Source organism: Scyliorhinus torazame, chromosome 1 (assembly GCF_047496885.1).
Source record: "Scyliorhinus torazame isolate Kashiwa2021f chromosome 1, sScyTor2.1, whole genome shotgun sequence".
NCBI lineage: Eukaryota > Metazoa > Chordata > Chondrichthyes > Carcharhiniformes > Scyliorhinidae > Scyliorhinus > Scyliorhinus torazame.
The window spans coordinates 153,648,450-154,784,706 of record NC_092707.1 but is presented as its reverse complement, the minus strand read 5'-3'; the positions used below and the strand labels follow the sequence as shown (position 1 = coordinate 154,784,706).

The 1,136,257-nt window shown below is 50.1% G+C and overlaps 4 protein-coding genes, 1 long non-coding RNA gene and 1 pseudogene across 8 annotated transcripts; 3 read left to right on the top strand and 3 right to left on the bottom strand.

The window, feature by feature from the left end:
* Nucleotides 1–362,807: 362,807 nt before the first annotated feature.
* LOC140415180 (exostosin-1-like) lies at nucleotides 362,808–873,568 on the top strand. 2 transcript variants are annotated; one of them, XM_072501033.1, is made up of 11 exons: nucleotides 362,809–364,210; nucleotides 742,441–742,534; nucleotides 762,413–762,520; nucleotides 771,294–771,413; nucleotides 793,108–793,240; nucleotides 793,360–793,478; nucleotides 801,059–801,154; nucleotides 823,958–824,047; nucleotides 842,263–842,423; nucleotides 844,141–844,312; nucleotides 872,537–873,568. In XM_072501033.1, exons 1-11 carry the CDS (start codon nucleotides 363,267–363,269, stop codon nucleotides 872,720–872,722), a joined length of 2,223 nt encoding a protein of 740 aa, XP_072357134.1. In that variant the 5' UTR covers nucleotides 362,809–363,266; the 3' UTR covers nucleotides 872,723–873,568. The 2 variants fall into 2 exon arrangements, with proteins under 2 accessions (XP_072357135.1, XP_072357134.1); XM_072501034.1 differs by lacking the exon at nucleotides 823,958–824,047 and having other exon boundaries at nucleotides 362,808–364,210.
* On the top strand, nucleotides 531,701–547,562 carry LOC140429093 (polyadenylate-binding protein-interacting protein 1 pseudogene; annotated as a pseudogene).
* Nucleotides 873,569–933,215: 59,647 nt separating the features above from the next.
* On the bottom strand, nucleotides 933,216–974,268 carry LOC140415164 (mediator of RNA polymerase II transcription subunit 30-like). The gene is made up of 5 exons (XM_072501032.1): nucleotides 973,647–974,268; nucleotides 962,088–962,317; nucleotides 940,367–940,525; nucleotides 939,024–939,116; nucleotides 933,216–933,462 (listed from the first exon to the last, which is right to left on the bottom strand). Exons 2-5 carry the CDS (start codon nucleotides 962,298–962,300, stop codon nucleotides 933,367–933,369), a joined length of 561 nt encoding a protein of 186 aa, XP_072357133.1. The 5' UTR covers nucleotides 962,301–962,317; nucleotides 973,647–974,268; the 3' UTR covers nucleotides 933,216–933,366.
* A 5,538-nt stretch (nucleotides 974,269–979,806) lies between these two features.
* Nucleotides 979,807–1,026,932, bottom strand: LOC140415148 (proton-coupled zinc antiporter SLC30A2-like). The gene is made up of 8 exons (XM_072501031.1): nucleotides 1,026,223–1,026,932; nucleotides 1,020,362–1,020,579; nucleotides 1,014,384–1,014,530; nucleotides 995,926–996,079; nucleotides 993,233–993,440; nucleotides 985,991–986,096; nucleotides 984,858–984,992; nucleotides 979,807–980,499 (listed from the first exon to the last, which is right to left on the bottom strand). The coding sequence occupies exons 1-8, from the start codon at nucleotides 1,026,291–1,026,293 to the stop codon at nucleotides 980,354–980,356; spliced, it is 1,185 nt and encodes a 394-aa protein (XP_072357132.1). The 5' UTR covers nucleotides 1,026,294–1,026,932; the 3' UTR covers nucleotides 979,807–980,353.
* A 19,551-nt stretch (nucleotides 1,026,933–1,046,483) lies between these two features.
* Nucleotides 1,046,484–1,064,382, bottom strand: LOC140415122 (E3 ubiquitin-protein ligase TRIM63-like). 2 transcript variants are annotated; one of them, XM_072501029.1, is made up of 9 exons: nucleotides 1,064,062–1,064,382; nucleotides 1,062,775–1,062,941; nucleotides 1,060,079–1,060,247; nucleotides 1,055,466–1,055,561; nucleotides 1,054,031–1,054,264; nucleotides 1,053,052–1,053,074; nucleotides 1,050,821–1,050,945; nucleotides 1,049,808–1,049,870; nucleotides 1,046,484–1,047,884 (listed from the first exon to the last, which is right to left on the bottom strand). In XM_072501029.1, exons 1-9 carry the CDS (start codon nucleotides 1,064,218–1,064,220, stop codon nucleotides 1,047,874–1,047,876), a joined length of 1,047 nt encoding a protein of 348 aa, XP_072357130.1. In that variant the 5' UTR covers nucleotides 1,064,221–1,064,382; the 3' UTR covers nucleotides 1,046,484–1,047,873. The 2 variants fall into 2 exon arrangements, with proteins under 2 accessions (XP_072357130.1, XP_072357131.1); XM_072501030.1 differs by lacking the exon at nucleotides 1,064,062–1,064,382 and adding an exon at nucleotides 1,063,472–1,063,692.
* Nucleotides 1,064,383–1,090,469: 26,087 nt separating this feature from the next.
* LOC140429807 (uncharacterized) lies at nucleotides 1,090,470–1,115,912 on the top strand. 2 transcript variants are annotated; one of them, XR_011949211.1, is made up of 3 exons: nucleotides 1,090,470–1,090,608; nucleotides 1,090,704–1,090,833; nucleotides 1,115,543–1,115,912. It is a non-coding gene; the product is annotated as an uncharacterized lncRNA (long non-coding RNA). The 2 variants fall into 2 exon arrangements; XR_011949208.1 differs by having other exon boundaries at nucleotides 1,090,470–1,090,833.
* The last annotated feature ends 20,345 nt before the right edge of the window (nucleotides 1,115,913–1,136,257 follow it).

Genomic DNA, 1,136,257 nt, shown 5'->3' with positions numbered 1-1,136,257 from the left:
GGCAGGGAAGGCAGTGCAATGTTCCTCCTGCAGAATGTTTGAGGTGAGGGACGCCGTCAGTGTCCCTGCTGATTTCACCTGTGGGAAGTGCACCCATCTCCAGCTCCTCAGAAACCGCGTTAGGGAGCTGGAGCTGGATGAACTTCGGATCATTCGGGAGGCAGAGGTTGTCATAGATAGAAGCTTCAGGCAGTGGCACATCTACATTTTTGGGGCCCTGAAGCTTGAACTGTTATGGGGGCCCCTTCGCAACCAGCAACGAGGTCTGGGTAACCACTGTTATCTTCTTCAATCGGGGTGTTCCACGACAGATCACCACAAATTAAAAAAAACATTAACCACTACATCTCAGATTTTGATTAAAATTGCTGTACTGGATTATCTCACATGTCAAAGTCACTGGTGTGAATAAAAATTTCCTATGCCTTATAGTTTTCGAGTTATGGGGGGATGAAAATTCGGGAAATGTTATATACATGCATGATGCATCATAGAATGATGAAATAAAACATAGGAAAGACCCCAGTCAATATAATCTTTTATTTTAGACACCTATGAGAATACATACTACATGAAGCATGTTTTACAAAATATTCTTTTTTCTGTTTTTTCTAGCAACATATTCATGTACAGTTTTGTCATATGAGAGCTTCCTTGCAATGTCATTTTCTAGAGACAATATGCATAAAGAATTTAAGCACTCTTCAGTCATGGTAGACCAAAATTTGTTCTTTATAAAGGATAGCTTTGAAAAATTCCTTTCTGCTTCACAGCTCATGATAGGCATTGTCAAGTACAGCTTAAGCGCAGTAGTAATATTGGGGAACACTTCAATTAGGTGTCGCTCACAAATAAGCTGAAGAACATCTGCACATTGCATTTTAGATGGTGTGTTTTCTTCTGTGTCCTGGGATTTCCTAAGGTGCAAATATTCTTTGAACTGATAACACTCGTTTATTAATTTGTGGTCAATATCATCTTTGTAATACGATATTATAAGTTTAATACTGTCCTCATCAATTTCAAAATTGCTCACCAATTCTGAGAGGAATTTGAACCTTTTCGCAATCTGCTCATATGGGTCAATCCTCTTGCGTAACTGGATTATCAAGCAGTCATAGAATCAAAATGGGTCGAACTCTGCGATAAGTTCAATGGCCCCCATGAAGTTTCCATTATTTGTGAGCCCCACTTCTCCTCATGACCTCTAAATACTAAACCTCTTTCACTTAAAAACTTTATAACAGCTACAACTCTTTTCAGTACTTCAAAATAGTACTGTATGGTTTTTCTCATCTGTTCTTCAAGTTGCTGATCCACAGTATTTTTATTTGACTTTCTTGCTATCCAACACAACATCGCCTTCTTACGTTCCATGTTGTCTTCATAATTCTCCAGAGTTCTGAGTACATTCATCCAGTCAGAAAACCCACCTGTTGTAAGTGATGTTTCCATTTAGAAAAGAGTTTGCAAAAAAAACAGTATATACAGCCTTTGCTCTTTGAGTAAACTAACCAGGATCTCATCACAGTCTGGCCATTTTTCAATCTTTTTTCAAAATATTTGTTTGAGAAACTTCTGTTTTGCTCCTTGTAAACCCTGCTTGATTCGACATATACATCATCTGTTTTTTTTATTTTGAAAAAAACCTATGTCTTGCATGAAACAATTATGTATGAAATCATTATCAACTGTTATGGGCCAGTTTTCGAGGCCACTGTATTCTTTGAAATCACTGAATTTGCTTCCTGTTTCATGTTTCTGCTCAGTCTCTGCTTGTTCCGCGGTACTTTCATGTTGACCACTGTGATCGGCATCTGTATAAAAAGCGTCAACAGTGGGTTGAATATTGCTAGAAAGAGCTCCCTCGGTGTGTGCAGTATCACTGGCTTCAATGGTGTTTGCTTGGCTTGTTTCAACTATAGGTGTTGACAAACTTGACATTGCAAAATAGGTTGGTAGTTTTTGACATTTAGAAATTTCATCAGATCGCTTTTCATTTAGCTTGCGTTTTTGGTATCCACTTAAGTACTTTCGTGAATTCATTGTTATTCCTCTAGGGTCTTGACCTCTGTTAAAAAGGGGGAAAAAATTACAATAGCCACAGCAGAACAGCCAACTTACCGTGATACTCTACCTTTACAACATCTGTGCTACTGACTCTCAAACTTTGGGATTGTTGAAATATATACTACAAAAAATTAATCAATTTGAGTCGTGCGACTATTGTCGCATGCTTTGAAAGGAAAAAAAATTAGGTCTACTTTCTGAGAAAGGTTTTTTAAAAAAAACCCTCCTCAGAAAGTAAAGTGCCATTTTTTAAGATTTATAATAAATAAGCTAAATAGGCTAAACTAGGCTATGTTCAAGCTAGCCTACGCTAGGCTAGACTAAGTTAGGCAAGACTAGGCCACCAAAACTCATAGGCTAAGGTAATGTAACATAATGTTACCATTAGTTGAACACTTCTCATAATAAACACCTGTAATTTAACACAAATTCACCCTTTTATTACTTTTTCATAAATACTTATAATATAGTATTAGCCTAGGCTATGCGGTCGTAGCCTACCTTCCGTTCACCTCTTCATAAAAACAATAGGCTTTGGCTAATCTAACAATATTTCACCTTTATTACTTACCTTACTTTTCTAAATATAACATTTATTTTTGAGTAGGGGTAATTAAAATATTGTATCCTTATGAACACCTTATTGAAGAAAATTCATGTCTAGATCGCGATCATGAGTGCTATCACGTTGAAAATTCACGTTAGCATTGTGATTGCCTTTTCAATGGCTCCCCTTTTTTGTTACGACACGTCATCTACTGTTTGTATTTCTGTCATAAATGTTAATAGTGTTTTAAATTATTTATAATTATTTTATATTAAATATATTTAGAATGAAACATACTTAATTTGAATGTTTTTTTCGTTTACATGATACGTTAATAACATTAAAATTTTTATTTTAACTATTATTTTGTATTGAATTACACTATATTATTAATATTATTATTTAAAAAAAAACTCTTCTCATACAGTAGACCCAAAATTTTTAAGCAATGTGGACTAAGGTCGCTTCTGGGGCCCCTCCGGGATTAGGGGCCCTGAAGCTTAAGCTTCATTAGCTTCATAGTAGATCCGCCCCTGGCATCAGTGATGTAGTTACTCCGAAGATTCAAAACAGATGGGTGAGGGTGAGAGTGGCTGGGAGGAAGCAGTCAGTGCAGGGATCCGCTGTGGTCATTCCCCTCAGTAACAAGTATACCGTTTTGGATACCGTTGAGGGGGACGACCCACCAGGAGTAAGCCACGGTGAACGGATCTCCAGCACTGAGTCCATCCCTGTGGCTCAGAAGGGAAGGAGGTAAAGCAATAGTTAATGGGGACTCTATAGTTAAAGGGACAGATAGATGGTTCTGTGGCAGCGAAAGAGACTCACGGATGGTATGTTGCCTCCCGGGTGCCAGGGTCCGTGATGTCTCGGACCGTGTTTTCAGAATCCTTAAGGGGGAGGGGGAACAGTCACAAGTCGTGGTACACATCGGTACCAACGACATAGGTAAGAGAAGGGACGGGGATTTAAAGCAGGAATTTAGGGAGCTAGTGTGGAAGCTGAGAGCCAGGACAAACCATGTTGTCATTTCTGGTTTGTTGCCCGTGCCACATGCTAGTGAGGTGAGGAACAGGGACAGAGTGCAGATAAACACGTGGCTGCAGGGATGGTGTTGGAGGGAGGGTTTCAGCTACGTGGATAATTAGAGCACATTCTGGGGAAGGTGGGACCTGTACAGACAGGACGGTTTGCACCTGAACCAGAGGGGCACGAATATCCTGGGAGGGAAATTTGCCACGGATCTTCGGGGGGGGGGTTTAAACTAATTTGCCAGGGGGCTGGGAAAATGAGCTGCAGTCCAGAAGCCAGTGTTGAGAGTAGTGAGGTACTGAGGAGGGTATCAAGGTCGCAGGAGTGTACCGGCAGACAGAAAGGTGGGTTGAAATGTGTCTACTTCAATGCAAGGAGCATCCGGAATAAGGTAGGTAAACTTGGAGCGTGGATTGGTATTTGGGACTACGATGTTGTGGCCATTACGGAGACATGGTTAGAACAGGGACAGGAATGGTTGTTGGAAGTTCCAGGGTATAGATATTTCAGTAAGAGTAGGGAAGGTGGTAAAAGAGGTGGAGGAGTAGCATTGTTAATCAAGAATAGTTTAACGGCTGCAGAAAGGCAGTTCGAAGGGGATCTGCCTACTGAGGTAATATGGGCCGAAGTTAGAAATAGGAAAGGAGCGGTCACATTTTTAGGAGTTTCCTATAGCTCCCCAAATAGTAATAGAGATGTGGAGGAAGAAATTGCAAAACAGTTTATGGATAGGTGTGGAGATCTCAGGATAGTTGTCATGGGTGACTTTAACTTTCCAAATATTGATTGGAACCTCTATAGGTCGAAAAGTTTGGATGGGGCAGTTTTTGTACAGTGTGTGCAGGAGGGTTTCCTGACACAATATGTGGATAGGCCGACAAGCGGGGGGGGCCACATTAGATTTGGTACTGGGTAATGAACGGGGCCAAGTGTTAGATTTGTTTGTGGGAGAGCACTTTGGAGATAGTGACCACAATTCGGTGTCTTTCACTATTGCAATGGAGAGGGATAGGGCCATACGGCAGGGCAAGGTTTATAATTGGGGGAGGGGTAATTATGATGCGATTAGGCAAGAATTAAGGAGCATAAGATGGGAACAGAAACTGGCAGGGAAAGGCACAAATGAAAAGTGGAGCTTGTTCAAGGACCAAATACTGCGTGTCCTTGATAGGTAAGTCCCTGTCAGGCAGGGAGGAAATGGCCGTGTGAGGGAACCATGGTTCACAAAAGAGGTTGAATGTCTTGTCAAGAGGAAAAAGGAAGAGTTTGTAAGGATGAGAAAACAAGGTTCATTTGGGTCGCTTGAGAGTTACAAGATAGCAAGGAATGAGCTAAAAAAAAGGGCTTAGGAGAGCTAGGAGGGGGCATGAGAAGTCCTTGGCAGGTCGGATCAAGGAAAACCCCAAGGCTTTTTACTCTTATGTGAGAAATAAAAGAATGACCAGGGTGATGGTAGGGCCGGTCAAGGACAGTAGTGGGAACTTGTGCATGGAGTCAGAAGAAATAGGAGAGGCGTTGAATGAATACTTTTCTTCAGTGTTCACAAAGGAGAGGGGCCATGTTTTTGAGGATGAGAGTGTGATTCAGGCGGGTAGGCTGGAGGAGGTAGATGTTCTGAGGAAGGATGTATGAGCAATTTTGAAAAACTTGAGGGTCGAAAAGTCCCCTGAGCCAGATGGGATATAGCCAAGGATTCTTTGGGAGGCAAGGAGTGAGATTGCAGAGCCTTTGGCTTTGATCTTTGGGTCCTCACTGTCCACGGGGATAGTGCCAGATGACTGGAGAGTGGCGAATGTTGTTCCTCTGTTCAAGAAAGGGAATAGGAATGACCCTGGTAATTATAGGCCAGTTAGTCTTACTTTGGTGGTCGGTAAGTTAATGGAAAAGGTCCTGAAGGATTGGATTTATGACCAATTGGAAAGATGCAGCTTAATCCAGGATAGTCAACACGGTGTAGAAGATTGTAGTTTAGTCGGGCAGCATGGTCGGCACGGGCTTGGAGGGCCGAAGGGCCTGTTCCTGTGCTGTACATTTCTTTGTTCTTTGTTCTTTGTTCTTTGGATGCGTGAAGGGTAGGTCTTGCCTCACAAATTTGATTGAATTCTTTGAGGAGGTAACTAAGTGTGTAGATGAAGGTAGAGCAGTTGATGTCGTATACATGGATTTTAGTAAGGCGTTTGATAAGTTTCCCCATGGTCGGCTCATGAAGAAAGTAAAGAGGTGTGGGATAGAGGGAAATTTGGCCAATTGGATAAGTAACTGGCTATCACATAGAAGACAGAGGGTGGTGGTGGAGGGAAAATTTTCAGGCTGGAGACCAGTTACCAGCGGTGTACCATAGGGATCAGTGCTGGGTCCTCTGCTATTTGTGATTTTTATCAATGACTTGGAGGAGGGGGCTGAATGGTGGGTCAGTAAATTTGCTGATGACACCAAGATTGGTGGAGTAGTGGATGAGGTGGAGGGCTGTTGTAGGCTGCAAAGAGACACTGAAAGGATGCAGAGCTGGGCCGAAAAATGGCAGATGGAGTTTAACCCTGATAAGTGCGAGGTGATTCATTTTGTTAGAAAAAATTTGAATGCGGATTACAGGGTCAACGGCAGTGTTCTGAGGAATGTGGAGGAACAGAATATGGGGGTTCATGTCCACAGATCTCTGAAGGTTGCCACTCAAGTGGATAGAGCTGTGAAGAAGGCTTATAGTGTGTTAGCGTTTATTAACAGGGGGCTTGAGTCTAAGAGCCGCGGGGTTATGCGGCAACTATACATGACCCTGGTGAGACCACATTTGGAATATTGTGTGCAGTTCTGGTCACCTCATTATAGGAAGGATGTGGAAGCATTGGAAAGGGTGCAAAGGAGATTTACCAGGGTGCTGCCTGGTTTGCAGGATAGGTCTTATGAGGAAAGGTTGAGGGAGCTAGGGCTTTTCTCTTTGGAGCGGAGGAGGATGAGAGGCGACTTAATAGAGGTTTATAAGATGATGAAGGGGATAGATAGAGTGGAGGTTCAGAGACTATTTCCACGGGTGGATGTAACTGTTACAAGGGGGCATAACTATAAGATTCAGGGTGGGAGATATAGGAGGGATATCTGAGGTAGGTTCTTTACTCAGAGAGTGGTTAGGGTGTGGAATAGACTGCCTGCTGTGATAGTGGAGTCGGACACTTTAGGATCTTTCAAGCGGTTATTGGATATGCACATGGAGCACACCAGAATGACAGGGAGTGGGATAGCTTGATCTTAGTTTCGGACAATGCTCAGCACAACATTGAGGGCCGAAGGGCCTGTTCTGTGCTGTACTGTTCTATGTTCTATGTTCTATGCTTGACAAATCTACTAGAGTTCCTTGAAGATGCAACTAGTTGAATTGACCAGGGAGAACCGGTGGATGTGGTTTATTTAGACTTTCAGAAGGCTTTCGACAAGGTCTCATAGAGCAGATTAATAATAATAATAATAATAATAATAACCTTTTATTGTCACAAGCATGAAATTACTGTGAAAATCCCCTAGTCGCCACATTCCGGCGCCTGTTCGGGTAAGCTGGTACAGGAATTGAACACGCGCTGCTGACCTTGTTCTGCATCAAAAAACAGCTGTCTAGCCCACTGAGCTAAACCAGCTCATGTAAAGTTAAAGCGCATGGAACTATGGGTAGTGTCTTGAGATGGATAGAAAGCTGGTTAGCAGACAGGAAGCAAAATGTGGGAATAAATGGGTCTTTTTCTGATCGGCAGCAATGACTCGTCAGGTACCGCAGGGATCTGTGCTAGGACCCCAACTGTTCATATTATATATTAATGGTTTGGATGAGGGAACTAAATGTATTGTCTCCAAATTTGCAGATGATACGAAGTTGGGTGGGAGGGTGAGCTGTGAGGAGGATGCAGAAATGCTTCAGCGGGATTTGGACAGGCTGAGTGAGTGGGCAGATGCATGGCAGATGCAGTAGATTGTGGATAAATGTGAGGTTATCCACCACGGTAGCAAAAATAGATTATTATTTGAATGGGTGTAAATTGAGAGAGGTGGACATTCAGTGATACCTTGGTTGCCTCCTTTAGAAGAATGAGAGGGGCTCTCATAGAAATGTACAAAATTCTAACAAGATTAGACAGGATAGATTCGGAAAGAATGTTCCCGATGGTGGGGGAGTCCAGAACTAGGGGTTATAGTTTGAGGATAAGGGGTAAACCTTTTAGGACTGAGGTTAGGAGAAATTGTCACTCAGAGAGTGGTGAATCTGTGGAATTCACTACCACAGAAACTAGTTGAGGCCAAAATGTTGTGTACTTTCTAGAAGGAATAAGATATAATTTTGGGGGCTCAAGGGATTTTGGGGGAAGGCAGGATCAGGGTATTGAACTTGATCAGCCATGATCATAATGAGTGGCGGAGCAGACACGGAGGCCAGAATGGCCTCCTCCTGCTTCTAATTTCTCTGTTTCCAAATTTCTTCCTGCTAGTCGCCACAGCCCTGGGGGATGCTCTATGGCTGTATGAGCTGGAGCTGCTCAAGGAGGAGGAAGCTGCAGCAGCGGAACGTGCCCCAGAGGAACAGGAGGCAGCCACCCAGGATGGAGAGTCGGCTGCTCAACAGGCCGAGAACGAGGAGGTGCCAAGCAGGCACCGAATGAGGCCTCATGTGTACCGGCAGTGCCAGTCATCGTCGGACCTGTGGGCCAGGCATGCCCTCGGAGACTCCGGCTGAGCAGAGAGACAGTGCGACATATCTGCCAGATCATGGCACAACTGACACCACTGGGTATGGGGGAGTACACCCACTCCTGGTGGCTATCAAGGTGATTGTCATCCTCAATGTGTACATGATAGTGTCTGTCCAGGCGCCGAGTGGGGACATGTCCGGGATCTCATGGACCCTGTTGCAAAGGTGCATCCTTGCCATCATGGAGGCCCTATTTGCCCAGGCAGTTCAATACATCCATTTCAATGTGGACCAGGCACAACAGGATGCCCAGGCAGTGGGGTTCGCTGCCATCGATGGGATGCCCCGGGTCCGGGGGGTGATTGATGGGGTGCATGCCCCCCTCCGAGCACCTGCTGATGACAGGCCGCTCTACACAAACCGAAAGGCGTGCTACTCAATGAACATGCAGCTGATATGTGACCATCAGCTGCGCATCATTCACTTCTGCACCTGATACCCGGGCTGTGTGCACGACGCCTTCATCCTGGCACACTTGCAAATTCCTGACACGATCAAGACAGCCCTCCCGGCTGAGGGGTTGGCTCCTGTGAGACATGGGTTATCCACTTGGGTTATGGCTGATAACATCAATCTGGAGGCCACAGACCGACGTGGAGACCCACTACAACAACGCCCATACAGTGAATAGGAGCACGATCGAGTCGTGCTTCGGCCTCCTGACGATGCGGTTCAGGTGCCTGGACCGTTCTCGAGGGGCCCTCCAGTAGTATGCGGAAAGGGTCGCCCGCATCATGATGGCCTGCTGTGTCCTCCACAACATTACGAAGCAGAAGAGAGACATTCAGGAGGAGCAGGAGAAAAAAACTGGCTTCGTCCGATGATGAGGAAGTGGTGGAGGGCGAGGATGGGTGGGGCATAGGGCCCAGGCAGGCATGGGAGGCCACACAAAGTGTGCGCCAGGGCAGGGCCAAAGCACACAAGATGCTCTGATCACCTCCAGGTATGGTCCATGGGATGGAGAACGATGACAATCCGCCCTGTGATGAGCTGTGGTGCTCAACATCGTATAACACTGTCTGATTCCTGTCCACAGTAGCACTTCTCACCATCCACCTGGGTGATCCCTGCATGCGAGCTGGCCTTTTCATCACATGGTCCCATCGAATCCCTGGGGTGACGGTGCTGGGGACTATCTGGAGGGGTGGAATGGTGGGGAGCCCGGGCCACCCACAATGTCTGCCCATTTCCCCTACCCCCACCCTCCCCGGCCAGCCCAGACCAGACCATCCCTCACACTGTTCTGACAGAGCACCAAAACAGGTTGTAACAGTGGTAGCAGGTGTTTATTGTGAACCAATATATACATTCTGTGCTATAGCCCTTATAACTAATCTGTGCCGAGCACCCGTGCCAACGTAACTGGTGTCTAACTTTCTGGCCTTATTGGCCCTAACGCTAAGCTAGTTGGTTCCCCAGACAGTACAACAGGAGTGGCGGTCGCCTGCTGTGATTCCCGCCCTGCGACCTGAGTCCCTGTTGACGACCGTCTTTTAGGGAGACAGGGCCTGGATGGGCCCGGCTGCTGATCGGGTGTCCTAGGTGGTGTGGTGAGTGCCCTTGCCGCCCACTGCCCACCAAATGCACCAGGGACAGGCCGGGAGGAGTCTGAGGTTCTGCGGTGTTCTGGCACCTCCTCTGCAGGAGTCACTGGCACAGGCCCCATCACCTCCTCCTCCTGGCACCCGGGTTACTTCATAGGATGGGGGTACGAGCAGATCTATCCCCTGAGGCATCCCTGCCACCTGGCGCAGCTTGTCCTGGAGGCCCGCTCTCGTCTCGACCAGGGTCCGAATGCTTACGGCCATGGAGCACAGGAGGTGGACCATCTCTGATTGACTGTGCCACAATCTTCTGGGTTTGTGTCACATCAGCCAGTGATTGCGCCATCTCCCTCTGGGACCGTGCCACCCCTCTGTGTCTGCACCATGTTGGCCAACGCCTGGGCAATGATGCCGATGTTCCTGTTATATTGCACCTTGTGGTAATATGCTGTTACTCTTTGCCTCGTAATCTAGAATGGTCTGATGATGTGATGATCAAGAAACCACCAATCTTTCACTTGAAGCAAAACTGATTTATTGAATAACGATTAAATTAAATTGAGTTTGCACACTCTTCAGAGCTGTAACTGTTAATAAAGTAAGACTGAGTCTGTTAAACTATAATCTATGATTAAGTATTAACTAATGAAGTACACGTGCTAATTCTCTCCAACCTAAACTAGTCCCTGAGTTGTGATCTATCTCTTGCCTCTGCTAACACTACCCAAGATTCCCTGAGCTTTGATATTTATACTGGGAACTGGTGGTTCCCTCTAGTGTTTGAATAACACTGAGATGTAATATTTAACCCTTTAGTGTTATGCCTGTATACATATCATTACATCTCCCTTTTTAAAAACATTTCTTTTCTATGTACAACAAAGGAAAAAATGTTTAACTATATTATGACAATACATGATATGTACATATCTTTGTAACGTATTTACAAATGAGTAATGATCACAAAGTTCACTGTAAATGCAAATTTACAAATACAGTCTGTTCAGTCTTCTCCTTCTCTTAGTAGATCTACTTAATACACGAGGAGGCGACGTTGAAGTCTTAAGAGTTCTCTGTGAATCATCACAAACTTGAATATTTGTTAAAGCATCATGGAAAATACTCTCATGAAATTGTAAATCTGGAAATATTTTATTGAGTTGCTTGATTTTCAGTAGAGCGCGGCGATTTCATCGATACTGTTCCGTCAGCTATGTAAGAACGTGGTGCTGCTTGTCTGATGACTTTTGCAGGAGCAGACCAACCTCCATCAGGTATCTTGATCTGGAAACAATGAGTCCAGAGTGGTTGTATGCTGATCATAATACATTCTCTGTGGTTCACACTGATGTTTCATCTTCTGTATCACCGGTAGATGATCTGGATTTGGTAGAGATATAGATGGTAGAGTTGTTCTTAAACCTCTGTTCATTAACATCTGTGCAGGTGATAGTCCAGTCAAAAGAGGAGTCGCTCTATATGATAGTAAAGCTAGATTGATATGTGAAGAATCTAAAGCTTTGTTAAGAAGTTGTTTGATGATTTGAACTCCTTTCTCCACTTTACCATTTGACTGTGGGTAATGCGGACTCGACGTGACGTGAGCAAAGTTGTACTTTCGAGAAAATTCTGCCCATTCATGACTGTCGAAGCACGGCCCATTGTCAGACATGACAGTGGTTGGAATACCATGTCTGGCAAAAGTTTCCTTACTTGCTTTGATGACAGATCTGGATGTGAGATCTGATAACTTCCTGACTTCTGGATAATTGGAATAATAGTCGATTATAAGGATATAATCATGACCATTGCAGTGAAACAGATCTATGCCAGCTTTAGCCCATGCAGATGTTTCCAAAGCATGTTGTTGTAGCTTCTCCTTGCATTGCGCAGGTTGAAACTTCTGACACGTTTCACATCCAAGTTACATATCAGTAGTGTCACGATTAATACCTGGCCAGTAAACAGTTTGTCTTGCTCTTCTCTTGCATTTATCAATGCCAAGGTGACCTTCATGAATTTGGTTGAGAATGATGGGTCGGAGAGACACTGGTATTAATATCTGACCAAGCCGAAGTAACAGTCCATTCACAACTGTCAAATCTTCTTGAATATTTCTAAATTTAGAACAATGCCCTTTCGGCCACCCATTGTCTTTTAAAAAAATCTTTTTATTGGCATTTCCCATATTTATAAGCAGTTGTATATTTACACATCAAATTTTTCTCGCCCGCGCTAATTTCCTTTATTATACAGAGAGGTTTAGTTTGTCCTTCGTTTAACTGACCCTACGTGCATTTCATTGCCCTCTTGATCGGTCTATGGTTCCTCCCCCTTCCCCGTTGTCCCCTTCTCCCTGCCCCCCCCCCCCCCCCCACCCTTGGCTTCGGCTGTGCTTTTCTTTTCTTTTCCTGACAGAATGGAATCATCTCTCATGGTTTCCCTGCCTTCATTTCCCCCCGTGGCCCCCTTCCCCATGTGTAACTCTGGCTGCTCTGATACCCCAAAGATTGCCACTATTGGGCATGGCATCACCCTTACCCCCACAACCTTGGACATTGCCTCGAAGAAGGCTGTCCAGAACCCAGCAAGCTTGGGACAAGCCCAAAACATGTGGATGTGGTTGGCCGGGCCCCTCCGGCACCGCTCACATTTATCCTCCACCTCCGGGAAGAACCTGCTCATTCAGGTTCTGGTCAGGTGCGCTCTGTGCACCACTTTGAGCTGCATTAGGCTTAGCCTTGCGCAGGAGGAGGTGGAGTTCACCCTGCTCAGTGCTTCACTCCAGAGAACCCATCCTACCTCTGTCCCCAGTTAATCCTCCCATTTTTGTCTGGTCTCGTCCAGTGGAGTCCGGGCTCTGTCCAGTAGCTGTCTGTATATTTTCCCACATAGCCCCCCCTTCTCGTTGCTTGTGCCTATCAGGTCCTCTAGTAGTGTGGTTTCTGGGGCCCCGGGGTACCCCACTGTCTCTTTGCGGAGGAAGTGTTTTATTTGGAGGTGTCTCATTTCCTGTCCGTTTGCTAGCCTCCACTTCCTCGTCAGATCATCTCGTGTCGCCAGTCTGTGCCCTAATTAGAAGTCCCCGACCGTCAATGTGCTCCCGCCCCGCCTCCAGCTTTTGAAGGTGGTATCCAGCATGGCTGGGGGGAATCTGCGATTGCTGCAGATGGGGGCCATAAGGGACATTTTGGTTACCCCGAAGTGCTGTCTCAACTGGGTCCATGTTCTCAGCGTGGCCGCTATCACTGGGCTCGTTGTGTATCTTGTTGAGGAGGATGGGAGTGCTGCTGTGGCCAGGGCCCGGAGGGTCGTTCCTTTACAGGATGCCTCCTCCATTTGTATCCAATCTGTGTCGGGTTTTTGTACCCATCCCCTCACTTTTTCTGCCGTTGCGGCCCAGTGGTAGTATTGTAGGTTTGGTAAGGCCAAGCCCCCTTTGATTTTCCTTCTTTGCAGTGTCTGTTTGGGAATTCTCGGGTTCTTACCCCCCACACAAACGCCATGATTAAACTGTCTACGTTTTGGAAAAAGGCCTTGGGGATGAAGATCGGAATGGATCTAAACAGGAAGAGGAACCTTGGCAGTACGTTCATCTTGATCGTCTGCACTCGCCCCGCCAGGGAGAGGGGGAGTGAGCCCCACCTTTGAAGGTCTCTTCTTACTTCCTCCACCAGGCCGGTCAGGTTCCGCTTGTGGACCTGTGTCCAGTCTCTGGCTATCTGGATCCCCAGGTAGCGGAATCTTTTCTGGGCTGTTTTGAATGGGAGCCCCTCCAGCTCTCTCCCTCCCTGTTTGGGTTCACTGGGAATGTCTCGCTTTTGCCCAGTTTAAGTTTGTAGCCCGAGAAGATTCCAAACTCTTTCAGGATTTGCAGTATTGCCTTCAGTCCCTCCTGTGGCTTCGAGACCTAGAGGAGCAGGTCATCTGTATTGAGTGAGACTCTGTGCTCTCTGTCTCCTCTCCGGATTCCCTTTCAGCTTTTCGTGTCCCGCAGGGCTATCGCCAGGGGTTCGATCGCTAGCGGCGCGGCCCCTCAAGGTGCAGAGGACTCTGCACCTTTGGGGCGGCGTGATGCCGGACTGATTAATGCCGTTTTTTGCACCGGTCGGCAGACATCGCGCCGATTGCGGAGAATCCCGCGGCTGGTCTCCAAGGAATTTTAATTTCTGAACTCCTGAAACTACACTTGGTTCTATTCAGCTTCAGACCGCACTTGTGCACCTTTTGTAATCTTGCGATGTGTTCTTCGCATGTAGATGACCAAATGATTATGTCGTCTACATAGACACAAACACCTTTGATTCCCTCAGTCATCAGTTCCATAACGCAATGGAAGATCTCAGACGCTAAGATGATCCCAAAAGGCATCCTGTTATAACAGAACCTGCCAAAAGGAGTGTTGAAAGTGCATAACTTTCCACTAGATTCATCAAGTTGCATTTGCATGAATCCTCTAGATGCATCTAACTTGGAAAAGATTTGTGCGTTGGCCATTTCACTAGTGATTTCCTCTCTTTTAGGAATGGGATAGTGTTCCCTCATGATATTCTTGTTAAGATCCTTGGGGATCTATGCATGTCCTCAGATCACCAGAAGGTTTCTTCACACAAACCATGAAGCTGACCCAGTCAGGCGGTTGAGTGATTCTTGAAAAGATGCCTTGATGTTGCAATCATGCGAGTTCAAGTTTTAAACTTTCTCTGAGTGGAGCAGGAACTCTCCTCAGAGGTTGTACCACAGGTTGGGCATCCGTCCCTAACATGATTTCGCACTTGAATGGAAGAGTATCCATGCCTTCGAATACATTGGGAAATTGATTCAGAATCCCTTGAATGTCATCTTGAAGCATTGGTTGAGAGTTTGTTGCACAATACACCCTCTGTATAAGGTGTAAATCCTTACTGGCTTGCGCACCTAAGAGTGATGATTTGTCTGAGTCAACAATCTCAAATCTTAGTGTAATCGCTATGTCATTATTGGAAACTAGCAGATAGCATGATCCAATTGATGTGATTGAATTGCCATTGTAATGGTGTAGTTGACACGCTGACTGATTTATTTTAGGGGCTTGCTTTAACTATGTGATGTCAAGCTTGGTAAGCACTTTGGCAGAAGTGCCTGTATCAAGCTTGAAGTTGATTGGATAATCATTTACTTGCAATACAGTGTTCCGTTCTGTGTCAGAATTGATAGAGTGGACTGTCTTGAGAGTTGATGATACTTCAGTGGATTGATCATACTTTTCAATGATTCCGACAAAGAAAGTGTCTTCCAAACAGTAAACATCTGTATCCTTTGAAATATTTTGTTCAATATCTTCTTCTTTAGATTCTACACTTCTCACATTCATCTGTCTTGAATTTGACTTTGCAGATTTAAATGCGTGTGTGGATCTGCACTGAACAGCAAAGTGGTTTTGCTTGCCACATTGTGAGCATTGGAGGTTCCACACCTTCCACATGTCATGACGTAGACGTCATTACGCACAACATGTCTTCACGCATGCGCAGATCGGTTTTCATCCGTTTCGCATCTTTTGATGAAGTGCGCATGTGTAAGGTTAGAATGCGTGCGTGCAAGATGGCTGCTGTCTGAAATGCGCATTCTCTTCATCTGTGACACTGCCTTAACACTTTCAACCTCAAGGTTCGGTTTTGCGGCCGTTCCACAGAGAAAAAATTCTTGGTACTGATATTTTGATAACTGATAAAAACAACACATTTCAATCGCATTTTCTAATGTCAGATCCTTTTGCCTCAGTAATCGTTCTCTAAGCTTTTCATCAATTATACCAAAGACTATTTGGTCTCTGATCATGGAAACATTCAGTACTGTTATGGGCCAGGGTTTAGAGAATCCCAAAGTGTATCATGGAGTTCACCTGACCCACAACTTTTAGTAGATTGTGGTATGGGGAGCACACGGCTCACTCTACAGGTATGGTACAGCAGAAAATGGACCAGTGTTTTTTTTAAAACAAAACAATGTTTATTCTATGAACTCAAGTTAACCTTTCTAAAACAAACAGTGAACATCTTAGCAACCAGTGAATCAAATACACCCCCAAAGAATACAACACTAAGTAATCTGTATGCTGTTCTTTTAACATCCAAAAGACTTAACAAACCTACAAACAGGAGCACATCAGGGTTTACATTCAAGACTGAAAACATTTATACTTCTTCTGAATTCACCAAATGATCCATAGATAGTTTTTCATGGCAGAGATCAACAACAGTGCAGCTCACAGACACACCCAAGCTTTCTCAAACTGAAACTAAAAAGCAGAAGAGGAGCTCAGCTCCACCCACACTCTGACATCACTCCAGTAACATGAGAGGCTCCATTTCTTAAAGGTACATTTCTTGAACACCCATTTCTTAAAGGGTTCTCGCACATGACAGTACTGAGAAGTTACAAGATTGAGCTAGGAGTCTAAGATCAGTAACAAAGCAATCAATTACTTCACCCTTGTTTTGCATTCTCTTATTGAAAATAAAACACTCAAACGTTTCATTCGTTTGAATTTCCCAATGATGACCAAACTTTGCAACTATTACTTCAATCTTACTTTTATCTTGATCCGCCGTATATTGGAAAGAATTATGGATTTCAATGGCATGTGGACCAGCCATAGTGAGTGGAAGAGCTATTTTACGTGCATCGGTAGCATTATTCAAATTGGAAGCCTCTAAATAAATTTGAAATTGCTGCTTGAACACCCGCCAGTTTACATTAAGTTTACCGGTGATCCTTAGTTGTCGTAGAGATTGAGCTTTATCCATCGATCCTGGATTTGATGAAGTTCTGCAGTCTCAGGTTGATGCTTTGCAAGTCGAATAGCTTCTTGGTTTTCTTTCGCTCTAATCTTACTAAACTAAACTAGTTAGCTTCAGTAGCCAATCCCTAGTACCATGTTATATTACACTTTGTGGTAATATGCTGTTACTCTTTGCCTCGTAATCTAGAATGGTCTGAAGGTTTGACAATCAAGAAACCACCAATCTTTCACTTGAAGGAAAACTGATTTATTGAATAACGATTAAATTAAATTGAGTTTGCTCACTCTACAGAGCACCCGCAAACCCCCCGATTCGGTGGTAAAAAGGGATTCCCCTTCTGATTGCCGATTACGATATCGGCGTCGGGCAATGGAGAATCACGCCCTAAGTGTTGACGCCAACGCAGAATTCATGGAGTTCCATGACATCAAAACTGGTACCGCACCTGGATCGATTCTGCCACTGTTAAGCGGCTAGCACTGGCGCCACATGGAACAAAATCGATTTGAATGGAAAACGGTGCCGGATTTTACGGTTTTGCTATTAAGTCTCAGGAGGCCGACAAGCTTCAGCCGCATAGACACACACCTTTCAGCCAACAAGATGGCAGCGAAGAGAGCAGCTCCAAGATTCACAGATGGCAAGCTGGAGATGCTGCTGGACGCTGTGGAGAAGAGGAGGATGACATGTACCCCGGCCTGGGAGGAAGGCTGCCAGCTGCCGTAGTCCAAATTACCTAACAAGCATGTCTTTTGGGACTTGTGGAACTATAGGCCAGTCAGCCGAGCGTCAGTAGTGGGGAAAATGCTAGAGACCATTATAAAAGATTTAATAGCAAAGCGCTTGTAAAAGAGTGGCAGGATTGGACAGAGTTGACATGGATTTATGAATGAAAAATCATACATGACAAATCTACTGGAATTCTTTGAGGGTGTGACTAGTAGAGTTGATGGGGGGGAGCCAGTGGATGAGGTTTACTTGGACTTGCAGAAGGCTTTCGATAAGGTCTACATAAGAGATTCACTTCCACATAGGATTGGGGTAGTGTATCCGGATTAATAAAAAACTGGTTGACAGACAGGAAACAAAGAGTAGGAATAAATAGGTATTTTTCCAAATGGCAGACAGTGACTAGTGGGGTACCACAGGGGTCAGTGCTAGGATCCGGTAGCACAGTGGTTAGTACCTCAGCACAGCTCAAGGTCCCAGGTTTGATTCCCAGCTTGGGTCACTGTCTGTTCGGAGTCTGCACGTCCTCCTCATGTCTGCCTGGGTTTCCTCCGGGATCTCCCAGCTCTAGCTGCCGACACAGCCCGGTAGAATTGTCGGGTCCGTGCGCATGCACATGGCTGCCGCCTGCAGCGGCCGTGCCGTGCTTCATGGTGGACGCAGCCCGTGGACCTGAACTGCAAAAATAGTCCCCCTCTTCGGCCGGCTCGCCCGCCTGACTGCCCCTCCACAGTGACCTCAGCCCGAATAAAGCCCCTCCTGCCCGTGAATCGGCCCTCCCACGACTGTGGCTCCGCTGGACTGAATCCGCAGCCGCCACGCTGAGTTCACTACGGGTGAGACCATGGGAGTCCCATGCTGTCGGGAACTTGGCCGGTCGGGGATGGGGCATCGCGGGGAGGGCCTCAGGCAATGGCCTGTGGCCGTGGATACGGCATGCGGTGTACTCCTAGAGTCCACACTTTTCAGGGGGCGGAGCATCGCGAAAGCGGTGCCAACCCCGATTTGGTCATCATCAGTGCTTCTCCGATCCCTGACGCCGAAATCCAGCACAATATCTCCAAATTTGCAGACGACACAAAGCTGGGTGGGTGAGCTGTGAGGAAGATGCAGGGAAGCATCAGTGTGATTTGGTCAAATAGAGTGGGCAAATCATGACAGGTGCAGTATAATGTGGATAAATGTGAAGTTATCCATTTCAGGAGCAATAACGGGCTGGATTCTCCGTTGCTGGGATTCTCCGTTGTGCCAGCAACGCACCCACGCCCGGCGATTTCCTGATGGCGTGGGACTGCCCACAATGGGAAATCCCATAGCTGGTTGGCGAAACGGAGAATCCTGCTGCCGGCGGGGCACGCCACTCTAGAAAACTGGTATGGCGGGATGGAGAATCCCGCCCAGGAAGGCAGATTATTATCTGAATGGCTATAGATTGAGAGAAGAGAATGTGCAACGAGATCTGGGTATCTTTAACATTAAACATGCAGTGACAGCAAGCGGTGAAAAAGGCAACTGGCAAGTTGACATTAATGATGAGAGGATCCCAGTACAGGAGCAGGGGTCTCTTGCTGCAGTTGTACAGGGCCTCAGTGAGTCCACTCCTGGAATATTGTGTGCAGTTTTGGTCTTCTTATCTGAGGAAGGATGTTGTTGCTGTAGAGGGAGTGCAGCAAACGTTCGTCAGACTGACTCCTGGGATAGCGGGACAAACGAATGAGGAGAGATTGAGTCAGTTAGAACTATATTCCCTGGAGTTCAGAAGAATGAGGGAGGATCTCCAAGATACCTATGCGGCTTGATTCTCTGGTCGCCGACACCGAAATCATGGGCGAAATTCTCCGTTATCGGCGGAAACTCCGCCGATCGGCGCAAAAAACGGCACAAATCCCACTTGCATCACGTCATAAAAATGGGCCGATAGTCTGCGGCCCGAAATGGGCTAGCAGCGACGTAACGGGATCCGCGCTTGCGCAGTGGTTCACGCCGTGCAGCGTTATACGCGCTGCACGGCGTGACGGCTCATAAGGCCGCGCAGCTCCCCCCCACCCGACCGGAACACCCGACCGCAACACCCGACTTGATGGCTGGCCGTCGCTCAGCCCCGAGGTTCGAGTCACGCGATGTGGAGGCACTCCTGGACGCGGTGGAGCAGAGGAGGGACGCCCTGTATCCCGGGCACGGCCGCAGAGTTGCCCCACGCCACAGCCGGCGTCTGTGGAGGGAGGTGGCAGAGGCCGTCACCGCTGTGGCCCTAACACCACGGACAGGCACCCAGTGCCACAAGAAGGTGAACGACCTCGTCAGAGCAGGCAGGGTGAGCCTCCCCCATATCCCCCCCTCCCCCATATCCCCCCTCCCCCATATCCCCCCTCCCCCATATCCCCCATATCCCCCCTCCCCCATATCCCCCCCTCCCCCATATCCCCCCTCCCCCATATCCCCCCTCCCCATATCCCCCCTCCCCCATATCCCCCCTCCCCCATATACCCCATATCCCCCCCTCCCCATATCCCCCTCCCCCATATCCCCCCTCCCCATATCCCCCCTCCCCCATATCCCCCATATCCCCCCTCCCCCATATCCCCCCCTCCCCCATATCCCCCCTCCCCCATATCCCCCCTCCCCCATATCCCCCCTCCCCCATATCCCCCCTCCCCCATATCCGCAAGTGAATCCAGCCCTAACCTTAACCTCTGCAATGCACGCGCAACCGATGGCGTGCATTCATATACCTGCCTAACACTGTTGCCTTTTACCCCTGCCACCACCCCCCCCCCCCCCCACAGGAGAAGCGCGCACACAACAATAGGGAGCATGTGAGGACTGGAGGAGGGCCCGCTGATGAGAGGCCACTGACCGTACACGAGGAAAGGGCCCTGGAACTGGCTGGCGGACCTGAGGACCGGGAGGTTGCTGATGCAGAGGTCGGGGCCCCACGAGCAAGTGAGCCACCAACAGCCCGTCCCCATATCCCCCCTCCCCTATATCCCCCTCCCCCGTATCACCTGATCACTGCCTGATGTCTAACCATGCATGCTTCATTGTGTATCGCAGGACCAAACGTCCAGGCACCCATCCCCGCAGATGCACACCGCCCGCAGGATGCCCCTCGGAGACCACGGGAGACGGAGAGACCCGCACCCTCCAGCATGCGACGCCCGCAGGATGCCCCTCGGAGACCACGGGAGACGGAGAGACCCGCACCCTCCAGCATGCGACGCCCGCAGGATGCCCCTCGGAGACCACGGGAGACGGAGAGACCCGCACCCTCCAGCATGCGACGCCCGCAGGATGCCCCTCGGAGACCACAGGAGACGGAGAGACCCGCACCCTCCAGCATGCGACGCCCGCAGGATGCCCCTCGCACACCACGGGAGACGGAGAGACCTGGAGCAACAGGGAGACGACACCCCCGTCACGTGCGGGAGCGACCACCCAGCGATGAGGGGGGCAGCCACAGGCCCCCGTCACATCCGAGCCAGGACACCACTACCCAGGACACCACTATCCAGGACACCCCTACCCGGGACACCACTACCCAGGACACCCCTACCCGGGACAGCACTACCCGGGACAGCACTACCCGGGACAGCACTACCCAGGACACCCCTACCCGGGAAGACGAAATACCGGACAGTGACTCAGAGTGGATGGGTGGAGACGAACCCCCACCCCAAAGTGCCATGGACTCAGAGTGGGACGAAGAGCACGACACAACGCCACTGCTGTCACCAACACCCTCCACCATCGCAGAAACACTCACCACGGTTGGGCACTTTAGTGATGAGGCGTCTGGTACACTCACTGGTGCGCACAACACAGCCGTCCCGGTACAGCAGGTGGAGGTAGGAGCAGCAGAGGGACTGGGCGGTCGGAGGGCAGCCCAGGCCAAGCGAACATCTGCCGCCCAGATGGATCCCGGGTTCCTGCAGTTACCACACCCACACATAGATCCGATGCAACCACCGACACGGAGACGAGCGAATAGGGTGACGGGTGGCTTGCGGCGGCTGCGGTCGCAGGTGGAGGAGTCCACCCGCGTCCAGGAGCTGGGAGTGGTCCCGGTCATGCGTGCCACCCAGGCTGACACCGCACGGGTGGCGTCCGCGGTGGAGGCAATGGGTGCGACGGTGTCAGACATGGGGAACGGTTTGCGAGGCCTGGGGCCTTCCGTGCAGGCGGCGCCTGTGGCCCAGGAAATGGCTGCCCTCTCACAGGAGGCCATGAGCCAGTGCCAGCGCCAGATGGCAGAGGCGCTCAACGCCATAGCCCAGTCTCAGCAGGCCATGGCCCAGTCTCAGCAGGCCATGGCCCAGTCTCAGCAGGCCATAGCCCAGTCTCTGCAGGCCATGGCCCAGTCTCTGCAGGCCATGGCCCAGTCTCAGCAGGCCATCGCTGAGGGCATCGGCGCCAGTGGCCATGTGCGAGCTGGCGTCGCACTGTCGCAGACAGGGTTCGACAACCCCCTGGGCTCCATGGCTGCAAACCTGCAGACCCCTGTCGATACCAGCACGGGCCTCCAGGACTGGCAGCGCCAGATGTCGGGGGCGCGTCGGATGGCCAGTCCGTTCGCATCCCCCACCCATGTAGAGGCCTGGGGGCCATCGGGCACCCCGAGGGAGGAGGAGGTGGTGTGGTCCGTCCCGGCTCCCTCTGTAGGGGAGGTCCCGGTACACCGCGACACCTCGGACTCCCCCCCTTCCGTCCCAGGTGCATCGGGTGGGCAACGGGCAGGACAGGCTGGCAGCTCGCCATCCCAGTCGCCCGGGCCGCAGCCTGGCCCATCTAGGCCAGGACGCCCCAGGAAACGGCCGCCAAAGGGATCCAGTGTCAGAGGGCAGGAATCACAGGAGTCCACCTCCAGTTCTGCTGTACCGTCTGGGGAACCACGTAGACGTAGTCAAAGGGCCCGTAAGGCCAAACAATTAGACACTGAGTAAGTTGGCACGGGTGCAGGGCACAGATGAGTTTTAGGGGCTAGGGCACGTGCATGAACTCCTTTGGTTATTAAAGTCAATGTTACACCTACCGAAGCTGCCTTTGTGCTCTGTCCAAAGTGTGCGGGCGTGTCATGTACGTTGAGCGCAAGTGTGTGTGTGACGGGTGGTCTTACCTCAGCCCCAGGTGAGTCTGCCCCCTTCCCCCTGGGCTGCCATCAACATCCCCCGGGCAGAGGACGGGACCGTGCGCTGCAGTGTCACAGCCGCATGCAGGGATGGTCCGGGTGGATGGTGGTACTGTGGCCATGGGTCAGACATAGTCCAACGATGTAGAGCCAGGAGCTCATCGGAGGCGGGTTGTCATCATCCTCCATGGCCTGCGATAGACACGCGTCCACCCGCAACTGGGTGAGCCCGGCCCGTTGTGCCGCCGGTGGATCGGCAATTGGGGGTGGGGGGGTGGTGTGCATGCGGGTGGGGTGTGTGGGGTTGGGGAGGGGGGTGAGGGTGCTGGGTGGGTGGATGGGTGGGGGTGTGGGTGGTCGGCTGTTGTCATGGTGTGCGGTCTGTGGCCATACTACCCGATTCCCACGCCCATCTAGTCAGTGAAGCGGGCGTCTATCAGTCTGTCCCGTGCCCGCTGGGCCAGCCGGTAACGGTGGACAGCCACCCGCCTGTGTCTACCCCGTCTGCCCTGACCATTGCCCCTATCCCCCTCATCTGGGGAGGACTGGGCCTCTTCCTGCTGCTCCTCCACTCCGCCCTCCTCTGCCTGCGGCACATCGCCCCTCTGCTGGGCTATGTTGTGCAGGACGCAGCACACCACAATGATGCGGCCGACCCTATCTGACCGATACTGGAGGGCGCCCCCAGAGAGGTCCAGGCACCTGAAACGCATCTTCAGCACGCCAAAGCACCTCTCGATCACTCCCCTTGTCGCTACATGGGCATCATTGTAGCGGTTCTCCGCCTCATTGCGTGGCCTCCGTATAGGCGTCATCAGCCACGATCGCAATGGGTAGCCCCTGTCGCCCAGCAACCAGCCCCTCAGCCGGGGATGGCGTCCCTCGTACATGCCGGGGATGGATGACCGCGACAACACGAATGAGTCGTGTACACTGCCTGGGTGACGGGCGCAGACGTGCAGGATCATCATGCGGTGGTCGCAGACCACCTGTACGTTCATTGAATAGGTCCCCTTCCTATTAGTGAACACGGCCCTGTTCTCTGCAGGTGGCCGCACGGCAACGTGCATCCCATCGATCGCGCCCTGGACCATGGGGAACCCGGCAACGGCAGAGAAGCCCACGGCCCGGGCATCTTGGCTGGCCCGGTCCACGGGGAAGCGGATGTAGCGGTGCGCCATGGCATAAAGGGCATCTGTCACTGCCCGGATGCACCGATGCACCGATGTCTGCGATATGCCGGACAGGTCCCCACTCGGTGCCTGGAATGACCCCGTTGCATAAAAGTTCAGGGCCACCGTAACCTTGACGGACACGGGGAGAGGGTGTCCCCCGCCAGTGCCACGCGGTGACAGGTGTGCCAGCAGGTGGCAGATGTGTGCCATGGTTTCCCGGCTCATCCGGAGTCTCCTCCTGCATTCCCGGTCCGTGAGGTCCTGGTATGACTGCCGGGGCCGGTACACACGGGGCGCCCTCGGGTGCCTCCGTTGCCGTGGGGCCACGACGTCCTCCTCCCCCTCCTCGTCCTGTCGGTCAGGTGTCCCTCCAGCCTGGGCGGCTGCCGCCTGCCCCTCTGCGGCAGCCTGCGCAGCCTCTCTGGCACGCTCCTCCTCCTCCTCCTCCTCATCCAGGGCAACATAGACATGAGCGGCTGCCACCACGGCAGCCAACATCGCTGGATGGTCTGAAAACATGACGGCCTGGTGGGGGGAGGGGAACGACGACATGTCATCATTGCCCATATCCCCTCCTCCCCCCAGCCAGGTGGCATGGACTGCATGGGTCCAACTGTTGGAGGCTGGCACTGGCCAGGTGGACCAACTGATTTGCCCTCCCATCACCCACCCCGGCACGGACCCCCTCCCCAACCTCCACCCCGGCACGGACCCCCTCCCCAACCCCCAACCTCCACCCCAGCACGGACCCCCCCCCCAACCTCCACCCCGGCACGGACCCCCTCCCCAACCTCCACCCCAGCACGGACCCCCCCCCCCCAACCTCCACCCCAGCACGGACCCCCCCCCAACCTCCACCCCGGCACGGACCCCCTCCCCAACCCCCAACCTCCACCCCAGCACGGACCCCCCCCAACCTCCACCCTGGCACGGACCCCCTCCCCAACCCCCAACCTCCACCCCAGCACGGACCCCCCCCAACCTCCACCCCGGCACGGACCCCCTCCCCAACCTCCACCCCAGCACGGACCCCCCCCCCCCCCAACCTCCACCCCAGCACGGACCCCCCCCAACCTCCACCCCGGCACGGACCCCCTCCCCAACCCCCAACCTCCACCCCAGCACGGACCCCCCCCAACCTCCACCCCGGCACGGACCCCCTCCCCAACCCCCAACCTCCACCCCAGCACGGACCCCCCCCAACCTCCACCCCGGCACGGACCCCCTCCCCAACCCCCAACCTCCACCCCAGCACGGACCCCCCCCCCAACCTCCACCCCGGCACGGACCCCCCCAACCTCCACCCCAGCACGGACCCCCCCCCAACCTCCACCCCGGCACGGACCCCCTCCACAACCCCCAACCTCCACCCCAGCACGGACCCCCCCCCAATCTCCACCCCGGCACGGACCCCCTCCCCAACCCCCAACCTCCACCCCAGCACGGACCCCCCCCCAACCTCCACCCCGGCACGGACCCCCTCCACAACCCCCAACCTCCACCCCGGCACGGACCCCCTCCCGGCACTCCCCCGGAGCCCAGCCTACTCTAACCAACCCCCCCTCCCCCGCCGCACACACACACAAGCCGAGACACACCTCTCCTCACACAATCAGTCTGCGGCCACGCCATTTCCTGCCCAGAGCCAACCCCCCAGGCCGTCACTCACCTCCTCGCTGGTCGGCGTGAGCCTGGAGCACCGGGTCACGCCGATGAAAAGGAGGTTTGATTCACGTTGACGTGAACGGTCATCACGTCGACGGGACTTCGGCCCATCCGGAAGGGAGAATATCGGCAGGCCGAAAATCGGCTGCCTTGCGCAGACCCGTGACATTCTCCGCGGCAGCGGCGCCATTAACGCCCCGCCGGCTTTTCTCCCTTCGGAGACTTCGGCGGGGGCGGGATTCACGGCGGCCAACGGCCATTCTCCGACCCGGCGGGGGGTCGGAGAATGACGCCCCATGTTCGTTGATCGGCCGGAGAATCAGAGTTCCCAACCAAATCGGGGAGGCGCCGCTTTCGCGATGCTCCGCTCCTCCAAAGCGGTGTACTCTCTGAGTACGCCGCGCCACTGATCAACGGCCTCAGGACATTGCCTGATGCCCATCCCCGATGCTCCGCCCCCGACTGTGTTCCCGACGGCGTCAGTCGCGTGTGGTCTCATCCGTCGGGAACTCGGTGTGGCGGCTGTGGACCTAGTACAACAATGCCACAGTCGGGGGAGGGCCTATCCGCGGACAGATGGGACTTTATCAGGGGCTGGGGGCACTGTTGGGGGGGGGGGGTTAGTCCAGGGCAAGCGAGCCGGCCAAAGGGGGTGCACTATTTTGCGGGCCGGGTCCGCGAGTGGCCTCCGGCATGTAGCACAGCACGGCCGCTGTTGGCCACCGCCGTGCGCATGCGCGGCTACGGACCCGGAAATTCTCCGGGCCATATCGGCAGCTAGAGTCGGGTGCTCTACATTTCCGGCATGCTAGCCCCCAGCAAAATGGAAGATTGGGGGCCATTTTATGCTATTTTTTCACCGTTCCGTGGGAACATAGCCTCAGAATCGGAGAATCCAGTTCATGAAATTCTAACAGGATTAGATAGGGTAGATTCAGGAAGGATGTTCCCTATGACAGGGGATTCCAGAACCAGGGGTCACACTCTAAGGATATGGGATAGACCATTTAGGATAGAGATGAGAAGAAATTTCTTCACCCTGAGAGTGGTGAACCTGTAGCATTCTCTCCCACAAAACGGGTGGGGCCAAAACATTGTTAGCAAGATTCTCCGTTCGCCGATGGTGAAATTGGGAAAGGTGATTGGTCGGAGAATCGGTCTTGACACCAAAATTATGGTGGGCGCCGGATTCACACCAAATTGCAATTCTCTGGTACCACGACAGCAGCGTGTTGTTGAAAACTCACCACTATTCTTAGAAGTCCCCCTATACCAAAAGGGGCTGACATTCTAAATGGTGATCAGGGATTCTCACTCCCCGACTCCGATGCAGGCTTCAGTGGGTGCTATTCAGGTCAAACTATATTTTAAAGTTATCCCCCGGTATAACCCATACCTTCACCGAAGATTCCATCTACTTACCACTTAGTAGCATTGATCCTGGGTCCCGCATTGCTAAATAAGTAAAGTAGACTTTGGAATAACCACTATTTCAGGTTAAATTAAGTTATTTTATTATTATATTTTTTCTTTTAAAAGCTGCAATTACTGTCTTTACAGAAAGGAAAAAGATCTTGCTTCTGGATCCTTCTGGTTGGTTGAAGGGACCTTCAGGCCCAACTTGACAATCAATCGTCTTTTAAAAATCTGGTCTTCTTTAGATGTATTCACTGATGAGCTTGGTTGCTGTGTCCTATCTTTCCCATTTACCGAGCTATGAGAGCTGGCTCTGCTGGCTGTCTCCGAGCTGACTCTGAGCTGACTCTGCCTACTCTTTCTGGTCACCGCATTATAGGAAGGACGTGGAGGCTTTGGAGCGGGTGCAGAGGAGATTTACCAGGGTGTTGCCTGGTATGGAGGGAAAATCTTATGAGGAAAGGCTGATGGACTTGAGGTTGTTTTCGTTGGAGAGAAGAAGGTTAAGAGGAGACTTAATAGAGGCATACAAAATGATCAGGGGGTTGGATAGGGTGGACAGTGAGAGCCTTCTCCCGCGGATGGAAATGGCTGGCACGAGGGGACATAGCTTTAAACTGAGGGGTAATAGATATAGGACAGAGGTCAGAGGTAGGTTCTTTACGCAAAGAGTAGTGAGGCTGTGGAATGCCCTACCTGCAACAGTAGTGAACTCGCCAACATTGAGGGCATTTAAAAGTTTATTGGATAAACATATGGATGATAATGGCGTAGTGTAGGTTAGATGGCTTTTGTTTCGGCGCAACATCGTGGGCCGAAGGGCCTGTACTGCACTGTATCGTTCTATATTCTATGTTCTATGTTCTATGTTCTTTAAATTCTAGTCTTCCTTAGATGTATTAGCTGTTTTAGCTCGGCTGCTTTGCCCTGTCCCTTCCCACGGCCGAGCTGACTGTAATCTGACTCTGAGCTGCTTGTTCCTTCTCTGCTTCTCCGCCTGTCTGTTTCTCTCTGAGTTCTGGTTCTGGTAGTTCCTGATCTGGTCTCTAGGTTTATATTCTTTCTAACAGTTATTAAGTTTTTATGACTTTATTGTAAAGTAACTCTTATCACTTTGATTGTAAAAAGTATCTTTCATCTAAACATTCTAACAACTAAGGGCTAGGGTTGGGGTGGAGAGCAGAGGATGGGACGGGATGGGCCGCGGGGCCGGTGCAACCCTTGCATGTGACCAGGATGTCCAGGCACAGACACCATTGCCGCGACCTGAAAAGCAGCCATCTTGCTGCGTACTGACCGCCTTCTGTTGCCCGTGGTTCTGCACAGTAACAGCGGCTGTATGGTTGCCTCCACCCCCCTAACCCCCACACGCCAACCACAACCTCCACCCCAACCACTCTCGCATTCCAACTCCCCACCCACCACCCCACCACCTGCCGCATCCCAACCCCCCTCCGCATTCCCTCCCCCCCAACTTCAGCCTGTGAACTTCAGGCCAATGGTACCCCTGGCAGCATGGATGGGTGCCAGGGCTAGAGGGTCCCACAGTGCAATATGCCAACAGGGCCAGGACTGCGGAGATGTTGATTGGAGGGGGATATGCGGAGGAAGGGTCTGCAGTGCCAGCAGGGGCCACCATGTAACCCACTGGACCTGGTTGGGTACAAGGGAATGCAGGAGGACACCCGCTCCTGATGGCCGACAAGTCATCCTGAATTTCTACACCATGGGCTCCTTCTAGCCACCAAGTGGGGAACTGCTAGGTGCACAGGTGCATTCGCGTGCCCGGTCGGCATGATACATCCATTTCAATGTTGACCGAGCCTCCAGCACGCCCGGGCAGCGGGGTTCACCGCCATCGCCGAGATGCTCTGTGTCCAAGGGGTGACCGATGTGATGCCTGGTGCACTACGAGCACCTGCAGATGACAGGCCGCTCTTCATAAACCAAAAGGGGTTCCACTTGATGAACGTGAAGCTGGTGTGTGACCATTTGATGCGTATCATGCACATCTGCGTCAGATACCCAGGTAGTGTGTACGATACCTTCATCCTGACACAGCCAACGGCCCCTGACCTCTTCAAGGCACTCCTCCCCCCTGGCTGGGCGTTTGGCTCCTGGGTGACAGGGGATGTCCCCTGCGGGTGGTGGATGAAGATGCCTATCCGGAGGTATGTGAGGCCGCACACATGTAAGCCAGAGCCGATGCGCATGGGAAGCTCTGATCGCCTCCAGGTTCACTGACTAGGCGCTCTGGCCAGGGGCATGGACATCCCATCCTACCCCCACAACTCCCTCCCCACCACAGGCCGGCCACCCCCTCCCATGAATACCCTCCCTGTGCTACACCCCCCCCCCCATTGCAACGCCCTGCATGATTCTTATTTGGTCCACTACGGGGTGCGGGCCCTGCCACTTCTGGACGCAACTAGGGTCGGCACGATCATAGCCATGGAGCACAGGCAGTGGACTACCTCCATCTGGGACTGCACCTCATCACCCAGTGACTGACTGTGCCACCACCTTCTGGGTCTGAGCTATATCAGCCAGTGACAGCACCATCTCCCTCTGGGTCTGTGCCACGTCCACCAGCACCTGGGAAATGTCACCGACCTTTCAGCCATTGCCCACTGTAGCAGGCCATGCTCTGGAGCGCTGCTGCAATGTCCAGGTGGATCTGGTACATGGTGGTCCCTGTCCTGGGCCACGTCCACCACCTGCCCAGATTGCCCCAGGCCTTGGACATCTTGACCCATGGCAAAAATCTTCACCCCAAGGCCTCCACAGTGGACGTCACCCATGTGGTGTCGGTCTGGGTGACATGCATAGTCGGCATCACCTCCTGCTCCTATATGTGGTTGGACTCCTTGCCAAGATGCCCCTCATGCAGTCCCTGGCTCTGCGGCTGCATCTCCACCATCGATGGGACTGTCTGTTTCAGAAGTCCGAAATCCGTCTGGACGTCAGCGACACTGTGCCCCTTCGGGAGTTCCTACCTCCACTGATGTACCACAGTATGCATGTGGTGTGCACCAGATAGCGTCCCAGGAGCCTCTTCACTAAAATGCCCAACTGAGGTGAATGTTTCTGGAATGGTGGAGGGTGTTGGAGACAGCTGTGATGGAAAGTCAGTGTCTTCCCCGGACTCCAGCTCTGGGGTATCACAGGATGCGGGTTGAGGGCTCCTGTCCATGTCTGTGCCATCGGCGTCACTGCTTGGCACCTGGGGTTGTGGGCGTGGAAGGGGCAGGGTGTGGGGGGCCTCATCACCAGCAGCTCATGTAACACACAAGACAAGAGGCATGATTGCATCGTGGGCTGGGAGTGGAGTGGGTGTGGTAGGGGTGTGTGGGGGGAGGGGGTTTGTGGGGAGGGGGAGGGGGAGGGAGGCTGGTGATGGAGAGGAGGTATGGGGGTGGTAGGGGTGGAGCAGGGGTGTAGGGGTGGTGGGTGTGGGTGTGGGGTTTGTGGTGGGGGGTGCCACACATACCATGGGGAACTGCAACTCAACGGGGTCTCACTTCACCGCTCCGGTGACTGCCCTTTCTTTGGACCCACTGACCACATCCAGTGCCCTCTGTTCTGCAGCAGTCAGGGGTCGGCGATCCAGCATTTCCACTCCAGTTTTCTCCCCCTCTCGGCGAATTGTGCATGGCCTTCTCCTGGCCTCCGAGCTTGCCGGACCCTTGCCGCTGCTGCCTATCCTGCAGTCTCTGGCTGGTCCTGTGGTTCCTACCTGAGATCGTCCTTCAGCCCCTGCTGGCCCGGCGTCTCCTCATCATCCTCATCTTCCTGGGGGGGTGGCCACATGTTCCTCATCTCCAGCATGTCGCCCTGCTGTTATGGAGGACACAGCAGACCACCATAAAGCGGGTGACCTTCCTAAGGCTGTACTGCAGGGCACCACCAATGGGGTTGAGGCATCGGAACCACATTTTGAGCAGTCTGATGCACGTTCAATGGCAACCCAGGTGACCACATTGGCTTCATTGTACCAGGTCTCCGCATCGGTCACTGGCCTCTGCATTGGCGTCATTAGCCAAGCCCTAAACGGGTATCCCTTATTCCCCTGGAGCCAGTCGGCCACTCTGAGGTGGTCCTCAAAGAGGCTGGGGATATCTGACTGTCCCAGGATGTAGCTGTCGTACACACTCCCTGGAAGTGCATGATCTTCATGTGGTGGTCACATATGAGCTGGCTATTCACTGAGTGAAACCCCTTCCTGTTAATGTAGGGCACTCCCAACTGGCCTGGTGCACGCAAGGTGACATGCATGCAGTCTATCGGCCCCTGGACCTGGGGCACCCCGGCGATGGTGGAGAATCCTGCTACCCGGGTATTTGTTGGGCTTGGTCCATGCCAAACGTTCTACAGATTTCTGCCCAGGCAAACAGGGCATCCATGACCTGTTGGATACACCTGTAGGCGTGGCCTGCGAGATGCTATGCAGGTCCCCGCTAGAGACTTGGAAGCATCCCGAGTTCAGGGATGTGGTGGCCTTGATGGCCACGGAGAGCGGGTGGCCAGGTCCTCAGGGTGTGGGCTGGGGGCTTGAACATGGGCTGCCAATTCAAGCCTCTGTAGACACTGCTGCTGCTGCAGAGATCTCCCGTCTGGCCACCCGGCCTAGCAGCAGCACCACTAGGGCATGTTCTGAGGGGTCCTAAATACCATCCATACTGTTCAATATCTGGAAGAAGAGGGTCTGAGACTGACAAACAGTGGTGGATCCCACATCGGGACCCTCCATTCCCCCATTGATTTCCCCCCTCCCCCACCTCCCTCACACCCAGAACACCCTACCCACGCACTCCCGGCCGCAGCAGGGGCCTACCGCTCGCCGACCCCAGACCCTGTATCCCTGACACCCACACATAACGTCACCTGGACCGGGCGCTGTTCCCCACCCCGTTGCGCACACCCACCGTCCAGCCATGGACATGTCCCCACTGCTGGGGCCCATCCCCTGGATATTAGGATCTCCGCTGCTCCGTGTGAGGTGTTGCCTCCTGCAGTGTTCAGGCATAGTGTCCAGGCATCACTGTCCAGTTGGGATGCTAGGCAATGACATGCACATGCTACAATGCTACATGGCTCGCCCACCCACGGGAATCCACTTTGGATGTGTGAAGTGCTTACTTAACCATGATGGTCAATTCAGCAAAAGCCTTCAGCCGCACGGCCAGAGGCCTCCGCAGTCAGGGGGTGGTTGGCAGGGTCAAGTGTTGCCCAGGAACAGGTACACAAGACTCAGGGGTGGCATGGAGGAGCCGCCGTTGCTTCCCCAGTGGACCATCCTTTTCCCCCCCCGACATCTCCGATCCGCATCTCATGGTGACTCACCCCAATCAAGCATGCCAACCCCTGACCACCAGGTTGCCCCTCAACCCCCCTCTGAGCACAGAGGCAGCAAACCGAGGGTCCCCAGGCTCTTTGCCTCTGAGCGAAGATGGCTACTCACCTCCTCGGCTCCCCGCAGAAGTGCCATCGCCAGGTTCACCTTTTTAAAAAGGAATACTAATCGACGCCAGCGAGGACCGCTTGCTGGGGAGGCCGCTGGATCATGGCAGGCCATTGGACATGGGGTGGGTCCCATTAAATGTATGGAAATAATAGAGCTTAAGTGGTGTTTATTGGTTTCTCGCCACACTATGGCGAGATCCCGATTTTGCCTGTAGGAGTGGACTAGTTGCACATTGGCCAGTACACCGGGAACTCCCTATTTTTCTTACTAGCATCCTGGGATCATTTACATCCATCATGGAGGTAAATGATGCTTTGGTTTAACATCTGATGGATGTCGGACAGAACATCAGAGCACTAACTGACAAGTATAATAACATCACTCAATAACTACAAAAATAAATTGTTAAAGGAGCCTCATAAATAGTGCAGCATATAGCATTATGAAGCTTACCATTGGTATCAACATGAAGCTCTAAGATAGGTTTTTGACTTTGATCGTGTGGACCACGACAACAAACACTATGAACCAGTCTCGAAAATGTTCCTGTGTTTGGGAATTTAGGCCAGGAACAAGGCCATATTTAGGAAGCATCTAATTAGGATTTTTACCAGGCTTAATAAAGGCTTCTGACGGGCAAGAACTGTAGTTGTCCAGATGACAGCCGTCCAGAGTTCCTCAGTGCGCTCCTACCTCTCACTAACTGGTTGCTTATTTAAAATGTGATGTGCAGCCCTTTGAGAATCCAGTGATAAGATGTCAATGTTCAACAGTTTGGAAAGACCATGGCAACTGAAGCTTGATGGAGGAGCATTGCCTTTGCATTGGTATCATGTGCCTGATACACAGAACCCAATAAATTCCCTGTAGCTCTGTCAATGGCTTTGTGAACATAAATATGCTGAGGCACGCGGTTTCCAGCCAAGCTCTGAACCTTACTGCCTGGGTGACAGAAGAAATGAGACTTGTATTCCCTTAAATATTGAAGATTGAGGATGATCTAATTGAGGTGTTTAATTTGATTAAAGATGTTGCCAGGGTGGATAGCGAGATAGTGGCCTGAATTCTCCGGTCCCCCAGCCCTGTACTGGAATCTCCAATTTTGCGGCTAAGTGCCGATGCCGGCGTGGGAACTGTGGTGCATTACGACACCAAATTGGCACTGAACCCTCAACGATTCGGAGAGCCGTGAGGGACTGGCAGCCGTGCTGGGTAAATCTCCCGGCTCCCGCGCCAAAAATGGGCGGAGAATGGCCAGGTCCGTGGCCGCGCATGTGCACGCCGATGACCTGCAGCGGTTGCGGCGTATAACATCGCGCCGGCAATGCGCGGACGCGACCTGCCAAGTACTGCCCCACAGGACAACCCTGGACACCCTCACCAGCTCTAGCGGAACCCCCCCCCCCCCAGCCAGCAGCACGTCTCCCGGAGGACTGTGGCGGCGCTGGACACGGTCCGCAGCCGCCACGCCGGGTTCCCGACTGCTCAGACCATACGTCCCCCTCACGGTCGGGAACCTGACCTTTCAGGGGCGGAGCATCAGAGGAGGGCCTTCCAATGACATGCCAATGCCGATTACGATATCTGCGTTGGGCAACAGAGAATCCTGCCCTGTATGTTTCTCGGCTGTGCATCATTCGTTGGTGGTGGGTTTCTATCCTCCCGCCGCTTATCAATGGGATTTCTCCATGTTGGTGTGAAACCCACTGGTGGGGATGCACTGCCAGTGGGAAAAGTGAATCCCAAAGACCAGAGAATTCCGGCCGGTGGGCTAAATTCTCCCCCTCGCACTGCCAGTAGCTGAGTTTCCGGTGAGGCAGTTACTCTAGTGTAGGGGGAGAAAACGGGATCGGTGCCCAGCGTTCTGATGCTCTGCCCTTCCTTTGGCGTCGGGATCGAAGTTTGTCTCTACGCTCTAACAGGAGGATGCAAATGAGTCTTAATGATCCATTTACATCCACATAAGGGGCCAGGCACCATATTCTCTGGGCCCGCGTGATTCTCCAGTCCTCTGGGCCAGGAATCATGTGGGCAAGAATTATTAGAGCTATGGACAAGTGTGGCCCTGATGTGGTGGACCTTGTGATGGGCCAAGGGGATAACTCCTTTGGGGAGTTGCCCCCAAAGTCCATCCAAGGGCCACATCCCCCCCCCCCCCCCCCACTCACCCCCGCCGTCCCACAAAGCAAGACCTGCCTACCCCACCCCTACCAGACCCTTGGGAACCCCTCGCAATCCTCGCGTAAATTTGCATGGCAAAGGATTGGGAATCGTTTCCTGATTTGCACTCCCAGCAGCAGTGCAATTAAGGTGCAATTCAACTCCGGCAGGAGAACATAGGATGGGATTCTCCGGCCAAATACGCCCAGCGACTGGAAAATCCCGCCCGACATCAATGGATTTCTCCATTGTCCGCGTGTTACCCGTGGCATTCTTGTGGCAGGCGGGGCGGATGAATCCAGCCTATAGTCTCCCAAACAGAGAATTTAGCCCAGTATTTCCTCTAGTGTAGAGACTCCAGATCAAGGGAGCCTTAAAATTAGAGCTGGACCATTGAGGGATGATATTAAGAAGCAATTTCTTCATGCAAAGTTAAAATTGTTGAGGCTGGTGGGGGACAGTGCCAATTGAAAAGTTCAAAACTGGACTTCCGGGTGCGGCAGTGACCAGCTGAGTCGCACGTTTCGGCATCTCCCGTTGGAACGGACTTTTGGGCTCTTAATAGAAGCCCCAACGGCAATTTAATCGGCCAAAAACACTGTGCGGTAAACCAGAAGGGAATCCCCCTGGACAAGCATGGAAAAGGGAGAGGATAGCGGCCGGATTACGGAGGATCCTCTGGAGCAGCGGCAAGGAAGGGAAGCTCAAAGCAAGATGGCGTCGGAAGGTGGCCGTTTGTTATGGGGCCCGGAGCAACAAGAGTTCCTGCGGCGCTGTGTGGAAGAGCTGAAGAAGGAGTTGAAGAAGGAGCTGTTGGCCCCGATATTACAGGCGATTGAAGGGCTAAAGGAGGAGCAGAGGACCCAAGAGCTGGAGCTTCGGGTCGTGAAGGCAAAGACTGCTGAAAACGAGGATGAAATACAGGGCCTGGTGGTGAAGGCAGAAACGCACGAGGCACAGCACAAAAGGTGTGTGGAGAGGTTGGAAGCACTGGAGAATAATTCGAGGAGGAAGAATTTAAGAGTCCTGGGTCTTCCCGAAGGTGCAGAAGGGGCGGACGTCGGGACATATGTGAGCACGATGCTTCACTCGCTGATGGGATCAGAGGCCCCGACGGGCCCTTTGGAGGTGGAGGGAGTCTATCGAGTTCTGGCGCGAAGACCAAAGGCTGGAGAAATACCTCGAGCTATAGTGGTGAGGTTTCTCCGCTACAATGACAGAGAGACGGTCCTCAGATGGGCGAAGAAAACTCGGAGCTGTAGGTGGGAGAACGTGGTGATCCGCGTATACCAGGATTGGAGTGCGGAGGTGGCGAGGAGGAGGGCAAGTTTCAATCGGGCTAAGGTGGTGCTTCACAAAAAGAAGGTTCAGTTTGGAATGTTGCAACCGGCGAGACTGTGGGTCACACACCAAGGGAAGCACCACTACTTTGAGACGGCAGAAGAGGCGTGGACATTCATTGTGGATGAGAAGCTGGAATAGTCTGGCGAGAGAAAGAGCTTCTGAGACAAAGTGGTGGGGTGATTATGTGGGGCGAGGAAGGGGAAGGGGGGGGGATGATTTTTCAATTTGTTAATTCTGTGATGTGATCCTGTAACTTTTCTCTCTCTCCCCCCCCCCCCCTCCCCCCCCCCCCCCCCAACATGGGGAAGAGAGAGTATGAGGAACTGTGGGCGCCGGTGGGACGGAAAGGGGAAGGAGAAGGGAAATGCGCCATTAGGGGCGGGGCCGAGTGGGAAACGCGGGCTTTGTTCCCGTGCTATGGTAATTGTGGTGGGTACGGGGACGCAGGAAGGAGGGGGCCTCGCACAGGGGCCGAGGACAAGGGGGGAAGCCGAGGTCAGCCAGAGTTCGCTGACTTCTGGGAGCAACATGGGGGGTGGAACTACGCTAGAGGGGGATCTAGCGGAGAGGGGGGGGGAGGTTAACTGGGTTGCTGCTGCTAAGGAGAAGGGGGAGCTGTTATGGGATGGGGTGGTCGAGGCGGGAGGGCACCGTCGGTGGGATATACGGGTACGTGGGAACCGGGTGAGGAGCTGGGTTAAACCAGATGGAGGAGGACTTTAAGAGATGGGACATGGTGCCCCTGTCACTGGTGGGTAGGGTGCAGGCGGTCAAAATGGTAGTCCTCCCGAGATTCCTTTTTGTGTTTCAGTGCCTTCCGGTGATGGTCACGAAGGCTTTTTTCAAGAAAATCGAGAAAAGTGTCATGAGTTTTGTGTGGGCTGGGAAGACCCCGAGAGTGAGGAGGGGGTTCTTGCAGCGTAGCAGGGATAGGGGGGGACTGGCACTACCGAGCCTAAGTGAATATTACTGGGCCGCCAATATCTCAATGGTGTGTAAGTGGATGGGAGAAGGGGAGGGAGCGGCGTGGAAGAGATTGGAGATGGCGTCCTGCAAAGGAACCAGCCTACAAGCACTGGCGATGGCGCCGTTGCCGTTCTCACCGAAGAAATACACCACAAGTCCAGTGGTGGAGGCAACACTGAAAATTTGGGGGCAGTGGAGACGGCATAGGGGAAGGACGGGAGCCTTGGTGCGGTCCCCGATAAGAAATAATCATAGGTTTGTCCCGGGGAGAATAGATGGGGGATTTGGAGCATGGCAGAGAGCTGGGATTGTGCAACTGAGAGATCTGTTCGTAGACGGGACGTTTGCGAGTCTGGGAGCGCTGACGGAAAAATATGGGTTGCCCCAAGGGAATGCATTTTGGTACATGCAACTGAGGGCTTTTGTGAGACAACAGGTGAGGGAATTCCCGCAGCTCCCGACGCAGGAGATTCAAGATAGAGTGATCTCAGGGACATGGGTGGGGGATGGTAGGGTGTCGGATATATACAGGGAAATGAGGGACGAGGGGGAGATCATGGTGGATGAGCTGAAGGGAAAATGTGAAGAAGAGCTGGGGGAAGAGATTGAGGAGGGGCTGTGGGCTGATGCCCTACGTAGGGTAAACTCGTCGTCCTCGTGCGCCAGGCTAAGCCTGATACAATTCAAGGTTTTGCACAGGGCGCATATGACCGGAGCAAGGCTCAGTACATTTTTCGGGGTAGAGGATAGGTGTGGGAGATGCTCGAGAAGCCCAGCAAACCACACCCACATGTTTTGGTCATGCCCGGCACTGCAGGTGTTCTGGGTGGGGGTGGCAAAGGTGCTTTCGAAGGTGGTGGGGGTCTGGGTCGAGCCAGGCTGGGGGTTGGCTATATTTGGGGTTGCAGAAGAGCCGGGAGTGCAGGAGGCGAGAGAGGCTGATGTTTTGGCCTTTGCGTCTCTAGTAGCCCGGCGAAGGATATTGCTTATGTGGAAGGAAGCCAAACCCCCGGGCGTGGAGACCTGGATAAATGACAGGGCAGGGTTTATAAAACTAGAACGGATAAAGTTTGCGCTAAGGGGTTCGGTTCAAGGGTTCACCAGGCGGTGGCAACCGTTCATTGACTATCTCGCAGAACGATAAAGGAAATGGGACCTCAGGGGTGGTTTTTTGTACAGATATTTGTACTTGGTTATGTATATTGGATTGTTTGAGATTATTATCTGGAGAGTTATTATTTTTGTTATGGCAGTTGCCATTTAGTTTATATATTATTTATTTACTTGTTAAAACGGTCACTGTTATTTATATTGTTTTATTGTTGTAAAAAAGGGAAAATCTTTGTATTGTTTTGTTTGGCCGAAAAATTTGAATAAAATATATTTAAAAAAAAAGAAAAGTTCAAAACTGAGATCAAGGTTTTTTGTAGATAAAGGTGTTAAAAAGGATTATGGAGCCAAGACCAGTAAATGGAAGTATGATATAGATCAGCTGTAATCTAATTGAATGGCGTAACAGGCTCAAGGTATTGAACAGCCAATTCTTGTGCTCCAAGAAGAAAGCATACCCCACATTCATTGCAATTCAGTCTTTTTAGCTGTGTGACCCTAACTTTATTACACAAAAATTAAGCCGGCAATGTTGAGCTTATAGCTTTTGAACATTAGAAGTTACTATCGAGATTCGCAATTCATTAGTGCAAGGGAGGAGCACAATTGGCCTCTTGTGAAACCCTCTGGGCGAGATTCTCTGTTGCCCGATGCCGAAATCGCGGCACGCGGCCGCTTGATGCCGGGTCGCGATGCTCCGCCCCCTCCAAATCGGCGTTATCGAGACGAACACCGCGCGCAGTCGCAACCTTCGTTGGAATGCCATTAGTGGGCCCACCCACGATGCTCCGCCTTTGATGGGCCGAGTGCCCGAGGGTGCGTGCCACGTGTGGTCCCAGCGGCCATGGGCCTGGCATGGCGGTGGTGGAGAGAGAGAGAGGGCGTGCGGATAGTGTCCGAGATCTGTGCCGTTGGCCAGAGGCTTCTGCCAGGGCTGGGGGGAGTGGTGGGGGTTGGCCAGAAGGTGGGCTGTGGGGTCGGGGTGGGCGGGTACTCGGTTCCGCACAGCTGGCACCATCTTTTCCTGCGCTATCGGTGCGTGTGTGGTGTAGGCATACGCGGGGCTGCAGCTTGTCAGCCCTGCCCATGTGCAGCACGGACCCGATGATTCTCCAACTGTTCCGCGGGTGTTCCACGCAACGCCGGTGCTAGCTCCTCACTGGTAGTGGAATCGGCGCGGGTTTCACGCTGATTTTCCCGTCGCTAAACACCACGGATCCTTCATTGGCGTTGGCACTTAGCCTCAGGAATGGAGAATCCAGCCATCTGTTCCTTCATCTCACCATTGACAGCCATGCCTTCAGCTGTGTAGTTACTCAGCTGTGGAATTCCCTACCTAAACCTCTCCTCAGCTCTATGGGCGGGATTCTCCGACCCCCTGCCGGGTCGAAGAATTGCCGGGGGTCGGCGTGAATCCCGCCCCCGCCGGCTGCTGAATTCTCCGACCCCCCAAAAAATCACGCTGACGCGTATTGCCTCGGAGAATGGCGAGGACCGGCGCGACGCTATGGGCCCCAGGGCTGCCCGAATTCTCCCGGCCGGATGAGCCGAATGGTCACGCCGGCGTAAATTAAACCACCTATATAACGGCGGCAACCAGTTGTGATGGTTGACGCCCGTCAGCGCGGAGGTAGGTCTCGGCGTGGGGCGGCCGCAGGAGAAGTGACGGCGCGGCCGCAGTTGGTGGGGAGGGGGGTGTGTGTGTGGAGTGGGTGTGTGTGGAGTGGGAGGGGTTGTATGGAGTTGGAGGGGTGGAGTGGGGGGTGTGTGGAGTGGGGGGGTGTGGAGTGTTGGGGGGGTGGGGAGTGGGTGTGTGTGTGTGTGTAGAGAGGGGGTGTGTGTGTGTGGAGTGGGGGGGGGTTTGGAGTGGGGGGGTGGATGGGGAGTGGAGAGGGAAGGGCAAGTGCTGGGGAGGAGAGGGCGAGTGCCGGAGAGGGGGGCGGGTGCCGGGGAGGGGGGTGAGTGCCGGGGAGGAGAGGGCGAGTGCTGGGGGGGGGGGGGGCGAGTGCCGTGCAGGAGAGGGCGAGTGCTGGGGGGGTGGGGGCAAGTGCTGGGGAGGGGGCGAGTGCTGGGGAGGGAGGGGGCCGAGTGCCGGAGAGGAGAGGGCGAGTGCCGGGGAGGGGGGCGAGTGCTGGGGAGGTGGGGGGGGGGAAGTGCTGGTGAGGGGGCGAGTGCCAGGGAGGGAGGGGGGCCGAGTGCCGGGGAGGAGAGGGCGAGTGCCAGGGAGGGGGCCGAGTGCCGGGGAGGAGAAGGCGAGTGCCGGGGAGGGGTGCGAGTGCTGGGGGGGGGGGGGGGGGGGGGTGGGGTGGTGGGGGGGGGGGGTGCCGGGGAGGGGTGGATGAGTGCCGGGGAGGGGGACGAGTGCCGGGGAGGGGGGGGGTTTGCGGAGGTTAGCCGCCTGGCCAGGTGCCAGCCTCCAACAGTCGCGACCATGCAGCCCATGGCACCTGGCTGCGGGGCGTGGGGGGGGCACGGGCAATGATGACATGTTGTCTATCCCCCACCCCCCACCCCCACCCCGCACCTCCTGCAGGCCGTTATGTTTTGTCATCATCCAGCGATGTTGGCCGCCGTGGCGGGAGCCGCACTTCTACATGTTGCCCTGGGAGCAGGAGCGTGCCAGGGAGGTGGTGGAGGCTGCCGCAGAGGAGCGTGCTGCAGGGAGGCAGGTGGCAATCGCCCAGGTTGGAGGGCCGCCCGCCCAACAGGACGAGAGGAGGAGAAGGATGAGGAGGAGGTGCTGGTGCTGCCACGGCGACGGAGACGCCCCATGAGGCCCCGTGTGTACCGGCCCCGCTCGTCGTACCAGGACCTCACGGAACGGCATGCAGGAGGAGGTTCCGGATGAGCCAGGAAACCATCGCCCACATCTGCCACCTGATGGCACACCTGGCACCGCGTGGCACTGGGGGAGGACACCGTCTCCCCGTGGCCGTCAAGGTTATGGTGGCCCTGAACCTTTATGCCAAGGGGTCATTCCAGGCGCTGAGTGGGGACCTGTCCGGCATCTCACAGGCATCGGTGAACCGGTGCATCCGTCTTGGTGCCCTATATGCCACTGCGGACCGCTACATCCAGTTCCTTGTGGACCGGGCCAGCCAGGATGCCCGGGCAGCGGGCTTCGCTGTGGCGGCGGGGATGCCCACGGTCCAGGGCGCGATCGATGGGATGCACGTCGCCGTGCGGTCACCTGCGGATAACAGGGCCGTGTTCACGAATAGGAAGGGGACCTATTCCATGAACATTCAGGTGGTCTGCGACCACCGCAGGATGATCCTGTACGTCTGCACCGGGTACCCGGGCAGAGTACATGACTCATATGTATTGGCGCAATCTTTCATCCCCACCATGTTCGAGGGACACCCCCCTCCCACTCCGGGCTGAGGGACTGGTTGCTGGGCGACAGGGATTACCCATTGCGGTCGCCGAGTTTGGGCACAGACCGCACACTACGGCACCAGCCGACCACCCTCACCCCACCCACCCAACACCAACCACCCTCAGCCCACCCACCCAACACCAACCACCCTCAGCCCCCAACCAACCACTACCAACCACCCTCACCCCCCATCCACCCACCATCAACCACCCTCACCCCCCCACCCACCCACCACCAACCACCCTCACCCCACCCACCCAACACCAACCACCCTCAGCCCCCCAACCAACCACTACCAACCACCCTCACCCCTCCACCCACCCACCACCAACCACCCTCAGCCCCCCACCCACCCACCACCAACCACCCTCACCCCACCCGCATGCATACCACCCCTCCATTGCACATCCACCTGCGGCACAACGGGCCAGGCTCACACGGTCGCCGGTGGAAGCGTGTCTATTGCAGGCCATGGAGGATGGTGACCACCAGCCCTGTGATGAGCTCTGGGCTCTACATCATTACACAATGTCTGACCCATGGCCACAGTAACACCCTCCACCCGGACTGTCCCTGCATGCAGCCTTGACACTGCAGCGCACGGTCTCGTCGTTTGCCCGGGGGGTTGGCGAGGGCGACCCGGGGAGAGGGGGGGCACACTCACCTGAGGCCGACGTTCTATCACCCCTCACACACACACTGGTACTCACCTCACTCCGCACCCACGCACGTATCGGACAGAACACAAAGGCAGCTTCTGTAGGTGTGAAAGTGATTTTAATAACAAACAGTTCATACACGTGCCCTAGCCCCTATAACTAATCTGTGCCCTGCACCCATGCCAACTTACTCAGTGTCTAATTGTTTGGCCTTACGGGCCCTATGACTACGTCTAGGTGGTTCCCCAGACGGTACAGCAGAACTGGAGGTGGACTCCTGTGATTCCTGCCCTGTGGCTCGGGATCCCTTTGGCGGCCGTTTCCTGGGGCGGCCCGGCCTAGATGGGCCAGGCTGCGATTCGGGGCGACTGGGATGGCGAGCTGCCAGCCTGCCCTGCCCGTTGCCCACCAGATGCACCTGGGACGGAAGGGGGGGAGTTTGAGGTGTCGTGGTGCTCTGGGACCTCCCCTACAGGGGGACCCTGATTGAGCCTCAGCACCTCCTCCTCCCTCGGGGTGCCCGATGGCCCCCGGGCCTCTACATGGGTTGGGGTGCGAACGGACCGACCATCCGACGCCCCCCCGACACCTGCTGCTGCCAGTCCTGGAGCTCCGCCCTGGTATCAACAAGGGTCTGCAGCCATGGAGCTCAGGGAGTTGGCCATCCCTGTCTGTGTCTGGGCGACGCCGGCCAGAACCTGGGCAATGGCGCCGACGCCCTCAGCGATGGCCTGCTGAGACTGGCCCACTGCCTGCAGAGACTGGGCCATTGCCTACTGAGATTAGGCCACGGCGTTGAGCGCCTCTGCGATCTGCTGCTGGCTCTGGCTCATGGCTTCCTGTGAGAGGGCAGCCATGTCCTCGGCCACAGACGCTGCCTGCACGGAAAGCCCCAGGCCTTGCATACTGCTCCCCATGTCTGACACCGTCACCCCCATTGCCTCCACCACGGATGCCTACCGTGCGGTGTCAGCCTGGGTGGCACACATGACAGGCATCACTCCCTGCTCCTGCACGCGGGTGGACTCCTCCACCTTCGTCTGCAGCTGCCGCAAGCTGGCCGTCACCCCCTTCGATCGTCCCTTGGTCCGTGACTGCATCGGGTCTATGGGTGGGTGTGGTTACTCCAGGAACCCGGGACCCGTCTGTGCGGCAGATGATTGCTCAACTGGCTGCCCTCCGACCACCCGGCCCCTCGGCTGCTCCTGCCTCCACCTGCTGTACCGGGACGGCTGTGTTATGCGCACCAGTTAGTGTCCCAGATGCCTCATTGCTAAAGCGCCCAACCGAGGTGAGTGTCTCTGCGATGGTGGAGGGTGTAGGAGACAGCAGTGGCGTAGTGTCATGCTCCTCATCCGACGCGAAGTCCAGGGTCCCCAGGAGTGGTGATTCCTGTCCATCCGTCCCCTGTGTGTGGGTGTCGTGTGCGTCAGTGTCGTGTGCGTCAGTATACTGTGCGTCAGTATCCTGTGCGTCAGTGTCCTGGGTAGGTGTGTCCTGGGTAGTTATGTCCTGGGTAGGTGTGTCCTGGGTAGGTGTGTCCTGGGTAGGTGTGTCCTGGGTAGTTATGCCCTGGGTAGGTGTGTCCTGGGTAGGTTTGTCCTGGGTAGGTGTATGGGGGATATGGGGGATATGGGGGAAGGGGGATATGGGGGAAGGGGGATACGGGTAATATGAGGATATGGGGGAAGGGAGATATGGGGGAAGGGGATATGGGGATATGGGGAGGGGGTATGGGGGAAGAGGGATATGGGGATGTGGGGGAAAGGGAAATATGGGGGAAGGGGGATATGGGGGAAGGGGGATATGGGGGAAGGTGGATATGGGGAGGCGGATATGGGGGAAGGGGGATATGGGGGAAGGGGGAATATGGGGGAAGGGGGATATTTGGGATATGGGGGAAGGGGGTATGGGGGAAATGGGGGAAGGGAGATATAGGGGATATGGGGGAAGGGGAAAAGGGGGGAAGGCCGTGGGGGGGGTCTCACTTGGTGGTGCGCCCCCGACCTCTGCATCCGCAGCCCCCCAGTCCTCGGGTCCGCCTGCGAGTTCCAGGGCCCTCTCCTCATGGATGGTGAGTGATCGCAGTTCAGGTGGACCCCCTCCGGTCCTCTCACGCTCCCGGTTGTTGTGAGCGTGCTTCTCCTGTGGGGGGCGGGAGGGTGGCAGGGATAAAGGGCAACAGTGTTAGGCAGATATATACATGTGGACCAGCGGTTGTGTGTATGTTGGCAGAGGTTCACAACCTATCCTGCCACTGCAGCCCGCATGGTTGGGTGCAGCCATGTCGGTTGCACCTAGGTTGCACATCGGAGGTGGAGGGGGGGTACTCACCCTGGCTGCCCTGACTAGGTCATTGATATTCTTATGGCACTGTCCTTGCTGTTACAGCTACGGCGCTACCGGCCTCTGCCACCTCCCTCCACAGGCACCGGCTGAGGCGTGGTCCGGCCCTGCGGCCGTGTCCGGGATACAGGGCCTCCCTCCTCTGCTCCACTGTGTCCAGGAGCGCCTCGATGACCCGCTCCTGGAACCTCGGCGCTGCGCGGCGGGCGGCCATTTTGACGGGTCTCCGGGGGCGGGGGGTTCTTTTGTGCTGCGACGCGTCTGTGACGGGTGATGCTGTCGCGAATGGCGTCACGCCGCTGCTAGCCCATTCCGGGCCGGAGAATGTCCGACGTTTCGGCGGGCCCGACACCGGAGTGATCTGCGCCGTTTTTGGCGCCGGGTTCCAGTCATCGCGCCGATTATTGGAGAATCCCGCCCTATATGTCCCTTTTCCTTTAAATGCTCCTTAAAATCTATCTCTTTGGCCAAGCTTTTGGTTACATATCCTAATATCGTCTTATGCAAACATAGAAAATTGAAAGCTCAGAAGAAAGCAATTAAGTCCATCAAGAATGAACTAGCGAAAAATGAGTTATACAGTTTAATCCACGTTCCAACTTTTATGTCGCTTGGTTTCAAACTTCGTTTCAATGATGAAATACCTTGAGATGTTTTACTCCATTAAAGGTACTATACGAATGCAAGTTGTTGTTCCGTTCAATATTGGACTTGTCCATCTGTTTATTGCTGTGAGACTCTGCAACCTCAATGTTCAAGATATAGCTCGGCTCTAAAGTCATCAAGATTCCGACAACAGTATTGACCACCTGTTCATTGAGAATATTCAATCAGGTAAAAAAAATGCTTTCATTATCAGAGTTGTTTTAGATTTTTGCATGAATGTATTTTCTGCTGAAGTGAAGAGGGAGAACTGTGCACAGTTGGAAGCCAAAATAAATATTTGTCCCTTCACTCCCAATACTTTTTGGCCTGTTTCAGCAACACTGGAATCAATGTACAAAGACAAAGGCATCTTTGCCAACTTGGCTTTGCTTTCACCACAAATGCAGCTGCACGTTTGCCAAACTGAACTCCTTCCTCAAAAACATTTAGATAAATTTGGTATCATGCAAAGCCAGGGTCCATATCACCATCTGTTCAGGAAAAGTTGAAGGAGATTATATAGAAATGCTGTTGATGCAAGATTTGAAACCAGGCCCTGGTGTCAATCTCTTCAGCTAAAACCGTGACTATCTCCATGCGCCAAACATAATGTTCAGTTTTATAACCAAGACAGACTGATAGAGGAAAAATCCTTTCTTGCACGTAGAGAAATACAAATGCACCTATTATTGACAGAAAGAGGATCGAGCTTTGAGAGGAGCTTTTGCATGATTAATTCTGAAATTTGTTTAAAGGGAGCAGCGTTGTTTATGGTAAGCCAGACAATACTTTATTTATAAGGATAGGCTTGTTATATCACATTTTTAAAACAAGTCATTCTCAAAATATGGGCATCACTGACATGGCCGGCATTTATTGCCTATCGCTAACTGCTTTGAGAAGCCAGATGGTGCGGTGCCTTCTTGAACAATCAGTAAGGATAAATAACAGCGATAAGTCAGAGTATAGGAGGGAGATATAGAACTTAGTGGCATGGTGTAACGAGAACAATCTCTCCCTCAACGGTAGCAAAATTAAGGAGCTGGTCTTTGACTTCAGGAAGCAAATTATCATACATGCACCTGTCTGTATTAATGGATCCGAGGTGGAGATGGTTGACAGCTTCAAATTCCTAGGTGTGCACATCGTCAACCATCTGTCCTGGTTCACCCACATCGACGGTACGTCCAAGGAAGCACAACAGCACGTATGCTTCCGAATTAAGGAAATTCGGCATGTCCACATTGAATCATACCAATTTTTACAGATGCACCATAGAAAGCATCCTATCTGACTGCATTATAGCTGGGATAGCAATTGCTCAGCCCAAGACAGCAAGAAACTTCAGAGAGTCGTAAACACAGCCCAGTCCATCACACAAACCCGCCTCCCACCCATTGACTCCATCCACACCTCCCGCTGTCTGGGGAAAGCGGGCAGCATAATCAAAGACCCCTCCCACACAGATTATTCTCTCTTCCAATCTCATCCATCGGGCAGGAAATGAAAATGAAAATGAAAATTGCTTATTGTCACAAGTAGGCTTCAAATGAAGTTACTGTGAAACGCCCCTAGTCGCCACATTCCGGCGCCTGTTCGGGGAGGCTGGTACGGGAATTGAACCGTGCTGCTGGCCTGTCTTGGTCTGCTTTCAAAGCCAGCGATTTAGCCCTGTGCTAAACAGCAAAGTCTGTGAACGCGCACTAACAGATTATAAAACAGCTTCTTCTCCGCTGTTATCAGACTTCTGAATTACCATCTTTTGGACTGAAGCCGATCTCTCCACGCATTGGGGAGGCGGTGGCATAGTGGTATTGTAACTGGACTGGTAATCCAGAGATCCAGAATAATGAAATGGGGACCAGGGGTTCGAATCCCACCCCAGCAGGTAATGGAATTTAAACTCAATAAAATATCTGGAATTAAAAGTCTAATGATGACCATGAAACCATTGTTGATTGTCGTAAAAGCCCATCTGGTTTACTAATGTAGTTTAGGGAAGGAAATCTGCCATCCTTACCTGGTCTGGCCTACATGTTGAGGGCTCTGGGTCTGTACTCGTTGGAGTTTAGAAGGATGGGGGGGATCTTATTGAAACTTACAGGATACTGCGAGGCCTGGATAGAGTGGACGGGGAGAGGATGTTTCCACTTGCTGGAAAAACTAGAACTAGAGGATACTAAAGGGAAGATCCTTTAAAACAGAGATGAGGAGGAATTTCTCCAGCCAGAGGGTGGTGAATCTGTGGAACTCTTTGCCGTAGAAGGTTGTGGAGGCCAAATCACTGAGTGTCTTTAATACAGAGATGGATAGGTTCATGATTAATAAAGGGATAAGGGGTTATGGGGAGAAGGCCGGAGAATGGGAAAGAAATATATATCAGCCATGATTGAATGACAGAGCAGATTCAATGGGCCGAATGGCCTAATTCTGCTCCTATGTCTTATGGTCTTAACTGGGGGGTTGTGCCAAAGTTGGGAGAGATGTCTCACAGTCTAGTTAAGCAACAGCCTGGCATACTCATACTCACAGAATCATACCTTACAGAGAATGTCCCAGACACCACCATCACCATTCCTGAGTATGTCCTGTCTCACCGACAGGACAGACCCAGCAGAGGTGATAGCACAGTGGTATATGGGAAGGAGTTGCCCATGGGAGTCCTCAACGTCGACTATGTACCCCATGAAGTCTCCTGGCTTCAAGTTAGATATGGGCAAGGAAACCTCCAGCTGATTACCATATATTGGCCACCATCAGCTGATGAATCAATACTCCTCCATGTTGAACACCACTTGGAGGACAGTAAGAATTCTTACAACAGGCAGGTTAAAGTCCAACAGGTTTGTTTCGAATCACTAACTTTCGGAGCGCAGCTCCTTCCTCAGGTGAATCTGATTCACCTGAGGAAGGAGCTGAGCTCCAAAAGCTAGTGATCTGAAACACACCTGTTGGACTTTAACCTGCCTGTTGTAAGAATTCTTAGTATGCCCACCATAGTCCAACGCCGGCATCTCCACATAATGGCTACCACTTGGAAGGAAGCATTGAGGGCGGCAAGAGTGCAGAATATGCTCTGGGTGGGGGACATCAATGTCCATCACCAAGAGTGGCTCGGTAATAACACCACAGACTGAGCTGGCCAGTCCTAAATGACATAGCAGCTAGATTGGGACTAAAGCAGGTGATGATGGAACCAGCAAGAGGGAAAAATATACTTGACCTCATCCTCACCAATCCGCCTGCTGCAGATGCATCTGTCCATGACAGTATCGGTAGAAGTGACCACCGTACAGTCCTTGTGGATACAAAGTACCATCTTCACATTGAGGGTACCCTCCACGTTTTATGTGGCACTACCACCGTGCTAAATGGGATAGACTTCGAACAGATCGAGCAACTCCAGACTGGGCATCCATGATGCTCTGTGGGCCATCAGCAGCAGCAGAATTGTATTCAACCACAATCTGCAACCTCGTGGCCCGGCATATCCCCCACTCTACCATTACCACCAAGCCAGGGGATCAACCCTGGTTCAAGGAAGAGTGCAGGAGAAATGTCAGTAGCAGCACCAGGCATACCGAAAATGAGATGTCAACCTGGTGAAGCTATAACACAGGATTACTTGTGTGTCAAACAGCATAAACAGCAAGTAATAGACAGAGCTAAGCGATTCCACAACAAAAGGATCAGATCTAAGCTCTGCAGTCCTGCCACATTCAGCTGTGAATGGTGGTGGACTATTAAACAACTCTACTGGAGGAAGAGGCTCCACAAATATCCCCATCCTCAATGATGGAGGAGCCTAGCACATATGTTCAAAAGACGTCTGAGGTATTTGCAACAATCTTCAGCCAGAAGTGCATCACAGATATCCGTCTTCAGCCATATGATTCACTCTACATGATATCAATAAATGGCTGAAGGCAGTGGATACTGCAAAGGCTATGGTTCCTGATAATATTCCAGCAATATTACTGAAGACTTGTGTTACAGAACTTGCCGCACCCCTAGCCAAGCTGTTCCAGTACAGCTACAACACTGTGATCTACCCGTCAATATGGAAAATTACCTAGGTGTGTCCTGCATACAAGAAACAGGACAAATCCAACCCAGCCAATTACTACCCTATCAGTCTACTCTCCATCATGAGCAAAATGATGGAAGGAGTCATTAATGGTGCCATCAAGTGGCATTTAATCAGCAATAACCTGCTCATGGTCGCCCAGTTTGGATTCTGCCAGGGTCACTCAGCTCCTGACCTCATTACAGCCTTGGTTCAAACATGGACAAAAAAGCTGAATGCCAGAGGTGAGCTGAGAGTGACTGCCCTTTGTCATTTGTCTCGTTGGTCTAAGGATATGAGGGGCTCGTTGGTCTAGGGGTATGATTCTCACTTTGCGTGTTTCGGTCTCGAAATTTGCGAGAGGTCCCGAGTTCAAATCCCGGACGAGTCCTTTGATGTTGTTTTTGTGGACTGCACGGTAGCACAGTGGTTATCACAGTTGCTTCACAGCTCCAGGTTCCAGGTTCGATTCCCGGCTTGGGTCATTGTCTGTGTAGAGTCTGCACATTCTTGCCGAGTCTGCGTGTGTTTCCACCGGGTGCTCTGGTTTCCTCTCACAAGTCCCGAAAGGCGTGGGGCGTGATTCTCCGCTCCCGCGACTAAGTGCCCACGCCGTCGTGAACGTCGTCGAGTTTCACAACGGCACGAAACGGCCCCGATCGCGATCGATTCAAGGCCCGAGAATTGGCTAGGAGCGGGACTGCGAGGAACTCGGGGGGCATGGCGTGAAAGCAGCGTTGTCAGCGCGTGCCAGGCATTGGCACCGCCTTAAAGCCGGCGCCGCATAACTGGCGTCACTCGCGCATGCATGGTTGCTGTCCTCCCCGAGGCCACCCCGCAAGAAGATGTCGGATGGATCTTGCGGGCCGCGGAGGAAAGGAGGTCCTCCTTCAGAGAGGTGGGCACCGATCGCGGGCCAGACCCAATTTGAGGCCCCCCCCGGTGCAGGAACCCTCCTTCCCCCCCCCCCACAGGCCGTCCCCCCCAACGTTCCCACACTGTTCCCGCTGGCAGCGACCAGGTGTGGACGGCGCTGGTGGGAAACCGTCGTATTGGGCAGGCCGCTCAGGGATAGCGGAGAATCGCCATTTTGGGTGTCTCGGGCGATTCTCCGGCCTGCGCCGCGCAGAACTCGATAGTGCTGATCTCACTGCTTGGGTGAATCGTGGGAGGGCATCGGACCGGCGTCACGTGAAAAAGTGGCGCCCCAGGCGATTCTCCCAAACGGCGCTGCATCAGAGAATTGCGCCCGTGCTGTTAGGTAATTAGGACATTGTGAATTCCTCCTCTGTGTACCTGAACAGGCGCCGGAATGTGGCGACTCGGGGCTTTTCACAGTAACTTCATTGCAGTGTTAATGTAAGCCTACTTGTGACAATATCCAGCAGAGGGCAGTAGAGCGGAGCTGCTGATTGGCTGCTGCGGGGAAAATTTTTATCAGTGCCTTGCGGTCACTGCATCCAGAAAGTGTACCTGAGCAACACACCCTAGGTGTTCAAGTCAAGGCAAGCATCCAGCAGAGGGCAGTAGAGTGGAGCTGTAAGGATCCCAGCTGAGTAAAGATCAAGAGGTAGACTTGAGGGCGGGTAGAAGTAGAAAGAAGTTGAACCGTGACGTCACAGCCTGCAGTGAAAGAGTGCGAGGAGAGCGGCGGGGACTCAGTGAAAGAGCGCGAGGAGAGCGGCGGAGACTCAGTGAAAGAACGCGAGGTGAGTGGTGTGGACACAGGATAAAAGAGCGCGAGGAGAGTGGCGGGGACACAGTGAAAGAGCGCGAGGAGAGCGGTGGGGACACAGGATAACAGAGCGCGAGGAGAGCGGCGGAGACACAGCTGCCGGAGAAGCGACCTTCAGATTTTCGGGGGGAGCAGTGGCCAGGGGTCTGTCGGGAAGGTAAGATTTCCTCTTTAAAAACTTACCTTGAAGAGTGACATCACAGCAAAGCAGTGACCTGATTGGCTGGTAAGGAAAGTGCTCAATTAGCAGTAGCTGGGAGAAATTTAACTCTTCGTGTGTTGGTAAGTATTGTGATTGGCAAGTAAAATCTTTATTCCTTTCACTTATTCATTATTTGATATTATATTTGTAATCAGTTAAGGTAAAGTGTAAAAATGGCAGGAGATCCCAGACCCGTGCTATGCTCTTCGTGCTCAATGGGGGAGTTCAGGGACGCGGCCGATGCCCCCGACTCCTTCATGTGCAGAAAGTGTGTCCAGCTGCAGCTCCTGCATGACGGCTCTGGAGCTGCGAATGGACTCACTTTGGAGCATCCGCGATGCTGAGGAGGTTGTGGATAGCATGCTCAGTGAGTTGGTCACACCGCAGATTAGGATTGGTGAGGGAGACAGGGAATGGGTGACCAAAAGGCAGAGAAAGAGCAGGAAGGCAGTGCAGGTGTCCCCTGTGGTCATCTCCCTCCAAAACAGGTATACCGTTTTGGATACTGTTGGGGGAGATGACTCAGCAGGGAAGGCAGTAGTAGCCAGGCTCATGGCACCGTGGCTGGCTCTGCTGCACAGAAGGGCGGGAAAAAGACTGGCAGGCCTATAGTCATAGGGGATTTAATCGTAACGGGAGTAGACAGGTGTTTCTGTGGTCGGTAATGAGACTCCCGCATGGTATGTTGCCTCCCGGGTGCATGGGTCAGGGATGTCTCAGATCGGCTGCAGGACATACTGAAGGGGGAGGGTGAACAGCCAGTTGTCGTGGTGCATATAGGCACCAACGATATAGGTAAAAAAATGGGATGAAGTCCTACAATCAGAATTTAGGGAGTTAGGAGATAAGTTTAAAAGTAGGACCTCAAAGGTAGTAATCTCAGGATTGCTACCAGTGCCACGAGACAGTCAGAGTAGAAATTCAAGAATAGTCAGAATGAATACTTGGCTTGAGAGATGGTGCAGGAGGGAGGGGTTCAGATTTTTGGGACATTGGAACCGGTTCTGGGGGCGTTGGGACCATTACAAATCAGATGGTCTACACCTGGGCAGGACTGGAACCAATGTCCTAGGGGGTGCTTCTGCTAACACTGTTGGAGAGGTCTTAAACTAATGTGGCAGGGGGATGGGAACCAGATTAGGAAGTTAGAGGTCAGTTAAGAGGCAGCAACTAAAGCCAGTAAGGTTAGAGATAATAAACTCAATGTGACTAAGTGGAAGAGTAGACAGGGAAGAGATGATGAACGTAAAGGGACAGGTGGTCTGAGGTGCATTTGTTTCAATGCGAGAAGTGTAGCAGGTAAGGCGGATGAACTTAGGGCTTGGATTAGTACCTGGGAATATGATGTTATTGGTATAACTGAGACTTGGTTGAGGGAAGGGCAAGACTGTCAACTAAATATCCCAGGGTATAGCTGCTTCAGGAGGGATAGAGAGGGAGGTAAAAGGGGTGGAGGAGTTGCATTACTGGTCAGAGATGATATCACAACTGTGATTAAGGAGGGCACGATGGAGGATTCGAGCACTGAGGCAATATGGGTAGAGCTAAGAAATAGGAAGCGTGCAGTAACATTGTTGGAACTTTACTACAGGCCTCCCAAAAGCGAGCGTGAAGTAGAGGTACAAATATGTAGACAGATTATAGAAAAATGTAGAAGCAATAGGGTGGTCGTGATGGGAGATTTTAACTTCCCCAACATTGAATGGGACTCATGTAGTGTTGGAGGCGTAGATGGAGCAGAATTTGTAAGGAGCATCCAGGAGAGTTTTTTTTAGAGCAGTATGTAAATAGTCCAACTCGGGAAGGGGCCATACTGGACCTGGTATTGGCGAATGATCCCGGCCAGGTGGTTGAAGTTTCAGTCGGTGATTACTTTAGGAATAGCGATCACAATTCCGTAAGTTTTAGAATACTCTTGGACAAAGACGAGAGTGGTCCTAAATGAAGAGTGCTAAATTGGGGAAAGGCCAAGTATAACAAAATTCGGCAGGAGCTAGGGAATGTGGATTGGGAGCAGCTGTTTAAGGGTAAATCCGCATTTGAATTGTGGGAGTCTTTCAAGGAAAGGTTGATTAGAGTGCAGGACAGACATATCCCTGTGAAAATGAGGGATAGAAATGGCAAGATTAGGGGACCATGGATGACGGGTGGAATTGTGAGACTAGCTAAGATGAAAAAGGAAGCATACATAAGATCTAGGTGACTTAAAACTGATGAAGCTTTGGAGGAATATCGGGAAAGTAGGACAAATCTCAAACACGCAATAAAGAGGGCTAAAAGGGATCATGAGATATGTTTGGCTAACAGGGTTAAGGAAAATCCCAAAGCCTTTTATTCGTATATAAGGAGCAAGAGGGTAACTAGAGAAAGGCTTGGCCCACTCAAAGACAAAAGAGGGAATTTATGCGTGGAGTCAGAGGAAATGGGTGAGATTCTTAATGAGTACTTTGCAACGGTATTCACCAAGGAGAGGGACATGACGGATGTTGAGGCTAGGGATGGATGTTTAAATACTCTAGGTCAAGTCGGCACAAGGAAGGGGGAAGTTTTGGGTATTCTAAAAGGCATTAAGGTGGACAAGCCCCCAGGTCCGGGTGGGATCTATCCCAGGTTACTGAGGGAAGCGAGGGACGAAATAGCTGGGGCCTTAACATATATCATTGCAGCATCCTTGAGCACGGGTGAGGTCCTGGAGGACTGGAGAATTTCCAATGTTGTCCCTTTGTTTAAGAAGGGTAGCAGGGATAATCCAGGGAATTATAGACCTTTGAGCTTGACGTCAGTGGTAGGCAAACTGTTGGAGAAGATACTGAGGGATAGGATCTATTCACATTTGGAAGAAAATAGACTTATCAGTGATAGGCAGCATGGTTTTGTACAGGGAAGGTCATGTCTTACTAACCTAACAGAATTATTTGAGGAAGTGACAAAGTTAATTGATGAGGGAAGGGCTGTAGATGTCATATACTTGGACTTCAGTAAGGCGTTTGATAAAGTTTCCCATAGCAGGTTGATGGAAAAAGTGAAGTCGTATGGGGTTCAGGGCGTACTAGCTAGATGGATAAAGAACTGGCTGGGCAACAGGAGACAGAGAGTAGTGGTGGAAGGGAGTGTCTCAAAATGGAGAAAGGTGACTAGTGGTGTTCCACATGGATCCGTGCTCAGACCACTGTTGTTTGTGATATACATAAATGATCTGGACGAAGGTATAGGTGGTCTGATTAGCAAGTTTGCAAATGATACTAAGATTGGTGGAGTTGCAGATAGTGAGGAGGACTGTCAGAGAATACAGCAAAATATAGATAGATTGGAGAGTTGGGCAGAGAAATGGCAGATGGAGTTCAATCCAGGCAAATGTGAGGTGATGCATTTTGGAAGATTTAATTCAAGAGCGGACTATACGGTCAATGGAAGAGTCCTGGGGAAAATTGATGTACAGAGAGATCTGGGAGTTCAGGTCCATTGAACCCTGAAGGTGGCAACGCAGGTCGATAGAGTGGTCAAGAAGGCACAGCATGCTTGCCTTCATCGGACGGGGTATTGAGTACAAGAGTTGGCAGGTCATGTTACAGTTGTATAGGACTTTGGTTCGGCCACATTTGGAATACTGCGTGCAGTTCTGGTCGCTACATTACCAGAAGGATGTGGATGCTTTAGAGAGGGTGCAGAGGAGGCTCACCAGGATGTTGCCTGGTATGGAGGGTGCTAGCTATGAAGAAAGGTTGAGTAGATTAGGATTGTTTTCGTTGGAAAGACAGAGGTTGAGGGGGGACCTGATTGAGGTCTACAAAATTATGAGAGGTATGGACAGGGTGGATAGCAACAAGCTTTTTCCAAGAGTGGGGGTGTCAATTACAAGAGGTCACGATTTCAAGGTGAGAGGGGGAAAGTTTAAGGGAGATGTGCGTGGAAAGTTTTTTACGCAGAGGGTGGTGGGTGCCTAGAACGCTTTGCCAGCGGAGGTGGTAGAGGCGGACACGATAGCATCATTTAAGATGCATCTAAACACATATATGAACGGGTAGGGAACAGAGGGAAGTAGATCCTTGGAAAATAGAAGACAGGTTTAATAAAGGATCTGGATCGGCGCAGGCTGGGAGGGCCGAAGGGCCTCTTCCTGCGCTGTAATTTTCTTTGTTCTTAATTAAAGATTATATTTAAAAAGAGATGCACTGTAGTAACTCACTAAGGTTCCTTAGGCAGCACCTTCTAAACCCACGACCTCTACCTTTAGAAGGACAAGAGCAGCAGATACCTGGGAACCCCACCACCTGGAGCTTCCCCTCCAAGTCATTCACCACCCTGACTTGGAAATATTTCGCCATTCCTTCGCTGTCGCTGGGACGAAATACTGGAACTCCCTCCCTAACAGCACAGTGGGTGTCCCTATACCTGAAGGACTGCAGCGGTTCAAGAAGGCAACTCACATCACCTTCTGAAGGGCAACTAGGGATGTGCAATAAATGCTGGCCTATCCAGCGAAGCCCACATCCTGTAAATGAATTTTTAAAAATTTCTACTGAGTGGGACTCCACTCCGTATGCTTCACCCGATGCCTAGGTCGATGTATTTAAATTGTGTATCTATCGTATGTCCTATGTTATTCATGTATGGAAAGATCTGTCTGGACTGTACGCAGAACAATAATTTTCACCATACTTTGGTACATGTGACAATAAACCCAAATCCAAATCCATCTGCTGTGCATGTTTGAAGCTGTTTGATGCAACTGGCCATTTCAAAGGGAATGTGGGTGTCAACAACATTGCTGTGTGGACTGGAGTCAAATAACTCCAGGTGAGGGAAAGATGGGAGGTTTCCCTCACCAAAGAGTGCGACTGAACTGATGTACCGTCAATTACCACGAGACGAGAATGGTGAAACAATCGAGGCTTTATTGCACAAGATGTTGTGCCTCCTGCAGCGGGAACCAGAATGGGAGCAGCGCAGGAGAGCACACACTTTTATACGGCGCCTGCTGGGAGGAGCCAGCAGGCAGGGATTTACCGTAGTACCTATAATACACGGGCAGTGCTGTAATACATGCAATATATCACGAGTGGTGTTTACCACATGAACCAATTGGGTTTTTACAATCATCTTACTGTTCATAGAATCATAGAATTTACAGTGCAGCAGGAGGCCATTCAGCCCATCGGGTCTGCACCAGCCCTTGGAAAGAGCACCATTCTTAAGCCCACACCTTCACCCATCCCTGCAATCCAGTAACCCCACCTAACCTTTTTTGGGAGCTAAGGGCAATTTATTATGGCCAATCCACCTAACCTGCACAACTTTGGACTGTGGGAAGAAACCGGAGCACCCGTAGAAAACCCACGCACACACGGGGAGAACGTGCAGACTCCGCAGAGACAGCGACCCAAGCCGGGAATCGAACCTGGGACCCTGGCGCTGTGAAGCAACCATGATAACCTCTGTGCTACTGTGCTGTTTTATGGTCACTTTTAAACTTCAAGATTTTTTCCCATCTGAAATCAAATTCCCATCTGCATGCAAAATGGCTGCCCTGTTTCCCTACATTAATAATAATAATAATCTTTATTGTCACAAGTAGGCTTACATTAACACTGCAATGATTTCACTGTGAAAAGCCCCAAGTCGCCACATTCCAGTGCCTGTTTGGGTAATGAGCCAGTACGGGAATTGAACCCATGCTGCTGCCCTTGTTCTGCATTACAAACCAGCTGTCTAGCCCACTTAGCTAGACCAGCTCTTTACAAAGTGCTTGTGTTATATCGAGGCCCTGGCAAAGGCCGATGAAAGCGGCAATGTGATTTTCCCGGAAGCCCCAACTGAAAGGGGGCGGGGCCTCCAAGGACGTCCGATATGAGGCCAGCTGGCACTCACCAAGAGTGGTTGTTTGCTTGAAGCTTCTGTAGAAAACTCCACTAAACCTATCGTTTATCCAGCAGCCTGATCATAATCATCCTTTGGGGGCGGTTATAATAGATTGCACTTCAAAAAGTTCTCCATTGGTTGTAATGAATTTCAGGATATACTGAGGTTGTGAAATCTGCTATATAAATGCAAGTATTTTATTGCACGGAAGGATTTATTTTCTAACATCAAGTTGTCTTCAGGTGAAGATCACAAAAATGCCAAAATGCAGTGTGCTCATGCAATAGAAATATGATGAATAGGATTTAGTTTAATGCTTGAATGAGCATTGTGTACTTAAGAACATACTTGCATCAGAAATGATGGCAATGAATGGAAGTTGATTTGATATATTTAAACATTTCATTCTGTACTCAGCCGTGAGCTGCACCATCTCAGGAAGGAGAGAGGTTTGACACATTTTACAAAAAAAGATGATTTGGCAAAGCTAATACATGGTGCTGCAGATGTTACGTTCCCGATCTCCACTGCATTTTAAGACTATTAGCTTTGCTGGGAGGCTTATTAATTTCATATTTGAAGCATAACGGATGATGCCCTAATTTCATTGCTTTGCGTAAATTATAACAGTGGCCAGAATTCTCCGGACATTGCGATTCACTTTTCCCGCCGGCAGCGCACCCCTGCCCATGGGCTCCGGGTAGCCTCGAGGGGTTACAATGGGAAATCCCATTGACAAACGGCGGGAAGATAAAATCCCGCCACCAGTGAATGGCGCACCCTCAAGAAACAGGTGACTGAGGAGCCGGAGAATCCCGCCCAAGGACGACACACTTAAAATACCTAATTGGCTGCATTGGTTTAATTGGCTTAATTGTTTTTTAAAGTTTGGAGGTTGTGAAAGGCACTATTTAAATGCAACTCCTTCCTTCTTCCCTCCTTGCCTTCCTTCGTAACACCCACATCTACCATTATTTTACTGATGATTGAGAGTAAAGTGATGGATGGACATTGGTCGGACTGGATGTATACTGCTGTTTGTGCATAGGACATACCTGAGAAATAATCCATTTTGTTGGATGGATGCCAGCGAAACAGCTGTACTGGAACAGTTTGGCTAGAAACTGGATCTGGAGCGCATGTCTTCAGCATTACATAGAGGTGAGCAGTTCGGCCTTGGAACAGGGTTCACCACCTGGGTCAAATTCCTGTACAACGCTCCCATGGCGAGCGTACAAACAAACACCACCAGCTTTAAGTACTTCCAGCTGCACAGAGGCACAAGGCAGGGATGTCCACTGCAGTTCGTCCTAGTGATTGAACCATTAGCGATCGCGCTGAGGGCAGCAAAGTATTGGAAGGAGATCTGGAGAGGAGACAGGGAGCACAGGGTCTTGCTCTATGCGGATGACCTGCTCCTCTACGTAGCGGACCCACAAAGCAGCATGGAGGGAATCATAGTGCTCTTGAAAGAGTTTGGAATCTTTTCAGGCTACAAACTCAATCTGAGCAAAAGTGAGTGTGGTATTAGAGGTATTACGGTATCCGATAGGCTGGAGCACCATTCGTGTAAATGGTATGGATGGTATCATCCACATCATCATGTGGATGGATGGTAGCTCCGCCCTGCTAGGCGGGGTATAAGAGCCCATGCCACTCCAGCAACCTTCATTCTGTACCTGAGCTGCTGGGGGAAACATCTAGCTTATTAAAGCCTCCAGTTGGACTGCAACCTCGCTTTAGTGGTCATTGGTCATGCATCAATTTAATAAGCTAGTTCTTTTAAAAAAAAGGATGGAGCTCCGAATCAAGCCGGAGTGTCTGCAACCCAGCCCCCACGTGGCGAACTCAGCGGCAATCTTCAAGCACTGGCTGGCGTGCTTTAAAGGGTATCTCGGGACGTCAGAAAATACACCCACCGGAGAGCAGAAAATGCAAGTCCTGCACTTAAGGCTGAGCCCGGAGATTTACATCCTCATTGAGGAAGCGGAAGACTTCGATGCAGCAATAGAACTGCTAAAAGGACATTATATTCGCCCGGTAAACCAGGTCTACGCCCGGCACCTGCTTGCAACAAGGCGTCAAACCCCTGGGGAAATCGCTGGAAGAATTCTACCGTGCACTCCTGGTGTTGGGGAGAAACTGCAGCTGCCCACAAGTTTCGGCGAGCGAACACACTGAACTCTTGGTCCGGGATGCTTTCGTGGCAGGTATGCTATCCTCACAAATTCACCAGCGACTGCTAGAGAAAGACACTCTGGGTCTCAAGGAGGCACAGGCCCTTGCCGGCTCCCTGGATGTGGCCTCCAGGAACGCCCGCGCTTACGTTCCCGACCGCGGGGCAGCCCCCTGGGCAGCGTGGAACCCCTCCGCGGCCGACCCCAAGACATCCCCCATCCCCCCACAAGCCTGCACTGCAAGACGGCCTAGCTACCCCAGGGGGGCCCCGCTGCTACTTTTGCGGGCAGGCCAAGTACCCCCGCCAGCGCTGCCCGGCCGGCGCATCCACCTGCAAGGGATGTGGCAAAAAGGGCCATTTCGTGGGGGTATGTCAGGCCCGTGCAGTTGCCGCGGTCTCCGGCGGCGAATGCGGACCGCCACCACAAACTTCTCCACGGTCCCCATGCGGCCAGCGGTCGCCTCCATCTTCCTATTCCAGGGCCATGTACGGACCCCGGGCGTCGCCATCTTGTCCCGCGGACGCCACGTTAGAGGGATGGGCTCCGCCATTTTGTGCACCACCAGCCATGTGTGACCAATGGGAGCCGCCATCTTGGATGAACCCCCAGGACCCCAGCTCGGCTGACCACGCACTGCCCGAAGAGAACTCTCAACTGCTGCGATTAGCCTCGGTGACCCTGGATCAGTCCCGGCCTCGACCACTCTCAACTGCTACGACTGTATTCATCAACGGGCACGAGATGTCCTGCCTAATCGACTCTGGGAGAACGGAGAGCTTCATACACCCCGACACGGTAAGGCGCTGTTCTCTCCTCATCTACCCCGTTAAATCAAAATATCTCCCTGGCCTCCGGTTGACACTCGGTGGAGATAAAGGGGTTTTGTGTAGCGAACCTCACAGTCCAGTGAAGGGAGTTCAAAAATTTCCGTCTCTACATCCTTCCCCACCTCTGCGCGGCTACACTCCTGGGTTTAGACTTCCAGTGTAACCTCCAAAGTCTAACCTTCAAATTCGGCGGCCCGATACCCCCCATTACTGTCTGCGGCCTCGCGACCCTTAAGGTCGACCCGCCTTCCCTGTTTGCGAATCTCACCCCGGATTGCAAACCCATCGCCACCAGGAGCAGACGGTACAGCGCCCAGGACAGGATCTTTATTAGGTCAGAGGTCCAAAGGCTACTGAGGGAAGGGGTCATTGAAGCCAGTAACAGCCCCTGGAGAGCTCAAGTAGTGGTGGTAAAAACCGGGGAGAAGCATAGGATGGTCATCGACTACAGTCAGACCATCAACAGGTTTACGCAGCTGGACGCGTACCCTCTCCCCCGCATATCCGACCTGGTAAACAGCATCACGCATTATAAGGTCTTCTCCACGGTGGATCTCAAGTACGCCTACCACCAGCTCTCCATCCGCACCAGTGACCGCAAATACACTGCCTTAGAGGCAGATGGGTGGCTCTACCATTTCTTAAGGGTTCCCTTCGGTGTCACCAACGGGGTCTCGGTCTTCCAGCGCGAGATGGACCGAATGGTTGATCTGTACGGTTTACAGGCAACATTCCCGTATCTCGATAATGTCACCATCTGCGGCCACGAACAGCAGGACCACGACACCAACCTCCGAAAATTCCTCCAGACAGCAAAAATCCTTAACCTTACATACAACAAGGATAAATGCGTGTTTAGCACCGACTGCCTAACCATCCTCGGCTACGTAGTGCAAAATGGAGTTATAGGCCCCGACCCGGAATGCATGCGCCCCCTTATGGAGTTCCCCCTCCCGCACTGCTCTAAGGCCCTGAAGCACTGCCTAGGGTTTTTCAGTTACTACGCCCAGTGGGTCCCCAACTATGCGGACAAGGCACGTCCCCTGATCCAATCCACAGCTTTACTCCTGTCGATAGAGGCCCGCCAGGCCTTCAGCCGCATCAAAGTAGACATTACAAAGGCCACGATGCGCGCCATCGACGAGTCCCTCCCCTTCCAGGTCGAGAGCGATGCGTCTGACGTAGCTCTGGCGGCCACCCTCAACCAAGCGGGCAGACCAGTGGCCTTCTTCTCATGTACCCTCCATGCTTCCGAAATCCGCCACTCCTCCGTCGAAAAGGAGGCCCAGGCCATTGTAGAAGCTGTGCGACATTGGAGGCATTACCTGGCCTGCAGGAGATTCACTCTCCTCACTGACCAACGGTCGGTTGCTTTCATGTTTGATAATGCACATCGGGGCAAGATAAAAAACGACAAGATCTTGCGGTCGAGGATCGACCTCTCCACCTACAACTACGAGATCTTGTACCGCCCCGGGAAGCTAAATGAGCCTCCAGATGCCCTGTCCCACGGCACATGTGCCACCGCACAAGTGGACCGCCTCCGAGCCATTTACGAGGACCTCTGCCACCCGGGGGTCACTTGCTTTTTCCATTTTGTCAAGACCCGCAACCTGCCCTACTCCATTGAGGAAGTCAGGACAGCCACCAGGGACTGCCAAATCTGCAAACCGTACTTCTACCGGCCAGAGAAAGCGCACCTGATAAAGGCTTCCCGTCCCTTTGAACGCCTCAGCATGGACTTCAAAGGCCCCTCCCCTCCACCGACCGCACCACGTACTTCCTGAACTTGATTGATGAGTACTCCCGGTTCCCATTCGCCATCCCCTGCCCCGACATGACCACAGCCTCCGTCATCAAGGCCCTCCATAGCATCTTTGCACTGTTCGGGTTCCCCTTTTACATACATAGTGATGAACTGCGTCAATTCCTGCTCAGCAAGGGCATCGCCTCGAGCAGGACGACCAGTTACAACCCCTGGGGTAACGGACAGGTAGAGAGGCAGAACGGAATGGTCTGGAAGACCGTCCTACTGGCCCAACGGTCCAGGAACCTCCCAGTCTCCCGCTGGCAAGAAGTCCTCCCGCATGCCCTCCACTCCATCTGGTCACTGCTTTGTACGACCACCAATTCGACACCTCACGAACGTCTCCTTGTCTTCACTAGGAAGTCCTCCTCTGGGATCTCGCTCCCGACCTGGCTGGCAGCACCCGGACCCATCCTGCTCCGAAAACACGTGCGGGCGCACAAGTCGGACCCGTTGGCCAAGAGGGTCCATCTGCTCCATGCTAACCCCCAGTATGCCTACATGGCGTGCCCCGACAGACGACAAGATACAGTCTCCCTACGGGACCTGGCGCCCACCGGAACCCCACGCACATTCCAGTCGCCAGTCCCACCCTCCCCTCCACCGCAGCACCTTACAGGAGGATCGGTCCTTCCAACGGCCCCGTCTAGGCCCCCCCCCACCCACTGACGCCCCCCGCAGGCGCCCCCTTCCCAGGTCAACCGTTTTCCCCACCAGCGCGTCTAGAGTCACAGATGCCCGAGCCTCCATCGGAGTCACCGCCGAAGCTGCGATGATCACAGAGGACAGCCAGGGCCCCCGATCGACTGATTGCTTCATTTTAAATTGTAAACTGTAAATTGTAAACTGATTGCTCCATTTTAAATTTTAAACTGCAATCTGTAAACTGTAAATTTAAATCATCAATTGTAAATAGCTATCAGAATTGTAAATAGTTACAAAACACTGTACGGAGGTATTACGGTACCTCCATAACTAATTCTACCATGTTGCCATGTTTGTAGTATCAGGCCACCACCCCGCCGGACTCTTTTTTAACAGGGGGTGAATGTGGTATTAGAGGTATTACGGTACCTGATAGGCTGGAGCACGATTGGTGGAAACTGTATGCTTTCTATTGGTTAGGATGTATGGTAGCTCCGCCCTGCTAGGCGGGGTAAAAGAGCCCGTGCAGCCCCAGCAGCCTTCATTCTGTACCTGAGCTGCTGGGGGAAACATCTAGATTATTAAAGCATTCAATTGGACTACAACCTCGCTTTAGTGGTCATTGATCATGCATCAGTGAGATCTTCCCGATGAACGCACTAGGGGGATGGGCAGAGCTGGAGGGACTGCTTATTAAACAGGCCTGGTCCAAATTCTGCTGACGAATGTGATATAAAATAGTTACTTTAGAGTTACTAGTTAATGTAATGTAGAAATAAGCCACTTTGATTTTTGCAGTTAGGGACAAAGGAATTTGAGACCGCATGGAAAAAGCAGGAAGAGGTGTGTCTATGAGGGTGATGCTTCATTGATAGGGGCCAGAGAAAGGGATTGGAAGTGAGCCAATCAGAATAGATCGAACAGGTCAGGAGGGACCTAGGCTGACCTATGTCCGTCGAGTATGTGAAACTTGATACCATTTGAACTGATTTTGCAGAGATCCCTTTGTCTGTTAGTTCAGTCGTTTTCTGGAGTGTAAGAGGCAGGATGTCCTGTTACATTTCTGTAAGATGATTCAAGCTTGCAAGCTAAATAAATAACTTCTGTTTACGTGCGAATCCGTCTCAACTTTTATTGAGGCCAGACTGACAGAGAAAGAAATTTGGAGATCAACACTGCTACCTGGGGATCCAAATTTCTCATGACTGGACACGGATCCACAAGTGTAACAGTCTGGTGGAGGAAATGAAAAAGGACCCGGCAGGGAGGGAGCTGACGATTCAGATGAATGTACTACCAAGTTCCTCTTCGTCTCCAGATCTATACCGATCTACATCCCACCAAGGCCTTCTTCAACTCAGTGGAAAAACTGACCATGGCGTTTGTATCCAAAAAGGCTGGTTGGGTTTACTGGGTTATGGGGTTACGGAGATAGGGTGGAGGCATGGGCTTAAGAGGGGTGCTCTTTCCAAGGGCAGAGAAGACTCGATGGGCCGAATGGCCTCTTTCTGCACTGTAAGTTCTATGATTCTATGAATAGTTTTGTTCTCGCTTACTGAGTATAGTTTCCATGTTTAGTTGTTGAGTTAGTTTCTTTTACCATCTGACAAATTTTGCTCTGCATACCATTTGAATAAATTAAGGTGAATAGGATGAACAATATAGCTAAGTGTGAGAGGATGCGAAACCAGGGTGTATCTGTATATTCATGCCCAGTCCCAGAACACCTCCCACCAAGTGGTGACTTCGATTTCTTCAATTTCCCTTTTTATTTCCTTCGTCTGCTGTACCACCTTGGTGAGAGTTCTGTGATGTTGGCTAACTGTGTCCGGATTTGCTGTAGTCTCTATGGCGGAAGTTTAATACCAGTGTAGTATTTCTCAAAATATTCTCCTAGGGTCTGCCGGAGTTCATCACTCGCATTAACATGGGTCTTTTCCCTCCTATGTATGTGTAGCCACCTGGGTTGGCCGATTCCCGATGTAAAATGGAGAACAGCAAAGGCTGAAGGGAAATTCAGCCATCACAGGCAGAAACTAGCAGGTGCAAGTTTACTGTGTATTAAACTCTGCAAAAGCCCAGACAGCATCGATACAAGCAGCCATCTGCATAATAATGTAGCGGCCATCGACATACTAATGAGCGATCCCCGGGAACAATCGAAACATATGAGATAAACAAGGCCAAGTCAGACTCCTCGGCGCCAGCAGGAGCCAACACAAAAGAGGTTAACGGACACCTAAAGACCGCCCATCGATCAGGGAACCGCTCCAGTATTGGAGAAATCGAACCAAGCGATTGGAACAAAGTCCAAGCACCTGGAACCAGGTACAGCATCCGCCCCGAAAGGCGGGAAGCCCCTGGGGACTATAAAGTAAAGCCCCCAAGTTCAAATTGTCCTTCTTGACAGGGTCATCCAACAACGCGAACCAACCCTTGACAGTAACCTGTTCAGCCTCCGCCAGAAGAATGTAAGTCTCAAATGAACGCTCGCTACGAGATAGGCGCTCCTAGCTACCAATCCGTACCAACTTTGAATCCCGCAGACTCAGAACCCGAACGAAAGGCCATTTGTTCCCCTGACCTGGTGGGCCAGTCCGAAGTTAAGTATAGGCCTGTTAGTTGTAGAAATAGCTTAGAAGTAGAATTTATACATGAGTAGTGATTTACTTTGTATAATAAATGTGCTTTGATTTGAATCTTACTAATCGGTGTATTGAGTTATTGATCATTACATGAACTTGAACTTCATGGCATTATCATAAAGATACCTGGCGACTCGAGAGCAAAGGTTATAAAACAGAGCCAATTGAACCAACCAAAAGTTAGCAACATATTCCTGGCGACATCTGACCGGACCCGATCTAGAAGTGGCTTGACCATTCCGGGAGAACCCAAAATTTGAATTAGAGATCTGATTGGGAACAGAAAAAAACCACAAATGTTCAAGCAGTTCTGATCAATCCTCATAATTCGGAAGTGTGTTAATGCATGCGTAACTAACAGGGCGATAAGGTAATACTGATAGATTTTTGTTGCGACAAAACTGTCGGGAGTTTGTATTCCGGAAAATAGCGAAAGCCGTACCCGTAATTACAGCACCGCCTTAATACCCCTTGTTCCAAATTTTAAGAGAAGTATTTAGAAAGGAAAGATGGCAATGTAGGCAATGCAATGCCTCATGAACCCCGGAGAATTTGTGGTCGCAGCGACCAGCAGCAGTAGAGTAGGATAGTGTCCCTTTTGGGAAGAGGAAATCCGGAAGTACCGCAAAGGGAAAGGATGGCCCCTTTGGAGCGAATTCTGTAACAATGAGCAAACAGGTCCCAGGAGTATAGGACATACTTGGTGGGAGAACCTGAGCGAGATTCACAAGTAGAGCTAAGGAAAAGCTCGCAAGCCGATGGCAATCGTGTCCTGCTTGGCACAATTGCGAGGCACAGAGGAGGTCGTTAGGACGCTCCGGAAAGAGATAGAAGGCATATATCGAAGGAGCAAGGTCGATGTCAGTGAGGTAGAAAAAGAGAACGTAGAGTTAAGACGGAAGTTAGCCGCAAAAGACGGAGAAGTGGATGATGCCAAGAGGGCACACCAGTCTTGTCTGGCGCACTTAAGCAGCTTCCAATCCCAGTACGAAAAGGCCTATCAGGACACGCAATGTGCAGTCCTGGTATTAGAGGAAACCGAGAAGCAGGTAGAGGCATTGCAGAGGCAGTGTAGTGACCTGAAGGCAGCGTTAAGAGCACTCCATGCTGCCACCATGCAGCAAAGACAAAACTCACTAGACCACGCAAAGTGCCGGAAGCAGATTGCAGAGCTGCAATCTCTGCTTTCAGTTCAAAAAGGATTCCAGGAAACCTTTGGATCACAGTTAGACGAGGAAGATGGCCCTGATTGGGAAGAATTGAGTGAGACAGCGCAGAGATATGTTCAGGGAACATGTGCGCAGGGAAAGCCCCAGAAGAGAAAAGCGCCCCAACCCCCCACAGAGCAGATAGTTCAGACTCCAATGAACCCAGTCACTACCCACCGTACAGCCACATCGGATGACACGGAATTTCTGTTCACCACCCCCTTAACAGTGACCCAATTACGGGACGCGTGCGATAAAATCAAACCATTCCTCCCCTCCTCAGACCCCCACCACTTCTTTGCCAGAGTAAAGCAGCAGGCGACCATATACGGCCTGGATGAGCGAGAGCATGTGAAGCTCACAGTTTTGGGTTTAGACCCTTCGGTCGTAGCAGCCCTTCCCGACCCACAGAATGTAGGAGGAGGCACCCTTGCAGAAATGCATACCGCGATCCGAGACGCGATCGGGTATAACAGGGGTGACCCCGTAGATGGCCTCAATAAGTGCAGGCAAAAGAAAACCGAGCATCCCACAGCGTTTGCTGGACGCCTGTGGATCCATTTTGCAGCAGTTTTCGGAGACTTAGACCGCGCCCATTTGTCCCCAGACAACATGGCCAAATGGACCCGCACCCTTATCTCCCATGCCACAGAAACAGGACAGAAAGCGTGCGCCAATTATGATCCCTCAGAGGAGGCTCATAATGAGAAATGGGTCATAAAAAGATTGTCCCGTGTCTGGGAGCAATCTGTTCAAAACAAACCTGCAGTTAAAACTCCCGAAGAACAGCAGGCAGAAGCAGACATACACGCAGTTAAGGCACACCAGAACCCCGCATGGGTAAATGAAGGCAAGAACAGCCCCCCACAAAAGTCACAGGGGTGTTACAACTGTGGACTGTTGGGACACTTTGCAAGAGAATGCAATGCCCCATGAAAGCCACAGAGAGCCCAGTAGGCGGGCACCCTGAATAAGAATAAGACAGAGTCCATACATAATGTGAGCACCCGTTCAGATCAGACGGACCTGAACGGGACAGACTGACGGTGTTCGGGCTCCCCCAGTTGGGTCTGCGACACCCTTTGGGATAGGTCCGGACGACCGGTAGTTGCAGCAAAAATATGGGGACAACCCATCGAATTTCTCTGGGACACAGGAGGGTCCCGCACCACAATAAATTCCTCCACCATGTTTCAAAAGGACACGTGGCCCACTACAGCCACCATCACCCTCAGCGGCTTTACAGGCCACTCACAGCAGGGACACATCACAGCCCCTGTACCCATTCAAATCGGTACCATCACCACCAAGCACCCCATAGTTTTAGTCGATCTACCCCACACAGCAGAACACATTTTGGGCATAGACTTTATGAATTCCCACAACCTATCCTTTGATCCAGTCAATCAATGTGTCTGGAAAATGGCAAAATCTGCAAGAGCCCCCGCAAAGTTCACCATAGGAGAATATGCAAACGAGATTAGCGCAGTAGGCGCGTTTTGGTTTGACCCGACTACGATTCGCACGGACAAGCAGGTTAGCCAGTTTTACAGAAGCACAGGACAGCATTCGCGACCCACAAACACGACTGTGGCCGGATGACTGGTTAAGTACAAATCACAGGACCTGACCCTAGACCCCAAAAGCAATACGGATTTCCCCAAGAGGCAGAGGGAGAAATCGCAAAAGTAATCGACAGCTTATTAGAGCAGGGCGTACTCAGATCAGTAGCCTCCACTAATAATGCCCCGATTTGGCCAGTGAGAAAGCCCGATGGATCATGGCGACTGACCATCGATTACCAGGAACTCAACAAAGTCACCCCCGCAGCAGCCCCCACGGTAGCCACAAGTCCCGAGACCATGCTCAAGCAGGGACTCAATTCCCGAGACTTTACGGTTTTGGATGTCAGTAATGGATTCTGGTCCATTCCATTGGCAAAGGCGTGCCAGTACCAATTTGCCTTCACCTTTAAAAATCAACAGTCACCATCGTTCCTCCCCACCTGGAAATGTAAAAGCCGACGCACTGGCAAAAACAGGTTCCAGGCACGGATATTTTTGGACACCCCCCGAAAGCGCACCAGTGAATGCAGTTCAGGTCTCGCAGACTAATATCGAGGATTTAGTGCAGGCCCAGAAGCACGATAGCAATCTCAGGGAGATTTTAAAAGGAAGATTCCCAGCACCCTATGATAGGTTTAAAAATGCACTGACCACACATGACGGTGTGGTGTTAAAAGACACCCTTTATGTGGTTCCTGAACAGGACAGGAATCAACTGATTTGTTTATTCCATGACAGTCATGGACATCAGGGAATTGATCCCAGTACAGCCCATCACAAGCAGCTCTGTTGGTGGCCAAGTTTAAAAGATGATGAACCTCACTACGTTGAGAATTGCCTTATCTGTGCCCAGAACAACCCGGACAGATATGCAAAGAAAGCTCAACTCAGTCACACCCGACCCGTTAATGGCCCCTGGACTAACCTCCAGATCAATTATATTGGACCATTGCCCCCTTGTAGGGATGGTTATAAATATGTACTCGTGGTGATAGACATGTTTACAAAATGGGTGGAAGCATTCCCATCCAGGACAAACACTGCAAAGACCACAGCCAAGATCCTAACCCACCACATCTTTATGAGATGGGGACTTCCCCACAGCATTGAATCCGACCAAGGTTCCCATTTTACGGGACATGTCGTGAAGAACGTCCTCACGATATTTGGCATTACCCAAAAATTCCACATTGCATACCACTCCCAGTCAAGTGGTATCGTGGAGCGCATGAATCGGACCCTAAAATCCACCCTTAGGAAAATGGTCCAGCAAAATAACACCACTTGGGATTCAGTCCTTCTCTTTGCGCTAATGTTTTTGCGAAATACGGTTTCTACATCCACAGGTTACACCCCACACACTCTCATGACCGGATGCCCCATGAAAGGCACAGAATTTTTATTAGGCTTAGATTTGACCAGCCCCGAAGTGACGGCCCTCACACACGAGAACGCAGTCAAACAATTAGTGGAAAATGTAAAAACGGCTCCGCCAGCAGCCGCAGTGAAATTGGGCACAAGAAAGAAACAGCAAGGCTTGTTTCAATAAGACAGTGCATGCGACTGAGTTCAGTGTAGGACAGCAAGTCATGCTCTCCACATACAACCCCAGCACATTCCTGTCACCAAAATATTCGGGTTCGTACTCCATTGCGGACAAAGTCAGCCCTTCCATCTACAAAATAAAGTACCCCAATGGAAAGACTGCGTGGTTCCACATCAACCAGCTTAAGGCATATGGAACACAGTCTAACCACGCACATCACGTCATACTCAACGCGGCAGACCACGCCCCGCCCACAGCCAACGTAACCCTACCCTCCACCAACACGTCCAGCCCAGCCACGGACTCAACCCCGATTCCACCCCCGAACTCTAGATTCCGCCCCAGAATGCCCACAGACAGCAGCAGCAGCGACAGCGACTGTGACTTGGACAATAGCCACAGCACGCCTCCCTACTATCCCCATGCAACAGAACCCACACCCAGCGAATCTGACCATGATTTGAATGATCGCTTCATGATCACTTTCCTAAACAAACCCCACCACCGACCACCGACCTACAATGACGACCCTGATTCCGTCCCCACAGAACTAGACACCATCTTTTGGCACTGAGATAATTCATACAGACTCGTCCGGAATGACGAAAGCGATCCCAAATCACATCAAGCATCCCTATCCGCCCTGATACACTCGAGAGTTTGGCATCCGGGAGAAGATGACGACTTTGAGTCTGACCCCTTTGCGACCCTGTTCGCAACCGATAACTGAGGTGTCCAGATGACGTTTTAAAAAGGAACCGTTTGGGAGAAATGGTGTCCTTTCTGATGGAACCTGCAGCATGTTTAATGTTGTTTGTCGTTGTACTGTTAAATGTTGTATGTGAGTTCGGAATTTTTTTTCCACGGCCACACGCCTTATTTTTCGGCCGAAACCTCTGAGAACTTGTCAGCATGCTCATCAGCAGAAACCTCTGAGAGCTTGCCTGACCCCCGTTCGTAACTGCCCTTCTGGTTCGAAGGTAGAACCAATATGGCAACCCCCCACGATGACAACATCTTTTTGCCCGCTCTTGTCGGTTGCTCAGGCAGTGGAGAAATGGCATTGGGACCTGCCCTGCCTGGGAACCCCCCTCTGGTCAGCTACGCTCGGGTAGAGCACACACGGCATTGCTCGGCGTCCTACCCGGGGATTCCATCCAAATCGTACCCGTCGCGGCCCATACGCACCTCATTTCGGCAATTTTTGTTCAAAATTTTGAGTTTTGTTTTCAGGTAACCCTTAGGTTGCCAACCCGCTGCTATTTACATCCTCAAACATTTGGATGGTAAATTGCACAGCCTGCGAGATGGCTCGCGCTGGTTCAGTATTTGTAAGTGTATCTTGTCCTGAAATTCGGTTTAAAAAACAAATGAGGGAGTCACACATAGTGACTAATTATAAAGGGAGTAATTGGCACTGAAGGGCAGACAGGCTATCATACGAGATATTAAACCAAGATAGTAACAGACACTATGCTTGATCCCACAGAACTCCAGAAGGTCCAGGACCAGAGAAGAGAAGAGAAAAGAAAAGAGAGAAGAAGAACCATGAGGACATCCTCCGTGTTGCTCATCACCATAATGAACATTTGGTTGCGCGCGAACGTGAACCCCCTGACCTCAACCCCCCCGGGCCCAGCCGTTAATGATTCACTTCCCCATCGTACCCAGAGCCCAGTGACAAGCGACACCTCACCATCTTGGTGTGACAGGTTTATAACCTGGGACACCCTGTCCTACTTGATAGAATCCCTATTGGTATTGGCAATACTCTGCTGCATCGTGCAGACTATTCGTCTGAGGAAATGGAGGAGGAGGGCCTACCGCGCTCGCACTCCGGTATATAGGATAAGATCCCCTATTTTCAGATACAACCAGACCCCCGACCCCCGCGATCTATAATAAAGAACATTCGTTTGCATTTTTTTGTGAATGAAGAAATGTTTCATCAGCGATTGTACAATCCTGTTCTTGACTGCCGAGCCAGGAGAAATGTGTATAATACTGCTATGATTTTGTGTGTATTGTTTAGGAAGTTAGTATGGTTGAATGTTTGAGTGAGTGTAGTTTATTAAGGATAGTTAGAGGTACTGATTTTCTTATTTTGTAATGCATTGTCAGTTAAAATGTTTTTGCATAGTTATGGTCAGTGTAGAGGCCATAGAAGAGTGCTCACCGGGTCAGGGAATGAAGAACAACACAGTTACGTGATCCTTCACGCTTAGCGTTAGGATCACAAGGAGGGAGTGTAGCCACCTGGGTTGGCCGATTTCCGATGTAAAATGGAGAACAGCAAAGGCTGAAGGGAAATTCAGCCAACACAGGCTGAAACTAGCAGGTGCAAGTTACTGTCGCTCCAAACACTATTATAACATGTTGGATAGTTGAAAACATAATGGTATTGAGAGTCACATCGAAAACATCGATTGAAAAAATGAATGAAAATGAAAATTGCTTATTGTCACGAGTAGGCTTCAATGAAGTTACTGTGAAAAGCCTCTAGTCGCCACATTCCGGCGGCTGTTCAGAGAGGCTGGTACGGGAATCGAACCGTGCTGCTGGCCTGCCTTGGTCTGCTTTAAAAGCCAGCGATTTAGCCCAGTGTGCTAAACCAGATTTATCATGCCCCGTGCATTTCTGGGGTTCATCTTCCTATTGTAGGCTCTAACTGGGTTTCTGACTTCATAATTTCCTGGTCCTGATCTCCTATAGTCTTGGAACCTGTTCGTAGCCGTATGATTTCGCCATCCTGTTAGTAGTGTATCTGACCTATTTGGGTCATCAGAGCCATCGGAATCGAATGTTTCCCCAGAAACCTTTTTTAAAGCTTCTGTCATCTGATTGAATAAGATATCCTTATCCACAAACTGAACTCATGTCAAAACCAGGAGCCTATCCATGTTGCTCACTCTAGCACAGTCAAGTAATTTAAAGGCCAACACAGACTGCGGAAATTGCAGGTTGTGTTTCTGCAGCCTTTTATATAGTCTGCCAAATTCCATTATATAGTCTTCAATGGAGAAATCCTCCATTTTTCGGAACCTACCAAAATCCGACCATGTTTCGTCCGCACTTAACAAGTCATCCTGTTTATAAATCTTATCCATATAATGTAATAGAGTCTACAGACCTTCTTCTGAGTCTAACTCTTCCAATTCCAGCTCAGAAAACACTTTGCTCCGGATTTTACTGTCATTGCCCCATGAGCAGCAGGCACCCAGTGGGATTGCGGATTCCACATATGAAATACGTTAGGAGCCCCCTGGAAGTCCATCGTCAGGTTAACGGAATGCACGTAGCCCTTTCCATATATGGTAACTGAAGTGCCATTGAGTGTGGCCGATACTGGGACTGAGGTGCGTGTGGGCCTGGCCAATCCTGGCCAATTATTTGTCCTTATTTTGGTCAAAGTCGAGCACTTCTGGGCCCAGCTTCCCGGACAAATCCAGACTTGCCTTGTTCGTCTCTGACCAGTATCTGTGTTCCCTTGATCTGTCCAAATACCCATCAGGCCTCGCTGCTGTTTAATTTTGATTGTTTTTAAAAACTTGTTCATGGGATGTGGGCTTCACTGGCTGGGTCAACATTTATTGTCCATCTCAGAGGGTATTTAAAAGTCAACCACATTGCTATGGGTCTGGAGTCACATGTAGACCAGACAAGTTAAGGATGACAGATTTCCTTCCCTAAAGGACTAGATGGGCTATTATGACAATCAACACTGGTTTCATGGTCATAATTAGACTTTTACTTCCAGATTTTTATTGAATTCAAATTCCATCATCTGCCTGGTAGGATTTGAACCCAGGTCCACAAACCATTATCCTGGGTCTCTGGATGACTATTCCTGCGATCACGCCACTGCCTCCCCTGGTGTTCAATTCCTTATCAGGCCTAGCCTTCAGGCCATTGGCCATTTGGTGACACCCTTATATCCCAGTGTTACTCCTTTAGTCCTGTGTGGCCCCCATGTTCCACTGTGACTCCTATAATCCTATGTGCGGCCCCTATATTCTGGTGTGTTCCATATAATCCTGTGTGATTGGATTGATCCAATCCAATCCAATATTCCAATGTGAGCTCTGTAGTCCTGTGTGCGGTCTCTATAGTCCAGTGTGCCCCCTTTGCTCCTGAGAATGGCCTCTGTATTCTACTGTGACTCCTACAATCCTGTGTGTGGCCCCTATATTCCGGTGTGACTCCTATAGTCCTGTGTGTGGTGTTTTGATATGCCAGATGCTGGGAGATTAAGCGGTACTTTGCCACCGGCAAGAATCTGCAGGCTGTTTTCTGAAGAATTTCTCTCTCTCTCAAAGCAGTTTCTCCAAAACATCTGTACAGCAAGTATTCCTGTATTTGCTAATTGCATTTCAAGTGGATTTTGACCTGAGATGGATTTTGCTTGATTAGAAATAAAAAGATAGCAATTCGGAGTTAAAGGCCGGGATTCCCGAGCCTCCACGCCAAAATCGTGCTCGGCGCGGGGGCGGAGAATGAGGCGTCAGACCCGCGATCGGTCCGACGCCTTCCCGCAATTCTCCACGGACCGGAGAAGCATTGGCAGTCACGCGAGTGCGCTTGACGCGGCGCCGGTCGGGGGCCATTGAAAGAGGCCCCCACGGCGATTCTCCGCCGGCAGCTGGCCAAGTTCCCGCTGGCATGGTTCTAACATGGTTCCACCCGGCGGGCACTCAGAGTGCCGCCTGCCGTGGCTGCCATGATGGGGGGGTGGGTGATCCATCACCAGGGGTCCTCCAGGATGGCCAGGGTTCCAATCGGGGGCCACAAATCGGCGGGCACTTGCGATCTGGGGGGAGGGGCCTATTTTCTGGGGGCCGGCTTGTCGTGTGGGCCCGCCATGTTGCGTGGCCCCGCAGCCGGAAGTGCAGAGCCCCGTATCGGCAGCCGGAGCTGCGCGGAGCACTCCGGCGCCCTGCTGGCCCCCTTCAGGCAAGTGAATCGCTGGGCCAAGGGGCCCGGTGACGCCGGCGTGAAACGCTTCGGTGATTACGCCGGCATCAACACTTTGCCGGAGAATGCCGGCCAAAGTGTTTCATTTTATTGTTAAGTATTGTCTAACTGGTAATTTTAAGCTTTTCTTGTATGATGTTCAAATTAGTTTAATACTGTGTTAATAATAACGTTTGTTTCAATATACCATATCCTTATTTGTGCATGGAGTCACTCCCGGAGTGAAGTAACCTTCCTTCACAGCCTTACAAATTAAATAATATAGTGAGGTGTCTGTCCAATATCCTAGAAAAAGTCCTTAAAGAGGATCTGGATGTCTGATTGACCCAGTTTTCCTTCCAGGAGAGGGACTAGCTGCAGGACTAGTATTGATTTTCCTGGTGGGACCATCATGAGCAAATAGTATCAGGATGTGCATTCATGCATTCTATCATGTTGCTCATGTGTAAACAGTTCATTCTATCTCATTCTTCCTTAGGGCCTCAAAAGGAATGAAATACAGAGGAGACAGCAATTGGAATTGGATTAATTAGATACCTCTTTCCAAGGGTTTGTGCAGGCACAATGAGCCAAATAGCCTATTTCTTTCTGTAAGATCTTAGAATTCTAAACTTTTAAAACCTAAGCTTGATGGCACTTAATCGGTATCCCTTGAATCTTCTCATCCACTGTCTTACTAATCTGAACCTTTGTGGCTTCTCAATTAAGAAGTAGAGGAAGAGTTTACTAAACATGTCAAAATAACCTCCCCTTGAGGAATTTGAGGCAATCTGTGCTCAGCCTGGTTCTTTGTATCTATAAACCTGCAAAAGGAATTCTGCCTCCATAGCTAATTAGAATAATTTCACAAACAGTTAGTTTTGTTTCTGTTTTCCACCCTCGCCAATTGCAGCATGAACAATTCCAATAATTCTTTCCATTACTCGTTTAATCACGCATTATAATGAGATGAAAATGAGTGGAAACGATTATGCGTTTGTGTGAAATAGAAAAAGAAATGCTGTTGCATGTTGATTAGTCTAGCTTTGGAATGATGAACAAGAAGTTGGTATATTCAAATGACAACTGGTTTGTTTTATACAATTGAACTATCTACAGCTACCAATGACTAAGTGTCACACTGCTGAAGCCATGAACATCCCTCCCTTCTCTCTCAGTCATATGATCTCTCAGATCATCATTATGGAAAGTACTATTTGCACAATTCCACACATTTACTCTTACAAACTGTCCTCCCACAAGTCTTAGTCCATGGGCTGAATTCTCCGCCTCCCAAAGCTGGCAGTTAGAATTGCGATCGGGCAGGGGTAAATGGGTAACGTAAAAATTGTGATTTTCTCCCAGCCGCTTAATCTTCCACCATTATGGTGGCCATCTTGCTGCGCACCCACTGACCACCCACCTTGGCCCATGGTTCTACACAGTGACACTGACCATAGGGGTGCGTCCACTCCCACACCCACCAGATAGAGCACCGAGGCAGGTTATAACGGTGGTAACAGGTGTTTATTTTGAACAAATATATACAATCTGTTCCCTAGCCCTTATGACTAGCTGTACCCTTCACCCATGCCAACTTAACTGGTGTCTAACCTTCTGGCCTTAAGGGCCCTAACACTATGCCTAGGTGGTCCCCAGCCAGTACAGCAGGAGTGGAGGCGGCCCGCTGTGACTCCTTCCCTGTGACAAGGGTTTCCTGGGGCGACCCGGCCTGATCGGGTATCCCGGGCAGCGTGGTGCTGCCCTGTTCTGCCCGCTGCCCACCAGATGCACCAGGGACAGGAGGGGGCAGTCCAAGGTTCTGCGGGGTTCCGGTACCTCCCCTGCAGGGGTCACTGGCAGGAGGTCCATCACCTCCTCTTCCCCCAGGGTTCCCGATGGCCCCGGGCTACTTCATGGGACAGGGGTGCAAGCGGAGCCATCCACTGAGGCCCCCCCCCCCCCCCCCCCCCACCACCTGGCGCTGCCAGTCCTGGAGGCCTGCTCTTGTCTCGATCAGGGTCTGTATGCTCGCGGCCATGGAGCACAGGGAGTGGACCATCTCATTCTGGGACTACACCACACAATGCTGCGACTGTGCCACCACCCTCTGGGTCTGCATCACATCAGCCAGTGACTGGGCCACCTCCCTCTGGGACTGGGCCACCTCCCTCTGGGACTGGGCCACCTCCCTTTGGGAGTGGGCCACCTCACTCTGGGACAGGGCTATCTCGTCCAGTGTATGGGCCATGTCAATCAGCGCCTGGGCAATGCCGCCTACGTTTCCAGCCATGGCCGGCTGTGACTGGGCTATGCTGAGGAGTGCCGCTGCAATGTTCAGGTGTCTCTGGCACATGGCTGCCTGTGAGAGGGCAGCCCTGTCCTGGGCCTTGGCCACCGCCTGCACAGAATGCCCCAGGCCTTGGACATGCTGATCCATAGCCGAAACCGTCGCCACCAATGCCTCCACCGTGATCGCCACCCGTGCGGTGTGTGCCTGTGTGACACGCATGACGGGCACCACCCGCAGGTGGTCTGCAGGTGCTGGATGCTCGCCATCATCCCCTCTTGTAGTTCATGGCTGTCTGACTACATCTGCACTGTGGCTGGGACTGGATGTTCCAGAAGCCCGGGATCCCTCTGGGCGGCAGCTGGTTCCTGGGTCCGGCCTTCCCTCCGACCGTCCGGCCCCTCGGCTGCTCCTACCTCTGTCATGATATGCACTCATGCACAAAATGGGATACAGACAGGCAGTGACAGACACCCAGTACAGCCAATCAACACACAGGACAGAGCACAACCAATCACCAGGTAGAACACTAGAGGGTGGTCTCCCACTATAAAACACACGAGGCATCTGCACTCTGCCTCTTTCCACTGATGACAAATGTAGTGACAGTCAGGGTGTATATATCAGTTAGCACCTTCTACACGTGGCTCAGAGCTAGTCTGGTCTAGTTAGTTATAGTAAGCACGCTTAGATTAGTAGAGTGTCAAACCCACAGCGAACTCTGTGCACTGCTTAATAAGTTCAATAAAGCGTATTGAACCAACATCACAGTTTGGCGTCTACTTTCCAGTACAACTGCACCCAGTTGCAGTCCGTGTTACCCCAGGGTGATTAACACGATATGGTACCAGTCGTCCTCTTTCTCTAAGTGGTTTACCTTGAGTGATTCCGTGACGACCAGCAAGTGCCTTCCAGCGACATGGAGAAGATCCAGACCCCTCCACAGCTACGGATCACCGGCAATCTCGGCGCCAACTGGCGGGACTTCAAGCAAAGGTTCCTTCTCTACATTGAGGCCTCAGGCCTCGAGGATGTGTCCGATGCCAGAAACATCACGCTGCTCCTATCAACTGCGGGGGACCAAGCCATCCAGATTTTCAACTCGCTTAATTTTACCGACGGCCAGGACAAGACCAAATTCAAGACCGTTTTGGAGAAGTTCGACAGTCACTGTGACGTCGAAACAAATGAGAGCTTTGAGCGCTATATCTTCCAGCAACGCCTTCAGGGTAAGGATGAACCTTTCCAATCCTTTCTAACTCATCTCCGTATATTAGCGCAGTCCTGCAATTATGGTGAAACCGCTGATTCCATCATCCGGGATCAGATTGTGTTTGGGGTGCACTCCGATTCCTTGCGGGAGCAACTCCTCAAAATTAAGCACATGACCCTGCCAGTCACAGTCGAGACGTGTATAGTGCATGAGCATGCGAGAAATCGGTACTCCCGTCTCCAATCGGCAGAATACGAAAAACCTGCCTCCTACGAGGCAGAGAGTGTACAGGCCATCGCCCAGATGCAGCGCCGCAGTATCGATGATAGCGGCCATTTTGCGTGCTTTTCCCGGGGCCCCACGCTTGCGCAACACGAACGGGAGAACGAAGCGGCCGAAAACCAAACTGCGCAGGTGCGAACGTCAGCTGACCACACTGCGCATGTGCGACGATGCACGGAGCGTAACGACGTCAACGTCATGACGTGCCAGAACTGCGGCACCGCTCACTTAAAGCAGCAATGCCCTGCAAAAGGCAGGCGATGTTTAAATTGCGGGAAGCCTGGACATTATGCAGCCGTGTGCAGGTCTGCACCACCAGTCAAGGGCCAGCGATCCCAATTTCAACGCAAGCGCGTTTGATGTGTACAGCAAGGTTTACTGGATTCTGATCCTGGTAGCACTACGGATCCAGAGGATGACTGCCTGGAGTCCCCCTATCGTGTGGGCATCATCACTACATGTGAGTATGCCTCGTCAAATTCAGCAAGACGCCTATCTATCCTCAATGTGGATTCCACGGACGAATGGCGTGCTGTCGTACACGTAAATCAATGCAGCATCCAGTTTAAGCTGGACACTGGTGCTTCTGCCAATCTAATCTCTCAAGCTGATTTTGACCGCATTAAAAAGCAGCCCAAAATACTTCCGCCAGGCTGCCAGCTCCTCGATTATAATGGCAATGCCATAACTGCACTAGGATCTTGTCATCTATTCGTCTCCAACAAGACCATCAATGTCACAGTGCGATTCAAAATCGTCAAGCCTGATAAGGCATCCCTGCTTGGTGCCCATGCATGCAAGCTACTCAACCTCATACAACGAGTCCATGCCATGACTTCTTCCAATGTGATCTTCAGGCTGACATTGATGACATCCTTGCTCAATATCCGGATGTGTTTGATGGAATGGGTACGCTGCCGTACCGCTACAAGATCCTACTCAGGCCTGATGCCACGCCTGTAATCCATGCACCACGCCGGGTGCCGGCTCCTCTGAAGGAATGTTTAAAGGCACAGCTACAGGAGCTCCAAGACCAGGGCATCATATCCAAAGTGACGGAACCGACTGACTGGGTCAGCTCGATGGTCTGTGTGAAGAAGCCCGCAGGAGAGTTGTGGATATGCATAGATTACAAAGATCTCAACCAGAACATAATGCGGGAACACTACCCGATCCCGAAGTGGGAGGAACTGACCAGTGAGATGGCACGTGCCAAATTCTTCACGAAGCTAGATGCATTGCGTGGTTTCTGGCAGATACAACTGGACGAGTCCAGCAGAAAGCTCTGCACGTTCATTTGGCAGGTACTGTTATAACCGTTCGGCATTGTCTCAGCCTCTGAAATCTTCCACAGGATCATGGAGCAGATGATGGAGGGCATTGAGGGTGCGCGTATCTACGTAGATGATGTAGTCATATGGTCCACGACCCCCGAGGAACACATATCTCGTCTCAAACAAGTCTTTCGACATGTCCATGCAAATGGCCTCAAGCTGAACAAGGCCAAGTGCTCCTTTGGCATGTCATCCATCAAGTTCTTGGGCGACCAGATATCCCAGCAGGGTGTGCGACCAGATTTGGACAAGGTCAAGGCCATTAATGCCATGAAGACCCCGGAAGACAAAAAGGCGTTACTACGCTTCCTCGGAATGCTGAACTTCTTGGGAAAATTTATTCCCAACATGGCCTCACATACCACGGCTCTCAGGCATCTGGTGAAGAAGTCCACTGCATTCCAGTGGCTACCCACACATCAAGCAGAGTGGCTTGAGCTCAAAGCAAAGCTCACCACTGCTCCGGTACTAGCCATGGTCTAAGGTGGGAATCGACCTTTTTCACACCAATGGGCGTGACTATGTGCTCATCATAGATTACTTCTCAAACTACCTGGAAGTTGTGACGCTGTCAGACCTCACATCAAGGACAGTGATCAAACCCTGCAAGGAGACATTTGCCAGGCATGGTATTCCAATCACTGTCATGAGTGACAATGCTCCCTGCTTCCACAGCCAAGAGTGGTCCAATTTCGCCAAGTCGTACCAATTCAACCACATCACCTCAAGCCCACACTACCCGCTGTCCAACGGGAAGGTTGAGAAAAGGGTCCATATGGTGAAGCAACTGCTCTGCAAGGCTGCGGACTCTGCCTCTGACTTCAACCTTGCGCTGTTGGCGTACAGGGCAACCCCTCTGTCCACAGGTATGTCCCCGGCTCAACTCCTCATGAATAGAGACCTGCGAACGACTGTTCCAGCCATACACTTACCAGACCTGGATCACCTCCCAGTGCTGCAAAAGGTGCAGCAACTCAGGAACCCGCAAAATCTGACGTACGATGCTCATGCTACCGATTTGCCTGTGCTATCTCCGGAAGATGCTGTTCGCATCAAGCTACCTGATGGAGGCTGGTCAGCTCCAGCTGTTGTTGTTCGACAGGCTGCTCCCAGGTCGTTTGTGGTTCGTATAGCTGATGGCTCCATTGTCAGGCGCAACAGAAGGGCACTGCGCAAAGTTGCCTGCCCACCACCAGATCCTACTTTTCCAGCTGTACTCTGCCTCCTCTGGACACCTCGCACCACGAGGCCACCAATCTGGCAGCAATCCCGCCTGTCAAGGCGCCATCGTCCCCACCTCCACCTCTCAGGCGGTCGACAAGGATCAGACGCAGGCCCCAAAGATTGGACTTATAGACATTTATCTTGTAAGTTTTGTTCTGTATCTGCACGCTAGACACCTCTTATGTATATATTCATCCACTCGCCATTTAATGTAAATAGTCATACATGTAAATACAGTCGCATATGCTCCAAGCAACCAACATTTTTTTTTACAAAAGGGGGGATGTCATGATATGCACTCATGCACATAATGAGATACAGACAGGTAGTGACACCCAGTACAGCCAATCAACACACAGGACAGAACACAACCAACCACCAGGTAAAACACTAGAGGGTGGTCTCCCACTATAAAACACATGAGGCATCAGCACTCTGCCTCTTTCCACTGGTGACAACTGTAGTGACAGTCAGGGTGTATTTATCAGTTCACACCTTCTACACGTGGCTCAGAGCTAGTCTGGTCTAGTTAGTTATAACAAGCACGCTTAGATTAGTAGAGTGTCAAACCCACAGCGAACTGTGTGCACTGCTTAACAAGTTCAATAAAGCGTATTGAACCAACATCACAGTTTGGAGCCCACTTTCAAGTACAACTGCACCCAGTTGCAGTCCGTGTTACCCCAGGGTGAATAACATAACAACCTCCTCCTGCTGTATCGGATCAGCTGTGGTGCACACCAGATAGTGTCTCAGGAGTCTCTTCACTAATATGCCCAACCGAGGTGAGTGTCTCTGGGATGGTGGAGGGTGTAGGAGACAGCTGTTATGGATAGTCAGTGTCATCCTCCGACCCAAGCTCCGGGTGTCCTGAATCTCGGGCTTCCCCCGTCAGTGCTTGGCTGTCTGGGGGGGCACAGGCTGGCGATGGGGACACCAGATGGACGCCCTATCTCCGGCAGGTCCTGCAAGCCAACATGTATGATTAGACAGCGGGCCGAAGGAGGGGGGAGGAGGGTGATGTGTGGGTGAGGGTGGTGTGGAGGTGAGGGGGGTGTGGGGGTGAGGGGCGTGTGGGGGTGAGGGGCGTGTGGGGGTGGGGGGGTGGGGGTGAGGATGGTGTGGAGGTGAGGGGTGTTGGGGTGAGGAGGGTATGGGGATGAGGGGTGTGTGGGGGTAAGAAGTGTGGGGGCGGGGGAGTGGGGGTGAGGAGTGTGAGGGTGAGGAGTGTGGGGGTGGGGTGGTGGGGGTGAGGGGGAGATCATGACACACACCTGTCATGGGGAACTGCAACTCGGCGGGTCCCACTTGCTCGCCCATGACTGCACTCCACCCCAGCGACCTCCCTTTCCTCTAGGCCACCGGCCACGTTCAGGGCCCTCTGCTCGGACATGATGAGGGGCCGCAGTTCTGGTGGCCCCCCTCCGGTCTTCTCCCGCTCCCGGCGATTGTGCACGGGAGTGGGGGGGGGGGGGTGGGGGGGTGGGGGGGGTTGGCGGGGGGGGGGGGTGGAAACACATACAACAAAACTGTTCGACGGTGCAACTCATGCAGCCCAGGAGTTGGGTAGATGGTGGCCTCAGTGGCCAGGGCACTTGGCCATGGTGGATGGCACAGGTGCTGGCATGTGGGTCAGGGTGGTGTTCGACCATCCCCAGGGGAGGGGGAGTCAGGTTACGGGTGTATGGGGGTGGGGGGGTCGAGTTAGTGCCAGGGGCACGGAGCAGCAAACTCACCCTGGCTGCCCTGAGAAGGTCGTGGAGTTTCTTAATGCACTGCATGCCAGTCCGTGCGACATTTCCCACAACGCTGACCACCTCTCCCACCTGCGCCCAGGCTGGGCGAACGATGGCACCAGCGGCCTTCTTCCCAGACCGGGATATAGAGTCATCCGCCTGTCCTCTATCGCATCCAGGAGGGTGTACAGCTCAGCGTCCCTGAACCGTGGAGCTGATCTCCTTCCAGCTATCTTGTTGACTGGGACGGTACGTGCGGAGGGAAGGACTGTTTAAGTGTGGCTGCGGCGTGTGAGCCTCATGACTGCCACTCACGGACCCGGCATATCGGCATCGTTTTTCCCATAATTGATTGCTTTCTACGGGGGGACGGTGCTAGCCCATTTAAAGTTGTTTCTACGGGGGGACGGTGCTAGCCCATTTAAAGTTGTTTCTACGGGGGGACGGTGCTAGCCCATTTAAAGTTGTTTCTACGGGGGGGCGGTGCTAGCCCATTTAAAGTTGTTTCTACGGGGGGACAGTGCTAGCCCATTTAAAGTTGTTTCTACGGGGGGACGGTGCTAGCCCATTTAAAGTTGTTTCTATGGGGGGACGGAGCCCATTTAAAGTTGTTTCTACGGGGGGACAGTGCTAGCCCATTTAAAGTTGTTTCTACGGGGGGGCGGTGCTAGCCCATTTAAAGTTGTTTCTACGGGGGGACAGTGCTAGCCCATTTAAAGTTGTTTCTACGGGGGGACGGTGCTAGCCCATTTAAAGTTGTTTCTACGGGGGGGCGGTGCTAGCCCATTTAAGGTTGTTTCTACGGGGGGACGGTGCTAGCCCATTTAAAGTTGTTTCTACGGGGGGACAGTGCTAGCCCATTTAAAGTTGTTTCTACGGGGGGACGGAGCCCATTTAAAGTTGTTTCTACGGGGGGACGGAGCTAGCCCATTTAAAGTTGTTTCTACGGGGGGACGGAGCCCATTTAAAGTTGTTTCTATGGGGGGACGGAGCCCATTTAAAGTTGTTTCTACGGGGGGACGGTGCTAGCCCATTTAAAGTTGTTTCTACGGGGGGGCGGTGCTAGCCCATTTAAAGTTGTTTCTACGGGGGGACGGAGCCCATTTAAAGTTGTTTCTACGGGGGGACGGAGCCCATTTAAAGTTGTTTCTACGGGGGGACGGAGCCCATTTAAAGTTGTTTCTACGGGGGGACGGAGCCCATTTAAAGTTGTTTCTACGGGGGGACGGAGCCCATTTAAAGTTGTTTCTATGGGGGGACGGAGCCCATTTAAAGTTGTTTCTACGGGGGGACGGTGCCCATTTAAAGTTGTTTCTACGGGGGGACAGTGCTAGCCCATTTAAAGTTGTTTCTACGGGGGGACGGAGCCCATTTAAAGTTGTTTCTACGGGGGGACGGAGCCCATTTAAAGTTGTTTCTATGGGGGGACGGAGCTAGCCCATTTAAAGTTGTTTCTACGGGGGGACGGAGCCCATTTAAAGTTGTTTCTACGGGGGGACGGAGCCCATTTAAAGTTGTTCCTATGGGGGGACGGTGCTAGCCCATTTAAAGTTGTTTCTACGGGGGGACAGTGCTCATTTAAAGTTGTTTCTACGGGGGGACGGAGCCCATTTAAAGTTGTTTCTACGGGGGGACGGAGCCCATTTAAAGTTGTTTCTACGGGGGGACGGTGCTAGCCCATTTAAAGTTGTTTCTATGGGGGGACGGAGCCCATTTAAAGTTGTTTCTACGGGGGGACGGTGCTAGCCCATTTAAAGTTGTTTCTACGGGGGGACGGAGCCCATTTAAAGTTGTTGGATCAGTGCAGGTGTTGCGCCGATTTTTCTGTCGTAAAAATCCACACATCCTCCGCTAGCATCAACACTCAGTCTCAGAAACGGTGAATCCCGCCCTATGTGTTCCCGCTGGAACGGAATAGCGTGCAGTTCGCATTCCCTTTGGGGTTGGTGCTAATTCTGAGATTCAGGACTTGTAAATGGGCCAGCATTCTATGGGCAGCACAGTGGTTAGCACTGATGCTTCACAGCGCCATGGACCGGGGTTCGATTCCCAGCTGGGTCACTGTCTGTTCGGAGTCTGCACGTTCTCCCTGTGTGTGCATGGGTTTCCTCCGGGTGCTCCGGTTTCCTCCCACAAGTCCCGAAAGACGAGCTGTTAGGTAATTTGGATATTCCGAGTTCTCCCTCTATGTAACCAAACAGGCGCCGGAGTGTGGCGACTAGGGGATTTTCACAGTAACTTTATTGCAGTGGTAATGTAAGCCTACTTCTGACACGAATAAAGACTATTATTCTGTCCATGTGCATTGGAGCAACTCCCATCACCGCTGGCCTCTGTTTCACTGGGGTCGGAATTTGCACTAATAGCCTGGCAATCTGGTGAGCATTTACACACTCCAGCCAAGAAGGTGGCCCAGAGAAGACCAACACATGATTCTGGCAACCTGAGATGGACAGAATGCTGGACACAATTGAGGTGAGGAGGGATACCCTCTTCCCCAGACTCAAGCCTGCCAGAGTAAACAGCGCCTGGCAGATGACTGAGGCAGTCAGTGTTGCCAGCTTCACGAGGAGGACTGGAACGCAATGCTGAAAAAAGATGAATGACCTCCTTCGGGCAGTTCGGGTGAGTCACTACCTCTGTGCCCCTTGCATTACTCCTGTCCCTCACTCCTCACATCTGCCCTCAAGCCTCTAGAGGCCAACAACCCACTTGTCTGTATCTCCCCTGCAATCCACTCGCCACCAAACCCCAACATATGTATTGTCCTCTTTGGCCAGGAGCCTCGCACACACATGCTACAACGCCCTGATAGAACTTGCCTCTCAGTGATGGACATTGCTTTGGTGCTCCAGAGCTCAGTCCATTCACAAAGCGTCATGGCTGAGGGCATCGAAAGCATTGGCCGGATGCTGACTGACCTTGGGCAGTCACAGAGGGACATGTTACAGGCACAGTGCGACATGATCGAGGCAGTGGGGGAAGTGTACCAGTCTCAGTGCTCTATGGCTGTGGGCATTGCCACCATGGCTCAGGCAAGGGCGGACCTCCACGATTGGCAACACCAGGTGAAGGTGAAGCCTCTGGAGCTCACCACAGCCTCACCTCCATGCCATGGAGTAGCCAGTGGATCAGCGAACACCCCGAGAGAGGAGGAAGCGGTGGAGGTCATGCCAGTGCCTTCCACACTGGAGCTGCTGGAACACCTCAGCATTTCCGAATGCACCCTCCACCTGACACTGATGCTTCTGATGAGCAGCGCGCTGAACATGGTGACACGTCATCACCTGTGACACTCGGAGTCAGCCAGACCCATCCAGACCCAGGTCCTCAAGAGGACAGTCGCCAAGGGCACCACAAGTCAGAGGGCGAGCCATGTAGCAGGCTGCCTCCACTTCCAATGTGCTGGCTGGGGTTATACCTAGAAGGGGTGGAAGAGCACGTAAGATAAGAAAGTTAGATAACACTTGGGTTGGCAGGGGTGTAGCACATATACAGCAGTTAGGGGTTAGGGCACTGCAATGCATATACTCACCATTAAACGCGTTTACACAAACAGTCCGACGCACCTCTCACCTCTGACTGACGGGTGTTAGGGGCCAGAAATGTGAGCCCAGTGAGCGGGCCCTGACCATTCACTATCTCCCGCAACACGCAACCTCTCAAGATCTATGGGCCTGTGAGAAGGATATGCCAGCAGACATGCAGGGATCACCCGGACAGGCAGTGGAATGTGATCCTAAATGCAGGAGTCAAACGGTGAGGTGCACCAGAGCTCATCTCACAGCGAGTCATCATCATCCTCCATCCCGCGGACAAGGCCCGCTGATACTGCCTTCCCAGGGCCAACACCCTGTAGCGATGCTGGTCGGGCCATCGAAGGGGGGAGCGGGAGCCCTGTTAGTGGGAAGGAGTGGAAGGCAAGGGGGAAGGTGGAACGAAAGACAGAGGGGGAGGGAAGGGTTATGAGGGAGGGGGATTCTGCTTGAAGTGGTGGGGGAGGCTGGAGCGGTGGGACAGAGTGGCAGAGCTGCCGGTGGCCAGGCCTCCTTGTTGATACATTGGGAGGGGATGAGGTTGCCCTGTGTGTGGCGTTCCCTGGATCACAAGTTGCACGGCCTGCCCTGCCAGTTCAGGCTCCATGCCCTATATTAAAGGCTGATCAGAACTGATTTTATATTAAATCATATATTCGCTTTATATTAAAAGCTGATCAGAGCTGATGCTAAATCATGTATTTAACCCTATATTAAAAACTGACGGCTGATGAGTCCATTATCAATGTAAACCATTACTTATCGCAATCATGTTTTTCAATGTGTATTATCTTTGTAAAAGTCCAGATGCAGTGAACTCATTAAGTCTAGTGGCCTTGCCATTAAGGGAGGTTATTGCTAGTCTAGTGGCCTTGCCACTAAGGGAGGCTACTGCTTGGCAAGAGACCCTGCCAAGAAGGGAGGCTGGTGTTTTTCAGGAGATAGCTACCGGAGGTATCAATCTTTAGAAACAGGTGCCCTGATAAGCCTCCCTGAAATTAAGGCCTTGCCAACCCAAAGAGAGAGATAGTCCTTTGTCTCGAAATAACTGTGGGGAGTTAACTTGTTTTTCAGAAGAAGGGGCTAATTGAAACTCCCCTCGAACTCCCTAGCTCTCCCTGAGTGTAAAAACAATATAAATATTCAAGAAAATGCTCCAAAAATCAGAGTTTCGCTTGGAGAGCTGGTTACGATATTACTGGGTGTTAAAACTGCAATCTCGACTCGTTGAGCTCAGCTCTTGATTGAATATCGAGCTCCGAGAACTACTAGTCGATGTGAGTATGAGAAGTTAATAGTTTAAGCAAATATGTAGTTAAGAAGGTCAGAAGCTAACTCATCACGTATCCTGTATCTGTCAAACTGTATCATTTATCAAAGCACTTGTATTACCCTTTTTTCTTTAAATAAATTGCGTATATATTTTACCATACAGATCCGTGTCTATTTTAATAAATAGTAGTGACATTTAACTAAGACGCATCATATTCTCACCCTCCGAGGCTATCTGGAGGGTCACGTGCCCATGCCTAGCTCTCAAGAATTAGAAATATATAGTTGAAGTTAAGGAAAAGATAGTAACCTAAGTACAGTCTACCCTGTACACTGAGGGTAGTGAAAGCAAGGCACATTGTTTATACTATAATTAGATCTCCCATATAACAAGTCTTACTTTAGATATAAACAAGACCTTATCTAGTAGCTTACAACCTCGACTAATCGGGGAGATCTTAGATAAATACTCAACTGTCACAGCGGTCACACACCAAATGCACATTCAGTGAGTGGAAGCCCACCTTATTGATAAATGGCAACCCATGTTGAACCTGACATACATTCCATTGATCACCCCCTAGACCTCGGGCATGCCAGCAATGATGGCTAATCCTGCTACCCTTGGCACGCAGAACCCTTCCTCCCACTCCCTTCGGGCAAACTTAATCTTCTCCAGGCTCAGAAATTCCTGTACATCCCCCATCAACATCACCAACCCTGCCGGCGCAGCCAACCACCAATTCAGTAGTATCCTTCGCTGGGCAATCAGGGAACCAAGGCCATCAACATTGACTCCCTGCACCTTTTGCATCTCCGGCACCTCTGACACCCTGAATATCGCTGCCAAGGGCAGGGTATTACCCCAAACCCAGTACCTCCAACACTTTTATTACTCAAGAGGCAGCTGCTTGGCGAATTGATTATTGATCTTTCCCTTCATGCTTGAATGCATCCCCGTTCACTGGTTGAGTTCCTTTTCTCAACAATGTGCCTGTTGAAGCTTGCAAGACTAAGAAAATGGTGGGCATGGGGAAGGAATATCACAGATTATCATAGAATTTACAGTGCAGAAGGAGGCCATTCGGCCCATCGAGTCTGCACCGGCTCTTGGAAAGAGAACCGTACCCAAGGTCAACACCTCCACCCTATCCCCATAACCCAGTAACCCCACCCAACACTAAGGGCAATTTAGGACACCAAGGGCAATTTATCATGGCCAATCCATCTAACCTGCACATCTTTAGACTGTGGGAGGACACCGGAGCACCTGGAGAAAACCCACGCACACACGGGGAGGATGTGCAGACTCCGCACAGACAGTGACCCAAGCCGGAATCGATCCTGGGACCCTGGAGCTGTGAAGCAATTGTGCTATCCACAATGCTACCGTGCTGCTAATTCAAATATTCCTGAAATTCTTGGAGGGGGAACCTTCCCTTTGGAGGAAGAGGAAAAGTTCAGTAAATGAGTTGATATAGTGGTGCTGGCAGAAATATTTGAGCTGATCTCTAGTCCAAGGTGGGCATGGAATAGGATGCACTTTTTTGGTTGGTGCATGCTTGGGAGGTAGAGGTGACTTTGGACCTGTGGTTTCAAAAACCTTCCCCGACTGTGGCTTTTTCTTTGCCTCATGCCTGAATCTGCTGCAGATTAATTTATATGAGGTTGATTGATAAAATTAGTCAACAATTCTATCCTCATCACGTCATGCAACTGCCAGGATGATAGAAGGCCAATTGGTGAACTTTGGTCTGTGCCCTAGCCCCTATGACTAGCTGTACCCTTCACCCATGCCAACTTAACTGGCGTCTAACCTTCTGGCCTTAAGGGCCCTAACACTTGGTCTTTGTTGGTCCAGCAATTCTTATTTTCTGACTGGTGATATTTAACATGGGCCATTAATATAGGGTAAATACGTGGCAAATGGGCAACACCATCTAAATAAAGAAAGGAGGGTGGGGGAAAGGGGCAAATGAGAGAGCCTATTTTGGCAGTATAAGACTTTCCTCATCTGCAAATATTGTTCAATGCATAATATTTCAGTTTTCAGAACAGCACAGGAGAAATAAAATCCATATCTGGAAAATGTTAATAAAGAAAGTAAGTTGCAAGGTCTGGAAGGATGTGGGGCATCTATAATTCATGAACATGGATTTATGCCTTGCACCAAATGAGATTCATGTTGAAATATGTGTGTTGTATGATTATGAATTACATTCCAAACCTCTCTAGATCCGATTATCATCCCTTTGTCAGAGAGGGGAGGGAAAATGTTTAGGTGTGATTGATAATCGTTTGCTTTGCTGTCAGTTTCTGTCTGAGTCCTGTTACATTTGGACAGTGAGAGCAAAACAATTCAAAGCAATGCTTATAACTAATTCAACATTGAGCATTACAAAGAAAGCTCCCTTTTCCATTTATCAATAAAATGGTCACGTTCCTATAGTTATGGCATGGATTTATGCCAGGCTATGGTAATATTTATGCTTCTGATTCCAAATGTGTCATTTCAAAATAAATAGAAATCTCTGAATAACCAATTGAACAAAGAACAAAGAACAAAGAAATGTACAGCACAGGAACAGGCCCTTCGGCCCTCCAAGCCCGTGCCGACCATACTGCCCGACTAAACTACAATCTTCTACACTTCCTGGGTCCGTATCCTTCTATTCCCATCCTATTCATATATTTGTCAAGATGCCCCTTAAATGTCCCTATCGTCCCTGCTTCCACTACCTCCTCCGGTAGTGAGTTCCAGGCACCCACTACCCTCTGCGTAAAAAACTTGCCTCGTACATCTACTCTAAACTTTGCCCCTCTCACCTTAAACCTATGCCCCCTAGTAATTGACCCCTCTACCCTGGGGAAAAGCCTCTGACTATCCACTCTGTCTATGCCCCTCATAATTTTGTATACCTCTATCAGGTCGCCCCTCAACCTCCTTCGTTCCAGTGAGAACAAACCGAGTTTATTCAATCGCTCCTCATAGCTTATGCCCTCCATACCAGGCAACATTCTGGTAAATCTCTTCTGCACCCTCTCTAAAGCCTCCACATCCTTCTGGTAGTGTGGCGACCAGAATTGAACACTATACTCCAAGTGTGGCCTAACTAAGGTTCTATACAGCTGCAACATGACTTGCCAATTCTTATACTCAATGCCCCGGCCAATGAAGGCAAGCATGCCGTATGCCTTCTTGACTACCTTCTCCACCTGTGTAGCCCCTTTCAGTGATCTGTGGACCTGTACTCCTAGATCTCTTTGACTTTCAATACTCTTGAGGGTTCTACCATTCACTGTATATTCCCTACCTGCATTAGCCCTTCCAAAATGCATTACCTCACATTTGTCCAGGTTAAACTCCATCTGCCATCTCTCCGCCCAAGTCTCCAGACAATCTAAATCCTGCTGTATCCTCAGACAGTCCTCATCGCTATCCGCAATTCCACCAACCTTTGTGTCGTCTGCAAACTTACTAATCAGACCAGTTACATTTTCCTCCAAATCATTTATATATACTACAAAGAGCAAAGGTCCCAGCACTGATCCCTGTGGAACACCACTGGTCACAGCCCTCCAATTAGAAAAGCATCCCTCCATTGCTACCCTCTGCCTTCTATGGCCTAGCCAGTTCTGTATCCACCTTGCCAGTTCACCCCTGATCCCGTGTGACTTCACCTTTTGTACTAGTCTACCATGAGGGACCTTGTCAAAGGCCTTACTGAAGTCCATATAGACAACATCTACTGCCCTACCTGCATCAATCATCTTAGTGACCTCCTCGAAAAACTCTATCAAGTTAGTGAGACACGACCTCCCCTTCACAAAACCGTGCTGCCTCTCACTAATACGTCCATTTGCTTCCAAATGGGAGTAGATCCTGTCTCTAAGAATTCTCTCCAGTAATTTCCCTACCACTGAAGTAAGGCTCACCGGCCTGGAGTTCCCGGGATTATCCCTGCCACCCTTCTTAAACAGAGGAACAACATTGGCTATTCTCCAGTCCTCCGGGACATCCCCTGAAGACAGCGAGGATCCAAAGATTTCTGTCAAGGCCTCAGCAATTTCCTCTCCAGCCTCCTTCAGTATTCTGCGGTAGATCCCATCAAGCCCTGGGGACTTATCTACCTTAATATTTTTTAAGACACCCAACACCTCATCTTTTTGGATCACAATGTGACCCAGGCTATCTACACCCCCTTCTCCAGACTCAACATCTACCAATTCCTTCTCTTTGGTGAATACTGATGCAAAGTATTCATTTAGTACCTCACCCATTTCCTCTGGCTCCACACATAGATTCCCTTGCCTATCCTTCAGTGGGCCAACCCTTTCCCTGGCTACCCTCTTGCTTTTTATGTAAGTGTAAAAAGCCTTGGGATTTTCCTTAACCCTATTTGCCAATGACTTTTCATGACCCCTTCTAGCCCTCCTGACTCCTTGCTTAAGTTCCTTCCTACTTTCCTTATATGCCACACAGGCTTCGTCTGTTCCCAGCCTTTTAGCCCTGACAAATGCCTCCTTTTTCTTTTTGACGAGGCCTACAATATCACTCGTCATCCAAGGTTCCCGAAAATTGCCGTATTTATCTTTCTTCCTCACAGGAACATGCCTGTCCTGTATTCCTTTCAACTGACACTTGAAAGCCTCCCACATGTCAGATGTTGATTTACCCTCAAACATCCGCCCCCTGAAAGCTGAGTCAGAACAAGGCTTTGCAAGGTTTTTAGTTTTTACATAGGATTCAATGCTCAGTACAGGCTATTCAGCCCATCTGGTCTATACTGGTATTCATGCTCTACAATTAATCTCCTTCCCTCCTTATTTCAGCCCCTTTCCCATCAGCATCATCTTCCTTTCTTCCTCATGTACTTACCTAGCTTCTCCGATAATGATCCTTGGCTAGAGCCCACGTTTTAGAGACCAATAACGTTTTGTTTAAAGAAGACAATGTTTAAGGTTCAAGACACTTGCAAAGTCAATAGCGCCACAAGGTTCCATGGGGCAAAAATAAACTTGACTATACATGGTTAAAGAACAAAGAGAACAAAGAAAATTACAGCACAGGAACAGGCCCTTCGGCCCTCCCAGCCTGCACCGATCCAGATCCTTTATCTAAACCTGTAAATAGAAAGATAAAACAATTTACAAAGTGTCATTTTCGGCTAGAAAATCGGTGTGATTCCCGCTGACCCGGTGGTGCGATCCGGATCACAATCTAAAGGCACTTGGAAATCCTTTTGCCTTGTGTGAAAAACGCCATGTCTGAGGTGCAAAGCGTCTGGTCTCCCTGGCCTGGGCGTCATCTGAGCATCTCAATGGAGGGGGCACTGCAAAACGACGACCCCACAGCACAGAATCTGACTCAAGCCAGAAAGATGTCAACGAGGAAAGCAGCTGCTAGATTAATGGAGGAGACCATCAGCCATTTGCTGGATGCCGCAGAGGAGAGGCGGGCCTCGATATACCCTCGGGCTGACAGGAGGCTCTACAGCAAGGTCAAGAATGCCGCCTGGGAGACAGTGGCAGCGCTGGACGGTTGGAATATTACCTGGAACCCGACTTCACAGAAGGATACTCAAACTCCAGCCCCCCCAGCCCCTCCAGCAATCCTCATCAGGACTTCTCCCTGCTTGGGCACAGTGCCCACACATGCCAGTTGTCATCGACTTCTGACCCACTGAGGGTCCAGCTCACATTGTCTCCATTTGTATCCCTGCAGGAAAATATCGGCCATAACTGCCAAGAGAGAGAGAAAGCGAGCAGTGGAATGTCTGAGCTGACGATCCTGGCTCTGTGCGAGAAGAGGGCTCAGGAGTACACAGGGGAGGAGCAGGAGCGGGCCTGCGCTGAGAGTGAGGTTGGCCTGCAAGAGAAGTGAGGAGCCACTGCACTTTCATCTAAATGGCCAGTCTCAAATGAATTCTTTGTAGTCCAAAACCTTGATCAGGCCATGTACTAAAACCTGGTCCCTTGCCTTTCAGGAACATTAACCAAACAGCCTGGTTTGTCTACCAGTGTCTGACCGCCCACCCCCGACAGCATCTCGGTGGAGATCACGGAGGAAGAAACAGATGAAGTGTCACAGCTATGATTGGCACCATCCACCATCACAGAGACACACACCTCGGGGTGCCAACGTAGCAGGCAGGCTTCTGAGTCAAATCTGGTGAACACCACCCTGTTTCTGATGCACATCAGGTGGAGGCAGGAACATACCGGGATCGAACAATCAGAGGCCTGCTGGATTCCAGGACACAGCTGTGCCCCAACCAGGTGCTGTACCTCTGGACACGTTCATCCCTCAGCTGCTTGAGATCCAAAGGCAGTGCTGGGAATACCAGGAGGTGTTGTCAACGACACTCCTGCGACTGTAAGGCAGAATGGTGGAGTCCCAAAGCCTTCTGTTGCAGATGTTGCCGGTGATGTGTGGCACCCAGGCCAACATTGCAACAGTGGCATCCGCAGTGGAAAGCCTGGGGCAAGACACCAGAACCATGACTGGAGAACTCCGGAGTATTGGCTCAGTCCCTGAGGACCATGACTGAGGGCTTCAATACCATGGTGCAGACAATGACCGTCCCCCAGGACTGACATGGTCAGGTGACATTGAGGCATCTGGAGCTCACTCAGGCTGCCCTTCCATTCCAATGGAGTAACCCAAGGGCCTGCGAGCACAAAAAGAAAAGCGGAAATGCTAGAGCACACCTTGGGGCCTTTCACCCAGGAGAGCTTGGGAGTGGTCAGTCCATCTGATTCCCCATTCCTGATATCAGTGCAACTCAGGGACAGTCGGCAGAACAGGGTGATGTGGTAACATAAGTGCCACCCAAAAGTAGGCCGATGCCCTCCAGGTTCTGGTCTTCCAGCGAATGCAAAGCAAGGGCATCTCTAGCAACTGGGTATGAAAGGCAGCAGCGTACCACCATTTCTGATGTGCATCCTGTACACCTAGACGTAGTGGGAGGGATTGCAAGGCTAATGAATTATAGAGGCACAGAGGTATGGCTGACTTCAGGCAAACATAGTTGGGGGCCTTTATCAAATGGCAGAAGTGCACATGTCGCTACATTAAAACCTCTTGCTCTTCACATGGTAAGGCCTTACTCCCGTTAACCCTCAGCCCTGTGGGGTAGCATTTCTCCCCATCTGGAGCAGCTCTTCTCACAGTCCCTCACTGTTAAGCAAATGGTTAGGCCCATGCAAAGTGAAAATAACATAATTCCTGAAAGGACACAGGCTTTAATAATTGAGCCCGAGACCCTCGCCCATAAACCGCCTCTAGTGCTAAGGGACAAATGGATCGAGGGCCGAAACTTATTCGCACATGAGCCAGGGGGGCAGTGTGCTGACAACAGACAGCCAGGAGTCAGACATAAACAATAGCTGAGGAGCATCGCAGAGCTTTCCTCACTGCGAGCCATCGTCACCCTCTTGCATTGACTGATCAGGCCCCGACACTTCAGACTTCTGGCCAACCACTCCATTAATGTTTCACACCTGCCCCCAGCTACTCCGTCCCAGTAGGCTGGGCACTGTGCTACCTCCACTTTCTCTCTTTCGTGCCCTAAGTGTTGATGCCGGGATGAATCAGTGGACTTCACTGACAACCTAATTGGTGCCGATCCCGGAGTAATTCATGACCTGTAAATGGGATAGCACCAGCACCATGTGGAACTCGAGCCATTCCAATGAAAAATGATGTTAGATTCATAGATCATAGATCATAGAATTTACAGTGCCGAAGGAGGCCATTCAGCCCATCGAGTCTGCACTGGCTCTTGGAAAGAGCACCCTACTTAAGCCCATGCCTCCACCCTAACCCCGTAACCCAGTCAACCCACCTACACTTCTTTGGACAAGGGAAATTTATCATGGCCAATCCACCTAACCTGCACATCTTTGGACTGTGGGAGGAAACCGGAGCACCCGGAGGAAACCCACGCAGACTCCGCACAGACAGTGACCCAAGCCGGAATCGAACCTGTGACCCTGGAGCAGTGAAGCAACTGTGCTAACCACTATGCTACCATGCTGCCCACTGAGGTTGGAATTGCCACTCTAGAGGCTGACAAGCTGGAGCTGCGTATTAGCTCTCCATTCCCCACACACACTCATCCCAGCCAACAGATGGCAGCACGAAGAGCGGCACTCTGGTCCGCAGACACAGGGCTCGAGACTCTGCTGTATGCCATGGAGGAGAGGTGGCCACCCTGTTCCCCGAGATGGGAAGGGGGCTGCCACCCATCATCGTACACCGGGCCTGGGCGCAGGTAGCAGAGGCCGTGAGCGCCGTGGGCCCCACTGCCAGGACCGGACAGCAGTGCAGGAAGAAGCTGCACGATCTCCGCAGGGCGCCAGGGTGAGTAGGCAGAACCGTGCCCCTGGAACCAATCCCCGTCCCACACACCCATAACCCTACCCCCCCACTCGGAGGGTGACCTGAACCCAACCTGCTGGCAGTGTGCACATTCCCCATCCTGCAACTCACGCCATCACCAATAAGACCCACCATGGCCGGGTGCCCTGGTCAAAAGGCCATCAGCTGCCCACCCCCTGTGCTGCCCGTATCCAACTGCCTAACACTGTGTGCTTCCTGTCTTCCCACCCTCCAGGAGAAGGTGGCGCATAACCACAGAGAAAGAGAGAAGACCAGATGGGGGCCGCTAGACCTGCAGCCCCTCACCGTTACAGAGCAGCGGCCACTGGACCTGGGTCGGTGGGCCTGAGTTGCGGTGTCCCTGTGGTACATGTGGAACGACCCCCACCCCACCACCCCACCTCCCCCTCACCACCCCCATACTACCGCAAAATGGATGTAGGTCGTAGGCGGGAATCGCAGCAGGCCGCCGCCAACACTGATGTACCACTTGAGGATCCACCTAGATGGAGCGTTAGGGCTCATAAGGCCAGGAAGATATTCACCAGTTAAGTTGGTTTGGGTGCAGCACAGAGATAGCGTTAGGGGCTGGGGCACAAACTGTTTTGGAGATGTTCACCTCCTGAAGCTTACAGACAAAGGTTCAAAATAAACACTTGTGCACAAAAGTTCCAACCTGCCTCAGTGTTCTGTCAGAAGAGTGTGAGGGATGGGCTGGGCTGGCTGCAGAGGGGCGCTGGGGAGTGGTGAGGGGTGGAGAAGGTGGGCGGACATTGGAGTTGGGCATAGGCTGGGGTCCCAAGGTCGGCCACCGCACATTGTCCCGGTACCCCGCCCTCCCCCCTCACTCTCAACCCTGACCCCCCCCCCGCCCCCTGCGATCCATCCCCACCTCTGCCACCCAAGGGTTTGCAGGGGTCGTGTGATGGAATGGCCAGCTCTCATGCAGGGTTCATCCAGGTGGGCAGTGGAAAGTGCTACCGTGGACAGGAGTCAGACGTTGTCAAACGACACGGAGTTCACCGAAAAGCGGGTCGTCATCATCGTCCATTCCATGGCCTTCTGTTACTGCAAACCCAGGGCCCGCGCCCCGCAGTGAGACAGGTAGATATCACAGAGGGGATTTTGTTGGGGGGGCGGGGGGGTGGTCATGGGAGGTGGTGGTCAGCCGGGATAGGGATGTTCGTGCCGTTGGCCAGGCCCCCTAGTCAGTGAACCTGGAAGTGATTAGAGCTTCCCATGCCAGCCCTGGCGCCACATGTTGTGCCCCATGCCCTGCCCATTCTGGCCATCCTCCGCAATCCTCCTAGTCGGACAAGGCCTTGCATTCATCCCCCTCCTCCAGCATGTCGCCCCTCTGCTATGCAATGTTGTGGAGGATGCAGCTGGCCACCATTACATGGGAGAACTGTGGAGGGGTCCAGGCACCTGAACCACTTCTTCCGCAACGAATAACTACTGTCGACCGGGAGCCAACCGCTCACCGGGGTGTGCCTCGAAGGTGTCACGAACCACGGAGTGTGCCAGGGTGAAAGTGCAGTACACACTGCCTGGTTATCGGGAGCAGACATCGTGATATGCAACTCATGGTCACACACCACCTTCACGTTCATCGAGTGGAACACCTTTCGTTTGTGAAGACCAGTCCGTCATGCGTCAGTGCTCGAAATGCATCCCGTTGCTCACTCCCTGGTCCTGGGGAATCCCGACGATGATGGCTGTGGCATTATGATGAATGTACAGAACTGTAAGGGTTAATGTTATGTCCAAATCAACCACTAGAGGGAGCTAATGCAGAACTATATAAGGCATCAATGCTAAGCCTTCTGGGTGAGAGATTGAGGAGAAGGCTTGAAGACAAACTGTAGTAAAGATAGTGTGAGTGAGAGCAGATCATAGTTATTGTATTAGAGTAGAGATTACAAAGAACAAAGAACAAAGAAATGTACAGCACAGGAACAGGCCCTTCGGCCCTCCAAGCCCGACTAAACTACAATCTTCTACACTTCCTGGGTCTGTATCCCTCTATTCCCATCCTATTCAGGTATTTGTCAAGATGCCCCTTAAATGTCACTTAAATGTCAGTAGTAGATGAGTGTAGATTGTATGTTTATTATCAACTGTTTATTATATAGGAGTAAGTGCTGAATCCAATTAAGTAGTGTAAATAAATCTTTAGCTTTGTTCAATATAAAAGCTAGTTGTGGTCTTTATGAACACTACGCCAACCATTCTCGAATTAGAACCACAAAGAACACCACAATGCGAACTGTGCTGCCCCGGCGACCTGGTGGGCTCGGTCCACATTGAGTTTGATATATTGTACTGTTCGGGCCTCCGTGAGGGCGCAGGTAGGTCCCCACTCAGTGCCTGGAAGGACCCCGTGACATAAAGCTTCAGGGCCACCGTCCACCTTGGCAGCCACGGGGGCATGTGTGCTCCCCCAAACCCCCATCGTTCCAGATACACCATGATCCTGCATTTATATCTTATGGTCCCCCTGCTAAGCCAGAGTCTTCGTCGACATGCCCAGTCCGGCAAGTCCTCGAAAGACAGGTGCTGTCGGTACACACGAGGCCTAATAGGGTTCCCCCTCCCACCTCCCCCTCAGCCAGTTGGGCGGCCTGCTGACCCTCCTCACTGGCTGGCTCCTATTTTTCTGGGGCAGGATTCTCCCCGAGCAGCTCCTGCTCATACAGCCCCCAGGGCTGCGGTGCCGAGGATTGAGTCAACTATTCCTGGTTGGATTCCGAAGTCCATTGCCTGCAGGAGCTGAAAGGCAGACATGTCAGCATGGTGCATACCTCCGTGTCCAACCAGGTCCAATGGACTGCACGGTGGTCCCGGCCTGCACTGCAGCCACTGCCCATGCATGACCCCCTCCCCTTCTGTCCCTCTACTCCCATCCCCACCCCCACCCCCAGCTGTTCCCTCTGGCACTCTGCCATCCGCACCACACCCCTGGCCCGATCGGTGCCCGGCACCACGGGGCCTCTGGCCCCGGCATCCATCCCTGTCAGCAGGGACTAGCTCTACCCATGCTAGAGGTACATTCAGTTGCCCCCATCCGGAGCCCTCCTCTAGGGGCTACTGTGGATGTCCCCTTTGGGCGGGCCGCGTGATGCCCTGCCAGGGGAGGCACTCAGTTGTGGGTGGGGGGGAGGGGGTTGTTGCTGGTGCCGGGGGGGGGGGGGGGGGGGGGGAGTGGAGTGTGGGTGTGGTAGGGTAGGGCCACCCATACGGCTGGTATCACTGTGTGCAGCCACAGGCCATGGTGGACGATCAGTGGGCAGCGCAGCAAAATGGCTGCCTTACAGGCTGCAGCAATTGCGGTCCGTGCCAGGACCACAGTCCTGGGGGAGGGCGGGGTGTCAGCCGACCCCACGGACCTCCCCTGGTCACTCCCCCTCCCCTCCTCCCCCCCCCCCCCAGCCCTGGTAGACACCCCCCAGCCCTCAGGCAGCCATGCCAGAGGTTGACTAGCAGCCCACGGTCACACCTCTGACAACATGTCCTACTTCGTCTCTCTCAACAACCACGGCACCTGTTTTCCGATTTTTAAAACCACAAGTGAAACTCGCCATCGGTAATTCCTGCTGGCTGAAGCGGAGAATCGCAGAGGCCCTGGAGAATACTGGGTTGGGCTCATTAATGATATTCCGACGGCGTTTACTGCACATGCGGAGTAGCATGCATTGATGCCGTTGTCAAGGCACCAGAGCATGGCACTCCATCAATTCTCGGCTCAGCCGTGATTCTCCGTCCAATCGTAATTTTTAATTCTGGTGTTGCTGGGCGGAGACTCCCGCTTGGGATACCCCAGAATAGTCCAAAGAAGGATTAAAAGTCAGTCGGCATGTGTGGTGCATAATAATTAGTGACATTAATATATTGTCATGTGAGAGTACCTTTAAGACATGGATGTTTAAGCAATGTACCTTTAAGAAAACAGTGATGTCAGAGAGTGGGTGGAGCTGGGCTTTAGATCAGCCATTTTGAAGTTTCAGTTTGAAAACGAGCATGTGTGTGTCTGTGTGTTTCCAGAGAGCTGCAGTTTGGAGGAAAAGAGCTTGGGGAGTGTCTGTGTTTTGCAGTGAGCTGGATTTGCTGTGATCTGTGCCATGAAAGACTATCTCTGGATCATTTGGGTGATTTAAACTCATAATAGTAAATCCTTTAACCTGATGTGATTCTGTTTAAAGAAGTTAAGTCTCTTGGAAGTTTGAAGGAACATTTTTAGGAATTATTTACTGTTGTAATATTTTCTGAGTTATCTTTGAAGTAAGGGATGTTAAGAGATCCAATGTTTATTTAAGATGTTAAGTTGAGTTCATGGCATAAACAGTGTTTTGTGTTTAAAAAGCCACGTGTCCATAATTGTAATCCCACACCTAGGGAACAAGCCGTGTGCTAGGAAAAGCAACAATACATTAAAGGGAGAGGTTGGTGGAACTCCATGATACATTTTGGGGTTCTGAAAACGCCTCGCCCATAACAATTGGGGGCTCGAGGGGGATAAAAGTCTATCTATTGGATTGGCTTTTGTGAACTTAAAGACAGTGAAGGATTGTTGCTCTTCCGGTGTGGTATTTTAGTTTAAGTGTGTTGTGGACAATGGCTCTTTCAGAGGCTCAGAAGTTTTTGGGGGTGGAGATTGTCACATGCAGTACTTTACGGACAGAGACGAAAAGCAGACTGTTGGGTCTGGCAAAAACATTGCAGTTAACATTACCTGACAAAATGCGAAAAGATGAGGTAATTTTGGCAGTGGTTAAGCATTTAAAGTTGCCTGAGATAGAGTTTGACTCATGGGGAATGGCAAAAATTCAGTTGCAAGTTAAACAAATGGAATATGAGAAAGAATTAAAGCGGCTTGAATACGAAAGAGAGAGAGCAGAAAAAGAAAGAGAAAGAGATGGAGAGGAAAAAGAAAAGGAGAGAGAAGAAAGAAACAAAGAAAGAGATAGAGAGGAAAGGGAAAAAGAGAGAGAGTTTGAACTTCGGAAAATGGCTCTGAAACATGAAAATCAGTTAAAATTGGCAGACGCAAAGGGACACGTACAGTTGGAGGAGGTGGATGAGGATAATGAGACAGAGCGGCATATTCAAAGTGGTGGGGATCTATTTAAATATGTCCAAGCATTACCAAGGTTTGACGAGAAGAAGGTAGAAGCCTTTTTCATTTCATTTGAGAAGGTAGCTAAACAAATGCAGTGGCCACAGGATATGTGGGTATTACTGATTCAAACAACGCTGGTAGGTAGGGCTAGTGAAGTGTTTGCATCACTACCGGAGGAGGCATCTGGAACATATGACGAGGTGAAGAAATCTATCTTAAGCGCATATGAGCTAGTGCCTGAAGCTTACAGACAAAGGTTTAGAAATTTAAGGAAAGAATTTGGTCAAACATACATGGAGTTTGAAAGGCTCAAACAGAGTAATATTGACAGATGGATAAGGGCTTTGAAAATAGACAAAACGTATGAAGCTCTCAGAGAAATTATAATTTTGGAGGAGTTTAAAAATTCAATTCCTGATGTAGTGAGAAATCATGTGGAAGAACAGAGGGTTAAAACAGCGATATTAGCAGCGGAAATGGCAGATGATTATGAATTAGTTCATAAATCAAAGATTGGTTTCCGACATCAGTTTCAGCCGGTGAGGGATAGAAACTGGGGACATGAGAAATACTCAAGTGGTAAAGGTAAAGGTGATCTGATGGGAGACAATAAAGAGAGTGTACCTCAGATCAAAAAGGAAATCCAGGAGGGTGGAAAAGAAATGAAAAGTTTCAGATATTTTCACTGTAATAAACTAAGCCATGTAAAGTCACAGCGTTGGTGGTTGAAGAAAAGCACTGGGAAGGCTGATGTGGTAAAACAGGATAAGACAGTGGGGTTTGTTAGAGTGGTAAAGGAAAGCCCAAGGAAAACGAAGGAGGTGCAAACGATTGTACAGCCTGTTCAAGAAGTAATTGTTAAGAAGGTGCCAGATGTATTTAAAGAATTTACTTGTGTGAGTAAAGTTTACTCATGTGTATCAGGAAGAGCAGGTGAAGAAGTCACAATTTTAAGAGATACAGGGGCTAGTCAATCTTTAATGGTAAGAGATGAGGAATTATGTAGTTTGGGAAGAATGCTGCCAGAAAAGGTGGTGATATGTGGAATTCAGGGTGAGAGGAGTAGCATTCCATTATATAAGGTAAGGTTGGAAAGTCCAGTGAAGAGTGGTGAAGTGGTAGTAGGAGTAATAGATAAACTATCTTGTCCAGGAAGACAGTTTATCTTGGGTAATGATATAGCTGGATCGCAGGTGGGAGTGATGCTTACTGTGGTTGATAAGCCAGTGGAAAATCAGACAACTTAAGGGTTGAATATCCTGGGATTTTTCCGGATTGTGTAGTAACAAGGTCGCAAAGTCACAGGTTAAGACAAGAGGAGAAATCAAAGAGTGAAGATGAAGTTGAAGTGCAATTATCAGAAACGATTTTTGATCAGATGGTTGAAAAAGAACAAGAACAGGTGGAAGATGAGGTGGATATTTTTAGTTCAGGAAAATTGGCAGAGTTGCAACAGAAAGATGTAGAAATAAACTGGATATATCAGAAAGCATATCCGGAAGAGGAATCTGAGAGTATACCAAAGTGTTATTACCGTAAAAATGATGTCTTGATGAAAAATGGAGACCTGTACATATGCAGGCGGATGAAAAGTGGGCAGAAGTTCATCAAGTAATATTGCCGGTAGGGTATAGAAAGGAGATGTTGCGAGTTGCACATGAGGTACCAGTGGGAGGTCATTTGGGAATAAGGAAAACTAAAGCTAAAATCCAGAAACATTTTTATTGGCCTGGACTACATAAAGGTGTAGTTAAATTTTGTCAATCATGTCACACATGTCAAGTGATAGGGAAACCTCAAGCAGTGATAAAACCAGTGCCCTTAATACCCATTCCAGCATTTGGGGAACCTTTTACAAGGGTCATAATTTATTGTGTAGGACTGCTTCCTAAAACAAAAAGTGGGAATCAATATCTTTTGACTATAATGGATGTGTCTACTAGGTTTCCAGAGGTATTCCAGTACGTAATATTACAGCTAAAAGGATTGTGGAGGAGTTACTTAAATTCTTTACTAGAAATTCAATCGGATCAAGGAATGAATTTTACTTCGAAGTTATTCAAAGAAGTTATGGATAGCTTAGGAATAAAACAATTTAAATCAAATGCGTACCATCCAGAATCGCAGGGAGCATTAGAAAGGTGGCATCATACATTATAGACAATGTTGAGGGCGTATTGTCAAGATTATCCAGAGGATTGGGATAAAGGAATTCCATTTCTATTGTTTGCAATTAGGGATGCACCTAATGAGTCTACCAAATTTAGTCCTTTTGAACTAATTTTTGGTCATGAAGTAAGAGGACCACTTAAATTGATTAAGGAAAAATTGGTGGGTGATAAATCGGAAATTACACTATTGGATTATGTGTCAAATTTTAGGGAACAATTAAATAGAGCAGGTGAATTGGCTAGACAACATTTGTAAGTTACGCAAAATGTGATGAAACGGGTAGCGGACAAGAAATCCAAAGTTCGTAGTTTTGCCAGTGGGGATAAAGTTTTAGTGTTGTTACCAGTGGTAGGTGAGCCTTTAAAAGCTAGGTTTTGGGGACCATATCAGATTGAAAGGAAATTAAGTGAGGTGAATTATGTGGTAAAAACACCAGATAGAAGGAAGACTCACCGAGTTTGTCATGTGAATATGCTTAAAAGGTACTTTGAAAGGGAAGGAGAGAAAAAGGAGGTTTGAATGAATCTAACTCAAAGTGACGAACAAAATCCAGATGACTGTGAATTTGACATACCTCAAATTAAATTGGAAAATGAGGATGTTCTTAAAAATTGGGATGAATTGTTAAGTTACCTTCCAGAGGAAAAACGGACTGACCTGAAAGAGTGATTGATATCACATGGGCAAGTTTGTAGAGATAAATTGGGAAGTACTAAAATGGCTACATCTGATGTAGATGTGTGAAATGCTGTTCCTATCAAACAACATCCATATAGACTTAACCCTTTAAAATTGGCACAGGTTAACAAAGAGGTTGAGAGTATGCTTAAAAATGGCGTAATTGAAGTGGGTTGCAGCCAATGGAGCTCACCCATAGTGATGGTACCGCAACCAGACGGTAACCAACGGTTGTTTGTGGACTATCAAAAGGTGAATGCAGTTACAAGAACGGACTCTTATCCTATCCCATGTTTGAAGGATTGCATTGAGAAAGTGGGACAATCTGCTTTTATTTCCAACGTCCAGACATGGAAGGAACATTTAAAACGTCGTATGGAGTTCTTCGATCTACTTCAGGAGGCGGGTTTGGTGATGAACCTAGCCGAAAGTGAATTTGGAGAAGCCCGAATCACTTTCCTTGCGGAGTTTCCGATACCCTCAAGACGAAGGGAAATAATGCGATCTCCTAGCATGAATGAATTTGATCGAACAGTTATGCAAAAGTTTTGTGGTGTGATTACTCCACTGATGGAATTGCTGAAGAAACCTAAAAAAAATTCAATGGACAGCGGACTTTCAACAGGCATTTGACTGCCTGAAAGCTGTGATCACCAATGTTCCTGTATTGGAGAATTGCAAGGGGCTCTGTGGTCAGATTGAACTAAAGTATCTGCTTCTAAATAGAAATGCCGAGGAGTAGAGGAATGGATGGATCGTGCAGAGACTTTGTTCAAAGAGACTGTCAATCGAGAAGGATTCCAGTTGGAGGAAGAAGAACAAAGAAAAATGGACTATATTATTGTACCTGTTTGCGTGTGTTGTTTTTTTTTAAAAACGAAAAGGTATATTTACTGTGTACATTTCTTTGTGGATGGTGCAAAAGTGAAAAATGAAACCATCTTGAAGTTGATGGTTTATTTTTTTTTCTTGGGGGAGGTGTCATGTGAGAGTACCTTTAAGACATGGATGTTTAAGCAATGTACCTTTAAGAAAACAGTGATGTCAGAGAGTGGGTGGAGCTGGGCTTTAGATCAGCCATTTTGAAGTTTCAGTTTGAAAAAGAGCTTGTGTGTGTCTGTGTGTTTCCAGAGAGCTGCAGTTTGGAGGAAAAGAGCTTGTGGTGTGTCTGTGTTTTGCAGTGAGCTGGATTTGCTGTGATCTGTGCCATGAAAGACTATCTCTGGATCATTTGGGTGATTTAAACTCATAATAGTAAAGCCTTTAACCTGATGTGATTCTGTTTAAAGGAGTTAAGTCTCTTGGAAGTTTGAAGGAACATTTTTAGGAATTATTTACTGTTGTAATATTTTCTGAGCTATCTTTGGTGTTAAGAGATCCAATGTTTATTTAAGATGTTCAGTTGAGCTCATGGAATAAACATTGTTTTGTGTTTAAAAACCCACGTGTCCATAACTGTAATCCCACACCTAGGGAACAAGCCGTGTGCTAGGAAAAGCAACAATACATTAAAGGGAGAGGTTGGTGGAACTTCATGATACATTTTGGGGTTCTGAAAACGCCTCGCCCATAACAATATGGCTTGTCTGGTAACGTGGGGGGCAGCATGGTGGCGCAGTGGTTAGCACTGCTGCCTACGGCACTGAGGACCCGAGTTCGATCTACGTCCCAGGTCACTGTCTGTGTGGAGTTTGCACATTCTCCCCGCGTCTGTGTGGGTCTCACCCCCATAACCCAAAGATATGCAGGTTAGGTGGATTGACCATGCTAAATTGCCCCTTAATTGAAAAAAATTATTGGGTATTCTAAATTTATTAAAACAAAATTTAATAAATTGTCTAGTAATGTGGGCAGTACTTATCGTCGCATCTGTACCATCTCTAAATAAAATTGTCTCCTGCACTAATAGGAGCTTCCTGCAGGTCCTATAATATTCTACATCTGTTCTGGAACTCCACCATTGTACGCCAGTCAGATTGAGGTGGGAGACGGGGTGGGGGTGAGGAGATGGGAGTGAAGGTTGCTGCTTAATCTGTAAATTAAGGCTCAATGTTTTCTCAAAATGACAATCTTTTGAATTAATTCAAACGTCTTCTACATTGCAATTAAATTGAGGGATTTGCTGCTGGCATTTCCACTGCATTTGGGATTTCTCAAGTAAACATTGCATTAGTTGGACCAACCATCTGTAGTGCGTAGAGGTGCTGGGGATTTTTGTGGTGAAGGAAAATCTCTTTGGGGGAAGCTAGAACTGGGGAAAATAGTTCATAGAATTTACAGTGCAGAAGGAGGCCATTCGGCCCACGAGTCTGCACCGGCTCTTGGAAAGAGCACCCCACCCAAGGTCAACACCTCCACCCCATCCCCATAACCCAGCAACCCCACCCAACACTATGGGCAATTTTGGACACTAAGGGCAATTTATCATGGCCAATCCACCTAACCTGCACATCTTTGGATTGTGGGAGGAAACCGGAGCACCCGGAGGAAACCCACGCACACACGGGGAGGATGTGCAGACTCCGCACAGACAGTGACCCAAGCCGGAATCGAACCTGGGGCCCTGGAGCTGTGAAGCAATTGTGCTATCCACAATGCTACCTTGCTGCCCCTTAGTTGAGGAGTAAGTGGTCTCCATTTTAAGACGGAGACTAAGAGAATTTCTTTATCTCCGAGAGTTATTTGAGTGTGGAATTCTCTTCCACAGGCAGGCAGAAAAGTGGAACCAAGTGGAACCAGGGGTGCCAACAGGCAGGGATCGAGCGGTTTGGGGACCTGTTTGTGGGGGCAGCTTTTCGAGTTTAGAGGGATTGGAGGAGGAATATGAGCTGCCAGCGGAAACATGTTCCGATACTTACAGGTACGGGACTATGTGAGGAAGCAGGTGCCTTCTTTTCCTGATTTGCGCCCCCCGGGACTACAGGATAAGGTGGTATTGAAAGCAGGAGTGGGTGAGGACAGGGCATCCAAGATCTACAAGGAGGTGGGAGAGAGCCCCGATACGAGTAGTCAAGCAGAAGTGGGAGGAGGAACTGAGGGGGGAAATAGAACATAGAACATAGAACGATACAGCACAGTACAGGCCCTTCGGCCCACGATGTTGCACCGAAACAAAAGCCATCTAACCTACACTATGCCATTATCATCCATATGCTTATCCAATAAACTTTTAAATGCCCTCAATGTTGGCGAGTTCACTACTGTTGCAGGTAGGGCATTCCACGGCCTCACCACTCTTTGCGTAAAGAACCTACCTCTGACCTCTGTCCTATATCTATTACCCCTCAGTTTAAAGCTATGTCCCCTCGTGCCAGCCATTTCCATCCGCGGGAGAAGGCTCTCACTGTCCACCCTATCCAACCCCCTGATCATTTTGTATGCCTCTATTAAGTCTCCTCTTAACCTTCTTCTCTCCAACGAAAACAACCTCAAGTCCATCAGCCTTTCCTCATAAGATTTTCCCTCCATACCAGGCAACATCCTGGTAAATCTCCTCTGCACCCGCTCCAAAGCTTCCCAAATTTACACCCACCAACAATAAACAAATGGAGGCTGGGTTGTGGGAGGAGGCTCTGAGGAGGGTTGCATCTTCGGCGTGCGCAAGGCTTATCCAGTTTAAGGTAGTACATAGGGCATATATGATGGTGGCTAGGATGAGTAGGTTCTTTGAAGGGGTGGAAGATGGGTGTGGGCAGTGTGCGGGGAGGCTCGCGAACTATGTCCACATGTTTTGGCCATGTCCAAAACTGAAGGGATTCTTGCAGGAGTTTGTGGATATAATGTCCGAGGTGCTGAAGGTGAAGGTGGTCCTGAGTCCAGAAGTGGCGATATTCAGTGTGTTGGAAGATCCAGGAGTCCAAGGAACGAGGGAGGCCGATGTTTTGGCCTTTGCCTCACTGGTAGCCCGGAGACAGATTTTGCTGGGGTGGAAGGACTCGGAGCCGCCGAAGCCGGGGGTGTGGGTCAGCGACCTGACGGAGTTCCTAAGGTTGGAGAAAGTTTTTGAAAAAAATATTTCTTTATTCTCCTCCTTTTCCGCTTTTTCTCCCAAATTTACACCCACCAACAATAAACGATAATCAGTAATAAACAACAATCAGTAACAAATATGTCAATTCCCATATCGATAACAACGGCCCCATCCTCCCACCAAACCCAAAACATTCGCCCACATGTTCACATAAACAAATGAAAAAAAGGAATCAGGAATCACCTATGGCCACCACTAACACCCACCGCCCCCCTCCCCCCCCAACCCTCCCACCCACCCCCCCCAACTAATGTTCGATTTATCCAGTTCTTGAAAGTGCATAATGAATAATGCCCATGAATTGTAGAACCCCTCCATCCTTCCCCTCAGGTCAAACTTAACCTTCTCAAGAGTCAAGAATTCCAACAAGCCCCCCGCCACGCCAGGGCCAGGGCACAGGGTGGAGAGGCTGCCCTCCAACCCATCAGGATCCGCCTTCGGGCGATCAACGAGGCGAAGGCTACAACATCTGCCTCCGCACCCGTTTCCAACCCTGGCTGGTCCGACACCCTGAATATGGCCTCCCGGAGGCCTGGGTCCAGTTTCACATGCACCACTTTAGAAATAATCCTAAAAAACGCCTTCCAGTAATCCTCTAGCTTTGGACAGGACCAAAACATATGAATGTGATTAGCGGGCCCCCCTCCTGCAACGTTCACACACATCTTCTACTCCTTAAGAATCAGCTCATCCTTGCCCTCGTAAGGTGTGCACGAGGTGGTGGCATTCACTCTCCGGAGCTCCTCACACCAGAACCCCTCCTCCCTATCCTCTCCCAACTCTTCCTCCCACTTTGCTTTGATCCCTTCCAGCGGTGCCTTCTCCTCTTCCAAAATAGCTCCGTAGACCGCTGACACTACCCCCTTTTCCAGTCCCCCTGTCGTCAGCACCTCCTCCAGCAATGTGGAGGCTGGCTCCTCCGGGAAGTTCTGTATCTCCTTTCTGGCAAAATCTCAAACCTGCATGTATCCAAACATTTCCCCCTGCTCCAGCCCATACTTCGCTTCCAGCTTCTTCAATCCTGCAAACCGACCCCTAAGAAACAAATCCTTCAGTGTCTTAATCCCGTTCTCCTCCCATTTCCGAAAATTTCCATCCCACCTCCCTGGCTCAAATCTGTGGTTCCCCCAAATCGGCATTTCCCTTGACCCTGCCCCCAACCCGAAGTGTTGGCGAAACTGCCTCCAAATTCTCAATGAAGCTATTATTACCGGACTCTCTGAGTACTTCTCCGGGGCTATCGGGAGCGGCGCTGTTGCTAGTGCTTTCAATTCCGACCCCCTGCACAAACTCTCCTCCATTCTGACTCACTAGGAATCAACCCCTCTTACCCAGCTCCACACCTTCTCCACATACGCCGCCCAGTAGTAATACATCAGGTTCGGGAGACCCAAACCCCCTGCCTGCCTTCCCCTCTGTAGCAGCACCTTTCTAACTCTGGCCATCTTCCCTCCCCATATGAACGGCGCAAACCTTCCCTCAATCTCTCTGAAAAAAGCCTTTGGCAGGAAAATCGGCAGGCATTGAAAAATAAACAGAAATCGTGGCAACACGTTCATTTTAATCGCCTGTACTCGACCCGCCAGTGACAGAGGGAGACCATCCCACCTTGCCAGATCAGCTTTCACTCTCCCCACCAAACTAAAAATGTTGTACCTGCAGAGCAACCCCCCCCCCCCCCCCCCCACCCCCCACTCCCGGGCAACCTGCATCCCCAAGTACCTAGAGTGAGTCCCTGCCCTACGGAATGGCAGCCCCCCCACCCCTGCCCCCACACCCGGCCGAGATACCACAAAATACTCACTCTTGTCTAGATTCAGCTTGTACCCCAAGAAAGACCCAAACACGATGCACGATCAATTGCACAGAGATGAGAGTTGAATACAACTGAGACTTTATTACTCTAAGATGTGTGGCCTCCTACAGCAGCTGGGGAAATGGCTGCTGTATAGGGAGTACACATATTTATACTCTGCCTACTGGGCGGAGCCAGCAGGCAGGGACTACCCCCGTACCTGTAGTACAGGGCCTTACCACACATCTCCTAATATATACAACAGTGGTGATTACCACAACACTCGAAGCAGCTCCAAAATTCCTCCTATTGACACACTCGGTTCCGACACGTACAATAGCAAGTCATCAGCATATAAAGACACTCTATGCTCTATCCCCCCCCACACTATTCCTTTCCATACCCCCGAACTTCTTAATGCGATGGCCAACTGCTCAATCGCGAGTGCAAACAGCAGGGGGGACATAGGACATCCCTACCTTGACCCACGGTGGAGAGAAAAGTATCTCGAGCTGATGTTGTTTGTGTGGACACTCGCCCTTGGCGCCTTATATAGTAGCTTTACCCAATTCACAAATCTTGGTCCAATCCCAAACCGCTCCAGAACTGCCATCAAGTATCCCCATTCTACCCGGTCAAACACCTTCTCAGCGTCCAATGCCACAACCACCTCGGTTTCCTTCCCCTCTGCTGGTGCCATAACAACGTTCAATACCCTTCTAATGTTTGAAAAAATCTGCCTCCCTTTCACGAACCCCGTCTGATCTTCACCTATCGCCTTCGGGAGGCACTCCTCCAGCCTACCCGCCAGTACTTTCGCCAATACTTTGGCGTCCACATTCAGAAGTGATATGGGCCTAAACGACCCACACTCCGTCGGATCCTTATCTTTTTTTAGCAACAGGGAAATCAATGCCTGCCCCAAGGTTTGTGGCAACAGCCCCTTCCCTATCGCCTCTTCAAACATCTCCACCATCAGGAGTGCCAGCTTATCCTTGAATTTTTTATAATATTCCACCGGAAACCCATCCGGCCCTGCCACCTTCCCCGACTGCATCTCCCAATCGCATCCTTTATCTCCTGCTCCACTATCACTCCTTCTAATGTAGCCCTGTCCCCCTCCCCTAACTTCGGGTACTCCAACCCATCTAGAAATTCCTGCATCTCACGATCTCCCCCGTGTGGCTCTGACCTGTACAACCTCTCATAAAACTCCTCAAAAACCTTGTTAATCGGATCCGGAGCCACCACCAACTTCCCTGCCCTATCCCTAACCTGCACAATTTCCCTTGCCGCTGCTTCCCTCCGGAGCTGACCTGCTAACAGCCTTATCTCCATGTTCGTAAACTGCACCCCTTGCTCGTCTCAGTTGGCGCACCACCTTCCTGTCTCCATGTTCGTAAACTGCACCCCTTGCTCGTCTCAGTTGGCGCACCGCCTTCCTGGTATATAGTCGGTCAAAGCTTGCCTGTAGTTCCTTCCTCTTTTCCAGCTTTGCTGGGTCCCCATCCTCTGCATATCTCCCTCCAACATCTCATCTATTACCCTCTGCTGCTCCAACCTCTCCTCTTTGTCCACCCTGGCCTTAAACGAGATCACCTCCCCCCTCACCACCGCCTTTAGAGCCTCCCAGACGACCACCTTCGACACCTCACCCATACAGTTGAAACCTAGATATTCCTCAATTACCTTTTCAATTTTTGTCACAGAACACTTGGTCCCCCAAAAGTCCCACATCTAATTTCCACTCCGGCCTCTGCGCTACCCCCTTCTCCAGCACCATATCCACCCAATGCGGAGCATGATCTGACACTGAAGGTTAGAGAAAGTTAAGTTTGTTGTGAGGCTCAGTTGATAGGTTTCGGGGGGCTAATGGGGTTAAGGTGGGGAAGGCAGGATGGGAGGAGTGGAACAGCGGGGAGGTAAAAATAATAAAAATGGCAAGTGGAGTATTGAGTGTGGGCACCTGACTGAAGAGAAAAAAAATCATACGGTTATAGAGAAAGAGTAGAGGAGATTAATTGGATAGGTGTACAAAAGAGCCAGCACAGACATATTGAGCCGAATGGCTCCCTTTTGTGCTGTAGGATTCTATCATTCTGAATCTTTCAAAAGGGAGTTGGATTGATGCTTGAAAAAAAGGAATTTTGGAAGATATGCGGAGCAAGGAGAGGAGTGGGATTAGAAAGGATAAAAACACCAGTGCAGATTTTATATGTGAATGGCCTGTGGCTATGTTGGAAGATATGTGGTCAGCTATCAAGCCCCATTATGTACAAAAGAAATTCTGCCTGATCAAAAAGGTGAATAAATGAACAAGGATGCTAGAGTGACCTTGGTGTGTTTGAGTGTCAAGGACTTGGATTTAACAAAGCTCAGAGCAGTGCAAAATATTCACATTCCTTGTAAAACATTAATCAAGGTGCACTGTAGTGCCAATGTGTAAGAATTATTTTAGTATATGCACCACTTATAGCCTATTAGGATAGATGGCCAAGTATGTCAACGTACCAGGCAATTTGGGATGACCTCCCTCACCACCCCTTCAGTTCATAAACCTTTAACTCTTAGATTATTTCCTTGCCTCGTCAGAACAGATCCCTTAGCACAACATCAAAAATGTTGTTGTAAAAGACTATTTGATGCAGTGAGTTGGAGGGCTACACTTTCACCTTTAGAAAATTACACAATCTTCCAATTCCACACGTGCCCCATGATACATTGAAATACATATATTTGTCCCTTGATCTAACTCATTATTTCCCAAGACATCAAAAATATGCTGCTTTATTCACAGCAAATTTCCTTTTCTCCTACAAGTGAGCTGTGGTTCAATGGGTGGCACTCTTGCCTCGGAGTCAGAAGGTCACGTGTTCCAAGTTCCACTCCAGTGATTTAGCACACAAACCTAGGTTGAAATTCCAATGCAGTAATCCTTCTGTTGGAGGTACTTACTTTCTTTTGGATGATATGTTACATATTCATAGATTATCATAGAATTTACAGTGCAGAAGGAGGCCATTCGGCCCATCGAGTCTGCACCGGCTCCTGGAAAGAGCACCCTACCCAAGGTCCACACCTCCACCCTGTCCCCACAACCCAGTAACCCCACCCAACACTAAGGGCAAGTTTGGACACTAAGGGCAATTTATCATGGCCAATCCACCTAACCCGCACATCTTTGGACTGTGGGAGGAAACCGGAGCACCCGGAGGAAACCCATGCACACACGGGGAGGATGTGCAGACTCCGCACAGACAGTGACCCAAGCCGGAATCGAACCTGGGACCCTGGAGCTGTGAAGCAATTGTGCTATCCACAATGCTACCGTGCTGCCCGTTGTCCTGACTTTCCTCGAGAATGGTTGTAAAGAAAACCCATGCTTCTATTCAATGATATACAGACGTACAGGAGAGTATTCTGTAGTGACCTGTGTTCAAAATTTATCTCTCTATCAACATCTAAATCAGGTTACCTGGCCATTATTGCATTGTGGATTGAGAGGGCTTGTTGCGTGCAAATTGGTTGCTGTGTTTCCGATTTAACAGCAGTGAATACACTTGAAAAGGTACTTAATTCACTGTGAAGCATTTTCAGATGTCCTGAGGTTGTGAAAGGTGATATATAAATGCAAGTCATAATTTCACTGTTTACTTGGCTATTGGAGCCACTGAAAAGGAAACCTGGTTGCGGTGTAAAATAGGGCTGTGTTCTTGAATATCACGCCCTGGTCCCCAGGCTACAATGTCCTGCTTCTCATAATGAACTGAATGGTACACCCAATGAAATGAGATAGATAGACTGAATGAGGATCCACAGAGGCGGGTGTGCATTTTCTTCAATGTATTCAACAGCGTTCATTGGGAGTTGTAAGGGGAACAGTTTCAGTCTCTGTTAGAGTTAGAACAGTTAGAATCTTGATGAGTTGCCCCAGATAACATACAGTCCACTTGAGCTTCCCACAACATATAACAGGTTGGTGCACCTAGTTCAGTGGTAGCGAGGTGATGTGACCTCTTTCTGACTCCAATTGCATATACCCTCTGCCTCTGTATGATTCTATAATTATACCTCCCCCTTCACCTTTATGTCATTCCTTAAACACTACCTCTTCAAGCAAGTTTTTGGTCACCGATCATAATATCTATTTACATTCAGGAAAGGGATTTTCTAGCCCTTCCCGTCAGTGGAATCTTCCAGTCCTACTGAGGTCAACCCCTCAGTGGTGGGGCCAGTGACCATGCACTTGGTCATTAACTTCGGCAGGGCTGGAAGGTATTGCTGGTGGCCAATGGCTCACTGCCTCAGTCACGGGAAAATCCATTGGGGGAGGGCCTGAAAGTCTCAGCCATGATTTGGTGTAACCTTTGTAAATGCTCCTAAGAGATTTGTTGGGAGATTTTAAATGTGAGTGATTGAGGCGAATGGCACAAATACATTTCTGAGGAAGTGAGGTAAATCCATGAGAAAGAACGGCTGCAGAATTCTCCGTCAGCGGGTTTCCAGACGGCGTGGGATGGCCACAATGGGAAATTGGTCAGCCACAGGAATGGAGGATCCCGCCGCTGGTGGGAGCGCACCGTGCAGAAAAACAGGGCTGGCGGGACGCAGAATCCTGCCCAGGGTATTTTCTTTCTCTTCAGGTTATGAGAGGTAAGATTCAACAAATGTGGGAGGAGAGAAGGAGGGAAGAAGTACTTTGTTATGATACTACATTCTCATGGACCAACTGATCTTTTTCTGCCTGTCAATCTTGTACATTAGTAACATTCCCTACACGCCTTCCGATTTTGGTCAAGTTTATCGGTTTTGTCTTTTTTCCTTTACTGTTAATATTTGTTGTCAAATGCTGCTCTTTTACCAAATGAGCCAGAGTTTCAAACCCATTTGCCTATTCTTCCTTAAAAGCTGATGTCAAAACTCCATATTCAAAATCTTTCAGCCTGGTACATGGAAGTGCTCTATTCTCGAACACTAACATCTCTCAATGTGCACAAACACTTATCAAAAAAATAATGTACCTATAATTTAATCATTTACAGGTTGTTATGGCAGGCCCTAAAGTGTTAGCTAAATTTTCACTGGGGAAGAATAGCTACATAATTTGTTTTCAACTATACCCTTCAGAAATGACAAAGTCATCATTATTAGCGACAGGCAAAATCTGATTTCGCTGATTCTGGAAAGAATCCTCTGCCTATTTTCTGTGCTGAAGGGTCTAATGTTAGAAAATTTATTTTGGGAAATTTAAACTGATGAATGACCGTTCAGAGTATTTCCAAGTTTTGGCAATGTAACCACATTGACCGATAACCCAATGTCATCTTCAAGGACAGTCCAGACCAACTTATTCTCTCGGATTGATTGATTATATTACCCACATGGCACCTGCCCCAGGTTAAATCTACTTAGAAAGTTTCAGATGATTAGAAGATCCTGATTTTGCCCATGGTTATTTTCATTGTGATGATCCACACAATTCCTGATTCCAGAAGGTGCTCAAACTACAGACAGCTTAGGCTGAGTGTCTTGGATTGTGTAAACTCAACAAATTTGACTTTGCAGACTTAGTTTAATATATGGCTTCAAAGTGATGGGTTTAAAGCTGATTTATTGAATTATTGACATCTTGCTGTTGATAAAGCTCACTTGGAGATTGCATTCAAGATGTTAAACCTTACTATAATCCCCCAGAACATCTCTGAGCTTTGGAACCATTCATCTTCCCCTCATTCCCACCAGTTAATGGATATTTGTTACTCACAGGTCAATAACAGTCTTAACTACAGAGACCCGTAAAAGAGGACTATTTCTATAAAACACTTAGAGAGCTGAAACTGACCCCAAACAATTGCGAGAGACATTTAGCACTGTGTCGATTAACTCCTTCAAGAGCTGACCAAGTATTTGATTGAGAATTAAGGCTGAAGGTCACAAGGGTAACTGGAGACAAGGATGATGGAATACCCTATGGATCGTGAAGGTACCTGAGCTGCTGGGCTGTTATAAGGCAATCAGTCAAAGCTGGGTAATGGAGGAAGTAATGTTAGATAGATGTTCTGAAGTTTCACTTAATTACCTTGGGGAGGGAGGAGGTTTGTGAAACCTTCCCTCTCAATACTAAGCGAGTTGAGTTGGGTCCATTCCTGCTCACTGTTATATTCTATGGGCGAGATTCTCTTTTTTTTAATGTATTTTATTACAAACATGTATCAAAGCAGGTTACAGCAAATAAACATCCCGGGAAACATACTTATCAACAATCAACTATACAATCTGTACAGATTTTTCCCCTTTTTCTCGCACAGCGGCGTTAGCACCGACATCCCTTCCACCCTAAAATGCCTCCTCAGCTGATTCCATATCTTCACTGTGGACTGCACCACTGTGCTCTCTGAATACCTACTCGGAGCCATTGACAATGCTGCTGTCACCATAGCCCTCAAACTAGACCCCTCACAAGATTCCTCCTCCATCCTAACCCACCCTACCCCTTCTCCTCACCACCGACGCACCTTGTCCACATTCGCCGCCCAGTAATATTGAAGGAAGTTCAGCAATGCCAATCCTCACTGCTGCCTCTGCCTCTGTAGCAGGGTCCTCCCCACCCTCGCCACCTTCCCCGCCCATACAAAGTCCGACATGATCGTGTCCATTTTCCGAAAAAGGCCTTTGGTGTAAAGATCAGGAGAGCCTGAACGATAAACAAGAACCTCAGCAGAATCTTCATTTTCACCACTTGGACTCTCCCCGCCAACATTAAGTGCAGCGTATCCCACCTCTGAAGAGCCTCTGGGCAAGATTCTCTGATTTGGTTGCGCTTTCGCTCAAGCGAAACAAGGCCAGTGAATAGCGAGAGAGGAGAGGCAGAAAACGAGAGCCGTGCCTGGCGCCAAAGAGTTTACGATGCAACCATTCAGTAGACAAAATCAGGATCTCACCATAGTGTGGCAAGAAACCAATTATCACCACATAAGCCCTATTTCCATACAATTAACAAGAGCCATCCCATATCTAATAGCCTCCCGTCATTCAGCATCCTCCCCAGCAAGTGGTCACGCTGGCGCCGATTTGTACTCCTTTTAAAAATATAAACCTGGCGGAAGGTCTTCTGTGGGGATCCGAGGAGGTGAGTAGCCATCCTTGCTCACAGGTAAAGAGCACGGGGGACACTGGGCTTGCCACCCCAGTGCTCGGCGGGGGGATGGGGTCCCTCGGCTGAGGGTGAGGTCCCTCTGCAAGGGTGGGCCACCCCGGGAGGGTGAGAGGGAGGCGCTGGGGGTCAACTGGGGGGGGCAACTGCACGTGGCACCACCATGCCAACCTCTGGATCGTGTGTACCCATTCCGGGGGCATCCTTGTCCCTGCCCGACTGCCCCACCAACCAACCATAACCACTGTTATATTATGTGATTGTAATACATTGTTGCTCTTTGCTTTACTCCCAGAATGTGATCCTCAGTATGCTTGGCCTTCCTAGCTCTACCGCTATGTCTAGGTGTGTCCCCAGGATGCACATCAGAGGTGGAGGTAGCCAGCTGCTTACCAGGTCCTGTGGCCTTCGATGCCCCTGGCGGGTGTCCTATTGGGGCTCTGGGGCAGGAGGGCCCCAGCCCACTTGTCAGCAGCACATGCACAGCTGTGCCGCCCTGTTTCGTGTGCGGCCTGCGAGACGCGGCCTCATCAGAGGGGTGGAACCCGGGAGGTGGTGGCCTTCATCGCCACTCCATGGGACGGGTCCGGGTTGGCACCCAGCGACCTCTCCTACCGCTAGATGCTCATAGGGCCCTGGGATTCACCTTGGGGTGGAGGGGCAGCTGGTTCGAGCCCTGACAGCCCCTGCATCATCTGGCTCTGCCAGCCCTGGCAGTTCCCACGGTCTGCACCATCGTGTCAATGTTCCTCAGTGACTGGAACATGCTCTGCAGCGCCTCAGCAATGCCCACCTGCAACTGAGACAAGCTCCGCGGCGCCTCGGCCGTTCCCATCTGAGAGCGGGACGTGTCCCACAGAACCTCATCAAGGTCAACCTTGTGCTGAGTGACATCCCCCAGCGAGCTGGCACGGTAGCACAGTGGTTAGCACAATTGCTTCACAGCTCCAGGGTCGCAGGTTCGATTCCCGGCTTGGGTCACTGTCTGTGCGGAGTCTGCGCGTTCTCCCCGTGTCTGCCTGGGTTTCCTCTGAATAATCCGGTTTCGTCCCACAGTCCACAGATGTGCGGGTTAGGTGGATTGGCCATGCTAAATTGCCCTTAGTGTCCAAAAAAAAAGGTTAGGTTGGGTTATGGGGGTAGGGTGAGGTGTGGACTTGGGTAGGGTGCTCTTGCCAAGGGCTGGTGCAGACCCGATGGGCCGAATAGCCTCCTTCTATGATAATGTCTATGATCTATGATTCCGTGATAATGTCTATGAGGTGGACATTCTGTTGAGACCCTCAGCCATGGCCGTCACCAACTGTGCGACGCCTTGGGCACCTTCACTGATGGTGCCGATGTCGTGCACCAGGCTCTACACTGTGGTTACCACCCTAGCAGTGTTGGCCTCGATGCCACCATTGCCGGCGTCACCTCCTGTGCCCGGAGCCTCTGGGACTCCTCCAAATGGCTATGGACCTGCTGGAGTGTCGCTGACATCTCCATCTGAAGGTCCTGAATGTCCCGGCCACACCCTATCGTCTCCTTCAGGTCCAGCTGGCCTCTTCCACAGGTTCAGTATTAGGCTGCGACCCAGCTGGGTCCTGGGATCCAGCAGACAGCAGACCTCCGACTGCTGTCTCCCCTGGGGTGTTCCCATCTCCACCTTATGTGCATCAGCAGCTGTGTGATGCTCACCAGATTGTGTCCCAGAAGTCTGACCACTGACATTTCCCACCGAGGTGCCTGTATCTGCACTGGTGGGGATGCCAGCTGTGACGCGATTATTAAGGTGACATCCTCGGAGCTCTCCTCCGAGGTGGTCTCCTGGGAGGCTGGAGAGAGGGCCACCTGGGATGGGCCGGTGCTGTCAGCTGGAGGACCTGTGGAAGAATAGACATGTGGTCAGTGGGAGGGATGGGTCAGTCAGTCAGGAAGGCAATAACAACTCACGTTTGACAGATCCTTTGGGTGGAGCCCGGTGTTACCTCACCTCTGCAGCATCCGCCAACCTCCCCGTTAGTGACCGATCTGTCCTCGGTCACACCAGTCACCTCCTGGGACTGCTCCTCGAAGGAAGTGATGATTCATATGTCCGGCATGTCATGATATCCACATTAACATATCATGGTGCAATCACACACACACTGATGGACAGGCAGTTGGACCAACCAGCACACACATAACATCGCAGCCAATCACCAGTGAGAGCACACGCACTATAAAACAGGGAACACCACAGTTCCCGCTCATTCTACCAGGAGATAGCTCAGAGCACAGAGCTCACAGCGCGCCACTCAGACATAGACCATGTGCTGAGTGCCTCACTAAGATAGTGATAGGGCTGGGTCCACAGGTTAGCTGGTGAAGCATGTACCCAAGCCAGCAGTTAGTTGTTACCGTTGTTTAGACAATAAAACAGAGTTGTATCATCTACAGCCGTGTTGGATCATTTGTGCATCAGAACACCCAACACGACATGATACCAGTAGTGGAAGCTAACCAGCGACTGTGAGACCCAACTGCACCCTTTCAGAAATCCGCCATCCATGGAAAACATCAGCCCACCTCAGCCGCTCCGAATCGCTGGAAATCTTGGCGTAAACTGGAAGCTGTTTAAACAGCGCTTCCAGCTCTTCCTGGAAGCCACAAACAGGGAGAATGCATCGGACACCAGGAACATAGAACATAGAAAATACAGCACAGAACAGGCCCTTCGGCCCACGATGTTGTGCCGAACCTTTGTCCTAGATTAATCATAGATTATCATTGAATCTACAGTGCAGAAGGAGGCCATTCGGCCCCCTGAGTCTGCACCAGCTCTTGGAAAGAGCACCCTACCCAAACTCAACACCTCCACCCAACACCAAGGGCAATTTGGACATTAAGGGCAATTTATCATTGGCCAATTCACTTAACCCGCACATCTTTGGACTGTGGGAGGAAACCGGAGCACCCGGAGGAAACCCACGCAGACACAGGGAGGACGTGCAGACTCCGCACAGACAATGACCCAAGCCGAAATCGAACCTGGGACCATGGATCTGTGAAGCAATTGTGCTATCCACAATGCTACCGTGCTGCCCTTAAGAACAAATAAATCTACACTATATAATTTTCCCGTAATCCATGTACCTATCCAACAGCTGCTTGAAGGTCACTAATGTTTCCGACTCAACTACTTCCACAGGCAGTGCATTCCATGCCCCCACTACTCTCTGGGTAAAGAACCTACCTCTGATATCCCTCCTATATCTTCCACCTTTCACCTTAAATTTATGTCCCCTTGTAATGGTGTGTTCCACCTGGGGAAAAAGTCTCTGACTGTCTACTCTATCTATTCCCCTGATCATCTTATAAACCTCTATCAAGTCGCCCCTCATCCTTCTCCGCTCTAATGAGAAAAGGCCTAGCACCCTCAACCTTTCCTCGTAAGACCTACTCTCCATTCCAGGCAACATCCTGGTAAATCTTCTTTGCACCTTTTCCAGAGCTTCCACATCCTTCCTAAAATGAGGCGACCAGAACTGTACACAGTACTCCAAATGTGGCCTTACCAAAGTTTTGTACAGCTGCATCATCACCTCACGGCTCTTAAATTCAATCCCTCTGTTAATGAACGCGAGCACACCATAGGCCTTCTTCACAGCTCTATCCACTTGAGTGGCAACTTTCAAAGATGTATGAACATAGACCCCAAGGTCTCTCTGCTCCTCCACAATGCCAAGAACTCTACCGTTAACCCTGTATTCCGCATTCATATTTGTCCTTCCAAAATGGACAACCTCACACTTTTCAGGGTTAAACTCCATCTGCCACTTCTCAGCCCAGCTCTGCATCCTATCTATGTCTCTTTGCAGCCGACAACAGCCCTCCTTACTATCCACAACTCCACCAATCTTCGTATCGTCTGCAAATTTACTGACCCACCCTTCAACTCCCTCATCCAAGTCATTAATGAAAATCACAAACAGCAGAGGACCCAGAACTGATCCCTGCGGTACACCACTGGTAACTGGGATCCAGGCTGAATATTTGCCATCCACCACCACTCTCTGACTTCTATCGGTTAGCCAGTTCGTTATCCAACTGGCCAAATTTCCCACTATCCCATGCCTCCTTACTTTGTGCAGAAGCCTACCATGGGGAACTTTATCAAATGCCTTACTAAAATCCATGTACACTACATCCACTGCTTTACCTTCATCCACATGCTTGGTCACCTCCTCAAAGAATTCAATAAGATTTGTAAGGCAAGACCTACCCCTCACAAATCCGTGCTGACTATCCCTAATCAAGCAGTGTCTTTCCAGATGCTCAGAAATCCTATCCTTCAGTACCCTTTCCATTACTTTGCCTACCACCGAAGTAAGACTAACTGGCCTGTAATTCCCAGGGTTATCCCTAGTTCCTTTTTTGAACAGGGGCACGACATTCGCCACTCTCCAATCCCCTGGTACCACCCCTGTTGACAGTGAGGACGAAAAGATAATTGCCAACGGCTCTGCAATTTCATCTCTTGCTTCCCATAGAATCCTTGGATATAACCCGTCAGGCCCGGGGGACTTGTCTATCCTCAAGTTTTTCAAAATGCCCAACACATCTTCCTTCCTAACAAGTATTTCCTCGAGCTTACCAATCTGTTTCACACTGTCCTCTCCAACAATATCGCCCCTCTCATTTGTAAATACAGAAGAAAAGTACTCATTCAAGACCTCGCCTATCTCTTCAGACTCAATACACAATCTCCCGCTACTGTCCTTGATCGGACCTACCCTCGCTCTAGTCATTTTCATATTTCTCACATATGTGTAAAAGGCCTTGGGGTTTTCCTTGATCCTACCCGCCAAAGATTGTTCATGCCCTGGAAGATCACCCTCCTCCTCTCCACGGCGGGGCAACAAGCCATCCACATCTATAACTCCCTGGCATTCGCGGAAGGCGAGGACAAAACAAAATATAAGACGGTGCTTCTGAAGTTCGATGAACACTTCAGCATGGAAGTCAATGAGAGCTCCGAGAGGTACCTCTTCCAGCAGCGCCTGCAGGGTAAGGATGAGCCTTTCCAATCTTACTTGACACACCTCCGTATCCTCGCGCAGTCCTGCGGTTATGGGGCCACCTCTGACTCCATGATACAAGATCAGATAGTTTTTGGGGTCATCTCGGACACCCTACGTCAGCAGCTCCTTAAAATAAAGCGCCTCACCCTAGCGACTGTCATCAAGACCTGCGTCCTCCATGAGAACGCGACCAGCCGGTACTCCCAAATCCAGGCGGCCGAAACGGCACGGCACGGGTCCTACGAGGCGGAGCGGGTCCAGTCGATCGGGTTCCTCCCGGCCCGTGGCCCGGACGAGGGCAGCCATTTCTCGCGCTTTCTGAGGCCTCCCGCGCTTGTACGCGCCAAAAGAGGGGACGTTGACGCAGAGGGACGTGATGCGCAGGCGCGCTCTACGCAGGACCGCACCGCGCATGCACGGTGGCGCAACGAACGCCATGACGTCACGACGTGCGGCAACTGTGGCTCCGCCCACTTAAAGCCGCAATGTCCGGCCAAAACGCGACAATGTCTCCGCTGTGGCAGGATGGGCCACTACGCTGCCTGCTGTCAAGCAGCTCAACCTGCCAACTCCCAACAATTCCGCCAGCCTCGCAGGGACGTGCGGGCGATTCAGCCCCCCTACACTGAGTCATATCCAGATAGTATGCAGACCAGCGATACCGAAGACAGGGAGCCCTTCCACGTTGCGGTAATCCACAAGAACCAGATGTCCCCAAATCGGAACCACCAGCCGCTGCCAGTGCACAGCATTGATCCGGGCGATTGAGTGGTGTGCCACCCTAACGGTCAACCGATCCCAGATCACATTTCGCCTGGACACTGGTGCCTCCGCCAATCTCCTCGCATGGTCAGCCTTCCAGACCTTGAAGGTTAAACCACCGATTCTGCCATCCCACTGTCAGCTGGTTGACTACAATGGAAACGTCATCCCGGCCACGGGGTCCTGCCAGCTCGATGTTACACACAACTCACACAGAGCCACATAATCATTTGAAATCGTAGGATCCTCGAAGGACTCTCTGTTAGGCGCACAGGCATGCAAGATCCTCCACCTCGTTCAGTGGGTACACATTCTGTCTCCAGAAGGCATGTCCGATTTCCCAGATGCAGACTTTAGGGCACAGCTCCACTCACTCCTTGCGCACAACCAGGAGGTTTTCGAGGGCATGGGCACACTGCCCTACACATACACAATACGGCTCAAACTGGACACCACCCCGGTCATTCACGCACCTCGTAGGGTCCCAGAACCACTCAAGGACCGCCTCAAGCAGCAGCTGCAGGACCTGCAGGACCAAGGAGTGCTTTCCCGGGTCATGGAGCCAACGCCATGGGTCAGCTCCATGGTGTGCGTCAAGAAGCCCTCCGGCGAGCTCCGGATCTGTATCGACCCAAAAGATTTGAATCACAACATTATGAGGGAACACTACCCCATACCCAAACGAGAAGAAATCACGAGCGAGATGGCTCGGGCAAAAATATTCACTGAGCTTGATGCTTCAAAGGGCTTTTGGCAGATTCAATTGGATCAGTCCAGCAGGAAGCTGTGCTCTTTCAACACTCCATTTGGAAGATACTGCTACAATAGGATGCCATTTGGCATCATTTCGGCCTCCGAGGTGTTCCATCGCATCATGGAACAGGTGATGGAGGGCATCGAAGGGGTACGCGTCTACGTAGACGACGTTATCATCTGGTCCACCACACCACAGGAGCACATCAGTCGTCTCCAGCGTGTCTTTGCACGGATACGGGATCAGGGCCTGCGCCTTAACTGAGCCAAGTGCTCTTTTGGCCAGACTGAGCTAAAGTTTTTGGGGGACCATATATCCCGGTCGGGTGTCCGGTCGGATGCCGACAAAGTGGCAGCTATTGCAGCCATGCCGCAGCCGTCAGACAAGAAGGCAGTGCTGCGCTTTCTCGGGATGGTCAACTTCCTGGGGAAGTTCATTCCTAACCTTGCCTGACACACAACGGCTCTTCGCCACCTGGTCAAAAAGACAACAACATTCCAGTGGTTGCCCGCACACCAGAGTGAATGGGAGGAGCTCAAGATCAAGCTCACCACCGCCCCAGTACTAGCATTTTTCAATACCACACGGGAAGCAAAGATCTCAACTGATGCCAGACAGTCTGGCATTGGGGCGGTACTCCTGCAACGGGACGACACCGCATCATGGGCTCCGGTTGCCTATGCGTCGGCCATGACCCCCACAGAACAGCGCTATGTGCAGATTGAGAAGGAGTGCCTAGGCCTGTTGACTGGCATCGACAAGTTTCACGACTATGCCTATGGTCTTCCGCAGTTCACTGTGGAGTCCGAGCATCGCCCCCCCTGGTCGGCATCATTCAGAAGGACCTCAACGACATGACCCCTCGCCTCCAGCGCATTCTGCTCAAGCTCCGGAGGTACGACTTCCAACTTGTCTACACCTCCGGGAAGGATCTCATCATCGCAGATGCTCTGTCCAGGGCGGTCAACACACCGCCCGACTCGGAGGTGTTCGTTTGTCAGGTCGACGCACAGGTAGCCTTCACATCGGCCAATCCGCCGGCCACTGATGCACGTCTGGCCCACATTCGCCGTGAGATGGCGGCTGACCCCCTTCTACAACGTGTGATGCGCCACATGACGGAAGGGTGGTTCAAGGGGCAGTGCCCACAATTGTATAACGTCCGGGACGACTTGGCCGTCATTGATGGTGTCCTCTTGAAGTTGGACCGGATCGTGATCCCACACAGCATGCACCGGCTTGTCCTCGAACAACTGCACGAAGGCCACCTGGGAGTTGAAAAGTGCAGGCGGAGGGCCCGAGAGGCTGTGTACTGGCCGGGCATCAGCGACGACATCGCCAACATGGTGCTCAACTGCCCCACCTGCCAGAGGTTTCAGCCGGCGCAACCCCCTGAGAGCCTTCAGCCCCATGAGTTGGTCACGTCCCCCTGGTCGAAGGTGGGCGTGGACCTTTTTCATGCACTCGGCAGGGACTACATTATTCTTATTGACTACTTCTCATGTTATCCGGAGGTCATACGCCTGCACGACAAGACGTCATCAGCTGTCATCCGGGCATGCAAAGAAACCTTCGCTCGCCATGGGATTCCACTCACCGTCATGTCTGACAACGGGCCCTGTTTTTCGAGCCAAGAATGGTCTTCTTTTGCCGCTTCATACGACTTCACACACGTGACGTCCAGCCCTTTGCATCCCCAGTCCAATGGCAAGGCGGAAAAGGGCGTCCACATTGTGAAGCGGCTCCTCTGCAAGGCTGCTGATACCGGATCTGACTTCTATTTAGCCCTGCTGGCCTATCGCTCGGCCCTACTGTCCACGGGCCTCTCGCCAGCCCAGCTGTTGATGGGTCGCACCCTCAGGACCACTGTGCCGTTCCTGACTTCGACCATGCTCCAGTATTGCGAAGGATGCAACAACAGCGTGCTCAGCAGAAGGTGGCACATGACGCTCGGGCGACTGATCTTCCTGCCCTGGCGCCTGGAGACAACGTCCGCATACACCTACCGGAGGGTAGTTGGTCCGCAACCACCACGTTCTCCGCCACGTGGCTCCCCGCTCATTCCTGGTTCGTATGCCTGATGGCTCTATTCCTCGCCGTAATCGGCGGGCCCTTCGTCTGGTTCCGCACTCGCTACGAGAACATGCACCGGTGCCACGCCCTCCTGTTGTCCCTGCTGTCGACTTTGTTGAGCTTCCTGCCACTCTGCCTCTTCCTCCCTCACCCGTGGCCAGGCCCATTCCTCAGCCGGTGGATCCTGACCCACCCTTGAGGCGGTCAACCCGAATTCGTCGCCCACCTGAGAGGCTTGAGTTATGAGCCTGTTAGCACATTGGACTCACTGAATTGTTTTACAGTACTGTTAACGAGTTTCTTTTCTTGTCGTTCATTGTTCCAGAAACTTTCTCTCATCGTTTGTTGATTGCATTTGTTCTGTTATTGGTACAACTTCTTTGTTCTGTTGCACCTGACACCTTCCTCTGTATATAGTTTAGCCTCATATACATGTTGTAAATATTGCACACACATACTCAGATGCACTCAGTACACATTTCTATTTATTATCATGTAGGCACATATCCTTTGTGAAAGGGGAGGATGTCATGATATCCACATCAGCATATCATGGCGCAATCACAGACACACTGATGGACAGGCACACATAACATCGCAGCCAATCACCAGTGAGAGCACACGCACTATAAAACAGGGAACACCACAGTTCCCGCTCATTCTACCAGGAGATAGCTCAGAGCACAGAGCTCACAGCATGCCACTCAGACATAGACCATGTGCTGAGTGCCTCACGAAGATAGTGATAGGGCTGGGTCCACAGGTTAGCTGGTGAAGCACATACCCAAGCCAGTAGTTAGTTGTTACCGTTATTTAGACAATAAAACGGAATTGTACCATCTACAGCCGTGTTGGATCATTTGTGCATCAGAACACCCAACACGACACGGCACACCATCGCCAGTCTGTGCCCTCTCCCAGCCATATTTGGAGAGATTTTCCTGAGGGGACACAGAGAGGGCATCGTTAGCTACATGCGTGGTTCACAGTGGTGGGAGGGGAGATGTGACGGAAGGGTTGGGGGGGGATTGAAGGGAGAGCGGTGGTGAACCCTGTTTAACTTCAATGCCTGATCTGCACCTCAGCTTCATTTACCTGCCCTTGATCACTTGATACCCTTTCCAAACACACAACTGCTTAAATGAGTCTTTAAAATTCTAATTGATCCAGTATCTGCAGCCATTGAGGAGAAATTTCCAGGTTTCCAAGTATCCTTATGTGAAAACGGTCTTCCAGCTTTCACTCCTGAATAGCTAGGCTCTAATTTTAAGATTATGCCCCTCTACTCTACTTTTAACAGTGCCATTGTATATTTTACATCCACCTTAGCCCACTGGAACATCTGTTTGGGACCTCAGGTTAAAGCCTAATCTGAAGGACTCCTAATAAAGAACATGTGAAAGCTATGCTGTCACTGACATTTTTCAGAGAGCCTGGTTTGCAGCACAATTGCACCATCGCATTGTGGATTCTGTCCCCATAGGTACATAACCTCTGTCCTTGAGCCGAACAGAGATCGCAGTGGTTGGAAAGATTTTAATCCTGTCATCTCCTGGAGACGGTCGTTTACAATTCCCCCAAGTAGCTTCTCGTAAGGAGTGTGTTTAATTGAATACATTGTGTGGATTGAATGCTATTTGTTCTCACGAGGCAGGCCCATATGGCACAGAACATTTTTACTCTTTATGAAATGTAATACATTGATTAATAACCCAATGTCTCTCAAACCTTGCTGCTCAGCAATTCTCAAACAGGCAAATCACATCCACTGGGTTTCCTCTTTGAAAAGGCAAACGCATGTCAAGAAACTTATTTTAAGTAATGCCTACATCAGAATAAAAAGAAAATGATATGGAAGAGATAAGATATGTCAGAATCAGCAGGAGCATTCTGGAACCAGGCACCAGGATTCTTTAGATGACATTTTGCCATTTAATTCTGTATTCGAGACATAAAGCACACTCACAGATGATCGTTATCAACATGAGTAACTCAGCTTGAGAAGAAAATATATATCCTTGATGAACAATATTTCTCAATGCTTTAGGATGCGAATTAACGGGGAAAAAAAACAGAGTCCTATTTTGGGCACGAATAGCGGGGTTTTCCTTGGAACCTATAGCACCGAGAACAACCCCACTACCTAACAGGACTTTTTTGGAGGGGACCTCTGAGAGGATGCTCCGTCGAGGCCGCACTTAGCTTCATTTTTAAATAGCTGTTTATAAGTGCCTCCCTGATCTCTTGACCGCCCCCCCCTCAGTACCTCCTAGACCCTCCCTCACCCCCCCCCCCCCTTCAATGCCCCAATTTATCAATTAGGGGGTCCTAAAGCTGCTACCTTGGCGCTGCTACCCTGGCACTGCCAAGATGCTCAGGTGTCACATCCAGGCTTACAGGGGCACTGCCAGTGTTCCCAGCTGGCAGTGCCAGCACGCCAAGGTGTCAGGTTGCACATGCTGGAGATTGGGCCCGGTGATTCCCTGTCTTTATAAGGTGAGGGGCTCAAGACCCCCTGATGGGTAGGTTGATGGGTTGGGGGGGGGGGGGAGGCTCCAGAGGCCACGGTAGGGATCGAGAGATCGGGGCAGCATTGCCCCACTGGCAGTGCCGAGGTGCCCAGGTGGCATCAAGGGTGCCAGGGTACCACCCTGCCAGAGCCCAACCACTGAGGAGCCTCCGATCATCGAGGAGACCCACCCCCAAGTGCTGTTATGCCTGGACCACATTTGTCCAAACCAGTGCTAAATGGCGTAGCGGTGAGGTCTCGCAGGTGTTCGATCCAGGCCTTGGGAGACTCCGGCGTAGACATATTGAAATGAAGCTAACTGCTCACTTAAGTATGCAAATCTGGCTCAGTGAGAACTCACGTGATGTAATGGCCCTGTTGCGTCTCTGAACCGTGCATGACAAGGCCGTACGGTCACGCCCTTAAAATAGATTCTTGTTTTCCTTCCTCCCCTCTCTCAAAAGTCAAGTTGAGGTGTTCAAAAGGGGAGGGTACGTACTTGAGATGTATGGGAAAACGTCAAAACTGATGCTGATGGATTTTTTTTAGGCAGTGTTATGAAGGCAAGGAAAGCAGATAGAGTTCACAAGGTAATCAGCAATGATCTAATTGAATGGGGGAACCGGCTTAAGGGGTTAAATTATCTCCTGTGGATTCCTGTGCCCCTATGGTTATTAAGGGATGTGGAGAAAAGGCAGGCAATTGGGATTTTAAAAATCGGACCTAGATTTCCAGGTCTCGATCCCATGGTTATGCTGGGATCATTCCCAATAGCGTTGCCCCATGCTCTCCTGGCCATAGTTTGTAGGGTCATTTGGAGGTCACTTCTCTTACATGGTCCAAGCAGGCATGTACGGCCTATTCCGATCTTAAATGCGATAATGAGTCTGTCCCTGGGAAATCTCTGGGGTTCAGTATTGAGCCAATTGGATGCAGGCCCACCTGTATAAATGCAAGTCTCTTCTTTGAAACTTCAGAAGCGACTCTGTCAATGTTTATCAAAGGAGAGTAGTCGTGAACAGTGGCGCTCTCTCTCTCCCTCATGAAAGAGAAGATTGTGCTGGACTGCCAGGCACAATAAATAGCTGAAGGGGAAAGACTTCATTGCATCATTCAATATGGAATAAGACACGGATATAAATCATGGCTGGCGTCAACACAAAGCCAAATTGGGCCCTCGTTTCCTGCTCCGACCCATTCATGAAACAAATCAGTGAGAAAGAAATGTCTCGGGGAGTTGGACAGGAAAACCCGCTGCAGCAATTTTATAATCATTTATTATGCTCTGGCCTTTGTGAGTGTAGAGTTGACTTGATGGACAAGCAGGTCTTTTCCAGCCTGTCACCGTTGTGTGTTCCACATATCTCTTATGTAAATATTTATTGGAACTCTGGACCTATTTGACGACAGATGCTCTGTGGAAGAAAGAAACTTGCATTGATATTGTGTCTTTCACAATTCCAGGATAACGGGCCGGGTACAATCGAGTGAAGGCGGTTCTGCACAGGAAGGGGGTGAAGTTTGGCATGTTGCAGCCGGCGCGACTGTGGGTTACCTCCAAGACCCGGCGCCATTACTTTGAGTCTCCGGAGGAGGCGTGGGCCTTTGTTGAGGCCGAGAAGCTGGACACAGACTGAGGGTCGGGATGGCCGATTGGGGACTGCGGTGGATATGTTATGCCTATTTTTTGTTCGGGGGGGGGGGGACTTTGCATTGTTTTGGGTTTCTTTTCCTCTGTGTTTTTCTCTTTCGGGTTGGGGAGGGTGGATGGGCCGGGTTGGGCACTGTTTTGGTTGGTGGCGGGGCCTGGTAGGTGGAGAGCGCGAGCTTTGTTCCAGCGCCGAAGACTGGAGGGGGCGGGGCCGGGGCGGGGAAGCGAGGATTGTTTCCTGCGCTTAGAACGGAGGGGGGAGGGGGAGAGCCTGTGGATGGGGAGCGGGAGAGGAGGGTGTGCCACACAATGGGAGGAGTCGAAAGGGAGGCGAGAGTGGCCGGGGTCAGCAGGAGTCAGCTGACTTGCGGAAGTGCAATGGGGGGAGTAAACCAGCCAGGATGGGTCCCAGCCGGGAGGGGGGGGGGAGGAATCGAGTTGCTGCTGCTAAGGTCAACGAGGAGCTGGAGTGAGTGGGGGGGGGGGGGGGGGGGTCGAGACGGGGGGGGGGGTGCCGCAGTGGGGAACGGGCCGGGTGTAGGGTGCGGGCGCATGGCTGGCCGAGGAGGGGTCATGGCTAGTCGGCGGGGGAGGGGGGCGGGTAGCCCCCTGATCCAGCTGATAACCTGGAATGTAAGGGGACTGAATGGGCCGGTTAAGCGGGCGTGCGTGTTCGCGCACCTGAAGGGGCTCAAGGCGGATGTGGTTATGCTCCAGGAGACACACCTGAAGGTGGCAGATCAGATAAGACTGAGGAAAGGGTGGGTAGGTCAGGTGTTTCACTCGGGGCGAGATGCCAAAAATCGAGGGGTGGCGATCTTGGTGGGAAAGAAGTTGTTATTCGAGGCGTCGAGCATTGTGGCAGATAATGGTGGTAGGTACATAATGGTAAGTGGTAAGTTGCAGGGAGAGAGGGTGGTACTGGTCAATGTGTATGCTCCGAACTGGGACGATGCGGGTTTTATGCGACGTATGTTGGGTCGGATCCCAGACTTGGAAGTGGGGGGCCTGATAATGGGGGAAGACTTTAACACAGTGTTGGATCCGGCACTGGATCGCTCCAGGTTTAGGACGAGTAGGAAGCCGGCGGCGGCTAGAGTGTTGAGGGGATTTATGGACCAAATGGGAGGGTGGACCCTTGGAGATTTGCAAGGCCGGGGGCGAGGGAATTTCCATTCTTCTCACATGTCCATCAGGCTTATTCTCGAATCGACTTTTTCATTTTGAGTAGGGCGCTGATAGCGAGAGTAGAGGATACCGAGTATTCGGCAATAGCCATTTTGGACCACGCCCCGCATTGGGTGGACTTGGAGATGGGGGAGGAGAGGGACCAGCGCCCGCTGTGGCGCTTGGGGGTGGGGCTGTTGGCAGGCAAGGAGGTGAGCGAGTGAGTCCGAGGAAGTATAGAGAGGTACTTGGAGACCAACGACAACAGGGAGGTCCGAATGGGGATGGTATGGGAGGCGCTGAAGGCGGTGGTGAGGGAGAGCTGATCTCCATTAGGGCCCACAAGGAGCAGAGGGAGCGGGGGTAGAGGGAGAGGCTGGTGGGGGAGATGGTGAGGGTAGACAGGAGGTATGCGGAAGAGCCTGAGGAAGGATTGTTGAGGAAGAGGTGCAGCTTCCAGGCCGAATTCGTCCTGGTGACCACCAGGAAGGCGGAGGTGCAGTGGAGGAAGGCCCATGGGGCGATCTACGAGTATGGGGAAAAGGCAAGCCGGATGCTGGCGCATCAGCTTCAGAAGCAGGACGCAGCTAGGGAGATCAGGGGAGTTAAGGACAGGGGAGGGAGCGTGGTGCGGAGTGGGGTTGGCATCAATGGGGTCTTCAGGGACTTCTATGAGGAATTGTATCGATCCGAGCCCCCACGGGAGGAGGGAGGGATGGGCCGTTTCCTGGACCAATTGAGGTTTCCAAAGGCGGAAGAGGGACTGGTGGTGGGACTGGGGGTCCCGATTGGGCTGGAGGAGCTGATCAAAGGGATAGGAAGCATGCAGGCGGGGAAGACACCGGGGCCGGACGGTTTCCCGGTTGAGTTCTATAAAAAATATATGGACCTGTTGGGCCCGCTGTTAGTTAGGACCTTTAATGAGGCAAGGGAGGGGGGGGGCTTTACCCCCGACGATGTCCCGGGCACTGATCTCCTTGATCCTGAAGCGGGACAAGGATCCCCTGCAATGTGGGTCTTACAGACCGATTTCCTTGCTAAATGTAGATGCCAAGGTGCTGGCGAAGGTCTTAGCCACGAGGATTGGGGATTGCGTGCCGCAGATCATCCATGAAGACCAGACGGGGTTTGTGAAGGGGAGACAGTTGAACACGAATGTGCAGAGGCTTTTGAACATTATCATGATGCCGGCGAGGGAGGGGGAGGCGGAGATAGTGGTGGCGATGGACGCTGAGAAAGCCTTCGATAGGGTAGAGTGGGGGTACCTGTGGGAGGTGCTGAAGAGGTTCGGGTTTGGAAAGGGGTTTGTCAGGTGGATTAGGCTGTTGTATGAGGTCCCGATGGCGAGTCCTCCACAAATAGGAGGAGGTCCGAGTACTTTCGTTTGCACCGAGGGACGAGACAGGGGTGTCCCCTGTCCCCCCTGCTCTTCGCACTGGCGATTGAACCCCTGGCTATGGCACTGAGAGAGTCGAGGAACTGGAGGGGGTTGGTGCGGGGTGGGGAGGAGCTTAGGGTGTCGCTTTATGCGGACGACCTGCTACTGTATGTGGCGGACCCGGTGGGAGGAATGCCAGAGGTAATGAGGATCCTTAGGGATTTTGGGGACTTTTCGGGGTACAAGCTCAATATGGGGAAGAGCGAGCTGTTCGTAGTTCAGCTAGGGGATCAGGAGAGGGGGATTGGTGAGCTCCCACTAAAAAGAGCGGAGAGAAGCTTCAGATATTTGGGGGTCCAGGTGGCCAGGAGCTGGGGGGCCCTGCATAGGCTTAACTTTACAAGGCTGGTGGAGCAAATGGAGGAGGGGTTCAAGAGGTAGGACGCATTGGAGCTGTCCTTGGCGGGTAGGTGCAGTCAATCAAAATGACGGTGCTCCCAAGGTTTTTTTCCTGTTCCAGTGCCTCCCCGTGTTTATCCCGAAGGCTTTTTTCAGGCGGGTTAACAGGAGTATAATGGGGTTTGTGTGGGCGCGAGGGACTCTGAGGGTGAGAAGGGTGTTCCTGGAGCGGAGTAGAGATGGGGGGGGGGGCTGGCGCTGCCCAACCTCTGTGGGTACTACTGGGCCGCCAATGCGACGATGGTGCGCAAGTGGGTGATGTAGGGGAGGGGGGCTGCATGGAAGAGGCTGGAGACGGCGTCCTGTGTGGGTACGAGTCTGGGGGCGCTGGCAACGGCGCCACTGCCGCTCCCTCTAAGGAGGTATACCACGAGCCCGATGGTGGTGGCGGCCCTCAAAATTTGGGGGCAATGGAGGCGGCATAGGGGGGAAGTTGGGGCCTCGGCTTGGACCCCATTATGGGGGAACCACCGGCTTGCCCCAGGAAGAAGAGGTGGAGGGTTTTCGGGGTGGCACAGGGCAGGGATACGAAAGTTGGGGGACCTGTTTGTGGACGGGAAGTTCGCGAGCTTGGGTGAGCTGGAGGCGAAGTACGGGCTCCCCCCGGGGAACACCTTCAGGTACTTACAGGTAAGGGTGTTTGCCAGACGGCAGGTGGTGGAATTCCCACGGCTACTGCCACACACAGTACAGGACAGGGTGCTCTCGGGGGGGAGGTGGGTGGGAGTGGGGAAGATCTCGGAAACCTACCAGGTGATGCAGGAGGAGGAGGCCTCGGTGGTGGAGTTGAAAGGTAAGTGGGAGGAGGAGTTGGGAGAGGAGATCGAAGAGGGGACGTGGGCAGATGCCCTAGGGAGGGTGAATTCTTCCTCTTTGTGCGCGAGGCTCAGCCTCATACAGTTTAAGGTGCTGCACAGGACACACATGACTGGGACAAGGATGAGCCGGTTCTTTGGGGGTGAGGACAGGTGTGTTAGGTGCTCAGGGAGCCTAGCAAATCTCACCCATATGTTCTGGGCATGCCCAGCACTGGAGGAATTTTGGAAGGGCGTAGCGAGGACGGTGGCGAGGGTGGTAGGATCCAGGGTCAGACTGGGCTGGAGGCTCGCAATATTTGGGGTGGCAGAGGAGCCGGGAGTGCAGGAGGCGAAAGAGGCCAGAATTCTGGCCTTTGCGTCCCTTGTAGCCCGGCGAAGGATTCTCCTTCAGTGGAAAGATGCGAGGCCCCCAAGCGTGGAATCCTGGATCAGCGATATGGCAGGGTTCATTAAATTGGAGAGGGTGAAATTTGCCTTGAGAGGGTCGGTACAAGGGTTCTTTAGGCGGTGGCAACCATTCTTAGACTTTCTGGCAGAACGATAGACATTGGTCGATGGCCGGATCAGCTCGCGGGGGGTGGGGGGGGTTTACTTTATTTTTGTTTATGTTATTTACACTGGAGGGTCTGACGGGGTGTATACACCTGTTGTGTTAAGTCGGGGTGTTAATGTTAATTTATTATTTATGTACAGGGGGGGAGGGGTTTGGGGGGTTGCTTTTTTAGATTGTGTTTTGTACTTAACCCTGTTGGGTTCTTTTTTCTTTCTCATTTTGTTATTGATATTTTATGAAAACCTTTAATAAAAATTCCAAGATAACCCAGCATCTTTTGCAGCCAATGAAGGGCTCTCACAGTGTAGTCACTATTGTAATGTATGGACTGTGACAACCACTTTGCACACAGCAACTCCCACTCTCAGCAATGTGATAATGACTAAAATGCTTTTACTGATGATGTGGAGATGCCGGCGTTGGACTGGGGTGAGCACAGTAAGAAGTCTTACTGCACTAGGTTAAAGACCAACAGGTTTGTTTGGAGTCATTAGCTTTTATTGATGTTGGTTAAGGGTAATTATCGACCAAAGGAATTCCCCTGCTTTTCTTAAAGTGATGGGGTCATTTATGCCCCCTAAGAAAACATACCTAGTCTCCGTTTTAAATCTCATCTGAAAGATGGCGGGCGAGATTCTCCGTAGCCCGACGGCAAAATCATGCTCGCCGATTGGGTGGATAATGGATTTTCGCACCAAAATCGGGGCCGGCGCCAGTTTGACGCCGGCCCGTCATGCTCCGCCCCCTCCAAAATGCTGTCATCATGACGCGTGCTGTTTCAATGGCGCTGGCGTGTCATCGACCAGCCCACCCGCAATGCTCCATCCCCGATGGGCCGAGTTCCCAACGGTGTGGGACACATGTAGTCCTAATGGTCGGGAACCCGGTGTGCCAGCTGCGGACTGTGCCCAGCGCCACCACACTTAGTCAGGATCTGTGCCGCTGCTAGTCCCTAAACTTATAATACTTGTGTGTCTCTTTGCCTTGTCTCTTCACCCACAAAATGTTACGAAGATGAAGTATCAAGCTGTTTTTTCTCTCTTCACAGATGCTTCCAGAACTGAGCATTCCCAGAATTTTCCGTTTTTATTTGAATTCTCCCTGGTGTCTAGGCTAATATTTCTCTCTTCACCAATATCGCTCAGGGACAGTTCATTATCACATTGCTGTTTGTGAATTTTGATGTGCACAGAATTCTCTCCCTGAGAGAGCTTCAGAGAGAATTCTCAGTTGTTGAGTACACTCAAATCCGAGTTCAACAGGTGTTTGAGTTTTAAGGGATACGGGAACAAGGTGGAGCTGAATATTATAACCCACAGGAGACCTAAAGGGATGGACCAATTAGCCCCCCCCCCCCCCCGCCCCGTAAGCCTTGTTGACTATGAGCTTCCCTGCTGAGGGAAGGCCCAACAGAAGTAAATGGACTCAGCATAAAAGCCAGCCCAGATGTGAGCCGAGCATGTGTAGTCCTGGCTGGGACCTGAAGTGTATTGTGTACATAGTATACTTTGTAATAAACCTGTTTTCTTTACGCCTCTCGTTTCAACTCCTCGGTGGCCACTAAACCGAGGTAGAAGATCAGCCATGATCTTAATAAATGGCAGACCAGACTCGATGGGTTGAATGGTCAACTGTTGCTCCTATGTCTTACGTTCTTGCATATGCAAATTGGCGACCATATTTCTTACATTGCAACAGTGACTACACTTCAAAAAAGTAGTTGATCAGCTGCAAAGTGCTTTGAACATCCTTGGGGGTAGTGACAGGCATTTTGTAAATGCCTTTATTATCTTGCTCGAAATAGTAACAGAACATATGCCCACACACAGATGTTTCCCCACAAACAGGATCCTTTGTTAAGTGTTAACAATGACTTTGTGGTATTGGGAGTTTCCAGCATATGACTCAGACACAAATTTGGGGAAACTTTACTGTAGTCACAGTTTTAGAAACTTTGAACATCTCAAAACCTGCTTTATTGCCTCATGGGCTGGGGGAGCAGGGAACTCAGGCTGAATAAAGAGCAACTTGCATTTAAATAGCACCTTTCACAACCTCAAGAAATCTCAAAGCACATTATAGCCAAGGAAGTATTTTAGACGTATAGTCACTGTTGCATGTAGGAAACACGACAGCAAATTTGTGTACAGCAAGTTCCCACAAACAACTATATGATAATGAGAAGATAATCTGTTTTAGCAATATTGATTGAGAGATAAACATTGGCCAGGACACCAGGGGTAACTCTCCTGCTCTTCTTTGAAATAGTATCATGGGATCTTTAATATCCAACTGAGAGGACTGATATACTTCAGCATTGTTATAACCCGCACAAGCCTGCCCGTGAATCCCGGAGAATACAAGTTTCTCCACTGAGGGGCGGGGAGTAAAAGGACTTTAGCATAAACGCCAGCCCAAAAGCGAGCTGAGTATGAGCAGTCCCAACCGGAACCTGAAGTGTACTGTATATAGTTTACTTTGTAATAAAATACGTTTTTTTGCACCTCTCGTTTAGTCTCCTCTATGGCCATTAAAGTGGCGACGAGGGTAAAAGTGGAGCTACAGTCGACGTCACTAGCTGTTGGAAGACACTGTTGGAAGACGATCATTTCCTGCCAGAATAAGGTTTGCACTAATTTCAAAATGCCGTTTATTGAGGCTTGATGTGTTCAATGCTGGAGTGGAAGGTTGGACGCAATACACAGAGTTTATATGCTACTTTTTCAGGGCCAATGCTGTAACAGGTGATGAGTGACAGGCAATAATACTCTTGAGTGCCTGTGGAGCCCCCACCTCCAGTGTGATAAAAAGCCTCATATACCCCACAGCCCCAGACTCCAGGACCTTTGAACAGCTGGCCGTTAACCTCAAACCGTTGGTCATCATATGTTACCAATGTAACACAGCTGAGAAGATTTCAAGGGAGCCTGTTACCGAGTTCTTAAGGCGTTTGAGAAAACTAGCTGAATTTTGTGATTGGGGCCCTTCCCTTCCCAAGATGCTGCGGAACTGTTTGGTTTATGGTGTGAATAATATGGCGACCCAGTGAAAGTTATTGACCAAGCCATTATTAGACCTGAGAAATTAGGCCGTAGAAATATCACTCTCAAGAGAAAGTGCAAAAAATGGAGTACAGGAACTCCAAGGGATTGAAGTGCATAATGTGGGACATATGCCCTCCCGGCGTTCAGCTCCCACTAGATTAGGAATACCTGGATCCCCGCCTCGGGGTGACCACTGGCGAGGCCAGGACCACACTGACTAGGCCAAATAGGTCTCCCAAATCTGTAGAGGGAGACCTCTGGTGATGTGGGGAGCGCGGAGAATTCGCAGGGATTGAAAACTACAGGGCGGCCAACAGACCTGCCTCCCCACCCGAGGTAGGTGACAAGCCAGAGCCCACCTTTTCATTTTGAACAACCCGATGATGAATGCATGCAGCTGAACTGCATTGCGGCACCCAAAGTTGCCCTATTCAGATCACCATTCAAGTAAACGGACACTCTTGTAATGGAATTAGACGTGGGAGCCGCAATATCGGTCATAGGTAAATAAACGTTTAAAAAGAAATTCAGTCAGGAGTACATCAGTTGATTTTATGTGATAAGGAGGCAAGACTAGCAGCCTACACGGGGAACTACTGCCTGTAGCTGGGGCCATGATGACCCTGGTGATTTATGGGCAGCAATCTGTAAGACTGCCGTTGATTGTAAAAGGACACGGCCCTAGTCTATCAGGCCGCGATTGGCTGCAACGCCGTCACCTTACATTGGCTGGGGATTTTTCAGATGAGTACTGGAGGCCTCTACGAGGTGTTGGGAAAATACCCCAAAGTTTTCCGAACCGGGCTGAGGAAAATCAAGGGAGCCATGGCAAACATTTATGTCGACTCTGAAGCACAGCCTAAATATTTCCGGGCCCGATGCGCTACTGGCGAAGTTGAGACAGAGCTCAGCTGACTAGAAGGCCTTGGGATCATTTAGCCATTAGAATTTGCCAAGTGGGTAGCACCAGTAGTCCCTGTCCTTAAACAGGACAAAACTGTTCGACTTTGCGGCGACAATAAACTGACAGTGAATAGGACTTCCCGATTGAATAGGTATCTGATGCCACGCATTGAGGACTTGTATGCAAAATTGGCTGGAGGTCATTCATTTACCAAGCTTGACATGAGTCAATTCTACCTTCACCTAGAGTTAGACCCAAACACAAGACAGTACGTGACCATAAACACATACAAAGGCCTTTATGAGTATACAAGATTGACCTTCGATGTATTGTCGGCCTGCGCTATTTTCAAGCGCATAATGAAAAGCATTCTGCTGGGTTTGCCGGTTTATTTGGATGATTATCAGCCATGGGTACAACGGAGCGAGATCATTTGAGCAACATGGACAAGGTACTCTGCTGATTTTCAGAATCGGCGTCCGTCTCAAAAGAGAGAAGTGCGTTTTTCTCGCCAAGGAGGTAATATACTAAGGGTACCACATAGGCGGGTTGGACTACACCCAGTAGAAGTGAGGTGCAAGTGATCAAACAGACTTTCATGCCGGAGAACACAACTGAGCGGCGTTCGTTTCTGGGGTCCGTGAATTATTATGACAAATTCAACCCCGGCCTCACAGTCTTGCTCGCCCCCCTGCACATCCTGTTAAAAGAAACAGCCATGGGCGTGGAGAGCGCCACAGGAAGAAGCACTACTCAAGTGAAGACAAAACTAATTTTGTCTGGCCTGCTGTCGCACCACTATCTTGCCAAACCACTACTCATCACGTGCAATGCCTTGCCATATGGCATTGGTGCAGTGTATGGGTAAAGATGGAGTGGATAGTCTCCAGAACGCTGGCCACAGTAGAGACAAGCTACACACAAATTAAGAAAGGATAGGCCATAGTTTACGCAGTCAAAAAGGTCCATTAACACGTGTATGGGCATCGTTTATCATACTGACGGACCACAAACCATTGTTGGGACTGTTCAAGGGGGACAAGGCTATCCCGCCCATCGCGTGAGCCCATATCCAGAGATGGACCCTCTTGTAGGCCGCGTATGAATACTCTTTCGAGCACCGCCCAGGCACACAGATAAAAACGCACATGCACTGAGTAGGCTTCTGCTGCCAACATGACCCCCGACTGCTCCCAGAGCCCACAAAGTGGTAGTCACGTTGAATTTCATAGATACATTGCCAGTCATGGTGGCCCAAATATGTGAGTGGACACAAACAGACCTTTTATTGTACAAAGTCCCCCATATTGTTCCATATGAAATGAAATGAAAATCGCTTATTGTCACAAGTAGGCTTCAAATGAAGTTACTGTGAAAAGCCCCTAGTCGCCACATTCCGGCGCCTGTTCGGGGAGGCTGTTACGGGAATCGAACCATGCTGCAGGCCTGCCTTAGTCTGCTTTCAAAGCCAGCGATTTAGCCCTGTGCTAAACAGCCCCTGATGGTCAACACTGGAAACAGCCCATTGAGTTAAAGGCTTTTTCGACGAAAATAGCAGAGCTCAGTGTTGAAGGGGGAATTCTTTTATGGGAACTCACATCGTGGTCCCACACCAAGGTCAGTGGTGCATTAAATGAACCACAAACTTCTGACTCAGAAGCAAGAGCACCACCATCTGAGCCACAGGTGAGACTGGGAAGAGAAGACAAAGAGAGACCGAGGAAAAAGAAATGAGGGAGGTCGAGTGGAAAATAAATAAATGGGAGCTAGATAAAGAAGCAAACTTAGAAAACATCAGAGAAAAAGGGAGGGAGGCTACGAAAGAGAAATATGAAAGAGGGAGAGAGAATGAGAATTAAGAGGCACAGGAAGAAGTGAATCAAAGAAAGAGGTAAAGCGGCAAAGAGAGAGGCAAAGAAATGGATGGAGAGAGGAACACAAGCATACACAGAAAAATAAAAGGCAGAATATAAAGTGGTAAACATGGGTAATGGTGGACCTTCCCCAGGATCAAGGACCTTGGGGATGGAAGTCCTTCTCCCCGAGAGCTGCTGGCAGATCAGAAGCTGCAGCTCTTCCTTGCTCGGCAGTGCCACTGGTGAACCGGTGGCTGTTTTGGTAGCACACCCACAAAAGGCCCAGGCACTGCTGGGCCTAGGCATGGGTGAGTGGATGGTGAGAGGGGATTCATGGGGTGGGGGTTGCAGGAGGGAAGTGATCAGCAGAAAAGGAAGAGGGGTAGTTCTCAGCAATCCACCCCCTCCCCGATGCCGAGTCCCTTCATCAGGTACTGAGTGCCTTTGAACGAGGGACCGTCCCTGGGAGCCCACAAGTAGCCTCAACAGGGTTTCCTCTTTGGGCTATCCATGTGGCAATACCCCCACCGCTGCTGGGTGAATACCAGCACGTGGCTTGTGAGACCCCCTCAGTGGATATTTATTGCCCACTTAAGGGCCTCAGCTGGAGTCAGACATGAAGGCCGTACATGAGCCTTCCCACCCAGACATAATCGGGACACATACAGAAATGCAGCTGGGTCTCCATCTGCACCCTCCTGCTCAACTTAAATGCCCACCACTGCTAAACAGCCTCAGGGAAGTGCATTAACTTCTGTCAACGACACAGAGAGAAAGTGGAAGAAACACAAGAACAAAGTAGTAAAAAATCCAATATCTTGCAGCACAGAAATAGCCTGGCAGCATTGAGAGGCTAATCAAAGACCTGATAAAACAGCACAATCCAACTTCTCATAAAACTGTCCCTCTTGCCACACAGCTCTTCCATCACAAGACACTAAGAGAGAAAAGCAGTTCCTTTGTGTGATATCTAAACTCGGGTCAGAAGATGCGACTGTGATGGATGTTGAAGGTGTCGACAGCAAAAGCACCAAAAATGACAAGAATTGAACTGGGGATTGGAGGATTGTTAAAAACAGTCAAGTAAAAGTCAGAAAATATGTTGCTCAAACTTTACAGCACTATGGTCAATTCACACCTTGCCCAGATTGTGCATTCAAATACTACTCCAGAGACAATCTCAGCTGATATACAAGTGCAATACCAGGGGAGTGCTACACTGTCGGAGGTGCCATTTTTCAGCTGGGATGTTACACTAGTTGCCCTATCAGGTCAATGTAACATATCACATGACACTTCTTTGAAGACAAGGGAACACTCCCTGGAATCCTGTCAATATTTATCCCTCATGCTAAAACAGATTATCTGCTTGTTATCAAGTTACTACTTGTGGGATATATCTGTGCTCAAATAGGCCGCTCCATTTCCTGCATTACAACTGATTTGTTATGTTGTAGGTGTAACATAAGCGGCTTCCTTGTGGTGCACTTGACAAAGGAAGGTTCAGACGCGGTGATAACTTCAACACGTTTATTAAACTATTTCCACTTCTATTACTCGGATTCGACACTACTGCTAATCCTACTATAGCTACCCAGACTGACTAACCAGTTGCTGCAATCCACGTGGATCATGTGTGTGGTGTCCTTTATATATGGATTGGTGTAATGCCCCCCTGTGGTCGTGTCACCTCCGTCTGTATCGTGAATGTACATTGGCCGTCTCCTATCTAACTGATCTATTGGCTGAGTGTGTGTGTGAGTGATGTTTCTGGTGCTCCCTCTAGTGTCTAGTTAGGCTACATGCATTTACATTGATGCATATCACCACATTCCCCCCTATTTTATATGTTCACATTTTCTGTACACGTTAAGAAAATTGAACAAAGAACAGGTAGATAAGGTAAGGTATATACAAGTCATGGGAACAGTGATTAAACAATAAGTCCAAATCATTTGTGTGAGTCCATAAACCATCAATCATCATGGTCAAATGCCTCTCTTGGTTATGAACGCCATCAACGTCCCTGTGCCACAGGAACCAAGAAGTGGTCAAATCACTTTGCTGTCTGATTTGGAGTTCCTTTCTTTTTCGATGTTTGTGATGGTGCTGTCGGATGGCATCTTGTAGCTGATAAGGTGTTGACGTTGAAGAGGTACCATCAACAGTATCATTCGAGGTCATGGATGTGCCATATGTTGAAGTTGGATAAGACTGTACATTCTGGTTCTGGCCACATTCTGTGCTGGAAGGGTAATCCTGCTGAGAAGCGTTGAAGCTTGTCGAATTGGAAACAGAATTGCTGCTCACATAAATACTTGGTGATGGTGTGAAACTAGAACCTTGCATCTGATAGGAATATGCCATCTGGCCAGGCTGGGGTGCAGCAAATCCTGGGCTGTAACTAAGGCATCCAGTCTGTAGTGCAGATTGCGCTTGCGGTAGTCCTCCTTCGGTCTTGATTCCATTAATGGGCAATCCGTAGTGCTGGCCTGTTTGAGAATATGCTGCATAGACTGCTGGCTGCTGCATGCCTGAATACTGGGCTTGTCCACCATGAGCTGTCATTGGCTGTACTGCTGGTGTGGAAAAAAATGTGTGGATATAGCTGTGGTGAATATTGGTGTATTCCTCTTGGACTGTAGCCGCTGCTTGTTATTACTGACCCAGTGTAATTGTTAAGTGATCCATCTCCTGTCATTGTGGCATCTGCTGTCACCCTGAGCGTGCCATCACTGAGGTTGCGGCACTTCCTGTCTGGAGTAAAGTCCGGCTTACGCGAATCAGAGTCGGCGTTTGGTTGCTCCCCATCTGGAGTCTGGTCTGTTTTAACTGAGTCAGTGTTGGTTTGTTGATGCTCCCCGTCCGGAGTCTTAGCAGGTTCACTGGAGTCAGCTGAGATTTCTTGAAGCTGCACGTCTGGAGTCGGAACATGCAGGAATGCATTGACTTATGGTCTTATGGTCTTATGGTCTTATGGACTTGTGGAGAGGTTTGAGCGAATGAGGGTGGAAGTATCGTGGTGTCACCGGAGTCACCAGTGGTTTCACAGTGATCGTCGAGTGCCTCTGTACACACTAGCTGAGGTCTGTCACTTTGTACATCTTGCATGGGAAGTGGGATACTGTCGTCACTCGTCTCACATACCGTGGGTAGAGCCTCAGTAGCTGCTTGTTGTTCACTTGGGTTGGGTAAATTGTCAGAGTCTTCATCTGGTGGTGCAAACAATGTGGGTGGACTGTCATTGTCTTGCTGTTGTCCTTCATTTGGGCTTGGACTGTCATCGTCGCTTTGTTCTTCACTGTAGCTTGATAGACCGTCATGGTTGTCCTGCTGTGCACTGGAGCATGTTAGACTGTCATAGTCTTCTTACTGTTTGCTTGAGCATGGCAGACTTGCATCGTCTGCCGCTAGTTGGTCAGAGAAGGTTGCTAGACCCTCGTGGTCTTGTTTCTGCAAGGACTGCGCGTCGGAGTCTTGCGGTGCTTCTATCGTGGAGGCTGTCCACGAGCTCGCTGCGGAGGCTTGTGACACTGGAATCACTTCTTGTTCGTGCAAGGACTGCGCTCTGGAGTCTTGCATTTCTGCAATTGTGGAGTCTGTCCACAAGCTCGCTGTGGAGGCTTGTGACACTGGAGTCACTGCTTGTTCATGCAAGGACTGCGGTGTGGAGTCTTGCGTGTCTTCTTTCGTAGAGTCGGGAACCCTGAGCGGTGCGTGGACCACGCTCTGTGTGGCAGCAGGCTGCTCTCTGTGGGTTTGTACCGCTGTCTGTCTCTTGGTTTCAGGCTGCAGCATCAACCTGCGCTCACGAGTTGGGATGTCATATCTGCTGGGCTGAAGATCCTCAAATCCGAAGAACGAATCCGCGTCTGCGTCGGATTCAATACGGGAGTCGCCAATGTGCAACACGTCTAGTTGCGGTTCGGATTTGGTACTGGGGTAGCCTCCCAAGGTGAAAGGTTCATCTGAGCCGTTGTCTTCTAGGACCATATCATCACTGTTTGCGTCGGAGCTGGCATTGGGCTCGAGAGGTCCAGAGAAAATGTAAAGGTCGGTATCGAAGTATTCAAGGTCGGAATCATCGGTTTGGGCGTAGGTAATTGCTTGTTGCAGGGTTCTTCGGAGGTTAATTTCATTTCCTGGTTCAATTTGAGGCATTGTGCTGTCATTCCAGGTGAAGGAAGATTGTTTTACGGATTTAAAAGGTTTTTTTCTTTGATTTGGGACGTTTCCCCTTTAAATGGGCGTGGTCCGGGGCCTCTGAAGTCATGACGCGCGTGATGTAGCGCGTAGGAAGCGATTGCGCATGCGCAGATCGCTGTTCCTTTACCGATGGCCGTTTTCGTGATTGTGCATGCGCAAGATGCTGCGCATGCGCAAATGGACCTTCCCGTTCTGCGCGCTTCTCGCGCAACTGCGCAAGTGCAGTCCCTTTAGCAAGATGGCTGATAGAAAAATCATTCTCTGCTCCGGGATCTCGGCCTCGAGGTGAGTACTGGCGCTTCTCTTACCTTTTCTTTCTGGTTGGAATGTGTTTTCCTCACAGTATTTGCCAAATTTGTCCAGGACTGCCTGGAAGTCGCACCTGTTTTGCCCCTTGGAGAACTTGAATTTTTAAAAGATTTCTTCTGCTCTGGCACCGGCGATGGTGAGGAGAAGCTCTGTTTTTTCAGGATCGGCCACTTCTTTTAGTTCGGCTGCCACCAGGAAGATTTCAAACCTTTGCCGGAATGCCCGCCAGTTTTCGCGGAGATCGCCGTGGCGCTGGAGCTGCGGCGGAACCCGGATCTCAAACATTCTTGCCTGGGTATCGTCACTGGTTGTCACTGTATGCTGAGGTATGGCTATCTGGATTGAAACAGTTCACTTCTGGGACCATGATTTGTTGTGTTGTAGGTGTAACATAAGCGGCTTCCCTGTGGTGCACGTGACGAAGGAAGGTTCAGGCGTGGAGATAACTTCAACACGTTTATTAAACTATTTACCCTTCTATTACTCGGTTTCGACACTACTGCTAATCCTACAATAGCTACCCAGACTGACTAACCAGTTGCTGCAATCCACGTGGTGGGTGTAATATTGAATCAACCCTGTGTCTGTCCTGTCCTCACTGACTGTCTCCACTGGAAAGAGGCAGATCATGTGTGTGGTGTCCTTTATATATGGGTTGGTGTAATGCACCCCTGTGGTCATGTCACCTCCGCCTGTATCGTGAATGTCCATTGGCCGTCTCCTATCTAACTGATCTATTGGCTGAGAGTGTGTGTGTGTGATGTTTCTGGTGCTCCCTCTAGTGTCTAGTTAGGCTACATGCATTTACATTGATGCACATCACCACAACAACAATTCAAAAAAGTATTTCATTGGTGACAAGAGCAGCAAGTCCTGAGATGATTGAAGTTGCTCTATAATGACAAGTCTTTCTTTATCCCTTCAGTTTTGGTAAAAGGCTGCCATTGGCTTGCAGTTCCTCATGAGCCTTTCTATTCTGTTGCAATCTTTGGGAAGCACAAAGTTACGGACATACAGTTTTCCGGTCTGAAACTATGCCTACTTGAGTAGATATAAGTAACAGTGTTGTACTATTCAAAGCAGAGCAATGTGGTCCCAACTATCTTACCTCAACCAAGACTACTAATTACTTAGTTGTTTATTTATTGCATGAGCTTACCATTTGCAACTTGTCTGTGTTTACCTACAAAGCAAATAGGTCAATGAGTAATGTCTCATATGTTAATTGTTCTTTGGCATTGCCTGAGGATTTGATTATGTTGTTGAATAAAGGTCATTTTTGTTTCTCTAGGAAATGAAGGCATTCACTGTCCCAAGTCCCAGAGCTGAAAACATAGAGAGAGAAGGTGGAGAGAGGAAGAGAGAAGGGTGAGAGACAGGTCGACAGATAGAAAGAGAAAGCGATGAGGGTAGATAGAGAATGGAGGGAGAGAAGCAGGGAGGGACATAGATAATGAGAAAGAGGGTAAGAGGGATTGTAAGAAAGACAAGCAGATAGTGGAAGAGAGCAGGGAAGGGAGTACGAGATCACGGAAGACAGAGAGAGACATAGAGTCGAGGAAATGTGGGGGTGGGGGTGGGGGGGGGGGGGGGTGGTGGTGGGGAGAGGAAGAGAGGGGGACGGAGAAATATATATTGAGAGAAGAGCAGAAAGGGGTTTTCCTCAGACTGGAAGCTAATATTTCTTCATTTTGCTTTTATCCAGGCACATCACTATCTATCCATTGGGGAGATAGTGCCATAGAGACACAGGTGTAACGGATTAGAAATCCAGAGGCCCAGGCTAATGGACGAGTAATCCAGAAGCCCAGGCTAACAGACTAGTAATCCAGAGGCCCAGGCTAACAGACTAGTAATCCAGAGGCCCAGGCTAACAGACTAGTAATCCAGAGGCCCAGGCTAACAGACTAGTAATCCAGAGGCCCAGGCTAACAAACTAGTAATCCAGAGGCCCATGCTAATGGACTAGTAATACAGAGGTCCAGGCTAACAGACTAGTAATCCAGAGGCCCATGCTAATGGACTAATAATACAGAGGCCCAGGCTAACAGACTAGTAATCCAGAGGCCCAGGCTAATGGACTAGTAATACAGAGGTCCAGGCTAACAAACTAGTAATCCAGAGGCCCAGGCTAATGGACTAGTAATACAGAGGCCCAGGCTAATGGACTAGTAATACAGAGGTCCAGGCTAACAAACTAGTAATCCAGAGGCCCAGGCTAATGGACTAGTAATACAGAGGCCCAGGCTAACAGACTAGTAATACAGAGGCCCAGGCTAACAGACTAGTAATACAGAGGTCCAGGCTAACAAACTAGTAATCCAGAGGCCCATGCTAATGGACTAGTAATACAGAGGCCCAGGCTAACAGACTAGTAATCCAGAGGCCCAGGCTAATGGACTAGTAATACAGAGGCCCAGGCTAACAGACTAGTAATCCAGAGGCCCAGGCTAATGGACTAGTAATCCAGAGGCCCAGGCTAACAGACTAGTAATCCAGAAGCCCAGGCTAACAGGCTAGTAATCCAGAGGCCCAGGCTAACAGACTAGTAATCCAGAAGCCCAGGCTAATGGACTAGTAATACAGAGGCCCTGGCTAACAGGCTAGTAATACAGAGGCCCAGGCTAACAGACTAGTAATCCAGAGGCCCAGGCTAATGGACTAGTAATACAGAGGCCCAGGCTAACAGACTAGTAATCCAGAAGCCCAGGCTAACAGACTAGTAATCCAGAGGCCCAGGCTAACAGACTAGTAATCCAGCTGCCCAGGCTAACAGACTAGTAATCCAGAGGCCCAGGCTAACAGACTAGTAATCCAGAAGCCCAGGCTAACAGACTAGTAATACAGAGGCCTAGGCTTACAGACTAGTAATCCAGAGGCCCAGGCTAACAGACTAGTAATCCAGCTGCCCAGGCTAACAGACTAGTAATCCAGAGGCCCAGGCTAACAGACTAGTAATCCAGCTGCCCAGGCTAACAGACTAGTAATCCAGAGGCCCAGGCTAACAGACTAGTAATCCAGCTGCCCAGGCTAACAGACTAGTAATCCAGAGGCCCAGGCTAATGGACTAGTAATCCAGAGGCCCAGGCTATCAGACTAGTAATCCAGAGGCCCAGGCAAATGGACTAGTAATCCAGAGGCCCAGGCTAATGGACTAGTAATCCAGAAGCCCAGGCTAACAGACTAGTAATCCAGAGGCCCAGGCTAACAGATTAGTGATCCAGAGGCCCAGGCTAACAGATTAGTGATCCAGAGGCCCAGGCTAACAGACTAGTAATCCAGAGGCCCAGGCTAACAAACTAGTAATCCAGAGGCCCATGCTAATGGACTAGTAATACAGAGGCCCAGGCTAACAGACTAGTAATACAGAAGCCCAGGCTAACAGACTAGTAATCCAGAGGCCCAGGCTAACAGGCTAGTAATACAGAAGCCCAGGCTAACAGACTAGTAATCCAGAGGCCCAGGCTAACAGACTAGTAATACAGAGGCCCAGGCTAACAGACTAGTAATCCAGAGGCCCAGGCTAACAGACTAGTAATCCAGAGGCCCAGGCTAATGGACTAGTAATACAGAGGCCCAGGCTAACAGACTAGTAATCCAGAGGCCCAGGCTAATGGACTAGTAATCCAGAGGCCCAGGCTAACAGACTAGTAATCCAGAGGCCCAGGCTAACAGACTAGTAATCCAGCTGCCCAGGCTAACAGACTAGTAATCCAGAGGCCCAGGCTAACAGACTAGTAATGGAGGAGCCCAGGCTAACAGACTAGTAATACAGAGGCCTAGGCTAACAGACTAGTAATCCAGAGGCCCAGGCTAACAGACTAGTAATCCAGCTGCCCAGGCTAACAGACTAGTAATCCAGAAGCCCAGGCTAACAGACTAGTAATCCAGCTGCCCAGGCTAATGGACTAGTAATCCAGAGGCCCAGGCAAATGGACTAGTAATCCAGAGGCCCAGGCTAATGGACTAGTAATCCAGAAGCCCAGGCTAACAGACTAGTAATCCAGAGGCCCAGGCTAACAGATTAGTGATCCAGAGGCCCAGGCTAACAGATTAGTGATCCAGAGGCCCAGGCTAACAGATTAGTGATCCAGAGGCCCAGGCTAATGGACTAGCAACCCAGAGGCCCAGGCTAATGGACTAGTAATCCAGAGGCCCAGGCTAATGGTCTAGTGATCCAGAGGCCCAGGCTAACAGACTAGTAATCCAGCTGCCCAGGCTAACAGACTAGTAATCCAGAGGCCCAAGATAACAGACTAATAATCCAGAGGCCCAGGCTAACAGACTAGTAATCCAGAGGCCCAAACTAACAGACTAGTAATCCAGAGGCCCAAGCTAACAGACTAGTAATCCAGAGGCCCATGCTAATGGACTAGTAATCCAGAGGCCCAGGCTAACAGACTAGTAATCCAGAGGCCCAGGCTAACAGACTAGTAATCCAGAGGCCCAGGCTAATGGACTAGTAATCCAGAGGCCCAGACTAATGGAATAGTAATCCAGAGGCCCAGGCTAACAGACTAGTGATCCAGAGGTCCAGGCTAACAGACTAGTAATCCAGAGGCCCAGGCTAACAGACTAGTAATCCAGAGGCCCAGGCTATTGCACTGGAGACATGAGCTCAACTCCTATTGTGGCAGCCCGTGGAATTTGACTAAAATCTGGAATTTAGATAGTTTCATGACCACTACAACTACAACTATTAGTGATTGTTGTAAAGACGTATTTGGTTCACTAATGTCCTTTAGGGAACAAAATCCTCTATCCTTACCTGGTCTAGCCTACATGTGACTCCAGACATAAGGCAATATGGTTGACTCTTAACTGCCCTCTAAAATGTTTGACCAAGCCACCCAGTTCAAGGACAATGATGGACTGGCAATACATGTTGGCCAGGCAAGCGACTCCCACATCTCATCAAAAAATAAAAACAATACCTGGTTTTGTGTTGCGACTTCCGAGCAACGAGTGTTTGAAATTTCTGAGGGCCAGCTCTGGTACCATTATCATGAAGATAACAATGACACAAATGACAAGAGGGTGGTTTATTGTTCTTGCGCTGAAACTGTGGCGAGGGTATCGTCAATGCGACATGATCAAGTGCAACGTGACGATGGGGGGCGGGATTCTCCGACCCCGCACCGGGTCGGAGAATCGCTGGGGGGCCACGTGATTCGTGCCACGCCGCCCCGACGCTGGGACAGAGCGGAGAATTGGTGCCATTGGGGCTGGCATGGTCGGCGCGGCGCCATTCGGGGGCCGTTCTACGCGGCCACCCCCGCGATTCTCCGGCCCTGATGGGCCGAGCGGCCGTAATAACGAACCCGAGTCCCGCCACCGCCGTTCTAACATGCTCTGAGCCGGCGGGACCTTGGCGTTGAAGGATCCGGGGGCAGCCTGTGGGGGGGGGATCCGACCCCAGGGGGGTCTCCGATATGGCCTGGCCTGCAATCGGGACCACCGGCGGGCCGGCCTCTCTGTCTCCCGGCCTCCTTTCATCTGCCCCGCCGCCTGTACTCCTGCGCCATGTTGGGTGGGGGCCGGCGCGGACAAGGGAGACACCGCGCATGCGCAGAAATCGCGCTGGTGGGACTGCGCATGCGCGGGTTCGCGCCGGACCCACTGCACATGCGCGTATCCCCTGGCGCCCATTCCACGCCCGGATCGGCAGCTGGAGCGGCGTGAACTGCTCCAGTGCCCTGCTGGCCCCCTGTAGGGGCCAGAATTGCTGATGCTAGGGCCATGTTGACGCCGTCGAGAAACGCGACAGCGTTTCCGACGGCGTCAACACGTAGCCTCAGGATCACAGAATCCTGCCCAATATTTATTTATTTTTAGAATAAATTTAGAGTATCCAGTTAATTTTTTCCAATTAAGGGGCAATCTAGAGTGGCCAATCCTGCACATTTTTGGATTGTGGGGGCGAAACCCACGCAAATACGGGGAGAATGTGCAAACTCCTCACGGACAGTGACCCAGGACCGGGATTCACACCTGGGACCTCGGCGCTGTGAGGCAGCAGAGCTAACCCATTGCGCCACCATGCTGCCCAACAAAATATTTATTGTAACTGAATAAATATGGAAGCTGAATCCCTTTTGCCATTGGAAGTTGCCTGAATTTCTTGAAAATCCATCAACTGGAGGAGTTTTGAAAACCCTGGAGATTAGCACAGGCTTTGTACATGTTCCAAATGAAGTGTCACATTTGTTGCACTCTCAGTTGCATCTTTGATGATTCACAATGCACATTGTATAATAGCTGACACTAGAAAAGCCACATACAAATAGCTAATGTACTCACCTGAGGTTTCTAGTCAGCTAAATTCCAATTCTTCCATCATGAAAATGGGTTCTCTCGCCCAGAAATGTTGACTGTTTGCCCACTTTAGGATTGCGCATGGAAAGAATTTGGCTCTAATTCCTACTCAAGCTGTTCCAGGATCACTTTTTGACCGTTCCATTCCAAAGGGCCGATTCTGTGAACCCAGCACAACGACTGGGATGCATTGGGAGCACGAGTCAGAGATGGAAGAACAAATATCTAGGAAGGAGTCGTGCGTGTCAGCCTCGGGGAGGGATTCTCCGACCCCCCGCCAGGTTGGAGAATTGGCAGCGGGAGACGTGGGGCGTCATTCTCAGCCGGCGGGAGTCTCTGTTTTGCCGGCGCCCGGGGGTTTCCCGACGGCGTCGGGCTGCCCCACAATGGGAAACCCCATTGACCGGCCGGTGTTACGGAGACTCCCGCCGGCCGGTCGGGGCAGAAATGTGGCGGGGCGGGTAGGAGAATTTCGCCCGTGCATCCTGCCCCTGCCGGCCGCCGAATTCTCCGGCACCGGAGATTCGGCGGGGGTGGGAATCGCGCCGCGCCAGTCGGCGGGCTCCCCATGGCGATTCTCCAGCCCGTGATGGGCCGAAGTCCCGCTGCTGTAATGCCGGTCCCGCCGGCGTGAATTAAACCACCTCCCTTACCAGCGGGACCAGGCAGCGCAGGCGGGCTCCGGGGTCCTGGGCGGACGCGGGGCGATCTGGCCCCGGGGGGGGGGGGTGCCCCCACGGTGGCCTGGCCGGCGATCAGGGCCCACCGATCTACAGGCGAGTCTGTGCCATGGGGGCACTCTTTCCCCTCCGCGTCGTCCATCACCCTCCGCGATGGCCGACGCGGAGGTGACCCCCCCTGCGCATATGCGGGAATGACGTCAGCAGCCGCTGACGCTCTCGCGCATGCGTGGACTTCCGTCGGCTGGCGGAGTCCTTTCGGCCCCGGCTGGCGTGGCGCCAAAGACCTTTCCCGCCGGCTGGCGGCGCGCCAACCACTCCAGCGCGGGCCTAGCCCCTAAAGGTGAGGGCTTGGCCCCTAAAGGTGTGGATTCCGCACCTTTGGGGTGGCCCGACGCCGGAGCGGTTCACGCCACTCCATCCTGCCGGGACTCCCCGCCTCGTCGGGTAGGGGGGAATCCTGCCCCAGATTATGCTTCATTGCCTTTCGTGGTGTTTGGGCATATTGACTCTGCTACTAACTGAGACACGTTGACAAAGCAAACCAAATTGGAATATTCTTAACTTGTTGAACAAGGATGTAGAGTTTTAACCTGATACTCATTTTTAACTCATTTGGTAATCTCGCTCAGATAGGCCATAATAATGCTGGAGGAAGAAATGGAAATACCAAGCTCTGGCAATGGCTTTGCTTTGTCTGCTTGAGTTCAAAGTATATTGTTACAGCAGAGCAGGAATTTTGCCTGACCCGGAAGCATTTAATCCTGACATTGGATGCCAAACATGGAAGAAAATTTTACATTTCCCAAGACCAGTCAGATCTCAAAAATAGACACCTATGAAAAGTATTAAATAAATGATCTATTTTAGCCGCCAAAAACACCTTTTTCCAGCTTTAATTGTTGAAACCCATGTGCACTGACTAGCAATATTAAGTAAATTCCACCTCTCCTCAAGTATAAGACAAGGACCTTGCCATGGCAACTGAGCCAAGAGTCCAGTTGAGGGATAGAAACCTAGATTATTGCTGCAGTATTATAATGAACTCCCCTGAAAAGTAAAGCAGAGTTTGGCCTCATAAGGATTTCACATTCTCCCTCTGTTTGCGTGGGTCTCACCCCCACAACCCAAAGGTGTGCAGGTTAGGTGAATTGGTCACGCTAAATTGCCCCTTAATTGGGAAAAAAATAATTGGTTATTTTAAATTTATAAAACAAAAAAAAGTTTTCACTCATTCTAATCATAACTAGGAAATACAAAATTAATTTAATGAAAAAATAGTCAGTGAAATCCTGGTTAGGTTAATCTACTGATTGACAACAACATTTTGTCCATAAAATACATGTATGGATAATTCAAGTTTAGTATCTATCTAGGCTGGGGATTGAAAATGTTCTCCCACTTGGCACCCAATCATTGTGTTAGAATACAACACAGGTTACAATCCAGAGTAAAGTTCCCTCGACGCTGCTCCATCAAATGCTCCCAGGGCTGGTGCACCACAGGTTAGACACACACAGCAGAACTCCCTTTATACTGTCTGTAGCGCACAATGACTTACGAGAGAGACGAGTAGAGATGAAGTCGATGAGGCTTTATTAAGCGAGACTTGTCCCCAGCAGTTCAGCAACAGAATGGAGCGGCGGGGAGAAGCTCGGGTTCTTATACTCCGCCTTCAGGGCGGAGCCAGGAGTCAACAGCCACCCAGGACCCGGGATCTGTCAGCCAATAGCATCACGGCTTCACAGTCCCACATGACCCCTAATACATACTACCACATTCACCCCTTGTTAAAAAATGAACCCGGCGGGATGGTGGTTCGCATGGTGGTAGGGGTTTACAACGCTGGTCCTGGGAGGAAAATTTCGGGCATGTCATTACAGTTTTAGCCCTACAATGGGCTATGTACAAGGTTTGTGAAACTATTTACAAAATTAGTAAGAGAAAACATTTTTGTTACAGTCCAACAACATTCTTGGTGTCACGCCGATGCCACGAGTCGAGCGGGCGGTCTGGTCTTCCTCGTCGATCGCATCAGCCCCGGTGGTGGTGCAGGTGCTTGTTCCGACGTTGTCGTCTCCGGGAGCATTTAGGTGTTTGTTCCTGTTTCACTCCTGGGCGGACACGGGAGGAGGACCGATCCTCCCGGGAAGGGGGCGGTCGCGGGGTGCGCCGGTGGCAGGGAGGTGATGATCGGTGTCGGGGGGGGTGTGTGTGTTGCCGGCGGGCGCCAGGTCTCGCAGGGAGACCGTGTCCTGTCAGCCGTCGGGGTACGCCACTGCGGGTTCGCGTGGAGAAGGTGAACCCTCTCGACCAACGGGTCCGATTTGTGCGCCCGCACATGTTTCCGGAGCAAGATGGGTCCTGGGGCCGCCAGCCAGGTCGGCAGCAACGTTCCGGAGGAGGACTTCCTGGGGAAGACAAGGAGGCGCTCATGGGGCGTTTGGTTAGTGGTGGTACACAGCAGCGACCGGATGGAGTGGAGAGCGTCCGGGAGGACCTCCTGCCACCGGGAAACTGGGAGATCCCTGGACCGTAGGGCCAGTAGGATGGTCTTCCAGACCGTGCCGTTCTCCCTCTCTACTTGCCCGTTCCCCCGGGGGTTGAAGCTGGTCGTCCTGCTCGAGGCTATGCCCTTGCTGAGCAGGAACTGGCGCAGCTCGTCACTCATGAAGGAGGACCCCCTGTCGCTATGGATATATGCGGGGCAACCGAACAGTGTGAATCTGGTGCCAAGGGCTTTAATGACTGTGGCCACTGTCATGTCGGGGCAGGGGATGGCGAAGGGGAAACGGGAGTACTCGTCCACCACGTTCAGGAAGTATGTGTTGCGGTCGGTGGAGGGGAGGGGCCCTTTGAAATCCAGACTGAGGCGTTCAAAGGGGCGGGAAGCCTTGATCAGGTGCGCTCTATCCGGCCTGAAAAAGTGCGGTTTGCACTCCGCGCAGATGTGGCAGTTCCTGGTGACTGTACGGACCTCCTCCACAGAGTAGGGGAGGTTGCAGGACTTTATAAAATGGTAGAACCGAGTGACCCCCGGGTGGCAGAGGTCCTCGTGGAGGGCTTGGAGACGGTCTATTTGTGCGTTGGCACATGTGCCGCGGGATAGTGCATCGGACGGCTCGTTCAGCTTTCCGGGACGGTACAAGATCTCGTAGTTGAAGGTGGAGAGCTCGATCCCCCACCTTAAGAACTTGTCATTTTTAATTTTGCTCCGCTGTGCATTATCGAACATGAAGGCTACTGCCAGCCAGGTAATGCCTCCAATGTCGCACAGTTTCCACTATGGCTTGGGCTTCCTTTTCCACTGAGGAGTGGCGGATTTCTGAGGCGTGGAGGGTTCGGGAGAAAAAGGTCACGGGTCTGCCCGCTTGGTTAAGGGTGGCCGCCAGAGCTACGTCGGAGGCGTCGCTCTCGACCTGGAAGGGGAGGGACTCGTCGATGGCGTGCATCGTGGCCTTTGCGATATCCGCTTTGAATCGGCTGAAGGCCTGGCGAGCCTCTGTCGACAGGGGGAAAGTAGTGGTCTGTATTAGCGGGCGGGCCTTGTCTGCATACTGGGGGACCCACTGGGCGTAATATGAAAAGAACCCCAGGCAACGTTTCAGGGCTTTGGAGCAGTGGGGGAGGGGAAATTCCATGAGGGGGCGCATGCGTTCGGGGTCGGGGCCTATTATCCCATTGCGCACTACGTATCCCAGGATGGCCAACCGGTTTGTGCTAAAAACGCACTTTTCCTTGTTGTATGTGAGGTTCAAGGCGTTAGCGGTCTGGAGGAATTTTTGGAGGTTGGCGTCGTGGTCCTGCTGATCGTGGCCGCAGATGGTTACGTTGCCGAGAGACGGGAACGTGGCTTGCGACCCGTGCTGGTCAACCATTCGGTCCATCTCCCATTGGAAGACCGAGACCCCGTTCGTGACACCAAATGGGACCCTTAGGAAGTGGTATAGACGCCCGTCTGCCTCGAAGGCTGTGTACTTGCGGTCACCTGGGCAGATGGGGAGCTGGTGGTAGGCGGACTTGAGGTCCACGGTGGAGAAAACCTTATACTGGGCAATCCGATTTACCATGTCGGATATGCGGGGGAGAGGGTACGCATCTAGCTGTGTGTACCTGTTGATGGTCTGGCTATAGTCTATGACCATCCTTTGCTTTTCCCCGGTCTTTACTACTACCACCTGGGCTCTCCAGGGACTATTGCTGGCCTGGATTATGCCTTCCTTCAGCAACCGCTGGACTTCAGACCGAATAAATATCCGGTCCTGGGCGCTGTACCGTCTGCTCCTAGTGGCGACGGGTTTGCAATCCGGGGTGAGGTTTGCAAACAAGGACGGCGGTTCAACCTTGAGAGTTGCGAGGCCGCAGATAGTGAGTGGGGGTATTGGGCCGCCGAATTGAAATGTTAGGCTCTGCAGGTTACACTGGAAATCTAATCCCAGTAATGTGGGCGCGCAGAGTTGGGGAAGGACGTAGAGCCTGTAGTTTTTAAACTCCCTCCCTTGCACCGTTAGGTTCACGATGCAGAACCCTTTGATCTCTACGGAGTGGGATCCTGCAGCTAGGGAAATCTTTTGCATACTTGGATGGATGGTCAGAAAACAGCGTCTTACCGTGTCGGGGTGAATGAAACTTTCGGTGCTCCCGGAGTCGATCAGGCATGATGTCTCGTGTCCGTTGATCAGCACCGTTGTTGTCGTCGTCTGGAGCGTCCGGGGCCGTGATTGATCCAGCGTCACCGAAGCCAGTCGTGGTCATAGTGTCTCGGCGTCTTTTTCGGACCCCGTGGAGCCGTCGATGCTGGGGTCCTTTGTTGTCATCCAAGATGGCGGTGTCCATGAATCGCACGCGGCCGTGGGTGGACAAAATGGCCGCCCCCATGGATCGCACGTGGTCGGGGGTGGACAAAATGGCCACCCCCATGAATCGCACGTGGCTGGGGAGTCACAAGATGGCGGCGCCCATCCTCCCCTCGTGGTGCCCAAAATGGCGGCACCCGCGGGTCGCACATGGGGCGCTGGGGGGGTTGGGGATCGTTTGGGATGCGCTGGGCTCGTTCTTCTCCAGGGATTGCGGCGACCCCCCGGGACCGGCACACAGCCGCGTAATGGCCCTTCTTGCCGCAGCTTTTGCAAATAGCTGCGCGGGCCGGGCAGTGCTGCCGGGGGTGTTTCGCTTGCCCGCAGAAATAGCAGCGGGCCCCCCCGGGATGATCTGGCGCTTTAACCGCGCAAGCCTGTGAGGGAGGGGGGGTTTGTCGTGACGGGGGTCCACGGAGCCCAAGGGGCTGCCGCGCGGTCGGGGCCGTAGGCGTGGGCGTTTTGCGAGGCCACATCTAAGGAAGCTGCAATGGCCCGTGCCTCTGAGAGTCCTAGCGACTCTCTTTCTAAAAGTCTTTGGCGGATTTGGGGAGAGTTCATACCTGCCACAAACGCATCGCAAATTAGCATGTCCGTGTGTTCAATCGCGTTCACCGGCGGGCAGCTGCAGCCCCGTCCCAAAATTAGCAGCGCGGCGTAGAATTCCTCTAACGATTCTCCGGGACTTTGCCGTCTCGTTGCGAGTTGGTAGCGTGCGTAGACCTGGTTCACGGGGCGAACGTAGATGCTCTTCAGTGCTGCGAGTGCCGTCGGGAAATCCTCTGCGTCTTCTATGAGAGGGTAAATTTCCGGGCTTACCCTTGAATGCAGGACCTGCATTTTCTGGTCTTCTGTGATCCGGCCGGGGGCCGTTCGGAGGTAGCCTTCAAAACAAGCTTGCCAGTGTTTAAAAACTGCTGCCGAGTTCGCTGCGTGGGGGCTGATCCGCAGGCATTCCGGGGCGATCCGGAGCTCCATAGTCCTTTAAGCTCGCTTAATAAATTGTAGCGCACAATGACTTATGAGAGAGACGAGTAGAGATGAAGTCGATGAGGCTTTATTAAGCGAGACTTGTCCCCAGCAGTTCAGCAACAGAATGGAGCGGCGGGGAGAAGCTCGGGTTCTTATACTCCGCCTTCAGGGCGGAGCCAGGAGTCAACAGCCACCCAGGACCCGGGATCTGTCAGCCAATAGCATCACGGCTTCACAGTCCCACATGACCCCTAATACATACTACCACACTGTCCAACTGGAGAAAATCAAATTCGCCATCCAGGGGTTGGAAGAGGGCTTCCACAAGGCGTGGAAGCCATTCACCAACTTGTTCCAGGACCTGTTTGTAGCCAACAGCAATAGAGCAGGGGGGGAGAGGCCAGGGAGAAACAGACAAGCCATGGTTAGCAAAAAGAAGTGGGGGAGGGGGCAGGCAGAGAGGCCGGAGGGGATTAAAAAGCCAGAAGAGGACCACGAGATGCAAGGGCCACAGAGACAAGGGGATAAACCCAAGGGCAAAAAGAACACTAGAGAACATAGTAACAAATGACAAAGTACAAACCAGGGCCAACAGCTGGCAATGCAGCAGAGGCTGAATGGCCAAATAAATTACACAGCCACCAAAGAGAGACTGTAAATATGTACAGCGGATATATTCTGTTCACACTCGGGCGACATTGTTTGATTTTCTTCCTTTTTCTCTTTATTATTATTGTCGAAACAGGTACCTCTTTTGTTTTTCTCGTATAAACTAAAACCGCCACCTGACTACTTTCTGTAAAATACTACTCGCGGGTACGACATCTGTAATTTAACATTCAAGCTAGAAATATGTAACATTAAACAAATTGTCAAATATATGATGTAAAAATCCCCCCCCCCCAAAAATATTATTCTCATCACTGGGGAGTGAACTTACTATCCAGACTGCTTCCTCAGAGATTCGGCCACTATTTTGAAAGGGTGCACCGATCTCTAAATAGGTTTGTCTGTCCCCCACACCGCCCCACCCATGGGCAAGGTCACCCCCACACACACATGGGCATACCACACGCACCTCCAAACAATAATGATGACAACCCTCTATTGCAGGGTAGTGGGTGCCTGGAACGCGCTGCCGGAGGACGTTGTGGAAGCAGGGACGATAGGGGCATCTTGGCAAATACATGAATAGGATGGGAATAGAGGGATACGGACCCCGGAAGCGTAGAGGATTTTAGTTTAGACGGGCAGCAAGGTCGGCGCAGGCTTGGAGGGCCAAAGGGCCTGTTCCTGTGCTGTACTTTTCTTTGTTCTTTGTTCTTTGGGGTCGCTGAGCGTGCCTCCTTTCCAGGCCTTCCCATGTCCCCTCTTGGGCCCCCCTTCCAGGACCCCACCCTTCCCCCATCTAACTTTCCAGAGGCTCCTTTATTCCCGCACTGCAGTCCTCCCACCCTTCATACCCCTCTCCACCCTCCTTTCATGGGCATGATTACCCTGGGCACTGACCCCCGGCAGTGCCACCCTGGCACCTGGGCACTCTGGCACTGACACCCTGACACCCTGGCAGTGCTCCTGCCATCTTTGCGGTGCCAGCCAGGCACCTTGGCAGTGCCATCCTGGCAGTATTCTGCGTGATGGGACCAAGCGGCTACCTAGTGTACGATGGCCCGTGTAACCCCCCAGCACTGTTCCACCTGATCCGTGTTTGTATGGACCAGTACTGAGTGGTGCCTGGCTGGGGACTCCCTGAGAAGGCCGTTGGATTCTGTGAACCTGGTAGATCCTGGGTCAGCACACCTAAAGGGGTTAAAAACTGACATAAGCACGCAAGGCGTGGTGATGAACATTGTGGGGGAGATCCTGATGGCGACGTTTTGCCAGGTATGGATAGATCTCGCGAGGCAGACTGGCTGCCGGGAAGCCCACGGGAGCCTTCTCCCGGCATCTACCGGCCGCATCGCATTCTCGTTCGGGCACAACATGGCCGGTAGACCGCGTCTATTGTGTCACATGGATGAATAGAGTAAGAGAGCTCTGTGATTGGATAACTGGCATTAAGAATTTCAAAAGACAGGCCAAGAGATACCTTTTTCTAATGGAGCAACTGGAAAATCTAGAAATCCCAGTCTTGAAAATTTCAATTCACAGCCTGCTGAGGGAGAGAGTTCCCGATATCCATTATCCTTTTGGTGAAACATTCCTTACTGATTTCACCCCGAAAAGACCTGGATCTAATTTAAAGATGGCGGGGGGGGGGGGAGATTTTCCGTCCGTCTGACAGCGAACCCCCGCGCAGTTTCCTGGTGGCAGAGGGTGGACTCAACATGAAATCCCATTGACTGTGGCAGGATCAGATGGGTTGCTGAGAAACAGACTGGGGGACAGGTAGAAAATCCCCCCAGAACTGCTTGTTCTGAATTTCCCACCAAGCAAAATACTTTCTCTCTATCCACCCTATCATGTCACTTTATTGTTTTATTGATCTTGGTCAGATTACCTCTCAATTTCTAAACTGCAGGGAATCTCTGGTCCTTGTACAGTGAGCTTTAATAAGGGTTATTACAGGGAATCCCAATCCTGTTTTCATCCAACAACTACACATCCTGGGCTGGATTCTCCGATTTTGACACTAAGTGCTGACGCCGGCGTGAAAACTGTGGATATTTACGATGGCAAAGACGGCGCGACAGGTGCAACAATTCAGCAACTCGAAAGGGGCTAACACTGTCGTCACGTGAAATGCATCCGTTTTGAGGCAAAACGGCGCCGGATTCGCCGGGTCCGTGATTGGCGTATATGAGGCCCACACGCTGCAGCCGCACTTAAACGATCCATTCCCCACACACACCGTCGTAGCCAGCAAGATGGCTGGAAGGAGAGCAGCGCTGCGGTTCCGTGACGCTGAGCTGAAGACCCTCCTGGATGTCGTGGAGGAGAGGTGGATGACCCTGTACTCCAGCCCGGGAGGAAGGTCATCAGGGACTGCCGTTCACCGTGCCTGGGCGCAGGTGGCAGACACCGTCAGCACCGTTGGCGAAGTCGTCCGGACTGGAATCCAGTGCAGGAAGAGCCTGCACGACCTCCTCAGGGCGGCCAGGGTGAGTAGGCAGCGCTGTGCCCATGGCATCAATCTCCCTACCCCCCACACATATGTAACCCGGTCCCCCTCCCCCCCCAGACCGGCCGGACCCCCACCCTGCCCCACCTGCCTGCACCCATGCCAGCCGCTCTGGCCACTGATGCCATCATCTACCCATGGGCTGAGTGCGCCAGACTATCTAACAGTGTCGTTGTTTGTGTTTGCCCCACACCCCCCAGGAGATGGCTGCACACAAATGCCGGGAGAGGGAGAAGACAGGAGGGGGACCACCAGTGCTGCGTCCCCTCACCGTGTCTGAGCAGAGGACATTGGACATGGTCAGTGGCCCGGAGGAGAGGGAGGTCGCCGACGCAGGGGTCAGCAGCGGGCGAGGAAGTGAGACCCCCTGCTTAACTGCGGATCCACATGACACATGTCCCACACCCCCATCACCCTCACCCCTCCACACCCCCCTCACCCTTCACCCCCCCCCCCACATCCTCACCCCTCACGCCCCCCCACCCCCTAACCCTTCCCCCACTCCCATCCGACTGCCTCACCATACATGTTGTCTTGCGTCTTACAGGACTTGCCGGAGATGGGCCCGGTCCATCCGGAGAGCCCTGCCCCCAACCAGTGCCAGAGCCGGTGCCACACAGGCTGACATTGCAAGGGTGGTGTCTATGGTGGAGGCAATGGGTGCGGCGGTGTCGGATGTGGGTCAGTGTGTGTGTGGGGAACCACTGTAATAGGAGATGTAAGGTAGGACCTGCTCTACAGATTCGCCAGTAGCTCCTGCCGGCTGGCTCCGCCCACGGAGAACTGTATAAATATGCGTGACCTCCAGTGCCCTGCCATTTCGCCAGCTGCAGCAGGAGGCCACACATCTGACTGTAATAAAGCCACAGTTGTACCCAACTTTAGTCTTTGTACAATTGATTGCGCATCAATTTATTACAGTCAGATTGTCCACAGAATGGATATCAGAATTAAACCCGATCGCCTGCAGCTGGATCTGCACTCGCCCAACGCCAGAAAAGACTTTACTCACTGGCTAGCATGTTTTGAGGCCTACAGCAAGGCTGTGGACCCTGCGCCAACAGAGGCTCAGAAGATAAACGTCCTGTACTCCAGAATGAGCTCCAGCATGTTCCCATTGATCCAAGACGCCACGAATTACACAAAAGCAATGGAACTCCTTAAGGAACACTACGCGCAGAAGGTGAACACGCTCTTCGCCAGGCATGTACTCGCCACCCGCTCGCAACTACCTGGTGAGTCCATCGAAGACTTCTGGCGTGCTCTAATTCCACTCGTCCGGGACTGTGACTGTCAGGCCGTCACGGCCGCCGAACACGCGAACCTGCTCATGCGCGATGCTTTCGTGACGGGGATTGCGTCGGACCGCATCCGAAAACGATTACCGCAAGGAGCCACGCTCGAACTGGCGGAGACGAAAACCTTGGCGTTCTCCATGACGGTCGCATCCCGTAACGTACAATCATACCCCTCCCGCCGCGCTGCCCTCCCTTCTACTCCTTCCTACCCCTCCTGGACCCCGCCGACGACCTCCTCAGCCGGGGCCCTGCCTTCCCAATACGCCTGCGCCACACGCCGATCCGCGCACCCCGGGGGTCCACGCTGCTACTTCTGCGGTCAGCAGAAGCACCCCCGCCAAAACTGCCTGGCCTGCTCTGCCGTTTGTGAAGCCTGCAGTAAAAAGGGCCACTTCGTGGCTGTGTGCCAGGCCCGCGCAGTCGCTGCGATCGCGCTCGCTATCGCCCCCTCCCCAATGCCAGACGCACAATGGGAGCCTCCATCTTCGCCTCCCGGGTCCATGTGTGACCAATGGGCGCCGCCATCTTGTCCCCCTTCGGCCACATGCTCCCCATGGGCACCGCCATCTTGTCCCTACCCCGCAATGTGCGCACCATGGGCGCCGCCATCTAGTTCCCCACAGGGTCTCCGGACATCCCGACATCGGAACCGCACACGCTCACCACCCGAAACATCCGACGGCTACCCACAGCTCGGTTCGATGACGTTGGACCAATCTCGCCCACCCAACCTGGCCACCGCGTCGACGAGGGTGAAAATCAACGTCTACGTGACCTCGTGCCTGCTGGACTCCGGGAGCACCGAAAGCTCCGTTCACCCAGATACGGTAAGGCGCTGCTCCCTCGCGGTCCACCCGTTCCAATCAAAGGATCTCCCTAGCCTCCGGATCCCACTTCGTCCCGATCCAAGGCTTTTGTACAGTCACCCTCACGGTCAGGGCGTAGAATTTAGTAACTTCCGCCTCTATGTCGTTCCTAATCTCTGCACTGCACTCCTATTGGGCCTGGACTTCCAGTGCAACCTCCAGAGCCTCACCCTCAAATTCGGCAGGCCCTTACCCCCCCTTACCGTTTGCGGCCTCGCGACCCTCAAGGTCGATCCCCCCTCCCTTTTTGCCAATCTAACTGCAGATTGCAAGCCTGTTGCCACTAGGAGCAGATGGTACAGCACCCAGGACAAGACCTTCATCAGGTCCGAAGTCCAGCGGCTGCTTAAGGAGGGTATTATCGAGGCCAGCAACAGCCCCTGGAGAGCCCAAGTGGTAGTGGTTAAAACTGGGGAGAAACACAGGATGGTCATGGACTACAGCCAGACCATCAACTGGTACACGCAGCTCGACGCGTACCCCCTCCCCTCGCATATCTGATATGGTCAATCAGATTGCGCAGTACCGGGTCTTCTCAACAATTGACCTGAAATCCGCCTACCACCAGCTCCCCATCCGGAAGTCGGACCGGCCATACACGGCCTTTGAGGCGGACGGTCGCCTCTACCACTTCCTTAGGGTCCCTTTCGGTGTCACAAATGGGGTCTCGGCCTTCCAAAGAGAGATGGACCGAATGGTCGACCAGTGCGGTTTGCGGGCCACCTTTCCGTACTGAGATAATGTTACCATCTGCGGCCATGACCAGCAGGACCACAATGCCAACCTCGATAAATTCCTCCGCACTGCCACTCTTTTCAATCTGACCTACAACAAAGAGAAGTGCGTGTTCAGCACGACCCGGTGAGCCATTCTCGGCTATATTGTCCAAAACGGACTTCTCGGGCCCGACCCCGACCTCATGCGCCCCCTCATGGAACTTCCCCTCCCCCACTGCCCCAAGGCCCTCAAACGCTGCCTGGGGTTCTTTTCCTACTCCGCTCAGTGGGTCCCAAACTATGCAGACAAGGCCTGCCCACTCATTCAGACAACCCAATTCCCCCTCGCGGCCGAGGCACAACACGCTTTCGCCCGCATCAGAGCAGTCATCTCCAAGGCCGGGATGCGCGCAGTGGACGAGTCACTGCCTTTCCAAGAAAGCGACGCTTCAGACGTCGCCCTTGCCGCCACTCTAAACCAGGCAGGCAGACCCGTGGCATTCTTTTCCCGCACCCTTCATGCCTCTGAAATTCGACACTGATCCGTCGAAAAGGAGGCCCAAGCTATCGTTGAAGCTGTGCGGCATTGGAGGCATTACCTGGCTGGTAAGAGATTCACTCTCCTTACGGACCAACAGTCGGTAGCCTTCATGTTAAATAGCACACAGCGGGGCAAGATCAAAACTGATAAAATCTTGCGGTGGAGAATCGAGCTCTCCACCTATAATTACGAGATCTTGTATGGCCCCGGTAAACTCAAAGAGCCCCCAGACGCCCTCTCCTGAGATACATGTGTCAGCGCACAAGTGGACCGACTCCGGGCCCTACACGACAGCCTTTGTCACCCAGGGGTCACTCGATTGTACCATCTGGTCAAAGCTCGCAATCTGCCCTACCCCGTTGAGGAAGTAAGGACAGTCACCAGGGACTGCCAGGTCTGTGCGGAGTGCAAGCCGCACTTCTACCGGCCAGATCGTGCGCGCCTGGTGAAGGCTTCCCGCCCCTTTGAACGCTTCAGCGTGGATTTCAAAGAGCCCCTCCCCTCCACCGACCGTAACATGTACATTCTCAGTGTGGTCGATGAGTACTCCAGATTCCCCTTCGCCATCCCATGCCCCGATATGACGTCTGCCACCGACATCAAGGCCCTCAGCACCATCTTCTCTCTGTTCGGTTTCCCCGCCTACATCCACAGTGACAGTGGATCCTCATTCATGAGCGATGAGCTGCGTCAGTTCCTGCTCAGCAGGGGTATAGCCTTCAGCAGGACGACCAGCTACAACCCCCGGGAAAACGGGCAAGTAGAACGGGAGAATGGGACGGTTTGGAGGGTCGTCCAGCTGGCCCTACAGTCTAGGAACCTCCCAGCCTCTCGCTGGCAGGAGGTCCTCCCTGACACTCTACACTCTATCTGGTCACTATTGTGCACCGCCACTAATAACACACCCCATGAACGTGTTTTTACCTTCCCCAGGAAGTCCACATCCGGGATGCCGCTCCCGACTTGGCTCGCAGCTCCAGGACCGGTCCTTCTCCGTAGGCACATCCGACTCCACAAGGTGGACCCCTTGGTGGACAGGGTTCACCTGCTCCACGCCAACCCTCAATATGCCTACGTTGAGTTCCCCGATGGCCGCCAAGATACTGTCTCACTCAGGGACCTGGCACCATCAGGTTCCAACCCAACACACCCCCTAACCATGCGCCCCTCCCCACCGTGCCGCCAATATTGACCCCACCAGTCCACCCCCCCTCCCCTTTTCTGCGCAAGAGGACGAAGAGGACTTCAGCATGCTCCCGGAATTCCCCGATGACTGGCCAGCATCAGCACCGCCACCACCACCATCGGAGCCACCTCCACCACCGCCAGCACCGACTTTCCCGCCACCGTTACGCCGCTCCCAACGAAGCACCAAAGCACCGGACCGGCTGAACCTTTGACGGACTCCGGACCGTCAACATGGACATAATTGCACTAATTGTATATAGTTTCACGTCACCCCCGCCGGACTCATTTTTAACAGGGGGTGAATGTAGTGAACCAATGTAATAGGAGATGTAAGGTAGGACCTGCACTACAGGTTCGCCGGTAGCTCCTGCCGGCTGGCTCCGCCCACGGAGAACTGTATAAATATGCATGACCTCCATTGCCCTGCCATTTCGCCAGCTGCAGCAGGAGGCCACACATCTGACTGTAATAAAGCCACAGTTGTACCCAACTTAGTCTTTGTGCAATTTATCGTGCATCAGTGTGCAAGGCTTGGGGCATTCTGTGCAGGCGGTGGCCGAGGCCCAGGACAGGGCTGCCCTCTCACAGGCAGCCATGTGTCAGAGACACCTGGACATCGCAGCGGCACTCCTCACCGTGGCCCAGTTACAGCAGACCATTGCTGAGAACGTCGGTGGCAATGCCCAGGCAGATCCAGAGGGACGTGGCCCAGTCACTGGCTGATGTGGCACAGACGCTCAGTATGGTGGCACAGTTGCAGCGTGATGTGGTGCCATCGGGAAATTGGCCCATCCAAGGCGGTGAATCGCGGAGACCCCGGGGAATCGGGCGTCCGGCCCATTAATGGCATGCCTGCTGTACTTACAGGCTGCGCAGCTGGCGCCGCGTTTACATCGTATTTGGGGGGCTGGAGAATCCCGATTTGGCGTCAAACCGATGTCTACCTCGATTTCGGCATCGGAGGCTATTCTCCACCCGATCGCGATTCCCGATTTCGGCGAATGAAGAATCCAGCCCTGTTTCCAAAGTGGACACTGGATATAAATATCAAAAAGGACCCTGCTTCATTTTCTGCTCCTTGACCTGGACCATGAGTCTAAAGGTAGCTCTAATCTTAAACATGCTGGAAAAGGTTGTGGATTCCCCCTCAAAGACTTGAGCGCATAACCTAGACTATTGATCCCAGTGCAGTAATGAGGGCCTTCTGCCTAACCAGAGATACTCAGCAGAATTCTCCGTCGGGGGATTGTCCGGTCTGCTGGCAGCGCACCACGCTTGACGATTTCCCGACGGCGTGGGGTGGCCAAAATGGGAAACCCCATTGGCCGGCTGTGGGCACGGAGAGTCCTTGTGCTGGCGGGGGGCGCGCCACACCGGGAAACGTGGCTGGCAGATCGGAGAATCCCGCACACTTTGTTTTGGATTAAATATTAAATGAGGCCCCATCTGTTCAATCAGGTGGATGTAAAAGATTCCATGGCACTGTTATGAAGAAGAATAAGGTTGTTCACCCCAGTGTTCAGGCCAACATTTAATCAGTTACCCAACATGACTAACACATATTATCTGGTCATTATAACATTGCCATGGGTGGCAACTTCTTGTGCACAAATTTGCCGCTACGCTTCCTACATAACAATAGTAGCTACACTTCAAAAGCACTTCATTTTCTGAAGCGCGTTTTGGAAAGTCCTGATATCATGAAAGGTGCTATATAAATGGAAAACTTTCTGTCTGAAAAGGGATTAAACCATCCTGCATACATAGAGGAAGCCAGCTCTCAGGGTTGTATCCCCTGTGTACTGAGGAGCCTTTTATATTTGACAATATACATATCTTAACTTTCATAGAGCTCTTGCAAAAAGATTTTTCTTCGGAACATTTTTAATTATGAATATTAAAATGTGAAATGGCTGACCTCTGGAACATTCTACCAACATCCTTGGAGGTTTGCTGGGAAATACAGTTGCAGTGACTGGTGTAAACCACTCAAGCATTGATTTAATTGCTTTTGAATGTTTTCCACAATCCTGGGATTGCATTACAGCCATGTGACTCCTTCCCAGCCATCTGCTCTTCCATCAAGAAAACATTGATTGGAATGTTGAGCGATTATTTAATGATTAACATACTGTTATCTCCCTGGACCCCATTTCATCTCTACCACTGTATCGATTGACCAGTAGGTCTTGTAATTCTACCTTGCAAAAGGAACAACGTCACACAGAGCTAAGCAGCTTTAAACTGTTGGCTGAACCTCTTTGCCTCTAGTGTCACCTTGTTTGAATCTGTTCATTCCTATGTACTAAAGGATGTTTTCCCCTACCCACCCAATCCATCCCCCAACATCTCTCAACTATTTTCTCCTCTCCTTCTGAGTATCAACTTATGTTGAAATCCCAGAATTTCACAGCTCAGAAGGAGGCCATTTGGCCCATTATGAAGTTGCAACACATTCCGCTGATGTTTGCAATGAAGATCAACATTTCCTGATGTTGGTGCCAAAGAGGATGGTATTCTATACTGTTGCCCCTGAAAGAGCAATGCAATTAATCTCTTCCCCATAACCTTGAAAATCTTTTCCTTTTCAAGCATTTATCCGATCTCCTTTCAATCAAATCTGCTCCATCACCCTTTCAGGCTGTGCATTCCAGATAATAATAACTAAAATTCTCTTCATCTTGCCGCTGTGGCATCTTTTTGACAATTATCTTCAATGTGTGTCCTCTAGTTACATAATTCCAAATGTTGCCAAGTACCTTCTGCTATCTGACCCAGGTGGACATTCATGTGAGCCTTGAGAGAGTTAATCAGGGAAGTCTTCTTTATCATTGGGGAAATGGTTAAAATTCATAGTCAAGCCCAAAATCTTGTTCCCACCTGATATCCGCAGAGGCTCATGTGCAGCAGGAGGTAATGGAGCCAGAGAGTTGAGGGGGCCATGGGTTTCAAGCCCTACATTTCCTGTACGTTAAACTATCGATGTAAAAGAAAAATGTAAAGACTTTAAGCAGTTTGAAACATGGAGATGGGGAGAAGAAGGAGGTCAAATCAATGCTCAACCTGTCACTAATCAAATGTTACTACATGCATTATTAAATACACCACCTCTAGAGAAGTCAATATTGTGTATAACTTACTCCATAAAAGTCAGAAGCAATGATGATGATTTCCCTTTTTATTTATTCAGTGTGTTCAGCAGTGTTGTTAAATTCATAGCTGCCGAATGTTCTCTGTCTCTGTTCAGTTGTGCTGGCAGCAGTGATGCAGGTCCTTTATCTCTCCTCTTGCTATGTGAGCAACCTCTCATATTTCAACGTGGTTCTGGCTGTCTTGTTGTCGAGGTTTCTGAAAGGATTGAGAAAGTGAATCCAGAACCAGAGGTCCCAGAGTTAGAGATGTAAAGGGAAGGTTTAGGGCATGGAACAGACAGCGTGTTCTTACACAGCAACAACAAGAGTATTGTAGCAGGATGTCCCACACCGGAGAGTTAACGAAAGCAAATTAATATCAAATCAATGAGTCAATTAAAGAGATATTTGGACAGTTGACCAAAAATAAATAACACTGAGTCACACAAAGGGATATTTCAACAGGTTAAAGAGGTCAGTTTTAAGGAGCACCTTATTTGAGGAGAGATCAGTAGAGAGCTGAAGTTTAGAGAGAGAATTTTGGAGTTTAGGGGTGAAGGCATGTTGCCAATTGTGGAGTGTCGAAAATAGGGGATGAGCAAGGCCATAACTGAAAGACAAAGGAGATGATTAAAAGTTGGTGTGGGTCATCAGGTTCAGACCAGGCATTTGCTTCAAAACAACGATGTAATGGGGATATGTGATCACTGGCATTCTGGATCAAAGATCCAATGGGCCATTGTCATCGAAACCAACCCTCTGCTCCTGTAATCTGAAATTGGAGAAAAATATTTAGCAGCACAGAAAAATCAAAAATGTCTATTTTGTACTGGACCAGTTAAGGGACAGTATCCCATGCCATGCCCCTTTCTAGCTCTGACCCTGTTTCTCTAGCTGGAGATGCTCTGGCATCTAGTAAGCAAGGAACCATACAAGGACTGTACCGTTGAGCTGGGCAATGGGGGAAGAGATGTTTGAGGAGGGTGGTGTGGTTGACCATATCAAAAGTTGCAGAGAGGTTGAGTAGGAACAGTACCACACGGTCACAGGAGTTATTATTTGTGAGTCTAATTACGGCCAGTTCAATGTTGATGCAGCAGTGAAAAATTGATTTCAGAGCTTCAAATATGAAATTGCGCATGGATTTGGGAGTGGTGGGGCAACAACTGATTTATCTGGAAGGAAAGAAAGTTGGAGATGGGGCAATAGTTTGCAGGAACAGAGGAACTGAAAGTGTGGCTTTTGATTTTGGGTCAGGTGATGATGGCGGTTTTGACTGGAAGGAGACAGCATATCATCAGAGGAAAACAAAAAATGTAATCTCAGTTAGCTTGATATCCAGTAAGGGAAACTGGGTGGTTGGTTGAATTATCAATTGCCCCTCCTCATTCTGATCTGATGCTACAGTGTCCAGCTCCAAATGAGTCTCTTGGTGTCAGTAACTGTCATTCGTCACAGTTCCGAGAAGATCTGAGGAGTTTGAATTTTGCCCTTCCCTCCCTCAGCATGTTCCCTTTCTTTGTATGGAACCTACAAATCACATGACATTGAATATTATTGATTCTAAGGGGTAACTAGGATTGGAGGTTCTTGATCTGCTTTCCTTTATATTCGGGAGGTTGAAGAGTTGTGTGAGTGTAATTCTTTATCAATCTGTGATTGCAACTTCCAATTATCTGTTGCAGGGATTTTGCAATAGGGGCAAAACTTATTATGTGTGACATTGAGAAACACAATATAAATTATGGGTGGCACGGTGGCACAGTGGTTAGCACTGCTGTCTCACAGCATCAGGGAACCAGGTTCGATTCCAGCCTTGGGTGGTCCGACCGTATGTGGGGAGTTTGCACGTTCTCCCCGTGTCTGCATGTGTTTCCTCCGGGTGCTCCGGTTTCCTCCCAGAGTCCTAAGATGTGCAGGTTAGGTGGATTGACCATGCTAAATTGCCCTTAGTGCACCAAAAAAAGGTTAGGTGGGTTTACAGGCAAGGGATAGGGGAGTGGGCCTTAGTAGTGTAGCCACCTGAGTTGGCCACTTCCTGACTTAAAATGGAGAACAGCAAAAAGCTGAAGGGAAATTCAGCCAACACAGTCAGAAACTAGCAGGTGCAAGTTGACTGTGTATTAGACTCTGCAAAAGCCCAGACAGCATCGATACAAGCAGCCATCTGCATAGTAATGTAGCAGCCATCTACATAGTAATGAGCGATCCCCGGGAACAATCGAAACATTTGAGGTAAACAAGGCCAAGCCAGACTCCTCGGCGCCAGCAGGAGCCAACACAAAAGAGGTTAATGGACACTTAAAGACCGCCCAACGATCAGGGGACAGCTCCAGTATTGGAGAAATCGAACCAAGCGATTGGAACAAAGTCTAATCACTTGAAACCAGGTACGGGGTCCGCCCCGAAAGGCGGGAAGCCCCTGGGGACTATAAAGTAAAGCCCCCAAGTTCAAATCGTCCTTCTTGACAGGGTCACTCAGCAACGCGAAGCAACCCCTGAGAGTGAACTGTCCGGCGGCCTCCAAGCAAGTAAGTCTCAAGTCAACACTCGCTACGAGATAGGCGCTCCTAGCTACCAGTCCATACCAACTTTGAATCCCACAGACTCAGGACCTGAACGAAAGGCCATTTGTTCCCCTGACCTGGTGGGCCAGTCTGCAGCTAAGTATTGGCCTGTTAGTGATAGAAATAGCTTAGAAAGTAGAGTTTATGCATGAGTAGTGATTTACTGTGTATAATAAATGTGCTTTGATTTGAATCTTACTAATTGGTGTGTTGAGTTATTGATCATTACTTGAACTTTAACCTCGTGGCGGTATCATAAAGATACCTGGCGACTCTGGAGCAAAGGTTATAAAACAGAGCCAATTAAACAAACCAAAACTTAGCAACAGTAGTGTGCTCTTTCAGAGAGTCAGTGCAGATTTGATGGACCGAATGGCCTCCTTCTGCACTGCAAGAATTCTATCACTCTATGAAATGGATGAACCCTAGCAACTGTTTAACCTGCTTCTCCTTGTTCACTAGATCCAATTGTATAGGCCAACAAATGAAAGGAAATTGTTCGTGGATTAGCTCTTTACACTTCGGTGGGTGGGGAATACTCAGGGATCCTGTTGGAGTGAGCCGCAGGCCAGCAATATCATTCTTAGTCTGATACCAAATTACCACACTGGGTGCTAGCCTGGCACTGCCAGCTGACAGGGGCACTGCCAGAGTGCCGCATTAGCATTTTTTGCATGGCAGAGATCCAGCCAGGAGGTGCCCTGCGCAGGTGTGGGGGGGGGGGGGGGGGGGGGAAGAGAGCTGAGTACCCCTTATAGTGAGTTGGCGCTGTAAGGGGGAGAGTCACATCAAGGGCTCGAGAGATCAGGATGGCATTTTCTCAGGGCATGGCTCAGGGCTAAGTGCGGCCTTGGCCGTGCACTCCCTGCTGAAGCCCCGATCTACCTGGCCAGGTGTTAAACAGTGGGGAAGCCCCCGGCTAATCGTGCGTGCTATGGATCTCTGCCCAGATTTGGGTAGATCACGCCCAAGATGTGGACTTTACCGGGGAGAAACTCCCAAAAAACTGACTAAGTGTCGTTCGATAGCAGTGGGGAACTGGTGGGAACCTCCAAGCAAAACCCGCCAGAAATGACACTTAGAAACATTTCCGTAAGATTGCGTCTCCCCTGGCACTGTTTCAAAAAAGGGATGGCAGGTTCTCCCTGGTATCCTGGTCAACATTTATTCTTCATCGAGCATCATCTTCTTAGGTGTCACGAATGTTTTGATAGAAATGCAAGGTTTTTTTTTATTAGACACCAAGCATTTCCTGGTATTTTTTTGCACATTCTCAGCTGAATGGAAGTAAACATATGTAGTAATTTCATATCACCGGACTTCCGTTGTGGGGCTATGTCAAGGAACCCCCTTATTTCCCAGCCAGAAAGTAAAAATACCCTTCAATTGCTGCTGTAAATGTGTGGAATTGATTTTACTCACATAATTTGTATCTAACTGTCCTCCCCTGAATGCATTCTGAGGAGAAATCACCCTACCTTTGTTGGGAGACGTGTTTGTAGTTTGCTATATACTTTTAAAATATACTCTGTAGACTGACATTTAAACAGACTCTATTGAGTGAATCATGAATCTCCACCTCATTGGTGAATATGGTGGTGTGAATAGACACTCTTCATGTTGTTACTGAATGATATATTGATAGAACATTCCAGAGTGTGGAATAAAAGTGTCCACACATGTTCCTTCACAGACCTAAGTGTTGATTATCTTGTATTGCTTCCTGTCCTCCCTTAGCATCCACATTCACTCAGATTGTACCATTTAATCTCCTGGATTGCTTCCCATCACCTGAAGGAGTTAAAGAGGAATTTTCCAGAAGTTTCTTTCACTTACTGGCCCTGAGTTGCTTCTCCTGGACACTTACCTTCTGCCAGGCTGGTGGGGAAGGAGTAGGAAATGTCTAGCGATGATTCTTCAGACATCCTGAGCATTGTTCAGGTTTAATGGAGTAACTGCTCATTTCTGTATTTATTTTCATAAGTTTCTGTGTTACTGGAGATGCAGCAATGTCAACATCTACTGAACAAATATTAATATTTATCAATCTTAAACAAAAAGGAAGAATTTGCATTTTTGTAAATGTTTTTCACCACTTCAGGATGTCCCAAAACACTTTACAGCCAGTGAAGGATTTTTTGAAGTGTAGTCACTGTTGTAATGTAGAAAACATGCCAGCGAATTTGTACACAGCAAGCTTTCCCAAGCAGCAACGATCTGATAAATAACCAAAAAAGCCTTTTTTTGTTTGCTGGTGTTGACTGAGGGATAAATATTTGTCCAGGACTCTGGGCAGAACTCCCCTGCTCTGATAATGAGATCTTTTACATCCACCTGAGAGGACATACGGGGAACCATTTGATGAGTTTAATCTACTTCTGGAAGCGGAGTGGACTGTAAAAGATCCCTTTCTTCAGTATTGCCGCTGCTAGTGTTATCAAATCGGGATTATTAGAAGTTAGGCACTCATTCAATGGCAGTGAACAGTAATGGAATTTTCAATATTTAATTAAACAAATTGTAAATCAGTAAGTCCATTGAAAAAGAGCCACTTCTCTGGGATAACTAGTCAGCTGGAAGCGAATGGCAATCAGAGCAGGAAAATGCACACAGCACAACGAGCCTTCCTATAAATTGGATCCCAGTGGGAATTAAATATATTCCAATAATAAGCTCTGAAAACTTTCCTCAGTTTGATATGTGTTTGTTCGTGCCTCAATCTTTGAACGCCCAGTTTGGCTGTTGTTTTTTGTTGTGCAGTGTTTTAAATTCTAAAGTTCTGTTTTTATTTCTTATACTAATTCTTTCATTAGAATAAAAGGGCAGAAGATAAATTTTCACATTCCAACTTATCATGCCTCTTCTGTTTCCCAATTTTGCTTGTGCCCTGCAGAATAATCCTCATTCATTTCACCTCCAAGCCGGATGAATATTAAACGGAAAGCCAAAGATATGTGTTGCTTGTGCTCCCTGTTTTCTATTTATTTTGGTCAATCTAATTCTCCCTTCTCCACCCTCCGACACCGGCGATCCCCGTAACCTAGACCATAGCTCTGGAGTGGGAGTGCCTGTCACCTGACATCAAAGAAAGTCCACAGACAGAATATGTGACAGCGCCTCCCAAACCCCAGAGGAGCCACCGAGAAGGATAACGGCAGCAGGTTCATGGTAATTCATCACCTCCAAGTTCCCCTTCAAATCATGCACACCATCCTGACTTGGACACATCTTTTCATTCATTCATTGTCTTTTAGTCAACATCCCTACTGAATGAGACTGTGTGATCCACCTCGCCACACTATACTGCAACAGTTCAAAAGGAAGGCTCATTACATCTTCTCAAGGGATCCAGGGTCTGGGAAATAGGGGCCATTGATGTCCACTACCAAGAAATGAATATTTAAAAAAACATAGTAGGCTATGGACCAGGTGTTGGTAAATGGGATGAGTATAGATAGCTATTGCTAGTCAGCATAGACATGGTGGGCCGAAGGGCCTGTTTCTGTGCTGTATGTCTTTATGATTCAATGGCTCATACTCATCCTCAACACAGAAAGACAGATGGGTAATATTTGCCAGATTTTTATTCAGTTCAAACTGATCTTATATATTCAACAGGCTGATGATTTTACCGAGTTCAAGGCAACACTCTGCATTCATTGGGACTATTAGACCTTTTACAAATATGTAAATTGATGCAAAGTGGCCACATTTTGGTCTGTTTATTCACTGCGTCTCTGTGCATAGTGCCTTGTTGAAGAACTTCAAAACTTGAAAAAACGTGGCACTATCAGTTGAGACTCAGTGAGTAGCAATCCAGCAGAGCGCTGAAGTGCTTTCTTTTGGATGTGAAGTTAAACCAAGGCCATGCCTGCAGTCTCAGGTGGATGTAAAAGATCCCATGGCTCTGTTTGAAGAAAAACAGAGGAGTTGTCCTGGCTGCTATTTATCATTAATCAACATCACTGAAATGAATTACTAGGTCAGCTATTTTATTGCTGTTTGTGGGAGCTTGCTGTGCGTAATTTGACTGCCAAATTTCCTACATTACAACAGCTCCTATAATAATAATAATACTAATCTTTATTATTGTCACAAGTAGGCTTACATTAACACTGCAATGAAGTTACTGTGAAAAGCCCCTAGTCGCCACATTGCGGCGCCTCTTTTGGGTACACGGAGGGAGATATTAGAATGTCCAAATTACCTAACAGCACGCCTTTTGGGAAAGGAACACAGCAGCCAATTCGCTCATAGCAAAATCCCACAAACAGCAATAAAATAATCAACCAGACAATCTGTTTTAGGTCACAAGCAGATGCTGCAAATCTGATATAAAAACTTTAAAATACTGGAAGTGCTCTGCCTGTCAGGCAATATTTAATGAGAAAGAACTTGAGTTAACGTTTCGGATCCGCAAATTCCATTTCCCAATTTCTCACATTTGCCAGCAGTTCCAAAATGTTATGTTTGATTTCATCTGTTTCAATTACAAAGTACTTGTTTTGAACTTCAGTATGTGTCAGAGCCAGTCAGTTCCTCTTGGAAGTTGTTCTCTCTGCTAGTCTCTGATTGAAATGCTTAGCTAGCTGTCGGGGTTGGTTTGCTCAGTTGGCTCGATGGCTAGTATGTAGTGTAATAACCATGGATTCAATGCCTCACAACACCAGTAATTGGGGTTTGATTCTGTCCTTGGATGACTGTGTGGAGTTTACATGTTCTTCCCGTGTCTGCAGGTTTCCTCCGGGTCCTCTGGATTCCTCCCACCGATGAAAGATGTGCAGGTTAGGTGGATTGGCCATAATAAATTGCCCCTTAGTGTCCAATGTGCAGGTTAGGTGAAGTTACGGGCATAGGATGGGGAAGTAGGCCTCGGTATGTTGCCCACTTGATGGGCTGAATGGCCTCCTTCTGCACTGCAGGGATTATATGGAATTCCTGTACTGACTATGGTTATTGAGGGAAGCCTGCCTCCTGCCCCTACCCCATTTGATTTCCAGTCGTGTCCCTTAAGCTACATAACCAATTGTCTTTCTCTAATGGAGAGAGATGCCTACAGGCCTTTGTGGACGGCACCTAATTACCATTACCAAAGTTATTGGATCAGACTGATCTAATTTTAAGCTGTGCTTAACTGTAAGACCGCACTTGGAAAAAATTCCCTTGTAAATTGCAGTGTAGCCTAAAAGGGTTAACATCAAAGACATGATACTGATATGCTGTTGGTGTAACACCATGTGATTGAGTAACAAAGAGGTCCCAATTTGTTCATCGTAGCTGTAAATAAAGAGTAACGGTTTTAACAAATTACAGTCTCGAGCAGTTTGGGGGAGGTGATGGCATAGTGGTATTGTCACTGGACAATGATCCAGACCAGGGTAATACTCTGGGAACTCAGGGTTCAAATTCCACAATGACAACAGTGGAAATTGAATCCAATAAATATCTGGAATCAAAAGTCTAATAGAATCATAGAATCATAGAAGTTTACAGCATGGAAACAGGCCCTTCGGCCCAACCAGTCCATGCCGCCCTTTTTTACCATTAAGCTAGTCCCAGTTGCCCGCACTTGGCCCATAACCCTCTATACCCATCTTACCCATGTAACTATCTAAATGCTTTTTAAAAGACACAATTGTACCCGCCTCTACTACTACCTCTGGCAGCACATTCCAGACACTCACTACCCTCTGAGTGAAGAAATTGCCCCTCTGGGCCCTTCTGAATCTCAATGATGATCATGAAACCATTGATGATTGTTGTAAAAAACCCCAGTGGTTCATTAATGTTCTTTAGCGAAGGAAATCTGTGGTCCTGGCGTATATGTAACCCCAGATCCACAACAATGTAGTTGATTAACTTTTAAGTGGCATAGTAAGTGACTCAGTTGTATCAAGGCTCTTACAAAGTCTAAAAGGAAAGAAACCGGATGGACCACCCGGCATCGACTTAGGCACTGGAAATGGCAAACCAGCCCTATCGACCAGTGCAAAGTTCTCCTTAATAACATCTGAGGATTTGTCATTGACTTTGGACCCCATGAAGTCTCATGGCTTCAGGTCAAACATGGGCAAGGAAATCTACTACTGATTACCACATACCGTCCACCATCAGCTGATGATTCCATACTCTTCCATGTTGAACATCATTTGGAGGAAGCACTGAGGGTGGAAATGGCACAGAATATAATTTGGGTAGGAGACTTCAATGTCCATCATCAAGAGTGGCTCGGTAGCACCACTACTGACTAAGCAGCCTGGCCGAGTCCTAAAGGATGTAGCAGTTAGACTGGGTCTACGACAGGTGGTGAGGGAACCAACAAGAGGGAAAAACATAATAAACCTCATCCTCACCAACCTGCCTGCTGCAGATGCATCTGCCCATGACAGTATCAGTAGGAGTGACCACTCCAGAGTCCTTATGGAAGCAAAGTCCCATCTTAACATTGAGTATACCCTCCATCATGTTGTGTGGCACTACCATTGTGCTAAATGGGATAGATTCAGAATATATCTAGCAACTCAAGACTGGGCATTTATGAGATGCAGTGGGCCATCAACAGCAGAATTATGGTCAGCCTCAATCTGTAAACGCATGGCCTTGCATACTCCCGCTCTACCATTACCACCAAGCCAAGGATCAATGAAGAGTGCAGGAGGGCATGCCAGGAGCAACAGCAGGCATCCCGAAAAATGAGGTGTCAACCTGGTGATGCGACAACAGAGGACTACTTGCATGCTAAACAGCACAAGCAGCATGTGATACACAGACTAAACAATCCCACAACCAGAAACAATTATATCTAAGCTCTGCAGTCCTGCCACATCCAGTCGTGAATGGTGGTGGACATTTAAACAGGTCACTGGAGGAGGAGGCTCCACGAATATCCCCATCCTCAATGAGGAACCCAGGACATCTCTGCAAAAGTCAAGGCTGAAGAATTTGCAATAATCTTCAGATGACAGTCTTCAGCCAATTTGATTCACCCACATTGCATCAAGAAACAACTGAAGATTTTTGCCCTGACAATATTCCAATAATAGTACTGAAGACTTGTGCTCCAGAATTTTCCGCATCCCCAGCCAAGCTGTTCCAGTACAGGCACAGCACTGTTACCTATCCGGAAATGTGAAAAATTGCCCGGGTATGTCCTGTACACAAAAAGCAGGACAAATTCTACCAATTACCACCCTATCAGCCTACTCTCAATCATCAGTAAAGTGATGGAAGGGTCATTAACAGTGCTACCAAGCGGCACTTACTTTGCAATATCCTGCTCATGGATGCTCAGTTAGGGTTCCGGCAGGGTCACTTAGCTCCTGATCACATTACAGCCTTGGATCAAACATGGACAAAAGAGCTGAACTCCAGAGGTGAGGTACAGCATTTGATTGAGTATGGTATCAAGGGGCCTTAGCAAAACTTGAATCGGTGGGAATCAGGGGGAAAACTCTCCACTGGTTGGAATCTAGCACAAAGGAAGATAATTGTGGTTGTTGTAAGTCAGTCATCTCAGTCCCGGGGCATCACTGCAGGAGTTCCTCAGGGTAGTGCCCTCGGCCCAACCATCTTCAGCTGCTTCATCAAAGCTGCTTCCGACATAAGGTCTGATGTGGGGATGTTCACGGATGATTGCACAATGTTCAACACCATTCACGACTCTTTAGACACTGAAGCAGCCCACGTGCAAATGTGACACAGCCTGGACAATATCCAGGCTTGGGCTGTTAAGTGGCAAGTAACATTCGTGCCACACAAGTGGTAGGCAATGACCATCTCCAGTAAGAGTGAATCAAACCATCGACCTTTGACATTCAATGACATTACCATCACTGTATTCCCCACTATCAACGCCCTGGGGGTTACATTGAACAGAAACTGAACTGGACTAGCCATATAAATATAGCTACAAGAGCAGATCAGAACCTTGGAATCCTGCAGTGAGTAACTGACCTCTTGACTCCCCAAAGCCTGTTCACCATACACAAGGCATAAGTCAAGAGTGTGATGGAATACTCCCTACTTGCCTGGATGAGTGCAGCTCCAACAACACTTAAGAAGCTCAAAACCATCCAGGACAAAGCAATCCGCTAGATTGGTACCACTTCCACAAACATTCACTCCCTCCGCCACCGATGTATAATGACAGAGTGTATCATCTATAAAATGCATTTCAGGAACTCAGCAAGGCTCTGTAGGCAGCACCTTCCAAACCCATGACCACTACCATCTAGAAGGGCAAGGGCAGCAGATACATGGGAACACCATCACCTGGAAGTTCCCCTCCAAGTCACTCACCATCCTGACTTGGAAATACATTGCCATTCCTTCACTGTCGCTGAGTCAAAATCCTGGAACTCCCTCCCTAATAGCATGGTGGGTGTACATTCACTACATGGACTGCAGCGGTTCAAGAGGGCAACTCACCACCACCTTCTCAAGGGCAATTAGAGATGGTCAACAAATGCTGGCCTAGCCAATGAAGTCCAAGTCCCATGAATAAAAAAAAAAATCACTCGAAATAGTGATTGAGTGAGATCTACCAAAACTTCACCAGCTAATGAAAAACATATTGAGCTGCTTGAAGAGAACCTTTAAAAATACAAGAAAAGACACTTACTAAAGATGGCTACCACCAGTCACCTGATGTCTAGTATTGTAAGTCGACCACTTCTCTGGAACATTTCCATGTGGAGTGCACTGCAGACCAGCCTTGACTTGTAATTCTGTCAAGACAATAGAGAACTGTTAGCTAGCCAGGATAGACCCAAACAACACTGGAACCCCTGTGGTGGACAGAGTTACACCATCTCCTGTTGGTTTCTACTATCTCAAAATGTGTCAAAAATGTCTGAGATGAAAGATCAAAATTATGATTACTTATTCCACTAATAATGGCAAGACATGTTAATCAAATTCCTTTCTTGGAATATACAGACAGGAGTTTTTTTAAGAACATGATTTTGCCAAGCCAGAAAGGAAGAGAAGTCATCAAAGTCGTCTGGAAAAAATTGCTGAAGGGAGCAGTAAGGAATCTCTCTCTCTTAAGAAGAAAAACCTGATCTTTTAGTGGTCTAAAAATTATGCACAGGGATAGTGACTGCCCATTGGAAAGAATCTAGGGAGAAACACATCAATTTCTGGGCGACAGATCATGGAATTAAAAGGAAAATAAATTTCTCCAATAAAGTGCAGATTGCCTGGACTCCAATTGATTTTAAAGGGAACTAGCTAACTTCAAACAGCAACAAAGTTCTACATTCTATGCCTTAAGGACAAGCAAAGACATCAATTGTATATTCTTTTAAATGTTATTTGGACTCTAAAATTTATTACTTCTGATATCTATGTGTGCGTTGTTGCTCTTTTTTTCTTGGGTTTAGTATCTAATAAGCTCACTCTTTCTTTGACTCTGGTTTTATTGGTTCCTTATTAAAAAGTAAATACATATGGATTGGAAAAGGCATCTATGGGGAAAATAAATTTTAGAAACATTTGTTGCAACCAACTGAGGAGGCTGAATAAAGGTCAACCAGTTTGTCCCTCCTCACCCAATCAACACAAAGTTAAAAGGATTCAAACGAGCGAGATCATAAGATCGTAAGTGGGGGGGGGGGGGGGGGGGGCATTGAGGAAGCTATTTTATATTGGTATTGTCATTGGACTTGTAATTCAGAGACGCTGAATAATGCTCTGGGGATCCGGGTTCAAGTCCCACTATGGCAGAATTTGAATCAATAAAAATCTGGAATTAAAAGCCTAATGAATTGCAAATACACATCTGGTTCACTAAGGCCCTTTAGGGAAGTATTACGACTCCAGCAGTGGCTAGGATACTGGACAGAAACCCTGAGATATTTAAGACTGTGAGGAAAGGATGCCTCACTCCAGGAGAGATTTCATGCAAGATAGGGATATGGTAGGTCATTTGGCCCACTGAGCCTGCTCCACCAATCAGTGAGATCAACTCCCTTGGCTCCTTTGAGTACATATGGAAAAAAACAACTGTTGAGTCAAAAAAAAGGCAAGGGGATATAATCTTAAAAGTAGATCTGAGCTGTTCAGGAACAAAGTCAGGAAGGATTTTTTCCCCCACAAAGTGCCATAGAAATGTGACACTCAATCCCCAAAAGGTTGTAGGTCTGGGGATCAACTGGAGCTTTCAAGACTGATATTAATAGAATTTTGTTGGATGAAGGATATGGAATAAAGGAGGGCAAATGGAGCTGAGGTGCAGATCAGCCACAATTTCATTGAATGGTACAGCAGTCTTGAGGGATTGAATGTCCTCCTCCTATGCTTATGTTCCTAAAATAGGAGTGTTAATGACTGGAGTGCCTAACCAGGAACAAGAGGCTGTCTGACAGTGTTTTGCGGAGCAGGTGATGTTACAATAACTCACCTGCCTTACCCTCATTGCATTCTACCTCACTGACTCGAATTTGTTTTTTGAGTTGATTGTTTCTTCCATGTTTTCTTCCTGAGGGCAGGGAGAATAAGACTTTTTTTAAAAAAATGTATTAAAAAAATATTTTGTGTATTTTTGAATCATAAAAGTGATTTTGGGATATGGGAATCATGCAGGAAAGTGGTAAAAGGTCAGCCATGATCATATTGAACAGCAGAGGAAGATTGAAGGATCAAGGGTGTACTCTTTCTCCTGTTTCTTAGCTCGTCCCAGTAGTACATTGTCTCTGATGGAGTGTGGTCTAAAATAAGAAACCAAGTAGCTAATTATGTTCACACACCTAAGACCATGAGGCTTTGACGGATTTCAGTTACTGTGAGGGCTTTTGCCAGACCATTCTAAGGAAGCATTTGGTGGCAAGGAGAATGTTGCTCATTACTTTTTCTCCCCCCACCTCCCTCCCCCCACTCTCCGAAATTAAGATGAAATTGTTTTGGAAGCGAAAGCGATAATTAAAATGAAGAGCATATGGTTAAACATCACAAATTGTTCCTGTCTGTTGTAGAATTAACTGCAGTATACATCTGGCCAAGGGGCCATGAGGAACAGTGAACAGATGGAATAGCAGGAGCAATCTGCTGTCTCCCGCTGTGATTAATCAAGCACTGTAACACATAAAGCTGGAGTCATGGTCATAGGTGATAAACATCTCCATGAGGGAGAGAGACCGGATAACACACATGATAAAGTCACAACTACATGATGGTCGGTCTGCAAATTGAAGATATCCTTTGAGTTTCCTTTGAATTTGTCCCTCTTGAACTCCAAATACACAGTTTGTTATTTTAATACTTGTTATTTTTTACTCCCTTGTTTCATTACGTTGTTAACATTCAGGCTCACTACCACTGACTCCAGTCCAGGGCCACAACATTGTGGAACTCTTCAACCCACCCTTTTCCCTCACCTCAGTGTCATGCCCAGTACAGGGATGTCGTATTATGAACTTTTAGTCAATACTTTAAAAAGTTGTTAAGGTGGCTGCTGCAAATCATGTGACATTTAGCATTTGAACTATAGACATTGGGCAAAATTCTCCGTTTGGGAGACTATGGGCTGGATTCTCCGATTGCCGATGCCGAAATCGCATTTGACGATTGGCTGGAGAATCCGTTTTGATGCTAAAATCGGAGGCAGCACTGCTTTTTCGATGTTTCACCCCTTCAAAAATGGCGTTGCCGCTGAGTATGCCGCACGCCATTGGGACGGCCTCAGGACGTTACCTGAGGCCCTCCCCGATGCTCGGCCCCCGATGGGCCGACTTCCCGACTGCGTGGGACATGTGTACTCACAGTTTTCGGGGACCTCGTTTGGCGGCTGCGGACTGTGTCCAGCGCAGCCACAGTCGGGGAGGGGGGAGCCGTTCTGCTGGCATGGGGGGGGGGGGCTTCGACGGAGACTGGTAGGGGGTAGTCCGGGAGTGGTGAGGGGGGTTACAGGGGTCACTATCTGGCAGGCCAGTTCCGCATGCGGCCGATGCCATGTTGTAAGGAGCGACCACCGCAGGTCGAGGCCGTGCACATGCACGGCCATGGACCCAGCAATTCTCCATCCATATCTGCAGGTACAGCCGGGAGCTTTACATGGTGTGGCTGCTAGCCTCCCACTGGGCGGAGCATAGGTGCGGGAACGGCGCTGACTTTTTGGTCGTAAGACTAGACACATGCTCCGGACATAGCCTCAAAATCGGAGAACCCAGCCCTATGTTCTCCTGCCAGAGCTAAATTGCAGAAAGCGATTCCCAATCCTTTGTCTTGCAAATTTTGCATGGCAAGGATAGTGACACATTCCTGAGGTCATCCTGCTGTCAGGCCGCCATTTTGTTCAGACAGCCTGCTGTCAGGCCGCCATTTCCTTCAGACAGCCCGATAGCGAGGTTGCAGGCATCAATTTTTGATTGATAGGTTCTGGGCAACTTCGAACAGAATTAAGTGCTGTCAATTTCCAGCTGACCACTTCAAAATCACTCAAGCATGAAGGGAGGTGATTGGAAAGCACTTAATTCAGTTTGAAGTGGACCAGGAGCTGTCAATCAAGGATTGATGTTTATAAACACTGCGGTTAGCGCAAGGTTACTCAAGGGCGAAGGAAGGTGAATGGGACAAAGCTGACAGTTGTGTGTGTGTGTGTGTGAGTGGATGCTGTCAATCATAGCCTTATAATAAATGAATGGTTTGCAGGGAAATAAATGAATGGTTTGCAGCTCAAGGATCTGAGGGGGTTTAAACACAGCTGACTGGTTTTCTTTTTCCAGGAATTGACAGGTGCTGCTACCTGCATCTGAACCAGCAGATATTTTGCCCATGTGGGTGTTACAACAGTAACTTTTTTCACTGCCCTTATCTGGACTGCTCTCTAGCTTCCAGACCGGGGTCTCTCTTCTGGGGGGCTTCCTGACAAGCATCTCTTTTCTGCGGGGTCTGTGGGGGATTCTCTTTATTTAAGGAGTCTCTGCGGGGTCTCCTTATTTAGGGTTTCTCTGTGGGGTGTCTCTTTATTTAACGGGTCTCAGGGGGCTTCTTTAGGGGGTCTCGAGGGAAGGTGGGAGGGGCCTGGTGGGGGTGGCATGGGCAGGTCTTGCATTGTCGGGGAGGGGTGGCCCTCGGATGGACTTTGGGGTAACTCCCTTGAACCACTGTGAAGACCACCACACCAGGTTCACTCTTTTCCATATCTGTAGTAATTCTCGTCCATGCGATTCCTGGCCCAGAGAACTGGAGAATCACACAGGCATGGAGAATATGGTGCCCGGCCTGCTTAGTGGATGCTAATGGGTCTTAATGATGTATTTATATCCTCCCACTGGTGCACGGGCGTGAACCTCGATCCCAGCACCAGCGGGGGACCCGAGCATCAGAAACGGGTGCCGATGCCATTTTCTCCCCGATGCTAATTTCTGTGCCTCACCGGGAACTCCACGACCAGCTGCGTGAGGTGGAGAATTTCACCCAGTATTAAGTCTCCGGTGAATGCCTAATATGAACATAGCTGAGAGTATTTCAACAGCCATTTGTAGAATTCACACATCTCACCTAAAGACTGTGGTGTTCCCTGACTGGCCTGAATTTTCATGCAGATGGAGAGCCTCTCTATGTGTGAGAAAATCTTAGCAGAGGTCAGTTTCCGGAAGTCCCACCCCCAAACCTGGCAACCCCTGCACCGGTGCAGGGTTGGGACGGGTATAAATTGCACATTTTTGGTTCATAGAGTCAGTTGCCTCCACTTCTGTAATTTTGGTGAGGTAGGTGTCTGAAACCCAAAGTGTGCAGATTAGACCTCGATGGAGCAGGTCTGAATCTTGTGAATTCATTTGGATAGCCAGGGAGAGGTAAGGTACCTCTTTAGATGTGGTCTTGGGACACCTTTTGAAGAGGCAAGGCACCCATTGGGATAGGTCAGGTGCCTTTTGGAATTGTTAAAAATGGAAAAATGTGCATAAACTCATTTGAACTGCTCAATATATCAAAGAACTGTGCAAGCTGTCAAAGAACTGTCAAAACGTATTGAAACTGTCAAAGATGTATAGGATTTAACTCTGTTGGGCTTTAAATTTTACAAATGTGTTCTATTAAAAAAACAGTGCTTGATGTTTCACTCTGCTTGTTTACATAAACCTGAGGATTATCAGTTTAGGATTTGTACTGCATGACTGATTTTACAATCTAACATTATCACACTGGAATGTGAGAGCACCTTGACTGACAACCCCAGGTGATATGTTTATTTTCATAAGAGACTAGTTGAAGGAATTTCAATGTATTTGATTGTTTGTCAATGTGATTGTTTCTTTAAATGGGATGTCATCAATAGATACAATTATTTTATGTCAGCACAGTTCCTATTTCTTTCCATGGGGGATACCAGGTGAGTTGACAGGGGGAGAGGTAAGGTCAAATAGTTGTAGGTGAGGGCATGAGTTGGCATAAATTGGCACTAACTTGGTATTGGAGTTACAAAGGGCCAGGGCGGTGAGTGGGTGGAAATAGGCTGGCATGAGAGTATGAGGTACTTTTGGGTGTGGGCAGAGAAGCATTGGGGTATGATGGGCTGCAGGAATTGTGTAGGATGGCATATGGGCAGGAAGGGACAGTGAGTGGGTGGAGGGGCATAGGGCACATGATAGTATGATTGCCTATGGGGGTGGGGGCAATGGGTTGGCGTGGATGGTGTATGGGGAGTGTGTGGGGTGTGAGACATGAGTATTGGAGGGGTGTTTATTTTTATATCATTTTTTAAATGAATTCAACAAAGTGCCTGAGCATAGAAGCTGGCCTTGCATTCAGCCCACCTCCGTACCCAGCAGCCTCCTCATTTGTTCCAGGGTTGGTGGGCCAAATTCTAATCATTCTTTATAACAAACTCATGAAAGCTTGCTGTTAAATTATTTAAGTCGAATACACATTCCAAGTGTAAGGAAAGACACATTTCTATTTTCATACAAAACACACTGATTATAGGCAGTAAGCGAGCACATACATTCTGTCTGTGACAGAAGACTCTCCATCTTTTTATAACCCATAGGTTTCATAGATCATAGATCATAGAATTTACAGTGCAGAAGGAGGCCATTCGGCCCATCGAGTCTGCACTGGCTCTTGGAAAGAGCACCCTAACTAAGCCCACACCTCCACCCTATCCCCATTACCCAGTAACCCTACCTATCCCCATTACCTAGTAACCCCACCCAACACCAAGGGCAATTTTGGACACTAAGGACAATTTATCATGGCCAATCCACCTAACCTGCACATCTTTGGACTGGGGGAGGAAACCGGAGCACCGGGAGGAAACCCACGCACACACAGGGAGAACATGCAGACTCCGCACAGACAGTGACCCAAGCCGGGAATCGAACCTGGGACCCTGGAGCTGTGAAGCAATTGTGCTAACCACAATGCTACCGTTTGGAAAGCAGAAATTCCCTCTCCCTCTCCTACTTCGGATATGCAGTTGACATGGAAATGACAGCACCAAAACAGGCCACTGATCCATACCAATGTTTATGCTCCTCACCAGCTTTCTCCCACCCTACTTCATCCACCCCTATTGGCATTTCCTTCTATATCTTTCTTCCACATGTACTTACCTACCCTGTAAACACACCAAAGCTCTTCACCTCCAGATTCTCAGCACTATCTGGGTTAAGCAGTTTCACCTTGCTGTTATTGTATTTATTTGTGACTGTCTTATATCTAGCAGAAGCATCTTCTCAGACACTTTCATAATTATAAAGGCTGCTGTCAGGTCACCCCTCAGCCTTTTGTATTCTGGGAGGCAGAGCCCCGGCATGTCCAAACTTTCCTGACAGGCATAACCTCGCTGTTCTGGTATCGACCTTGTAAATCCTTTGGTACCTTCTTCTCAGCCTCCATAACCTATTTGATAGATGGAGGCCAGAACTGTATACAGTACGCAATGGTCTTTTAATATGAAAGAAATGAGATAGAAAATGTTAACTCTGCTCTTGCAGATTAATCCCCCAGCTATAAACTATGTTGGATAATAAAATATTATTGAAATTCGTGAAAATAAAGCTGTGTGTGTCATTCCTCGCTCTCCCTCGCCCTTTCTTTCTTCATCTCTCCCTTTGGGGCAGCACGGTAGAATTGTGGATAGCACAATTGCTTCACAGCTCTAGGGTCCCAGGTTCGATTCCGGCTTGGGTCACTGTCTGTGCGGAGTCTGCACATCCTCCCCGTGTGTGCGTGGGTTTCCTCCGGGTGCTCCGGTTTCCTCCCACAGTCCAAAGATGTGCAGGTTAGGTGGATTGGCCATGATAAATTGCCCTTAGTGTCCAAAATTGCCCTTAGTGTTGGGTGGGGTTACTGGGTTATGGGGATAGGGTGGAGGTGTTGACCTTGGGTATGGTGCTCTTTCCAAGAGCCGGTGCAGACTGGATGGGCCGAATGGCCTCCTTCTGCACTGTAAATTCTATGATTATCTATGATTTCCCTCTTCCTAGCCTCTGATTGACCTCCCCACCTCACCCCCTCACCCCTGCTGTTTCCAACTTGTGTCCAGCTCAGCAGGTGTTGACCCTACACCCAAGTTTTTCAGTGACAAAAAAGAGGCAAGAAGGGAAGGCTGGAGAGTTCCAGCAAGCTGGGGGACAACTCTTATGCATGGTCAACAACAAGAAATGAACAAATGCATTGGATAAACGTGCCCCAGTGACACGGACATTCTGAACAGTTGCACTCCGCGGCACAATGGTGAATACCTTCACCTGCATCTGAATCAGAAAGTTGTGAGGTGGTTTCAAGTTACACTCTTGAGACTTGAGCACAACATCTAGACTGGTGCACCTAATGTAGAACTGAAGGAATGGTGTACTGCCAGAGGCTCCATCTATCAAATGAGACATTAAACAATGCCCTGTCTGCCGCCTTGTGTAAATATAAAAGATTTCAAAGAAAACTAGGGAAGTCCTCCCCAGAGCTTTGGCCACTATTTATCACTCAATCACTGTCACTGAAACAGATGACCTGGCTATTGTCACAATACAATAATAGCCAGGTCTTGTGAATAAATTGACTGCCACACGTCCTACATTTAGAGCAATGACTACAGTGACGAATGTAGAAATTGTTGTGTAATATATTTTTGACAGCAATGTTATTAAAAGCCTGAGTTAAGGTATATATTTGTTCCAGTAATATTATTAAAGAATCTAGGTTAAGGTATCCAGACTGCATGTCTGCTAAATCTGTAATTAAGAAATTGTAAAAGGTGAGGTCATGATTTATTCCAACCAGTTACTTGGATACAGATAAAAGGTCTAATGGGATATTGTTATGATTGCTGGAAATTTCCTGGAGAGTAGGTAATTTATGAGGGGTTGTATTTAGTCCCAGCTAAGCAAGCTATGTAACACCTGAGTGGCATATAGACTATGTAATTAATAGGAGAGAGCCAGGTCTGCCTGTTATTTTGCAGTTTGTCATAGGTTTTGTGTCTGTCAAGACAGAAGGATTTTGCTTTGAACAGCAGTTTTGTCAAATGCTACTGGGTTGAGCAGAAATGTATTGAATCTGCTCTGGAAAGTAACTCTCTCCAGAGGTCTTCCCAACTAAGCAAGTCATCTGTTTGTTATCTTTATTTATAAGTGGCATTTGAACTTTGTTGGATTATCATAGAATTTACAGTGCAGAAGGAGGCCATTCGGCCCATCGAGTCTGCACGGGCTCTTGGAAAGAGCACCCAACCCAAGGTCAACACCTCCACCCTATCCCCATAACCCAGTAACCCCACCCAACACTAAGGACAATTTTGGACACTAAGGGCAATTTATCATGGCCAATCCACCTAACCTGCACATGTTTGGACTGTGGGAGGAAACCGGAGCACCCGGAGGAAACCCACGCACACACGGGGAGGATGTGCAGACTCCGCACAGACAGTGACCCAAGCCGGAATCGAACCTGGGACCCTGGAGCTGTGAAGCAATTGTGCTATCCACAATGCTACCGTGCTGCCCCTATTGCTTAATTCGAGTTAGTAGCAGGTATAGATAGTAAGTTTACGTTTTTCCTTGTGTTGAATAATTGTTTAACTGATAATTGTAAAGCTATTTTCTTTTATATTAATGTAGTTAATTCTGGGCAGCACGGTGGCGCAATGGGTTAGCCCTGTTGCCTCACGGCGCCGAGGTCCCAGGTTCAATCCCGGCTCTGGGTCACTGTCCGTGTGGAGTTTGCACATTCTTCCAGTGTTTGCGTGGGTTTCACCCCCACAACCCAAAGATGTGCAGGCTAGGTAGATTGGCCATGCTAAATTGCCCCTTAATTGGGAAAAATGAATTGGGTACGCTAAATTAAATTTTTTTTGCAAAAAAATGTAGTTAATTCTGTGTTTAAATTAAAGTTTGTTTTAACATAAAATATACTATTGCTCAGAGTGATCACTCCTGGGATGAAGTATATTTTCCTCACAGTTTAACAAATTAAAAATTTGTATGGGATTGTTGTCCGGTATTCTAACATTGCACTTCAAAAGTACTTCATTAACTGTAAAACACTTTGGGGTATCATAAGGCCATGCAAGGCACAATTTAAATAAAAGATTTTCCTCTCTTTTCAATTAGGAACTAGAATAGCTAATGTGTAGCCAATGTACAAAGCATCTGACTTGCCAAGATTTTGCCAACTGAAATCTCAAAATAGACTGCGCATAGCCTCAGCACAGTCACATCTGGTAAGTTGCTTTTTCATAAGTATTGCCAAGAGAATCAACATTTTAAAACACATTTTGCCCTACAAGCATGTTTTTAAATAAAAATGATTATGTTCCATATACTTCAATGAGGTTTGGCAGGGATATCACACTATCTCACCCAATAAGTCTTTGATATCTGAATATGGGAAGTGCAGTGCAATTACCATGTTAAATGAAAGGCAGAATCTTAATGTCTTCTGTGTACAAGCCCCAGCCGTCTGCTGCTACATTCTAGCATCTGGTGTTGTCGTGTCCCACTTGTTTTTTGTTCTGATTTCAAAGAGCTCTATATTAAGTGTCAGCCATGGTTCAACAGGTAACACTCTCACCCCTGATTCAAGAAGGTTGTACGTTCAAACGTCTCACTTCAATAACTGGGCAGAAAATCTAGGCTGACACTGTGGTGCAGACTGCCGGACGTGCCACCTTTCAGATGAGGCATTAAAACCTCGCAGGCGGGTGTAAACGATCCCATGGCAAAACTCAGAACCAGCACAGGAGCTTTCCCCAGTCCTGTCCAATATTTATTCCTCAACCAAAATTAATGTCGCATTGTTGAATCTTGCTGTGCAATAATCGACTGCCATGTTTCCCACATTGCAAGGGAGATTACATTTCAAAAATTACTTAACTAAATGTGATATGATTCTATCAAATGGGTAGCTTAGATGGGCTTTTTGGTTGGCATGGAGCAGTTTGTGCTGAAGGGCCTGTCTCCGTGCCGTAGATTCTATGATACGTGAGTTGGGAAATCCTGAAATTGGGAATTTTGCGATATGAATGCAAGTCTTCCTTTTTATCTCAGTATTTATATTCCATAAGAGGCTCCTTCCACCTCTTTCCACCTTTCCTCATATATCTACATTCCCTTCTCCTGCATATATATACCTTTTTTTAATTGCATCAGTGCCGTCTGCTTCAATCATTTCATATGCCAGTGTTCAACATTCTCGCCACTCTCTCTCTTGAAATCTCTATTTGATCTGTTAGTGAATATCTCAAATTTATGCTCCCTTGTTCTGGGCTCACATATAAGTGAAAATTCTTTCTATGTATTCACCCTCTTGGGCCCTTTATAATTTTAGAGACATGTATTCGGTCTACTCTTTTTCAGGTAAATGAGCCCCAGCCTATTCAGTATTTCCTGATACTCATCGCAGCCCAATTGTTGTTTGCATTGAAGCCAACGGAATGAAACGCCGGGTGGGAGGTATTAAGGATGAGTGATTTGCAACTATTTTCTGCCCTCTGCTAAAAGGAAAGGTTGGCCACATTATGTCTTGTATCAATTTGAAGAGCCCTAGTTTTGAATTCAGCCTAGTTGGATCTATGGTCTTGAACAATGTAGTACTTAAAAATAGAATCATAGAATTTACAGTGGAGAAGGAGGCCAATCGGCCCATCGGGTCTGCACCGGCCCCTGGAAAGAGCACCCTGCTTAAACCCTGACCTCCACCCTATTCCCGTAACCCAGTAACCCCACCTAACGTTTTTGACACTAAGATGGCCAATCCACCTAACCTGCACATGTTTGGACTGTGTGAGGCAAACGGAGCACCCGGAGGAAAACCACGCAGACACAGGGAGAACATGCAAACTCCACACAGGCAGTCACCCGAGACCGGAATTGAACTCAGGTCCCTGGAGCTGTGAGCAGCAGTGCTAATCATTGTGTCACCGTGCCGTCCATATTAAATATAATACTGGAACAAGGGCACATGGAATATATATAAAGATACATAAGCAAAAATAATATAACTACTATTTAAACTAGTATGGCAGGGGGGATGGGAACCAGAGTACTAGCTCAGAAGGTGTAATAACTGAAGGGAAAATAGAGAACAAAAATAAGAGATCAACAACATCACCCAGTCTGCTCAGTGGTATGAAGTGTATTTGTTTCAACGCCAGAAGTATAGTGGATAAGGCAGATGAACTTCGAGCACTTCTTAATACTTGGAATTATGATGTTGTGGCTATCACAGAAATGTGGTTAAGCAAGGGCAGGATTGGCAGCTGAATGTTGGAGGATATAGATGCTTCAGGAGAGATAGAGGGGGATGTAAAAGGGGTGAAGGAGTAGCATTATTCGTGAAGGAGAATATTATAGCTGTACTGCAGGAGGACACCTCAGAGGGGTCAAACAATGAGGCAACCTGGGTAGAGTTCAGGAACAGGAAGGGGGCAATCACAATGTTGGGGGTTTATTACAGGCCCACCAACTGCCAGCGAGAGATAGAGGAGCAGATAGGTAGAGAGATTTTGGATAGGTGCAAAAGTAACAGGGTTGTTGTGGTAGTGGATTTTAATTTCCCCTATATTGACTGAGACTCACTTAGTGCTGGGGGCTTGGATGGGGCAGAGTTTGTAACGTGTACCCAGGAGGGTTTCTTGATGCACTATGTAGATAGCCCAACAAGGGAACGGGCAATACTGGATCTGGTATTGGGGAATAAGCCTGGACAGGTGGTTGAGGTTTCAGTAGGGGAACATTTTGGGAGTAGTGACCACAATTCTGGATGAGGGTAACCCTCACGTTAAGGTGCTAAACTGGGGAAAGGCAAACTACGAAACCATTAGACAGGAATTGAAGGATGTGGATTGAGTACGGCTGTTGGAGGGTAAATCAACATCGGACATGTGGGAGTCTTTCAAGTGACAGTTGATTAGGATTCAGGAAAGTCACATACCTGAGAGAACGAAGGATACATATGGGAAGTTTAGGGAACCTTGGATAACGAGGGATATTGTGAACCTCGTCAAAAAGAAAAAGGAGGCTTTTGTACGGTCTAGAAGGTTGGGGACAGTGGAAACCCTTGAGGAGTAAAAAGAAAGTAGGAAGGTACTTAAGCGGAAAATTAGGAGGGCTAGGAAGGGTCATGAAAGGTCCTTGGCAAGTAGGATTAAAGTGAATCCCAAAGCTTTTTATTCATGTGTAAAAAGCAAGAGGGTGGCCAAGGAAAGGATTGGATAACTTAAGGACAGTGTGGGGAATCTATGTGTTGAGCCAGAGGAAATGGGCGAGGTACTAAATGAGTACTTTGCATTAGTGTTCACCAAAGAAAAGGACTTTGTGGAAGATGATTCTTGGGTAGAGTGTGTGGACAGTCTGGATCATGTTAACATCGAAAAGGAGGAGATATTGGGTCTTTTAAAGGATATTAAGATAGGTAAGTCTCTGGGCTGGATGGGATTTACCCCAGAATACTGAGGGAAGCAAGGGAGGAAACTGTTGGGGCCTTGACTGACATCTTTGTGTCCTCATTGGCTACAGGTGAGATCCCAGAGGACTGGAGAATAGCTAATGTGGTACCGCTGTTTAAGAAAGGTAGCAGGGATAATCCTGGAAACTATAGGCCGGTGAGCCTCACGTCGGTAGTAGGTAAATTATTGGAGAGAATTCTCAGGAACAGGATTTACACCCATTTGGGAACAAATGGACTCATTAGCGATAGACAGCATGGTTTTGTGAAGGGGAGGTCTTGCCTCACTAACTTGATCAAATTCTTTGAGGAGGTGACAAAGATGGTTGATGAAGGGAGGGTGGTGGATGTTGTTTACATGGACTTCAGTAAAGCCTTTGACAAGGTACCTCATGGCAGACTGGTACAAAAGGGGAAGTCACACAGGATCAGACATGAGGTGGTAAGATGGTTACAGAACTGGCTCGGTCACAGAAGGCAAAAGGTGGTAGTAGAAGGGTGTTTTTCTGAATGGAAGGTTGTGACAAGTGTGTGAAGTGGGAAATGGTTCAAAAGGGCACTTGGCACAGAAGATGGCTGCCTGACACACAAGATGGAGACACAGAGAATAAAGCAGACATAACTGATGCCTGGAGTCCAGCGGGGTGCCAGTAGGACAGATAGGAACAGATCCAGGACAAAGGAAGCCAGACAGGAAGATTAAGAAATACATAAATGCGGGACACCACTTGAATAAAGCTGACTTCAGCCAAGATGTACACAATGATATGCTAATACGAATGTCTTGGGCCATTTCCTAAAACAAAGGGACAATCGATACTACCTTCCTGCTGCTGGCTGTAACCTGTTAAACCTCTTTGACTGTGGCCATGTGTAAATGGTAAAATGCTTACAAATAGTGATGTACAATCTATAAAATGTTTAAAGATAACAAGGTGATAATTGTTTTGTATCTGGGCTCATTGTGAACCCAAAGTATAAAATGAATGACTGCCATTCAAACCGGGAGAAAGGCTGGCTACTGTACCGCGGGGTACGTACGCTTTCTCCCGAAGCTTCGTGTAACAATAAAACTGCATGTATCTGATCACAGCAAGTCTGACTCTTGAAGTGGTTGATTATTCCCACAACATATTGGTGTAGTCTGGCAGGGTCTTACTTCTGGTGAGTTCCGATCGAAGGCCTCGATCGGAAAGCCGGGGTAAAGATCGTTTCGAATCTGCAGCAGTCAGACAGGTCAAAAGGTGCAGTTTAAAATAAGGTACCTATAGTGATAAGCATAGTGATATAAGTCTTGACTATATAGTGACATGATAATAGATCAGATTTGGTACTTATTGCTGCTAGTATTAAGGATTTATGGCTTGTGCTGATCAACAAACAGACAAGGTAGTGCTGCCCCAACGCCCAGCCGTAGACTGGCTGCCAAGAGGAGGAATCTCCCACGCGAAGGTCAGGATTTGAAGTGGGTATTGAGGCACCAAAGGCACTAAGGATTGTGAAGCACAAGTGGCAGAAATCGGCTAACCCCGAACTCTGTAGTGGCGAACAAACGCAGAGTTCTTGTATGAAAGTAGAGCATAAGTTGGGTACTGGGCTGTCCACTGTCTTATTAGCGGTGCGGAAAAGGAGCTGATCAACTCTGACCTAGAGCCGAACTCCGGTGGAGAAGCACGTTGCTGAGGTGATAATAGTGGACACTGTGAGTATAAGTCAAACCCTGAGAGACGGTAGCGATAGCGCGGCGCTGGAACAGTAATAGTGGCTGGGGGGTAGTGAAGTCCCTCCAGTAGAGAGCACACTTTACTCATAGTAACCGGGGGTATTGAAGTCTGCGAGATGGCAGACAATGATATAAAAAGGGGATCTGCAGGTTCTCTTATCGAGATATATATGACAGACAGACAAGTGTTGATAAAAAAGATGAAGAAGGACGGCTGGGACACTTCCCAGACCTTAGAACAACAGAGGGGTTGGATAGACAAAGAGAAGAGAAACAAGACTAAAAAGATAGGGATAATGTTAGTACATCAGTTAGCAGGACTAATTGAACAAGTAGGCACCTCTACTGAAAAGTGGAAGGAAGACAAAGAGAAGATCAGGGAATTAGAATCTAGAGTAAGGGAACTGGAGAAACACAACCACGTGGTGAGAGAACAACAAGAGAGGGGGGAAACTGATCCCCTACCCCCTTACGAGCCCACACAGCAGGGGCCAACCGCCCCTCCGGCAGGGTGGGGTCCGTTAGAATGCAATTTAGCGCCAGTAACCCGAGGGGGAACAGAGGCGCAGCCAAAAGCGAATTATAAATCCTTTACCCCAGGTGAGAGACAGCAGATAATGGCTTCCCTGGGCAAATTACAACCTAGAAGTGCAAACACCAAATTCTGGGAAGAATTAGACACAATCTGGGTAGGACACCAGTTACACCTAAGAGACGTACACCAGCTGGTCAGGGCAGCCTGTCCAGCAGATAAGTGGAGGCAGGTAGCTGGCGGACCCGCCACTCCTGCAGCCCAGGATTATAACGGGGGACGGTGGACACATGCCGTCGCTTTACCAGCAGAGATAGATGCACAGCAGGACCCCTTCGCCCAATTTAAAATGGAAATCCAGAGAGTGTTAGGGAACGCTCCCACTAACTGGAGCAAGATCACTACCACAAGTCAGCAGAAAGGGGAAGGAGCTTCTGAATACGGGGAATGATTGTTCCACGTGTACAAAGAGTGCTCAGGGCAAGGGAACCCAGGCCGTGGGGATCGGGCGTTCATCCAAGCTTTTAAAGATAGACTCTCTAGTGCCCATCAGGCTATCCTAAAAATGAGAGTGATTATGTCCCAGGATTACGACGAGTTGGTAGAGTGGGCTAGCGGTGTACAGGCAGAGGAGACATCCCAGATCAGAGCAAGACCAGAAAGAGTAGCAACCCCCAGTAACGGGAACTGGGCCAAGCCAAAACTGACCTGCCACAATTGTGGCCGGCAAGAGCACAATGCGAGGGATTGCGGGGCCCCACAGAAAGGAGACAGACCAGGAGACAGTGGGAAGCATTGCAGCCACTGTAATAAGTATGGACACTCAGAGGCAGTGTGTTGGGAGAAGCATGGGAGACCCCCGACCCGATCCAGGACCACCACAGAACCGGAGGGATCACGGAACCTCTGAGGTCAGCAGGGCTGACTGTCTGCAGCCCCCACTCACAAGGGTAAAAAGCAGGGAAGAATTTATGTGTCTGCACTGGTAGGGGGCAGACAATGTGAGATGCTAGTGGACACAGGAGCGTCCATATCTGTCACCAACCTACCCTTACCCCATACAAACAAAATGATTCGTCTAACCGGGATAGGAGGGAACAAAACACCCGCCTACCTGAGTGAAACCACGTTAGTAGAAATAAATAATTTGTATATACCCATGAGATTCTATGTATGCCAAAATAACGAGGGTACAATAATGGGAAATGATTTAATGAAGGAATATAAAGTTTTAATAGATTGTGGAAAGGGAGAATTGATTTGACCAAGACAGGACGGTCGGAAAACTAAAATAGGGAAACTTACAAATCACTTGGAAATCATTAAGGTGGCCACAGTCGCCGCCAGAAATTGGGAATTAGAGACAGGGGGGTTCGGAGCCATCTGTGCTTCCATCCCCAGAGTGTGGGTGGAGACAAAATTAGATACTGGACTGACTAAAACGGACCCGATAAGGGTACCAGGACCAGAGCAAAAGCCCCACCGACAGTATCCAATTAAGCCAGAGGCAGAAAAGGCCATAGTAGAAATAGTCAAAGGGTTAGTGGAGAGGGGAATCCTAAGGGAGACCACAAGCACCACTAACTCTCCAACCTGGCCAGTAATCAAGCCTGATGCGAGCTATAGGCTCACGATAGACTATACCGGACTTAAAGTCACTCCCAAATTGCACCCCATTGTAGCAAACCACTCGACAATCCTGAACGGACTGCCGCAGGAACATAAAATATTCACAGTATTGGACATAGCCAATGGATTCTGGTCCCTACCATTGGATCCAGAATCCCAGGACAAATTTGCCTTTACAGTAGGGGACAGACAATACACGTGGACTCGCCTACCACAGGGATTCCACAACAGCCCCTCTATCTTCCATCGGGTAATGAGTGACACCCTGAGTAGGGTAGAACTACCAGAGGGCAGCACGGCCCTACAATATGTAGACGATATCCTAATAGCTTCAGGGTCCAAGTCGGGACACCAGGAAGCACTGTACCTAATCCTACACGAGTTAGAAACTGCAGGGTTAAAGGTAAGCCCCAAGAAGGCACAAATCGGGAAGGCACAGGTCCTATATCTAGGACACCTTATATCCCAAGGACTTAAAGAAATACCAGCAGATCGGAAGCAGGCAATTCAACAAATGCCACGACCCGTCACCAAAAGAGGGGTCAGGAAGGTGTTCGGGTTATTCAACTATAGCTGAAGTTTTATCCCGGGGTTCGCAAAATTGGCCGAACCAATACAGGGACTAGTCAAAGGGGGAAAACCAGTGTTAGAGCCCGTAAAATGGGGACCGGAGCAGGAAGAGACTTACAGTAAACTAAAAACAGAACTAATATCAGCCCCTGGACTAGGGTTACCAGATTCGAATAAAGACTTTCATATCCATTGTAGCAATGAGGGAGGATTCTATTCCGCAGTAGTGACACAGGACCATGGCGACAAGAGGAGACCCATAGGGTACTATTCGACTGCAGAGGGACCGACAGTCACCGGGTTGCCAAGGTGCATAGCCGCTTTAGATTGTGCCGCCTGGGCCGTAAGAATTAGCGAACCAGTAGTGATGGCAGGGAACATAATCCTCCACACCAAGCACACCTTGGTGGAAATGTTAAATACGGGGAAATTGAGGTCAGTCTCGAACATAAGGAGGGCCAAGTGGGAAGCTGTCCTCCTACCCCCAAGCAAGTCCGTAGTAATAGTAAGAGATATAGGGGAGAATCCAGCAGAAGGGATTTTAGATACAGGAGAGCCACACACCTGTGGAGATGTAGACAGAGATGAAGGAGAAGGTAGAATAAAAGACACATCATTAACAACAGTTGAGGAAACCCTCTTTGTAGATGGGTCACGAAAATATGTGGAAGGATCACCCCGGACAGGGTGGGCAGTAGTGAATGATAAGTTTGAAACCATAAGGTCAGGAAGGATTGACGGACGTCAATCCGCGCAAGTAGCTGAACTAGTGGCGCTCACACAGGCACTAGAGTTATCTGAGGGAAAAACCGTGAACATATACACAGATAGCCGATATGCATTTGGAATTATACATGATTACATGACAACATGGGGAAGGAGAGGGTTCATAACCACTGGCGGAACCCCTATCAAACATCAGCAAAGAATTAAGGCGCTATCAAAAGCCAGTGAGAAACCCCGAGAAGCAGCAGTAATCAAAATTAAAGCGCACCAGAAGGAGCCAGGAAGAGGCAACCTGGATTGGTTGAATTTCAAAGGAAACCAAGCAGCTGATGCAGCAGCACAACTGGCTCCAGAACAAAAAACGATTAGCGAGCTACCAATAGCAGCTACAGAACCAGTAGAAGAAGATATAGATATTGAGGAGAGAGAGAGATGGGAAGCGCAGGGTGCAGCCAAAGGGGCTGATAATGTTTGGAGACGAGAGGATAAGGTGATAGCACCGGAATGCGTACAGAACACCCTATTGGAATTACACCATGGGCTCTCGCATGTGGGTAGAGAGGCCATGATAACCAGCTTAGGAAGAGAATGGTGGTGGAAAGGGGTGGGAAGGGACGTAGCCCGACACTGCCACCGATGCGTGATATGTGCACAACACAACCCTGGTAAACCCATCAAAATTAAAATGGGACACCAACCCAGACCCAAGGGACCCTGGGAACACCTGCAAATGGATTTCACAGGGCCACTACCACAATCCCATGGAAAAACTTATTGTCTGGTCATCATAGACCAATTCACCCAGTGGGTAGAAGCATTCCCTACCAGAAACTGTACTGCTCCCACAGTAGCCAGAATATTGGCAGAGGAGGTAATCCCTAGATGGGGAGTGCCCCTACAAATTGATTCGGACCAGGGGACACAGGCTTATCTTGGGAAACAGTACCTCAAAAGCGCTAGAGGCTGTCAACAAAGAAATGGCTGAACTCAGATTATATGCACAACAGACACGGTATGCAGTAGACTACCAGTTAGCCCAACAAGGGGGAGTGTGTACAATCATAGGAGATAAATGTATAACCCATGTCATAGACAAATCCTATAATATTACAGAGGCCATTCACAATATCAGGGAACAACTGGATAACTTCAGACAGGGACCCACAAAAGGAAGTAGCTGGTTAGAGTGGCTAGTGGGATAGAGGTGTTGCCCACTATACTAATGAGGCTAAGAGCTACTACAAACCGGCCAACCGGATTAACCCCTTATGAGCTGATGACAGGACGGGCGATGCAATTACCAGAAAGCATCATAACAGGTGGGACCGATGTAGGTCCGCTAAAAGACAGAATCAGGAGATATGTTTCGGAACTGAGCACCCAGCTAAAAGGGATGCGCAAATTCGTAAAAGACAATCAGGAACAAAAAGACACACAAAGGGAGCTTGAAATATTCCCTGATGTCCCAGCAGCGGTAAGTCGCGTCCTAATAAAAACACTACCAGTTAAGCCAGGATTTGCCCCAAAATGGAATGGGCCATATGAAGTCATAATTAGTGGAGACACCTGTGCCTGTATTGACATAAGAGGGACGGGAACATGGAAACACTGGACCCAGCCAGAATTGTATAAACCTGAACATGAATGAACTAATCCGATTGCTTTCCCACAAACACAGGAGGAGACCGCGAGTGAACGACCAGTGTACTCGGAAAGTGTAGAACAGTTCTGCAACCAAGCAGACAGACAGATTGTAAACTATAGTGTTAGAATTGATACTTGCTCGTTGTAAAAATGTGTGTAACCACGGGTGTGATTATGATACTTTGCGTTGTCGTGACTGTAAATTTGACTGGGCTAGAGGATGATCTATTTTACAAAGCCCACATAAACTCACACGGGATTCGAACTGTATGCTACCCATTAGCACAATCGGTAGAAGCCCTATTTTTACCACCCCTGGGTGGATTCTGAGCAATTTATATATAATTGATACATCAGGTGCACCCTGTAAGGGAGAAATCGGAAAGTATAAAAAGGGGATACAGGGGAGATGTGTGAAACTTGTAAATCCCACCGACTCTGGGGGCGGGGAGCTCCAAAAGGAGGGAGGGAAAGCTGGTCAAGATACAGCAAGCTATCCACTTTGTTTCACAGGGCAGGGATAGGGATGTGCTTATGCCCTGGTCCCCACAAATAATTCCTGCATACAGATGCAGTGCATCCGCCAGCATTGTCGGGTTAATAAAGGGCAGTTTACTTGCACCTGCAATGAACTAAAATGCCTGAACATAACCGCAGGAAGACAGCTCATGTGTGGGCAGTGCAATGGGAGTCACGTAAGCTCAGCCACATGGACATACCCGTTTGATACTTACTAGGTGGTGGAATCCAACGGGGAGTCAGGGGAACCGAAAAATTGGGAATACAGGCAGACTCATAATCAGGACACTACATGCTACTGAGCAAAGGAGGGATACGTCTTCCTCTTCAATGGAACGTACGCGACAGAAACACTACATCTCCCAGGCCTTTTTGCAGTGGGAACCATAGGACCACTCACCGTACCATGCCCTCAGAAGGAACATATTCGGAGAAGAATAGTGACCCGGGCTATCAGCAAGGAATTCTGCGCTGATTGGGAAACCCCGGGCACATTAGGATCATCCCTGGGGTACGGGTTCCTCGGGACTCTATCTCTGGGGGGAGCAGCAGGAGTGATTAGTGCTAAGAACAGAAATGTAATTGTTTGTGGATTAACAATCTTGGGAAACAGTACCTCAAACGCGCTAGAGGCTGTCAACCAAGAAATGGCTGAACTCAGATTATATGCACAACAGACACGGTATGCAGTAGACTACCAGTTAGCCCAACAAGGGGGAGTGTGTACAATCATAGGAGATAAATGTATAACCCATGTCACAGACGAATCCTATAATATTACAGAGACCATTCACAATATCAGGGAACAACTGGATAACTTCAGACAGGGACCCACAAAAGGAAGTAGCTGGCTAGTATGGCTAGTGGGAAATATCTGGGGACCCTATTTAATACACGGACTGGTCATGTTCATATCGGTCACACTGGTGTGCTGCCTTAGCTTTGGGTGTCTAAAAATCTGCTGTAGTATCGTAACAAAGGTTGTGTCAGGAGCCAGTGTCACCCTTACCGAAACCACGATATTCCCCGAAGACTCCAGGAGATGCGGAGAAAGCCGGGAAGTTGTGGACCTATACCTATGAGAGATACCATGGTGTTGGTCTATGGGGCTGTTGGGGCGACAACAGCCCGGACCAAAAGGAGGGGTTGAAGTGGGAAATGGTTCAGAAGGGCACTTGGCACAGAAGATGGCTGCCTGACACACAAGATGGAGACACAGAGAATAAAGCAGACATAACTGATGCCTGGAGTCCAGCGGGGTGCCAGTAGGACAAATAGGAACAGATCCAGGAGAAAGGAAGCCAGACAGGAAGATTAAGAAATACATAAATGCGGGACACCACTTGAATAAAGCTGACTTCAGCCAAGGTATACACAATGATATGCTAATACGATAGAAAGTGGACGGACTCCTCCATCCTCTCTAATCTGCTGACGGCCTCTGGCAACCCTGTCTTCTGTGTCCCTGCCTGTATTTTGAGCACCAACATCTCTGTCAGGGCTGATTCCAGAGGTTCATCATTGGACTTAAACTCAGCTGGAGCCTGGCCTTCAGCAGTCCTCTGAGTGTCAGTGAACTTGGCTGTCACTGCTTCTGTCTACTATAGGCCAGAATCTGTGCTGGGCACACCATGACTCCCTAGCCTGATCTAAAAATATGTCCCACTGAGGTCTGTATCTCTGCACTGGTTGAGGGTGCTGTGACGGCTCTACATCTAGTGGGTCATCATAGAATCATAGAACGTACAGTGCAGAAGGAGGCCATTCGGCCCATCGAGTCTGCACCGGCCCTTGGAAAGGGCACCCGACCCAAGCCCACACCTCCGCCCTATCCCCGTATCCCAGCAAACCCAGCCCACCTTTTTGGATACTAAGGGCAATTTAGCATGGCCAATCCACCTAAGCTGCACATATTTGGACTGTGGGAGGAAACCGGAGCACCCGGAGGAAACACACACAGACACGGGGAGAACGTGCAGACTCCCAAGCCGGGATTCGAACCTGGGACCCTGGAGTTGTAAAGCAACTGTACTAACCAATATGCTACCGTGCTGCCCCTCAGGATCCTCATCTGAGATGACCTGGGGGCTGGTGCTGATGGGCTGGCTAGCAGTGTGGACTCCTCCTTTTCTTGCTGGTGGCTGTAATAGAGTGATGAGATAATTAGTGATGGGCTGGATAGTCACCTGCATTAAAGAGCACTCACAGTTTCAATAGGTGGGAGACTAGTGGGTAGGGCCTAACTGGCTTGTTGGAAGTTGCCAATCTCACTTTGGCACAGGAAGGAGCCCTGTCCTTGCCATCCAGCTGTGCCGCCCACTCCTCAAAGGTGACTGATCTGAGCTCCAGAATCCGTCCCCACTGCCCCGGGTCTGGGATCTCTTCCCATTGCTGTGCGCAACCTTTTTCTGCATAAAGACAGATGGACAGTCTGTGAGAAGGATGGATGCCAACTATATGATAAGCATGTCCCCCTGCTGTGTATGCTGAGTGGAGCTCTGTAAGAGCTGAGGACACGACTTGTGCAGGAGGCGACAAGTGATGATAATTTAAAAGTGTGTGACAGAATCAGTGATGATGTCCCTTGTGCTGGTAGTGTGTGAGATTCCTGTGGACTGCAACCCTACAAATGCTTGATGGCCTTCTGAGAGTGAGAGTTGAGTGTGAGGAGAAGGTTGACTTACCCTGTTGGAGCAAATTAAATCATTCATTCTCTTCCTGACCTGGATAGCGGTCCTCTTCTGAGTAACTGCACTGGCAACATGCTCTCAAGCCTTGGTAGTGAGCTTGGTGGACCTCTAGCTTCCATCATGGGGCACAGTATCTTCTGCCAGTCCTCGACTGCCTGGAAGAGTGCCACCAATGCCTTGTTGCTGAACTTTGGAGGACAGCGCTTATCTCTTCTCAGGGTCATTTTGGTGCTTGCCATGGCAATACCTTGGCCTGCAGAATGAATGTGTGTGTGGGTGCCGTTTAACTATGGCGCCCAGAAATATGAGCCGATGTGTTAATGGCAGGGCAAAGGAATCCCAACCTGTCCTATACAAGGTACGGCGGGCCTAGCGAAAGTAAATAAGGATGATTTACTTCTCTTAGATGTCAAAGACCAAGGGCACAGATTTAAGATAATTGATAGAAGAATTAGAGGGTAGATGATGAAATAATGTTTACCCAGAGGGCAGTAGAGACCTGGAATTCACTGTTTGATCGGTTAGTAGAGGCAGAATCTCTCTCCACATTTAAAAAGTACTTGAATAAAAACTTGAAGAGCTGTGACCTACGTACCTAATGCAGCATGAATGTGATGGGCTGAATGGCCTCCTTCTGTGTCAAATTGTCTACTCTTTCAATCTCCTTTAGCTTCTGTGTTCTTGCACACTTCCAGGAGCCAACTTCCGCATATCTTGCCATCTGCAACTCCCTAATTTGAAACTTACTGTCAATCTTCCTGCAACTTTATGTAACTGTCTTTGATTTCTGATCCTGAAATCCCTTGAATAGAAATTATCCTCAAACAATCCCCAAACTCCACTTATGCACCAGACATCACAACAATATTGAAAAGACTAGATAGTCCATTGGGTCATTTTCTGTCTGTAATTTACATTTGTTTGTACAATACTATGTTCCTGCTACACTGATACCCCAGAAAATAGGTCAAAATCAAAAACTTACAAAATAATCTCAGTGTCATTTATCTGAATAATACATACCTTATTGAAATTTATTCTAAATTTGGACACAATCCCCATCCTCAGCACTGCTAAAAATTGTGTTTGTTAATTTAGAGAGGCACATTTTGCAGAATATCATTGTTAGAGGTACGTAGCTTGCTTCATTCCCCCTGTTTATTCATAGAATCCCTACAGTGCAGAAGGAAGCCATTTGACCCATTGAATCTGCACTGACCCTGCAAAAGAACACCCTAACTAGCCCCACTCCCGTGCAACCTCGTAACCCCACATAACCTGCCCATCTTCGGACACCAAGGGGCTATTTTTAGAATAGCCAATCTACCTAACCTGCACATCTGGGACTGTGGGAGGAAACCAGAGTACAGGAGGAAACCCATGCAGATATGAAGATAACTTGCAAAGAGCACACAGACAGTCACCCAAAGCTCAAATCGAGCCCCAGTCCCTGGTGCTGCGAGGCAGCAGTGCAAACCACTCTGCCACTGTATTGGCAAGGTGGTAACAGCCAGAGGAAGACAATCATTCTCATTGTATCATTTACTTGAGAAATAAAATAACTATACACAAAGAACAAAGAACAATACAGCACAGGAACACGCCCTTCGGCCCTCCAAGCCTGTACCGGTCATGATACCAACCTTTGCCAAAGCCCTCAGCACTTCCTTGTGCCGTATCCCTCTATACCCATCCTATCCATGTGTTGTCAAGATGCCTTTTGAATTCCGTTAATGTATCTGCCTCCACAACCCACCCTGGCAACGCATTCCAGGCACTCACTAAAAAGCCTGCCTCGCATATCTCCTGCAAACTTTGCCCACGGACCTTAAACCTATGCTCCCTGGTGACTGATCCCGCCACCCTGGGAAAAAGTGCCTGCCCATCCACTCTATCCATGCCCCTCATAATCTGGTAAACCTCTATCAGGTCACCCCTCATCCTTCGTCTTTCTAATAAAGACAGTCCGAGTCTATTCAGCCTCTCCACATAGCTAACACCCTCCAGACCAGGCAACATCCTGGTAAACCTCCTCTGCACCCTCTCAAAAGCCTCCACATCCTTCTGGTAGTGTGGCGACCAGAATTGTGCGCAATATTTCAAGTGCGGCCTTATCAAGGTTCTATACAACTGTAGCATGACTTGCCAGTTTTTATACTCAATGCCCCATCCAATGAAGACAAGCATTCTGTATGCTTTCTTGACTACCTTGTCCACTTGTATTGCCACCTTCAGAGATCTGTGGACCTGCACGCCCAGATCTCTCTGACTTCCTCTTTTCCTAAGCGTTTTGCTATTTATGGTATATTTCACCTCTATGTTAGACCTACCAAAATGCATTACCTCACATTTGTCTGGATTAACTCCATTTGCCATTTCTCTGCCCAAGTCTCCAACCTATGTATGGCCTGCTGTATCCTCTGACAATCCTCAACACTATCTGCCACTCCACCAACCTTGGTGTCATCCGCAAACTTACTAATCAGACCAGTTATATTTTCCTCCAAATCGTTTATGCATACTACAAGCAACAGAGACACCAGCACTGATCCCTGTGGCCTATGTTGTGGGAACAATCAACCACTTCAAGAGTCAGACTTGCTGTGATCAGATAAATGCAGTTTTATTGTTACACGAAGCTTCGGGAGAAAGTGTACGTACCCCGCGGTACAGTAGCCAGCCTTTCTCCCGGTTTGAATGGCAGTCATTCATTTTATACTTTGGGTTCACAATGAGCACAGATACAAAACAATTATCACCTTGTTATCTTTAAACATTTTATAGATTGTACATCGCTATTTGTAAGCATTTTGCCATTTACACATGGCCACAGTCAAAGAGGTTCAACAGGTTACAGGCAGCAGCAGGAAGGTAGTATCGATTGTCCCTTTGTTTTAAGAAATGGCCCAAGACATTGATGTTGTGGCACTGCAGGCCAGAACATCAAGGTCAACAATGGAAAGATGGTGAATGCCCTGGTGACCTTGGTCCAACAGTCTGTGTAGGATATACACTCAGACCTGTACATCAGCGATATAGCCATGAGCGAGATGCATCAGTGGCGATGCAAGAAGGGACAGGGCACCTCAAACTCCTTCCAGGGGCTTTTTGTTAAGGAGTCAGTGTGGGGCCCTCAGGCATCCACTGGGAGGAGGGGTGATGCACGATCAATTGCACAGAGACGAGAGTTGAATACAACTGAAGCTTCATTACTCTGAGATGGGTGGCCTCCTACAGCAGCTGGCGAAATGGCGGCTGTATAGGGAGCACACATATTTATACTCCACCTACTGGGTGGAGCCAGCAGGCAGGGAACTGCCCCCGTACCTGTAGTACAGGGTCTTACCACACTTCTTCTAATATGTACAACAGTGGTGATTACCACATTCACCCCCTGTTAAAATTGAGTCCGGTGGGGGTGGTGGAAAACTATATACAGAGCAAGTTTAATATACAGAAGCCAAAAAAAAATATTACTTTCTGAAGTCCGGTACAAGGTGGTTTGATAGTCCCGAACCAATTATAGATTTAGCCGGTCTGGGGCATTGATGTGCCGCTGGGAGCGACGCAGTGGTGGCGGCAATTCCGGTGTTGGTCTGATCCTCGGTGGTTCCGGGAGCGTGTCGAAATCCTCTTCATCCTCAGGTGGGCAGGTGGAGGACTGATGGTCCTGGGGGGGTTGCTGCTGGGTGCACCGGGGGAGGGGGGGTTGGAGCCGGGCTGGAGGGGTGTGTGTGTGTGTGTGTGGAACCTGCTGGTGCCACGTCTCTGACGAGACAGTATCTTGGCGGCTGTCGGGGTATGCTACGTAGCCACACTGGAGGTCAGCGTGGAGTAACTGCACCCTTTTAACCAACGGGTCCGCCTTGTGGAGTCGGTCATGCCTACGGAGGAGTATGGGTCCTGGAGCTGCGAGCCAAGTCAGGAGCGACACCCCGGATGTGGACTTCCTGGGGAAGGCAAAGAGACGTTCATGGGGTGTGTTGTTAGTGGCGGTGCATAGTAGCGACCAAATGGAGTGCAGTGCATCGGGGAGGACCCTCTGCCAGCGGGAGGCCGGGAGATTCCTGGACCGTAGGGCCAGTTGGACGATCCTCCAGACCGTCCCGTTCTCCCTCTCCACCTGCCCGATACCCCTGCTGAGCAGGAACTGACGCAGCTCATCACTCATGAATGAGGATCCCCTGTCATTGTGGATGTAGGCGGGGATGCTGAACAGAGCGAAGATTGTGTTGAGGGCTTTGATGACGGTGGCAGACGTCATGTCGGGGCATGGGATGGCGAAGGGGAATCTGGAGTATTCATCGACCACACTGAGTAAATACCTGTTACGGTCGGTGGAGGGGAGGGGCCCTTTGAAATCCATGCTGAGGCATTCAAAGGGGCAGGAGGCCTTCACCAGGCGCGCGCGGTCCGGCTGGTAGAAGTGCGGTTTGCAATCCGCACAGACCTGGCAGTCCCTGGTGATTGCCCTGACTTCCTCGAGCTGGTACAACCGTGTGACTCCCGGGTGACAAAGGCTGTCGTGCAGGGTTCGGAGTCGGTCTACCTGTGCGCTGGCACATGTACCTCGGGATAGGGCATCTGGGGGCTCGTTGAGCTTGCCGGGGAGATACAAAATCTCGAAGTTGTAGGTGGAGAGCTCGATCCTCAAGGTTTTATCATTTTTGATCTTACCCCGTTGTGTGTTATTGAACATGAAGGCTACCGACCGTTGGTCAGTGAGGAGAGTGAATCTCCTGCCGGCCAGGTAATGCCTCCAATGCCGCACAGTTTCAACGATAGCTTGGGCCTCTTTTTCGACGGAGGAGTGCTGAATTTCGGAGGCATGAAGGGTGCGGGAAAAGAATGCCACGGGCCTGCCTGCCTGATTTAGTGTGGTGGCTAGGGTGACTTCTGATGCGTCGTTCTCCACTTGAAAGGGGCAGCGTCTCATCTACTGCGTGCATCGCGGCCTTGGCGATATCGACTCTAATATGGTTGAAGGCATGTTGAGCCTCGGCCGTCAGGGGGAAAAGGGTGGTCTGGATGAGTGGGTGGGCCTCACTGGGACCCACTGGGCGTAGTATGAAAGAACCCCAGGCAGCGTTTGAGGGCCTTGGGGCAGTGGCGAAGGGGGGGCTCCATGAGGGGGTGCATGCGATCGGGATTGGGCCCAGAACTCCGTTCTGGACCATATAGCCGAGGATGGCTAAGCGGTTCATGCTGAATACGCACTTCTTGTTATAGGTGAGGTTTAGGAGAGTGGCAGTGTGGAGAAATTTGTCAAGGTTGGCATCGTGGTCCTGCTGATCGTGGCTGCAGATGATGACATTGTCTAGGTACGGGAAGGTGGCCCGCAACCCGTACCGGTCGACCATTCGGTCCATCTCCCTTTGGAAGACCGAGATCCCGTTGGTGACGCCGAAGGGAACCCTGAGAAAATGGTAGAGGCGGCCATCTGCCTCGAAGGCAGTGTATGGGCGGTCTGCCTTACGGATGGGAAGCTGGTGGTAGGCGGATTTGAGGTCTGCAGTTGAGCAGGCCCGGTACTGTGCAATCTGATTGACCATATCAGATATCCGTGGGAGGGGGTACACGTCGAGCTGCGTGTACCGATTGATGGTCTGGCTGTAGTCCACGATCATTCTATGTTTCTCCCCAGTTTTCACCACTACCGCTTGGGCTCTCCAGGGACAGTTGCTGGCCTCGATGATGCCTTCCCGAAGCAGCCGCTGGACCTCGGACCTGATGAAGGTCCTGTCCTGGGTGCTGTACCGTCTGCTCCTGGTGGCGACGGGTTTGCAATCCGGGGTTAGGTTTGCGAATAGGGAAGGTGGGATGACCTTTAGGGTCGCGAGGCCACACACAGTAAGGGGTGGTAGGGGCCCGCCAAATTTCAGGGTTAGGCTCTGGAGGTTACACTGGAAGTCCAGGCCGAGTAGCAAGGCAGCGCAGAGGTTGGGGAGGACGTAGAGGCAGAAGCCGCTGAATTCTACGCCCTGGATCGTGAGTGTGACTATGCAGTACCCCCGGATCGCCACGGAGTGGGATCTGGAGGCCAGGGAGATTCTTTGATTGGCGGGGTGCACCACAAGGGAGCAGCGCCTTACCGTATCTGGATGGATGAAGCTTTCTGTGCTCCCGGAGTCCAGCAGGCAAGAGGTCTCGTGCCCATCGATCATCACGCTTGTCAAGGCGGTGGCTAGATTGTGCGGGCGAAACTGGTCGAGACTGGAACAATGGTGGTGCCCATGTGCCGTGGGGAAGATAAGATGGCGGCGCCTGATGATCTTGGGGTGGACAAGATGGCGGCGCCCACGGGCCGCACGTGGCGGGCGTTGAAAAAGATGGCGGCGCCCATGGGCCGCACGTGGTCCGAGAAGGGGAAGATGGCAGCGCCCACTGGCCGTACGTAGTCTGAGGGGGAGAAGATGGCGGCGCCCACTGGCCGTACGTAGTCTGAGGGGGAGAAGATGGCGGCGCCCACTGGCCGCGCGTGCTCTGAGGGGGAGAAGATGTCGGCACCCACTGGCTGCGCGAGGTCCGGGGAAGTGAAGATGGCGGCGCCCATTGTCCATACGCGAGGGGGGTTGGGGCAATAGCGGCGACTGAGCGGGTCTAGCACACCGTAGCGAAGTGCCCCTTCTTGCCACAGGCCTTGCAAAGGGTGGTGCGGGCCGGGCAGCGTTTGCGGGGTGTTTCTGTTGCCCGCAGAAGTAACATCGGGGGCCCCCGGGGTTGGCTGGCTGGCACGTGGCACAGGCCTATTGACTGGGTGAGGCCCTCGGTGGGGCGGCCGTCTGCGGAGTCCACGATGTGTAGGAGGGGTGGGCCGCGCGGCTGGGGGTGTAGGCCTGAATATTGCGCGAGGCGACGTCATCGATAGCGGCAGTTATTTTGTTGCTGCGAGGTCGAGCGTGGCCCCCTCTAAAAGTCGCTGGTGTATGAGGTCTGACCCTATCCCCGTAACAAAGGCGTCCCGCATTCTCCTGGGCAGCCCAGTCGCTCCATGTCCCCTCTGTGAACTCCAGCAACTCCAGCTATTCGGACCAAGGAGTGTGCAGCTGCCTCACAGCAAGAGACCCAAAGCAGGCTGGGGTCCTTCAGGCCTTGGCCCTCCAGAGGATGTCGGGGACAGAGCATAGCAGTCAGCAGGCCACCTCTACCTCTGCTGCAAATGTCAGGCAGCACCTAGACATCGCGCTAGGATAAGAAAAATTATGAAATATTTTGAGTACAAAGGTGACATGAGTATTTATAGGGTGGCATGGTGGCACAGTGGTTAGCACTCCTGCCTCACAGCGCCAGGGACCCGGGTTCAATTCCAGCCTTGGGTGACTGTCTGTGTGGAGTTTGTACTTTCTCCATGTGTCTGTGTGGGTTTCCTCCAGGTGCTCCAGTTTCCTCTCACAGTCCAAAGATGTGCAGGTTAGGGTGGATCGACCATGTTCAATTGCCCCTTGGTGTCTAAAAAGGTTAGGTAGGGATACTGGGTTGTAAATATATTTTGCTTAACTGAAAGTTTCATCCAGTGAATGGCTCTTCTATGTGATTCAAAGCTCTGATTCATACAAGCGAGCACACCCCCACCCCATCCTCATTTATCTCTCATTATGTGGCTCAGGTCTATGATGTCTCACTCAATCTCAGCACAGTTGCCTTTCTCTCAACTGCAGTGACAAGAGAAAAGCCTCTTGCTCTATCAATAGGATGGTTGGACAATGGATATCTTAGACTTACATCAGCGGATCATATCACATGGCCTCATGAGTATAGATATTGCAGTTTGGCTGATACTCCTGACGATGCTGCACTGAAAACTGGATCTTATATTTTTAATGGCGAGCTGCATTGCAGTCGATCTAGCTCGTACATCATTAAATGGCCTCCATGTTATGTCTGCCAGGCTTGTGTGTGGGGGATATTTCATATCATAGTTGGTGATCTTATTCACTTATGGTGACCTGTAGCGTGACATCATGACTGCACTTACAGCTAGACATTATCCCGATAGTAATTTGCAATCTTCCCCTGCATGATGCAGAGCTATGGACCTAGTGAACACTTGGTGACTCCTGAAACGTCTGTTAGACGGCCACAACTGTGTGAGATTAGTGATGTGTCTAGGCCCTGATCCTGTCTGTTAAATGGTACAATGCCGCTTTGGACCTGAAGGTCAGATTAGCATAGCTTGACATAATCCCTGAGCTAGTTCTCTGATGGGCAATCGACATGCGACAGTGTCACCAGTGTCCAAGATTTCCTGGTATATATCTGAAACTGCTGGAATGAAAATGTGGAAGCCGCAAATGGGATCAGAGTGAAGCTCCAATCACCTGACATGTGCCTTTTATTATTGGAGAAGTAAGTAATGCCCAAATGCAGTTTTGACATTTTCTGGCCCACAGACGCTCAGGTAATGCTGGAGGTGAACTTTGGAAGCTCTGCACGAAGGCTGGGCCAGAACTTTATTCTTGCATGTGTGATGGCCTGTGGCGAGATGCCACAGTCCGGATTCAGATCAGTCCTCAGACATTCATGTGAGAAACAGTGATTGATGATTGAATGGCAGTCATTCATTTTATACTTTGGGTTCACAATGAGCCCAGATACAAAACAATTATCACCTTGTTATCCAGGTGTAACAAGGATTGCTCCAGGTATACTGCAATGAGTGCACTGAGGTCTCAACATCCTTAATCTCTTATTGTATTCTCCTAATCGGAGATGGATTGAAGCTCCTTTATCTCTCCATCTGGCAACTCAGCTCCCCTTTGGAGAGCGTGCTATCTTCAGCTTGCAATAGATCTGCTCAATCAAGGAGCATGTCGCAGAATGAGCCGCAGAGTACCTGTCCTCTGAAGCTCTCTGAGGCCAGTGAACGGACATCATTCGCTCCATCTTTTGCAGATAGCTTTTATCATTGATAAGCCAATCCTGAATACACTGAGGGCCCTTGAAGATCTATGGCACCTGCGAGTGACTGAAGGTTTAAGAGTCCTGCGAGCTCCCACGGTATTTCACACAGTCCGGCATAATCTGCTTTTGGTGGTTACAGAGCAGCTGCAAGTTGAGAAAGTGGAAATCTTTTCTATTGGTAAATCTTAGTGGCTGCTGCCACGAAGCCACACGTGTGCAGTCAATGGCATCTGTACCTGCGGGAAGCCAGAAATTGCTGCAAATCCCACTGCTCTGACAGCCTTGCTAGCTTCATTCAGGCAGAACGGGATGTAATTGTGTGCCTTACTGAATAAGGCATCAGTGGCCTCTTGGATGCATTTGTGAGCAGAGGATTATGATATTCCACAGATATTCCCAGCAGTCCTGAAACGAACCACTCACAAATAATTGAGTGCAGTGGTTACCTTTACAGCCACTGAAAATGGATGGCCTCCCAGGCTGTGCGACATCAGATTCTCCCGAATAATCTGGCAGATGTGAGGCACCACACACCTTGACAAACAAAGACATCTCTGTCACTGTCTCACGCTCATCTGCAAGCATGAGAGGCTTCTTTGGTGCACCCTGGGTCATGCTAAAGGCCTCTGTGGAATTGGTCTTTCTGGTTCGGCTTCATGAGGCCCCACGGGCCCATGTTCCTCAGCCCATGCTCTTCCCTTTATTCTGCCTGACAAAAATGGGCCCCACTTATCTTCCTCAATTCTATGAGGACCATGAAAAAGACAGTGTTCCCTGCTACCTCCACCCTTCATTCCTCCTCATTTCTGTTGGATGATTGAACAGAGTGTCATGTGAGAGTACCTTTAAGAAATGGGTGTTTATAAATGGGTGTGTATATAAATATCTGTAGTGAGAGTACCTTGAAGAAATGGGTGTTTACGACTGCAGTGATGTCAGAGAGTGGGTGGAGCTGGGCTGTCTGTCAGCTTTTTACTTTCGTTTTAGGCTGTTTGATGCAGGGTGTGTTTTAGTTTAGTTTTCAGTGTTGGAGCTGAAGTCAGACAGAGCAGGTGTACTGTTGATCTCTCTGCCATGAAAAGACTATCTCTTGATCATTTGGTGACTTCAGAATTATAAATATTTTCAGTAGTGACTTTAACCTGATGTGCTTCTGTTAAAGGTTATGGTTTTGTAAGTCTTCTGGATGATAAAAGGACAGCATAAGCATTACTTAGTGTTATACTCTTTGGGGGTTGTATTTGAATTAATGGTTGCTAAGATGTTCACTGTTTGTTGTAAAAATGTTAACTTGAGTTCATAGAATAAACATTGTTTTGCTTTAAAAAATACTTTTCCATTTCTGCTGTACCACACCTGCAGAGTGGGCCGTGTGCTCCCCATACCATAATCTATTAAAAGTTGCGGGTCAGATGAACTCCATGATACACTTTGGGGGCTCTCTAAAACTTGGCCCACAACAAATTGGGGCCTCGAGGGGGATAAAGGTCTATCTATTGGATTGGCTTAGTGAACTTAAAGACAGTGATAGGTGAGCATATTGTGGTTGCTTTGCAGGTGTGGTATTCTAGTTTAAGTGGGGAGTGTGTTGTGGACATTTGGCTCTTTCAGAGGCTCTGAAGTTTTTGGGGGTGGAGACGGTCACACGCAGTACCTTACAGACAGAGACGAAAAGCAGACTGTTAGATTTGGCAAAAACATTGCAGTTAACATTACCTGACAAAATGCGAAAAGATGAGGTAATTATGGTGGTGGCCAAGCATTTAAAGTTGCCTGAGATACAGTTTAACTCATTGGGAATGGCAAAAATTCAGTTACAAATTAAACAAATGGAACATGAGAAAGAATTAAAGCTGCTTGAATACGAAAGAGAGGAAAAGAAAGAGAGAGAGAGAGCGGAAAAAGAAAGAGAAAGAGATAGAGCGGAATGAGAAAGAGAAAGCGAGAGAGAGGAAAAAGAAAAGGCGAGAGAAGAAAGGAGAAAAGAAAGAATAGCCCTAGCAGAACAAAAAGAAAGAGAAAGGGAGATACAGATCAGGGAAACAGATAACGAGAGAGAGTTTGAACTTCAGAAAATGGTTATGAAACATGACAGTCAGTTAAAATTTGCAGACGTAAGGGGAAACGTACAGTTGGATGATAGTGATGAGGCTAGTGAGAAAGAGCGTCAAAGTCGAAGGCTTGGTGGGAATCTATTTAAATATGTCCAAGCATTGCCAAGGTTTGATGAGAAGGAGGTAGACGCCTTTTTCATTTCATTTGAGAAGGTAGCTAAACAAATGAAATGGCCACAGGACATGTGGGTATTACTGATTCAAACAAAGCTGGTAGGTATGGCTAGTGAAGTGTTTGCATCACTACCAGAGGAGATATCTGGGACATGAGGAGGTGAAAAAAATCCATCTTAGGTTCATATGAACTAGTGCCTGAAGATTACAGACAAAGATTTATAAATTTAAAGAAAGGATTTGGTCAAACATACTTGAAGTTTGAAAGGCTCAAACAAAGAAATTTTTTGAGGGCTTTGAAAATAGATCAAATGTATGAAGCTCTCAGAGAAATTATACTTTTGGAGGTAATTCCTGATGTAGTGAGAACTCATGTGGAAGAGCAGGGGGTTAAAACTGCGAGATTAGCAGCAGAAATGGCAGATGATTATGAATTAGTTCATAAATCAAAGCTTGGTTTTCAACATCAGTTTCAGCCTGTGAGGGCTAGAAACTGGGGACATGAGAAATACTCAAGTGGTAAAGGTAAAGGTGATATGATGGGAGATAATAAGGAGAGTGTACCTCGGATTAAAAAAGAAATCCAGGAGGGTGGAAAAGAAATGAAAAATTTCAAATGTTTTTGCAGTAACAAACTAGGCCATGTAAAATCACAGTGTTGGTGGTTGAAGAAAAGGACTGGGAAGGCTGATGTAGTAAAACAGGATAAGACAGTGGGGTTTGTTAAAGTGCTAAAGGAAAGCCCAAGTGAAGCGAAGGAGGTGCAAACGATTGTACAGCCTGATTAAGAGGTGATTGATAAGAAGGTGCCAGATGTCTTTAAAGAATTTACTTGTGTGGGTAAAGTTTACTCATGTGTATCAGGAGAAGCAGGTAAAGAAGTCACAATTTTAAGAGATACGGGAGCTAGTCAATCTTTAATGGTAAGAGATGAGGAATTATGTAGTCTGGGAAGAATGTTGCCTGAAAAGGTGGTCATATGTGGAATTCAGGGTGAGAGGAGTAGTGTTCCATTATATAAGGTAAGGTTGGAAAGTCCAGTGAAGAGTGGTGAAGTGGTAGCAGAAGTAATAGAGAAACTATTTTGTCCAGGAATACAGTTTATCTTGGGTAATGATATAGCTGGATTGCAGGTGGGAGTGATGCCTACTGTGGTTGATAAGCCTAGTGCAAAATCAGGCAACTGAAGTGTTGAAGGATGAATATCCTGGGATTTTTCCGGATTGTGTAGTAACAAGGTCGCAAAGTCACAGGTTAAGACAAGAGGAGAAATCAAAGAGTGAAGATGACGTTGAAGTGCAATTATCAGAAACGATTTTTGATCAGATGGTTGAAAAAGAACAAGAACAAGTGGAGGATGAGGCGGATATTTTTAGTTCAGGAAAATTGGCGGAGTTACAACAGAAAGATATAGAAATAAAACTGATGTATCAGAAAGCATATACGGAGGAGGAATCTGAGTGGATACCAGAGTGTTATTATACCGTAAAAGTGATGTCTTGATGAGAAAATGGAGACCTTTACATATGCAGGCGGATGAAAAGTGGGCAGAAGTTCATCAAGTTGTATTGCAGGTAGGGTATAGAAAGGAGGTGTTGCGGGTTGCACATGAGGTCCCAGTGGGAGGTCATTTGGGAATAAGGAAAACTCAAGCTAAAATCCAGAAACATTTTTATTGGCCTGGACTACATAAAGATGTAGTTAAATTTTGTCAATCATGTAACACATGTCAAGTGATAGGGAAACCTCAAGCAGTGATAAAACCAGCGCCCTTAATACCCATTCCAGCATTTGAGGAACCTTTTACAAGGGTCCTAACTGATTGTGTAGGCCTCCTTCCTAAAACAAAAAGTGGGAATCAATATCTTTTGACTATAATGGATGTATCTACTAGGTTTCCAGAGGCCATTCCAGTACGTAATATTACAGCTAAAAAGATTGTGAAGGAGTTACTTAAATCCTTTACTAGATATGGACTACCCACAGAAATACAAGCGGATCAAGGATCAAATTTTACCTCAAGGTTATTCAAAGAAGTTATGGATAGCGTAGGAATAAAACAATTTAAATCAACTGCGTACCATCCAGAATCGCAGGGAGCATTAGAAAGGTGGCATCATACATTAAAGACAATATTGAGGGTTTATTGTCAAGATTATCCAGAGGATTGGGATAAAGGAATTCCATTCGTACTGTTTGCAATTAGGGATGCACCTAATGAGTAAACCAAATTTAGTCTTTTGAACTAATTTTTGGTCATGATGTAAGAGGACCACTTAAATTGATTAAGGAAAAATTGGTGAGTGAGAAATCAAAAATTACATGATTGGATTATGTGTCAAATTTCAGGGAACGATTAAATATAGCAGGTGAATTGGCTAGACAACATTTGAAAGTTGCACAAAATGTGATGAAACGGGTCGCGGACAAGAAATCCAAAGTTCATAGTTTTGCCAGTGGAGATAAAGGTTTAATATTGTTACTCGTGGTAGGTGAGCCTTTAAAAGCTAGGTTTTGTGGACTTTATCAGATTGAAAGGAAATTATGTGAGGTGAATTATGTGGTAAAAACACCAGATAGAAGGAAAACATACTGAGTGTGTCATGTGAATATGCTTAAAAGGTACTTTGAAAGGGAAGGAGAGTAAAAGGAGGAGGTTTTAATGATTCTAACTCAAAGTGACGAACCAAATCCAGATGACTGTGAATTTGACATAACTCAAATTAAATTGGAAAATGAGGATATTCTTAAAAATTGGGATAAATTGTTGAGTGTCCTTCCAGAGGAAAAACGGTCTGACCTGAAAGAGTGATTGATATCACGTGGGCAAATTTGTATAGATAAATTTGGAAGTACTAAAATGGCTATACATGATGTAGATGTGGGAAATGCTGTTCCAATCAAACAACATCCATATCGACTTAACCCTTTTAAATTGGCACAGGTTAACAAAGAGATTGAGAGTATGCTTAAAAATGGCTTAATTGAAGTGGGTTGCAGCCAATGGAGCTCGCTCATAGTGATGGTACCGAAACCAGGCGGTACCCAACGGTTGTGTGTGGACTATAGAAAGGTTAATGCAGTTACAAGAACGGACTCTTATCCTATCCCACTTTTGGAGGATTGCATTGAGAAAGTGGGACAATCAGTTTTTATTTCCAAACTGGATTTACTTAAAGGTTACTGGCAGGTACCTGTATCCGAAAGGGCAAAGGAGATTTCAGCTTTTGTGACTCCAGATGGTATATACCAATTCAAAGTTATGCCATTTGGCATGAAAAACGCCCCAGGCACATTTCAACGGTTAATTAACAAAGTCATTTCAGGATTACCCAATTGTGCGGTATACATCGACGATCTGGTAATTTTCAGCCAGGCATGGAAAGAACATGTACAACATCTGATGGAGTTATTTGATCGACTTTGGGAGGAGGGTTTGGTGGTAAACCTAGCCAAAAGTGAATTTGGAAATGCCCAAGTCACTTTCCTTGAGGAGTTTTCGATACCTTCAAGATGTTTACTGTTTGTTGTAAAAATGCTAACTTGAGTTCATAGAATAAACATTGTTTTGCTTTAAAAAATACTTTTCCATTTCTGCTGTACCACACCTGCAGAGTGGGCCGTGTGCTCCCCTTACCACAATCTACTAAACGTTGTGAGTCTGGTGAACTCCATGATGCACTTTGGGATTCTTTAAAACCAGGCCATAACAAGAGACATGATTGAACGTTACCCTGCAATGATCATCTTCCATTGCAAAGCTAGGGGGTCATTGTGAAGTTCTTAGGTTGCCTTCATTCCAGGCATCCCATCCCAGATCCTCCCTTGCACCTGATGCACAGCCTTAAGGATCACTGAAAGCTCAACCCCCCACCCCAGCATTCTACCAAATGCCAAAGGCATGACAGCGATTTCACAAAGGGGGTTGGATCTGGGTCGGAACAGCCGTGCGCCATCAGGCTCAGTCAGGGTACTGTCAGGCTGCCTCCTTTGGAGTTGATCTGAGCCCAACTTTACACTAATGTAAATGCTGTAATCATTGAGATTTGTAAAGCTTGAGCCTCTCAGCTGCACAGTGTAGGGGTCATTGCAGCATTTTGCATTTGCTCTTTAACAATTGCCCCTTTAAAATTGGATTCTTATGACCTTTAAGCATTCTTGTGAGAGGGACAAATGGTCATTCAAAACCACTCAACATTTGACCCCAAGCCGCAATGAAATCTGACAAGAATGTAAGATCCCCTTGTGATTTTTCTTCTAGGTTATTTTTCAACTGTGTCAATCCATCGGTTGTTGAAATGGCGCCACTCCCAACATCCTGGAAGAGCATCATGTGCAAGTTTCCTTCTCTCTGATCACTCTTCTTCCTCACCCGCTAATCCTGGAGCCCAAATTAATTCTGGTAGATATCCCTGTCCTCCCCCCTGAACCATTTTCTGTTGATGTCCCAATGTCCATGTTCACCTGACCCCCTCCCCATCATGAGGTCCTGTGTGCACAATGACCTGCCGAGATCCTCTCCCATGGGACCATCGAGTGCCCCTCCTAGTTACCAGTTCCCCACTTGCAAGCTGCAGATGTCCCCCCTGACTGTGCCGACCCCCGCTAAGTACCAAACCACCAACCCCCAGTGCCTAAATGTGCAAGGAACTGACCACACCCTGCACACCATTTCCGCCACAGCACAGGGCGGCCCTCCCCCTGCCTGGACTGGGACCAGGGCATATGTGCCAGACACAGCCTTGTAGTGTTCCTCTTGCAATAACATGAACACAAGCAATCCGCCTATCTCTTTCTCTCATTCTGATCCATTGGTAGCAGAATATAATTCAGTGTCTTCTGGACAATGTATTGGAATACGATGAAGTAGCAGCATGATGTGGAGTCTTGCTCACTTTTACATCTAATTCTTGGAAATGGAAATCGCTTATTGTCACAAGTAGGCTTCAAATGAAGTTACTGTGAAAAGCCCCTAGTCGCCACATTCCGGCGCCTGTTCGGGGAGGCTGTTACAGGAATTGAACTTGCTGCTGGCCTGCCTTGGTCTGCTTTCAAAGCCAGCGATTTAGCCCTGTGCTAAACAGCCCCTTGGTTTGGTTACAGTTCTGTGTTCTGTATGTGATGGAGCTTGGTCGTGTAGAATTTATGTAGCCGTCATGGAGGGGATATGTTACTGGCATTCATTGACAAGAATGAACCTAAGGACATAACAAGGGAAATGTGAAACTCAAAAGGAAAGGAGAAAACAAGGCACTGGATTCTCCGTTTCAGCAGCTAAGTGTCGGCTGAAACCGAGAATTTGCAGGCGTTGTACAATGCCAAACTCTGCGCCGAACCCTCACCAATTCCGGGACCGGTAAGGGGCTAGCAATGGCGCCGGGTGAAACTCCTGACTCCCGTACGAAAAACGGCTGGAGAATGGCCGAGTCTCTGGCCGCACATGCTCATGGTGACGATCTGCAGCTGTCGTGCCGTATAACATGGTGCCGGCTGTGCGCGGATCCAACCCACCAAATACGACCCCACAGGCCACCCTCTGGCCACCCCCCACCAGTCCCCCCAGCCCTTGCGGAAGCGTCCCCTCCTGGTCAGTGGCACGGATCCCGGCCGAATGTGTTCCCGACCGCTCAGACCGCGCAATCGGGAAGTTGTCCCATCGGGGGCGGAGCATCGCAGGAGGGCCTTCCGATGATGCGCCAACATTGTTTTGACGGACTGCGATGCGCGATGCGATGACACCATTTCGGAGGGGGCAGAGATTCGAAAACCGGAGTCAAACCGGCAAAGTCCCCGATTTGGCCGCCAGAAGGGATTCTCCGCCCGATCGCCGATTACGATATCGGCGTTGGGCAACGGAGAATTCCGTCCAAAATATTTTTTTAAATTAGTGTAGGGTTTTCAGTTTGAGTTCCATGGCCATTCAGAAGCTGCAGTAGATCCAACACAGTCCTTTGAGGTCTCTTGTGCATTGCTGACTATCATGACACCATGATTGGGAACCGTGATTTCATCTGGACCCCTTTATCTGAAATTCCCACCTTATAATAACAATAATCTTTATTAGTGTCATAAGTAGGCTTACATTAACACTGCAATGAAGGTACTGTGAAAACCCCACAGTCGCCACACTCCCGCGCCTGCTCGGTTACACTGAGGGAGAATTCAGGGGCGAAATTCTCCGTTATCGGCGGAAAGTCCGCCGATCGGCGCAATAAACGGCGCAAATCCCACTTGCGTTACGTCGGAAAAATGGGTCGATAGTCTCCGGCCCGAAATGGGCTAGCAGCGACGTAACGGGATCCGCGCTTGCGCAGTGGTTCACGCCGTGCAGCGTCATACGCGCCGCACGGCGTGACGGCTCAGGCCGCGCAGCTCCCCCCCACCCGACCGGAACACCCGACCGCAACACCCGACTGGATGGCTGGCCGCCGCTCAGCCCCGAGGTTCGAGTCACGCGATGTGGAGGCGCTTCTGGACGCGGTGGAGCAGAGGAGGGACGCCCTGCATCCCGGGCACGGCCGCAGAGTTGCCCCACACCACAGCCGGCGTCTGTGGAGGGAAGTGGCAGAGGCTGTCACCGCTGTGGCCCTGACACCACGGACAGGCACCCAGTGCCACAAGAAGGTGAACGACCTCGTCAGAGCAGGCAGGGTGAGCCTCCCCCATATCCCCCCCGCCCCCATATCCCCACCTCCCCAATATCCCACCCTCCCCCATATCCCTCCTCCCCCATATCCCCCCTCCCCCATATCCCCCCTCCCCCATATCCCCCCTCCCCCATATCCCCCCTCCCCCATATCCCCCCTCCCCCATATCCCCCCTCCCCCATATCCCCCCTCCCCCATATCCCCCCTCCCCCATATCCCCCCTCCCCATATCCCCCTCCCACATATCCCCCCTCCCCCATATCCCCCCTCCCCATATCCCCCCTCCCCCATATCCCCGCTCCCCCATATCCCCCTCCCCCATATCCTCCCCTCCCCATATCCCCCCTCCCCCATATCCCCCCTCGCCCATATCCCCCCTCCCCATATCCCCCCTCCCCCATATCCCCCCTCCCCCATATCCCACTCTCCCTCATATCCCCCCTCCCCATATCCCACCCTCCCCCATATCCCTCCTCCCCAATATCCCCCTCCCCCATATCCCCCCTCCCCCATATCCCCCCTCCCCCATATCCCCTCCCCCATATCCCCCCTCCCCATATCCCCCCTCCCCATATCCCCCCTCCCCCATATCCCCCCTCCCCCATATCACCCTCCCCATTACCCCCCTCCCCCATATCCCCCTCCCCATATCCCCCCTCCCGATATCCCCCCTCGCCCATATCCCCCCTCCCCCATATCCCCCCTCCCCCATATCCCCCCTCCCCCATATCCCCCCTCCCCCATATCCCCCCTCCCCCATATCCCCCCTCCCCCATATCCCCCCTCCCCATATCCCCCCTCCCCCATATCCCCCCTCCCCCATATCCCCCCTCCCCCATATCCCCCCTCCCCCATATCCCCCCTCCCCATATCCCCCCTCCCCCATATCCCCCCTCCCCCATATCCCCCCTCCCCCATATCCTCCCCTCCCCCATATCCCCCCTCCCCCATATCCCCCCTCGCCCATATCCCCCCTCCCCATATCCCCCCTCCCCCATATCCCCCCTCCCCCATATCCCACTCTCCCCCATATCCCCCCTCCCCATATCCCACCCTCCCCCATATCCCTCCTCCCCAATATCCCCCCTCCCCCATATCCCCCCTCCCCCATATCCCCCCTCCCCCATATCCCCCCTCCCCCATATCCCCCCTCCCCATATCCCCCCTCCCCCATATCCCCCCTTCCCCATATCCCCCCTCCCCCATATCCCCCTCCCCATATCCCCCCTCCCCCATATCCCCCCTCCCCCATATCCCCCTCCCGATATCCCCCCTCGCCCATATCCCCCCTCCCCCATATCCCCCCTCCCTCATATCCCCCCTCCCCATATCCCCCCTCCCCCATATCCCCCCTCCCCATATCCCCCCTACCCCATATCCCCCTACCCCATATCCCCCCTCCCCCATATCCCCCCCTCCCCATATCCCCCCTCCCCCATATCCCCCCTCCCCATATCCCCCCTACCCCATATCCCCCCACCCCATATCCCCCCTCCCCCATATCCCCCCTCCCCCATATCCCCCCTCCCCATATCCCCCTCCCCCATATCCCCCCTCCCCCATATCCCCCCCTCCCCATATCCCCCCTCCCCCATATCCCCCCTCCCCATATCCCCCCTACCCCATATCCCCCCTACCCCATATCCCCCTCCCCCATATCCCCCCTCCCCCATATCCCCCCTCCCCCATATCCCCCCTCCCCCATATCCCCCCTCCCCCATATCCCCCCTCCCCATATCCCCCTCCCCCATATCCCCCCTCCCCCATATCCCCCCTCCCCATATCCCCCCTCCCCCATATCCCCCCTCTCCCATATCCCCCCTCCCCCATATCCCCAAGTGAATCCAGCCCTAACCTTAACCTCTGCATTGCACGCGCAACCGATGGCGTGCATTCATATACCTGCCTAACAGTGTTGCCTTTTACCCCTGCCAGCCCCCCCCCCCCCACAGGAGAAGCGCGCACACAACAATAGGGAGCATGTGAGGACTGGAGGAGGCCCCGCTGATGAGAGGCCACTGACCGAACACCAGGAAAGGGCCCTGGAACTGGCTGGTGGACCTGAGGACCGGGTGGTTGCTGATGCAGAGGTCGGGGGCGTAGTAGCAAGTGAGCCACCGACAGCCCGTCCCCATATCCCCCCTCCCCTATATCCCCCTCCCCCGTATCACCTGATCACTGCCTGATGTCTAACCATGCATGCTTCATTGTGTATCGCAGGACCAAACGTCCAGGCACCCATCCCCGCAGATGCAGACCGCCCGCAGGATGCCCCTCGGAGGCCATGGGAGACGGAGATACCCGGACCCTCTGGCATGCGACGCCCGCAGGATGCCCCTCGGAGGCCACGGGAGACGGAGAGACCCGCACCCTCCAGCATGCGACGCCCGCAGGATGCCCCTCGCACACCACGGGAGACGGAGAGACCTGGAGCAACAGGGAGACGACACCCCCGTCACGTGCGGGAGCGACCACCCAGCCATGAGGGGGGCAGCCACAGGCCCCCGTCACATCCGAGCCAGGACACCACTACCCAGGACACCACTACCCAGGACACCACTACCCAGGACACCACTACCCAGGACACCACTACCCGGGACACCACTACCCGGGACAGCAGTACCCGGGACAGCAGTACCCAGGAAGACGAAATACCGGACAGTGACTCAGAGTGGATGGGTGGAGACGAACCCCCACCCCAAAGTGCCATGGACTCAGAGTGGGACGAAGAGCACGACACAACGCCACTGCTGTCACCAACACCCTCCACCATCGCAGAAACACTCACCTCGGTTGGGCACTTTAGTGATGAGGCGTCTGGTACACTCACTGGTGCGCACAACACAGCCGTCCCGGTACAGCAGGTGGAGGTAGGAGCAGCAGAGGGGCCGGGCGGTCGGAGGGCAGCCCAGCCCAAGCGAACATCTGCCGCCCAGATGGATCCCGGGTTCCTGGAGTTACCACACCCGCACATAGATCCGATGCAACCACCGACCCGGAGACAAGCGAAGAGGGTGACGGGCGGCTTGCGGCGGCTGCGGTCGCAGGTGGAGGAGTCCACCCGCGTCCAGGAGCTGGGAGTGGTGCCGGTCATGCGTGCCACCCAGGCCGACACCGCACGGGTGGCGTCCGCGGTGGAGGCAATGGGTGCGACGGTGTCAGACATGGGGAACGGTTGGCGAGGCCTGGGGCTTTCTGTGCAGGCGGCGTCTGTGGCCCAGGAAATGGCTGCCCTCTCACAGGAGGCCATGAGCCAGTGCCAGCGCCAGATGGCAGAGGCGCTCAACGCCATAGCCCAGTCTCAGCAGGCCATGGCCCAGTCTCTGCAGGCCATGGCCCAGTCTCTGCAGGCTATCGCTGAGGGCATTGGCGCCAGTGGCCATGTGCGAGCCAGCGTCGCACTGTCACAGACAGGGTTTGACAACACCCTGGGCTCCATGGCTGCAAACCTGCAGACCCCTGTCGTTACCAGCACGGGCCTCCAGGACTGGCAGCGCCAGATGTCGGGGGGGGCGTCGGATGGCCAGTCCGTTCGCATCCCCCACCCATGTAGAGGCCTGGGGGCCATCGGGCACCCCGAGGGAGGAGGAGGTGGTGTGGTCCGTCCCTGCTCCCTCTGTAGGGGAGGTCCCGGTACACCGCGACACCTCGGACTCCCCCCCCTTCCGTCCCAGGTGCATCGGGTGGGCAACGGGCAGGACAGGCTGGCAGCTCGCCATCCCAGTCGCCCGGGCCGCAGCCTAGCCCATCTAGGCCAGGACGCCCCAGGAAACAGCCGCCAAAGGGATCCAGTGTCAGAGGGCAGGAATCACAGGAGTCCACCTCCAGTTCTGCTGTACCGTCTGGGGAACCACGTAGACGTAGTCAAAGGGCCCGTAAGGCCAAACAATTAGACACTGAGTAAGTTGGCACGTTTGCAGGGCACAGATGAGTTTTAGGGGCTAGGGCACGTGCATGAACACCTTTGGTTATTAAAGTCAATGTTACACCTACAGAAGCTGCCTTTGTGCTCTGTCCAAAGTGTGCGGGGGTGTCATGTACATTGAGCGCAGGTGTGTGTGTGAGGGGTGGTCTTACTTCAGCCCCAGGTGAGTCTGCCCCCTTCCCCCTGGGCCGCCATCAACATCCCCCGGGCAGAGGACGGGACCGTGCGCTGCAGTGTCACAGCCGCATGCAGGGATGGTCCGGGTGGATGGTGGTACTGTGGCCATGGGTCAGACATAGTCCAACGATGTAGAGCCAGGAGCTCACCGCAGGGCGGGTTGTCATCATCCTCCATGGCCTGCGATAGACACGCGTCCACCCGCAACTGTGTGAGCCCGGCCCGTTGTGCCGCAGGTGGATCGGCAATGGGGGGGGTGTGGTGTGCATGCGGGTGGGGTGGGTGGGGTTGGGGAGTGGGTGAGGGTGCTGGGTGGGTGGGTGGGTGCGGGGTGTGGGTGGTCGGCTGTTGCCATGGTGTGCGGTCTGTGGCCATACTACCCGATTCCCACGCCCATCTAGTCAGTGAAGCGGGCGTCTATCAGTCTGTCCCGTGCCCGCTGGGCCAGCCGATAACGGTGGACAGCCACCCGCCTGTGTCTACCCTGTCTGCCCTGACCATTACCCCCATCCCCCTCATCTGGGGAGGACTGCTGCTCCTCCACTCCGCCCTCCTATGCCTGCGGCACATCGCCCCTCTGTTGGGCTATGTTGTGCAGGACGCAGCACACCACAATGATGCGGCCGACCCTATCTGACCGATACTGGAGGGCGCCGCCAGAGAGGTCCAGGCACCTGAAACGCATCTTCAGCACGCCAAAGCACCTCTCTATCACTCCCCTTGTCGCTACATGGGCATCATTGTAGCGGTTCTCCGCCTCATTGCGTGGCCTCCGTATAGGCGTCATCAGCCACGATCGCAATGGGTAGCCCCTGTCGCCCAGCAACCAGCCCCTCAGCCGGGGATGGCGTCCCTCGTACATGCCGGGGATGGATGACCGCGACAACACGAATGAGTCATGTACACTGCCTGGGTGACGGACGCAGACGTGCAGGATCATCATGCGGTGGTCGCAGACCACCTGTACGTTCATCGAATTGGTCCCCTTCCTATTAGTGAACACGGCCCTGTTATCTGCAGGTGGCCGCACGGCGACGTGCATCCCATCGATCGCGCCCTGGACCATGGGGAACCCGGCCACGGCAGAGAAGCCCACGGCCCGGGCATCTTGGCTGGCCCAGTCCACGGGGAAGCGGATGTAGTGGTGCGCCATGGCATATAGGGCATCTGTCACTGCCCGGATGCACCGGTGCACCGATGTCTGCGATATGCCGGACAGGTCCCCACTCGGTGCCTGGAATGACCCCGTTGCATAAAAGTTCAGGGCCACCGTAACCTTGACGGACACGGGGAGAGGGTGTCCCCCGCCAGTGCCATGCGGTGACAGGTGTGCCAGCAGGTGGCAGATGTGTGCCACGGTTTCCCGGCTCATCCGGAGTCTCCTCCTGCATTCCCGGTCCGTGAGGTCCTGGTATGACTGCCTGGGCCGGTACACACGGGGCGCCCTCGGGTGCCTCCATTGCCGTGGGGCCGCGACGTCCTCCTCCCCCTCCTCGTCCTGTCGGTCGGGTGTCCCTCCAGCCTGGGCGGCTGCCGCCTGCCCCTCTGCAGCAGCCTGCGCCGCCTCTCTGGCACGCTCCTCCTCCTCCTCCTCCTCCTCCTCCTCCTCCTCCTCATCCAGGGCAACATAGACATGAGCGGCTGCCGCCACGGCGGCCAACATCGCTGGATGATCTGAAAACATGATGGCCTGGTGGGGGGAGGGGAACGACGACATGTCATCATTGCCCATATCCCCTCCCCCCCCCAGCCAGGTGGCATGGACCGCATGGGTCCAACTGTTGGAGGCTGGCACCTGGCCAGGTGGACCAACTCACTTGCCCTCCCATCCCCCTCCCCAGCAGGGACCCCCCCCCCCCCGGCACGGACCCCCCCCCCCCAACCTCCACCCCGGCACGGACCCCCATCCCCCTCCCCGGCACGGACCCCACCCCAACCTCCACCCCGGCACGGACCCCCCCCCAACCTCCACCCCGGCACGGACCCCCCCATCCCCCTCCCCGGCACGGACCCCCCCCAACCTACACCCCAGCACGGACACCCCCATCCCCCTCCCCGGCACGGACCCCACCCCCAACCTCCACCCCGGCACAGACACCCCCATCCCCCTCCCCGGCACGGACCCCCCCCCAACCTCCACCCCGGCACGGACACCCCTAACCTCCACCCCGGCACGGACACCCCCATCCTCCTCCCCGGCACGGACCACCCCCCCAACCTCCACCCCGGCACGGACAACCCCAACCCCCTCCCCGGCACGGACCCCCCCCCCAACCTCCACCCCGGCACGGACACCCCCATCCCCCTCCCCGGCACGGACCCCCCCCAACCTCCACCCCGGCACGGACACCCCCAACCTCCACCCCGGCACGGACACCCCCATCCCCCTCCCCGGCACAGACGCCCCCCTCAACCTCCACCCCGGCACGGACCCCCCCCCCAACCTCCACCCCGGCACGGACCCCCCCCCCCCCAACCTCCACCCCGGCACGGACCCCCCCCCAACCTCCACCCCGGCACGGACCCCCACCATTCCCCTCCCCGGCACGGACCCCCCCCCATCCCCCCCCCCGGCACGGACCCCCCCCCAACCCCCAACCTCCACCCCGGCACGGATCCCCCCATCCCCCTCCCCGGCACTGACCCCCTCCCGGCACTCCCCCGGAGCCCAGCCTATTCTAACCACTCCCCCCCCCCGCCGCACACACACACACACAAGCCGAGACACACCTCTCCTCATGCATTCATACTGCGGCCACGCCATCGCCTGCCCAGAGCCAACCCCCCAGGCCGTCACTCACTTCCACGCTGGTCGGCGTGAACCTGGAGCACAGGGTCACGCCGATGAAAAGGAGGTTTAATTTACGTCGACGTGAACGGTCATCACGTCGACGGGACTTCGGCCCATCCGGAAGGGAGAATATAGGCAGGCCGAAAATCGGCTGCCTTGAGCAGACCCGTGACATTCTCCGCGGCAGCGGCGACATTAACGCCCCGCCAACTTTTCTCCCTTCGGAGACTTCGGCAACCGGCGGGGGCGGGATTCACGGCGGCCAACAGCCATTCTCCGACCCTCTGGGGGGTCGGAGAATGACGCCCCAGATGTCCAGTTCACCTCACAAATACACCTTTCAGGACTTGTGGGAGAAATCCAAAGCACCCGGAAGAAACCCACGCAGACACGGGGAGAAAGTGGAGACTGCACATAGACTGTGACACAAGCGGGAATCGAACCCAGGTCCTTGGCGCTGTGAAGCAACAGTGCTAACCACTGTCCTGCCATGCCACCCGCTTAAACCTCTCTGCTTTTTTTGACCCTGGTGTGTCCTTCACTATGTATCTATTTTAGGGTTGTTTACTCTGACTGGACCTATTTCTGGAGGTTTAATTAAATTACCTAGCCCCCACAGTCCCACCGTTGGTTGTCCAACCTGCCCACCTCACAATGCCCTGCCCTTCCACATTAATCGGAAAGTAAATCGACTCTCCTTCACCGATTGGAAGATTTTTCACTGCCATTCAATAGACGTTTCAATATTTTTTTAACACTAATACAGTGAACAAAAGTGTTGAATGAAAAGTTAGTTTTAAATAATTTAAAATTTTCCCTGCAAATTTCTTCACAATGTTTTTGCTTGCTGCAGTATCATGGAGACTAATCTTTAATTCCTGGAGGCTCCTGGGCAAAAGTGGAGAGTTGGTAACCCTAACACTTTGGTGGTGGTGATCGAAGAATAGGTGTCACTTTGGCATGTTCTGATGGCCTTGACTGTGTCATGTAGTGGAGTTGAAATTTAAATGAGGTGAAGGAGTGAAAAATAAATAAAATTGCTTATTAAAAAAAGATGTAATACTGTTCACATAAAGCTGGTCATGAATCTTTTACTACACAGTACATGTTGTTTCCCAGGTAACACAGCCCCAAGGTCAGAAAGGTCAAGGCTTATCCAGGAATGGATTCATTCATACCTTGCTGAGACCTATCCATGTTCTGAGTTTTCAACTCCTCAGTCGCATACACGGGGCATCCTTAAAAATGAATTTTATATAATTAATACTAAATAAAGTGTCATAGAACTGGAACATCAAGGAATGTTTACCGCTCCCAAGGCCTGGATTTGACAAAGGAAGCTGGATGGTCTTTCTGACTCTCACAGTCTTGCAAAATTATGCTTCTGCTGAGTGACAGGCTGCAATTTAATTGAGCGCTCCTATGACATCATAAATTCTGCAAACACCAGGACGATCAGTTGAATTCCAGCTTTTATCTTGACTAACATTGGTTGTCCAGTGTATGCAAAACATTTTTCAAGTTTCTTCCTGATTTACTTATAATCACAGAGACCACTAAGATCATTAAGGATGAGGGAGGTGATGTGGCCTAGCTTACTTCACCCAGCCTGAGAGTTAATAACATGCCCTCCCAATTGTAGCACCCATTTGTTTCTTAAATGATTCTCGGATGTTTGCCTCCACTGTTGTATCTGGAAATTTATCCCATTTGTTCATTACTCTGCATGAAGATGAATTTTCTGATATCAATGCAATGTAGAACAAGGCCAGCAGCGCGGGTTCAATTCCCGTGCCAACTGAGAATTCTGAATTCTCCCTCCGTGTACCCGAACAGGCGCCGGAATATGCCGACTTCAATTTTAAAATGCTCTCCATTATATTCAAAAACCTCTAAGATTTTGCCCATCCCTGACTCAACATCTTTGCCAGCACTACCAGCCTCCGAAATCTCTACATACCTCCAATTCTGGCCTCTTGTGCATCCTCAATTTAAATCATTCCATCATTCATGGCCATGCCTTTAGCAGCCTAGATCCTAAATTCTGTCATTTCCTCGCTGAACCACTCTGCTTCTGCACATCCCCCTCCTTCTTTAAGATGACCCTTAAAACCTTCCCCTTTGACCAAGTGCTGAATGCTACACAAAGGCAGTCACTCCATCAGTTGAGAAGTCAGGGTTGGTGTCTGCCTTTCTGTCTCATTAAGCCATGACCAAATGTTAAGGTGGTCAGGCAGCTAACTGCATGAGGTCATGACTTCCACCCCCATGTGGGGGAATGTCCCACTTCCAAGATCTGCCAACCAATCAGCAGACTAGAGCTGTCCAGTACCAACTGCAACACTGACAGCAGTTGTGGTGATATGCCTGTGCACAGTTCTGTATATAGTTAACAATGCAACCTCCAATCAGCTGATGGCGATAGAGATCTATCATGTGACTCAAGACATCACGTCAAAAGGCTAAACAGGTTGGTGATACAAAAACAACCAGCCAAAAAAAACGGTTTTCCGAAAGTTAAAGCGATGTCGGGGAGCCGATCAAAGTTCAGAAGACCAATGTGACGATGTCATTGTGAATGTCCAATAAGCTGTGCACAAACTTATTAAACTTATCAGGCATATTATGATGTGTAAAGCATAGTTGCATTTGTACATATAACATGTGTAACATTATGATTCAGATCATGTTTTGTAAGACACAGTTACATTTGGTTGTAAATGTTAACAGTTCCAGAGGAAGGGGATGTGGTGACATGCCTGTGCACAGTTCCTTATATAGTTAGCGATGCGACCTCCAACCAGCTGGTGGTGATAGAGATCTATCATGTGACTCGAGACACCTGCCAGTTGGTCGTAAGATGTACAAGAGGATAGTCACACTTAGAATAGCTCCAGGAGAATTCACTGAATTCATTGAGTAGCCATCATCTGTATTATAGTTCGTTAGTTATCTTTCCACGTGTTTGTTAATAAATCATCTTCCTAGTTAAACAACTACATATTCTGTGTGCATCATTAGCATGGTCATAACACAGAACACAACAGCAGTGACCACTCCTGGGGCTGCAGCCAGTTGGCAACAAGGATTGTGGCAGCAAGCTGAACTGCAAGTTAAGTGGGACAGAGGCAGGCGCCAGCGAAGGGGGCGACAACAATTGGGAGGCCGGGGGTGAGGGATTTGGGGGTGAAAGGATTGGTTTCAAGCATAGATTACTCTTTTGCTGGGAGAGTCCTCACCCCAACCTGTAACCAGATGGCAGGATACCATTAATTGGCACATAAGGGCCTCAACTGCCCCAAGGCAGGCACAGACCTTTGGCCACTGACTCCTCCCCTGCCACTGGTAAAATTCCAGTGGGGGTGGGGAAGTGATGGACATGGCCCCCTGCACCGCCAGCCCATCCAATTTTACACCTACCCACTCAAACCCGCGGCAGGGGGACCAAGATTCTGGCCCAAGACATTAATCATTGACCATAATATCCCCTTTTGTGGTTTGGTGTCAAATGTGTTTGATAATCATTCTTGTGAAGCACCTTATGAAATTTCACTACGTTAAAACCGATGTATAACTACTGTGTAATGTATAAATGCTGTTATCCCCGAATTTACAAACATCTGATGATACTGCTGTGTTCTCCACAAATTTAATTTAAGGTAATGTTCTGGGTTAATTTTTTCAATACCGTTTACAAATTCCAAAATATCACCTCTCAGGTATTTCTCTTCCAGCCTAAGTCTATGCCGTATTAATTCATAATTCATGTCACTGGAATGAGCCTGGTAGCTCATATCTGCCCTTCCCCCATTGATTAAATGTTCCTTGATGACCAGAACTAGATGTGGTAGTCAAGGTGATTTGTTGGATCATTACATCACATTCTATCGTTTTGGGCTGTCTGATTCTGAAATCCAATTGACTTTTCTGATTGCTGCTCTTATTTGGGTTTTAGATAGTTTGTGTTGAATGTACTGAAACTCCTCAGTCTCTTTCAATCCTTCGCTACACTGTCAGTATTGTCAGTTTAATATGATCTCATCTGTTTCCCCTTTCAATGTGTAGCACACTTCATTTTTCCTCAACTGGCATTTATAGAGAACCAATCAGGTATCCCAAAGAACTTTAAAGCCAATTTGAATTACAGTCGCTCTTTTGGTGCTGGACAACCCAGAAGTCAATTTGCATGCAGCAAGGTCCCACAAATAATCTGTATTACTTGACAAATAAACGCTGTTTACGACACTGGTGAGAATTCCCCAGCTATAAGGGAGCAGACAGGGCCTTAGCTTAAGGTATCATACAGAGAAACCAAACTAAACCTTCGCACTGGGCAGCCCACAACCCCTGAAAATGGAGTTACTGTGAATATTTCCAGCTATAAAGCTATAACTGCTGCAGACATGAAGCGTGATTCTCCAGCCTTGTTGCGCTCTCGCTCAAGCAAAATGAGGCTGGCGAATAGCGGGAGAGGCAGGAAACGGGAACGGTGCTAGCTGCCAAATAGTTTGCGATGCAACCGGCCCACTCTCTTCGGTGAAATCATGATCTCGCTGCAGCATGGCGCAAAACCAATTATCACCACTTAAGCTGGACTCCCATACAATTAATGAGAGGCAACCCATATCCAACGGCCTCCCGTCATTCAGCGGCCTCCCCAGCAAGTGCTCACTGGCTCTTTTCTCACATTGAGAAGTCAAGCTGTCAGATCAGTGTCAGAGAGGCCTTAATGAAAACCTCTATTTGGGTGTTTCTTCCTTAGATTTTCATTTAACTATTTGTATCTGAAACTTCCACTTCCTTGGTTTAATTTTCATAGCACAGGAAGAGAAGGTTATTGAGAGCCTTGAGCCTGTTTTGCCATTCAGTTAGATTGTGATTGATCTGATTGCTAACTTTATACCCACCTTGGTTTCATATTTCTTATTACCTGTACCGAAAAAAGCCTATCAATCTCAGTTTTGAAATAATTAGTTGACCCGCCCAGACAGATTACTTCGAAAAAGACAGCTTCAGAATTCCACCACTCTCTTTTTGTGAAGACCTGCTTCGTGGCATCACCTTATGAATGGCCGAGCTGTAATTGTAAGGTTATGTTCCCTTTATCTACCCTATCAAATCCTTTAATCATCTCATGCATCTCAATTAGCTCACTCCTTAAACGTTGATATGGAAGGTAACACAAGGTTAGTCTTTGCAAACAATCCTCATAATTCAGCCTTTATAGCTCCAGCATCATTCTAATGAACCTGCACCTTTCCAAGGACAATATAGCTTTATTGAGGCCTCGTGCCAGAACTTGAGCGAGCAATTTTTAAATATAAATTTAGAGTACCCAATTCCTTTTTATCCAATTAAGGAAGGGGCAATTTAGTATAGCCAAATCACTACCCTGTGCATCTTTTTGGGGCTGTGGGCGAGAGGCCCACGCAGACATGGGGAGAATGTGTAAACTCCACACGGATAGTTACCCTCAGGATCGAACCTGGGTCCCCGACGCTGTCCATTGCTGCACCCTCGAGCTAGGGGTTTTAGAGGGAATATCAGGATGTGTTTGCCACATAAAAAATCATGGAAAACTGGAATTCTCTCCACCTGTAGCCATGTAAAATGGCCACCTGCAAAGGACCATGGGAATTGTGATCAATTTGGGACACAGACAGGTACACAGCCTCTGTGTATTGCGTAAAGAAGCCAGACTTGGCTAAAACTTGTATCCATTAAGAGTCGATCACCATTTCCCCCAGGACAATAGAGTTTGAATCAAGGAGTTACAACAGTAGCAGTCTAACCGGCGCCAACCCCCCCCCCTTATTTGGAAAGGCCTACGTGCCTGGTACAATGATATTGTTATGGGCGAGGCGTTTTCAGATCCCCAAAATGTATCATGAGTTCAACCAACCTCCCCTTTAATGTATTTGTTGCTTTTCCTAGCACACGGTTTTTTCCCTAGGTGTGGGATTACAATTATGGACATGTGGGTTTTTAAACACAAAACACTGTTTATTCCATGAACTCAACTTAACATCTTAAATAAACATTGGATCTCTTAACACCCCTTACTTCAAAGATAACTCAGAAAATATTGCAACAGTAAATAACTCTTTAAAATGTTCCTTCAAACTTCCAAGAGACTTAACACCTTTAAACAGTATCACACCAGGTTAAAGGATATATATATTTTATGTAGAATGGCAGAGATATATTAGCTTGGTTGATTTCAGCTCCAGCACCTTGCTTTCTTCTTGCAGCTCTCTGGACACACACAGAAACACACACACTGCTTTTTAAACAGAAACTGCAAAACTAAACTGTAAAATGGCTGACCTGACCTCAGCCCCACCCACTCTCTGACATCACTGTTTTCTTAAAGGTACATTGCTTAAACATCCATGTCTTAAAAGTACTCTCACATGACACCTCCCCCCAAGAAAAATAAATAAACCAACTTCAAGATGGTTTCATTTTTCACTTTTGCACCATCCACTAAGAAATATACACAGTAAATATACCTTTTCGTTGTTTAATAATATAGGTATAATAATATAGTCCATTTTTCTTTGTTCTTCTTCCTCCAACCGAAATACTTCTCGATTGACAGTCTCTTTGAACAAAGTCTCTGCACGATCCATCCATTCCTCTACTCCTCGGCATTTCTCTTCAGAATCAGATAATTTAGTTCAATCTGACCACTGAGCCCCTTCCAATTCTCCAATACAGGAACATTGGTGATCACAGCTTTCAGGCAGTCAAATGCCTGTTGAAAGTCCGCTGTCCATTGAAATTTTGTGGGTTTCTTTAGCAAGTCCATCAGTGCAGTAATCACGCCACAAAACGTTTGCACAGCTGTTCGATCAATTTCATTCATGTTAAGAAATCGCATTATTTCCCTTCGTCTTGAGTGTATCGGAAACTCCGCAAGGAAAGTGATTCGGGTTTCTCCAAATTCACTTTCGGCTAGGTTCATCACCAAACCTGCCTCCTGCAGTCGATCAAAGAACTCCACATGATGGTTTAAATGTTCTTTCCATGTCTGGAAGTTGGAAATAAAAGCAGATTGTCCCACTTTCTCCATGCAATCTTTCAATGGTGGGACAGGATAAGAGTCCGTTCTTGTAACTGCATTCACCTTTCTGTAGTCCACACACAACCGTTAGGTACCGTCTGGTTTCGGTACCATCACTATGGGTGAGCTCCATTGGCTGCAACCCACTTCAATTATGCCATTCTTCAGCATACTCTCAATCTCTGTTAACCTGTGACAATTTTAAAGGATTAAGTCTATATGAATATTGTTTGATAGGAACAGCATTTCCTACGCCTACATCATGTATAGCCATTTTAGTACTTCCCAATTTATCTCTACAAACTTGCCCGTGTGATATCAATAACTCTTTCAGGTCAGTTTGTTTTTCCTCTGGAAGGTAACTTAACAATTCATCCCAATTTTTCAGAACATCCTCATTTTCCAATTTAATTTGAGGTATGTCAAATTCACAGTCATCTGGATTTTGTTCGTCACTTTGAGTTAGAATCATTCAAACCTCCTTTTTCTCTCCTTCCCTTTCAAAGTACCTTTTAAGCATATTCACATGACACACTCAGTATGTTTTCCTTCTCTCTGGTGTTTTTAACCACATAATTCTTCTCACTTAATTTCCTTTCAATCTGAAAAGGTCCACAAAACCTTGCTTTTAAAGGCTCACCTACCACTGGTAACAACACTAAAACTTTATCCTCACTGGCAAAACTACGAACTTTGGATTTCTTGTCCGCTACCCGTTTCATCACATTTTGTGCAACTTTCAAATGTTGTCTAGCCAATTCACCTGCTCTATTTAATCGTTCCCTAAAATTTGACACGTAATCCAATAGTGTAATTTCCGATTTCTCACCCACCAATTTTTCCTTAATCAATTTAAGTGGTCCTCTTACTTCATGACCAAAAACTAGTTCAAAGGGACTAAATTTGGTCGACTCATTAGGTGCATCCCTAATTGTAAACAATACGAATGGAATTCCTTTATCCCAATCCTCTGGATAATCTTGACAATACGCCCTCAACATTGTCTTTAATGTCTGATGCCACCTTTCTAACGCTCCCTGCGATTCTGGATGGTACGCAGTTGATTTAAATTGTTTTATTCCTAAGCTATCTATAACTTCTTTGAATAACTTTGAAGTAAAATTCATTCCTTGATCCGATTGAATTTCTATGGGTCGTCCATATCTAGTAAAGAATTTAAGTAACTCCTCCATAATCCTTTTAGCTGTAATATTACGTACTGGAATGGCCTCTGGAAACCTAGTCGACACATCCATTACAGTCAAAAGATATTGATTCCCACTTTTTGTTTTAGGAAGCGGTCCTACACAATCGACTAGGACCATTGTAAAAAGATCCTCAAATGCTGGAATGGGTATTAAGGGCGGTGGTTTTATCACTGCTTGAGGTTTCCATATCACTTGACATGTGTTACATGATTGACAAAATTTAACTACATCTTTATGTAGTCCAGGCCAATAAAAATGTTTCTGGATTTTAGCTTGAGTTTCCCTTATTCCCAAATGACCTCCCACTGGGACCTCATGTGCAACTCGCAACACCTCCTTGCTACACCCTACCAGCAATACTACTTGATGAACTTCTGCCCACTTTTCATCCGCTTGCATATGTACAGGTCTCCATTTTCTCATCAAGTCATCATTTTTCCGGTAATAACATTCTGGTATTCCTCTTTCTGGTGTATCTCAGATTCCTCTTTCGTGTATACTTTCTGATATATCCGTTTTATTTCTACATCTTTCTGTTGTAACTCTGCCAATTTTCCTGAACTAAAAATATCCGCCTTATCCTCCACCTGTTCTTGTTCTTTTTCAACCATCTGATCAAAAATCGTTTCTGATAATTGTACTTCCATCTTCACCTTCACTCTTTGATTTATCCTCTTGTCTTAACCTGTGACTTTGCGACCTTGTTACTACACAATCCGGAAAAATCCCAGGATATTTGTCCTTCAACACTTCGGTTGTCTGATTTTGCACTGGCTTATCAACCACAGTAGGCATCACTCCCACCTGCGATCCAGCTATATCATTACCCAAGATAAACTGTATTCCGGGACAAGATAGTTTATCTATTACTCCTACTACCACTTCACCACTCTTCACTGGGCTTTCCAACTTTACCTTATATAATGTAACACTATTCCTCTCACCCTGAATTCCACATATCACCACCTTTTCTGGCAACATTCTTCCCAAACTACATAATTCCTCATCTCTTACCATTAAAGATTGACTAGCCCCTGTATCTCTTAAAATTGTGACTTCTTTACCTGCTCCTCCTGATACACATGAGTAAACTTTACCCACACAAGTAAATTCTTTGAAGACATCTGTCACCTTCTTAACAATTACTTCTTGAACAGGCTGTACAATCGTTTGCACCTCCTTCGCTTCCTTTGGGCGTTCCTTTACCACTCTAACAAACCCCACTGTCTTATCCTGTTTTACCACATCAGCCTTCCCAGTGTTTTCTTCAACCACCAACACTGTGACTTTACATGGCCTAGTTTATTACAGTGAAAACATTTGAAACTTTTCATTTCTTTTCCACCCTCCTGGATTTGTTTTTTAATCTGAGGTACACTCTCTTTATTGTCTCCCATCAGATCACCTTTACCTTTACCACTTGAGTATTTCTAATTTCCCCAGTTTTTAGCCCTCATCGGCTGAAATTGATGTCAAAAACCAATCTTTGATTGATGAACTAATTCATAATCATCTGCCATTTCCGCTGCTAATCTCGCAGTTTTAACCCTCTGTTCTTCCACATGAGTTCTCACTACATCAGGAATTGAATTTTTAAACTCCTCCAAAAGTATAATTTCTCTGAGAGCTTCATACGTTTGGTCTATTTACAAAGCCCTTATCCACCTATCAAAATTACTCTGTTTGAGCCTTTCAAACTCCATGTGTGTTTGACCAAATTCTTTCCTTACATTTCTAAACCTTTGTCTGTAAACTTCAGGCACTAGCTCATATGCACTTAAGATGGATTTCTTCACCTCCTCATACGTTCCCGATACCTCCTCTGATAGTGATGCAAACACTTCACTAGCCCTGTCTACCACCTTTGTTTGAATCAGTGACACCCACATGTCCTGTGGCCATTTCATTTGTTTAGCTGCCTTCTCAAATGAAATGAAAAAGGCTTCCACTTCCTTCTCGTCAAACCTTGGCAATGCTTGGACATATTTAAATAGATTCCCACCAAGCCTTTGACTATGATGCTCTTTCTCGCTATCCTCATCACTATCATCCAACTGTACGTTTCCCTTCACGTCTGCCAACTTTAACTGATTGTCATGTTTCATGGCCATTTTCTGAAGTTCAAACTCCCTCTCTTTATCTTTTTCCCTGATCTGTTTCTCCCTTTCTTTTTCTTTTTGTTCTGCTAGGGCTATTCTGCTAGGGCTATTCTTTCTTTTCTCCTTTCTTCTTTTCTCATCTTTTCTTTTTCCTCTCTCTCTCGTTCTCTTTCTTTTTCCTCTCTCTCCCTTTCTCTTTCTTTCTCCTCTCTCTCACTCTCGTATGCCAGCCGCTTTAATTCTTTCTCATGATCCATTTGTTTAATTTGCAACTGAATTTTTGCCATTTCCAATTAGTCAAACTCTATCTCAGGCAACTTTAAATGCTTAACCACCGCCATAATTACCTCATCTTTTCGCATTTTGTCAGGTAATGTTAACTGCAATGTTCTTGCCAAATCTAACAGTCTGCTTTTAGTTTCTGTCCGTAAAGTACTACGTGTGCCATTCTCCACCCCCAAAAACATCTGAGGCTCTGAAAGAGCCATTTTGCACAACACTCTCCCCATTTAAACTAAAATACCACACCGGAAAAGCAACAATCCTTCACTGTCTTTAAGTTCACAAAAGCCAATCCAATAGATAGACTTTTATCCCCCTCGTGCCCTCAATTTTTATGGGTGAGGCGTTTTCAGAACCCCAAAATGTATCATGGAGTTCAACCAACCTCCCCCTTTAATGTATTTGTTGCTTTTCCAAGCACACGGCTTTTCCCTAGGAGTGGGATTACAATTATGGACACGTGGGTTTTTAAACACAAAACACTGTTTATTCCATGAACTCAACTTAACATCTTAAATAAACATTGGATCTCTTAACACTCCTTACTTCAAAGATAACTCAGAAAATATTGCAACAGTAAATAACTCTTTAAAATGTTCCTTCAAACTTCCAAGAGACTTAACACCTTTAAACAGAATCACATCAGGTTAAAGGATATATATTTTTTCTGTAGAATGGCAGAGATATATTAGCTTGGTTGATTTCAGCTCCAACACCTTGCTTTCTTCTTGCAGCTCTCTGGACACACACAGACACACACCCACTGCTTTTTAAGCTGAAATTAAGGGGGCGATTCTCCAATATGGAGACCAAGTGCCCGTGCCGTCATGAATGCCGTCGTGGACGGGCCTATGCTGCGGCCAATTCACTGCCTGAGAGGGGTCCAGCAGCGGCGGTGCGAGGAACGCGGTGTACAGAACGCTGGAGCGGCGCCGTCATTGTGCGACGCCACGATGACGCCGCGCCATGTATAAGGAAGTGTGCAGGGCGCACAGAAACACCGGTGGACAACATGGAGGAGCTCCGTCGCGCCGCACCCCGCTTCAGGGAAAGTGACCTGGAGTCACTGTTGGATGCAGTGGAGGAGCGCAGGGCCATCCTCTACCCCCAACGAGGACTACGGCGGTCAAGCAGCACCGTGAGGCGTGGATGGCGAAAGGTGGGGGCCGCAGTCAGCGCTGTGGGGCACATCCCCCGCACGGGGAATCAGTGCAGGAAGAAGCTGCACGACCTCATGAGGGCAGCGAGGGCAAGTTCCCTGAGCCGTGCCCCGGGCAATGCCCCCCCCCATTGCCCCTGCTGGGGGGGGGGGTGCTGGGGGGGGGGCGCCGGGGCGGGGGTGGGCGCCAGGGGCGGGGGTGGTTGCTGGGGCGGGGGGTCGCCGGGGGTGGGCGGGGGGGGGCGGGGGGGCATTGGGTGCTGGGGGGGGTGCGGGGGCAGGGGGGGTGCTTGGGGAGGGCGCCGGGGGCAGGTGGCAGGGGGGCGGTGGGGCTGATTGCATCCGGGACACATGTGTATCCCCCTCCCGTGGGCAGGTGCCATGGTGTGGGTCGGAGTGTCCCCTGCATGTGATAAAGTTGCGTTCATACGTGCGTCCTGCAAATGTGCGTCTAACCATGTGCTCCACCCCCCCTCCCCCACCAAGGGCAAGACAGCGCACAATTTCCGGGAGTGTACAAGAACCGGAGGTGGATCTCCACAGCTGCACCCCCTGACCCGAGCAGAGTGCACTGGACCTTGCCGGGGGAGCCGCCAGCCGGGAGGGAGCGCCGTGCCAGGTCGGAGGCGAAGCTCCTCGTGAGAATCCACTGTATGCATGCAGTCCCTCATCCCATCTCCGTCCCCACCCCCCCCCCCCACACCCCACCGCCTGACACTGCACCACCCACACTGTCCACCCACTCACACCCCACCACCTAACACTGCACCACCCACACTGTCCACACCCTCACCACCCCACCGCCTAACACTGCACCACCCCGCAGTCCACACCCTCACCACCCCACCGCCTGACACTGCACCACCCCACAGTCCACGCCCTCACCACCCCCACCGCCTAACACTGCACCACCCCGCAGTCCACACCCTCACCACCCCACCGCCTAACACTGCACCACCCCGCAGTCCATGCCCTCACCACCCCACCGCCTGACACTGCACCACCCCACAGTCCATGCCCTCACCACCCCACCGCCTAACACTGCACCACCCACACTGTCCACACCCTCACACCCCACCGCCTAACACTGCACCACCCCGCAGTCCATGCCCTCACCACCCCACCGCCTGACACTGCACCACCCCACAGTCCATGCCCTCACCACCCCACCGCCTAACACTGCACCACCCACACTGTCCACACCCTCACCACCCCACCGCCTGACACTGCACCACCCCACAGTCCATGCCCTCACCACCCCACCGCCTAACACTGCACCACCCACACTGTCCACACCCTCACCACCCCACCGCCTAACACTGCACCACCCCACAGTCCATGCCCTCACTACGCACCCCTCAACTCCTAACAAACGACAACGCAAGACTAACGAGACCTGCCTTACTGTGTTATCCAGGGCCACACGAGCACCGCCGTGGGACCGACCGTTCACCACGCTGACGTGCAGCACCAACCTCTTCCGGCCGCAGTGTCCAACCGGACAGACGGGGACGACAACGGACAGGAGAGCCATCCTCTGAGGCTGGCACACCGAGGCCTGACGCACAGAGGACAGACAGAGATGTCAGGACTGACGCTAACGACTCATATGAAAGTTTGACAGATGGGGAGGGGACAGCTAGTCCGGACAGTGACGCACAGAGGACGTCGCAGCACTCGAGGTACGGGGGCAGGGAACCTCGCACCGGCCGTGGTCGAAACCCAGCGGGCCACGGCTCCACACAGGAGACAGAGCTGGGGACAGACGAAGACCTAACGGCCGCGGCACTGCTGTCACCCACACCCCCCAACACCATAGATACACTCACGTCGGTTGGGCAAGTTAGTGGCGAGGCATCTGGTACACATTCTGGTGCGCACCACACAGTCAAACCGGTACAGCAGGTGGAGGTAGTAGAAGCCGAGGGCCTGGATGGTCGGAGGGCAGCCCAGGCCCAGCACCCAGATGACTCCCGCTTTCCTGGCCATCCCAGGCCCACCCACAGACTCAATGCAATTGGCACCCCAGGGACCAGACGACGGGATGACGACTGTCTTCCGGCAACTGCAGACACAGCTGGAGGAGTCCATCCGCGTCCAGGAGCAGGGAGTGGTGCCGGTCATGGCTGCAACCCAGGCCGACACCGCACGGGTGGCGTCCGCGATGGAGGCAATGGGGGCAACGGCTTCGGCCATGGGTCAGGTTCTTCAGGGCGTGGGGCTTAGTGCGTACGCGTCATCCGTGGCCCATGACAGGACTGCCCTCTCACAGGCAGCCATGCTCCACAGCCACATGGACATTACCGCCGAGCTCCGGGCTCTGGCCCAATCTCAGCAGGCCATTGCTGAGAGCATCAGCGGCCTTGTCCATGTGATGGACGGCATCGCCCAAACCCAGCGGGAGGTAGCGCTGTCCCTGACAGGGATGTCGCACTCCCTCAGCTCCATCGCCGGCAACTTTCAGACCCTGGTCGATACCACAGCGGGCCTCCAGGACTGGCAGTGCCAGGTGTCGGTGGTGCAACGGGGCATGCCTCCCCATGCACCGCCATCCCTTAGAGAGGCCCGGGTGCCAATTGGCTCCCCGGGGGATAAGGAGGTCCCGGTGCCTGTCCCTGTAGCCAAGCAAGGGAGGAACCGGGGCATTCGCACTCCCCCCGGGCGGGAAGCGGGGGTGGTGGGGTTAGGGGCGGGAAGCGGGGGGTGGCGGTGTGGGGGGTTAGGGGGGATGCGGGGGAGGCCGTGTGGGTGGTTAGGGGTCATGCAGGGGTGGCGGTGTGGGAGCGTTAGGGGGTGCGGGGGTGGCGGTGTGGGGGGGTTAGGGAGGAAGGGAGGGTGGCGGTGTGGGGGGGGGTTAGGGGGGATGCGGGGGTGGCGGTGTAGGGGGCTAGGGGGGGAAGGGAGGGTGGCGGTGTGGGGAGGTTGGGGGAAGGGAGGGTGGCGGTGTGGGGGGGTTAGGGGGAGGGAGGGTGACGGTTTCGGGGGTTAGGGGGGAAGCGGGTGGGGGGGGGTTGGGGGGAGGGGAGGGTGACGGTGTGGGGGGTTAGGGGGGGAAGCAGGTGTGGGGGGATTAGGGGTGGGAAGCGGGGGTTAGGGTGTGGGGGGAGTTGGGGGAAGCGGGGGTGGCGGCGTTGAGGGGTTAGGGGGGAAGCGGGGATGGGGTGTGGTGGGGTTAGGGGGAATTAGGGTGGGAAGCGGTGGTGGTGGTGCGGGGGTGTTAAGGGGGAAGGAGGGTGGCGGTGTAGGGGGGTTAGGGGTGGGAAGCGGGGTGGCGGTGTGGGGGGGGGTTAGGGGGCATTAGGGCGGGAAGCGGTGGTGGTGGTGTGGGGGGGTTAGGGGGAAGCGGGGGTAGGGGTGTGGGGGGGTTAGGGGGGAAGGGAGGGTGGCGGTGTGGGGGGTTAGGGGAAAGCTGGGGTGGTGGTGTGGGGGTTTAGAGGGGAAAGGAGGGTGGCTGTGTAGGGGGGTTAGGGGGGGAAGCTGGGGTGGCAGTGTGGGGGGGTTAGGGGAGGAAGCGGGGGTGGCGGTGTGGGGGGGTTAGGGGGGAAGCGGGGCTGGTGGTGTGGGGGAGTTGGGGGAAGTGGGGGTGGGGGTGTGGGGGGGTTAGAGGGTGATGCGGTGGTGGCGGTGTGGGTGGTTGGGGGGGAAGCGGTGGTGGCGGTATGGGGGGTTAGGGGTGAAGCGGGGGTGGAGGTGTGGAGGGTTAGGGGTGAAGCGGGGGTGGAGGTGTGGGGGGTTCGGGGTGAAGCGGGGGTGGAGGTGTGTGGGGTTAGCGGGGAAGCGGTGGTGGCGGTGTGGGGGGTTAGGGGTGAAGCGGGGTGGAGGTGTGGGGGGTTAGTGGGGAAGCGGGGGGTGGCGGTGTGGGGGTTTGGGGGGGGAATCGGGGGTGGCGTTGTGGGGGGGTTAGGGGGGAAGCGGGGATGGCGGTGTGGGGGTGTGGGGCGGTTAGGGGGAAGCGGGGGTGGCAGTGTGGGGGGTTAGTGGAAGTGGGGGTGGCGTTGTGGGGGAGGTTAGGGTGAAGCAGGGGTGGCGGTGTGGGGGTGTGGGGCGGTTAGGGGGAAGCGGGGGTGGCAGTGTGGGGGGTTAGGGGAAGTGGGGGTGGCGGTGTGGGGGGGTTAGGGGAAGTGGGGGTGGCAGTGTGGGGGGGTTAGGGGGAAGCGGGGGTGGCAGTGTGGGGGGTTAGGGGAAGTGGGGGTGGCAGTGTGTGGGGGTTAGGGTGAAGCGGGGGTGGCAGTGTGGGGGGTTAGGGGAAGTGGGGGTGGCGGTGTGGGGGGGTTAGGGGGAAGCGGGGGTGGCGGTGTGTGGGGTTAGGGGGGGAAGCGGGGGTGGCAGTGTGGGGGGTTAGGGGAAGTGGGGGTGGCGGTGTGGGGGGGTTAGGGAGAAGCGGGGGTGGTGGTGTGTGGGGTTAGGGGGGAAGAGGGGTGGCAGTGTGGGGGGGTTAGGGGAGGAAGCGGGGTTGGCGGTGTGGGGGTGTTAGGGGAGGATGCGGGGGTGGTGGTGTGGGGGGGGGTTAGGGGGGGAAGCTGCTGTGGGGTTTTGGGGGGAAGGGAGGGTGGCGGTGTGGCGGGTTAGAGGGGAAGCAGGTGTGGGGGGATTAGGGGTGGGAAGCAGGGGTGCGGGCGTGGGGGGGTTAGGGGGTAGCGGGGGTGGCAATGTTGGGGGGTTAGGGGGAAGCGGGGATGGGGGTGTGGGGGTGTTAGGGGGGGTTAGGGTGGGAAGCGGTGGTGCCGGTGTGGGGGGGTTGAGGGGGAAGGGAGGGTGGCGGTGTGGGGGGGTTAGGGGTGGGAAGTGGGGTGGCGGTGTGGGGGGTGGGTTAGGGGGCGTTAGGGCGGGAAGCGGTTGTGGCGGTGTGGGGGGTTAGGGGGAAGCAGGGGTGGCGGTCTGGGGGGGGTTAGGGGAAAACGGGGATGGCGGTGTGGGGGGGTTAGGAGGAAGCAGGGGTGGCGGTGTGGGGGGGGTTAGGTGGAAGCGGGGGTGGCGGTGTGGGGGGGTTAGGGGGAAGTGTGGGTGGCGGTGTGGGGGGGTTAGGGGGAAGCGGGGGTAGGGGGTAAGGGAGGGTGGCGGTGTGGGGGTTTAGGGGGTAAGGGAGGGTGGCGGTGTGGGGGATTAGGGGGGAAGCGGGGGTGGCAGTTTGGGGGGATTAGGGGAGGAAGAGGGGTTGGCGGTGTGGGGGTGCTAGAGGGGGAACCGGGGGTGGCGGTGTGCGGGGGTTGGGGGGGGGAAGCGGTGGTGGCGGTGTGGGGGGGTTAGGGGGAAGAGGGGATGGCAGTGTGGGGGGTGGGGGGGAAGCGGGGGGTGGCGGTGTGGGGGTTAGGGGTGAAGCGGGGATGGCGGCGTGGGGGGTTAGGGGGGGAACCGTGGGTGGCGGTGTGGGGGTTAGGCGGGAAGCGGATGTGGCGGCGTGGGGGTGTGAGGGGGGAAGCGGTGGTGGTGTTGTGGGGGGAGCTGGAGTGGCGGTGTGGGGGGTTAGGGGGGAAGCGGGGCTGGTGGTGTGGGGGTGTTAAGGGGGAAGCGGGTGTGGCGGTGTGGGGGGATTAGGGGGGTAAGGGAGTGTGGCGGTGTGGGGGTGTGGGGGTTTGGGGGGGAAGCGGGGGTGGGGGGTGGCGGGTTAGGGGTGAAGCGGGGGTGGCAGTGTGGGGGCGTTGGGGGGAAGCGGGGGGGGTGGGGAGGTTACGGGGGGATGCGTGGGTGGGGGTGTTAGGGGGGAAGTGGGGGTGGGGGGATTCGGGGGGTAGCGGGGGTGGCGGTGTGGGGGGGTTAGGGGGGAAGCGGGTGTGCAGTTTGGGGGGGTTGGGGGGAAGCGGGGTGGGGGTGTGGGGGGTTACGAGGGGGAAGCGGGGGTGGGGGTGTGGGTTTGTTAGGGGAAGGGAGGGTGGCGGTGTGGGGTTTGGGGGGAAGCGGGGCTGGCGGTGTGGGGGGGTTGGGAGCTAGGGTGGCGGTGTGGGGGGGTTAGGGGGAAGGGAGGGTGGCGGTGTGGGGGGGTTAGGGGTGAAGTGGGGGTGGCGGTGCAGGGGGGCTAGGTGGGGAAGCGGGGCTGGCGGTGTGGGGGGGTTAGGGGGGAAGGTGTGCTGGCAGTGTGGGGGGTTAGGGGGGAAGGTGTGCTGGCGGTGTTAGGGGGTTGGGGAGGAAGCAGTGGTGGCAGTGTGGGGGTATAGGGGGTAAGGGATGGTGGCGGTGTGGGGGGGTTAGGGTGAAGTGGGGGTGGCGGTGTGGGGGGTTAGGGGAAGCGGGGGTAGCGGTGTGGGGGTTTAGGGGGTAAGGGAGGGTGGCGGTGTGGGGGATTAGAGGGGGAAGCGGGGGTGGCAGTTTGGGGAATTAGGGGAGGAAGCGGGGTTGGCGGTGTGGGGAGTTAGGGGGAAGCGGGGCTGGTGGTGTGGGGGGGTTAAGGGGGAAGCGGGGCTGGTGGTGTGGGGGAGTTTAGGGGAAGCGGGGGGGTGGTGTGGGGGGTTAGGGGAACCGGGGGGTGGCGGTGTGCGGGGGTTGGGGGGGAAGCGGTGGTAGCGGTGTGGGGGGGTTAGGGGGAAGCGGGGATGGCGGTGTGGGGAGTTAGGGGGAAGCGGGGCTGGTGGTGTGGGGGGGTTTAGGGGGAAGCGGGGGTGGCGGTGTGGGGGTTAGGGGGGAAGCGGGGGTGGCGGCGTGGGGGGGTTAGGGGGGAAGCGGGGGGTGGCGGTGTGGGGGGGTTAAGGGGGAAGCGGGAGGCGGTGTGGGGGGATTAGGGGGTAAGGGGGTGTGGCGGTGTGGGGGTTTGGGGGGAAGCGGTGGTGGGGGGTAGCGTGTTAGGGGGAAGCGGGGGTGGCAGTGTGGGGGGGATTGGGGGGAAGCGTGGGGGGTGGGGGGGTTACGGGGGGAAGCGTGGGTGGGGGTGTGGGGGAATTCAGGGGGTAGCGGGGGTGGCGGTGTGGGGGGGGTTTGGGGGGATGTGGGTGTGGCAGTTTGGGGGGTGTTGGGGGGAAGCGGGGGTGGGGGTGTGGGGGGGGTTATGGGGGGAAGCGGGGGTGGGGGTGTGGGTGTGTTAGGGGGGAAGGGAGGGTGGCGGTGTGGGGGTTTAGGGGGGAAGCGCGGGGTGGCGGCGTGGGAGTGTTAGGAGGGAAGCGGGGGTGGCGGTGTGGGGGGGGTTGGGGGAGCTGGGGTGGCGGTGTGGGGAGGTTAGGGGGAAGGGAGGGTGGCGGTGTGGGGAGGTTAGGGAGTGAAGTGGGGGTGGCGGTGTTGGGGGGTTAGGGGGGAAGCGGGGGTGGCGGTGTGGGGGGGTTAGGGGGGAAGGTGTGCTGGCAGTGTGGGGGGTTAGGGGGGAAGGTGTGCTGGCGGTGTTAGGGGGTTGTGGGGGAAGCAGTGGTGGCGGTGTGGGGGGGTTAGGTGGGAAGCGGGGGTGGCGGTGTGGGGGGTTAGGGGAAACAGGGGTGGGTGAATGGGGGGTTAGTGGGGGAAGCGGGGGTGGCGGTGTGGGGGGTTTGGGGGGAAGGGAGGGTGGCAGTGTGGGGGGGTTAGGGGGGAAGGGAGGGTGGCGGTGTGGGGGTGTTAGGGGGGAAGTGGGGGTGGCAGTTTGGGGGTGTTGGGGGGGGAAGCGGTGGTGGCAGTGTGGGGGTTTGGGGGGGTAGTGGGGGTGGGGGTGTGGGAGGGGTTACGGGGGGAAGCGGGGGTGGGGGTGTGGGGGTGTTAGGGGGAAGCGGGGTTGGGGGATGGGGGGGGTTATGGGGGAAGCGGGGGGTGGCAGTGTGGGGAGGTTGGGGGGGGAAGCGCGTGTGGGGGTGTGTGGGGGTTACAGGGGGGATGCGGATGTGGGGGGGTGGGGGGATTAGGGGGGAAGCGGGGGTGGCGGTGTGGGGGGTTAGGGGAAGTGGGGGTGCCCACTGACGGTTCTGGCTGAGGATCATCGCAAGGGTGAGGCCGCGTGTGGACCCCACCCTGACACCAAACACGCCTTGTCCTCCGAGCGACAACGCCCATGGCCCCACATGGACATGTGATGGACTGTCCCTGACGCATAGAGGGGACACCGAGGTGGCGGTGTTCAGAAATGGCGAAGAGTCAGACGGTCAGTAGCGATTTGTGGCTTACAGCTCATCGCAGAGCGGGTTGTCATCATCCAGCATGGCAGCGTTCACACCCGCTTACGGAGGTAGCAGTCTACCGACAGTGACGAGGTGCCGCAGGTGCAGTGCGGCGTGATGGTGGTGCCGTGTCTGGTAGGGTTGGGCGTTGGTGCGGGATGTGTGTGAGGGAGGTGCTGCCCGGTGCCAACGCGCGCGGTCAACGGTGCCAGTGCCCTGAAGAACGATGCCCTCCCCCTAGTGAACCAACCGTGCTCTGATCAGCGCTTCGCGTGCCCGCTGCCCCAATCGGTTCCGTCGTGCGGCCTCGCGGCCGTATCCCGTGCCCCGATGGTGTCTATGCCCCGCCGCCCTCCAGCCCTCCCCCCCTCCTCTTCCCCCACCACACCCTCCTCCTCCTCATGATCAGCCTCGGCGGCCTCTTCGGCCTCACGTGCGTCCTCCTCCTCCATGACATCGCCCCTCTGTTGGGCGATGTTGTGCAGAACGCAGAATGCAACGACGATCCGTCCGACCCTGTCAGGGTCGTACTGCAGGGCGCCCCCTGATCCAGGCACCTGAACCTCATTTTGATAAGACTGAAGCACCTCTCCACGACATCCCTGGTTGCTGCATGCCCCTCATTGTACCGGCGCTCCGCGTTGGTCTGTGGCCTCCGTATGGGCGCCATTAGCCACGGCCGCAACGGATAACCCCTGTCGCCCAGCAACCAGCCCCTCATCCGGGGTGGGTGTCCCTCGAAAATTGCGGGGATGAACGACTGTGCCAAAATAAAGGCGTCATGCACGCTTCCCGGATACTGGGCGCAAACGTGCAAAATCCTCATCCCCTGGTCGCACACCACCTGTACGTTGATCGAGTATGCCCCCTTCCTGTTCATGAAGACGTCCCTGTCCCACGGTGGTGCATGCAGGTTGACATGAACACCATCCACGACGCCCTGTACCATCGGAATGCCGGCCATCTTGACGAATTGCGATGCCCTGGCAGTCTGGTGAGCGCGGTCCTCCGGGAAGTCGATGAACCATCCCGCGACTGCATAGAGGCCATCGGTTACTGCCCAGATGCACCGGTGCACCGACGCCTGACTGATCCCGCACAGGTCCCCGCTCGGCGACTGGAAGGAGCCGGTTGCAAAAAAACTCAGGGCCACAGTTATCTTCACCCTCACTAGGAGGGCGTGTCCTCTCCCTGTTCCACGTGGCTCGAGATGTGCCAGCAGATTGCATATATGTGCAACCATCCCACGGCTCATCCGGAGTCTGCTCCTGCATGCCACCTCCGTCATGTCCTCATACGAGATGCGGTCCCGGTACACTTGGTCACGCATGGCACGCTTCCGCCGCCTTGGAACGACCACCTGATCGTCCTTGTACCCAGGTGATGCTTCAGGATCTGTGTCGTCGCCCTGTTCCGGCTGGCGACATGGGGGTGGTCCGCACCCTCCACCTCCTCGTGGACTGGTCGGGCATGGTGGCCTGTAGTAGCAGCGCCTGGCACGGGGCCCTCCGCGCCACTCCCTCTGCCGCACCCTCCATGTGCCTCCCTCCTCGCACGCGACGGTTTGCCATCTACATGGCTGCCGCTGCTGCCACGGCGGCGAACATCGACGAAAATATCAAGCACTTGAAGTGGGGGGAGGTTGGTATGGAGGGAGAGGCGAGGACGGTTGTTAGTAGGGCGCTTTGACAAGCGGCAGCGTATGGGAGGGAGAGGCGAGGACGGTTGTTAGTAGGGCGCTTTGACAAGCGGCAGCGAGGGCCCTTTGGATGAATGGGAGCCCAGGGCAGCCTGCACACTGTTCAATCAGACACGCACCGTCACCACCCCGCCACGGTATCCGTTTCCCGCACCGCTCAACCCGTGCCTCCGCATCGCTCGGCCAGCAGACAGACCCCTTCACCATGGCGCGGTTTGGTACGATGTCTTCGCCACCCCTCCTGCTGCCGCACTCCATTGGGGGTTCTCCGTCCCCGCGGCCAAATGTCAGTTGGGCCCCCACCCCCCCAACCCGGCAGGATGGTGGGATCATCTGCCCCGCTCCGTCCTCCGTTCCCCTTCCCAGTACCACAACACTGCCACCGTCCCCAACCCCATTTCCCCCTTCCGTGCACTCCCTCACACAACCCATCCTCGTTGGCCTTGTCATCGACCGCCGTCCCCCACCCCCACCTCCCTCCCTCCTCCTTCTCCTCCCACCTCCTCTCCCCCCTCCTCGACTCCCCCCTCCCCGACTCCCCCCTCCCCCACTCCCACCCCCCACCTCCCCCTCCTCGACTCCCCCCTCCCCCACCCCCACCCCCACCTCCCCAACCCCCCCTTCCTCCCCTCCCCTTCCCCCTCCCCCTCCTCCTCCCCTCCCCCTCCCCCTCCCCCTTCCCCTTCCCCCTCCCCCTGCCCACCCCTGCCCCTCCCCCTCCCTCCCCCCCCTGCCCCTTTCCTCCTCCTCCCCCCCCATTCACCCCCCTTCCCCCCTTCTCCCCCCTTCCCCCCCCCCCCCCCATATCACTGACTGCGGACGCTACTTCCTGGTTTGCTGGGATGGGCCCACCTAATTACCTCCCTCTTCCGCTTCGTCAGCCAGCACGACTGGCTGACAATTTTATTTTACAGGGATGAAAGGCGACAGCATGACCTGGGGTCATGCCGTCGGGACTTCGGCCCATCCGGGCCGGAGAATAGCAGGAGCCTGTGTGAAGAGCCTCGATTGCCCTCTCCGCTGGTTCTCCTACGTGCGCGGCGCAGACCACGACTCAGCCGTTCCTGCCGGTTGGGAGAATGGCGGGATGGCGTCGGACCGGCGTCGCGCGGAAAAATGGCGCAAACATCGATTCTCCGGTGCGGCGCGGCATGGGAGAATGGCACCCAACAAACCTGCAAAACTAAACTGCAAAATGGCTGACCTGACCTCAGCCCCACCCACTCTCTGACATCACTGTTTTCTTAAAGGTACATTGCTTAAACATCCATGTCTTAAAAGTACTCTCACATGATAATGGCTAGGACCTGCCCAGCTATCGAGGTATCCGCCCCTAATTGGCTGAGATCGATGTGGGTGATCGAAAACCCTATCAATCCATTGGACCCGGTGTAGGGACCGCCCAAAAGGGCGCGAAAGAGACGAAGGATAAAAAGCCCTGCGCAATCGAGATCGATCTCTTTTGGGACCGTCCTGTGTGCGACCAACTGCAGCAGATCAGCCAAGTTCAAGGACCCGCGACCATTCCTGAAGGACAAGCCCAGCTGAGACGAACCCAACCACTTCCAAACCGACCACGTGGACCCGGATAAAGGCCTTATCCCGCACAGTGCCGGTCACTCGAAGTTAAGTAAAGGTCATCTTAGTCGTTAGGTGTAGTTTAGTACGGAGCCACATGTGTTATTGCATAGAGATACAAGTCCTGTGCTATTAATAAACTGTGTTTTTGAGCTAACATATTGGTTGTGTGGTAATTTGGTCGATATAAGAAACAGTTTGTGGTTTACCCCAAAGTAAAGAAGGCAACACACCAAAGAACTCTTGAGCCTGAGGGCAATAGAGAATTTCAAAACTAGGATTTTCATTAAGTAAGGATATTTAGGAATAAAGAATCTAGGTGGAGTAAGATATCAACCGTAATCTAATAAAATAGTTGAACAGGCTTAAAGGATTGAATGGCCTACGCTTGTTCCCAAGTTCCTATGATATCTCTGGGCTACATTCCAATTATATACAAGACTCTCAACTGAATAAAGTTTGAGAAAAGTTTGCTTTGCTCTGTCTTTAATCAGCCCCCTCCTGTTCAAAATTCTGTTAACAGATTAACATTTGGGAGGGCAAATCATTCTACCTTTTGCCCACAAGTTGGTACATGCGGCCTAAATGCATTGACATTTTGAGATACATTGCTTCAACTTCCCAATTCTCTCTGCAGCCTCTTCCAAGTTACTAATGTTTTGTGTCAGCCAAACATATCAATCAACATGGTCTGATCTTGTTCTGTACTGCTGTCAAGAAACTATCCAGCATGCATCTGTATAGCCTCTCACACCCTCAGTATCTTTCAAAATATGCCACAGGAATTGCAGTATTTTGAAGTGCAGTCATTGCTACAATGTAGGCAAAGATTTCACCAATTGGACACAGCAAGATCCCAGAACCAGCAGTAAATGATAAGATAATGTGCAATAAAAGCAGAAAATGCTAGAAACATTCAAGCATGTAAGGCAACATCTATGGGCAGAAAAGCAGAGTTAACATTTGAGGTCTTTCACCTTTCAATCTAAGTTTTGGCATTGGTGGTTGAGGAATAAATGCTGGGAATAAACCAGGGAAAACTCTGTTTCTATTTTTTGAACAGTACCTTGAGATCTATTACATCCTCCGATGGAATTGAGGAATGACAACACTGCCTCAATTTCCTTTACTTCTTCCAGAGGAACCAAACGTTACTTTAGCACCTCTACTACCTCCTTAACTTTGATCAACTGAGCACAAATTGGGATTGAACATTGGACCCCTCGAGCCTGTATGGTTCAGTCATATGAGCTCAACTTTCTCAAGCGTAAGAATATAATAGTCTGCTGCCTGCAGATGCGAAATGATTCGGCCCCATCACGTCACTCACAATCCTGACTTGGACGTTTATTGGCCGTTGCCATTGTCACTTGGTCAACATCCTGGAGCTCCTTGGCAAACAACATCATGAATCCATCATCATGATATGGAGATTTAACACTTCCAGAAGAAGGTTCATCACCACCTTCTCAGGGCAGCTCAAAGTGGGCAATAAATGTCAACCATGCCAGCATTGAATTCCAGAAACAAATTATGGAAATGTAAGCCGTTGCCAGGATATGTCTCCATGGTCCAGCAAAAGTCGGTATGTTACAAAATAGTTATTCCTCACAGATCATCCTAAAAAGGAAAAGAATTGGAGGGCTTTTGGAAAAAGGTGGGTAAATGTGATTCAGTAGGAGGGTAAACGTTAGCATCGACTGGTTGGATTGAATGGCTTGGTTCCGATGTTGATATAATTCTACAAAGATGGTGAGAGTCCATTGGCTATTTTAATGTGAAATGTATGACACCCGAGCCTGGTGTGGTTGGTGTCATTGGATAATGGTTGGGAAGAGCACGTGTGGATCCAGATCTTGGCTTAAGTCAAGGCATTCAGGAGACAGGGAAGAAAGTTGGAAACACAAGAGTCAATTTTCAAATTCCTGGCAAACAGACAAAGAACAATTATTTGCATTTATCTGGCACCTTTAGCAAAACGCTGCAAGGCGCTTCATAGGAGCATTACCTAGACAAATGTTGACAATGATCCTCGTGTAGGAGATGTTAAGACAGACAACCAAAAGCTTGGTTAACAGGAATTAACACTCAGGTTCATGATTTCAATCTTCTGACCAATACCAGCCCTCAAATTCCCCACCATTATAAAAACAAATGATCTGGTCACTGATGCGCGATCAATTACACTCAAGACGAAGTGATTTCATAACTGAAGGCTTTAATCGACTAGAACTTGTTCCCCAGCAGCTTCGGTACAGAAAGTGAAGGCTGCTGGGACGGCACCGTTTCTTATACTCCGCCTGTCAGGGCAGAGCTACGTAACAACAGCCAATGGTAAACTCCTGGGTTTAACCAATGGTCATCAGCCTCTTAGGTGCCGCAATACCTGGTACTACCACATTCACCCCCTGTTAAAAAAGATTCCGGGCGGGAATGGTGGCCAGTGGTAACAGTCGCCTTTAACATGGTATGATCAGGTATGGAGGTACCGTGCTGTCGAGGATATTTACAAAGTGTTCGTTCACAGTTAAAGTCACAGCGAAGCAATCAGTCGATCGGGTGACCTGGTCGTCCTTCTGGAGCGTCTGGGCTACGGTGGTGATTCTGGTGGGGGTCCCGGTGGTTGCTACTCCGGGAGCGTGGTTTCGACCTCCCTGGCAGCTTTGTCACCCCTAGGCGGCGTTGTTGGGGCAAAAGGTTGACACGGGGGGGGGGGGCCTGTAGGGGGCATCGGTGGGCGGGCGGGACTAGGCAGGAGCGGTGGGAGTACTGACCCTCCAGTGAGGTGCTGTGGGGGGGGGGGGGTAATGGTTCGGGTGCGCGTGGGGTTCCGGCGGGAGCCAGGTCCCGAAGGGAGACTGTATCTTGTCGGCCGTCAGGGAACGCCACGTAGACGTACTGGGGGTTAGCGTGCAGCAGGTTGACCCTCTCGACCAACGGGTCCGACTTGTGCGCCCGCACGTGCTTCCGAAGCAGGATGGGTCTGGGTGTCGTTAGCCAGGTTGGGAGCGAGGTCCCGGAGGAGGACTTCCTGGGGAAAACAAAGAGACATTCATGAGGTGTCTGATTTGTGGTTGTACAGGGCTGCGACCGGATGACGTGGAGGGCCATCGGGAGGACTTCGTGTCAGCGGGAGACTGGGAGATTCCTGGACCGTAGGGCCAGTAGAACAGTCTTCCAGACCATTCCGTTCTCCCTCTCAACCTGTCCGTTTCCCCGGGGGTTGTAACTGGTCGTCCTGCTCGAGGCGATGCCCTTGCTGAGCAGGAATTGACGCAGTTCGTCGCTCATAAAGGAGGACCTCCTCTCACTGTGTATGTACGCGGGGAAACCGAACAGTGTAAAGATACCCTGGAGGGCCTTGATGACGGTGGTTGTGGTCATGTCTGGGCAGGGGATGGCGAATGGGAACCGGGAGTACTCGTCAATCACGTTCAGGAAATACGTGTTGCGGTTGGTGGAGGGGAGGGGGCCTTTGAAATCCATGCTGAGGCGTTCAAAGGGACGGGAAGCCTTTATCAGGTGTGCCCTCTCTGGCCGGTAGAAGTGCGGTTTGTACTCCGCGCAGATTTGGCAGTCCCTGGTGACAGTCCTGGCCTCCTCGATGGAGTAGGGCAGGTTGCGGGTCTTGATGAAGTGGAAGAAATGAGTAACCCCCGGGTGGCAGAGGTCCTCGTGGAGGGCTCGGAGGCGGCCCACTTGTGCAGTGGCACAAGTGCCGCGGGACAGGGCATCAGGAGGCTCGTTTAGCCTCCCCGGACGGTACAAGATCTCGTAGTTGAAGGTGGATTTCTATCCTCCACCACAAGATCTTGTCATTTTTAATCTTGCCCCGCTGTGCATTATCAAACATGAAGGCAACCGACCGTTGGTCCGTGAGGAGAGTGAATCTCCTGCCGGCCAGGTAATGCCTCCAATGTCTCACAGCTTCAACTATGGCTTGTGCCTCTTTTTCGACTGAGGAGTGGTGGATTTCGGAAGCATGGACGGTACGGGAGAAGAAGGCCACGGGCCTGCCCGCTTGGTTGAGGGTGGCCGCCAGAGCTACGTCGGACGCGTCACTCTCGACCTGGAAGGGGAGGGACTCGTCGATGGCGCGCATCGTGGCCTTTGCAATGTCTGCTTTGATGCAGCTGACGGCCTGGCGGGCCTCCGTCGAGAAGGGGAAGGTTGTGGAGTGGATTAGGGGTCGCGCTTTGTCTGCGTAGTTGGACTGTGCGTAATAGCTGAAAAACCCGAGGCAGCGCTTCAGGGCCTTGGGGCAGTGAGGTAGGGGGAACTCCATAAGGGGGCGCATGCGCTCAGGTTCGGGGCCTATAACTCCATTTCTCACTACGTATCCTAGAATGGCTAGACGGTCGGTGCTAAACACGCATTTATCCTTATTGTATGTCAGATTAAGGATTTTCGCGGTCTGGAGAAAATTGCGGAGGTTGGTGTCGTGGTCCTGTTGGTCATGGCCGCAGATGGTGACGTTATCCAGGTACGGGAACGTTGCGCGTAAGCCGTACCGGTCAACCATTCGGTCCATCTCTCGCTGGAAGACCGAGACCCCATTAGTGACACCAAAGGGAACTCTTAAAAATTGATAGAGCCGTCCATCTGCTTCGAAGGCAGTGTACTTGCGGTCACTATTACGGAGGGGTAGCTGGTGGTAGGCAGACTTGAGATCCACCGTGGAGAAGACCTTGTATTGTGCGATTCTGTTTACCAGGTTGGCTATACGGGGGAGAGGGTATGCGTCCAGCTGCGTAAACCTGTTGAATGGTCTGGCTGTAGTCAATGACCATCCTATGCTTCTCCCCGGTTTTTACCACCACTACATGAGCTCTCCAGGGACTGTTGCTTGCTTCGATGACCCCTTCCCTCAGCAGCCTTTGGACCTCTGACCTGATGAGGGTCCGGTCCTGGGCACTGTATCGCCTGCTCCTGGTGGCGACGGGTTTGCAATCCGGGGTGAGGTTCGCAAACAGGGAAGGCGGGTCAACCTTAAGGTTCGCGAGGCTGCAGACAGTAAGGGTGGGGGGTGGGGGGGTATAGGGCCGCCGAATTTAAAGGTCAGGCTTTGCAAATTGCATTGGAAGTCCAGCCCCAGGAGGGTAGCCGTGCAGAGGTGCGGCAGGACGTACAGGCGGAAATTGTCGAATCTCCTGCCTTGGACAGTGAGGTTCGCTAGGCAGAACCCCTTTATCTCCACCGAGTGTGACCCGGAGGCCAGGGAGATCCTTTGGTTTACAGGGTGGGTTACAAGTGAACAGCGCCTTACCGTGTCGGGGTGAACAAAGCTTTCCGTGCTCCCAGAGTCAATCAGGCAAGGTGTCTCGTGGCCGTTGATGAAGGCCGTCGTTGTAGCTGTTGTGAGTGTCTGGGGTCGACTTTGGTCCAGTGTCACTGAGGCCAGATGAAGCAGTTGCGAGTTCTGATCGGGCCCCATCCAAGATGGCGTCACCCATGGGTCGCACATGGTGTCCGGGGTTGAACAAGATGGCGGCGGTGATGGACAAAATGGCGGCGCCCACATGTCCAGCGTGGTGTCCGGGGGGCAAGATGGCTGCGCCCGTGGGTCGCATGTGGCCCTGGGATAGGGGGGTGGCGGTGACGCTGGCTGGTCGGGGCCTGAAGGGGGGGTTGCCGCGGCGGTCCGGAGTCGCTGGAGACCGCGGCCACGGCGCAGGCCTGGCAGACACCCACAAAGTGGCCCTTCTTGCTGCACCCTTTGCAGGTGGCGGTGCGGAATGGGCAGCGCGGGCGGGGATGATTCGCCTGCCCGCAGAAGAAGCAGCGGGGCCCGGCCGCGCTAGCGGGCCGTCTCGTAGCGCAGGCCTGTAGGGTCAGAGGGAAGGTCTGTGGGGCTGCCGCTGCGGGTGCCACGCAGCCCAGGGGGCCATGCGCGGTCGGGCGCATAGGACAGCGCGTTTTTGTAGGCAACGTCAATGGACCCTGCCAGGACCCGTGCCTCTCTAAGTCCCAGGGTGTCCTTTTCTAGGAGTCTTCGGCGGATATCTGAGGAGCTCATACCTGCTACGAAGGCATCCCTGATTAAAAGTTCCGTGTGCTCGCTCCCCGAAACTTGCGGGCAGCCACAAGTTACCAGCACCGGTAGCGCCCGGTAGAAATCTTCCAAAGATTCCCCGGGGCTTTGCCGTCTAGTTGCAAGCAGGTGATGTGCGTAGACCTGATTTACAGGGCGGATATGTGGCGGGATTCTCCGACCCCCCGCCGGGTCAGAGAATCGCCGGGGGCTGGCGTGAATCCCGCCCCCGCCGGTTGCCGAATTCTCTGGCACCGGATATTCGGCGGGGGCAGGAATCGCGCCGTGCCGGTTCGCGGGCCCCCCCCCCCGGCGATTCTCCGGCCCAGATGGGCCGAAGTCCCGCTGCTGGAATGCCTGTCCCGCCGGCGAGAATCAAACCACCTCTCTTACCGGCGGGACAAGGCGGCGCGGGCAGGCCCCGGGGTACTGGGGAGGGGCGCGGTGCGATCTGGCCCCAGGGGGTGCCCCCACGGTGGCCTGGCCCGCGATCGGGGCCCACCGATCCATGGGCGGGCCTGTGCCGTGGGGGCACTCTTTTCTTTCCACCTTCGCCATGGTCTCCACCATGGCGGAGGCGGAAGAGACCCCCTCCACTGCGCATGCGCGGGGATGCCGTGAGTGGCCGCTGACGCTCCCGCGCATGCCCCGCCCGGCAAAGTCAGTTTCGCGCCAGCTGGCAGGGCACCAAAGGCCTTTCCCGCTAGCTGGCGGGGCGGAAATCAGTCCGGCGCAGGCCTAGCCCCTCAAGGTTAGGGCTCGGCCCCTCAAGATGCGGAGACGTCCGCACCTTTGGGGCTGCGCGATGCCAGACTGATTCGCGCCGTTTTTGGCGCCGGTCGGCGGACATCGCGCCGATTGCAGAGAATCCCGCCCACAAAGTCATTTTAGCAGTTCGATCGCGGCATCATAGTCCTCCGCCTCCTCGATAAAGGGGTAGACCACAGGGCTGACCCTTGAGCGCAGGAGGTGCATTTTCTGTCCTTCTGAGTAAACGGCCATGCTGCCGAGACCTTGCCAGGCGCCATTTCATACGGTTCACACAAACATGAACCAGGCGCAATGGTTTCTCGGGGGTGTCGTAGGCCATTAAAGACCCCTAGGTGGTCAGGACAGGATAGTACACAGGAACCTTGGCCATGACACCCTGCACTGCCACCCTGGCATGGCCAGAGTGCAAGGGTGGCATGGCCAGTGTGCCAGAGGCACTACCAAGGTGCAAGGCTGTCAGTGCCAGGGTGCCCAGGTGCCAAGTTGACACTTATAGGGTTCAGTCCCGGGGGGGGGGGGGAGCAGGATTCCCAGGGGCCTTGACAATGTTGGGGGTGAAGGGGAGGTCACTAAAATGGGTGGGGCCTCAAATGGGGAAGAGAAGATTGGACCTACTGCTAAAAATGGCACCCCGATCTGCAAACAGCCTTTCCTGCTGGCGAGATCAGTTCTCAGCAGTAAATCTCACTTGAGTATGGCCTTGGTGGGGCCAAAACAAATGGCAAAGTGTAGTTGACTAGCAGGGTGATTCCTGGCACTGCAACCGTCAAGAAACACCCTGCCAAACCCGTCCAAAAGCGAACCTAAACTATTGTCCTCTGAATCGTGCTGTAGCCATCTGGGATGGCCACTTACAACCAGGAACCGAGAAACTCGCAAAGCCTAGCGGGTAAAATGGACAAAGCAGGATTCAGGCAGGCTCAGAGCCTGAAATGTATATTTGCAAGTGAGGAGTCCAGACGGTATCGAAACTCCGACCAATTAGCATTTGATGGCCCATCTCCACCCAGACAAAGGACTGGTACTTGAGCGACCGGTATAGTCCCAGACATTTCGGCGCCACTCACTGTCTTAGGGAAGCGTAAACAACAGGGTCAGTGACCGCTTGGGACACACCCAACCATCCAGACACCCGCCCATTTATTGGTTAGAAATCGAACATAGTGATCGGGGATCACCCAATTAGTGGGGTCCAAACTGAAGGACCGCCCAAAACAGCGCGAATACCCCCAAGCATAAGAAGAGAGTCCACCATATGTTCGTCCTCTCTTGGACCTGGTGCCCTGGCTGCGACCACCTCCAATTGCAGCACCCCCAGAAGCGAGTCCAAGTTCAACGCTCGCTACCAGATGGATGAGCCTAGCTGAGCAGCAGTTACTTCTCCAGACTCGATAGATCCAGAAGCGAACAACGCCCACTGTTCCTCTGACCTAAGCCGGGTGCCTGAAGTTAAGTACAGGTTGTCATAGTCGATAGGTGTAGTTAACTAGTAGTGTTTATGTTGCATTACTAATTGTGTGTAACTAAAGTATTCTTGACCTTGAACTAACTAACTGGTGTTTGGCTTTTGATCAATAGCCGGTTGAACCTTGGTGGTATCATTTGATACCTGGTGACTCTGAGCATTAGAATATAGATATCAAAAGAAAGGAGGGCAAACTCCAAGATGGCGTCACCCATGGGTCGCACATGGTGTCCGGGGTTGAACAAGATGGCGGCGGCGATGGACAAAATGGCGGCGCCCACATGTCAAGCGTGGTGTCCGGGGGGCAAGATGGCTGCGCCCGTGGGTCGCACGTGGCTCTGGGATAGGGGGGGTAGCGGTGACGCTGGCTGGTCGGGGCCTGAAGGGGGGGTTGCCGCAGCGGTCCAGAGTCACTGGAGACCGCGGCCACGGCGTGGGCCTGGCAGACACCCACAAAGTGGCCCTTCTTGCTGCACCCTTTGCAGGTGGCGGTGCGGGATGGGTAGCGCGGGCGGGGATGATTCGCCTGCCCGCAGAAGAAACAGCGGGGCCCGGTCGCGCTAGCGGGCCGTCTCGTAGCGTAGGCCTGCAGGGTCAGGGGGAAGGTCTGTGGGGCTGCCGCTGCGGGTGCCACGCAGCCCAAGGGGCCGCCGCGCGGTCGGGCGCATAGGACAGCGCGTTTTTGTAGGTAACGTCCATGGACACTGCCAGGGCCCGTGCCTCTCTAAATCCTAGGGTGTCCTTTTCTAGGAGTCTTCGGCGGATATCTGAGGAGCTCATACCTGCTACGAAGGCAGACCTGATTAAAAGTTCCGTGTGCTCGCTCCCTGAAACTTGCGGGCAGCCACAGTTTCGCCCAGCACCGGTAGCGCCCGGTAGAAATCTTCCAATGATTCCCCGGGGCTTTGCCGTCTAGTTGCAAGCAGGTGACGTGCGTAGACCTGATTTACAGGGCGGATATGGGGCGGGATTCTCCGACCCCCGCCGGGTCAGAGAATCGCCGGGGGCTGGCGTGAATCCCGCCCCCGCCGGTTGCCGAATTCTCTGGCACCGGATATTCGGCGGGGGCGGGAATCGCGCCGCGCCGGTTCGCGGGCCCCCCCCCGGCGATTCTCCGGCCCAGATGGGCCGAAGTCCCGCTGCTGGAATGCCTGTCCCGCCGGCGAGAATCAAACCACCTCTCTTACCGGCGGGACAAGGCGGCGCGGGCAGGCTCCGGGGTACTGGAGGGGGCGATCTGGCCCCAGGGGGTGCCCCCACGGTGGCCTGGCCCGCGATCGGGGCCCACCGATCCATGGGCGGGCCTGTGCCGTGGGGGCACTCTTTTCTTTCCGCCTTCGCCATGATCTCCACCATGGCGGAGGCGGAAGAGACCCCCTCCACTGCGCATGCGCGGGGATGCCGTGAGTGGCCGCAGACGCTCCTGCGCATGCTCCACCCGGCAAAGTCAGTTTCGCGCCAGCTGGCAGGGCACCAAAGGCCTTTCCCGCTAGCTGGCGGGGCGGAAATCAGTCCGGCGCAGGCCTAGCCCCTCAAGGTTAGGGCTCGGCCCCTCAAGATGCGGAGATGTCCGCACCTTTGGGGCTGCGCGATGCCAGACTGATACGCGCTGTTTTTGGCGCCGGTCGGCAAACATCGCGCCGATTGCGGAGAATCCCGCCCATAATGTCCTTTTAGCAGTTTGATCACGGCATCATAGTCCTCCGCCTCCTCGATAAGGGGGTAGACCACAGGGCTGACCCTTGAGCGCAGGAAATGCATTTTCTGTCCTTCTGAGTAGGTGCCTCCGGCCGTCTCGTGGTAGCAGTTAAAGCACGCCAGCCAGTGTTTAAATATTGCAGCTGGGTTCTCCGCGTGGGGGCTGAGTTGAAGGCACTCCGGTTGGATTCGGAGACCCATCCTTCCAGCTTAAGTCTAGTCGATTAAATTGATGCGCGATCAATTACACTCAAGACAAAGTGATTTCATAACTGAAGGCTTTCATCGACTAGAACTTGTTCCCCAGCAGCTTCGGTACAGAAAGTGAAGGCTGCTGGGACGGCACCGTTTCTTATACTCCGCCTGTCAGGGCGGAGCTACGTAACAACAGCCAATGGTAAACTCCTGGGTTTAACCAATGGTCATCAGCCTCTGAGGTACCGCAATACCTGGTACTACCACAGTCACTTATCACATTGCTATTTGTGAGAGCTGGCACGAACTGGCTGCCACATTTCCTCCCTTACAATCCCCCCTGGATACGGATGGAAAAAGGAGGAGAGAGTGGCCAGATTGCAGTGGATCCTTTAGAACAGCGGCAAGGAAGGCAAGCAAAAACCAAGATGGCGTCGGAAGGTGGCAGTTTAACATGGGGCCCTGAACAACAAGAGTTCTTGAAATGCTGTGTGGAAGAGATCAAAAAGGAAATGAAGAAAGAGCTGTTGGCCCCGATACTACAGGCGATCGAAGGGCTAAAGGAGGAACAAAAGACCCAGGAGCGGGAGCTTCAGGTCGTGAAGGCAAAGGCAGCCGAGAATGAGGACGATATACAGGGCCTGGTGGTGAAGACGGAGACGCAGGAGGCACATCAGAAACGATGTGTGGAAAGGTTGGAGGCACTGCAGAACAACGCAAGGAGGAACAACCTGAGGATTCTTGGTCTTCCTGAAGGTGTGGAGGGAGCGGACGTCGGGGCATATGTGAGCACGATGCTGCACTCGTTAATGGGAGCGGAGGCCCCGGCGGGTCCGTTGGAGGTGGAGGGAGCATACCGAGTGATGGCGCGAGGACCGAGAGCAGGAGAAATTCCCAGAGCCATAGTGGTGAGATTCCTCCGTTTTAAGGATAGAGAAATGGTCCTTAGATGGGCGAAGAAAACTCGGAGCAGTAAATGGGAGAACGCGGTGATCCATGTTTATCAAGACTGGAGTGCGGAGGTGGCGAGAAGGAGGGCGAGCTTTAATCGGGCCAAGGCGGTGCTTCATAAAAAGAAGATAAAATTTGGAATGCTGCAACCAGCAAGACTGTGGGTCACATATCGAGGGAGGCACCACTACTTTGAGACGGCGGATGAAGCGTGGACTTTTATTGTGGAAGAAAAACTGGAATGAGCGGGTTATTAAAAAGAACGTTCGAACAAAGTGGTGGGGCGAATGTGGGGGGCAAAGAGGGGTTTTATGTACTAATCCTGCGATGTGGTAACTTTTCTCTCTCCCACAGGTGGTGATGGGGGGAGGAGGGGAGGTGGAGGAGATGGGGCGTTGGCCATTGGGGGCGGGGCCAAGGGAGAAGCGCGGGCTTGGTTCCCGCGCTATGATAATCATGGCGGGAATAGAGAAGCAGGAAGGAGGGGGCGTCGCACGGTGCGAGCCGAGGTCACGGGGGGAAGCCGAGGTCAGCCAGAGTTTGCTGACTTCTGGGAGCAACATGGGGGGAGTAATTACGCTAGCGGGGGATCTAGCGGATGGGGGGGTGGGAGGGGGGAATTACTGGGTTGCTGCTGCTGGGGAGAGGGGGGAGCTGGGATGGGAGAGGCTGGGCGGGGGGGCACCGCCTGGGGGAGATACAGCTGCGTGGGAACCGGGTGAGGAGCTGGAAAAAGGTGATGGCTAATCGACAAGGGGGGGGTAGGAAGCCCCCCAACTCGGCTGATCACGTGGAACGTGAGAGGGCTGAACGGGCCGATAAAGAGGGCACGGGTACTCGCACACCTTAAGAAACTTAAGGCAGATGTGGTTATGTTACAGGATACGCACCTGAAACTGATAGACCAGGTTAGGCTACGCAAAGGATGGATGGGGCAGGTGTTCCATTCGGGGCTAGATGCGAAAAACAGGGGGGTGGCTATATTAGTGGGGAAGCGGGTAATGTTCGAGGCAAAGACTATAGTGGCGGATAACGGGGGCAGATACGTGATGGTGAGTGGCAAACTACAGGGGGAGACGGTGGTTTTGGTAAACGTATATGCCCCGAACTGGGATGATGCCAATTTTATGAGGCGGATGCTAGGACGCATTCCGGACCTAGAGATGGGAAAGCTGATAATGGGGGGAGATTTTAATACGGTGTTGGAACCAGGGCTGGATAGGTCGAAGTCCAGGACTGGAAGGAGGCCGGCAGCAGCCAAGGTACTTAAAGATTTTATGGAGCAGATGGGAGGTGTAGACCCGTGGAGATTTAGCAGACCTAGGAGTAAGGAGTTCTCGTTTTTCTCCTATGTCCATAAAGTCTACTCGCGAATAGACTTTTTTGTGCTGGGTAGGGCATTGATCCCGAAGGTGAGGGGAACGGAGTATACGGCTATAGCCATTTCGGATCACTCTCCACACTGGGTGGACTTGGAGATAGGGGAGGAAACAGGAGGGCGCCCACCCTGGAGAATGGACATGGGACTAATGGCAGATGAGGGTGTGTGTCTAAGGGTGAGGGGGTGCATTGAAAAGTACTTGGAACTCAATGATAATGGGGAGGTCCAGGTGGGAGTGGTCTGGGAGGCGTTGAAGGCGGTGGTTAGAGGGGAGCTGATATCAATAAGGGCACATAAAGGGAAGCAGGAGAGTAAGGAACGGGAGCGGTTGCTGCAAGAACTTTTGAGGGTGGACAGACAATATGCGGAAGCACCGGAGGAGGGACTGTACAGGGAAAGGCAAAGGCTACATGTAGAATTTGACTTGCTGACTACAGGCACTGCAGAGGCACAATGGAGGAAGGCACAGGGTGTACAGTACGAATATGGGGAGAAGGCGAGCAGGTTGCTGGCACACCAATTGAGGAAAAGGGGAGCAGCGAGGGAAATAGGGGGAGTGAGGGATGAGGAAGGAGAGATGGAGCGGGGAGCGGAGAGAGTGAATGGAGTGTTCAAGACATTTTATAAAAAATTATATGAAGCTCAACCCCCGGATGGGAGGGAGAGAATGATGGGCTTCTTGGATCGGCTGGAATTTCCCAAGGTGGAAGAGCAGGAAAGGGTGGGACTGGGAGCACAGATCGAGGTAGAAGAAGTGGTGAAAGGAATTAGGAGCATGCAGGCGGGAAAGGCCCCGGGACCGGATGGATTCCCAGTCGAATTCTATAGAAAATATGTGGACTTGCTCGCCCCGGTACTGACGAGGACCTTTAATGAGGCAAAGGAAAGGGGACAACTGCCCCCGACTATGTCTGAAGCAACGATATCGCTTCTCTTAAAGAAGGAAAAGGACCCGCTACAATGCGGGTCCTATAGACCTATTTCCCTCCTAAATGTAGATGCCAAGGTCCTGGCCAAGGTAATGGCAATGAGAATAGAGGAATGTGTCCCGGGGGTGGTCCACGAGGACCAAACTGGGTTTGTGAAGGGGAGACAGCTGAACACGAATATACGGAGGTTGTTAGGGGTAATGATGATGGCCCCACCAGAGGGAGAAACGGAGATAGTAGTGGCGATGGATGCCGAGAAAGCATTTGATAGAGTGGAGTGGGATTATTTGTGGGAGGTGTTGAGGAGATTTGGTTTTGGAGAGGGGTATGTTAGATGGGTGCAGCTGTTGTATAGGGCCCCAGTGGCGAGCGTGTTCACGAATGGACGGGGATCTGCATATTTTCGGCTCCATAGAGGGACAAGGCAGGGATGCCCTCTGTCCCCATTATTGTTTGCACTGGCGATTGAGCCCCTGGCGATAGCGTTGAGGGGTTCCAAGAAGTGGAGGGGAGTACTTAGGGGAGGAGAAGAGCACCGGGTATCTTTGTATGCGGACGATTTGCTACTATACGTGGCGGACCCGGCGGAGGGGATGCCAGAAATAATGCGGATACTTGGGGAGTTTGGGGATTTTTCAGGGTATAAATTGAACATGGGGAAAAGTGAGTTGTTTGTGGTGCATCCAGGGGAGCAGAGTAGAGAAATAGAGGACCTACCGTTGAGGAAGGTAACAAGGGACTTTCGTTACCTGGGGATCCAGATAGCTAAGAATTGGGGCACATTGCATAGGTTAAATTTAACGCGGTTGGTGGAACAGATGGAGGAGGATTTCAAGAGATGGGATATGGTATCCCTGTCAATGGCAGGGAGGGTGCAGGCGGTTAAGATGGTGGTCCTCCCGAGATTCCTCTTTGTGTTTCAGTGCCTCCCGGTGGTGATCACGAAGGCTTTTTTTAAAAGGATTGAAAAGAGCATCATGGGTTTTGTGTGGGCCGGGAAGACCCCGAGAGTGAGGAAGGGATTCTTACAGCGTAGCAGGGATAGGGGGGGGGCTGGCACTACCGAGCCTAAGTGAGTATTATTGGGCCGCTAATATTTCAATGGTGAGTAAGTGGATGGGAGAGGAGGAGGGAGCGGCGTGGAAGAGATTAGAGAGGGCGTCCTGTAGGGAGACTAGCCTGCAGGCTATGGTGACAGCCCCATTGCCGTTCTCACCGAGGAACTACACCACAAGCCCGGTGGTGGTGGCTACACTGAAGATTTGGGGACAGTGGAGACGGCATAGGGGAAAGACTGGAGCCTTGGGGGGGTCCCCGATAAGAAACAACCATAGGTTTGCCCCGGGGGGAATGGATGGGGGATATGGAATGTGGCAAAGAGCAGGAATAACGCAACTGAAAGATCTGTTTGTGGATGGGAAGTTCGCGAGTCTGGGAGCACTGACCGAGAAATATGGGTTGCCCCAAGGGAATGCATTCAGGTATATGCAACTGAGGGCTTTTGCGAGGCAACAGGTGAGGGAATTCCCGCAGCTCCCGACACAAGAGGTGCAGGACAGAGTGATCTCAAAGACATGGGTGGGGGATGGTAAGGTGTCAGATATATATAGGGAAATGAGGGACGAAGGGGAGACTATGGTAGATGAACTAAAAGGGAAATGGGAAGAAGAGCTGGGGGAGGAGATCGAGGAGGGGCTGTGGGCAGATGCCCTAAGCAGGGTAAACTCGTCGTCCTCGTGTGCCAGGCTAAGCCTGATTCAGTTTAAGGTATTACACAGGGCACATATGACTGGAGCACGGCTCAGTAAATTTTTTGGGGTGGAGGATAGGTGTGCGAGGTGCTCGAGAAGCCCAGCGAATCATACCCATATGTTTTGGTCATGCCCGGCACTACAGGGGTTTTGGATGGGGGTGACAAAGGTGCTTTCAAAAGTAGTAGGAGTCTGGGTCGAACCAAGCTGGGGGTTGGCTATATTTGGGGTTGCACAAGAGCCGGGAGTGCAGGAGGCGAGAGAGGCCGATGTTTTGGCCTTTGCATCCCTAGTAGCCCGGCGCAGGATATTGCTAATGTGGAAAGAAGCCAAGCCCCCGGGGGTGGAGACCTGGATAAATGACATGGCGGGGTTTATAAAGCTAGAGCGGATTAAGTTCGTCCTAAGGGGGTCGGCTCAAGAGTTCACCAGGCGGTGGCAACCGTTCGTCGAATACCTCGCAGAAAGATAGATGGAATGGGAAAAAGAAGGCAGCAGCAGCAGCCCAGGATCGGGGGGGGGGGGGGGGGGGGGAGTGGGGGGAGAGGGGTGGGGGGGGGGGGAGGAGGAACCAGAAGGACTCTCAGGGTTGTTAATATATACTGTATAGTATGTATAGGTCGTTGCTACAGATAATTATATATTGGACTGTTAAATTATATTTTTGGAGAGTGTTACTTGTGACAAGGCAGTTGCCAATTAGGGCTAGTTTACATTTTTGTTATTTATTATTTATTCATTTTTTGTTTATAAAATAGGTCATTGTTATTTGTGTTGTTATAATATTGTGTAAAGGATGCACAATGTACTGTGTTGGTTGACCAAAGATTTTCAATAAAATATTTAATTTAAAAAAAAGTACCGCATTGGCTTTAAATGCTTTGGCTTGTGAAAGGTGCTGTATAAATGAAAGTTCTTTTTTCTCTTATCTCCAAACTTCATATTTAAATCTTATTGGTGGCATTTCTTTTATTGTTGTTTTTTGCTCTTCTTTGGTTTTGCTTGAATTGTTCCATTCACAATCGGAATAACCCCATCTTTGAAACAGATTTCTGTTACAAATGCCATTAGGTTAAAGTAACAATCTTACATCTTCAGTAGGCTGCACAGCTAATCAAACCAAGGTGAAAATTACTGTAATTCATAATAAGTGATTCAGCTTCCACATGGTGACAGATTGCGTGCTCACCTTATCTGTCCCAAGACGTAGTTTAAAAAGATATTACAGCAAACAGAAATACATTGATGCACATTGCCTCCATTAGCCTGACAATTCCATCCTTAATTGTCTGTATCTTAAGCTTGTAGACCTTGTAATGTAACATTGCAGGCACAAGAGAATTAATCCTTGAAAAATAATTTTAATTACTCCTAAAACAAGATACTGCATGTCCTTCGGATTTTACTTAAAACAGGTTTCAAGAATTCCTTGCCTACCTAGTTGATTAAATGACTGTGACAAGGCAATGCCTGAGGCCTATTTTTAACCTTGTCCATCCCAACAGAAAAGGGGAGGGCAGGCACTGCCAGGTTTTTTTTCTTTATCCGTCCATGGGATGTGAGTGTCGATGCCAAGGCCAGCAGTTGTTGCCCAACCCTAATAATCTTTGAGAAAGTGGTGTCCTTTACAATGTGCTCTGGCCCTACACTACTTTAGTCATGCAGTTTTTGATTTAGTGAATGATGCCCGATGGCGTTGTAACACGGAACTTCCTTAATGTACAGCGACCCAGGTTCTATCAAGGAAGAAAGGACTTATATTTATGCAATCGTTATGTAACACATTTTCTTTATCTGAAGATGTTCCGCAGCACATTAAGGGCCATTAAAGATTTTTGATGTATGATCTGTTATAATGTCGGAAACGCAGCAGCCAAATTGCTCATAGCAAGCTCCCACAAACAACATTGTGTCAGAATGTTGTTTGTTCCTAGTTAGAACAAGACCACTTCAAGAGTCCAATCACATGACGTATTGATGATGTAATCGGCTGCTTGCACAGGCAAATGGGCAGTCTATCTTTACACCTTTCCGAATAAAGCTCTTGTTTGTTTGTACCATTGTGGTCTGCAAGCCTATCCTTTAAAAGTGCCAACAGATAGTCTGTTTTTCAGTGATGTTAGTAGAGGGGTATATATTGACCTGAACTCCTCAGTACTATTTCAAAATAGTGTCAGATGATTTTTTTGCACACTACTTGAGAGAGCAGGTCTTGATTTTCATGTCATCCATGACCAACACAGCAGCACACCCTCCATACTGCACTGCACACCAGGCTACATGCTCCAGTATCTTGAGGGTTTTGAACCCACTACTCATCTGATTCAAAGATGAGAGCACTCTCCACTGGGCCACTGCTGACTTAATTAATGCAGTTTTATTTATGAATTGCCTGTAGTGACAGCAGATTAAAGAAGAACTAACTAATGAGCTAAATGCGACAGCCACAAAACTGTCACTGAGCTCTCTTGATACAGGAAATCTCTTTACTTAGGAATACTGCCATACAAATATCCCAAGGAAATTACAGTTTCCGGATCACTTTCAGTAACATTTTAGCGTATCTTAAATCCGATTGTCAAGTCACTTCTATGCTGCACGTTGCATTTCCAAAGATACATTTTGTTTTGCTGCAGTTCAGAAAAATTTGATGACAATGCAGTTTTTGACATTTAAGCAGACTTGATAAGGTAGTATTAACGTTTACAAGGTTTAAAGTTAGTTTTAATTTAATGAAAAGTGTGATAAAGTGGTCTCCTTGTTGTCATTGGTACTCTGAATAATTGATACATCAGCTTGGGAGGTGATGGATACTTATCTACCTCAAGAGATTAAGGGCATCAGCACATTCCAGTCAGTTCAGAATAAGAGCAAACACCCATCCACTGCCTAAGCATCCAGCTTAATTACACTGAGCCAGCCTTATACAGACTCTATTAAAAATGCTGAACCAGCTGTCATCACAGCCTCTCGCCAACTGCGCACTAAGTCTGTGCTTCCCACAGGCAATTTGAATTTTTTAAGTATCTTTGGTAAACGAGCCTCTGCTTCGTATAACTGTGTTAATTTGCTGGCTGTACTGTATACTCCACGTAACCCCCAACAGTGCTCATCTTTGGTTCCATACTTGCTGCCGAAAGCTTAATAATATTTTGTAGGTTTAACAACCTTTGAGTCAGGCTCGCTTCCCCTTGACTCGTAATACAGCACGGGAAAACATTGGGCGCGATTCTCAGGCTTCGTTGTGCTCTCGCTCGAGCGAAACAAGGCCGGTGAATAGTGGGAGAGGCAGGAAACGAAACCACTTCAGGCGCCAAACAGTTTGTGATGCAACTGGCCCGCTCCTGTAGGTGAAATCGCTATCTTGCCGTAGCGTGGCGAGAAACCAATCCTCACCACTTAAGCCCTATTTTCATAGAATTACCGGAGCGACTCCATATCCAACGGCCTCCCGTCATTCAGCGGCCTCCCCAGCAAGTGGTCACGCTGGCGCCCATTAGTACGGACGGCACAGTGGCACAGTGGTGAGCACTGCTGACTCACAGCTCCAGGGTCCCAGGTTCAATTCCAGCCTCGGGTGACTGACTGCATGGAGTTTGCACTTTCTCCCTGTGTCTGCGTGAGTTTCCTTCGGGTGCTCTGGTTTCCTCCCACAGTCCAAAGATGTGCAGGTTAGGTGGATTGGCCATGCTAAATTGCCCCTTAGTATCCAAAAGCATAGGTGAGGTTACTGGGTTACAGGGATAGGGTGGAGGCTTGGGCTTAGGTATGGTGCTCTTTCCAAGGGCTGGTGCAGACTCGATGGGCCGAATGCCCTCCTTCTGCACCATAAATTCTATGATTCTATGATACTCCTTGTCCATACTGCATTGCACGTATGGACAAGGAGTATGGACAAGAGTGGGGGCATGGTGGAGAGGTGGGAGGGGGCGTTGTGTCAACTCACCCATGCTACCTGGTGTAGGTCATTGTTCTTCTTACGACACTCCTAGTCACACTGCCCGAGCTCTCGGCTGCTGCCACTTCGTCCCAGGCGGCATTGGCTGCCTCTGGCTCAACCTCTGGAAGCCTCGGGGAAACAAGACATCCCTCGTAACCTCCATCACTTCGAGGAGCCTCCCAAGGGTCTGCATCCCCGAATCTTGGGGCCAGTCATCTCGGCGTCATGGCTGCGAGCTGAGCGGGGATGGCTGTACAACTGCTGTGCAAGGCTGCTTAACCTTGTTAGTGGGGGGCTGGCGGGCGCAGTCCCGGCAAATCGGCTAGGGAGCCTTCATTTGTGGTGAGAAGCCTGCGGGGCTTTGTTAAGTGGTCAAATTAATGTTGAATAGTGTTGCAGGCCTCGCTGGGCTGGGCTGAGCGCCAGTAAGCTCACGGTATTTCCTGCTCGCTACAGCACTTAGAAATCCCGCTGGAGAATCGCGTCCATTGTCAATGAAACATATCATCACAAGATGGAACTTCAATGAAAAAGAAGGTTCCAAGGCTATTTTTCTGGCTGCATGCAAACTCTGTGAAACAGAGCATCACTTGTTAAGAGAGACAAACAGCAAATGATTGGCTTGATATAATGAACATCTGAGAAGAACAACCTAATGATAGTAACGTAGAAATAAGATTAGTCTGTTTTCCCTTTGGTCCATCTATCCTGGGCAGAATTCTCCATTTGTGAGGCTAAGGGCCGGATTCTCCGTTTCTGCGGCTAAGTGCCGGCTCGATTGGAGAATCCGCGGGAGGCTTACGTGGAGAAAATCGGTGCAAACCCCTCACTGTGTGCGGACCCAACCCGCCATCCGTGAGCTCACAGCCCACCCACTGGTCACCCCCCCCCCCCCCCCGCCCACCAGACCCCCAGCCCTCGCAGAGGCCCCCCCCCCCCCCCCCCCCCAGCCAGAGGCACAGATCCCGGCCGAGTGTGGCAGCGCTGGACACAGTCCGCAACCGCCATGCCGGCTTCACAATTCGTGTGAGCACAAGTGTCCCGCCCCATCGGGAACTTGCCCATCGGGGGCGGTGCATCGTGGGTGGGTCAGCCGGTGACGGGCCATTGCAATCGCGTGCGGCGCGTGGCGCGATGAAGCCTTTTCCAAGGGGGCGGAACATGGCTGACTGCCGTCAAACCAGCGCCGGCCCCGATTTCAGCATCGGAGCCCATTCTCCGCCCAATTGCCGAACATGTTTTTGGCGGGGGTCTGGCAACGGAGAATCCCGCCCTAAGGGTACAATTCACCACCACTTTGCGCCTGGTACGGATCCAGGTGCAATGGGTAAATCATGCAAGAGCCCCAAATCGGGCTCCACACCGGGCTGTTCATAAGTCACCTGACTAATTGCACATGGCGCGATCTGGATCTTGCCATCGCTGGGTGAGATCCAGATCTGCATATTTAAATGAGCTATTAGCTTTATTTAAATTCCTGGTTGCCGGATTCACCAGACGTCCTGGAGTAAACGCCCATGCCGGCGAGACCTTGCCAGGCGCCATTTCATACGGTTCACCAGGCGCCATTTCATACGGTTCACACAAACATGAACCAGGCGCAATGGTTTCTCGGGGGTGTCGTAGGCCAGTAAAGACCCCTAGGTGGTCAGGACAGGATAGTACACAGGAACCTTGGCCATGACACCCTGCACTGCCACCCTGGCATGGCCAGAGTGCAAGGGTGGCATGGCCAGTGTGCCAGAGGCACTACCAAGGTGCAAGGCTGTCAGTGCCAGGGTGCCCAGGTGCCAAGTTGACACTTATAGGGTTCAGTCCCGGGGGGGGGGGGGGAGCGGGGAGCAGGGTTCCCAGGGGCCTTGACAATGTTGGGGGTGAAGGGGAGGTCACTAAAATGGGTGGGGCCTCAAATGGGGAAGAGAAGATTGGACCTACTGTTCAAAATGGCACCCCGATCTGCAAACAGCCTTTCCTGCTGGCGAGATCAGCTCTCAGCAGTAACTCTCACTTGAGTATGGCCTTGGTGAGGCCAAAACAAATGGCAAAGTGTAGTTGACTAGCAGGGTGATTCTTGGCACTGCAGCCGTCAAGAAACACCCTGCCAAACCCGTCCAAAAGCGAACCTAAACTATTGTCCTCTGAATCGTGCTGTAGCCATCTGGGATGGCCACTTACAACCAGGAACCGAGAAACTCGCAAAGCATAGCGGGTAAAATGGACAAAGCAGGATTCAGGCAGGCTCAGAGCCTGAAATGTATATTTGCAAGTGAGGAGTCCAGACGGTATCGAAACTCCGACCAATTAGCATTTTGATGGGCCGATTAGCATTTGATGGCCCAGCTCCACCCAGACAAAGGATTGGTACTTGAGCGACCGGTACAGTCCCAGACATTTCGGCGCCACTCCCTGTCCTAGGGAAGCGTAAACAACAGGGTCAGTGACCGCTTGGGACACACCTAACCATCCAGACACCCGCCCATTTATTGGTTAGAAATCGAACATAGTGATCGGGGATCACCCAATTAGTGGGGTTCAAACTGAAGGACCGCCCAAAAGAGCGCGAAAATCCCCAAGCATAAGAAGAGAGTCCGCCATATGTTCGTCCTCTCTTGGACCTGGCGCCCTGGCTACGACTTGCAGCACCACCAGAAGCAAGTCCAAGTTCAACGCCCGCCACCAGATGGATGAGCCTAGCGTAGTAGCAGTTACTTCCCCAGACTTGATAGATCCAGAATCGAACAACGCCCACTGTTCCTCTGACCTAAGCCGGGTGCCTGAAGTTAAGTACAGGTTGTCTTAGTCGATAGGTGTAGTTAACTAGTAGTGTTTATGTTGCATGACTAATTGTGTGTAAATAAAGTATCCTTGATTTTGAACTAACTAACTGGTGTTTGGCTCTTTGATCGATAGCTGGTTGAACCTTGTGGTGGTATCATTTGGTACCTGGTGACTCTGAGCATTAGAATATAGATACCAAAAGAAAGGAGGGCAAACTCACTGATTGGCGTAGTTAGACCAGAGCCACAGAAAAGTCAACAGTTATTGGCGACATCTGACGGGACTCGACCCAGAAGTGACCGTGTCACTTCGAGAGAACCCACAAAAACGTTTGAATTAGAAATCCAAATTGGCAAAGTAAAAGAAACCACAAGCGAAACCAATATCGATCAAACCTCCAGAATTCGGAAGTGTGTAATTTGCATGCGTACTATCAAAGGGATATAAGGTAAACTCGATAGATTTTGTTGCGTGAAACTATCGGGAGTTGTGTAAACCGGAAAATAGCTTGAGCAGTACCCGTGTTTGCACCACCGCTTTATTCCCCTTGTTCCAAATTCCCAGTGGGGACAGAAATAATTGTAGGGATGGCCATGAAGGCAAAGGAACGCCTTATGCCCACAAGAGCCCGAGGTCGCAGCGACCAACAGATCAGAACAGTGTCCCGTATGGGAAGAAGAGATTAGGAGATACCTAAAGGGGAAAGGATGGCCCCTATGGTCGGAATTTTGCGCAAATGAGGAAAAGGTCCTGGCAGCATAGGACAGACTTGGTGGGACAGCCTGACCGAGATCCACAAGAAAAGTTTAAGTAAGGTTCGTAAGCCAATGGCAATCGTGTCCTGCTTGGCACAATTGCGAGGCACCGAGAAGGTCGTGAGGACGCTCCGTAGACAGCTTGAGGAGAAGGAGAGAAGTAGAGAGGGAGACATTAGTGAAAGCGAGAGATTAAATGTGCAGCCGGAGCAGCTAGCGGCGAAGGACAAGGAGATGGATGATGTCAAGAGGGCACATCAATCTTGTCTCACCCATCTCAGCAGCTTCCAGATTCAGTACGATAACATAGAACATAGAACAATACAGCGCAGTACAGGCCCTTCGGCCCACGATGTTGCACCGAAACAAAAGCCATCTAACCTACACTATACCATTATCATTCATATGTTTATCCAATAAACTTTTAAATGCCCTCAATGTTGGCGAGTTCACTACTGTAGCAGGTATAGATAAGGCCTACCAGGACACGCAACGTGCGGTACTGGTAAGAGAAGAAACAGAGAACCAGGTAGAACAATTGAGGAAACAATGCAATGATTTGAAGGCAGCCCTCCGAGCACTCCACAGTTCCACCACGGAACAGAGACAGAGTTTGGTGGATCATGTCAAGTGCAGGCAGCAAATTGCAAGATTGCAATCACTGCTATCCCTCCAGAACGGGTTCAGAGATACCTTTGGTCCACAGTTAAATCAGGAGGATGGTCCCGATTGGCAGGAACTCAGTGAAACGGCCCAACGATACGTGAATGAGACAGAAAACCAGAATAGAGCCCACCAGGCCCCGAAAAGAAAAGCACCCGCACCACCGACTGCACAGGCAGAACCCAACCCAATGAACCCCATCACTACGCAGCACAGGGTCACCACGGAAGACCAACCCAATTTTGTGTATACAACCCCATTAACCATCACCCAGTTAAGAGATGCCCGTGATAAGATTGAGACTTTCCACCCCACATCAGACCCACACCACTTTTTCGAACTAGTGAAGCAACAGACCCTCATGTACGTTTAGACGAGCAGGAAGATGTAAAGCTCATAGTTATGTGCCTTGACCCGTCAGTTCGTTCAGCCCTTCCCGACCCACAAAATGTAGGAGGAGGTAGCCTCCAAGAGATGAAAACAGCCATTTTAGATGCCATTGGCTACAATAGAGGAGATCGGTAGACGGACTCAACCGGTGTAGACAGAAAAAGGGAGAGCATCCAACAGCATTTGCTGGACGCCTCTGGATCCACTTTACCGCGGTATTTGGTGAGTTAGCCCGCAGACGATACGACCAAATGGACCCATATGCTAGTATCCCATGCCACGGAGGCAGGACAGAAGGCAAATGCCAGTTACGACCCCCCAGACACGGCACACAATGAAGTGTGGGTTCTGAAATGCTTATCGAGAGCTTGGGAACAGTCCGTACACAGAAAGACAGGGCAGGAGAGAGTAGACGCCACAATGAATCCAGTAAGGGCACACCAAGGCCCCGCGTGCGTAAATGAAGGTAGAAGCAACGCACAGCACCCTAAAACACAGGAATGTTAGAATTGCGGACACGAGGGACATTACGCACGAGAATGCAATGCCCCCCCAAAACAGCAAAGGAATCAGCACACAAATGCCCCCCCTAGAAACAATGCCAGACCCATCCACAGTGTTAGTGCCCGAGCAGATAATTTGGCCATAAATAGCACCGATTGACCTTGTTCAGGCTCCCCAACATGGGTCTGCAATACCCTTTGGGATAAGTCCGAAAGACCGGTAGTTGCAGGCACAGTCCGGGGACGCCCCGTAGAGTTCCTTTGGGACACAAGAGGGTCGCGAACCACGTTAAACTCCTCCACCATGTACCAGAGAGGGATATGGCCCACTACGGACACCATTACCCTTAGTGGCTTTACAGGTCACCTCCAGCAGGGACATATCACAGCCCCTGTGGATGTACAGCTCGGTAATATTAAAACAAAACACTCAGTCAATTTAGTAGATTTACTCCAGGCAGCAGAACACATCCTGGGCATAGATTTCATGAGTACACACAACCTTTCATTCAACCCAGTTAATAGATGTATATGGAAAATGGCTAGAGCAGCACGAGCCCCCACCACGCTCACAGTAGGAGACTATGCACACAGGATTAGCGCAGTAGTAGAGTACTGGGTTTATCCACAAACCATTACCACAGACAAAGCGGGTAGAGAAGTCTTGAAAAGGCATAAAGCATCGTTTGCCCAGCACAAGCACGACTGCGGCAAAATCGCAGGAGTGGTTAACATTACAGGTCCCGATCCTAAGCCCCAGAAAGAATACGACTTCCCCCTGCAAGCCGAGGGAGAGATAGCCAAGGTAATCCAAAGTTTATTAAACCAAGGAGTGATTCAACCCGTAGCATTGACGAACAGTGCCCCGATTTGGCCAGTAAGGAAACCAGATGGTTCATGGCGACTGACAATCGATTACAGGAAATTGAACAAAGTGACTCCACTAGCAGCACCCACCATTGCCACGAGTCCCGAGACAATGTTAAAACAGGGACTCCAGTCAAAATTTTTCACAGTACTGGACATTAGCAATGGCTTTTGGTCCATACCACTGGACAAAGCATGCCAGTATAAATTTGCGTTCACTTTCCAGGTTCAGCAATATACGTGGACGTGCCTTCCACAAGGCTTCCACAACGTCCCCTCCATTTTTCACAGACAATTGGCGAACGGCTTATCTAAATTTTCCCGCCCTGAAATGAAAATCGCTTATTGTCACGAGTAGGCTTCAATGAAGTTACTGTGAAAAGCCCCTAGTCACCACATTCCTTGTTCAGCATGTGGACGACTTGCTCCTACAGACTGACACCAAGGAAGAGCACATTTCGCTTCTTTCGGAATTATTAGGACTACTCGCAACAATTGGATGCAAAATTAACCCCAAGAAAGCCCAATTCCTCCAGGAAAAAGTCACATATTTAGGTACTGTCATCACACATAGGAAGCCTGAAATAGAACATAAATGCATAGACTCGATTGTAAAATTGCCCTTGCCCCAAAACGTTACAGCACTCTGGTCATTTTTAGGACTGGTTGGATATTGTAGAAACCACATAGACGGTTTCGCCACAGAAGCAGGAACCCCACATGAGTGCGAGATCATGGCCCCCAAGCACAGTACAGGCCCCTTTGTTCCTAAGTCGGTTCCGAAAAACATAGGCATCTGACCACAGATGACCTAGCTCACAGACAAAGCTTTGAGAATTTATGTAGATGGCTCCTCCATAGTCCTTGATGGGAAAAGAGTCACAGAATGTGGGATTTATGTAGAGGACGTGCAGGGACGCGCTTTAGAAGAGATTGCATTAAATTGCCTGGACACTTAGGTTCGCAGGTAGCTGGGTTATCAGCCATCGCTTACGTTGTCCAGCACCCCGATTCGTTCCCGACGCCAGCAGACATATATTCAGACAGTTTGTACGCCTACGTGCCTAAGTGTCCTGGAAGTTTTATTGCGATTTCTTCTAGGGCGCGTCCCTGCGCGTCTTCGACATAAATGCCACATCCTGTTATGCGCTTCCCTTCTAATATTGTGGAAGATCCATCCACATATATTCTTATGGGTTCGCACGTGTCTATGTGCTTAGGGCTCTGGGTTGGACTACCTATCTTTCTGGGGGGTGTTTTCGCAATAAAGGGGCCTGTGTTGTGGTGCGGTGAAATGATTTCACATTCGTGGGGGGTGCCTGGGTACTGTAGGTTATCTGCTAAGAAAGTGTGGGTCTTGGCCCTTTTAACAGTGATGTCCCATCCCTGCAAAAGAAGGGTCCACCTGGCTGTTCTAATTTGACTGCCTGTACCGTCCTTAAGCCGTCCGTCCAGTAAAAGTTGGGTGGGGGTGTGTTCCGTCAGGATTGTGATGGGGTTCAGTCCGGTTATGTATGAAAAATATTGTACTGCCCAAAAAACTGCGAGCAGGTGCCTTTCACAGGCTGAAAATCCCTGCTCCACAGCATCTGAAACACTGGAGGCGTAAGCCTTAACTGTTCGTGCCATTCCTGGAGGAGCCCAGCCGAAAGGGTGCGATCTGTGCTTGCTACCTCTATCGCATAGGGGGAAAGCGGGACTGGAACTTGTAGTGCGGGGGCTGCTGTGAGTGCTCTTTTCAAAGAGTCCACAGCATCCGTATGCTGTGGAAGCCATTCCCAGGGGGCTCCTTTCTTTAGGCGGTCTGAGAGGGGTGCTGCCTTGCTGGCGAAACCGTCAATGTGGTATCGGCAGTAGCCAACCAGTCATAAAAACAACCGGAGTGCTCAAGCGTTCTGGGGAAGGGGCAATTTGGCAATTGAGTCAATCCTTTTATGCTCGATCTCGCGTTTCCCATGTGTGATAATTGTACCCAAATATATCACCTTGTTTTCCAAAATCTGGGCATTTTTGGGGTTTACTTTACAACCAATTTTCTGTAGGAGTTCCAGGAGTTTGGCCAGAAGCTCGATGTGCTCTGCCTTGGTGTCTGTCTGCAGTAATAGGTCGTCCACATGCTGGACCAGACATTCAGGGCGATTGATAATCCATTTGCCAGCTGTCGGTGGAAAATGGAGGGGGAGTTGTGGAATCCTTGTGGAAGTCATGTCCATGTGTACTGCTGATTTTTAAAAGTGAAGACAAATTTGTATTAGCACGCTTTTGCCAATGGAATGGACCAGAATCCATTACTGACATCCAAAACCGTAAAGTATCGTGAGTTGAGTCCCTGTTTGAGCATGGTCTCGGGACTTGTGGCTACCGTGGGGGCTGCTGCAGGGGTGACTTTGTTGAGTTCCCGGTAATCGATGGTCAGTCGCCATGATCCATCAGGCTTTCTTACTGGCCAAATCGGGGCATTATTAGTGGAGGCTACTGATCTGAGTACGCCCTGCTCTAATAAGCTGTCGATAACTTTTGCGATTTCTCCCTCTGCCTCTTGGGGAAATCCGTATTGCTTTTGGGTCTAGGGTCAGGTCCTGTGATTTGAATGGAACCAGTCATCCGGCCACAGTCGTGTTTGTGGGTCGCGAATGCTGTCCTGTGCTTCTGCAGAACTGCCCTAACCTGCTTGTCTGTGCTAATTGTGGTCGGGTCAAACCAAAATTTGCCTACTGCGCTAATCTTGTTTGAATATTCTCCTATGGTGAGCGTTGCGGGGGCTCTTGCAGATTTTGCCATTCTCCAAACACATTGATTGACTGGATCGAAGGACAGATTGTGGGAATTCATAAAATCAATGCCTAAAATGTGTTCTGCTGTGTGGGGCAGGTCGACTAAAACTACGGGGTGTTTGGTGGTGATGTTGCCGATTTGAATGGGTACAGGGGCTGTGATGTGTCCCTGATGTGAGTGGCCTGTAAAGTCGCTGAGGGTGATGGTGGCTGTAATGGGCCACATGTCTTTTTGAAACATGGTGGAATTGATTGTGGTGCGGGACCCTCCTGTGTCCCAGAGAAACTCGATGGGCTGTCCCCGTATCTTTGCTGCAACTACTGGTCGGCCGGACCTATCCCAAAGGGTGTCTCAGACCCAACTGGGGGAGCCCGAACACCGTCAGTCCATTCCGGTCAGGTCCGTCTGATCTGAACGGGCGCTTACGCTATGTATTGGCTTTGACTTGGTTTTATTTAGAGTGCCTGTCTGCTGGGCTCTCTGTTGCTTTTGTTTGCACTCTCGTGCAAAGTGTCCTAACTGTGCACTGTTGTAACACTCCTGTGGCTTTTGTGGGGGGCTGTTCCTGCCTTCATTTACCCATGCGGGGTTCTGGTGTGCCTTAACTGTGTGGATGTCTGCTTCTGCCTGCTGTTCTTTGGGATTTTTGTTTGTGGGTTTGTTTTGAACAGACAGCTCCCAGGTGCGGGACAATCATTTTACTACCCATTTCTCATTATGAGCCTCCTCTGAGGGATCATAATTGGCACAAGCTTTTGGTCCTGTTTCTGTGGCATGGGAGATAAGGGTGAGGGTCCATTTGGCCATGTTGTCTGGGGACAAATGGGCGCGGTCTAAGTCTCCGAAAACTGCTGCGAAATGGATCCACAAGCGTCCAGCAAACGCTGTGGGGTGCTCGGTTTTCTTTTGTCTGCATTTATTGAGGCCTTCTACAGGGTCACCCCTGTTATATCCGATCGCGTCTAGGATCGCGGTATGCATTTCTGCAAGGGTGCCTCCTCCTACATTCTGTGGGTCGGGAAGGGCTGCGCCGACCGAAGGGTCTAAACTCAAAACTGTGAGCTTTACTTGCTCTCGCTCATCCAGGCCGTACATGGTAGCCTGCTGTTTTACTCTGGCAAAGAAGTGGTGGGGGTCTGAGGTGGGGAGGAACGGTTTGATTTTATCGCACGCGTCCCGTAATTGCGTCACTGTTAAGGGGGTGGTGTACAGAAATTCCGTGTCGTCCGATGTGGCTGTGCGGTGGGTGGTGACTGGGCTCATTGGAGCCTGAACTATCTGCTCTGTGGGGGGTTGGGGCGCTTTTCTCTTCTGGGGCTTTCCCTACGCCCATGTTCCCTGAACATATCTCTGCACTGTCTCACTCAATTCTTCCCAATCAGGGCCGTCTTCCTCATCTAACTGTGATCCAAAGGTTTCCTGGAATCCTTTTTGAACTGAAAGCAAGATTGCAGTTCTGCAATCTGCTTCCGGCACTTTGCGTGGTCTAATGAGCTTTGTCTTTGCTCCGTGGTGGTAGTATGGAGTGCTCTTAACGCTGCCTTCAGATCACTACACTGCCTTTGCAATGCCTCTACCTGCTTCTCTGTTTCCTCTCTTACCAGGACTGCACATTGCGTGTCCTGATAGGCCTTTTCGTACTGTGTCTGGAAGCTGCTTAGGTGCGCCAGACAAGACTTGTGTGCCCACTTGGCATCATCCACCTCTCCGTCCTTTGCTGCTAACTACCTCCTTAACTCTATGTTCTCTTTCTCTACCTCACTGACATCGACCTTGCTCATTCGATGTATGCCTTCTATTTCTTTTCGGAGCGTCCTAATGCCCTCCTCTGTGCCTCGCAATTGTGCCAAACAGGACACGATTGCCATCGGCTTGTGAGGCTTTTCCCAAGCTTTTCTTATGGATTTCGCTCAGGTTCTCCCACCAAGTATGTCCTATACTCCTGGGACCTGTTGCCTCATTTTCACAGAATTCGCTCCAAAGGGGTCATCCTTTCCCTTTGAGGTACTTTCTGATTTCCTCTTCCCAAACGGGACACTGTCCTACTCTACTGCTGGTCGCTGCGACCACAAATTCTTCGGGGTTCATGAGGCATTGCATTGCCTGCATTGCCATTTTCCTCTCTGAATACTTCTCTTGAAATTTGGAACAAGGGGTATTAAGGCGGTGCTGTAATTACGGGTACGGCTTTCGCTATTTTCCGGAATACAAACTCCCGACAGTTTTGTCACAACAAAAATCTATCAGTTTACCTTATAGCCCTGTTAGTTACGCATGCATTAACACACTTCCGAATTATGAGGATTGATCAGAACTGCTTGAACACTTGTGGGTTTTCTGTTCCCAATTGGATTTCTAATTCAAATTTTGGGTTCTCCCGGAGTGGTTAAGCCACTTCTAGATTGATTCCCGTCAGGATGTCGCCAGTAATATGTTGCTAACATTTGGCTGGTTCAATTGGCTCTGTTTTATAACCTTTGCTCGAGAGTCGCCAGGTATCTTTATGATACCACCATGTGGTTCAAGTTCAAGTAATGATCAATAACTCAACACACCAATTAGTAACTGGCCCACCAGGTCAGGGGAACAAATAGCCTTTCGTTCAGGTCCTGAGTTTGCAGGATTCAAAAGCTGGTATGGACTGGTAGCTAGGAGCGCCTATCTCGTACCGAGTGTTGACTTGAGACTTACTTGCTTGGAGGCCGCTGGACAGTTCACTCTCAGGAGTTGCTTCGCGTTGCTGAGTGACCCTGTCAAGAAGGACAATTTGAACTTGGGGGCTTTGCTTTATAGTCCCCAGGGGCTTCCCACCCTTCGGGGCAGACCCCGTACCTGGTTTCAAGTGATTGAACTTTGTTCCAATCATTTGATTCGATTTCTCCAATACTGGAGCTGTTCCCTGATCGTTGGGCGGTCTTTAAGTGCCCGTTAACCTCTTTTGTGGTGGCTCCTGCTGGCGCCGAGGAGTCTGGCTTGGCCTTGTTTACCTTAAAATGTTTAGATTGTTCCCGGGGATCGCTCATGACTATGTAGATGGCTGCTACATTACTATGCAGGTGGCTGCTACATTACTATGCAGATGGCTGCTTGTATCGATGCTGTCTGGGTTTCTGTCGAGTCTAATACACAGTAAACCTGCACCTGCTAGGTTTTGCCTGTGTTGGCTGAATTTCCCTTCAGCCTTTGCGCTTCTCCATTTCAAGTCGGGAAGTGGTCAACTCAGGTGGCTACACAGTGAAGTATTCTCTCAGTACTGCCCTTTACAGTGAATTACTCTCACAGTACTGCCCCTCAAAATGAAGCACTCTCTCAGTGCTGTCTCACACAATGAAGTACTCTCTCAGTACTATCCCTTACCTCTTTGTTCTGCCCCACTGACAGTAAAATGCTCTTTCAAGGTGAGGCGAGAGTGATTTCTTCCCTTGACATCAAGGCAACATTTGACTAAGTGTGGAATCAGGAAGCCCTAATAAAATTGGAGTCAATGGGATCGGGGGAAACCTCTCCACTGGTAATTATATCTATTACATGTGGCAAGTAACATTCGCGCTACATAAATAACTGGCAATGCCCATCTCCAACAAGAGATTATCTAACCAATGCCTCTTTACATTCAATGTCATTGAATCTCCCACTCTCAACAATCCTAGAGGCTTTCATTGACCATCAAATGAACAGGACTCCCAAATAAATATTGTGGCTACAAGAGTAGGTCAGAGGCTAGGAATCCTGTTGTGAGTAACTCTACTCCTGACTTGTCAAAGCCTGTCTATCAACTACAAGGCACATGTCAGCAGTGTGATGGAATACTCCCACTTGCCTGGATGAGCGTAGTTCCAACAACACTCAAGAAATGCGACACCATCCAGGATAAAGCAGCCTGCTTGATTGGAACCTCATCCGCAAACACTCACTACCTCCACAGTAGCAGCAGTCTATACTAGTGTATATCATCCAAATGGTACACTGCAGCATCTCTTCAAGGCTCCTTTGACATCACATTCCAAACCCATGACCACCACCATCTAGAAGGACAAGTAGCAGATGCATGGGGACACAACCACCTGGAAAGTCCCCTCAAAGCCACTCACCATTCTGATTTAAACCTATGGGCGTGATTTAACAACAAAAAAAAGTGTCTCAATTCGGGCGCAAATAGCGAGGTGTTTCTCGGAGCCTTCAGTGCCGAGAGCGACCCCGCTATATTGTTTACGTTGGGGGCCTCTGCAGTGTACGCCCCGCCGAGGCCGTACTTATATTCATTTCCTGCACTGCCAAGCTCAATACAGGAAGAGATAGGGGCACCATTTTTAAATGCCATCCAGATCTTTCAACCCTCCACCATGGCCTCCACACCCAATGCCCCACCTTGCCAGTCAGGGGATCCTCGAGCCCCCCTCTCCCCACCTCATAAGGGCAGGCCACCCCGGGACTGATCCCCGGAATGGGCAACCTGGCACATGGGCACATTGACACTGTCAGGTTGCCCAGATGGAAATGCCAATGCCAGGTTGGCAGTGTCAAGGTGCCCATGTGATATCAGGGGTGCCAGGGTATCACCCTACCTAGAGCCCGACTAACAAGGGGCCTTCAAACCCCTGGGAGGCTCCATTATATCTGGTCCACATTTGGAGAAACCAGTGCTAAATGGTGCCACGGCGAGATCTCCCAGGCATGGCCGTTCGATCCCGGGCCTTAGGATATTCTGGCGTAGACGTATTCAAGTGAAGGTAACTGCTCACTTAAATATGCAAACCTGGATCCCACCCAATGAGAGTGAGATCCAGAATGTGACATCTTGTGAGATCTAATGAGATCTTCCGAGGCGTGAACAAGTATTGTAAATCTCGCGAGAGACCTCCCGAGAAATTTAACGGCCTCTATTGCTGTTCCTTCACTGTCACTGTCAAAATCCTGGAACTCCCTCCCTAATAACACTGTGGGTGTACTAATATCACATGGACTGCAGCAGTTCAAGAAGGCAGCTCACTGCTGGGACAATATGAATATTATATGGTAAATGAAGGGTTAACAATTTGATGTGATTGCATCCAACCACTAGATGGTGATCAAGAGCATACACGTGGATCACATGATATCCTTGATTCGGGGAGTAGGTGATTAGGAGGCTTAGAGAGTAGTCGTGTTTTCAGAAGCTCTGCAGATAGAATCATAGTTTAGTTCAGCTGTAGTCTTGTAAATCTTAGTTAGCAAGTTAATAAATTAGCTTTGATAAAAATATAGCTTGATGTTCTTTGTGAGATACTACACTTCGAAGCGATCCTCATCCATAAAGCAAAGAACATCACATGATACCAGGAGTGGAAATATTAAGGTACCAGGTGTGCTTGCTAAGATCAAAAGAAAGGTTCAACGAGAGAAGAGAAGTTTTTTTAAAAAGTCTCGCTGAAACAAAACTTTTAAAAATTCTACCAGGCTCTGACTGCATTGACGACGTCGAAGAACGTCCCAGATGAAACGAGATGAAAGGTTGGCAAACTCCACGGCAGTTTCATACTTCGGGTAAAGTGGACATTAATTGGCAAAATTTCAAGCATCAGTTTGAATTATATATCTCTGCCCTAGACCTAGAAGCGGCCAGCGATCAGCAGAAAATAGCACTGTTCCTAACAATGGCTGGTTCGCAAGCCCTAGAAATTTTCAACTCATTCTGAGGATGAGGCAGATAAGAAAATGTACAATAAAGTAATTGAGATGTTCGACAAGCACTGCCAGTTGCAACAAAACAAAACCTTTGAATGGTATGTGTTTCGGCAAAGAGTGCAAAAAGCAAGTGAAACGTTTGACTGCTTCATAACGACTCTGAGGCTTAAAGTACAGACATGTAATTATTCGATTCTCCTAGATTCACTTCTGCAAGGTCAGATAGTCTACGGAATGAAAAGCGACAAACTGCGGGAAAGGCTATTGAGACAGTCCGATTTAATGTGAGAAGGCACAATCCGTACGTGTAGAGCAAGCAAACTTGCCAGAAATCAGCTTTCTGAAATGTTGGTCGGTGAAAGTGGCGCAAAAGCTGACAACGTGGCCGACGCCATTAATGCTGTGGCGCATCAGAAAAAGAAACGTGTTCCAGACAGCAGCCATTTTGCGCATGACATCACGAGCATCATGACGTGTAAATGGTGTGGCAACGCCCATCAGTTAAAAAATGCCCTGCATTTGGAAAAACCTGTGCGAAGTGTCATAAATTAAACCACTACGCATCTCAGTCCAGATTGGGAACAAATTTGCAGCAGTTTAAAAAGCTTAGTACAGTGAACAAGGGAAGTGCTGTGCAGGAAATAAGCAGTCGAAAAATGCTAATCAAGCGATCAAACCTGATACTGTGGAAGATGTATTCGATCTAGAAAATTCTTTCTTTGTCGAAACAGTGGAAAGCGTTGAGAAAGCAAAACAGAACAACTTAGATTCGGACATGTCAACACAGAGTTCCATTGTTCCAGATACTGATGATTGGATGATTCGTATAATAATTAATGGAACCAACATAAAGATGAAATTGGATACCGGTACAAGAGCTAATCTCACTAATCAGGCAGACTTAGCCAAATTAAAAACTAAACCAGTGATTGACAAAAATGGCTCTCAATTGTGGGACTATAATGGCAATGTGATTACCACAATGGGTACCTGCTACTTAACAGTTGAGGTCAAAGAGAAAAAGATTCCGATTAAATCTGAAATCGTAGAACCAAAGAGATCTTCATGACTGGGTGTTCAGGCCTGTGAGATTCTGTAGCTTGTGAAATCCATTTACAGCTTGGACAGGATTTCATCCAATTGCAATGACCAGATTGAGGCCATTATTCAGACATTTCCTCACGTCTTTCATGGTATAAGAACACTACCAATTGTATATAAAGTCCAGCTAAAAGCAAAGGCCAGACCAGTAATTCATCCACCGAGGAGGGTTCTGTGATGTTCTCTGTTTTGTTTGTTAGAATGTCTTGAGTACGTCGTGTTGAACATCAAGCTAAGTAAATGAACAAAGTTGATTTATTTACACTACTTAAATTGGATTCGAACAAGTTCCTCGATAAAACGATACTAAACTAAACTATATAATATCTCTAACTACAGAACTCTCAACTATGTAACTGTCGTCTCTCTCACGTCGAAACACCTTCTCCCAGAATCTCAGGAGTCACATGATATTTATATGCCTGCTCTTTATCCCCATCTGATGGTGAGAAGAATGAACATGAAACTGTTAACCCTTTGTCTTCTTTACAATATACATATTGTTACATCCCCCTTCCTTTGAAAATGTTTGGAGATTACTGCAAACATATATACATGGTAAGCAATGTATGCTCTACACATGTAAATTAATATTGTTATGCATTAACAATTTTTTTACATGTTACAGTTCATAAATTGAGTTGTCCGACTTCTTTTTGATTTGATTCAACCTTCTCAATCTGGGTTGTTCAGCAATAGATGCTTCTGTCTTTTCCGGTGTGACTACATCTTGCTTTCGTGTTGTCGAATTTATAGCAGCTGACTTGAGTAGCTCTGTGTCCAACTCAATTTTCGTAAAGATCTGCTGAGTTGCTTTCACTTTTAGAAGTGCTCTCCTGTTCCTTCTCAGGATCGAACCTTGATTTGTCATCACAACATATGAGTGTGGAGCTGCCTGGTGAATCACATGTGCCATGCAGGACCATCCTCCAGTAGGAATCTGTACCCTGACATCATCACTTTGCTAGTTCCTTAGCTGTCCTGTCATAATTGTTGCACTTGCTTGTTCCGCTTCATCTTGTTCATAGCATCTTCAGTATCAGGATCTGCTATTTCTAAGTATGGTGACATTGTATGTAGCTGTTGATTCATCAGTTGATCTAGTGACAAACCTGAAGTTAATGGTGCAGCTCTGTAGCTGAGTTGAGCTAAGAATAGATAGCTTCCTGAATCCAAACATTTCTTGAGGAATTTCTTTGCAATGTTAAACCTTTTTCCGCTTTTCCATTTGATTGCGGATGTAATGGGCTTGATGTAATATGCTTAAAATTATATTTCTGTAAAAATTCTGACCAATTGCAGCTGTTGAAACATGGACTGTTGTCTGTCATGACAGTGACCAGGATTCCATGTCGGGCAAACATTTCTTTGGTGGCTTTTATTACTGCTTTCGAACTAGAATTGGGTATTCTTATTACCTCAGGGTTGGTCGAATAGTAATCGAAGATTAGTATATAATCTTTACCATGGAAGTAGAATAGATCGATGCCAACCTTTGACCACGGAGTCTTTACAAGATCCTGCATCGTCAATGTTTCTTTTTGTTGTGTTGACACGTTTCACATTCTGACACGAGGTCAGTGATGTCTGCATTAATACCTGGCCAGTAGGCTGCTTGTCGAGATCTTCGTTTGCACTTTTCGATTCCTAAGTGTCCTTCGTGAACCTTGGTTCGGATTATGTGTCTTAGTGTAGTTGGAATCACTTGCCGAAGCAGGGATCCATTGATGTTGCTTAGATCAGCTCGCATGTTCCTATAACTAGAATAACTTCCATTCGGCCAACCATATCTCATATAACGCATCACCCTTGGTGGTTTCTTTTTTTATTAATTTCACTTTTTCATCCGAGACAGGTAGATTTTCTTTTAATAGATTAGCTTGTGTTTCTACGACCTGGACTATGTCGTTCATTTCACAGAATTTACAGTGCAGAAGGAGGCCATTCGGCCCATCGAGTCTGCAAGAGCCTGCACCGGCTCTTGGAAAGAGCACCCTACTTCAACCCACGCCTCCACCCTATCCCCATAACCCCATCTAACCCTTTTGGACACTAAGGGCAATTTTTCATGGCCAATCCACCTAACCTGCACATCTTTGGACTGTGGGAGGAAACCGGAGCACCCGGAGGAAACCCACGCACACACGGGGAGGACGTGCAGCCTCCGCACCGACAGTGGCCCAAGCCGGGAATCGAACCTGGGACCCTAGAGCTGTGAAGCAACTGTGCTGACCACTGTGCTACCGTGCTGCCCTAATCCTACCACTTCTCAACGGCTGTTAGGATTGGGCAATACTTGGAAATGCTGGTTTAGCCAGCAAAGTCAGCATCCTGTGAATGAATTTAAAAAAACAAAGGAAGCTTTTCTGCCAAAGACGCCATGCACCAGCCACCCTTCAAACCTCTCCTCCACCCTTCTTTCATGGACATGGCCCCCTCGGTCTGTGTCTCTTGGCAGTGCCACCTGGTATATCCATTGCACATCCAAAGATGTGCAGGGTAGGTAGATTGGCTGTGCTAAATTGCCCCTTAGTGTCCAAAAGGTTAGGTGGGGTTCCTGGGTTATGGGGATAGGGTGGAGGCGTGGGTTTAAGTAGGATGCTGTTTCCTTGGACTGGTGCAGACTCGATGGGCCGAATGACCTCCTTTTGCACTGTAAATTCTATGATTCTATGATCGCATGAGCTGCGTGTCCTCAGTTGGGGGATATGGGGCAGTGCCCATGCATGTGGGGTGACATTGGCCATGTTGGGAGGGCGTGGGAGACCCACAAGCCCATTTAGAGATCGGGGCACCCTTTCAAAATGGTGGCGTGTCTCTGTGTTCAGCTCCCCCATGCTGAAAAACATAAGTGAGGGCTAAAAAGGTGAGAAACCGGCCCAAAAAAGTGACTAAGGGCGCGATTCTTCGGAAAGATTTCTGAGTGTGGTAGCGAGCGGGAACTGTCATGAGCTTCCCGGTGCTCGGCCTGGTGAGGGCAGCAATGCGATTCAACGTTAACTGGTCCACTTAATGAGGCCTCACACACTTCTCGCCGCAAGTGATGACACGCGAGCCGATTTGCCAGAACCAGGTCCGCCAGGCCCCCCAGGCCCCCTCCCCCCCCAGCCCCCTCTCCCTGCTAACAAGTTCGAGCAGCACTTACACAGCACTTGTTCAGCCAACCCCATTCACCTTGCAGCCATAGAACATAGAACATTACAGTGCAGTACAGGCCCTTCGGCCCTCGATGTTGCGCCGACCTTTGAAACCACTCTAAAGCCCATCTACACTATTCCCTTATCGTCCATATGTCTATCCACTGACCATTTGAATGCCCTTAGTGTTGGCGAGTCCACTACTGTTGCAGGCAGGGCATTCCACGCCCTTACTGCTCTCTGAGTAAAGAACCTACCTCTGACATCTGTCCTATATCTATCTCCCCTCAATTTAAAGCTATGTCCTCTCGTGCTAGACATCACCATCCAAGGAAAAAGGCTCTCACTGTCCACCCTATCCAATCCTCTGATCATCTTGTATGCCTCAATTAAGTCACCTCTTAACCTTCTTCTCTCTAACGAAAACAGCCTCAAGTTCCTCAGCCTTGCCTCATAAGATCTTCCCTCCATACCAGGCAACATTCTGGTAAATCTCCTCTGCACCCTTCCCAATCCTTCCTATAATGCGGCGACCAGAATTGCACGCAATACTCCAAATGCGGCCGGACCAGAGTTTTGTACAGCTGCAACATGACCTCATGGCTCCGAAACTCAATCCCTCTACCAATAAAAGCTAACACACCGTACCCCTTCTTAACAACCCTCTCAACCTGGGTGGCAACTTTCAGGGATCGATGTACATGGACACCGAGATCTCTCTGCTCATCCACACTGCCAAGAATCTTACCATTAGCCCAGTACTCTGTCTTCCTATTATTCCTTCCAAAATGAATCACCTCACACTTTTCTGCATTAAACTCAATTTGCCACCCCTCAGCCCAGCACTGCAGCTTATCTATGTCCCTCTGTAACTTGTGACATCCTTCCACACTGTCCACAACTCCACCGACTTTAGTGTCATCTGCAAATTTACTCACCCATCCTTCTACTCCCTCCTCCAGGTCATTTATAAAAATGACAAACAGCAGTGGCCCCAAAACAGATCCTTGTGGTACACCACAAGTAACTGGACTCCAGTCTGAACATTTCCCATCAACCACCACCCTTTGTCTTCTTCCAGCTAGCCAATTTCTGATCCAAACTGCTAAATCACCCTGAATCCCATGCCTCCGTATTTTCTGCAGTAGCCTACCGTGGGGAACCTTATCAAACACTTTACTAAAATCCATATACACCACATCAACTGCTTTACCCTCATCCACCTGTTTGGTCACCTTCTCAAAGAACTCAATAAGGTTTGTGAGGCACGACCTACCCTTCACAAAACCGTGTTGACTATCTCTAATCAAATTATTCCTTTCCAGATGATTATACATCCTATCTCTTATAAACCTTTCCAAGATTTTGCCCACAACAGAAGTAAGGCTCACTGGTCGAAAGTTACCGGGGTTGTCTCTACTCCCCTTCTTGAACAAGAGGACAACATTTGCTATCCTCCAGTCTTCTGGCACTATTCCTGCAGACAAAGATGACTTAAAGATCAAAGCCAAAGGCTCAGCAATCTCCTCCCTAGCTTCCCAGAGAATCCAAGGATAAATCCCATCCGGCCCAGGGGACTTATCTATTTTCACACTTTCCAGAATTGCTAACACCTCCTCCTTATGAACCTCAAGCCCTTCTAGTCTAGTAGCCTGAATCTCAGTATTCTCCTCGACAACATTATCTTTTTCCTGTGTGAATACTGACGAAAAATATTCATTTAGCACCTCTCCTATCTCCTCGGACTCCAAGCACAACTTCCCACTACTGTCCTTGACTGGCCCTACTCTTACCCTAGTCATTCATTTATTCCTGACATATCTATAGAAAGCTTTAGGGTTATCCTTGATCCTACCTGCCAAAGACTTCTCATGTCCCCTCCTGGCTCTTCTCAGCTCTCTCTTTAGGTCCTTCCTAGCTAACTTGTAACACTCGAGCGCCCTAACTGAACCTTCATGTCTCATCTTTACATAAGCCTCCTTCTTCCTCTTGACAAGTGTTTCGACTGCTTTAGTAAACCACGGTTCCCTTGCTCGACCACTTCCTCCCTGCCTGACAGGTACATACTTATCAAGGACACGCAGTAGCTGTTCCTTGAACAAGCTCCACATTTCCATTGTGCCCATCCCCTGCAGTATTCCTCTCCATCCGATGCATCCTAAGTCTTGCCTCATCGCATCATAATTGCCTTTCCCCCAGATATAACTCTTGCCCTGCGGCATATACCTATCCTTTTCCATCACTAAAGTAAACGTAATCAAATTGTGGTCACTATCACCAAAGTGCTCACCTACCTCCAAATCTAACACCTGTCCTGGTTCATTACCCAGTACCAAATCCAATATGACCTCGCCTCTCATTGGCCTATCAACATACTGTGTCAGGAAACCCTTCTGCACAGATTGGACAAAAACAGACCCATCTAAAGTACTCGAACTATAGCGTTTCCAGTCAATATTTGGAAAGTTAAAGTCCCCCATAACAACTACCCTGTTGCTTTCGCTCCTATCCAGAATAATCTTTGCAATCCTTTCCTCTACATCTCTGGAACTTTTCAGAGGCCTATAGAAAACCCATAACAGGGTGACCTCTCCTTTCCTGTTTCTAACCTCAGCCCATACTACCTCAGTAGACGAGTCCTCATCAAACGTCCTTTCTGTCACCGTAATACTGTCCTTGACTAACAATGCCACCCCTCCCCCTCTTTTACCACCTTCCCTGAGCTTACTGAAATATCTAAACACTGGCACCTGCAACAACCATTCCTGTCCCTGCTCTATCCATGTCTCCGAAATGGCCACAACATCGTAGTCCCAGGCACCAACCCATGCCGCAGGTTCACCCACCTTATTCCGGAAGCTCCTGGCATTGAAGAAGACACACTTTAAACCACCTTCTTGCCTGCCGGTATACTCCTGTAACCTTACTCATGACCTCACTACTCTCAACCTCTTGTACACTGGAGCTACAATTCAGGTCCCTAAGCCCCTGCTGAACTAGTTTAAACCCTCCCGAAGAGCATTAGCAAATTTCCCCCCCAGGATATTGGTACCCCTCTGGTCCAGGTGTAGACCATCCCGTTTGTAGAGGTCCCACCGACCCCAGAATGAGCCCCAATTATCCAGAAATCTGAAACCCTCCCTCCTGCACCATCCCTGTAGCCACATGTTCAACTCCTCTCTCTCCCTATTCCTCGTCTCGCTATCACGTGGCACGGGTAACAACCCAGAGATAATAACTCTGTTTGTCCTAGATCTAAGTTTACAGCCTAGCTCCCTGAATTCCTGCCTTACATCCCTATCCCTTTTCCTACCTATGTCGTTGGTACCTATGTGGACCACCACTTGGGGCTGCTCCCCCTCCCCCTTAAGGATCCCGAAAACACAATCCGAGACATCACGCACCCTGGCACCTGGGAGGCAACACACCAACCGCGAGTCTTTCTCGTTGCCACAGAATCTCCTATCTATCCCCCTAACTATGGAGTCTCCAATGACTAATGCTCTACTTCTCACCCCCCTTCCCTTCTGAGCAACAGGGACAGAGTCTGTGCCAGAGACCTGTACCCCATGGCTTACCCCTGGTAAGTCCCGTCCCCCGTCCCCCAACAGTATCCAAAGCGGTATACTTGTTACCAAGGGGAATGACCACAGGGGATCCCTGTACTGACTGTTTCCTCCCAGTCCCTCTCACCGTCACCCATCTATCTTTATTCTTCGGAGTAACTACATCCCTGAGGCTTCTATCTATGGCCACCTCTGCCTCCCGAATGATCCGAAGTTCATCCAGCTCCAGCTCCAGTTCCCTAACGCAGTTTCTGATGAGCTGGAGATGGGTGCACTTCCCACAGATGAAATCAGCAGGGACACTGACGGCGTCCCTCACCTCAAACATTCTGCAGGAGGAACATTGCACTACCTTCCCTGCCATCCCCTGCAGATAAAAAAAGAAAAAGAAAGAAAGAGCTTACCTGTTATTCTTCCCCTTCTCAGCAAGCACTCACTCAGCAACCTCTGCGCCCGCACGATAACACCTGTGGGAAAATAAAAGAAAAACTACTTACCAGTCACCAGCCAATCCATGGTGCCAAGGGTTGGAGACTGGGAGCTGGGGAGGTTCCTAGATGCAGTGGGGTCCAGGAGGGATGTCCTGTTCCCCCGAGGGTCCCGGAGGTCAGCCAAGTGCCGCCTAGGACAAAGTGGAAGTGGCTGTCAGCTCGGGAAGCATGACCAGGAGGAACAGACTCCAGTGCTATAAGAAGGTCAATGAACTACACCAGGCAGCATGGGTAAGTTGACACCTAACGTCCTCCTGCCCCGAGACCTTTCCACACCCGACGCGACCAGCCCGCCCCCAACCCTTCATTTGCCCCCATACACATCCTTCATGCTATCCCTCCCATTACTCCAACCCTCCGTTCACACTTGCACACCCCCCTCCCACCCCCACTCCTGTGAACCACTTGTGGCTAATAATGCCTTCCCTGTGACTCCGCAGGAGGAGCTCTCCTAAAATCGCCGTGGTAGGCCCAGACCGACGGAGAGGTGCCAGACATAAGAATGCTCAAGGCCTTCGAGGAACGGGCTCTGGTGATGAGGGGGGTGGCCAAGGACAGAGTGGTCAGCAATGCAGAGATCGTTACATTCCGCAGAGGTGAGAATCCACCCACCCAGATGGATTGTCAAACATGAGTAGTTAATGCCATGCAGATTGACTCATCCCTCCCAATCATTCCCCCACAGGTCCTTCAGCCGACAGCGCCGGCCCATCCGGGGTGGCACCCCCCCCCCCCACCCCGCTTCCCCCCGCCTCCCATGAGACCACCTCAGATGAGAGGCCAAGGATTTCACAGTCTACGTTTAGGAGGGAGATGTGCCTGTATGACCCGCAGCGGGTCTTTGTCTCGTTTCAGAATTAGCGATATCGTCGCCTCCGACATTGTCGGGGGTAATGTCCCCTTTTACTTAGCCTCATTAAAGGTTCTCGCCAAAAGCAGGGCCAACAGGTCCATATACTTCCTATAAAACTCCATCGGGAACCCATCTGGTCCCGGGGCCTTCCCTGCTTGCATGTTCCCAATTCCTTTGATCACCTCATCCACCTCAATCTGCGCCCCCAGACCTGCCACCTCCTGCCCCTCCACCCTCGGGAACTCTAGCTGGTCCAAAAAGTGTATCATTCCCTCTTTCCCCTCCGGGGGTTGGGACTTGTACAGCCTCTCATAGAATGTCTTGAACACCTCGTTCACTTTCCCTGCTCTCTGCTCCACCTTTCCCGTTTCGTCCCTAACTCCTCCAATCTCTCTCGCCGCCCCCCTCTTCCGAAGTTGTTGGGCCAGCAGCCGGCTCGCCTTTTCCCCATATTCATATTGTATCCCCTGTGTCTTCCTCCACTGTGTCTCTGCCTTTCCCGTGGTCAGCAGGTCAAACTCCGTCTGTAATCTTCGTCTTTCCCTGTATAGCCCTTCGACTGGGACCTCCGCATACTTCCTATCCACCCTCAAAATTTCCCCTACTAATCTCTCTCTTTCTTTACCCTCTTGTTTCCCCTTGTGGGCTCTGATGGAAATCAGCTCTCCTCTAACCACCGCCTTCAGCGCTTCCCATACTACTCCCACCTGGACCTCCCCATCGTCATTGACCTCCAGGTATCTTTCGATACATCCCCTCACCCTTCCGCATACCCCCTCGTCTGCCAGTAGTCCCATGTCTAATCGCCAGAGTGGGCGCTGGTCCCTTTCCTCTCCTAGTTCCAGCTCCACCCAATGCGGGGCGTGATCTGAAACGGCTATGGCCGAGTACTCCGTTCCTGCTACTTTCGGGATCAGTGCCCTTCCCAAAACAAAAAAGTCTATCCGGGAATATACCTTGTGGACGTGGGAGAAAAAGGAAAACTCTTTACCCATCGGTCTGGCGAATCTCCACGGATCTACTCCCCCCATTTGCTCCATGAATCCCTTAAGCACCTTGGCCGCTGCCGGCCTTCTCCCGGTCCTGGATCTGGACCGGTTCAGCCCTGGGTCAAGCACTGTGTTAAAGTCCCCCACCATTAACAAGTGTCCCACCTCCAGGTCCAGGATACGTCCCAGCATTCGCTTCATGAATCCCGCGTCATCCCAGTTCGGGGCATATACGTTCACCAGCACAACCGCCTCACCCTGCCAATCTGCCATGTCCCCCACATTGAGGGCATTTAAAAATTTATTGGATAAACATATGGATGATAATGGCATAGTGTAGGTTAGATGGCTTTTGTTTCGGTGCAACATCGTGGGCCGAAGGGCCTGTACTGCGCTGTATTGTTCTATGTTCTATGTATCACATACCTGCCCCCACTATCCACCACTATGGTCTTAGCCTCAAATGATATACGTTTCCCCACCAGTATTGCCACCCCTCTGTTTTTCGCATCCAACCCTGAGTGGAATACCTGTCCCACCCATCCTTTCCTCAGTCTAACCTGATCCGCCAACTTCAGGTGCATCTCCTGGAGCATAACTACGTCCGCCTTCAGTCTCTTTAAGTGCGCAAACACCCTTGCCCTCTTAATCGGCCCATTTAAACCTCTCACATTTCATGTGATCAGCCGGGTTGGGGGGCCATTTACCCCCCCCACTCGTCGACTAGCCATCCCCTTTTTTAAACCATCTCCTCACCCAGATCTCACGCACCCGTCTGTCTCCCAGACGGCGCCCTCCCGTCCCGACCACCTCATCTCGTATCAGCTCCCCCTTACTCTCAGCAGCAGCAACCCAGTTAATCCCCCCCCCCCTCCACCCCCCTAGATCCCCCTCTAGCTTGATTACTCCCCCCATATTGCTTCCGGTAGTCAGCTAACTCTGGCTGACCTCGGCTTCCCCCGTTCATCCTTTGACCTCCCTGCGTGTGAGGCTCCCTTCCTTCCCGCGCCCTTTTTCCCGCCATAGTTTCCATAGCGCGGGAGAATATCCGCGCCTTCCTCGCGCCCACGCCCCTAATGGCGCAGTTCCTTCAGTCCCCTTCCCTGTCCCCTTTTCCACCGGTGCCCACATTTCTTCATGTCCCCCACATCGGGGGGAGAAAAACTCCCCGTCCAACATTATTATACATTAGCCCTCCCCTCTCCCCACTTTACATTTCCGTGCCACCACCTCGCTACCCCTCTCCGGGCATCAATTTCTCAAGTCTAGTCCAATTTCTCTTCCTGAATGAATGTCCATGCCTCCTCTGCCATCTCGAAGTAGTGGTGTTTGCCCTGATGTGTGACCCACAATCTCGCCGGCTGCAGCACCCCGAATTTGACCTTCTTCCTATGGAGCACCGCATTGGCCCGGTTGAAACTCGCCCTCCTTCTCGCCACCTCCGCACTCCAGTCTTGATACACGCGTATCACCGCGTTCTCCCACTTGCTACTCCGTGTCTTCTTAGCCCAGCTCAGGACCATCTCCCTGTCCCTGTAGCGATGGAACTTCACCACTATTGCTCTTGGTGTTTCCCCTGCCTTTGGTCTTCTCACGAGGACCCGGTACGCTCCCTCCACTTCCAGGGGGCCCGTTGGAGCCTCAGCTCCCATTAGAGTATGGAGCATCGTACTCACATACACCCCAGCATCAGCTCCCTCTGTTCCTTCGGGGAGACCTAAAATCCGTAGGTTCTTCCTCCTCGAGGTGTTCTCCAAGGCTTCCAGCCTTTCTATGCACCTCTTGTGTAGTGCCTCGTGCGTCTCCGTTTTTACCACCAGGCCCTGTATCTCGTCTTTGTTCTCAGCTGCCTTTGCCTTCACTCCACAGAGCTCCATCGCCTGGACCTTTTGTGTTTCCTTTAGTCCCTCGATTGCCAGTAACATCGGCGCCAGCACCTCTTTCTTGAGCTCCTCCACACAACGTCGGAGGAACTCCTGCTATTCCGGGCCCCATACCATCTGGGCTCCATCGGCCGCCATCTTGCTTCTCCCTTCTCTTCTCTGCCGCTGCTCCAAAGGATCCTCCGCAATCTGGCCACTACTGTCGCTCCTTTCCATCCACACCCGGGGGGACTCCTTCCTTTGTCACCTCACACTGGGTTTGGCCGCAAAAAATCTCCGTTGGGGCTCCTGATAAGAGCCCAAAAGTCCATTGAAATGGGAGGTGCCGAAACGTGCGGCTTAGCTGGTTATCGCCGCAACCGGAAGTCTAAGGATTCCACAGTCAATGCACACAGATGCCATCCCCACCCCCCACCAGCGCAGAGACACACACCTCGGGAAGCAACGTTAGTGGACAGGCTTCTGGGGCATAATCTGGTGAGCACCACACAGTTGGTAGTGCACGTCTGGTGGAGGTAGGGACTCCCAGGCGAGACCGCGGTCAGAGGTCTGCTGGATCCCAGGACCCAGCTGAGTCCCAGTCAGATGCTGAGCCTCTGGAACAGGTTTTCCCGGAGCTGATGGAGACGTTAGGGTGCGGTCACGACATCCAGAGGGAGATGTCAGCATCACTCCAGCATATCCATTGCCGATTGGAGGGTTCCCAGAGGCTACTGGCGCAGGAGATGTCGCGAGCAATGCGTGGCATCGAGGCCAACATTGCTAGTGTGGCGACCGCAGTGGAGGGCCTGGTGAAGGACGTCAGCTCCATTAGTCAAGGTGTCCAAGGCAGCGTGCATTTGGTGACGTCAATGAATGAGGGCCTCAGCAGAATGTACGACTCAGTGGGGGACGTGATACTATACCAGGCTGACCTTGATGAGATTCTGCGTGACATGTCCCGCTCTCAAATGGGCATGGCCGAGACGCTGCGGAGCTTGCCCCAGTCGCAGGTGGGCATTGCCGAGGAACTGCAAAGCATGGCCCAATCACCTAGGAGCATCATCTAGGGGCATCAACACAATGGCGCAGAGAATGGGGAGTCACCATGGCTGGCAGAGCCAGATGACACAGCGGCAGCTGGAGCTCAAACCAGCTACCCGTCCGTCCCGACATGAACCCCAGGTTCCGATGGGCACTGTGTGAGAGGAGGTGGTGCTGGGTGGCAACTCGGACCCATTCACCCAGACTGGCGATGGTGGCCCGAGCTCTCCCAAGTTCCACCCCTCTGATAAGGCCGCGCTTCAGGGTCAGCACCCGGAACAGGGCGGCATGGCTGAGCATGTGCCGCCGACAGGTGTGCCTGAGCCCTCTGCCCCCAGAGCCCCCAGAGGACACCTGCTAGGGGCATCGAAGGCCACGGGGCATGGTAAGCAGCTGGCTACCTACATCTCTGATATGCATACTGGGGACACACCTAGACATAGCGGTAGAGCAAGTAAGGCCAAGCATATTGAAGATTACTGAGTGCACTGGGGGGGGGGGGGGGGGGGGGGATAAGGAGTGGAGTGTGCATTGGGGGAGGGCCATTGTGGGGTTGGGGGGTTCGAGGGAGGGAGGCTGGGTTGGCACCATCGGGATAGTGGGCACTGGTATTTAAAAAATTTTTAAATATAAATTTAGTGTACCAAATTCATTTTTTCCAATTAAGGGGCAATTAAGCGTGGCCAATCCACCTAGCCTGCACATCTTTGGGTTGTGGGGGCAAAACCCACGCAAACACGGAGAATGTGTAAACTCCACACGGACAGTGACCCAATGCCGGGATCGAACCTGGGACCTCGGCACCGTGAGGCTGCAGGGCTAACTCACTGTGCCACCGTGCTGCCCCGTACGAGGGATATTAAAATACCCTCACCACAACCAGTATGATGCCTCTGACTCTTTGTTCCATGATGCAGGCCGACCACCAATCCCCTGCCCCATCACCCAAGACATGGCCGCCCCCCCCCCCGCCCCCCGACACACCCGGCCCACATACACCCGGCCGCAGATCTGTGCCCGGTGCTGGGGCCAATCAACTGGGTGATCGAAGATTGGCCGCTGTGCCTGTGGCGTTGCCTCCCCCAGTGTTCAAGCACAATGTCCATAGATCAAAGTGTGATTGGGATGCTCGGCAATGAGGCCCACATGGTACATGGCCCGTCCACCCGCAGGGATCAACTTGGGATGTGTGAAGTGCTCACTTAACCATGATTGCCTATTCCCTATTAGCAATAGCCTTCAGCCGCAAGGCCAGAGGCCTCTGCAGTCAGTGGAAGTTATGGGTGATCAGTGAGGCAGACAAGCAGGGGCTATGGTTGCCCCCAATATGGGAACATACGATCCATGGGTTGGCATGGCGGACCCACCCCCACTCCACCACCCGCAGGGACTCACCCAGCCACCATACGCCATGCCCCCCATGTCGGCCCACTCCCAACTGGGGCTACACCCCCCACTTGCCCCTACCAGCACAAGGGCAGCATGCCCAGTGCCCCCAGGCTCACTACCTGTGAACAAAGATGGCTGCTCACCTCTTCGGCTCCCCGCAGCGGCCCACACGCTAGGTTCACGTTCTTCAAAAGGCATTCCAATCGGCACCAGCGTGACCAGTTGCTGGGGAGGTCGCTGAATCACGGGAGGCCATTAATTGTACAGAAATGGGGCTTAAGTGGTGATAATTGCTTACTTGCCACGCTACAGTGAGATCATGATTTCGCTTTCGGGAGCGGGCCGGTTGCATCACAAAGGTTTGGCACCTGGCACGGTTCTCCCGCTATTTGCAGCCTCGTTTCACTTGAGCGAGAGCGGAAGGAGTCGGAGAACCTTTCGGCCACGCTGCGCCAGAAAAGCAGCTCGCCCATTGTGGGCGAGATCAGTTTTTGGCAAATCTGCATATTGGAGCGAGGCAGTAAGCCTCACTCTAACGTGCAGATTCCTACGGTACCTGTGGCTTTGGGATTCAATTGCTTTGCCTTGGGGACTTTGGGAGAGCGCCATTTGGTAATGGTCCCCAAATGGGGATCAGATAGAATGGCACTTGTGGGGGTCTCCAAAGGGTTTGGAGGCCCCCAGCTGCATGCTGTTTGGGCAGGGTGGTGCTCTGGCACTGCTGGTGCCACCTGGGCACCCTGGCAGTACCACCTGGGTGTCACCCTGGCACTCCCAATGTGCCAAGTGGCACTGCCAGGGTGTCAGGTTGCCAACCATCCCATGTTGCATTCGGCTGGCGAGAGGTCGGGAATTTCTTTTGTGGGCCTTGGAGATCGGGATGCCATTTAAAAATGGCGTCCCTATCTCTTACTACAATGGGGAGTTCCGGCGAGCAGATCTCATCATTGTGAAAAATGAGGCTATGTGCGGCCTCGGCTGCACGTTGCCCGTTTAGGCCCCTTATTCAAAGCGAGTCGCGTACAATAGCCACGTGTTTCTTGGCACTGCAAGTGCTGGGAAACATGCGGCTAAACGCGCTCCCTCAGGAACTGTGTTCCCTTTTGGGAAGATCACGCCCTAAGTGTCATTGGATAGTGGGGGGTAACTCGCCGGCAGAACCGGCAGCAAACTCCCTGAAAAACCCGTCACAAATGAACTCCAACATTGAATTCTGCCCTGTGGCTGTACAAGCAGGTCAAATACCGTGGATTCAGAGGTGACTTACTCACCTTCTGACTCCCCAAAGCATGTCCATCATCTACAGAATACAATTAAGTCAGGAGTGAGATGGAATATTCTCCACTTGCCTGGATAAGTGTAACTTCAAAGCACTTATGAAGCTCAACATAATTCAGAACAGCGTGCTTGATTCACATCCCACTCATCATCTTAAACACTCACATCCTCCATCACGACCGGACACTGGTAGCAGTGTGTACCATCTAAATGATACACTGCAGCAACTCACAGGATCTTTCAACAGCACCTTTCTAATTTGCAACCTCGATCACTTTGAAGGACAAGGGCAACAGGCACATGGGAACACCACTGCCGTCGAGTTCTCCTCCAAGCCACACATCATCCTGACGTGGAAACCTACCGCCGCTCCTTCATTGTCTTTAGGTTAAAAATGAAAGGACTTCCAATAGAACTCTGGGTGAACCTACATCACATGGACTGCAGTGGTTCAAGAAGGCAGCTTACCACCAACTTCTGTAAGACGATTAGGTAAGGGCAATAAATGCCAGCCTTGCCAGCAATGCTAACACCCCATGAAAAAAATATTAAAAGGAGGCAAAGACCCATTTATCCATGGCTGACACCTCATTTAGATTGAAAATGTAGCTTTACCACTCTGAAATGTACTTTTGTCAGTTCAGACTGCCCTGGGCCTTTGTTCAATCCTAATCCTGCCCAAGTTGCAAAGTAGCCAATCTGGAATGTATTGGAACATGCCTAGTAAATGTGTCAATGGACAATCTAACTCTGCCCCAGGGTTTCCATGACGGATAAAAAAAATTAAAAATCAAAGAAATTTATGGTGAAACTGTCATTTTCATTTACAAGACGTGATGGTAATTTCAGCAATATTGCCCCAGGACATCCTTTGTACATTAAATAACAGTATACAAAAGGTAAGAACACAACTTTGAGGGAAATGAAAACTGTTTCTGATGGAGGTATATGCCTGAAGGTGACTGTCCACCACTGTCCTAGAGGGAAATCATGTTTGCCAGGGGAATAAAATGTTATAAAGAGTCACAGAGCTGTACTAGTTGAGGGTTACACATGATAGAGCCCAATGGAGTACCAGTTTACTCATAAAGCAAGCATGTCCAAAATTGCTGCTTATTCAGCAGGCTAAGGGTTACTCACCATTTAACTATAGTCACTGTTTACTCAGCAAGTCAAGGGTTACTCGCGTGCAACTGTACAGTGTTGATTATTCAGCAAGGCAAGGGTTACTCACTGTGCAACTGTACACAGTAGTTGTTTAGTCAGCGGGGTAAGGGTTATTCATTGTGGAACTGTACAGAGTTGTTTATTCAGCAGGATTAAATTTAAACAACCTTTCCTTAAGCACAGGCCTTGCTAATTCAGTCAAGTTAAGGATATGAAATGTCAATGTTCCATAGCCGGTCTCAACAGTGACCACTTTATCACATCCTTACATTAACAGATTGAAATGGCAGCTGCTAAATCCAAATTGAAGTAACTCTTATGAGATTCAAGCACATTAAAGAGCTTACGTGCAACAAAATTCGAGAATGAACATGAATTTGAAAAGCTAGGGTGAGTTTTTCTTTTGCCCTGAGCACTGTAATTATCTGGTTTTGTGAAGGGTTGATGAATTTCACTTTATCTTGTCCTGTTGGAAATACAACATTAAGAGGCAACTTTTGATTGATAATGTAACGTTAACGGCAGCACCAGAAAATGCCCACCCAAAAGATTTAAACTCCTCACCCTCCTTTGTCTATGGGGCACAAACATCCTGGCACTCAACGGCGACCTTGAAGTCACAGGAAATTCAGAGCTGCTTCCAATTACCATCTGCACTGGGATGAAAAGGGGCCAGCGATAGCAGGAGTTAATGTAGATCCGAGTTGTGTGGAGTAACTGTCAGAGCAGGGAAGGTTAAGGGGAGATTTGATACAGGTGTTTGAAATGATGAATGGTTTTAATAGAGCAAATAAAGAGAAATTGCTTTCATTTGCAGGAGAGTCAGTAATCAATAATATAGGGCTGCATTTTACATGCCCAGTAACGGCAGAGGGGCATGAAAATGGTTGGTGCCCAACCCGCCACCTACCCTCAAGCTGACCCCCATAACATAGGGGTGGGGGGGTGCTGAAATTGGCAGCTCACCTGTCATATTTAAATAGGTAATCAAGTGTCAATTAGGCTTGTTACTATATCCTGATAATATTCTACACACGCCATAAAATGTTTGAGGTGAGAAGTGGGTAGCCCAGCTTTTTATAAATTTAGAGTAGCTAATTATTATTTTTTTCCAATTAAGGGGCCATTTAGTGTGGCCAATTCACCTACTGTGCACATCTTTCTGGGTTGTGGGGGTGATACCCACGCGGACAGGAAAGAATGTGCAAACTCCACACGGACAGTGACCTAGGGCTGGGATCAAACGAGGGTCTTCAGCACTGTGAGGCAGCAGTGTTAAGCACAGCGCCACCGTGCCGCCCCTGGCAGTCCAATTTTTAAAATAAATTCTTCAAAGGGTGGGAAGGAAGGGCAGTGTTCTATCATCGGATGCTGCCCAAATCCTTTCCGACCAAGATACCAGACTTGACTGTTAGCGGGTATCCATTAGGCCTTCTTCTTGTTCTTCATTGCAACCTGGACAGTGCCTCGACTCTTGGCACTGCCAGGACTGATAGAGCTGTCAGTCAATTTTATTGACCAGCAGCTCCCCAGGGCAGGACATCCTCTCCAGTGAGAGGTAGAAGTCCCACTCTCAAATCGCATTGTGGAGTTGCTTTTGGGGGGGTATGTAGGTGAGCTGCTCTCCTACCCCCCTCCCCCCACCCCCGTCACACCTAATAGTGAGCGCATAGATTTGATGTAATTGGTAAAGCAATTGGAAGGAAATTACAGACTTTTTTACACGGTATTATGATCTTTAATGTACTGTCTGAATGGGTAGTGGAAACAGAATAAATAGTAACATTCAAATATGAATTAGATAAATACTTGAAGGGGAGGAAATTGCAGGACTTTTTGGAAAGAGTAGGGGAGCAACGCTAATTTAACAGCTTTCTCGACAAACTGGTACAGGCATGATGGGCTGTCTGGCATCCTACTGTACAAGATTCTATGATTCTATACTCTGTACTTGAGCTCTTCTGAAACTCTGTTGCCCATATCCTAACTTGGACCAAATCCCATTCATTCATTACCTGTGCTCACTGACCTACATTAACTCCATTCCAGTGACTCTTTGATTCTTAAAGTTTTCAGCCTTGTTTTCAAATCTTTCCATGGCCTCGTCTGGCTCTGTCTCTGTAACCCCAACAACCTTCCAACTTTCTGAGATATCTGCATTCCTCCAATTCTGACCCATTGTGAATCCCAATGTATCACTGTCAGTGGCCATTCTTTCAGCTGTCTCTGCCCTAAGCTCTGGAATTTCCTCCCTGAACCTTTCCACTTCTTCACCTCGCTCTCCTCCTTTAAGACAATCCTTAATTCCAACCTCTTTTACCAAGCTTTCGGCCACCCATCATCATATTTCCTTATGTAGCTCAGTGCTAAATGTTTTGTGACAAGGGGCTGGAATCTCTGGCTCCCCGCCGCATGTTTCTCTGCAGCGGGAAGTGGCCTACCGTTCGCTGCTGGCAGGATTCTCTGTTCCCACTACTGTCAATGAGATTTCCCATTGATAGCCACCCCACGCCACACCAGGAAACCCGCAGGTGGGGATTCACTGGCGGCCTGACCATACAACCCCCTCACCATCAAATAGCCAGACAATTTCTATGAAACTCCTTTGAATATTTCACCACATTAAAGGAGCTTTAGTAATGAAAATATTTGTTGAGATCGGTGCTCAGATTCCATGGATCTACACTTGAGTCTCCAGTAGTTTGCGATCAATACAAAATGAATTTATACAGGAGCCCACGCAATTACAGATTCATAAATATTTCAAATGTCCATTATTCCTCAAATATCAGCCAACCCTATTGTCTTTAATATTTAACGCCTCTCACTATATTCATATCCCAGAGTTATTATTAGGTTTCTTGCTGCATTTATGTTAAAGCCTTTGGTGGGCCAGGTGAGTGTGAATGAGTTTTGAAGTATGATACATTCTCATTGATTTTTCCTTTCCCCCAACTCCCCAATGTGTGATCCCAATGTTTCAAATGCCATCATTCAGTGTTTCTTTGTCTGGCAATTCACAAATTATGGCTGAGTTTGTTCATGGTCACATTTGATTTGTGCCTGAGGCTGGTGAAAGGAGTTATGTAAAGGAACCGTTTGTTGACTAATGTGGTTATGTTACAGTCCTACCCTCATGGTCCCACAGCGCCAATATCAAAACCAGGCTATGCAAATGTCCACTGGTAACACCAAACCAACCCAGTCCAATCCAAAAAGACCTGCATTTCTGTAGCAGTTTGCACAACCTCAGGACATCATAAAGCACTCTACAACCAATGAAGCATTTCAAAAGTGAGTTCATCATTATAATTTAGGAAAATGTGGCAGCTAATTTACACATAACAAGCGCCAATAAACACCAATGTGATCATGATGAGATCTTCTGTCTTTCAATGGTGCTGATTGAGAGATAAATATTAGAGGGAAGACCTCTGCTCTTCTTTCAAATAGTCCATGTTATTCTCCTTATTTCTCCTTATTTAATTTATCAGGATCTCTCATGATTTTACAAACATATGAATTGGGAGCAGGAGTGCGCCATTCGGTCCCACGAGCCTCCTCCACCATTCATGTCTCATCTGGTTGTGGCCTCAGCACCACATCTCGCCTATACCCATTAACCTTTGGTTCTTTTTTTAGTCAAGAATCTATTCACCTCTGCCTTAAAAATATTCAATGACCTTGCCTCCACCACTCTGTGGGGAAGGAAGTGCCAAAGATGCACAACTGTCTGAGAGAAAAAAAATCTTCCCATCTCCCTATTAAATGGGAGATCCCTTATTTTTAAACTGTGTCCCTGAGTTTTAATTTTGAACATTGCTATTAAATCTCCCCTTAACATTCATTGCTCAAAGGACATCAATCCCAGCTTATTAGAACATTGCTCATATCACACATTGGAGGGGCAGCAAAGGAGGCCGGTACATTATCCCCATGATCAGGCCATAGTGACTGAATGAGGTAAATTCTGTCTTTATCCCATGGGAGCTTGAAATGCCAGCATTTAGGGAATCGCATTCCAAGATTCCATTTGCTTTCCTATGAAAACTGCAAACCAATATCCTTGTTCCCAGGCATGTAGTGGTGATTCAATCAGCGACTCAACTTCTATGACAGTACACTGTGTTTGGCAGAGTCCTTTCCATAAAGCCAGTGTCTATAATCAACCACATGTAATTCACAATGCAAGCCATCATCAGCGGAGGAGATTGGGGTTCCAGTTTTCTTATTCACATCAGTTTATTTTCTCTATCTTGTCTTTCTGATTGAGAAGCTTCTTGATACATAATTAGTGGCAGCGGAGTTCTCTTTGCATGCTAGGATTATGCAAAAAGAAGACTATCCGCATTTTGGATAAGACATTAATCAAGAGAGTCATCTGCCTTCTCAGGGGAATGTAAAAGATCCCTGGCATTAACTGAAGAAGAGCCAGGCAGCTTTCCCTGGTGCTTTGGCCAATATTTATCCCTCAACCAACATCACAGATTGCTGTTTGTGGAACCTTATTATGTTCAAATTAGCTGCCATATTTCTGATCTTAAAGCAGTGACGGGATTTCAATAACTAATTACTTCAAAGTGTTTTAGGACATCATAAGTTCACAAAGAGCACTATATAAATACAAGTAATTTTTTTCCCTTTTCAAATCCAAACCACGTAAGGTGACCTCACTTAGAAATTAGGTGACAAATATTTGAGTACATGGTTATTAGTTAAAGGATACAATTACTTGCTTCAGAGCCGTGATTGGAGCCTGGAAGTAGTGGGTTAACATAATTCAGCTGTTCTAAAATCCATGGTGATCGCTTTCCCAGGTTACCTGACATGTTGGATTAAATCAATTTAATTTCACAAATTGGAAAATATCCAAACTACACTGCAACTGATGGACCTCGGATTTAAAGAAAGATTTTCATTTATATAACACGTTAATACCTGTTGAAATTCTCAAAGTGCATTGCTTTTGGCGTGCAATGACTATTGGTATGTAAATAAACACAGCAGCCATTTTATTCTCAGAAAATCCCACAACAGTCATAAAAGACAAGCTGATCTTTATTTGCTCTTTTCGATGGGCTGGGATATTGGTAGAGTATTGGGAGAGCTCCCTGATTTACTTCACATAAACTGTGGGACCAATGATATCCAACTGAACAGAAAATGGAACCTTGATTAAAGATATCATCCAAAGGCTACAGTAGGTGACTGTGGTACTGGACCAGTAATTGTCCTAGAGGTTGTGGGTTCATATTTCAGGAAGGGTATATTGGCCTTGGATTGGGTGCAGTGCTCATTGATTAGTTGTGTGAAGGATGAGATAAGCGAATGGAGCGGCAGGCTTTCTCATTGCTGGTTATTTGTGTGTTGGGAGGGTCTCCTTTTGGGTGAAAGGGTGATTATGAGAAGGGGGATAAACAATTTTGGTGGTAGGCTGGGATTTTTTGATTTTATTTTTGATTTTGAATAAAAAGCAGGAAAGAGTGCCGATGGTTGATCTGAGCAGGGGACCAACTTACAGATAACCAATTTCATGGCACGATAGACCACCTTATTGAAGGCAGTTTGGGTCTTTTTGGGGGATCTTGCATTTGGGGGAATTACTCTTGCTGGTGAATGGTTTGCTTTTATAGATGATCTTCCTTACTGATGGTCTTTTTGAGTTTGGGTATAATTCCATGATAAATGTTGGTTGGATGTGGAGGACAACTCTCTTATTGATAAAGAGGGTGCACACTATCAAATTGAGGTGGATTCTCCATCGGCGGGATGCTCCGTTTCGCTGGCAGCGCATTCACACCCATGGATTTCCCGAAGGCGTGGGCGCCCCCACAATTGGAAACCTCATTGGCCAGCTGCCTGGACAGAGGATCCCACTGCACTGCACCAGAAAATGGGTGCGGCAGGATGAAGAATCCTGCCCATTATCTATTTTCATAGAATTACACAGCACGGAAGGAAGCATTCAATCCATTTTACTCTCTAGGAACTATCAATTAGTCCCTCCCATGCTTGTTTTGTTAGTCTTTTTTGTGGTGGGGCAATCTTTACTAGGGAGCTAGGGGGAAGCCTGGTGAAGGTTTTTTTTTAATAAACAATTTTAATGAGGTATTTTTTTGCATTGTTAACAGTAGAATTACAGAACGAGAAAACAAAAGGACTGTACAGTAAATAAAGGCCTGGTGAAGGTTTAATCAAGTATTATATGTGAATCCAAAACCAGATCATCAGCCTCTAATGCAAAAATCCAAACCAAATATAGTAACCTAGCTCCCAGTAACCAGATCCAGATCCTTTCAACTTAATTGATCAATGTTTATTATTTTCATATTCTTTGTTGAAAAAAGCTTTTTCATCTTTGCTGTGTATCAGTAATGATTTTAGAAGACCAATTCTAATTGTCAGCTATTGCTAGTATTCATTATCAGTAAAGCATCTCTGCAAAATCACTGCTCTCTACAGGGAACAGCTCAATTGAGTATCTTCATCATATTGCCTTAAAAACTTAAAACGCAATGAACAAAATGGCGAGCAGTATTACTCTATAATCCGTCTGACCAATTATCTTTTCATAGCTCTGGGGTTTAATTTTTCCTCAACAGACTGAATGTACCATTAAAAAAAATAGGTCAGAACTTGCCACAAATACACGTCAGCAACTGGTGACTCAGTGCACTGCATTATACCTGGACCTCAATGGATTAACAAAGCTTTTCCCTCATCATCTAGAAAAATTGCTTGCATAATCTCTGTATCTGTAAATAATACCATGTTAAATATGCAGAATTAGCACTTATTTTTTTATAAATAATTTGGTGGGAGCTTGTTTGTGTGTTCATCAAGTAGAGAAACATTGACATTTGTGTATGGAATGTTTGCTATATTTGCTCACCAAGTGCCTTTCCATATTCTCAGCACAATGTGCAGCAAATGGGAGCTCATTTGTTCATTACTAAGAGCATTCTTGGTACCTGGGTTACAAATTATTTACATCACAGAAACAGGCCATTCAACCCTGTGGTCAATGCTGGTGTTTATAGCCACACAAGCCTCCTCCCATCCCTGTTCACCTAATCCTATCAGTATATTTTTCTACCCCTTTCTCTCTCAACCCTGGGGCTGGTTTAGCACACTGGGCTAAATCGCTGGCTTTTAAAGCAGACCAAGGCAGGCCAGCAGCACGGTTCAATTCCCGTACCAGCCTCCCCAAACAGGCGCCGGAATGTGGCGACTACGGGTTTTTCACAGTAACTTCAATTGAAACCTACTTGTGACAATAAGTCATTTTCTTCTTCTTTGTGTATTTATCTAACTTCCCCTTAAAACACATTCATACTGTTTGCCTCCACTACTCCTTGTGATGGCAAGTTCCTAGTTCTCACCACTCTCTTTTTGTTCTTGAATTTCTCATTGGATTTATTAATTACATAGAACATAGAACATCCAGTGCAGAAGGAGGCCATTCGGCCCATCAAGTCTGCACCGACCCACTTAAGCCCTCACTTCCACCGGATCCCCGTAACCCAATAACCCCTCCTAACCTTTTTGGTCACTAAGGGTAATTTATCATGGCCAATCCACCTAACCTGCACGTCTTTGGACTGTGGGAGGAAACTCGAGCACCCGAAGGAAACCCACGCAGACACGAGGAGAACGTGCAAACTCCGCACAGACAGTGACCCAGCGGGGAATCGAACCTGGGACCCTGGCGCTGTGAAGCCACAGTGCTATCCACATATGCTACCGTGCTGCCCTTTTATAACCATTTTATATATATGGGCCATACTTCTGGCCTTGCACCCAAGTGGAAATACCTACTCCATGGCTATCCTGTCAAATCTTTTCATAATCTTAAAGACCTCTATTAGGTCGTCATTTGGTCAGTGAAAAGTGTCCCAGCTCATTTAATCTTTCTGGTAGGTATGACTCTCAATTCTGCTATATTTCTAGTAAATCGTTTTTGCTCCTTTGCCACTACCCCTAGATCCTTTTTTTAATATGGAGATGAAAACTGTTCACAATAGATGCAGTCCAACTAATATAGACATGAGCAGTCAATCAGAAAGAAACAAGTGATGCTTTTGAATCACCCATTTAAACTCTGAAGGATCAGATTAGTTCTGCTATATATTTGGATTTTTCTTACAATGCTATCATTGTATTCAACACCAAAGACACCTCTGTAAAAGAAGCCCTATGACCCAGAATGTGTCTTTACACATCCAATATCTGGGTCACGGTGATTTTTCTGGGGATTGAATTATAACCCCCCACCCACCGCCGCACCGAAGCTTACTACCTCTCTATTTCTCTCTCTTTCCATTCACAAAACCTCACCTGAACTACCTAAAAGACAATAATAACTGCCCGTCCTCAGCACCAACATCGTCATCATAAGAAGAACAAAAATAAATCAGACCAAATACAAGGTTGGGACAACACAGGAGAGATGGGGAAAGAAAGATATGTTTATATGGCACCTCATCACATCTCTCTGAATGTCCCAAATTGATCCACCAGTGCACTGATTTTAAAATTATTTCTTTCAAATCCTTCAATGACCTTGCCTCTCACCATTTCTGTAATCTCCTCCAGCTGCACAATCCTCTGAAATCTCTGTGCTCCAAACCTCCAGTTCAGATCTTTTGTACATCTTCACTTCCTTTGCTTAACAATTGACGATAGTGCTTTCTGTTGCTCAGACCATGAGCTCTGGGATTCCCTCTGTAAAGCTCACTTTTTCCCCCTTCTAAGACACTTCCTAAAACTCACTATAGTGACCAGGTTTTTGATAGTCTGCCCTAATATCTCCTTATGTTTCAAATTTGTTTGATCATCACCGTTGTAAAACACCTTAGGATGTTTTCATCATGATAAAGGTGCTATATAAACACAAATTTGTGTTGTGAGTAGTCTACTGGTATCCTGAAGAATGTCAAGGCTTTGTGGGTGTACAGCAGATCTTTCTGGTCTGGTCCAGGCTCCACAGCACCTGGCTGACATTCTGCTCATGTTAAGTCTTCTCAGACTGGGCAGGTTGATGAGTCGGATAGTTGAGGCCAGCAGATGGATGTATTTAAGAAACAATCAGGGAAAACAGAAGATATTTCTGAACAAAAAGAAAGACATGCGTTTATATAATTGGGGGTAGGGGGGGATTTTCCAGGCTCATTTACTGTGGCACAAATCCCGTTATGGCCACTAAGTCTTATGGGAGGGTCATAATGGGATTTTGCGCCAGGGAGATCTCAGAATGGGATCTTGCCTGCCCCCTGTTGGTGACATAATCAGGTACATGCTCAGTGAGGGCGTGAACCAGATTGCCATCAATTTGCATGTGTTTAAATATTCCTAATGAACATAATGGTGTATCTTCCAGGGGTGTCAGATGTTTCTCCCGCTGGAGTGACGTAATGGTGACCGGAATCACTACTGCTCTCCAGCAGTCGAGATGACCACGCTGGGAATATGGAGACCAGAGTAGCCCCCGGGTGGTTATGTTGGCACTGCCAGGTTGGCACTGCCAGGTTGGCACTGCCAGATTGGTACTGTCAGATTGGCACTGCTAGAGGCGGGACATGGGATGGGACCATTGATCGGGCCCAGTGGAGTGGGCCTACTATTTAGGGATGCCAACGATGATAGTGAGGGGGGGCACACTGAACCCTGATGCCACCAGTGGTGGTGGGGGGGGGGGGGCATTGAAGGCCCAATGCCGGCGCTGGTGCTGGTGGTGGGGCACATACTTGTAACAGCTGCTGCTTTAAAGAATTTTGTCTGAGGCAGCAGATGTTAGGGAAGGGTAAGTGAAAATGCAGCGATCTTTCACTCTACTGCCTGGACTGCATTTCAGCTTTCATGCGTGTGTGCTGTGGGAGGTTTGACTTGTTATTCCCGTGATGGGAGGGGTGGGGGAGGATGCACCTACTTGTCGGGGGGAGAGGGCAGGATTAGCGTTGTGGTGGGAGGGGTGCCTGCTACCGGAGCTCGAGATCAGGCCACCTAACCAAAATGACCGCCCAATACCGGGATTCTCATGTAATCTGGTGAGCTACCCGCAATGCATATATTTGCATGGTTAAGGAAAGAAACTCGCATCTGGGTCCCACTTCCAACGGGAGCAAAGACCAGTCCCGATTCTCCGCTGGCGGGGTCTGGTTTAATCTTCTTCCCAACGATGTTGGCACATCCTCAGTAATACGGTGCTAGCCTTGAGCAAATCTTGGACCCTCAATTTTCTCAACATTGAGGCAAGACTATTGCTTCTTGCAAACATACTTCTTGTGATGTTCATGGTGAGTCAGAGAATCAGCACTGGTGTTAAAGTTCTCTCTGCCTCCATGGTCTCATTCAGAAACTCTGTCATTTCTGTGGCACCTTTCACAATCTCAGAACATTTTGCTGCCAAGGAATTACTTTTTGAAGCAATGTCTTTGGTGTGATGTAGGAAATGCAGCAGCCAATCTGTGCACAGCATGCTCCCAGATACAGAAATGTGATAATGCTCAGATGATCTATTTCAGTGACGTTGGTTGGGGGAGGTATATATTGCCCAAGATACCAGGGTGAGTGCTGCCTTGCTCTTTTATAGATTGTGCCATTGGATTTCTTTCATTCACCCGAATCAGTTTAACATCATAAAATCCCTACAGTGCAGAAAGAGGCCATTCGACCCATCGAGTCTGCACCGACATTTCAAAAGAGCACTCTACCCGCGTCCACTTCCCCGTCCACCCCGCCTTATCCACGTAACCCCCATAACCTAACCTGCACATCCCTGGACACTAAGGGGCAATTTAGCATGACCGATCCACCTAACCTGCATATCTTTGGACTGTGGGAGAAAACCGGAGAACCTGGAGGAAACCCACGCACACACGGGGAGGATGCGCCGGCTCCACACAGAGTGAACATAAGTTGGAATTAAACCCGGCTCCACGGCACTGTGAGGTAGCAGTGCTAACATTGTGCCACCATGCCGCCCATGGGCCCGAAGCGGCCACAGAGTGGTAATCACTGTCACATTGCTACTCCACTCATTTTTACTAACCCAGGTCAGGTGCTGCATATTTCTCACCCGATCGCCTGGCCTGGGCCTGGTGGGAAATTTGCAGCCCAGCAGCTCCGGAATACTTCCAGAGTAGGGCAACAACATCAGGAGATGAGAAGCTAAGTCCTCTTTTTATGCCGCTAGCTGCCGTAAACCTGTCAGGGGGGTCGGGTGGTGGATAGAGGGTTGGGTAGATGGGGAATAATCAGGGTCGGGCAGACAGTGGGGGAGAGTCAAGACAGTAATCTGGGGGGAGGGGGGGGAGGGGGGGGCTGGGAGTATCGTCGGGGGATATGGAGGTAATAATAATAACCTTTATTAGTGTCACAAGTGGACTTACATTAACACTGCAATGAATTTACTGAGAAAAGCCCCTAGTCACCACATTCTTGTGCCTGTTCAGGTACACACAGGGAGAATTCAGATTGTCCAAATTACTTAACAAGCACGTCTTTCAGTACTTGTGGGAGCAAGCCGGAGCACCCGGAAGAAACCCACGCAGACACGGGGAGAATCCGCATAGACAGTGACCCAAGCCGGGAATCGAACCTGAGACCCTGGTGCTGTGAAGCAACAGTGCTAACCACTGGGGCAGCATGGTGGCACAGTGGTAAGCACTGCTGCTTCACGGCACAAAGGTCCCAGGTTCGATCCTGGCTCTGGATCACTGTCCATGTGGAGTTTGCACATTCTCCCCGTGTTTGCGTGGGTTTCGCCCCCACAACGCAAAAGGTGTGCAGGGTAGGTGAATTGGCCACACTAAATTGCCCCTTAATTGGAAAAAATGAATTGGGTACACTAAATTTATTTAAAAAACAGTGCTAACCCCACTGTGCTACTGTGCCAGATGGGTCGAAGGTTAGCTGGAGGGTGGGAGGCAGTTAGGGGTCGTCAAGAGGGTAGTCAGGCAACTGATGTTTTTTTTATGTGGGGTGGGTGGTGGGAGGGTAATTAGGGAGTTGAGTGGTAGTGGGGGGTGGAAATATAGTTCAGGGTGTGGTCATGGGAATAGGAGGGTAATCAGGGGATCAGGTTTGAGGGGTGGCACGGTGATCAGAGTGTCCAGTGTGGATGGTGCCAGGGGTCAGTAACATTGTTATCCAGGAGTTGGAAGCAGTTTTAGTCCTTTTAACTTATCCTGGGTAACTATTCTTCTCAGAGAGTCAGAACTATTCAAAGTCTCAGATTTAAATCCGGCTATTGGGTGTTTCCAGGTGCAGGCTAATTGACCATCAGAAGTTTAAACTTCCCAGGCAAACCCTGTGCAGGCCTTGAGGGGGGACGTCTGGATTTGGGGGGTGGAGGGGTTGGTGTTCCCCAGGCTCATCCTCCGGGGTACCTCCAGGGTACAACCCCCCAGATAATGGAAGTTGTGGACCAAAACCTGTCAAGTAAACTCCACCCCTAACAATGGAGTGCTCTGTGGTGAATATATAATTACTGATAATTCACCAGTGCACTGTGTTATGTTATTAACCCTGTGGGCTCTACCTATGGGCCATTGTGTGGCTTCACCCACAGGGGATATGTTGGGGCATGTACAGGCTCCGTCCATGGCTCCACCCCCTTTACAGGAAGTGCACAGTACGAAGTCTTACAACACCAGGTTAAAGTCCAACAGGTTTGTTTCGATGTCACTAGCTTTCGGTGCGCTGCTCCTTCCTCAGGTGAATGAAGAGGTCTGTTCCAGAAACACATATATAGACAAATTCAAAGATGCCAGGAATGCGAGCATTAGCAGGTGATTAAATCTTTACAGATCCAGAGATGGGGTAACCCCAGGTTAAAGAGGTGTGAATTGTCTCAAGCCAGGACAGTTGGACATTTACAGGAAGTATAAGAGCTGCTGACCTGTGCCTTCAGTGTTGTACCGGTCACAGGCAGGCTCTGTTCTAAGCTGATTAAAACCACAGTTTACTTCTCCATGTGTCTTCGAGTGAATTGATGGTCGCATCAATTGGTCGCATCAATTTAATCAGCTTGAAATACTACTGTGGAATCAGCCCTCAAACCTGACAGACTGGAACTCGATCCACAGGCCGCGGAGGCGAAATAAATTTTTTCACATTGGCTTCGATGCTTCAAGACCTATCTCGCCATGTCGTCGGCGCCATCCGTCACTGACGAACAGAAGGTGAGCCTCCTCCACGCACTGGCGAGCCATCGCATTTCTGTCCACCTCGACGAAGCTGCTTCCTATACAGAGGCCCTCGCACTACTCGAACACCTCTATGTGCGGCCTGTGAACGAGGTATACACGCGACACGTCTTCACCGCTCGCCGCCAGCGCCCCGGGGAGTCGCTAGATGATTACCTATGCGACCTCAAAGCCCTCGCACGCAACTGTAATTACCAGGCCGTTACGGCCACTCAGCACATGGAGCTCGCCGTCCGAGATGTTTACGTGGCGGGGATCCGATCGAACTATGTGAAACAGCGCCTGCTCGAAAAAGGGGCCCAGGACCGGGACGACACGGTAAAACTGACTACCTCTCTGGAGGCCGCTTTTCAGAGCCTTACTGCGTTCCCGGCCGATCACGCGACCCCCTCATGGACCTCCCATCCGAGACTACCCCAGGCCTGTGCCGCGCAGCCGCCCGCCCATCATGGGGGGCTACCCTGCTACCTTTGCGGCCAATCCCAACACCCCCGACTGCACTGCCTGGCCCGCAACGTGAACTGCAGCAGCTGCGGGCGAAAAGGACATTTCGCCACGGTCTGCCTGGCCAAGTCTAAGAACTCGAACTCACAGACCCGATCCACAGACTCACAGGCCCGCAGACCCCGGAAGGTGGCAGCGTGCCTGCCGACCCCGCCTCCGCATAACATGTGTGACTCATGGGGGCCGCCATCTTGGCCATCCACCCCTACGCGGCCGGCCACATGCGATCCATGGGGGCCGCCATTTTGGACGGCATCTTCCTCACCGCCCGCCACGCTCGACCAATGGGGGCCGCCATCTTGGCCGCCATCTGCTACGCCGCTCGACGCGTATGACCTACACGGACAGCCATCGCGGGGCAGCCCCAGCACCTCCGATCACGCCGCCGGCTACCCACACCTCAGCGCGGTCACCCTGGATGGACCAGTTGCGACCTAAGCACATCCGGAGCTCCATGATGGCCGTCCGGGTTAACGGGTACGAGGCACCTTGCCTTTTTGACTCCGGGAGCACAGAGAGCTTCATTCACCCAGACATGGTAAGACACTGTTCGTTCCCAATATTCCCGATGCAAGAAACCATATCCCTCACTTCTGGGTCGCACTCGGTGCAAATCCAAAGGTGCATGACTGCAACCCTAGCGATACAGGGCGCTGAGTATGCTAATTTTCAACTATATGTGCTCCCAGACCTCTGCGCTCCTCTCCTTTTGGGACTCGAGTTCCAGTGCAACCTCAGGAGCCTAACTCTTAAGTTCGGGGGCTCCTGCCCCCGCTCACCATATGCAGCCTCGCGACCCTATAAATCAACCGCCCCCCCTCTTCGCAAACCTCACCGCCGATTGCAAGCCAGTAGCCACCAGAAGCAGGCGGTATAGCAGGCAGGACAGGACATTCATTAGGTCCGAGGTCCAGTGTCTCTTGCGGGAGGGGGTCATAGAGGCCGGCAATAGCCCCTGGAGAGCTCAGGTGGTGGTCGTCAAGACCGGGGCAAGGTTCCTGATGGTGGTTGATTACAGCCAGACCATTAACCGGTTTACGCAACTCGATGCGTACCCCCTTCCCCGGATTGCAGACATGGTAAATCAGATCGTGCACTACCGTGTGTTCTCTACGGTAGATCTGAAGTCTGCCTACCACCAGCTCTCAATCCGCCTGGAGGACTGCCACTACACGGCGTTTGAGGCAGACGGCCGCCTTTTCCATTTCCTCCGTGTCCCCTTTGGCGTCACAAACGGGGTTTTGGTGTTCCAACGAGCGATGGACCGAATGGTGGACCAGTACGGGCTGCGGACCACGTTTCCGTACTTGGACAATGTCACCACCTGCGGCCATGATCAGCAGGACCACGACGCCAACCTCCACCGATTTCTCCAAACCGCCCAAAAACTCAACCTCACCTACAACAAGGAGAAATGCGTTTTCAGCACAACCAGGCTAGCCATCCTCGGCTACGTCGTGAAAAACGGGGCCCTAGGGCCCGACCCTGACCGTATGCGCCCCCTCCTACAACTCCCTCTCCCTCACTGTCCCAAGGCCCTGAAGAGGTGCCTTGGATTTTTCCCCTATTACGCCCAGTGGGTCCCCCAGTATGCAGACAAAGCCCACCCACTATTTAAGGCCACCCTCTTTCCACTGGCAGCCAAGGCTCGCCAGGCCTTCAACTGCATCAAGGCGGACATCGCCAAAGCTGCGATGCGCGCGGTGGACGAATCCGTCCCCTTCCAAGTGGAGAGCGATGCCTCAGAGGTCGCTCTCGCCGCCACCCTCAACCAAGCAGGCAGGCTGGTAGCGTTTCTTTCACGCACCCTCACCACCTCCGAAATTCGACACTCCTCGGTCGAAAAAGAAGCCCAAGCCATCGTGGAAGCCGTACGGCATTGGAGGTACTACCTCGCTGGTAGGAGGCTTACCCTCGTCACCGACCAACGATCGGTTGCCTTCATGTTTGACAATACGCAGCAAAGCAAGATCAAGAATAATAAGATCTTGAGGTGGAGAATCGAACTCTCCACCTATAGCTACGATATAGTATATCGTCCTGGGAAGCTCAACGAGCCCCCAGATGCGCCAGCGCGCAAGATGACCGACGACGGGCTATCCACGATGACCTCTGCCACCCGGGGGTCACCCGGCTCGCCCATTACATTAAGGCCCGCAACCTGCCCTACTCCACCGAGGAGGTCAGAGCTATAACCAGAGATTGCCAAATCTGTGCGGCGTGTAAACCGTACTTCTATCAACTGGATAAGGTCCACCTGGTAAAGGCATCCCGGCCCTTTGAACGCCTCAGTATCGATTTCAAAGGACCCCTCCCCTCCAATAACCGCAACACGTACTTCCTTAACATCATCGATGAGTTCTCCCGCATCCCATTTGCCATCCCCTGCCCTGATATGACCACCCCCACGGTCATTAAAGCCCTGCATAGTGTCTTCACCCTGTTTGGTTTCCCCAGTTACGTCCACAGCGACAGGGCCTCGCCGTTCATGAGTGACGAACTGCGTCAGTACCTGCTCAGTAAGGGCATCGCCTCGAGCAGGACTACCAGTGATAACCCCAAAAACGGGCAGGTGGAGAGGGAGAACGCGACGGTCTGGAAGACCGTCCTACTGACCCTGCGGACCAGGAATCTCCCAGTTACTCTCTGACCTGGAGCTGTGAAGCAATTGTGCTATCCACAATGCTACCGTGCTGCCCCGGTGGAAAGGCAATTATGATGCAATTAGGATGCATCGGGTGGAGAGGAAAACTGCAGGGGATGGGCACAATGGAAATGTGGAGCTTGTTCAAGGAACAGCTACTGCATGCCCTTGATAAGTATGTACCTGTCAGGCAGGGAGGAAGTGGTCGATCAAGGGAACCATGGTTTACTAAAGCAGTTGAAACACTTGTCAAGAGGAAGAAATGAAATGAAATGAAAATCGCTTATTGTCACAATTGGCTTCAACGAAGTTACTGTGAAAAGCCCCTAGTCGCCACATTCCGGCGCCTGTTCGGGGAGGCTGTTACAGGAATTGAACCGTGCTGCTGGCCTGGTCTGCTTTCAAAGCCAGCGATTTAGCCCTGTGCTAAACAGCCCCTGCTGGAGGCTTATGTAAAGATGAGACATGAAGGTTCAGTTAGGGCGCTCGAGAGTTAAACGTTAGCTAGGAAGGCCCTAAAGAGAGAGCTAAGAAGAGCCAGGAGGGAACATGAGAAGTCTTTGGCAGGTAGGATCAAGGATAACCCTAAAGCTTTCTATAGATATGTTAGGAATAAAAGAATGACTAGGGTAAGACTAGGGCCAGTCAAGGACAGTAGTGGGAAGTTGTGCTTGGAGTCCGAGGAGATAGGAGCGGTGCTAAATGAATATTTTTCGTCAGTATTCACACAGGAAAAATACAATGTTGTCGAGGAGAATACTGAGATTCAGGCTACTAGACTAGAAGGGCTTGAGGTTCATAAGGAGGAGGTGTTAGCAATTCTGGAAAGTGTGAAAATAGATAGGTCCCCTGGGCCGGATGGGATTTATCCTAGGATTCTCTGGGAAGCTAGGGAGGAGATTGCTGAGTCTTTGGCTTTGATCTTTAAGTCATCTTTGTCTGCAGGAATAATGCCAGAAGACTGGAGGATAGCAAATGTTGTCCCTTTGTTCAGGAAGGGGAGTAGAGACAACCCCGGTAACTATAGACCAGTGAGCCTTACTTCTGTTGTGGACAAAATCTTGGAAAGGTTTATAAGAGATAGGAGGTAAATCATCTGGAAAGGAATAATTTGATTAGAGACAGTCAACACGGTTTTGTGAAGGGTAGGTCGTGCCTCACAAACTTTATTGAGTTCTTTGAGAAGGTGACCAAACAGGTGGATGAGGGTAAAGCAGTTGATGTGGTGTATATGGATTTCAGTAAAGCGTTTGATAAGGTTCCCCACAGTAGGCTACTGCAGAAAATACGGAGGCATGGGATTCAGGGTGATTTAGCAGTTTGGATCAGAAATTGGCTAGCTGGAAGAAGACAAAGGGTGGTGGTTGATGGGAAATGTTCAGACTGGAGTCCAGTTACTAGTGGTGTATCACAAGGATCTGTTTTGGGGCCACTGCTGTTTGTCATTTTTATAAATGACCTGGAGGAGGGCGTGGAAGGATCGGTGAGTAAATTTGCAGATGACACTAAAGTCAGTGGAGTTGTGGACAGTGCGGAAGGATGTTACAAGTTACAGAGGGACATAGATAAACTGCAGCGCTGGGCTGAGAGGTGGCAAATGGAGTTTAATGCAGGAAAGTGTGAGGTGATTCATTTTGGCAGGAATAACATTACTGGGCTAATGGTAAGATTCTTGGCAGTGTGGATGAGCAGAGAGATCTTGGTGTGCATGTACATAGATCCCTGAAAGTTACCACCCAGGTTGAGAGGGTTGTTAAGAAGGCGTACGGTGTGTTAGCTTTTATTGGAAGAGGGATTGAGTTTCGGAGCCATGAGGTCATGTCGCAGCTGTACAAAACTCTGGTGCGGCCGCATTTGGAGTATTGCGTGCAATTCTGGTCGCCGCATTATAGGAAGGATGTGGAAGCATTTGAAAGGGTGCAGAGGAGATTTACCAGAATGTTGCCTGGTATGGAGGGAACATCTTATGAGGAAAGGCTGAGGGACTTGAGGCTGTTTTCATTAGAGAGAAGAAGGTTAAGAGGTGACTGAATTGAGACAGACAAGATGATCAGAGGATTGGGTAGGGTGGACAGTGAGAGCCCTTTTCCTCGGATGGTGATGTCTAGCACGAGGGGACATACCTTTAAATTGAGGGGAGATAGATATAAGACAGACATCAGAGGTAGGTTCTTTACTCAGAGATTAGTAAGGGCGTGGAATGCCCTGCCTGCAACAGTAGTGGACTCGCCAACACTCAGGGCATTCAAATGGTCATTGGATAGACATATGGACAATCAGGGAATAGTGTAGATGGGCTTTAGAGTGGTTTCACAGGTCGGCGCAACATCGAGGGCCGAAGGGCCTGTACTGCGCTGTAATGTTCTATGTTCTATGTTCTACGCTTTCTGTCTAATAATAATCACTTATTGTCACAAGTAGGCTTCAATGAAGTTCCTGTGAAAAGCCTCTAGGTGCCACATTCCGGTGCCTGATCGGGGAGGCCGGTACGGGAATTGAACGCGCGCTGCTTTCATTGTTCTACATTACAAGCCAGCTGTTTAGATCACTGTGCTAAACCAGCCCCTATTCCTCGCCCTCTCCTTCTGTCTCCCTTTCTCTCCAGTCCTCCCCTCCTCGTTACTTTTACTCTTTCAGCTAGTACTGCATTTCTATCTGAGCTCTGAATCCAACTGTCCAAACGTCAAGCCTCAAAGCAGCTTTTGATTGTGTTACTCAATTTGAAACTGTCTTATGTACAGTGATCAAACATCTTTAGTCAGGCTGATGTGATAGAAGATACAGCTCAGAGGCTGGTGAGTTGAAGTAATGTAATATCGGAGTCTCTAGCCAGGTCTGACTTAATCACCAATTTGGATTGAAGACTGAGAAAACAAAGCCTACACTGTTTGATTTTCATGACTAACCGTGTACTTTAGCAGCAATTAGCATAAATCATCAGAATTGTCGATTACCTCAGATTCTTCTGCATAATCCTGCACCACCCTGATGTGCAGATTGCTCAAGTGTTTTGACTGAAGTTTAATTTACAAATAACATTGTCGAACCTGAGCCCCACAATCCAAATGGATCTTCCATGATTACATTAATATTGATTTAATTCTTACATAATTCAATACTGCATTAATATGATGCGACAATTATATTGATAAGTTTTAACATATTTAGGTTAGGGCTGTTGACCTGCTCCCATTCAGAAACCAACCTTTAAGCTTTTCCACATGTGCACAGATTTACCAGAATGACATCAGGGCTTAATGGGTTATTTTATGTGGACAAGTTGCGAAAGCTTGGTTCGTATGTCTTTCATTTTAGAAAGTTAAGAGGTGGTGCAGGCAGGGATTTTCGGATGGTGGGATATCATGAAAGGATGGTGGAACATGCATCACAGCCATTCACTGGCGCCCACAGTGATATAATGCATCGAGGAATGATAAATTTCTGGAGACAGGACTACCACCCCTTGCATGCATGGCAGTTTCCCATCGGAAAAGAAACATATAATCTGATTGGCTGGCAGCTCCCTGCAAGCAGTGATCAAGGTCTGGAATTCAGAACCAGGTAAATGCAGGAGGTCTCACATCAGGAAGGGGAGGTGAGGCCCGGAGAGGGTGGGGTGACAGAGGTGGGAGTCTTGATGGAGAGATACGTGGAGGAAGCACCTGTGGGGGGCAGACCTGGGGAGGGTGTGGGGTGGTGTTCAATGTGTAAAAGGGAGGGTACCCTGCCCCCCTTTTCCCCTCCTCTCCCCCTCTGGCCCTCCCCTCCCTCCTCCCCTAGCCCCCTCCCCTCCTCCACCCTCCCCCCTCTCCCCCCTCCCCTTGAAACTCATTCCACACAGGCCCTCAGAGTCTGCAAGGAGAGGAGATTACACAATGCCTTTGATGCACCTTGCCTTTATTTGTAAATGTCTCACATCAAAGAATTTAATAAAAGTGACAAATCCATCAATTATCAGACATTTGGAAGGAGGCATTTAATTTCAGTTAGTAATATTTCGAAGCCTTGGTGGAATTGCCTTTTTGTCAAGAAATAAAATTTTGACAATTTGAAAACGCTGATTTTGTCAAAATCCAATGTGACACACAACTATTTCTCAAATGCTTGACATTTAATTCATCTTTTTGCCATCACAATCTTTTGAGACATCCGTAATGCTTTGAGATATTATTTTACAAAATGTTTTAACATGTTCACCCAATGTCCAAGTTAGGAATGTCTTGTCTTGCCTGAAAAGGAGCTGCCCAAACCTGGAACATCGCAAATTTAATGTTTAACCTCTGCTGTGATAGCTGAACTTATACAGGGCAGCAGTCAATTGGCATCACTGTCCCTTCTTCTAAGAATGGAAGATAAGGAAATTTGATACCTATTCAGTAACCTCTGCTAGAAGTGGCAAGTGTGTGAAGTTTAGACACAATACGATTCCCATCTACAGTTTACCAGCATGGTGCCTACTGACACTTTTTGTACTATCTAGTTGAAGAGAAAGAGCTGACGGTAGGTAGCATTGTGAAGCAGAAGTCTGAACCGATGATTCAGAAACATGAGATTAAACCCCATTACATCGACTGGGGAATGTAAATTCAATGAATTAAATTAATCTGCATTACAAATCTGGAAATGTAAAAATTTGTATCACAAGTGGTGACCATGAAACTACCAGATTGGCTTTAAACCCCATCCCGTTCACAAATGTTTTTGGGAAGGAAATCTCCTGTCCTATTCCAATCTGGCCTGTATGTGAAGTTAATTCATGCTGGAGCTAGATAGTGAAGTAAGAAACCAGACACCAATTTTTTTCCTAATACTAGATTTATTTGGAAAATGCAACATTAACTTTAATAATACGATTAGCATACAATTAACATGTGATTCCAGACCCACAGCGAAGTGGTTGAGTCTGAAATCCTCTCTGGAGTGGCCTAGCTCACCATTCAGTTGCATTCAAAATGGTGACTCGCACTACCTTGTCAAGTGCAAATGGGGATGGACAATAAATGCTGGCTTTGCTAGCAGTGATGCGCACATCTCAAGAATGAATTCAAAAAGGGAGAGCAACCAACCTCAGGATGTCCCAAAGTATGTTCAAGCCAATGAAGCACTATTGCAGTACAGCCACTGTTGTCATGTAAGTGAGGTACCAGAAATAGGTTGGCAATTGCAAAGCTGTGTCCCAAAAGGAGTCAACAGATGCAAAAGAAGAATGAATTGTCATGGGAGTGTCCCTTCAAGAAATATTTTTGTCTTATCACATGGCTTCAGTGATGTTATTCTGTGGGTGGAGCTGGGCTGTGGCTCTGGGAGTTGGGTTTACTTTCGCTTTGAGTTTGAACTGGTTTTGTTCTGCACAGGTTGAAAGAAGGTTTTATTCTCTATCTGCATTTTAAAAGCTGCTGTTTCCAGGCTGCTTGATAACTTGAAAATAAATAACTGTTTTATGGAAGAAATTCAAACCTGCTGTTCAGGAAAGGAAACAGGAGCATCCATACCAGGTTTTGAGTGCAATGTGCTGAACCACACCTTTGAAAACGGTTTTCTGGTATATGTGATCTTGTTATCAAATTGGAACAGCTAAAGGGGGAATTTATTAAGGGTTATACATAGAGTACTGTAGCGGTATAGGGTTTTTATGTTGGTAGTTGATAAAAATGCTTACTGTATGTGTTTATAAAAATGTTAACTAAATTCGTAGAATAAACTTTGTTTTTGATTAAAAGTGCTTAAGGCCTCTGTTGAATCACACTTGAAAGGTAGGCCCTTGTGCTCATCATAACCAAAATCATTAAACAGCTGTAGGTCAGGTGAACTCCATGATATACTTTGGAGTTTTCTAAATCCGGGCCCATAACAAATTGGGGGCTCATGGGATAAAAGTCTATCTTCATGATTGGGATGGATTAGTGAACTTAAAGACAGTGAGGGGTGAGCATATTTGTGTTTGTTTTTCAGGTGTTGTATTCCAGTTTAATTAAGAATTAAAGCAGCTTGAATACGTAGAAAGGGAAAAAGAAAGAATAGCACTCGCAGGACAAAAAGAAAGAGAAAAGGAAGTACAGATCAGAGAAAAAGAAAAGGAGAGAGAAGAAAGGGAAAAGGAAAGAATAGCCCTAGCAGAACTAAAAGTGAGAGAAAGTGGGGTACAGATCAGGGAAAAAGAAAAAGAGAGAGACTTTGAACTTCAGAAAATGGCCATGAAAGTTGACAGTCAGTTAAAATTGGCGGATGTAAAGAGAAACGTACAGTTTGAGGACAGTGATGAGGATAGTGAGAAATAGTGTCATAGTCGAAGGCTTGGTGGGGATTTATTTAAATATGTCCAAGCATTGCCAAAGTTTGATGAGAAGGAGGTAGAGGCCTTTTTCATTTCATTTGAGACGGTAGCTAAACAAATGAAATGGCCACAGGACAAGTGGGTATTACTGATTCAAACAAGTTGGTAGGTTGAGCTAGTGAAGTGTTTACATCACTATCAGAGGAGATATCTGGGATGTATGAGGAGGTGAAAAAATCCACCTTGGGTGCATATGTACTAATGCCTGAAGCCTACAGACAAAGGTTTAGAAATTTAAGGAAAGAATTTGGTCAAACATACATGGAGTTTGAAAGGATCAAACAGAGTAATTTTGATAGGTGGATTAGGGCTTTGAAAATAGACCAAAGATATGAAGCTGTTAGAGAAATGATAATTTTGGAGGAGTTTAAAAATTAAATTCCTTATGTAGTGAGAACTCATGTGGAAGAGCAGAGGGTTAAAACTGTGAGATTAGCAGCATGTTATGGGCCAGGGTTTAGCGAACCCCAAAGTGTATCATGGAGTTCACCTGACCCATGACTTTTAATAGATTATTGTGGTTATGGGGAGCACACTGCCCACTCTACAGGTATGGTGCAAACAGAGCTTGACAGTACTTTTAAATTAAAACAATGTTTATTCTATGAACTCAAGTTAACCTTTTTAAAACATACAGTGAACATCTTAGCAACCATCAATTCAAATACAAACCCCGAAGTATACAACACTAAGTAATCCTTAATAACTTCCCAAACAACATCCAGAAGTCAAAAGAAACACCTTTTAACAGAAGCACATTAGGTTTACATTCACTACTGAGAACATTTATAATTCTGAATTCACCAAATGATCAAGAGATAGTCTTTTCATGGCAGAGAGATCAACAGTACACCTGCTCCGTGGGTTCAGCTCCAACACTGAAAATGAAACTAAAACACACCCTGCAGCAAGCAGCCTAAAACAAAAGTAAAAAGATGACAGACAGCCCATCTCCACCCACTCTCTGACATCACTGCAGTAGTAAACAGCCATTTCTTAAAGGTACTCTCACTATAGATATTTATATATACACCCATTTATAAACACCCATTTCTTAAAGGTACTCTCACATGACAAGCAGAAATGGCAGATGATTATGAATTAGATCATAAATCACAGTTTGGTTTCCAACATCATTTTCAGCTGGTGAGGGATAGAAACTGAGGAAAAGAGAAATACTCAAGTGGTAAATGTAAAGGGGATCTGATGGGAGATAATAAGGAAAGTATACCTCAGATTAAAAATGAAATCCAGGAGGGAGGAAGAGAAATGAAAAGTTTCAGATGTCTTTACTGTAATAAACTAGGTCATCTGAAGTCACATGTTAAGTAATGGGTGAAGAGACATTGCAATTAGTTGTCTCATTTATGTTAAGTATCCATTAATTGACACTGACATGTAAAGGGGCTTCAGGTGGCCTCTGTGAGGTGGTGTGTTGTTAAGAGTTTTATCAGAGGCTGTGGAAGTGAAATAAATGGTGTTTGGTGAAAAGGAACAAGAACTTTAGACTCTTCATTTCACAGCAACTAAAACGTATAACAATGGTAGCAGAGGATGGTTGCTGTGCAAATGTGAAGGTTTGAAAGATACAACTTTTCCTGATCAAACCAAGGAGTGAGTGAGAAGGAAAAAAAAAGATACATGGCTGAACCCAGGTTAAAGATGGCTGGATATGACTAGCCTCCCTTATTTTCTGAAAGGGAATCGTACGACCAATGGAGAAGTGCAGTAGCTATGTGGACTAAAGTAACTGCTTTGGGAAAGAGAAAACAAGGTATGGCATTGACTCTTTCTCTACCATATGGCAGTAAAATCCGAAACAAAGTGCTTTCTGAGCTGGAATTGGAAGACTCAGAAGAAGGTCTGGAGACTTTATTACATTATATGGATAAGATTTATAAGAAAGATGACTTGTTAAGTGCGTATGAAGCATGGTCGGATTTTGATAAGTTCCGGAAAATGGAGGATATCTCCATGGAAGACTATATAATGGAATTTGGCAGACTATATAAAAGGCTTCAGAAACACAATCTGGAATTTCCACAGTTTGTGTTGGCCTTTAAATTACTTGACTGTGCTAGCGTGAGCAACATGGATAGGCTCCTGGTTTTGACAGGAGTTCAGTTTACTGATAAGGATACCTTATTCGAACAGATGACAAAAGCTTTACAAAATTTTCTGGGGAAACATTCGATTCCGATGGCTCTGATGACCCAAATAGGTCAGCCTGCAATAAGGCAGAATATGGAAGATACACGAGTAACAGGATGGTGAAATCGTATGGCTACGAAAAGGGCTCATGACTATAGACGGAGATCGAGACAAGGAAATCATGAAGACAGAAACCCAGTTAAAACCTACAATAGGAAGATGAACCCCAGAAATGCACGGGGCATGATAAATCGATGTTTTCGATGTGACTCTCAATACCATTATGCTTTCAACTGTCCAACTCGTTATGATAGAGTGTTTGAAGCGACACATGACACGGAAGAGTCAGAAGAGGAAAAAGATAGTGACCAGAAAGAAGGCATTGTCCTATTGACAAGCAGTTTTACGCCGGTAATGAGGGTGTTGGTTGCAGAATCCTTCAACTGTGCTGTATTGGACAGTGGCTGCACATCTACTGTGTGTGGAATTGATTGGTTAAAATGTTACCTGGACTCTTTGAATGCTGAAAATCGTAACACGGTTAAGGAATTTGAAAGTTCCACTAGTTTCAGGTTTGGGGATGATAATACTCTGAAGTCGCTGAAAAGAGTGGTGATCCCTTGCAATATTGCCGGAGTGAATCATTTCATTAGCACAGATGTTGTATCAAGTGAGATATCTTTGCTTCTGAGCAAACCATCGATGAAGAAAGCACACATGAAATTGGATATGGAACAGGATAAGGCATCAGTTTTTGGAAAGACGGTGGACTTACAATTTACACAGTCAGGACACTATTATATTCCATTACTAACAAATAATTTTTCAAGTAGAGTGGTTAAGGATGTGTCAATGGCAGTTGAAAATGGGACTTTAGCTGATAAAAAGCTTGTGGTATTAAAACTGCATCGGCAATTTGCACATCCGTCTCCTCGGAGGCTGAAAAATTTATTAAAGGATGCAGGGGTAAGGGATGATGACTATACTAAACTGATAGAACAGGTTAGTGACCGCTGTGAAGTTTGTAGGAAGTACAGAAGGACACCAGCACGACCGATCGTAACCCTACATTTGGCCAGGGATTTTAACAACATTGTGGCCATGGACCTTAAGATCTGGGATAAAGCAAATAATATATTTATTTTGCATTTTGTGGATTCAGCAACCAGATTTAGTCAATCAACGATTGTATGAAGTAAAAAAAAGAGAGTAATTCTGGATCAAATTGTGGAAAAATGGATAGGGACAGGAATGGGTCCACCGGCAAAATTCCTTATGGACAATGGGGGAGAATTTGCTAATGATGAGTTTAGGGATATGTGTGAAAACATGAATATCAGAGTTATGAATACGGCTGCAGAAAGCCCATTTAGTAATGGTGTCTGTGAAAGAAATCATGCTGTCATCGATGACATGCTTTGGAAAATTTTGGCAGATCGACCAAATTGCAGGCTAATTTCAGCTTTAGCATGTGGGCAGTAATGCAAAGAATTCATTGCAGATGGTTGGGGGCTATAGTCCTTACCAATTAGTGTTTGGTAGAAATCCTAAAATTCCATCCATTTTGGATGACCAGCCTCCAGCTTGGAAGGGGACTACAATTAGCTCTGGTTTTGCTGAACATTTAAATGCATTACATAGCAGTAGAAAAGCTTTTTTGGAAACAGAAGTCTCTGAAAGAATTCGCAGAGCTTTAAGACATAACGTACGGCCATCAGATGCCGTTTTTCAGCAAGGAGGCATGGTAAACTATAAGAGAGACAATTCTAATGAATGGAAAGGCCCAGGGAAGATCATAGGCATAGATGGCAAAACAATTATTTTGCAACATGGTAATCAAACTGTTAGGGTCCATTCATCAAGGATAATGGGTACAGATTACAAATTTTCAAATTTAGACAGAGCAGACAGACATGACGAGGAACCAGAGTCATCTGGTACGCATGTGTTACAGATCTATGAGGACCAATTAACTGATATAGACAGGGTTTCTGTGGAGGAACACAACACTTCTGGTGAATTAAAACAGGCCATTTTTCCGAAAGGGCAACTGCCAAAAGTTGGTACAAAAGTGACATACTTGCCTGAAGGGTCTAGTCAATGGAAGGATGCAACTGTCATTAGTAGAGCAGGGAAGGCCACTGGAAAGTATAAACATTGGTTGAATGTACAGCATTCAGGGGAAGGAGTCAAGACAATGGATTGGGAAAACGAAGTTCAAAAATGGAGGGCACAGAAACGCAGTGCCAGTTTAGATAGTACATCGGATAGTGAACAGGTCCACAGGAAAAGGTCGAGAACTATTGAAAGGACATCCCACAGCAGAAGGGAAAGATCAAGCAGTAGCAGTACAGAACGAGATACCAGGCGGGAGAGGGGACGTAGTTTGTAAAGATCTCGAAACATGAGTAAGACTACGAATACTAATAGGAGTAGAAGCCCACATGCATTTGAGATTTAGGTGGCTTCAAATAAATTAGATGAAAAAGTTATTAAAGAAGCTAAACAGCAAGAATTGTATAGTTGGAGTGAATTTGGGGTATACACGGAAGTACCGGATAGGGGACAAAGAGCTCTATCCCACAGATGGATTTGCATGGAAAAGGGTCTTCCGGATGGAACTTATAAGGCAAAGGCCAGGCTCGTGGCAAGGGGATTTGAAGAAAACTTAGAAGATCAGGGTTTAAGTGTAGATTCACCTACAGCAGGAAAGATTATTTTAAAGATCTTCTTGGCTCTATTAGCCACAAAGGCATGGGAATGCAAATCTAGAGATATAAAAGCTGCCTTCTTGCAAGGGTATCAGCTCCAGAGAGACATTTTTCTCCGTCCTCTTAAAGAAGCAGCTAACACAGAAGGGGTACTCTGGAAGTTGAACAAATGTGTATATGGATTAAATGATGCATCTAGAGTCTGGTATTTTTCGGTAAGGTCAGTTTTGTTAAAGTTAGGCTGTTGCCAGTTGAAAGCAGATCCTGCAATGTTTTACTGGCACTATAAAGGAAATCTTTCTGGCATTTTTATGATGCATGTCGATGATTTTTTGTGGGGTGGGACTAGTGATTTTGAAGCTATTGTAATCTCTGGTTTGAGGAAAGAATTCAGGGTTGGAAGTCAGGCTTCCGGTGCATTTAAATATATTGGACTGGAAATTGGACATACTAAGTTAGGGGCAACTTTACGTCAGCAATCTTATTTGGAAAGCATCACCCCAATAGCAATTGGTCGTGGCCAAGTTTCACAAAAAGACGCAATGGTTTCAAAGATAGAAAAAGAGCAACTACGAAGTTTAATTGGGCAGCTGAACTGGTTAGGTAGACAGACTAGACCGGACGTGAGTTTTGATGTCTTAGAGTTGAGTACAATAATGAATGATCCCAAAGTGGAAGACATAATAAGAGCAAATAAAGCATTGGCCAAACTAAAAATGCAGGAGTGTGTTTTGAATTTCCCGGTTTTAGGTGACCTTAAGCACTTGAAACTCATAGTTTATAGAGATGCGTCCTACGCAAATTTATGTTATGGGGTTTCAAGCGCAGGAGGTTTTATAATTTTCCTTTTGGGGAACAATGGTAAATGTTGCCCACTTGTGTGGGAAACAAAGAAAATAAGGAGAGTGGTAAAAAGCACTTTGGCTGCTGAGACGTTAAGGCGGTGGATATGGCTTTTTATATAAGTATGATATTGACAGAAATTGTGGGATGAGGGGATTTTGGTAATATACCTATTGACTGTCACATTGACAATAAATCCCTGTGGGAAAATGTGCACTCTACAACAAGTGTCAATGAAAAGAGGTTACGGATAGACATCGCAAGTTTGAAGCAGATGTTGGACAGAGGGGAAATAACAAAAATTAAATGAGTCGAGAGGAACTATCAACGGTCAGACTGTTTTACGAAAAGAGGGGCGAGTTCACAGAAACTTTTGGATATTGTTAATGAAGGGCGCTTGTTTCTGTGTCTTTTTTTTTTCTTTCTCGTCCAAACAAAAAAAAAGAAAAGTGGGGGACATCATGTGTGTGTTTTTGAGTTTCTTGAAATTTTGTTTTCACCTAATTATTTTTTTTCTCCAAGGAAGGGGAGACTGTTAAGTAATGGGTTAAGAGACATTGCAATTAGTTGTCTCATTTATGTTAAGTATCCTTTAATTGACGCTGATATGTAAAGGGGCTTCAGGTGGCCTCTGTGAGGTGGTGTGTTAAGAGTTTTGTCAGAGGCTGTGGAAGTGAAATAAATGGTGTTTGGTGAAAAGGAACAAGAACTTTAGACTCTTCGTTTCACAGCAACTAAAAAGAATAACATCACAGTCTTGGGGGTTGAAGAAAAGCACTGGGAACGCTGATGTGGTAAAACAGGTTAAGCCAGTGGGGTTTGTTAAAGTGGTAAAGGAAAGCCCAATTAAAGTGAAGGAGGTGCAAAAGATTGTACAGCCTGATCAAGAAGTTATTGATAAGAAGGTGCCAGGTCTCTTTAAAGAATTTACTTGTGTGGGTAAAGTTTATTCATTAATACCAGGCCGAGTAATTAAAGAAGACAGAATTTTAAGAGATAGGGGAGATAGTCAATCTTTGATGGTAAGAGATGAGGCATTTTGTAGTTTGGGAGGAATATTGCCAGAAAAGGTTTTAATATGTGGAATTCAGGGTGAGAAGAGTCGTGTTCCATTATATAAGGTAAGGTTGGAAAGTCCAGTGAAGAGTGGTGAAGTGGTAGTAGGAGTAATAGAGAAACTATCTTGTCCAGGAATACAGTTTATTTTGGGTAATAATATAGCTGGATCGCAGGTGGGAGTGATGCCTACTGTGGTTAATAAACCAGTGGAAAATCAAACAACTGAATTGTTGAAGGACGAATATCCTGGGATTTTTCTGGATTATGTAGTAACAAGGTCACAAAGTCACAGGTTAAGACAAGAAGAGAAATCTACGAGTGAAGATAAAGTTGAAGTTCAATTATCAGAAACGATTTTTGATTTGCTGGTGGAAAAGAACAAGAACAGGTGGCAGTTGAGGCGGATATTTTTAGTTGCGGAAAATTGGCAGAATATAGAAATGGAGACCTTGACATAGGCAGGCGGATGAAAAATGGGCAGAAATTAATCAAGTGTTACTGCTGTTAGGGTATAGAAAGGAGGTGTTGCGAGTAGCATATGAGGTACCAGTAGAAGGTCATTTGGGAGTAAGGAAAACTCAAGCTAAAATCCAGAAACATTTTTATTGGCCTGGTCTACATAAAGATGCAGTTAAATTTTGTCGATCATGTCACACATGCCAAGTGATAGGGAAGCCTCAAGCGGTGATAAAACCAGTGCCCTTAATACCCATTCCAGCATTTGAGGAAACTTTTTACAAGGGTCTTAATTGATTGTGTAGGACCGATTCCTAAAACGAAAAGTGGGAATCAATATCTTTTGACTATAATGGATGTGTCTACTAGATTTCCAAAGGCCATTCCAGTATGCAATATCACAGCTAAAAAGATTGTGGAGGAGTTACTTAAATTCTTTACTAGATATGGACTATCCACAGAAATACAATCGGATCAAGAATCAAATTTTACCTCTAGGTTATTCAAGAAAGTTATGGATAGCTTAGGAGTAAAACAATTTAAATCAACTACGTACCATCCAGAACTGCAGGGAGCATTAGAACGGTGGCATCAGACGTTAAAGACAATGTTGAGGGCTTGGGATAAAGGAATTCCATTCGTATTGTTTGCAATTAAGGATGCACCTAATGAGTCAACCAAATTCAGTCCTTTTGAAATCATTTTTGGTCAAGAGGACCACTTAAATTGATTAAGGAAAATTGGTGAGTGAGCAGTCTGAAATTATATTATTGGATTATGTGGCAAAGTAAATAGAGCAGGTGAATTGGCTAGACAACATTTAAAAGTTGCACATCATGTGATGAAGCAGGGAGTGGACAAGAAATACAAAGTTCGTAGTTTTGCCAGTGGAGATAAAGTTTTAGTATTGTTACCAGTGGTAGGTGAACCTTTAAAAGCAAGGTTTTGTGGACTTTATCAGATTGAAAGGAAATTAAGTGAGGTAAATTATGTGGGGAGAACGCCAGATAGAAGGAAAACTCACCGAGTGTGCCATGTGAATCTACTTAAAAGGTATTTTGAACGGCAAGGAGAGCAAAAGGAGGAGGTTTTAGTGATTCTAACTTAAAGTGAAGAACCAAATCTAGATGACTGTGAATTTGACATACCTCAAAGTAAATTGGATAACGAGGATGTTCTTAACAATTGGGATCAACTTGGATCCAGAGGAAAAACGAACTGACCTGAAAGTGTCATTAATATCACATGGGCAAGTTTGTGGCGATTAAGTTGGGAAGTACTGAAATGGCTATACATGATGTAGATATTGGAAATGCTGTTCCAATAAACAACACCCATACAGACTTAACCCTTTAAACTTGGCACAGGTTCAAAAAGAAATTGAAAGTATGCTTAAAAATGGTGTAATTGAAGTGGGTTGCAGCCAATGGAGCTCACCCAGAGTGATGGTACCGAAACATGGACGGTACCCAACGATTGTCTGTGGATTGCAGTTACAGGAACAGATTCTTACCCTAGCCTACGCTTGGAGGATTGCATTGAGAAGATGGGACAATCAGCTTTTATGTCCAAACTGGATTTACTTAAAGGTTACTGGCAGGTGACTTTATCTGAAAGGGCGAAGGAGATTTCAGCTTTTGTGTCTCCAGATGGTATATACCAATTCAAAGTTATGCCATTTGGAATGAAAAACTCCCCAGCCATATTTCAACGGTTAACTAACAAAGTATTTTCTGGATTACCCAATTGTGTGGTATACATCAACGATCTGGTGATTTTTAGTCAGACATGGAAAGAACATTTGAAGCATCTGATGGAGTCCACTTCAGGAGGCGGGTTTGGTGGTAAACCTAGCCAAAAGTGAATTTGGAAAAGCACAAGTCACGTTCCTTGGCAATACAATTGGACAGGGATGAATGGTCCCATGGGATATGAAAATAAAAGTTATTGGGGAGTTTCCAATACTCTCGACACAAAGGGAAATAATGCAATTTCTTGGCATGAGTGGATTTTCCGAAAATGTGTGCCGAATTTTAGCAGCGTGGTTGCTCCACTGACGGACTTGCTGAAGAGGCGTAGCAAATTTCAGTGGACGGCAGAGTGTCAACAGGCATTTGACTGCCTGAAGGCTGTGTTATCCCTGCTCCCGTGTTAGCCATCCCATATTACACAAAACCATTCAAAATGGCTGTCGATGCGAGTGATGTGGGTGTCAGTGCTGTGCTCTTGCAAGAAGACGACGAAGGAATAGAGCGGCCTATTGGATATTTTTCCAAAAAATTGAATGATCACCAGAGGAAGTATTCAACAATTGAAAAGGAGACTTTGAGCTTGGTGCTGGTTTTGCAACATTTTAACATTTATGGTACCAGCAATTCGTCTGAATCAATTATATATACTGATCATAATCAATTGACGTTTTTGGAACGATTCAGGAATAAAAATGGCAGACTATTTCGATGAAGTTTATTGTTACAGCCATATCATTTAAGAATTATACATGTGGCAGGACAAGAAAATGTGATATCCAATGCTTTGTGATGAAATGTGATGCAGAAAAGCAGGTTCGATGGTGAAAGAAGAAGAAGTAAAATGGACTGTATTATTATCAATGTTGCCTGTTTTGTTTTTGTTTAAAAAATGTACATTTATCATCTATTGTTCTTATTGGAAAAGTGAAAAGGTGAAAAATGAAACCATTTTTGAAGTGGATGGTTTATGTTTTTTTCTTGGGGGGAAGGAGTCATGGGAGTGTCCCTTTACGAAATGTTTTTGTCTTATCACATGGCTTCAGTGATGTCGTTTTGTGGGTGGAGCTGGGCTGTGGCTCTGGGAGTTGGTTTTACTTTCACTTTGATTTTGAACTGGTTTTGTTCTGCACAGGTTGAAAGAAGGTTTTTTACTCTATCTGCATTTTAAAAACTGCTACTTCCAGACTGCTTGATAACTTGAAAATACATAACTGTTTTCTGGAAGAAATTCAAACCTGCTGTTCAGGAAAGGAAACAGGAGCATCCACACCAGGTCTTGAGTGCTGTGTGCTGGGCCACACATTTGAAAACGGTTTCTGGTTCATGGGATCTTGTTATTAAATTGGAACAGCTAAAGGAGGAATTTATTAAGGGTTATACATAGAGTACTGTAGCTGTGTGGGGTATTTATGTTGGTAGTTGATAAAAATGCTCACTGAGTGTGTTTATAAAAATGTTAACTAAATTCGTAGAATAAAGCTTGTTTTTGATTTAAAGTGCTTAAGAACTCTGTTGAATAACCCTGAAAGGCAGGCCCTTGTGCTCATCGTAACCAAAATCGATAAACAGCTGTAGGTCAGGTGAACTCCAGGATATACGGTGGCGTTTTCTAAACCCTGGCCCATAACAATAACGTTTCTGAGGTCTTTGACCTTTGACTGCTCCAATGGCTTACAGGCTTCATATTAGTAAGTGACACACAACAACTGTTTATTTATAACAAAAATAGAGATAAGATATGCAATAATTATAATAGAGTGACGGCCAGGTAATCTACTACTCCTTTCCCCCATTTTACCGTCCCACCCTCAGCCCAAAAACACACAAGTCAGACACACACGGGGGGAGTGGAAAGCGGTAAACTCATAAGAGGATTAATTTGAAATGGAAGATGAGCGTTCTCGCTTCGCATGTTGAGGTTGTTGCAGCAGCTGGCTGTCCTCCCAGGACGCGGAGTGATTGGAACTACCGGTTAGATCCTATGGCAGGAGCATTCAGTCAGAGCGCCAGGCTGTACTGGTTCCTCTGGGGAGTCAGATCTGCTTTTATTAGCCTGGGCCTTCACTCAAAAGAACAGCCTCCGGCCTGTATACTTCTTATTTGTTTCAGAATGACCAGCAGCCATTCTCAGACAAGAACAGAGTTCCCCACTTGAGAGTTTAAAAAAATAATAATTTAGAGTACACAATTCATTTTTTCCAATTAAGGGGATATTTAGCATGTTCGACCCTGCACATCATTGGGCTGTGGGGGCGAAACCCACACAAACACGGGGAGAATGTGCAAACTCCACACGGACAGTGGCCCAGAGCCAGGATCGAACCTGGGACCTCGGCGCCGTGAGACTGCAGTGCCCACTTGAGAGTTTAAAAGGGTTTTTAAACAACAGACCCTGCCTGCAGCTGCTGCTGGACTGGAATTTTCCTGCAGTTCAATCTGGCTGTGCAGAGAGAAAGGTCTTGACTTTGGATCTTAGGCTGAATCCATCAGATGAGAGAGAAATATATTTGAGATGTGACCCTGCTTTCAGCTGGTTGTTTGTCTGGATTTACTTAAGTTCTCTTTGTCTCCCCTCAAACCAGGTTCTGCGCCAGAGTTTCAATCTTACTTTGTTTCCAGTCTCACTAGAATGTCCTCCAGCTTTACTGCGGAGAAAACTGAGTCGCCAACCAGGGGCGCGATTCTCCGACCCCCCCCACCGGGTCAGAGAATCGCCGGGGGCCGGCGTGCATCCCGCCCCCGCCGTGCCACGAATTCTCCGCCACCGGCGATTCGGCGGGGGCGGGAATCGCGCCACGCCGGTCGGCGGGAATCCCCCGGCGATTCTCCGGTCCGCGATGGGCCGAAGTCCCGCCGCTATCAACCCACGCCAGCCGGCGTGGATTGAACCACCTTTGGGACGGCGGGACACGGCGGCGCGGGCGGGCTCCGGGGTCCTGGGGGGGGCGCGGGGCGATCTGGCCCCGGGGGGTGCCCCCACGGTGGCCTGGCCCGTGATCGGGGCCCACCGATCCGCGGGCGGCACTCTTTTCCTTCTGCCTTCGCCGTGGTCTCCACCATGGCGGAGGCGGAAGAGACCCCCTCCACTGCGCATGCGCGGGGATGCCGTGAGTGGCCGCTAACGCTCCCGCGCATGCGCCGCCCGGCAAAGTCATTTCCGCGCCAGCTGGTGGGGCACCAAAGGCCTTTCCCGCCAACTGGCGGGGCGGAAATCAGTCCGGCGTGGGCCTAGCCCCTCAAGGTGAGGGCTCGGCCCCTCAAGATGCGGAGACGTCCGCACCTTTGGGGCGGTGCGATGCCGGACTGATTCGCGCTGTTTTTGGCGCCGGTCGGCAGGCATCGCGCCGATATCGGAGAATCCCGCCCCAGGTGTTTGAAAGTGATTTACCCTTTCGGGAACAGAGAAACTCAAAACAAAACTAAGAACTGGGAACAAAGGACACAGTTCTTCCAAAAGGGAACAAAGTCCCCGAGAGAGCGGGTTTAGCCATGTCTTTCCCGGTGCTCAAAGTGCCGAGAAACACATGGCTATTCAATGCAACTCGCGTTGTATAAGGGGCCTGAACGGGGAATGCATGGCCAAGGCTGCACATATCCCCGTTTTGTACACTGAAGAACTTCACTCGCCAGAACTCCTCAATGTAGCGAGAGATTGGGGCACCATTTTTACATGGGTCCTGATCTCTGAGACCCTCAAATGATCCCCGACTTCCCCGCAGCCTGAATGCACGATGGGAGAGTCCAAACTCTATCTCCCGCACCCCCCTCCCAGCTCCCACGCTGGGCAACCATGGCCCGATCGCATGTGTGCAAAAATGCCAGCTTGGCACCTTGGAAGTGCCAACCTGGCATTACCCATGCCAGCTGTCAGTACCACATGGGCACCTTGGCAGTGCCAGGCTGGTACCCAGTTACACTGCCAAGGTGCCAGGCTTGCACTGCCAGCATGCTCAGGTGGCACTGCCAGTGTGCCCAGGTGGCACTGCCAGTGTGCCCAGGTGGCACTGCCAGTGTGCCCAGGTAGCACTGCCAGTGTGCCCTGGTGTCATCAACAGTGCCAGGGCACCAACCTGCCCAAAGAGCATGCAGCTGGGGGACTCTGATCCCCTTGGAGACCCCAACGAGTGCCATGCCATCTGGTCCCCATTGGGGAGACCGTGTTGAATGGCATTGAGAAGGTGCCTCACGGGAGACTGTTGAGTAAAATAAGGGCCCATGGTATTCGAGGCAAGGTACTAACATGGATTGACAATTGGCTGCCAGGCAGAAGGCAGAGAGTTGGGATAAAAGGTTCTTTTTCGGAATGGCAACCGGTGACGAGTGGTGTCCCGCAGGGTTCAGTGTTGGACCACAGCTGTTCTCTTTATATATTAATGATCTAGATGACGGGACTGGGGGCATTCTGGCTAAGTTTGCCGATGATACAAAAATAGGTGGAGGGGCAGGTAGTATTGAGGAGGTGGGGAGGCTGCAGAAAGATTTAGACAGTTTAGGAGAGTGGTTCAAGAAATGGCTGATGAAATTCAACATGGGCAAGTGCGAGGTCTTGCGCTTTGGAAAAAAGAATAGAGGCATGGACTATTTTCTAAATGGTGACAAAATTCATAATGCTGAAGTGCAAAGGGACTTGGGAGTCCTAGTCCAGGATTCTCTAAAGGTAAACTTGCAGGTTGAGTCCGTAATTAAGAAAGCAAATGCAATGTTGTCATTTATCTCAAGAGGCTTGGAATATAAAAGCAGGGATGTACTTCTGAATCTTTATAAAGCATTAGTTAGGCCCCATTTAGAATACTGTGAGCAATTTTGGGCCCCACACCTCAGGAAGGACATACTGGCACTGGAACGGGTCCAGCGGAGATTCACACGGATGATCCCAGGAATGGTAGGCCTAACATACGATGAACGCCTGAGGATCCTGGGATTATATTCATTGGAGTTTAGGAGGTTGAGGGGAGATCTAATAGAAACTTACAAGATAATGAATGGCTTAGATAGGGTGGATGTAGGGAAGCTGTTTCCATTAGCAGGGGAGACTAGGACCCGGGGGCACAGCCTTAGAATAAAAGGGACTCACTTTAGAACAGAGATGAGGAGAAATTTCTTCAGCCAGAGAGGGGTGGGTCTGTGGAATTCATTGCCACAGAGGGAGGTGGAGGCCGGGACGTTGAGTGTCTTTAAGACAGAAGTTGATAAATTCTTGATTTCTCGAGGAATTAAGGGCTATGGAGAGAGAGCGGATAAATGGAGTTGAAATCAGCCATGATTGAATGGTGGAGTGGACACGATGGGCCGAATAGCCTTACTTCCGCTCCTATGCCTTATGGTCTTATGGTCTAATATGTCTACAGGGCAGTGTCTTCCCAGGATGCACATCTGAGGTGGAGGATGCCAGCTGCTTACCTCATACCATGGCCTTTGATGCCCCTGACGGGCGTCCTCTGGGGCTCTGGGGCCAGAGGGCCTCCACTAACTTGTCGGCAGCACATGCACAGCCTTGCCGCCATGTCCCATGTGCTGACCTCGAGACTCAACCTCATCAAAAGGGTGGATCTCGGGGCAGCTGGTGGCTACTGTCGGCACTCCATGGGACGGGTCCAGGTTGCCACTCAGCGCCCCCTCCTCCCTGTCGGGGCTCATAGGGCCCTGTGGTTCATTTTGGGATGGAGGGGCAGCTGGCACAAGCTCCGGCTGCCCCTGCATCATCTGGCTCTGCCAGCCCTGGCGGTTCCCCATGGTCCACATCATTGTGTCGACGCCCTCGGCGATTCTCCTCAGTGACTGGGACTTGCTCTGCAGTGCCTATGCAATGCCCACCTGCAACTGGGACATGTCCCGCAGAACCTCATCAAGGTCGGCCTAGTACTGGGTCACATCCCCCAGTGAGTCAGACATTCAGCCAAGACCCTCAACAATGGCCGTCACTGACGGCTCAACGCCTTGGACGCCTTCACTAATGGTGCCGACATCGGGCACCAGGCTCTCCACTGCGGTTGCCACCATAGCAGTGTTTTGTTTTATAAATTTAGTATACCCAAATCATTTTTTCCAATTAAGGGGCACTTTAGCGTGGCCAATCCACCTAGCCTGCACATCTTTGGGTAGTGGGGGCAAAACCCACGCAAACACAGGGAGAATGTGCAAACTCCACACGGACAGTGACCCAGAGCTGGGATCGAATCTGGGACCTCGGGGCCGTGAGGCTGCAGGACTAATCCACTGCGCCACCGTACTGCCTCACCATAGCAGTGCTGACCTCGGTGCCACGCATTGCCGGCACCACCTCCTACACCCGTGGCCTCTGGGACTCCTCCAATTGGCTATGGATCTGCTGAAGTGACACTGACAATTCCCTCTGAATGTCCTGGCTGCTCACTATCATCTTCATCAGCTACGGTTACCTCTATACCAGAGGCTCAGCATCATGCTGGGACCCAGCTGGGTCCTGGTATCCAGCAGACCTCCGACTGTTGACTCGCCTGGGGGTTCCTGCCTCCACCTGATGTGCATCCTCAGCAGCGTCGTGCTCACCAGATTGTGCCCCCGAAACCTGTCCACTAACATGTCCCAAAGGTGTGTGTATCTGCGCTGGTGGAGGGTGGGGATGGCAGCTGTGCTGCGATTATAACAGTTGCATCCTTGGAGCTTGTGGTAGTACCAGGTATTGCGGTACCTAAGAGGCTGATGACCATTGGTTAGACCCAGGAGTCTACCATTGGCTGTTGTTACGTAGCTCCGCCCTGACAGGCGGAGTATAAGAAACGGTGCCGTCCCAGCAGCCTTCACTTCTGTACCGAAGCTGCTGGGGAACAAGTTCTAGTAGATTAAAGCCTTCAGTTATTAAATCACTTTGTCTTGAGTGTAATTGATTGCGCATCAATTTAATCTACTAGAATTAAGCTGGAAGGATGGATCTCCGAATCAAACCGGAGTGCCTTCAACTCAGCCCCCACGCGGAGAACTCGGCTGCAATATTTAAACACTGGCTGGCGTGCTTTAACTGCTACCTCGGGACGGCCGGAGGCATCCCCTCAGAAGGACAGAAAATGCATTTCCTGCGCTCAAGGGTCAGCCCTGGGATCCACACCCTTATCGAGGAGGCGGAGAACTATGATGCCACGATCGAACTGTTAGAAGGACATTATATCCACCCTGTAAATCAGGTCTACGCACGTAGATTCCCCGGGGAATCGTTGGAAGATTTCTACCGGGCGCTATTGGTGCTGGGCCGAAACTGTGGCCGCCCGCAAGGTTCGGGGAGCGAGCACACAGAACTTTAAATCAGGGCTGCCTTCGTAGCAGGTATGAGCTCCTCAGATATCCGCCGAAGACTCCTAGAAAGGGACACCCTGGGACTTAGAGAGGCACGGGCCCTGGCAGGGTCCATGGACGTTGCCTACAAGAACGCGCAGTCCTATGTGCCTGACTGCGCTGCGGCCCCCTGGGCTGCGTGGCACCCCGCAGTGGCAGCCCCACAGACCTTCCCCTGACCCCGCAGGCCTGTGCTACGAGACGGCCCGCTAACGCCTCCAGGCCCCGCTGTTTCTTCTGCGGGCAGGCGAATCATCCCCGCCCGCGCTGCCCGGCCCGGACCGCCACCTGCAAAGGGTGCAGCAAGAAGGGCCACTTTATGGGGGTCTGCCAGGCCCGCGCCGTGGCCACGGTCTCCAGCGACTCCGGACCGCCACGGCAACCCCCCCTTCAGGCCGCAACCGGCCAGTGTTCACTGCCACCCCCTATCCCAGGGCCACGTGCGACCCACGGGCGTGGCCATCTTGCCCCCCCCGGACACCACGCTGGACGGGTGGGCGCCACCATTTTGTCCATCGCCGCCGCCATCTTGTTCATCCCCGGACACCATGTGCGACCCATGGGTGACGCCATCTCGGATGGGGCACCAGGCCCCCAGCACGGCCGACTACACGCTGCCCGATCAGAACTCGCAACTGCTTCATCTGGCCTCGGTGACACTGGACCAAAGTCGACCCCGGACACTCGCAACAGCTACAACGATGGTCTTCATCAACGGCCACGAGACGTCTTGCCTGATTGACTCTGGGAGCACGGAAAGCTTTGTTCACCCCGACACGGTAAGGCGCTGTTCACTTGTAGCCCACCCTGTAAACCAAAGGATCTCCCTGGCCTCCGGGTCACACTCGGTGGAGATAAAGGGGTTCTGCCTAGCGAACCTCACTGTCCAAGGCAGGAAATTCGACAATTTCTGCTTGTATATCCTGCCGCACCTCTGCGCGGCTACCCTCCTGGGGCTGGACTTCCAATGCCATTTGCAAAGCCTGACCTTTAAATTCGGCGGCACTATACCTCCCCTTACTGTCTGCGGCCTCGCGACCCTTAAGGTCGACCCGCCTTCCCTGTTTGCGAACCCCACCCCGGATTGCAAACCCGTCGCCACCAGGAGCAGGCGGTACAGTGCCCAGGACCGGACCTTCATCAGGTCAGAGGTCCAAAGGCTGCTGGGGAAGGGGTCATCGACGCGAGCAACAGTACCTGGAGAGCTCAAGTAGTGGTGGTAAAGACCGGGGAGAAGCATAGGATGGTCATTGACTACAGCCAGACCATCAACAGGTTTACGCAGCTGGACGCGTACCCTCTCCCCCGTATAGCTGACCTGGTAAACAGGATCGCGCAATACAATGTTTTCTCCACGGTGGATTTCAAGTCCGCCTACCACCAGCTACCCCTCCGTAATGGTGACCGCAAGTACACTGCCTTCGAAGCAGATGGGCGGCTCTATCAATTTTTAAGAGTTCCCTTTGGTGTCACTAATGGTGTCTCGGTCTTCCAGCGAGAGATGGACCGAATAGTTGACTGGTACGGCTTACATGCAACGTTCCCGTATCTGGATAACGTCACCATCTGCGGCCATGACCAGCAGGACCACGACACCAACCTCCGCAAATTTCTCCAGACTGCGAAAATCCTTAACCTGACATACAATAAGGATAAATGCGTGTTTAGCACCGACCATCTAGCCATTCTAGGCTACGTAGTGCGAAATGGAGTCATAGGCCCCGACCCTGAGCGCATGCGCCCCCTTATGGAGTTCCCCCTCCCTCACTGCCCCAAGGCCCTGAAGCGCTGCCTCAGGTTTTTCAGCTATTATGCACAGTGGGTCCCCAACTACGCAGACAAAGCCCGACCCCTAATCCAGTCCACAACCTTCCCCCTGTCGACGGAGGCCCACCAGGCCTTCACCCGCATCAAAGCAGACATTGCAAAGGCCACGATGCGCGCCGTCGACGAGTCCCTCCCCTTCCAGGTCGAGAGCGATGCATCCGACGTAGCTCTGGCAGCCACCCTCAACCAGGCGGGCAGGCCCGTGGCTCTCTTCTCCCGTACCCTCAATGCTTCCGAAATTCACCATTCCTCGGTCGAAAAAGAGGCACAAGCCATAATAGAAGCTGTGAGACATTGGAGGCATTACCTGGCCGACAGGAGATTCACTCTCCTCACGGACCAACGGTCGGTTGCCTTCATGCGCAGCGGGGCAAGATTAAAAACGACAAGATCTTGCGGTGGAGGATAGAACTCTCCACCTTCAACTACGAGATCTTGTACCGTCCGGGGAAGCCTCCTGATGCCGTGTCCCACGGCACTTGTGCCACTGCACAAGTGGACCGCCTCCGAGCCCTCCACGAGGACCTCTGCCACCCGGGGGTCACTCGCTTTTTCCATTTTGTCAAGACCCGCAACCTGCCCTACTCCATCGAGGAGGTCAGGACCGTCACCAGGGACTGCCAAATCTGCACAGAGTGCAAACCGCACTTCTACCGGCCAGAGAGGGTGCACCTGATAAAGGCTTCCCGTCCCTTTGAACGCCTCAGCATGGATTTCAAGGGCCCCCTCCCCTCCACCGACCGCAACACGTATTTCCTGAACGTGATTGACGAGTACTCCCGGTTCCCATTCGCCATCCCCTGCCCAGACATGACCACAACCACCGTCATCAAGGCCCTCCATGGTATCTTGACACTGTTCGGTTTCCCCGTGTACATACACAGTGATAGGGGGTCCTCCTTTATGAGCGACGAACTGCGTTGATTCCTGCTCAGCAAGGGCATCGCCTCGAGCAGGACGACCAGTTACTACCCCTGGGGAAACGGACAGGTGGAGAGGGAGAACGGAACGGTCTGAAAGACTGTCCTACTGGCCCTACGGTCCAGGAATCTCCCAGTCTCCTGCTGGCAAGAAGTCCTCCCGATAGCCCTCCACGCCATCCAGTCGCTGCTCTGTACAACCACAAATCAGACACCTCATGAACGTCTAACGTCTCCTTGTTTTCCCCAGGAAGTCCTCCTCCGGGACTTCGCTCCCAACCTGGCTAGCGACACCCGGACCCATCCTGCTTCAGAAGCATGTGCGGGCGCACAAGTCGGACCCGTTGGTCGAGAAGGTCCACCTGCTGCACGCTAACCCCCAGTACACCTACGTGGCGTTCCCTGACGGCCGGCAAGATACAGTCTCCCTTCGGGACCTGGCTCCCGCCGGAACCCCACGCGCACCCGAACCATTGCCCCCCCCCGCCCCCCCCCACAGCAGTGGGAGGGGTCAGTACTCCTGCCGCTCCTGCCTAGGTCCGCCCACCTACCGACGCCCCCTACAGGCGCCCCCCCCCGTGTCAACCGTTTGCCCCAACAGCGCCACCTAGGGGCGATGAAGCTGCCAGGGAGGCCAAAACCACGCTCCCGGAGTCGCAACCACCGGGACCCCCACCAGAATCACCACCGAAAGACGGCCAGGCCACCCGATCGACTGATTGCTTCTCTGTGACTTTAACTGTGAACGAACACTTTGTAAATATCCTCGACACCATGGTACCTCCATACCTGATCATACCATGTTAAAGGCGACTGTTACCACTGGCCACCACCCCCGCCAGACTCTTTTTTAACAGGGGGTGAATGTGGTAGTACCAGATATTGCGGTACCTAAGAGGCAGATGACCATTGGTTAGACCCAGGAGTCTACCATTGGCTGTTGTTACGTAGCTCCGCCCTGACAGGTGGAGTATAAGAAACGGTGCCGTCCCAGCAGCCTTCACTTTCTGTACCGAAGCTGCTGGGGAACAAGTTCTAGTAGATTAAAGCCTTCAGTTATGAAATCACTTTGTCTTGAGTGTAATTGATTGCGCAGCCAACCTCTCCTCTGAGGTGTTCTCCTCGGAGTCAGGAGAGGGTACCACCCGGGTTGGGCCGGCGCCAGTGGGAGGGATGGTTCAGTCAGTAAGGCAATAACAACTCACCTTTGATAGATCCTCCGGGCCGGGGCCTGGTGATTCCTCACCTCTGCGCTGTCCGCCAGCCTCCGCATGGGTGAACGATCTGTCCTCGGCCACCCCGGTCACCTCCAGGGCAAGCACCTCGAAGGAGATGAGGATTCTTAATTCCAGCACCCCACCGCCAGGCTGGGCCTTCTCCCGACAATTGTGGGAGAGTTTTTCCTGAATAGACATAGAGAGGGCATTGTTAGCCACAAGTGGTGGGGGAGAAGTGTGAAGAAGGGGTTGGGGAGGTTGAGGGGGGTGGAGTACAGAAAGGGTTGGGGGTCGCATGGGGATGTTGGGGGGGGTGGATGCTCCTTTTGCGGGGGAGGACGGCGGTGGGGTGGCATTGGTGTCTACTCACTCATGTCGGTCACTGTACGTCGTTGACCTTTTTCCGGCACTGAAGGCCAGTCCCCCTGGGTCACACTCCCCGAGCTGACAGCTGCCGCCACCTCATCCCAGGCAGCACTGGCTGCCTTGTGGCTCACCCTCCTGGACCCTCAGGGACCCTCAGGGGAAGAGGACATCCCTCCTCGCCTCCACTGTGTCTAGCAACACCCCCAGGTCAGCATCCCCGAATCCTGGGGTCGGTCACCTCGGTGCCATTATTATGAACCGGCTGGGGTTGGCTGAACAAGTGCAGCTTAAGTGCTGTTCGACCTTGTTAGCGGGGGTGGGGGGGGGGGGGGGGGGGCAATTAAGGTTGAATTGCATTGCCGGCCTCGCCGGAAGCTCGCGACAATTCCCGCTCACTACCGCACTTGGAAATTTTTCTGGAAAATTACGCCCAGACTCTTTGAATATTTTTAAGGCAGAGATAGATTATTGATAAGCAAGGGGATGATTGGTTTTCGGGGAACGCGGAGTTGAGGTTAGACACTGATCAGCCATGTTCTCATTAAATGGCGGAGCAGCTTGAAGTACCAAATGGTTTACTCCTGTCCTAATACATATGTACGGATATATTCTCCTCTAGATACTTTCTCTTGTGTGTGGCTTTTTGCAAGATCATTTATGTATGATGAAGAACCACGATTCTGAAATCCTGGGGTTGTTATCAGGTCACAGCCATCCAATTAAAACTGCTACCATTGATCATAACTTTTTGTTTTTCTACAATGGAGTTGAATTGTTCTACATTTTACCGCATTCTCTTTTATCCCCAAAGTATATTACTTTGGCCGAACGCCTCTTCTGAGGCTTCTTATCAACAGCTCCTACTGCTGATAAAGACAGTCCTTCCACTACATTATCATTTACCTGTTATATCTTCAAAAAATCTAGTCTTAGGCATGACCTGACTCTCAAAGCACCGTTGATTTGGAGTCAATACGTTTTACTCTTTTTACAAGCTCTCAACTTGTTGCCTGTGACATATTCTGATGTTTTTTCTTGTTAACCTCAAAGGTTCTTATCCCAGGATCTGGCTTTTGACTTTTGTTTCAAAGAAATAATGAGCAGCTGCAACAACTTGCATTTATGTAGCACCTTTACCAACAACAACCTGTATTTATATTGCACTTTCAGAAGATCATTGTAAAGAGTATGAGGAATAGGTCATTTGGTCCTTCAAGCCTGTTGTGCCATTCAATTAAATCATGGCTAAACTGATTGTGGTCTTAACTCCACTCTCCTGCTTGTTCCCCTTGACTCCCTTGTAGATAGAACATTTCTAACTCAGCCTTTAATATTTTCAATGACCCAACCTCCACTGCTCTCTGTGGGAGAGAAATGAAAAGATTAAGAACCCTCTGAAAACCCTCTCCAACTTAAACAGTATCTCCTATTTCTACAATTCCCCACAGGGAGAAAGAGCCTCTCACCATCTAACTTGTCAAGCTCCCGTAAAATATTAAATGTTTCAGTAAAATCTCCTCTCATTCTTCAAAACTCCATTGAGTACAGGGTTTAACGTGTTCAACCTTTCCTTATAAGATAACTCTGTCATCCCAGGAATCAGTCTAGTGAACCTTCTCTGAACTGCTACCAATGCATGTATACCCCTCCTTAAGTGAGGGGACCAAACCTGTACACAGTACTCGAGGTACAGCCTCACCAATGCCCTATACATAGTGAAATTTCCCAAAGCACTTCACAGGCTTGTTATCAAACACGATAGCGCAGTGGGTAGCACTGCTGCTTCACAGCACCAGGGTCCCGGGTTCAATTTCCGGTTTGGGTCACTGTCTGTGCGGAGTCTGCACGTTCTCCCCGTGTCTGCGTGGGTTTCCTCCGGGTGCTGTGGTTTCCTACCATGTTTATTTTCAACCATATGGGTCTCCAAACCTCTTGGTGAGACACCAAACAATCTTACTACTTCCCTCACTCAAATCTGTACCTTCAAATACTGACAGAGTCACAGCATACATTCCAGCACTTTTTAGAATAATTGCAAAGATTTGAGTTCTAAGTAGCCTGTATTTTTTAATCTGATTCATCTTTTGAGACATCCATTGAATAACTGAAGCTTAAGTATCAGAAAAATAGAAGGAAAGAGAGGAAGTAAGGGAGGGGAATTTCCCAGCTTTATAGAGGAAAGGGAAGGGGATGGGAAGAAAAAGAGGGAAGGTAGGGAGATGAGGGAAGGAAACAAAGATAGGGAGCTCCCTACTAGCACAGGGAAGGATAGAGAAAGAGGGAAGGAGATGGGAGAGAGACGGAAAGGGCTGAGTGAGGGAAGGTAGAGAGGGAGTGGAAGGAATGAGGAAGAGAGAAGGAGAGCGGAAGAGGGAGAGAGCGAGAGAGAGGAAGAGGGAGAGAGAAGCACGGAAGGAGGGAGAGGGAGTGAAAGAGTGGGTCGAGAGAGAGAGAAAGAGTGATTGACAAATTAATGCTTGGAAGACAGGAGGGAAAGATGAAAATCCCCCAAAGATTAAGGGCTCCTATCCACCATTAACCTGCCTCACAGTTGCAGAGAATTATTCTTACTCCACGTTAATGATTTTTTAAAAAATTCACTTACGAGATTTGGGCGTCGCTGGTTAGGTCAGCATTTATTGCCCATCCCTAATTGCCCTTCAGAAGGTATGGTGAGTTACCTTCTTGAACCGCTGCAGTCCCTGAGGTGTTGGTACACCCACTGTGCTGTTAGGGAGGGAGTTCCAGGATGTTGCCCCAGCAACAGTGAAGGAGCGCCGATATATTTTCAGGGTGGTGAGTCGCTTGGAGGAAAAGTCGAGGTGGTGCGGTTCCCAGATATCTGTTGCTCTTGTCCTTCTAGATGGTAGTGGTCGTGGGTTTGGAAGGTACTGTCTAAGGAACCTCAGCTTTGACAAAGAGTCATCGGACTCGAAACGTTAGCTCCTTTCTCTCCCGACAGATGCTGCCAGACCTGCTGAGATTTTCCAGCATTTTCTCTTTCATTTCAGATTCCAGCATCCACAGTAATTTGCTTTTTGCAAGCAAGGAACAGCCTGAGAGAATCACCTTTACAAAGAGGAACCAGAGGGACTCAGGGATCGGATCTGCAAATCACCTTTACGGGAAGTCTAGTCGAATCCTGGATATTTCTTGTATGGATAGTGGGTAATTTATGAGTTAACTATATTTAATAAAGCGTGTTGTATTATACCTGTGTCCTACTTTGTTCTCCTCATAAATAAAGACACCGGGGTAAACTTTAATTAAAGAGCTGGTTGAAGTATCTGAATTGGACAGATACAACATTTGGCATCCCAGACGGTCCTTCGATAAGAAGTGATATGTTGCTCCGAAGTTAAACCTTCAACCCAGTATTCTCCAACACTTTGTCTGTGCCTGAATTAAAAGGACAGATTGTCCCACGTAACGGCCAGTCTTAAGTGAGTGAAGGACTAATACAGATTCGACCAGCTGATTGGGCCATAAACCAGGTGTCTGGAACGTGAGGAGTACAAACTTTCGAAAAGATCTAGGATGGTTGGGGGTCTTGAAAGAACTCTGTGGGAGGGAATTTAGTGTAAACCAGACCCCTATCCCAATTGTTTTCTTACTCCACCCCCATCAAATCCTAGCAGAATAGTGATGGCCATTTGTGCCGAGTGGGAGGATGTCTTCCATGCATATAAAAACAGTAAATGGCCCAAGTGGGTACAGTGGGGCGAAACCCCAGATTGGATTTGGGATCCGAAGGAAAATATTGCTGGAGTCATATTCTGGCTCTGCTTTTCCTTCGTTCTTTGGTGTTGTTGCTGGTGATGGCCACTGTTGTGGTCGTTCGCCGTAAATTTAATCAAATTAAAGAAGACAAAGGTGTGGTAAACCATTGTGTTCTTATATTAGGGGATGTACGGTAGAACCTGCACTACAAGTTTACCTGGGCCCCTGCATGCTAGCTCCGCCCAGGAGCCGGGTTATAAATTGTTCGGCTTCCCCGCCTACATCCACAGTGACAGGGGATCCTCATTCATGAGTGATGAGCTACGTCAGTTCCTGCTCAGCAGGGGTATCGCCTCCAGCAGAACGACGAACTGCAACCCACGGGGAAACGGACAGGTAGAAAGGGAGAATGGGACGGTATGGAGGGCCGTCCAGCTGGCCCTACGGTCCAGAAATCTCCCGGCCTCCCGCTGGCAAGAGGCCCTCCCTAGTGCACTACATTCCATTCGCTCATTACTCTGCATTGCTACTAACAGTACACCACATGAACGTCTTTTTGCCTTCCCCAGGAAGTCCACACCCGGGGTATCGCTCCCAACTTGGCTCACAGCTCCAGGAACCGTGCTTCTCCGTAAACATGTGCGGCTCCACAAGGTGGATCCGTTGGTGGAAAGGGTGCACCTGCTCCACGCAAACCCACAGTACGCCTACGTGGTTTTCCCCGATGGCCGCCAGGATACCATCTCCCTCAGGGACCTGGCACCAGCAGGTTCCACCCCCGCACCACACCCCTCGCCTCTGGCACCACCCTCCCCCACCACCCCCATCCCCCCCCCCCCCCCCCCCCCCCCCGGACTGTCCATCCTCCCCCTGCCCACCCCCGTTGATGAAGAGGATTTTGGCACGCTCCCGGAGTCAACTTCGACCACGACAGCACCAACATCGCCGGCTCCACTTCGTCGATCTCAAAGGACTATCAAGGCGCCGGACCGGCTGAATCTCTGACCGGCCCGCCGGATGACCAGAGACATTTTTTGTACTGCTCTGTAAATATTAAAGATTGCTAATTGTATATAGTTATCCACCACCCCCACCGGACTCAATTTTAACAGGGGGTGAATGTGGTAAACCACTGTGTTCTGATATTAGGGAATGTACAGTACAACCTGCACTACAAGTTCACTTGTGGCCCCTGCATGCTAGCTCCGCCCAGGAGGCGGGTTATAAATATGCATGGCCTCCAGCTCGCAGCCATTTCGTCAACTGCTGTGGGAGGCCACACATCTGATACTAATAAAGCCTCAGTTTGGATTCAACTTCGTCTCCAGTCAAATTGATTGTGCCTCACAAGGATAGCCAAATAATAAGAATACAGCGGCACCCACCAGCCGGAAGCCGAGGTAGCAACAAGTGACGAGAGGAACCGTGTCAACCTCATACACATGAGTCAATTCCAGGCCCAGTATGACAAGGCACATCAAAAAGCACAGCACGCTATCGGTGAGAAAAATGCTGCTGTTGCCCAATTAGAGAAACTGAAATTAAAATGCAGCGACCTGCAGGCTGCGGTAAAAGTCTTATACCTAACAGGGAAAGAAAACAGGACCCGCGCTCCGGACCATAGCAAATGCCTGCTTGAGATAGGCAGAGTCCCAATTGGCAGTTAAAATAGGAGTAATGTGCACTTTCACCACAAATTCCGGGGACAGTGACCCAGGGGTAGAATGGCAGGAACTAGAAGAGGATGCCTCTGACTATGCGACGGCAAGCCCCACTGCCAACTGGGGACCTCTTCCCTGTTCCAAGAGATAGAACCAACCGCACCTCCTGAACAGGCCCCAGAACCGAACCCCACCCCTATGAATCCAGTCACCACCCGCAGACAGGATAGACGGAACCCCAATATCACCTACATAAGGCCCTACACAGTGACCCAGCTCACTGACATCGCAAAAGCAATCGGGGTGTTCAAAGCCACCGGGGACCCAAACGCTCTTTTCGAGAACATCGCCCAATACCGTGTCCTAAACGGGCTACACGAGGCAGAGGAGGTCAAGCTCATCCTCCTATGCCTAAGTCCCATAATCCCCTCTGCCCTACCCAACCCCCATAATGTAGCAGAGGGAACCTTCCCCCAAATGAAGGTGGCTGTTCTGACTGCTACAGGATACAATAGAGACGACCCGGTGAACGGCCTCAACAATTGTCACCAAAAGCAAGGGGAACATCCGACAGCATTCGCAGGTCGTCTGTGGAACCAGTTTATTGGGGTTTTCGGTCCACTAAACAGAGCCCAATTAGACCCACATCACCGATCCTCATGGATCCGCACTCTGATAGCCCATGCAACGCACACCAGTCACAAAGCATGTGAGAATTATCACCGTGAACCCGATACACACAATGAGGCCTGGGCTATCCAAAAACGACTTGTGCTTGGGAGCGGGACATCAAACAGATGAACACCCCTAAAATTAAAAATGAATCCCATCTGTTCCAACTCAAATCCTGGCCCAGTGTGGCGAAACAAGGGGGAGGGAGAATCAGGGGACCAACAAACCCAACCACCCGCTGCCATATACCCCTGCTGATCGCAGAATCAGGGCACCACAAGCTCACACAGGACATATGCCCAACCCTGAAACAGGGAACCATACAGAGCCGAACCCTGAGGCCCACAAGCACAATGTTACAACTGCGGGCAACCCAACCATTTTGCCTGGGACTGTAGGGCACTGGCCAACTACCCCACACGACCGTCTCAGCCGTTCCCCAACGATGGATCCCGACCCATGCCCCTCGAAGGACTGGCCCGACAAGTTACCATAACCCCGCTAGAAAACTCCGACAGCCTCTTTAACCTTTATCCCCAATTAGAACACGGACCCGAATCGTGACGGTGCCCGGCCTCACCGACTTGGGTGTGTAACACCAAATGGGATAGTTTAGGAAGACCCCTAGTACAAGGAGAGGTTGGAGGCCACCTCGCTGAATTATCCCACACTACTCTAAACACATCGCGAGACCTCGACTTATTAAATGGTTTAACTGGTAACCTACAGGATGGAGCGGAAACTAATAAACATAAACGCACCTCCACCTTCCTGGCAGACAACATTGCATATAGGGGGGAGCCTCACGAATGCCTGATTCCCACAGTAAATGACCCCAAGGGGCCATTTCTACCTAAACAAATGGGGGGAGAAAGCAGGGGAGCCAGAATCTTCGAGCCCCCAGAATTGTTTAACCCACACCCTGTACTCCAGGAATCGAACCTCCACCCTGTGGTGATATGCATCACTGTAAATACACAAGGGGTTAATGTAAATACACTATGACTAAGTAAACACTAGAGGGCGCACCAGAGACGTCATGACATGCAGACATACAACTAATGAACACATAGAATAGGACACGACCAATGGGCAGTCAAGACACCCAGAGGTGACACTACCACAAGGGGGCATTACACAGCCCATATATAAGGATAAGGCACACATGCTCTGTCTCTTTCCACAGGTGCCACTTAGAGAATAGGACAGGGGCAGATCAGGACCATCACAACCACCACATGGCTTAGAGCAGACTGGTTAGTTAGACTGAGTTACTATAGCAAGATTAGCAGGAGAGTCGAACTCATAGAGAACTGTGCTAATGGTTCAATAAATCACATTGAACTTACTTCAAAGTCTGGAGTATGTTTTGGTCAAAGCTACATCTAATTGCAGCCTGCGTTATCCCAGAGTACATAACACAACACACCCTATACCTCCGGAATCGATTCCGGCCCGCCCGGTCCCAGCTCCGATTCACCAGACGCAGGAAGAAAGCGTCGTCTGAGGGGACCTCGACCAAAAGAACTCCGGGGAACCAGAAAAGGTCACCCGCGATGGCGTCTCTGGTACAGAGACCTTCAGAACCGCCTGACCCGGCGCTCGCTCACTGCCAGAGGTGGTAACGCAGCGGGTACCCGGCAGCCAAAGCCCGCCCACATAGGTTCCCTCCGCTGAGGAATCAGGACAGCACGGTCCAAATTGTAAATAGCTTTATCCGTCCACTCCATGCATCACCAATTGGAAAGGGCTTTTATCCACCCACATTGTATTGTTTCCATGATCTCCCGACACACCACAGTTTGATTGTGGGATGAAGAATGTAATGGTATTGATTGGCGACCAACCCTTTGTATCACTATTCGGCCTTTATTATTAATTTACTTATTTCTTTGAGTAAAATAAAAACAAAACAAAAGGGTCATACGACATTCTAGTAAAGAAAAGGGAATCAGATATTAATTAGAATTAACAGGTGCTACCTTGACCTCCCTAGAACCGCATTCTGTCACACCTCGCCGTTATAGGACTCCTACTTATGACAGCGTATCCCACCGTCCGAATTTGCCCGATGGAAGAAGGAATTCCTACAACAGCTGAACTTGGAAAGGACCATCAGAGGTCAGAAAGGCTCAATAATCAAGAACCTTGATACTCCCCCGTCCATTTTACAATATGTATAATGCCACTTGTCGTTTTGTACTATAAACCTTGATGTATTGTTTCTTCATTGTTTTTTAAAAATTACTTTACTTCATTTAAATTTGTTGTTATTATGTGGGTTCGGGATGATATTGTAAAACCCGGATTCGGAGTACTTTCTCGTTGAGATGGTTTGGTAAGGATCGTGTGATCCGGTTCGCTGACGCTCACTAGATCAAGAGGAGGGAATGTAGTAATAATCAAGGCCTAGTTTTAAGGCCGATTAAATTGGATATCTTCAATTAAAGAATTGGGCACTTTAAAAACCACAGTCCGTAGAAGCCTGCAGAATCCAAATATACTGAACTCAAGACAAGCTGCCAGGTTGACACCTCATTTTGTGTTATCCCTGATGTTGTTGCTCCTGGCATGCTCTCCCGCACTCTTCATTGAACCAGGGTTGATCCCCTGGCTTGGTGGTAATGGTAGAGTGGGGGATATGCCAGGCCATGAGGTTGCAGATTGTGGTTGAATGCATTCTGTGCTGGCCACAGCATCTCATGGATGCCCAGTCCTGAGTTGCTAGATCGATTTGAAGTCTATCCCACGTAGCATGGTGGTAGTGTCACACAACACGATGGAGGCTATCCTCAATGTGGAGATGGGATTTTGTCACTTTTAATAATAATAATAATAAAAAACCCTTATTGTCACAAGTAGGCTTCAATTAAGTTACTGTGAAAACCCCCTAGTCGCCACATTCCTGTTCAGGGAGGCTGGAACGGGAATTGAACCCGTGCTGCTGGTCTTGTTCTGCATTACAAGCCAGCTGTCTTAGCTCACTGTGCTAAACCAGCCCCTTTACATCAGATTTAAGCTCTGCTTTCCTTTCACGTGTAAATGATAAATGTGTGGAATGAAATGGGCTGTGAAAGTAGTGCACTGATACATTAGCACTGTATCCTTTCAGATTGGAACCAGGAAGTGAGTAGCATGTCCTGCCTGGGAAACATTGCATTTACATTTTCTCTGCAGATTGATGCTGGCTTGTCGATTGAGTTTGTCGGCAGAGGTGAAAAGCAGCTGCACGCTCAGACCATCCTTGGCCTATCCTGAAATAAGTCTTGAAATTACGTAACACATTTTATTACCCCAGGCTGGCCCAGAATACCTTTGAATTATTGTCATTGGTTTAATGTAAGCATCACAACACTGAAATCTGCACCCAGTGAGATCCCACAAATAGCAATGTGATAATGACCAGATGATGTGTTATATTAATGATGTTGAGGCCACAGCACTGGGGTTACTCCTTGCACTTTTTCTGAATATTGCCATGGGAACTTTTATATCTATTTAAGAGATGAAATGGGACCCTAATTTTACATCTCGTCTGGGATTGTTATGCTTTGTTAATCACTTTCTCAATATGTCCTACCTTCTTCAAAGGTCAATGCTCATGTATCAGCCTTGATTTGTTTTGGGCTCAAGTCTTTGAATTAGGAGTTGAATCCACAACGTTCTGAGTCAGAGTCAAGAATGCTGCCAACTGAGCCGCAGCCAACATAGACAGGCCATCATCGACCAAAGCCCTATCTTCCTCTATCTTCCTGGCACTTACATGATGTAATGATGATTGAGTTGTTAACTAATTAATTCAATCAACTATCAATTAGTTTGCAACAGACCTAGCGACTGTGCATTAATTAGCAGAACTAGGGACTCAAGAATCTGTGACAAAGGGCCAACTCATGGAGTTAGTGAGGGAGTTTCACATCCATTCTCACTTTTGGACCGCTCAAATCATTCCGTCCCAGCTTTCAGTTCCAGTACCACATTTTCCAGTCTCCTTCTATTACAGTAAAAACACTTTCGCAAATATCATGGTGATGTGTATCAGTTACTCCATTATTGATAGTTCGCTGCATCTTTTCCTAACACCTCAGCTGCTTTGTTATAATAAACCCTCTGACCCTGAATCTATTTTCTCTCAGCAATGCTTTATTTCTCTGACTTTTGCCCTTGAACTCCTCACCAATTCCATTTCCCTAGGGTCATCACAGAGTATATTCATATAGAAATGCAAACTCTGGTGGTATAAACTCTGCAACTTGAACTCTGATCCCAACTCAAGTAAAAAAATGTGAAAGACCGATAGCCCAACTTGCCACAAATCCCAGTTCCCTGAAGAACTCTGATAACTCGACAAGATCACAGATCAGAGGATCAGCTGCAGGTGTCAATGTGCCTATTGGTGGCGTGACTGAACTTTGGGCTTTAAAATCAAACTAGGGCCTTGCATCTTTGTATCAGTGATGTATCTTTCTATGTATCAGGGCATGACTTAACTTTGGTGTGGTTGTGGAATGTGACTACACCGAGCAAAGAGCTTGCCTTTCCTTGAAGACTGTTAAAGCTTTACAAAACCTCAGATCAGGGGTGGCATGGCGGCACAGTGGTTAGCACTGCTACCTCCAGCGCCAGGGACCTGGGTGCAATTCTGAGCTTGGGTGACTGCGTGGTGTGTGTATGTTCTCCCTGTGTCTGCATGAGTTTTCTTCAGTTGCTCTGGTTTCCTCCCACAGTCCAAAGATGAGAAAGTTAGGTAGATTGGCCATGCTAAATTTCCCCTTAGTGTCCAAAGAAGTGCAAGTTAGGTGGGGTGACGGGGTTAGGTGGCAGATTTGGCTCTTTCAGACGGTCGATGCAGACTCACTGTGCGGAATGGCCTCCTTCTGCATTATAGAGATTCTATGATCAGTACTACTGTAGGGTGAATTGAATCTTGAACCCCAGAAACCTCCCTTCAATCTTTTCTGAACATTCTCCACCCTATTACTGCCCTTTACCTATGACTGCACCCAATATTCCTAAATGAAGCCTCAGAGGTACCTTCCAGATGCAGGTTCATTTTACTCTTGGTTGTCCTCCCTTCTTCAGGCTGCTATAGTGATAATGTTCTCTACTCTGAATCTGATGGGTTTGTGATCTACTCCAGAACTTCAGGCACAATCCAGGCTGTCATTTTTGTCATGATATCCACATTAACATATCATGGTGCAATCACACACACACACTGATGGACAGGTAGATGGACCAACCAACACACACACAACATCACAGCCAATCACCAGTGAGAGCACACGCACTATAAAACAGGGAACACCACAGTTCCCGCTCAATCATTCTACCAGGAGATAGCTCAGAGCACAGAGCTCACAGCGTGCCACTCAGACATACACCATGTGCTGAGTGCCTCACTAAGATAGTGCTAGGGCTGGGTCCACAGGTTAGCTGGTGAAGTACGAACCACAGCCAGACGTTAATAGTTATTATTGTACAGAATAATAAAACAGAGTTGTACCATCTACAACCGTGTTGGTTCGTTTGTGTATCGGAACACCCAACACGACAACTTTGGCAAAGGATTGAGGAAGCATTGTTCGGATGAGATCTTTAAACCAAGGCCCCATTTGTCCACTCAGGTGGACAGCACGATTCAAAGAAAAAAAGGAGAGTTCTTTCCAGTGACCTCTCCAATATTTATTACTTAACAAGCATTGCCAAAAGCAAGATCTGGTCATTATCATGTTTCTGTTTGTGGGAACAGTTCTTTATTACAACAGTGACTTTAGTTCAAAATAACTTCATTCAAAAATAAAGTGCTTTGAGATGCTTTGATTTGTTAAAGTTGCTATATAAATGCAAGTTGTTTCTTGAATATAAATGTTGCCACAGTTCCAGAGGGCCATAGGCTGCTCTCCCCTTTTGACAGAGAGCTGACTGGCGGTGATTTGACCTGAGGATCCCCACACCTCAGGCGAAAAGCAAGTTTGAATAGCCTCAGTGGTACAGGAATAGAATCTGCAATGTTGGCGTCACTCAGCATCATAAGCCAGCCGTCCAACCAACTGAATTAACCGACCATGGCGATAATGTTTAGTTAACAGTGTTTTTAATCATTTGTTGCAGTAAAAATCTTAAAACATAAAATTTGTGTCACCGTCTTTAGTCATTAACTGGAAGTTCACATTTCTTTTTTTTAAAATGTGTTTTATTCAACATTTTTCACAGATTATCACAACAGAAAACCAGAACCCCCCCCCCCTTACACAAATAATAAAACAACAAGGACAAAAGTGCATTAAAAAACAAATAAACGTTAAACAGTGAACAATAGTGCATCCCCTGCTAGACACAAACTTACCCCCCCCCCCTCCCCCCCCCTCCCCTGGGTTGCTGCTGCTGACCATCTCCTAACGCTCCGCCAGGAAGTCTAGGAATGGCTGCCACTGATCCCCTTAAGGCAAATTTCACCTTCTCCAATTTAATAAACCCTGCCATGTCGTTAATCTAGGATTCCACGCTTGAGAGCCTCGCATCCTTCCACTGAAGCAGAATCCTTTGCTGGGCTACCAGGGACGCAAAGGCCAGAATACCGGCCTCTTTCGCCTTCTGCATTCCCGGCTCGTCCGACGCCCCAAATATTGCGAGCCGCCAACTAGGCCTAACCCTGGAATTCACTACCCTTGACACCGTCCTCGCTACGCCCCTCCAGAACTCCTCCAACGCTGGACATGCCCAGAACATGTGGGTGTGGTTTGCTGGGCTCCCCGAACACCTCGCACATCTGTCCTCACTCCCATAAAAACGGCTTAGCCTTGCCCCGGTCATGTGCGCCCTGTGCAGCACCTTAGATTGTATCAGGCTGAGCCTCGCGCAAGAGGAGGAAGTGTTTACCCTTCCCGGGGCCTCCACCCACATACCCTCGTTGATCTTCGCCCCCAGCTCCTCCTCCCACTTACCTTTTAACTCCTCCGCCGGGGCCTCCTCCTCCTCCTGCATCACCTGATAAGTTGCCAAGATCCTACCCTCTCCAACCCACACCCCCGAAAGCACCCTGTCCTGGACCCTGCGTGCAGGCAGCAGCGGAAACTCCACCACCTGTCGCCTAACGAACGCCCTTTCCAGGGCGTAGCTCGAATTTCTCCTCCAGCTCCCCAAGGCTCGCAAACCTTTCGTTTAGCAGTTTCGCATCCACATTAAGGAGTGACATCGGCCTATACGATCCGCACTGTGCAGGGTCCTTGTCCCGCTTCAGAATTAGAGAAATCAGCGCCCTAGACATCGGCGGCGGCAGGACCCCCCCCTCCCTTGCCTCGTTGAAAGTCCTTACCATCACCGGGCCCAACAGGTCCACGTACTTCCTATCGAATTCCACCGGGAACCCATCTGGCCCCGGTGCCTTCCCCGCCTGCATACACCCCAGTCCCTTGACCAGTTCCTCCAACCCAACCAGCGACCCCAGCCCCGCCACCTGCCCCTCCTCTACCCTCGGGAACCTCAGCCGGTCCAGAAAGCGACCCATCCCCCCTCCTCCGATGGGGGCTCAGACCGATACAGTCCCTCGTAAAAGTTCCTGATGTCCCCATTAATACCCACCGCACTTCGCACCGTGTTCCCGCCTCCATCCCTAACTCCCCCGATCTTCCTCGCTGCCTCCCGCTTCCGAAGCTGGTGTGCCAGCATCCGGCTCGCCTTCTCTCCGTACTCGTACACCGCCCTTTGCGCTTTCCTCCACTGCACCTCCGCCTTCCTGGTGGTCAACAGGTCGAACTCAGCCTGGAGGCTTCGTCGCTCCTTGAGTAGTCCCTCCTCGGGGGCCTCTGAATACCTCCAAACCCCCACCATCTCCCCCACTAGCCTCTCCCTCTCTCCTCTCCTTCCCCTCTCTGTGGGCCCTAATGGAGATCAACTCACCCCTAATCACCGCCTTCAGCGCCTCCCAGACCACCCCTACCTGCACCTCCCCATTATAATTGGCCTCCAGGTACCTTACTATACACCCCCGGACCCGCCCATTCACCTCATCGTCTGCCAACAACCCCACCTCCAAGCGCCACAGCGGGCGCTGGTCCCTCTCCTCCCTCAGCTCGAGGTCCACCCAATGCGGGGCATGGTCAGAGATGGCTATCGCCGGATACTCTGTGTCCTCCACCCTCAGAATCAGCGCCCTGCTCATTACAAAAAAGTCAATCCGAGAGTAGGCCTTATGAACATGGGAGAAGAATGAGAATTCCCTGGCCCCCGGCCTCGCAAACCTCCACGGATCCACTCCTCCCATCTGGTCCATAAAGCCCCTCAGCACCCTGGCCGCCGCCGGCCTCCTGCCCGTCTTAGACCGAGAGTGATCCAATGTCGGATCCAGCACCGTGTTGAAACCACCCCCCATTATCAGGCCCCCGTCTCCAAGTCTGGGATCCGGCCCAACATGCGCCACATGAACCCCGCATCGTCCCAATTTGGGGCATATACATTTACCATGACCACCCGCATCCCCTGCAGCTTACCACTCACCATCACATACCTACCTCCATTGTCTGCCACTATGCTCAATGCCTCAAGCGACACCATCAAAATCGCCACCCCCCGATTTTTTGCATCCAACCCCGAATGGAAAAGCTGCCCTACCCACCCCTTTCTTAGTCTTACCTGATCTGCCACCCACAGGTGCATTTCCTGGAGCATGACCACATCTGCCTTCAGCCCCTTCAGGTGCGCGAACACACGGGCCCGTTTGACCGGCCCATTCAGGCCTCTTACATTCCAGGTCATCAGCTGGATCAGGGGCTCCCCCCCACCCCCCCCCTCCCCACCCCCCTCACCGATTAGCCATAACCGTTTCTAGGCCAGCCACGTACCCGCGCCCCCCGCACTTCCCATTCCCCCCAGCGGCAGAACCCCGCCCCGACCTCCTCTACAGACTCCAGCTCCCCCTTGGGAAGTTCACATTTCTTTGTAAACGTTACCAATCTCTATAGGAATTGTGACAGATTCATAAGTTGTGAAATATTTTGGGACATCCTGAAGCTATTGAAGGTGATAAATAAATGCAACTTATTTCTTTAAAACTTGGAAAAGAAACACAGAGAGTTACAGTTCTCGGGTGGTCAGCAGGAGCAGTCCACATGACTGTATTCTGTGTCTAGCATCATAGGCCATCTGCAGCCACGTAAAGTCTGTTGTGGAACCCTATGCATACTTGTTTGTATAATTGTGCAAGTGCTGTTAAATTGAAACAAAAGCAGACACATCTGTTCTCTCTCACATCTGTTAATTTATATGTACTTATTCATATGTGAGCTCACATATCAGAGGCAGAGATTAGGTGTTGAGAAATTGTTTCCCCTGGATGGGGAATATATAACAAAGGGTCATAATTTCAGGGTATGAAGTCAGCCATTCAGCATGGAGGTATGGAGAAATATCTTCACTCAGAGGGTGCCGTATCTTTGTAATTCTTAGACTTAGAGGACAGTAGATGTTTAGTCATTGAGTATATCAAAATTGGGATCAATAGATCTTTGGACATTAAGGGAATCAAGGAATCAGCGGATAGGGTGGGAAAATAGAGTTGAAATAGAATACCAGTCAAATTCTTATTAAATGGTGGAAGGGGCTCAAAGGGCTAATTAGCGTCCTCCTATTTCTGGGAGTGGCCAAAGGTTCATCCAAAGAAGTGGGCTTTATCGAGATTTTTAAAATGAAAAAAGTGGAGAGGCAGGGAAGTTTAGTAAGGGAATTCTATGCCTAGTTGTCAATTGTGGAGAGAATTGAGTAGAAGAATACACAAGAGGCCAGAGTTGGAGGAATAGAGTAGTTAGATGATGGAAATCTATCAGGATCAAAGAGAAAAGTCATGAAGAAATTTAAATGCAAGTAAGGGAATGGTAGATTTGAGGTATGGGAGCAAAATGTAGGTCAGGAGATGTTGGGGTACTAGGTGCATAGGGCTTGATCTGAGAGAGGATAAGGGCAGCAGAGTTTTGGATGAACTGAAGTGGAAGTTTATTTATGGCTGCTGGTAAAGTGTGTTCAAGCATAATAAAAATACTGCTTCATGTAACACACAATGGATGGATCAAAATCAGGACATTTCAGAATGAGCTTCTAGCACATTATAGGGTTAACATTGTTAGTTGCAGAGAACAGTTTACAGTTGGTAAGACCCCTGCTGTGCAGTCTGTGATGCCTGCTTAACACTCACTCTCCTGTCACATAAGGGAGCTTAGTGTGTTTAAAAACAATGGGTAAATTAATTGTCTGCTTCCTTCTTTCCTGCTCCAGAACAGTCTCTTAAGATTGTACATGACTATAGCTTGCATTTAGGCAAAGGTATAAAGGACAAGTCCTCTGTTATTTCTTCATGCCTGCCAGTCTTGCACTTTCATCTTCAGTTGCTCATAGGAGCTTTTCATTTTCAATTTCAAGTTGTCTAATATAATCATTCCCCTTCCACCACTTGGGAGAAGGTCTATAGAGGTCAGCATCGCATTAATCTTCCTTCAATTACCTCCTTCAACAACTTATCATGCCTTAACATATGTCCGATCCAGCCATGTTGTTTTTTCTTGGTGATATTCACGAACAATCTTTTCTCCCCCACCAGCCTGAGAACGTCTTTGTTGCTTTTGTCTTCTTTCCAACTGACCCAATCCAGAGCCATATTTCTAGTTTTTTGATATCAGCTTGTTCATGTTGCAGCCCCCAAACAGCAAGCTAATCCAAATCAGCCTTGATACTTATTTTCTTAAGATCTTTACTTTATCTTATGCTGAGTAATTTTGTCTGTTTGATGAATACATTCTTTGCTATTGCTTTTCCAGGTCTGATTTACTTTTGATGTGGAGATGCCAGCGTTGGACTGGGGCGAGCACAGTAAGAAGTTTTACAACACCAGGTTAAAGTCCAACAGGTTTGTTTCGATGTCACTAGCTTTCGGAGCGCTGCTCCTTCCTCAGGTGCTTCCTCAGGTGCTTCCTGAGGAAGGAGCAGCGCTCCAAAAGCTAGTGACATCGAAACAAACCTGTTGGACTTTAACCTGGTATTGTAAAACTTCTTACTGTGATTTACTTTTGGCAGTAAGCATCTTCTGGCCAGGTTCTCCCCCGGTACTTCACTTGTGATACCTGTTCCAGCTGTTGACCATTTATCTTGACCTCTGCATTTCCACCATTATTTCTTCTGATCTTCATTTTTTTTCTTCCTTTTTTGTTTTAAAAATAAATTTAGAGCACTCAATTATTTTTATTCCAATTAAGGGGCATTTTTTTATTTTTTAATAAATTTAGAGTACCCAATTCATTTTTTTCCAACTAAGGGCCAATTTAGCATGGCCAATCCACCTACCCTGCACATCTTTGGATTGTGGGGGGTGAAACCCATGCAGACATGGGGAGAATGTGCAAACACCACACAGACAGTGACCCAGAATCGAACCTGGGACATTGGCGCCGTGAGGCAACAGGGCTAACCCACTGCGCCACCGTGCTGCCCTATTTCTTCCAATCTTCATAACCTTCATCCTTCTCCATTAATTTTCATTGATATAAATTTATAACTTACTTGCATTCATATAGCATCTTAAAACATTGTACATTGGCCGAAGACAATTCACAGGAGCAAATTTATCAACCAATTTATCAACCACTGAGCCACATAAGGAAATATAAAAGCTTAGTCAAAATCATAGATTTTAAGGAACATCTTAAAAGAGGAGAAAGGGATAGAGAGATTTAGGGATGAAATTCTCCAGGAGGCGAGGCAGCTGAATATATGGTCACCAGTGCTGGGACATAGGAAATTGAAATTGAAAGAATACAGAAATCATAGAATCCTTACAGTGCAGAAGGAGGCCATTCAGCCCATCACGTCTACACCGACCCTCTTAAAGAGAACATTACTTAGGCCCACTCCCCACCCTATCCCCATAACCCCACCTAACCTACATATCTTTGAATACTAAGGGGCAATTTAGCACGGCCAATCAGCTAGCCTGCACATTTTTGAATTGTAGGAGAAAATTGGAGCAACCAGAGGAAACCCACACAGACACACGGAGAAAGTGCAAACTTCACACTGACAGTCACCCGGGGCCAGAATTGAACCCAGGTCTTCCGACACTTTGAGGCAGCAGTGCTAACCACTGTGCCACCATGCTGCCTTTGGAGGATTTTAGGGCTGGAGGACGTTTTAGAGATAGGGAAGTGTGAGGCCAAGGAAGAATTAGAACACAAGGATGATCACTTTAAATTTGAAGCATTGCTGGAGCCAATGGATGTCGAGTACAAGGATGATGGGTGACTGGTACATAGTAGTCTGCAAGCCAAAAACATTCATATCACCTTTAATTTGTGATATAAAATAACAGAAAATGCTGGAAATATTTAGTTTATCTGAAGAATCCGTGGAGAATGTTTCACGAGGTCCATCTTATTCAAGGTTGACTATTTTTCTCTCCCCCGTTGCTATCTGACCTGCTGAATATTTCCAGAATTTTCTCACTTTCTTCAGATTTCCAGCATCTACAGCGTTTTGCTTTTGTAGCTTTAATTTATTCTCTGGAACCTTGGTTAACCTTTAAAACCAGGCTTGAAGCTTAGCTGCTCCTGAAAAGCAGTGTAAATATTTTGCCTCTGGATAGCATTTCTGTCATTAGATAAAAACATAAATGTGCTGCTGGCCAATATAAAGCGGTTGAAGGCATGAAACAGGAGTAAGGCTCCTCATTGATCAACCCGCTGTGCATTTGATCTGTTTCAATATTTGCAACAAATCCGTTCAAAGTTAATGATACATCAGCGGAAATGTCAGTCTTGAAGGCGAGATATTCGATGTGCACTGGAACAGATTCGTGCTTTTTACATATTTCTTTGTTTCCAAAAAAAGTGTTGCTGCTTATGCAACCTGTCGGTTGCTGTTCCACGATTACACAGACAATGTAAACCCTCTCATGGCTGCAGTGCCCTCGCCTCCCCACCCCTGGGACTGGGCTTTAAATAAAATTCCGGACCATTTTTTTATAACACCTGACGTTCAGCACGTTCGGGATCAGGGGAAAGAGGCGGTGCCTCGGCTGCAGGTTCAGCCAATTGACATCAAGAAAGGGGGGCTAGCTGCGGATGGACAGCGTCGCCAACCAATCATAACCCGAGAGAGGTGGGGGCAGCTATTGTTCAGGACGCGCTAGGCCCAATCGGAGAGTGAGGAAGGCCATGCGGATTGGCCAATGGGATGGGTGTATTGGGGCGGGGGCGTGGCTTGCTTGGAATGTTGGTGGAGCCAAGGTTCGGAAATGGAATGTTTGGACACGGTTCCACCTGAGTGTCAGCGGGATGGATACAATCGGCTAGTGAGTCCGTCCCGGAGCCGCTACCGCCCCCAGCCCCAAGGAGGCACCGCTCCTCCCAGCCTGACCCTGCAGCAGCCGGAGCCCCGGCACTTGGTCACCCTCAGCCGGCGCTTCCAGCAACATTTCCATCCCTTTACAAGCTCTCCAGCTCCAGCCACGGACAGCCAGTTGCAGTAAATGGTCCCGGCTGCCCCATGCCAGACTGGGCTGCCGCTGCTCCGCACCTGCCCTTGCTTTGGAACCGGGAGAATGCCTCTTTCGGCAGCGCTGGCATCTGGAAGAAGCGCTTGAGATCCTCACGCTCCCCCAGCACCATCCGTTCCAGGTGCCACCTCCTGCAACCTTCTCCCCTTCTGCATCTTCCTCCCGAGGAGAGCGAATGGTCCCGGACACATGCAGGCCAGGAAGAAATACATCTTGATCGCATTCTGCGCTTGCTGGCTCTTGCTTTTCTACTTCGGGGGAGCGCAGATCCGGCAGCTGAAGTTCCTGGCACGGAGGCAGAGCGAGGAGATGGTGATGGCGAGGAGATGGCCAGCTTGGGACGACGAGGCGACGCTCAAAAGTTTTGTGGAGCACCCTGGAGGAGGAGAGGTGGACGCTGGGCTGCGGGAGTCTCCAAAGATGAAGCGGGAGAACAGGGCGATCGTGTACAAGGACAGCAGGTGTCGGATGGAGACCTGTTTTGACCTGAGTCTGTGCGAGACGCGAGGCTTCCGGGTTTACATCTACCCCCAGTCCAGAGGGGATAAAGTTTCTGAAAGTTACCAAAAAATCCTCGCCTCCATCCAGGGCTCCCGGTATTACACCCCGGACCCACACCAGGCCTGCTTGTTTGTCATGGGCATAGACACCTTAGATCGGGATCAGCTTTCCTTGCAATACATTCACGACGTCGACAGCAAAATCCAGAGTTTTCCCTTGTGGAATAACGGTAGGAACCACCTAATATTTAACCTCTACTCCGGAACTTGGCCTGATTATACAGAGGATTTGGGCTTCGACGTTGGCCAGGCCATGGTGGCCAAAGCAAGTTTTTACATGGAGAGTTACAGACCGCATTTTGATGTCTCCATCCCTTTGTTTTCAAGAGAGCATCCTCAGAAGGGTGGAGAGAAAGGCTGGCTCCTCTACAACAACGTCCCACCAAGGAGAAAGTACCTGTTGGTCTTCAAAGGCAAGAGGTACTTGACAGGAATTGGGTCGGACACCAGAAATGCCTTACACCACATCCACAACGGGAAGGATATTATCTCACTGACCACTTGTAAGCACGGGAAAGACTGGGAGAAGCACAAGGACGGCCGCTGTGACAGAGACAATCAGCAGTATGAGAAGTAAGTGGACAACCTTCATCTTGTCGCCTAAATCGTTTTGATCTGTGTTTTCAAATAAACTCCGAATGAGCTTCCAGGTGGGAGCATTTTTAATATTGGATAGACACTGTCAAGGTCAGGGCCTCTTTAGAGTTGGGATAATTATGCGGCAGTATAATTGGGATGTAAGAGTTTTCTAAGAAATAGTTGGCGGGTGTGCAAAAGTTAATTTATTTGTTTTGGGAAGGTGAGCAGCAGATGATTACTGACATTTTAAAACTAATATTTCAAGTTGGATCCTGATCACATCAAAATATATTAAAATATGGGGATTCCGTGCTGTGGTTAGTTTTAAATTGCCATTTATGCTGTTAATAAACGACAACTTTATGCCCCACTTTGGGGATGTTGTCGAAACTTGCTAATTCTCAGAATGCATTTGTCACCTCGGCTTTCCCCCCTGTTGGAGCTACTTCTCTGAGTGATGGTGGAGCCAGTGGGAGCAGTGGACACAGGCATTCCTGTCAACTCCTGCACAGCCCCATTCTGTGTGCTTTAGACCAGGGTCTAGATGCTGGTGTGATTTTAAAATCGGGGCCAGGCTTCCGTGATATCTGCAAAAGCCAAGAAGGAGATTTAAAATCAGCAGCTAAAACGGGACGGTGAAGGACAATGTCAAACTGATCTCGGAAGAGATGAGCAATAACTGGTAGGGACATCCTAATGGATTAGAGAGAATAATGTTTTTGTGGACACCTGCCAACAAGAAGGTGGTAAGAGTTTTTTGATGGCGACCACTGGGTATGTAGACCCTCAATTTACAGGTGGAGAGACCCTGTGGGGTTTCTACTGTGGGTGGAATTTTATGAGAGAGGTTTAATCTTATGCAAGAACCACCTTGCATGTAGATCGTAGATATGACTGTCAAAAGCAAAAGGATCCAATGCTTCAAAGGCTTTGGCACCCCTTTGCCTAAAGTGATCAGTAGAGTTGATTCCCCTGAAATGAATGGATATTTCAGGCCAAAATGGCCCTATGCTGTGAATTATTAGTTAGCAGTTTTTGCAGCAGTCTTCTCATTCCAAATCTGGTCTTGTGCTTCTAATTAGACTATCTAGTCATTGGCTTAATCCATGGCCTGCCAATGTTGTATAATGTATGTGGAGTCATGGGCGAGATGTGTTTTGTCGATCAGGTTATTGATTTTAAGAATCTTCATGATATCATTTGTCAAGGCAACCAGTATCAACATTCAAGTTATCTTTCCTTCAATAATCTCAGTGTTGTTAAGGCAGGTTTTTATCAATATTTGCTCTTGCTCTCTAATGCATGTGTTGCTCAAGACTATCAAGCACCACTCACTCACAACAGGTCTTCCCTGCTACCCTAACATTAGTGTTACATGATGGGTACCTGAAATGACTTTCAGGTAGCAGATCATTTCAACCTGACAACAATCATGTATCAGACACATGATTAGGTCCATATATTTGACCGGTGTGCAATCTACTCCTGCTTGAGTATATTTAATATATTCATGGGAAAAAGTGTGAGATCAAAATCCATTGGCTGTTCATCAGTCTTGGAAGTAACTGCACTCCTGCTGATGATTAAGGTCTGAACTTTGTAATGATAATAATCTTTATTAGTGGCACAAGTAGGCTTACATTAACACTGCAATGGAGTTACTGTGAAAATTCCCTAGTCACCACACTCCGACGCCTGTTTGCGTACACTGAGCGAGAATTCAGAATGTCCAATTCACCTAACAAGCACGTCTTTTGTGACTTGTGGGAGGAAACCGGAGCACCCGGAAGAAACCTATGCAGACTCCGCACAGACAATGACCCAAGTCAGGAATTGAACCCAGATCCCTGGCACTGTGAAGCAACAGTGCTTCAGACAGCACGGTAGCACAGTGGTTAGCACTGTTGCTTTACAGCTCCTGGGTCCCGGGTTCGATTCCCGGCTTGGGTCACTGTTTGTCTGGAGTCTGCACGTTCTCCCTGTGTCTGCGTGGGTTTCCTCCGGGAGCTCCAGTTTCCTCCCACACGTCCCGGAAGACGTGCTGTTAGGTGAATTGGACGTTCTGAATTCTCCGTCTGTGTATCCGAACAGGCTCCGGAATGTGGCGACTAGAGGCTTTTCACAGTAACTTCATTGCAGTGTTAATGTATGCCTATTTGTGACAATAAAGATTAATATTATTAACTACTGTCCTACCATGCCGCCCAGTTATGAGACTGAGATACTTTAACCACAACTTGCTTCATTTTTGGCAATTTAGCCGCCTGCAATTTGCTCCCCTCCCCTTTAGGTGCTGGCTCACATTGAGTTTTGCTTGCAAGGGCCTATCGACTATCTGTTATCCAACTAAATTGGCCATGTTTTAGCTGTGAGCCAAGGTGGTGAGAGGACATTTGATAATGGCAAGCCCAACAGCTGAGCTCTAATCTGAACAGAAACCCTTGCTGAATTATTTTACTTTCTTTCATTGGCACCACCCTGAGAGACTTGGGGTAATAATGGTAGCACATTTACTACCACTGAGACTGAGATTGTCCGTCTCCTCATTTTGGGAATGAAACACGGTGCCTTCCTGTTTTAGATTCACCAGATTTACATTGGGACTAAAAGGGCTAAATTTTGAGGGACAGTATGCACCTTCATTTGAGTGTAGAAGGTTAAAGGGTGATCTAATTAAGGTGCTTATATTGATTAAAGGAGCTGTGTGGGTGGAAAGAGAGAAAATATGCCCCCTGGTGGGCATGGGATGGTCCAGAACAAAGAGGGGCATAAACCTAAAATTTTGAACTACGCTATTCAGGGCTAATGTCAAGAAGCAGTTCTTCATTGAAATGATGTCTCCTTAAATATTGAATAATAAGAGTCAATTGCAGACTTTTAAGACTCTGATTTGGTAAGGGAAATGCAACAAATGTGAGTAAAGGGAATTGTGATACAGATCAGCTTTGATCGAATTGAATAGCAAAGCAAGCTTGGGGCATTGAATGGCCGATTCCCACTTCTGTGTCTGATACTATGTTGGTGCATTTATCCTCTAAAGTATTGGGGAAGCTGAATCTATTCTGCGGCTGCTGAAACAAGCAGTATTCTATCATACACTGTTGGCATTCATGGTGCATTGATGCACATCACTCAAGGGCACTGTTGATACTGGTCAAATGTTACTCATTAAGGTCAGTTACATTATGGGCTATGTGCCAAGTGCTGGAAATTGGGATTTGTGTAGATTTAGTGTAGTTTTGTTGGTGCAGACTCGATGGGCCGAAGGACGACTGTGCTCTATGACTCTATACTGTGCAATAGTAACCTTGCATTTTGTGGCATGTGGCAGCTGTTTAACCAATCCCAATAATCATGCCATAATAATACCTGCAATTTTTCTTTGATTTCCAAGAATTTCAGAGCTAAACAGTTAGCCCACAGTTTGGATTGTGACTATAATTATTCATTGTTTGTCAGTTACAGGGTCAAGTTTACATATCAGTACCAAAAATATTTCATAAACTTGGTGTGGCTCTCTTGAAATTCCATGAAATTATCTTTTTTTAATGTAAAAATATATATTAAAAAACAACATTTTTTTCCAATAAAGGGGCACTTTAGCATGGCCAATCCACCTACTCTGCACATCTTTGGGTTGTGGGGGTGAAACCCACGCAGACTCTGGGAGAATGTGCAAACTCCACACGGACAGTGACCCAGGTCTGGGATCGAACCTGGGTCCTCTGCGCCGTGAGGCAATAGTGCTAACCACTGTGCCACCATGCCGCCCTGAAATTATCTTAATTAATTTTTAATTGAAGTTTTGCTGTATGTAGATTACACGGGGTAAAATTTATGCAGGTAAATTGTACGTCCATTGTTTAATTTGTACACATAAGATTTTATGCAAAGTAGAGGAACTTTGGTGTGCAGGTATATGGTCCAATAAAGCTAGTAATTTGATATGGCCAGCAATGTAGAATACAAAGCAATAATGTACAACATCATAGTTGGACTGTAGTAAGTGTTAGGCCTATAAATGCTCCAGCTCACTGACTGGAAAAACCCTTAAAGCGTTGGGTCGGAAGTGTGGCATCTGCCCTAGTGATGCGGGGGGAATAAAAGGGAATAGGAACCACCTGAAACAGGGCATTAGACCCTTTGTAAATATACTGAGCGAAGTCTTTTGGGTAGACATTTAAAGGTGTAATCACTGCAAACTGACAGAAATGTTAAATAATGCATTGCATCTATTAGATTTAATTTAGATTTCCAAAGAGCCTTTTATAAGTTATTCCATATTAGACTCGCGGCTAAGGCCAAAGGTAGGTTTTCATTTTGCTAAATGGCAGGAAATGCTGTTTCCACAAGGATTTGTGCTATTACATTTGTTCATCATTTACACTGAAAAATCTTGGATCTGGAATTGAAAGTGTTTCAATGGTTGCAAATAGCGCTGAACATTGTGCAGTCATCTGTAAACATCCCCACTTCTGACCTTATGATGGAAGTGAGGTCATTGATGAAGCAGCTGAAAATGGTTGGCCTGAGGAAACTACCCTGAGATGCTCCTGCAGTGATGTCCTGGAGCTGAGGTGACCTCCAACCATAACAACCATCTTCCTTTGTGCCAGGTGTGCCACCAACCAGCAGAGAGTTTTCTCCCTGATTCCCATTGGCTCCAGTTTTGCAAGGGCTCTTTGATGCCCTACTCTGTCAAATGCTGCCTTGATGTCAAGAGCAGTCATTCTCACCGCACCTCTGGCATTTAGCTCATTTGTCCATGTTTGAACCAAGGCTGTAATGAGGTCAGGAGCTGAGTGACCCTGGCGGAACCCAAACTAAGTGTATGTGAGCAGGTTATTGCTGAGTAAGTGTGCCGCTTGACAGCATTGTTGATGATTCTGTCCATCACTTTGCTGATGGTGGAGAGTAGACCAGAAAGGTGGTAATTGGCTGTGTTGGATTTGATCAGTTTGTTATGTACAGTTTTCTTATGTCTTTCCCGTACCGGCCTCCCCAAACAGGCGCCGGAATGTTGCGACTAGGGGCTTTTCACAGTAACTTCATTGAAGCCTACTTGTGACAATAAGCAATTATTATTATTATTACAGGACACACCTGGGCAATTTTCCACAATGCCGGCTAGATGCCAGTATTAATGCCGGCTAGATGTCAGTGTTGTAGCCTGGCTAGGGTTGCGGCAAATTCTGGAGCACAAGTCTTCAGTACTACTGACGGAATTTTGTCAGGATCTATAGCCTTTGCAGTATCCGCTGCCTTCAGCCATTTCTCACTATCATGTGGAGTGAATTGTATTGGCTGAAGACTGACACCTGTGATGCTGGGGACCCTGGAGAGACCGAGATGGATTATTCTCTTGGCATTTCTGGCTGAAGATGTTGTGAATGCTTCAGCCTGTCTTTTGCACAGATGTGCTGGGCACCTCCATCATTTGAGGATGGTGATATTTGTGGAGCCTTCTCCTCTAGTGAGTTGTTCAATTGCCTACTACCATTCACGGCTCAAATTGGGCAGGATGAGCAGCACGGTAGCACAAGTGGATAGCACTGTGGCATTACAGCGCCAGGGTCCCAGGTTCGATTCCCCTCTGGGTCACTGTCTGTGTGGAGTCTGCACCTTCTCCCCGTGTCTGCGTGGGTTTCCTCTGGGTGCTCCGGTTTCCTCCCACAGTCCAAAGACATGCAGATTAGGTGGATTGGCCATGATAAAATTGCCCTTAGTGACCAAAAAGGTTAGGAGGGGTTATTGGGTTACGGGGATAGGGTGGAAGTGAGGCCTTAAGTGTGTCGGTGCAGACTCGATGGGCCGAATGGCCTCCTGCACTGTATCTTCTATGTTTATGACTGCAAAGTTTCGATCTGATGCATTCGTGTTTAATCATTTAGCTCTGTCTATTACTTGCTGCTTATGCTGTTTGGCACACAAGTAATCCTGTGTTGTAGCTTCACCAGGTTGACACCTCATTTATCAGTATGCCTGATGTTGCTCCTGGCATGCAGTCCTGCACTCTTGATTGACCCAGATTTGATCCCCTGACTTGCTGGGAATGTTAGAATGGGGGATCTGCTGGGCTATGAGGTTGTAGATTGGGATTGAAAACAGTTCTGCTGCTGTCGATGGCCCACAGCGCCTCATGGATGCTTAAACTTGAGCTGCTAGATCTGTTCTAAATTTATCCCATTTAACACAGTGGTAGTGCCACACAACACAATGTTGGGTATCCTCAATGTGAAGAAGGGACTTTGTCTCCACAAGGACTGTGCGGTGGTCACGTCTACCTCTACTATCATGGACAGATGTATCTGCAGCAGGCAGGTAGGTGAGGATGAGGTCAAGTATGCTTTTCCCTCTAGTTGCTTCCCTCACCAGCTGCTGCAGTCCCAGTCTAGCAGCTACGTCCTTTAGGACCCGGCCAACTTGATCTGTGGGGGTACTACTGAGCCACTCTTGCTGGTGGGCGTTGAAATCCCCCACCCAGAGTATATTTTGTGCCCCTTGCCCCACTCCGTGTTTCCTCCAAGTGGTGTTCAACATGAAGCAGTACTGTTCATCAGCTGATGGTGGCCGGTATGTGGCAATCAGCAGGAGGTTTCCTTGCCCATGTTTAACCTGAAGCCATGAGACTTCATTGGGTCCAGAGTCCAGATGTTGAGGACTCCCAGGGCAACTCTCTCCCAACTCCCTCGCCACCACCACTGCTGGGTCTATCCTGCCGGTGAGACAGGACATAACCAGGAATGGCGATGGTGGTGTCTGGGAAATTGTCTGTAAGATTTGATTCTGTGAGTATGACTGTGTCAGGCTGTTGCTTGACTAGTCTGTGAGACAGCTCTCCCAACTTTGATATAAAACCCCAAATGTTAGTAAGGAGAACTTTGCAGGGTCGACACGGCTGGGTTTGCTGTTGGCGTTGCCAGTGCCTGGTTCGATGTCGGGTGGTCCATCCGGTTTCATTCCTTTTTTGTGTTTTCTTAGCTGTTGAATACAACTGAGTGGCTTGCTAGGCCATTTCAGAGGGCATTTAAGAGTCAACTACATTGCTGTGGGTCACATGTAGGCCAGACCAGGTAAAAATGGTAGATTTCCTTCCCTAAAGGACATTAGTGAACCAAATGGGGTTTTACGACAATTGACAATGTTTTCATCGTCATCATTAGATTTTAATTCCAGATGTTTTATTGAGTTTAAATTCTACCACCTGCCATGGTCATTACCCTGGGTCTCCGAATTACGAATCTAGCGACAATATCACTATGCCACCGCCTCCTCACGTGCCATAGGCATTTTGGAAGGATTTGCAGGTTGTTAATTGATTTGCTTGACCACATTATGAATGCACCTTGAATGGTCATGACCTGAAGTGGGACTCTAACCCGAGGCAGGGATGTTACCCACTGCGTCAGATAATCTTCCTACTAAAAGTAGCGATGCACCTAAGGCTAATTTTTAAATAAAGCAAGCAAGGCGTTGGGGTTTATTTCCAGAGGGATAGAATTGAAAAGTAGAGAAGTTCTGCTAAACATATTTAGGATCTGGAGTACAAAGAATATTTCTGCTCTCCAAAGTATAAAAAGTTGTTGACGCATTAATGAGTGAAAAAAGATTTACTAGAATTATACCAGTACTGAGAAGTCCATGAGGACATGGCACAGGTGCTGCACTGTTTCTTTGTTGAGACAAAGTCTCCTGCGGCACATGCTGTCCATCATCTCCTCGAAAGGCCAACGATGCCTATACATTTTGGGCATTCACCAGTGTCCCCCTCTGCATTCCTCCTCGTCCTGATGGGCGGCCAGGTCTTCAGGGTGTGCGGCATGCCCCGCAAATAGAGTGCTGCCTTCGCCAGCATCTGACCACTTGGGCTGCCACCAGCACCGTGAGGGCAGTCTCTGCGGGATCAAAACCGCCATTCATTTTGGTATCTGTAAAGAATTGAACAAGGATAGAGACCGACAATCTGTTAGGGCTTCCACCCGGGATCCACAAATCCCCCAAGCTTCCCCCATCCTTAAGTATACTGCCTTCTCTGAGTGCCACCCACTGAGCCAGTTGTGCTGGAGAACCACACTCTACACATTAACCCCCAGCCACAGGTAGAGCCCTCAGACACCAGACTTCTGCCGGGAACATTAGAGAGACCGTGCTCAGGTGTCCTCCCCTGATCCACACACTCCCCCTTTGGTCATGGGGATATCCCCAGTGCTGAAGCCCAGCTCGAGTGTCTGATTGTTGGCTGCTGCCTCTATGGTGCTGATGCTTCTGGAGTTCACGCAAACTGTTCAGGCTTCAAAGTTTGATTGAAATGCGACGCAATAATCATCGCCTGAGACATGGCACGTGTACCCACGAAAATCCACTTGAGAATATTTTGTTTATGAAACGATCAACAGTAACAAAGATTTAAAAACCAACTATGTAACGTTCCATATATCACACTAACCATTAAATAACAAGGAAATATCACCATTCCATATTGGTAATACAAAGCTAAATCAGCTCATTTTCACACAAAACTCCAAACACGCAGTATCGCCCCTCGCAGGTTCCTCAACAGAAACAGAGGATAAGTATGAGAATGTGTTATCACGTCCAGAACTTTGTTGTAGAAATGATCTGAACATCAATGTGTGACTTGTTCCATGTATCAGTGCCATTCTCCACCCAGGAGTCACAGCTGTGCAGGCCCCTACACAGCCCAATCACACCAGAACCAAATCCTGGCATCCATGTATTCCACTGGCGCTCAAGGTGCAGTTGAACATCCTTGACCTCCAGCGTATTTAACCCGTGGTGATGTGCCAGTTACATGCAGCGCTCACCACACCAGCAACAAAAGCATCAGCAATCTGTGAAAGCATTTCTTCAACGGCATCATTGGGTGACCCATTTGGATCAGTGTCGTGCACCAGGTCCCGCAGGCACTTCAGCCGCCCGACCAAGTCCAACCCCCTTGGGAGGCCCTTGAGTGCCCTTGAGCAGCATGCCTGAAAATGGGAATGGCTAATCACCTCCTCAGTTCCCCTCAGCGGGCATTGCGCCAGCTTCACGACACCTGCGTGATTTCTCGCTGGGTAGCTGGTTAATTCCCAGGAGGCCATTCCATTCGACTTCAGGCTCGCTAATGAGGTGGAAATTGGTGCTAATTGGGGTCAGTGATATGCACACAATATTTGGGTGTGATCTGGAACTCGCCATCGGATTCGCGCTTGGCGTGAATCTTGATGATGGCCTTTCCCGCTATTTAACTGATGCGCCCAGATGCGCACCAGGTGCAAAGCAATGGTTAAATCATGCCCATGTCTTTTCGATGAAAAATTAAGCACAAGTCTGACCTCGGGAGGATGTAAAATATCCCATAATGTTCTGTTCCATGTTCTTGTCTAGCAATGAATCTACAGAACTGCTGGTGACTTAGCCAGAACTAGGATTTATTAATGCACCCGTGGTAAGGTGTTGATCAGATACAGACCAAGTTATTACAGAGTTTCTTTAGTCTCTCCTGGAACTACTTATATCCATAACTGTCCTCATGTGCGCCGTACAACTTTCTGATCAGAGTGCCTTGTCACATGACCTTTGTCTTGAGACTACACGGTGGATTTGTACCGCCACCTGCTGGTTGGAGGTCGCACCACCAACTATATACAATATTGTCTACAGGCATATCACCACACATAACACTATTCAAAGAAGAGCAGGGAGTTCTTCCGGATGTTCTGACAAATTTTTATTCTGCAATCACCTTCAAAAATAACTTTTTTTGTTAATTCTCTCATTACTGTTGTGGGACTTTGTGTATAAATTAGTTGCCACATTTCCTACATTACAATATTGACTATACCTCATGATCATTTAATTGAGACATCCTGAGATTGTAATCAATGCTGTCTAAATGCAAGATGACTTTCTTGTAATATTTGTGTTCAAATATTTTGTATCAACTTAAACAGCCCCATGTCCCAGCTTGGATTCTCTCCAAGCTTTCAAATCTAATCTACTGCATGCACCATTCTTTCAATTATACCATCTGAGATACAACCTTTAGCCATCATGCCCTACAATCTGGAATTCTTTTGCTATGGCACTCTGCCAGGTTGCATTTATCCCCATCTTCCAACATGTTTTCAGAAATGATCTCTTCTTGCTCCTTCATTCACATCCCGAACCTTTCCCCGGTTGCTGCTCCGTGTCCATTGCTCCCACCTTCTTTGAAAAGTACTTCAGGGACACCTTGCTAAGCTATGGGTGCAAAGTACATGTAAGATATTAGTGTTCTAATGCTCATCCAACATCAACATCACTATTTATTCAATGATAGTTAAGCTGATAATTAAATAATTTCACATGTTCCCTTTTTGATTCTGATATGTGGGGGGGGGGGGGGGGGGGGATACTCGGGAAGGTCCTGTGGTTGTTAAGTTAGCTGCATTGTGGACATTTCAGGGACACTTGCTGCGTTTGCGATTTCTAATTTAATGCCCCAAAGGCAGACATTTTTTTACTGCAAAAGCAATCTTGCCCATCTCCCTCCTCATATTCAACATTAATGTAAGAGAGAGTGAGTTAATCTTTTGATCGTGTTGAATGGCGTGTGTGTGTATGTATAAGTGTAATGTGTCAGGCCAATGTACTTCATACATGTACGCTTACTTTTTTTTAATAAACATTTTATTGAGGTACTTATGGTTTTTAACAGAAGAAACAGTGTACGTACAAATATAAACATAGTGCAAAAGCTGTCTTCCTCCCTCACAGGTCCCACCTTTTGTAGCCCCCTATTCTACACTAAACTACACCCCCCCCCCCCCCCTTCTGCTGACGGTTAATTCTCTCTAAAGAGGTCGACAAATGGTTGCCACCTCCGGGTGAACCCTAATATTGACTCTCTCAGGGCAAAGTTGATTTTCTCCAAACAGAGAAAGCTAGCCATGTCCGATAGCCAGGTCTCTGACTTCGGGGACTTTGAGTCCCTCCAAGCTAATAATATCTGTCTCCGGGCTACCAGAGAAGCAAAGGCCAGATCTTCTGACACTCCGAAAATCGCCACCTCTGGACTCATTGCTGCCCTTGTTTTCAATACTCTGGACATGACGTCCACAAACCCCTGCCAGAATCCCCTAAGCTTCGAGCATGCCAGAAACATATGGACATGGTTCGCTAGTCCTCCCTCATACCTTGCGCACCTGTCTTCCACCCTGAAGAACCTGCTCATCCGGGCCACTGTCATGTGAGCCCGGTGAATGACCTTAAACCGTATCAGGCTGAGCCTGGCACATGTTGTGGACGCGTTGACTCTACTCAACGCGTCGCCCAGAGACCATCCTCTAACTCTCCACCTAACTCCTCTTCCCATTTGTGTTTCAGCTCCTCGGTCTGTGTTTCCTCTGACCTTATAAATGCCCGAAACTCTCCCTTACATGTACACTTACTTAACAAACATCTTGCTCCTGTCATCAGCAAAGGGAGTAATGCACACACGGCGATCAAAGAGCCCATTCTGCTGTTTGTCTCACCATTTTAGCAAAAGCTGCCCAAAAGGGTTAAAGTTCACCTGCATATGCTGTGCAAATGAGTGTTAAGACCACATGCCTGCCAATGTTGTCTATTATCCATTTTTATTTACTGATCATATATGAAATTAGCCACATGTGGTTAAATATGTGGTTAATGTATTGGACAACATTGGTACAGACGCAAGCTGCTTACTTAATGACAGAGCACACTAGAAACACTCAGCAGGCCAAGCAGCGTCTGTGGAGAGCATGATATAGAGTTGTTGCTACAGTCCAATTACTTCTCGTCAGAACTATTAATCATATTATTAATCGTGCTCAATGTCCTATAAGGAGATAGTCTCATACTCAATGGGAGACATATGTAGCCTTGTGTGAAGCCAAGTTATCACAGGATCTGCTAAACTTCCTGAGAATGTGAAAACATTAATAAGTGACGCTTAAAATGTTCAAAGAATTGATTGTCCCTTTCCGAGATTATAACAATCATAAAAGGTTGGAGAGGCTGGAAAACAGAGGGTGATCTATTGAAGGGGTTTGATGGGTTAGACGTACAGAAGATGCTTCCACTTGCAGTGAGACAAAACCTACACCAGACAGGAACAATCAAAACTATAGACCGGTGAGCCTCACGTCTGTAGTGGGTAAAGTCTTGGAGGGGATTATAAGAGACAAGATTTATAATCATCTAGATAGGAATAATATGATCAGGGATAGTCAGCATGGCTTTGTGAAGGGTAGGTCATGCCTCACAAACCTCATCGAGTTCTTTGAGAAGGTGACTAAACAGGTAGACGAGGGTAGAACAGTTGATGTGTTGTATATGGATTTCAGTAAAGCGTTTGATAAGGTTCCCCACGGTAGACTATTGCAGAAAATACAGAGGCTGGGGATTGAGGGTGATTTAGAGATGTGGATCAGAAATTGGCTAGCTGAAAGAAGACAGAGGGTGGTGGTTGATGGGAAATGTTCAGAATGGAGTTCAGTTACAAGTGGCGTATCACAAGGATCTGTTCTGGGGCCGTTGCTGTTTGTCATTTTTATCAATGACCTAGAGGAAGGCGCAGAAGGGTGGGTGAGTAAATTTGCAGACGACACTAAAGTCGGTGGTGTTGTCGACAGTGTGGAAGGATGTAGCAGGTTACAGAGGGACATGGATAAGCTGCAGAGCTGGGCTGAGAGGTGGCAAATGGAGTTTAATGTAGAGAAGTGTGAGGTGATTCACTTTGGAAGGAATAACAGGAATGCGGAATATTTGGCTAATGGTAAAGTTCTTGGAAGTGTGGATGAGCAGAGGGATCTAGGTGTCCATGTACATAGATCCCTGAAAGTTGCCACCCAGGTTGATAGGGTTGTGAAGAAGGCCTATGGAGTGTTGGCCTTTATTGGTAGAGGGATTGAGTTCCTGAGTCAGGAGGTCATGTTGCAGCTGTACAAATCTCTGGTACGGCCGCATTTGGAGTATTGCGTACAGTTCTGGTCACCGCATTATAGGAAGGACGTGGAGGCTTTGGAACGGGTGCAGAGGAGATTTACCAGGATGTTGCCTGGTATGGAGGGAAAATCTTATGAGGAAAGGCTGATGGACTTGAGGTTGTTTTCGTTGGAGAGAAGAAGGTTAAGAGGAGACTTAATAGAGGCATACAAAATGATCAGGGGGTTAGATAGGGTGGACAGTGGGAGCCTTCTCCCGCGGATGGAACTGGCTGGCACGAGGGGACATAGCTTTAAACTGAGGGGTAATAGATATAGGACAGAGGTCAGAGGTAGGTTCTTTACGCAAAGCATGGTGAGGCCGTCGAATGCCCTACCTGCAACAGTAGTGAACTCGCCAACATTGAGGGCATTTAAAAGTTTATTGGATAAGCATATGGATGATAATGGCATAGTGTAGTTAGATGGCTTTTGTTTCGGTGCAACATCGTGCGCTGTATCGTTCTATGTTCTATGTAAATTCCCAGCAGTCAACCAAATAGGCTAACTCTGGGTAGGAATAGACACTGCTAATTCCAAGGAACCAAGACCTGTAAAAGAGATTCTCTAGTTGGCAAAGTCAGAATGGACATTGAGGAGAACCATCTTAAAGAAACAGTCCAAACCACTACTAATAAATCTAATAGTGAATTCAGGAAAACCTCTATGCCCAGAGAGCAAAGAAACCTGCTCCGGCCTTGAATAGTTGAGGTGAATAGCACAGATATATTTGAAGGGATATTAGTTATGTACCCGCCTTGGGTAGTTGAGGTGAAAAGCACAGATATATTTGATGGGAAATTAGTGAAGTACATGAGGGACAAAGAAAGAGAATGAAATGTTGATAGGATGAGATGAAGTAAAGTAGAAGGCGGCTTGTCTGCGGAATAAACAACTAGGAAGAATGATGGTATGTTAGTCTTCATTGCAAAGTGGTTGGGAGTGTAAGAGTAATGAAGTCTCTTATTGGGCTTTGGTGAGACCATGCCTGGAATAGTGTGTACAGCTTTGGTTTCCTTACCTAAGGAAGGATATACTTACGTTGAAGGGGATGCAACAAAAATTCATGAGATTGATTCCGGGCTGAGAGGGTTGTCCAATAAAGAGGAATTGAGTAGAGTTGTCCAGTATTCTCTGGAGTTTAGAAGAATGAGAGATGATCTCATTGAAATATGTACAATTCTAAGAGGGCTTGACAGGGTCGTTGCTGAGAAGCGTTTTTTCCTGACTGGAGAGTACAGAGCTAGGGTTCATAGATTAAGGGTTGGCCATTTAAAACTTAGTTGAGAAGAGACCTCTTCACTCAGAAACTGTGAATATTTGGAACTCTCTACCCCCAGAGGATTGTCGATGCTCAGTGAGTTTATTCAAGACAAACTTCGATAGGTTCTTCAGTGCCAAAGGAATCGAGGGATCTGGTGACACTGCAGGAAAATAGAGTTAGTGCAAAGGTCCAACAATGATCAAATAGAATAAAGAGCAGGCCTGAGGGGTGATGTGACCTATTCCTGCTCCTATTTCCCATGTTGTGCCAAATGGTCTGTTTCAGTGCTGTAAATGTTATGTTATTCACTCTCTCCTCATGTTAAAATGAAACCAGCTTTTGTTGAGTGAGGGGTGATGCAGAATCCTGCAGTGCAGCTTGTGTTTAACAGTTTGCCGCATTCTCTAACGCTGCAGTATAACTTGCCCCTTAGATTTGGTTAAGAGCAGGAGGAGTCAGATGGGGAACAGGCCTTATATTGTGAGATGGGGAAGTTCCATGATTGGACCCTTAGCAAGGTTGGATATTAACATTTAATAAATTAACATTTAATAAATCGATATATGACCAGTCCTTATTAGGGATAATGGGGCGGAATCTTCATTCAAGGAGACTATGGCCGGATTCATCATTTTGGAGGCTAAGTGCCAATGCCGGTGTGAGAACTGTGGCGTTTTACAATGGAATAATCGGCGCTGAACCTTCACTGACCCTGAGACCGGTGAGGGGCTAGCTGTCGCTCCGAGTAAAACTCCCGGATCCCATGACATAAACTCCTGGAGAATGGTCGGGTCTGTGGCCGCGCAAGTGCACGGTGCCGACTGCAGCGGTCGTGCTGTAAAAGATGGCGCCGGCCGTGCGCGGACCAGACCTGCCAAACACTGCCCACCTGGCCACCCCCCACCAGTCCCCCTAGCCTTTGCGGAAGCCCCCCCCCCCCGGCCAGCGGCATGGCTCCCGGCCGACTGTGGCGCAGCTGGCCATAGTCCGCAGCTGCCACGCCGGGTTCCCGACTGCTGAGACCACAAGTGAACCGTGGTGACAGGAACTCGGCCCATCGGCGGCGGTGAATCGCGGAGGCCCCGGAGAATAGAGGGGGCATGTGGGGGGGTGGTAGAGGTGAGGTGGGCAAGTGGTGCAATGTGTGTGGGGAGGGTGGCACTCGGATGATCTCTGGACGCAACCCCCCTCAGGAATTACCCCCTTGGAGCACCGTGAAGTCCACCATGCCAGGTCCACGCTGGTAGAGACCAGAAGTGATGCGCATCCACCGGAACATCATAGATAACCAGAGCTTAGGGTGACAGGACCACTAAACAAATGCAATTTACAACCCCCCCTCCCCCCACTGATGCGCGCTTGTGGACCTCCATTCTGGCGCCACCAGGGGTCGGGGCATCACATTTGGACCGGCACCCCTGATACCCAGCACCTGTCCTGATTTTGCGATTCTCCGTCATATCTGGACTCCGATAATGGCATCGGCTGACAGAGAATCCCACCCAACATCTCTCAGTTATAATGTGTAACAAATTGCAAAGAAATATGGGAATATTTCTTCTGTTTGACATTTATTATAGCATTGTGGAGAGAACTGTAAATTTGAGAACATTCACCATTTCCCAAGAAACATCATCCAGATGAAATCTTTCTCCATCTCATTTTGTATTGCTTAACATAGTGACAGGAGTAACTCATCCCCACAGCTCTGATCCAATTCTAGACTCTTCTATTGAGTCAGAACAAAGTCTGTAAACAAATTGCTTCTCTGTTCTCCTCTTGTTACTGGAGTTACTGATAGAGGTGTTAAGATTCAAAATGGAGGTATAAAAGCCAACATAAGGGTACTTTACCTGAATGCTCGTAGTATTCAGAATAAGGTAAATGAGTTGATGGCACAAATCATCGTGAAAGACGATGATTTAGTGGTCGTTACTGAAACATGGTTAAAGGATGGTCATGACTGGGAGTTAAATATCTACGGGTATCAAACTATTCGGAAGGACTGAGTGGATGGTAAGGAAGGTGGTGTAGCTCTGTTTTTTAAGGATGACATCCGGGCAGCAGTGAGGGATAACATCGGTGCTATGAAGGATAAGGTTGAATCCACTTGAGTGGAAATCAGGAATAGTAAGGCGAAAAAGTCACTAATAGTAGTCTAAAGGCGACCAAATAGTAACATTACGGTGGGGCGGACAATAAATAAAGAAATAACTGATGCGTGTAGAAATGGTACAGCAGTTATCATGGGGGATTTTAATCTACATGTCAATTGGTTTAACCAGATCGGTCAAGGCAGCCTTGAGGAGGAATTTATAGAATGTATCCACGATAGTTTCCTACAACAGTATGTAATGGAACCTACGAAGGAACAAGCGATCCTAGATCTGGCCCTGTGTAATGAGCCAGGATTGATTAATGATCTTATAGTTAGGGATCCTCTCTGAAGGAGCGATCGCATTATGGTGGAATTTAAAATACAGATGGAGGGTGAGAAGGTAAAATCAGACACTAATGTTTTGTGCTTAAACAAAGGAAATTACAATGGGATGAGAGAAGAACTAGCTAAGATAAACTGGGGGCAAAGACTTTATGGTGAAACAGTTGAGGAACAGTGGAAAACCTTCCAAGTGATTTTTCACAGTGCTCAGCAAATGTTTATACCAACAAAAATGAAAGAGGGAAAATTGACCATGGATATCTAAGGAAATAAGGAAGAGTATCAAATTGAAGGAAAAAGCATACAAAGTGGCAAAGATTAGTGGGAGACTAGAGGATTGGGAAATCTTTAGGAGGCAGCAGAAAGCTACTAAAAAGCTATAAAGAAGAGTAAGATGGATTATGAGAGTAAACTTGCTCAGAATATACAAACAGTTAGTAAAAGTTTCTACAAATATATGAAACAAAAAAGGTAAATATTGGTCAATTCGAGGATGAGAAGGGAAATTTAATAATGGGAGATGAGGAAATGGCTGAGGAACTGAACCGGTTTTTTGGGTCGGTCTTCACAGTGGAAGACACAAATAACATGCCAGTGACTGATGGAAATAAGGCTATGAGAGGTGAGGACCTTGAGACGATTGTTATCACTAGGCAGGTAGTGATGGGCAAGCTAATGGGGCTAAAGGTAGACAAGTCTCCTGACCCTGATGGAATGCATCCCAGGGTACTAAAAGAGATGGCTAGGGAAATTGCAAATGCACTCGTGATAATTTACCAAAATTCACTAGACTCTGGGGTGGTCCTAGTGGATTGGAAATTAGCAAACGTGACATCACTGTTTAAAAAAGGAGGTCGGCAGAAAGCGGGTAATTATAGACCAGTTTGCTTACCTTTGGTAAGGAAGATGCTGGAATCTATCATCAAGGAAGAATTCGTTAATTAATACAAAACTAAGAGTGGGGATTAATGGGCGTTTCTCTGGTTGGCAATCAGAGCGGTCAGTATTGGGCCCACAATTATGCATAATTTACACAAATGATTTAGAGTTCGGGACCAAGGGCAATGTGTCCAAGTTTGCAGACGACACTAAGATGAGTGGTAAAGCAAAAGGTTCAGACGATACTGGAAGTCTGCAGAGGGATTTTGATAGATTAAGTGAATGGGCTAGGGTCTGGCAGATGGAATACAATGTTGACAAATGTGAGGTTATCCATTTTGGTAGGAATAACAGAAAAATGCATTATTATTTACATGATAAAATATTAAAACATGCTGCTGTGCAGAGGACCTGGGTGTCGTAGTGCATGAGTCGCAAAAAAATGGTTTACAGATGCAACAAGTGATTAAGAAGGCAAATGGAGTTTTGTCCTTCATTGCTAGAGGGATGGAGTTTAAGACTAGGGAAGTTATGCTGCAACTATATAACTATATAAGATGTTAGTGAGGCCACACGTGGAGTATTTTGTTCAGTTTTGGTCTCCTTACCTGAGAAAGGACATACTGGTGCTGTAGGGTGTGCAGAGGAGATTCACTAGGTTAATCCGAGAGTTGAGGGGGTTTGATTACAAGGAGAGGTTGAGTAGACTGGAACTGTACTCGTTGGAATTTAAAAGGATGTGGGGGGATCTGATAGAAACATATAAAATTATGAAGGGAATAGATAGGATAGATGCGGGGAGGTAGTTTCCACTGGCGGGTGAAAGCAGAACTAAGGGACATAGCCTCAAAATAAGGGGAAATAGATTTCGGACTGAGCTTAGGATGAACTTCTTCATTCAAAGGGTTGTGAATCTATGGAATTCCCTGCCCAGTGAAGCAGTTGAGGCTCCTTCATTAAATGTTTTCAAGATAAAGATAGATAGTTTTTTTGAAGAATAAAGGAATAAAGGGTTATGGTGTTCGGGCGGGAAAGTGGAGCTGAGTCCACAAAAGATCAGCCATGATCTCATTGAATGGTGGAGCAGGCTCAAAGGGCCAGATGGCCTACTCCTGCTCCTAGTTCTTATGTTCTTATTATGTTACTGTATCTCTCTATTTCTAGATTCAGAATTTTCTTACTTATCCAGCTTCAGAGTGGTGACTGTTTTTCATCATTTCCATCTCCACACAACACAAAAGCAAAATACTGCAGATCCTGGAAATCTGAACCAATAAGAGAAAATGCAAGAAATGCTCAGGAGGTCAGGCAGAATCTGTGCAGAGAGAAACAAAGGGCTGGATTCTCCAGTCGTCGACGCCGAAATTGTGCTTGGCGAATGGCCGGGGTGTCCAAATTCCTGACGAAATCGAGGGCCGCACTGCTTTCGCGATGCTCCGCTCCCTTCAAAGCAAGTAGGCTGTGCAATGTATCGACGACCTCGGTCCATTGCCTGAGGCCCACCCCCCCGATGCTCTGCCCCCGACTGGCCGAGTTCCCAACAGTGTGGGACACGTGTGGTCTCGCCCGTCGGGAACTCGGCGTGGCGCTTGTGGACTCAATCCAGCGCCGCCACAGTCAGGGGAGGGCCGATCCGCAGGCAGGGGGGAACTTTAAGAGGGGCTGCAGGCACTGTGGTGGGGCAGTCCGGGGCACATGAGCCGGCCGAAGGGGGTCTATTTCACGGGCAGGGTCCGTGAGCGGCCTCCGCCATGAAGCACGGCGTGGCCACGGACCCAGCAATCTCTGGGCTGTATCGGCAGCTAGAGCCGGATGCTCTATGCTGCCGTCCTGCTAGCCCCCAGCAAAATGGGGAATCGGTGGCCGTTTTGCGTCAGTTGTCCTGGCGCAAAAGGCCACCGTTCCCATGCTGGCATGGGGAAATAGCCCCAGAAATGTTACGCGACTGTTTGGTTTGCGGTATTAACAATGCGGCCACCCAGAGAAAGTTGTTAGCTGAGCTAACATTGACTTTTCAACAGGCCATTCAAATAGTATTGTCCCGAGAGAGCGCAGAACGAGGAGTGCAGGAGATACAGGGAATGGAAAACGTCAACCCGCACTCATGCAGTACCTTGGGTGAGGCGACGTCCGGATCGATGCCAGTGGCCGCCGGACATTCCTCCCTGAAGGGAGCCGTCTCCAGAACCAATGGATGAGGAGCCATGTCCGTGTCAGACTTGTAGGCGCCGACCCCATCGCGGACGCCGGTCCTGAGGGCGCCAGAGGCGCCGTCGAAACTGGAACCAGCCCAGGGGCCGTATCTTTCATGTGGATAAACCTGTGGTGACTACTCCTGAGGACGTGGAGACGGAGGACGACTGCCTGCGGCTGCATTGTGTGGCAGCTCCCCGTGTGGCCCCCATTAAGGTGACAGTATGGGTCAATGGTCACCCGCTTGAGATGGAGTTGGACACTGGCGCAGCGGTCTCTGTGATCGCCCAGAGGACATTCGACTGCATCAAGTAGGGTATACAGACCCTTACATTAACCGACGCACAGGCCAGGTTGGCCACCTACACGGGGGAACCATTGGACATTGCAGAAACTACGATGACCTCTGTTGTTTATGGATGCCAGGACGGGTGTTTCCCACTTATCGTGGTGCACGGCCATGGGCCCAGCCTGTTGGGTCGGGACTGGTTGTGCCATTTGCGGTTGCAGTGGCAGCACATCCTCCAAACAGTTTCTGGAGGGTTGACTGAGGTGCTTGGACGATATCCAGATGTATTCCAGCCTGGTTTGGGGAAAATAAAAGGGGTCTTAGTCCGTATCCAAGTCAAACCAGGAGCCACGCCGCGCTATTTCCGGGCACGCCCGGTGCCTTATGCCTTGCTCGAGAAGGTAGAAGGGGAGCTCACTTGTTTGGAGACTTTGGGTATCATCAGGCCCATCCGTTTCGCTGACTGGGCAGCACCAATTGTACCTGTAATGAAGCCAGATGCCACAGTTTGCTTGTGCGGCGACTATAAACTTACAGTGAATACGGCTTCCCGACTCGACCAATATCCAATTGAGGAATTGAACAAACAAATGTGATATAAAATAGTTCAAATATTAGTTACAGTAATGTGGATGTGATCAGTCTAATAATAGTAAGTTCACAGACAAAGGAATTCAGAAAGCATGGCAAGGAAGATGGGGAAAAGGATGCTGGGTAACAAGAAGCCCAGGGTTAAGGAATGTGAAGTGAGCCAATCAGGATGTATGACCAGGTCAGGAGGTGTATAGGATGGCCTATGGGAATCTTGTATGTGAAACTTGATGCCATTTGAATGTATTTGCAGAGATCTCTTTGTCTCCGACCTCACTCGGTTCGAGAGATTTTAGGAGACAGCTTCTGTGTTCTGAGTCTCTGTGAAGCGAGTCAGCCTTGCAAGTTGGTTAAAATAAATAATACTATACCTACAAATCCATCTCGAGTTTTATTGAGGACAGACTGACGGGTAAAGAATTCAATATTGTCGTTTGGTGCCGAAACCCGGGATTTCTCCAGACGGTCACCGACCAGCTGCGAAATCAGAATTAGACTGATGTTGGACAAGGAAAGTGGAAATAGGCCCACAATGTGTGTAGCTGGAAAATGACCACATTGATTTTCCCCTCTTCTCATGGTCTGATTGGTCTGGTCACTCGCGGTTGGTACGGAAAGATCGTCTCGACGAAATCAAAGGTCAGTCTGGGGATTAGAAAATTAAACTGATGGGATATCATAATATTGATAGTTCAGTTTTGGGTTAATTGTGGAACTGATGGGACATCGGAAAGATGGTTTAGTTCCACGAGTGTTTTTGATGAACTGATGGGACATCGGAAGGATGGTTCAGTTCCACGAGTGTTTTTGAAACTATAGTTGATTAAGCTAAAATTGTATCCTTGGACTGTAGTGGCGAGAAACGCAGTCTTGAGGACTAGTTAGAGATTATGGGGAATTGCTTGGATAAATTTCAAAACAAAGACGCATCCATAGAACTGGATGCTGCATGTTAGTTAAAGTAGAAGTCTCTCAAAGGGTTAACAGCAGCAAAAGTTAAAGACTACAGACAGTGCTTCTCACATGGGCATTGAGATAACAGGCAGCCTGTGGTGTAATCGGATACCTTTCTTTCGAGTCAGTGAAACTCCAGCAAAGTTACGTTTTGAATTAATTAAGGGAAACCAGTGTATTTCTCCACCTCTTTGATACAAGTTAATTATTTTAGCAAGCAATTGATTGAAATTGCCAGAATCTTAAGTTTGAATTACTTGAAATAATGTTTATTTCATTTTATTTGTGAATTAATAGAAACTTAAAGAAACTCACTGACTCCATTTTTAAAAAGTTTAAATCTGGAGATGACAGGTGACTTTGCTCCGGCACCTGAAAGATGCACTTTGTGTAACGTAAACGGACTCCAGCCTCCGAAAAGCGTCTAAGGACAGCCTCCAGATTTTCTAAATGTTCCTGCTCCGACGTCCCTGTAATCAAAACGTCATCTAAGTAGCCAGCAACACGTGGTAAACCTCTCAAAATGCCCTCCATAACACGTTGAAAAATAGCGCAAGCAGAGGATACCCCAAAGGGCAAACGTCTATATTCATACAGGCCCCGGTGTGTATTAATCGTTACATATGGTCGGGAGGCAGGGTCCAGCTCCAACTGTAGGTAGGCGTGACTCATGTCTGCAAGCTTCGCGTAGAGATCCTCTATGCGAGGCATTGTGACAATATTGAATTCTTTACCCGTCAGTCTAGCCTCAATAAAACTCGAGATGGATTTGTAGATATAGTATTATTTATTTTAACCAACTTGCAAGGCTGACTCGCTTCATCTGCCTTTGTCAATGCAACGCCAGCCATTGAACTACGTAGCCCATTTTTAAAACTCGAATCCACCCTCTCTTTACTTGCGCGTTTTTTGAATGCACACTCCTTTTTCAAGATCTCCAGAGTTTTCTGGTTCCCCCCTTCACTAATTGGAATCCCCATTTCAAGGGCATTTTCTTGCCAACTTAATAACATGATCTTATCCCTCTCCTCTTGACAATATTGTCTCCATAATCCAATTAACTCTTTAGCTTTCATACTTTGGCTCTTTTTTAAAAATTTGCCTATTTATAACCAATGGCAAGTTTTGCTACTTGGCAAAGTTATTTAAAAAGGTCTTAACAGTTTTCTTTTAAAACTTAAAATGTTTGAAAATTCAAATTGAATTACTGCAAACTGCAAACTTAGTTCTGATCTCAGCTCAGAACTGAATTTAAGATTTGCTTAACACAAACTTGTATAACTTTTACAACTTAATTAATTCTTTATCTTAACAATTTTTCTTTTAACAAGTTTTTCTTACATTCACAAAAATGTTGGCTGCTATCAATGAGGGAGCAGTTAGTTGCGGTAGGAAGTAGTCTACCTGGGTTATCGGGTGGACCGCAAAGGTTTGCACCCCGTCGCAGAGAAGGTGCGCGTGATTCAACAGGCCCCCGCCCCGATTGACACTTCGCATCTTCGTTCTTTTCTCGGCCTCGTAACTATTACAGGAAGTTCTTCCCCAAGCTGGCCCCGTTGCACCTTCTGCTGAAGAAAAATCACATCTGGGTTTGAGGTCAGCCGCAAGAAACCGCTTTCCGGCAGGTAAAACAACAATTGTCGTCGTCTGGGTTACTAACCCACTATAATCCTGGAAAGCCTTTGCTCGTCACATGTGATGCATCCCCGTATGGTATTGGGGCCATCCTGTCCCACAAGATGGAGAATGGGGCCGAGTGGCCTACAGCTTTCGCCTCCCGCACATTGACTGCAGTGGAAAAAAAGTATCGAGAAGGAGGGCCTGGCAGTGGTCTTTGCGGTGAAACGTTTCCACCAGTACGTGTATGGCCGCCACTTCACTATCGTGACTGATCATAAGCCTCTGCTGGGACTTTTCAGAGAGGATAAGCCAATACCGCCCATTGCTTCCGAACGGATCCAGCACTGGGCTTTGTTGCTCGCTGCATACGAGTATTCTCTGGAGCACAAACCAGGAACGCAGATAGCGAATGCCGAGGCACTGAGCTGATTGCCTTTATCGACTGGCCCCATGTCCACCCCCATGACCGGTGAGGTGGTTGCAACTCTAAATTTTATGGACACCTTGCCTGTCACGGCATCACAGATCCGTGAGTGGACCCAGACGGAGCCAGTCCTGTCAAAGGTTCGGCACATAGTCATGTATGGTGGGCAGCATAGACAGCTCCCAGGCGAGTTGCGGGCATTTTCCTCCAAGCTGTCAGAATTTAGCGTGGAAGACGGCATCCTCTTCTGGAGGACACGTGTGATTGTCCCGGAAAAAGGACAGGAGCTGATACTGAGAGACTTACACAATGGGCATCCGGGCGTGACCAAGATGAAAATGTTGGCCCGGAGTTTTGTCTGGTGGCCTGGCCTCGACACCGACATTGGGAAGGTGGCCCAAAATTGCTCCATTTGCCAGGAGCATCAGAAGCTTCCGCCGGCCGCGCCCCTACATCACTGGGAATGGCCAGGGCGGCCTTGAGCACGCTTGCATGCAGATTTCGCCGGCCCTTTTCAAGTATCCATGTTCCTTCTATTAATCAACGCCCAGTCTAAATGGCTAGAGGTGCATAAGATGCTCGGCACAACGTCCTGCGCAACAATTGAGAAGATGCGTTTGTCTTTTAGTACGCATGGCCTCCCCGAGGTGCTGGTCACGGATAACGGCACTCCATTCATGAGTGAGGAGTTTACGAGGTTCATGAAGATGAACCGCATACGCCATATCCGCACTGCCCCTTACCACCCGGCTTCAAATGGATTGGCAGAGCGCACAGTGCAGACATTCAAACGAGTCCTAAAGAAGCAGTCTTCCGGATCAATGGACACAAGACTGGCTCGCTTTATGTTTTTGTATAGGACCAGCCCCCATGCGGTGACTGGGGTAGCTCCCGCAGAACTCCTAATGGGCCAGAGACTTCGCACCCACCTTAGCATGGTTTTCCCGGACATTGGCGCAAAAGTACGCTGCACACAAGAACGACAGGGACATGGTTTTTCTCGGCATCGGCCGATTCGGCAGTTTGCGCCCGGTGACCCAGTGTTCGTTCGGAATTTTGCTGGTGGTGCCCAGTGGGTCCCTGGCGTAATCTTTCGCCAAACAGGCCCTATATCTTACCACTTGAAAGCCCAGGCCGACGCCCTCCTTCGCCAGGGTCTTCAGTGGATTCCTTGGACTTTGGGGGGGGGGGGGGGGGAGGGGGGGGGGGGGGGGGGGGGGGACGACGACGACGATGTTATAACCTGCCTGCTTCCCATTGGCTGGGGACTAATGACAATCCCACAATCCTGTGGAGGTATGAGCTTCCCCAATGAGGGGGGCGGAGAAATCATTAGCAGACTCCCTGTATAAATAAAGCTGACCAGTTTGGAACCAGCAGGAAGGAGTAAACAGCAAGCGAAGTTGCTGCTGCTGTTGTATATATATGTTATTGTAAATAAATGTTATTTCTTTGATCCTTAAAACTCGTGCTGGATTCTTTGTGGCCCTCACAAAAGTAATTGTTAAGTTAAGGAGGGAGTAAACGAGTATTGTATAAAAATCCAACTTTTCATGTTTAATAAATGTTTTTTTCCTTGTTGTTAAAACAAATTAGCGATCCTGTGGCTCTGTTCCTCAATGTTTTATAAAGAAAAATAAAAGTTATGTTTTTTTGAGCCAGGGTTCCATTCTGGGATCTTCCCGCCCAGTTATAACATCAACTTGCATCAGAATAATATACATTCACTCCTATGTATACATATTTATCGTAATTAATGTATTGCATATACTACTGCAAAGCTTAGAATGCTTGTTGTGTCGCTCATGATAATACATTATAATTATCTATGTGAAGATATTTATTATCTGGTGTGCCTATACTATCAGAGACTCTGCGTACAGGGCCACCATTTGTGAACTGCTGGAATGGACAGCTGGAACTGTTGCCTTGGGTGGTGACTAGTTTTGCTTGTAGGTTGTTCTCTGGAAACAGTGACATGAGACAGACTCATTCATTCACCAGTGCTGTGCAGGGTAGGATAGGCAACCTACCGGATTGTCCTGCAGTCTCGAGGAACTGAAGATTACTGTCCAGGGAACTGTTGTGAGCAAACCTGGACATTAAAAAACATTTTCTGTTTTAAAAAAAAAAAAAAATTATTATTGAATACTTCTATTTATTAGTTCCAAAAGTTTGGCAGGTGGAGAAGGAAAGGCTGTTTGGCTGACATGTAATTACCCACACGGATAGGAGTGGCCAGCGCCACTCCCGCGATTCTCATGTTCCTAGGGGGCCATTGACAGAGGCCCCCCCCGTGATTCTTCAGGCAAAACATTACCCACACAGATATTTGTTTTGCAATTGATCTGGGGAAGAAGGGGTCTGTATGGAGAGACATGGGGTTGGATTCCCCGCAGCCCCACGGCGAAATCACGTTCAGCGCGGGGGTGGAGAATCCCCGTTACGCAGAAATTGTGGGCGGAATTTTTTGATAATGGAACTATGTCTCCACGACCATGAGAAAACGGGCGCGAATCACTCTGGACTTATGTTTTTGGAAAGTCCAGAGTGATTCCCTGTCTTGAAGACGGCTAGCAGGGCCCCGGAGTAATCCATGCAGATCCGGCTGCCGATAAGGGGCCCTGCACTTCCGGCCGCCGGTCTGCGCAACCTGGCGGACCCACACAGCGAGCAGGCCCCGACGATATAGGCCCAACCCCCCCAGACTGCACGTGCCCGCCAATAGGTGGCCACCGATCATGAGCCTGGCCGTCCTGGACGCCTCTCCCCCCAGTGAGGGATCCCCCCCCGCCACCCCACCAGGGCGACCGCGGACCGTGTCTGCTACCGCCACTTCAAGTGCCCGCCAGGTGGAACGATGAGTGAACCATGCCGGCGGGAACTTGGCCAGTTGCCGGCGGAGAATCGGCCCCGGGGGCTCTTTCAATGGCTCCCGACCAGCGCCATGTCAACCACATTGCGCGACTGGCGGCGATTCTCCAGTCCCCGGAGAATCGCGGGAACGCGTTGGACCCGATCGCGGTTCTGACGCCCCATTCTCCGCCCCCGCACCAAGCGCGATTGCGGCGCGGAGGCTCGGAGAATCCCAGCCCATGGCCGGCGCCACTCCCGCTATTCTCATGTTCCTAGAGGGCCATTGACAGAGGTCCCCTGCCCCCCCCGTGATTCTCCGGGCAAAACTGCCCGAGTTAGAATCGTGCCATCGTGAACATCTGATGGCGGCTGTGGACTCTGGTGGGGGGCAGGGGGATCGAGCACCGGGGAGGCAACATGGGCGCCAGGGCAGCGATCAGGCGGCTTGGATCCGCGGGTGCATGCCATCTCGGGGGGGGGGGACCTACATTCTCGATGTTGGTCCGCGGTCCGAGTCCGCTATCGCACACAGCACTGCCGCTGTAGGCGGCCGCCGTGCGCATGCACGAACTCCCAACCTGGAGTGCGGGGGCCCATCTATGCAGCCAGAGCTCCGAGAAAGACTACGGGGCCCTGCCAGCCACTGGAGGTAAGAGAATCTTTAAAAAAGGTCAAGAGTGAAACATGAGCATTTTTGCGCTGGTGTGGGGACATAGCCCCATTTTTGGAGAATCCAGCCCATGTTTTGTGGATAATGGCTATAGTGTGGCGCAGACAACCATTCAGACATGTGTGTTAAATGACCAATGATGGGAGTGTGGGGGTGGGAGGGTTGGTGGGGGTGTTTGTGTGTGTGGATAGATTTGTAATAAGGCCATGGTGAAGTGAATTTATAAGTAAATAGGTTAAGTTTGAAATTTTGCATTTTTTGCAGATGGGAGCTTGGCTTTTCAGCTGTTAAATTCCAAAGGAGAATAAGGAACTTTTATAACTAACAAAGATTCCATAAGTAAATGGGGAAAGGTTTTTTTTTGACCTGCCAGAGGAGGCAATAGGAAAACATCACCGATATTTATATTTGGAAAAGTTGAGTTCAAAGAGTTGCCGAGGACAGTGGAATCCGAGATGAAAGGGAAAAAGGTTATTTGGGGAAGTATGCTGAGATGTATTGTGTCGGGGGCATGGGGAGATCTCCTGGTGCCAGCTTTGCCAGAAGGTGCAGGATCAGAAACAGCCACCCAGAAACCAGAAGAAGCTTTGTTTCAGAAAGCAATCTTGTTTCTGAATTATCTTGAATTTCCACAAGAGTGGAAGTGAATGAGAAGTCGTGTGATGTACGTTTTACTGAAGTGTCAAACGTTTGTGCCTTGGGTAGTATTACTGGATTTTTTAATAGTTAAAGACCTAAAAGGGAGTATTGCCTCAAAGGTGTTTACTTATGTGCCCTGACCAAGTGGGATTTGTGGGCGTGTTTTCTTTTAAAGACAGTTCGAACTATGTAACTTTGATCTTGTGTGCTTAAGCTTTCTTTTATTTTTGTTTATAAATCTTTTCATTTTAAACTCCAAAAGTGTTACTTGAATTGTATGCTCCTGGGATCAATAGTTTTTCCCTATGTTTTCAGAATACAAAAAAGAAGGGTAGAAATCAGTAGCGCAAGTTTCTCTCTGGGATTTGGCTGCTCAGCAAATAACGTCTGCGGAGGTGGTCAGGTGATAAAACCTCCAGGAATACCCTCAACTGGAGTTGGCAACCAATGTATGCAGCGTTGGCTGCCCTCACTGGACCTGACTTCCATCTTCAGCCCTTCTCTCCTCTATTTTCATCCTCCCCTGGCATGATTCCTCTCGAAGTAAACCCATGGCCCCTGTTCTCCACTGGACATTGAATGATGTGTGCAGAAACATGACCCCCAAAAAAGATTTCAGGGGGGTTACATGGAACATGCAGCAGTGTAGCAGGCCTTTCAGCATAACTATTCCATGCCAGTGTTTATGTCCTATCTGAGCTCCCTTCCACACCTTACTTAACATAGCCCTATCAGCATATTAGAAGGGAGATTGAAGACATGCTCCCTCAGTATTACCAAGCCCCTAGGATTGCACAGAGGCTCCAGATATTTACCTCCAGAGCATTGCTGCAAGTAATACCTGGGAGAAAAATCAGAAAGGTATTTAAAAAGATGTGAAATTTATTTTTTCCTTGAAATTTGTAGTAGGTTATTAGTTAGTAAAAATACTGGTTTTGAGAAAATAAAGGCTGTTTGACCGGATGGGATAACTGGAGATGGGGATGGTAATATGTTGAAAACACCAGGACCAGAGCTGGTGACCTACCTCTGTGATGAACGGTTACTGCCTTGTCATCATGTAAAGTGATGTCCCCTTTGAGACCGGTCTTGGAACCCTGGGGACTCCGCCACTGGCTCCGCCCATCTGTGAGCCATATATAAGGGGCTGCCTTGTGGGCTGTGCCGTAGTTAGCACACGTCTCGGCTCTAGCATAGTTCTTAGTCTATTAAAGCCTTCTTTACCGTTGACACTCTAAGCGTCGTTATTGAGGGTACCACAATTTAATAGGCTAAACTAGATCAGGAAGGACGCAGGCCTAAAACCAGAGAAGCTCAACCTGGAAGCACGGACACCGGAGGCAAAGGAAATGTTTAAATACTGGCTGCGGTGCTTCGAGGCCTACCTGGACTCCTCAGAGACTCCCATCCTGGGACCACGCAAGCTGAGCCTACTCCACGCCCGGGTGAGTCACAGAATTTCCGCCACGCTCGAAAAGGCGACGACTTATGAAGAGGCGGTCGAGTTACTCCGCAAGCGGTTTGTCAAACCCATCAATGAGGTACACGCCAGGCATCTGCTCTCTACCTGCCGGCAACGCTCGGGGCAATCGCTAGACGAATTCATCGAGAAACTCACCGCGCTTGCTAGGAACTGTGACCATCAGGATGTGACAGGGGAAGTCCATATGAACCTGCACATCAGAGATGCTTTCGTGTCCGGCATGCGCTCGACCTATATCTGGCAGCGGCTGCTCGAAAACGGGGCAAAAGACCTCCAGGACACGCTAACCCTCGCCTCCTCCCTGGAGGTGGCCCGATATAACTTGGGTACGTACCCCGCGGACTCTGCGAGCCCCCCCCCCGGACTTCCTCAGTCTCAGCCGTATTACAGGCCTGCGCCACGCGGCGACCCGCTCACCATGGGGGCACACCGTGCTACTTCTGCGGACAGGGCCAGCATCCACGCTCACGCTGCCCAGCCCGCTCCGCGATCTGCAGTGACTGCGGGAAGAAGGGGCATTTTCGAGGGTCTGCCTGGCCAGACCCAGGGACCAGAAAAACAAAGAACAGCCGGCCCGAATCTCAGGCCCGCAGGCCTCGCAATGCTGCTGCGCACCGACCCGACATGCCCCCTTCTAACGCATCATCCGCCTCGTGCGAATCATGGGGGCGGCCATCTTCTCGACCCGACACGTGCGACCGACGGCGGCGGCCATTTTACGAGTCCGACTCGGCTAAGGACTCGGACTACCCACGAGTGGGGGCGATCACCCTCGACCAAACTCGACCAAAACACCTGCAGAACTCTATGATGCAGGTCCAGGTCAACGGGCGCGACACTGCATGCCTCTTCCACTCTGGGAGCACGGAGAGCTTTATCCAGAAACAGTAAGGCGCTGCTTCTTGCGCACCCATCCCGCGTCCCAAACCATAGCCCTCGCATCTGGGTCCCACTTGGTACAAATCAAGGGGTACTCTATCGCGGATCTCTCGATCCAGGGCACCAAATACACCCGTTTCAAATTTTATATCCTTCCCCATCTCTGTGCCCCCCTGCTGCTCGGGCTGGATTTCCAGTGCAGCCACCGAAGCCTGACACTGAAGTTCGGCGGACCCTTGCCCCCCCCTCACGGTATGCAGCCTTGCGACACTGAAAGTCGCACCCCCCTCGCTATTCGCGAACCTCACTCCCGACTATAAGCCAGTCGCCACCAGGAGCCGGCGCTACAGTGCCCAAGATATGACTTTTATTAAGTCAGAGGTCCAGCGTTTACTGGGAGAGGGGGTCATCGAGGTTAGCAACAGCCCTTGGAGAGCGCAAGTGGTGGTCGTCCAGTCCGGGGAGAAGAAACGGATGGTGGATTATAGCCAGACCATAAACCAATTCGCGCAGCTTGATGCGTACCCCCTTCCTCGCATCGCGGAAATGGTAAATCGGATTACCCAATACCGAGTCTTTTCCACGGTCGACCTCATCCGCCTACCACCAGCTCCCCATCCGACCAAAAGACCGCCCCATACTCCCTTTGAAGCAGCCGGACGGTTCTTCCACTTCCTCAGGGTCCCCTTCGGTGTCACAAATGGGGTCTCCGTCTTTCAAAGGGCGATGGACCAAATGGTGGACCAGTATGGTTTGCGGGCTACATACCTGTACTTGGACAATGTCACCATCTACGGCCATGACCAGCAGGACCATGACGCTCACCTCGAAAAGTTCCTCCAGACCGCCCGAGCCCTTAACCTGACCTATAACGAGGGCAAATGCGTTTTCCACACCACCCGGCTAGCCATCCTCGGCTATGTCGTGGAAGACGGGGTCCTAGGTCCCAACCCCGACCGCATGCGCCCCCTTAAGGAACTCCCTCTCCCCCGCAGCCTCAAGGCCCTCAAACGGTGCTTGGGGCTTTTCTCTTATTACGCCCAGTGGGTCCCCAAGTATGCGGACAAAGCCCGCCCACTCATAAAGACCACCATTTTTCCCCTCTCGGCTGAGGCTCAATTGGCCTTCAACCGCATCAAGGCCGACATCATCAAGGCTGCTATGCACGCAGTGGATGAAACCATTCCTTTCCAGGTAGAGAGCGATGCACCAGACATCGCCCTGGCTGCTAACCTCAATCAGGCAGGCAGACCAGTAGCGTTCTTCTCCCGAACCCTCACCGCCTCCGAGATTCGACACTCTGCAGTCGAAAAGGAGGCACAAGCCATTGTGGAGGCTGTGCGGTGCTGGAGACACTACCTCGCCGTTAGGAGGTTTACCGTCATCGCCGACCAACGGTCAGTCGCCTATATGTTCGATAACACGCAACGGGGCAAAATAAAAAATGATAAAATTTTGGGGTGGAGGATCGAACTCTCCACCTACAAGTACGATATCAAGTATTACCGTTTACACTCTAAGCGTCGTTATTGAGGGTACCACAACCTCCCTTGCAGGCAGTTTCCTTTATCCAGCCAGCCATTTTGATTTCACTTTGATTGTTGAACTGCATTGTTTCCCTGAATGCACTGGTATGTGGAACACGCAGAAAATGGAAGTTCCTTTAGAATTCAATCTTCAAAGGCCACCCATGGGGAAACTTAAAAGTCGGATTCCATTACCCTGGTCAGCCATCATTCTCCAGTTGATGCTGGTTGCCAAGCAACAGCACACCTGAGTATGTGGTAGAAGTTAGTCTTTTCATAATCGAGAGAGAAGAGGTGAGGCCGTCTGATTCTTGGCTTAAAGTAAAGAGCCGAAAAAAGCAACTGAGCAAAATTTTATTTATCCATGACGTTAAACAAAAATCAGAACTAGAATTCCTGTGAAGCTTGGAACTGAAATAATCCAGATGTTTCCTGGCACCGAATAACTTTTATGAAACTGATATGAAAAACTGACACAGACAAGTCTTTTTGGTTCGAGCACCAGTTTATTAATTCCCAACATTTCTCTTGTCCCCGAGTTGTGTGTAAATTTAGAAAAGAAAATTCCAATTAAGGGGCAATTTAGCGTGGCTAATCCACCTACCATGCACATCTTTTGGGTTGTGGGTGTGAGACCCACGGAGACGAGTGGGGGGGATTTTCAAACTCCACACAGACTGCCACCCGGGGCCGGGATCGAACCCGGGTCCTCGGCGACGTGAGTGTGTAAAATTAACCAACTCATTTTTGAAACATACATTTTGGGTGGAGCCAAAATGACTGAAGTGACTGCAATTTTTAAAAAAATATATGGAAGGTGGATATACAGTTTTGTCTCCTGTTTTATCCAAGTCTGAATCTGATTGGAATAGGTTACAGAAAAGGATGTTGGACAACTTGGAGAATAATACTGAAATAATACCAATATTGAGGACTGAACAATGAGGACTGAATTAACCGCAAAGGTTATGAATAAAATAAAATTAAAGCGAAGCTTCAGATAATAAAAGATGGACTTGCATTGATATAGCTCCTTACAGGGCCACTGGATATTGCAAAGTGCCTTACGAGATAATTTTGAAGTGTAGTCACTGTTGTAGGGTAGGAAAAGCAGCAGCTAATTTGCGCCGTGAACACCCACAAATAGCAATGTGATAATGATCGGGCAATCTGTTTTTGTGATGTTCATCGAGGGGTAAATATTGACAGGTCACTATGCACAACTCCATTGCTCTTCTTCAAAATAGCACCGTAGGATCTTTTACATTCATCCCATCTGGCATATATGGGGCCTTAGTTTCATGTTACATCAGAAAGATGACCACTCCCCTAGTGCAGAATTCCCTCCATACAGCACTGGAGTATCAGCTGAAGGGCTGAAGAATTGGTGTGGAACTTGAATCCAGAAACTCTGACTTAGAGGCTAGACTGTTACTGACTGAGCCACAGCTGACACTGAGAAGAAGACTAAGAATGTTTCTCGGGCTGTGGCTTTGGTGCTACGATGGCCATGAATCCAAATGGGCACGTGATGTGTAGCATAGCACCTGCTACCCAACAGGAAAGTGGAAAGACTATTGGTATTGCAGAATAAACTGTTCCATGGTGTTTTCATAGGTTTGAAACTGAAGCACCCAATTAGGTGACTCTGAGGATAGTGACACCATTGCACTACTAATCCTTGACTGGCCCATTTTCCTTGATTCCTCTTTTGAAGGTGTTGCACTGAATCTGTTCTATGGGTACTGGTTACATTCTGGTACCTTGACCAATGGGCATTCTTAATATGTGAGCTTGGACAGCAAAGATTGTCTGAGGAATCAGTGGTTCCAGCCCTCATTTGATTTCCAATTGCACAGCAGGAGTTCAGGATTGACAGTGTTCAGGATTGGGAATCTGTCTCTTCATCTGTGCACAACAGATAATTTGGAAAATGAAAACCAGAATATGACTGGAGGGAACAGAATGTCCAAACTCAAGAGTACACCAGCAAATGAGGCTAGAAGTTGTAAAAAGGTAGAGTTTAAAGCTCTGTCTCTGAATGTGCACAGATAGAAATAAATATGTATAAACTAGTAGCAATTATAGAGTTATGGGGCGTCATTCTCCGACCCGGCGGGGGGGGTCGGCGAATCGCCGGGGGCTGGCGTGAATCCCGCCCCCACCGGTTGCCAAAGTCTCCGGCACCGGATATTCGGCGGGGCGGGAACTGGGCCACGCCGGTTGGCGGGCCCCCCCGCTGGATTCTCCGGCCCGAATGGGCCGAAGTCCTGCCGATAAATTGCCTGTCCCGCCGGCGTGGATTAAACCACCTTTTGAACGGTGGGACAAGGCGGCGTGGGCGGGCTCCGGGGTCCTGGGGGGGCGCAGGGCGATCTGACCCCGGGGGGTGCCCCCACGCTGGCCTGGCCCGCGATCGGGGCCCACCGATCCACGGGCAGGCCTGTGCCGTGGGGGCACTCTTTCCCTTCCGCCTCCGCCACGGTCTCCACCATGGCGGAGGCGGAAGAGACTCCCTCCACTGCGCATGCGTGGGAAACTGTCAGCGGCCGCTGACGCTCCCGCGCATGCGCCGCCCGGAGATGTCATTTCCACGCCAGCTGGCGGGGCAACAAAGGCCGTTTCCGCCAGCTGGCAGGGCGGAAATTCCTCCGGCGCCGGCCTAGCCCCTCAATGTTGGGGCTCGGCCCCCAAAGATGCGGAGCATTCCGCACCTTTGGGGCGGCACGATGCCCGTCTGATTGGCGCCGTTTTGGGCGCCAATTGGCGGACATCGCGCCGTTTTGGGAGAATTTCGCCCATGGTTACAAGGTGACCAAGGCTGGGAACTGAATATTGCAAGGTATTTTGACATACTGGGAAACTAGGAAGCTAGGAACAGATGATGAGGTAGCTCTGATAATTAAGGATGCCATTAGTACAGTAGTGAGAGATGACCTTGGCTTAAAAAAGGAAGATAAGGAAGCAGTTTTTGTAGAGAAAATAAATAGGAAAGGTGAGAGATCACTTGTTGGAGTAATGTATAGGTCAACTAACAGTAATTACACTGTAGGATAGAGTATGCAGGAAGAAATAAAGGGGATGTGAAAGAAAGGCACCGCAACAATCATGGGTGTCTTTTATCTACATGTAGATTGAGCAAATTAGATCATCAAAGGTAGTTTGGAAAATGAGTTCATGGTGTATTTGGGAGAAATTTCTAGAGTAGTACATTGTAGTGCCAACCAGGTAGGAGGATATTTTAAACCTGTTAATGTGCAATGAAACAACATAATAATATAATAATCGCTTATTGTCACAAGTAGGCTTCAATGAAGTTACTGTGAAAAAACCCTTGTCGCCACATTCAGGCGCCTGTTTGGGGAGGCCGGTGCGGGAACTAAACCCGAATTGTTCTGCATTGCAAGCCAGCTATTTAACCCACTATGCTAAACCAGCCCCTTCTCACCTCACAGCTTATTCACAAAATACCCCGCTGGGGATGTGCAGGTAATTACAGCCCCCGGAGGGAGAAGGGCGTACCCAAGCAGTACCCTAGCTCTTCCCCTGGCACTGCCCCATGACACTGCCCCCTGGCATTGCCCCTGGCATTGCACCCTGGCAGTGAGGCGTGTTCCCCCCCATTTGGGGGGGGGGGTTTTTCCTGTGTATGTAGGGGGGGGGGAGGGTTCCCTTGGCATGGTGGGTGTTGACCATGAGCATGTGGGGGGGGGGGGGTTTGTGTGCAGGGCATGGTCCTCTTTTTCTTAACTGGAGATCGCTCCGATCTTGTTCTCATGCTCATATGTCCATCCTTGGTTTGCTTGTAAAGGGCACCCTGATCATTGGATACCATTGCTGCCGGCCTTAATCAGAAATGTTTTTTAAAGGGGCCTCCAGACAACAGTGGTCGTATCATGATAGAATTTCACAGGCAGCATGGTGGCACAGTGGTTAGCACTACTGCCTCATGGCGCAGAGGACCTGGATTCGATCCTTGCCCTGGGTCACTGTCTGTGTGGAGTTTGCACATTTTCCTCGTTACTGCGTAGATCTCACCCCCACAACCCAAAGATGAGCAGGGTAGGTGAATTATCCATGCTAAATTTCCCCTTAATTGGAAAAAAATAATTGGGTACTCTAAATTTATATTTAAAAAATGATAGAATGTCAAGTTCAGTTGGAAGGTCGAAGTCTGGGTCCAAGATTAATATTTTAAACATAAAATAAAGATAAATTTTTCGGCTATAAAGGAAGAGTTGATTAAAGTGGACTGGGAAACTAATTAAAAAGGTAGAATAGTAGAAATGCGGTGGCAGATTTTTAAGGAGATATTTAATAACTCTCAGCAAAGATTTAGCCAAGTCAGAAAGAAAATCTTTAGGAAAAGTAGCATCATCCATGGCTAAATAAGGGAATTAAGGACAGCATCAACTTTAAAGAAACATTGTCCCAATCTGTGTTGGGTCAGAAGATTGGACAAATCTTGAGAACCAGCAAAGAATAACTAAAAAAAAAAGAGGGAGAAATTAGAGTACAAGAGAAAGCCAGAGAGAAACAGTGAGTTTCTCCAACTATTTAAATAGGAAAAGAGTAACTAAGGTGAGTGTTGGTCCCCGAGAGAATGGGTCTGGGGAATTAATATTGGAAAACGAGGAAATGGCAGAAGCATTGAACAGGTATTTTATATCTGTCTGCACTGCTGAAGATTTAGAAAACTCCCCAAAGACACTTGATGATAATCAAGAATTGAAAGGGGGGATTAACTCAAAACAATCGCTATCACCAGGGAAAGGTTCTGGGAACACATCTTCCCCTAACCCTGCCGTCAGCATTCTGCAGGAACTGGTCCATCGGTGACACCCTGGGTCACTCCACCATCAGCCCAACTCTTCATCTCCTTCCCACAGCAACTTCCCTTGCAATCGCAACAGGTGCAACACATGCCCCTTTACCTCCTCGCTCCTCACTGTTCAAGGCCTCAAACACTCCTTTGAGGTGAAGCAACATTTCCCTTGCATCCCCATCAATTTGGTCTGTTATATCCACTTCTCCCAATGTAATCTTCTCTACATTGGGGAAACTAAACGAAGGCTGGATGGCCGCTTTGTGGAACACCTTTGCTCAGCCTTCAAGCACGACTTGAATCTTCCTGTCGTTTGCCTTTTGAACTCAGCATCTCGTTCTCATGCTCAGATGTCCATCCTTGGCTTGCTGCAATGCTCCAGTAAAGCCCAAGGTAAACTGGAAGAGGAGCATCTCTGCTTCCAATTAGGCATGTTGCAGTCGGGCAGCATGATGGCGCAGTGGGTTAGCCCTGCTGCCTCACGGTGCCTGTGGAGTTTGCACATTCTGCCCGTGTTTGTGTGGGTTTCGCTCCCACAACCCAAAGATGTGCAGGTTAGGTGGATTGGCCACACAAAATTGCCTCTTAATTGGAATAAATTAATTGGGGACTCTAAATTTATTTTTAAAAAGGCATATCCCAATGAAACTCTTCTCCACCCCTCCCCCACTGGCCTATCTGCCACTTGTTCTTAAGTTCTGCTTTCACTTGAGCGCTGACCTTCATTCTTCCATTAACACATTCTGATATCTTGCCTTTATGCCACAACTAGTACCTTCTCCTGCAGGGTCCCTGGTTTGATTCCCGGCTTGGGTCACTGTCTGTGTGGAGTCTGCACGCTCTCCCCGTGTGTGCGTGGGTTTCCTCCGGGTGCTCCGGTTTCCTCCCACAGTCCAAAGATGTGCAGGTTAGGTGGATTGGCCATGCTAAATTGCCCTTGGTGTCCAAAAGTGCCCTTAGTGTTGGGTGGGGTTACTGGGTTATGGGGATAGGGTGGAGGTGTGGGCTTGGGTAGGATGCTCTTTCCAATAGCCGGTGCAGACTCGATGGGCGAATGGCCTCCTTCTGCACTGTCAATTCTATGATCTATGATGTCTCCCTCTCTTTAGCTCTGAAGATGAGTTATGTGGACTTTAACATTGGCTGGAATTTCTGTGGGCATAAAAGGCGACGCAGGCGCAAAATCCCAGAGAGGCTAAAACCAAGAATCACGGCAGCAAGATCTCGGGATGCGATTGTTCCTGCACCCCCCCCCCCCCCGGCATTGCCCCTGGCACTGCACCCTGGCAGTGGGGGGAGGTTCCCCGCATTTGTGTGTGTGGGGGCCCGCCGCAACAGTGTGATGGCAGGGTGGACCTGTCTCTAGGATATTTTTCTTCTAATTGCTGGATAATATGGCGAGAAAAGCTGGCTGCACAGCCGCCGAGCTGCACGCTGCTTTGCTCACCTGAACCAGCATACAAAAGGTCAGTATGCAGGTACAGGAAGTAATTCGGAAAGCAAATGGCATATTGATGTTCATTGCAAGGGGAATGGAATATAAAAGTAGCGAAGTTTCACTGCAACTGTGCAGGGCCCCGGTGAGACCATGAGCTGAATTATCTGTTTGGGAGACTATGCTCTTGTGCTGGAGATGAATCACCTCTAATTTGTGCACGTGCTGGGAGGGGGCTACCTGAGGCGATTCACTCCCCTTCATTGGAGGCTGTTCATTGAATTTATTCAAGTCTGAGTTAGATAGATTTTTGACAGGTGTCAGGTGTTATGGAGGGTTGAGAGGAAAGTGGAGTTGAGACCAGAGCCAGATCAGCCATGATCTTATCGAATGATGGAGTAGTCGTGAAGAGCCGAAGAGCTGTCTCCTGTCTCAAAAACCTTGGACCAATTGTAGTGCCACGAACAACTCTGCATTTAACTGAGCATATACCAGTGAGCAAATGTGGATACTTCCTAGTCACTACGGTTCGACTGTTTATAATACAAACATGTCCAAGTTGTGTGGATCACTTCTTGCGATTATTAGGAGGCAGTGCAATCATGTGTGAAAATGGGAGAGGCTTGATAATGGGCGGAGGGTCCGTATATAGAATCCATAGACAATTTGCCCAACGGATCTGCACCAGTCCACTGAAAGTGCACTCTACCTCGGCCGACTCCCCACCCTATCCCTGGAATCCTGTGCATTGATCATGTCCAATCTGCTAAACCTGGACATTTTTGGACTGGGGGAAGAAACTGGAGTACTCGGAGGAAACCCACGGAGACAAGTGGGAGAACGTGCAAACTCCACACAGACACTCAGGGCTGGAATCGAAGCCGGGTCCCTGGCACTGTGAGAAAGCAGTGCTAACTACTGTACGGCCCTGTCCTATATATCCAACATGGGCCTCTCTCCCGCAGATACAAAGATTATATTGAATCAGTAAGGTAGTGGAACACAAGCTGCTGTTTTCCACTTCACCACTTCTTGTTGCAATAAGCCCTGTTGCTATATTGGTACTGATACCAGAAATGAAGAACTGTCTTTTTGGTCCATAAGACCATAAGACATAGGAGCGGAAGCAAGGCCATTCGGCCCATCGAGTCCACTCCACCATTCAATCATGGCTGATTTCAACTCCAGTTACCCGCTCTCTCCATAGCCCTTAATTCCTCGAGAAATCAAGAATTTATCAACTTCTGTCTTAGAGACACTCAACGTCCTGGCCTCCACCGCCCTCTGTGGCAATGAATTCCACAGACCCACCACTCTCTGGCTGAAGAAATTTCTCCTCATCTCTGTTCTAAAGTGACTCCCTTTTATTCTAAGGCTGTGCCCCCGGGTCCTAGTCTCCCCTGCTAATGGAAACAACTTCCCTACATCCACCCTATCCCTAACCCCTAACCCATGGTCAACGGACATTATTGTGATACTCTTTACTTGGATTGTTCCCACCACTAGTGTCCAACCTATGACAAAGAATTACTTCCATCTCATATTCTGAAATTCAGAACACTCCCTCAAGGCACAGCCCATCTACAAATTTACTGAGTGTTCCAGATGACTGCCAAGTCTGCCCAAGGTGCGATTTACTGACATCAAGAGTTAATATGGTTGAGGTAGTGGAGCAGTGATGGGTAATCTGCAGCCCGTGGGCCACATGCGGTCCATCAGCGTTTGAGTGCGACCCTCGAGACGATTTTTGACCGTTGTCCACAAACAGGGTTGCCACATTCCACTGATTTCCATCCGCGAAGCTTTTTTCCTATCGGTATGACTGCTGTGATACACATGTGAAGCAAGGACAAGTGAAGTGAGATGTGTGCTGATAGCATTGATTCTGAGAGCTGTGTGGTCCCTCTGCGTCCAAAATGTAAACATTGTATTTGTTTTTACCATTTGAAGTTGATGATATTTCTATGATTATAGAATCATAGAATCCCTACAGTGCATAAGGAGGCCATTTGGCCCATCACATCCACACTGACCCTCTGAAAGAGTACCCTACCGAAGCCCATTCCCCCGCCCTATTCCTGTAACCCCATAGCCTCACCTAACCTTTGGACACAATGGGCTATCCACCTAATCTGCATGTTTTTGGACTGTGGGAGGAAACCAGAGCACCCGGAGGAAACCCACGCAGGCATGGGGAGAATGTGCAAACTTGACAGTCACCCTAGGATGGAATTGAAGCCAGATCCCTGGTACTGTGAGGCAGCAGTGCTAACCACTGTGCCGCCCTGCGCGCTGCATATGATTAAGCATTTTCAGTAAATCATTATGAAATATTTGGTGTGTATTAATTGAGTCATGGTTAGTGAACAAGCTGATTTCAACCTTGCGGCCCACTGAGGTGAAGGAGGGCCACTCATGCCGCCCACTCACTAGCCTAGGTTGCCCATCACTGCAGTGGAGTTTGCTACAATAATGCATTAGCACCCTCTTGTGGCTATTTGTGTATGTATGTTTCCTCCCCCTCCTCCTTCAGGTACCACACCCCAAGAGACTTTGGCAACCATGGATTCCCATTGGATTGCTCCATGATTATGCTTGGCAAAGTACTGCAGTGGTTTGTCATTGCTTTCTGTGGTATGGCTGACCAGAAAGCACTCACCACTTGCCACATTGGAAGGATTTACAGGCTGATAATCAAACTGTTTGTCCCTCTTATGAACACACCTTCTGTAGCCATCAAATCCTGAAGTGGGACTTGAACCCAGAGCTTCTGGCTCAGAGGTAAAGGCATTACCACACACTGCAAGACGCCATCTGTGTATGTACATATATCCAAAACTGGGTTGACCTAACAGTTGGTACTTGACTTTCCATATGGCACACTGTCTCTTTTCTGTCCTGCAAAGATATCACCTCTGGTGAAGAGGACAGGGTTTTGCATTGGCTAGTCGAACAAGTTTGGTTGGAGAAGATTGCAGAAAATCAGGGGCGAGATTCTCTGACCCCCCCGCCGGGTCGGAGAATCGTCGGGGGCTGGCGTGAATCCCGCCCCCGCCGGTTGCCGAAGTCTCCGGCACGGGAGATTCGGCGGGGGCGGGAATCGCGCCGCGCCGGTTGGCGGGCCCCCCCCGCTCGATTCTCCGGCCCGGATGGGCCGAAGTCCCGCCGCTAAAATGCCTGTCCCGCCGGCGTAAATTAAACCACCTAACTTACCGGCGGGACAAGGCGGCGCGGGCGGGCTCCGGGGTCCTGGGGGGTAGTGCGGGGCGATCTGGCCCCAGGGGGTGCCCCCACGGTGGCCTGGCCCGCAATCGGGGCCCACCGATCCGCGGGCGGGCCTGTGCCGTGGGGGCACTCTTTCCCTTCCGCCTCCACCACGGTCTCCACCATGGCGGAGGCAGAAGAGACTCCCTCCACTGCGCATGCGTGGGAAGCTGTCAGTGGTCGCTGACGCTCCCGCGCATACGCCGCCCGGAGATGTCATTTCCGCGCCAGCTGGCGGGGCACCAAAGGCCTTTTCCGCCAGCTGGCGGGGCGGAAATTCGTCCGGCGCCGACCTAGCCCCTTAAGGTTGGGGCTCGGCCCCCAAAGATGCTGAGCATTCCGCACTTTTGGGGCAGCGCGATGCCCGTCTGGTTTGCGCCGTTTTGGGCGCCAGTCGGCGGACATCGCGCCGTTTCCGGAGAATTTCGCCCCAGTACTGGAACTGGGAGGTCATTTGTTTTGAACTTTTGAAAATCCAGTCTTAGTGAAAAAGCTGTTTGTTCACCTGGGTGGACTGACCATTGAAGGTGCCTGCAACAACAGGTATTATTGGACGACTGGGAGAGGATTGCTCCACCGGTCTCCACCATGGCGGAGGCGGAAGAGACCCCCTCCACTGCGCATGTGCGGGAATGCTGTCAGCGGCCACTAACGCTCCCGCGCATGCGCCGCCCAGAGATGTCATTTCCGCACCAGCTGGCGGGGCAACAAATGCCTTTTCCGCCAGCTGGCGGGGCGGAAATTCATCCGGTGCGGGCCTAGCCCCTTAAGGTTGGGGCTCGGCCCCCAAAGATGCGGAGGATTCCGCACCTTTGGGGCGGCGTGATGCCCGACTGATTTGCGCCATTTTGGGCGCCAGTCGGCGGACATCGCACCGATACCGGAGAATTTCACCCCAGGACACCCAGATTCCTCTGAACCGCAGAGCTCTGAAATCTCTCACCATTTATATAATGTGCTTCTTTTTATTCTTACTTTCAAAATGAACAAATTCACATTTTCACACATTATACGCCATTTGCCAGATCTTTGCCGGCTTATTTAACCTATCGATGTCCCCTTGTAGCCTCCTTATGTCCTCTTCATAACCTAATTTCATAGCCATCTTTGTGTCATCAACCAATATAGCAACCATGCCTTTGGTCCCTTCATGCAAGTTCTAAGAAACTGTCCTGAAAATAACCTAAGAGCTCCTCATCTCCGCTACCTACGGCCCACCTGATATTTCCAGTCTATATGTAGATTAAAACCCCCCTCCATACATTTCGCCATACCTTTCTGACAAAGTCCAATTATCTCTTCCTTTGTCTCTGCCATTATTAGTTACAATTAGGCAGCCTGTACAGCACTCCCACGAGTGACTTCGTGCTTTTATCATTTCTCATCTCAACCCGCACCCTTCTGCATCCTGGTTTCTTGAATTTAGGTCATCCTTCTCTACTGTGCTAATACCATCATTAATTAGCAGAGCTACCCCTCCAACTTTTCCTAGCTTTCTAACCTTCCTAAAAGTCATGTACCCTTCAATATTCGAGGCTAATCTGTGTCATCCTGATGCCATGCCTCTGTAATGGATTTCAGGTCGTACTTATTTATATCTGTTTGTGCTCTCAGTTCATGCATTCAGATACAGAGGGCTGGATCCGCCGCGCCACATTTATGCCTCGACCCGCCGATGGGATTCTCCGTTACGCCGGCTGGTCAATGTTTCCCATTGTGGGGCAGCTCCATGCCGTTGGGAAACCCCTGGGCGCCGGCAAAATGGAGAATCCCTCCGGCGGAGAATCCTGCCCAGAGCTTTTAGTTTTATCCTTTTATTATTTTTGTTACCTATAGCTTTGACTACTGTTTTACTCTTAGGAATAGATAGAAAGTACACTGTTCTGTTTATCATTTTCCACATTAATGCCCTCCTCTCTTGCCCTGCCTCTACACTTTGGTTGACCACATCTATCCAAATTCATTCTCATGTCCCCACTATTTAGTTTTAAACATTCTCTACTTCTCTAGTTCTATTGCTCACTAGAATACCAGTCCCAGCATGGTTTAGGTTGTAGATTACCACAATGAAACAGATGGCACCTCCCCAGTATTGCTGCTAGCATTCACAGTAAGTTACTGACATTGCCAAAGTTAACTTTTGACAGAGCGTGTCAAACTGCCATTGCCCATAGGTATAGGAGAATGTGACTCGAGAGAAGTCAGAGTTAACAAAGGCCTGTCGTCTGCTGAAGTAACTAAGCTGCAGTCAGGAAGCAGAAGGTCTTAATGATAACAGTTAGTAGTATCAGAGGCACTGAAATGTCCTGTTACTGGTGTTTAGGCCAATATTGGGCACAGAATTGTCCATTTGTGAGGGCAGAAGTGGAGTCATCTTGCCAAGTTATGTCAATAAATCTAAACAGAGAAAATGTTGGCTGGAGGAACAGGCAGTCAATGCATACAGTTGTCAAATAGCGTCAGGTTGCTGAGGGGTTGGTTGAGACCCCTACATTCCAAAGCACAAGGATGTCCAGCAGAAATTTGTAGTCCAAGTAGCATTGGACGAATATCCAGTAAACATAGGGGTTAACATGGATGTATTAATTAGCGTAATTCCATCAAAAGTTGATTCAACCTCAATTGAAGGTATCACACATAGAATTATGAAGTCAGGCAGAAAAGAAATTCCCATTATGGGAAGTGTGTGAAATGTGCAAAATTGCCCATCATTGTGATGAAGGGTGAAAAATGAACCTTGTTGGGAAGAAATTGGTTAACCACACTGAAATTCAATTGGAATATGTTTTTTGTGTAGAAGTGAAATACACAATGCAAGACGATGTGATTACCAAGTGCCCTCAGATACTTAGTGAAACTGGCAAACCAATTCCAAGATGTAGGCCAATGTACGGTTACAGTAGATTGCAAGACCAGTTTACGTTCACCTAAGTTCGGGCAGCACGGTAGCATAGTGGTTAGCACAGTTGCTTCACAGCTCCAGGGTCCCAGGTTCGATTCCAGACTGGGTCACTGTCTGTGTGGAGTCTGCACATTCTCCCCGTGTCTGCGTGGGTTTCCTCCGGGTACTCCGGTTTCCTCCCACAGTCCAAAGATGTGCAGATTAGGTGGATTGGCCATGCTAAATTGCCCTTAGTGTCCGAAAAATGTTAAGTGGGGGTTACTGGGTTATGGGGATAGGGTAGATACATGGGCTTCAGTAGGGTGCTCTTTGTAAGGGCCGGTGCAGACTCGATGGGCCAAATGGCCTCCTTCTGCACTGTAAATTCTATGATTCTATGAGAACGATCCTCTGACAAATTCGACTATAAGAAACCTCATGACCAGCTGTGACCTTTTCGCTCTACAAGACCTTCCCTTCAACTTCAAAGCATCAAAACCATCCAAGAAAAACTTTCCCCATGGGAGACAGTATGTTGTAAACCAGAAACTGGGATAACTGTAATCTGTAAAGTGGCATGACATTTATTTGTATCTGATCTTTGTGTGGGTGAAAATGAATAAGCCTGATGTTGCACTCAATTTGGGGTATTTGTGTGAGAATAAATAACCTTTTTACTTTTTAACTCTCAATAGCTTGCTGCTGAAATATTTAATTGGCATACACACTTAAATAGGGTAAGAAAAGGCACACCTTTTTCCATACAAAACACACAAATCAGGGGCTGTAAGGATGCGCATACATTTGTCCATGACATAACAAATTACTTCCTTTTCGTGTTCTGCAGCCGCATGATACTCCCTTGAGACACCGCTCAGTCTGCAATTTTACTGGGTGTTCCTGATGATAACCATCTCTGCCAAGTTGGAAGTGTATCGGTATCAAGGGTTAATACGGTTGAGATAATGGAGTATGCACGATGTGCACAGAGTGCTGAATTGTTGGAATCTGCGGGGGTTATGGATGGGTTGGCACTTGTGCCCTTAACTTGCACCTCACCAGCATAGTATTTGCTAGCAAGGCAGAGATCTCTCAGTTGATTGGAACCAGCATGTGAAAACAATCCAATATCTGTCTCAGTGCACCCTGCTGTGACTGTTGATGCATCCGTCTGTTTATACTCCCAGGGTTTCAGTTCAAAGAGGTTGTGTTATTAAGAAGCTGGGAAGTAATGTTTTAAAAAAATTAATGGTTTAGTTCCTTTTTTTGTGCAGGAAGAGTTTTATACTGAACAACAGATGCATGTGAAAGTACAATGCAATTTTAAAAATATTAATTGGAAAACATGGCAGAATGCATCCAAGATTGATAATAGTAGAATCAAAACTATGGTAATCCAGGAGAAATATTAATCGTGGCTCGGCAGGTAGCATTATCACTTTCCAGTTGGGAGATTGAGTGTTCAAGTGCCACTCCAGAGGTTGAGAACAAAATCCAGGCTGACAGCCTCTCATCCAGGAATGCTATTTCCTTTTGTGTGAGACAGTAAACCAAGACCCCTTCTGCCCTTTTGGATGGATGAAAACAATTCCACCTCACGGTATTTTGTAGAAGAATAGAGGGAGTTCCCCTTAATATCCTGGCCAATATTTATCCCTCAACGAACAAAGCCAAAGGAGTTTATCTGGTCACAATTCTGTTTCTGAGTGATTGCTGTGTGCAATTTGGCTGTCTTATTTCTTACATTACAACAGTGACTACATTTCAAAAGTCCTTCAAAGGGCATCCTGTAGAGCTTTGCGGCCAGGGGTCATGAAAGACGCTCAATAAATGCAAATGTTACTGTTTATGGGATTTTGCTGTGAGCAAAATGGCTGCCTCGTTGACCTGCATAACAGTTGAATTTTAAAGTATTCTGTTGGATACAATGGACTCTAAATGGAATCTGAGATATGATAAGCTTCTCTATTTTGTTTCTCTCTTTATTCAAGTGAGATTATCCAGTGCAATAAATGTAATGTTTAATTCCAGTGGACTGTGCAATTTCTATTCCTCCCTGGTTACGAACCAGCTTAAACCATCCAGCCCCTTGAGCCTGTTCTGGCATTCCATTAAATAATTCAGATCCAAATCTTAACTGCAAGTAACTGCCTTGGTTCCACTACCCTTAATAACCTTATTTGACAAAAATCAATCACAGTTTCAAAATTAAAATTAAAATACCGACCACCCCCACCACCCATCCCCCACCCCCAACTGCAACCTTCAATCATAAGACATAGGAGCAGAATTCGGCCATTTGGTCCATTCAATCATGGCTGATATGTATCACATCCCCATTCTCCTGCCTTCTCCCAATATGATCCACTTGAGTCTCAATTGCTTCTACAGGGAGAAAGGCCCAGATTTATTCTACCCTTTGTGTGACAAAGTGTTTCTTGACATCTTCCCTGTGTGGCCTAACTGTGATTGAAGATTATGTCCCTCACCAACTCCTTCTTACCCACCAACAATAGAGCATATGGTTTCTCTCTATTCCCACCTGCTGTACCCGGGTGTGTGTGGTGTGCACCAGATAGTGCCCCAGGAGCCTCTTCATTAAAGTGCCCAACCGATCTGGGTGTCTCTGAGATGGTGGAGGATGTTAAACACAGCTGTGATGGGAAGTCATTGTCTTCCCCGGACTCGAGCTCTGGGGTGTCACGGGTTGCGTGTCGATGGCTCCCGTTGTGTTGGTCTCATAGTCATCGTTGGCCGACACGGGTCTCTGGTTGTGGCTGGGGTCAGGGACGGGGAAATCGGAAGGGCCCGCTCCATCATCAGTTCCTGCATGACAAGATGCATGACTGCATCATGACCCGGGGGGAGTGGAGGCGGGGCGAGTGCGGGGGGGGGGGGGGAGAGTGTGTGGTGGGAGGGGGGTGAGAGTGTGTGGTGGGGAGGGAGTGGGTGGGGGGGGGGGCGAGAGTGTGTATTGGGAAGGGGGGAGTGTGTGTTGGGAAGGGGGGAGTGTGTGGTTAGAGGGGGGTGAGTGTGTGGGTGGGGGGGGGGAGTGTGTGGTGGGAGGGGGAGTGTGAGGTGGGAGGGGGAGTGTGTGGTGGAAGGGGGAGTATGTGGTGGGAGGGGGAGTGTGTGGTGGGAGGGGGAGTGTGTGGTGGGAGGGGGGGGAGTGTGTGTTGGGAATGGGTGAGTGTGTGGTGGGAGGGGGGGGGAGTGTGTGTTGGGAAGGGGTGAGTGTGTGGTTGGAGGGGGGTGAGTGTGTGGTTGAACGGGGGGAGTGTGTGGTGGGAGGGGGAGTGTGTGGTGGGAGGGGGAGTGTGTGGTGGGAGGGGGAGTGTGTGGTGGGAGGAGGAGTGTGTGGTGGGAGGGGGGAGTGTGTGTTGGGAAGGGGTGAGTGTGTGGTTGGAGGGGGGTGAGTGTGTGGTTAGACGGGGGAGTGTGTGGTGGGAGGGGGAGTGTGTGGTGGGAGGGGGAGTGTGTGGTGGGAGGGGGAGTGTGTGGTGGGAGGAGGAGTGTGTGGTTGGAGGGGGGTGAGTGTGTGGTTGGAGGGGGGAGTGTGTGGTGGGGGGGAGGTGTAGGTAGTGGGGAGGAGGTTGGGGATGGAGAAGGGGCATGGGGTGGTGGTGGTTGAGTGGGAGTGATGGTGGGTATGGGGTTGGTGTTGGTTTGGGGTGGTGGTGGGGTAACACGTGTGCCATGGGGAACCGCAATTCAGCGGGGTCTCACCTCTTCGCCCAATGCCGACTTCCACCCTGGCGACTACTCTTTCTTCAAGCCGTCCGACCATGTCCAGTGCCTTCTGGTCAGCTGCGGTGAGGTGGAGCAGATCCAGTGGTCCCCCTCAAGTCTTGTCCCAATCTCGATGGGGAGAGTGGTAGGTGGGGGGGAGGGGGGGGGGATCAGTGTTATACGCATGCAGCCTGGGGTTGGGTAGCTGATGGTTTCAGTCGCCAAGGCACCCGGCCATGACAGCCAGTATGGGTGTCATCATGTTGTGCAGGGTGGGATTCAGCCGCACTATGGGTGGGGGGTTGGGGAGTGGGAGTTACTGCTAGGGGCACAGTGCTGCCGATTCACTCTGGCCAGCCTGAGGGGGTTGTGCAGTTTCGTTTGGCACTGCTGGCCGGTCCTGATGATGTCGCCCGCGGCACTGACGACCTCTGTCATCTGCACCCAGACCCGGCGAACGGCTGTGGCTGGCAGCCTCCTTCCCACCCCGGGGGTACTGGGTCACCCGCCTCTCCTCCATGGCGTCCAGCAGCATCTACAGTTCCCGCGTCGGTAAACCTTGGTGACGCTCGTCTTGCCGCCATCTTGTTGCCGGGAATGGTGTGTGTCGGGAGTGATGTGTGTATTTGCAGCTGCAACTTGTTAGCCTCCTGAGTGTCAATCCCGAATCTGGTGAATCAGGCACCAATTCTCATTGGAATCGAATGTGTTTCACATGGCGCCGGTACTAGCCCCTTAATGGTTGTTGAATTGGTCCAGGTGTACCGCCAGGTTTGCTGTTGTAGAAGTCTGCAGGGAAGTGAGAGGTGAGCGGGGAAGTGAGGGGTCGGGAGTGGGGAAGTAAAGGGTTGGGAGTGGGGAAGTGAGGGGGTGAGAAGGGCACAGCTAAGACTATACTATCACAATGATAATTTGCATTTAGATCGCTTTTTTCACTTTTCAAACCACCCTACGGTCCTTTATAGGAGCCATTATCAAATAAAATTTGACACAGATCTGCAAAAGATATTGGGACTGTTGATTAAAAGTTTGGTCTAAGTGGTAGTTTTCAAATACTGTCTTATAGGAGTAGGGAGGTTTAAGGAGGGAATTTCAGAGGGAATTTTTGAGGCAAATGTAGGTGAAGGCACAACCATCAATAGTAAAGTGTTGAAAATTGGGGATGCCCAAGAGACTAGAATTGAAGCCATGCTGTGATCTCTGTGAGTTGTGGAACTAATAATAATAATAATATATTAATAATAACCGCTTATTGTCACAAGTGTGTTTCAATTAAGTTACTGTGAAAAGCCCCTAGTCACCACATTCCGGCGCCTGTTCGGGGAGGCCGGTACGGGAATTGAACCCGCGCTGCTGGCCTTGTTCTGTATTACAAGCCAGCTGTCTAGCCCACTGTGCTCAACCAGCCCCTGTGCTAAACCAGCCTCCAGGAACTGGAGGAGGTTAGAGAATTGAGGGGCGAGGCCATGAGGGATCTGAAAACATTGATGATCATTTTAAAATCGTGTCGTTGCTGGATCAGAAGTGGGAAGCAATGTATACCATTGAGCACAGAGGTGCTGTAGCATGGCAAAATCAGGTACAGTGTAGATTACATTGCAGTGTAAAGCTTCCTCTGCTCTGCCCATGCAATGTGCCTCAGCCCAATCTCTTGTGAGTAACACAACTAAGTGTTGCATTTTTCCAATTGTCGCATCAACCTATACCAGCCAATCTGGTGTGGGCTGGACTTGGATTGAAATTATCCAATTGAAATTAATCTCATTTTGGGAAAGGGATTCTAGTTTGGATTTGAACTCAAGCCCCAGAGTTAAAACCCACCTTCCAAGCAGTCCCTCAGGGCCAAGGTTGACTTGCTCCCATGCTGCCTCAATGGGTTCTGACATGGCAGATATGCGATCTGTGGACTCTGCTACATGTAGAGTAGGTGTTGGATGAAGGATTGGGCAGTGAGTTGATTGGAGGTTTTTGGGCTCCCTTCGACTTCTCATCTGTGCCTCTTTGCGCTCCTGATGAAGACTCTTGTTGTGCTCCCCGAGTGACCATTCCACATTTTGGTCAATCACAAGCAATGGACTCCCATGAGTCGATGGCTATGTTTGATCTCTTCAGAGATTCTTTGAGGACATCCCTAAAGTGCTCCTGGGAATCCTCTGCCTTGATCATGTTCCAAGTAAAACTGTTGCTTTGGGAGTCTGGTGAACCGTACAAAATAAATGTCCTGCCCAGCAGAGTTGGTTTTGAGTGATTAGCGGCTCAATGCTGGGAGAAGTGGCTGATGAGAGAATGCTGCTGTAAATGTTATGTCTTGCTAACAAATTTGGGGGGGTCTTGCAAAGGCACCACTAGTGGTACTTCTTCACTGTTTTGAGGTGCCAAGCGTCGGTTGTCCAAGCCTCTAAAACACAGGAGCACAGGGACCACATGATAAACCATGACCTTAGTCTTGAGTTTGTGCCGTGGTCCTCAGATACTCTTTTGCTCAGACAGCCGAACGCAGTGCTGGCTCACAGGAGGTGATGATGAATTTTGTCCACTGTGTCGGCCTTCATCCAGAGGAGGCTCCCAAGAACCTCCCAAGGAGGATCTTGCCGTTGATCTTAATTGATGAAGGAAATGTGTGCTTTGGGAATGGCTTGGAGGAGGAACTTTCTGGGTGAACTTTTCAAGACCGGAGACATGTCGGATGTGTGGGAATGGCAGAGAAGTCTCAGTGCTCTCTGCCACTGGAGACTTCCTCAATCACTTCCTCCCATTGGCTGAAGAGCTTCCAGCATCACACTATGGCTTTTGAACCTCAGAAATGATCTTGTCTGTGCAGCAAATACAAGCAAAATGCAAGAAACAGCACCAGCATGGCCTTATGAAAGCCACAGACAGTCAAAGCCAAAGGATTATGGAGTATCCTCCTCAAATGTGACTGCACTTGGACATTTGTCACGCCCCCCCTACTCCATGCCGGTATACAAACCCAGATCCTCCCCAACAGAATCACTGCAGATCTCATATAAGGTTCTGTCATGTGAGAGTACCTTTAACAAATGGGTGTTTAAGAAATGTACCTTTAAGAAATGGGTGTTCATCAGTGATGTCAGAGTGTGGGTGGAGCTGGGCTGTCTGTCAGTTTTTTACTTTCGTTTTAGGCTGTTTGCTACAGGGTGTGTTTTAGTTTTGTTTTCAGTGTGGGAGCTGAAGCCAGACAGAGCAGCTGTACTGTTGATCTCTCTGCCATCAAAAGATTATCTCCTGATCATTTGGTGAATTCAGAATTATAAATGTTCTGAGTAGTGAATGTAAACCTAATGTGCGTCTGTTAAAAGGTGTTTCTCTTGTCTTCTGGATGTTGTTTGGGAAGTTATTAAGCATTACTTAGTGTTGTATTCTTTGGGGGTTGTATTTGAATTAATGGTTGCTAAGATGTTCACTGTATGTTTTAAAAAGGTTAACTTGAGTTCACAGAATAAACATTTTTTTGCTTTAAAAAATACTTTTCCATTTCTGCTGTACCACACCTGTAGAGTGGGCCGTGTGCTCCCCATATCACAATCTATTAAAAGTTGTGGGTCAGGTGAACTCCATGATACACTTTGGGGTTCCCTAAACCCTGGCCCATAACAGTTCAAACAAGGTTTTGCCATTTCAACAGTGTTCTTCCCCATTTTCTTCACTGCAATACTGCTCCTTCAGCAAATTACTCATAGGCTTAGAAATAATCTACAGAACAGATGAAAACCTACACCACCTTCAATCCTGAACCAAAACCTTTGCGACCTTGGTCATTGAGCTTCAGTAGGCAGATGACAATTGCATGTGCATTCACTTAGAAACTGAGCTCCAGGTCATGGTTCACTCCTCCGATGCACATGAGAAAATGGGTCTTCCACTAAACACCCATTGAAGTCTTGCGGCACAGTGGTAGCATCCCTACCTCTGTGCCAGAAGTTCTGGGTTTGAATCCAACATCAGGGGCAGGATTCTCTGACCCCCCGCCGGGTCGGAGAATCGCCGGGGGCTGGCGTGAATCCCGCCCCCGCCGGTTGCCAAATTCTCTGGCACCGGATATTCGGCGGGGGTGGGAATCGCGCCGCGCCGGTTGGCGGGCCCCCCCCGGCGATTCTCTGGCCCGCAATGGGCTGAAGGCCCGCTGCTGGAATGCCTGTCCCCCCGGCGAGAATCAAACCTCCTCTCTTACTGGCGGGACAAGGTGGCACGGGCGGGCTCCGGGGTCCTGGGGGGGGGGGCGCGGGGCGATCTGGCCCCGGGGGGTGCCCCCACGGTGGCCTGGCCCGCGATCGGGGCCCACTGATCCGCGGGCGGGCCAGTGCCGTGGGGGCACTCTTTTCCTTCCGCCTTCGCCATGGTCCCCGCTATGGCGGAGGCGGAAGAGACCCCCCTGCACTGTGCATGCGCGGGGATGCCGTGAGCGGCCGCTGACGCACCCGCGCACGGGCCGCACGGCAAAGTTATTTCCGCGCCAGCTGGCGGGGCACCAAAGGCCTTTCCCGCCAGCTGGCGGGGCGGAAATCAGTCCGGCGCGGGCCTAGCCCCTCAAGGTGAGGGTTCGGTCCCTCAAGATGCGGAGAATTCCGCACCTTTGGGGCGGCGCGATGCCGGACTGATTCGCGCCGTTTTTGGCGCCGGTCGGCGGACATCGCGCCGATTGCAGAGAATCCCGCCCAGGACTTGTTGGCCACAGAACGAGTGTTCATTACATGGTTCAGTGGGCTGATAGTCAGCTGGAGAATCCTTCCACCACTTTCCCCCACTATTCCCCAAAGGGAATTAACAGTGTGGGGGTGAAGATACGCTAAAAAAAAATTTAACACCCAGACTCAAAAAACAGGGCGCGATTCTCCCATGCCACGCCCGATGGGAGAATTGGCGTTCGTGCCATTTTTTCCCGCGGCGCCGGTCCGACGGCGGCAGGTGATTCTCTGAGGAGCGGAGAATCGGCGGCATTTGCGCCGGCACGTTTGGCGAAGCGCCGGTCGCTGTCCGCTGTCCGCGGCTGGGCCGCCGATTCACCAGCCCAGATGGGCTGAGCGGAAACGGCAGAGTGCCGCTGGTGCCGTCCACACCTGGTCGCTGCCGGCGGGAACTCTGCACGAAGGGTCGTGGGACAGCCTGTGGGGCGGGGAAAAGCGCTCCTTCACCGGGGGGGGCCTCCGATGGGGTCTGGCCTGCGATCGGGGCCCACCAATCGGCGGGCCGGCCTCTCCAGCCCCGGCCCTATTTCATTACGCGGCCGGCCCCTGAACCCCCACGCTATGTTGGGTCGGGGCCGGCGCGCTGAGGAAGTCCCTTGCGCATGCGCGGGTTGGCGCGACGCCACTGTGCATGTGCGGGTTGGCGCGGCGCCCAGTTGGCGCCAGGAAGGGAGGCTGGAGCGGCGTGAACTGCTCCAGCGCCGTGCTGGCCCCCTATGGGGGCCAGAATCGGTCGTGCCCGCGCCCGTTTCGCGCCATCGTGAAACGCGACGGCATTCACGACAGCGCAAACACTCTGTCTCCATTTCAGAGAATCCCGCCCACAGAGTCTGACCAAAAAAATCAAAAATGATATTCGAACTCCATTTTGTGCTTGTAGGTAAAGTCGCCATAGCCCCAGATGACCATAGGCTGCTTTCGTTTTTGAAGGGGAGAGCCAACTGGCTGTGATTTTAATCTGAGGATCACCACACCTCCGGCAAAGAGCAATGAGAAAGCCCGGCCTTCATGAATAACCTCAGTCATGTATTTGTGGAAATGAAATCACTCAATTGACCAATTCCATTCAGTGTACTTTAGAACTCACTAACTGCAGAGGAAGTTGACAGAATGTCAACTTCTGATGGATTGGGGTATGGCTGCTTCTAGTCTGGAGCAGAACAGCTCATTGAAGGGTCCTGGTTGATGCAGGGTTAAGTGTATGTCAGCCTCCATCACTCCAGCTGAAACCGTAGCCATGTGAAGCTTGCGATCAATAAAAGATTAAATGACTTCTTCTGATTGCTGGCATTCCATTTAGTTTTTGAAGGTGTGACTCATTTTTCTTTCTCAAGGTTAGTAGAGTTTGATAGTCTGCACACAACGACCCGGCTGCTTAAAGATTTGGAAATGCCTGAGGTATCACTGGTTTGCTGGAGAGTGACCGAGAGTTTTTAAAACAAGTGTTTTGTAAATTTGTGCACAACCTGAAGGTGAATTGTTTATTTATAATGACTACTAGTGTGGGTCACAGGTAGTTAGATAGTTGTCAGCTGCGGCACAGTGTGGATTTGAGCCTTAATGAAGAGACTTCAGCATAAAGATCTAGGCTGACACTCCCAGTGAAATACTGAAGGAGTGCTGCATTGTCAGATGTGTTGTTTCTCGGGTCAAATGATAAATCGAGTGGAGTCTCTTCTCTCAGATGGCTATGGGAGTATTTTGAAAAAGAGCAGAGGAGTTCTGCACACAGCCCCCCCTCCCCCCCCCCCCCACCCCCACGCCAACACCTCGCTGATGTCCTAGCCAATATTTGTCCTTCAATCAGCATGCCAAAAACAGATAGTCGTCATTATTATATTGATGCTCGTGGCTCCTTGTGTGAAAATAGGCTGCTGCATTTCTTACCTTTCAACCGTGACTACACTTCAGCAATTAATTAATTGCTGGTAAGGTGCCTTGGGGTGTCCAGTGGTCATTAAAGACACTATAAAAATTCTAATTCTTTGGTCTGTGGAGAGGGAAAAATCAGTCAGTGTCGACACTCTTCTGAAATGTGTGAGTTTGAATTTTGGGTAAAGACGGGACTGGACTCTGGATTGTAGCCACCTCGCAGGGCTGAATAGTGTCTTCAGGAGACAGGAGGGGAAAAATATTTCCATTTAAAAAAAAAAGAATACAAACAATTCCTGATGTAGCATAAAATAACAAGGTGTGAGAAGGGAATTGGTATAGTATAACAAAGGAATCATATCATGGCTCCCTAAAATACAGAACAATGCTCTCTGCAGTGAATTACAAAAGATTAGAAAGAAATCATGGCTGCTTTTCATTATTTGTGATGGCGAGAGGTCGTTGACCCAAAACGTTAACTGGATACTGCCAGATCTCCTCCTGGATACTCCCAGACCTGCCGAGTATTTCCTGCATCTTCTATTTATATTTCAGACTTCCAGCATCTGCAGGATTTTGCTTTTTATCATCTGTTGGCCAGTGTTAGCCAGCTAAGCTTTCTCTCGTTCTTCAGGCATTGATAATCTCTTCGCCAGTCTGAATCTCTTCTTGACTTTCCTCTTGGGAACTGCTTTAACCAGACAACCTATTGCCAACTGCGTTGCAGATGGAGGATTAGCATGAATTTGCATTTTATTTGATCCTATTTTATTATCTGTGTTAATATGCAAATTTCATGCATCTCTCCTGGAAATAGCAAACTTCAGAAGAGAAAAAAAATCTTCTTTCCTCTCTTTAATCTCAGTTTCTGGAATTGTCCTAAATTTAGAAATCTTTTTAAGTGTCACTCCCTGACTGCACTAGATTTTTCTGCTGGTATTGCTCCTGTTCTTCCTTTCCACAAGTAGAAAGAATGGAGCAATCATGAAGTTGTCAAGAAGTTGCAATTACAGAGCACGTCATGCTCTCAGAATGTCCTGCACTGTTTTGCAGCTAATGGACTACCTTAGAAGACAAGCCACTGCTGTATTGTAGGAAAGACAGCAGCCAATTTGCGCACAGCAAGTTTCCGCATGTGATGTTGGTTGAAGAATAAATTTTGGCCGGGTCCTTTCAGAAAACATGGGAGCAGACGCAGGCCATTTGGCCCATGAAGCCTGCTCCACCATTCAATCATGGCTGATATATTTCTCATCCCCATTCTCCTGCCTTCCCCCCCATAATCCTTCATCCCCTTATTAATCAAAAACCTATCTATCTCTGTCTTAAAGACACTCCGTGATTTTGCCTTCACAGCCTTCTGCGGCAGAGAGTTCCACAGATTCATCGCCCTCTGAAGAAATTCCTCCATCTCAGTTTTCAAAAAAAATTCAAGAGTACCCAATTATTTTTTCCCCCAATTAACAGGCAATTTAGCGTGGCCAATCCACCTAACCCGCACATCTTTTTGGGTTGCGGGGGTGAAACACACGCAGACACGGAGCGAATATGTAAACTCCACACGGACAGTGACCCAGGGCCAGGATTCGGACCCAGATCCTCAGCGCCGCAGTCCCAGTGCTAACCATTGCACCACCATGCTGCCCCGGCCTCTCAGTTTTAAAGGATCATCCCTTCAGTCTGAGGCTGTGCCCTCGGGGTCTAGTTTTACCTACAAGTGGAAACATCCTCTCCACGTCCACTCTATTTAGGCCTCTCAGTATTCTGTAAGTTTCAATACGACCCCCCCCCCCCCCCCCCCCCATCCTTCTAAACTGCAATGAATACAGACCCAGAATCCTCAACTGTTCTTCATAAAACAAGCCCTTCATTCCAGGGATCATTCTTGTGAACGTCCTCTGGACCCTTTCCAAGGCCAGCACATCTTTCCTTAGATATGCGCCCAGAACTGCTCACAATATTCCAAATGGGGTCTGACCAGAGCCTTTTACAGCCTCAGAACTACATCCCTGCTCTTGTATGCTAACCCTTTCAACATGAATGCTAACATTGCATTTGCCTTCCAAACGGCCAACTGAATTTGCACGGTAACCTGAAATGAATCTTGAACAGGACTCCTAAGTCCCTTTGTGCTTCTGATTTCCTGAGCTTTTTCCAATTAGAGAATAGTCTATACCTTCATTCTTCCTACCAAAGTGCATAACCTCACATTTTTGACATTGTATTCCATCTGTTACTTCTTTGCCCACTCTCCTAGCCTGTCCAAGTCCTTCTGCAGCCCCCTCCTTCCTCAATACTTCCTGTCCCTCTGCATTTCTTTGTATTATCTACAAACTTAGGAACATTGCCCTCAGTTCCTTCTTCCAGATCGTTGATATATATTGTGAAAAGTTGTGGTCCCAGCACCGACCCCTGAGGCACACTACTAGTCCCTGCCTGCCATCCAAAAAAAGACCCCTTTATCCCCACTCCCTGCCTTCTGCCAGTCAGCCAATCCTCTATCCATGCCAATATCTTACTGTTAACACCATTGGCTCTTAACTTCTTTAACAGCCTCAACCTTGTCAAAGGTCTTCTGGAAATCTAAATAGATCACGTCCACTGGTTCTCCTTTGTCTAACTTCCTTGTTACCTCTCAAAGTATTCTAACAGATTTGTCAGACATGACCTCCCTTTGACGAAGCCGTGCTGACTCAGTCCTATTTTACCATGAATGGATTGGGATCATTTACACCCATCCCAGAGGACAGAGAAGACTTCAGTTTGACAACTTATCCAAATGATGGCACCTCTGGTGGTGTAACATTGCCTCAGTACCATCCTGGGAGCATCAGCCTTGGTTTAATATCCCATTGAAAGGATGTGAAGCAGGCATTCATTTTCATAAAAACAGTTTATTGGCCCCTCGTTGCCATTCATGTGTTCTTGCTGTGTCCAAAAAGACTGTTGTGGAGAACTTTGAGATCTTTTTGAGACATATACTACGGTACTTTATATACGTTTACATATGTATCAAAAAGGGCCCATTAAAGCGCTGTTTTTTAAACTTTTTTTCCTGGGACCCACTTTTGCCAGCCGGCCAACCTTTGGGACCCAGGCCACTTTCGAATACCTTTAAAGCATTCGGCCCTAATGAGTCACTGGGTGCTAATTTAAAAAAAAGACAAATTCACAAGATTGTCTTTCCCTCAAGAAATTGTTACAATTTTCAAAATCACAAATTGGACTCTGCATAAACATTTTTTCTCCCTGTGAAGAAACCAGCCCTCCCCAACCACCAGCAAAATTTTGAAAATCACAAATCTCTCGCTCCCAATTTCATAGTTAAATGTATCAGGAACATATGTAGGTTTTATAGAAACAATAAATTGACAAGGCAATTCAGTTCTTGCACATTTGCCCAGCTGGGCACTGACTGGCCAATAGGAAAGGACAAGCTGCAGCTTACACTGAAAAATGAGACTTCACATAATAAAATATTTCAATTTTAAAAAAATGATAAAATACATATAAACACCACGAATGCTCTCAGGGTATTCAGATTCTGATCCCTTACCACTGGGATGATTGCGAAGGTCTTGCATGCAGTTGCTGTTCCAATATTTTCTGCAAGAAGTTGGTGGATCAGAAAAATAATCAACTACACACCACACAGAAGTCATACAAAACAGCCATTTGAATAAAATGCATCAGTGCTGGTATCATTATATTTTCTGTGCTCTGAAAAGGGTTTTTCAATAATTGAGCTGGTGCATGTTTGCTCGACTGTGTTTGGATCTCTGTATGTCTTGTCTTTGGAATATCACAGATGACCATTGAAGAATTTCTGCCACATGGAAATGAGACTGGAGGGAAAGTTCATTCAACTTCCTATTCCCTGGATTTATTCCACTCGATCACAAATCTGGTCCAAGCAGGATGGATTATCTCAATGGGGCACTGGCCGTCCCAATGTAACGGATGATTTTAACCCAGCCACTAGCAATTTTAATATGACCACTGACTATGGTAGCAACTCTCCCAATTGCTCCTTTCCGACCAGCAACAGCTGTACCTTCAAATACATTAATGCTGTGCTCTCCTGTACCATTTTTGTATTCAGGGTGTTTGGAAACGCAACTTTGCTGACGATTACCATAAGGTATATCTGCTTCCCTCTGTAGCCCGCATTCCCCGCCTTCTGCTCTCCCATCAATCGCCGCATCAGCCTCACTCCTGATCTAATCTCTAATTTCTTGCCTAAACTTCAAATTACATTCTCTGTTCTTTGTCTGCCCTTTTTCATTTTGGTCTTTGCCGTTACATTTTTTGCGACCCTGCGCTCCGCGACCCTTCTGACACCCGCCCACGACCCACCCTCGGGGCGTGTCCCACACTTTGACAAACCCTGCACGAAAGAAGTGTCTTGTTAACTCTTCACTATAAAGAAAGATGTGGAGTTATAGAGCACCTTTTATGATCTCAGGACATCTGAAAGCACATTGGAACCAATGAAGGACCTTTGATTCATAGTTGTGATGTGGGAAGCACAATGGTCAATTTGTGCAGAGCAAGCTCCCACAAGCACCAGTGTAGTGATGACTAATTTGTTTCAGTGATGTTGGTTGAGGGATAAATACTGGCCCCAGGGCACTAGGAAGAATGCTACCACCCTTCCTCAAATAGTATAATGGGATCTTTTGCACTCACCTGAGAAGGCTGACAGAGCATTGATTTAACATCCCATCTCGAAGACGGCACCGCCAACAGTACAGCACTCCTTCAGTACTGCACTGGGAGTCTAGCCAAGATTTTGTGACAAAATGGGTGTGATCTACCGGCCACGCTGTGCCTGAAAAGCAGCGTGCCGTTGCACAATGTGGCCTGCAAATGACAGGAGACCCGCTCCCGGGATCTATCCGGCTCACCAAGCCTCGCGAGATCTAATGCAATCTCACAAGACATCACGATGTGAAGCCCGCCCATTGTGGATGGGATCACTTTATGGCAAATTTGTAAACTAGAGCATGACAGCTAGTCTCACTTTAATATGCAGTTCCCTGAGGTAACTAAGGCGTTGGGATCAATCTCCTTCACCTTGGAGACCTCAGACAAGCACCGTTCAGTATTGATCTCCACAAACGGGGACCAAATGGAACGATACTCGTGAGGGCCTCCCAGGAGATCGTCGACCCCCTATTGCATGCCCTCTGGGCAGAGTGGTACCCTGGCACTGCTGCTGCCACCTGGGAACCCGGGTGCCAGCATGGCACTGCCAAGCTGCGCAGGTGGCACTGCCAGGGTGTCAGGTTGGCACGCCAAGGTGCGACATGGACATTTTTTGCATGATGGTGATTGGACAGGGGATGCCCTGCGGGGTGTGGGGGGTTGAGGTGGGCCTGGGGACATGCTTACAGTGAGTTGGGGCTTGGGGTGGGGGGGATTTCAGGGGTTGCGTCAGAGGCCCGAGAGATTGGGACACCATTTTTAAATGCTGCCCCAATCTCTCTCCGCACTGAGGAGTTTCGGCGAGCAGGGCTCCTCCGTGCAAGAAACGGGGCAAAGTGCAGCCTCGGCTGGGGCCATGTATCTAACCGGAGTCACGTTAGATATTGCTGTTTCTCAGGGCTGCGAGCGACGGGAAACACGCGGCTAAACGCGCTTGCACTGGAAATAGTTCTAATTGTTAAATTGCTCCCGATATCTAGAGTGGAGCTTGAACCCACAACTTTCTGACGCAGAGGTGAGAGTGACATGTTCTGAACCACAAATGACTAAGTTTAAGATCTAAATGTTATGGGCGCGATTCTCTGCTCCCGCGCCGTTTCAGAGAATCGCCTGGGGCGGCATTTTTACCTGCGACGCCGGTCCGACGCCATCCCGCGATTCACCCCAGCGGCGAGAACGGCCCCGCCGAGGTCTGCGCGGCGCAGGCCAGAGAATCGCCCGGGACCCCGCAAAATGGCGATTCTCCGCTCTCCCGATATTCTCTGGCCCGGATGGGCCGAGCGGCCTGCCCAAAACGACGGCTTCACGCCGGCGCCATCCACACCTGGTCGCTGCCGACGTGAACACCGCGGGAAGGCTGGGGGGTGAGGGGGTTTCCTGCACTGGGGGGGAGGGTGCTCAAAAGGGGCCTGGCCCGCGATCAATGCCCACCGATCGGCGCGCCGGCCTTTCTGAAGGAGGACCTCCTTTCCTCCGCTGCCCCGCAAGATCGATCCGCCATCATCTTGCGGGGCGGCCGCGGGGAGGACGTCGACCGCGCATGCGCGGGTTGGCACCGGTTATCCCGCGCATGCGCGGTTGACGTCATTTACGTGGCTCCGGCCCTGTCATTTACGCGGCGGCGCTTTTAGGCGACGCCAAGGCCTGGCACGCACAAATGACGTGGCACCGCTCCTAGCCCCCCCGGGGGAGTGTGAATCGGGGTCTGGGAACGGCCTCCGACGCCGGAGTAAAACACTCCGGTTTTCACTCCGGCGTCGGCACTTAGTCTCCAGATCAGAGAATCGCGTCCTATATGTCAGTGTTGGTGAACTACATATTTCTGCCAATTATTTGTATACATCGCATTGACCAGAGAGCAATGGGGAGATAGTGTACCTGAATCAAGGGGTCAAGTCATGTTGTGTTTATATTACTGGATGAATGATGCAGATGCTACTACTAAATCGTACTGACAATTTGAGAACGCAGTTTTTCTTTAAGTGACTCATGTTGTCGAATTATCTTAAAAACTCAACTGGTTCATTTGTGTTCTTTCAGAACTGGAAACCGACCATCCTTGATCTGGGCTTATATGTGACACTGGCCATTGTCAGCATTCTTGCTGTTTTTAAATAATCTCTAAAGTGAGGCAGATCAGAGTAGAGCAGTGTGTACATCCTATTCTCCATTTCAATTACCCTGCATCCATCTCCTTCCCCGGTTTCCACCAGGTGTGTGGAGTTGAAATTATCCTTACTGTTAAAACAGTTCATGCATTTTACGCTCACGTTCCCCCCCCGCCCCCCCCCCACTTTGTGTCAAGGGGTGATATTTTTGTGCTCATTAATGACATTGTGTGCAAGATCCAAACCAGCTCTCCTCTAATAGAAATGCTATTATAAGATCCTCAGAGGTTGATCTATAATCTGCAGATGAAGGAGATTATAGGAGCTACAAATGTACTAATGTGGCCTGATTATGATGCACTATTGTTTTGGTATCGCTTGGGGCTGAGAACTGTCCAAGAGGTCAGTGAGAGCCTGTGACTGGCATTGCTTTGAAGCTTCTGGGGCAGTAAATATAAAACACGCCACAACTGACCTGTTCCTAGCCATGAAGGAATAAATTAACTGAAAACACATAAGGCCCGTGCGTAGTTGAATAAAGTCATAGAATTCTTACACTGCGGAAAGAGTCCATTTGGCTGATTGTGCCTACACCGAACCTCTGAAAGAGCACCCCATCTAGGCCCTATCCCTACCCTATCCCTGTAAGCTCACCTAACCTTTGGACACTGTTGCTTTTTTTACCTACTGTAAATATGGCACTTAATGAGGTTGCCCTCCTTTTTTTGGATATCTATATTATATTGCTCAGAGTCTCCAGGTATCAAATGATACCACCACAAGGTTCAACCGGATATCGATCAAAGAGCCAAACACCAGTTATTTAGTTCAAGGTCAAGGGTACTTTATTTACACACAATTAGTAATGCAACATTAACACTACTAGTTAACTACACCTATCAGCTATGACAACCTGTACTTAACTTCAGGCACCCGGCTTAGGTCAGAGGAACAGTGGCCGTTGTTTGGATCTGTATCTATCGGGTCTGTAGAAGTAACTGCTGCTCAGCTAGGCTCATCCGGCTGGTAGCGGGCGTTGAACTTGAACTTGCTTCTGGTGGTGCTGCACTTGGAAGTAGACGTTGCCGGAGTGCCAGGTCCAAGAGAGGCCGAACACATGGTGGTCTCTCTTTTTATCCTTGGGGGTTTTCTCGCTCTTTTGGGCGGTCCTTCAGTTTGGACCCCACTAATTGGGTAACTCCTGATCACTGTGTTCGATTCAAACCAATAAAAGGGCGGCTGCCTTGATGGCTGGGCATGTCCCAAGCGGTCATTGACCCTGTTGTTCACACTTCCCTAGTACAGGGAGTGACGCCAAAATGTCTGGGATTGTATCGGTCGCTCAAGTATCAGTCCTTTGTCTGGCGGAGATGGGCCATCAAATGCTAATCGGTTGGGGGGGTTTCGATACCGTCTGGATTCCTCACTCGCAAATATACATTCAGGCTCTGAACCTGCCTGAATCTCGCATTGTCCATTTTTCCCGCTATGCTTTGCGACCTTCCAGATGGCTACATCATCAGGGAACAATTTATCATTGCCAATCCACCTAACTTACACGTCTTTGGACGGTGGGAGGAAACCGGAGCACCCGAAGGAAACCCACACAGACACGGGAAGAAAGTGCAAACTCCACACAGTCAGTGACCCAAGGCCGGAAATGAACCCGGGTCCCTGGAGCTGAGAGGCAGCAGTGCTTGCCACCGTGCCACCCCTGTCATGTAGCAGTCCGCTATCTTTTGTTCATCTCTCTCACCCCTCCAACCCTACAACACTCCGATCTCTGTGCCTCTCTTGATTATGGCCTCTTGTGCATTTCTTGGTTTTCATCAATGGCTTGTGTTCCTCTGGTTGTCCAGGCACTAAGCTGCCTAAACCTCTCTTCCTCCCACCCTCTTCCTCTTCCTTCAAGACACTCTTTGACCAAACATTTGTTCGCCTGTTCTAAAAATCTTTATGTGGCTCTGTGTCAAATTTTGTTTGTTAACTCTCCTGTTTACTATGGTAAAGGCATTGTATAAACGGCCAAAGTTACATACGTTGTGAAGTTGAACAGTAAGTGACATTAATCCGGAAACCTTGCAAGACAAATTTGAGGCTTGTTGATGACCAAGCTGATCACCTGATGTCATTGGCATCAATTTTTTTGTTCCTTCCCCAAGAGAAACAACCTCATTAGGGAGTGTGAAAGAAAGAAGCTAATATGGCTTCACCAACTCCAAGTTGCAAATTGGCTGATATTAGGGCTTACCATCCAATTGAAGCTCTCAGGGACTGGAATGGGGCCTGGTAAGGTAAAGAATCCAGGGTAGATAGAAAAAAATATTTTGACTGCTTGGGGTACCTGAATGAGATAGTATAATCTAATGTTAGAGCTAAGCCATTCTAAGCTGATGCTGGGGATACGGAGTTTGGGCACAGATTATCCATGATTTAATTAAATGGCAGACAGGCTCGAGGAGCTGAATGACCTGTTACTGAACCTATGCAATTTGAGTGAGGAGAGCATAATTTGCTCTAAGCTGTTTGAAAAGGTATGCCATGTTCCAGCACGATGCCAGGATTCCACTCCGGCATGGTACATTTTTGACTCGGAGAAGGGAAAAACAGACCAGTATCCCAGCCCAGATCAGTCAGCACCGACTCTTGACTGGACCGGGTTAGTTTTGAAATAAAAACAGAACATTCTGGAAATACTCAGCTAGTCAGGCAGCACCTGGAGAGAAAAACATAAATTTTCAGGTCTGTGAACTTCCATCTGATCAGATACACACACACACACACACACGCACGCAGACATATATACTGAGACACACACTCGCACATTGACATACACACATGTACACTCACAAATACAAATACACACACACTCACTCACATAGACACACATACACGTACACAAACACGCATCGCAAGATGCAAGACGTCAATTTCACTTACTAATGAACAATTTTAATGAACAATTGCTTGTTATTCACAGTTACCTAACCAGTTGTCCCAATACAGACTGCTTTCTGTCACAAATGGATGTAGTTGACTGGGTCAACCCAGCCTTAATCAGTCCTCCCAACCGCTGGGCAGAACCTATTCAATCACACATTTTGTTTTGAATTAACAGTGGCTGGGGCTTTTGATGTGGCAGCTGGAGCAGAAGGGAGTAATTTTCACATACTTCTGTCCCCAAGAGATTGGAATGGAATTGTCTCCGCCACTGTGGGAACACTTTCCACTGACCCCTGTTTGCATTTTGGGTTTATTATTGCAAGATCCTCATCCCTAAGCTACAGTACCTCCATGTCTTCACCCTGCCTGACCTCTGGAACCCTCTCCAACCTCATAACCCTGACCTACATAACCCCCAAGAGCCTCACCTCGACCTCCGTAATCTCCTCCACTCCCCCCCCCCCCTTCTGTAACCTTGTTCCACTCCACAAAATTTCCAAAGCATTTTAGTCCTCTGATTCTGCACCTTTGTGCGCTCCTCCCACTCCATAATTTTGCCACATTATTGGGAGGTGCCTTTGTGGCACAAGAAATTACTCACGAGTCGAGAAGTGATGAAGTCAATCGAGGCTTTATTAAGCAAGAACTGTTCCCCAGCAGCTCAGTTACAGAATGCGGCTGCTGGGAGAACCCGGGCTCTTATACTCCGCATTACTGGGTGGAGCCAGCAGGCGGCAGATCCAATCAGGACCCAGTGTCTGTCTACCAATAGCCTCTCGGCATCACAGGTACCATACTACCCCTAATACATACCACCACATTCACCACTTGTTAAAAAGGAACCCGGCGGGGTGGTGGGTCGCATGGTGGTAGGGGTTTGCAAAGCTGGTCCTGGAATTATTTCCATACAGTGGCTATGCCTTGATCTCAACAGTTAACTATTTACAGATTTTGGCTGACTTATTTACTGATTTTTGCTTTGTCACCCGGATTCCACGAGTCGAGTGGGTGCCCTGGTTGTCCTTGTCGATCATCTCAGCCCCGGTGGTGGTGCAGGTGCTGGCTCGGGCACTGTCGTCTCTGGGAGTGTTGCGCTGTTTGTTCCTGTTTCCTTACTCCTGGGCGGGCACGGGAGGAGGACCGAACCACCCGGGAAGGGAGCGGCCGTGGGGTGCGCCGGCGGGAGGGAGGGGGTGATTGGTGTTGGGGGGATGTGTGTGGTTCCGGCGGGTGCCAGGTCCCGCAGGGGGACCGTGTCCTGTCGGCCGTCGGGGTACGCCACGTAGGCGTACTGAGGGTTTGCGTGGAGAAGGTGAACCCTCTCGACCAACGGGTCCGATTTGTGCGCCCGCACATGCTTTCGGAGCAAGATGGGTCCTGGGGCTGCCAGCCAGGTCGGCAGCGACTTTCCAGAGGAGGACTTCCTAGGGAAGACAAGGAGGTGCTCGTGAGGCGTTTGATTAGTTGTGGTACACAGCAGCGACCGGATGGAGTGGAGGGCATCCGGGAGGACTTCCTGCCAACGGGAACCTGGGAGACCTCTGGACCATAGGGCCAGTAGGACGGTCTTCCATACGGTACCATTCTCCCTCTCTACCTGACCATTCCCCCGGGGGTTGTAACTGGTCATCCTGCTCGAGGCAATGCCCTTGCTGAGCAGGAATTGACGCAGTTCGTCGCTCATGAAGGAGGAACCCCTGTCGCTATAGATGTATGCGGGGAAACCGAACAGTGTAAAGATGGTGCAGAGGGCTTTTTTGACCGTGGCCGCGGTCATGTCGGGGCAGGGGATGGCGAAGGGGAAACGGGAGTATTCGTCCACCACGTTTAGGAAGTACGCGTTGCGGTCGGTGGAGTGGAGGGGGCCTTTGAAATCCAGACTGAGGCGCTCAAAGGGACGGGAAGCCTTTATCAGTTGCGCTCTATCTGGCCTGAAAAATCTGAGTGCGGCTTGCACTCTGCGCAGATTTGGCAGTTTCTGGTGGCTGTTCGGACCTCCTCAATAGAGTAGGGGAGGTTGCGGGTCTTCACAAAATGGTAGAATCGAGTGACCCCCAGGTGACAGAGGTCCTCGTGGAGGGCCTGGAGACGGTCTACTTGTGCGTTGGCACATGTGCCGCGGGATAGGGCATCGGACGGCTCGTTCAGCTTTCCGGGACGATACAAGATCTCATAGTTATAGGTGGAGAGCTCGATCCTCCACCTCAAGATCTTGTCGATCTTGATTTTGCCCCGCTGTGCATTATCGAACATAAAGGCTACTGACTGTTGGTCAGTGAGGAGAGTGAATCTCCTGCCGGCCAGGTAATGCCTCCAATGTCGCACAGCTTCCACTATGGCTTGGGCTTCCTTTTCCACTGAGGAGTGGCGGATTTCTGAGGTGTGGAGGGTACAGGAGAAAAAGGCCACGGGTCTGCCCGCTTGGTTGAGAGTGGCCGCCAGAGCTACGTCGGATGTGTCGCTCTCGACTTGGAAGGGGAGGGACTCGTCGATTGCGTGCATCATGGCCTTTGCGATATCCGCTTTGATGCAGCTGAAGGCCTGGCGGGCCTCTGTCAACAGGGGGAAGATAGTGGACTGAATTAACGGGCGGGCCTTGTCTGTGTATTGGGGAACCCACTGGGCGTAATACGAGAAGAAGCCCAGGCAGCGTTTCAGGGCTTTGGAGTAGTGGGGGAGGGGAAATTCCATAAGGGGGAGCATGCGTTCAGGGTCGGGGCCTATCACTCCATTAACCACTACGTAGCCGAGGATGGCTAGACGGTTGGTGCTAAACACTCATTTTTCCTCGTTATAGGTGAGGTTCAGGGCGTTAGCGGTCTGGAGGAATTTACGGAGGTTGGCGTCGTGGTCCTGCTGGTCATGGCCGCAGAATGTTACATTGTCGAGGTATGGGAACGTGGCCCGCAAACCGTGCTGGTCAACCATTCGGTCCATCTCCCGTTGGAAGACCGAGACTCCGTTAGTGACGCCAAATGGGACCCTTAAAAAGTGGTAGAGCCGCCCGTCTGCGGTGTACTTGCAGTCACCCGGGCGGATGGGAAGCTCGTGGTATGTGGACTTAAGGTCCACGGTGGAAAAAACCTTGTACTGTGCAATCCGATTGACCATGTTGGATATGCGGGGGAGAGGGTATGCATCTAGCTGCGTGTACCTGTTGATGGTTTGACTAGTCTACGGCCATCCTCTGCTTCTCCCCGGTCTTTACAACTATCACCTGGGCTCTCCAGGGACTATTGCTAGCCTGGATTATGCCTTCCTTCAGCAGCCGCTGGACTTCAGATCGGATAATCGTTCGATCCTGGGCGCTGTATCGTCTGCTCCTAGTGGCGACGGGTTTGCAATCCGGGGTGAGGTTTGCAAACAAGGAAGGCGATTCTACCTTGAGGGTCGCGAGGCTGCAGATAGTGAGGGGGGTATAGGGCCGCCGAATTGGAACGTTAGGCTCTGGAGGTTACATTAGAAATCTAACCCTAGGAGAGTGGGAGCGCAGAGGTGGGGAAGGACATAAAGCCGATAATTCTCAAACTCCCTCCCTCGCACTGTTAGGTTCGCGATGCAGAACCCTTTGATTTCCACGGAATGGGATCCCGCTGCCAGGAAAATCTTTTGGGTGCTCGGACAAATGGAAAGGAAACAGTGTCTTACCGTATCCGGATGGATAAAACGTTCCGTGCTCCCAGAGTCGATCAGGCATGGCGTTTCGTGCCCGTTGACCAGCACCGTTGTTGTTGCCGTTTGGAGCGTCCGGGGCCGCGACTGGTCCAGGGTCACCGAAGCCAGTCGTGGTTGTTGCATCGGGGCATTTTCTTCAGGCCCCGTGGAGCCGTCTATGCTGGGGTCCTTGGCTATCAGACAAGATGGCGGTGTCCATGGATCGCACGCGGTCGGGGGCGGACAAAATGGCCGCGCCCATGGATCGCACGTGGCCGGGGGGGTCACAAGATGGCGGCGCCCATCCTCCGCGCATGGCGTCCGGGACGCAAAATGGCGGCGCCCGTTAGCCGCACATGGATCGTTGGGGGGTTGAGTCTGCTGTACCCGTTCTCCCCCGGAGATTGCGGGGACCCCCTGGGACTGGCACACCGCTGAGTAGTGCCCCTTTTTGCCGCAACTTTTACAGAAGGGCCGGGCAGCGCTGCCGGGAGTGTTTCGACTGCCCGCAAAAATAGCAGCGGGGCCCACCAGGGTGGTCTGATGCTCTGGCCGTGCAGGCTTGCGGAGGGGTGGGGGGTGCCGGGGAGTCGGTCGCAACGGGGGTCCACGGAGCCCAAGGGGCTGCCGCGCATGCATTTTGTGAGGCCACGTCGAGGGAGGCCGCAAGGGCCCGTGCCTCTGTGAGTCCTAATGAGTCTCTCTATAGCAGCCGCTGGCGAATTTGAGAAGAAGTCATAACTGCCACAAAAGCATCCCTGATTAGGAGCTCCGTGTGCTCGATCGCGCTCACCGACGGGCAGTTGCAGTTCCTTCCCAGTATCAACAGTGCCCTGTAGAACTCGTCCAGCGATTCTCCGGGGATTTGCCGTCTCATCGCGAGTTGGTGGCGTGCGTACACTTGGTTTACAGGCCGAATGTAGACCCCTTTCAGCATGGTAAGCGCCGTCGGGAAATCCTCCGCGTCTTCGATGAGCGTGTAGATCTCCGGGCTCACCCTGGAATGCAGGACCTGCATTTTCTGGTCTTCTGTGGTCCGGCCGGGGGCCGTTCGGAGGTATCCCTCGAAGCACGCTAGCCAGTGTTTAAATACGGCCGCTGAGTTTGCTGCATGGGGGCTGATTCGCAGACACTCTGGGGCGATCCGGAGCTCCATAGTCTTTTTAAGTCTGCTTAATAAATTGTGGCACAAGAAATTACTCACGAGTCGAGAAGTGATGAAGTCAATCGAGGCTTTATTAAGCAAGACTTGTTCCCCAGCAGCTCAGTTACAGAATGTGGCTGCTGGGAGAACCCGGGCTCTTATACTGCGCCTTACTAGGTGGAGCCAGCAGGCGGCAGATCCAATCAGGACCCAGTGTCTGTCTACCAATAGCCTCTCGGCAACACAGGTACCGTACTACCCCTAACACATACCACCACAGCCTTCAACTGCCTAGTTCTCACTTTCTAAAATTTGTCCCTGTGTCTTTCCACCTCACTGTTCTTGGATATACTCAGTGTGCTGTCTGGAGATTCTCTTGTCAAAATTACTAAAAGAAAAACAACTTTAATTTCTGTATCTATAGGATGCCCTGAAGTGATTGACATTGATTAATTTTGAATCCAGTTATTGTTGGGCTGAATTACCTTTTCCTGTGCCGTACATCCTCTGTAACGTTGCAAAACTACAGTCAATTTGCGCAATCAACAAATAAGGGGCGGAATTCTCCCCCCTCCCCCTCCATGCCGGGTGGGAGAATCGGCGGGGTGCCGCGCGTGTCCCGCCATGCCGCCCCGACGCCCGCACGCGATTCTCCCACCCCCCCCAAACCGGCGCGGCGAGAATCACGGCTGGCCGCTGGGAGAATCGCCGCTCGACGTTTGCAACGGGCAAGCAGCGATTCTCCGGCCCGGATGGGCCGAGCGGCCTGCCCAATACGAAGGGTTCCCACCGGCGCCGTCCACACCTGGTCGCTGCCGGCGGGAACAGCGTGGGAACGCTGGGGGGGCAGCCTGTGGGGGGGAGGGGAGGGGGGTTCCTGCACCGGGGGGGTCCTCAAATGGGGTCTGGCCCGCGATCGGTGCCCACCGATCAGCGGGCCGGCCTCTCTGAAGGAGGACCTCCTTTCCTCCGCGCCCCGCAAGATCCATCCGACATCTTGTTGCGGGGCGGCCTCAGGAAGGACAGCAACCGCGCATGCGCGGGTGACGACAGATACGCAGCGCCGGCCGCGTCATTTATGCGGCGCCATTTTTACGCGGCGCCAATGCCCGGCGTGCGTAAATGACGCGACACCGCTCCTAGCCCCCCGGGGGTGGGAGAATAGGGGGCTGGGAGTGGGCTCCGACGCCGGAGTGAAACACTCGGGCTTTCACTCCGGCGTCGGCACTTAGACTCCCGATGGGAGAATTGCGCCCAAGGTGAATAACCACTCTTTTTCTTTGGAGATACTTTTTGAAGGACGCATGTTGGCCATGATCATTGGGATAGCTCCCTCTCCTCAGAATGTTACACAATCTTTCCGGTTCACCAAATCTGGTTGGCTTCATGAGCTTCATTGTAACATTTTGTCTGAAAGACAGCACTCTGACCAGGCTACAACCCCCCTCAGTACTGCAGTGAGCCATCAATCATCATGAGAACCTACCATTTTGTGATTTGGGTATTGAGAAATATTGTCACCTGCGCTAAGTGTTCACATTAAGAATGCAAGGCCTGCAATGGCTCTCCAGTTCAAATAAAAAGTACAGATGGAGGATACTCTGCCTGTGTTGGGATCTTGAAGGAGCTCTATCCGCCTCACCCAAACTTCTCCACAATTCTCTCCCCATCAGGAGCGAAATTCTCCATCCCGCCCTGCCACATTTCTGCCCCGACCCGCCGGCGGGATGCTCCGTTACACCGGCCGGTCAATGGGGTTTCCCATTGTGGGGCAGCCCCACGCCGTCGGGAAACCCCCGGGCGCCGGCAAAACTGAGACTCCCGCCGGCGGAGAATGACGCCCCAGGTGTTTATCCAAATCTTTTTTGAAAGTTCCTACTGAATCTGTGTAGCACAATCAATCGCTCACGAGACGAGATGAGAATGAGTCGAACGATGGCTTTATTACGCAGACTTGTTCCCCAGCAGCACAGTTACAGAATGCGGCTGCTGGGAAAACCCGGGCTCTTATACTCCGCCTTACTGGGTGGAGCCAGTAGGCGGCTGATCCAAACGGGACCCAGCGCCTATCCACCAATAGCCTCTTGGCATCACAGAGTACCGGAATACCCCTAATACATACCACCACAATCTGCTTCTGTCATAATGTGGCAGAGGGACCCGGCACAGAAACATTTCACACACATAAAGTATAAACATCATGTTTAGTTACACAAATGTTCGACCATACATTATTGGGCACTGACTTTGTAAAAGGTGACCTGTGTCATTGTATCCATCTTGTTTGCTGACCTTTTTTTACTTTCAATTCTTTCAGTTAAAAGTACAAAAGAGGAACCAAGGTCTCTGTCCACTGAGTATTGTTATTGGTGAGCTAGGGCTTCCACATTCCTCTGCTAGGAAACAAAGGGAGGAAAAGGAGGCACACATAGAGGGCTATTAATATGCCTGTTTGGAAGTAAAACCTGAAACAGACACTTGAGTGGTGGGTTTGAATTTATGAAATTTGGGGGAGGAGGAATGTGATGCGCGGTGATATTGTTGTAAGTTTAGTTATTTCTTTGAATATAAAGGGCATGATTCTCCAGAAAAATTTCTAAGTGTTGTAGCGAGCGGGAATTGCTGCGAGCTTCCTGGCACTCGGCCTAGCGAGGCCGGCAATGCTACTCAACGTTAATCGGTCCTCTTAACAAGGCCTCACCTCAAATGAAGGCTCGCCAGATGTTTCGCTGGGATGGTGCTCGTCAGCCCCCGGCTAACAAGGTCGAGCAGCACTTAAGCAGTACTTGCTCAGCCAACCTCAGCCAGCTCGCAACAATGGTGCCGAGGAGATCAGCCCCAAGATTCGGGAAGGCTGACCTGAGAGGCTCCTAGATGCAGCGGAGGCCAGGTGGGTTGTCCTGATCCCCCGAGGATCCAGGAAGGTCAGCCATAGGGCAGCCAGTGCTGCCTGGGACGAGGTGGTGGTGGCTGTGAGCACCGGGAGTGTGACCAGGAATGGCCTCCAGTACAGGAAAAAGGTCAACGACTTACATCGGGCAGCACGAGTGAGTAGGCGCCAACTTCCCCCCTTCCCCGACACCCTTCTGCCCCCATGGGGGCATCCACCCCCCAACTCTCCATGCGACCCCAAGCCTCAAGGTGAGGGCTCGGCCCCTCAAGGTGCGGAGGATTCCGCACCTTTGGGGCGGCGCGATGCCGGACTGATTCGCGCCGTTTTTGGCGCCGGTCGGCGGACACCGCGCCGATTGCGGAGAATCCCGCCCAAGAATCCTCACCTCCTTCAAGGAACGGGCCCTAGAGGTGACTGGTGTGGCCGAGGACAGAGCGGTCACCAACGCGGAGGCTGCTGGACACCACAGAGGTGAGGAAACACCGAGCTCCACTCGGAGGACCTCTCAAACATGAGTTATTATTGCCATACTGACTGACCCATCCCTCCCACTGACCAAATGTCCATTCTCCCACAGGTTCTCCAGCCCACGACGCCGACCCATCCCGAGTGGCCTACTCTACAGTCTGCCATGAGATCAATTCGGAGGAGAGTTCCGAGGATGCCACCATAATAGTCGCGTTACAGCTGTCACCCCCACCCTCCACCAGCGCAGATACACACACCTCGGTGGGAAATGTCAGTGGTCAGGCTTCTGTGCACAATCTGGTGAGCATCACACAGCTGCTGATGTACATCAGGTGGAGGCAGGAACCCCCAGGCGAGACAGCAGTCGGAGGGCTGCTGTCTGCTGGATCCCAGGACCCAGCTGGGTCCCAACCTGATGCTGAGCCTGTGGATGTGGCCATCTCGGAGCTGATGGAGATGGTAGGGTACGTCAGCGATACTCCAGCAGATCCATAGCTGCTGGAGGAGTCCAGAGGCTACAGGCGTAGGAGATGTCGCCGGCAATGCGTGGCACCGAGGCCAACACTGCTATAGAGGCGACCGCAGTGGAGAGCCTGGTAGCCGACGTCGGCACCATTAGTGAAGGTGTCCAAGGCGTCGTGCAGTCGGTGATGGCCATGGCTGAGGGTCTCGACAGAATGTCCGACTCGCTGGGGGATGTGTTCCAGTACCAGGCCGACTTGGAAGAGCTTCTGCGGGACATGTCCCACTCTCAAAGGGCATGGCCGAGGTGCTGCAGAGCATTGTCCCAGTCACTGAGGAGCATCGCCGAGGGCATCGACACTATGGTACGGACCATGGGGAGCCGCCAGGGGTGGCAGAGCCAGATGATGCAGGGGCAGCAGGGTTTCGAACCAGCTGCCCCTCTGTCCCAGGGTAAACTCCAGGGCCTTATGGGCACTGAGTGGGAGGAGGGGGCGCTGGGTGCCAACCCGAATCCGCCCCATGGAGTGGCGACGGTGGCCACCAGCTCCCCCGAGTTCCACCCCTCTAACGTGGCTGCGTCTCACAGCCAGCTAACGGGACAGGGCGGCATGGTGTGCATGTGCCGTGACAAGTGAGCCAGGGGCATCAAAGGCCACGAGACGAGGTAAGCAGCTGGCTGCCTCCACCTCAGGTGTGCGTCATGGGGACACGCCTAGACATAGCGGTAGAGCTAGGAAGACAAAGCACATCAAGGATCACTGAGGGCACCGTGCGGGGGTGGGGGGTGGGGAGGCGGTGGTAGGTAAGGGGTGAGGGGGCTGGGGATGGGGGAGGGGGCAGCACCATCAGGAGGGTGGGGAATTGTAAAACACAATAAGCGCCTTTGTGCGCAACCAGTATGATGCCTCTGTCACTCTCTTCCGCAATGCGTGCCGACCTCTGAACCCTTGGCACATCTTTCCATGCATTCCCCCCTCCTCCCTGTGGCACTCACCCACCCTCCGGCTGTGGACATGTCCCCGGAACTATTTACCATCCCCTGGGTGTTCGGATGTTGGTTGCAACTTGTGCGGTTTTGCCTCCCACAGTGTTCAAGCACAGTGACCTTAATGGCGGCACTACTGGCGGAATTGCCACCTGTGAGGAGACTAACCGCCTACGCTTCCAGTCTAGTGTGGTTCCATCAGGAGGGAAACCATGGAAAACCTAGCATCGGCTTCAAGGCCACTACAGAAAGTGAATGTGGCCAGACCGGCGGAGTAAAGAAAATATCAGGGAGTTCATCATTTTGGAACTACTGTTGCAAGTCTTGCCTGCAGACATTCTGACTTGGGTAAAGGAGCATGAGGAGACGCCCTCCTCTCCCGCAAGGACAATGACATTTACCAGCAGCAAGCTGGATGTTTCAGTAGAGACTAAATGGTGTTGAGTAAGTAGAGACACAAAATCTATTGAAAAAAGTTACTTGTCAGCAGCCAGGACACAGAGCATCTGTTTGTCCACTTAAGAAACCCAAACTGGTGGCGCAGTGGCTAGCACTGCTGCCTCACGGCGCCGAGGTCCCAGATTCGATCCTGGCTCTGGGTCACTCTCCGTGTGGAGTTTGCACATTTTCCCCGTGCTTGCGTGGGTTTCGCCCCCACAACACAAAGATGTGCAGGGTAGGTGGATTGGCCACACGAAATTGCCCCTTAATTGGAAAAAATGAATTGGACACTCTAAATTTATTTTAAAAATAAACAAAAAAGAAACCCAAACTGCCTAGCTTTTGATTTCCTCGAGAGACGAGGTTGTGGAGGAAAATAAGGGCTGTCAGAATCCAGGCACTAAGCTTTTTGTTAATGGCCAACCCCTTAATGCATTACTAGACACAAGCAACTCTTCATCATTGGTCAAAAAATGCCATGTTCCAGACTAACACATAGATTGCAGCCACACTACACCCATAAAATATGTAGAAGGAGACAGGAAAGTGTATCCCTGAGAGAGATCACTTTAAATGTAGACGGACAGGTTTTCCTTCCATGAGTGGGTGTAATTGACAATCTCCCAAGTCACATTATTGTTGATGTGGAGATGCCGGCGTTGGGCTGGGGTGAGCACAGTACGAAGTCTTACAACACCAGGTTAAAGTCCAACAGGTTTGTTTCGATGTCACTAGCTTTCGGAGCGCTGCTCCTTCCTCAGGTGAATGAAGAGGTCTGTTCCAGAAACACATATATAGACAAATTCAAAGATGCCAAACAATGCTAGGAATGCGAGCATTAGCAGGTGATTAAATCTTTACAGATCCAGAGATGGGGTAACCCCAGGTTAAAGAGGTGTGAATTGTACCAAGCCAGGACAGTTGGTAGGATTTCACAGGCCAGATGGTGGGGGATGAATGTAATGCGACATGAATCCCAGGTCCCGGTTGAGGCCGCACTCATGTGTGCGGAACTTGGCTATAAGTTTCTGCTCGGCGATTCTGCGTTGTCGCGGGTCCTGAAGGCCGCCTTGGAGAACGCTTACCCGGAGATCAGAGGCTGAATGCCCTTGATTGCTGAAGTGTTCCCCGACTGGAAGGGAACATTCCTGCCTGGTGATTGTTGCGCGATGTCCGTTCATTCGTTGTCGCAGCGTCTGCATGGTCTCGCCAATGTACCACGCTTCAGGACATCCTTTCCTGCAGCGTATGAGGTAGACAACGTTGGCCGAGTCGCACGAGTATGTACCGCGTACCTGGTGGGTGGTGTTCTCACGTGTAATAGTGGTATCCATGTCGATGATCTGGCACGTCTTGCAGAGATTGCCATGACAGGGTTGTGTGGTGTCGTGGTCACTGTTCTGAAGACTGGGTAGTTTGCTGCAAACAATGGTTCGTTTGAGGTTGCACGGTTGTTTGAAGGCAAGTAGTGGGGGTGTGGGGATGACCTTGGCAAGATGTTCATCGTCATCAATGACGTGTTGAAGGCTGTGAAGAAGATGATGTAGTTTCTCCGCTCCGGGGAAGTACTGGACGACGAAGGGTATTCTGTCGGTTGTGTCCCATGTTTGTCTTCTGAGGAGGTCGGTCCGGTTTTTCGCTGTGGCGCGTTGGAACTGTCGATCGATGAGTCGAGTGCCATATCCCGTTCGTACGAGGGCATCTTTCAACGTCTGTAGATGTCTGTTACGCTCCTCCTCGTCTGAGCAGATCCTGTGTATACGGAGTGCTTGTCCATAGGGGATGGCTTCTTTAATGTGTTTAGGGTGGAAGCTGGAGAAGTGGAGCATCATGAGGTTATCCGTGGGTTTGCGGTAAAGCGAAGTGCTGAGGTGACTGTCCTTGATGGAGACGAGTGTGTCCAAGAATGCAACTGATTTTGGAGAGTAGTCGATGGTGAGTCTGATGGTTGGATGGAACTTATTAATGTCATCGTGTAGTCGTTTCAGTGATTCTTCGCCGTGGGTCCAAAGGAAAAAAATGTCACCGATGTATCTGGTGCAGAATCTCCAGACGCAATTCTGCAACTCATCCGCTTCATTCTGGATCACAATGTCTTCACCTTCGACAACAAGTTCTTCATCCAGACGCACGGAACAGCCATGGGGACCAAATTCGCACCCCAATACGCCAACATCTTCATGCACAAGTTTGAACAGGACCTACTCACCGCACAGGACCTTCAACCGATGTTATACACCAGATACATCGATGACATTTTTTTCCTTTGGACCCACGGCGAAGAATCACTGAAACGACTACACGATGACATTAATAAGTTCCATCCAACCATCGGACTCACCATGGACTACTCTCCAAAATCAGTTGCATTCTTGGACACACTCGTCTCCATCAAAGACAGTCACCTCAGCACTTCGTTTTACCGCAAACCCACGGATAACCTCATGATGCTCCACTTCTCCAGCTTCCACCCTAAACACATTAAAGAAGCCATCCCCTATGGACAAGCGCTCCGTATACACAGGATCTGCTCAGACGAGGAGGAGCGTAACAGACATCTACAGACGTTGAAAGATGCCCTCGTACGAACGGGATATGGCACTCGACTCATCGATCGACAGTTCCAACGCGCCACAGCGAAAAACCGGACCCACCTCCTCAGAAGACAAACATGGGACACAACCGACAGAATACCCTTCGTCGTCCAGTACTTCCCTGGAGCGGAGAAACTACGTCATCTTCTTCACAGCCTTCAACACGTCATTGATGACGATGAACATCTTGCCAAGGTCATCCCCACACCCCCACTACTTGCCTTCAAACAACCGCGCAACCTCAAACGAACCATTGTTTGCAGCAAACTACCCAGTCTTCAGAACAGTGACCACGACACCACACAACCCTGTCATGGCAATCTCTGCAAGACGTGCCAGATCATCGACATGGATACCACTATTACACGTGAGAACACCACCCACCAGGTACGCGGTACATACTCGTGCGACTCGGCCAACGTTGTCTACCTCATACGCTGCAGGAAAGGATGTCCCGAAGAGTGGTACATTGGCGAGACCATGCAGACGCTGCGACAACGAATGAACGGACATCGCGCAACAATCACCAGGCAGGAATGTTCCCTTCCAGTCGGGGAACACTTCAGCAGTCAAGGGCATTCAGCCTCTGATCTCCGGGTAAGCGTTCTCCAAGGCGGCCTTCAGGACCCGCGACAACGCAGAATCGCCGAGCAGAAACTTATAGCCAAGTTCCGCACACATGAGTGCGGCCTCAACCGGGACCTGGGATTCATGTCGCATTACATTCATCCCCCACCATCTGGCCTGTGAAATCCTACCAACTGTCCTGGCTTGGTACAATTCACACCTCTTTAACCTGGGGTTACCCCATCTCTGGATCTGTAAAGATCGAATCACCTGCTAATGCTCGCATTCCTAGCATTGTTTGGCATCTTTGAATTTGTCTATATATGTGTTTCTGGAACAGACCTCTTCATTCACCTGAGGAAGGAGCAGCGCTCCGAAAGCTAGTGACATCGAAACAAACCTGTTGGACTTTAATCTGGTGTTGTAAGACTTCGTACTGTGCACATTATTGTTGGCAGAGATCCACCTATTCTGCCAGACTTACTTCAGGAAGGGCAGACATTGTGCTCCGTAGTAGCCAGGTCATAGGCCTGGGCACATCTAGAACCACTCCCTGACTTAGATGATGCTTTGATAGGTGAGATGTGCAAATCTAGAAAGAGTCATCGACTGCAGATACAACACGGGTAGATGCAGAATGGCAGATCCCAAGTAATATACAGGCATTACAATGGTCAGACCCATCCCTGGCCTCTTCATATGAGCAGGTGTGTGAGATTGATGGTTCACCTGTAGGTCAACCAGATTCCCATAAAGACAAATATGTTCTAAACAAAGACATCTTGTACCACTCGGAAAACCAAGGCAACAGCCTGGTCATCCCTGAGACCTTGTAGGCCCCTTGTCTTACATTTGGCGCACATCATTCCCTGGACAGGGCATTTGGGGCAGAGAAAGACTTACCTGTGACTCCGTATCTATTTTTACTGGACAGCCATGTACACTGACGTTGAAAAGTACTGTCACAGTTGTGCACTTTGCCAGAAAACAAAACCAGTTTTGCAAGGTTACTTTAAATCCCTTCCCTGTTATTGACACACCATTTCAGCAGATAGCCATAGATAATGTGGGTCACCTGGAAACCAGTTTGGAGTACAAATTGTGCTACTCGATTCCCTGAAGCGTTTTCTTTGAGAAGTATCCATTCACCGAACATCATTGGTTGTCTGGTACAATTGTTTTCGCAGGTGGGGGTACCAGAAGAAATAATAATGGATCAAGATACAAACTTTACATTAACTCTCATGAAAGAACGTCAGATACAGTTGGGAATTAAGGGGATTAGGTCCAGTCCATATCATCCACAAACAGATGGGCTAGTTGAATGTTCTGATGAAACCCTGAAGTCAATGTTGTGCAAATTTGTTTCGGACATAGGAAGGGACTGGGATAAACGGCTACCCTAGGAGTCTCATTAGTATATAAGTGAATGTTAGAGTCAGGCGTCCTCAGACTGACTAGGGATCTGGGAGAGAGGTTGCTTGTCATACTATTATTCATCTGTAGTTTGTATATATTTGACCCACAGTTAATGTTAAGAAAACATTTATGGCTTTAGCTACAAGTGTTCTTGTAATATAAATCAGGCCACCCAACAAGAACATTACACTCAGGACTGATGAGCTCCTGGAACGTCTAGAATCATAGAATTTACAGTACAGAAGGAGGCCATTCGGCCCATTGAGTCTGCACCGGCTCTTGGAAAGAGCACCCTAACCAAGCCCACACCTCCACCCTATCCCCATAACCTAGTAACCCCACCCAACACTAAGGGCAATTTTGGACACTAAGGGCAATTTAGCATGGCCAATTCACCTAACCTGCACATCTTTGGACTGTGGGAGGAAACCGGAGCACCCGGAGGAAACCCACGCAGGCACGGGGAGGATGTGCAGACTCCACACAGCCAGCGACTCAAGCCGGGAATCGAACCTGAGACCCTGGAGCTGTGCAGCAATTTGTGCTAACCACTATGCGACCATGCTGCCCTCTAGGCAAAGCTAAGTTCATCACCACCCTTGACCTCTGCAAAGGCTACTGGCAAGTACTTCTTTCATCTGTTTCAAAAGTCTACACTGCATTTGAATCACCATTTGGGATATCCCAGTTCACAGTTATGCCATTTGGGCTGCATGGGGCTCCAGCAATCTTCTACTGGCTGATGGGTAGGGCATTGAAGGGCTGTGAAAACTCTCAGCAGCATATCTGGATGATGTAGTCACCTGGAAGGAGTATCTGGAGAAAGTGCTGAAGAACATCAAGGCAGCTGGACTGACCCTCAGTGCAAACAAATGTGCAGGGGCAAAGACAGAGACTAAATACCTAGCTTGGGAAAGGAATACTTTTTCCGCAGGTCAACAAAGTAGAGGCAATCGGGAACAGCCCACAGCCTCGACTAAAGCACTAGTACACTCATGCCTTGACCTGATTGGCTGGTACCGCCATTTCATTCCTCAATTTTCCACAATTGCTGCCTTCCTTACCAACCTCACAAGCAAAATCTGGGAGGGTGGGGGAGAAATACAGTGAAATGGGACGAGGAGCGCAAAACATTCTTCCGTGCCGTAAAGCAGGCATTTTCAAAGTGGGGGTCGCGACCCACGGGTGAGCTGCGGGCGGGTGTCGGGGCGGTCGAGGAGCCATCCATCGTGGCATTCCCGATCACGGGAATTCAGGCGCAACGGCCGCAGCAGCTGGCTTTTAAAAACGCCGGCTACGAACAGCTTTGAAAATGACGGCCTCGACCGGCTTTAAAAATATGGGCGCGTTCATCAGTGTGCATGGCCGGAGCCCAGAGAGAAACACCGCCTCCTCCTGATGTCCACGCTCTGACCCAGGTGAAGATTTTTTTTTAAATTCACATCTGTCTTCCTGCATCTGTCTGGAATATGCTCAATGGCCGACCCTGCAGAACTCTCGCTTTGATACCGAATTTCAGAGTTTAAAAAGATTCACAATATTTTGAGTTAAGTAATTCCTCCTCATCTATGTCTAAAATCGTCGCATTGTAATTTGCTGACTATATCCCCAGGCTGTAAACCACCCATCTGAGGTAAACTTACATTCTGTATCTGCTGTGTAGAGTCCTGAGAGAGTAATGCCTGTTTCAATGAGGTAATTTCTCATTCTTCGTTACTCTAGACGATGGAATATAAACCCAGGCTCACCTCTCACATTAAAGGTAAGAGAAAATGGTGGGTCGTGAAGGTTAGTTGGCGTGGATCGCGAAGGTCGGCCGGCATGGGCCACGACAGTTGGCTGGCATGGGTCCCGAAGGATGTCTGGTTGTTAAAAATGGGTCCTGGGCAAAAAAGTTTGAAAAACACTGCCTTAAAGGATTACTAATGCTCAAAACCTGCGCTGACAAGTCTAGGTTTCGATAAAAAGCTCTTAGTCCAGGTAGATGCCTCTACCTGGGATCAGTTCTTGCCCAAGGTGAAGAGGCACAGGAACAACCTGCGATTAGGGGCTTTTCACAGTCACTTCATTGCAGTGCTAATGTAAGCCAACATGAGACAATAAAAAAGATTATTATTATTACCCTATATCTAAGTAGAAAATTCTTTCCCCATGAAATCAGATAATCCACCGTGGAAAATGAGGGCCTTGCAATCAAGTGGACCTTGGACAGTTTGCACTATTACCTCCTGGGGTGTGAGTTTATCCTAAGAGACTGATCATCCTGCCCTCAGGTGGCTAAAAAGTATGAAGGACCAGAATTCTCAGGTGATTCGGTGGTACCTGGCGCTACAGCCCTATAGTTTCCATGTTTATCATGGAGCAGACATCACTTACTCACTCTCTCACTCACCACTCAGCTGGGACCCAAAGGGAGAAAAAGGGATGCACACATGGAGGGCTGTTAATATGCCTGTGTGGAAGTGAAACCTGAAACTAATCTGAAAGGGTCATCTGGACTAGAAATGCTCCCAGATCTGCTGAAATTTTCCAGCATTTTCTCTTTGGTTTCAGATTCCAGCATCCGCTGTAATTTGCTTTTATCCACTACACTTGTACAGTGGGTTTGAGTTTACAAAGGGTTTGTATATTTAGTTCCAACAATATAGATTGACCCAAATGCTTTGTCATGTCTTAAGTCACAATATGTGCTTTCAAATGTTTAAATAATCTAGCCCAATGGGCAGGGCTTAATCTTATTCATACAGGTTCTTCCCTCTCAAACAAGTCTCTATATGTATGGACTTTTGGGGGCAATAAAAGATCCAGTGGTGGCCAAGATTTGCATTTCACCTGCCTTCTCGCCAGCTCTGTATTGGAGGGGGTACTTTAACAAAGTGCCTGCAGTTCATGGTACCTACGTAGGGCGGGATTCTCCGACCCCCGGCCGGGCCGGAGAATCGGCGGGGGGGCGGCGTGAATCCCGCCCCCGCCGGCTGCCGAATTATGCGACACCGGGGTTTAGGCGGGGGCGGGTATCGCGCCGCGCTGGTCGGCGCAGCTGGCAGCGCCCCCCCCCCCCCCCCCCCCCGGGCGATTCTCCGGGCCGAGCAGCCGCCCGTTTTAGGCCGGTCCCGCCGTCGTAAATTAGATCTGGTACTTACCGGCGGGACCTGGCACTGCGGGTGGCCTCCGGGGTCCTTGGGGGGGAGCGGGGGGATCTGGCGCCGGGGTGTGCCCCCATGGTGGCCTGGCCCGCGATCGGAGCCCACCGATCTGTGGACGGGCCTGTGCCGTGGGGGCACTCTTTCCCTCCGCACCGGCTGCTGTGGACCTCCGCAATAGCCGGTGCAGAGACGAACCCCCCTGCACATGCGCTGGGATGACGGCAGCACATGCTGGCGCTCCCGCGCATGCGCCAACTTGCGGCGGCCGGAGAAGGCCCTTCCACGCCGGTTGGTTGGAGGATTTCGCACCTTCCGGGGGGCCCAACGCCGAAGTGATTCGCGCCACTCCTCGGCGCCGGGACCGCCCGCCCCGCCGGGTAGGGGAGAATCCCACCCATAATTTCAGGTAAATCGTAATAACTTGCTGTGTTAAAAGCATTTCTCCTCTGACTCTTGCTAATGACCTTAAATCTGTATCCTTTGGTTATCAACCCTTCTTCCTGCAGAAAACATGGCCGGGATTCTCCGAGCCCCGCGCCGCAATCGCGCTCGGCACGGGGGCGGAGAATGGGGCGTCAGACCCACAATCGGGTTCGACGCCACTCCCGCAATTATCCGGGGACCGAAGAATCGCCGCTAATCGCGCACACGATCGACATGGCGCTGGTCGGGGGCCATTGAAAGAGGCCCCCGGGGCGATTCTCCGCCGACAATTGGCCGAGTTCCCACCAGCACGGTTCACTCATGGTTCCACCAGGCGGGAGCTTGGAGTGTCGGCTGCGGACTCAGTCCACGGCCACCCTGGTGGGGGGTGGGGTGATCCGTCACCGGGGGGGGGGGGGGCCTCCAGGGCGGCCAGGCTCGCAATAGGGTCCACCGATTAGACGGCGCGTGCGATCTCGGCGGGGCGGGGTCTATATTGTCAGGGCCGGCCCGCATGTGTGTCCGCCATGTTGCACGGGGCTGCCGCCGCGCACATGCGGGGCCCACGGACAGAAGTGCAGGGCCCCGTATCGGCAGCTGGAGCTGCGAGGAGCACTTCGGGGCCCTGCTAGCCCCCCTGCAAAACAGAGAATCACTCTGGACTTTCTCCAGGAAAGTCCAGAGTGATATGCGCCCGTTTCCTCGCAGGCGTGGGGCCATAGTCCCATTATCAGAGAATGCTGCCCCATTTCTACCCATCCATCCCATTAAAACTTTTCATGATTCTTTTGTTTAATACTGATTGAAATAATTTCTGTATTTATTAATGTTATTATATTAATTCATCATAGTTGGACAATTGATGTTGCTTCCATATTTAGAGGCTAGTTATTGGTTCCATATGTTAGCCTATACTGTAGCCCAGCATGTGACTACCCGTGGTCCACAGACTGGGACATACATGAAATGTAGCTGATTGATGAAGTATTTATTTTTATTTATTTTTAGTTTCAGTGGTGTCAGCACATTCGGGCCAACTGACCTAATTGATTTAACTTTTCATCATTTCTTCGATCTGGAAGCTTGAACAGAACTGGAAAGGTCTGAAATAGGGCAAACAAAACAATGATTTACAGTGATGGAAACCCTTTATTGTAGTAAAACATCCCAAGACACATCACAAGAGCGCTATTTGACACACAACCACATAAGGAAATCATGGGACAGATGACCAAAAGCTTGGTCAATGGTGTGCATTTTAAGGCACATCCTAAAGGAAGGGAAAGAGAGAGGTGGCGTGATTTAGGGAGGGAATTCCATAAACTTGTTATTATTTATTTATCTAAATGACTTGGGTGACTATGTGGGGGGGGTAGGATCATTACGTTTGCGGATGACACAAAGATAGACCGGGTGGTTAACAGTGAGGCAGAGAGTCTTAGGTTCCAGGAAGATATAGACGGGATGGTCATATGTGAAGAAAAGTGGCAGATGGAATTTAATCCTGAACAGTGTGAGGTGTTACACTTTACATGGAGCAATTTGACAAGGAAATATTCAATGAATGGCGCCACACTGGGAAGTCCTGAGGAACAAAGAGACCTTGGTGTGTTTGTAAATAGGGGCAAAATTCTCCCCAAACGGCGCGATGTCCGCCGACTGGCGCCCAAAACGGCGCCAATCAGACGGGCATCACGCCGCCCCAAAGGTGCGGAATGCTCCGTATCTTTGGGGGCCGAGCCCCAACATTGAGGTGCTAGGCCGGCGCCGGAGGGATTTCCGCCCCGCCAGCTGGCGGAAACGGCCTTTGTTGCCCCGCCAGCTGGCGCGGAAATGACATGTCGGGGCGGCGCATGCGCGGGAGCGTGAGCAGCCGCTGACAGTTTCCCGCGCATGCGCAGCGGGGAGAGTCTCTTCCGCCATGGTGGAGACCGTTGGTGGAGGCGGAAGGGAAAGAGTGCCCTCACGGCACAGGCCCGCCCGCGGATCGGTGGGCCCTGATCACGGGCCAGGCCACCGTGGGGGCACCCCCCGGGGCCAGATCGCCCCGCGCCCCCCCCCCAGGACCCCGGAGCCCGCCGACGCCGCCTTGTCCCGCCGGTAAATAGGTACTCTAATTTACGCCGGTGGGACAGGCAATTTATCGGCGGGACTTCGGCCCATCCGGGCCGGAGAATCCAGCGGGGGGGCCCCGGCGGGGGGTCGGAGAATGACGCCCCTGATCTCTGAAAGCAGAAGGGCAGGTCAATAGGTTGGTGAAAAGGACATATGGTCCATTTGCCTTTATCAATTGTGGCATAGATTACAAAAGCAAGGAAGTCATATATCTCGACAACAAGGACTCCTGCATCAGACTCCTATTTATTGACTACAGCTCAGCCTTCAACACCATGGGCGAGATTCTCCAACCCACCACCGGGTCGGAGAATCCCCGTGGGCCGTCGTGAATCCCGCCCCCGCCGCCCGCCGAATTCTCCGAAGGGAGAAAAGTCGGCGGGGCCTCAATCGCACCGAACACCTCGGAGAATGGCACGGGTGGGCGCAAGGCAATGGACTACGGGGCTGCCGATATTCTCCCGTCCGGATGGGCCGAAGTCCCGCCGACGTGATCACGGGTCACGTTGGCGTAAATCAAACCACCTATTATTAATTGACGTCAACCAGTGCTCATGGTTGACGCCGACCAGCGTGGAGGTGGGTGACGGCCTGGGGGGTTGGCCGCTGGAGAGGCGATGGCGTGGCCGCAGTCTGTATGTGTGGGGGAGAGGTGTGTGTAGGGTTGTGTGTGTGTGTGTGTGTGCGGCAGGGGGGGGGGGTGTTAGAGCGGGCTGGGCTCCGGGCGAGTGCCGGGAGGGGGGGGTGAGTGCCGGGGACAGGAGGATGACGGCCAGGGAGGGGGACGGGGGGGCGGGGGGACAGGGGGTCCGTGCCGGGGAGGGGGACGGGGGGACAGGGGGTCCGTGCCGGGGAGGGGGACGGGCGGGGTTCCGTGCCGGGGAGGGGGACGGGGGGTCCGTGCCGGGGAGGAGGGGGGTCCGTGCCGGGAAGGGTGACGGGGGGGGTCCGTGCTGGGGAGGGGGATGGGGGGGGTCCGTGCCGGGGAGGAGGATGGGGGGGGTCCATGCCGGGGAGGGGGACGGGGTACGGGGGGTCCGTGCCAGGGAGGGGGAACGGGGGACGGTGTCGCTACCGGGGAGTGGGACGGGGTCCGTGCCGGGGAGGGGACGGGAGGGGTCCATGCCGGGGAGGGGGACGGGGGGGTCCATGCTGGGGAGGGGGACGGGGACGGGGGGGGGGGGGGGGTCCGTGCTGGGGAGGGGGACGGGAGGGGTCCATGCCGGGGAGGGGGACGGGGACGGGGGGGTCCGTGCCAGGGAGGGGGACGGGTGGGGTGGGAGGGTCCGTGCCGGGGAGGGGAGGGGGGGGTCCGTGCCGGGGAGGGGGACGGGGGACGGGGTGCGTGCCGGGGAGGGGGGGGTGTGAGGGCAAGTGAGTTGGTCCACCTGGCCAGGTGCCAGCCTCCAACAGCCGGACCCATGCGGTCTATGCCACCTGGCTGGGGGGGGGAGGAGGGGTATGGGCAATGGTGACATGTCGTCGTTCCCCCCCCCGCCCCCGCACAGGCCGTCATGTTTTCCGGTCATCCAGCGATGTTGGCCGCCATGGCCGCAGCCGCTAATGTCCATGTTGCCCTGGATGAGGAGGAGGAGGAGGAGGAGCGTGCCAGAGAGGCGGCGCAGGCTGCCGCAGAGGGGCAGGTGGCAGCCGACCAGGCTGGAGGGACACCCGACCGACAGGACGAGGAGGGGGAGGAGGACGTCGCGGCCCCACGGCAATGGAGGCACCCGAGGGCGCCCCGTGTGTACCGGCCCCGGCAGTCATACCAGGACCTCACGGACCGGGAATGCAGGAGGAGACTCTGGATGAGCCGGTAAACTGTGGCACACATCTGCCACCTGCTAGCGCACCTGTCACCGCGTGGCACTGGCGAGGTACACCCTCTCCCCGTGTCCATCAAGGTTACGGTGGCCCTGAACCTTTATGCAACGGGGTCATTCCAGGCACCGAGTGGGGATCTGTCCGGCATATCGCAGACATCGGTGCACCGGTGCATCCGGGCAGTGACAGACGCCCTATATGCCATTGCGCACCACTACATCCGCTTCCCTGTGGACCGAGCCAGCCAAGATGCCCGGGCCGTGGGCTTCTCTGCCGTGGCCGGGTTCCCCATGGTCCAGGGCGCGATTGATGGGATGCACGTTGCCGTGCGGCCACCTGCAGATAACAGGGCCATGTTCACCAATAGGAACAGTACGAAGTCTTACAACACCAGGTTAAAGTCCAACAGGTTTGTTTCGATGTCACTAGCTTTCGGAGCGCTGCTCCTTCCTCAGGTGAATGAAGAGGTCTGTTCCAGAAACACATATATAGACAAATTCAAAGATGCCAAACAATGCTTGGAATGTGAGCATTAGCAGGTGATTAAATCCTTACAGATCCAGAGATGGGGTAACCCCAGGTTAAAGAGGTGTGAATTGTACCAAGCCAGGACAGTTGGTAGGATTTCGCAGGCCAGATGGTGGGGGATGAATGTAATGCGACATGAATCCCAGGTCCCGGTTGAGGCCGCACTCATGTGTGCGGAACTTGGCTATAAGTTTCTGCTCGGCGATTCTGCGTTGTCGCGCGTCCTGAAGGCCGCCTTGGAGAACGCTTACCCGGAGATCAGAGGCTGAATGCCCTTGACTGCTGAAGTGTTCCCCGACTGGAAGGGAACATTCCTGCCTGGTGATTGTTGCGCGATGTCCGTTCATTCGTTGTCGCAGCGTCTGCATGGTCTCGCCAATGTACCACGCTTCGGGACATCCTTTCCTGCAGCGTATGAGGTAGACAACGTTGGCCGAGTCGCACGAGTATGTACCGCGTACCTGGTGGGTGGTGTTCTCACGTGTAATAGTAGTATCCATGTCGATGATCTGGCACGTCTTGCAGAGATTGCCATGGCAGGGTTGTGTGGTGTCGTGGTCACTGTTCTGAAGACCGGGTAGTTTGCTGCAAACAATGGTTCGTTTGAGGTTGCGCGGTTGTTTGAAGGCAAGTAGTGGGGGTGTGGGGATGACCTTGGCAAGATGTTCATCGTCATCAATGACGTGTTGAAGGCTGTGAAGAAGATGACGTAGTTTCTCCGCTCCGGGGAAGTACTGGACGACGAAGGGTATTCTGTCGGTTGTGTCCCATGTTTGTCTTCTGAGGAGGTGGGTCCGGTTTTTCGCTGTGGCGCGTTGGAACTGGCGATCGATGAGTCGAGTGCCATATCCCGTTCGTACGAGGGCATCTTTCAACGTCTGTAGATGTCTGTTACGCTCCTCCTCGTCTGAGCAGATCCTGTGTATACGGAGCGCTTGTCCATAGGGGATGGCTTCTTTAATGTGTTTAGGGTGGAAGCTGGAGAAGTGGAGCATCATGAGGTTATCCGTGGGTTTGCGGTAAAGCGAAGTGCTGAGGTGACCGTCCTTGATGGAGACGAGTGTGTCCAAGAATGCAACTGATTTTGGAGAGTAGTCCATGGTGAGTCTGATGGTTGGATGGAACTTATTAATGTCATTGTGTAGTCGTTTCAGTGATTCTTCGCCGTGGGTCCAAAGGAAAAAAATGTCATCGATGTATCTGGTGTATAACGTCGGTTATACACCAATAGGAAGGGGACCTATTCGATGAACATACAGGTGGTCTGCGACCACCGCATGATGATCCTGCACGTCTGCGCCCGTTACCCGGGCAGTGTACATGACTCATACGTGTTGTCGCGGTCATACATCCCCGGCATGTACGAGGGATGCCATGCCCGGCTGAGGGGCTGGTTGCTGGGCGACAGGGGCTACACATTGCGATCGTGGCTGATGATGCCGAAACGGAGGCCACGCAATGAGGCGGAGAACCGCTACAATGATGCCCATGTAGCGACAAGGGGAGTGATAGAGAGGTGCTTTGGCATGCTGAAGATGCGTTTCAGGTGCCTGGACCTCTCTGGGGGCGCCCTCCAGTATCGGTCAGATAGGGTCGGCCGCATCATTGTGGTGTGCTGCGTCCTGCACAATATAGCCCAGCAGAGGGGCGATGTGCCGCAGGCAGAGGACGGCGGAGTGGAGGAGCAGCAGGAAGAGGCGCAGTCCTACCCAGATGAGGGGGATGGGGGCAATGGTCAGGGCAGACGGGCTAGACACGGGCGGGTGGCTGTCCACCGTTACCGGCTGGGCCAGCGGGCACGGGACAGGCTGATAGACGCCCGCTTCACTGACTGGATGTGCGTGGGAATCGGGTAGTATGGCCACAGACCGCACACCATGGCAACACCCGACCACCCACACCCCCCACCCATCCACCCACCCAGCACCCTCACCCCCCTCCCCAACCCCACACACCCCACCCGCATGCACCCCCCCCCCCCCCATTGCCGATCCACCTGCGGCACAACGGCCGGGCTCACACAGTTGCCGGTGGACGCGTGTCTATTGCAGGCCATGGAGGATGATGACAACCCGCCCTGCGATGAGCTTCTGGCTCCACATCATTGGACTATGTCTGACCCATGGCCACAGTACCACCATCCACCCGGACCATCCCTGCATGCGGCTGTGACACTGCAGCGCACGGTCCCGTCCTCTGCCCGGGGGATGTTGATGGCGGCCCAGGGGGAAGGGGGCAGACTCACCTGGGGCTGAGGTAAGACCACCCCTCACACACACACTTGCGCTCAATGTACATGACACCCCCGCACGCTTTGGACAGAGCACAAAGGCAGCTTCTGTAGGTGTAACATTGACTTTAATAACCAAAGGAGTTCATGCACGTGCCCTAGCCCCTAAAACTCATCTGTGCCCTGCACCCGTGCCAACTTACTCAGTGTCTAATTGTTTGGCCTTACGGGCCCTTTGACTACGTCTATGTGGTTCCCCAGACGGTACAGCAGACATGGAGGTGGACTCCTGTGATTACTGCCCTCTGACACGGGATCCCTTTGGCGGCCATTTCCTGGGGCGTCCTGGCCTAGATGGGCCAGGATGCGGCCCGGGCGATTGGGATGGCGAGCTGCCAGCCTGTCCTGCCTGTTGTCCACCCGATGCACCTGGGACGGAAGGGGGGGAGCCCGAGGTGTTGAGGTGTTCTGGGACCTCCCCTACAATGGGACCTGGAACAGGCCCCAGCACCTCCTCCTCCCTCGGGGTGCCCGATGGCCCCCAGGCCTCTACATGGGTGGGGGATGCGAACGGACTGGCCATCCGACGCCCCCCCCCAACATCTGGCGCTGCCAGTCCTGGAGGCCCATGCTGGTATCGACAAGGGTCTGCAGGTTTGCAGCCATGGAGCTCAGGGGGTTGGCAATCCCTGTCTGTGACTGTGCGACGCCGGCTAGCACATGGGCAATGGCGTCGATGCCCTCAGCGATGGCCTGCTGAGACTGGGCCATGGCCTGCAGAGACTGCCACGGAGTTGAGCCCCTCTGCCATCTGCCGCTGGCACTGGCTCATGGCCTCCTGTGAGAGGGCAGCCATGTCCTGGGCCACAGACGCCACCTGCACGGAAAGCCCCAGGCATCGCAAACCGCTCCCCATGTCTGACACCGTCGCACCCATTGCCTCCACCGCGGACGCCACCGTGCGGTGTCGGCCTGGGTGGCACGCATGACCGGCACCACTCCCAGCTCCTGGACGCGGGTGGACTCCTCCACCTGCGACTGCAGCCGCCGCACGTTGGCCGTCACCCTCTTCGCTCGTCTCCGGTTCTGTGGTTGCATCGGATCTATGGGTGGGTGTGGTAACTCCAGGAACCGGGGATCCATTTGGGCAGCAGATGTTCGCTTGCGCCGGGCTGCCCTCTGACTGCCCGGCCCCTCTGCTGCTCCTACCTCCACCTGCTGTACCGGGACGGCTGTGTTGTGCGCACCAGTGAGTGTACCAGACGCCTCATCACTCAAGTGCCCAACCGAGGTGAGTGTTTCTGAGATGGTGGAGGGTGTTGGTGACAGCAGTGGCGTTGTGTCGTGCGCATCGTCCGACTCTGAGTCCATGGCACTTTGGGGTGGGGGTTCGTCTCCACCCATCCAATCTGTGTCACTGTCCGGTATTTCAGTTTCCTGGGTAGGGGTGTCCTGGGTAGGGGTGTCCTGGGTTGTGATTTCGTGGCTCGGCTGTGATGGGGGCCTGTGGCTGCCCCTCTCGTCGCTGGGTGGCACACGCCTGCGTCACTGCACCCGCATGAGACGGGGGCACCGTCTCCCTGTTGCTCCAGGTCTCTCCGTCTCCCGTGGTCTCCGAGGGGTATCGTGTGGGCGTCGCATGCCAGCGAGTCTGGGTCTCCCCGTCTCCAGTGGTCTCCGAGGGGCATCCTGCAGGCGTCGCATGCCAGAGGGTCTGGGTCTCCCCGTCTCCAGTGGTCTCCGAGGGGCATCCTGCGGGCGTCGCATGCCAGCGGGTCCGGGTCTCTCCGTCTCCAGTGGTCTCCGAGGGGCATCCTGCGGGCGTCGCATGCCAGAGGGTCTGGGTCTCCCCGTCTCCAGTGGTCTCCGAGGGGCATCGTGCAGGCGGTCTGCATCTGCGGGGATGGGTGCCTCGACGTTTGCTCCTGCGATACACAATGAAGCATGCATGGTTAGACACGCAGGCAGTGATCAGGTGATATGGGGGAGGGGGGATATGGGGGAGGGGGGATATGGGGGAGGGGGGTTATGGGGATGGGCTGTCGGTGGCTCACTTGCTGGTGGGCCCCCGACCTCTGCATCAGCAACCTCCCGGTCCTCAGGTCCGCCAGCCAGTTCCAGGGCCCTTCCCTCATGTTCGGTCAGTGGCCTCTCATCAGCTGGGCCTCCTCCAGTCCTCACATGCTCCCTGGTGTTGTGTGCACTCTTCTCCTGTGGGGGGGGGGGGGGGCAGGGGTAAAAGGCAACAGTGTTAGACAGGTATATGAATGCATGCCATCGGTTGCGCGTGTATTGCAGAGGTTAAGGTTAGGGCTGGATTCACTTGGGGAAATGGGGGAAGGCGGATATGGGGGAGGGGGAATGTGGGGGATATGGGGGATGGGGGAGGGGGGATATGGGGGAGGGGGATATGGGGAGGGGGTATATGGGGGAGGGGGGTTATAGGGGATATGGTGGAGGGGGGCTATGGGGGAGGGAGGATATAGGGGATATGGTAGAGGGGGGCTATGGGGAGGGGGGATATGGGGGAGGGGGGATATGGGGGAGGGGGGATATGGGGAGGGGGGATATGGGGGAGGGGGGATATGGGGGAGGGGGGATATGGGGGAGGGGGGATATGGGGGAGGGGGGATATGGGGGCGGGGGGGATATGGGGGCGGGGGGATATGGGGGCGGGGGGATATGGGGAGGGGATATGGGGGAGGGAGGATATGGGGAGGGGGATTATGGGGAATATGGGGATGGGGGATATGGATATTGGGCAGGGGGGGGGCTCACCCTGGCTGCCCTGACGAGGTTGTTCACCTTCTTGTGGCACTGGGTGCCTGTCCGTGGTGTCAGGGCCACAGCGCTGACGGCCTCTGCCACTTCCCTCCACAGACGCCGGCTGTGGCGTGGGGCAACTCTGCGGCCGTGCCCGGGATACAGGGCGTCCTTCCTCTGCTCCACTGCGTCTAGGAGCGCCTCCACATCCCGTGACTGGAACCTCGGGGCTGAGCGGCGGCCAGCCATCCAGTCGGGTGTTCCGGTCGGGTGTTCCGGTCGGGTGGGGGGAGCAGCGCGTCTTTTGAGCCGTCACGCCGTGCGGCGTGCAAGACGTGAACCACGTGAGTCAGCGCGGATAGCGTCACGTCGCTGCTAGCCCATTCCGGGCCGGAGACTTAGCGACGTTTGGGGCGGCGTGATGCAGGTGGGATTTGCGCCATTTTTGGCGCCGGTCGGCGGATATCGCACCGATAACGGAGAATTTTGCCCCTGAATCCCAGCCATGCTCATATCAAAGCTCCAAAACCTAGGACTTGGCTCCTCACCCTGCAACTGGATCCTCGACTTTCTGACCCACAGATCAGATTGTAAGATTAACAACACCTCCTCAACAATAGTCCTCAATACCGGGGCCCGCAAGGCTGCGTACTTAGCCCCCTACTATACTCCCTGTACACACACAAATGCGTGGCAAAATTTGATCCCAACTCCACCTACAAGCTTGTTGACGATACGACCATAGTGGGCCAGATCTCGAATCACGACATGTCAGAATACAGGGAGGAGATGGAGAACCTAGGGGAGGGTGCAACAACAACAATCTATCCCTCAATGCCAGCAAAAACTAAAGAGCTGGTCATTGACTTCAGGAAGCAAAGTACTGTACACACCCCTGTCAGCATCAACGGGGCCGAGGTGGAGATGGTTAGCAGTTTCAAATTCCTAGGGGTGCACATCACCAATAGTCTGTCCTGGTCCACCGACGTCGACACTACAACCAAGAAAGCACAACAGCACCTTTTCTTCCTCGGGAAACTCAGGAAATTTGGCTTGTCCACATTAACTCTTACCAACTTTTACAGATGCACCATAGAAAGCATCCTATCTGGCTGCATCACAGCCTGGTATGGCAACTGCTTGGCCCAAGATCGCAAGAAACTTCAGAGAGTCGTGAACACCACCCAGTCCATCACACGAACCTGCCTCCCATCCATTGACTCCATCTACACCTCCCGCTGCCTGGGGAAAGCGGGCAGCATAATCAAAGACTCCTCCCACCCGGCTTACTCACTCTTCCAACTTTTTCCATCCGGTAGGAAATACAAAAGACAGAACACGCACGAATAGACTCAAATTCAGCTTCTTCCCCGCTGTTACCAGACTCCTAAACGACCCTCTTATGGACTGTCCTGATTAACACTACACCCCTGTATGCTTCACCCGATGCCAGTGCTTATGTAGTTACATTGTGTACCTTGTGTTGCCCTATTATGTATTTTCTTTTTCTTTTATTTTATTTTCACGTACTTAATGTTCTGTTGAGAAGCTCACAGAAAAATACTTTACACTGTACCTCGGTACATGTGACAATAAACCAATCCAAATATAGAACATCGTTGAGGCCACAGCTGGAGTACTGTGTGCAATTCTGGTTGCCACATTATAGGAAGGGTGTGATTGCACTGGAGCAAGTGCAGTGGCGATTCATCAGGATGTTGCCTGGGATGGAACATTTAAGTTTCTGAAGAGAGGTTAGATAGGCTTGGGTTGTTTTCTCTAGAGCAGAGAAGACTGAGGGGCAACCTGATCGAGGTATAAGATTGAGGGGCGTGGACAGGGAACAGCTGTTCCACTTAATTGAACGGTCGGTTACGAGGGGACACAAGTTCAAGGTGAAAGGCGGGAGGTTCAGGGGGGCGTTGAGGAAAAACCTATTTACTCAGAGGGTGGTTACAGTCTGGAACGCACTGCCTGCGTGGGTGGTCGAGGCGAGTCGCCTCACATCCTTTAAAAAAATACCTGGATGAGCACTTGGCATGTTTTACCATTCAACGCTATTGGCCAAGTGCTGGTAAATGGGATTAGGGTTGGCAGATCAGGTGCCTTTCATGTGGCGGTGCAGAGTCGTTGGGCCGAAGGGCCTTTTCTGCACTGTATTTTTCTGTGATTCTGTTGGAAAATCGTGAATAGACACTGGGGGAAGATTATGCCAGTAGTGACTTGGTGAAGAGGCTACAACATCATTTCAAAGCCAATTGGATAATGATTTGAGATGAAAGTTTGCAAGGAAGAGGATTAGATCAGAGAGCTTGAGTTGAAAGCCAGCATGATTGAAGATGTGATGGTCTGCTCTGTGGGTGAAACAAGTCTTGCATTTATATATTTTTCTTCACAACCTCTGGACATACCAAGGCATTTGCAATCAATGAAATGCTTTTGGAATATTTGTTGTCATGTTGGAAATGTGGCTGTCAATTTTACAAAGTTAGGGGGCGCGATTCTCCGCTACACCCGCTCTTCTCCGGCCCGGATGGGCCGAGCGGCCTGCCCAAAACGACGGCTTCCCGCCGGCGCCATCCACACCTGGTCGCTGCGGGTGATGCTAGTTACGCGGGTGATGCTAGTTACGCGGCGGATGACGCGCCGCCGCTTTTATGCGGCGCCAATGCCCAGCGCGCACTGACGATTCTGCTTTCGCGACACGCCCCCCGAGTTTCTTGCGGCCCCGATCCGAGCCCATTTTCGAGCCCTGAATCGGTCGAGATCCGGGCCGTTTCGTGCCGTCGTGAACCTCGACGGTGTTCACGATGGCGTGGGCACTTAGTCGCGGAAGCGGAGAATCGTACCCAGGAGCTATGAAATAAGTGACCAGGTATGTCGATGAGCGATGTTGATGAGGGGCTGAAAATTGGTCAGGACTCTGGATTACTCAGCAGCTCTTCTTTGAAATTTCACATCCATCCAAGAGGACAGATGGGTCTCCAGTTTAATGTCTCATCTAAAAGATTACACCTCTGACACTGCAGTGTCATCCTACATAATTTAAGTCAATACATAAGCATACTTGACAGCTGTTGGCTCCAGAGCTAAATCCCACAAACAGCAATTCAACAAATAATCTGTTAATCTGCCTTTACTGCAGTTGGATGAGGGAGGAATTTGCAATTTCCTCTCTGTCTCTTTCTCACTCTGCCTCGCACTCTCTTGTTCTACCTCATGTGCCCTTTCTCTGCCTTGTGCTCTCTCTCTGCTTCACGCTCTTTCCCTCTCTACCTCATGCTCTCTCTCTTTCTCTCTCGCACACTCTCTCTCTCTGCCTCACACTCTTTCTCTACCTCATGCTTTCTTGCACTCCTCCTCTTGCCCCCTCCTACCGCCCCACACCTTCTCTCTGTCTCGTGCTCTCTCTGCCTCGCGCTCTCTCTCATTGGCTGTACAGCACATTGAGAGGCCTTGAGCTCCTGGAAGTTGCTGTAAATGTGCAAGTTCTTTTATCCCCCTTTTTAGAAACAAATTCCATGTGTTTCACTCTGCATCACACAGTTCCACCTAACATTTAATAATTCTCCTTTTACTGTCAGAGCTGCATAATATTTCACTGTTCTTTTTAATACTGTTTGACATTTGCTCATCATAATCATCTGTCTTCTTTGATTTCCTGATCCCTTTCTTCACCTCTTTATTATTATTTATTCTCTCTTATTTTTAGAGTTTTATGATACGTAGGCACCATTTGCTCTCTTCTTAAGTTTTACTTTTGTATCTAACCTCTATTTCTTAATTAGAAGTGTTCAGAAACTTGGAGCAGTCTTCCTTTTTAATGGTAGATATATATTTTGCGACTTTCCAATCTCGTTTTGTAAAAATAACACTTTACTCACCAAATATTTTTCTTGTCTCACTGCAGTTAGCGCGCTCCGCTTTAAACTCTGCCACTTCGAACCCGGTGCCTGTGATTTTGTAGGAACTTTGTGCCTTTCAATTGGACCTTAAGCCCCATCATATTGTAAGTCACCAGTCTAAAGGTGCCCACCCATATTTAACATACCGTGACTCATCACTAGATCGAACAACTTCCCTCCTCTTGTACAAACACACTGCTTGTGAAGGAGTCTTAAGTTCATTTTAGGAATTCAATTCCCTTTTGTCTGTTTATTAACCCCCCCCCCCCCCCCCGCTCCCCCCCCCCCCCCACCCCCAGTCCAAGCATTGAGAGCATTTCAAATCTCCTAAGAGCAATTTTTAAATATCTACAAACCAACAATTTGCATTTATATAACGCCTTTAACATATTAAAATCTCTCCAGGCACTTTACAGGAGTGTTAGAACATAGAACAGTACAGCACAATACAGGCCCTTCGGCCCACAATGTTGTGTCGACCATTTATCCTAATCTAAGGTCAACCTAACCTACACCCCTTCAACTTACTGCTGTCCATGTGCTTGTCCAAGAGACGCTTAAATGTCCCGAATGACTCAGATGCCACAACCTCTGCTGGCAGTGCATTCCACGCACCCACCACTCTCTGTGTAATGAATCTACCTCTGACATCTCCCTTATACCTTCCTCCAATCACCTTAAAACTATGTCCCCTCATGACAGTCATTTCCGCCCTGGGGAAAAGTCTCTGGCTATCCACTCTATCCATGCCTCTCATCACATTGTACACCTCTATCAAGTCACCTCTCTTCCTTCTTCGCCTAAGTGAGAAAAGCCCCAGCTCCCTCAATCTTTCTTCATAAGACATGCCCTCCATTCCAGGCAGCATCCTGATAAATCTCTTCTGTACCCTCTCCAAAGCATCCACGTCCTTCCTATCATGAGGCGGAAAGAACTGGACACAATATTCCAAGTGTGGTCTAACTAGGGTTTTATAAAGCTGCAGCAAAACCTCACAGCTCTTAAACTCAATCTCCCTGTTAATGAAAGCCAACAACCCTATCAACCTGGGTGGCTACTTTGAGGGATCTATGTTTGTGTACCCCAAGATTCCTCTGTTCCTCCACATTTCCAAGAATCCTGCCTTTAACCCTGGATTCAGCATTCAAATTTGATCTTCCAAAATGAATCACTTCACATTTATCGAGGTTGAACTCCATCTGCCACTTCTCAGCCCAGCTCTGCATTGGGTTACGGGGATAGGGTGGAAGTGAGGGATTAAGTGGGTCGGTGCAGACTCGATGGGCCGAATGGCCTCCTTCTGAACAACAAAGAACAAAGAAATGTACAGCACAGGAACAGGCCCTTCGGCCCTCCAAGCCCGTGCCGACCATGCTGCCCGACTAAACTACAATCTTCTACACTTCCTGGGTCCGTATCCCTCTATTCCCATCCTATTCATGTATTTGTCAAGATGCCCCTTAAATGTCACTATCGTCCCTGCTTCCACCACCTTCTCCGGTAGCGAGTTCCAGGCACCCACTACCCTCTGCGTAAAAAACCTACCTCTATCAGGTCTCCCCTCAACCTCCTTCATTCCAGTGAGAACAAACCGAGTTTATTCAACCGCCCCTCATAGCTAATGCCCTCCATACCAGGCAACATTCTGGTAAATCTCTTCTGCACCCTCTCTAAAGTCTCCACATCCTTCTGGTAGTGTGGCGACCAGAATTGAACACTATACTCCAAGTGTGGCCTAACTAAGGTTCTATACAGCTGCAACATGACTTACCAATTATTATACTCAATGCCCCAGCCAATGAAGGCAAGCATGCCGTATGCCTTCTTGACTACCTTCTCCACCTGTGTTGCCCCTTTCAATGACCTGTGGACCTGTACTCCTAGATCTCTTTGACTTTCAATACTCTTGAGGGCTCTACCATTCACTGTATATTCCCTACCTGCATTAGACCTTCCAAAATGCATTACCTCACATTTGTCCGGATTAAACTCCATCTGCCATCTCTCCGCCCAAGTCTCCAAACAATCTAAATCCTGCTCTATCCTCTGACAGTCCTCATCACTATCCGCAATTCCACCAACCTTTGTGTCCTCTGCAAACTTACTAATCAGACCAGTTACATTTTCCTCCAAATCATTTATATATAATACAAAGAGCAAAGGTCCCAGCACTGATCCCTGTGGAACACCACTGGTCACAACCCTCCAATTAGAAAAGCATCCTTCCATTGCTACTCTCTGCCTTCTATGACCTAGCCAGTTCTGTATCCACCTTGCCAGCTCACCCCTGATCCCGTGTGACTTCACCTTTTGTACTAGTCTACCATGAGGGACCTTGTCAAAGGCCTTACTGAAGTCCATATAGACAACATCCACTGCCCTACCTGCATCAATCGTCTTAGTGACCTCCTCGAAAAACTCTATCAAGTTAGTGAGACACGACCTCCCCTTCACAAAACCATGCTGCCTCTCACTAATACGTCCATTTGCTTCCAAATGGGAGTAGATCCTGTCTCGAAGAATTCTCTCCAGTAATTTCCCTACCACTGAAGTAAGGCTCACCGGCCTGTAGTTCCCTGGATTATCCTTGCTACCCTTCTTAAACAGAGGAACAACATTGGCTATTCTCCAGTCCTCCGGGACATCCCCTGAAGACAGTGAGGATCCAAAGATTTCTGTCAAGGCCTCAGCAATTTCCTCTCCAGCCTCCTTCGGTATTCTGGGGTAGATCCCATCAAGCCCTGGGGACTTATCTACCTTAATATTTTTTAAGACACCCAACACCTCATCGTTTTGGATCTCAATGTGACCCAGGCTATCTACACACCCTTCTCCAGACTCAACATCTACCAATTTTTTCTCTTTGGTGAATACTGATGCAAAGTATTCATTTAGTACCTCGCCCATTTCCCCTGGCTCCACACATAGATTCCCTTACCTATCCTTCAGTGGGCCAACCCTTTCCCTGGCTACCCTCTTGCTTTTTATGTACGTGTAAAAAGCCTTGGGGTTTTCCTTAACCCTATTTGCCAATGACTTTTCGTGACCCCTTCTAGCCCTCCTGACTCCTTGCTTAAGTTCCTTCCTACTTTCCTTATATTCCACGCAGGCTTCGTCTGTTCCCAGCCTTTTAGCCCTGACAAATGCCTCCTTTTTCTTTTTGACGAGGCCTACAATATCTCTCGTTATCCAAGGTTCACGAAAATTGCCGTATTTATCCTTCTTCCTCACAGGAACATGCCGGTCCTGAATTCCTTTCAACTGACACTTGAAAGCCTCCCACATGTCAGATGTTGATTTGCCCTCAAACATCCGCCCCCAATCTATGTTCCTCAGTTCCCGCCTAATATTGTTATAATTAGCCTTCCCCCAATTTAGCACATTCATCCTAGGACCACTCTTATCCTTGTCCACCAGTACTTTAAAACTTACTGAATTGTGGTCACTGTTACCGAAATGCTCCCCTACTGAAACATCTACCACCTGGCCGGGCTCACTCCCCAATACCAGGTCCAGTACCGCCCCTTCCCTAGTTGGACTGTCTACATATTGTTTTAAGAAGCCTTCCTGGATGCTCCTTACAAACTCCGCCCCGTCTAAGCCCCTGGCACTAAGTGAGTCCCAGTCAATATTGGGGAAGTTGAAGTCTCCCATCACCACAACCCTGTTGTTTTTACTCTTTTCCAAAATCTGTCTACCTATCTGCTCCTCTATCTCCCGCTGGCTGTTGGGAGGCCTGTAGTAAACCCCCAACATTGTGACTGCACCCTTCTTATTCCTGATCTCTACCCATATAGCCTCACTGCCCTCTGAGGTGTCCTCCCGCAGTACAGCTGTGATATTCTCCCGAACCAGTAGCGCAACTCCGCCTCCCCTTTTACATCCCCCTCTATCCCGCCTGAAACATCTAAATCCTGGAACGTTTAGCTGCCAATCCTGCCCTTCCCTCAACCAGGTCTCTGTAATGGTAACAACATCATAGTTCCAAGTACTAATCCAAGCTCTAAGTTCATCTGCCTTACCCGTAATACTTCTTGCATTAAAACAGATGCACTTCAGGCCACCAGACACGCTGTGTTCAGCAACTTCTCCCTGTCTGCTCTGCCTCAGAGCCCCACTGTCCCTATTCCCTAGTTCTCCCTCAATGCTCTCACCTTCTGACCTATTGCTCCCATGCCCACCCCCCTGCCATACTAGTTGTGCACTGTATGTTCTATGTTCTATGTCCTGTCAATGTCCTGTTGTAACCTGCAACAGCCCTCAACACTCTCTACAACTCCCCAACCTTTGTGTCATCGGCAAACTTACTAACCCACCCTTCTACGTCCTCATCCAAATCATTTATAAAAACCACAAAGAGCGGAGGTCCCAGAATAGATGCCTGCGGGACACCACTGGTCACCAACCTCCAGGCGGAATACTTTCCACTCACTGTCTTCTTTCGGCCAGTCAATTCTGTATCCAGACAGCCAGATTTCCCTTTATCCCATGCCCCTAACTTTCTGAATGAACCTACCATGGGGAACCTTATCAAATGCCTTACTGATATCTATATGCACCACATCCATTGCCCGATCTTCATCAATGTGTCTCGTCACATCATCAAAGAATTCAATGAGGTTTGTGAGGCATGACCTGCTCCTCACAAAGCCATGCTGACTATCTTTAATCAAACTATGCTTTCCTAAATAATAATAAATCCTGGCCGGGATTCTCCGCCCCGACGGCGGCTCACCGATTCTCCGGCGTCAATTTTCGGGCGCCCGCGGGATCGCTGCTGCGCCGGTCGGGGGCTGTTGAAAGCGCCCCCCTGGCGATTCTCCAGGCTTTGTCGGGCCAAGTGCCCGCCGAGTTCGGCCGAGTCCCACCGGCGTGGGTTACGTATGGTCCCACCCGGCGGGACCTCGGAGTTCTGTCTGCGGGGGCTGTCCTGGTTGGTGGGGGGCAGGGGGATCTGACCCGGGGGGGGGCCTACCGATCGGCGGGCGGGCTAGTTCCGTGGGGGGGGGCTAGTTCCGTGGGGGCCTATGTTCCACCACGCCGGGCCCCTGTACGGTTCCGCCATATTGCCCAGGGCCGGCACGGAGATGGGAACCCAAGCGCATGCGTGACCTCGCACCGGCCGCGGCAAGCCGACTTTTGGGCGCCGGAGATGCAGAAACCACTCCGGCACCGTACTAGCCCCCTAGGAAGGGGTGGTTAGCTGCCAGGTGAGGCCCGTTGATGGCGGAATGACTCATGCCACTTTCACGCCGGCGTCAGAACTTGGCCGCAGGATTGGAGAATCCCGGCCCCTATCTCTCAGAATCCTTTCCAATATTTTGCTTACCACAGACTTAAGACTGATGGGTCTGTAATTCCCAAGGATTTCCCTATTCCCTTTCTTGAACAGGGGAACAACATTCGCCTCCCTCCAATCATCTGGTACAACTCCAGTGGAGAGTGAGGACACAAAGATCATCGCCAATGGCGCAGCAATCTCCTCCCTCGCTTCCCGTAGTAACCTTGGGTATATCCCATCAGGCCCAGGGAACTTATCCATCCTGATGCTTTTCAAAATTTCCAGCACAACCTTCTTCTCAATATCAACCTGTTTGAGTCTATTAACCTGGTTCACACTGTTCTCATGAGCAACAAGGTCCCTCTCTCTCGTGAATACTGAAGCAAAATATTCATTTAGGGCTCCCCCATCTCCTCACACTCTCGGCACAAGTTCCCTCCACTATCCCTGATCGGTCCTACTCTCAATCTGATCATCCTCTTATTTCTCACATAAGTGTAGAATGCCTTGGGGTTTTCCCTAATCCTTCCCGCCAGGGCTTTATCATGCCTCCTTCTAGCTCTCTTACGTCCATTTTTGAGTTCCTTCCTGGCTACCTTGTAACCCTCTAGAACCGTGCCAGATCCTTGCTTCCTCAACCTCAACATAAGCTTCTTTCTTCCTCTTGACTAGAAGCTCCACTTCTCTTGTCATCCAATTGTTCACCTTACAATTCCTTCCTCGTCTCAGTGGGACAAAACGATCCAGCACTCGCAGCAAGTGCTCCTTAAACAACCCCCACATTACTGTTGTGCATTTCCCCAAGAACAATTGTTCCCACTTTATGCTCCTCCGCTCCTGTCTAATAGCAGTATAATTTCCCCTCCCCCAATTAAATACCTTCCCATGCTGTCTGTTCCTATCCCTCTCCATGACTATGGTAAAGGTCAAGGAGTTGTGGTCACTGTCACCGAAATGCTCTCCCATCGAGACATCTGACACCTGGCCTAGTTCGTTGTCAAGCACCAAGTCCAATGTGGCCTCCCCCCTTTTTGGCCTATCCACATTTTGAGTCAGGAATCCTTCCTGTACACACTTGACAAAATTTGCACCATCCAAACCATTTGCAGTAAAGAAGTTCCAGTCAATATTAGGTAAGTTGAAGTCACCCATGACAACAACTCTGTTACATCTGCACCTTTCCAAGATCTGCTGCCCAATCTGTTCCTCTATCTCTCTGCTGCTATTGGGGGGGTCTGTCGAAAACTCCCAATAAAGTGACTGCTCTTTTCTTGTTTCTGACTTCCACCCATACTGACTCAATAGATAAACCCTCCTCAACTACCTCCTTTTCTATAGCTGTGATGCACTCCCTAATTCACGGTGCCACGCCCCCTCCTCTTTTACCTTCCTCCCTATTCTTCTGAAAACATTTAAACCCCGGAACATCTAACAACCATTCCTGTCCCTGTGAAATCCATGTCTCCATAATGGCCACCACATCGTAGTTCCATATACTGGTCCATGCTCTAAGTGCATCCCCCTTATTCCTGACACTCCTTGCATTGAAACAGACATGCTTTAATCCATTCCACTGAGTGCAACTTTGCCCTATCAACTGTCTCTCCTTCCTCACAGACTCGTTGCACACTATTTCTACCTGTTCAACAGCTGCCCCATCCTCTCATCCATAACTCTGGTTCCCATCAAATGTGTTATCAAATAAAATCCACCCCTCTACGACCTGCCCATAGATTCCTTCCTGCATATCCCTGCCACCATTCGGCAATCTGAATGCAGCCCATGGGGCGTGATTCTCCGCTGGCGTGATCTCCGTTTTGCCGGAGCCCGGGGATTTCCTGATGGCGTGGGGCTGCCCCACAATAGGAAACCTCATTGACCGGCCGGCGTAATGGAAAATCCCGCCGCCATGGTGAGGCAGAAATGTGTCGCGGCGGGGCGGAGCATCCCGCCTCATGAGTGTAACAATCCCTTATTATTTCTCATCTCAAGCTGGAATTTTTCCCGTGCTGGGGATTGGGCTTGGGAGCCCTGCCTTTATGAGCTGGGTTGCAGGGTGGCTCAAGAACCCCCTAACAGGTAGGTTGTGGCGTTGGGGGATAGGGAGATTGGAAATGACGCCCCGATCTCTGCTTGCACTGAGGAAAAATAATGGAGCTCAGTGCAGGAACTGAAGGAAAGTGTGTGTGTGTGGGGGGGCTGGGGGGTGGGGGGGGGGGGGGGGGGGGGCGCTTCTATTCAAACTCCAAATTATGTAGTTCTGCAAGGTAAGCAAGCGATTAAAGAAACAACGGAAAATTCCAAAACTACAGCTGGGAAACATTTCTGAGATCTGAGGCAACATACGGCTGACTGAGATTAAGGGCGGAATTTTCCAAAAATTGCACAGAGTGCTGGATCAGGGGCGAAAAGCCGTGTGAAACTCATTGGCTTCACAGCTGCCTTTCCTAGCCAGATCAAACGACACCCTGTGCAATTTCAAATTGTTGGTGAGGTTCACACAGCCAGTTTTGGGTGGGGGTGGGGGGGTGGCTAAACTCACCGGTAAAACTGGGATTCCGAGAACGGGGCGCCATTTCCAAAGGGACCGGGATCCCTGGCATACATGGGTGACACCCTCAACCCTCCAACACTGAGGACAAACCTCACCCGCCCCGCCCCCCCCACATAATGGGAAGCCCACCAATGGGATTCCCTGGAGGCCTTGTCCTTGGCCCCACCAACCTGGCACTGCCAGGGGAAATGCCAAGGCACTGCCTGGCCATATCCTTCACCAATAAGCCCCTGCCATGGTCACCATGACTGGTTTCTATTTTTGAAAACTAGTTGTGATTCCTGCTGACTTAACATCACGCTGGTGGGCGGAATATCTGACGACCCCGGAAGCAATGGTGTTCAGCCATTTATGAACATTAAAATCAATTTATATTCATGGTAAACAGGTTCACGTCCTCACTACGTTGCCAGCGGGGATGATATCAAAGTGAGATCTCACTACTGCAAAACCTTAGTGTTGCCCTTAGTGTTGGGTGGGGTTACTGGGTTATGGGGATAGCGTGGCAGTGTGGACCTTGGGTAGGGTGCTCTTTCCAAGAGCCGGTGCAGATTCGATGGGCCGAATGGCCTCCTTCTGCACTGGAAATTCTATGAAAACGCGTCATGGCCCTCTCATGAGAGTAAGTGGCCATGACGTGATTTGCGCCTGCGGCGAACGGACCCCGAAAGTTTGCCCTAAGTTTATCATTGAATAGGGCTGTTCTTCAGACCAATGCCTCTCTTCGGATTGTCATTCACTTTCACCAACTCCGTGCGCCCCTCCATCTCCAATAATCAAGTAGCACTCCTTGAGCATTACTGCAGCATTTGAAACAAATGCAAAAATTTGGCAAAGCATGACTGGATGATGGGAGAGAGGTAGATGAGAAAGAGTGGGACAGAAGAAAGAACGGGCTGGGGCCAAAGTGAAAGGGATAAGTTAAAATGTTTAGTCTAAGACAAAAGGTTTAATTCACAGTCTTTCTGCACAACTTGAATGCATCATCAAGGTTGATATTTCAGTGCAGCTTAGGGAGTAGCTGGCGGTGCTTTCTTTTGGGTGAGACATCAATTTGAGCCCTCTGATTCACTCACCTGATGCTTCAGGTACATGGGAATGCCTCCATAATACTTATTCGAATAATGTTTATGGGGTGATCCTGGTATCCCAGTCATTGTTGTGCAACCATCACCACTGCAAGTAGATTAACATAGAAATATGGCACAGGAATAGGAGGAGATCTATATCTTTCCAGCTATTTTTGAGCTATGGTTACATAACTCTTTTATACTCTTGTCCAACAAAAGCCTATCAATTTCAATTTTGAAATGTTCAATCGACTCCAGCCTCAACAACTATTTGGGAGGGAGAGTTCCAGATTTCCCCTACCCTTTATGTGAAGAAACCCTTCCTGACCCTCAAATGGCCTAGCTGTCATTTTAAAGTTCTGTCCTCTTGTTCTGGACTCCCCACAGCGGACAAAATAGTTTTGCTCTGTGTACCCTATCAAGTTGGTCATTGATCTTATTGCTATTTGCAGGATTTTACTATGTGCAAAATGGGTGCTAGATTGGTTAGGTAGCATTCACTGTAACATTCATAGTTCTTTGTAAGCGCAACATTTTGAGATGTTTTCGAGAGGCAGGAAAAGATGCAATCTAAATGTGAGTCTTTCTTTTGAAGGGTGATTTTATCCACCTCTTGTCGGGACAGTACAATGAGTGAATTTGAGACAAATGAAAATACGAACCAGTCACATTTAGCTTGAATAAATCTCCATGGTTCTCACTCCGCAGGAATGTTTAATGCCTTACTTCTCTTTCTAGCGAGTAAAGTAGAATTGTATAAATAGTAAAATACTGCCCGAGAAGAAATGGCCTGTTGTGTCTCAGAGAAGCACAGCTTGGAGTTCTGATGTACAGGCAAATGTCGCAGTGTGAGTTTTGCCACTGATGCATTTGAGCAACAAGTATGAAGACCCTTATGTCAATGAAGACATTTATGTAACACCATTCCTACTGAGACCTTGTTCAAACTACCTGTCCATACCAAGAACACATTACTGTGTGCTGACTTACAAGCTGAACTCACAGCATGGACACTTTCTGCTGCAGGTTGGGACTAGAAACCTGTAGCATTGCCTCTGTCACTGCACTCGTTAATAGGAGGACTCCGTACTCGGAGTGGATCCTCACTAAGTGATGTGCATCAGGTCTTCAAAGGATAAAGTACTTCCAATATGAAATGTGGCTACCTCCCAGTTTCTCCTTTCTATCTCTCACAAATTACTCCTTTTGCTCCCTCCCTACCCCTATAGCCTGCTCCGGTCCTGAAACCCTCCGAGATCTCTGCGTTTCTCTAATTCTGGTCTTTTGTGCATCCATGACTTCCTTTTCCATACCACTGGCAGCCGTGCCTTCAGCTGCCTTGGTCCAAAACATTGGAATTCCTTCCCTAAACCTTGCCATCTCTCCCTCCTCCTTTAAAATTCCCCCTTAAAACCATCCCTCTGACTGAACTTTTGGTCACCTGCTACAACATCTCCTTTTATGGCTTTGTGCTAATTTCTAAAAATTCATTGATGGGATGTGGGCTAAGCTAGTATTTATTGTCCATTCTTAATTGCCCTGGAGAAGGTGGTGGTGAGCTGCCTCCTTGAACCTCTGCAGTCCCTGTGGTGTTTGAAAATCCACAGTGCTGATCGGGAGGGAGTTGCAGAATTTTGACCCAGCGACTGGGAAGCAACGACGATATTTTTCCAAGTCAGCATGATAAATGTTTTTAATAACGCATTCCAGTGAAGTGCCTTGGGATCTTTTACTGCATTAAAGGTACTATATAAACGTAAGTTGTTGTGTTACTTAATATGATATTTTGATCGGGCAAGAAGAAATAAAGTGGGAGGAGGCTTGTTTGACTGTAGAATGGCATAGATTTGTTGGCCTAAATGGCCTGTGTCTGTGCTGTAAAATTCTGTGTTAGCCACCACTTACAATAGGTTAATTTAAGATGTGGCCAATTGCATTTCAGATCACTAAATTAAAGAAAATGATTAATGTATTAATGATTAATCTATTCTCTCCAGTGAACACCAAATGTCCCATATCACTATTTTGCTGAAGAGCAGGTGAGTTATCCCTGGTTACCTGGGCAATATTTATTCTTCAATCAACGTCATTTTAAAAATAAAACAGATTATCTGTTCACTGTCACATTGCTGTTTATTGGAGTGTGTAAACTTTTTAAAAATTCCTTGATGGCATCACAGACAGGACCAGCATTTATTGCCCATCCCTCATTACCCTTGAGGGGGCAGTTAAGAGTCAACCATATTGCTGTGGGTCTGGAGTCACATGTAGGCCAGACCACGTACGGACGGCAGATTTCCTTCCCAAAAGGACATTAGTGAACTTATTGCGACAATCGACAATGCTTTCATTTTTAAAAAATAAATGTTTTATTAAAGTTTTTCCAAAGAGTGTTTTTACATAACAAAAATAGAAATACAGATAATAAAAATAACAATCAACATATCCCAAAGCTTACAGTGAAACTACGTACACAACAGAAAAGTTTTTCCCTTTTTTTTTAAACCGAACAAGGTGGGTTTTGTCTCCATGCCCAACTCACATTGTATCAACAGTACCCCCACCTGAACCCCCGTCCCCGTCCCCCCCAGGATGCTGCTGCTGACACTTACTGCTCCCCTAGAAAGTCAAGGAAAGGTTGCCAACGCCGGGAGAACCCCATCAAGGACCCTCTCAAGGCAAACTTTATTCACTCCAGGCTGAGGAACCCCGCCATATCGCTAACCCAGGTCTCCACACCCGGGGGTTTTGAGTCCCTCCACATTAGCAAGATCCGTCCCGGGCTACCAGGGAGGCAAAGGCCAGTACCTCGGTCTCTTTCGCTTCCTGCACTCCCGGATCCTCCGACACCCCAAATATCACTACTTAGAACATAGAACGATACAGCGCAGTACAGGCCCTTCGGCCCACGATGTTGCACCGAAACAAAAGCCATCTAACCTACACTATGCCATTATCATCCATCTGTTTATCCAATAAACTTTTAAATGCCCTCAATGTTGGCGAGTTCACTACTGTAGCAGGTAGGGCATTCCACGGCCTCACTACTCTTTGCGTAAAGAACCTACCTCTGACCTCTGTCCTATATCTATTACCCCTCAGTTTAAAGCTATGTCCCCTCGTGCCAACCATTTCCATCCGCGGGAGAAGGCTCTCACTGTCCACCCTATCCAACCCCCTGATCATTTTGTATGCCTCTATTAAGTCTCCTCTTAACCTTCTTCTCTCCAACGAAAATAACCTCAAGTCCATCAGCCTTTCCTCATAAGATTTTCCCTCCATACCAGGCAACATCCTGGTAAATCTCCTCTGCACCCGCTCCAAAGCCTCCACGTCCTTCCTATAATGCGGTGACCAGAACTGTACACTATACTCCAAATGCGGCCGTACCAGAGTTCTGTACAGCTGCAACATGACCTCCTGACTCCGGAACTCAATCCCTCTACCAATAAAGGCCAACACTCCATAAGCCTTCTTCACAACCCTATCAACCTGGGTGGCAACTTTCAGGGATCTATGTACACGGACACCTGGATCCCTCTGCTCATCCACACTTCCAAGAACTTCACCATTAGCCAAATATTCCGCATTCCTGTTATTCCTTCCAAAGTGAATCACCTCACACTTCTCTACATTAAACTCCATTTGCCACCTCTCAGCCCAGCTCTGCAGCTTATCTATATCCCTCTGTAACCTGCTACATCCTTCCACACTATCGACAACACCACCGACTTTAGTATCGTCTGCAAATTTACTCACCCACCCTTCTGTGCCTTCCTCTAGGTCATTGATAAAAATGACAAACAGCAACGGCCCCAGAACAGATCCTTGTGGTACTCCACTTGTAACTGAACTCCATTCTGAACATTTCCCATCAACCACCACCCTCTGTCTTCTTTCAGCTAGCCAATTTCTGATCCACATCTCTAAATCACCCTCAATCCCCAGCCTCCGTATTTTCTGCAATAGCCTACCGTGGGGAACCTTATCAAATGCTTTGCTGAAATCCATATACACCACATCAACTGCTCTACCCTCGTCTACCTGTTCAGTCACCTTCTCAAAGAACTCGATAAGGTTTGTGAGGCATGACCTACCCTTCACAAAGCCATGCTGACTATCCCTGATCATATTATTCCTATCTAGATGATTATAAATCTTGTCTCTTATAATCCCCTCCAAGACTTTACCCACTACAGACGTGAGGCTCACCGGTCTATAGTTGCCGGGGTTGTCTCTGCTCCCCTTTTTGAACAAAGGGACCACATTTGCTATCCTCCAGTCCTCTGGCACTATTCCTGTAGCCAATGATGACATAAAAATCAAAGCCATAGGTCCAGCAATCTCTTCCCTGGCCTCCCAGAGAATCCTAGGATAAATCCCATCAGGATCCGGGGACCACCATCTATTTTCAGCCTGTCCAGAATTGCCAACACCTCTTCCCTACGTACCTCAATGCCATCTATTCTATTAGCCTGGGTCTCAGCATTCTCCTCCACAACATTATCTTTTTCCTGAGTGAATACTGACGAAAAATATTCATTTAGTATCTCGCCTATCTCTTCAGACTCCACACACGACTTCCCATCCCTGTCCTTGACTGGTCCTACTCTTTCCCTAGTCATTCGCTTATTCCTGACATACCTATAGAAAGCTTTTGGGTTTTCCTTGATCCTACCTGCCAAATACTTCTCATGTCCCCTCCTTGCTCGTTTTAGCTCTCTCTTTAGATCCTTCCTCGCTACCTTGTAACTATCCATCGCCCCAACTTAAACTTCACACCTCATCTTCACATAGGCTTCCTTCTTCCTCTTAACAAGAGATTCCACTTCTTTGGTAAACCACGGTTCCCTCGCTCGACGCCTTCCTCCCTGCCTGACCGGTACATACGTATCAAGAACACGCAGTAGCTGATCCTTGAACAAGCTCCACTTATCCAGTGTGCCCAACACTTGCAGCCTACTTCTCCACCTTATCCCCCCCAAGTCACGTCTAATGGCATCATAATTGCCCTTCCCCCAGCTATAACTCTTGCCCTGCGGTGTATACTTATCCCTTTCCATCATTAACGTAAACGTCACAGAATTGTGGTCACTGTCCCCAAAGTGCTCTCCTACCTCCAAATCCAACACCTGGCCTGGTTCATTACCCAAAACCAAATCCAACGTGGCCTCGCCTCTTGTTGGCCTGTCAACATATTGTGTCAGGAAACCCTCCTGCACACACTGTACAAAAAACGACCCATCTAATGTACTCGAACTGTATCTTTTCCAGTCAATATTTGGAAAGTTAAAGTCTCCCATAATAACTACCCTGTTACTTTCGCTCTTATCCAGGATCATCCTCGCCATCCTTTCCTCTACATCCCTAGAACTATTTGGAGGCCTATAGAAGACTCCCAACAGTGTGACCTCTCCTTTCATGTTTCTAACCTCAGCCCATACTACCTCGGAAGATGAGTCCCCATCTAGCATCCTCTCCGCCACCGTAATACTGCTCTTGACTAGCAGCGCCACACCTCCCCCTCTTTTGCCTCCTTCTCTGAGCTTACTAAAACACCTAAACCCCGGAACCTGCAACATCCATTCCTGTCCCTGCTCTATCCATGTCTCCGAAATGGCCACAACATCGAAGTCCCAGGTACCAACCCATGCTGCCAGTTCCCCTACCTTATTTTGTATACTCCTGGCATTGAAGTAGACACACTTCAAACCACCTACCTGAACACTGGCCCCCTCCTGCGACGTCAAATCTGTGCTCCTGACCTCTATACTCTCATTCTCCCTTACCCTAAAACTACAATCCAGGTTCCCATGCCCCTGCTGCATTAGTTTAAACCCCCCCAAAGAGCACTAACAAATCTCCCCCCCAGGATATTTGTGCCCCTCAGGTTCAGATGTAGACCATCCTGTCTGTAGAGATCCCACATTCCCCAGAAAGAGCCCCAGTTATCCAGAAATCTGAATCCCTCCCGCCTGCACCATCCCTGTAGCCACGTGTTTAATTGCTCTCTCTCCCTATTCCTCATCTCACTATCACGTGGCACGGGCAACAACCCAGAGATAACAACTCTGTTTGTTCTAGTTCTGAGCTTCCATCCTAGCTCCCTGAAAGCCTGCCTGACATCCTTGTCCCCTTTCCTACCTATGTCGTTAGTGCCAATGTTGACCACGACTTGGGGCTGCTCCCCCTCCCCCCTAAGGACCCGGGAAACACGATCCGAGACATCACGTACCCTTGCACCAGGGAGGCAACATACTAAACGTGAGTCTCTCACGCTCCCACAAAGTCTCCTATCTGTGCCCCTGACTATCGAGTCCCCAATTACTAATGCTCTGCTCCTCTCCCCCCTTCCCTTCTGAGCAACAGGGACAGACTCCGTGCCAGAGGCCCGTACCCCATGGCTTACCCCTGGTAAGTCCCCCCCCCCCACAAGTATCCAAAGCGGTATACTTGTTTCTCAGGGGAACGACCGCAGGGGATCCCTGCACTGACTGCTTCTTCCCAGTCCCTCTTACAGTTATCCATCTATCTCCAATCTTTGGTGTAACTAATTCCCTGAAGCTGCTATCTATGACCCCCTCTGCCTCCCGAATGATCCGAAGTTCTTCCAACTCCAGCTCCAGTTCCCTAACTCGGTCTTGGAGGAGCTGGAGATGGCAGCACTTCCTGCAGGTAAAATCAGCAGGGACACTAATGGCATCCCTCACCTCAAACATCCTGCAGGAGGAACATTGCACTCCCTTCCCTGCCATCCCTCTAACTTTCTACCAAGATCTGGCTAACAACTAAATTAAATTTTTTTTAAAATAATAATAATAATAAAATATGGTACTTACCTCACACCAATGGGTTTTATTATTAGGTTAGAGGAGGAGGGCGGGTGGGAGACACTACACATGTAGTGTCTCGGGTATCCTCTCTGTGGTAGTATGTATTGGGGGTCATGTGGGACTGGAAGCCCTAATGTCATTGGCTGACAGATCCCGGGTCCTGGTTGGCCGTTGACCTCAAGCTCCGCCCTGAAGGTGGAGTATAAGAAGTGGGAGTCTTCCCCCTCAGGCCAGTTTACTATCGAGCTGCGGGGGAACAGACACGATTAATAAAGCCTCATCGACTTCACTCTATTCGTCTCATGGAGTCTTTGTGCGCTACAATTTATTAAGCGTGCCTAAAAAAAAAGGACTATGGAGCTCAGGATTATTCCGGAATGCCTGAGGATCAGCCCCCACGCAGTGAACGCGGCAGCAGCCTTCAAGCACTGGCAGACTTGCTTCGAGGCCTACCTCAGAACGACCACTGGCCGAGTCTCAGAAGACCAAAAACTGCAGGTCCTGCACTCGAGGGTGAGCACGGAGATTTTCTCCCTCATCGAAGACTCGGACGATTTCCAGACGGCGTTCGCAGCACTGAAAAGTCCCTACGTTCGCCCAGTTAACCAAATCTACGCTCGCTACCAGCTCGCGACGAGACGGCAAGCTCCCGGAGAATCGATGGACGAGTTCTACGCCGCGCTGCTGATTTTGGGACGAGCCTGCAGCTGCCCGTCGGTGAACGCAAACGAACAAACGGACATGTTAATGCGCGATGCTTTTGTGGCAGGTATGCAATCCTCCCAAATCCGCCAAAGACTTCTAGAAAAAGAGTCGCTAGGACTCTCAGAGGCACGGGCCCTAGCAGCCTCCCTAGACATGGCCGCGCGTAATACCGCGCCTACGGCCCCGACCGCGCGGCAACCCATTGGGCCCCGTACGTACCCGTCGCGGCAAACCCCCTACCCCCCCCCACAGGCTTGCGCGGTCCAAACGCTGAGTTGCACCGGGGGCGCCCGCTGTTATTTCTGCGGCCAGGCGAAACACCCCCGACAGCGCTGCCCGGCCCGCGCAGCTATCTGCAAAAGCTGCGGGAAAAAGGGTCATTATGCGGTTGTGTGCCGGTCCCGCGAGGTCGCCGCCGTCCCGGGAGCACAGGGAGCCCTGCAAGCAGTTTACGCGCCCCAACCCCCCCAGCACACCATGTGCGACCCGCAGGCGCAGCCGCTCTGGGTCCCGACAACCGCGGTCCCGGGAGAACTGGGAGCCCTGCACGCCGCCTTCGCCCCCCAACCCCCCTCCCCGCAGCCCATGTATGACCCGCCGCCGGCGCTACCGCTTTGGGTCCCGGCCAACACTCTCCACGGAGAGGAGGGAGTTTTCCGCGTCCCTAACGCCACCCTAACCCCCACCGCGCGCCCCACGCCTGACCCGCCGGCGCCACCTACTTGGGCCCCGACCACCGCTGTCCCCGGTGAGGGAGCTCCGCGCGGTCCTCCGCTCGCGGCCCCACGCTTGACCCGCCGGCGCCGCCGACCTGGGCCCCGACCACCGCTGTCCCCGGTGAGGGAGCTCCGCGCGGTCCTAGCGCTCGCGGCCCCACGCCTGACCCGCCGGCGCCGCCGACTTGGGCCCCGACCACCGCTGTCCCCGGTGAGGGAGCTCCGCGCGGTCCTGGCGCTCGCGGTGAGGGAGTTCCGCGCGGTCCTAGCGCTCGCGGTCCTAGCGCTCCCCAGCCCCCCCAGCACACCATGTGCGACTCGCAGACGCCGCCATTTTGGGTCCCGGCCACCACGAGGGGAGGGGGGGCGCCGCTATCTTGGACCGCCCCAGACCTGTACGACGCGTGGGGGTGGCCATTTTGTCCACCCCGCCGCCATCTTGTGACCCCCCCAGCCACGTGCGATGTATGGGGGCGGCCATTTTGTTCATCCCCGACTCCATCTTGGACGGCAACAACGGACCCCACTCCACTACTACAACCACGGCTCGCTTCGATTACGCTCGATCAAGCTCGGCCCCGGACACTCCAGACGACGACGACAACGGTACTAATAAACGGTCACGAGACACCATGCCTAGTCGACTCCGGGAGCACGGAGAGTTTTATCCACCCCGACACGGTAAGACGCTGTTCCTTGACCACCTATCCCAGCGCACAAAAGATTTGCCTAGCTGCAGGATCCCACTCCGTACAGATCCAGGGATTCTGCATAGTTACCCTAACGGTGCAGGGGAGGGAGTTCAAAAACTACAAACTAAACGTCCTTCCCCAACTCTGTGCCCCCACCTTGCTGGGATTAGATTTCCAATGCAATCTACAGAGCCTTACGTTCAAATTCGGCGGCCCCATACCCCCACTCACTATCTGCGGCCTCGCTACCCTCAAGGTGCAACCCCCGTCCTTGTTTGCGAACCTCACCCCGGATTGCAAACCCGTCGCCACTAGGAGCAGACGGTACAGCGCCCAGGACCGGACCTTCATTCGCTCCGAAGTCCAGCGGCTACTAAAGGAGGGCATAATCCAGGCCAGCAATAGTCCCTGGAGAGCGCAGGTGGTAGTAGTGAGGACAGGGGAGAAACAAAGGATGGTCATTGACTATAGCCAGACCATCAACAGGTACACACAACTAGACGCATACCCTCTCCCCCGCATATCCGACATGGTCAATCGGATTGCCCAGTATAAAGTCTTCTCCACTGTGGACCTCAAGTCCGCCTACCATCAGCTCCCCATCCGCCCAAGTGACCGCAAGTACACAGCCTTCGAGGCAGACGGGCGATTATACCATTTCCTACGGGTCCCTTTTGGCATCACAAACGGGGTCTCGGTCTTCCAACGGGAGATGGACCGAATGGTTGATCAACATGGGTTGCGGGCCACGTTCCCGTATCTCGACAATGTAACCATCTGCGGCCACGATCAGCAGGACCACGACGCCAACCTCCAAAAATTCCTCCAGACCGCCAAAGCCTCGAACCTCACGTACAACGAGGACAAGTGCGTTTTTAGCACCGACCGGCTAGCCATTCTGGGCTACGTAGTGCGCAATGGGATAATAGGCCCCGACCCCGAACGTATGCGCGCACTCATGGAATTTCCCCTCCCGCACTGCCCAAAAGCCCTGAAATGCTGCTTGGGGTTCTTTTCGTACTACGCCCAGTGGGTCCCCCAGTACGCAGACGAGGCCCGCCCCCTAATACAGACCACGACCTTCCCTCTGTCGACAGGGGCTTGCCAGGCCTTCAGCCGCATCAAAGCGGATATCGCAAAGGCCACGATGCGCGCCATCGACGAGTCCCTCCCCTTCCAGGTCGAGAGCGACGCCTCTGATGTAGCTCTAGCGGCCACCCTTAACCAAGCGGGCAGACCCGTGGCCTTTTTCTCCCGGACCCTCCACGCCTCAGAAATCCGCCACTCTTCAGTAGAAAAGGAAGCCCAAGCCATAGTGGAAGCTGTGCGACATTGGAGGCATTACCTGGCCGGCAGGAGATTCACTCTCCTCACGGACCAACGGTCGGTAGCCTTCATGTTCGATAATGCACAGCGGGGCAAAATCAAAAACGACAAGATCTTAAGGTGGAGGATCGAGCTCTCCACCTTCAACTATGAGATTTTGTATCGTCCCGGAAAGCTGAACGAGCCGTCCGATGCCCTATCCCGCGGCACATGTGCCAACGCACAAATTAACCGGCTCCAAACCCTCCACGAGGACCTCTGCCACCCGGGGGTCACTCGGTTTTACCACTTCAGCAAGTCCCGCAATCTCCCATACTCTTTAGAAGAGGTCCGTACAGTCACAAGGGACTGCCACATCTGCGCGGAATGCAAGCCGCATTTTTTCAGGCCAGATGGAGCGCACCTGATTAAGGCTTCCCGCCCCTTTGAACGCCTCAGTCTCGATTTCAAAGGGCCCCTCCCCTCCACCGACCGCAACGCATATTTTCTTAATGTAGTGGACGAATGCTCCCGCTTCCCTTTTGCCATTCCCTGTTCTGACATGACCGCGACCACAGTCATTAGAGCCCTGAACAGCATCTTCACACTGTTCGGTTACCCCGCATACATCCACAGCGACAGGGGGTCCTCTTTCATGAATGACGAGCTGTGCCAGTTCCTGCTCAGCAAGGGCATAGCCTCAAGCAGGACGACCAGCTACAACCCCCGGGGGAACGGGCAAGTAGAAAGGGAGAACGGCACGGTCTGGAAGGCCGTCCTACTGGCCCTACGGTCCAGGGACCTCCCAGTTTCACGGTGGCAGGAGGTCCTCCCGGACGCTCTCCATTCCATCCGGTCGTTATTATGTACGAGCACTAATCAAACGCCACATGAGCGTCTCCTTGTCTTCCCTAGGAGGTCCTCCTCTGGAACGTCGCTGCCGACCTGGCTGGCGGCCCCAGGACCCATCCTGCTCCGAAAGCATGTGCGGGCACATAAGGCGGACCCGTTGGTCGAAAGGGTTCACCTCCTCCACGCGAACCCCCAGTACGCCTACGTGGAGTACCCCGACGGCCGACAGGACACGGTCTCCCTGCGGGATCTGGCGCCCGCCGGCAACACGCACACCCCCCCGACACCATCAACCCAACCCCCCCTTCCTGCCACCGCCGCACCCCGCGACCGCCCCCTTCCCAGGAGGATCGGTCCCCCTCCCCTTAGCTCCGACCAAGAATCAAGCCCAAGCTGAAACCGTACGGCTCCTGGAGGCGACAACACTGGTACAAGCACCACCACCACCGCCGGGGCCGAGGCGATCGACACGGATGACCAGACCGCCCGACCAACTCGTGGCGTCAATGTAAAACAAATATGGACTGTTCACAAGAACATTTTGCTTTTCTTCCTATACCCTCTGTAAATAGTTGCAACAGGACAAAATTGTCCAATACTGTATTGCCATGTGAATGTTTTGTCCTCCCAGGACCAGCCCTGTAAACCCTTACCACCATTCGAAGCATCACCCCGCCGGGTTCATTTTTGACAAGGGGTGAATGTGGTAATATGTATTGGGGGTCATGTGGGACTGGGAGCCCTAATGTCATTGGCTGACAGATCCCGGGTCCTGGTTGGCCGTTGACCTCAAGCTCCGCCCTGAAGGCGGAGTATAAGAAGCCGGAGTCTTCCCCCGCAGGCCAGTTTACTATCGAGCTGCGGGGGAACAGACACGCTTAATAAAGCCTCATCGACTTCACTCTATTCGTCTCATGGAGTCTTTGTGCGCTACACTCTCCACCAGAATTTATTGGTGAGGGTCTTCCCAGAAGTCCGCGGTTCGAACTTCCTGTTCCCGCCTTCAACACTAAAATTTTTAAAAAAACAGCAAAGAGGGACCGAAAACGGGACCAGGTAAGTGTTTACTGCTGAAATTGACTAGCCTGCTCCTGTGAAGGTCTCCCAGAAATCACTAACGCACCGCTCCCGCTGAAATCGACTGGCCTGCTCCTGCAAAGACAAGTGTTTTTAAAGGAGAGACTTACCTCCCAGAAATCACTTGCGCACCGCTCCCGCTGAAATTGACCAGCCTGCTCCGCTCCCGCTGAAATCGACTGGCCTGCTCCTGCAAAGACAAGTGTTTTCAAAGGAGAGACTTACCTCCCAGAAATCACCCGCGCACTGCTCCCGCTGAAATTGACCAGCCTGCTCCGCTCTGTTGGACTCGCCTTCACCCGAGTGTCCAAAATCCTAGACATCACCCTCGCAAACCCCTGCCAGAATTACTTACGTGCCGGGCATGCCCAAAACATATGGGCATGTTTTGCCGAACTCCCTGCCCAACTCGGGCACCTGTCCTCCACCCCAAAAAACATACTCATTCTTGCCGCCGTTATATGCGCCCGATGCACCACCTTAAACTGAATTAAACTGAGCCTGGCACATGATGAGGAGGAGTTCACCCTGCCCAGGGCGTCGGCCCACAGGCCCTCATCCAGCTCCTCCTCCCACTTGCCCTTCATCTCCTCCACTGAAGCTCCCTCCACCTCCTGCAGCTCCTGATATATGTCCGACACCTTCCCCTCCCCTACCCAGATGCCAGACACCACCTTGTCCTGGATCCTATGCGGGGGCAGCAGCAGAAATGTCCCCACCTGTTTTCTAAGAAAGTCCCGAACCTGGAGGTACCTGAACGCATTCCCCGGGGGTAGGCCGAACCTCTCCTCCAGCGCCTGCATGCTAGGGAAAGTCCCATCTATAAACAGGTCCCCCATCCTCCTAATCCCTGCCCTAATCCAGCCTTGATATCCCCCATCCAACCTACCCGGAGCAAATCTGTGGTTATTCCGTATCGGGGTCCACACCGAGGCCCCCTCCACTCCCCTGTGTCTCCTCCACTGCCCCCAGCTCCTCAGTGCTGCCGTCACCATCGGACTAGTGGTGTATCGCGCCGGCGAGTACGGCAGCGGAGCCGTAACAAGTGCCCCTAGACTGGTGCCTCTACAAAATGCCGCCTCCAACCACCCCCACGCCGCCCCCTCCTCCATCATCCATTTCCTGATCATGGCCACATTGGCCGCCCAGTAATAACCGCAGAAGTTCGGCAGAGCCAGTCCTCTCTCTCTCTCTCTCTCTCTCTCTCTCTCTCTCCCCCCCCCCCCCTCCCCCCCCCCCCCCCCCCCCCCCCCCCCCCCTGCACCCGTCCTGCCAAGGAAAGCGGAAGCATATCCCACCTTTTAAACTCTCCCTCCATCTGCTCCACTAGCCGGGTTAAGTTGAGCCTGTGCAGGGCATTCCAGTTCCTGGCCACTTGTATCCCCAAGTACCGAAAGCTCCTCTCCACTATCCTGAGCGGGAGCTCCCTCAGTCTCTCCTCCTGGCCCCTATCGTGGACCATGAACAGCTCACTCTTCCCCACGTTCAACTTATACCCCGAGAACCTCCCGAAGTCCCCCAGGATCCGCATGGACAATGCTTTCATGGTCATCATTAGACTTATAATTCCAGATTTTTAATTGAATTCAAACTTCACCACTTGCAGTGGCGGGATTTGAACCTGGGTCCCCAGAGAATTACTCTGGGTCTCTGGTTTACCAGCCTAGTATCAATACCTCCCCGCGAAGCTGGTGCATTTCCTATATTACATCAGAGACCTCGTTTCAAATGTAAATTGACTGCAAAGTACTTTTGTGAGTTCTGAGTTCCTGATAGTTTGTGTAAAAATGCAAGTCTTTATTTTTTCTTTGCGATTTCAATTTTCATTTGCATGGTGTCTGCATGTGAACTTGAACTTTTTTTTGTATGTTAAAAGTCTGTGAATGTTTTTTGATCGTTGTATTTGCTTTTCTGAATGATGGGGAATATTTATTAAGTAACTATCCACTTATGAATTTCAACTACCTGCATTGTGCGAAAGATGTTTGCTGTTAAAGTTATGCATGCGGCTGAAACAATGGGCGAAATTCTCCGGTATCGGCGCAATGTCCGCCGACTGGCGCCCAAAACGGAGCAAATCAGTCGGGCTTCGCGCCGCCCCAAAGGTGTGGAATGCTCCGCACCTTTGGGGGCCGAGCCCCAACCTTAAGGGGCTAGGCCCGCGCCGGACGAATTTCCGCCCCGCCAGCTGGCGGAAAAGGCCTTTGGTGCCCAGCTGGCGCGGAAATGACATCTCCGTGCGGCGCATGCGCGGGAGCGTTAGCGGCCGCTGACGGCATTCCCACGCATGCGCAGTGGAGGGGGTCTCTTCCGCCTCCGCCATGGTGGAGACCGTGGCGAAGGTGGGAGGAAAAGAGTGCCCCCACGGCACAGGCCCGCCAACGGATCGGTGGGCCCCGATTGCGGGCCAGGCCACCGTGGGGGCACCCCCCGGGGCCAGATTGCCCCACGCCCCCTCCCAGGACCCCGGAGCCCGCCCACGCCGCCTTGTCCCGCCGGTAAGGTAGGTGATTTAATCTACGCCGGCGGGACAGGCATTTTAGCTGCGGGACTTCGGCCCATCCGGGCCGGAGAATCGCGGGGGGGCGGGGGGCAGCCAACTGGCGCGTCGCGATTCCCGCCCCCGCTGAATCTCTGGTGCCGGAGAATTCGGCAACCGGCGGGGGTGGGATTTATGCCAGCCCCCGGCGATTCTCCGACCCGGCGTGGGGTCGGAGAATCTCGCCTAATGTCCACTCTCAGTGCAGAACTGAATGAGTGCTGCACTGCCAGAGGTGAAATCCTTTGATTGAACCAAGCAAAACTTAAATTCTGTTCAAGGATTTTGGTGAATAGATATCCTTCAGTCAATAATACTGGAACAGATTACCTTGTCATTTATCACTGCATTGCTGTTGAGCCTTGCTGTGTACAGATTGGTTGCCTACATTGCAGCAGTGATTATATTTCAAAAGTACATCATTTGCTGTAATTTACATTGGGGTGTCCAGAGGTCATGAAACAGACTATATGTACAAATGCAAATCTTTCCACCTTTCATCTTTTTAATTCTGCCGCTTTGTTACTCTCTGGGTGAAGATATTGGGCTGGATGCTCCTATTTTCTGAGGTGGGAATGGTGGCGTTTTACGACTGAAAAAATGGCCATCGATCCTTTGTTTGGTGGGGGGCTAGCAGGCAGGCAGTGTAGAGCACCCGGCTCTAGCTGCCGATATGACTGGAGAATTGCCAGGTCTATGGCCGCGCATGCGCATGGCGGCCGCCTGCAGCGGCCTTGCTGTGCAACATGGTGCCGGCCGAACGTGGACCCGGCCTGCCAAATAGTGCCCCCCCTTTGGCCATCTCGCGACCAACCCCTGGACCACCCCCCCAGCAGTGACCACAGCCCTTGCCAAAGTCTCCCCTGCCTGCGGATTGGCTCTCCCCCGACTGTGGCGGCGCTGGACTCAGTCCGCAGCCGCCACGCCGTGTTCCCGACAAATAATAGCACACGCGACTGACTCCGTCGAGAACTCTTCCGGTCGGGTGCGGAGCATCAGGGGGAGAGCCTCAGGCAATGTCCTGAGGCCGTTGATACGGCTTGCGGTACTCCTACAGTATGCCGATTTGGAGGGGCCGGAGCATCACAAAAGCGGCGCCGCCCCGATATCGGCATGAACGTTGATTCTCCGGCCGATCACCGAATGCGATTTTGCCCCCGGCGACCAGAGAATTCCTCCCATTCTCTCCGACTTCCCTCCTTGACTCTCAGTAGTTTGGATATCTCTGGGTTTGACTGGATTTGGATTTGGGTTTGTTGTCACGTGTACCGAGGTACAGTGAAAAGTATTGTTCTCTATACAGTCGAGACAGATCGTTCCATACATGAAAAAAAAACATGCGATAGATATACAATGTAAATACATTGACACGGACATCAGGTGAAGCATACGGAGTGTAGTGCTACTCAGTCGAGAAGGTGTGTGGAGAGATCAGTTCAGTCCATAAGAGGTCATTCAGGAGTCTGGTAACAGTGGGGAAGAAGCTGTTTCTGAATCTGTTAGTGCGTATTCTCGCACATTTGTATCTACTGCCCGATTGAAGAGGTTGGAAGAGAGAATAACTCGGGTGAGAGGGTTTTTTGATTATGCTGCCCACTTTCCCAAGGCAGCGGGAGGTGTAGGCAGCGTCAATGGATGGGAGGCAGGTTCACGTGATGGACTGGACAGTGCTCACGACTCTGTGTAGTTTCCTATGGTCTTGGGCCGAGCAATTGCCATACCAGGCTGTGACGCAGTTTTTTACTGTGCATCTGTAAAAATTGGTAAGAGTCAATGTGGACATGCCGAATTTCCGTAGTTTCCTGTTGTGCTTTGTTGGTCGTAGCGCCAACGTGGGTGGACCAGGACAGATTGTTGGTGATGGGCACACCTGGGAATTTGAAGCTGTCAATCATCTCCGCCTTGGCACTATTGATGCAGAGATGGGCGTATATGACACTTCATTTCCTGAAGTCTGTAGATTGTACCTGTAGGTTGGCCCCATTGTTTGTGTAGGTCATGTTTTACATATATTCACATTCTTGTGCATTAAAATAAAATATAAAATCATTGAGTGGAAAGAAAAAAGCATTTGAATGGGAGACTGAGTTTAGAACCATTCAAACGGGCAGCTACACAGCATGATATTTTGACAGGTTTTGCAAATTAGAATATTTAAGGCAGTCGCTCACAACCCGAGTGTTATTTTTAGTTGTTCTGTGTATACCAAGGACCGAGAAAGGTTCTTTGATTCTATGAATCACTCGCGTTCTACTTCATCACTATCTCTGGAGGCACATAGACATCACTGCAACAGATGTTTCATGACAGAAGATCAGTTATGTTCTTTTCCCTTTTTTTTGGTAGCAGAGAGTTGAAAGTTTCCATCTTTTACTGATTGCTGAATTCTGTTTCACAAACAGAAGAATTGTTAAAAGACGGAAGGAGTTTTGTGAACAGATGGATTTAGTCTCTGCCAAGCCATTCTTTCTGATCTTCCCAACTTGCTGTCCACAAGGTAAATAGAGATAAAGTAGACTTGTCGATATCTAGCCCGGAGGAATATTTAGTCACAGCATTATTCCGCCCCCGCCGTGTCCCGAATTCTCTGCCACCAGAGATTCGGCAGGGGCGGGAATCGGGTCGCGCCGGTCGGCGGGGGCGGGAATCGCGCCGCGCCGGTCGGCGGGCCAACCCCCGGCGATTCTCCGGCCTGCGATGGGCCAAAGTCTCGCCGCTATCAACCCTCTCCCGCCGGCATGGATTAAACCACCTTTTGAACGGCGGGACAAGGCGACGTGGGCGGGCTCCAGGGTCCTGGGGGGGGGGGGGGGTGGGGGCGCGGGGCGATCTGGCCCTGGGGGGTGCCCCCACGGTGGCCTGGCCCGCAATCAGGGCCCACCGATCCGCGGGCGGGCCTGTGCCGTGATGGCACTCTTTTTCTTCCGCCTTCGCCATGGTCTTCACTGTGGCGGAGGCGGAAGAGACCCCCTCCCCTGCGCATGAGCGGGGATGATGTCAGCAGCCGCTGACGCTCCCGCGCATGCGTCGCCCGGCGAAGACCTTTCGGCACCGGCTGGCGTGGCGCCAAAGGCCTTTCCCGCCAGCCGGCGGAGCGCAAACCACTCCGGCGCGGGCCTAGTCACTCAAGGTGAGGGCTTGGCCGCTAAAGGTGTGGAGACTTCCGCATCTTTGGAACGGCCCGACGCCGGAGTGGTTCCTGCCACTCCATTACGCCGGAACCCCCCGCCCCGCCGGGTAAGGGAGAATCCCGCCCCAGAAGTCAGTTCCATCTGTCAATCTAGTGTAACAACCTCCTCACATCACCTCATGAATTTCCCTTTTCCCAGAATAACCATTTTGCCTTGGGGTCAAGAGCTTTTTAAGATTTTGAAAGATAGAAAGACTTGCTTCCCACTGGTGGGATGTGTCTAGTACAAGGCACCAAAACTTTAAAAATCAAATCTGAGTCATTGAGGAGAGAAGATAGGAAAAACCTCCTGATAATACCGGTGATGGAAATGTGGAACCCTCTTTCACCGAAAACTGTCGATGCTAGCATTATTAATAATGTAAAATCTGAGTCCGGTAAACCTTTGCCAGCCAAGGATACGGAGCAAAGGAAGGTGGATGAGGGTAGGATACAGATCAGCCACGCTTGCCTTGAATGGCAACACAGGCTGAATGGTCTAATCCTTTTCCTGTGTCACTATTTACCATAACCCCTCAATCCGTTCGCCCAACAAAAACCTATTTAATTGCTCTCCGTTCATTTATAATGCCTGCTTTAGTGGCCACATGTATCTTAGCCCAATGGATTAACTGCAGCTGCTTTTGGTTTACATTTTATATGATGCATTCACGTTACAACTGTAGGGTTGGTGTGAAACAGTTTCGCCTGGTTCTTTGTAGTATATATCAGGACTCGAGGTCTGCCTTAATGCGACTCTGCAGCGAAATTCATATTTAAAAGAGAATCCCTCCAACTTCCAGCAGGTATCCTGCCTGCCTGTTCAGTAGAGTGTGTTTAATTTGCATCCCATGAGGAAGGAGGGGAGTCAATCACCATTGCTATTTTAACCGCCCACCTGTCTGCCTTTGACTGGATTGTTGTGTTGGGTGCTCTGGATCCGTGGAACACATACAGGCCACCAACACTTAAAATAGTACAACACTATTTTATTAAGTTAGAAACTGTTGAACATACTTTTACTGTGGATTAACACAATGCTAGATTAATCTCAAGACCTATGCCTGTCCTAACCAGTCTATGCACTCAGCACATGGTGAAGATCTGTGCTGTAAGCTGTAAACTCTGTCCTTCTGAGAAGCTGCATCCCGAATGAGCGGGAACTCTGATGCCCTCTGTCTATATAGTGAGTGTGCTCTAACTGGTGATTGGCTGCGGTGTTGTGTGTGTTGATTGGTCTTGCTGTGTGTCCATCAGTGTGTGTGGCTGCACCATGATATACTGGTGTATATTATGACATGGATGAGGTGGGTTAGAATTGGGGGAGGAGGCAGTGGGAGTATTAAAAATGGACCTTCTTGCGGTCGTTCACAGGAGCCGCTGCTTGTTAGCAGAAAATTGCCTTACGTAAACCTTAGCCAGCCCACTGAGTCCCATTAATGCGGAGGAGCTGCCTTCATGACTATCCTGACAGAACAAAGGTCGGACTGGATGCCTTCTCATTAGCTCTCCCCAGTCAGAGCTGCAAATTAATTTCCTCAACTTCTGGCTGTGCCAAGTTAATGATGCCACAGACACACACCAAAAATAATTAGCATGTTTTAGTTTAATGAGCAGCTTGGCCTCCTTTAGAAAACGATGCTCCGAAAGGTTGCGGAACTGAAGACAAATGTTGAAAAATGCCAAGCAAACATATAAATTAATGACAAACTTGATTTTATTTTTAATTAATGATGGTGAGGAGAAGTAAAAGGTTAACATTGTTAATCTTAGAGACTTATAAGAACAAAAATATTCGAGAAACCTTTCTTTTCTCCAATTAGTAAATTTATTTATTTATTTCCTTGCTTGTCTTCTTACTGATGTTCAGTTCCATGAGGGCCGGGAGGGGCAATAACGGTCCACCTTGTACACCACTCACTAGGGGCAATTTTAAGCCCCATCTAGTGCTACCAACCATCCAGAATTTGTAGGAATTAAAGGTTAATTCTCAGGACCCTGCTGCGAGCTACACATTTTGGCAAATGTTTTTAAAAATAGCTTATTTCTCATTAAACACTTCTATTTATTAAGACCAAAAAATTAAATAAGGACAAAAAAGACTGACTGTTAACGAAGAATTGTCCAGTCAAGTGACAAAGAATCTGTTCGTTTTTCAGTTGGCCGTGGTAAGGCAGGGCCCTTGAGGATGGACGTCAGGAGACCGACGATGAGTGGTTGGGGGCAGGCGGTCACATGATGAAACCTCCAGAAATAGGTCCAACCAGAATTAACAACCCTACTTACCACTTGGCAGGAATGGGGAGATTGTGCAGCTGAAATGGCCATGTAAAGATTTACCACCCCATTTACTTCTTGCATGCCGCCATCTTGACTGGTGCTTCTTTAAGTGGCGCAGATGCCTGCCCGATTCACCTGGGCAGTAGAAGTAGGGGAACAATCTCTAAAGAAGGGATTGGAGAATCATGAGTACTACTCCTGGCTCTACGTGAAAAGCCCAGGCCTCTTTTGGCCCCAAGTGTCTTCCACCCCTTCCTTTCCTCCATTCAGCAAGTGTTCTCCAATAATGTTTAATACCGTCCCATCCCCTTTCCCCTGCCAGTGGGCAGCCTTTCAGTCCTGCCATTCTGACCTGCCCCAGGCCTCAGATTATTGACTCTGGTCAGACATGTGTTTGAGGTTTTATCAAGTGACCTGCTCCATTCAAGCATCTCATCTGATCAAAGAGCAAATTTTCTCCTCCAATCTTTTCACAACCAGTAATTAAAAGCATTCAAAAAAAATGTAAAGAAAGAATATTTTTTTAACGACCCAGTGATATTCACCCCCCCTCCCCCACCCGCACCTCCGATGTTACTCTCCGCAGTGTCCTGAAGATTACTTTTTAATTCCAACCCAGGAATAACGCTCCTCTCATGGTCCTGGCTGAGAGGAGGTAACTCAATGCAGATCAAAAGAAGAGCTAAATAAGTAACCATTTCAAAGGATTAAAAATTTAAGTCTCTGGGGAATAAGAGCACTTTGGTTCTTTTATTTGCAAAAAAAATAATGTTTAATAAATTGGAAGAAACAGCTAGTTTTGGAACTTGATTAACAACAGAATTGCAGTCGGTAGGTAGTCTAGACCAGTTACTATCCATATATATATATATATATATATATATAATGTAACTATACAGGCATCCACGTGGATAATCTGATTTTTCAGCCATCTCTGTGCCATAGCACTCCGGGCTTATCCTCCTTCCTCAACCAGGTTAGATAAAAAATTGCTATTTCGGTCCCATCCCAGTATTTGTCTCCTAAAGGTCATGACCTCCATTGGAGTCAGTTTCCTTGGACACAGAACACAGAGCTACTTTGGCCACATTCCTTGTCTTCTGCTGAGACAGTGAATGTTAGCAAGCTTTTTAACTCTGAAGCAGCATACCTTGGCCTGGACCTGTCTTTACCTGATGTCCAGGAACTGACTTGCATATGTTTATCCTCAGTCTTCTTCCTCTTTCTTTTCGCTTTCTGTGTCAGTTGTGTCTCAGTTCTTAACGTACTCTCCTCTGAATCACAAGTGTTCATGTCGTACTCCAGGGCTTGAGTACAAAAATCAAGATTGACACTCGGGTACAGTGCTGAGGGAGTGCTGCACTATTGGAGGTACTGGGCTGAATTCTCCGCCGGCGATATGCTCCATTTTGCCGGCATCCCGGGGGTTTCCCGACGGCGTAGGGCTGCCCCACAATGGAAAACCCCAATGACCAGTTGGCAAAACAGAGAATCCCGATTTCATGCCAGAAATTTGGTACGGCGGCACGGAGAAACCCGCCTGCTATCTTTCGGATGCGATGTTGAACCAAGGCCCCATCTGCCTGCGCGGGTGAATGGAAAAGATCCCATGGTAGTATTTCGAAAAAGAGCAGCAGAGTTTTCCACAGTTTCCTGACCAATATTTATCCTTGAACCAATAGCAGAAAAAAGCAAATTATCTGGTCAAGCTCACATTGCTGTTGCGAGAGCTTGGTGTGCACATATTGGTTTCCATGTGTCTGTGTTACAACAGTGATTACACATCAAAAAGTACTTAATAGACTGTAAAGTCCCTTGAGACATCAGGTGATTGTGAAAAGTCCTACATAAATGCAAAGCTTTTTCTCTCCATTCTCTTTTGCATTCCCTTTTTTATACTCTTTCTCTTTCCTACACTTTCATTATTGCTTTTGTCGTATTTGTCTTTCCTTGTGTTCAAATCCCTCTGTAGCCTCGTCCCACTCTATCACTGTAACCTCGCCCAGCCTCAGAACACTCTCAAATCTCTGCGCTCCTCCAATTCTGGCCTCTTGCAGATTCCCAATTTTCATGACTCCATCTTCGCACCTGTAATGAAGCACTTTTACAGACCATTTGAAACAGAAAAGGATTTATTAATAAGAATTGTACAGCAGCCCTATGGCTGCTCCTAGGTCCCTACATGTCTCCAGCCGAAGAGAAATCTCAACCCCCTGGAGTGATTACCCACTCTCAGTCCACATTGGTCACCCAAGCCATATGACCCTTTCTCTGCTGTGTTGCCCTTAAAGGGACAATCACCACAAATCACCATGGCAGCTGTGCCTTAAGCTCCCTAGGCCTCAAGCTCTAGAAATCCCTCTCTAAACTTCACTGCCCTCTCTCCCCTCCTTGAAGATGCTCCTTAATACATATCTCTATAACCATCTAAGTTATTTTATTGTGTAGTATTTCAGAATTTTTATTGATGTTTTGTGATCATCTTCTGTAATTAAACTTGTTTTTTTCCAGAAAATTGAAACCCAGTGGTTTACGTGGGACAAAAGGAAAGTAGTTACAGAAGGACATGAGCTTGTTGACTTAAACTGCAGCTTATTCTCAACAACATCATCCTTTCCATCGGGAACAAAGCAAAAAAAGTGCATAGTTGTCTACGACCTGCATTTTGAGCATTCAATCAGTGATTCTTTCCACTTCACACCACTTTCTTTTCTACTCCATACAGATGCATAAGGATAGGGCAGGTCTTAGGGATAGCAGTACAGGCGGGGAAAAACAAAGGAAGTACCAGGCCCTGGATAGGGCAGCCAATTTCCCTAGATTTTCTGGAACTGTCCTTTAGGGATCAAAGAATATGGGGGAAAGCAGGATTAGGCTATTGAGTTGGGTAATCAGCCATTTTCATAATGAATGGCGGAGCGGGCTTGAAGGGCCGAATGACCTCCTCCTGCTCCTATTTTCTTTGTTTCTATGTCCCAGAATTCGACTTCCTATCACACATCATGGGTCTGAGCTTTGTTATGGGCGAGGCGTTTTCAGAACCCCAAACTGTATCATGGAGTTCAACCAACCTCCCCCTTTAATGGATTGTTGCTTTTGAAGCGCGTGGCTTGTTCCCCAGGTGTGATATTACAATTATGGACACGTGGTTTTTAACACAAAACAATGTTTATTCTATGAACTCAACTTAACCTTTTAAATAAACATTTGATTCCTTAACACCCCTTACTTCAAAGATAACCCTGAAAATATTACAACACTAAATAATCCTTCAGTTATCCCTTTCAACATCCATGAGACTTAAAACCTTTAAACAGAAACACATCAGGTTAAAGGCTTTACTATTGAGTTTAAATCACCCAAATGATCCAGAGATAGTCTTACATGGCAGAGATCACAGCAGATCCAGCTGATTGCAAACACAGACACACACCCAAGCTATTTTTCAAACTGAAACTTCAAAATGGCTGAACTGAGCTCAGCTCCACCCACTCTCTGACATCACTGTTTTCTTAAAGGTACATTGCTTAAACATCCATTTCTTAAAGGTACCCTCACATGACAGCTTCCCGAGGTGCCATTTTTCCTGGGTTTTTCTTGTGTCTGAATCTTTTGGGCCTTTTGTGCACACGATGCTGCTCTGCATTTGCAGACCCAAACCCACACAGCCATGAGTGAGCAGAGGGAACAACCCCCCCCCCCCCCCCCAGAGTTGGTGCCCTGGCCCTGGGAGATGCAGGTTAGACAGTCTCTGCCCTCTCTTGCTCTTGTTCGCTTCCCAAGTATCTTCACTGATGTGTCCAATCCCATGTCCCCAACCCTTGATTCACTCAGCCCCAGGAGCTCCAATACATCACCCACTGTGGCCCTTCACCTCCCTGCACATGCTTTTCCAACTCGTTCTCCATTGATTGGTATTAAATGACCATGATATTGGCCAAACAGCTGTCCCTACCTTTTCAGATTCTGGCCATCAGCCCCTTGTTCTGGTGTAAGGATAAACAATGTTGGCTTGCATTACCCAAATCCTCCACATGCTAGAAATAGTTCACTGGACCAGAGTCGGTCAGAGTCACAAAAGCTCATTTTGTAAATCCAACACAGGGAAATTCAAATATGGTGGTGTGGGGGAAAGCTATGAGTCTCTGACTCAGAAGGTCATGGGATTCCTGCCCGTCTCTAGAAACCTGAGCACAATCTCCACGCCTGCTCCAGGAAGGAACACTGTAACGTCGGTTGTGCTGTCTTTCAGCTGAGACATTTAACTGAGAGATTATCTGTCCTCTCAGGTGGGCATATAAAATTTCATAGAATTTACAGTGCAGAAGGAGGCCATTCGGCCCATCAAGTCTGCACCGGCTCTTAGAAAGAGCACCTCACCCAAGGTCCACACCTCCACCCTATCCCATAACCCAGTAACCCCACCCAATACTAAGGGCAATTTTGGACATTATGGGCAATTTAGCATGGCCAATCCACCTAACCCGCACATCTTTGGACTGTGGGAGGAAACCGGAGCACCTGGAGGAACCCCACGCACACACGGGGAGAATGTGCAGACTCCGTACAGACAGTGACCCAAGCCGGGAATCGAACCTGTGACCCTGGAGCTGTGAAGCAATTGTGCTATCCACAATGCTACCATGCTGCCCTTGGGCATGATATCATTCGAAAAAGCACAAGGGATTTCTCACAACATCATGGCCAATTTTTTTCTCGCAGCACTAAAGCAGATACCTCATCATTTGTCTTATTGTAGTTTGTGGAATCTTGCTGTGCAAACTGGCTGCTGCTTGCCCTACATTATAAAAGTGACTACACATCAAAAGTTCTTCATTGGCTATGAGGAGCACTTTGGGGCGTCAAAGGTTGTGCAAGAGGCTATATAAATGCAAACCTTTCTTTATTTACTACCTCCCTTCGTTTCTCTAGTCATGATTAATCAACTCAGCACAGCTGAGATGGGATTTGAGGCCTTTGACTAGATTACTGCCCTGTAACTCTGCCCTCCTGCCCCATTCCACACGTAATGATGAACAAATTGTTGCATGCACAAAGTTTTTTTTCATAAACATTTTATTGAGGTATTTTTGGTATTGTAACAACAACAAAATAAACAAAGTACATGAAACTATAAACATAGTGCAAAAGCCGTCTCCCTTCCTTACAGATCCCACCTTTATTAACCCCCTACTCTAAGCTAAACTAACCACCTCCCCTTCTGCTGACGATTAATTTTCCGCGAAGAAGTCGACGAACGGTTGCCACCTCCGGGCGAACCCTAACAGTGATCCTCTCAAGGCGAACATGATTTTCTCCAAACAGAGAAAGCTAGCCATGTCCGATAGCCAGGTCTCCGACTTCGGGGGCTTTGAGTCCCTCCAAGCTAATAGTATCCATCTCCGGACTACCAGGGAAGCAAAGGCTAGAATGTCTGCCTCTTTCTCCTCCTGGATTCCCGGGTCTTCCGACACCTCGAAAATCCCCACCTCTGGACTCAGTGCCAGCTTCGGACAGTTCTAGAATATGTGGACATGGTTCGCTGGTCTTCCCGCACATTTTGCACACCTGTCTTCCACCCCAAAGAATCTGCTCATCCGGGCCACTGTTGCATGCACAAAGTTAATAAGACTGTCAGTCCAGGTTTATTGTCGAACAGCATTACCTTGTTTTGAAGCCACCCTATTTCTTTTGTTAGCTCCAAAAATTACATTAATTTTTTTCAAAGGAATATTAGAGAACAGAAAGCCCGAGATCATGGAGGACATCTTGCTGTCAGCTGCTGTCAATATTAAATATAAAATGCCTGACAGCTCTATTGTGTCTCAAAATTCCCTCAGTGATAAAACCAAAAGACTTGTCAGCCCAGATGTGCATCTGTGTTATTCTTTCTGCCGGTTGACAGGAAGCACCAGGGTGATGCTGATCATTTATTTTATTTTAAATAAAGTTGTCTTCTTTCAGTGGCCACTGGGGAAGGTCAGTGAATGACAGAAGGAGAATAGGAAGTAATTCTGCCTTAGATATGAGGAATTGCTGCTTTGAGACCCTTACCGCCTGCTCCCTTGTGGCCAGGGATCTACACTTTTCCATTTACTCCTGAAAGTACAAAGTCTGCCTGCAGTTGTATCTGTGCTGCGGCAGTCTAGAAGGCTCTTTGACTCAATGGGCACCCCTTTTGTGGTTGACATGAACTATGAAAACTTGACATCATGCCTTTTACCCCCATCTCTTCGCTCTCTGTGGCTCTTTCCCTCTCTCTGCACGTATCTCTCGAGTGTGTGTTTGTGTATGTAAGTGTGTATTTACCTCACTCTAACTTCCCCTCTCTCTGTCACTCACATTCGTTGAGCATTTATTTTCATCTCTAAATCTCTCACTCTTCCTCCCTCTTTTACTCTCCAACCTGTTTAATTTGTCCTTTGAGTCACTGAGGGAGATTTGTTTGAAAGACCTTTCCTGCTATATCATCACTTTGTGCAAGTTTCACATCAGTTGTACACTGACTTCTCATTTTTAAATATTGTTCTCTGCTTTTGAACTCTTCCTTAATGTGAACCTTCTGTTCAGCCAATGGTAATGTTGGTGTAGTGTATGTGTGTGTATTGTAGTGATTTAAAAAGTAAGACACGTTTTTATGTAACATCTCATCAAATCTCGCAGAAACATCCCAAAATATTGCACATATAATGTCTTTTGAACTTCATTGATGATTATGTTAGCAAACCCAATGACAACGTGCACGCAGCCAATCTCTACAAATACACATGATCAGCTCCAGTCCCTCCAATAATTCAGTTGATTGAAATGTCCTGGTGTGGCTGGTTGGGAAACTATACAAGATTGAAATTGGTCACTGTAGAATCATAGAATCCCGACAGTGAAAAAGGAGGTCATTTGGCCCATCGAGTCTGCACTCGCCCTCTAAAAGAGCATCCTACCCAGGCCCCCACCCCCCACCCACTCCCCGCAACCCCATAACCACACCTAGCCTGCACATCTTTGGACTCTGGGAGGAAACTGTAGCACCTGGAGGAAACCCACGCTGTCAGGGGGAGAAAGTGCAAACACACAGACCCGCGGCTGGAATCAAACCCGGGTCCTTGGTGCTGTGAGGCAACCCTGCTAACCACTGTGCCACTGTCACCATAAAGTGTGAGGGAAAGCCTCTTTGTAATATTGATGCAGGATTTTTTATGTCCAGCTGAGAAGCAGTCAGAGCCTCAGTCAAACATCTCACATGAAATATGATACCTACAACAGAATGGCACTGGAGTGTCTGCCTGAATTATGTACTCATCACCAGAGTTAGACACAAACCCACGATCCTCTAACTCAGAGGCAAGATTATTATGTATTGACCCACGGCAGTACATAAATTCTCAGAATAGCCCAAAACATTTTGCATCCATCAGATTAGATCTGGGGCGTCATTCTCCGACCCCCCGCCGGGTCGGTGAATGGCCGTTGGCCGCCGTGAATCCCGCCCCCGCCTAAGTCTCCGGTACCGGAGATTGGGCGGGGGCGGGAATCGGGCCGCGCCGGTTGGCGGGACCCCCCGCTCAATTCTCCGGCCCAGATGGCGCCCAGAAATTGCCTGTCCCGCCGGCGTAAATTAAACCTGGTATTTACCGACGGGACCAGGCGGCGTGGGCGGGCTCCGGGGTCCTGGGGGGAGCGCGGGGCGATCTGACCCCGGGGGGTGCCCCCACGGTGGCCTGGCCCGCGATCGGGACCCACCGATCCGCGGGCGGGCCTGTGCCGTGGGGGCACTCATTCCCTTCCGCCTCCGCCACGGCCTCCACCATGGCGGAGGCGGAAGTGACTCTCCCCACTGCGTATGCGCGGGAAACTGTCAGCGGCCGCTGACGCTCCCGCGCATGCGCCGGGAAACTGTCAGCGGCCGCTGACACTCCCGCGCATGCGCCGCATTTCTGCGCCAGCTGGCGGGGCAACAAACGCCATTTCCGCCAGCTGGCGGGGCGGAAATCCCTCCGGCGTCGGCCTAGCCCCTCAATGTTGGGGCTCGGCCCCCAAAGATGCGGAGCATTTCGCACCTTTGGGGCGGCGCGATGCCCGTCTGATTGGCGCCGATTTGGGCGCCAGTCGGCGGACATCGCGCCGTTGGGGGAGAATTTCACCCCGGAAGTGTGGTCACTGTTTTAGTCCAGACAAGTTCTTACAGGCCTGTATCTTATGTACCAAAGGAAACTACACCAACACTCACAAATGTTGCCATGGGAACTCTTACAAAAAACTCTCTGTCTTCTCAGATAAATGTAAAAGATCCCAATGTACTATTTGAAGAAGAACAAGGGAGTTCTCTGGTATTCTTGTCTAACACTGCATTCGGGGGCAGTGAATTCCACAGATTCATGACCCTGTGAGAGAAGTAATTTTTCCTCATCTCTGCTTTAAATCTGCTATCCCTTATCCTAAAACTATGACCTCACATTCTAGATTGTCCCACAAGAGGAAGCAGCCACTCTACATCTACTTTGTGAATGCCCTTTATCATCTTATATGCCTCAATTAGATTTCCCCTCATTTCTCTAAACTCTAGAGTACAGGCTTAAACTGCTCAATTCCTCTTCATAAGACAAACCCCTCTGGCTGGATTCTCCATCAGCGGGATCCTCCATTTCGCCGGCAGTGCACTCACGCCTGAGGATTCCCCGACAGCATGGGGGTGCCCACAATGGGGAAAATCCATTAGCTGGCGTCTGGGATGGAGAATCCTGTTGCCGGCGGGTGTGCGCCACAACAGAAAACGGGTGAGGCAGAAACCCATCCCTCATCTCTGGAATACATCCTGTGAACCTTCTCTGAACTTCCTCTAATACAACTACGTCCCTCCTCAAAAAGGAGGACCAAAACTGTACAGTACTCCAGGCTTGGTCTCAGCAATGCCTTATATAGTTGCAGCAATACTTCCTACTTTTATATTCTATGCCTTTAGCTATAATGGCCAAAATAATATTTGCCTTATTATCTGCTGTACCTGTATACTAGTTTTCTGCGATTCATGCACGAGAACACCCAGATCCCTCTGCACCGAAGCACTCCGAAGTTTCTCTCCATTTAGATTATAAGTTGCCTTTCCATTTTTTCGTACAAAATAGATAACCTCAAACTTTAAAAATATATATATTTTATTGAGGCATTTATATGTTGTCATGTGAGAGTACCTTTAAGAAATGGGTGTTTGGGCAGCACGGTGGCACAGTGGTAGCACTGCAGTCTCACGGCGCCAAGGTCCCGGGTTCGATCCCGGCTCTGGGTCACTGTCCGTGTGGAGTTTGCACACTCTCCCCATGTTTGCGTGGGTTTCGCCCCCACAACCAAAAGATGTGCAAGGTAGGTGGATTGACCATGCTAAATTGCCCCTTAATTGGAAAAAATGAATTGGGTACTCTAAATTAAAAAAAAAGAAATGGGTGTTTATAAATGGGTGTGTATATAAATATCTGTAGTGAGAGTACCTTTAAGAAATGGGTGTTTACTACTGCAGTGATGTCAGAGAGTGGGTGGAGCTGGGCTGTTTGCTGCAGGGTGTGTTTTAGTTTCGTTTTCAGCGTGGGAGCTGAAGCCAGACAGAGCAGCTGTACTGTTGATCTCTCTGCCATCAAAAGACTATCTCTTGATCATTTGATGAATTCAGAATTATAAATGTTGTCAGTAGTGAATGTAAACCTAATGTGCTTCTGTTAATGTCCTTTTGTCTGGATGTTGTTTCGGAAGTTATTGAGAATTACTTTGTTGTATTCTTTGGGGGTTGTATTTGAATTAATGGTTGCGAAGATGTTCACTGTATGTTTTAAAAAGGTTAACTTGAGTTCATAGAATAAACATTGTTTTGCTTTAAAAAAATACTTTTCCATTTCTGCTGTACCACACCTGTAGAGTGGGCTGTGTGCTCCCCATACCACAATCTATTAAAAGTTGTGGGTCAGGTAAACTCCATGATACACTTTGGGGTTCTCTAAACCCTGTCCCATAACAAGGGATAGTGAAGGATTAACAGTATATTTCCAGGTTGGGATGGTGAGTGACTTGGATGGGAACTTGCAAGTGGTGATTTTCTCATGTGTTGGCTGCCCCTTTCCTTCCAGGTTGTCAAAGCCACAAGATTGAAGGTGGAGCTGAAGGGGCTGCTTTGTTTTGGATGGTGTTTGGCAAGTGGGGAGTATTCCATCATACTCCGACTCTTGCTTTGTAGATAGTGCCTTTTGATAGTGGACAGGCTTTGGGGAGTCTGGAGATCAGTTACTCACCGCAGAATTCTCAGCCTGTGGCATGCTCTTGTAGCCATAGTAGTTATATGGCTGTTCCAGTTAAGTTTCTGGTCAATGGTAAGCCCAGGATGTTGATGATGTGGAATTCAGCGATGGTAATGGCATTTGTGATGAATGTAGGTGCAGTAAGGGTTAAAATTCTGGGTTAGTGTATGTATGATTGCTACAGTTGTGTTTGTAAAAATCCTGGTTGCAAGAGAGCTAGGCTTTATGGAGCCAGAGGTACAATTAAAGCACCGTAAAAGTTTGGGCTATTGGACTTTTATTTATATTAAAAAGGTTCCCTGCAGAGTTGTTAATTAGAAATCGTGTTCAGCTTAGCAAGATAGTGAGTTAATGGGAGGAGCCAAGGGTTGAAGCAGTTAGGTGTGGGTGTTTTTAGGGTTCGTTTTTGGCTGGAAGGGGAGCTGAGAAGGTTCCTGAAGAAATACAGCCAGAGATTTTGCATTATTCTGACAGTCAGGTAGCTTTCTTTAAGCAGTCTCAAAAGATTCCTCTTTCTCAACTGGAGTACTCAAGACATCTCTATACAGTAAGTATTCTTGAGTGCTAACTGTATTTAAAAGTGGATTGTGATCTGAGACGGCATTGTTTTAGTGGAAATAAACATAGTAGTTAAGGATTATTGTGTCACTTTATTAATTAGCAGTGTTTAAGGTGTATTTGTTAGTTATTTTCTTGTGTGATGTTAAATATATTGTAATACTGCGTTCGTAATAAAGTTTGTTTTAATATACCATATCCTCATTTTGTGTGAAATCATTCCTAGAGCGAAGTATCCTTTCCTCACAGTCTTACAAAGTTAAAATAAAATATTGGGGTTTCTGTCCAGTATCCTAGCCACTGTTGGGGTCTGGTCCGGGGTCATAATACATTGAACATCAAGGGGACATGGTAAAATTCTCTCTTGTTGGGGATGGTCATTGCCTGGTCCTTATGGCATGAGTTCTACCTTCCGCTTATCAGCCCAAGCCTGACTGTTGTCCAGTTGATGCTGCATATAGACACGGACTACTTTGGAATCTGAGAAATTGCAAATTATGCTGTACATTGCACAATCATCAGTGAACATCCCCACTTCTAACGTATGATGGTGGGAAGGTCATTGATGAAGTAGTTGAAGATGGTTGGGCCTCGGACACTAGCATGAGGAAATCCTGCAGCGATGTTGTTGTGCTGAGATGGCTGACCCCCAACCATCACAGCCATTTTCCTTTGTGCTAGATGGGATTCCAACTAATGGAGAGTTTTTCCCAATTCCCATTGACTTCAGTTTTGCTCAAATTCCTTGACACTGCAGTTCGTTAAATGCTGCTCAAATGTCAAAGTCAGTCACTCTCACCTCCATTCTCAATCTATGTAGAGAAATTCAGCCAGCCCTATCCCCTTAGCTCTACAGGTTTATTTTCTCCCACCATCCTCAAATGCATCACGTTCCAGGTCAGTACCACTCACTGCGTCAAAATATTCTTTTCCAACCCCCACCCAGACCACCCCTCCTCCCCCCGGACCAAAACCTTAAATCTGCAACCCCAGTCCTTGTACCATCAGGTAATCGGAACAACCTTTCTTTCTTTACCTAATCTTAACGAGCCTCCCGAGATCTATTGGCCTCCCCAACGAGGCTGCAGCCAGGCACAGTTCAGTACTGGTCCACACAAATGTGGACCAGGTGGTATGGCACCTGGGGGGGTCTCCCAGGTCATCGGAGGACCCTGGGTAGCCATGGATTGTGCAGAATGGCCCCTGGCCCTCCCCCTGGAATGCTAGCACCTTGGCACTGCCAATCTGGTCCTGCCAAGTTGCCCAGGTGCCAGTGAAGGGTGCCTTGGTGCCAGAATGGCACGGCAGCACAGTGGTTAGCACTGTTGCTTCATAGTTCCGGAGTCCCAGGTTCGATTCTGCCTTGGGTCACTGTCTGTGTGGAGTCTGCACGTTCTCCCTGTGTCTGCGTGGGTTTCCTCCGGGTGCTCCGGTTTCCTCCCACAAGTCCCGAAAGACGTGCTGTTAGGTGAATTGGACATTCTGAATTCTCCCTCTGTGTACCTGAGCAGGCACCGGAATGTGGCGAATAGGAGCTTTTCACAGTAACTTCATTGCAGTGTTAATGTAAGCCTACTTGTGACAATAAAGATTATTATTATTAAATATAAAGATGATTTATTAATAAGCACGTGGAAAAGATAACTAAGGAACTACGGTGCAGACGATGGCAACTAAATTAATTCAGTGAATTCTCCTGGAGCTACTCGAAGTGCGACTATCCTCTTGTACGTCTTGCTACCAACTGGCGGGTGTCTTGAGTCACATGATAGATCTATATCACCACCAGCTGGTTGAAGGTCACATTGCTAACTATATACAGAACTGTGCAGAGGCATATCACCACATCTCCCTTCCTCTGGAACTTTTAACATTTGTATTCAAATATAACTGTGTCTTACAAAACATGGGGCGGGATTCTTTCAGCCCATGCCAGGTCGGAGAATCGCCGGGCCAGGCGCGAATCACGCAATGCCAGTCCGACGTTGAATCGGCGCCATTGGGCGCTCTAGGCGGCCCCCCGGGCAATTCTCTGCCCAGGATGGGTCAAGTGGCCGCCCATAAAAGCTAGAGTCCCGCCGGCGCTGTTCACATCTGGTCTTACCCGGTGGGACCTCGGCATCCATACTGTCTGGGACGGCCTGGTGGGGGTGGGGGGGAGCCTCCACTGTGGCCTCGTCTGTGATCGGGGCCCGCCAATCGGTGGGCCGGCCTCTCGTGGTGGGGGCCTCTTTTGCTCCGCGCCGGCCCCTGTAGCCCTACGCCATGTTGCATCGGGGCCGGCGCGGAGATGGAGGCTACCGCGTATGCACGCATTCATGCCGGTCGCAGTGCGCATGCGCGCATTTGCGCCGATCGCAGCGCGCATGCGCAGACCCATGGCACCCATTTGACACCGGTATCGGCAGCTGGAGCGGTGCTGGCCTCCTGTAGGGCAGAGGATTGCGACACATAGCGGTCCGCTGACGCCGTTGTTAAAATCTCCAGTTTGTACGACGGCGTCAACACTCTGCCGTCAGATGGGTGAATCCCGCCCATGATCTGCATTGTCATTTTACACATGTCATGTATACAGATGCAACTATTCCTTACTCTTTCATGCCCGGAGTTAATCCTACTCCATGTACCTTTGTCTAAACCTTTTGCAGTTCTGAATTGGATTTCCAGTCAGAGGTAGACTAGGACTTGTTCCCGTCGTGTAACCTCTATGTATATAAATGTATTTATTTTGTGCTACTGGCCTCCCTACAAACCCACTTTGATTATACTTGGTACTCTCTTCAACTTCTCTTCATAATCTTTGACTTGTGTCACCATATCTTCCATTCAAACAAGCTCATTAGATACTTCATACAGTACTCAGCCTCACTTGGTTTCTCAGCAATATTTCAAAAACCGCACAGCCTTAAATGTCGTGACCAAGATTTTCCAGGCCCCCCCCCCCCTCCCCCCCCCCACACACAATGGTGACTTTTCTGGCAGCAGAGATGTCTCGCCATTGGTCGCCGGCGAGATCTTCTGATCCCGCTGAAGCCAATGGCCACCTGTGTTGCTTGCTGGCCCTACCACCTTTGACAGGATGGGGGGATGCCGCTGGCGGGAAGGGCCAGAAAATCTCCCCCTTTGACTTTAGAACTGGATCAAGCCAACTTAGGTCATTTAAGAAGAAAAAGCATGTCACTGGCCAATTTAGAATCCAACGGTCGCTTTCCAGCAACTAGAATGTTGCACATGCTTAATTCATACGTTATTGCAAGCAGTGTCCTTGTATTCAAATCCCTGCATGTCTGATCTCTGGGATCCTCTGTTTTCTTCACTCTGGCAGCCATGCCTTCCGATACTTCGGCCCTAACCTCTGGAATTCGTCTCCTAAGCTGTCCGAATTGACCTCTCTCTTCTTCACAATGTTTCTTAAAACATAGCTTTGACCAAGATTTTCAGCCACCTCATCACAATAAAGGCACTACTTGATTGCAAGTTGCATAATCTACTGATGGGCACTAGATGGGGTCACTTGGACAAGGATCCAAAGGGCTGTTGGCACTCATGAGTCTGTGGCCCTGGCACCTTTCTGGATAGGAGACAGTTGACTAGAAAAATAATTTCTCCTGACATTTGGGATGCAAAAGGTTAATGGAGGTGAAGTTTACAAAGCCAAGCATTGCCTCATGTCAACAAACAATTCAAGTTCTACAATGGACCCACAGGTCCAGCAACCAAACTTTCAGTAGGGGAGGCATTAATTTAAACTGTTCATAGTATTTTGCAATCAACAATCCAGCAGTTAATTAGACTGTAAAAGAGTCATTTGGAAGATTTTAATCACCCTGGATGCTATCAACTCCATGGGTAATTATGTCTTTTCACATTGCGACTCAGTCTAACTTTGTCAATAAATGCAAAGTCGTAGAATTAAAAGGAGTTGTATAGCAGATTAATAACTTGGAAAGTTGCCAGCAATAGCCTGATATCCAATTTTCCCTTCTCATTTTTAAACATCAGTCATTATAAGACGTTCGACATTAATTAAAAGGTAGTCAGGGCTGCCTGTGATCGTCAGCTGCGAGAGGATAAAGTTGTCAGCCTTGACAATTGTCCCTATTTGACGACCTTTATCTATAGTGTTTATGAATTAGTAGCAGTGACACCTAACCGTCCGCAGTGAATTTCAGAGTAACAAGGTGGCGCATTTCAACAGCAGACTCCTGTGGGAATGATACAGAATGGAAGGAGAGGGGGTGGTGGGGGTGGCGGGTGGGGAGGGGGGTGGCTGGCCAGCCATCTGCTCATCAGGCAAACGTCTGACGTGACTTTGCCAGTAAGGACAAACATTATCTCCTCGTGCGACTGTGTTCTTTTGTTATTGTGACAGAAGAGGCATCGAGAATTACAAGCTTGTTGGTTTATTGTAGTAGGTTAGCAGCTGTAGCATTACGTGGCAAACTCTTGGGCTCCACATTCTCTCCTCCCCACCATCCTCATTCCTTTGAAGGAAAAGTAAGAAGTACCCTGAAGTTTTTCAAATCTCCATTAACAGTTGACTACATGCAGGAATGAGACTAAAATTTTAAATTGCTCCCTTACTGGGCCAGAAAGTGATGTGTTGGGTGTTCTGGATTACAAACAGATCACCAACACTGGAAGTGGTGCAACTCTATTTTATTATAAGGTTAACTATATTAACATACTTGAACTGTGGGTAAATGCAATACCAGCTTTTACTGTTGACCCTTGCCTAGTCCTAACCAGGTGATGCACTCAGCACATGGTGAATGTCTGTGATGCAGGCTGTGAGCTCTGTGCTCCGAGCTGGCTGCTCCTAGAATGAGCGGGAACTCTCCTGTCCCCTGTCTTTATAGTGCGTGTGCTCTCACTGGTGATTGGCTGCAGTGTTGTGTATGCTGATTGGTCCCACTGCATGTCCATCAGTGTGTGTGTGTGTGTCTGCACCATGATATACTGGTGTATATTATGACAAAGAGGTTGATTGGAATTGAATTGATAATCATCGTGTTGCTAAAAGCTCCTTCTTTTGAGGGTGCATTTAATTGTTGGTTCGTGTGCAGGTACAACAATTTCTTTAAAATGATGGAGAGGGCGTGATGCCGTTTATGTGAAGCAAATGGTGGAATAACACAAATTGACATGTATTCATGCCATGTATCTTAATACCCTGAACCTGATGGCCCCCACCCCCCCAATCGCTGGCATCTCTCCCCCCCCGCCCCCAATTGCTGGTGCCAGTAGGGGCCCCCACTGAGCGACACCCTGTTCTGGGGTCACCAAATGCCCCCTTCATGCCCTGCGTCTTGGCATTACCAACATTGGCAGTGCCATCGGTTGGGCTTTACCAACCTTGGCAGTACCATCGGTCGGGCTCCGAGTCCCCTCCCTCCACAGGGATGGTCATTATGGCTGGCCTACGTTGGTGGAGACTAGCAATGACTCGCGCCGGCTTCAAGAGCCGGGGGAATCCGGCTTAAAACAGGTCCGGCATATCTGAATGAGGATTTCAATATGCTAATCTGGTTTACCCCCAGTGAGGAGACCGCACTACCAGAGTCCTTGAAGTGAATCACGATGCAGCACAATGGAGCTGCTGTGCTTCGGCCGTTTGGCAGCCGATGATCACAGATTTTTAAAAGCAAATAGGCTTTCAGGTTTCAGAGATAGTGGGCTGGATTTTCCGATTTGAAGACCACGTGCTGATGCCGGCATGGGAACAGTGGCATTTTACGGCAGAACAAACAGCCACGCCCGGTTCATGAAAAAAAAGGATTAAAAAAGGAGAACTCGACCCATCATGGGCGGAGCATCGTGGGAGGGCCACAAGAGACGTCCTGAGGCCATCCCGATGGTGTGCAGCGTACTCGCAGGGGCGGAGCTGCGCAAAAGCGGCACGGCCCCCCATTTTGGCGCAAATGGGGATTCCCCGGCCGATCGCCTAACGCGAGGTTGGCGTCGCCGACTGGAGAACCCCGCCCAGTAGCTGGCTGTTTGGTCAACTGTTGGAGTTCTTTGCGGTTGGTGCTAAGTCAGCAGTCTGAGCTATAAGGCCAAAAATGTAGTGCGCGATTCATCCAAAATATTTCAGAGTCCAGTTTTGGGCATGTTTGGCGGGGTGTTTATTGGTGGCTGCAGTGCCAAAAATGACACCACTGTCCAATGGTACTTAGCCATTTTTTGGGGCCTTGGGAAGTTTCTCCCCATCGAGGCCAAGACAGGTTTCCTGCACTGGGGAGCTGAGCTTGCCAGCAGACCAGCTCCTCCTGAGACCGGGACGCCATTTTGAACGGTTGCCCCGCTCCCTACAGCCACCACTTTCAGAACTGCCCGTTTTTAGGGTCCCCCCCCCCCCCCCCAAGCTTGCATCTGTTCTCTCAGACCTCCTCGCATCCCCTCATTTATGGGTGTGGCCCCCCAGGCTCTGACCTTTGGAAGTACCAACCTGGTATCTGGGAACCTTGGTGCTGCCAGCCTGGCACACTGGCAGTGCCAACTAGGGAACCATGCCGGTGCCAGCCTATCAGGGCTAAGGTGCCCGAGTCCCGGGGGAGTGCAAAGCTACTACTTTGCCCTGTCCCTGACCACACAGGGGACTCTAATGGCCTGCGAGACCCCCCAAGGTGCCATCATGCCTGGTCCACGATGTGGAAACCAGTGCTAAACAGCACCCGGTTTGTTGTGTTGGGTGTTGCGATATACAAAGGAACCAACACGGTTGTAGATGGTACAACTCTGTTTTATTATTCTGTATAATAACAACTGTTAACTTCCGGCTGTGGTTCGTACTTCACCAGTTAACCTGTGGACCCAGCCCCAGCACTATCTTAGTGAGGCACTCAGCACATGGTGTATGTCTGAGTGGCACGCTGTGAGCTCTGTGCTCTGAGCTATCTCCTGGTGGAATGAGCGGGAATTGTGGTGTTCCCTGTTTTATAGTGCGTGTGCTCTCACTGGTCATTGGCTGTGATGTTGCGTGTGTGTTGATTGGTCCGTCAATCTGTCCATCATTGTGTGTGTGTGATTGCACCATGATATGTTAATATGGATATCATGACACGGTTAAGACTCCACAGGCGTGGCCATTGAATCCCGGGTGTCGGGTGAATACCATAGAATCATAGAATTTACAGTGCAGAAGGAGGCCATTCGGCCCATCGAGTCTGCACCGGCTCTTGGAAAGAGCACCCTACCCAAGGTCAACACCTCCACCCTATCCCCATAACCCAGTAACCCCACCCAACACTAAGGGCAATTTTGGACACTAAGAGCAATTTATCATGGCCAATCCACCTAACCTGCACATCTTTGGACTGTGGGAGGAAACCGGAGCACCTGGAGGTAACCCACGCACACACGGGGAGGATGTGCAGACTCCGCACAGACAGTGACCCAAGCCGGAATCGAACCTGGGACCCTGGAGCTGTGAAGCAATTGTGCTATCCACAATGCTATCGTGCTGTGGAGCACAGTACCGGAATCCGGATATTTAAATCAGCCTAATGGTTTAGGTTGTGCTGGGCATAGAGAGTCAGGTGACTCGCGATCGGCCCCACACCTGTTATGTGACCTCTAGCGGCCATCTTGTGAGTCAACAGGAGTCCACTTTTAAATAATAAAATAGATATAGTTTTGCTTTCTTTTCATGATTATTGACGTAAGAGTCAGTAAATTGACTCTTACAGGTCCGGGGCCGATCGCGAAGTCCGATTTGGGTCTCTCCCAGGATTCAACCCTTGCACCGGGCGCAACGACCTCACTGAATCGCACCCATAATATTAAAATGATCAAAAAAGCCACAAGCATGGAGTGTTGTGATGTGGCCCATTCATTAGTTAATTGCACCTCACAAGCAGTTTCTGTGCTTCTGGCCAAAACCCATTGTTTCCCTCAGGAGCAAAATGGTGGCTGTTAACACTTCTTCAGGTATGAAAAGTTTTGATGTCTCTGTCTTTGTTATCAGCACAGTTGGCGGAATCAGTTTTTCTGTGCGTTGTCTAGTTTTGTGATTATGATATGCCTTTGCAATTGGATGAGAGGTTCCACAAGGATGAGAGTGGAACTTGTTTGTTTGTCTAGTCTCTCTTGTGAGTTATGTGACCTCTAGCGGCCATCTTGTGAGTAAACAGGATCCCACTTTTAAATAATAAAATACATATAGTTTTGCTTTATTTTCATGATTATTGACGTAAGAGTCAGAAAATTGTTTTGGCGGATATCCTTCTTGATTTTCTGACTTTTTTCCCCCATGTCTGGTATGCAATGTTCCTCTTCAATGTGAGAAGTCTCACAACACCAGGTTAAAGTCCAACAGGTTTGTTTCAAATCACTAGCTTTCGGAGCACTGCTCCTTCCTCAGGTGAATGGAGAGATAGGTTCCAGAAACATATATATAGACAAAGTCAAAGATGCAAAACAATACTTTGAATGCAAGCATTTGCAGGTAATTAAGTCTTTACAGAGCCTTGGTTTGATCATCAACATGGGTACCACCATTACACATGAGAACACCACCCACCACGTATGCGGTACATACTCGTGCGATTCGGCCAACGTTGTCTACCTCATACGCTGCAGGAAAGGATGTCCCGAAGCATGGTACGTTGGCGAGACCATGCAGACGCTGCGACAATGGATGAACGGACATTGTGCGACAATCGCCAGGCAGGAATGTTCCCTTCCAGTCGGGGAACACTTCAGGAGTCAAGGGCATTCAGCCTCTGATTTTCAGGTAAGCGTCTCCAAGGCGGCCTTCAGGACGCGCGACAACGATGAATCGCAGAGCAGAAACTTACGCCAACTTCCGCACATATGGTACGGCCTCAACCGGTACCTTGGATTCATGTTGCATTACATTCACCCCCCCCCACCATCTGGCCTGGGCTTGTGAAATCCTACCAACTCCTGGCTTGAGACAATTCACACCTCTTTAACCTGGGGTTACCCCTCTCTCTGGCTCTGTAAAGACTTAATTACCTGCAAATGCTTGCATTTAAAGTATTTCCTTGCATCTTTGACTTTGTCGAGATATATGTTTCTGGAACCTACCTCTCCATTCACCTGAGGAAGGGGCAGTGCTCCAAAAGCTAGTGACATCGAAACAAACCTGTTGGACTTTAACCTGGTGTTGTAAGACTTCTTACTGTGTTCACCCCAGTCCAACGCCGGCTTCTCCACATCATTCCTCTTCAATGGCCACAGCTCTGGGTTAGAGTAGTGCATTTGCTTTAAACCTTTTGCAATTAGACGTTGGAGTGCAGATGAAGCTGATGGAGAATACCGTAAGAAGCTTCAAGCTATTGATTGTTAATAGGTGTTTAGTGGAGTGAGGAAGACAAGCTCCCAGTGTTGTTAATTGCATTAAGTTTGAGAACACTGTAAATACAGACATCAGGTTGGGTAGAAAATCTATTCAACAATCTCTGTTTGTCCTTCGTGTCTGTTTTCATAGATTCCCACCTACTCTGCAATGCTCAGCACAGAAGCATGGAAGCTTTTGGGAGAAGTACTTGAGGTTTTTCTTTGTTAATTTTCTCCTTCATTTGAATGATTCTGGCTCTCTTTGCCACAAGTGCACTGACTGTTTCCCTCTGCTATCTTGCCTAATTTGCAGCTTGCTTATGTCTGAGTCAGAAAATTGTGGGTTTAATCCCAGTCAGGAAAATCTAGACACTCTCAGTGCAGTACTAAGGGTATGCTGCTGTGTCAAATCTGCCATCTTTCAGACAAGGTGTAAAACAGAGGCCAGGTGAAATTCTCCGGAAACGGCGCGATGTCCGCCGACTGGCGCCTAAAATGGCACCAATCAGACGGGCATCGCGCCGCCCCAAAGGTGCGCAATGCTCCGCATCTTTGGGGGCCGAGCCCCAACATTGAGGGGCTAGGCCGACGCCGGAGGAATTTCCGCCCCGCCAGCTGGCGGAAACGGCCTTTGTTGCCCCGCCAGCTGGCGCGTAAATGACATCTCCGGGCGGCGCATACGCGGGAGCGTTAGCGGCCGCTGACAGTTTCCCACGCATGCGCAGTGGAGGGAGTCTCTTCCGCCTCCGCCATGGTGGAGACCGTGGCGGAGGCGGAAGGGAAAGAGTGCCCCCACGGCACAGGCCCGCCCGCAGATCGGTGGGCCCCGATCGCGGGCCAGGCCACCGTGGGGGCACCCCCCGGGGTCAGATCGCCCCGCACCCCCACCAGGACCCCGGAGCCCGCCCACGCCACCTTGTCCCGCCGGTAAGGTAGGTGGTTTAATTTACGCCGGCAAGACAGGCAATTTATCAGCAGGACTTCGGCCCATCCGGGCCGCAGAATCGAGCGGGGGGGGGGGGAGGTGGCCGCCAACCGGCGCGGCGCGATTCCCGCCCCCGCCGAATATCCGGTGCCGGAGACTTTGGCAACCGGCGGGGGCGGAATTCACGCCAGTCCCCGGCGATTCTCCGACCCGGCGGAGGGTCGGAGAATGTCGCCCATGTCTGTCCTCTCGGGTGAGTGCAAAAGAGTCCACGACATTATTTTATAGAAGGGCGTGGGAATGCGCCCCAGTGCCCTGGTCTAATATTTAAGCCTCACTAATATCCCTAGAATGTGTAAAGATGCCATATAAACACAGGCCTGTTTGCACTTTTTTTTCCAGGAGCAATTATTCCAGTAAGTAAAATCTTGGACAGTGTATGTGAGCAAAATATGGTAGTGTGGAGGCCTTGCATCCAATTCTGATTGTGATTACAACAAAGCTTGAAACGAGTTGCAAATAAACACTTTCCATGCAGTGAAGTTTATATCGCGAACTCCTGGGAGGAGCAAATGGGTTTTAAATTATTATTATCGGATGTTCAGCCCCAATTCAGGCTGCAACATGGTAAGTATTTTGCCGTGACATATTGCAGTGTTGGAAGTGCTGAAGTTGATGCTGCTCCTCTTCCCGCGGAGTTCAGGATCCACAGTAATGAGTGAAGGCAGCCACTGTTCAAATGAATTTTATAGAGGCAGAGTTGAGCCTGGCTTCAGCATGCTGCCATATGTCTGAAGATTGGATTGGCACGGTTATCAGTTTCTCCTGTTTGTTGGGCTGTCGCCATGCTGAGTGAGCGTCAGATCAAAAGACAAAAATGCCATCTGTTTAAATCTTCCACTGCACCCACAATGTGCCTACCTTGTCTTCTCAGCTACACCACTGTCAGGGTCAGGGGGCCACTGCTCGAAGACTGCGCTATAGTTCACATCAATTCACAGCATGGGGGGGCAAGCAGCATGAGACAAGAAGGTAATAGTACCAGAGAAGCATCCCAATTGCTAGTCTTCCAATTCCACTTGTATTTATATAATATCTTTAAAGCAGCAAAATGTCCTAAGGTGCTTCACAGGAGACTAATCAGGAAGAAATTAACACTAAGGATTATTAAAGTGTAGAGTCCTGGCCTTGCACTATCTGTATTTTCAAAATTAATCTTTCTGATTTTTGAACATTGAAAGGCTTTTGGACGTTAAAGTTTTCCCATCCACTTCCCACACTTCCTGGTGATAATGTACAAAACTATGTGAAAGCATATCAAAAAAGGCATTTCCTCTCAGGTATGCGCTTGCTGAATTGAAAAAAAAGAACATTTCACATCTTTCCTGGGGGATTCACCAAAAGGAATATGCTTGAAACATTTGGCCAATTGTGAAAAGCAACACTTCCATGAGCTGTGGTAAATTAACCTGCACAATGTCACGGGATTGGAATGGGGCTGAGGCTGTGAGGTTCCCATATGCAGGGTGAGGATTGTGGGCCACGAGGAGCTCGGAGTGAGTGAATGAACCATGTGAACCACTGTACACCTGTATTAGGGGATGTAAGGTAGGACCTGTACTACAGGTGCGCCGGTAACCCCTGCCTGCTGGCTCCGCCCAGGAGGAGGAGTATAAATATGCATGTCCTCCATTCAGCTGCCATTTTGCCAGCTGCTGTAGGAGGCCACGCATCTTACTGCAATAAAGCCACAGTTGTACCCAATCTGTGTCTTTGTACAATTGATCATGCATCAGTGAGTGAGTGAGTGAGGCGGACAGGCTGGTGTCCTCCATGGCCTCTCACTATCTTTCAGCTGTTTGTTTCAACCTCACCCCTCAAGGCCCCCAAGCCCTTTGCGTCTTCTTTCTTACCTGAGGGCTGGTTGTGTCGCCTTGTTTGGTGGCACGGTAGAATAGTGGTTAGCACTGTTGCTTCACAGCTACAGGGTCCCAGGTTCAATTGCCAGTTTGGGTCACTGTCTGTGTGGAGTCTGCACGTTCTTCTTGTGTCAGCGTGGGTTTCCTCCGGGTGCTCCGGTTTCCTCCCACCAGTCCCGAAAGATGTGCTTGTTAGATGAATTGGCATTCTGAATTTTCCCTCTGCGTACCCGAACAGGCGCCAGAGCGTGGCTACTAGGAGCTTTTCACAGTAACTTCATTGCGGTGTTAATGTAAGCCTATTTGTGACAATAATAAAGATTACTATTATTGGCACTAAAGGGCTGCCTCTTATTGTCATGCTCTGAAACAGTGATTTCTTCTTTCCATTCCACTCCCCCATATGACCTCCATTCAGGTTACAAAAACAAAAAGGGTTCTTTCGATTTATCCAGAGCAAAATAACTGTAATATCTGTGGGGTCTGGTGTTAATTTTGGAATTGTGCTGCAGAAGAATACACAAAGTTGGTAATTAAGTACATGCCCTCACTGTGCATGAACCAGATTCACATATTTAAATGAGTCTTTAAACTCATTAAAATATGCTCATCCGGTTCGAGGCTGGAGTCTCCCAGCTTCCGGGTTTCCGCGCCTCCATCGGCGTAGCGTGAAGCCAATGAGAATCGCGACTGGTTTCCAAAAACTCAAACCAGACGTGATTGCCATGCTGGGGGGGCTCGGAGGCCATTGGAACACTGGGTGGTTGGGAACAATGTCAGGTTGGCAGTGCCTGGTAGGGAAGTGAAAAAGCAATGATTTTTCATTGTTTCTACCTGGACTGCTCTTTAGCTTCCAGGCAGGTGTGACTGATGGGTGGGGGATCTTTGATGGAGGTCTCTGATTGGGGGGGGGGGGGGGGCTTTCTGAGATGGGGGTCACTGATATTAGCATCACTGATATGAGGGTGTTTGATACGGGGTGCCTCTGAAATGGGGCGCCTCTGAGATGGGGTCCCGCTGAGATGGGGGTATCTGAGTTTGGGGCATCACTGATATGAGGGTCTTTGATACGGGGTGCCTCTGAGATGGAGCGACTCTAAGATGGAACGCCTCTGACATGAAGCGCCTCGCTGCTGCCGCTGGCAGGGGACCGCGGCATCAGAATGCAGCGCCGATTCCGTTTTTGGCCTGCTCTTGATTCTCTGCGGGGCCAGGAACCACGCTGCTGGAGGCAGAGAATAAACCCCTACATGAGGTGAAATTGCACCGCTGTCGGCATTCTCACCGGTTTTCCCATCTGAAATGACACTCTGTCATTTTTTGGGAAAATCGTCCCCCATGACTTTGCTTTGCTGTGTTGGAAATAAACTTGTTTAAACAGGTTAGTTTCGGACTCATTCTTCCTCAACATGTAATTAATTGGAATTAACATTGGGGGTAAGGTTATTTAATATGGAATTGAAAACAATCTTTTTCTTTGTCTCTGTGCTCGACAGGTTATTTTCTTCCTTTTTTATGATATGCTGTCAAAGAAAGATAATTTTCACCATCAGGGACCCAGCATCAGCTGAGTTCAGGCATTTACAGACTGTACTTTGTTTTCATTCATTCGTGGGATGTAGGTGCCACTGGCTGGGCCAGAATTTGTTGCCCTTTCCTAATTGCCCTTGAACTGAGTGGCTTGCTGGGCTATTTCGGAGTCACATGTAGGTAAAGGATGACAGATTTCCTTTAACAAACAAACATTAACGAACCAGACAATTAGTTCATGGTCACCCTTAGAGACTTTTAATTCCAGATTTTTATTGAATTCAAATGTCACCATTGGCTGTGGTGGGATTTGAACCCAGGTCCCCAGAGCATTACCCTGGTCTCGCAATCACTCGTTCAGTGACAATACTACTACGCCTCATCCCCATCTCTGTAAATGGTAGGGTGAAGGGCGCAGGGGTGCACAGGAGAGCAGAGTTGATATAATATAAAGTATTTGGTAGGTTAGAAAGCTGGAAAACATAAGGTAGGCAGGGCTGAGGCCATCAAAAATGTTCAAACACAAGGATAGGAACATTGAATTTGAAGCATTGAAGACTAGCAGCCAATGTAGGTCACTGAGAAGAAGATGAGTGAGCAGGATCACCATGAACCTGGGAAAAGGTTTTGGGGGGATCTGCCAAAAATAACCAGAGAATATGTAGAGTGCAGGTCTTGTGGAATCCACCTACACCTGCCTCTTTCTCTCATGAATCCTGAAACCTGTGTTTGAGTGCCACAGCCATTTGATTCAGCAAGTAACTGAGCTTTGCTGCTCTTGCAGGTACAAGAAGGCTCGCAGTTGCAACACGTCATTGTACCCCTCCCCCGAGCCTTGATTGGCTGCCCGCCACAATAAGTTTCGTGTAAATCAATCGTAAAGTATATTTAATTTCATACCTAAGTTTTATACATAATAAATACTCCTGTTACGAGAATTCATGGATTTTTTGTAACACGAGAGGAGGCCTCCGAAGTAAAACGTAAAACCCTGATATAAATCATCCCTTCAGTCTATTACAGCCAGAGTATAACTCCTCCAATGCACTGCGCCCATGTACAAGACCTCTCCAGTCCCGAGATTTGCACTATTTCCTGACTCTCAGACAACATTTCTCAGTCTGTGTTCTCATGAGGAAAACCAGCAATCCAGTGAGAAAAGGTGATGTTTTTCTCTAATCCTATTATAGTCAAATATCAAAACAACCTCCCCTGAGCCATTTTAGCTCTACATCTTAAAGTATCGATAAAGTATTTCCATAAATTATTAAATTTATTGATTTTAGATAAATACCTTCTTTGAAACTTCTGAAGTTTGCCACAATGTGATAATTCAGCCACACATTATGTACGGGCCGTGGATATGCAGAACAAATAGCAAACAAGAGCAGCAATATAAAACATCCAGGTATAGATCTGTGTTTGTACTATTGAATAGAGAACTCAGCCCCAGTGCAGTTTCCAACTCTGCTTAATCTTTGTACATTACGTGCCCTTTAACTCAGAAGCTCGCTGGGTAGAAGGTCATGTGTTCAAATTCTACTCCAGAGATGTGAGCCCCTATCTAGGGTAGCATTGTCAGTACTAAGGCAGGGCCGTGCTGTCGGGGCTGTCTGTCTGTTAAACCGAGGTCCAATCCTTCCCCTTAGCTGGATAGGCAAGATCCCGAGATGCCATTCGGACAAGAGCAGGGGAGTTCACTCTGTGCCCTGGCTAACCTTTAACCCCTCAACAAAAGGCTATGAAAGATAGATAAACTGGCCATTATCTCGTTGGCGTCTCTGGGTTCTTGCTGTGTGCAAATTGGCTGCTGGGTTTCCTACATTGAGAAAAGACTATACTTCAAAAAAATACTAAATTGGTTACAAAGCACTTTGTGGCACTTTGAGGTAGTGACAAAAGCAATAGAAATGCACGTTATTTCCTTGAGTTCTTTTCAAGGTTACGAACTATGGAAATCCACAGAGTTGCTGCAGCAGGTTAAGGGTTACTCACTATAACTTTGAATTCCTGTCCATTCAGCAGGATGAATGTTGTTCTTGAGTTTTAATAAGAAAGTAAGCGAAGTCTGACGCTGCAGTTCCATTTATTTATTTCTGTAATGAGAAAGCTTGCTTTCTTTCTCTTTTAATATCACTATTTTACAACTGACTGTCGACCTATGTTTTATAACCCTTCTCGCTCTTCTTTTTCTCCATCTTTTGCTCATTTTTTTGTTTGACAGAGCCACCTTTTCTATTTTTCCATGGCATACTTAAATGTGATTTTCTACTCATTTCCCACTGCTTGCTTCTGGTTGTTTTGACCCCTGCTTACTTGCAGCATCTTAATATTTCTGTGATTTCCTGTTCCCCATGAACGCTAGTCCTGATCTATAGTTGCAGTCCCCCATCATCGATCAGAGAATTTATAGTGCAGAGGAAGGCCATTCGGCCCATCGAGTCTAACTCATCGAAAAGATGAGTTACGGGCAGCACGGTAGCATTGTGATTAGCACAATTGCTTCACAGCTCCAGGGTCCCAGGTTCGATTCCCGGCTTGGGTCACTGTCTGTGCGGAGTCTGCACATCCTCCCCGTATGTGCGTGGGTTTCCTCATGGTGCTCCAGTTTCCTCCCACAGTCCAAAGATGTGCAGGTTAGGTGGATTGGCCATGCTAAATTGCCCTTAGTGTTGGGTGGGGTTACTGGGTTACGGGGATAGGGTGGAGGTGTGGACCTTGGGTAGGGTGCTCTTTCCAAGAGCCGGTGCAGACTCGATGGGCCGAATGGCCTCCTTCTGCACTGTAAATTCTATGATGATCTATGATGATCTAAGATCGCCCATCTGACAGTGCAGCATGCCTTTATGTACTGCAAAGAATGTCAGCCATGTTTCTTTGGTCTCAAGCCCTGGACTTCAACCCAGAACCATGTGATTCAGTGTTGAGAGCACTACCAACTGAGCCACAACCAACATGGCAACAGGTTTTAAATTTTAAAAAATCCAGCCAATTCAGGGGAAAGAAATCTGGGAAATTCAATAGAGGTGACAAAAATAGGTCCAGGAGATTACTCTGGTCCTGATTAACGCCTCCCCTTTCATAAGACATGCTTTCTGACAGCCAGTCTGCAGCTTTATTTGTGCTGCCAATCACGAGCCGAGCACGAATCTTCGGCGGGCAACGAGGGAGGTAAAGGCTAGGGCATCAGCCCCCACTCCCCGTGAAGAGTTCTGGCTGATGTGAGATCCTGAAGACCGGCACCTTTGGGCATGGCTCTGTTGCTAATTGTGTTTCTCTTTATTTGGCTCTGAAGATGGCGGTCAATATGGTCGCCTTCCTTAATTCTAATTACGTTTTGCTCTAGAGTCGCCAGGTATACCGCCACAAGGTTCAAACCGAATACTGATCAAAGACTCGATACACCAGTTAGTTAGTTCAAAGTCAAATGCTTATTTATTTACACACACAGTTAAACATAATCATGCACAAATACTACAGACTAAACTATCACTACTGCTAAAGCCGATACTTAGCTTCGGGCGCCCACTCAGTCCGAGGAACAATGGCCGTTGTTCGTTTCTGAGGCTGCTGGGGTTGAAGTGGTGAAGGGGAACAGCTAAGATCGTCTGTCTGGTAGCGTGCGTTGACCTTGGACTTACTTGTTCTGGTGTAGCTGTTGGACAGGTTTCTCCTCGGTGAGACCCGGAGCCAAGAGAATGATTCTCTCTTGGGGGATCCTTCTTATACCCAAAAGGGGCTTCGTGCGCTTTTGGGTGGCCTTGAACTTGGCCCAAATTAATTGGGCCGTTTCTCAATCGTTCCTATCGATTTCCTCCAATAAAGGGGTGGGTGCCCTGATGGCTGGGTGTGTCCTAGGTGGCCGTTGACCTACCTTGTTTTGGTCTCGTCTGGCGCCGGGGTGTCTGCCTTGGTATCGTTTACTTAAATGTCCCCGGAGATGGCTCATTAGTATGGTAATGGCTTTGCAGTTTCGGTCTTGCCTGGGAGCTGCGGCTCCAATCAACAGACACACCCTGCACCTGCTTGCTTTCTCAGTATTGTCCATTTTCCCTGCAATCTTTGCAAAGTGTCCATTTTGTAATCGGAAGTGGCCATCCCAGATGGCTACACCCCCCCTTGTGATCCTCAACGCGAAGCGTGAAGGATCACATTACCGCGTCGTCTTCGTTCTCTGACCAAGCGGGGTACCCATAAGCACTTCATGGCCTTATCCTATGAAATCAATTTTTTATCTAAAATCATTTTACTTACATACATCAGTATAAAACTCTACGGGGCGCTATAACATTCAGGCATGCATTACAAAATAAAAAAACTGGAACCTCTAACTATCCTCAATAAACTATCTTCACTCAAACAATCAGCAATAATTCTACAACACTTTAAATGTGCAAATAGCAGCAACACAAGTTTCTCTGGCTTGGCAGTCAAGCACAGAGGTTTACATTTCTTTATTGAACAAAACACACATAAAGAAAAGCGGATGCACTTTAATTCACTTGAGGGGTTTGGGCGTTTGGTGAAGTCCGAAAATAGGGGACCTAAACGTGTATACCGGGGTGTGAGAGCGGTAGGCTCTCCTTCGCCATTTTCTGAGTCTAAGTGTATGCACGACACTGCGGAGTATCGCTAATACTAAGAGTGATTCTACTATGTAAGATAGTGAATACCAGGTTATGAACTTGTCACACCAGGTCGGGGTGTCGTTAACTATCTCGGGGTTAACTATCTCGGGGTGTAGTGTATGGTAGGGATGGGAATCATTCATGGCCTGTGTGGTAGGGGTCAGGGGGGTAGCGTCCGTGCGCAACTGAAGGGATCCCACTAAGATCCAGGTGAACATGAAGGTTGGCTTCATCTTTCCGTCTTTCTGTCTTCTTTGTCTTCCTCTGAGGTTCCGGAGTTCTATGGACACAAGCATAATATCTGTTGCTATCTTGCTTAAGATCTCGTATGTCTGTCTGTCCTTTGTTGCCAATTACCCATTATGATTGGTCATCATCTGTGACTCCCTCATTTTTAAAAAAAACAAATATTTGGGGCAAGACATCCGAGAAAAATACTGACACAGTGCGAGACTCTCGCAGCCTGTGCGATCTACCATCCTAGTGTTTGAGGATGTAAATAGCATACAGAAGCAATTTAAGGGTTGCCAAAAACAAACAAAAGAATTTAGAACTTATGGAGCCAAAATGGGGTGCGTATGGGCCGCGGCGGGTAAGAAATGGGTGGAATCCTCGGGTAGGACGGTGATCAGTGCTGTATGTGCCCTACCCGAGCGTAGCTGACCAGAGGGGGGTCCTCAGGCAGGGCGGGGACCAGTGCCGTTTCTCCACTGCCTGAGCGACTGGCAAGAACAGGTAAGAATGTGGTCATCATGGGGGGCTGCCTCTCGTGATCAAATCAGGAGAGTAGCTATGAGTGGTGTCTGCCGACAAATTAGTTCCTCTGAACGGTTGTCTGTGGACAAACTTGTTCCATCAACAGCCATTGGGCGTCAAAAGGGTGGTGGCGTGGGGCCATGAAAACTTTCAAATTTCCAAACAACAAACATGTACATTAAACGAACAAACATACAACAAACATGGTGCAGGTTCCATCAGAAAGGACACCGTATCTCTCCATCGGTTCCTTTTTTCCATCATCTGGACACCTCATTGCTCAGCAGCCAACAGGGTCGCAAAGGGATTCGGTTGGTGGGAGTCAGACTCTATGTCATCATCTTCTCCCGGCTGCCATACTTGACTGGAGTAGTTTGGCTAAAGCTGCCTGGGGTGAATTGGGGTCCATCTCATCATTCCGGATGAGCCTGAACGAATTGTCTTGGTGCCAGAATCATGTGTCAAGGTTGGAGCTGCTTGGTTGTAATCCGTAATCGGCGGGCGGTGGGTCTGTATCAGGGGCTTTGAGGTATGTGTTTTCGAAGGGATCGCTGGAATCATGCTCGGATTCGCTGGGAGTGGGGCCTGGTGCAGGGGTATAATCGTAACGTGGTGTGCGGTGGCTGTCGTCATTGCTCTCGCTATCACTGTCGCTGTCGCTGCTGGTTGAAGGAAGGGAGAGGCGGAGTCGTGCCTCTGGTCGTGGAGTTGGTGTCTGAGGACGGACTGGACTGGCTGGGGGAGGGTAGGAATACATCATCTGTGGGCGGGGCGTGCTCATCTGCTGCTGCGAGCAAGATGTGGTGTGCATGGTTGTTCTGCGAGCCATAAGCCTTAAGCTGGTTTATGTGAAACCACGCAGACTTGCCATCGGGATATGTGATTTTGTATACCGAGGGGCTTACTTTGTCCGAAATGGAGTACGGACCGGAAAATATGGGGGAAAGGAATGAACTGGGGTTGTATAGGGAAAGCATCACTTGCTGCACTACTACAAACTCAGTGGCGTGTACCTTTTTATCGAAACAAGCTTTGCTTTGTTTCCTCCTGGTCCCAAGTTTCACAGCTGCTGCGAGTTGGGCTGCCTTTATGTTCTCAATAAGCTGCTGTACAGCATTTCCATGTGTGAGGGAGGTGACTGCAGGGCTGGCCAAATCCAGTCCTAATAAATACTCTGTCCCTTTCATGGGGCGTCCGGTCATGAGGGTGTGGGGGGTGTATCCTGTGAACGTGGATACCGTGGGCGAGATTCTCCGACCCCCCGCCGAGTCGGAGAATCGCCGGGGGCTGGCGTAAATCCCGCCCCCACCGGTTGCCAAATTCTCCGGCACCAGAGATTCGGCGGGGGCGGGAATCGCGCCGCGCCGGTTGGCGGCCCCCCCCACGATTCTCCGGCCGGGATGGGCCGAAGTCCCGCTGCTAGAATGCCTGTCCCGCCGGCGTGGATTAAACCACCTCTCTTACCGGCGGGACAAGGCGGTGTGGGAGGGCTCCGGGGTCCTGGGGGGGCGCGGGGCGATCTGGCCCCGGGGGGTGCCCCCACGGTGGCCTGGCCCGCGATCGGGGCCCACCGATCCGCAGGCGGGCCTGTGCCGTGGGGGCACTCTTTCCCTTCCGCCTTCGCCACGGTCTCCACCATGGCGGAGGCGGAAGAGACTCCCTCCACAGGCCATGCGCGGGGATGCCGTGAGCAGCCGCTAACGCTCCCGCGCATGCGCCGCCCGGCAACGTCATTTCCGCGCCAGCTGGTGGGGCACCAAAGGCCTTTTCCGTCAGCTGGCGGGGCGGAAATCAGTCCGGCGCGGGCCTAGCCTCTCAAGGTTAGGGCTCGGCCCTCCAAGATGCGGACGATTCCGCACCTTTGGGGCGGCGCGATGCCGGACTGATTTGCGCTGTTTTTGGCGCCGGTCGGCGGACATCGCGACGATACCGGAGAATTTCGCCCCGTGTTTCTTAAGAACATTAAAGCAAATGGGAGAACTGAATCCCAGGTGCTGTTGTTCTGTTGCACCATTTTCCTGAGAGTGGCTTTTAAAGTCTTTTTCATCCGCTCTACAATGCTTGACTGGGGGTGGTAGGCCATGTGAAATTTTTGCCGAATTCCAAAAATTGTGAGGACGTTTTTCATTACTCGTCCTGTAAAATGGGAGCCTTGATCGGATTCTATACTGCGTGGGAGGCCCCATCTTGTAAAGATGTGCTGTGTTAGGATTTTAGCTGTTGTCTTGGCCGTATTCGTTCTCGATGAAACAGCTTCCACCCAACACATACTTATAACCATTTCTGCAGGGGGGTAGGGGTCCTATGAAATCTATCTGCAAATTCGTCCATGGGCCATTAACGGGGCGGGTGCGACTAAGCTGAGCCTTTCGTGCATATCTGTCCGGATTGTTCTGGGCACAGATCAAGCAATTTTCAATGTAGTGAGTAACATCGGCTTTTAAATCAGGCCACCAGCAGAGAGGTCTGAGGTGGGTTAGGCTGGGTTCAATGCCTTGATGTCCATGATTGTCATGGAACTGACAAATAATCTGGTTTCTGTCCTGGCTGGGAACTACATAAATGCCTTTTTTCAAAATCGCACCGTGGTGTGGGGTGATTGTGTTCTTAAACTTGTCGTACGGGGCTGGGAAGGTTCCTTTTAAAACTTCCCTGAGTTTTTCATCTTCCTTCTGGGCCTTCGCTAGGTCCTGAATGTTGGTGTGCGAGACCTGAAGCCGCGTGAACTGGGGTGCTCTCGGGGGCGGGGGGGGGGGGGGGGTTCCCCACCGGGTCGGAGAATTGCCGGGGGCTGGTGTGAATCCCGCCCCTGCCGTGTCCCAAATTCTCCGCCACCAGAGATTCGGCGGGGGCGGGAATCGCACCGCTCCGGTCGGCGGGAATCGCGCCGGTTGGCGGGCCCACCCCTGGCGATTCTCCGGCCCGCAATGGGCCGAAGTCCAGCCGCTATCGATTTCCTCCAATAAAGGGGTGGGTGCCCTGATGGCTGGGCGTGTCCTAGGTGGCCTGCTTTGTCTGGTCTCCTCTGGTGCCGGGGTGTCTGCCTTGGTATTGTTTACTTAAATGTTACTCTTTTGTCCCCGGCGATGGCTCATTAGTATGGTAATGGCAGTTTCGGTCTTGTCTGGGAGCTGCGGCTCCAATCAACAGACAAACCTTGGACCTGCTTGCTTTCTTGGTATTGTCCATTTTCCCTGCAATCTTTGCAAAGTGTCCATTTTGTAATTGGGAAGTGGCCATCCCAGATGGCTACAGCTCCACCTTCACCCCACCACCTTGGACATTGCCTCACAGAAGTTGTACAGAACCCAGCAGGCCCAAAACATGTGGGTGTGGTTGGCCAGGCCTCTCTGGCACTGTTCATATTTGTCCTCCACCTCCGGGAAGAATCTGTTCATTCAGGTTCTGGTTAGGTGCACCCTGTGCACCACTGTTAGCTGCATTAAGCTTAGCCCTGTGCATGTGGAGATGGAGTTTGCCCTGTTCAGTGCTTCGATCCTGAGGCCCCCCATGTACTTCTATCCCTAGTTCTGCCTCACACTTTTCTCTCGTCTCGTCTGGGGAGAGCATGCCTCCTCCAACAGTCACCTATACAGGTCTCTGCAGTTCCTTTTCCCTAAGTCGCCCGCATCCAACAGTTCCTCTACCAGTGAGTGTCTTGGCGTCCATGGGCACGTCGTTGTTTCCCTACGTTGTATATGTCTTAACTAATTTCCTTTGAGCAGTTGAAACCTCTCCTTAATTCTTCCAGCACCGCTAATCCGTCATTTGTGTATAAGTCGCTAACTGTCAAAGAGCCCCCCTATCCTGTCTCTACTTTTTAAAGTTGATGTCCATTGTTGCTGACGTGAACCTGTGGTTGTTGCAGATGGGGTCTATGGTGGACATTTTGGTTAGACTGAAGTGTTGTCTCAATTGGTACCATGTCCGGAGAGTGGCCACCACCACTCCTCTTTTTGAGTGTTTGGTTAGCGGGCATGGGAGTACTGTCGTAACAAGGGCTCGGAGGGACATCCCCGTGTAGAAACTCTCCTCCATCTTCACCCACTCTGCTCACAGATCCTCTACCCCTCCCATCACTCTCTCTGCTGTGGCCGCCCAGTGGTGGAATTGTAAGTTTGGGAGGGCTAGGCCTCCCATGCTTCTTTTCCTTTGTCGGACCCTTTTTATGATCCTTGGGTTCTTCCCCACCCCCCAACACAAACGCTATGATCAGTTTGCCACCGTGTTGAACAAGGCCTTGGGGATATAGATGGGTATGCATCTGAACAGGAAGAGGAACCTGGGCAGTCTGTTCATCTTGATCGTCTGCACTCTCCCCGCTATCAAGAGTGGGAGTGCGACCCACCCCTGCAGGTTCTTTTTTACTTCCTCCACCAGACTCGTCAGTTTCCGTTTGTGGATCCGTGTTCAGTCATGGGCGATTAGGATCCTCAGGTCGTGGGATTTGTTTTGGGCACTGTAGGAATTGGATGGTTCTATGGTAAGTTGGCTGAGAAGGAGGACATTCAGCCCATCATGTCTATACCAGTTTTCCAAACGTGCATCATGACTGAGTGCCATTCCCCTGCTTTTTTTTTCTCTCTCTCTCTCTCTCTCTCTCTCTCTCTTCCCCCCCCCCCCAATAACCCTGCACATTGTCTTTAATCAAATAATGATCTACTGCCCTCATGAATGATTCAGTTACTGTGCAAAAAACAGTTAAAGAGCCAGCATACTTAAATAAATCACCCACTTACTTAGGAGGGGTGGGAGTTACAGGGAACATTGCCCAGGAATGCAGTCCAGTTAGACTTTAAAGATTGTGTTACAAATAGTGGCACGTTTAAAGAACAGAATCCTGCACCAGCTCTGCTGAGGTAAACCCACGCAATTCCCAGCTATTGCCTCCTGTCCTATCAGTCATTGCACTTGGATTAGCAGAGGAATGGTCAGCATTTCACTGATCAGCTGATTAATATCACCAATCAATCTGCTCCCTGTCGCTCATTACTGCCTGTCCTGGGGGACCTCTGCAGAGTTCTGAGCTACCCGATTGGCAGTCTAAGGTTCTCATTGCTCATTGTAGAGACAGGAAATCTTTATCATCTCATTGGGGGCACATAATTCATTACAAAATGGGAGCTTGGAGCATGGGTTTGATCTAATGAGCATATGCAATAAACTACTTAGAGACTTAAATGACTAATGACTTTCTTTTTGAAAGCTTCAGTGTTGTGGTGATGAGACACTCAGGCTTAAATAAAAACAGAAAATGCTGGAATTACTCAGCAGGTGAGACAGCATCTGCGGGGAGAGGTGGAGTTAACTTTTCAGGTTGATGACTCTTCAACAGAACTGAGGAAAGATAGAAATGTATTAGGTTTTGAGCAAGTGAAGGGAGGAGAAGGAACATGGGAGAAGGCATGCATAGGGTGGAGGGCAGGAGTGTTTAAATGACAATGGTAGAAAAGCTAAAGAGTGGTATTGTACTGGACAAAGTAAAGATACAAATTGTATCAATTTGAGGTGAGAATGGCAACAACCATCCAAGTGCAAAGTGTAACAGAGCTAAGACCTCACATTCTATATATTCATCTGCTAGGACAAAGGACCCTAAAACCTCCCTTTAAGACTTAATGGTTGGAATATTAGTAATCTCGGGGACCCTGACAAAGGTATACATATACATATCCTTTGTCAAAGCCAAAGTGGAGAGGTGCGTGTCATATGATATGACCACCGCCCCCCCCCCCCCCAGTTTTCAACCTCCTTAACTTCTTTGAAGGATTACACCATAGGATTTTGATTTTGGACTCTGAAACAATAATTATTTTTATCTGTGATCTTTGCCCTGTAAGTCGTTCTTTCTCTACTTCCCTCTCTTTAATCATTTGAGCAATTAAATGGTCTGGCAATGCTGTCTTTTTTACATTCTCATCCTTGTTTACAAATCCCGACACAACTTTGCCCCTCTCTATCTCTGTAACATGCTCCTGTACTACAAACCGTCCAAAGATATCTGGACAGACGACTAGACAAAAAACTCTTGAATTCCCTCCCTAAACCTCTCTACCTCTCAATCCTCTTCCAAGACCTCCTTCAAACTTGCATCCATCTGTCGTAATATTTCATGTGGCAGGGTGTCTTATTTCATTCCTGTGAAGTGCCTTGGAATATCTTACTGCTGTCATTAAGATAACCATCTTTGCCTCGTTGCTGTTTGTGGGATCTTGTGTGAAAATTGGCTGCCACAATTCCTAAATTACAACGGTGACTGTGCGTCAAAGGTGCTTTATTGTAGCTGAAGCACTTTGGGATGTGAAAGGCCCTATATAATTGCAAGACTTTCGCTCACTGAGGTAGATGAGCATTTTTGCTTGGAGATTTAATCGTACGTGGTGCCTGCTACATCAGGCAGTTCAATACTTGAGAGAGGGAGGAGGGTTCATTCAATTCAGATTAGTGCAATAAAACTGTTGCAAATGTGTCGATGCTACTGAGTTAATTTTTAATTAGAGGCAAATCGATGGCTGCTGATTGAGCGATCAGAGAGCATTCTTTTGATCCAAGTTCCAGAAGATGTTGCTGATTTAAATTGAAGACGGTTGTTTCATTATGAATGACAGAGGTTCCGGTGTTCAGTTGGTAGCTGCTTGCAGTCCATTGGGAATTTCCCGAGACATTTCTGCTAATATTGTCATCAGACTGGAGGTAATATGCTTTAGACATTCGGATAGCATCTTAGTTGGTAGCACTCTGGCCTCTGGGTCAAAAGGTTATGGAACCAACAACAGAAATGTGAGTATAAATTCAAGGCTGACATTCCCATTACAGTGTATATCCAATTCCATCTATTGCTTCCATTTGCTTCATTTCTTCAAACAGATAAGAGAGGAAGAATGTTCATCAGAATTGTCACACAGTCCGACATCTTCACATAACAAGAGTCACTCAAAAGGGGGTGTTTGTTTTTGGCTGATCGGGTCCCAGCATTCTCGGCTCTTACTGTTACAACAGCTTGTTAAATATTAATGCTGAAGCAAAACATCTAAAATGTTAACTCTGTTTCTCCATTTACAGACCTACAGAGTATTTCCAGCCTTTCTGCTGTCTTTGTTCAACTTGTTAATTTTCACCCCTGTCATTCCTTGTGTAAACAGGTAGTCTTCTCAAAATTGCATCCTAATCCTGGCCTTTCTGCACAGGCACAGCTGAAGTATTCTTCTGGGTTTCCGTTCTCTCTCTTGGGTTGCATATCTTGTAAAGTACAGTTGACTCTTGGTTGTCAAACCATCCCCCAGCTGATCCCACTAAAACTAGGGGATCAGTTTTATTGCTTTCTGGGGCCTGGATGCCCCCGAGAGAAAACTGCACTAGATACCAACTGTCTCCCCATATGGTTGCGCTGAAATTGGAGAGTTTCATTACTGATTACCAAAACCAAATGTCAGCAGGAGGCACTGCAGATGTTTAATGAGCTAAAACCGTGTAAAAGGTAAAAAAGGCATGCATTTCTACTTTCACAATCCTGGGCTTCATTAGCAAATGAAGCACTTTTGAAATGTAGGCCGGGATTCTCCGGCTCGGCGCCGGGTCGAAGAATCCTCGGAGGGGGGGAGGGGGGCTCCCCATTCTCCGGTGCCATTTTTTGGGTGGCAGCGGGATCGCCGCCTCACTGGTCGGGGCCCCCCTGACGATTCTCCAGGCCCCGATGAGCCGAGTGGCCGACAAATTTAGCCGAGTCCCGCCACCGTGGATTACTCCCCTCCCACACGGCGGGACCTGCAAGGTGAGTATGCGTGGGCCTTCCTGGAGGGGAGGCGGGGGGATGCGATGTGGCCTGGCCTGCGATCGGGGCCTACCGATTGGTGGGCGGGCTGGTTCTGTGAGGGCGGGCTGGTTCCGTGGGGACCTACTTTACTCCGCGCCAGGCCATACTGCCCGGGGGTCGGCGCGGAGAAGGGAACCTCCGTGCATGCACGGGAAGACGCCGGCCGTTCCCTGGATGCATGGACTCGCGGGGGCCATTCCCCGCCGGCTGGAGCTGTGGGGACGACTCTGGCGGCAACCTAGACCCCTGAAAAGGTGAAAATTCCTCCCTTTCGGGGGCCGTTGACGCCGGAGTCGTTGGCGTCGGTTTTCACGCTGGCATGGGGACATAGCCCCATTTTTAGAGTAGTAACTTTTATAATAGTTATAATGCGAGATAATTTGGATATTCTGAAGTCTCACTCTGTGTACCCAAACAGGCGCGGGAATGTGGTGACTAGGGTCTTTTCACAGTAACTTCATTGCAGTATTAATGTAAGCCTACTTGTGACAATAATAGATTATTATTAAAAGTTAATTTTTATGCTTCTTTGCTGAGACATTTCCATGTGGTGTACACACCCTTGTTAAGAGACATAAAATTGCTCACACCTAAGAATTGTGCAATAACAAATGTGGGACCCATCTATGTAACACCAAAGTGACTTTCAATTGGCAGGTTGTTCTTGAGTGACAACAACATCTGCTGCTATCAAAGGAGGAACAATTCAATTCTCTCTCCCCGTCCCCCCCACCCAACCTACTCACTTCCCTGTTATTTTTCATTTTCTTCTTTCGGACAAAATTCAAGGTAGATTTATTTGGATTCAGAATAGGTGAAGATAGAGCAACAGAAGTCACTTAGGAGCTGTCATTCCCTACATTACTACAGTGACTACTTACCTCTGGTTAACAGCTGCACTTCCCCTCCCGTCTTCAATGAGAAGAGGGATTGCCGTGCGTTTATCATGCTCCCATCCCACTTAACACCGCTGTGCTGTCTTCCTTCAGCTTTTCTGAAAGCAGAGAAGGTCTGTGGATGGAAATCTGGCACTGTACTTACATCTGCACCTGTCTTGGACAATGCACGTTCCCATGATTTGAACCTGGGACTACTTTACTGCGATGTTGGCTTCAGTGCCACAGAACTGTGCCCATAAAGGAGTCAATTGAATTGAATTTTGCAAGCAAAGTTGCATCATAAAGTCTTCAGCAAGACAGCGGAGATCTTGGGCGTCATTCTCCGACCCCCCGCCGGGTCGGAGAATGGCCGTTGGCCGCCGTGAATCCCGCTCCCGCCGAAGTCTCCGCTCCCGGAGATTGGGCGGGGGCGGGAATCCGGTTGGCGGGACCCCCCGCTGGATTCTCCGGCCCGGATGGGCCGAAGTCCCGCCCAGGAATTGCCTGTCCCGCCGACGTAAATCAAACCTGGTATTTACCAGGGGGACCAGGCGGCGTGGGCGGGCTCCGGGGTCCTGGGGGGGGCGTGGGGCGATCTGACCCCGGGGGTGCCCCCACGGTGGCCTGGCCCGCGATCGGGGCCCACCGATCCGCGGGCGGGCCTGTGCCGTGGGGGCACTCTTTCCCTTCCGCCTCCACTACGGCCTCCTACATGGTGGAGGCGGAAGAGACTCTCCCCACTGCGCATGCGCGGGGAACTGACAGCGGCCGCTGATGCTCCCGCGCATGCGCTGGGAAACTGACAGCGGCCGCTGACGCTCCCGCGCATGCGCCGCATTTCCGCGCCAGCTGGCGGGGAAACAAACGCCATTTCCGCCAGCTGGCGGGGCGGAAATCCCTCCGGCATCGGCCTAGCCCCTCAATGTTGGGGCTAGGCCGCCAAAGATGCGGAGCCTTCCGCACCTTTGGGCCGGCGCGATGCCCGTCTGATTGGCGCCGGCTTTGGCGCCAGTCGGCAGACATCCTGCCATTGGGGGAGAATTTCGACCCAGGCTTCAGTGTTTCTGACCTCTTACCCATCCCATGGTGGTATGAAAAGAAACGGAGATGTGTTGAAGCTTTGCCAACATATTTAATTCTTCCAATTTTCCAGAGTCTGAGCATCTGATGACCCCTTAATTTAGGGAAATAAATCTGTGGATTTTAGTGCGTCAGCAATGAAACATGATCACTTGGCAGATACATGAGTTCCTGGGAGGATGACTAGCCCTTTTATCTGCTGTGGATTAATTCTGAGCTTTCAGGATTGTTGTTGGTTCTATTTGAAGCAGACATTTCTTTCCGCCTTGTTGTGTGGTCCTGATTATCTCTGTTATTGTGTGAACTATTCGTTTTCATTAAATTACAGGGTAATCACCCTGAAGGATGGAACACTCCATTCTGGGTCCGCAGTGTCAGCAGCAAGTCCTCCCAGGGCAGCTACAGCACATGTTAGATCGAATAAAGCTGCCTTTACATTGTCCCATCAAACACTCTTGGGTAACAGAGTTCAAATTCCCACCGTGGTAATTTGACAAATTAAAATCAGTTTACAAAACCTGGAAAAGAAAGTTGGTAAAAGTCACCATGAACCCATTGGCTTATCATGGAGCCACAGAGTTTTACAGCGCAAAAAGAGGCCCACCATGTCTATGCTGCCCATCAAGCACCTATCTATTCAAATCCCATTTTCCAGCACTTGGTCCTTTGCCTTGTATGTTCTGGTGTTTCAAATGCTCATTCAAATGCTTCTTAAATGTTGTGAGGGTTCCTGCCTCTACCACCCTTTAAAGCAGTGAGTTCCAGATTCCCACCACTCTCTGGGTAATAACTTTTTTCCCCAAATCCTATCTAAATCTCCCCTTTATGTTAAAGCTGTGCCCCATGGTTATTGACCCTTCTATTAAGGGGAAAAGTTCCTTCCTATCTACCTGTTGAGACTGAAGGCAAGGACTCCCCACGAAACCAGTTAAGCAGGATACAACTCAGTTTATTCACCACTAACAATACAATAATTACTCTACTCCTGTGTCTGAATGATCTCTTTCCCCGATCTGCTCCCAGCTCAGGGTTTGCATCCTGTGGGGTTCCTCCAATCAGGGGGAGGCTCTGCCCCCCCCCCCCCCCCCGATCACCTGGGGAGCTTGTACTTCAAGCTGTAGGAGGGGAATCGTGAACAATGTAGATTTGGGCCCCTTAGGAGGTCCTAACACCCCTCACCCGCTCCCCCCCCCCCCCCCCCCCCAAGTCTGGAGAAACTTCCATGTCTTCTGGAGGCAGATCCCTTTATCGCTTAGGCAGCGGACAGGGCCCAGAAGCAGTACAGTTGGACTGGGAGGTCTGTAGCGCACCAGCGGTCGTCAATTCCGCAAAGAGTGCAAAGTGGGAGTGGCTCGGCTGACAAAGGCGTTGGTACTAATGGCGCTGGTGTGCTGTTGTCTGACAGTCTGGTGTCCACGACTGAGCTGCCGTCGCTATTGTGGTCGTTGCTGGCCGGCCCTGTGGGCGCAGCAGATACGCCGGCTTCTGCATGTCCGACAGGCGGCAGTGATAGCAAGCGATGGTCTGGCACCTGCAGAACCTTGGGGATTCTCCTAGGCCGTACGGGGGATTACGCCCAAGCCCAGAGTGGGGCACCCTGACTGAGCTCCAGTGGCTCCTGTGTACGTCGACGGATATGTTCAATGTGGCGGTTTGCCTCATTGTCTTCAATCTGGACCATGTGGGAATTTGGCCCTGTCACACGGAGGACCACGCCTGTGATCCATGTGGCACTGGCACTGAAATTTTGCACCTCCCACGTCGCCCATCTTGAAAATGCACAGATGCGAGAGCTGGCACAAGTCCACCTTGGATGCAGTCCTACCTGCCACTGTGGACCCATGCCCCGACATCGGAGAGGACAAGGCTGAGGCGAGTCCTGAGCCGTTGTCCCATGTGCAACTCCACTGGCATAATCCCGGTGGTGGCATGACGTGTCATGCGGTAGCTGAATAGAAAAGACTCCAGGCGGGTCTCCCAAATCCGGCGGTCATCTTTTTCATAGCCCGTTTAAAGGTGTGGACCACCCGCTTGGCCGAACCGTTGGAGGACGGGTGGTACGGAGCAGTCGGTATGTGTCGGATTCCATTCGCCATCAAAAATGATGCAAAGTCCTGGCTTATGAGCACTGTCCCATTAATGGTCTCTGGGACCTCAGGTAAGCTGTACCTGCTGAAAATATGCCACAGCCTGCCCACGGTGGTCCGCGTGGTTGCAGTCTGAACCCGGTGGACCTCTAAGCATTTGAATGGGCATCCACTAGTATTAGGAACGTGGCCCCTGGAACGGGAAGCAAAGTCGATGTTGACACAGGACCATGGTTTCCCGGGCCACTCCCACGGGTGCATTGAGGCCATCGGTTGGGCGTTTGGTGCTCCTGGCAAGGGATGCAATTGTGGGCCACTTGCTCAATCTCGGAGTCCAATCCGGGCCACCAAACACTGGGCCATCATCTTCAACTTGGCCATCCGTGAGTGTCTGCTGTGGAGCTCCTTTAACAAGGACGCCCAACCCTGCTCGGACACAACCACCCGCGTCCCCTACAAAAGGACCTTAACGCTCAGTTCTGGTGCAGGCTGCCATGACCGGTAAGGTGCCCATGAAGTGGAGGCGGCGATCACCTCTGCAGCCGCTGCAGGTGCTGGCGGCTTCAAGGAGAGGGGCAGACAGTTCAACATGTCGAAATGTGGAATTTCCGTGCTCCAGGGTGTATTCATAGGCCGCTAGTAGTAAAGCCCATCGTTGGACCCGGGCTGAGGCGATCGGCAGGATCACTCGGTCCTCTTTGAACATTCCCAGCAGAGGCTTGTGATCCGTATTGATCGTGATAGTATGCCCATAAATGTACTGGTGTAAGTTCCGCAACGCGGATACGACGGCCAAGCTTTCTTTCTCTATCTTTGCGTCTGCGAGCTTGCGGGATGCAAAAGCTATTAACCGTTCTGAGCCATCGGGCATCCAGTGTGCCAAGATCGCTCCAACGCCAGAAAGCGAGGCGTTCCACGTCAATGGCAATGATTTTGACGGGTCAAAGTGAGTCAGCAGTTCGTCCAATGATAGGCGCTGCTTGACCTCCTGGAAGGCCTTTTCGGATGAGGGGTCCCAGTCCCATCGCTGTCATTGCTTCAAAAACTGGCGGAGTGGATTGAATAAAGTGCCATTTGGGGTATGAACGTCCGTAGTAATTAAACAGCCCAAGAAAAGAGCGGAGCTCCGTCGGGTCTCGAGGGCCGGTGGCCTGCTGGATCACCTGCACCTTGGTGGAGGCTCCGGTGTGTCCACCCAGTAACCCAAGTAAGTGACCTCCGGGCATGGAAGACGCATTTCTCTCTCCGTAGGTGGACACCGGCCCGTTCAAATCGCTTGAGGACTTCGGCGAGGTTTTCTATTTGTTCCTTGTAAGAGGTACTTGTAATGAGGACATCGTCCAGGTATGCTGCCACCATTGTCAACCACGGTAAGATGTTTTCCAAGACCCACTGGAATATCGCACAGGCTGAGGAAACCCCGAACAGTAACCGGGTATACTCGTATTGCCCCCTGTGGGTGTTGATTGGCACGTATTTCTGGGACCCCAAGTCCAGCACCAACTGCAGGTATGCATGACTCATATCCAGATTCGTGAAACTCTTGCCCCCGCTGAGCCTGGCGTAAAGGTTCTCGATGCGTGGGTAATGCTATCAGGACACTTGGTTCACGGTCATCTTATAGTCGCTGTAGAGCTCTCTGGATCCGTCAGGCTTCAACACCAGGACCACTGGTGTGGGCCCAATTCGCAAAGTGGATGGGGAAGATGGCTAACTTTCTAATCGATCCAGCTTGTGTTCGACCTTGGGCGGCAGCGGCAGCGGGAGGAGGAGCGGGGGAATGCGTACAATACTGGGCAGGTGTGAAAATACCTGGGCTGAATGTTCTCATCCACGTTGATCATTGCTGTTGCGCCTTCAGCAAAGACCAGTGGGAACCTGACCATTATCCCTTCGCACCACGGGGCTACACCTGACACACTCTCTGCCAGTCCAATCGCAGGTGGAGTAGCCAGCCACGTCCCAGCAAGCTGGGCCTGTCTTGGTTCACTGTCTGTGTGGAGTCTGCACGTTCTCCCCGTGCCTGCGTGGGTTTCCTCCAGGTGCTCCGGTTTCCTCCCACAGTCCAAAGATATGCAGGTTAGGTGGAGTGGCATGCCAAATTGCCCTTTAATGTCCAAAAAGGTTAGTTGGACTTACTGGGTTACGGGGATAGGGTGGAGGTGTGGGCTTAAGTAGGTGCTCTTTCCAAGGGCTGGTGCAGACCTGATGGGCTGAATGACCTCCTTCTGCACTGTAAATTCTATGATCCCTCTGGTCCTCTGTACTTCCTAGCGTCCTACAGTTCATTGTGCATTCCTTTGCTTTGGTGGTAATCCCAAAATGCATCACCTCTCACTCTGCAAGGTTAAATTTTACACTGTTCTGCCCATCTGACCAGCCTGGCTATATTATCCTGTGATCGAAGATATCCCTCCTCGCTGTTTACCTCACCACCAATTTTCGTGTCATCTGCAAACTTATTGATCAAACCTCTTACTTTTATCTCATTAAAATCCCAGCTGGTTCACGAGATCCCTTCAGGACAGGAAACTTGCTGCCCTGGCCATGACTATATATGATGTCATAGCACACCATCCTAAAGACGAAATAGCAAAATTAGGCAGTGATAATACATCAATACCAATTGTTGGTGTTCTTTTGTGAAGTTAAGTGTTGATGTTAGGGGAAGGTAGCGGGCCGGATTCTCCGCAGCCCCACGCCGAAATCGCGTTTGGCGCAGGAGCGGAGAATCGAAGATCCCAACCGAATCGGGTCCGGTGCCGCTCCGGCGATTCTGCGGGCCCCGCAATTGGAGTCATTGCCAGAGGCCCTCCCAGCGATACTCCACTCATGACCGGCCGAGCTCCCAACAGCGTGGAACTAATGTGGTATGGCCGGTCGGAACTCTCGCGCGGACTCAGTCCACGGCCACCCAGGTGGTGGCGGGGGGATCGGGCACCGGAGGGGAGGGCCTTATGGACGGCAGGGGCAGTGAACGGACCGGTCCAATGCAGTGGCGCGCGGCCGATCAGGGGGGCCTGGATTGTTCATGTTGGTCCGTGGTCCGAATCCGCCATGGCACTCGGCGCGGCCACTGGAGGCCGCCGCCGTGCGCATGCGCAGTCTCGAAACCGGAAGTGCGGGGGCCTGTATCTGCAGCCCCCAGAAGGTAAGTGAATCGCCTTTTCTTTTTTGCAGGAAACTGGAGAGTGCAATGCCTGCGTTTTTACGCCGGTGTGGGGGACATGGTCCCATTTTGGGAGAATCCAGCCCAGGGTTCGACTGGAGCTCACAGTTGTTTTACCTGCTGACTTCACATGAGGAATGTCCTCTTTGGCTAGTTATTTGAGAGGGGATAGCAGGCACCTATTAGCGTACTCAATTATTTCTTTCCAATTAAGGAGCAATTTAGCGTGGCCAACCCACCGAGCCTGGGTTGTGGGGGTGAGACCCACGCAGACACAGGAAGAACATAAAAACACCACCTGGGCAATGACCCAGTGCTAGGATCGGACCCGGGTTCTCGGCGTCGTGAGGCAGCAGTGCTAACCACTGTGTCAGCATGCTGCCCCTACTCACATTTTGCTTGTGTAACGAAGCTTGTGATTGTTTGTGGAGCAAAGCATATTGTGTATCTATGCACTTGTGTACACATGTATGCGCGTGTACACACCAATGTGTGTTTGTGCATTGTCAGTCTCAAACTCAATCAGATGTACTGTGACTACCGACACACTCCTTTTTCACTCCTGGGGCGAAATTCTCCATTATCGGCGGAAAGTCCGCCGATCGGCGCAAAAAACGGCGCAAATCCCACTTGCGTCACGTCATAAAAATGGGACGATAGTCTCCGGCCCGAAATGGGCTAGCAGCGACATAACGGGATCCGCGCTTGCGCAGTGGTTCACGCCGTGCAGCGTCATACGCGCCGCACGGCGTGACGGCTCATAAGGCCGCGCTGCTCCCCCCCAACCGACCGGAACACCCGACCGCAACACCCGACTGGGTGGCTGGCCGTCGCTCAGCCCCGAGGTTCGAGTCACGCGATGTGGAGGCGCTCCTGGACACGGTGGAGCAGAGGAGGGACGCCCTGTATCCCGGGCACGGCCGCAGAGTTGCCCCACGCCACAGCCGGCGTCTGTGGAGGGAAGTGGCAGAGGCCGTCACCGCTGTGGCCCTGACACCACGGACAGGCACCCAGTGCCACAAGAAGGTGAACGACCTCGTCAGAGCAGGCAGAATGAGCCTCCCCCATATCCCCCTCTCCCCATATCCCCCCTCCCCCATATCCGCCATATCCCCCCTCCCCCATATCCCCCCTCCCCCATATCCCCCTCCCCCATATCCCCCATATCCCCCCTCCCCCATATCCCCCCTCCCCCATATCTCCCCCATATCCCCCATATCCCCCCTCCCCCATATCTCCCCTCCCCCATATCTCCCCTCCCCCATATCTCCCCTCCCCCATATCTCCCCTCCCCCATATCCCCCTCCCCCATATCCCCCCTCCCCATATCCCCCCTCCCCCATATCCCCCATAGCCCCCTCCCCCATATCCCCCCTCCCCCATATCCCCCTCCCCCATAACCCCCCTCCCCCATATCCCCCATATCCCCCCTCCCCCATATCCCCCTCCCCCATATCCCCCCTCCCCCATATCCCCCATATCCCCCTCCCCATATCCCCCATATCCCCCCTCCCCCATATCCCCCCTCCCCATATCCCCCATATCCCCCCTCCCCCATATCCCCATATCCCCCATATCCCCCCTCCCCCATATCCCCCCTCCCCCATATCCCCCCCTCCCCCATATCCCCCCCTCCCCCATATCCCCCCTCCCCCATATCCCCCTCCCCCATATCCCCCCTCCCCCATATCCCCCCTCCCCCATATCCCCCATATCCCCCCTCCCCCATATCCCCCATATTCCCCCTCCCCCATATTCCCCCTCCCCCATATCCCCCCTCCCCCATATCCCCCATATCCCCAAGTGAATCCAGCCCTAACCTTAACCTCTGCAATGCACGCGCAACCGATGGCGTGCATTCATATACCTGCCTAACACTGTTGCCTTTTACCCCTACCACCACCCCCCACCCCCCCCCCCCCCCAACAGGAGAAGTGCGCACACAACAATAGGGAGCATGCGAGGACTGGAGGAGGGCCCGCTGATGAGAGGCCACTGACCGTACACGAGGAAAGGGCCCTGGAACTGGCTGGCGGACCTGACGACCAGGAGGTTGCTGATGCAGAGGTCGGGGGCCCACTAGCAAGTGAGCCACCGACAGCCCGTCCCCATATCCCCCCTCCCCTATATCCCCCTCCCCCGTATCACCTGATCACTGCCTGATGTCTAACCATGCATGCTTCATTGTGTATCGCAGGACCAAACGTCCAGGCACCCATCCCCGCAGATGCACACCGCCCGCAGGATGCCCCTCGGAGACCACAGGAGACGGAGAGACCCGCACCCTCCAGCATGCGACGCCCGCAGGATGCCCCTCGGAGACCACGGGAGACGGAGAGACCCGGACCCTCCAGCATGCGACGCCCGCAGGATGCCCCTCGCACACCACGGGAGACGGAGAGACCCGGACCCTCCAGCATGCGACGCCCGCAGGATGCCCCTCGCACACCACGGGAAACGGAGAGACCTGGAGCAACAGGGAGACGACACCCCCATCACGTGCGGGAGCGACCACCCAGCGATGAGGGGGGCAGCCACAGGCCCCCGTCACATCCGAGCCAGGACACCACTACCCAGGACACCACTACCCAGGACACCACTATCCAGGACACCCCTACCCGGGACAGCACTACCCAGGACACCCCTACCCAGGACAGCACTACCTGGGATAGCACTACCCAGGACACCCCTACCCGGGACAGCACTACCCAGGACAGCACTACCCAGGACACCTCTACCCGCGAAGACGAAATACCGGACAGTGACTCAGAGTGGATGGGTGGAGACGAACCCCCACCCCAAAGTGCCATGGAGTCAGAGTGGGACGAAGAGCACGACACAACGCCACTGCTGTCACCAACACCCTCCACCATCGCAGAAACACTCACCACGGTTGGGCACTTTAGTGATGAGGCGTCTGGTACACTCACTGGTGCGCACAACACAGCCGTCCCGGTACAGCAGGTGGAGGTAGGAGCAGCAGAGGGACCGGGCGGTCGGAGGGCAGCCCAGGCCAAGCGAACATCTGCCGCCCAGATGGATCCCGGGTTCCTGCAGTTACCACACCCACACATAGATCCGATGCAACCACCGACCCGGAGACGAGCGAAGAGGGTGACGGGTGGCTTGCGGCGGCTGCGGTCGCAGGTGGAGGAGTCCACCCGCGTCCAGGAGCTGGGAGTGGTCCCGGTCATGCGTGCCACCCAGGCTGACACCGCACGGGTGGCGTCCGCGGTGGAGGCAATGGGTGCGACGGTGTCAGACATGGTGAACGGTTTGCGAGGCCTGGGGCCTTCCGTGCAGGCGGCGTCTGTGGCCCAGGAAATGGCTGCCCTCTCACAGGAGGCCATGAGCCAGTGCCAGCGCCAGATGGCAGAGGCGCTCAACGCCATAGCCCAGTCTCAGCAGGCCATGGCCCAGTCTCTGCAGGCCATAGCCCAGTCTCTGCAGGCCATGGCCCAGTCTCTGCAGGCCATGGCCCAGTCTCTGCAGGCCATGGCCCAGTCTCTGCAGGCCATGGCCCAGTCTCAGCAGGCCATCGCTGAGGGCATCGGCGCCAGTGGCCATGTGCGAGCCGGCGTCGCACTGTCACAGACAGGGTTTGACAACACCCTGGGCTCCATGGCTGCAAACCTGCAGACCCCTGTCGATACCAGCACGGGCCTCCAGGACTGGCAGCGCCAGATGTCGGGGGGCGTCGGATGGCCAGTCCGTTCGCATCCCCCACCCATGTAGAGGCCTGGGGGCCATCGGGCATCCCGAGGGAGGAGGAGGTGGTGTGGTCCGTCCCGGCTCCCTCTGTAGGGGAGGTCCCGGTACACCGCGACACCTCGGACTCCCCCCCCTTCCGTCCCAGGTGCATCGGGTGGGCAACGGGCAGGACAGGCTGGCAGATCGCCATCCCAGTCGCCCGGGCCGCAGCCTGGCCCATCTAGGCCAGGACGCCCCAGGAAACGGCCGCCAAAGGGATCCAGTGTCAGAGGGCAGGAATCACAGGAGTCCACCTCCAGTTCTGCTGTACCGTCTGGGGAACCACGTAGACGTAGTCAAAGGGCCCGTAAGGCCAAACAATTAGACACTGAGTAAGTTGGCACGGGTGCAGGGCACAGATGAGTTTTAGGGGCTAGGGCACGTGCATGAACTCCTTTGGTTATTAAAGTCAATGTTACACCTACCGAAGCTGCCTTTGTGCTCTGTCCAAAGTGTGCGGGCGTGTCATGTACGTTGAGCGCAAGTGTGTGTGTGAGGGGTGGTCTTACCTCAGCCCCAGGTGAGTCTGCCCCCTTCCCCCTGGGCCGCCATCAACATCCCCCGGGCAGAGGACGGGACCGTGCGCTGCAGTGTCACAGCCGCATGCAGGGATGGTCTGGGTGGATGGTGGTACTGTGGCCATGGGTCAGACATAGTCCAACGATGTAGAGCCAGGAGCTCATCGCAGGGCGGGTTGTCATCATCCTCCATGGCCTGCGATAGACACGCGTCCACCCGCAACTGGGTGAGCCCAGCCCGTTGTGCCGCCGGTGGTTCGGCAATGGGGGTGGGAGGGTGGTGTGCATGCGGGTGGGGTGTGTGGGGTTGGGGAGGGGGTTGAGGGTGCTGGGTGGGTGGATGGGTGAGGGGTGTGGGGGGTCGGCTGTTGCCATGGTGTGCGGTCTGTGGCCATACTACCCGATTCCCACGCCCATCTAGTCAGTGAAGCGGGCGGCTGTCAGTCTGTCCCGTGCCCGCTCGGCCAGCCGGTAACGGTGGACCGCCACTCGCCTGTGTCTACCCCGTCTGCCCTGACCATTGCCCCCATCCCCCTCATCTGGGGAGGACTGTGCCTCTTCCTGCTGCTCCTCCACTCCACCCTCCTCTGCCTGCGGCACATCGCCCCTCTGCTGGGCTATGTTGTGCAGGACGCAGCACACCACAATGATCCGGCCGACCCTATCTGACCGATACTGGAGGTCGCCCCCAGAGAGGTCCAGGCACCTGAAACGCATCTTCAGCACGCCAAAGCACCTCTCGATCACTCCCCTTGTCGCTACATGGGCATCATTGTAGCGGTTCTCCGCCTCATTGCGTGGCCTCCGTATAGGCGTCATCAGCCACGATCGCAATGGGTAGCCCCTGTCGCCCAGCAACCAGCCCCTCAGCCGGGGATGGCATCCCTCGTACATGCCGGGGATGGATGACCGCGACAACACGAATTAGTCGTGTACACTGCCTGGGTGACGGGCGCAGACGTGCAGGATCATCATGCGGTGGTCGCAGACCACCTGTACGTTCATCGAATAGGTCCCCTTCCTATTAGTGAACACGGCCCTGTTATCTGCAGATGGCCGCACGGCGACGTGCATCCCATCGACCGCGCCCTGGACCATGGGGAACCCGGCCACGGCAGAGAAGCCCACGGCCCCGGCATCTTGGCTGGCCCGGTCCACGGGGAAGCGGATGTAGCGGTGCGCCATGGCATAAAGGGCATCTGTCACTGCCCGGATGCACCGGTGCACCGATGTCTGCGATATGCCGGACAGGTCCCCACTCGGTGCCTGGAATGACCCCGTTGCATAAAAGTTCAGGGCCACCGTATCCTTGACGGGCACGGGGAGAGGGTGTCCCCCGCCAGTGCCACGCGGTGACAGGTGTGCCAGCAGATGGCAGATGTGTGCCACAGTTTCCCGGCTCATCCGGAGTCTCCTCCTGCATTCCCGGTCCGTGAGGTGCTGGTATGACTGCCGGGGCCGGTACACACGGGGCGCCCTCGGGTGCCTCCGTTGACGTGGGGCCGCGACGTCCTCCTCCCCCTCCTCGTCCTGTCGGTCAGGTGTCCCTCCAGCCTGGGCGGCTGCCGCCTGCCCCTCTGCGGCAGCCTGCGCCGCCTCTCTGGCATGCTCCTCCTCCTCCTCCTCATCCAGGGCAACATAGACATGAGCGCTGCCACCACGGCGGCCAACATCGCTGGATGGTCTGAAAACATGGCGGCCTGGTGGGGGGGAGGGGAACGACGACATGTCATCATTGCCCATATCCCCTCCTCCCCCCAGCCAGGTGGCATGGACCGCATGGGTCCAACTGTTGGAGGCTGGCACCTGGCCAGGTGGACCAACTCATTTGCCCTCCCATCACCCTCCTCGGCACGGACCCCTTACCCAACCTCCACCCCAGCACGGACCCCCCCCAACCCCCAACCTCCACCCCGGCAGGGACCCCCCCCCCCAACCCCCAACCTCCACCCCAGCACAGACCCCCTCCCCAACCTCCACCCCAGCACGGACCCCCCCCCAACCCCCAACCTCCACCCCAGCACGGACCCCCTCCAACCCCCAACTTCCACCCCAGCACGGACCCCCTCCCCAACCTCCACCCCGGCACGGACCCCCCCCAACCTCCACCCCAGCACGGACCCCCTCCCCAACCTCCACCCCAGCACGGACCCCCCCCAAACCCCAACCTCCACCCCAGCACCGACCCCCTCCAATCCCCAACCTCCACCCCAGCACGGACCCCCTCCCCAACCTCCACCCCAGCACGGACCCCCCCCCAACCCCCAACCTCCACCCCAGCACGGACCCCCTCCAACCCCCAACCTCCAGCCCAGCACGGACCCCCTCCCCAACCTCCACCCCGGCACGGACCCCCCCCCCAACCCCCAACCTCCACCCCAGCACGGACCCCCTCCCCAACCTACACCCCGGCACGGACCCCCTCCAACCCCCAACCTCCACCCCAGCACGGACCCCCTCCCCAACCTCCACCCCAGCACGGACCCCCCCCCCCCACCTCCACCCCGGCACGGACCCCCCCAACCTCCACCCCAGCACGGACCCCCTCCAACCCCCAACCTCCACCCCAGCACGGACCCCCTCCCCAACCTCCACCACAGCACGGACGCCCTCCCCAACCTCCACCCCGGCACGGACCCCCTCCAACCCCCAACCTCCACCCCAGCACGGACCCCCTCCCCAACCTCCACCCCAGCACGGACCCCCCCCCAACCTCCACCCCGGCACGGACCCCCTCCAACCCCCAACCTCCACCCCAGCATGGACCCCCCCCAACCCCCAACCTCCACCCCAGCACGGACCCCCTCCCCAACCTCCACCCCAGCACGGACCCCCCCAACCCCCAACCTCCACCCCAGCACGGACCCCCTCCCCAACCTCCACCCCGGCACGGACCCCCTCCAACCCCCAACCTCCACCCCAGCACGGACCCCCTCCCGGCACTCCCCCGGAGCCCAGCCTACTCTAACCAACCCCCACCCCCCCCCGCCGCGCACACACACACACAAGCCGAGACACACCTCTCCTCACGCAATCAGTCTGCGGCCACGCCATTTCCTGCCCAGAGCCAACCCCCCAGGCCGTCACTCACCTCCTCGCTGGTCGGCGTGAGCCTGGAGCACCGAGTCACGCCGATGAAAAGGAGGTTTGATTCACGTCGACGTGAACGGTCATCACGTCGACGGGACTTCGGCCCATCCGGAAGGGAGAATATCGGCAGGCCGAAAATCGGCTGCCTTGCGCAGATCCGTGACATTCTCCGCGGCAGCGGCGCCATTAACGCCCAGCCGACTTTTCTCCCTTCGGAGACTTCGGCGGGGGTGGGGGCGGGATTCACGGCGGCCAACGGCCATTCTCCGACCCGGCGGGGGGTCGGAGAATGACGCCCCAGATTTCACTGCTGTTGGCTGTGTGTGTGCCTGTATGTTTGTGTGTGTTTGTATGTGTGTTTGCGTCTTGGTGGGTTTGTGGGTGTGATTGTTTAGGCAAGAGAGGAAGACTTTTCACGGACAGGGAATATTAATAGGACAGTAGTTAATAATTAGAGCCAGTAATCATGTGCCTGTTCCCAATTGTTTGCTAATTGAGTGTTAAGAGGGACAAGTGACCAGAGTGAGGTTATTAAGATGTAATTAACTGTATTTGTCTAATTGGCACCAACCAATGCAAGATGTCAAATGTTTGTCCTGGTTTATTGACTCCCAGCGATGATGAGAAAAAATCTAGTTTATTTAGGCGTTGTACTGTATGCCACAGCTTAATTTTCATGTAAGCAGCCCTCCCCAACACTTGGCCAATTGCCTGCGATAATTTAAAGCACAGGTGGCAGTGTTAAGAGGTGAGACTGAGATGCTAGGACACCTGTGGGCAGCACCAGGCACTTGATGTTTTTTTGCGTATTGCATTTTATGAACGAACATGTGTCTTTTAACTAAATATTTTTTGGTATTTGGAAACTTAATGTCGCCCTTTTTCTGTAGATTCTGAATGCAATTAGTTCGCTGAACCAAGCGGCCATTCTTCATGTCTAGTCAAGATAGTGAATGCTGGCAGACAATTTGATGACACAGATATGATCGGCCGAATGAGCTCCTTCTATGCTGTAAGATTTTATGGTTCTATTGATAACAATAACTTTTAGGATGATGAGCGAGACACGACAATGCCCAGGATCCTTGTAAGGAGAGAAATGCACCGACTGTATATACTCGACATCATCATCGTATATACTCGAGTAATGGTCAATCTCGTGTAATAGTCATCCCCTGATTTTGGCCAATAGATCCAAATCCTTTGTTCTTGCCACTAAGTCAAACTTGTCCTAGTATAAACTCACTCGTTGACAGAATCAAATCAAACCATATAGAATCATAGCACACCATCAAAGGCACAGCGTGTCGGCACACATCAACATGTGCTGTCAAGGCTACCACCTCACTGGTGTGCGCTCCATTCCTGTCAATCCCACTCTCTAATATGGCAACATGAAGGAATGGCAGATACACAGCCCAGTTCAAACTTAAAGTTGTTTAGACTGCAGAGCACACAAATAATTGTTTACTAGCTAGAGAACACAAGATAATGGCAAAGAACATTAGAGTCACAGAGATCGACAGCACAGAAAAGGCCCTTTGTCCCATCGCATCAAAAACACCCACCTAAGTATTGGAGTCCCATTTTCTACCACTTCGCCCATATCCTTGTATGTCTTGCCATCGCAAGTGCACATCTAAATACTTCTTAAATGTTATGAGGGTCTCTGCCTCCACCACCCTTTCAGGCAGTGAGTTCCAGACTCCCACCACCCTCTGGGTGATAGTGTTTCCTCACATTCCCTCTAAACCTCCTGCCCCTTATCTTAAATCTATGCCCACTGGTCATTGATCCCAACATCAAGGGGAAACATTTCTTCCTGTCTACTTCCTGTCTGCCCTCCATAATTTTAGACATCTCAATCATGTCCCCCCCTTAGTCTCCTCTGTTCTGAGGAAAACAACCCCCGTCTATCCAATCTCTCTTCATAGCTAAAACTCTCCAACCCAGGCAACGTCCTGGCAAATCTCCAGCCCCAGAACTCGTATGCCTTTTAGAAATCTGGGCATCCAAGAGCTCATGTGATTTTCCCCCCCAAAATATACTTTATTCCTAGAATTTATGAACATGCATTATGTATAGTTCAAATTTCACATTACGCAAAGTGCCTGCAACTCTCTCCAGAACCTTTTTGCAAAGGTGCATTCCAGTGGGAGGTGGGAGATGGTCTCTTGCCCACTGCAATGGGCAGAGGGCTGTATGGAGTGAAGCTGCAAACCCAGGGATGAGTGAATCATCTCATCTCAATCATTTCAAACTTTTGAACTCCCCAAATAAATTCAACTCAGCGCAATTCAAGCATGTTTTTGTTTTGTTTATTCGTTCATGGGATGTGAGCATCAATGACAAGGCCGCATTTATTGCCCATCCCTAATTGCCATTCATAGATCATAGAATTTACAGTGCAGAAGGAGGCCATTCGGCCCATCGAGTCTGCACCGGCTCTTGGAAAGAGCACCCTACCCAAGTTCAGCACCTCCACCCTATCCCCATAACCCAGTAACCCCACCCAACACTAAGGGCAATTTTGGACACTAAGGGCAATTTATCATGACCAATCCACCTAACCCGCACATCTTTGGACTGTGGGAGGAAACCGGAGCACCCGGAGGAAACCCACGCACACACAGGGAGGATGTGCAGACTCCGCACAGACAGTGACCCAAGCCGGAATCGAACCTGGGACCCTGGAGCTGTGAAGCAATTGTGCTATCCACAATGCTACTGTGCTGTGTCACTGGAGTGTTGAGCCACAGTCTTGAACTGTTGTAATCCATGTGGTGTTGTTGCGAAGGGTATCCCAGGATTTTGACCTAGCAACAAGTGAAGGAATGACAATTTCGTTCCAAGTCGAGATGGTGTGTGATTTGGAGGGGAAGTTGAATGTGATGGATGGGAGGAAAATATTGTGGGCCTTTTTCTGGTGTTTCTCAATCTTCTTTCTCCTCTCTCCTGTATGAAGAATCCTGTAGGTAATGGACAGCATGCTGTCAGGAAGGCTTCTGGCATAACAGGAGGTATCCTTGATTCAGTCTCCTATACACCAACAGTTTTTTTTTAAATCAATGGAACCGATTGCATATTCCGGGCATGCTGTGTGCATATTGAAGCTGAGATTAGCTACCAACCAACACTCATGGGCGAGATCTCCTTTTGGCAGTTTCACCTATCATCGTGTTCTTTTTAATCTGAACATCTACTGCAGTGCAAACTTGAGTATTAAAGCCAGTTTTCTTTTTACCAATTGTCTCCCACTCCTCCTGAGGCTCTGTGACCCTGTCCTCTAAAGGCTTGGATACATGCCCTGGGAAGGCCTTACAATTGACTTCAAGTCCTAGGATATAGGGACATTCTTGGTGAGAGATGGCAAACATGTCGCATTGATCCCCCAAAGGCACTATTTCTCAACTCATTCAAATAACTTTCCTTTATGTTTGAGCCCATGTTCTTGTTTTCATTCTTGTGATGTGGGTGCCACTGGCAAGAATAACATTTATTGCCCATCCCTAGTTGGTGGTGGTACAACTGTGTGGCTTGCCAAGCCACTTCAGAGGGCAGCTACTCTCAATGGTGTGGGACTGGAAATACAAATAGGCCAGACTGGGTAAGGATGACAAGTTAGGGGTGTACATGTCACAGTGGTTAGCACTGGGACTACAGCGCTGAGGATCTGAGTTCGAATCCCGACCCAGGGTCACTGTCCGTGTGGAGTTTGCACATTCTCCCAGTGTCTGTGTGGGTTTCACCCCCACAACCCAAAGATGTGCAGGTTAGGTGGATTGGCCATGCTAAATTGCCCCTTAATTGGAAAAAAATAATTTATTTTTAAAAATGGATGACAAGTTTCCTTCCCTGAAGAACATTAGTGAATTTTCATCATAGAATTTACAGTGCAGAAGGAGGCCATTCGGCCCATCGAGTCTGCACTGGCTCTTGGAAAGAGCACCCTACCCAAGGTCCACACCTCCACCCTATCCTCATAACCCAGTAACCCCACCCAACACTAAGGGCAATTTTGACACTAAGGGCAATTTAGCATAGCCAATCCACCTAACCTGAACATCCTTGGACTGTAGGAGGAAACCAGAGCACCCGGAGGAAACCCACGCACACACGGGGAGAATGTGCAGACTCTGCACAGACAGTGACCCAAGCCGGGAATTGAACCTGGGACCCTGGAGCTGTGAAGCAATTGTACTACCCACAATGCTACTGTGTTGCCCTGAATTAGTTGGGTGGTCACTTACAGATACTTGTTTTCCATCCAATAAACCACCTCTCTATGCTCCAGTATTCTACACACAATTTCTACACTCTGATATCCAACAAGGTCTCTCTGTGTCCTGATATCTCATACACAGCCTCTCTTTCTCCCCCTCTCTTTGTATCTCAATACTGCATAGCCTGTCCCTTTATCTTGGGCGTATTTTTTGTGACTGGTTATATTCTGTAAATATACTGTCTGGGAAAAAGATTACTACTCTTGGTATTAAAATGGTCTTTGTGTGGAGCGGGTCGCGGCCGAGGCCGCGGGTTCGGCGCTGCCCCCGCCCCGCAGGCCCCGGCGGGCGCGCCCAAGGGCACGGCGACGGCGCCCAGGAGAACGGGCTGTGCGCCGGCCCGGGGCCTGGCGGCCGGAGCCGGCACCAACAACGGGGCGGCGATCGTGCAGGGTAACGGCGTCCATGTGAAGAGCGGCACCCAGCAGCAGGAACCCCTGAGGCAGTCGCGGAGCAGCCCGCCCGCTGCCGAATACTCAGATAGCATCAGCCGAGGGCAAACGGCATTGGGACCACATGACCAGTATCTGTCACACAGCACAAACACTGCCATGGTTAAGCCACAGAGGATGGAAGTATTCACCATCCAATCAAAACTATCAGTGCACCAGAGTTCTATCCACCAGGCTTTGTGGCGAAAGCTGTGCCAGACGAGGCACTTGTGGATTTTGAAATCCCCGCTGACCTCACATTGGCTGATTACCGTCAGGATTTTCTGAGTCTCCTGACCTCTCACCCTGGTAGCTTTGAGCTGGAGATTGTGCAATTCACGGAGATGATGAGTGGCCGGGTCAACACCGATGAAGCACTGCAAGAAGTGGTGGAAATAATCTACCAGCAGGCGACCACGGTGCCCAACTTCACACACGCAGGGGCTCGATTGTGTAACTACCTGTCCCAGAATCTAACTATCAACCCCAGAAACAGCAACTTCCGGAAACTGTTGTTACAAAGATGTCAGACGGAATATGCAAAGAGAGACGAGGCTGTGAAAGGCGATGAGAAAACCAGGAAGAAGTTCCACTCATTTGTGCTGTTCCTGGGCGAGCTATACCTCAACCTGGAGGTCCAGGGCCCAAATGGAGCACCGACACGAGCTGACATTTTGCAGACAGGACTTTGTGAATTACTGAATTCCCTGCTTTCTCAACCCATGGATGATAACCTCATCTGTGCTGTAAAGTTACTGAAGCTGACAGGATCAGTGTTAGAAGATGCCTGGAAGGGGCAAGGGAAGTCAGACATGGATGAAATAATTCAGCGAATTGAGAATGTTGTCCTAGATTCGAACTGTAGCAGGTATGTAAAGCGGATGTTGCTGAAGCTGATCGAGCTACGGTACAGTAACTGGGGTCGCGTTCACACAGCAGCAACATTATAATGAAGCTACACCTGAAAATGATCCCAACTATTATATGAATGAGCCTGTATTTTATTCAGCAGAGGGTATCCCTCTCACTCCAGCAGACCCAGATTACCTGGAACAGTACCAGGAAATGATTGATCGAGAAGAGCTGTTTCAAGGTTATTCTGATGAATGCGTACCTGGATGACTCGAAAAACGAAATGGATCCAGAGATGGAGGAAGCGTTTGAAAAGTTAAGCGCCGGGAGATTCGTTAGAACTCAAAAAAAGACAACAAAAAATTGCGTTTTTGAGTGTTTATTTGAAAAAAAAAAGAAAAAGAAATCTTTTGAATTTTAAAAGATGTGCAAGTAATTTAACGACAAACTGAAGAAACATTTTCATGTTTCTTGTGCCATTGAAAGCATTGCAGGAAAATTGATGTTGGAGTCCACCTAAAACTGTTGATGGCGAATGCACCGCAAAAATTCCCAAGCAGAATCTGCCGATTAATACGTGCTGTACTTTTAATGAGACTCTTTTGTAATATAGTTTGTTATAGTTTTATTTTTATGTAAAAGTTGCAAGTTCAAATCTAAAATAAAACAATTCTTTGTAATGGAAAAAAATGGTCTTTGTGTAATAGTATAAGTTGTGTGTTGTTGTATAAATTAGATTTGGAACAGGATCATGTCAGTGCAGATTAAACCTCCGATTAACCTAAAGCAATTCTCATTAACCTCTGCCATGTGCTAATGGCTCAGCAAATGCTAACAATATTGACTCACAGAGTCCTCAGAGCAGAGAGAGATGCAAACTGCGCTGCGATGCGGTGTCCACTTTCGGACCACAGTGTGGTATTGGTTTCACTGTGATGCAGCCGATATTGTGATGCAGACTGCACTATTATAGTTTTTTACGCTGTGTTATGGTTCTTGGTGAGATGTGATTTACCTTGTGATAAGTCTGCACTGAGTGACAATCCATATCATGGTACGATTTACACTGCAAATGGTTGAGAGATACAGTTAAAAAGGCTGCAAAAATAGCTGATAGAATTGCCAGTTTTAACTCGAGGTGTAGTAGACAAAACCAAGAGGTAGCGATGAGCCTATAAAAATAACCTTAATGAGATCTCGGTTGGAGGACTGTGTGCAGTGTTGGGCTCCGAGTTATAAGTAGGGTAGCGAGGTTTTAGAGGGCACAGTGCAGATTCACTGACATGCTGCCTGGTATAAGGAAATGCAAATACAAAGAAAGACTTGGAAAGGGCTTGGGTCTCAGAACAAAATTTAGGGGCTTTTCATAGTAACTTCATTGCAGTGTTAATGTAAGTCTACTTGTGACAATAATAAAGATTATTATTACAGATCAGATGGATGTGTTTAAATTTATAAAAGGGTGTGATACGGTTTATAGAAGTAGACTGTTTCCAATAGTTGAGGGGTCAGAAATGAAGGGGTGGTTAGTCACAAGATTAACAAAGAGATTCAGAACAGAGCACATGAGAAGCTGTTTCATGCAGTGTTATGAGGCTGTAATTCAATGGTAGAGGCAGAAACTATGTCAACATTCAAGAATAGATTAGACAAGCAGATGAACGAAAGGAATTGAAAGGCAAGGAGGGATATGTGATGTGAACATTTTTTTGTGTGGATGGTTGAAGTGGATTTGGATGAATCACTTGTTATAGGGCACGATCTACCAGCCGCATTGTACCCGATAGGTGTCGTGGTCGGTAGATGCCGGGAGATCCCTCCTCCGGGATCTACCTGGCTCGCCACTCCTTGCAGGATGTTGCGATCTGCATCCCCCCTATTGTGGGCGAGGGTCAGTATTTTGCAAATCCACATATTAGAGTGAGACAGCTTGTCTCACTCTAATATGCACACCCCTGATCCACCCGAGGCATTGGGATTTAACCTCTTTGTCTCGGAGATCTCGGGTGAGTGTCATTCAGTGCTGGTCCCCACAAACGGGAACCAGCCGGAAAGGCATCGGGGGATTGGAGACCGCCACGTGCTTGCTCTCTGGGAAGGGTGCATGCTAGGGCACTGCCAACCTGACACCCTGCCACTGCCAGCCTGGCACTGCCAAGGTGAGGTGTTCCCAATTGAAACCTCAAATTGAGAAAGAGGCCCGATTGATAGCTTGGTGTTTCTCAACGCCACGAGGGCCGGGAAACACCTGGCTAAACGCGCTCGTCAGGAGACTCTGTTCGAATTTGGTTAGATTGTGCCATAATTTCTCTGCTAGCTCTACACCGTGTTCACCTCAGCAACGTGGTGTCCACTCCACGTCCGTTCTGGAGTAGAGATAACGATTGAAGTTTTCTCATTTACCGGGCATCCTTATAAGATCCCCAATTTGGAAACATGTTGCAGAAATTTAAAGAATTGGAAAAGTTTGTTTGGTATCGATAGTATCTAATTTAATTAGAGGCTTTGATTCAGAAGCTTGTATAGCAAGCAGGTCAGAATTACAGATTATACCAAAACTAGGAAGGTAATTAAATCTTAGAGACAGCTTGGGAAGGACAAATGTGTTGGTTAAAATGTGTAAATGGTTAGATCGTTGGCAGATGAAGATTTAATACAGACGGGTGTAAAACGCTGCAGGTAAGAGAATAAGTTGAGGAACATTAATGTTTCACAAATGGGGCGAAATTCTCCCCCAACGGCGGGATGCCCGCCGACTGGCGCCAAAGCTGGCGCAAATCAGACGGGCATCGCGCCGGCAAAAAGGTGCGGAAGTCTCCGCATCTTTGGCGGCCTAGCCCCAACATTGAGGGGCTAGGCCGACGCCGGAGGGATTTCCGCCCCGCCAGCTGGCGGAAATGGCGTTTGTTGCCCCGCCAGCTGGCGCGGAAATGCGGCGCATGCGCGGGAGCGTCAGCGGCCGCTGTCAGTTTCCCCGCGCATGCGCGGGAGCGTCAGCGGCCGCTGAAAGTTTCCCGCGCATGCGCAGTGGGGAGAGTCTCTTCCGCCTCCGCCATGGTGGAGGCCGTAGCGGAGGCGGAAGGGAAAGAGTGCCCCCACGGCACAGGCCCGCCCGCGGATCGGTGGGCCCCGATCGCGGGCCAGGCCACCGTGGGGGCACCCCCCGGGGTCAGATCGCCCCGCGCCCCCCCCCAGGACCCCGGAGCCCGCCCACGCTGCCTGGTCCCGCCGGTAAATACCAGCTTTGATTTACGTCGGCGGGACAGGCAATTCCTGGGCGGGACTTCGGCCCATCCGGGCCGGAGAATCCAGCGGGGGGTCCCGCCAACCGGCGCGGCTGGATTCCCGCCCCCGCCCAATCTCCGGGAGCGGAGACTTCGGCGGGGGCGGGGGCGGGATTCACGGCGGCCAACGGCCATTCTCCGACCCGGCGGGGGGTCGGAGAATGACGCCCATGATGTCAAATAGCTGAGGGCAAGATGAAAAGGGACCTGAAATTTTTGAGGACTTAACACTTAAAAGTGCCCAATCGTTGCAGGGCAGCATTCAACAAAGCCAGTAGGATGTTGCACTATATATATGTATATGAAACATTGGATTATGTAATGTTCAAACTGCATGGTGTTCTGGGTAATAATAATAATCTTTATTATTGTCGCAAGTAGGCTTACATTAACACAGCAATGAAGTTACTGTGAAAATCCCCTAGTTGCCACACTCCGGCACCTGTTCAGGTACACTGAGGGAGAATTCACAATGTCCAAATTACCTAACAGCACGTCTTTTGGGACTTGTGGGAGGAAACCGGAGTGCCCGGAGGAACCCACGCAGACATGGGTTAACGTGCAGACTCCACACAGACTGACCCAAGCCAGGAATCAAACCCGGGTCCGTGTCGCTTTGAAGCAACAGTGCTGAGCACTCTGCTACCGTTAACCAATGACTTCAGTGTTCATTTCTGGTTGCTGAAATACAGAGACATGCAAATCAAACCCGATTCCTAGAATCTGAGAGATTGGAAAGGTGCTGGATATGTGTTTTTTTTTTTAGCCTTGAACAGAGTTGATTTTATAGTGTAGGGAGTTCAAGGATTTTGATTCAACGCCAATGAAGGAACTGAGATAGAAGCTCTAGCCAGGATGCTGGTGTTTGATTTATAGGTGAGTCATTAAAGTTGGCACATTCATGATATCTGACTTCCTGAGGTGAGGTACGCCGACAGGTGGGGTGAGTGACTGGCAAAAATATATGTTCTGTTCACACCCCAGATAAGATCAACATCATGAAGACCATCCACAGACAACTGCAGAAAATCTACTGAATATGTATGTAGCTGTGCAGGGAAAAATCAAGGGTGAAAATAATTTCTATCAAGAAAATCAGATTTCCAGCAGTGACTGTAGTCTGTCGCATCTAGAAGATATATTGCAGCATCTTGTTCAGAGTTCTTCGACAGCACTCCCTAAATCTGCGACCACTATCAGGACAAGGACAGCGGATGCATGGGAACACCACCACCTGCAAGTTCCTGGCTTGAACATGTTTTGACATTCCTTCATTGTTGTTGGTTTGAAGTCCTGGGACTCCCTGTCCAGAAGCACTTTGGGAGTTTCTTCACCAAACACACTGTAGCAATTCAAGGAGGTTGCACTTTTCAATCAGCAACTAGAGGTGGACAATAACTGCTGGCTTTGGAGTGAGGCTCTTCACTGGGTCAATTCTACCATCTTATGTGCTCGGCTCAGCTCAACTCAGTTCAAGGTGGTGCTCAGGGCGCATCTAATGATTTTTTTTCTCGGGGGTGGAGGATAGGTGCGAGCGTTAGTCTCTGGGGCTGGTGAATCATACCCACATGTTCTGGTCATGTCCTAAACATGAAAGCTCTAGGGTCTCTTTCTTTAACACCATGTCAGAGATTCTTGATATCGATCTGGAGCCTTGTCCGTTGGTGGCCATTTTCGGGGTTTCAGACTCACCGGTGCTGCAGACACGGGTATAGGCAAATGTCATATTCTGTAGACTGGCCAAAATAAATGATGAGCTGCAGAACATCTAGATTAAACAATTTATTATGGAACAACTGCGTGATAAGATAACCAGAAAAAATAAAATAATAAACTACTAACATTAATTAACTATTGTAAAGCTACTGCAAAATACATCTATCCTCCAGCACGACCTACTCCCAACCCCCTGCCACAGGATCACATGGTGGGTTTACACTGCCACCTAGTGGTCGGAGGTCATGCATGACATTATGTACAGAAAGGCTTTATGCATATCATCACAGCGGATGTCCTCGCTATTGCCCTGTTGACAGTCCAGAGCCGAAGGGTGGAGATCTCCTATTCCTCTTGGTGCCTTGTCCTGGTTGGGTGACCTAATGAGTTTCTATCTCTGGAGAAGGTTGAGTACATCATTAGGAGGTCGGTAAAAAGGTTCTACTCGAGATGGCAGCCAGGAATTTCCTTTTTCAAAGAGTTAGTAACAGTCAGCTATTAGGGCAGGGTTTTAGTTATTTGTTTCAAGAGTTTGATTTAGTGGGATTGTTTTGAATATATTGATTGACTTAATTTTGCATTGTTTTTGTATTGTATCTTTATGCAATGGTGGCATTATTTTGTTGCAATGAAAAATTTCTTCAATAAAAATATATTTTTTAAAACAACTGCTGGCTTTGCCCGTGATGCTGATGACCCAGGAATTAAAAAAATCAAAATTGTAATGTGGGAGTAAACCCTCCAACTACTTGATAACTGTATAACTAGAGTATGGATAAACAGAGTCTCCCAGGGAAAAGCTTTGGAACTGTTCTTAACACCGAAACGGTTGGCCAAATGAACTCCAGTTTGATTTAACGGAAAAGTTTCTAAGGGCGGGATTTATCGGCTGTTCAGGCCGGCGGTAAATTCCAGTCCTATGCTGACACTCTGGTTTCCTGGCGATGAGAGGTGCTGTCACCGGGAAATCCTGTTGACAGTGGTGGGGTCGGTAGATCGTGCTGGCGGGCCGCCTTCGCTGCCAAAGATCCACAGGGGGATGGTCGGTAAATCCCGTCCTACGTGTCATTTCAGGCGGAATTGGCGAGTTTCCCACCTCTATCTAACCACATCTAGTCACGTTTTGGGGCCCTGGGGAGTTTCTCACCGGTTTAGCCTACACTTAGGGTGCAATTTAACCAAAAGGTTTTCAATTGTGCTGGCGAGCGGGAATTGCCGTGAGCTTCCCGGCGCTCGGCCCGGCGAGGCCGTCACCGCTATAAAACGTTAATTTGTCCACTTAATGTGGCCCCATGGGCTTCATTCCACAAATGATGGTCCCACCAGCTGATTTGCTGGGATCGTGCTCACCAGCCCCCTGCTAACAAGGGAGAGCAGCACTTGAACCGCTCTTGGCACTGGATCCCGATGGCCACCGACCGGGAGAAAGGCACGCTGGGTGCCAACCCGGGACCACCCTAGGGAGTGGCGATGGCAGCCATCCGCTCCCCCGATACCCACACCACTGACAATGGCGTGTATCGGAGTCCGCACCCGGAACAGGGTGGCAAGGCAAGGCACGCGCCGTGGCCCTACGCCCCCAGAGGACGCCCGCCAGGGGCATCGAAGGCCACGGGACGTGGTAGGCAGTTGGCTGGTTCCAACTCTGATGTGCATCCTGCAGACACACCTATACGCAGCGGTAGAGCGCAGGTCGAGAATCACTGAGGGTGGGGGGAGGGGGGTAAGGGAGTTTGGGTGCATTGTGGGGAGAGGACGGGCGAAGGGTCTTGTAGGGGCGGGTAGAGTGGGGTGGTACCATCGGGGGGTTGCGGCAGCTGGGAACACATGTAAATTATTTAAAATCGTTGACCTTAACCAATATGACGCCCCTGGCACTTTCTTTACAATGCACAGCCTTGCACTGCCACCATGGCACCCTGCCACCCTGGCTATATTGGGCTTAAGCGAGAGTGTGACGAGGCCGTTAGATTGCCGGAGAGACCATAAACGAGAAATGCGCCGGATGCCAATCGGTTTGCGATCTAACTGGCATGCCCCTGTTGTCAAAATCAGGATTCCGCAGTAGCATGGTGAAAAACCAATAATCACCCTGGCTTGTCAGTGCCACCCAGGTACCTTGGCAGTGCCTGGCAGTGATAAGCTACCCATGTTCCAGGCGTAGGGCCAGGGGGGCACCCTGCACTGTCACTGACCACCCGGGGGCCTCTGATGGCCTGGGAAACCCCCCAGGTGCTGTTCCACATAGACCAGTTTTGAACGGTATCAGGGTTGGGGGCTCCTTGGGGAGGCCAATAGATGCCGGGTGCTGATTAGATCTGGTGTCAGCATAGTTAATTGGGTTCTTAAACCCACTAAACTGCGCGAGATTAGGTCCTGCCCATCTCGTTAGATCTCGCGAGGCGTTGCAGCTTTTGGGGATCCAGGGGGGAGGCCTGTCCCGGCATTTACCAGTCACGTCCCGCTCCGATTCCGGTGGGACATGGTCTGTAAATCGTGCCCAAAGTTTTTAGATCCTCTGTTGTTTCACTGTTATTATGCTATGCCTCATCGCTTGAAGGTGATGACAGCGTAAGGGAGAGAGAAGGTATGAGTGAGAGAGTTAAGGAAATAGAAGGATTGGAATGAACAAGAAGTGAGAAGGATAGAATGAAAGAGAAAAGGGTGGAGGAGGAATTGAGAAACCATGAGAGAAGGTGAAGAGGGAGAGTAAGTAAGAAGAGTGGGAGATAGTGAGAAAAGGAAGCGAGAATGAATAACAACGCTTCGGGGAATGAAAGGTGAGCAGATATTGTAGGAATAAAAAACACAAACGGAAAGTAGAAGGACAGAAAGCAGAGACTGTGGAAATAGTAGTGAGGAGAAATAAGGAGAGGCAACATCTTGTATGAAGCAGTTTATGGTACTCTCCTTTGTTTCCCTGCACTTTAGTAGGTAAATGGACTGCCAAGTGTAAAACTGAGCCATAGATGGGGAAGATCCTGATCTCAGGAATCCTGGTCTTACCTGGATTTGCAGGAGGAGCATTACAACTAACCTCCGTGGTCAGTGCTGCTAGAAAATGTGTGCGCGTCTGTCTGTGTGCATGTCTACATCGACTTGTGCATATATGATGCATCTGTGTGTGAGTATGTGCCTGCATGCACAAATGAGCATTTGAGTGCTTGTGTTCATGCATGTTTGTATCTGTGATGCCAAAGACAAAATTTGGCTTGGGCTAACCTGTCAACAGTCTCTGTCTATGGGGAATGGCTGCATATAGAAGATACTGAAGAACTGAAGGTGTCCCTGGGGCCAGGGCCCGAACCCCAGCAAGAAGATAATTGGCGGAAGTTCAATCAAAACCCAGTAACGGGTCAGTTCATTCATCAGATATTCATGGAAGTGGAATCAATTGCAATTATAAATATGCCTCAGTGAACCTACCTGCTGAGAAGCTGTGGAGTATCGTGGGTAGGGTAACCATGGAAACCTGTCGTTCTGTTAATCACAAATGATGATCCACAATTAGACTTTCAGTGGAGATGGGCAAGTTTGATTTTCTTTCGGATGCACAAACAGCAGGAGATTTTTATTTCTTTGGTGGAATGACCAAGGGATGCAAATCGCCCGTAGTGTGCTTGCTGGAGTCAGTCCGCCGGTAATGAAGTTCAGGCTTACGGATGCAACTCGGGAGGAGGTCCCCTAAGAGGACTGCTCGACTGACAGCTATCCAAATTGCCTGTTTAATATATCATGGAGTGAAATGATGGATGAACCTATATCAGCCACGATTTAGTGGGTTGCACTGCACGCTCACCTCTGAATTGGAATGTTAAGGGTCAAATTCCATTCTAGAGATTTGAGCACATAATCCAGACTGACACTTTCCACTGCCAGCACTGAGCAAGGACTGCACTGTCAGGGATGATGTAATTTGGCTTAAATGCGAAACCTATACCTTGTCTGCTTGTTAGGTTGGATGTAAAAGAACCTATGGCACTGTTCGCCCTGACCCACAACTTTCCAGCAATGATTGTTGAATGAAATGGTCCTGAATGCCACTCAGTTCAAGGACAATTTGGGATGGACAACAAATGGTGGCCTTGCCAGTGACCCTCACATCCCATAAAAGAACAAAGTATTTGTCTTCCTCTAATTCTGGCCCTTTAAACATCCCTGATTTCAAGTGCTCCACCATTGGTGGCTTTGCCTTTAGCTGCCAAAACCCTAAACTCTGGAATTCCCTCCCTAAACTTCACAATCTCTCTACCTTTCTTCCTTTAAGACATTCCTCAAAACCTATTTCTTTGACCAAGTTTTTAGTCATCTGGGGCGAAATTCTCCATTTGGGTGATGTTCTCCCGCTGGAGCTGAATTACACTGGGAATGCAGATGCGCAAGGGATTCCCAATCCTTAGCCACGCAAATTTCTGCTTGGTGAGGATTGCAAGTGGTTCCCTAGCAAATCCCGCTACCGGGCCACCATTTTGTGTGCGCGGCCCAATAGCGAGGTCCACACGGCTGCCCCCCCCCCCCCGTGTGTACCACAATTCAGCCCCCCACCCCCACTGTAGCGCAAAGCAGGCCCCCACCTCTGGATTTTCTGGGAAGCCCTGCAGAGGAGAGACTCCTGTCAGGAAAGCTCCCAGAAAAGAAGTTCCTGTCAGGAAGAGCACCCCCCCCCCTCCCCCCAGTAAAGTGACCCCTATATGGAAACTAGAGAGCAGTCCAGACAGAGGTGGTGAAAAAAATTAACATTCACCTGGGCAATTCACCTGCTTGCTCAGACACAGGAAGCACCATGTGTCATTTCCTGGAAACAGAAAAACAGTCAGCTGTGTTTAAAACCCTCAAATCTTTGATCTGCAAGCCATTCATCCATTTATTTGATATTCATTTTACTGAGTGACAACTTCTACACACACAAACAGCTGTCAGCATTGTTCCATTCATCTCCCTTCATGGTAGTAATTCTGAAATGCTCTAAGGGCAATGTTTATAAACTTCAAGCTTTGATTGACAACTCCTGGACCACATCAAACAGAGTTAAGTGCTGTCAGTATCTAGCTGACCACACAAAAATCACTTGAGCCTGAAGGGAAGTGATTGTAAAGCACTGAATTTTGTTTGAAGTGATCCAGGAGTTGTCAATCAAAGCTTGATGTTTGTAAACATTGGTTAGAGTACTTCAGAGCACTTCACTTTGGGGGCAACATCCTTAAAGAGTTATCCCCTTGCCCACCGCAACAAGGCTACACTTGTCAAGACCTGTAGTGATTCTCACTCACGTTATTCCTGGCCCAGAAGACCAGAGAATCATGTGGGCCTGGAGAATATGGTACCCGGCCTACTAAGTGGATGCTAACGGGTCTTAATGACCCATTTGCATTGTCCTGCTCGCGCGGGGTACAAATCTCAATCCCAATGCCGGTGGGGGGTGGCCGGAGCATCGAAATTGGATCAGCGCCCGGCTCCAGCTCTGTTTCTTCACAACCGCTGGATTCTCCGCTTCACCGGGAACTCTGCTACTGACGGCATGGGGCAGAGAATTTCTCCCCTGTTCTATTTTTTCCATATGCATCTCAGTGTCAAATTTTATTTAATATTGCAGCTGTAAAGTGCCATGGGACATGTTGTTACATTAAAGGTGCTATATAAATACAAGTTAGTCATTGAATCCGCATTATGGGGAAAATTGCATTATCTGGCCATTCATCACATTGCCCTTTGTGGAACCTTGCTGTGCTCAAATTGGCTGCCATGTTTCCTACATTACAACGGAGACTACACTTCAAAAGTATTTAATTGGTTGTAAAGTGTTACGGAATGTCCTGAGGTCGTGACAGGCTCTATAGAAATGCAAGCACTTCCTTTTATAAGCAACTCTCTTCAAAGTGAAAAATCGTGCCTCATGAAACAAGCAAGATGGACCTTGCCCCAGCAGGCAGCTATTCACAGCAGAGACTCTCCGAGGTATCTCAGTGAGTCAGGGAGTTAATAGAGTAGAGATTGGCTGTCGGATAAGGAGTTGCTAATAGGCCTCGGCAGACAGACGAGAAGCTTGTTACTTCTGGCATTCTGCCTTGCATATCCCAGCAGAGTAAAAAGGCAGTTGCGGCATCTGATTCGCAACCTTTGAGGTAAACATGTGGAAAGAATTAATAGTCAGGTGTATCAGCTGGAGGGAAAAATGTGGATGGATTACCAAGAGGTAGCAAAAGGAGGTTTTTGTCATTCTACGTGTGTTGCAAATTTTATAATGGGAAACTGCATCTCAGATCTCGACTTTTATTTATTCATTGGCAGTATGAATACATTGTCATTGCGCCTGCTATTTATTTATTGCCCAGCCGTAGTTACCTTGAGAAGTTGGTGGTGGGCCATTTTCTTGAAACTACTGGTGGCGGTTTGATACAACTGAGTGGCTTGATAGGCCCCTTCACAGGGCAGTTCTGAATCAACCACTTTGATGTGGGACTGGAGTCACACTCCAGTAAGAACAGCAGATTTAATTCTAATGGACATCAGTGAACCAGTTGGTTTTCTGACAAGTTATCTCCTTATATAGAGATCTTAACATCCTGTAAATTCCTGTAAAGTTTCTGGGGGTGTTTTGTTGCATTAAAGGTACTATATAAATACAAGTTGTTGTTGAATTAGCATTACTAAAAATAAAATTATCTAGCCTTTCATCACATTGTGGAAATGTGCTGTGCTCAAATTGGCTGCCAGGTTTTCTACATTACAACAGTGACTACACTTCAAATGCACTTAATTGGTCACATTAATTTCCAACTTTTTAAAACTGAATGCAAATTTTCAAATAAGAGGATTTGAAATAATTCTCTGAATTATTAGTTCAGATCTTCCTGTTTTTTTTAATGAGTCCAGTTATCATGGACCCAATCGATCGGCCTCGTGGTGCCCAACTCGGTGACGCAACAAGGCCATTAAACCCTCTCGCGAAATTTGCAACCCTCGGAACACCCCGCGAGATCTAACGAGATCAGCTCATTTAAATATGTTGACTCCTGAATCTCCCGAGGGACGGGAATGAATGCCCATGCCTGGGAGGCCTCGTCATGGCGCCTTTTAGCACTGGACAACACAAGGACCAGGCATGAAGGCACCTAGGGAGGTCTCCCTGTTCATCGGAGGCCCCAGGCCAGTTAGGCTCCGGGCAGGGCAGTTCCCTGGCACCCCCAATACCACACAGGCACTAGCACTGTGGCACAGCCAGTCTGGCACCATAGCAGTGCTACCTGGATGCCACCCTGGAACTGCCAGGGTGCCCAGCATGCACTGCCAGGCTGGCAGGTGCACTATCAGGGTGTCAGACTGGCAGTGCCAAGAAACCCAGGTGCCAGGTTGCCCGTGCCAGGGATCGGGCCCGGGGTGCCCTGCCCTTAAGAGGTGGGGTGATGGGCAGCTTGAGGACCCCCTAAGAGATAAATGGGGGGAGTCTGGAGCCCACCGAGAGGCGTCTGAGGGGGTGTTGAGACTTAGGAGTGGCATTTAAAAATGGCGCCCTGATCTTTTCCTGCACTGAACCCGTTCGTGCAGGAAGTGAGTAAGTGCTGCCTCGGCAATGTGTTCCTTGCCAAGGCCAAAAAGAGAGTCCCGTATGATCGCGGGGTCGTTCTCGGCACTGCAGATGCTGAGAAGCACCCCGCTATTCGCACCCAAAACAGGACTCTGGGCGTTAAATCGCACCCTATGAGTCTAACTGCAGCACCATGGTTAGCGCCAGGGACCTGGGTTTGGGTGACTGTGTGGAAATTGTACTTTCTCTCCATGTCTGCGTGGGTTTCCTCCTGGTGCTCTGGTTTCCTTCCAAGGATGTGCAAGTTATGTAGATTGGCGATGCTAAATTGCCCCTTACTGTCCAAAGATATGCAGGTTAGGTGGTGTTACAGGAATAGGGTGGAGTGGGTCTAGGGAGGATGCTCTTTAAGAGGGTTGGTGCCGATTCAATGGACCGATTGGCCTCCTTCTGCACTGTAGGAATTCTATGGTTCTATGGTTACATAACCACGATGTTACTGTACCTATCTGGGACGTCCATCTACAGAGGGAGCCAGGTTATGTCTCTGCCATTGGCATACCTTCCCATTTTAAAAGTCTCCCTCCCAGGCCGGGAGTTATGGTGGGGTTTGTGCCAAGGTGTTGGCCCAGGCAGTGAAAGACAACAAATCCAAGCCTGACCGTGTTCTGAGCCAACAATCATACATTTCCCACCAGGGCAGCACGGTCGCACAATGGTTAGCACTGTGGCTTCACAGCTCCAGGGTCCGAGGTTCAATTCCCGGCTGGGTCACTGTCTGCGTGGGTTTCTTCCAGGTGCCCCGGTTTCCTCCCACAAGTCCCGAAAGATGTACTGTTAGGTACTTTGGACATTCTGAATTCTCCCTGTGTACCTGAACAGGCGCGGGAATGTGGCGCCTAGGGGCTTTTCACAGTAACTTCATTGCCGTGTTAATGTAAGCCCCTACTTGTGACAATAAAGATTATTATTATTAGATGCCACTGCAGGAATCCTGGCTGATTTCCCTCCCACCAGACCAGGGCCAGTGATAACTGGGCTGAGATCAGCACACAACATCGATTGAATTTGAGAATCCTTTGGTGTGTATCTCACTCCAAAGTCATACAATCAAACAGCACAAAAAGCCCATTATGCTCCTTAAAGAACTGTCCACTTAGTCCCAATCCCTTGCTCTTTCCCTACCAGCCTGCAGGTTTATCCTTTGCGGATATTTATCCAATTTCCTTTTGGAAGGTGCTATTGAATCTGTTTCCGCCACCCTTTCAGGCATCACAATCCACTCAAAAACACTCTCTTCATCTCCCCCTGATTCTTCTGCCAATTATTTTGTGTCCTTGAGTTACCAAACTCCCTGCCTCCGGAAACTGAGCAAAGCAAAACTATCAGAACCATTCATAATTTTGGATACGTCTATTAAATCTTCCCTTAACCTTCTCTGCTCTAAGGAGAACACGCCTAATGTCTCTGGTCTCTCCATGTAAGCAGACTCTTTCATCACTGATATCATTATAATAAATCTCCTCCAATAACTCTTTCTCCAAGACCCTGGTGTCTTTGCAAAATTGGGGCACCCAAACCTCAAACTGGAGCCTAACCAATGTTTTATAAAGCATATCGTCCTTGCTTTTCTACACTATGCTTCTATGTATAAAGCCAAGGATCCTATATGATTTTGAACAACTTTCTCAACTTGCATTGCCACCATCAAAGATTTGTGAATACGAACCGCCATGTCTCTCTCGTCCTACATTCTCTTTGACATTGGACCATTTAATTAATATTGCACACAAGACTGATACTCAGCCACAGGCTGAACTTGCTGAAGAACAGGCCCTTTAGGAAAATATTTTTGGAACAAAATCCCGGGGCAGATCTATATCTTTGGAGGACGATCTTGCAAGGGGAATGAATTGCATTAGCAGAGGGATGAATGGTAAAAATGTACTCCGTCTACCTCATTCACAATCACATACTAAGAGTAAATTCCTCGAGAGGGACATAACAGGAGTAGAGAATCATGCTGGCTTCTGTTTGTAGATTCCATAGGTGATATAGAGGTCGGGATTGTCCGTTTGAGATGGGCTGGATTCTCCATTTCTGAGACTAAGTGCAGAGAATCTGTGACGTTTTACGTCAAAAAAATCGGCGGCGCCCCCTCACCAATCCTGCGACCAGTGAGGGGCTAGCAGCCGCGCCGTGTAAAACTCCTGGATCCCATGATATAAGCGGCTGGAGAATGGCCGGATCTGTGGCCGTGCATACGCACAGCGACGACCTGCAGCGATCGCGCCGTAAAACATGGCGCCAGCCGTGCGCAGACCTGACCTGCCAGATAGTGACCCCCTGGCCACCCCCCACCAGTCCCCCCAGCCCTCGCGGAATCCCCCCTGCCCAACAGCATGGTACCCGCCCGACTGTGGCGGCGTTGGACACAGTCCGCAGCCGCCACGCCGGGTTCCTGCACTGCTGAGACCACACATCCCCACGCGGTCGGGAACATAGAACATAGAACATAGAAAATACAGCACAGAACAGGCCCTTCGGCCCACGATGTTGTGCCGAACCTTTGTCCTAGATTAATCATAGATTATCATTGAATTTACAGTGCAGAAGGAGGCCATTCGGCCCTTTGAGTCTGCACCGGCTCTTGGAAAGAGCACCCTACCCAAACTCAACACCTCCACCCAACACCAAGGGCAATTTGGGCATTAAGGGCAATTTATCATTGGCCAATTCACCTAACCCGCACATCTTTGGACTGTGGGAGGAAACCGGAGCACCCGGAGGAAACCCACGTAGACACGAGGAGGACGTGCAGACTCCGCACAGACAGTGACCCAAGCCGGAATCGAACCTGGGACCCTGGAGCTGTGAAGCAATTGTGCTATCCACAATGCTACCGTGCTGCCCTTAAGAACAAATAAATCTACACTATATCATTTTACCGTAATCCATGTACCTATCCAATAGCTGCTTGAAGGTCCCTAATGTTTCCGACTCAACTACTTCCACAGGCAGTGCATTCCATGCCCCCACTACTCTCTGGGTAAAGAACCTCCCTCTGATATCCCTCCTATATCTTCCACCTTTCACCTTAAATTTATGTCCCCTTGTAATGGTTTGTTCCACCCGGGGAAAAAGTCTCTGACTGTCTACTCTATCTATTCCCCTGATCATCTTATAAACCTCTATCAAGTCGCCCCTCATCCTTCTCCGTTCTAATGAGAAAAGGCCTAGCACCCTCAACCTTTCCTCGTAAGACCTACTCTCCATTCCAGGCAACATCCTGGTAAATCTTCTTTGCACCTTTTCCAAAGCTTCCACATCCTTCCTAAAATGAGGCGACCAGAACTGTACACAGTACTCCAAATGTGGCCTTACCAAAGTTTTGTACAGCTGCTTCATCACCTCACGGCTCTTAAATTCAATCCCTCTGTTAATGAACGCGAGCACACCATAGGCCTTCTTCACAACTCTATCCACTTGAGTGGCAACTTTCAAAGATGTATAAACATAGACCCCAAGATCTCTCTGCTCCTCCACATTGCCAAGAACTCTACCGTTAACCCTGTATTCCGCATTCATATTTGTCCTTCCGAAATGGACAACCTCACACTTTTCAATGGCCCATTGGAACTTGGCCCATCGGGTGCGGAGCATCAGGGGAGGGCCTACAGATGATGCGCTAAGGCTGTCCCAATGGTGTGCGGCGTGAGACACAACTACGCCATTTCAGAGGGGGAGGAGCATACAAAACCTGTGGCAAACAGGCGGCGCCCCCGATTTCGCCGTCAAAAGGAATTCTCTGCCTGATCACCGATTGCGAAATGGAGAATCCCACCTCTTTGCCTTTGACAAAGGGTCATGTGGACTCGAAACGTTAGCTCTTTCTCTCCCGACAGATGCTGCCAGACCTACTGAGATTTTCCAGCATTTTCTCTTTGGAATCCCACCCCTTGTTCTCTCACCAGAGTTGAATCGTACCTGATTTGTGCTCACGCTGGGAGCTGAATCAGGAAGCCTGTCCAAATGCTTTGCCATACAATGTAATTCAGCACCCCTCCCCCAGGGACTTTCTGGGTCACTGATTAGGGTCACAAATGGAAAGTTTGCGTTTATTGCAAAGGGAATAGAGAATATAAGTATTGATGTTTTGCTGCAGCTATACAGGTCCTTGGTGTGAACACATCTGGTGTACGTTGTACAGTTTTGATCTTATTTGAAAAAGGATATAATTACATTAAAAGCAGTTCAGAGAAGGTTCACCAAATTCAGTGAAGAGTGAGGAACTTATCGTATGAAAGAAGGTCGATTAGGACAGGCCAGTACCCATTGGAGTTTGAAGAATGAGAGGTTATCTTATTAAAACATATAAGATCTCGAGAGGACTTGATAGAGTCAGGAGAGGCTAAAACTAGAGGATACAGTTTAAGAGTAACAGGTCTTCCTTTTAAGGTGGGGTTTGGTGAATTATTTTTTCCTCAGAGGGTTATTAATGTGTGTGGAATTATCTTTCTCATAAAAGAGTGCAGGCTGGGTCATTGGATTTATTCAAGACTCAGTTAGACATATTTTTGATGGACAAGGAAGTGGGCAGCACGGTAGCACAGTGGTTAGCACAATTGCTTCACAGCTCCAGGGTCCCAGGTTCGATTCCCGGCTTGGGTCACTGTCTGTGCGGAGTCTGCACGTTCTCCCCGTGTGTGCGTGGGTTTCCTCTGGGTGCTCCGGTTTCCTCCCACAGTTCAAAGATGTGCAGGTTAGGTGGATTTACATGCTAAATTGCCCTTAGTCTCCAAAATTGCCCTTAGTGTTGGGTGGGGTAACTGGGTTATGGGGATAGGGTGGGGGTGTGGGCTTGGGTAGGGTGCTCTTTCCAAGAGCCGGTGCAGGCTCGATGGGCCAAATGGCCTCCTTCTGCACTGCAAATTCTATGATTCTCTATGAAGGACATCAAGAGTTTTGGGACAAACAAGAAAGTGGGGTTGAGACCTCAGCTCGAACAGCCAGGATTCTGTTGAATGATGGAGCAGGCTTAAAGGGCCAAGTGGCCTCCTCAGCCCTCATTTCCTCTGTTCCTAAAGCTTACATTCCCATCATTGTGTGAGCAGAATGTATCACTCAGCATTGAGCCACGTTGTAAAATTGCTCAATGCGGTCAGAAAGGACCAAGCCCACCTCTCAGAAACGCCTGCCAAATGTGCGGTCGAAGATGCAGCTCAGGATTGGGTTCACCAGCCGTGCACCAACCCACAGAACCCATGGCCAGCAACATGGAGTTTCAACATGGAGTTTCTTAGGTGGACAATCATGCTCTTTAGCAAGCGATGGCTGAAGAAGAAGAAAATTGTTGTGTGGTTTTGGGGCTCGCACAACTACCTGAACTGTATGATTATTTTTAGAGTAAGCCACTGTCTCTAGAAACCAGTCTGTGATTTTTGGATTTTGTGTTATTCCCCAGTGGCAATTTTAACATTTGCCATTGTTGAACCACAGGGGAGCAGATGATGACAAGCGAGACTCGCTAGCAACAGGCTGACTCTTTTTTTTCATCTCTATGTCCTTGGGGAAGAACATCTGCCAGCTTGTCATTACTGCTGCATTGAAGCACATGGAAAACATCCCACTGTACTGCTGCAGCTCATTTCTCCATGTTGGTACATAACAGCGAGACTGTCCTTCTATTGCTCAGTCTGTTTCACAATTTAGAAGAAGAGGGACCATAATGAAGGCCAACAGCAAAGTCACAGTGCATATGAGGGAATTCAAGGCAAACTTAAAGGAGTATATAGGAACAGGAGTGGGCCATTCAGCCACACAAGCCTGTTCCTCCCTTACATTTGTGCCTGAACTTCATTTACACATATTTGCTTAAAACAACGATCTATTCATCGCAGTTTTGAATTGAAATTGGCCTCCAGTAACAATAGCTTCTTTTGGGGTAGGGACGAGAGTTTCAGATCTCCACTAACTACCCTTTTTGTGACGAAGGGTTTCCTGGCATCAGCCCTGAATAGTCAGTTCTAATGTTAAGGCTACACCCCCTTCTTTCTGCACTCCTCTACAATACTGAGGGCCATAACTCCAAGGCAGTCACCAACAGTTAAAGAAGATATGGGCAGCACGGTAGCACAATGGTTAGCACCGTTTCTTCACAGCTCCAGGGTTCCCAGATTCGATTCCCGGCTTGGGTCATTGTCTATGCGGAGTCTGCACGTTCTCCCCGTGTCTGCGTGGGTTTCCTCCGGGTGCTCCGATTTCCTCCCACAATCCAGAGATGTGCAGGTTAGGTGGATTGGCCATAATAAATTGCCCTTAGTGTCCAAAAAGGTTAAGTGGCTTTACTGGGTTATTGAGATAGGGTGGAGGCGTGGGCTTAAGTAGGATGCTCTTTCCAAGAGCCGATGCAGACACGATGGGCCGAATGGCCTCCTTCTGCACTGTAAATGCTATGCTCTATACAATCTATGAAGGTGACTCATTACCACCTTCTCAAAGGCAATTAGGCTTTGCCAGTAATGCTCACATTCCAAGAAAGAATGCAAAAAAGCATAGAACAATCCGATGAAGAGTTCTGGAGCTTTGTCGAGACTGGGAACCAATTTAAAATCAAAGCTGAAATTGCTAGATTTTTGTTTGGTAAGATTTGCTAAGGTTCTCCTTCTGCATTGTAGGAATTGTATGATTCTATTATTCTAGGGCTATGAAACGTGCACCGTTGTGTCTTCTTGGGTTTGAATTTAAAATGAGAAAAATATTCAGTTGAGACATCGCAATTGTTCTCATAAATCAGTGTACCTTAATTATTATAACATAACCTGTATTAGTTATTTGATTAAATGCCGCTGTGCGACTTGGGTTATTTTTCAGATTTGCTGCTCAGTCTGTGCGATTTGCAGTACTGAGGAAATGAAATGAAGTGAAATGAAAATCGCTTATTGTCACAAGTAGGCTTCGAATGAAGTTATTGTGAAAAGCCCCTAGTCGCCACATTCCGGCACCTGTTCGGGGAGGCTGTACAGTGGTTCATCACAGACTCCAGGTATGCTTGTGTCAAGTTAAGCTCCAAGACTTCCGGTTGCGGCTATGCCTAGGTAGGTCGCACGTTCGGCAGCTCCTGCCGGGAATGGACTTTTGGGCTCTTCAGAGGGGCCCCAACGGCAATTGTTTGACGGCGTCCAGTGTGGGAAGGTGACAGCAAGGTCCCCCCGACATTATATGGATTGGACCAGGAGTGGAGCGGTTAAAAAAGTGATCCTGGTGCAGCGGAAAGTGCAAGGGAGAAAAAGCAAGATGGCGGCGGGTGGAGACCAAGCAGCATGGGCGCAGTGGTCGCAGGAGCAGCAGGAGTTTCTTAAATGCTGCTTTGAGGAGCTGAGGACAGAAATGCTGGTGCCAATGAAGGCGGCGATTGAGAAGCTTGTGGAGACCCAGAAGGCTCAAGGGGCGGCGATCCGGGAGGTGCGGCATAAAGCCTCGGAGAACGAGGACGAGATCTTGGGCCTGGCGGTGAAAGTGGAGGTGGCATTGCACAAGAGGTGGGCGGAAAAATTTGAGGACCTGGAGAATAGGTCGAGGAGGAAAAATCTTCGGATTCTGGGTCTCCCTGAAGGAGTGGAGGGGCCCGATGCCGGGGCATATATGAGCACGATGCTCAACTCGCTGATGGGCGCGGGAGCTTTCCCAAGGCCCTTGGAGCTGGATGGGGCTCATTGGGTCCTGGCAAGGAGACCCAAAGCCAACAAGCCGCCAAGGGCTGTAGTGGTGAGGTTCCACCGCTTTATAGACAGAGTGTGTCCTGAGATGGGCCAAAAAGGAGTGGAACAGCAGGTGGGAGAACACGGAGATCCGAATTTACCAGGACTGGAGTGCGGAGGTGGCTAAGAAGAGAGCTGGCTTTAACCGAGCTAAGGCGGTGCTCCATCGGAAGGGGGTGAAGTTCGGGATGTTGCAGCCAGCGCGATTGTGGGTCACCTTCCAAGATCAGCACCACTATTTTGAAACACCTGATGAGGCATGGAACTTTATCCAGGCTGAAAAGTTGGACTCAAACTGAGGGTTTGTCGTGGGGGGATGTTTACTGTGTTTAGTGCGTTTGGGGAATGTTCTTTTTGTTTTGGTGCTGAGTGGGGATGGGTGAATGGATTTGATGTGGGGGCTGTGGGAGAGTGTGGGCGTCGGTGTTGGAGGGGCAGGGCCCCGCGGAGGAAGAGGGGAGGTGGAGGCCCGGGGATGGGGAGTTGGGGTAAGGCCGCAAAAAGGAGCTGCGCCAGAGTGGGTGGGGCCGGCTCAGGAAAGCGTGGGCTTTTTCCCGCGTTAGGGAAGGATGGGGGCGGGGCCGGGGGGGGAAGGGCGGTGCTGGAGAGGAGCGCACACTGACTGCCAAGGGGTGGGGGGATTCTCACACTGGGGGGTCGATGGAATGGCAGGAGAGGCCGGGGTCAGCAGGAGTCAGCTGACTTACAGGAGTGTCATGGGGGAGCAAAATGAGGATCTAGCGGGGTGGGGGGGGAGAGGGGTGGGGAGGGGGGGGGACTGGGTTGCTGCTGCATTGGCCAAAGGGGAGCTGGAAGTAGGAGAGGTAGTCGGGGTGGGAGTCTGCCGCCAGGGGGACTGGAGGGTGCGGGAGGCGCGGGCACTTGGCTGGCCTAGAAAAGGAGATGGCTAGTCGGCAGGGGGGGGGGGGCGCGAGTAGCTCCCCGGTCCGGCTGATAACTTGGAATGTGAGGGGCCTGAACGGGCCGGTCAAGAGGGCCCGGGTGTTCTTAAAGGAACTGAAGGCAGACGTGGTTATGCTCCAGGAGACATATCTGAAGGTGGCAGATTAGGTTAGGGTGAGAAAGGAATGGGTAGGGCAGGTCTTTCATTCAGGGCTGGATGCGAAGAACAGAGGGGTTGCAATACTGGTGGGGAAGCGGGTGTCGTTCGAGGCACTGCATATTGTAGTGGATAATGGAGGTCGATATGTGATGGTGAGTGGTAGGTTGCAAGGGTGCTGGTGGTACTGGTGAACGTATATGCCCTGAATTTGAATGATGCCGGATTTATGAAACGCATGCTGGGTCTGATTCCGGATCTGGAGGTAGGAAGGTTGATAATGGGGGGGGACTTCAACACGGTGCTGGACCCAGCACTGGACCGTTCTAGGTCCAGGACGGGTAAGAGGCCGGCTGCGGCCAAGGTGCTCAGGGGGTTTATGGACCAGATGGGGGGAGTGGATCCATGGAGGTTTGTCAGGCCGCTGGCCAGGGAATTTTCCTTCTTTTCCCACGTTCATAGAGCCTACTCCCGGATAGATTTTTTTCATTTTGAGTAGGGCGCTAATCCCGAAAGTGGAGGGAACGGAATATTCGTCCATAGCCATCTCGGACCACGGCCCGCATTGGGTGGAACTGGAGTTGGGGGAGGAGAGGGACTTGCGCCCACTGTGGCGCCTCGATGTGGGACTGTTGGCGGATGAGGGGGGGTGCGGGCGGGTACGGGGGTGTATTGAAAGATACTTGGAGACCAACGACAACGGGGAGGTGCAGGTGGGGGCAGTCTGGGAGGCGTTGAAGGCGGTGGTCAGGGGAGAGATAATCTCCATTAGGACCCACAGGGAGAAGAGAGAGGGAGAGGCTGATGTGGGAGATTTTAAGGGTGGACAGGAGGTATGCAGAGGCCCCCCGAGGAGGGGCTACGTAGGGAGCGACGGAACCTCCAGACAGAATTCGACCTGTTGACCACGGGGAAAGCAGAGGCACAGTGGAGGAAAGCGCAGGGGGCGGCGTATGAGTATGGGGTGAAGGCGAGTCGGATGCTGGCACATCAGCTTCGTAAGAGGGAGGCATCGAGGGAGATCGGTGGAGTCAAGGATAGAGGGGGGAATACGGTGCGGAGTGCGGTGAGAATAAACAAGGTATTTAGGGACTTCTATGTGGATCTGTACAGGTCTGAGCCCCCAGCGGGGGAGGAGGGGATGCGACGATTCCTGGATCAGCTGAGGTTTCCGAGGGTGGAGGAGGAGGAGGTGGCTGGTTTGGGGGTGCCAATTGGGCTGGAGGAACTGGTTAAAGGATTGGGGAACATGCAGGCAGGGAAGGCCCCAGGGCCGGATGGGTTCCCGGTTGAATTTTACAGGAAATACGTGGACCTGCTGGGCCCATTGCTAGTGAGGACTTTTAATAAGGCGAGGGAGGGGGGGACCTTGCCCCCGACAATGTTCAGGGCGCTGATTTCCTTGATCTTGAAGCGGGACAAGGATCCATTGCAATGTGGGACATATAGACCGATCTCGCTCCTCAATGTTGACGCTAAGTTGCTGGCGAAGGTGCTGGCCACGAGAATTGAGGACTGTGTCCCGGGGGTGATTCATGAAGACCAGACGGGATTTGTGAAGGGTAGGCAGCTAAATACAAATGTGCGGATGCTCCTCAATGTGATTATGATGCCCTTGGGGAGGGGGAGGCGATGGTAGTGGCAGCTATGGACGCGGAGAAGGCCTTTGATCGGGTGGAGTGGGAGTATCTTTGGGAAGTGTTGTGGAGATTTGGGTTCAGGGAGAGGTTCATCTGTTGGGTCAGGCTGCTATATAGAGCCCCGGTGGTGAGTGTGGCTACGAATCGGCGGAGGTCGGAGTACTTTTGGCTGTACCGGGGACGAGGCAGGGCTGCCCCTTATCCCCCTTGTTGTTTGCACTGGCAATTGAGTCCCTGGCCAGGCACTGAGGGAGTCCAGGAAATGGAGGGGACTGGTCCGGGGGGGAGAGGAACACCGGGTGTCGTTGTACGCCGACGACCTGCTGCTGTATGTGGCAGATCCAGTGGAGGGGATGGCGGAGGTCATGCGGATCCTTAGGGAGTTTGGGGACTTTTCGGGGTATAAACTCAACGTAGGGAAGAGTGAGCTCTTTGTGGTGCATTCAGGGGACCAGGGAAGGGGGATAGACGAGCTATGCTGAAGAGGGCGGAAAGGAGCTTTCAGTACCTAGGGATCCAAGTAGCTAAGAGTTGGGGGGCCCTGCACAAGCTCAATCTGACGCGGTTTGTGGAGCAGATGGAGAAGGATTTTAAAAGATGGGATATGTTGCCACTCTCACTAGCGGGTAAGGTGCAGTCGGTCAAAATGACGGTCCTCCCGAGGTTTCTCTTTGTGTTCCAGTGCCTTCACATTTTGATCCCCAAGGCCTTTTTCAAACGGGTAAGCAGGAGCATCATGGGATTTGTGTGGGCGAATAAGACCCAGAGGGTGAAGAGAGTGTTTCTGGAGCGTAGCAGGGACAGTGGGGGGCTGGCGCTGCCAAATTTGTGTGTCTATTATTGGGCAGCCAATGTGGTGATGATCCGTAAGTGGGTAATGGAGGGAGAGGGGGCGGCGTGGAAGAGGCTAGAGATGGCACCCTGTGTGGGCACGAGCCTGAGGGCGCTGGTGACGGCACCGCTGTATCTCTCGCCGACAAGGTACACCACGTGTCCAGTGGTGGCGGCGACGCTGAATATCTGGGGGCAGTGGAGGCGACACAGGGGCGAGGTTGGAGCCTCGGTTTGGTCCCCGATTCGGGAGAACCATCGGTTCGTCCCGGGAAGGATGGATGGGGGGTTTCGGAGCTGGCATCGGGCAGGGATTAGAAGAATGGGGGACCTGTTCATCGATGGGACGTTTGCGAGCCTGGGGGCGCTGGAGGAGAAGTTTGGGCCATCCCCGGGAAACGCTTTCAGGTACATGCAAGTGAGGGCGTTTGTGAGGCGGCAGGTGAGGGAATTCCCGCTGCTTCCGGCACGTGAGATTCAGGATAAGGTGGTTTCGGGTGTATGGGTTGGAGAAGGCACGGTTTCGGCGATTTTCCAGGAGCTGAAGGAAGAGGAGGCCTCGGTAGAGGAGCTAAAGGGCAAGTGGGAGGAGGAGCTCGGGGAGGAGATAGATGAGGGTCTGTGGGCTGGTTCCCTGAGTAGGGTTAATTCTTCCTTCTTGGGGAGGAGGGAGGGAGGGGGAGGTTTCTTTTGGGGTGGCGTTTGGGTCAAGGTGGTTTTTTTTCCCTATTTGTGTTTTTAAATGTTATATGGGGGGTTATTGTATATGGGGGAAATCCAATGTATAATCTCTGATTGTTGTGTTCTTGTTTCTTTCTTCTTGTTGGGGGGGGGGGGGGGGGGTTTGTTGAAACTTTGTTGAGAAATTTGAATAAATATATATTTTTTTGAAAAGTTTAGCTCCCAATCTCCTGCTCCCATTGGGAAGCTGTACTTGAGGCAAATACAGATCAACAACAACAACTCACATTTATATAGCACCTTTAATGTGGTAAAGCACCCCAAGGCATATCACGGGAGTGTAATCAAACAAGATTTGACACTGGGCTACATAAGAGGTGACCGAAAGCTTGTTTAAGGGGATTGCAACAGTGCATGCGGGCCCAGTCCACCCTCCCATCCTGTTACTGCCCTCTGCTAGGTGTGGCATCACAGAACAGGCAGTATAATAAATGGAATAGATCAGAAGTTTATGAACAGCAGTAGAAATGTTTGAATGAAGTAAATTTTAAAAAGAGACTCACTCCTTTTTTCCCCAGACCTCCTCTCATAGAATCCCGATAGTGCAGAAGGAGGCCATTTGGCCCATCGAGTCTGCACCGACCCTCTGATAGAGCACCCTACCTGGGCCATTCATCCGCCCTGTTCCCGTAACCCCGCCTAACCTTTTTTGGACACTAAGGGGCAACAAATCTACCTGTCCTGCACATCTTTGGACTGTGGAAGGAGACCGGAGTACCCGGAAGAAACCCACACAGTACCTGCAGCAGTCGCACGGACAACATGGCACCGCCATCCGTGACCCCACAGCCACCCCCTGGCCACCCCCCACCAATCCACCCAGCCCTCACAGAAGTCCCCCCCCCCCAGCCAGCAGCACAGATCCCAGCCGAGTTTGGTGCGCTGGACACAGTCCGCAGCTGCCACACCGAGTTCCGGACCACTCAGACCACACGTCAACTGCGCGGTCGGGGACTCAGGCCATCGGGGGTGGAGCATCATGAGAGCGCCTGCCGATGACGCGCCAATGCCACTGTAACAGCGTGCGGCGCAATGACGCTATTTCAGAGGGGCGGAGACTCGCAAACTGGCATCAAACCAGCGCCGGCCCCAATTTGGGCGTCGGAGTGGATTCTCCGCCCGATTGCCAATTACGATATCGGCGTCGGCCAACGGAGAATCCCGCCCGGTGTCTTAATTCGCTGAAAAGTAGGTGAATTAGCAGCACAAATAGATATATAAACAGTTATGGTATAGTTGCAATTGCAGAGGCATCGCTACAGGGTTTCCAAGGATGGGAACTGAACTTCCAGGGATATTCATTATTTTGGAAGGACAGACAAAAAGCCAGCTTTTTCAGGATGTAGCTCGTAGAATAGGTATAGTGGATGTGGTGTATTTGGACTTTGATAAGACCCTAAGAGGTTGGCGGGCAAAATTAAAGCACATTGAATAGGGGGTAATATATTGGCATTTGTTGACAGACAGGAAACAGGGAGTGAGAATAACTGGATCTTTTTCTGAGTGGCAGGCAGTGGGGTACGATAGGGATCAGTGCTTGGGCCCCAGATGTTCACGATAAATATATAGATGACCTGGATGAGAGAACCAAATGTAACATTTCCAAGTTTGTTGATGATACAAAACTGGGCAGAATTGTGAGTTGTGAAGAGAATGCAAGGAGGCTTCAAGGCTTGTTGAGGGAGTTGGTAAACACAAGGCAGATGCAGTGCAACAGGGCAGCGGGTGGGATCTACCCGTCGAGTTGCGCCCGAAAAGCAGCGTGGCGCAACACGACCAGGAGATTCCGGCAGATCCCACTTCCAGGATCTACCTGGCTCGCGAGCTCTAATGTTAGATCTTGCGAGACGCCGCAATCTGAATCCCGCCCATTGTGGGTGGGATCACTTTCTGGCAAATCTGCCTTTTAGAGAGAGACCGCTAGTCTTACTGAATATGCGTTCACCTTGGAGACCTCGGGCGAGTGACATTCAGTACTGGTCTCCACAAATGTGGACCAGATGGAATGGCACACATGGAGTTTCCCAGGGGATTGGAGGCACCCAGGTGCATACCGTCTGGGCAGGGTGGTACCCTGGCACTGCTGGCACCACCTGGGCACCCTTGCAGTGCCACCTGGGTGCCAGCCTGGCAATGCTGAGGTGCCCAGGTGGCACTGCCAGCTGGCAGCGACACTGCCAGAGTGCCAGATTGGCACTACCAAGGTGCCAAGCTGGGGGTTTTGCACGGCGGTGATCAGGCCCGGGGAGCCCAGGGACCTGTCCTAGTGAGTTGGGACTTGGGGGGGATTAGGGGTTGTATCAGGGGTTCGACGAGCGGAGCTCCTCTGCAGAAAACTAAGCTAAGTTCAGCTTCTTGGAAGCTCCCCACTGAGGCGCCCGATCTACCCGGATGGGCATTAGATAGCAGGGTGTTTCTTGGTGCGCTGAGCAACATAAAACACCCGGCTAATCTTGCACGTTACGGGCTCTGTCCCCATTTGGGTAGATTGCAACCTGAATGTGAAGTTATAGGACTTGACCTAATGGAAAGATTTCAAAGGGCGCGATCTAACTAAATGGGAACAAAGTTCCTTAGCGAGCGTATTTAGCCGTGTGTTTCCCGGCGTTTGACAAGGCGTCTCAATGGGTACCACGCGGCCAGTGTAGCGAGAGATCTCTGAAGCCCCAGAAATGACCTCTGGCAGGGGCACTGCCAGGGTGCCAGGTTGGCACTGCCAAGGTGGCATTTTTTGTATGCTTGGGCCGAGTGCCCTGCGAGGGTGTTGTGGAGTGGCCAGGGGATAATCAGTTGGAGCTTGGGGATCGGGTAGGGGGTCGGCGAGCAGAGCTCCTCAATGCACAAAATGGGGCTATGTGTGCCACATTCCCAGGTGAGGCCCCCTATCGAACAGGGGTGGCGTTTTATAGCCTTGTGTTTCTCGACGCTGCGAATGCTGGGAGACACGTGGCTAAATGCACTCGCTATGTAATAAAAACGCACATTTAGAATTATTTTCATCAGTGGGGAGCTGAACTCCCTGGCCAGACAGGCTCCTCAGAGATGGGCCCCCATTTTGAAAGGGGGCCGCGACCTCTAAGTGAGCTTGAGGATCCCCCACACCCCTCACTCATGGGCAGTGTCACCCCCCACATATATGGGCATTACTCCACATACCCCAAGTGAGGACACCCCACGATGGAGTCCCTGACAGCACCCCCACTTCCAGGGCCCCACCCTTCACCCCCCCCAACCTCTCAGAGGCCCCTACCAACATGCCCTGCACCCCCCCCCCCCCACCCTTCATACACCCCACCCTCCTTTCATGGGCATGGCCCCCCTCAGGCCCTGACCCTTGGCAGTGCCGCCCAGGCACCCTGTAACTGCCGCCATGGGAGTGCTCCTGCTGGCTTTGCGGAGCCACTCGAACACTTTGCCAGTGCCAGGGTAGAATTGCCAAGGTGCCTGCATTCCAGGGGGAGAGCCAGGAGATCATGCCCTGTCCCTGGCCACCCAGGGGTCTCCGATGGCCTGGGAGACCTCCTGGGTGCCGTTCCACCTGGTTCACATTTGTGTGGATATTTACTGAACGGCGCCTGGCTGAGGCCTCCTGGGAGGCCAGTAGATCGCAGGTAAGTGTGATTAGAAAGGTATAAAACCCACTTATGCACGCACGGCCTGGTCCCATCCATTGTGGGTGGGATTCTGGTCACACCGCCTCGCAGGACTTAAGTAGATCCCATGAGGCATCGTGGCTGTCAGGAAGCCATTTACCGGCCACAATGCGCTCCCGGTCAGGTGCGGCATGGCCGGTAGATTGCATCCATACACATCGGTGGGAAAAACAGAAAGGAAAAGTATTATTGAAATGGTGGTATACTGAGAAGTGTGGATGTACAAAGAGATCTGGGTGTCCTTGTACACTGATCAATGAAAGTGGAGAGGTAGGTGCAGCAAGCAATTAGGAAGCCAAATGGTAAGTTGGCCTTCATTGCAAAATGATTTGAGTTCAGAAGTAGAGATGTCTTACTACTGTTATACAGGGCCTTGTTGAGACCACACCGAGAGTATTACGTGCAGTTTTGTTCTCTCTACCAAAAAAAAGATATACTTGCCATAGAGGGAGTGCAGCGGAGGTTCACTAGGCTGATACCGGTGTTGACGGGACTATCCTATGAGGAGAGATTGGTTCGACTGGGCCTGTATTCACTAGAGTTTAGAAGGATGAGAGGAGATCTGATTGAAACGTATAAAATTCTAATAGGCTTGGACAGACGAGATGCAGGGAGGATGTTTTCTGTGATTGGGGATCTACGGTCACAGGATATGGGGTAGACCATTTAGGACTGAGATGAGGAAAGATTTTTTCACTCAAAAGGATAGTGAACCTGTGAAATGTTCTACCACGGAAGGCTGTGGAGGCCAAGTCACTGAATGTACTCCAGAAAGAGATGGATTTTTGTTTTTGTTTTAATGGTATCAAAGGGTATGGGGAGGAAGTGGGGATGTGGCATTGAGATCGAGGATCAACCACGATCGTACTGAATGGCAGAGCAGGCTCACAGGGCCGAATGGCCGACTCCTGCTCCTGGTTTCTATGTTTCTAAGTCCACCTGAGATAATGACAGTGTTGACTCATATGTGGGTAAAGTTCAAAGGACACTGACTGGCCTATAATGCCTGCCCAAATGACTGTTCTTCAAATGTGAGCATGAACTAAGAAGCTGTGACTCACCCGGCCACCCCTCTCACCAACAAAAACAGGGCAAGGAAGGGGATTAAGATTTCAGCTACTGTTATTTACCTACTGCACCACCCTTCGTGCCCTGTATTATTTCATTAAGTGCATTTCAGGCAGCAACTTGGGCCCTTCCATTCTCCAGGCAGTTAAAGTCTTCACTGAGATTACAAATGATGCAGTTTAGACCCTGGTGTTACCTTGACTCTGAGCTGTGCAACAATGCATGGCGCTGATTGTGCATGGGAATCTGGCCTCGGGATGCAGCAAGGTCAGAGGGGCCCAGGTCAGTTAAAAAGCCTTTAGATTTTTTGAAGATTTCCATTTGGTCCTGAAGAAGCAGTCGTATTTCTCCAGACCCCACAAAAAATCCTTGGACTTTCATTGGCCTGAGCTTCCCATCCTTCTCTCCTGTGACCGCATGAATCCTCCGGTCACTATTCTGGGGGCTTGGGTTATGCTAATACAGTCTGGAAGTTAAATGGTCCAGGGAGACCAGTCAGAAAGTAAAGGCCCATCCTGTCGCTCCCCAGCTGAATTCTTGAGTTAAAATCATGAGTAGAGTGTCAAAATATCATTGAGTCACTGAGGGCATCCAGGAGAATCAGGGGGCGGAGGTGAGTACAGTGACCATCACTAAGGAGAAGGTTCCAGGGAAACTGAAAGGTCTGAAGGTGGATAAATCACCTGGACCGGATGGACTACACCCCAGGGTTCTGAAAGAGATAGCTGAGGAAATTGTGGAGGCATTGGTGGTGATCTTTCAGGAATTACTGGAGGCAGGAAGGGTCCCAGAGGACTGGAAAGTGGCTAATGTAACACCACTGTTTATGAAGGGAGGGAGGCAGAAGATGGGAAACTATAGGCCGGTTAGCCTGACTTCGTCATTGGTAAGAATTTAGAGTCCATTATTAAAGATGAGATCGCAGAGTTTTTGGAAGTGCATGATGAAATAGGACTGAGACAGCATGGCTTTCTCAAAGGGTGGTCATGTCTGATAAATCTGTTAGAGTTCTTTGAGGAGGTAACAGGAAGTTAGACAAAGGAGAACCAGTGGATGTGATTTATTTAGATTTTGAGAAGGCCTTTGACAAAGTGCCCACAGAGGAGGTTGTTAAATAAGTTAAGAACCCATGGTGTTAAGGGTAAGATCCTGGCATGGATAGAGGATTGGCTGACCGGCAGAAGGCAGAGAGTGGGGATAAAGGGGTCTTTTTCAGGATGGCAGCCGGTGACTAGTGTTGTGCCTCAGGGGTCTGTGCTGGGATCCTAACTTTTCATGATATACATTAATGATCTGGAAGAAGGAACTGAAGGCACTGTTGCTAAGTTTGCAGATGATACAAAGATCTGTAGAGGGACAGGTAGTATTGAGAAAGCAAAAGGGTTGCAGAAGGACTTGGACAAGCTAGGAGAGTGGGCAATGAAGTGGCACATGAAATACAATCTGGAAAAGTGTGAGGTTATGCACTTTGGAAAGAGGAATTTAGGCATAGACTATTTTCTAAATGGGGAAATGCTTAGGAAATCAGAAGCACAAAAGGACTTGGGAATCCTTGTTCACGATTCTCTTAAGGTTAACATGCAGGTTCAGTGAGCAGTTAGGAAGGTAAATGCAATGTTGACATTCATGTCAAGAAGGCTAGAATACAAGACCAGGGATGTACTTCTGAGACTGTATAAGGCTCTGGTCAGACCTCATTTGGAGTATTGTGAGCAGTATTTTTGGCCCCGTATCGAAGGAAAGATGCGCTGGCCTTGGAAAAGGTTCAGAGGAGGTTCACAGGAATGTTCCCTGGAATGAGCAGCTTGTTGTATGAGGAATGGTTGAGGACTCTGGGTCTGTACTCGCTGGAGTTTAGAAGAATGAGGGGGGATCTTACTGAAACTTACAGAATACTGCGAGGCCTGGATAGAGTGGATGTGGAGAGGATGTTTCCACTTGTCGGAAAAACCAGAACCAGATTAAAGGGACGATCCTTTAAAACAGAGATGAGGAGGAATTTTGTCAGTCAGAGGGTGGTGAACCTGTGGAACTCTTTGCCACAGAAGGCTGTAAAGGCCAAATCACTGAGTGTCTTTGATATGCCATCAATGAACACACGATGAGTGGTGAACATAACTGAGGCTTTAAAAACTAAACGGAAAGCCTCCTGGCCTCGGATCTCGAACTGAGGCAGCGGCGGAGACTAGCCACCTTTATACCGACCCCAAGTGAGGCGGAGCCATCAGGCAGTGGTTCACCACATTACATATAATACAATGGCAGTTTACCACAATACACATATGATATACTTCAGTGGTTCGGACCCAGCAGGGACAAGCCCAGGCATGTAACAGTACAACAATACAATACAGTACAGTGGTTTACCATGGCCTTTAAGACAGAAATAGATATGTTCTTGATCAATAAGAGGATCAGGGGTTATGGGGAGAAGGCAGGAGAATGGGGATGAGAAAAATATCAGCCATGATTGAATGTCAGAGCAGGCTCGATAGGCCAAGTGGCCTAATTCTGCTCCTATGTCTTATGGTCTTATAGCATCAATAATGAGATAGATTTTGTCCTCAATCCTATGATACTCTCCAGAAAAGGTTACGGGGTAATGATTGGGAGCTGAAACCCAAGCTCCTCATTGGCCCAGTATTGCTGATAGCTTTAGTAGCATCTCAGCTGCTCAGATTAGATAACGGAGCACAGACTAGGAACTGACACTGTCCAAGGACATACGGCCAAGTCAAAGTATTCAATTCATTCAACTCCATACTTCAAAGTAAAGATGATGGGGATGCACTGCCTTAGTATGTTTGTATTAATGGGCAGCTGTTTACGTGTGGGACTTTTCAATCGTAACTCCCAGTCATCTTAATGTTGCAATCAATGACTGGCATTTCAACAAGGAAATGGTGTCCCTCCAATTCCAATAGAAGCATTGGACTCCCAATCAGAGGTCAGGGAGTAATGGATTTCCAGTCACAGGACCTGGTAAAACTAGCTGGAAGGAATGAAACAGGAGCTGTTCTGTTGAACGGTCATTGACCTGAAAAGTTTCTTCCTTCACGGGCCTTGTGAGATCTGCGGAATATTTCCAGCTTTTTCTGCTTTTATTTCACATTTCCAGTACCAGCAGAATTTTGCTTTTGCAAAGCATTGAACACATATTCATCTGGACTGGTAGCCCAATTAGCAAAGGGAGCTGCATAGTCATGATTGGTCACCACCACAGTCTTTCGTGGCTTGATTCTATTTCCCAGCAGTTCTGCTCTGATTTTTCCTTTTTTGTTCTTTAGAAGCTGACCAACATGCACTTCCCCTCCTGAATCCTCACAGAACTGAACTCAAGAATCATTACACCATCTCCTATTTCACTCTTTCCCTGGCCCTTACGGCTGCGGAACTCTTCCCTCTCACCGCATTCCCATTCTGCAGCAATCAGGTTCTGAAAATGCAATCTTGGTGTCGTCAAACTGCTCCTCCTTGATTACTTAATCCTCTCCCCATTTGGATTTAAAAGCCTTTGGCGGTGTTCAGCCTGGGACTGTGTATCGTGGTGAGGCAAGGGAAGCAGTGCATCATCTTGAGTTACCATAGGCAAGCAGTGAGGATTGTGCGTTAACTTCCTATCGATTTTACCAAGCTGATCTGGTGAAACAGTGAGCATTGACATCAGGAGATCCGCTGTGATGTTGCATTGTCTGTCAGGAACTCCAGCCCTCTTCTAAGTTTGTCTATGATGTGGAGATGCCGGCGTTGGACTGGGGTGAGCACAGTACGAAGTCTTACAACACCAGGTTAAAGTCCAACAGGTTTGTTTCGATGTCACTAGCTTTCGGAGCGCTGCTCCTTCCTCAGGTGAATGAAGAGGTCTGTTCCAGAAACACATATATAGACAAATTCAAAGATGCCAAACAATGCTTGGAATGCGAGCATGAGCAGGTGATTAAATCTTTACAGATCCAGAGATGGGGTAACCCCAGGTTAAAGAGGTGTGAATTGTACCAAGCCAGGACAGTTGGTAGGATTTCGCAGGCCAGATGGTGGGGGATGAATGTAATGCGACATGAATCCCAGGTCCCGGTTGAGGCCGCACTCATGTGTGCGGAACTTGGCTATAAGTTTCTGCTCGGCGATTCTGCGTTGTCGCGGGTCCTGAAGACCGCCTTGGAGAACGCGTACCCGGAGATCAGAGGCTGAATGCCCTTGACTGCTGAAGTGTTCCCCGACTGGAAGGGAACATTCCTGCCTGGTGATTGTTGCGCGTTGTCCATTCATTCGTTGTCGCAGCGTCTGCATGGTCTCGCCAATGTACCACGCTTCGGGACATCCTTTCCTGCAGCGTATGAGGTAGACAACATTGGCCGAGTCGCACGAGTATGTACCGCGTACCTGGTGGGTGGTGTTCTCACGTGTAATGGTGGTATCCATGTCGATGATCTGGCACGTCTTGCAGAGATTGCCATGACAGGGTTGTGTGGTGTCGTGGTCACTGTTCTGAAGACTGGGTAGTTTGCTGCAAACAATGGTTCGTTTGAGGTTGCGCGGTTGTTTGAAGGCAAGTAGTGGGGGTGTGGGGATGACCTTGGCAAGATGTTCATCGTCATCAATGACGTGTTGAAGGCTGTGAAGAAGATGACGTAGTTTCTCCGCTCCGGGGAAGTACTGGACGACGAAGGGTATTCTGTCGGTTGTGTCCCATGTTTGTCTTCTGAGGAGGTCGGTGCGGTTTTTCGCTGTGGCGCGTTGGAACTGTCGATCGATGAGTCGAGTGCCATATCCCGTTCGTACGAGGGCATCTTTCAACGTCTGTAGATGTCTGTTACGCTTCTCCTCGTCTGAGCAGATCCTGTGTATACGGAGCGCTTGTCCATAGGGGATGGCTTCTTTAATGTGTTTAGGGTGGAAGCTGGAGAAGTGGAGCATCATGAGGTTATCCGTAGGTTTGCAGTAAAGCGAAGTGCTGAGGTGACCGTCCTTGATGGAGACGAGTGTGTCCAAGAATGCAACTGATTTTGGAGAGTAGTCCATGGTGAGTCTGATGGTTGGATGGAACTTATTAATGTCATCGTGTAGTCGTTTCAGTGATTCTTCGCCGTGGGTCCAAAGGAATAAAATGTCATCGATGTATCTGGTGTATAACATCGGTTGAAGGTCCTGTGCGGTGAGTAGGTCCTGTTCAAACTTGTGCATGAAGATGTTGGCGTATTGGGGTGCGAATTTGGTCCCCATGGCTGTTCCGTGCGTCTGGATGAAGAACTTGTTGTCGAAGGTGAAGACGTTGTGATCCAGAATGAAGCGGATGAGTTGCAGAATTGCGTCTGGAGATTGGCAGTTGTCGGTGTTGAGTACTGAGGCTGTTGCAGCAATGCCGTCGTCATGGGGGATGCTGGTGTAGAGTGCCGAGACGTCCATTGTGACGAGGAATGTTCCCGGTTCAACTGGTCCATGGGTGCTGAGTTTCTGTAGGAAGTCCGTCGTGTCGCGACAGAAGCTGGGTGTACCTTGTACGATGGGTTTCAAGAAGTTTGTCTATAGTTTTCCAGAAGTTTGTCTATAGCAGCCTGTTTTATGTTTAGGACAGTATCGGGAATAATGGGTTTGAGGAAAGAAGCTGGCTTAGCCAAAAAAATTATCATATAGTTTCTCTCGTTACGTCTGTTTGCCGGCTCCTCTTTCTTAATCTTCCCTTTGACCTTGTATTTTTTATGATGAAAGAGCAGCACGAAAATCGAACACTTTGCTGTGATTTGAAGGGCACAAAGTCATGGCAACAAGCTGGCTTGAATAGTTCAGCTCCCAACCCCCCACAACTCTCCTGTACACTCCAGAATTTAAAGATAACCGTCCCCTACACTGTGGCAAGCAAACCCATCTTTAAATATTTGTTTCCTTCCCCCCCCCCCATTTTCTTTGAACACTTTTGTTTTGCGATGTAAAATATTGGTGGCTGCAGGTGATCGGGGCAGAGGGCATTGCAGACCGTTTGAGCGATGGTCAATAATCATCCAATCACAAGGTGTCTATTTGCTTTCCAGGGCACCATGACGATGAATGTGTTGAACAACCAATGGTGGGACTGTTGTGGGTGGTGGGAGAAAGTGGGGGGGGGGGCTGTTGTGGGGGCGGGCGGAATGCCCTGGGGGTCATGTGATGAAATAGATCACATGATTTCCTATCCAATTAGAGTTGCAAACCTTATTTGGTAGACATGTGCAGCTTTGTGTCTGACCTGCCGAAAGTCATCAGTCACTCCTTGTGTCTTGGCACTGTAGGATTTAAAAAATAATAATTTTTAATTCAAGTTTTCACAAAATATCAACAACAAAATGTAAAAGGAACCCAATAGAATGAAATACCAAACAAAACAAAACAACCCCGTACCCCCCTCCCCCTATACATAAATAATATATTAACACCCGCCGAAACACACAGCAAACATAGCCAAATATATGCACCCCCTCAGATCCCCCAGTATAGACAAACAAAAATAAAATAGAACCCCCTCCCACCGGGCTGCTGCTGCTGCTGACCCTTGCACCGAGCCCCTTAAGGCAAATTCCACCCTCTCCAATTTAATAAACCCCGCCATATCATTGATCCAGGATTCCACGCTTGGGGGCCTCGCATCTTTCCACTGAAGAAGAATCCTTCGCCGGGCTACCAGGGACGCAAAGGACAGAATACCGGCCTCTTTCGCCTCCTGCACTCCCGGCTCCTCTGCAACCCCAACTATTGCGAGCCCCCAGCCCGGTTTGACCCTGGATCCTACCACCCTTGACACCGTCCTCGCTACGCCCTTCCAAAATTCCTCCAGCGCTGGGCATGCCCAGAACATATTGGTCTGGTTTGCTGGGCTCCCTGAGCACCTAACACACCTGTCCTCACCCCCAAAAAACCGGCTCATCCTTGTCCCGGTCATGTGTGCCCTGTGCAGCACCTTAAACTGTATGACGCTGAGCCTCGCGCACGAAGAGGAAGAGTTCACCCTCCCCAGGGCATCCGCCCACGTCCCCTCCTCGATCTCCTGCCCCAACTCCTCCTCCCACTTACCTTTCAGCTCCTCCACCGAGGCCTCCTTCTCCTCCTGCATCACCTGGTATGTTGCCGAGATCTTCCCTTCTCCAACCCACACCCCCGAGAGCACCCTGTCCTGTACCGTGCGTGGCGGCAGCAGCGGGAAGCACTGTAGGTTTTGACCACTTCCACTCAGCTTCTCTTTTTTCTTACCCAATTCTTTTATTTTCCAATTAAGGGGCAATTTAGCATAGCCAATCCACCTATCCTGCACATCTTTTGGATTATCATAGAATCATTTACAGTACAGAAGGAGGCCACTCTGCCCATCGAGTCTGCACCGGCCCTTGGAAAGAGCACCCTATTTAAGTCCATGCCTCCACCCTATCCTCGTAACCCTGTAACCCCACCTAAACATTTTGGACACTAAGAGCAATTTATCATGGCCAATCCACCTAACCTGCACATCTTTGGACTGTGGGAGGAAACCGGAGCACCCGGAGGAAACCCATGCAGACACGGGGAGAACGTGCAGACTCCGCACAGACAGTGACCCAAGCCGGGAATCGAACCTGGGACCCTGGAGCTGTGAAGCAACTGTGCTACCGTGCTGCCCACAGTTGTGGTGGTGATACCCACGTAAACACGGGAGAATGTGCAAACTCCACACGGACAGTGACCCGGGGCTGGGATCGAACCTAGGCCCTCAGCACTGTGAGGCAGCAGTGCTAACCTTTTTTTAAGTGAACTCATGACCTAGAGTCGACTCTGTTTGACCTTGGAGCCCTCTACACTTAGGCTGTGAATTGAGTCTATCCTAATGCTCGCTCCATTAGGCAGGCAGTCTGAAACAAGTAGATGCGATAAGAAAATTAAAGCTTTCAGACTTGGTGAAGCCAAAAACTAAATATTTGACCGCGGGGGTGATGACGGCTGCTTTTGTTTATTTGACTGAGTTCTCATTCAAACTTTCTCCCAGTGGGAGAGAGGTGGAATCTTGTACTGAAATTTAAAAGCTACAAAAAGTACAGAGTTTGGAACTTACTGTTCTGCACTAGTGAGACCACCTGCATAGATGTTCCTGGGTTTAGTTTGTTCCTGGTGTTTGATGTAACATGGTAATTTTAAGGTTGCCAACTCTGGTTGAACATATTCGTGAAGGCTTTATCACATGACCACCTGCTGTCAACAACTCCACACTCACACTGCAACCTTGCCACTTTCCACCTCCTCATGTCCAGTCAGGAAGTGAAAAACCTTGGGCTGGGTTCTCCCAAATTGAGACAATTAGCGGGATTCTCTCACCCCGGGGCCGGGCCGGAGAATCGCCACGACCAGTGCGAATCGCGCCACGCCACCCTGTGGTGATACACCACTGTACTTCCCTAGCATTGTACATAATTATATAATAGTTGTGTGTAACGTGGTCCTGTAATCCTGTATATTGTACTGTGTATTGTACTGTAGCTCTGTAGAGGTTCGGTCACCTGTATGTAACCTGACCTGGCCACGGAGAGCTCCGCCTTAGCCACTCCCCCGGGAGTTAGGTATAAGACCCAGCTACTGAGAACCTGACCCATTTTGTCTGGGGTCGTCTGGGTCAGGTTCTCAGTAGCTGGGTCTTATACCTAACTCCCGGGGGAGTGGCCAAGCGGAGCTCTCCGTGGCCAGGTCAGGTTACATACAGGTGACCGAACCTCTACAGAGCTACAGTACAATACACAGTACAATATACAGGATTACAGGGCCACGTTACACACAACTATTATATAACTATGTACAATGCTAGGGAAGTACAGTGGTGTATCACCACACACCCCGACTGTGCTGTGGGGGTCTCGGTCAGTCCAGTGACCGTGCTGTGGGGGTCTCGGTCAGTCCAGTGACTATGCTCTGTGAGTGTCTCAGTCAGTCCAGTGACTGTACTGTGGGGTCTCTGTCAGTCCAGTGACTGTACTGTGGGGGTCTCTGTCAGTCCAGTGACTGTGCCGTGGGGGTCGCAGTCGGCACGGCACCGGCCGGGGGTCGCTCTACAGGCCCCCACCCCGGGGATTCTCTGGCGGGATGAGTCCCGCCAGCGCCGTTCTAACCTGGTCTTACCCGGCCGGATGTCAGGCGTGGAAGGGTCCAGGAGCGGCCTATGGGGCGGCAGAGGGGGTCTGACTCCGGGGGGGCCTCCGCTGTGGCCTGGCCCGCGATCTGGGCCCACCAATCGGCGGGCCGGCCTCTCGGGCTGGGGGCCTTCTTTGTTCTGCGGTGGCCCCTGTTGCCCTACACCTTGTTGCGTCGGGGCAGGCGTGGAGAAGGGAGACACATCGCATGCGCGGACCTGCGGCGCCCATCTGACGCCGGGATCGGTAGCTGGAGCGGCGTGGGTCGCTCCGGTGCCGTGCTGGCCCCCTTTAGGGGCCAGAATTGCTGATCCTGAGGCCATGTTGACGCCGTTGGGAAACGTGACGGCGTTTACGACGCGTCAACACTTAGCCTCAGGATCAGAGAATCCCGCCCTATGTCCCCACGCCGGTGTAAAAACAGTGGAGTTCTACTTCCGAAATTCCTCGGAAAAAGTTAAACAAATTCATAGCCCTGCCCCCCGGGGGCTAGCAGGGACCCGGAGTGAATCTCGCAGCTTTTGGTCTGGATACGAGCCCCCGCACGTCGGGGTCAGAGGCCGTGAATGCGCACAGCGGCGATCTCCAGCGGCCGCGCTGTGCCCCATGGCAGACTTGGATCGCGGAACCAGACAAAAAAAATAAACCCCCCGATCGGCCGCGCGCCCTAGCATCTAACCCTGCAATTTTTAATCGCCGGCCTGCCACCCTGGTCTCCAATTCGCCAGCCCCCGACCAGGGTGGCCACATACTGAGTCCGCAGCCACTACGCAAGCACCCCGACCAGTGATAGGTAGTTAGTTCCATGCCATCGGGAACTCGGCCGGTCGGGAGCAGAGGGTTCCTGGGTGGGCCTCTGGCAATGGGCCCCCGGCCGCGTGGCGTATTCCGTGGCGACGCCGATTTTCAGTGCCCAAAGAATCGCCGGACTGGCACTGTGCCCGATTACGGCGTGAAACTGGATTCTCCTTCACGGCGCCAGCCGCGATTTCAGCACGTGGCTGCGGAGAATCCAGCCCCTTTTTTATTATCCAATTTAGATTACTTTATACTGCCAAGCTATGACTATCTTCAATCAAGAGCAAATCTAATCATCTCCCGTTGACATTCAATGGCACTACCGTCGCTGAATCCCCCCACTAACAACGTCCTGGAGGTTACCATTGACCAGAATCTAAACTGAACGGGCCATATGAATAGTGTGGCTACAAAAGCAGGTCAGGCGCTAGGAATTCTGTGGCAAATAATAAGAATGACATTTATTAGTGTCACAAGTAGGCTTACATTAACACTGCAATGAAGTTACTGTGAAAAGCCCCTAGTCGCCACATTCCGATGCCTGTTCGGGTACACTGAGGGAGAATTCAGAATGTCCAAATTACCTAACATCATGGACGCGATTCTCCGCTCCCGTGCCGGTTGGGAGAATCGCCTGCCGCGCCATTTTTCCCTGCGACGCCTGTCCGACGCCCTCCCGCGATTCACCCAAGCGGCGAGAACGGCCCCATCGAGTTCTGCGCGGCGCAGGCCGGAGAATCGCCCGGAAGACCCAAAATGGCGATTCTCCGCTACACCCGCTATTCTCTGGCCCGGATGGGCCGAGCGACCTGCCTAAAACGACGGCTTCCTGCCGGCGCCATCCACACCTGGTCGCTGCCGGCGGGAACAGTGCGGGAACGCTGGGGAGGCAGCCTATGGGGGAGCGAGGGGGGTTCATTCACCGGGGTAGAACTCAAAAGGGGTCTGGCCCACGATCGGTGCCCACCGATCGACGGGCCGGCCTCTCTGAAGGAGGACCTCCTTTCCTCCGCACCCTGCAAGATCCATCTGACATCTTCTTGCGGGTGGCCTCGGGAAGGACGGCAAGCACGCATGCGCGGGTGACACCAGTTACGCGGCGGATGACGCGGCGCCGCTTTTATGTGGCGCCAATGCCCGGCACGCGCTGACGACGCTGCTTTCGTGACACGCCCCCCGAGTTTCTCGCGGCCCCGATCCTAGCCCATTTTCGGGCCCTGAATCGGTCGAGATTGAGGCCGTTGCGTGCCGTCGTGACTATCGATGGCGTTCACGACGGCGTGGGCACTTAGTCGCGGGAGCGGGGAATCGCGCCCCATGTCTTTCGGGACTTGTGGGAGGAAACCAGAGCACCTGGAGGAAACCCACATGGACACGGGGAGAACGTGAAGACTCCGCACAGACAGTGACCCAAGCCGTTAATCGAACCTGGGGCCCTGGCACTGTGAAGCAACAGTGCTAACCAATGTGCTACCCTGCCGCCCTTAACTCACTTCCTGCCTCTCCAAAGCCATCTACAAGGCACAAGACAGGAGTGTGATGGGATAGTCTCCACTTGCCTGAATAAATGCAGCTCTAACAACACTCAAGAAGTTTGACATCAATTCTGGCAAAGCAAGAATTTTCTTTAGAACAGAAGCCTTTGATTACACCAAGATTTTGCTCTTGATTTTTTGCTCAGACTAATGACCATTAAATTAGTCTTCAATTTGTGAGGACTTTAGGGACAATCCTGGAAGGTGGGAAACACATTCTCTTCTGTGTCAGAGAATTAGCCATTGAGCCAGGCTGATGGCAACAAACTTACTTTGAAGCTGGTAAGTATCAGGTTGCCTTGGAGCATACGCTAGGTTTGCTAACCCTGAAATACTGTTGTGGAAACACAGGTCAACACAAGGATGGACAGGTCAGGCAACTAATGATGAGAGTGCAGGGTTGGGATGATTGGAGGAGAAACACCATGCAATGAAACCTCCTTTGGTATATACTTGTCATTGCATTGTCGAAGTCAACAGCATTACTAACAGTTGGCATGAATGCCCTAACTTGGCTCAATTAAGCAATATGTGCTGGGAATGTTCTTGGGCTTTTTCCCAATTTGCCAACTTAAATTTGGCAAAAGATCAGTGGAAGCCCGAGGTAGACCTTACAATGTGGTTTCCACTCATCTTCCGCTGGAGCTACAGCAGCTGGTTCATTGCTGGCAATGAAGTTTGAGGTATTGTTGACTTTTTCAATTAGCAGCACAGAAGGAGACTATATTGCCTCCTATGCCTGTGCTGGGTATTTAAAAGAGTTAACACATTCACCTCATTTCCTTTGTCCTTTCTCCAAAGACCAGCAAATATTTTCATGTATTGATCTAATTCCCTTTTGAAAGTTAATTGACTTCCATCGCCCTTTCAGCCAATGCATGCCAGATCACAACTATTCGCTGAGTAAAATAATATTTTCCTAACCTGTGTCATCTGGTTGAATACCCTCCTGCAGCTGAAAACAACATTTCTTTATTTACCCTATCCAAACCATCCATAACTTTGAATGCCTCCTATTAAATGTTCCCGCTTTCGTTCTCTGCTTTTAGCACAGCATTCCAGCTTCTCCAGTCACTCCATGTAACTGCTTTCCCTCATTTGGAAATCTGCTCTGCGCCTTTTTTTCAAGGCCTTGATATCCTTCCCAAAGTGTGGTGTCCATGGTTGTGATTTATAAAAGCTGAGTATAACCTCCTTGCTTCCGTACTCTCGGCCTCTATTTACTAAGCCCAGTATCTTGTAATCCCTATCGATTATTTATCCTGTCACCTTCAAGTGATTATGTGTGATGCTGAAATAAAAAAGGTGATATGATTGCTGGTCTTGGCCATGGCAGTAGTAGATACAGTTTTCCTTAGTGCATTTCAGTGGGGAAGAGGGAACGGAAAATCAGGATTCCACGTTCGTTGCCATTGTCCAGTGAGCTACTGACTGAAAACACATGTGGGGGTAAATCAAAAGATAGGATTATTCATCAAGGTTCATCGACCAAGGCCAAATTAAGGTAAACTCTCCATTGTTCTGGGCCAGGGTTTAGAGAACCCCAAAGTGTATCATGGAGTTTACCTGACCCACAACTTTTAATAGATTGTGGTATGGGGAGCACACGGCCCACTCTACAGGTGTGGTACAGCAGAAATGGAAAAGTTTTTTTTAAAGCAAAACAATGTTTATTCTATGAACTCAAGTTAACCTTTTTAAAACATACAGTGAACATCTTAGCAACCATTAATTCAAATACAACCCCCAAAGAATACAACACTAAGTAATCCTTAATAACTTCCCAAACAACATCCAGAAGACAGAAGAAACACCTTTTAACAGAAGCACATCAGGTTTACATTCACTACTGAGAACATTTATAATTCTGAATTCACCAAATGACCAAGAGATCGCCTTTTATGGCAGAGAGAACAGCAGTACACCTGCTTGGTCTGGCTTCAGCTCCAACACTGAAAACGAAACTAAAACACACCCTGTAGCAAACAGCCTAAAACAAAAGTTTTTTACAAAAAGACTGACAGACAGCCCAGCTCCACCCACACTCTGTCACCACTGATAAACACCCATTTCTTAAAGGTACATTTCTTAAATACCGAATTCTTAAAGGTACTCTCACATGACACCATTCAATTAGAGTAAAGTAGAAGAGCATAGAAAATGATGGAAAGGTACAAAAAATAGCAAAAAGATGCAAAAAATAATGGAAAATAAAAAATAAAAAATTCAGACAAATATTCACTGGTAAAATCACAGCCAACAGCACCACCATAGATTCACCAAACAATGACAAGGAATAGTGAAGCTCCGCACAGTTGAACGACCTGCTGATATTCGCTCTGGCAGAAAGGAGGCCCAACATGGGAGATATTGCAAATACTGCCTTTAACAAACCCCTCCTAATACTCCCATTGAAGTCAGGAAATCTTTTGATTTCAGTAATGCGGGGAGTGAGAATAGTCTTTGACAACTTAGAGGTTATTTGACTCTCACGCTCGAATAATAGTTTTCCAAATATTTGAGACAGGCTGCAACACCCACACCTGCATTTGTATTTGTGCAACGGCATCATCATTAAACTAAATTTGACACTGAGCCACACAAGGGGATGTTCGCCCAAGTGATTGCTTGATCAAAGAGGTAGGTTTTCAGGAATGCCAGTAAGGAGGAGTTAAAGATAGGGAATTGAGCAGCTCGGTGGTGCAGTGGTTAGCACTGCTGCCTCACAGCGCCGAGGACACGGATTCGATCCCGGCCCCGGGTCACTGTCCATGTGGAGTCTGCACATTCTCCCCCTATCTCCGTGGGTCTCAACCCACAACCCAAAGATGTGCAGGGTAGGTGGATTGGCCACGCTAAATTTCCCTTCAATTGGAATAAAAAAGAATTGGGCACTCGAGCCTGAACTTTACATTGAAGTATCCTTAAACTCTTTGATGGTGATAGAATTATACATCACAGAAGAAGGCTATTTGATCCATGGTGCCTATGCTGACTCTTTGAAAGTGGAATGTTTGTGAAATAAAGGTAGAGAAAGCAAGTGAGACGAGGGAGAGATCTTAATTGTATTTATATAACACATCTCATAACTTCAGAAAGTACCAAAGCACTTTACAGTCAATGAAGTTCTTGAAAGTGACGTCTCTGTTGTAATGTAGGTCTGGATTTTAAACTCCTCTGATGATGGGTTTGAAGGTAGGTGGATGTTCATTAAATCCAGTAGGTGGCCTGCACGCCACCTACCTGCCCACCCCTCCCTATTCCATCCACAGCTATACCAGTGGCAGGGGTGATGTTGGGGGGCTCACCCCTCATTGGGCCGATTTTGCCTCTTAAGTGTCTCATCCCACCACTGCTGGGATTTAACCAGTGGCGGGATAGGCCTATACCGCGTGTCCAATCTGGTAGGTTTCCCTGTATAGGCTGGTGGAGGGTTCGGGCTTTCCTTCCTCAGTGGGCTCCCCTGGCCCATTGGACGTCCCCAGGTTGTCCTCCTTCCCTTAGTCTCTCAGCCCCCAATTTCCACCCCGCCCACTGGGGCCTATCATTCTTGGCACCCAGTGAGACCCCCCAAAACACAGACCCAACTATTGATTCAATGCTTCTGTTTGACCAGCAGCTCTCTGAGGCAGGACTTCCTGGGCGTCATTCTCCGACCCCCCAGAGGGTCGGAGATTGGCCGTTGGCCGCCGTGAATCCCGCCCCCGCCGGTTGCCGAAGTCTCTGAAGGGAGAAAAGTCGGCGGGGCGTTAATGTCGCCGCTGCCGCGGAGAATTCACGGGTCTGCGCAAGGCAGCCGATTTTCGGCCTGCCGATATTCTCCCTTCCGGATGGGCCGAAGTCCCGTCGACGTGATGACCGTTCACGTCGACGTAAATTAAACCTCCTTTTCATCGGCGTGACCCGGTGCTCCAGGCTCACGCCGACCAGCGTGGAGGTGAGTGACGGCCTGGGGGGTTGGCTCTGGGCAGGCAATGGCGTGGCCGCAGTCTGAATGCGTGAGGAGAGGTGTGTCTCGGGTTGTGTGTGTGCGGCGGGGGGGGGGGGGGGGGGGGGGGGGGAGTTAGAGTAGACTGGGCTCCGGGGGAGTGCCGGGAGGGGGTCCGTGACGGGGTGGAGGTTGGGGGGGGGGTCCGTGCCGGGGTGGAGGTTGGGGGTGGGTCCGTGCCGGGGTGGAGGTTGGGGGGGAGGTCCGTGCCGGGGTGGAGGTTGGGGGGGTTCCGTGCTGGGGTGGAGGTTGGGGGGGGGTGGTCCGTGCCGGGGTGGAGGTTGGGGGGGGGGGGTCCGTGCCGGGGTGGAGGTTGGGGGTTGGGGGGGGGGTCCGTGCTGGGGTGGAGGCTGGGGTGGAGGTTGGGGGGGGTTCCGTGCTGGGGTGGAGGTTGGGGGGGGGGGTCCGTGCCGGGGTGGAGGTTGGGGGGGGGGGTCCGTGCCGTGCTGGGGTGGAGGTTTGGGGGGGGGGTCCGTGCCGGGGTGGAGGTTGGGGGGGGTCCGTGCTGGGGTGGAGGTTGGGGGGGGGTCCGTTCCGTGCCGGGCTGGAGGTTGGGGGGGTTCCTGCTGGGGTGGAGGTTGGGGGGGGTCCGTGCCGGGGTGGAGGTTGGGGGGGGTCCGTGCTGGGGTGGAGGTTGGGGGGGGGTCCGTGCCGGGGTGGAGGTTGGGGGGGGGTCCGTGCCATGCCGGGGTGGAGGTTGGGGGTTGGGGGGGGGGTCCGTGCTGGGGTGGAGGTTGGGGGGGGGTCCGTGCTGGGGTGGAGGTTGGCGGGGGGGTCCGTGCCGGGGTGGAGGTTGGGGTTGGGTCCGTGCCGGGGTGGAAGTTGGGGGGTGGTCTGTGCCGTGCCGGGGTGGAGGTTGCGGGGGGGTCCGTGCCGTGCCGGGGTGGAGGTTGGGGGTTGGGGGGGGTCCGTGCTGGGGTGGAGGTTGGGGGGGGGGTCCGTGCTGGGGTGGAGGTTGGGGTTGAGTCCATGCTGGGGTGGAGGTTGGGGGGGGGTCCGTGCCGGGGTGGAGGTTGGGGGGGGTCCGTGCCGGGGTGGAGGTTGGGGGGGGATCCGTGCCGGGGTGGATGTTGGGGGGGGGGTCCGTGCTGGGGTGGAGGTTGGGGGTGTTCCGTGCTGGGGTGGAGTTGGGGGGGGGGTCCGTGCTGGGGTGGAGGTTGGGGGGAGATCCGTGCCGGGTTGGAGCTTGGGGGGGTCCGTGCGGGGTAGAGGTTGGGGGGGATCCGTGCTGGGGTGGAGGTTGGGGTGGGGGGGTCCGTGCCGGGGTGGAGGTTGGGGGGGGTCTGTGCTGGGGTGGAGGTTGGGGGGGGGTCCGTGCTGGGGTGGAGGTTGGGGGGGGGGTCCGTGCTGGGGTGGAGGTTGGGGGGGGGGGGTCCGTGCCGGGGTGGAGGTTGGGGGGGGATCCGTGCCGTGCTAGGGTGGAGGTTGGGGGGGGTCCGTGCCGGGGTGGAGGTTGGGGGGGGTCCGTGCCGTTCCGGGGTGGAGGTTGGGGGGTGGTCCGTGCCATGCCGGGGTGGAGGTTGGGGGTTGGGGGGGGTCCGTGCTGGGGTGGAGGTTGGGGGTTGGGGGGGGTCCGTGCTGGGGTGGAGGTTGGGGTGGGGGGTCCGTGCTGGGGTGGAGGTTGGGGGGGGGGGTCCGTGCCGGGGTTGAGGTTGGGGGGGGGTCCGTGCCGGGGTGGAGGTTGGGGGGTGGGTCCGTGCTGGGGTGGAGGTTGGGGGGGGGTCCGTGCTGTGGTGGAGGTTGGGGGGGGTCCGTGCTGGGGTGGAGGTTGGGGGGTGGGTCCGTGCCGGGGTGGAGGTTGGGGGGGGTTCCGTGCCGGGGTGGAGGTTGGGGGTTGGGGGGGGTCCGTGCTGGGGTGGAGGTTGGGGGGGGGTCCGTTCTGGGGTGGAGGTTGGGGGGGGGTCCGTGCCGGGGTGGAGGTTGGGGGGGGTCCGTGCTGAGGTGGAGGTTGGGGGGGGTGGTCCGTGCCGTGCCGGGGTGGAGGTTGGGGGTTGGGGGGGCTCCGTGCTGGGGTAGAGGTTGGAGGGGGGTCCGTGCTGGGGTGGAGGTTGGGGGGTGGGGGGGGTCCGTGCCGGGGTGGAGGTTGGGGGGGGGGTCCGTGCTGGAGTGGAGGTTGGGGGGGGGTTCGTGCCGGGGTGGAGGTTGGCGGGGTCCGTGCCGTGCCGGGGTGGAGGTTGGGGGTTGGGGGGAGTCCGTGCTGGGGTGGAGGTTGGGGGGGGGGGGGGGTCCGTGCCGGGGTGGAGGTTGGGGGGGGTCCGTGCTGGGGTGGATGTTGGGGGGGGGGTCCGTGCCGGGGTGGAGGTTGGGGGTTGGGGGGGTTCCGTGCTGGGGTGGAGGTTGGGGGGGGGTCCGTGCTGGGGTGGAGGTTGGGGTTGGGGGGTGTCCGTGCCGGGGTGGAGGTTGGGGGGGGGGTCCGTGCTGGGGTGGATGTTGGGGGGGGGGTCCGTGCCGGGGTGGAAGTTGGGGGGGTCCGTGCCGTGCCGGGGTGGAGGTTGGGGGGGGGTCCGTGCTGAGGTGGAGGTTGGGGGGGTGTCCGTGCTGGGGTGGAGGTTGGGGGGTGTCCGTGCAGGGGTGGAGGTTGGGGGGGGGTCCGTGCCGGGGTGGAGGTTGGGGGGGGGTCCGTGCTGGGGTGGAGGTTGGGGGGGGGGTCCGTGCTGGGGTGGAGGTTGGGGGGTGTCCGTGCTGGGGTGGACGTTGGGGGGGGGGTCCGTGCCGGGGTGGAGGTTGGGGGGGTCCGTGCTGGGGTGGAGGTTGGGGGGGGGTCCGTGCCGTGCCGGGGTGGAGGTTGGGGGTTGGGGGGGTTCCGTGCTGGGGTGGAGGTTGGGGGGGGGTCCGTGCCGGGGTGGAGGTTGGGGGGGTCCGTGCTGGGGTGGAGGTTGGGGGGGGGGTCCGTGCCGGGGTGGAGGTTGGGGCGGGTCCGTGCCGGGGTGGAGGTTGGGGCGGGTCCGTGCCGTGCTGGGGTGGAGGTTGGGGGGGGGTCCGTGCCGGGGTGGATGTTGGGGGGGGTCCGTGCCGGGGTGGAGGTTGGGGCGGGTCCGTGCCGTGCCGTTCTGGGGTGGAGGTTGGGAGGGGGTCCGTGCCGTGCCGGGGTGGAGGTTGGGGGTTGGGGGGGGTCCGTGCTGGGGTGGAGGTTGCGGGGGGGGTCCGTGCCGGGGTAGAGGTTGGGGGGGGGTCCGTGCCGGGGTGGAGTTTGGGGGGGGTTCCGTGCTGGGGTGGAGGTTGGGGGGGGGTCCGTGCTGGGGTGGAGTTTGGGGGGGGTCCGTGCTGGGGTGGAGGTTGGGAGGGGGGTCCGTGCCGGGGTGGAGGTTGGGGGGGGCTCCCTGCCGTGCCGTGGTGGAGGTTGGGGGGGGGGGGTCCGTGCCGGGGTGGAGGTTGGGGGAGTCCGTGCTGGGGTGGAGGTTGGGTGGGGGTCCGTGCCGAGGAGGGGGATGGGAGGGCAAGTGAGTTGGTCCACCTGGCCAGGTGCCAGCCTCCAACAGTTGGACCCATGCGGTCCATGCCACCTGGCTGGGTGGAGGAGGGGATATGGGCAATGATGACATGTCGTCGTTCCCCTCCCCCCCCACCAGGCCGTCATGTTTTCAGATCATCCAGCGATGTTGGCCGCCGTGGTGGCAGCCGCTCATGTCTATGTTGCCCTGGATGAGGAGGAGGAGAAGGAGGAGGAGCGTGCCAGAGAGGCGGCGCAGGCTGCTGCAGAGGGGCAGGCGGCAGCCGCCCAGGCTGGAGGGACACCTGACCGACAGGACGAGGAGGGGGAGGAGGACGTCGCGGCCCCATGGCAACGGAGGCACCCGAGGGCACCCCGTGTGTACCGGCCCCGGCAGTCTTACCAGGACCTCACGGACCGGGAATGCAGGAGGAGACTCCGGATGAGCCGGGAAACCGTGGCACACATCTGCCATCTGCTGGCATACCTGTCACCGCGTGGCACTGGCGGGGGACACCCTCTCCCCGTGTCCGTCAAGGTTACGGTGGCCCTGAACGTTTATGCAACGGGGTCATTCCAGGCACCGAGTGGGGACCTGTCCGGCATATCGCAGACATCGGTGCACCGGTGCATCCGGGCAGTGACAGATGCCCTATATGCCATGGCGCACCGCTACATCCGCTTCCCCGTGGACCGGGCCAGCCAAGATGCCCGGGCCGTGGGCTTCTCTGCCGTGGCCGGGTTCCCCATGGTCCAGGGCGCGATCGATGGGATGCACGTCGCCGTGCGGCCACCTGCAGATAACAGGGCCGTGTTCACTAATAGGAAGGGGACCTATTCGATGAACGTACAGGTGGTCTGCGACCACCGCATGATGATCCTGCACGTCTGCGCCCGTCACCCAGGCAGTGTACACGACTCATTCGTGTTGTCGCGGTCATCCATCCCCGGCATGTACGAGGGACGCCATCCCCGGCTGAGGGGCTGGTTGCTGGGCGACAGGGGCTACCCATTGCGATCGTGGCTGATGACGCCTATACGGAGGCCACGCAATGAGGCGGAGAACCGCTACAATGATGCCCATGTAGCGACAAGGGGAGTGATCGAGAGGTGCTTTGGCGTGCTGAAGATGTGTTTCAGGTGCCTGGCCCTCCAGTATCGGTCAGATAGGGTCGGCCGCATCAGTGTGGTGTGCTGCGTCCTGCACAACATAGCCCAGCAGAGGGGCGATGTGCCGCAGGCAGAGGAGGGCGGAGTGGAGGAGCAGCAGGAAGAGGCCCAGTCCTCCCCAGATGAGGGGGATGGGGGCAATGGTCAGGGCAGACGGGGTAGACACAGGCGGGCGGCTGTCCACCGTTACCGGCTGGCCCAGCGGGCACGGGACAGACTGATAGACGCCCGCTTCACTGACTAGATGGGCGTGGGAATCGGGTAGTATGGCCACAGACCGCACACCATGGCAACAGCCGACCACCCACACCCCCCACCCATCCACCCACCCAGCACCCTCACCCCCCTCCCCAACCCCACCCACCCCACCCGCATGCACACCACCCCCCCCCCCCCCCATTGCCGATCCACCTGCGGCACAACGGGCCGGGCTCACACAGTTGCGGGTGGACGCGTGTCTATCGCAGGCCATGGAGGATGATGACAACCCGCCCTGCGATGAGCTCCTGGCTCTACATCGTTGGACTATGTCTGACCCATGGCCACAGTACCACCATCCACCCGGACCATCCCTGCATGCGGCTGTGACACTGCAGCGCACGGTCCCGTCCTCTGCCCGGGGGATGTTGATGGCGGCCCAGGGGGAAGGGGGCAGACTCACCTGGGGCTGAGGTAAGACCACCCCTCACACACACACTTGCGCTCAACGTACATGACACCCCCGCACACTTTGGACAGAGCACAAAGGCAGCTTCGGTAGGTGTAACATCAACTTTAATAACCAAAGGAGTTCATGCACGTGCCCTAGCCCCTAAAACTCATCTGTGCCCTGCACCCGTGCCAACTTACTCAGTGTCTAATTGTTTGGCCTTACGGGCCCTTTGGCTATGTCTACGTGGTTCCCCAGACGGTACAGCAGAACTGGAGGTGGACTCCTGTGATTCCTGCCCTCTGACACTGGATCCCTTTGGCGGCCGTTTCCTGGGGCGTCCTGGCCTAGATGGGCCAGGCTGCGGCCCGGGCGACTGGGATGGCGAGCTGCCAGCCTGTCCTGCCCGTTGCCCACCCGATGCACCTGGGACGGAAGGGGGGGGAGTCCGAGGTGTCGCGGTGTACCGGGACCTCCCCTACAGAGGGAGCCGGGACGGACCACACCACCTCCTCCTCCCTCGGGGTGCCCGATGGCCCCCAGGCCTCTACATGGGTGGGGGATGCGAACGGACTGGCCATCCGACGCCCCCCCGACATCTGGCGCTGCCAGTCCTGGAGGCCCGTGCTGGTATCGACAGGGGTCTGCAGGTTTGCAGCCATGGAGCCCAGGGGGTTGGCAAACCCTGTCTGTGACAGCGCGACGCCGGCTCGCACATGGCCACTGGCGCCGATAACCTCAGCGATGGCCTGCAGAGACTGGGCCATGGCCTACAGAGACTGGGCCATGGCCTGCTGAGACTGGGCTATGGCGTTGAGCGCCTCTGCCATCTGGTGCTGGCACTGGCTCATGGCCTCCTGTGAGAGGGCAGCCATTTCCTGGGCCACAGACGCCGCCTGCACGGAAGGCCCCAGGCCTCGCAAACCGTTCCCCATTTCTAACACCGTCGCACCCATTGCCTCCACCGCGGACGCCACTCGTGCGGTGTCGGCCTGGGTGGCACGCATGACCGGCACCACTCCCAGCTCCTGGACGCGGGTGGACTCCTCCACCTGCGACCGCAGCCGCCCGTCACCCTCTTCGCTCGTCTCTGGGTCGGTGGTTGCATCGGATCTATGTGTGGGTGTGGTAACTGCAGGAACCCGGGATCCATCTGGGCGGCAGATGTTCGCTTGGGCTGGGCTGCCCTCTGACCGCCCGGTCCCTCTGCTGCTCCTACCTCCACCTGCTGTACCGGGACGGCTGTGTTGTGCGCACCAGTGAGTGTACCAGGCGCCTCATCACTCAAGTGCCCAACCGTGGTGAGTGTTTCTGCGATGGTGGAGGGTGTTGGTGACAGCAGTGGCGTTGTGTCGTGCTCTTCGTCCCACTCTGAGTCCATGGCACTTTGGGGTGGGGGTTCGTCTCCACCCATCCACTCTGAGTCACTGTCCGGTATTTCGTCTTCCTGGGTAGTGCTCTCCCGGGTAGGGGTGTCCTGGGTAGTGGTGTCATGGGTCGTGGTGTCCTGGGTCGTGGTGTCCTGGCTCGGATGTGACGGAGGCCTGTGGCTGCCCCCTTCGTCGCTGGGTGGTCGCTCCCGCACGTGACGGGGGTGTCGTCTCCCTGTTGCTCCAGGTCTCTCCGTCTCCCGTGGTGTGCGAGGGGCATCCTGCGGGCGTCGCATGCTGGAGGGTCTGGGTCTCTCCGTCTCCCATGGTCTCCGAGGGGCATCCTGCGGGCGTCGCATGCTGGAGGGTGCGGGTCTCTCCGTCTCCCGTGGTGTCCGAGGGGCATTCTGCGGGCTTCGCATGCTGGAGGGTGCGGGTCTCTCCGTCTCCTGTGGTCTCCGAGGGGCATCCTGCGGGCATCGCATGCTGGAGGGTGCGGGTCTCTCTGTCTCCTGTGGTCTCCGAGGGGCATCCTGCGGGCGTCGCATGCTGGAGGGTGCGGGTCTCTCCGTCTCCTGTGGTCTCCGAGGGGCATCCTGCGGGCGGTCTGCATCTGCGGGGATGGGTGCCTGGACGTTTGGTCCTGCGATACACAATGAAGCATGCATGGTTAGACATCAGGCAGTGATCAGGTGATACGGGGGAGGGGGATATAGGGGAGGGGGGATATGGGGACGGGCTGTCGGTGGCTCACTCGCTAGTACGCCCCCGACCTCTGCATCAGCAACCTCCCGGTCCTCAGGTCCGCCAGCCTGTTCCAGGGCCCTTTCCTCGTGTACGGTCAGTGGCCTCTCATCAGCGGGCCCCCCTCCAGTCCTCACATGCTCCCTATTGTTGTGTGCGCGCTTCTCCTGTGGGGGGGGGGGGGGCAGGGGTAAAAGGCAACTGTGTTAGGCAGGTATATGAATGCACGCCATCGGTTGCGCGTGCATTGCAGAGGTTAAGGTTAGGGCTGGATTCACTTGGGGATATGGGGGATATGGGGGAGGGGGGGATATGGGGGAGGGGGGATATGGGGGATATGGGGGAGGGGGGATATGGGGGAGGGGGGTATGGGGGAGGGGGGTATGGGGGAGGGGGGATATGGGGGAGGGGGGATATGGGGGATATGGGGGAGGGGGGATATTGGGGAGGGGGGGATATGGGGGATATGGGGGAGGGGGGATATGGGGGGGGATATGGGGAGGGGGGATATGGGGGAGGGGGGATATGGGGAGGGGGGATATGGGGGATGGGGATATGGGGAGGAGGATATGAGGGGGATATGGGGGATGGGGGATATGGGGGAGGGGGGACATGGGGAGGGGGGACATGGGGGAGGGGGGACATGGGGGAGGGGGACATGGGGGAGGGGGACATGGGGGAGGGGGGACATGGGGGAGGGGGGATATGGGGGAGGGGGGATATGAGGGATATGGGGAGGGGGGATATAGGGGGGGATATGGGGAGGGGGGGATAAATGGGGGGATATGGGGGAGGCTCACTCTGCCTGCTCTGACGAGGTCGTTCACCTTCTTGTGGCACTGGGTGCCTGTCCGTGGTGTCAGGGCCACAGCGGTGACGGCCTCTGCCACTTCCCTCCACAGACGCCGGCTGTGGCGTGGGGCAACTCTGCGGCCGTGCCCGGGATACAGGGCGTCCCTCCTCTGCTCCACCGCGTCCAGGAGCGCCTCCACATCGCGTGACTCGAACCTCGGGGCTGAGCAACGGCCAGCCACCCAGTCGGGTGTTCCGGTCGGGTGGGGGGGAGCAGCGCGGCCTTATGAGCCGTCACGCCGTGCAGCGCGTATGACGCTGCACGGCGTCAACCACTGCGCAAGCGCGGATCCCGTTACGTTGCTGCTAGCTCATTTCGGGCTGGAGACTATCGACCCATTTTTCCGACGTGACGCAAGTCGGATTTGCGCCGTTTTTTGCGCCGATCGGCGGACTTTCCGCCGATAACGGAGAATTTCGCCCCCTGTTCCTGAGGGATGGAAATCACATTTGAGCATATTAATGCTAATTTACCATTAAATGGCTGAGGGGCAGCTGGTGTTCCCCTCGATAAACTTCTCCCCAGGTCGGGGAGCACAGCGTCTTGTATAATTCAGTCCAAAATGTCCCTTCTAAATCTCTTCCATTTAATCTTCGATTCTAAGCTCCTTGATTTGCTTTATTCATCTGAGAAGAAGTGTTTTAAAATCAATTTAAACCCTCCGATTAATCCAAGCATTTTAGATTAGTTTGTGTCCTGCACCCTTCATTGAGCCCATGTTGGGCCCATGTTGTTCTCTGTGGCTGGGGTCAGCTTTAGGGATCTTACAATCTACTGGTACAATCTACAGTAATTGCCAGTGTGCCTTAGAGCTCTGACTAATCTCATCACGGACCCTCTCTGCAGGGTCATTGTGCAAATGCAGAGAGAGTTTTGTTGATGGGCAGAGCTTCAGAATATCAGGTTATCTCTGTCCTTTCTTCCAATGGTGGTTGAAGGGCCCCAAGCTTATTTCTAAAAGTAACCATACTTTCTTTGTAACTGAGGGTTAAGCCTGTAGAGAAGAACGTCGGAAATTGAATGTTCAGCATAATTCACAACTCAAATACTTTTGAAAGTGTCCAATCTTAAAACCTCTGCAGTTGCTTGGAGTGTGCTGTTGTCATAAATTTTGTTGCTTGTCAGCCATAAAGGTCAGTGTGAAAGCTCCAGATGAGAATGGTTATGCTTTAGATCTCTAGTCCCATGCTGATCTCAGCCAGGCTGTCATATCCCACCAAAAGAGCATTTTCTTTGTCCGAGCACTTAGATTTGTGCGTGATGCAGCAGCGGCTCATTCGATTGTACTCTCTGACTCCAGAGAGTTGAGCATGAACTGAGCATTAAAGTATAGATGGGGTGCTGCATTATCGAAGAAGCTGGGTGGGCCCGTTCACCACGGGTGCAAATCCCGTTATGGCCTCAAATTCGAGAGAGAGAGAGAGAGAGGGCCAAAGCAGGATTTGTGCTGCAAGATTTCAGATGGCGATCTTCCCGGCCCCCTCTGCCGATGATGTGAACAGGTTAACTCCCAGAAAGGGCATAAACCTTACTTGCATGATTTCAAAAACCTATTATCATTAAATGGCTGTACGCCTTAGTGTCCGGCCACGTTCAATCCTCCTGCCAGCCGGCATGACGTCACATCAGTGCAAATCACTACTGGTTTTCAAAAATGGAAACCAGTCACAATGGCCGTGCCGGGGGTGCGGAGGTGCTTGGAGGCCCCAGGGCTGAGGGCTGGGACAGTGCATTGCTCCATGGCATCAGGGGGCACTGATGTGGGCACTGCCAGGAGGCACGTCCTGGGGGCACTGCTGGGAGGGGATATCTTCCTTCTTTAGGGAAGGGGTTCTCCTTTATGTGTGGTGGAGGGATATGAGTGCGTGACAAAGACAGCACGGGGGGTGGGGGAAGTGAGGGGAGAGTCCCCCTCAATACTTCTGTGGTGGGAGTCTGCCCTGAAGCTTGTGATGTGGGGGGGGCTTCCATAGCCGTGTGGGGGTGGGAGGATGTTTATTTTTTCGCAGTTTGGGGTGCCCGTTAAAGATGGTGGCCCGATTTCTGTGGAGCCTGCTTTGTTGGTTCTATCAGCATCTCCCCCCCCCCCCCCCCCCCCAACCCCACCCCCCCCCTCCACCCCCAGCAGAGTGATGGAAAGCACGCCCCCCTATTTCTTTTTGACAAGTGTGTCAAAAGGTCTGGTCAGAAAATTTGGCTGTGTTTCTGAAGAGAAACACATCTATTTTCAGTCAGAAACGGACACAGCCATTTTGGGGGGAAATTCCGTCCACTACCTTTCAGATGAGATTTTTAAACCAAGGTCATCTACTCTTTCAATTGGACATAAAGATCACACCACACTCTTTTGAGGATGAGGAGAGGAATTCAGCCCAGTGCCTTAGCCAATATTTATCCTTCAATCAACATGGCCAACCTGGTCATCCATCACCATGCTGTCTGTGGGACAATAAGGTGCATAAATTAGTTGGCCGGTTTCCTGTATTGGAGACAGAGACTACACCGGCTGTAAGGCACTATATATTTTTTAATTTTCTTTACTTGGGTTATTTATTTTGGTGGGCTTCATGATAACATAATCATCAATGGTCAACATGTGTATGCAGACAGACACACACACATATATATGGCCCCCTCCTACCCTTCAGGTCAGGTCAATGCCAACTCATGCCCTCCACCATGGCATCCCATGCCAACTCAGTGTCAACTCACCCAGTATCCACTGGCAGATCCCAGGAGCCATTTAAAATAAAATAAATTGTCTAACTGCTCCTGGAGGCTTCCTGATATTATTGTACAGCCTAGCCAAGGGGTGAACCTGTCCTGCAATGGGACTTTGATAATCTCTGTGGACATTGGAATAACAAATTTACTATATTTTACTACGTGATACATAATTGGAGATTATTTTTAAGGTAACTCAGTTAGTATCGCCCTCTTGCCTCTAAATCCAGAGGTTGGATGTTCAAGCCCCATTCCAACTGTTCAAGCAAGCAATCTGAGCTACCATTCTCAGCGCAGTACTGAGGGAATTCTGCACTTTCAGTGGAACTGTTATTTGGATGAGATGTTAAACTCAGGCCCTGTCTGCCTTCTCAGATGGGTGTAAAGATCCTATGGCCACTGCTTTGAAGATACATCTCTGTCCAGCGGAAAAGAGATGGAGCTGCCTCCACTAGTAAAAAGAAGCTGGGGACTTGAAACAATTCCAGTTTATTAGGTTCTCCCAAGGACACCGGCAGTCAATCAGTGGTCAGGTAAAACAGGGAGAATTGGCTGTGCTGTTGTGCTATTTACAGAGAGTGCAAATTACCCAGCACTCTCCCATGAATCCAAAGCTATACATTAGCTTGTTTTTCCCAGGTGCCCCACTGGTAGATGTCCAAAATTGTTTATTTTGAGAACAAGTCACCCATGAGAGATATGAACTGAGGGCCCCTCTCACCTGATGGAGCAGCAGGATATCTTTTCCTCAGTAAACACAGTTACATAAAATCCATCACCGGAGTGTGTCCTGTCATAAAATCATATGAAATAGGAGAGGAGGTAGGCCACTTTACCCCGTCTGGCCTCTTCCACCATTTAATAATGGTAATAATTTAATAATCTTCACCTGAACCATTCTGGGACCAGTGTTCTAGCGAATAGGATAAATAGGTTGGTCACAAGGACTTTAAACTAGCAAGTTGGGGGGAAGGGATGTGTAAAGCTATGGACAGTATAATGGTTAATGGAGATCAAGGCAGCAGGTTACGTGACAGGTTATTATATAGAGATATGGGTTCAAAGACAAGGAAAATTAGGAGAAAGGGTAAGAGGAAAAATAAATTGCGAAAAGTTACTGATCAAGGTACAAGAGACAAGATTTATAATCATCTAGATAGGAATAATATGATCAGGGATAGTCAGCATGGCTTTGTGAAGGGTAGGTCATGCCTCACAAACCTTATTGAGTTCTTTGAGAAGGTGACTGAACAGGTAGACGAGGGTAGAGCAGTTGATGTGGTGTATATGGATTTCAGCAAAGCGTTTGATAAGGTTCCCCACGGTAGGCTATTGCAAAAAATACGGAGGCTGGGGATTGAGGATGATTTAGAGATGTGGATCAGAAATTGGCTAGCTGAAAGAAGACAGAGGGTGGTGGTTGATGGGAAATGTTCAGAATGGAGTACAGTCACAAATGGAGTACCACAAGGATCTGTTCTGGGGCCGTTGCTGTTTGTCATTTTTATCAATGACCTAGAGGAAGGCGCAGAAGGGTGGGTGAGTAAATTTGCAGACGATACTAAAGTCGGTGGTGTTGTCGATAGTGTGGAAGGATGTAGCAGGTTACAGAGGGATATAGATAAGCTGCAGAGCTGGGCTGAGAGGTGGCAAATGGAGTTTAATGTAGAGAAGTGTGAGGTGATTCACTTTGGAAGGAAACACAGGAATGCGGAATATTTGGCTAATGGTAAAGTTCTTGAAAGTGTGGATGAGCAGAGGGATCTAGGTGTCCATGTACATAGATCCCTGAAAGTTGCCACCCAGGTTGATAGGGTTGTGAAGAAGGCCTATGGAGTGTTGGCCTTTATTGGTAGAGGGATTGAGTTCCGGAGTCGGGAGGTCATGTTGCAGCTGTACAGAACTCTGGTACGGCCGCATTTGGAGTATTGCGTACAGTTCTGGTCACCGCATTATAGGAAGGACGTGGAGGCTTTGGAGCGGGTGCAGAGGAGATTTACCAGGATGTTGCTTGGTATGGAGGGAAAATCTTATGAGGAAAGGCTGATGGACTTGAGGTTGTTTTCGTTGGAGAGAAGAAGGTTAAGAGGAGACTTAATAGAGGCATACAAAATGATCAGGGGGTTGGATAGGGTGGACAGTGAGAGCCTTCTCCCGCGGATGGATATGGCTGGCACGAGGGGACATAACTTTAAACTGAGGGGTAATAGATATAGGACAGAGGTCAGAGGTAGATTCTTTACGCAAAGAGTAGTGAGGCCGTGGAATGCCCTACCTGCTACAGTAGTGAACTCGCCAACATTGAGGGCATTTAAAAGTTTATTGGATAAACATATGGATGATAATGGCATAGTGTAGGTTAGATGGCTTTTGTTTCGGTGCAACATCGTGGGCCGAAGGGCCTGTACTGCGCTGTATTGTTCTATGTTCTATGTTCTAAGGTGTTAGGATTCATAACAAAGACATAAAAAACAGCATAAGTGTACTTTACCTGAATGCTCGTAGTATACGAAATAAGGTAAATGAGTTGATGGCGCAAATCATCGTGAATGACTATGATTTAGTGGCCATTACTGAAACATGGTTAAAAGATGGTCACGACTGGGAGTTAAATATCCAAGGGTATCAGACTATACGAAAGGATAGAATGGACGGTAAGGGCGGTGGTGTAGCTTTGTTGTTTAAGGATGGCATCCGGGCAATAGTAAGGGATGATATTGGTGCTATGGAGGACAAGGTTGAATCAATTTGGGTGGAAATCAGGAATAGTAAGGCGAAAAGGTCACTGATAGGAGTAGTCTATAGGCCACCAAATTGTAACAGGATGGTAGGGCAGGCAATAAGCAAAGAAATAACGGATGCATGTAGAAATGGTACAGCGGTTATGATGGGAGATTTTAATCTGCATATCGATTGGTTTAACCAGGTTGGTAAAGGCAGCCTTGAGGAGGAGTTTATAGAATGTGCCCGGGATAATTTCCTGGAACAGTATGTAATGGAACCTACAAGGGAACAAGCGGTCCTAGATCTGGTCCTGTGTAATGAGGCAGGATTGATTAATGATCTCATAGTTCGGGATCCTCTTGGAAGGAGCGATCACAATCTGGTGGAATTTAAAATACAGTTGGAGGATGACAAGGTAAAATCAAACACTAGTGTTTTGTGCTTAAACAATGGCGATTACAATGGGATGAGAGAAGAACTAGCTAAGGTAGACTGGGAGCAAAGACTTCATGGTGAAGCAGTTGAGGAACAGTGGAGAACCTTCCGAGCGATCTTTCACAGTGTTCAGGAAAGGTTCATACCGACAAAAAAGAAAGACGGTAGAAAGGGGAAAAATCGACCCTGATATCTAAGGAGGTGAGGAAGAGTATCAAATTGAAGGAAAAAACATACAAAGCGGCAAAAATTAGTGGGAGACTAGAGGACTGGGAAGTCTTTAGGGGACAACAGAAAGCTACTAAAAAAGCTATAAAGAAGAGTAAGGTAGACTATGAAAGTAAACTGGCTCAGAACATAAAAGCAGATAGTAAAAACTTCTACAAATATATAAGACAAAAAAGAATGGCTTAGGTAAATATTGGTCCTTTGGAAGATGAGAAGGGAGATTTAATAATAGGAGACGGGGAAATGGCTGAGGAGCTGAACAGGTTTTTTGGGTCAGTCTTCACAGTGGAGGACACAAATAACATGCCAGTGACTGATTGAAATAAAGATATGATAGGTGAGGACCTTGAGATGATTGTAATCACTAAGGAGGCAGTATTGGGCAAGCTAATGGGGCTAAAGGTAGACAAGCCTCCTGGCCCTGATGGAATGCATCCCAGAGTGTTAAAAGAGATGGCTAGGGAAATTGTAAACGCACTAGTGATAATTTATCAAAATTCACTAGACTCTGGGGTGGTCCCAGAGGATTGGAAAGTAGCAAACGTGACACCACTGTTTAAAAAAGGAGGTCGGCAGAAAGCGGGTAATTATAGGCCGGTAAGCTTAACTTCGGTTGTAGGGAAAATGCTGGAATCTATCATTAAGGAGGAAATAGCGGGGCACCTGGAGGGAAATTGTCCCATTGGGCAGATGCAGCATGGGTTCACAAAGGGTAGGTCGTGTCTGACTAATTTGGTATAATTTTTTGAGGACGTTACCAGTGCAGTAGATAACAGGGAGCCAATGGATGTGGTATATCTGGATTTCCAGAAAGCATTTGACAAGGTGCCGCACAAAAGGTTGCTGCATAAACTAAAGATGCATGGCATTGAGGGTAAAGTGGTAGCATGGGTAGAGGATTGGTTAACTAACAGAAAGCAGAGAGTGGGGATAAATGGGTGTTTCTCTGGTTGGCAACATGTAACTAGTGGGGTTCCTCAAGGATCAGTGTTGGGCCCGCAGTTGTTCACATTTTCCATAGACGATTTGGAGTTGGGGACCAAGTGCAATGTGTCAAAGTTTGCAGACGACACTAAGATGAGTGGTAAAGCAAAAAGTGCAGAGGATACCGGAAGGCTGCAGAAGGATTTGGATAGGTTAGGTGAATGGGCTAGTGTCTGGCAATGTTGCCAAGTGTAAGGCTATCCATTTTGGGAGGAATAACATCAGAATGGATTATTATTTAAACGGTAAGATGTTAAAACATGCTGCTGTGCAGAGGGACCTGGGTGTGCTGGTGCACGAGTCGCAAAAAGTTGGTGTGCAGGTGCAACAGGTGATTAAGAAGGCTAATCGATTTTTGTCTTTCATTGCTAGAGGGATGGAGTTCAAGACTAGGGAGGTTATGCTGCAATTGTATAGGGTGTTGGTGAGGCCGCATCTGGAGTATTGTGTTCAGTTTTGGTCTCCTTACCTGAGAAAGGACATATTGGCACTGGAGGGAGTGCAGAGGAGATTCACTAGGTTGATCCCAGAGTTAAGGGGATTAGATTATGATGAGAGGTTGAGTAGACTGGGACTGTACTCATTGGAGTTTAGAAGTATGCGGGGGGATCTTATTGAAACATATAAAATTATGAAGGGAATAGATAGGATAGATGCGGGCAGGTTGTTTCCACTGGTCGGGGAAAGCAGAACTAGGGGGCATAGCCTCAAAATAAGGGGAAGTAGATTTAGGACGGAGTGTCGGAGGAACTTCTTCACCCAAAGGGTTGTGAATCTCTGGAATTCCTTGCCCAGTGAAGCAGTTGAGGCTCCTTCTTTAAACGTTTTTAAGAAAAAGATAGATACCTTTCTAAAGAATAAAGGGATTTGGGGATATGGTGTACGGGCCGGAGAGTGGAGCTGAGCCCACAAAGATCAGCCATGATCTTATTAAATGGCGGAGCAGGCTCGAGGGGCCAGATGGCCTACTCCTGTTCCTAGTTCTTATGTAATAAGATTGTCATGATATGCAGACACGCAACTAATGGGTCATCAGAACAGGACACAACCAATGAGTAATCAGGACACCCAGAGGTGGCATTACTACAAGGGGGCATTACACGACCACTATAAAAAGGACAAGGCACACAGGCTCTGCCTCTTCCACCGGCAGAAACCTAGAGAGCAAGACAGAGTTGATTAACAGCAACATCACACCCTAGCACGTGGTTTAGAGCAAGCTTGTATAATTAGCAGAGTAGGCTGAGTTGCTCGAGGCAGATTGGTAGAGTGTCGAACTCATTTAGGAGCATTGTTAATCGCTCAATAAATACATTGCACTTATCTCAGAGTCTGGAGCATCCTTCAGCAAAGCCTACATGAAGTAGCAGCTATAACACAACATGGTACAGGAGTGACTGCTCAATATCCCTAGTTCAACTCAGCAAGGTTAGAGACAACCAGCAACCGAATCCAGGCACGATGGACAAGATCCAGGCTCCTCATCAACTCAGGACCATCGGTAATCTTAGTGCTAACTGGCGTTCGTTCAAATACAAATTCCAACTCTTTGTAGAAGCATCCAGCCTCAATGGTGCGACCGATACTCGAAAGATAGCTCTTCTACTGACCACTGCAGGTGACCATGCGATAGAGAACTTCAACTCATTTCAATACACAGAAGGGCAGAACAAAACAAAATATCAAACCACCCTGGAAAAATTTTGGAGCCCACTCTGATTCTCTGCGAGAGCAATTGCTGAAAATCAAGCACATGACCCTAAAAGTCGCTATTGACACGTGCACTGTGAATGAGCATTCAAAAATTCGCTACTCACAATACAAAAGTGCTGAGAGTGAAAAACAAGTCTCCCACGAGGTGGAGAGTGTTCAGGCCATCTCCCGGATGCAGCGCCTCCACAGCCCCGACGGCAGCCATTTTGCGTGCTCCTCCGGGGCCCGGCGCATGCGCAATATGACCGGGGATACGAAGCGGCCGAGAACCGCACCACGCATGCGCAACAACGCACTGAGCGTCATGACGCCAACGTCATGACGTGTGAAAACTGTGGCACTGCCCACCTTAGAAAATAATGCCCTGCAAGAGGCAAACGCTGTTTACACTGTGGGAAATGTAACCACTATGCAGCCCTGTGCAGATCTGCATCACAAGTCAGGTGTCAGCGACCATAATTCAGACATCAGAAGTGTGCAACACCGAATGCATGACTCTGATCAAGGTAGTGCTCCAGATCCAGACGATGACTACCTGGATAACACATACAGTGTAGGCATCATCACGAAGTGCGAATAAGCCACACCGGGCACAAGTCCGGTCAATCCTTGCCGTGGATTCCGAGGACGAATGGAACGCAGTGATGGATGACAACCAATGCCCCATCCAGTTCAAACTGGATACAGGTGCCCCCGGCAACCTTATCTCGCAGTTGGACTTGACGAGAATCAAGAAGGCTCCCAAAATCCTTCCAGCTGCCTGCAAACTCCAGGACTACAATGGCAATGCAATTAAGGCACTGGGGTCCTGCCATCTGACAGTGTCCAACCGACACATAGAGACAAGCCCACGCTTCGAGATTGTTCAACCAGACTCTGCTAGGTGCGCATCGATGACATCCTGACCCAGTATCCAGATGTCTTCAGCGGAATGGGCATACTTCCGTACGAGTACAAGAGTCTACTGCGGCCTGATGCCAAGCGGTCCACGCACCACAAAGAGTCCCTGCTCCACTGAGGAAGCGACTGAAAGCAGAGCTCACAAGCCTACAAAAGAAAGGCATCATCTCTAAGATCACTGAACCAACCGATTGGGTCAGCTCGATGGTATGCGTAAAAAAGCCTTTGGGGGACCTACGCATCTGCATCGACCCCAAGTATCTAAACAAAAACATTATGCGGGAACATTACCCAATCCCAAAAAGGGAAGAAATCACAAGCGAGATGGTACACACGCGCTTCTTCACAAAACTGGCTAATTCAACTTGAAGAATCCAGCAGAAGGCTCTGCACCTTCAACACGCCTTTTGGCAGATTCTGCTACAACTGAATGCCATTTGGCATTATCTCAGCATCAGAGATATTCCATCGCATCATGGAACAGATGATGAAGGGAATAGAAGGGGTTCGTGCCTACATTGACGATATCATAATCTGGTCTTCAACTCTGGAGGGACATGTGTCGCGACTAAAGAGAGTATTCCGACGCATGCATAAACATGGCCTCAAGCTAAACAGGTCCAAGTGCTGTTTTGGGACATCCACGCTGAAGTTCCTGGGTGATCAGATATCAAAACACGGTGTACTTCCAGACGTGGACAAAATAAAAGTCATTGAGGCAACGAAAGTCCCCGAGGACAAGAAAGCAGTACTGTGCTTCCTTGGAGTGGTAAACTTCCTAGGCAAATTCATCCCGAATTTGGCCATCATACACAACGGCCCTCAGAAAACTGATCAAGAAATCAACCGGTTTCGAGTGGAAGACGGAACACCAGACAGAGTGGTTGGAGCTGAAGGCCAAGCTCCCCACTGCACCCTTCCTTGCATTCTTTGACTCAGACCGGGAAACTAAGATATCGACCGATGCGAGTCAGGATGGCATTGGGAAGGTGCTGCTGCAAAAAAACAACACATCATCATGGGTCCCAGTAGCATAAGCGTCACGGGCAATGACACCCACTGAGACCAGATAAACGCAGATTGAGAAGGAGTGTTTAGGTCTTCTCACCGGCATCCTCAAATTCCATGACTACGTCTATGGGCTGCCGATGTTTACCGTTGAGACGGATCACAGATCACTGGTCCACATCATCCAAAAGGACCTGAACGACATGACGCCCCGATTGCAGAGGATTCTGCTCAAACTCCGGAGGTACGATTTCAATCTGGTGTACACGCCTGGCAAGGAGCTCATCATTGCCGATGCAATGTCCCGCTCCGTCACCTCCCCGAGTGAGCCACTGGAGATCATCCAGCACATTGAATCGCAGGTACAAATGTACGCAAGCACCCTCCCTGCAACAGACGAAAACTCGTTCTCATCAGAGAAGAGACGGCCAAAGACCCCCTGTTGCAGCGAGTCATCCACAACCTCAACAATGGGTGGCCGAAAGGGCAATGCCCTCAATTCTACAACGTCAAGGACGACCTAACGCTGATCAACGGCATCCTGCTGAAGATGGACAGAATAGTGATCCCGCTGCGTCTCCAGCGCATGGTGCTGCGGCAGATTCATGAGGGACACTTAGGCATAGAAAAGTGCAGATGCAGGGCCCGACAAGCTGTCTACTAGCCCGACATCAACCAGGACATCAATGACATGGTCCTGAACTGCGAAACCTGTCAGAGGTTCCAACCAGCACAGGGCAAGGAGATGCTCCAACAACACGACCTGGAAACCTCTCCATGGTCCAAGGTCTGCATTGACCTATTCCACGCGAATGGTCGTGACTTCATCCTACTCATTGATTACTTTTCGAACTATCCGGAGGTGCTGAAGCTGTCCGACCTCACCTCAAGGACCATCATCAAAGCGTGCAAAGAGACATGGCATCCCGAATACCGCCATGAGCGACAATGGCCCGTGTTTCCACAGTCGAGAATGGTCCACGTTTGCTAAGAGCTACAACTTCAGACACGTCAACTCCAGTCCGCACTACCCGCAGTCCAACGGCAAAGGCGAAAAGGGGGTGCACATCATCAAGCAACTCATCCACAAGGCCTCGGACTCCGCCTCCGACATATACCTTGCGCTACTAGCATACTGGCCGATTCCCTTATCAACTGGCATGTCACCAGCCCAACTGCTGATGAACAGGGACCTGTGAACAACACTTCCAGCCCTACACCTGCCCAACCCAGATCACCTTCCGGTACTATAAAAGATGCAACAGCTGCGCAACAGTCAGAAACAGAACTATGACGCACATGCCACTGATCTGGACGTGCTATCCCCAGCAGACACTGTCAGGATCAAGACACCTGATGGTGGGTGGTCTGCCCCGGCTCTCATCGTTCGGCAGGCCGCGCCCAGATCCTATGTGCCAAAAATGCCTGACGGCACCATTGTTCGCAGAAATCGAAGGGCACTGTGGAAAATCATACGCCCACAACCAATTCCCCCTCCACTTTCACCTGTTGAAGTGCCACCTCCAGACACCACAAACCATGAGTCCACCAGTCGTGCCTCCCACACACCTATCAAGACACCGGCATCCCCTCTGCCACCTCTCCGGCGGTCATCGAGGATCAGATGGAAACCCCAGAGACTGGACTTATGAATAGTTTTTTTTTTACTGTATTTCTGTCCACTGTATATACCAGTCATTCCTAACACTGTCAACCGTAGCTCCCGTTGCCACATTAGACAGGCACATACACATGTATGTATAAAAAAAGGGGGGAGATGTCATGATATGCAGACATGCATCCAATGGGTCATCAGAACAGGACACAACCAATGGGTAATCAGGACACCCAGAGGTGGCATTACCACAAGGGGGCACTACATGACCACTATAAAAAGGACAAGGCACACAGGCTTTACCTCTTCCACCGACAGAAATCTAGAGAGCAAGACAGGGTTGATTAACAGCAACATCACACCCTAGCACATGGACAGCAACATCACACCCTAGCACATGGTCTAGAACAAGCTTGTATAGTTAGCAGAGTAAGCTGAGTTACTAGAGTCAGATTAGCAGAGTGTCAAACTCATTTAGGAGCATTGTTAATCGCTCAATAAATATGTTGAACTTATCTCAGAGTCTGAAGCATCCTTCAGCAAAGCCTACATCAAGTAGTAGCTTATGTTACTAAGTAACATAACACAACAAAGATCATGACTGGATCTTATTGTGGTGTTGAAACCAATCTCTTGCCTATTCCCCCATAATCCTTGACTCCCTTGTCAATCAGTGTGACTCAGTCTTGAATATATGCAATGATCCAGCTTCCACTGCTCTCTGGGAAGAGAAGTTCAAATACTTAAGACCATCTGAGAGAAGAAATTTCTCCTTATCTCTGTCTTCAGTGGGTGACCCCTTATTCTTAAACTGTGCCACGGTTCAAACTTGGCATTGCTGGAACTGCAGAGCTGTCAGTCAGTTGGATTGGCCAGCAGATCCCCGAGGCTGAACTTGTTCCCCTGTTGGGGGCGGCATTCAAAGCCAATTAATACCATGCCAAGCCTAAAGTGGCTGTGAGGCAGCCAGTCTTATCAGTGGAGGACCAATGTTTCAGTCGGTGGGGCAGGGTACATGCCACTCTGTAAAAGCCAGTCCTCTGCTTCTGTTAATATCTTCTCAGGAATCCTTTTTTAAATTCATTGATGACTAGGGCTCAACCTTATTCTACTGGAGTTGCACAATGTTCGAGCTGGGAATGAAACGCTCTCCATTTCAGGATTACATTGTTCACTCAAAGGTCAGTTTGTGCATATTGTATAATATTGCCCGTCTCCACCTGCTAAAACCTCATCCGTGCTTTTGTTACTTCTAGACCATGACGAGCCCAATGCTCTCCTGACTCAACTCCCATTTCTCACCCCTGGAAAATTTTTTAAAATAAATTTAGAGTATCCAAGGCGGGATTCTCCGAGCCTCCGCGCCAGAATCGCGATCGGCGCCGGGGCGGAGAAAGGACGTCAAACCCAAGATCGGGTCTGACGTCGCTCCAGCGATTCTCCGGTCCCCGGCGAATCGGCGCCAATTGAAAGAGGCCCACGCAGCGATTCACCGAGTACAGCTGGCCAAGTTCCCGACGGCGCAGTTCTCTCATGGCTCCACCCTTCGGGAACTCGGCGTGGCGGCTGCGGACTCGGTCTGCGGCCGCCCTGGTGGGGGGGGCAGGGGGATCATTCATGGGAGGGGCCTCCAGGAGGACCAGGCTAGCGATCGGGGGCCACCAATCTGCGAGCACGCGCAATCTGGAGGGGCCTATGCTTTCGGTGCCAATCCACGGTGTGGGTCGGCCATGTCGCGCGGGGCGGCCGATGCAGGCTGCCGCCGTGCGCATGCGCAGACCCCGGACCAGAGGTGCAGGGCCCCGTATCGGCAGCCAGAGCTGTGAGGACTACTCCGGGGCCCTGCTGGCCTCCTTCAGGTAGGAGAATCACTCTGGGCTTTCTCCAGAGTGATTTGCACGCTTTGTTTCGCAGGCGTGGAGACGTAGCTCCATTATTGAAGAATCCCCCCCCCCCCCCCCGCACTAAATCCTTTCTTCCCAATTAAGGGCAATTTAGTGTGGCCAATCTACCTACCCTGCACATCTTTTTGAATTGCGGGGGTGAGACCCACACAGACACAGGGAGAATGTGTAAACCCCATATGGACAGTGACCCGGGGCCAGGATCGATCCGGGTCCTCAGCACCGTGAGGCAACAGTGCTAAACACTGCGCCACCCCTATCACCTCCCATAAACATGAACTTGTCCAAAACTCTAATCCTAACACCCCCTGTGGTCGCCGACCTGCATCGGCTCCCAGTCCAGCAACACTTTTGTCTGTTCAAATTCCTCCGTGGCCTCATCCACCCTCCCACCTCCTCCTTGCTTCTGGAACCATCTCCAGTTCTAAGGGGAAATAGCAGGGGAGTGGGACTAATTGTACAGCTCTTTTAAAGAGCCAGTACTGGTATGATGGGCTGAATATTCTCCTGTTCAGCGAGCTCCTATGATATAGGGTGTTTTAATTTCCTAAACAGATTAATTTAAATCTGCACACTACCCTCTACCTCATCATTACTAACCAGGTATGGATCAGAATGTTATTAAATCCATTTTCTTTAGAAAAGCCTTACCTGGAAATTGCATGCATTATGTGATTTTGCCGATTGCATGTAAATATAAATTTGAGACATTCCGCCGTATCATATGGCATTGTGCAAGCCAGCTTTATTCCCTCAATGAAAGGCAAGGAACAGTCGACTTCCAAATATGTCACTTGAAACTGTAGTACACGACTATCTACAGACGAACAGTGGCAAGATGCACTGCAGGAATTCAACAAGGTTCCTTCGGCAGCACCTTCCACACTCATGACCACTATCATCTAGAAGGTCAAGAACAGCAGATACCTGGGAATTCCGCCATCTGGAAGTTCCCCCCCAAATCACTTACCATCCTGACTTGGAACATACACGCCGTTCTTTCACTGCGGCTGGATCAAGATCATGGAACTCCCTTCCTAACAGCATTGTTAATGTACCTACACTTCAGGGACCGCAGTGGTTCACGAAGACATCTTGCCACCACATTGTGAAGGGCAACTAGGGTGGGGCAATAAATGCTGGCCTAACCAGCGATGCTCCTAAAAAAGTTTTGAAAAAACACTGTGGGCGTGATTCTCCGGCTCTTGCTTGAGCGCAACGCTGCCGATGAATCTCGGGGAAGTGCTGCAGCGAGCCTCCCAACAGCCTCAGCGCCTCCCTGGGATTCTCCGATGTCTCACGAGATGTCGGAGTCGGAATCCTGCCCCAAATGGGCGAGACTGAATGACGCTCGTGGACGTAGGTCGTAAATCTACTTATGGCCTCCTTGTGCGGGATCCAATGGCCTCCTTCAATTCTTCAGCCTCCCTAGGGAGGCTGCAGCCGGGTGCTGGTCCACACAAACATGGACCAGGTGGAACGGCACCCGGGGGTTTCCTGTGCCATCGGAGGCCCCTGGGTGGTCAGGGTAAGTGCAGGGTAGCCCCTGGACTGCAGACAATGCCAGGCTGGCACCTTAGCACTGCTACCTGGCACTGCCAAGTGCCCAGATGGCACTGCCAAGCCAGCCGGAGCACTGCTTGAGTGTCAGGGTGGCAGTGCAAGGGTGCTCAAGTTCCAGGGTGGCACTGAAAAGCGTCAGGGGGCAAGGGAGACCATGCACATGAAATGAGGGTGGAGGGGGGATTTGAAGGGTGGGGGAGTGCAGGGCAGGTATCTAGGGGCCTCTGGGAGGTTGGGGTGTGATGGCTGGTGTCCTAGAAGGGAGAGGGTGCTGTAAGGGGCTTGCTCAAGAGGGGAGGACCCCAAGAACACCATAGCAGGGTGTGCTCACATGGGGGGTGCGAGGAAGTGTCCATGTGTGTTGGGGGGGTGACATTGCCCATGGGTGGGGATTGTGGGGGGGGCCGACAAGCTCACTTCGAGATCGGGGCACCCTTTCAAAATGGCAGCCCGATCTCTGAGTTCAGCTGCCCAGTGCAGAAAAAAATTCTGAGGGCTGGATTATTCCGCCCTGACCGCCGCAGGAACGCCACGGGAGAGACGCCAACAATGGAGAAATTGGTTGACCTCGGGTGGGTTTCTCAGGTCGCTGGGCAGACAGGGCAGGAGAATCCTGCCCTAAGTGTGGGCTAAACCCGTGAGAAACTCCTCAAGGCCCAAAAAAGTGACTAAGTGTCATTGAATAGCAGTGGGGAACTCGCCGGCAGAGCCAGCGGATAACTCCCTGAAAAACCCACCACAAATATACTTAGAAATTTTGGGAGAGAATCGCGCCCTGTGACAGCTATTCGGAAGGTTTACATTACTGAGCCCAACAAATCAAGCATATTTTGTCTAGTTTTCAAATCTACACTCCTGCGTAGGAGCAAAACTCTTCTTTTGGCTTTCAATTTTAATATTTTCTTTTAAATTTTAGAAATTTTGGACAGTTTGTTTCTAAAATTAGGGTTAAAAGAATCAGATAAAGTATCACACTTGGGCTATTTACCCATCGAAGTGCAGCCCAGCTACAGAGAGAGTTGCAGTTTGATGAATTCAGACATATGGGGCGGGGCAGGGCCGGAGAATCGCCCCAGGGCGCACCGACGCCGGGTCACGATTCACCGCAGAGCGGAGAATAGGCGCCATTGGCGCCAGCGTGGTCCGCGCAGCGCCGGTCAGGGGCAGCTCTACGCGGCCCCCCCACCGATTCTCAGCCTGGGATGGGCTGAGCAGCTGTAACAACCGGCGCTGTTCTAACCTGCTCCTAGCCGGCGGGGCCTCGGCGTGGAAGGGTCCGGGGGCGGCCTGTGGGGGGTGGGGGGGAGGGGGTGTCCGACCCCGGGGGGGTGTCTCCGTTGTGGCCTGGCCTGTGATCGGGGCCCACTGATCGTCGGGCCGGCCTCTCGGGCTGGGGGTCTCCTTTCTTCCGCGCCGGCCCCTGTAGCCCTACGCCATGTTGCGTCGGGGCCGGCGTGTTGAAGGGAGCCACTGCACATGCGCGTGTTGGTGACGGTGCCACTGCGCATGCGAGGATCCCGCGGCGCCCAGTTGATGCCGGGATCAGCAGCTGGAGCGGTGAGGGACGCTCCAGTGCCGTGCTCGTACCCTGTAGGGGCCAGAATTGCTGATCTTGAGGCCATGTTGACGCCGTCGGGAAACGCGACAGCGTTTACGACACGTCAACACTTAGCCTCAGGATCAGAGAAACCCGCCCTTTGTCCCCACACCGGAGTAAGGAATCCCGCCCAGAATTTGCGATTTTAATCTGGAGAAAATGTATTGAGAAACAGTCAGAGAACAATGGAACACCCCAAAAAAAGAGAAAATATATCAAAAAAGAACAAATTAGCAGGTAACTTTCTCAGTAAGTATGACTAAAAATGCAGAGCTTCAGACTACACACAAGGTCAGCTTTGAGTTGTTCGAAAGGATTCAATTAACTGGGTACAGATATATGCTGGTGGGTGAATCCAGAACAAGGGGGAGAAATCTTAAAATTCGAACTAGGTTGATTAGGGATGACATCAGAAAGCATTTTTACACAATAAGTGTAGTGGGAACTTGAACGCACGGCAATACGCTGCAGATGCTGGATGTCAACTGAGATTTACGATACTAAAATTGATAGATTCTTATTAAGCAAGATCAGGGATATGTAAATTGAGTTGAAATATAAATTAGCCATGATTTAGGGCGGCACAGTAGCACAGTTGCTTCACAGCTCCAGGGTCCCAGGTTCGATCCCTGCTTGGGTACTTTCTGTGCGGAGTCTGCACATACTCCCCATGTCTATGTGGGCTTCCTCTGGATGCTCCGGTTTCCTCCCACAAGTCCCGATAGACATGCTGTTAGGTGAATTGGACATTCTGAATTCTCCCTCTGTGTACCCGAACAGGCGACGGAATGTGGCGACTAGGGGATTGTCACAGTAACTTCATTGCAGTGTTAATGTAAGCCTACTTGTGAGACTAATAACGATTATTATTATCATTATTATGCATAGAATAGCAATCAGGTTGGTTTGGCTGAATGGATAACTCCTGTTCCTGTGTTCCTGTTCTGCTTGGGTCTTCCCATATGTCTATACGAGTGTTTTTCACACAATTTTCCCGGGACTTACTTTTATTAACCGGGCGACCTTCGCCACCCATGTCGGCTGACCTTTGCGACACACCATTATTGCTTTCCTTTAATGCGACAGATGAGCCTGCTTAACATAGCATAGAAAAAAATACAGCACAGATCAGGCCCTTCGGCCCACGATGTTGTCCTAGATTAATCATAGATTATCATTGAATTTACAGTGCAGAAGGAGGCCATTCGGCCCCCTGAGTCTGCACCGGCTCTTGGAAAGAGCACCCTACCCAAACTCAACACCTCCACCCAACACCAAGGGCAATTTTGGACACTAAGGGCAATTTATCATGGTCAATCCACCTACCCTGCACATCTTTGGACTGTGGGAGGAAACCGGAGCACCCGGAGGAAACCCACGCACACACGGGGAGGACGTGCAGACTCCGCACAGACAGTGACCCAAGCCGGAATCGAACCTGGGACCCTGGAGCTGTGAAGCAATTGTGCTATCCACAATGCTACCGTGCTGCCCTTAAGAACAAATAAATCTACACTATATCATTTTACCGTAATCCATGTACCTATCCAATAGCTGCTTGAAGGTCCCTAATGTTTCCGACTCAACTACTTCCACAGGCAGTGCATTCCATGCCCCCACCACTCTCTGGGTAAAGAACCTACCTCTGATATCTCTCCTATATCTTCCACCTTTCACCTTAAATTTATGTCCCCTTGTAATGGTTTGTTCCACCCGGGGAAAAAGTCTCTGACTGTCTACTCTATCTATTCCCCTGATCATCTTATAAACCTCTATCAAGTCGGCCCTCATCCTTCTCCGTTCTAATGAGAAAAGGCCTAGCACCCTCAATCTTTCCTCGTAAGACCTACTCTCCATTCCAGGTAACATCCTGGTAAATCTTCTTTGCACCTTTTCCAAAGCTTCCACATCCTTCCTAAAATGAGGTGACCAGAACTGTACACAGTACTCCAAATGTGGCCTTACCAAAGTTTTGTACAGCTGCATCATCTCCTCACGGCTCTTAAATTCAATCCCTCTATTAATGAACACGAGCACACCATAGGCCTTCTTCACAGCTTTATCCACTTGAGTGGCAACTTTCAAAGGTGTATGAACATAGACCCCAAGATCTCTCTGCTCCTCCACATTGCCAAGAACTCTACCATTAACCCTGTATTCCGCATTCATATTTGTCCTTCCAAAATGGACAACCTCACACTTTTCAGGGTTAAACTCCATCTGCCACTTCTCAGCCCAGCTCTGCATCCTATCTATGTCTCTTTGCAGCCGACAACAGCCCTCCTCACTATCCACAACTCCACCAATCTTCGTATCGTCTGCAAATTTACTGACCCACCCTTCAACTCCCTCATCCAAGTCATTAATGAAAATCACAAACAGCAGAGGACCCAGAACTGATCCCTGCGGTACGCCACTGGTAACTGGGATCCAGGCTGAATATTTGCCATCCACCACCACTCTCTGACTTCTATCGGTTAGCCAGTTCGTTATCCAACTGGCCAAATTTCCCACTATCCCATGCCTCCTTACTTTCTGCAGACGCCTACCATGGGGAACCTTATCAAATGCCTTATTAAAATCCATGTACACTACATCCACTGCTTTACCTTCATCCACATGCTTGGTCACCTCCTCAAAGAATTCAATAAGACTTGTAAGGTAAGACCTACCCCTCACAAATCCGTGCTGACTATCCCTAATCAAGCAGTGTCTTTCCAGATGCTCAGAAATTCTATCCTTCAGTACCCTTTCCATTACTTTGCCTACCACCGAAGTAAGACTAACTGGCCTGTAATTCCCAGGGATATCCCTAGTCCCTTTTTTGAACAGGGGCACGACATTCGCCACTCTCCAATCCCCTGGTACCACCCCTGTTGACAGTGAGGACGAAAAGATCATTGCCAACGGCTCTGCAATTTCATCTCTTGCTTCCCATAGAATGCTTGGTCCTCACGATCTCACTTGCGCAGTACTCCCCTGCATATAACACACATGGGCTTTGCATCCTGATTTGCATTGGCAAATAATGCCATACCTCAAGAAATGGGTGCAATTTAACTAAGTGGGGACAAAGTCCCATAGCGAGCGCGTTTAGCTGCGTGTTTCCCAACGCTTGCAGCGCCAAGAAACAGAAGGCTACAAAACGTAACTCGTGTTTGATAATGGGGCTCAATGGGGAATGCGTGGCCAAGGCTGGGAGAATGCATTGCCGGGCCTGCCCATAACCCCGTTTTGTACACTGAGGAGGAGCTCTGCTCACTGGAACTCCTCAGTTTAGCGAGAGATCGGGACATCATTTTTAAATGGAATCCTGATCTCTGAGGCCCTCAAATCGAACCCCAATCCACCCCCCGAAGCCCCAACACACTATGGGACGGTCCTCACCCACAGCACCACATCCCAACACCTGCACAAAAAATGCCAGCCTGCCACCTTGGCAGTGCTAACCTGGCACCTTGGCAGTGCCACCTGGGAACCTTGGCAGTGCCAGACAGGCACCCAGGGTGATTGGGTGGCACCAGCAGTGCCAGGGTACCACCCAACACAAAGGGCATGCATCTGGGACTTCGGATCCCCTGGGAGACCCCCACTTCGTCATTCTGTCTCGTCCCCGTTTGTGGCGGCCAGCACTGAACCGTGCTCGCCTGAGGTCTCCAAGGTAACTCAGAAACCTGCACCTTAAAGTGGGACTTGCCGTCTTGCTTTAATATGCAACTTTGCTAAAAGGTGATCATGCCCATTGCAACGTCTCACGAGATTACGTTAGATCTCGTGAGGCATTGCGAGCCAGGGAGCAACGTCTCCCAGCTTTTATTGGCCACACTGCGCTGCAGTGAGCTGCTTTTCAATCACAACATAGCCATTAAATCATGTCCATCATCTTTATACTGCTTTGTTCACAATTTCAGTTTCTTCATAATTGTTTGTTCACCATAGGCGCTGGAGCTCTGGATACAGCTCACACCAGCACTGCTTTGTCCTGCTGTGGACTCCAGAGAAGCTCACTCCAGCAGATTCAATTGTGAGATCCCGGCCTGTTTGTGTGTCTCTGGCCCTCTCTCCCTTTATTACAAAATAATCCATCTTCAGTTCTTCACACAGTCCTGTTGCTTGCTTGCTGGCAGCTGCAAATGGAATGCCGCACTCCATGGCTCTGTGGCCCGTGCAACCCTGAGATTCAAAAGACAGAAGTCAGTAACCTTCAGGCAACAAATCTTATGAGAAATGCCCTTTGAGGCATTTTGTCACAAAGGTCGCAATGTAAATGCAGGTATACACTGTTTCCAGTGGCAGGAGGGTTGGAAACCATGGATAACAGATTTCAGATATTTAATAAAAGAGACAAGGCCAATTTTTTTGTTTGTGCAGTGAATTTTTGTGAACAAGCTGCCTGAAAGGGTGGTGGAAGCAGATTCAGTAATAACTTTCAAAAATGAACTTTCAGAAAGGAATTCGGTGAATGCTTGAAAAGGAAGAAGTTGCAGTTCTCTGGGGAAAGAATGGGGAGCTCTGTAGCCATCCAATCTCCAGGATTCGCTGCTTCGAAATGTTGTGCTTGGGAAATGTTCAGCTAAGGCTGAAAAAAGGATGAGGGAATTGAAAATAGGCTTTATTGACACTGGAGTGATGGGATGAATGGCCCTTTTTTTTGCTGAATGATTATTATCCTCCATTTGGCAGATAGGGCATTCACATTCTTCAAACCTGTTGTGAATTAATCCTTTGAGAGTATCAGTGTGATGAGGATTCAACATGTAGCAGTATATTCAAGAACTGTCCGAGTGGCATGATAAACAGACTGACTCTTGTACGTAAGGCTGCTCAAAACTGGAACCTGGGATTGTTGACCCTGCAAGATTATAGTGGAGTATCCATCAATTAAAGATTAATCTCCGGGATGCTGCTGTGAACAAATCCAGGAGGAAAATCATTAAAACATTGCAGGGGTGTGATCTTCCGGCTTCGTTAGACTCGGGTTTGTGGTGATATGCATCACTGTAAATACACAAGGGGTTAATGTAAACCCACTAAGACTAAATAAACATTAGAGGGAGCACCAGAGACATCATGACATGCAGACATACAGCTAATGAACACAGAGAATAGGACACGACGAATGGGCAGTCAAGACACCCAGAGGTGACACTACCACAAGGGGGCAACCCATATAAAAGGACAGGGCACACATGCTCTGTCTCTTTCCACAGGCGACACTTAGAGAGGGCAGCACGGTAGCATTGTGGATAGCACAATTGCTTCACAGCTCCAGGGTCCCAGGTTCGATTCTGGCTTGGGTCACTGGCTTGGGTCTGCACATTCTCCCCGTGTCTGCGTGGGTTTCCTCTGGGTGCTCCGGTTTCCTCCCACAGTCCAAAGATGTGCAGGTTAGGTGGATTGGCCATGATAAATTGCCCTTAGTGTCCAAAATTGCCCTTAGTGTTGAGTGGGGTTACTGGGTTATGGGGATAGGGTGGAGGTGTTGACCTTGGGTAGGGTACTCTTTCCAAGAGCCGGTGCAGACTCGATGGGCCGAATGGCCTCCTTCTGCACTGTAAATTCTAAGAGAGTAGGACAGGGGCAGATCAGAAGCATCACGCCCACCACGTGGCTTCGAGCAGACTGGTTAGTTAGATTGAGTTACTATAGCAAGATTAGCAGGAGAGTCAAACTCAAGTAGGAGAATTGTTAACTGTTCAGTAAATGTGTTAAACCTATCTCCAAGTCTGAACCTTACTTTGTCAGAGCATACATCAAGGAAGCAGCTCCTGCTACATTTTTAAAAAAATATATATTTTATTCAAGATTTTTTTGGCCAAACATAACAGTACATAGTTTTTCTTTTAAACAACAATAAAGCAATATAAATAACAGTGGCCAGTTTTAAACAAGTAAATAAATAATATATAAACAGAAAAAAAAACTAAATGGCAACTGCCTTGTCAAAAATAGTTACTCTCCAAAGATACAATCCAACAGTCCAATATACATTACCTATAACAAATGTCTATACATATACAATGACATCCCTAAGAGCCCGCCCGGATCCTCCCCCCCCCCCCCTCCCCCCTGGGTTGCTGCTGTTGTCTTCCTTTCTTTTTCATTCCCTCTATCGTTCTGTGAGGTAGTCGACGAACGGTTGCCACCGCCTGGTGAACCCTTGAGCCGATCCCCTTAATACGAACTTGATCCGTTCTAACTTTATAAACCCTGCCATGTCGTTTATCCAGGTCTCCACGCCCGGGGGTTTGGCTTCCTTCCACATAAGCAATATCCTGCGCCGGGCTACTAGGGACGCAAAGGCCAAAACATCAGCCTCTCTCGCCTCCTGCACTCCCGGCTCTTCTGCAACCCCAAATATAGCCAACCCCCAGCTTGGCTCGACCCGGACCCCCACCACCTTCGAAAGCACCTTTGCCACCCCCACCCAGAACCCCTGTAATGCCGGACATGACCAGAACATGTGGGTGTGATTCGCTGGGCTTCTCGAGCATCTCCCACAACTATCCTCTACCCCGAAAAATTTACTGAGTAGTGCTCCAGTCATATGCGCCCTGTGTAGAACCTTGAATTGTATCAGGCTTAGCCTGGCACACGAGGACGACGAGTTTACCGAGGCTCCCGTCCTTCCCCCATGCTGTCTCCACTGCCCTCAAATTTTTAATGTTGCCACCACCACCGGGCTTGTAGTATATGTCTTCGGTGAGAACGGCAACGGTGCCGTCACCATTGCTTGTAAGCTGGTCCCCTTGCAGGACGCCCTCTCCAATCTCTTCCACGCCGCTCCCTCCCCTTCTCCCATCCACTTACACACCATTGAAATATTGGCGGCCCAGTAATAATCATTTAGGCTCGGTAGTGCCAGCCCCCCCCCTATCCCTACTACGCTGCAAGAACCCCCTCCTCACTCTCGGGGTCTTTCCGGCCCACACAAAACTCATAATGCTTTTCTCGATTCTCTTAAAGAAAGCCTTCATGACCATCACCGGGAGGCACTGAAACACAAAGAGGAATCTCGGGAGAACCACCATTTTAACCGCCTGCACCCTACCTGCCAGTGACAGGGACACCATGTCCCATCTCTTGAAGTCCTCCTCCATCTGTTCCACCAATCGTGTTAAATTAAGCCGGTGTAAGGTTCCCCAATTCTTGGCTATCTGAATCTGAAGTACCGGAAGTCTCTTGTTACCTTCCTCAGCGGTAAATCCTCTATTTCCCTGCTCTGCTCCCCCGGATGCACCACAAACAACTCACTTTTCCCCATGTTCAATTTATACCCCGAAAAATCCCCAATCTCCCCAAGTATCCGCATTATCTCTGGCATCCCCTCCACCGGGTCCGCCACATACACCAACAAATCATCCGCATACAAAGATACCCGGTGTTCTTCTCCTCCCCTAAACACTCCCCTCCACATCCTGGAACCCCTCAGTGCTATGGCTAGGGGCTCAATCGCCAGTGCAAACAATAATGGCGACAGGGGACACCCCTGCCTCGTTCCTCTGTAAAGCCGAAAATAATCAGACCCCCGTCCATTCGTAACCACACTCGCCATCGGTGCCCTATACAGCAACTGTACCCATCCGATATACCCATCTCCAAAGCCAAATCTCCTCAGCTCCTCCCACAGATAATCCCACTCCACTCTATCAAATGCTTTCTCGGCATCCATCGCCACCACTATCTCCGCCTCCCCCTCTGGTGGGGGCATCATCATTACCCCTAGCAACCTCCGTATGTTCATGTTCAGCTGTCTCCCCTTCACAAACCCAGTTTGGTCCTCATGAACCACCCCCGGGACACAGTCCTCTATCCTCGTCGCCATTACCTTGGCCAGAATCTTAGCATCCACATTTAAAAGAGAAATGGGCCTATAGGACCCGCATTGCAGCGGGTCTTTTTCCTTCTTTAGGAGGAGCGATATCGTTGCCTCTGACATAGTCGGGGGCAACTGCCCCCTTTCCCTAGCCTCATTAAAGGTTCTCGTCAGAAGCGGGGCCAGCAAGTCCATATACATCCTATAAAATTCCACCGGGAATCCGTCTGGTCCCGGGGCCTTCCCCTCCTGCATGCTCCCAATCCCTTTCACTACCTCCTCCATCTCAATCTGTGCTCCCAGTCCCGCCCTCTCCTGCTCCTCCACCTTAGGGAATTCCAGCTGATCCAGAAAGCACATCATTCTCTCCTTCCCTTCCGGGGGCTGAGCTTTATATAATCTTTCGTAGAATGCCTTGAACACCCCATTCACTCTCTCTGCTCCCCGCTCCATCTCTCCATCCTCATCTCTCACCCCCCCCTATCTCCCTCGCTGCTCCCCTCTTCCTCAATTGGTGGGCCAGCAACTGGCTCGCCTTCTCCCCATATTCATACTGTACACCTTGTGCCTTCCTCCATTGTGCCTCTGCATTACCCGTAGTCAACAAGTCAAATTCTACGTGTAGCCTTTGCCTTTCCCTGTACAGTCCCTCCTCCGGTGCCTCCACATATTGTCTGTCCACCCTCAAAAGTTCTTTCAGCAACCGCTCCCTTTCCCTACCCTCCTGTTTTCCTTTATGTGCCTTGATAGATATCAGCTCCCCTCTAACCACTGCCTTCAACGCCTCCCAGACCACTCCCACCTGAACCTCCCCATTGTCATTAAGCTCCAAGTACCTTTCAATACACCCCCTCACCCTTAAACATACCCCCTCATCTGCCAATAATCCCATGTCCATTCTCCAGGGCGGGTGCTGTTCTTTTTCCTCCCCTATCTCCAGGTCCACCCAGTGTGGAGCGTGGTCCGAGATAGCAATAGCCGTGTACTCCGTCCCTGTCACCTTCGGGATCAGCGCCCTTCTCAAAACAAAAAAGTCTATCCGTGAATATACTTTATGGACATAGGAGAAAAACGAGAACTCCTTACTCCTAGGCCTGCTAAATCTCCAGGGGTCTACTCCTCCCATCTGCTCCATAAAGTCCTTGAGCACCCTAGCTGCAGCCGGCCTCCTCCCGGTCCTGGACCTCGATCTGTCCAGCCCTGGGTCCAGCACCGTATTGAAGTCTCCCCCCATTACCAACTTTCCCGCCTCTAGGTCCGGGATACGTCCCAACATACGCCTCATAAAATTGGCATCATCCCAGTTCGGGGCATATACGTTCACTAGAACCACCGCCTCCCCTTGCAATCTGCCACTCACCATCACATATCTACCCCCACTATCCGCCACTATGGTCTTTGCCTCAAACAGTACCCGTTTCCCCACTAATATAGCCACCCCCCTGTTCTTTGCGTCTAACCCCGAATGAAACACCTGCCCCACCCATCCTTTACGTAGTCTGACCTGGTCTATCAGTTTCAGATGCGTCTCCTGCAGCATAACCACATCTGCCTTTAATTTCTTTAGGTGTGCGAGTACCCGTGCCCTTTTAATCGGCCCGCTCAGCCCTCTCACATTCCACGTGATCAGCCGGGTTGGGGGGCTCTTTACCGCCCCCCCCCCCTTGTCGACTAGCCATCCCCTTTTCTAACCCAGCTCCTCACCCGGTTCCCACGTAGCCGCGTCTCCCCCCCCGACGGCGCCCTCCCGCCTCGACCACCCCACCCCGTACCAGCTCCCCCTTCTCCCCAGCAGCAGCAACCCAGTTAACCCCCCCCCCCCGCTAGATCCTTTTCTAGCGTAATTGCACCCCCCATGTTGCTCCCAGAAGTCAGCAAACTCTGGCTGACCTCGGCTTCCCCCCGTGACCTCGGCCCCCACTGTGCGAGGCCCCCTCCTTCCTGCTTCCCTGTTCCCGCCATGATTACCATAGCGCGGGAACAAAGCCCGCGTTTCCCATTTGGCCCCACCCCTAATGGCCGGCGCCCACAATTCCTCATCCTCCCTCCCCCCTCTCCCCCACGACATGGGGAAGCGAGAAAAGTTACAGGGTCGCAAGATTAACAACTTGAGAGATCATCCCTTCCCCCTTTTTCCCCCCCTTCACCCCACGTAATCACCCCACCACTTTGTCCCAAACATTCTTTTCTGGCCCGCCTCTTCCAGCTGCTCCTCCACAATGAATGTCCACGCCTCTTCTGCCGTCTCAAAGTAGTGGTGCTTCCCTTGGTGTGTGACCCACAGTCTTGCCGGTTGCAACATTCCAAATTTGACCTTCCTTTTGTGAAGCACCGCCTTGGCCCGATTAAAACTTGCCCTCCTTCTCGCCACCTCCGCACTCCAATCTTGATATACGCGGATCACCGCGTTCTCCCACCTACTGTTCCGAGTTTTCTTCGCCCATCTGAAGACCATCTCTCTGTCATTATATCGGAGAAATCTCACCACTATGGCTCGAGGTATTTCTCCAGCCCTCGGTCTTCGCGTCATAACTCGATAAGCTCCCTCCACCTCCAACGGGCCCGTCGGGGCCTCCGATCCCATTAACGAGTGAAGCATCGTGCTCACATATGCCCCGACGTCCGCCCCATCTGCACCTTTGGGATGACCAAGAATCCTTAAATTCTTCCTCCTCGCATTATTCTCCAGCACCTCCAGCCTTTCCACACACCTTTTGTGTTGTGCCTCGTGCATCTCTGTCTTCACCACCAGACCCTGTATTTCGTCTTCATTTTCAGCGGCCTTTGCCTTCACGACCCGAAGCTCCTGCTCCTGGGTCTTTTGCTCCTCCTTTAGCCCTTCAATCGCCTGTAATATCGGGGCCAGCAGCTCCTTCTTCATCTCCTTTTTAAGTTCTTCCACACAGCGCTCTTGGTGGTCAGGGCCCCATACTAGCCGGCCACCTTCCGACGCCATCTTACTTTGTGCTTGCCTTCCTTGCCGCTGCTCTAGAGGATCCTCCGCAATCCGGCCACTTTCCTCTCCTTTTTCCATCCATGCCCAGGGGGAATTCCCTTCTGGTTTACCGCACAGTGTTTTTAGCCGTTAAAATTGCCGTTGGGGCTCCTATTAAGAGCCCAAAAGTCCGTTCCACCGGGAGCTGCCGAAACGTGCGACCTAGCTGGTCATCGCCGTACCCGGAGGTCCGCAGCTCATGCTACATGACGAAGCATAACACAACAGCGTTCAAGTGTAACAAGGCTAGTGAATAGCGGGAGGCCAAAAGTGAGATCCGCGCCAGGCGCCAGTTTGCGATGCAATCGGCTCGCTCCAGTAGGCATAATCGGGATCTCACTGTAGCGTGGCGAGAAACCAATTATCACCACTTAAGCCCCATTTCCATACAATTAACGAGAGCCACCCCATATCCAACAGCCTCCCGTCATTCAGTGGCCTCCCCAGTAAGTGATCACGCTGGCGCCGATTAGTATTCCTTTTTAACAACATGTCCCTGGGGGAAAGGCTTCCGTAGGTAGCCGAGAAGGGGAGTAGCCATCTTTATTCACAGGCAAAGAGCCCGGGGGCACTGAGCCTGCTACCCCAATGCTCAGTGGTTGGTGGGGGACCCTCCGCAGGGGTGGGCTGCCATGAGAGGGTGGGGCGGGAGGCATTGGGGTGGGGGGCAATTGCTTGCGACACCACCATGCCAACTGCTGGATCCCAACCCCGTTCTGGAGACAATCCTTGTCCCTACCCGTCTGCCCCACCGATCACCCATAACCCCCATCGATTGCCGAGGCCTCTGGTTGTGGGGCTGAAGGCTATTGCTAATAGGGAATTGCCAATCGTGGGTAAGTGAACACTTGACACGTGCCAAGTGGATTCCCGTGGGTCGGTGGGCCATTTAGCATGTGAGAGTCATTGGCTAGCATCCCAATCACACCCTGATGCCTGGACACTGTGGGAGACAACACCACACACGCAGCAGCCAACATCCAAATACCCAGAGGATGGGACACAGGTCTGGGGATATGACCATCTCCGGAGGCTGGGTGAGCGCCAGAGTGGTGGGGGGAGTGATGGGGGGGTGCAGGGGGGGGGGGGGGGGGGGTGGTGGATTGCGGGGTTGCTTGGAGAGATGTGCAAAGAATCCAGAGGTCAGCCTGCATTGCTGAAGAAATTGACAGAGGCATCATAATAGTTGTGCAAAAAGTTGTTTAATGTACTGTACAAAACCCCATTCCCGATAGTGTCACACCCTCCCCCCCCCAACCCCCTCCGCCCTATCCCGGTTCCCTCAATGATCCTCAACATGTCTGCCCCTCCTAGCTCTACCACTACGTCTTTTTTTTTCAAAAAAAAAATTTATTGAAGTTTTCACAAAATATCAACAACAAAATGTGAAAGGAACCCAATAGAATTAAATACAAAACAAAACAAAACAATCCCGTGCCCCCCTCCCCCTATACATAAATAATAAATTAACACCCGCCGAAACACAAAGTAAACATAGCAAATATATACACCCTCCCAGAACCCCCCACCCCCCCGCCCCCCCGGGGTTGCTGCTGCTGACCATTGTCTACCGTTCTGCCAGGAAGTCTAAGAACGGTTGCCACCGCCTGAAAAACCCTTGCACCAACCCCCTTAAGGCAAATTTCACCCTCTCCAATTTAATAAACCCTGCCGTATCGTTGACCCAGGATTCCACGCTTGGGGGCCTCGCATCCTTCCACTGAAGGAGAATCCTTCGCCGGGCTACCAGGGACGCAAAGGCCAGAATTCCGGCCTCTTTCGCCTCCTGCACTCCCGGCTCCTCTGCCACCCCAAATATTGCGAGCCCCCAGCCCGGTTTGACCCTGGATCCTACCACCCTCGACACCGTCCTCGCTACACCCTTCCAAAATTCCTCCAGTGCTGGGCATGCCCAGAACATATGGGTGTGGTTTGCTGGGCTCCCTGAGCACCTAACACACCTGTCCTCACCCCCAAAGAACCTGCTCATCCTTGTCCCGGTCATGTGTGCCCTGTGCAGCACCTTAAACTGTATGAGGCTGAGCCTCACGCACGAAAAGGAAGAGTTCACCCTCCCTAGGGTATCTGCCCACGCCCCCTCCTCGATCTCCTCCCCCAACTCCTCCTCCCACTTACCTTTCAGCTCCTCCACCGAGGCCTCCTCCTCCTCCTGCATCACATGGTATGTTGCCGAAATCTTCCCCACTCCCACCCACCCCCCCGAGAGCACCCTGTCCTGTACTGTGCGTGGCAGCAGCCGCGGGAATTCCACCACCTGCCGTCTGGCAAACGCCCTTACCTATAGATACCTAAAGGTGTTTCCCGGGGAGAGCCCGTACTTCTCCTCCAGCTCAGCCAGGCTCGCGAACTTCCCATCCACAAACAGGTCCCCCACCCTTCTTATCCCTGCCCTGTGCCACCCCAAAAACCCTCCATCTATTCTCCCTGGGACAAACCGGTGGTTCCCCCGTATCGGGGTCCACACCGAGGACCCCACTTCCCCCCTGTGCCACCTCCATTGCCCCCAAACTTTGAGGGTAGCCACCACCACCGGCTCGTGGTATACCTCATTGGAGTCCCTCGCGCCCACACAAACCCCGTTATGCTCCTGTTGACCCGCCTAAAGAAGGCCTTCGGGATAAGAATGGGGAGGCACTGGAACAGGAACAGAAACCTTGGGAGCACCGTCATCTTCACTGACTGCACCCTACCTGCCAGGGACAGCGGCAACGCGTCCCACCTCTTAAACCCCTCCTCCATTTGCTCCACCATCCTCGTGAAATTAAGTCTATGCAGGGCCCCCCAGCTGCTGGCCACCTGGACCCCCAAATACCTGAAGCTCCTCTCCGCCCTTTTTAGTGAGAGCTCGCCAATCCCCCTCTCCTGGTCCCCTGGGTGAACCACGAACAACTCGCTCTTCCCCATGTTGAGCTTGTACCCTGAAAAATCCCCGAACTCCCTGAGGATCCTCATTACCTCCGGCATTCCCCCCACCGGGTCTGCCATAAACAGCAGCAAGTCGTCCGCATAGAGCGACACCCTATGCTCCTCCCCACGCCGCACCAGCCCCCTCCAGTTCCTCGACTCCCTCAGTGCCATAGCCAGGGGCTCAATCGCCAGTGCGAGGAGCAGGGGGGACAGGGGACACCCCTGCCTCGTCCCTCGATGCAACCGAAAGTACTCAGACCTCCTCTTGTTCGTGGCCACACTCGCCATCGGGACCTCGTACAACAGCCTAACCCACCTGACGAACCACTCCCCAAACCTGAACCACCTCAGCACCTCCCACAAGTACCCCCACTCTACCCTATCGAAGACCTTCTCAGCGTCCATCGCCGCCACTATCTCCGCCTCCCCCTCCCTCGCCAGCATCATAATAACGTTCAGGAGCCTCCGCACATTCGCGTTCAACTGCCTCCCCTTCACGAACCCCGCCTGGTCTTCGTGGATGACCTGCGGCACCCAATCCTCAATTCTCGTGGCTAAGACCTTCGCCAGCACCTCGGCATCTACGTTTAACAACAAAATCGGCCTGTAAGACCCACACTGCAGGGGATCCTTGTCCCGCTTCAGGATCATGGAGATCAGTGCCCGGGACATCATTGGGGGCAAAGCCCCCCCCTCCCTTGCCTCATTGAAGGTCCTAACCAGCAACAAGCCCAAAAGGCCCAAATATTTTTTGTAAGTTTCGACCAGGATACCGTCCGGCCCCGGTGCCTTCCCTGCCTGCATGCTCCCTATCCCTTTGGTCAGCTCCTCCAGCCCAATCGGGGCCCCTAATCTTGCCACCAGTCCCTCCTCCACATTCGGGCACTTCAGTTGGTCCAGAAAGCGGCCCATCCCTCCCTCCTCCCGTGAGGGCTCGGACCGATACAGTTCCTCATAAAAGTTCCTGAAGACCCCATTGATGCCAACTCCACTCCGCACCACACTCCCTCCCCTATCCTTAACTCCCCCGATCCCCCCAACTGCATCCCGCTTCCAAAGCTGATGCGCCAGCATCCAACTTGCCTTTTCCCCATATTCATAAATTGCCCCCTGGGCCTTCCTCCACTGCGCCTCCGCCTTCCTGGTGGTCAACAGTTCTAATTCGGCCTGGAGGCTACGTCTCTCCCTCAACAGTCCCTCCTCCGGCACTTCCGCGTACCTCCTGTCTACCCTCACCATCTCCCCCACCAGCCTCTCCCTCTCCCTCTGCTCTCTCCTCTCCTTGTGGGCCCTAATGGAGATCAGCTCTCCCCTAACCACTGCCTTCAGCGCCTCCCAGACCATCCCCACTCAGACCTCCCCGTTATCTATGTCCTCCAGGTATCTCTCTATGCTTCCTCGGACCCACTCGCTCACCTCCTCGTCCACCAACAGCACCACCTCCAAGCGCCACAACGGGCGCTGGTCCCTCTCCTCCCCCAGCTCGAGGTCTACCCAATGCGGGGCGTGATCCGAAATGTCTATCGCCAAGTACTCTGTATCCTCTACTCTCGCAATCAGCGCCCTGCTCATAACAAAAAAGTCGATCCGGGAATAGGCCTTATGAACGTGCGAGAAGAATGAAAATTCCCTAACCCCCTGGCCTTGCAAATCTCCAGGTGTCCACCCCTCCCATCTGGTCCATAAACCCCCTCAGCACTTTAGCCTCCGCCGGCCTCCTACCCGTCCTAGACCTGGAGCGATCCAGTGCTGGATCCAATACCGTGTTAAAGACCCCCCCCCCAATTATCAGGCCCCCCACCTCCAAGTCCGGGATCCGACCCAACATGCGCCACATAAAACCCGCATCATCCCAGTTCGGGGCGTACACGTTGACCAGCACCACCCTCTCCCCTTGCAGCTTACCACTTACCATTACGTACCTGCCGCCATTGTCTGTCACAATGCTCGACGCCTCGAACAACACCCTCTTTCCCACCAAGATCGCCATCCCCTGATTTTTGGCATCCAGCCCCGAATGAAACACCTGGCCTACCCACCCCTTCCTCAATCTTACCTGGTCTGCCACCTTCAGGTGAGTCTCCTGGAGCATAACCATATCCGCCTTCAGCCCCTTCAGGTGCACGAACACACGGGCCCGCTTAACCAGCCCGTTCAGTCCCCTTACATTCCAGGTTATCAGCCAGATCAGGGGGCTACCCGCCCCCCTCGCCCGCCGACTAGCCATAACCCCTTCTCGGCCAGCTACGCGCCAGCGCCCCACGCCCGGCCCGTTCCCCATGGCGGCAGACCCCCGTCCCAACCCCCTCCACTCGCTCCATCTCCCCCTTGACCATACCAGCAGCAACCCGACCCCCCCCCCCCCAGCTGCCTTGCTCCCCCCATTGCACTCCCGCCAGTCAGCTGACTCCTGCTGACCCCGGCCGCTTCCGTCTCTCCTTCGACTCCTCCCATTGTGGGACTTCCCCTCCCCTTCCATTCCCCACCAGCAGGCTCTCCGCCTCCCCCTTCCATTCCAAGCGCGGGAGAAAACCTGCGCTTCCCCACCCCGGCCCCGCCCTCTCCAACCTTCAGCGCGGGAAAAAGCCCTCGCTTTCCACCTGCCCGACCCCGCCTCCTCTGGCGCAGCTCCTTTTACAGGCCCAGTCCCCTCACCCCCGACTCGGGCCTCACCCTCCCACGCTGGGCCCCATCCCCCCTACCGGCCATCCACCCCCTACTCCGTTTACTTGCCCCCCTCCAAGAGCCCACCCGACAGACCCCACCAAAACAGTGCCCAACTCACCCTAACCACCCACACTGAACCAAAAATAAACAAGAACAAAGAACCCCCCCCTCAAAATGTAACACAACAACAACAATCCCCAACCATCCCCACGCCTGACCCCCCCCATCCCGACCCTCAGTTTGTGTCCAGCTTCTCGGCCTGAACAAAGGCCCACGCCTCCTCCGGAGACTCAAAATAATGGTGCCGGTCCTAGTAGGTGACCCACAGTCGCGCCAGCTGCAACATGCCAAACTTCACCCCCTTCCTGTGCAGCACCGCCTTCGCCCGGTTGCACCCGTCCCTCTTCTTCGCCACCTCCACGCTCCAGTCCTGATATACTCGAACCTCCGCGTTCTCCCACCTGCTGCTCCTCTCTTTCTTGGCCCACCTGAGTACGCACTCCCGATCAGCGAACCGATGAAACCGCACCAGCACCGCCCGCGGCGGCTCGTTAGCCTTGGGCCTCCTCGCCAGTCCTCTATGGGCCCCTTCCAGCTCCAGGGGCCCCTGGAAGGACCCCGCTCCCATCAGCGAGTTTAACATGGTGACCACATAGGCCCCCACATCTGGCCCCTCCAGCTCCTCCGGGAGGCCCAGGATCCGCAGATTCTTCCGCCTCGACCGATTCTCCATCTATTCGAACCAGTCCTGCCATTTCTTGTGGAGCGCCTCGAGCCACCTTTACCGCTAGGCCCAAGATCTTGTCCTTGTTATCTGAGATATTTTGTCGGACCTCGCGGATCACCACCCCCTGGGCCGCCTGGGTCTCCAGCAGCTTATCAATAGAAGCCTTCGTCGGCTCCAGCAGGTCCGCTTTGAGCTCCCTGAAGCAGCGCTGGATAAACCTTCCTGCTGCTCCTGCGCCCACTGCATCCACGCTGCCTGGTCCCCGCCCGTCGCCGTCTTGCTCTTCTTCACTCGCACTTTCTTTGCCTTCACCACCACTTTTTTAGTCGCCCTGCTCCTGGTCCAAGCCATACATTGTTGGGGGAATGTTGCAGTCTTCTTCCCACACCAGGAAATGTCGTAAAAGTGCCGTTGGGTGCTCTGGAAAGAGCCCAAAAGTCCGTTCCAAGCGGAAGCTGCCGAACGTGCAACTTAGCTCCGCATAGCTGCAGCCGGAAGTCCTACCACTACGTCATGATGTTTCCCCAGGATGCACATCTGAGGAGGAGGCAGCCAGCTGCTTACCTCGTCCCATGGCCCACGGTGCCCCTGCGGGTGTCCTCTAGGGGCTCTGGGGCCGGAGGGCCCCGGCTCACTTGTCGGTGGCACATGCACAGCCATGCCGCCCTGTTCATGTGCTGCCTGCGAGACGTGGCCTCATCAGAGGGGTGGAACCCGGGGAGCTAGTATTCACCGTCGTCACTCCATGGGACGGGTCTGGCCTGACACCCAGCGCCCTCTCTTCCTGATGGCTGCCCATAGGACCCTGGGGTTCACCCTGGAATGGAGGGGGAGCTGGTTTGAGCCCTGGCTTCCCTGCATCATCTGGCTGTGCCATCCCTGGCAGTTCCCCATGGTCGATATCCTCGGCAATGCTCCTCATTGACTGGGGCATGCTCTGCAGTGTCTCAGACATGCCTATCTGTGACTGGACAAGCTCCGCAGTGCCTCGGCCATGCCCACCTGAAAGTGGGACATGTCCCGTAGAACCTCATCAAGGTTGGCCTGGTACTGGGTGACATGCCCCAGCGATCAGACATTCTGCCGAGACCCTCAACCATAGCCATCATGACTGTGTGACGCCTTAGACACCTTCACTAATGGTGCCGACATTGTGCTCCAGGCTCTCCACTGCGGTCGCCACCCTAGCAGTGCTGGCCTTGGTGCCACTCACTGCCGCTGCCATCTCCTGCACCCATAGCCTCTGGGACTCCTCCAAGCAGCATTGGATCTTCTGAAGCAATGTTTACATCTCCCTCTGAATGTCCCGGCTGCTTCCTATCATCTCCATTACCTCCAGGTAACCCACTTCCAGAGGCTCAGCATCAGGCTGGGATCCCAATTGCTGTCTCGCCTGGGGGTTCCTGCCTCTACCTGATGTACATCATCAGCTGTGTGGTGCTCACCAGATTGTGTCCCAGGATCCTGACCACTATCATTTTCCACCTAGGTGTGTGTATGCGCTGGTGGAGGGTGACAGCTGTGCCGCGACTTTTATCGTGGCATCCTCGGAGCTCTCCTCCGAGGTATTCCCCTCGGAGTCAGGAGAGGGGGCCGGCGCCATCAGCTGGAGGACCTGTGGAAATGCGGTCAGTGGGAGGGGTGGGTCAGTCAGTAAGGCAATCACTACTCACATTTGACAGGTCCTCCGAGTGGATCCCGGTGATTCTTCACCTCTGTGGCGTCTGCCAGCCTCCGCATGGTGGACCGCCCTGTCCTCAGCCACACCGGTAACCTCCGGGGCACGCTCCTCGAAGGAGGTGAGGATTCTTATGTCTGGCATTCTCCGCCGGTCTGGGCCCTCTCCCGCCAATTGTGGGAGAGCTTTTCCTGAGGGGACACAGAGAGAATCTCCTTAGCCACACGTGTGGTTCAGTGATGGGAGAGGGTGTGTGTAGGTGGGGTTTGGAGGGGGGGGGAAAGGGGGAGCGAGGGCTGGGGGTCACTTGGAGAGTTGAGGGTGGACACTACTTTGGAGGGGGTGGGGGGTTGGTGTCCTGTCATGTGAGAGTACCTTTAAGAAATGGGTGTTTATAAATGGGTGTGTATATAAATATCTGTCGTGAGAGTACCTTTAAGAAATGGGTGTTTATAAATGGGTGTGTATATAAATATCTGTAGAGAGTACCTTTAAGAAATGGGTGTTTACTACTGCAGTGATGTCAGAGAGTGGGTGGAGCTGGGCTGTCTGTCAGCTTTTTACTTTCATTTTTGAGCAGGCTGCTGGGTGTGTTTTAGTTTCGTTTTCAGTGTTGGAGCTGAAGCCAGACCAAGCAGGTGTACTGCTGTTCTCTCTGCCATCAAAAGACTATCTCTTGATCATTTGGTGAATTCAGAATTATAAATGTTCTCAGTAGTGAATGTAAACCTTCTGGTGAAAGGTGTTTTAAGTCTTATGGATGTTAAAAAGGAAAGCTTAAAGGTTTACTTAGTGTTGTATTCTTTGGGGGTTGCATTTGAATTAATGGTTGCTAAGATGTTCACTGTATGTTTTAAAAAGGTTAACTTGAGTTCATAGAATAAACATTGTTTTGCTTTAAAAAATACTTTTCCATTTCTGCCGTACCACACCTGTAGAGTGGGCCGTGTGCTCCCCATACCACAATCTATTAAAAGTTGTGGGTCAGGTGAACTCCATGATACACTTTGGGGTTCTCTAAACTCTGGTCCATAACAGTCTACTCACTTGTGCTGCCCGGTGTAGGCCATTGACCTTCTTCCTGCACTGCTGACCAATCCTCATACTGCGAGAACTAACGCTGCCACCTTATTCCAGGCAGCACTGGCTGCCTTATGGCTCACCCTCCGGCTCACCCCTCGGGACCCCCGGAGGGTCCGGACATCCCTCCTGGCCTCCACCGCATCCAGGAGCCTCCCCAGGTCAGCGTCACCGAATCTTGGGGCCGGTCTCCTCGGCATCATTATTGTGAGCTGGCTGGGGTTGGCTGAACAAGTGCTGCTTGACCTTGTTAGCGGGGGACTGGCAAGTGCGGTCGTGGTGAATCGGCTGGTGAGGTGTTATTTGCGACGAGAAACCCGTGAGGCCTTGTTAAGTGGGCCAATTAACGTTGAATTGCGATGCCAGTTTTTCTGGGCTGACGCCGAGAAACAAATGATAATTCTCGCCTGCTACAGCACTTGGAAATTCTTCCAGAGAATCGCGCCCTAGGGTTTTTACTGTTGCCATTTGTTTTGAAAATTTTTGTTTATTTATTCTAAAAAAGATGAGAAAAGGAAGGCTGTTTGACCCGATGAGCTGGTTGGAGGTGGGAGGTCATGGAATGAATTCTAGGAATATAGAAACAGGAGTAGGCCATCGAGCCTGTTCCACCATTCAGTTAGATCATGGCTGATGTGTATCTTAACTCTGCCTCCCCAATTAGGTTCTGTAACCCATAATAACACCTACCAGGCAAAATTTCCTCACTCTCCATTTTGCGACACACGCCTCAACAGCTTTTTGGGGGCTCCAAAGTTCCTGTACCCTTGGTGTGGCGAAGTGTTTCCTGACACTATCTCTGAACAACCTAGCATTAGTTGTAAGGCTGTGACCCTCTGTTCTGAGTTTCCTCACCAGAGTTAACAACCGCAGCAGAATGCAGGAATTTTTGGATGGTGGGTTTTCCCAGCCTGCCATGGAGAACGCATTCCGGCTGATGTCAGCAGACCCCCAGCCATTTAATGCTTCTTGGAGCATTAATTGGCCGGAGACGGGTTTTGCGTTTCAAACTCGGGAAGAGATCCCACCTCGGAGCCTTGCCAATCTGATTGGCCAGCAGCTCTGTAGTCCCAGCAGTGCCACCAGGAGCATTGGCCACTCAGATTCCATCTTCTTAGTGCCGGGAACCCCATAAAACAGGGAAATCCAGGTGACTCATGACGGGGACAGAAGGGGTGACCCACAGGAAGGGGGAAGAGGGGATATGAGGGCCATGTTGGAAAGGCCACGGTGGAGGGAATATGTGTGTGGGGCCACCAGCTGCTTAGGCCCTAACTTCTGGAATTGGAATTCCCATTTTAAATTTCTCTGTTTCCCCTTTTTCCTCTGTTGTACCCTCAATAACGACACTTAGAGAGTAAAACAGTAAAAAAGGCTTTAATAAGCTAAGAACTAACCTGGTGCCGAGACGGGTGCTTACTGGGTGCCCCCCACAAGGCGGCCCCTTATATACGGCTCCCAGGTGGGCGGAGCCAGAGGCGGAGTCCCCCAGGGTTCCAAGCCCGGTCTTAAAGGGGACATCACCTTATATGATGATAAGGGTACAGTAACCGGTCATCACATCCTCTAAGATGTTCTGTAAAACCTATCTCTTTGAATATCTTTCCTAATATCTCTTTACGTGGCTCGCTGTCAAATATCTGTTTCATAAAACTTGTGTTCAAGCACTTTGGAATGTTTTATTATGTCAAAGGCATTATATAAATGCCGGTTGTCGTTGTGTCAATATCACTGCCAGCAGATCTGCTCACTTCTTTACCGCAGGGTTAGGACTGAAACCGTGCAAATTAATTTCACAATTTACCATAACAGAGGGACTAATTCATTGGACAGCGTTAAATTTAAATTCTCACCCCTGCGACAGGACAGTGGGACCTCTGATCTGTGCTTATCCCCAGCATTGCCCTTGTAATACATCACCACAGACCTGAAGTTATACACATTCGACAATCAGCCTCATTGCCCATCTGGAGTTTCTCTGTACACAAGTAATCTTGGCACAAACCAGTCCAATGGTTTAAAGGCTGTGCATGATTTATAAGCATAAGTACAATATGCGCCAAGTCTGCCCAATCGCAACATCTAACCATTAAACCCTGCCTAAACAAACCGCCAACCAAAACACATACCAACCCTTCCCCCTTCCCTCCCTCCACAATCCCCCAGCCCCTCAAACCAGAGTATCTCCAACTGTGCTTGTTTGGGCATCTCTCCACATTGCAACTAAATCTTCAGGCATGCTGTGCATGAAGGTAATTTTTCTGCCCTTTTAATTGAAATTTGCTGAATGATATAGCTTCTCAAAAATTTACCCTCAGTGAAATGTGCTCTAAATGAGTTGTTTTCTTGAATGGATTTTTATGATAAAGTATGAATAACGTTACGAATTGAAACGTTCCCCTTTTTTCCAGATTTTTAAACATGGGGTGCGATTCAACGAGAACATTTCTATGTCAAGTTTTGGGTGCATTTAGTTGGGTGTTTCTTGGCGTTCTGGGTGCTGAGGAAGACCTTGCTATTCAAAGGCACTTTGCCGTTATTTTGGCCTCGGCGAGGAACCCCCCATCGAGACCGCACTTTAATCATATCCTGCTCTGACGAGCCAGTGCAGGGAGATTACTTGCAGATCGGGGTGCCATTATTAAAGCCAGCCCCAATCTTTCGACCTCCCTCACTGACCCCACCACAGCCTGTGGACCTTCACGCATTCAACATACCTCTTCCGAGGCCCTCGAGCACCCCCCATCCCACATTTTATGGGCAAGGCACCTCTGGGACCAACTCCTGGCATGGACAACCTGGTGCCTGGGCACCTTGACACTGCCATCTTGGCACCATAGCAGTGTTCCTACCAGCCTGGCAATGCCATCTGAACAGTGCCAGTGTGGTGCCTGGGTGATAGTGCCAAGGTGTCCGGGTGCCAGTATGAGTACCGTCCCCTGCCCCCAACCACCCAGGGGTCTGTAATAGTCTGGGAGACCCCACCTCCACATGCCGTTACGACTTGTCCTCGTTTGTGGAAACCAGTATTAAACGGCGCCCTGGCAAGATCTCCCTGGCGAGGCTGTTAGTTCCCGGGCAATGGAAGAATGCAGCGGACTCTAGATCTGGATCACACCCAGCGAGAGGAGATCCAGATCGTGGCGTCTCGCGAAATTTGGTTGAATCTCACGAGCATTGCGAATCTTGCGAGAGGCCTCATCACGACACCAAGTTGGGCAAGTCGAGGCTGTTAAATCACATCTATGTTGTGCAAATATGAATCATGATGGTTAAATATGGTGAATCTTTAAATTTCATGACTCCAAAGAAGGGGTATATGGTGTGAGTTTGACATTTTCCTTGGGCCGCTATTATTTATGCTTATTTATGTCCATTTTAAGTTTGGGTGTATTCTAATGAGATTGGAAAGCGTACTTGAGCGTAGCTTAACATTGGTGAAATGGGCACAATATTGGATGCAATTTCTGTGTTATATCCAAGGAGGAAGCTTTAGGCCACAGATGTGTCTATTTAAATAGCACAGCCTATACTTAACAGCAAACCAACACTACTGTTAAAAGGAGCCACAATTGCACACTGGCTCTCTGCACTGAACCAACTCTCAACTCGGCTGCAATTGCAGTATAATGTGATGGGGGCAAGTCTACGTTAAAAAATATCATAGGTTGCTGATGGATAGCACCTGTCTAGTATCAACTCATGGCTAAACAACCAGTGGCATGACTAGTTCGAGCTGAGTAAGGTCATCCATCATACAGAAGCCCAAAGATAAGGGGCGGTATTCTCTGTATCCCGCGCTGAAATTGTGTTCAGCGATCGAGCGGAGAATGGATTTTCGCGCCTAAATTTGGGCCGCCGCCAGTTTGATGCCGGTCCGCCATGCTCTGCCCCCTCCAAACTGGCACCACCGTGATGCGCACCGCGTGCCATTTCAACGGTGTTGCCGCGTCATCGGCCGGCTCACCCGTGGTGCTCTGCCCCCAATAACTAGACGGTGTGGGATATGTTTGGTCCCAGTGGGCGGGAACCCGGTGTGCCGACTGCGGACTGTATAGCGCCACCACACTCAACCAGGATCCATGCTGCTGGCCGGGGGAGGAGGGGGGGGAGCTTTTGCTAGGGCTGAGGAGACTGGTGGGAGCTGGGAGGTGGTGGGCTGTGGGATCGCGGATGGTGGGTTTGGTTCGCGCACGGTCGGCGCCATGTTGTACGGCGCGATTGCTGTAGGCCGTCAGCCGTGCGCATGCGTGGCCCAGGACCCGGCCATTCTCCGGCCGGTTTTGGTGCGGGAGACAGTAGTTTCAGTCGCCGCCGGTGCTAGCCCCTCACTGGTACTGGAGTCGGTAAGGGTTTCACGTCGACCTTTCGGTCATTAAAGACCATGCTCCGCTGGCGCCGGTACTTAGCTACTGAAACGGAGAATCCAGCCCAAGATGTCAATCCACATTCTATTTGGTGAGGGGGCGGGGGGGGGGGGGGGGGGGGGGTGCAGGGCTATGAGTTTGCAGATATGTGGCGGGATTCTTCCTCCCGTCGCACCCATTTTCTGGTGCGCGCATGCCCTCACTGGCAGCGGGATTCTCCGTCCCGGCAGCTAGACAATGGGGCTTCCCATTGTGGGAACCTCCACGCCATCTGGAAATTCGCGGGGGTGAGGGGGCTGCCGGCAAAACAGAGGACTCCGCTGATGGAGAATCCAGCTGTGGTAAGAAGCCCCCAGCTGCCCGGGAACTAACAGCCTCGCCAGGGAGACCTTGCCAGGGCGCCATTTAGTACTGGTTTCCACAAATGAGGACAAGTCGTAACGGCTGTAAGCAGCATTTCAAAACTTTATAATGATTGAAAACATTGTTCGACACCCATTCGCAAATATTTACTTTTAAGCAGCCACAGCCCTTTAAATTTGAACTGCAGGTCATTTTTGCATTTCTCCAAGCAGGCTGGCAGCCAGGCAAGACTGACGCTGTGTTGGGGTTTAGGTAGGTTATTCACTGGACCTTGGGGCCAGACAGCCAGCTAGCCATTCTCAGCACCAAATTGAATGATCTTAGACAATCAGAGTTGCAGAGGGTTGCTTCTAGGATATCAGTAAAACCTAACAGTGGGTTTGTGAAATAGTCGCACTGCATCCATTTGATCTGTTAGAGATCCAATGCAATCATAGAGTTTGATCTTTTAGCCTTGTCTTTGGAGAAAAATGTAACCACAGGGTACAGTATTCACTGCTGCAAGTCTGTCACTTGTAATGGTGGGAGCGATTTGAGATGATGAATTGAGAGTATCAGACAACATGAAGGAGAACTGGCACAAATTCTTGATGGACAGTCCAGTGATCCTGAACGCAATATTAACAGCTGACTAGAAGGAATGCCTAGGGGGCTAAGTTGGATTCCAGTTTGAAGGGTAGATATTCAAATAGGTTGTTGCTGCCAGTAAGTTCAAACTCCTGCTGTTTCAACACTGAATAAAGGGCGCTTTCAACAGAGAGGAGCTGAAAACTCAAAGCCATGTCTATCGAAGGACTGAAATATTGAGTGAGAATATTGTAATTGGAGAGTGAAAAATGAATGCTGCAAGTTCCACACAAAATATGCAGTTTAATGATAACCCACATGTGTATCAAGATATGTAAATCAAACGCATCCAGCAGATGGAATAAACATGAAATGGGAGGCTTAAATGAGAAGCTCTGCTACATAATAAGAGTTCAGAATTGATAACTGCTTGTGTACTTAAACGTGCAATCTGTAGTAATATAAAGGAAGAATTGTGAGATCATTTATCTAATAAAACCTACCTGCAAAAATCGCCATGGCAGTGATGCTGTAGACTGAATATGGATTATTTTTTAAAATAAATTTAGAGTACCCAATTTATTTTTTTTCCAAATAAGGGGCAATTTAGCATGGCCAATCCACCAGGACATCTTTAGGTTGTGGGGGTGAAACCCACGCAGTCAAGGGGAGAATGTGCAAACTCCACACAGACAGTGACCCAGGGCCAGGATTTGAACCCGGGTCCTCAGTGCCGTAGGCAGCAATGCTAACCACTGTGCCACGTGCCACCCAGACTGAATATGTTGGATTATGCTGAAGATGAGTTCTCATTAATGTAACAACTCAGGGTCTTTTATTCTCTTCATTGTAGGTGGGACAATTGAAATTACTTTGCAGAACCGCTTTCCTACAATGGATCTAGATTCTGAGGGATTGTCAGGCTGAATATCTAAGATGTGGTCTGATAAAAAGATTGCACCACCCCCCCAACATGTAATATGTAATTGTAGTCATAAAAGTGGAGCAAAGGAATTTGGGAGTGAAATCATGAAGCACTCCTTCATACAAAATGTCATGCAAATTTGGAAGTTCCCCCCAAAAGGCTGTGGATGTTGGAGAGTAGTTGATGGATTTTCATTTTGACAGCATATCCAGGAATAAGGCGAGGAAATTGAGTTGAGACACAGATCAGTTACAACCTCACTGAATAATGGAATGAATAAGCTGAAGGGGCTAAATGGCCTACTCATTTTCTTTGTTTTTATGTAGAATTTTACTTTTTTTGTTCATTTATTCTAGGGTTCATGTTTTAAGAGAACAACCACCACCTCGTGACATCATGAAAAGCTTACAGCTCAATGTAATGTGTTTAGCACCACCAAATCACATCTGCATCATAGTCTCTTCTAAATCCAGTGACTGGACTTCAAACCCCATGTCCAGTCCAAACTGGACTTCAAACCCCATGTCCAATCCAAACTGGACTTCAAACTCCATGTCCAATCCAAACTGGACTTCAAACTCCATGTCCAATCCAAACTGGACTTCAGATCCCATGTCCAATCCAAACTGGACTTAAAACCCCATGTCCAGTCCATAACTGAGACCATCTGGTTCCACCTCCTCAATGCTGCCTGTTTCTACCTTTACTTCACCATTGGCTGTCTCTAGAAAGCTTCATACGAACCTACATCACTTCCAGCTTTAATTTCTTCAGTACTTTCTTCAAATACCTCATGCATTTTGTCCTGCAAAAGCTACATGCCATCCACAACTTTGCGGCCTCCATATTATCCTATACAAAGTACCAGCAGGCCTGACAGCACCTGTGAGAGAGGGAAACAGAGTTAATGTTTCAAATTATGAGGAAAGATTGAATAGATTGGGCCTGATGAACTCATTGGAGTTTAGACGAATGAGAGGCAAATTTATTGAGACATATAGGAGTCTCAGAGGGCTGGACAGGGTAGATGCTGAGAGGACTTTTCTCCTTGTGGGACAGTCGAGGACAAGAGGGCATAATCTCAGAGTAAGGGGTTGCCCAATTAAGACAGAGATGAGGAGAAATTTCTTCTCTCAGAGGGTAGTGAATCTGTAGAATTCTTTACCGCAGGGGGCTGTGGAGGCTGAGTCATGAATATGTTCAAGACTGAGAGACAGATTTTTAATCAGTAAGGAAATCAAGGGTGAAGGGGGTAAGGTGGGAAAGTGGAGTTGAGCATTATCATATCGAAGCAGCCATGATCGTATTGAATTGTGGAGCAAACACGATGGGCTGAATTGCCGACTTCTGCTCCTATGCTTTATGGTCTTAAGTCCGCATGACTCTTCTTCAGCTACCTGGGTCATACTTGAAATGTTAGTTATGTTTCCCTCTCCACAGATGTTCCCAGAGCTGCTGAGTTTTCCCAGCATTTTCTGTTTTAATTTCAGAATTCCAGCATCCACATTATTTTGCTTTTATATAAACCACCAGAACCCATTGTTAAAACGCGAATTAGTAGCTCATTCCCAGTACTCTTCATTCCATATATATAATCGTGCACCACCTTAGATTCCAGCTTGTAACACAGTCCCAGATGTCCTTTATTGAATACACAGGAAAATCGTTTAAAAAATGTATCTTTACTTTTATTTTCATATCTAATACTGTAGTGGTTCTTAATCAGATTTGATCGGTAAATCTACGGTGTTGTAGAAATTCAGCGTTGAAGTGGCGCTGGGTACCTCTCCAGTCTTGTTAATAATCGGCCTAAAAATGTATTGATCTGAAATTAACATGTTGATCCAGTAAACTGCCCATTCCTTGGCTGGAATTTTCCAGCCATGCCCTGACGGGGCCCACTGTGGTTAGATGCAGCACGCCAGCCAAAAGTTAATTGACTTCCCTTCTGGAAAAGGAGATCTCGGCATTGGGCGGGTGTTGTAACCTGCACAGATTCTGTTGGGTAGGGACAACTGATTATGCCATGGACCTTGGGGAACATGGGGCGGGATTCTCCAATCCCGTGGCAGAGTGTCCACGCCGTCGTAAATGCCGTCGCGTTTTACGACAGCGTGAACGGGCCGCTCCCACGACTAATTCTGGCCCCTCCAGGGGGCCAGCACAGCGCTGGAGCGGTTTGTGCCGCTCCAGCTGCAGATCCCGGTGCGAACTGTGTGCCGCGGGATCTGCGCATGCGCAGTTGCGCCGGCGCCATCGGGGACATGCGCAGTGGCATCGGCGCCAACGTGCGCGTGCGCAGTGGCCTCCTTCAACGTGCCGGCCCCGACGCAACATGGCACAAGACTACAGGGGCCGGCGCGTAGGAAAGGAGGCCCCCAGCCACAGAGGCCGGCCCGCCGATTGGTGGGCCCCAATCGCGGGCCAGACCACATCGGTGGCCCCCCCCAGGGCCGGACCCCCTTCCCCCCCCTCCCCTCCACCCCAAAGGCCGCCACCCGACCCTTACACGCCGAGGTCCCACCAGCCCAGAGCAGGTTAGAACGGCACCGGCGGGACTCGGCTCTTTTCTTACGGCCGCTGGGCCCATCCGGGCTGGAGAATCGGTGGGCCGACCGTGTAGAGCGGCCCGTGACTGGCGCAGCACCAATCACGCCAGCGCCAATGGCGCCGATTCACCGCTCTGTGGAGAATCACGTCCCGGCGTCGGGGTGGCGTGGGACGATTCGCGGGGCCCGCCAGCGATTTCTGTCCTGGCGCGGGGTCGGAGAATCCCGCCCAAGCGCTCCCAGAATAATGGGGCTGGGCAATCATTAACCTTGTCTGTTGCATATATAGAGCAGGCCAGTTAGGTATCAGCTAGAGAAAAAAACAATAACGAACTACTGGTGCTGTGTAAATATTCATGTAAATATAGTTTTGTTTGAATCATGCATCAAGTTGTAGCCTTGTACAAGGATTGAATTTTCAGCCCATCCCTGTTCTAGCTTGCAAAATTCCTGGCTGTCCAACACTCAAATTGTTTGTTTGAGCTGTAACTCCTGAGTGATACTTTTATTTCTGAATTTAAGGCTTGTCGGCAAGGTATTCTTATCAGGCACTAATCGAATAATTTTGCCTGATTTGTCATCCAGGTATCAGACAGGAGATTGCCACCTGCAAACTTTTACTGGAAAGAACTCAAGTCTATGTAACCATTTTTCACGACCTGCGGACATCGCAAAGTGCTTTGTAGCCAATGAAATACTTCTGAAGTGCAGTCACTGTTGTGATTTAAGATACGCAGCAACAAATCTGCATACAGGGGCATAATGACCATAATCTGTTTTTAGAATGTTGATTAAGAGATAAACATTGGCCAGGCCACCAGGGAGGTGTCATTAAACTAGTGCAATGGATTCATCTTATGTCTATGAGACGGCAGACCAGGCCTCACTTTAAATACACCACCACTGTGCAACACTCCCTCAGTACTGTCACTGCAGTGTAAAGCTAGGTTTGGTGATTACGTTTCTAGATTGGGACTTCAGCACACAACTTTCCGATTCCAAGATGGGAATATTACCACCGAGCGAGAGCCACATGCCAGGTATCAGTTAGCCTGGTTCTCATGTCTTACAGTTTCCACCTGTTACTCCAGCAAATGTATTCTCCCAGCAATCAATGTCGCTGGTTGGCTTCTACTTCTTCTTAGGCAGTTTCTTGGAGTCTAGGATGATTTGCTTTGACACTAAAGGTGAACTCCATGGTGACTGAGGAGTCCAATGGGCAACCTGCAGTCTCTGTCATTGACAGTGGTTAGAGAAGTGGGTTGGGGCTGGGGTGCCGCCTTGTCTCATGCGCCTTTCACTGTCACTGCTTGGCATCAGCTTGCTCTCAGCAATGAAATTTGAGGTCTTCAGCTCCTTCCCAGATGCTGTTTCTCCACTGCGGGCACTCTTGGGCCAGGGATTCTCAGGTGTCTGTGGGGATATTACATCTTTTTCATGGAGGCTTTGAGGGTGTCCTTGAAACATTTCCTCTGCTCTTCTGGGGCTCACTTGTTGTGTCAAAGCTCCGAGCAGAGCACTTTCTTCAGGAGTCTCGTGTCAGGCACATGGACGATGTGGCCTGCACAATGTTGAGGATGTTGGTCTGAGCAAGAACACTGATCTGGTTGGTCTGCCTATTCTACCAGTGGATTTGCAAGATCTTGTGGAGGCAGTACTTTTCCAGGGTCTTCAGGGACCTCTTGTACACGGTCCACGTTTCTGAGACAATTAGGAGGGCAGCTGCTCTGTAGACCATGAGCTTTGTGCTGGGTCTGAGGTCCTGGTCTTCAAACACTCTTTCTCAGGCAAACGGCCCCATGTCTGTCCTACTAATCAAGCACTCACCCTCCTAGTTATTCCTGCATTGCATGTATCTGATTTGAAACTTTGAATATGTTAATTTGACATCAACAACAACTTGCATTTATATAAATGGGTGGGATTCTCCGACCCCCTGCAGGGTCAGAGAATCCTCGGGGGGCGGGCGAATCCCACCCCGCCATCCCGATGTCAGCTGCCATATTCTCCGCCGCTGGTTTTCGGGCAGGGGTGGGGATCATGCCACGCCGGTCGGGAGCCATTGGCAGTGCCCCCCCCCCCGGCAATTCTCTGGGCCCCGTAGGGTCGAGCGGCCGCCGGTTTCTGGCCAGTCCCGCCGGCGTGGGTTAGACATGATCCCACACGGCGGGACCTGGCAGGTACGTCGGCTAGTGCGGTCCTGGGGGGGGCGGGGGGTAGGGGGGATCTGACCCCAGGGGGGGGGGGGCACGGTTGCCTGGCCCACGATCGGGGCCCACCGATCTGCGGACGGGCCTGGGCCATGGGGGCACTCCTGCTTTCCGCGCCGGCCCCTGTCAGGCTCCGCCATGGCCAGCGCGGAGAAGACAACCCACTGCGCATGCGCCAGAATACGGCGGCCGGTCTGCACATGTGCGGAACCATGCCGGCGGTTCCGCGCATGCGCGAGATGACGCCGGCCCTTCGGCGCATGCGCTAACTTGCACAGTGCCTTCGGCGCAGCTGGCACGGCGCCAACCCCTCCAGCGTCCACCTAGCCCCCGCAAATGCGGAGAATTCCACACTTTCGGGGGCTGGTGACGCCAAAGTGGTCCGCGCCGGTTTTCCCGCCGGCATGGGGACTTGGTCCCCACACAGGAGAATCCCGCCTAATGCCTTTGATGTACTGAATGACCCCAAAGATTGCAAGAATGTTTTCAAATGTTAGGTTTTAAGAAGCATTTTAAGGGCAGCACGGTAGCCTTGTGGATAGCACAATTGCTTCACAGCTCCAGGGTCCCAGGTTCGATTCCAGCTTGGGTCACTGTCTGTGCGGAGTCTGCACGTCCTCCCCGTGTGTGCGTGGGTTTCCTCCGGGTGCTCCGGTTTCCTCCCACAGTCCAAAGATGTGCAGGTTAGGTGGATTGGCCATGATAAATTGCCCTTAGTGTCCAAAATTGCCCTTAGTGTTGGATGGGGTTACTGGGTTGTGGGGATAGGGTGGCGGTGTTGACCTTGGATAGGGTGCTCTTTCCAAGAGCCAGTGCAGACTCGATGGGCCGAATGGCCTCCTTCTGCACTGTAAATTCTATGATAATTAAGGGAGGAGGGACAGTGAGAGATCACCTTTCTTTAGAATTTAAATTCCTGTTACAGAATTATCAGTTGCTCGTATATCTCAGCCTTTGAAGGTATTGTTTGTATAATTTAACGATCAGAATGACACACGAGTGTATAATGAGTTTGGAGCATTCTCAGCCCAGTTTCTAGTGTGATAGCAGTGTGGGAAATGGTGGATTACTCTGTATCTAACTGAAACTGTACCTGCCCTGGGAATGTTTGATGATCACACTGGAGACCTGAAATGGAAAATGTTCAATTCTGCAACATTGTATCTGCTGCCTTCAATAACTCATGCACACAAAAAATGTTTTATCACCTTCTGGGAGATTCCACTCTTTCTAGATAAGTAATGTGCTACATTGTGCAACAAGGGAACGTTGTAAGAATTACATATTGAAACCCAACAACAACTTGCATCTATATGATGCTTTTGACCTAGTAACAGTTTCCAAGGCGCTCACAGGAACACATCCATGAATCTGTCTTTAGCAATGGAAGCATCACAAACCTGGATCCACACATACAAACACACAGCTGTTTCTGCACATACAGATGCATACATGTATGTCTGCGCACACACACACATGTCTCCACAAACACACCTACATCTACACGCAGAGACACTTGTCAAATTGGGGGGCTGAGGGGGTATAGTTAATACTGAGGAAGGCTAAATGCAAGACAATACGATTAAGTGTGAGGTGGTGCATTTGGGTGCGAAGGTACAGCAGGCCATATGCATCTTGGAAAGACCAAATAAAATTAATCCTCTGAGGAATCTAGTGCTACCCATCCTCTGAATATAGAGAAGCTGAGAATCATAGAGGGGCGGAGGGATTTGGGGTTCATATACAGAAATCCTTCTATTTCTATCTTCTTGCCATCATCATTCACTGCGTGTAGGCTTGGGCGTGGAGCAGATACAAGGAGTGGCTCATTTCACAGGTTCACATGTACAGTGCAAGGTGTCGTCCCTCTGGGGTTGGGAGGAGAGATCCCCAAGAGTGAATGGTTTTGCAAACCAGGCACATGCATTTATTTACAACACTGAATAAACTCACTGCCCTGTGCAAGTCTGAACAAATAATTGAGTACATGGAAATTTATAAACTCAAATATCAATAAACCACGGACTAACTGACATGAAAGCAGGTGCTGCTGGCAGCATTCGACATGGATGAATGATCAGCCAATGTTCCCAATGTGTCGATGAAATAACAACTTTCTGAAGCACAGCCTATGTTCAAGTTCTCCACTGCCAAAGCGCCGCACTTAACTCATTCTCTTTCTTTTTAAGAAACCATGGACACGATCTAAGGAAAAGTTGCCAAGTGTTGCTTGTGGCAGGTTTCGGGGGTTGTGTTAGGGGTCCAGAGATTGGGATACCATTGCAAAAATGGTGTCCTGATCTTTTGCTACACCGAGACGCTCCACCGAGCGGGGTGATTTATGGCGCTGCATGCGCCAGGAAACACGCAGCTAAATGTGCTGGCTATGGGACTTTGTTCCCATTTAGTTAAATCATGCCCTTGGGCACTTATTCAGGCTCTGAGGAGTTTCTCACCGGGCTAGCCCACACTTCAAATTATTTTCATCACTGGGAGCTGAATCTACTGGCCAGACCGGCTCCTGAGAGACCGGGCCACCATTTTGAAAGGGTGCCCTGATCTCTAAGTGGGCTTATGGGTCCCCCACACCCCTCACTTATGGACAACGTCACCCCCACATACATGGGCACTACCCACATGCCCCCAAGTGTTGACACCCCGCAATGGGATCACTGAGAACCCCCACTTTTCAGGCTTTCCTGCACATCATTTTGGGCTCTCCCCTTCCCGGAGCCCCACCCTTCATCCCCCCAACCTCTTCATACCCCCCCTCCACCATCCTTTCATGGACATGGATCCCCTCAGGCTCTGACCCATCGCAGTGCCATCCTGGCAGCCAGGCACCCTGGCATTACTCCTGCCAGCTTTGCAGTGGCACCCGGGCATCTTGGCTGTTCCCAGGTCCAAGTGCCAAAGTGCCAGCCAACGGCGCCCAACCACCCATGGTCTTCCGATGGCCCAAGAGAGTCCCTGAGTGCTGTTCCACCTGGTCCACATTTGTGTACCAGCTGGGGTCTCTCTGGGGAGGCCTGCAGCCCAACAGATCCCGGGTCAGCATGCCTAAATGGTTTGTAAACCTACTTAGGCATGCAAAGCTTGGTCCCGCCCATTGTGGGTGGTATCCTGATTTCTTCTCATCGCGATATCTACCTCGATCTTGCTGGCTGTCGGAAAGCCTGCAGGAGGACACTCCCGGCATCTACGAGCCATGTTGCGCTCCCATTCAGGTGCAATGCGGCCAATGGATTGTGCGCCTTGTATTTATGAATAATTTTCACTTTTTTCATTTAAAAAAATATATATTTTTATTGCCATTTTTCAGTTTTTACAGAGTACAACTCAATCTATGGTGCACCTGGCATTTACATATAGTGACATTTCTTATTTACAGAATTTTTTTATATATATATTCCCTCCATCTGCCTTCCCCACCTGCCCTCCCTTTCCCCCGTTTGCAGTCTGTTTTTTCCCTCGTACCAACTTCCGCCTGGGTGTCACACACTGTGCTCCGCTCTTTTCTGTTGCGGTTTTAGTTGTTGGCCTCGGGGTCGGGGGGTGGGTGGGGTCCTGCTCCCTCCCCTCCTCCCTTTTACCCCTTGTTTCTGTGACTCCCTTGGGTTCCCTCCTCTCCTCTTTCCCCTCTGCTCCTCTCCATTGTGTGTGCTCTTATTTGTTCTCCTCGATCCCTCCTCCTCCCCCTCCTCTTCCTAGTCGCTGTTTGCTTCGGACTGGTCTTGGAACAGGCTGATGAATAGCCCCACACTTTGTGGAAGTAATCCAGATGGAGAAATTCCGACAGGTCTGCCAGCCAGCCTGCAGCTGTGGGTGGTGTTGCTGATCGGCAGCCAAGCAGGATTCTCCAGCTTGCGATTAGCGAAGCAAAAGCCAGACGTCGGCCCCCTTCCCCATACGTAGTTCTGGCTGTTCTGATACCCCAAAGACTGTCCCTCTCGGGAACGGCTCCACCCTCACCCCCAAAACCTTGGACATTGCCTCGGAGAAGTCTGTCCAGAACCCAGCATGTTTGGGACAAGCCCAGAACATGTGGATGTGGTTGGCCGGGCCCCTCTGGCACCGTTCACATTTATCCTCCACCTCCGGGAAGAACCTGTTCATTTGGGTTCTAGTTAGGTGTGCTCTGTGCACCACTTAAAACTGCATGAGGCTGAACCTTGTGCAGAAGGAGGTGGAGTTGGCCCTGCTCAGTGCTTCACTCTAGAGTCCCCAATCCACTTCCATCCACAGTTCATCCTCCCATTTTCGCCTGGCTCCATTCAGTGGTATTCTTGGCCTTTCCAGTAACCGTCCATAGATGCCCCACAGCTCCCCCCCTCCTTACTGTCTGTGTGTGTTAGCTCTTCCAGTAATGTGCCTCTCGGGGCCCTAGGGTATCTTGCTGTTTTGTTGCAGAGAAAGTGTTTGATTTAGAGGTATCTCAGTTCCTGTCCTGTCGGTAGTTCCAGGTCTTCTGTCAGTTCGCCCAAGGTCGTGAGTCTGTACCCCATGTAAAAGTCCATGACTGCTACTGCCCTGTCTCCATTTTTTAAAGGTGGCGTCGAGCATGACTGGTGGGAATTTGTGGTTGCTGCAGATGAGATCCATGGGGACATCTCGGTAAGGCCGAAATGCAGCCTCATTTGGTTCCATGTCCTCAATGTGGCTACCACCACTGGGCAGGATGTGTAGTTTGCCGGAGGGGATGGTGGTGCTGCCGTGGTGAGGACCCGGAGAGTCGTTCCCTTGCAGTAGCACTCCTCCAGCCTCACCCATTCTGTGTTGGGTTTGTGTATCCATCCCCTCACCCCCTTGGCTGTGGCTGCCCAATGGTAATATTACAGGTTTGGTAGGGCCAGGCTGCCCATATTTTTCCTCTTTTGCAATGTTGATTTAGGGATTCTTGGGTTCTTACCCCCCCACACAAACAGCATGATCATTTTATCTATGTTATGGAAAAAGGCCTTGGGGATGAGATCGGTATGGATCTAAACAGAAAGAGGAACCTGGGCAATACATTCATCTTGATCTTCTGCACCCTCCCCGCCAGGGAAAGCGGGAGTGCATCCCATCTCTGAGGGTCCTTTTTAACTTCCTCCGCCAGAGTGGTCAGGTTCCACTTGTGGATCCGTGTCCAGTCCTGGGCTATCTGGATCCCCAGTAGTGGAATTTGCTTTGTTCTAGTTTGAATAGTAGTCCCTCCAGCTCTGTCCCTCCCCTGTTTGGGTTCACCGGGACTGCCTCTTGCATTTGTAGCCCGAGAAGGCTATGAACTCTCCCAGAAGCTGCATGATTGCTTTCAGGCCGTTCTGTGGATCTGAGATGTGGAGGAGCTGGTCACCCGCATAGAGTGACACTCTGTGCTCTCTGCCTCCTCTTTGGATGTCCTTCCAGCCTTTCATCTCGCAGAGCAATCGCCAGGGGTTCAATTGCCAGGGCAAACAGGAGCGGGGACAGCGGGCATCCCTGCCGTGTGCCTCAATGCAGCTAGAGGTATTCCGAGCTGGTAGTGGTCCGAATGCTCACCTTGGGGACGTTGTACAAAGGTTTCACCCATGAACCCCATCGCTAGGCCAAACAGCTCCAGTACCTCATCGAGGTACTTCCATTTGACTCTGTCAAAGGCCTTTTCTGCATCCAGGGAGTCTATCACCTCTGATGTTCGCAGTTAGCTACCTACCTTTGACAAAGCCCGTCTGGTCATCCATGAACACCATGAACGCAGTTCTCCAGTCTCTTGGCCAGGACTTTCTCGAGTATCTTCACGTCCACATTGAGCAGTGAAATGGTTCTGTATGATCCGCATTCCTTCGGGTCTTTATCTTTGTTGGGTATCAGTGATACCGTGGCCTGTGTTAGCTTGGAGGCATGGTGCCGCTGACTAGCGAGTCTGCGAATATGGTCCCGACGCCTTCCCCGCCTGCATGGAGCTGATGCTCTCCATGAACTCTCCCAGTCCTATTGGTGCTTTCAGTTCCCCCTGCCTATCGACCCCCACAACTGGCATGTCCAGTCCATCGAGGAACCGTTTCATCCCCACGTCCCTTCGGGGGGTTCGGAGGTGTGCAAGCCCCCGGTAGAAGGTCTCAAATGCTCAGTTGACTTCTTTTCTTCGGCTACAAGGCTGCCTCTGCTATTCTTTACCTGTACTATCTCCCTTATGGCTGCCTGCTTTCATGGCTGGTGAGCCAGTAGGCGGCCAGCCTTTTCTCCGTGCTCATTGAAGCTCCCGTGTTTGACGGAGTTGGTGTACTGGTTTCCTGGTGGATAGCAGGTTAAAATCCATTTGTAGCTTTCTCCTTTTTGCCAGCGGCTCTACGGTCGGGGCCTCGGAGTACTTTCTGTCGACCTCCAGAATGGAGTTGGTGCCTGGCCACCCTCTCTTCCCTATCCCTATGAGCATTGTAGGCTATAATCCCACCCCTAATCACAGCCGTCAGTACCTCCCAGAATGTGGAAAGTGAAACTTCCCCATTCTGGTTATTAGTAATTTACTCGCATATGGCCTGTGATGTTTTCTGGCAGAAGGCCTTATCGGTCAAGAGGTCCATGTCCAACCTTCACGTGGGGCATTGCCTGTCTCCAACCTCACATCCACATAATGTGGAGCATGGTCAGAGATGACTATCGTGCAGTATTCCGCCATTATTATTTCTGGAAGCACCGATTTCCCCACTGCAAAGAAGTCTATCCATGGGTATGCTTTGTGTGCCAGTGTAAAGAATGAGAATTCATTCTCACCAGGGTGTAGGAACAGCCACGGGTCCACTGGGCATGTACACATTTACCAGAACTATCGGTGCCCTGTTAAGGACACAGCTGATCATGACCCATTCGGGGGGGAGGCCATATTGGACTTGGTGCTCGGCAACGAACCAGGCCAAGTGCCAGATGTCTCGGTGAGAGAGTATTTCGGTGAGAGTGACCACAACTCCTTGACCTTTACCATAGTCATGGAGAGAGATAGGAACACACAGTATGGGAAGGTATTTAATTTGGGGAGGGGAAATTACACTGCTATTAGACAGGAGCTGAGGAGCATAAAGTGGGAACAATTGTTCTTGGGGAAATGCACAACAGTAATGTGGGGAATGTTTAAGGAGCACTTGCTGCGAGTGCTGAATAGTTTTGTCCCACTGAGATGAGGCAGAATTGGCAAGGTGAAGGAGCCTTGGATGACAAGAGAAGTGGAGCTTCTAGTCAAGAGGAAGAAGGAAGCTTACGTAAGGTTGAGGAAGCAAGGATCTGACTTGGCTCTAGAGGGTTACAAGGTAGCCAGGAAGGAACTCAAAAATGGACTGAGGAGAGCTAGAAGGGGGCATGAAAAAGCCCTGGCGGGAAGGATTAGGGAAAACCCCAAGGCGTTCTACACTTATGTGAGAAATAAGAGGATGATCTGAGTGAGAGTAGGGCCGATCAGGGATAGTGGAGGGAACTTGGGCCTAGAGTCTGAGGAGATGGGGGAGGCCCTAAATGAATATTTTGCTTCAGTATTCACAAGAGAGAGGGACCTTGTTGCCCATGAGAACAGTGTGAACCAGGTTAATAGACTCGAACAGGTTGATATTGAGAAGAAGGATGTGCTGGATATTTTGAAAAGCATCAGGATAGATAAGTCCCCTGGGCCTGACGGGATATACCCAAGGTTACTACGGGAAGCGAGGGAGGAGATTGCTGCGCCGTTGACGATGATCTTTGCATCCTCACTTTCCACTGGAGTAGTACCGGATGGTGGAGGGAGGCGAATGTTGTTCCCCTGTTCAAGAAAGGGAATAGGGAAATCCCTGGGAATTACAGACCCATCAGTCTTACGTCTGTGGTGAGCAAAATATTGGAAAGGATTCTGAGAAATAGGATTTATGATTATTTAGAAAAACATAGTTTGATTAAAGATAGTCAGCATGGCTTTGTGAGGAGCAGGTCATGCCTCACAAGCCTCATTGAATTCTTTGAGGATGTGACGAGACACATTGATGAAGGTCGGGCAGTGGATGTGGTGTATATGGATTTCAGTAAGGCCTTTGATAAAGTTCCCCATGGGAGGCTCATTCAGAAAGTTAGGGGGCATGGGATACAGGGAAACTTTGCTGTCTGGATACAGAATTGGCTGGCCGAAAGAAGACAGCAGGTGGTAGTGGATGGAAAGTATTCCGCCTGGAGGTCGGTGACCAGTGGTGTCCCACAAGGATCTGTTCTGGGACCTCTGCTCTTTGTGGTTTTTATAAATGACTTGGATGAGGAAGTGGAAGGGTGGGTAGTAAGTTTGCCGATGACACGAAGGTTGGGGGAGTTGTAGATAGTGTTGGGTTGTTGCAGGTTACAACAGGACATTGACAGGAAGCAGAGCTGGGCTGAGAAGTGGCAAATGGAGTTCACCTTAATAAATGTGAAGTGATTCATTTTGGAAGGTCGAATTTGAATGCTGAATACACGGTTAAAGGCAGGATTCTTGGAAGTGTGGAGGAACAGAGGGATCTTGGGGTCCACGTACATAGATCCCTCAAAGTTGCCACCCAGGTTGATAGGGTTGTTAAGAAGGCGTATGGTGTGTTGGCTTTCATTAACAGGGGAATTGAGTTTAAGAGCCGTGAGGTTTTGCTGTAGCTTTATAAAACTCTAGTTAGACCACACTTGGAATATTGTGTCCAGTTCTGGTCGCCTCATTATAGGAAGGATGTGGATGCTTTTGAGAGGGTACAGAGGAGATTTACCAGGATGCCTGGACTGGAGGGCATGTCTTATGAAGAAAGGTTGAGGGAGCTAGGGCTTTTCTCACTGAAGCGAAGAAGGCAGAGAGGTGACTTGATAGAGGTGTACAAGGTGATGAGAGGCATGGATAGAGGGGATAGCCAGAGACTTTTCCCCAGGGTGGAAATGGCTGTCACGAGGGGACATAAATTGAAGGTGATTGGAGGAAGGTATAGAGGAGATGTCAGAGGCAGGTTCTTTACACAGAGAGTGGTGGGTGTGTGGAATGCACTGCCAGCAGAAGTGGTGGAGTCAGAGTCATTAGGGACATTTAAGCGACTCTTAGACATGCACATGGACAGCAGTAAATTGAAGGGGTGTAGGTTAGGTTGATCTTAGATTAGGATAAATGGTCGGCACAACATCGTGGGCTGAAGGGCTTGGACTGTGCTGTACTGCTCTATGTTCTATGACCCTGGGTCCATGACCGTCCTTGTCGTTGTAAACATTGTCCTCATACTAATCAGTATAGCTACTCCCCTAGCCCTCGTCCCGTAACATGACTGATTCGGCTGTCCGACCCAGCCCTTCCTTATCCGCAGTCAGTCCTTCTCCCTCAGGTGTGTCTCCTGCACACGGCTTTCAAACTTCTCAAATGGACGAAGACTCTGGATCTTCTCACTGGACCGTTAAGTCTCCTGACATTGCAGGTAATAATCCTGGTGGGGGTGTTTGTTCCCCTCTTCCTGCGGGATCAACCATACTTACCTGGTCGATGGCGCATCCACTCCGTGGTTTCCTTTTGTTAGGGGGCCGTCCAAAATGGCCGTGGTCGCCGTTCTCACCATGAAGCCGGGCCCCTGTGCTCCACGGTTTCCCTTTGTCCAGGGGGCACCCAATATGGCCGCCAACTGTGTGTACGCCACGTGGGTGAGCCCCTGCACTCAGGGGCTTTCCTTTGTTTAGGGACCCTCCAAAGTGGCTGCTTGAGGTGCCATCTTGTTTCCTCAACCGTTCCCTTCCTGCCGAAGCTGATCCGAAAACCAACCCTTTCTTCCCATCGTGATCCTTTGTGTTCCTTTCCCTCCCCCACGACCCCGTCTCCCCTCCCCTCCCTGTGTTGCCCTCTCCCTGTCCACCTTATGCATTCCTCCTCCCTGTCCCTGTGCCCCCTGTCCCTGTGCCCGCCCCAATTCAGGTGATCCCTCCTGCCAGGAGGTGCATCGTGGCCACCCTTGTGTCTATCTTCCCGTGCTAGCAATCCCTGCTAGTGTGGCGGCCCCACTCCTGAGACTGGGCTAGCCCCTAACTTACACCTGATGACAGTCCCCTTTCTCTGCCTATTCCTCACTCTCATTTGCATTCCCCTGTACCCGCCCTTCCCTATGACCCAGTGTTTTTGATCAGAGTGAGGCAGAACAGTCCCATGCAAATATTCCAACTGTCCAATAAGTCTCTACCTCTTTAGCAATCCTCCTCTGATCCGCCTTCATCGTTGCCTCGCTGCCCCTTGTCCAGGCCGTTGGTCCGTACAAATTTATTTGCCACCGCCGGGGTGTTAAAATAGTGTTCTTGTTCTGGTGCGCAAACCAGAGCCTGGCTGGGAACAGCATACCGAATTGCACTCCATTCTTGTACAGGGCAGAATTTGTTTGATTAAACTCGGCCTGTGTTTTGCCAGGTCTGCCCCAATGTCTTGATAAATTTGGATTTTATGCCCTTCCCAGGTACTCCCCTTTGTCTGTCTCGCCCACCTCAGGATGCTCTCACGATCCTGGTATTGGTGCAGCTTCGTGATGACCGCCCTCGGCTGTTCCCCCGCCTTGGGTTTTGGCCTGAGCGACCTGTGTGCTCTGTCGAGCTCTGGGGGGTTGGAGAAGCTGTCTCTCCCAATTAGGTTACCCAGTATTTGGGCGACGTAGTCCGATGGGTCGCTGCCCTCAATACCTTCTGGCAGGCCCACAATCCGAATGTTCTGTTGTTGCGACCTGTTTTCTTTGTCCTAAACTTTCCCCTTTAAGTACCCTTGGGCCGGCACCAACTTTTTAACTTCTGCCTCCAGAGCGACGATCCTGCTCGGGTCTGCCATAACTTTCTCTCGGTCATGGCTTGTCCTTTCCTGTGCTTCCACCTTCTTCCCCAAACCGTCAATCGTTTTTCGCTTGATGACCTTCGCTTCGGTGACTGCCACCTTGACCGCCATCTGGATTTCGATCCTGATCGCCTCTTTCATGGCGGTCAGCTTCTTCATGAGGAAAGTCTTCCATCTGTCTCCAGGTGGTGGGGGGGGCGGGGGGGGGGAGGCTGAAGCTCGGGTCGTCGGTCTGCTTCTCTCTTGTGCAGCCGAGACCCCCTCGCCTGTGGGTCTGCCCGCTCGTCTGTCTGCTGCGCATGGCCCTTTCCACCACTCCTGCCACTCCTTCGGCCCTTCAAACTCCCGTTTTCTGGCATTTGGGTGTTGATCTTTTCTTCTCACTATTGAGGTAAATTTGCCTTTGAATTTTCGGGCAAAATTCATCTAAAAGTTCTGGTCTGGAGGAGAGCCACTTGATGTGCATCCTTCAACACTTCCCCGTCACTGGAAGTCCACTTTATTCATCTTCACTTGAAGAAGCATAATTACTTCCATTGAATTATGGTGAATTTACAAGAATGAAACTGTCCATTCAGCCCAACTGGCCTGTGGAAGCATTTATGCTCCATGCAAGAGCCTCTTGTCATCCAAATTCATCCAACTATCAGCATCATTTTCTATTTTCTATTTGTATTTGGTAACCTCCTCCAAGCCTAAAATCATCGGAGATCTCACCACTCCTCCAACAGGCCTTCTGCATGTTTTCTTGATTTTTATCGCTCTCCACCAATGGTGTTGTGTATTCAACCGCCTGGGTCCTAAACTCTATAATTTCTTCCCTTAATTTTACTGCCTGCCTGCCTGCCTCTCTTTCTTCCTTTCAGATGCTGCTTAAGTCCTACCTCTTATTTCAAACCTTTAGTCACATGTCCTAATATCTCCTTAGATAATCCTAAATTGTCCTATTACGCACCTGTGAAGCACCTTACTATGTTAAAACTGTTGTATAAGTACAAGTTGTTATTTAAAAGACAACAACCCTGGAACCCACATGTGCCCTCCAATTGCTAAGTATGTCTCTTAAGACACTCAGTCAACTTCTCAACACCTCACCTCGGGCTGAAGACGACCCCCTCCAGCCCCCCCCCCCCCTTCACCCCCTCCAACCCCCAACCCCCGGCGGCGGGTTCCCCAGTGGCACAGCTGGTGAGCAATGTAAATGGCCAGTGACTTCCGCAGGACTGGAAGACCCCGTTGCTGGACAATGCCAAGTCGCATCCGTCGCTGGAAAACCCGCCAGGGGGTGGGGTGGAAAATCCCTACCGCAGTTCTTCCTGTGGCCTCTCAACCCTTTTAATAATAATCTTTATTGTCACAAGCAGACTGACATCAACACTGCAATGAAGTTACTCTCGAGAGAGTTGAGGAGAATTTTCACACATGGGATAGTTATGGTCTGGAATGTACTGCCTGAAAGTTAGGGGGATACAGATTCAATTGTAACTTCCGGAAAGGAATTGGATTAATAGAATCATACAAACTTACAGCACTGAAGGGGGCCATTTGGCTCATCATGCTAGTGCTGGATCTTGGACAGAGCAGCTATGCTTGTCCCCACATCTCTGCTTTTTGATCGTATCCCTGTGAGTTCTTCCTCAATGCCAAGTGCCTGTCCAACTGCCTTTCAAAAATTTATGGAGTTTGTGATGATGGATGTTTTTCAAAAATGTTTTTGGAATTATATTGGTATTCTGTATAGGTAAAGAAAGCTGTGCGTGTACGTCCAGGATTCATTAAACTGGGGGAGGTTATTTTTTTAAAAGAATTTTAAATATATTTTATTAAATTTTTCAAACAGAATTTTTCCATTTTACAAATCAACATAAAAATAGTACAGTAACTGATAAATAACATTATTTAAATAATATAGCGAACTAACAATGTAACAAAAACTAGTGCTCCTCCTCCCCCCCTTCCCCCCCCCCCCCTCCCCTGGGCTGCTGCTGCTGACGATCTATTTTCCCTTAACGTTCCGCGAGATAGTCAAGGAACGGTTGCCACCGCCTGGAGAACCCCTGAGCCGATCCTCTCAGCGCAAATTTCATCCGTTCCAGTTTTATGAACCCTGCCCTATCGTTTATCCAGGCCTCCACGCCGGGGGGTTTCGCTTCCTTCCATATAAGTAGGATCCTTCGCCGGGCTATCAGGGATGCAAAGGCCAGAGTAATGGCCTCTTTCGCCTCCTGCACTCCCGGCTCTTCCGCTACCACAAATATAGCTAACCCCCAGCCTGGCTTGACCCGGACCTTCACCACCTTTGAGATCACCTTTGCCATTCCCCTCCAGTACTCATCCAGTGCCGGACACGACCAAAACGTGTGTGTGTGGTTCGCCGGGCTTCCCAAGCACCTCCCGCACCTGTCCTGCCTCTGAAGAACCTGCTCAGTCTTGCTCCCGTCATATGTGCTCTGTGTAGAACCTTAAATTGTATCAGGCTAAGCCTGGCACACGAGGATGAGGAATTTACCCTACTTAGGGCATCAGCCCACAGCCCCTCCTCAATCTCCTCCCCCAGCTCTTCTTCCCATTTTCCCTTCAGCTCCTCTACCAGCGCCTCCCCCTCATCTCTCATCTCCTGATATATTTCGGACACTTTGCCCTCCCCGACCCATACCCCCAAAATCACTCTATCCTGGATCCCCTGTGTCAGGAGCAGCGGAAATTCCCTCACCTGTTGCCTCGTAAACGCCCTCACTTGCATATATCTAAAGATATTCCCCGGGGGCAACTCATACTTTTCCTCCAGCGCTCCCAGGCTCGCAAACGTCCCGTCTATAAACAAATCTCTCAGTTTCCTAATTCCTGCTCGTTGCCAGCTCTGGAACCCTCCGTCCATCCTTCCTGGGACAAACCTGTGGTTATTCCTGATCGGGGACCATTGCGAGGCACCCGTCACCCCCCCCGTGTCGCCCCCACTGCCCCCAGATCCTTAAGGTTGCCACCACCATTGGGTTTGTGGTATACCTTTTCGGGGAGAGCGGCAGCGACGCCGTCACCAGCGCCTTTAGGTTCGTTCCTTTACAGGACGCCATCTCCAGCCTCTTCCACGCCGCCCCCTCTCCCTCCCTCATCCACTTACAAATCATCGCCACATTGGCGGCCCAGTAGTAGTCATCCAGGCTCGGCAACGCCAGTCCCCCTCTGTCCCTGCTACGCTGCAGGAACCCCCTCCTTATCCTCGGGGTCTTCCCTGCCCACACAAAGCTCATAATACTCCTGTTTAGTTTCTTGAAAAAGGCCTTTGTGATCAGAATGGGGAGACATTGAAACACGAAAAGAAACCTCGGGAGAACCATCATTTTTACCGCCTGCACTCTGCCCGCCAATGAGAGCGGCAGCATATCCCACCTCGTGAAATCCTCCTCCATCTGCTCCACCAGCCGCGTCAGATTAAGTCTGTGTAGTGTTCCCCAGCTCCTAGCTACCTGGATCCCCAAATATCGGAAGCTCCTTTCCACTCTCCTTAATGGCAGGGCGTCTATTCCTCTTCCCTGGTCCCCGGGGTGTATTACAAAAAGCTCGCTCTTCCCCATATTTAGCCTGTATCCTGAAAAATCTCCAAACTCCCTCAATATCTGCATAACCTCTGTCATCCCCTCTACAGGATCCGCCACATACAGCAGTAGGTCATCTGCGTAGAGTGACACTCGATGCTTCTCTCCCCCTCTAACCACCCCCCTCCATTTCTTAGAGTCTCTCAACGCTATGGCCAGTGGTTCAATTGCCAACGCGAACAGTAATGGGGACAGGGGACACCCCTGCCTTGTTCCCCTGTGTAGCCGAAAATACTCCGATCTTTGCCGGTTTGTGACTACACTTGCCACTGGGGCCCCATATAGGAGTCTGACCCATCTGACAAACCCCTCCCCGAACCCAAACCTCCTCAACACCTCCCATAAATACTCCCACTCTACCCTATCGAATGCCTTCTCCGCATCCATCGCCACCACTATCTCTGCCTCCCCCTCCGCTGGGGGCATCATTATCACCCCCAGCAGCCGTCGAACGTTGACATTCAGCTGTCTCCCCTTTACAAACCCTGTCTGGTCTTCATGCACCACCCCCGGGACACAATCCTCTATCCTCGTCGCCAGCACTTTTGCCAGCAGCTTGGCATCTACATTTAGGAGTGAGATAGGCCTATATGACCCGCATTGCAGCGGATCTTTATCCTGCTTCAGGATTAGTGATATCATCGCCTCCGACATTGTCGGGGTTAGAGTCCCCCCTTCTCTGGCCTCATTAAAGGTTCTCGCCAGCAGCGGGGCCAACAAGTCCACATATTTCCTGTAGAATTCCACCGGGAACCCGTCTGGTCCCGGGGCCTTCCCTGCTTGCATGTTCCCCAGTCCTTTAGTCACCGCATCCACCTCAATTGGCGCCCCCAGACCTGCCACCTCCTGCTCCTCCACCCTCGGGAACCTTAATTGGTCCAGAAACTGTTGCATTCCCTCTTTTCCCTCCGGGGGTTGAGACTTATATAGCCTCTCATAGAAGATCTTAAACACCTCATTTACCTTCCCTGCTCTCTGCTCCGTAGTTCCCGTTTCATCCCTAACTCCCCCAATCTCTCTCGCCGCTATCCTTTTGCAAAGTTGGTGGGCCAGCAGCCGGCTCGCCTTTTCCCCATACTCATATCTCATCCCCTGTGCCTTCCTCCACTGTGCCTCTGCCTTTCCTGTGGTCAGCAGGTCAAACTCCGTCTGAAGTCTTCGCCTCTCTCTATATAGTCCTTCGTCTGGGGCCTCCGCATATCTTTTATCCACCCTCAAAATCTCCCCCACTAATCTCTCCCTTTCTTTGCCCTCTTGTTTCTCCTTGTGAGCTCTAATGGAGATCAACTCTCCCCTAACCACCACCTTCAGCGCTTCCCATACTACCCCCACCTGGACCTCGCCATCGTCATTGACCTCCACGTATCTCTCAATACATCCCCGCACCCTTCCACAGACCCCCTCATCCGCCAATAGTCCCACATCCAGTCGCCAGAGTGGGCGCTGCTCCCTCTCCTCTCCTAATTCCAGATCCACCCAGTGCGGGGCATGGTCTGAAACGGCTATGGCCGAGTACTCCGTTCCTGCCATCTTCGAGATCAGTGCCCTACTCAGAACAAAGAAATCTATTCGGGAGTATACCTTGTGGACATGGGAGAAAAAGGAGAACTCTTTGGCCAACAGCCTAGCGAATCTCCACGGATCCACTCCCCCCATTTGTTCCATAAACCCCCTAAGCACCTTGGCCGCTGCCGGCCTTCTTCCGGTCCTGGATCTAGACCGGTCTAGCCCTGGATCCAGCACAGTACTGAAGTCCGCCCCCATTACCAGGCTTCCCACCTCCAGGTCCGGGATATGTCCCAGCATCCGCTTCATAAATCCCGCATCATCCCAGTTCGGGGCATATACATTTACCAGCACAACCTCCTTTCCCTGCAATCTACCACTCACCATCACATATCTACCCCCGTTATCCACCACTATATTCTTAGCCTCGAACGACACCCGTTTCCCCACCAGTATTGCCACCCCCCCTATTTTTCGCGTCCAACCCTGAGTGGAACACCTGTCCCACCCATCCTATCCTTAACCTAACCTGATCTGCCACCTTCAGATGCATCTCCTGAAGCATGACTACATCCGCCTTCAGTCTTTTTAAGTGCGCGAACACCCGAGCCCTCTTAATTGGCCCATTCAGGCCTCTCACATTCCACGTGATCAGCCGGATTGGCTAGCCATCCCCTATTCTAGGCCAGCCCCCCGTCCGGCTCCCGCGCACCCACCCATCCCCCAGGCGGCGCCTTCCCGTCCCAACCACCTCTTCTCTTGCCAGCTCCCCCTTGCACTCAGCAGCAGCAACCCCGCTAGATCCCCATCTAGCATGGTTACTCCCCCCATGATGCTTCCGAAAGTCAGCTAACTCTAACTGACCCCGGCTTCCCCCGTTCTCTCTTTGGCCCCCCTGCGTGTGGAGCTCTCTTCCTTCCTGCGCCTATCTTCCCGCCATCATCTCCATAGCACGGGAAAAACCCCGCGCTTTCCTATCGGCCCCGCCCCCAATGGCGCAGCTCCCTCATTCCCCATCCCCCCCTCTCAGTCCCTTTTTCCACCGGTGCCCACATTTCTCCGTGTCCCCCCAGCTAGAGGAGAGAAATTCCCCATCTATCGTTTCAATATTATAAACCTCCCATTCCCCAATTTACATTTCAGTACCACAACCTCGTTGTTTCCCCCCCAACATCAGTCTCTCAGTTCTAGTCCAGTTTCTCTTCCTCCTCGAGCTGTTCTCCAGGGCTTCCAGCCTTTCGATACACCTCTTATGTAGCGCCTCATGCGTCTCCGTTTTTACCACCAGGCCCTGTATCTCATCCTCATTTTCGGCTGCCTTTGCCTTCACTCCACGGAGCTCTATCGCCTGGACCTTTTGTGTTTCCTTCAGCCCATCGATTGCCAATAACATCGGCGCCAGCACCTCCTTCTTTAGTTCCTCCACACACCGTCGGAGGAATTCCTGCTGGTCCAGGCCCCATGTCGTCTGGGCTCCATCCGCCGCCATCTTGCTTCTCCCTTCTCTTCTCTGCCGCTGCTCTAAAGGATCCTTCGCAATCTGGCCACTACCACTAGTCTTTTCCATCCACACCCGGGGGGGCACCTTCCTTCGTCACCCCACACTGGGTTGGTCTGAAAAAATTTGGTGGCTCCCAAAAAGAGCCCAAAAGTCCGTTAGAACGGGAGCTGCCGAAACGTGCGGCTTAGCAGTGCATCGCCGCAACCGGAAGTCCTGGGGGAGGTTATTAATGGCACACTGTCTGTGAGCCACGATGTGGAGATGCCGGCGTTGGACTGGGGTGGGTACAGTATGAAGTCTTACAACACCAGGTTAAAGTCCAACAGGTTTGATTCAAACACTAGCTTTCGGAGCACTGCTCCTTCCTCAGGTGAATGAAGAGGTGGGTTCCAGGAACATATATATAGACAAACTCAATGATGCAAGACGATACTTTGAATGCGAGTCTTTGCAGGTAATTAAGCCAGACAGGTCCAGACGGTGCGACTAGAGAGAGGGATAATCACAGGTTAAAGAGGTGTGAATTGTCTCAAGCCAGGACTGGTTTAGCACACTGGGCTAAATCGCTGGCTTTTAAAGCAGACCAAGCAAGCCAGCAGCACGGTTCAATTCCCGTACCAGCCTACCCGAACAGGCGCCGGAATGTGGCGACTAGGGGCTTTTCACTGTAACTTCATTGAAGCCTACTTGTGACAATAAGAGATTTTCATTTCATTTCAGTTGGTAGGATTTTGCAAGCCAGATGGTGGGAGTTGAATGTAATGCAGCATGAATCCAAGGTCCCGTTTGAGGCCGTACTCATTTGTGCGGAACTTGGCTCAGCGATTCTGCGTTGTTGTGCCTCTTGATGTTTCGATTCACTAGCTTTCGGAGCGCAGCTCCTCAGGACGTGCAACAACGCAGAATTGTCGGTGAGAACTGGGAGATGAAAGGTAAAAGTTTTAGGTTGATGCATTTGTAATGAAGTGACTGGCACCCAGTCCTGAGCAACATTCAGTCCCTTCACATAAGGAGGGAGATTGCAACAAGAAATCTCTTGGAGAAAGTTTACATTAACTCAAGCCTGCCACTACACAAGGACCTTGCCAATCCACCTGTCAGGCTGTATGTCTAAGACCACTGTGCCATGGAATAAAAGCAGCGGCCTTCTGGCAGCAGGAATGGAACAAATGCACCACCTTTAAAAACCACTTCCTCAGCACAGATCCCACACTCCACCCACCCAGGTTCAAACTGTTTGCCTAACTGGGCACTCCTCAACCATTTCCACACCAACCAAATTTTTGTGCAGCAAATCAGCACAAGTGGGGCCTTGCAGGGAACCTGAACTGCATCCGCGGTGCACCGCAATCAGTGCCTCACATTATTGAAGACTGCCCCCTGACAAAATTTAGCCGAGAACTCAGAGAACTTCATTTAACCACTGTGGAAGCTACTGCCTAGCTTGGTGACTACTGCACATGTTTTAAAAATGTCGTGTTTGAAGTAAAAGTAAATAGGTTGGTCTAAAATTTGCCTTATGACTTCCTGCGGTTGAAGAAGATAAAGTATGAGTTAAGGGGCTCCGCAGAGGCGTTTGAGAGAAGGTGGTGGATGTTTCTGACCGTGTTTGAGGAGCTGTTCATAGCAGGGGGAGGAAGGAGGGGGAAGGGGGTGAAAAAGGTGAAACATTTGTACAGACTGTATAGTTCATTGCTGGGAAGTATGTTTCCCGGGGTGTTTATGGGTTGTAACATGTTTTGATATATGTCTGTAATAAAATACATGTAAAAAATAAATAAATAAAATAAAATTTGCCTTATAAGATAAGTAGAGACCTGGCTTTTCAGCTGTTAAATTTCAAAGGGAATTTCAAATGTGAGAAGGAACCTTTGCAACTTACAAAGATTTCATAGATAAGTAGGGGAAGGTACATTGAATTTTATCATCCAGAATTAGAGACAAAATAGGAAAACATGAATAATCTTTGCATTTGGAAAAGATGAGACAAAGAGGTGTTGAGGACAATGGAATCTGAGATAAGAGAAAGAAAAGATATTTCAGGAAAGATGTTTAACTGAGTTGAGGTGGCTGTGGGGAAAATATACTGTAAGACAGTGTTTTTCAAACTTCTTTTCCAGGGATCCATTTTTACCAACCGGCCAACCTTCGGGACCCAACCCGGCCGACCTTCGCGACCCACGCCGGCCGACCTTCGCGACACACGCCGGCCAACCTTCCCAACCCACCATTTTCTCTTACCTTGTTTGTTGCTGACAAAAATGGAGGAAATGGTTTTGAGTCCCTTTGGCCCCAATGGTCCCTTTGGCTCCCTGAACTTGGAAAAAAAAAGCTTCGACCATATTTTAAAAAATGCGGCCGCACTGCGCATGCGTGCCGATGATTGGGCACGCATGCGCAGTGCGGCTGAATTTTTTTAATACTGTTCCTGGCCATTTTGAAGGCCGCTTGCAGCCGGCATTATTAAAAGCCGGCTGCTGCGGCTGTTACACGCGGATTTGCGCGATCGGGAGCGCCGCGACGGACGGCTCCGCGACCCTCCCGATACCCGCCCGCGACCCACCCATGGGTCGTGCCCCCGAGTTTGACAATGCCTGCTGTAAGACCAGATCTATTGTGCTGAGGTGTGAAAGCTTTGAATCTGAAGCAGTCACCCAGTTTTAAGCCAGAAAGGCCTTTGTTTTCAGAAAGTAATTTGTTTCTGAATCTTCTTTTTGGATTCTCATATCATAGTTGAAGTGTTATAGGGGTCGTGTGTCACCTTTAGGCAAGTGGCAACAATTCTTTGCTTTGTGTATTACTGGATTTTAATGGTTAAAAATCTAAAAGGGAGTTTTTGTCAAGAAGGCAGTTTACTTGTGTATTTTTGATCAAATGGCCATCAAGCACCTATCTATTCTAATCCTATTTGCCAGCACTTGGTCCGTAGCTTTGTGTGCTTTGGTGTTTCAGGTGCTCATCTAAATGTTTCTTCAATGTTGTGAGGGTTCCCGCCTCTACCACCCTTCCAGACAGTGAGTTCCAGATTCCTATCAATCTCTGGGTTAAAAGCGTTTTTCCTCAAATCCCCTCTGAACCCCTGCCCTTTACCTAAATCTATCCCCAGGTTTTACTTCTTTACTAAGGGGCAATGTTTCTTCCTCTCTACCTTTTCTATGTCCTTCATAATTTTGCACACCTCAATCAGGTTCCCCAGCAGTCCTCTTTGCTCTAAGGAAAACAACCCAGCCGAACCAGCGTCTCTTCATATCTAAAATGTTTGCCCAGGAAACATCCTGGTAAATCTCTTCTGCACCCTTTCTAATAAAATCACACACTTATTTTTGGCGGTTCTTCAGTGAAACTGTCTTAACTGTGTAACTTTAATCTTATGTGCTTATGTTTTTTTTTAAATCTTTTAATTATTAAAATCTTAAAATGTTCCTGGAGTTATATGCTTTTAGGGTTAGTAGCTCCTCGTCCTCAATTAACAAATACAAATAAAAGTGTTTTGATCAGTAAGAGAGGCTTCCCTCTGGGGTCTGGCTGGCTCAGAGGCTTCCCTCTGGGGCCATAATCACTACCTTTTGGGATAGTGCAAAATACATTGCAATGGTGATTAACCTTCTCTGGATCCTTTGCCAATGATTTTAAACCAATGATCTTCAGTTATTGACCCACTCACAGAATGTACAACCTTTTTCTATCTACATGTATCGAAAAGGGAAAATGTTCAGGGCTGTGGGGAAAGATCAGGGGAGCAAAACTAATTGGAAAAGAGCTTGCATAGGCTTGATGGGCCAACTGCCTACTGTGCTGTGTGCTTTTTGTGAAAGGCAAATTGATTGTGATGTGAAATGGACGATTGATTCTTTGTGAACTTGCTTCATGCTGCTGGCAAAGATCAACTGCATTGACCAAAGTGGGTATAGAGCTCTTTGGCATAAGGAGGTCAAATTGGTCAGATTCCAACTGCTGTTGCTATTATTGTTTTGTTGATGATGATGATCACTAATTGGCAATCCATCCCTGACTGGGAACACTCAATTTTGCTGAAACTAAGATCTCCAACATTTATGGAAAAGCAGCCGGAGAGAAAGCAGCTTTGAATTATTGGATAATCTGCCACACAACTGTGAGCCTGTAGTGTTCATCAGATAACTATGAATGTTCATGAGCTTTCCAGATTTGCATATTAAAGTGTGCAGTTAAGTTCACTTAAACATCTTCTCGCCAGTGTCTTCCAAAGCCTCGGATGAACGCTTGTACCAAGGAGACCTCACCGTGGCGCCATTTAGCGCTCATCCACACAAACGTGGACCAGGCATAATGGCACCTGGGATGGGGGGTGGGGGGGGGGGGGGGTTCCCAGGAGATCTGAGGTCCCTGGGTGGATGGACACTGGGCAGGGTGGTACCCTGGCTCTCATGATGCCACCCGGATGCCTTGGCACTGCCAGCCATGCACTCTGGTATTGCCACTGCCAGGGTGTCCAGGTGGCACTGCCAGGTTAACAGGAGCATTGCCCAGGGTGCCAAGCTGGCACTGCCAAGATGCCCAGTGACAGGGTTGCCTAGATGGGGATCAGGCCCAAGGTGCCCTGCCCTTATGAAGTTGAGTGAAGGGGAATTATGGACCCCCTAATTGGTAAATTGGGAGATCCGGAGGCTGTGGTTGAGTGCGGGGCAGGGGGGGGGGGGTTGTGAGATTGGGGTGGAATTTAAAAATGGCACCCGGATCTCTTCCTGTACTAACAAGCTGAGCCCATCAGTGCAGAAAATAAATGTAAGTGCGGCCTTGGCATGGTGTTCCTCGCGGAGGCCTAAAAGCGACAAAGTCCAGTTTAATAGCAGGGTCATTCTCGGCACTGCAGGTGCCGAGAAACATCCCACAAAATGTACCCAAAACAGGACTCTATTTTTTTCCCATTAACTCGCACCCAATGAAGCACATGTGAGAGTTGTAATGTAGGAAACGTGGCAGCCAATTTGCACTGAACAAACTCACACTAACAACGCTGAAGGAATGACCAGATCATCTATCTGTTCAAATCATAGTGCTTGAGGGATAAACATTGGCACAGGGCACCCTGTGGCCATCTTCAAAATAATTCCACAGGATCTTTAACGTCCAGATGCGAGGTACGTGGGGCCTCGGTTTGATGTCTCATTTGAAAGATAGCGTCTCCAACAGCACAGCACTCTCTCCCTCCTGCGCTGGGAATGTCAGCCTACATTCTTATGTTCATGTCTCTGGAGTTGAAAAACGGCGAGGTGATGAGCAAGAGCAGGTGATGATGATTCATGGTGTCTGTGGTTTGGCTGGATTCATAGCTGATTTTTCCAGAGCAATTATCTGCCAATAGATTAAAGGAAGTAATAGATTGCTGCAGGTGTTAAGACTTGTGCAGGATGAGACTCCTGAGGCTAGACTGCAAGTTCAGTGAGAACTGAAGGGAGCTGAGTAACTTGACATGTTCAATTTTTATAATGTGCACAATATCAAGCTTATTGTGTATATCTATTTATAAGTGATTCCTTTAATGCTCAGAGCTATGGGTTCATCTTTTTCAGTATATGCTGTGTTTGCCCCTGAATAGCAACGATACCAGGGAAAGGTGTGGTGGGGTGTAGTTTGCCAAAGGGCTCATGCACCACGCCACTGAATGCTGGGACATGGTGTTGGGTCTGTGATCCATTGCTTACTTAAAATAACTACTTCAATTCAATCCCCACCACACCTTCCCACCACACAATTAAATTTACTTATTAAAGAAAGGCTTCCCTCTGGGGTCTGGCTTGCTCAGCAATAATATCTGCTGTGACTATAACAGTAAGAAGTCTTACAACACCAGGTTAAAGTCCAACAGGTTTGATTCAAACACTAGCTTTCGGAGCGCTGCCCCTTCCTCAGGTGAATGAAGAGGTAGATTCCAGAAAAATATATATACACAAATTCAAAGATGCGAGACAATGCGAGTATTTGCAGTTAATTAAGTGTTTACAGATCCAGGTAAGCGTTCTCCAAGGCGGCCTTCAGGACGCGCGACAACGCAGAATCGCCGAGCAGAAACGTATAGCCAAGTTCCGCACACATGAGTGCGGCCTCAACCGGGACTTGGGATTCATGTCGCATTACATTCATCCCCCCTCATCTGACCTGGGCTTGCAAAATCCTACCAACTGTCCTGGCTTGACACAATTCACACCTCTTTAACCTGGGGTTAGCCCTATCTCTGGATCTTTAACTGCAAATGCTCGCATTATAAGCATTGTCTTGCATCTTTGAGTTTGTCTATATATATGTTTCAGGAATCTACCTCTTCTTCATTCATCTGAGGAAGGAGCAGTGCTCTGAAAGCCAGTGTTTGAAACAAACCTGTTGGACTTTAACCTGGTGTAGTAAGACTTCTTACTGTGCTCACCCCAGTCCAACGCCGGCATCTCCACATCGTGACTATAACAAGTTAACTTCTACTACCTTTTCAGATAGCGCATTACGCATTGGGACAATGATAAACCTTCACCAGGGTCCTTTGCTCCTGATGAGAGAATGCAGAAGCTGAATTTCCATCCTGCAATTTGATTTGAGCGCATGGAGTCATGGTGACCCATCTCCCCTTGTGCTTGGTGACCTGGATTCGCTCCTAGACCGTGAACATCCATGGATTCTCCGTCGGTGGGATTCTCCGTTCTGTCGGTACCACGCCTGTGGGTTTCCGGCGGCATGAGGTGACCACAATGAGAAATCCAGGGCTGAATTCTCCGCACGCCGACGCCAAAAGCGCGGCCGGCACCGGGACGGAGAATCCAATTCCCTGCATGGAATGGGGACCGGCGCCGGTTCCCCGATTCTGTGGGCCCTGAAAAGCCACTGCACCACATAGCACCTACCTGGGGCCATTGTTGGAGGCCCGCTCCGTCATTCTCCGCCCATGACCGCCCGAAGTCCCGATGGCGTGGACCACTCATGGTCCTACAGATCGGGAAACTAGCTTGGCAGTATCAGTGCGGATTCAGTCCGCGGCCGCCTAGGTTGGGGGCGGGCCGATCGGAGGGCAGGGGTGCCTTATATGTGGCTGAGCAATTTTTGGGCGGGCGGTACAGGTCGGGCGCGCAGCCAATCGGGGGGGGGGGGGTCTATTTTTAATGTCCAGCTCGGTGGTCTGAGTCCGCCATGGAGCACAGCGCGGCCGCTGGAGGCCGCCGCTGTGCACAGCCTAGACCCGGAATTGCGGGGGTCCGTATCTGCAGCAAAAGCTGCTAGTTTTACGGTGGGTCCCTGCTAGCCCCCTGCAGGGTTAGGAATATGTGGCCTTTTCACCCCAGTTTTTCAGCATGAAAGTCCACAGTTTTTACGACAGCGTTGGGACATAGTCCCAAAAATGGAGAATCTAGCCCCCATTGTCAGGTGGCAGGACGGAGAATCGGCGGGTGGTGAGGTCGCGCTGCCACTGAAGACACAAATTTAAAATACTCCTCCTCAAGTTCAAACCTTTTCTAGAACCTCGCCCCTCTCTCTCCATGTCACCTCCTCCAGTCCTACAACCCTCCAAGGTATCTGTGCTTCCCCAATTCTGGCCTCTGGTGTATTAACAATTGTTATCACGTTGTCACTGGCTACTGTTTCATCAAATCCCTCAGACCCTAAACTCTGGAATTCCTTCCCTAAAACTCTTCTCCTGTCCATCAGGAAAGTCAGGGAACCAAGAGGTGAAGTAATCAGTGGGAAGCGTAGCTGCTTAGGAATACAAAAAAACCACGAAAAGACAAAACTCAGGAGAGGTTACGATAGTCCCCATCTCACAAAATATGACACAGTGTATGGAAAGGCTAAGTAAACCAAGGTCCACCACACTAAGAAAACAAAAAGGGACGGTCAATAGAGAATTAAAGGTGCTATATTTAAATGCGCGCAGTGTACGGAACAAGGTAGATGAGCTTGTGGCCCAGATTGTGACTGGCAGGTATGATGTGGTAGGCATCACAGAGACATGGTTGCAGGGGGTTCAGGACTGGCATTTAAACATCCAGGGATTCACAACCTATCGAAAAGACAGGGAGGTGGGCAGAGGGGGCGGGGTTGCCTTGTTAATTAGGAATGAAATTAAATCAATAGCACTAAACGACATAGGGTCAGATGATGTGGAGTCTGTGTGGGTAGAGTTGAGGAACCACAAAGGCAAAAAAACCATAATGGGAGTTATGTACAGGCCTCCTAACAGTGGTCAGGACCGGGGGCACAAAATGCACCACGAAATAGAAAGTGCATGTCAGAAAGGCAAGGTCACAGTGATCATGGGGGACTTCAATATGCAGGTGGACTGGGTAAATAATGCTGCCAGTGGACCCAAGGAAAGGGAATTCATTGAATGTTTACAGGAGGGCTTTTTGGAACAGCTTGTGATGGAGCCCACGAGGGAACAGGCCATTCTGGACTTAGTGTTATGTAATGAGCCAGACTTGATTAAAGATCTTAAAGTAAGGGAGCACTTAGGAGGCAGTGATCATAATATGGTAGAATTCAATCTCCAATTTGAAAGAAAGAAGGTAGAATCAGATGTAAAGGTGTTACAGTTAAATAAAGGTAACTACAGGGGCATGAGGGAGGAACTGACGAAAATCGACTGGGAGCAGAGCCTAGTGGGAAAGACAGTAGAACAGCAATGGCAGGAGTTTCTAGGAGTAATTGAGGACACAGTGCAGAGGTTCATCCCAAAGAAAAGAAAGGTTATCAGAGGGGGGATTAGGCAGCCATGGCTGACAAAGGAAGTTAGGGAATGCATCAAAGCAAAAGAGAAAGCCTATAATGTGGCAAAGAGTAGTGGGAAGTCAGAAGATTGGGAAGGCTACAAAAACAAACAGAGGATAACAAAGAGAGAAATAAGGAAAGAGAGGATCAAATATGAAGGTAGGCTAGCCAGTAACATTAGGAATGATAGTAAAAGTTTCTTTAAATACATTAAAAACAAACGGGAGGCAAAAGTTGACATTGGGCCGCTCCAAAATGACGCTGGTAATTTTGTGATGGGAGACAAGGAAATAGCTGAGGAACTAAATAAGTACTTTGCGTCAGTCAGAGAAGACATGAGTAATATCCCACCAATTCCGGAGAGTCAGGGGGCAGAGTTGAATATGGTAGCCATCACAAAGGAGAAAGTGCTAGAGAAACTAAGACGTCTAAAAATTGATAAATCTCCGGGCCCAGATGGACTACATCCTAGAGTTCTAAAGGAGATAGCTGAAGAAATAGTGGAGGCGTTAGTTATGATCTTTCAAAAGTCACTGGAGTCCGGGAAAGTCCCAGAGGATTGGAAAATCGCTGTTGTAACCCCCCTGTTCAAGAAGGGAACAAGGAAAAAGATGGAAAATTATAGGCCAATTAGCCTAACCTCGGTTGTTGGCAAGATTCTAGAATCCATTGTTAAGGATGAGATTTCTAAATTCTTGGAAGTGCAGGGTCAGATTAGGACAAGTCAGCATGGATTTAGTAAGGGGAGGTCGTGCCTGACAAACCTGTTAGAGTTCTTTGAAGAGATAACAAATAGGTTAGACCAAGGAGAGCCAATGGATGTTATCTATCTTGACTTCCAAAAGGCCTTTGATAAGGTGTCTCACGGGAGACTGCTGAGTAAAATAAGGGCCCATGGTATTCGAGGCAAGGTACTAACATGGATTGATGATTGGCTGTCAGGCAGAAGGCAGAGAGTTGGAATAAAAGGTTCTTTTTCGGAATGGCAACCGGTGACGAGTGGTGTCCCGCAGGGTTCAGTGTTGGGGCCACAGCTGTTCTCTTTATATATTAACGATCTAGATGACGGGACTGGGGGCATTCTGGCTAAGTTTGCTGATGATACAAAGATAGGTGGAGGGGCAGGTAGTATGGAGGAGGTGGGGAGGCTGCAGAAAGATTTAGACAGTTTAGGAGAGTGATCCAAGAAATGGCTGATGAAATTCAACGTGGGCAAGTGCGAGGTCTTGCACTTTGGAAAAAAGAATAGAGGCATGGACTATTTTCTAAACGGTGACAAAATTCATAATGCTGAAGTGCAAAGGGACTTGGGAGTCCTAGTCCAGGATTCTCTAAAGGTAAACTTGCAGGTTGAGTCCGTGATTAGGAAGGCAAATGCAATGTTGTCATTCATCTCAAGAGGCTTGGAATATAAAAGCAGGGATGTACTTCTGAAGCTTTATAAAGCATTAGTTAGGCCCCATTTAGAATACTGTGAGCAATTTTGCGCCCCACACCTCAGGAAGGACATACTGGCACTGGAGTGGGTCCAGTGGAGATTCACACGGATTATCCCAGGAATGGTAGGCCTAACATACGATGAACGTCTGAGGATCCTGGGATTATATTCATTGGAGTTTAGGAGGTTGAGGGGAGATCTAATAGAAACTTACAAGATAATGAATGGCTTAGATAGGGTGGATGTAGGGAAGTTGTTTCAATTAGCAGGGGAGGCTAGGACCCGGGGGCACAGCCTTAGAATAAAAGGGAGTCACTTTAGAACAGAGATGAGGAGAAATTTCTTCAGCCAGAGAGTGGTGGGTCTGTGGAATTCATTGCCACAGAGGGCGGTGGAGGCCGGGACGTTGAGTGTCTTTAAGACAGAAGTTGATAAATTCTTGATTTCTCGAGGAATTAAGGGCTATGGAGAGAGAGCGGGTAAATGGAGTTGAAATCAGCCATGATTGAATGGTGGAGTGGACTCGATGGGCCGAATGGCCTTACTTCCGCTCCTATGTCTTATGGTCTTATGGTCTTATCACTCTTGAATTTCAGAGCTTAGGACCTAGGCTGCTGAAGCTGAAGGTGTAATGTAGGGAATGTAATAACCAATTTGCAGCAGCAATATCCCATAAACAGCACTGAGATTGTGACCACCTCAGTTGTTTCTTCAGCGATGTGATCGAGGAATCAGTATTGACCAGCTCACCGGGGAGAACTCATCCGCTCTTCTTTGAAATAGCGCTGTGGAATCCAGGGCAAAGGAAGCAATCTGAGGGGGAAAATTAATTTCCAAAAAATTGCCAACTGTAAACAATCAAGATCACATCTTTGCTTTGGGAGTCAGGTCTCTTAAAGGATAAGGTTACTGCAAGCAGCAGTTTTCAGCCGGAGATGCTCGTTTACCGGACATTCCCAATTCTGGACTCACTGCTTTCTGCCTGCGACATTCCCACTTGCTTCCTCGGTGTCCTATAGTTGGTGATGAGTCTGCAGAGTGGCTGGGGAGGAGCATGGGGGCGGATGTGAGTTGGGGGTGGATACAACTTCATGGCTGTCACCTGATCTGCATCAGTCACAGGCAGGGCATACTGCTGTTGTCTGGGCACCTGCATGAGCTCTGGTTAATAATGCAGGGCGAAGTGTTGCTTCAAGTATTAGAAAAGCAGATGGTGGCAGAGGTTAATGGCACTAGCAGGTGGCCCACTGGCACTGAAAGCAATGGTCTTTTCTCCCTGGACAAGAACTGTCAGCTGAACTGTCTCATTACACCCTCAGGTCAGACTCGTCTTTAGTCACAGTTCCTCGTTAGTGTTCAGGAGATAAGAATTGAATTGTGCTGTGGTGCTGTGGCTTGCTCAGCAAGCTTTCTTTTTCCCTGCTTCCATTTTTCTCTCTTTTCAGGAAGCACAATAAGAAATGGTGGAGTGATTAAAATCGAGGATACATCAGAGGCCAGAATAGGGGCAGTGCAGCGATCTCAGCGGGTATTGGGGGTTGATGGAAGAGATAGGAAGGGGCAAGGCCGTGGAGGAATTTAACAACAAAAGTGAAGACCAAGAACCATTGCAGGTCAGTGAGCACGGGTGGGTGGAGGGGTGGATGGGTGAGAAGGCCTTGGTGCAAGTTAAGATTTCAGCAGCAGAGTTTTGGATGAGCTCAACTTTACATAGGGCGGAAGATGGAGAATACTGCAATATAGACCTTTGCTATTTTGGTTGATTGGCGGCCTTGCAATGCGGTTGCATTGCCTTGCAGGTGAGGCTGATCCACATGTTTCCTAGTCACACAGCCTGAACCATTGCATTCTGCCTGCGACATTCCTGCCTGCTGCTGCGGTGTCCACAGGGGGTGCCCTACGTGTGTGCTGCAGGTGATGCAGGGGATCGGGGACACTACCATAGTGCGTTCTGGCTGGGGGAGGGAGGGGGGGGATCGCTTCAGGGGCCTCAGAGATCAGGATGCCATTTAGAAATGGTGTTCCTATCTCTCGCTACACTGGGGAGCTCCGCTCACTGTACAAAATGGGGCTATGTATGGCCTCGGCCACTCATTCCCCGTTGAGACCTCTTATACAATGCGAGGCGCGGTGAATAGCCATGTGTTCCTCGGAACTGCAAGGGCCGGGAAATAGGTGGCTAAACACGCTCACTAGGGGATTTGCTCCCATTTGTTTCAATCGAGTTTTGAGTATCATTTTGGGCGAGTTTGGCGGAGTGTTTCTCACTGGCTTTTTGGGTGAGATCGGAACCGCTATTCTACCGGACGTAGCCATTCCTTTGGGCCTTGGGGAGTTTCTTCCTGGGCAAGCACACACTGAGACATTTTTTCACAAGGATTAATTTACTGGATCAAAATGAGAAACCAGTACAAGAGCTCTCGAAGATAATTAAGGAGCGGATTGTCGCATTAGAAGTACATGGAAAACTAATACCATTTAAAATTGACACAGGAGCACACGCAAATATTATCATGGAACGATCTTTAAGGCAAGCTTATAAGGAACCACTAATAAAGCAATCCACTTGTACGCTCACAGATTACAACAGTAACATGACAGTCACAAGAGGATCCTGATATCTTGTTGTTAAGAATGGGATCATTGAGATACCCATCGACTTCATGGTGGTAGAGGGTGAAAAATCATCATTATTGGAGTGGATGCTTGTGAAAGATTGCAGCTAGTTGAAAGGGTTCACTTAAACAGTACTTCAGCTGACCGAGTTGAAGAGTCAAGGGAACACTTAAGCGTTGTGGACAATTTCTCCAAAGCTATCACTGATACTGACACATCAGAATTCAAGACAACCACTGATGCTGAAACATCAGAACCCGAGATAGTCCAAATAGTGGAATCCCAAGCCTGTTTCTTTAGCGAGATACCACCAGTGTCTGACTGAAAACGACGTCTAATCAAACCGAAACTGAAATAGATTTGACGCTCCAGAATGTCTGGATGTCGATCTGCCTTTCGAGATATAAGAGATGATCTTTCTAGAGTAGATGGTTTCCTGCTGATAGGAGATAGGGGGCGGGATTCTCCCATTTAGCGGCAGTGTGTCCATGCCGTCGGAAACCATCGCGTTTCACGAAGGCGTGAATGGGCCGCTGGGGGTACCGATTCTGGCCCCTACAGGGGGCCAGCACGGCGCTGAAGCAGTTCACGCCGCTCCAGCCTCCCATCCCGGCGTGAACTGTGCGCCGCGCCAACCCGCGCATGTGCGGTGGCCTCTCTCAACGTGCCAGCCCCGATGCAACATAGCGCGCGAGTTCAGGGGCCGGCGCGTAAGAAAATAGGCCTGGGGAGCAAGAGGCTGGCCCGCCGATCAGTGGGCCCCGATCGCGGGCCAGGCCCCCCCCCCCGGGGTCAGAGCCCCCCCCCCACAGGTGCCCCCCAACCCTGCACGCAGAGGTCCCACCAGCTGCGACCAGGTGTGGACGGCGCCAGCGGGACTCTGCCTTTTTAGAGCAGCCACTCGGCCCATACAGGCCGGAGAATCGGCAGCCCGGCCGCGTACAGTGGCCTGCGACCGGCACTACGCCAAACGCGCCGGCGCCAATGGCGGCGATGGCGCCGATTCTCCGCTCTGCAGAGAACCGCATGTCAGCGTCGGAGCGGCGTGGCGCGATTGCGGGGATTCTCCGGCGCGGGGCTTGGAGAATCCCGCCCAGGATTGTGATTCCTGCCAGTTTACGTTTAGGGATTCTGCAGCAGATTCACGAGGGACATCATGGCATCGAAAAGTGTCATAGGCAAGCCAGACAGTTGGTGTGTTGGCCGGGAATGAACAGAGATATCGACCAGTATGTTCCAGCATGCCCAATTTGTCAGATGCACCAGCCTGCACAGAGCAAAGAAACCATGCAACAGATAGAGATTGTGACCAGTCCATGGAACAAGGTGGGCATGGATTTATTCCATTTCCAGGATCATGACTAATGGATAGTCATGGACTATTACTCCAACTTTCCAGAGGTGATGATGCTGAAAGGTTCGACTGCCAGTTCAGTGGTAAAGGCAACAAAATTCATTTTTGCACGCCATGGGATATCTCTTTACGTTGTCTCTGACAATGGTCCGTGTTCTTGAGTTGGGAGTGGACACAGTTTGCAGAGCAACATAATTTCAACCATGTAACGTCTAGTCCATGTTACCTCAGTCTAATGGGAAAGCAGAGAAAGGATTAGGGATAATTAAGACGTTATTCTGCAATGCGAGTGAAGATGGTCAAGACGTGTCTTTAGTGTTAGTAGCACACCGAGCAACACCGTTATCAAAGGGTCTCTCACATGCTCAAATGTTGATGGGGAGAAGACTAAGAACCACTTTACCAGAAATCATCAGTCCAGAAACTGATAATAATAAGATATGTGAAAGAATCGCAACAACAAAAAAGAAGCAACAAGAGGTCTAAAATAGACACACCAAACCTCTGGCTGAACTTCAAGAAGGTGACTTTGTGAGAATTCAGAATCCAGAAGGAGGCTGGCAGAATGTTGTAGAGCTTCTGAAACAGGTAGCACATAGGTCCTAATTAGTCCAAACAGAACAGGGGTCGCTGTCCAGGAGAAACAGACGAGCATTGCTGCATGTCAAGCACAAGGCTCAAGCGCAACGTGAGAACCACATGATGACATATTAAAGGACATTGCCTTTCCATAAGACCATAAGACATAGGAGAAGAATTAGGCCACTTAGCCCATCGAGTCTGCTCTGCCATTCAATCATGGCTGATATTTTCTCATCCCCATTCCCCTGCCTTCTCCCCATAACCCCTGATCCCCTTATTAATCAAGAACCTATCTATCTCTGTCTTAAAGACACTCAGTGATTTGGCCTCCACAACCTTCTGTGGCAAAGTGTTCCACAGATTCACCACCCGCTGGCCGAAGAAATACCTCCTCATCTCTGTTTTAAAGAATCGTCGCTTTAGTCTGAGATGGTGTCCTCTGGTTCTAGTTTCTCCTACAAGTGGAAACATCCTCTCCACGTCCACTCTATCCAGGTCTCGCAGTATCTTGTAAGTTTCAATAAGATCCCCCTCATCCTTCTAAACTCCAACAAGTACAGATCCCGAGTCCTCAACTGTTCCTCATAAGGCAAGTCCTTCATTCCAGGGATCATTCTTGTGAACCTCCTCTGGACCCTTTCCAAGGCCAGCACATCCTTCCTTAGATACAGGGCACAAAACAGCTCACTCCACATGGGTCTGACCAGAGCCTTATACAGCCTCAGAAGTACCTCCCTGGTCTTTTATTTTTGCCCTCCTGACATGAATGCTAACATTGCATTTGCCTTCTTAACTGCCGACTGTACCTGCACGTTAATCTTAAGAGAATCGTGAAGAAGGACTCCCAAATCTCTTTGTGCTTCTGCCTTCTCCCCATAACCCTTGATCCCTTATTAATCAAGAACCTGTCTATCTCTGTCTTAAAGACACTCAGTGATTTGGCCTCCACAGCCTTCTGCGGCAAAGAGTTCCATAGGTTCACCACCCGCTGGCCGAAGAAATTCCTCATCTCTGTTTTAAAGGATAGTCCCTTTCGTCTGAGATCCGTACTTAGCGCAGACAGAGCTGGAAGATGTGGCAGAACAATCCAACACCTTGAACATTCCACTGAGACATTCCACAAGAAGAAGACGATCTCAGAGAGACTGAAGTTGTGATTGTACAATGAACTTATACTCATCTAAGTGATGTAACTGTAATTGCAAAATATTGTATCGTATGATAATAAGACAGTGATAGTTACTAGCTATTAGTCAGAATTACACCTGTAAGGTCAGGGTTAAAGAAAATATCACAACCAATGTTATGATAATTTTCTTTTACAAAGAAGGGGGGATGTGGTATTATCATAACTATCAGCATTACAAGGATTAATGTAGTGTTAAGCGTAGCCACTAGAGGGAGCTGCAGATACAAAGCAGTGACGCTCGACATTAGGGGAGAAGTGTATGCAGGAGATAGCTAATGAGGGTCATAAGAGCAGTTAGTGTGAGAAGGTTAGATTATAGTTTATACCAGTAGTGAGATTAGCAGTAGATGAGTGTAGTTCGATGTTATTGATCAATTATGTACTCTTAAGGACTAAGTGTCGAATCCCAGTTTTAATCGTGTAAATAAAATTGTAGATTTGTTTAAATAAACTTTAAGTAAAAACTATACTGTAGTCTTTGTGGAACACTATGCCAAACATCCTGAAATAAGCAGCACAAAGAATACCACACCAAGGTCATACTTAGTCAAAACAGAACAGGGATCGCTGCTCAGGAGAATCGACGAGCATTGCTACGTATGAAGCATAAAGTTCGACTTCAGCTTCAACGTGTTGCAGCATCTGATAATATATTCAAGGACATCGCCTTTCCAAATCCTTACTTGCTATTATTTATCCTTAATAACTGTCAGAACTGCAAGGGTTAATGAAGTGTTGAGAGTAGCCACTAGAAGGAGCTACAGTTACAACTATATAAGGCAGTGATAATAAGCCTTGTGGGAGGGTGTGTGCAGGTGTTTGCTAGAGAGAGTCAGGAGTACAGATAGTGAGTGCAGATCACAGTTTAAACCAGTAGTGAGATTAGCTGTGGATGAGTGTAGTTTAGATGTTATTAATCAACTGTGTACTCTTTAGGAGTACGTGCTGAATCCAAATTAGTAGTGTTCATAAATTTATAGCTTTGTTTAAGTTCAAGCTATTTTGTGGTCTTTGTGAACACTACGCCAACCATCCTGAAATAAGCAACACAAAGAACATCACAGGGACTTCCAGAGGAGGCCAAGATGGATCATCCACTCAGCACTTCTGGCTAAAGATAATTGTCTTCTCTTTTTCACTGATGTGTTCGGTTCCCCCATCATTGGGGATGGAATATTGTGGAGCCTCCTCCTTCAGTTAGTTTAATTGTTCACCACTATTCACAACTGGATGTGGCAGGACTGCAGAGCTTAGATCTGATCCATTTGTTGAAGGATTGCTTTGCTCTGTCCATCACTTGCTGCTTACCCTGTTTGGCACGCAAGTAGCTCTGATTTGTAGCTTCACTAGGTTAACACTTCATTATTTCTCTGTGCCTGGTGCTGCTCCTGGCATGCCCATCTGCACTCTTCAATTAACAAGTGTTGACCCCCTGGCTTGGTGCTAATGATAGATGCCGGCCCATGAGGTTGAAGATTGTGGATGTATACAGTTCTGCTGCTGCTGATGCCCCACAGATCCTCATGGATGTCCAGTTTTCAGTTGCTAGATCTGTTTGAAATCTATCTAATTTAGCATGGTGGGAGTGCCACACAACATGATGGAGGGTATCCTCAGTGTGAAGACAGGACTCCGAAAGGACTATGCGGTGGTCACTTCTACCAATACTATCACGGGCAGATGCACCTGTGACAGGTAGATTGGTGAGGATGAGGTCAAGTAGCTGAGTGATATTCTGTCCAGAAAAAGGATAGGAACAATTTGAACTGCCACTCTTACCCTTCCCACCCTGACGGAAGGAGAGACAAATTGAACTGTTCGATGCCATGAGACTCTCTTGAACTAAAAAACAGATGATCAGGTCATTATCAAACTGCTGTTTGTGGAAACTTCCTCTGGATAAATTGACTGGCACGTTTCCTACATTACAACAGTAACCACATTGAAAACACCGCACTGGTCTGTGAAGCACTTTCGGACATTCCGAGGTTGGGAAAGGCACTGTCTAAATGCAAGTTCTTTATTTCTTTTCTAAAATGGCAAATAATACAGTGATGTAGCAGTGATAGCCTCCAGGGTGAATATTTATTACCGAATTTTGCCTTCCATAATGAATATGTGCAGACTGAGAAATCTTGAGTCAGCAATTCAATTGAAATTAAAATCATCCATCATCGTTATTAGTTTGCAACAAAAAAAGCGTCAGGAACTGTAATCATAAGACATCAAAAGCCACATGTCAGAATCTTCCTTCTGCACATATCAAGTACCCATGCACAGGCTGCTTCTATTTTCTAATTTATCCCTTGGTAAAGTGACATTTGGACTATACAACCTATTGTACTGCAGCCTTTGAAAAAGGAAGACTTGCATTATTATGACGCTTTTCACAACCACTAGACCTCTCAAAGTGCTCTATAGCCAACAAAGTATGTTTGAAGTGTCGTCACTGTTGTAATGTAGGAAATGCGTGTTTGCCGAATATAGGTCAGCTCTCCCAATACCATTGCCCATTGTGCCACACAGTCATACAGAGTCATGCTTCAGTTTCCATTCAAAAGCAGCAACTTCTGTTGTGACTAAAACAGAAAATGCTGGAAAATCTCAGCAGGTGTGGCAGCATCTGTGGAGAGAGAAACAGTTCACGGGTGTGTGATTCTCTTGTCGTGCCGTCCCGCTATGTCAGGAGAATAGCGGGAGAGCCCTGAAACGGCATTTGCGCTGAGCACCACAAAGTGCCCAATGCACCCGGCCTACTGCAGCTGACGTAATCTAGTCCACACCCTCACTAGGCGTGAACCAGATTGGCATATTTAAATCATAATTAAAAATGTCTCGACTGTTTGAAGTCTGATTCTCCCAGCTCTGGATATTCTACCCCTGCCACCTCCCCACACCGCTGGCATAGCGCGAAGCTGGCAGGAACCACTACGTTGGGTGCGATTCTCCCAAATGAAGACTAAATGCTGCCGCCAGCAGGAAAACCGGAGTGATCCCACTGGCGCTATGTGCGAACCTGATATGCTGCTCAAAGGTACTTAGAAATATTCTTACCCAGGATCAGGTTTTCAGTGTCATTCACTGGTGCACTGGCATTCTCGCCGGACCTGAGAAGTCCCGCTCCTCAGAGACTAGGGCGCCTCGATTTCACAATGCTGCAGCAGCACCCCTCCCCCGGGATTGTTGGCAAGACCCCCTCACTGCTCCCCTTCAGAACCCCTCCCATCCCCCTCTTCAGACCCTAACTCCTTGGAATGCCAACCTGGAACCTTGCCATGGCACTCTCTGGAACGGCCAAGGGATGGGGGTCTGAAAGGGGGTGGGCCTGAAATATGGGCATGAAGGAGAGACATTTGGCGACCCCATAGCGGGGGTGTCCCTCACCTGGGGGGTGGGGGAGCTTACGCAAGCAAGAAGGGGGCGGCCTGAGTGGTGACCCTGAGGGCCCCAATGCCAGCGATCCTTGGGCAACAGGGCGGAGAGGGGCTTGATGTCGACGAGGATGGTGGATGGGGGGATACTGAAGCCCCGATGCCAGTGAGGATGGTTAGGGTGGCAACTGAAGTCCCAATGCCAGTGAGGATGGTTGTGGTGGGGTGGCACTAAATTCCCAATGCCAGTGAGGATTGTGGATGGGGGGCACTAAAGCCCCGATGCCAGTGAGGATGGTGATGGGGGAAACCAAAGGCCCAATGCCAGTGAGGATGGTGGATGGGGGGTATTAAATTCCCGATGCCAGTGAAGATGCTGATGGGAGGGCACTGAAGCCCCGATGCCAGTGAGGATGGTGATGGGGACACTGAAGCCCCAATGCCAGTGAGGATGGTGATGGGGGGCACTGAAGCCCCAATGCCAGTGAGGATGGTGATGGGGACACTGAAGCCCCAATGCCAGTGAGGATGGTGATGGGGGGCACTGAAGCCCCGATGCCAGTGAGGATGGTGATGGGGGAAACCAAAGCCCCAATGCCAGTGAGGATGGTGGATGGGGGGCACTGAAGCCCCATTGCCAGTGGGGATGGTGGATGGGGGGCACTGAAGCCCCGATGCCAGTGAGGATGGGGATGGGAGGCACTGAAGCCCCAATGCCAGTGAGGATGGTGATGGGGGGCACTGAAGCCCCAATGCCAGTGAGGATGGTGATGGGAGGCACTGAAACCCCAATGCCAGTGAGGATGGTGATGGGGGGCACTGAAGCCCCAATGCCAGTGAGGATGGTGATGGGAGGCACTGAAGCCCCAATGCCAGTGAGAATGGTGATGGGAGGCACTGAAGCCCCGATGCCAGTGAGGATGGTGATGGGGGGCACTGAAGCCCCAATGCCAGTGAGGATGGTGATGGGGGGCACTGAAGCCCCAATGCCAGTGGGGATGGTGATGGGGGAAGCCAAAGGCCCAATGCCAGTGAGGATGGTGATGGGAGGCACTGAAGCCCCAATGCCAGTGGGGATGGTGATGGGGGGCACTGAAGCCCCACTGCCAGTGAGGATGGTGATGGGAGGGCACTGAAGCCCCGATGCCAGTGGGGATGGTGATGGGGGGCACTGAAGCCCCGATGCCAGTGAGGATGGTGATGGGGGGCACTGAAACCCCGATGCCAGTGAGGATGGTGATGGGGGAAGTCAAAGGCCAATGCCAGTGGGGATGGTGATGGGGGGCACTGAAGCCCCAATGCCAGTGAGGATGGTGATGGGGGGCACTGAAGCCCCAATGCCAGTGGGGATGGTGATGGGGGGCACTGAAGCCCCGATGCCAGTGAGGATGGTGATGGGGGGCACTGAAACCCCGATGCCAGTGAGGATGGTGATGGGGGAAGTCAAAGGCCAATGCCAGTGGGGATGGTGATGGGGGGCACTGAAGCCCCAATGCCAGTGAGGATGGTGATGGGGGGCACTGAAGCCCCGATGCCAGTGAGGATGGTGATGGGGGAAGTCAAAGGCCCAATGCCAGTGGGGATGGTGGATGGGGGGCACTGAAGCCCCGATGCCAGTGAGGATGGTGATGGGGGGCACTGAAGCCTCAAATGCCAGCAATGCTGGCTAGGCAGGGCGGGTGGGGGGGGGGGGACACCTTTGCTGTCTCTTTGAGATTGGGCCGCCCTTTAAAAAATGGTGAAGAGCAGGAAGATTGCAATGGGAATTGTGCTGGAACAGCTGGCACAAATTGACATTCATTTTGGGGGGAAATCCCACTCAACTTTCAAATCTGTTTGACTCTTCTTCAGAGTTAAAGAAAGAGAAAACTGTGATGGCTTTTGTACAGTATTAGAGGGGGTGCAGCAGGTAGAGCACAGTAGTAGGGCACAAGACAAAGGAAGTGTGAATGGCAGTGTTAAGGACTAGAGAAGGTGCGGACAGTGGCATAAAGGCAAGATAGCTGAATGTGTTAATAGGAGAACAAAGGAGAGTGCTCAATGAAAACAATACTTAAGAACAAGTGGCAGATGGCCCAGTGAGGGCGGGGCATGTTGTGTTGGGCCTAAACACTTTGGATTTAAAAGAGAAGGATCAAGATTTAGGAGAAAGTCCACAGTCTAAAGTGTTGAACTCAATGTTGAGTCCAGAAGGCTATAAAGAACCTCCTTGGAAGATGAGGTGTCATCCCTTCAGTTTGTGTTGGACTTAACTGGAACATTGCAGCAGACCAAGGTTGGACATGTGGTCATGAGAACAAGATGGTGAGTTGAAATGGAAAGTGACAAGAAGGTTGGGGTCATGATTGTGGAGTGAGCGAAGGTGTTCTGCAATACGCTCACCCAGTCTGTGTTTAGTCTCCCCAGTGTAGAGGAGAACGCAGTGGGAGCAGCGAATACAATAAATCAAATCAGAATTCTCCATTGGCGGGATCCTCCGCTCCAGCGGCAGCGCCCTCATGCCCATGGGTTTTCCGATGGCGTGGGGTGACCACAAAGGGAAATCCCATTGGCCGGCTGTCGGGGCGGAGGATCCCGCTACCGCGAGAGTGTGCCGTGTAAGAAAACAGAGCTGGAAGACCAGAGAATCCCAACCAAGGAGTTGCAAGTGAAATGCTGCTTCATCTGGAACAAATGTTTGGGGCCCAGCACAGTGAGGAGGCAGGAGGTAAAGTGGCAGGTGTTGCATCTTCTGCAATTGCATGGGAAGGTGCAATGGGAAAGGGATGATAAGTGGGGTGATGGAGGAGTGGACTACACTGTGACAGAGGGAGCGGTCCCTGCGGAAAGCTGAAAGGGGGCATAAGGGGAAGATGTGTTTTGTGGTGGCATCATGCTGGAGTTGGCAGAAATGTCAGAGGGTGGTCCTTTGACCATCGGAGGCTGGCGGGAGAAAAATGAGGACAAGATGCACCCTATCATGTTCTGGGAGGGAGGGGATGGGGCTGAGGAAGCAGGTCGGACACGGTTGAGTGCCCTGTCAACCACAGTGGGGGGGGGAGAACCACGGTGAGGGGGGTTAAGGAAAAAGGCAGACATCTCAGAAGCACTGTTTTAGAAAATAGCATCATCAGAACAGATGCAAGGGAAGCGGAGAAACTGGGAGAATGGGATGGAGTCCATATAGGAAGTCGGGTGTGAAGAACTGTAGTTGAGGTTGTTATGGGAGTTGATCACGTTCCCATGAAGTTACTTGAGATGTTTTACTGTGCTGAAGCTACTTTTGAAGGAAGTTAAAATAATAGCAAAATAATGCGGATGCTGGAAATCAGAAATAAAAACAGAAAATGATTCGAAAAACTCAGCAGAGCTTGTAGCATCTGTGAAGTTGACACAGAGGCATGTGAGAAATTTCCATGTGTGACCAAAGAGTCTGGTCAAAGAGTAGGTTTTAAAGAGCCTCTTAAAGACGAAAAGGTGTGTGGAAGCAGACAAGTCTGTATAGAACCTTAGTTAGGCCACACTTGGAGTATAGTGTTCAATTCTGGTCGCCACACTACCAGAAGGATGTGGAGGCTTTAGAGAGGGTGCAGAAGAGATTTACCAGAATGTTGCCTGGTATGGAGGGCATTAGCTATGAGGAGCGATTGAATAAACTCGGTTTGTTCTCACTGGAACGAAGGAGGTTGAGGGGCGACCTGATAGAGGTATACAAAATTATGAGGGGCATAGACAGAGTGGATAGTCAGAGGCTTTTCCCCAGGGTAGAGGGGTCAATTACTAGGGGGCATAGGTTTAAGGTGAGAGGGGCAAGGTTTAGAGTAGATGTACGAGGCAAGTTTTTTACGCAGAGGGTAGTGGGTGCCTGGAACTCGCTACCGGAGGAGGTAGTGGAAGCAGGGACGATAGGGACATTTAAGGGGCATCTTGACAAATATATGAATAGGATGGGAATAGAAGGATACGGACCCAGGAAGTGTAGAAGATTGTAGTTTAGTCGGGCAGTATGGTCGGCACGGGCTTGGAGGGCCGAAGGGCCTGTTCCTGTGCTGTACATTTCTTTGTTGTTCTTTGTTGTTGTTGTTCTTTGTTTAAGGAGGGAATTCACTAGGCCTAGGGCCTAGACACCAGCAAAATGGCAGAGAGAATAAACTCAGGGATGTGCATGGGGCCAGAATGACTGAGTTAGCTGATCTCAGCTAATACGGGGGCCGACAGTTGAGACCTCAAATTCCTGCTGCTGTGATCGTCCCCCACCTCCTTTGGGCTGTCAATCCTGGTTGAACATATTCCCGGAGGGTGACTTTATCAGGTGACCATCCACCTCCACTCATGCCAACCAATCAAGCAGTCTTTTTTTCACCTCCACCCCCCCCCCCCCCCCCCCCCCCCACATCTTCATTTTTTAATGACTAATACACGAAAGCTTGTGAAGAAAATGAAAAATAACACCTTTTTTATGATTTTGGTTGTAGCATGTAATTCTTGGAAATGCTGTAAGGCGTTGCTGGAAGGTTACCAAGACCCACCTGTTCCTTGATCCTGTATGAAACTTGGTGCCTGATTTCACTCCTAAATGGCCTGGTTCTAATTTTAGTAGTTGAACCCTTTGTTCTGGACTTTCCCCACCGGAGGAAATACTTTGCCTCTACCCAATTACTATACAACTCAGTTAAATTCTCTCTTAACTCATCTCCATCTGACCCCCACTGCTTCAACCCCACCACCATCATTTCAAGTGAGCACTAATCAGGTTTATGCAACTGTCCTCATGGTTTATCCTGTTACAGCATGCTATTATTCTGGTGATTTTGAGCTGCACTCTTCAAGACCAAGATATCATCTGCCACCCACAACTGAAGGGAACCTCCAAATGTGGGTTGACCAAGGCTCTGCACAACTGAAGCATCACTTGTCCACTTTATATTCAAGTGACTTATCGAAATGGACTCCCAAATCCATTTGACAAAGGGTCATCTGGACTCGAAACGTTAGCTCTTTTCTCTCCCTACAGATGCTGCCAGACCTGCTGAGATTTTCCAGCATTTCCCACTACTCACTTAACGTGCCCACATCCTTTTGTAACATTCGGTACCTCTTAACCTCAATCATAGACAATGCTAACTTCTACTGTATTTTTCTTAATACAGGAGCAAAATAATTTGAGAGAGGGGGGGGTGGGGAAGTACCAAAATAAACTCTTCAGAAAGATTGGGGAAAAGTAATAAGGGATATTTTGTCCACAAGATATTTGTCATTCTACCAATTGAACCATAGCCCTGTAGCAATGCTCTCTGTTGAATCTCCTACAATAGGAAGAGTTGGATTGAAATTCCAACTGGGATCATTTCAGACCAGCCACAATTGAATTGATTGATGCCCCTCCAGTCCTTGATTTCAAATCCAAGCCACAGACTACAAAATGTTTAATATTGATTTGAGCCCAAGTCACAGATTGAACTCTGAATGTCAACTGAGAGAATGAAATAAAAGGGGTATTAAAATTAATATAAATTTATAGGGACTATATGATTTTCACAATAAGACGTGGTGGGTTCAATTTTTAAACACAACACTAGACTGGGAGAAATGTTAGCAGCAATGAAATCATGTGATTTATAAGGAAACACGACAGAAAAGCAGGCCATGTGCCAGCTCTTTGGTAAAGTTATCCAATAAATCCCATTCCTCTGATCATTTTATTTAATTGGTTTGACTTATAATAACATCTTACGGCAAATAAAAGCGTGAAAACCACCTGTTTGTACATCGGAATTGCGAACTGCGAAAAAAGACCAATGTTCATCTGGTTCACCTTCTACCATGCTGGTAATCACATGATGCAACAGTTATGGTGTTGTGGTATGTGTAATTTGTTCAAAACTGAAAATATAAAAATGCTACACTTTGTCCAGTTTTCTCCCTTCTCTTTTTTTAATCTTTCCAAAGGTGCTGACCCGCACAGAAGTACAATTGTATGGACAACATCAGTCCTCTATCGTACTAGTTGAGCAGAATGGCTTGCTTCAGTGCCATAGGCTCTGTGCAATTATTCCTGCTTTCACTGTTGGCAAGGTGCAATGTCTAGGTTTACATGAAGAATGGCCCTTTGCAGGCAAAATTGCATCCTAATCTTGTCTTTCCCTGTCACTCAATCCATCAGGATTAATGAATCCATTGGATAATAGTCAGGAGCAGGAATGCTGGCTAATTTCCTTTCCTCCCTTTCTCTCGCCCATCAGTACTGAGGATAGACATTATTTTCCAGAGGTAAGATAATTCAGCAAGGGCTAGAATCAAATCTAAAGCTACTTGTTCTGTGTGGCTAAGTCTCACACCTTTACATTTCTAATTTCTCTGGAAATGAATGGAAGAAACTAAACCAAGAAGAACATCAGAAAATACAGACCTGGAAAATACATCAAAAACCTATCCCTGAATCACACAGTCCCTCAGTTAATGACATAATTACAACTTGGATCTCTCTACTTTCACAGCCTCTATGAGCATCCCGTCCCACACATTCATCCCCCTCTGCATAAAATAGTTAAATCTACACCTTACCTCTCAGCACCAAAAACAATCAATATTTCAGTGTTGAGTTCAGACAGAGAGTTTAAAAACCTGTGAGACTTTGTTGCTCTTCCGCTCTGTGCAGACTGCAGAAGATGGGCAGGCAAAATTGGCGGCCATTATTAATGACTTTCAGATCCCAATGCAGTTTAAAAATTGGTGTTGATCTTTGCGAAAGGGCCAATCGAGGTGAGGGCAGCTGTGCCTCACACTGTTTGCCACCAAGCGCGAAAGAGAAGCACATTCATACAGTGTGAGAGATTAGCATTAAATGAATAGAGGCATCTGGTGACAGCCCAGATGGAGATGATTGATGCCCTCAGTCTGACTGTGGTTCAGCATTGGACAATATCAATTTTTTACTGAACTCCATCACCGATCATTCATACTATGCAATGTTAGACCACGCTATTAAATCTTAAAACATTTTATCTAGCTCCATCTTATCTTTATTAATTCCAGCTCACTGCAGCTGTGGGTGGGTGACCTATTGCTGAGTTTATGAGAGTGCAAATGCCAAACCAGCTGTCAAGAAGTACACAAATCGACAAGTCTTCCCCTACCCTTTCCTCGTTGTCAACTGGGAGCTCCATCATATTTAATCTCTCTAATGCTCAGCTATCCACCACTTACAGTGCAGATAGATCGTTAGAACTGACCTTTGCATTAGCAACACCTGACACGTTGGCATGATTGGCCCAGGGGTTGAAAAATCTTTTCTCCCAGAGGGTCAGGGGAATTCTCTTCGCCAGAGAGAGTAGAGGCAGGGTCATTGAGTGTTTTTAAGGCAGAGAAAGATAAATTATTGACTCAGAAGGGAGTCAAAGAGTATTGGGCTAGGCAGGAAAGTAGTGTTGAGGCCACAGTCAGATCAGCCATGATCTTAGTGAACTGCGGAGTAGGTTCGAGGGACTAAATGGCTGACTTTTGCTTCTAATTGTATGTTTATATGAGTGAGCTATCCCAATTTGTTGCCATTCCTGTATGATAAAAAGATTCAATTGGATTAGAAAGGGAAAAGTTGACATGCAGACACTGCCTAATGGTGGGTATTGAGGTCACAGGACGATGGCATTTAAAAAATTTACTAATCAGAAGATGAGAGCGATCTGAATTTCAATTCGCCACATATGTCCATTGACTAACATATTGGATAACACTGAATAGCTGATCTCAGCTGGAGCAAGCCATGGTTCTATGAAGTGCTCTGGAGTTTGGGTGAGGGATTGAGAGGAGAACATACCAACCATTCTTCCCCCAGCTGATTACTAGCTGTTAGTAGGTGCAAATATATGCTCCTCCGCTGAAAAAGGCATCATGTTCAGCTGCAATGATCATCTGTTCACCCACTACCTCTGACCTCCATTTGGCTCCTGATTATCTGTTCACCCACTACCTCTGACCTCCATTTTAAAATTCCCATTCTTGTTTCTAATCCCTGCAAAGACCTGGCACCTCCTTACATCTGTAACATTATAATTGCCCGTGATCTCTGTTCTCCAATTCCGGCCCCTTGTGTAGCCTGGATTTTTCATCATGCTTGAAGGATGGAAACTTGGAACGAGCTAAAGAAGGGCCAGACCCAAGTAAATAGACCCTAGTCGACCTGGCATCTTTGATAGAGAAGAGAGAAGAAAATCGTTTTATTTTTAAAAATTGATTTCAGTGATAAATTAAGTCAAATTTCCTTTCTAAGTGCTTTGTTTTAAAAAAAATTATTTTTATTGTTGTTTTTTTTAAAAATTGGTTGTCTTACAATTGGCTACATCAAGATTGCATCCATTAATAATGAACAGTTAACACCAATTTCACTGTTCCCTCAAACCCACTTACTGAAATCTTTTCAATAATAGCCACTTCAGCCCACCACAAGTTTCACACATCTGTATTTTTGCTTTTGAACTATACGACCCAGAATCTAATTGGATCACAACTGTCTTAACATTCCTTGGTATCTATCTGTGTTCAGACTGGCATTAACAATGTGTAAAGAGGTTAATTAAGCCCAAACACCATACAGTTTGTGAAAATCCTTCTCTTTCTGCGCACTGAATATTGATGTCTTTAGAATTCATTAATTTCTATTGTATCAACAGCAGTTTTGCTGACCCCAAAACTTACTCCTCACTTCAAAACATTATCAAAACAGAGTTGATTTGGAAATGGTGGCAAAGTAAGTTTTCAGGTCCTGATGAGATTCAGTTCAGAATGATATAGATTTAGTGCATAAGTGCTCATAATATTCCAGGTTCAGCCTGGGTTCCTCATTCCTCACGCCTCGCAAAGTAGCTGTGCAGGGAGCTGGCCTAATGTATGATTGAGAGGGAGATTAATTCAAATGAGGCCTGTGATGAATGATAACTGTTTAACTGTACCTCTAATGTAATGATCCCTTGAAGACCGGGTTTGGAACTCTGGGAGACTCCGCCTCCGGCTCCGCCCACCCCAGCGAACTGTATATAAGGTAATGTTCAGTGGGCAGCGTGCAGTGAGCACACTTCTCGGCAGCTGTCTGGTTCTCTGCTAATTAAAGCCTTTGAATTATCAATCTTCTCTCTCGAGTCGTAATTGAGGGTATCTCAATTTAATTAGCAGAATATTTCGAGATGGACGACGGACTAAAGCCGGAGAAGCTCAATCTGGACGCTCGGTTGCCTGAGACCACTGAAATTTTTAAATACTGGCTCCGGTGCTTTGAGGCCTATCTGAACTCCTCAGAGACTGCAGTAGACGGACCTCGCAAGCTGAGCTTACTACATGCTCGGGTGGGCCACAGACTCTCCTCCGTGATCGAGAAGGCTACGACGTACAAAACAGCGGTCAAAATCCTACAGAAGTGCTTTGTTAAGCCGATAAACGAGGTACACGCCTGCCATTTGCTCTCGACCTGCCGCCAGCATTCCGGGGAAATGTTGGACAAATACTTGGACAGACGCACCGCGCTCGCCAGGAACTGCGATCATAAAGAAGTGACAGCAGAAGTCCATATGAACTTACATATTCGTGATGCGTTCATGTCCGGTATCCGATCCACGTACATCAGGCAGTGGCTCCTAGAAGATGGGGCAAAGGATCTCCAAGGCACGGTAACGCTTGCCTCTTCTCTGGAAGCGGCCCACCATAATCTCCGCACGTACTCCGCGGACCTCGAGAACCCCCCTCGATCCCCTCCAGACTCGGCCAAGCTACAGGCCTGCGCCGCGCGGCGACCCGCTCACACCGAGGGCACACCATGCTATTTCTGTGGGCAAGGCCAACACCCACGCCTGCATTGCCCAGCCCGCTCCGCTATCTGCAACGACTGCGGAAAAAAGGGGCACTTCGCAAAGGTCTGCCTGGCTTGGCCCAAAGGCCAGAAACAAAAGTCTCATCGGGCCCAGAAATCGAACTCCCGGTTCCACAGGCCCCGCAACGCGGCTGTGCGCCGGCCGGACACACCCACTTCTGACGCATCATTGGCCTTGTGCGAGTCATGGGGACGGCCATCTTGCCAGCGGCCATCTTCAAAATCCGACACGGCGACCGATGGCGGCAGCCATTTTGTGATTCCCAGCGGCCATTTTGTGAGTCAGACTCAACCGAGGACACTGACTACCCGCAACTGGGAGAGATCACTCTCGATCAATCACGGCCGAAGCACCTGCGGAACTCAATGATGCAGGTCCAAATCAACGGTCGCGGCACCCCCTGCCTATTTGACTCCGGGAGCACGGAGAGCTTTGTTCACCCAGACACGGTAAGACGCTGCTCCTTGCGCACTTATCCCGCCTCCCAAACTATCGCCCTCGCATCTGGGTCTCATTCGGTCCAAATCACGGGGTATTGTGTCGCGAACCTCGCTATTCAAGGCGCCGAATACGCCCGTTTTAAACGTTATATCCTCCCTCACCTCTGCGCCCCCCTGCTGCTCGGTCTGGGCTTTCAGTGCAGCCACCGAAGCCTGACACTGAAGTTGGGCGGACCCCTGCCCCCACTCACGGTATGTAGCCTGGCAACACTTAAAGTTGCACCACCCACCCTCTTTGCGAACCTCGCCCCCGACTGTAAGCCCGTCGCCACCAGGAGTCGGCGGTACAGTGCCCAAGACATGACTTTCATCAAGTCAGAGGTTCAGCGACTACTAAAAGAAGGGGTCATAGAGGCTAGCAACAGCCCTTGGAGAGCTGTTGGTAGTCCGGTCTGGGGAAAAGCAGCGAATGGTGGTGGACTATAGTCAGACCATGTGGTAGTATGTATTGGGGGTCATGTGGGACTGGAAGCCCTAATGTCATTGGCTGACAGATCCCGGGTCCTGGTTGGCCGTTGACCTCATGCTCCGCCCTGAAAGCGAAGTATAAGAAGCCGGTGCCTTCCCCCGCAGGCCAGTTTATTATCGGGCTGCTGGGGAACAGACACGCTTAATAAAGCCTCATCGACTTCACTCTATTCGTCCCACGGAGTCTTTGTGCGCTACAGACCATAAACCGTTTTACGCAACTCGATGCGTACCCACTTCCCCGCACGGCAGAAATGGTGAACCAAATCGCCCAGTATCGGGTATTCTCCACGGTCGATCTAAAATCCGCCTATCACCAGCTCCCTATCCGCCCGGAGTACCGCCCCTACATGGTCTTCGAAGCAGCTGGTCGGCTTTTTCACTTCCTCAGGGTCCCTTTTGGCGTCACAAACGGAGTCTCCGTTTTTCAAAGAGCGATGGATCAAATGGTGGACCAGTACGGCTTACGGGCGACATACCCGTACTTGGACAACGTCACCATCTGCGGCCATGACCAGCAGGATCATGACGCAAACCTGAGGAAGTTCCTCCAGACCACCCGGGCCCTCAGTCTGACATAAAACAAAGAGAAATGCGTGTTCCACACAACCCGACTAGCCATCCTCGGCTACGTCGTGGAAAACGGGGTCCTAGGCCCAGACCCCGACCGCATGCGCCTCCTTAAGGAACTTCCCGTGTCCCCTAGCCTCAAGGCACTCAAACGGTGCTTGGGGGCTCTTTTCCTATTATGCCCAGTGGGTCTCCAGATATGCGGACAAAGCCCGTCCACTCATTAAGACCACGGTTTTTCCCCTGACGGTTGAGGCTCAGTCGGCCTTCAGTCGTATCAAGGCCGATATCATCAAGGCCGCCATGCATGTGGTGGACGAAACCATCCTCTTCCAAGTAGAAAGCGAAGCATCAGACGTCGCCCTGGCTGCTACCCTCAACCAGGCGGGCAGACCAGTAGCGTTTTTCTCCTGAACCCTCACCGCCTCGGAAATACGGCACTCTGAAGTCGAGAAGGAGGCACAAGCCATAGTGGAGGCCGTGCGGCACTGGAGGCACTACCTAGCCGGTAGGAGGTTCACCCTCATCACCGACAAACGGTCGGTCACCTTTCTGTTTGATAACTCACAACGGGACAAAATAAAGAATGATTAAATTCTGAGGTGGAGGATAGAACTCTCCACCTATACGTACGATATTACATATCATCCGGGGAAGCTCAACGAGTCCCCAGATGCCCTGTCCCACGGTATGTGCGCCAACGCGCAGAAAGACCGCCTGAGGGCCATCCACGATGACCTCTGTCACCCGGGGGTCACCCGGCTTGCTCACTTCATCAAGTCCCGAAACCTGCCTTACTCCATCGAGGAGGTCAAGGCCATGACCAAGGCTTGCCAGATCTGTGCGGAGTGCAAACCGCACTTCTACCGACCAGACAAGGCTCGCCTGGTAAAGGCCTCTGGGCCCTTTGAGCGACTAAGCGTGGACTTCAAAGGGCCCCTCCCGTCCACCAACCGCAACGTTTATTTCTTCACTGTCATCGATGAATTCTCCCGCTTCCCATTCGCTGTCCCCTGCCCCGATATGACCTCGGCCTCCGTAATCAAGGCACTGCTCAGCATCTTCACCCTGTTTGGTTTCCCCGCTTATATCCACAGCGACCGGGGTACATCGTTCATGAGCGATGAGCTGCGTCGATATCTGCTCAACAAGGGCAGAACGACCAGCTATAACCCGCAGGGAAACGAGCAGGTGGAGAGGGAGAACATGAGTTTGGAAGGCTGTCCTTCTAGCCCTACGGTCAAGAGGTCTCCCAATTGCTTTTGGCAGGAGATCCTACCCGATGCCCTACACTCCATTAGGTCGCTCCTCTGTACGGCCACGAACGAGACCCCTCACAACCGTTTGTTGGTCTTCCCCAGGAAGTCCACCTCTGGGGTCTCGCTTCCACGTTGGCTGCCGTCTCCGGGACCAGTTCTACTCTGGAGGCACGTGAGGAGCCATAAGACAGACCCACTAGTCAAGAGGGTCCAACTGCTACACGCAAATCCACAATACGCCTACATCAAGCACCTCGACGGCAGGCAAGACACCGTTTCACTGCGAGACCTGGCACCCGCTGGCTCTCCCGTCGACGCCCCCCCTTCTACCGACGCTCCCCTCCCAGCGGCCCCCCCCCTCAGCTGGCACCGGCACCAATCACCCCGGATACCCCCCTGCTCCAACATGGGCAAAGGCTCAGACAACCGTGCTCCCGGATATACCCCCACCGAGGACGATCGTATCTGCTGCACCACCGCCGTAGCTGAGAAGGTCAACACGGACAGTCAGACCACACAAAAAACTGAACATGTAATTCCACTTCACCGCCAACGGACTATGCGTTTTTAAAAAACAGGTGGTGAATGTGATGAATGATAACTGTATAACTGTACCTTTAATGTGATGATCCCTTTAAGACTGGGTATGGAACGCTGGGAGACTCCGCTCCCGGCTCCGCCCCCCCCCAGGGAACTGTATATAAGGTAATGTTCAGTGGGCAGAGTGCAGTGAGCACACTTCTCGGCAGCTGTCTGGTTCTCTGCTAATTAAAGCCTTTGAATTATCAATCTTCTCTCTCGAGTCGTAATTGAGGGTATCTCAACACCTAAGTAGGATTGCCAACCCTCCAGGATTGCCCTGGAGCCTCTAGACATTAAAAATTACTCTCAAGGGCATGCAGCATAGGTTAGAAAAATTGGACGGGGTTCTCCGTCGGTCGCCATCAGAATCGTGAAATCCGATTGGGCGCAGAATCGGTTCTGACACCAAAATCGTGGCAGCTGCCAATTTCACGACAAATCGCAGTTTTCCATCGCCTTGACAGTGGCGCCAATGCGTTCCAGAACGCATGTACAGGAACTACCGTAGGCATATAATTCGTGGGCTCAACCAGGTAAACGCCACAATTCTCCGCCTCTAATGGGCCGAATTCCCGACGGTGAGGTTCGCTGGTGCTTTTAAAAATCACGAAACCGGCGTTGTGGCTGACGAGGGAGATAGAGGGAAGAGGTAGGACACTGAGAGGCCCAACCGTGGGCTGCTGGGCCAGACAAGGGCCAGGCTGGCTGGGGTGGGGGTGATGGGGGAATGGGCCGTTTGGCCTGGGCAATCCCCCATTGTCCGGGCGGTGCCCAGACAAGGGCCGCCATTGCCGCGGCCTGCAAAGCATCCATCTCACTGCACACCCCACTGACTGTCCACCTTGGTCCCTGGTTCTGCAGAGTGACACTGGCCATATGGGTGCCCCCACCCTCCATCCGACCCTCCGCCATTCAATCCCCCCTGCCCGCCACTCGCCGGTGGCCCACCCAAGGACAGCGAACTCAGGAGGCCCAATGGGGGGCCGGCGGGGGCCATGGAGCATACCGCTGCAAGGGCAGTGCCAGTCGATGGTATCCCTGGCAGCAGGGACAGGCGGCAGGGGTGCAGGGATTGAGGGGGGGGGGTACACATGCGGGGGCATTTTCTACAGTGCCTGCTGGGGCCACCATGTAGCCCGTTGGACCTGGTTGGGCACGGACATGCTAACAAGTCGGCCTTTCACCCCATGCAGACAATGGATATTGGAATTCAACCAGCAGTGGTGGACTTTCCCCTAGTCGCCGCAGCCCTGGGGGATGCCCTGCGGCTATACGAGCTGGAGCTGCTCGAAGAGGAAGCTGCAGCAGCAGAGCGGGCCCCAGAGGAACAGGAGGCAGCCGCTCAGGATGGAGCACCGGCCACCCAACAGACCGAGGAGGAGATGGTGCAAAGGAAGCACCGTGTGAGGCCTCGTGTGTACCAGCAGCGCCTGTCATTCAAGGATCTGCCGGACCGGACATGCCACTGAAGACTCCGGCTGAGCAGGGAGACAGTGCCAGATCATGGCGCACCTGGCACCACGGGTAAATGGGGAGGTCACCCACTCCCGGTGGCCATCAAGACAACAGTCGCCCTGAATGTTTATGCCACGGGGTCCTTCCAGGCGCCCAGTTGGGACCTGTCCGGGATCTCACAGAACTCGTGCCCAGGTGAATCTGCGCCATCACAGAGGCCCCATATGCCCTGTCGGCACAATACATCCATTTCAATGTGGACCGATCCCACCAGGATGCCCGGTCAGCGGGGTTCGCCGCCATCGTCGACATGTCCCGGGTCCAGGGGTGATGAACGGGATGCATGTCCCCCTATGAAAACCTGCATATGACTGGCCGCTCTGCACAAAGTGAAGGGGGTGCCACTCGATGAAAATGCAGCTCATATGTGACCATCAGCTGTGCATTATGGGCAGCACGGTAGCATTGTGGATAGCACAATTGCTTCACAGCTCCAGGGTCCCGGCTTGGGTCACTGTCTGTGCGGAGTCTGCACATCCTCCCCGTCTGTGCGTGGGTTTCCTCCAGGTGCCCCGGTTTCCTCCCACAGTCCAAAGGTGTGCAGGTTAGGTGGATTGGCCATGCTAAAATTGCCCTTAGTGTCCAAAATTGCCCTTAGTGTTGGGTGGGGTTACTGGGTTATGGGGATGGGGTGGAGGTGTGGACCTTGGGTAGGGTGCTCTTTCCAAGAGCCGGTGCAGACTCGATGGGCCGAATGGCCTCCTTCTGCACTGTAAATTCTATGATAATCATGCACGTAGGCACCCGATACCCGGGCAGTGTGCACGACGCCTTCATCCTGGCACACTGGATGATTCCTGGCCTATTTGAGATGCTCCCCCGGCTCTGGGGTTAGCTCCTGGGCGAGAGGGGTATCCACTGCGGTCGTGGCTGATAATGCCTATCCGGAGGCCACAGACCTACACCAGGAACTGGTACAACGACGAGCATGCAGCGACTATGGGTGTGATCAAGCAGTTCTTCGGTATCCTGAGGATGCGATTCAGGTGCCTACCGCTCTGGAGGGGTCCTTCAGTATGATGCTCAGAGTGCCAACTTTACTGGTGTCTTATCTTCTGCTTTTACGGGTCCTAACGCTAGGTTAGGTGGCTCCCCAGATGGTACATCAGGAGTAGAGGTGGCCTGCTGTGATTTCGGCTCTGTGACCTGGGTCCCCATTGGTGGGCGTCTTCTGGGGCGACTGTGCCTGAATGGGCCCGGCTACTGCTCGGGTGTCCCAGGTGGTATGGTGCCGCCCTGTTCTTCCCGCTGCCCATCAGATGCGCCAGGGACAGGAGGAGGATGCGGGAGTCACCGGCATGGGCCCCATTAGCTCCTCCTTTCTCGGGGTGCCTATAGCCCCCAGTCTACTCTATGGGACTGGGGTGCAAGTGGAACTAAAACCGAGGCACCCCCTCTACTTGGCACGGACAGTCCTGGAGGCCTGCTCTGGCCTCGACCATGGTCTGCATGCTCACGGCCATGGAGCACAGGGGACCATCTCCATCTGGGACTGCACCACAACACCTTCTGGGTCTGTGACACATCAGCCAGTGACTGCGCCATCTCCCTCTAGAACTGGGCCACCTCCCTCTGTGTCTGCGCCACGTCAGCCAGCGACTGGGCAATGCCGCCGACGTTCTCAGCCATGGCCCCCTGTGACTGGACCACGCTCAGGAGCACCACTGCAATGTATTTTTTTAAATTTAGAGTACCCAATGATGTGTTGGGTGCTATGGATCCGTGGAACACATACAGGCCACCATCACTTAAAATAGTACAACACTATTTTATTAAGTTAGAAACTGTTGAACATACTTTCACTGTGGGTTAACACAATGTTAGATTAAACTAAAGACCTATGCCTGTCCGAACCAGTCTATGCACTCAGCACATGGTGAGGATCTGTGCTGTAAGCTGTAAGCTCTGTCCTTCTGAGGGGCTGCATCCCGAATGAGCGGGAACTCTGATGCCCTCTGTCTATATAGTGAGGGTGCTCTAACTGGTGATTGGCTGCAGTGTTGTGTGTGTTGATTGGTCTTGCTGTGTGCCCATCAGTGTGGGTGTCTGCACCATGATATACTGGTATATATCATGACATCCCCCCTTTTATAAAAGAATGCATATGTGTGTTGTGTGTGTTGATTGGTCTTGCTGTGTGCCCATCAGTGTGTGTGTATCTGCAGTATGATATCCTGGTGTATATCATGACACCCAATTCATTTTTTCCAATTAAGGGGCAATTTAGCATGTTCAATCCACCTACCTTGTACACCTTTGGGTTGTGGGGGAGAAACCCACGCAAACACGGGGAGAATGTGCAAACTCCACATCGACAGTGACCGAGAGCTGGGATTGAACCTGGGACCTCGGTGCCGCGAGACTGCAGTGCTACCACTGCGCCACCATGCTGCCCTAACCACTGCCTAGGTGGCTCTGGGACATGGCTATCTGTGAGAGGACAGCCCTGCCCTGGGCCTCGGCCAGCCCCTGCAAAGAGTCCCCCATGCATTGGACATGCTGATCCATAGCCAAACCTCTCATTCCCAATGCCTCCATCATGGCCGCCACCCTTGTAGTGTTGGCCTGGGTGGCACACATGATCGGCACCCGTCCTGCTCCTGCCCACAGTTGGACTCCTCCAACTGCATCTGCAGGTGCTGCATGCTTGCCGACAACCCCTCATGTAGTCCCTGGCTCTGTGGAAATAGAAAATGACAGCATTAGACAGTCCGACACATGTAACCCAGGGGGTGAGTACATGACATCCGGCCATGGCGGCAGGTATGTGTGCCGGCATGTGGTGCACAGTGTGGGGGTTTGGCCGCTCTCCTAGTGGGGAGGAGGGTGGAGGGCTCTCAGATGTGTGGGATGTGGGTTGGTGCCAGGGGCACAGTGCTGCCTACTCACCCTGCCCGCCCTGAGAAGGTCATGCAGTGTTTTATGGCACTGTAGGCCGGTTCGGACAGTGTTTACGGACAGTGTTGCTCGTAGCGCTGACCGCCTCTGCCACCTGCGCGAAGGCACGGCAAACAGCGGCGGCTGGCAGCCTCCTTCCCGGGCCGGGTTACATGGTGGCCTGCCTCTCCTCCATTGTGTCCAAGAGGGTCTTGAGCTCAGAGTCTGTGAACCGTGGTGCCATCTTGTTGGCTGGCATGGTGTGTGTGGGGAGTGAAGTGTGTATATGCGGCTGCAGCTTGTCAGCCTCCTGAGTGTCAATCGCGAGTCTGGCGAATCCCACAACGTTTCTCATTGGAAGCAATTGTGTTCCACGTGGCGCCGGTGCTAGCCCCTTAAATGTCGTTGCAACGCTCCAGGTGCGCCGCCAGTTTTGCTGCTATGGAAGTCCGCGAATCTTGCCCCGGCGTCAACACGTAGTCTCAGGAACGGAGAATCCAGCTGATTACCTTCATGAACAATTTTCTTTGAACACTTTTGTTTTCTCGTCCTAAAAATATTTGACGTAGGGATAGGGGGCGAAATTCTCCGGAAACGGCGCGATGTCCGCCGACTGGCGCCCAAAACGGCGCAAATCAGTCGGGCATCGCGCCGCCCCAAAGGTGCGGAATACTCCGCATCTTTGGGGGCCGAGCCCCAACCTTAAGGGGCTAGGCCCGCACCGGATGAATTTCCGCACCGCCAGCTGGCGGAAATTCCTGCTGCGTAACCAATGACTGATATTTAATGATTATGGCATTTTCTTTATATTTCTTATTGTTGCAGCAGTTAATTGGCATATCCCACCATTGGCACCTCTAACTCATTATTTCCCAGGTCCACAAAACACCTCCTTTCCGCCCTCTCTTCCTCTAATACCAGTTTATAAAGCTCAAACCTACCATCATCTAATTGTTGGCCCTTAGTTTACTTCAGCATCCTCTCCGACTCTTTGTAACCTTTTTTAAATTTAGAGTACCCAATTCATTTTTTCCAATTATGAGGCAATTTAGCGTGGCCAATTCACCTAACTTGCACATCTTTGGGTTGTGGGGGCGAAACCCACGCAAACACGGGGAGAATATGCAAACTCCACACGGACAGTGACCCGGAGCCGGGATCGAACCTGGGACCTCAGCGCCATGAGGCAGCAATGCTAACCACTGTGCCACCGTGCTGCCCTCTCTTTGTGATCTTGATGGTGTCCTGCACCATGGGGCTTTGATCCTCCTCAGTTTCTTCATAAAAAGAAAGCACTTCTGCTGGGATTCATTTCTTTTGTTTAGAAAGCATTTTATTGAAGCATTTATAATTTTAACATTCAAACATTCTAAACAACAGAGCGGTCCGACACACGCAACAACATCACAATAATGTACCCAACTCCCCCCCTGCCCTATCTCCTGACTGCCCGCATATTAGATTCCTCTGTGCCACATTTCAATTCCTCTCTTCTGCCAAACCTTGGTCCCACTCAACTCTTGTTAATTTTACTCTAGTGTCCTCTAATTGTGTGGCTACAATATGTCTATGGTGACGCTAAATCAGTGTGGCATGCAACTTACTTTGTAATGCCAGAGACTGCACGGTTACGAGGCTTCTTGTCAAGTTAAGTTATTTCAAATGTTGATCATTGATTGTCTGTTTCACTCAGACCTGCTAGTAGTAATCAAATCTTAAACCTTCTGCTGTATAAAATTATTCCATGCTTTGTCTTCCAGTATTTAATTGGATTGTGAAGGAAACGATTCAGTGGTGAATTCACTGTACCGGCGGTGCTATTTCTCTTGACTTTCTTTTATTTTTGGTATCAATTGCTCTCCCTTTCTCACCCCGATGGTATTGATTCGTTGTTGGCTAGAGTACCACAAATCTTAGATATGCTCTGGTATCACAGCCAGGTGACCCATCACTTGTCATAATTCAGCGGGTAGTGCTCTCATCTCTGAGTCACGAGGTTCAATCCCAATCCAGAGACTTGTCCAGGCTGCCATTCCAGTACAGCATTGCTGTACTGCTGGAGGTGCTATCTTTCAGGTGAGACATTAAATCGAAGCCCTGTCTTGCTTTCTCAGCTGAACTTAAAAGATCCCTTGGCACTATTTGGAAAGAAGAAGCAGGGGAGTTATCCATGGTGTCCCGGTCAATATTTATCCCTTAATCAACATCACTAAAAATAGATTATCTGATTATTAATGCATTGCTGTGCACAAATTGACATTGTGTTTCTTAAATTAAAACGGTGACTGCATTTCAAAATTACTTATTAGGTACAAGTACTCAGACATCCTGAGCTTCTGAAATATGCTGTAGAAAGTCTTTCATAGAATCATAGAATTTACAGTGCGGAAGGAGGCCATTAGGCCCATCGAGTCTACATCGGCCCTTGGAAAGAGCTTAAGCCCAGGATTCCATCCTATCCCTGTAACCCAACCTAACGTTTTGGGCACTATGGAGCAATTTAGCATGGCCAATCCACCTAACCTGCACATGTTTAGACTTTGGGAGGAAACTGGAGCACTCGGAGGAAGCCCACACAGACACGAGGAGAACGTGCAAACGCCACACAGACCGTCACCCAAGGCCGGACTTGAACCTGGGACCCTGGAGCTGTGAGGCAGCAGTGCTAACCACTGTGCCACCGTGCTGCCTTTCTTTCCTTATGTGACACTCTCAACAGTGCAATTTGGAAAGCAACTTCAAATTCTCTGAGATAACGGCACTCCTCCCATTCTGAACTTCTGTAAGAGCATTGCTGGCTGCACCTTCAACTGCCAAAACGTTGAGCTCTTGAATTCCTTCACTAACGCTCTCCATAGAATCCCTACAGTGCATAAGGAGGTCATTCGGCCCATCGAGTCTGCACCGACCCTCTGAAAAAACACCCTAACTAGGGCCACTCCCCTGCCCGATCCCTGAAACCCCATAACCCCACCTAACCTGCACATCCTTTGGACACTAATGGGCAATTGATCATGGTCAATCCAACTAACATGTGCATCATTGTGTCTGTGGGAGGAAACCGGAGCACCCAGGAGAAACCTATGCAGACATGGGCAAACGTCCAAACTCCACACAGACAGTACCCAAGGCTAGAATTAAACACGCTCCCTGGCACTGTGAGGGCAGCAGTGCTAACCACTGCATCTTTTACTTTCCTTCATCCTTTAAAGTGTTTCTTAAGACCTACCAATTTGACCAAATGTTTGGTCATCTGCCCTAAAAGCTCCTTGTGTGGCCCAGTGTCAAATTATGATTGATAATGCTCCTGTGAAGCACCTTGAGATTTTTTACTGTGGTGAATTCACTGTACAAATTCAAGTTCTTGTTGTCTGAAACTGTTTCTATCCCTGTCTCCATCTCAAGTACCTTTATTCAAGCCCCTCCACTTACACAAGCCACATGAACCAACAAGTGGATTGCTGAAAACGAGACTTGTGTTCATTAGTACATATACAAGAATGCCAAATTTCTAAAGGAAATTTATACAGCATGAGAAAATGGTGCTGATTGGTTTGGAAGTCGATTCTGATTGGTCGAGGCATTGCCATAGAGAATGTATCATGGGGAATTATTGCCATACATTTGTTTAAATTCAAAAAAGGCACATGTCTGACAAAAGTTTTAAATTATCTATGCCTGGGAACAAAATTCTTTGTATGAATTACGGGGAATTACTTTGTGCTATGTTCATGAGCCTTGTTTCAATAATAAAAGAAAGTTTATAATCGTATTCCTTTGTGCTGAAAGTACCTGGTTGGCTTTGTCGGTTTTACAATCTGAACAATTACTCAAGGGTACCAACTGAAAATGTGAACAGTGTTGTCCTTTTAATAATGAGGCTCTATTTATAATATGATGTTATGTCCCAACGGCGTCGCCAATACTGTGGGTATTTCTATTTATCTCGGTGAACCACAAGTCTTTCCCTTATATCAGTCAAATGACCACACAACCAGTTAGTCAGTACAAAAGATGATTTCTTTTCACACACAAGGATTACTTTGATATGCAAACACAATATCTACTACGAGTTAAACTACACCTATCAGCTACAATAACCTATACTTACTTCAAGGCGACTGGCACTGTGCAGATGGATAAGGCCTTTATCTTGATCTCATATGGCTGGTTTGAAGAAGTGGCTCTGTCTCTGCTGGGCTCATCCATCAGGTAGCGATTGTTGGTCTTGAACTTGGCTGGCTGGTCGTTATGCTGCAGTTGGTGTGGGCACAGGCTGATCCCAAAAGAGGCTGGCACAGGCCGGTCCAAAAGAGGTATAACACATGGCTGTGTCCCCTTTTATCCGCATGGGATTTTGCGCTCTTTGGGGCGGTCCTTAACCTTGGACCCAATAGTTCGACAGGTCTCTGATCACTGCCTTCGATTTCGACCAATAAAAGGGGTGGGTGCCTTGGTAGCTGGGCGGGTTCTTAGCGGTCATTGACCTTGGAAGTCGGGTTCTCTGAGTAAAGGGAGTGGCACTGATCAGTCTGTGGCTGTACCGGTTTCTTGATTGGAGTCCTATTGTTCTGGGTTACGGGCCATTGAAATGCAAACAAACGGGGGTTTCGATCAGGCTTGGTTACCTGTGTTTCAAATATACATAGGCTCTGTATCTGTCTGAGTCCTGGGTTGGCCATAATTCCCATGGTCCTTTGCAGGTGGCCATCTTAGATGGCTACAACAGAGAGTTCTCACTCTAATCAGTGAGCAGTGCCCTTGATTAACATTATTCTGTGGTCAGCCATTCGGATAAATTGGGAGCCTCAGTGGGGAACGCGTGGCCAAGGCCGCACTTAGCACCACTTTCTGCACTGAGAAGCTCTGCTCGCTGGAACTCCTCAGTGCAGGGAGGGATCAGGATGTTATTTAAAAATGGCGCCTCGATCTCTAAACACCCCCTAACGCGACCCCCAAGCTTCAACTCACCTATAAGGGAGTCCTCAGCCCACCTCTCATCCCTGGCAGCACAGGGCTCCTTAGGCCCACTCCCCATCATGTGAAAAATGCCAGCTTGGCACCTTGGCAGTGCCACACCAGCTGGCAGTACCACCTGGGCAGTGCCAGGGTTCCAGACTGGCAGTGCCAGACTGGCACCAGCAGTGCCCGAGTGCAACCTTGCCAAGAGAGCAAGTACCTGGTGGCCTCCAATCCCCTGGGGGACCCCCACGAGTGCCATTCCGTCTGTCCCCGTTGTGGAGGTCAGCACTGAAAAGCACTCACCTGAGGTGTCGAGGGAGTTAGATCCCATGTCTCGGTTAGATCTTGGGAATGCATATTAGTGGGAGACAAGCTGACTCATTCTAATGTGCATATTTGCCATTAAGTGATCCCACCCACAATGGGCGGGATTCACATCGTGACGTCTCACAAGATCACGTTAGATCTTATGAGGCGTGGTGAGCCGGGTGTGGGGGTGCCCACAATGGGAAATCCCATTGGCCGGCTTCCGGGACGGAGAATCTCGCTGCCGGCAGGGGTGCGCCGCATCCGAAAACGGGTCTGGCGGGACGGAGAATCCCACCCAATGTGTAGGCTTTAAAAACTTTTAATTATTTTAATCATTTTTCAGCCCCAGTTACGGTAAAACTAACCAGTGAAGTGACATCTGATGATGTTTCCTCAAGGTGGTCACACTGCTTAGAATTCAGTCCAGATGCTTTCCCTCCAGAGTTGCCATGCATGGTTTGCATCAATGTGGAGTCAACAGGGTGAAATCTCCGCCAGCAGGATTCTCTGTTCCGCCAGCAACGCACTTCCACCCGTGGTTTGCCCGGTGGTGTTGGGTACCTACAATGGGAAATGCCATTGGCCAGCGGCGGGAATGAAAAGTCCCGGTGCCAGCGACAACGCAGCGCCGAGAAACACACAGCGGTTTCTTCACATCATGCGATGAACTGAAAAGGCACAGTTCTGCAAAAGAGAGACAAGTTCGTTTCTCATGGGAGAGAGTAAGGAGTTAGTGAGGGAAGGCAGGGGAGTCGAGAGTAAACGAATGACACAAAAGGAAAAGAAGGAAAGGAAAACACGATTCGTTATCGCGCAAAGGATAGTAGAAATCCCAAACTCTGTCCTCTTAGAATGTTGTTGAGGCAGGCTGAACGATTCAAGATTGAGATTGATAGATTTTTGCTAGATACAGGGATTGGATTGGGTTGGATTGGGTTTGTTTATTGTCTCGTGTACCGAGGTACAGTGAAAAGTATTTTTCTGCGAGCAGCTCAACAGATCATTAAGTACATGAGAAGAAAAGGGAATAAAAGAAAATACATAATAGGGCAACACAACATATACAATGTAACTACATAAGCACTGGCATCGGATGAAGCATACAGGGTGTAGTGTTAATCAAGGAATATGGAATCAAGGTTGGAGACCGGAGATATGGTACAGACCAGCCATAGTCACATTGAATGGCAGAGCAAACCTGATGGGTTATCTTTCTATGCCAGAAGCAAAGTTCTGTTCACACTAACTACTCTGATGACTCAGAGCTAAATATAAGGATGAGTGACAAAGCCGAATGTAGTCAGTGAGGCATCGTTCATATAGGTCATTGACCACTCAGGGTTTGCTCTGATTGTTACCGAATGACCAATGGGAGAACACTTGTCAGGGACAACACAAGAGATGGGCTGTTCAATAAATCCTGCAAACTAAATTTCTCTTTTTCTCCAGTGTATTCCTTCATAGCATGACAGGGGACCACCTTCGGTTTCTCCTTCCCTTGTACAATCCATTAACTCTGAAAATATAGGTTTTGTGTCTCATAATCATTGCTTCTTGATTTATTTCATCTTCCCTCCTATTCTTTATAAACTTGGGTTCGATCTTCAACAATAGGTCTTGATCCTTCAACTCAACTCAGCAGAAACAAATCCATGCTCACCTATAGAGAAAACAAGAAAGAGTGCCTTGGAATTTATCTGTGATTAGTAACTGGGTTGGTGATTTTCTATGAGCAGTATGTATTTAATTACATGATGGATGTACTATTACAGATTATGGATCCTTACTATTATGGATCATGGGCTTCTGGATGGTATTTATCAATGCTTTAACCAATAGCCACAAGGTCCTGAGAAAACTCCTGCAGTGCTTTAAGATTTGGGGTATGCCAGCTATCTCAAACTCTGTAATTGCAGCAATAATAACTCAGGAAGTAAAAGCCAGGCAGAATTCTGTTGTGTTATGTTTTGTGTTATGCTTCTTCGTGTAGCATAAGCTGCTTCCTTGATGTATGATTTGACAAAGGAAGATCCAGACTTATTAATGAGTTCAATATGTTTATTGAACTATTAACACAGTTCTTAAATGAGTTTGACGCTGCTAATCGAACTGTAGTAACTCAGTTTAACTAAACCAGTCTGCTCTAAGCCACGTGCTGGGTGTGATGCTGTTGATCAACTCTGATGTACTCTCTAGATGTCTGCCTGTGGAAAGAGGCAGAGCATGTGTGCCCTGTCCTTTTATATGGGTTGTGAAGTGCCCCCTTGTGGTAATGCCACCTCTGGGTGTCCTGATTACCCATTGGTTGTGTCCTGTTGTAATTGGCTGTATGTCTGCATCTCATGACATCTCTGGTGCTTCCTCTAGTGGTTACTTAGTTGTAGTGTATTTACATTAACCCCTTGTGTATATACAGTGATGCATATCACCACAAACTCCTCAATAAAGTAAATCTGGTGAATTGGCAGTGACCATAGAAAACTGATGGCTCAGGCGAAGGCATAGAGTCATACAGTACAGAAGAGGCCCTTCAGCCCATTGAGTCTGCACCGACAAAACTAAACTAGATTACACAAATCTCACTTTCCAGCACTTGGCCCATAGCCTTGAATGTTGTGACATTTTAAGTGCTCATCCATGTAGGTTGTGAGGTTTTAAAGGTTGTGAGGTTTCCCACCTCCACTACCCTCCCAGGCAATGCTCCAGACTCTTCCCATCCTCCGGGTAATAAAGAAATTCCTCAAATCCCCTCTAAACCTCCTGCCCGTCACCTGGTTATTGACCCTTCCATACCCCTTATAATCTTATACACCTCAATCAGGTCACCCCCTCAGCCATAAGAGAACAACCCAAGCCTATCCAGCCTCTCTTCATAGCACAAATGCTTCATCCCAGGCAACCCTGGTGAATTTCCTCTGCACCCTCTCTCGTGCAATCAATGCCTTCCTATAATGAGGTGACCAGAACTACATACAGTACTCCAGCTGTGGCCCAACCAAAGTTTTGTACAGCTCCAACATACCATCCCTGCTCTTTTAATCTATGCTACAGCTGATAAAGGCAAGTGTCCCGTATGCCTTCTTAACTACCCTATTAAGCTGTCCTGCTATCTTTGGGGATCTGTGGACAAGCACCCCAGGGTCCCTCAGTTCCTTTGAGCTTCTTAGTGTCTTGCTGTTCATTGAGTACTCCTTTGCTTGTTACTCCTTCCAAAGTGCATCACCTCACATTTTTCAGGGTAAATAATCTGTCCATCTGACCAAACGTCTATGTCTTCCTGCAACCTAAAACCTTCTTCCTCACTATTAACCACCCTGTGAATCTTCCTGTCATCCACAAATTTACTTATTATCCCCTCAAATTCACTTATCATCCCCCCAAAATTCTTACCTATATTTATATATACCACGAACAACAATGGACCTAGCACTGATCCCGATGGTACACCACAGTACACTGGCCTCCAGTTACACATACAGCCTTCTACCAGCACCCTCCCTTTCTTACCAGTAAGCTAGTTTTGGATCCATTTTTGGCCATTTCACACCTTGAGTGTACTTCATTGTAGGATTAGATTCTGGTTGCACTTCATATCTGCTGATCCACCTTTGTTCCCTATCCCTTGATAATTTTACCCAATAAAAATCTACCAATCTCAGTCTTGGAGGCTTCTTTGACCCCTAGCATTCGCAGCCTTTTTAGGGAAAGGGAATTCCAAGTTTCTCGTACTGTTTTTTGTGAACAGGTCCTTCCTGATTTCACTCCTGACTATTCTAGTTCGGGTTTTAATATTGTGCCCATTGTCTGTATGTTCATTTGCTCTGTCAGCCTTGCAGTACCTCCAAGTGGGCAGTCTTCATACGTGAGGCTAGACAATGGTTGTTTGGGATAGCAGGAGTGGATAGAAGGCACATTGCAGCTCAGCTAGATACTCTCCAAGCATAATCTCTGTCCACACGCACTTGCCAACAGAGATTTCTAGGGTTGCCCACCCCCCAGGATTGGACTGGAGTCTCAAGGATTTGAAGATCAATCTCCAAGATGCAGCTGTGTGCAACCCTGGGGGACAGAAATATCAGGACATTAAAAAAGTTTTGTCATTTTCTTTGAACTTTTCTCTTTACCAGATATACATATATTGAAAATGATGATGGGGTGCCGGGGGTGGGGGGTGGGGTTGGGAGGGGGGGTGGGGGGGGGGGGGGGGGGGAGGTGGAGAATCCTGTTTGGCTGACAGTCAAGTGCCAGTGTTTTCCAATTGCCGCAGGACGACGACCGGTCACAAGAATGGATGTGTTGACCGACTAATGGCTGGAGTAAGTCATGTGGTCAAATCTCCAGAAATGTTTGTGTTCACATTTGGAAAACCAAAACCATGCTTATTAGCATTATAAACATCTACAGTCTCAGTGTTTTTTTCTTCTACTTATTTGCTTTGAAAATACAAATTTTAAGAGTGATTATTTTCCAAATCCTTTCTGTGGAAAAATAGTGAACAGATTATTCATGAAAACCGTGTTGGATGGCAAAGCTGTTGACATTAGTGGAGGACTAATGATTGGTGATGCCCTTTTGCAGTGTTTAGGGTCCCAAGTCAGGACTGGTCAGATTCTATAGATGGTCAACTTCTACAGATGTGCCACAGAGAGCAACCTATCCGGCTGCATCACAGCTTGGTATGGCAACTGCTCGGCCCAAGATCGCAAGAAACTGTAGAGTGTGGTGAACTCAACCCAACGCATCACACAAGCTTGCCACCCGCACATTGGTTCTGTCTACACCTCCCGCTGCCTCAGGAAGGCAGACAGCATTGACAGGGACCCCTCACACCCAGGCACTGCCTTCTTCCAGACCCTTCCATCAGGCAGAAGATACAAAGGTCTGAAGACCCGCATATCCAGACATAGGAACAGCTTCTTCCCCACAGCTACGAGACGTCTCAATGACTGTCCCTCGGACTGATCTGTTCCCTCTAAGAACGCTATTCACGACGCCCTATGCTGCTCTTGCTCATGTATTGCTTTGTTTGGCCCTTGTTCCGCGCTGTAATCAATCACTGTTTGTTGATGTTCTATTTGTCAATGTACTCTGTCGGTTATTCTTTCACCTGAGGAAGGAGCAGTGCTCCGAAAGCTAGTGTTTGAAACAAACCTGTTGGACTTTAACCTGGTGTTGTAAGACTTCTTACTGTGCTCACTCCAGTCCAAAACCGGCATCTCCACATCATGGTTATTCTTTTGTCTACTATGTATGTACTCTGTACCTTCCCTTGGCCACAGAACAATACTTTTCACTGTACTTCGGTACATGTGACAATAAATATCAATCAATCAATCAATCACTTGGTGCTGGACTAGCTGCTGATGTTTGGAAATGTATCCCTTTGCAAATCCTCACACAGCCCTCAAGGGAAGAGAAAGAAAAACAAAGTTGGGACTGGGTTAGGAAAATAAACATGTTCCCAGTGCAGTCCCCATCTGATTCCTATCACCTATGTTGGTTGGTGCGTATTTAATATAGCTGGGAGAAAGAGCGTGATAGTACAAGCAGAGCAGATGATTAAGGTAGATGAAGCAGGCATGAAATTATATTCAGACTTCAGGTGCTGCCGTTGCCTAGCATTACAATTCCTCCTCAAATATCTTTCAAAGGAAGATAACAATTTCTCTCCACGTTCCCTTGCTGCTGAGGTGCTGATCATAAATCATTATGTCACATCGGACCAGTGAGGGGTATCTCAATGTGCCTGAAGATGATTTTTGCTTTGTTCAAGTGACCTGTGTAACCTCTGAAGAAGCCCCATCAGTTTATAACTCAACCCTTGCAACTGAGCTCAATCATAATGTCCATAAGAATCTTTAAGAATAGAAATTGCAATTAGCTCCAATAAATAAGCTTGTCTCTCCTTGATAGCGCATAATCCAACGACGTATGTTCTTGCCATTTCCCTCAATTCCTTTTCTCTCTCAAAGCAGGTTCAATTGCTTCTTGATTTTCTTATACCCACTACTTAAATGGAGTGTCCTGCTGATTCTTTCCACAAATCTATATCAACCCTTCAAAAAAAGAAAGAACTTGCATTTATTCAGCACCTTTCACAAGCTCATGATGTCCCAAAGTGCTTTGCAGGTAATTACAACTTTTTGAAGTATTGTTATTGCTGTAATTTAGAAAATGCAGCAACCAATTTGCACACAACAAGGCCCTACAAATGCGGCTGAAATAATGACCAGGTAATCTGTTCTTGTAATGTTGGTTGAGGGAGATCGAGGAGAGCTCCCCTGTTCTTCTTTGAAAAAGTGCCATGGGATTTTTTAAGTCATCTGAGAGGGAAGTAAGGGCCTGGGTTTTATGTCCATCTTGCCCTCCTTTTCTCCATCAATCTGCCTATTTCTCTCTCACTCTCTCCCACACTCGTGTTCTTGTGTTTCCTTCTCTCTCTGGTGTTCTCACTCTCTCCTGCACTCTCCTCTGAGTAACACAGTAACACAATAATAACACACAATAGTACTTTGGCTCATGTGGTGAATAGGATTTATTTCAAGGCTTAATCAAGAGCTTCCAATTTCATGAACTGCACCACAAATTGCATGTGGCTTACAACCATCAGCTGAATGCTTCTAGTTAATTATAAAGTACCAGCTGATGCCCTGTAGCATTGCGCACCACTGCCTGGAGCAGTTATAATTTTAATTATTGTTCATTCTTGGAATATGGATGTCCCTGCTAAGACCAGCATTTTATGTCCTCCCAAGGCGCCCCGTGAGAAAGTGGTGGTGAACTACCTTCTTGAACCATCGTACTCCATGAAAGAAGGTGTTTCAGCAACATTGTTCGGTAGGGAGTTCCAGAAATTTGACTCAGCCATGGTGAACAAACAGCCAATGTATATCCAAGTCAGGATGGTGTATGACTTACAAGGGAACTTGGAGCTAGTGATATTCTCATGTTCCTGCTGTCCATGTTCTTCTAGGTGGTAGAGGCTGCGGATTAAAGAAGGTTTGATGAGTTGCTGCGGTCCATCCTGTGGACCAGTGTTTCTTAAATTTTGTTGGTTAAAGGATCCCTTTTCAATAATCCTGGACCCCTCTACCCCACCTCCTAAACCAGTGTTTTTCAAACTTTTTTCCCCCCGAGACCCACTTTTGCCAACTGCTGGACCTTCGGGACCAATGCTGGCCGATGTTCACGACCTATGCCAGCCGACCTTCAGGACACACCATTTTTGCTTACCTTTAATGTGACAGGTGAGCCTGCTTAGTCCTCACGATCTCACTTGCTTTGTCATTCAATGTTACATACAAAGGACTTCAGCTGACGATATAAGTTCTCGATGCATCCTTTGAAAAAATCAGGAAGCTTGTCCTCGAACTTGCCCTGCTTAGTCTTCAAATGCCTTTGAAGATTTTAGGGTTTTAAGCTTTCATTTGACTGAGTACTTCCCTGCATATAACACACATCGGTTTTGCATCCTGATTTACATTGGCATAATTAAAACTCATCTTTCTACAGCTCCCAGTTTCAGGTTGTTCATAATTGTTTGTGAACCAGAGGCACTGGAGCTCTGGATACAGCTCACACCAGCACTGCATTGTCCTGCCGTGGACTCTCTTGAGCAGCTCACACCAGCACTGCGTTGTCCTGCCATGGACTCTCTTGAGCAGCTCACACCAGCACTGCTTTGTCCTGCCGTGGACTCTCTTGAGAAGCTCACACCAGCACTGCATTGTCCTGCCGTGAGCTCTCCTGAGCAGCTCACACCAGCACTGCGTTGTCCTGCCGTGGACTCTCTTGAGCCGCTCACACCAGCACTGCGTTGTCCTGCCGTGAGCTCTCCTGAGCAGCTCTCCAGCAGATTCAATTGTGAGATTCTGGCCTGTTTGTGTCTCTGGCCCTTTCTTCCTTACTACAAAATAATCCATCGTCAGTTATTCACACAGTCCGTTGCTTGCTTGCGGGCAGCTACAAGATGCAGGAATCTCTCCTCCATGATTTTGCGCCAAAATCACAGACGTACAGGGCGAGTGGCATCAATGTATGTGCTGGGTGCGTGACCTTCTCTCTGTCGCTGCCACTAGCGGAAAGACTCGACCATTCATATTTAAAGGGCGGTCGCGTGCGGACTTTTTTTTACTTTGAAACTTTATTTCCAATACCTGATTTTCCAAGTTTTACCACTGAAAATTAAAACAATTTCAGTTGAACATGTGCATCCTTACATTTACACATGAAATTTATTTTAAATATATTCTTATTTCTTTAGAAATTGAAACAAGTATAGAAAAAGTACAATCTTGTTTTTACTTTTCAAACTATGACTTTAGGCGAGATGAAGTAACAATATTTCTTACTGGTTCCACTGCATTTCACTATCCAAACATCCAAGTCATCTCCTTCTCCATTCTCACCAAAAGCACTTAATTCCTGGTTTCCAGCGAGTGGGGACACAATGTGACTGTGTAGGTTTCTTCCAGTGTTGACATGTGTTAGCCATGTTGACTGGCCTCGTTTGATAATGGTATTCCTCGCCGACAAACCTGGCTTGGCGGTGATCAACACACAGCCCAGCCTTACGCCACCCCGCCCCCTCAAACGCCGCAACCAAAGGGCAGGTCGTGCCTAACTAATTTAGTGGAATTGTTTGAGGACATTACCAGTGCGGTAGACAATGGGGAGCCAATGGATGTGGTATATCTGGATTTCCAGAAAACTTTTAACAAGGCGCCACACAAAAGGTTGCTGCATAAGATAAAGATGCATGGCATTAAGAGTAAAGTAGTAGCATGGATAGAGGATTGGTTAATTGATAGAAAGCAAAGAGAGGGATTAATGGGTGTTTCTCTGGTTGGCAGTCAGTAGCTAGTGGTGTCCCTCAGGGATCAGTGTTGGGCCCACAATTGTTCACAATTTACATAGATGATTTGGAGTTGGGGACCAAGTGCCATATGTCCACATTTGCAGACGACACTAAAATGAGTGGTAAAGCAAAAAGTGCAGAGGATACTGGAAGTCTGCAGAGGGATTTGGATAGGCTAAGTGAATGGGCTAGGGTCTGGCAGATGGAATACAATGTTGACAAATGTGAGGTTTTACATTTTGGTAGGAATAACAGCAAACGGGATTATTATTTAAATGATAAAATATTGAAACATGCTGCTGTGCAGAGGGACCTGCGTGACCTAGTGCATGAGTCGTAAAATGTTGGTTTACAGGTGCAGCAGGTGATTAAGAAGGCAAATTGAGTTTTGTCCTTCATTGCTAGAAGGATGGAGAATAAGACTAAAAAGCTTATGCTGCAACTGTATAAGGGATTAGTGAGGCCACACCTGGAGTATTGTGTTCAGTTTTGTTTTCCTTACCTGAGAAAGGACATACTGGCGCTGGAGGGTGTGCAGAGGAGATTCACCAGGTTAATCCGAGAGTTGAGGGGGTTGGATTACGAGGAGAGGTTGAGTAGACTGGGACTGTACTTGTTGGGATTTAGAAGGATAAGGGGGGATCTGATAGAAACATATAAAATTATGATTGGAATAGATAGGATAGATGCGGGCAGGTTGTTTCCACTGGCGGGTGAAAGCAGAACTAGGGGCCATAGCCTCAAAATAAGGGGAAGTAGATTTAGGACTGAGTTTAGGAGGAACCTCCTGACCCAAAGGGTTGTGAATCTATGGAACTGCCTGCCCAATGAAGCAGTTGAGGCTCCTTCATTAAATGTTTTCAAGATAAAGATAGATAGTTTTTTGAAGAATAAAGGGATTAAGGGTTATGGTGTTCAGGCGGGAAAATGGAGCTGAGTCCACAAAACATCAGCCATGATCTCGTTGAATGGTGGAGCAGGCTCGAAGGGCCAGATGGCCTGCTCCTGCTCCTAGTTCTTATGTTCAATCGGGGACTGCCCGCAGCTGGCATTCTTAGAAACCGGTAGCGGCCGTTGGGGGCCTCTTCCCACGATTGGGAACGCCACAACCGATCACTCCGTGACCCGCCCGCGACCCACCCGTGTGTCGTGACCCTGAGTTTGAAAAACCCGGATCTAAACTATAACATTAAGTAATACTCATGGTCCATAAGTGGTGCATTGAAGAGTATTTAATTTTTTACAGTTAATTACTTAGAGTAACAACTTGAGGACCATTTTACTGATGTGGACAATGATGACGGATCAGACAAGCCAGAGATAAAAGGACAAATGTGACTCCGCTAACATTCTAGTGCATGTCAGCTGAACTACCTTTAATATCGCAAAAGATTGTCTGTTAATGGCATACCCACACAATCAGTTCACAGATCACATCCAAGACAAACAGCTATTGGCAAAATTAGTATTAACAGCAGTGTCACCCTATCGAGCTGTTTAACATGCTCACAGCAGGTTACTGTTTCAATTTAAAGAAATAAACATGCCAGTTTCCTTTCCCTCCAATTTTAGTCCAGAATATTCACTTGAATGTGACATTCTCAGGAATATCTTGCACACTCTGCAAACCCAGAGCAGTTTCTCAGTTTAAAAAAAAATCATTGAAGGAATTTTTCAACACTGAAAAATTTAAGTAACGAAAACTGTCATCTTTACAATGATTATAAGAATCAAACAAACAAGAGATTGATGTAAACAGAAAATGTTGGAAATACAAAACAGGCCAGGCAGCATTTTAATGACACTTGGCATTGCATGAGTCCAGATTGAATATTATCACAGCAACTATTGGGTACTTACATCCCCCTCTTCTCCGCTGAACTAAATGCAAGCCTAAATGCTAAAATCCTTGGCAACCAAGATGTCCATCATCGAAGAGAGGGCTGAATTTCTGGGAGCTTCAGGGGTGGGCACCTTGTCAGCAACTTTGTGGGATTAACTCCAGCTGCCATTAATTTGAACAAAGTGGATGGCTCGTCTTTTTTTGCTCCTCTTCCCAACTAACAGTCCACGCCGATCCGCCTCCTCACCAAACCCCACCCTCTCGTCCACATGTAAGAAACACCGCTCACCTTTTAATAATTTACACTTAGTCAAATTCTGAAGAAGTATTTATTATCGATCTTGCAAGAGCTGGTGCCGCCAGTAAGCAATAGCAGACACAAAGAATTCACACAGCATCACTTTGTTATGTACAATCCATGAAAATACAATCCGTGAGAAACAATCCATGAGAAATACATCTCACAAACTATAGAAAGGGCAGTTCCCTTATCAGTGATCCCTTATTTGGCCTCCCCCTTGCATAGTGGTTTCTGTCAGCTCCTGGTATATCCTTGGACCGTCAGTTCAAGATAAGAATGAGGCCCCCTGCTTGCACCTGCTATCTCTCCCTTGCTTAGCAATTTCTGTTATTGTACATCCCGTTCTTCCCCGAAGGTCAGCCTTGTACATAGTTACAACAACTCTCTCACTATAGCTTACTCAGAACTTGACATGTTAATTTTCCCACCAGGCCTCATTGTTGACATCTTAATTGTGAACCAGAGTTTATACATGCAAAAACAACACAAAATGTTCATTTCTCACACACAGGAGAGATTACTTCACAGTTTCTGTTATGACCAAATGAGGTGAACTGACCCCATACTTTGGGGGGCCCCGCGCTCACCATCATTTCTGGCCCCCACCCCCCCATAACATCATGCCTCACCCCTCAGTAACAAGACACCCTGCCCCGTCTTCAATGATGCCATACCCCACATAATGACTTCATGGTCCTCCCAATCCCGCCCAGCCTCACCCCATAGAACATAACAAATAGGGAAGGTTAAAACTCATGGATTATATGACAAATTGGAAGGATTAGGAATTGGTTTAACAACTTAACAAAAAAAATGGAGATTACGCACTGTCCCCAGAAAAAGTAATGATGTAACACATGTTCTGAAGTGCTTGTTTTCCCCAGTATTTGTGAATTCTATGGAAAAGGTGAGGAAACACTAGTAGTAGTGTTGTCAAATGTACCTATATAGCCTTTTTGGTTAGTGATTTGCAGAGCTTCCTTGCGGTGGCGTTCCTGCCCTTGTCCTTCTAAATGGTATTGGTTGTGGATGTGGAAGGTGCTGCCGAAGGAGCCTTGATGAGTTCCTGCAGTGCATTTTGCAGATGGTCCAACTGCTGCTGCTGTGTGTCGGTGGTAGAGGGAGTGAATGCTTGTGGAAGTGGTGCCAGTCAAGCGGGTTGCTTTGTCCTGGATGGTGTTGAGCTTCTTGAGTGTTGTTGGAGTTGCACGCATCCAGGCAAGTGGAGCGTATTCCATTACACTCCTGGCTTGTGCCTTATAGGTGATGGACAGGTTTAGGGCAGTCAGGAGGTGAGTTGCTTGCCACAGGATCCCTAGCCTCTGACCTGGTCTTGTAGCCATAATATTTAAATGGCAAGTTCAGTTCAGTTTTGGGTCAATGGTAATCCCCAGGATATTGATAATGTGTGTTTCAGCGATGGTAATCAATGGATGATGTTTTGATTCTCCCTTATTGGAGATAGTCATTGCCTGGCACTTGTGTAGTGCAGATGTTACTTGCCACTTGTCAGCACAAGCCTGGATATTGTCTAGATCTTGCTGCATTTGCACGTGAACTGTTTTAGTATCTTAGGAGTCACGACTCTTGCTGAACATTGTGCAATCATCAGCGAACATTCCCATATCTGACCTCATTTTGGAAGGAAGGTCATTGATGATGGCTACCACGGCAAGATCTGGAGCACAAATCTTCAGTACTATTACTGGAATATTATCAGGGCCCATAGCCTTTGCAGTATCCAGTGTCTTCAGCCATTTCATGATATAGACATAGACATAGACATACAACATACAGTGCAGAAGGAGGCCATTCGGCCCATCGAGTCTGCACCGACCCACTTAAGCCCTCACTTCCACCCTATCCCCGGAACCCAATAACCCCTCCTAACCTTTTTTGGTCACTAAGGGCAATTTATCACAGCCAATCCACCTAACCTGCATGTCTTTGGACTGTGGGAGGAAACCGGAGCACCCGGAGGAAACCCACGCAGACACGGGGAGAACGTGCAGACTCCGCACAGACAGTGACCCAGCGGGGAATCGAACCTGGGCCCTGGCGCTGTGAAGCCACAGTGCTAATCACTTGTGCTACCGTGCTGCCCTAAATCACATGGGGTGAATCAAATTGGTGAGATAGCATAGTTTAATACAGTAACCTTCTACTTCGGGAATGTGAACGAATCTTGGTTAGCAGTGTAAATAAATTTATAGTTTTGCTTGTTACCAAAGCCATTCAGGTAAAAAAAAATAGAGAACACAACAGCAGTAAGGAGGGAAGGGTGGGGGGATCTGGGAGGGGTGGCACATCGCTAGAGTGGGGCAGTTGGGGACACTTTTATAAACCATTAAAGTCTGTTGGCCTCGATCAATATGACACCTCTGGTTCTAGTTTTTCCTACAAGTGGAAACATCCTCTCGACGTCCACTCTATCCACGCCTCGCAGTATCTTGTACGTTTCAATAAGATCCCCGCTCATCCTTCTAAACTCCAATGAGTACAGAACCAGAGTCCTCAAACGTTCCTCATACGACAAGTTCTTCATTCCAGGGATCATTCTTGTGAACCTCCTCTGGACCCTTTCGAAGGCCAGCACATCCTTCCTTAGATATGGGGCCCAAAACTGCTCACAATACTCCAAATGGGGTCTGACCAGAGCCTTATACAGCCTCAGAAGTACATCCCCAGTCTTGTATTCCAGCCCTCTTGACATGAATGCTAACATTGCATTTGCCTTCTTAACTGCCGACCGAACCTGCGCATTAACCTTAAGAGAATCATGAACAAGGACTCCCAAGTCCCTTTGTGTTTCTGATTTACTAAGCATTTCCCCACTTAGAAAATAGTCTAAGCCTAAATTCCTCCTTCCAAAGTGCATAACCTCACACTTTTCCACATTGTATTTCATTTGCCACTTCATTGCCCACTCTCCTAGCCTGTCCAAATCCTTCTGCAGCCCCCTTGCTTCCTCAACACTACCAGTCCCTCTACAGATCTTTGTATCATCTACAAACTTAGCAACAGTGCCTTCAGTACCTTCTTCCAGATCATTAATGTATATTGTGAAAAGTTGTGGTTCCAGCACAGATCCCTGAGGCACACCACTAGTCACTGGTTGCCATCCTGAAAAAGACCCCTTCATCCCCACTCTCTGCCTTCTGCCAGTCAGCCAATCCTCTATCCATGCCAGGATCTTACCCTTAACACCATCGGCTTTTAATTTATTTAACAATTTCCTATGCGGCAACTTGTCAAAGGCCGTCTGGAAATCTAAATAAATCACGACCACTGATTCCCCCTTGTCTAACTTGCTTGTTACCTCCTCAAAGAACTCTAAGAGATTTGTCAGACACGACCGCCCTTTGACAAAGCCGTGCTGACTCAGTCCTATTTTACCATGCACTTCCAAGTGCTTCGCGATCTCATCTTTAATAACAGACTCTAAAATCTTACCAATGACCGAAGTCAGGCTAACCGGCCTATAATTTCCCATCTTCTGCCTCCCTCCCTTCTTAAACAGTGTTGTTACATTAGCCACCTTCCAGTCCTCTGGGACCCTTCCTGCCTCCAGTGATTCCTGAAAGATCATCACTAATGCCTCCACAATTTCCTCAGCTATCTCTTTTAGGACCCTGGGGTGTAGTCCATCCGGTCCAGGTGACTTATCCAACTTCAGACCTTTCAGTTTCCCCAGAACCGTCTCCTTAGCAATGGTTACTGCACTCACCTCTGCCCCCTGGTTCTCCTGGAGCTCTAGCATCCCACTGGCATCTTCCACCGTGAAGACTGATGCAAAGTAGCTATTCAGTTCGTCTGCCATTTCTTTGTTTCCTATTATTACTTCTCCAGCCACATTTTCTAGTGGTCCAATGTCTATTTTTGCCTCTCCTTTACCTTTTATATATTGAAAAAATCTCTTCCTATCTTCCTTTATATTATTAGCTAGCTTGCACTCATACTTCATCTTCTCCCCCTTATTGCTTTTTACGTTATCCTCTGCTCGCTTTTAAAGGCTCCCCAATCCTCTGGTTTCCCACTAATCCTCGGCACTTTGCATACTTATTCCTTAGCCTTTATGCTGTCCTTGACATCCCTCGTCAGCCATGGATGCCTTGTCCTCCCCTTAGCATGTTTCCTCCTCCTTGGGATGAATTTCTGTTGTGCCTCCCTCATAACTCCCAAAAAACTCCTGCCATTGCTGTTCCACTGTCTTCCCTGCTAGGCTCCTTCTCCAATCAACTCTGGCCAGCTCCTCCCTCATGTCTTAGTAGTGAGATGCCGCGCAAGTCCCCACTCGAACCCTGGAATGGTCCTGAGATGTAGAAGTTCAGGACTGCAGTGACCTTGACGGCCAGCGGGTGCGAGCATCCTCCTCTTCCACGTGGTGCAAAATCTGCAAGGACATGGCACAGGTGCCATACCGTCTCCTTTTCGAGGTGGAGACTCCTGCGGCACACGTTGACCGTCATCTGGTCGAAAAACCAGCCTCCCACTCTGGGTCCATCCCTGGCCTGATGGGCGGCCAGGTCCTCAGGATGTGGAGGGGGGCGCCGTTCACATGGGCCATTGCCTCGAGTCTCTGTTGATGCTGCTGCTGGTGCCTCCTCCGGCATTTGGCCTGCCAGCAGCACCATTCGTGCAACTTCGACAGGGTCCAAGATATCGTCCATCCCGTGAAATATCTATAAGGAATTGGAGAGGACTAGAGACTGACAACCACCCCGGGACCATCCAATTCCCCCATTGCTCCTCCACCCCTCTTACATCGACATGCCCTGCCCACGCAGCCCCGGCCATAGCGGGGACACTGATCACCAGACTCCCGATCCTGTACCCCAGATACCCGCACGTAATGTTACCTGGATCGGGCGCTGGTCCCCTCCCGGTGCACAAACCCAACCTCTGGTCGCTGAAATGTCCCTGGTGCTGGGGCCCAGCCCCTGGGTGTTTGGATGTTGGCAGCCACGTTTTGGGTGTTGCCTCCCACAGTGTTCAGATACTGTGTCCAGGCATCATGGTCTGATTGGGATGGGAGGCAATGACTCCCACATACTACACAGCATGCCTACCCATAGTTTTCCACTTGGGATGTGTGAAGTGCTAACTTAACTCCGATTGTCAATTCCCAATTAGGTGTAGCTTTCAGCCTTGCGGCCAGAGGCCTCCGCGGTCAGTAGGAGTTGTGGGTGGTCAGTGCGGCAGGCGGGCAGGGGCTTGGGATGTCTCGCTTAAGTGTAACTCAGCCAGTAAATTACGCCCAACATTCCAGGTGTTGCCTCACCAAAGCCCTGTATAATTGCAGAAAGACATTCCTGCTCCTGTACTCGAATCCTCTCGCAATGAAGGCCAGCATGCCATTTGCTTTCTTTACTGCATGTTGTACCTGCATGCTTACCTTCAATGACTGGTGTACAAGGACACCCAGGTCTCATTGCACATTCCCCTCTCCTAATTTATGGTCATTCAGATAATAGTCTGCCTTCCCATTTTTGGTACCAAAGTGGATAACCTCACATTTATCCAAATTATACTACATCTGCCTTTCATTTGCCCACTCACTCAACTTGTCCAAAACACATTAAGCGATCTCTGCATCCTCCACATAGCTCACCCTCCCACCCACTTCGTGTCATCTACAAATTTGGAGATATTACATTTTGTTCCCTCATCCAAATCATTAATAAATATTGTGAATAGTTGGGGTCCCAACACCGATCCCCGTGGTACCCCACGAGTCCCTGCCTGCTAATTTGAAAAAGACCGATTAATTCCTACCTTTTGTTTCCTTTTTGCCAGCCAGTTTTCTATCCATCTCAATACACTACCCCTAAACCCATACGCTTTTATTTTACACGCTAATTTCTTATGTGGGATTTTGTCAAAAGCCTTCTGAAAGTACAAATAAACTACATCCACTGTTTCCCCCTCATCAACTCTACTAGTTACATCCTTGAAGAATTCCAGTAGATTTGTCAAGCACGATTTCCCCTTCATAAATCCATGCTGACTTTGTCCAATCTTGCCACTGTTTTCCATGTGCTCTGCTGTAAAATCTTTGATGATGGATTCTAGAATTTTCCCCTACCCACGTCAGTGAAGGTAATCATTGATTGGATGGGCACTTGAGGAAATAAACCTGCAGAGCTATGCAGTCCGAGTCCAGTAATGGGGCTGACTGGATTGTCATAGAATTTACAGTGCAGAAGGAGGCCATTCAGCCCATCGAGTCTGCACCGGCTCTTGGAAAGAGCAACCTACCCAAGGTCCACACCTCCACCCTATCCTCATAAACAAGAAACCCTAACAAACACTATGGGCAATTTTGGACACTAAGAGCAATTTAGCATGGCCAATCCACCTAACCTGCACATCTTTGGACTTTGGGAGGAAACTGGAACACCCGAAGGAAACCCACGCACACACGGGGAGGATGTGCAGACTCCGCACAGACAGTGACCCAAGCCGGAATCGAACCTGGGACCCTGGAGCTGTGAAGCATTTGTGCTGTTCACAATGCTACCGTGCTGCCCACAGTACTGCCCAATTGCACTGCAGAGAGCTGACATGGACTCAAAAAGCCAAATGGCCTTCTTCCATTTCGTAACGACTGGATGACTCTGTGATAGTTATCATAGTTCACCGAGAAAAAGAAAGGGTTTTCAATTCATAAGCTAATTCCTGTGGTGAACAATTCAATCATAGAACACTATCAGTTATGCCAACCCATGAGAGCTGTTTGAGAGGAATGAGAAATTAAACATTGAACAATATTTTCAGATGTGCCAGGATGTCAGGATGAGAGGGCTCAGGGTTGTGAAAAACAAGGTTAGGACAAGGAAATATTTTCTTCATACATCTGTTGATCAACAGGCAGCACATGTTGCCAAGAAGTAGTCAAGGCCAAGACTGATTTACAAAATTGTTCGATTTTATCACTTTGGTATTCAGAAAAGCTGAGATTAACTGTGTCAAAGGACCTTTTCATCCCAATCCACCTTGTGAAGTTATCTTAGCCTTTGTACAGCATTGGATTTATGGAAAATATAGTCTCACGTTTAAAATTTTTCAAAAAGGTTGTTACTTAAATTTCAAATTAATCCTTCTCATTGGCTTCAATAAATATCTACTGGCCGGAAAGTGGAGCTGAGTCCACAAAAGATCAGCCATGATCTCATTGAATGGTGGAGCAGGCTCGAGGGGCCAGATGGCCTACTCCTGCTCCTAGTTCTTATGTTCTAGTTCTTATGCTCACTCTGAAGGACTTCGATGGCGAGCAACATATCTTGGTTCGTGGACAATTTACTTTTAGAACTTTGCCATTGGATGATCTTTGCCACATTGAGATGTCATACATGAACTCCCATGTAAACTCTGGATCTGTGGTCTCAAATGTCTTCCACAAAACTAGTTTTTTTCACAGAAGGCGTGATTTAACCACCATATTGCGGCGGAGCGGTTCTGGGTGCGACCGTTAAATAACGGGAAAGGCCAAGTTTGCTATCTAACCAGCCTGCTCCCGATGGCAAGTTTCATGGGAATGTCACTTTAAGAAATGTTTGGCTCCTCATATTACTGCAGTGATGTCAGAGTGTGGGTGGAGCTGGGCTGTCTGTCAGTTTTTACTTTCGTTTTAGGCTGTTTACTGCAGGGTGTGTTTTAGTTTTGTTTTCAGTGTTGGAGCTGAAGTCAGACAGAGCAGCTGTACTGTTGATCTCTCTGCCTTCAAAAGACTATCTCTTGATCCTTTGGTGAATTCAGAATTATGAATGTTCTCAGTAGTGAATGTAACCTGTGCTTCTGTTAAAAGGTGTTTCTTTTGTCTTCTGGATGTTGTTTGGGAAGTTATTAAGGATTACTTAGTGTTGTATTCTTTGGGGGTTGTATTTGAATTAATGGTTGCTAAGATGTTCACTGTATGTTTTAAAAAGGTTAACTTGAGTTCATAGAATAAACATGTTTTGCTTTAAAAAAAAGTACTTTTCCATTTCTGCTGTACCACACCTGTAGAGTGGGCCGTGTGCTCCCCATACCACAATCTATTAAAAGTTGTGGGTCAGGTGAACTCCATACTACACTTTGGGGTTCTCTAAACCCTGGCCCATAATACAAGTTTCGGATCAGGTCCAAATATGGCGAGCATATCATTAACCCCAATTTGCATTCATTTCAATCCCATCAGCGAGATTGACTTTGAATGTAGCGGCCTCCTGGGACTGAACCAGCTCCCAGTGAGAAATCAAGCGGGCATTGTTTCCGCACTCCTTTTTAAAAACATGAAGCTGGCGCAATGGCTGCTGAGGGGGAACAGAGGAGGTGAGTAGCCAGCTCCATTTTCGGGCATGCAGCTCAAGGGCGCTGGAGCTGCTGTCCCAGTGCGTAGGGGTTGGTGGGTGGGAGGCGGTGGGGGGGGGGGGGGGGGGGGAGGCGGAGGTGGAGTGAGGGGATATTCATCTGTGAGGCCTTCAAGCCATCTTTAAATATTGTGGATACCCATGGCCAGGGCAACTACAGCTGCTGCCTCTCCATCCTATCAAACACTTCCAAGGCAGAGCCATGTTCTTGGTTATATGCTGAAAGTCACTTCAACTCCCTTTGACTGGGAGCAGCATCCAGTTTCACAGCTGAATTGCTAATAAGAAATTGGCCTTGTCAGTTGTCAGAGCATTTCCTTAGTTCAAAAATGAGAGACTGGGACATTAATGTTGATGAGTTTGTTTACTTGCCCGCTGAGCCGCAGACTGTCACATCACAAAACTTCCACTCCGCTCAGAACGAGAGACTATTTGAATTAAAGTTCCAGCCCGTCATCTTGAAGAAGAGGACACAAGGAGGGGGAAGGAAGCTGATGAACAATGCAGACTCTGCTGCACTAGCAGCAACGCACCCCAGATTTGTTTGAGTGAGGAAACCCAGTCTTGCAGCTTTATCCTCCCTGGCTGGTTGAAAACTTTACTTAACTTTTCCTATGTTATTGTAAAATTTAAGAAAACTAGAATAAACTCAAGTGGAATGTCTTAAGTGTGATGACTTAAATGATGATTATTGCATCACTTTTCAATCAAACTTTGAAGCCTGAACAGTTTGCCTGAACTCCAGAACCATCAGCACCACAGAGACAGCAGCCAACAATCAAACAATCACGAGCTGGGCTTCAGCACTGGGAATATTCTCGCGACCAACGGGTGAGTGTGTGGATCAGGGGAGACACTGGAGCACGGTCTCCATAATGTTCCCGCCAGGGGTCTGAGATCTAGGGGCTCTTGCTGAGGTTGGGGGTGAATGTGCAGAGCGAGGTTTTCCAACACAACTGGCTCGCTGGATGGCGCGTCGACCTCTCAACACCCCCATTGCGGCATCCGGACTCCCACCCACCACGCTCCAACTGACTTATTAGGGCGTCCTCATGCCCCCCTCACCCCACCTCATAAGCACAGTGCGCCCCCAGGCATGATCAGCGGCATGGGCAACCTTTCACTTTGGCACCTTGGCACTGCCAGTCTAGCACCTTGGCATGAATCCCAGTGTACCGCCCTGCCCAGGGCCCGATCACCTGGGGGCCTCTGATTGAGGCTGGGGGGGGTGGTTGGGTGCCACGTTGGGGGCTCCAGAGATCGGAACGTCATTTAAAAATGGCGTACCGATTTCTCTCTACACTGAGGAGTTCTGGTGATTGGAGCTTCTCACTCCAGAAAACAAAGCTCTGTGTGGCCTAGGCCGTTCCCCACTGAGGTCCCCTATTTAACCTGAGTGGTGCTTGATGGCTTCGCGTTTCTCGGCACTGCGAGCGCCGGGAAACGCGCGGCTAAATGCGCTCACTATGGGACTTTCCATGTCGTTAAATCGCGCCCCGTGTTTTTGTTTAAGGTCTCCTCCCTCAGTACTGCAGAGGAACTCTAACTTAGGTTTCGGGCCAAGTCTCTGCAATGAGACTTGAACGCATGATCTTTGAACTCAGGAGGCAAGATGCTACCCACTGAGTCACGGCTAAAACCTAAAAGAGAATTATACAGCCAGGTTGTTCAATTTTTATGTCAGTACATTTCAAGAATATCTTATTGCTTGCTGTGAGCATGGCATAAATGAAGAGTGACAGCAACACTGTCTGAGAACTAATATAACAACGGTGATACTGCAGCCCCATTGTTCCCACTCATGCATGAAGGACTCGTGACTAACAGACACCACAGGCATGAAGGACGCTGAAGGTCTTCCTTGTGAGTGATGAACCAGTTGGAATCTGTTGCTGTCTGTTGTGACAGTTTCTTCCTTTCCTATTTTTCTTCACTCCTTGCCCAAAGGAATTGTCCCGCAGTCGATATATTACCACAGGCACCGGTTGCCTTCCTGCGTCCTGGCCTACTTAAACATTTGCCATATTTAATGTGAAGGTGGACAGGATGACACTCAATTCCTCACTCAGTTGGGATTGCCAAACTTTCAGAATTGCCCTCAGATCACTGGGAATTGAAGATTAATCTCCAGGACACTGCCATTCGCCACACCCAGGAGAAAAAACTCATAGTGGCATTGTTTGTTTTTAAACTTATTTGAATTATTTTGCACATGGATCCCTATTACTAAATCTATCATTCATTCTGGCTTTATATTTCCAGATTTTTAAAAACTGATATCAAATTCTCAGACTACCTTAATGTCACTTGAATTATTAGGATAATTATCTCTGGATTACTAGTCCAGTAATATAGGGCCTGGAATCAATGCAGTAATTGGTTTGGACGTTCTTATTTGGAAACACTGAGGCAGCATGGGTAAAAGATCATGATTTGAACAGCTTATGTATGCATGCGATTAGCATTTTCTCCAAATTCACTTGTTAATGGTGTCACACCGCAGACATCAATAGCCCTGATAAATATTTGCATAAGATTAATGCTTGTGTCACTTTGTAAAATTGAACTGCAGCTCTTTGATGTAACCAGTAGGCTGCGCAAACTGCAGCATAATTTTGTTTTCTGTCTGTGCCAAACTACCAGTGCAGTTGGCATCATTTGTCAGTTCTGTCAATGCCAATATTAGGATAGTAATGGCACTGTTTCTGTATAAACCCTTAATATGCTCTTCATAATCTTTGGAACTCTCTATCTCCGAAGACAATGAAAGTTCAGCCATTCAGCATAGTCAAAACTGAGGTTGGGCACAAAAGGAATTAAGGGATATGGGGATAGGGCAGGAAAGTGATGTTGATGTAGATCAACCATGATCTTATTGAATGGCACAGCAGGTTCAATGGGTCATATTGCTAATTCCTAATCCTATTCCTTATATTCTGATACTCATACCACATTCTTCTTTATTTCAGAGATTTGGCATTACAGTGCAGTGGTCAGGGTGTGCAGCAGTAACAGAGGTGCCATCATTCAGATGAGATGCTAAGACAAGTGACTATCTGTCCTCTGAGGTGAATGTACAAAATTCCATGGCACTGTTTCAGAGGAAAGCAGATGAGGTATACCTCGTGTCCTGGACCAATATCTCTCCCTCAACCCCTCACTAAAAACAGCTTAACGGGCTAATACCGTTTGGTGTCAATTATTCATTATTAAATTTTTTTAAATTTATAATATGTGGTCGGCACTGGTTAGGCTTTATAGTTTAGGTTTTATAGTGCATTTATTGCCCATCCCTAGTTGCCCTTCATAAGGTGGTGGTGAGCTGCCTTCTTGAACCGTTGCAGTCCCTGAGGTGTAGGTACACCCACTGTACTGTTCGGGAAGGAGTTCCAGGATGTTGCCTCAGGGGCACTGAAGGAATGGCGATGTATTTCCAAATCAGGATGGTGAATGGCTTGGAGGCGAACTGCCAGAAGATGGGATTCTCGGATACCTGCTGCACTTGTCCTTCTAAATGGTCATAGTCGTGGGTTTGGAAGGTGCTGTCTAAGGAACCTTGGTGAGTTACTGCAGTGTATCTTGTAGATGGTACACACGGCTGCTACTGTTCGTCGTTGGTGGAGGGTTTGAATGTTTGTGGAAGGGGGAGCAATCAAGTTGGCTGCTTTGTCCTGGACGGTGTTGAGCTTCTTGAGCTTGTTGGAGCTGCACTCATCCAGGATAGTGGAGCGTATTCCATTACACTCCTGACTTGTGCCTCATAGATAATGCACAGGCTTTGGGGAGTCAGGAAATGAGTTACTCGCAACCGGATTCCTAGGCTTTGCTCTGGTAGTCACTGTCGTGTTGGGTGTTCCGATACACAAACGAACCAACACGGTTATAGATGGTACAACTCTGTTTTATTATTCTGTACAATAATAACTATTAACTTCTGGCTGTGGTTCGTACTTCACCAGCTAACCTGTGGACCCAGCCCTAGCACTATCTTAGTGAGGCACTCAGCACATGGTGTATGTCTGAGTGGCACTCTGTGAGCTCTGTGCTCTGAGCTATCTCCCAGTAGAATGAGCGGGAACTGTGGTGTTCCCTGTTTTATAGTGCGTGTGCTCTCACTGGTGATTGGCTGCGATGTTGTGTGTGTGTTGGTTGGTCCATCTACCTGTCCATCAGTGTGTGTGTGATTGCACCATGATATGTTAATATGGATATCATGACATCCCCCCTTTTCACAAGGATATGTGCCTGTATGGTAATAAATATTGGTGTGTACTGAGTGCGGCTGAGTATGTGTGTGCAATATTTACAACATGTACATGAGGCTAAACTATATACATAGGAAGGTGTCAGGTGCAACAGAGCAACGAGGTTGTACCACAAACAAAACAAGTGCAATCATCAAATATCGAAAGAGAACTCCTGGAATGACAAGAAAGAAACAAATTAACATTATTGCGCAACAATTCAGTGAGTCCAATGTGCAAACAGGCTCATAAGTCCAGTCTATCAGGTGGGCGACGAATTCGGGTTGACTGCCTCAAGGGTGGGTCAGGATCCACCGTCTGAGGAATGGGCCTGGCCACGGGCGATAGAGGAATAGGCAGAGTGGCAGGAAGCTCCACGAAGTCGACATCAGGGTCAACAGGAGGGCGTGGCACCGGTGCATGATCACGTGGCGAGTGCGGAAGCAGCCGAAGGGCCCGCCGATTACGCCGGCGAATGGCGGAGAACCTTGGTGGTTGCCGACCAGCCACCCTCCGGTAGGTGTATGCGGACGTTGTCTCCTGGCGCCAGGGCAGGAAGATCAGTTGCCCGAGCGTCATGTGCCACCTTCTGCTGAGCATGTTGCTGTTGCATCCTTTGCAGTACTGGAGCATGGTCGGGTTTAGGAACATGAATGGATGGCACAGTGGTCCTAAGGGTGCGACCCATCAACACCTGGGCTGGTGAGAGGCCTGTGGACAGTGGGGCCGAGCGATAGGCCAGCAGGCTAAACAGAAGTCAGATCCGGCATCAGCAGCCTTGCAGAGGAGCCGCTTCACGATATGGACGCCCTTTTCCGCCTTGCCATTCGACTGGGGATGCAAAGGGCTGGACGTCACGTGTGTGAAGCCGTATGAAGCGGCAAAAGAAGACCATTCTTGGCTGCCCAAAACAGGGCCCGTTGTCAGACATGACGGTAAGCGGAATGCCATGGCGAGCGAAGGTTTCTTTACATGCTCTGATTTTTTTTTTTAAATTTAGAGTAGCCAATTATTTTTTTTCAAAGTAAGGGCCAATTTAGTGTGGCCAATCCACCTAACCTGCACATCTTTGGGTTGTGGGGGTGAAACCCACGCAGACATGGGGAGAATGTGCAAACTCCACACGGACAGTGACCCAGGGCCGGGATTCGAACCCGGATCTTCAGCGCCGCAGTCCCAGTGCTATCCACTGCGCCACATGCTGCCCCTTTGCATGCTCTGATGACAGCTGATGATGTCAAGTCGTGCAGGCGTATGACCTCCTGATAATTGGAAAAATAGTCAATTATAATGATGTAGTCCCTGCCGAGCGCATGAAAGAGGTCCACACCCACCTTCGCCCAGGGGGACGTGACCAACTCATGGGGCTGAAGCGTCTCAGGGGGTTGCGCAGGCTGAAACCTTTGGCAGGTGGGGCAGTTGAGCACCATGTTGGCGATGTCGTCGCTGATGCCCGGCCAGTATACAGCTTCTCGGGCCCTCCGCCTGCACTTTTCAACCCCGAGATGGCTTTCGTGCAATTGTTCGAGGACAAGCCGGTGCATGCTGTCCAACTTTAGGAGGGCACAATCAATGACGGCCAAGTCGTCCCGGACATTGTAGAATTGTGGGCACTGCCCCTTGCGCCACCCTTCCGCCATGTGGTGCATCACACGTTGTAGAAGGGGATCAGCCGCAGTCTCACGGCGAATGTGGGCCAGACGTGCATCAGTAGCCGGCAGATTGGCCGATGTGAAGGCTACTTGTGCGTCGACCTGACAAACGAATCCCTCCGATTCGGGCGGTGTGCTCACTGCTCTGGACAGGGCATCTGCGATGATGAGGTCCTTTCCTGGGGTGTGGACCAGTTGGAAGTCGTATCTCCGGAGCTTGAGCAGAATGCGCTGGGGGCGAGGGGTCATCTCGTTGAGGTCCTTTTGTATGATGCCGACCAGGGGGCGATGGTCGGTCTCCACAGTGAACTGAGGAAGACCATACACATAGTCGAGGAATTTGTCGATGCCGGTCAACAAACCCAGGCACTCCTTTTCAATCTGTGCATAGCGCTGTTCTGTGGGGGTCATGGCCCGCGAGGCATAGGCGACCGGGGCCAATGATGCAGTGTCGTCCCGTTGCAGGAGAACCGCCCCAATGCCAGACTGGCTGGCATCAGTCGAGATCTTTGTGTCCCGAGTAGTGTCGAAGAACGCCAATACCGGGGCGGTGGTGAGCTTGATCTTGAGCTCTTCCCATTCCTTCTGGTGTGCGGGCAGCCACTGGAATTCCGTTGTCTTCTTGACCAGGTGGCGAAGAGCCGTTGTGTGCAAGGCAAGGTTGGGAATAAACTCTCCCAGGAAGTTGACCATCCCGAGAAAGCGTAGCACTGCCTTCTTGTCTGCCGGCTGCGGCATGGCTGCAATAGCTGCCACTTTGTCGGCATCCGGACGCACCCCTGACTGGGATATGTGGTCCCCCAGAAACCTTAGCTCAGTTTGGCCAAAAGAACACTTGGCTCGGTTGAGGCGCAGGCCATGATCTCGTATCCGTGCAAAGACACGCTGGAGACGACTGATGGGCTCCCATGGTGCAGTGGACCAGATGATGACATCGTCAACATAGACGCGCACCCCTTCGATGCCCTCCATCATCTGTTCCATGATGCGATGAAACAACTCGGATGCCGAGATGATGCCAAACGGCATCCTATTGTAGCAGTATCTGCCAAAGGGAGTGTTGAAAGTGCACAGCTTCCTGCTGGACTGATCCAGCTGAATCTGCCAAAAACCCTTTGAGGCATCAAGCTTGGTGAAAATTTTAGCCCGGGCCATTTCGCTCATGATTTCTTCCTGTTTGGGTATGGGGTAGTGTTCCCTCATGATGTTATTGTTCAGGTCTTTCGGGTCGATGCAGATCCGGAGCTCGCCGGAGGGCTTTCTTACGCACACCATGGAGCTGACCCATGGCGTTGGCTCCGTGACCCGGGAAAGCACTCCTTGGTCCTGCAGATCCTGCAGCTGCTGCTTGAGGCGGTCCTTGAGTGGTGCTGGGACTCTACGAGGTGCGTGAATGACCGGGGTGGCGTCCGGTTTGAGCCGTATTCTGTAATGTAGGAGAGTGTGCCCATGCCCTCGAAAACCTCCCGGTTGTGGGCGAGGAGCGAGTGGAGCTGTGCCCTAAAGTCTGCATCCGGGAAATCGGACATGCCTTCTGGAGACAGAGTGTGTACCTGCTGAATGAGGTGGAGGATCTTGCACGCCTGTGCGCCTAACAGAGAGTCCTTCGAGGATCCAACTATCTCAAAAGACAGTGTGGCTGTGTATGAATTGTGTGCAACCTCGAGCTGGCAGGACCCCATGGCCAGGATAACGTTCCTGTTGTAATCAACCAGCTGACAGTGGGATGGCCGAATCGGTGGTTTAACCTTCAAGGTGTGGAAGGCTGACCATGCAATGAGATTGGCGGAGGCACCAGTGTCGAAGCGGAATGTGATTGGTGATCGGTTTACCGTTAGGGTGGCACACCATTCATCGCCCGGATTAATGCTGTGCACTGGTGAGTCCTACTTGGGGGACATCCGGTTCCTGTCTCTTACTGTAACGCGGAAGGGTTCTCGGTCATCTGTATCACCGGTCTGCACGTCGTCAGGGTATGACTCGGTGTATGGGGGCTGAATGGCCCGCACGTCCCTACGAGGCTAGCGGAATTGCGGAGAGTTGGCAGGTTGAGCTGCTCGACAGCAGGCAGCGTAGTGGCCCATCCTGCCACAGCGGAGGCATTGTCGCGTTTTGGCTGGACATTGCCGCTTTAAGTGTGCGGATCCACAGTTGCCGCACGTCATTACGTCATGGCGCTCGTTGCACCACCGCGCATGCGCGGTGCGGTCCTGCGTAGAGCGCGCTTGCGCATCACGTCCCTCTGCGTCGACGTCCCCTCTTTTGGCGCGTACAAGCGCGGGAGGCCTCGGAAAGCGCGCAAAATAGCTGCCCTCGTCGGGCCGCGGGCCAGGAGGAACTCGATCGACTGGACACGCTCGGCCTCGTAGGATCCCTGCTGTGCCGATTCGGCCGCCTGGAATTGGGAGTAGCAGCTGGTCGCGTTTTCATGGAGGACGCAGGTTTCGATGGCGGTGACAAGGGTGATGTGCTTTATTTTGAGGAGCTGCTGGCGTAGGGTGTCCCAAAACTATCTGATCCCGAATCATGGAGTCGGAGGTGGCCTCATAGCCGCAGGACTGCGCGAGAATATGGAGGTGTGTCAAATAAGATTGAAAACGCTCATCCTTACCCAGCAGGCGCTGCTGGGAGAGGTACCTCTCGAAGCTCTCCACGCTGGAGTGTTCCACAAATTTTAGAAGGTCCGTCTTGTACTTCGTCTTGTGCTCGCCTTCCGCGAATGCCAGGGAGTTGTAGATGTGGATGGCGTGTTGCCCCGCCGTGGAGAGGAGGAGGGCGATCTTCCTGGTGTCCGATGCATTCTCCCTGTCTGTGGCTTCTAGGAAGAGCTGGAAGCGCTGTTTAAACAGCTTCCAGTTGATGCCGAGATTTCCAGCGATTCGGAGCGGCTGCGGCGGGCTGATGGTGTCCATGGCGCAGGATGGCGGATCTCTGAAGAGGTGCAGGTAGGTCTCACAGTCGCTGGTATCATGTCGTGTTGGGTGTTCCGATACAGAAACGAACCAACACGGTTGTAGATGGTGCAACTCTGTTTTATTATTCTGTACAATAATAACTATTAACTTCTGGCTGTGGTTCGTACTTCACCAGCTAACCTGTGGACCCAGCCTTAGCACTATCTTAGTGAGGCACTCAGCACATGGTGTATGTCTGAGTGGCACGCTGTGAGCTCTGTGCTCTGAGCTATCTCCTGGTGGAATGAGCGGGAACTGTGGTGTTCCCTGTTTTATAGTGCGTGTGCTCTCACTGGTGATTGGCTGTGATGTTGTGTGTGTGTTGGTTGGTCCATCTACCTGTCCATCAGTGTGTGTGTGTGTGATTGCACCATGATATGTTAATATGGATATCATGACAGCCATAGAATTTATATGCTAGTCCAGTTCAGTTTCTGGTCAATGGTAACCCCCAGGATATTGACTGTGGGGGATCCAGCGATGGTAATGCCATTGAATGTCAAGGGGTGATGGTTACATCCTCTCTTGTTGGAGATGGTCATTACCTGGCATTTGTGTGGCATGAAAGTTTTTTGGGGGGCATGAAAGATACTTGCCACTTGTCAGCCCTAGCCTCGATTTTAGAACATAAGAACATAAGAACTAGGAGCAGGAGTAGGCCATCTGGCCCCTCGAGCCTGCTCAGCCATTCAATGAGATCATGGCTGATCTTTTGTGGACTCAGCTCCACTTTCCGTCCCGAACACCATAACCCTTAATCCTTTTATTCTTCAAAAAAACTATCTATCTTTATCTTAAAAACATTTAATGAAGGAGCCTCAACTGCTTCACTGGGCAAGGACTTCCATAGATTCCCTGGATTTTGTCCAGGTCCAGCTGCATTTGGACACAGGCTGCTTCAGTATCTGAGGAGTACAAATGGTGCTGAACATTGTGCAGTCATCAGCGAACATCCCCACTTCTGACCTTATGATGGAAGGAAGGTTATTGATGAAGCATGTTTGGGCCTCAGACATTCAGAAATATGTTCAGCCACACCTGGATTCCTAATTAACCACTTGTGATTAACATATTGGACAGCACAGAAATGGCATAGTGAAGAATTTAGTGCAATAATTTAAATGTTCATGCACCAGTCTTTCAGTTTCAGAAATTCTATTGATGCCCCTTTGATCTACTTCACTCTCTGGTTTCTAACCATAATTAGACTTGGACAGAGGTTGAAAGGGCCATAATTTAATTCCCAATGTTCGTTTTGCCACTGATAGAAGTCCTTTAAAATAAATTTAATAACTAAGATCTGATGCACAACATTGGACACGGGCAAGTCAAGGTAAAAATGTAAAGATAGTTTGGGTCCAAACAGACACCTTTTGTTAAATCGATTGGTGTGTGATGCTGGATTTGCACACTATCTGATCTTACTCTCTGTTGAAGTAAATGGAAAGCAAATCTGTGTTCCAGTCAATCTCGCAGGATTCAAAGCCTGTTGGGTTGAAATCACTCACTTTGTGTCCAGTTTACATATTTTAATTACACAAAACAACACAGCTATCCAGTCCAAATATACACAGGTCTCAGTGCTCTCCAAAGCGGGTACAGATTAGGCCGACTTGTCCCTTGGCTCCCTCCCTGGCTCAATGAGGAAGTCAAAATAATGATAGGTTTTGTTGTTCTATTGCTGGCACATGAGAGAATCCGCCTGCTCAGTGCTGGAGCTATTCGCTGACTAGAATCTGCTGGGATTCACAGTCATGTTCAAGATGTAATGAGATGCCTTTTCAGCGGAGGAATAAGAATGGGTTGTTCTCAGTGCCCACCGTTTCGCAGCTCTTGTTATTAGCTTGTTCATTAACACTAACTTGCCCTGGCTATTAAAACATACTTATTTTTATTTTAAAAAATGCAAACAAACAAAGCACTTGTGTTCACTTCAACTTGTATTGAACCTGGGTTAAACCACAAATGGGATAATATTTAATGAAGTTGAAAAAAACTGCGGGTTCCTGCAAATCCAGAGAGAGTCCTGTATCAACATCTTTTCGGGAAGGCCGGCCAGATTAAGTGTTTCTTTAACTGGGAAGCAGCAGAACACCAGGTGTGGGAAACCACACCCCACTCTGATTGGCCAGTAGCTGTCATTGCAGACTGCACAACTGAGGAGCCAGCAACGAGGGCAGGAGGTGGCTCACAGTGGGCACCCCCTTCCTGAGGCTGGGCCCTTAAACCAGGCACTGAAAGCTTTTAAAGAGGATGTTCACAAAGCTCCCATCCCCAAGAAGGTGCGTGGTTTGTTTTTCAGGCCTTCCACATGGCAAAACCTCCGCCAGTCACTTGGTGAATATCACTGGCATCAGGATGAGGCCCTTAAGGTGGAAGAATGTCCATGGGCCTTCCCGCCATGGAGTTAATTGGGGCAGAGGCAGCAAGTCAGCAGGGTCCCTTCCCACCACCTTCCCATCCAACTAAATGCCCCCCATGCCATCAACATTGCCTTGCGGGTGGGCATTAAGTTCCATCTTATGGAGTGTTATTCACAATTCTAGTGTCTGTGTTATACCATGACCAAGAAGAAGGTCCAAAAAATAGAGGTACCACGTATCAGGAAATGAACAGGAACTTTTTTTTTAAAAAGAGAAAAGGTGGAATGGTGAACGGATTGAGATCTTTGAAACCTATGATGGGGTTCAATTGGATAGATGCAGAGAAAATGGCCGTAATTCTCCGGTCGTTGTGATTCACTTTTCTCGCTGGCTGCGCTCCCCTGCCCATGGGGTTCCAGGCGGCATCAGGTGGTTACAATTGGAAATCCCATTGACATACCGGGCAGCACGGTAGCATTGTGGATAGCACAATTGCTTCACAGCGCCAGGGTCCCAGGTTCGATTCCGGCTTCGGTCACTGTCTGTGCGGAGTCTGCACATCCTCCCCGTCTGTGCGTGGGTTTCCTCCGGGTGCTCCGGTTTCCTCCCACAGTCCAAAGATGTGCGGCTCAGGTGGATTGGCCATGATAAATTGCCCTTAGTGTCCAAAATTGCCCTTAGGGTGGGGTTACTGGGTTATGGGGATAGGGTGGAGGTGTTGAGCTTGGGTAGGGTGCTCTTTCCAAGAGCTGGTGCAGACTTGATGGGCCAAATGGCCTCCTTCTGCACTGTAAATTCTATGATAATCTATGATAAGTGGCGGGAAAACAGAATCCCGCCACCAGCGAATGGCGCACTGCCAGCATTGAAAGAACTCTCACATTGTTAATCTTTCCCAGTCATATAACTCTCTATAAGTTGTCAGCTGTGACTCAGCAGATAGCCCTCTCACCTATCCCATGAGAATAAGAAGGTCATGGGTTAAAGTCCCACTTTAAAGACTTGAGTCCAGAACATGAGTTGACAGTCCCAGCACAGCACTGAGGAAGTGTTGCTGGAGGTGGAGCATTTCAGGTGAGATATTAAGTAGAGATCCTGTATGCGTTTTCAGGGAGATAGAAAAGATCCCATGGCACTATTATAAGGGGGGCAGGGACCAATGTTTATCCTTCAACCAACGTCACTAAACAGGATTATCAGGTCAATACCACACTGCTGTATGTGGGAGCTTGCTGCGTGCAAATTGGCTGCCGTGCTTCCTACATCAGCAGCGACTACAATTCAAAAGTACTTAATTGACTGAATAGTGATTTGGAACATCCTGAGGTTGTGAAAGGTACTATGTAAATGGAAGTTCTATCTTTCAAATTTTAAGGAACCCATTCTTCCTTGAATCCCAGGAAGGCAGGCTGCACTCACTGCATTCTTGGATAAGCAGCACTGCGCAACACAGCGAATGTTACAGTCTTGTTCCAGCTTTTCAAGAGCAGAACGAATGACTGGCAGCTGGTGTTGATATGTCTGCGTGGCTGAGTCACAGCTCTTTGATACTAATTATCTGCTGTGAAAAGAGACAGTTTGGAGACATTCAGAAAATTACAGGGTGAACTTCCTTGCAGTTTTTGCCACAATGGTGATACTGGAAGAGCATAGGGATGATTATGAGCAATGAGACTCGGGGTGATTTGCCCCCCCCCCCCCCACCTGTGCACCTTTAAACCACTTCTCCGAGTGTTCGCCCTCCCTGAAATATGCCGACCAAATCTCATTGGGCTTATACAGACTTTACTTGTGTTCTATCTGCAAGCTTCCCAGATTCGCTCTCCTTTACAATCTGAGTAAGTTGCTGGCAAATGTGTTGGGGCATAATGTGCTCAAAACAGAAGTGTTTTTGAAAATGTTTTTTTGACCCATATTATTTTCATTGTTTGATCTGGTAAACAGTCAGGTAAAGGGAACAAATAGAAGGCCAGATGGTGCAGCGACAGGGACCGGGTTCGATACCTGGGTTCAATTCCCGGCTTGGGTCACTGTCTGTGCGGAATCTGCATGTTCTCCCCATATCCCCTCCCCGGGACAGCACGGTAGCATTGTGGATAGCACAATTGCTTCACAGCTCCAGGGTCCCAGGTTCGATTCCAGCTTGGGTCACTGCCTGTGCAGAGTCTGCACATCCTCCCCGTGTGTGCGTAGGTTTCCTCCGGGTGCTCCGGCTTCCTCCCACAGTCCAAAGATGTGCAGGTTAGATGGATTGGCCATGATAAATTGCCCTTAGTGTCCAAAATTGCCCTTAATGTTGGGTGGGGTTACTGGGTTATGGGAATAGGGTGGAGGTTTTGGCCTTGGATAGGGTGCTCTTTCCAAGAGCTGGTGCAGACTCGATGGGCTGAATGGCCTCCTTCTGCACTGTAAATTCTATGATGTATCTGCGTGGGTTTCCTCCGGGTGATCCAGTTTCCTCCCACAAGTCCCAAAAGACGTGCTTGTTAGGTGAATTGGAAATTCTGAATTCTCCCTCGTGTATCCGAACAGGCGCCGGAGTGTGGCAACTAGGGAATTTTCACAGTAACTTCATGTGTTAATGTAAGCCTACTTGTGACACTAATAAAGATTATTATATTATCACAAACATTTAACCATTCCTGGGTATGTGAATCTAGGCTGCGATGTGAATCATCATGTTGAAGCAGGCATGTTCAATAGTCTTTGAACAAAAGATTTGTGTTTGGATGTCTGTTAGTCTGTGATAAATCCTCAAGTGCTTGGTCAGTCTACATGTTTCAATCAGTTAACCCTGTGTTGCAGTCGTGAACTTCCCTCGAGATTGCTTCACCGTCCCAACCCCTTCCACATTCCTCACCCGAACTATGTAAATAGAGCCACCCAATTTTGACCCTAGCAATCAGTGAGCTGCTCCAATCTTTACAATGAGGATTTTTAAACTCCAATAACAATCACTTGTATTTACATAGTGCCTTAAATGTTGTAATATGTCCCAAGATGCTTCACAGGAACATTATCAAACAAAACCTGCAACTGAGCCAGCATCAGTATTTACTGCCATCCAAATCTCTGTCAAAAGGACTCTAAGAATTATGAAAAGCATTTTTAACATTGATTTTTTTAAAGTGTAAAATTACCAGACGGTATTATGTACTGTGTTGATTTATTTATCCTTCTGTAGCTTTATGTTTTGCAGTAAATTGGAATTAGTAGTTTTAGCCTGAATTATACAAGTGTCCATTTGGTGTGTTTTGCCACTTACTAGAGAAATAAGGGTTGGACTTTCATCAGAACCATGTTGAAAATAACAATATAGTACTTTCCAATGATGTCTAGGGTTGATGTCATTTTGGCTGGCAGTCTTGAAATGGGTGGCACAGGTGCTTAATGGAACAAGTGGGAACTTTATTAGCCCATGAAAACTGGAGTCCTGACATCTAGCTAAGGTAGAGAATAGGTTAGATTGCTCAGTCTGTTAACTAGTCTGGTAAACAGATCAAATGGAGGGCCCAACAGTATATTTTTGTGAGAATTTAGTGGTTGCCAGATATGTGGGGCCAAACAACATACTTTCAACCCATTAGAAATTGATGTAGACTGACCTAGCCTAGCACAGACCACTGCAAGCAGCTGCAAAGGACCTTTCAAAATATTTTTTGTGGGGTCAAGAGGAGCATGAATTCTACTGACACCACTATATCTGATCCTCTACTTTCTTCCCTTGAGATTGTTACACCGCCCCAACCCCTTCCACATTACCTCACCTGGACTGCGTAAATAGTCACCCATCTTTTGGCCCTTGCAATCAGTGAGCTGCTTCAATCTTCATAATGAGGATTTTAAATCTCCACTAACAATAACTTGCATTTAGATAGTGCCTTAAATATTGTAATATGTCCCAAAGTGCTTCACAAGAACATTATCAAACAAAACTAGCAACTGAGCCAGAAAGGGATATATCAGAATAGTTGACCAAAGGATTGATCAAAGAGATTTTGAAGCGTGTGTATAAAGGAGGAAAGAAAAGCAGAGAGGTTTTGTGCGTGAATTCTAGAGCTCAGGGCCAAGTCAGCTGAAGGCACGGCATTCAATAGTGGAATTTTTAAAATTCAGGGTGGAAGAGGCCAAAATTGTAGGAGCAGAGAGAACATCAGAGGGTTGCAGAACTGTGGTAAGGTACAGAGAGGCCAGGGGTTTAAATTCTACATTTAAATAAAGGAGTCTTATATGAATGAGCATTGGTTTTGCCTCCCTTTTCCAGGTATGATTATCAGGAATTGCTGCACAACTCCACCTTCTGCCTTGTTCCAAGGGGGAGAAGACTGGGCTCTTTCCGATTTCTGGAATCTCTTCAGGTAACACAATGTCCAACATTTGCAAGGTTGAACTGTGTGTGGATGTGAAATTAAGAACAGAAAAGGTTGGATTTGTAAAGCAAGTCTGTCCGCATTGAGAAAAGAAAGGTTAGCATTTTGAGGTAGATATGTTTAAAATGCTACTTGGAATATTTAACCTATTTATCTTGTGCTTAACCCCTCAGTCTTGCATCTTTAATCCTTTTCAGTTCAATTCCTGTCCACAGGGCCAAGGCCACCTTGGTCAACTGCACCAACATCATGCATGCAATCCTCTGCACTGCCCTTCCTCTTCTTTCTATGATGTTTGACATGGTCAACCACGCCACTCTCCCCCCATTGTCTCTCCCTCCATGACATTAGCCCTCACCTAGTTCCATTAGATCCTTCTCCATTGTAGTCTTCACATTGTCTGCAGGACAATGTCCTGAATTCTCAACTTGTTGTGGTGGGATTGAACTTCTGATCCTTGCATTTTTGGTATTGGCCTCTTGGTTAATAGTCCAGTCACATAACCACAACTTTACTGGATCCACTCCTATTTCTCTTCAGTCATCTCCTCTTTTGCATGTACCACAACCATAAATTATTATAACCACATAAAAGGGTTATGATTTCTTGCGAGCAAAGCAAGATAGGAACAGCGGTAAGCCATTTAGCCCCTTGAGCCTGTTCTGCCATTCAAAGGTCTCTAAGAATTTGTGAACCACAGTCTGAATTCAGGAACCTTTAAAAGGGTATGGTCAAATCTATGCGTCCCATGCCACCACCAAGAGAACTCATGCCAACTCATGGCCCTTCCATTCCCATTCACCCAAATAGCACTATGTACAGAACCAATTATCTTTATAATAGCAATGGCTTGTGTGGAACTGTTAAATAAACACCCTTCTCAAATGTTCTTTTTAAAAAAATACTGCTGTTCCTACAAACATACAATCACACAGACCATTAAAGTATCATTAACAGAGGCTTCATGCACCTCACACCTCTTAATTCTTGTGATATTGGGATATTTACAAAACATATCACAGAATAAATAAATTATTATAACCACATAAAAGGATTATGATGGCAAACACACAAAGTCAACAGTTCTCTCCAGGAGTGTCAAAACAAATTCCTGCTCAGATAATTATTTTATGAATCCGGACTCTAAACAAAACCTCATTGGAGATGCTTGGTTGAAAGTCCATATTCATAAAGGCCTTATGGTGGCACAGGTATTAAATGATTCTAGTGCGGGTCTCCTGTGCCTCCAACAACCTATCTAACTGGGCAGCCTACCAGGCACTTAGTGCCCAATCAATGTTCACAGCACTGGGAAAGGGAAATACCCACTGAAACCAATCCTCCCCACAAGCCCTGGCATCCAACCTTCCCCACCAACCACCCGCTCCTTGCCAGTGACCCCCTTCCTGTAACTCCCACCCCACACCATTTACTTCTTTCCAGGACCAAACCAATCAGAACTCTCTTCTCATGCAGTATAAATTGCTGTACCCTTTGTATTTTGCTATTCTTGTGAATCTGTCCTGATGAGTACAAGATGAAAAGCTTCAACAGCATGTCTCTTTTTCCAGTAAGACTCAAATTCTGTACAACCAAGAAATCATTTGTTGAAGCAGTCTAAACATAGAATCATAGTATGATAAGAAAAGTCAACATAGTTTTATGAAAGCAAAAACATGACAAATTTAATAGATTTTTGTTGTAAATAGTAACGTAGATAAAGGGAAGATGTTGTATACTTTCGGTAAGTTGCCATACAAATGGTTAATATACATGGAGTTTGGGGTGATATATTATTAAGGATAGAGGATTGCTTAATGGGTGGGAAGCAAAGAGTAGGGGTGAACAGGGAATTTTCAAGATGGTGGACCATAACTGGTGGAGTGTCGGACGAATTAGTGCTGGGGCCTCTGCTATTTATAATCCCTACTGATGACTCAGTGGAAGAGATCGAGAATACCGGGCGCTGGATTCTCCGATTTTGAGGCAATGTCCGGAAGAAGTGTCTGGTTTTATGCCGAAAAACTCGGTGAGGCCCCAGCACTGATCGACCAACCTGTGAGGGGAGAACAGATGCGCCACGTAAAACACACAGCCTTCCCGATATAAACGCCTAGAGAATTGCCTGGTCCAAGGCCACGCATGAGCACTCCAGTGTAGCAAAGAAGGCCCGCAAAATGATTCCTGACCTCCCCGCCCAGCCAAATGCACTATGGGAGTGTCTCTGTACCTCCCAACTCCCACACTGGCCAACCCCGGCCTGATTGCGCACACACAGAAAATGCCATCTTAGCACCTTGGCTGTGCCAACCTTGTAGCATCTATGCCAGCTGGTAGTGACACCTGGGCAGTGCCAGGGCACCATCCTTCCCAAAGGCCATGCAGCTGGGGGGCCTCCGATCCCCTGGGAGACTACCACAGGTGCCGTTCCATTGAATAGCGCTCACCCGAGGTCTCTGAGACAAAGGGGTTGAATCCCAAAGACTCAGGTACCTCGGGAATCTGCACATTATGGTAAGGCTTACTGCCTCACGAGGTCACGTTGGATCTCGCGAGGCCTGGCGAGCCGAGTAGATCCCGGGTGCAGGGACTCCCGACTTTCATCGGCCATGCTATACTGCGGCGAGCTGATTTTTGGCCGCAGCATCGCCATTGGATCACGACCTTAGAATTCTTTTCAGCACTGGGGAGCTGAACTCAGCGATCAGGTCGCCATTTTGAAAGGGTGCCCCGACCTCTAAGTGAGCTTGTGCGTCCCCACACCCCCCATCTATGGGCAATGTCACCCCCACACACATGGGCACTACCCCACACCCCCCCAAGTGAGGACACCCTGCTATGGGGTCCCTGGGTGTCCTCCCTCTACTGGCCCCTCCTTCCAGAACGCCCATCTGTCACCTCCCCCAACCTGCTAGACGCCCCTACTTACCTGCCATGCATCCTCCCCCACACCCTTCAAACCTCCCTCCACCCTTCTTTCATGGGCATGGTTCCTCTCGGCCCCTGACTCTTGTCAGTGCCACCCTAGCACACAGGCATCCTCGCACTTCCACCCTAGCACCCTGCCAGCTTGGTGGTGCTACCCGGACACCTTGCAGTTCCAGGTGCCAGCTCATCGGGCCCCAGCCAAGGGACCTGTCAAACGAGAATTGTTTTTGCCTTACTGACTGACCCATCCCTCCCACTGGCCATGTGCGCATTCTCCCGTAAGTCCTCCAGCCAACGACGCTGGCCCACCCTGGTGGACCCCTCTCCTGACTCCGAGGAGAACACCTCGGGGAGAGCTCCGAGGATGCAACTGTAATAGTCATGGCACAGTGGTCATCCTCACCCTCCGCCAGCGTAGACACACGCACCTCAGTGGGACATGTTAGTGGACAGGCCTCTGGGGCACAATCTAGTGAACACCACACTGCTGATGATGCACATCAGGTAGAGGCAGGAACCCCCAGGCAAGACAGCAGTCAGAGGTCTGCTGGATCCCAGGACCCAGCTGAGTCCCAGCCTGCTGCTGAGCCTGTGGTACAGAGATAGGAGATGATATGGAGAGACTAGGACATTCAGAGGGAGATGCCAGCATCACTCCAGCAGATCTATAGCCGATTGGAGGAATCCCAGGGGCTAGGGGAGCAGGAGATGGCACTGGCAATGAGTGGCACTGAGGTCAACACTACTAGGGTGGCGACTGAAGTGGAGAGCCTGGTGCACGACATTGGCACCATGAGTGAAGGTGTCCAAGACGTTGTGCAGTCGGTGACGGCCATGGCTGCGGGTCTCGCCAGAATGTCCGCCTCGCTGGGGGACATGACACAGTACCAGACTGATCTTGATGAGGTTCTGCGGGACATGTCCCACTCTCAGATGGGCATGGCTGAGGCACTGCGGAGCTTGGCCCAGTCACAGGTGGGCATTGCCAAGGTGCTGCAGAGCATGGCCCAATCACTGAGGAGCATCGCTGAGGGCGTCGACACAATTGTGGACACCATGCGGAACTGCCAGGACTGGCAGAGCTAGATGATGCAGGGGCAGCTGGAGCTCGAACCAGCTGCCCCCCCATCCCAAGGTAAACCCCGACCGGGCACCGACCGGGAGGAGGGGGCACTGGGTGCCAACCCGGACCCCTCCCACGGAGTGGTGATGGTGGGCAACAGCTCTCCCGAGTTCCAGCCCTCTGATGAGGCTGCATCTCGAGGTCAGCACACGGGACAGGGTGGCATTGCTGTGCATGTGCCGCCGACAAGTGAGCCGGGACCCTCCGGTCCTCTGTCACATCCTTCCACAATGCGGGCTGACCTTCGGACTCTTTGCCCATTCCTCCAGGCATCCCCCCCCCCCCCCCCTCCTCATGGTCCATTCTCCGGCTGTGGACATATCCCCAGAGCTGTGCCCCATCCCTCGGGTGTGGAGTGTGTGGTGTTGCCTCCCGCATTATTCAAGCTTAGAGTCCAGGCATCAAGGTGTGATTGCGATGCTAGGCAATGACTCCCATATGCTATGTGGCCCACCCACCCACAGGAATCCACTTGGCATGTATGAAATGCTCACTTAGCCTCCAACCGTGCAACCAGAGGCCTCAGCAATCGGTAGGGGGTTATGGGTGGTCTTTGGGGCAGACAGGCATGGACAAGGGTTGCCCCCGGAATGAGTAAACACGATTCAGGGGTTGGCAAGGTGGTGTCGCGAGTGGTTGCCCCACCAGCGCCTCTCCCCCCACCCTCCCATGGGGGCCACCCCTGCGGAAGGTTCCCCACACCAGCCTAACCAACTCCCACCCTACCCCCGCCGAGCACTGGGGTGGCAATCCCAGCGCCCCCGGCCTCGTTGCCTGTGAGCAAAGATGGCAACTTACCTCCTCGGCTCCCCTTCCGCCTGGTTCATGTCTTTCAAAAGGAGCACAAATCGACGCCAGCGTGACCACTTCCTGTGTAGGCCGCTGAATGACGGGAGGCCTTGGGTATGGGGTGACTCCCGTTAATTGTAAGGAAATTGGACTTAAGTGGTGATAATTGGTTTCTCGTCACACTACGGCGAGATCCCGATTTCGCCTACAGGAGTGCGCTGGTTGCGTCGCAAACTGTTGGCGCCTGGCACAGATTTCATTTTTGGCCTCTCACGCTATTCACCTGCCTTTTTTAGCTTCAGCGAGAGCGTAACGAGGCTGGAGAATCACGTCCAGGCACCGGGGAGTTTCTCACCGGTTGAGCCCACACTTAGAATTTTTTTTTAGCACTGGGGAGCCATTTTGAAAGGGTGCCCCGATTTCTCAGTGAGCTTGTGGGTCCCCCACACTCCCCACCCATTAGAAATGTCATCCTCCACACATGGGCACTACCCCACACCACCCAAGTGAAGGCATCCCATTATGGGGTCCCTGGGGGTCTGCCCCCCCATTAGGCTCCCCCAAGCTACCTTACAGCACTCCCTCCATTCCAAAACCCCATGCCTCACCCACTTCAACTTTCCAGGGGGCCCTACTTACCTGCCCTGCATTCCCCCACCCTTCAAACCCCCCTCCACCCTCATTTCATTGGCATGGCCCCCCTCGCCACCTGACTCTTGGCAATGCCACCCTGGTACTCGGGCATCCTTGCACTGTCATCCTGGCTTGCAGGCAGTGCTCATGCCTGATTGGCAGTACCATCCAGGCACCTTGGCAGTGCCAAGATGGCAGTGCCAAGGAGCCAGCCTGGCAGTGCCAAGGTACCCACATTCCAGGGGGAGGGCCAGGGAGCCACCCTGCACTTACGTGGACCAGCACTGATCGGCACCTGGCTGCAGCCTCCCTGGGATGGCCGAAGAATCGGTGGATCCCGGGCATGCAGGACATAAGTATGTTTACGCCCTACCTCCGCGTGAGCCCATTAGTTCCGCCCCTTTTGGGCAGAGTTCCGATTCCGATGTCTCGTGGGACTTCGGAGAATTCCAGGAGGCGTAGAGCCTGTCGGGAGGCTCGCTGGAGGCCTTTCCCTACATTCTGGGCGGGATTTACATTGCAACATCTCGCAAGGCTTTGCGAGCCAGGTAGATCCCGGAGCCAGAGTCTCCTGGCTTTCATCAGCCGTGCTACGCCACAGCACACTGCCTTTCCGACGCAGTGTGGCCGTTGGATCGCACGCATTGTTTTGAAACTTGTCATTCGTCAAACATTTTACACAGCTTTTTTATTTATTCTTTCATGGGTGGTGGGTGTCGTTGCCTAGACCAGCACTTATTGCCCATCCTTAATTACTCTTGAGCAGGTGGTGGCGGGCCCTGTGGTGTAGGTACATCCACCGTGCTGTTAAGAAGGCTCCAGGATTTTGACCCAACAACAGTGAAGGAACAGCAATATTGTTCCAGGTCAGGATGGCTTGAGGATTGGAGAGGAACCTGCAACTGATGGTGCTCCCATGTGTTTGCTGCCCTTGCCCTCTTAGGTTCTGGATGTCACTGGTTCAGAAGGTGCTGTCGAAGGAGCCTTAATGAGTTGGTGCAGTGCATTTTGTAGATCGTCCACACTGCTGCCAATATGCCCCAGTGGTGGAGGGAGTGAATGTGGTGGAAGGAGGTGCCAATCAAATGGATTGCTTTGTCCTGGATGGTGTTGAACTTCTTGATTGTTGTTGGAGCTGCACTCATCCAGACAAGTGGAGAGTGTTCCATTACAATCCTGACTTGTATCTTGTAGATGGTGGACAGGCTTTGGGGAGTCAGGAGCTGAGTTAACTTGGTGCAGATTCCCAGCCTAAAACCAACTCTTGTAGCCGCAGTATTTATATGGCTAGTCCAGATCAGTTTCTGGTTAATGGTAATCCCTAGGATGTTGATATTGCGGAATTCAACAATGTGGAGGGGCAGTTGTTGAATTCTCTTTTCGTACACATGGTCATTGCTTGGCACTTATGTGGCAAGCAACTTTTATGTCACACATCAGTCCAAGTCTGAATGTTGTCAAAATCTTTTTGTATAGGGAGAAAGGCTGCTTCAATATCTGAGGAGTTGTGAATGGTACTGACACATCCCCACTTCAAACCTTATGATTGTGAGAAGATCATTGATTTTTTAAAAATAAATTTAGAGCACCTGATTAATTTTTTCCAATTAAGGGGCGATTTAGCATAGCCAATCCACCTACCCTGATCATCTTTGGGTTGTGGGGGCGAAACCCACGCAAACATGGGGGAGAATGTGCAAACTCCACACGGACAGTGTCCCAGAGCCAGAATCGAACCTGGGACCTCGGCGCCATGAGGCAGCAGTGCTAACCACTGTGCCACCGTGCTGCAGGGAAGATCATTAATGAAGCAGCTGAAGATGGTGGGACCTCACTGAGGAACTCGTTTAGTAATGTCCTGGGACTGAAATGACTGACCTCCAATAACCACAACCATCTCCCTTTGTGCTAGGTATGACTCCAACCACTGGAGAGTTTTCCTTCTTATTCCCATTGACTCCATGTCATAACCTGCCTGCTTACCGTTGGCTGGGGACTAATGACAATCCCACAATCCTGTGGGAGTATGAGCTTCCCCAATGAGGGGGGGCGGAGAAATCATTAGCAGACTCCCTGTATAAATAAAGCTGGCCAGTTTGGAACCAGCAGGAAGGAGTGAGCAGCAAGCGAAGTTGCTGCTGCTGTTGTATGTATATGTTATTGTAAATAAATGTTATTTCTTTGTATCCATAAAACTCGTGCTGGATTTTTCGTGGCCCTCACAAAACTGGCGACGAGGGTTAAAGTGAATAGCTGTCTACACTGCTGAAGCCACCTCCCTGAATTTTTGTTGGATACAGGTTGGAAGTTGTTTTCTATTACACCATGCCTCTGTACGGACGTTTGGATGTTTTTGATGCTGCGCTGGAAAGCTGGAACCAGTAAGCACAACGGATGCGTTACTATTTCCGGGCAAACAATATCACCAAAAACGAGCGGCAGGTGGTCATATTGCTCACCGCCTGCGGCCCACATACGTTTGGGGTGATTGGGAGCCTTACGTACCCAGCTGCGCCAGACACCAAAACGTTTGATGAACTTGTGAATTTAATGAGGCAACATTTTAACCCAACCCCGTCCACGATAGTCCAACGTTACCGGTTTAGTACCGCTGAGAGGACCCCAGCAGAATCCCTTGCCGACTTTCTATCCAGGCTACGCAGGATTGCGGAGTATTGTGACTATGATGAGACCTTGTCAGAAATGTTACGCGACCGTTTGGTTTGCGGTATTAACAATGCGGCCACCCAGAGAAAGTTGTTAGCTGAGCCAACATTGACTTTTCATCAGGTCATTCAAATAGTATTGTCCCGAGAGAGCGCAGAACGAGGAGTTCAGGAGCTACAGGGAATGGAGGTGCATGCCTTGGGGCGCAGCCCCTTCAGTCCGAAAACGTCCCTCTGCACTCCTGCGGTACCTTGGGCGAGGCGACGTCTGGATCGACGCCAGTGGCCGTCGGACATTCCTCCCCGAAGGGAGCCTTCTCCAGAACCAATGGATGAGGAGCCATGTCCGTGTCAGACTTGTAGGCGCCGACCCCGTCGCGGACGCCGGTCCTGGGGCGACAGAGGCGCCGTCATACCGACCGAAACTGGGACCAGCCCAGGGGCCGTACCTTCCATGTGGATGAACCTGCGGCGATTACTCCGGAGGACGTGGAGACGGAGGATGACTGCCTGCAGCTGTATTGTGTGGCAGCTCCCTGCATGGCCCCCATTAAGGTGACAGAACGGGTCGATGGTCACCTGCTTGAGATGGAGTTGGACACTGGCGCAGCGCTCTCCATGATTGCCCAGAGGACATTCGACCGCATCAAGCAGGGTATACAGGCCCTTACATTAACCGACACACAGGCCAGGTTGGCCACCTACATGGGGGAACCATTAGACATTGCAGGAACTACGATGACCCCTGTTGTTTATGGACGCCAGGAGGGGCGTTTCCCACTTATCGTGGTGCGCGGCCATGGGCCCAGCCTGTTGGGTCGGGACTGGTTGCACCATTTGCGGTTGCAGTGGCAACACATCCTCCAAACAGGTTCTGGAGGGTTGACTGAGGTGCTAGGACGATACCCAGATGTATTCCAGCCCGGTTTGGGGAAAACAAAATGGGCCATAGCCCGTATCCAAGTTGAACCAGGAGCCACGCTGCGCTATTTCCGGGCGCGCCCGGTGCCTTACGCCTTGCTCGAGAAGGTAGAAGGGGAGTTCACTCATTTGGAGCCTTTGGGTATCATCAGGCCCGTCCGTTTCGCTGACTGGGCAGCACCAATTGTACCCGTAATGAAGCCAGATGCCACAGTTCGCTTGTGCGGCGACTATAAACTTACAGTGAATACGGCTTCCCGACTCGACCGATATCCAGTGCCTCGCATAGAGGATCTCTACGTGAAGCTTGCAGGCGGACTCTCATTCACAAAATTAGGTATGAGTCACGCCTACCTACAGTTGGAGCTGGACCCTGCCTCCCGACCATATGTAACGATTAATACACACCGGGGCCTGTATGAATACACACGTTTGCCCTTTGGAGTATCCTCTGCCTGCGCTATTTTTCAACGCGTCATGGAGGGCATTTTGAGAGGTTTACCGCGTGTCGCTGTCTACTTAGATGACATTTTGATTATGGGGACGTCGGAGCAGGAACATTTGGAAAATCTGGAGGCTGTCCTTAGACGCTTTTCGGAGGCTGGAGTCCGTTTACGCCGCTCAAAGTGCGTATTTCAGGCAAAGGAAGTCGTATACCTAGGTTACCGGGTGGACCGTGAAGGTTTGCTCCCCGTCGCAGAGAAGGTGCGTGCAATTCAACAGGCCCCCGCCCCGACTGACACTTCGCATCTTCGTTCTTTTCTCGGCCTCGTAAACTATTACGGGAAGTTCCTCCCCGATCTGGTAATTACGCTGGCCCCATTGCACCTCCTGCTAAAGAAAAATCACACCTGGGTTTGGGGTCAGCCGCAAGAAACCGCTTTCCGGCGGCTAAAGCAACAATTGTCATCTGGGTTACTAACCCACTATGATCCTGGAAAGCCTTTGCTCGTCACATGTGATGCATCCCCGTTTGGTATTGGGGCCGTCCTGTCCCACAAGATGGAGAACGGCGCAAAGCGGCCAATATCTTTCGCCTCCCGCACATTGACTGCAGCGGAAAAAAGTACGCGCAGATCGAGAAGGAGGGCCTGGCAGTGGTCTTTGCGGTGAAACGTTTCCACCAGTACGTGTATGGTCGCCACTTCACTCTCGTGACTGATCATAAGCCTCTGCTGGGACCTTTCAGAGAGGATAAGCCAATACCGCCCATTGCTTCCGCACGGATCCAGCGCTGGGCTTTGTTGCTCGCTGCATACGAGTATTCTCTGGAGCATAAACCAGGAACGCAGATAGTGAATGCCGACACACTGAGCCGATTGCCTTTATCGACCGGCCCCACGTCGATCCCCATGACCGGTGAGGTGGTTGCAACCCTAAATTTTATGGACACCTTGCCTGTCACGGCATCACAGATCTGTGAGTGGACCCAGACGGAGCCAGTCCTGTCAAAGGTTTGGCACATAGTCCTGTATGGTGGGCAGCATAGACAGCTCCCAGGCGAGTTGCGGGCATTTTCCTCCAAGCTGTCAGAATTCAGCGTGGAAGACGGCATCCTCTTGTGGGGGACGCGTGTGATTGTCCCGGAAAAAGGACAGGAGCTGATACTAAGAGACTTGCACAATGGGCATCCAGGTGTGACCAAAATGAAAATGTTGGCCCGGAGTTATGTCTGGTGGCCAGGCCTCAACACCGACATTGAGAAGGTGGCCCAAAACTGCTCCATTTGCCAGGAGCATCAGAAGCTTCCGTTGGCCGCTCCCCTACATAACTGGGAATGGCCTTGGGCGCGCTTGCATGCGGATTTCGCAGGCTCTTTTCAAGGATCAATGTTCCTTCTATTAATCGACGCCCAGTCTAAATGGCTAGAGGTGCATAAGATGCTAGGCACAACGTCCTGCGCAACAATTGAGAAGATGCGTTTGTGTTTTAGTACGCATGGCCTCCCCGAGGTGCTGGTCACGGATAACGGCACTACATTCACAAGTGAGGAGTTTGCGAGGTTCATGAAGGTGAACAGCATCCGCCATATCCGCACTGCCCCTTACCACCCGGCTTCAAATGGGTTGGCGGAGCTCGCAGTGCAGACATTCAAACGAGGCCTAAAGAAGCAGTCTTCCGGGTCAATGGACACGAGACTGGCTCGCTTTTTGTTTTCGTATAGGACCACCCCCCATGTGGTGACTGCAGAACTCCTAATGGGCCGGAGACTTCGCACCCGCCTTAGCATGGTTTTCACGGACATTGGCGCAAAAGTAATCCGCACACAAGAACGGCAGGGTCATGGTTTTTCTCGGCATCGGCCGATTCGGCAGTTTGCGCCCGGTGACCCAGTGTTCGTTTGGAATTTTGCTGGTGGTGCCCAGTGGGTCCCTAGCATAATTATTCGCCAAACGGGCCCTATATCTTACCTGGTGCAAGCCCAGGGTCATCTCCAGCGCAAATATGTAGACCACGTTCGGTCCAGAAAACTATCCCTTCCAAAGATTGTCCGCCCCCGGAGCTCATTTCTAAAGCCACAGAGACCAGAGACAATGGAAAGTAGTCCTCACAATCTTCCTCTGGTGCCTCACTCAAAGCCTGCGCAGGTTGTTACAGAATCGCATGGAGATAGAGACGCCAAGATGACGGAGGCAGCAGACTCTGATTCCGAGATGGCGACACAGGATGCATCAGAGGGGGAATCCTCGGGCCCACGGGCCGTGGATGTACAACCGTTACGCCGTTCATCACGGAAGCGCCGGTCTCTGTCGCGTTACACGCCATCCGATCCAGCGCCTCGTGCAAATGGTGTCCGGCCTGCAGCAAAATGAGTCCGACGCCCTCCTTCGCCAAGATCTTCGATGGATTCTTTGGACTTTGGGGGTGAGGAATGTTATAACCTGCCTGCTTACCATTGGCTGGGGACTAATGACAATCCCACAATCCTGTGGGGGTATGAGCTTCCCCAATGAGGGGGGCGGAGAAATCATTAGCAGACTCCCTGTGTAAATAAAGCTGGCCAGTTTGGAACCAGCAGGAAGGAGTAAGCAGCAAGCGAAGTTGCTGCTGCTGTTGTATATATATGTTATTGTAAATAAATGTTATTTCTTTGTATCCTTAAAACTCGTGCCGGATTCTTCGTGGCCCTCACAAAACTCCAGTTCTAAGGCTCCTTGATGCCACATTCGGGGAGACTGTGGCATAGTGATGTTGTCACTGGATTACTAATCCAGAGGCCCTGGTAATGCTCTGGGATCTCGGGTTCGAATCCCACCAAAGCAGATGGTGAAATTTGAATTCAATAAATAGCTGGAATTAAAAGCCTAATGATGACTATGAAACCATTGACGATTGTCAATTCTCGTAAAAACCCATCTGGTTCACTAATGTCCTTCAGGGAAGGAAATCTGCCGTCCTTACCCGGTCTGGCCTACACGTGACTCCGGACCCTCTCAGTGATGCGATTGTCTCTTAACTGCCCCACCACTAAAATGGCCTAGCAAGCCACTCAGTCCAAGGGCAATTAGGGATGGGCAATAAATGCTGGCCCAGCCAGCAATGCCTCCATCAAAAGAGTGAATAATAACGACTGCCTTGATGTCGCTGGCAGTCACTCTTATCTAACCTCATGAGTTCAGCTCTTTTGTCCATTTTGGACCAATGCTATAATGATGTCAGGAGCTGAATGGCCCTGGCAGAACCCAAACTGAGTGCCAGTGAGCAGGTTATTTATGAGTAAGTGACACTTAATAACACTGTCAATGACACTTAATCTAATAATCTTTATTCTAATAATTTTTATTCCAATAACACTTTGCATCACTTAGCTGATGATCATAGAATTTACAGTGCAGAAGGAGGCCATTTGGCCCATCGAGTCTGCACCGGCTCTTGGAAAGAGCACCCTACCCAAGGTCAACACCTCCACCGTATCCCCATAACCCAGTAACCCCACCCAACACTAAGGGTAATTTTGAACACTAAGGGCAATTTATCATGGCCAATCCACCTAACCTGCACATCTTTGGACTGTGGGAGGAAACCGGAGCACCTGGAGGAAACCCACGCACACACGGGGAGGATGTGCAGACTCCGCACAGACAGTGACCCAGGCCGGAATTGAACCTGGGACCCTGGAGCTGTGAAGCAATTGTGCTATCCACAATGCTATCGTGCTGCCCTAATTGATTGAGAATAGACTGATAGGCCGATAATTGGTTGAGTTGGACATGTCCTACTTTTTGAGTACAGGGCACACCTGGGCAATTTTCTTCATTGCTGGGTAGATGCCAGTGTTGTAGCTGTACTGGAACAGCTTGGCTCAGGGTGTGGCATGTTCTGGAGCACAAGCCTTCAGTACTATTGCTGGAATATTGTCAAGGCCCTTCGCCTTTGCATATACAGTGCCTTCAGTTGTTTATCAATAGCACTTGGAGTGAATTGAATTGACTGGAGGCTGGCATCTGTGATGCCGGGGACCTCAGGAGGAGGCCAAGATGGATCATCCACTCAGCACTTCTGACTGAAGATGGTTGCAAATGCCTCAGCCTTGTCTTTTCGACTGATGTGCTGGGCTGCCTCATCATTAAGGATGGGGATATTTGTGGAGCCTCCTCCTCCAGTTAGTTGTTTAATTGTCCACCACCATTCACCACTGAATGTAACAGGATTCAGAGCTTAATTTGATGCATTGGTTGTGGGTTTGCTTAGTTCCGTCTGTTGCTTATGCTGTTTGGCATGGAAGTAGTCCTATGTTGTAGCTTCACCAGGTTGACACCACATTCTTAGGTATACCTGGTGCTTCGTCTGGTGCCTTCCTGCACTCTTCATTGAACCAAAGATAATCCCTTCGCTTGTCAGTAATGATCGAGTAGAGGATATGCCAGATTGTGAGTTTACAGATTGTGATTATATACAATTCTGCTGCTCCTGTTGGCCCACAATACCGCATAGATTACCCGTTTTGAGTTGCTATATCTGTTCAAAATCTATCCCATTTAGCACAGAGATACCAAAAATGTTGGAGGTTATCATAGATGATAGAATAGTTCCTACAGTGCAGAAGGGGGCCATTCTGCCCATCAAATCTGCACCGACCTTTCAATAGAGTACTCTACCTAGACCCATTCCCTTGCCCTATCCTCATAAACATTTAACCCCACCTTACCCTTTTTGGACACTAAGGGGCAATTTAGCATGGCCATCCACCTAACCTTCATGTCTTTGAACTGTGGGTGGAAACCAGAGTACCCGGAGGAAACCCACGCAGACACGGGGAGAAAGTGCAAACTCCACACAGACAGTGACCCGAGGTCAGGATTGAACCTGGGTTCCTGGTGCTGTGAAGCGGCAGTGCTAACCACTGCACTACCGTGCTGCCCACTATGTGAATACGGAATTTATCTCCAAAAGAACTGTGCGGTGATCACTCATGGACAGATGCATCTCTGTGAGATACATTGATGAGGATGCAGTAAAATAGTTTTTTTCCATCTTGTTTGTTCCCACAGCACCTGCCGAAGACCCATTCTAGCAGCTATGTCCTTTAGGACTTGGCCAGCTTGGTTAGTAATGGTCTACTGAACCACTTTTTGAAAGGGACATGGAAGTCCCCCAAGCAGACTACATTCTGTGCCTTTACCACCCTCAGTGCTTCTTCCAGCTGGTATACGACATGGAGGAGTACTGATTCATCTACTGAGATGGGGCGGTAGGTGGGTTTGCTTGTCCATATTTGACCTGATAACATGAGACTTTATGGTATCCGAAGTTGATGTTGAGGACTCCAAGGACAACCTCGTCCTGGCTGTATACTACTGTGCCACCACTCTGGTAATGGCGATGGTGGTGTCTGGGATGTTGGGCGTGATTTAGAGGCCTCATAACGCCTGGCGAGAATCTGTGCAAGCCAGTTCGATCATGGGAGCGGCCTAAATCGCAGAAGCTCGCCAGGCACCAAGAGGTTTGCGATCGAACCGGCTTGCTCCTGCTGATGGATTCTGGAACTCACCTCGGCTCGGTGAAAACCCACAAATCACCACTTAAAGGCCAATCTCCATCTAATTAGCAAGATGGTTGCCATATCCAACGGCCTCCTAGGATTGAACAGGCTTGCCAACGAGAGGTCCCATGAGCGACAATTGCTGCTGATTCACACAAACGAGGACCAGGAAGGAAAAGCACTTAGAGGGTCTCCCAGGCTGTTGACGGCCTTTGGGTGATCAGGCACTGGGCAAGGTGGCACTCTGGCTCTCCCCTTGACACCCAGACACCTTGGCATTGCCCAGCTGGCATCTTGGGACTCCCAAAGTGTCAGGGTGGCACTGCCAGGAGCACTGCCAGGTTGTTAGGGTAGCAGTACACAGGTTCCTAGCTGCTAGGCTGGCACTGTCATGGGTTAGGGCCTCAGTGGAGTGATGACTGTGAAAGGTGGGATGAGGGTCCGTGGAGGGGGGAGGTGGATAGAACATGAAACATAGAACTGTACAGCACAGTGCAGGCCCTTCGGCCCACGATGTTGTGCCGAACTAGTCTGAAACTACGATCAAATCAACCTACTCCCAATTATTCTAGTGCACTCCATATGCCTATCCAATAACCGCTTGAAAGTTCCTGAAGTGTCCGACTCCACTACCATAGCTGGGAGAGCGTTCCACGCCACAACCACTCTCTGAGTAAAGAACCTACCTCTGACATCCCTCCTATATCTTCCACCATGAACCTTATAGTTATGCCCCCTTGTCACAGCTACATCCACCCGAGGAAAAAGTCGCTGAACGTCCACTCTATCTATCCCTCTCATCATCTTATACACCTCAATTAAGTCACCTCTCATCCTCCTTCGCTCCAATGAGAAAAGCCCTAGCTCCCTCAACCTTTCCTCATAAGACCTACCCTCTAATCCAGGCAGCATCCTGGTAAATCTCCTTTGCACCCTTTCCAATGCTTCCACATCCTTCCTATAATGAGGTAACCAGAACTGCACACAATACTCCAAATGTGGTCTAACCAAGGTCTTGTACAGTTGCAGCATAACCTCACGGCTCTTAAACTCAATCCCCCTGTTAATAAATGCTAACACACTATAGGCTTTCTTCACAGTTCTATCCACTTGGGTGGCAACTTTTAGAGATCTATGTACATGAACTCCAAGATCTCTCTGCTCCTCCACATTCTTCAGAACCCTGCCGTTATCCCTGTAATCCGCATTCAAATTTGTCCTACCAAAATGAATCACCTCACACTTATCAGGGTTAAACTCCACCTGCCACTTTTCAGCCCAGCTCTGCATCCTATCAATGTCTCTTTGCAGCCTACAACAGCCCTCCACATTATCCACTACACCACCAATCTTGGTGTCATCAGCAGATTTACTAACCCGACCTTCAACTTTGATAGCAGTCAGGAGCTCGCCAACATAGTCGTCGAGGAGCTTGTGCGATACCTCGCTCACTACGCCACTCAGAACTTGTCTCGTTGAATCACAACCATTGTCTGTGAGGTATGATTCCACGAGTGTGACCATGTCAGGCTTGATGGTTTTGTGGGAAAGCTCTCCCAATTTCGGTATAAGCTCCCAGAAGTTGGCAAGGAGGACTTTGAAGGGCGACAGGGCTGGATGTGTCGATGTCATCTGGTTTTATTCCTTTTTGGCTTTGTATAAATTTGTGTGGCAGCATTGGTGTGCTAGGCCATTTCAAAGGGCATTTAAGAATCACATGTAGGCCAGGCTTGGCCATGCAAAGACAGAAAATTTATTTCCCTAAAAGAAACCATTGACAATGGTTTCATGGTCACTTTGCCGACTGGCTTTTGATTGAATTTAAATTGCTCCAGCTGTTGTGGTTGGTTTTAAACCCATGTCCCCAAAGCATTAGCCTGGACCTCTGGATTGATTATCCAGTGACATTACCACTATGCCACTGTCCCCCTAGCTTGTGAGCAAGGAAATAGAAATTGTCATTGACTAGATTTTTTTTTTAACAAGATTCAAAACATTGAGTTAGAAAGGTTGAATGGAAGAAAGGGCATCAATATTCCCAGCATATCAACTCCTTCAAGATAAACAGTGAGTTCTGGCCCAGTGTCCTGCCCAACATTTGTCTCTGAACCAACAACATCAAAGAATTAGATTCATTGGTCACTTACTTCATTGTTATTCTGGGATCTTGTGGAAGATTACATGGAAGACAATAATCATCTGACAACTGTGACTGGAGTGTGCATTTTATTGTATGCTAAGCACTTTGAGATGATTCTGAGGGACATGATAGGGCATTGTGTAAGTGCACATCTTACTTTCTTTGTCTCATTCTTTCCAAAGGCATTACCAACTGTGAAAGACCTCTCCTCCCTCATTATTTCCTTCCTTCAATATTCTCTAACCTTTTAAAACTCAAGCTTAGCGATGACTTCTTGGTTTACCTCAGCTTCTCTCTTTACTCTGTGGTGGCGTCCCACACTTCAGACAGTCATAGAATGCGTACAGTGCAGAAGGAGGCCACTCAGCCCCTCTAGTTTGCACCAACCCTCTGAAAGAGCACCCTACCTAGGCGCACTCGCCCACAATCCCACCTAACCTCTGGACAATAAGGGGCAATTTTTTAGCATGGTCAATCCACCTAACCAGCACATCTTTGGACTGCGGGAGGAAACCGGAGCACCCAGAGGAAACCAACACAGACACGGGGAGAATGTGCAGATTCCACACAGACAATGACCCAAGCTGACAATCGAACCTGGGACCCTGGGGCTGTGAAGCAACAGCACTAACCACTTGGTACCGTGCCGCCCTAGAATCATCCAATCAAGTAATTATTATAATCCTGGACCAGACCCCAACAGTGGCTAGGATACTGGACAGAAACCTCAATATTTTATTTTAACTTTGTAAGACTGTGAGGAAAGGATACATCGCTCCAAGAGTGATTTTACACAAAATATGGATATGGTACATTAAAACAATCTTTATTACCAACACAATTAAAATATACTTAACATCACACAAGAAAATAGCTTACAATTACCCCTTAAACAATGCTAATCAATATAGTGACACAATAACCCTTAGCTGCTATCTTTACTTCCACTCGAACAACAAAACCATCTCAGATCCCAATCCACTTTTAAATAAAGTTAGCTTACTCAGGAATACTTGCTGTATTGAGCTGCCTTGGATATTCCACGTTGAGAGAGAGAGAGATCTTTTGAGACTTCTTGAAAGAAAGAAACCTGACACTCTGTCAGAATAATGCAGAATCCGTGGCTGTATACTTCAGAAACCTTCTCAGCGCCCCTTCCACCCAAAAATTAACTTTGAACACCCGACCATTCCTATTAACTACGTAATCTTTCTAAGCTGAACACAATGTATCTACCCTCTTAACATAAATAAATAGTCCATTAGCCCAAACGTTTACGATGCTTTAATTGCAACTATGTCTCCAAAAAGCTGAACTGCCTTTCAAACCAGGATTTTTAAAACATGACTGCAGTAGTCACATACTATCCCAGGCTTTTCACCCTGACTGCACCAAATATACAATACAATGGGCTGGATTCTCTGTCCCACCGCGCCAGATTTCTGATTCAGCACGCCAGCGGGATGCTCCATTTCACTGGCTGATCAATGGGGTTTCCCATTGTGGGGCAGCCCCACACCGTCGGGGAAACATGGGCTACCGGCAAAATGGAGCATCCCGATGGCGGAAAATCCAGCCCAATATATCTGAAATGAGGTGATTGTCTGCATCCAGTTGGGAGGTGGGCATCTTGAGGATGAGTGTCAGGCAACCAATGGCAGGGATTATGAAGATGGGGGTGGTTGAAGGCAGGAGATCATGTTATAACACCTCCAAGAATACACATGACCAGTGTTGACACCGTTCCTTCACTCCCTGTCACTTGTCTGCTTGTAATAACTCTGCAATTTAGAGTCAATTTCTTTAATGGAGTCTTCCGAGTACAATCTGATCTTGTAACATGATGAGGACCAGAAAGAATGAATAAATAACGGGCTTACACTGTGAAGACATAATGCATTATACGATTCCCTACTAAATACCAAGGGCTAGATTCTCCATCGGCGGGATCAGCCATTTCGCTGGCAGCAACTTACTCCCACGGATTTCCCGACGGCGTGGGGATACCCACAATGGGAAACCTCATTGGCCGGCTGCCAGGACAGAGGTCCCACTGCCAGCAGGGGCATGCCGCACCAGAAAACGGGTGCAACGAGATGGAGAATCCCACCCCAGGGTTTTCGCAACTCCTAGACAGAAAAATGACCTTCTCATTCCATGCTCATCATTCAGTTCAAAGGGTCCAATGAGGCACCTCTTTAAAAGGGGTTGGAGAAGCTGGCACAGATCTTTGAAACCATCCTTAATGACCTTGTGAGAGTGTCAGTTGATAAATGTGCTGTCAAGTGTGAGAAACCCTCTACTAAGTTGACTGACCTCAAGCAAAGGATTGCAATTAGTCCTAGTGCTCATTGAACTAGAAAGAGGAGGCTGGAAATAATCAGCCAAAGTTCCTATTCCTGATCTCCATCCTGTAACCCAGTACTGGAAATTGACTGAGTGCAGAGGCTCGTTGAGGATGAGATTGTTTGCTGTGCCATTGTCAGAATGTGTCCTGTTGATAATCACTGTCTATGGTGAAAGCTGGCGCACCAGAAGGCAGTCCATGTTTGTGTAACTTTAACCCAGCAAAAGTAACAACCCCAGAGAGTGAGAAAGAATCCTTAAATTTCCGATACTGCATTTCTGTGAAAATCAATGTTTGGTTTTCGAGTTAAGTTTGTTTTATTATGCTTCATCCTAGGCCGCTTGCATCCCAGTGCTACTCAGTAATGGCTGGGAGCTACCGTTCTCTGATGTCATTGACTGGAGCAAGGCTGTTGTGGTGGGTGACGAGAGACTCCTACTCCAGGTAAGTCAGGTACCATTGGAATCACGAGGAGCCACAAAAAGGTTTGAAAGAGATTACTTTATTCCTAAACAAATGAAAAGCTGCAAAACGGCGGGGAATACAATTAGGCCCAGCTGGGTCCATCCAAAGAAAGCGATTCCCTTGTTGTTCAGCCTCCGCCCCACAGTGGGGGGTGTGGTGGTGGGGGGGGGGGGGGGGCTCGCATTCCACGAGCCACACGGAGAGAACAATCGGGTCATTCCCCGTGAGTCTCATGGGGGTTGTAACATTCCTCCCCCCCTGAGGTCTGCAAGCCCCTCTGTCATAGAGGGTGGAGAAGGCCTCCTTCTTTGCTTCACCCACTTCTTTTGGTTGCGGGGCTGCATTGGGGGTGGGGGTTGGGGCTGGGACACGTTGGGGAATGTCGCTTCTGCGCTGATCATCTGTGGGGTGCCGATGACGACCGTTCCCTGGAGAAACTGTCGTCCGAGACCATGAACGCTTATGTGGTCATTTTGGACCTCGAGTCTTCCACCTCACGCATCTCAGTGTCTGGACCCATGGGGGTTGTTACCCATTGGCCCTTGGGTGACAGGGAGGAGGGATGGAGGGCTGACTCATCCAGCGGGGTCAACCTGGTGCTGGCTCCCCACCCCTAAGGTGGTCTACGTCCTTTTGCACCGTCCACTCCTTTCTTTTCACCGTGTATGATAAAGATCCAGTCCTTTCCACTACCGTCCCTAGTATCCACCGAGCACCGTCTCCTAAGATCCGGATGTATACCATGTCCCCTTGCCAAAAACCTCTGTACTGCTGCAGTTTCTGGAGATCCCAGGTGCAATAAACCCAAATGGGAACAGAGTCCCATAGCGTGCAATTAGCTGGGTGTTTCCTGGCACTCAGAGCGCTGAGAATCACTGTCGAACGACCATTCAGGTAGATCGGGAGCACCAGCGGGGAACACGTGGCCGAGGCCGCACATAGTCCCGCTTTCTGCACTGAGGATCTCCGCTCGCCGGACCTGGAACTCAGTGCAGGGTGAGAACCCTCAACCCCCCCTCCACCGATGCGGCCCCCGAAGGTTTTAATTGCGTTGCTGCTCACGGTGGCAGGTCCACAAGCAATCAACATCTACATACATTTGCTTTTGATAGTGAAGAGGAAAGCAAGAGCTATGATGAGGTAATAAAATACTTTGATCGGCATCAAAAAAGTGAAGCATTTGAAAGATACATTTTTGGACGTGTACCCAGAAACCAGGCGAATCTTTCGACAGTTTTGTAACCGACTTGAGGCTGAAGGCCCAGTCCTGCAATTTCAGCAATCTTAAATCATCGATGATCCATGACCAAATAGTATTTGGCATATCCAATGACAAACTCCATGAGAGATTAAATGAAAATGAAATGAAAATCGCTTATTGTCACAAGTAGGCTTTAAATGAAGTTACTGTGAAAAGCCCCTAGTCGCCACATTCCGGTGCCTGTTCGGGGAGGCTGGAACGGGAATTGAACCATGCTGCTGGCCTGCCTTGGTCTGCTTTAAAAGCCAGCTATTTAGCCCTGTGCTAAACCAGCCCCTAACATTGTTACAGGAAGAAGACTTCACAGCTCCAGGATCCCAGGTTCGATTCCCGACTTGGGTCACTCTCTTTGCGGAGTCTGCACATCCTCCCCGTGTGTGCGTGGGTTTCCTCCGGGTGCTCCGGTTTCCTCCCACAGTCCAAAGATGTGCAGGTTAGGTGGATTGGCTATGCTAAATTGCCCTTAGTGTTAAAAAAAGGTTAGGTGGGGTTACTGGGTTACGGGGATAGGGTGGAGGAGGGCTTAAATGGGGTGCTCTTTCCAAGAGCCGGTGCAGGCTCGATGGGCCGAATGGCCTCCTTCTGCACTGTAAATTCTATGATCTATGATTTATGAAGACCTGAAATTGGAAAATGCAATTAAGATTTGCCATGCAAGTGAATTGGCTGCACAGCAGATCAGCATACTCAGTTTGAAACATTTTGGTGCCAACATGGAAGAAGACACCAGCACCATCAGTACTGTGACTGTAGTCAATAAGAAACGTGGACTCAATGTAGGCTCTCTGAAAAATCGCACAAGTAGATGATTCCCCATGTTGCAGCCTTATATATTCGTAAAGACCTCCGGTTATTGATGGTCATGAAGCTTCTGAATGCATGCGGACGACCTGTTATATATTTCGGACTCGGTGGGCAGCATGGAAGACATCATGGAGATCATGGGGGAAGTTGGCTGGTTTTCGGGCTACAAATTGGACATGGGAAAGACCGAGGTGTTCCTGATTGAGGCCAGAAGGCAGGAAAGGAGAGTAGGGGAGTTGCGATTTAGGGTGGTTGGGGCAAATTTCAGGTGTTTGGATATCCGGGTGGCGCGGAGCTGGGCGCAGATGCATTAACTGAATTTGGCTCGGCTGGTAGAGCAGATGAAGGTGGACCTTAGGAGGTGGGATGTGCTGCCGCTGGCAGGACTGGTGCAGACAGTAAAGATGACAGTGCTGCCAGGTTTCTGTTTGTGTTTGAGAACCTCCCAATCTTTGTTTCCAAGTCATTTTTTAGGAAGGTCAATGGGCTGATCTCTGGGTTTGTGTGGATGGGGAAGACCCCGCGGATGCGGCGGGCTTTCTTGGATCGGGGTCGGGGGGGGGCGTTGGCAGCTGGCATTGCCGAACATGATGAATTATTATTGAGCGGCGAACATTGCTAAGGTAAAGAAATGGGCTGTGGGGGATGGGTGGTGGCGGTATCGTGCAGGGGTATGTGTTTGAAGGCTTTGTTGTTGACCCCTTTACCGTGCTCCCCAGCCAGGTAATCGAGGAGCCCAGTGGTGGTGTCGGCCCTCAAGGTGTGAGGGCAGTGAGGGCAATGGAGGTAACATTTGGGACTGGAGCGTGCCTCGGTATGGGTGCCGATCTATAATAACCATGGGCGGGATTCTCCCTTTCTGTGATTAAGGGCGCGATCTTCCCTTGCCCGACCCCAAAATCGTATTACGTGGGTGGAGACCTTGTGGAGGTGAATGCGTCCTCGTCATGTGCCAAGTTAAGCCTCATCCAGTTTAAAGTGATGCTTAGGGCTCATATGACGGTGGCGAGGATGAGCAGGTTATTTGCGGGGGTAGAGGATAAGTGTGAGCGAGTGATCCACGAATCACGTTCACATGCTCTGGACGTGTCTAAGACTGAGGGGGTTCTGGCAGGGGTTCTCGGACGTGAGGTTCGAGGTGCTGGGTATGGAGATGGCTCCGAGTCCGGAGGTGGCAATATGTGGGATGTCAGACGACCCGAGTGTCTAGGGTGTGAGAGAGGCCGATGGTATGGCCTTTGCCTTCCTGATAGCCCGGAGACAGATTTTCCTGGGGTGGCGGGATTCGCAGCCACCAAAAGCAGGAGTGTGGGTGAGTGACCTGGCAGAATTCCTGAGCCTGGAGACAGCCAAGTTCGCTTTGAGAGGGTCTGCAGAAGGGTTAAGCCAGAGGTGGAAGCCATTTATTGATTTATTTTCGGAGGATTGAGGGGTCAGCAAGCGGGGGCGGAGGGGGGGGGGCGGGTTTGAGGGTTAAAATGGGGAAGGCAGGATGTGATGTGGGGTTGGTGTCAGGTGGGAAGGTGGGATGTGGTTGTTCATGGAGTTGTTCTGTTGTTACAAAGAACAATACAGCACAGGAACAGGCCCTTCAGCCCTCCAAGCCTCTACCGGTCATGATACCCCCTTGTCCAAAATCCTCAGCACTTCCTAATGCCGTATCGCTCTATACCCATCCTATCCATGTATTTGTCGAGATGCCTTTTGAACGCCGTTAATGTATCTGCTTCCACAACCTCCCCTGGCAACACGTTACAGGCACTCACCACCTTCTGTGTAAAAAATCTGCCTCGTGAATCTCCTCTAAACTTTACCCCACGGACCTTAAATCTATGCCCCCTAGTAACTGACCCCTCCACCCTGGGAAAGAGTGCCTGCCCATCCACTATCCATGCCCCTCATAATCTTGTAGGCCTCTATCAGGTCGCCCCTCAACCTCCGTCGTTCTAATGAAAACTGTTTGAGTCTATTCAGCCTCTCCGTATAGCTAAACCCCTCCAGACCAGGCAACATCCTGGTAAACCTCCTCTGCACGCTCTCCAAAGTCTCAACATCCTTCTGGTCGTGTGGCGACCAGAATTGTGCGCAATATTCCAAGTGCGGCCATACCAAGGTTCTATACAACTGTAGCATGACTTGCCAGTTTTTATACTCGATGCCTTGTCCAATGTTATTCTGATTTTCTGTGTGTATATGTGTAAATGCCTTGAATAATAATTTCAAAAAAAAACATTAAGCTCCTGGATGCCGCGTCTAGCTCCAACCGGAGACATTCGTGACTCATATCAACTTTTGAAAAGGAATGTCCTCCAGCAACTTTGCATCGAAGTCCTCCATGCATGGCATCGGGCACCTGTCCAAATGAGAGGCCCTGTTTAATTTTAACTTGTAATCACCACATAGGCGGACGGTTTTAACAAGTTTCAGTACCGGTACTACAGGCTCTGCCCACTCCAGGTATTGTATCTGATGAATGATTCCCAGACTTTACAGCTGGTTGAGCTCATCGGCTTCCTTTGGCAATGAGGCATAAGGAACTGGACGGGCCCTAAAATGTCTTGCTTGGGCTTCTCGGCCTATGTAGATTTTGACCACGGCACCTTTAGTTTTCTCAGGTTAATGGCCACCCACTTGTAATGGAAACTTCCAGTTATATCCTTAGAACCTCGTACAATCCCTTAGTGCCCATCTTACAATCCGCTGCCAGACCAGATGGGGCCTCTGTAGCCAGTCATGACCCAACAGACCGGGTCAGGGCCTTTGTACCTCTATCAATGGCACTCAGACGGACTGCTGCCCGTAGACAACTGGAGTCATCATCATGCCCGCGATGGCCAAAGGTTCTCCCGTGTAAAATGTGCCGCAGTGGTCCTCAGGTCAAGGCGCTGGATTATTGTCCTGACTTTCTAGAATGTCTGCCATCCTATTACTGAGACTGTGGCCCCAGTGTCAATTTCCATTACGAGTGGGTGGCTATTAACCTGGACAGTGACTTTGATGGGAGCTATTCTTGGTGCGGTCATGCAGTTTAACTGCATGAACTCGTCCTCAGCGGGCTGTGTCAGGTGGAAAGCCCTGGCTCTAGGTGGGCATGTCCTCCGACTTGGGCGTCGCGTATTTTGGCTGATTTGGTATTCCTGTCCCTTTTGTTACTCCGACCATAGGCACAACATCTCTGTGAGTCCTCCTCCTGAGGTTCAGGGCAAACATCTCGCCGGGCTGTAGAAGCCTTCGGCCAACAAGTCTGGCTCCAACATTGTTCTGGTTGCCTGAACACTATTCACCTCCATCTCTAATGAGCCCTGGATCCTGGACTCCCTTCCCTGTGCTTTCACGTGAGAGAGAGATCTCTATGACGCTTTTCATATCCAAGTATGGTTCATGCAGCAACTTCCGCTAGGTTGCCATGTTGTACATTCTGCACACATCTCTGGTGGGGATGGCCCGTAATCGCCATGCTCAGCCAGCTTGCACAAGCATGCCAAACACTCTGTAACTGACTTCCCTGGGGTCCTCTTGGCCGTATTGAACCGATACCTTTGGACAATGTCCAACAATTTGGGTTCATAGAGGTCTGCCAAGAGCGCCAGAAGTTCGTCAAATGTTTTGGAGTCTGGGGTAGGTCAAACATTTGATGATGCGAAAGGTAGGGGTCCTACAGGCCCTAAGGAGTACCACCTTCCGGCGGCCATCCCCTATAATGGCGTTTGCCCTAAAAAAGTAATGCATTCACTCAGCATACTCGGCCCAGTCTTCTATACTCGTGCCAAACATATCAAGTCTCCCGAAGAGTGAACATTTTCAAATCTATTCTAACCTTGCTCCTTTGTTGCAAGATTCAGCTATAGTCTGGACATCCAGCAGTGCCACTTCTAGTTACATTTTGTCCTCGTCACCAGCACTGTAATCACGAGGAGCCCCGAAAAGGTTTGAAACAGGTTACTTTATTCTTAAGCAAATGAAAGCCGCACAGCGACGGGGAATACAACTAGTCCCAGCCGGGACCATCCGAAGATGCCGGTCCCCTTCTGGGACGGACTTTATCTTTGGATATTAACCAGAGCCACTGTTGGACCTTCGCCCCTCAGTAGGGGCGCCATGGGGAGGTCAATCAGATCATCCCGAGGGTCTCGAGGGGGTTATGACAGGTACAAAATGGACGCAGCAACACTATTCACTGAGTCCTAGCTCCAAACTTGTACCAAATCCCTGTCTGCTACCCAGGAGTAATGATAATCAAAATCACTCCATTGTTGTCAGTTCTGAACCAGCCTTGCCATTTTATTCACGTGTATCCCTTTCTGTTTCAAGTCCCTCTTTACAATATCTATCCAGTATTTCTTTGGTCTTCATGGACTTTGTGCTGTGTGTCTTGCTTTGCGCAGGACTATGAAAGGAATTTTAGCAATTTCTATCAACTTTGAAAAGCCCCAAAATTATTGCAGTAATCGTTCTCTGGCCTTCTGTGCAGGCAGTGCTTCTTGTTCAATCCATATTCTTATATATGTTAGCCTTCATCCTTTAAACTCCATAGTCTCAGTAGTCCTCTCAACCTCTCCTATTGTTATCTTTTGCTCATCAACGTGTCTTATATTTCAACACTCAGGTCTTATGAGGAAAAATTATGCACCTATTGCGCAATAATATAAAAAATCAAGGAGATGTCAAAGATTTAGTAAGAGTGCTGTAGTGATCAGCAACTATAATAGTTTCAAGTCACACGCCTCACAACCGTAGGGCGGGATTTTCCGTGCAACCAGCCTCGTGTTTCGTCGCGGCGGAGACAGCCCACCCATTGGCTGGTGGCAGGACCTTCTGGTTCCTCCATTGTCAATGGGACTTTCCGTTGAATGCACCCTTCGCCGGGGGTGCACCGTCGATAGGACTGGAAGGTTCTGCTGACGTGAATGGCCGAAACATTATGTGAAGAGGTACAACCATAGTTTTGAGAAGCAGTAGCACATTTTGATGCAACTTGTGCCTGAGCATTTGAAACAAAAAAGATTGCATTGAGTTACATAGAATATACAGCATAGGGCCAACCAGTCCATGCTTATCAACTACCTCAATTTCTCCAGAAATGCACTTGGTTGGTGAATCCACTTTAGTTTACTTAGTTCAGTGGTCGTCCCGGGTAATATTACCATGACTATTCTTTGGAACGGACAGTCCTTGACTTCTGTTTTTACATCTAACTTTTGCATTCTACACCCATGTCCCCAGTTTTTCACCGAGTGAAGTGTGCTTGATAGACTGAGTGTGTTTGAATCCCACTTTTTGTTCTCGTCAGCGCCTCTTCATTAATGAGAGGACACCTTTCCTGTACCAAGTAACTGAAGATAGATGAGTTAATAGAAGGATGGACATTGGATTGAATCTTTCAGTCAGGCTGACTATCCTCAATTTCACAGAACACTACACACATTCTTTATTCAATCACGCACACTGACAATTTGGACATTACTATCCTTGTTTATTGCTGTTGATTCCATCTGGTCATTACTGGTTAAAGTTTTATTCTTGCTGCTTCCCCGTCTGCCCAGAGTTTCCTCGCCACTCTCTAAGGCCAATGACATAAACTACCTTCTTTTGCCTCACCCAGTTGTCCATTCTTCATGTTTGGATACAGATGAGCTGTCCGATTATGGGGCCTGAGCCTCATCCTGTTCCCTCCCATAACATATAAAAGCTGGAAATCTAAAATAAAAACAGAAAATGCTGGGTAAACCCAGTAGATCTGGCAGCATTGATGGGCAGAGAAACAGAGTTAATGTTTTGGGTCTAAATGGTCCTTAAGAGATCTATAGAAGGGTCATTTAGATCGGAAATGTTAACGCCAGTCGGAATTCTCCGTCCGTTCTTGCCAGCGGAATTCTCCACTCCCGCTGCAGTGAATGGAGTTTTGGCAAAGCGCCAAGTTCTCGGTTCCCGCTGGTGGCGGAGCGAACTCGGATGGGAGAATCCCGGCCTCTGTTTCTGTCCACAGATGCTGCCAAACCTGCTGAGTTTATCCAGCATTTTCTGTTTCTCATCTGGGAGATGACAATTCTGACTCCTTCAGTACAGCAAAAGTGTCAAAGGGATCATCCCGCGGGTCTCGAGGCGGTTATAACAGGTACAAAATAGACACAGCAACACTATTCACTGAGTCCTAGCTCCTAACTCATTACTTGTACCAAATCCCTGTCTGTCCACCCAGAAATAACGATAATCAAAATCACTCCATTGTTGTCAGTTCTGAACCGGCCGTGCCACTTTATTCACGTGTATCCTTTCTGCTTCAAGTCCCTCTTTATATTATCTATACAGTTTTTTCTTGGCCTTCACGAGGCCGTCGATACGTGGCGCGGCGTACTCTCTGAGTATGCCGCTTTGGTGGGGGCGGAGCATCGCGAAAGAGACATCGCCCCTGATTCTGTCAGAAATGTAGATTCTCTGGTCGATCGCTGAACGTGATTTCGGCGTCGGCGACTGGAAAATCCAGCCCTTGGTCTCCCAGAGATCATGGAACAACATGGCAAATTATTGAGTTAAAGCCATCACTGTAGTGAATGGTACAGGTAAGTAGCCTCTGCTGGGAGTCTACCAGTAAGCAGTTGGTGGGAGGTGAATGTTTTAAGAAACTGCCTTTGAACAGCGCTTGATTGTGCAAGCTGAACTAAAAGCCTCTCCCGTTCTACTTTGCAGCTTCCGTCAACAGTCAGGTCCATTGATAATGACAAAATCCTGGCATTCCGACAGCACACCCAGTTCTTGTGGGATGCTTATTTTTCTTCTGTAGAAAAGATTGTATCGACCACGTTGGAGGTGAGTGAGATCACCTTCATTATTGATATATTTCTTTATTTTTTATGATCCTTCTTTGTCTGTAGGGAAACGTTTTATGGTTAATATTATGAAATGAAATGAAATGAATGAAATGAAATGAAAATCGCTTATTGTCACGAGTAGGCTTCAATGAAGTTACTGTGAAAAGCCCCTAGTCGCCACATTCCGGCGCCTGTTCGGGGAGGCTGGTACGGGAATTGAACCGTGCTGCTGGCCTGCCTTGGTCTGCTTTAAAAGCCAGCGATTTAGCCCAGTGTGCTGAACCAGCCCCTATTTTTGGCAGCCTTGACTCAATTAGTAGACTGGGAACTAGGCATTGGTACATCAATGTCAAGTCTGTGCCAGTGAGCAGTAATGGCCCAACATGTACACCATTCGGGCCCCAACTCATTCATCTGGTGAATACCCAAGTTATCTCCTATTACTGGTAAAGGACACTTGCTGCCTCATCCATGCGTTTGACCTAATGTCTTGATGAGTGATCTGGCACATTTCATTATAATAAAGGGACTTGAAGTTGATTAAAGTCTTGCACTTCCATGTAGATTAATTAGCTTTCTGCCCCTGGTTCCAGTCTTAAATACACTGAGGTTTTCACTACAAGCACAACACTGGTTTCCTGCAATTGTCAAACTGAGAAGAGGTTGGAGGTTTGACAACTGAGTAAAGATTTAAGATTGGCAGAATGACCTTTGTTAGAACACTTAGTTCATTCAGCCTGCTTGTTCAACCGTAGACACAAGATCCATTTATTAGACACAAACAGGAGAATCAAATTTCCCAGGCTGGTTTCCCAGCAATATGCAGAATGTTGGAGAGAATAATGAAGCTGTAACTTAAGGAAGGGATTTACACTTTAATATCACAGTCGTTCACTCATTGCATAAAAATCACTCTTGAATAATATACCCTATTAACATACAAACATGTTGGCTCAGTCAGAGCATGAGAATAGGAGCACTATATGGGTCATTGAGCCTTCTCAACCAATAACAATAATCTTTATTAATGTCACAAGTAGGCTTACATTAACACTGCAATGAAGTTACTAAGATCATGGCCGATCTACCTCAACTCTAGTTTCCTGTCCTATTCCCATATTCCTAGACTTCCTCAGGGCAGGAGTGTCATGCCATGCAATGCATGATTTTTAATCCTGTTCCTAAAGTGGAGTCGTACATAATCCAGTCTTACCTGTTGAAGGCCACAGAGCGTAATTTTTGCACGTAGACATGCTCTGAGGTCAGTTAGAGACTAACAGTTTCTTTTTTCCTTTTTAAGTTGCTTCTTCCAACCCGTCCACCTGTCCTAATATCACCCATGTGGAACAGAGTCGAATTTTGTATAATGATTCTCCTACAAAATGCCTTGGACTCTTTCACGATGTTAAAGGAGTAATATAAATGCAAGTTGTTATGGGCGAGGCGTTTTCAGAACCCCAAAATGTATCATGGAGTTCAACCAACCTCCCCCTTTAATGGATTTGTTGCTTTTCCTAGCACACGGCTTGTTCCCTAGGTGTGGTATTTCAATTATGGACATGTGGGTTTTTAAACACAAAACACTGTTTATTCCATGAACTCAACTTAACATCTTAAATAAACATTGGATCTCTTAACACCCCTTACTTCAAAGATAACTCAGAAAATATTGCAACAGTAAATAATTCCTTAAAATGTTCCTTCAAACTTCCAAGAGACTTAACACCTTTAAACAAAATCACATCAGGTTAAAGGCTTTACTTTAAATCACCCAAATGATCCAGAGATAGTCTTTCATGGCCGAGATCCAGCTCACTGCAAAACACAGACGCACACAAGCTCTTTTCAAAACTGAAACTAAAAACCTGCAAAACTAAACTGCAAAATGGCTGACCTGACCTCAGCCCCACCCACTCTCTGACATCAGTTTTCTTAAAGGTACATTGGTTAAACATCCATGTCTTAAAAGTACTCTCACATGACAAAGTTGTTAGAAACTGGCAGCTCCTTACTTCAGTGCAGGGATTATGATATCTTATGGAGGCGTTGTGGCACGAGACCTGTGTTGCTTCCTGTGGGCAAGGCTTGCAGAACCAAAAGCCAATCAGGCAGTGAAGAGGCCAGCGACAAGCCTTTCCCCAACATCAGGACTCCAGGGACAGAGGTCCTAACACCTGCCGAGAGTTGCTGGCAAATTGGAGATCAGCAGCTCTTTTGCTCAGCAGTGCCACGGGAGATATAGTGGTTGCTGCAAGAAAGGCACCCACCAGACGCCCATTATAGAGGAGTGACCTGGATCATAGGTAAGGAATGGCATGTGGGTTTCGTGGGAAGTGGGCTGCAGTGTTGGAGGTGCAGGGGAATGTAGGAGTGTCAGTAGCAAGGTGTGGCTTTCAGCAGCCCATTCCCCCTCCCTTCCTAATGCCAAGCCCTTCAATCAGGCATTGAGTGCCTTTAAAGGACAATCCATCCTCATCCCAAGAGAAAACAATCAACCTGCAGTTGTTTGCTTGTTGTGCACACTGCATGGTGGCAGGCATTCCCACAACTAGATTAATACCTGCGGGAGCGGGATGATGCTCTTAAGTGATCATTAATTGTCCCTTTATACACCTCAATTGGTGATGAAGGTGGAAAGATCAACCATAGGCCTTCCTGCCCCAGACTTAATTGGGGTGGTGGTAGGAAGGCGGCAGGGTGCTCACCCACCACCCTCCCACCTGCCCTTCCTGCCTCCGACCATACCACTAGAGAGGACAGAGGATTCCTCTCCATATTACTGAACTGGTAATCCAGAGGCCTGGGCTGGTAACTCCAAGAATGTGTTCAAAACTCATCGGGCGGGATTCTCCCTTCTGGGGACTAAGTCCTCACGCCCGCCGGAAGACGGGCAAGAATCACTCCGGACTTTTTCTTCGAAGGTCCGGGGTGATTCTCTGTTTTCCAGGGGGCTAGCAGAGCCCCAGCGTGCGTCCCGCAGCTCTGGCTGCCGACGGGGCCCTGCTTGCCAGACCGCGTAGCTGCGCATGCGCACTGCGGTTGCAAGCGGGTCCGTGCAAGTGCGGGGCGACCCACCTCGGCACGGGCACCGCTGACAGAGCAGAGCCCACGCGGAGGAGGGTAGACCCCTCCCAGATTGCGATGGCCGCCAATCGGTGGCCCCCGATCGCGGGCCTGGCCACCACTGAGGACCCCCCCAGAGTCAGATACCTCCCCACCAGGACCGCCACCGTAGCCGCGGGACCCAGCTCCCACTGGGTGGTACCACATGTAAACCACGCCGGCGGGAGTTTGGCCGGTCGGCCGCGGAGAATCGCCACAGGGCCTCTTCCAACGCCCCCCGATCGGAGCCTTGCCGACCGCGCCGCGCCGACCTCGCACGGGACTGGCGGGTCTGCAGAGAATCGGGAAGCGCCGTCGTGCCGCATTTCCGGCATGAACGGTTATTCTCCACCCCCGCGCCGGGCGCGATTCCGGCGCAGAGGGTCGAAGAATCCCGCCCATCATGTCAATTTCAGAATCTTTCAATTTAATTTTAAAATCTCTGCAAGTATAAAGCTGGCATTGAAACTGACTGATGAAGCTACCCGATAAACGGAATAGGCTTTAGAAAAGGAAACCCGCTGTGCTTACCTAGTCTGGCTCATATGTCACTCACACCCACCATCAACATGATTGGTTCTTAACTACCCTCAAAAATGGCCTCGTAAACACGTTCAGTTATGCCCCACTTTCTCACTGTCTGGGTAACAAAGTATCTTCTGAATTCCTTAGTCAGATTGTATTCATTTTCTTACAGTTTTGTGTTCATGCTCATGATATTTTTGGACTTGGAGATATTTGTACATAATGTGTTGACTGATAATGAAATGGGGAATGTTTGTGCAATGGAGAATATATTGAGGTGCTGATATATATTAGAAGCAGTGAATCAATTGTGAGGCATCATCTGCCTGACATAGAAACATAAGACTAAATATTCTTGTTTTGAGTGAACTTTTAGCTGTTGTATAAGTTTCTGGGACATTATCATACAGCTACAAAACAGTTTAGATAAATTTTCTTCAATTAAATACTGGGAAGATCAAAGCCATTGTCTATCTGTCCCTGTGTGAAACTAAACCAGACTATTACAACCTTTGTGTCCGAACTGACCATAAGCTCCCGACTCCATATCGTCAACATCATCAAGAAAGACCACCTACATCTAGCTCCGTAACATCACCTGTCTCTGCCCCGCTACAGCTCATCTGCTACTTAAACCGTCATCCATGCCTTTGTTACCTCTCAACTCAAGTGTTCCAATGTTCTCCTGGTTGACATCCCACCTAGCACCCTGTGTAAGCGTCAGTTCATCCAAAACTCTGCTGCTAATATCTAACTTACACCTCATCTAATTCAGTTGTCATTTCCGTGCCACATTAGCTGCAGGCCCAGCAATGCATCGATTTTCAAATTCTCATCCTAGTTTTCAGATTTCTGCATGGCCTCATCCCATTTCTGTAACCTCCTCCAACCCGACAACCAGTCAAGATGCCTGCACTCCTTCAATTCTGGCCTCCGGCAAACGCTCAATTTTCATCAACCCATCTGCCATAACCTGCCAGATTATTATTGGCTGGGGACTAATGGCAATATATTTTAAGTTTATTGACAACCCAACAATACAGCAACATGCAGAAACAGCAGAGTCAAAAAAAAAAAGAACAGTAACATGCTAAAAGCAGTTACAAGATAGAAAATCCACCAGCACACACACAAACCACTCCCTGTCCCCAGTGGCAGCCCCACATTGGCGGAAAGGTGCCCAACGAGCAGCACAGACCACCAGAAAAGGACACACCAATGCCCTGCCCTAAAGGCAGCACCACATTGGTGGAAAGGCACCCAAACGAGCAGCACAGACCACCGGAAAAGGACACACCGATACAGAACACGGCAGAAGATGAGAGAGGACTCCCTTTACAAAACCAAATACAGAGCAACTACAAGAAACCCAACAAACAGTTAGATACAAGGCAAAGACGTCAGCACCCAAGCCAGCGCACGCTCCCCTCCCCCACCTTTCTCCGGCTCCAGCAACAGCCCCACGTCAGTGAAGAGGTGCCTGCAAGCAGCTCAGTTCACCGGAAAAGGACAGGCAGCCGCGGTTGAGGAGAGAGGGAGAGAGAGAAATAGCCTCCCCCTCACGAGCACCAGGACGGGCCCCTCAATCCCAGTGCACAGAAGCAGGAGGGGCACAGCTGGCAAGCACCCACCGCTAAGCCCAAAATAATAATACACAACAAAAGTACAATAATAATTATACACCCCAACAATACAACACAACCTAGATCAGTACAAACAGCACACATAGTCAATTGGGCCGCCAGCCTACTGCTCTCACAGTCCCGGCAATCGGTCTCCAGACACCATCCAGTCCAAAACTGCAAAAATGAGTCCACTCCACCCTGCTTTCAGCCCAACAGCTGGCCAACCAAAATCCGCTACTTGCTCCACTCCAAGCCGACAAGCAGAGGCAGCCAGAAAAAAGCATGAGTTCCAGGCATAGCAACTACAGGCAGGCAACTCCATCCTCTCTTTCCCCTGCAAGCAACCTCTCCTCCATCCAAATGGCTGCAGCACCGTTCACCCTTGCCATAGTTCCGGTTTCAATGTCCAGAAAAGGCAGTCAGCATACAGAGTAGCATACCGGGTCCAGAAGCAGGGCTACAAACAGGCAGCAGGAGCTCAGAGACAAATTCCATTCCTGCACCTCCACAATCCTTAGTGAGTATGAGCTCCCTGTAGCGCAACAATTACTCAAGTCGAGAAGTGATGAAGTCAATCGAGGCTTTATTTAGCAAGACTTGTTCCCCAGCAGCTCAGTTACAGAATGCGGCTGCTGGGAGAACTCGGGCTCTTATACTCCGCCTTTCTGGGTGGAGCCAGCAGGCGGCAGATCCAACCAGGACCCGGGTCCTGTCAGCCAATAGCCTCTCGGCTTCACAGGTACCGTACTACCCCTAATACATACCACCACATTCACCCCTTGTTAAAAAAGAACCCGGCGGGGTGGTGGTCGCATGGTGGTAGGGGTTTACAAGGCTGGTCCTGGAACTACTTTCATACAGTGGCTATGCATTTAGCCCAACAGTTAACTATGTACAGGTTTTGTCAGGATTATTTACAGATTTTTTTCTTTCACGTGGATTCCACGAGTCGAGCGGGTGCCCTGGTCGTCCTTGTCGATCGCCTCAGCCCTGGTGGTGGTGCAGATGCTGGCTCGGGCACTGTCGTCTCTGGGAGCGTTGCGCTGTTCGTCCCTGTTTCTTTACTCCTGGGCGGCCACGGGAGGAGGACCGATCCACCCGGGAAGGAAGCGGCCGTGGGGTGCGCCGGTGGGAGGGAGGGGGTGATTGGTGTTGGGAGTGTGTGTGTGTTTCCGGCGGGCGCCAGGTCCCGCCGGGAGACCGTGTCCTGTCGGCCGTCGGCGTACGCCACGTAGGCGTACTGAGGGTTTGTGTGGAAAAGGTGAACCCTCTCGACCAACGGGTCCGATTTGTGCGCCCGCACATGCTTTCAGAGCAAGATGGGTCCTGGGGCTGCCAGTCAGGTCGGCAGCGAAGTTCCGGAGGAGGACTTCCTAGTGAAGACAAGGAGGCGCTCGTGAGGCGTTTGGTTAGTGGTGGTACACAGCAGCGACTGGATGGAGTGGAGGGCATCCGGGAGGACTTCCTGCCACCAGGAAACTGGGAGATTTCTGGACCGTAGGGCCAGTAGGACGGTCTTCCAGACCGTACCGTTCTCCCTCTCTACCTGACCGTTACCCCGAGGGTCGTAGCTGGTTGTCCTGCTCGAGGCAATGCCCTTGCTGAGCAGGAACTGACGCAGTTTGTCGCTCATGAAGGAGGACCCCCTGTCGCTATGGATGTATGCGGGGAAACCGAACAGTGTAAAGATGGTGCCGAGGGCTTTAATGACTGTGGTCGCTGTCATGTCGGGGCAGGGGATGGCGAAGGGGAAACGGGAGTACTCGTCCACCACGTTTAGGAAGTACGCGTTGCGGTCGGTGGAGGGGAGGGGGCCTTTGAAATCCAAACTGAGGCGTTCAAAGGGACGGGAAGCCTTTATCAGGTGCGCTCTATCTGGCCTGAAAAAGTGCGGTTTGCATTCTGCGCAGATTTGGCAGTTCCTGGTGGCTGTACGGACCTCCTCAACAGAGTAGGGGAGGTTGCGGGACTTCACAAAATGGTAGAATCGAGTGACCCCCGGGTGGCAGAGGTCCTCGTGGAGGGCTTGGAGGCGGTCTACTTGTGCGTTGGCACATGTGCCGCTGGATAGGGCATCGGACGGCTCGTTCAGCTTTCCGGGACGATACAAGATCTCATAGTTATAGGTGGAGAGCTCAATCCTCCCCCTTAAGATCTTGTCATTCTTGATTTTGCCCCGCTGTGCATTATCGAACATAAAGGCTACCGACCGTTGGTCAGTGAGGAGAGTGAATCTCCTGCCTCCAATGTCGCACAGCTTCCACTATGGCCTGGGCCTCCTTTTCCACTGAGGAGTGGCGGATTTCTGAGGTGTGGAGGGTCCGGGAGAAAAAGACCACGGGTCTGCCCGCTTAGTTGAGAGTGGCCGCCAGAGCTACATCGGATGCGTCGCTCTCGACTTGGAAGGGGAGGGACTCGTCGATTGCGTGCATCGTGGCCTTTGCGACATCCGCTTTGATGCGGCTGAAGGCCTGGCGGGCCTCTGTCGACAGGGGGAAGGTAGTGGACTGGATTAACGGGCGGGCCTTGTCTGCGTACTGGGGAACCCACTGGGCGTAATACGAAAAGAAGCCCAGGCAGCGTTTCAGGGTTTTGGAGCAGTGGGGGAGGGGAAATTCCATAATGGGGGGGCATGCGTTCGGGGTCAGGGCCTATCACTCCATTGCGCACTACGTATCCCAGGATGGCCAGACGGTTGGTGCTAAAAACGCATTTTTCCTCGTGAGAGGTGAGGTTCAGGGCGTTAGCGGTCTGGAGGAATTTGCGGACGTTGGCGTCGTGGTCCTGCTGGTCATGGCTGCAGATGGTTACATTGTCGAGGTATGGGAACGTGTCCCGCAAACCGTGCTGGTCAACCATTCGGTCCATCTCCCGTTGGAAGACCGAGACTCTGTTCGTGACGCCAAATGGGACCCTTAAAAAATGGTAGAGCCGCCCGTCTGCCTCGAAGGCCGTGTACTTGCGGTCACTAGGGCGGATGGGGAGCTGGTGGTATGCGGACTTGATGTCTACGGTGGAAAAGACCTTGTACTGTGCAATCCGATTGACCATGTCGGATATGCGGGGGAGAGGGTACGCATCTAGCTGCGTGTACCTATTGATGGTCTGACTATGGTCTACGACCATCCTCTGCTTCTCCCCGGTCTTCACAACTACCACCTGGGCTCTCCAGGGACTATTGCTGGCCTGGATTATGCCTTCCTTCAGCAGCCGCTGGACTTCAGACCGGATAAACGTCCGATCCTGGGCGCTGTATCGTCTGCTCCTAGTGGCGACGGGTTTGCAATCCGGGGTGAGGTTCGCAAACAAGGAAGGCGGTTCAACCTTGAGGGTCGCGAGGCTGCAGATAGTGAGTGGGGGTATTGGGCCGCCGAATTGGAACGTTAGGCTCTGGAGGTTACACTGGAAATCTAACCCTAAGAGAGTGGGAGCGCAGAGTTGAGTAAGGATATAAAGCCTATAATTCTTAAACTCCCTCCCTTGCACCATTAGGTTCACGATGCAGAACCCTTTGATCTCTACGGAATGGGATCCCGCTGCCAGGAAAATCTTTTGGGTGCTCGGACGAATGGAAAGAAAACAGCGTCTTACCGTATCCGTGTGGATAATACTTTCCGTGCTCCCAGAGTCGATCAGGCATGGCGTCTCGTACCCGTTAACCATCACCGTTGTTGTTGTCGTTTGGAGCGTCCGGGGCCGCAATTGGTCCATGGTCACCGAAGCCAGTCGTGGTTGTTGCATCACGGCATTTTCTTCAGACCCCGTGGAGCCGTCTATGCTGGGGTCCTTGGCTATCAGCCAAGATGGCGGCGTCCATGGATCGCACGCGGTCGGGGGCGGACAAAATGGCCGCCCCCATGGATCGCACGTGGCCGGAGGGGTCACAAGATGGCGGTGCCCATCCTCCCCGTGTAGTGTCCGGGACCCAAAATGGTGGCGCCCACGGGCCGCACATTGATCATTGGGGGGGTTGAGTCTGCTGTCCCCGTTCTCCCCCGGAGATAGCGGCGACCCCCCGGGACTGGCACACCGCTGCGTAATGCCCCTTTTTGCCGCAGCTCTTACAAATAGCTGAGCGGGCCGGGCACCGCTGCCGGGTGTGTTTCGCCTGCCCTCAAAAATAGCAGCGGGGTCCACCAGGATGGTGTGGTGCTCTAGCCGCGCAGGCTTGCGGGGGGGGGGGGGGGGGTGCCGGGGAGTCGGTCGCAACAGGGGTCCATGGAACCCAAGGGGCTGCCGCGCGGTCGGGGCCGTAGGCGCGGGCGTTTTGTGAGGCCACGTCGAGGGAGGCCGCCAGGGCCCGTGCCTCTGTGAGTCCTAACGAGTCTCTCTCTAACAGTCTTTGGCGAATTTGAGAAGAAGTCATAACTGCCACAAAAGCATCCCTGATTAGGAGCTCCGTGTGCTCGATCGCGCTCACCGACGGGCAGTTGCAGTTCCTTCCCAGTATCAACAGTGCCCTGTAGAACTCGTCCAGCGATTCTCTGGGGATTTGCCGTCTTGTCGCGAGTTGGTGGCGTGCGTAGACCTGGTTTACGGGCCGAATGTAGACTCCTTTCAGCATGGTGAGCGCCGTCGGGAAATCCTCCTCGTCTTCAATGAGCGTGTAGATCTCCGGGCTCACCCTGGAATGCAGGACCTGCATTTTCTGATCTTCCGTGGTCCGGCCGGGGGCCGTTCGAACGTAACCTTCGAAGCATGATAGCCAGTGTTTAAACATGGCCGCCGAGTTTGCTGCATGGGGGCTGATTCGCAGACACTCCGAGGCGATCCGGAGCTCCATAGTCTTTTTAAGTCTGCTTAATAAATTGTAGCGAAACAATTACTCACTCAAGTCGAGAAGTGATGAAGTCAATCGAGGCTTTATTTAGCAAGACTTGTTCCCCAGCAGCTCAGTTACAGAATGCGGCTGCTGGGAGAACTCGGGCTCTCATACTCCGCCTTTCTGGGCGGAGCCAGCAGGCAGCAGATCCAACAAGGACCCGGGACCTGTCAGCCAATAGCCTCTCAGCTTCACAGGTACCGTACTACCCCTAATACATACCACCACACTCCCCCAATGAGCAGTGCGCAGAAATCATTAGCAGAGTCACCTGCATAAATAGATCTGGCCAGTGTGGAACCAGCTAGAGGAGAGAGCAATGGTGGAGTACTACTGTTGTATATATGTAATTGTAAATAAAGTTATTTCTTTTCGATTCTATAAACTCGTGCTGGATTCTTCGTGGCCCTCACAAAACTGGCGACGAGGGTTAAAGTGGATAGTTGTCTACGCTGCTGAAGCTACCTCCCTGGAATTTTGTTGGAGACAGGTTGGAAGTTTTTTTCTGTTGCACCATGCCTCTTTATGGACATTTGGATGACTTTGATGCTGCGCTGGAAAGTTGGAACCAGTACGCACAACTTCCGGGCGTTACTACTTCCGGGCGAATAACATCACCGAAAACGAGCGCCAGGTGGTCATTTTGCTCACCGCCTGTGGCCCACATACGTTTGGGGTGATTAGGAGCCTGACATACTCAGCTGCGCCTGACAGCAAGACGTTTGATGAACTTGTGCCCTTAGTGGGGCAACATTTTAACCCAACTCCGTCCACGATAGTCCCGCGTTACCAGTTTAATACCGCTGAGAGGACCCCACGAGAATCCCTTGCTGAGTTTTTATCCAGATCGTTTGGTTTCCGGTATTAACAATGCGGCCACCCAGAGGAAGGTTGTTAGCCAAACCGACATTGACTTTTCATCAGGCCATCCAGATAGTGTTGTCCAAAGAGAGCACAGAACGGGGAGTGTATGAGCTACAGGGAATGGAAATGCACGCCTTGGGTCGCAACCTCTTCCCTCCAAAAGCATCTCCCCGTACCCCTGCTGTACCTTGGGTGGGGCAGCGTCCGGATCGACGCCAGTGGCCGCCGGACGTTCCTCTCCAAAGGTAGCCTTCTCCAGGAACTATGTCAGTGTTGGACTTGGGGCGCCGGTCCTGGTCCCAGAGGCACCGTTGTTCTGACAGAAACTGGGGCCAGCCCAGGGGCCATACCTTCCATTCGGATGAACCTGCAGAGACTACTCCCGAGGATGTGGAGAAGGGGGACGACTGCCTGCAGCTGCATTGTGTGGCAGCTCTCTGAGTAGCCCCCTGTAAGGTGATGGTACGGGTCAATGGTCACCCACTTGAAATGGAGTTGGACACTGGCGCAGCGGTCTCCGTGATTGCCCAGAGGACATTCGACCACATCAAGCAGGGTACACAGACCCGTACATTGACCAATACATAGGCCAGGTTGACCACCTATACGGGGAAACCATTGGACATTGCTGGAACTATGATGGCCCCTGTTGCTTATGGACGCCAGGAGTGGTTTTGCCCTCTTATCGGGGTGCGCGGCCACGGGCCCAGCCTGTTGGGTCAGGACTGGTTGCGCCATTTGCGGCTGCAGTGGCAGCACATCCTTCAAACAGGTTCTGGAGGGTTGACGGAGGTACTAGGATGGTATCCAGATGTATTCCAGCCCGGTTTGGGGCAGATAAAAGGGGCAGTAGCTTTTATCCAGCTTGAACCGGGAGCCATGCCGCGCTATTTCCAGGTGCGCCCGGTGCCTTACCTCTCGCTCGTAGAAGCGGAGCTCACTCATTTGGAGTCTTTGGGTATTATCAGGTCTGTCCGTTTCGCCGACTGGGCAGCGCCAGTTGTACCGATAATGAAGCCAGGTACCATGGTTCGCTTATGTGGCTATAGTGAATACGGCTTCCCGGCTCGACTGATATCCAATTCCCCTCATAGAAGATCTCTACCCGAAGCTTGAGGGTGGACTCTCGTTCACAAAATTGGATATGAGTCACACCTATCTACAGTTGGAGCTGGACCCTGCCTCCTGGCCACATGTAACTATTAATACACACAGGAGCCTGTATGAGTATACACGGTTATCCTTTGGAGAATCCTCTGCCTGCGCTATCTTTCAACGCGTCTTGGAGGGCATCTTGAGAGGTTTACCGCGTGCCGCTGCCTACTTAGATGACGTTTTGATTATGGGAACTTTGGAGCAGGAACATTTGGAAAATTTGGAGACTGTCCTTAGACGCTTCTCAGAGGCTGGAGTCCGTTTACATCGTACAAAGTGCTCTTTCGGGTGAAGGAAGTAGTCTATCTAGGTTATCGGGTGGACAGCAAAGATTTGCACCCCGTCGCAGAGAAGGTGCGCGCAATTCAACAGGCCCCCTCCCCGACTGACGCTTTGCAGCTTTGTTCTTTTCTCGGCCTCGTAAATTATTACGGGAAGTTCCTCCCCAATCTGGCAACTACGCTGGCCCCATTGCACCTTTTGTTGAAGAAGAATCACACATGGGTTTGGGGTCAGCTGCAAGAAACCGCTTTCCAGCAGGTGAAACAGCAATTGTCGTTGTCTGGGTTACTAACCCACGATGATCCTGGAAAGCCTTTGCTCATCACGTGTGATGCATCCCCATATGTTATTGGGGCCGTCCTGTCCCACAAGATGGAGAACGGAGCCGAGCAGCCGATATCTTTCACCTCCCGCACATTGACTGCAGCGGAAAAGAAGTACGCGCAGATTGTGGTGGGCAGCATGGACAGCTCCTCAGCGAGTTGCGGACAATTTCCTCCAAGCTGTCAGAATTTAGCGTGGAAGACGGTATCTTCTTCTGGGGGACGCGTGTGGTCGTCCCGGAAAAAGGCCAGGAGCTGATACTAAAGGACTTGCACAATGGGCATCCCGGGATGACCAAAATGAAAATGTTGGCCCGGAGTTACGTCTGGTGGCCAGGCCTCGACACCGACATTGAGAAGGTGGCCCAAAACTGCTCCATTTGCCAGGAGCATCAGAAGCTTCCACCGGCCGTGCCCCTACATCACTGGGAATGGCCAAGGCGGCCTTGGGCACGCTTGCATGCGGTTCTTGTCGGCCCTTTTCAAGGATCCATGTTCCTTTTATTAATCGATGCCCAATCTAAATGGCTAGAGGTCCATAAAGTGATGTCCTGCGCAATGATCGAGAAGATGCGTTTGCCTTTCAGCACGCACGGCCTCCCCGAGGTGCTCGTCACGGACAATGGCACTCCTTTCACAAGTGAGGAGTTTGCGAGGTTCATGACGATGAACGGCATACACCATATCCGTACCATTCCGTACCACCTGGCTTCCAATGGGTTGGCGGAGCGTGCAGTGCAGACGTTCAAACGGGGCCTAAAGAAACAAACAGTCTTCCGGGTCTATGGACACTAGACTGGCTCGTTTTTTGTTTTCGTATTGGACCACTCCACATGCCGTTACTAGGAACGGAACTCCTAATGAGCCGGAGACTTTGCACCCCTTAACATGGTTTTCCCGGACATTGGCGCCAAAAAACTTTGCACTCAAAAATGGCAGGAGCATGGCCTTTCTCGGTATCGGCCGATTCGGCAGTTTCGCCTGGTGACCCAGCGTTCATTTGAAATTTTGCTGGAGGTGCCCAGTGGGTCCTTGGCGTTAGCTTCCGACAAAAGGGCCCGAGCTGTTACCAGGTGCAAGCCCAGGGTCGTCTCCAGCACAAACATTTAGACTACGTTTGGACCAGACGGCCACCTCTTCCAAAGATTCCCTGCCCCCGGAGCTCACTTCTACAGCTGCAGAGACCAGACACAGTAGAGATCCAGCGCATCGTGCAAATGGTGTCTGGCCTGCGGCAAAACAAGTCTGAAGCCCTCCTTTGCCAGGTTCTTTGATGGGTCCCTAGGACTTTGGCGGGGAGGGATGTTATAACCTGCCAGATTATTATTGGCTGGGGACTAATGGCAATCCCACAATCCTTAGTGAGCTTGAGCTCCCCCAATGAGGAGGGCGGAGAAATCATTAGCAGAGTCACCTGCATAAATAGAGCTGTCAGTGTGGAACCAGCAGAGAGGAGAGAGCAGTGTTGGAGTACTGTTGTTGTATATATGTAATTGTAAATAAAGTTGTTTCTTTTTGATTCTACAAACTCGTGCTGGTTTCTTCGTGGCCCCCACAAAACCATCATTGCAGCTGTGACTTCAGCTACCTTGGCTGTAAACTTTCAAATTTAAGTCACTTCACCTCTCTACCCCTCTCTCCTCCTTTAAGACATTCCTTAAAACCTACTTATTTGACCAAACTTTGGTTCATCTGCCCTGATATCCTGTTTATGTGGCTTTGTGTCCAATTTTATTTTATGACATCCTGGTATGTCCCATTATTGGTGCAACATAAATTGTTATTGTTAATTAGTCATAACTAAGGAGGATAAAGTAGGAACGATCCAGGTCTGCAAAATGTTGAGAGCAATTCATGGTGTGAGAGTAACCAGTCTTTTTCGCACAAAACAGTGCATGCTGATTCCCAGGAGGCTGGTCTAAAATGAGCAAGTGCCAGGTATGATAAGAGATTAGAGAATAAAGATGGGCTGCAAGATTGATCGACTGGTAGCACAGGCTCTAACACTGTGTCTATTAGCTAAGCAGATTTGTAGGTATCATCTTATGGTGGGAGGATGTGACTGATGATTTGTAAGGCTAAGTATCAACTGAGACAATCAAATACACAATGGAATGTGATGATTCCAATTACTCTGAAGCAACAGACCAAAGTGGAATAGTCGAGGCGTGAGGAGAGATACATATTATAGAATATGGCATGGCTACCTTTAAGGAGTGGAAGGATTTAGTCAGAATTTTCTCTTTTCAAATTAATAGATGGATTAAAGTCTGTAATAGTGTAGATTGTATCCAGATGGATTTGTTTATTGTCAGGTGTACCGAGGTATCGTGAAAAGTATTTTTCTGCATGCACCTCAAACAGATCATTTAGTACATGGAAAGAAAAGAAAATACATAATAGGGCAACACAAGGTACACAATGTAAGTACCTAGACACTGGCATCGGGTGAAGCATCAATCAGGTCAGTCCATAGGAGGGTCGTTTAGGAGTCTGGTAACAGTGGGGAAGAAGCTGTTTTTGAATTTGGTAGTGCATGTACTCAGACTTTTGTATATCCTACCCAATGGAAGAAGTTGGAAGAGTGAGTAAGCTGGGTGGGAGGGGTCTTTAATTATGCTGCCCGCTTTCCCCAGGCAGCGGGAAGTGTAGATGGAGTCAATGGATGGGAGGATTTGTGAGATGAACTGGGCTGTGTTCACAACTCTCTGAAGTTTCTTGCGGTTTTGGGCCAAGCAGCTGTGATGCAGCCAGATAGGATGCTTTCTATGGAGCATCTGTAAAAGTTGGTAAGAGTCAGTGTAGACATGCTGAATTTCCTTAGTTTCCTGAGGAAGTATAGGCGCTGTTGTGCTTTCTTGGAGGTAGCGTCGACGTGGGTGGACCGGGACAGATTGTTGGTGATGTGTACCCCTAGGAATTTGAAGCAGTCAACCATCTCCACCTCGGCCCCGTTGATGCAGAACTGGATAGTGTAAATAGAATGAGTGGATAGGGTCCATGATCAGCTGGATTGCACTTAACCTATGGAAAACAAATGGTTGTGCCAAGAATGGAAAAGAATGTATAAGGTGTATTGATATGTATAATATAACAATGAGCAGGACATAGGGCCCGGGTAGGCATGGGAGGCCGCACACGTTATTGCCAGGGCCAGCTTGCACGGTGCGCTCTGATCGCCTGCAGGCTCACTGCTTAGGAGGGAGGGAGTGGAGAGGGCGGTGGGGAGGGGCGGAGGGCGCTACTGGCCAGGAGCATGGACACCACATCCCAGACCCACACCCACTCACCTCCCATACTACCTAACCACCCGCTTGCACACCCTCCTATGGAACTGGTGCTGCGCTGTTCTGGCACCTCCGCTGCGGGTGTCACCGGCATGGGCCCCATCACCTCCTCCTCCCTCGGGGTGCCCGATGGCCCCCAGGCTACTCCATTGGGCGGGGTTGCGAGCGGAGCCATCCCCTGAGACCCGCCCCCGTCCCCGTCCCTCCGCCACCTGCCGCTGCCAGTCCTTGAGGCCCGCTCTGGTCTCGACCAGGGTCTGCAGGCTCGCGGCCATGGAACACAGGGAGTGGACCATCTCCGTCTGGTACTGCGCCACATCACGCTGCGACTGTGCCATCACCCTGTGGGTCTCTGCCACATCAGCCAGTGACTGGGCCACCTCCCTCTGGGTCTGGGCCACCTCCCTCTGGGACTGGGCCACCTCGCCCCGTGTCTGCACCACGCTGACCAGCGCCTGGGCAATGCCGCCGAGGTTCCCAGCCATGTCCTGCTGCGACTGGGCCACGCTGAGGAGCGCCGCTGCAATGTCCAGGTGGCTCTGGCACATGGCTGCCTGTGAGACGGCAACCCTTTGTGGTCCTGACCCATCCGCCACCTGCTGTACCGGATACAATGTGTGGTGCGCACCAGATAGTGTCCCAGGAGCCTCTTCATTAATATGCCCAACCTAGGTGATAGTCTCTGGGATGCTGGAGGGTGTTGGAGACAGCTGTGACGGAAAGTCCGTGTCTTCCTCCGACCTGAACTCCGGGGTGTCCTGAGTCTCGGGCGGAGGGCTGGTGTTCGGGCTGCTCTCCCTGTCAGTGCTTGGCCGACTGGGGGCACCAGCTCTGGCTCTGGTTGGGGGCGGGTGACTCCAGATGGACCGGCCCCATCTCCGGCAGGTCCTGTAAGACACAAACGGCATGTATGATTAGACAACGGGCCGGGGTAGAGTGGGGTGAGGAGGGGTGTGAGGTGCGGAGGGTGGGCCACACATGTGTCATGGGGATCTGCAACTATGCAAAAAGGAGCTTTGACAAAGAGTCATCTGGACTCGAAACGTTAGCTCTTTTCTCTCCCTACAGATGCTGTCAGACCTGTTGAGATTTTCCAGCATTTTCTCTTTCATTTCAGATTCCAGCATCCGCAGTAATTTTCTTTTATGCAGGGTCTCACTTGCTCACCCGCCGCTGAACTCACCCTCGGTGATCTCCCTTTCCTCCGGGCTGCCGACCATGTCTAGTGCCCACTTTTGGGCATGCTGAGGGGCCACATTTCTGGAGGTCCCCCTCCTGTCTTCTCCCGCTCTCGGCAGTTGTGCGCGGCCTTCTCCTGGCTGGGGGAACACAAACAGCAAAACCGTTAGACGGTCCTACGCATACAACCCAGGGGCTGGGTAGATGGTGGCCTCAGTGGCCAGGGTACCTGGCCATGAAGGCTGGCATGGGTGCTGGCATGTGGGACAGGGTGGAGAGGGGTCGGATTGCGGATGTGTGGGGGTGGCGGGGGTTGTGCCAGGGGCACTGCGCTGCCTACTCACCCTGGCCGCCCTGAAGAGGTTGTGCAGTTTCTTCCTGCACTGCATGCCAGTCTGGGCGACATTGCCCACGGCACTTACCACCTCTGCCACCTCCACAGCAGATGGCGGCACCTCGCGGTCTTCCTCCCGGGCCAGGGTACAGGGGTCACCGCCTCTCCTCCATGGCATCCAGGAAGGTGTCCAGCTCAGCGTCCCTGAACCGTGGTGCTGCTCTGTACCCAGCCATCTTGTTGACTGGGACGGTGTGTGTTGGGGACGGATGGTTTTAAGTGCAGCTGCACGTGTGAGCCTCCTGTGGGCCAATCACAGACCCAGCGAATCCAGCACCGTTCGCATGGAATTGATGTGTTCCATGTGGCGATGGTGCTAGCTCATTTAAAGTAACTGAATCGGAGCAGCTGTTGCGCCATTTTTTAATGTCGTAAAAACGCCGCTGTTTCCACACTGGCGTCAGCATTTTGTCTCCAAATCGGAGAATCCAGCCCCAGATCAGGCTCAATAACTCAGATTGCTGATTCTTCATCAGAATCGGGGAGGGTTAGAGATGCAACAGTTTTTCAGCAAATAGAGTCAAGGAAAGGAAGAACGGGAAGGGTTGTGATAGGGTGTAGACCGAGCGTTAAATGACAAACAAGATGATGGTGCAAGGAGATGATAATGGAACAAGAAAAAAATCACGGATGGCTCCAGAGGAGGTGTAAATGGCAACGGTAACATCATTACCAGCATCTGCTGTCCAAAGAAACTGGAGCAGTGGTATTGATCTGGAATTGTTAAACTTGATATCAAGTCCGGAAGGCTGTCTTTAAAAGAAGAGATGCTACTCCTTTGTGTTCATTGGAGCAAGATAAGAGGCCGAAGACAGAGAGGCCAGAGTGGAGTGTAGAATTAACGAGCTACCAGCTTTAGCATTCTCCTTGACCTTGGTCATTCTTCATGTGAAGGTGTCAGTGGGCTATTTGACCACAGGATACAAGAGGCTCCTGAACCCATCCCCACTGATATCCGCACGTACCCGCTTTTGAACAGTATCAACCATTTATCCCAGATGTGCCGAGGCTGAGTCTGTCCAAACAAACTCAGTGGAGACCAAAGTTTAAACCCTGGACATTCTTGGTCTGCAAGAATCAGTTCCATGAGCTCAGATCTCTGAGCCACTGAGGGATTACTCTCTCAGAGTGACTTTAAAATGTATTCAACAGCTGTCATCATTCTGTCCAGGGGAATAAATACATATTACTGTCGCAGAGATACACAGGTGAGCATGTGCACACACCCACTCATTCTCCTATAAAGTACATGTCCCTACCCCCCCACACACAGCCGTTCCCATGCAAAGGCACTCAGACCCCATCACCACCCATCATCACAGCCACATGCTCACCCGCACACTCATCCTAAACATGCATACGGACACATGCATTGATACATGCGCATACCACTCACCTGCACATATACTGCATACCTGCACACATCACCGCACAAACACACTCAAGACAAACACATGGCAGAGAAAGGGCTTAACAAAGCATTGCCAAATTGGGAGGGAGGAGAAAGAGGTGGTGACACTCTGATCAATGCCAGCGGCGGCCTTTCTACAAAGAAACTTGACTCCTCAACTTGATCAACGGTCAATGAATCAATTAGTTGTTGCATTTCCCACAATAAATTCAGAGTCATTATTCTCCACCTGTGAACTGGTGCTGAATAGATTTAATTCTGAACTCAATGTACCGTGGAATCGACTGAGCTGGGCTCCTCAATCCATTTATTATGTGCACAGTAAGATTCCTGTTTCTGCCCGGTTGCTCAGCTGATGAAGACACCACTTTGACTAGTTCTGGTCGATAGGATTAAGGAAATGTTTGACTGGCACACTGATTATGGAGCTTAAGAAAAGGTCAGCAGGTAACCGGAGTTAAAGTTCACTTATGTCCTCTGGATGCTTTGAGAAACTGAATGAGATAAAGCAGACTCCTGTGTAATGTTCGGCAATTCTCCAATGCAGCAACAAAGAATGACTCCTGCATGAATTTCAAACACATCCATTCACCAGGTGAAGCATTTACATTGCGAAACAATGGATTTCAAATGTAATTCTTTCCTAATCGATGCCATCGACCATTAGAATTTCTGCATCCAAATATCTATTAAGGGCAGAGAGAGACAGAGAGCGGTCAGTGAATTACAATTAGGCTCAGGGGACTTGGCCAGGGAAAGCAAAAAAAAAAAATCTTCGTGAGTTCATTGCTGCCAGGCACGCAGGAAAGTGCGGGTGGGCATGAGGTCAGAATTGAAGGAGCGTGAGGATTGTAAAGTTGGAGGAAGTTATACAGGTAGGGAGGAGTGAGGTCATGAAGGGATTTGAAAACAAGGACGCCGGATCGGGACCCAGTTTTGGTCTGCGAGCACAGGGGTGATGGGTGAACAGGACTTCTGCAATTTGAGCTACGGATTGTAGAGTTTCTGGATGAGCTCATGTTTTCTGAGGGTGGAGTACCAGCCAGGAGGCCTTTGGCATTGTCGAGTCTGTAGACGACAAAGTCACAGATGAAGTCATTGGTAATTGCCAATTGATCAAAAGGTGTTATACCGTAGAATGCCAGATGATGAAGGATAGTACTTGAGCCAATCTTTATATACTTTCATAAGTATATATTCACAGAAATACACATTGCAAATACACAAATCCCAACCCAACAACAGTTTCTGTCCGCTCCTATTTATAGGAACACGAGTGAACCCCCCCCCCCCCTCCCCCATTAGTGTCCACTACCTGAATACATTTAAAAACAATCAACAGACAATTAACAAGGGAGATTCAGAATTGATTTGCTGTAGGGCTATCCCAACTTAATTGCCCAAGAGAAAGGTTGAATTTCTGGGCTAATTGAGTTGAAAAATGCAGTGTAAGAAAATTGATCTGCCTTTAACGCCCATTGCCAGCATCAGGCATCTCACATCTGTGAATACACCAAATTGTTATGGGCCAGGGTTTAGAAAACTCCAAAGTATATCATGGCGTTCACCTGCCCCACAGCTGTTTATTGGTTTTGGTTATGAGGAGCATCATGGCCTACCTTTCAGGTGTTATTCAACAAGAGGCCTTAAGCATTTTAATCAAAACAAAGTGTATTCTACAAATTCAGTTAACATTTTATGAACACACACAGTAAGCACTTTTTATCAACTATAAACATAAATTCCCCACACAGCTGCAGTTCTCTCTCTCTCTCTCTTTCTCTATATATATATATATATAAATATATATCCCTTAATAACTTCCCTTTCTGCTGTTTCAACTTGATAACAACATCCAATAAAGCCAGAAAACACTTTGTTTTACCAAAACAGTAGGTTTGAATTCGTTACAGAAAACAGTTAGCATTTTTAAATTATCAAGTGATCTGGACACCTTTTAACATACAGAGAGAGAGAGAGAGCAGAAGCTTTCTTTTTCTGAAACCAGCTTCCAACAGTGCAAACCGAAAGTAAAACCCAGAGCCACAGCCCAGCTCCAGCTCAAATGAAAGTAAAAGCCAGAGCCACAGCCCAGCTCCACCCACACAATGACACCACTGAAGCTATGTGATAATAGAACACATTCCTTAAAGGGGCACTCACATGACAAGATGCAGAGTAGAGATTTCAATGCTCAGTTCCAACCTGAGCAAACCCAAGCAAACCCTTGTTCTTGGATGATTATCCCTACCATATCAGTGTGGACAGATTAATATCCTCCACTTGGGCTGCCTTACGGCTTTTAAGAATGAGCTCAGCAGTTTTAGCACCACTTCCGCACTGAATTGGGGACAGTTTTGTGTCGGAGAGCCACGTCCTCCAGAAAAGAGTTTGAGCCTGCAGAACTTTGTGGTCAACAGAGAGAATGGAAATTTTCATCTCCTCAACCCAGATTGGATGGAACCAGAGCTCAGCAGAAAGGACAGCATATTAAACCACCCCGCACCACCCAAAGCCCAACCCCTACCCCTTCCTCTGATGGTCAGGTTCCAACTCAACACATCTTGATATGAGGAAGGACTCAACCTCAAAACTATGAAAGGAACAAAACGTAAAGTCAGTCAACCAAGGAAACCAGCACATTCAAAAGTGCTCATTTCATTATCTGGATGAAGCAGTAGCTTTTCTGTTGATGATTGACCCAGTTTATTGCTTCTTTTCAGATCATTAAAGATAGAATATTCACACATGTTTCACGAAATAAATTTATGTGGAACAAACTGCCCGGAGGATTATTTGTGTTGCCGCAATACTCTACGCATGCAGCAGATTACCCCTTCTATTATTTGGATGAGGGTAAGTGTGAAAGTGCAATCCTTGATGAATAACCCTGCAGGAATTCATTGTATTGTTCATGCTGATACACTGCTTCTCAATTCTGATTGAATGGTGTGGTTGTTATTTTTTGTTCACAGGTTTAACTCCCAAGAAAGAGTTCACGGGGTTGATTTATGCAGTCTCGCCCCTGGTCTCCCAATCCCAGCCCATCATCAAGTTAATCTTAGCATTGGCAAAATCCAAGTACTGTGCACAGGTATGTAACAAATACCGTATACATGCTCCTTTTTCACTTTTCTTCCTGTGTTTTTTTCATTTCTTTGCTTTATCTGCTGTTCTCCGTCCTCTGTACCACTGAGTGACCCTGACGTGAGGAGGGAAGAACACCATCTGATAGCCGTATTCTGTACCTATACCAGAACTTTAGGTTACTGAAACATCACAGCAGGTTTACTATCTAAAGAATAATATGAAAGACAAACTTGCATTTGTACGGTACCATTCACAACTGCAAGGTGCTTCAGGGTTAACAGAGTACTTCTAAAGTGTAGTCACTGTTCTAGGAAATGTGGCAGCCAATTTGTGCACAGCAAGCTCCCACAAACAGCAACATCTTTTTTTTAATAAAAGTTTTTTATTGGGTTTTCGAACATAGTGGGCAGGATTCTCCAACCCCCCCACCGGGTCGGAGAATCCCCGGGGGATGGCGAGAATCCCACCTGCCGCTCCGACACCGGCTGCCTTATTCTCCGGCGCCAGTTTTCGGGTGGGGGCAGGGATCACGCCACGCCGGTCGGGGGCCATTGGCAGCGGCCCCCTCGGATATTCTCCGGGCCCCGATAGGCCGAGCGGCTGTCCGGCGTGAAATGGACATGGTCCCACTCGGTGGGACCTGGCTGGTAGGCTGGCTGGTGCGCTCCTCGCCGGGGTGCGGGGGTATCAATCCCCGGGGGGGGGAGGCCCCATGGTGGCCTGGCCCGCGATTGGGGCCCACCAATCAGCAGGCGGGCTTGTGCCATGGAGGCACTCCTTCCTCCTAGCCAGCCTCCGTAGGGCTCCGCCATGGCCGGTGCGGAGAAGACACGCCCTGTGCATGCGCAAGAATACGCCGGCCGGTCTGCGTATGCACGGAACCACGCCGGCAGTTCTGCGCATGCGCTAACTCGCATTGGCCCTTTGGTGCCAGTTGGCGCGGCGCCAACCACTCCGGCGCCGGCCTAGCCCCCAGAAGTGCGGAGGATTCCGCAACTTCCGGTTGGCTTGATGCTGGAGTGGTTCGCGCCATTCTTGGCGCCGGCGTCGGGCCAATTCGCCGATTGCGGGAGAATCCCGCGCAGTATATTTACAGGTGTGCACAAAGAAAAAAAAATGCGAAGGTAATACAAACAAGACAAAAACAACAACGCTACATAGTCAGCAAAATCACGTAAATAACAAGGAAAAACAGGAGGAGTGGGGGGGTAGAAACTGGGGAAGTGTATATACATTGAGGTACTGGAGAGACAATTGCAGTATACTTGTATACATGTCTTGTGTATTTTTCCATTGTTTTTCAAACAAAGAGAGCACATACATCACCAGTAATACAAAATAGATCTGGGGGGCCCGGCCCTGGGTGGCGCCCCTGGTGTTGCTTGCTTCTTCCGGTCATTTTTCGCCGTTGTTGCGCGTTTGCCTCAGCTTCAGCCGTTCGTCGTTTCTTCCTCCTCTACTTTCTCACTCTCTGTTGCTGTGTTTGTCATGGTCATTGTCATTTTCTGTGCTCTCCTTCCAGTTTGTGTTCCCTCGTGCTTTCCCCCCACCCCCCCCCCCCCCACCCCCACCCCCACGCCCTGGTTCCCCTCTATTGTTCTTTGCCTCCTGTCTTTCCTTCTTTCCCCCCCTCCCTGCTGTCCCTCCCTCCCCCCTTTACCACCCCTCCCCCCACCCTCTCCCTCCCTGCAGTTCATCTTTCTTTTCTATTGATTTTGGCGACCCCCTCTTGCAGTGCTCCCCACCCCACCCCCCGGGCCTTTGTCTACTTCCTTCTCTTTTCTCATGTTTTGGCTACTTTCCCCTGGGCCTTAGCTACTTGATTATTTATCAGCCTGTTCGTTGGCCACAAACTGGTCCCGGAACAATTGGGTGAATAGCTCGCACGTTCTGTGGAAGCCATCGTCCGACCCTCGGATGGCGAATTAGATTTTCTCCATTTGGAGAAATTCCGATAGGTCGGACAGCCAGTCTGCAGCTTTGGGTGGTGCTGCTGACCACCAGACGAGCAGGATTCTATGTCGGGCGATCAGGGAGGCAAAGGCAAGGGCGTCCGCCCTCCTCCCCATGAATAGATCTGACTGGTCTGATACCCCAAAGACCGCCACTTTCGGGCACGGCTCCACCATCATCCCCACCGCTTTGGACATTGCCTCGAAGAAGGCTGTCCAGTACCCAGCGAGTCTGGGGCAAGACCAGAGCATGTGGGCGTGGTTGGCCGGGTCCTCTTGGCACCGGTCACATCTGTCCTTCACCTCCTGAACAGCAACATCTTAATGGCTAGATTATCTCTTTTACTGATATTAGTTGAAGAATAAATATTGGCCAGAATATCAGGGAGAATTGCCCTGCTCTTTGAAAAAATTAAATAGTGCCATTGAATTTTTACAAACATCTGAAAGGACAGTTGGGGCTTAAGCCTAACATCTCATCCAAACGACAGCATCTCGGGGGTGGCATGGTGGCGCAATGGTTAGCGCTGAGAACCCGGGTTCGATCCCGGCCCCAGGTAACTGTCCATGTGGAGTTTGCACATTCCCCCCCGTGTCTGCGTGGGTCTTGTCCCCCCCCCCAAAAAAATCCAAAGGTGTGCAGAGTTTGGCCATGCTAAATTGCCCCTTAATTGGAAAATAAATTAATTGGGTACTCTAAATTTAGTTTTAAAAAAGAGATGGGCAACAAATGCAGGTCCAACAAGCAACGCCCACATCTTGTGAAAGAATTTTAAAAATTCAACCAAATGTGACAATAATGAGACGAAATATCACCATTTTAGGAAATTAGATAAGAAAGAAAGGAGTAGAAGGAAATGTTGGTAGGGTTAGATAAAGTAGAGTGGAAGGAGGCATTCAAGTCAGAAATCTGTGCTGTAAATTTTACGTTATCTATAATAATAATCATACTCAGTTTTTATCTGCCTGAACTGTTTTGATTGGTCAGTTCAAAAGGTATGTCTATTGGTGCGTTTATTCGATGGATGGTGCCTGATGCACATGGGACAGGTGGAGAATTGTAGCAAGTGATGCATGTGCAACATGGTGGCAGCGATAGGGTGGGGAGCTTTCAAAGAACTAAAGTAGGGGAAGATAAGGGGGCCCCAATAAAGTTGCCCGCGCTGCAGAGATTATTTCTATGAGGGATTGGGATGGCATGGGAGGGATCGTTGAGATGATGAAATTGGGTAAGTCTGGAAAAACGGTGGGGACAATTATTTGATACAAGTTATTATTCGAACGCGATTCCTTGAGCTAAAAAAGAAGATTGACGAAATTTGAATAAAAAGGGTTTAGAAAAGCTATCATCTGAATTAAAAATTGCATCAGTGTTGTTTCTACAAACAAAGAAGATGATAACAGTCTATACCGTCCAGAGCTTTTGCACAATCCAACTCATGCGGCATGCCACAAACTTAAGGCCGGATTTTGGTTACTGTAGTCATTTCCCGACTCGTCAGACCCGCCTCGATAAAAAGATCCCCAGTACACAAATTTTTGTTGTGGTGGGTGCAGGTGCGGAATGGAGCTGGACCCACTGGCCCTGGAAGCAGCCAAAAGGAAGGGCAAATGTGAGGTGGCCTATGGTGTCTGGGTCTTCATCCCAGTTGTGTTACATTTTAGACCCTTCACACCTCAGTCACAGACAAACACACAAACACACACGGTCCCTTGTGCTTTGCATGTGAACGTATGCTCCTCCAGCTATTCCCCATGACCTCTCACACAGTGTGTGCAATTTTTTTTTTCCTTTTACAAATTTAGAGTACCCAATTATTTTTTTTCCAATTAAGGGGCAATTTAGTGTGGCCAATCCACCTAACCTGCACATCTTTGGGTTGTGGGGGTGAAACCCACGCAGACACGGGTAGAATGTGCAAACTCCACACAGACAGTGACCTGGGGCCGGGATCGAACCCGGGTCTTCAGCGTCGTAGACAGCAGTGCTAACCACTGCAACACCGTACCGCCCCTACTGTGTGCAAATTTAATGTCACGTTGTGTCTTGGCACCACCCCCATGGCCCCATACACTGTCCATGCCAACTCAATGCCAGCATGCTGCCAGTGACTCACGATGTCCTCTCATACTGTCCAAACCAACTCTATGCCAATTTATGGGCACATGCTATTTCTCATGCCCCTCGTTCTGTCCATACCAACTCTACCAAAGAATGCCCCTTCCATGCCCATCTGCCCAGTATGCACCATGTAAATAAACAATGTGCGAGAGAATAACAATGACAAGTGTGGAACTGCCAAGAGAAAAAACACCCATTCACATATCTCAAAAGAAAACTGCTGTTGCTTCAACACGATAAAATTGTCAATCACACAGACCATTAAAGTATCAATGATAGAGACTTCAAACACTTCACACCTCTAAATCTTGTCCAAATAAATATTGAGACATTGATAAAAAGAGATCATAGAAAAAGTAACGCATTATAGCTACTTGAAGGTATCAATTAAGCAACGTCAGTAATTCACTTCAGGGGCGTCATTCTCCGACCCCCCGCCGGGTCGGAGAATGGCCGTTGGCCGCCGTGAATCCCGCCCCCGCCCCCGCCGAAGTCTCCGCTCCCGGAGATTGGGCGGGGGCGGGAATCCAGCCGCGCCGGTTGGCGGGACCCCCCGCTGGATTCTCCGGCCCGGATGGGCCGAAGTCCCGCCCAGAAACTGCCTGTCCCGCCGACGTAAATCAAACCTGGTATTTACCGGCGGGACCAGGCAGCGTGGGCGGGCTCCGGGGTCCTGGGGGGGGGCGCGGGGCGATCTGACCCCGGGGGGTGCCCCCACGGTGGCCTGGCCCGCGATCGGGGCCCACCGATCCGCGGGCGGGCCTGTGCCGTGGGGGCACTCTTTCCCTTCCGCCTCCGCTACGGCCTCCACCATGGCGGAGGCGGAAGAGACTCTCCCCACTGCGCATGCGCGGGAAACTTTCGGCGGCCGCTGACGCTCCCGCGCATGCGCGGGGAAACTGACAGCGGCCGCTGACGCTCCCGCGCATGCGCCGCATTTCCGCGCCAGCTGGCGGGGCAACAAACGCCATTTCCGCCAGCTGGCGGGGCGGAAATCCCTCCGGCGTCGGCCTAGCCCCTCAATGTTGGGGCTAGGCCGCCAAAGATGCGGAGACTTCCGCACCTTTTTGCCGGCGCGATGCCCGTCTGATTTGCGCCGGCTTTGGCGCCAGTCGGCGGGCATCCCGCCGTTGGGGGAGAATTTCGCCCCAGTTGTCTCAACAGAATCCCCTGCTGGGCTAATGCTTTCTTGGTCTGGGCTAACAGCCAAGCCTCATTATGCATTCTTGACTGTGAGCTCAGACTCCGTAAACCACGAGTCATGGAGAATCAGGCCAGATTGCACAGAAATTATGTGTGTGGGGGGGGTGGGGGGGGGGGGGGTGGGCGGGGGGGGGGGAGGGGGGAAGGGGGGGTCTAGGAGATGCCTAACCCCACTGTGGAGTCAAGCAGGTTGGGAGTGCAGGATGCAGGTTCGCTAGGCACACGGTTATCCCATGCTGGTGAAAATTGTGGGGTGCAGAAATTAGGGTGGCAGTCCTGGAATCAAGTCCCACTTGCCACTTTTAAATGGTTTGGTAATCGTTCTGACTCAGCAAAAATCTCAGCTTCAGACTCAAGTTATAACATTTCTAAAGCACGTGAATTCTAACCAAGGGCTTTGTCATGGAACTGAATTGGTAGTTAGGAAACGGTTTTCTTTAAGGATACACAAGGAGAACGTGCAGACTCCGCACAGACAGCGACCCAAGCCAGGAATTGAATCTGGGACCATGGTGCTGTGAAGCAACAGTGCTAACCACTGTGCTATCGTGCCTCCCTTGGTGTTGAAATTATAACATGCAGATTTCAAGGGAATTAAGTGTTTATCCTTCAAATAATATTGAACCCATTTGTGTAAACCTGCCTTTATAACTCGGGAGAAGACAGTTCTCAATTAGACTTTCATATTCTGTGTCTATAAACAGGTCACAAGATCCCACTCCTGATCGAACAGCCTCGTCACGCCCAACTCAGGATGTAACGATGCAGCACGGTAGCATTGTGGATAGCACAATTGCTTCACAGCTCCAGGGTCCCAGGTTCAATTCCGGCTTGGGTCACTGTCTGTGCGGAGTCTGCACATCCTCCCCGTGTGTGCGTGGGTTTCCTCCGGGTGCTCCGGTTTCCTCCCACAGTCCAAAGATGTGCAGGTTAGGTGGATTGGCCATGATAAATTGCCCTTAGTGTCCAAAATTGCCCTTAGTGTTGGGTGGGGTTACTGGGTTATGGGGATAGGGTGGAGGTGTGGGCTTGGGTAGGGTGCTCTTTCCAAGAGCCGGTGCAGACTCGATGGGCCGAATGGCCTCCTTCTGCACTGTAAATTCTATGATAATCTATGATGCGTTAAATCTTGTGAGAGGCCTTTCACGCGATTTGCAACGCTCAGAACACCTCGCGAGATCTAACGAGATTAACATATTTGCATGAGCCTAATATGTCATGTGCCCGATTTGTCCGAGGCCTGGGAATGGATCCTGTGCCTGGGAGACCTCGCCATGGTGCTGTTTAGGACTGGTCCACACATACAGCTGTAAAGGCATCTGGGGGGTTCTCCCAGGCCATCAGAGTTGACTTGAGCGGTCAGGCTGTTGGCAGGGTGGTACCATGGCACTCCTGCTGGTACCCAGGCACCGTGACACTGCCAGCCTTGCACCATTACCCAGGCCACCCGGCAATGCCGTGGTGCCCTAGGTTGCCCGTGGCAGGGATCGGGCCCGGGGGTGTCCTGCCCTTAAGAGGTGGGGTGAGGGGGACTCAAGGTCCCCTTCAGAGGTAGGTTGGGTAATGGGGGGGATTGGAGGCTGCGGTGTGGTGCCCAAGGGGGGTCACGAGATCGGGGCGGGATTTAACAATGGCCATCTTAAGCTCGTCAGTGCAGGAAATGAGAGAAGTGTGGCCTTGGCGTTCCTGAATGAGACCTGAAAAAAAAAATCCCATTTGATAGTGGGGTCATTCTCAGCGCTGCAGGCGCCGAAAAAGAAGCCCTGTACACGTGTAAAACGGGACTCTGTTTTTGCACTTTAAATCAGGCCCACTCATTTTTATTCACAGTCCTTTTTTTCAGGGGGTTGGTTAGCTCAGTTGGCTGGACGACTGTTTTGTGATGCTGAGTGACACCAGCACTATGGGTTCAATTCCTGAACTGGCTGAGGTTATTTATGAAGGCCCCGCCTACTCAACCATGCTTCTGTCCTGAGGTGTAGTGAGCATCCGTTAAATCGCCACCAGTCAGCTCTCAAAGGGGAGAGCAGCCGATGGTTCTTTGTGGTCCTATGGTCCTCTGTGCAGCCTACAGTCCTATTTTACAACCCTGTTTTTACTCATGGACAGTTTTATGTCGTTTTTTTTCAGAGTGAGAAATTTTTATTCTGTTAAAGCCTTCGGTGGAAGAATAACTAAGGGACTCAATGTACCAAGATATATTGTTGTAATAAAGATACCATGTTGACCACAAACGTTTTGCAGTCTCAGCTCATTTTATATCATTTACAGCCACCTGTAAAATAATCTTTGCTATTTTGATCCTAGATTATTATCTTGTGGAATTGTGACAAACCATTACCCCCAAGAAGTAAATGGCCCTCCACCAGAATGCCTCTCATATTCATAAGAGGAGAACGTAAGGTAAAGAGTAATTTGTTTCTTAAGGATGACGTATGTGTGAAATGTTATTGGTTTAACAAGCTTATTAACATTAGCTAACCAGAACAATTCCTCATCAATTCAAACATGGGTATTATTTTTAGGCATTGGGGTTGAAGTGTGATATTGTGGATTTGAAGTGTGATATTGTGGATTTGTTGAAGCATGGGTATGGAGATTCATAATAAGGCTGGAGTTAAGAGCAGAGTTGATGAGATGGATGAACAGAATTTAGTAAAGATGAGAGGGTATCAGATTAGATTGCTGACCATCACATGGCAAAGTGTTTAGGATATTAATGACACTGTAGTGCAGGTAGTGATATTCCCTGATACCCAGTCAATCTGGTCTCCTAGCTTGAATGGTGATGTAGGGCCTGGAGTTTTCAAACAACCAACACCAATGTCCGTACAACCAATGTCCAAACAACAGAATCACTTTGGGGAGGGTGAGAGCAGACTATCAAAAGCAAAGTGATGCTGCCTGTGTGGAGTTTGCACATTCTCCCCGTGTCTGCGTAAGTCTCACCCCCACAACAGAAAAATGGGTGGGTTGGGTGGATTGGCCACGCTAAATTGCCCCTTAATTGGAAACAAATAATTGGGTATTCTAAATTTTAAAAAAGCAAAGTAATGGCCGGATCACTTACAGCATTCACATTTACCACCAGTAATCATCTCCGTGGGGCAAATGGTGCAAACAAACTCCAAAATCGTTTGCCAATACAAAGATGCGGTTATAACGTATTAACCATGTTAGCCATTTTTGCCAGTTCTTTACACCTCATTATTTCCCTGTATAGTATTTGTGGATGGGTGTTTACCCCTGTCAGGACTATAGAAAGTCTCTCACTGCTGTGTGCCTTTCCTGCAATACTCTCCCACTTTCTGTTGCATGTCCATTGGTCATCAAAGAACCAAGTGAAAGCTACATCTCCCACCAATACTACACTCCTGTATGTTTCACCCAATGCCGGTGTCTATGTATTTACATTGTGGACCTATTGTTGCCCTTTTATGTATTTTCTTTTTATTTTATTTTCATGTATTAAATGATCTGTTTGAGCTGCTTGCAGAAAAATACTGTACATCAGTACACGTGACAATAAACAAACCCAATCCAATTGCTTTTTAATGACCAGGAGATGGTGATTAGTTTTACTGTCCACTGCTTCTAGCAGGTCAACACACTCACTGCGTGCAATGGGAACTATATTGTTAAATGTTGTACCCTTTTGACCCACAGTCAGGTTTTCTATCTGCTCTCTCATAAGGCAGCAAGTCTGACAGACACAATTCCTGGAATGTAAGTTTTCATGCTCCAGCTCAAGTTTGACTATTCCTTAGTTTGCTACAGAAGTCTCTCAGTAACTATTAAAAGCAGAATAATATCTAAACAGATTTCGACAGATTTCTGCACAATACCTGTTGACACCATCGTGTTAGCTAATGAGTTACTAAAACACTTACATTGGCCGTTTACAACCAGAGGACATCCCAAAATGCTTTACAACCAATTATGTACTTTTGAAATGTGGTCACTGTAATAATGTAGGAATCACAGCAGCCAATTTATGCATAGCAAGCTTCCACAAATAGCAATGTAATAATGAGCAGGTAGTTTGGTTTTGTGATGTTGATTGAGGGACGAATATTGGCCAGGGCACCCAGGGATAACTCCCCTGCTCTTCTTTGGAAAAGTACCATAAGATTTTGCACATCCACCTGAGAGGGCAGATAGGGCCATTTCATTTGAGAAAGGGTAGCTCTGACAGTACAGCCCTCCCAGCACACTGCACTGGAGTGTTCGCCTGGATTTTTGTGCTCCAGTCCTGGAGTGACACTTGTACCTTCTGATTTGGAGGTGAGAATGCTACTAACCAAGCCGTGCACTGCCACCGAATGAGGTGAGGCAGGACTTAAGACAGGACTCAGAGCAAACTGTTTATTTTACAGCAGAGTCTGTTTATTCTTCACACCACAGCAAATAGTCTACAAATTACATTTTAAAATGCACTACCAGCTACAACAAACGGAACTCGTGACCGAATCGACAGCAACGTCGCCCGATAAAAGCAAAATGCAGCGAGTGGAGGATAATTGTATCATACAAATTATCTGCTTTAAAATCAATGCCTGTCATTTACAGCAGTGCAGCCACCAGGAGAATTACCCAGTCATCTCCAATCTGACTGCGATTGGGGGTGTCATTCTATACAGTCAGATCCCTAAACTCTGGCAGACTTGCGATATAAAAGGCAAGTACATGAAATGTGTTTTAAGCTTAGACCTTTCGTCGAATTGAATAAAAATCAAGAGAACTCATCGCAAAGTACCCAAAAGGTTAACCACATCAATCACATAATGAACAAGCGCTGAGCAAACTTAAGATCAAAGAGAACTTCCTCCTCATAAAATAGTATTCTGTGGAATACATTTCAACCAAAGCAGTTTATTGTCCCAATTAACACCTTTTAAATAGAACTGGATGAATATCTGGTGAGGAACAGATAGTGTTGATTAAGTCTGTGTGAAACTGCGTGGTTCCTGAATGACTCCATGGAAACCTGTCACCCAGGAAGGCAAGTGCTTAGAGATGAATACAATAGAAATTTTGGAGTTTTACTTGCTTCACTTTGGAGGCACAGCAAGAGGTTCCACAGAACCTTTCCCCAGGATCACAGAATGGTCCCCAGCACGGAAGCAAATTGTGCTGGCATTTTACCCCACATGAGCTGTGGGTCTAATTCCACATTCCTACTCGCTCCCCACAACCAACCTAGTCTCAATCTGCTCTTAACACTCATTCCCCAAACTCTTTCTTGCCCCACACAGTCCAATCAATCACTTCAGTTCGCTCCCCGGATTCTGTAATATCCCACATAATCTAATTCCACTCTCCTACTTATTCCATATACCTTTTAATATTCCACCCATTTCAGTTCCACTCTCCTACTTTCAATATCCTTCAAAATTCAACTCTTGTCATTTACTATCCTGCCCGGTCTAATTTCACTCGACTGCTCACTCTTTCTATGCTATGATAGTCCTCTTTTCCAAGCAAGTATCCACTTCCATTTTAAAAGAAAATGTGGATGCTAAACAATAGTGGTTTGTGGGAGAGAGTTCCACATTCCATCTTTTGAGTAAAGCCAGCTTCCCTAACGTTGTCCCCACTCATTTTACCATTGCACTGATCAGTGAAAACAATATATTGTTACTTCCCTCAGCTCACTCTTTAATTATCTCAAAGTGATAAATACTCGAGAGGAGATCATTTGCAGGGAAAGTGGGACGAATTGGATAGCCCTTTCAAAGATGAACCAAACGATGACCTTCTGTGCCCTATGGTTCCATAATCTCTATCAAGTCACCCCTATCTTTTTTCAGCTTCAGTGGAAAAAAGCCCTAACCTTTAAATTATTCCTTCATATCAGTTACCCTGTCAGCCTTGGTGACATTCTCGTGAGTCTACGCTTAACCTTTTTCACTTCGTTTAGCTTCTTTCTGTGATGGATCAAATTGCTACTGGTCTGAGGAAACAAACAGTTTTGATGGAAAGAAGGCATTTCGTGTTTTCTGCTTTTCAGGCTCATCAGAATTGTGTGCAGTTTGATAATTCATGGTTGATTGGATTTTGATAATTAACTTAATCATATTGCAGCACATAAAATATATATACTGCACACATTAATTTATTCATAGCACAATATTACTAATGAACATTCCAGGTAGCCTGTGATTAATATCCCCATACAGAGATAGCTCTTTTGCATTTGATCAGTCTCTTCACATCACCCCAGTATTTATCCTTCTACATGACTTATGAAGGCCCATTTGTAATGCCTTGATTAATGTATTGCCGGGGTTCCAATCGACTTAATATTGTGAAGCTCTTGATTCCACATGGTTTGTCCCATTGTTGCTTTTATTCTTGCATTTTCTTATATTTCATCCATGTATCATTTGTGAAAGGTTTTTACTGATACATAGAAGATAGGAGCAGGAAGAGGCCTTTTGGCCCTTCAAGCCTGCTCTGCCATTCATCACGCTCATGGCTGATCATCCAACTCAATATCCTAATCCTGCTTTCTCCCCATAGCCTTTGATCCCATTCTCCCCAGTGCTATATCCAGCCACCTCTTGAGTATATTCAAAGTTTTAGCATCAACCACTTCCTGTGGTAATGAATTCCACAGGTTCACCACTCTTTGTGTGAAGAAATGTCTCCTTATCTCTGTCCGAAATAGTTTACCCTGAATCCTCAGACTGTGACCTCTGGTTCTGGACACACCCATCATTGGTAACATCTTCCCTACATCTACCTTGTCTAGTCCTGTTAGAATTTTATAAGTCTCTCTGAGATCCCCCCTCATTCTACTGAACTCCAGCAAGAACAATCCCAACCTAGTCAATCTTTCCTCATATGACAGTCCCGCCATTCCTGGAATCAGACTGGTAAACTTTCACTGCACTCCCTCGAGAGCAAGAACATCCTTCCTCAGAGAAGGAGACCAAAACTGCACACAATACTCCAAGTGTGGCCTCACCAAGGCCCTGTACAATTGCAGCAACACATCCCTGCTTCTATACTCAAAACCTCTTGCAATGAAGGCCAACATACCATTAGCCTTCTTTACCACCTGCTACACCTGCATGCTTACCTTCAGCGAATGGTGCACAAGGACACCCAGATCCCACTGCACACTCCCCTCTCCCAATTTACAACCATTCAGGTAGTGATCTACCTTCCTGTTTTTGCTTCCAAAATGAATAACCTCACACTTTTCCAAATTATACTGCATCTACCATTGGTTTGCCCACTCGCCCAACCTGTCCAGATCTTGCTGTAGGATCCCTGCATCCTCGCCACAATTCACCTTCCCACCTAATTTGGTATCATCTGCCAACTTTGAGATGTTAGATTTTGTTCCCTCATCCAAATCATTAATATATATGTGAATAGCTGGGGTCCCAGCACTGATCCCTGTGGTACCCCACTAATTACTGCCTGCCAATTTGAAAAGGATACATTAATCCCTACTCTTTGTTTCCTCTCTCCAACCAGTTTTCTATCCAACTCAATACATTTCCCCCAATCCCATGCACTTTCATTTTGCACAATAATCTCTTATGCGGGACTTTGTCAAATGTCTTCTGAAAGTCCAAATATACCACATCGACTGACTCCCCCTTGTCGACTGTGCTGGTTACCTCTTCAAAGAACTCCAACATATTTGTCAAGCATGATTTTCCCTTCATAAATCCATGCTGACTCTGACTGATCCTGCCATTGCTTTCTAAATGTTCCGCTATAAAGTCCTTGATAATGAATTCAAGCATTTTCCCAACTACCGATGTTAGGCTTACTGGTCTATAATTCCCTGCTTTCTCTCTACCTCCCTTTTTGAATATCGGAGTGACGTGAGCTACCCCCCAATATGCAGGGACAGTTCCAGAGTCTATAGAATCCCGGAGATGACCACCAATGCATCCACTATTTCCAGAGCCACCTCCTTAAGCACTCTCCCCTGATAAATTTAAGGTGCCAGCTGTGGCTCAGATGGTAGCATTCTTGCTTCTGAGTTAGAAGGTTGTGGGTTCAACTCCCATTCCATCGACCTCAGGACAAAAACCAAGGCTTGGCATTCTGAGGGTTGCTGCACTGTTGAAGTAGTCACTTGTTGGATGAGAGTTCAGATCAAAGCCCTGTCAGTCCTCTTGGGTGAGGATGTAAATGATCCCATGGCATTATTTTGAGGAAGATCAGGGGAGTTATTCCTGGTATCTGAGTCAATATTTATTCCTCAATCAACATAACTAAAACATAAATATTTTCCATTTACAATAAATTTTATAACAACGCCAACATCATAAACAACGGATGTAACACTGAACTACGTAACAAAAACATAACCAAATGTATGCACCTTGTGGTAAACCACTGTGTTTGATATGAGAGGTTGTACGGTAGAACCTGCACTACAGGTTCACCTGTGGCCCCTGCATGCTAGCTCCGCCCAGGAGGCGGGGTATAAATATGCGTGGCCTCCAGCTCGCAGCCATTTCGCCAGCTGCTGTGGGAGGCCACACATCTGATACTAATAAAGCTTCAGTTTGGATTCAACTTCGTCTCCAGTCAAATTGATCGTGCCTCAATTTATTAGTATCAGATTCAGAAGATGGACCTCCGTATTAAACCAGATCACCTGCAGCTGAATCCACACTCAAGCGACGCCAGAAAGGACTTCCAGCACTGGCTAGCTTGTTTTGAAGCGTATATCAACACGGCGCCGACCCCTGTTCCAGAGGCTCAGAAGATCCAGATATTGTACTCCAGACTCAGTTCCAAAGTCTTCCCGCTGATCCAGGATGCGCCCAATTACGCTGATGCCATGACTCAACTCAGAGAAAATTATGAACAAAAGACGAACACGCTCTTCGCCAGGTACGCGCTCGCAACTCGTGCTCAACTACCTGGTGAGTCAATCGAGGACTTCTGGAGGGCCCTGATCCCACTAGTTCGGGACTGTGACTGCCAGGACGTTACAGCTAAGGAGCACTCAGATCTCCTTATGTGGGACGTTTTTGTGACTGGGATTGGGTCTGATATTATCAGGCAGCGGCTCCGAGAAGAGGCCACGCGCGACCTCGCAGAGACTAAAACACTAGCGCTCTTCATGACGGTCGCCCTGCGAAATGTCCAGTCCTACGCCCCCAACCGCGTGGCCCACTCCTCCTACGCTTCATGGGCCCCACACGCAGCCGCCTCAGCGGGGACGCTACCCACCCAATACGCCTGCGCTATGCACCAGCCAGCGATCCCCGGGGGGGCCCCGATGCTAGTTTTGTGGCCAGCAAAAATACCTCCGCCAACGCTGCCCGGCCCACGCTGCCCTTTGTAAGGCCTGCGGGAAGAAGGGCCACTTCGCTGCGGTGTGCCAGGCCCGTTCAGCGGCCACGGTCGCCCCCCGCCCCCCCCCCCCCCCCCCCCGGTCACGGACAATGTGCGCCGCAATCCTCCTCTCCTCCCCAGGCCATGTGCGACCAATGGGTGCCGCCATCTTCTCCTACGCGCAACACGTCCGTTTCATGGACGCCGCCATCTTGCTCCACCCCCGCAATGTGCATTCCATGGGTGCCGCTATTTTGTAACCCCGCAGGATCTCCGGGCGCCATCACCTTGTCTCCCCCGCAGCACATGGACACCAACGGCGTTCCAGGACCTCAACTCAATGGCTGCCTCACTACCCGACGATCAACCATGGCTCGCCTCCATGGCAATCGACCAGTCCCGACCACATAACCTGACCAATGCATCCACCAGCGTGAAAGTCAACGGCCATGTGACCTCCTGCCTATTGGACTCCGGGAGCATCGAGAGCTTTGTACACCCAAATACGGTAAGGCGCTGCTCCCTTAAGGTACACCCTACCAATCAAAAAATCTCCCTGGCCTCCGGATCCCATCGCGTAGCGATCCGGGGGTACTGCACGGTCACGCTCACAGTCCAAGGTGTAGAGTCCCACGGCTTTCGCCTCTACGTCCTCCCTAACCTCTGCACTTATCCTCAGCCTGGACTTCCAATGCAACCTCCAGAGCCTGACCCTTAAATTCGGCGTACCCTTACCACCCCTCACTGTGTGCGGCCTCGCGACCCTAAAGGTCGATCCTCCTTCCCTCTTTGCCAATCTAACTCCAGATTGCAAACCCGTCGCCACCAGGAGCAGACGGTACAGCACCCAGGATAAGGCCTTCATCAGGTCCGAGGTCCAGCGGTTGCTTCGGGAAGGCATCATCGAGGCCAGCAGCAGCCCCTGGAGAGCTCAAGTGGTAGTGGTTAAATCTGGGGAGAAAAACCGAATGGTCTTGGACTACAGCCAGACCATCAACAGGTACACGCAGCTCAACGCGTACCCCCTCCCACACATATCTGATATGGTTAACCAGATTGCACAGTACCGGGTCTTCTCAACGGTGGACCTGAAATCCGTTTACCACCAGCTCCCCATCCGTAAATCGGACCAGCCATACACTGCCTTTGAGGCAGACGGCCAGCTATATCACTTCCTTAGGGTCCCCTTCAGCGTCACCAATGGGGTTTCGGTCTTCCAAAGGGAGATGGACCGAATGGTCGACTGGTACGGTTTGCGGGCCTAGACAATGTGACCATTTGCGGCCATGACCAGCAGGACCACGACGCCAACCTTGCTAGATTTCTCCGCACCGCCACTCTCCTCAACCTCACGTATAACAAGGAGAAGTGTGTGTTCCGCACAAACCGCTTAGCCATCCTCGGCTACGTGGTCCAGAATGGAGTTCTGGGGCCCGATCCCGACCGCATGCGTCCCCTCATGGAGCTCCCCCTCCCCTACTGCCCCAGGGCCCTCAAACGTTGCCTGGGCTTCTTCTCATATTATGCGCAGTGGGCCCCAAACTATGCGGACAAGGCCCGCCCACTCATACAGTCCACTCACTTCCCCCTGACGGCTGAGGCCCAACAGGCCTTCGCCCGGATCAGAGCTGACATTGCCAAAGCTGGAATGCACGCTGTAGACAAAACACTTCCCTTCCAAGTAGAAAGCGACGCATCGGACGTCGCCCGTGCCACCACCCTCAATCAAGCAGGCAGGCCCGTGGCATTCTTTTCCCACACCCGCCAAGCCTCTGAAATTCGGCACTCGGCTGTCAAAAATGAGGCCCAGGCTATCGTTGAGGCTGTGCGAGATTCGAGGCATTACCTGGCCGGCAGGAGATTTACTCTCCTCACTGACCAATGGTCGGTAGCCTTCATGTTCAACAACACACAGCGGGGCAAGATCAAAAATGATAAAATCTTGCGGTGGAGGTTCGAGCTCTTCACCTATAACTATGAGATTAACTATCGCCCTGGCAAACTCAACGAGCCCCCAAATGCCCTAACCCGAGGTACATGTGCCAGCGCACAGGTGGACCGACTCCGGATCCTGCACGACAGCCTTTGTCACCCAGGAGTCACTCGGTTGTACCATTTCATTAAGGCACAAAATTTGCCCTACTCCATCGAGGAAGTAAGGACAATCACCAGGGACTGCCAGGTCTGTGCGGATTGCAAGCTGCACTTCTACCAGCCGGACTGCATGCGCCTGGTGAAGGCCTCCCACCCCTTTGAACGCCTCAGCGTGGATTTCAAAGGCCCCCTCCCATCCTCCAATCGACACACATATTTCCTCAGTGTGATCGATGAATACTCCCGGTTTCCCTTCACCATCCCATGCCCCGACATGACGTCTGCCACCGTTATTAAAGCCCCTAATTCTATCTTCACTCTGTTCGGCTTCCCCGCCTACATCCACAGTGACAGGGGATCCTCATTCATGAGTGATGAGCTACGCCAGTTCCTGCTCAGCAGGGGTATCGCCTCCGGCAGAACAACGAGCTACAACCCCCGGGGAAGCGGACAGGTAGAAAGGGAGAATGGGACGGTATGGAGGGTCGTCCAGCTGGCCCTGCGGTCCAGAAATCTCCCGACCTCCCGCTGGCAAGAGGTCCTCCCTGATGCACTACATTCCATTTGCTCATTACTCTGCACTGCCACTAACAATACACCACATGAACGTCTTTTTGCCTTCCCCAGGAAGTCCACATCCGGGGTATCACTCCCAACTTGGCTCACAGCTCCGGGAACCGTGCTTCTCCGTAAACATGTGCGGCTCCACAAGGCGGATCCGTTGGTGGCGAGGGTGCACCTACTCCACGCAAACCCACAGTACGCCTACGTGGCGTTCCCCGATGGCCGCCAGGATACCATCTCCCTCAGGGACCTGGCACCAGCAGGTTCCACCCCCACACCACCCCCGTCGCCCCCGGTGCCACCCTCCCCTCCCCCGCCACTCCCATCACCCCCCCCAGGACCGTCCGTCCTCCCCCGCCCACGCCCGTCGATGAAGAGGATTTCAGCACGCTCCCGGAGTCAACTTCGACCACGACAGCGCCAACATCGCAGTCACCACTTCGCCGACCTCAAAGGACCATCAAGGCACGGGACCGGCTGAACCTCTGACCGGCCTGCCAAGAGACATTTTTTTTTGCTGCTCTGTAAATATTAAAATTTCTAATTGTATATAGTTATCCACCACCCCCGCCGAACTCAATTTTAACAGGGGGTGAATGTGGTAAACCACTGTGCTCTGATATTAGAGGTTGTACGGTAGAACCTGCACTACAGGTTCACCTGTGGCCCCTGCATGCTAGCTCTGCCCAGGAGGTGGGGCAGCACGGTAGCATTGTGGATAGCACAATTGCTTCACAGCTCCAGGGTCCCAGGTTCGATTCCGGCTTGGGTCACTGTCTGTGCGGAGTCTGAACATCTTCCCCGTGTGTGTGTGGGTTTCCTCCAGGTGCTCCGGTTTCCGCCCACAGTCCAAAGATGTGCAGGTTAGGTGGATTGGCAATGATAAATTGCCCTTAGTGTCCAAGATTGCCCTTGGTCTTGAGTGGGGTTACTGGGTTATGGGGATCGGGTGGAGGTGTTGACCTTGGGTAGGGTGCTCTTTCTAAGAGCCGGTGCAGACTCGATGGGCCGAATGGCCCCCCTCTGCACTGTAAATTCTATGATAATCTATGAAATATGCGTTGCCTCCAGCTTGCAGCCATTTCGCCAGCTGCTGTGGGGGGCCACACATCTGATACTAATAAAGCCTCAGTTTGGATTCAACTTCGTCCCCAGTCAAATTGATCGTGCCTCACACCTCACCCACAAAAGAGAGGAAAAATAAAACCCAACCAGCCCCCCTCCCTCGCCACCTAACCACACCCCCGCTCCTAGCAACTGACGGTGACTAATTCCTTAAAGTAGGCAATGAATGACTGCCATCTCAGGTAGAACCCCTCACCTGACCCCGACGGTGTACTTGACTTTCTCCAGGTACATAAATTCCATAGGGTCACCCAACCATACCGAGGCGCTGGGTGGAGTAGGAGACCACCACCCGAGCAGAACTTGTCTCTGGGCAATCAACGAAGCGAAGGCGAGGACATCTACCTTCACCCCCCCCGTTTGCAGCCCTGGCAATTCCGGCATGCCGAAAATGGCCACCAAAGGACAAGGCACCAAATCAATATTCAGAATCGCTGACATGGTGCTAAAGAAGGAGACCCAAAAGCTTACCAGGTTGGGACATGACCAGAACACATGTGTGTGGTTGGCTGCCCCCTGACACACTGCTCGCACCTGTCTCCTACCCCCGAAAAGAAACCGCTCTAGTGGAAGGAGAGAGAACAATATTCAACATCCGCCAAATATTGGCTGACAATTGCCGACCCTTAGTAAAGCCTGTCTGATCCTCTGCAATCACCCCAGGGAGACAGGGCTCCAGCCTCAATGCCAACAACTTAATCAGCATCTTGGCGTTAACATTCAAAAGAAGATAGGCCGCTATCACCCACACTCCATTTAGTTTTTATCCTTCTTCAACAGACGGGACATAGAAGCCTGCAAAAGTGTAGCGGGCAAATATCCCCAGGACATCACTTCTCAGCCTTTTGGCTAAGATCAAACGTCAGACCAAGTCCAAGATGAGGGCAATGCCTTTTCTTGTCAGCTTGGATCTTGTCTATCTCTCTTGTGGAGACCATGAATTGTGTTCAATTTGAATAGTTTTTTGGAGCAAGCAATCAGATGGATTAAGGGTTTGCTCTGTCCACTCTGCCCATTGGCTTTGTAATTGTAAGGATGGGATAAAAAATGTTTTAAAAAGAGCCCTGGGACAAAGAATCATTTAACATATCCACCAGCAGCAGGATCAATTGATCCGCAAACTTCTTGTAAAGTTAGACAGGAAACCCATCAGGCCCGGGAGCTTTACCAGTCTGCATCCGACCAGTACCTATCAAAATTTTCTCAGGGCCTAACGGGGCATCCAACTCTTCCCATCTCTCACTCCCCACTGCTGGAAAAGCCAATCCATCTAAAAATGTCGAAGTATCCAACCCTCTCACCGGGGGCTCCGACCTATAGCTACCCTTGCAGAAAACCTAAAACGCATCATTGACTTTATCCAGGGTGGTAACCAAGCTGCCTCCCAAATCCTCAACCTGAATAATCTCCGAGTAAGCAACCTACTGCCTCAGCTGATGGGCTAAAAGCCTTCTCCTCATATTCGTAAAAAAATCCCTTTTTAGAGCAGCACGGTGGCACAGTGGTTACCACTGCTGCCTCACGGCGCCGATGTCCCAGGTTCGATCCCGGCTCTGGGACACTGTGTGTAGAGTTTGCACATTCTCCCCGTGTTTGCGTGGGTTTCACCCCCACAACCCAAAGATGTGCAGGGAGGTGGTTTGGCCACGCTAAATTGCCCCTCAATTGGAAAGTTAATTGGGTACTCTAAATTTTTCTTTTTAAAATCCCTATTGAACACCGCAGCTGGCACACCACCTTGCCCGTGGACAACAGACCGAACTGTGTCTGCAGCTTCTTCCTGCTCGCTAGGAGCACCGGGGTTGGGTCACACGAATATCCTCCAGGCTAGCATCCACCAACCTTTTAAAAAATATATATATAGAGTACCCAATAAATTTTTTCCAATTAAGGGGCAATTTAGCGTGGCCAATCCACCTATCCTGCACATCTTTGGGTTGTGGGGGCGAAACCCACGCAAACACGGGGAGAATGTGCAAACTCCACACGGACAGTGACCCAGAGCTGGGATCAAACCTGGAACCTCGGTGCCGTCAGACAGCAGTGCTAACCATTGTACCACCATGCTGCCCAATGCATCCACCAACCTCTGCCACTCCACCCTTATCTCTCTATCCATATGCACCTTATATGATATTATCTCTCCTCTAGTAACCGCCTTCAAGACTTCCTAGGGCATGGAGGGTGAGACAGATGCATTCTTATTGAACCCGACATACGCCCACAGAACATCTTCTCCGCCAATAACCCTACATCCAACCTCCACGGCAGACGCTGAGCGGGACCCGACTTCAAAACCAAGTCCACCAGATGCGGAGCATGCTCCAAAATTACAATAGCCAAGTATTCCGCTTTCCTCACCCAAGGGAGAAGAGACCTATCTACCAGAAAATGTTGATCCTGGAATAAACCTTGTGGACTGGAGAGAAGAACGAGAATTTCTTATCTCCCGGGTACATGAACCACTATGGATCTGCACCCACCCACCCCCGTCCCCCCCTCCAATCTGCTCCATAAACACCAAAAATGCCTTCGCCACCCCCAAAGGAGCCAATGACATAGGCCACAATAATCATGGGGGACTTCAGTAAGCAGGTGGACTGGGAAAATCAGGTTGGGAGTGGATCCCAAGAAAAGGAATTTGTGGAATGTTTAAGAGAGGGTCTTTTGGAGCAGCTTGTGGTAGAGGCCACAAGGGAACAGGCAATTCTGGATTTGGTGATGTGTAATGAGGCAGACATGTTTAGGGAACTTAAGGTGAAGGAACCCTTAGGGAGCAGTGACCACAATATGATAGAATTTACCCTGCAGTTTGAGAGGGAGAAGCTGGAATCAGATGTAACAGTATTACAATTAAATAAGGGTAACTACAAAGACATGAGTGAAGAGGTGGCCAGATTTGATTGGAAAAGGAGCCTAGCAGGGAAGACAGTGGAACAGCAATGGCAGGAGTTTTTGGGTGTTATTCGGGAGGCATAGCAGACATTCATCCCAAGGAGGAGGAAACATGCTAAGGGGAGGACAAGGCATCCATGGTTGATGAGGGAAGTCAAGGGCAGAAGAAAAGAAAAAGAAAAAGCACACAAAGTGGCGAGGAATAATGAGAAGCCAGAGGATTGGGAAGCCTTTAAAAGCGAGCAGAGGACAACTAAAAAAGCAATAAGGGGAGAGAAGATGAATTATGAGTGCAAGTTAGCTAGTAGCATAAAAGAAGATAGGAAGAGTTTTTTTCAATATATAAAAGGTAAGAGGGAGGCAAAAATAGACATTGGATCACTGGAAAACATGGCTGGAGAAGTAATAATAGGAAACAAAGAAATGGCAGATGAACTGAATAGCTACTTTGCATCAGTCTTTACGGTGGAAGACACCAGTGGGATGCCAGAGCTCCAGGAGAATCAGGGGACAGAGGTGAGTACAGTGGCCATCACTAAGGAGAAGGTTCTGGGGAAACTGAAAGGTCTGAAGGTGGATAAGTCACCTGGACCAGATGGACTACATCCCAGGGTTCTAAAAGAGATAGCTGAGGAGATTGTGGAGGTATTGGTGGTGATCTTTCAGGAATCACTGGAGGCAGGAAGGGTCCCAGAGGACTGGAAAGTGGCTAATGTAACACTGGTGTTTAAGAAGGGAGGGAGGCAGAAGATGGGAATTATAGGCCGGTTAGCCTGACTTCGTTCATTGGTAAGATTTTAGAATCCATTATTAAAGATGAGATCGCGGAGTACTTGAAAGTGCATGGTAAAATAGGACTGAGTCAGCACGGCTTTGTCAAAGGGAGGTCATGTCTGACATCTGTTGGAGTTCTTTGAGGAGGTAACAAGGAAGTTAGACAAAGGAGAACCAGTGGACGTGATTTATTTAGATTTCCAGAAGACCTTTGACAAGGTGCTGCATAGGAGATTGTTAAATAAGTTAAGAGCCCATGGTGTTAAGGGTAAGATCCTGGCATGGATAGAGTGGGGATAAAGGGTATTTTTCAGGATGGCAGCCGGTGACTAGTGGTGTGCCTCAGGGGTCTGTGCTGGGACCACAACTTTTCACAATATACATTAATGATCTGGAAGAAGGAACTGAAGGCACTGTTGCTAAGTTTGCAGATGATACAAAGATCTGTAGAGGGACAGGTAGTATTGAGGAAGCAAGGGGGCTGCAGAAGGATTTGGACAGGCTAGGAGAGTGGGCAATGAAGTGGCAAATGAAATACAATGTGGAAAAGTATGAGGTTATGCACTTTGGAAGGAGGAATTTAGGCTTAGACTATTTTTTAAATGGGGAAATACTTAGTAAATCAGAAGCACAAAGTGACTTGGGAGTCCTTGTTCACGATTCTCTTAAGGTTAACGTGCAGGTTCAGTCGGCAGTGAGGAAGGCAAATGCAATGTTAGCATTCATATTGAGAGGGCTAGAATACAAGACCAGGAAAGTACTTCTGAGGCTGTATAAGGCTCTGGTCAGACCCATGTGGAGTGAGCTGTTTTGTGCCCTGTATCTAAGGAAGGATGTGCTGGCCTTGGAAAGGGTCCAGAGGAGGTTCACAAGAATAATCCCTGGAATGAAGGACTTGTCATATGAGGGACGGTTGAGGACTCTGGGTCTGTACTTGTTGGAGTTTAAAAGGATGAGGGGGATCTTATTGAAACTTACAGGATACTGCGAGGCCTGGATAGAGTGGACGTGGAGAGGATGTTTCCACTTGTAGGAGAAACTAGAACCCGAGGACACAATCTCAGACTAAAAGGACGAGGAAGAATTTCTTCGGCCAGCGGGTGGTGAATCTGTGGAACTTTTTGCCACACAAGGCTGTGGAGGCCAAATCACTGAGTGCCTTTAAGACAGAGATAGATAAGTTCTTGATTAATAAGATCAGGGGTTATGGGAAGAAGGCAGGAGAATGGGGATGAGAAAATATCAGCCATGATTGAATGTCGGAGCAGACTCGATGAGCCAAGTGGCCTAATTCTGCTTTTATGTCTTATGGTCTTATAGTCTTATGGTCTTATGATCCAACTTTGGATCAAGTATGCAGTTTAAATCACCTCCAAAAAATCAATTGGGGCGTATTCAAATCTGGAATTGAAGCCAACAGTTTTCAAATGAGGCATATCATCACAATTCTGGACATATACATTGACCAATGCCACCAACGTGCCTGCCAAGAACCCAGTAACCAGACCCTGCCATTGAAGCCCGATTGAAACACCTGGCTCACCTTCGGCAGCCTGGTCCGATCCCTTATCTGCAGATCCATCTCCTGCAAAAACACCACATCGGCCCTAAGGTTCTTAAGGTGAACAAATATTCTCAACCTTTTTACTGGGCAACCAACCCCCTTTCACTCCAGGTGACAAACCTGGGGATTCCGAACCTCCCTCAACCCGAAGCTAGCCATTTCCACCGAGAGGGATCATCAAGCGCCTGCCCAGAGAGTGGAGGCCCAAGGCCCACTCAAGATGGTCACCAAACGTACCCACAAAGTGAAACAAAGAAAAGCTCATAGTCACCATTCGAGAACTAACCTGGTGCTAATAGACCCCCTATTACAGAGGTGCCAGTGGGGGTCTCTCCCTATTACAGGGGGCGCTGGGAGGGGGGGGGGGGGCATATTACAATGGTCCCTGGTGGTGGTGGGGTGGGTCGGGTCACCCCCATACTTGGGGGTGGGGGGGGCACGGAACACTGAATTGCTTGCTGGATTGCGCTCCCAGGAGCATCATCAATGGTTGCAAGTCTGCTCCGGCGGGAGAACATAGGGCAGGATTCTCCAGTGACTGACACTGGAATTGGGAAGCGCGATCAGGATGAGAATTGCAAGTCAGCCAAAAATTCAGGCCGGCGCCGGGTGTGCGACGAAATGCCATGCATCGGTGCCTCGACAGCAGAGTGAATGCATTCTATGAAGCACATACAGTAAACACCATTGGCATATCATTAACGGGCCCATCCTGGTATTCTCCGGGACTCCCGCGATGCTCTGCCTCTGCCAGGCGGAAGTAATGAAGGCGATGTTCACTTGTGGTTTTAAAAATCGGGAATAAGGCACAGCGGCTGCTGATGGAGAGCGAAGGTAGGTCATGTTTGAGGTGTGAAAGTGGGTTGCCGGTCTTGCCACTGGCATGGCTGATGGAGGATGGGGGCGTCTGCCAGGCCCGAGGGGAGTAGCGGGGTTGACCAGGGGATGAGCCGTGGCGTCGGTGTGACATCTGGGACCAGAGTGACCCCCATGGCCTGCAAGGTAGCCACCTTGATGCAAACCCACTGACCATCCGCCATGACACGCAGTTGCATAGAGCAATACCGGCCGTATCCCCCCACTCGATCCCCCCACACGATCCATCCCCCCACTCTAAACCACTCCCTGCATCCCACCAAACCTATCCCCACCCTCAACCCCTCCCTCCACCCCACCTCGCCTACCCCCACCCGACAAACAGGCGCCACCAGCCGATGGGACATCACATGGCCCACCCAAGGGCAACACTCACAACAACCCCTATAGGAGGGCACCAGACGGGGTCTGCAGAACGTACCGCTGACATTGGTAGTGCCAGGCACCGGTACTCCTGCCAGCAGGGATGGGTGCCGGGCACCGATGGGGCCAGGGGTGCAGTGAGGAGGGCAGAGTACTAGGGGGAATGGCCGGGAGTGGGTGTGGGGAGGAGGGAGCTAGGGGGACAGGGACATTAGGGGGAAGGGACTGTAGTACAGGACGGGCCACCGTGTAGTCCATTAGACCGGGTTGAGCACGGGGGTACACACCATCCTAAAATACCTGCCTTTCACGCCCTGCAGACAATGGATTTCGGAATCCAACCAGGAATGGTTGCCATCGAGGGTGGCATGTGGCGCAGTGGTTAGCACTGGGACTACGGCGCTGAGGACCCGGGTTCGAATCCCGTCCCTGCGTCACTGTCCGTGTGGAGTTTGCCCCTTCTCCCCATGTCTGCGTGGGTTTCACCCCCACAACCCAAAGATGTGCAGGCTAAGTGAATTGGCCACGCTAAATTGCCCCTTAATTGGAAAAAATAAAAATAATTGGGTACTCTAAATTTATTTTAAAAAAAGGAATGGTTGCCATCACCCTAGCCGACGCAACCCTGGGGGATGCACTGAGGCTGGACGAGCAGGATCTGCTCGGGGAGAACCCTGCAGTAGCAGAGTCTGCCCCACAGGAACAGGAGCCAGCCAGTGAGGATGGAGAGCTGGCCACCCAACAAGCTGAGGAGGAATTGGGAAGGAGACCCTGCATTAGGCCTCATGTGTACCGGCAGCGCCTGTCATTCAAGGACTGGCAGCACCGTGTGCGTTATCGAAGACTCTGACTTCTCATCAGCAAAATAAACGTCCCCAAAAAGCTCCATGAACTTGAACCAAGTGAATGATCTTCAACGAAGGCATCAGCCTCCTCTGAAGCATCAAAACAATAGTCCTGTGACTCGTAGGTAACTCACGACTTCGCCGGATACACCACTCCAAACCACATTCCGTTCTTGTACAATGTGACCTGAGCCTTATTGAAGGCCGCCCGGCTCCTCGTAAGCTCCGCTCCGACATCGTCACAAATTCTAACGAGGCTGCCTTCCCACCTGGAATCATGGTGCTCCTTGGCCCATTTCAGGACCCGCTCCTTCCCCTGGAAACTATGAAATCTTACAATGACTGTCCGTGGTGGTTTCATTCACCCGAGGCTTCTGCCGGAGTGTTCAATGGGCCCTGTCCAGTTCTGGAGGGGACATGAGTCCACCCTCCCCTATCATCTTCCCGAACATTTGCGAGAAATAAGCAGTAGTCTTCGGGCCCTTCACACCCTCCAGCAACCCCAGGATTCTGAGGTTTTGTCTCCTCGACCGATTCTCAAGGTCGTCCACCTTTGCCTTCAGACTCTTATTATTCTCTGCTACCAATGAGATCTTGGCCTCCAGCGAGGCAATATGCTCACTGTGCCTCACCATAGCTGTCTCCACAGCCTTCAACACCTCGCCGTGCTCCTTCATCGTCTCCAAAGTTTTTTCCAACTTTTCTCAGATGGGACCCAGCACCTCCTTTGATTGACTTTTGAAGAGTTTCAGTCATCACTCTTCGTTGCCTCTCGAAGTGCTTATCAAACTCAGTTGCCAGTGCCCCATCCGCGATTGGAGCCGCCACCGCCATCTTCTCTCCTGCGGAGCCACGCGAAGCCCCCGGGCCTGTCAACGAATTTTCGTCTGATGGCTTCTTATACCTTCAGATGGGAAGAGATTATCCACCAAAACACCCCGGGAAAAGGGCCAGTAAAGAAATGCTCTGGCAGGAGCTACCTACATGCCACCACTGGAAGTCTACTAAAAGAGATTATCTGGTCAAATCGCACTGCTGTTTATAGGAGCTTGCTGTGCGCAAATTGATTCCCGTGTTTCCTACATTCATTCTTCAAAATTGCCTCATTAACTGTAAAGCACTTTGGGATATCCTGTGATTGCGAAAGGTGCCATATAAAAAGCAATTTTCTGTTCTTTTAATTCTCAACACAAACAATAGCCTCTATTTTCCCTCTGATTAGCTCATGTAGATGTATATAGATCACATGGCTAAATTTAAGCAGAAGTACGTGAGGAACAAAAGAGTATATGTTGATCGGGTGAAATTAAGTAAATAGAGTGGGAGGAGGCCCATGTCGAGCCGAAAAATAACTGGCTACTGAATTGCCTATTTCTGTGCTGTAAATTCTGTATGTAACGTCAACACAGTATTTATCTTCTGTATTTTGTCTACACAGCATATGTGATTTCAGAATATATAGTTTGAGATTGTATATAGCATGCATGGGGGAGGCAGTAGCAAAGTGGTACTGTCGCTGGACTGGTAATCCACAGACCTAGGGCGAGATTCACTGGCCTCCCGTTGATGTGTTTCCCAGTGGTGGGAGGTGGGCTGCTGGCGAGCGGTCGGGTCTTCTGGTCCCACCGCTGTCAATAAGATTTCCCATTGAATCTGCCTTCGAGCCACCAGGAAACCCCTGGTGGGGGTGCACCGTCGGCGTGACCAGAGGATCCCGCAAGCGTGAACGCCGGAAGATCTCACCCCCAGGGTGTTGCTTTAACGACTCATGTTCGAATCCCGCCATGGCAGATGGTGGTATTTGAGTTCATTAAAAATCTGGAATTAAAAGCCTGATGATGACCATGAAACTATTGTCGATTGTCGTAAAAATCCACCTGGTTCACTAATGTCCTTCAGGGAAGGATATCTGCCGTCCTTATCTGGCTTGGCCTACATGTCACTCCAGACCCACAGCACTGTGGTTGACTCTTAAAAAGTCCTCCAAAATGGTCTAACAAGCCACTCAGTTCGAGGACAATTAGGGATGGGCAATAAATGCTGGCCCAGCAGCATCGCCCACATCCCTTGAATGAATAACAAAAATGTCCAGTATATAACCTGTGTGTAGTCTGAACATTTTTGTTTTCTGTTGGCACTGGGTATAAACTTGTACACAGCCTGGATGTAGCCCACATGTATGGAAGCTGCATATTTTCAGCCTACAGACAACCTGTATGTGGCTTGTTAATACCTTTAACATATCCTAGTGATAGTTGTGTCCAGTTTGTATAGGCCGCGTACACAAACTATATGTAAACTGCGTGCAGCCTCTAAAAAATCATGGACTTTCTGTAACCTGCATCCAGAGAATATCACATGGACATGAAAGTTACAACTGCAGATAAAATGAAGGTTCTTGTTCAAGGAAATCTAGGTTAATGCTGGTCAAGAGGCTTTTGAATTGGACCGGCCAGGGTCTCTCCTCTGGGAGACCCTCACGTGAGTCATTCCGTCTGGTCTCCGTTTGTGGTGACCAGTATTGAACAGCACTTACCCGAGGTCTCCAAGACGAAGGGAGTGAATCCCAAAGCCTCGGAAGGGAATGAATCCCAAAGCCTCGGATGATTCTCGGTAGTCAGTCAAACAAGCTCTTATTCTCAAAAACAAAATTGATCAAAGAATCTTAAACAACAATTTTTTGATATCCTCATGATTTTTCTCCAAGTTTGCTCGCAACAGTGTTCTGGAGATTAGTCTTTAATTCCAGGAACCCAGAGTGCCACATCTGGTCATTCCAGTTACTCAGGAGTCAGCACTTTAGAGTGAGATGAACTGTGTCGCTCTAATATGCAGATTTGCTAAAAAAGTGATCTTTCCCACAATGGATGGAATTTTACGTCGCAACATCCTGCAAGGTCGGGTTGGGCCTCGCGAGGCACGGCAATCCAGGTAGATCCCAGGAGCCGGTCCTCCGGCTTTCATCGGCCATACTGCGCCGCACGCGGCGAGCTGCCTTTCTGGTGCAGCGTGACCGTTGGACCTCGCCCAAGGTTATTTTTCTTCACAAACTCTAATAATCTGTTGGGTGTGATTAGTAGTTTTACTTCTAACATGATCTGCTAATTATGTGCAACAGTAAATGGGGGGGGGGGTTAGTGGTGGATGAGGCCCAAGGCTCACAATTCCACAGAATGGGCCCAGATAATCTGTCAACATCACACCTACCATAAGAATCGTCTCACCTGTGATAAACATCAACCAAGCAGTGGAGAAAGATGGTTCTGGTTATGAGTATAGCTGCCAACTCTATTTGGAAATCTTCCTGGAGGTGTAATCACATGACCTGCTGCCTCTAACTACCCTGCCCAACTTGCATCTGTCATTGGTTGCCTGACCTGCCTTCCCACATCCCACCAGAAAGTGAAAAGATTCCTCATTATTTAGATTGGGTGATTTTAGGCAGCCAGCCAAACAAGCTCTTATTTCCAAAAACAAAATTGTTCGAAGAATTTTGAACAACAATTTTTTGATATCCTCATGATTTTTCTCCAAGTTTGCTCGCAACAGTGTTCTGGAGATTAGTCTTTAATTCCAGGAACCCAGAGTGCCACATCTGGTAATTCCAGTTACTCCTCTCTCCTCGGGGTTTGGGTGTCTGTTGGAATAGAAATGAAAATCGGTTATTGTCACAAGTAGGCTTCAATGAAGTTACTGTGAAAAGCCCCTAGTCGCCACATTCCGGCGCCTGTTCGGGGAGGCTAGTACGGGAATCGAACCGTGCTGCTGGCCTGACTTGGTCTGCTTTCAAAGCCAGCCATTTAGCCCAGTGTGCAAAACCAGCCCCAGTAAATCACTTATTGTCACAAGTAGGCTTCAAATGAAGGTACTGTGAAAAGCCCCTAGTCGCTACATTCTGGCGCCTGTTCGGGAAGGCTGGTACGGGAATTGAACCCGCACTGCTAGCCTTGGTCTGCTTTACAAGCCAGCTATTTACTGCAGAAGAGGCCATTCGGCCCATTGAGTCTGCACCAACCCTCAGAAAGAGCACCCTACCCCCACCCTAACCCCATCTAACCTTTGCACGCTAGGGCAATTTAGCATGGCCAATCCACTATACCTGCACACCTTAGGACTGTGGGAGGAAACCAGAGCGCCCGGAGGAAACCCACGCAGAAAAGGGTAGAATGTACAAACACTGCACAGTCACCATGGTCGGAATCGTACCCAGGTCCCTGGCACGATGAGGCAGCAGTGCTAACCACTGTGCCACCGTGCCACCCCTAGCTCAGTTGCTACATCTTCGTCCCAATATGGCAGGCAGACAAGGAAAGCTTTGCACTCAGTACCCTGGTCTGTGCTGAGTGGAAACACAAAGGGGAAGCAAATATATCAGCCAGGGTTCCTGCTGCCGATAACTGCTGTGCAGCACTTGCATCTGTGAGCACTTGGTGAGGACTGGGTTGGGTTCAGCAATGACACTTCCCAAAGTCTTAACAACCTCCTACCACTCACTGAGACCATGCATGGAGAAATGCAATAGACAATATAATAGGGAACAACAGATAGCTGTGGAACCACAGCCTGACATGAATCAGCCAACAGAGACGGAATACCAAACAAGGCGAAAGTTACATTAAGTTGTTAAAATCTAGTTTTCTCAATTTCTCTCCCAAGGGAGCTGCCTATTGCTCAGGCACCTCAGCCCAAGTGGCAATCTTCACCTATGGGGTGCTAACTGTATAAGAATACAAATGGGAACATTTGAGTAGGGAAGGTCCCAAATTCATCTTGATGCCTCTTTTTTTCAAGGCCATGAGCAGTCGCTTCTTTCCCTATGATGTCATAACAACGGATGCTGTGCTGAGTCTGGATGAAGACACCGTACTCTCCACCAATGAGGTATGTTGCAGCCTCATGAAATGAAGTGTATTGTCTATTGGACATGTACATGCAAAGTTTCCAAACTTGTTTTGTGCAGCACGGTAGCACAAGTGATTAGCACTGTGGCTTCACAGCACCAGGGTCCCAGGTTCGATTCCCTGTTGGGTCACCGTCTGTGCGGAGTCTGCACGTTCTCCCCGTGTCTGCGTGGGTTTCCTCCGGGTGCTCCAGTTTCCTCCCACAATCCAAACACGTGCAGGTTAGGTGGATTGGCCATGATCAATTGCCCTTAGTGACCAAGAAAGGTTAGGAGGGGTTATTGGGTTACATGCATAGGGTGGAAGTGAGGGCTTAAGTGGGTCGGTGCAGACTCGATGGGCCGAATGGCCTCCTTCTGCACTGTATGTTCTATGTTCGTGACTTAAAAAGCAGTCCAAATAATGAAGAATAATACAATCCAATTCTGAAGAGAATTTGGACCAGTATGTGGCAAGTGCAGTTTAAAATAATTAAAATGTAAGCAAAGACCCAAGAAAGGGAATATGTATTAACCAAAGAACCAGAGACTACAAAGTGCAGAAGCAGGCCATTCAGCCCATTGAGTCTGCACGTACCCACTTAAGCCCTCACTTCCACCCTATCCCCGTAACCCAATAACCCCTCCTAACCTTTCTTGGTCACTAAGGGCAATTGATCATGGCCAATCCACCTAACCTACCTAGGCCCACTCCCCTGCTCTATTCCCATAACCCCACCTAACCTGCACACCACCGGATACTAAAGGGCAATTTTTATCATGGCCAATCCACCTAACCTGCACATATTTTGACTGTGGGAGGAAACCGGACCGGCTCCTGGAGGAAACCCACACAGACAACAGAGGTATAATACGTTGATCAGTAAAGACAAGGGATTTTTAAAAAGTTCTATTAATTCAAAGGATTTAGGCATCACTGATGAAGCCAACATTTATTGTTCATGTCTGTTTGTCCTTAAAGAGGTTGTGGTGAGTTACTTTCTTGAACTGCTGCTATCCGTGTGATGAAGCTGCTTCCACAGTTATTAGTTGCAGGATTTTGATCCAATGATCAACGAACAGCGATATATTTCCAAGTCAGAATGATATGTGACTTGGAGGGGAATCTAAAGGTAATGGTGTTCTCATGAACGTGCTGCCCTGTCCTTAATTCTAGGTGGTAGAGGTTTCAGGTTTTTGAGGTGCTGCTGAAGTACTTTGGTAAATTGTTGCAGTGAATCTTGGGTAATTTAAAAAGAAAATGTATTTTATTACAAACATGTATCAAAACAGGTTTCAGCAAATAAACACCCCGGGAAACGTACTTCCCAGCAATCAACTATATAGTCTGTACAGATTTTTCCCAATTTCCACCCTCCCACCCCTCCCCCCCCCGCCCACCCTGCGACGAACAGCTCCTCAAACACAGTCACAAACATCCCCCACCTTTCCTCACACACCCCTGCAGAGCCCCTTAACTCATACTTTATCTTCTCTAAGTCGTACAGGTCACCCAACCAAACCGCTACCCCCGGTGGCGATGCCGACCGCCACTCCAGCAAAATTCACCACCGTGCAATCAGAGAGGCGAAGGTCACGATATCGGCCTTCCTCCTCTCCATGAGCTCTGGATTCTCTGAAACCCCAAAACATATATCCCCAATTCTTCCCTCTCCTTCCACATCCGGAAACAGCAGTCGCTCCAGGAAGGTGTATCCCGGCAACCCAGAGAACCCCTTCCAGACCTTTTGTGCAAAGTCCCTAACCTGCAGATACCTGAACTCACTCCCCATTGGCAGCTCTACCCTCTCCCTTAGCTCCTCCAGACTGGCGAACCCCTCCTCCAAATACAGATCCCTCACCTTGACCAGCCCCACTTCCCTCCACCTCCTGTATACACTATCCATCCCCCTCGGCTCAAACCCATGATTCCCGCACAGCGGCGTTAGCACCGACATCCCTTCCACCATAAAGTGCCTCCTCAACTGATTCCATATCTTCACTGTGGACTGCACCACCGGGCTCCCTGAATACCTACTCGGATCCATTGGCAATGCTGCCGTCACCATAGCCCTCAAACTAGACCCCTTCCAAGATTCCTCCTCCATCCTAACCCACTCTACCCCTTCTCCTTCCCACCACCGCCGTACCTTATCCACATCCGCCGCCCAATATTAATGAAGCAAGTTCGGCAACGCCAACCCCCCCTGCTGCCTCTGCCTCTGTAGCAGGGTCCTCCCCACCCTCGGCACCTTCCCCGCCCATACAAAGTCCGAGATGGTCGTGTCCACTTTCTGAAAAAAGGCCTTTGGTGTAAAGATCGGGAGAGCCTGAAAATAAACCAGAACCTCAGCAGAATATTCATTTTCACCACTTGGATCCTCCCCGCCAATGTATCCCACCTCCTAAGACCTTCCCTGGCCTCCTCCACCAGCTTCATTAAGTTCCACTTATGGAGCCGTGTCCATTCCCTCACTACCTGAATCCCCAAATACCTAAACCTATCCCTCTCTGTCGTAAATGGCATGTTCCTCCCTCCTTTCCCTATCTGCAAGCGCCTTAAACAAAATGATTTCCCCCCCCCCCGGACCACTGCCTTCAGTGCTTCCCAGAAAATGGCCGCCGACACCTCCCCATTCTGATTCAACTCCACATACTCCTTAATCGCCGCCTGCACCTTGTCACAAAAACCTCCATCTGCCAACAACCCCGAGTCAAACCTCCACCCCGGCCTCTGCTCTCGTCCCGATCTAAAGCGAATCTCCAACCAGTGGGGCGCATGGTCCGAGATAACTATCCCCACAAACTCTGCCCCCTCCACCCCAACCAAAATCCCCCGACTCACTACAAAGTAATAAATCCTCAAATATACCTTATACACATGTGAAAAGAAGGAATACTCCCTTCCCCCTAGGTTCTGAAAGTGCCATAGATCCACCACACCCATCCTCTCCATAAACCCCCCCCCCAGCTCCCTCGCCATTCGTCCCCTGCCCATCGACCTGGGGCTCGACCTATCCACCCTCGACTCCAGGACACAGTTAAAATCCCCTCCCATGATCAACTGGTACGTGGCCAAATCCGGGATCACTGCCAGCAACCCCCTCATAAAACCCACAACATCCCAATTTAGGGCATACACATTTACCAACACCACCGGTGCCCCTTCCAATACCCCCCTCACAATCACACATCTCCCACATGGATCCCTCACCCCCTTGGCACTCACAAATCCCATTTTTTTGCTCATTAAAATCGCCACTCCCCTCGATTTTGAAACAAATCCTGAGTGAAAAGCCTTCCCCACCCATCCCTTTCTTAACCTAACCTGGTCCTTCACATGGAGGTGGGTCTCCTGCAGAAAGACCATCCCCGCTTTCAAGCCCCTGAGGTGCGCGAACACCCGCGACCTTTTAACCGGCTCATTTAGTCCCCGGATGTTCCACGTTATCAGCCTTACCGGAGGCTTACGCCTCCAATCCCCTTTACCATCCGTCATTTTCCCCACTTAACTCTCGTCCCCTTAATTCCGCCCTATACCTAGCCCATCCTGGATGGCCCCTTTCTCTGTCTTCGAATAGGTATTCAGGGAGCCCAGTGGTGCAGCCCCTGAGGATGTCATCGCTCACCCCCTGACGCGTCGCAACAGCCTCAGCAGCACAGGCCTGCGCCAACTCTTCAGACAAATCTCTCACTGTTTTCTGCCGGGTTTGATAACCAGCAGACATACCACTAGCAGGGGAAACTACTCCTCCAACATTCACCTCCGCTTTTTCATCAAAATTCCACCCAGTATCGGCTAAAAAGAGGAGCTCTTTTTTGTGCCTTCAAGCAGGAGCTGCCCTATTTGTGACCGCTCACACCATGGCCACTGCCAGAAGTCGAATCTTGAGTAATAAATAAGTCTATCATTCTATCCAATGTTTCGTTACAGTAAAAGAGGACAAATAAGAAACTAGATTGCATGTACAAAGGAATGAATGCTCATCAAAAGAGGTTGTATTGTGGCTGTATAGTGTATTAGTCAGACCACATTTGGAATTGTCTTTGCCACACTGATCAAGTAGCTACAACAAGGACTGCCCTTGAATGGAGTCAGGCAAACTGCGAAGATGATTTCAGGAACTTAAATTATGAGGCAAGGTTAAGGCAAGTTCAACTTGCTTTCTTCTCTGAAGAGACTTTGATGTTTATGAAATCAATTGACAAAGGCAAATTGTCAACCGTGGTCCATTTAAAAAAAGGGAAGGCAGAATGAAGTTTTATACTCAAAGGCTAATAGAATTATGGAATGATAGTAAAGAAGACTATTGACAGGAACAGCATTACGTAGAATATAAAGCATACAACCAGCCCATGTCATTATTCCACTGAAACTTGATTCTAAATGCAGTTTGGTTTGGGAAGAATTTCCGGTAAGGGAAGAATTTGACAAGGATATATGTTGGGGAAATATTAATAGTTTGATCTATCATTGATCTATTACAAGGACAGGGATTTTTAATTTCACTTTCAACAACTAGATTCCCCTATTCACTGCTAAGCAGTCCTTCCCTCTCTTTAACTGCTCTTTTATTTTCTGTATGCTTTTAAACACCTTTTCTATCAAACATCTTGTGTTCATATAAAAGAAAAATCTGTTTTCTTCTTTCTTTCCTTCAGTCTCATTTTTCTTTCTTCCTGTCATGCTGTTTCTGTATCTTTTTCAATTTCTTATCATTCTTTTTTTCTCTCTCCCTTTCTGTGTATCTCTTGCCTCTTTTGATCTGTTTTGTTATTTCTGTCCCTTTTGTCTCTTTCTCTCACACATTTTATTTCTTTCTTTTTCCTTTCCCTCTCTGTCTTGTTCTTCCTCCCTCTTTATTTCAATTCTATTTATGTCTCCCTTTCTTTTATTATTTCTCTCATTTTTCCTCTCCTTTCCGCTCTCTCACCTTCTCTCACTTTCATACTGTCTTTTTGTTTTCTATCAGTCTCTATTTTTTTATTTAAAAAAAATCTTTATTGTCACAAGTAGGTTTACATTAACTCTGCAATGAAGTTACTGTGAAAAGCCCCTAGTCGCCACATTCCAGCGCCTGTTCGGGTACACAGAGGGAGAATTCAGAATGTCCAAATTACTTAACAGCGTGCCTTTCAGGACTTGTGGGAGGAAACCGGAGCACCCGGAGGAAACCCACGCAGACACGGGAGAACATGCAGACTCCAGACAGACAGTGACCCAAGCCAGGAATCGAACCTGGGACCCTGGAGCTGTGAATCAACAGTGCTACCCACTGTGCTACCGTGCTGCCCCTGTATCTATATCTCTTTCATTCCTAGGGTGCAAGTTATTAAGGCTTAGTGACTGAATAAGTGGCTATTTTTTTCAAAAAATCATCTTTCCAGCCATCTCTAACAGTAATTCCATACCTTCTTCCAAATACACCCACGTTTTCAATTTCACTATCAGTTGTAAAAGGAAAGTGCAAAATATTGATTTAATATATTTCACACCATCACTTTCAACAACTAGATTCCACTATTCACTGCTAAGCAGTCCTTCCCTCTCTTTAACTGCTCTTTTATTTTCTATATGCTTTTAAACACCTTTTCTATCAAATATATTTACAGTTCACTTCTGTGGTAGTATGTATTAGGGGTCATGTGGGACTGGAAGCCCTAATGTCACTGGCTGACAGATCCCGGGTCCTGGTTGGCCGTTGACCTCTAGCTCCGCCCTGAAGGCGGAGTATAAGAAGCCGGAGTCCTCCCCCGCAGGCCAGTCTACTACCGAGCTGCGGGGGAACAGACACGCTTAATAAAGCCTCATCGACTTCACTCTATTCGTCTCTCGGAGTCTTTGTGCGCTACAATTTATTAAGCGTGCCTAAAAAGGACTATGGAGCTCAGGATCATCCCGGAATGCCTGAGGATCAGCCCCCACGCAGTGAACGCGGCAGCAGCCTTCAAGCACTGGCAGACCTGTTTCGAGGCCTACCTCAGAACGGCCACTGGCCGGGTCACAGATGACCAGAAACTACAGGTCCTGCACTCGAGGTTAAGCTTTTCTCCCTCATCGAAGACGCGGAGGATTTCCAGACAGCGTTCGCAGCACTGAAAAGTCTCTATGTCCGCCCAGTTAACCAAATCTACGCTCGCTACCAGCTCGCGACGAGACGGCAAAGTCCCGGAGAATCGATTGACGAATTCTACGCCGCGCTGCTGATTTTGGGACGAGCCTGCAGCTGCCCGTCGGTGAACGCAAACGAACACACGGACATGTTAATGCGCGATGCTTTTGTGGCAGGTATGCACCCCTCCCAAATTCGCCAAAGACTTCTAGAAAAAGAGTCGCTAGGACTCTCAGAGGCACGGGCCCTAGCAGCCTCCCTGGAAGTGGCCGCGCGAAACGCCCGCGCCTACGGCCCCGACCGCGCGGCAGCCCATTGGGCTCCGTACGCACCCGTCGTGACAAACCCCCCTCCGGACACCCCACAGGCTTGTGCGGTCCAAACGCCGAGTCGCACCGGGGGAGCCCGCTGCTATTTCTGCGGCCAGGCGAAACACACCCGGCAGCGCTGCCCGGCCCGCGCAGCGATCTGTAAGAGCTGCGGGAAAAAGGGCCATTTCGCGGTTGTGTGCCGGTCCCGGGAGGTCGCCGCTGTCCCGGCAGAACAGGGAGCCCTGCACGCCGTTTACGCTCCCCAACCCCCCCAGCGCCCCATGTACGACCCGCAGGCGCAGCCACTCTGGGTCCCGGCCACCGCTGTCCAGGCAGAACAGGGAGCTCTGCACGCCGCTTACGCTCCCCAACCTCCCCAGCGCCCCGTGTACGACCCGCAGGCGCAGCCACTCTGGGTCCCGACCACCGGTGTCCCGGGAGAACAGGGAGCCCTGCATGCCGCTTACGCTCCCCAACCCCCCCCTCCGGACCCCACGTATGACCCGCCGGCACTACCAATGTGGGTCCCGACCACCGCTGTCCCCAAAGAAGAGGGAGCCCCGCGCGTTCCTGACGCTCCCCAACCCCAGCGCCCCATGTGCGAACCGCAGACGCCGCCATTTTGGGTCCCGGCCACCACGAGGGGAGGCGGGGCGCCGCCATCTTGGACCGCCCCAGACCTGTATGACGCATGGGGGTGGCCATTTTGTCCACTCCCGCCGCCATCTTGTGACCCCCCCCAGCCATGTGCGATGCACGGGGGCGGCCATCTTGTTCACCCCCGACGCCATCTTGGACGGCAACAACGGACCCCAGTATCGACGGCTCCACGGGGTTCGAGGCAGACGATCAACTACTACAACCACGTCTCGCCGCTATGACGCTGGACCAAGCTCGGCCCCGGACACTCCAGACGACGACGACAACTGTGCTAATAAACGGCCACGAAACACCATGCCTAGTCGACTCCGGGAGCATGGAGAGTTTTATCCACCCCGACACGGTAAGACGCTGTTCTTTGACCATCCGTCCCAGCGCACAAAAGATTTCCCTAGCTGCAGGATCCCACTCCGTACAGATCAAGGGATTCTGCATAGTTACCCTAACGGTGCAAGGTAAGGAGTTCCAAAACTATAGGCTCTACGTCCTTCCCCAACTCTGCGCCCCCACATTACTGGGATTAGATTTCCAATGCAACCTACAGAGCCTAACCTTCAAATTCGGCGGCCCAATACCCCCACTCACTATATGCGGCCTCACAACCCTCAAGGTGCAACCCCCGTCCTTGTTTGCAAACCTCATCCCGGATTGCAAACCCGTCGCCACTAGGAGCAGACGGTACAGCGCCCAGGACCGGACCTTCATTCGGTCCGAAGTCCAGCGGCTGCTAAAGGAAGGCATAATCCAGGCCAGCAATAGTCCCTGGAGAGCGCAGGTGGTGGTAGTAAAGACAGGGGAGAAGCAAAGGATGGTCATAGACTATAGCCAGACCATCAACAGGTACACACAACTAGACGCGTACCCTCTCCCCCGCATATCCGACATGGTCAATCGGATTGCCCAGTATAAGGTCTTCTCCACCGTGGACCTCAAGTCCGCCTACCATCAGCTCCCCATCCGCCCAAGTGACCGCAAGTACACAGCCTTCGAGGCAGACGGGCGATTATACCATTTCCTAAGGGTCCCATTTGGCGTCACAAACGGGGTCTCGGTCTTCCAAAGAGAGATGGACCGAATGGTTGATCAACACGGGTTGCGGCCACGTTCCAGTATCTCGACAATGTAACCATCTGCGGCCACGATCAGCAGGACCACGACGCCAACCTCCAAAAATTCCTCCAGACCGCTAGAGCCTTGAACCTCACGTAAAAACGAGGACAAGTGTGTTTTTAGCACCAACCGGCTAGCCATCCTGGGCTACGTAGTGCTCAATGGGATAATAGGCCCCGACCCCGAACGTATGCGCGCCCTCATGGGATTTCCCCTCCCGCACTGCTCAAAAGCCCTAAAACGCTGCCTGGGGTTCTTTTCATACTACGCCCAGTGGGTCCCCCAGTACGCAGACAAGGCCCGCCCCCTAATACAGACCACGACCTTCCCTCTGTCGACAGAGGCTTGCCAGGCCTTCAGCCGTATCAAAGCGGATATCGCAAAGGCCACGATGCGCGCCATCGACGAGCCCCTCCCCTTCCAGGTCGAGAGCGACGCCTCCGACGTAGCTCTAGCGGCCACCCTTAACCAAGCGGGCAGACCCGTGACCTTTTTCTCCCGAACCCTCCACACTTCAGAAATCCGCCACTCCTCAGTGGAAAAGGAAGCCCAAGCCATAGTGGAAGCTGTGCGACATTGCAGGCATTACCTGGCCGGCAGGGGATTCACTCTCCTCACTGACCAACGGTCGGTAGCTTTCATGTTCGATAATGCACAGCGGGGCAAAATCAAGAACGACAAGATCCTAAGGTGGAGGATCGAACTCTCCACCTTCAACTACGAGATCTTGTATTGTCCCGGAAAGTTGAACGAGCCGTCCGATGCCCTATCCCGCGGCACATGTGCCAACGCACAAATTAACCGCCTCCAAACCCTCCACGAGGACCTCTGCCACCCCGGGGTCACTCGGTTTTACCATTTCATCAAGTCCCGCAACCTCCCATACTCTTTAGAGGAGGTCCGTACAGTCACAAGGAACTGCCACATCTGCGCAGAATGCAAACCGCATTTTTTCAGGCCGGATGGTGCGCACCTGATTAAGGCTTCCCGCCCCTTTGAACGCCTTAGTCTGGATTTCAAAGGGCCCCTCCCCTCCACCGACCGCAACACATACTTCCTTAATGTGGTGGACGAGTACTCTCGCTTCCCATTCGCCATCCCCTGCTCTGACATGACCGCGGCCACAGTCATTAAAGCCCTGAACACCATCTTCACACTGTTCGGTTGCCCCGCATACGTCCACAGCGACAGGGGGTCCTCTTTCATGAGTGACGAGCTGCGCCAGTTCCTGCTCAGCAAGGGCATAGCCTCAAGCAGGACGACCAGCTACAACCCCCGGGGGAACGGGCAAGTAGAGAGGGAGAACGGCACGGTCTGGAAGACCGTCCTACTGGCCCTACGGTCCAGGGACCTCCCAGTTTCACGGTGGCAGGAGGTCCTCCCGGACGCTCTCCACTCCATCCGGTCGCTATTGTGTACGAGCACTAATCAAACGCCTCATGAGCGTCTCCTTGTCTTCCCTAGGAAGTCCTCCTCTGGAACGTCGCTGCCGACCTGGCTGGTGGCCCCAGGACCCATCTTGCTCCGAAAGCATGTGCGGGCACACAAGGCGGACCCGTTGGTCGAAAGGGTTCACCTCCTCCACGCGAACCCGCAGTACGCTTACGTGGAGTACCCCGACGGCCGACAGGACACGGTCTCCCTGCGAGATCTGGCGCCCGCCGGCAACACACACACCCCTCCCGACACCATTCACCCAACCCCCCCCCTTCCTGCCACCGCCACACCCCGCGACCGCCCCCTTCCCAGGAGGATCGGTCCCCCTCCCCCCAGGCCCGAGCAAGAATAAAGCCCAAGCTGAAACCGTAAGGCTCCCGGAGACGGCAACACCGGAACAAACACCACCACCACCACCGGGGCCGAGGCGATCGACACGGACGACCAGACCGCCCGACCGACTCGTGGCGTCGATCTAAATCAATATATGGACTTTTCACAAGAACATTTTGCTTTTTCTCCCGATACCTTCTGTAAATAGTTGAAACAGGACAAAATTGTACATACTGTATTGCCATATGAATGTTTTCCTCTCAGGACCAACCCTGTAAACCCTTACCACCATGCGAAGCATCACCCCGCCGGGTTCATTTTTGACAAGGGGTGAATGTGGTAGTATGTATTAGTGGTCATGTGGGACTGGAAGCCCTAATGTCATTGGCTGACAGATCCCGGGTCCTGGTTGGCCGTTGACCTCTAGCTCCGCCCCGAAGGCGGAGTATAAGAAGCCGGAGTCCTCCCCCGCAGGCCAGTCTACTACCGAGCTGCGGGGGAACAGACACGCTTAATAAAGCCTCATCGACTTCACTCTATTCGTCTCTCGGAGTCTTTGTGCGCTACAACATCCTAGAGTGGAGGTACAAGTTGTGTGCCAATTGGACTAACTGCTGTCCTTTCATTTCTGACTCATTTACCTTGAATCTGTGCAGTGTTACAGAGGAATGGCACTAGGTTAATTGCTCATTCAGAGAGCTGGTGCAGATATGATGGGCCGAATGACCTCCTTCTGCGCTGTAACGTTTCTGTGATTCTGTTAGTGTCCACAGTTTGAGATATGCAGATTGCTGGAATGAAGCTTTATATGTGGTCCCCAAGGCCCCATGATGTTCACTGAAGTGTCCATACAAATGGAAAACTGTGAGCATTCGAGTGCAAAGGTACTTTGCAAGCTGACCATAAATATTCACTAAATTGGTGGCTGCATTCATCTTCTCGGGGCGAGGGAGGGAGATGGCGTTGAGAATGGAATATGTAGATTGACATCACTCACGGGTGCAACACATTGTGATGCTCCTGAACACGATCTGTGAGCAAGTCATTACAAAGGATTGTGATCCTTATTACAAAGCAGTAGCCACATTGCATCAGAGTAAATGCAGAGGCTGGACTGCACAATATTCCAATTGAATGCCCCACCCCACCTCCGGCAAAGAACAGCCATTAGCATCCACTGTTCAATAGTTTTTCAGACGTGACAGTATTCGCCCAAAGATGTAAATGATTGAATGGTTGGCCAACCAGATAAGCGAAAGAGATAAAGTAGCAATTTGGCACTGCGGGACAGAGTAGATGTGTTTTTACATGCCTCATTCAACAATGGTTGAGATGGTCAGTCCTATTAATATGAATCAACTTCATATCAAAACACAATGCCATCGGCATTTGTCATCCCTGAATTGTGCAGTGAGTCAAAAGGAAATAAACTGCCCTTGCAAACAAAGTTAGAATGTGGGACACTCGAGGATGCATTCTGTTTTCCTTCTGTGCCATAAAGAAAAGAAAGAACTTGCATTTCTATAGCGTCATTCACACAGCAATCCCCACCTTGATCCCCACCATCCCCTAGAATCCCAAAACCCTTTACCACAGAATCCCTACTGTCAAGAAGGAGGCCATTTGGCCCATCGAGTCTTCACCGAAAGAGCACTCGACCTAGGCCCACTTCTTGCCCTATCGTAACGCTGTAACCCCACCCAACCTGTAAATCGTTGTGATACGAAGGGGCAATTTATCATGGCCAACCTATCTAACCTGCACATTTTTGGCCTGTGGGAGGAAACCAGAACATCCAGAGGAAACTCATACAGACATGGGGAGGAAGTGCAAACTCCACACGTTCACCCAAGGCAGAAATTGAACCTGGGTCCTGATGTGTTGGGTGCTCTGGATCCGTGGAACACATACAGGCCACCAACACTTAAAATAGTGCACCACTATTTTATTAAGTTAGAAACTGTTGAACATACTTTCACTGTGGGTTAACACAATGTTAGATTAAACTAAAGACCTATGCCTGTCCGAACCAGTCTATGCACTCAGCACATGGTGAGGATCTGTGCTGTACGCTGTCAGCTCTGTCCTTGTCGGAGGCTGCATCCCGAATGAGCGGGAACTCTGATGCCCTCTGTCTATATAGTGAGTGTGCTCTTACTGGTGATTGTCTGCGGTGTTGTGTGTGTTGATTGGTCTTGCTGTGTGTCCATCAGTGTGTGTGTATCTGCACCACGATATACTGGTGTATATTATGACAGGCCCCGGGAGCAGTGTTAACCACTGTGTCACCATTCATTAGCTTTAAAGGTAGTGAAGTTCTTTTGACGTAACTATTGTAATTGAAAAAATTGTGAATTTGCGTGCGATAAGCTCCCATAAACAGCTATGGGATAATAGTCAGATAATCTCTTTTAGTGATGTGGGTTCCGGAATAATATTGGGCAGGACATCAGGGAGAACAACCCTGCTCTTCATTAAAATAATGTTTTGGGATCTTTTACATTGACCTGAGAAGGCTGATGGAGCCTCCATTTAGTGTTTTACCTGAAGAGAGATCCCATTCAGAGATAAAAGCCGGGATTCTCCGATATTGCGGCCAAGTTCTGACGCCGATGTCAAAACTGGTGCGAGTGACTCCGGCGTCGAGCCGAGCAAAAGTGCGTATAATCTGCGCCATGGAAGGGGCCAGCATGGGCATCACGGGAAGCGCAACGGCGCGGACCGGAACGGTGTCACAGGCGTAATTGACGCTGCGCCGTGTCGTCGTTTAATAGATGCCACCAGCACAGACACAGGCTAACGCGGAAAGATGACCGCCCGCCGCGCAGCACCGAGGTTCCAGGACCGTGACATGGAGATGCTCCTGGACGCCGTGGAGCAAAGGAGGGAGACCCTGTACCCTGGGCATGGCCACAGGGTCGCAGCCAACATCGCCCGGCGCCTGTGGAGGGAGGTGGGAGAAGCTGTCAGCGCCGTGGGCATAACACCCAGGACAGGTAGCCAGTGCCACAAGAAGGTCAATGACCTAGTCAGGACAGCCATGGTGAGTACCCTCCACTGTGCCCATGGCACCAATCCCTCAACCACCCACACGTGGCACCGCCCCCCCCTCCACCCTAGCTGAGACCCACATGGATGCACCCACCCATGCAAGTTGCATTGGCAGGATGGCCTGTGAACCTATGCCAACATACACTCAACCGCTGGGCTGCAAGTATATGTCCGCCTAACACTGTTGATCTTTATGTGCCCCCTCCAGGACAAGCGCGTCCATAAAAACCGGGAGTGTGCCAGGGCCGGAGGGGGTCCACCTGAATTGCGCCCCCTCACCGTGCATGAACAGAGGGCCCTGGACCTCGCAGGCGGACCTGAGACCGGGAGGTTGCGGATGCCGAGATTGGGGGCGCACCACCAAGTGAGACCCCCCAGTCGCACGGTTGGAGGGCAGCCCGGCCCCAGCAACCAGCCGCTGCCCAGACGGGTCCCGGGTTCCTGGAGTTCCCACACCCACCCATAGAACCGATGCAGTCAGGGACCCTGGGACAAGTGGAGAGGGTGACGCCCGGCTTGCAGCACCTACAGACACAGGTGGAGTCCACCCACGTGCAGGAGCAGGGAGTGGTGTCGGTTATGCGTGCCACCCAGGCTGAAACCGCACGGGTGGCGTCCACGGTGGAGCCAATGGGGGTGACGGTATTGGACATGGGTAGCAGTATGCAAGGCCTGGGGCTTTCTGTGCAGGCAGGAGCCGTGGCCCAGGACATGGCTGCCCTCTCATAGGCAGCCATGAGCCAGAGCCAGCTGCACATCGTAAAGGCGCTCAATGCCGTGGCCCGGTCTCAGCAGGCCATCGCTGAGGGCATCGGCGCCATTGTCCAGGTGCTGGCCGCATCACCCAGACACAGACAGGGATGACCAACTCCCTGAGCTCCATGGCTGAAAACTTGCAGAATCTCATCGATACCAGGACGGGCCTCCAGGACTGGCAGTGCCAGATGCCACGGTTGCCTCGGGTGCTGGATCCACTTACACCCCCGTCCCATGGAGAGCCCCAGGAGCCATCGGGCACCCCGAGGGAGGAGGAAGTGCTGGGGCACGTTCCGGGAACCCCTGCGGCGTAGGTCCCGGAACACCACGACACGACACCTCGGAGTCCCCCCTCCCCCCCACCCCCCTTCCGTCCCAGGTGCATCTGGTGGGCAACGGGCAGAACAGGCTGGCAGCTCGCCATCCCGGTCGCCCGAGGTGCAGCCTGGCCCATCCAGGCCGGGCCGCCCCAGGAAACGGCCGCCAAAGGGGTCCCTCGTCACAGGGCAGGAGTCACAGGAGTCCGCCTCCAGTTCTGCTGTACCGTCTGGGGAAGCACCTAGACGTAGTCATAGGGCCCGTAAGGCCAGAAAATTAGACACTGAGTAAGTTGGCACGGGTGCAGGGCACAGACTAGTTATAGGGGCTAGGGCACGTGTATGAACTTTTTGTCATTAAACTCACTTTTACACCTACGGAAGCTGCCTCTGTGCTCTGTCCAATGCGTGTGGGGGTGGGGTGGGAAGTGAGCGCCAGTGTGTGTGAGGGGTGATAAGACATCGAGCTCAGGTGAGTGTGGCGGGCGCCCCCCACCCCCCCGGGTCACACTCGCTATCTCCCCAGGCAGATGACGGGACCGTGCGCTGCAGTGTGCAGGCCGCATGCAGGGACCACCCAGGCAGAGGGTATTACTGTGGCCATAAGTCAGACATTGTCTAACGATGTAGAGCCCAGGGCTCATCGCAGAGCAGATTGTCATCATCCTCTACGCCATGCAATAGACCCGCTTCCACTGGTGAGCGTGTGAGCCCGGCCCCTTGTGCCGCAGGTGGATGTGCAATGGAGGGGTGGTGTGCATGCGGGTGGTTGGTGGTGGGCAGGGTGAGTGTGGTCGGTGGGGCGAGGATGGTGGGGTGGTGCCGTATATGCTGTCCGTGCCCATGCTCAGCGAATCTGCCACCCTCAGTCTGTGAACCGTGCGGCTATCAACTCATCCCGTGCCAGCTGCCCCAGCTGGTATCGGTGGAGAGCTTCCCGTCCCTGTCCAGCCCGTATGTCCCGTACATTGCTGCCACCCCCCCCCCACCCCCCAACATCCTCCTCATCTGGAGATGCGTGCCCTTCGTCGTGATCCTCCCCCTCCTCCTCCTCCTCCCCTCCCCCTCCTCCTCCTCCTCTGCCTCCAGCACATCACCCCTCTGCAGGGCTATATTGTGCAGGATGTAGCAGACCACAACGATGCGGCCGACCCTCTCCGATGGGTACTGGAGGGCCCCTCCAGAGCGGCCCAGGCCCTGAAGCGCATCTTCAGCAGCCCCAAGCTCATCCGGAGTCTCCTCCTGCATGCCCTGTCCGAGAGGTCCTGGAAGGACATGCGGCGCTGGTACACAAGAGGCCTCATCAGGCGCCTCCGTCGCCATGGCACTGCCTTCTCCTCCTCCTGTCGGGCGGGCGGCCCTTCAGCCTGGGCAGCTGCTACCTGCCCTCTGCGGTACGCTCCTCTGCGGCAGCCTTCGCCGCCTCCCTGGCACGCCCCTGCTCCAGCTCCCATAGGGCTACATGCAGGGTAGCGACCCCCGCCACGGCGGCCAACATCGCTGGGTGATGGCCAAACATAATTGTCTGCAGGGGGTGGGGGGTAGACGACATATCATCATTGCACAATCCCCCTCCGGAGCCAGGTGCCATGGGCTGCATGGTCGCCACTGTTGCCAGCTGGCACCTAGGCATGCAAACCCCCACTTCACCCCCGACCCTCCCCACCCCCCCCCTCTTCCCTGCACTCCCCACCACCCGCCCCCCGATCCTCTTCCCTGCACTCGCCACCCCCCCCCCCCCGACCCGCTTCCCGACACTCCCCACCACCTACCACCCGCCCCCCTCCCTGGCACTCCCCCCCCCCCCCCCCCCACTGGCACTCTTCCCCCGCCCCCCCAACCCGGACACTCCCCACCACCCCGACCCGCTTCCCGACACTCCCCACCACCTACCACCCGCCCCCCTCCCTGGCACTCCCCCCCCCCCCCCCCCACTGGCACTCTTCCCCCGCCCCCCCCCAACCCGGACAATCCCCACCACCCCGACCCCCTTCCTGGCACTCCACCCGTCCCCTCCCTGGCCCCCCCCTCCCGGACACACCCCATCACCCACCCAGGCACCAACCCCGACACCGCCCTGCACCCCGGCCCTGGGCAGCCTCCGCCCCCGACAACCGCACCCCCCGCAGCCACGGCCGTGCTGTCTCGACGTGCGTCGTTCCCCCCCCCACCCCCACGCCGACCCCTACCTCCTCCTGCGTCGCCGTCATCCAGCACGACTGGCTGACGCCGTTCAAAAAGATGTTTGATTCACGCCGGCTTTAGCTGCGGTCACCCGGCGGGGCTTCGGCCCAGAGATTCGCTGCAGGCCCAGGGACCAGCACATCCTGCCAATTCTGGTAATTCTGCGACCCACATGGCGCACTTCCCGTTGGCGTGGATTTTCCCGGGTCAGAGAATCGGAGTCCCGGCGTCAGAGCGGCGTGGAGGGGTTCACGTACCCGCCCCCCCCCCCCCCCGCGATTCTCCGACCCGCCGCAGGATCAGAGAATCCCGGCCAAAGACTCAATAAAAAATAACCTAATGGTAAATTACTTAGGGCTGCTAAATTCTTTTGGTAGGTTCTTCAGTTCAATAATTAAATAGCTTCAACAAAATTAATCAACAGATTTCCAGATGTTGCATTCAACAGCCAACTTGAATTGAGCATAGGTAAACTTCTGGAACCTTGAGCAACTCACCGGTCTGTCCCTTTCTCAACTTGTACAGACTCTTGTTCGCACAGCTCGCTAATCTACATTGGTTCTCAGTCAGGCAATGGCTTGAGTTCAAAATTGGCATCCTTGCTTTCAATTCCTTCAATGGTCCTCCCAATCTTGGCAACCCCCTCCACCTCTGCATTTCTCCAAGATCTCTGCGCCCCTCCAATTCTGGGCTCTCTTGCATTGGTGATTTTCATTGCTGGCCATGCATTCAGCTGCCTAGGCCAGAAGCTCTGGAATACCCTAAACCTCTATCTCGCCACCAATCATTTCTTCTGCAGGATGCTCCTTAAAACCTACCACTTTGACCAAGGCTTTGGCCGTGTAAACCGAATATGTCCTTATGCTGCTCGGTGTCAAATTTTGTTTCATAATCACGTCTGTGAAGCTCTTTGGGATGCTTTATTATATTAAAAGTGCTATATAAATGCAAGTTGTTGTTAAACGTCATAGTTAATGCATTATTCTACCATAGCTATTGTGTTCTGCTACCTTTGGTTTGACTCGAGGACCAACGCATCTTCATTCCCAGCTTCAATGAAGGAATTGAATTTGGTGACTCCAGCTCTGGCTGTGCCTTTGTAGGTCGTGACACTAGGTGGAATTTTACTATTTTTAAATTGAGAAAGGGGTGCGTCCCTCAATGTCAAGTGTGCTTCAATGTGAAAGAAAATAGAAAAATAGAAAAAAACAAACACCCCACAGACATGGAACCCACCCCCGGAGTGTGGCAACTATGGGATTTTCACAGTAACTTCATTAGTGTTAATGTAAGCCTCCTTGTGACACTAATAAGGCTCAGTATTATTAAGAGGAAAAAAAAGGTGTGTTGGGTGCCCCGCTCAATTCTCTGCCCCCTCCGCCATCCAAAAACGTGAGCGGAAAATCCACCCGCTGACCAGTGTGATACCGGACAACAAAGCCCGGAGAACCAAGCGCCATCCCCACTCTGCATTGTGTTAGCACATCTCATTTTTGGCAGGAGACAGGACACTGCAGATAGCTGCAGCACACCTAGATGTGTGAATGGAAGTTCGGGTTCCCGTGCCTAAGCGTTCAGCAGTAACTTATTCTAGGATGTGTGTGTGCTTGTGTGATAGGCTCAGCTGTGATGAAACAATCAGGGATAAAATCCTCATGTGATCTTTTGGGTCCAAACAAAACATTATAATATAGGAAACAAACTAAGGGACAAATTAAAAGAAATTGCCCCAAAATAACAAAGAACAACAGAAACTTAACATCAAAGTAAAATCCTTATGTGAATAATGGGTCTCTGGATGAATTACAAGCACCTGTGGAACTGCACATTCAAGAGAAAAGGTCAGAGGGTCAAAAAGTGATGCAAGTTTACTGTTGCCTCTGTTAGGTCAATCATTTGCTTCAAAGTCACGTTTGATGAGTCATTGCCTTTGTTCCTTCTCTAGGTTGATTTTGCATTCATCGTGTGGTGCAGCTTCCCTGATCGGATTGTAGGTTACCCGGCTCGCAGTCATTTTTGGGACAGCAGTAAAGGATTATGGGGATACACATCAAAATGGACGAATGAGTACTCCATGGTTTTAACTGGAGCAGCATTTTACCACAGGTAACAAAATTCAAAGGAAAATTGAAGCTGTGCTCACTGCTTCTGTGGGACATTTGGAGGACACAAAAGGCTTTTAGGTTCTGCCCAGTGAGTGTTGGTGTTCTCTCAATCAGAGAGTCATTATTTTGACACTTTTTACTTTTACATATTTCACTTTGGAATTGAGGGTGGAATTCTCCAAAGCCCCGCCAGCAGATGTTGAGAGAATTCAGTGGGATGTCCAAAAATTGGTTTTATTCTGGCGTGAATTTACAGTGACATCCCCCACTGGTGCCCACCATGGTGGACCAGGAAACCCATTGGAAGCCAGCGTGAACCGCACTTCCATGCCAGTAATTCTCTCCCCCCCCCCCACCCCCCCCCCCTCCCCCCCACCCCCCGCCCACCCCCGGCGCAGCCCGAACGCCCTATGAGAGGGGAGGGTCCACGGCACTGAGGGGAAGTTCCATGGCCACCCCCTCTACCAACATCCATATAGGGCACCCCTAGCCCTATCACACATGCATAAAAATGCCAGCTTGGCACCTTGACAGTGCCCAACCCAGCTGGCAGTGCCATGTGGGCACCTCGGCAGTGCCAGGCTGGCACCCACGTGGCATTGCCAGGGTGCCCAGATGTCACCAGCTATGCAAGGGCACTGCCCTGCCCAAATGGCTTGCAGCTAATCAGTGGTCTGGAGGAAGTCCATCTTCCAGCCTCAGAATGTTCTTGGAGATTCACCTGCTTTCTCAGGGTGTCCATCTTCTAATCTCCTGGAAGTCCCCCCCCCCTGCGTGCCATCCCATCTGGTCCCTGTTTGTGGGACCAGCACTCGCCCGAGGTCCCTGTGGCGAAGGGGATGAATCCCAAAGCCACAGGTACCTCGGGAATCTGCACATCAGAGTGAGGATAGCTGTCACGCTCTAATATGAAGATTTGCCAAATAGTGACCCTGCCCACAATGAGCGGGATTTACCTTGCAACATCTCGCGAGATCGTGTTGAATCTCGAGGCGTTGTGATCCGGGTAGATCCCGGGGGTCAGGGTCTCCAGATTTCATCGGCCACGCTGCGCCAAGCTGTTTTTCTAGTGCAGCGTGGCCATTGGCTTGTGTCCCTTGTGTTTATATAGCGCCTTTTTCAAACTCAAGACCTCCCAATGCGCTTTACAGCCAATGATGTACTTTTGAAGTATAAACATTGTTCTCACATTGGAACCGTAGTTGCTCATTTGCACACGTGAAGGCCCCACAAAGAGCAGTGAGATAAATAGCAAATTATCCTGTTTGTAGGTGTTGCTTGAGGAATATGTAATGGCTGATATGCTCGGGAGGACTCCCATGCTCCTATTTAAAATAGTGTGAATGGATTTTTTGCATCCATGCAAGAAGCAAATGTGACCTCAGCTTCAGCCCCTCTGATGCAGCAACACTTCCACTTCACTCAAGTGTCAAACTAGATTGTATTCTCAAGCGTCTGGAGTGGGGACAACCCACAACATTCTGACTCAAAAGCAAGAGTGCCACCACTGAGACCTGGCCTTACCACGAGAGCTATGCCATGATCATCTAAATGAGCTCAGATCAGGAAGTGAATGCTGGACCTTTATGTTTCGTATGACTCAGTACCACACATTGACTGGTGCATTTCCAACCTAGTCAGCAGGGGAGCTGCACAGAAACAGACAACTTTCATTGCTGTCCATGTTTCCTGAACTCTATTTTTTTATGCCTTCACAGATATTACCATCACCTGTTCAGACATTACTTGCCAACGAGTCTACATGCACTCTTAGACCAAACCGCCAACTGCGAAGATATCCTGATGAATTTCCTGGTGTCAGCAGTCACTAAGCTTCCCTCGATCAAAGTCACTCAGAAGAAACAGTATAAAGAGACGCTGATGCAGCAGGTATGTCAGGTTATTTTACACCATAAGAGAACCCCATTGGGAGGATATATATACTCCGTGGATGTTCCTGAAACATAGCTGAGAAAATGGGATCTGAAGGGTTTTAATCAGGAGAAATTGTTTCCACTGGCAGAAGAGTCAGTAATTAGCTGGGGTATTGTACCCTAATTCTAGGCAGCACACTTTAGGAAGGATGTCAAAACCTTCGAGAGCGTGAGAAGTGTTTGACTGTGGAAGGTAAGACTTCCAGCATGCCCTCCCCATTGGGAGCATGGAGTAAACTCTTTAATGACTAGGCCAATGCATGACAACAGGATGAGATATTGAAGGAGCTATCTGGGCTCATAGTCAATAGAAAAGCAGAGGTTGAGACATGAGGCAGCTATTCAGCCCCTTGTGTCTATCCTGCCATTCACTGACATAACGGCTGATGTATACCTTAATTCAATCCACATGCCATGGCACCATATCCCCTAATTGAACAGTACGCTGAGGAACCAAGAGCTATTTTAGGTCCAGTATTGTGTAATGCGAAATGGCTAAAGCGAAAGCGCTGGAGTGTGGCGACTAGGGGATTTTCACAGTAACTTCAATGCAATGTTCCTGTAAGCCTGCTTGTGACAATAATAAAGATTATTATTAAAAGGGAAAAGATTAGCAAAGGCAAATGTTTGCCCTTTACAGGCAGAAACAGGAGAATTTATACTTGGTAATAAGGAAAGGGCAGAGAAAATAGATAAATACTTTGGGCGTAATTTTCCGATATTTTTCAAAATGTCAGTCACGACGGAAAAACTGGAGCCAATCCCGCCGATGGTACGAGTGGGAAACGTCACTGTATATTCAACTCTTTAACAAAAAATTTTTTCAACAGGTTTCACCCCACGCCTGTGGCTGCCTGCCTCAGATTTGCTCGGCCAGCCACGACTTAATGGTTGCAATCAGCGGGTCTCACCATTTAAACACCTCACCATCACTCTCCAGCACTCGTTCCAAGTCCAATCAGGGTGTGGGGAGGTGGGGGCGGGGGGGGGGGGGGGGGGGGGGGGGGATAGCTACCAGAAAGACTGCACCACATTTCACCGAGGGATCCCTCAGCAAACCTTTGGATGGGGCCCAACAGATACCTGAGCTCAAGACCCCAACCCCATTCGAGGAATGAGCCCTTGAGCTTGCCATAGAGGAGCAGGACTGGACCAGTGCAGAGGGCAAGGTGGGGGTCAAAGTCACGAGTGAGAACCCTCAACACGTCCAGGCACGAGACCCACGGGAGTTACCTTTCTCCTATTAGTGTTCTCCTGTCCGGCACTAATGCCATCTCCCTTTCATTTCAAGTCAACCAGCAGGCCAGCCCAGACCATCCTCACGGCCCCTGGAGACCACAGACCCGAGCAGCCCTGAGGGAGACATCTCAGAGACAAGCATTGAAGAACCGTCACATTTGTCACCGCCAGGTTCCACCAGCACTGATGCTCATAGCCCGGTGGGATTAACTAGTAGACAGGCTTCTGGGTCACTCGCTGGTGAACACCTCACACCGAAAGATCCATAGCAGGGAAGAAGGAACATGTTCCTATGTTCCTAACATCCCAAGGATCTGACACTCAGAGGGATGCCAGAGCCCCGGACTCTGCTGAGCCCCGGTCTGGTGACATATCCCTGGATATGGTCAACCCAGAGCTGCTTGAGATACAAAGGCAGAGTTGCGAACATCAGGAAGGGGTGACAGCATCCCTGCTTGGACTTCAAGGCTGACTGTAGAAGTCCCATCGCCTTCTGTCTGAGGAGATGGTGCCTACCACTCTGACGCAATAAGGCCAACACTAGAAGGGTTGAATCCACAGTGGAGACCTTGTTGCAGGACGTGCACTCCATGGCTGGTGATGACCGCTCTATGGTCATGGCTGAGGGCATGGGCTCCATAGTGCAGGGCTTCAACTGTATGGTGCAGGCACGAGTACAAATGCACGGGTGTCAGCACCAGAGGATGGTGGGGTTTCTGGATTTCACTCCACTTGCCCCTATAATCCCATAGAGGAGCTCAGGGACCTCCGGGCACCTGAAGGCAAGAGGATCGGTAGGTGCACTGCTGGGGGCCTTCCACCCAGTAGACCCTGAAAGTATCCAGCCCAGCTGGCACCCCACCCCGTCTCCCTGTGAGTGACACACTTCAAACCTCGCACACTGAGGAGGGCAGCACTGCAACACCCGTGCAGCCCGAAAGCAGGCCCGGACCCTCATAGCCACGGTTCCCAATGGGACACTGGCCCAAGGTAATTTCAGGTAACAGCGTGTTAAAGCCAGCAGGGCTGCCTCAACCTTAACTGCGGATCCTGGGCATACATCGAGACACAGGACACGGGTGAACATCATCACGAGTAGAGAAGCATCACCATTGTAAAGACTAGCTTGGATTAAAGTTCACATTGTTCACCCATAAAGTGCCTCCACGCTCTCATGTCATCATGCCATGCTCTGCAAACCCCTGCGCAAATGTGGCACCTCCTTCCTGTGCAGTAAGAGAAAGGCAGCACCATTTCCCTCCCACACTGATGAAGCAGTAATGCTGTGCTGCTCCTGGCACAGACCACTCAGTGCCCTCTCCCCCAACCCACCCCTCCTCCCATGGCTGGGTTCCCCTTCCACCCCCGCATTCCCCACAGCAACGTTCAGGCTTCTCGTGTCTGACAGCATTCTTTAGCAATTAAGATGCCAATCGGCTGAAAGTGTGTGACAGTCTATCCACCTCGCCAATAGCTGGTGATACACACCAGACCCCTGACCCCCTGACTTCGGAGGAGACAGTAGCAGCTGAAATGTGTCATTCAGCCTCACTTGGCTCCAAGATCACCCCGCACTATAGCAGGTCGCGATCAGCTTTCTGTCAGGCAGGTGTCAGACATATCACAGAGAATAAGGGAAGAATTACTCTCTCCTCACTGCAAGTCATAATCATTCTCCAGCAGAGTCTGGTCAATCGCTTTAGTGCCCTGTCCATGAATGGTGGGGCCAACATGAAGTCCTCCCATAGGCACCACAGGTGAGAATATGTAAGGCCCAATGGCAGAAGAGGCTTTGACACCCTAGTTATGCTCATCCCCAAACCCAGAGGCAAAGTGGACATCCTGCATTGGACACAGGTCCCCATGTGGGCCCTGGCCATCACCGGAGGTCCTTCCTCAGCCTCCTCCGCAGATTGCCACTCACTGACCTCCTCCTCATTCAAGGAGATGTGGCGCTCTTCCATTTCCTCCTCATCCAACTACTCTTCCCACTGCAGTGCCTGGTTATGCAGAGCACAGCAGACCACAGTGATGTGGGACACCCTCTGGAGGCTGTACTTGAGGGATCCTCCCTGAGCAGGCCATGAGCACAGTGCCAAAGGGAGATCGAGGATGAACATCCACTGTATCTGGACCCAGTAGCTGTTGTGGCTGGAGAAGCGATTTCTGGGGACGAGGAGCCTGTGGAAGAGGCAGCCTCCTGTATCTAATGTGGTCCAACTGCTTACATTGAACACGGCCCTGGGCTACACCTGGTAAGAGATTGGCCCCGTTTATTGAAGGATAATGCCGGAGAGCCACTGAGCGTCACCGGCAAAATTGTGAACAAACACCAGGTCCCCAGACGTGAACTGCCAGGTTGTCCAGTGTCGATAAGCACAATGCCCTGCCGTTCCTGATTTTGGGGTACCTTTGCGCCAATGTTCGGAAAAACCATGCTGAGGCAGGTATGACGTAATGGCGGCCCATTAGGAGGGACCTCAGTCACTGCACGCAGAGTCGTTTTGTCATGGGAGTGTCCCTTTAAGAAATGTTTCTCTTATCACATGGCTTCAGTGATGTAATTGTGCATGTGGTGCTGGGCTGTGGACCTGGGAGTTGGTTTTACTTTTGCTTTGGTTAGAAGTTTGTTTGTGGCTCTGAGTTTTTGCTTTCTTTTTTCACATTTGGCTGCTGTACTCAGAAAGAGAAGTATCTTGGCCTGTCCCTCTATCTTCATTTTAAAAGCTGTTTCCAGACTGCTTGATAACTTGAAAAGAAATAATTGGTTTCTGGAAGGAATTCAAACCTGCTGTTTTGGAAAGGAAACAGGAGCATCCACACCTGGTCTTGAGTGCTGTGTGCTGGGCCACACCTTTGAAAAGGGGGTACTGGTTTATAGGATCTTGTTATTAAATTGGAACAGTTAAAGGGGGAAATTTATTAAGGGTTATACATAGAGTACTGTAGCTGTGTGGGGTATTTATGTTTGTTTAGTTGATAAAAATGCTTACTGAGTGTGTTTATAAAAATGTTAACTAAATTTGTAGAATAAAGCTTGTTTTTGATTAAAAGTGCTTAAGGCCTCTGTTGAATAACATCTGAAAGATAGGCCCTTGTGCTCATCGTAACCAAAATCGATAAACAGTTGTAGGTCAGGTGAACTCCAAGATATACTTTTCTAACCCCTGGCCCATAACACTATAACAAAACAAAGAACGAGTCAGTCTAGTCTCCATGGATCCAGAAGGCCCTTTCCTGAGGCTGTACTTTAACATCTGCACTGCGCTCTCTGCCAACCCATTGGAAACTGGATGGCACGGGGCGGTAAGAATATGCCGTATACCTTTCATCTTCACGAAACCCCCAAACTCCTCACTTGTGAAAGGAGTGTCATTGTCAGTGACAAGCTCCTCGGGGAGAATATGCATCTTCTCTATGGTTGCACAGGACATTGTTTCCGCCATTCTATGTACCTTGAGTGACCTTGAATGGGCATCAACCAATAAGAGGATCATGGATTCTTGAAAAGGGCCAGCAAAATTGGCATGTATTTGTGCCCAAGGCCAGCCTGGCCATTCTCAGTGATGCAGGGGCGTGGCCGGCAGAAGCTTCTGCTGCTCCTGACAAACGGAGTAGCATTGGGCCATCTTCTCAATGTCTGATTCAAGACCTGGCCACCAGACATAACTCCGCACCAACATTTTCATTTTGGTCACACCCATCGACCATTGTGGAGGTCCTTTAGGATCAGCTCCTTCCTTTTATCTGGGACGATCACACATGCCCCCCACAACTGGACACCATCTTCAACATTAAATTCGGCCAGCTTGGAGGAAAATGTCCGCAACTCGCCTGGGAGCTGTCTATGCTGCCCACCATACAAGACCACATGCCAAACCTGGGACAATACTGGGTCTGTCTGGGTCCACTCACAGATCCGCGATGCCGTGACAGGTAACAAGTCCATGAAATTCAGGGTCGCAACCACCTTGCCCATCATGGGATTCGACAAGGCACCAATCGACAAAGGCAACCGGCTCAGAGCATCGGTATTCACAATTTGCATCCTTGGCCTATGCCTGGGTCTGCATGGAAGCAATGGACAGAATTAGCTTATCCTCTCCAAAATATCCAAGCAGAGGCTTATGATCAGTCACGATAGTGAAGTGGCGGCCACAAACGTATTGGCAGAAGCGTTTCACTGCAAAGACCACCGCCATGCCCTCCTTTTCAATCTGCATGTACTTCTTTTCCGCTGCAGTCAATGTGCGAGAGGCAAAAGCTATCAGCCGTTCCTCTCTGTTCTCCATCTTGTGGCAGGACAGCCCCGATACCATAGTGGGATGCATCGCACGTGGTGACCAAAGGCTTTTCAGAATCATAGTGACTCAATAACCCGGACAATGACAACTGCCGCTTTGCCTACTGAAAAGCTGTTTCTTGCAGCTAGATTGGAGAGAAGCCTCCCGTAGTAATTTATGAGGCCGAGAAAAGAACGAAGACCCGAAGCATCCATCGGGACGGGGGCCTGTTGGGCTGCGTGCACCTTTTCTGCAACAGGGTGCAAACCTTCGCGGGCCACCCATTAACTAAGGTAGATCAGTTCCTTTGCCTGAAAGATACACTTTTGCGATGTAAATGGACTCCCACCTCTGAGAAGCAAGCACAGCCTCCAAATTTTCTAAATGCTCTCGCTCGGAAACACATGTCATGCTGTTGTCTAAATAATCAGCGACACGTGGCAACCCTTGCAACATGTTCTTCATTACGCGTTGAAAAATAGCACAGGGGAAGGACACTCCAAACAGCAACCGTGTATACTCATACAGGCCCCTTGTGCGTATTTAAAGTAACATACCGTCGAGAGGCAGGGTCCAACTCCAGTTGCAGATAGGCATGACTCATATCCCAATTTTGTGCACGAGAGTCCACCTGCAAGTTTCACATAAAGATCCTCTATGCGGGGCATGGGGTATCGGTCTAGACGGGAAGTGGTGTTTACCATTAGTTTATAGTCGCCGTACAAGCAAACCATGTTATCTGGCTTCATCACCAGTACGACTGGCGCTGTGCAATCAGCAAAACGGACAGGCCTAATAATACCCTGGGACTCCAAATGAGTGAACTCTGCTTCCACTTTCTCCAGCAAGGCATAAGAATCATAGAATTTCCAGTGCAGAAGGAGGCCATTTGGCCCATCGAGTCTGCACCGGTCCTTACAAAGAGCACCCTATTCAAGCCCACGTCTCTACCCTATCTCTGTAACCCCCACTTGCCTTTTTGGACACTAAGGGCACTTTAGCATGGTCAATCCACCTAACCCGCATATCTTTGGACTGTGGGAGGAAACCGGAGCACCCGGCGGAAACCCACGCAGACACGGAGAGAACGTGCAGGCTCCGCAGAGACAGTGACCCAAGCCGGGAATCGAACCTGGGACCCTGAAGCTGTGAAGCAACTGTGCTAACCACTATGTGACCGTGCTGCCCGACTGGCCATAGGGCACTAGGGCCGTAAGGAACTGGACGTGGTTAGAAATACCATGGCGTGGCTTCCAGGTCAACCCGAATACGGGCTAGGGCCCCCTTGATCTTCCCCAGACCGGGCTGAAATACTTCTGGGTACCTTCCTAGTACCTCAGTCAAACCACGAGAACCTAATTGAAGAATGTGCTGCTATTGCAGCTGTAAATGGCACAACCAGTCCTAACCCAACAGGTTGGTTCTGTGGCCTCATGAGTGCGGGGCACCCTGACTGGCATCCATAAGCGACAGGGGTCATCGTAGTCCCAGCAATGCCGAATGATTCCCCTGTATAGGTGGCCAACCTGGCCTGTGTATCAATCAATGCAAGGGTCTCCGACCACAGAGACCACTGCGCCGGTGTCCAACTCCATTTCAACCGAGTGACCATTTATCTGTACCATTACCTTAATGAGGGCTACTCAGGGGGCTGCCACACAATACAGTTGTAGGCAATCGTCCTGTCTCCTCATCCTCAGGGTGTCATCCTTGGGTTTATGCAAATGGAAAGTACAGGTCCTGGGTTGGCCCCAGCTTCTGCCAGAGTGACTGGCCCTCTGACACACCCACGACTGGCGTTCGTGCCCACAAGTCCTACACTTACATGGCTCCACATCCGTGGGCTCTGGAGAAGGAACTTCCAATGGCCATCGGTGTGGGCCCTTACAGCGCCCTGTCCAAGGCATGGCAGGGGTACGGGGAGGCACTCCCCAGGGCATGCACCTCCGTTCCCTCCCTGTACCTCCTGCACTCCATGTTCTGCGCTTTTCCTGGGATAACGTTATCTGGTTGAAAAGTTAATGTTGGCTCGGCCAACAGTTTGCTTTGGGTGGACGCGTTGTTGATGCCACAAACCAGCTGGCTCATAACATTTCCGACAAAGTGTAATCATATTCGCAGTACTCCATAATCCTGCACAGCATGGATAAAAACTTGGCAAGAGATTCCCCAGGGTCCTCCCTGCGGGATTAAACCAGTAACATTGGACTATTACAGACGTGGTTGGACTAAAATGCTGTCCCACCAAAGTCACAAGCTCATCAAACATTTTACTGTCGGGTGCAGCTCAGTACGCAAGGCGTCCCATCACACCAAACTTATGCATGCCACAGGGGCTTAACAAAATGACCACCTGGCATTCGTTTTCAGTGATGTTATTCACCCAGAAGTAGTAACACATTCTTTGTGCATATTGTTCAAACTCTCCAGCGCAGAATCAAATACAGCCAAATGTCTGTAAAGAGACATGGAGCAGCAAAAAAAGACTTCCAACCTGTATCCAACAAAAAGTCCATGGAGGTGGCTTCAACAGCATAGACAGCTATCTAATTTTAACCCTCGGCGCCAGTTTTGGGAGGGCCAGGAAAATCCAGTCCGAGTTTGTCGAGTCAAGCAGAAAATAACTTTATTTAAAAGGATATGTAGAGTGCCGGTAGTTCACTGCTGGGTCCCTCTCTAGCCAGTACCACACTGGCCAGCTTTATTTATACAGCTGTACTGCTAATGGTTGCCCCGCCCGCTCTCATTGAGGGAGCTCATATTCCTCAAGTAATATGAGGTAACCAATTGTTCCCAGCCATTAGGATCTGGGTAGGTTATAACAGATACCAAGCCACGCAAAGAGATTCTGGGGCACATGAAGATGTTGTTTTAAAGAAGATCTTAAAGGAGGAAAATGAGGTTGAGAAGATTCAGAGGGAATGCCAGAGCTTTTGGCGTAGGCAGCAGAAGGCAATGCCACCGATGGTGAAACAAATGAAATTGGGAATTCTCACGAGGCCAGAATTTGCAGAGCGGAGTTTTGGGGTTTGTGAAGATCACAGCAATTGTGAAGGGTGAGGTCATAGAGGGATTTGACAACAAAAGTGGTAGTTTTATAATCTGCTGCTTTTTGTGGGAGAGTATTTCATATTTCTACCACCCTTTGCATGAGGCAGTATATTTGGCTCTTGTCTAAGACTCCCCCAACCAGCTAAGAAAATTTCTCTCTATTTGCTCTGTCATTAGGAAAAATAAAAAGACCTGAGTTAAAGGTACCCTTGGATGGAGACATATTATGTAGTCACCAATTAGCAGCATGAAGCTCACTGACAGTATGAAGGGTGATGGGCGGGATGCTGGATGAGGGATAAGTAATTAGCTAGAATGTCAGGCAGATATTACAAAGAACGTATCATTCAAAATAAATCCCAGCAGTTAACATTGGTTCCATGATGGCATCGCTGAATAATTATAGTGTCGTGCTAATGTTCCAGTGATAAGTCTACTAGCTGCCTGTTTTTGCCATGATCAATAATCACTCATGATCAAGCTGGTGAATTCCTAATAACAAGTTGGAACAGGAATGTGCTGCTGGCATCAGCAGTTCTAAATGCTAGTTGTGAAAAATTATCCATTTGTAATATTTATGTCTGGTTCGATTTAATTATGCATGTCGCATGCAATTCTTAATTAAAGCATTTTAAATAATAGATATGATCCTTTTAGTCAGTTGTTAGCAGCACTGCCATTAGTGTATCATTTCAAGTAATTGATTCTAACTTTGTCCTTTGCACCAGCAGCCAGTTTATATTAATAAACACAAACATATTAAAGTTAAGCTCCCTCCATGATTCCATGATTAATTTGATAGAAGTAATGAGAAACCTTGTTGTCTAGACTTGAAATTCCAATGCTCTTGCGTTTGGTCTCCTGCCTTTCGCACTCTGTGAGCTTCAGCTCATCCAGAATTCTGCTACCCACATCCTAACTCACACTGAGTCCTGCTCATCCATCCTCCTTGTGCTCACTGACATACATTGGCTCCCTATCTGGCAATTCCTCAAAATTAATGCTCTCATCCTCTATGCATCCCACCAAACCCCACCTTGAGCTCACCGGGATTTCTGTAATTCTCCAAGTCTAGCTTATTGCGCTTCCTATTTCTATTGCTCCCTCATTGGCAGCTATGCATCAATCAACTTGGTACTAAGCAATTATATATAACGCCTTTAATGTAAAACATCTCAGGTGGGCCACAGGAATATTATCAGACCAATTTTGACATAAGCCACATTATAAGATATTAGGACAAGTGATCAACAAATTGATCAAAGAGGCAAGTTTTAAGGAGTGTCTTAAAGGAGGAGAGAGGGAGAGATGTGGAAAGGTATAGGGAGGAAACTCTGGAGCTTAGGGCCTTGGCAGCTCAAAGCGCAACCGGCAATGGTGGAGAAATGAAAATTCGGGATGAGGAAGAAGCCAGAATTGGAAGAGTCGAGAGATTTCATAGGGCTAGAGGAGGTTACAGAGATAAGGAACGGCCTGTGTCTGCATGAGTCTGACCTCCACACCCCAAAGATGTGCAGGTAGGTGGATTGGCCACGGTAAAATTGCCCCTCAATTGGAAAAAAAGAATTGCGCACTTTAAATTTTAAAAACAGAGAGGGAAGGGCAAAACCCTGGAGGGATTTTAAAAGAAGGGCCAACATCAAGACAGTCCACGCAGCAGGTGTGCTCATGAAGGGAGATATTTGCAATAACATTTTTGTAAAATTGCATTGGCAGTAGCATCAGTTAATTAAAAACAGTGGAGATGATGGATCAAACTCTCCAACTCACTGATTGGTGAGACAGTGCCTTAGCAGGTTGGAAGAAGTCATACCTGATTTGAGGAGGAAAAGACCAACACAGCTTAGGAATTTCCTGGCTAGTCCCAACCTGAGACCACACGTCTTGGCTGAAAGCGTAGCAGAAACAAGGGACGGAATCTTATTCTGATCCTAGGATTGCGAAGCAAGATGGGGGGAGGATCTTAAATGAGTGGGAGGCCAAAGATCAACTTCCCAACAGTGGGATGAAACTAACTATTAAGTTCTGGGAAAGGGGTGGCACTGTGGCGCATCTGCTGTGGATCAGTTGCGGCAATAGGTGAACTGCAATGGATCGAGACCATCTGGGAGGCTGGTGTTGATCCGTCTCATGACTAGCTGTTCGAACCATTTCATGATAACAGACGTCAGGGTCACCGGTCGGTAGTTGTTGGTACTGGTATTATGGTGGTCTTCTCGAAGGAGATGGGGACCTCGGAGCATGTGTTGAAAATGGCTGTCAATGCACTCGCCAGCTGGTCTGTGCAGGATCTCAGTGCTTGCCCAGGGACTCCGTCGGGGCCCGTCGCTTTCCGCGGATTCACTTTCAAGAAGGAAGCTCTTACCTCTGAGACTGTTGTGGTGTTCTTCGTGATTCTGTTATCAGGATGGATGCTGTAGTGTTCACATAGACCACAGAAGCTTAAATTCATTAACAAAGCTAACTTTTATTTACACTGCTTATTAAAGCTCGATCACTTACTCCTGTAGTAAGCAATAATTTAGTCATCTACACTCTACTAACACTAGTCTCTACACTCCATCTATAACTGCACTCCACACTCTCTCACTGCTCCTAACCAGCCTTCTTCCAGAAGCCTGTGAGTCAATGCTTTATATAGTTCCATAGAATCATAGAATTTCCAGTGCAGAAGGAGGCCATTCAGCCCATCGAGTCTGCACCGGCCCTTGGAAAGGGCAACCTACCCAAGCCCACACCTCCACCCTATCCCCATAACCCAATAACACCACCCAACCGTTTTGGACACCAAGGGCAATTTAGCAAGCCCAATCCACCTAACCTGCATACTTCGCACAGACAGTGACCCAAGCCGGAATCGAACCTGGGACCCTGGAGCTTTTAAGCAACTGTGCTAACCACTATGCTACCGTGCTGCCCATTTTGTGATTAATTATGATATGACATTAACCCTTTGTAGTCTGAACATTTCACATAATGTCACAGCTGCAATACTGGATATGGGTGTGACCAGGGCTGTTGGTGCGGTTGGCACTGATGTATTGGCTGTCTGTTCAAAGCGGGCATAGAACTTGTTCAGTTCATCGGGGAGGGATGTTTCAGTTACCAGGGACATGTGTGGAATATCCCAGTTTGACATGCACAAATATATCCGAGAGGTGACAGAGGTCTCTTCAGAAGAGCAAATTATTTTGTAAAATTCGATATGGATCCAAGAGTCAGGTAGCGAGAGCAGTGGGATTTGTTGCAATCGCAGGATCCTCACAAGAGCAAGCAGCAATTGACTGCACACATGTGGCACCGAGAGCTCCCTGGGATCAGTCTGCTACATTCATTAACATAAAGGGGCTTCACGTGCAGCTGGAATGAGATCACAGAAAACAAATCATTCAGGTGTGTGCATGCCACCCAGTGAGTTTTCGTAGAATAGATTCATAGAATTTACAGTGCAGAAGGAGGCCATTCGGCCCATCGAGTCTGCACCGGCTCTTGGAAAGAGCACCCTACCCAAGGTCAACACCTCCAGCCTATCCCCATAACCTAGTAACCCCACCCAACACTAAGGGCAATTTTGAACACTAACGGCAATTTATCATGGCCAATCCACCTAACCTGCACATCTTTGGACTGTGGGAGGAAACCGGAGCACCCGGAGGAAACCCACGCACACACGGGGAGGATGTGCAGACTCCGCACAGACAGTGACCCAAGCCGGAATCGAACCTGGGACCCTGGAGCTGTGAAGCAATTGTGCTATCCACAATGCCACCATGCTGCCCTTAAGTTGAGTTCTCACAAAACCCTGAGCAAATCGTTGGTGCCACATTGTTTGCTCCACCTCATCAACTGCAGGGCTGGCTCATTGGTGACAGGGGATACCCACAGAGCACCTGGCTGATGACGCCTGTGCAGAACCTGTAAAGTGCAACCAAGGAGAGGTACATTGCTGCCCATTCCTCAGCAAGGGCAACAATGGTGCAGGCGATTGGACTGAGGTCCCGCTACTTGGAACGCTCAGGCAGAGCGCATCAGTACTCGCCAGAAAGGGTGTCCAGGTTCATTATGGTCTGCTGTGCCCTGCACAACCTCACTCAGCAAAGGGAGGATGATTTTGCAGAGAGTAGATGGAAGAGCCTGAAATGGAGACAGGGAAGACAGTGCTTCTGATGTTGTGGATGCAGTGGGAGAAACCAGAGGAATGAAGTGCCATGGCAGACAAACCGGTGACAATCTCTTCACCACCAGATTCCTGGCCTGATCAACATCTCTACATTATGGACTCTAATCCTCTGTTGGCTGGGATGCCGGGGTACCTCGTGGGTGCGGACGTTTTTGTTTCATTTCATTGTTCTTATGTTCTGGTAGCTGCATTAAATTTTATGTCTTCACCATAGAACTGTTTGTGATCCTTTGTATGGATCAATCTGAAATGAAATATATCCCAATAGCACAAAATGTGCTGCTCCGACAACATTGCAGCATCAGTGCCAGCACAAGTGTGCCACCATCTGCACAACGCTGCAAATTCCCAGGATCTCTGGCACCCGGAATGGAAAATGCTGCAGGGCCTTTGCACAAGCACACCCATATGCATACAACATTGGAAGCCACATGCACTCTTATTTTGGCATGAATACACTCGTGCCTCATTGATACATTCTCCAAATGGGGACAATATCTTGCAAAGTACTCTGTCATGTAGAAACCAGCAAGATACTCAATGTCTCAGCTGCAGACACTGCTCAGACATCAGCCTCAGGGGAATTATAGCCAGGTGGACTCTACCAAATGGGTTGCCAGATGTGTTCCAAGGAGGCAGCTTTACAAATGATGCCCAAGGTTTAATCCTACACCTGATTGCATGTGACCAGTGCAGCAGCGAGCAGCATAATGAAAATACAGTATACATGAATAAAGTGCAATTAAACATGTATTTACAAGTGTGTTTTATGTATACAGTGATTAGATACCAGTGGCATCTTTGTGTCCTTATAATTTCTTAATCATTCTTTTTCTATTACTGTGTCAATGTCCATCCCCAACATTCACAGCTGAGGTGAAGGCAGCCTGCTGACTGCTACACCCTATTGCCCGAGATAACTTTGACGGCTGCCCTCTGGTCGTCCATGGCTGGCGGGTGCTGACCTAATGAGCGTCTTCTGCACAGGTGCAGGTGCATGCTCCTTGGCCAGACCTGCTGGAGGTGATGGAGATGCTGGCAGAGGGGCAGTAGACTGGCAGCCTTGGAGTATCCTGGGATGAAGTCGCCAGATGCCTTTCTGGCACTCCACGTCTCTGTCAGTGCACAATGACACCACCCTGACACCTGGAAGAGATGGGGCACTGGAGGGAGGTCAAGGTGCTGGTGGAGGATACAGGGAAATGCTGTGACTGTGTATCCTCGCCCCCTCTTGCTCCACCCATGCCTGGTGTGATTGACTGCAGGTCCAAGCGGGTATCTGACAGCCACTGAGTATTCTCCCAGACTAGGTGGTTATCACTTGCTCCATGGAGGAAACCAAGCTCTCACATGCCGGAGCCATAACAACATTTATAACATGGGTGGACTCCTCCGGCCCTCACTCAAGTCTGTGCATGGCCTCTGGCATCTTTCCCTGATGTTCCTGTGGCTGTGTCTGCATTTCCATCTCGTATAGCCAAGTCCAGAGGCTCAGTATGGGCCTGATCAGTGTCAGAGACCTTGGCTGTCACATCCTCCATCAGCTGTGGGCATGTCTGTGATGTGCTCACCATAGAATCCATAGGATGCCTCCAGTGCAGAAGGAGGCCATTCGGCCCATCAAGTCTGCACCAACCCTCCAAAAGAACACTCTCCCCAGGCTCATTCCCCCCATCCTATCCCATAACCTTGTGCTTTGATCAAGGCCAACCCATCTAACCTACACATCTTTGGACTTTGGAAGGAAACCGGAGCACCCAGATGTCACCCTGAGCCTAATCTGGAATATGAACCCACTGCGGTGAATGTCTCTGTGCTGGTGGAGGATACAGGGAAATGCTGTGACTGTGTATCCTCCCAGGATTTGCCATTAGCACCGGCAGAGGTGGTGATGGAGCTGGGGGTAGGCACCCCCCTGCCTCTTTTTCTTGGTATTTCTTCCAGAACCTACAGTGAAGAACAGAAAGAATTAGCTCATGATTAAGCACAAACCCTTGGCTCACCCAAGTTTCATGCACAAGACTGGATGCATTCTCACTGGACTCTGTGTCAGCCTCTCCTTCAGTTCACTCTCAGACAGGGTCCAACCCCGCCAGTTCTGCAGCCTCCTCCTCAGCTGGTGTCGGGGTATCTGAGGTCTGGGACTTCTCAGTCTTCACTCGCTCACACCAGTTGTGAGCTCTATTCTTCTGCAGACAAACAGAAGGTTTTGATCCCAAATGGTCCATGCATGTCTATGACCCGTGTCCTCCTGTGCCCTCTTTAGTAAGAGTTACACACTCATACAACACACATTCAGTTTCCCCATCTGATGCTTGAGGTTTGCGATCCTTGCTCCTGTCTGGCATCCCTCTGCACTCACACATCTACAATGCTTGCAAACTTTATGAGTGCCAGCTTGCATGAAAACTAAGTTCCAATTACCCTTGTGGTGCACAGCAGATTGTTCATCTTCTTTCTGCACTCTGGTTATACTGTGGGCACCACAGCTGCTGCTGTGTGCTGTCACCACTGTCTGGGCCACCTTGGTCTGACAGGAGGGCCTCCTGCTGTCATCCCTGGGAAACAGGACATCCTGCCTTTACCTGACTGGTCAGAAGTGAGGATGTTCACAGATGACTGCACAATGCTCAGCACCATTCGTGACTCCTCAGATAATGAAGCAGTCCATGTTCAAACTTGGGCTGGTAAGTTACATTTGTGCCACACAGGTGCCAGGCAATGACCATCTCCTACAAGAGAGGATCTAACCCTCACTCTTTGACATTCAATGGCATTACCCTCGCTGAATCTCCCACAGTCAACATCCTGGGGGTTACCATTGATCAGAAACTGAACTAGACTAGCCACATTAAAACTGTGGTTACCAGGGCAGGCCAAAGGCCAGGAATCCTACGGTGAGTAACTCACTTCCTGACCCCCCAAAGCCTGTCCACTATCAACAAGGCACAAGTCTGGAGTGTAATGGAATATTCTTCTCTTGTCTGGATGAGTGCCGCTCCAACAACACTCAAGAAGCTGAACACCATCCAGGACAAAGCAGCCCGCTTGATGGCTCCTCCTTCCACAAACATTCAAACCTTCCACCACCAACGGATAATGGTAGCCTTGTGTACCATCTACAAGATGCACTGCAGTAACACGCCAAGGTTCCTTTGGTAACACCTTCCAAACCCATGGCCTCTCCCAAATAGAAAGGACAAGAGCTGCAGATACCTGGGAACCCCACCACCCCCACTTGGAAATATATATGATGTGGAGATGCCGGCGTTGGACTGGGGTGAGCACAGTACGAAGTCTTACAACACCAGGTTAAAGTCCAACAGGTTTGTTTCGATGTCACTAGCTTTCAGAGCGCTGCTCCTTCCTCAGGTGAATGAAGAGGTATGTTCCAGAAACACATATATAGACAAATTCAAAGATGCCAAACAATGCTAGGAATGCGACCATTCGCAGGTGATTAAATCTTTACAGATCCAGAGATGGGGTAACCCCAGGTTAAAGAGGTGTGAATTGTATCAAGCCAGGACAGTTGGTAGGATTTTGCAGGCCAGATGGTGGGGGATGAATGTAATGCGACATGAATCCCAGGTCCCGGTTGAGGCCGCACTCATGTGTGCGGAACTTGGCGATAAGTTTCTGCTCGGCGATTCTGCGTTGTCGCGCGTCCTGCAGGCCGCCTTGGAGAACGCTTACCCGGAGATCAGAGGCTGAATGCCCTTGACTGCTGAAGTGTTCCCCGACTGGAAGGGAACATTCCTGCCTGGTGATTGTTGCGCGATGTCCGTTCATTCGTTGTCGCAGCGTCTGCATGGTCTCGCCAATGTACCATGCTTCGGGACATCCTTTCCTGCAGCGTATGAGGTAGACACCGTTGGCCGAGTCGCACGAGTATGTACCGCGTACCTGGTGGGTGGTGTTCTCACGTGTAATAGTGGTATCCATGTCGATGATCTGGCACGTCTTGCAGAGATTGCTATGGCAGGGTTGTGTGGTGTCGTGGTCACTGTTCTGAAGACTGGGTAGTTTGCTGCAAACAATGGTTCGTTTGAGGTTGCGCGGTTGTTTGAAGGCAAGTAGTGGGGGTGTGGGGATGACCTTGGCAAGATGTTCATCGTCATCAATGACGTGTTGAAGGCTGTGAAGAAGATGACGTAGTTTCTCCGCTCCGGGGAAGTATTGGACGACGAAGGGTATTCTGTCGGTTGTGTCCCATGTTTGTCTTCTGAGGAGGTCGGTGCGGTTTTTTGCTGTGGCGCGTTGGAACTGTCGCTCAATGAGTCGAGTGCCATATCCCGTTCATACGAGGGCATCTTTCAACGTCTGTAGATGTCTGTTACGCTCCTCCTCGTCTGAGCAGATCCTGTGTATACGGAGCGCTTGTCCATAGGGACTCGACTCATCGAGCGACAGTTCCAACGCGCCACAGCGAAAAACCGCACCGACCTCCTCAGAAGACAAACATGGGACACAACCGACAGAATACCCTTCGTCGTCCAGTACTTCCCCGGAGCAGAGAAACGACGTCATCTTCTTCACAGCCTTCAACACATCGTTGATGACGATGAACATCTTGCCAAGGTCATCCCCACACCCCCACTACTTGCCTTCAAACAACCGCGCAACCTCAAACGAACCATTGTTTGCAGCAAACTACCCAGTCTTCAGAACAGTGACCACGACACCACACAACCCTGCCATAGCAATCTCTGCAAGACGTGCCAGATCATCAACATGGATACCACTATTACACGTGAGAACACCACCCACCAGGTACACGGTACATACTCGTGCGACTCGGCCAACGTTGTCTACCTCATACGCTGCAGGAAAGGATGCCCCGAAGCGTGGTACATTGGCGAGACCATGCAGACGCTGCAACAACGAATGAACGGACATCGCGCAACAATCACCAGGCAGGAATGTTCCCTTCCAGTCGGGGAACACTTCAGCAGTCAAGGGCATTCAGCCTCTGATCTCCGGGTAAGCGTTCTCCAAGGCGGCCTTCAGGACGCGTGACAACGCAGAATCGCCGAGCAGAAACTTATAGCCAAGTTCCGCACACATGAGTGCGGCCTCAACCGGGACCTGGGATTCATGTCGCATTACATTCATCCCCCACCATCTGGCCTGCAAAATCCTACCAACTGTCCTGGCTTGATACAATTCACACCTCTTTAACCTGGGGTTACCCCATCTCTGGATCTGTAAAGATTTAATCACCTGCGAATGGTCGCATTCCTAGCATTGTTTGGCATCTTTGAATTTGTCTATATATTTGTTTCTGGAACATACCTCTTCATTCACCTGAGGAAGGAGCAGCACTCCGAAAGCTAGTGACATCGAAACAAACCTGTTGGACTTTAACCTGGTGTTGTAAGACTTCGTACTGGAAATATATATCCATTCCTTCACTGTCACTGTGTCAAAATCCTGGAACTCCTCCCTGACACCTCCGGGACTGCAGCGATTCAGGAGGGCAACTCCCCACCACCTTCTGAAGGGCAACTGGGGTTGGGCAATAAATGCTGGCCTAAACAGTGACGCATTCATCCCGGAAATGATTTTTTAAAATTGCATGCGGGAGAGGGGGAGTGGGAGTGGTTTGGGGGAGCTGACGGGTCAGTTTCAATCCTTCCAGAGACAGAAATAAATATTGGTGTTGGTCCTGCGGGGGTTGCCCTTGTTCTGCTTATCGCAGCCCAGGCAGGTAGATGCTGAAGAAGGCAGCAAGGTCGTTACAGCCTGTAGGCGGCACCACATGTACTGAGGGAGGAACACACTCCCAGAGGTGCCATCTTACAGGTGACACATTTAAGGAAGGCTCGATTTGCCCTCTCCAGTAAAAGTTCCCAGAGTACTAATTCAGCAGGAAAAACTGCATGGTGAGAGGGAATGGGGGCGAGATAGGCTTTGCCTTCCCAGGCAAGCTTTCTCTTGTTACCCAGTCCAGCAGTAAGAAAGGCCACTTCGCATTGTGGGCGACACGGTGGCACAGTGGTTTGAACTGCTGTTTCACAGCACCAGGGACCTCGGTTCAATTCTGATCTTGGGTGACTGTCTATGTGGAGGTTGCATGTTCTCCCCGTGTGTGCGTGGGTTTCCTCCTGGGCCTCCGGTTTCCTCCCACAGTCCAAAGATTTGCAGGTTAAGTGGATTGGCCATGCTAAATTGTCCCTTAGTGTCCAATGAGTTGGTGGAGTTATGAGGTTGCGGGGATGGGATGGGGGAGTGGATGCTCTTTCAGAGGGTCGGTGCGGACTCAATGGGCTGAATGGCATCCTTCTGTGCCATAGGGATTATATGATTTTTATGATTGCCACTTTAAGGGTTCAGTATTTCGCCACTAGCCTTCTCTGGTGAGATCAAGTGTATGGAATCTGTTTTCAAGACGGTACTTGCTCATTCATTCTATTCCCTTCACAGCTGGAAGTAGGATTGATTTCTGGTTCGATTGGATAGGCAGACCTGTGAGATTTAGACACCATCATTCATGGGTTGAACTAACACTGACATGAAGCAATCAATGATGTGCCTACTGTGGACGGAAAGTTTAGTAATCATACTACCGTCCCTTGTTGTTGATATATTATTGATTAACTCCTGCTGAATAATTTAGCGGCTGTAATTCTAGTAATGACTAAAGTAAATGAATTCCAAAATCCTGTGCCCTTAGCATAAACAACTTGGACCCAAATGGTGGAATTTATTCAATACGACAAATATTTGCTGTGATGCCTAGTCATAGAATTTTATTTAAGCGCTACCTGTTTTTAATTATTTGCTGTTTCATAAGGCCGATTATTTCTCAGCAGCACATTGATGTGCTTTGCAGGAACACTGAATAATTAGAAGCTCAAAAAAAAAACACCAGGTCAGAATGTGCTGGAGTAAGACACCAACTGGCGAGAGACCTTCTGCTCGATTGGAATTGCCCGATAGCCCGGTTGGAAGTGTGAACTGAAAACAGTACAGTGAGGGCCATCAGAGTTTACTTGCCAACCAATCAGCACTCTCTTCTCATGCAGTATAAATTGTTGTGCCATTTGAAATTTGATATTCTTGCATCTCTGATCTGATGAGTACAAGATAAAAAGCTTCGACAGCATGACACTTTTTCACCGAAACTCAAGTTCTTAAAATTCAACAGGGATGCTAAAGACGAGAGATCTTGAGTGGGATTCTCCAGTCTGCCAGCCACATTTTGTAGACGGCCAATGGGGTTCCCCATTGTGGCCACTCCACGCTGTCGGGAAACACGAGGGCGTGGGTGCGCTGCCGGTGGATGGGAGGATCCCGCCGACGGAGAAGTCCGCTGAATGTTTGTATGAAGCAAACAGGGGAGCAGCGAGCAAGATCTGGAGATTCTCAACTCGCACCATTTCTCTTAATCCCCCTGAAGTTTCTGGATAATATCAGAATGAACACTGGCGTGCACTGCTGTCACACCAATACTTTTCTAGCATCTGTTATCTCCACAGATGCTGACTGACCTGCTAAATGTTTCCAGCATTTTCTGCGTTTTGTTTCAGGTTTCCAGCATCTGCAGTATATCTTTTGGTAAGTTCGAGTTAATATGATCCAGTAGTGAATCAACTAAATTTCTTCAGAATCTATTTATAAAGTGTTTCTATGAACAGGAGGAAGCAGAGTTCATGACAAAAACTGCAACAACATCACCCAATAAAAACTGATTTCTCCAGCAAAATGCAGTGAGTGGAGCATGGTCACATAATAAACGTTATGTGCATAAGACCAATCCCAGTCACTTACATCGGTGGGATCTCCAGACATGATTGATGAGAGAATAACACAATCATCTCCATTATGATCAGGAATAGTAGTGCCCACTATGTTCAGCCTCTAGAACGATAGGTCATTGGATAAGAGGTAGGAATTTAAAATGGAATCGAGGAGAAACAACTTTTCCTAAAGGGTTGTGAATCTGTGGAATTCGCTACCCAGAGTGCGGTGGATGCTGGAACAGCTCATTTAAGAAGGAGTTAGATTGTTAATTGGGCATGGGCAGGATCATAAAATTTACAGTGCAGAAGGAGACCATTTGGCCTATTGAGTCTGCACCTGCCCTTGAAAAGAGCAGCCGACGGTTGAGTAGGTTCTTTGGGGTAGAGGACAGATGTGGGAGGTGCTCAGGGAGCCCGGCGAACCATATCCATATGTTTTGGTCATGCCCGGCACTGGAGGGGTTCTGGAGAGGAGTGGCGGGAGCAATATCTCAGGTGGTGAAAGTCCGGGTCAAGCCAAGCTGGGGGCTAGCAATATTTGGAGTAGTGGACGAGCCGGGAGTGCAGGAGGCGAAAGAGGCCGGCATTCTGGCCTTTGCGTCCCGAGTAGCCCGGCGAAGGATCTTGCTAATGTGGAAGGAGGCGAAGCTCCCCAGCCTGGAGGCCTGGATAAATGATATGGCTGGGTTCATAAAGTTGGAGAGGATTAAGTTCGCCTTGAGAGGGTCTGCGCAGGGGTTCTACAGGCGGTGGCAACCGTTCCTAGACTATCTCGCGGAGCGTTAGGGGAAGGTCGGTCAGCAGCAGCAGCAACCTTGGGGGGTGGGGGGTGGAGGGGACATCCTGGGAGGGGGGGGGGAAGGGGGGACTGCCTGGGAGGGTGGATGAGCAAGAGATAACATGAAGGGTTGGGGAAACTGGCACGTACGGGTGAGGGCCAGTGTACAAAGCTGTGTAAATATATCATTTTGCCATGTATATATCTTGCTCTGCGCAATTTCTCATTTTTTTTTGTTACGAGGGGGGGGGGTTATTGTTTGTAAGGGAGAAAAATTGTGTTAAAAAACTTTAATAGGACTTCCGGGTGCAGCGATAACCAGCTAAGTCGCACGTTTCGGCAGCTCCCGGTGGAAAGGACTTTTGGGCTCTTAATAGGAGCCCCAACGGCAATTTTAACGGCTAAAAACACTGTGCGGTAAACCAGAAGCGAATCCCCCCTGGACACGGATGGAAAAAGGAGAGGAAAGTGGCCGGATTGTAGTGGATCCTCTAGAGCAGCGGCCAGGAAGGCAGGCACAAAGCAAGATGGCGTCGGAAGGAGGCAGTTTAATATGGGGCCCTGACAAACAAGAGTTCCTGCGGCGTTGCGTGGAAGAACTTAAAAAGGAGATGAAGAAGGAGCTGTTGGCCCCGATATTACAGGCAATTGAAGGGCTAAAGGAGGAGCAAAAGACCCAGGAGCAGGAGCTTCGGGTCGTGAAGGCAAAGGCTGCTGAGAATGAGGACGACATACAGGGCCTGGTGGTGAAGACAGAGATGCACGAGGCACAACACAAAAGGTGTGTGGAAAGGCTGGAGGTGCTGGAGAATAATGCGAGGAGGAAGAATTTAAGGATTCTTGGTCTTCCCGAAGGTGCAGAAGGGGCGGACGTCGGGGCATATGTGAGCACGGTGCTGCACGCGTTAATGGGATCGGAGGCCCCGACGGGCCCGTTGGAGGTGGAGGGAGCCTATCGAGTTATGGCGCGAAGACCGAGGGCTGGAGAAATTCCTCGAGCCATAGTGGTGAGATTTCTCCGATATAAGGACAGAGAGATGGTCCTCAGATGGGCAAAGAAAACTCGGAGCAGTAGGTGGGAGAACGCGGTGATCCGCGTATATCAAGATTGGAGTGCGGAGGTGGCGAGAAGGAGGGCAAGCTTTAATCGGGCCAAGGCGGTGCTGCACAAAAGGAAGGTTAAATTTGGAATGCTGCAGCCGGCAAGACTGTGGGTCACACATCAAGGGAAACACCACTACTTTGAAACGGCAGAAGAGGCGTGGACATTTATTGTCAAGGAGAAACTGGAATATGCGGGCTAGAAAAAGAACGTTTGGGACAAAGTGGTGGGGTGAATATGTGGGGTGAAGAGGGGGAAAAGGGGGAAGAGATGATTTCCCAAGTTGTTAATCCCGCGACCCTGTAACTTTTCTCTCTTCCCCATGTCGTGTGGGAGGGGGGGAGGGAGGAGGAGGAGCCGGCCATTGGGGGCGGGACCAAAAGGGAAGCGCGGGCTTTGTTCCCGCGCTATGGTAATCATGGCGGGAACAGGGAAGCAGGAAGGAGGGGGCCTCGCACAGTGGGAGCCGAGGTCACGGGGGGAAGCCGAGGTCGGCCAGAGTTTGCTGACTTCTGGGAGCAACATGGGGGGTGCAATTACGCTAGTGAGGGATCTAGCGGGGGGGGGGGGGGGGGGGGGTTAACTGGGTTGCTGCTGCTGGGGAGAAGGGGGAGCTGGTATGGGGTGTGGTGGTCGGGGCAGGGGGGGCGCCGCCTGGGGGGGATACAGCTACGTGGGAACCGGGTGAGGAGCTGGATTGAAAAAGGAGATGGCTAGTCGACAAGGGGGGGGGGGTAAAGAGCCCCCCAACCCAGCTGATCACGTGGAATGTGAGAGGGCTGAACGGGCCGATAAAGAGGGCACGGGCACTCGCACACCTAAAGAAACTTAAGGCAGATGTGGTTATGCTGCAGGAGACGCATCTGAAACTGATAGACCAGGTCAGACTACGCAAAGGATGGGTGGGGCAGGTGTTTCATTCGGGGCTAGACGCAAAAAACAGGGGGGTGGCTATACTAGTGGGGAAGCGGGTAATGTTTGAGGCAAAGACCATAGTGGTGGATAGTGGGGGCAGATACGTGATGGTGAGTGGCAAATTGCAAGGGGAGGCGGTGGTCTTAGTGAACGTATATGCCCCGAACTGGGATGATGCCAACTTTATGAGGCGTATGTTAGGACGTATCCCGGACCTAGAGGTGGGGAAGTTGGTAATGGGTGGAGATTTTAATACGGTGCTGGACCCAGGGCTGGACAGATCGAGGTCCAGGACCGGAAGGAGGCCGGCTGCAGCTAGGGTGCTTAAAGACTTTATGGAGCAGATGGGAGGAGTAGACCCCTGGAGATTTAGTAGACCTAGGAGTAAGGAGTTTTCGTTTTTCTCCTATGTCCACAAAGTTTATTCACGGATAGACTTTTTTGTTTTGGGAAGGGCACTGATCCCGAAGGTGACGGGGACGGAGTACACGGCTATAGCTAGTTCAGATCACGCTCCACATTGGGTGGACCTGGAGATAGGGGAGGAAAAAGAACAGCGTCCACCCTGGAGAATGGACATGGGATTATTGGCAGATGAGGGGGTGTGCTTAAGGGTGTGGGGGTGTATTGAAAGGTACTTAGAACTCAATGATAATGGGGAGGTTCAGGTGGGAGTGGTCTGGGAGGCGCTGAAGGCAGTGGTTAGAGGGGAGCTGATATCTATTAGGGCACATAAAGGAAAGCAGGAGGGTAGGGAACGGGAACGGTTGTTGAAAGAACTTCTGAGGGTGGACAGACAATATGCGGAGGCACCGGAGGAGGGACTGTATAGGGAAAGGCAAAGGCTACATGTAGAATTTGACTTGTTGACTACGGGTAATGCAGAGGCACAATGGAGGAAGGCACAGGGTGTACAGTACGAATATGGGGAGAAGGCGAGCAGGTTGCTGGCCCACCAACTGAGGAAAAGGGGAGCAGCGAGGGAGATGGAGGGGTGAGAGATGAGGAGGGAGAGATGGAGCGGGGAGCGGAGAGAGTGAATGGAGTGTTCAAGGCATTTTATGAAAGATTATATGAAGCTCAGCCCCCGGATGGGAAGAAAAGAATGATGTGCTTTCTGGATCAGCTGGAATTTCATAAGGTGGAGGAGCAGGAGAGGGCGGGACTGGGAGCACAGATTGAGACGGAGGAAGTAGTGAAAGGGATTGGGAGCATGCAGGTGGGGAAGGCCCCGGGACCAGACGGATTCCCAGTTGAATTCTATAGGAAATATATGGACTTGCTGGCCCCGCTACTGATGAGAACCTTTAATGAGGCGAGGGAAAGGGGGCAGCTGCCCCCGACTATGTCAGAGGCAACGATATCGCTCTTCCTAAAGAAGGAAAAAGACCCGCTGCAATGCGGGTCCTATAGGCCTATTTCCCTACTGAATGTGGACGCTAAGATTCTGGCCAAAGTAATGGCAACGAGGATAGAGGATTGTGTCCCGGGGGTGGTTCATGAGGACCAAACTGGGTTTGTGAAGGGGAGACAGCTGAATACAAATATACGGAGGCTGCTAGGGGTAATGATGATGCCCCCACCAGAGGGGGAAGCGGAGATAGTGGTGGCGATGGATGCCGAGAAAGCATTTGATAGAGCGGAGTGGGATTATTTGTGGGAGGTGTTGAGGAGATTTGGCTTTGGAGATGGGTATATCAGATGGGTACAGTTGCTGTACAGGGCCCCGATGGCGAGTGTGGTCACGAATGGACGGGGGTCTGATTATTTCCGGCTCCATAGAGGGACGAGGCAGGGATGTCCTCTGTCCCCGTTATTGTTTGCACTGGCGATTGAGCCCCTGGCCATAGCATTGAGGGGTTCCAGGAAGTGGAGGGGAGTACTCAGGGGAGGAGAAGAACACCGGGTATCTCTGTATGCGGATGATTTGTTGCTATATGTGGCGGACCAGGCGGAGGGGATGCCAGAGATAATGTGGATACTTGGGGAGTTTGGGGATTTTTCAGGGTATAAATTGAACATGGGGAAAAGTGAGTTATTTGTGGTGCATCCATGGGAGCAGAGCAGAGAAATAGAGGATTTACCGTTGAGGAAGGTAACAAGGGACTTTCGGTACTTGGGGATCCAGATAGCCAAGAATTGGGGTACATTACATAGGTTAAATTTAACGCGGTTGGTGGAACAGGTGGAGGAGGACTTTAAGAGATGGGACATGGTGTCCCTGTCACTGGCAGGGGGGGTGCAGGCGGTTAAAATGGTGGTCCTCCCGTGATTCCTTTTTGTGTTTCAGTGCCTCCCGGTGGTGGTCACGAAGGCTTTTTTCAAAAGAATTGAGAAGAGTATTATGAGTTTTGTGTGGGCCGGGAAGACCCCGAGAGTGAGGAGGGGATTTTTGCAGCGTAGTAGGGACAGGGGGGGGCTGGCACTACCGAGCTAAGTGAGTACTACTGGGCCGCCAATATTTCAATGGTGTGTAAGTGGATGGGAGAAGAGGAGGGAGCGGCGTGGAAGAGATTGGAGAGGGCGTCCTGCAGTGGGACTAGCCTACAAGCTATGGTGACGGCACCGTTGCCCTTCTCACCGAAGAAATACACCACAAGCCCGGTGATGGTGGCTACATTGAAAATTTGGGGGCAGTGGAGACGGCATAGGGGAAGGACGGGAGCCTCGGTGCGGTCCCCGATAAGAAATAACCATAGGTTTGTTCCAGGGAGAATGGATGGGGGATTTGGAGCATGGCAAAGAGCAGGGGTAGCACAATTGAGAGATCTGTTCGTAGACGGGACGTTTGCGAGTCTGGGAGCGCTGACGGAAAAATATGGGTTGCCCCAAGGGAATGCATTTCGGTATATGCAACTGAGGGCTTTTGCGAGGCAACAGGTGAGGGAATTCCCGCAGCTCCCGACGCAGGAGATTCAAGATAGAGTGATCTCAGGGACATGGGTGGGGGATGGTAAGGTGTCGGACATATATAGGAAAATGAGGGACGAGGGGGAGATCATGGTAGATGAGCTGAAAGGGAAATGGGAAGAAGAGCTGGGGGAGGAGATTGAGGAGGGGCTGTGGGCTGATGCCCTACGTAGGGTAAACTCATCGTCCTCGTGTGCCAGGCTAAGCCTGATACAATTTAAGGTGTTACACAGGGCGCATATGACTGGAGCACGGCTCAGTAAATTTTTGGTGGTAGAGGATAGGTGTGCGAGATGCTCGAGAAGCCCAGCGAATCATACCCACATGTTCTGGTCATGCCCGGCACTACAGGGGTTTTGGGTGGGGGTGGCAAAGGTGCTTTCGAAGGTGGTGGGGGTCCAGGTCGAACCAAGCTGGGGGTTGGCTATATTTGGAGTTGCAGAAGAGCCGGGAGTGCAGGAGGCAAAAGAGGCTGATGTCTTGGTCTTTGCGTCCCTAGTAGCCCGGCGCAGGATATTGTTAATGTGGAAGGAAGCCAAACCCCCGGGTGTGGAGACCTGGATAAACGACATGGCAGGGTTTATAAAGTTAGAACGGATTAAGTTCGTACTAAGGGGTTCGGCTCAAGGGTTCACCAGGCGGTGGCAACCATTCGTCGACTACCTCACAGAAAGATAGAGGGAATGGAAAAGAAGAAGACAACAGCAGCAACCCAGGGGGGGGGGGGGGGGAATCGGACGGACTCTCAGGGATGTTATTGTATATGTATAGGCACTTGTTATAGGTAATGTATATTGGACTGTTGGATTGTATCTTTGGAGAGTATTTATTTTTGACCAGACAGTTGTCATTTAGTTTGATTTTTGTTTCTGTTCATATATTATTTATTTATTTGTTTAAAACTGGCCACTGTTATTTATATTGCTTTATTGTTGTGTAAAAGAAACACTACGTACTGTTATGTTTGGCCAAAAAATCTTGAATAAAATATATATATTTTTTAAAACTTTAATAAATATATTTGAAAAAAAAGAAAAGAGCAGCCGACTTAAGCCCACACCTCCACCCTATCCCCGTAACCCAGTAACCCTACCTAACCTTTTGGACACTAAGGGACAATTTAGCATTGCCAATCCACCTAACCTGCACACCTTGGGACTATGGGACAAAACCAGAGCACCCGGAGGGAACCCACGCAGACACGGGAGGAAATGCAAAATTCCACACAGTCATCCAAGGTCAGAATCGAACCCTGGAGCTGTGAGGAGGCAGTGCCACCATACCGCCCAACAGTGAAGGCCAGGATGAGATCAGCCATGAGTGAATGGCGGAGCAGACACAATGGCCAAATGGCCTAATTCTGCTCCTGAACGTATATATTAATGGATGCCCTGTGTTGTTGGCCATTGAGTCAGAAGATGCACTCTATCTGTTTGCCATCTTCAAGGAGGGATGACATCGACATGTGCAGCCCTCTCCTTGTTAAAAATAAAATGGAGATCTCCAGTCTGTTCGTGCTTCATTACCCAAACTGTCAGGAAGCTACCATCCCTTCCTACCTCTCTTCCAACCCCCTCCCAACTAACATTGCCAATTGTGTCGTGAACTGCTGTCCCCTACACCTCCCCACCCCCACCCCTGCTGTCCAGTATCCTTTTTTCCATCTACTTGCACCAAAATATTTTACAACTTATGGTCAAAAATGATCAAAGAAAATGGAGTACGGGGGAGGGAAATCACATTTGTTTTCACATCCCTTTTATTTTATTTTCTCCCATGCTCGCTCAGTACCAAAGTGTTGGGGATTACCTCTTTTAGCAACCCTGCCTTAGCTCTGAACTCAAACTGATTGATTCAAAGCTGGATCTTAAGTGGTTATATAATTAAAGCTGTATAATCCTGCGACAAAGCAGAGGTTTTTTTTTAACTGAATTACTTTCCAATTCTGACTTGATTGTTTTTTTCCTGATCACACAGGGGTCAAAGAGCACTCTCTGGGCCAATCCAGATCATTTCACACAGAGACAAAACTGCATTAACACATTTGCCAGCTGGTTTGGCTCCATGCCCCTCGTACAGTCACAGCTACGCCTTGACCCCGTCCTGTTTAAGGATCAAGTCTCCATCCTTCGGAAAAGGTACCGTGATATTGAGAGACCTTGAAGACGGCTCTGAACAGTCACTCTCTATAGGCGTGGCCAAGAGACACCACAGGGTCAAAGGTCTTCTCAGAAGAACACAAGACAAGTAAGAACAGATCAAGGCTCTACGGGCTCTCCTTAAAACTTTTAGACAATCTTCCGCAAAGCCTAAAAGAAGAGGCCAACTGACTTTATTTTTTAAATCACTGTTATTTACTACAACACAATCCATGTGGAACTAATACAAACATGAACTATCTCTTAACTGGAGCAATTTGGAAGACATTCAGAGAGGTGGCCCATACCCTCCTAGAGCTGGTTATGCAATAAATTCACATCAGAAGACAGACTATGCTTAAGCTAATTCTAATAAAGTGACCCAGTTCTTCTCGGATGCTTATATTATACTTACTTTTTATGAAAGACTGACTGTTAGTATGCCTGTACTATAAATGGATCATAATCCAATCATGCTATGAATTGAGAGTACTCCAGGGTAAATGAGGAAACTTGGTAAACACACAATATTCAAGATTGCATTATTTTTGTTGTCAACCTAAGAAGTCTGTTACAATCAACTGATGTAAAAATTGGGTGCCAACAGGTGAGTGCCAGGGCCTGAATAACATTCCTTTGCGCAGGAGTCTTCATTCTGGACCAGTGTTGTTGGATATAGATGCTATAAAAAGAAGAGGTTTCTCTACTGTTGTCGTATCACAGTCTGTCCAGCACAGACCAGTTTACATGAAGATTCAGTGAATTGGTTTTAATGGCAAATTGTTCACGGTTCTAAAAAAATGCGGTTCAAAATGAAAGATGCGTGTTGCTATCCACAGGATTATGTTGTATTAAATTACATTTTGTCCAATGGTGTCGCATTGCATTGAATAATTTTGCAGAGGCCTTTCCAATCTACCTCAGGAACAAGCAGTCTTAGACTCAACAGAGCCCAGAAGGAGGCCATTTAATCCACCATATCAATGCCGACTCTTGAAAAGAGCTATCCAATAGTTGCCAGTCCCCCATAGCCCTGCAGTTATTTTTTCCTTCAGGTACATATCAAACATATTCAATGTAAACCTTCAAAAGGACATATCAAATCAAATTATTTTGAAAATTGTTTCCTTCCACCACCTTTTGAGGCAATGCATTCCAGATCATTATCACTGGATGTGTTGAAAGACAAATCACATCTCTCCCCTGGTTCTTTTGCCAATTACCACAATATAGCCAATTAGCCCCGTAAGAGAAAAACGTAACAGCTTTGGAATTCCATTGTGTAAATTAAGTATGTTGAACACTTAATGTGCTTGTGTGGAATTACATTGACCACTGTTTCAGCTGAATTTATTTCATTAAAATAAACTGGCTAATTCTGTTTAAAATAGCAAAGATACACAATGCATTGAGTGTTCATACAGTAATGTTTGGGGCAGTGTAAATTCAGGGCCAATGACTGAGTTACATTCCTTAAGTGTTTTTTACAGATTACAGAATTTACAGTGCAGAAGGAGGCCATTCGGCCCATCGAGTCTGCACCGGCTCTTGGAAAGAGCACCCTACCCAAGGGTTGTTTGGGTCAATTGCCTTTTTTTGAAGACAGTTACTGCCTGTTGACAGGGCCGGTGGGCAAGCCATAATTTACAGCCTGAATGCCTGAGGCTGCATTTATCGCAATCAAAAACTCTTCACCAGGCTTGGGAGCCACGCAAGAACTGTTCCTTTTTTTTTCATTCTGATGCACTATCAATTACTATAAAGACGAGAGGAGTGAATAATCAAGGCTTTATTGAGCAAAGATGTCTGGCCTCCTGTAGCTGCTGCCAGAATGGGAGCAGCTCCGGTGTGCGCACACATTTATACGCCGCCTACTGGGCGGAGCCAGCAGGCAGGGATTTACCCCCATACCTCTAATACAGGAGCCATACCGTAATACATCTAATATACATCTAATACAGTTAGTGGTGACTACCACACATTCATTCACTGGACATTGCTAGCAAGGCCAGAATTTATTGCCCATCCCTAATTGGCTTTGCCACCTTCTTCAACACAATTGAGTGGCATGCTTGGCTTTTTGCAGAGGGCAGTTAAGAGTTAATCACTTTACCCTCCCTTTGAATGAAGGAATGAAATATTACGCTCAAGCCATCAGGGATTATCCCTCAGAAATTTCCATCTAAATATCTATCGCTTACAACATGTTCAGGCTTACCTACAACAATAATCTAATTACATCAGGCATTTGCAATCACACTCTCACACTCATCCACCTCACAGTTCTCCACACACAGACACTATTGTATTCAATCATTTAAAAACATTTTTTTTAAATTACTTTTTCTGAGTTACAAGCCAGGGCTCGAGTGTGGACAGGGGCGAACCCCTAATCCAGCTCCTCGCCTGCTCCAAAAACAAAATGGGGCAGCACGGTAGCATTGTGGATAGCACAAATGCTTCACAGCTCCAGGGTCCCAGGTTCGATTCCGGCTTGGGTCACTGTCTGTGCGACAGTCTGCACATCCTCCCCGTGTGTGCGTGGGTTTCCTCCGGGTGCTCCGGTTTCCTCCCACAGTCCAAAGATGTGCGGGTTAGGTGGATTGGCCATGCTAAATTGCCCATAGTGTCCAAAATTGCCCTTAGTGTAGGGTGGGGTTACTGGGTTATGGGGATAGGGTGGAGGTGTGGACCTTGGGTAGGGTGCTCTTTCCAAGAGCCGGTGCAGACTCGATGGGCCGAATGGCCTCCTTCTGCACTGTAAATTCTATGGTAAAATTCAAATTGAATCCAATTGAATCTTGAATCACAAGAGGGACATACCAGATCTGAGCCAAAAGGCAGAGCAGATACCAGATCTGAGCCAAAAGGCCAAGAAGCGATATTGTATTCAATCATAACCCTTTGCAAACAGTTAATACTCCATGGACATGCTCACAATCCTCCATGCACAAATTTGCACGTACACTCACTATACACATAACTCTCCACTAACACAAACACAGAGCATGGGATTTTCCAGTCCACCCCAAAGGTTCGTTGATTTTGGGCACAAATTTGCAGTCTGGTGGCGGACAGAACCGGAAAGTCCTGCCCAAAGATAAAAGTTTTCACATATTAACAAATGTACATTCAGACAAACACCACATTCACTCAATCGTACATGCAAACAAGCTCCCACACATTAGCCGGAATCTTCCGTCCTGGAGTCTAGGTTTAGTGGTAGGTGTGGAAGGGGGATTTATATCTGCTGGGGATGTGGAATTGCTGAACTCGTAATTTTCAACTTTTCAGTTCATTACATATGTGTTCTCAAGGTGCTCATCAATTCTCATGGCGGAGGCAGGCAGGAAGTCACCATCTCTGCCATTTCCTCATGTGTCCAAGGTCCAGGCATCATTTATAAAGGGCATTAGGATAGAGGCACTGTCCTTCCCCGGATATCCCACATTGTCCCTCCCCGGACATCCTGCACCATCCCTCCCCAGACATCCTGCACTGTCCCTCCCCAGACATCCTGCACCGTCCCTCCCTGGACATCCTGCACCATCCCTCCCCGGACAACCTGCACCGTGTCTCCCCAGACATCCTGCACCATCCCTCCCCAGACATCCTGCACCGTCCCTCCCCAGACATCCTGCACCATCCCCCCTCGGACATTCTGCACCATCCCTCCCCAGACATCCTGCACCGTCCCTCCCTGGACATCCTGCACCATCCCTCCCCGGACAACCTGCACCGTGTCTCCCCAGATATCCTGCACCATCCCTCCCCAGACATCCTGCACCGTCCCTCCCCAGACATACTGCAGCGTCCCTCCCCAGACATCCTGCACCATCCCTCCCCAGACATCCTGCACCGTCCCTCCCCGGACATCCTGCACCGCCCCTCCCCGGACATCCTGCACCATCCCTCCCCGGACATCCTGCACCATCCCTCCCCGGACATCCTGCACCGCCCCTCCCCGGACATCCTGCACCGCCCCTCCCCGGACATCCTGCACCATCCCTCCCCGGACATCCTGCACCATCCCTCCCCGGACATCCTGCACCATCCCTCCCCGGACATCCTGCACCGTCCCTTTCCAAATATCCTGCACCGTCCCTTCCACCTTTGCCCGTCCCCTCCTCCACTATTTCCCGCTAATCCTTCCTCCTTCCCTGGTCATCCTCCACACAACTTGTGCTGCCCCCACCCGGCTGGAATTTCCAGACGCTCCCTAAAGAGGACAATACAGCGGCAACTCGCCATTAACCATGGAAGAAATCACCTCCTCAGCTATGCACCGATTTTGTACAGTCATGAAAGTAAATTCTAATTTCTTGCCGGCGGGGAACTTAAATTGTCAGCGGACCTTAATTCCAATGAGGTGGACATTTAATGAGCATGCACAACATGCTAATGTATACAAAAGAGCAAACCACATCGTACGGTTGCGTAAAATGCTACATAAATGCAAGCTGAATAAATGCGCTGGCTTAGTGGTATTGTCACTGGACTAGTAATCCAGAGACCCAGGATAAAGCTCTGGATACCCGAGTTTCAATCCCACCATGCCAGATGGTGAAATTTGAATTCAATTAAAATGTGGAATTAAAAGTCTCACAATGCCCATTAAACCATTGTCAATGGTTGTAAAAAAAACTCTAGTTCACAAATGTCATTTAGAGAAGGAAACTTTCTGGCCTACACATGGTTCCAGGCCCGCAATGTGGTTGATTCTGAAATGGCCTAGCAAGCCACTCAGTTCAAGGGCAATGCATGAATTTTTTCAAAGGTTCTTTTTTATGGCCTTTCTCTCATTTTCATCCAAAGAAGAATTTTGGATTCAAACATTTGTTGGGAATTAAGGATTCTATTGAGGCAGGAGGCACTGGGAGCATTAACTTTCATTCAAAATGTCTCTGATGTGAATGCAGACATAGACAGGGTGGCCTTTCGACAGGTCGGTGCAGACTCGATGAGCCGAATAGCCTCCTTCTTCACCGTGGGGATTCTATGATTCTACATTGTGAACGTTTAACCACTGACATGATACATTAACAACGGGGTGACACGGTGACGCAGTGGTTAGCACTGCTACCAACGGACCCAGGTTTGTTCCCAGCCCCGGGTCACTGTCTGTGTGGACTTTGCACATCCCATGTCTGCGTGGGTCTCACCCCCCCCCCCACAACTCAAAGATGTGCAGGTTAGGTGGATTGGCCAGGCAATTTAGGGGCAATTTAGCCCCATAATTGGAAATAAATATTGGGTTCTGTGAATTTTTTTTAATGACACATTAACAACAGAGTAAGGCAACAGCTCAGCTCCACCTAGTGGGTGGACGTATAGGGCGCGATTTAATGGCCGCATCGCGAGATTGTGACAAGGCCATTAAATCACGGGAGATGTTAAAATCGAGAAGCGTGCCGGGCGCCGATCTGTTTGCAATCGAACCGGCCTGCTCCCATTGGCGAAATCAGGATCTCGCCTGAGCATGGTGAGAAATAATAATTACCACTTAAGCTGCATCTCCATACAAATGACAGAAGCGACCCCCTATCTAATGGCCTCCCGTGATCTAACAGCCTCCCCAGCAAGTGGTCATGCGTGCGCCGATTAGTACTCCTTTTTAAAAACGTGAAGCTAGCAGAACGACTGCTGCAGGGACCCGAGGAGGTGAGTGGCCATCTTCACTCACAGGCGAAGAGCCCTGGGGCACTGTGGTTGCTGTCCCGGTACTCAGAGGAGGGTGGGGGAGCCTCCGGGGGCTTAGCCTTGGTCAGGGGTGGGAGGAGGGGGCTTGCGGAGCACGGGGCGGAGGCCGCACTTGGCCTGGGCTGGGCTCGGGAGGGGGGGTGGGGGTGGGGTGGGGGGTAGGGGCAAGTAGGTCAATGTCTCAGTGTCCACGGACCCACCATGCCAACCCCTGGACCGTGTGTTCCCGTTCCGGTGCAACACCAGCCCCTGCCTGCCCCACAGCTCACCCACAATTCCCACTGATCAGAGAGGCCTCTGGCCACATGGCTGTAGGCTATTGCTAATAGGGAATTGGCAATCGTTGTTAAGTGAGCACTTCACACATCCCAAGTGGATCCCATTGGGTAGGCGTGCCATGTAACATGTGGGAGTCATTGCCTCGCATCCCAATGAGATCGTGATGCCTGAACACTGCGCTTGGACACTACAGGAAGCAGCACGGTAGCATTGTGGATAGCACAATTGCTTCACAGCTCCAGGGTCCCAGGTTCGATTCCGGCTTGGGTCACTGTCTGTGCGGAGTCTGCACATCCTCCCCGTTTGTGCATGGGTTTCCTCCGGGTGCTCCGGTTTCCTCCCACAGTCCAAAGATGTGCAGGTCAGGTGGATTGGCCATGATAAATTGCCCTTAAGTGTCCAAAATTGCCCTTAGTGTTGGGTGGGGTTACTGGGTTATGGGGATAGGGAGGAGGTGTTGACCTTGGGTGGGGTGCTCTTTCCAAGAGCCGGTGCAGACTGGATGGGCCGAATGGCCTCCTTCTGCACTGTAAATTCTATCTATGAAACACCAAAGATGCAGCGGACAACATTTGAATACCCAGGGGCTGGGCCACAGCATCGGGGACATTACAACCAGAGGGTAGGTGAGTGCATCAGGGAGGGGACCAGTGCCCGGTCCAGGTAATATTGCGTGCAGGCGTCTGGTGTACTGGGTGTGGGGTCCGGTGAGTAGGAGCCCCTGCTGCAGCCGGAAATGCGTGGGCAGGGCGTACCGGAGTGGGGGAAAGCAATGGGGAGACTGATGGGTCCCGGGGTGGAAGACATCACGAGTTGTTGGTTTCACACCCTCTCCCATATCCTTACAGATATTTCACGGGATGGACGATATCTTGGACACCATGGAACTTGCGCTAGTGGTGGAAGGCCAGGCGACAGACGCCGGAGACGGCCCCTGTGCAGGGTCCCGCCCACACCCTGAGGACCCGGCCGCCCATCAGGCCAGGGAGGCATCCAGAGGGGCCAAGGTGTACAGGTGTCACTGCTCTTTTGAACAGATGACGGATAGCGTGTACCACAGGAGGCTCCGCCTGAACAAGGGGACGGTGGGCATATGTGCCATGTCCTTGAGGACTTGGCACCACATCGAGGCGGAGGATGCTTGCTCCCGGTGGCAGTGAAGGTCATTGCAGCCATGAACCTCTCTACCTCAGGATCATTCCAGGGCGCGAGTGACATCTCACAAGCTGCAGCCCAAAATCCACTGTGAGGTCACCGATGCCCATTTTGCCCGGGCAGAGAACTATATAAACTTTTTTTAAAAATATATTTTATTCAAATTTTTTTGGCCAAACAAAACAATACAAAGGTTTTCCTTTTTACAACAATAAAACAGTATAAATAACAGTGGCCGTTTTTAACAAATAAATAAATAATATATAAACTAAATGGCAACTGCCATATCAAAAATAATAACTCTCCTAAAATAAAATCAAACAATCCAATATACATAGCCTAATACAAATATCTATACAAAAACACCCCTGAGGACCCGCCCGGGGCTCCCCCCCAACCCTCCCCCCTCCCCCCTCCCCCCTGGGTTGCTGCTGTTACCTTCCCATTTCCTTTATCGTTCTGCGAGGTAGTCAATGAACGGTTGCCACCGCCTGGTGAACCCTTGAGCCGAACCCCTTAGTGCGAACTTTATCCGTTCTAGTTTTATAAACCCTGCCATGTCATTTATCCAGGTCTCCACGCCTGGGGGTTTGGCTTCCTTCCGCAGAAGCAATATCCTTCGCCGGGCTACGAGAGACGCAGAGACCAAGACATCAGCCTCTTTTGCCTCCTGCACTCCCGGCTCTTCTGCAACTCCAAATATAGCCAACCCCCAGCCTGGCTCGACCTGGACCCCCACCACCTTCGAAAGCACCTTTGCCACCCCCACCCAGAACCCCTGCAGTGCCGGACATGACCAAAACATGTGGGTGTGGTTTGCTGGGCTTCTCGAGCATCTCCCACACCTATCCTCTACCACCAAAAATTTACTGAGCCTTGCTCCGGTCATATGCACCCTGTGTAAAACCTTGAATTGTATCAGGCTTAGCCTGGCGCACGAGGACGACGAGTTTACCCTACATAGGGCATCAGCCCACAGCCCCTCCTCAATCTCTTCCCCCAGCTCATCTTCCCATTTCCCCTTCAGCTCATCCACCATGATCTCCCCCTCGTCCCTCATTTCCCTGTATATATCCGACACCCTACCATCCCCCACCCATGTCCCTGAGATCACCCTATCTTGAATCTCCTGCATCGGGAGCTGCGGGAATTCCCTCACCTGCTGCCTCGCAAAAGCCCTCAGTTGCATGTATCGAAATTCATTCCCTTTGGGCGACCCATATTTTTCCGTCAGCGCTCCCAGACTCGCAAACGTCCCGTCTACGAACAGATCTCTCAGCTGCACAACCCCAGCTCTCTGCCATGCTCCAAATCCCCCATCCATTCTCCCCGGGACAAACCTATGGTTATTTCTTATCGGGACCGCACCGAGGCTCCCGTCCTTCCCCTATGTCGTCTCCACTGCCCCAAAATTTTTAGTGTTGCCACCACCACTGGACTTGTGGTGTATTTCTTCGGGGAGAACGGCAACGGCGCCGTCACCAGTGCTTGTAGGCTGGTTCCTTTGCAGGACGCCATCTCCAATCTCTTCCACGCCGCTCCCTCCCCTTCTCCCATCCACTTACATACCATTGAGATATTGGCGGCCCAGTAGTATTCACTTAGGCTCGGTAGTGCCAGCCCCCCCCTATCCCTGCTACCCTGCAAGCACCCCCTCCTCACTCTCAGGGTCTTCCCGGCCCACACAAAACTTATGACACTTTTCTCAATTCTCTTGAAAAAAGCCTTCGTGACCATCACCGGAAGGCACTGAAACACAAAAAGGAATCTCGGGAGGACTACCATTTTGACCGCCTGCACCCTACCCACCAGTGACAGGGGCACCATGGCCCATCTCTTGAAATCCTCCTCCATCTGTTCCACCAATCTTGTTAAATTAAGCCTATGTAAGGTTCCCCAACTCCTGGCTATCTGAATCCCGAAGTACCGGAAATCTCTTGTTACCTTCCTCAGCGGTAAGTCATCTATTCCCCTGCTCTGCTCCCCCGGATGCACCACAAACAACTCACTCTTCCCCATATTCAATTTGTACCCCGAAAATTCCCCAAACTCCCTGAGTGTCTGCATTATCTCAGGCATCCCCTCCACTGGGTCCACAACATACAGCAATAAATCATCTGCATACAGGGTACCCGGTGCTCTTCTCCTCCCCTGAGTACTCCCCTCCACTTCCTGGAGCCCCTCAGTGCTATAGCCAGGGGCTCAATCGCCAATGCAAACAGTAACGGAGACAGGGGACACCCCTGCCTCGTCCCTCTATGAAGACGGAAGTAGTCAGACCTCTGTGTGTTCGTGACCACGCTCGCCACCGGGGCCCTATACAGCAGCTGTACCCAACCGATATACCCTTCTCCAAAACCAAATCTCCTCATCACCTCCCACAGATAATCCCACTCCACTCTGTCGAATGCTTTCTCGGCGTCCATCGCCACCACTATCTCCGCCTCCCCCTCTGGTGGGGGCATCATCATTACCCCTAGCAACCTCCGTATGTTCGTGTTCAGCTGTCTCCCCTTAACGAACCCAGTTTGATCCTCGTGGACCACCCCCGGGACACAGTCCTCTATCCTCGTCGCCATCACCTTAGCCAGGAGTTAGCATCTACATTTAAAAGGGAAATGGGCCTGTAGGACCCACACTGCAGCGGGTCTTTTTCCTTCTTCAAAAGGAACAATATCGTTGCCTCCGACATAGTCGGGGGCAGCTGCCCCCTTTCCCTGGCCTCATTAAAGGTTCTCGTCAAAAGCGGGGCCAGTAGGTCCATATACTTCCTATAAAATTCCACCGGGAATCCGTCCGGTCCCGGGGCCTTCCCCACCTGCATGCTCCCAATCCTTTTTACCACCTCCTCCATCTCAATCTCTGCTCCCAGTCCCGCCCTCTCCTGCTCCTCCACCTTAGGGAGGTGATCCAGATGATCCAGGAAATGCATCATTCCCTCCTTCCCTTCCGGGGGCTGAGCCTTATATAACCTCTCATAAAATGCCTTGAACACCCCGTTCACTCTCTCCGCTCCCCGTTCCATCTCTCCCTCCTCATCTCTCACTCCACCTATCTCCCTCGCTGCTCCCCTCTTCCTCAATTGGTGGGCCAGTAGCCGACTCGCCTTCTCTCCATACTCATACTGTACACCCTGTGCCCTCCTCCACTGTGCCTCTGCCTTACCCGTGGTCAGCAGGTCAAATTCCACATGTAGCCTTTGTCTTTCCCTGTACAGTCCCTCCTCCGGTGCCTCCGCATATTGCCTGTCCACCCTCAGAAGTTCTTTCAGCAATCACTCCCTTTCTTTACCCGCTTGTTTCCCTTTATGTGCCCTTATAGATATCAGTTCCCCTCTAACCACTGCCTTCAACGCCTCCCAGACCACTCCCACCTGAACCTCTCCATTGTCATTAAGCTCCAAGTACCTTTCGATGCACCCCCTCACCCTTAAACATACCCCCTCATCCGCCAATAAGCCCATATCCATTCTCCAGAGTGGGTGCTGTTCTTTTTCCTCTCCTACATCCAGGTCTACCCAATGTGGAGCGTGGTCCGAAATGGCTATGGCCGTATATTCCGTCCCTGTCACCTTCGGAATCAGTGCCCTTCCCAAGACAAAAAAGTCTATCCGTGAGTATACTTTGTGAACATGGGAGAAAAATGAGAACTCCTTACTCCTAGGCCTAATAAATCTCCAGGGGTCTACCCCTCCCATCTGTTCCATGAAGTCCTTGAGTACGCTGGCCGCTGCCGGCCTCCTCCTGGTCCTGGACCTCGACCGGTCCAGCCCTGGATCAAGCACCGTATTGAAGTCTCCCCCATTACCAACTTTCCCGCCTCCAGGTCCGGGATACGTCCCAACATACGCCTCATAAAATTTGCATCATCCCAGTTCGGGGCGTATACGTTCACCAGAACCACCGCCTCCCCTTGCAATCTGCCACTCACCATCACATATCTACCCCCACTATCCGCCACTATGGTCTTTGCCTCAAACAGTACCCGTTTCCCCACTAAAATAGCCACCCCCCTGTTCTTCGCATCTAAACCCGAATTAAACACCTGCCCCACCCATCCTTTACGTAGTCTGACCTGGTCTATCAGTTTCAGATGCGTCTCCTGCAACATAACCACATCTGCCTTTAATTTCTTTAGGTGTGCGAGTACCCATGCCCTTTTAATCGGCCCGTTCAGCCCTCTCACGTTCCACGTGATCAGCCGGGTTGGGGGGGCTCTTTACCCCCCCCCCCCTTGTCGACTAGCCATCCCCTTTTTTAACGCAGCTCCTCACCCGGTTCCCACGTACCCGTATATCCTCCCGACGGCGCTCTCCCGACTCGACCACCCCATCCCATAACAGCTCCCCCTTCTCCTTAGCAGCAGCAACCCAGTTAACCCCCCCTCCACCCCCCTCCGCTAGATCCCCCTCTAGCGTAGTTGCACCCCCCATGTTGCTCCCAGAAGTCAGCGAACTCTGGCTGACCTCGACTTCCCCCCTTGTCCTCGGCCCCCACTTTGCGAGGCCCCCTCCTTCCTGCGTCCCTGTTCCCGCCATAATTACCATAGCGCAGGAACAAAGCCCGCGTTTCCCACTCAGCCCCGCCCCTAATGGCTGGCGCCCACAGTTCCTCATACTCCCCCCCCTCCCCCAACATGGGGAAGAGAGAAAAGTTACAGGATCGCAAAATTAACAAATTGAAAAAAAAAACATCCCCCCCCCCTTTATCTCGCCCCACATAATCACCCCACCACTTTGTCCCAAAAGTTCTTTCTCTCGCCAGACTATTCCAGCTTCTCGTCCACAATGAATGTCCACGCCTCTTCTGCCGTCTCAAAGTAGTGGTGCTTCCCTTGGTGTGTGACCCACAATCTCGCCGGTTGCAACATTCCAAACTGGACCTTCGTTTTGTGAAGCACCGCCTTAGCCCGATTAAAACTTGCCCTCCTTCTCGCCACCTCCGCACTCCAGTCCTGGTATACGCGGATCACCGCGTTCTCCCACCTACAGCTCCGAGTTTTCTTCGCCCATCTGAGGACCGTCTCTCTGTCATTATAGCGGAGAAACCTCACCACTATAGCTCGGGGTATTTCTCCAGCCTTCGGTCTTCGTGCCAGAACTCGATAAGCTCCCTCCACCTCCAAAGGGCCCGTCGGGGCCTCCGATCCCATTAGCGAGTGAAGCATCGTGCTCACATATGTCCCGACGTCCGCCCCTTCTGCGCCTTTGGGAAGACCCAGAACTCTTAGATTCTTCCTCCTCGAGTTATTCTCCAGTGCTTCCAACCTTTCCACACACCTTTTGTGCTGTGCCTCGTGCGTCTCTGCCTTCACCACCAGGCCCTGTACTTCATCGTCGCTTTCTGCAGCCTTTGCCTTCACGACCCGAAGCTCCAGCTCTTGGGTCCTCTGCTCCTCCTTTAGCCCTTCAATCGCCTGTAATATCGGGGCCAACAGCTCCTTCTTCAACTCCTTTTTCAGCTCTTCCACACAGCGCCGCAAGAACTCCTGTTGGTCCGGGCCCCATAACAAGCGGCCACCTTCCGACGCCATCTTGCTTTGAGCTTCCCTTCCTTGCCGCTGCTCCAGAGGATCCTCCGCAATCCGGCCGCTATCCTCTCCCTTATCCATGTGTGTCCGGGGGGGATTCCCTTCTGGTTTACCGCACAGTGTTTTTGGCCATTTAAATTGCCGTTGGGGCTCCTATTAAGAGCCCAAAAGTCCGTTCCAATGGGAGCTGCCGAAACGTGCAACTTAGCTGGTCATCGCCGCACCCGGAAGTCAACTATATAAACTTTGACATGAACCAAGCCCATCAAGATGCCCGGGCGGCAGGATTCTCCCCCATTGCCGGGGTGCCCCAGGTACAGGGACTAATAGATGGCAGGCATATCGCCTTGCGCGCACCAGGCCATCTGGGAATGCCCTATGTCAACCGGAAGGGTTTCCACTCCTGAACATCCAGCTCGTGTGTGACCACCACACGAAGATCATGCCTGTGTGTGCATGCTTTCCAGGGTGTGTGCACAACAGTTCCACCCTGGGCCATTCAGACATCCGCTGGCTCTTCCAGGACCACCCCAGGATAGCCGGTTGGCTCTTGGGAGTTAAACGGTACCCCCTGCAGACCTGGCTAATGATGCTAGTACAAAGGCTGGTGACCGATGCAGAGGCCTGATACAACAAGGCCCATGTGGCCACCGGGGTGTCATTGAGCGGTGCATCGGTCTGCTCAAAATGCGGTTCCTATGCCTCATCCATTCTGGTGCTGCCCCCTGGAGGGTTGCCTGTTTTGTGGTGGTCTGTTGTGTCCTCCACAATCTGGCACAGCAGCAGGGTGACGTGCTGAAGGTGGAGGGAGAGGAATATGTGGTCACCTTCAATGAGAAGGACGAAGATGAGGAGGTGCCGGACCAGGATGGATGGGAGGACAAGCCCGGGTGATGGCACCGCAGGACTAGCAGGAGGATGGACGACAGGCGTAAGTGGTGAATGTCCGGAATGCCCGGAGGGCCAGGGTGACCATCGTCCTTTCCCACCTTACATAGGACATGGCCCCGTCTGTCATTCCTCCTCTCCCGCCCCCATCCCTCTGTCTCCGCACTCGGGATCTACACGGCTCGCAACGCCTTGCGAGATTCAATGCAAACTTCGAGACCTGGCAAGGGGAATCCCACCCACAATGAGTGGGATCACGGTTTAGCAAATCTGCATATTAGAGTGAGGCAGTAAGCCTTACTCTAGTGTGCAGATTCCCAAAGTACCTGAGGCTTTGGGGTTTAATCCTTTTGCTTCAGAGATCGCAGGTGAGCACTGTTTGATACTCATCCCCACAAATGGGCACCAGACAGAACGGCACAGAATGTGTGGGGGTCTCCAAGGTGATTGGAGGCCCCAAGCTGCATGTCTTTTGGGCAAGGTGGTGCCCTGGCACTGCTGACACTTCTAGGGCACTGCTGAGTATCCTCATAGTGCCAGCCTGGCACCCTGGTAGTGCCAGCCTGACATCCTGGCAGGGCCACCTGGGTGCCAGCTGACACTGCCAAGGTGTCCAGATGGCAATGGCAGGGGCACTACCATAGTGCCAGGTTGGCACCGCCAAGCTTGCATTTTTTGTGGATGCGTAATTCGGCCGAGGTTGCCTGGTGTTATTGTTGCGCGTGCTGGGGGGGGGGGGGGGGGGGAGGTGGGCAGGGAACTGCCCCCTCCCATAGTGCATTTGGGCTGGAGGGAAGTCGGGGATTCCTTTGGGCGCCAGCTAGCGGAGCTCCCCATTGTAAAAAACGGGGTTGTGTGCGGCCTTGGCCGTCCTTCCCTGTTCAGGCCCCTTATTCAACATGATGTGGAGATGTCGGCATTGGATTGGGATGGGTACAGTAAGAAGTCTTACAACACCAGTTTAAAGTCCAACAGGTTTGTTTGGAATCACTAGCTGTCAGAGTGCAGCTCCTTCAGCAGGTGTGTGAAGAGGTGGGTTCCACAAACATATATATAGTCAAGGTCGATGATGCTTTGAATGCGGGTTTTTGCAGGTAAAGGACCTGTAAAGACTTAATTACCTGCAAAAACCCGCATCCAATGTATCATTTTGCATCATTGTCTATATATGTGTTTGTGGAACCCACCTCGTCACTCACCTGAGGAAGGAGCTGAGCTCTGACTTCTAGTGATTCAAAACAAACCTGTTGGACTTTAACCTGCTGTTGTAAAACGTCTTATTCAACATGAGTCGCGTTGAGTAGACATGTGTTTCCCGGCACTGTGAGTGCTGGGAAACACATGGCTAAATGCACTCGCTCAGGGACCGTACCCTTTTGGAAAGATTGTGCCCTTTAGGTTAGGCAGCATGGTCGATGCAGGCTTGGAGGGCTGAAGGGCCTGTTCCAGTGCTGTACTTTTCTTTTGTTCTTTGTTCTTTGTCATCTGGGTGGCGGCCGGTGAATCCTCACCTCTGTGCCGTGCGCCGACCTCTATGGTGGGTGAGGGGGGAGGCGGGTGTCCGGTGAAAACTCACCTGAGCGGTCCGGTGGAGGTCGTTGACCTTCATGCGGCACTGGGTGCCGGTCTTCCTGGTCACGCTCCCTGAGCTGACGGCCGCTGCCACACCTAGACTGCATGTCTGCTCTGTGGCTGATATTCCTGGAGCCCCGGGGGCAACAAGGCATCCCATCTGGCCTCCACCATGTCCAACAGTCGACCCAGGCCGGCATCACCAAAGCGTGGGGTTGGTGACGGCATGGCTGCAAGCGGAGTGGGGTTGACTGTGCAGGAGCGGTTTAGGTGCTGCTGTCAATTGTTAGCAGGGGACTGGCGAGCATGGTCACAGGCGAATTAGTCGGTGAGCCTTGGTTTGTGGCGTGAATCCCGTGAGGCCTCATTAAGTGGACCGATTAATGTTTTGTCGTGGCGACGACCTTGCCAGGCCGAGTGTTGGGATCTCGCAGCATTTCCTGCTCGCTACCACACTTGGAAACCTTTTGCTTCCATCGGGCCCAGAATACTCAAAACGACCAATCAAATTTGAAATGTAATTGCCATGGGATAGAAAAACATGAGAAGGAGGTGCTGTGGCGCAGAGGGTCCGATAAACCAGGAGCTCTGTGTTGACGGCCAAGGAAGGTATCTGCATAACCTGACAAAACAGATTGAGTATCAATTGCAAAATCCAAAATGAATGTTGGGAAGAGTGAGGTGTTTCCGGTGAATGCAGCGGGTTGGGGAGTTAATCTGGGGGTTTTGCCATTCAGGGTTGCCAGGAACAGGTTTAGGTATGAACATGAAATTAAATGAAAATGAAAATCGCTTATTGTCACAAGTAGGCTTCAAATGAAGTTACTGTGAAAAGCCCCTAGTCGCCACATTCCGGCGCCTGTTCGAGGAGGCTGGTACAGGAATTGTTGGAGGTTCAGGTGACGGGGGAGTGGGCGACGGTGCACAAATGTAACCTGACAAAGTTGGTGGAGAAGGTTAGGGAGGACTTTAGGAGATGGAATACGTTACACTTAACACTGGTGGGAAGGGTCCAGGTGGTAAAAATGAACATTCTGCCAAGGTTCCTGTCTGTATTCCAGACCCTCCTGATCTTGATTCTGAAGGCCTTTTTCTGGAAACTGGATGCAGCGGTTTTGGATTTTATATGGGCGGGGAAGGTACCGAGAGTGAAAAGGGCCCTGCCACAGAGGCTGAGACAGAAAGGAGTTTGCCGTTACCAAATCTACTGCACTACTATTGGGTGGCGAATGTGGAGAAGGTGAAGTGGTGGTGGGAAGGAGAGGGCTTAGAGTGGGTTAGGGTGGAGGTGGAGTCCTGTAGGGGGTCCAGTGAAGGCGGGCTTCTGCTGGCACCGAAGAGATACAAGGTGAACCCAGTGGTACAGTCCGTAATAAAGGTGTGGAATTAGTTGAGGAGACACTTTAGGATGGAGGGGATGTCGGAGTTTAACACCGCTGTGTGGGAACCACGTGTTTCAGCCGGGGAAGACAGATGGCATGTATAGGAAGTGGAGAGAGGTTAGGCTAGTGAGGGCACAGGATTTATATCTGGAGGAGAGGTTTGCACGTCTGGAAGAGCTGCGGGAGAGTGTAGAGCTTCAGAAGGGAAGCAAATTCAGGTATATGCAAGTGAGGAACGTTGCACTGAAGGAATGGAGAGGGTGTCCCAAACTGCCGGAGTATACCTGACTGGAGTTGCTGCTGCTCCCGGATGTGAAAGGGGGGGTAGAATTAGGAATATATATGGGTGGCTAGGGGAGCAGGTGGGAGCGGTGAGGATTAAGGAGAAATGGGAGGAGGAGCTGGGGGGCGGAGATAGGATGGGTGTGGAGTGAGGCGATGCGCAGGGTAAATTGGACCTCCTTGTGCGCAAGGATGAGTTTGATTCAGTTTAAGGTGGTACATAGGGTGTAGATTCGGGCGAGGATGAGTGGATTCTTCCAGGGGGTGTCAGACGAGTGTGAGAAGTGTGGGCGAGGACCAGCAAATCACACGTATATATTCTTGAGCTATGAGAAGTTGGAGAGATACTGCGAGGTAGTGTTTGGGACGTTATCGAAGATTGTGGGGGTAGAGGCCGGGCCGGACTCTGTGGTGGCAATTTTTGGAGTATCGGAAATTCCGGGGCTAATGGAGGGGACGAAGGCTGATGTTGTGGCCTTCGCCTCTCTACTTGCCCGCGAAGGACTCTGCTGGAATGACGGTCGACAACGCCGCCGGGGTTGGGGGCCGGGCTGGGGGACTTGTACACCTTTCTCCGTCTGGAAAAGATTGAGTTTGAATTGAGGGGATCAGCGAGGGCTTTGAAACACGATGGGGACTGTTCATGACCATGTTTGAGGATTTGTTCAACGCGGAGGGTGGGGGGGGGAGGGGGGGGGAAGGGGGGGAGGGTGAAAAGGGAGAAAAACTTGCACAAACTGTGAACTGTGAGGTGTGGAGAATGCTCTTTGGTTTATTTATGTTTTTGTACTTCTGAATATGTTTGGAATAAAATACATTTAAAAAAAAGAAATGAGCAAGAGAATGCAAAGTAATCTGAAAAGATAAAAGATTAAAAATGGAGGGATTGCGGAGAGCAGAAAAAGATGAGTTGTGTCAAGTAGACATTAAAAGCTGAATCAGTTCAGTACATGTTAACATTCAACTTGGCAATGTATTTGAAAATGATTAGACCCAACAAAAAGATTATTGTAATGCAAAAACGTTGAGTTGGATGAACTGCATCTACCATAGGTAGAATTATTTATTTAGTAACATGCGATTCATTGACCTGAGGGGAATTGGGTCTAGTTTGTAAGAAGCAGTAAACAGACAAGGTTAATAGGAGAGGTTAAGTTGCCTCAGGTTCTGTTTATAATATAAAGAGTGGAGCCAGCAGTTCTGTGGGGGATCTTCAGGAAACCTTGTCTGGCAAGAGAGAGGGATGAGGGAAAGGGCTGAAACAGAATAGAACATGTGTAGTGTGCATTTTCCAGCAGAAATCCAGCTGCTTTAGTCAAAAGAAGTTCTCCTTGTGAAGTCAGTGGGTGATCCAGTCATAAGCAGTAGGGCACAAGGATGTTAGTCAGATGAAACATCGATTCTTCAGAAAATAATGAAAGATTTTGCAACTTTTGGAGGCAGGTGGGATAGCAGAGAGGAAATTTTATTTCCAGATTTTTAAAAAACTTTATTCAAATTCTCAACTACCACGGAAGGTATGCTGGGATATTTCCGAGGATATGATAAACTGCTGCCTAAATGGAAAGGCCTTTGTTTCTTTCTCTCTTATTTTCTCCAAAGTAAAAACAGGAAGTGCTGAAACTCCACATTAAGTCAGTCGGTATCTGAAAATGAAAGTTAATAAATCGAACTCACGTGGCTGCAAAGCCTAATCATGGGCGGGATTCTGCGGGAATCGGCGGGGCGGGCAACTCCAGCGGGAAGGAGTGGCGTGAACCACTCCGGAGTCGGGCTGCCCCAAAGGTGCGGAATCCTCCGCACGATCAAGGGCTAGGCCGGTGCCGGAGTGGTTTGCGCCGCTCCGGCCGGCGGGGAAGGGGCTTGGCGCCACGCCAACCGGCACCGAACGGCCTCCGCCGGCCGGCGCGCGTAGGCGCATGCACGGGAGCGTCAGCGTGTGCTGGTGTCATCCCAGCGCATGTGCAGGGGGGATCTTCTCTGCGTCGGCCATGGTGGAGGACCACAGCAGCCGACGCAGAGGAATAGAGTGCCCCTACGGCGCAGGCTCGCCCGTGGATCGGTGGGCGCCGATCGCAGGCCAGGCTACCGTGGGGGCACCTCCCGGGGCCAGATCCCCCCACGCCCCCCAAGGACCCCGGAGGCCGCCCGCGCCACCGGGTCCCGCCGGTAAGTACCTACTCTAAACGGGCGGCCACTCGGCCCATCGCGGGCCGGGGAATCGCCGGGGGGGCCGCTAGCAGCAGCCGCCGACCGGCGCGATTCCCGCCCCCGCCAAATCCCCGGCGCCGGAGAATTCGGCAGCCAGCGGGGGCGGGATTCACGCCGACCCCCGGCGATTCTCCGACCCGGCGGGGGGTCGGAGAATCCCGTCCATAATCTTCATGACATCCCAAAATGCTTTACACAAAACCAACTATCGTTTATAGGGAGCCATGAAGTAGTAAAACAACTCCAGGCACTTCCGAGGATCAGTATGAGTCACAGTTTGACCCCAGATTTGGTGGTATTGGTTGAGAGATCACTGGTCTCAGGAGGCCAGGAGAACTTGGTGTTCAGGTGCTCTATTTCAAATAGTTCCATGAGATCTTTGAACAGCCATCAGAATGAACAAGCAGAGTTTATCATTGCCGACAATGCAGTGTTCCTTCAATATTGAATTGAAGTGTCAGCCGACACTAAATGTTCAAGTCTCTGGGGTGGGGCTAAAACTCATAACCTTCTGATGATTGCTCAGCAGGCTGACAAGAAGAGATTGGAAGATAAAGTACCGGGTGGAACATGGGTCGTGTGGTTGAATAATGTTTTGGAGTTTGATTGGATTACAGGGGCTGGATTCTCCATTTTGGAGACTAAGTCCCCACACCGGCGTGAAAACGGTAGTCTGAAACGGTCACCGATTCCCCGTTCTGCTGGGGTTTGGAGGGAGTCAGCGTAGGGCTCGCAGCTCTAGCTGCCGATACGGCCCCAGCACGTCCAGTTCCAAGGCTGCGCATTCGCACAGCGGCGGCATGCAGCGGCCGTGCCGTGCTCCATGGCGGACTCAGCCCGCAGACCTGGACTGCCAAAGCAGTGCCCCCCTTTGGCCGCTCGCGCGCCCCGGATTGCCCACCCACAGCGCCCTGTAGCCAGTTAAAATGGCTAACTCCCGATTTAAAATGGCTAACTCCCGATTTTAAATGGCGAACGGCAAAGGCTGATGGGAAAGTCACCCAACAGGACACAAACGAGCAGCTGCAGGTTGAGTGTGTATTTACCTCTGGAAAGGCCAGACAAGATCGATACCAGCAACCATCAGCATAACAAAACACCAGCCATCTGCATATTAATGAGCAATCCCCGGGAACAATGAGCAACATTTAGACACATAAAGCCAAACCAGACTCTTTGGCGCCAGCAGTCGCCTACACAAAGGGAGGTGAACGACCACCTCAGGACCTCCCATCAATCAGGGAACCGCTCCAGCATTGGAGAAAATCGAACCAAGTGATTGGGACAAAGTCCAATCACTTGGAACCAGGTACAGGGTCGGCCCCGAAAGGCGGGAAGCCCGTGGGGACTTTAAGAATCAAGCACAAGTTCAAATTGTTCTTCTTGACCGGGTCACTCAGCAACACGAACCAACCCTTGACAGTGACCCGTCCAGCCACCGCTGATATCCAGTAAGTCTTACTTCAACGCTCACTACGAGATAGGCGCTCCTAGCTCCCAATCTGTACCAACTTCAAATCCCGCAGGCTCAGAACCCGAACGAAAGGCCATTTGTTTCCCTGACCTGGTGGGCCAGTTCAAAGTTAAGTATTGGCCTGTTAGCTGTAGAAGTAGCTTAGACATAGAATTTGTACATGAGTAGTGATAACTGTGTATAATAAATGTGCTTTGATTTAAATCTTACGAAGCGGTGTATTGGATTATTGATCATTACTCGGACTTGAGCCACGTGGCGGTATCAGAAAGATACCTGGCGACTCAAGAGCAAAGATGATAAAACAGAGCAATTAAACTAAGGCAAAAGCTAGCAACATTATTTGGCGACATCCTGACGGGACCCGATCTAGAAGTGGAAAACTACTCCGGGAGAACCCAAGAATTTGAATTAGAGATCCAATTGGAAACAGAAAACCACAAGTGTTCAAGCAGTTCTGATCAATAGTCATAATTCAGAAGTGTGTGTATGCATGCGTAACTAACAGGGCTATAAGGTAAAACTGATAGATTTTTTGTTGCATCAAAACTGTCGGAAGTTGGTATATCGGAAAGTAGTGAAAGCCGTACCCGTATTTACAGCACCGCCTTAGCTCCCCTGGTCCAAATTTAAAAGAAGCATTCGGATAGGAAAGATGGCACTGCAGGCAATGCAGCGCCTCATGAACCCAGAGGATTTTGCGGTCGCAGCGACCTGCAGCAGTAGAGTGGGACAATGTCCCATTTGGGAGGAAGAGATCAGGAAATATCTCAAAGGGAAAGGATGGCCCCTTTGGAATGAATTCTGTGACAACGAGGAATCAGGCTCCGGGAGTATAGGACATACTTGGTGGGAAAACCTGAGCGAGATCCACAAAAAGAGCTTAGGGAGAGCTCGCAAGCCGATGGCTATCGTGTCCTGCTTGGCACAATTGCGAGGCACAGAGGAGGTCGTTAGGACGCTCCGGAAAGAAGTAGAGGGCATACATCGGATGAGTAAGGTCGATGTAAGCGAGGTAGAAAAGGAGAATTTAGACTTGAGAAGGAAATTGGCAGCAAAAGATGGAGAGGTGGATGATGCCAAAAGGGCACACCAGTCTTGTCTGGCGCACTTAAGCAGCTTCCAGTCTCAATACGAAAAGGCCTATCAGGACACGCAACGTGCAGTCCTGGTACAAGAAGAAACGGAAAAACAGGTAGAGGCATTACAAAAACAGTGTAGTGACCTCAAGGCAGCATTAAGAGCACTCCATGCTGCCACCACAGAACAAAGACAAAGCACATTAGACCACGCAAAGTGCCGGAAGCAGATTGCAGAGCTGCAATCGCTGCTTTCTGTTCAGAAAGGTTTTCAGGAAACATTTGGAGAAAGATTAGATCAGGAAGACGGCCCTGATTGGGAAGAACTGAATGAAACAGCACAGAGATATGCTCAGGGAACATGTGCTCAGGGAAAGCCACAAAAGAGAAAAGCGCCCCAACCCCCCACACAGCAGATAGTTCAAGCTCCAATGAACCCAGTAACCACCCACCGCACAGCCACATCGGACGATGCGGAATTCTATATTCCACCCCCTTAACAGTGACCCAATTACGGGACGCGTGCGATACGATCACACCATTCCTCCCCACCTCAGACCCCCACCATTTCTTTGCCACAGTTAAACATCAGGCGACCATTTGCGGCCTGGATGAGCGAGAGCATGTAAAGCTCACTGTATTAAGTTTAGACCCGTCGGTAGCAGCAGCCCTTCCCGACCCACAGAATGTAGGAGGAGGCACCCTTGCAGAAATGCATACCGCGATCCTGGATGCGATCGGGTATAACCGGGGTGACCCCGTAGATGGCCTCAACAAATGTAGGCAAAAGAAATCCGAGCACCCCACAGCGTTCGCTGAACGCCTGTGGATCCACTTTGCAGTAGTCTTTGGAGACTTAGACCGCGCCCATTTGTCCCCAGACAACATGGCCAAATGGACCCGCACCCTTATCTCCCATGCCACAGAAACACGACAGAAAGCTTGCACGAGTTATGATCCCTCAGAGGAGGCCCATAACGAGAAGTGGGTAATGAAAAGATTGTCCCGCGCTTGGGAGCAATCTGTTCAAAGTAAACCCTCAGTTAAGAATCCCGAGGAAAAGCAGGCCGGCGCAGATATGCAGGCAGTAAAAACACACCACGACCCCGCATGGGTGAATGAGGGAAAGAACAGCCCCCCACCCAAGTCACAGGAGTGTTACTACTGCGGACAGTTGGGACACTTCGCAAGAGAGTGCAATGCCCCTAAAAAGCCACAGAGAGCCCAGCAGACGGGCACTCTGATTAAGAAAAAGACAGAGCCCATTCATAGCGTTAGCGCCCGTTCGGATCAGACGGACTTGACCGGAATGGACTGACGGTGTTCGGGCTCCCCCAGTTGGGTCTGCAACACCCTTTGGGATAGGTCCGGACGACCGGTAGTTGCAGCAAAAATTCGAGGACAGCCCATCGAATTTCTCTGGGACACAGGAGGAGCACCACAATAAATTCCTCCACCCTGTTTCAAAAAGACACGTGGCCCACTACAGCCACCATCACCCTCAGCGGCTTTACAGGCCACTCACAGCAGGGACACATCACAGCCGCTTTACCCATTCAAATCGGTAACATCACCACCAAGCACCCCGTAGTTTTAGTTGACCTGCCCCACACAGCAGAACACATTCTGGGAATCGATTTCATGAATTCCCATAATCTTTCATTTGATCCAGTCAACCAGTGTGTCTGGAAGATGGCAAAATCCACAAGAGCCCCCGCAACGCCCAACATAGGAGAGTGCGCGAACAAAATTAGCGCCGTAGGCGAGTTTTGGTTCAACCTGACCACGCTTAGTACCGTCAACCAGGTTAGGGCAGTTCTGCAAAAGAACAGGGCAGCATTCGCGACCCACAAGCACATCTGTGGACGGATGACTGGCCCCGTACAAATAACAGGACCTGACATTAGACCCCAAAAACAGTATGGATTTCCCCAAGAGGCAGAGGGAGAAATCTCCAAGGTAATAGAAAGCTTATTAGAGCAGGGCGTACTTAGATCAGTAGCCTCCACTAATAATGCCCCGATTTGGCCAGTGAGAAAGCCCGATGGATCATGGCGACTGACCATCGATTACCGGGAACTCAACAAAGTCACCCCCGCAGCAGCCCCCACCGTAGCAACAAGTCCCGCGACCATGCTCAAGCAGGGACTCTATTTAAAAAAAATTTTTTTTTTAATTTTTAAAAAATTGCTTATTGTCACGAGTAGACTTCAATGAAGTTACTGTGAAAAGCCCCTAGTCGCTGCATTCCGGCACCTATTCACGATACTTCACGGTTTTGGATGTCAGTCATGGATTCTGGGCCATTCCATTGGCAAAGGCGGCCAGTACAAATTTGCCTTCACCTTTAAAGCACAGCAGTACACGTGGACATGCCTGCCACAAGGCTTCCACAACTCCCCCTCCATTTTTCACCGACAGCTGGCAAATGGTTTAGCCAAATTCTCTCGCCCCGAATGTCTGGTTCAGAATGTAGACGACCTACTACTGCAGACAGACACCAAGGAAGAGCACATTGAGCTTCTGTCCGAACTCCTGGAACTATTACACTCAATCGGTTGTAAAGTCAACCCCAAAAAGGCCCAGATTTTGGGAGATAAAGTGACATATTTGGGAACAATTATCACACATGGTAAACACAAGATCGAGCATAAAAGGATTGACTCGATTGCTAAATTGCCGCTTCCCCAGAACGTTTCAGCCCTCCGGTCGTTTTTAGGACTGGTTAGCTACTGCCGAAACCACATTGACGGTTTCGCCAGCAAGGCAGCACCCCTCTCAGACCTCCTAAAGAAAGGAGCCCCCTGGGAATGGCTTCCGCAGCATACGGATGCTGTGGACTCTTTAAAACAGGCACTCATAGCAGCCCACGCACTACAAGTTCCAGACCCGCTTTCCCCTTACGCCATAGAGGTAGCGACCACAGACCGCATCCTTTCAGCCGTGCTCCTCCAGGAACGGCACGACCAGTTAAGGCCCGTACCTTATGCCTCCAGACTTTTAGATGCTGTGGAGCAGGAATTTTCAGCCTGTGAGAGGCACCTGTTCGCAGTATTTTGGGCAGTCCAGTATTTTTCATATATTACCGGACTGAACCCCATCACAATTCTCACCGAACACACCCCCACCCAACTTTTACTGGACGGATGACTCAAGGACGGTACAGTTAGCCAGATTCGAGCAGCTTGCAGGGACGGGATATCACTGTTAAAAGGACAAAGACACACACCTATTTAGCCGACAACTTACAGTACCCCGGAACCCCCCATGAATGCGAAATGATCTCTCCACACCACAACACAGGCCCCTTTATCGCTAAACCACCCCCCAGAAAGATAGATAGTTCAACCCAGAGCCCCCAGCACACGGACACATGTGAGCCCATAAAAATCTATGTGGATGGATCTTCGATAGTCTTGGATGGGAAGCGCATAACAGGTTGCGGTATCTATGTCGAGGACGCGCAGGGACGCGCCCTCAAGGAAATATCGTTAAAACTACCTGGACACGTAGGCGCGCAGGCAGCAGAGCTTGCGGCCATCGCATATATAGTTGAACACCCAGATTCCTTCCCCAGCCCAGCAGACATATACTCAGACAGCCTCTATGTCTGCAACAGCCTCACGGAATTTCTGCCCCTGTGGAAAGCAAGAGGATTTGTTTCCGCAGACTGAAAACCCCTCCCCTCAGCCCCATTGCTCCGTCATATTTTACAGAGAGCCCAGAACAGGACTTATGGGATAATCAAAGTCCGCAGTCACCATCGTTCCTCCCCCCCCCCTGGAAATGTGAAAGCCGACGCACTGGCCAAAGCAGGTTCCAGACATGGATATTGTTGGACACCCCCCGAAGGCGCACCAGTGAGTGCAGTTCAGGTCTCACAGACAAAGATCGAGGATCTAGTAGAGGCCCAGAAGCAGGACACCAATCTCAAGGAGATTGTAAAGGGAAAATATCCAGCACCCTATGAGAGATTTAGAAATGCACTGACCACACATGATGGTGTGGTGTTAAAGGACACCCTTTATGTGGTTCCTGAACAGGACAGGAATCAACTGATTTGCTTGTTCCATGACGGTCATGGACATCAGGGAATCGATCCCACTACAGCCCATCTCAAGCAGCTTTGTTGGTGGCCGAATTTAAAGGAAGATGTAAACCATTACATCGAGAATTGTCTTATCTGTGCCCAGAATAATACGGACAGATATGCCAAAACGGCTCAACTCAGCCACACCCGACCCGTTAATGGCCCCTGGACTAACCTCCAGATTGATTTTATAGGACCATTGCCTCCTTGCAGGAATGGCTATAAATATGTACTTGTGGTAATTGACACATTTACAAAATGGGTGGAAGCATTCCCAGGTTTGACCAGCCCTGAAGTGACGGCCCTCACACACGAGAAAGCAGTACAACAATTAGTGGAAAATGTTAAAACGGCTCAGCTAGCAGTCGCAGTAAAATTGGGCACCAGAAAGAAACAGAGCAAGGCTTGTTTCGACAAGACAGTGCATGCGACTGAGTACAGTATAGGACAGCAAGTTATGCTCTCTGTATATAACCCCAGCACATTCCTGTCACCAAAATACTCGGGTCCGTATTCCATTGCGGATAAAGTAAGCCCTTCCATTTATAAAATAAAGTACCCGAATGGTAAGACTGCGTGGTCTCATATAAACCAGCTGAAGGCATATGGAACACAGTCGAACCACGCACACCACATCATGCTTGACGCACCACACCACACCCCGCCCACAGCCAACGTAACCCTACCATCCCCCAACACGTCCAGCCCAGCCACGGACTCGACCTCGACTCCACCCCCGAAATATACACTCCGCCCCGGAACGTCCACAGACTGCAGCAGCAGAGACAGCGACTGTGACTCGGACGATAGCCACAGCACGCCTCCCTACTATCCCCATGCAACAGGACCCACACCCAGCGATTCCGACTACGATCCAAGTGATCCCTTCATGATCACTTTCCTGAACAAACCCCACCACCGAACCACACTGACGACCCCGATTTTGTCCCCACACAACTAGACACCAATTGCTGGCACCGAGATAACTCGTTCAGACTCGTCCGCAACGACGAGAGAAACCCCACCTCACACCATACAGCCCTTTCAGCCCTGATACACTCAAGAGTTTGGCACCCGGGAGAAGAGGCCGACCTTGGGTCTGACTCCCAAACCGAGAACCCCTTTGCGACCCTCTTCGCAACCGAGAACTGAGGTGTCCAGATGATGTTTTAAAAGGAATCGCTTGGGAGAAGTGTTGTCCTTTCTGATGGAACCTGCAGAATGTTTTATGATGTTTGTACGTTTGTTAAATGTCGTTTGTCCGACAGGAGAATGTTTTCTCACTGTCCCACGCCTATTCAGCTGAAACCGCTGAGGACGTGCCTACAGAGACGCACCATTGCCAGACACCAGTTCAGCAGAAACCTCTGAGAGCTTGTCTGCAGAGACTGGTTAAGGAACCAGACACCCGTTCGTAACTGCCCTTCTGGTTCAAAGAAAGAACCACTACGGCAGCCCCACCACGATGACTACATTTTTTGCCCGTTCTTGTCGGTTGCTCAGGCAGTGGAGAAACGGCTTGGGACACGCCCTGCCTGGGAACCCCCCCCCCTCTGGTCAACTATGCCCGGGTAGGAGAGACACGGCATTGGTAGCCGTCCTACCCGGGGACTCCATCCAACTCTTACCCGTCGCGGCCCATACGCACTTCATTTTGGAAATTTTAGTTCAAAAAGTTTTGTTTTGTTTAGGTAACCTTTAGATTGCCAACCACATGCTATTTACATCCTGAAACATTTGGATGGTAAATTGCGCAGTCTGCGAGACTGCTCGCACTGGTTCATTATTGGGAAGTGTGTCTTGTCCTAAAATTCGATTTTTGAAAAAAAATGAGGGGGGTCACACATAGTGACCAATTATAAAGGGAGTAATTGGCACTAAAGGACAGACAGACTATCGTACAAGATATTAAACAAAGATAGTTACAGACACTATGCTTGTTTCCACAGAGCTCCAGAAGCTCCAGGACCGGAGAAGAGAAGAAAGAAAAGGAAAGAGAAGAGCCATGAGGATTTCCTTCATATGGATCAGCATCATGTTTATGGACTTTTGGTTGCGCGTGAATGCGAACCCGATGACTTCAAACCCCCCAGCCGTTAATGTTTCACTTCCCCACAGTGCCCAGAGCCCAGTCACCAGCGACACCACATCATCTTGGTGTGCCAGGTTTATAACCTGGTACTCTCTGTCCTATGTAATAGAAACATTACTGGTATTAGCGATACTCTGCTGCATAGTGCAGACTATGCGTCTAAGGAAATGGAGAAGGAGAGCCTACCGCGCTCGAACCCCGGTATATAGGATCAGATCCCCTATTTTCGGTTATGACCAGACCCCCGACCCCCGCGATCTATAATAAAGTGCATTCACTTGCGTTTATTGTAAATAAAGAAGTGTAAAGAACTGTTCATGAGCAAATTGTACGATCCTGAGCTTGACTGCCAAGCCAAGAAGACTGATGTATAAAATACTATGATTTTGTTGTATGATTGAGGAAGGTAGGATAGCGAAATGTTTAAGTGAGTGCAGTGTATTAAGAATAGTTAGAGGTTCCCAGTTTATTGTTTTGTAATGCATGTCCCTGTTTGACATAGCGCCCTTAGAATTGTTAGTTAAAACATTTTTGCATAGCTATGGTCAGTGCAGAGGCCATGAAGGAAGTGATCCCCCAGGTCAGGGAATGGAAAGCAACATAGTTATGTGATCCTTCACGCTTCGCATTAGGATCACAAGGAGGGAATGTAGCCAGTTAAAATGGCTAACTCCCGATTTAAAATGGCTAACTCCCGATTTAAAATGGCGAACGGCAAAGGCTGATGGGAAAGTTTTTTTTTTTTTAATATTTTTATTAAGGTTTTTTAACAACACAATTTTTTCCCCTTACAAACAATAACCCCCGCCCCCCCCGTAACAAAATAACGCAAATTCTCCCTGAGCAAGATATATACAAGGCAAGATGGTATATTTACATAGCTTTATACACTGGCTGTTGGCCGCGCGTACCGTTTCTCCCCACCCTCCATGCTATCTCCCGCTCGTCCATCCCCTCAGACAGTCTCTCGTTCCCCCCTCCCCCCCCCCCCAGGGTTGCTGCTGCTGCTGACCGACCTTCTTCTAACGCTCCGCGAGATATTCTAGGAACGGTTGCCACCGCCTGTAAAACCCCTGTGCAGACCCTCTCAAAGCAAACTTAATTCTCTCCAAATTTATGAACCCCGCCATGTCATTAATCCAGGCATCCAGGCTAGGGGGCTTCGCCTCCTTCCACAATAGCAAGACCCTTCGCCGGGCTACTAGGGACGCAAAGGCCAGAATTCCGGCCTCTTTCGCCTCCTGCACTCACGGCTCATCCACTACTCCAAATATTGCTAGTCCCCAGCTTGGCTTGACCCGGACTTTCACCACCTGGGATATTACTCCCGCCACTCCTCTGCAGAACCCCTCCAATGCCGGGCATGACCAAAACATATGGACATGATTCGACGGGCTCCCTGAACATCTTTCACATCTATCCTCTACCCCAAAGAACCTACTCAGCCTCGCCCTCGTCAAATGCGCTCTGTGAACCACCTTAAATTGTATCAGACTGAGCCTGGCACACGAGGAAGAGGTATTAACCCTACCCAGGGCGTCGGCCCATAGCCCTTCCTCAATCTCCTCCCCCAGCTCCTCCTCCCATTTACCTTTCAGTTCTTCTACTAGCGCTTCCCCCTCTTCTTTCATCTCTTGGTATATTTCCGATCCCTTGCCCTCCCCAACCCATACCCCCGAGATCACCCTATCTTGAACTTCTTGTGCCGGGAGCAACGGAAATTCCCTCACCTGTCGCCTCACAAAATCCCTCACCTGCATATATCTAAATGCATTTGCCGGGGGTAACTCAAATTTCTCCTCCAGTGCCCCTAGACTCGCAAATGTCCCGTCAATGAACAGGTCCCCCATTCTTCTTATCCCCGCCCGATGCTAGCCTTGGAACCCCCCGTCCATCTTCCCCGGGACAAACCGGTGGTTACCCCTGATCGGGGACCACACCGATGCTCCCATTGCACCCCTGTGTCTTCTCCACTGGCCCCAGATCTTTAGTGTTGCCGCCACCACCGGGCTTGTGGTGCATTTTGTCGGCGAGAGCGGCAGCGGTGCCGTTACCAACGCCCCCAGGCTCGTTCCTTTACAGGACGCCATCTCCATCCTCTTCCATGCCGCCCCCTCTCCCTCCATAACCCACTTACGGATCATCGGCACATTTGCTGCCCAGTAGTAACTCTCTAGGTTTGGCAAAGCCAACCCTCCTCGGTCCCTGCTGCGTTCCAAGAACCCTCTCCTAACCCTCGGGGTCTTATTTGCCCACATATACCCCATAATACTCCTACCTACTCTCTTGAAAAAGCCCTTGGTGATCACGATGGGGAGGCACTGAAACACAAACAAAAACCTCGGAAGGACCACCATTTTGACCGACTGCACCCTACCCGCCAACGAGAGCAGGAGCATGTCCCATCTTTTAAAATCCTCCTCCATTTGCTGCACCACCCTCGTCAAATTCAGTTTATGTAGGGCCCCCCAACTTCTGGCTATCTGGATCCCCAGATACCGAAAACTCCTCTCCGCCCTCCTCAGCGGCAGGTCCCCTATCCCTATTTCTTGGTCCCCTGCCTGTAATACAAAAAGCTCACTCTTCTCTACATTAAGCTTGTAGCCCAAAAACTCTCCAAACTCCTTCAGAGTCTGCATGACCTCCACCATCCCCTCCATTGGGTCCGCCACGTATAGCAGCAGGTCATCCGCATATAGCGATACCCGATGCTCCTCTCCCCTGCGGACTATCCCCCTCCATTTCTGAGACTCCCTAAGTGATATGGCCAAGGGTTCGATCGCCAATGCAAACAACAGGGGGGACAGGGGGCACCCCTGTCCCGTCCCTCGGTACAGCCGAAAGTACTCTGACCTCCGCCGGTTTGTCACTACGCTCGCCACCGGGGTGCTGTAAAGGAGCTTAACCCATCTAATAAACCCTCCCCCGAACCCAAACCTGCGCAATACCTCCCAGAGGTACTCCCACTCTACTCGGTCAAAGGCTTTTTCCGCGTCCATAGCTGCCACTATCTCCGCCTCTCCCTCCTCCGATGTCATCGTTATCACGTTTAAGAGCCGCCGCACATTGGTATTTAACAGCCTGCCCTTTACGAATCCCATTTGGTCCTCGTGAATCACCCCCGGGACACAGTCCTCAATCCTAGTGGCCAGTACCTTCGCCATTAGCTTAGCATCCACATTGAGGAGCGAAATCGGCCTGTACGATCCACATTGCAGTGGATCCTTGTCTCGCTTTAGGATCAGGGAGATTGTCGCCTCCGACATTGTCTGGGGCAGGGTTCCCTCCTCTCTTGCCTCGTTGAAGGTCCTCACTAGTAGCGGGGCCAGCCTTCCCCGCCTGCATGCTCCCCAAACCCTTACTCAACTCCTCCAGCCCAATTGGTGCCCCCAAACCAACCGCCTCCTGCTCCTCCACCCTCGGGAACCCCAGCTGGTCCAGGAATCGCCTCATCCCCCCTTCCCCCCCTGATGGGAAAGTTAGCCAACAGGACACAAACGAGCAGCTGCAGGTTGAGTGTGTATTTACCTCTGGAAAGGCCAGACAAGATCGATACCAGCAACCATCAGCATAACAAAATACCAGCCATCTGCATAGTAATGAGCAATCCCCGGGAACAATGAGCAACATTTAGACACACAAAGCAAAACCAGACTCTTCGGCGCCAGCAGAAGTCTACACAAAAGGAGGTGAACGACCACCTCAGGACCGCCCATCGATCAGGGAACCGCTCCAGCATTGGAGAAAATCGATCCAAGCGATTGGGACAAAGTCCAATCACTTGGAACCAGGTACAGATCCGCCCCGAAAGGCGGGAAGCCCCTGGGGACTATAAGAATCAAGCACAAGTTCAAATCGTTCTTCGTGATCGGGTCACTCAGCAACACGAACCAACCCTTGACAGTGCCCGGCCCAGCCGCCGCTGATATCCAGTAAGTCTTACTTCAACGCTCACTACGAGATAGGTGCTCCTAGCTACCAATCTTTACCAACTTCGAATCCTGCAGGCTCAGAACCCGAACAAAAGGCCATTTGTTTCCCTGACCTGGTGGGCCAGTTCCAAGTTAAGTATTGGCCTGTTAGCTGTAGAAGTAGCTTAGACATAGAATTTGTACATGAGTAGTGATTACTGTGTATAATAAATGTGCTTTGATTTAAATCTTACTAAGCGGTGTATTGGATTATTGATCATTACTCGGACTTGAACCACGTGACGGTATCAGAAAGATACCTGGCGACTCAAGAGCAAAGGTGATAAAATAGAGCAATTAAACTAAGGCAAAGGTTAGCAACAGCCCCCAGCCTCGAATGAAGCCCCCCCCTGCCCGCGGATGGGCCCTCCCCCAACTGTGGCGGCCCCAGACTGAGTCCGCTGCTGCCACGCCGAGTTCACGAACGGTGTGAGCACGCGTAACCCACGCCGTGGGGAACAAGGCCGGTCGGGGACGGAGCATCGCGGGGCGGGCCTCAGGCAAATGCCTGAGGCGTGGATAATTGCTTTTCAAGGGGCGGACAATTCAAAAACCGGCGCCGCTCCAAATTTTGGTGCCAAAACGGATTCTCCGCCCCGTCGCCGAACGCTATTTCGGAGTCGGGGGGGGCGGAGAATTCGGCCCCAGATGTGGGATCAGGGCAGAAACTTACTGGGCTTTATTTCCTTAGGGGTTCGTCTGTGGCTGGTGTTTTTGCAGGATATAGAATAGAGCCTATAATCAGTTTAATTGAACATAGTCACTAAAGTGAATGAGTTTAATAAGGCAAGAAGCCAGTTCTCTTACCATGTTAAGCAAGGGGTATACATGCAGTGAAAAGATTATAGGGAGGGAGGTTTGATTCATACTTGAAAATGATATTGTAGATGTTGTGCTTGTGCAGACATAATTCATGGTAAGCCAAAGGACACATTGATAAACTAAAGAGCTAAATCTTACTGTCATATAATTCCATTCACCTTTCTGGTCGCTAGCCTACATTGTCTGCAAATGTCTCAACTTTAAAATTCTCTTCCCCGTTTTCAAATCTGTCCATGATCTTGCCCCTCCCTTTCTCTCTAATCTCCTCAGGCCCTACAACCCACCCAGTTCTCTGCACTCCTCCAATTCTGGCCTCTTGCACAGTCCAATTTTACTCTTTCCACTATCAGTGGCTCTGCCTTCACTGTCTAGGCCTAAACTCTAGAATTCCTTCCCTAAACATATAGCTACGCCGCTCTATTTCTCCTTTAAGACTTTCCTTAAAACTGACCTCTTTCACCAACCTTTGGTCACCTGTCCTAATGTCTCCTTACAAGCCTCAGTGTCAAGCTTTGTTTGATAATCAATATTGTTTGCAGGCCTGGATGTTGAAGCCATTTTGTTTGTATGCAAGTTGTTGTTGTGGTCCTAAATTGGGGAAGTTACCAAATTATGAATGAACAGCCAATGCTCAACTGAATGCCATTTAAAAAGGTATTGTATTACAATGCAGTACGGAGTACAGCAACATGGATTCTGAATAGGATCATGGACAGATTAGATCCTAAAACAGAAAGCTGGGTGGAGAGTAATTGTTGAACTGTGTGATAAATTTGCCACTTAACTTAAATCCTGGTTCTCTCCTGAATTATAAGTCATAGTTTAAGGGGCTTGTTGCAAGTCTGTTGATGGACCATCAATTCACACAAGTCAAGTTGTAGAAGAGAACAGTGGTTTTAATAAGCTAAGAAGTATGCCAGCCTGCTGCTCCTCCCGCACTGAGAGCTGGCCACAGGTCTGCCAATTATATCCCTCCCCCGAGGGGTGGAGCCACAGGCAGAGCCAACAGAAGCATCAACACAACAACAGTAAGTAACAGTGAATAAGAACAACAGTGAACATATGCACAGTGGTGGATAACAGTAGGACGAATAACGATAAATATATATATAATAGCAATACGTGGCTCACCACATTCACCCCCAGTTAAAAAAAAGTCCAGCGGGGGTGGAGTGGACTCACAGATTGAGTCTGACAGGAGCCTTGAACTTCCGCCGTGATCGCCTCAGCCCCGGCTGCGGTGTGGGCACGGGTATCGGGACCTTCAACTCCAGGAGCGTGTCATCTGCAGCTTCATCATGATGTGTTGACGGAGAGGGAGACAGTGTAGCGGCTGGGGCGGTGGTAACGGCCCAGGGAGGGCTGCCGGTGCCAAGTCCCGCCACATTCGAGTGATGGTGATAGACGGTGTAGGGGTGGGCGCGTTGGTGATGGTTGCTGGGAAACCTGCGGCTGCCAAATCCCGGAGGGATACTGTGTCCTGCCGTCCGTCGTGGTGTGCCACGTATGCATAATGAGAGTTTGCATGGAGGAGCTGAACCCTCTCGACCAGGAGGTCGGACTTATGGCTCCTCACGTGCTTCCTGAGGAGGACAGGCCCTGGTGTTGTCAGCCAGGACGGAAGCGAGACCCCGGAGATGGACTTCCTGGGGAAGACAAACAAACGTTTGTGAGGGGTCTCATTAGTGGCAGTGCAGAGAAGCGACCAGATGGAGTGGAGCGCATCGGGAAGGACCTCCTGCCAGCGGGAGACTGGGAGACTTCTAGACCGTAGGGCAAGAAGGACGGCCTTCTAGACCGTCGCGTTCTCCCTCTCCACCTGCCCATTTCCACGGGGGTTGTATCTGGTAGTCCTGCTTGAGGCGATGCCCTTACTAAGCAGGATCTGACGCAGCTCATCGCTCATAAAAGAGGAGCCCCGTTCACTGTGGATGTAGGTGGGGAAACCGAACAAGGTGAAGATGCTGTGTAGGGCCTTGATGACAGTGGCCGAGGTCTGTCGGGGCATGGGGTGGCAACGGGAAAATGGGAGTACTCGTCAACGATGTTGAGGAAGTACACGTTATGCTCAGTGGAGGGGAGGGGCCCTTTGAAATCGACCCTGTGGCGTTCAAAGGGGCAGATGGCCTTCACCAGGTGAGCCCTGTCTGGCCGATAGAAGTGCGGCTTGCACTCCGCACAGACGTGGCAATCCCTGGTCATGGCCCTGACCTCCTCGGTGGAGTAGGGCAGGTTGCGGGCCTTGATGAAATGGAGAAGCCGGGTGACCCCCCGGATGACAGAGGTCATTGTGGGTGGCCCGAAGTCGGTCTTCTTGCGCGTTGACGCATGTACCGCGGGACAGGGCATCTGGGGGCTCATTGAGCTTCCCAGGTCGATACAAGATATCGTAGTTATAGGTGGAGAGTTCGATCCTCCACCTCAAGATCTTGTCGTTCTTGATCTTGCCCCGCTGTGTGTTATTGAACATGAAGGCAACCGACCGTTGGTCAGGGAGGAGAGTGAATCTCCTGCCCGTCACGTAATGCCTCCAATGTCGCACAGCTTCCACAATGGCTTGAGCTTCCATCTCGACAGAGGAGTGTCGAATCTCGGAGGCATGGAGGGTACGGGAAAAGAAAGCCACGGGCCTTCCTGCCTGGTTGAGGGTAGCGGCCAAGGCAAAGTCCGACGCATCGCTCACCACCTGGAATGGATTGGACTTGTCCACAGCATGCATCGTGGCTTTGGCAATGTCTGTCTTGATGCGGTTGAAAGCCAGGCGGGCCTCAGCCGTCAAGGGAAAAATGGTGGATGTGATAAGTGGGCGGCCTTGTCCGCATAATTGGGGACCCACTGGGCATAGTAGGAAAAGAACCCCAGGCATCTTTTCAGGGCCTTGGGGCAGTGGGGGAGGGAAATTTGCAGGAGGGGGCGCATGCGATCGGGGTCGGGCCCTAGGACTCCGTTTTCCACGACATAGCCAAGGATGGTTCATCGGGTTGTGCGGAAAACGCATTTCTCCTTGTTATAGGTCAAATTAAGGAGTTGGGCGGTGTGGAGGAATTTCTTAAGATTAACGTTGTGGTCCTGCTGATCATGGCCGCAGATGGTGACATTATCCAAATCCGGGAACGTGGCCCCCAGCCCGTACTGGTCAACCATTCGGTCCATCGTTCGTTGGAAGACTGAGACCCCATTGGTAACGCCGAAGGGAACCCTGAGGAAGTAGTAGAGGTAGCCATCTGCCTCAAAGGCAGTGTAGTGGCGGTCCTCCGGGCGGATAGGGAGCTGGTGGTCCGCGGACTTCAAGTCTACTGTGGAGAAGACTCGGTAGTGCGCAATCTGGTTGACCATGTCAGATATGTGGGGAAGAGGGTACCCATCGAGTTGTGTGTACCGGTTGATGGTCTGACTGTAGTCGACGACCATCCAGTTCTTCTCCCCGGTCCTGACAACCACCACTTGGGCTCTCCAGGGGCTATTATTGGCCTCAATGATCCCTTCCCGCAAGAGTCGCTGGACCTCCGACCTGATAAAGGCCTTGTCCTGAGCACTGTATCGTCTGCTCCTGGTGGCAACGGGCTTACAGTCGGGGGTGAGGTTCGCAAAGAGAGAGGGAGGGGAGACTTTAAGGATCGCGAGGCTACAGACGCTGAGAGGGGGCAGGGGTCCACCGAACTTCAAGGTCAAGCTTCGGAGGTTACACTGGAAATCCAGTCCTAATAAGAGGGGAGCGCAGAGATTGGGGAGGACGTAAAGTTTAAAGTTGGTGTACTCGACGCCCTGTATCACAATGTTTGGGACACAGTACCCCTGGATCTGCACGGAATGTGATCCGGAAGCAAGGGAGATATTTTGGCAAAAGGGGAAAATCTGGAGAGAGCAGAGCCTTATCGTATCCGGATGGACAAAGCTATCCGTGCTCCCAGAGTCGCAGAGGCAGGACGTCTCATGCCCATTGACCCGGATGGCCATCATAGAATTCTTGAGGTGATGGGGCCGGAACTGGTCGAGTGTAACAGAGCCGAGCTGCCGATGACTGGTCCGATCGGCGGTAGCGGGGTGGTCCCAAAATGGTGGCCTCCATGAGTTGCACGTGACGGGTGGCGTCGAAGATGGCGGCCAAGATGGCGGCCCCCACTGGTCGCACGTGGCGGGCGGCATTAAAGATGCTGGACAAAATGGCGGCCCCCACAGTCTACACGAGGTGGGTGATGCGTCAGAAGGGGGCGGTACCGGCAGGCACGATGCCACACTGCTGGATCTGTGAGTTTCAGGTCGGGCCTGGCAGGCTTTCGATTTGGGAACTTTAGGTCGGGCCAGGCAGACTTTGGCAAAATGCCCCTTCTTACCTCACTCTTTGCAGGTCGCGTTCTGAGCTGGACAATGCTGCCTGAGGTGCTGGCCCTGGCCACAGAAGTAACAGAACGACCCCCCGGAATTGGCGGGCAGCCGCGCGGCACAGGCATGGGACACGCCCGGGTCAGGTGATGGCCACGGCTCTGATGTCCACGAGGATGCTGCGTGGTCAGGCGTGAAGTCATCCAAACTCTGGAATGCTACCTCTAACGAGGTAGATAGCTGTATCGTGTCCTTGAGGTCGAGGGCACCCCTTTCGAGCAGTCGTTGCCGGATATAACTGGTCCGGACTCCGGCCACATAGGTGTCCCGGATCATGAGTTCCGTGTGTTGCACTGCCGTAACTGCCTGGCAGTTACAATTCCTGGCAAGTACCTTCAGGTCACGCAGGAATCCTGCTAGCGATTCACCAGGGCGCTGACGCCGTGTGTTAAGAAGATGTTGAGCGAACACCTCAGCCTCACGAACTGTCCTTTCAACAGTGCAACCGTCTCTTCGTACTGGGCCGCGTCTCTGATTAATAGGAAAATTTTGTGGCTCACCCGAGCGGTGAGGAGATGCAGCTTGTGCGCCCCGGAGACGTCGTCTGTCGAGGAGTCGAGGTAGGCCTCGAAACAACTTAGCCAATGCTCAAAGATTGTAATGGCTTCAGCTGCCTGCGGGTTGAGTTCAAGTCAGTCAGGCTTAAGAGCGGTGTCCATTGTGATATCTTAGCTTATTAAATTGATGGACCATCAATTCACACGAGTCGAATTGTAGAAGAGAACAGTGGTTTTAATAAGCTAGGAAGTATGCCAGTCTGCTGCTGCGCCTGCACTGAGAGCTGGCCACGGGTCTGCCAATTATATACCTCCCCCGAGGGGCGGAGCCACAGGCGGAGCCAACAGAAGCATCAACACAACAACAGTAAGTAACAGTGAATAAGAACAGTGAACATATATACAGTGGTGGATAACAATAGGACGAATAACGAATAACGGTAAATATATATATAGTAGCAATACGTGGTTCACCACATCTGTGCATCAATGGCAACATTAATATCCTTATTTGCAATACCAACACATCTTTGTGCCAACAAACAGTGGTGCAAGGTGACCGAATAGACACATGACAGGAATTATAAGGTGATTCTCAGGTAGAGGCTGACAGAGAATAATGTCTGGAGCTTAGATCCAGGAGCCTGCAGATAGCAGTGCCACAAGTGACTGACATCTTCCCTTTGCCAATCGATCAGTCTCCGCACACTCAGCTCCTGACCTGTAGCGTGATCGTCCTGCTTCACGATAGTTCTATCAGGGAACCTTTGACAAGAGCTGTGAATTCTGGAAGTGCTGAAATGCCCCGCCGATTGTTTATCTGTATGTTGCTGCATCTCCCTTTCTCCTGCGGCATTGTGAAATTAGGTCTGCCCTTGCCCTGCATATGACAATCGGGCCCTGTTCCACTTGTATTTTATACAATCAGAAAGCGACCTGCAATTAAATCCAATTAATTTCTTAATTGATGTGTAGTAAAAACAAATACTTTTGTATAACATGCTCTCTCCAATACTTAAGGGGTTAAGATGTCCCTAAATACTTTACATTCAATCATACAATTAAGCAAGCCAGACGGAGGCCATTTGACTCACTGCCCCAGTCCTGGCTCTTAGAAAGCAATATCCAATTAATCCTAATCCTCCTGCATTTCCCCATATTCTGCAATTTTCTCCCCTTCATGTTCTTACCCAATTTCCTTTTGAAAGTTAGCATTAAGTCTATTTCTAACATGCTTTCAGACAGTGCAATTCAAAACATAGCAATGCTCTCCATACAGTCTGTCCTGCTCACCTCCCCTGCATTTTGTTACCACTTAACTTGGTTACCACCAGTAGGAACAGTCTCTCCTTCCTTTTCTTTAAATCTATTAAAACTCTGTCATAATTTTGTGCTCAGTGCTAGGCATGTGTGGTAGTCACCACTGTTGTATTATATTGTATATACTGCACTGCATACAAGGGTATTATGGTAAGGCCCCTGTACTACAGGCACGGGGGTAGTTTCCTGCCTGCTGGCTCCGCCCAGTAGGCGGAGTATAAATGTGTGTGCTCTCCGAACTGCAGCCATTTCGGCAGCAGCTGTAGGAGGCCACGCATCTCTGTGTAATAAAGCCTTGATTACTCTCTACTCTCGTCTCGTCGTAATTGATAGTGCACCAGCATGCAAAATTCTCCACCCAATTGATCTGAAACCCCTCTTCCACCTTCTCATGTTTATAATCCAGAATGTAACTCAACCTTGGTAAGTCTTCTTCGATAAATAGACTACCCAAGAAGAAGAGCCTGAAGAAGAGTCGTACAGACTCGTGATTCTCTCTCCACAGATGCTGCTGAGTTTACCCAGCATTCAGATTTCCAGCATCTGCAGTATTTGATTTTGCTCTTATAAAACTATTTTTCAATATTCTGTGGACTTGAGAATGGTTCCTACAGACAGAAACATAGAAAATAGGTGCAGGAGTAGGCCATTCGGCCCTTCGAGCCTGCACCACCATTCAATATGATCATGGCTGATCATGCAAATTCAGTATCGCACTCCCGCTTTCTCCCCATATCCCTTGATCTCTTTAGCCGCAAGGGCCATATCCAGCTCCCTCTTGAATATATACAACTGGCTCCAACAGCTTTCTGTGGTAGAGAATTCCACAACTTCACAACTCTCTGAGAGAAGAAGTTCTTCCTCATCTCAGTCCTGAATAACTTACCCCTTATTCTTAGACTGTGACCCCTAGTTCTGGATGTCCCCAACATCAGGAACATTCTTCCCGAATCTAACCTGTCCAGTCCCATCAGGATTTTATATGTTTCTATGAGATCCCCTCTCATTCTTCTAAACTCCAGTGAGTACAACCCCAGTCGATCCAATCTTTCTACATATGTCAGTCCTGCCATCCCGGGAATTAGTCTGGTGAACCCTCGCTGGACACCCTCAATAGCAAGACTGTCCTTCCTCAAACTAGGAGACCAAAACTGCACACAGTACTCAAAGTGTGGCCTCACCTTACCTACAGCAAGACATCCCTACTCCTATACTCAAATCCTCTCATTATGAAGGCCAGCATGTCATTAGCTTTCCTCACTGCCTGCTGTACCTGCATGTCAACCTTCAGCGACTGTTCCACCATGGCACTCAGGACTCGTTGCATTTCCCCTTTTCCCAAATTGTCATCATTAAGATAATAATCTGCCTTCCTGTTTTTGCCACCAAAGTGGATAACCTCACATTTACCCACATTATACTGCATTATTCAAGTAGTTGCCCACTCAGTCAGCCTGTCCAAGTCACCCTGCAGCCTCTTTGCATCTTCCTCACTGCCACCCAGCTTAGTGCTGTTTGCAAATTTGGACATATTGCATGCAATTCCTTCGTTCAAATCATTAATGTACATTGTGAACAGCTGGGGTCCCAGCACTGAACCCTGCGGTATCCCACTAGTCACTGCCTGCCACTCTGAAAAGGACCCGTTTATTCCCACTCTCCGCTTCCTGTCTGCCAACCAGGTCTCGAGCCACGTCAATACATTACCCCCAATACCATGAGCTTTAATTTTGCTCACTAATCTCTTGTGTGGGACCTCGTCAAAAGCCTTTTGAAAGTCCAGATACACAACATCCACTGGTTCACCCTTGTCCACTCTACTGGTCACATCCTCAAAAAATTCCAGCAGATTTGTCAAGCATAATTTTCCTTTTGTGAATCCATGCTGACTTGGACCGATCCTGTCCCCACTTTCCAAATGCTCAGTTATTTTATCCTTAATAATTGACTCCAGCATTTTCCCCACCAATCCTGGAGGGTAGCAAATAGAGCCCCACTATTCAAAAAGGGAGGTAGAAAGAAAACAGGGAACTATAGACCAGTGAGCCTAACATCGGTAGTAGGTGATGCGACCATCGCTTCACTCAAGGACTCATGTCAGAGTAAAACAGTGGTTTTAATTAACTATCAACTTTGCCTGCCTGCGACTGGTACATACTGAGGACAGTCCAACAGGCCAGCTACTCTTATATTCCTTCAAAGAGGCGGAGCCATGAGCTGAGCCCGCACATGCTCCAACATCCTCCAACATCTCCCCCTGTGGGTGAAGCCATACAAAGGCCCAAAGATAAAACCCACAGGGTGAATAACATCGAACATAACTGGTGAATTAACTGTATTTACAAACATAGAACATAACTGGTGAATTAACTGTATTTACATTCACCACAGTAGGGAAGTTGCTGGAGACCATTTTGAAGGATTTCATAGCACAGCATTTGGAAAGCAATGGTATAATCAAACAAAGTCAGTATGGATTTATGAAAGGGAAGTCATCCTTGACAAATCTACTGGAATTCTTTGAAGATATAACTAGTAGAGTTGACCAGGGAGACCGAATAATAATAATAATCTTTATTATTGACACAAGTAGTCTTACATTAACACTGCAATGAAGTTACTGTGAAAATCCCCCAGTCATCACGCTCCCGCACCTGCTCGGGTAGACAGAGGGAGAATTCAGAATGTCCAATTCACCTAACAAGCATGTCTTTCTGGACTTTTGGGAGGAAACGGGAGCACCCGAAGAAAACCCACGCAGACAGGGGGAGAACGTGCAGACTCCGCACTGACAGTGACCCAAGCTGGGAATCGAACAGTGCTAACCACTGTGGATGTGGTTTATTTAAACTTTCAGAAGGTTTTCAACAAGGTCTCACATAGCAAAATACTGTGTAAAGTTAAAGTATATATTTTGCGGGTCTTAGAACATAAGAACATAAGAACTAGGAGCAGGAGTAGGCCATCTGGCCCCTCGAGCCTGCTCCACCATTCAATGAGATCATGGCTGATCTTTTGTGGACTCAGTTCCACTTTCTGGCCCGAACACCATAACCCTTAATCCCTTTATTCTTCAAAAAACTATCTATCATTATCTTAAAAACATTTAATGAAGGAGCCGCTATTGCTTCACTGGGCAAGGAATTCCATAGATTCACAACCCTTTGGGTGAAGAAGTTCCTCCTAAACTCAGTCCTAAATCTACTGCCCCTTATTTTGAGGCTATGCCCCTTATTTCTGCTTTCACCCGCCAGTGGAACCTGCCCGCATCTATCCTATCTATTCCCTTCATAATCTTATATGTTTCTATAAGATCCCCCCTCATCCTTCTAAATTCCAACGAGTACAGTCCCAGTCTACTCAACCTCTCCTCGTAATCCAACCCCTTCAGCTCTGGGATTAACCTAGTGAATCTCCTCTGCATACCCTCCAGTGCCAGTATGTCCTTTCTCAAGTAAGGAGACCAAAACTGAACACAATACTCCAGGTGTGGCCTCACTAACACCTTATACAATTGCAGCAGAACCTCCCTAGTCTTAAACTCCATCCCTCTAGCAATGAAGGACAAAATTCCATTTGCCTTCTTAATGGAATTTTGTCCTTCATTGCTAGAGGGATGGAGTTTAAGACTAGGGAGGTTCTGCTGCAATAGGAGAAATGCAGAGACTCAGCTCTGTAGAGCCAGAGAAGGTTACAGAGATAGGAAGGAGTGAGGGGATTTGAACAGAAAGATTAGTGTGTTAAAACTGAGACCTGGAGCCAATGAAGGTCAACGAGTACAGAAATGGGAGTAAAGCGCAGATGTATGCGTGGCTTAGGAGTTGGTGCAGGAGGGAGGGTTTTAGATTCCCGGACCACTGAGACCGTTTCTTGGAAGGTGGGGCCTGTGGTCTTCATCTGAACCACAGCGGGAATAACATCCTTGCTAGCGGGTTTGTTAGTGTTGTTGGGAGGAGTTTAAGCTAATTCAGCAAGAGGAGCGAACACAGACTGTTAGCAGAATAGGGACACAGTATAACACAGAAAAGCAATCAAGTCATAGGGAATACAACGGTAGTATGTTTCAAGTGAGTAAGACAAGGCCGGATTACCTCTATTTTAATTCCAGGAGCATTACAGGTAAAACGGATGAGTTAAGGGTGAGGATTGACGTATGGAATTGTGATGTAGTTGCCATCATGGAGACGTGGTTGAGGGAGGGGCAGAATTGCCGGCTCAATGTTCCGGGATCTAGAATCTTCAGGCAAGATAGAGGAGGGGGTATAAAAGGAGGAGGCATTTCATTATTAGTTAAGGAGTCAGTTATAACAATAAGGAGAGAATCTCCATTCCTGAGAATGTTGACGCCGGGCAGGAATCATGGACTTCCACCACAGCAAAACTGGCGCCGCATCTGGACCGATTCAGCGACTGTTAAGGGGCTATCAGCGCCATGTGCGGATGAGGTGTCTTTCATGCGTCCATGCAGACTCGATGGGCCGAAGGGCCTCTTCTGCACTGTATTATTCTGTGATTCTGTGAACACAGGGCGAATGGGACTTAATATATTAGAACAGAGTTTTGGATGAACGCAAATTTATGGAGGGTGGGAGGTGGGAAGCTGGGCAGGAGGGGATTAGGGTGCGATTCAGTGACAAAGTTTCTAAGTGTGGTAGCGAGCAGGAACTGCCATGGGCTTCCCGGCGTTCGGCGTGACACCGCAATGCAACATTAATTGGTCCACTTAAGAAGGCCCCATGGGCTTCACGCCGCAAATCATGGCTCACCAGCTGATTCTCTGGCACAGTGCTCGCCAGACCCCGCTAGCAAGGTAGAACAGCATTTAAACTGCTCTTGCAGAACCAACCCCACTCACCTTGCAGCCATGGTGCCGAGACGACTCACCCCACGATAGGCTGGTGCAGACCTGGGGAGGCTCCTGGGAGGTGATCTAGGCCAGGAGAGATGTCCTGTTCCCCCAGGAGTCCTGAAGGGTGAGCCACTGGGCAGCTAGTGCCACCTGGGAGGAAGTGACAACAGCCATCAGCTTGGGCAGCATGACCCGCACGCAGTGCTGCAAGTAGATCAACGACCTACCCCTGACAATGCCCCTGTCCAGCATCGTGCCATGCGCAGGCCCACTCATGCCGCCCCCCCCCCCAAATGAACCAACCCCCCACCCCAAGCTTCTTAACCAACCATTCCCCCCCCCCCCCCACCCCCGCCCCCACAGTGAGCCAAGCATGCGGCTAACGATGCCCTCTCTGTGTGCCCGCAAGAGAAGTTGTCCCACAACCGTCAGGAGACTGCCGAGACGGGCGGCGGGGTACCGGTTATCAGAATCCTCACCACCTTCGAGGATCGTTCCCTGGAGGTTCACGGGGGTTGCCAAGGAAAGAGCGGTCACCAACGTGGCGGTTGGCGGCTGACGCAGAGGTGAGGATCCACTGGGCCGCACCCAGTCAGCACCCGGTACAGTGCGGCATGGCTGTGCATGTGCCGCCGGCAAGTGCACCGGGGCACTCTGGCCCCAGGGCCTCCAGGGGAAACATGCCAGGGGTATCAAAGAAGCTGGCTGCCTCCACCATGAATGTGCACACGGGGGACACACCTAGACGCAACGGTAGAGCATGGAAAGCTAAGCACGTTGATGATCACTGAAAGGTGAAAGGGCAGGGGGAGTGTGCATGGGTGTTGGGGTGCAGGTGGTGGGGAGAGTGGGGGCGCACCATCAGGAGAGTGGTGCAGTGGTGGACATTTATGTGCTACAATAAAAAGCCTTCATCACAACCAGTCGGACGCCTCTAGCACTTTCTTCCACATTGCGGCCAACCACCAAACCCATGCTCCCGTCACCCCAGCCATAGGGGCCCTGGAGCCCCCCGTGACTCACCACGTGCAGGTGATGGGTGTGAGCGAGCACTCAGCAGACAGGCAGGGTTCAGACTATGGCACAAATTGAGGAGCACCAGCATTCAGCTCTCTGCGGGTTATCATTGCCCCCCTGCCCTCGACAATGACGCCCTGACAGTGCCGACACCGGCCCATCACACTGGACTGATGTAACACCCTGGGAGAGCGGGAAAAGAGGAAGGGGGGATGAGGGGAGGATGGTGAAGTAGGGGGGGCACAAAGGGATGGGGCGAAGGGGTAGGGAGGTGGAGGAGGAGGGAGGGAGGAGATGCGATGGCAGGCTAGGCCATTCTATGTGATGTGGGCGGGTATGAGGGCCCTCTGGCCCTCCGGGCCTTCCAGACCCTTGCTGCTACCGCCTGTTTCCAACCTCTGGTTAGTCCTCCGGTTGCTCCCTGGGATCGTCCTCCAGACCCTCCTGGCCTGGCACCTCCTCATTGTCCTCCTCCTCCACCTCCAGCATGTCACCCTGCTGCTGTACCAGCTTGTGGAGGACACAGCAGACCACCACAAAGCGGGCGACCCTCCGGGGGCTGTAGTGCAGGGCACCACCGGAGAAGTCGAGTCGTCGGATCTGCATTTTGAGCAGACCGATGCACCACTCAATGACAGCCTGGGTGACCACATGGGCCTTGTCGTATCAGGTCTCTGCATCAACTACCGGCCTCTGTACCGGCATCATCAGCCAGATCCTATGTTGCTACCCCTTATCTCCCAAGAGCCAGCCAGTCATCCTGGGGTGGTCCTCAAAGAGGCCAGGGATGTCTGACTGCCCCAGGATGTAGCTGTCGTGTACACTTCCTAGGAAGCATGCACACATGTGAATAATCTTAAGGTGATGGTCGCACACGAGCTGGATGTTCAGGGAGTGGAACCGCTTTCTGTTGACGTAGCGCATTCTCTGATGGCCCGGGCATGCCATCTATTAGCCCCTGAACCTGGGGCATCCTGGTGATGGTGGGAAATCCTGCTCCCTGGGCATCGTGTTGACCCTGGTCCATGTCAATGTTTATATAGTTAAACCGGGCAAACGGCATCCCTGAACTGTCGGATGCTCTGTGGCTGTAGCTTGAGAGTTGCCACACAAGTCCCCTGGAATGATCCTGAGGCATAGATGTTCAGGGCTGTGGTGACCTTGATGACCACCGGGAGGGGGTATCCTCCTCCACCACATGGTGCGAAGTCCACGAGGACATGGCACAGGTGCCGCACACTCTGCTTGTTGAGGCAGAGCCTCCTGTGGCACACGCTTTCCTTATCTGCATGAAAGACCAGCGACGCTTGTACACCTTTGGGCAGTCGCAGTCCTCCCCCTCTGGGTCTCACCCTGCCAGCTGGGCAGCCAGTCCCTCAGGGCGCGGGAAGGGACCCTGCACATGGGCCGCCGCCTCAAATCTCTGCTGTTAATGCTGCTGCTGCCTTCTCCGGTGGCTGGCCACCACTGTCAGCAGCAGCACTGGGGTAAGTTCAACGGGGTTCAAAATATCGTCCATGTCGTTCAATATCTGTTATGAATTTGGAGAGGGTGTTGGACTGACAAACAGCGATGTTTTCCAGCCCAGGACCCTCTAGTCCCCCCCATTGCTCTTCCCTCCCCACCCCTCCACCCTGCTCAGGCACACCCGGTCGCAATGGGGACCCCCTGCTCACTGGACTCCACACCCTGCGCCCCAAACACCTGTATGTAATGTTACCTGGACCGGGCGCTGGTCCCCTCCCCATTGCACTCACCCGCTCTCCAGTCGTGGACATATCCCTGGGGCTGGGGCCCAGTCTCTGGGTGTTCGGATATTGGCTGCTGCATTTGTGGTGTTGCCTCCCGCAATGTTCAGGCACAATGTCCAGGCATCACGGTCTGATTGGGATCCAGGCAATAAGCTCCAGATACATGGCCCGCCCACCCACGGGGATCCATGGGATGTGTGAAGTGCTCACTTAACCACGATTGCCAATTCCCTATTATCAATAGCCTTCAGCTGCATGGCAAGATGTGCCCGTTATCAGTGGGAGTTATGGGTGGTCTGTGGGGCAGACAGGTAGGGACAGAGGTTGCCCCCGAACGGGTACACAGGATCCAGAGTTTGGCATGGCGGACCTGCGTGCGATTGCCTCCCACCCCCACAGAGACCGCCCCCAGCAGGCCCCCCCCCCCCCCCCCGCCCCCCCCCCCCCCCCAGCTTCGATTCTTCCATCCCAACCGGGGCAGGACCCCTTGGCTCTCCCCCCTCACCTGTCCGAGCACAGGGGCAGCATGTGAACGAGGATGGCTACTCACCTCCCAGCAGCAGCCCTTTCGCTAGGTTCACATCTTTAAAAAGGAGTACTAATCGGAGCCCATGTGACCACTTGCTGGGGAGGCGGATGGATCATGGGAGGCCGTTGGATATGGGTTGTCTCCCGTTAATTGTATGGAAATAGGGCTTAAGTGGCGATTATTGGTTTCTTGCCAGGCTACGGCGAGATCCCGATCTGACCTACGGCAGAGGTCCAGTTGCATCGCAGTTTGGCACCTGGCGTGGTTCTCGTTTTTGGCCTCTCCCGCTATTCACACGACTCGTCACGCTCTTGCTTGAGCGCAAACAAGTCGCGCCCTTTGAATTGTTGAGTCGGCAGCTAATAAATGCATGGACGCAGAGCCAGAATATTCTGTGGGCAAAGGATAGCTGACAAATGTTTTTTCAACTTGACGGTGTTATTGCCTTGTTTTATTCGTAAATGAACAAACAAGGTTTTCCCTTTGTTCAAGAATCATCTCCTTCTTCCCCAAATTGCCATCTCTTCCCCAATCTGTCACTCATTGTTGGGCTGCTCTGCTAAATGCGCTGATTTGTGTCAGGGTGTGTTCTTTTCAATACCATATCCAAGAGGCCACTCTTTATGTGCCAGTTCAGGAAGTGAGTGCTGTCTGACTATGCACCCACAATGGCTTCACAGGCCAGTCTAATCCCACCTTCATCTGATATCCACATGTGCATTTGGCAGCTGGGGCTGTTGGACTGGAGATTCAGAAAGAGTAACCTAAGCTGATCCTGCCCCAGGAATGAAATGAAATGAAATGAAAATTGCTTATTGTCACAAGTAGGCTTCAAATGAAGTTATTGTGAAAAGCCCCTAGTCGCCACATTCCGGCGCCTGTTCGGGGAGGCTGTTACGGGAATTGAACTGTGCTGCTGGCCTGCCTTGGTCTGCTTTCAAAGCCAGCGATTTAGCCCTGTGCTAAATGCAAACATGCAACCAATGAACACTCAGAATAGGACACAACCAATGGTCAGTCAGGACACACAGAGGTGGCATCACCACAAGGGGGCACTATAAACACTATAAAAGGGATGAGGCACTCATACCCTGCCTCTTTCCACAGACAGACATCTAGAGAGTTAGACAGGGTTGATCAGCAGCATCACACCCCAGCACGTGGCTTAGAGCAGGCTGGTACAGTTAGGCTGAGTTACTACAGTTAGATTAGCAGAGACAAACTCATTTGAGAACTGTGTTAATAGTTCAATAAACACATTGAACTCATTTCAGAGTCTGGAGCATCCTTTAGTTAAGACTGCATCAAGTAACAGCCTGTGTTATCCGAAGCAGCAGAACACAACACAGTGGTCTCGAGACCAACTGCCAGTACAGCCTGTGCAAAACCTGCAAAGGCCTTGATCTATGTGGCACAGTTGAGTGTGAGGTGAGCCCTCAGAGAGTCATCATCTCTTTTGAATGCAAGGCAGACCCAGAGTAAGATAAGAAAATTGACTAACTCTTGACAAGCATTACATTATGCACTCTGTAATTCAAACAGTTTACAAAAAGATCGATTTAACAAATGGTTTTCATTGACTGATGGGATCTAAACAAAAACTCTGATAATTTGCATTTTTCTACATGAATAACACATTGACAGCATCCTCCGGCAGGCTAACAGTTGCAGCCCTTCATATTTTATTGTTAAATTTAATAGAATTTATTTCTGGCTGTAAGGAGCATCCAACCATAAAATAAATCTACTGATTGTTCACCAGAAGTACTAGGACTTTAACGTTGACTAAATGCGCAACTGCGCAAGTGCCATGAGGAATTCCAACCCCAAAATCTGAGACATAGCAGATAAACCTGTTCCACACTCATGCAGTTATGAATTAGCACTGTTGCTTCACAGCGCCAGGGTCCAAGGTTCGATTCCTGGCTTGAGTCACTGTCTGTGTGGAGTCTGCACGTTCTCCCTGTGCCTACAGGGATTCCTCCGGATGCTCTGGTTTCCTCCCATAAGTCCCGAAAGATGTGTTTGGTAGGACATTCTGAATTCTCCCTCAGTGTACCCGAACAGGTGTAAGAGTGTGGCGACTTGGGGCTTTTCACAGTAACCTCATTGCAGTGTTAATGCAAGCCTACTTGTGACAATAATAAAGATTATTATTTACAGTATTGACATGCAGGAATGGTCTGATTCACAGGTATAGTTTTTCCAATGGTTGAACAAATTTAACCAGCATATACAATCAGATGGCTCAGCTTTTATATATAAGTTGCACGAAGTGCATTGCAATCACTCAAGCATATGGTTTCACTTCCCTCTCTTTGATGTGGACAATGTTTACACACATTCGGTTTCACCCCTTAGGCCACTGAAGCCTGAAAGGATATGAATGGATCAAAGCTGCAGATGGTTTTTACGAGCTGTCAATCACAGAGCAGCACTCCAAAGCTACAAATGGCCTGCAGATAGTGGACCTGTGGGAACCAGATGCTGACACAGCTGCTCTCCTTGGAGGAATGGACAAGTAGAGCTGCAAAGTATTACAGCTATATGCTGGATACTCCGACCCTGCAGCTATATCCACAGGATCCGTCTGGTCTTACGACCAGAAAGTCGGCGCCGCCCCCGTACCGATCCTCCGTCTGGTGGGGAGCTAGCAGCCGTGCAGTGTAAAGACCCCTACGCCAGAGAATGGCCTGGTTCGTGGCCGCGCATGCACGCTGACCCGGCCTGCCAAAAACTGTCTCCCGTAACCACCCCTATACCACCCATCAGTGCCCCAGGTAGCCCCCCTGCCAGCGGAACAGCTCCCGCCACCCCCCCCACCCCCGACTGTGGCGGCGCCGGACTCAGTCCGCAGCCGCCACGCGAGGTCCCTGAACGGTGTGAGCACACGTGTCCCACACCGTCGCGGACTCGCCCCATTGGGGGCGGAGCATCGGGGAGGGCCTCAGGTGATGTCCTGAGGCCGTCCATGCAGTGTGCAGTGTACTTCACGAGTACGCCTTTTTTGAGGGGGTGGAGCATCACAAAAAGTGCCGCCCCTGATTTCGGCATAAACGGGGATTCTCCGGCTGATCATCGAATGCGATTTCAGCATCGCCGGTCGGAGAATCCAGCCCATAATATTTCCCACAGTTCCTGTCTGGATGCGCTCTAGCTCTCTCTTTTCTGCAGGGGAAGGGGGGGGGGGAGGTCGTGGAGGGAGCTTTTTTGGAGTTGTGGGGGTCTGTGTGTTGGGGGGTTCCTTTAGTTAGAGGGTCCCTGTGGGGAGGTCCCACTATTACAGGGGTCCCTGGGGGGGGTCCCCTATTACAGTGGCCTCTGTGGAGGTTCTTCCTATTACACGGGTTCCTGGGGGGGGGGGGGTCCCAACAATTACAGGGTACCTGAGGTGAGGGCCACCTCCGCACTTGGGGTAGGGAAGGCACCCAGGCAAATGGGGGATGGAGGGCTTCCATGTAGTGGGTGGGTGGATTGGTGCTGATTTGCCGATTTGAGATGCCGGGGAGGGGGAGGGGAGGTGGCTGGCCAAGCGACCTCGCTATTGGGCCGCCCCATCTCCACCTCGGCATCATTGATGCAGACAGGGGTGTGTATGATACTTTGCTTCCTGAAGTCAATGACCAGCTCTTTAGTTTTGCTGACACTGAGGGAGAGATTGTTGTTGTTACAACACGCCACTATGTTCTCTATCTCCCTCCTGTACTCATTGTTATTTGAGATCTGACCCACTGCGGTCATGTGATCAGAAAATTTGTAGATGGAGTTGGATGGTGGCGACTCCCTCTGCCAGGGCAACCTGATTGGCCCGTTCCACACCGAAGGTGATGTAATGCGCTGCCCAGACACACAAGGCATTGGTCACGGCACGGATGCACCTGTGCATGGTGGATTGGGAGATCCCGGACAGATCCCCGCTCGGCCCCTGGAAGGATCCATTGCGAAGAGGTTCAGGATGGCCTCCGGGATGGACGGCCACCAGGAGCAGGTGTCCTCCTCCATTACCTTGCATTGTCAGGTGCACCATCACCCGGCACATGGGGTGTAAAGTGTCCCGGCTCAACCGGAGTCTTCAGCGGCACGCCTGTTCCGCCAGGTCCTCAAATAGCAGGCACTGCTGGTATACACGAGGCCTGATGTGTCGCCTCCTTCCCACTTCCTCCTTGGCCTGCTGGACTGTCGACTCTCCATCATCAACAACACACCCCTGCCCCTCTGGGCCAGGCTCCTGTTGTGCAGGGTCCTCCCCGAGCAGCTCATGATCGTACAGCCTCAGGGCATCTGCCACGGCTGCAGTGGTAAGGCAGATGCCAACACAACCTGGTTCTACTCTGAAATCCATTTTCTGCAGGGGATAGAGGGCAGACATGTTTGCATGGTGAGTACACCCGTGTCCAGCCAGGTCCAAAGGGCCACCATGTCCAACGGACCTTGAGAAACTCCCCAAGCTCCAAATATAAATGATTAAGTGTGGGTGAATACCGATCTACATCGCATATAAATGCCCGATGGGAATCACCACGCTGAACCCTTCCACAATTACACGGTCATTTGTTGGGGGAGAATTTTGCCCCTGTTGTGGAGTGAGGTGCCGGTTAGTTAATTTCTTTGCCTTTCATCAATAAACTCCTTTGTTAACTACTGGCAGCCTCCAGTGTATGTCTCGAGCCCCACAGGTAGTATAAAATGCTGGAGTTAGATGTGTTCAATTCTCGACACCACACCTCAGGAAGGATACTTTGACGTTGGAGAGATGTGTCAGTGATACTGGGGATGAAAGGGTTACATTTTGAGGACGGGTTAGGTAATCTTTTAAATTCAAGGAAATACAAGTCTGAGGGGTTAGTCACTTGAGGTGTTCAGAAGGAATTGATAGGATGGAAACAATTTCCTCTGGTGGGAGAAGTTCAGAACCAGGAGTCATAACTTTCAAATTAGAATTTGGTCATTCAGGGGTGATGTCAAAGAGCACTTCAGAGCACAGAGGGTAGTCATAATAATCTTTATTAGTGTCACAAGTAGGCTTACATTAACACTGCAATAAAGTTACTGTGCAAATCTCCTAGTTGCCACACTCCGGCACCTGTTTGGGTACACAGAGGGAGAATTCAGGATGTCCAATTTACCTAGCATCACGGGCTGGATACTCTGCAGTTCAACATCAAAATCATGTTCGGCGATCGGGTGGAGAATGGGCATCGACGCCGAAATCGGGCCAGTGCCGGTTTGAGGCTGGTACACTATGCTCTGCCCCTTCAAACTGGTGTCTTCATGACGCACGCTGCGCATCGTTTCAACAGCGTTGGCATGTCATCAGCCGGCCCACCCACGATGCTCCATCCCCGATGGGCTGAGTTCCCAACGGCGCGGAACACGCGTGGTCTCAGCTGTGCGGGAGCCAGCCGCGGACTGCGTACAGCGTCGCCACACCCGGCCGGGATCCATGACGCTGGCTGGAAGGGGCCTCTGCTCGGGCTGGGAGGGGGGACTGGTGGGGGAGTGGCCAGGGGGTGGGCTGTGGGTTTGCAGCTGGTAGGTTGGGTTCGCGCACGGCCTGTGCCATGTTGTGTGGCGTCATCGGTACAGGTCATTAGACTTCTGCATGCACGACCCGGGACCCGGACCTTCTCCAGCCAATTCTGGCACAGGCAGCAGGAGTTTCAGTCGGCGTCGGTGTTCGCTCCTCACAGAAATCTGAGGTATGATTCTGTGAGAATGACTATGTCAGGCTGTTGCTTGACTGGTCTGTAAGACAGCTCTCCCAACTTTGGCACAAGCCCCCAGATGTTAGTAAGGAAGGACTTTGCAGGATGGACAGTTGTTCGTTTCCGGTGCCTGGGTTGATTGATGCCCGGTGGTCCATCTGGTTTCATTCTTCTTTTGTGTTTTGTAGTGATTGAATACAACCGAGTGGCTTGCTAGGCAATTTCAGAGTTCATTTAAGAGTCAACCACATGGGTCTGGAGTCACATGTAAGTCAGACCAGGTAAGGATGGTAGATTTCCTTCCCTAAAGGATGTTAGTGAACCAGATGGATTTTTACGACAATCGACAACGGTTTCATGATCATCATTAGATTTTTTTATTTTTTATTTAGAGTACCCAATTATTTATTTTTTTCCCCCAATTAAGGGGCAATTCAGTGTGGCCAATCCACCTAACCTGCACATCCTTGGGTAGTGGGGCAGAAATGGGTTGTGGGGGTGAAACCCATGCAGACATGGGGAGAATGTGCAAACTCCACACGGACAGTGACCCAGGGCCGGGATTCGAACCCGGGTCCTCAGCGCCGCAGTCCCAGTGCTAACCCCTGCGCCACATGCCGCCCGATCATTAGATTTTTAATTCCAGATTTTTATTGAGTTTAAATTCCACCACCTGCTGTGGTGGGATTGAACCCAGGTGTTCAGAACATTACCCTGGTCTCTGGTTTACTAGTCCAGCGACAATACTCCTATTGCCACCACCTCCCAGATGTGTCCCAGACACACACATCTGTAAGAAATGCTACCAGCTGCAGGAGCTCCAGGTTTTGGAACTTAAGCAGTGGTTGGGGTTACTGTTGTTCTTCTGCAAATCAAAGGACTATGTGGAAAGCATGTTTAAGGAAGTGGTCACACCACAGATTAGAGGTGTACAGCCAGAGAGGGAATGAGCGACTGCCAGATAGTCTAAGACAACCAGGTAGGTAGTGCAGGATGCCAGAGTCTATCCTGCTTGCTAATTGGTTTTCCATTTTGTAAGCTGATGAAGGCGATAGCTCCTCAGGGAAGTTCAGCCAGAGGCAAGCCTGTGGCACTATGGGTGACTCAGCTAATCAGAAAGGAAGAGCAATAGTGATAGGAGATTCCACAGTCAAGGGATCAGACAGGCTTTCTGCAACAATAAACGTGGCCCCAGGTTGGTGTTTAGCCTCCCTGGTGCCATAGTCAAGGATATCACGGAACGGCTGCAGGACATCCTTTCGGGGAGAGGGATCAGCCAGAAGTCATGTTCTACAATGGTACCAATGAAATAGGTAGGAAGAGGGATTAGGTCCTGAAAGCAGATTTCAGGGAGTTAGGAAGGAAATTAAAAAGCAGGACCTCAAGAGCGGCAATCTCAGGATTACTCCCAGTTCCATGTGTTAGTGAGCACAGGAATAGGAGGATTGATTGATTAAATAATGGTGTAGGGGGGAGGGTATCAGATTTCTGAGGCATTGAGTGCAGTTCTGGGGATGGTGTTACAGTTTAACAGGACTGGCACTGATACACTCGCAAGGAGATTTGCTCTTGTTTAGGTGAGGTTAAACTAGCTTGTCAGGAGTTTGGGAACCTGAGATGTGGCTCAATGTGAAGGAAGTAAAGTTGGTAACATGGAGTAGTCGTGAGACGAGAAGGCAGGAGAAATAAAGCATCAAGTGTGCGTCAGATGCAAATTATGTCAAAAAGACAAAGTTAAGGGCACTCGTAGAAAGGTGAATAATCTAAAAGAGTGTTTTTCAAGCTTTTTTGCCAGGGACCCATTTTTACCAACTGGCCATCCTTCAGGATCCACGCCGTATCACCTCAGGACCCACGCCATATCACCTCAGGACCCACGCCATATCACCTCAGGACCCACGCCATATCACCTCAGGACCCACGCCGTATCACCTCAGGACCCACGCCGTATCACCTCAGGACCCACGCCGTATCACCTCAGGACCCACGCCGTATCACCTCAGGACCCATGCCACCCAAACCTCACGGCCCACCATTTTCGCTTACCATTAATGTGACAGTGAGCCTGCTTAGTCCTCACGATCTCACTTACAATGTTACATTTTAGTTAAGGACTTCAGCTGATGATTTAAGTTCTCGCTGCATCCTTTGAAACAAAAAATCAAGAGGTTTGTCCTCATACACGCCATGCTTAGTCTTCAGATACCTTTTGAAGTTTTGAGGGTTTTAATCTTTAATTTCCCAGTAGTTCCCTGCATATAACACACGTGCTTTGCATCCCGACATGCATTGGCACAATTAACGAGTTGGTCACACCGCAGGTGAAAGTTACTGAGGGAGATAGAAAATGGGTGACCAAACGACAGAGCAAGAGTAGGAAGGCAGTGCAGGTGTCCCCTGCGGTCATCTCCCTGCAAAACAGATGTACCGCTTTGGATACTGTTGAGGGAGATGGCTCACCAGGGGAAGGCAGCAGCAGCCAGGTTCATGGTACCGTGGCTGGCTCTGCTGCACAGGAGGGCAGGAAGAAGAATGGCAGGGCTAGTGATAGGGGACTCAATTGCAAGGGGAATAGATGGGCGGTTCTGCAGATGCAATCAAGACTCCAGGATGGTATGTTGCCTCCCTGGTGCAAGAAATAAGATAATGGATATCTAAGGAAATAAGGGAGAGTATCAAATTGAAGGAAAAAGCATACAAAGTGGCAAAGATTGTGGGAGACGAGAGGACTGGGAAATCTTTAGGGGGCAACAGAAAGCTACTAAAAAAGCTATAAAGAGTAAGATAGATTATGAGAGTAAACTTGCTCAGAATATAAAAACAGATAGTAAAAGTTTCTACAAATATATAAAACAAAAAAGAATAGCTAAGGTAAATATTGGTCCTTTAGAGGATGAGAAGGGAGATTTAATAATGGGAGATGAGGAAATGGCGGAGGAACTGAACAGGTTTTTTGGGTCGGTCCTCACAGTGGAAGACACAAATAACATGCCAGTGACTGATAGAAATGAGGCTATGACAGGTGAGGACCTGGAGATGATTGTTATCACTAAGGAGGTAGTGATGGGCAAGCTAATGGGGCTAAAGGTAGACAAGTCTCCTGGCCCTGATGGAATGCATCCCAGAGTAATAAAAGAGATGGCTAGGGAAATAGCAAATGCACTAGTGGTAATTTACCAAAATTCACTAGACTCTGGGGTGGTCCCGGCGGATTGGAAATTAGCAAACGTGACACCACTGTTTAAAAAAGTAGGCAGAAAGCGGGTAATTATAGGCCAGTGAGCTTAACTTCGGTAGTAGGAAGATGCTGGAATCTATCATCAAGGAAGAAATAGCGAGGCATCTGGATGGAAATTGTCCTATTGGGCAGATGCAGCATGGGTTCATAAAGGGCAGGTCATGCCTAACTAATTTAGTGGAATTTTTTGAGGTCATTGCCAGAGCGGTAGATAACAGGGAGCCAATGGACGTGGTATATCTGGATTTCCAGAAAGCCTTTGACAAGGTGCCACACAAAAGGTTGCTGCATAAGATAAAGATGCATGGCATTAAGGGTAAAGTAGTAGCATGGATAGCGGATTGGTTAATTAATAGAAAGCAAAGAGTGGGGATTAATGGCTGTTTCTCTGGTTGGCAATCAGTAGCTAGTGGTGTCCCTCAGGGATCAGTGTTGGGCCCACAATTGTTCACAATTTACATAGATGATTTGGAGTTGGGGGACCAAGGGCAATGTGCCCAAGTTTGCAGACGACACTAAGATGAGTGGTAAAGCAAAAAGTGCAGAGGATACCAGAAGTCTGCAGAGGGATTTGGATAGGTTAACTGAATGAGCTAGGGTCTGGCAGATGGAATACAATGTTGACAAATGTGAGGTTATCCATTTTTGGTAGGAATAACAGCAAATGGGATTATTATTTAAATGATAAAATATTAAAACATTCTGCTGTGCAGAGAGACCTGGGTGTGCTAGTGCATGAGTTGCAAAAAGTTGGTTTACAGGTGCAACAGGTGAGTAAGGCAAATGGAATGTTGTCCTTCATTGCTAGATGGATGGAGTTTAAGACTAGGGAGGTTATGCTGCAATTGTATAAGGTGTTAGTGAGGTCACACCTGGAGTATCGTGTTCAGTTTTGGTCTCCTTACCCGAGAAAGGACGTACTGGCGCTGGAGGGTGTGCAGAGGAGATTCACTAGGTTAATCCCAGAGCTGAAGGGGTTGGATTACGAGGCGAGGTTGAGAAAACTGGGACTGTACTCGTTGGAATTTAGAAGGATAAGGGGGGATCTGATAGAAACATATAAAATTATGAAGGGAATAGATAGGATAGATGCGGGCAGGTTCCACTGGCGGGTGAAAGCAGAAGTAAGGGGCATAGCCTCAAAATAAGGGGAAGTAGATTTAGAACTGAGTTTAGGAGGAACTTCTTCACCCAAAGGGTTGTGAATCTATGGAATTCCTTGCCCAGTGAAGCAGTAGAGGCTCCTGCATTAAATGTTTTAGAGATAAAGATAGATAGTTTTCTGAAGAATAAAGGGATTAAGGGTTATGGTGTTCGGGCCGGAAAGTGGAGCAGAGTCCACAAAGGATCAGCCATGATCTCATTGAATGGCGGAGCAGGCTCGAGGGGCCAGATGGCCTACTCCTGCTCCTAGTTCTTTTGTTCTTAATTAATACCTGATTTCAGCTTCTTCTCAATGGGTTGTTCACCAGAGGTGCTGGAGCTCACACCAGCACTGCTAGCAACTACAAAATGGAGGAATCACTCTCATGCCCAGCGCACATGACGTCAGTGTACAGGGCGTGTGACATGCTCTCTGCCGCCACTTCTGGAGAGAAGACTCCATTGATTTAAAAAAAAAAATTTTTTTAAAGAATGTGCTCCTGGCTCAGCACGTTGACGTCAGGAGGATGCGGTCTGCCTTGCTGGACTCTGGGCCTGCACTGCTGAGGGGGCACGCATGAGCAGGACGCCCAGCATTCTGAAAGCTGGTTGCAGCTGGCATTTTAAAATGCTGGTCACGCCCATTGGGTACGTCTTCACGTGAACAGGAACGCCCCAACCGATGGCCCCATGACCCTCTCGCGTGGGGCATGGTATAAATCAGATGGAGAATAGGCAATACAGTAATCATGGTTAACTTCGATCTTCACATAAGCTGGGTAAACCAAGTGAACACAAATGCTGTGGAAGACTGATTTCTGGCAGGTATTAGGGATGAGTTTCTAGAGCAGTTTATGCTGAGGAACCAACTAGAGGACAGACTATTCTAGATCTAGTCTTATGTAACGAAAAAGAGCGAATTAATAATCTAGTTGTAAAATAACCTTTCAGGATGAGTGACTACAAATGATAGAATTTTACATTATGTTTGAAAGCAAGTAGGTTCAATCTGAAGCCAGTGTGCTGAAGTTGAAAAAAGAAAATTATGAAGGCACGAGGGACAAATTGGCCGAGGTGGATTGGGAAAATACATTAAAATGTCTGTGCGTAGATAGCTTACAGCTCCTACACATTCCTTGGAGGTGTAAGAACCCAAAAAAGCCAGTCAACCATGGTTGACAAAAGGATATTAAAGGTTAAAAGAAAAGACTTATAAAGTTGCTAGAAATAATAGTAAATTCAACGATTGGGAGTTTTTTCAGAATACAGCAAAGGAATGCCATGAAACTGATAAAGAAAGGACAGAATATGACCACAATGTAGCAAAAACATAAATGGACTGTAAAAGCTTCTGTTGGTATGGAACAAGGAAACATTTGGCCCAGCAAATGTGGGCCCATTCCAGGTAGAGTCTGGAGAATTCATAATGGGGAATAGAGAAATGGCAGAGAAACTAAATGATTACTTTTGTGTCAGTTTTCACTGAGGAATATACAGCTAATCTCCCAGACATAGAGATCTAAGAGACTAGGGAGAATGTGGAGTTGAAGGAAATTAGTACAAGTAAGAAGGTTGTATTGGACAAATTAATGGGACTGAAATTTGCTAACTCCCCAGGGCCCGATCTTCATCCCAGAGTGTTGAAAGAGGTTGTTTTAGAGGTAGTGGATGCATTGGTGATCACCTTCCAAAATTTTATAGGAACCATGGTTCCTGAGACTCTGGAATGGATCCTGAAGATTGAAAGGTAGCAAATGTCACCCCACTATTTAAGAGCGAGCAAACAGGGACCACAGTTTGACATCAATGCTCGGGAAAATGCTAAAATCTATTATAAAGTATGTGATACATGGACACTTGTAAAATCATGTTTTGATTGGGAATTGATTATTGAAGCTATTTATGAATGGGAAATCATGTTTGATAAGACCATAAGACATAGGAGCAGAATTAGGCCACTTGGCCCATCGAGTCTGCTCCGCCATTTAATCATGGCTGATATTTTCTTATCCCCATTCTCCTGCGAAGATGAACTTGTTGGGAGTTTGTGAGGATGTTACTAACAAGATTGACAAAGTTCTTTTTTTTTTTAAATTTAGATTACCCAATTATTTTTTCCAATTAAGGGGCAATTTAGTGTGGCCAATCCACCTACCCTGCACATTTTTGGGTTGTGGGGGCGAAACCCACGCAGAATGTGCAAACTCCACACGGACAGGGACCCAGAGCCGAGATCGAACTGGGACCTCAGTGCCGTGAGGCAGCTGTGCTAACCACTAGGCCACCGTGCTGCCCTAAGATTGACAAAGTTGACGGTCGTAGTATATTTGGATTTTCAGGAAGCTTTTCATAAAGTCCCCCACAGGAGGTTGATTAGCAAAATAAAAGTACATGGGATAGGGGGCAATATACTGGCATGGATTAAGGATTGGCCAACAGGCATAAAACAGAGCAGGAATAAACGGATCATTCTCACATTGGCAGGTTGTGGCTAGTGGGGTACTGTAAGGATCTGGACTTAGACCCCAGCTGTTCACAATATATATCAATGATTTGGATGTGGGAACCAAATGTATTATTTCCAAATTGTGAATGATACAAAGCTGGACGGGAATGCGTGTTGAGAGGAAGATGTAAAGCAGCTACAGGAGTGTTTGGACAGACTTTGAGTGAGCAAGAACATGGCAGATGGAAAATGTGGAAAAATGGTAGAAGGAACATTTGTGCAGAGTACTTCCTAAATGGTAAGAAATTAGAAAGTATGGATGTACAAAGGATATCTTTTCAATAAGGCACTGAAGGCTAACATGCAGGTGCAGCAAGCTATTAGGAAGGCTAATGTAATGTTATCCTTTATCACAAGAGGATTTAAGTGCAAGATTAGTCAGGTCTTTATTCAATTGTATAGCAGCTTGGTTTGACCACACCTGGAGTACTAGGTGCATTTTTGGTCCCTTTACCTTAAAATGGATATTATTGCCGCAAAGGGTGTGCAACGGAGGTTCACCAGACTTGTTCCGAGGATGGCAGTACTGTCTTATGAAGAGGGATTGGGCAATCTGAGCCTAGAGTGTCGAAGAATGAGAGGCGATTTCATTGAAACCTACAAAGTACTTAAAGGACGAGACAGGGTATGCAAGATGTTTCCCTTAGTTGTGGAGTCTAGAACCAGGCGGTACAATTTCAAAATAAGGGGAAAGGAAGCCATTTAGGACCGAGATGAGGAGAAATGTATTTACATACAGACGGTTGTAAATCTTGGTATTCTCTAACCCAGAAAGCTTAGCCATTGTCTATGTTTAAAGCAGAGATTGATAGATTTCTGATTAACAAAATGGAAAGGATTATGGGGAGAGTGTAAGAGCCTTTGAAGCGTCTGATCAGCCATGGTAATATTGAATGGCAGAGCAGACTCGATGGGCTGAATGGCCTCCTCCTGTTCCGAGGATCACCATTTCACCCAAAAATAATAACACGTTGGTTCAGTGAGACTCAAGATGTTGGAGCAAATTAACAGGGTAAAGTTCCTAAACTGTTAAATCAATCCCTCCCCAAATATACACTTTTTATGTTTTGCTATTTTATTTGTAAATGTAGAAAAAGTTATATTTACAGTGCAAAAACACACCAACTACTTGAAGGTTTCCTCGTTTACAAGGAACTAAATAGAGAGGTCAGTTTGTAAAACAAAATGGGATTTTCGCCCGGAGCTTAGTTCCTCATTGCCAGCATAGAATTGATGTCCCAAATGAGATTCCGTAACTGGTCCATAATGTGCTTCAGTTCTTGGTTCTTCTGTTGGAGCTTCTGGGAAAACAAAGAACAGCCCCATATTTAAGAACAGGAAGAGCTGATATTTCCTTCCTCCTTTTGACAGATCTTAGCCATGTTGCCACTATTTTTGGATGTGACTAAACTCCAATCTACCCCCTCAGGTGGTCGCAAGAGATTCCACAGCTATTTCGAAGAAGAGCAGGGGAGTGGCACCCAGACAATTCCTCAACCATCAGTGAATCTGCCTCCTCAGCCCTTTCAGGCAGTGCATTCCAGGCAACAATAAGTAAAAAAATATATTCTCATTACCCCTCACTCTTCCCCCAGGTCTTTAACCTTAAACCTGTGTACGCTGGTTACCAACTCTACTGTCAGAACAAAGTTTCTCCCTGTTTACTGTCAAAATCCTTCACCTCTATCAAATCTCCCTTTAGCATTCCCAGCTTAAAAAGGAGAGCCATCTCAGCTTCTGTAGTCTTTCCATATAATTGAAGTCCCTCTATAAACCAAAGCACTCCGTTGTACACTACGATGGATCTGCTGTCCTTGGGAGCCCCAGATCTGACCCCCAAGATGCACTGCTTCAGTCTAATGAACTTACTCAGATATATCAACACTGGGAGCTAGTAGCATTTGGCATTTTGTCCCCCCCACAATGATGATTACACTGACCTTTTTGCTAATTATTTGCAATTTGCTTTCAGACATGAATTAGCCAGTAATTGGAGAGTTATCTGGCTCAGGTCCATAAAGCACAAGAGCCCTTGACATTTAAAGGAAAAATAAGCTTAATGAGCAATCTTTTCCACAAAATGGATATCGCACAGACAAAAATAATCTGATATTTATGAGTGACCAAGAACATAACATGACCTCTGGTTTAACACTTGTAATATAGCTGGCATATGAATAAGGCAATAGTTCACTGCTGTTCCTATCTCAACCCAGAGTCAATCTGTACTTAATTGTCAATCAGAGTATAGAATTCTGATGGACAAGAGAGAGGGATAGAAGAGGAAAGAAAAAGGGAAGGGCAAGTGTATGCACACAACAATGACCCATCAATATCCAGTTTCTATTTCTGCTGAAACACTCAAAACTTGGATTGTTCATTGAAAATCTGAGTAATTTAATAATAATAATAATCCTGATCAGTGTCACAAGTAGGCTTACATTAACACTGTAATGAAGTTACTGTGAAAAGCCTCTAGTCGCCACATTCCGGCGCCTGTTCGGGTACACGGAAGGAGAATTCAGAATGTCCAATTCACCTAACAAGCATGTCTTTCGGGACTTGTGGGAGGAAACCAGTGCCCTGAGGAAACCCACGCAGACACGGGGAGAACGTGCAGGCTCCACACAGTCAGTGACCCAAGCCGGAAATCAAACCCAGGTCCCTGGTGAGGTGAAGCATCGGTGCTAAACACTGTGCTACCGTGCGGCCTAATTTCTGATTATCGTGTGACTGTAGTAATTTCAGTGAAATGAACTGGAGAGAGGAGATTTGATGGACTGAATGCCATTTTCTCATTAACGAGTTTGAATAGGGAGTCAGACAGGATATAGACCCCCTATATACAGCCAACCAGTAGCTCAATTCAGGACTGCAACTCAAAAGCACATGTATCACTATCTCCCAGGAAGACCAGAGAGAGAGAGAGAGAATAGCTGTAACCAGCATGGATCAGAAGATTCCTCGGAAGGTTATCTGGCTGCTTGAAGCTTCAGAACTAGAAATCCCCGGTGTCAACTCATTTACCCCTTGGCTCATCCTCTCTGTCCATCCAAACTGCTCCATGGGACTTTCAACCCCGGCTTTTCATCTCGGTGGTTAGTGTGTGGCTCAGAATGCCAACTATATGGGTTTGAGTTTTGTTCTGGCTGAAGTAGATCTGAGACCTACTTCCTCACCCTGTTCCAGTGAGTGTAAGACAATGGTAAACCACCACTGACAAAAGAAAATGCCAAGAAAATGGCTCTGAATGCAGCATTAGCAGTCAATAAGCCAAGGACTTGCCTTCAGGCAGAGTACACATAGCTTTTACACCAATATATATTACAAAAGCCAAGAGCATGCATGAAAAGAAAAAAAGTGGAACAGCAACATGAGAGAAAAGGGAAAAGATTTATATTTCAAAGCACCTTCCACAACCTCAGGAGTCTGGTGCTCTTTAGAACAACTGAAATAGTTGTTAGAGTTGCAGGAGTAGGCAATTCAGCCCTTTTGAGCCCATTCAATTCGATCATGGTTGATCTCCTCTTGGCCTCAACTCCACTTCCCTGCCCGTTCTCCATAACCCTTCAACCCATTACTAATTAAAAACCTGCCTAAAGTCAAAAGTCCCGGCATCCACTGCACTCTGGGGTAGTGAATTCCACAGATTCACCACCCTTTGAGAAATAATTTCTCCTCATCTGTTTTAAATCTGCTACCCCTTATCCTAAATCGATTGCCTCTCATTCTAGATTGACCCACAGGAGGAGCATCCGTTCTACCTCTACTTCTCAATACCTTTTATCATCTTATATACACCTCAATTAGATCTCCTCTAATTCTTCTAAACTCGAGTATAGGCCTAAACTGCTCAATCTCTCTTCGTAAGACAAACGCCTCATCTGAAATAAATCTAGAAACCTCCTCCGAAATGACTGCAATGCAACTACATCCCTCCTCAAATAAGGGGATCAAACCTGCACAGAGTATTCCAGGTGTGGTCTCACTAATGCCTCGTACAGTTAATCATAATCATAGAATTTACAGTGCAGAAGGAGGCCATTCAGCCCGTCGAGTCTGCACCGGCTCTTGGAAAGAGCACCCTACCCAAGGTCAACACCTCTACCCTATCCCCATAACCCAGTAACCCCACCCAACACTAAGGGCAATTTTGGACACTAAGGGCAATTTACAATGGCCAATCCACCTAACCTGCACATCTTTGGACTGTGGGAGGAAACCGGAGCACCCGGAGGAAACCCACACACACACAGGGAGGACGTGCAGACTCCGCACAGACAGTGACCCAAGCCGGAATCAAACCTGGGACCCTGGAGCTGTGAAGCAATTGTGCTATCCACAATGCTACCGTGCAACACTTCCTTACTTTTATACTCTATTCCTTTAGCCATAAATGACAAAAGTCTATTTACCTTCCTTCTGACCCGATTCATGCTTGAGGACATTCAGACTGCAACAAAGGACTCTTTCTCTGCATATAGATTAATAAGTTGCTGTTCTAATTTTGCGACCAAAATGAATAATCTTACACTTATCCACATTAAAATCTGCCAAATTTTGGCCCACAAACCTTACCTATCTATATCCATTTGCAAATTTATTATTTCCTCATGGCAACTTGTTATCCCACCTATTTTAGTCATCTGCAAATTTGGCTATAGTACCTTCTATCCCTGCATCCAAGTCATTAACAGATAGTAAATAGTTGGGGCCCTGAAGACTGAACCTTGTGACACGCCACTAGTTACATCTTGCCAACCATAAAAAGACTAATTTATCCCAACCCTCTGCCAGTTAGCCAGTCCTCTCTCCAAGTTAACAAATTATCCCTAACCCCATGTGATCTTATCTTGTGCGGCACCTTATCAAGTGCCTTCTGGAAGTCCAGCTATACTACATCCACAGGATCCCCATTATCCAACTTGGCTTGTTATATACTTTTAACATTTATTCACTGCTGGAACATAGGAAAATTCAACAGCCAATTTGTGCTTAGCAAGGTTTCACAAACCGCAGTGAAATACTAAATAACATGTATTCATTGTTAGTTAGGAGATAAATATTGGCCCATGTCACCAGAGACAAGTCCCCTATGATTCTTTGAAAAACCACCATGGAATCTTTATGTCCCCATGAAAGGGCAGACATTTAGTATCTTATGTGAAAAGCAACACCTCCCTCAGTACCGCATTCGCATTCAGTTATATTGTGCAATGTTCAGGAGTGTGTTTCTCGGGTTTACGTCAAGCTATACTGGATTGCCCGAGCAAATAGTACAAAGTTGGATAGGCTGGTACAGCTGATTTTCCTCCATTTTACTCCCATGGACACTATGATTATCTATCATCACACTCCACTAAGCTTTCTCTTCAGGGGTTTGTTTGTTTTTACAATCGGATCAAATTGAGACGCACGTTTTATTTTATGCAAATGTAAATACTATGGACTCTCTGTTACAGATGTTAAAATGTCATCCATTATTTACAAGCAACTAGCATGCAGCTGCTAGTTACTGGAGTCACATATGTAGCATTTAAATAGTAGCTTTAAAGGATCAGGTCAGCTTAGAAGCTAAACCTCACAATTAGAATCATAGAATAATACAGCACAAAATTGAAGTCATTCAGCCCATCGTACCTGCTGCTGGCTTTTTGGTACAGCTATCCAATTATTCTCACAAACCTGGGGCGGGAGTCTCCATCGGCTAATGCCGAAATCGGAAAAGACGATTGGGTGGAGAATTGGTCGGGAGGCTAAAATCATGGCCGGCGGCAGGCACCCACCAGAAGGCCATGCCCCAGTACCTGGACAGCAGCATCAATGCATTCTACTCCGCACATATAGTAAACGCTGTTGGCATATCATTAGCGGGTCTGACCACGGTATTCTCTCTGGGGCCTCCACGACGCTCTGCCTCCGCCAGGAGGAATAACCGATGCTGAAGATCAATTGTGGTTTTCAAAATCAGCGGTTGCTGAGGGACAGAGAGGGGGGGGGTAAGGAAAGTGTCCAACATCGCCATTGTGTGCTGACAGTCGTGCAGTTGGCGGGGGGGGGGGGGGGGCTTCTGCCAGGACCGGGGAGAGTAGCGGGGGGCGGCCAGGAGTTGGGCCGTGAGGTCGGTGTGGATGGGCACAGAACACCATTGCCGCAGCCTACAAGGCAGCCATGCAACTTCTCATGCCGCTGACTGCCACTGTGAACTTAGTGCCTCGGGTCATATGGGTGTCCTCGCAGGCCATCCCCCTAGGTACCCCCTGGCCCGAGCTGACCAATCAACGGGATGGGCACGCTCCAACACAATCGGTCCATCTTGTTGGCTGGGATATGCGCTTGGGGAGTGGAGTGCTCATATGCTGCAACTAGTCAGCCTCTAGAGTGCCAATCCATGGCGAATCCAACAGCGTTTTTCATTGGAATCAGTCATATTCTACATGGCATCGGTGCTGGCCCATCAACGGTTCCTGAATTGCTCCGGGAGAGGCACCGATTTTGCTGTCGTAGAAGACCACCGATTCTGTCCCGGCATCAGCACTTACTTTGAAATGGAGAATCCTGCCCCTGGTCTTTCCTCTTAAAATATTTACCCAGATCTCTTTTGAATTTTCAGCCTTTCAGACATTTTGGTGCATTCCAGAACACAACAAATCACTTAAAGGTTTCCTCTTGGCACCTCTGGACCTCCAGACTATGCCTCGGGCAGACTGCTATTCTTTAAAAACGTTGGTTGGACTGAATCTGGGGGTTTCTGAGACAGAAGCCCTGTCTTAGGTGATTTGAACCAATACCCTCCTGCTCCTTAATGAACGTGGTGCAGAAATGATTTCAAAATCAGAGACTGCGATCGCATCCACTTTACCTCAAGGATTTCTTGGCACTCTTTGTTTGCTAACCCACCAACATTCGGGAGGTCTGAAGGTCTGAAGGTCTCCTCACCCACAAAAGGAATTAACTGCAGATCGAAAAGAGAAAGATCAGCATTTGTGAAAGAAGAACAAGAGTAGCCCATTAAGCTCCGGTCTCTCTGCTCTTTAATTGGATCATTTCTGATCTATAACTCCATTTATTTACCTTACCTACCAAAAATCTGACAGTCCTGAAAGACTCAACTGATCCCCACCTGCCACAGCCCTTTGAGAGTGGGTGTTTTGGGTGGAACAGTGCTTCCAGACATCACCTCTGATCAACCCAGATCATGCCCCTCTATTTTGCATTTCCCCACTAGAGAAAATAGTTTCTCTGCATCCATTCTATTAAATTTCTATCATGTTAATCACCTCCAGTAGATCACTGCTCAACTTCTAAACCACAAGAAATACAAATACTAGGATATTCCCCAGTAATCGGTAAAGGCCGTTGTCAGGCGGGCAAACTGGAAAAGCGGCGTTGAAGCCACTGATGGCAATGGCAACTTTCTCCGCCATATAGTGTGGCATTTTGGAAAAAAAAGTTCAGGGCACTGGTCCATGACGTATCGCTGGTGGGCAGTCTCTGATTCGCCCACCCTGCCAACTTAAGACACTAATGATCCCAGGTAGTATCCGGGCAGGACCCTCTGCCTCACTGCCTCACTGAACGTTGCACTCACCTGAGCTCCCATGGGAACAGTGCTCACCAGGTGCACGCTTTGGAGATCATTGTGCTTCACACTGTTCTGACATAATCTTTGACCTGGCGGGGTGGGGGGCAATGGAATGATTCTAGGGTACGGGCCTGATAATTGTATGTTAATCAATTATTTGATGTCCCTGATGTTAAATGTCCAGAAATGAGCCAGGTCATTCAGCCGGTCACAGACCAGGAGTTGCGCGGGGGTGGGGGGTGACGTCAACCTTCCACAACAATCTTAAACTGTGTAAAACGCAACTTTACACTTCTCGGGATATTTTCAGCTCTGGTTACCAGCATCGCCAGACTCTACTGAGAGCGGATAACCTGGCCTACGTTTATGAAACTCGTCTTCATAATGTAATCCTTTTAAGCCGTGCTACAATTCTGCCATACTTGTGCTGCCTCCCCTCCAAGGTCAATATAACCTGATGGCCTTTGGCTGGCCAAAACCGGCCCTTAGTTCAGTAGTAATTAATAAAACAAGAAGGACGGAGGTGTCACTAATTCCACACTTCATTTCAATTTCCTTGGTCCATTATTTGCACCAAAAGGGAACCTATCAGAAAGAATTGTGTGTTTGTCGCTAGGCACCTCTGTTACGGAGACATCAGAGACCCCACACATCTCGCCACATTTATCGTACAACAACCGCAGCTTCTTGAAGAGCAGAGTGAGCTGGCGAAGGTGCTCCTGGAGTTTGTTGTACCGCTCCTGGTACACCACGTGATTCTGCGTTACACCGTTCGGAAGCTGTATGGAAACAAAGGATGAATATAGATTGAGTACAGGGAGATGTAAATATTACCAGCACACAAACATATAATCACTGCAACCCATTGGCCCATCTCTTACTCTCTCCGATACCCTCCTCAGTAACACCCCTTCCACTACCATCACACAACAATATTTCAGGAGAAACACAAATGGATCCGAGCTTTCACCTTGGAAATTTCCAGAAGCAAGTCAGTTAGCTGTCAAAATGACATTTTTCCACCCAGATTTATTTTTCACACAAAATACCTTGGAGAGGTACAGAGTTACTGGAATAGTGTCAAGGATGTGGAGAGAGCATTGTTATGTGGAGAGACTAGAGAAGCTGGAATTGTTCTTTTTAGAGAAATAAGATTGAGGGGCATCCTTGCTGGAGAAAAACAAGAGTTAATGTTTACGGTCACGATGACTCTCCATCAAAATCAATTCCGATGGGGTCACTTCGACCCGAAACGTTAACTCTTGTTTCTCTCTCCATAGATGCTGCCAGACTGCAGTATTTTCAGATTTCTAGTATCTGTGGGATTTTGCCATTGGTATCGACATTAAGGGGTGATCAAATTGAGGATGTCACAATCCCGACTGGTCTTGATGAAGTAGATAAAGATAAACTGTTCCCTCTGATGGGAGTTAATAACCAGTGGATGTAAATGTAAGGTAACTTTAAGGCAAAGGAATCAGAGGTGAAATGGACTTGTTTTTGCAGAGAAATTATGATGATTTGCACTGGCATAAAATCAGGGGAAGCAGATTCAATTGTAAATTTCGAAATGAAATTAGATAAATACTCAAATAGGCAAATCATGAAATGAAATGAAAAATCACTTGTCACAAGTAGGCTTCAAACGAAGTTACTGTGAAAAGTCGCCCTAGTCGCCACATTCCGGCGCCTGTTCGGGGAGGCTGGTACGGGAATTGAACCATGTTGCTGGCCTGCCTTGGTCTGCTTTAAAAGCCAGCTATTTAGCCCAGTGTGCTAAACATTCAGGGTTATGAGGAAAGAACAAGGGAGTGGACTAATTGGCTACCTGTTTCAAAGATCCAACATAGAGACAATAGGCTGAATGGGCTCCTTCTGCAAAACAAGATTCGATAAAATATTTGAGGCACCAAACACCTCTATTTTATTTTAATTGCACCTTGGAGCACTTTTCCACATTGGAAGGATTAAAAAAGCAAGCAACATTCCAACATCACTTCTTAATTAACCCAGCTGAATGGCAGCTGGAGGGATTGATTATATCCTGACTGCAGTGACCCAAATTTGTGCAGCAGGATATTTCTATCTATCCATAGCACCCCTGGTATAATCAACTTCACAAGTTCAAAAGCAAATGTGGCATTTTCAAGCGGTGTTGGTAAACAATAGCAAGAATTTACCGGCCCTTGAGGAGCAGATTCCTCACAATGAAACCTAGGCTTAAAGGGTTAAATGTCTAGGCTTGTATTCCCTCATGTATAGGAGAGCAAGAGATGATCTGACTGAGGGGAAATTCAGTAAAGGAGTTGATAGGTTAGAGATAGCGAGAGAGAAAGAGGGGAACTATATTCTTTTGTCAGTGAGTGCAGAACAAGAGGGTATAGTCTTCAAATTAGGGCAAAGGCATTCAGGAGTGACGTCAGGAAGCACTGCTTCACACAAAGGCAAGTAGAGAACTCTCTTTCCCAAGAAGCTGTTGGGGCTGAGATCATTTGAAATTTTTTTGGGAGGGGCAAGGGTATTGAAGAGGGCTGACGGATGTAATTTACATGGCAAAATAGATTTGAAGGGTCGAATGGCCTAATCCTGTTCCCATGTTATGAAACCTCCATAACACTTGTCTGCTTAGGGTAGGGGGAGGCAATTAAATTATTTATTACATGTTATGTTTTCCCATATTCTATCAGATTATTCAGACAACGAGTTCTGCTCTAAATTGCAGTATCTATTGTTATATCGGAAAACACAAGGCCTTCATGTCAGCCCAGGGACTGCTGGCTCCTTTGGTTAAAATTGTGCGGCCAGTGGGGAAGGGGGCCGTGTGAGGTGTCCAATTAGTTGGACCTTGTCCTGCACCCTTCAGCTTGCAAAATTTGGAGTCAGAATTTGCTGGAACAAAGAACAAAGAAAAGTACAGCACAGGAACAGGCCCTTCGGCCCTCCAAGCCCATGCCGACCATGCTGCCCGACTAAACTACAATCTTCTCCACTTCCTGGGTCCATATCCCTCTATTCCCATCCTATTCATGTATTTGTCAAGATGCCCCTTAAATGTCACTATCGTCCCTGCTTCCACCACCTCCTCCGGCAGCAAGTTCCAGACACGCACTACCCTCTTGTGTAAAAAAAACTTGCCTCGTACATCTACTCTAAACCTTGCCCCTCACACCTTAAACTTATGCCCCCTAGTAATTGACCCCTCTACCCTGGGGAAAAGCCTCTGACTATCCACTCTGCCTATGCCCCTCATAATTTTGTAGACCTCTATCAGGACGCCCCTCAACTTCAGTCGGTCCAGTGAGAACAAACCGAGTTTATTCAACTGCTCCTCATAGCTAATGCCCTCCAAACCAGGCAACATTCTGGTAAGTCTCTTCTGCACCCTCTCTAAAGCCTCCACATCCTTCTGGTAGTGTGGCAACCAGAATTGAACACTATACTCCAAGTGTGGCCTAACTGATGTTCTATACAACTGCAACATGACTTGCCAATTCTTATACTCAATGCCCCGGTCAATGAAGGCAAGCATGCCGTATGCCTTCTTGACTACCTTCTCCACCTGTGTGGCCCCTTTCAGTGACCTGTGGACCTGTACACCTAGATCTCTCTGACTTTCAATACTCTTGAGGGTTCTACCATTTGCTGTATATTCCCTACCTGCATTAGACCTTCCAAAATGCATTACCTCACATTTGTCTGGATTAAACGCCATCTGCCATCTCTCCGCCCAAGACTCCAAACAATCGAAATCCTGCTGTATCCTCTGACAGTCCTCATCACTATCCGCAATTCCACCAACCCTTGTGTCGTCTGCAAACTTACTAATCAGACCAGTTACATTTTCCTCCAAATCATTTATATATACTACAAACAGCAAAGGTCCCAGCACTGATCCCTGCGGAACACCACTAGTCACAGCCCTCCAATTAGAAAAGCATCCTTCCATTGCTACTCTCTGCCTTTTATGACCTAGCCAGTTCTGTATCCACCTTGCCAGCTCACCCCTGATCCCGTGTGACTTTACCTTTTGTACTACTCTACCATGAGGGACCTTGTCAAAGGCCTTACTGAAGTCCATATAGACAACATCCACTGCCCTACCTGGATCAATCATCTTTGTGACCTCCTCGAAAAACTCTATCAAGTTTGTGAGACACGACCTCCCCTTCATAAATCCTTGCTGCCTCTCACTAATACGTCCATTTGCTTCCAAATGGGAGTAGATCCTGTCTCGAAGAATTCGCTCCAGTAATTTCCCTACCACTGATGTAAGGCTCACCGACCTGTAGTTCCCTGGATTATCCTTGCTACCCTTCTTAAACAGAGGAACAACATTGGCTATTCTCCAGTCCTCCGGGACATCACCTGAAGACAGTGAGGATCCAAAGATTTCTGTCAAGGCCTCAGCAATTTCCTCTCCAGCCTCCTTCAGTATTCTGGGGTAGATCCCATCAGGCTCTGGGGACTTATCTACCTTAATATTTTTCAAGATGCCCAACACCTCGTCTTTTTGGATCTCAATGTGACCCAGGCTATCTACACACCCTTCTCCAGACTCAACATCCACCAATTCCTTCTCTTTGGTGAATACTGATGCAAAGTATTCATTTAGTACCTCGCCCATTTCCTCTGGCTCCACACATAGATTCCCTTACCTATCCTTCAGTGGGCCAACCCTTTCCCTGGCTACCCTCTTGCTTTTTATGTACGTGTAAAAAGCCTTGGGAGTTTCCTTAACCCTATTTGCCAATGACTTTTCGTGACCCCTTCTAGCCCTCCTGACTCCTTGCTTAAGTTCCTTCCTACTTTCCTTATATTCCACACAGGCTTAGTCTGTTCCCAGTCTTTTAGCCCTGACAAATGCCTCCTTTTTCTTTTTGACGAGGCCTACAATATCTCTCGTTATACAAGGTTCCCGAAAATTGCCGTATTTATCCTTCTTCCTCACAGGAACATACCGGTCCTGAATTCCTTTCAACTGACACTGGAAAGCCTCCCACATGTCAGATGTTGATTTGCCCTCAAACATCCGCCCCCAATCTATGTTCTTCAGTTCCCGCCTAATATTGTTATAATTAGCCTTCCCCCAATTTAGCACATTCACCCTAGGACCACTCTTATCCTTGTCCACCAGCACTTTAAAACTTATGAATTGTGGTCACTGTTCCCGAAATGCTCCCCTACTGAAACTTCTACCACCTGGCCGGGCTCATTCACCAATACCAGGTCCAGTACAGCCCCTTCCCTAGTTGGACTGTCAGCATATTGTTTTAAGAAACCTTCCTGGATGCTCCTTACAAACCCTGCCCAGTCTAAGCCCCTGGCACTAAGTGAGTCCCAGTCAATATTGGGGAAGTTGAAGTCTCCCATCACAACAACCCTGTTGTTTTTACTCTTTTCCAAAAGCTGTCTACATATCTGCTCCTCTATCTCCCGCTGGCTGTTGGGAGGCCTGTAGTAAACCCCCAACATTGTGACTGCACCCTTCTTATTCCTGATCTCTACCCATATAGCCTCACTGCCCTCTGAGGTGTCCTCCCGTAGTACAGCTGTGATATTCTCCCTAACCAGTAGCGCAACTCCGCCACCGCTTTTACATCCCCCTCTATCCCGCCTGAAACATCTAAATCCTGGAACGTTTAGCTGCCAATCCTGCCCTTCCCTCAACCAGGTCTCTGTAATGACAACAACATCATAGCTCCAAGTACTAATCCAAGCTCTAAGTTCATCTGCCTTACCCGTAATACTTCTTGCATGAAAACATATGCACTTCAGGCCACCAGTCCCGCTGTTAGCAGCAACATCTCCCTGTCTGCTCTTCCTCAGAACTATACTGGCCCTATTCCCTAGTTTTCCCTCAATGCTCTCACCTTCTGACCAATTGATCTCATGCCCACCCCATGCCATACTAGTTTAAACCCCCCCCCCGTGTGACACTAGCAAACCTCGCGGCCAGGATATTTATGCCTCCCCAGTTTAGATGCAACCCGTCCTTCTTATATAGGTCACACCTGCCCCGGAAGAGCTCCCAGTGGTCCAGGTAATGGAAACCCTCCCTCCTACACCAGCTGTTTAGCCACGCGTTTAGCTGCTCTATCTTCCTATTTCTAGCCTCACTGGCACGTGGCACAGGGAGTAATCCCGAGATTACAACCCTAGAGGTCCTGTCTTTTAACTTTCTGCCTAGCTCCTTGAACTCCTGCTGCAGGACCTCATGCCCCTTCCTGCCTATGTCGTTAGTACCAATATGTACAACGACCTGATTGATGCAGGTAGGGCAGTGGATGCAGTGGACTTCAGTAAGGCCTTTGACAAGGTCCGTCATGGTAGACTAGTACAAAAGGTGAAGCCACACGGGATCAGGGGTGAGCTGGTAAGGTGGATACAGAACTGGCTAGGTCATAGAAGGCAGAGAGTAGCAATGGAAGGATGCTTTTCTAATTGGAGGGCTGTGACCAGTGGTGTTCCGCAGGGATCAGTGCTGGGACCTTTGCTGTTTGTAGTATATATAAATGATTTGGAGGAAAATGCAACTGGTCTGATTAGTAAGTTTGCAGACGACACAAAGGTTGTTGGAATTGCGGATAGCGATGAGGACTGTCAGGGGATACAGCAGGATTTCGATTGTTTGGAGACTTGGGCGGAGAGATGGCAGATGGAGTTTAATCCGGACAAATGTGAGGTAATGCATTTTGGAAGGTCTAATGCAGGTAGGGAATATACAGTGAATGGTAGAACCCTCAAGAGTATTGAAAGTCAGAGAGATCTAGGAGTACAGGCCCACAGGTCACTGAAAGGGGCAACACAGGTGGAGAAGGTAGTCAAGAAGGCATACAGCATGCTTGCCTTCATTAACCGAGGCTTTGAGTATAAGAATTGGCAAGTCATGTTGCAGCTGTATTGAACCTTAGTTAGGCCACACTGGAGTATAGTTTTCAATTCTGGTCGCCACACTACCAGAAGGATGAGGAGGCTTTAGAGAGGGTGCAGAAGAGATTTACCAGAATATTGCCCGGTATAGAGGGCATTAGCTATGAGGAGTGGTTGAATAAACTCGGTTTGTTCTCACTGGACCGACGGAGGTTGAGGGGCGATCTGATAGAGGTCTACAAAATTATGAGGGGCATAGTCAGAGGCTTTTCCCCAGGGTAGAGGGATCAATTACTAGGGGGCATAGGTTTAAGGTGAGAGGGGCAAGGTTTAGAGTGGATGTACGAGGCAAGTTTGTTTTTTTTTTTTTTTTTTTTTTTTTTTTTACACAGAGGGTAGTGGGTGCCTGGAATTCGCTACCGGAGGTGGTGGTGAAAGCAGGGACGCTAGTGACATTTAAGGGGCATCTTGACAAATACATGAATAGGATGGGAATAGAGGGATACGGACCCAGGAAGTGTAGAAGATTGTAGTTTAGTCGGGCAGCATGGTTGGCACGGGCTTGGAGGGCCGAAGGGCCTCTTCCTGTGCTGTACATTTCCTTCTTCTTTGTTTGACCTCTGCCTGTTTGCCCTCCCCCTTCAGGATGCCCTCTACCCGTTCTGAGACATCCTGGACCCTGGCACGAGGGAGGCAACATACCATCCTGGAGTCTCTTTCACGTCCACATAAGCGCCTATCTGTGCCCCTGAGTATAGAGTCCCCTATGACTATTGCTCTTCTGCACTTTGACCCTCCCTTCTGAACATCAGAACCAGCCGTGGTGTCACTGCTCTGGCTGCTGCTGTTTTCCCTGATAGGCTATCCCCCCCGACAGTATCCAAAGGCGTATACCTGTTCGAGAGGGGGACAACCACAGGGGATTCCTGCACTGACGTCCTGCCCTTTCTGGTGGTCGCCCATTTCTCTGCCTGCACCTTGGGTGTGACCACATTTATATAACTGCGATCTATGACGCTTTCCGCCACCTGCATGCTCCTAAGTGCATCCAACTGCTGCTCCAACCGAACCATGCGGTCTGTGAGTTGACAATGGTGCAGCTAAAGGAAAGCGATTTCCAAGGTCTTGGTGAATGATGGGGCTAACCATCTACCTTGTGCAATAATGGGATTTAACAATTGAGAGAGAAACAGATAAACAGCAGAGAAGGAATTAGAATCAAGTTAGATACAGAAAGAGAAATAAAGAGGGAAAGAAAGTTGGATCAAGCATGAGAGAGAGAGAGAGAGAGAGAGAGAGAGAGAGATAAAATGTTCAACTTTAAATATTTCTTAAGTACAATTTACTGCCTACAGGATGCAAGTTCACCATTTTAGTTGTTCCCTTTGAGCTGGAGAGTGAGTAACATTGCTGGAACAAATCTTTTTGTTCAAAGGATCCATTGAGTACCAGCTCTAACTGCTTGTTTAGTGGGCAATTAATGCAAAAATGAATATTTAAAGTTCACAGAGGGGGGCAAGAGTGAGCGGCCGTTTCCACGAAGCGAAGGCAGAATGGTGCAAATTATCCAACAACTTGTGGCCATTCGAAAGACAAGCGGTTTCTCGCCCTCTCCACAAATTGCCGAGTGATTTACACATGGCGGGCACCATTAATCTCACCATTATTTTCCCAGAAAACTCTGTGCTCTTGTTTCAGTTTCCAACTCACCAGCGGCTGTGCTTAATAATTGGGATGGGATGGTTCAAGAATATAAGAACTAAGAGCAGGAGTAGGCAATTCAGCCCCTCAAGCCTGCTCCACCATTCAATAAGATCATGGCCGATCTCCTCTCAGCCTCAATTCCACTTTCCTGTCCATTCTCTATAACCCTTCAACCCATTATTAATTAAAAATCTGTCCATCTCCTCCTTAAATTTACTCAATGTCCCAGCATCCACCGCGCTCTGGGGTAGTGAATTCAACAGATTCACAACCCTCTGAGAGAATTAATTTCTCATCGGTTTTAAATCTGCTACCCCTTATCCCAAATCTACGATCTCTCATTCTAGATTTCCCTACAAGAGGAAGCATCTGCTCTACCTCTATTTTGTCAATGCTTTTTATCATCTTACATACCTCAACTTAATCGCCTCTCATTCTTCTAAACTCTAGAGAATATAGACCTGAATTGCTCAATCTCTCTTCATAAGACAAACCCCTCATCTCTGGAATCAATCTAGTGAACCTCCTCTGAACTGCCTTCAATGCAACAACATCCCACCTCAAGGGGACCAAAACTGTGCACAATACTCCAGGTACAATCTCACCAATGCCTTGAAAAGTTGCAGCAACATAGAACATAGAACTGTACAGCACACTACAGGCCCAACACTTTCTTACTTTTATACTCTATTCCTTTAGCTATAAAGGCCAAATTTCCATTTGGCTTCCTTATTACCTGCTGTATCTGCATATCAGTTTTCAGAGATCCATGCACGAGGACACCCAGATCCCCCTGCACCGAAGCACTCTGAGGTTTCTCTCCATTAAAACGACAAGTTACCTTTCCATTTTTCCGACCAAAATGGCTGCAAGACTGCAATTACCTGCTGTACTGGAATAAACAGGAATGTAGCCAAGCAAGAGGCTCGAACAGAGGCGGAAGAGGATTCAGTTATAAAGGCTTCAGATTAAACAGTAACAAGGATACAAGTTCAAATTCATAGGAGAAAACTTTAAGACAGATTTAACAAGGCGCACAGTCGACATGCAAAATGAACTGTGGACTGGAATACAGGAGATGGAAACTATAAGTAATTAAATACATTGGAGGGAATGAGTGCGTGAGGAACAATGTGTAGATTCTATCTGTATAGATGGAACTAGGTTGGGTCTAATTGCTTTTCCCCCTTCTTGCCCACCTATCCGTGGATCACTTTTTAAAAATGTCACTTGTTTTCAAATCCATTTTCCTACCCCCCACTCCCTATTTCTGTAACCTCCTACAACCCTCAGAGATTTGTGCTTCCCTCTAATTCTGGCCCCTTACACATTCACAACTTTCATCACTTCAAAATCGGCAACCATGCTTTCAGCTGCTAGGACTTCAAGCAATAGAATTTGCCCCCTAAACTTCTCAACAATTTCTGTCTTCTCCCCCACCCCCATGGTCTATTTTTAAATCCTACCACTTTGACCAAGGCTTTGCTCGCCTAGTCTAATGTGTGTTTGTGGCTTTGTGTCAAACAGTTTGGGATGTTTTAACAAGTTAAAGGAACTATGTAACTTCAGGGGCGACATTCTCCGACCCCCCGCCGGGTCGGAGAATCGCCGGGGGCTGGCGTGAATCCCGCCCCCGCTGGTTGCTGAAGTCTCCGGCACCAGAGATTCGGCGGGGGCGGGAATCGGGCCGTGCCGGTTGGCGGGCCCCCCCCGCTCGATTCTCCGGCCCGGATGAGCCAAAGTCCCGCCAATAAATTGCCTGTCCCGCCGGCGTGGATCAAACCACCTTCTGAACGGTGGGACAAGGCGGCGTGGGCGGGCTCCGGGGTCCTGGGGGGGGGCGCGGGGCAATCTGGCCCCGGGGAGTGCCCCCACGGTGGCCCGGCCCGCGATCGGGGCCCACCGATCCGCGGGCAGGCCTGTGCCGTGGGGGCACTCTTTCCCTTCCGCCTCCGCCACGGTCTCCACCATGGCGGAGGCGGAAGAGACTCCCTCCACTGCGCATGCGTGGGAAACTGTCAGCGGTCGCTGTCGCTCCAGCGCATGCGCCGCCCGGAGATGTCATTTCCGCGCCAGCTGGCGGGGCAACAAAGGCCGTTTCCGCCAGCTGGCGGGGCAGAAATTCCTCCGGCGTCGGCCTAGCCCCTCAATGTTGGGGCTCGGCCCCCAAAGATGTGGAGCATTCCGCACCTTTGGGGCGGCGCGATGCCCGTCTGATTGGCGCCGTTTTGGGCGCCAGTCGGCGGGCATCGCGCCGTTTCGGGAGAATTTCGCCCCAGGTGTTTATCATGTGACAGTCTTCAACGCCAAAGCATTTACTTCAGCTCTTAATAGTTAAAAAGGTAAAAGGTAGGTCTTCAGCTCAATAGTTAAAGAAGTAAAGATATATCTCATGCAATAATAAAAAGAGCTGAATTCAACAAAAGATTTTTCAGTGTCATTTTGGGCGAGTTTGGTGCGGTGTTTCTCACCAGCTTTTGGGTGAGGTACACACCACTATTCAACCACGCTTCGTCATTCTTTTGGGCATTGGGGAGTTTTTCCCCGGTCAAGCCTCACCGGCCAGAACGGCTCCTCAGTGATCGGGCCACCATTTTGAAAGGGTGCCCTGATTTCTAAGTGAGTTTGAGGGTCCCCCACATCCCTCATCCATTGGCAATGTCACCCCCCCCCCCCCACATGGACATTACCCCACAACCCCCAAGTGAGGACACCCCTCAATGGGGTCGCTGAGTTGCCCCACTTTTCAGGCCTCCCCGCCCCTTTTTCGCACCCCTCACTTTCAGGACAGAATCACAGAATAACACAGGGCAGAAAAGGCCCTTCGGCTCATCGAGTCTAGACCGACACATGAAAGACACCCGACCTGCCTACCTCATCCCATTTGCCAGCACTTTGCCCATAGCCTTGAATGTTATGCCACGCCAAGTGCTCATCCAGGTACCTTTTAAACAGATGTGAGGCAACCTGCCTCTTCTACCCTCCCAGGTAGTGCATTCCAGACCGTCACCACCTTCTGGGTAAAAACATTTTCCTCAAATCCCCCCTAAGCCTCCTGCCCCTCACTTTGAACTTGTGTCCCCTTGCAACTGAGGAATAGCTGCTCCCTATGCACTGTGGCCATGCCCCACATAATCTTGTACACCTCAATCAGGTCGCCCGGTCTTCTCTGCTCCAGCGAAAACAACCTAAGCCTGTCAAACCCACACCCTTAACCCCCTTCATACCCACCTTTCACCCCCCCCCCACCACTTCATAGTCCCCTTTATTCCCTCTTTAATGGACATGGCCCCCCACAGGTGCCCTTGGCACTGCCAGCCTGGCACAACCACCCTAGCACACTTGCAGTGCCCCTGTCAGCATCACCCAAAGGTGCCAGAGCCAGAGGGCCATCCTGCACTGCCCCAATCACCCAGGGGTTTCCAATGGCCTGAGAAACACCCCTGGTGCCTATACACCCGGTCCATGTTTGTGTGGACCAGTACTAAACTGCACCTGGTCCAGCCCTCACTGGGAAGACTGTTATTTCCTGGTGCAGACATCTTTAAATGAGCTGGATGGAGGCCTCTCGCGAGATTCAATGACCTCGTCACCACGTCTGGCGCAATGAGGCCAGTAAATCGCACCACACAGCTGCTGGAAATCCAAAATAAAAACAAAAAAAATTGCTGCAGGCACTCTGGAGGGACGGAGAAAAATGAAAGGTTATAGACTCAAAACAATTCTTTTTCCCTGCAGATTCTACCAGACGTGGAGCGTTTCCAGCACTTTTAATTCATATTTTAGGCTGGATCTCAACATGTTTACATGAGAAAGTAAAGAAGCCGTCGCAACTGGACTGGTGGCATTCTGTGCCCTATCCAAAATGTTCCACCTGGCAGAGCTCCTCTTGCTTAGGGAATTGATTTCCAACCCTTGCCTGGATGGCAGAATTAACCATCTCTTCCTGAACTACTGGGGGAATGAGGGATTTTAGTTATGTGGAGAGACTGCAGAAGCTGGGGTTCTTCCCCTTCGAGCAGGGAAGGTCAAAGAGGAGATTGGATCAAGGTTTTCAAAATTCTGAAGATATGATGGAGTGAATAAAGAAAAACATCGGGGGGGGGGGGGGGGGCAGTAACCAGAGGACACAAATTTGAAGCAATTGGTAAAAGAACCAGAGTCAAATGAGAGTTGTTGTTTTTTAAAACAGCAAGTTTTGATTTTCTGGCAGCACTGCCTGAAGAGGAAGATGGAAGCAAATGGAATAATAGCTTTGAAAAAGACATTGGATAAATACTCGATTGGAAAAAGAAACTTTGCAGGGCTAAGGGGAGAAATCAATGGAATGTGATCAATTGGATAGCTCTTTAGCTGGAACAGACATGGTGGGCTGAATGGCCCCCTTTGCTACTGCATTATTGTATAATTCTCGGGACACTGAGAAATATAAAACTTGCCTGCTGTCTTTCAGTACGACTCTATTTTTCATACCGTCAGGAGGGGGGGGTGGGGTGCGGAGAGAAAGAGGTGGGTGGTAGTGTTCTGGTATAGTCACTGGAGCAGTAATCCAGAACCCAGGGCAAGATCTGGGGAGCAGCTGGATTCAAATTCCAGCACTGCAGATGGTGACATTTGAATTCAAACAAAATCTGGAATTAAAAAGTCTAACGAAACCAGTCGATTTTTGCAAAAACCCATCTGGTTCACTGATGCTCTTTTGCTCTTTAGGGAAGGAAATCTGCAGTCTTTACCTGGTCTGGTCTACATGTGACAGCAATACGGTCGATTCTCAAATGCTCTCTGAAGTAGAGGGCAATGTGGGATGAGCAATAAATGCTCGCCCAATCAGCGACGCCCGCACCCCGTAATTTATTTTGTTTTTTGTTTTTTTAAAAACTCGCGTTAACAAAGAAGTTCAGATTCAGATCCATCTGTTAGTCGCCCACTAACAGATTATAAAAACATTGTAACCTGAACTGCAGGCATCAGGTGGCTGAGATTGTTTGCAAAGAGCAATTGCGTCCTCTGGTGGCTCAGGTACCATACTGCAAAGAAAGACACTGACTGGAATATCAGACGCCTCTGGTGACCTCCTGTAACCAAACACAGGCGTGGGCATCAAGCGGTAAGGGCACTTCCCTTTATGTCCTACTCCTCTTCTAATAGAGAATGCATTTGATCCCCTCTCAGCAGCACTTACTGCGGTCTTGTTGTGGGTTTTTTAAAAAATGTCTTTGAATAATTCAATTTCTTGGTTATAAACGCAATGAAAATGAATAAAAGCTGCTCGACTGGGAAGGGTAGCTGAAGGTCGTGTGATTAACCGCCAGAAATATATGCAGATTCGGCAGCCTTAGAAATACTGCATTGTGGGATCATTAATATAAAAAATTCAAGTTAAAAGCACACCATGTCGATTTGAGAATTTTAACTCAAAAGTTTTTAAACATCTATAAATAATAAGCTAATTTCAGTAAAAGTCACCCTGAAGCTGTCAGGTTGTCATAGAAACCAAATACAAAAAAATAAAATACTGCAGATGCTGGAAATCCGAAATAAAGACAAAAAATGCTGGGAATTCCTCGGTGGAGAGGAAAACAGTTAACATTTCAGATCAAGGCGAATTTTCACTAGAACATCAGAAATGTTAACTCTTTCTTTCCACAGATCTGCCTGATCCACCGAGTATGCCACAGGAATCTAATTAGTTCACTTAATGATCTTTAGGGAAGAAAATCTGCCGTCTTTACCTAGTCTGGTCTGCAACTCCAGTCCTACGTCAGTGTGTTTTATTTTTAACTAACCTCTGAACTGGCCCAGCAATCCTTTCAGCCATACCTGGTAACTAGCTATGCCCACATGCAGAGAATAAACAGGAGGAAGATTAACAGCAAGGATCTTTGTTATAAGGTTCTGAAAGGGACTCAAATTCCACTCGAAATGTTAACTGTTTCTGTCTCCGCAGGTGCAGTCAGGCCTTCTCGAATATTTGCCACATTGATTTTATTTACCGTCACCTTTGATGATTTAAGAACTTTCCTGGGACACACAGGTCAATGCAATACGAAGGCAACAATACCAAAACACCAGAAACACATTAGCAAAGGGCACATGGGTGATTGAATTTGCTTGATCTTGGCTGCACAGATTAGAACCTAAACCTTGAATATAAACTGAAATTAGTTGTGTCTGTCTCGTCACAGTGGTAGCGCACCCACCCTGGAGTCCGAAGGTCAAAGGTTGAAATCCCACTCCAGAGACCGGAGCAGCACTGATGAAATGCTGCAAAAGTCAGAGGAAGAAAGTGGATTCACCAATGTCTTTCAAATTAATTAGAGGTCCAAAGTCATTGAGGTAAAACAAGGGATTCAACCCACTTTCCTGGCCAATATTTACCAGTAACCTTCAACCAGCATTACTACAACAGATTCCATGACATTATGAGATTGTTGTTTTTGGGACCTTGCTGCCCACAAATTGATTGCTGCGTTTCCTTCATTACAGGAGTGAATACTCTCAATGTATTCCATTGTGTGAAGTGCTTTGGGTACTCTGAAGTCATGGAAGGTGCTATAGAAATGCAACTTCTTTCTTTCCTTCAACCAAGTGTTCAAGTGCCAGTTAGCATCATGAGTCACTGGAGTCACAGCCATGAGAAACAATAAAAATTATCAGATCTCAGGTGTCAGCACTATTTACTCCCCGCCCAGGGTGTTGAAAACCCCAGAAACATTTCAAGGACCAGAAAAAGGAGAGAAAGAATCTCTCCTTCACATAGCCTGCCACCTTGGTAATACCGCCCACCCCCAATCCCAGCCTCATTTTTATCCGGTGCTGAAACCCTATCGCATGCTTATCTTTCGCCCTGCATAAACGTTAACTCATCCAAAATCCTTGAGGGGTCACGAGTACTTGCAACGTTCTTCCTCAAAAGGCGGTGAAAGCAGAGTCTTTGAATATTTTCATGGCAGAGATAGTTAGATTCATGGCAGTGATAGTTAGATTTTTGATATGCAAGGGGGTGAAAGGTCATTGGGATAGGCAGGAATGTGGGGTTGAGGTCAAAATCAGATCAGCCATGATCTTATTGGATGGTGGAGCAACTTCGAGGGGCCGAGTCGGTCACGCCTAATTTATATATTCTTATATAATGAATGGATCCCTAGTGTCCTCAATTCAAACAGACCCTGACATATGGACAGGAAAACGCAAGTGAAGAGAACTTTGCAAATTAGAAGCCCAAAGTCTCCTCTGCTCCACCTCCCCCCACCCACCCCCTCCCTCTCCACCCAAGCATGGTACACTTGCCTGAAATTACTCATACGTTGTACCACCAACATGTCACTCTCAGAAAGAAATTTTACTTGAATGAATCAATGTTAATAGCTTCCGCCATCTCGCTAGGCCTGTTTCATAGATTGGCCACTCAGTTACTTGAAATTTCTATTGCACAGATCAGCTTTAAAACTTATCCCTTCAAGCACAGGCGGTGTCCTCTAGTTCTACAGTTTTGGACAAAGAGGACACAGCTCATCATGGTTGATGCTATCTTGGACTTTTGTGGTTTATACGGCTCAGTCACCGTACCATTATGGGAGCTTATTTCATTAAGTGCTAATCATTTGCATGTATATTTCCCGTTTTGTTTTGTTAAATTGCAGGAAATGCTGACATAGTTCTTTTTTACGTTTTTTTATTTTTCTTTTAAATTTAGGGCACCCAATTCATTTTTTCCAATTAAGGGGCAATTTAGCGTGACCAATCCACCTAACCTGCACATCTTTGGGTTGTGGGGGTGAAACCCACGCAAACACGGGGAGAATGTGCAAACTCCACACAGACAGTGACCCAGAGTCTGGATCGAACCTGGGACCTCTGCGCCGTGAGGCAGCAGGGCTAGCCCACTGCGCCACCGTGCTGCCCTATGCTGACATAGTTTAAATGTAATTTCAATAATAAAGGCTGGTTTAGCACAGGGCTAAATCGCTGGCTTTGAAAGCAGACCAAGGCAGGCCAGCAGCATGGTTCAATTCCCGTACCAGCCTCCCCGAACAGGCGCCGGAATGTGGCGATTTGGGGCTTTTCCACAGTAACTTAATTTGAAGCCTACTTGTGACAATAAGCAATTTTCATTTCATTTCATTTCAGATGTGCCTCGGTGGCGAGCACTCGCACTGCACAGATAAGCTGCCAGGCGAGGTCTCATTCCAAAACCTTGAGACATAATCTAGACAGACACTTCCACTACTGAAGGAGTGCTCCATTGTCAAAGGTGCCATCTTTTGGATGAGACCTTAAACTAAGTTGCTACGGTCACTTCCCGCACAATTCCCAGCCTCTGAGCAGTTCTTGCAGTCACAGTATTTATGCGGCTGAGCCAGTTAGTTTATGGTGACTCCTCTCGTCCATATGTTGTCAGCAATGTTAATGTCATCAGGAGACACTTAGATTCTTTCTTCTTGAGGATGGCAATTGCCTGCCAGTTAAATGGCAAGTTGCATTCCCACTGCACACAAGTCCAAGCTTGCATGCTGTTCAGGTCTTGTTGCATGCATGCATGGACTGCTTCATTGTATGCTGAGCTGTGAATGAAACTGAACACTGTGCAATCAGCAAACATCCCTACTTCGGGCCTTATGAGAGAAGTAAGGTCATTGATGGTGCAGCAGGTTTGGCCGAGGACACTGCCCGAGGAACTCTGTAATGATGTCCTGAGTTAATTGGCCTCCAACATTTACAACCATTTTTCTTCATTCAGGGAAGACTCCAGCTAGTGGAGGCTCCACCCACCCCCATGATTCCCATTGACTTCAATTTTTCTAGGACTCCTGGGGATTCCATATTCGATCAAAAGGTACCTCGATATCAAGGGTCAGTCACTCACCTCACCTCAGGCATCAACTCTCTTGTGCATATTTGGACCAAGGTCATAATGAGGTCTGGAGTTATGGGTCCTGATAGACCTCAAGCTGAGACTAGTGAACAGCTGAGTAAATGTCACTTGACAGCATAGTCATCAAAATCTTCCATTACTTCTCTAGTAGACTGAAAGTAGCCATTGGCCATTCAATGGCATTGCCTTTTGTCTTATTGGGTGTCTTACTTTTTATGGACAGGAAACACCCAGGCAATGTAATAATACTGCAGCTACCAATGTAGGTCAAAGGCTAGGAATCATGGAGCAAATAACTCTCATTACTCCCGAAAGCCTGTCCACCATCTACAAGGTACAAGTCAGGAGTGTAATGGAATACTCTCCACTTGCCTGGATGAGTGCAGCTCCAACAAGAAGCTTGACACCATCCAGGACAAAGCAGCCGCTTGATTGCTACCCCCTTCCACCACCTTAAACATTCAGTCTACAACACTGATACACAGTGGCACCAATCTACAAGATGCACTGCAGCAACTCACCAAGCCTCCTTCAACTGCAACTTGCAACCTGTGATATCTACTAAGTAAGCCAAGGACCGCAGATGAGTGGCAACATCACCACCTCCAAGATCTCCTCAAGTCACACACCATCCTGACTTGGAAATATATCGCTGTTCCTTCACTGTCACTGGATCAAAATCCCTCCCTAACAGCACTGTGGGTGTTCTTATAGCACATGGACTGCAGCAGTTCAAGAAGGCAGCTCACCACCACCTTCTCAAAAGCAATTACGGATAGGCAACAAATGCTGGCCTTGCCAGCAATGCCCACATCCAATGAACATTTAAAAAACATTTTTTTTTTTAATAAACAAAGCAACTTGTGAATGCCCAGTTTGTGAATGCCCAGTTTTGGGCCGAGAGATCTGGGGCTGGATTCTCCGCCACATTTCTACCCCGACCCACCGGCGGATTCTCTGTTACGCTGGACGGTTAATGGGGTTTCCCATTGCGGGGCAGCCCCACGCCATCGGGAAACCCCCGGGTGCCGACAAAACGGTGAATCACGCCGGCGGAGAATCCCTCCCCTGGTCTGAATCCAGATGAGTAGATAGCATTCCATCACACTCCTAACTTGTGCCTTGTAGATGTTGGATAGGCTTTGGGGAGTCATGAGGTGATTTGCTCGCCACAGCATTCCTAGCCTTTGACCTGCTTCGACAGCCATAGTATTTATCAGTTTTTGATCAATGGCATCCCCCAGGGATGGTAATGCCACTGAATGTCAAGGGGCGATGGTTAGGTCCTCTCTTGTAGGAGATGGTCATTGCCTGGCACTTGTGTCACAAATGTAACTTGCCACTTGTCAGCCCAAACCTAGGTATTGCCAGGTCTTGCTGCATTTGGACTTGGAATGCTTCAATAACTGAGTCGTCGCGAATGGTGAACATTGAACTGTGCAGTATTCTGCGAACATCCCCATTTCTGAGCTTGTGATAGAAAGCAGGTCAGCTAAAGATAGTTGGGCCTAGGACACTACCCTGAGGAATTCTTGCAGTGGTGTTTTGGAGCTGAGATGATTGACCTTCAACTACCACAACCATCTTCCTTTGTGCCAGGTATGACTCAAATCAGTGGGAGTTTTCCCCCGGATTCCCATAGACTCCAGTTTTGCCAGGCTTCTTGATGCCATACTCCGTCAAATGCTGCCTTGATGTCAAGGGCAATCACTCATCTCACCTCTGAACTTCAACTCTTTTGTCTATGTTTGAACCAAGGATGTAATGAGGTCAGGAGCCATGTGACCCTGCAAGAACTCAAACTGATGTCCACATGCAGATTATTGCTGAGTAAATGCCACTGAATAGTGCTTTAAATGAACCCTTTCATCACTTTACTCATGATGAACAGTAGACTGATGGGGAGGTAACTGGCTGGGCGTGTTTCTGGTGTACAGGACGCACCTGGGCAATTTTCCACATTGCTGGGTAGATGCCAGTGTTGTAGCTGTACTGGAATAGCTTGGCCAGGAACGTGGAAAGTCCTGGAGCACAATGCTTCAGGACTATTGCCAAGATCCGTAGCCTTTCCAGTATCCAGTGCCTTTAATCGTTTCTAGATATCACGTGGAGTGAATCGAATTGGCTGACGACTGACATCTGTGATGCTGGGGACCATTGGAGGAGGCCAAGATGGATCATCCATTTAGCACTTCTGGCTGAAGATTGTTGTGAATACCTCAGTCTTATCTTTTGCAGATGTGCTGGGTTCCTCCATCAGTGAGGATGGGGATATTTGTGGAGCCTCCTCCTCCATGGAGTTGTTCGATTGTTCACCACCACTCATGACTGGATGCAGCAGGATTGCAGAGCTTAGATTGGATCTGTTAGTTGAGGGATTGCGAAATTCTGTCTATCACTTGCTGCTATTCCGATGTGGCACACAGCAGTCTGGTGTTGTGGCTTTACCAGGTTGACATCTCATTTTTGGGTGCGGCAGTGTTGCCCTTGGCAAGCCCTCCTGCACTCTACATTGAACCAGGTTTGATCTCCTGGCTTGTTGGTAATGGTAGAGAGGGGGATGTGCCATGCCCCGAGGTTACGAATTGTGGCCGAGTTCAATTCTGCTGCGACTGATGGCCTACAGCACCTGATGGACACAGTTGCTAGATCTGTTCAAAATCTATCCCATTTAGCACGGTCGTAGTGCCCGATAGCAAAATTGAAGTTATCCTCAATGTGAAGACAGGACTTTGTCTCCACAAGGACTGTGGGGTGGACCCTCCTATCGATACTGTCATGGACAGATGCATCTGGAGAAGGCAGGCTGGTGGGGATGAGGTAAAGTATGTTCTTCCCTCTTGGTTCCCTCCACCACCTGTCCCCACCCTAATCTCGCAGCTGTCACTTAGGATCTGCCCAGCTCTGTCTGGGATGATATTACCAAGCCATACTTGGTGAAGGACATTGAAGTCTCCCACCTAGAGTATATTCAGTGCTTCCCCCAAGTGGTGTTCAAAGTGGAAGGGTACTGATTCATTAGTTGAGAGGAGAATGGTTATGTGGCAAACAGCAGAAAGTTTCCTTGCCCAGGTTTGACCTGGTGCCATGAGACTTCATGGGGCCCAGAGTCAATGTGGAGGACTCAGGAGAATTCCCTCCTGACTGTATACCACTGAGTCACCATTTCTTCTGGGCCTCCTGCCGGTGAAACAGGACCCACCCAGGGACAGTGATGATGGTGTCTGGTAAATTATCTGAGAGGTATGATTCTGTGAGTATGACTAGGTCAGGCTGCTGATCTCCCAATTTTGGCACAAGCCCCCATATGTTAGCAAGAAGGACTGTGCATGATTGCCAGGGCTGAGTTTGCCGTCATCACGTCTGGTGTCTAGGTAGATGCTCGGTAGTCTGTCCGGTTTAATTCCTTTGTTTTCTTTGTAGCGGTTGAATACAACTGAGTCGCTTGACAGGTTATTTCAGAGGGTATTTAAGAGTCAACCACATGGCTGTGGGTCTGGAGTCACAGGTAGGTCAGACCAGGTAAGGATGGCAAGTTTCCTTCCCTAAAGGACATTGGTGAACCAGTTGGATTTTTAATGACAATGGCTTCATGGTCATCATTAGAGTTTTAATTCCAGATGTTCTACTGAGATTAAATTCTACCATCTGCCGTGGTAGGATTCGAAACGGGTCCACAGAGAATTACCCTGGGTCTTTGGATTACTCATCCAGCGACAATACCACTACGCCACTGCATCCCATGCACAATACAGTGAGGGTGATGGATCGTAATCAGTCGAAGATTTCGTTGCCCATGTATGACATGATGCAATGAGACTTCATTGGGTCTGGGGTTAATGTTGAGGACTCCCGACTATTACCACTGTGCTAGTTCCTCTGCTGAGCCTGCACAGTCAGTGGTTTATAGTGAAGCAGGAAATTGGGATGTCTGCTGAATGGTATGATTTTTTAAGTATGGCTATGTCAAGCTGCTGGTTGGATAGTCTGTGGGGTAGCTCTTCCAATTTTGGCACAAGTCCCCACATGTTAGCAAAGGGGACGCTGCAGGGCAGACTGCATTGTGTGGTGCTTTTGTCGTGTCTGGTGCTCAAGTCATTGCTGGATGGTTCATCTGGCTTTGTATTGACATTTGATACAGCTGAGTGACTCACAGAGGGCAGTTCAAGGCACATGTCCTCTTAAGTGGATGTAAAGGATCCCGTGGCATTATTTGAAGAACATAGAAGATCTCTCTGGTGTTCTGGTCAATATATATCCCTTAATCAACATCACTGATCAGATTTTTATGGTCCTTTATGTTGTGGTTTTTGTTGGAGCTTTCTGGGTGTTTCCTACATTACAACAGTGATCACACCTCAAATGCTTCATTGGCTGCAAAGGTCTTTAGGATGTCCTGAAGTTGTGAAAGATGCTATGTGAATGCAAGTCTTCCCGAAACAAGTGGAAGCCTCATTAGAAGTGTGCAAATCAGGATCCTGTGATCCATAGAATTCCTACAGTTCAGGAGGCGGCTATTTGACCCATCGAGTCTGCACCAACTCTCCAAAAGAGCATTCTACCTAGGCCGCCTTATTCCTGTAACCCCACACATTGATCGTAGTCAATCCACCTAACCTGCACATCTTTGTACTGTGGGAGGAAACCCATGCTGACACAGGGAAAATATGCAAATTCCACACAAACCCAGGTCCCTGGTGCTGTGAGACAGCAGTGCTAACCAGGGTCCTGGGAACCATTCTCATACTCCATATGTCTAATACATGCTGTAACTTATCTGCCAATCCTTAGTGCAAATAATTTGTGCCGGAAGTGGAAAGTGTCCTATTGCTCAACACAAAACCCCTCAATTTGCTGAATAAATTAAGGGAAGGGAAGGAGGGACCAGTCACCTGCGTTGCCCGGAGCATGTGGAAGATGTCCATTGTACGTGCCACGATGTCCTGGACAGTTTCCTGGCCAACCTTGCAGAGGGTGACGCACGTGATCTCGCGCAGGGCACTCTGCGGCTGCTGCGGGGGGACTGGCACTGTAGGATGGATGGGCGCTGTGGTCTGAGAGTGTAGGCCGGGGATCCTTGGCCCAGCCCCTGGTAGCGCTGTCATGACCTGTTGAAGTAAACCTGCAAAAACAAAACCAAGACACAGAAATAAACAAGTGATTGCTCAGAAGGGCCTGGTGTTTAGAAGATTGCGGGGTGATCTGATCAGGGTGTTCAAAATGATTCAATGGTTTGATACAGAGAAGCTGTTACAACTGATCGGAAATCTGAGAAACAAGGGACATGATCTTAAAATTTGGGTCAGGCTGATCTACACCAACTTGCATTCATTCAGACAGCACCTTTAATGTAGTTAAAACATCCCAAAGCAATTCAAAGGTGTGGTAAGCTTGGTAAAATGGTAAATATTAAGGAGTATTTTAAAAGGAGACAGAGGTGGAGAGGTTTCGGGTTGAGGACTCAACTCCTGAAGGCCCGGTAGTCAATAACAAAGCAATGAAAATCGAGAATGCACAAAAAGTCAGAACTGGAAGAGGACAGAGTTCTCAGTGGACAGAGAGTGAAGCCAGAAGAGAAATCAACACTTTTTTTCCCCAACAGAGGATTCTGGAAATCCATTCACCAAAATGCTGTGGATTTGGAGGGGTCATTTGGAACTGCCATGATGTCCATAGATATGTAAAATGTCAATGGGTATGGAGTAAAAACTCACAATAGAGTTGAGGCATAGTTCACACATTACCTCATGAATGATGGAACTCCTATTGCTATGCAATATCTGGTACCTTGTGCTGGCAGGCTGTGAGAAGACTGTGCACCCATCCTTCCAGCTGCATAGACAGCAACCATGGTGAATAAAGAAATGGGGAATAACTCAACAATAGTGAAGGTTCTATTAGATTAGAAAATAATGGGCAGCATGGTGGCGCAGTGGTTAGCACCATTGCCTCTCGGCGCCAGGGACCCAGGTTCGATCACGGCCCCGGGTCACTGTCCATGTGGAGTTTACACATTCTCCCAGTGTCTGCGTGGGTCTCACCCCCACAACCTAAAAACATGTGCAGGGTAGGTGGATTGGCCACGCTAAATTGGAAAAAAAAAGAATTGGGTACTCTAAATTTACAAAGAAAAAATAATAGGTTGGAAAATAGCGAATGTAACTCCTTTATTCAAAAAGGGAGGAAGACAGAAAGCAGAAAACTACAGGCCAATTAGTTTATCACCTGTCATGGGGAAAATGTTAGAAATTATTGTTAAAGGATGTCACATCAGGGCACTTGGAAAAATTCAAAATAATCAACAGAGTCAATGCGGTTTTGTGAAATACAAACCAATTTATTGGAATTCTTTCAATAAATAACATGCGCTGTGGATAAAGGGGAAGCGGTGGATGCACTGTATTTAGATTTCTAGATGGCAATTGATAAGGTGCTACATCAAACTCTATTGTGAAAAATAAAAGTTCATGGTGTAGGAAGTAACATATTGGCATGGATAGATGATTGGCTGACTACCAGGAAAGAGTGAGGAGGAGACATAGTGAGTAATTTTCTGTTGGCAAGATGCAACGAGTGGTGTGCCACAGTGATCAATGCTGAGGCCTCAAACTGTACAATTTGGACAAGTGATTTGGCTGAAAGGACTGATGGAATGGTTGCTAAATCATCTAATAACACAAAGTTAGGTAGGAAAGGAAGTTGTGAAAAGGGCATAAGGAGGCTACAAAGGAATATGGATAGGTTAAATGAGTGGACAAATATCTGGAAAATGGAGTACAACGTGGGAAATTGTGAAATTGAACATCGACAGGAAAAAAAACATATTATCCAAGTGGCGAGAGATTGTAGCTCAGACACAAAAGGGATCCAGATGTCCTAATGCACAAGTCCCAAAAGCTTGGTATGTAGATATAGCAATTAGTTAGGAAAGCTAATAGAATGAAAATGTCTATTGCGAGGAGAATTTAATACAAAAGTAGGGAGGTTATGCTTCAGTCATGTAGGGCATTGGTGAGACCTCCCCTGGAATGCGGTGTACAGTACTGGTCTCCTCATTTAAGGATGAAAATGTGTTGGAAGCAGTTCAGAGAAGGGTCATCAGACTAATATCAATATAGGATGCCTAATGAGGCAAGGTTGGACATGCCAGGAGTTTAGACGAGTAAGTGGTGACTTGATTGAAACATACAAGATCGTGAAGGGTATTGACAGGGTGAACATGAAGAGGATGTTTCCTCTTGTGAGAGAATCTAGAACTAGGGTCACTGTTAAAAAATAAAGGAGTTACCCATTTAAGACAGAGAAGAATTATTTTCACTCAAGAGGGTCATGAGTGAAAAGGTGCCACATATGAGATTGTTAAATAAGTTAAGAGCCCATGGTGTAAAGGGCAAGATCCTGGCATGAATAGAGAATTGGCTGACGGCAGAAGGCAAAGAGTGGGGATAAAGGGGTCTTTTTCAGAATGGCAGCCGGTGACTTGTGGTGTGCCTCAGGGGCCGGTGGAGACCACAACTTTTCACAATATACATTAATGATCTGGAAGAAGGAACTGAAGGCACAGTTGCCAAGTTTGCAGAGGATAAAAAGATTTGTAGAGGGACAGGTAGTGTTGAGGAAGCAAGGTAGCTGCAGAAGGACTTGGACAGGCTAGGAGAGTGGGCAATGAAGTGGCTGATGGAATACAATGTGGAAAAGTGTGAGGTTATGCACTTCGGAAGGAGGAATGAGGGCATAGACTATTTTCTAAATGGGGAAATGCTTAGGAAGTCAGAAGCACAAAGGGACTTGGGAATCCTTGTTCACGATTCTCTTAAGGTTAACGTGCAGGCTCAGTCGGCAGTTAGGAAAGCGAATGCAATGTTAGCATTCATATGGAGAGGGCTAGAGTACAAGACCAGGGATGTACTTCTGAGGCTATATAAGGCTCTGGTCAGACCCCATTTGGAGTATTGTGAGCAGTTTTGAGCCCCGTATCTAAGAAAGGATGTGCTGGCCTTGGAAAGGGTCCAGAGGAGGTTCACAAGGATGATGCCTGGAATGAAGAGCTTGTCGTATGAGGAACGGTCGAGGACTCCCGTGTCTGTACTCGTTGGAGTTTAGAAGAATGAGGGGATCTTATTGAAACGTACAAGATACTGCGAGGCCTGGATAGAGGGTACGTGGAGAGAATGTTTCCACTTGTAAGAACCAGAGGACACAATCTCAGACTAAAGGGACGATTCTTTAAAACAGATGAAGAGGAATTTCTTCAGCAAGAGGGTGGTGAATCTGTGGAACTCTTTGCCACAGAAGGCTGTGGAGGCCAAATCACTGAGTGTCGTTAAGACAGAGATAGATATGTTCTTGATTAATAAGGGGATGAAGGGTTATGGGGCGAAGGCAGGAGAATGGGGATGAGAAAAATATCAGCCATGATTGAATGGCGGAGCAGACTCGATGGGTCAAGTAGCCCAATTCTGCTCCCATGTCTTATGGAACTCTCTTCCCGAAAAGGCGGTGGAAGCAGAGACTTTGAATATTTGTTAGGTAAAGGTGGATAGATTCTTTCTTTTTCTAGATTTAGAGTACGCAATTTTTTTTTCCAATTAAGGGACAATTTAGCATAACCAATTCACCTACCCTGCACATTTTTGGGTTGTGGTGGTTTTGACCTACACAGACACAGGGAGAATGTGCAAACTCCACACAGATAGGGACCCGGGGCCAGGATCGAACTCGGGTCCTCGGAGCCATGAGGCAGCAGTGCTAACCACTCTGCCACCGCGCTGTCTCAAGGTAGATAGACTCTTGATAAGCAAGGGGTGAAAGGTTATATGGGATAGGCGAGAATGTGGAGTTGAGATTACAATCAGAGCAACCCTGATCTTTTGAAATGGCAGGGCAGACTCAAGAGGTCAAGTGGCCTACTCCTGCTTCTAATTCACATGCATGTTCGCAAGTTAATAATTTTCACCTCTGTAGTAATAATGATATAGTAACTGCTCTCATTTACAGCTGTGGCTCAGTTCATAGTACTCAAACCTGAGTCAGGGAGTGGAGTGGGAAATCCAGGGTGGCATTCCACTGCTGCACTGTCAGGGGTGCTTTTGTTTTCCAAATGAGACATTAAAGAGGTCCCATCTGAGATGGATGTAGGAGGTCCCAAGGCACTGTTTTGAAGAGGACAGGGGATTCTCCCTCGTGTCCTGACCAAAGTTTATCCCTCGGCTTACTCCATGAAACAACAGATTATCTGGCTATTCATCTCAGCGTGTTGGACACAAAGCGGTTGCCACATTTCCTCCACTACAAATGCAATCAAACTTCAAAGCTACTTCACTGATGCAAAGTATCCTTGGTTCCTGGAAGATGCAGTGTGGATGCAAGTTTTTTTTCTTTTGATTCAGAATTAGCTTTTTCTTTGAATCAGTAGAAGCCGGTGCACACACATTCAGCAAACAGTGTCTATGGAATAAGTTGTTTCCACAATTGTTTTTGGAAGTATTTTTATTCAACAGTTTACATAAAATTACATAGAAATTGCAGTGCAGAAGGAGGCCATTCGGCCCATGGAACGAGCACCCTACTTAAGCCCATACCTCCACCCTACCCCCGTAACCCCACCCAACCTTTTGGGACACTAAGGGCAATTTAGCGTGGTCAAACCACTTAACCTGCTGGTTTAGCACAGGGCTAAAGAGCTGGCTTTTAAAACAGACCAAGGCAGGCCAGCAGCACGGTTCAATTCCCGTACCAGCCTCCCCGAAAAGGCGCCGGAATGAGGTGACTAGGGGCTTTTCACAGTAACTTCATTTGAAGCCAACTTGTGACAATAAGCGATTTTCATTTCACTTCATTTCTTTGGACTGTGGGAGGAAAAGCAAATTTCACCTTTTCCAGGGTCAAAAGCTTCAGCAGGTCCACCACCATGCCGGGTACATGGGCAAGATCAAAACATATGTACATGTTTCTCAGAGCCCCTCCCACATCGCTCACAGATATTCTCTACCCCTTCGAAAAGCTGGCTCATTCTAGACTTTGTAAGGTGCATCGTGTACTCTACCTTCAGTTGAATCAGCCCCAGCCTCGTGCAGAAAGTCAAGAAATTTAGCCTCCACAGCACCTCGCACCACAGACCCTCCTCCAATACCATCCCAAACTCTTCCTCACACTTGCCTTAAACCCGCTTCATAGACACCCCGTCCTCCTCCAGAATCCTCCCATAAATCACTGAGCCGACTCCCCTCTCCAACCCTTGCACCGCCCCCACCTTCATTTCCTTAATCCCCTCTCTTCCCATGCCTGGAACATTGTGTCCATCCTGCCCGGCTTGAACCCATGATTCCCCCTAAATGGCATGCCCATGACTCAGCTCCCAACCCAAAACACTGCCTAAACTGCCTCCAAATCTTCAACATGGCCACTACCACCGGATACATCCCTGGGGCCATTGGTAGTGGCGCCCCTGCCAGTGCCTGCAATCCCGATCCCCTGCAAGAACCCGTCCCCATCCTCATCTACAAAGCCCCCCCACACCCCCTCCCTACTCCATCCCCGAATCTTCTCTGCATTTGCCACCCAATAATAATACATCAAATTTGAGAGTCCACCCCCCATTTGCTGCCCCTCTGCAGTATCACCTACTTTATCCTGGCCACCTTTCCCACCTGAACAAACAGAGATCAGCTGGTCGACCACCCTAAAAAACGCCTTGGGCAAAAAGACCAGCAGGCATTGTAACAAGAACCACTACAAAACATTCATCTTCACTGCCTGCACCCAGCCCGCCAGCGACAGAGGGAGATTGTCCCATCTCAGCAAATCAGCCTTCACCCTCCCCACCAAGCTAGTGAAATTAAACTTCCAAAGCCCTGCCCAATCCCGGGCCACCTGCACCCCCAGATACCTACAATGAGAAACTGCGAGATGAAAAGGCACCCCCCCCCCCCCTGCTCCCACTCCCGGAGGGGAGACCACAAAGTACTCACTTTTCCCGAAATTCAATTTGTAGCCTGAAAACCCCTTTGCTCCCTATCCACCTTAACCTGAAACAATGTCAACTCCCCCCTCACCACCGTCTTCAGAGCCTTCCAGACAACCGACCGCGAGACGCCCCCGTGCAATTAAACCCCACATACTCCTCAATCACCTTCCCCATCTTGTCACAGAAACTCTGATCCCACCAGGAACCCCACATCCATTCTCCACTCCAGCCTGTCCCTTCCTCCAACACCACATCCATCCAATGCGGAGCATGATCCGAGATCGCAATTGATCAGCTAACAGCACCTTCCTGGACCACTAAAAAGTCAATGCTCGAAAACACTTGTACACAGGGGAGAAAAACGAATACTCCCAATCCCGCCGGTGTAAAAACCTCCATGTTCCCACTCTTTGCCCTCTTTCCCCCCCCCCCCCCCCCCCCCCCCCCCTCCCCCCAATCTCCTTCAAAAACCTTGTCAACACCTACACACACCCTCTCCCCCCTTGGTTCCAGGACTATGTTCCAACCCCTTCCTGCTATCAGCTCATGGGTACCCAGAACCGGGATGGCACCCAACACTCTCTTCACAAACCCCGCTTCGTCCAATTGGGGTCAGATATACTTACCAACACCACCAACCTTCCCTCCAACACACCAATCACTATCACGTACCTACCCCCCCCCCCCCGGTCAGCTACCACCTTCTCCATCGGAAACCTCTTGCCCATCAAGATCGCCACCGTCCAAGCCCTACTATCGAACCCCAAATGAAAAACCTGACTTACCCAACCCTTCCTAAGCCTCACATGATCCTTCACCTTCAAATGGGTCTCCTGCAGTATCACCACATCAGCTTTTAAATAATAATCCTTGTCACAAGTAGGCTTACATTAACACTACAATGAAAAGCCCCTAGTCGCCACATTCCAGCGCCTGTTCGGGCACACAGAGGGAGAATTAAGAATGTCCAATTCACCTAACAGCACATCTTTCGAGACTTGTGGGAGGAAACCAGAGCATCCGGTGGAAACCCACACAGACACAGGGAGAACATGCAGACTCCGCACAGTGACCCAAGCCGGGATTCGAACCTGGGACCCTGGAGCTGTGAAGCAACAGTGCAACCACTGTACTACCATGCTTCAGGTGCGCAATAACTCTTCACCGGTCTCCCTAATCCCCTCACGTTCCAAATCATCATTCTGACCGGTGGTGGGGGGGGGCTCTCTCTCACCCCCGCCTCTCCTATCTGCCATCACAATTACCCCGGGCCCTGCTTATCCGGCCAAGCCCACCACATCCTGTTGTTATCATCGAACCACCATTCCCAGAAACCCCCCATCCACTACCGTCTAACCCCCCTCCCAGAAATCGCCCCCCCCCCCCCCCATCTACTTCCACACCTCACCCAGTATTGATCCCACTCCCCCCACCATTCACACCTCCCATGTCCATCCAAATCTGCTCGACCAGGCTCCATGACCATAGCCCCTCCCCCCCACAACGACCGTGGCCCCTCCCCCCACCACACTCCCTTTCACTAGCCAACTTACATTTGTTTGTGCGGTGACCCCCGCCAAAGCCCCACCCCCTCCTCAGTAACCCGGCCCCACATGGCCAAAACCCACCTCCTTTAAACCAAGAAACAATACAGAACAGTAGCCATAAGGAAAAAAGAAAACCAAAACCCAAAACACATGTAAACAAACCCCCTCCCATTCAAGAAACAGAGAAACAAAAGCCCAATCCAACAGAAAACCCTCCAGAAGAAAAACATCCTCGTCCTCACCAACCAAGTCCAAATCCCAACTATCTCAGTGCCAGTCCTTCAGCTGTAACGAACGCCTCTGCCACCTTAAAATAAAAATCCCTTGGGCAGCACGGTGGCGCAGTGGTTAGCATTGCTGCCTCACAGCGCCAAGGTCCCAGGTTTGATCCCGGCTCTGGGTCACTGTCCATGTGGAGTTTGCACATTCTCCCCGTGTTTGCGTGGGCTTCGCCCCCACAACCCAAATATGCAGGCTAGGTGGATTGGCCACACTAAGTTGTCCCTTAATATCGGAAAAAATGAATTGGGTACTCTAAATTTTTTTAATTTAATCCCTCGAATTGTTAAGTCACTTTCATCTTTTCAGGTAGACCACTCCAAATCTCACTCCGCTGCCATACAATGCCACCTTCACTTAGTCAAAGGCCATCTTCCCTCAGTGGCTCATTCGCTTTAGGCTTCGGCCTGAGCGACTAATGTGCCCGGTCCAATTCGTGGCGGGAGATATCCTCCCCCTTCCCCATCAACTCTGCAAACATCAGGGTGGCACGTGTCACAGTGGTTAGCACTGCTGCCTACCGCACTGAGCACCCGGGTTCGAATCCCGGCCCTGGGTCACTGTGGAGTTTGCACATTCTCCCCGTGTCTGCGTGGGGTTCACCCCCACAACCCAAAGAAGATGTGCATGTTAGGTGGATTGGCCACGCTAAATTGCCTCTAAATTGGAAAAAAAAAATGTTACTCCGCAAACATCTTCGCAAAGGACTCTACCTCCACCCCCTCGGACAAGCCCACAATTCTCAGGTTTTGCCTCCTCAACCTGTTCTCCAGTTCCTCCACCTTGCCTATCAGCCCTCTGTTGACCTCGTCCACCCTCCGCAGCTCCTCACCCTTCAAGGTGAATTGGTCTGTGTTGCAACAGTGCCTCCTCCGCCGCATTCAGCTTCTCTCCTTGCTCCCGCACCTCGACCTACAACTTCATCACTACTGCCTTTACCAGTGCAATCACCTCCTTCACCCATTCTTTCATCGCCGTCATCAACTCCCTCCTAAGCACCTCCATATACAAGGGGCTGGTTTAGCTCACTGGACTAAATCGCTGGCTTTTAAAAAGCAGACCAAGGCAGGCCAGCAGCACGGTTCAATTCCCGTACCAGCCTCCCCGAACAGGCGCCGGAATGTGGCGACTAGGGGCTTTCCACAGTAACTTCATTGAAGTCTACTTGTGACAATAAGCGATTTTCATTTTCATTCATTTCATATGCTTGGCAAACAGCCTCTCGAACTCCACCAACATCACCTCAGTCAGAGTTTCCACTGTGAGGGGATCGGCCCCACCAATCTATCCAAAGCCCCCGCCATCGTTCTTCCTGCAGGACTATCAGCCTCAACCTCCTTTATCTCTGGAACCACCAGTCCCACGACCCTCGCTGCTCTTTCAACTTCGGGACTGCTTGAATCCCTCACTTCGTTCACCAACAGCTCGTGGCCATACTTTCAGACATTTCCTCGCTAAACTTCTCTACTCTCCTTAAAATGTCAATCGCTTGGAGCAAGCTTTTAGTCACCCTTCTATCCCTAGCTTTTGGCTCTGTCAATTTCTTTCTGTCCTGTGCTCTGTGGGATATTTTGCTATTGAAAGGTAACCTGGAAGGCAGAGTGTGGCTGTGAATTTCCAGATCACGTAAATCAGCAGATGGTGCGGCATGAGAATGGAAACACACGGTTTATAGTGGCACAGAACCGGCAAGCTTCTTAAACAATTAAAATACACCTGACAATAATCTGTCTTTACCACTTTGTGCATTACTTGTATGGAATTAGTGAGCCCCCCCCCCCCCCCCCCCCCGAATAAAAGTTGCTTCTTTAGTGGCTTTGTGTGTTTTCTTTTATTGGGACTTGGGAGTCAGTGACAAGGCCAACATCTTTTGCCCATCCCCAATTGCCCTATTGATTGTGTTGCTGCTTGTAGTGATTCATGTGCCTGTGTCCCAGATTCCTGTTACATTGTCCCATTTAGACATGTGCTGCAAGGAGAATGTCACCTCCCCAATTATTTCTGCCAAAATGTTTCATTAATGTTGAATTGCCATGGGCATGCCCATTTTGGGAGTTTATTGATGCCTTTCTGAATTTTGTCAAATCGTCTAATAACTACCAGCCCCAGTTTTGCAAATTTTGATACACCCACTAAATAAAAAGTCTGTCTATCGCAGTCTTGAAACTTTCAACGGACTCCCCAAAGATACACGGGAATTCCAGATTTCATTCACCCTGCCTTGGGTGAAAATTCCTTATCTCACTTGCTAAAAATGGTTTGGTTCGACTCTGAAACTGATGCCTCCTTGTTCTGCAATATCCTTTAATCTTCTGCACTGAAGAGAACATAAGGCAGCTTGACACGACCTGTCCTCCTATTTCAAACGCGCAGCCAGCTTCAACGACTCCTGCCCGAGGGCAGAATACGGAGCGGGTGATGTTTTTGTTAGAGAGCGATGATAGGCTGGGGCCCCAGGTTTGATCCAGGCCCTGGGTCACTGTCCGTGTGGAGTTTGCACATTCTCCCCGCGTCTGCGTGTGTCTCACCCCCACAACCCAAAGATGTGTAGGGTTGGTGGATTGGTCACGCTAAATTGCCCCTTAATTGGAAAAAAATAATAATTCGGTACTCTTAAATTTATTTAAAGGGGGGGGGGGGTAAACAAAGCGATGAGAGACAAGGGCGGGATTAAACTGGAGCGAGTGACAGAGAGAGAAAGGAAAGCTGAGAGCAATTTAGGAAGGGGGGACGTGAAATGGGAAAAAACGTATATATCCTTTTAAAACCACGAAATAATATACTTTAGTGGTGAAAGAATCAGTAAAATAATTTAATTCGTCTGCCTCCTTCCCCCAAAACTGGGTGCGGCTTCACTGGTCTTGGCCAAGTTGCCCATTGGGAAGGAGGGGTGGTTCTTGCCATATCACAACAATGCTGTGTATTGCCCCACGTGGGGAATGCCCAATTTAAAACTTCCCTTTTCGGGATTCCTTTACAGACAACCAACAGACCGTGCAGCTTACCAGAGGAATTAGCCCCCGATCAATTTCAGGTACAATTTAAAGTGCAACACAGATTCGTGTCGAGAGAACCCAAACAAATCAATCCAGTTCAACATCTTGTGCTCAAAAACACGTACTCATGGCTGCATACCAGGGTGAAAAGGAGGGTGAAAAGGAGGATGGAATCTTCTCGGGGCACTGAAGATTGGATACGGCAGCGCACTAACTACCTCCAGGGGAGAGATTCTGCGCCGTGGGTGGGGAAAGCCAGGTCAATTTCACCGCACTTGTCAATTTCAGGCGCCTGGAGACGATGTAACAAACATTCCCAACGCTGGTGAAGTTAACATGGGAAACATTCCGAGACAATGTTGCAACGTTCTGAACAAGCTGCTACAATGTATCGCAGCATGTGCGACATTCCAAAAAACATCTCACACCCTTCTCCTCCAAACGTTAACTTACAATCAGTGCCCATTTTTGAATTCATAATCAAAATTAAAGTCAAGGAACGATCGTGACAGCACGACATTGACTCGACAATGTTTAAGACCAGAAACAAAACGGGACCGAATCTTTTGTCTGCGAAAAGTTAGCATGTTTAGTTTATACACGAGCTAGGAAAGAATCGCGCATCCTCTCCCAAACCCGAAACCAAAAAAAAAATTCCTTCACCTCTTTAAATTTCAAAGCCAAGTCCGCTGAGTCGCCGCTCCTCGTTCGCTCTCCAGCCTTTGGTGTGTAAAACAGAAACTTTCAATATTGTAACAGGAAACGGTGCTGTTCTTCAGCAACAAATCAGAGGTCGAGGGCGGATGACTTCACTTCCGCACCGCTAAACAGACTGTGTGATTGTGTTTAATTTGGGGGATTGAGGGAGTTGGGGGATTGATTGGAAAGAATTGTCTGTCTTAAAGGGACATAACAGTATCATAAACAAAGGGAAGTTCTCAAATGAAATGATATGGTCTCCCATGTCCAACGTGTCCTCTACTGCCCACCATTCTTGGAAATGGGCTGACACCGGTACCTCTCCTCCATCAGACACAGGGAAGACTGCAATAGAGGCAGGTGGACCCCGGTGTCCAACCTGTAAAAGGTCATCTTGGTCAGGCCCAGGAGCGGAAACATGAGGAAATCCTACGCCAAATATCCAGGAGCAGCCGCCTTTAAGTAACAGAAGGCCTGCATCCTCTCAGTTTCCATGGTTGATACAGGCCATATAAAATTTTCAGGCCGGCCGGGAGTCCATGAAGTTACTTTTTTTTTTAAATGGCTCAAATCAGATGAGAGCGAGACTGCTCCATGCAACACTCCCCATCCCAGATCCCCAGTAGTGCAGTGAAAAGGCTCCTTTAAAGTGAGATCCCCAACACTTGCCACTAGATGGCACGATAGTCAGAGTGGAAGATGAAGCAAAGGATTAGTGTGGTCAAGAGCAGCCATTGGAAGCAACCCCCTGTGCAGAGTGCCGTGGAATAACATCGTCACTTCCTGAAGGATGACCCAGAAGTCCAGAGGTTACTGGAGTTACATTTCCACTATACAGTGACGTTGCACCAGCTGTTGCATCTCTACTGCAACTCCAACCACCAGTGCACAGATAATTGAACATTTAATAAATAGAACTGACAAAGAACCTTTGGGGACGGTGTGGTGGCACAGTGGTTAGCACTGTTGCATCACAGGGCCAGGGACCCGGGTTCAATTCCAACCGCGGGTGACTGTGTGGAGTTTGCACTTTCTCCCCGTGTCTGCATGGGTTTCCTCCGGGTGCTCCGGTTTCCTCCCACAGTCCAAAGATGTGCAGGTTATGTGGATTGGTCATGCTAAATTGCCCCTTAAGGTGGGGCTGCAGGAATAGGACAGGGATCGGACCTAGGTAGTGTGGCCATTCAAAGTGTCGGTGCAGACTCGATGGGCCGAATGGCCTCCTTCTGGACTGTAAGGATTCTATGATTCTAACCACGAGGGAGTTATATACACAGTTATGATGGTCTGTTGCTCTTTTCCTTCTAGATGGTAGTGGTCATGGGTTTGGAAGGTGTTGTCGAAGGAATTTGGTGAGTTACTGTAGTGCATCTTGTAGATGGTACACAAGACTGCCACTGTTCATCGGTGGTGGAGGGTTTGAATGTTTGTGGAAGGTGTAGCAATCAAGTCGGCTGCCTTGTCTTGGATGGTGTCGAGCTTCTTGAGTGTCGTTGGAGCTGCAGTCATCCAGGCAAGTGGAGAGTATTCCATTACACTCCTGACTTGTGCCTTGTAGATGGTGGACAGGCTTGGGAGGTGGGGTGGGACAGTCAGGAGGTGAGTTACTCCCCGTAGGATTCCTAGCCTTTGACCTGCCCTGGTAACCACAGGATTAATATGGCTAGTCCAGCTCAGTTTCTGATCAATGGTAACCCCCAGGATGTTGATTGTGGGGGATTCAGCGATGGCAATACCATTGAATGTCAAGGGGCAGTGGCCAGATCCTTTCTGTAGGAGATGGCCATTGCCTGGCACTTGTGGCATGAATTTAACTTGCCACTTGTCAGCCCTAGCCTAGATATTGCTGCATTTGGACATGGACTGCTTCATTATCTGAGGAGTCGCGAATGGTGCTGAACGTTTTGCAGTCACGTGCAAACATCCACACTTCTGACCTTATGATAGAAGGGAGGTCATTGATGAAGCAGTTGAAGATGGTTGTGCCTCGGACACTACCCGGAGGAACTCCTACAGTGATATCTTGGAGCTGAGATGATTGACCTTAAACCACAACATCCTTTGTGCCAGGTATTAATCCAACCAGTGGCGAGCTTACCCCCTGATTCCCATTGACTCCAGTTTTGCTAGGGTTCTTTGATGCCATACTCGGCCAAATGCTGCCTTGATGTCAAGGACAGTCACTCTCACCTCACCTCTGGAGTTAAGCTCTTTTGTCTATGTTTGACCCAAGGCTCTAATGAGGTCAGGAGCATCCATGAGCAGATTATTGCTTAGTAAGTGTCGCTTGATAGCACTGTTGATGACTCCTTCCATCACTTTGCTGATGATGGAGAGTAGACCGATAGGACTGTAATTGGCTGGGTTGGATTTGTCCTGTTTCTTGTGGACAGGACGCACCTGGGCAATTTTCCACATTATGCCGGGTAGATGCCAGTGTTATAGCTGTACTGGAACAGTTTGGCTAGGGGTACAACTAGTTCTGGAGCACAAGTCTTCAGTACTGTTGCCAGGATATTGTCGGGGCTCATTGCCTTTCCTGTATCCAGTGCCTTTAGCTGTTTCTTGATATCACATGGAGTGAACTATATTGGCTGAAGACTGACATCAGTGATGCTGGGGACCTCTGGAGGAGATTGAGATGGATCATCCACTCAGCACTTCTGGTTGAAGATTCTTGCAAATGCCTCAGCCTGGTCTTTTGTGCACATGTGCTGGTGTTGCTAACTTTCTCCTTGGTTCAATTGCTCTGTTTTATTACCTTTGCTCTCGAGTCGCCAGGTATCTTTATGATACCGCCACGAGGTTCAAGTCCGAGTAATGATCAATAACCCAATACACCAATTAGTAAGATTCAAATCAAAGCACATTTATTATACACAGTAATCGCTACTCATGCACAAATTCTACGTCTAAGCTACTTCTACAACTAACAGGCCTATACTTAGCTTCGGACTGGCCCACCAGGTCAGGGGAACAAATGGCCTTTCGTTCGGGTTCTGAGTCTGCGGGATTCGAAGTTGGTACGGATTGGTAGCTAGGAGCGCCTATCTCGTAGAGAGCGTTGAATTAAGACTTACTTTGTTCGGGGGGTCACTGCGCCGGTCACGGTCAATGTTGGTTTGTGTTGCTGGGTGACCCGGGCAGGACACAGAGGTGAAGAGAGCGATTTGAACTTGGGGCTTAACTCTTAGTCCCCAGGGACTCCCCCCCCCCCCCCCTTTCGGGGCGGACCCTGTACCTGGTCCCAAGTGATCGGACTTTGACCCAATCGCTTGGTTCAATTTCTCCAATACTGGAGCGGTTCCCTGATCGATGGGCAGTCTTGAGGTGTTCGTTAACCTCTTTTGTGTTGGCTCCCGCTGGCGCCGAGGGGTCTGGCTTTGCTTTGTGTGTCAAAAAATGTTACTTATTGTTCCCGGTGATTGCTCATCAGTATGCAGATGGCTGCTACTTTGTTATGCTGATAGTCGCTGGTATCGATGTTGTCTGGCCTTTGCAGAGGTAAATACACAGCCAACCTGCACCTGCTGGTTTCTGTCTATGTTGGCTGACTTTCCCATCAGCCTTTGCCGTTCGCCATTTTAAATCGAGAGCTGGCCAATTTAGGTGGCTACACTGGGCTCCTCCATCATTGAGGATGGGTATATTTGTGGAGCCTCCTCCTCCAGTGAGTTGTTTAATAGTCCACAACCATTCACGGCTGGATGCGGCAGGACTACAGAGCTTAGATCTGATGCTTTTATTGTATAATCGCTTAGCTCGGTCTATTACTTACGGCTTTTGCTGTTTGGCACATAAGTAGTCCTAGTGTTGTAGCTTCACCAGGTTGACACCTCATTTTTCGCTATGCCTGATGCTCCTGGCAAGCTCTCCTGCACTCTTCATTGATCCAGAGTTGATCCCTTCGCTTGGTGGTAATGGTAGAGTGGGGCAAATGGTAGGCCATGAGGTTGAATACAGTTCTGCTGCTGCTGATGGCCCACAGTGCCTCATGGATGCCCAGGCTTAAGTTGCTAGATCTGTTCGAAGTTTATCCCATTTTACGCAATGGTAGTGCCACACAACATGTGAAGGGTATCCTCAATGTGAGGATGGGAATTTGTCTTCACAAGGATTGTGCGGTGATCACTTTTTAAAAATAATAATCTTTATTATCACAAGTAGGCTTACATTAACACTGCAATGAAGTTACTGTGAAAAGCCCCTAGTCGCCACATTCCGGCACCTATTCGGGTACACGGAGGGAGAATTCAGAATGTCCAAATTACCTAACAGCACTTCTTTCGGGACTTGTGGGAGGAAACCGGAGCACCCGGAGGAAATCCACACAGACACGGGGAGAATGTGCAGACTCTGCACAGACAGTGACCCAACCCGGGAATCGAACCTGGGACTCTGGCGCTGTGAAGCAACAGTGCTAACCACTGTGCTACCATGCCGTCGATACTGTCATGAACAGATGCATCTGCAGCAGGCAGATTGGTGAGGATGAGGTCAAGTAAGTTTTTCCCTCTTGTTGGTTCCCTCACCACCTGCTGCAGTCTCAGTCTTGCAGCTATGTCCTTGAGGACCCAGCCAGCTCAGTCTGTGATGGTACTATTGAGCCACTCTTGGTGATGGACATTGAAGTCCCCCACCCAGAGTATATTCTGCAGCCTTTCCAGCCTCAGTGCTTCCTCCAAGTGGAGGAGTACCGATTCATCAGCTGATGGTTGCCGGCGCGTGGTCATCAGCAGGAGGTTTCCTTGCCCATGTTTAACTTGATGCCATCAGACTTCATGTGGTCCAGAGTCGATGTTGGACTCCCAGGGCAACTCCCTCTCAACTGTATACCACTGTGCCACCACCTTTGCTGGGTCTGTCCTGCAATATTTCAATAAGACCTGCACAAAGACGTTTCAGCTATCAAGAGAGACTGGTTGTTTTCCCTGGAGCAGAGAAGGCAAGGGAGGGACTTGACTCAGGTGTATAAAATTAAGAAAGCATAGATGGAGTGAATAGGAAGGAACCTTTACCCTTTAGCGGATGGATCAATAACTGGGGGCAAAGATTTAAGGTAAGGGGCAAAAGTTTTGGGGGGGGGGGGGGGGGAAGATGATGTGAGTAAACACCTTTTCACTTAAGAAGATGAAGGGAATCTGGCACTTACTGCCTGAAAGGGTATTGAGGCGGGAACCCTTGCATTGTTCATTATTAATTTTTCCATAAAAATAATTTCCCAACATACACCAGAAAAGGATCTCAGTTCATGTCATCTTAGACCATTATTAAGAGAGGGATATCAATCCAGATTTTGCCCTCACTCTTTTAGAGCAGGATTCATGCTCTGCATCTCCCGATTGAGAGATGCCAATTGTTGTCTGCTAGATTCATAGAATGATACAACACACGAGGCCATTCAGCCCTTCAAGCTGGTGTTGGTACTTTGAAAGCACAGTTCAATTATAGAATGCGAGGTGGCACAGTGGGTGAGTGTGTGAAAATTGTACTGTCTCCCTGCAGCGGTGTGGGTTTCCTCCAGATGTTCCAGTTTCCTCCCACAGTCTAGATGTGAAGGTTAGGTTGGTTATGGGGATAGGGCATGGGAGTTGGCCTAGGCAGAGGGTTGGTACAGACTCGACGGACCAAACAGAATCCCTACCAGGCAGCAGGCCATTCGCCCCATCAAGTCTGCACCAACCCCTCAAATGAGCACTCCACCCATGTCCACTCCTCCTCCTCCTCCTCCTCTTCTCTCTCCCTCCTCCTCCCTCCTCCCATCTTCACAACCTAGCCTGGCAGGTCCCAGGATACAACAATCTACCTAATGCTCACATCTTTGGACTGTGAGAGGAAACCGGAGCACCCGGAAGAAACCCACTCAGACAAGGGGACAATCAGACAGTCACTGGAATTGAACCCAGGTCCCTGGCGCTGTGATGCAGCAGTGGCAACTACTGTGCCACCCACCCCTCCAGCTTGCAAGTTCTTCTTGGAAGGATTTATCCAATTTATTTTTGAAACTTTTACTGAATCTGCTTCCACCACCCTTCCAGGCAGCTCATTCAAATCATACCACCATATTATTTCCTCAGGCTGTCTCTTGCTCAGTTTAAGTAGCCAAATACCCAATCGGACACAATTAAGATTACAAAATTTCAAAAGTGTTTATTTAGGTTCAGAAAAATGTTTTTTTAAATTAAAGTATAAATATGAAAAACCTGGACACAGGCAATCAATTCAAAGGACACAGAATGATACAAAACTTCAGTCTCCACCACCAAGATTCCTTTACGTTGATGAGAAAAAGTCTGCAGAACAGTTACATCTAAAACACACAACAAAAAACTTTGTTCTCATCCAAATACACCCTCAGAACACACCAACATATACAGAGAATGAGAATAACTTTCCTAGCGAGAGTTGAATGTCCAAATTGATGTTTAAATTAATTTTAATGCCTTATTATGACTGTGCTCAATGTGGACACAAAGAACCCTTCATCTTGCAATGTAGCAAAAATGGTCAATGCAGCTCACGCTCACCACAATGCTTGGCTCTAGATCAGTCAGCAGTAACACACATCATCTACTCAACTCATTCAGGCGTAATTCCCTGAGACATGATCTCAAAGTGATGTCTCTCTCAGACATATACACTTAAAGAAATGTCATGCAAAGAAATGGGAATTAGTCTCTAGGCTCCTGGCATTCCCTGCAATTCACCATATCAGCAGAGTAATTTTCGATTTGGATAGTGATGGAGTGGAAGTCAAACTGGCTTTGGAGCCTCTGGTTAGCTGAAGCCAATATAGCCTGAGCATTCACATCATCATCTGCAAAAAACACAGCCCATAAAAGTTATACAAATCTCAAAAACTAACAGAAGAATTTAAGACAAATGAAATCTTCATATAGAGTCCCTACAGTGCAGGAGGCCACCATTCGGCCCATCGAGTATGCACCAACTGAGACTTCCGGTGGCGGCTGTAGTGATCTCATATATCAATATATGTAATGCTAGTACAGGCAATTGAACACTAGATGTCTCATTATCAGAACCTATATTAATGGGTTTCTGACTCTCTGATAGCAGTGTGTATCAGGAGTGTAGAGAAAACAGACATAGTAAAGCTAGAGAGAGAAGTTATTCATTAACAAAGCATTGTATTGTATAATTTATTTAGTCATCTCTACAATTGTTTCTTTATTTACTAGTTGAGTATTAAGTAAAATAACTTACAATATTTATTTTGTTACTTAATAAATGAGTTTATATTTAAAAGAAAACTATTACTCATTTCAAGAATTCGGCTGATTCAAGAGTGTAATATATATATATTACACAAGGTAATATAATAGCGGTCATGGTGCGAGTGGTCGCACATTTGGTGGCTCTCAGTCATGGTGAACCTTTTCCCCGACTAACAGTGGAACTGAATGATTGTAAAAGGTGCAGATGGGGTGGAAGAGGAGAGTATCCCATCGGTTTATGGATACGTGGACCAGAAGTGATCGAAAAAGGAGAGAACATTTATTGAAAGCTGGTGTGGAGCCTGCGATACAGGGAAAGATGGCGGAAGGTCAGGGTCCGAGCCTGCCGGCCCAGTGGTCAACGGATCAGCTAGTGAACTTCCTCCACAAGATGTTTGCCCAGCAGAGGAAGGAGAACTTGAGGACCTGGCCAGGGTGGTGGTCCGATAAATGATAAAGGTGGGGACTGACCACATGGAGATGAGGTTAGAGACCCAGGGCCAGGCGATCCGGAAGGTGGAGGGGCAGTGGGAGAGCACGAGGAGCAGCTCATATCGATGGCAGCGGAGATGGGGTTGATGAGAGATCAATAAAGGAGGCTGCAGGAAAAGGTGGAGGACCTGGAGAATAGATCGCACAGGCAGAATGTTAGGATCATTGGCCTGCCGGAGGGCAGAGAGAGCGGACGCCGGCACATATGTGGCACAGATGTTCAAGAAGCTACTGGGTTAAGCGGCATTTGCTCGTCCGCTGGAGGTGGACTGGGGGCATAGGCCACTAATCAGGCAGCCGCAAGGGAACGAGCCGCCGAGGGCGATGGTGGTGCGACTGCACCGGTTCCTGGATAAAAAAAAGGGTTTTGAGGTGGGCCAGGCAGACGAGGCACTGTACTTGGGAAGGCAGCGAGCTGCATGTCTACCAGGACCTGGATTCAGAGCTGGGCGAGCTTCAATAAGTTATAGACCCAAGGCTGGATCGGTCGAGTTTGAGGTCAGGGAGGGTGTCGGCAGCTGCGAAGGAACTAAAGGGGTTTATGCAACACACGGGACTGGGGGAATCCGTGGAGGTTCGGGCGGCCGAGAGAGAAAGAGTACTTTGTTTTCCTCCCATGTACACAAAATTGTACTCCCAAATCAACTTTTTAAAATATGGATAGGATGTTGCTGGCAGGGGTGGTGAACGTTGAGTACTCCGCATTAGTAGTGTCGGAACATGCCCCGCACTGGGTGGACATACTGGAGGGGGAGGGGGGGGGGGGGAAAAAAGAGGTCAGTGCCCGCACTGGAGGTTAGATGTAGGGCTATTAGCAGAGGTATGTGTGCGGGTGAGGGAGGCCATTCGGAGGTATGTGGAGATAAACAATACAGGGGAGGTTTTGGCAGCTATGGTATGGGAGGCATTGAAGGCAGTGGAGAGAGGACAGTTTATATTGATACGGGGAAAGAGGGAGAAGGCGGAGATGGATAGATTAGTGAAGGAAATTCTCCAAGTGGACAGTAGGTTACTCGGAGGCCCCGGAAGCAGGGATGCTGAAGGAGCGGCAGAAGCTGCAGATGGAGTTTGGGTTGCTGTCTGCAGGGAAGGCGGTGGGGCAGTTGAGAAAGGCGAGAGGGGCGGTGTATGAATATCGGGAGAAGGCTAGTAGGATGTTAGCACAGCAGCTAAGGAGGCAGCGAGGGAGATTGGGAAAGTGAAGGACAGAGGGGGGAAATACGATCTTTGACCCGGTGCGGGTAAACGGGGTGTTCAGGGACTTTTACAACAGCTATTCATGAGTCGGAACCCTCAGCCGGGGTGGAATAGATGAGGCGGTTTTTGGAGGGACTGGAGTTTGAGGGTGGAAGAAGAGCAGGTGGAGGGCCTATGCACCCCAAATAGGCTGGTTAAAGTGGTGGAGGGGCTGGAGGCGATGCAGTCGGGCAAGGCCTCAGGGCCGGATGGGTACCCAGTGGAGTTCTATAAAACATTTACAGGAGTACTGGGCCCCTGCTGGTAAGGGCATTTAATGAGGTCAGGGAGCGAGAGGTACTCCCTCCGACGATGTCACATGCCTCGATCTCTCTCATCCTGAAGTGGGTCATATAAGCCAATCTCCCTTCTAAATGTAGATGCCAAGCCCTTGGCCTCGAGAATAGAGGATTGTGAGCCTGGGGTGATAGGGGAGGATCAGACAGGGTTTATCAAGGGGAGGCATTTAATGGCGAACATTAGAAGGCTGCTAAATATGATTATGATGCCCTCCAAGGGAAGGGAGGTGGTGGAGGTGGTCGCCATGGATGCGGAGAAGACCTTTGATCGGGTGGAGTGGGAATACTTGTGGGAGGTCCTAAGGCGGTTTGGGTTTGGGCAGGGTTTTGTGGTTGCTGTACCAGGCACCGGTGGCGATCGTGTGGACGAACCGAGTGAGCTCAGATTATTTTAGGTTGCACCGGGGGGGGGGGGGGGGGGAGATGAGGCAGGGATGCCCACTCTCCCCACTGTTGTTTGCCTTGGCCATAGAGCCACTGGTGATGGCATTGAGAGCGTCAAAGGACTAGCAGGAGATAGTATGGGGGGGGGGGGGGGGTGGAGCACAGGGTCTCACTATATGCAGATGACATACTTTTGTATATGTCTGACCCACTGGAGTGGGGGGCATTGGACAGATTATGGGGAATTCGGATGGTTTTCAGTGTACAAATTGGGCAAGAGCGAGGTCTTTGCGATTCAGACAAGGTGGACAAGAGAGGAAATTGGGGGGGGGGGGGATGCCGTTCAAGGTGGTAGGGGGAGCTTTCAGGTGGGCATTCAGGTGGCACAGCAGTGGGAGTAGCTACACAAGATGAATTTGGCTCGGTTGGTGGAGCTGATGAAGGGGGACTTTCTAAGGTGGGATATGATCCCACTGTCACTGGCAGGGAGGGTGCAGACAGTAAAGATGATGGTTCTCCCGAGGTTCTGGGTCATATTCCAGTGCCAGCCTATTTCTATCCCCAAGGCTTTCTTTAAGAGGATCAATGCGGTGATCTCTGGGTTTGTATAGGCGGGCAAAACCCTGTGGGTAAAGGCGCTGCTGGAGCAGGGCCGAGGGGAGGGGGAGCTGACCCTACCAAATTTCAGGAACTACTACTGGGCAGGACAGCATGGTGGCACAGTGGTTAGCATTGTTGCCTCACAGCACCAAGGTTCGATCCCGGCTCTGGGTCACTGTCCATGTGGAGTTTGTACATTCTCCCAGTGTTTTGAAAATGAAAAAAAAATGAATGAAATGAAATGAAAATCGCTTATTGTCACAAGTTACTGTGAAAAGCCCCTAGTCGCCACATTCCGGCGCCTGTTCGGGGAGGCTGTTTTGCCCCCACAACCCAAAGATGTGCAGGGTAGGTGGATTGGCCATGCTAAATTGCCTCTTAATTGGAAAAAATGAATTGGGTACTCGAAAATTTATTTTAAAATAATAAGGGGGAAACAAAAAGGAATTTAAAACATTATATAGAATGTTTCACAATCTCAAGACATCCCAGAGATTTTACAGCAAATGAGGTACATATGAGGTGTCGTCCCTGTTGCATTGCAGGGAATGGAACAACTAATTTGTATGGATAATCGGTTTTAGTGACGTTGCTGGAGGGATAAACATTGGCCCGGGCAGCAAAGAGAATTACCCCTTCTATTCTTCCAATAGGTTCTTGAAATCATTTTCATTTTCACAAGAGGAATAGGTGAGACCCCAGTTTAACATTCCAACCAACAGACAGTTCACAACACTACTGCACTCTCTCAGTTCTGCACTGGCACCGTCAACTAGAAATAGGTGTTCAAGCCCCTGGAGTTGAACTCTCAACCACCTCACTTTGGAGAAGAGTAGAATACCAACAAGTCATGGCTCATACAGCTTCAAAACACAGCTGAACAAACCTACAGCAATTCCTGCCAACAAGAAAACTACACTTGTACTTACTGATGGCGATGTGAACAGATAGCACTGGCTGATTGATGGTCAATGCCCACATGTGGAGGCTGTGCATTGCTTTCACCCCATCAATTAACAGGAGAGTCTCTTTAACCTGGTTAAAATCCATTCCTTTTGGAGTTCCTGGATCAAATACAGAGCAGAGTTTCAGTGGGAATAACGTGTGCAAGTGAACATATTCCTTCCATGCCCCAATTCCTGCTCCTTATTTCCCCTAATCCCAAATTAAAATGCCCACATCTGCTTTCTTGTAGCCATTTTGGTTCCTTTCCTTGTACCAAACACTTTCTCCTTTTTTTTTAAATTTAGAGTATCCAATTCATTTTTTCCAACTAAGGGGCAATTTAGTGTGGCCAATCCACCTACCTTGCACATCTTTGGGTTGTGGGGGTGAAACCCACGCAAACACGGGGAGAATGGGCAAACTCCACACGGACAGTGACCCAGAGCCGGGATCGAACCTGGGACCTCGGCGCCGTGAGGCAACAGGGCTAACCCACTGCGCCACAGTGCTGCCCCCAAACACTTTCTCCTGAGCATGTTTTAATTCCCCACATGACCAAAATTCTGCCAATATTCAAACACTGATCTCTTACTTGAAGAGGTTGTAAAACCCCTCCCACATTTATAAGCAGAATACAGGAAAAGAAAAATCTCCTCCCAACAGGAGATCCTCAGTCTCGAACATCCCTCTCACTCGTCCCCATCTGTTCTTTCCAACTACGTTTTGCTGCTCACAACCAATTGGTTTCACTGTGTAGTCCCATTAAGATTGACAGGCAGTTACTAAACTCCCTTCCTAGCAGCACTGTGGATGTTCCTACAACACACAAATGCAGCTTGCCACCACTCTTTCAAAGACAATTATGCATGGGTAATAAATGTTGGTCGAGCAAGTGACACCCACATCCCATGAACAAAAATAAATTTGAACATTTCTGAACTGATCTACCAATCACACCTTTCCCATTCCATAGGCTTTAAAAAACAAAACAAGGATGGTCATTCCTCATTTACCTCACCTTCTCCCCTGCTACTTCTTTCTTACCCTTCCTGATATCCTGCACCTTCATTTGTACCTGCTGAATCAGAAATCCGAAATGTTTAATCTCTGGACTTGCCTTCCATTAGAATGCAGAGAACGTCTCTCAAGATAGATAAGGTGGTCACCAGAACCAACACAGAGAAGAGGAAGGTACAGATTGGATCCACAATTTTATATTCAGGCTGAACACAAAGTAAAAGAAAATTATTGAAACAGTGAGCAAGAATTCAAATCACCCGACACACTAGGTGATGAAAAAGAAATGGTCATTGTATGTTCCTCACAGGCCTCTGATCTCTTGGCTTCTGTGGCAGATAGGTCCTGGGAATATTATCAGTCTCGGCAAGAGTGCTGGCCATTTAAACATGATTAAAATAAAGCCCACGACTTCAGTGTTCCCCAGTATTGCATTTAGTGGGCACCCCAAGTGCCCATGTAATGGTTTACCCAGCAATTGCCCAGACAAGCTAACTTCCCCTGGATTGTTGCATTGGGCTGGGAGCCATCCAACAGAAGAAATTTAAATCACGAACTTCGGATGGTTCTGCCAACTTTATCCTGATAATTGGGGGGAAAGTAACTATTTAAACACCCAGATCCAGCCTCGCACAGGACACCCTGCACGAACACTACCCCCCAGGGGTTCCACCACACTACAGCCAACCCACTCCATAAGACCATAAGACATAGGAACAGAATTAGGCCACTCGGCCCATCGAGTCTGCTCCGCCATTCAATAATGGCTGATATTTTTCTCATCCCCATAACCCCTGATCCCCTTATTAATTAAGAACCTATCTGGTATATCTATCTATAGGGCTAGTTTAGCTCAGTGGGATAAACAGCTGGTTTGTGATGCAGAACGAGGCCTGCAGCACGGGTTCGATTCCCGTGCCAACTTACCCGAATGTGGCAACTAGGGGCTTTTCACAGTAACTTCATACTTGTGACAATAAAAGGTTATTATTATTATCATCTCGGTCTTAAAGACACTCAGTAATTTGGCCTCCACAGCCTTCTGCAGCAAATTGTTCCACAGATTCACCACCCTCTGGCTGAAGAAATTCCTCCCCATCTCTGTTTTAAAGGATCGTCCCTTTAGTCTGAGATGGTCTCCTCTGGTTCTAGTTTTTCCTACAAGTGGAAACATCCTCTCCACGTCCACTCTATTCAGGCCTCGCAGTATCCTGCAAGTTTAAATAAGATCCCCCCTCATCCTTCTAAACTCCAACGAGTACAGATCCAGAGTCCTCAACCGTTCCTCCGCTCACAATACTCCAAATGAGGTCTGACCAGAGCCTTATACAGCCTCAGAAGTACATCCCTGGTCTTGTATTCTAGCCCTCTTGACATGAATGCTAACATTGCATTTGCCTTCTTAAATGCCGAATGAACCTGCACATTAACCTTAAGAGAATCATGAACAAGGACTCCCAAGTCCCTTTGTGCTTCTGATTTCCTGAGCATTTCCCCATTTAGAAAATAGTCTATGCCTAAATTCCTCTTTCCAAAGTGCATAACCTCACACATTTCCACATTGTATTTCATCTGCCACTTCATTGCCAACTCTCCTAGTCTGTCCAAATCCTTCTGCAGCCCCCATGCTTCCTCAACACTACCAGTCCCTCTACAGATCTTAGCAAACTTAGCAACAGTGCCTTCAATTCCTTCTTCCAGATCATTAATTTTTAAAAAAATATAAATTTAGAGTACCCGATTCTTTTTTTCCAATTAAGGGGCAATTTATCATGGCCAATCCACCTAACCTGCAGATCTTTTGGGTTGTAGGGGTGAAACCCACGCATTCACGGGGAGAATGTGCAAACTCCACATGGACAGTGACCCAGACCTGGGATCGAACCTGGGACCTCGGCGTCGTGAGGCAGCAGTGCTAACCACTGCACCACCGTGCTGCCCTTCCAGATCATTAATGTATATTGTGAAACGTTGTGATCCCAGCACAGACCCGAGGCACACCACTAGTCACTGGCTTCCATCCTGAAAAAGACCCCTTTATCCCCACTCTCTGCCAGTCAGCCAATCCTCTATCTATGCCAGGATCTTACCCTTAACACCATGGGCTCTTACTTATTTAACAATCTCCTATGCGGCACCTTGTCAAAGGTCTTCTGGAAATCCAAATAAATCACATCCCCTGGTTCTCCTTTGTCTAACTTGCTTGTTACCTCCTCAAAGAACTCTAAGAGATTTGTCAGACAGGACCTCCCTTTGACAAAGCCGTGCTGACTCTGTCCTATTTTACCATGCAGTTCCAAGTGTCCGCGATCTCATCTTTAATAACAGACTCTAAAATCTTACCAATGACCGAAGTCAGGCTGACCGGCCTATAATTTCCCATCTTCTGCCTCCCTCCCTTCTTAAACACCAGTGTTACATTAGCCACTTCGCAGTCCTCTGGGACCCTTCCTGCCTCCAGTGATTCCTGAAAGATCACCACCAATGCCTCCACAATTTCCTCAGCTACCTCCTTTGGGACCATGGATGTGGTCCATCCGGTCCAGGCGACTTATCCACCTTCAAACCTTTCAGTTAACCAGAACCTTCTCCTTCGTAATGGTCACTGCACTCACCTCTGCGCCCTGGTTCTCCTAGAGCTCTGGCATCCCACTGGTATTTTCCACCGTGAAGACTGATGCAAAGTAACTATTCAGTTCATCTGCCATTTTTTTGTTTCCTATTATTACTTCTCCAGCCACATTTTTCAGTGGTCCAATGTCTATTTTTGCCTCGGTCTTACCTTTTATATATTGAAAGAAACTCTTTCTATCTTCTTTTATATTACTAGCTCACTTGTACTCATATTTCATCTTATCTCCCCTTATTGCTTTTTTAGTTGTCCTCTGCTCACTTTTAAAGGGCTCCCAATCCTCTTGCTTCCCACTAATCCTTGTCACATTGTATGCTTTATCTTTTGCTTTTTATGTTGTTCTTGACTTCCCTCAGCAGCCATGGATGCCTTGTCCTGCCCTTAGCATATTTCCTCCTCTTTGGGATGAATTTCTGCTGTGCCTCCGGAATAACCCCAAAAAACTCCTGCCATTGCTGTTCCACTGTCTTCGCTGCTAGGCTCCTTTTCCAATCAACTCTGGCCTGCTCCCCTCATGTCTTTGTAGTTACCCTTATTTAATTGTAATACCGTTACACCTGTGATGCACTATCAATTACGATGAGACGAGAGTAGTGAGTAATCGAGGCTTTATTACACAGATATGTGGCCTCCTACAACTGCTGCCAAAATGGCTGCAGTTCGGAGAGCACACACATTTATACTCCACCTACTGGACGGAGCCAGCAGGCAGGAAACTACCCCCGTATCTTTAGTACAGGGGCCTTACCATAATACCCTCGTATGCCGTGCAGTATATACAATATAATACAACAGTGGTGACTACCACATTCACCCCCTGTTAAAAATAAGTCCAGCAGGGATTGTGGAAAACTATTTACATACAGGTTGTCATTAAAATTTCAGAGAAGGTTACAAATTTAGACGGTCGGGCGCCTTGATCCGTCGTCGAGAGCGCCGCAGTGCTGGTGGCGAGTCAGGCGTCGGCGACTCCGGGAGCGTGTCGACATACTCTTCATCCCAAGGTGGGACCAAGGGGAGGACGGATTTCCTGGAGCGTGGGCTGTGGTGGGGTGAGCTGGGTAAAGGGAGGGTGGCGCCGGGGACCCAGCTGATGCCAGGTCCCTGAGAGAGACTGTGTCTTGGCGGCCGTCGGGGTACGCGATGTAGGCGTACTGCGGGTTTGCGTGGAGTAGCTGTACCCGCTCAATCAACGGGTCCGCCTTGTGGAACCGCATGTGCTTGCGGAGGAGAACGGGTCTTGGAGCTGCCAGCCACGTTGGGAGCGAAACCCCGGAGGTGGACTTCCTGGGGAAGGCAAAGAGACGTTCATGGGGGGTTTCGTTAGTCGCCATGCACAGGAGTGACCAAATGGAATGAAGGGCGTCGGGAGGACTTCCTGCCAGCGGTTTTACACTCCACGCAGACCTGGCAGTCTCTGGTAATAGCCCTTACTTCCTCGATGGAGTAGGGCAGATTGTGGGCCTTAATGATGTGATAAAAGCGGGTGACCCCTGGGTGACAGAGATCGTCATGGAGTCGGTCCACTTGTGCGCTGGCACATGTACCTCGGGACTGGGCATCGGGGGGCTCGTTGAGCTTACCGGGGCGATACAAAGTCTCATAATTAAAGGTGGGGAGCTCGATCCTCCACCGCAAGATCTTATCATTTTTGATCTTAACCCGCTGTGTGTTGTTAAACATGAAGGCAACCGACCGTTGTTCTGTGAGGAGAGTGAATTTCCTGCCGGCCAGGCAATGCCTCCAGTGCCGCACAGCTTCAACGATAGCTTGGGCCTCCTTTTCGACGGAGGAGTGTCGAATTACGGAGGCATGCAGTGTGCGGAAAAAGAATGCCACGGGCCTGCCTGCCTGATTGAGGGTGGCGGCCAGAGCGACGTCTGATGCATCGCTCTCGACTTGGAAGGGGAGCATCTCGTCAACCGCGTGCATCGCGGCACTGGTGATGTCAGCCTTGATACAGTTAAAGGCCTGGTGAGCCTCGGCCATCAGTGGGAAACCGGTGGAGTGGCTGAGTGGGCGGGCCTTGTCCGCATAGTTAAGTACCCACTGGGCGTAGTACGAAAAGAATCCCAGGCATCGTTTGAGAGCCTTGGGGCAGAGGGGAAGGGGGAGATCCATGAGAGGGCGCATGCGATCTGGGTCGGGCCCTAGAACTCCGTTCTGAACCACATAGCCGAGGATGGCTAATCGGTTTGTGCTGAACACACACTTCTCCTTGTTGTAGGTTAGGTTAGATGGGGGAGTTTGGCGGTGTGGAGAAATTTGGAAAGGTTAGCGCCGTGGTCCTGCTGGTCGTGGCCGCAGATGGTGACGTTATCCAGGTACGGGAAAGTGGCCTGCAGTCCGTATCGGTCAACCATTCGGTCCATCTCCCGTTGGAAGACCGAGACCCCGTTAGTGACGCCGAAGGGAACCCTAAGGAAATGGTAAAGGCGGCCGTCCGCTTCAAACGCGGTGTACTGGCGGTCCGCCTTGCGAATGGGGAGCTGGTGGTAGGCAGATTTCAGGTCCACTGTCAAGAAGACCCGGTACTGTGCAATCTGATTGACCATATCAGATATGCGTGGGAGGGGGTACGCGTCGAGCTGCGATTGATGGTCTGACTGTAGTCAACGACCATCCTGTTTTTCTCCCCCGTTTTCACCGCTACCACTTGGGCTCTCCAGGGGCTGTAGTTGGCCTCGATGATACCATCCCGCAGCAGCCGCTGGACCTCAGACCTGATGAAGGTCCTGTCTTGGGCGCTGTACCATCTGCTCCTAGTGGCGACGGGTTTGCAATCCGGGTGAGGTTTGCAAACAGAGAAGGCGGGTCGACCTTAAGGGTCGTGAGGCCGCATACAGTAAGGGGTGATCGGGGCCCGCCAGATTTCAGCGTTAGGCTCTGGAGGTTGCAATGGAAGTCCAGGCCAAGTAGCAAGGAAGCGTAGATATTGGGGAGGACGTAGAGCCGGAAGCCTCTATGTCCTGGATGGTGAGGGTGGCGATGCAGGGAGATCTTTGGTTAATGGGGTGTACCACGAGGGAGCAGTGCCTTACCATATCGGGGTCGATGAAGCTCTCAGTGCTCCCGGAGTCCAGAAGGCAGGATATCTCATGCCCGTCGACCTTCACCTTTGTCGACGCGGTCACGTGGTTGTGCGGTCGGGACTGGTCGGCGGTGGTTGCTGGTGTTGTGCGGCCCGATGAGATGCCCGACGGGCAGGGGTCCTGAGGCGGGGAAGATGGCGGCACGCACGGGCTGCACATGTCCTGAGGCAGGCAAGATGGCGGCGCCCACGAGCTGCACGTGTTGTGAGGGGAGCAAGATGGCGGCGCCCACGGGCCGCACGTGGTCGGAGGCGAGGAAGATGGCGGCGCCCACTGGCCGCAAGAGGGGGTGCAAGGACAACAGCGGCAATTGAGCGGGCCTGGCACACTGCAGCGAAATGTCCTTTCTTGCCGCAGGCCTTGCAGAGCACGTTCCGCGCCGGGCAGCGCTGCCGGGGGTGTTTTGGCTGTCCGCAGAAGTAGCACTTGGGTCCCCCGGGATTGGTTGGTTGTTGCGCGACACAGGCGTGGGGTTGGCTGGGAGCGGTTGCTGATGGGGTCCACGATGGGGTGGCCACTGGCGGGGTCCACAATGCCCAGGAGGGGTGAGCCGTGCGGTCGGGGGCATACGCCTGTACGTTGCATGAGGCGACTGTCAGCAAGAGCGCTAGTTCCTTGGTCGCCGCGAGGTCAAGCGTAGCCCCTTCTAAGAGGCACTGGCGGATGTAGGCCAACCCTATCCCCGTAATGAACGCGTCTCTCATTTGCAGGTTAGAATGGTCAGCGGCCAAAACGGCCTGGCAATCAGAGTCTCTCACCAGGGCGAGCAGTGCACGCCAGAAATCTTCCACAGACTCACCGGGAAGTTGATGCTGCGTGGACAGGAGGTGCCTGGTGTAAATCTGGTTGGTCTGCTGAGCGTAATTCTCCTTCAGTAGCGCCATGGCCTCTGCGTAGATAGGCGCGTCCCGGATGAGGGGGAAGACATCGGAGCTCAGCCGCATGTACAGAATCTGGAGCTTCTGTGCTTCTGGGATTGGGTCTGTCACAAGACCCAAACCCAAGAGTTTTAAGAGGAAATTCATTGTTTATTGCAGTACATCCCCAAATTCCTTCACCATACAATTGGCAGCTGTACCTCCAGCTGACTCAGCACTAAGCTCTGAAATTCTCTCCCTGAATCTCTCATCTCCCTCTCTTCCTGTAAAATCTACCTCTTTGACCAAGTTCTTGATCATCTCTTCTAATATGATTCATTGTCAAATTCTGTTTTGATACTCACTTCTAAAGCACCTTGGGAGATTTCACTAGGACTCCCCACCCCAGACTGTGGATGCCAACCTTGCGAACATTTATCCTGGGGTGTCCAGGAATTTGAAAAAAATACTTTACTCAACACTGCTTTGAAAAATCTAGTGGGGAAAAAATATAGGGATATTAAAAAATGTTTTTGTTTTTTTAATGCTTTCATTTATTTGTTCCAAGTATTGAAGATAGTTGTTTTGTTTTGTTTTTTAAAAAAGGGTATTTAAGCACAGACAAAAAAAAACTGGAGGCAGGGGGCTATGTTGCAAAACCTCCAGGAATACATCCAACCAGAGTTGGAAACCCTCTTTCCCTTTGCAAAGTTACCAGTGTTCCCTTTAAAAGGCATGTCACCAAAGTGCTGTCCCTGTACCTTAAAATAGATTATATAAGCAGCAATCAGGACACCAAAGCTTTGCAACAGGTCTCCGACAACGTGGATGAAGGCAGCCCGTACATTGGGGTTCACACCGCTTTTAATCTGTGATCCATGGGTGTTGGACTCCGTGTCACATGATCTGACCTCTCCCGTACTGTTGTGGCTGTGGTTGTGACCAGATTGATGCAGGATGCTGCCCATTCTGTGGGTGCAAGTGGTGAATAGCAACAATGAAAAGAAGAAATTAGTACAGTGCATAGCAAAGACTTAAGCTTTCAATATGCATATTTAAAAAATAAAATCAGATTATAGGGTTGGTTGATGTCCAAATCTTTATATCTATGTTGCCAAATATGGCACTAAGCTCTGTGGATGGGGAAAGACTGGAGTGGAATATTCTCTTTTGACATATTATCAACTTAGGTGGGAAAAGCACCAGCCTGCCGGCTGCACCACTGAGCTTTCCTGCTATATTTTTTTGACGGATAATCAAAATAAAATTCTGGATGCGGGTCCTGAATGAGCCTACCCCACCAGCAGCCTTTGCTGTGGAGATCTGAAAATGGTGAAAATTAAAAAAAGGATCGCCCTCACACACATGGGAACCACCCCATGAACACGGAACACACTTCCTGCCACTGTCTCCTCCCCCCCCCCCCCCCCCCCCCCCCCCCCCCCCCCCCGCCACCTGCTTAGTCCTGGCAGTCAATGCCCCTGATGCTGCCCAGGCATGATTTGTTTCCCTCTTGAAGGTTGCACTTACCTGTGCACCCACGGCAGGTCCCCGTGTCCACCCGTGTAAGCCCCACCAGCGTGAGGCCTGCTAATGACATTTAAATGTATTTTAATGGGGTTCCTAGCCTTTCAAGGTGGGAACCCTATTAAGTCATTGGCGGGGAGTGAGGTCGATCTCAATGAGAAATCCCGCTGATGTAAATGCTGTTTTGGGAATCCCATTTGATTCTCCACCTCCTCTGGCTTTCCCACCCACCGAAAACAGGGGTGGAAAATTCCTCTCTTGGAGTTTGTTCATGTTGTAACTTTGCCAGTCTCGTAGAGCAAAGTTAATATAGTTGGCTTCACTGATACTGGAATGGGATGGGAAGATTTTTTAAAACATCAGGTAAGGTATCCAGTCCTGATGGCACCCAGTGATCCTATGTGATCTTGGTTGCGAACTAAGTATACAGAATTTAAAAAATATTTATTCATTCAGACAGACAGCATGCGAGCATTGCTGCTAAGGTCAGCATTTATTGCCCATCCCTAATTGCCCTTATGGTGGTTGGGAGCCACCTTCTTGAACCACTGCCGTCCATCTGGTGTAGGTACATGCAAATTACAGTTAGGAAGGGAGTTTGGGTTTTTACCCAGCGACAGTGAATGAACAGCGACATAGTTCCCAAGTCAGGGTGTAGTGTGGCTTAGAGGGGAACTTCCCCTGCACCTGCTACCCTTGTCTTGGGTTTGGAAGGGGCTGTTGAAGAAACCTTGTGAGTTTAGCATAGATGCATTGTACACCAGTGCACCAATTGTGAAGTGAGTGAATGGTTAAAGTGGTAGTTGGGCTAAGACCAGGCTCAGCCAAGATGCCCCAGCCTTAATGGGCAACTCTCACAATCCAGCACTGCCAATGCCCACACCTTGACTCGTAAATGAAGGATGGCTACTTGGGGAAAATGGCAGAAGGCTGGCAGTATCATGGAACTGGGCCCCAATAATAGCTAGCATATTCAGGAGAGGAAAGGCCAGCAGCTAACTGTAAGGGGAGATTGGATTGATGGCAGTCAGTCCTTACAACAAGTTACAAGATCTGTTAAAATTGAAAAACAAGAGCAAATTTAACTCTGTTACTCCTCACCCCTCATGGACCAAGGATTTCTTGCAGTGGAAAACACAAGACCATGGGTCTGATAGAAGGTCACTCTGACTTGACCAGTTACTAAGAAGCATGTTAATGGTTTCCCATCTGCTTCTTTTCCCTTCTCTTCCACATGGAAGGGTTTTTGTCTTTTGATTGGAGCCAACACATTACAATGCATTGTAATGCAATAGCTGAGTACATTTGGTAGGATGCTGAAGGGTTTTGAGTACAGCCCATCATGTCTGGAGAATGGTAGAAAATGAACTCAATGGAACTTGTGCCCTTATTATTGTGCATTTCCTATGTTCAGAAGGCTATAAATTCACACTGTGATTACTGCTAATAAGATAGTAATTGGGTCACAGTTGCTGGGCTGTGCCTATAGCTGATCTCAATTTCAGGGACAATAGGGATAAAATTGCTCTAAAAGAATCCAGAACTTAGCAGGATGGCAAAATTATCAAGCTTTGCTTCTCACCTCTATCCAGTAACTCCTTAGAAAGCACAATACATCTTGGCAGATGAAGACCAGATTGTGCTAGACAGAGATACCAGCATGAAGCCACAGCCAGAGAATATTCACTAGGCACCAACAGGAAGAATTCCCACCAGCAAATTACTGAACAGTGATGTTCAGCAAATCTATATCCCAGCAAGAGCCCTCGTGACATCAGCGGGGCCAAGTGCGGGCAACTGGGACTAGCTTAATGGTAAAAACTGGGCGGCATGGACTGGTTGGGCCGAAGGGCCTGTTTCCATGCTGTAAACTTCTATGATTCTATGATTCTATGAAAATGCTACTTATACACAAGTGGATACTTACACAATATTGACAGCAACAGCACAGCCGGAGGTGATCAGCATAACACCACCCTTAATTTCATACTGTCCAGAAATGAGTCGCTCCACTGCCAAATACACCAGCACACCGGTCACCACCCAGATGGACAACACAGAGATCAGAGCTCCTAGAATCTCTTCAGGATACCAGAGGAAGGATGGAGGAGAGTTCATTTGTATAAAATAGTTGGGAAGAATAAGAAAGAACATGGGTGAATGAATACCATTAGATAACGATTCCCCTCCCCACTTTCTATGATGCAGCATGTTACAAATATCTCAGATTTTACCAAATCTATGCTGCAACTTGACTGAATTTAAAGTACAAGCATGCCCTTAGAAACTGAGGGCCATGTTTCGGAGATAGCTTCTGTTAAAATGGGATTGCAATGGCTATTCTTCCTAATCTAAACACAGTTACTGGAGTGATCTAGATTTGAGCTTCCTGAGCAATTGCCATCGTCTTTCGCCAGCTTCAAAGTCACGCTACCGTAGGAACATTTGCATCTCAGATTTTAAAAAATGGGGAAAAAAAATTCCAAGTCGTTTCAAAATGAGGAACTTCTACAACCGCCGCAGAAATGACATCAAGGCCCATTAGATAAGGAGATGAGAAACGCAAGAAGGATTTTCATTAACAAGGTCTGTGACATAAATGTATTGAAAGGCTGGTCGAGTTTAATGTATAAAATAGCAGCCCACAAGCACTTATGGCTGGTGCAGTGAATCAAGCAACGTGATCACAAAAAGAACAACCTACTGGTCACTGCCAAATGGATATTTATTTGTAATCATTATTGATTTAAGTAATGAAACAGTTGCCAAAATCGTTCAGTCATGGACTGGTAGATGGCGGTAAAAGTACTTAGAAGTCATATAATTTAAAAAAGGTATAGGGGTAACAAGAAAGAAGCGTTTAAGATTATGAAAGGGTTTGATAGAAAAAATATTTCCACTTTTGGGGGAGGAGCGAAACCGTCAGCTAGAAATAAAAAATAAATCAATAAATCCAATTGGGAATCATTACCCAACAACTGGTTTATGATATAGAGCTCATCACCACAAGGAACAATTGAGGAGAGTAGCACAGATGCATTTTTCATGCGAACGGAGTGTTAGGAGGCACATTATGGAGCATTAACAGGGTGTCAGGAGGGTCGCGGAGCCATCCGTCGCTGCACTCCCGATCGCGCAACAGCCGGCTTTTAATAATGCCGGCTGCGAGCGGCCTTCAAAATGGCCAGGAACAGATAAAAAACTTTGGCCGCACTGCGCATGTGCAAAACTATGCGCATGCGCACCGATGATCGGGCACGCATGCGCAGTGTGGCCGCATTTGTTTTTATATGTCGCAGCTTTTTTCTTTCCCCCCCAAGTTCGGGGGGGGGGGGGGGACAAAGGGACCATTGGGGCCAAAGGGATCCAAAACCATTTCCTCCCTTTTTGTTAGCAACAAACAAGGTAAGAGAAAATGGTGGGTCGCATAGGTCGGCCGGCGTGGGTCGCGAAGGTCAATCGGGTTGGGTCCCGAAGGTTGGCCGGTTGGTAAAAATGGGTTCCCGGAAAAGAAATTTGAAAAACACTGCATTAACAGACTAATTGTGCTGTATGTTATATGTAGGTCCTTCTCTACCTCACCTAACGTTCATTCCTTAGCTAAGTGACTGGAGAGTAAACTTTTGAACACAGAATCAGGAGGTGGCCATTTAAACTCTCGAGCCAGCTCAGCCATTCAATTAGACCAAGGTCAATCTGTGCTTCAAGCTCCCATTTCCTCACATTTGCTCCATACCCCTCTTTATTTCTTACCAAACATCCAAGTTTTCAACAGGAATCATTAGAGAGCCAAAACAAAAAATCAGACTGCCTTCACCAAATCCCAAACAGTGAAGCAAGTAACAGGCCAACTGTTGAGACAGTTGGGAACACCTGGTGCACATATCGCCCATGGTAGCAGCTGGGCTGAAGCCTTAGATGAAAGGTCCTGGGCGCGATTCTCCACTCCCACGCCGAAGTGTCCGCGCCGTCGGGAACGCCGTCGAGGTTCACAACGGCGCGGACCGGCCCCGATCGATTCAGGGCTAGGATCGGGGCCGCGAGAACCTCAGGCGGGCCTTCCACGAAGGCCGCGTCTTCACCGTGCGACGCCCGAATGACGCAGCGCTGCGTCATAAATTGCGCGAACCGCGCACAGAGGACCCGGAGGAGAACTGAGGAGATGGCTGAGCCCCGAAGAGCCGCACCGAGGTTCCGGGATACGGACCTGGACACCCTGGTGGATGAGGTGGAGCGGAGAAGGGACACCCTCTGCCCAAGACGTGGGCATCGCCAGCCATCCAGCGCGGTGAGGCACGGCTGGCGGGAGGTGGGCACTGCAGTCAGTGCTGTGGGGCAGACCCCCCGGACGGGGGAGCAGTGCCGCAAGAAGCTGCACAACCTCATCTGGGTTGCCAGGGTAAGTGCCATGAGGGTGCCCCCAGGCTCTCTTCCCCCTTCCTCCCCCCCCCTCCACCGGGCCACCCGGCACCAGGGGGGGGGGGGGGGGGGGGGGGGTAGTCATGGTGCCCAACTATCTGCTCGACCCACATGAGCCCCGGGACCCCCCCGGAGCGAACCCATGGCGTGCTGTCTCCTGAACCAGCAACAATGTTGTCTATATTTGCAAGCCCTGATGATACCCGAGATGCTTTATCCAACCCCCCCAGGACAAGACAGCACATAACCAGCGGGAGTGCATGAGAACCGGAGGGGGTTCTCCGGTCCTGCACCCCCTAACCATCCACGAGTAGAGGTCCCTGGACCTCGCTGGGGGATCCGCCACCCGGGAGGTTGCGCCATGCCAGGTCGGAGGCGCAGAAGCAAGTGAGAGAACCCTGCATGTCCTCCCCACCCCCAACCCGTCATCGCCCCCCTCACACTCTGGCCACTGCACCCCAGACCCCATCCCCCCTCACACTCTGGCCACTGCACCCTCGATCCCCTCCCCCCTCACACTCCGGCCACTGCACCCCAGATCCCATCCCCCCCCTCACACTCTGGCCACTGCACCCCAGATCCCATCCCCCCTCACACTCTGGCCACTGCACCCCAGATCCCATCCCCCCTCACACTCTGGCCACTGCACCCCAGATCCCATCCCCCCTCACACTCTGGCCACTGCACCCCAGATCCCATCCCCCCTCACACTCTGGCCACTGCACCCCAGATCCCATCCCCCCTCACACTCTGGCCACTGCACCCCAGATCCCATCCCCCCTCACACTGTGCACCCACCATCATCATACACCCGGGCCACCGTGTCTAACGAACCCCGAATCTTTTATGTTCCCCAGGGTCATTTGCCGAACCTTCAGGGACGTCTCGCCCAGGAAGCAGCGCAACGCCACCCACCGCAACGGCACCCAGGGACGCACGCCAGAGGTTGGCAGTTGGTCGGACAGGAGGGCAGACCTCACAGTCTGGGACACAGGACCGGGACGCTGAGACCTCCGGGACAGACATTAGTCAGGGGCACAGGGTGGACAGTCATGCCGAAGCGCACATCACGGCCACACACCCGCTGGATCGAACTGGAGGTCAAGACGAGATGGCCCGCATGGAGCTTGCGCCGGGCCATGAGGGGGACCAATACACACCAGACTTCCTGACGGATGATGACCTCGAGCTTGCGGCACTGCTGTCTCCCACACCGTTCACCATCACAGAGACACTCACCTCGGTTGGGCATATAAGTGATGAGGATCCCGGGTCACGGTCTGGTGAGCACCCCACAGCCGAGCCGGTACAGCAGGTGGAGTTTGGAGCAGCCGAGGGGCTGGACGGTCGGACGGCAGCCCAGGCCCAGCAACCAGCTGCCACCCAGACGGTTCCCGGGTTCCTGGATGTAATTGACCCACCCGGACAACCGATGCGTATGGACACCCAGGGACTGAGTAATGGGATGAGTGCCATCTTCCAGGACCTGCACACGCAGCTGGAGGAGTCTCTCCGCGTCCAGGAGCAGGGAGTGGTGCCGCTCATCGCAGCCACCCAGGCCGACACCGCACGGGTGGCGTCCGCGGTGGAGGCAATGGGTGAAGGGGTTTTGGCCATGGGTCAGGTTCTGCAAGGCATTGGGCTTCACGTACACGCGTCATCCATGGCCCAGAAGCGGGCTGCCCTCTCACAGGCAGCCATCTCAGAGCCAACATGACATTGCCACCGCTCTCCGGGCCCTGGCTGAGTCTCACCATGCCATGGCCTGGTCCCAGCAAGCGATGGCTCAGTCCCAGCAGTCAGTCGCGGAGAGCATAGACCGCCTGGCGCACGTGATGGATGACGTCGCGCACTCACAGGTCGAGATCGCACAGACCTTGGCAGAAATGTGGCACTCCCTGGACCTCATCTCGGCGAACATTCGGACCGTGGTCGATACCGCTGCAGGCCTCCAGGACTGGCAGCGCCAGGTGTCGGGGGTGCGACGGGGCATGTCTCCGAGCGCATCTCCGTCCCACAGTGAGGCCCGAGGGCCACCGGGCTCCCCGAGGGAGGAGGTGGTTCTGGGGCCCGTCCCGGTAGCTCCACCAAGGGACGTCCCGGTACACTCAGCCTCCCCCCGTTCCGTCCCTGGCGCATCTGGTGGGGAGCGGGCAGGTCAGGGTGGCACCACGCCATCCAGCACGCCCGCAGAGCAGCCTGGCCCATCGAAGCCGGGCCGCCCCAGGAAACGTGTGCCGAAGGGGAGCCATGTCGAAGGGCGTGATTCACAGCAGTCCACCTCCACTCCTGCAGTACCATCTGGGAACTCACCTAGACGTAGTGGTAGGGCCCGTAAAGCAAAGTCGTTAGGCACGGGTGCAGGGCACAGTCTAGTTGCAGTGGGTAGGGCACCTATGTTCACCACACGAATAAACGGACTGTTAAATCTGACTTGTTAGACTGTGTGCTATGTCCGGTGCTAGGGAGGGTGCCCGATTGGCGTAGTGGTATACGAGCTGTTCAAGGTCTGTTCCGGATGTGGTGACCATTCTCTCTCTTCCCCCCACCCCCCCCCATCCCATAATCGGACACCGTTGTCCTCGGTACACCGACGCCAGCCACCCCACACGGACATGTGGTGAAATATCCGTCAGGAAGGCCGTGACCACCGGAGTGCATGGTTCAGCTGTAGCCATGAGTCAGACCTTGGCTGGCGAATCTGAGCACACAGCTCATCGCAGAGCGGGCTGTCATCATTCAACATGGCACTGATCACACCCGCTTACCCAATCATCAATGTTGTGCAATCCCGTAGTGCCGCAGTGGTAAGGTGATGTGGAATTGTTGCCGTGAATGCGGTGCGGGGGGGGGGGGGGAGGGGGTTGGTGTGTGGTGCCCGTGTGCAGGACTGACGGTGCAAGTGGCAGTGTTCAGCGAATCCCACCCCCACAGTGCGTGAACCGTGCGGCCACCAACGCATCGCGTGCCCACTGTCCCCGGCGGTGCCGTCGTGCAGCCTCCTGGGCATAAAGAGCAGCCGGGCAGTGTCTGCGTCCTGCGCCCCTCCCCCCACCCTGATGCGCCCCATCATCCTCATCCTCCGCATCCTCCTCTTCCCCATCCCCCTCGTTTGCGTTGGCTCCGTTGCCGTGGGTCCTCCCTCCGACTCCTCCACCACGTCATCTCCCCTCTGCATGGCAATGTTGCGCAGCGCACATCAGACCACAACTATGTGACAGACCCTGTCGGGCCGGTACTGCAGGGCCCCTCCTGATCGGTCCAGGCATCTGAAGCGCATCTTCAGCAGCCCGAAGCACCGCCCCACCACACCCCTGGTTGCTGCATGGGCCTCGTTGTATAGGCTCTCCGCGTTGGTGTGAGGCCTCCGTATTGGCATCAGCAGCCATGACCTCAGCGGATAGCCCTTGTCGCCCAGCAACCAGCCCCTCAGTCGGGGGGGGGGGGGGGGGGAGGGGTATCCATCGAACATTGCGGGGATGAACGACTGTGCCAGAATGTAGGCGTCATGCACACTGCCGGGGTACTTTGCACACACGTGCATGATCTTCATGTGGGGGTCGCACACCACCTGAATGTTCATGGAGTATGCGCCCTTCCTGTTCATGAACACTTCCCTGTTGTCTGCAGGCGGGCGCATGGGGACGTGCACACCATCGATGACACCCTGGACCATCGGTATCCCGGCCACCTTGGCGAATCCACGTGCCCGTGCTTCCTGCTGTGCTCAGTCCTCGGGGAATTGAATGTACCTGTCCGCGATGGCGTACTAGGCGTCGGTGATGGCCCTGATGCACCTGTGGACTGATGCCTGTGAGATCCCGGATAGGTCCCCGCTCGGCGCCTGGAAGGAACCGGTCGCATAGATGTTTAGGGCCACTGTCACCTTGACGGAGACTGGTATCGCGTGTCCTCCTCCCATTCCACGTGGTGAGAGGTGCGCCACGAGCTGGCATATATGTGCGACCGTCTCCCTGCTGAACCGTAGTCTCCTCCTGCATGTGATGTCCAGTAGGGCCTCGAAGGACATTCTGTCACGGTACACCCTCGGCCTTGCTGGACGCCTGTGGCGCCCTGGCACCACCATCAGTGGATCCTCCTGCTCCACCTGCTCCTCCTCCTGCTCCCCCCCCCCCCAAGCACTTCCTCTGCATTCCTCGCCGTCTGGCGGTCAATGTTTCCCTCGGCATCCCCCTGTACATTGGGGTCCTGAGCGCCTGCGGCCTGAGTGTCGACAACGGGCCACTCCGCGGCCATCCCCTCTGCTGCACCGGCAACCGCTGCATCTGCAGCCACTGTGGGCCGTCCGACTCTACGCTGCCGGATGGCAAACTCCAGAACTGCGGCTCCAACCACGGCAGTGAACATCGCTGTCTGGTTGGCATACATGGTGACCTGCAGGAGGGTGGTGGGGGGGGGCAGAGAAACGACATGTTACACCAAGGTTCTTCCACACCTCACCAGCCGGGTTGTATGGGATCGCTGTGTGTCCCGGTGGCCTGGTCGCGCTGCAGACACGCAGCCAGCCTAACATCTGGTCACTGTCTGCGCCCAACGGTCACTTCACACCGTACTGCTCACCAGTGTGCCACTCGCCTGTGCCCATCAGCCACACGCACCCTGCGGCCGTGTCTACGTCACCGTCCTGCCATATCAGGGCGGCTGACATGTGGCATCCGCGGATGGACGATACCATCCACACTCTCCCTCACCCCCCTCCCACCTGCACACACACCCTCACCCCCCTCCCACCTGCACACTCTCCCTCACCCCCCTCCCACCTGCACACTCTCCCTCACCCCCCTCCCACCTGCACACACTCCCTCACCCCCCTCCCACCTGCACACTCTCCCTCACCCCCCTCCCACCTGCACACTCTCCCGCCCCCCTCCCACCAGCACACTCTCCCTCACCCCCCTCACACCTTCACACTCTCCCTCATCCCCCCCCCAACCTGCACACTCTCCCGCCCCCCTCCCACCAGCACACTCTCCCTCACCCCCCTCACACCTTCACACTCTCCCTCATCCCCCCCCCAACCTGCACACTCTCCCACCCCCCTCCCACCTGCACGCCCCTCCCTCATCCCCCTCCCACCTGCACACTCTCCCTCATCCCCCCCTGCACACTCTCCCTCATCCCCCCCTGCACACTCTCCCTCATCCCCCCCTGCACACTCTCCCTCATCCCCCCCTGCACACTCTCCCTCATCCCCCCCTGCACACTCTCGCTCATCCCCCCCAACCTGCACACTCTCCCTCCTCCCCCCCAACCTGCACACTCTCCCTCATCCCCCCTGCACTCTCCCTCATCTCCCCCCCAACCTGCACACTCTCCCGCACCCCCCTCCCACCTGCACGCCGCTCCCTCATCCCCCTCCCACCTGCAAGCCACTCCCTCATCCCCCTCCCACCTGCACACTCTCCCTCATCCCCCCCTGCACACTCTCCCTCACCCCCCCCCAACCTGCACACTCTCCCTCATCCCCCCCCAACCTGCACACACTCCCTCATTCCCCCCTGCACACTCTTCCCTCATCCCCCCCCAACCTGCACACTCTCCCTCATCCCCCCTGCACACTCTCCCTCATCCCCCCCTGCACACTCTCCCTCATCCCCCCCCTGCACATTCTCCCTCATCCCCCCCCAAACCTGCACACTCTCCCTCATTTCCCCCCCCCAACCTGCACACTCTCCCTCATCCCCCCCAACCTGCACACTCTTCCCCCCCCCAACCTGCACACTCTCCCTCACCCCCCCCAACCTGCACACTCTCCCTCATCCCCCCCAACCTGCACACTCTCTCTCATCCCCCCCCAACCTGCACACTCTCCCTCATCCCCCCCAACCTGCACTCTCCCTCATTCCCCTCCAACCTGCACACTCTCCCTCATCCCCCCCAACCTGCACTCTCCCTCATCCCCCCCCCAACCTGCACTCTCCCTCATCCCCCCCCCAACCTGCACACATTCCCTCAACCCCCCCCCCCAACCTGCACACTCTCCCTCATCCCCCCCCCAACCTGCACACTCTCCCTCACCCCCCCAACCTGCACACTCTCCCTCACCCCCCCAACCTGCACACTCTCCCTCATCCCCCCCCACAACCTGCACACCGACACTCCCCCCCCCCCCAACCTGCACACTTTCCCTCCCCCTCAACCTGCACACTCTCCCTCATCCCCCCCCCAACCTGCACACTCTCCCTCATCCCCCCCCAACCTGCACACTCTCCCTCATCCCCCCCCAACCTGCACACTCTCCCTCCCCCCCGCAACCTGCACACTCTCCCTCCCCCCCCCCAACCTGCACACTCCCCCCCTCCCAACCTGCACACTCTCCCTCCCTCCCCCCCAACCTGCACACTCTCCCTCTCTCCTCCCCCCCCAGCCTGCACACTCTCCCTCTCTCCCCCCCCCCCCCAGCCTGCACACTCTCCCTCCCTCCCCCCCAACCTGCACACTCTCCCTCCCCCCCCCCAACCTGCACACTCTCCCTCCCTCCCCCCCAACCTGCACACTCTCCCTCCCTCCGCCCCCCCCCCCCCCAACCTGCACACTCTCCCTCCCTCTCCCCCCAACCTGCACACTCTCCCTCCCTCCCTCCACCCCCCCCCCTCCAACCTGCACACTCTCCCTCTGTGGTGATACACCACTGTACTTTCCTACCATTGTACATAGTATATAATAGTTGTGTGTAACGTGGCCCAGTAATACTGTGTATTGTACTGTAACTCTGCAGAGGTTCGGTCACTGGTAGGTAACCCGACCTGGCCACGGAGAACTCCGCCTTAGCCACTCCCCCGGGAGTTACGTATAAGAACCCTCTTCTGGGACCGGCCCCATTCTGTCTGGGGTCGTCTGTGTCAGGTAAGCCTCCCATGTAGTATATAGTAAAGCCTTAGTTAAAGTCTCACATGTCTTTGTGGTTCTTGACGCTTAGTGCATCACCCTCCCTCCCCCCCCCCCCCCCCCCCCCACAACCTGCACACTCTCCATCCCCCCCCAACCTGTACACTCTCCCTCCTCCCCCCCCCCCAACCTGCACACTCTCCCTCCCTCTCCCCCCCCCAACCTGCACACACTCCCTCCCCCCCAACCTGCACACTCTCCCTCCTACCCCCAACCTGCACACTCTCCCTCCTCCCCCCCAACCTGCACACTCTCACTCCTCCCCCCAACCTGCACACTCTCCCCCCCCCCAACCTGCACACACTCCCTCCCCCCCCAACCTGCACACTCTCCCTCCTACACCCAACCTGCACACTCTCCCTCCTCCCCCCCAACCTGCACACTCTCCCTCCTCCCCCCCAACCTGCACACTCTCCCTCCTCCCCCCCAACCTGCACACTCTCCCTCCTCCCCCCCAACCTGCACACTCCCCCCCCCTCCCCCCCCAACCTGCACACTCTTCCCTCCCCCCCCCAACCGCCCCCCCAACCTGCACACTCTCCCTCCCCCCCCACCAACCTGCACACTCTCCCTCCCCCCCACCCACCAACCTGCACACTCTCCCTCCCCCCCCACCAACCTGCACACTCTCCCTCCCCCCCCCACCAACCTGCACACTCTCCCTCCCCCCCCACCAACCTGCACACTCTTCCCCCCCCCCACCAACCTGCACACTCTCCCTCCCCCCCCCCACCAACCTGCACACTCTCCCTCCCCCCCCCCACCAACCTGCACACTCTCCCCCCCCCCCCACCAACCTGCACACTCTCCCTCGCCCCACACCAACCTGCACACTCTCCCTCCCCCCCCACCAACCTGCACACTCTCCCACCCCCCCCACCTGCACAGACTCCCTCCCCCCCCCACCAACCTGTACACTCTCCCTCCCCCCCACCAACCTGCACACTCCCTCCCCCCCCACCAACCTGCACACTCTCCCTCCCCCCCCCACCAACCTGCACTCTCCCTCCCCCTCCCACCAACCTGCACACTCTCCCACCCCCCCCCCCCACCTGCACACACTCCCTCCCCCCCCCACCAACCTGCACACTCTCCCTCCTCCCCCCCAACCTGCACACTCTCCCTCCTCCCCCCCAACCTGCACACTCTCCCTCCTCCCCCCCAACCTGCACACTCTCCCTCCTCCCCCCCAACCTGCACACTCCCCCCCCCTCCCCCCCCAACCTGCACACTCTTCCCTCCCCCCCCCAACCGCCCCCCCAACCTGCACACTCTCCCTCCCCCCCCACCAACCTGCACACTCTCCCTCCCCCCCACCCACCAACCTGCACACTCTCCCTCCCCCCCCACCAACCTGCACACTCTCCCTCCCCCCCCCACCAACCTGCACACTCTCCCTCCCCCCCCCACCAACCTGCACACTCTTCCCCCCCCCCACCAACCTGCACACTCTCCCTCCCCCCCCCCCACCAACCTGCACACTCTCCCTCCCCCCCCCCCACCAACCTGCACACTCTCCCCCCCCCCCCCCCCACCAACCTGCACACTCTCCCTCGCCCCACACCAACCTGCACACTCTCCCTCCCCCCCCACCAACCTGCACACTCTCCCACCCCCCCCACCTGCACAGACTCCCTCCCCCCCCCACCAACCTGTACACTCTCCCTCCCCCCCACCAACCTGCACACTCCCTCCCCCCCCACCAACCTGCACACTCTCCCTCCCCCCCCCACCAACCTGCACTCTCCCTCCCCCTCCCACCAACCTGCACACTCTCCCACCCCCCCCCCCCACCTGCACACACTCCCTCCCCCCCCCACCAACCTGCACACACTCCCTCCCCCCCCCCACCAACCTGCACACACTCCCTCCCCCCCCCCACCAACCTGCACACTCCCCCCCACCAACCTGCACACTCTCCCTCCCCCCCCAACCTGCACACTCTCCCTCCCTCCCCCCCAACCTGCACACTCTCCCTCCCTCCGCCCCCCCCCCCAACCTGCACACTCTCCCTCCCTCTCCCCCCAACCTGCACACTCTCCCCCCCCCCCCCCCCCACCCCCCCAACCTGCACACTCTCCCTCTGTGGTGATACACCACTGTACTTTCCTACCATTGTACATAGTATATAATAGTTGTGTGTAACGTGGCCCTGTAATACTGTGTATTGTACTGTAGCTCTGCAGAGGTTCGGTCACTGGTAGGTAACCCGACCTGGCCACGGAGAGCTCCGCCTTATACGTAACTCCCGGGGGAGTGGCTAAGAACCCTCTTCTGGGACCGGCCCCATTCTGTCTGGGGTCGTCTGTGTTGGGTAAGCCTCCCATGTAGTATATTAAAGCCTTAGTTAAAGTCTCACATGTCTTTGTGGTTCTTGACGCTTAGTGCATCACCCTCCCTCCCCCCCCACAACCTGCACACTCTCCCTCCCCCCCCCACCAACCTGCACACTCTCCCTCCCCCCCCCCATCTGCACACTCTCCCTCCCCCCCCCCCACCAACCTGCACTCTCCCTCCCCCCCCACCAACCTGCACTCTCCCTCCCCCCTCCCACCAACCTGCACACTCTCCCTCCCCCCCCCACCAACCTGCACACTCTCCCACCCCCCCCCACCAACCTGCACACACTCCCTCCCCCCCCCCCACCAACCTGCACACTCCCTCCCCCCACCAACCTGCACACTCTCCCTCCCCCCCCCCAACCTGCACACTCTCCCTCCCTCCCCCCCAACCTGCACACTCTCCCTCCCTCCGCCCCCCCCCCAACCTGCACACTCTCCCTCCCTCTCCCCCCAACCTGCACACTCTCCCTCCCTCCCTCCCCCCCCCCCCCCCCCCCCAACCTGCACACTCTCCCTCTGTGGTGATACACCACTGTACTTTCCTACCATTGTACATAGTATATAATAGTTGTGCGTAACGTGGCCCTGGAATACTGTGTATTGTACTGTAGCTCTGCAGAGGTTCGGTCACTGGTAGGTAACCCGACCTGGCCACGGAGAGCTCCGCCTTAGCCACTCCCCCGGGAGTTACGTATAAGAACCCTCTTCTGGGACCGGCCCCATTCTGTCTGGGGTCGTCTGTGTTGGGTAAGCCTCCCATGTAGTATATTAAAGCCTTAGTTAAAGTCTCACATGTCTTTGTGGTTCTTGACGCTTAGTGCATCACCCTCCCTCCCCCCCCACAACCTGCACACTCTCCCTCCCCCCCCCCCCAACCTGCACACTCTCCCTCCCCCCCCCCATCTGCACACTCTTCCCTCCCCCCCCAACCGCCCCCCAACCTGCACACTCTCCCTCCCCCCCCACCAACCTGTACACTCTCCCTCCCCCCCCACCAACCTGCACACTCTCCCTCCCCCCCCCCCACCAACCTGCACACTCTCCCTCCCTCCCCCACCAACCTGCACACTCTCCCTCCCCCCCCACCAACCTGCACACTCTCCCTCCCCCCCACCAACCTGCACACTCTCCCTCCCCCCCCCACCAACCTGCACAGTCTCCCTCCCCCCCCACCAACCTGCACACTCTCCCTCCCCCCCCACCAACCTGCACACTCTCCCACCCCCCCCCCACCTGCACAGACTCCCTCCCCCCCCCCCCCACCAACCTGCACACTCTCCCTCCCCCCCCACCAACCTGCACACTCTCCCTCCCCCCACCCCCCACCAACCTGCACACTCTCCCTCCCCCCCCCACCAACCTGCACACTCTCCCTCCCCCCCCACCAACCTGCACAGACTCCCTCCCCCCCCACCAACCTGTACACTCTCCCTCCCCCCCCACCAACCTGCACACTCTCCCTCCCCCCACCCCCCACCAACCTGCACACTCTCCCTCCCCCCACCCCCCACCAACCTGCACACTCTCCCTCCCCCCCCACCAACCTGCACACTCTCCCTCCCCCCCCACCTGCACACTCTCCCTCCCCCCCACCAACCTGCACACTCTCCCTCCCCCCCCCCACCAACCTGCACACTCTCCCTCCCCCCCACCAACCTGCACACTCTCCCTCCCCCCCACCAACCTGCACACTCTCCCTCCCCCCCCCACCAACCTGCACACTCTCCCTCCCCCCCCCCACCAACCTGCACAGACTCCCTCCCCCCCACCAACCTGCACACTCTCCCTCCCCCCCACCAACCTGCACACTCTCCCTCCCCCCCCACCAACCTGCACACTCTCCCTCCCCCCCCCACCAACCTGCACACTCTCCCCCCCCCCACCTGCACACACTCCCTCCCCCCCCCCCACCAACCTGCACACACTCCCCCCCCCCCCCCCCCACCAACCTGCACACACTCCATCCCCCCCCCCCCACCAACCTGCACACACTCCCTCTCCCTCCCCCCCCCCCCCCCACCAACCTGCACACTCCCCCGCATCCCCCCCTTTGGCTGCAGCCTTCTCGGGTAAGCCGACCCGGTCTCCGGGCGCTGCGCAACAGTCCGCTCACCTCCTCCCTGCTCAGCGTCAGCCAGCACGACTTTAAATAGCAGGTGTGAACGGCGACGGCGTGAGCTGGGGTCTCGCCGTCGGGACTTCTGCCCATCCGGGCCTGAGAATAGCAGAGGTGCCGGAGAATCGCCGTTTTGGGCGTCTCGGGCGATTCTCCGGCCTGCAAAACTCGACCGTGCCGTTCCCGTCGCTTAGGAGAATCGCGGGAGGGCGTCGCACCGGCGTCGCGGGAAATTTCGGCGGCCCAGGCGATTCTCCCAACATGCGTGGGAGTGGAGAATCGCGCCCGTGTATTAAATGCACTTTAGGACGCAACAGCTCTTAACCATCCTTTCAGCATTTCCAAAACCAAGTTGGGAAAACCAACAATTTGATGAGAGTCCTCACTCCCATCAAGCAACTACTTATTCTAAGAAGAAAGGGAATATCTAAACAGCACAGTGGAGTTCTGAACCACATTGCTACAGGAAGCAAATCCACAAGGAGGCCACTGTCGGAGCATTATGGGGTCAGGACAACTAGAATCCACAGTCCTCCCCATGAGAGGGAGGCAAAAGGGATCTGTGATGACAGGCAAGATATTTTGCTCCCAGACTACAAACAAAAAAGACATATGCACCTGACAGGACTTATCCAGAAACACCAAAATCACATTACTGTCCCTACCTTAACAAGCAGCATGTTAAACCTTGACAATCAATGTCAGCCAGAAAAATAATTTTAAAAGTAATCAGATAGTGTGTAAAATGGATGGATAATTCACTTGTCATCCAGAATCAACATCACAGTCTCAAAAGTAGAATTTTTACGCATTTAGGATTCCCATTTTCTTTTACAGGATTTGTGCGGCACTAGTTAAGCCAGCATTCATTACCCATCTCTATCTGCCATTGAGAAGGCGGTGGTGAGCTGTTTTCTTGAAACACTGCAGTCCCTGAGGTGTAGGTATCTTCACAGTGCTGTGAGGGAGGGAATTCCAGGATTTTGACCCAGCATCAGTCAAGGAATGGCAGCGATACATTTCCAAGTCAGGATGAGGAGTGAATTGGAGGGGAACCTCCAGGTAGGGCTGTTCCCAGGTATCTGCTGCCCTGGCCTTCTAGATGATAGTGGTCATGGAATTGTAAGGTGCTGCTTAAAGAGCCTTGCCGAGTTCCTGCAGTGCATCTTGTAGATGGTGTACTCGGCTGCCATTATGCCTCAGGGATGAAGGGATTGAATGTTTGTGGAAGGGATAGCAATCCAACGGGCTGTTTTGTCCTGGATGTTGTCAAGCATAGTGTTATTGGCACTACATTCATCCAGACAAGTGGAGAGTAATCCATCACACATCTGACTTGTACCTTGTAGATGGTGGACAGGCTTTAGGGAGTCAGGAGGAGAGTCACTCACCACAGGATTCCTAGCCTCTTGACCTGCTTTTGTAGCCACAGTATTGTGGTAGTACCAGGTATTGCGGTACCCGAACCAGAGAGGCTGATGACCATTGGTTAGATCCAGGAGTTTACCATTGGCTGTATTACATAGCTCCGCCCTGAAGGTGGGGTATAAGAGATGGTGCCATCCCAGCAGCCTTCACTTTCTGTATTGAAGCTGCTGGGGAAAAGGTTCTAGCAGATTAAAGCCTTCAGTTATGGAATCACTTTGTCTTGAGTGTAATTGATTGCGCATCAAGTATTTACATTTTTTTAAATATAAAACATAGAGAACAGAGTCATAGGACTGCTACTTTGTTTTAACAAGAAAAAAAAATTAAACATGAAAAAAAATTGGATGATTCTCCTTCCCTCTTTCCTCCCCCTCTCCCTCTCCCTCCTCCTCCCCCCTCCCCCTCAGCTTAACAAATACACCGATCCCCCTCCTACCACTACCAATGATCGTCAGAAGAGAGATTCATTCTTTCACAATCATTTCCTCTGGGTGCTCAGGTTTCCTACCACAGTCCTAAGATATGCAGGTTAGGTAGGGCTATGAGGTTATAGGGAGAATGCACTTTGAGTCAATGCAGACTCAATAGGCTAAATGGCCTCCTTCAACACTATAGGTATTCTATGGGTTCCAATAAGACTTTCCATTAACGGTTGACATTTTGAAATCCAGTCCAGCTTTTCCATATTACTCTGAAACAAATCTTCCATTCCATTTTTAACAGAGACTCCAGTATACATGTTTACCTTTTAGGATTTGTTCATCTCGACTGCTGTGCAAACTATTCACAATTGCTTGAATTCTTGATTCCCAGACTCTAATGGCATCATACTTTTAATTTACCTCTGAAGTTTGCTTTCCTACTGGTTACTATAATTGTCTCTTTAACTCAGAACACTCTTCCTTAAATTCTTTTGAACATTTCCTTAGATCATATCTGGCTTTCTTGTACAGGTCAGGGTCGCCTGACTTGAATGCCTCAGACCTAGACTTTAGCAAGCAGTGGATATCCCTGTTCATCCAGGATTTCCGGTTGGGAAAGACACGGATTTGTTTCTTTGGCACACAGTCTTCTACACACTTACTAATGAAGTCAGTTACTGTAGTGGCGTACTCGCTCAGGCTGGTCGCAGAGTTTTTAAATACTGACCAGTCCACTGACTCTAAGCAGTCCCGTAGGAGATCATCCGATTCCTCAAACCAACAATGCACAACTTTCTTTGACGGATTTTCCCGCTTCAGTTTTTGCTTATAGGCCGGGAGCAGGAGTACATCCTTGTGGTCAGATTTGCCAAACTGTGGACGGGCGATAGAGCGGTAGGCATGTTTGATATTCTCTGGTTACCAGGACTGTAACTGGTTCCTTGGGAAGCCTGCCTCTTTAAAGCTCCCCTTTCCTGCCCAGTCTCTCCTGGCAGAGTTGAGCAATATTCACGCCCCAATATCCTGTCTCCAACTGTAATATATCTAGCCAAAACTAAAACTTCAAATCTTTTCTACCCCGAAGCCCCCCAGTTGCTAAGCTACCACTGTTAGTTTATTTACTCTTCACACCATAGCTCTCTAAACACAATAGAAACAGTTGAAACTGAACCAAACCACACACACCCCTCCAAGACATAGACATCTTTGTCCAGCATGAACAAACAACAGATTTAACCATCCTTCGACAGAAACATTAAATTAAACTCACTTAAAACTATACCTTGCATACAAATATAAAATACCTTTGTTTTCCTATTTATATGACTAGTTCAGTTCAGTTTCTGGTCAGTGGTAACCCCAAAGATGTTGCTAGCAGGGGATTCAGCGATGGCAATGCCATTAATGTCAAGAGATGATGGTTAGATCTTGCCTTGTTGGATATGGTCATTTCCTGGCACTTCTGTGGCATGAATTTTACTTGCCACTCATCAGCCCAAGCCTTGATATTGTCCAGGTCTTGTTGCATTGGAACATGGACTACTTCATTTTTATGGGATGTGGAATTCGCTGGTTAAGCCGATATTCATTGCCCATCTCCGATTGTCCTCGAGAAGGTGGCGGGGAGCTGCCTTCTTGAACCACTAAAATCCATGTAGTGGAGATACATCTAAATTGTGCTATTAGGTATTAGGGAAGGATTTCCAGGATTTTGAACCAGCGACAATGAAGGAACAGCGATATATTTCCAAGTCAGGATGGTGAGTGACTTGGAGGGGAACCTTCAGGTGGTGTTCCCAGGTATCTGCTGCTCTTGTCCTTCTGGATGGTAGTGGTCGTGGGTTTGGAAGACGCTGTCCAAGGAGCCTTGGTGAGTTACTGCAGTGCATCTTGTAGATGGTACACATGTCTGCCACTGTTCGTCGGTGGTGGAGGGATTGAATGCTTATGGAAGGGGTACCAATCAAGTGGGCTGCTTTGTCCTGGATGGTGTTGAGCACTGATGTTGGAACTGCACTCATCCCAGGCAAGTGATGAGTATTCCATCGCACTCCTGACTTATAGGTGATGGACAGGCTTTGGGGAGTGAGCAGGTCAGGTACTCATCACCGGATTTCTAGCCTCTTTGACCTGCTCTTCCCATAGTATTTATTTGACTGGTCCAGTTCAGGTTGTGGTCAATGGTAACCCTCAGGATGTTGATAGTGGGGGATTCAGTGAAGGTAATGCCATTGAATGTCAAGGGGCGAATGTTTGATCCTCTCTTATTGGAGATGGTCATTGCCTGGCACTTTTGTGGCATCTTGTGCTTCTTCACCTACCCCATGACCATCTCCATTTGTTTTGCAACACCCTTCTTTATGCCATTTAATCTTGCCTGCCTTCCAACGTATTATGGACCTTTTTGTTCTTTCTTACTTCCTTTCACATCACATTTCGCTGCATCAGTTCGGACTTAAACTGGTTACATCTTGAACTTCCAGTTCTGACTAGAAATCCATCAACCTGAAACACTTCACAAATATTGCCTTAGCTGTTAACTGCTTCCTGTATTTACGGCATCCACAATATTTTGGTTTTGAATTAATGACCACAAGGCCAGATTACCCCCCAAGAAATCACAACCATTTTTGAAAGGAAAAAGCACATATTTGAATGCATTACAAATTGATTTACCCAAATGAATGCAAACAAAGGAAGATACAACCTTTTCACCATATCTAAATGAAAATACCAGATCTGATCGCACCTGAACGATACCAGCCAAAGTTCATGGTTTTAGTTGCAGGCCGAGAGGAAATCCACAGTGAGAACAAGCTGACGAGCATGGTGGCAAAATCTGTCAAGAGATGAGCAGCATCGGTCATGATAGCCAGACTCTGTGCCAAGTATCCCCCTGAAAGAGCAAGGTGAATGGTTAGCAAGGCTCAGAACAAGGCCTGACCAATTGTTACAAAACTCCTTGTATCAAGGAGAATAGATTTCTACATTATCCCCACACCATTCTAATTTTCTGCCCAGCTATGCTAAAGATGGTTCCTCTTTCTGGGTTAGTTTTGGCACCAACTGTCCAAGTAATCATTCTATAGGATTGGGGTGTTCAGGACTGCAAGGATTACAGAAACCAAATAGAAAATGCTGGAAAATCTCAGCAGGTCTGGTAGCATCTGTAGGGAGAGAAAAGAGCGAACGTTTCGAGTCCAGATGACCCTTTGTCAAAGCTGCAAGGATTACGGTGTGACTGGCAAAACAGTAACAGTCCACATTATGATGGAGAGAGTCACACGGGAATAGTAGAGCGTTGTAGTGAGTCTGGTAAAGTCAGCATGAATATAGTACCTAATAATAATAAACTTTATTAATGTCACAAGTAGGCTTACATTAACACTGCTCTGAAGTTACTGTGAAAAGCCCCTCATCGCTACATTCCGGCGCCTGTTCGGGTACAGAGGGAGAATTCAGAATGTCCAATCCATCTCACAATCACGTCTTGTCGGGACTTGTGGGAGGAAACCGGAGCACCTGGAAGAAACCCACGCAGACACAGGGAGAACACGTAGACTCCACACAGACAGTGACCCAAGCACTGTGAGGCAACAGTGCTAACCACTGTGCTACCATGCCGCTCGATACATGGTCAGGACTATCGTGTACATATGCATATAGCATAGGGTAATGTGTTAATAATCTTATTGCTGAACGACACAAGCCTCCAGATCTCATCACGAGAGGACATATGATGTTGCAACATGTGGCTGTAGCAACAGGTCAAGCACCCAATATCCACAAGAATTAAGTAAGGAAACCACAATCTGACCCGGGAAGGCCTCAAATAGACAGCTAGAGATCGTCCTAGCTGAAGGCCAGAAGAAATATCCAACTGGCAGGCAGTGACTTGAGGTACTATCGGGACTGGTGCTGGGACCCCACCTAATCACAATATATAGTAATGATTTAGAGGAGGGAATGAAATGTAATATCTCCAAAAGCAGATGACACAAAATTGGATGGAAGGGTGAGCCATGGTGAGGATGCAAAGATCCTTCAGTGTGATTTGGACCAGTTGAGTGAGTGGGCAAATGAATGACAGGTGCAGCACGATTTGGATGAAGGCGAGGTATCCACTGTGGTAGCAAAAAAGGCAGACCATTATCTGAATGGCCATAAATTAGGAGGGGGAATATGCAACAAGACCTAGGTGTCCTCCTACACCGATCACTGAAAGTAATGCAGGTGCAGCAGGCGGTAAAGAAGGCAAATGGCATGTTGGCCTTCAGATCAAGAGGATTCAAGTACAGGATGTCTTACTGCAATTATACAGGGCCTTGGTGAGGCCACAGCTGGAATATTGTGCGCAGTTTTGGTCTCCTTATCGGAGGAAGGATGTTCTTGTTCTAGAGGGAGTGCAACAAATGTTCACTCGACGGATTCCTGGGAAGGCAGGACAGACGTACGAGGAGAGATTGAGTCGGTTAGGATTGTATTCGCTGGAGTTCAGAAGAATGTGGAGGGCCTCATAGAAACCTATAAAATTCTAACAGGTTTAAAAAGGGTAGCTGCAAGAAGGACGTTTCTGATGGTGGGGGTGTCCAGAACCAGGGGTCACAGACTGAGGATTCAGGTAGACCGTTTAGGACAAGAGATGAGGAGAAATTTCTTCACCCAGAGAGTGGTCAGCCTGTGGCATTCATGACTACAGAAAGTAGCTGTGGCCAAAACATTGTATGTTTTCAAGAAGCAGTTAGATATAGCCATTGGGGCGAGAATGCGGGATCAAGCTATTGAGTTAGATGATCAGCCATGATCATAATAAATAGCAAAACAGGGTTGAAGGGCCGAATGGCCATCTCCTGCTCCTATTTTCTGTGTTTCCATGTTTCCGTGCCACTGGAGCACATGCAGCTTCAATGTGAGACCAGATGGAAAGCGGAGTAAAATGAGTAAAATGACCTCATCAGATTGTAAAAGATTGAGCAAACTTTTTTTTTTAAATAAAAAGACTGAAGCTTTTAAATTCACTAGGCAACCCTGGCAGACTGATAGCACGGCTTAAAATACATCTCGGGTCCAGAGTTGGTACCAAAACACAGCAGCACATGAAAAGAAAATTTAAAGAAAATTTAAAGATAAATTAGAGCGAAAGAGAAGAAAAAAAAAAAAAAAAGAGGCTGCAGTTAGATTATCTAAGCTCAGGGAAACAACTAGCTGCTCAAAATAATTTGTTGGAAACATTTTTTGCAGAATCACTGAAGTTCAAAATGGTTCCGTAACTGCAATGGGAGTCCTGACAGGCACAGGAAAAAAAACACATTAGTATAGCACCATTAAAAAAAAATTAAAGTGGTACTTGCCAGGGCTGATACCATAAATATGTACAATAGCATCAGGTTTGAATAAGAAAGCAGAAGCTGAACAAGTGAATGTGTTATAATTTTCAGTAGATCCAATAGCCAACGACATAATTGCCAGACAAGGAAGGAATTAATCTTCTGATAACTTTGAAAAGTCCTTTTAACACCTATTTGAACCCAAAGAGCAATAAAGTTTTAGAGCGAGCAAAAAGTTTAAGCAAGAGTCCAAAAGCCCCAGGAACCTGTAGACACTTGCTTAAATGAATTATACCGATTGGCTGAAGGCTATGACTATGGTGGTCTTAGTCAGAGCTCATAAGAGACCGAATAGTAGTAGCTGTGGCTGATGATACACTTTTGGATATATTCCAATCTAAAGAAGATCGGACTTTGGAAAAAAAACATCCAAATCATCAGACAGTCTAAGTCTGCCAGCAAAACCAATCCACTTTTGAATGATGAAGTTAAACTATGGTACAGAGCTACCCAACCAGTCCAGCTCATAAAGCCATCAAAAGGGCTAGGAAAGCAATAACCAAGCAAAACACAAGATGGTAGCAGATAATGTCAGCACTGTGGTGCTAGATGTCTAGACTCAAAAGGTTTCAAGGAGTATGGGGAAAACATTGAAGTATGGCATTGAGATAAAGGATCAGTCATGATTATGTTGAATGGTGGAGCAGGCTCGAAGAGTCAAATGGCCTACTCCTGCTCCTATTTTTCCAAAAGACCTCACAGGCATGAGCAGTGTCCAGCAATCATTGTGCAATGCTTTCACTGCAACTGCCTGGGAACTTTGGAAAGACGTCCAAAACCTTGAGATATGCAGAGAACCCCAAACAAATCTCTGACACAGGATCCACACCAAGAAAAGTCCAACAACGTTTCTTGGGAGAAACCAAGGATTCCAGATTCACATTTTGGAACGAGACATATCTGAACATGGTCACCTCACAAAGTTACATACAGGAGCCAGGTGTGACAGTTCTGTCGGATCAGGAACTGCAGCTAAAAGACCTCTGGCTACAGATGACAGATACACCACTGTATGGTTCTGGAGGAGTCATAGTAATAATTCAAGAGCTGCTCTAGTTCGGAAACAAACAAATAATCAAAATTTATGTCTTTAGCAATTAACCCCCATTGTTCCTGAGCAGTGATACCTGTGGTGCCCTCAACCTCCTCAAAATTGGCAAAATACATTGTAGTCAACTATACTGAATTGAGACTGGAGAGTTCTACCAGTGATGATAATCTCGATTGGGACTTAGTTTGGAATTGTCCTCACTCTTTGCAGAGACTGTTATTCCAGCTTTTTTGCAGACAGCAGGAAATAGTCTTCTTCAGTCTGACCAGCCAAACCTCCAGATGAGCACCAATATACTTAAAACAGAAGGTGCAGGGAGAAGCAGCAGCAGCAGAAGGTTCAGCCCAAACTTCAAAGCTGGTTGCTGTCACAGAACAAGGAAAAACTACATCAACAAAGCTGGAGCTTCAAGCTCACTCACCCACACACAACAGAGAGAAGTGACTTCCAATTCACCATAACCCAGGAAGGCACAAATGCACATGAGGAAACAGAGCACAGCATTAGAAACTAAACAATAGGTTGAGCTCAAGGGTGAAGAACAAACTTTCAGGAGGAACATGGCGAACCAAAAGAGAAAACCAGAGTCCATTTTGAATGAACAGAGTGAACAGGCTTGGGCTGACAGGTGGCAAGTTATATTCGTGCCACACAAATGTCAGGCAATGATCATCTCCTACAAGAGAGGATCTAATCATCACTCCTCAACAATCAATGGCATTACCGTTGCTGAATCCCCCACTGTCAACATCCTAGGGGTTACCATTGATCAGAAACTGAACTGGACTAACCACATTAATAGTGTGGCTACCAGGGCAGGTCAAAGTCGAGGAATCCAACGGTGAGAAACTCACCTCCTGATTCCCCAAAACCTGTCCATCATCTACAAGGCACAAGTTGGGAGTGTGATGGAATACTCTCCACTCGTCTGGATGAGTGCAGCTCCAACAACACTCAAGAAGCTCGACATCAGCCAGGACAAAGCAGCCCGCTTGGTGCTCCTCCTATCACAAACATTCAAACCTTCCACCACCGACGAACAGTGGTAGCCTTGTGTACCATCTACAAGATGCACTGCAGTAACTCACCAAAATTCCTTAGACAGCACCTTCCAAACCTACAACCACTACCATCTAGAAGGACAAGAGCAGCAGATACTTCGGAACACCACCACATGGAGGTTCCTCTCGTCACTCACTACCCTGTCTTGGAAATATATTGCCGTTCCTTCGCTGTCCCGGGGACAAAATCCTGGAACTACCTCCCTAACAGCACAGTGGCTGTACCTACAGCTGAAAGACTGCAGTGGTTCAGGAAGGCAAGTCACCACCACCTTTGGAAGGGCAACTAGGAATGGGCAATAAATGCTGGCCTAACCAGCAATGCCCACATCCTGTAAATGAATAATAAAAATATATAATAATGTGGGATTGGGGAACCAATACCACCCACATTATGATGTAGAGAGTCAACATGGAAGTCGTGTAGTATTGAATCTGCTAGAAATCAGCATTAACATAGCATTTAATCAGGACTGTATCCTCTATATGTGTATATTGTGAAACCATACAAGTCTCTAACCCTCTTTGTGAGGAAACAAACAACCTTACAACACATTCTTCAAAGGGAAAGAAGTTTCAATGGGACACTCAACCCTACTGGACCCTGTACTCTCAGCTTATGTCTGTACACATGCATAACCAGATTAACCAGGAGTGCGAACCATGGATGATTTCTATCATCCTCCCCATAATAAAGATTATCATTAAGTAGTTGGAGTGACACTCCCAATCATGGGCCTGGCCAACTCAGTGCATAATGTCAAATCAGAGAATTTCCTACTCAAGTTACTCTTTATTGTAGCTTGGGCATACGCCGTAATGGATCCCACTACGTAACATTTCCAAATCAAACATGGAAGTTGAAATGCTGGGATGGTACAACTGCAAAAAATATATTCCCATTCATCACAGGCAATGTACGGAGAGAGCGACGCACAGAATGAGAGTGTGAGCTGCGCCATCGGAGCCACCATCATTCAGAGAAGACATTAAATCAAAGTTAATTAGGGTGGATGCAAAAGATTTCACTGCCCTGTTAAAAGAGCAGTGTGTTGTTATCATTGCATTGCTGTTGGTGAGCGCTTACTGTACACAACTTGTCTGCTGCCTTTCCCACATTACAACAGTAGCTACACCTCAAAAAAACATTTAATTGGCTTTCAAGTATTTTGGGGAATTCTGAGGTTGTGAAATATGCTACAAATAAAGTTGTTATTTCCTTTGTTACCTATCACTTCACCAATTATAAAGACCAAGCAGACAGCAGAAGCTAGATACAGCTTCCGACGAGCATTCTCTTTATCCACTTTGTCATGGTCTCCAGATGATTGGCTGGAATGGCAGTGCCGAGACTCCAGTTGCTCTAGGACAGGGTCCACGTTGGTTGGACTTGCATACAATTCATTAACAAAGGTTTCACAGGTTTCACGGTGCTCCATGGAAGTGCTACAAACAAAAAGAGGACAACAAAATTCATAATTACATACGACAAGAATAGATCATTCAAGCCCTCAAACCCCTTCTGCCGTTTGCTCCATCTCTTTCTCCATATTCCCCAACATGCTTACTTCACAATCAGTGTTTTTCTCTCCAATGTGGATTTAATTTGCAAATATTAAATGTTTCCACATTTCCCAAATTCACTCTTCCATTTTGAAAGGGCTCCATCACCCAATGTCCAAAATTTATCTGCCTGGCTCAGGCTGTAAGCCAGGGTCCCATGATGGGAATAGGATCCTCCCACTGGCCATTTTAGGTCAGAGTTCATTGCATTAGGTTAGAGCTTGCACAGAGCACAAGGGCAATAAAATCCAAAGCAAGCATCTTCACTACTTATTGTGGGCAACCTACCTTGCTAATGGCGCTCCCTCCCCACCCCCTGCCCTGGGGATGTTGCACAGTTTTCGGGCCAGATTTAAATCAACTTTCAGGGTCTCCGTATGGCCATACAATCAGCACTTACTGCTGGTTGGTCATTCAAAGATCAAGATCAACCCCATCCTTTTTCTCCTCATGGTGTTGAGGTAGTCTCACGTTTCCAATTCATTCTTCAGATCTCAGTGTTCCTGAACCCCTCACTTGTGAACCTTGGTTCAACAGGTTGCCCCCTTACTGCTGAGACAGAAGGTTAGGAGTTCAAGCCTCACTCAAGACTTGGATACAAAATCCTGACTAATACTACAATGCATTCTCAGAGATGGGCGGCCGAATTCTCTGTTGGCAGGATCCTCCATTTCACGGCAGCGCACTCACGCCTGCAGATTTACCGAAGGCATAGGGGTGCCCACAATGGAAAACCCCATTGGCCAGCTGCCGGGAAGGAGGATCCTGCTGCCAGCAGGGGCGTGCCACACCAGAAAAGGGGTGCAGCAGGACAGAGAATCCCACCCGTGGTCTTTCATAAAATCAAGACACCAGTCTAGCCTCTTGGATGGAGGGAAAATATCTAATTGTACAAATCTAAAGCAGAGCAAAGGAGTTCTTCCTGCTGTCCAAAGCAATATTTGTCCTTAAAATAAATAAAAAAAACTATAATAATAATCTTTATTGTCACAAGTAGGCTTACATTTACACTGCAATGAAGTTACTGTGAAAAGTCCCTCGTCGCCACATTCCAGCACCTGTTCAGGTACATGGAGGGAGAATTAAGAATGTCCAAATTACTTAACAGCACCCGGAGAAAACCCACACAGACACGGGAAGTGCTTTTAATGAGCACAGGATGTCTCAAAGATGCTTTACAGCCAATAAACTTTTTGAAGTGTAGTCACTGTTGTAATCCTTGAACATGCATTATTGTTGGTGGAATCTTTCTATGTGTAGACTGTTGTAGAACACACAACATGCAGAAGGAGGCCATTCGGCCCATCGAGTCTGCACCGACCAACTTAAACCCTTACTTCCACCATATCCCCGTAACCAAATAACCCCTCCTAAGCTTTTTGGTCACGAAGGGCAATTTATAATGGGCAATCCACCTAACCTGCACATCTTTGAACTGTGGGAGGAACAGACACAGGGAGAACGTGCGGACACTGCACAGACAGTGACCCATCGGGGATTCGAACCTGGGACCCTGGAGCTGTGAAGCCACGGTACTGCCCAATGTAAGAGGCTGTAATGCAAGGGGCACGTGTGGCTGTCAGTTATTACACTTCAAAAGCACGTATTTAGTTGTAAAACGCTTTGGGACACCCAATTGGCATGCAAGGCACTAAATAAATTCACATTTTTCATTATTTGTACCAGGCTCCTACCAGATGCTGGTATTACATGCAAAATAGTGTCACTGGAGATCGATTTACTCATTAGCTTTACATTGTTTCATCTCCGACATGTTCCTCGCCCTTTTATGGGGCAAATTTATTTCCTTCCCCGCATCCCCTTAGTTTGGTTCTTCGAAATTCCAAATCTATGCTTCACCCAAGCGACCATTATCCGGCGGCAAGGCGAGAACTATTTGACTGTAAAAGGCATCACAAATCAGCTTTGTGTTCTTGCCCAACATCCATTTACAGATACACCATTCCAATAGGTGTTGCTGGAGAGTAATTCAACTCACTAATCGATTGTATTGTCCTGCAAGTCAGGCAGGTAAAGGGAACCAGCAGTCAGGAACTCAGGAGCCTCAGCCCTTGACCCTGTCCAACAGGTATGAGGCACTTGCTCCCTGTGTGGATTGCGATCAGGGCTGCAGGAAGGATGAGTCAGCTGACCAAGGCACCATGGTTCAGCAGGTCATTCAAGGGGAGGGAGTAAATAGGCAAGTTGTAGTTGTAGGGGATTCTATTATCAGGGGGATAGATAGTATCCTTTGTGAGCAGGATAAAGAGTCCCGCATGGTATGTTGCCTGCCCGGTGCTAGGGTGCGGGACATCTCTGACCGGCTTGAAAGGATACTGGAGAGGGAGGGGGAGGATCCAGTTGATGTGGTCCATGTCGGTACCAACAACATAGGCAAGTCTAGAAAAGAGGACCTGTTTAGAGATTATAAAGAGCTAGGATTCAAATTAAAAAACAGGTCCTCAAGGGTCATAATCTCCGGATTACTGCCCAAGCCACGTGCAAATTGGCATAGGGAGGCAAGAATAAGGGAAGTTAACACGTGGCTGAAAGAGTGGTGTGGGAAAGAGGGGTTCCTTTTCATGGGACACTGGCATCAGTTTGGGGACAGGGGGGACCTATACCGTTGGGATGGTCTCCATCTGAACCGAGCTGGGACCAGTGTTCTGGCAAAAAGAGTAAATAGGGTGGTCAATAGGACTTTAAACTAGATATTTTTTTTTGGGGGGGGGAGTCAGGGAACCAAGAGGTGAAGGAATCAGTGGGAAGCGTAGCTGCTTAGGAATACAAAAAAGCACAAAAAGACAGAACTCAGGAGAGGTTATGATAGTCCCCATCCCACAAAATATGAGAGTGTATGGAAAGGCTCAGTAAACCAAGGTCCACCACACCAAGAAAACAAAAAGGGACGGTCAATAGAGAATTAAAGGTGCTGTATTTAAATGAGCGCAGTGTACGGAACAAGGTAGATGAGCTTGTGGCCCAGATTGTGGCTGGCAGGTATGATGTGGTAGGCATCACAGAGACGTGGTTGCAGGGGGTTCAGGGCTGGCATTTAAACATCCAGGGATTCACAACCTATCGAAAAGACAGAGGTGGGCAGAGGGGGTGGGGTTGCCTTGTTAATTAGGAATGAAATTAAATCAATAGCACTAAACGACATAGGGTCAGATGATGTGGAGTCTGTGTGGGTAGAGTTGAGGAACCACAAAGGCAAAAAAAACATAATGGGAGTTATGTACAGGCCTCCTAACAGTGGTCAGGACCAGGGGCACAAAATACACCACAAATAGAAAGTGCATGTCAGAAAGGCAAGGTCACAGTGATCATGGGGGACTTCAATATGCAGGTGGACCGGGTAAATAATGCTGCCAGTGGACCCAAGAAAAGGGAATTTGTTGAATGTTTACAGGAGGGCTTTTTGGAACAGCTTGTGATGGAGCCCACGAGGGAACAGGCCATTCTGGACTTAGTGTTATGTAATGAACCAGACTTGATTAAAGATCTTAAAGTAAGGGAGCACTTAGGAGGCAGTGATCATAATATGGTAGAATTCAATCTCCAATTTGAAAGAAAGAAGGTAGAATCAGATGTAAAGGTGTTACAGTTAAATAAAGGTAACTACAGGAACATGAGGGAGGAACTGACGAAAATCGACTGGGAGCAGAGCCTAGTGGGAAAGACAGTAGAACAGCAATGGCAGGAGTTTCTGGGAGTAATTGAGGACACAGTACAGAGGTTCATCCCAAAGAAAAGAAAGGTTATCAGAGGGGGAATTCGGCAGCCATGGCTGACAAAGGAAGTTAGGGAATGCATCAAAGCAAAAGAGAAAGCCTATAATGTGGCAAAGAGTAGTGGGAAGTCAGAAGATTGGGAAGGCTACAAAAACAAACAGAGGATAACAAAGAGAGAAATAAGGAAAGAGAGGATCAATTATGAAGGTAGGCTAGCCAGTAACATTAGGAATGATAGTAAAAGTTTCTTTAAATACATTAAAAACAAACGGGAGGCAAAAGTAGACATTGGGCCGCTCCAAAATGACACTGGTAATCTAGTGATGGGAGACAAGGAAATAGCTGAGGAATTAAATAAGTACTTTGCGTCAGTCTTCACAGTAGAAGACATGAGTAATATCCCAACAATTCAGGAGAGTCAGGGGGCAAAGTTGAATATGGTAGCCATCACAAAGGGTTGTGTTGGGGCCACAGCTGTTCTCTTTATATATTAACGATCTAGATGACGGGACTGGGGGCATTCTGGCTAAGTTTGCCGATGATACAAAGATAGGTGGAGGGGCAGGTAGTATGGAGGAGGTGGGGAGGCTGCAGAAAGATTTAGACAGTTTAGGAGAGTGGTCCAAGAAATGGCTGATGAAATTCAACGTGGGCAAGTGCGAGGTCTTGCACTTTGGAAAAAATACTATTTTCTAAACGGTGACAAAATTCATAATGCTGAAGTGCAAAGGGGGGAGTCCTAGTCCAGGATTCTCTAAAGGTAAACCTGCAGGTTGAGTCCGTAATTAAGAAAGCAAATGCAATGTTATCATTTATCTCAAGAGGCTTGGAATATAAAAGCAGGGATGTACCTCTGAAGCTTTATAAAGCATTAGTTAGGCCCCATTTAGAATACTGTGAGCAATCTTGGGCCCCACACCTCAGGAAGGGCATACTGGCACTGGAGCGGGTCCAGCGGAGATTCATACGGATGATCCCAGGAATGGGAGGCCTAACATACGCATGAACGTCTGAGGATCCTCGGATTATATTCGTTGGAGTTTAGGAGGTTGAGGGGAGACCTAATAGAAACTTACAAGATAATGAATGGCTTAGATAGGGTGGACGCAGGGAAGTTGTTTCCATTAGTAGGGGAGACTAGGACCCGGGGGCACAGCCTTAGAATAAAAGGGAGTCACTTTAGAACAGAGATGAGGAGGAATTTCTTCAGCCAGAGAGTGGTGGGTCTGTGGAATTCATTGCCACAGAGGGCGGTGGAGGCTGGGACGTTGAGTGTCTTTAAGACAGAAGTTGATAAATTCTTGATTTCTCGAGGAATTAAGGGCTATGGAGAGAGCGGGTAAATGGGTGTTGAAATCAGCCATGATTGAATGGTGGAGAAGACTTGATGGGCCGAATGGCCTTCCTTCCGCTCCTATGTCTTATGGTCTTATGGACACAGGCCTCAAATTTCTGGCCAGACCAGGGATGAATTTGGACATGGGTCAATCAGAGTTGAATTCAGACATGGGTCAATCATTTGAATTCGGACATGGGTCAATCAGAGTTGAATTCCCAATCAGAGTTGAATTCGATCAGGCGCCCAAGCAGTGAAATTTGCTGAAAGGGTCAGCGAAGTTTTCTGAAGTGAATCTTTCAGAAAGCCATCAAAAAGGTGATGCTGATGGTTAATTCCGGGGGGCGCGCGGAGGAGAAAGAGGGCAGTTGCAGCTTTGGGAGCGAGGGAGGGAAAAATAAAGTGGAACGGGAGAAGTAGCGATTGTCTCGGACATATCCCTCTATCATCACTCACCCGGCGGAGGGATAGCTTCTCCTGGGCAACGAGGTCTTCAGAAGCGACGCAGTCTCGCTCATTTCATCCATTGATTTTCCACCCTTGTTAAAACAAATCCGACGAACGGAGAAAGTTTGGAAGTTGTTCGAATCTCGCTTGGGACGGTTCCCAAAGTAGGAAATCTCCTCTTGGTTAAAGGCTGCAGAGTTCCCTCGGGGAGCAAGAGTGATCAGGAGACCCGGGCGAGTGATCTGGGTTACTTTATGGATAGTTTAGGACCGTGTGGAAGAATTGAATCAGGTTCTCTCGCCACATCGTGTGCAATTAAAAATCGTTCGCAAACTTTTTTTGAATGCATTTTAAACCGAAAATAGGGGCGTGCTATTTAAATACGACAACTAGCCTGATCTTGCGGCTTCCCAATTTGTTTTAAAATTTGATTAATATGGTGGGTGCGAAATTTAAATTGAAACTAACAGGCCTGCTTGCAGGCTCTCTGGGGTTGAAGTGAGGCGAGCAAGGGGCCAGCTAGTTAATTAACGCTGCTTCTTGTGTGGCCACCCAGGCAGGAAAAGTTCCTCACACTTTAACAGCACTTTGCACTTAAATAGAGCCTTTAATAGAATGAAACAGGGACAATGACAAACAGACATGCATCCACATAAGATATGAAATTGAGACAGTTTTCCTTGGAGAAGGTTGAGAGGAGATTTTATAGACTTTTTGACAACCATGAGGGATCAGGAACAGCAGATCGGGAGAAATTGGGCAGGATTCTCTGTTGGCCGAGGTCAAAATCGGGAATGGCGATTGGGCGGTGAATAGCTTCCGAAGCCAAAATGGGGGGAGGCGCCGGTTTGACGTTAAATCACGATTTCCCTGTCAGCTCGAAAACGCTGTCAATGCGTTGCACTCCGCGCATACTTTAAACACTGTTTGCATATCATTAGTGGGTCCACCCACGATGCTGCCTCTGATGGGCTGAGTTCCTGATCGCACGGTCCATGTGTGCTTTTAAAAATCCTGAACGTGGTGGCTCCTGAGAGAGAGAGGAGGTAGGACATGGAAAGGAGCAACTGTGGGCTGCCAGGCCGGACACTGGTCATGCTGGCTGGAGTGGGGGGGGAACAGGTTGAGTGGCTGGGGTGACTCCCTATGGGACTGGGGCGGTGCCCAGGTACGGACCACCATAACAGCAACCATCTTGCTGTGCAACCATCTTGCTGTGCACCCACTGACCACCCACCTTGACCCCTAGTTCTGACCTGTGACACCCGCCTTATGTGTGCTCGCAACCACGCACCCCACCCCCCCCCGCCCCAACACTCCCGCCCACCTGACTGCCACCCACCGGCGGATCAACTAGGGCAACACCCACAGTAGCCCTGGCAAGGACAGTGCCATTCAACGGTGCCCCTGACATCGGGGACAGGTGCCAGGGGTCCCCAAAGTGCCAGCCACCGATGGGGCCACGGGTGAGGAGATGGGAGGGGGGAGATGCGGGGGCGGATCCCATAGTGCCAACCGGGGCCACCAATAGGCACGGGGGTAGGCACCATGTCGACACAAACCAAAGGGGTTCCACTCGATGAACGTTCAGCTGCTGTGTGACCATCAGTTGCGCATCATACACGTCTGCGCCCGATGTCCAGGCAGTGTGCACGACGTCTTCATCCTGGCACACTTGGCAATTCCTGACACATTTGAGAGGCCCCCCTCCCCTTCATTTGAGGGATTGACTCCTGGGCGACAGGGGCTATCCGCTGTGGTCATGGCTGATGACATCTATCCGGAGACTCGCTATAACGATGCCCATGCAGTGACCAGGAGTGTGATCGAGTCGTGCTTCGGCCTCCTGTAGATGCGGTTTAGGTGGCTGGACCACTCTGGAGTTGCCCTCCAGTGTGTTGCTGAGAGGATGGCCCGCATTGTGGCGTCCTGTGGCATCCTCCACAACATTGCACAGTCGAGGGGCGATGTGTTGGAGGATGAGAATGAACGCCAGGCCTTGTCTAATGAGAAGGATGCGAGGGAGGGGGAGAATGGGCAGGACATGGGACCCAGGCAGGCACTGGAGGCTGCACGACGTGTGAGCCAGGACCAATGCACATGGGATGCTCTGATCACCTCCAGGTTCACCAACTAACAGGGCGGGGGGACTGGCCAGGGGCATGGACACTACAGCTCAACCTCTCACTTCCCACCCCGGCCACCCGCCCTCCTGCACCCCTCATGATACATACCTGTAGCTCTACGGGAAGGTGGCCTGGGTTGCCAGTAACAGTGGATCTGGTCCATGGGATGGAGGAGGATGACAACCCGCTCTGCAAAGTGCTTTGGTGCTCCGCATCGTATGACAATATCTGACCCCTGCCCACAGTAGCACTTTCAACGTGCATGAGCTGGCCAGTCCGTCACACGGTCCCATCAAATCCGTGGTGTGGGGGTGCTGGGGACGGTTGGAGGGGCATGGCGGGGTGGGGAGCACGGGCCACCCACAGGGCCTGCACCATTCCACCTGCCACCCCACACCCACGGCCAGCCTAGACTAGCCCACCCCTCATACACATCAGACAGAGCACCGAGACAGGTTGTAACAGTGGTAACAGGTGTTTATTATGAACAAATATAGACAGTCTGTGCCCTAACCCCTATAACTAAACTGTGCCCTGCACCCATACCAACTCAACTAGTGTCTAACTATGACCTTATGGGCCATAACGTGGATCCCAGACGGTAGAGCAGGAGTGGAGGCGGCCTGCTGTGATTCCTGACCTGGGCCCCCGTTGGCGGGCGTCTTCTGGGGCGATCTGACCTGGATGGGCCTATCTGTTGCTCAGGTGTCCCAGGTGGCGTGTTGCTACCCTGTCCTGCCCCCTGTCCACCAGATGCGCCATGGACAGGAGGGGGTGGGGGGAGGAGTCTGAGGTGATGCAGTTTTCTGGCACCTCCCCTGTGGGAGTCACCGACACAGGCTCCATCACTTCCTCCTCCCTTGGGTTGCCCGATGGACCCGGGCTACTCCATGGGACAGGCGTGCAAGTAGAGCCCCTTGAGGCTCCCCCACCACCAGTCCTGGAGGCCCGCTCTTGTCTCGACCAGGGTCCACACACTTGCTGCCACAGAGCACAGGAAGTGGTCTCCATCTGGGACTGTGCCACACCGCGCTGCGACTGTGCCACCATCTTCCGGGTGTGTGGCACTGGCTGGGGGCGGGGTACGCCTGATGAACCAACCCCATCCACAGCATGTCTTGTAAGGCACAAGACCAGATGCATGCTTAGACCACGGGCCGGAGGGGGGGGGGGGGGGGGGGGGGTTTGTGGTGTCGGATGAGGGTCGGGTGGGGGTGAGAGTGGGGTGTCGACACATGTGATTGGGAACCGCAAGTCAGTGGGGTCTCACATCCTCGCACGTGGCCGTATTCCATCTCGGTGACCTCCCTTTCCTCTGGGCCGCTGGCATCGTCCAGGGCCCTCTGCTCGGCCATAGTGTGGGGCCACAGATCTGGTGATGTCCCTCCTGTCTTCTCCCGCTGCAGCCTTCTCCTGGGGTTGGCTGGTGGGGGGAACACAGGAGACAACTGTCTGACAGTCCGACGCATGCAGCCCAGGAGGGGGGGTAGCTGGTGGTCTCGTGGTCAGGTTACCCGGCCATGGCGGCTAGTATGGGCGCTGGCATGTAGGGCAGGGCAGGGGTGCTGGGGATGGGTGGGGGTGCGTGTTACGGGTGTGTGGGGGAGGGGCGGTGCTAGTGCCAGGAGCACGGTGCAGCCTACTCACCCTGGCTGCCCTGAGGAGGTTGTGAAGTTTTCTTCGGCACTGCTGGCCGGTTCGGATGACGTTGCCTTTGGCGCTGACCATCTCTGGCCACCTGCACCCAGGCATGATGAACGGCAGTGGCTGGCAGCCTCATTCCCGGCCGGGGTACAGGGTCACCCTCCTCTCCTCCACCGCGTCCAGGGGGGTCTCCAGTTCGGCGTCAGTGAAGCACGCGCTGCTCTCCTTGCAGCCATCTTGTTGGCTGGGATGGTGTGTGTATGTGGGGTGGGGGAGCGGCATCATTTATGTGCGGCTGCAGCTTGTCAGCCTCCTGAGTGGCAATCACGGACCAGGCGAATGTGGCACCGTTTCTCATTGGACTCGATTGTGTTCCATGTGGCGCCGAAATCTCTGTCGTAAAAGTCCACAAATACTCCATCAACACTTAGTCTCAGAAACTGAAAATCCGGCCCATTGTTTCCATTGATGGAATGATTGACAACCAGAGGGCACAAATTGGAAGCAATTGGCAAAAGGAACAGTGGTGACATGAGAATAAAGGCTTTGACCAGAGGGTAGGTGGGATAATCCAGAGGCCCAGACTCATGCTTCGGAGACAGGGGGCTAGATTCTCCGCCGGCGGGATGCTCCGTTTTGCCGGCAGCCCAGGGGGTTCCCGACGGCGTGGGGCTGCTCCACAATGGGAAACCCCATTGACCAGTTGGCATAACGGAGCTTCCTGTCGGCGGGGTGAAACGGAAATGTGGCGGGGCGGACAATCCAGCCCAGTGGTTCAAACCCCATCCCGGTTCAATGAATACATCTGAATATAAAGCTAGTCACAGTCATGTTGACCATGACAACTATCATCGATTGTTGTTAGAAACCCATCCCGCCTGGTTCGCTAATGCCTGAAAGACAAAGAAATCTTCCATCCTCAGATGCTCTGGCCTACAGACCCACAGCAAGCCTGAAATGGCCTAGCAAGCCACACGGTTCAAGCAATGAGCAACAAATGTAGCAGTGCCTGCATCTCATTAAAGACGAGAGAGGTTTCGCTCTGGAATGCACTGACTGAGGGTATGTTGGAGATAGGGCTTTCAGAAAGGAATTGGATCATTATTTGAAAAGGAAATATTTGCAGAGCTACAGAGATAATACAGAAAGTGATGGTAGGCGAATTGCTCCTTCACAGGATGGGCACTACAGACTGAATGGCCTCCTTCTGTGCTGTAGCTATTCTATAGTACCACGGCTGAACAAAAACTTGATTGGTTGTAAGGCATACCTGAAAACATAGAACATACAGTGCAGAAGGAGGCCATTCGGCCCATCGAGTCTCCACCGACCCACTTAAGCCCTCACTTCCACCCTATCCCCGTAACCCAATAACCCCTCCTCAGCTTTTTGGTCACTAAGGGCAATTTATCATGGCCAATCCATCTAACCTGCACGTCTTTGGACTGTGGGAGGAAACCAGAGCACCCGGAGGAAACCCACGCAGACACGGGGAGAACGTGCAGACTCCGCACAGTCAGTGACCCAGCGGGGAATCGAACCTGGGGCCCCATCGCTGTGAAGCCACAGTGCTATCCACTTGTGCTACCGTGCTGCCCCTAGAAGGAGAGAGATGTGCACAGGTTTGGGGAGTGAATTCCAAAGGTTAATACCATGGCAACGGATAGCACATCTGCCAAAGTGGAGTGATTAACATCAGAGAAGTGCTGAGGGTCAGAACTGGAGGAGTGTCGACAGGGATCTTGCAAATAAAAGGTTTGCATTTTTGCAGCATAGTTCACAGCTTCCAGCCACCTCAACGTGCTTTATATCCGAGGGAGTACTTTTTGAAGCATAACCACAGGCATCATGTAAATCTTTGGGTTGTTCGGCTGGAGGAGGTTACAAAGGTAGGGAGATTTGAAAACATGGGTGAGAATTTTAATATAGAGCCAGGTCAGCAAATGCAGGGGTAATAACTGAATGTGACTTGGTGTAAGTTAGGGCAGGGGAAACAGTGTTTTGGATAAGCGAAGGATGCAAGCTGGATAGCATACCAAGAACACATTGTATTAGTTAAGTCGAGAGGCAACTAGGGTTGAGGGTCCCAGCAGCGGATGAGCTGAGGCACAAATTCTACAGAACTGGCAATGCAGAAACAGACCTTTTGGCCCAACCTGTCTATATCAGCGTCCTCACAAGGCTCCTCCCACCCTACTTCATCTCACTCTGTCAACATGTCAATCTAGTTTATTCTCCCGCATGTAACTTCGTCCTTTTAAATACATCAGCCTATTCATCTCAATCATGTGTGGTAGCAGGTTCCACATTTTTACCAACTCCCTGGCTAAAACGATCCTCCTGAATTCTTCAACTGACTAACGGGCAGCACGGTAGCATTGTGGGTAGCACAATTGCTTCACAGCTCCAGGGTCCCAGGTTCGATTCCGGCTTGGGTCACTGTCTGTGCGGAGTCTGCACATCCTCCCCGTGTGTGCGTGGCTTTCCTCCGGGTGCTCCGGTTTCCTCCCACAGTCCAAAGATGTGCAGGTTCGGTGGATTGGCCATGCTAAATTGCCCTTAGTGTCCAAAATTGCCCTTAGTGCTGGGTGGAGTTGCTGGGCTATAGGATAGGGTGGAGGTGTGGACCTTGGGTAGGTTGCTCTTTCCAAGAGCCGGTGCAGACTCGATGGGCCGAATGGCCTCCTTCTGCACTGTAAATTCTATGAAATAACCTCAAATTCGTGGCCCTAGTTTAGGACGCCCCCACAAGGTGAAACATTTTCCCGCTCTCTACCTTTTCAGACAACTTCATAATTTTAAAGATCTCTATTAGGTCACGTGTTTGGTCTTTCCTGTTGAATTTGAAAGCTCCACAAGGTACGAATTATCAAGAAACACTTCAGCATTTTCTCTCGTGATCCCGAAGGAGAATAATCAAATTTCCACATTATCAACGCACTGATGCATACAATGCAAAGCCTAAAATTCAAAGGACACTTAATGTTGAAATATAATGTTTTGTAAATATGATTGCATAACATTCAGGCCTTGCAAACATAACACCTTATTTCTGTTTTTTCAATCTGACCACTCCTTCTGAAAGAATGCTCTTGAAATTATTGTTAGAGAGGCAGAAACAACAACCATTCCACCAGTGCTGGTCTGTTCTGCAGTTTGTCCTGTGAAAATCAATTAGTTAGTGTAATAACTTTGCCAAGGCCAGTCTTTTAATGATAACTCCCTTTATTAAGGTAACAAAAAGTGCCTCTGCTGTGGCATATGACACTTGCGTCCCAGCCCGGAGATGCCAGCCATGGTAAAAACTGTGGGTTTTAAACACCAGACATGCATCTCCTGTTGGGTGAGCCTCCACCCGCTTAATAGGGGAATTCCATTGCCATGAAGACCACTATCTATCGATGGTTCCATGTGTAGCCACCTGAGTTGGCCACTTCCCGACTTAAAATGGAGAACCGCAAAGGCTGAAGGGAAATTCAGCCAACAAAGGCAAAAACTAGCAGGTGCAAAGTTACTGTGTATTAGACTCTGCAGAAACCTAGACAGCATCGATACAAGCAGCCATCTGCATAGTAATGTAGCAGCCATCTACATAGTAATGAGTGATCCCCGGGAACAATCGAAACATTTTAAGGTAAACAAGGCCAAGCCAGACTCCTCGGCGCCAGCAGGCACCAACACAAAAGAGGTTAACGGACACTTAAAGACCGCCCAACGATCAGGGAACAGCTCCAGTATTGGAGAAATCGAACCAAGCAATTGGAACCAAGTCCAATCACTTGAAACCAGGTACGGTGTCCGCCCCGAAGGGCGGGAAGCCCCTGGGGACTATAAAATAAAGCCCCCAAGTTCAAATCGTCCTTCTGACAGGGTCACTCAGCAACACGAAGCAACCCCTGAGTGTGAACTGTCCAGCGGCCTCCAAGAAAGTAAGTCTCAAGTCAACGCTCGCTACGAGATAGGCGCTCCTAGCTACCAGTCCATACCAGCTTTTGAATCCCGTAGACTCAGGACCTGAACGAAAGGCTATTTGTTCCCCTGACCTGGTGGGCCAGTCCGAAGCTAAGTATAGGCCTGTTAGTGATAGAAATAGCCTAGAAAGTAGAGTTTATGCTTGAGTAGCAATTTACTGTGTATAATAAATGTGTATTGATTTGAATCTTATTAATTGGTGTGTTGATCATTACTTGAACTTGAACCTCGTGGTGGTATAAAGATACTTGCTGACTCTAGAGCAAAGGTTATAAAACAGAGCCAATTGAAGCAACCAAAAGTTAGCAACATATTACTGGCAACATCCTGACAGGACCCGATCTAGAAGTGGCTTAACCACTCTGGGAGAACCCAATATTTGAATTAGAAATCCAATTGGGAACAGAAAAACTACAAGTGTTCAAGCAGTTCTGATCAATCCTCATAATTCGGAAGTGTGTTAATGCATGCGTAACTAACAGGGCTATAAGGTAAACTGATAGATTTTTGTTGCGACAAAACTGTCGGGAGTTTGTATTCCGGAAAATAGCGAAAGCCCGACCCGTAATTACAGCACCGCCTTAATACCCCTTGTTCAAAATGTTGTGGTCGCAGCGACCAGCAGTAGAGTAGGACAGTGTCCCGTTTGGGAAGAGGAAATCAGAAAGTTCCTCAAAGGGAAAGGATGGGAAAATTTGGAGGGAATTCTGTGAAAATGAGGAAACAGGTCCCGGGAGTATAGGACATACTTGGTGGGAGAACCTGAGCGAAATCCATAAGAAAAGCTTGGGAAAAGCTTGCAAGCCGATGGCAATCGTGTCCTGTTTGGCACAATTGCGAGGCACAGAGGAGGTCGTTCGGATGCTCCGTAGAGAGACAGAGGAGGCACATCGAATGAGCAAGGTCGATGTGGCGAGATAGAGAAAGAAAACCTGGAATTAAGATGGAAGTTAGCAGCAAAGGACAGAGAGGTGGATGATGCCAAGAGGGCACACCAGTCTTGTCTGGCGCGCTTAAGCAGCTTCCAATCCCAGTACGAAAAGGCGTATCAGGACACGCAACGTGCAGTCCTGGTAATAGAGGAAACAGAGAAGCAGGTAGAGGCATTGCAGAGGCAGTGTAGCGACCTGAAGGCAGCGTTAAGAGCACTCCATACTACCACCACGGAGCAAAGACAAAGCTCATTAGACCACGCAAAGTGCCGGAAGCAGATTGCAGAACTGCAATCTCTGCTTTCAGTTCAAAAAGGATTCCAGGAAACCTTTGGATCACAGTTAGATGAGGAAGACGGCCCTGATTGGGAAGAATTGAGTGAGACAGCGCAGAGATATGTTCAGGGAACATGTGCGCAGGGAAAGCCCCAAAAGAGAAAAGTGCCCCAACCCCCCACAGAACAGATAGTTCAGGCTCCAATAAACCCAGTCACCACCCACCGCACAGCCACATCGGACGACACGGAATTTCTGTACACCACCCCTTAACGGTGACCCAATTGCGGGATGCGTGCGATAAAATCAAACCGTTCCTCCCCACCTCAGACCCCCACCACTTCTTTGCCAGAGTAAAACAGCAGGCTACCTACCATGTACGGCCTGGATGAGCGAGAGCAAGTAAAGCTCACAGTTTTGAGTTTAGACCCTTCGGTCGTAGCAGCCCTTCCCGACCCACAGAATGTAGGAGGAGGCACCCTTGCAGAAATGCATACCGCGATCCTAGACGCGATCGGGTATAACAGGGGTGACCCCGTAGAAGGCCTCAATAAGTGCAGGCAAAAGAAAACCGAGCACCCCACAGCGTTTGCTGGACGCTTGTGGATCCATTTTGTAGCAGTTTTCGGAGACTTAGACCGCGCCCATTTGTCCCCAGACAACATGGCCAAATGGACCCGCACCCTTATCTCCCATGCCACAGAAACAGGACAAAAATCTTGTGCCAATTATGATCCCTCAGAGGAGGCTCATAATGAGAAATGGGTTGTAAAAAGATTGTCCCGCACCTGGGAGCAATCTGTTCAAAACAAACCCACGAACAAAAATCCCGAAGAACAGCAGGCAGAAGCAGACATATACACAGTTAAGGCACACCAGAACCTCGCATGGGTAAATGACGGCAGGAACAGCCCCCCACAAAAGCCACAGGAGTGTTACAACTGTGGGCAGTTAGGACACTTTGCACGAGAATGCAATGCCCCACGAAAGCTGACAAAACTTTGAATTCTTTACCCGTCAGTCTGGCCTCAATAAAACTCGAGATGGATTTGTAGGCATCGTATTATTTATTTTTACCCGACTTGCAAGTCTGACTCGCTTCACAAAAGCCCAGAACACAAGCTGCCTCCTGGGTCTTCAGAATCGAGTGCTATTAGAGACAAAGGAATCTCTACAAATACATTCAAATGGCATCATGTTTCACATAAACGATTCCCATAGGTCATCCTATACCCCTCCTGACCTGGCCACACATCCTAATTGGCTCACTTCTCATTCCTTAACCCTGGCCTCTTGTTACCCAGCATCCTTTTCTCCTCCTCTACTAGACACCCCTCCCCCTTCCTTGCCATGCTTGCTGAAATCCTTTGTCTGTGAACTCACTAGAATTAGATCGGCCTACATCTACAGTACTGTAACTAATATATTTAAACTAACTATTTTACATCACATTCGTCAAAGCCACAGAGAGCCCAGCAGGCGGGCACTCTGAATAAGATTAGGACAGAGCCCATACATAGTGTGAGCACCCGTTCAGGCCAGACAGACCTGAACGGAATGGACTGACGGTGTTCGGGCTCCCTCAGTTGGGTCTGCGACACCCTTTGGGATAGGTCCGGCCGACCAGTAGTTGCAGCAAAGATACAGGGACAGCCCATCAAATTTCTCTGGGACACAGGAGGGTTCCGCACCACAATCAATTCCTCCACCATATTCCAGATATACACATGGCCCACTACAGCCACTATCACCCTCAGCGGCTTTACAGGCCACTCACAGCAGGGACACATCGCAGCCCCTGTACCCATTCAAATCGGCAACATCACCACCAAGCACCCCATAGTCTTAGTCGACCTGCCCCACACAGCAGAACACATTTTGGGAATCGATTTTATGAATTCCCACAACCTGTCCTTTGATCCAGTAAATGAATGTGTTTGGAAAATGGCAAAATCTGCAAGAGCCCCCGCAACGCTCACCATAGGAGAATATGCAAACAAGATTAGCGCAGTAGGCGAATTTTGGTTTGATGCGACCACGATTAGCACAGACAAGCAGGTTAAGGCAGTTCTGCAGAAGCACAGGACAGCATTCGCGACCCACAAACACGACTGTGGCCGGATGACTGGTTCCGTTCAAATCACAGGACCTGACCCGAGACCCCAAAAGCAATACGGATTTCCCCAAGAGGCAGAGGGGGAAATCGCAAAAGTTATTGACAGCTTATTAGAGCAGGGCGTACTCAGATCAGTAGCTTCCACTAATAATGCCCCGATTTGGCCAGTGAGAAAGCCCGATGGATCATGGCGACTGATCATCGATTACCGGGAACTCAACAAAGTCACCCCCGCAGCAGTCCCCACGGTAGCCACAAGTCCCGAGACCATGCTCAAACAGGGACTCAACTCACGATACTTTATGGTTTTGGACGTCAATAATGGATTCTGGTCCATTCCATTGGCAAAAACGTGCCAATACAAATTTACCTTCACGTTTAAAAATCAGCAGTACACGTGGACATGCCTTCCACAAGGATTCCACAACTCCCCCTCCATTTTCCACCGACAGCTGGCAAATGGATTATCAATCGCCCCGAATGTCTGGTCCAGCATGTGGACGACCTATTACTGCAGACAGACACCAAGGCAGAGCACATCGAGCTTCTGGCCGAACTCCTGGAACTCCTACAGAAAATTGGTTGTAAAGTAAGCCCCCAAAAGGCCCAGATTTTGGAAAACAAAGTGATATATTTGGGTACAATTATCACGCACGGGAAATGCGAGATCGAGCACAAAAGAATTGACTCGATTGCCAAATTGCCCCTTCCCCAGAATGTTTCAGCCCTCCGGTCGTTTTTAGGACTGGTTGGCTACTGCCGATACCACATTGACGGTTTCGCCAGCAAGGCAGCACCCCTCTCAGACCGTCTAAAGAAAGGAGCCCCCTGGGAATGGCTTCCGCAGCATACGGATGCTGTGTACTCTTTGAAAAGAGCACTCATAGCAGTCCCTGCACTACAAGTTCCAGACCCCCTTTCCCCCTATGCGATAGAGGTAGCAAGCACAGATCGCACCCTTTTGGCTGGGCTCCTCCAGGAATGGCACGAACAGTTAAGGCCCGTGGCTTACGCCTCCAGTGTTTCAGATGCTGTGGAGCAGGGATTATCAGCCTGTGAAAGGCACCTGCTCGCAGTTTTTTGGGCAGTACAATATTTTTCATACAGGACCGGACTGAATCCCATCACAATCCTGACGGAACACACCCCCACCCAACTTTTACTGGACGGACGACTTAAGGACGGTACAGGCAGTCAAATAAGAGCAGCCAGATGGACCCTTCTTTTGCAGGGATGGGACATCACCGTTAAAAGGGCCAAGAACAACACTTTCTTAGCAGATGACCTACAATACCCAGGCACCCTCCACGAATGTGAAATCATCTCACCGCACCACAACACAGGCCCCTTTATTGCGAAAACACCCCCCAGAAAGATAGGTAGTCCAACCCAGAGCCTCAAGCACACAGACAAGTGCGACCCATAAGAATATATGTGGATGGATCTTCCACAATATTAGAAGGGAAGCGCATTACAGGATGCAGCATTTACATCGAGGACATGCAGGGACGCGCCCTAGAAGAAATAGCAATAAAACTTCCAGGACACTTAGGCGCACAGGCAGCAGAACTAGCAGCCATGGTGTACATTGTAGAACACCCAGATTCCTTCCCCAGCCCAGCAGACATATACTCGGACACCCTCTATGTCTGCAACAGCCTTACAGAGTTCCTACCCCTGTGGAAAGCAAGAGGATTTGTTTCCGCAGATGGAAATCCCCTCCCCTCAGCCCCATTGCTCCGTCACATTTTAGGAAATGCCCAGGGCAGGATTTTTGGAATAGTTAAAGTTCGTAATCACCATCATTCCTCCCCCTATGGAAATGTAAAAGCTGACGCACTGGCAAAAGCAGGTTCCAGGCACGGATATTTTTGGACACCCCCGAGAGTGCACCGGTGAATGCAGCTCAGGTCTCGCAAACTAATATCGAGGATTTAGTACAGGCCCAGAAGCAGGACAGCAATCTCAGGGAGATTTTGAAAGGAAGATTCCCAGCACCCTATGATAGATTTAAAAATGCACTGACCACACATGACGGTGTGATCCTAAAAGACACCCTTTATGTGGTTCCTGAACAGGACAGGAATCAGCTCATTTGTTTATTCCTTGACAGTCACGGGCATCAGGGAATTGATCCCACTACAGCCCACCTCAGGCAGCTCTGTTGGTGGCCAAGTTTAAAAGAAGACATAAAGCACTACGTTGAGAATTGCCTCATCTGTGCCCAGAACAATCCGGACAGATACGCCAAGAAAGCTCAACTTAACCACGCCCGCCCCGTTAATGGCCCCTGGACTAACCTCCAGATTGATTTTATAGGACCATTGCCCCCTTGCAGGAATGGTTATAAGTATGTACTCGTTGTGATAGACACGTTTACAAAATTGGTAGAGGTTTGAGGATGTAAATAGCATAGGGATGGCAACCCAAGGGTCCCATCCAGAACGAATACGGCAAAGACCACAGCCAAGATCTTAACCCACCACATCTTTACGAGATAGGGACTCCCCAACAGCATTGAATCCGACCAAAGTTCCCATTTTACGGGACGTGTCATGAAGAACGTCCTCACGATATTTGACATTACCCATAAATTCCACATCGCATACCACCCCCAGTCAAGTGGTATCGTGGAGCGCATGAATCGGACCCTCAAAGCTACCCTCTGAAAAAAGGTCCAGCAAAACAACACCACTTGGGAGTCAGTCCGCCCTTTTGCGCTGATGTTTTTGCGAAATACGGTTTCAACATCTACAGGTTACACCCCACACACTCTCATGACCGGACGCCCCATGTAAGGCCCAGAATTTTTATTGGGATTAGATTTGGCCAGCCCCGAAGTGACGGCCACATGAGAAAGCAGTAGAACAATTAGTGGAGAATGTAAAAACAGCTCAGCTTGCAGCCGCGGTACGATTAGGCACACAAAAGAAACAGAGTAAGGCCTGTTTCGATAAGACAGTGCATGCAACTGAGGTTTAGGTAGGACAGCAAGTCATGCTCTCAATTTATAATCCCAGCACATTCCTGTCACCTAAATATTTGGGTCTGTACTCCATTGCGGACAAAGTAAGCCCCTCCGTGTATAAAATTAAGTACCCCAACGGAAAGACTGCGTGGTTCCATATTAACCAGCTTAAGGCATATGCACATCACGTCATGCTCGACGCAGCAGACCACGCCCCGTCCACAGCCAACGTAACCCTACCCTCCCCCAACACGTCCAGCCCAGCCACGGACTCAACCCCGACTCCACCCCCGAACTATACACTCCGCCCCGGGACGCCCACAGACTGCAGCAGCAGCGACAGCGACTGTGACACAGGCAATAGCCACAGCACGCCACCCTACTATCCCCATATATCAGGCCCCACACCCAGCGAATCTGAGCACGATTCGAGTGATCCCTTCATGATCACTTTCCTAAACAAACCCCACCACCGACCTACAATGACGACCCTGACTCCATTCCAACAGAATTGGACACATCCTTTTGGCACTGCGACAACTCATACAGACTCATCCGAAATGACGAGATGGATCCCAAATCGCACCATGCAGCCCTATCTGCCCTTATACACTCGAGAGTTTGGCATCCAGGAGAAGATGACGACTTTGAGCCTGACTCCCAAAGCGAGAACCCGTTTGCAACCCGGTTCGCAACTGACAACTGAGGTGTCCAGATGATGTTTTAAAAAGGAACCGCTTGGGAGAAAACGGTGTCCTTTCTGATGGAACCTGCAGCATGTTTTTTAATGTTGTTTGTAGTGGTATTGTTAAATGTTGTTTGTACGATCGGAAATTTTTCCACGGCCCCACGCCTTATTTGTCTGCAGAAACCTTTGAGAACGTGCCAGCACACTCATCAGCCGAAACCTCTGAGAACTTGCCAGCACGCTCATCGGCAGAAACCGCTGCGAGCTTGCCAGACCCCCATTCGTAACTGCTCTTCTGGTTTGAAGGTAGAACCAATACGGCAACCCCCCACGATGACTACATTTTTGCCCATTCTTGTCGGTTGCTCAGGCAGTGGAGAAACTGCATTGGGACCCCCTCTGCCTGAGGACCCCCCTCTGGTCAGCTACGGTCGGGTAGAGAACACACTGCATTGGTCGCCGTCCTACCCAGAGATTCCATCCAAATCTTCCCGTCGCGGCCCATACACACCTCATTTCGGCAATTTTGGTTCAAAAAGTTTTGTTTTGTTTCAGGCGACCCTTGGGTTGCCATCCCTATGCTATTTACATCCTCAAACATTTGGATGGTAAATCGCACAGCCTACGAGACGGCTCGCACTGTTTCAGTATTTGTTAAGTGGGCCTTGTCCGGAATATTCGTTTTTTTTTTTAAATGAGGGAGTCACACATGGTGACAATTTGTACAGCGAGAATTGGCACTGAAGGACAGACATACTAACAGACGAGATATTAAACCAAGATAGTAACAGACACTATGCTTAATCCCACAGAACCCCAGAAGCTCCAGGAAAAGAGACAAAATGGAAAGGAAGAGAAGAGAAAGAAGACAACAATGAAGACGTCATACGTGCATTTCGTCGTTATTGCAATGTGTATTCGGTTGCGTGCAAACGCAAAGGCCCTGACCCTAAACCCCCCGGCCGTTAATGATTCACTTCCCCATAGCACCCAGAGCCCAGTAACAGGCAACACCACACCATCATGGTGTGATAAGCTCATAACGTGGTACTCCCTGTCCTACTTAATAGAATCCCTACTAGTATTGGCGATACTCTGCTGCATCGTGCAGACTATTCGTCTGAGGAAATGGCGAAGGAGAGCCTACCGCGCTCACACCCCGGTATATAGGATCAGATCACCTATTTTCGGTTATGACCAGACCCCGACCCCCGCGATCTATAATAAAGAACATTCGTTTGCGTTCTTTTTGTGAATAAAGAAATGTGTTTCATGAGCGATTGTACAATCCTGAGCTTGACTGCCAAGCCAGGAAAAATGTGAATAATGCTGCTATGATTTTGTTTGTATCATTAAGGAAGTTAGTATGATTGAATGTTTGAGTGAGTGTAGTTTATTAAGGACAGTTAGAGGTACCGTTTTTTATTATTTGGTAATGCATGTCCCTGTTTTGACATAGCGCCACTTAGAAATTGTTAGTTAAAATTTTCTTGCATAGTTATGGTAAGTGTAGAGGCCATAGAAGTGTGCTCGCTGGGTCAGGGAATGAAGACAATGCAGTTATGTGATCCTTCATGCTTCGCGTTAGGATCACAAGGAGGGCGTGTAGCCACCTGAGTTGGCCACTTCTCGACTTAAAATGGAGAACCGCAAAGGCTGAAGGGGAATTCAGCCAACACAGGCAAAAACTGGCAGGTGCAAAGTTACTGAGTATTAGACTCTGCAGAAACCCAGACAGTATTGATACAAGCAGCCATCTGCATAGTAATGTAGCAGCCATCTACAGAGTAATGAGTGATCCCCGGGAACAATCAAAACATTTTAAGGTAAACAAGGCCAAGCCAGACTCCTCGGTGCCAGCAGGAGCCAACACAAAAGAGGTTAACGGACACTTAAAGACCGCCCAACGATCAGGGAACAGCTCCAGTATTGGAGAAATCGAACCAAGCGATTGGAACATAGAACATAGAACGATACAGCGCAGTACAGGCCCTTTGGCCCACGATGTTGCACCGAAACAAAAGCCATCTAACCTACACTATGCCATTGTCATCCATATGCTTATCCAATAAACTTTTAAATGTCCTCAATGTTGGCGAGTTCACTACTGTTGCAGGTAGGGCATTCCATGGTCTCACCACTCTTTGCGTAAAGAACCTACCTCTGACCTCTGTCCTATATCTATTACCCCCTCAGTTCAAAGCTATGTCCCCTCGTGCTAGCCATTTCCATCCGCGGGAGAAGACTCTCACTGTCCACCCTATCTAACCCCCTGATCATTTTGTATGCCTCTATTAAGTCTCCTCTTAACCTTCTTCTCTCCAACGAAAACAACCTCAAGTCCATCAGCCTTTCCTCATAGGATTTTCCCTCCATACCAGGCAACATCCTGGTAAATCTCCTCTGCACCCGCTCCAAAGCTTCCACGTCCTTCCTATAATGCGGTGACCAGAACTGTACGCAATACTCCAAATGCGGCCGTACCAGAGTTTTGAACGAAGTCCAATCACTTGAAACCAGGTACGGGGTCCGCCCCGAAGGGCGGGAAGCCCCTGGGGACTATAAAGAAAAGCCCCCAAGTTCAAATCGTCCTTCTGACAGGGTCACTCAGCAACGCGAAGCAACCCCTGAGAGTGAACTGTCCAGCGGCCTCCAAGAAAGTAAATCTCAAGTCAACGCTCGCTACGAGATAGGCGCTCCTAGCTACCAGTCCATACCAGCTTTTGAGTCCCGTAGACTCAGGACCTGAACGAAAGGCTATTTGTTCCCCTGACCTGGTGGGCCAGTCCGAAGCTAAGTGATAGAAATAGCCTAGAAAGTAGAGTTTATGCATGAGTAGCAATTTACTGTGTATAATAAATGTGTATTGATTTGAATCTTATTAATTGGTGTGTTGAGTAATTGATCATTACTTGAACTTGAACCTCGTGGCGGTATCATAAAGATACCTGGCGACTCTAGAGCAAAGGTTATAAAACAGAGCCAATTGAACCAACCAAAAGTTAGCAACACATGTTTCCTTTGTGGTCACTATAACAACTAATGTTTGATTCTTTATGTTCATGAAGGTATTGCACTAAATACAGCTGGATAAACTGAGGAATTTCCTGCTCAAATCTTTCTACTCTTCCATTCCTTTAAGAAACCACTTAAAGGGCTCAAGGGAAGCGGCAGTGACAGGGGAGACGGTGGTGTAGTGGTACTGACTAGTAATCCAGAGGCACAGGGCAATGCTCTGAGTTCAAATCCGCAATTATTACATTGAGTTCAATTTTTTTAAATCGGAAATGAAAAGTCTAATGATGACCATGAAACCATTGTTGATTGGTGTAAAAATCCATCAGGTTCACAAATGTCCTTTAGGGGAGGAAATCTGCTGTCCTTACCTGGTCCGGCCGACATGTGACTCCAGAACCACAGCAATGTTGTTGACTCTTAATGCCCCTTCAAGGGTAATTAGGAATGGTCAAAATGGACCCTAAAGGACATTAATGAACCAGGTGGCTTTTTACAACAATTGACAATGGTTTAATGGTCATTATTAGACTTTTAATTCCAGATTTTAAAAAATAATAATTAAACCATTTAATTCAAATTCCACCTTTTGCGGAATTTGAACCTGGGTCCCCAGAGCATTACACTGGGTCTCTGGTTTATTAGTCCAGTGACAATACAACTGTGCCACCACCTTCCCCAGTGGGATCTTGCTCCATGCAAATTGACGGCTAAAATTCCTGCAGAGCAATGGCGACTGCCCTCCAAAGTACTTCATTGGGTTAAGGTGCTTTGAGATACCTGGTAGTCATGGAAGGTGCAATGTAAATGCAAGTTATTTCTTCTTTGCTAATGGCCTTTGCTCAGCTTTTGAATATCACAAGTTCTCCTCATTACATCACCTTGCTTTCTTGTTGGTTTTTTCTGGCCCTCCAACTCTGTCCTGTCCGTTGATGTTTTCTCTGATCCCTTTTCACTTTGCTGGTCAACACAGTGAGGCTTTGGAATCTCACAGACTGGGAAGAAGAATGAGTCATTCAGCCCCTCATGTCTGTGCCGCCATTTAAGAAGATCATAGCTGATCTTCCACCTCAATGACCCTTTCCCATCCAATCCAACATCCTTTGATTCTCTTGGTATTCAGAAATCAGGGCTGATTTAGCTCAGTTGGCTAGTTGTACAGTGATGCAGAGCCAGGCCAACAGCGCGGGTTCAATTCCCGTACTGTGTGAGGTTATTCATGAAGGCTCCGCTTTCTCAACTTTGCCTCTTGCCTGAGATGTGGTGATCCTCAGGTTAAATCACCACCAGTCCGCTCTCCCCCCTCAAAAGGGCAAAGCAACCTATGGTCATCTGGGACTATGGTGACTTTACTTTACAATCAATGAAGGAATATCCACAGCCCACTGAGATAGGGAATTCCAATGATTCACAATTCTCGTGAGTGAAGAATTTTCTCCTCCTCTCAGTCCTCGGTGATTAGCCCTTCATCCTGCCTCTATGACCCCCTAGCCCTGGATTCTCCTGCTAGAAGATCTAGTCCCTTAGCATCATATAACCTTCCCTCATAATTTAGCTCTTCAGATCTGGTGCGAAATTCTCCGGAAACGACGCGATGTCCGCCGACTGGCGCCCAAAACGGCGCCAATCAGACGGGCATCGCGCCGCCCCAAAGGTGCGGAATGCTCCGCATCTTTGGGGGCCGAGCCCCAACATTGAGGGACTAGGCCGACGCCGGAGGAATTTCCACCCGCCAGCTGGCGGAAAAGGCCTTTGGTGCCCCGCCAGCTGGCGCTGTAATGACATCTCCGGGCGGCGCATGCACGGGAGCGTCAGCGGCCGCTGACAGTTTCCCACGCATGCACAGTGGAGGGAGTCTCTTCCGCCTCCGCCATGGTGGAGATCGTGGCGGAGGCGGAAGGGAAAGAGTGCCCCCACGGCACAGGCCCGCCCGCGGATCGGTGGGCCTCGATCGCGGGCCAGGCCACCGTGGGGGCACCCCCTGGGGCCAGATCGCCCCGTGCCCCCCCCAGGACCCCAGAGCCCGCCCACGCCGCCTTGTCCCGCTGGTAAGGTAGGTGGTTCAATTTACGCCGGCGGGACAGGCAATTTATCGGCGGGACTTCGACCCCTCCGAGCCAGAGAATCGAGCAGGGGGGGCCACCAACTGGCGCGGCGCGATTCCCGCCCCCGCCGAATCTCCGGTGCCGGAGACTTCGGCAACCGGCGGGGGCGGGATTCACGCCAGCCCCCGGCGATTCTCCGACCCGGCGGGGGAGTCGGAGAATGTCGCCCCTGGTATCATTCTGCTAAATCTGCATAGTATCTCCTCCAAAGCCAAAATGATATTCCTGAGGTGAGATGCCCAGCACTGACCACAATAACAAGGAGGGCCATCTTATAAATTGATCAAAAGGAAATTGTGGATGGTGTTGTGGATTTCTTCACGTCAGAAATCGCCTTCATCAGAAGAGAGGAGAGAGTTGAAAAGGTAAAACAAACCCTTGCTGACTAAAGAAAGAAAACACAAGAAATTCAGGTAACCTGAAGAACGTCATATACAGATAGTTTAATTATGCTCAATTATTTCAAACAACATACAGGCATGAAAATGAAGTAACTATCATAATGAAGCTTACAGGGCCATTAAAAACAGAGGTCTTCGGAAACATCTACAACCAAAAACTTCTTCTACTTTCCAGTACTGCCTAATTGCAGCATTTCCTGTTTTTATTTTCCGTTTCCAGCATTCATTCATTTTATGTTGAGGACAATTTTCTGATAGTTTAATCTTTCCTTTATGTTTCCTTCTTATTTCCTTGCTCTACACCTGTCACCGATAGTGCATTGAACTTCAAATAAGTGTAACTGAGGGCGGTCGTTCTCAAACTGATCCACAAACCTGAGGGGTTGACTGAGAATCCCAAGAGAGCAGGCAAGAGGCCAAGGACACTGAGAATGGATTTGGGGATGGGGTGGTGGGTATGCAGGAGCCACTATTTCAACCTCATCCGGGGACGTGGAACGGCAATCAAGCTGAGCTTTGTTTACTAAGTACAGTAACTGGGTCTTTGACCAGATCTAGACTATAGCCATGGTGCAGTTACTGGTGGTGCCCCAATGGCAGAAATGCTGCACAACAGGCATCTGTCATTGATAGTTAGCACAGACAGCCAGTGAGCAGACGGGGAGAGTAACGTCCTCAAACACTCAGCAATTGTGCAGCGAGTAGGCAGGTGGTGGAGGATTACACCTGAAATGGTGCCAGTGTTCTCAGCAAGAGACACCGAGCCTTTCTCAATGCAGGAAGAGAAATGACATATTGTGTTGTGTACCAGGCATGTTGTTGAACATGCAGGGTTACCTTCCAAGTGAAGGGAAGGTACAAGTTCACTATATCAGACAGCTTTGAAAAATTTCATGCAAGTCCCTTTAACAGGGATACTGATGAACTTTATTTTCAGAAACATAAATTCTGAAGTAAGAAGTCATGTTAGAATTTAAATGGGTTGAAGGGTTTTGTGATTGATAATCTATTTGAAATGATCCTTCAACCCAAAAAGTTTGAGAATCAATGACTTTGGGAAGCTTTTGGTACAAGCACTTTGCCCATCACTGATTGGTGTATATCACAGCGTAACAATGCTCAAACTAAAAAGTTAATGGAATAGCAGACATATTGCAAAAGGTTGATTTAAGCTACGCTGGTTGCCAAGTCTCAAATTGTTTTTAAAAAATACAATGAATTATCACTCCATTGTATTAGATACAAAAATATATAAAATGTACAAAACCATGAATTTTGCACCATATAAAAACATTTTTTTGTTTTTTTTTTCAAAACAGTTTTATGAACAAAAAGAAATTTGTTGAACAAATTTGTCTTCTTCCTGATTTCACAAGAGATTTTCCACTTCAAAGTTTGTCAAACCACAATGGCAACATCACTGCAGACCTGTGGGAGGAAACATGAAACAAAAACCATCAGTTTATTGATTCCCTTGCTTGCATTTGCCCAATCCCACCTGGTGCCCCTCTGCTGAAGGTGCTGTGATGTGCCAACCAGAGCTGCCTGGAAATGTTCAAGGAGGTGTCATCAAGTTGCTCATTCACTCACTGCTGCACACTCATTTTCTACCGCTTTCTTTGTGGGGGTGGGGGAGGTGGGGAAATGGGGAATGCTGACAAACCTGCCCGACTCCCCCTTTTGCCACCATATTTTTAGTTTCTTTTGGATCTTTTGGCTATTAATGTCAAAGCAACATAGAGAGCCTCCCTCTCAAATCACAAAGCCTATTGTCAGCTATGGTAAAAGTTCAAGTGGCTTGTGAAAGCACTTATGCATAGCCTGCAGAGCTTCCAGCTCGTAGATTGTCATGTGGCTGACTAGCATAGCATTACAACCAAAACCCATGTTGCAATGTTTTTTTAATTCATTAGTATGTAGGCATCGCAGCCTGTGCCAGCATTTATTGCCCATTCCTAATTGCACTTGAGGGGGCAGTTAAGTGTCAACCACATTGCTGTGTGTCTGGAGTCACATGTAGGCCAGACTAGGTAAGGGTGGGCGATATCCTTCCCTAAAGGGACATTAGTGAACCAAATGGTTCAACAATCAACAATGGTTATCATTACACTTATTGTCAATTCCAGATTTTTATTGAATTCAAATTTCACCATCTGCAGTGGCGAGATTTGAACCTGGGTCCCCAGTGTATTACTCTGGATCTGTGGTTTACGAGCAGTGACAATACCACTACACCACCGCCTCCCCAATGTGATTCTTGACATCTGTCACACCATGTGGGACAGCACGGTAGCATAGTGGTTAGCACAAATGCTTCACAGCTCCAGGGTCCCAGGTTCAATTCCCGGCTTGGGTCACTGTCTGTGCGGAGTCTGCACCTTCTCCCCGTGTGTGCGTGGGTTTCCTCCGGGTGCTCCGGTTTCCTCCCACAGTCCAAAGATGTGCAGGTTAGGTGGATTGGCCATGCCAAATTGCCCATAGTGTCCAAATTGCGCTTAGTGTTAGGTGGGGTTACTGGGTTATGGGGATAGGGTGTAGGTGTGGGCTTGGGTAGGGTGCTCTTTCCAAGAGCCGGTGCAGACTCGATGGGCCAAATGGTCTCCTTCTGCACTGTAAATTCTATGTTATTAATGTCATAGAGCTGGAGAGCTTTTGATATTTTTGATATTAGTCCCCTACTAAGGAGGGGGGCGGGGTTGCCATCAATGTTCACACATGGGAAATAGCCATCAAATCGCTCTCCCTGACCACTGTTTCAGACTGTACCAGACTAATTGTAACTTCAGCGAGTTTGCGGTTGGATGTGATTAGAGAAATTGGGCGAAATTCTCCTACCCCGCCCCGCCACATTTCAGCCCCGACCGGCCGGCGGGAGTCTCCGTAACACCGGCGGTCAATGGGGTTTCCCATTGTGGGGCAGCCCCACGCCGTCGGGAAACCCCCGGGCGCCGGCAAAACGGAGACTCCCGCCGGCGGAGAATGACGCCCCAAGGAATCTGAACACCAGCTTAGGAATTTTATAATCAAGATTTTGCCAGACCTGGAGCTAATGTAGATCAGCGGATATGTGGGTAAATAGGTGAACATTACGTAGTGTGTGTGTTAAGACAGAGGCAGTAGCGTTTTAGGATGTGCTCCAGTTTACAGAAGTGCAAAGCGGAAGGTTGACCAGGAGATGTTACCCGCTAAATAGCCATCAGTTATATTTAGCTGTACTGATGATGGTCTTGTTAATCTTACTCGATTAAATACCCAGAGTGGCTTCTTTCTAAGGTGCCTGCCGGATGTGCTAAAATGCACTTCAGTGAGAGGCATCCCAGTCTGACCTGAGTAAAATGCTCCTTTGCTCACCGTCAGCTTGATTTTCTGCTTCATCTTCTTCCTCGGTCTCCACTTCTTCTATCTCCTCTCCATCTAGAGAGGGAACACGCAGATCCGTCACTCACCTTTCTGATTGGAGTATTTCTAAACAAGCATTTTACATTATTTGCTTTGAACTATTATTGCTTTAAGATGGTTGAAGGACAGTTTCTAGAAGATGTAGTGCAATTCTTCATTATAAGCATTTTCAACTTAAATTTTGATTGAAAATCAAGCCAGTTAAATACCAAAAAGGTTGTTGGCGGGTACACCTGACCTCCATGGTAATTTCATTGGGAAAGTGGGAATGATCCTAATTGAACAGTTCTTCCCTACGATGGGCCAAACAGCCGTTTGTGCGGTATCATCCTATGATTCTACAAAAAAAAACCTTTAATTTATCTAGCACTATATTACATCTCTCAGAAATGCCACAATCGTTTACTTATTATCCCTCGTGCAGATGAAATAGACACAGCTCAACTGGCTGAATGGCCCTCTTCTGTTCTGTACCATTCTATGAGAAACTAGGCTCAATCTCAGACCTGTGCTGAGTTAGATACTCTTAGCCAAGGGCTGTAGTGGAAATGTAACAATTGCTTTTCATATCCCTCAGCTATGGGGTTCCCAACTGCTGGCTACTGTTCAGTGCCATGATGGCAGGTTTGGTCTTAGCCATGAAGCCCTTCCCACATTCAAATAACCTGCCAGCATTCACTGTCTGATTGTATCAAAGGTTATGGAACCAAGACAGTTCGATGAAATACAGAGCAGCTGTGGTCAAATTGAATGATGGAACAGGCTAGAAGGGATGAATAGCCGCCACCTGTTCCCACGTTCCCTCCAATGGAATTTACTGGTATCCCATTCTTGAACCCACTCTCAATAGCATTGAATTATGGGGCACCTAGGGTACCCAAGGGTGAAAGGTCAATGTGCTGACCTGTTCTCCTTGGCGACAACATTTTTTGGGGGGAAAACACCAATATCTACAATGATTGTACCTATTCCAAATGTTATATTTTTCAGGGTTTCCTCCGCCTGTTCCAGATCCACTGAAAATTGTTCCATGTTATCAAAGCCGTCTTCGTGATTCGGTGTATGAGAAGTTCTGCAGGCATCAATGATCCTGAAATTTCAATTAAAGAAAGTAATTTAGATGTTTTTGGACATTAAGGGGGTCAAGGGATATAGAGATAGAGCAAGAAAGTGAAGCTGAGGTAAAAGATCAGCTAGGATCTTATTGAACATCAGAGCAGACTCAAAGGACTATGTGGCCTCTTTTTTTTATTTTTTATGTTACCTGCACAATTCATTTGTCATTGCTGTTCTTGATTTAGATGAAATAACTAACTGGCAATTGGCAATCATTGACAAAAGAGCCAGGGAGGAAAATGAGGAGACATTTATTTTGCAGTGGGTTGTTATGAACTGGTGCACAAAGCCTAAAGGGATGGCAAAAGCAGATTCAATAATGACTTTCAAAAGAAAATTGGATAACTACTTTAAAAAGGGGAAAAGAAATTGCAGGGCTATGGAGAAAGAGCAGTTAGAGTTGGGACAATCGGATAGCTTTCAAAGAGTAGGGTTTAATAAGGACACAGGGAGTCCATACCAAGTAAAAGGAAGAATAAAGTTTTATTTACAAACGAGATATATACACTTCCCTGTAGACCGCTCTCAGGCCGATCAGGTTCTTTTTGGCCGACCTTGTATACACTGGGTAATTGAGATACCCTGCCCCTAGCGGGGGAGCTCGTACTCAACAAGGAGCATGAGGAAGACAAGCATTCCCGCCTTTGGTCCTGTGCAGGATATTACATAGGGTATAGGCACGATGGGCTGAATGGCCTCCTTCAGTTCTGCATCATTCTCTGAAAGAGCATTCATCGACCCAGGATGTTCAAAGAATAAATGATCAGATACTCTGTTTTTGATGGTGTTGGTAAAAAATAAAGAAAACTCTTCATCTACACAGCACTTGTCATGGCCACCAGACATCTTAAAGCATTTGCAGCCAATTTAGTCCTTTTGAATGCAGTCATTGTTGTAAAGTAGGAACACGGCATCCAAATTCTACAGAGCAAGTTCCCACAAACAGCAACGTGATAATTGCCAGATAATCTGTTTCTGTGATGTTGTCTGAGGGATAAGTATTGGTCATGATAGCAGGGAGAACTCCCCTGCTCTTTTTTGCAATAGGCCAGAGATTCTTTTACGACCCACCAGGGTTGGCAGGTCCTTAGTTTAATTTCTCATTCAAAAGACGCAACTACTGGAAATGCAGCAGTCCCTCAGCACTGCACTTGAATGTTGATTTTTATTTTGCTCAGGTTTCTGAAGTGCGACTTGAAACCTAGTGGCTTAGAGGTGAGAGTGCTATCAACTCAGCTATGGCTGATACTCAGAGAGGAATGTTGGCCAGGACTTCACAAATATCTTGTATACTTAGTAACATAGATTATTCATGAATAATTACTGTTCACATATGTTGCATGAGGTTAAAGGTTAAACATTGTCTGTTCAGCTGCTGAAGCAATGCAAATCTCTCTTTATACTGCTCCAAATGTGAAGAGCACCCACAAGTTTACAGTGGTGGTGTTTTCACTTCGAATGGGGTGTTGAATTGATGACCCATCTATTTGCACTTTCAGTAAGTTGTAAATGATCCCGTGGTACTTAGTGAAGAAAAGTTCCGCTGCTTAACCAACATAAGCAAATAATCTGGTCATTTATTTAATTACTGTTTGTGGGATCTTGCCGTGTACACATCGGTTGCCATGTTTCCCTACAAAATGTAAATGGCTACCCTTTAAACAAAACTCAGTCGATTGGCCATGAAGCACTGTCTAACATACCAAAGGTGTGAAAGGTACTACACCAATGCAAGGTCTTTTCATTATCTACTGACTTTCATTGGAAAGCAAATTCTAGTGTGGACAGGATTGGGTTCAGTTGTGATGACTACCCCTGGTCAATCAACTATCTGATTTTCACTGTTTTGACTCACAAAATATGGTATCAGAGACTAACCAGCGGCCGTAAACCATGTTCCAGAAAGTATTCAGGAAAGGGGAGAGGGAAGCTTGGCACTACTCAGTTGATTCAATTATTCAATACATTCACTCAGAAAATGGAAGGGATGATTGGGTTAAATGTGCTGGATAATTAATAATTTATTTTTAAAAATTAGTACATAGTGTGGTGGAAACTTATTAACTCAGATAACACTTACTTTTCCAGGAGCTTCTTTGCATTCTGTGGAAAGGAATAGAATATTGATTAGATATTTTAATATTTTATCATTTAATATAAAGAAAATCTTTTTATATAAGCAATAAATCTAATAGCGCATTTGACAAAGTGCAGGAGAATACCAGCTTGTATGTTTTGACTTGCATTCACCCCCTCTTCTCCCCTGTTGTATGGGAAATAGGCTGACGTTTATACATTTGACAGGTTTATTGGAGAGGCCGCCGGCAGCATCAGCAGGACTGAGAAGATGGGATTATAAATATTAAGCACAACCAGCTTCCCCAAGAGCTTTAATGGGTGAACTCAGGGTGGTACTGAACCATAACCAGATGATGGAAACAACCTACATCAAATTGGCTAGTCTCTGTCTGGGCATTAGTTGGAGATTAGAATTAAACCCTCCAGGGTCCGCAAGGGGGATTTTTCCCATTCCTGTCTCTAGCATGGAATCCTCTGAACCACAGCTAATGCAATGCGATGAGCTGCATGGAATTTTGTGAAGAGCCCTGTGTTGGCAGGGAACCTGTCATTTTTTGGCTGGCACAAGAAGAATGGCCTGACTAATGTTGGAGTGGAGGGAATTTATTGACAAGTCCAGGCTGTTCATGGTTTAGGTCAAGAGCAATGTAGGATTGAGGGTTGGCTGCATGGACTGCAAGACTGGCATTGATGTTGTGCATCTGGATAGGTGCTCCAGTGCAGCTGAGAGATGCCACACCTGTGGATGGGCTGCTGCATCAGAGGTGCAGTGTGATCCAGAAGAGGAAGACAGGGTTTGTGAGATAAGTGGGGGTGGGGAGAGCGAGGACAGTATTAAACGTGTCAGTCTTTCAGTATGTGTTACTAGGGCACAACATAACTTACAACCATATCTCTGCATGGAACTGTGCATTACTAAGTTAACATTATAGCAATGGATGTATTCGGGGAAAGGAATATACAGTACAAGTGTCTCTTACAATGAGGAAGGCAGCAATTCCAGGTTCATCCATGAACTGAATGGCATTTTCCACCAGTTTAGAGGAGGTCTCTGAATGTTCTTTGTGTTGCCTGATCAGATCCTTGATGAATGCTACTCTGTCCTCCTGTTCCTTTGTAATTGATTGCAGCATATCGTCTTTCCTTTGCTCCAGAATGGTATATAACCTGTCAAACTGTTCCATGAGCATGTGTTTCTGGTGTCTGCTGTTCTCCTGAAGAAGAAAGAAACCTTCACCATACGGTAGAAAGTAGGCACTGTCCAACAGATGTTACCGGATTATATTAGGTATTAACACTGAAGTTATCTTTTCTGGAGTGACAGTGAACCTTGATTAGATTGTGAGTAGAATGCCTCATCAAATCCACTGATTAATCAGTTACTAATGATGAAGCAGAGACTCAGGATCTTCACCAGAAGTGAGTTTTTGTTGCAGAGGATTGTCACACCACAAGTGTCACTCCCAGTGACAAAGGCAGAAAGTTGATTGATGACAACCAGCCTGTAACAGTTGCCCTCCTTACTGCGGGAGACATTTGTGGAATGCTTCGCCAGTACCAGTGTCAAATTGTTGTCATCTGTGCTTTTCAAATTTTTAGTCCCGTACCCAACCAAATCTTATTTCTTTTTTCTTTTTCAATTAATGAATTGTCTCAGAATAACTTGACCGGGCTGTGAGTTTGTTCCTTACATTCACTCTCTTTTGTCCCTTTTTGAGGCATATTCCATTTACACTTGCAGTTAACAATATCATCAATTTAGCACCTTTAATGTAATAAAATGTCCCAAGGCATTTCATGGGAGCATTGACAGTAAAGCACAAAATCTTTTTTTTTAAAGGGGCAATTTAGTGTGGCCAATCCACCTATCCTGCACATCTTTGGGTTGTGGGGCTGAAACCCACGCAGACACAGAGAGAATGTGTAAACTCCACACAGACAGTGACATGGGGACGGAATCGAACCCGGGTCCTAAGCGCCGTAGGCAGCAGTGCTAAGCACTGCGCCACTGTGCCGCTCTCGAAAAGCACAAAATCTAATGAGATATTTAAACAGGTGACCACGGACTTGGCCAAAGTGTGGCTTTTTAAGGAACAATTTAAAAGCAGAGTGATTTAATGAGGGAATTTCAAGGTCTTCTCCTGAGCTAAGAATCCATTTGACTCTTATCATCTCAGTATTCTGAAGGAATCATGAAAGAAAATTGGATTGTGCACTGAATGTACATTCTGGATCCCTGGGACTTTTAAAAAAAAATTATTTATTTTACATGAGCTATTTTAGAAGAGATGTAAGGAAGTCCACTCAATGTCAATGGTACCGATGAGATTAGCTGTCGCCACAAAAGTGAGGGAAGAATGCAGACATCTATTTAAGGGACGCACTACTCAGAATTCTCTGTCAGTTATAGCGTACCTCAATATTTTTGCAAGTCTCTTCCAACTGGTCAACAATGACCTGGACCCTGTCATTACCAGCCACAAGCATGGCGATCCCATCAGTCAGCTCTGTCTGTGGAAATACAGCAAAAAAAACATCCCTGTTAGAAGGAGTGACTATGAAACAAAACCTTGTATTTAACAGGAAGCATAAGGTTTGAAATGGGAAATCACGGCGGGTTTCTTCCCGGCGGGATTCTCCATTTATCGGCGCCCGGGGATTTCCCGACGGCGTGGGGCTGCCCCACAATGGGAAACCCCATTGACCGGCCGGCGTAAAGGAGCACCCCGCCGGTGGGTCGGTGCAGAAATGTGACGCGGCGGGGCAGAGAATCCAGCCCCACAATTTTATCCTGCAAGCTTTTCTGCAATTGTTAAAAGCTGATTAGAATGTCACGTTATGCTACATTTTAATAATCCAATTCAGGCCATTCACACTACATGTGAATTGGTTTCAGCTCTGCATTGAAACAAGTCATAATGTGCCACACAGATTTGAAACTATCTTAGCTGAACTGAAGCATCGAGAAGTGGTACATTATAAGAATCTTAGGAGTTCCTTTTTTAAGCAGTTACCATTAACAGACAGCTGGCTTTTTAAAACATTGTCAGATTCATATTAAAAGTGTATTTCAGTGTAGTGTATTTATTGATCCAGAACAGTGTGTTCCACTGTGCAGCATTACATCAATAAGAACAATAAGTTATCCTGTATCCTATCATGTTGTTTTAGAACAGAGTCCTGACACTCAAGATGTGATGCTTTTAAAGATAACTAGGTTATGCATTCAAGGACTCTTCTTGAAGCAAGGGGATGCATTTTGATTTCCAGTCGAAGTTACTGATTACTGGCTTCACCCCAGTACTGATAACAGGACAGTAGCCTTTAACCAAGACATTAGCTTGCATTTACATTGAAATTTCAACCAAGTAAATATCTTGTATAAAATATAGAGGTGAAATGGATATCAAGGCACAATCAAAAGTATGAATCATTTATAAAAGTTGCCTAAGTTGCTTCCTACCCTTCCTCAATTTGGAAATATAAAGGGTAGTCTGTTGTTCTAGGTCAATTTGATACTGCACAATATATGTGACATCTGGATCAGAGTATATCCAGAAAGCAAAGGGATCAGTTGGAGAAACGTGAATGTAGCCAGTTGTACTTCAAAGAAAGGCCATCATTAGTTGATTTATTCATCTGAAGATAAGTTGAACAACAACTATTTACAACTGGTCATGGCTAGTGCCAGCTACGGCTCAGTGGGTAGCATTTTGAGCCAAGGACTTGAGCATAAAATCTCGTCTGACAATCGACTGAAGTACTGAGGGAGTGCTGCACTGTCAGAAGTGTGGTATTCCAGTGAGATATTAAACTGAAGCCCCACCTGCCCCATCAAAAGATCCCATGATGTTATTTTGATGAACAACAGGGCAGTTGGCCTCAAGGTCGTGGCTATTATTGGTTTCCAATCAATATCACTAAAAGCAGATTATCTGGTGATTATCACATTTCTGTTTCTGGGAGCTTGCTATGCATAAATTTGCTGTCACATTTCCATAGAATCCCTACAGTGCAAAAGGAACCATCTATATAATCAGTAACTTCGACCCATCGAGTCTGCACCGACCAACCTACCCCCCCCCCCTCCCCCCCGCCCCCCCCCACCCCCGTGCACATCTTTGGACTGTGGGAGAAAACCGGAACACCCAGAGGAAACCCACGCAGATACATGGAGAAAGTGCAAACTCCACACAGACAGTCACCCAAGGCCGGAATTGAACCCGGGTCCCTGGTGGTGATGCCACTGTGCCGCCGTGCTGTTGTATCCTGTGATACAAAATGTAGCTGCACTGCAAAAGTATCCCATTGGCTGTAAAGCAGTTTGGGATGTTCTGAGGTCATGAAAGCTACGATCGAAATGCAATTTTTTTCTAATGATCTAGAGATTTACAGCAACGAAAGGATAAAAGGATAAACAAGCTAAAGCAATGTTTCACCTTAACAATAAACTAATGCTTAGTATAATGTCCCTTTGCTCACAGGGTAATGTAAACTCAGTTACTGCACTACAACATTAAGTGATATGTTAGTATTTTGAAAATATTATGATCAAGGAAATGACAATCATGAGTTTTTCGAGGAGGTCACTAAGATGATTGATGCAGGTAGGGCAGTGGATGTTGTCTATATGGACTTCAGTAAGGCCTTTGACAAGGTCCCTCATGGTAGACTAGTACAAAAGGTGAAGTCACACGGGATCAGGGGTGAGCTGGCAAGGTGGATACAGAACTGGCTAGGCCATAGAAGGCAGAGAGTAGCAATGGAAGGATGCTTTTCTCATTGGAGGGCTGTGACCAGTGGTGTTCCACAGGGATCAGTGCTGGGACCTTTGCTCTTTGTAGTATATATAAATGATTTGGAGGAAAATGTAACTGGTCTGATTAGTAAGTTTGCAGACGACACAAAGGTTGGTGGAATTGCGGATAGCGATGAGGACTGTCGGAGGATACAGCAGGATTTCGATTGTTTGGAGACTTGGGCGGAGAGATGGCAGATGGAGTTTAATCCGGACAAATGTGAGGTAATGTATTTTGGAAGGTCTAATACAGGTAGGGAAAATACAGTGAATGGTAGAACCCTCAAGAGTATTGAAAGTCAAAGAGATCTAGGAGTACAGGTCCACAGGTCATTGAAAGGGGCAACACAGGTGGAGAAGGTAGTCAAGAAGGCATACGGCATGCTTGCCTTCATTGGCCGGGGTATTGAGTATAAGAATTGGCAAGTCATGTTGCAGCTGTATAGAACCTTAGTTAGGCAACACTTGGAGTATAGTGTTCAATTCTGGTCGCCACACTACCAGAAGGATGTGGAGGCTTTAGAGAGGGTGCAGAAGAGATTTACCAGAATGTTGCCTGGTATGGAGGGCATTAGCTATGAGGAGCGGTTGAATAAACTCAGTTTGTTCTCACTGGAACGACGGAGGTTGAGGGGTGACCTGATAGAGGTATACAAAATTATGAGGGGCATAGACAGAGTGGATAGTCAGAGGCTTTTCCCCAGGGTAGAGGGGTCAATTACTAGGGGGCATAGGTTTAAGGTGAGAGGGGCAAGGTTTAGAGTAGATGTACGAGGCAAGTTTTTTACGCAGAGGGTAGTGGGTGCCTGGAACTCGCTACCGGAGGAGGTAGTGGAAGCAGGGACGATAGTGACATTTAAGGGGCATCTTGACAAATACATGAATAGGATGGGAATAGAGGGATACGGACCCAGGAAGTGTAGAAGATTGTAGTTTAGTCGGGCAGCATGGTCGGCACGGGCTTGGAGGGCCGAAGGGCCTGTTCCTGTGCTGTACATTTCTTTGTTTTTTGTTCTTTGACACATTCCTGAATTGAATTCTGGTAAATTTGGGTTATTGATCAAGGTGAGTTTATAGGTGGTCACATTCCTGGAAGTGAAATTGGCAGATAATTCTGCCTTGTAGGATCAAGAAACCATCACGTTTATCACCACTTTCCAAATTGAATCTGACAATAAAGCAGCTCTCATACTCCCTCAGTGGCTGAGAAGGAAAGTGCACTGCTTGCCTTCAGGGTCAGGAAGTCTCTAGTTTCCTGCCATGGTCTGCGCTGAGATGGCTGTCTCAGCCACTTGAGGGCGATACATTCTGTCTGGCTGCCCTCGACCTCAGGAGAGGGAAAGTCGGACAGAGTTCCAGCTCCTATACACTTTCAATCGTTCCAACTGAAAACCAGGGATCTTTGGATAAGTTTGGGTGCTGCTGTCGTGACCCTCAAGGTCAAAAAACCGACCAGCTTTTAGTGACAATCACCCGCATGAAGTATATTTATTTGCGTGAGATATCTGCCACACATACCCCAGCTACGGATAGCACCTTCTGGGGCGGCACAAGTCACAGACGTCAAGGAGACCCGAGTGTGTTTAAAAAGCACAATGCAGCTTCAATTTCTCTGAGCAAGCAAGCAGACAAACTGAAATGTAGGATGCTGTAGAATTCCTTCCTCCTTCCTACCATCCCAGACCAGCTGTCGCACTGCGACACTCCTGCACTAAAATTAGCCAGAACTTCAAGAGGGTTTATACACAAGTTATTTTAACCCCTCACTGCCCAGGCATTTCTGAACTGTTTTACGCTTGTTGATCACATTGAATTTACTGGACAGAATCAGATCCAGAAGCTCCTTGCTCGTGCTTAAGCTCCACACAAGCTTTCTCTCATCCTTTACTTCATCTGCCCCAACAACATTTCCTCTATTCCTTTCTCTCTCTCTCATGTGCTGTCTCGTGTTACAGACTGGCACATAATTCCACTTGGCCCATTGAGTCCATGCTTCTACATTCCTTTTGTTATATGGAGACCAGAACTGTGCACCTGCTACGTGTGACCTACCCGTAGCACCTTGCAGCTTTTGAAATCCATCATTTAGAAATGAAGTGCTTTGTTTGTACTTTTTAGTAGCTTTTTTAACTTGCCTTGCTACATTCAATGATTTTTAACTGTTTTGCAATTCCCCCCCCCCCCCCCCCCCACCCCCACCCCTCCTCCCAAACCTCTCTCAAATCCTTACCTTTTGCTGCTCAAATACATTCTGTAGAGGGGCTACCTCACAGTCCTTGTGAGCTCCGAAGACCTTGCACATCGAGCAGGTGGGAACTTGGCAAGAGATGCAGTAAATGTTGATCTTTTCATCCTCGTGCTCTTCACACATGGGTTGGTTGCCTTTCTTCAAAGGCTTGCTGTATATCAACAGAATAAATGTATTTTCATCAATGGGGAACTATTTACAAAGAAGAGCAGCTAGGAATGCTGCGAATTACATAGACTGTGCAGCACAGAAACAAGACCATTTGGCCAATCTGATCTATGTTGTTTATGTTCCACACAAACCGTCTCTCACCCATCTAACCCTATCAGTATATCCTTTTATCTCTTTCTCCCTCATGTGGCTATCCAGCTTCCCCTTCGATGTAATTCAATGCACATCAGTGGTAACACACAGTACATCTGTGGCACCAATCGGAAGAGAAAAGACAACTGTCTACATCCAAAATGTCTTTTCCCTTTCGGATGCTTTCCCACCACACGGGTTAGTTGTTTTGGTATCGTCAGAGTCATTCTGCCTATTTTTCGACCATGTGAACTGACGCCACCTCAAACACCATTCTGTCACCTGTGGACACTGAAGTCTTCTACGTTGCATATTTGACATACTAAAACATTAGAGGGAAACAGATTGACTGATAACGGGAAAACTGGAAACATGGTTGAAAATAATACAGTTTTGAAGAGGTAATCAAAGGTGCGGGTGGAGGTGGCGAGGGGAGTAGAGTAGAATCAAGTTGGCTGAGAACTCCTGTAGCAAGTGAGGAGTGCATGATGTGGAAGAGTGATAGGGAGGGGGCAGTGGATCAATGGCCAAGGTTGGGGGGTTGTAGTCTTGGATGCTGGGGGAGGTTGTAGAATTTTTAAAAATAATTCCCAGGATGTGGGCATTTCTGGCAAGATTACCATCTATTACCCATCCTCTAGTTGGCCTTAAAAGGCTGTGGTGGCCCTTTCTTTACCCAGTTCAATTGATGTGATGAAGGTGCAACCACTATTAGGTGGAGAGTACCATGATTTTGAGCTACCGACCACAAAGGAACAATGATACTTATCCATGTCGGGATGAAGTGGGGGCTTACAGGTGATGGCATTCCCTTATGGCTTATTCTCTTGTCCTTCTACGTGGTGGATTTGTTGGGATGGAAGACCCATCCTCATACTGCCAACCCTTCCTTATCAATGGTGATGAAGACATCCCATTGGATGGCATTTTGAAACTTGATATCATCCTTTGAAATGATGTATTCCCTCTGCAACTGGATCTCAGAGACAATCATTGCTCATAAAGTTAAACTTCTCAAGTCCAATTTCTAAAATGTTGCTTGTTTTATATCACCTTACGTGACGTTTATGTGCAGATAAATTGTTCATTTCAAATCAAACGACCAGCAGTAATAAATAAGGTCAGAATTTCTTAAAGGCATGGCTCTGCAAACTTGGTTAATTATTGGCCGACTATTTTTAAACACTTAGAAATAGCTGGGCTAAATAAAGTTTGTTTCGTCGTTACCACGAGAAACATTGCCCAGATGACCTTGTGGATATGGATGCACTGGGAAGTGATGATAACTTAGCATGTTGCCAGGGAGTGAAAAACATTCCTGAAGATGTTGTTTGATCTGATTTTAATCTGAAATATGCACCATGTAGGTCAATGTATTGCTTTTCCACCTATCCAAATGAAAGAAAGAAATTATCAATTTTATTTATATAGCATCTTATCCTACCCTCGGGTATTCTCCCAGGGCTTGAGACCCAACTTGTTACTTTTGAAGAGTTCATAGAAGCTCATAGAATTTACAGTGCAGAAGGAGGCCATTCGGCCCATCGAGTCTGCACTGGCCCTTGGAAAGAGCACACCACCCAAGCCCACACCTCCACCCTATCCCCGTAACCAAGTAACCCCACCGAACCTTTTTGGGCGCTAAGGGCCAGTCCACCTAGCCTGCACATCTTTGGACTGTGGGAGGAAACCGGAGCATCCGGGGAACACCATACTGTTGTTCTGCAGCCTAATTAATATATTGTATCCTTCACCCAAGGAATATTTCAGTTTGAAGGCACCATTTATATATTTGCTGCAAAATTAACTTATACGAATCCGTACTCAAAAATATTGCAAAATGGAGAAAGGCTTAAAGGTTTTATAATTCGTAATATCAGCATCTATAACATATTAAAACAAATTACATCTGCTCACTACCTGCAAACTTCTTACACTTATAATTATATTCTTACACCTATAATTGCACTTTCCTTTCAGTGAAGGCACTGTAACACCACCACAAATGAATGAGTGTCATTACATATAACTTGCAGCACAGAAACAGGATATTTAGACCAACAGGTATGTTGGTGGTTACACCCCACATAAGCCTCCTGCCCCCCCCCCCCCCCCCCGCACCTGCCTCCCTATCTTCTTCTCACCAGATTAGTACGGCTGTGTATCCCTTTCTCCCTCTAGCTTCCTCTTAAAAGCATCCATGCTGATCGCTTTAACCACTCCATGTGGTAGCAAGTCCCACATTCTAACTATTCACTCAATAAAGACATTGCTCCTGAATTCCTTTCAGGATTTATCAGTGGTTGTCTCAAACTGATCCCCCTGACCCTCACAACAGGCTTGATGCAGAAGGGGAAGGGGTTATCCATGCTTACCTATTTCCCTCCTCCTTGTAGATATCAATGATGTTCTCCACGAGTAGGTTCCTCTGCAGTCCATAGACCCCATGACGGTCCAGGATAACTTCATGCCGACAGGATGGGCACCTGAATCTTCCACCAGAAATCATGGTACCCCGACCCTGCCAGTATGGATTAGCAGCCTAAAAAAAGCACACACATATAAATGTATGTAGACACAAAATATTTATAAACAAACACCAACACTGCAACAAAACTGGTTACAGAAGAAGAGTCGTACGGACTTGAAACATTAACTCTGCTTCTCTCACCACAGATGCTGCCTGACCAGATGGGCCTTTCTGGCACTTTCTGCTTTTATTAAAGTATGAAGCCATATTAATTATATTTTAAAAATAAACAACTTTAGAAAATGTCAGATAAAAGTCATATAAAAGAGATCTGCTGAGTTATTCTGGCATTTTCTGCTTTTATTTAGAAGATGTCATGCTTTTTGATTTAAAAGAGTTATTGCTCTGAAAAGTTTTCAACAGAGATAATTATCCAGTAAAACGTTTATTCAATTTTATATAAAAAATTCTCTGTATGCCTTCATAAGCTTTCCTACATTTAGTAACAATACTTGAAAAAATACTTCACTGGCTATAAGGCTCTTTGGGACATCTTGAAGACCTGAAAGCTTTTACAGAAATACAATTCTCTTTCTTCCTACCTTTCAGTCTGTCTTCCTTGAAAGGCACTAGTCCAGGTTTAATCTCAAGTTTATGTTAATTTAGCTGATCTCAAATGTGGCATTGGTTGATGTACAACAACTAGTTTCAGTGCTATTGGGCTGAGGAATCTGGGAGAAGAATTAGCCAGGTCTCCCGCTGGAGGTTGCACAAGTGCAGACATCAGCCCATGGCAGGACTGAGCTCAGTTACCGTACTCCCAAGTGTCTGCTGACACTCACTGTCAAGGCTGACTCATGAGTGAAGTATGAGATGGGGGAGCGACAAACCAATGACATCAATTTGTATTTGTATAACACCCATAGCATGGTGAAAACATCCCATGGCCCTTCACAGCAGCAGTATTCAATAATATTTGACACTGAGCCATATATGGTGATATTCGGACTGATAACCCAAATTCAATATCTGTGGGCTACTGTAACCCAGCAAGGGGGTTAGAGATTTCCCAAGAACATTAAAAGGAAAATGAGTTGTGCTTTTTCACATGTTACTGTCTCTGGAAGCTTGGAACATTGAAAAGAAACCCACTTTGCTGAATTTTCAATTGACTTAGCTTAAAAACACTGACCTGGAACACATCATTGGCACATTTTCTGCACAGATTGTGTTGGCAAGGCAGGATCACAACCGGCTTTTCAAACATTTCAAGGCAGATTGGGCAGATGAGTTGCTTCTCCAGTGTCTCCATCGTGCTGGGTTCTCGAATTATACTCGGCTGGAAATCCATCTCTAAGTATAGCGCACACCACTTCAAATCTGCTGAGTTGCTCTTTGCCTTTTTCCTCTCCCTGTCGCCCTCGTTCCTTTCGGTCGGATTCCTGGTTAGTATCCGATGCTCCTCTCCAGTAGAGATTCAGTAGAGCTCAGGCGTTGTGATAAGATTAGTCCTCGCTCCTTTTCTGTCTGTGGAGGGGCAGCTCACGTCCTTTTTATAAAGAGTTCCAGCGTCACATGAGAGCTGGGGTCAGGGCAGTGGGGGATGGGAAGCATATAGCCCTCAATATAACTTTTCCCATATTAGAAACTTGCAACGTGAAACTGAGAACAAGCAGGACCCGGAGATGCAATCACATGTGACACTCAGCAAAACAACTTACAGCGAAAGAATAGATAAAAATAAAGTTGCTAAACATTTTACATAACTATAAACAGGCCAAGGTGAATTGAGAACAGGTTGTCCAAAACGCCCATCATAAACAAATTTGTTACCATACTGTACCGAGGACTTTTACATGGACTGAGGATAATTATGGATACTGGGCATAAAGGAGAAGAGCATCAGAACATTAGGGCAAGGTGTTTTTGTCAGGGGTCTTTGGAAGGCAAGGACGAAGTTGGTAAAGAAACAAAGTTTTAAGGATTTGGTGGGCTCTCAGAGCATGGGATATGGTGGTGAAAGAGCAGACCAAAGGGGCAGTAATCAGGAGTGAAATGGAGAAGCAGACTGTCTGTACAACTAGGTGTTTTTGTTTTGATTGAAAGCTGCTGGTTGGCGTGTCCCTGAATATTTAAAGTGTGATTGATATTAAAGAAAACATACATCCCCCATTCACCTTATGATTTCAAAGATACTGCAGCTGTTGCATGTGAAATATACAATAAATGCCAGCCTCGCTAACAACGTTAGCAAACCAAGAATTAATATTTAAAATTTGTAAATGTAAGCCCCAAAATTGCCTCTTCATTTGCTTTTGAAGACACCAAAAATCTGGGGGCAAGCCAATCACATAGCTTAAAAGATGGACATTAGTGAGTTATAAACAGAACTAGTTCACCGCAATTCTCTTCAATCTTTACATCCACCGATGGCAGAGTGTTGATGCCGTCGTAAAAACTGGACAGTTTAACAACGGCGTTGTTGGACCGCTACGTGCAGCGATCCTCTGCCCTACAGGAGGCCAGCACGGCACTGAAGTGACCCACGCCATTCCAGTTGCCGATACCGGCGTCAAATGGACACCGCGGGCTGCGCATGCGCGCTGCGACCGCCGTGAATGCGTGCATGCCGGGAGCCTCCTTCTCCGCGCCGGCCCCGAAGCAACATGGCGTAGGGCTACAGGGGCCGGCGCAGAGCAAAAGAGGCCCCCACCACGAGAGGTCGGCCTGCCGATCGATAGGCCCTGATTGCGGGCCAGGCCACGGTGGAGCACCCCCCTCGGGGTCTGACCCCCCCCTTAGCCCCCCACCAGGCTGCCCCGGACAGGATGGATGCTGGGTAAGACCAGACGTGAACGACACTGGCAGGACTCGGGCTTTTTTGGGCGGCCACTCGGCCCATCCCGGGCGGAGAATCGCCGGGGGGGGGGGCCGCGTAGAGTGGCCCCCGAATGGCACCGCGCTGACCGGCGTCGGGGCGGCGTCCCAGCCCCGTGATTCTCCAACCCGGCGTGGGCGGAGAGAATCCCGCCCCCTTTGTGTAACACATTTCCACCTATGACACTGGCCACCCACTGACTCTCAACCATGAGTACCCGCCAATTGTAATTGTACACCAGTCTTATCACATCGCAACCAGATTTCAGGCACAGCAGGGAAGAAGGACATATTTTGATTCTTTTAAGTACAATTATCAAAGCATTTCTTATTGTTATCGTCACTGATACCTGCTCTGAATTAAGAATTTTCTGACAAAGTATGAGACACAATAAAAATGATAAAAGCCTTCCTGATTGTGGGTTCACAAACATGTAGTGCCTCATGTACATGAATGGCAGCTAAATGAGAAGAAACCTGTCATTGTCAGGCTCAAAAGAATAAAGCATTTCCCAGAACTAAGACCTCACTCTATAAAATCCATGGGCTGGATACTCCGCAGCCCCGCGCCAAAATCGCATTTGACGCGGGGACGGAGAATCAACTTTTGCACCGAAATTGGGCCCGGCGCCAGTCCGGCGATTCTCCGGACCCGGGAATTCCGCGGGGTACTCCCTGTTGCCTGGGGACCATTGCCAGAGGCCCGCCCAGCGACCCTCCCCTCGCGACCGGCCGTGTTCCTCACGCCGTGGTTCTAACCACCTATTGCCGTTCGGGAATCTCGCATGGTGGCTGCGGACTCAGTCCACGGCCTCCCTGGTGTGGGGCGGGGGAATCGTGCACTGGGTGGGCCCTTATGGGCGGCCGGGGGACAGATCGGGCCGATCGGATCTTCGGGCGCGCAGCCGATTGGGAGGGGGGGGGGCCTACATCTTGCAGCTGCCTCCGCGGTCTGAGTCTGCCATGGCGCTCAGCGCAGCCGGTGGAGGCCGCCGCCCTACACATGCGCGGACTTGAAACCGGAGGTGCGGGGGCCCATATCTGCAGCTGCAGCTGCGAGAATCACTCCGGGTTAATGCTAGCCCCCTGCAGGTAAGTGAATCGGCTCAAACTTTCTTCAGGAATCTTCGGAGTAATTTTACGCAGGCGTGGGGACAGTGCCCCATTTTGGGAGAATCCAGCCCCATATATATCATCCTGGCTAATTTATAAAATCATTGGGCACAATTTAACGGCCTTGTTGTGCCCGACTTGACGTCGCGACGAGGTCGATCAATCTCGTGTGAGATCTCTCTCGACACTTGCCATGCTTATAATGCCTCGCCAGATTTACTGGAGTCTTGCGAGATGTCGCGATCTGGATCTCGCCCTCACAGGGCATGATCCAGATCTACATATTCAATGGCTCGTTTAAATATGCGTTTGCAGGATTCTTCCAGAACCTGGATCTAACGGCCGCGCCTGGGAGATCTCGGCAGTGTGCTGTTTACTACTGGTTTCCACAAATGTGGCCCAGTTGTAATAGAACCTGGGTGGTCTCCCAGGTCATCAGTGGTTGGGAACGGGGCAGGGTGGCACCTTAGCACTCCCTCTGGCACCCGGGCACCTTTTAACTGCAAGACTGGCAGGGACACTGCAGGGTGGCTGTGCCACATTGGCATTTCCAGGCATCGGGTACAAGGACCTTTACAGGCGGAGGGAGGTGAGGGGGTGTTCCCCGTGACCTCCCAGAGATTGGGTGGGCAGGAGCAAAAAAGAGGGGGGGGGGCTGAAAGCACAGCAGGGGAGAGATCGGAGCAGCCAGACAAAATGGCGCCCTGAAGGGCGGGGAGCCTTTCAGTGAAACCTCAGTGACGAGGAACTCCCAGAGGCCAAAAAAAAGCAAAGTGCCTTTAAATAGCGAGATGTTGCTTGTCATTGTAGCCCCCAAGGAACATGCAGCTAATTGTGCCCAAAACCGGACATAGATCTTTTCCAATTAAACAACACCCAGTATTTTTAAAAACTGGTCAAAGGCTCTAAAATGACTGGAGCCATGACTGGCTATGACTCACACAAAAGGAAATTCCTGGCAGTCACAATAGCTTGTCGTTATCCCTAAAGTCACAATCGTTATCCCTAAAGATGCACCATTGCCCACTGTGACTGCAGAGATCAAATCCTAAGGAATTGTACAAAGACCATTTATATTTCTAAGGCCATGCCCTAGGCAATGGGGATGATCAGTCTGAGAGGACAAAGGACCCCACAAACTCTTCCTCGTGTTGAAATTATTAATGGTTGAAATATCAACCATCTCAAGAATGTAAACAAAGGAATATATAATCTTTGGCAAAACCAAAGTGGTGAAGTGGGAGTCATGTCACGTGACTTTCCCAACCTCCCAAATGCCGGCAGAATATGTAATGACTTATGAGGCTGAAAAGCTCAGACTGCCATCTTTCATCTGCTGAGAAGCAGCAGCTGAACCAGAGCTCTGTCCACGTTGACATTGCCTGGCCCCCACCTACACTTCCTACTCGAACTTCTGAACTTCTGTATCAGCACCTACTGTTGTGTTGGGTGCTCTGGATCCGTGGAACACATACAGGTCACCAACACTTGAAATAGTGCAACTCTATTTTATTGAATCATTAGCTGTTTAACATACTCTCACTGTGGGTTAACACGATACTAGCATTAACTAAAGACCTTTGCCTTGTCCTAACCAGTCGATGCACTCAGCACATGGTGAATGTCTGTGCTGCAGGCTGTGAGCTCTGTCCTACTAGCTAGCTGCAGCTCGAATGAGCGGGAACTCTGATGCCCCCTGTCTTTATAGCGCGTGTGCTCTCACTGGTGATTGGCTGCGGTGTTGTGTGTGTTGATTGGTCCCACTGTGTGTCCATCAGTGTGTGTTTGCACCATGATATACTGGTGTATATTATGACATCCCCCCTTTTATAAAAGAATGTACATGTGTGGCAATAAATAGTGTATGGTGAGAATGTTCCTGACTACGTGTGTGCGAAAGACATATGTACAGGACTATGTACATGAGAACTAAGCTAATTACATGGGAAGGTGTCTGGTGCAGAAAAACAGCATGCAACAAGAATAACGAGATGAACACTATATACAAACCATGTAAATGATCAAACGGAAGAACAGAACAATTAAGAAAGTCTATAAGTCCACAAAGTTCACAAATTAAGTCTCTGAGGTGGGCGGCGAATTCTGGTTGACCGCCTCAAGGGTGGGTCGGGAGCTGAGGAGCGGGCTGGACTGCATCAGAGTGAGGAGGATGCAGGGTGACCGGGATCTCTGCATAGTCCAGGGCAGGGTCAGCAGGAGGGCGAGGCTACACTGGAGGATCACGTGGCGAGCGCGGAACGAGACGAAGGGCGCGTCGATTGCGGCTCAGAATAGAGCCATCCAGTAGACAAACCAGGAACGAGCGGGGGGCCACCTGCCGAAGGACAACAGCGGTTGCAGACCAGCCACCATCCGGAAGATGGATGTGGACGTTGCCATCTGGAGCCAGAGCAGGGAGATCAGCTGCACGGGAGTCATGAAGCCGTCTTGTGCTGTGCACGAGACAGCTGCATCCGGCGAAGGACCGGAACGTGGCCGAGGTCTGGGACATGAATGGACGGCACCGTCGTCCTCCGGGTACGACCCATGAACAATTGGGCTGGTGACAGGCCAGTGGACAGTGGGGCGGAGCGATAGGCCAGCCAGGCGAGGTAGAAATCGGACCCAGCATCGGCAGCCCTGCAGAGGAGCCGTTTCACTATGTGGACGCCCTTCTCCGCTTTGCCGTTGGATTGGGGGTATAGGGGACTGGATGTCACATGGGCAAAATTGTACTGCCTGGCAAAGTTGGACCATTCCTGGATTGCGAAGCAGGGGCCATTGTCCGACATCACCGTGAGCGGGATGCCGTGTCGAGCAAAGGTGGCCTTACAGACACGGATGATTGCAGACGAGGTGATGTCGTGCAACCGTATCACCTCCAGGTAATTTGAAAAGTAGTCCACGATCTGGACATAGTCTCTACCCAGCGTGTGGAACAGGTCAATGCCCACCTTGGTCCAAGGTGACGTGACCAACTCATGGAGCTGCAGGGTCTGACGTGGTTGGGCCGGCTGGAAGCGCTGACAAGTGGGGCAGTTGAGCACTGTGTTGGCTATGTCCTCATTAATGCCGGGCCAGTACACTGCCTCTCAGGCCTGTCGGCGGCACTTTTCCATGCCAAGATGGCCCTTGTGTAGCTGTTCCAAGACGAGCTGGCGCATGCTGTGCGGGATGACAATGCGGTCCAGTTTCAGAAGAACCCCGTCCACTACCGCCAGATCATCTCTGACGTTATAGAACTGAGGGCATTGGCCCTTGAGCCACCCATCTGTTAGGTGGCGCATGACATGCTGTAGCAAAGGGTCAGCCGCTGTCTCGCGGCGAATTTGGACAAGGCGTTCATCCGTGGCAGGTAGATTGGAGGCCAACGAGGCCACATGGGCGTCAACCTGGCAGACGAATCCCCCTGGGTCACATGGAGTGTTGACTGTCCTGGAGAGAGCATCAGCAATGATGAGGTCTTTGCCTGGGGTGTATACCAGCTGGAAGTCATATCACCGGAGCTTGAGAAGAATACGCTGGAGGCGAGGCGTCATGTCGTTCAAGTCTTTCTGTATTATATTGACCAGCGGGCGATGGTCGGTCTCGACGGTGAATTAAGGAAGTCCGTACAGAAAATCGTGAAATTTAGCCACACCGGTCAGAAGGCCCAGGCACTCCTTTTCTATCTGTGCGTAGCGCTATTCCGTGGGGGTCATGGCACGTGACGCATATGCAACGGGGGCCCATGATGAGGCCTCATCGCATTGCAGGAGCACTGCCCCAATGCCGGATTGACTGGCATCGGCCAAAAGTTTGGTCTCTTTTGCTGGGTCAAAGAAAGCTAAGACCGGGGCCGTGGTGAGTTTGGTTTTGAGTTCTCTCCGTTCGGGCTCGTGGGCAGGGAGCCATTGGAAGTCTGTCGCCTTCCTGACCAGGTTCCTGAGAGCCGTGGTGTGAGAGGCGAGGTTAGGGATGAACTTCCCTAAAAGGTTGACCATGCCCAGAAATCGGAGGACCGCCTTCTTGTCCTCTGGCGTTTTCATGGCTGTGATGGCAGCCACCTTGTCCGCATCCGGCCGCACACCCAACTGGGAGATGTTGTCCCCGAGGAACTTGAGTTCCGTCTGGCCGAAGGAGCATTTGGCTCTGTTGAGGCGTAGGCCCTGCTCCCGTATGCGTTTGAATACGCGCTGGAGGCGACCGACATGCTCCTGCGGGACCAAACGATTATGTCGTCGACATAGACGTGAACACCTTCAATGCCTTCCATCATTTGTTCCATAATCCTATGGAACACTTCTGAAGCAGATATGATCCCAAACGGCATCCTGTTGTAACAATATCTGCCAAAAGGGGTATTGAATGTACACAGTTTCCTGTTGGATTTGTCGAGCTGGATTTGCCAGAATCCTTTTGAGGTGTCGAGTTTGGTGAAGAGCTTGGCGTGAGCCATCTCACATGTGGGTCATCATTCTCCGACCCCCCGCCGGGTCGGTGAATGGCCGTTGGCCGCCGTGAATCCCGCCCCCGCCGAAGTCTCCGGTACCGGAGATTGGGCGGTGGCGGGAATTGGGCCGCGCCGGTTGGCGGGACCCCCCGCTCAATACTCCGGCCCGGATGGGCCGAAGTCCCGCCAAGAAATTGCCTGTCCCGCCGGCGTAAATTAAACCTGGTATTTACCGGCGGGACAAGGCGGCGTGGGCGGGCTCCGGGGTCCTGGGGGGGGGCGCGGGGCGATCTGACCCCGAGGGGTGCCTCCACGGTGGCCTGGCCCGCGATCGGGGCCCACCGATCCACGGGCGGGCCTGTGCCGTGGGGGCACTCTTTCCCTTCCGCCTCCGCCACGGTCTCCACCATGGCGGAGGCGGAAGAGACTCTCCCCACTGCGCATGCGTGGGAAACTTTCAGCGGCTGCTGACGCTCCCGCGCATGCGCCGGGAAACTGTCAGCGGCCGCTGACGCTCCCGCGCATGCGCCGCATTTCCGCGCCAGCTGGCGGGGCAACAAACGCCATTTCCGCCAGCTGGCGGGGCGGAAATCCCTCCGGCGTCGGCCTAGCCCCTCAATGTTGGGGCTCGGCCCCCAAAGATGCGGAGCATTCCGCACCTTTGGGGCGGCGCGATGCCCGTCTGATTGGCGCCGATTTGGGCGCCAGTCGGCGGACATCGCGCCATTGGGAGAGAATTTCGCCCGTGATCTCTTCACGCTTGGGAATTGGATAATGCTCCCTCATGATATTGCGATTTAGATCCTCGGGATCAATGCAAATTCTCAATTCGCCGGAAGGCTTTTTTACACATACCATGGAACTGACCCAGTTGGTTGGTTCCGTGACTCTGGAGATCACACCTTGGTCCTGGAGGTCCTGCAGCTGCTGCTTGAGGCGGTCCTTAAGGGGTGCTGGGATCTTGCGAGGTGCGTGCACCACAGGCGTGGCATTCTGTTTCAAAAAGATCTTGTAGGTGTATGGGAGCGTGCCCATGCCTTCAAAGACGTTGTGGTGCTGGTTGATGATGGCGCGAGTTGCGTCCTGAAGTCAGTGTCCTGAAAGGCAGACGTGTCATCAGGAGAGAGAGAGTGAACTCTCTGAACTAGGTTCAACAGCTTGCATGCCTGCGCGCCAAGCAGGGAGGCTTTCGAGGAGCCCATGATTTCAAAAGGAAGGATGGCTTTGCGTGACCTGTGCATCACTTCAAGTTGGCACGAGCCGCTGGCAGCAATGGCATTGCCATTGTAATCCAATAGCTGGCAGGTTGATGGAAGGATGGTTGGTTTGACATGAAGGCTTTGGAAGTCAGACCGTGCCATGAGATTGGCGGAGGCACCAGTGTCCAGGCGGAATCGTATTTGGGACCGGTTGACCGTCAGGGTGGCACACCACTCATCGTCTGGATCGATGCTGTATACCGACAGCGGCTGGTGTCTTTGCTTCGGGGACACCCTGTTTTTTGTCACGATATTGACTTGAAAAGACGCCCTCTGGTCCTCGGTGTCACTGCTGTGTGGGAGGTCCGCATCGGACTCGGTGACCGTGGGTTGAATTGCCCGGACATTCCTGCGAGGCTGGCTGAAGCGATATGAATTGGCAGGCTGAGCTGCTCGGCAGAAGGCAGCATAGTGGCCAAGTCTGCCACATCTTAGGCATTGTCGAGATTTGGCAGGACATTGCCGTTTTAAATGGGCGGAGCCACAGTTGCCGCACGTCGTAGCGTCAGCACGTTTGCTGCACCACCGTGCATGCGCGGTGCGGCCGTGCGTGGTGCATGCCTGCGCATTACATTCCTCGACGTTGCCGTCCCCTCGTTTGGTGCGCACAAGTGCGGGAGTCCGTGAAAAGCACGCAAAATGGCCGCCCTCATCCAGGCTGAGGCCCTGGAGTTGCTCAATCACTTGGACCCGTTCCACCTCGAGGAGACCTTACCGCGCCGTTTCAACCGCTTGGATGTGGGAATACCGACTCGTGGTGTTTTCGTGTAGGACACAGATCTCAATGGCGGTCGCTAGGGTGAGTTGCTTTACTTTGAGGAGCTGCTGTCGTAGGGGGTCTGACTGAACACCAAAAACGATCTGGTTGCGTATCATGGAGTCGGAGATGGGCCCGTAGCTGCAAGACTGCGCAAGGATGCGGAGATGCGTGAGAAAGGATTGGAAAGATTCATCCTTACCCTGCAAATGCTGTTGGAACACGTAGCGCTCAAAACTTTCATTCACCTCTACGCTGCAGTGAGTGTCAAACTTGAGGAGGACCGTCGTGAACTTTGTTTTACCTTCATCATCCGCAAAGAATTGAAAATGTGGATGGCATGGTCACCGGCCGTGGAGAGGAGGAGAACAATCTTCCTGGTATCCGAGGCGTCCTCCCTGTCTGTGGCCTCAAGGAAGAGCTGGACGCTCTGTTTGAATATCTTCCAGTTGGCCCCTAGGTTGCCGGCGATGCGGAGCGGCAGCGGCGGGCAGATGTTGTCCATGTTGCAGGATGACGGAAAGCTGGTGGAAGGCACATCACTTGCAGGTTGGTCTAAGAAGTGCTAACATCCCTCATCTCCTGGTATCATGTTGTGTTGGGCACTCTGGATCCGTGGAACACATAGAGGTCACCAACACTTGAAATAGTGCAACACTATTTTATTGAATCATTAACTGTTTAACATACTCTGACTGTGGGTTAACACGATACTAGCTTAAAGACCTTTGCCTTGTCCTAACCAGTCGATGCACTCAGCACATGGTGAATGTCTGTGCTGCAGGCTGTGAGCTCTGTCCTACTAGCTAGCTGCTACTCAAATGAGCGGGAACTCTGATGCCCCCTGTCTTTATAGTGCATGTGCTCTAACTGGTGATTGGCTGCGGTGTTGTGTGTGTTGATTGGTCCCACTGTGTGTCCATCAGTGTGTGTCTGCACCATGATTTACTGGTGTATATTATGACACCTACAAGATTCAATGATCTTTATGTCCCTAGCCCATTGTGGAAGTCAGCTCGACTGGAAAAGCATCCAGCATCCTTCTTCAACCTGCCGACTCTGTGAAAGAATTCACCATTAGACTTTGATTCTGGACTCTGGACTCACATGAAACAATGGGTGAACTTCTCCCAAAAAATGACTCAGTGTCATTTTGGGTGGGAATTGTGGGGTGATTCCCGTCGGTTATACGGGCACAATCCAGATCACAAATCACCCAGGCTTAGTCATTATTTAGAGTTGGGGAGCTTCTCACTGAAAAATCCCATACTTAAGACCATAAGACCATAAGACATAGGAGTGGAAGTAAGGCCATTCGGCCCATCGAGTCCTCTGCACCATTCAATCATGGCTGATTTCAACTCCATTTACCCGCTCTCTCTCCATAGCCCTTAATTCCTTGAGAAATCAAGAATTTATCAACTTCTGTTTTAAAGACACTCAATGTCCTGGCCTCCACCGCCCTCTGTGACAATGAATTCCACAGACCCACCACTCTCTGGCTGAAGAAATTTCTCCTCATCTCTGTTCTAAAGTGACTCCCTTTTATTCTAAGGCTGTGCCCCCGGGTCCTAGTCTCCCCTGCTAATGGAAACAACTTCCCTACGTCCACCCTATCTAAGCCATTCATTATCTTGTAAGTTTCTATTAGATCTCCCCTCAACCTCCTAAACGCCAATGAATATAATTCCAGGATCCTCAGACGTTCATCGTATGTTAGGCCTCCCATTCCTGGGATCATCCGTGTGAATCTCCGCTGGACCCGCTCCAGTGCCAGTATGTCCTTCCTGAGGTGTGGGGCCCAAAATTGCTCACAGTATTCTAAATGGGGCCTAACTAGTGCTTTATAAAGCTTCAGAAGTACATCCCTGCTTTTATATTCCAAGCCTCTTGAGATGAATGACAACATTGCATTTGCTTTCTTAATTACGGACTCAACCTGCAAGTTTACCTTTAGAGAATCCTGGACTAGGACTCCCAAGTCCCTTTGCACTTCAGCATTATGAATTTTGTCACCGTTTAGAAAATAGTCCATGCCTCTATTCTTTTTTCCAAAGTGCAAGACCTTGCACTTGCCCACGTTGAATTTCATCAGCCATTTCTTGGACCACTCTCCTAAACTGTCTAAATCTTTCTGCAGCCTCCCCACCTCCTCCATACTACCTGCCCCTCCACCTATCATTGTATCATCGGCAAACTTAGCCAGAATGCCCCCAGTCCCGTCATTGGGGCACGATCTACCCGAATGGGGACAGAGTCCAGTAGCGTGCAAGATTAGTCGGGTGTTTCCCGGCGCTCCGAGCATCAAGAAATACCCCGCTATCTAACACCCATCCAGATAGATCAGTGGCCTCAGCGGTCTACTCTCCAGTGAGGCCAGACTTAGACCCGTTTCCTGCACTCAGGAGCTCCGCTCACCGGAACTCCTCAGTGCAGCGAGAGATCGGGTCGCTCTTTTTAAATGATTGTGCGCAAATAAATTAACTCTTTTCGTACATCCCATCTCCAGTTTGCTGTGGAGTTGTTAATGGAGAATTGGATCACACCAAGAATGAGGGGATGGGGAAAATACGCGACCATATATGAAAGGGAAAATTAAAAATACACCTTTCTGTTTACAGGTGGGTGGTGAGACGAGAAATCAGGGCTGTTTAATTTAAATCCCTTCCTGTCTGTGACAAACATGAGTTTGGTGTTTCCTTGGGCCATGGTTGTTCACACAGATTTTCATCCATTTTAAGTTTGGGCGTACCCAAATGAGATTTGAAGGATATTTGGGTGCAACTTCAGTTCAGGAGTAATTCCTGGGTCACGCCCAAAAGAATATTAAGTGTTATTTGATGAGCCTCAAAGGTTCTTTTTAAAAGCTAAATAATATCCAGTGTTATTCTGGACATGGCAAATTGTAGAACATGTTTTTTAAAGACAGTAATATTACGCCAGACAACATGCAGTGCATTATCCTGTTGCAATGAAAGATGTGAGTGGTTTCTGTTCAACCTGCTTAGATGTATGTTGAAATAAACTGAAGAATAATGATTGTTGCTTGACAGTGAATGGCTCAATATTCCATCACTTATTTTATTCTCTTTTTCCCAAATAAGGAGCAATTTAGTGTGGCCATCCACCTACTCTGCACATCTTTGGGTTGTCAGGGTGAGACTCCACATGGCCAGTAATCCTGGCTGGGAGGCAGCAGTGCTAACCACTGTGCCACTGAGCCACCTCTTTGAGGCACGATCAATTGCACAAAGACTAGAGTTGGATACAACTGAGTCTTTATTGCTCTACGATGTGTGGCCTCCCACAGCAGCTGGTGAAATGGCTGCTGAATGGAGGACACGCATATTTATACTCCCCCTACTGGGCAGAGCCAGCAGGCAGGGACTACCGGCGAACCTGTAGTACAGGTCCTACCTTACATCACCTAATACAGGTGCAACAGTGGTTTACCACATTCACCCCCTGTTAAGGTTGAGTCTGGCGGGGGTGGTGGAGAACTATATACAACAATGAATTTATATTTACAGTATTTGATCAGAAAAAAAAATGTCTTTTGAAGTCCGGTGCCAGTTAGAGATTTAGCCAGTCTGGTGCCTTGATGTTCTGCTGGGAGCGACGTAGCGGTGGCGGCGATGTCGATGCTGGCCTGATGTTCGGTGACTCCGGGAGTGTGCCGAAATCCTCTTCATCCTCGGTCGTGGGCAGGGGAAGGACGGATGATCCTGGTGGGGTTAATGCTGGGAACGCCGGGGGAGCGGAGGGTGGCGCCGAGCCGGGAGGTCCCTGAGGGAGACAGTATCTTGGCGGCCGTCGGGGTACGCCACATAGGCATACTGGGGGTTTGCATGGAGCAATTGCATCCTTTCCACCAATGGGTCCGCTTTGTGGAGGTGGACGTGCCTACGGAGCAGGACTGGTCCTGGAACTGCGAGCCAAGTTGGGAGCGACACCCCGGATGTGGACTTCCTGGGGAAGGCAAAAATACATTCATGGGGTGTGTTGTTAGTGGCGGAGCACAATAGTGACCGGATGGAGTGGAATGCATCAGGGAGGACCTCCTGCCAGCAAGAGGCCGGGAGGTTCCTGGACCGTAGGGCCAGTTGGACGGCCCTCCATACCGTCCCGTTCTCCCGTTCTTCTTGCCCGTTTCCCCGGGGGTTGTAGCTGGTCATCCTGCTGGAGGCTATACCCCTGCTGAGCAGGAACTGACACAGCTCATCGCTCATGAATGAGGATCCCCTGTCACTATGGATATAGGCGGGGAAACCGAACAGAGCGAAGATTGTGTTTCGGGCTTTGATGACTGTGGCAGACATCATGTCAGGGCATGGGATGGCGAAGGGGAACCTGGAGTACTCATCGACCACACTGAGAATATACGTGTTTCAGTTGGTGGAGGGAGGGGCCCTTTGAAATCCACGCTGAGGCGTTCAAAGGGGCGGGAGGCCTTCAACAGGCGTGCACAGTCCGGTAGAAGTGCGGCTTGCACTCCGCACAGATCTGGCAGTCCCTGGTGATTGTCCGTACTTCCTCGACGGAGTAGGGCAGGTTGCGGGCCTTTATGAAATGGTACAACCGTGTGACTCCCGGGTGACAAAGGCTGTCGTGCAGGGTCCGAGAGTCGGTCTACTTGTGCGCTGGCACATATACCTCGGGATAGGGCGTCTGGGGGCTTGTTGAGTTTGCCAGGGCGATACAAAATCTCGTAATTATAGGTGGAGAGCTCGATCCTCCACCACAAGATTCTATCGTTTTTGATCTTGCCCTGCTGTGTGTTATTGAACATGAAGGCTACCGACCATCGGTCAGTGAGGAGAGCGAATCTCCTGCTGGCCAGGTAATGCCTCCAATGCCGCACAACTTCAACGATAGCTTGGGCCTCTTTTTCGACGGATGAGTGCTGAATTTCTGAGGCATGAAGGGTGCGGGAAAAGAATGCCACGTGTCTGTCTCGTCTACTGCGTGCATCCTGGCCTTGGCGATATCGGCTCTGATACGGGTGAAGGCCTGTTGTGCCTCGGCTGTCAGGGGAAAATGGGTGGACTGAATGAGTGGGTAGGCCTTGTCTGCATAGTTTGGGACCCACTGGGCGTAGTATGAGAAGATTCCCAGGCAGCGTTTGAGGGCCTTGGGGCAGTGGGGGAGGAGAGGTTCCATGAGGGGGCGCATGCGGTCGGGATCGGGCCCCAGAACTCCATTCTGGACCACATAGCCGAGTATGGCTAAGCGGGTCATGCTAAACACTTCTCCTTGTTGTAGGTGAGATTGAGGAGAGTGGCGGTGTGGAGAAATTTGGCAAGGTTGGCATTGTGGTCCTGCTGGTCATGGCCGCAGATGGTGACGTTGCCTAGGTACGGGAAAGAGGCCCGCAAACCGTACCGGTCAACCATTCGATCCAGCTCCCTTTGGAAGACCGAGACCCCGTTAGTGACGCCGAAGGGAACCCTGAGGAAGTGATAGAGACGACCGTCCGCCTCGAAAGCAGTGTATGGACGGTCTGATTTACGAATGGGGAGCTGGTGGTAGGCGGATTTGAGGTCTACCGTTGAGAAGACCCGGTACTGCGCAATCTGATTGACCACATCAGATATGCGTGGGAGGGGGTACACGTCGAGCTGCGTGTACCTATTGATGGTCTGGCTGTAATCCACGACCATTCTGTGTTTCGCCCCAGTTTTCACCACTACCGCTTGGGCTCTCCAGGGACTGTTGCTGGCCTCGATGATGCCTTCCCGAAGCAGCCGCTGGACCTCGGACCTGATGAAGGTCCTGTCCTGGGCACTGTACCGTCTGCTCCTGGTGGCGACGGGTTTGCAATCCGGGGTTAGATTGGCGAAGAGGGAAGGTGGATCGACCTTTAGGGTCGCAAGGCCGCACACAGTGAGGGGTGGTAGGGGCCTGCCGAATTTGAGGGTTAAGCTCTGGAGGTTACACTGGAAGTCCAGGCCGAGTAGCAAGGCAGCGCAGAGGTTAGGGGGGACGTAGAGGCGGAAGCCGCTGAATTCTACGCCCTGGACCATGAGTGTGACCGTGCAGAACCACCGGATCGTGACGAAATGCGATCCGGAGGCCAGGGAAATTCATTGGTTGGCGGGGTGTACCGCGAGGGAGCAGCGCCTTACTGTATCTGGGTGTATGAAGATTTCGGTGCTCCCGGAGTTCAGCAGGCAAGAGGTCACGTGTCCGTTGATTTTCACACTGGTCGATGCGGTGGCCAGGTTGTGCGGATGAGACTGGTCGATCGTCACTGAGGCGAGTCGTGGTCGGTCATCGCTGGCGTCGGATGATGGGGAGCCTGGGGGGCCCAGGTCCAGGAATGCTGTCGGTGTCCATGTCCCATGGGGAAGACAAGATGGCAGCGCCTGAAGATCCTGTGGGGGCCAAAATGGCGGTGCCCACTGGCCGCGCGTAGTCCGGGGAGGTGAAGATGGCGGCGCCCATTGTGTGTAGGCTAGGGGGGTGTGGGCGATAGCGGCGACTGCGCAGGCCTGGCACACCATGGCTAAGTGCCCCTTTTTGCCGCAAGCCTTGCAAAGGGCAGCGCGGGCTGCGCAGCATTGGCGAGGCCACAGAAGTAACATTGGGGGCCCCGGGGGTGCGCGGGCTGGCGTGTGGCGCAGGCGTACTGGCTGGGTAAGGCCCCTGCTGGGGCGGCCGTCTGTGGGGTCCACGAGGAGTAGGAGGGGTGGGCCGCGTGGCTGGTGGCGTAGGCCTGAATGTTACTTGAGGCAACCATCATGGAGAGCGCTAGCTTCTTTGTTTCAGCTAGGTCGAGCGTGTCCTCTTCGAACAGTCTTTGGCATATGAGGTCCGACCCAATCCCCGTTGCGAACGCGTCCCGCATAAGAACCCCCTGCCAGGTCAGCGAATCGCCGGGGGGCGGCGCGAGTCCCGCCGCCACCAGCCGCCGAATTCTCCGGCACCGGTCGCCGGGCCCCCCCCCCCCCCGGCGATTCACCAGCCCGCAATGGGCTGAAGTCCCGCTGCTGTAATGCCGGTCCCGCCTGCGTGAATCAAACCACCTCCCTTACCGGCGGGACCAGGCGGCGCGAGCGGGCTTCGGGGACCTGGGAGGGGCGCGGGGCGATCTGGCCCCAGAGGGTGCCCCCACAGTGGCCTGGCCCACGATCGGGGCCCACCGATCCGCGGGCGGGCCTGTGCCATGGGGGCACTCTTTCCCCTCGGCGTCGGCCATAGCCTCCGCGATGGCCGGCGGAGTCCCTTCGGCCCCGGCTGGCATGGCGCCAAAGGCCTTCCTCGCCAGCCGGCAGGATGGCAACCACTCCGGCGCGGGCCCAGGCCCTAAAGGTGAGGGCTTGGCCCCTAAAGGTGCGGAGAAATACGCACCTTTGGGGCGGCCCGACGGCGGAGTGGTTCACGCCATTCCATCCCTCCGGGACCCTCGCCCTGCCGGTTGGGGAGAATCCCGCCCTAGGGTTCGATCCCGGCTCCAGTCACTGTCGATGTGGAATTTGCGTATTCTCCCCACGTCTGCGTGGGTCTCACTCTCATAACTCAAAGATGTGCTGGCGAGGTGAATTGGCCATGTTAAATTGCGCCTTAAGTGAATTGGGTACTCTAAATCTATTTTTAAAAAACTTCTGATGTAATACAGGCTCAAAATTGTGTTTTCTATTTATGTGCTTGTTTCTGTGTACTGGAGGTGGCATCCTTAATTCATTGCATGGCTTTCTCTTAGTACAGTCTCTCTAAGCAGGGAATTTGTCTGTCCAAATTTAAGCCATGGTGGCAGGGCATGAGAACACAAAAACCTATCAATTTCCTTGACTTTGTGTGGTGATGTGCATCAATGTAAATGCATGCAGGCTAGTGTAGCCACCTGGGTTGGCCAAATCCCGATTAAAAATGGAGAATAGCAAAGGCTGAAGGGAAATTCAGCCAAGACAGGCAGAAACTAGCAGGTGCAAGTTACTGTGTATTAAACTCTGCAAAAGCCCAGATAGCATCGAAACAAGCAGCCATCTGCATAATAATGTAGCAGCCATCTACATACTAATGAGCGATCCCCGCGAACATTTGGGATAAACAAAGCCAAGTCAGACTCCCCGGCGCCAGAAGGTGCCAACACAAAAGAGGTTAATGGACACCTCAAGACCGCCCATCGATCAGGGAACCGCTCCAGTATTGGAGAAATCGAACCAAGCGATTGGAACAAAGTCCAATCACTTGGAACCAGGTACAGGGTCCGCCCCAAAAGGCGGGAAGCCCCTGGGGACTATAAAGTTAAGCCCCCAAGTTCAAATCGTTCTTCTTGACCAGGTCACTCAGCAACGCGAACCAACCGATTTTAAAAGATCGCGGCCTAGTTTCGGGAGCCGTTCGGAGGAGGAGGAGCAGTCTCTGTCAGGGAGAGAACCTGAGAACATCTAAGACACTCAGAAGGTAAGAAGGTAAGTAAGTGATTTTTACTCATTTTTACTTTTATACCTTTTTCAAATTGTGTGTGTCGGGGGGAAACTGAAGTGACATCACAGAAAAGCTGTGACCTGAGTGGCTGGTTGGGAATCTACACTAAATTAAAAAAATTAAGCATTGGTAACTAATTAAACATAATTATAATTTAGAGGGGTATCTAAGCCAGAGATCGGAGAGTACTATATTTAGCTTTCGTATTTATATTAGAAATCTAGTGCTAGGAAACAGATAGTTAACTGTAACTTTGAAAAAATGTTAAAAATATATTTAATTTTAAAAAAAAAACATTTAATTTTAATTAATTGATGCAATGTCAGTTAGAGGGGTGCAGTGCTCTGACTGTGAGATGTGGCAGGTCCGGGAGGCTTCCAGCGCCTGGATGGCTTCATCTGTAGAAAGTGCACCCAACTGGAGCTCCTCACAGACCGCATGGTTCGGTTGGAGCAGCAATTGGATGCACTTAGGAGCATGCAGGTGGCGGAAAGCGTCATAGATTGCAGTTATATAAATGTGGTCACACCCAAGGTGCAGGCAGAGAAATGGGTGACCACCAGAAAGGGCAGGCAGTCAGTGCAGGAATCCCCTGTGGTTATCCCCCTCTCGAACAGGTATACCCCTTTGGATACTGTCGGGGGGAATAGCCTATCAGGGGAAAACAGCAGCAGCCAGAGCAGTGGCACCACGGCTGGCTCTGATGTTCAGAAGGGAGGGTCAAAGCGCAGAAGAGAATTAGTAATAGGGGACTCTATAGTCAGGGGCACAGATAGGCGCTTCTGTGGACGTGAAAGAGACTCCAGGATGGTATGTTGCCTCCCTGGTGCCAGGGTCCAGGATGTCTCCGAACGGGTAGAGGGCATCCTGAAGGGGGAAGGCAAACAGGCAGAGGTCGTTGTACATATTGGTACTAACGACATAGGCAGGAAGGGGCATGAGGTCCTGCAGCAGGAGTTCAGGGAGCTAGGCAGAAAGTTAAAAGACAGGGGGCGTCATTCTCCGACCCCCCAGAGGGTCGGAGAATGGCCGTTGGCCGCTGTGAATCCCGCCCCCGCCGGTTGCCGAAGTCTCCGAAGGGAGAAAAGTCGGCGGGCCGTTAATGGCGCAGCTGACTTCGGAGAATGGCACTGGTCTGCGCAAGGCAGCCGATTTTCGGCCTGCCGATATTCTCCCTTCCGGATGGGTCGAAGTCCCGTCGACGTGATGACCGTTCACGTCGACGTAAATCAAACCTCCTTTTCATCAGCGTGACCCTGTGCTCCAGGTTCACGCCGACCAGCGTGGAGGCGAGTGACGGCCTGGGGGGTTGGCTCTGGGCAGGCGATGGCGTGGCCGCAGTCTGAATGTGTGGGGAGAGGTGTGTCTCGGGTTGTGTGTGTGTGCGGCGGGGGGGGGTTAGATTGGGCTGGGCTCCGGGAGAGTACCGGGAGGAGGGTCCGTGCCGGGGAGGAGGTTGGGGGGGTCCGTGCCGGGGAGGGGGATGGGGGGGTCCGTGCCGGGGAGGGGGATGGGGGGGTCCGTGCCGGGGAGGAGGTTGGGGTCCGTGCCGGGGAGGAGGTTGGGGGGGGGGCCCGTGCCGGGGAGGAGGTTGGGGTCCGTGCCGGGAAGGAGGTTGGGGGGGGGGGGGTCCGTGCCGGGGAGGGGGATGGGGGGTCCGTGCCGGGGAGGGGGATGGGGGGTCCGTGCCGGGGAGGAGGTTGGCTGTTCTCTTTATATATTAACGATCTAGATGACGGGACTGGGGGCATTCTGGCTAAGTTTGCCGATGATACAAAGCTAGGTGGAGGGGCAGGTAGTATGGAGGAGGTGGGGAGGCTGCAGAAAGATTTAGACAGTTTAGGAGAGTGGTCCAAGAAATGGCTGATGAACTTCAACGTGGGCAAGTGCGAGGTCTTGCACTTTGGAAAAAAGAATAGAGGCATGGACTATTTTCTAAACGGTGACAAAATTCATAATGCTGAAGTGCAAAGGGACTTGGGAGTCCTAGTCCAGGATTCTCTAAAGGTAAACTTGCAGGTTGAGTCTGTAATTAAGAAAGCAAATGCAATGTTGTCATTTATCTCAAGAGGCTTGGAATATAAAAGCAGGGATGTACTTCTGAAGCTTTATAAAGCATTAGTTAGGCCCCATTTAGAATACTGTGCGCAATTTTGGGCCCCACACCTCAGGAAGGACATACTGGCACTGCAGCAGGTCCAGCGGAGATTCACACGGATGATCCCAGGAATGGTAGGCCTAACATACGATGAACGTCTGAGGATCCTGGGATTATATTCATTGGAGTTTAGGAGGTTGAGGGGAGATCTAATAGAAACTTACAAGATAATGAATGGCTTAGATAGGGTGGACGTAGGGAAGTTGTTTCCATTAGCAGGGGAGACTAGGACCCGGGGGCACAGCCTTAGAATAAAAGGGAGTCACTTTAGAACAGAGATGAGGAGAGATTTCTTCAGCCAGAGAGTGGTGGGTCTGTGGAATTCATTGCCACAGAGGGCGGTGGAGGCCGGGACGTTGAGTGTCTTTAAGACAGAAGTTGATAAATTCTTGATTTCTCGAGGAATTAAGGGCTATGGAGAGAGAGCGGGTAAATGGAGTTGAAATCAGCCATGATTGAATGGTGGAGTGGACTCGATGGGCCGAATGGCCTTACTTCCGCTCCTTTGTCTTATGGTCTTATGCCCAGTCTGGCAGGTCCTCGAAGGACATAATAATAATAATGTTTTAATAATAATCTTTATTAGTATCACAAGTATGCTTACATTAACATTGCAATGAAGTTACTGTGAAAATCGCTGTTGGTATACCTGAGGCTTAATGCAGCGCCTCGTTTCCACCTCCACCTCGGCCTGTTGTGTGGTCGGCTCTCCATCCTCACCGGCTGGCTTCTGTTCCTCTGGGGCAAGCTCTGCTGCTGCAGGGCCCTCCATGAGCAGCTCCTGCTCGAAAAGCCTCAGCACACCCAAGGGCTACGGAGGCAAGACAGATGCCAACCATTCCTGGGTGGATTGTGAAATCCACTGTCTGCAGGGGATGAAAGGCAGACATGTTAGCATGGTACATACCACCATGCCCAACTACGTCCAAAAGTGGCCCTGCCCTGAACTGCAGCTCATCCGCATGTTCCCCTCCCCTCCTCCACTCTTCTCCCATCCACACACCCACCCCCGGCCGTTCCCCCAGCACTCTGCCCACTGCACTGCACCACTGGCCCATCTTTGCCCCGCATTGGGGGCGCCTCTGGCCCCTGTATCCATTCTTGTGGCAGGAATTACGGTAGCTGGCCCTACCCATGCCAGTGGTACACTCTGTGGCCCCGTCCGGCCGGCACACTCCTGTTGGAGATACTTTTGGCATCCCCCATGGGTGGGCTGCCAGCAGGATGGCACCCGGTCGTGGGTGGGGGGGCACCCATATGGCCGGTGTCGCTCTGCACAGCCACGGGCAACGGAAGACGGTCAGTGGGGTACGCAGCAAGTTGGCTGTCTTCCAGGCCGCAGGAATACCGGCCTATGTCTGGGCACCCGATCCCCCCGGCCCTGGCAGACACCCGCCCCTCCCCGGCCGCCAGGCCTGCCAGCAGCAGGACCGGCAGCCCACCACTACGCCTTGTGGAGCATGTCCTACCTCTGCTCTCTCCCTCAGCAGCCACAGCGCCTGTTTTCCAATTTTAAATACCACACGTGAACCTTGCCATTGGTAATTCCTCCTGGCCGAGGCGGAACATCGCGAGAGGCTAGGAGAATACCGGGGAGGGCCCCCGGGATATGCCAACGGCGCTTACTTTATGTGCAGCGTAGAATGCATTCACGCTGCTGTCGAGGCACTGGAGCATGGCATTCCGTGCGGCTCCTGGCTCTGGCCTCAATTTTCGGCTAACACGCTATTCTCTGCCCAATCATGCTCCGCGATTCCAACGTTGCTGGATGGAGAAACCTTCCCCGGTTCGCTATGTTGAAGCAGTTCTGCAGTCGGCCACAAGGTGGCAAAACTCTGTCGCTCCACATCCCTTCTCCGCTGAGTTCCTCATTCAATCTGTTAGCTTTCTGATGGTGCTGGCAGATATTTTCAAATCCCTCAGTGACTTTGCCTTCTCCTACCTCTGTCACCTTCGCCAGCCCTACAGCCATTTGCGGTTGTCATGCTCCAGTTCTGCTCCTTTGCACATCCTTGGTGTTCATTGCTCCACCATTGCCTTCGCTCTGACCCTGAGCTCTGAAGATCTTCCCAAAACTTTGCTGCCTTTCGATCCCTTTCCTCTTTAAGACACTTCTTAAAACTATCCTCACTTGTCCTAATATTTTTGCCACAGGCTTGGTGTCAAATTTTGTCTGCTAATGTTCTTGTGAAGCACTTTGGAATGTTTCACTACGCTAGTGGGGAACTATACATGTATGCTGGTATTACTATTATGTTTTGCCATTTATGATCGCAAGCCATGGACTTCTCCAAAGACAAGGACATTACATGTGGGCATGTGATATATCCAATCAAGTCATGTACAATGACAAGGGTTTCTGTGTAATCCAGGCTTGCTACAGCCTGCAAATATTGAGCATCTAAAATAAAACCAACTTCATAGGGTTTGTTTGAAAGAAAGTCTATTAGAACTGCATTCATTCACCTACAGCAATAGCTGAGATCATGGGCGGAATTCTCCGGTCTCCAACGGCGAAATCACGTTCGGCGATCGGTCGGAGAATCCACGTTGGCGCCAAAATCGGGGGCGGTGCCCCTTTTGTGATGTCCCGCCCCCTCCAAAATGGCGTACTCTAGGAGTACGTCACACACCTTATGGACGACCTCAGGACGTTACCTGAGGCTGTCCCCCCCCCGATGCTCCGCCCCCAATGGACCAAATTCCCGACGGCATCAGTCACATGAGGTATTTGTTTTCGGGAACTCGCATGGCGGCTGCGGACAGAGTCCAGCACCATCACAGTGGGGGAGGGGCCGATCCACGGGCAGGGGGGGGGGGGAGACTTTGGTGGGGGCTGGGGGCACTGGTGGGGGGTGGGCCGGGGGGTGGCGAGCCTGACCAGAGGAGGTCGCTATCTGGCAGGCCGGGTCCGCGTACGGCCGGCGCCACGTTGCACGTCACGGCCGCTGCAGGCCGCCGCCGTGCGCACGCGCAGCCACAGACCCGGCAATTCTCCGGCCGTATCCGCAGCTGGAGCCTGGTGCTCTACGCTGCGTGCCTGCTAGCCCCCCCACCAGACGGAGGATCGGTGGCTGTTTTGCAGCATTCTTTTCAGACTGAAAGCTCCACCGTTCCCAAGCCAACGTCAGCACTTAGTCTCAGAATCGGAGAATCCAGCCCCAGTTGACTGAGCACAAATCATCCTCGTAAACTCAATTCAGTTCCACACAGAGTGGTCCAAATACCAATTGATATGAGCATCTCACTTCGGGGATCTCACAGAAGCTTGTAAAAAAAATTTTTAAATCTTTTTTTTAAATTTAAGTTTTTCAATTTTACCAAACACCACAAGAAAATTACATTCTTCCAAATCCACAAATAGAACACAGCAGTAAAAAATATTTAAAAAAATACAAACCCACATAACCCATTCACCACCCCTTCCTAACTCCCCTACCCTGAGCTACTGACGGTGAGTAGTTCTCTAAAATTGGCAATGAAAGCCTGCCACCTGTGGTAGAATCCCTCGACCGATACCCTCACGGTGTATTTGGTCTTCTCCAGGTATGGAAACTCCATTATGTCCCCTAACCATGTTGAGGCACATGGTTGGCTTGGAGATCTCCACCCCAGCAGAACCCGCTTCCAGACAATCAACAAGGCGAAGACGGGAATATCCGCCTCTGCCCCTGTCTGCAGCCTCATCGAGTCCGACACCCCAAATATGGCAACTAGAGGACAAGGCTCCAATTCGCCATTCAGGATCACCGACATGGTGCTAAAGAAGGAGACCCAAAAGTTCACAAGGTTGGGACGGGCCAGAACATGTGCGTATGATTGGCCGGACCCCCGGAACACCGTTCATACCTATCATCCATCTCCGGGGAAAAAACGCTCATCTTTGCCTTGGGCAGATGTGCCCTAAACACTACTTTGAGCTGGATCAAACCCAGCCTCGCACACAAGGATGTGGAGCTCACCCTATCAAAGGCCTCACTCCCCACCTCGACACCTAATATGGGCCCCAGCTCCCCTTTCACTTCGCTTTCACCACATCCACCAGACCCACTTCCTCTGACAGGATCCACACATAGATGCCAAATGTGCTACCCTCCTCTGACCCCACCAGCAAAAGGATCCTTTGCTTAAGAGACTGCGGCGGCATCTCGGGGAATGTCGGGAAGGTCTTCCATACAAAATTCTGAACCTGGAGATATCTAAATGAATTCGAACCACAAGCCCATATTTCATCATCACTTCCACCAGGCTGGCGAATCGCCCTTCCAGAAACAAGTCCCCTAATTTCTCCAGCCCTTTCTTTCCCCATTCCCCAAACAAGGGACGCGATCTACTAACTGTTCACGCCAGTGGGATATTTCCGTCCCACACCGGCGCACGGGTTTTCCGATGACATGGGGTTCAGTCACTGGGAAATCCTGTTGACAATGGCGCGGTCGGTAAATTCCGCTGGCGGGCCGCCTCAGCCGCTGAAAAACACGCGATGGATTGGTCGGCAAATCCCATCCAAGGTGTCTAACTTCACGGGCTCAAACAGGTGGTTGGGACAAATAGGGACCAACTTCGACCTGAGCTTAATATGTTGTCTGAACTGTCTCCATATCCACAAAGTGGATATGACCGCCAGAGCGAAGCCACCATCACTGGGCCCAACCCAGACCCCTCATATGATAGGGCAGCACGGTAGCATAGTGGTTAGCATTGTGGCTTCACAGCGTCATGGTCCCAAGTTCGATTCCCTGCTGGGTCACTGTCTGTATGGAGTCTGCACGTTCTCCCCGTGTCTGCGTGGGCTTTCTCAGGGTGCTCCGGTTTCCTCCCACAGCCCAAAGATGTGCAGGTTAGGTGGATTGGCCATGCTGAATTGCCCTTAGTGTCCAAGAAGGTTAGGAGGGGTTATTGGGTTAAGGGGATACGGTTGAAGTGAGGGCTTAAGTGCGTTGGAGCATACTCAATGGGCCGAATGGCCTCCTTCTGCACTCTATGTTCTATGACCTCACCTCAACCTGCACCAACCCAGCACCTTTTCCACATTAGCCGCCCAATAATAAGAAAGCAAATTAGGGAACACCAGGCTCCCCGATTGTCTGTATCTCTATAAAAGTGTCCTACGAATTCTTGGAATCTTCACCGCCCATATAAAAACTGCTATCAACTTATTAACCACCCCAAAAAGTATTTAGGAAGGAAAACAGGAAGGCATTGAAAAAGAAACAAAAACCGTGGAAGAATATTCATTTTGATAGACTGGACCCTGCCAACCAAGGACAGAGGAAGGTTATCCCATCTTTGCAAATCAGACTTGACCTTACTCACCAGACTAGCATAGTTCAATTTATGGAGCTGGGCCCAGTCCCAGGCCACTTGGACATCCAGTAACCTGAAGCTTGATTCGGCAAGATGAAAGGGAAGCGCCCCCAGGTCGGCTCCCCTCCCCGTGGAATCCACCGGAAAATGCTCACTCTTTCCCAAATTCAACTTGTATCCCAAAAAAGAGCCAAAGATCATCAGTGGCTCCCTTATATCACTCATAGTGGGGACTGGGTCCATCACATAAAGCAGCCAGTCGTTGGTGTATAGGGATACCCTATGCTCTACTCCAGTCACCATCAGAGAAATATCCCGCATTCCCCTTTCCCCATCCGCTACTCCCCCCATAAACCTGCTGATCACCTCCCAGAGAACTTTTCTAACAATGCTCCCTCCTCTCCAACCCCATCCCCCCCACTAAACAAACAAGCTCATTGATGAAACCTATAAAATTCTAACAGGACTAGACAGCGTAGGTGCAGGAAGGATGTTCCAGATGCTGGAGGAGTCCAGAACCAGGGGTCACAGTCTGAGGATACGGGGTAGATCATTTAGGACTGAGGTGAGGAGAAATTTCTGCACCCAGAGATTGGTGAACCTGTGGAATTCCCTACCACAGAAAGTAGTTGAGGCCAAAACATGTTTTCAAGAAGGAGTTAGACATAATTTTTAGAGCAAAATGGATCAACGGATATGGGGGGAAGGCAGGAACAGGTTATTGATTTGGATAATCATCCATGATCAAAATGGATACGGAGCAGGTTGGAAGGGCCATATGGCCTCTTTCTGCTTCTATTTTCAATGTTATATGTTAATGATCATTGAGTCATGGGGTTTTCAGGATTTTGGTGTCTTATTCAAGACCTGAATTTGCACCAGTCAATGTACAGGACCAAATGTGACTTTGCTATTGCAATATTCCCAGGAAGGAATAATGATGGCAATATAAGAAGAGGGTCTGTTGAGCATTTAGGCATTGCAAGAGTCAAATGAGCCTCCGCTTAGCTCAGAAAAACATCTTTCTCCAAAGTAACACACAGCCATGGATTTTCTGTTGATGCATGGTTCTGGGTGATATTAGCAGAATAAAAACATACACCAGTTGTCACTACAAAAGGACCCAGGGATGACTTAGTTTTATCTCTTAACTCTCCCATTTGAAGGAATGCACAGAGAATTTTTAATGTGGTAATGTAATCAAATATAAACCCTGTTTACTAATTTTCAGCATTAAGTTTTGCTACAGTTATAACTCTTATCATCAAGGCCCTGGGTTGTGCCATGTACCATGGAAACAGAGACAAAGAACAGAAAAACTTGTGCTCAGGTTGAAAAGCAGATGAAGGAGGCCCAGCGCCTGTGCCTGGAGGCAGAACTTGCATCTTGCTGAACTCCGAGCTTGGGTGAGTTGTGACTTCACTCTTGCAACATTTCCAGAAAGAAATAACGATGGCAGTCAACAAGTGATCACATGACTTTGCATGTGCAACAATGGCAGCTTATGCAACTGTTGATGAAAGACGACACCTTCAGTGTGCAGCGGAACTTATCAGATGACATCCACATGAGAAATATCAAATGAAAAGGAGTGGCTAAGGGCTGTGCTGTCAACCAAAGGCTTTTGCAAGGTCAGTGCTTACAAATCTTTGATTCACAGAATATTCTACCTCTCCGAATACAATGGGCACGGTCTAATGGAAATGAAACAGAGTCTCATATCAAGCACGTTTAGCCGGGTGTTTCCCGGCGCTGGCAGTGCCAAGAAGGATCCCGCTTTCTACTGGGATTCTTTTATTTTGGGGGCTCAGCGGGGAATGCCCCGTCAAGGCCGCACTTAGTCTCACTTCCTGCGATGAGGAGCTCCGCTCCAACCAACACCCGGCAACGTGACCCCCAGACCCCTCTCAACTCACCTATAAGCGGGTCATCGAGTCCCCCACAGCCAGCTAATAAGGGCAGGGCCGCTCCTCCTCCAGTTAGTTGTTTAATTGTCCACCAACATTCACAATTAAATGTGGCAGGACTGCAGAGTTTAGATCTAATCCGTTGGTTGTGAAATTGCTTAGCTCTGTCTATCGCTTGCTCCTTATACTGTTTGGAATGCAAGTAGTCCTGTGTTGTAGCTTCACTAGGTTGACACCTCATTTTTAGTTATGCTTTGTGTCGCTCTTGGTATGCCCTCCTGCACTCTTCACTTAACTAGGGTTGATCCCTTGGCTTGGTAGTAATGGTAGAGTAGGGGCGATGCAAGGTCATGAGCTTAAAGATTATGGTTGAGTACAATTCCGCTGCTGATGATGACCCACAGCACCTCATAGGATCCCAGGTTTGAGTTGCCCAGTTTTGAGAACATTAATAACAGGAGGCAATTCAGCCCCTCGACCCACTTTGCCATTTAACTCGATCATGACAAACCTGTACCTCAACTCCATTTACTCGCATATGTTCCATATCCCTTGGTACCCTTACCCATTTAAAATCTATTGAGCTAAGTTTTGAAATGCCTGATTATCTCTGAGCATTAGCCTTTTGAGAGGCAGAGAGTTCCAGGTTTCCACGACTCTGCCCCTGCCTCAGTTCATCGGTTGCTGAAATTCTGTTCCATACCTTTTCTTACCACTACAATTGTCAATTCAAACACAATCCAGGCCATCTCAAAGGTCCTGCCCTCCATAAATTTGAGATCAGGCGTGATTCTCCGGCCACGCTGCACCAGAAAAGCAGCTCGCCGTGGCGCAGCGTGATCGTTAAAAGCCAGGAGACCCCGCTCCTGGGATCTACCCGGCTCGCAACGCCCTGCGAGATTCAGCGCAATCTAGCGAGACATTGTGATATGAATCCCGCCCACAATGGGCGGGATCACCTTTTAGCAAATCTAAATATAAGAGTAAGGCAGTAAGACTCATTTTAATGTGTAGATTCCCAAGGTACCTTTAGGATTCAACTCCTAGGGCAGCACGGTGGCGCAGTGGGTTAGCCCTGCTGCCTCACGGCGCCGAGGTCCCAGGTTCGATCCCGGCTCTGGGTCACTGTCGGTGTGGAGTTTGCACATTCTCTCCGTGCTTGCGTGGGTTTCACCCCCACAACCCAAAAATGTGCAGGGTAGGTGGATTGGCCACGCTAAATTGCCCCTTAATTGGAAAAAATGAATTGGGTACTCTAAATTTATTTTTAAAAAAGGATTCAACTCCTTTGCCTCAGAGACCTCGAGTGAATCCTGTTTGATACTGATCCCCCAAACCGGGACCAGACCGAACAGCATTTGTGGGGGTCTCCCAGGGATTGGAGACCCCCAGCTGCATGCCCGTTGGGCAAGGTGGTGCCACCTAGGTACCTTGGCAGTGCCAGCCTGTCACCCTGGCAGTGCCACTTGGGTGCCAGCCTGATGGTGCCCAGGTCACACTGCCATCTGGCACAGGCACTGTCAGGTTGGTGGTGCCAAGCTGGCATTTTTTGTGCATACGCAATTGGGCTGCGGAGATCGGGATGCCATGGGGAGTTCCAGTGAGCGGAGGTCCGCACTATAAAAAGCGGGGTTATGTGCAGCCTCAGGCCCTAATTCAACGTGAGTGTTGGGAAACACGCAGCTGTTCACCTTTGGGAGAATCGTGGCCATCATCTAAAACTGTCCTGGTGTTGACTCACACCAACTACCATTCACGCTCACCCCTGAGCTCACTGAGCGGATGGGCTGGATTCACCTTAATTTTTAAATTCTCATCTCCGTTTCCGAATGCTTCCACTGCCCCTATCTATGCAATTTCCTCCAGTCCTACAATCCTCGGACATATCCACACTTACTAAATTCTATCCTCTTTAGTCTTCCAATTTCAATCTCCCCATCATTGGTGGTTTTGCCTTCAACTATCTGGATCCTAAACTCTGGAATTCCCACCCTAACTCCCCCATTCCCTTCATCTCTTTCCACATTTAAAATGCTCCTTAGAAACTACCACCTTGACCAAGTTTTTAGTAATCTGTCCTGGCAACGCTATATGTGGGCCAGGGATCTATTTATGTTTGATAACACTCCTGTGAAGCATTTTGGGATGTTTTAGGGCAGCACAGTGGGTAGCACTATTGCTTCACAGCGCCAGGGTCCCAGGTTCAATTCCCGGCTTGGGTCACTGTCTGTACATCTGCACGTTCTCCCGGTGTCTGCGTGGGTTTCATTCGGGTGCTCCAGTTTCATCCCACAAGTCCCGAAAGGCGTGTTTTTAGGTAAGTTGGACATTCTGAATCCTCCCTCAGTGTACTCGAACAGGTGCCGGAATGTGGCGACTAAGGGACTTTCACAGTAACTTCATTGCAGTGTTAATGTAAGCCTACTTGAGACAAGAAAGATTCATATTATTACTATGGTAAGAGTGCTATATGAGTACAGGTTGTTATTTTTAATCCTTTGTGTGGAAAGGAAATACCTTTCACTGAATTCCCAAATGGCACCCACTCTCTCCCCCCCTCCCCCCCCCCTTTCCACCACCCCATCTCAAAAAATAAAAATGATACTAAATGGGTTGAACAAAATGCCCTTGCATTCCATCCCATTATGCTAGGTTGTCAGTGATCTAATTTTAATACCATTACCTCACGTGTTCTGGAAACAAATTTTAAACCTGTGCTGTGTCCTAACGTGAATCATTGAGCAAAGGCACATTGCTCATTGAGTGCAATGTCAGCTGGTTAAAGAGCAGAGATAACAGGGTGATGGTTATTATTAGACATTCCTAAGGGTACTTGGCCTGATTCAGAGTCTGGAGCAATGGTTAATTTCACAGCAACTTTGCAGGAGGGACCTCAGTCTGTTCATTCAGGATATCAGACAGAGTTATGGTGATGGGGGAAGTGGGAGCGTGGGAGATGGGTGGTGGGCAGTGAGTGACAATATTGGGACATTACCAATCTTCAACCCCTTGCCTTGCAGAGAACATTTATTTCCTGAGCAAAATGTGATTATTTTTCTCTCAATTTTTCTCCGCTCTTCTGACGGCTTGAACATTCACAAGTCACCATCTCATGGGTGGGCAGCCCTGCTCTGGTGTCTCATTCCTTTCTCATGGTGTTTTGCCATTGGTGAGCCTAGAGAGTGAGCGTAGGCAGTCTCTCCAACCATGCAGTGTGGCTATGCAGGCATTAAAAGCTGAAGCCATTCCTGTTCTCGATCAAAGGCAGAAGTTGCACTCTTGATTAGGGCATTACCAGGTAATTGTCAGAGGTCAGGACCCTGCTGAGTGCTCCCTTTCATAGTCATGATGCAGTGAGTTCAATTGGACATATTTTAAATGTGTATATGAGAATGTTTGATGGGAATATGAATGAGGGTAATTTGGACCTTGGGCAATAGTGGTAAACGATGACATTGATTCAGCCACCCAATATATATCTCCATTGTATATCTCCATTACATATCTGTTGATGTCAATGAAAATGCAACTTTTAGAGAGATTTATAATGGGCAGCCATTTATTATTACCAATTTACAACAATCATCAAGATCTTTCAAATGCAAACTGAATTAATCTGTGCTTCTGAGTCCAATTATTTCCAAAGCCTCTACCTGAACTCACGGACTGAGACCTTATTGGGTGGTGGTGGGTATGTGATCGGTGCTGTATGTGAGGCTGTTTGTGTCTGTGCTAGTAGAAAGGCTAGATTAGTTAAAATGGTATCTGTCCATGTGTGTGTGTGTGGGCAGCATACTGTGCTGAGATGGTTGAGTGGTAAGTGTGTACCTGAATCAGAGGTAAGATTGTGGTCGCGATCTTCCCAAAAGGGAACAAAGTCCCTGAGTGAGCACGTTTAGCCGTGTGTTTGCCACCACTCGCAGTGCCGACAAACACATGGTTATTGAACGCCACTCGCTTTGAATAAGGGCTCTGAACGGGGAACTCGCCGTTGTAGCGAGAGATCGGGCCGCCATTTTTCAAAGGCCCACAAAAGAATCCCCGACCTCCCCCCTCACCCAGCCCGAACGCAATATGGAAGGCAGATTTGCTAAAAAGTCATCTCGCCCACAAAGTATTGAATCTCGCGAGGCATTGCGAGCCGGGTAGACCCCGGGAGCAGGGTCTCCCGGCTTTCAACGGCCACGCTGCGCCACGGAGAGCTGCTTTTCCAGAGAGCGTGGCCGGAGGATCGTGTCCCTGTGTGTAGTGTACATGTGTGTGCTTGACGGGTGAAGTGTGGGTGTGTTTTGGGGTTTGAGGAGAATTATGTTCCTGGGGTGTTTATGGATGTGTGTGTATCAGTGTGAGCACGTGTAGGGGGAGGTATGTGGGTGGGAGTTTGGGCAGGTGTGTATCTATGGCATGTGTATATCTGTGTGACAGTGTACAGGTGTGTATGTGTGAGGGGACTGGAAGGGGAGTGTGAGGGGTGGAGCATATTATTTATAGTACATGTTCAATATGTTCAGTTACATCAGCTGTTTGTGACATGGTGAGACAGTTTACTTGCTGCAGTAATGGGAACCTCGGCTAATTTAAGATGTGTAGTCGAGGTCAGATAAGACTGTAAAATAATAACACTTTAAATCATTCTGCCTTGATTAGTGCAGTCTCTGGGAGTCATTTACCATCATTACACAGATATTGGGGTATATTTGTAAAAACATATTCTTCTAAAAGTAAATGCTAATGAGGCTGATAGGCGATTTAGAATATTGTTATACCTCAAAGTCGAGAGGATGAAGGGGAAAAGTAATCAAAACTGAATGGTTTAGATAGTCAATAAGGGGACTCTGTTGTAGTGACAGGAAGGTCAGTAACTAAAGGACGGAGAGTGAATTTAATTTCCACAGGAACTAAAGGCTAGACGAGGAGAATTTGTTCTACACAGTGAGTTGTTCAGAGCTGGAATTCGCTGCCTGAAAGAGAGCAGACAGCAGACTGAACCTCAACTTTCAAAAGACAATTAGACATTCACTTTAAAAATTGCAGGACTTGGCACAGCAAAGAATTGGATAGTTTTTTTAAAGAGTGAGAGCAGATAGAATGGGCCAAATGGCTTTCTATTCTGCTTTATAATTAGATTATGTGATATCACGGTTTAAATCTGTGGATAGCTGCCCCTCAATACTTAATTAACCCACCAATGAAATTGTTTCTAAAAAAAATCTATCCTCCACTCTCCTGTGTTGGATTCGCAGAGCGGCTGGTGAATCAACAGCATATTTCACAATGCCTCCCATTTTTATTTCAGGGGAGGCAGTGGCATAGTGGTATTATGGCTGGATTAATAATCCAGAGTTATGGTCTGGGAACCCGGGTTTGAATCCCTTCATAGCAGATGATGAAACGTTGGGGCGTCTCAACGGTTAGCACTGCTGCCTCACTGCGCCAAGGACCCGGGTTCAGTTCCAGCCTTGGGTCACTGTCTGTGTGGAGTTTCCACGTTCTCCCCATGTCTGCGTGAGTTTCCTCCGTGTGCTCCAGTTTCCTCCCACAGTCCAAAGATGTGCAGGTTAGGTGGATTGGCCATGATAAATTGCCGTTTAGTGTCCAGGGATGAGCAGGTTAGGTTACATGGTTATGGGGATAGGGCGGGGTGGACATGGGTAGAGTGCTCATTCGAGGAGTCGGTGCGGACTCGATGGGCCGAATGGCCCCTTTCTGCATTGTAGGGATTTTACGTTTCTATGAACTTCAGAGGAAATACTATGCTGGAGAGGCAGCCATCTGTGCTCACGGCCTGGAGCGGGCCTTGAAGCTACAATTCTCTCATAGGAAGAAAGCAGGCCATACAGTCCATCAAACCTGTTCTGTCATCCAATTAGATCATGATTGGGCTGGAGCTTAATTACATTCACCACCTTGGTTCTGTAACACATAATATATTTGCTCCAAGAAATATCAATCTCAGTTTAGAAATGTTCACATGGACCCCAGTTGGGGAGAGAGTTCCAGATTTCCACCAACCCCCATCTGTGAAGAGATGATTCTTTACATCACCCCTGAGTGACCTTGCTCTCATGTCTAGGTTGTGCCCTTGTGTTCTGGACTCGCCCCCTGAGGCACCAGTTTCTCTCTACCCGTTAAATGTCCATCTCGTTATTTATCTGATGAACACCTGAGTTAGATCAGCACGAAACTCTTCAAAACATCAAGGACATACAGGCCTCATTTGTGCAACCTGCCCTCTTAATTTACCCCTTTAGCCTTCCCTTCCTTTCTCACCTGACAACAAGACTGGCACCAATGAAAGTTCATAATACAAGTCTGGGTTATAAATAATCAGCTTTAAATGGGCACTGTCTTCTTGACTGTGTTTATTTATAAAATGATAAAGTAATAATGTGAACCATGTACATAGGTGGGATCTATCAGCCACGTCCCACTAGAATCGGGAAGCTATTTAAAAAATGGCATCCCAATCTCTTCCTGCATTGGCAAGCAAATCTCCTCAGTACAGGGAATGAAACTAATGGCACGATTAATAATCTTTATTATTGTCACAAGTAGGCTTAACTTTGCACTGCAATGAAGGTACTGTGAAAAGCTCTAGATTGTGTTTGAGCGACAGGTCAATGCGGCCGTTCGATCGCGGGAGAGACCATTATCGAGAACCGTGTCAGGCGCAGGTCAGTTTGAGGTCTAACCAGCCCGCTCCCATTGGCCAAATTAGGAACCCACAGTGGCGTGGTGAGAAACTATAATCACCACCTGAGCTCAATCACCATACAAGTAACAGAAGCGACCACCTATCCTTCGACCTCCTGTGATCTAACCGCCTCCCCAGCGAGTGGCCACACAGGCACTGATTCGTACTCCTTTTTAAAAACGTGAAGCTGGCAGAGTGGCTGCTGTGGGGATCCGAGGCAGTGAGTAGATATGTTCGCTTCCAGCCAATGAGCCCGGGGTTGCTGCCTCGGTGCTCGGAGGCCGGAGGAGTACCCGTGGGGGGGCAGCCTCGGTTGGGGTAGGCTACCATCGATGGGGGGGTTGGTGGGTCGGCCCTGGGCTGGGGTGGATTGTCTCAGCGCCCGTCAGTCTGCCATGCCACCCCCTCGATCGTGTGTACCCATTACAGGGGCAACCACAGCCCCTGCTGACCCCCATAACTCCTACTGACCGTGGAGGCCTCGGGACGCAAGGCTGAAGGCTATTGCTCATAGGGAATTGGTAATCGTGGTTAAGTAAACACTTTTTACATCCCAAGAGGATTCCCGTGGGTAAGCGTGCCATGTAGCATGTGGGGCTTATTGCCTAGGTTGCCAATCAGACCGTGATGCCTGGACACTGTGCCTCAGCACTACAAGAAGCAACACCACGGAGCAGCGGCCAACATTGGCTGGGTCCCAGCACTGGGGACATCTCAGCGACCAGGGGGTGGGTGTGTGCACTGGGGAGAGAATCAGCGCTTGGTCCAGGTATCATTACTGCAGGTGTCTGGGGTACAGGATGTGGGGTACAGTGACCAGGGGCCCCACTGTGGCCGCAGTGTGAGGCAGGGCGTGTTGGATGACAGGGGATGTGGAAGGGGATGGGGAAGGAGGAATGAAGGAATGGAGGTTCCCGGGGTGGAAGACACCGCTGCTTGTCAATCTCACACTCTCTCCAATTCCTTACAGATATTACACAAGGTAGATGATATCTTGGACCCTGCAGCAGCCGCTGTCGCGGTGCTGCAGGCAGGCCAGGTACCAGAGGAGGTGGCGGCAGCAGCACCGACAGAGGACCCTGCACCCTGAGGACCCGGCCGCCCATCAACCTAGGGAGGTGCCGAGAGGGAGAGGCCAGCAACGGCCCAAGATCTACAGGTGTCGCTGGTATTTCAAACAGATAGCGTGTGCTGCAGGAGGCTCCGCCTCAACAAGGGGACGGTACGGCACCTGCGCCATGTCCTTGTGGACTTGGCACCACGTGGAGGAGGAGGATATCCACTCTCAGTGGCCGTCAAGGTCACCGCAGCCCTAAACGTTTATGCCTCAGGATCACTTTAGGGATCGAGCGGGAACTTGTGTGGTATTTCATAAGCTATAACCAACAAGTGCATCCGTGAGTTGCCCAGGAAGCGAACTATGTAAACTTTGACTTGGACCAGGCCCAACAAGATGCCCAGGCAGAAGGATTCTTCGCCATCACCACAATGCCCCAGGTCCAGGGGTAATAGATGGCATTCATTTTGCCTTATGTGCATCGGAGAGTGAGGGAGTGCCCTACATCAACAGGAAGGAGTTCCAGTCCCTGAAAGTCCAGCATGTATGCAACCACCACCTGAAGATCATGCACGTATGTGTGCATGCTTCCCAGGGAGTGTGCACGACAGCTACATCCTGGGACAGTCAGACAGCCTTGGCCTCTTCGAGGATCACTCCATGATGGCTAGTTGGCTCAAGGGGGTTAACCCAAGAGGATACTCGCTGAGGGCCAGTACGGAGACTGGTGACCATGTAGATACCCAATACAACAAGGCCCATGCGGCCAACCCGGCTGTCATTGAGTGGACTCCTCAAAATGTGGTTTTGATGCCTCGACCGCTCTGGTAGTGCACTGCAGTACACCCCCCAGAGGATCATCCACTTTATGGTGGTCTGCTGTGCCCACCACAATCTGGCACATCAGCGGGGCAATGTGCTGGAGGTCGAGGTAGAGGGGGAGGAACCTGCGGCCACCTCTGAGGAGGCGGCGCCGGACCAGGAGGGTCTGGAGGACAAGTCAGGGGAGGACCCACAGGACCAGCTGGAGCATGGAGGACAGGCGAGCGTCCGGCAAGTCCAGAGGGCCAAGGGGCGCCCTCATTCTCGCCTGCTTCAAACAGGATGTGGCCTCGTCCGTCATCACGCCCCTTCTCCCTTCCTCCACCGCACCCCCCAGCACCCCTCACCCCTCCATCCTGTTCCACCCTGCAACATCACTCCAGGGTGATTGGACTGTGCCCGCTAAGAGGTGGTTCCTCAATTTATCCCACAGTCTGACTCCTACCTATCTGCTGAGGGTTTGTGCACACCCATCACATGCATGTGGTGTGCCTGGGAAGGTGGGGGGCGAAGGGGGCGGAGGGTGCAGAGTCCAGGATCTCCATGCCCGGGGGGTTGGGGCAAGGGATTGGTGGTCGGCCCGCATTATGGAAGAAAGTGCCATACTTTTTATGCGTTGTTTAATGCTGTACATATGTATCCTCAACAGTCCCTAGCCCCTCCCAGCCCCTTACCCCCAGTGCCCTCTCAGTGATCCTCGACCTGCTTAGCTTTCTGTGCTCTATTGCTACGTCTAGGTTTGTCCCCAGGATGCACATCAGAGTGGAGGCAGCCTTCTGCTTATCGGGTCGCGTGGCCTTCAATGCGCCTGGGTGGAGTCCTTTGGGGGTCTGCCATGCCACCCTGTTCTGGGTGCTGACTTCAAGACGTTCCGTTGTCAGGGGAGTGGAACTCGGGGAAAATGGTACCCGCAGTCTCCACTCCATAGGGTGGCTCCAGCTTGGCACCCAGTGCTCTGTCCTCCCAGACGGTGCCCATAGAGCTTTGGGGGTCACCTCAGGACAAGGGGTATCTGGATAGAGCCTCAGCTGCCCTTCTGTCATCTGGCTCTGCCAGCCCTGGCGGCTTCCCAATGCCTGCAGCCTGGTGTCAATGCCCTCGGCGATGCTCTTCAGTGACTATGACGTGCTCTGGAGTACCCCGGCAATGCCCACCTGCGACTTGGACACCTCCCTCAGAGAATGGGCATGCTCTGTAGTACCTCAGAAATGCACACCTGAGCCTGGGACATGCTCCACAGTGTCTCATCAAGGTCCACCTAGGACTGGCACACGTTCCCCAGAGACTGGTACATGCTGTCGAGGCTCTCAGCCATGGCGGTCACTGACTGAGCCATGCCTTGGACACCTCCACTCATGCTGCTGACATCATGCACCAGGCTCTCCATTACGGTTGCCACCCTAGCAGTGTTGGCCTCGGTGCCATGCATTGCCAGCGCTGTCTCCTGCGCCCTAGCCTCTGGGATTCCTCCTATCAGCTATGGATCTGCATCAGCTCTGGGTAAACCTGGTCCAGAGGCTCAGCACTGACTGGAACCCAGCTGTGTCTCGGATCCAGCAAACCTCCGACTGCTGTCTCGCCTGGGCGTTCCTGTCTCCACTTGATGTGCATCGGCAACTGTGTGGTGCTTCCCAGAATGTACCCCAGAAGCCTGTCCACTACTGACACCCACCGAGGTGTGTCTCTGTGCTGGAGGAGGGTGGGGATGACAGCTGTGCCACGGTTACTGTGGACTCCTCGGAGCTCCCCTCCGAGGTGTTCTTTGCAGGAAGTAGGAGGAGGGCCGGCACCGTCGGTTGAAGATCCTGCAGGAGAATGGACGTGTGGTCAGTGGGAGGGATGGGTCAGTCTGTATGGCAGCAATAACTCATGTGTCGCAGGTCATCTGTGTGGCGGCCGGTGGAAATCTCCACATCAGTGACCGATCTGTCCTCGGCCACCCCCAAGCCCTCCAGGGCCCGTTCCTCGTAGTGGGTGAGGACTCTGATGTCCGGCACCCGCCACCCATCTGTTGTGGGCCAACTTCTCCTGTGGGTCACAGAGGGGGCATCATTAGCCGCACGCTTCGTTCATCATGGGGGTGAGTGGGCGGAAGGGGGAATATGGAGGGGATGAGGAATGGGAGTATGGGGGATTAGGGGGCGTGGGTAGTATGGGGAGAATGGGGGGTTGGCACAGCTGGACATGGCTGGGTCTGGGCATGGTACGGTGCTGGGTGGGGCGATGCCAGGCGCATAGTCGGGGGGGTGGGTGGCGGGCGAGCTGGGCCGGTGCCAGGGGACCAGTCCCAACCAATCCATGTGGCCCGGTGGAGGAGGTGGATCTTTTTATGGCACAGTCTTCTTGGATTGGATTGGATTGGATTTGTTTATTGTCACGTGTACCGAGGTACAGTGAAAAGTATTTTTCTGCGAGCAGCTCAACAGACCATTAAGTACATTGGAAGAAAAGGAAATATAAGAAAATACATAATAGGGCAACATAAGGTATACAATGTAACTACATAACACCGGCATCGGGTGAAGCATAGAGGGTGTAGTGTTAATGAGGTCAGTCCATAAGCGGGTCATTTAGGAGTCTGGTGACAGTGGGGAAGAAGCTGTTTTTGAGTCTGTTCGTGCGTGTTCTCAGACTTCTGAATCTCCTGCCCGATGGAAGAAGTTGGAAGAGTGAGTAAGCCGGGTGGGAGGGATCTTTGATTATGCTGCCCACTTTCCCCAGGCAGCGGGAGGAGTAGATGGAGTCAATGGATGGGAGGCAGGTTCGTGTGATGGACTGGGCTGTGTTCATGACTCTCTGAAGTTTCTTGCGGTCCTGGGCCGAGCATTTGCCATACCAGGCTGTGATGCAGCAAGATAGGATGCTTTCTATGGTGCATCTGTAAAAGTTGGTAAGAGTTAATGTGGACATGCCAAATTTCCTTAGTTTCCTGAGGAAGTATAGGAGCTGTTGTGCTTTCTTGGTGATAGCGTCGATGTGGGTGGACCGGGACAGATTTTTGGAGATGTGCACCCATAGGAATTTGAAACTGCTAACCATCTCCACCTCGGCCCCGTTGATGCAGACAGGGGTGTGTACAGTACTTTGCTTCCTGAAGTCAATGACCAGCTCTTTAGTTTTGCTGGCATTGAGGGAGAGATTGTTGTCGTTGCACCACTCCACTAGGTTCTCTATCTCCCTCCTGTATTCGGACTCATCATTATTCGAGATCCGGCCCACTATGGTCGTATCGGCAGCAAACTTGTCGATCGAGTTGGAACCAAATTTTGCCACACAGTCGTGTGTGTACAGGGAGTAGAGTAGGGGGCTAAGTACGCAGCCTTGCAGGGCCCCGGTATTGAGGACTATTGTGGAGGAGGTGTTGTTGTTCATTCTTACTGATTGTGGTCTGTGTGTCACAAAGTCGAGGATCCAATTGCAGAGTGGGGAGCCAAGACCTAGGTTTTGGAGCATTGATATGAGCTTGGCTGGGATTATGGTGTTGAAGGCGGAGCTGTAGTCAATAAATAGGAGTCTGATGTAGGAGTCCTTGTTATCAAGATGCTCTAGGGATGAGTGTAGGACCAGGGAAATGGTGCCTGCTGTGGACCGGTTGCGGCGGTATGCGGATTGCAGTGAATCAAGGGGTTCTGGGAGTGATGGAGGTGATGCGCTTCATGATCAACCTCTCGAAGCACTTCATTACGACTGAAGTCAGGGCAACCGGACGGTAGTCATTGAGGCACGTTGCCTGGTTCTTCTTTGGCACCGGTATAATGGTGGTCTTCTTGAAGCAGGTGGGGACCTCGGAGTGGAGTAAGGACAGGTTAAAGATGTCCGCGAGGACCTCTGCCAGCTGGTCCACGCAGGCTCTGAGTGCATGACCAGGGATCCCGTCTTGGTCCGTCGCCTTTTGAGGGTTCACTTTCAGGAAGGCCGATCTGACTTCGGAAGCTGTGCTGGTGGGTATGGGTGTATTATAGGCTGCTGGGGCACTCGACAGCGGATTGCTGGTTTACTGCTCGAACCAAGCATGGAATGCATTGAGTCCATTGGGGAGGGGTGCGCTGCTGCCAGAGATACTGCTCGGCTTCGCTTTGTAGCCCGTTATGTTGTTTAGTCCTTGCCACAATCGCCGAGAGTCTGTGACTCTAGCTTGGTTTGATACTCTCTCTTGGCATTCCGGATGGCTCTGTGGAGGTCGTACCTGGATTTCTTATATAGGTCAGGATCGTCTGCCTTGAACACCTCAGATCTGTCCTTCAGTAGGGAGTCAATCTTGCGATTGAGCCATGGTTTCCAGTTGACGGTCGTTGCCACTTCCTCCCAGGCGGCACTGGCTGCCCTATGGCTGACTCTCTGAGGCCCTCAGAGGAACAGGGCATCATGTCTGGTCTCGACTGCGTCCAACAACCTGGCCAGATCGGCATCCCCGACGCCGTCCTGGTGAATCATCCGGTGGGACCATCATTTGCCCTTGGGCCCTTGTTAGTTGGATCAATTATCGTTGATCCCGGTGGCAGCCTTGCCGGGTTAAGGGTCGGGAAGCTCGCTGCAGTTGCCGCTCGCTGTCACACTTTTCCATTAAATTGCGGCCTAAGTGCAGCCTCGGTGCGACGTTCCCCGCTGATGCTCCGAAATAAGCAGTGTCCCAGTAGATAGCTTTCTCAGCGCTGCGACCGCCATGAAGCACCCAGCTAAACACGCTCTTCACGGGACTCTGTTTCATTTTCGTTAGATTGCGTCCCGTGACTGAACCATTTCACGTCAGCTCTCTTGGATGAGGGTAACACATAAGTCTTCTCTCTCCCCGAAAGAAGCACCATTTGAAGAACACTTTGTCAGCAGGTCACTTTTAAGATTATTTTGATTTTCCCCCTCCCACCATCCCATGAGTATTATTGGGTTTGACAAATATCTTTGTTTACACAGTGGATGACCCTGTCAGGAGTGTGAAGAGTGCAGATTGTGTCAAATTATCCAGTAGTACTAGGGAACCGAATTCGAATCAAGCCACCAATGGGAGCTGTGTCTGAAACACGTGCTTTCTGCCCCTCAGGTTACTGCCAGTGTTTATGCTCCAAATCAGCCTCCTCCTACTTTACTTCATTGAACCCCATCAGCATATCGGATTCCTTTATTTCTCATGTACTTTTTCTCCCCCTTAAATGCAACAATGTCACATGTCTCAACCACTCCACATGGTTGTAAAGTTCCACATTCTCACAACTCCCTGTGCCAATTAATGCACCAAGACATCAGTGAACAACATCTCGGCTCTCTTGGTTAACTGAAAGGAAACTGCTGGGGTCACAGAAGACTGCAACCTGCACATGCAGGAAACCGATGCAATTTTGTACTGATTGTTTTAAAGAACCCTCACTTGTGTTTCCTGCCCCAACACCTGCTTATCAGATAGAATGTGGCCCAACCCTGTCCTCGCAAACTGCCCCAAAATAGGGTTGCCAGATACTGTTGGGTTATTTCTAAAGATTTAGTTGCAAAACTTCCTGCCTTGAACTATCCACCCTCACACTTCTGCCATTGGCTCATCCACTGAGCGCACTGCCTTCCCTCAACCAATTGAAAAGCGAAGAGACACATTGACGGAATGTCATGTCAGCAGTGTGGATCCGGGCAAGGCAGTGGGCAGCATTGCCATTTGGGGCAGAAGCATCTGATCGAACATCATTATGTGGCAGTCAGCCAATTAAAAGTTGCGGGCATGGGCCCAAGGAATTATTGCCCTTTTTAATAATGAGGCTCTATTTATAATATGATGTTATGTCCCAACAGCGTTGCCAATACAGTGGGTATTTCTATTTGTCTCGGTGGACCACAAGTCTTTCCCTTATATCAGTCAAACGACCACACAACCAGTTAGTCAGTTCAAAAGATGGTTTATTTACACACACAAGGATTACTTCGACATGCAAACCCAATATCTACCACGAGTTAAACTATCAGCTACAATAACCTATACTTAACTTCAGGGCGACCGGCACTGTGCAGATGGATAAGGCCTTTATCTTGATCTCACCTGGCTGGTTTGAAGAAGTGGCTCTGTCTCTGCTGGGCTCATCCGTCAGGTAGCAATCGCTGGTCTTGAACTTGGCTGTCTAGTCGTTATGCTGCAGTTGGTGTGGGCACAGGTCGATCCCAAAAGAGGCTGGCACAGGCCGGGTCCAAAAGAGACAGAACACATGGCTGTGTCCTCTTTTATCCCTCTGGGATTTTGTGCTCTTTGGGGCGGTCCTTAACCTTGGACCCAATAGTTCGACAGGGCTCTGATCACTGCCTTCGATTTCGGCCAATAAAGGGCCGGGTGCCTTGGTGGCTGGGCGGGTCCTTAGCGGTCATTGACCTTGGCAGTTGGGCTCTCTGAGTAAAGGGAGTGGCGCCAATCAGTCTGTGGCTGTATCGGTTTCTTGATTGGAGTCCTATTGTTCTGGGGAACGGGCCAACGAGCGGGGGTTTCGATCAGGTCTAGCTACAAATACACAGAAGCTATGTATCTGTCTGACACCTGGGTTGGCCATAATTCCCATGGTCCTTTACAGGTGGCCATCTCAGATGGCTACAGAATCAAGTGTTGGGGCAGTCAGGCAAGCACCAACCCTGGTATCACGTGATAAGGCCACAGGTCCTGGCACTTTTTTGAAGACAGGCCAACTTGTCTGCAGTGACTTTAAGCTTCCTGCATGGTCATGCCAACCACTGTGAGGACCCACCTTCCAGCACATATCAACACCTTTCATCTCCCAGACTGAGAGCCATCGGACTAGATTCTCCGGTCACCAACACTGAAATCGCATTCGGCGATCGGCCGGAGAATCATAGTTTCCGAACCAATCGGGGGTGGCGCCGCTTTTGCGATGCTCTGCCCCCTCCAAAGCAACGTACCTGACCACATGTGGTCACATCCGTCATTAACTCGGCGTGGCGACTGCGGACTCAGTCCAGCACCGCCACAGTCGGGGGAGGGCCAATCCACAGGCAGGGGAGGACTTTATTAGGGGCTGAAGGCACTGTGGGGAGGGTGGGGGGTGGGGCTCTGGGGAGCGTGAGCCGGCCAAAGGGGGGAACTATTTCGTGGGTTGGGACTGCGAGCGGCACCCGCCATGTAGCATGGCGCGGCCGCTGCAGGCCACTGCCGTGCGCATGTGCGGCCACGGATCTGGCAATTCCCTGGGCCATATCGGCAGCTGGAGCTGGGTGCTCTATGCTGCCAGCAGGCTAGTCCCCAGCAAAACGGGGAATCGGTAGGCATTTTACTCAATTTGTTCTGGCATAAAATGCCACCGTTCCCACGCCGGCGTGGAGACATAGCCCTGGAATCGGAGAACCCAGCCCATCATCTCCTAGGTTTGCAGTGCACAGCCAATAGGACAGAGCAGGAGGACGTAAATAGGGGAATGTTGCAATGCAGTCAAAGGGTGACCCCATGATTTCGTGAAATGCCTCCCGGCAGGTTCTCAGAGGGTAGTGTTGATCCCTTTGGATGGCATGAAGAGACCCTTCCACCTGACTAAGCAAAGTCTAGAGAAAGATAGCAACAGGGGTTAGCATTGTGGGGTTGAGCAGTACACCTGGGTCCAGTGTCGAAATTGGGTCAATGAGCTCCACCACATTGCCAAGTTCAGTGTGAGTGAATTCTGAGCGCGCTGTGATTTTCAAGTGCATAACACAAGATTGGCCTCAACGTGGCGAGGGATCAGTCAGGAAGGCTGAAGGTTGGTATGCCATAGCAGCAGTGGTCTCATGAGGAATGACTGCATATGGGGGTCAGGCAACTACCTCTCAGCGCCAGTGCCCTCTAAGTCATTGATCCCCAATGTTCTGGGAACTCAGGTTTGAATCCCGCTAGGTAGATGGTGAAATTTGAATTCAATAAAAATAGGGATTGTTGGTATGTTGATTGTTGGAAAAACGAATCAGGTTCACTAATGACCTTTCGGGTAGGAAATCTGCCAATCTTACCTGGTCTGGCCTACATGTGACTCCAGACCCACAGCAATGTGGTTAACTCTTAAATGTCCTCTGAAATGGCCCAGCAAACCACTCAGTTCAAGGATAATTAGGGATGGACAACCAATGCTGGCCCAGCCAGCGACGTCCACATCCCATCAAAGCATTTTTTTAAAGTTGCCCATGAGAGGATGGCAGTGAGCTACATTCTTGAACCATTTGCAGTCCATCTGGTATGGGTACACACAGAGTGCTGTCAGGGAGTTCAGGATTTTGACCCAACGAAAGTAAAGGAATGGTTTCAAAGATCCAAATCAGATAGTGTGTGACATGGAGGGGAACTTGCAGTTGGTGGTGTTCCCATGCATCTGCTGCCCTTGTCCATTTTTTTTTTCTCATTAAATTTAGAGTACCCAATTCTTTTTTTTCCAATTATGGGTCAATTTAGAGTGGCCAATTCACCTACCCTGCACATCTTTTTGGGTTGTGGGCACGTGGCCCACGCAGACACAGGGAGAATGTGCAAACTCCACATGGACAGTGACCCAGAGCCGGATCGAACCCGGGTCCTCGGCGACGTAAGGTAGCAGTGTTAACCACTGTTCCACCGTGCCGCCCCTGCCCTTGTCCTGTTAAGTGGCAGAGGTTGTGGGTTTTGAATGTGCTGTTGAAGGTACCTTGGCGTGTTGCTGCAGTGCGTCTTGTACAGGTACCTACTGCAGCCGCTGTACATCAGTGGTGTTTAAGGTGCTGCATGGGAAGCAGATCATGCAGGCTGCTTTGTCTACAATTGTCTCTGGCTTCTTGAGGGCTGTTGAAATCACATGAATGGTGGATAGGCTTTGGGAGTCAGGACGTGAGATCCCAGAATTCCCAGTTTCTGACTGACAGTACTTACATGGCTAAACATGAGTTTCCGGTCAACAGATCCCGTTGGTGAAACAGAAACCAAGACACACTGCTGTACTTCATTGGGAGAGTTTATTGGTTCTTTCAGTTTTACAGCTCTCCTCCCACACACCCCAGTGCCCCAGCTACCCCCTAATTATACTCTTTAGCACAGACAATAAGCGATTTTCATTTCATTTTAGTAAACAAAAATCAATAACTTAAACAAAATCGGTAAATGAGAGGCGGGGACAGCCTGTGCTGGGGCACTGTAACTCAAAAAGAGGGTGAACGAGGGCAGCGCGGTGGCGAAGTGGTTAGCATTGCTGCCTCAGGACGCCGAGGTCCCAGGTTCGATCCCGGCTCTGATCGTGTGGAGTTTGCACTTTCTCCCCGTGTCTGTGAGGGTTTCCTCTGGGTGCTCTGGTTTCCTCCCACAGTCCAAAGATATGCAAGTTAGGTGGACTAGCTATGCTAAATTTGCCTTTAGTGTCCAGGGATGTAAAGATTAGGTGGGGTTACAGGGATAAGGTGGGGAGTGGGCTGGGTAGGATGCCCTTTCAGAGGATCAGTTCAGGCTCGATAGGCCAAATGGCCTCCTTCTGCATTGTAGAAATTCTATGATTCTATTCTATTCTATGAATGACCCAGTACGTCCTTTTGTCCCAGAGATGTCATTGAGATCCTTCCATATTTCTGTAACACACTCCGGGGAAGGAATCAAAGTGTCCAGCCCGTACCAAGCATCAGCTTATGATAAACTCTTAACTTCTGTGGACAGCATGCAGAACAGTCCTATCCAGTGCCCTTAACGAGTGTTGACTTTGGTCTCCAGCTCTTGCCAGTTCGCTGGCCAGGATTCCTTGGCAGGATTAAGATGAATTCCCAGGTACAGGAGATTGGTGGTGCTCCAGTCGAAGGGCCTGAGCTCCTATGTTAGGGGGTCCATCTGCCACTAACTAAGGCTCCAGGACATTTGCCCACGTTGACCCTGGCGGAGGATGTCCAGAATACATTTTTGGCACTCACGCACCCTCCGCAGTTCAGCTGGATCCGTGAATATGAGGAGCACATCATCAGCGTAAGCTGGTAAGGAATACACTCACACCCAATCCACACAAAGCCAAACCTGACAACTAATAGGGAATTTGTGCGAGACCCTGGGAGCAGCACCCTGGAAAGTGTGGACCAGGGAGCTGGGGCGTCATTCTCCGACCCCCCAGAGGGTCGGAGAATGGCCGTTGGCCGCCGTGAATCCCGCCCCCGCCGGTTGCCGAAGTCTCCGAAGGGAGAAAAGTCGGCGGGGCGTTAATGGCGCCGCTGCCGCGGAGAATGTCACGGGTCTGCGCAAGGCAGCCGATTTTCGGCCTGCCGATATTCTCCCTTCCGGATGGGCCGAAGTCCCGTCGACGTGATGACCGTTCACGTCGACGTGAATCAAACCTCCTTTTCATCGGCGTGACCCGGTGCTCCAGGCTCACGCCGACCAGCGTGGAGGTGAGTGACGGCCTGGGGGGTTGGCTCTGGGCAGGCAATGGCGTGGCCGCAGTCTGATTGCGTGAGGAGAGGTGTGTCTCGGGTTGTGTGTGTGTGCGGCGGGGGGGGGGGGGGGGGTGGGGGGGGGGGGTGGTTAGAGTAGGCTGGGCTCCGGGGGAGTGCCGGGAGGGGGTCCGTGCCGGGGTGGAGGTTGGGGGGGGGGGGGTCCGTGCCGGGGTGGAGGTTGGGGGTTGGGGGGGGTCCGTGCTGGGGTGGAGGTTGGGGGGGGGGTCCGTGCTGGGGTGGAGGTTGGGGGGGTCCGTGCCGGGGTGGATGTTGGGGGGTGTCCGTGCCGAGGAGGGGGATGGGAGGGCAAGTGAGTTGGTCCACCTGGCTAGGTGCCAGCCTCCAACAGTTGGACCCATGCGGTCCATGCCACCTGGCTGGGGGGAGGAGGGGATATGGGCAATGATGACATGTCGTCGTTCCCCTCCCCCCCACCAGGACGTCATGTTTTCAGATCATCCAGCGATGTTGGCCGCCGTGGTGGCAGCCGCTCATGTCTATGTTGCCCTGGATGAGGAGGAGGAGGAGGAGCGTGCCAGAGAGGCGGCGCAGGCTGCCGCAGAGGGGCAGGTGGCAGCCAACCAGGCTGGAGGGACACCTGACCGACAGGACGAGGAGGGGGAGGAGGACGTCGCGGCCCCACGGCAACGGAGGCACCCGAGGGCGCCCCGTGTGTACCGGCCCCGGCGGTCATACCAGGACCTCACGGACCGGGAATGCAGGAGGAGACTCCGGATGAGCCGGGAAACCGTGGCACACATCTGCCACCTGCTGGCACACCTGTCACCGCGTGGCACTGGCGGGGGACACCCTCTCCCCGTGTCCGTCAAGGTTACGGTGGCCCTGAACTTTTATGCAACGGGGTCATTCCAGGCACCGAGTGGGGACCTGTCTGGCATATCGCAGACATCGGTGCACCGGTGCATCCCGGCAGTGACCGATGCCCTATATGCCATGGCGCACCGCTACATCCGCTTCCCCGTGGACCGGGCCAGCCAAGATGCCCGGGCTATGGGCTTCTCTGCCGTTGCCAGGTTCCCCATGGTCCAGGGCGCGATCGATGGGATGCACGTCGCCGTGCGGCCACCTGCAGATAACAGGGCCGTGTTCACTAATAGGAAGGGGACCTATTCGATGAACCTACAGGTGGTCTGCGACCACCGCATGATGATCCTGCACGTCTGCGCCCGTCACCCAGGCAGTGTACACGACTCATTCGTGTTGTCACGGTCATCCATCCCCGGCATGTACGAGGGACGTCATCCCCGGCTGAGGGGCTGGTTGCTGGGCGACAGGGGCTACCCATTGCGATCGTGGCTGATGACGCCTATACGGAGGCCACGCAATGAGGCGGAGAACCGCTACAATGATGCCCATGTAGCGACAAGGGGAGTGATCGAGAGGTGCTTTGGTGTGCTGAAGATGCGTTTCAGGTGCCTGGACCTCTCTGGGGGCGCCCTCCAGTATCGGTCAGATAGGGTCGGCCGCATCATTGTGGTGTGCTGCGTCCTGCACAACATAGCCCAGCAGAGGGGCGATGTGCCGCAGGCAGAGGAGGGCGGAGTGGAGGAGCAGCAGGAAGAGGCCCAGTCCTCCCCAGATGAGGGGGATGGGGGCAATGGTCAGGGCAGACGGGGTAGACACAGGCGGGCACGGGACAGACTGATAGACGCCCGCTTCACTGACTAGATGGGCGTGGGAATCGGGTAGTATGGCCACAGACCGCACACCATGGCAACAGCTGACCACCCACACCCCCCACCCATCCACCCACCCAGCACCCTCACCCCCCTCCCCAACCCCACCCACCCCACCCGCATGCACACCCCCCCCCCCATTGCCGATCCACCTGCGGCACAACGGGCCGAGCTCACACAGTTGCGGGTGGACGCGTGTCTATCGCAGGCCATGGAGGATGATGACAACCCGCCCTGCGATGAGCTCCTGGCTCTACATCGTTGGACTATGTCTGACCCATGGCCACAGTACCACCATCCACCCGGACCATCTCTGCGTGTGGCTGTGACACTGCAGCGCACGGTCCCGTCCTCTGCCCGGGGGATGTTGATGGCGGCCCAGGGGGAAGGGGGCAGACTCACCTGGGGCTGAGGTAAGACCACCCCTCACACACACACTTGCGCTCAACGTACATGACACCCCCGCACACTTTGGACAGAGCACAAAGGCAGCTTCTGTAGGTGTAACATTGACTTTAATAACCAAAAGAGTTCATGCACGTGCCCTAGCCCCTAAAACTCATCTGTGCCCTGCACCCGTGCCAACTTACTCAGTGTCTAATTGTTTGGCCTTACGGGCCCGTTGACTACGTCTACGTGGTTCCCCAGAAGGTACAGCAGAACTGGAGGTGGACTCCTGTGATTCCTGCCCTCTGACACTGGATCCCTTTGGCGGCCGTTTCCTGGGGCGTCCTGGCCTAGATGGGCCAGGCTGCGGCCCGGGCGACTGGGATGGCGAGCTGCCAGCCTGTCCTGCCCGTTGCCCACCCGATGCACCTGGGACGGAAGGGGGGGGAGTCCGAGGTGTCGCGGTGTACCGGGACCCCCCCTACAGAGGGAGCCGGGACGGACCACACCACCTCCTCCTCCCTCGGGGTGCCCGATGGCTCCCAGGCCTCTACATGGGTGGGGGATGCGAACGGACTGGCCATCCGACGCCCCCCCCGACATCTGGCGCTGCCAGTCCTGGAGACCCGTGCTGGTATCGACAGGGGTCTGCAGGTTTGCAGCCATGGAGCCCAGGGTGTTGGCAAACCCTGTCTGTGACAGTGCGACGCCGGCTCGCACATGGCCACTGGCGCCGATGCCCTCAGCGATGGCCTGCAGAGACTGGGCCATGGCCTGCTGAGACTGGGCCATGGCCTGCAGAGACTGGGCTATGGCGTTGAGCGCCTCTGCCATCTGGCGCTGGCACTGGCTCATGGCCTCATGTGAGAGGGCAGCCATTTCCTGGGCCACAGACGCCGCCTGCACGGAAGGCCCCAGGCCTCGCAAACCGTTCCCCATGTCTGACACCGTCGCACCCATTGCCTCCACCGCGGACGCCACCCGTGCGGTGTCAGCCTGGGTGGCACGCATGACCGGCACCACTCCCAGCTCCTGGACGCGGGTGGCCTCCTCCACCTGCGACCGCAGCCGCCGCAAGCCGCCCGTCACCCTCTTCGCTCGTCTCCAGGTCGGTGGTTGCATCGGATCTATGTGTGGGTGTGGTAACTCCAGGAACCCGGGATCCATCTGGGCGGCAGATGTTCGTTTGGGCTGGGCTGCCCTCCGACCGCCCGGTCCCTCTGCTGCTCCTACCTCCACATGCTGTACTGGGACGGCTGTGTTGTGCGCACCAGTGAGTGTACCAGACGCCTCATCACTAAAGTGCCCAACCGTGGTGAGTGTTTCTGCGATGGTGGAGGGTGTTGGTGACAGCAGTGGCGTTGTGTCGTGCTCTTCGTCCCACTCTGAGTCCATGGCACTTTGGGGTGGGGGTTCGTCTCCACCCATCCACTCTGACTCACTGTCCGGTATTTCGTCTTCCTGGGTAGTGCTGTCCCGGGTAGGGGTGTCCTGGGTAGTGCTGTCCCGGGTAGGGGTGTCCTGGGTAGTGGTGTCCTGGGTAGTGGTGTCCTGGGTAGCGGTGTCCTGGGTAGTGGTGTCCTGGCTCGGATGTGACGGGGGCCTGTGGCTGCCCCCCTCATCGCTGGGTGGTCGCTCCCGCACGTGACGGGGGTGTCGTCTCCCTGTTGCTCCAGGTCTCTCCGTCTCCCGTGGTGTGCGAGGGGCATCCTGCGGGCGTCGCATGCTGGAGGGTGCGGGTCTCTCCGTCTCCTGTGGTCTCCGAGGGGCATCCTGCGGGCGTCGCATGCTGGAGGGTGCGGGTCTCTCCGTCTCCTGTGGTCTCCGAGGGGCATCCTGCGGGCGGTCTGCATCTGCGGGGATGGGTGCCTGGACGTTTGGTCCTGCGATACACAATGAAGCATGCATGGTTAGACATCAGGCAGTGATCGGGTGATACGGGGGAGGGGGATATAGGGGAGGGGGGATATGGGGACGGGCTGTCGGTGGCTCACTCGCTAGTACGCCCCCGACCTCTGCATCAGCAACCTCACGGTCCTCAGGTCTGCCAGCCAGTTCCAGGGCCCTTTCCTCGTGTACGGTCAGTGGCCTCTCATCAGCGGGCCCTCCTCCAGTCCTCACATGCTCCCTATTGTTGTGTGCGCGCTTCTCCTGTGGGGGGGGGGGGCAGGGGTAAAAGGCAACAGTGTTCGGCAGGTATATGAATGCACGCCATCGGTTGCGCGTGCATTGCAGAGGTTAAGGTTAGGGCTGGATTCACTTGGGGATATGGGGGATATGGGGGAGGGGGGATATGGGGGAGGGGGGGATATGGGGGAGGGGGGATATGGGGGATATGGGGGAGGGGGGATATGGGGGATATGGGGGAGGGGGGATATGGGGGAGGGGGGATATGGGGGAGGGGGTATATGGGGGAGGGGGGATATGGGGGAGGGGGGTTATGGGGGAGGGGGGGATAAGGGGGATATGGGGAGGGGGGATATGGGGGAGGGGGGGATATGGGGGAGGGGGGATATGGGGAGGTGGGATATGGGGGAGGGGGGATATGGGGGATTTGGGGGAGGGGGATATGGGGGAGGGGGGGATATGGGGGAGGGGGGAATATGGGCGAGGGGTATATGGGGGAGGGGGATATAGGGGAGGGGGGATATGGGGGTGGGGGGGATATGGGGGAGGGGGGATATGGGGATGGGGGGATATGGGGAGGCTCACCCTGCCTGCTCTGACGAGGTCGTTCACCTTCTTGTGGCACTGGGTGCCTGTCCGTGGTGTCAGGGCCACAGCGGTGACGGCCTCTGCCACTTTCCTCCACAGACGCCGGCTGTGGCGTGGGGCAACTCTGCGGCCGTGCCCGGGATACAGGGCGTCCCTCCTCTGCTCCACCGCGTCCAGGAGCGCCTCCACATCGCGTGACTCGAACCTCGTGGCTGAGCGACGGCCAGCCATCCAGTCGGGTGTTGCGGTCGGGTGTTCCGGTCGGGTGGGGGGGAGCAACGCGGCCTTATGAGCCGTCACGCCGTGCAGCGCGTATGACGCTGCACGGCGTGAACCACTGTGCAAGCGCGGATCCCGTTACGTCGCTGCTAGCCCATTTCGGGCCGGAGACTATCGACCCATTTTTCCGACGTGACGCAAGTCGGATTTGCGCCGATCGGCGGACTTTCCGCCGATAACGGAGAATTTCGCCCCAGAAGTGCTAAGACTTTTGTATAATTTTCTGTGCCTGTTACTTGACTGCCTTTGGCTTTCATCAATAAACCACTTTGTTAACTATTGGAATCCTGCACTGCATGTGCATCCCCATATCTATTGCTCTACATCATTTATATCATGCCAGTGCTTCAGCAGCTAAGGTGATTTTAACTACCCTTTTATTTTCTTCACTTCTCACGCCAATAGACAACATTTATCATTCTCTCGCACCAAGAATATAATAAACCCTGCAGACTTTGAATATCCATCCAGAAGGTTGTCAAGGGAAGCATCACTAAAAATGACTGACTGCGTATCTTCTGGATCACCCAAGGCTGGAACCTTGAGTGCGCATTTCTACAAAGCATTTCTATAAATGTAATTTCTTCAATCCTTCACTTTCTCTCAGAACCTCCTCAACTGTAACTGATGTGTATTCATGATAGTTCTCGTGTTGAATAGGGGCAGTTTAAGAGACCGGTCACATGATGTTTTCAGGCATTTACAACAATGTGCAGTGTAACACCGCAACCTGTAATGTCACCATCTCCGGAATAAAGCTCTTTGTTTGAACCTCTGATGCCTGCAGGCTTAATTTTAAAACCACCACGTGAAAACTGGCAAGGAGGTGGGCGAACAGCGGGTGTAGACACCTGAAAAGAAAAATAAATCATTAAAATTGTCGCTACCTGTAATCTGGCGACAGGTGGAGCCTTCGGACAAACCGAAAAATCGTTGAGGAATCTGAAGAAAACAACTTTGGAAAGAAGCTCGCCACGTGCTTTGCCTAAAATGATCCGTAACAGTACTGGGAGCACCTTGAGTAACAGGTGTTCTGCAGCAACAAATTTACAGCTGGGGGTATTGTAAAACATGAAAGGAAAACAGGCTGAGCTCAGGTTTGTCTAGTTTTAGAGTGAAAGGAAACAAGGCAATGGTAAAAATTTGTGGCATATCGCGCACATGCAGGTCCTTCCATAGTGAAAAATGGTGGGGGGTTTTGGTGCCGTGGGACCATTTGTTGAGAATACAAAGCGATGGAGTTCATATTCAAGCGAACAAGATAGCAGCGGATATAGTAGTCCCAACATTCCTGAGCAGAATTGGTGGGGGGAGCATTTAACCTCCTAAGGAGTCTGGCATGCCAGAAAAGCCAGGCACAAAAACCTACAATGAAATAGTTAAAATATTGCAGGGCCAATATTCACAAAACTTTTAGTAATCGCAGAAAGGTCTAGGCTTTATAAGCGCAACCAAGAAAGGGTGAATTGATTGCACAGTTTGTAGCTACCGTGAAAAGACTGGCTGAAAACTCTGAATTTAGGGTTATGTTAAACGATAACATCAGAGATAGATTAGTCTGTGGTTTAAAGAGCAAAGCTATTCAAAAGAGGTTTCTAACCAAAAGCAACCAGACCTTAAAGAAAGCTTTGGAAGTTTCTGTATCCATGGATTTAGCAGCCAAGGAAGCTCAACGGTTGAGTTTGAGCACAAGAATTCACAAGATGTCGGCTGACACTCGAACACAGACACAGACTCGCACTTGCCATAGGTGGGCAAAAACCGGGCACTCATCAGCACATTGTTGGTGCAAAGGCATCATGTGCAGGAATTGTGCAGAAAGGATCATGCATGTTGGATAAAGAAACAAGATTCAGGCAAAAGTTGCAAAAAGCAAGAGCAGAATAAATCAAATGAAACTGAATAAAGGAAAAAGTCTCCAGGTGGTGCAAAAAGGATGTGAGAAGAAATTGAATTCACAGTTTGAAGTTGAACTGTTATTGAAGGTACCAGCTATTGCTGGTGAAACAAACCGTTACTGGGTCACTCCATTAATAATAATCATCTTTATTTGTGTCACAAGTAGGCTTACATTAACACTGCAATGAACTTACTGTGAAAACCCCCTAGCCGCCACACTCCGGCGCCTACTGGACACTCAGCCATGAAGATGGAGGACACATTGCTCTGAAATCCTCAGATAGTGTTAAAAGCCTATACTGGAGAAGTGGTTCCATTGAGGGGCTGTATTGATGTAACAGTGCAATTAAATGGACAGATGACAGATTTGTCCTTGCACACAATCAAAGGAAATTATCCAGCTTGGATGGAAAGATTAGATTAAATTGGGCCAAAGCAAATCTCATGACAGATCCCAAATCAAGTCTACTCAAAATGTTAAAGAAACATGCCATTGCCTTCAACGGTGAGTGGGGAAGCATGAAGGATATCTCAGTAAACTGAAGATCGCGGAAGAAGGTCAGACGAGATGCTTAAGGGCTAGGTCAGTGCCGTATATAATCAGACCTAAGGTAGAGGCAGAATTAGATTGGCTGGTCAGAATGGGAGTTCTTGAACCCATTAACATGAGCGATTGGGCCGACTTCTGCTTGTAACCAGTGAGTGACTGGTCACATAAAGGGCTGTTCCTGTTCAAAGTCACAGAAAAGGGCTCTTTTTACCCAGATCTGGGTGGAATTTTGATGAAAAGGCGTAGGTGATTATTAGAGGAGTAGTTTACCCCTGGAATGGTATGTCTTGTGATCACCGGACCCGGCAGTAAACAGTGAGAGGTTTGGCTGGAAAGTTGAAACAGTCTTGTGCTTCACAGACAGTCTCTTCCAGCATGCAGGCGGGGGAGGGGCAAGCTGTAAGGCCCCAGATACAGGAACTGATGACTTTTATCAAGGAGGAATTCCATAAACAGAGGAATGAAATGCATGAAGATCATGCAAAGGCCATTGTAGAAGCTGTGGCACCCCTGAAGAGTACTTTGGAGCGGATGGAGAGGTGTTTGGAGGTGCAGGGGTCACAGATTCGGGAGATTGAAGGAGTGATCTCGGACCACAGCGACCATGTGGTGGCTCTGGAGGCGGATGTGGGGCTCCTAGGAGACCTTTGTAAAACGCTGAGGGCACAGGTTGAAGAGCAGGAGAATGCTTCGAGAAGGCAGAACCTGCGAATAGTGGGCCTGCCTGAAGGAGTGGAAGGTGTGAGTGCCACGAGGTACGTCTCGGGGATGCTGGCGGGACTGGTGGCAGAAGGGGTGCTAGATAAGGCACCTGAAGTGGACCAAGCGCATAGGTCTCTGAGGCAAAAGCCTAGAGCTGGGGAGCCGCTGTGGGCGGTGATCGTGAGACTCCATAAATTAGTGGAGAAAGAGAACATTCTACGGTGGGCCAGGGAGAAGCATAGCTGCGACTGGGAGGGAAATAACATCCAGATTTATCAGGACATCGGAGCCGAGTTGGCAAAATGGCGGGCAGGTTTCAACAAGGCCAAGGCGGTGCTGTACCGACGGCAGATCAGGTTTGGGGTGCTCTACCCGGCAAAATTATGGGTGACGTTTGGAGGCCGGGAGTATTATTTTGAGACCCCAGAAGGGGGCGGTTCCGTTCAATGTTGAGATTGTAAGGAGTTGTAGGGGTGAAAAGTTTATGTGGGGATGGATGTTCCCATCCCCCTTTCTGTTTTATGGGACTGTTTGTGTTCAACATCTGTTTGTTTGCTTTTGGTGAAGGCTACCTGGAGTTCAGGAGAAGTCCTTGTTTGAGTGGGGGAGGGTAAGGCCAGCAGGAGGCCTTCTTCTTTGAGCTGAGGAGTGGGGGGGGGGGGGGGAGAGGGAGGGGGAGGTCATTAGGATGTGCCTTTGGGCAGGGGCAGCCGCGCTAGCAGGTTATGCTGGTGAACGGAAGTGAGGTGGTGGGGGAGAAGGCCAAGAGGGGTGGCCGGGGGGGAGGGGGAAAAGGGGAAATGGGGGAGGAAGAAGGGGAAGGGGAAAAGCGGGGGGGGGGGGGATTCTGCGACGCGGCAGGGTGTGAGAGATGATATGGTCACGGGCGAAGAAAGGGGCCAGCTGGGATGGGCTAGGTACAGAGTGGAATTAAAGGGGCAGGAGTTAAGTGAGGAAGATGATGGACGGTAGAGGGGATTGGAGGTGCAAGCCTCCGGTAAGATTGGTAACGTGGAACGTCCGGGGACTGAATGGGCCAGTTAAAAGGTCGCGGGTGTTCGCGCGCCTCAGGAGCTTGAAAGCGGGGGTTGTCTTTTTGCAGGAGACGCACCTCCGTGTGAAGAACCAGGTTAGGTTAAGGAAGGGGTGGGTCGGGCAGGTTTTTCACTCAGGGTTTGATTTGAAATCGAGGGGTGTGGCGATTTTAATGAGCAAAACAATGGGAATTGTGAGTGCGGAGGAGGTGAGGGATCCAGGTGTGAGATATGTGATTGTGAGTGGGGTATTGGAAGGGGCACCGGTAGTGTTGGTAAACGTGTATGCCCCAAATTGGGATGATGTGGGTTTTATGAGGGGGTTGCTGGCAGCAATCCCGGATTTGGCCATGTACCAGTTGATCATGGGAGGAGATTTTAACTGTGTCCTGGAGTCAAGGATGGATAGATCGAGCACCAGGTCGATGGGTAGGGTACGAATGGCGAGGGAGCTGGGGGTGGGGGGGAGGGGGGGGGGGGGGGGGTTATGGAGAGGATGGGTATGGTGGATCCATGGCGCTTTCAGAACCCAGGGGGAAGGGAGTATTCCTTCTTTTCACACGTCTATAAGGTGTATTCAAGGATTGATTACTTTACAAAGAACAAAGAACAAAGAAAAGTACTGCACAGGAACAGGCCCTTCGGCCCTCCAAGCCCATGCCGACCATGCTGCCCGACTAAACTACAATCTAAACTACAAACTACACTTCCTGGGTCCGTATCCCTCTATTCCCATCCTATTCATGTATTTGTCAAGATGCCCCTTAAATGTCACTATCGTCCCTGCTTCCACTACCTCCTCCGGCAGCGAGGTCCAGGCACCCACTACCCTCTGTGTAAAAAACCTGCCTCGTACATCTATTCTAAACCTTGCCCCTCGCACCTTAAACTTATGCCCCCTAGTAATTGACCCCTCTACCCTGGGGAAAAGCCTCTGACTATCCACTCTGTCTATGCCTCTCATAATTTTGTAGACCTCTATCAGGTCGCCCCTCAACCTCTGTTGTTCCAGTGAGAACAAATCAAGTTTATTCAACCGCTCCTCATAGCTAATGCCCTCCATACCAGGCAACATTCTGGTAAATCTCTTCTGCACCCTCTCTAAAGCCTCCACATCCTTCTGGTAGTGTGGCGACCAGAATTGAACACTATACTCCAAGTGTGGCCTAACTAAAGTTCTATACAGCTGCAACATGACTTGTCAATTCTTATACTCAATGCCCCGGCCAATGAAGGCAAGCATGCCGTATGCCTTCTTGACTACCTTCTCCACCTGTGTTGCCCCTTTCAGTGACCTGTGGACCTGTACACCTAGATCTCTCTGACTTTCAATACTCTTGAGGGTTCTACCATTCACTGTATATTCCCTACCTGCATTAGATCTTCCAAAATGCATTACCTCATATTTGTCCGGATTAAACTCCATCTGCCATCTCTCCGCCCAAGCCTCCAAACAATCTAAATCCTGCTGTATCCTCTGACAGTCCTCATCGCTATCCACAATTCCACCAACCTTTGTGTCGCTTTGTAGTGAGTCACTTTGACTCACTTTGTAGTGAGTCGGGAGATTTTGGTTGGGGTGGAGGGTGCAGAGTATGCGGGGATTGTTATCTCGGACCATGCACCCCACTGGCTGGATATTCGGTTCAGTACGGGACGAGAGCAGAGGCCGGGGTGGAAGTTTGACTCGGGGTTGTTGGCGGATGGAGGTTTTTGTGATAAGGTGCGGTTGGCAATTAGGAATTATGTGGAGTTGAATCAGAATGGGGAGGTGTCGGTGGCCATTTTTTGTGAAGCACTGAAGACAGTGGTCCAGGGGGGAAATTATCTCATTTACGGTTCGTGCAAATAAGGAAAGGAGGGCGGAACATGACCGTCTAGTGAGCGAGATAGTGGAGGTGGACAGGGACTATTTGAGGGTGCCCACCGTGGAGGGTTGGCGAGGAGGAAAAAGTTGCAGGGGCAATTTGACAGGCTGACAACGGGGAGGATGGTAGGGCAACTGCGGAGGGCAAGAGGGGTGCAATATGAGTATGAGGAGAAGGCGAGCTGCATGCTGGCGCACCAGCTGCGGAGGCAGGCTGCGTCCAGGGAAATATTGAATATCCGGACTGGGGCTGGAGATGTGGTGTCAGAACCAGGGAAAATAAATGAATCATTTAGAGAATATTACCAGGGACTTTATGAGGCAGACCCAGGAGGAGGGGAGGGGGACATGAGGTGGTTTCTGGACGAGCTGGAATTTCCCCAGCTGGAGGAAGCAAAGAGGCAGGCGTTGGAGGAGCCCCTGGGGCTGAGGGAGGTGCTGGATAGTATCAGGGGTATGAAGTCGGGGAAGGCCCCTGGGCCGGATGGGTACCCGGCAGAATTTTGTAAGGAATTTGCGGCGGACCTGGCACCACATCTGTTGGGGGCGTTTAATGAAGCACTGGAGAAGTGGGAGAAGCCGGAGACGATGACGCAGGCAGTAATCACATTAATCCCCCAAAAAGGGAAGGATCTGGTGGAATGTGGGTCATATAAACCCATATCACTATTGAACACGGATGTGAAGGTATTGGCTAAGTTGTTAGCGGGGAGGATGGAGGATTGTGTCCCGGGGGTGGTTACAGAAGATCAAACAGGCTTCGTGAAGGGCAGGCAGCTCGCGAGTAATATAAGACGGCTGTTGAATGTGGTGATGAATCCGTCGAGAGCTCTGGTACCGGAGGTGGTGGCGTCCATGGACACGGAGAAAGCATTTGACCGGGAGGAGTGGAAGTACTTGTTTGAAGTTTTGGGAAAGTTTGGGTTTGGGCCGAGATTTGTGGCACGGGTGCGGTTGCTGTATGTGGCACCAAGAGTGAGGGTGAGGACGAATGATGTGAGCTCACAAAGCTTTGACTTGCACAGGGGTACGAGGCAGGGGTGCCTGCTGTCGCCGCTGCTGTTTGCGCTGGTCATAGAGCCATTGGCGATGGCTCTCAGGGGGTCGGCAGAGTGGCGAGGGATTAGGAGGGGCCAGACGGAGCCTCGGGTGTCACACTATGCCGATGACCTCTTGCTGTATGTTTCGGATCCGTTGGAGAGTATGGGAAGGATTTTGGGCCTGTTGGGGAGGTTTGGAGGGTTCTCGGGTAACAAGCTGAATGTAGGGAAAAGCGAGGTATTCCCAGTGAATGAGCTGGCACAGCGGGCTAATTTAGGGGGATGCCATTTACGGTAGCGAGGGGTAGGTTTAGGTATTTGGGGATTCAGGTAGCGAGGGACTGGACGGGGCTCCATAAGTGGAACTTAACGAAGCTGGTGGAGGAGGCCAGGGAGTATCTTAAGAGGCGGGATACGCTGCACTTAAAGTTGGCGGGGAGGGTCCAAGTGGTTAAAATGAATATTCTGCCGAGGCTCTTGTTTATCTTTCAGGCTCTCCCAATCTTTATACCAAAGTCCTTTTTTTGGAAAGTGGACACAATCATCTCTGACTTTGTATGGGCGGGGAAGGTGCCGAGGGCGGGGAGGACCCTGCTACAGAGGCAGCAGGGGGGGTTGGCGTTGCCAAACTTGCCTCATTATTATTGGACGGTGAATGTGTACAAGGTGCGGCGGTGGTGGGAAGGAGAAGGGGTAGAGTGGGTTAGGATGGAGGAGGAATCTTGTAAGGGGTCTAGATTGAGGGCTATGGTGACGGCAGCATTGCCAATGGCTCCGAGTAGGTATTCAGGGAGCCCGGTGGTGCAGTCCACAGTGAAGATATGGAATCAGCTGAGGAGGCATTTTAGGGTGGAAGGGATGTCGGTGCTAACGCCGCTGTGCGAGAATCATGGGTTTGAGCCGAGGGGGATGGATAGTGTATACAGGAGGTGGAGGGAAGTGGGGCTGGTCAAGGTGAGGGATTTGCATTTGGAGGAATGGTTCACCAGTCTGGAGGAGCTAAGGGAGAGGGTAGAGCTGCCGAGGGGTAGTGAGTTCAGGTATCTACAGGTGAGGGACTTTGCACAAAAGGTTTGGAAGGGGTTCCCTAGATTGCCGAGATACACCCTCCTGGAGCGACTGCTGCTTCCGGATGTGGAAGGGGAGGGAAGAATTGGGGATATATATAAGTGGCTGGGGGAGTAGGGAGGCGAGCGGGTGGCGAAGATCAAGGAGAAATGGGAAGCAGAGTTGGAAATGGAGATCAATTGGGGAGTATGGAGTGAGGCACTGCGAAGGGTAAACAGGACCTCCTCTTGTGCAAGGATGAGCCTGATACAGTTTAAGGTGGTGCACAGGGTGCATATGACTCGGGCGAGAATGAGTGGGTTCTTTCAGGGGGTAGCAGATGAGCGTGAGAGGTGTGGGCGTGGGCCAGCGAATCATGCGCACATGTTTTGGGGTTGTGAAAAATTGGGACGATTCTGGGCGGGAGAGTTCACAGTCTTAGCCAGGATAGTGGAGGAGGGAGTGGATCCGGACCCTTTGGTGGCGATATTTGGGGTTTCAGAGAAGCCGGAGCTCATGGTGAGGAGGAAGGCCGATGTCATGGCCTTCGCCTCTCTGATTACACGGCGCCAAACTTTGCTGGAGTGGCGGTTGGCATCGCCACTGGGGGTAGGAGCTTGGTTGGGCGACCTGTATGACTTCCTGCGGTTAGAGGAGATAAAGTATGAGTTAAGGGGCTAAGCAGGGGAGTTTGGGAAAAGGTGGGGGATGTTTGTGACCATGTTTGAGGGCATTTAAAAGTTTATTGGATAAACATATGGATGATAATGGCATAGTGTAGGTTAGATGGCTTTTGTTTCGGTGCAACATCGTGGGCCGAAGGGCCTGTACTGCGCTGTATTGTTCTATGTTCTATGTTTGAGGAGCTGTTCGCCGCAATGGGGTGGTGGGGGTGGGTGGTGGGGAGGGGGAGGGTGGATGAAAAAGGAGAAAAATCTGTACAAACTGTATAGTTAATTGTTGGGAAGAATGTTTCCCGGGGTGTTTATTTGCTGTAACCTACTTTGATACATGTTTGAATAAAATGCGTTAAAAAAAAAGAATGATTGGGCCATGTTTATTATACCCGTGATGAAAAAAGACGTATCTACACACAGTTGTGGAGATTTTAAAGTCACCATTGATCCTGCACTGTGTGCAGAATAGTACCCTCTGCCCTTGATTGGTGGCCCATTCGCTGGGTTGGCTGGAGGCCAATACTTCAATAAAATCGGCCTCATTGAAGCATATCTTCAAATGAACGTGGATCGAGATTCACAACAGCTCTTGATTATTGTGACACACAAAGGGTAACTTTGATATGAAAGACTACCATTTGGCACCACTTCTACACCAGCGTTGTTCCAATGAGCTATGGACCAAATATTAAGCAGATTAGATGGAGTCTGGTGTTAATTAGATGACATTTTGGTTACCATAAAGAATGATGAAGAGCAACTCCGCAACATAGATGCCACATTCCAAAAATTAGAAGATTATGAATGAAGAGTTGAAAAGACAAATGTGAATTTTTCCAATCTTCAATCAACCATCTGGGTCATGTCATCAATGGCAAGGTACTGCATAAGTCGCCTTCAAATGTCAAAGCCATTACAGAGGCATCTGCACCTCAGAATGTGAACCAACTTTGATCTTTCTTAGGCCTGGAAGGCTCGTTGCTAATCTGGTTACTATTCTAAAACCCTTACACAATTTATGGTATCAAAATAAAAAGTGGACATGAGTGGATCAATGTGAGAGAGCATTCGTGCAAGCATCCGGACCAAACGTTTATGAACAGGAACAACCAAATAGGAGCAACTTAACATGAAGCAGCATATGTAACACTGCGCTATCCCAATAGGTTCAGGTTTGATGAACCAACAAACAAAGAAGTCACACCAGATAGCAGGCAGTGGAGCGGGACTTGGGAATGGGGGAAGTTGGGGTTAGGAGGCCAAGTCAAAGCTGGACACCTGTAAAAAATGTGAATTGTAATCGATGTATCAGGTTTATAATCGATGTATCAGGGGCGCGATTCTCCGCTCCCGCACCGGTTGGGAGAATCGCCTCGGTCACCAAATTTTCCCGCGACGCCGGTCCAACGCCCTCCTGCGATTCTCCCAAGCGACGAGAACGGCCCCGTCGAGTTCCGTGCGGCGCAGGCCGGGGAATCGGCCGAGACACCCAAAATGGCGATTCTCCGGCACCCCTGCTATTCTCAGGCCCGGATGGGCCGAACGGCCAGCCCAAAACGTCAGGTTCCCCCCGGCGCTGTCCACACCTGGCCGCTGCCGGCGGGAATAGCGCGGGAACGCTGGGGGGGGCGGCCTGCGGGGGGGAGGCAGGATCCTGCACCAGGGGGGGCCTCAAATGGGGCCTAGCCCGCGATCGCTGCCCACCGATCGTCGGGCCGGCCTCTCTGAAGGAGGACCTCCTTTCTTCCGCAGCCCCAGAAGATCCGTCTGACATCTTCTTGCGGGGCGGACTCGGAGAGGACGGCAACCACGCATGCCAACCCGCGCATGCACAGGTGACGCCAGTTATGCAGCGCCGGCCGCGTCATGTATGCGGCGCCAAGGCCTGGCACATGTAAATGACATGGCGCCGCTCCTAGCCCATTAACGGGCCCTGAATAGGAGCCATTTCGCGCCATCGTGAACCTCGACGGCGTTCACGACGGCGCGAACACTCTGCCTCCATTTCGGAGAATCCCGCCCATAGTGTCTGTGTATGTTCACTTTCACCTTTGCTTTGTATAAAAAGAAAAACCCGAATAAAAACATTGAAAAAAAAGGATTTGTAAGATTAAAGATGGACTCTCCCGACTACCCTTACCAAATAATTATTCGGTAAACAGTTTGTGTGGAGACATTTTCTACTTCAAGCAAGTAGATAACGCTCCTGTCAGCATACCAGAAATGATCCAGTACTGTCAGAGGTTATGGACATGGTGCTTCGAAGAACGACTTCTGGAGCAAACCCTGAGTTAAAGCCATATTCTACTTGAACTATCCATACAGGCAGGTTGCCTCCTCTGCGGAATGCAAGTCATCATTCCACCATTAGTCAAGAAATTTGCATGAAATCAATTACACAAAGGCCGTTGTGGTATTATAAATATGAAAGAGATAACCTAATGGCCAGAGCTAAATGCCAAAATCGAAGAGACGGTAGGAATGTATTCATCTTGTGCTAAAGTGCGGAACCAGCCGCCATTTTCCCATTACACCCATGAGAATGGCCAGAAGAGGCCTGGCAACAAGTACTTGTTGATTATGCCAGACCATTTGAAGGGCATATGTTTCTCATTCTCATTGATGCTCACTCAAAATGATCTGAAGTTGCCATCATGAAGACAGGGTCAGCAGAGAAAACAATTAGTGATTGGGTGAAATCTTCAGCAGATTTGGTTACCCAGGAAAACGTGTGAGCAATAATGGGCCACAATTCATGGGCGGGATTCTCCGACCCCCCGCCGGGCCGGAGAATCGCCGGGGGAAAGCGTGAATCCCGCCCCCACTGGCTGCCGAATTCCCCAGCGCCGGGGTTTTGGCGGGGGAGGGAATCGCAGCGCGCCGGTCTGCGGCCGCTGGCAGCGCCCCCCTGGCGAATTTCCGGCCCGCGATGGGACGAGCGGCTGCCCGTTTTAGGCAGGTCCCACCGGCGTAAATTAGACCTGGTACTTACCGGCAGGATCTGGCTCTGCGGGCGGCCTCCGGGGTCCTCGGGGGGTCGTGGGGGTATCTGGCCCCGGGGGATGACCCCATGGTGGCCTGGCTCACGATCGGGGCCCACCGATCTGCGGGCGGGCCTGTGCCATGGGGGCACTCCTTCCCTCCGCACTGGCTGCTGTGAACCTCCACGATGGCCGGTGCGGAGACGAACCCCCCTGAGCATGCGCTGGGATGACGCCAGCACACGCTGGCGCTCCCGCACATGCGGCAACTCGCGCCGGCCGGCGGAGGCCCTTTGGCGCCAAGCCCCCTACGCGCTAGTTGCTGTGGCGCCAACTCCGCCATGCCGGCATAGGCCCTGAAGGTGCGGAGGATTCCGCACCTTCTGGGCGGCCCGACGCCAGAGTGGTTCACACCACTCCTCGGCGCCGGGACCGCTCGCCCCGCCGGGTAGGGGAGAATCCCACCCCATATCCCAAGAGTTCATAAACTACTTGAAGGAAAATGGAATTCAACACATCCAGTCCGCTCCTTATCACCCTGCCACAAATTCGCTTTGTACACACGATGAAACATTCGTCAAAGGTAGCCAGAGAATGAGGTTCATTGTCTAAACGTTTGAGTCGATCCTCACTCACATACAGGAATACTGTGCACTCAACAACACAAGTTTCTCTGGCTTTGCTAATGATTAAATGTCAACTACACACAGCATTTGATTTGCTAAAACCACCCAAGACAAAATAAATTCTCGAGCAAAAGCAGCAGGATAAGTGATATAGCCGGACAAAAAGGCGAAATATTGTGTTTTTCGCCAGGGTCAAGACATTCTGGAAGGAACTATACCACAAGTGTAAAGTAGATACCTGATGCCATTTTAGCACAGACAGATTGGTCTCCTACACCGTTCAAACCCAAGACGATATAATATGGAGGAGACATGTGGATCAACTTTTGGTGACAAGAACCAATCTGCCAGAGACAGAATGACAGAGAGTCCAAATCGAGCTGTGCCAAGATTCACGAGAACCTGACACTAATTGAACCAATTGGAAAAGCAGTACCTCAGTTGAGAATCTGACACCGAGTCAACCTCAGAACACTATGCCAACTCCAGTTAAGATGACCATGGACAACATCCAAACCAAGCCAAAGACACCAAAAGTTGAAGCACTAAAAGGCAGACGCCTGAGGTTCGCCCACAACCAACAGAGAATGTTTGCCTCTGAAGTATCTGATGTATTGATTGTTGTTGTTGATTGATTGGGAATGTTATACTATTTATTGTGTCAGGGACCTTTGATTTAAAGGGGGAGTAAAATGTTGTGTATTCTCCCCGTGTCTGCATGGGTTTCCTCTGGGTGCTCCGGTTTCCTCCCACAATCCAAAGATGTGCAGGTTAGGGGGATTGGCCATGTTAAATTGTCCTTTAGTGTCCAAAAGATTAGGTGGGATTACTGGGTTACAGGGATAGGGTGGAGGAGTGGGCTTGGATGGGGTGTTCTTTCCAAGGGCCGATGCAGACTCGATGGGCCGAATGGCCTCCTTCTGCATTGTAAATTCTTTGATTCTACGATTCATGGTATTTATAGTGTTTTCTCATTCGCAGCATTGCACTGGAACAGGAGAACTTTAAGAGATCAATGACATAATGCCACCGGCCATTTGAGCGGGCAAGCAGAGTAACATTGCAGCCTGAAGTATTAACATCTCCTGAATAAACCTTTTAATTTGTTTGAACCTCTGAGGCAGGCTTAATTTTAAAACCACCACAGTAGCATGCTTCATCACAATAGTCAGTTCCAATACCACATTACTGGTCAAGTCTGAGTGCACAACCAGTTCAACTGTACAAAGAGTTAACAAAATCTTCACACACAATTTTGCTGCAGTGAGGGAGTTCTGATACCTTGATCATCAAGTCTCTCTTCAAAGCCCAGAGCCACTAGTTTGACTTTAAGACCATAAGATATAGGAGCAGATTTAGGCCATTCAGCCCATCGAGTCTATTCAACCATTCGATCTTGGCTGATATGTTCCTTATCCCCATTCTCCTGCCTTCTCCCTATAACCCCTGAACGCCTTATTAATCAAGCAAACCCCTTGTTAATCAAGAACACCAGATTTGTGCTTGAGGTGCTGTCACCTACAGAGCTACAGACCAACAGCTGGAAGGTGGAATTAGACAGAATAGTTCTTTCTTAGAACATAAGAACTTGGAGCAGGAGTAGGCAATTTGGCCTCTCAAGCCTGTTCCACCATTCAATACAATCTCATCATGGCCTCATCATGATCACATCATGGCCTCAATATGGCCCCATCATGATCTCATCATGATTTCATCTTGGCCTCAACTCCATCCGTCCTGCTGTTTTCCGTACGCCTTCAACCCATTACTAATCAAAGATTTGTCTAACTCCTCCATAAATTTATTCTGACCCAGCATTCACCTCACTCTGTGGTAGCAAATTCCACCCATTCACCACCCTTGGGGATAAGTAGTTTCTCCTCATCTCTGTTTTAAATTTGCTACCCCTTATCCAGAAACTATGACCTCAGGTTCTAGAATGCCCCACAAGAGGAAGCATCTGTTCCACGTCTACTTTATCCTACTGTAGCCCCATACGTGCCATCAGGGAGACCTTTCCTGTCATATCCATCTGTGTGTTCGTTAAGGCTGGCTGTCTCCTGTTGATATTTTAGTGTATACATAAATTCTTTCCAGGGGCTGGATTCTCCACCCCGCTGCGCCACATTCCAGTTTCAGCACGCCGGCGGGATGCTTCGTTACGGAAAAGGGAAAAACACCAATGAAAAGATTTGTCCACCTCAGATTTTACTAATAGTGCATTGATTCTTAGAGAATTGTTCACAAAATAACTTTTTTTTAAAAATAAACTTGTTTAACCAAATGTTTTGCAACCCTACGTATAAAATGAGTAGCATTTTGGTCAGGCATATTGTTCTTTCGAAGGTAAGAATATGGAGAAAGCACAAAGAAAAGGTAAAGGAATATTACCGGCTACAAAACTGAACATATCCCATTAACTAATCGATAGGGACTGTAGCTCCCAACCAATTGAAGTGAATTCTTTGTATGGACTATCTACGTCAGGGCAGATGTCGGTTTGCAACTGGGTTGGCCAGCTAAGATTTTGTGAAGCATATCATTAAATACTTTGTGATTTCTTTCACCATCACCTTATCTAAATGCACTTTCCACTGCTGTGTCATTACTATGAAGTTCATATTTTCACACACATTCTTAATTTATGTTGCCAATTTCCTCCTCCTAGTCTGTTAGAAATTTAACCAGTCCCGGTTTCTACCCATTTTTCTTTTCCACAATTATCTTTCTGTCTACTATATATTACTATTGACAGACCGAGTCTCATTGGCATTCTATGGATTGTAAGAGAAAACTGTTTCTGTCCTTATCCAATACCTTCAAGTCCATTGCTACAATTTCATTGAAGTCTTTTGCAAATTGGAGACTCTCCTTGGGCCATGAAGGTGTTCTATTATTTTACACATAACACGGACCTCTTTTGTCAAAATAGCACGCGAGATTTAACGGATTCTTGCAAAACATCACAGTCTGGATCACGCCCTCACTGATGAGATCCAGATTAACACATTTAAGTGAGCCACTAGGTACATTTAAATATGTCTGCGCCATATTATCCCGGGGCCCAGGACCTAACGGCCGTGCCTGGGAGACCTTGCCATGGCGCCATTTAGCCTGCTTTCCACAAATGTGGACCAGGCGTAACATCACCTGGGGGGTCTCCCACCCCTGGGTGGTTGTGCAGGGTGGTACCCTTGCACTCCCACTGACAACTGGGCACCTTGGCACTGCCAGCCTGGCACTTTGGCAGTGCAACCCAGGCACTCTGGCAGTGCTATCCTAGCTACAGGTACTATTAGATAAAAGGAATTGATCACCTTTCTCCATTTTGCACCTAGTATTAGCATTGGAATCATAGAATTAACAGTGCAGAAGGAGGCCATTCGGCCCGTGGAGTCTGCACCAGCCCTTGGGAAGAGCACTTTACTTAAGCCCACACCTCCACCCTATCCCTGTAACCCAGTAACCTCACGTAACCTTTTTGGACACTAATGGCAATTTAGCATGGCCAATCCACCTAACCTGCACATCTTTGGACTGTGGGAGGAAACCGGAGGACCCGGAGGAAACCCTTGCAGACACAGGGCGAACGCACACATACCGCACCGACAGTGACCTAAGCCGGGAATTGAACCTGGCACCCTGGAACTGTGAAGCTAACCACTGTGCTACTGTGCCGCCCATAAGTCAAGTAAAGCCCAGTGGCAGATGTAGCACAGTTCTCTCTATATTACTCAATGAGTTACTTATACTGGAACTCATCAGGGTTCCCTTCACTCTACCAATGTGGTGGTCTCAATTTCTACATGTGCCTTCTTGTAACCTCCTGAACTGATATTGCCAATCCAATGTTAATTATTACAAACAAGGGGACAATCCTTTTTGCTGTTAAAATTCTCATATTGTTTTTAACTTGGTCTATGGTCTCACCATACCCTATTTCCTTAACCTGCTCCAGCCCACAACCCTTCAAGATGGCTGTGTTCCTCTAATTCTGGCCTGTTGGTCATGCACAATATTCTTTACTGCACTGCAGTCTTCAGCTGTCTATGCCCGAAGCTCTGAAATTCCCTTTTTCAATCTCTTCAGCACCCTAGCTTTCTGCCCTTTTTAAAGACACTCTTCAAGATCTACTTCTTTAGCCAGAGTTTTGGTCATATGTCCTAATATTTCCTCATGTGACTCGATATCAAGTTTTGAAATTTGAAAATGCTTCTGGGAAATACATTAAAGGCACTTAGATAAATATAAGTTGCTGTTGTCAGTGTAAACTAGGGAAGAAGTCATTGCTAACAGGTGTCCTAATGCGAGTCCCATTCTGTGCCTCAGTAGAACGTCTCCAGAAACTGTGACAGCGTGAACTGACGCGAAGCGACGTCGGCCTCACTCTGTGTTGGAGCCTGTTCTTTCACTGTTGGCCTCTGGTTGCTATCGGAGCACCTGTTGTTTTGTGCTGTCTCTGTTTGTGTTTGTGCTATTTAAAGCATCCAGACGCCCTGACTCGTGGAAGAGGTTGACGAAGAGAGAGCGGATTGAAACAAGACACCAAATCTGTCCCATCACTGCCTCACCTCTTTGCGGCCCAGACACTCATAAGAACAATGATATTTCGGTGTATTCAGTCTCGTGAAACTTTGAGTTTTCTTCAGGGCAGACCCAAGTCTTAGGGCAGTTCCCCTTACATCATGCAGCAAATCATACTGTCTTATTTTTCCTGTTCTCATTTTACCACTTACTAATTCTCATTTTAGCTTCTTGAAAGTACTGCGTTATACTGAGAAATGTGGCTCTGCAGCCACTGACAAGTGCAAACAACTTGCAAATATATAGATCCTGTAATGTAGTAAAAATATCCCAAGGTGCTTTCCAGAAACATTATCACACAAAATTTGATACCGTGTCATGTAAAAGAGGTACTTAGACAGGTGACCAAAACCTTGGCCAAACAGATAGATTTTAAGGTTAAACCTGTTCTGATGAAAGGTCATGGGCTGAATTCTCCATTCTGGAGACTAAGTGCTGACGACGTCATGAAAATGATGGAGTTTGATGACTGTGTGATCGGGTCCACAGCTGCAGCGATTCAAGCGCTCCCAAGGGGCTAGTACGGGTGTATTGTGACACTCCACACTCTGTTAACGGAACATCGGCCGATTCGCCGGTCCCGTGATTGACGCCCCGCCGTGGCACATAATAGATTCTCCCCCTCACACACACAAGCGTCGTAGCCAACGACGTAGCGCAAGGAGGGCAGCGCCGCGCTTCCGGAATGCCGAACTAGAGACTCTCATCGACTCTGTGGCAGAGAGATCAGTGCTGTGCCCCGGGCCGGGAGCGAGGTCAGCAGACGCCATCATTCGCCGTGCCTGGGCGGAGGTGGGAGCCGGCGTCAGCGCCGTCGGGGTGGTGACCCGGACTGGAGACCAGTGCAGGAAGAAAATACACAACCTCCTCAGGGCAGCCAGGGTGAGTACCCAGCGCTGTGCCCCTGGCACCAACCAACTACCCCCCACACACATGTGATTGGAACCCCCCCCCCCCCCCGCACCCACGGGGCGGCCAGACCCCCACCCTGACCCACATGTCAGCACCCATGCCAGCCGCAATGGCCGGATGCCCTGGCCACTGATGCCATTGGATATCTGACCCTTGGGCTGCATGTGACAGAACATCTAACAATGTCATTAGAACAAGGCTGAGCATAACCGCCGGGAGTGGGAGAAGACCGGAGGGGGATGACCAGACCTGCGTCCCCTCACCGTGCCCGAGCAGAGGTCACTATGCATTGTCGGCGGGCCGGAGAAGGGGGAGGTCGCGACACGGAGGTCGGCGGCGCCCCACAAAGTGAGACCCCCTGCCTGGTTGCGGGTCCCCATGACTAATGTGTGCCCACCCCGTCACCCCTCACCACAACCCCCCTGACCCCACACCCCAATCCCCTCACCCCACACCCCAACTCCCTCACCCCACACCCCAACCCCCTCACCCCAACCCCCTCACCCCACACCCCAACTCCCTCACCCCACACCCCAACCCCCCTCACCCCACACTCCAACACCCTCACCCCACACCCCAACTCCCTCACCCCACACCCCAACCCCCCTGACCCCACACCCCAACTCCAATCACCACGGCAGCCAACATCGCTGGTTGATGACCGAATGCCATCATTATCTGCAGGGGGTGAGGGGAAAACAGGTTATCATGGCGCATACACTCGTGCCCAACCAGGTACCATGGGCTACACAGTGGCCCTGGTTGTCACCGCACGCCCCAACCACACAAGCCCCCCCACCCCTGCACACCGGCCCCGTCAGTGCCCCCAGTCCTGGCACCCATCCCTGCTGCCAGGGCCACCGTTGGATGGCACTGCCCTCACTGGGAGCTGCCGTCTGTGTGGCCCTGGGTGGTCCCCCGGTGGGTGTCGCCGGTTGGGTGGGCTGGGCCGAGTTCCTGACCGCACGGGCAATGTGTGGTCTGACTGGTTGGGAACCCGGCGGACTGTGGCCAGCGCCGCCACAGTCGGCCGGGAGCCATGTTGCTAGCCAGGGGGGGTTCCACAAGAGCTGGGGGGCACCGGTGGTGGTTGGCCCGGGATTGTCCCGTAGGACTGTATTTGGCAGGTCGGGTCCTCGCATGGCCAACGCCATGTTGTACAGCGCAACCGCTGCAGGTCGTCGCCGTGCGCATGCGCGGCTACAGACCCGGCCATTCTCCGGCCGTTTATGGTGCGGGAGTCGGGGGTTTACCCGGCGCCGCTGCTAGCCCCTCACCGGTCCCGGAATCACTGAGGTTTCAGTGCCGATTTCGACGTTGTAGAATGCCACTGTTCCCAAGCCGGCGTCGGCACTTAGCTGCAGAAATGGAGAATCCAACTTTCTATCTTTTAATCTAATAATATCCTTAACCCCCTTAGTAAGCCACAGATGGATCTTTCTTGCTGAGGTCTTGGTTTCCAATGAGAGGTGGTGGCATATTGGTTACTGTCACTAGGCTAGCAACTCAGGGGACTGGGGTTCAAATGCCACCATGGATGAAAGAAATCTGGGGCAGGATTCTCCCGTAATCCACGCGATCGCCGGAACCCAGCGGCAAAAACAGCGTCACTCCGGTGTCGGGCGCCCCAAATGGCGCAAATTCTCCAGCCCGGAATGCACGAGTAGCGGCATGACGTCACCCACCGCGGATGCGCGGCGTCACAGCACAGCACAGAAACAGCCCAGCCGGCGCTTGTGGAGGGAAGTAGCAGAGGCCGTCATCATGTGGCTGTGACACCAAGGACAGGCGCCCAGTGCCACAAGAAGGTGAATGATCTCGTCAGGGCAGCCAGGGTGAGTACCCCCTCCCCCCCTCCCCCCCCGATGTGCGGCACATCCCCAGGTGCAACTAACCCTAACCCTAATGTGCTGCGCACCTCTGCCAATATACTCACAACAGCTGGCCTGCTTGTATATCCCTGCCTAACACTGTTGTCCTTTATCCCTGCCACCCACCCACCCGCCCCCCACAGGAGAAGCGCGCACACAACAACAGGGAGCGTGAGAGGACTCGAGGGGGCCCAGCTGATGAGAGACCACTCACCGTTCATGAAGAAAGGGCCCTGGAACTCGCAGGCGGACACGAGGACCGGGAGGTTGCCGATGCAGGGGTCAGGGGCGCACCACCAAGTGAGACCCTCCACGGCCCGTCCCCTTTCTCCCTTCCCCCATATCCCCCCTCCCCATATCCCACTTATCCCCCTTCCCCCAAATCCCCCATCCCCCATATCCCCCCTCCCAAATGTCCCCCATATCCCCCTTCCCCCATATCCCCCTCCCCCATATCCCCCAAATCCCCCCTCCCCATATCCCCCCTCCCAAATGTCCCCCATATCCCCCTTCCCCCATATCCCCCCTCCCCCATATCCCCCATATTCCCCTTCCCCAATATCCCCCCTCCCCATATCCCCCCTCCCCCATATCCCCCCTCCCCCATACCCCCCTCACCCATAACCCCCCCCCTCCCCCATGTCCCCCAATCACTGCCTGTGTGTCTAACCATGCATGCTGTATTGTGTATTGCAGGACCAAACGTCGAGGCACCCGTCCCCGCGGATGCCGACCGCCTCCAGGGCGGCCACGAGACAGGGAGAGACCCGGCCCCTCCAGCATGCGACGCCCCCATGTCGCCCCAGGGTGGCCACGAGACAGGGACAGGCCCGGAGCAACACGGAGACGACGCCCCCGTCTCGTTCGGGTGCGGCGATGCAGGCATGCGTCACCCAGTGACGAGGGGGGCAGCCACAGGCTCCCGTCGCAGCTGAGCCAGGACACCCCTACCCAGAACACCCCTACCCAGGACACCCCTACCAAGGACACCCCACCCAGGACACCACTACCCAGGACACCACTACCCAGGACACCACTACCCAGGACAGCCCTACCCAAGACAGCCCTACCCGGGACACCACTACCCAGGAGAGCCCTACCCGGGACACCACTACCCAGGACACCACTACCCAGGACACCGACACACATGACACCGACACACATGACACCGACACACAGGACACTGACACACAGTGGACGGGTGGACAGGAACCGCCACCCCAGGGGACCATGGACTCTGGGTCGGACGATGATCACGACGCAACGCCACTGCTATCTCCAACGCCCTCCACCATCGCAGAGACACTCACCTCAGTTGGGCACTTCAGCG

Coding starts and splice junctions, on each gene's coding strand:
- LOC140415180 (XM_072501033.1), top strand. CDS start 363,267: ATGCAGGCCAGGAAGAAATACATCTTGATCGCATTCTGCGCTTGCTGG. Junction 793,479..801,058: donor AATCCAAGTACTGTGCACAG/GTATGTAACAAA, acceptor TTTTGATCCTAG/ATTATTATCTTGTGGAATTG. Junction 844,313..872,536: donor AAGAGACGCTGATGCAGCAG/GTATGTCAGGTT, acceptor CTGATCACACAG/GGGTCAAAGAGCACTCTCTG.
- LOC140415164 (XM_072501032.1), bottom strand. CDS start 962,300: ATGACAGCGCTACCAGGGGCTGGGCCAAGGATCCCCGGCCTACACTCT. Junction 939,117..940,366: donor CTGATGTCTCCGTAACAGAG/GTGCCTAGCGAC, acceptor TTCGATCTGCAG/TTAATTCCTTTTGTGGGTGA. Junction 933,463..939,023: donor AGTGCCAAGAAATCCTTGAG/GTAAAGTGGATG, acceptor TTGTTTTCCCAG/AAGCTCCAACAGAAGAACCA.
- LOC140415148 (XM_072501031.1), bottom strand. CDS start 1,026,293: ATGGATGAAATGAGCGAGACTGCGTCGCTTCTGAAGACCTCGTTGCCC. Junction 986,097..993,232: donor CTTATATAATCTATTTTAAG/GTACAGGGACAG, acceptor CTTTGTGTTCAG/CCTGAATATAAAATTGTGGA. Junction 984,993..985,990: donor TCTCTGCATTCTAATGGAAG/GCAAGTCCAGAG, acceptor TATTTGATCCAG/GAACTCCAAAAGGAATGGAT.
- LOC140415122 (XM_072501029.1), bottom strand. CDS start 1,064,220: ATGGATTTCCAGCCGAGTATAATTCGAGAACCCAGCACGATGGAGACA. Junction 1,062,942..1,064,061: donor GTGCCAATGATGTGTTCCAG/GTCAGTGTTTTT, acceptor TGCTTTTTTTAG/GCTGCTAATCCATACTGGCA. Junction 1,049,871..1,050,820: donor AAATATAACATTTGGAATAG/GTACAATCATTG, acceptor TTCCCTCTCTAG/ATGGAGAGGAGATAGAAGAA.